Source organism: Lagenorhynchus albirostris, chromosome 15 (assembly GCF_949774975.1).
Source record: "Lagenorhynchus albirostris chromosome 15, mLagAlb1.1, whole genome shotgun sequence".
In the NCBI taxonomy this organism is placed as follows: Eukaryota; Metazoa; Chordata; class Mammalia; order Artiodactyla; family Delphinidae; genus Lagenorhynchus; species Lagenorhynchus albirostris.
Window position 1 is genome coordinate 35,291,474 of NC_083109.1, and position 1,153,433 is coordinate 36,444,906.

Genomic DNA, 1,153,433 nt, shown 5'->3' on the forward strand with positions numbered 1-1,153,433 from the left:
AATTTTTATTGGAGTATAGTTGCTTTACAATGTTATTTTCGACTGTACAGCAAAGTGAATCAGTTGTATGTATACGTATATCCCCCGTCATTCTTATTGCACTTATTAATGTCCATCTTTCCAAACAAAACACGAACTCTATGAGAACGCACGACTCACAGTTTGAAAACTCTGGTATCTTGAAGACCAATTATAGGCAAGTGCAGAAGGCAGACAACCAGCACTGGGCCCATATGTATTCTTCCCTCTCCTGCGACACGTGCATTCATACGACTAATCTTCATGAGGCACTCAGGTTACAAAGGCAGGTAAGAAAAAGTCACTGTGGCAGAGACGCTAGCTCTCAATCCCCCTTTTTAAGGACACGGCAAGATTACACAGCCCAGTCCCCCTTTAGGTTAGGCGTGACCTCTCTCCCAGCGAACATAAGTGACACGGCCCAGCTATAACACCTCCCAGGAACACTCCTCGTGCTCTCTCCACTTCCCAGTGACTGGGGGTGAAATGAACACAGTCACCTCAGAAGCCACAAGTTAGACAGCAGAGCCTCTCTTGACCTGGGTCCCAGAAAAACTTGCATGAAGCAGGGCCTCTGCTCTCTGGGATGCCTGAACTCAGTGAAACACTAATAAATTTCTCATTCTGAAAGTTCCTGAGATTTTGGAGTCTGTTAACACAGCCTAGACTAGCCTAATCCAGTTCTCAGCCTCAAGAGGATCACATGTCCTAAGAAAGACGTGTCCTATTATTGTGGAACAGGTTCCAAATAGCCTCCGAGATTGAAGCAAAGCAGGGGATTGCATTTTGCACCTGAAGTGCTGTTGGCTTCAAAAGATGCAGGTTTTGCTCCCAAGATGTATGACCACGTTCAAGTAGGCTGAGATACCACATAATGGATATTTTTCCATTCGCATTCTGAGCCAGTTTCTCAGAGGGGAAGGATTTGGTGGTATGGAAGTTTAACCACATTTTTTACTACACCCCCCCCCACCATCTTTCCAAAGTGAAAAATCCAATATCCATTATTTCAGTCCCTGAGGGTGTTTAATAAAAGCATCGCCTCATGTCCTTTGTGCTTTTCCACTGCTATACTGATAGGAAGGGTCAGGTGTAGGTCAGAATCTTCTGAATGCCCTAGGAGACCATGTCGACTCACAGCGTCTTGAAGGGTTAGCAACATCCCTTGCCATCCACTCCAGCCCTGGTCACCTCCAGACCTCAGGACAGAAGAGATCTGAGGGCAGTGAGTTTCTATAGGCAACACAACAACTGTGACAAGGAGGAAGCCTTGTTTCTCTGCACTCATTCTTGGTTTCGTGAACCTTCCAGAGCAGCTAAAGGCAAGGGTTCAGGTTTCATGAAGTCAAGGAAAAGAGGGAGAAAGAAAGAGGGAAAATGAACAGACAGGATGGAGAATGGACACACGAAAATTAGTTTTTAAGGAAGTAATATTTTTCACTGCCTAGGCAAATGACTTCTGTGAAATTCTTATATGAAAAGTAATACACTGTTTTGTTTTTACTTAGTTATCACTATCATTAGGTTTCGATGCAAGTGGAAATTTACAATAAAATGAAAACAAATAGCATCAAGGATGATATACAATTCTGTGATAATGTGATTTGTAATTCAGGCAATGCCCTGCTTGAGACTCATATCCTGATTTCCCACTCCAGTTGCTACAGAAGCAAAAAATACAGAGATGAAGAAAAAAATAATTATCACTAGGCTTAAAGATTAAGACCATTCCAAGAATATAAATAATGAATTTATAATGTATTACAATACAAATAAACAGTATTTTTAGTATAAAAGCTGCATTTGCACGAAGAAGCTATTTAGTAACAAATATGATTAAAATACATCAGAAACATGTTAAAGTTGTATGAGTCACATATGTCACAGTTCACAAGAAACTTCACTGAAAATAAGCCATGAAGGCCACATGTCCCGGTCTGAAACTATCAAAGGCCTTTCAACCAAACCTCCTGGTTCAGGAACCCAGCCCCATCTGGGTTCATCAGACTTGATGACTCCATGTTTGGTTTTCAAAACAAGCTATAAGGGATCAGAATGTAGGACTGAGATAAACAGATACTAAACAAGAAGGAACTTTTCTATTAGCGCAAAAGATTTACATGAATACTTCCCAAGATATTATATTGAAAGAATGGGTCAACCACACATTTAGAATACTGGCAGAAATAACACTTTAACACTGAGATGAAGGACATATCGAGACTACTGAGACACATTAGCAAAAGCACCAATCTTCCCCTTCTTTCTCTCACTTCATGCCAATTTAAGGTTTTATGCTAAAAGCTCAGGTACATCCTATCATTTCTACCCTTTTTTGGACTCTTTAATGTTTCCTATTCTGTAAAACAGGCTCCACTCTTAAAGGACTTGGTAATAAAAAGTCACATGCCAAGTACTTGCCTTAAAAGACACTTTTATCATCTACCCAAATTACACATACCCAAATCCTGGAGAAACACCATAGCTATCAACAAGGATATGGGCCATAAGAGAGTCAAAATTTGGCTTTCTCCACCATCAACATCAACCTGACCAAAGCTTGTTTGCTTTTTGTCACATTAGTAATTCTGCATTTCTTTTTGTAGTCAGAGAGGCGTGTGGCTAACAGGGATTGTGTTCCCAAGATCAGGCTGGGGGTGCGTGCCCACGTGGTGCCAGGCCCTGTGAGCTGAATGAGCAGGCCTTGCCCCATTCATGCTTACATTTCAAAGGGAAAGAAGGAAGTGGGATTGCCTATATGTTGCTTCAGCATGAGATCTCTAAGCAAGCTGGGGTGGTCTGGCAAGAGATGAATAATAAAAGAAAGAAACTAAGGAAAATGTACCTAGAAGTTTCAGATTTTCCCTCTAATCAGTGAACAGGCACCCCATTCCCACTACTCACACATAAAGCACTGCACCCCCATTCCCAAATGAAGTTTTATTTGCCTAATCTTGATATACATAAAATACTATTCTGTAACTAAATAACTGATATTGTAATATAGGGAGGCATGACTTTTATTTTTTCAATCAAAATCATGTTTCCATGCACTTGACTTCTGTATTAAATATATTATCTAAAGGAAAAGTCTATCAATCCTATTGAAATGTTAATCTAATTTTAAATTATTTTGGGTTGACTTTTTTCGTTTAATTTTATATTCAGTAAGTATTGAAAATGAACCTAAAGGCTAGAAGTGGAAAGAAATTAAATTAGATGTATACATCTTTCATCAGAATATTAAAACAAAAACAAAACAGGAAAAATGGTCCCTGTAGCCAGATACTTCAACTTTTAATGGATCTGGTTCTCCAAACTGTTTTATTCCTCTTCCTCCAATTTTTTTAAGTATCGCTGAGAAAGAAAATACATGTCTCATTATATAATCAGATACTATTTGGAGCCCAACTGGGAATTGGCCTTACATTTATAAAAAGCCAAAGTAGACTTTACTTCTTCATTCCTTCTCCTTTAGTGAAATACTCCACTTAAAAAAAAAAACATTTCAACATTGCGGGGGAGGAGGTATTGTACAGAAAAGCCAAACTATGAAACCCTTCTTTTTCCATACCCTTGAACTTGAACTCAATGATCTTTGAAAACTTTGTTTCAGCTGATTAGAAAAGAAAGAAAATCCAGTGACAGGAGGGCAGATCCAGCTCAGCTCTGATCCAGAAAGGCTTCCTGGTATCAGGGAGATGCAGCTGCCTCCCTCAGAACCATGGTGCTTTGGGTGAGGAGGTATCAGAGCCCCAGATGGTGGGAGGGGCAAGAAATGAGCACAAGTCAAGGTTTTCCCAGTCTGTCAGTTCTGTGATAGCCTCAAACTTGAGGTCGTGTTGCTGTCTGAAGAAAAAAATTATTGGCAACTCTTAATGAATGTCACCGCACTGGGGGATGAGACTGTCAGGTCAATGAGTTGGGAAGATGAAAAACAACCAACTCTAAAAACTGGATTCCGTCAGAATAAAAACTCCCTTTGTATGAGGCTTGCAACAGATTCCTTCAGCCACACCAGGGTAGAGTTTCAGAACCTCCCCTTCCTCCAGTGAGCCCGAGTTCAAAGTTAGTACAACGTAAGGGTTATTGAAACAGCCAGATAGGCATATGCTGCGTTTTTCTTTTTAAAGATGACAGAAGCTTTTTGAATTTCATAAACCTGTACTACTTATTATTCTGTCTGGACCCAAAGGGGTGTAGGATCAACTTTAGACATCTTTCATAAGCTTGGAATCTAATATTATGAATTTATTCTAGACGCAAATCAGGTAGATGGATGGATTTTTTAAAAGACATTGGGCCCCCTGGGTACTTTTAGCAGATTGAGTATTGAGAGATTTACAGGGATAAAATTCTTTACAAGATTAAGGAAGAAGGAAACGAAACCAAATCTTTCATTTCCAGATATACACTTTCATTAATTCTTTCACCAAAAGCACATCACTGAAGGAAAACCAGAAATGGTTTTTCAGTTATTATTAAAGTGGTTCAAGAGCCAGGGAACCCCTTGAGATAGAAACAAAACAACACAGTATTCAAGTTTTCTTCATAAGACTACCTTGTACTGGCAAGACTTAGGAGACTTCTGGCTTCAAAAAGAATATTGCTAAAGGAACTTTTTGAAAAAAAAAAATGACATTTTGGCTAAAAACAACAAGAAAAATCTCTCTTGTAAAACCCCTACTTCCTTTTGAATCTCCAAAGGTTACAACATTTGAGATGCTTGGCAGTCATGGCTTCATGGGCTGTGCTTCTTGATTATCTAAACCCTTAAGGTGGAATAAACGCAGCTGATGTCAAGTAGACTGCTGTCTGAGTCCTCTCACTGAGGACAGATTGTGAAGAGTGTGAGGGGCCTGCAGGCCCATGGTGGGAAAGTTGGAAATGCTAAAGGTAAGAAATAAAACATAAGAAAGGAGATTTAGAGAGTTAGGAAGATTTCCAAGCTCTTTTCTACAATAATATCCAAGGCCCTCTCAAGTTCTATCTCTAAAAAGTACACTTGTACTATGGTACCCGACGTTTCTTACAGTTTGACAAAAATAAATATTCAATACAAGAAGAGGAAGCAAGTTATCAGCTACACCCTGAGGACGTTCATTCGCCCTGCTTTCATGTTAGGGGCCTGCAGCCCTGTCTACTGCCCATGAACAGTGCTCACGATGGCTGGGGACTGCTTCCTCTGGTCAAAACTCTGGGGCCCCAAGGAAATGAATTTGTTCTCATCACAGGTCCCAAACAGACCCTAACAGCATGTTTGTTTTTCTGTACCCTGTCATGCCTGAAAGATTCTCCTTAACATATATGAGAATAATGCCATGAGACTACATGGGCTAGAGATCATTTTTTAAGAGAAGCTTGCTCATTCAAGAAAAAATAAGGATTTGGTTTAAACTGCAGACCAGAAGGAAGCAGACATATTCTTTTGGTCTGTATCCTTGGAAACACTGTCATCAGGCTGACGGTCCCTTGTCGGCATGCTGACTTCTGCGCTGTCTCACTGTGTCTTCCACTGCCTCTGTGCCAACGGGACAGGGCTGCTCTGGGGCATTCTCTTCAGTCCCAGCAGGTCCTTCATCCTCCTGGGCCTCCCTCAGGGGCCCCTGGTCCCGGGCATCACTCCTCTTCTCGTCCATGCCAGCAGCCGGGCTGTCCTCCTCGTCCTCCTCTGCTTCTTCCTCATAACCAAGGTCTTCTTTCTCTTCTTCATCATCTACAAGGCTGTCCTTGTTTTCTTCTTCATTTGAATCATCCTTTCCTTCCTCTGCATCCTGCAACTGTTCAGTTGTATGAGCCTCCCCTGACCTAAGATTCTGCTCTGTGGAGGGAAGAGAGGGGAACATTCTCTGAATAAACAATGGGCATTCACAAATACTGTATGTTTTCACTAGTATGTGGAATCTAAAAAAATAAAACAAATGAATATAACTAAACAGAAACAGACTCATACAGAGAACAAACCAGTGGTTACCAACAGGGAGGGGCAAGATAGGGGAAGGGGGTAAGAGGTACAAGCTACTAGGTACAAAATCAATAAGACACAGGATGTAATGTACAGCATAGGGATATAAGCAATTTTTTTTTTTTCTTTTCCAGTACGCAGGCCTCTCACGGTTGTGGCCTCTCCCGTTGCGGAGCACAGGCTCCGGACGCGCAGGCTCAGCGGCCATGGCTCGCGGGCCCAGCCGCTCCGCGGCATGTGGGATCTTCCCGGACCGGGGCACGAACCCGTGTCTCCTGCATTGGCAGGCGGACTCTCAACCACTGCGCCACCAGGGAAGCCCCAGCAATATTTTATAATAACTTAAAATGGAGTATAATCTATAAAAATATCAAATCTCTCTGTTGTACACCTGAAACTAATATAACATTGCACATCAACTATACTTCAATTAAAGAAAGGTCATTCAGCAATTGAGTACATTTAGCTGTGAAATGAAACAATGGGGCATATGACAGTCTTCTCCATCTTGGAACTATGTTATCACACAGGACAGATCTCTGGATGGCATCCTGGCCCCACCCATGGCCTCTCGACCTCTCTCTGGAGACTTCACTAACCATGTTGAATTTGGCACAGCCCAGGGGCATGGAGGGCAAAGGTTTCTTTGTGCTCTGTATTTTATACCATGTAGAATGTTCAGTGACCCACTCACTGGTCATGGTGATTGGTTCAGAACTGTGACTTAAGCCAAGTCAATCAGAGTAAGTTTTTGGCCAGAGTCAGGAGCAAAAGCTTTCTCTCTTTCTACAGGGACTGCTAAGCTGATAAAATGTGGGTTGGGGCTGTTGAAAGCTACTGAATCAGCTTCATGAAGTAGAAACTATCATCCCTTGGGCTGTGCATGAAGCCAGAACATCCCTGGATTTTTCAGTTTTGTGAACTAATAAATTTTTCTTTTTTCCCCTAAGTTGTTTTAAAATGGTATTCTGTTACTTTTAAGAATTCAAAGGAACATATTTTATAATTATATATGGAAGTTTCAAAGCCTTAAAAACGTCAAGAACTAAAAGGAAATATAAGCTTATTTAGTTGAACTCCCACATAAAATTCAACAATTATGAAATCTCATAAGAGTCTTCATGGGGACTTCCCTGGCAGTCCAGTAGTTAAGACTCTGCGCTTCCGCTCCAGGGGACATGGGTTCAATCTCTGGTCGTGGAACTAAGAACCCACATGCCTCACTGCACAGCCAGCCAAAAAATAAAAAAGAGTCTTCATGCAAACAATAGGAATAAAAGCATGGAAATTCAGGGGTATTTGGTCCCAGGAACAGTGTGAAATAGTGGAAGGATTTGGGGAGATGGCTTTTAAAGGACTCAGGACAGTTACTGGCACACAGTAGACACTCAGTAAGTGTCAGTTCCCCTCCCTCCCTGCTCATTCCAGTTTCAATGAAGGAAAAGATGTCAACCGATTAATGAAGGGCAAACAATTCAAGGGAAAAAGCAATTGCCAAAATGAAATGTTCCTTAATTTAAGAGAGGAGAAAAAAAGAATTTTTGCTCAAATCTATCTAGAGAACATATTTCAAAGGAATTTGGTAATGGTGATGGTTTGGTCACCTAGCAAATCAGGGGAAAAATCCACTATCTATATGAGCATGAAAGGGCACACCACAGAATTCCAAAAATACTCTATTTCATGAATCTGTCATACTTACCAGAACCTTCAGATAAATGCCTTGGAAGTGGCAGATAGAAACATTCTGATATGACCACCAAGACCTGGAGGGAAAAAAGTGATTTCACAGTGAGTGGATAGGACATTTGTTACCAAACAACCTCAAAGTTAGGTCCTGCTTCTATAACCAGACATTCATAGACAAATATCAATACACAGCAATTGGTCAAAAGTCCTCAAAAAAAGACAAGGGTATAATTAAGAATTTTCTATTTTTCAAATGTGATATAACATAGGAAAACACTATTAACTGTAGAACAGGGGTCACAAAGTCAAATGTATACACACAGACCACTAAAAATAGATGAATCAAGCAAGTGTAAGAAAACAGACACTATCAGCCAAGTCTAAAGTGATCTTTAAAAAAGAAAACATATTCTGACAAATAAAAGTAGTCTGTACATGGGTTGTCTCTCACCAGTGGGTAACCCTGATTGTGTGGAAGAATACTTCAGGGTGTAGAATTCTTAAGAGTCCTATAAGAAATTACTACAGGGACAAACTGTGAGAAAACACTTCAGTGATGTGAACTAAATCCTATTTTAAACAGTGATTGACTGGCTTCACACCTCTGACCTTGAAAGCAGCATTGAGTCACTTGCTACTTACTATAAACATGCTGTTTCCCTCGATAAACCACAAGCTCCTAAGAGGCAGGTTCATTCTAGTCCATGTTCCAGGCCTGGATGGTGTGGGCCGTGGTGATGAAACTGACAGGATGACGTGTGAATCGGGGCCAAGTCAGCGGGAGCCCCTCGCTCTCTACGCCCTCCCCATGTCCTCCCCTACACAGTGCACAACACAGAGAAGTCAGCACAGGAGGAAGCTGCCCACTGAGAAGGGCTTCACAGTTCCTCTTTTACCTAGCTAACTCCTGGAGTTCACCTACACTTTGAACAACTGCCCAGTCTTTAAAATAGGAATAGTACTTCATAAATATGTTTTTAAGGGGCTCTAAAATTTAAAAAACCCAAAGTCATTGCCCTTTTGATTCAATTTTATAAACATCAAATGAGAACCTCACTTTATTACCATCTGTATATTCATTTATTACTTACTTAATATTTGCCTCATTAGGTTCAAGATATCATGTTAACTTCTGAGGGGAAGGGTTCAAAAAGAGAAAAAAATGGCAGTCTAATTAAGAAGCAATATGGAACAGGGGTCTCATAAAAAATGAAGAAAGCTCTTTGATAGATACTTAAGAGATACAGAGATTACAACCAGTTATGGGGGTGGGGAAGACTCTAGAATGACCACTTGAAAGGTGGCATTTAGGGTCCTGGGCATGGTCAGGAGCGGAAGGGCAGCAGCAGCTATCTGGCTCTTGTAAGCGACACCAAACTGGACCACAGAGGCTCTTGGATCCAGAGAAAGGCCTAAATGCCAGGCTGAGGAGACCCATGTGCTGGGCAGTGTTCCTCCTTGGGAAGGAACAAGCTCCAAGCCATCAAATTGATTTGAACAGCAAAGAGAAAAACATCTCCATCTGAAAAGACTGAGGCTGAAAACCTATTTTTAATATGACAGTCACTTGCTTATAGTAGCTATTCACTGGACATAATGTTCTTTGTGACTTTTTTTTTTTTCCTTTTGGCTTTCTTAATACCAACTGGAGGGGAAATTTTTGGTCCTGACACATTGCAAGGGAAAGAAGAAACACCTGCCAGTGACAAATAACTGGCATTTACAACAAAGCCTGGGAGGGAGTAAGTCCCACCTGCGAGATACCTGGGCCATCTAGAGCGCTAGGTAAGGGGGCCTAGCACAGACTTATGGGACACCAGCCTCAACCTTGTCAGCTGTGTGACCCTGGGCAAGTCACTTAACTGTTCTCTCACTTGCACTTTCTCTTGAAAGGACAGGCTTGGGACTAGTCTATCACTAAGGGCTGTTTTATATCTCTAAGAGTATATAATTCCATTATACTGTCTTCCTTCCCAGAAATTGGGAGGAAAACCCTCTCATTCTATCAGTTCAGGATCTATTTTCCAGTCTCAAGAACCACTCCCTTGGGATGAGTCACTTTCTGAGCCACTAAGAATGGTACTGTTTAAAAACAGGGTCTATATAGGATTGGTGTCCTCATCTTCATCTTCCCTTCCATGGTTAGATTTTCAGGTTTCAGCTTAGCAGACAGCCAGGCATCTAAAAGAGGAGAGTAGACGGATTTGCCATCTTTCACAGGAAAGATGAAACTTTCTTCCACTAGGAACTGGTCAGCAGCATGTAGAAAAATAGTCTACCCAAGCTGCAAAATCCAGACAGTGTCCATACCTACCAACCGAAATGGAGACCAGATAACAGAGGCAAAAGATTGCTACCTGTGTTTTCCATTGCTTTTCTGCCTGTCTACAGATTTGCTATCTTCCACCCTTCAAAGCAGAGTTGCTGATGTCAGAAAATGATGCGGCCTGAGTGATTTGATACACAGACTATGCACTTAAGGATCTTTCCCATACTGGTTTAAAATGCAAAATATATACTTGATTTCTAAAACTGAGCTCTTTGTTTACATGTGAAAAATAACATTTAGTAAAATATTTCAACCACTAGGCTCAATCAAGACAGCAAGCAAAAATCAAACTAGCAGCCTTGTTTTGACTTCCCATTTTTTAAAATTAAGGAAAAATAGGAAATGTAATAGTCAGGCTTATGGGAAACAATGACTTGATCCGGAAATCACTTCTTATGGAAAACATCCTGCCCTTTCTGGCCACTGCATAAGTTAAACTCCATAAAGACTCATAGAGGGAAGGAGACCCTCCAAGGTCACCAAGACCAAGTTTCACATAACTGCACACTGGGCCTTGCTTTCAGCCCCCAGTTAATGGCAAAGGTGACACAGAGCAATGAACTGATCACCTGCAGACCTCATTGAAGGCAAAAATTCTAGCTGTTGTGTTTCTTTTAACATGTTACAGTTGTAGAAAAGGCATTTTGAGCAGAGACATGTGTTTGCTATTTTATGGAAATGTATTAACAGAAAATGTATGAGTCTATTACTGCTTTGAAATTATTATTTCCTTAAATAACATTCTCTTCCCAACTTCTTATGAAGGAACAGTAATCTCTATCACTTAGTCACTTGAATAGTCTAGAATCAACTCTCTTCTTTCTTCACGTCAAGCCTCTAATAACCTTCCTACACTGATTATTTGACTCTAAGTTTCCAAATAACTTAGGGCTTAGGCAGGCTTGACTTCTTGGACTTACGGTCAACCTCAAAAGTAAAATTCTAAAACTCTTTATGTGAGAAGAGTTTTCAGTGATCTTCCAATAGGCCCACACTCAAACTACATACCCCATAATTCCATCTCAGAATCACCCAGGATCTCATACTGTTCCCCCTACAGAAGCCTCACACTCATGCAGCTCCAGAGTAGACGGTAGATGGGAGAAGCACATTTATATCCAAAGTCAAAGTTATATCCAAAGTCAAATCATTTTAGGCCAGAGCATTAGGGAAATGTTAGTTAGCAGTAAGACTAATGCAGCAGAATGGAACATACCTAGGACCTAATGAATGACATATCTAAGTTCTATCCCCACCCATGAAGTTAACATCAGCAATCAAATGACAAATATAAACCATAATACGAAGTAAGCATGTTCATGGCAAAATAAAATCGAGCTTCCTTGGCTTCTTGGAATATGACTTTGTAGTACCAAGTTGTGACTTGCTATAAAGGCGACTGCTAACATTTTAAGCTTATTTTTTAAAAGACCTTGCAAAAGAGCTGAAATACATTACAAAATGTAAGGATAGACTTTAAGACAATCTTACCTAAAGGGCTGTCCTTTTCATACAAATTTTTAGTGATCATCAATTATTCCTATCATACAGTGTTTAAGGGCTATGTGATTAGTATATAGTATAGTAACTTTTACGAACTTCTTAGACTTTAAAGCCCAAACTGATCAAGTGTAGGTAAAGAGAAAGATTTCAAAAATATATACAACCAAGAGTAAAACATGCCCAAACATTTATAGTTGCCTATATAGTTAAGTAAATAAATGTATTATTCCAACACTTACCTAACTCTAGGGAGAAAATACACACATACCTAATGGATAGTAATTTTCATATCCAAAGAAGACATAGTGATGTGGTTTGCATCTTATTTTTTCACATAATAATGATTGTGTTTTTTATCCACATTATCTTACACACTCCACCTGGGGAAAACTGCAGTGTATGTATAAGCAGCTGGTGAGTTTAGAGGTTCAATTTGAGTATACGAACAGGAAAGATCATCTTGTTCACCCAAGGAACAAATTCACAGCTTTGGTCTTATCATCACAATGTTCTAATCAAGTAGGCAATTTGTGAATTCACAGCTGACTCAGTTGTCTTGGAAACTGACTATGAATTCGAGTAAGTCTCTATTTCTTTCTTCATTACTGCCTATATTTTGGGTAGCACACGACTTCAGAATATTTAAGAGAGAGGATTAGGCAATAATAATTTAATGAATTTTCCAGTATTTCTCAAATTTCCATTGAAAGCAGTATCAAACAAGCAAATATTATTTAACTGCTTAGATTACACGCAAAATGATGTTTGTTTATGAGCTTTTTCTTTCTTGGCTGCTTTCCAGTTTTGCATGAAACCAACTGGCTTTAAAGACAAGAAAAAAGATTGGCATTATCTCTTACCAGACCCATGAAAAGGCCAAAAATCAAGGTGGCTATGATGAAAAAGACGTAAGAACACCAAGCAGGAACTCCAAGGGTCACTGTGAAATAGTTGTGAAGATGCTGTAATCAGAAGAAAAAAGTAAAGAAAATATATTTATAATGAGGACTAAGAATGTCTGAATCTCCCTCTTTATCTATAACTCAAGTCTGCAAATTGTTTCTACTTATATGAGCCCCCACAAAGGTCGCCCAGCAGTTTATGCATCTATATGATTCTTCAAGAACAAGTCAAATTTTACAACATTGAGAATCTGAGAGTAATAATCAAGGTCATATGTAGTAAAAGTTATACTTCCTTAAAGTTCATGATCAAATAGAACTCTGGTAGAATTGGTTATCTAGTCCCTTCTTCCATCCTGAGATTTTTTTTGTCACTCTGCCCTAATAATTTATAACCTTAATTTTTACTCATAATATGGCATCCATAAAAAATTAAACTTCTTGGGCCTTTACCAATTTTTAAGTAGAACTAAATTACTACTTACGGAACATCAACCATTTAAAATGTCTCTGTGCTTCCTTTTCTAATCAGACTCTTATTATTGCTCTACCCTCACTCATCCTTAACAACTTTCCTAATCACCATAAAACCTGAATGTAATAATAGAAGAAATTTTCCAGTTAATTCATTATGAACAAATAAGATTTCATCAGTCTTCAAATAGAGTGCACATCCCTTCTTGTTTACTGTCCCCTGGGACTCTATTTGATGCCAAACACTAAAAAATAAGTGAGGAGATACAATCTTAGCTAGAAATTATTTACATGCTAAATCATACAGGAATTACAGATATGAGCCTGCCAGTCTGGAGTCAAAGCACATTTATATATGGACTTGCAAGAGCCATGCTGCCTCATGATGGCTTTGTGATAATCTATTTTAGGCTCTTACAGCTTTAAAAACATTCACTAAAAAACCAATAGTTTTATGATTTTGTTATGTCTATAGATAGTTTTATCTATAAAATTACTGGGCACAGGATGAAATGGCTCCAAGCTAAATGCCACCAGCAAGCAGATATAATGACTGAATGACTTGCCTAGAACTGATAAGGTTGATGAAAATGAGGCCAAGATTCTATTTTAATATTTCTCAAAACCTAAGTTACTCGACTATCTCCCATTGGTTTCTCAGTTTATAACTGTCAATACAATTAAATAATATATTTTATTCTGGCTTAATTCAGAATAATAAACAAAAAAGCTTGTTAACTGATCTAGAATAATCTGAGATCTCTTCTCTCCAATTTTTTACTCAGCAGTAGAGATATATCTAAAGACTCATCAAGTTTTTAAATACACATAATCAGTGTTCAATAAATATTTATTGAATAAGAAAAAGATACTAGCAAATCCTTAAACTATTCATAAGAAATGCAAACAACTCTTGATTTGAAAAACTGTCATCTGTCGTCTGCTGATGGCACTGGTCGTCACTCTGTCTTCAGCCAGGGCAATTATTTATTAAGAATAATCTAGGGCTTCCCTGGTGGCGCAGTGGTTGAGAGTCCACCTGACGACACAGGGGACACGGGTTCGTGCCCCGGTCCGGGAAGATCCTACATGCCGCGGAGCGGCTAGGCCCGTGAGCCATGGCCACTGAGCCTGCACGTCCGGAGCCTGTGCTCCGCAACGGGAGAGGCCACAACAGTGAGAGGCCTGCGTACTGAAAAAAAAAAAAAAAAAAAGAATAATCTAGTATTCTGCAGCCCAAGTAGGCAAAAGAGGTATTTGGGATACAAAAGGTTGTTTCATTCAAATTCCGTTCAATGGAAGTTTTAAGATGCATTGCACAGTTCTCTACTTTAGGAAATTTTGTATATTGAACATAGTTTATTTATGCTTTTCTTGATTATTCAATGTCATCATCAAGATTAAACTGTGAAATGTGCCAAAGAATTAGAAGACATGGAAAGCCAGTACTCCTTTGTGCTGACCCATGGATGTATGAATTCTGGAACTTGCTTTATAAGTAATATCTGCCCATATAGTTGGAATGAATAACAGCATCCAGTTATAAGTCCTTCTGGACAGTGTCTTGTGCCCTTTTGCAAAATAAATGATTTAAGAAACCCTCAAGAAATTTTCTAAGTTATTTTCTAGGATTCAATAAATTGTGTGCCTTTGAATCACTGCATTCTGAGACAGTCTTAGTGCTTTCAAAAACATCCTCTTATTATAATAGGTTCCACTTCAATTTTCTTGTATCAACTCGCTCTTTAAAGGATTTATTTGAGCTTCTTAGAGAAACTCTGCCATCTTGTGGTCTTTTTAGGTGATTATTACTAAAGCCTCATTAATCAAGTTGTGCTCTCACAACTGTAGCCACAAATCTTTACCTGTTTACTTTGTCTGAGTCCACGATGGTTTCAGAGTACCTTTAAGAGTATTAGGGTTCCTGGTACTAGGCACTTGAAGTTTTGCTGTATATATGTTTCCAAATAATAACTGATTAAAACTGATCTGGTTCAATTTTAGATTTCTGTGTTTCCTTTCGTTGCCAGGTAAAGTAACAGTTTTCACTTGTGGAAAATACTGACCTAGTTCAATATTATATATGCTCATTACAAGGAAGCATCCTGTTGTTTACTTATGCACGAAAATGTCGCCTGCTGGGCCCAATACCTTATACTTTTGCAATAGGTGACTGAATTAGAGTTAAGTTTTGGCTACATACATTTGAACGAGAGAACTAAATGCAGAATAAATGAGAAGAATATTCCAACCAGTGGTCAGATGGATTTAAGGAATGGAGCCAGGCCAAGGCGTCCAGGGGTCAGAGGTGGAGCCTCCCCTCCCCAGGGAGGCCAGCAAGCCCTCTGGGATCTGAACTACTGCAGGTCAGGTTAAATCCCGCCCAAGGGCACCACTCATCCAGCCCAGCAACGCAGAGTCTCATTCAGAGCTGGGCTGGCCCCAAGGGACAGAGAGCCTTTTGAATTTAAATCCCATCTGCATCACAGGATATACCCTGAGGAGTTTGGGAATGATCCTTAAACCCCTTTCAGACACAGATTAGAATCCTCAAAATATCCTCCCTGTGTGGGAGTAGCTCAGAAAGCCTTCTCCAGTGATCACCAAGGGCTCACTTCCCCTTCTATGTTCTACCCTCTCAACACCTCCAACAAGACACAAATCTGCAGCCTCTTGTAGGCTCGAGGGGAGGTGACTTGTGGATGGGCACCATCTCACTGTAATATGGTTCCAGATATTTTTACAAACAACAAAAAATCCAAAAACAGTAAGAGAAGAGACACCACCATCTAAAACAGAGGGGGATGTTTTAGAGTTTTAAAATTCACTCTGGTTATTCTCCAGTCTAAACATTCGTGGCCTTTAATTCTCATCATGAGATAACTGATAAATCATTAAATCTTCTCCATCACACAGCGTGTCCAATAAGTTACCTTATTGTAACTAAAATTTGCCATATGCCTGCATATTTTCATAACAACAGTAACACTGAGGAGAGGTATTAACTTACATCCTGTATTAGCTCAGTAAGCAGCACAAATTCAACAAATAAAGTAATGCTTAAATACATTCAAATGCTAAACCTAGTTAACAAAAGTACACATTGTACAACTGTCATAAAACCCTATTTCAATCCTATCAACCGTGGTTAAAAAATAAGTGAAAAAAGATAAAGTATTCCTTGTTGACTAATCAGTGGAAAAAGTAAAATAATGATGACAACGATGAATAATGAATAAAAGTAACAAAAAACAGTTCTCAAGTACATGATAGGCACCAGGTTCTATGCTAAGCACAGAACAACTGTCTATGGCAGGGAAAACAAATGGGTTGGGAAACATACAGCGGGTGGACTAGCAACCCATCCATGGGACACTGCTGCTGAGAAAAGACTGACTCCTATCTGTCTATGCATCCACAAAAATCTCAGTATGGTAAGAGACTGTGGATTGGCATCAACAATCTTGCCTCACTGGCATTAGCCCCTCTGCGTCTTTCTTTCTTCCCTGTTTTTACCTTCTTCCTCAGAGTCTTTACACTCTTTTAGTTCCAGTGCTGTGTTTCTTCTGTTCACTGTTAATACAGTTGCACTACAGTTTTATATTATCTAGACTTGAGTTAAAAACAGATTATGTTCCCCACAATTACATACTCAACATTGATGTGAGGATCTTGGGCACAGGAGAAGAACCAGCTAAATAAGCTAACTGAGCAGCCAGGTGGTCAGCTAGGAGAACGGGCTTAAGTATCAGCAGTTCTGTAAGGACAAGGCAAACTATAGCTAGAGGTTGCAGTGGGAATCAGAGACTGATGCATAGCCAAGGACTGGGTCACACCAGGCCAGAGATCATACCCTCTGAATAAGAGGACAAGGGCTGAATTCTGAAAACACAAGTGGTGAGAGCCCTTCCCAGAGATTTGATGAAAGGCTGGGGACTTGTTTCTAAGAATAAAAGAAATTACAAAAGTTTGTCAAGAGGCTTGAGGAAACCAGATGCTGATACAGAGAGTAATACCAGATTTCTATTATAGATATTTAAGGTAATGTGTACACATATGAGGAGACTAAAATAACCTACAAACCTACCATCTATATTCTTTTAGTCATGTACATCCCCACCCCGCCCCCCACCACACATACACACACAATCTACAATCAGGGCAAATGTATTAGTGACCCCAATAAATATAAATGGACTAACTTTATCAGTGAAAAGAATTACTTCTTGCTATATGCTTTTAAAAAGATTTACTTAAAACATAACAACAAAAAGGTTGAAAGTAGAAAAAAATATCCCAGGTATACACTAACCAGAGAGAAAAAATATGGTATTAATATTAGACAAAATGACCTAATAGAATGTAAAATGCAATTGCTGTTTGTCAAATTCTACAGTTTATCTTATAAAATTGTATTTTTTGTTCTTTTAAAAAATATCTGGAAAGTCTGAACATATGTATATATAAAATATATAAATATCATATATACTTTACTTCTCAGTCCTAATAAGAACATCTTAATTGGTTATTCAGAGATGGATCATATTCTATTCTCCAAATGGCCTTTTCTCTTAAGTCCAATGCATCCACACAGAATCCATCCATGCTGCCCAAGGCTGTGCACTGTGCCTACAAAGATAAAACATCAACTCCTGGCCTTGATGTGCTCCAAATGCCACACATCGTAATCATTTGCATGACATGATGAAAAACTGCAACTCCTTGTTTATCAGTCAAGCTATAAGAGGTCTGAGCAATCATTTATTTTCCCTGGTACTATCTTTGAAAATAAAACTACTCTTTAACAATGTGTGAAGGTCACAATCAGCTTCCATCTAAGCTCTTCTTAACCCTCAGAACAAATTCATCTCTTGACCTGAAGTTATAATAGATTCTGTGCTAAGATCTTGATGATGATTCCTCACGCTTATTAATTAATCCTCTTGGATTAGACATTATATAGCTATAAGGTTTTCAGATAGCTATCAGAATATATGACTCCATCAACCTTTAGTGTCAAAATACTGCAATAGGCTGAATCCCTTACTCTCAGTTCCTGGTTTGTAATTCATAATTCTCAACCTTTGAATAAACTTCTTGCCAATATTACGAAAATATCAGAAGAAAACCATATGAAACTCAAACTATCTGAAAAGGGAAAAACGCTAGTTATTGTTTAATATGTTAAACAAATGTCAAAAAAAACAGTTAACAAATCTTAACCAAAAAAAGACTGAATCTAAGTTACCAATTTGCTTTCTGTTTTAAAAATTAAACAAAAAAAACCCTAAAGTAGGTATCTCACAAGGCAGGAAATATAATACAACTGAGAAACTAGGACACAAAAATTTGTTCTTAAATTTCCCTAAACATACAGTAAATGCATGAAAAACAGAGAGTCTTCATGAGCTCCCTGAATATTAAGTTCCAAATATGATGCATGACCTATAATCATAGCTTAGAAAAGACAAATATAGGGAGGGACTCACTTCTAAAGATCTTTTGAAATACTTTAAGGATATATATTTAATTTCACAGCAATTTTGTCAAATCTGGTAGGATTTATTAGTTCACCCTACATGTAAAGAGGAGCAAAAGCTTATGTGATACATTCAAGATTATGTAACAGTTCAACATTTTAACCTAAATAAGTTCTAAGCCACTGAAAGGACTCAGTGAAATGATACAATCACACATATCAGGGGCTCTCTTCCTTAAAGGGCCACATCATAAATATTTTAGGCTTGTGGGCCATATGATCTCCATCACAACTACTCATCTCTACCACTCTAGTGTGAAAGCAGTCACAGAATACAAGTAATAAGTGCATGTGACTGTGTTCCAACAAAACTTTATTTACCAAAAAGGGTGGCCCGGCCCACACACAAGTTGGCTGATCCCTGACAAATATTTGATCTGTAGGGAGATTACAACAATGGGAAAATAAGATGAAGAGAAACCACATAAGCCCTTTCAGCTTTGTTAAAAGGATTCATTACCGATCTAAGAAAATATGACTTTGACACAGTAGTTACAGGTCTCTGTCCAATTTATGTCCTTAGAAGGACACAAAGACACACTTCCACTGTGACCCCATGTAAGAGTAGTTCTGTGACTTAAAAAGAAAACGGAAATTATAAAACCATTTATAAGTGTTTATTTTCCAATTATTTAGACGCTACCGTTTCACTCTTAAAAAAAAACCCTCTGCCAATATAATAATAAAGGGCATATTTACTCACCCATATCTTGCCAGAGATGCTAAAAAGACCAGCCATTCCAGACATCCTAAAAAAATAAAGAGAAGGAGAACCACTGGTGATGTATGGTATTAAAAAACAAACAAACAAACACAAGATTCAAGTCACAAGGACTACTCCTCCACTTCTTGCAATACATTGTCCTCTCTCCTGGATTCATTTCCATCCTTATAGAGCTTAGACCCCATGGTCACCATCTGAATTACTCTGCTCTAAATACAGTCAAGTCCCTGATCCTTTCTCCCTGCATGGTGCATGCCTGGCGAAATCCCTAACCCTGAGCAGCTGAATGTCTCTGGGGAAAAAATCACGATCTCCCCTCACAGTCACAAACCTCAGCGAGCACTCAATATGGCCCAGTCCCACTGTTATCTTTTAGGCTCTTACCTGAGAGCCTATCATATCCTTTTCTCTCCCTTCAAACTTTACACACCCTCCCCTCCCCATGCACTCTCAGCTAACAAACACTGCTTGTCTGTCACTGTGAAACCAGAGCCATTATGTGATCTCTCTTATCTTCCCAGCAGCAAATCTGAGCCTGGTGTACAACTGCATCCACCTTCTCCTATTGCAACAGAGAAAGTCTACCTGCCTGAGCACAGTCCAAACCCTCCACTCGTGCCTTGCACCCCATCCCTTCTGTCTTGCTAATGACTTGGTTTTTCCTGTCATCCCACTTCTTGCATCAGCAATTTCTCCCTCTCTGCTGGATCATTTTCATCTGCACGAAAACATGTTCTACCCTCTCTCATCTTTTGAAAAGAGCATCACTGGACCTCAGACGGCCCTCCAGCTCAGCTTCACAAACTTCTCCAAAGAGAAGCCTATACTTGCTGCTGCTTCTTCCTCACCGTATCTTTAACCCATTCAAATCTGGCTTCCATCACTACTGCACTATCACTCCTTGTCAAGGCCACAATGACATCGCATTGCTTCACTCAATGTCTCTATCTCAGACTTGATCTCTCTTAACCCCTTGGTAACATGGGACACGAGTGACTATTCCCTCCTTCTTGAGCACCTTTTACTTGGCTTCTAGGAAACTGTGTATCCTCACCTGTCCTCCTGCCTCACCGGTACTCATTTTCAATTTCCTTTTGCTGACTCCTTCTCTACCCAACTTCTTAACTTTGGAGTGTCCTGTGGCTCAGGCCCAAGCACTTTTCTTTTTCTCTCTCTCTAGGTGATCCCCTTCCTTTTAAAACTTTAAATACCGTCTATATGCCTTGTATTTGTGTTCCTGAATTCTCCATGGAGACCCAGCTCCATGCATCCAACTTGGCAGCTCTACAAAGAAGTCTGCATCTCAAACTTTCCATGTCCAACCCTGAACCCTTGATTTTCTCTTGCTCAAATCAGTAACTGGTACCAAGACCATCAAATTCTCAAACCAGAAACCAAGGAGTTGTGTGTGTGTGTGTGTGTGTGTATGAATCTTCCCTCTCCTTCACCTGAGCAAAGTCTACCTTTAAAACATATTTTATTTTATTTTTAATAGTAAAACAATTATTAAAACATTTTACAACTACATTTACATCATATAAAAATTTAAATTTCATTTAAAAGTATCAATTATAGTGGTGTTGGATTCACATTAGCAATCACTACATGATCAAAGAGAGTGCTTTCCTTTGCTTTATTACACAGTTATTTCTATTGAGTTAACTACTCAAGTTTCAGACTGCTTTATTTTTTTTCTCCAGGTATACTCCTTTCTTTAGGGCTCCTAAAGCTTCAAACAATTGTTCCTTCCTATCTTTAAACTCAGTCCTGTCTCAGTTTAATTCAACATCTATTAGCAGACATTGATTTCAATCTTATTCTTCTTAGCTATTATTATGACATACAGGGAAACAAAAGAAGCATCAAAGCTTAACATTTGCCAAGTGTTTTTTATTTATTAGGGGCCATGATTAGCACTGAATCTCAGTCTTCAGGGAAGAGCTGGGAAAGTGAAAACTATGATCTCATCTTCCATTTAGAGACTAAAAAGCCTGCTGTAAGTGGGCTCTGAGTGATGCTAAGTTTAATCACTTGTTTAACCAGTGACTGAGACAGACCTCTCCAGTGGAAATGCAGTTTTCCCTTGGTAATGGGTAGGTCATTTGTGGGGTGATATGTTGGCACCATACAAATACCCATTACCCCACAATCTTCTGCCCAAGAGTTTTACAAGTATTGATGACAATGGCCCTGGTTGGCCATCATGCTACTTTCATGCATCCACTCCACACGATTCCTATAACATTTAATAAACTGTAATATTATACTTATGTTCGGTATTCGGAAGGCATCTGAAGTTGTATGGCACTTAATTTAAAAGGCTTTAAAGGCCTGTTCAGCAGTCACTTGTTAACAGCAGAACTATAATTTTATTAGCACCAGCTTCTAAGTCTGTAGTGGTTCCCAACTTTGGCTGCTCCACAGGAACACGAGGCTGCCCCACCAGTACCAGTGTAATCAGAGTCTCTAGGATGGCAGCCAGGGGTCAGTAGTTTTCAAAAGTCCACAGGTGATTCCCCTGGACAAGTAAGGATGCAAACCACTGCTCTCAATCATAGTAATGGCACTTCTTACCACTTCAAATTCAGAAAGGTAGAGTTTTGGCAAATCAATAAGCTGACTTTACAGTTCTCTGAAAATGTGAAGAAAGTGCAACACTGTCAGTTTTCGCTAGAAAACTAGTGCTCTTGAAACTCATAATTCCTTAAGAAGAATCCAACATCACAGACGTTAAGCCACACTGCATGATTTTTGGGAAATCGAGTCCAGAATAAGGCATGTTTTCTGCCCAATTCTCAAAGAGATCACACTAATATTGTATAAGTGATTAAGAAGGGCCCAGACCTGGAATCCACGACAAAGAAATGAAGCTGATAATTTGGTGGAGGGAGCAGAGACGGCAGCAGCCTAATTTTGCCTACGGGGTCCAAAAGTGGCCTTAAGTAAGCTTCCCTCAGAGAAGAAATTGACATCATCATGAAATACTAATGATACTCAGATATTTCAAATCTATCCCTAAGCCATTTTTTTCAACCAGAAATTTACTGCATTTCCCAAACTACACAAAAGTAAAAGTTTCAAGTAAGAGCCCAACCATCAGTCATGTCCATCTTTCTGCAAAAGTCACACAAAAGGATGATGGAGAGAACATCTTTATAACAGTTACACACTTCAAAACCACAAGCACCCAACCCAAGGGTATGTTAGCTAGAATTATGTAAGATTCACCTTTTAATTGTGTCCTGTGTCCTGCCAGGTCCGGTAAGGAGGGCTCTCACCCAGCTGGCAGGCCAGGTGTGACAGTCAGGCGCCTCCTTCCCCCATCCCCACCCCTGGCCCCCTGCCTACTGATGAATGTCCCTGAAGCTGAGTGGTGAGAGGTGGGAGCAGACAAGTGGCCCAGGTGGGCAGTGGGAGGAAAGCCTTGTTTGTATGTTATAACAATGACAGTGATACTCATGACAATGGGACTGCTCAAGCTCAAACCGTGTCAACAATGCGGATACAGAGCCTCAGGAAGACTGAAGACATGAGCATCTATTTGTTGGCCCTGAGTGGGCAGCAGCCGGAAAGTGAAAGTGCCACTGGATCCCTCTCCCTCTCTTCTGCATTACAGCTCCCATCTTACCTGGTCCATCACAAGGAGGGAGCCTGGGTCAAAGGGTGGCCCAGAGTGGCAGGGATGCCAGGAGGGGACAGAAGGAGCTCTGGGGTGAGGAGTGAAAAGAGAGAAAAGTCTCACAGGCACTCCAGCCACCAGCTGTCAGAGGTTCTCCAGGCCAGGCCAAACTACAGGAAGGGAAGCCCCGAGCAAGGGGAGCTGAAACCCGAACACGGTCAAAGTGATGACTCAAAACGCTTAATCCCTCTGTCAGTCAAAGAAAAGCTGCTGTGTCTTCAGTCCCCATCACTAAGGAGGCCCAGCACATTATTGGATTCTGGGTACTGGAGAAAAATGCATGCCTCATTAAAGAGGTCTTGCCAATCACAAGGAAGCAGAGCATCCATGGGCAGCTGCCTGGTCCTGGCATCTCAGTTTGGCATGGAGGGGTGGCAGCTGCTCTTTGGGGGAATCTCTCTCACTTCACCTGAGGCAAAGCTGCTGGCAACAGTGTCTCCATTTAGAGGCTCCCCTGAGTGCCTGAGGGAGCTCTCCTAAATGCCACCAGTGATGTGCACCACAGCACCGCCACTGTTCAACCTCAGCACCCACTCTGCACGGCCACCAGTGGCGGCCCCGCTCAGCAGGCAAAACTCAAGGCCATTCTCACTGCAATAGGATGAGGCCAACCTGCAATACGGACCTCAACCATGTCCCTCAGGAAGAAGTTAGAATCTTATTTCAGTCTATTATCTATTGTAACCCGCCCAAAGCAGCTTAGAGCAACCTGCTAATTTTTGTCACCACCAATAATCACAGGGGGATAAAGGCCACCCCACCCCACTAGAGAGACCACTCCCACTACCTGCAGCCCAAAGGGGCACAAGGCACTTCAGTTAGGTTTTGCAGCCCCCATTCCATTGGTCTGGGTGGGGTCAGATGGGTATAATAATAGGGTATTGTATTTATGATTTTCAAAACGAGTTCTTACCTTTAACAGAATGACACATTTGGTATCTCTTTCAAAACAATTGATTAAAAAAGCTATAATTTGATGATCATTATAGGTGGGTAAAGGGTACATGGGGGGTGTTGTACTATTTTCTGTACTTTTATGTATGTTTGAAAGTTTCCATAATAAAAAGTGAAAAAAAAAATTGAGTTCTTGTACAAAAATATAGAACAAAGTGGCTCATACCATTATGATTTGTGTATGATTCATACTTGTTACAAGCAAAATGACATGTTGCCTTAAAATACTACCAGAATATAATAAGGAAAAAAATGGAAATGGATGAATTCCTAAAAACGCCACACATCTACTGGTAGCTACAATTTCCAAATTCAATACATCATTCCCAAGATAAGTTAAAAGGCAAACATTTTGGGCTTCACTGGTGGCACAGTGGTTGAGAGTCCACCTGCCGATGCAGGGGACACGGGTTCATGCCGCGGTCCAAGGCAAACATTTTAAAAGGAAGGTCTGAAAAACATACATTTTTCAAAGGATCACCTGCAAGTTTAAGAATTAATTCCAAGTTTTCTACATTCTCAGAACTCATAAAGTCTCAAAAATCCTGTGGATCAGTCCCTTTTCCAGCCCACTTTCTAACCTTCTGGAATATGAAACCCATACACCATCCAGTGACACCTCCAATTAACAGCTGGGTTGCCACGCTATACTTCTCGGCTGAAGGCCCAGATTCCTACCCAAACACCTTGCGCCACCATGGCTACTTTTTAGCAAGGTCTGCAAGGTCCAGTGACTCAAAATTTCCCTCAGTCTCCTTAACTGGCTGTGGCCATTTTGGCAAGCTTGTCTCATGATGACCCCTGCAGGGGCTCGGTGTGGTGGGACGTGGAGTGGCAGGCACGCTGCCACCGGCGCGAGATGGCTTCCAGCATGTGGGGCAGATGTTTAAAACATATTTTAGACCCACCCATTCTCTCCATCCCCACTGCCACCACCCTGATCTGCACTGACACCATCCCTGGGCTAGACTCTACCTGTCTCGCCTCTCCACATGGCCTTTTCCACTCTCTGCTCACCGCGTGCGCTGCTAACATCCCAGCTCCTCACTGGCCACAGGCCTGCATGATCTGCTTCCTGCCCTCCTCGCTTTCTCAGTTTACACTCCTCTCCCACCCTTTCACTGGCCACCTTTCTGCTCCTCAACACACGGAGCTCTTTCCGATTTGGGGCCTGTGCGGATGATGCTATGCCCGTTCCTGGGAACGTTCCTCCCCTGCTCGTCACCTGGCTGGGCCATGCTGTCTTTAGATCTCACTTGCAGTCCTCCCCTCAGAGCAACCTCTCCTAGCCCCCATCTAATGTCTAATGCAGGGCCACACTCCCACAATTAGTCCCTGACTTAGTAAAGGTTTATTTTTTGTTTTTTTCTGAACAGTCCTTATCTAGACTATGATTCTTTACATCCCTAGTTTTTTTCTTAATCTGTCTTACTTTAAGTCACCCGAGGAGAGCAGAGGGGTCACATCTGTCTTGTTCACTGCTGCACATCTAGCACTTGGAACAGTACCTGCATAAAATCAGTGCTCACATATTTGCAGAATGAAATGCCAGAGATGAGCTGCTTTTAGAATAAGCCATGTATTTCCTATAAATGCTACCAGATTACTTATTCCTGAAATATGGCATGATTTGACCCTATTTCAGCAGGGACATTCCTTACACTTATATATATTAATATAAAATTAATTACAAATATGACAATTCACTCAAAATTAAAACTGTGAAAAAGTTATTATGGCTTGGCCTTATCTGTCTCACCAAGCATTATACAGTTTGCCATTATGGCCAAAAGTTACCCCAGCAGTATTCTGCTAGGCAGCCAAAGACACCATCAGTCTTATTTTCCACACGGATACATGAGCAATTCCTTCATGAACTATAATTCAAGAAACAGTTGCTCCTCTATCTTATGAATAATTTATACGGAAGGAAGGATGGTAAATGGTGTTCACCATATTTTGTAAAGAGAAAACAGGTGACATGGTGCAGAAGTTAGAGGAGAGGATTTCTGTAACCCACCTGAATCTGGGTACTTAATTCCCAGTATCCTAACAACCAGCTGAAACATATGTGGGTCACAAAACCAGAAACACAACATGGGCCAAGCATAGGCATGTGTAGTCTGGGTAACCAGAAGTGAATATGAAGAAAAATGTAGACTGTCAAGTTCTATGGGTTGTTAACTTGAGACCTTCTGTTCTATTAATAACACCTTGTCATTAAAAAACAAGTTACGTTAGAGAAGCCGGGGATTTCCAGCCAGTCAGAGGCTCAACTGATTGCCACTTCTTCTCTAAGATATAGTTCTGCAGGTCTTCATAGATTCCTGGGCCACGGTAACGGCGGAATATCCCATCCTTTGCACTGTAAATTATAAAAACAAATAGAAAATAAATCCATTAAAATATCAAGTATTACAGACAATGAAAATCAAAATAACTATTGGTTTTACATGTGAACTCCACTCTGAATTTTAACTTGGCTCAAATGAAGAAAAAGAAACGTTATAGTTAGGTATAAGTCAGAAAGCACGCATAAATACTTATCTAGTACAAATGAGGAATTCCAAAACAGAAAGTATTAAATATTCTATTTTATTACTGCACAATTTGTGACTATAAGCAAAGTCCTTGGCACTGTCTAATCTGCCAAGTTACTTTTTATTATTTTTGCAACCAATTATTCCGATTTTTCTCTTATAGCAGCAAAACAGCAATTGTTATCAAGTTTTAAAAAATTGTATCCAAATTTCCAAATCTATGTCATCCAAGTCCCTCCCCTGAAAATTAACAAAATGCCTCTTAGTCTCACATACGCCTTTCGTCTTCCCTCCCTCTCGCTTTCTTGCCAGTCAAGCTTCCTAGAGGAGGAGTCTACACTTGCCATTTTCTCCTCTTACATTACTCATTCAACACTCCTGCAGTCGGGGGTCCTGCGTCCATGACTCCATGGAAACTGCTCATATTAGAGGTCTCCAATGACTCTTAAGTGCCATAGCCATGGAGCACTTTTCTGCCATTTTTCCTGGGTGGGTCATTGGCACTGTCCACTGCTGAGCCTCCCTTCCCTTGGCTTTTATGACATGAGCTCTCTGGACTTCTTCCTACTACTCTGTCCATCCCTTCTCATTTCCACACTCCCTGTTTCCCTTTGCAGATGTCCTAATGGTGGTCAACTCAGGTTCTATCCTTGACCTGCTTCTCTTCCCAATGTATCTATTTCTCATTGTCTATATTTCTACTGTTATCTAAACCCCAGTATGTATCTCTAGCCTAGATCTTTCTTAAGAGCTTTAGATCCTGAAATCAAGCTATCACCTAAACTTCCCCATTTGGAATTAGCATAAACCCTTCACATTATCTTCTCTATTCTGGCCTCTATCTTCCAAACTTCACCTTATTCTAACGGCTCCTCAAAGGCTTTCACTAGTTAAGAATGGCCCATTGGTAAGTCATCACAGGCTCCTTCCTCCTTATAGCTAATCAATCACCAGTTCCAATGATCCCATCTCCTAAGTATCTCCGGAATCCATCCCTTTCTCCTTCCCCCCTCTCACTACCTAAGCCTCTCTGGCCCCATCACCCAGGATGATCCAGCTGTACCCTATGGGCCAGCCACAGAGAACTAGTTACAGTTCTCTGAAGGTTATCTCCTTTTCTCCTGGGCTTTTCCATGATACATCCTCTATCTGGAAAGGCCTTCTCTACCTTGCCTGCTTAACCTATTCCTTCCTATCTATTAAGAATCATCCCATCTTTTACATCATCAGAAAAATCTTCTTTGACCTCCTCACCTATTTGCTACCTGAAATTAGGTTCCTTTCTCTGTAGCACCCTGAGCATTCCTCTCTTCTAATCACTATCATTCAGTGCAGACCAGTCTTTCTCCCTTCAAATGCTAAGCTGCATGAGTGACGGTTATGGAAAACAACTTAGAATACTGGTACACATCTACTGATTTCTAATCTTTGTAAAACCAGAAAATTATTTGAACTTACTGAAAAAATGCTGGGAGGGTAGTGACAAAGAAGCGGCCACTCAAACCTACAAGAAGCATAGACAAAAAAAGTTACAAGTCAAACTCAGACTAAACCAAGCATCTAACTTAAGGTGCAAGAACAAACAGCCTTGAGCTTGTTCTTACAACCACATTAGCAAAATCTTTCCCATTACTGAATCACATTTACTATTTTTTTAAAATAAATTTTTACCCATTTTTATTTACCTAATACTTTCTAGTCATGACATACAACTTGCTTATCTTTGATGTGTTAAACTAGAGTTTTCTGGCTTGTGTAATACTTAGAATTATATGGTGGCTGAAAGGATAGGTTTTAGAGACATGCAATCTGGGTTAAACAACTAAATTCTCCATTTACTAGCTTTGTGTCCTTAGATAAATTACTTAACGTTTCTGAGTCTTGGCTACCTCATCTATAAAATGGGGATATAAAAGCCTAACTGAATTGTTCTGAAGTTATATTGGATCATTATATCAAGTGTGTAGCACATAGTAAAGGACTCAATAAATAATAATAGGTATTATTACATCAGTCATACATTTAAAAAATAATAAGGAATACAAAATAAGTTATGTATAATCTTTGCACATTTATAATATTTGCAAGTACTGTCAAGGGATTCTATATACATTAAATAGATTTTTTTCAATTTGTCTTGGCAAACCTTTACTAAACACTAACTACATATCAATTGTTATGCCAGGTACACCGTGAAGACAAAGATAAAGAAAACCCTTAGTCACTCAGCAAATATTTACTAAGCACCTTCTTTGTTCTGGGCACTGTGATAACTATTCAAGATATAGATAAACAAAAAATGCGTACAGTCTAGTGGCAGAGGGAAAAACTTAATCAAAATAATCACAACCATGACTACAAACAGAGATTGATGATATTAAGGGGCATGCAACAAAAACCTGAATGATATAGGAGTAATGAGCATAATGCTCTTTAAATGTTTACAAATAAATAATGTTTATGTGGGCACCAAAAGTGAGTAAGCCTGGTTCTGGCAAAGAGAAGCAAAGCTGAAGGCTATCTCTGGCCAGCATGGAAAAATGAGACATTATTTTCACCTTTCTCAAAACTTCTGCTTTTCCCATTGAAGAACAATCTGGACAAAATCAAATAGCTATTCAAATAAAGTGGCTCAAATTTTACATCTCTCCTGTCTCACCTGCAATTTGAAACACTGAAGCTTTACTTTTAATAACACGGGAAATTTGCTTATACCCATTCTATAAGTTAAACCTATATTCAGTATAATAATTATTAATTAATGATGAGTCTTCCCAAAAAACAATTACTTTTTTTTTTCTGATATCAAACCAAGTAGACTCTAAAACATCCCTATGGCACTTAAAAGAAAAGATAGTATTCTGAAGGTAATAAAAATCAATTTACAAAAAGAAACATTTACTACATACACTTATCATTGTACATCTGGGGGGGAAAAAAAAAGGTTGTACTGGCAGTTGCAAAAACACATGTGACCTGAGAAGTCCACTGAGGATTTAACAAGCATGTTCACCTCTAACATTGTTTGGAAATACAGCCCAGCAGGGGAACAAGGGTATTTTTTAATAAATTTCCAATGCTAAATTACTAGGGGAAAAAGCATTGGTAATCCTAAACTATTATATGCTTTAAGCTTAAAATAATTACTGCAAACAGTTTCACCTCATTTCTCTCCTAGCTAGAGATTCTTATGACCATTCAAAAATTTTATCTAAGGAGTTACAGTATTAAGGAATTATGCTTTGTTTATATGGCCTTTTAAAGTAGAATGAACAAACAGCATCCCATCGCTACCTCAAGTTTCTATTTAGATTTTATTTTTATCAGAATAAATAGGATTTCTAATATATGTTAGGTATCACTGAAAGCAGTATTTTTAACTTGTTCCTTAAAATCCTTCATGTGATCTTGGTCATCATTGGCCATGGCAATAAATAAAAAATAAATACATCTTTTTTTTTTTTTTTTTTTTTGTGGTACGCGGGCCTCTCACTGTTGTGGCCTCTCCCGTTGAGGAGCACACGCTCTGGACGCGCAGGCTCAGTGGCCATGGCTCACGGGCCTAACCGCTCCGCAGCATGTGGGATCCTCCCAGACCGGGGCACGAACCCGGGGCACGAACCCTCCCAGACCGGGGCACGAACCCATGTCCCCTGCATCGGCAGGTGGACTCTCAACCACTGTGCCACCAGGGAAGCCCAAAAATAAATCTTAAAAGTAGTTTATAAAACATTAACTTATACAAAATCTTAAAAGTAGTTCATAAAACGAAAAGACAACCCTCAGAATGGGAGAAAATATTTGCAAACGAGTCAACGGACAAAGGATTAATCTCCAAAACATACAAGCAGCTCATGCAGCTCAATATTAAAAAAACAAACAACCCAATCCAAAAATGGGCAGGAGACCTAAATAGGCATTTCTCCAAAGAAGACATACAGATGGCCAAGAGGCACATGAAAAGCTGCTCAACATCATTAATTATTAGAGAAATGCAAATCAAAACTACAATGAGGTAACACCTCACACCAGTTAGAATGGGCATCATCAGAAAATCTACAAACAACAAATGCTGGAGAGGATGTGGAGAGAAGGGAACCCTCTTGCACTGTTGGTGGGAATGTAAATTGATACAGCCACTATGGAGAACAGTATGGAGGTTCCTTAAAAAACGAAAAATAGAATTACCATATGACCCAGCAATCTCACTACTGGGCATATACACAGAGAAAACCATAATTCAAAAAGACACATGTACCCCAGTGTTCACTGCAGCACTATTTACAATAGCTAGGTCATGGAAGCAACCTAAATGCCCATTGACAGATGAATGGACAAAGAAGATGTGGTACATATATACAATGGAATATTACTCAGCTATAAAAAGGAACAAAATGGGTCATTTGTAGAGACATGGATGGACCTAGAGACTGTCATACAGAGAGAAGTAAGTCAGAAAGAGAAAAATATCATATATTAACGCATATATGTGGAATCTAGAAAAATGGTACAGATGAACCATTTGCAAGGCAGAAATAGAGACACAGATGTAGAGAACAAATGTATGGACACCAAAGAGGGAAACTGCGGGGCGGGGGTGGTGGTGGGATGAATTGGGAGATCAGGATTGACATATATACACTAATATGTATAAAATAGATAACTAATAAAAACCTGCTGTATAAAAAAAATAGTTCATAAAACACATTAAATTATACAATATGAATTTCCAGATTCATGAGCCAGCTTACCTGGGGTTAAACTCCACTTCTGCCTCTTAATAGTTTTTAATATGAGACAGTTAATTTAAACTCTCTGGGCTTCAGTTTTCTTATTATAAATGGGCATCACAATTTCTATCTTGCAGTATTGTAGTATTAAGTGATTTTATATTTATATAGCACATAGAAAACAGGGTCTGACATATAAGTACTTAATAAATGTTATTAATTTCTTTATTTAAATCTCTGATTCAAAGTTAGAATAAAATAAGAGGATGTAACAAACACTAGTTTAGTCTTAAGTGCTTTGGAAATTATGCCTTATTTTGGATAACATAACTTAAAATTTTATAAATAAATGCACCCATGAAAATCAATGCGAAAATAAAAAAGAAACACAGTGATGGATGGTCTCTGAGATTTCTGCATCTTTCTCATTCAGGCTAGACGGTACAACAGCACACTTGTTCCCCAAATGGCTACATTAAAGGGTATAAGAAATTTATAGTTTTTGATATGAATGTCTTCTAATTTTTAATACTGATACTATGAAATGTTAAGGGAGACCTTCATCACCTGAAAAGTTAAACCATGACCACCTTGGAACACAGAAGCACCATGTGAGGTTGTGGCTTTATGATTTAAAAACAAGTACAGATCTTAAAGAATTATAACAGGGCAGCAGCTCATTTCAAGGTTTGCATAATGGTTCACTGACACAAACTTCAGAAAGTATGGAAGAAACAAGCACACCTCAAATACTTAAGGAGACATCCCAAAATTTCTACGGTACCTTTTATACTTTAAGGGTAACTTCCACTTTAAAATGAAGATTGCACTGCAGCATAAAATGACATTAATCCAAAATGCAGAAAAAATTTTAATTTCTTATTAGCAAGCTTATCTTAAACACATATAGCAAAAGAAAAAGAAGAATTAAAGATTAGAGAAATAAAATTTATGGCAGGGAACTAATTTCATATGCAAAAGCACAACAGAAATTATTTAAATTTAATATTAAGAAAATGGGGACAGCTACTAGCTTTTGTTCTATCATTTATTAGCTGTGTTATTTTAGGCATGTTACTTAACCTCTCTGAGCCTCAGTTTTATGAGTAATAATATATAAATAGTTTGTTCTTCCTAGGATTGTAATGAAGCTAAAATGTATGTAAGTGCTTAACACAATTACAGGCTGAAGTAAATGCTACTAAATGTTAGTTTTTTTTATTAATTTTTATTAGAGTATGGTTGCTTTACAATGTTGTGTTAGCCTACATTGCAGAACAAAATGAATCAGCCATACACATACAGATATCCCCTCCCTTTCATATTTCCCTCCCATTTAGGTTACCACCAGGCATTAGGCAGAGTTCCCTGTGCTTTACAGTACGTTCCCAGCAGTTGTCTATTTTATACATAGTATCAATAACACATATGTGTCAATCCCAGTCTCCCAATTCCTCCCTCCCCACCCCTTTCCCCCTTGGTATCCATACATTTGTTCTCTACGTCTGTGTCTCTATTTCTGCCTTGCAAATAAGATCATCTATACCATTTTTCTAGATTCCACATGTATGAGTTACTATACGATACTCGCTTTTCTCTTTCTGACTTACTTCACTCTGTATAACACTCTCTAGGTACATCCACGTCTCTACAAATGACCCAATTTCATTCCTTTTTATGGCTGCGTAATATTCCACAGTTAGTTATTATCACCAAAGAGAGAAGTAGAAGGAAAACAATTTAAAAAAAAAAGTAAAACTAATCTTACCTTTGAAATTGAAATAAAGTTGTCAGTAAAAATAGAATACAAAAGACTAAGTTTTACAATTATAAAATTAAAATTTCAACACTAACTAAAGTACAGTAAACTAAATTGTCTTCTATGATAAATTAGTGGCTTTAAAGACAGCACTTATTCTTGACCATGGTAAGGGTCTGGTTTACCTCTCATCTAGTGCAACAGCCATGGGTGTTCTGAGCAGCTGCTCTTTTCCTGTCCTGGACAACTAAGCTCATCCGCATGGAACAGAAGGTTCAAGTATATACTCATTAAATTTAATTTTCCAAAGTCAACTCAACTGAAACATCATCTGGCCTATGCAGTATTAAACAGGCAATATAATGCAATCTAATCTAAGGCCTGTGCTCTCCTTGACTTCTACATCTCAGCTGTAAAAATGCAGTGTCTTTATAATCCTGAAATCTTATTTTCTATTTCAAATACCTAAAAAATCTCTTATTAGATATACCAATGGAAGAGTTACAGGCATAACTGAAGAGTATGCATTAACACCTCAAAAATTCTTGCTTTCCCTTCTTTTTAAAAAAGAAATGAAATTATCCCTAACTAGCACTCCTGTGCACAGCAGCCCTGATGAAAGATACAGTAATGCAGATCTGTACCCAAATATCAATCTGTATACAGAAATATCTAGTAAAGAGCTCAGCCCTGGGGAAAATAATATCATTTTGACGGCTTCCCACTCATTCAGGAGGTAAGATTTTGTAAAAATGAAGTAAATACTTAAATAGCTTCCAAGAATAGGGACAAGCTGCCCCAGAGGTTTGCCACATAAGGCATGTTCTCTTCATTCAGCTTTCAGGACCCCATACTTCTCCATCTCCTTCCTGCTTCACTGGCTTCTCCTTTTCTGCTGCTGGAACTTCTTTTCTTCTAAATGTTGTAATGCCCCAGTTCTCAATCCACAGAACACTTCTCTGCACACACTCCCTAGGTAATCTCAATTCGTCCCTTTGCTTCAAATACCATCTACACTGATGATCCTTAAATGTCTATCTCTAGCTCACCTCTATTTGGATTTCTATGAAACATCTCCAAATTAAACCCTGTCCCAAACCTGATCCTCCTTCAGTCTCCTCCATCTTCTTTCCTCTCACCAAGTGCTACAACCAATCTACTGGGAAATCCTTTAGGATATTCCACCCAAATGCCGTATCTCCAATCCAGTCACTTACCACTGCTGCTACTAGTGCAAGCCACCATCCTCTCCACTCTGGGCTATTGCATTAACCTCTGAACTTCTCTTCTTGCTTACACTTCCGACCTCCTACAGACAATTTTTCACATAGCCAAATGAATACTTATAAAACATGAATCAAATCATGTCACTCCCGTGCTCAAAACCTTCCAGTAGCTTCCTTTCTATCATACTTGGTATAAAACCTAAACTCCTTGCCATGGCCAACAACAGCCTAAATGGTCTGGTCCCTAGCTCCTTCTCCAGTCCCATTTGTCTCAAGGACCCCACTGGCTACCATATTGTTTCTCAAATAAGCCAATTACTCCTACCTGCACATGCTGTTTGCTCTGCCTGGAATGCTCCTCCCCTAAACCTTGTTGAAATTCATTTCCTTAATTTGTCAAGACCTACAGTCAAACAGCCCTTCCCTGGACATCCTATTAAAATAGTGGCTCCCACCATTTTCTACATTTTTACCCTGCTTTCTTTTTCATCATAGCCCTTACTACCACCAGACATTATTTCCCAGTTTTCTTTTGTGATTGTTTATCCCCTTCACTAGAATGTAAGTTCAATGAGGAGCCAGGTCTTTTCTTCCTTATTCACCTGCACCATTATTTACCTGCATCATTCGTCTGTATCACTGCTATCCAGAACAGGGTCTGGTGCATGGTATCAACTCAAAAATTGGTTGCATAAACATATTATTTCTAAATGCTATTAAAATATTATTTGAAAGCATTAGGTTTGTAATTTAAAGTAAAATTATAAACATAAAATAGTTTAATAAACATAAAATAATCTAAAGTGAAATATTCTCTAGGCCACTCAGTCACGTGTGTAGAATTCTGGCTCCTAATTTTTACTTATCAGTTACAGGTTTTCAGTTGTTATCATTTAGAAGAGTTCTAGAGCCTCTACTTTAAAAATACTAAGACACAAAACAACCACATTTTGTTTTTTGAACTTTGTTTCTTCACTCGTTTCATAGGACATCAGACCAAAGACTTTTTTTCTTCTTCTTTGAAGAGGTTTTACACTTATATAAATACTATGAGTCAATGATAAATTTGCTTTTAATATATTTTGTCATAATCAATTTCTCTTACTTCATTATCGAAAAAGCATTTCATCCATTCACAATGGAAAAACAGTTTATAAGTTTACATTTTAGGAGGAAAGACAGTATTCAGTTAGACTTTAGATCTGTGAATCCATCACAAAGCTAACTGTTTAATTCGTTTAATTCAAATCATGCTGTGAATTCACAGCAGGTATGCCAAAAGGCTGAAATGGGAATAGGCCGGCTGCATGTCTAAGAAACTCATCATAAAATGTGTCTGGTGCCCACAAATTAACAAGGACTCAAACTATTAAAAACACAAAAACAAGTTTACCACAGATATGTCATTGCAATGATTTGACCTCCAAGCAGGAAAACTAATAGCCCAAATCATGAACTAATAACTATAACTGTCCATCTCTAAATAGCAGAGAGGCAGAAGTGGTTTTGTTTTAAATGCTTAAAAAGATTGAGGCTTGAGGACTCATGGCTTGTAGCAGAAATCTCTCTCCATGGGTTTGTCAACACATAGATCTTAACGGACACCATTCATTTTGTTGTCCCAGTAACTGGTAATTCATTATTTTGTGTTTATTGAACTCAGTTATTACAGAGAAGGAATAGCTACATTTCCACACCTACCATCTTTTTCCCCCTTGTGAAAGGATGCAATAGGTAGAAATTAAATATAGACAGGAAAACAATTACTTATAAAGTTTTAAAATAGTCAAATTTGAGATTTTAAATCATAAAAACCCAACTTTTCTCAATTTATATATAATACACAAAGTTACATAAAGTTATTTTTAAACTATAAATACAAATTTACTGTGTGTATCTTTTCAGAATTAAAGTCTCCTTTATCTCCCTCTTTTGAAAAATTATATCATTAACAACTAATAAATGTAGATGGTGACAGAATTAGAAATTTACCATTCTGTAGCTCTTAATAAAATATTTGATTCAGGTAAGATCATTACAGATCTTAAAAGCCTAAAGTATCACCCCACAGATTACTTTCCAGCTACAAAGTGGGGTCTTTTCTTTACAACTGAGATGTTTAGTGTCATCACCTTAACCAAATGCTCAAATTCAACATCACTAATAGTGACAGTACATGTCTTACGACGGGATACAATATAAAGTCACAGCATCACCTTTCCATAAATGTCTAATCCAAATTATGCATTTACACTGAAGTTCAAGTTTACAGAAAATATAAGAACAAGTTAAATGTCACCATAAGGAAACATCTAGGCAAATCCTTGGCCTGTTCTCTTCAGAATATCAATGGCATAGAAAGAATGGAGGACTATTCTAGATTGACAGAGACTAAGAACACATAACAACCAAATGTAATTGGTGAACCATGATTGGATCCTGGTTTAAAAAACTATAAAAAGTCATGTGGGAAATAATTAGGGAGATTTTAATATGCTGAAGTATTGAAGAGTGAAGTCTCATGATGTCTGCAACTTATTTTCAAATGACTTAGCAAAAAAAAAATAAAAATATAAATATATATACATATGTATGTGTAAATACAAACACAGACAGATGGCAGATATGCTAAAATATTATCTTGATTTTAGGTGGTCAGTTCATGGGTAATCAATATTCTGGTCTTCCAACTTTTCTGAATGCTTGAAAAAATTAAAATTAAAAGCAACTAACTTTTGCATTTAATGTTCAACATTTACAGTACCTGGTTCTTGAATGACATCTACCTTCCCCACACTGATCTGAAGTATTTCACCATTCTTTGCAAAAGTCTCCCATTCTGAATCAGTCTGCTGACAGGATGGACACCAAGGGGCATAACTATAAAAGAATAATAGCTAATCAATATACATACATGAAAAATATCTGTAAAATAAAATAGAGAAATAGAGTATTTAAATTGACAAAATAAATTCTTAACTAAAGGGAGACACAAAAGCAAGTTTTCCCAAAGTCATTAGACAAAGAAAAACAGAAGCACATTTCCCTCCTAGAATTTAATATAAATATTATGAATATATAATATTTATATTTATATATTATATTATTTATATATTATAAATACATATTATATTATAATATTATTTATATATTATAAGTATATAATATTTATATATATATTCCAGGAGGAATATCAATCCCCTGGGAAAAAATTAGCCAAAGTTTTAAGATTTTTCACAAATTACTATAATACTTAAAGTATTTTATTTCAATGTTATTGCTACAATCAACCCAAATTTTATCACTTTCCAGATAGTTTTTGATATTTGAGGGTGAACACTGTTTTGAAAGTGCTACTAAAGGAGAACAATTTTCATAAGGGTGCTCCTAAACTAGCCAAACCAGTTTCAAATCCATCAAAGCTACAAATCTGATGAGCAAAGACCACAAGATCTGCTAGTGGGTCCTCAAGAATGTGTGTCATTTCCAAAGATCTGTGGCAGTTCTGAACCATTTCGAGAAAGAAAGCAGAAGCTATAGGCTAAACCAACTCTACCTGACACTTAAGAATTAGAAGAACCTGTGTCTTCAATCAGAACTCTGCTTTTTACATTAATTTTTTTCATTCAATAAACATGAACTGAGCACCAACCAAGAAGCTGAGGCTATAGCTGTGAACAAGACAGATGTGCCTCCTCTCCTTAGGGAGTATACAGTCCAAAGAGGTAATTACAAACCAGGTGGCAAATGTGAGTATAGAAAAGATGGTATAGAGACACTCAGGCGCTGGGTGATCTCAGAAGGGCCCAAAGAGAAAGAAGCAACTGTGCTAAGATCTAAAGGAGGAGTAACAGTCAGAGAGGGATCAAGGAATGTTCTAATCTAAGCAGAGAGAACAATGTGTGTGAAGGTGCAGAGTACTGAGCATTTAACTAAAGTTGTATAAAGAGTTAGCACTCTGTTTGAAGCTCCATGGTTAGCCCTAAAGAGGTAAGAGAATTCTGATCAGATTCACCTTTTGTAAAATGCACCCAGCAGTTCTGTGGATAATGGATCAGGGAAGAATATGATGGAAGCAAAGAGAAGAGGTAGAAGGCTGGCCCTCTCTAGCTCTATCTTTAAAAAAGACTAGTATAGGGGTTCCCTGGTGGTGCAGTGGTTGAGAGTCTGCCTGCCGATGCAGGGGACACAGGTTCATGCCCCGGTCCGGGAAGATCCCACATGCCATGGAGCGGCTGGGCCCGTGAGCCATGGCCGCTGAGCCTGCACGTCCGGAGCCTGTGCTCCGCAATGGGAGAGGCCACAACAGTGAGAGGCCCGCGTGCCGCAAAAAAAAAAAAAAAAAAAAAAAAGACTAGTATAGCCAATTCCAAGATCATTCTAAAAGGTCATTAATCTTCCCATTATAGCTCACTGTCCAATCCCTGAGGTCCAGGAGACATGGACCAGAGAACATGGTCCAAGAACAATCTGCTGACATGACATCTTTGAATGTGGATTTTTCTATAAACACTGTATACCTACACTTCCAAGGCAAAGTACATCCTGGTATACAGTAAGTGCTCAATAACTGTTTGCAGAATACATAAGTGAACAAACTTTAAAGAAAATTATATTCTTCATCTGAGAAAATAGTTGTTTTCTACATATTTTCTAAATATCCAAATGGCAGATGAGACTGGGGCAAGCAGTTGGTAAACTCTAGGGAAAAAAGGAACATTTTATTATTAAGTACATTCAACAGGCATTTCAATATATTGGATAAGAGTTCTGCCAGAGGCATCAGAGAGACCAATTACAAATTAACCATGTGTCTTTGAGCAAGTTAATAATCCCTCCATGCCTCAGCTTTCTCAACTATAAAATGGGATAATAACAGCAGCTACCTTAGAAGGTTATTGAAAGATTAGATGACACATGTAAAGCAGGCACATATTAAGAAAATCATTAATGTAAATGACATTTGTAATATACGCCTGGTTTCAGAGACATTTTTATGATGCGTTAGCTCATCTGAACCTTATGGCCTCACTGTTGTAAGGCAACAAGGCAGATTCAGAGAGACTTGCTGACAGTCACCTCAGACCACACAGAGCAGGAACACAGATGGAGGTATTTGTGTGATAAAAATGTCCAAGGAAAATAAGATCCAACAGAGAAAGACAGAGAGACAGACAGTAGGAATAAGAAAGACATTACCAAAAGAAAGGAAGAAAGTTTGAGGTACAGTTTAATTAACTTCTGATCCTCTTTGCTTTGTTTCCCTAGAACAGTTTCTGCATACAACTGTTTCTGCATACAACATATTTGCTATATCAGTAATGATTAAATCATGCAAATTTCATCATTTTAAAAAATCCTAGTCCCTAATCTCTAGACAGACTATTATATAAATAGAGATTTTGGTGAAACTGACCCTCAAAATATACAAATGCCACTGAGGTAATTTTAGATACTCCATTTTCTTTGTCGCTGTTACCCACTGGTCTGTGGCACTGTTAATGCCATTATTGCTAAGATTTAATCAGAGTTTATTGTGCTGGAATGTACCAAGGTCATCCATTAACCTAGTGTGTTCTTTTGGTGACGGAGATAAAGCAGCCCTGAGTCTCAGAAGTGGGAACTGGTCCACTGCTGTTGCAACTTTTTAAACTATTAGTATTCTTTTGTATCTAAAAGATAGTCATTTAGGATCTACCATGACACCTGCTAGAGAAATTTCACTAGAATGAACACTCCATGAAGGCAGTGACTGGTGCATTGCTTGTACCTAGAACAGAGCCTGGCACATTCTAGGTCACAGTAACTATTTATTACATCAATGAACAAAGGGGAGGTGATAGTGATTATCCTTAGTACCTAAGAAAATATATACAGCTGTTTCCTTCAGTGATATACTAGCTCGTTATTAAAGAACAATTAAAGTCTATTATTCATTCATTCACTGAGTCAGAAAGTATTTATTGAACACCTAGAACTTGACAGTTATTAAGGTTCTGTAAACAGGAGGAGGAAGAACTTTGTTCCTCTACTTAAAAGCTTATCATCTAGAGGAGGAGTAAGACAAAAACCAAGTACAAAAACATATAAATTGATTATAAGTTGTGATAAGGTCATGCTAGATACAAATAAGAAAGAATTTTCCTGGGTGGTTTGGGTACAGAGAAGGCAGGGCACCTGTATGAATGGTAAGGAGTGTCAGGAATGAACTCAAAGCGATGTTCTTAGTTTGCAGAAATTACAGAGATGCTAAGTCATGGGTGGACCTCTGAATCCCACAGGGAAAAGGCCTCCTCTTATATGGGTCAGGGTGCAGGCCAGCTGAAAGCATAAGCATGAGTCAGCCAGGCTCTGTGCCTTCCTCCAGGCTCCCCCACTATACAACTACTCTCCTCAGCTTGCACTGGGGATTGCAAAGCTCAGGCCAGCATTCTAGTTCTGGCCTTGCCCACCACTTACTAAGGATATGGGTTAAAGCTTTAACCTCCCAAGTTTTCGTCTCCTTTAGTTAATGAGAATGAGAATAATGATCCTGCACCAGATTTCTGGGATGCTCAAATTCTGAAAGAGGGCATTCTGAATTGCTTACACTGATGTTAGCAATGTAACTATTTACTGTGATGATGATGACGATGGAGAAGATGTGGATGATTACCCTTTGTGGAAACAATGTGAAATCAAATACTTCTATGTTAGCCTATAAGCTCCTCTTTTGCATGCTTTTAAATTACCCATAACAGTACCTAAGGCAGTGGTTTCCAGTCAGAGGCATTTGGAAGTGTGTATAGGGGATGGAGGTTTAAATATTTTTGATGTCACATGACTACTAGAATGTTATGGGCAGGGGCCAGGGATGCCAAAGGTTCTGCAATGTGTGAGCCATCCCCACATATCAAAGAACTGTCCAACTCAAAATGGTAATAGTACCCTGGTGAGAACCACTGAGGAATGCTCAAGAGAGAGGAAGCATTCAACAAACATTTGCTAAATAAACAAATGCTACCTATGCTACTTATTTCCTTCACAGCCCAGCAGACATGCCAGTCCCTTGAGATCAAGAAATGTAATTTATTCACCTTCATCCTCCCAAGTCCCCAACCCTGAACCTGACACATAACAAGCATTTAATGACTATCTCTTATACATTCAATCAATAAATCACCACTATCGATGAAACTGCAAGAAATTATAACTATTTGATATGGGCAAGTTAAGGCAATGATGTTCTCTCCAAGTATAAGAAGGATACTAGAAAAACAACACTAAAACCAAGAGATCCTAGGGAAATACATGAGGCTTTTCTCCATCACCAGATGACTAGTTTCAATTTTGAAACATGATCATCCCAAGAACAAAGTCAGAAAAAGTATTGCTTTATAAAGATTTCTATGCCTTAGAGATAAATATTTTAGATATTTTAACCCAAAGACATATTTTTCCTCTAGATATCAGTTTAAAGTATGTGGGTCAAAATTAAGCTTTGTAGATATCTACTTATAGACTTGGGGTAAAAAAGCCACCAGAACAGCATTATATTGTATATTTTTGTGTTTCAAAAGAACAAAAGTAGTATTCTCAAGCACTGATATGATGGGAACCAAGCAAGTGTTGGTTCAAAATAAATTATTGATACCAATCTAACCAGGAATTGTATTATAGGAACTTTGTACGAAGTGGGATCAAAAAGAAAAAGAGGAGAGGTAGCATATAAACAAATGAACAAGAACTGTCATTCAAAGTAATGTTAAAATTTTAATATTATCAGAAAGCCTCCTAACTTGCTTCTTTTGAGAAGTTAAATATATCATCACCTGTGGATCCCTAAAAATCTCCATTTATTATGACCAGTTCATCTGAACAAAGTACTAACATGGGAGCAAGTATTAACACATTTTGTTTTTCTCTTATAGACACCAGAAAAAAAAATCTGATAACTTACTGGATGTTTGAAAGAATTTCTAGAAATTTATAGTAGGCTTATAGTGGTACTGAAGATATAAATTTTATTTTTTTTTAAGTGTTGGATTTTGTCAAAGGGATGAGGAATATCACAAACAGCCACAATTTTTTTCAGGACGAGCACTTAGCTTCTGGAATTTGGAGGTAATGGTTCTTTCCTTTCTAGCTGCACTTCATTCATATCAACCTATTCTGAAGTGTACTCGATGAAAAGAGAACTTCTAAGAAGATCTCAAGTGTCTACACAGCTTACTTTCGGTTACAAGTATCATCCTGAACCAGAGCCCAAACATAACTCCATACAATGGACACATAGCAAGCTTACAACAATTGATTACTACACCTCAGCTTGTACACTTATGAGGTAAAATTTGAACCATCAACATAGCCATAAGAGTTGTTGGCTGTTGCTTGTTTATAATCTTAACTTGGCTTACACTTACCTGAGCTTTAGTGTTCTTAGTTTTTACTTAAAAAAAGAAAAATAAGAACATAGCTACTCCAAAAGGAACTATAAAGGAGTTGAGGCCATTAAACATAACAAGTCTTTTCTGCTTTGACCTTCATCATGCACATACACAAACTCAGTTTTAATCAGAAAACTGACATCTAGAAAACCTCCATTGTACAAGCACCTACTTAAAAAACAACTTTCTGTACTACTAGCTGATAAAACAATCTCTCTAAAACTCTTGCAATTATTACAAACATGACAGTCCTGTCATGCTTACTTTAAAATTTTCTCTCTTAAATAGAAAATGACCTCAACTCTATTCAAAGTAGTTAATTGGTTAATTTTAATCAGTGCTTCATGTCTACAGAGCTCTTTAATAATTTCATTGATTTATTATGATACCAAAGGCATTTTACTTTGAAGTCTAAAATATCCCCTGCTTTGTGACCAAAAGGTAAATACTTGTTTGAAACAGTATTGTGCATTATGTTCTTTGAACAATGTCATCTACTAAGTGACTTACAACTTTTGGGCCTGAGGTTTTCAGTCTATAGAATAATCTGTTTGCAATCTAACTTCAAAGAATCAAAATTTAGTCTTAAGACAAATGAAGGAAAATTTCAATTCTGTGAAAGTCTGTGTCCTCAACGTAAAATTAGTTAAGAGATGTTAGCAATCAAGTATGTGTATCATCTGAAAACCACAGGCTAAGGAGATGTGGTCTCGGTGATTATTTCTTCAGCCATTCTCCATTTTCCTTACAAGCCCCCCACGATGGTCTCTCTAGCCTATTGAGACATCTGCCCACTGCCTATTTCAAGCCGTCTTTCGAATGGTTACTTCCTTCCTAAATTTTAAACTATAATGAATAAATCTTCCCTGCTCCTAACTCAAAACTGCATTTTCCCACCTCTCCTCAAGCCAAGGCACTATCCAATATGTACCTTTTATTGTTCAAAAGGGGCAATTTATTAATATCCTTTTCTTTAAGACACTAGCACAATTAAGTTATGATACCTACCCAGAAATCTCTACCTCTAAAAACTATAGCAAATATCAACATTTATTTGCAAACTTGTTTTAAAGCTTCAAAGGCACCCACCTTTCCGTTTATCTTTCACAAGGACATCGGGTCTTCAAAATGAAGACTGAGGTACTTTGTACAGACTGGTCTGCCCTTCACCATGCTGCAATTATTCATTCAACAAGTACCTTGCCTAGTCAGTGCTACGTTATTTGTTCCGTACAGAAGCGTCACTGAATGACAGCCCTTTCCCCTCTACATACACTTTTATCAAAAGCTAGAGACTTTCTTGCAGATTTCTCTGTTCCCCTTCCTCCCCTTGGTAAACCGCTCATCCACCCCATCCCTAAAACACTTCCTCTCAAAATAGGTAACTAGTCAGGCAGGAGAGGATGCGCTACACCCGCAGCCCTCAACGCGGAGGGCCGGGCGCGCATGCGCAGCGTCGGGGGCCTGGCCCAGCTCTGCAGGTCGCTGGCTGGGCGGGTCCCGGCCCGAGGTCTAGCCCAGTAGGCACTGCGGTAGTGGGAGAGGGCGGCAGCCGCGAAGGCCGTGTGGCGAGCGGGGCGGGCGGGCACACTCACAATTTCAGCATCCACTCGCCCTCCAACACCAGCGTCCAGTTGGAGGCTGTCATGGGCCGCACCAGGCTCCGCTCCTGCGGCAGCACGGCCTGCTCCGGGCCGGCCTCCGCCTCCGCAGCTGCCGCCGCCGCGACCCAGGCGACCAGGAGCGCCGTGAGCAGCGAGCCACGGCGACCGCCCTCCATGTCTGGACGCGGAGCGAGGCACCTCGGCAGGGTCTGGGCAGAGGGTACGGCCGGCCTACGGGCCGGGCCTTCCCAAGTAGTGCGAGCAAAAACCGGGCCGCCCCACCTCCGCCCTACCGCGCCGACCAGCCCAGCTCGAGAATGGGATGGCAGTCACCGCCTCTTATCGGCCCGGGCCGCGGAGGCCACGCCCCCTCCCGCCTCGACTCGCTGTTGCCCGGGGCGTCGGTTGCCTTGGCAACGGCCGCCCTCCCCCTCCTGACCGCTGCGTTGAAAATAAACAGATGAGCCGTTGTTGCTTAACTGAGAACCTGCCCGGCGTGTGCCTGGGCTCCAGTAAGGGGTACGGGGGGGGCGGGGGAGGGGGGATGGCGGTTGGTGCGTGTGGCTTTTTCTAAAGAGAAACGTCTCCAGTAATAAAAAAAATGCATCACCTATTCAATGGTAGCAAAAATAACAGCAATGGACTACAAGTAAACTGCTGAATGGAAAAACAAAAGGACATGTTGGGCATCTCTTACTGAATGGGAGAGGAAATTTTAAGTACTCTTTGCCTGTGTATAATGAAGTAGCACTGCCTAATTGGAGATAATGAAACTAGACCATGCAATTCTATTTTTTACAAAAATAATGTTAATTTCACAAAAAAACATTTAAAACATGGGTACTAACAGATAAAATGAGTCAATAAGAATAGTGCCAGTTGCGATTAAATGACTTCTCGCTTCTCTTGGCTACACTTTTGTTAGATCTAAAATGAGAATGGCCTTAAATGATTTCCACATCTCTTTCCAGATACCCATTCGATGCATCTGTACCTTGAGATCACTACACCCTTAGTATGTAAGACTGAATTAAAATCAGAGGTCGGGTGTGCTGTTTCAAAGTGTTGCTTTACAAGAATTCATTAGATGTGAAAAGCATAAAACTGGGTAGTGTGGTCAATATATCATGAAAAAGTGTGATTTCTGTCCTGGGCAGAAATCAAATCAACAAAGACAGCTATGCAACTAAGAGTATTGCAGGGCACATGAGATCAATCTCCAATCAGTACTTACAGGTGACAAAGATGAATTTTGCCAGCAGAGATGATCATACCTGAATTAGGTGTTAATTAGTTGTTGCTCAATTCTGTGTGGAGCCAGCCCTTATCTGTAAGACCCAAATTTACAAACCACTGTAAACTTGGAAAGTGGCCTTGCAATAAATGTTACCAAAAGTCAGTTATTTTATACAGATCAGTCCTATAAACTCAGTGGGAAATATTTTATTTTGTTTTTAGGAAGAAATGGCATACACAGAAATTCTATCATTCTTTTCAGTGTAGCTTTTGTATATGATATATGATTGGTAAAACAAATTCTTAAAATAGGATCTGATATTAAGGAATTAGTGTTAATTTTGTTGGGTGTGATAATGGTGTTATGATTATATTTTAGAAGCCTTTATTGGTTACAGATAGTGAAATATTTATGGGTGAAATAATATGATGTCTAAAATTCTCTTTACTCCAAAAATAAAATTTGGGGGCGGTGGAAGGAAAATGGATGAAACAAAAGTAGCACAACATCAATCAGTGCTGAAGCTAAGTTCATTTTTGCTATTCTCTCTATTTTTGTGTAGGCTGGAAAATTCACAAAATGAAAAGTTAGGAAAGGAGAGTATCATTGCTGAAGCTCTTCCTTACTTCTAACACAAAATGAGTGTTCAAGGATTGCATTTCTTGGCCTTCAGACTAGGGTCACTAGGAAGAAATATAGCAAGCATGTGTGGGCAGGTGTGTGGTGGGGTGGCACAGACTAGGCTAGGGCATTGGCCTGACACTTTCTACCTATGTGACTTGGGGCTAAAACCAGTTAACACCAACTTTTCTTTTTAAATGCAGGTAATAATAGAACCTACTGCATAAGGTGGCTATAAAGATTAAATGAGATAAATATAAATATATATTGAGATATAAATGAGATAAATATAATGCCTAGATAATTAGGCCAGGGCTCAATCCTTTTCATGTTTAAAGCATGGAATCACAGTTTATAGAAGATTGGTACTTGGCACTGGGAGAAAGAACTTTTGTCCCTAGAGCAGTTTCCAGTGGTGGCACTGTGGGCAGCTATGGTTACACAAAAACACGTGGCTTCTAGTAGGAAAAGGAAGCAAGATAACAACAAATATTCCAATGGTAGAAACTTTAAAAACATAGTAACAAGCAAAGACCTTGATAAAATTGGCAATGTGGGACTTAATATTACTAAGATAAGGAGATAAGGAGATTGTATTCAGATTACAAACTCCATAGTAATAAGTTATAGAAGTAATATGCACTGATTTTCCTATTGAGGATGGAGAAACATTAAATAAGCTACATAATGCTGTAAAATTAGTCCATAAAGTAATAATAGTACAGGAATTTAATTACACAAACAGATTTGCTAAATGCCTTACAGGAACGAGAGGTGGAGGGAGAATTATTAAATAGGACACTTCCTAGAACAGATGGTAGAAGAAACCATAAATGATTGAAATAAACTGAATTGTTCCAGGCTAGTCACTAGAAATGAATCCAAAAGGAGCCGTGATAAGCCTCTAAGAAACAGCAAACAGCAACCCCAGGACCACCTGCTAGGGAAAGAGAATCAACTAATTTTTTTTCAAAACTAATAAGTGAGCTCAGGAAAAGCTGCATACAAGAGATATATACACAGGTCAATTCTCTTCCTATATACCAGTAAGAATTAATTTTAAAATGTAATATAGACAAACATCACATTCAAGAGCAACAAAAACTACCCAAAGAAAGAAAGAAACATGCAAGACATATGAAAAAAGCTAGAGGACTTTGTGGAGATGTCAATTTCCCCAAATTAATCTGTAAATCTAATGCAATAGGATTCAAAATCCAACCAACTTCTTTCATTTAGAATTCTAAAAATCTATCTTAAAAAGTTAATGCTTAAGTCTAGACAATAGTATTTTGAAAAAGACCAATGATGTAGGTCTTGCTCTCTCAGGTATTAAATCTGCTATAAAGTTACAATAAAACAGGGAGGTATTGGTATAAGAAGAAGCAAATAGAAAAATGGATTAGAGTAAAGACTCAATAAACAAAACTATATGTATATGGATATTTATATATGTTAAAGGTGGTGTAGTTGACAGGATAAAGTAGACTTAGATTGCAGTGACAAACAACTCCCCAAATTTCAGAGGCTTGACTCATAAAGTTCCTTTCTCTGTCATGCAAAATCCTCTTTGGCCTAAGAGACTCTGGGGAAGCTGAACACTAGGCAGGGTCTACGTAATACATGCTGCTTCAGTCTTATGGCTCTGCCACCTCAACACGAGACCTTCCCCATGATCATAGCAGGGAAAGGGAAAAGTAAAAGACCGCAAGGAGCTTTTGGCTTCCTTAGGCCAGAAGTAGCACATCCCAATTCAGCTCATGGTCCACTGGCCAGAACTAATCATAAGACTGCATCACTTATAGGAAGGGTGGTCATCCATGGGAAATGAATATTGATGCATACTAATAATGTCCAAAAACGGCATTTCAAATAGGTGGGAGCAATTGGACTGATGCATAGTAGTGTTAGGACAATTTCCTCCTCATTGAGGAAAAAAATATCTCTACCTCAATCTACATATCAAAATATTTTTCAGATCCACTAGTGAAAAAGTATACGATAACAAGTGTTCTTGGAAAGCTTTTGGGGGAATACTTTTATAATCATCTGATGGGCAAAGCCTTCCTAAGTAACACAAGAAACACTGAGGCCATAAAAGGATTCTGGTAAATTTGCCACCCAGTAAAAACAATTTTTAAGTAAAGCCAAACTGAGCAAAATGACCTGAAATACACACAACACACAAAGGTTTAAATTCAAGAAGTTCTACAAATAATTAACAGAAAGATATACTGCCCAATATGGAAAATAGAAAAGAAAATAAATACCCACAGAAGAAGAAATCCAAATGCCAGACGAATATGAAAACCTGTGCCTGCGTACTGCAGATCAGAAAAAGGACATTTTATAGTTGCAAATACAGTTTATTTGATAATTCCCTGTGATTCCCCTTGGAGTCCAGTCAACTGCGATTAGGACCAGCCACCCCAATATTATAAAGTCTTCACTGGACTCTAATTACAATAGCTCCCTTTCTGTAACTACTTGCCCCCTCATTTTCTGATTATATTGTCTGATTACATGATATTTGGGAACCTGGCAAGTTAGTGTCAATTTTAAAGTAGGATTAAATGGGAACTGGAAAAGAGAGAGGCACAAATTTTATTCAAAGCAATTGTGTGCTACAAATCTGGCAAATTGTACATGAAGGGGAACAACAAAACCATCAAGGAATCCAAGTATAAATATTATGTGTAATGATTGGTAATCTCTAATAATCACCAGGCCCTGGATATTGGAGTATACCAGGCAGTTTCTTCATTTCATTCAGCAAATTTTATGGAGCATATATTATGTGCAGGCCTTATGCTAGATTCTGTGAGATCAAGAGAGGCATGAGTCTCCTTTCTTAATGAGGAGGCATAATAAAAGTTAAATAATGTTCAGAAAACACTAAGTATTCAATGGTCTAGAGCATTTCAGAATAGGAAGGTTGAGAATATGCCACAGAAGATATTGAGCTTTAGAGCTCCTCTGATAGGAATAGAACAGACAAAGAAAAGAAGCAGAGAAAATTCCAGATGGAGAAGATGCCCTGATAAGAACCCCCAAATTTAACTCTCAGCCTTAAAAAAAAATCTAAACCATGTTTATTATGAACAAATATCTGTTGTCTTGGCATTTGAAGGTTGGGAAATCAGGCTAACTGTATTCGTGTACTTAACACAGTTAGTCAAGATTTACTTTTATCGTAGAGAAGAAACTGGGAAGGAACAAAGATGTCCATTGAGTTTATTGCTCTGCTCCAAGGCAATAAAACATGTTAACTAAATCATCAGTTCTTGTTATCTATACAAGAATTCATTTTACAAATCTCATTTTAGTAAATATTTCTTGATATTTGAACCAAATATTTCCCAAGGTACTTAAATCATGCATTAAAAAAAATTTTCCTTTTGTCTTATTTACATTTCAGTGAAAGTAAAGAACAACAGTTCACCATTTAATAAACTTAAGTTTATATTCCTAAGTATAATTTTTGTCCATATTTCAAGCTCCTCTCACTTTGTCATCATATTTGAAATCCAAAATTAGACACAGATAAGCATTAAAATATTAGACAGTACAGGCCAAGAATTGAACATTTCTCATTTTACCTAATAAAATACTTTGGGATAATCACTAGGCAGTAACTTATATGTCCCTGATAGAAGCTGAGAAAACAATTTTGCTTGTCTTACAAGAGAAAATATGACTAAAATGTAACTAAAAGTCCATATTTCACATAAATCAGTAGTACAATTTACTATTAAAGCATAAACATAACACTTAAAAATTATAAACATAGTAGGATAGATTCTACATAACACCATTTTGCCCAACTACCAGTGACTTGCTGGTAAATGATCAACAACCCACATCCCTGAGGCTGAGAAGCCCAGACTTGTTGAGTTTGTCAATTTTTGTGTGCTAAGTACTCCCACATGACTGATTTCAAACTACCAACTTGATATCCACCAGCTAGAAGCATTTCTGAAAATTTGCCAGTTGGCTCTTACAAGCTGGCGCAAGATGACTCCAGCGTCCCACTGCAAACACTGATAATACTCTACTACCACTCAATACAATTGCTTACCCTTTATTGTTTTAAATACTAAAGATAGGGGTTTAAAAACTTTAAAATACTTTTAAAATATATGGATATAAGTGTGTGTATGTGTTTTGCAAATTTATGAACTTAAAATACTACCCTTGATTCAATTCCATGCTTTTGGGCACTTACTAAATTTCTTAAAAAAAAAAAAAATTTAAACATAACCAAAGAACACGTATGTTTTCAAGTGAGTCCTTACATAAAGATGTACCTGGTGTTGAGTTACTGTTTGCATCTGTTGCTGTGAATGCACACACACACAGACACACACACACACACATCATTGAATGTTTTTTTTGAAGTATAGTTGATTTACAATGTTTCAGGTATACAGCAAAGTGATTCAGTTATACATACATAGATATATGTATTCTTTTTCAGATTTTTTTCCATTATTGGTTATTACAAGATATTGAATATAGTTACCTGAGCTATACAGTAGGTCCTTGTTTATCTATTTTGTATATACTACTGTGTATCTGTTAAACCCAAATTCCCAATTTATCCCTCCCCCATCCTTTCCCGTTTGGTAACTGTAAGTTTGTTTTCTATGCCTGTGAATCTGTTTCTGTTTTGTAAATGAGTTCATTTGTATCATCTTTTTAAGATTCCATATCTAAGTGCTATCATATGATATTTGTCTTTCACTGTCGGACTTCACTTATTATGATAATCTCTAGGTCCATCCATGTTGCTGCATTAATCCCATACTGTTTTGATTAGTGTATCTTATAACATATCTTGATATCTGGTAGAGAAAAGTGTATGCCTTTGTCTATGCTTTTCATAATTTACTTGGATAGTCTTATTTCTCTATTTTTCCATATATATTTTAGAATCATTTGATTTGGACCAATCATAAAAACAAACGAACTAAAACTGCTGAGATTTTTTAAATTGTGATTATACTGGATATATAAATCAATTTACAAGAACTAACATTTTAACAATATGGAATTTTCTAATCTATCAGTGATGTATAGCACTAAATACATCTTATTTAATGATTTTGACTAAAGTTTTATGATTTTCTCCATAGAGATAACACAGTTTTTTTGTCATGTATACTACTAATTACTTTTTTTTTTTTTTTTGGCTGCACCATGTGGCAGGCAGGATCTTATTTCCCCCACCAAGGATTGAATCCGTGTCCCCTGCAGTGGAAGCCAGGAGTCCTAACCACTTGGCTACCAGGAAAGTCCTTAATTACTCTATTTTAAAGTGCTATTTTAATTGGTCTCTCTTATATTTTCCTCTCTAAGACTTGTTTCTGGGACATATGGCTGCAAACGATTTTAAATATAGATTTAGTATACACTTAATTGTTAAACTCAGTTCTGGAAAAAAATTGAAGTTTTGTGGCAGAAAAAATTTTAAGGTGGCCTCTGGTGTACATACCCTGTATAAGCCCCTCCTCTTGTGTGTGGGCAGGACCTGTAAATATAATGAGATATCTCCCCATGATTAGGTCAAGCTATATGGCATAGGTGAAGGGATTCTGCAGATGTCATTAAATTCTCCAATCATTTGAAAGCTCTTAAAGCCCTTACTAAGGGCTTTAAGCTACTAAGGGCTAAGGGCTTAAAACTCTTAGCCCTTCCTAAGGAACGACACTCTCCCTCTGGCCTTGGCGAAGGAGGCCCCCATATTGTGAGCTGGCTGTGGAGAGGTCTGGCCTCGAGCAACTGAGAGCCTCAGTTCCACAACTATAAGAAACTGAATTCTATCAATTACCTGAATGAGCTTGGAAAGGGGCCCTGCTATCCTGATGAGAACACTGGGGTCAACATGTTGATTTCAGATATGGGAGACCGTGACCAGAGAGCTCTAGTATGTCTGCCTGGGCTCGTGGCCCACAGAAACAATGAAATAATAAATATGTGTTTTTTAAGCCATTATGTTTTGGTAGTTTGTCACACAAACTTGTAGACACTATCAGATGAAATAACTCCTGTTGGTCCCTAGTTTGCTAAGAAATTGTTTTAAGAACAGAGGTTGAATTTTATCAAATACATTTTGTGCACTTATCAAAAATATCATAGAGTTTTCTTCCTTCAAAAGATTCATGTGTTGTATTATATTAACTGATATTCTTATATTAAAGCAAACTTTCATTCTGAGGGAGAGCTTTCTTATATCTTGACCTCCTGTTCCTCTCTTCAACAGGGGCCCCTAAATTTACAGATTCACTCAAGGTTGAGAGAAAGTGAGACTGGAGGAGACAAGGCCAACTTCACAACAGCAAAAAAGGAGAAAACTGGAAAGTCACTGATAAACTCTGGGGTCTGGGGGCTTCCTGACACACACTGAGAGACCCCACCATTTGTGAAAGCCACGCACTAACAAGAGCAATTATATGTACATATGTGGTAATTTTCACTTATATTTGTAAGATTTTCTAAGAAAAAACTTTCCTGTTTTGTTTCTTTTCTTCCAATGGTACATCTGTCAGTTTTCTATGGAATACTAGGTGTCCAAGAAACACAATTTTCACAAAATTTACTAGTTTTTTAAAGCATCATTTAGTATTTAAATGTCTTCTTAATCATTTTTTTTCAAATCACCATCTTTAAGGTGACTTACATAAGTCCTTGACGAAAGTGTACTAGATACTAAAATTGGTAAGTGTGGCATATAGCCCAGTGTCAACCATAGAAAAGAGACTCAGAAATGATTTGTGGCCTTAATTCATTAGACATCTTCATCATGTTTAGCCAAGTGAGTTTATATGAATAGTTTCACATCACACATATCACATTATAGACCCTTCACAAGGTCAGATTTGTAAATGAGCAGTTGCTGTTTTAGTAAGAAGGACACTGTGAAATAAGTTTCCGTTAACTTGTTATCAGAAAGTGAAGTTATCACTGGCCCTATATTGCAGATGGAAACTATTTTGCAATACTTAAAATACAAAATTTGTAGTATATGTAAACCCTTCCATTTGTTAAAATGGGATTTTATTCCAAAAAGGACTGATTATGAATTCATAAACAAGTCAGGAGCGAGGATGTAGAGATTGCCACGGTGTTGTGAAGTGGGTTTTTTCATTTTATGATAATTCATTGAACTATAGATTTGTGTTTTGTGTGCTTTTCTACATGTATGTGTTACTTTACCTAAAGTATTGGAAAATTTCATATTCTTGCAGTTTGTTTAACATAAGATAATGTTGATCATATTGGAAAAATCAATAAATTAGGTAGGTTATAAAATAGCACAAGTAGTATAATATCATATTGGAAAAATTCACAAGTATGTTCATGCACATACAAAAATCTTGAAACATATACACCAACAATTTCCCAGGGGCGAATGTAAAAGTGTTGTAGTGTGTAGCTATAACTAGTCTAGTTATAGATAACGCTATGTAGGTATATAAAGAGCTTCCTCATTTTTTTTTTTTTTTTTTTTTTTTTGCGATACGCGGGCCTCTCACTGTTGTGGCCTCTCCCGTTGCTCCGGACGCGCAGGCTCAGCGGCCATGGCTCAAGGGCCTAGCCGCTCCGCGGCATGTGGGATCTTCCCGGACCGGACACGAACCTGTGTTCCCTGCATCGGCAGGCGGACTCTCAACCACTGCGCCACCAGGGAAGCCCGAGCTTCCTCATTTTTTTACAGCTTCAGTATTTATGTATAATTTAATCCGTTTTCTGTTGATGACATTTAGTTTATTTCTCTCCTAAACAGTGTTGCAACGAATAATCTTTTACACACAATGAATTGCTTATGTGCAAGTCTATCTATAGAAGAGTTTCCTAGAAGTAGAATAGCTGACTTAAGGAAACATGCATTTGTACCTTTGACAGCCATGGCCCAATGGTCCTTCAAAGAGATTATCTCAATTTTATGCTTCCATAAGCAACGGATGAAAGTACCTGTTTCCACAGCCCACAATGTATGAAAGTACTTCTGTGTCAATGCAATTTGTATCTACTCCATTTCCACCCCCCCGCAAACTTGCTTAATGCAGAAAATGTAAAAACTATACAATAAACAAATATTTTGGATGGTATTAAAAGTGATCCCCTCTCCCCTGCCCCTTTTTCTAGCTTTGATTTTTTTTTTTAGGTTTTCAAATTAACAGAAAAAAATCACGCTACAGAACAGTATGTATAATATACCACTAGGGGTGTAAAAAGTGTTAGAAAAAGAATAGAAGTATGTATGTGCAGAACAGTTCTTTAGAAGTTGAAATAACACATAGATTCCCATGAATCAGAGAGATATTTCCCAGTCCTGAGCTTTATTAAATGTGGCAAGGGCCTACACAACCAAAATGCTCAGATGAAGCACAGAGAGGTCTGTGAAGTTATGGAGGCCCTCCCCTTCCACCCCACATCAGCTAGAGCTGCACTCTCTATATGAGGTCCACAGGATCACCTGCCACAGTGGGAGCATTTAATTAGGAAGCATCTTCATTTTATACCCAGGTATAGCCTACCTGACATTCTCCCAGGATGCCCAAGTCAATGATACTGGGTTCTATTTACTATAGGTTACCCTTAGCCAGGACCGCCCCCCAGGGACCTTTTAGAAACAGTGCCTCTGCCTCCTAACAGACACCAGTAAGTCTATTTACCTAGAGGTCCAGATGCCTCTCCCTTGGGGGCATATTCTCTGTAAAGGAACGAGTAGATCTCAGCCAGCTGATTTAACTCCTTCCTCCCAGAAGGATACACTACAGTGTCTTAGGGAAGCTGGATAGCTGGGAATGGGGTAAGATGGAGATTTTAAACTGAATATCTTTTTTGTCCCATGTGAATGTATTACCTATTAAAATGATTATATAAATACAAATAGCAAAATTAGTAAATTAGAAACATGCAGTTTATAACCAGGAGAACATGATATTTCTGAATCCTTATTTTGTGCACATTCATGGAAAAATGTTATATGCTTCTATGCTGTAGTTAAATATCGCCAATTTAATTTTGGTAATGGAATATTTGGCACAGAGAAAATTGAGAGTGAGGAAGAGAGTGTAACAAGATTAAAGTCCTTTGGCTAAGAACAGTACAGATTCTTGTGTTTGGTTTTGGAACTTTGCCTAATAACAGCCTATTTTTTTCTTCCTGAAATATATTAGTGGATTTTATGGGATTTCTGAATGAATTAATAGCATTTCCATTTCTAGGTTTGACCATTGTATTTTATTGTGCTTTCTGAAGTAATGGCTAGGCTTCAGGACATTATACTAGCCCTGTCCTTGTCAGTTTATTGCCTTAGCAAGACAACTTTTTTGTCTTAGGTGCAGAGGTAATATGTTACAGACCTAGAATTTGGGCTGGATTTGGCCTGCCACTTGTTATTTATGTGACTTCAAAATCACTCAACTTCTCTGAGTTTCAGTCATATTCTCCCTATCTGTAAAATGGGGATATCAGTGACAACTGTTTCAGCCCAGATCCTCTGGAAAACAGAGCCTGAGGCCAGATTGACAACAATGATGCTTAATGTGTGGGGTGTGTAAAAGTCTGGAGCAGTAATAGTGAGGGAAAGAAGGAAAGTGAGACACCAGGAGGTACAGAGCCATGGTCATCAACAGATATATCCACCTGTCACGGGATATCCTGGATAACAGAAAAGAGAATCCATGCGCCAGACCAGTCCATCAGAGGGAGGAAAAAGAGGGAATCTATTGGCTAGGCTTCATGCATCTCCTCTTTCCCACTGGCCAAAGTTCTCATAAAATGGGATTCAATGCCCTGCACTGCCAAGTGGCATCATTTGGCCCTTTCAGCTGCTTCTTGGGATGCTGTAACCCAAGCCCTGAGGTGCAATGTTTCATTGAAATCCTCAAGTGTCTGGAGGAGTCAGAACTCTGGATGGCCTGCCTGGCTGCTTTGGGGTGGCCATGAGGAAGGTTCCAGCATTCATGCAGCAAGTGACTGTCAGCCCCAGGAGGTAGGCATGAGCCAGAGTAGAGTTGGTAAGACGTGGAAGGTGGCTGAGGTTCCTGGAGATGAGCCTCACTCATGATCACCCCAATACTGTGCTGACAGTAGGACTGTTTTTGTTCCTCCACAAAAAGAGCAATGACTTATATTATACAATTTAGGGATGTTAAACAAGGTGTTTAACCTATTGTAATGCCTGAAATTCTAGCATTAGGTACTCATTTCTTTGGTCTTAAAGAGGTTTTGGTTTTGAGGTTTTCAAATTAAAATTAAAATACTCCTATATGGTAAATATGTTAAGTCATCATCAAAGAACAGTTTAGAAGTTAAAAACTAGACTCAATCAAGCCCTGGAGGAATGCATTAGAATATTTGGTAAATGAGAATAGAATATATAATTAAAGTAGAAGGATTCCTGGACCAACTCTGCCTAAATTTTTCATAGTCCATCCCAGAAATCACTAGCAAAGGAGTTTCATTAACATGTACTCTTGTTGGGAGTGCACTATCTTTCCTCAGTGAGCACTATAGTGAAATGATCTTTATGAGTGTAAGGGTCAAGATTATGCACTTTGTGGCCAGACTTCTGGCTTCAAACCCCAACAAACACTGACTCTTATGACCTAGGAGACCCTGGTACAATTGTCCGGCTTCATGGTAGAGCAGTTTCCTGATCTGTAAGATAACCTAACAAACACTAAACTAGTTAATGTATGTAAATTTCCTGTAACAGTGCCTGGTAATTTGGTAGACACCCAACAAATCTTGGCAAACAATCCATCAGATTTCAGCTACTTCATAAATATATTGTGACTCTGAGCTTGACTTTCCACTACTTCCTTGTAACGGGGCCATCAAGATCTTTGAATGAATAGAGTCACAATCATATGAGCTACATATTTTTTTATCACAGATTATTATTTTTTTTTTTTTTTGCGGTACGCGGGCCTCTCACTATTGTGGCCTCTCCCATTGCGGAGCACAGGCTCCGGACGCGCAGGCTCAGCGGCCATGGCTCACGGGCCCAGCCGCTCCGCGGCATGCGGGATCCTCCCGGCCCGGGGCACGAACCCGTGTCCCCTGCATCGGCAGGCGGACTCTCAACCACTGCGCCACCAGGGAAGCCCCTATCACAGATTATTTTTATTGGACATAGCTAGTCTCAATTCCATCACATCAAATCAGGTAAGAGATGGAATTCCACGTTTTGTGTGAGAAATATTATGTGATTGTATTAAAAAACCCTACAGTTTTACCATTATAATTATGCTCAATATCTATACATTTCCCCATCATAGCTGTGTTCTATAAAAGTAAGCTATCAAATTAATAATGAAAATGAAAATCTCTTTCAAATTTTTCTATAAGCCTTGATGTAATTCTTTCCATTGTTTGTCTATCCATTAACTTAATTATCTCTGAGGAGAGGGCCAGTGGGTGTTTCTTGGGCTAGTACAAGATAGCTGATGCTTCTCCCCAGACATTCTGCTATGTTCTGCCCAGGGATCAGTGCTGGCGAAGGATCTAGAATGTTGAAAAATTCAATCCCTCCCTCTCTCTCTCTCTCTCTCTCTCTCTCTCTCTTTCTCTCTCTCTCTCTCTCTATATATATATATATACAGATAGATAGATAGATAGATATAGATATATAAAGCATAGAACATATATATAAAACATAGAATACACATAGCATTTCTTTCTAAACATATGAGATAGTCCAAACAAGCTAGCTATATTTCAAGACTAAAACAGCACAAGAACAGTGAGAAAAGATGAAAAGGAAATGATTTTTGGAAAAAACTTCAAATGCAATACTAAGGCCAAGCCCATTCAATAGGGAAAAGACAATCTTTTCAACAAATGATACTGGGAAAATTGGATATCTATATGCAGAAGAATGAATTTGGACCCTTACCTTACACCATTTACAAAAATTAATTCAAAGTGAATCAAAAACCTAAACATAGAGCTAAAACTATTAAAGTCTTAAAAGAACACAGGAAAAGTGGTTTCTTGAACGCGACACCAAAAGCATAGTCAACAAAAGAAAAAATAGATAAATTGGACTACATCAAAATTTAAAACTGTGCACAAAGCACACAATCAACAGAATGAAAAGATAACCCATGGGATGGGAGAAAAATATTTACCAACCTTATATCTGGTAAGGGGTTAATATAAAAAATATATAAATAATCCCTACAGCTTAACAACAAAAACAACCCAATTGCAAAATGGACTTTAATAGACATTTGTGCATTGAAGATATACAAATGACCAATAAGCACAGAAAAGATGCTTAACATCATTTATCATCAGGGAAATGCAAATCAAAACCACAAGGAGATACCACCTCATACCTATAGGATGGGCTACTATCAAAAAAATAGAAAATAACAAGTGTTGGCAAAGAGGTGGAAAAATGGGAGCCCTTATGCACTATTTTTGGGAATGTAAATGGAGCCACTGTGGAAAAAAGTATGACAGTCCCTCAAAAGACTAAAAATAGAATTACCATATGATCCAGCAATTCCACTTCTGGTTCTGTATCCAAAATAATTGAAACCAGGGTCTTGAAGAATATTTGTACACCCATGTTCATAGCAGCATTATTCACAATAGCCAAGAGGTGGCAACAGCCCAAGTGTCCATCAACTGGTTAAATGGATAAGCATAATATGGTGTATAATGCAATATTATTCAACCTTAAATAGGAAGGAAATTCTGACACAAGCTGCAACATGGATAAAGCTTGAGGACATTATGCTAAGTGAAATAAACTCATCACAAAAAGGCAAATGCAGTATGATTCCACTTATACGAGGTACCTAGAGCTGAAAAATTCATAGAGACAGAAAGTAGAATGATGATTGCCCGTACTAGGGGGAGAAGGAAAAGGAAGTTTATTGTTTAAGGGTACATAACTTCAGTTTTGCAAGATGAAAAGAGTTCTGTACTTAATGCTACTGGACTGCACCCTTAAAACTGATTATGATGATAAAGTTTATGTCATATATATTTTAACACAATTTAAATAAAAGTAAGAAATAAATATGAATGCAATTTCTAAGAAATTGGAACGCTTATACATTGCTGGTGGGCATGTAAAATCATGCAGCTGCTGTGGGAAACAGTTTGGAGGTTCCTCATTAAGTTAAATATAAAATTATAAGATGACTCACAGGGACTAAAATAGATATTTATACAAATGCTCACAAAACATTATTCAAATAGTCAAAAGATGGAAACAACTGTCCATCAACAGATGAATGGATAAGCAAAAGGTGATATATACATACAATGGAATATTATTCAGCTGTAAAAGGAATGAAGTTCTGATACATGGTACAAAATAGATGAAACTTAAGAGCAATAACCTAAGTGAAATAAGCCAGACACAAAAGGACAAATATTATAGGATTTCACTTTTATGAAATACCTGCAATAGGCAAATTCGTAAGGACAGAAACTAGATTAGAAGTTACCAGGAGCTGAGGAGGGAGGAATGGGAGTTACTGTTTAATGGATAGAGTTTCTGTTTAGGGTGATGAAAAAGTTTTGAAATAGATAATGGTAATGGTTATACAACATCGTGGGTGTAATTAACGGCATAGAATTGTACACTTTAAAATTATTAAAATGGGAATATATTATATGATATATATTATATAATATATTATATATTATATATTATATATATATTATATATATATTATATATAATATAATATTATATATATTATATAATATATATAATAATATATATAATATAATATATAATAATATATATATAATATATATAATTATATATTTTTATATATAATATATTATTATATATTATATATAATATATATAATAATATATATTATATATATAATATATATCATATTAATATATAATATATAATATATTTTTATATATTATATATTTTTATTATACATATTATATATAATAATATATATTATATATAATAATATATATAATATAATATATATATTATATATATTATATATATTATATATAATATATATAATATATATATTATATATATATTATATTATATTAAATATATTATATATATAATTATATATAATTATATATATAATTATATATATAAAATATATAATTATATATAATAATATATAATTATATATTATATAATTATATAATATAATATGTTATATATTTATCATAATTAAAAAATAAATATAAAAAAGTGCTAATACTATTGAGTTTTTTTTTGTTTTGTTTTGTTTTTGCGGTACGCGGGCCTCTCACTGTTGTGGCCTCTCCCGTTGAGGAGCACAGGCTCCGGACGCGCAGGCTCAGCGGCCATAGCTCACAGGCCCAGCCGCTCCGTGGCATGTGGGATCTTCCCAGACCGGGGCACGAACCCGTGTCCCCAGCATCGACAGGCGGACTCTCAACCACTGCGCCATCAGGGAAGCCCCACTACTGAGTTTTTAAAGTTGTTTTTTAGGAAGTGAACAAAGGGAAGGAGTTGGAGGGCACCCTAAGATTTCATGGGCTGTGAGGCTATTCATGCTATCAAAACTGAGCATGTAGGAAGAAGGGGGATGTGATTATGAGAATGAGAGGAAATTGTTCCTTGGGTTTTGATTATGTTAAATTTGAGATGGTTACAGGGTACGGGTAATTTGATTCCAGATAATGGTGAAATCAATATTTGGAAATCATTAGCATTTAGTGGTAGCTGAAAAAAATAGCATAATGATAATTAAAACTTGAGACAATTTTAGGAAAATTTAAGCTCCTCTTCCAGTCTAACAAATATGATTACATTATACTGGAAAAAACCTAACAGAAAATAGCTTCCTCCTTAATGGTGGAGATAATTCTTTTCTTGACTGTTCTCAAAATGGAAAAAGTCAAAGAGTGAACATTGTTGTGCTACTTCATAGCAACAACCTAATTTGATTTTCTTTTAGTTACTGCCAAAAATTTAATTAGATACATAATCTATGATCATTAATAGTTTGTCTATTTATTCTAGGGAACCATGGGCTTTTGAAGGCTGGTTCTGAGAATTAACTTACTTAGATGCCCCTGTGCCTTCTGTGGGAACATGGATTGTTGCTAAGACCCCTAGACACATGAATTTGGATATTACCAGCAAAGATTAAGGAACTCTACCCTGGAATGACCTCACGTGATAACATCCTTAAGCCAAGGTTCATATGGTGTAACATGTGAGAAAATCTTGAGATAGTTTAAAGTTCTGTATAAATATTATTTATTGTTATTATTATTGTTATGATACAATCAGACTGAGTAGTGCATCAGTTTGCATCATTAGTACAAACATGTTAAGAAGGAAGTTAGCAGTGTGATTCTTTTTTTTTTATGTATGATTCCAGCTGGTTTTAGGACTAGAGAATTCTGATTCGATACCTAAAGTAGCTCCTAAAAAAATGGTGTCATTGGTATATACAACAGTATAGATATTTTGGACCAGATAACTCTTTTTGTGCGGGATCATCCACTGCATTGTAGGACGTTTATCAGCACCCCTGGCCTCTACCCACTAGATGCTGGTACCACCTCCCCAGTTCTGACAATCATCAGTATTTCCAAATTTCCCAAATGTTCCCTGGGGGTGAAAATTGCCCCTGGTTGAGAATCCCTGCTGTATATACAGGTGTTTACATCTTAACTCATTTATAATAAAGATAAATAGGATTCAATATAGTGGTCTAATTGTCACCTAATTGGACTATTGCCTTTGAGAGATGCTAAGGAGAGATGCTTCACTACTGGGGAGCAAGGGAGTTATTCTCTGCAGCAGTGGATCCCAGGATGCCTGATAGCAGAGGGGCCTTTGGAGCAACCAAATGGAGCCACCGAATAGGGTGATTAGGTGAAGATTTTCCCACCTCCCTGGAGGGTTCTGTCCTCTCTGCAGCTCTAGTTTCACTTTCTTAGTCCCACCCCTCTCCCAACATAGCCACCAACACAAAAGTACCACCATCACAGAATAAATCACCCTGGGAAAAGGATGCAGTTTGCCCTGCTTAGGGAGAGACGGGTGATGTTTATCATTATTTTCCTTATCAGTTTCTGAGAAATAGAACATCAAGGCAGCCATAAAAATTCTAAACTCTAACCTCCCTCTTCTCTTAGTTCTCTGGTGTGAGCAAGAAAACATGCTGCACATTTATGGATAATCTATAAGATATTTAGAAAGTCTCAGTGTTTTATTGCTGTTGTTCTTTTTAAGGTACAAATGTGGAGTTCAGCGTAAGGTACATGGAAACCAAGGAGGCTTTTCTTCTTTGTTAAGTAAAAATAATATGAGCTGACACCAGCACAGAATGTAACTCCAAGAAAGAGAAAACTAATGTTTAATACAGACACATACATATGTATAGTACATCAAAACATATAACTTTTAATTTTGAAATGATTTTAGATTTACAGAAAAATTATAAAAAGAATACAGTTCCCATTCACTCCTCACCCAGATTTCCCTGATGTTAACATCTTACAGTTATCAAAACCAGGATATGAACATTGGTACAATATTATTAAATAAGCTGCCTTATTTGAAGTTCACCACTTTTCCCACTAATGTTCATTTTTCTTTTCCAAAATCTAATTCAAAATCCTACATCATATTTAGCTGCCAAGTCTGCTTGTTCTCCTCCAATCTGTAATCATTTCACAGTCTTTCCCTGTTGGTTTGTTTTTTGCTTTGCTGAAGTTGGAATTTTTTGTCTTTCCTTGTTTTTCATGACCTTGGCTGTCAGGATATTCCTCGATTTGTGTTGATATGATATTTTCTCAGGATTAACCTGAAGTTCTGCATCTGTAGCAAGAACACCACACAAGTGATGCTGTACCCTTCTCAGGGCATCCTATCAGGGAGTTGAGATGAAAATGTGTCTTACTATCAATGACTTACCCCTGTTCTCTTGGTTAAGATGGTGTCTGCCAGGTTTCTGTCCCATAACATTACTATTTTTCCTTTTTATACTTAATTAATATCTAAAAGTGAAAACACTTTGAAACTATGCACAAATCTTGCTTCTCAAACTCTGCCCACTTCTTTCAGCATTTATCAGTGGATCTTGCCTGCAACAATTGTTTCTCTGGTGTTTGCCTTTTCACGATCTTCTATTTCCTCATTTCTTCTACATTTATTAAGTAGAATCCTTCTCTAGGTAGAGCTTTCCATTTTCTCCCACTTATTTATTTGTTCAGCTATTTGTCTTATCACCATGAATGCATGGATATTTCTTTTATTCTATGGGTTAGAAGCCAATACATATTCTCATTATTTATTTCATTGCTCAAATTGATGTAGCTTTTGGCCTCTTCCAGCTGAAGCTTGGGTTCCCTTGACATTCCTACATCCTTTTCTGATCATTTCCTTATTTTCAGCACCAAAAGAGATTCTCTGCTCATTTTGTATTTTTAAAATTAGATCTTCTTTTTCTTTTCATTTAAAATGAAAAGCATTTTTCATGCAGTTAATAAAAAGGACTGGGATTTGCAAAAGCCAAATAATTATCTTGAAATAAAAAAAGATTTAATCTCCGAAGAGAAGGAAGATGGTAGATTTTGAGAGAAAAGGAAGAAAAATACAGAAGAGCAATGCAAATGATACATAAAGAAAACAGATGAGCATGAGAAGAGCAACAAAGTGAGTGGGAAAAAAAGAAAGACATTTTTTGAAATTTAAATGGCTCTAAATCACGGTAAATGGGGAGAAAAGTAAATAAAAAGAGAGGTGCAATGAAGATCTTAAAAAGTAATACACACTTTATATAACACTTGGGCACTTTATAATATTAAAATTAAATACTTCATTTGCATAAAATACTTATGAAAATTTGGGAAAATATCTAAATTTCCAATCTTTTATTGCTCAGGTTCTTTTGGTTATAAGATTTGTTAAATTTGTGGATGGCTCCCTTCTCTGCAATAGAACATACTTTTATTCCTTTTTATTTATTTATTTTTTCAAAGAAATGTGATGGAGGGGACAAAATGATCACAAGCTGTTATGAGCCCTTTCTTCTTTAACAGTTGCAAGGCTAAGCATTGGTTAGCTACCCCCATCCCCCATCCTCATTTCTCTTTCAGTCCTCTCCTTGAAGTTCTAGTTCTAGGCTCTAGATCTAGATCTGGAACTAGATCGACTGGCGTTGATCCCCCATCACCGGGAGCTGATGGCACAGTGTTGGCACTCTTTTCCCAGCCTTGTGTCTGCTGCCTCTCTACTCTTGACTAGACTACTCCTTAGCGTAGGCTTTCTGGGCTCTAGGTGAAATCAGAATTCATCTTCCTTCTGCATCACATAAAAGGATGGATTCTTCTCTACTGAGAGAGAAAACATATAAAAAAAGAATAAACTAGCAAGATCTGCTGGCCCCACTCCCCAGACTAACCCTGAACAACCACAGAGCAAGACCAATAAATCTGAAAAACTAACTTCAACCCTCAGAAATCCCTGAAGTAATCAAAGTGTGTTAGCTGTCTTTCATTGTATAACAAACAACTGTTTGTTATTGTTCATGAGGATGAGGGTCAACAGGGAGTTTCCACAGTTGTGTCCTGGTCAGCTGGGGTTGGCCTGCCATGGCTTCATCACAAATCTGACCACTGGGTTGGCTGGCAGTGGAGACAATGAGTTGACCCTGCCAAATGCTTCTAAATGGATAAATTTCAGCAGACTTCGAAATGGTTATATGTCTGGAAAAAGACCACAAAATACCTACATTAGGACAAATAAATAGAAAACTTGATTAGAAAAATAACCATTAAGAAGCACTAAAAATGCTGCATGCTGTCAGGTGAGTTCTATATATTGAGTGAAGGGATAATCTCTGCCTTAAAAAAAGAATCTCTGTTAATATATTTTTAATGTTCATTCTCCCTAACTTACTCTAAAATCTCAAAGAGCTTCCAGTCAAAATCCCATTATTTCAAGAAACTGAAAAACTTATTCTTAAATTTACATGGCAGAATTGACACATATAAATGATTATGTTGATTTTGAAAAAGAAGAGATACAAGGAAGAATTTGCCAAACTAGCCATAAACTGCTGCTTCAAAAGGGTCTTGTTCTAGACAAGAGTTCTCCCAAGGGCTAGGACTCTGGGCTCTGGGAAAAATGCTATTTCACCAGAAATGAAGAAATGCTACAAAACCATTATAATACAGACAAAGTTCTGGAACCATATCGAAAACTCAGAAAATAAACACACACATATATAAAAAAACTTGGTATAATATAGAAGTGGTACCTCTAATCAGTAGGGAAATGATGACTTGAAGACGTAGTTTTGGAAAAACTGGATAAACAAATAAAAATAAAGTTGGATCCATTCCTCACATTATACCTTCAACAAGTTTTGGAGTGGGTAAAAACTTAAGAAATACTCTAAAAAATTATAAATCATAAGGTAAAAATATGGATGGATTAGACTTACAACATAATTAAGAGTTCCTGTTCAATGTAGGCCATCATAGACAAAATCTGGGAGAAGTTAAATGCACTGTCAAAAATCCATAAGATATTAATACCAGTAATATGCAAGGACATAAGAAAAGAATGGGCATCCAACAGAAAAATAGGCAAAAAATATGACTAAGCCATTCCTAATAGAAACAAAAATGGCTAGCAAGGCTATGGAGAGATACTTTATCACACTAGAGATCAGATAAATGGAATGTGACAATAATGACCCTATCTTTTTGGCAAAAAAGAAAACAAAACAAAACAAAAGAAAACCCCAGTGGTATTATTATACCAAGTGATAGCAAGGCTACAGGGAAACGGAAGCCTTACTGAACTTCAGGTACAAGTTTGGACAGTGCAACATTCAGAAGAGAAATAATTCACTATTTTATGAAATTATACCTGTAAAATCCCTATAAAATACCTCTGAGAAGATAAATCAGAGACATTCCTGCATGAAGGACATATGTAAGGATTTTTATCTAAGGTCTCAAGCATAGAGGCAATCCTATTGGCTACCACTAGAAACACACGCAGACAAAAGGTGATGGATACTGTGTAGTGATTAGATGCAAAGAACTAGAGCAGAAACAGCAAAGGGAGGATTCTAAAAAGAATTTGGAGTGAAAATAGTAAGAAACTGAATAAGATCTAGAGCAAAATACTGGTGGTGAGAGTGAGAGGGATAAAGTAAAATAAAATGAGAGAGAGTTTTTGTATGAAATAATCATAGCATCCTAAGAATTGGGTGCATGATTATTTTAACTGTGCAACCAGCTAAACTAAAGCAAACATTTCTGCACTTTTCTCCACTGCAGATATGCAACATGTCTTATTTTGTCCAGTGTCCACATGATAGGTAAACATTAAAGCCACACACTACTATATATAAAATAGATAACCAACAAGGACCTACGGTATAGCACAGGGAACTCTACTCAATATTTGTAATAACTTATATGGGAAAAGAATCTGGAAAAGAATGAATATGTATATATGTGTAACTGAATCACTATGCTGTACACCTGAAACTAACACAACATTGTAAATCAACTATATTCCAATAATTTTTTTTTAAAAAGCTAAGGCCAAAACAAGTTTATACTTTATACATCGCCTGTTTTTATACTCAGAAAACTTTTTAAAATCATTTTTACTATAATCATGACACACATGATTGTAATCTTTTTTAAATGTATTTTTTATTAAAGTATAGTTGAATTACAATGCTGTGTTAATTACTGCTATACAGCAAAGTGACTCAGTTATACATGTGTGTGTATATATATATATATATATCCTTTTTCATATTCTTTTCCATTATGTTTTATCACAGGATACTGAATATAGTTCCCTGAGCTGTACAGTAGGACTTTGTTGTTTATCCATTCTATATATACTAGTTCGCATCTGCTAATCCCAAGCTCCCAATCCAACCCTCTCCATGCCTTTCCCCCTTGGCAACCCCCAGTCTATTCACTATGTCCCTGTTTCTGTTTCTGTATCATAGGTAAGTTCATTTGTGTCATATTTTAGATTTCATAGATAAGTGATATCATATGGTATTTGTCTTTCTCTTTCTGACTTACTTCACTGAGTATGATAATCTCTAGTTGCATCCATGTTGCTGCACATGGCATTATTTCGTCCTCTTTTATGGCTGAGTAATATATGTACCACATCTTCATTATCCATTCATCTGTCATGGACATTTAGGTTGTTTCCATGTCTTGGCTATTGTCCATAGTGTTGCTATGAACATAGGGTCACATGCTTGTAATCTTAATGTAAGTTAGGAAACCCATGGAGACTTATGCACATGGCCATTCCCACAAGGTCAAGTTATGGGTCTTCCAAAGCTTATGGGTGTCTTCTTAATATGATGCCACAGTACCTTAGAAAAGTTTACCTTTCCTTTAGTTTTTCAGGTTGATGATTTTCACTGAATCTGATGATCATCTGTTATTAAAATCAGGAAAACAAAGTTTAGAAAAAAATGTCTTATACCTTCAAATAGTTTAAATAAAAATCATTGATAATTCTCTTATTTTTATTTAAAAGAAAATACTGTTAAGTCGTATTTTGATGCAGCAAGTACCTTTCACGTGATAAGAGGAAGATAAAAAATTTCCTATAACGATAACTTAGTTTTTTCGCTACGTGAAATGGTGCACAAACATGTTTTGTATTCCATTGATACCATTTCCTTCCACATCCTTCCTTTAGAGTCGAAATAAGGAACCTATAAACCTATAGCTCATATGTTAATTCTCCATATCACTCACTTTAGTGCATACTGGCTGAGAACAAAGAGAGAAAATCGCATTCTAGGGCATTTGGTTCTCTAGCTGAGTGCTCCCAGGCAGGTGGGGTTCTAACCGTTCTGCGGATTGGTTCTAGCTGGCTTTTAAGATTTGTGCCACTAGATGGCGATAGAGTTCATAACTACGCAGTCATTTCTTGGATGCTGCGGGATCTTTTCAGTGCTCCATTATTCATGCATTTGATTTATGTATTTTAGATTATTCTTTATTATTCAAATATAATTGTTACTCAGATAACTGCAAGATACTATGAATTTCTAGAGGACAGAAGCCTTTTCTCTATATCTTTGTGTAATCTTTAATACTTCATTTCAGTAGTGTATATATTTTTAAATAATATATATTTAATATATAAATTATATATGCTATATATTATATATGAATATGAACTATAACATACAGGTAGGTGTTAAACAACAGTATATTCTCCTTTGTTACAGGCATATAAATAAGGACTTGCTGGCCTTCACACTTGAAGAAGCAATTTTTGTTTACCCCATTTAGTAAGTCTGACAAATGGCAAGAACTTAATAAATATATGTCACGTGAATGAATGTCATCACTTGGCTCTCATTCTCCCCCATTCTACTTAAACTAATAATCATCACTTCAAAAATATGCTATTTCTTTAAAAACAATTAAATGACTCTTACATTTGACAGTTGACAATTACTACACTGAATCAATACTTTGTTGCATTTCCTAAAAGAATCATGTTTCCTACACTTATTTTAAAAGTTCCCCTGTCACAGTAATCAAACACACAGGGAGAAAGAAAAAACTATCCTTCTTCAAGTGTCTAAAATCAGATGAAGCTGAAATGGACCATGTGATTATAAACGAGAGGCAGAGTGAATTCCACATCTGCTTGGCTCTTGTGACTTCCTGTGTATCTTGGAAAAGTCACTCAGCATCACACAATAACCATGTAACAGAAGAGGCCCACTTAATGAGATGAGAGACCTACAGACTATGTTCAGTCAGTGGCTATATTTTCCCTATATTGTCCTTGCCTCCCCAGAGAGAGGCCATTTCTGACCCACTCCTGAATTTTGGAGTGAACTTTAATATGCGCCCAAAGTTTTTCTCACTCCCTGAGGCCCCTTCTCTGAGCCCAGAGATCCCAGCAGCAGCTTCCCTGCTCCTCCTCAGGGGTCTGGGTGCCAGGCTCACAGGTCCCCTCCTCCAAGTTCAACTCACCAGTATCCCCTATGCAGAGACCCAAGGCGCACATCCACAGAATACCTTCTCTAAATTTCCAGTTTTGATTAGCCCGACACTTTCCATTTTTCCACTTAGCCCTTGGGGTGCTAGTTGTTCCCTGTAATTGTTAATTGAGTGATTTTTTGTGTGTGTGCTATTATTTCTTCAGTGCTGGGTTAATACTACTTTATATTGAATTCTCACGGTGAACAAAACTGGCATGGTTTCTGTCCTCTGAGTAGACACTGACTGATAAACCTTCTGTTGGTCAGTAGTGCTCTTTGAATCTTCTCTGTTGAAAACTTGGTAAATTTCTCATCCAGGGCAATGATAAGTGAACTAGTACTTAGCAAACTTTCATCTGTATTCTAAAATGAAAATAAGAGAGATTTCTTATAACAATATAGAAAAAACACAAAGGGACATCTAGCAAACATACTAGCTATTTTTGCAAAGTATATACCTTGATTCTACATCAAAAGCATCTTTGCAAATACTATTACTTAAACTGACTGGAAAAATACAGTTCAATGACTTCAAGAATGGGAAAGACACTTTGACCCTGAAACGGAAGCATCAGTATCCCATAAAACAGTAAAAAAAAAACCCACAAAAAGCAAAAAACTGGATATGTTTGAGGAATTCTGGCTATTACGGTGTCCACAAAGTTAGCTCAACACATTGTGTTTTATACAACTTGCTTCTCAGAGATAAAAGAAACCATTCGGATATTTCATTCTCATTCAACAGCATGCCTTCATGCCTTTCTCAAAGAGCCGCTCCAGTTTAAATAGGAAAGAGTCCTGTCAGAGGAAAGTTAAATGAGCTAGGATTAAGATACAAGGATCATTATTTCTTATCTGTTTTGATAGCTTTTGTTTATCAGTAACATTTCCCAGATAGATGGTTCAGTTTTAGTTTGTTTGTTTGTTTAATGAGATGTCCTGGCTTGCTTTTCTTATTACAGCATGTGTTACCATGGCTACTGTATTTTTTAAGATTCAACTTTTTTCTCATCAAGAAGATACCTTTACTGAGCTTTTTCCCCAGATTACGCAAATAATATTTGCCTTAAAAAATTCAGAAGATACATCAAATTACATGGAGGAAAGTAAAACTCATCTGAAATCTCACCATCCTACCTCACTATTAATTTACATACTTTTATGTAAAACCTATGATGGAAATATTTTTAACACCACCTTGGCATTATCTTGTAGAGCTAACCATAGGCATAGACTGGAATCCAGCAATTCAAGCCCTCAGTACATACGATTGGGAAATTCAGGAGACATAGACAGGGATGTTCATAATAGCCCCCCAGAGAGAGAGAGAGAGCAACACACTTGTTCATGAACAGAGGTGGGGACAATGAATTGTGGTATAATCATAACTAGATGATTATACAGCAGTGAAAATGAATAGACTACTCTGCTCACGAGCATGGATGAATCTTAAAACATATTTTTTTGTTAAATGTCATATTTATATAATATTCATTTTTATATTCATTGAAGAAATTAAATACAGACTCTTGCAGGTTGAAAACCAGTAAAAATGATATTTGACGTAATATCTGATAATCCAGAAGAAATTAACAAGTGTCATGCTAGAACGTAATTTTTAAAGGAAAAAAAGCAAGTTACAAAACAGTACATGTAATATGATACCATTTTTATGAAGATAGTAAACAAGTGAAACTCAATTTTGTTTAGGGATATGTAGTTAATCTATAAACAAAAGCAAGGGAATGATAAAGCACCATAATCTTCTCCCATTTTGTCACCTCTACCTTGCCCCCACCCTTCAGTCTTATATTTTTATCCCTACCAAAATCCCAGCATATGTGCAGCCTTGGAAATGCATCTCCTTTCAAGAAGGAGCTAGACATTCAGCTGCAAGGAATGCAGTCTGCTGAAAGCTACGGACTTTAGCTCCCCCTCAGCTTTTGGTTTGATATTACACATCACTTGGGGCAGACCTGAGCCAATGACTGGTCACTTGTGCCCAATGTGAGATTACTTCAGTGGGCGACCTTTGTTTCAGGGCTTCCCATTGGACAGACCTAGACTTTGACAGAGCTGAATTATAATCTGTGGCTTACTCTATCCTATCCTGCATCTTCCCTCTTTTATCTTTCACAGGTACTAGCTATCCCAAAACTACCTGCATTCTTAAGCCCATCTCAACATCTGCTTCCAAGTGGACACAGTGAAAATACCTATTTTCTCCAGTTGGCCTAATTTTGTACAAATACACACGTTTGAAGGTTTAGCACTGTTTACTTTAAAAACTGTGACGATATCACAATTCTATTCATTTGTTTTTGTCACTTAGGATAGTGTGGCTCTGGCGCCAAGTCCACCTTAGAGATCTAACCCATTATTTCAATGGCTGCACAACATTTGATGGCATTGATGCCCCTCAGTTCATCAGTTGCCCCACTTATGGGAATTTTTGTTTTCAATCTTTTTGCATTCCAAACAGTTCTGCAATAAACTCACTTGTATATACATTCTTATGTACCAGACCTTTTATTTCAGTGGGGTAGATTTTCAAAGTAGGATTTCAGGAGGTATGAATATGTGCATTTTGAACTTAAATAAGTATTGCAGATTGCATTCCAAATGTTTCTTAAACAGTACACATCCACATCGGCCAAGGGAGGGGATACCTTCTCCCACAACCATGCCAGTGGCAGTTGTAGTCACACTGATATTTTTTCCAGTCTGAAAGATATAAAGTTTTATTTGCTGTTACTGATAATTCTACTCTCTAAGGACTGGAGAAATTGAACATTATTTCCATATGTTTATTGTTTATTTGTATTTGCTTCTCTATAGATTGCCTTTTCATATCACCTATGAATTTTTTCATAATAAAAATTCCTATGAGTTTTTATTAATTTGTTACAGCTCTTTGAATATTGTGTAGTGTAACTACATATATTTTATTTTTTTATTAAAGTATAGTTGATTGACAATATTACATTAGTTTCACGTTTACAACTTAAGTGACTCTTTTTATATATAGATTATATGCCATTTAAAGTTATTATAAAATATTGGCTATATTCCTCATGCTTTGTAACTTATTTATTTATTTATTTATTTATATTCAAGTTCAAGACTACCTTTACTTTGAAAATTCATACAACATTATTTATTCATACAACACACAACAATGTATCAGGCACTACAACAAACTGAGAATCAAAAGATTTAAGGGAATCTTCTCAGTGGATGAACCAGGATGGACCCTGGGTCTCTGAGCTCTTTTTTAAAATTTTTATTTATTTTTTATTTTTACTTATTTTTTTAACATCTTTAGTAGAGTATAATTGCTTTAAAATGGTGTGTTAGTTTCTGATTTATAACTAAGTGAATCAGTTATACATATACGTATGTTCCCATACCTCTTCCCTCTTGCATCTCCCTCGCTCCCACCCTCCCTATCCCACCCCTCTAGGTGGTCACAAAGCACTGAGCTGATCTCCCTGTACTATGTGGCTGCATCCCACTAGCATTCTACTTTACTTTTGATAGTGTATATATGTACACGCCACACTCTCACTTTGTCCCAGCTTACCATTCCCCCTCCACGTATCCTCAAGTCCATTCTCTAGTAGGTCTGCATCTTTATTCCCGTCTTGTCCCTAGGTTCTTCTGACAATTTTCTTTTCTTTTCTTTTCTTTTTTACATTTCATATATATGTGTTAGCATACAGTATTTGTTTTTCTCTTTCTGACTTACTTCACTCTGTATGACAGTCTCTCGGTCCATCCACCCCAATACAAATAACTCAGCTTCATTCCTTTCTAATGGCTGAGTAATATTCCACTGTATATATGTGCCATATCTTCTTTATCCATTCATCTGTTGATGGACATTTAGGTTGCTTCCACGTCTTGGTTATTTTAAATAGAGCAGCAATGAACATTTTAGTACATGACTGTTTTTGAATTATGGTTTTCTCAGGGTATATGCCCAGTAGTGGGATTGCTGGGTTGTATGGTAGTTCTATTTTTTGTTTTCTAAGGAACTTCCATACTGTTCTCCATAGTGGCTGTATCATTTTACATTCGCACCAACAGTGAAAGAGGTTGCCTTTTCTCCACACCCTCTAAAGCATTTATTGTTTGTAGATTTTTGATGATGGCCATTCTGACTGGTGTGAGATGACATCTCATTGTAGATTTGATTTGCATTTCTCTAATGATTAATGATGTTGAGCATTCTTTCATGTGTTTGTTGGCAATCTGTATATCTTCTTTGGAGAAATGTCTATTTAGGTCTCCTGCTCATTTTTGGATTGGGTTGTATTTTTTTTTTTTCCTGCGGTACACGGGCCTCTGACTGTTGTGGCCTCTCCTGTCGCGGAGCACAGGCTCCGGACCCGCAGGCTCAGCGGCCATGGCTCACGGGCCCAGCAGCTCTGCAGCATGTGGGATCTTCCCGGACCAGGGCACTAACCCATGTCCCCTGCCTCGGCAGGTGGACTCCCAACCACTGCGCCACAAGGGAAGCCCGGGTTGTTTGTTTTTATGATATTGAGTTGCATGAGTTGCTTGTATGTTTTGGAGATTAATCCTTTGTCAGTTGCTTCATTTGCAAATATTTTCTCCCATTCTGAGGATTGTCTTTTCGTCTTGATTATGGTTTCCATTGCTGTGCAAAACGTTTAAGTTTCATTAGGTCCCATTTGTTTATTTTTGTTTTTATTTCCATTTCTCTAAAAGGTGGATCAAAAAGGATCTTGCTGTGATTTATGTCATAGAGTGTTCTGCCTATGTTTTCCTCTAAGAGTTTTATGGTGTCTGGCCTTACATTTAGGTCTTTATTCCATTTTGAGTTTATTTTTGTGTATGGTGTTAGGAAGTATTCTAATTTCATTCTTTTACATGTTGCTGTCCAGTTTTCCCAGCACCACTTATCGAAAAGGCTCTCTTTTCTCCACTGTATAGTCTTGCCTCCTTTAACAAAGATAAGTTGACCATATGTGCGTGGGTTTATCTCTGGGCTCTCTATCCTGTTCCATTGATCTATCTTTCTGTTTTTGTGCCAGTACCATACTGTCTTGGTTACTGTAGTTTTGTAGTATAGTCTGAAGTCCGGGAGCCTGATTCCTCCAGCTCTGTATTTCTTTCTCAAGATTGCTTTGGCTATTTGGGGTCTGTTGTACTTCCATACAAATTTTGAAATTTTTTCTTCTAGTTCTGTGAAAAATGCCCATGGTAGTTTGATAGGGATTGCATTGAATCTGTAGATTGCTTTGGGTAGTATAGTCATTTTCACAATGTTGATTCTTCCAATCCAAGAACATGGTATATCTCTCCATCTATTTGTATCATCTTTAATTTCTTTCATCATTGTCTTATAATTTTCTGCATACAGGTCTTTTGTCTCCTTAGGTAGGTTTATTCTTAGATATTATATTCTTTTTGTTGCAATGGTAAATGGGAGTGTTTTCTTAATTTCACTTTCAGACTTTTCAGCATTATTATACACGAATGCAAGAGATTTCTGTGCATTAATTTTGTATCCTGCTACTTTACCAAATTCATTGATTAGCTCTAGTAGTTTTCTAGTAGAATCTTTAGGATTCTTTATGTGTAGTATCATGTCATCTGCAAACAGTGACAGCTTTACTTCTTCTTTTACAATTTGGATTCTTTTTATTTCTTTTTCTTCTCTGATTGCTGTGGCTAAAACTTCCAAAACTATGCTGAATAATAGTGGTGAGAGTGGGCAACCTTGTCTTGTTCCTGATCTTAGTGGAAATGCTTGCAGTTTTTCACCATTGAGGGCAATGTTGGCTGTGGGTTTTTCATATATGGCCTTTATTATATTGAGGAAAGTTCCCTCTATGCCTAATTTCTGGAGGGTTTTTAACATAAGTGGGTGTTGAATTTTGTCAAAAGCTTTCTCTGCATCTATTGAGATGATCATATGGTTTTTCTCCTTCAATTTGTTAATATGGTGAATCACATTGATTGATTTGATATATTGAAGAATCCTTGCATTCCTGGGATAAAGCCCCCTTGATCATAGTGTATGATGCTTTTAATGTGCTGCTGGATTCTGTTTGCTAGTACTTTGCTGAGGATTTTTGCATCTATGTTCATCAGTGATATTGGCCTGTAGTTTTCTTTCTTTGTGACATCTTTGTCTGGTTTTGGTATCAGAGTTTGGTGGCCTCGGAGAATGAGTTTGGGAGTGTTCCTCCCTCTGCTATATTTTGGAAGAGTTTGAGAAGGATAGGTGTTAGCTCTTCTCTAAATGTTTGATAGAATTCGCCTGTGAAGCCATCTGGCCCTGGGCTTTTGTTTGTTGGAAGATTTTTAATCACAGTTTCAATTTCAGTGTTTGTGATTGGTGTGTTCATATTTTCTGTTTCTTCTTGGTTCAGTCTCAGTATGTTGTGCATTTCTAAGAATTTTTCCATTTCTTCCAGGTTGTCCATTTTATTGGCATATAGTTTCTTGTAGTAATCTCTCATGATCCTTTGTATTTCTGCAGTGTCAGTTGTTACTTCTCCTTTTTCATTTCTAATTCTATTGATTTGAATCTTCTTCCTTTTTTTCTTGATAAGTCTGGCTAAAGGTTTATCAATTTTGTTTATCTTCTCAAAGAACGAGCTTTTAGTATTATTGATCTTTGCTATTTTTTCCTTCATTTATTTTTCATTTATTTCTGATCTGATATTTATGATTTCTTTCCTTCTGCTAACTTTGGGGTTTTTTTGTTCTTCTTTCTCTAATTTCTTTAGGTGTGAGGTTAGGTTGTTTATTTGAGATGTTCTTAATTCTTAAGGTAGGCTTGTATAGCTATAAACTTCGCTCTTAGAACTGCTTTTGCTGCATCACATAGGTTTTGGGTCATTGTGTTTTCATTGTCAATTTTTTCTAGGTATTTTTTCATTTTCTCTTTGATTTCTTCAGTGATCTCTTGGTTATTAAGTAGTGTATTGTTAAGCCTCCATGTGTTTGTATTTTTTACAGATTTTTTTCTGTAATTGATATCTAGTCTCCTAATGTTTTGGTCAAAAAAGATACTTGATAGAATTTCAATTTTCTTAAATTTACCAAGGTTTGATTTGTGACCCAAGATATGATCTATCCTGGAGAATGTTCCATGAGCACTTGAGAAGAATGTGTATTCTGTTGTTTTTGGATGGAATGTCCTATAAATATTAATCAGGTCCATCTTGTTTAATGTATCATTTAAAGCTTGTGTTTCCTTATTTATTTTCATTTTGGATGATCTGTCCATTGGTGAAAGTGGGGTGTTAAAATCCCCTACTATAGATTGGGTTGTTTGTTTTTTTGTTATTGAGCTGCATGAGCTGCTTGTAAATTTTGGAGATTAATCCTTTGTCAGTTGCTTCATTTGCAAATATTTTCACCCATTCTGAGGGTTGGGCAGAAGACCTAAATAGACATTTCTCCAAAGAAGATATACAGACTGCCAACAAACACATGAAAGAATGCTCAACATCATTAATCATTAAAGAAATGCAAATCAAAACTACAATGAGATATCATCTCACACCAGTCAGAATGGCCATCATCAAAAAATCTAGAAACAATAAATGCTGGAGAGGGTGTGGAGAAAAGGGAACACTCTTGCACTGCTGCTGGGAATGTGAATTGGTTCAGCCACTATGGAGAACAGTATGGAGTTTCCTTAAAAAACTACAAATAGAACTACCATATGACCCAGCAGACCCACTACTGGGCATATACCCTGAGAAAACCAAAATTCAAAAAGAGTCATGTACCAAAATGTTCATTGCAGCTCTATTTACAATAGCCCGGAGATGGAAACAACCTAAGTGCCCATCATCGGATGAATGGATAAAGAAGATGTGGCACGTATATACAATGGAATATTACTCAGCCATAAAAAGAAATGAAATTGAGCTAATTGTAATGAGGTGGATAGACCTAGAGTCTGTCATACAGAGTGAAGTAAGTCAGAAAGAAAAAGACAAATACCGTATGCTAACACATATATATGGAATTTAAGGAAAAAAATGTCATGAAGAACCTAGGGGTAAGACAGGAATAAAGACGCAGACCTACTGGAGAACAGACTTGAGGATGGGGGAGGGGGAAGGGTGAGCTGTGACAGGGCGAGAGAGAGTCATGGACATATACACACTAACAAACGTAGTAAGGTAGATAGCTAGTGGGAAGCAGCCGCATGGCACAGGGATATTGGCTCGGTGCTTTGTGACAGGCTGGAGAGGTGGGATAGGGAGGGTGGGAGGGAGGGAGATGCAAGAGGGAAGGCATATGGGAGCATATGTATATGTATAACTGATTCACTTTGTTATAAAGCAGAAACTAACACACCATTGTAAAGCAATTATACCCCAATAAAGATGTTAAAAAAAATCCCCTACTATTTATGTGTTACTGTCGATTTCCCCTTTTATGGCTCTTAGTATTTGCCTTATGTATTGAGGTGCTCCTATGTTGGGTGCATAAACATTTACAATTGTTATACCTTCTTCTTGGATCGATCCCTTGATCATTATGTAGTGTCCCTCTTTGTCTCTTGTAATAGTCTTTATTTTAAAGTATATTTTGTCTGATATGAGAATTGCTACTCCAGCTTTGTTTTGATTTCCATTTGCATGGAATATCTTTTTCCATCCCCTCACTTTCAGTCTGTATGTGTCCCTAGGTCTGAAGTGGGTCTCTGTTGACAGCATATATATGGGTCTTTTTTTTGTATCTAATTGGCCAGTCTATGTCTTTTGGTTGGAGCATTTAGTCCATTTTCCTTTAAGGTAATTATCAATATGTATGTTCCTGTTACCATTTTCTGAATTGTTTTGGGTTTATCATTGTAGGTCTTTTCCTTCTTTTGTGTTTCATGCCTAGAGAAGTTACTTCAGCATTTGTTGTAAAGCTGGTTTGGTGGTGCTGAATTCTCTTAGCTTTTGCTGGTCTGTAAAGCTTTTAATTTCTCCATCAAATCTGAATGAGAGCCTTGCTGGGTAGAGTCATCTTGGTTGTAGGTTTTTCTCTTTCATCACTTTAAATATGTCCTGCCAGTCCCTTCTGGCTTGAAGAGTGCAGAGTGAAATATCAGCTGTTAACCTTATGGGGATTCCCTTTTGTGTTACTTGTTGTTTTTCCCTTGCTGCTTTTAATATTTGTTCTTTGTTTATAATTTTTGATAGTTTGATTAATATGTGTCTTGACATGTTTCTCCTTGGATTTATCCTGTATGAGACTCTCTGTGCTTCCTGGACTTTATTAACTATTTCCTTTCCCATATTAGGGAGGTTTTCAACTATAATCTCTTCAAATATTTTCTCAGTCCCTTTTTTTTTCTCTTCTTCTTCTGGGAACCCTATAATTTGAATGTTGGTGCATGTAATGTTGTTCCAGAGGTCTCTGAGATTGTCCTCAATTATTTTCATTCTTTTTTCTTTATTCTGCTCTGCAGTAGTTATTTCCACTATTTTATCTTCCAGGTCACTTATCCGTTCTTCTGCCTCAGTTATTCTGCTATTGATCCCTTCTAGAGAATTTTTAATTTCATTTATTGTGTTGTTCATCTCTGTTTGTTTGCTCTTTATTTCTTCTAGGTCCTTGTTAAACGTTTCTTGTATTTTCTCCATTCTATTTCCAAGATTTTGGATCATCTTTACTAGCATGTTTCTGAAATCTTTTTCAGATAGGCTGCCTATTTCCTCTTCATTTGTTAGATCTGGTGGGTTTTTGCCTTGCTCCTTCATCTGCTGTGTGTTTCTCTGTCTTCTCATTTTGCTTATCTCACTGTGTTTGGGGGTCTCCTTTTTGCAGGCTGCAGGTTCGTAGTTTCCGTTGTTTTTGTTGTCTTTCCCCAGTGGATAAGTTTGGTTCAGTGGGTTGTGTAGGCTTCCTGGTGGAGGGGACTAATATCTGTGTTCTGGTGGATGAACCTGGATCTTGTCCTTCTGGTGGGCAGGTCCATGTATGGTGGTGTGGTTTGTGGTGTCTGTGGCCTTATTATTATTTTAGGCAGCCTCTGTGCTAATGGATGGAGTTGTGTTCCTGTCTTGTTAGTTGTTTGGCATAGTGTGTCCTGCACTGTAGCTTGCTGGTCGTTGAATGGAGCTGGGTCTTGGCGTTGAGATGGAGATGTCTGGGAGATTTTTGCCGATTGATATTATATGGAGCTGGGAGGTCTGTTGTGAACCAGTGTCCTGACGTTGGCTCTCCCACCTCAGTGGCACAGCCCTGACTCCTGGCTGGAGCACCAAGAGCCTGTCCTCCGCATGGCTCAGAATAAAAGGGAGAAAAGAAAGAAAGAAAGAAAGAAAAAGAAAGAAAGAAAGAAAGAAAGAAAGAAAGAAAGAAAGAAAAGAAAATAAAGTAAAATAAAGTTATTAAAATAAAAAATAATTAAGAAAAAAAATTTTTAAGTAATTAAAGAAAAGAAAAAAAAAACGGACAGACAGAACCCTAAGACAAATGGTAAAAGCAAAGCTATACAGACAAAATCACACACAGAAGCCTATACATACACACTCACAAAAAGAGAAAAAGGGAAAAATATATATATATCATTGCTTCCAAAATCCACATCCTCAATTTAGGATGATTCATTGTCTATTCAGGTATTCCACAGATGCAGGGTACATCAAGTTGACTGTGGAGATTTAATCCGCTGCTCCTGAGGCTGCTGGGAGAAATTTCCTTTTCTCTTCTTTGTCCGCATAGCTCCCGGGATGCAGCTTTGGATTTGAACCCGCCTCCGCGTGTAGGTTGCCTGAGGGCGTGTTTTCTTGCCTCAGACAGGACAGGGTTAAAGGAGCAGCTGATTCGGGGGCTCTGGCTCACTCAGGCCGGGGGTGGGAGGGGCACGGAGTGCGGGGCGATCCTGTGGCGGCAGAGGCCAGCAGGACGTTGCAGCAGCCTGAGGCACGCCGTGCTTTCTCCCGGGGAAGTTGTCCCTGGATCACAGGACCCTGGCACTGGCGGGCTGCACAGGCTCCTGGGAGGGGAGATGTGGATAGTGACCTGTGCTCGCACACAGGTTTCTTGGTGGCTGCAGCAGCAGCCTTAGCATCCCATGCCCGTCTCTGTTGTCCACGCTGAGAGCCATGGCTCGTGCTCGTCTCTGGAGCTCCTTTAATCCCCTTTCCTCGCGCACCAGGAAACAAAGAGGGAAGAAAAAGTCTCTTGCATCTTCGGCAGGTCCAGACTTTTCCCGGACTCCCTCCCTGCTAGCTGTGGCACACTAGCCCCCTTCAGGCTGTGTTCACGCAGCCAACCCCAGTCCTCTCCCTGGGGTCTGACCTCCGAAGCTGCAGCCTCAGCTCCCAGCCCCCGCCCGTCCCGGCGGGTGAGCAGACAAGCCTCTCGGGCTGGTGAGCGCTGGTCGGCACCGATCCTCCATGCGGGAATCTCTCCACTTTGCCCTCCGCATCCCTGTTGCTGTGCTGTCCTCCGCGGCTCCGAAGCTTCCCCCCTCCACCACCCGCGAAGGGGCTTGTAGTGTGTGGAAACCTTTCCTCCTTCACAGCTCCCTCCCACTGGTGCAGGTCCCGTCCCTATTCTTTTGTCTCTGTTTTTTCTTTTGCCCTATGCAGGTACTTGGGGAGTTTCCTGCCTTTTGGGATGTCTGAGGTTTTCTGCCAGTGTTCAGTAGGTGTTCTGTAGGAGTTGTTCTACATGTAGATGTATTTCTGATGTATTTGTGGGGAGGAAGGTGATCTCCGTGTCTTACTCTTCCACCATCATGAAGCTCCTCTCCCTTATTTATTTTATACATAGTAGTTTGTACTTCTTAATCCCCTACCCTTTTCTTACCCCTCCCCCCTTCCTCCTCCCCACTGGTAACCACTAGTTAGTTTGTTCTCTGTATCTGTGATTCTGTTTCTTTTTTGTTATATTCATTAGTTTGTTTTAAGTTTTAGATTCCACATATAAGTGACATCATACAGTATTTGTCTTTCTCTGTCTGATTCATTTCACTTGGCATAATACCCTCCAGGTCCATCTATGTTGTCACAAAGGGCAAATTTTCATTTTTTATGGCTTAGTAATATTCCATTGTGTATATGTGTGTGTGTGTGTGTGTGTATCTCATATCTTCTTTATCCATTCATCTGTTGATGGATACATAGGTTGCTTCCATAACTTGACTATCATAAATAATGCATTGGGGTGCATATGTCTTTTCAAATTCGTGTTTACATTTTGTTTGGATATATAACTAGGAGTGGAATTCCTGGGTCATATGGTAGTTCTGTTTTCAGTTTCTTGAGGATACTCCATACAGTTTTCCACAATGGCTACACTAGTTTACAATTCCACTAACAGTGTACAAAGGGCCCCTTTTCTCCACATCTTTGCCAACATTTGCTATTTGTGGTCTTTTTGATGACAGCCATTCTAACAGGTGTGAGGTGATATCTCATTGTGCTCTTAATTTGTATTTCCCTAATGATTAGTGATGTTGAGCATCTTTTCACATGCCTATTGGCCATCTGTATGTCTTCTTTGGAAAAATGTCCATTCAGGTCTTCATTTTTTAATTGAGTTGGGTTTTTTTTCATTTGTTTGGTATTGAGTTGTATGAGATGTTTATGTATTTTGGATATTAACCCCTCATAGGATATATCATTTGTAAATATCTTCTCCCCTTCAGTAGGTTGTCTTATAAAGTAGTGGTGATTAATGACAGTGGCAGACATCTGTGTCTTATTTTTTATTTTAGTGAGAATGGATTTAGTGCTTAATTAGGATGGCAGCCATTATTTTTTGAAGTTTGAGAATATTGGTTTATTTTTTCCTTATTTTATTTAGATTTCTATGGTCAATTGCTGCTGAATTTTCTCAAATTCCTTTTTAATATCTATATGTAGTGTTTTTGCTTTTTCTTTAATTTGTTGACAGTACAAAAAATGGGAAGAGTTTTCTGATATTGTACTGTTGAAGTATTCCTGAAACCCACCTTATGTTTTCACAGTGTATTATTTTTGAATCTCTGACTTAATATAATGAAGAGGGGAGAGCTTTCCAAGTTTTCTCTTCTACTAAGGAGTTAACATTAAACTTATCTATTCTGAAAAACATAGCAATCATTCATTTGGTTTTAGTGCCATTTTTATTTATTTATTTATTTTTTTGGCGGTATGCGGACCTCTCACTGTTGTGGCCTCTCCCGTTGTGGAGCACAGGCTCCGGATGCACAGGCTCAGTGGCCATGGCTCACAGGCCCAGCCGCTCCGCGGCATGTGGGATCTTCCCAGACCAGGGCACGAACCCGTGTTCCCTGCATCGGCAGGCGGACTCTCAACCACTGCGCCACCAGGGAAGCCCCATTTTCAAATTTTTAAAAGAATGATTGTCTTCCTTCTCTCCTTAGGTAATTTGTTTCTTCATGATTTTTACAAATTTGGATGTCAATTTTGATAATATTCATTTTTCTAAGAAAGTATGTATTTTCTCTAAACTTTCTAATTTTATGTCATAGAATTCCATATAATCATTTCATTTGTTTCATCTCTTCACCTATGTATCCTCTTTTTCATTCTTATTAGTGAATATTTTTTTACTTTCCCTTTTATCCACTAGTTATATTTATCTATTTTACGTCTAGGATTTGTTTATCCATTGTTATTTTTTATTTTCTATATTTAAAATTTCACTATATATCTTTATCCACTCCCTCTTTCCATTTTCATTTATATCTGTGTTCTTCCAGCTTCTTAAGTTGAGTTTTAACATAGTGGTTCAGAGTGTACACTGGAGCCAGACTTCTCTGGCTTTGAAGACTGGTGCTACCACTTGCTATGTTACAATTGTCAAGCTGTTTAACTGTTCTTTGCCTCAGTTTCCTCATCTAAATAATAGGGATAATAATCTCCCTCCTAAAATTTTGTGAGAATTAAATAATATAATATAGATAAAGAACATAGAAGATTATCTACCATATACTAAGTATTATGAAGTACCATTTTTTCCTTTATTCTCTTTCTCTTTGGAAAGTAAAAGCATTTCAGACTGTATGCTTTCCTGTGATTATGCTTTAGCTATGTCTCAACTCGTGCAAAGTGTTACTTTTTATAGTCATTTATTGGTAGATTTTCATGTTAACTTTGTTTTCCTAATTAACTTAAAGGTGATTTGGTATTATGTTTAATAATTTTAATTCTTCAGTTTTTGGACATATTTTTATTATGTTTGGATATTATGATCAGAAGATGTGGCTTATAAAATTGATTATTTTTGTTTTGGGTTGTCAATTATATAATCAATTTTTATAAATGTCCCATAGATATGGGAGAATTGCATATTCTCTACATATAAATATTTGCTGTATCACAAAATCAATTTTTGATTGTGTTCCTCATTTCCTGTTCAAGAGCTTACTGATTCTTCAAGTGGTATTTATAATATCTCACCATAGTTCTGTTTTTTATTAAGGTCTCCCTGCACTTCTGATTGTTTTTGGTTTGCAGATTTAGCTGTCATATTCATTGGTTTATAATCTTTGTATCTTCATTAATAATTGTGCCTTTTATTTTACATAATGTTCCTTTATGTTGTTAGTACTTTCAACCTTAAATTCTCCTTCTTTACATTATATTGTAAAACTTATGTTCTTTTTAGTTTTGTTTGCCTTGGAGCTACCATGCGAATATGAATATTTCTCCTTTTCTTAAAGGAATATTTTCTTTCTTTCTTAAGTCTGGTATAAATTTCTATTTATGCTTGAAGTTCAGGAATTTTTCCAGGATGTGCCAAGTCTCATTTTCTCAGTCCTGTGAGGAACTTATTTAGCCCTTTAGCTATGAAGAATTTATCTTTCCTCCACTCAGAGCAAATCTCTCCCATTATTTAATTGTTACTCTCCTCCATCTTTTCCTTTATCTCTATTTGGGGTTCTTAGTATTAGCATTTTAGAATGTCTGGAGTTGTATTCAAATGGCTTTGGGTTTCCTCATAATTTCCAAATCTTTGTAATTAATTTTTGTTTTTAGAGATATTTATTACCCAGGATCTTCCTGCCAGTTGCTATCTGATCTCAGCTATACCTGCACTCCCTTTCAATATCTCTCCTGAATCATAAAATGGAAAATCACTTGCTTATGTTCCCAAAAGAACTTTAGGTTTATAATTGAATCCTTTTACATCCATTTAGTTTGTTAGTTAATTAGTTATTTAAGGTTGCCATCAGTTCCCCGCAGGAGTTCTTTTCTGATAGAAGCCACCTGTTCAGGGTGATCAGACCCATCACTCTCTCTCTGACTTCTGGGTTCAGCCCACTTTATGGTTATTTTGCTGCTTACTCATGGATGACTTACTCTTAGGACTCAGCCTTAAGTAGGTATTTGGTATCTATTAGAAGCTTCCAGCAAAAATCATATTTATTGGTGAAATGTAAGAGAAATTCCTATCAAAGTCTTAAACAAGGCAAGGATAGCTATCATGGTCACTGTGTTGGTGATCATAGCCAATGTAATAAAACAAGAAAGGAATTATGTACATTGATTAGAAAGAAAAATGACAAAACAGGCATTATTAACAGATGATATCATCTGCCCAAAAAGTCTGAGTAGAAACCAAAATATCATTAAAAACGAGAAAAGAATTTGTCAAGGTTGTCAGACGTAAGATTAACATACAAATCTCAGATACTATTCATAAATGGTAATATATGTTCTTAAATGTCTAGAAATAAATCTACCAGGATATAAATGTAAGGTATATAAGAAGAAACTCCACAAAAGGGAAAAGTACATTAACATTCAGAGGAACATGCACAAAATTTGGATGAGAAAATTCAATATTGTAAATATTTCACTCCACACATTATTCCTTAAATTCAGTGCAATAATAAATAAAATTCACATTGGAGTTTTTATATGAATTTTTATGTAAACTTAAGAAAATATATCTAAATTTCATCTGGGAGAAGAAAAACAAATATACAAACAAAAGTATAGCCAATATATAATTTTCATTAAATAGACAAACAAACAAAATAATGAGTAACTTGCCTGGCCTGATAACGAGTTTATTCTAGATCTACAGAATAAAAACAGTGTGGCAATAATTTTAGAAAATATAAATAGAGGAATCAGATAGAATGAATAGTCCAAATATAGACCCATTTTCAATGGAAAAATCAGTATACAGTAAAGATGACATTTAAATCAAAAGGATTAATTGTTTAGTAAAAGGTACTAAGGTCGTGAATTCTGCATTCGGAAGAAAAATAAATTCAGTTAATTATTTCAAATTTGTTGCAGATCGGTTTCCCCAGGAAGCATTTTTGAGACAGATTTGTTGGCAGGATGTTTATTGAGGATTTGCTCTCTGGAGCAAATACCTGAGGGATATGTGAAGGAAGCAGCAGTGCACAGAGGGAGAAGTTGGGCAGCAATTTAGTCTCAGGGGCTTCTGCCAACCCTAAGTGGAGCCTCTGAAGCCGGGTGTCCATCAGGATGGTGTGCAGTAGTCCACAGGGAACAATCATTGGATGTGGGCTGCCCGTGGGTAGGGGGCGTGACCCTGGGCAAGGCAGCTTTCCCCAGCTGAGGGCAATTTTTCCACAGAAGGTTGACACTACAACAATATTCACAAAATGAATTCCAGGCATATCTAAAAACCACTTATATGGGATGTAAATTTTTTTTAAGTATAAAATATTTATAATCCTAGGGTAAGAAGGCCCTTCTAATGATAGGTGGACTACATGACTTAGAGTTGAGAATGCCTAGAAACATATTATAACACAAAGAAAGTCAAAGGACAGACTGGGAAAAAATATCTGCAGTGTGTTTTAACCAAGTCATGATGTATGGGATGTAACAAAAAGTAACATTACTTCTGTCTCCCAATGGACATCCTAAAGATGATTTAAGTAGGAGAAGCTCTGATGGGCACCATGACTTTTCTGTACTAAGTTCATGTTAAGTTAAAAACACATTCTCATTTCAGTCCAAGGTATTAATCCACACTTCTCCTCCTCCTCTCCAGCTCTGTGTGGCATTCGTGGGGCCCCAGATTTTAGGGAAGGGGATGTGGTTGCTTTCTGTTGGTTCTTTATCTCTCCTCACCTCATGCTCTCTAGCTGGCTGTGGTTTTAGACCCTGCCTGGTGGTAAAGTGTAGAAAGAAGGAAGGAGAGGTAAAAGGATAGAGCAGGAAAGTTTCTGCTTAGCTGGGGATGGCTTCTGTCACAGCTGATGTCTGGGCCTAGCTGTGTTCAAAGGAGACTCATGGGAAACTTGGTGTGGTCTTTGGAAACCAGGATGATCTCCCCCAACTCCAACCATAGCATTCATGCCTCTCTGGCCCATGCCTCCAGTAACTTGTGGACCCCTCCTCAGGGATCCCCCAGGTGGTTTTGGCACAGTTGGAAAAGACTTCCACATTCCTGGACCCCCTGTGAGTGGGAGGAAATTACTCCCCCAATGCAGCCCTTTACACTCTTTTTCTCTGTTCCATCTGTCACCTTCTAGACATCTTGATCAGGAGACAAACAGCAGTCAGATTTTCCCCAACTGCAACCCCATGGACAACACTAGGTGTGAGGAGGAGAGAGACATGTACTTGGGGCCAGCGATGGGCAGGGATGGAACTCACATGGGAAGAGGACCTCCTAAGAAATCCCTTACAAATCTCTGCCCATCTTCTCAGCCCCTTGTGAATGAGGTTGTTTGTTTGTTTGCTTTAGGTTCAAATGTACTCTGAAAACATCCCTGCACAATACATAACAGAAAAGTGATTAATATCTAGAACATATAAAGAGCTTCTACAAATCAATATGGGCAATTTATTGACACAGAAGACAAATACAAAAGAACAATTAAAGGAAGAAAAGATTCCCAAACTCATTGATAATCACAAGGATAGAATTTAAATCAACTGGCACTTGGATTATCAAAAACAGAGACGTTCAAAGCATCTAGCTTGACAAAGATGTGGGGGAATAAATATTCTCATTCACAGCAGTGGTGAATTGGCGATTGGACAAGGACTATGTATTACAATGGTGGAGGGTAATTTAGCTATATAATTAAAAATTTAAGCCCTCACAGTCTTCAATGCAGCAATTCCACCAGAAGTGATTATACTAAGTTTTGCAATAATGAGTGAAAATGGATTATCAGAGATCAGGAAAGTATGTACAGTTGTATAATAGAGATTTTTTTTTTTGGTACACATCTGATTTGTGACCATCAAAGTTCTATCTGTAGCATATGCTTTACTGGAGTGTTTACAAGAATATGTTCTATATAATACTGTGCACTTAAAATATTTTAAGAGATTATAAAATTATTGTTTTGCAATAACTTAAGTACAACAAATACAACATTTGTTTCACAAGACATAAAATGACATCACCAATACACTCTCTTTTGCTCTTTTCCAGGCTACTGGTTTCAGAGAAGATAAAAAACACTTTTTTCACAATCATTTTATTGCAATGGAATGATTTTTAAAATGGAAGAATTAGAAGGTCAAGACGTTCCTCTAAGCCTTGGTTTCCCAATCTCAGTTGGCCATCTCATCTCCTACATTCTCTTAAGATTATAAACACCAGGTACAACTCTAATTTTCACAGTTAAAATGGTATCCATGGACTTAAAATGAAAATAATTTTATTTCCATGGCCAATTTATGTTAAAATTATCTTCTAATTAATAAGAGTCTGCCGAGCCCATTTTTCTTTTCTTAGAGCTGTTTTCTAAGAGATCTTGGGCCTCACAACCATGTTTCTACTACAGGATCCTGTTTAACATGTTTCTAAATCTGAATGGGTCTGAATGACCCAAGATCTATAATCAGACTATCTCTTCCTGATATTTGGGAGTGAGCTTGAAGGACACTGAAGAGTCTGGTCTGGTTGCTTGAACAGAGAACACAGAAGCTCAAGAGACACAGGGCAGCAAAGTAAGACAAGCATTCAGAAGGAGGGCAAACCATTCTGCAAAGACAGGGGGAAGATTAACGTAGACACACAAAGAGGAGCTGAGAGGGAGACAGGGAGCAATTGCTTGTGTTCATAATCGTTTTCCTTGTGTTGAAAATAGTCCCTATTAGTAATGATACTTTTTTAGAATTTATTCTATGCTGGCAACCTTTCCAACCATCTTACACAAGATATGCAGTCTCTTTCAATCCATATACCAGTAAGATGACTAAATACTCTTAGCAATCCTATAAGTGGAAGGAGAGTTTATATATCTGTGGTCTCAGAGCTTGCAATGAGAAGAGCAACAATCTGAACCCAGGCTGAATGACTCTAGAGCCTAAGTTTGTTCTCTCTTTCTCTCTCTCTTTTAACTTTTATTTTAAATCTGCTTCTTTTTTCCCAACAAGTTTTTATTTTGAAAAGTCCTTCTTTGTCCCTAATATTTTCTTTAGGTTGTTTTTGCCACTGAAGATGTAATGAAAATCATGTATTACATTTAGTTGTCAGGTTCCTTTAAGTCACCCTAAATCTAAAATAGTCTCTGACTTTTAAGATGTCTTGTTGTGTTTGGATTTTTGTCCCATGCCTCTTCACAGTTATCTACTGTTGCACAACAAACTACCCTACTACCCTACAACTTAGTGATTTAATGCCATTAAACAACCACCCTTTGATTATGGTCACAGATACTGTTGGTCAGAATAATGGACAGAGCGCAGTGAGGATAACTTGTCTGCTCCATGACGCTTCATGCCTCAGCACTTACATGGCTGGAGGCTGGGATCATCTGAAGCCTTCTTCACTCACATATCCTCTGCCTGAGCTGGGATGATTCAAAGGCTGAACTCAGCTGTGGTTGTCAACTGGAACACCTACACTTGGCCCTGCCATATAGCTTAGGCTCCCTCACAACATGGCAGCCTCTGGGGAGTTAGGCTCAGGGCTCCACCACCAAGTGTTCTAACTCTATAGTGTAGAAACTGAAAGGCTTTCAGTGATCTTGCTCAAAGTCGCACAATGTCACTGCTGCTCTATTGTACTGATCAAAGCAGTCACAGAGGAAGGGAAACAGACTTTCTACCTTTTAATGGAAATAGTGTCAAAGAATTTACACCATGTTCTAAAACCACCAAAATATCATTGATCTCTTTGAAGAATCCAACCCAGTTAAATACATTTCTAACATCATGACATATTATTTCTTTCACAAGTTACCCTACTAGCTTTCAATTTTTCTTTTATAACTCCAGCTTGAAGCAGATTTCTTTTTTTTTTCTTTCCACTGCAGTGATTTATTTGTTTTGCTCAAGGAATATTCCCATTGCTTAAGACTAACATTTGAAGTGAACTATGAATAGTGTTGTATATAATGAGTACTGTAAAGGATATACATTCTTTTTTAAAAAAAATACACCTTTATTGGAGTATAATTGCTTCACAATGCTGTATTAGTTTCTGTTGTACAACAAAGTGAATCAGCCATATGCATACATGTATCCCCATATCCCCTCCCTCTTGAGCGTCACTCCCACCCTCCCTATCCCACCCCATTAGGTCATCGTAAAGCACTGAGCTGATCTCCCTTGAAGCAGATTTCTGTTAGTTAAGTTAAAAGAGCTCTAAAGAATAAGAAACATATTTCAAAATTCTTAATTACGTTGAATCTTTATGTTGTATTGGTAACAAGCAGGCAGGTCTTCAACAAAACTGCCTTTTATTGCCACAGAAAAAGACTATCTATGACCTTCGCTTCCTCTAACATTACCAAATCAAAGCAACATGTAACACCTGCAAACGCAGAAGGACCATTCAGCCATAGCACCTCATAGCATGCACCAGGACATATTACAGGAAGAAAACAAGCATGGCATGCAGTTCTTCTAAAAAAAATGAAAAGGAAATGTAGTTTTCAACCAAGAACACTTTAAGTTAATATATTTTATTGTATTTATTTATTTTGGCTGTGTTGGGTCTTTGTTGCTGCACGCAGGCTTTCTCCAGTTGCAGTGAGCAGGGGCTACTCTTCGTTGTGGTGTGTGGGCTTCTTATTGCGGTGGCTTCTCTTGTTGCAGAGCATGGGCTCTAGGCGTGCAGGCTTCAGTAGTTGTGGCTCGCGAGCTCTAGAGCACAAGCTCAGTAGTTGTGGCACACAGGCGTAGTTGTTTCATGGTATATGGGATCTTCCCGGACCAGGTCTCGAACCTGTGTCCCCTGCATTGGCAGGCAGATTCTTAACCACTGTGCCACCAGGGAAGCCCCCAAGAACACTTTTTAAATAAGATTTATTGATGTATAATTTACATACAGTAAAATTCACCCTTTCTTGGTATGTCATTCTATGAGTTTTGACAAAATAAAGCATATAGTCATAGTCAGGTAACCACCACCAAAATTAAGTTATAGAACAATTCTATTACTTCAAATGAGAGTCTACTGTGCCTTATAGTCAATTCTTTTCATCCATTCCCAGCTTTTGGCAAGCACTGATCTCATTTTCCCCCTATAGTTTAGAATCTTTCAGAAGAGGTCATGTACGTGGAATCACTTACCATAATGCATTTGAGAGTCATCCATGTTGCTGCATTTATCAGTAGCTCATTTCCTTTTCTTGTGGAGTATTCTTCCATTGTAAGAATACACCACAATTTTATACAATGAGGGAAATTTGGGTTGATTTCAACACACAACTTTTTAAAAACAGCAGAAAAAGGTAAAAATTAATCTTGTCAGAGAGTCTTTCATTTCTTAACTGTCTTCATATTTTCAGGCCATATTGAGTTTCTTATAGCAAAAGTTAGAAGTCATCAATCTGATGGGAATCATGCAAGTTTTGGGGGGAGCAATGGTCTCTTTCTAATCAACCTTTTTCCCCCTGAATTCCTTCTGGTGTGATGCAATTGCTCCTGTTTCTCAATCAGTATGTTTATGGAGAGCATTGAAAGATGATTATGTTTCAGTGGGGAACAGCTGGCCTCATAGCAACTGGATGACAAAGGGATTATCCAAGTGTATAACTTATAAAAATTGGGCCAGGAGCTGGGTTTGGGGATGGAACACCCTCTCTGGCCGACTTTTAAGGCTCAGTCCTCAATGATGATGTTGATTGGGCAATCGTGAGCTTTCTACAGGATGGAGAGTGATGGCAAGGACGATGGCAGGGCCCCTGGAGAAAGAACATGGATATTTCTGCTTTTTCCACATCCAGCTCCCTCTCAGCAATAACTCAGAGTGAGTCATTGCACATGCTATGCAAGATTTCAATAGAAATGAATTTTAAATCCATTAAAAACAAGCCCGTATCAGCATTGTCTCCATGACCCCTTGCCTTTAAAACAACTGAGAACAATGCTGCTTCACTGATTTTCTCCTGCTATTGTATCATTTGCATAAAACAGGGTTACCACAAACGTTTCCCTGCCAACTCAACATAATGCGCCTGCACAATTCTCTAATTTCACTGTCAATGCAATAATCTTTTCTCCTTTGTTAAAAGGCTCTCAAAATCACTGTAAGTAATGCCAATGCATACTGAATTTAAGTCAAATCATACCTTTGCCTTTCCCGCTAACTTTGAAGCTGGAAAAAGCAAGACCTGAAAAATTAGAGATGGGTCCTGGAGTGAGTCACTCAAAACTCAAGATCCCTGGTTTTGTGACAGCCAATATTACTAAAAGGAAGAAAAATAATAGGAAAAGAAAAAAAGTTAACCAACAAGTTCGATTTTTTTTAAAAGTTATTTTCAGTCCCTTTCATTTTATAATACTTCTTTCCTTTAAGGAGTTTCCATCAAGAAATGAAATGAGTATCAACTTACATTTACCTGTCAACCGTCTGTTTTCCTTTTTCTTCTCCCAACTGTCTCCCCACCGATAGAGCTTTCTCAGTAACTCTCACCAGCAGTGTCCTGGTTAAATGTGACTAGACATTTACAGAGTTATTCACAGAGACTTCAACCAGGGCTCACAAAATATACACTCACTCATCTACACTGTTCATTTCTGCACAATGACTGGGAATGAAAACAGATTCCATTATTTTCATCACCCGTTAGACTGGTGTTTATAAATAAGTACATAATTAATGTATACAAATAATTATGTAAATTAATGTATACAAATAATTATGTAAATATGTACCTATATTTATGAAATGTATATCTAATGAATACCCAGATATACAGGCATACATATGTGTACATATAATGCCTGTATACCTTTTACATGAATGTAGGCTCATGGAATTCCCATGATTGAACCCCCAGTGGTACCTGGCACCTGCCCCAGTCCCCGCATGCCTCTGACTACAACCCTTCCCTCCCTTTCCTTGCTTACTTCACTCTGACCCCACAGGCCTCTTAGTTTCTTAAACACACCGAACTAATTCCTTCATCCTGGATATGTTGGATGTTCTCTTGGCCTCAGGAAGCTCTTCCTCTGATGCAAGCAGGACCAAATCCCTCTCATCTTGAATATTTCAGCTGAGCATCACACACTCAGAACGACTTTTCTTACCCAATTGAACCGAGCTTTCCAGTCATTCTAGTTCTCTTATGCTTTTCCTGGCTTTTCCTTTGTTCCTAATTGGCATACTACCAGTTCTCTGCAGCAGAGGGTGAGTGCCTCTCTAATGGCCCCTCATTCACACGGCTCCCACTAGGTGGGCTCCCACTTGAAGCACCCAATCTTCTCTGCCTGGGGCTTCCTTTAGCCACAAAGCATGTTCAGCCTGCACAAGGGGGCTGGCCAAATCACCAGCGAGTTCATGTCCCAGGAGCAGCCCTCATCCAGTGACGGCTGAAAGCTGATGGACCCTTAGGTGGGACAGCTCTGAGGTGTACTTTGTGACATAGCCTAGAAAGCCAGAGCAGCATTGAGCCCCAATTGCCCAGAGCACTAACAGCTCTTCAACACACTTTTCCCTGCTTTTCTTCCCCTCTCCCCTCTCCCCACCATCTCTCAAGTAAACCATTAGTGTCCATGTACTTGTTTCAGGTCTGCTTCTGAAACATCCAACCTAAGACACTCCTTAAATTAGAATGTAAGCTCCACTAAAAGCAGGAAACATCTGAAACTATTTGTCATTATATCCACACCCCACACTCCCCACCCCAGCCCCCACTTCGCACACGGGATAGATATTTGTTGAATGAGTCAGTGATTACATTTGTATGCACGTATATGTGGTAGGATATGATTTGGATACCTTAAGAAACGTTGCCGCTGACGCTAGGGCCTGCCTATCTCCCAATATAGGAAAGCTCTTTATTGCCTGGGGGCCTGAGTATTGAAGAGAACGCAAAAGCACACAGAGAAAGTGAAAAGACAATGGGAGACTTTTGGGATTCTCAGTTGACATTTAAAAATGTTTCTGAAAAGTTGAGGATGTGATTTTTGAGAGGAGGACCAGCTACACTGCGGGGAGTGAGGACCATGGCTCAGGGGACCTAGGAACTTCCCACCTTGCCATCGTCCTGTGGTATTTCTCCACCAAATTTTCTCTTCTTCATCTTAGAGAAAAAGGGACATTAGGATTTCCTGGAGATTGTCAGTGGTTTAATAAAGTCATATTTAATATCATTCAATCAAAAATAGTTATCATACACCTATTATATATCTTCAGGAATTGTTTTAGGCATTGAGGTTATCACCATGAACAAACAGTACAAAACCCTTGGCCTGATAGAGCTTAGGTTTGAGAGAACAGAGGCAGTTCAATGAGTGAGCAACGTTTTTAAGTGGCATAGATAATAATATCAGAGGTGAAAATAAACGTAAGAGAGTAGGGAGAAATGCTGCTATTTTATATGTGGAGGTAAATGCAGGTCGTCTGATGAGAAGACATTTGAGAAATGAGGAGGCCAACTCTGCAGATACCTCTGGAGGGAGAGCACTTGAAGCTGATGAAATAGCTCAGGGCAGAAACCATGAGGCAGGAGACTGCTTGGCAAGTTGAAGCAGCTGCAGGGAGACTCTGAGTCTGGGGGCGGGAGAGTGAGATGGTGGGGGATGGGACCAGAGATGGAGCAAAGACCCTCTGATGTGGAATTAAAACTCTCCATTATTTCCAAATCATCTTTATTTGACCTAAAGTCAATTAATTTGACAATCGTGCATTAATTGAAGAAAGAATCTACGATGAAGTTGCTTCATGGTCACAAGATGGCTGCTGTCCTCCAGCCTCAGGCTACAATCTTAGGACAAACAGCCAATGTTTACTTTTATACATAAAATTTTAACTGAAAAATGACAGCATGTTGAAAAGTGCAAAAATCATAAGTATGCAAATCGACGAATTTTCACGAACTGAACACATCCATGTAATCAACAACCAGACTAAGAAATAGAATGTGAATCAACCTCCCAAGGGTAAGCACTATTCTAAATTCTAGCACCGTCTTTTGTTTACCTCTTTAGAATTCTATATAAATGGAATAAAATCATATGTATTCTTTAGTATCTGACATCTTTTGCTCAACATTAACTTATAAGATACATCTGTGCTGTTGTATGTAGATGTATTTTGTTCATTGTCCTTGCTGTGGGTGAATTATTTGAGTTGAATGCACAATACAATTCATTTATCCGTTCTGCTATTGGTGGGCATTAGTATTTTTTAGTTTGGGCTTCTATCAATACAAATAGTGCTGCTGTGAATATCTTTGTATATTTTGGTGTACATTTTTTTGGGTATTTAACTAGGAGTTGAATTGCTGGGTTAAAGAAAATGCTTTTTTTTTTTAGCTTTAGTAGATTCTGTCACACAGTTCTCCAGAGCAATTGACCAATGTTTTTCTCCCTTAAGCAGTGTATTAGAATTTTTGTTGGTCTATATCAGACAGATAGTATGTCTGTCTTTTTAATTTTAGCCATTGTATGCAGCAGTATTGGATTTTAGTTTTAATTTATATTCCCTTGATGATTAATGAAGTTTAGCACTTTATATTTCTGCTGGTAATTAAATGTTTCTATTTTAAAGGCAGCTTATAAGTCATTTTAAAAGTAGTTATGGGGATTATAAATGAAGATGATAAGTGTCTACATCACAGGGTGGGAGATAATTGCATGAAAGGATCCATGTACAAACATTCAATATGACGCCTGGTAGAGAGTAAAAGCACAATTAATATGTGTTAATGACATTATTTTATGTTCTAAATAAAGAATAGCCTAAAACCTGTGATGATCTTTGCTACTAAATATTCTATTTGAAGATGAAATCTAGAGGCACTGCTGAGTGAAAAGAAAGAAAAGATGAATCACTTTCACAGAGCCAATAAAAATGAAAGGGCACTGGAACAGAAATAAACTAATCAAAGTCACTTCAGAGGCTGCACTATTTTTGTTTCAGTGATAAATATAGTCTTAAACGTCAAAGTGTGAGGGTCAAAATACTGACATTAAAAAGCTTCATCTTCAACAACTTGTATGTACTGTAAGTTTGATTATTGACATATTTCATTGAGTTAGATATTTTCATCTTTAGTCTGTGAATAAACATTCTTTTAAGATCTATAAGATACATTGGTAATATTCAGCACAATTCTTCTGAGGCTTATTTCCATAATTGTCATTTTTTGCTGTCAGTTGGGTTATTAAGTGGAGTATGGACTGGATTAGGGCTAACCTACTGTACAGGTAGAAGAAACAGAAATCAACATGGAGGAATGTTAATACTGAACTAGCACCTGATGTAAACCTTAAAGGATAAGTAGGGTTTATTGAAGTTGAAGGCAAAAAGGACACATCAAGTCATTAAAACAATAACAGCAAAAGAATTGACAAAATATTGTACATGTAATGTTCAGAGGATCATGAGGTCTGGAAACACAGATACACAAAAGGTAAGTAGAGTGATACAGGCTGCAAAGATTATGATGGATCCTGACTGTCATGCCGGATTTTGTTTTGTAGCCTTTAGGGGCTTGGGAAATGATTTTGAACTGAGAATGTTATGCCTATAATGTGGGAAGGTAACTTTAGAAACCTTGAAAAGAGTGGATGACATTAGGTTTGAGAGCAAGAAAACCATAAAGACTTTTGCAAGAGAAGAGTTGGTATATGATGAGGGCCTGACCATAGGTGATAAGAGAGAAAAGGTGAGAGAGGTGATTAATTTGAAATATATTTTGAAAAAAACTTGATTAAACTTGATGATCTGTTGGATGAAGAGAATGAAGGAGTGGGCTAAGATTACAATGAGGATTTTAGGTTAGTACTAGTACTTTCTAATTTTAAAAAGTCTTAACAGGACTGGATGGGACCAAATTTGGGAAGAAGATAATGAGTTTACTTTTTAATTTGATAATTTTATTCCTTTGCATTTGTTAATGTAATAGGAATAGTAATGAAAACTAATGTAAAACCAAAGGTGGGAGCATTTGTGGGGGAAAAGATAAATTAGAGGAAGGAGTGGAAAGATAAACAGTAACAACTATGGGGTAAATTCATGAGCCAAACAAATTTGGACAATGAAATGATAGAGATTCTCTATTGATGACATGATTAATAATAGACATCTAAAACACACCATAGATTTTTCTGTGAATACAAAGATTCTCCCTCTTGGTATTTTCATTCCAACCTAATTGAATGGGGAGTTATCAGCACCTAATAAGTGAGTAAAAGGAATAATATTCCTACATATTTTTGAATACTCTTAAAATTGGAAAAGAGATCTTCCAAATAGCTTGTCTTTTTTTTTTTTTTTTTTTTTTTTGCGGTACGGGGGCCTCTCACTGTTGTGGCCTCTCCCGTTGCGGAGCAGCGGAGCATAGGCTCCGGATGCAGGCTCAGCGGTCATGGCTCACGGGCCCAGCCGCTCTGCGGCATGTGGGATGTAGGATCTTCCCGGACTGGGGCACGAACCTGCGTCCCCTGCATTGGCAGGCGGACTCTCAACCACTGCGCCACCAGGGAAGCCCAGGTTAACTTTTTAAGTTATTCTTTTATCAATGCTTTGTATTACTATAATTTATTCATTTGAAAGTTTTTTGTTTTTTTTCTAAATTTCTTAACTGTTTCAGGCACTGTTCTAAGCACTGGGATACAGCAGTGCACACAATCAACCCCAAATCTCACTCTTCCTCAAGAACCGTTGAACGGTTATCCAAAAAGTAATCACTCCCCAAAAAAATTTACAGCAACTTTTCCCTATTTATTTACATTCTTCCTCCCATCATGAAAGGCAAGCACAGCCAAACATACCCACGATTATAATGTAGAAACTGCATTAGACTTGGCAATCGCAATGGGCCAAGTGACATCTGTCTAATAGAGATAAGTGGGTATTGTGATTTCAGCACAACTATGCTAACTGTAAAATGCTAAATAAACATTTAATGTGCCTCCTGTAATTCAGTAAGTGAAGCCAGTATTTTGTGAATAGGTGTTAATCCATGTTCATGACTGCTCTAATTTTTCACATCGTGAGAGCTTTTGACATTACACAGTTCATTTTCCCAGAAAGGACAGTGAGTCCTTAAAGTAATTATTTAACTAACCTCTGAGTGAACTGGCTCTGCTGTCACTGTAAAAATTGGCTTTGGCTAACTTCTGCTTCTTTACTTCCATCTTTTAAGCATGGATCTTGTTCTAAGTGGTCTCCACTGTGAAAAGATAAAAGGCATATTTTAAATAAACTCTACTGCTGCTTTTTACTTTTATTTCCCAATTTGAATTTGATTCTGGAATCCTACATAGTTAAATCATAAAAGAGAAGGCATTGAGGACACTTCATCATTGTGAGAAACCCCCTTATATAACACTGACTCACACTGTTAAAACTGGCTGATGTTTTATCTTAGTCCCAGAAAAGTTCCCAGGATTTGAAAGTAAATATATACTTTCCTCATTTGTCACTAAAAATCAAAATAGTTACTACTGGCATGTTAGTAAATACTTATTTTAAAATCTTATTCAGACATATTTTGTCCTATTTGAACTATGGCCTTTCTGTGTTATAAATCTTGGTTTGAAGATTCATTGTCATCACTACTTATTTTTTGCTGCTTTGATTAACACAATTCAAGACTCACAGATGTACAAGTTGCCTGAAGTACTAAAATTTTACTGAAATAAAGCAAAACATTTCAAAATAGCCATCTGAAAGAAATCCAGAATTTAGGAAGATAGTCTCACCTTGAATGAGCATCATTTCTGTGCAATAAGGTTCTGTTCATTGTATTTATAGATTTTACAGATGCCTTGAAATATGTGTTTTTCTTCTGAGAGAATATAAAGAAAGCTAAATATCTACAGGAATTCTTGAAAAAGTATGTTTAAAAAAAAACTGTGTGAAGAGAAAAAGAAAAGGAATAAATAGATTTTTATTTTTCTTAGCACTGACTAGTTTCTCTTGAAAAGGTTCCAGTAGGGGAAATCATAAAATAAAATTATAAATAAGGTAGCTTGCTAAATTTATTATTCATTAAAAACTTCCTCTATGATGTGTTCCAAGGTAAAAGGAATTTACATCCATATTTCAATGTTAGTTATACATTCACTAAATAATCTATTGCTCATCATTATGTATTCCACAATCTTCAGATTAGATCTTGAATCTTTTTATACATTATACTTCCAAGATTTTATTTGCAGTATTGGCTTAATTTTTCAAAACACATGATTAAGATGGCTCATATGCGCTTTTATTTTTAACACCACACTATATATATATCTTTATGGGCTTACTGTGTCTACATGTGATGGTAGCATATAAAACACTTCATGGTCTTGATTAAAGGAATGGCATGCAGAGTTTCTCTCTCACTTTACTGGAGTTCAAAGTTTATTTCTCACTTTGTTGAAGTTCTGAATTTATTTCTCACTCTACTGAAGACTGCAAGATATAAACAAACCTTTTAAAAAATAAACCACCAAGAGTGCAGTAGAGATGGGCAACACTATGGTATTTCTTTGAGCGAAAGTCGATCATGTGAGTGAAGTTTCCACAGTCTTCAAAAACAAGTGGCTTTCATATTTGAAATAGCTGAAAAATATGGAGGTACATAACTTTTGGCCATGGCTTTGAATTTTAAGAGTGGGCTAAAACCATCCTAGTCCTGTAAACAATCACATTGGTTGACCAAAGCTGCCAGGAAGGTGTTCCATAGTTTTGGGCTCCTGCCAGGTCACCATATTTTGAGGCTGCAAGACCTAGATCAGTAGCAATCCAGCTACTCGTTTCCATAGCTTACATCACTGGAGAAGGTAACAGGCTTTCAGTTGGGCATGGGAGGTGGGAGCTATAGCATCTCAGAAGAAAACTGAGATGTATCACAATAGAAACTCTCAGACTTCATTTTTACCAAAGCAAGAGCCATAAAATGATATTGTAACTGGAGAGAATGACTTTGGAGTGAAAGATAATCTTCACTGGGATGTAAACTTTTTGAGGAAATAATCAGATTTAATAACAATATTTTCAGTTTTTAAATGGCAACATAGGTAATCTTCAGAGAGTAGTTGCAGACACATTATTTTAGAAGATTTAAATAAGTATTGCAAAGCTTAAAAATATATTTGTGCATTCTTAATTTTTGAAAACTTATTTTTCATAGAAATATTTATAATTCTACTACTACTCACTGTTCATTGTATATTGGCTTCCTTCTTATTTTCTAAGAACTCTAACTCTTTTTATTAAAATTAAGGGCAAGTAAATTTATAATTCTTAGATGTTAAACTGTGGGAACCAACAATTTCCTTTATTTACAGTAGGTTAAGCAAAGTAGCTTTGAATGTCTGCTAAGTGTTAGGTACTGGCCTGTAGAAGTATATATCAAAATGTGAGAAAATGGGTGCATAAATGTAAAAATAATATTACAAAGTAGGACATGGCTATTGCAAATAACTGATACAGACAATAAGTACCATGTGGATTTAAAGGAGACAGATTTCTTGATGTCAGGCAGTCAGAGAAGGTTTTATGGAGAAGGTAGAGAAAGCAGGAACTGGAGATAAAACAAATAAAGTATGTTGTGATAATTTTACGTGATAGAGGTACATATAAGAGTTTCGGCATCACTAATAAGAGAGGTCTTGCAGGATTAAATTCTTAGTGAATCACATTATTTCTCATTTGTACTTATTCTAGGACATCCTAAGACACGACTGTTTGGATGGTGGAGTAGATGCCACCAGTACCCTGTTACCTCCTGGACCACCTTCCAAATACACTTCCTCCACTCAGATCTTTGTCATAGAGTCTGCTAAGGCAGGAACCCAGATGAAGACAGATGGGATGGGGTACATTTAATTGATTTTGTGTTAGCCAACGGAGTCATGTTTGAGCAGCACCGAAAACTATGCATGTGTGTATATATAAATGACAGGAATTACTAAAGAACATCTTACTGAAATGCAAAAGCCCTACAATTTCACACTTTTATTAATTTTCTTTCTTAAGATGCTTAGGGCTCTGCTTTATCTTCGATAAATTTAGAATAATATTACATTTTCTGGGTCAATGATATTTCATTTTAGGTCGTTATCATAAAATCGAAGTGATTTTAAAATGTAGAAAGAAGCAGTCTGAAAAAAACACAATTCACTTTGTGCTGCTTTTTTTGTCCAGGCATTACCAAGCTTAAGGTGGAATATGATGACTGATGGAGATATATTCAATAACTGGTGATGGGAGAGAGCCATTAGCATGAGGAAAAGGCTGTTTTCCATGTATTTGACTTGTTTTATAGTGTTTCTCTTTTAGCCAGTGGATTTCCAGAGCATCACAAAAAATTTCATTTTATAAGAATGATCTCAGATTGCACTTAGCAACAATCCTATGTTTATACATTTTGTACGAAATTATAATATTTCTCTCATCTCATGTTAAAATTAGGAAAAAGGAAGTAGAAATAAAGACAGAAGCTATTACAGAGGCATATATGAGAAGGCATATTTAGTGGTCTTAATTATAACCTGTGGATTCCAGATTACATAACAGGTAGTAAATGGACTTTTAGTTAAAAATTAACCCCATCAAATTATATTCCCAAATCATATTTACTTACCTAATAAAACTCATATTCATTTCAACTTGCTTTATTACCAGCACTCTGCAGCTCCCTTAACACAAGCACACCCAAGAGTAGTGTATGATGAACACACCTACTAAGTGCTAGAAAACAGAACACTTGTTAAAATGACCAAGATGATAAAAAAAAAAGCATGACTTCTGTCCTCAAAAAAAAAAGAAGGAGAAGGATGATCCATAAAAAGTGTGATGACTTCCTTCTTATCCCTGGAACATCAAGAGTACTGAAACAGCAGCATTGCACAGGGAGGTCAGCTCAGTGCTTTGTGATAACCTAGAGGGGTGGGATAGGGAGGATGGGAGGGAGGCTCAAGGGGGAGGGGATATGGGGACATGTGTATGCGTATGGCTGATTCGCTTTGTTGTGCAACAGAAACTAACACAATATTGTGAAGCAATTATACTCCAATAAAGATCTATTAGAAAAAAAAAAAGAGTACTCCTGTCAAAAACTGGATTGACTTCCTCTTTAGCTGTAAAATGTACTGCCTACCTCAAATCAAATTGTGAAGAAACAATTTGCAAATATTAGTAACTGTTATATAGTGTAACCTAATTAAACAAATTATCTTTAGAAGTGAGCCACTTCTGTCAGAGGCCCAATTTATAAAGTTGCTATAACTAGTTTCATTTTATAAAAAATGAAATTAGGAAACTCTCCCAAAGTCTCAAAGCTGGTAAGTATGGATCTAGAAACTGCCCTTTACCACTACACGATGACTAAGGAGAAACAAGACCCAGGACAAATGTGACATAAGATCTGTTCATTTGAAAAAGTGGAGATTGAGAACATGAAGTACTGCCCTCATAGGCTGTTGCAGCTGTTTTGAACAGAGAAGAAAACAGTCTTAATTTCATTAGATTACTCATAATTTATACACTATTCTCCAATTTATGAAAAGAATAAAAATTCAAAACAGACATTGTTATTAGTCTTTGAGAATATAAGTATTTTTACTTCCTTTGCTGTGTCTTTGTTCTGGGGCCAGTCATATATATTTCCTGGGAAACACAAACAAGTGGGGGAATCTCATTCCAGAAACTCTGCTCAGTTATTTTTCAACCTTTCATTACTTAGGTCAATCTTGAAAGCAAAGCCTCATCTGATTATGTGGGAGTTTCTCCATTAATGAATTGACCGTTATAACATCTAACTAGTCATCAAAAGGGACAGTAGCTCATATTTTTATTTAGTTCCATTCTTCTTCTTCCATTTGTTTACTTGGCTATATCTTTGAAAGATAAATAACAGGGAAGGAACAAGCCATGAATGCATTGTGATTTAGTGATATTACTTAGTTCTTATAAAGAGCAACAGATGGTAATGAAGTTGTGTCAAATCTATGGATTAAATCATACCAAAATTTTCATAAATTCAGGTAACTTTGTCTAGCAGGAGCTATACATGAGTCAGAGAAAGAAGCATATTAAAATTATTTAAAGTAGGAACAATTTCATAGGTCTTCTCTCCTGGTACCGTTTCCCCCCCTTGTAACAGGAGGACTAGTCACAAAGATCCATGTACATCTGATCTGGAGTACATCCCAGATTAGCCATGGTATCAACAAGTGACACAGGGCCAAAACTAGGAGCTGGGACTGAAGCCTATTAGGTAATGACACTTGACACAGTGTCTGACATGTCTTAGATTGTCTTCTCCATAGGCAAGCCTAAGACCAGGATACATAGGCAAATGAGTTCTTAAGTGAGCATTCTGAAGGGAAACTAGTAAGACAGTGGTAGAAATGGAATAGAGAGTGGAGAAAGCTAAGCAAACATATGATTTCAGGTAAAGTCCAATTCTTGGCCTGATCGCAGTGGGAGCTCTGGAGCTTAAGTCACACACTAGAGTTGACCCCTGCTCAAGATAACTGTACATACACACACATTGTACATTTAATCCAGCAATTCCTCTCTCTCTCTGGGGATCACTGTGGTCTCAAGGACCACAGCTTAAGTTAGGTGTTCTCCCTGAATCTTGGTCAAATCTTAGGGTAGGTTGTATCATAGCTGGTGGTCTCTCTGTCTTTGCAGAATAAATGTTATAAAGGAAGTGGCTTTTATACTCCTGTGCCAGGCAGTCATTGGTTACAGATTGTCTCTAGGGAAACAGGAAAACCCAATGACTTCTGACTCCCCAGGGACCTGATAAAATTGCCTAATGGTGGTCCTTTCAGGAAAGTTGAGCTGTCAGGAACAAAACACACAGAACCAGTACAGGGGATCTGAGGGGGTAGAGACGGGGAGAGCAACAATGCCTACTGCACATACTAATGTGTAGTTTTACTGTGTTGGACCTGATAGTACTTGCCACTGTGTCCATTTATACTTGGGGTAAGTTGTATTATATTAGCTAGCTGTCTTGGTTAAATAAGAAACCCAGTTTGGCTCTCTTATTTCAGGAAGGCCTGGATTTGGCCTGTGTTCTGGGCCATACTCTGCAGATCCCTGATCAAAATTAATGGTATGAAATAAACTTTCTGTGCAATTGTATCAGAGTTAATACTGAACTGGATTAGAATTTTACTATCTAAGCTAAAACAAGACAAATCTGCTATTTTACCCCCATTGCTGGGGTATTGCCCATAGCACCAAAAATAGAAATTCAGTCCATAAAGTTCAAAGGAATCCTTTTCATTGCTTTTTAAAGTTTCCTGTTCCCATTAACTCTGCATTTCCCTGTACTCTCAACAGGGCACTTTGCAGGAGAAAGAGTTTTGGAGTCAAACTGAATAGGGAAACAGAATTAAATACACATGTTTCTACCATGAGACTTTTTAGCACTATTAATATATGTTGTAAATCCCCAAGAAGGGTGATACCAAATACAAAATTGTCATATTGAGATGACAGTGTAACCTTTATTGTATGGGGCATCTTTTAAGACTAATGTCCCTGGGCACACTTTGGTGAACTTTATTATGAATGAGTAATATAGAAAATTTACAGATCTATTTGACTCATGATTATAGATGCAAATATCCTAAACAAAATGTATGCAAATTGAATCAGTGTATAAAAATAATATGCCATGACCAATATGAATTTAAGCTATAAGAATATATATATTTCTTCATGTTAAGAGAAAAAATACATAATCATTTTAATAGTTGTAGAATAAGCACTTGCAAAATATATAACCATTCATGACTTAAAAAAAAACTATTCATTAAAATTGGAGTAGAAGACAATTTTAAGTTCTGCCAAAAATTGAAAAAAACAACTAAAACTAGATAAGCCATCATTCTAAATGGAGGAACATTTAAAATATCCTCCTTAAAATTAATTATAAGGATCTCTACTATCATTACTTTTACTAATTATATTGGAGGTCTTGTCTAGTGTAGTAAGAGAAGAAAAAGAAATGAGATATAAGGATTTGAAAGTTAAGAATTACATTTTTCACTAGTTGCATGGGATGTTTCTTTCACTATTTGCATGAGTCATAGAAACCACAAAAGAGTTCACAAACACATTAGATGTAATATAGTTGATTAAGGTCATTAGTTATAAAATTAATAATCAAAAGTCATTTGCATATTTATACAACAGTTGCAAATACCTAGAAAACATAATTTTAAAAAAAGTCACCATATACAATTACATCAGAGAATACCAAGGACCTAGGAATAAATTGAACAGAAAATATGCATAACCTCCACAGAGAAAATTGTAAAGTTGTACTAAGATATACCAAAGACGTTATAGATAAATGGAGAGAATTTATTTTTATGATTAAAAAGATTTTTTATAAATACTCTAATTTCCCCCCAGTTACCTACAGATTCAATGTAAATACAATTAGATCCTGACAGAGTTTTTCCTGGAAACAGATAATACTAAAATTTACATGGAAGTATAATAGGCCAGGAATCCTCAGGACTTGTTTGAAGATCCTTTTGAAGCAGAGAGAAGACTTGCTGTATCAGGAATCCAGATATATAGTAGAGCTATGGAATTTAAAGCAGGGAGGTAATGACATAAGAAGAGAAATATTAAATGGTGAAATTTAACAAAAACACAGAAAGAGACCTCAGTAAACAATGAACTTTGCTCTATAACAGCAGAGAAATGAACGGACTGTTCGGTAACAGAACTGGGAAGAGTGGTTGGTTATTTGGAAAATAATGAAGTTGGATTTCTTTCTCATACCCTATTCAAAACTAAACTTCTGCTGGATTAAAGTCTTAAATGTTTAAAAAAAGGTTGAAAGTTTGAAAACCATCAGTAAATAATCTTTCAAATATTGGGTCAGGGAGAGGAAACCAAAGGAAATTATGAACATGGGATTCAGGATGATGGTTGTCTGCTGTGATGAGAGGTAACGGTGGGATGGGAAGGGATCATATTTGGATAGGTTATTATCAGAAGTTCAGCTTTTGTTTTGGTAGTTGGCTGATTTATTATTAAATAAATAATATAACCATAAAAGTAAGCTATACATGACAGTGTCACAAACCAAGGGTTGTGATTAATCCAATTCTAAACAACCAAGGTCCCAATACAAAAATAATAAATATACTATCATTTTTAATATTTTTATGCTTTACAATCCAGATGATGTGAGCAAAGGAAACATTATAATACAACGGGTTTGAACATGGACTTCAAAGTCAAGGGGACTGCCTAATTTCACCATTTCAACCTAGGATGCTAGTTTGTTAACAGTTCTAAAGCCTCAGCTTCCTCATCTGAAAAAAGGGTAACATCACCTTTGCCTTGAGTTAGTTTGGAATTTAAAACAAGAGCATGAGATCACTAATGTCAGTGTTTCCCAAATATTTCACAAAAGTTTCCCAAATAGAAGAGGAGTGTGAATGTGTATCTCTGGGTAGAAGCAAAAGTAATCTTCCACAAACACACGCTTTCTTTAGACTGTAGTCTGTTGTCTCTAAAATTTCATCCTAATTTTGACTATTTTAGGTACTCTTTAAATGTTTCAAATCACTTATCATCAGCAAGAATGTGGAAAAATAAAACTGTGACAGAAGACCCAGCGAGAACTCAATTTGTAAGCGTGTGTGTGTGTGTGTGTGTGTGTGTGTGTGTATGTGTGTCTGTTCTGTAGCAGGAAGATCCCACACTTGGCTCTGTGGGTGAGGGGCCAAGAGCTGAGATAGGGAAATGTGAATTATCAAGAATGAGTCCACCTTCTGGAAAGGTGAACAAGTCTTTAGCATAACCAAAATCAGGCTTGCCCACGTAAGCCATCAAATCATGCTTTGAAATTTGACAGAATCTAATAAACTCTCAGAGGGCCAAGAAAGGAGAGTGGTGTCAGTTTTCAATGTCTCACTAGAACAAAGAGTAGGCAATGTTTTGGAATTTCTAAGAGGTGGGTGCATGCAGCTAATTACTTCTGCAGTGACAGGGCTTTGGGGAGAAGGACTGGCTGCTATGGGTTGAATCCTTAGAAGCCTAACCGAAGAGACCCTATAGTCAATCTGAGCATGGAAAAAGTATAGTATAAGCCTTTGCAGGGCCAAGAGAATCCCAACACAGCATGGCTCAACGGATTGGTGCCTTTTGCATTAAGGACAAACAGCAGCAAGAACCAAATCAAAGTTTAAAACCCCATGATTCCTACTTACACAGGAGGGGAAATCTGAGATCCATAGCTCTGGAATGTTCATGAAGCTGCAAGAATTTGATACTAGATCTCCACTAGAGAGGGCCTAACACACATTCTAATTTAATTTTAGCAATAAATTAAAATGATACTCCTTGTACTCACATTTTCATGGAACAATTCTTATCTGTTTCTGTCCAGTTAACAAGAGAAATTACACTGAATCAGTCTTCCCATACCAGAAAACTGGGCCAAACTGAAGACAGCTGATACCTTATACAGGCAATGTCTCTTCTATTTTTGTAAACCAATGTTGTGACAACCCAGACTTTACTCAAACAGAGGATTGGGATATATGTATGTATATAAAATCTATCTACTTAAAAGATAATTCAAAATGGTAACAAAAGTTACTAGGTATCTAAATAAATAAATTTGAATAAATAATCTGAAGAAAAAAAGCTGTACAAGCCCTTTTTGGAGAAAATTGTTTTTAAAAAATTAAAGGACCAAAAGAAAGACCTTATTAAATAGTGAGATATATCATATCCTGGATGAAATAATCCAGTATAAAAAGATGTCCATTCTTTTTGTGCTAGCCATAACAGGGAATGCAATCAATTCCAATAAAATAGTAAACGCAATTCATCAAGGAATTTGACAAACTCATTTTTTTTTTTTTTTTTTTTTTTTTTTTGCGATACGCGGGCCTCTCACTGTTGTGGCCTCTCCCGTTGCGGAGCACAGGCTCCGGACGCGCAGGCTCAGCGGCCATGGCTCACGGGCCCAGCCGCTCCGCGGCATGTGGGATCTTCCCGGACCAGGGCACAAACCCGTGTCCACTGCACCGGCGGGTGGACTCTCAACCACTGCGCCACCAGGGAAGCCCGACAAACTCATTTTAAAACCTGTATAGAAGAAGAAAAGTACAGGGATAACTAAGATCATTTTGAACAAGTAGGAGAAAGATGACTTGACTGTCAATTATTAAGATTCATGATAAAGATATACTAATTAAGATAATTTCTTTTAAAACTGTGTAGTAGTGGTGACTAAATAAATAAACAGAATAAAACAGAAGGAAACAAAATCATGCATGGGACTTTGATATGAGAAAAAATAAGGATTTGAAAATTTGGGGGACAGGATGTATTAGTATATTTGGTTTTCTATATGGAAAAAAGTAATCTAAAATCCATATCATAAAATGCAACAAAACTGGGTAAAGACTAGCTTGGAAAAAAGTAAACCTATAAAAGTGTAGCTTATTATCTTTATTATCTCAGAATATAGAGTAATGTTTGAATAAGGAGATAAAGGAAAATATAAAATCTTAAACAAGTTATTATCATAAGTAATAGATTGACAGGTTGAATTGCATCATAATTGAAAGCTTCTCTACAAATAAGACACTGCAGTAGGTAAGTTCTGAAATTGTCCCCTAATCTCCATTTCTCTTGGTGGTCATCACTTTGGGTAATCCCCTGGAGTAGCTTGCTTCTTTTTTTTTTTTAATTTTATTATTTTTTTATATAGCAAGTTCTTATTAGTTATCCATTTTATACATATTAGTGTATATATGTCAATCCCAATCTCTCAATTCATCACACCCCCCACACTTTCCCCCCTTGGTGTCCATACGTTTATTCTCTACATCTGTGTCTCTATTTCTGCCCTGCAAACTGGTTCACCTGTAGTGTTTTTCTAGGTTCCACATATATGCGTTAATATATGATCTTTGTTTTTCTCTTTCTGACTTACTTCACTCTGTATGACAGTCTCTAGATCCATCCACGTCTCTACAATGACTGAATTTCATCCCTTTCTATGGCTGAGTAATATTGCATTTTATATATGTACCACATCTTCTTTATCCATTCATCTGTCAATGGGCATTTAGGTTTCTTCCATGACCTGGCTATTGTAAATAGAGCTGCAATGAACATTGTGGTACATGACACTTTTTGAATTATGGTTTTCTCTGGGTATATGCCCAGTAGTGGAATTGCTGGGTCATATGGTAATTCTATTTTTCATTTTTTAAGGAACATCCATACTGTTCTGGAGTAGCTTGCTTCTAACCAATCGTAATGCCCAACATCCGGGGCAAGTCATTTCTGTGATTAGATTACAGTTGTTCTGACTACTATCTTGCCAGTACTTTCTCTCCCTTGCTTACTTTGATGAAGCAAGTTGCCATGTTGCTTTTTCAACAGCCAGCAAAGAAGTGAGTCTCTTAGTCCAGCCCAGAGGGAACTGAATACTGCCAAAAACCATGTCAATGTGCTGATCCTTCTTCAGCCGGCCCTTCAGATGAGACCCTGGCCTTGCGTGACACCTCGATTGTAGCTTTGTAAGAAGCTCTGCCACCGAGAGCTCAGTTAAGCCATGTCTAGATTCCTGACCCACAGAAACTGTAAGATAATATACATGTGTTGTTTTAATCCACTAAATTTGTGGTAATTTGTTTCACAGTGATAGATAGCTAATACAGATATTGTGAACAAATAGACATGGTCAGAGTGAGACAAGACATTACAACACATATAATAGTCAAAGCCTTAGTATTTAGAAAGGGTAGTACATAAGAAAGTAGTACCAATTAACATTTTTATGTTAACATTTTATGAGGATCACTCAAAATGGGCAAAAAAATGATCAGGTAATTCATGGAACAGAAACCTGCATTGACAATACACAGATGAAATAATGGTTATTTTCACTAACATTCAGGGAAATGAAACTTAAAGAACAAGTAATATCTTATACCTATTTGACTGACACAAACTTTAAAAGTTTGATAAAGTCTAGTATGGCCTGTGGAAATAAGAATTCAAATGCACTGCTGTTAAAAGTGTAAGTTATCACAACTGCTCTGAAAATCACAATTTGGTAAAAATTAAATGATGCGTAACTAGGGCTTCCTTGGTGGAGCAGTGGTTGAGAGTCCGCCTGCCGATGCAGGGGACACGAGTTCATGCCCCGGACTGGGAAGATCACACATGCCGCGGAGCAGCTGGGCCCGTGAGCCATGGCCACTGAGCCTGTGCGTCTGGAGCTTGTGTTGCACAATGGGAGAGGCCACAAAAGTGAGAGGCCCGTGTACCGCAAAAAAAAAAAAAAGCATAAGTAAGACCCAGAATTTTCATTTCTAGGTAAATTCTCAAGAAGATATGAACAAAGGTACATATTTTGGTATTTTTTGCAGTCATGATAAATAGGAAACAGCCCAAATGTCCATCAGCAGTCAAATGTTATAGTCATGCTTTGAAATTATATACAGCAGTTAAATGAATGAATTAGATCTATAATATTTAGATAAATTTCAGAAAAGAACATTGAGGAAAATACCAAGTTGAAAGGCATAATAAACAATTAATGATATTATTTATGTAATTTATTAACAATATTTTAAAACACCATTCAAAAATAAAATGGATTAAATAGTATTATAATATATAATACTAATAATAATTATTATTATTTTAAAAACCGACCAAATATACACTAAATTCATGATAGCTATCATCTTGGGTAAAGAGAGAAAAGTGATTCCAGAAGAAACCAAATTTTATTATTTTATTTTTATGCATATTTTTGATATTTTATTTCTGTAAACAAATTATTATTTATACAAAATGTAAGCATGTTTAAATGTGGGGTGATGGGTGCAAAAATGTTTGTTATCCTTGTAGTTTTTGGTATTATTTTCCAAAAAGAAAAAGTATTAAAAATAAAAATGATCATGTGTGGCAATTGTTTCCTCAATGTATGAGGGTTGCCGAAGAGAGAAACTGAGAGATTTTCAGAAAACTGCCTAAATTAATATAAGACAACATTTCTGACTGGTCAGTAAAAATGTCTGTGAGGAAATCTCCTTGCTTAGAAGTCTTATCACATGTCACATGTCAGGCTGGAAAGGTGGTATTATGAGTATTGGCTATTTTAACACTAATTAACGAATTAATGTTAATTATTTTAACATTAAAGTTATTTTAACATTAATTTAGCAGTCATTTTGTTCACATGTAAATGTAGACTCAAAGACAAATAATCCTCACTATCAGCTTTCTTTATTTAACTCATAACTTCATTGTTCATTGCTGTAATCTGATCGCATGCTGTATCACTTACTCCTGGTTAACAAATCACTCCAAATCTTAGTGGTTTAAAACAATAACCACTTGTTATTTCATATGGGTGTAGATCTTAGCTTAGTGGTTCTGCTGATCTTGGCCAGGCTCACCCTTGTGTCTGATGTCAACTTCTGGGTTGGCTGAGTACTGGATGATGTAACATGACTTCAGTGGGACAGATCAGGCCCAACCACATGTCTCATCCTCCCCAGTTTAATCCACACATGTTCTTGTGGTTGTGGCAGGGGTCCAAGGAAGTGAAAATACCCAAGTGCAGAGCTTGGGTCAATAACTACCTGTCCAAAGCCAAAATCAGTGCAAGCATGCACTACCACAGTATGTAGATGCCAGGAAGTGTGAAAAATTCAGGACGTTAGCAGAACTCATCTACCATACATACTTATAAATACTCATGGTTTTTCTTGTAGCCTTTTAATAAAATTTACTAAATTGGGCAACTTTAAAAACCATCTTATTATTATTAACTTGGTGACTACAAATAATATTTATTCACCACTCCACTGAGACCAGGAATCTATGGTGCTCATAAATATAAGAGAGAGAGAGAATTCCTGTCCATTTTGGCCTTACAGTGTTGGAGGGGTGCTGGCTGCCAGTAGAAGTTCCATCTTCTAATTTTGAAGCAACCATCAGTGGTAGGGTGACACTATGGTGCTAGATTTTCCTCAAGATTGAATTCACACCATGATGGGAGGGTTGGAGTTCTTGTAGCTCCTTACCCAAAAGTTTTCTCCAGGTGCCATTAGATTCAGAGTGTTGGAGAGAGACTTGCTGTTGGATGTTCTTTGATGAAGACTCTAGGAGTGAATAAGCCTTTAGTGATACTCTTATGCAGACGGATGTCTCATAGGCAGGTGAGATGCTATCCACTCTAGTAAAAGGATCCTTGATGGCTGGGGCAGAACCCTATTCTGCTGCGACCATCAAAGTCCATAGCTGAAAACATTCTTGGTATGGCAGGATCCACTGAGAAGAGACATAAGTTCTGGCTATGAGGATTTTTGGCGACAACCCCTTTCAATTCATGCACAGTGACCTCTCTGGCTTAAGGAAGGGCTAGTGTTGCTGTTTAAAGAACTCTTTGCCTAGACTCTTCCTACACTGATCACCTGCTAAACTCAAACATTGGACCCGTGAATCCATTTCTCTTCAGACTTGTAACTTTATTTCAATTTATCTGTAGCCCTCCCCTGCTACTGGGTCTTAGTGGCTGTCACCTTGGTTCAGCCTTCTGATTCTCTCTGACTGGAACCTCACTTAGCAGAAAACATCTGGATTCCTTCCTCCAGGAGACCTGGAGCTCCTTGTACAAATTTGTTTACCTCTTCCATCTTCAGTTTGCTCTGATAATCAAGCAATTCCCTTCTTGAAGCACCTTCCTTTGACTGAGCATTGCAAATTTGCCTCAGTGATGAGTATTTAAAACACACTTCAAAAACCACTTTTATCAGTCCAGGCATTGGATTGGCAGAGAAAACCAAGTTGCAGGCTCTCTGAAGCTTAGGTGGATAGACTTTAGAGGGCTGAAAGGGCTTGATTCAGTCTCCAAAGTTAGCCCCCTTGTAGGTGTAGGCCCACATTCCCACATACAGATCTCAGTTTATACTATATTCACTAAAAATCATGGCACATAATAACACACACATGTACATAATAATACATATATGTGCATACATGTGAACAATGCATATTCAACATTAATGCATCATGAATATCCGTTTGCTCAGTACCCACCTCGTGCTAGACACAGTGCCAAGCACCAGGACAGAAAGACAAAAATGATATTACTGTTGTTACAGAACTCATGTACAATTTTTAGGTTGGAAAAGCTGTAGAAAATATATGAGATTTTTGCCATGAGTATATTGTTTCTAATTTTACACAAATATAAACACCCATTGTTCATTATCAGAGCTTAGAGTAAGAACATGGATAATTTGTGTGCAACTCACCAAACAAACTCAGTTTGTAGGCCTGCAAGGATTCTTTAAATGAGTTTCAGGACAGAATTTATCAGAAGCAAGCCTCTTGCATACTTGGAAGAGATAACCAAGGTTAGTCAGCTCCTGGCTTTTTCATTTGATATAACTCAGATATCTGTGATTTTGCCAAAGTTATAAATAGCCAACAGGCCTTTGAAACACATTTTCTTTATCATGAAGTGTAAGTTTTATATCTGCTACTTTGGTAAATTGTATAAATGCCAACTAGAAGCAGCCATTTTGGAGAAAAGTCATGGACTCAAGTAAATTTTTCTTCCCACTCCCTTGAGTAACCTTGATATATGGAAAAAAAATCCATTATCATTATTTTAAAAGACTGAAGCAGCATTATATTTAAAAGCATATACAAACACTTTTAGAAAGCATGAGACACTACAAAAGAATGCAAACCATAAAGCAGAATCAGTTCTCAATGTTTAAGGAATTGATTTCAACCTGTAAAGAATTGGGAACTGGTACAAACTGGTTCCCAGTAATTGATAATGCACTTGGCAAAAATTACTTTAAAAAAAATAAAAGGAAACAAAGGCAGAGATCAGCCAATCATGGACAACTTTATATTGTCAAAAAGAGCACCTTTAGGATGCTTACTAGTAGATCTGGCCTACATTTTTAGAGGGGTTTTGAACACATGGTTTGATATTTCACATTAAAAGTCTTTAAAAATGAATATGATAATTTTCCGAAATGAAAATTTTGTTTTGTCTTTATATGTTTATTCCAGCAAGCAATAGGAAAATTGGGAATTAAATCATTATTCAGAATTAATTTTTGTCATTGAAAAGACATTCCTTTATTATACAAAAATTCTAAAAATAGAATTTCAATCGAAAGGATGGCATTCTAAGTCCATTTATGAAAAATGGTCAATTTTTCAGAAATGACTTAGTTAGTTATGACTAGTTAGTTCCTGGGCAATTTGTGCTCTGCTGGAGGACTTTGGTCATGAACTCCTTTGACTCTCAGAGAGGTCCAGCAGCTGCGTTCTCACGTCTGCCCAGCCCTAGGAAATCACTGACTATGGTCAGACCATGAGCAGACAGTTATCAAGGACCTGAGACACTGAGGGAGAAAAAACTCTGATGTCATAAGCATCTCCATCTTTCCTGCTTTCTGGAAACGCCTGTCTGACCTCCCATAGGCAGGCCTGGAGGAAACTGAGTAATAGGGATTTAAAATCTTGTTTAGTAGAATGCTTTCAATTAATAATTCATTCATATGCCCCCAAGGCTTTTAAATTAATTTATTTTTATTATATGGATTAATACATGGATTCTCTTGCCAAATTTTGTCTTTAAAATAGCAAATAAAATGGAAGTGTTTTGAATAGTCACCAATACCAACCCTTCCACCATGTATGTATTCTTTCATCGCTTTTTTGATGTGTATATGCAGGTTTGTGAGGGTGTGTGGATGTGTGTGGATGCATTCAGATGTCTATAAAAATATAGAACGCAAGTGCAGTTGAACATATTTTACATATATTGGACATTTGCATTTCCTTCTCTATGAATTTCCTACTGGAAATTCAAAGGAAGACCTTATAGAAATATAAATATATAGGGATTTTTGATATATGAATAGTTTCATATGCTTATATCACTGTACGGGTCACTTAGAAATGTTTCAGAGATCTTTCCTCGTAGAACATAAGGAATTATTAATTGCTCTTTAACTGCTGTGTATAGTTATTCCAGAGGAGAGATTGGAAAGGTTTTATTTAACCATTTCCTTGTATGTGCCTCTCTCCACACGTGTCAGGTTTTTCTAGCATAACCAGAAGCAGAATTTTTAAGTCCAAGGGATACATAGTTTAATTTTTAAGAAATTGTGCCAAATTATCCTCCAAAAAGACCATGCCAAATTATTCTCACTAATCACGCATGAAAGTTAATGTATCTCCCACCCTTGTCAACAGGGTATTAACAAACATTTTTATTTTTGCCAAGCCGGCACAAATCACTGCATTAAATTTATTTGAATTTTTAGTTCCCTGGGTAACAAATGCAGTTGAACATATTTTCCGTATGGTTACTGGCCAGCTGTATTCCCTCCCTCTCAATTTTCTATTTTTGACATTCAAAGAGGAAATGCAATACATTTGTTGAAGTTTATTATGGTATTATGTTTATCTATCTTTTAGCTATATTTTGTGAAAGTACTTTCTTGTTGAATTGAAAAAGTCATTTATATATCCTGGATATCTTTTTTAATATAAATTTATTTATTTGTTTTTATTTTTGACTGTGTTGAGTCTTCGTTGCTGCGCATGCACTATTTGCGGCGAGCGGGAGCTACTCTCCATTGCACTGTAAGGTCTTCTCATTTTCGTGACTTCTCTTGTTGCAGAGTACGAGGTCTAGGCACACGGGCTTCAGCAGTTGTGGCACTCGGGCTCAGTAGTTGTGGCTCGCGGGCTCTAGAGTGCAGGCTCAGTAGTTGTGGCTCATGAGCTTAGTTGCTCTGCAGCATATGGGATCTTCCCAGGCCAGAGATCGAAACGGCAGGCAGATTCTTAACCACTGCACCACCAGGGAAGCCCTGGATATCTACTTAATTTGTGTGATAAATCATTTCCCCCATTTTCTGACTTGTATTTTAAATTTAATAATGATATATTTTATAATTATTTTAATAATTAACTTTGAAGTTTTATAATTAAAGTTTATCAAACTTTCTCTTTATAGCATTTTCAGGACTTTCCCAAAGTCATAAATATATTCTCTCATTTTTGCTAAGGTTTTGTTTATATATTTAGATTTTAACCCATCTGGAAATAATTTTTGTGAATAGTGGGTGGGAGGTGGGTTCAAATTTTATTTTTTCCAGAGGGAAAATCTATTGTCCCAGTCATTTAGTGAATACTTAATTTCCTCACTGATGGGAGACGCCACCTAATTAATACATGAAATTCTCATAGATATGAATGTATTCTTGACTCACTCGTTTGTCACATCTCAATTTTTAAAATTATAACACAAATGTCAGGAATTTAACTGTTAATGGCAACAATTAATCATGATCTTCATTCATTTAACAGAGTTTATTGAGTGCCTATTATTTGCCAGTCACACTATTCTAAGCCCTGGGAGAAAGCAGTGAATGAAACAGGCCAAATCCTTGCACTCATGGCTGTTGTGTTCTGTATGGGCCAGGTGTGCCAGAGGGCACCACACAACCAACGCATGATGATACAGCAGATCTACAAGATGTCAAGCTTAAAAATCGTTGACCTCCTCCTAGGTAGTGTTAAAGAATATAGATCCATTTTACTTACACCAAAGTCTACGTAAGATACTTTTTGTTTTGTTTTGTTTTGTTTGCTTGTTTTAATGAACCCACATGTAAACTTCACTTCAGGAACAATCAACATGCAAAACTCTAAAACTACAGAAAAAGCATGTGGCAAGTTCTTTTCCCCAAAACAATTTAAACTATATCTGGAGAAATGAGACATAAACAAGAAAAATGATATAACATGAATAGATAAAAGCAATAATAAATGAGGGGCTTCAAGATAGCACAGCATTACTTTTCAAATTAATAGGATAAACCATAAAAATCACACCAGTTTGAGGAACCAGATAAATGTGCTCTGGAAAGATTGAGCTAGACGCTGAACTCTGATGTAACTATGAAAATGCAAGTACGTGGACACAAGTGGTATGGCATTCTTGATCGGGGGAGTTCCTCAATTCCTTGTGTCAGTTTTATTTATTTATTTTTAAAAACATCTTTATGGGAGTATAATTGCTTTACAATGGCGTGTTAGTTTCTGCTTTATAACAAAGTGAATCAGTTACACATATGTTCCCATATCTCTTCCCTCTTGTGTTTCCCTCCCTCTCACCCTCCCTATCCCACCCCTCTAGGTGGTCACAAAGCACCAAGCTGATCTCCCTGTGCTATGTGGCTGCTTCCCACTAGTTATCTATTTTACGTTTGGTAGTGTATATATGTCCATGCCAGTCTCTCACTTTGTCACAGGGTAAGCTGTGTCAGTTTTATTGAAATGGAAAAAGGAGGATGTGTCATTAGACAACAGGCTGAAAAAAGCAGTAAAGAGAGAGGGCTTTAAATAGCTAAGAAGTGTTGGTTATATGTTATATGTATCAAGGGAAACCAAAAGAAAACTTTTAAGCAGAAGGAGGACTTGATCACCTTGGGTATCATAGAACTGACACGCCTGGAAATCTTGAAGGCAGGACAGTCTGACACAAAAGACTGTCTTAACTTCTACTTTCCTTTGAGAGTCCCTTCTTTTCCCCAATGTGCTTTGTGTCATTGGGCCGACCTTCTCTCCTGCCATAGTGTCCTTTCATATTTTGGACCCTCCAGAAATACTAACTATTCTTCTCTACTTTTCAACCCTAAAGAAAAACTAAATGGCCTCTGCCACAGTTATAATGAATCTGAAGATGATCTATATCCTGGATTCTCACATCTGGTCCTGAAAGTAACGCTCCATGAAATACATGTGCATTTCACATAATTTGGGGATCAGGAGATGGGAAACCCTTTCCTAGAAAGCGTGTGACAATTTCAGCTTCTGGGGCAGCCTGGGAGGAGAGATACTTTTGTCTCAGGGGAGTTTCAGGTCCTGTAGGAGCCTTTAAAATGGCTCCCACTGACTTCTCCCTCTGGAATTTCATGCCCAATGTAATCCGTTTTTTGAGTGTAGGCTGGACTCATGACTTGCCTCCAGCAAACTGGATATGGCAAAAGTGATGGGATATCACTTCTGAGGTTAAGTTACAAAAGATTGTTTCAAAACAAAACAAAACAAAAGATTGTTTCAACTTGCTTGTCCACTCTGGCTTTCTCTCTCTTGCTCACTTTAATGAAGAACTTAAGGAGGACTCAGCCCAACAACCTGTGGTGAACAGAATCCTATCAGCAACAATACGAGCAAATTTTCCCTCAGTGGAGCCCTGACTAATAACATGATTGCAGCCTTGTGAGAAACCTTGAGACAGAAGACCCAGTTAAGCCACACACAGATTCTTGATCCACAGAATCTGTAAGATAATAAATGTTTATTGCCTTAAGCCTTATTGCCTAAATTTTGGGTCATTTGTTATGCCGCATAGATAACCAATACTGGCCACCTAATGACAGAAAATTCCATGGGTATTGTAAGCAATCCAGAATCTTGGGGTACGAAGAGACTTTAAAATCAACTAGCTCCATGCCCAGTTAGATGTTTGAGACTCTCATAAAATTCCTGCTAATGATGGTCAAGGCATACTTGAACACCTCCCCTCTTCTGAACATTTTAAAATAATTTTCAGCTGGGTTTGGAAATTCCTTTTTAATAGTCACTTGATAATGATAACATTTCTTATCTCTGATCAACTGTCATTAATGTTGGTTCCTCATTTGGGATAAGGAAAATTATATTATTGATCAAGAGTGATAGAAAAGAAAAAGCAGGTTATTTAGGAGAAGGTCTAATGCATGTCTGGTCTAATGAATCTTTCTGTAGTCACATTTCCTGTGTAAAACATGTCATCTCCAGAAAATGGAAATGGAAAATGGCAACATAATAGCGCTCTAAAAACATGATAAAGAGTGAAAAATGAATTATCACCAGAGTTGTAATAAATACCCACAACTATTTTTTTAAAAGATAAAACACATGTGACAAATGTGCCTAGACATAATGATTTGGCTTCTTTAGGAAGAAAACCTGTACAGTAATAATCCAGATCATACAATTACCCTATGAACTAGTCTTCAGTAATAACAAGCATAGGACAGCTGCAGTGCATCTTGAAATCCCACAGCATTTCCCAACTGCATTACTAACAAATTGAAGTCATACACCCAAATGTGGTGAAGCAATTCATTCAATAGCAGCTGGGAAAGATTGGTCAGCTTAAATAGACTCTAAAGATAATTTAACTGGCAAGGACACTTGAAAGAATGCCACATTGGTGGATGATTTATGTAGCTGAGGCTATTGAGAGCCTGCTCTTACTCCCTTGTGACTCAACCCTACATTAGGAAGGCTACTTAGTGCAAACACCTGCTGCTCTCTGCCTGTGAGCTTTCATTTTGGCCCATGCTCTTGGCAAACCAGAAATGCCAGAGGGAGGATAATGTTCTGGAAGCAAGGTCCAACCAATGTTGGAGCAGAGGTTAGAAGACAGATACACAATCTCCCTTGCTGCTCTGTTGGCATAACTCTAATGCGTGTTCTACACTGTCTCCCAGAGTTCCCCAGCTGCACTGGAGCAGCAATTACCCACGGTGGTAACTTGCTTGATGATGTAAACTTCATTGCCTGATTTCCCTTCCATGGTGTCAGTTCCCTGCTCCACTACAGGTGTTTCCTGAGATAACATGTAATAACAATCAGCATCCCTGGGGCCACCCAAATAAATTATTTGGACTCAAATCCATGTCTCAGGTTCAGTTGCTGGTTGGGTTCAGATCACGTCTCAGGAACCCAACCTAAGACATCTTACTTAGCAGCTGTACATTTAAATCAGGTATTATATTCTGAAAGAATTGGGGGAAGTTTTATACCCACGGAAATGCTTAACAATAGAGCACATTAAGGGAAGTAAATTTCCTTGATTTAGGAGCTAAAACCAGACTTGGGATGTCACCTTAATGTATTTGTGAATTTTTGTTACATTTTCTCTTTCTTATCTTTAATTTTGAGGTGATGCCAGAGGCAATGTGCTTTTTTTTAAACACATTTATTAGAGTATAATTACTTTACAATGCTATGTTAGCTTCTGCTTTATAACAAAGTGAATCAGCTATATGTATACATATATCTCCATATCTCCTCCCTCTTGCTTCTCCCTCCCACCCTCCCTATCCCACCCCTCTAGGTGGTCACAAAGCACCAAGCTGATCTCCCTGTGCTATGCGGCTTCTTCCCACTAGCTATCTATTTTACATTTGGTAGTATATATGAGTACATGCCCCTCTCTCACTTCGTCCCAGCTTACCCTTCCCCCTCCCCATGTCCTCAAGTACATTCTCTATGTCTGCATCTTTATTCATGTCCTGCCCCTAGGTTCTTCAGAACCTTTTTTTTTTTTTTAGATTACATATATATGTGTTACATATGGTATTTATTTTTCTCTTTCTGACTTACTTCACTCTGTATGACAGTCTCTAGGCCCATCCACCTCACTATAAATAACTTAATTTCATTTCCTTTTATGGCTGAGTAGTATTCCATTCTATATATGTACTACATCTTCTTTATCCATTCATCTGTTGATGGACACTTAGATTGCTTCCATGTCCTTGGTTATTCTAAATAGAGCTGCAATGAACATTGTGGTACATGACTCTTTTTGAATTATGGTTTTCTCAGGGTATATGCCCAGTAGTGGGATTGCTGGGTCATACGGTAGTTCTATTTTTAGATTTTTAAGGAACCTCCATACTGTTCTCCATAGTGGCTGCATCAATTTACATTCCCACCAACAGTACTAGAGGGTTCCCTTTTCTCCACACCCTCTCCAGCGTTTATTGTTTCTAGATTTTTTGATGATGGCCATTCTGACTGGTGTGAGGTGATACCTCATTGTAGTTTTGATTTGCATTTATCTAATGGTTAGTGATGTTGAGCATCCTTTCCTGTGTTTGTTGGCAGTCTGTATATCTTCTTTGGAGAAATGTCTATTTAGGTCTTCTGCCCGTTTTTGGATTGGGTTTTTTGTTTTTTTGATATTGAGCTGCATGAGCTACTTGTAAATTTTGGAGATTAATCCTTTATCAGTTGCTTCATTTGCACATATTTTCTCCTATTCTAAGGGTTGTCTTTTCATCTTGTTTATGGTTTCCTTTGCTGTGCACAATCTTTTAAGTTTCATTAGGTCCCATTTGTTTATTTTCGTTTTTATTTCCGTATCTCTAGGAGGTGGGTCAAAAAGGATCTTGCTGTGATTTATGTCATAGAGTGTTCTGCCTATGTTTTCCTCTAAGAGTTTTATAGTGCCTGGCCTTACATTTAGGTCTTTAATCCATTTTGAGTTTACTTTTGTGTATGGTGTTAGGGAGTGTTCTAATTTCATTCTTTTATATTTAGCTGTCTAATTTAGCTGTATTTAGCTGTTCTAATTTCATTCTTTTATATTTAGCTGTCCAGTTTTCCCAGTATTGAAGAGGCTGTCTTATCTCCATTGTATATACTTGCCTCCTTTATCAAAAATAAGGTGACCACATGTGCATGGGTTTATCTCTGAGCTTTCTATCCTGTTCCATTGATCTATATTTCTGTTCTTGTGCCAGTATCATACTATCTTGATGACCATAACTTTGTAGTATAGTCTAATGTCTGGGAACCTATTTCCTCCAGCTCCGTTTTTCCTTCTCAAGATTGTTTTGGCTATTCGGGGTCTTTAGTGTTTCCATACAAATTGTCAGTTTTTTCTATATATTCTTTGATTTCCTCTTTGATTTCTTCAGTGATCTCTTGGTTATTTAGTAGTATACTGTTTAGTCTCCATGTATTTGTATTTTTTACGGATTTTTTTCCTGTAATTGTTATCTAGTCTCATAGCATTGTCGTCAGAAAAGATACTTGATACAATTTCAATTTTCTAAAATTTAGCAAGGTTTGATTTGTGACCCAAGATATAAACTATCCTGGAGAATGTTCCATGAGCACCTGAGAAGAAAGTGTATTCTGTTGTTTTTGGATGGAATGTCCTATAAATATCAATTAAGTCCATCTTGTTTAATGTATCATTTAAAGCTTGTGTTTCCTTATTTATTTTCATTTTGGATGATCTGTCCATTTGTGAAAATCAGGTGTTAAAGTCCCCTATTATGAATGTGTTACTGTCGATTTCCCCTTTTATTGATGTTAGCCTTTGCCTTATGTATTGAGGTGCTCCTATTTTGGGTGCATAAATATTTACAATTGTTATATCTTCTTCTTAGATTGATCCCTTGATCATTATGTAGTGTCTTTCTTTGCCTCTTGTAATAGTCTTTATTTTAAAGTCAATTTTGTCTGCTCTGAGAATTGCTACTCCACCTTTCTTTTGATTTCCATTTGCATGGAATATCTTTTTCCATCCCCTCATTTTCAGTCTGTATGTGTCCCTCGGTCTGAAGTGGGTCAGACCTATATATACTTGTAGACAGCATATATATGGGTCTTGTTTTTGTATGTATTTAGCGAGACTGTGTCTTTTGGTGGGAGCATTTAATCCATTTACATTTAAGGTAATTATCAATATGTATGTTCCTATTACCATTTTCTTAATTATTTTGGGCTTGTTATTGTAGATCTTTTCATTTTCCTTTGTTTCCTGCCTAGAGAAGTTCCTTTAGCATTTGTTGTAAAGCTGGTTTGGTGGTGCTGAACTCTCTCAGCTTTTGCTTCTCTGTAAAGGTTTTAATTTCTCCGTCAAATCTGAATGAGATCCTTGCTAGGTAGAGTCATATTGGTTGTTGGTTTTTCCTTTCCATCACTTTAAATAAGTCTTGCCGCTCGCTTCTGACTTGCAGAGTTTCTGCTGAAAGATCAGATGTTAACCTTATGGGGATTCCCTTCTGTTATTTGTTGTTCTTCCCTTGCTGCTTTTAATAATTTTTTTTTTGTATTTAATTTTTGAGAGTTTGATTAATATGTGTCTTGGTGTGTTTCTTCTTGGATTTATCCTGTATGGGACTCTCTGCACTTCCTGGACTTGATTGACTATTTTCTTTCCCATATTAGGGAAGTTTTCAACTATAATCTCTTCAAATATTTTCTCAGTCCCTTTCTTTTTCTCTTTTTCTTCTGGGACCCTTTTAATTCGAATGTTGGTGCACTTAATGTTGTCCCAGAGGTCTCTGAGACTGTTCTCATTTCTTTTCATTCTTTTCTCTTTACTGTGCTCTGCAGTAGTTATTTCCACTATTTTATCTTGCAGGTCACTTACCCATTCTTCTGCCTCAGTTATTCTGCTATTGATTCCTTCTAGAGAATTTTTTATTTCATTTATTGTGCTGTTCATCATTGTTCGTTTGCTCTTTAGTTTCTGGTCTTCGTTAAACATTTCTTGTATTTTCTCCATTCTATTTCCAAGATTTTGGATCATCTTTACTATCATTACTCTGAATTCTTTTTCAGGTAGACTGCCTATTTCCTCTTCATTTGTTTGGTCTGATGGGTTTTAACCTTGCTCCTTCATCTGCTGTGTATTTCTCTGTCTTCTCATTTTGCTTAACTTACTGTGTTTGGGGTCTCCTTTTCTTAGGCTGAAGGTTTGTAGTTCCCGTTGGTTTTGCTGTCTACTCCCAGTGGGTAAGCTTGGTTCAGTGGGTTATGTACGTATCCTGGTGGAGGGACTAGTGCCTGTGTTCTGGTGGATGAGGCTGGATGTTGTCTTTCTTGTGGGCAGAACCACATCTGGTGTGTGTTTTGGGGTGTCTGTGACCTTATTATGATTTTAGGCAGCCTTTCTGCTAATGGGTAGGGTTGTGTTCCTGTCTTGCTAGTTGTTTGGCATAGGGTGTCCAGCAGTGTAGCTTGCTGGTCATTGAGTGGAGTGGAACTGGGTTTTAGCATTGAGATGGAGATCTCTGGGAGAGTTTTTGCAGTTTGATATTATGTGGAGTCAGGAGGTCTTCGTGGGCCAATGTCCTGAACTCTGCTCTCCCACCTCAGAGGCACAGGCCTGACACCTGGCTGGAGCATGAAGACCCTGTCAGCCACACGGCTGTTTCTAGTGGCAGTTGAAAATGACAGTGTGTAGGGGAGGTATATCCATAATTCTCCACAGGAAAGGAGTATCCAAGGCTTGTCCTGGGTGCTGCTAGGCAAGGAGACCTCCGCACCTGTCTGCCAGAATTTTAAAAGTTTGTATAGAAGACTTAATGGGTTTCAGTCACTTATTTTGTCCACATGGGGATAACACATCGCTTGCCAGCACAGTTTCTAAACTTTCATGAAATTGAGGTTGAAATATAGCGTTCCTCAACCCAAGCGGACTGTGGATTCACAAAGAAAGATTCACAACTCAATAATAACCATAACTTACTGAATACTTAAGAAGGGTCTGGAAATGTGCTAAGTGCTTTATATATATTTATCCATTCTACATCTAATTAACCTTAAACTCTACATACTGTTCTTATTGTGCTTTTTTTGTAACAAATTTACTGTTTACATGAAAACTGCACATAGTTACAGTTTACCATATTGTAAGTCTAAATGTTTACACCCATGAAACCATTACCACGATCAAGATATCAAAAACCCCAGACATTTCTTCATGATTTTTTTACAATTCTTCTCCCTTCCTTACCTCTCCTTTCCTTAGGCAACTGTCACTATACATTAGTTTGCATTTCCTTGTATCTTACATAAATGAAACAATACAAAATATAGTCTTTTATTTCTTCCTTCTTTCATTCATGATTATTGGGGGATGCATTCATATCATTGTATATATCTATAATTCATTCATTTTCACTGCTGAACTTATTCTATTGTATGAATATCCTACAATATGTTTATACATTCACCTGTTGAAAGACACTTGGGCTCTTTCCAGCTTTTGACTATTACAAATGTGAACATTTATATACAATATCTTATATGCACTTATGCTTTCATTTCTCTTGGGTAGATGCTCAGAATTGGAATAACTGGATTGTACGGCAAGCGTATGTGTCACAATTTAAAAAATGGTCATTGTATCATTTTATATTCTGCCATCAATGTATGAGAATTCCAGTTTTTTTCACATCCTCACCAGCACTTGGTATGGTTAGACTTTTTATTTTTAGCAATTCTTACAGGTGTGTGGTGCTATCCTAATATAGTTTTAATTTGCATTTCTCTAATGACTAATGATGTTGAGCATCCTTTCATGTACTTATTTCACGTGCCTCCTGTATATCTTCTTTGGTGAAGTGTCTATTCAAATAATTTGCCCATTTTTATTTGGTTAGGTATTGTCTTATTTGGGTTTCAGAGTTATTTACTTACTCTATGTACAAATCCTTTATCATATATATAATTGGCAAATGTTTTCTCACAGTCTGTGGTTTATCTTTTATTCTCTTAACATTATGTTTTGAATAGAAAAATTTTTAATTTTGATAAAGTTCAATTTATAAATGTTTTCATTTAGGGATTATGCTTTACGCATCTTATCTAAGGACTCATTGCCTGACCTAAGATCATAAAGATTCTCTCCTATGGTTTCTCCTAGAAGTTTTAAATTTATCATTGAGGTCTATTGTTCATTTTGTGTTTATTTTTATATATGGATCAAGCTTTATTTTTTGTTTGAATATCCAATTGAGCCAGTGCCATTTGGTTAAAAACTATGCTTTCTTCACTGTTTTGTTTTCTCAGTTTTTCCTAAAATCTGTTGTCAATATATGTATGGGTCTATTTATGGACTTTCCATTCCAATTCATTGATCTATTTGCCTGTCTTAACCCAAACACTAGAGACTCTCTTGATTATTATAGCTTTATGAGTGTTATAGTAAAGTAGTATTAGTCCTTCAAGTGTGCTCTTGTTTTTCAAAGTTATTTTGGCTGTTCTAGACCCTTTATATTTCCACATGAATTTTAAAATCACTTTTTCAATCTCTACAAAAAAGCCTTCTGAGTTTTCTTTTTAATTTTTTGGCCACGTCATGCAACATGCGGGATATTCTCCAACCAGAGATCAAACCCGCACACCTGCAGTGGAAGTGCAGAGTCTTAACCACTGAACCACCAAGGAAGTCCCACCTGCTGAGATTTTGATTGGGACTGTATTGAATCTATTCATCAAATTAGAAAAAAAAAATGTTATCTTAACAATATTGAGTCTCCTGACCCATGAACATGGGACATCTGTCTTTCCATTTATTTGAGTCTTCTTTAATTTCTCTCAGGAATATATTGTCATTAAAACTATAGTTTCCAGTGATTAGGCCTTCCACATATTTTATCAGTCTTACCCCTAAGTATTTCATATTTTTGATGCTATTGTAAATGGTGTTATTTAATTTCAATTTATGATTATTCATTTCTAGTATATAAAAATAAAATTAGTTTTTGTACATTGATCTTATATCCTGCATACTTGTTAAACTCATTTAGTTTGAGAAGCTTTTTTGCACATTCCTTTGGCTTTTCAATATAGATTATCTGGTGTTCTTTGAATGAAGACAATTTTACTTCTTTCTGTCTAATTTGGATGATTTAAATTTATTTATTTTGCTTTATTCAGTGGATGGAATCTCCAGTACAGTGTTGAAAATAAATGATGAGAGTGTACATCCTTGTCTTGCTCTTTCACCATTAACTATGATGTTAGCTATAGTTTTGTCATGGATGTACTTTACCAGATTAAGGAACTTCCCTTTCATTCCTAGTTTGCTAAGAATTTATACTGGCTTTCATCTAATATAAATTTATGGATGTTATCAATGCTTTTTCTGCCTCTATAGGGAAGGTCATGGGGCTCTTCTTTTTTGGTCTATTAATATGATAAATTATATTGACAGTTTTTTAAATGTTAAACCTGCATTCATGGAATAAACTCTAATTGGTCATGAGGTGTTATCTTTTTTATTTATCAAATGATTTGATTTGCTAAAATTTTGTGAAAAATATTTGCATGTGTTTCTGAGACATATTGGTTTTTAGTTTCTTATAATGTTTTTTCTGAATTTTGTACCAGGGTAATTCCACCTCATAGAATGATTTGGGACATATTCTCCATATCAATTTTTGAATGTGTTTATATAAAACTGGTATTATTTCTTCCTTAACTGTTTAGTAGACTTCACCAGTGAAGCCATTTAGGTCTAGAGTTTTCTTTGTGGGAAAGTTTTTAGCTACAAATTAAATTTCTCTAGGAAATATAGGGCTAATCAGCTTATCTGTTTCTTCTTAAAGGAGCTTTAGTAATTTCCTTCTTTCAAATTATTTGTGCATTTAATCTAAGTTGTTGGCTTTACTGGCATATAGTTGTTCATAAAATTTTCTTGTTCTCCTTTTAATAACTGTGGAATCTAGATTAATGTCATCTCTCTCATTACTGATACTTGTAATTTGTGTCTTCTCTTTTGCTTCTTGGGTTGTCTGTCAAGAGATATGTCAATTATAATAAACTTCTCAAAAAACCAGCTTTTGGTGTCATTGATTTTTCTCTATTTTTTCTATCTTCTATTCTATGGATTTCTATCATGATTCATATCATTTCCTTTTTTCTGCATACTTTGGGTTTAATATGGAATATATTTTCTAGTTTCTTAAGGTGGAAGCTAAGGTCATGTTTCAAGACATTTCTTCTTTTGTAAAATAGTATTTGAGTGCTATAAAACTACCACTAAATAATGCTTTAGAGGCATCTCACAAATATTGAAATGTTTTGTTTTCATTTTTATTTAGTCTAAAATACTTTCTAATATCTATTTTGATTTCTTCTTTAACTTATGGGTTATTAGTATGTTATAATTAAATATGTTATAATTAAACATATGTATGTTATAATTAAATATCTCTGGATTTTTCAGAGATATTTTATTTCATTGATTTCTATTTTTATTCCATTGTTGACAGATAGTATAATTTGTATAATATGAATACATTTTAATTTTCAAGACTTGTACTATGGTCCAGAATATTATCTATCTTGCTAAGTGTTCTATGTGTTACTAAGTCCAAGCTTATACTGCTTGCCACACGACAGGCCAATACATTGAAAGACGAGGTGTTAGGGCAAGGAATAGTAGATATTGCTCCAAAGAACCATCTTACCCGAGTTAGAATTCAGACTTCTTTTATACTAAAGGGGGAGATAGTGATAGATCAAAAAAAAAATATTGCTATAAGGCAAAGGAAATAAAAGCAAAAATAAACAAGTGGGACATAAGTAAACTTAAAAGCTTTTGCACAGCAAAGGAAACCACCAACAAAACAAAAAGACAGGAGGGACCTTCAAGATGGTGGAGGAGTAAGACGTGGAGATCACCTTCTTTTTCACAAATACATCAAAAATTCATCTACATGTGGAACGACTCCTACAGAACACCTACTGAACGCTGGCAGGAGACCTCAGACCTCCCAAAAGGCAAGAAAATCCCCACGTACCTGATTAGGGCAAAAGAAAAAAGAAAAAGCAGAGACAAAAGAATAGGGATGGGACCTGCCCCTCTGGGAGGGAGCTGTGAAAGAGGAAAAGTTTCCACACAGTAGGAAGCCCCTTCACTGGCAGAGATGGGGGTGGGTGGTGGGGGAGAAGTTTCAGAGCCACAGAGGAGAGCGCAGCAACAGGGGTGCAGAGGGCAAAGCGGAGAGTTTCCCGCACAAAGGATTTGTGCCGACCAGCTCTCACTAGCCAGAGAGGCTTGTTTGTTCACCCATCGGCCAGGAAGGGAGGGGGCTGGGACCGGAGGCTCCGGCTTCGGAGGTCAGATATCAGGGAGAGGACCGGGTCTGGCTGCGTGAACACAGCCTGAAGGGGGCTAGTGCACCACAGCTAGCTGGGAGAGAGTCTGGGAAAATGTCTGGAACTGCCTAAGAGGCAAGAGACCATTGTTTTGGGGTGCGCAAGGAGAGGGGATTCAGGGCACCACCTAAACGAGCTCCAGAGATGGGTGTGACCTGCAGCTATCAGTGCAGACACAAGAGACGGCCATGAAATGCTAAGGCCGCTGTTGCAGCCACCAAGAAGCCTGTGTGCAAGCACAGGTCACTATCCACACCTCCGCTCCCAGGAGGCTATGCAGTCCGCCACAGCCAGGGTCCCATGATCCAGGGACAACTTCCCTGGGAGAACACATGGTTCGTCTCAGGCTGTTGCAACACCATGCTGACCTCTGCCACTGCAGGCTCACCCCTCATTCTGTCCCCCTCCGTCCCCCAGGCCTGAATGATCCAGAGCCCCCTAATCAGCTGCTACTTTAACCCCATCTTGTCTGAGCAGGTAACTGACGCCCTCAGGTGACCTTCATGCAGAGGCAGGGCCAAATCGATAGCTGAACCCAGTAACTGTGTGAACAAAGAAGAGAAAGGGAAATTTCCCACAGCAGCCTCAGGAGCAGCAGATTAAATCTCCACAATCAACTTGATGTACCCCACATTTCTGGAATACCTGAATAGACAATGAATCATCCCAAAATTGAGCAGTGGACAGTGAGAACAACTGTAGATTTGGGGTTTGCTGTCTACATCTAATTTATTTCTGGCTTTATGTTTATCTTACTTTAGTATTTAGAGTTTATTATCATTGGTAGATATGTTTATTGATGTAGCGGCTCTCTTCCTTTTTTTAAATATATAGATATATATATTTTTCCTTTTTCTTTTTGTGAGTATATAGGTGTATGCTTCTTTGTGTGATTTTGTCTGTATAGCTTTGATTTTACAATTTGTCCTAGGGTTCTGTCTGTCCAATTTTTTGGTTGTTTTACTTTTTTTAATTTTTAATATTTTTTGTTGTAATAAATTTATTTTATTTTTTCTTTCTTTTTTTCTCTCTTTTTTTCTCCCTTTCCTTCTGAGCCATGTGGCTAAAGGGTCACGGTGCTCCAGCCAGGTGTCAGGCCTGTGCCTCTGAAGTAAGAGAGCCAATAACAGGACATTGGTCCACCAGAGACTTCACAGCTCCATGTAATATCAAATGGTGAAAGCTCTCTCAGAGATCTCCATCTCAATGCTAAGACACAGCTCCACTCAATGACCAGCAAGCTACAGTGCTAGAAACCCTATGCCAAACAACTACCAAGACAGGAACACAAACCCACGCATTAGCAGAGAGGCTGCCTAATATCATAATAAGGTCACAGACACCCCTAAACAAAACACCAGATGTGGTCATTCCCACCAGAAAGACAAGATCCAGCCTCATCCACCAGAACACAGGCATCAGTTCCCTCCAACAGGAAGCTTACACAACCCATTGAACCAAGCTTACCCACTGGGGACAGACACTAAAAACAACTGGAACTATGAACCTGCAGCCTGTGAAATGGAGACCCCCAAACACAGTAAGTTAAGCAAAATGAGAAGACAGAGAAATACACAGCAGATGAAGGAGCAAGGTAAAAACCCATCAGACCAAACAAATGAAGAGGAAATAGGGAGTCTACCTGAAAAAGAATTCAGAGTAATGATAGTAAAGATGATGCAAAATCTTGGAAATAGAATGGAGAAAATACAAGAAACGTTTAACAAGGACCTAGAAGAACTAAAGAGCAAACAAACAATAATGAACAACCCAATAAATGAAATTAAAAATTCTCTAGAAGGAATCAATAGCAGAATAATTGAGGCAGAAGAACGGATAAGTGATCTGGAAGACAAAATAGTGGTAATAACTACTGCAGAGCAGAGTAAAGATAAAAGAATGAAAAGAATTGAGGACAGGGTCAGAGACCTCTGGGAAAACATTAAACACACCAACATTTGAATTATAGGGGTCCCAGAAGAAGAAGAGAAAAAGAAAGGGATTGAGAAAATATTTGAAGAGACTATACTTGAAAATTACCCTAATATGGGAAAAGAAATAGGCAATCAAGACCAGGAAGCACAGAGAGTCCCATACAGATAAATCTAAGGAGAAACACACCAAGACACATATTAATCAAACTATCAAAAATTAAATACAAAGGAAAAATATTAAAAGCAGCAAGGGAAAAATAACATACAAGGGAATCCCCATAAGTTTAACATCTGATCTTTCAGCAGAAACTCCGCAAGTCAGAAGGGAGTGGCAAGACATATTTAAAGTGATGAAAGGGAAAAACTGACAACCAAGATGACTGTATCCAGCAAGGATCTCATTCAGACTGGACGGAGATATTAAAACCTTTACAGACAGGCAAAAGGTAGGAGAATTCAGCACCACCAAACCATCTTTACAACAAATGCTAAAGGAACTTCACTAAGTGGGAAACACAAGATAAAAAAAAAGACCTACAAAAACAAACTGAGAACAATTAAGAAACTGGTAATAGGAACATACACATCGATATTTACCTTAAACGTGAATGGATTAAATGCTCCAACCAAAAGACACAGGCTCGCTGAATGGATACAAAAACAAGACCCATATATATGTTGTCTACAAGAGTCCCACTTCAGACCTAGGGATACATACAGACTGAAAGTGAGGGGATGGAAAATGGTATTCCATGTGAGTGGAAAACAAAAGAAAGCTAGAGTAGCAATACTCATATCAGATAAAGTAGACTTTCAAATAAAGAATGTTACAAGAGTCAAGAAAGAATGCTACATAATGATCAACGGATCAATTCAACAAGATATAACAACTATAAATATATATACACCCAACATAGGAGCACCTCAATACATAAGGCAAACTGCTAACAGCTATAAAAGAGGAAATTGACAGCAACACAAAAATAGTGGGGGATTTAAAACCTCATTTACACCAATGGACAGATCATACAAACAGAAAATTAATAAGGAAACACAAGCATTAAATGACACAATAGACCAGATAGATTTAATTTATATTTATAGGACGTTTCATCCAAAAACAGCAGATTACACTTTTTTCTCAATTGTTCACGGAACATGTTCCAGGCTAGATCACACCTTGTGTCACAAATCAAGCCTCAGTAAATTTAAGAAAATTGAAATCATATCAAGCATATTTTCTGACCACAAGGCTATGAGATTAGAAATCAACTACAGGGGAAAAAACATTAAAAAAAATACACATGGAGGATAAACAATATGTTACTAAATAACCAAAAAATCACTGAAGGAATCAAAGAGGAAATCAAAAAATACCTAGAGATAAATGACAATGAAAACACGATGATACAGAACCTATGGGATGCAGCAAAAGCAGTTCTAAGAGGGAAGTTTATAGCAACACAAACCTACCTCAAGAAGCAACAAACAAATAAAACATCTAACCTTACAACTAAAGGAACTAGAGAAAGAAGAACAAACAAAACCTAAAGTTAGTAGAAGGAAAGAAGTCATAAAGGCCAGAGTAGAAAAACATGAAATAGAAACAAAGAAAACAATAGCAAAAATCAATAAGACTAAAAGCTGGTTCTTTGAGAAGATAAACAAAATTGATAAACCATTAGCCAGACACATCAAGAAAAATAGGGAGAGGACTCAAATCAATAAAATAAGAAATGAAAAGGAGAAGTTACAGCAGACACCACAGAAATACAAAGCATCCTGAGAGACTACTACAAGCAACGCTATGCCAATAAAATGGACAACCTGGAAGAAATGGACAAATTCTTAGAAAGGTATAACCTTCCAAGACTGAACCAGGAAGAAATAGAAAATATGAACAGACCAAACAGAAGTAATGAAATTGAAACTTCGACTAAAAATCTTCCAACAAACAAAAGTTCTGGACCAGATGGCTTCATAGGTGAATTCTATCAAAAATTTAGAGAAGGGCTTCCCTGCTGGCCCAGTGGTTGAGAGTCTGCCTGCTGATGCAGGGGACATGGGTTTGTGCCCTGGTCTGGGAAGATCCCACATACTGTGGAACAGCTGGCCCGTGAGCCATGGCCACTGAGCCTGTGTGTCCGGAGCCTGTGCTCCACAACAGGAAAGGCCACAACAGTGAGAGGCCTACGTACCGCAAAAAAAAAAAAAAGAAAGAAAACATTTAGAGAATTAGAGAAGAGCTAACACCCATCCTTCTCAAACTCTTCCAAAAAATTGCAGAAGAAGGAGAACTCCCAAACTCATTCTATGAGGCCATATGATGCTGATAACAAAACAAGACAAACATACTACAAAAAAAAGAAAATCACAGACCAATATCACTGATGAATATAGATGCAAAAATCCTCCACAAAATACTAGCAAACAGAATCCAACAACACAGTAAAAGGATCATGCACCATGATCAAGTGGGATTTATCCCAGGGATGCAAGGATTCTTCAATATACTCAAATCAGTCAATGTGATACACCATATTAGCAAAGTGAAGAAGAAAAACCATATGATCATCTCAATAGATGCAGGAAAAGCTTTTGACAAAATTCAACACCAATTTATGATAAAAACTCTCAAGAAAGTGGGCTAGAGAGAACCTACCTCAACATAATGAAGTCCTTATACAACAAACGCACAGCAAACATCATTCTCAATGGTGAAAAACTGAAAGCATTTCCTCTAAGATCAGGAACAAGACAAGGAGGTCCACTCTCTTGACTATTATTCAACATAGTTTTGGAAGTCCTAGCCATGGTCAGCAGAGAATAAAAAGAAATTAAATGAATACAAATTGGAAGAGAAGAAATAAAACCGTCACTGTTTGCAGATGACATGTTACTATACATAGAGAACCCTAAAGATGCCACCAGAAAACTGCTAGAGCTAATCAATGAATTTGGTAAAGTAGCAGGATACAAAATTAACACACAGAAATCTCTTGTATTCCTATACACTACTGATGAAAAATCTGAAAGAGAAATTAAGGAAACACTCCTATTTACCACTGCAACAAAAAGAATAAAATACCTAGGAATGAACCTACCCAGGGAAACAAAACACCTGTATGCAGAAAACTATAAGACACTGATGAAAGAAATTAGCAATGATACAAACAGATGGAGAGATATACCATGTTCTTGGATTGAAAGATTCAATATTGTGAAAATGACTATAATACCCAAAGCAATCTACAAATTCAATGCAATCCCTATCAAATTACCAGTTGCATTTTTTACAAAACTAAAACAAAAAATATTAAAATTTGTATGGAGACACAAAAGAGCCTGAATAGCCAAAGCGGTCATGAGGGGAAAAAAACGGAACTGGAGGAATCAGACTCCCTTACTTCAGACTATACTACAAAACTACAGTCATCAAGACAATATGGTACTGGGAAAAAAACTGAAATATAGATCAATGGAACGGGATAGAAAGCCCAGAGATAAACTCACGCACATATGGTCAACTAATCTATGACAAAGGAGACAAGTATATACAAGGGAGAAAAGACAGTCACGTCAATAACTGGTGCTGAGAAAACTGGACAGCTACATGTAAAAAAATGAAATTAGATCACTCCCTAACACCATACACAAAAATAAAGTCAAAATGGATTAGAGACCTAAATGTAAGACTGGACACTATAAAACTCTTAGAGGAAAACATAGGAAGAACACTCTTTGACATAAATCCACAGCAAGATTTTTTTGATCCACCTCCTAGAGTAATGGAACTAAAAACAAAAATAAAGAAATGGGACCTAATGAAACTTAAAAGCTTTTGCACAGCAAAGGAAACTACAAACAAGTTGAAATGACAACCCTCAGAATGGGAGAAAATATTTACAAATGAATCAATGGACAAAGGATTAATCTCCAAAATACATAAACAGCTCATGCAGCTCAATATTAAAAAAACAAACAACCCAATCCAAAAATGGCAGAAGACCTAAATAGACATTTCTCCAAAAGAGACATATAGATGGCCAAGAAACATATGAAAAGCTTCTCAAGATCACTAATTATTAAAGAAATGGAAATCAAAACTATAATGAGGTATCACCTCACACCAGTTAGAATGGGCATCATCAGAAAATCTAAAAACAACAAATGCTGGAGAGGGTGTGGAGAAAAGGGAACCCGCTTGCACTGTTGGTGGGAATGTAAATTGATACAGCTACTATGGAGAACAGTATGGAGGTTCCTTGAAAAACTAAAAATAGAATTACCATATGACCCAGCAATACCACTACCAGCCATTAAACCCAGAGAAAACCATAATCCAAAAAGACACAAGAACCTGAGTGTTCATTGCAGCACTATTTACACTAGACAGGACATGGAAGCAACCTAACTCCCATCGACAGATGCATGGATAAAGATGTGGTACATATATACAATGGAATATTACTCAGCCATATAAAGGAACGAAATTGGGTCATTTGTAGAGAGGTGGAACCTGTCTTACAGAGTGAAGTAAGTCAGAAAGAGAAGAAAAAATATCATATATTAATGCATATATATGGAACCTAGAAAAATGGTACAGATGAACCAATTTGCAGGGCAGAAATTGAAACACAGATGTAGAGAACAAACGTATGGACACCAAGGGGGGAAGTGGCCTGGGGGGGTTGGTGGTGTGAATTGGGAGATTGGGATTGACATATATACACTAATATGTATATATTAATATGTTTAATATGGATAACTAATAAGAACTTGCTATATAAAAAAATAAAATAAAACTCAAAAGAAAGATAATATACACAGATTCAATTTCACAAGCACTGAAATTGAGAATGAGATTAAAAATCTTCCAACAAACAAGAGCCGAGGACCAGATGTCTTCACAGGCGAATTCTATCAAACATTTAGAGAAGAGCTAACACCTATCCTTCTCAAACTCTTCCAAAATAAAGCAGAGATAGGAACATGACCAAACTCATTCTGCAAGACCACAATCACCCTGATACCAAAACCAGACAAAGATGTCACAAAGAAAGAAAACTACAGGCCAATATCAGTGATGAATATAGATGCAAAAATCCTCAACAAAATACTAACAAACAGAATCCAACAGCACATTAAAGGGATCATACATGATGACCAAGTGGGGTTTATCCCAGGAATGCAAGGATTCCTCAATATACGCAAATCAATCAATGTGATACACCATACTAACAAACTGAAGGATAAAACCCATATGATCATCTCAATAGATGCAGAAAAAGCTTTTGACAAAATTCAACACCCATTTATGATGAAAACCCTCCAGAAAATAGGCATATAGGGAGCTAACCTCAACATAATAAAGGTCATATATGACAAACCCACAGCTAGCATCGTTTTCAATGATGAAAAATGGAAACCATTTCCTCTAAGATCAGAAACAAGACAAAGTTTTTCACTCTCACCACTATTATTCAACATAGTTTTGGAAGTCTTAGCCACAGCAATCAGAGAAGAAAAGGAAGTAAAAGGAATCCAAATTGGAAAACAAGAAGTAAAGCTGTCACTGTTTGCAGATGACATAATACTATACATAGAGAATCGTAAAGATGCTACCAGTAAACTGCTAGAGCTAATCAATGAATTTGGTAAAGTAGCAGGATACAAAATTAGTGCACAGAAATCTCTGGCATTCCTATACACTAATGATGAAAAGTCTGAAAGAGAAATTAAGGAAACACTCACATTTACCATTGAAACATAAAGAATAAAACACCTAGGAATAAACCTACTTAAGGAGACAAAGGACCTGTATGCAGAAAACTATAAGATGCTGATGAAAGAAATTAAAGATGATGCAAACAGATGGAGCAATATATCATGTTCTTGATTTGGAAGAATCAACATTGTGAAAATGACTCTACTACCCGAAGCAATCTACAGATTCAATGCAATCCCTATCAAACTACCAACAACATTTTTCAGAGAACTAGAACAAAAATTTCACAATTTGCATGGAAACATAAATGACCCCGAAGAGTCAAAGCAATCTTGAGAAAGAAAAATGGAGCTGGAAGAATTAGGCTCCCTGACTTTAGACTATATTACAAAGCTATAGTAATCAAGACAGTATGGTTCTGGCACAAGAACAGAAATATAGATCAATGGAACAGGATAGAACGTCTAGAGACAAACCAATGTACATATGGTCACCTTATCTTTGATAAAGGAGTATACAATGGAGATGGAGAATATATACAATGGAGAAAAGACAGCCTCTTCAATAAGTTGGGCTCGGTAAACTGGACAGCTACATGTAAAAGAATGAAATTAGAGCACTCCCTAACACCCGTCACAAAAATAAACTCAAAATGGATTAAAGACCTAAATGTAAGGCCAGACACTATAAAACTCTTAGAGGAAAACATAGGCAGAACACCCTATGACATAAATCACAGCAAGATCCTTTTTGACCCATCTCCTAGAGAAATGGAAATAAAAACAAAAATAAACAAATGGTACCTAATGAAAATTAAAAGTTTTTGCACAGCAAAGGAAACCATAAACAAGACGAAAAGACAATCCTCAGAGTGGGAGAAAATATTTGCAATTGAAGCAAATGTCAAAGTATTAATCTCCAAAATCTACAGGCAGCTCATGCAGCTCAATATTAAAAAAACTAACAACCCAATCCAAAAATATGCAGAAGTAAATAGCCATTTCTCCAAAGAAGATATACAGATTGCTAATGAACACATGAAATGATGCTCAACATCATTAATCATTAGAGAAATGCAAATCAAAACTACAATGAGATATCAGCTCACACTGGTCAGAGAAAGACAAATATTGTATGCTATCACTTATATGTTGAATCTAAAAAAGACAACTAACAAATGAATATAACAAAAAGGAAGCAGACTCACAAATACAGAGAACAAACTAGTGGTTACCAGTGAGGAAAGGGAAGGAGGGAGGGGCACGATAGGGGTAGGAGATTAAGAGGTACAAACTATTCGGTATAAAATAAGCTACAAGGATATATTGTGCAGCACAGGGAATATAGCAAATATTTTATAATAATTATAAATGGAGTATAACTTTTAAAAATAGAGAATCACTACATTTTACACCTATAACTTAGCTAATATTATACATCAACTATACTTCAATAAAAAAATTAAAATTAAATTAAAAAAAGAAACCACAATAAAGGTGTTTGCTTACAAAAAAGAAAGAAAAGTGCTATTAATTAATTAATTTTAAAGAAGGTGGAGGGTTGTTGCAAACTTGGTGTGGAGGGAATGTGATAATCCTTTGTTCTTGCAGTTTTCTTGCACTTTTTGTTCTTGCAGTAGATCTGGTTATGAGGTTCCTGTAAACCTCCAACAAGAGAAATGCTATTCTTTGTTCTGCAACTTTTTATCTCTACATGAATAGAAAAGTGTTATACCTTTAGAGGTCAAACATTGGAGGCAGAGCCTTAAGAAAGGGCTATTTTATATATATATATATATATATATATATATATATATTTATTTATTTATATATACATATATATATATAATTTCAGGTTATATGCAACATTCTTTTACAAAGATGTAGAGTCAGCATGACTAAGCACAAGCAACAGAGCACACAGGTTAGAACTAAAGGAATAGATTCAATATGGAGTCAGGTTTGTTTGCTTTTACAAATGTGCACTTGCCAAAAGTGTGTATTCCTCTGGTGGATGAGGTGTTCTATAAAAGTCAGTTAGGTCAATCAAGTTGGATGATCATATTGTTCAAATCTTCTATATTCTTACTGACTTTCTGTCTTCTTGTTCTATCATTTTTCTGAGAGAGAGATATTGAGAACTTTTACTATAATTATTAATATGTTATTTTTCCTACAGTTCTATCAGTGTTCACTCGTGTGTTTTCAAACTCTGTTGTTAGGTGCATAAACAATTCGGATCAACCCTTTTAGTATTAAGAAATGATTTTCTTTATGCCTGTAATATCATCAACTCTAAAATCTCCTTTGTCTGATACTAATATATAGCCTATCCACTTTTCTTTTGCTTAGGACTAGTGTGGCATTTTATTTTTCCATCCTTTTACTTTGAACTTGTTATTTCATATTAAATTATATTTTGTTTCTTGTATACAACATACAGTTGAGTCTTGTGTTTTTTTTCAGTCTAATAACCCAAGTAAAAGGTGGAGGCCTTTTAATTGGGGTGTTTGAATCATCTGCATTAATGTGATTACTGGTGTGCTTAGGTTTAAGACTATCATCTCCCTATGTGTTTTCCATTCATCTAATCTGCTTTTTGGTTTCTTTTCCTTTTTCCTTGGTTGAGATCACTTGAGTATTTTCATGACTTTATTTAATCTGCTTTGTTGACTTATTAGTTATAACTTTTTGTTTTGTTTGCTTAATAGTCTCTTTGGGGTTTAAAACTTGAATCTTTTAATTTATCACATTCAAACTGTCAATTGTTATTATACCACTTAGCATAGAGTTTAAGAATCTTACAAAAGTATGCTTTCATTTTTCCTCTCCCAGAGTTTATGATTATTGCCATACATGTTTACTTAAACGTATGTTATAAATCCTACATTACATTGTAATTATTTTTGTTTAAACAGTAAATTATATTTTAAAGAAATTAAATAATAAGGAAAATGATCACCATATATTTACACATATAGTCACCATTTCCATGGATCTTCATTCTTTTGTGTAAATTTATATTCTGTCTATGTCATTTTTCATTTGCCCAATGGAATTTCATTAAGATTTCTTATAATGTAGGTTTGTTGGTGGTGAATTTTTTCAGCTTTTTTATATTTGAAAAAATGTCACTATTTCACCTTCATCTTTGCAAGATATTTTCTCTGTGTACAGAAATCCAGGTTGATAGGGTTTTTCTTTTTTGGGGAGTCATGAGGGGTGGGGAGTGGATAGGGAGGTTTCAGTATTTTCAAGACGTTGCTCTGTTGTCTTCCCTCTTGTGTTTTTTCTGACAAGAAATCTGCTGTCATGTTTATTTTAGTTCTACCTAAAACATGTCTTTTTTCTCTTGCTGCTTTTAAGATGTTCTCTTTATTACTGATTTTGAGCAGTTTGATTATGCTCTACCTAGGTATATGTTTTTGATGTCTCTTGGACTTGTTGTTCACTGAGCTTCTTGGATTTAGTTTTTCAGTATTCATCAAGTTGGGAAAAATTTCAACTTTTGTTTCTTTAAATAGCCCCTCCCCCTTTGGAGTCTATTTACACATATAAGCAGGGCAGTTGACTTTGTTCCATAGCTCATTGATGCTATTTTCAGGTGTGCTTTTTTAATCCTCTCTCGGTATTTCATTGTGGATAATTTCCATTGCTATGTCTTCTAAATCTCTAATATTTTACTCTGCAGTGTTCAATTGCTATTAATCCCATCCAGTGTATTTTTCATCCCAGACATAATAGTTTTCAATCTGGGACATTTAATTTAGTCTTTTAAAAATCTTTCATTTTTCTACTTATCTTTTTGAATGTATGGGAACTATGTCAATGCCCTTGTCTGCTAATTATAACATCTGTGTCAGTTCTAGATCCATGTCAGTTGATTGATTTTTCTTCTTGTCATGAATATTACTTCCCTGATTCTTTCCCTACATAGTAACTTTAATTGGATGCTTGGTGTTGATTGCAAATTTTACCTTTTTGGAGTGCTAAATATTTTTATATTACTATAAATATCTTTCAGCTTTATTCTGGAAGAGATAAATTACTTGCAAACGGTTAGATTTTTTTTTTTTAGGGTCTTGCTTTTATAATTTTTTTGGTGGATCCATGCAGATATTTAGTCTAGGGTTAAGTATTTCCCACTACTGAGGCCCACTATTGAGTACCTTCTGGGTACTAAATCCAATGTCTTGTCCTGTGAAGTTGGAGGTAGTTGGTACAGCCACAATTACCAGCACAGAATGGGTGCCAAACAGTGTTACAGTGATTCTAATCCTTACATATGATTTTTTCCTGGCCTTGGATAGTTTCTTTTTATGCACATGCTGATGGATGCTCTACTGAATATTCCAGAGAGGCCATCTACATACCTCCAGAGTTCTCCCTCTATTTAGCTTTCCCCTTTCCAGTGTTCTGTCAAGAGATCTGTTGCTAACTTGTTCTCCTTAGACTCAGCTGTCTCTCACCAACTCATGGAATCTGTTGGGCCCTCCTGGGTTTCTCCTTCTCTGTGCCAGGACATGGAAATTCTCTCAAGGCTAAAAACTGGGCCCAGTGGCTTCCCTGGTGGAGCAGTGGTTGAGAGTCCACCTGCCGATGCAGGGGACACAGGTTCGTGCCCCGATCCCGGAAGATCCCACATGCCGTGGAGCGGCTGGGCCTGTGAGCCATGGCCACTGAGCCTGCGCGTCCGGAGCCTGTGCTCTGCAATGGGAGAGGGCACAACAGTGAGAGGCCCGTGTACAGTAAAAAAAAAAAAAAAAAAAATTGGGCCCAGTATAAGGCTCGTCTGTTTTTTTGTTTCATGTCTCTTGAGGATTACCATTGTTGGGTGTCTGATGCCCACTGTCTTGAAAACCATTGCTTGTATATTTTGTCTGGTTGTTTTATTATTTCAGATGGAAAGATAAATCTAGTCCTTATTATTTCATCTTTTCTGTAAGCAGAATAAGGAATAAGTAATTCCTTATTGTAATTTAATAAATGAGTAAACTGAAACTAAGGGAGTAACTTCCTCAAGTGGTGAAGTCAGAATTCAAACGTAGATTTTCAAACTCCAGAGCATTAATTCTTGACCACTACTCCCTACAAATTATGTAAATACTATTCCAATACTTGCCACCTAATTAGCACTCAATAAATATTACTTATTTTGATATATTAACAAAAGCTATTAAACTGAAGTAAAAAATTTCAATGGAACCAGAATTTTTTTAAGGATTAGATTCATTACATACAAACAAGGAACTCTAGATCTTATAAACTATTTACAAGAAATTTGTGACAAAAGTAATTCAAGTATAGACACTAAAAGGTTGTTTTGGAATAGCTAAGGTTGACCAAGAAGAAATAGATCTAAATCTTAACGCAAAGTTAAGTTCAGATTAAACTTTAAGAAGTTTTATTTTTGAACATTTAAGAACTCTTTACTTGGGTTACCAAAAGTTGTGAATCAGATATGTATACATGGATCCGAAACAGATTTCTCCAATGAGTTTTCCCTTGAAAGTCACTGACTTAAATCTTAACAGAACTGATTCATGAAAACTGGGCCAAAAATTCTAATTAGTTCATTTTTTAGAGATATGTGAATGAGAGGCCCAGGTGGTTATGTCTGAGTTAAGAGGAAAAAAAGAAGGTAGACTTCACCAATAACCTATTGTCACATTTTTTTATATTTAAAAAGGGGGCATCTTTATCATTTTGTTTCTGAAGCATATATCTAAAAGTTTGTACTGAATTAATACATATATTTCCCAAACCACAAAAGGCTGATAAACCTAGAAGTGGCATCTTAATATCTCTTCTAGCCCGATGATTCTACCTGATTAATTCTAACCATTTCTCATTACTTGCTGAAGCAGGCAGGTAATACTCTGTATTTGGCTGCTGATAAAGTGATGTCTATTGCAAACCCTGAAGTGGGAAAATATATGAAATAGTTCCTCTTCTTCATCCCTCTCTGCCTCCATACAGCTAGAGAAGCTGGCCTAGTGCCTCGTACAGAGTAGGTGCCTAATAACTGGTTTCTTATGTTTCTATAAATGAACACTTGGGGGGATAAAAATATTATTGGGGGAAGAATAATGTGGAATTTGAGAGAAAGGAAAAGAATAAGAGAGGATAGTGTAGCATGGCACTCAGAATAATTTTGCATTCACTCAGAAATAGGAAAATATGTAGAAGAGGTAGATAAAACAATGGAGAACGTAAGGAATCTATTTTTCTTTTGGATCAAGGTCAAGTTAACAACTTATCCAAAGGCTCTAAAAAGGATGAAGCATGCGATAAGCATAGCTAACTACCATATCAACTGACTCGTGGGACAAACTTTATTTTCAAGAAAGTTTTGAGGCTACTGAATCAAGAAAAGAAATGCAAAGCTGAAGATTTCAACAGGATTGCGGAGGATGAAGGAGATAAAATTATAATTTAAAAGTAGATATTCCAGGATAAGTGATGTCAGGCTTGGACAACAAATGCCTCCCCCATCTTTGGTAATTCTATGCTGATGCTAGTGGCTTTTTTCTAATTCAATTACTAATGCTTCAAATTTTAAAAAATATTATGCATATTTAACTTCATTGAAACGGGATTTGAGTATATAAAATACTGCAAATATTTAATGGACTATCTACATATTTTATCAGACAATTTTATACAGTGAGTGTAAACCTCATATTTTTTCTTTTTTTAAAAAAAGAACTACCTCAGGACTTCTCTGCTGGCACAGTGGTTAGGACTCCATGCTCCATGCTCCCAATGCAGGGGGCCCAGGTTCAATCCCTGGTCAGGGAACTAGATCCCACATGCATGCCGCAACTAAACAGCCCACACGCCGCAACTAAGGCCCAGCACAACCAAATAAATAAAATGAATATTTTAAAAAACCCAAAAACATGTTAAAAAAAAAACCTTCCAATATCTCATATCAACACCTCTCATGAAATTCTTCAGATGAGATTTGCTCTTTTCTTTTGTAATTTATAAGTAATTTTGTTTCTAAGCCCACTGTACTGAGTCAACTTTTACTCACATCTGTAGTACCCATGTGTTTTTTTCCTCACCTTTTCAGACAATAGAAATATGATTATTACAGACAATGGTTTTGCTATCTGCAACTCCCAGAAGACACAGTGCCTTAGATACTCTAAGTATTTCATCATAGGCCCCACCAATGTACATTTAGGAATGAACTGATAAGAACTGAGTGTCCACTTGAGCAAGATATTTTTGTGGTTACAAAAATTATTCTGGAGAAATTACATTTTTCCTCCTCCTTCTTATCATTTAATAGCATGCTTTGAAGTGCCTACACTTTAAGGGGAGATATGGTTTCTGTCCAGTGGGGTTATTGCTGAGAGGGCCCCCACTGACCTTTTTTCATCAAACCCACATCAACTCTTTTTCTAGACCCTTTTTTTTTTGTCATAGATGTATTTAGCTCTGAATTGGAAAATAAGTGGTATCCAGGGCTGAGTGACTTAGCAAACAAATGATGCATGGATATTGCAAAGCCATCCACTCTCTTGGATTGTCTCACAAAATTGTTTAATGGGAAGGAGATGGCCATTAACTTTTTCCAGTTATCATTTCTCTAATTCAACATTCGGTTGCTGAGTGTCAATGGGAGCTCCACAAATCATTCAGGGGTCAACAATTAAACTCCATGACCAGAATTTTAATGATTTCACTTTCTCTTTTTAAAATGAATTTTGATAAGCTTTAAATGTGTCTCCTTCCTTTTCAAAATATTAAAGCTGTGGGCTGTGCCTCTCCTTTGTTCCAAACACAGGGAAAAAATATCTTTTTGAAATCCTGAGGCTTCAAAGAACTTCTTTATCTTTATCTAGATGGGAGGAATCACAGTCTAAGACCAGGGCATTTGGGATCAAGAAAAACTGGATCTGAATCTCAGCTCTTCCCTTCCTCGCTGTGAGATAATAGGCAAATTACATAGTCTCTGGGTCCTTCCCTGTAATATGGGAGTAATATCAGCTACTTTTTTACAGAGCTTAAATGAGGGTTAGATGAATTAACATATGTAAAGTTCTTGACCAAAAAAAGAATCAATTCCTTCTGTCTTCACGGTAAAACACCTACTGTGAGTTTGAATCTTACCCCTAGGTTCTTCATGACTTTTTTTTTCTTAAATTCCATATATATGTGTTACCATACGGTATTTGTTTTTCTCTTTCTGACTTACTTCACTCTGTATGACAGACTCTAGGTCCATCCACATCATTACAAAGAGCTCAATTTCGTTTCTTTTTATGGCTGAGTAATATTCCATTGTATATATGTGCCACATCGTCTTTATTTATTCATCCGATGATGGACACTTAGGTTGTTATCATCTCTGGGTGATTGTAAATAGAGCTACAATGAACATTTTGGTACATGACTCTTTTTGAATTATGGTTATCTCAGGGTATATGCCCAGTAGTGGGATTGCTGGGTCACATGGTAGTTCTATTTGTAGTTTTTTAAGGAACCTCCATACTGTTCTCCACAGTGGCTGTATCAATTTACATTCCCACCAACAGTACAAGAGGGTTCCCTTTTCTCCACACCCTCTCCAGCATTTATTGTTTGTAGATTTTTTGATGATGGCCATTCTGACTGGTGTGAGATGATACCTCATTGTAGTTTTGATTTGCATTTCTCTAATGATTAATGAAGTTGAGCATTCTTTCATGTGTTTGTTGGCAGTCTGTATATCTTCTTTGGAGAAATGTCTATTTAGATCTTCTACCCATTTTTGGACTGGGTTTTTTGCTTTTTTGTTGTTGAGCTGCATGAGCACTTATAAATTTTGGAGATTAATCCTTTGTCAGTTGCTTCATTTGCAAATATTCTCTCCCATTCTGAGGGTTGTCTTTTGGTCTTGTTTATAGTTTCCTTTGCTGTACAAAAGCTTTGAAATTTCATTAGGTCCCATTTGTTTATTTTTGTTTTTATTTCCATTTCTCTAGGAGGTGGGTCAAAAAGGATCTTGCTGTGATTTATGTCATAGAGTGTTCTGCCTATTATTTCCTCTATGAGTTTGATAGTTTCTGGCCTTACATTTAGGTCTTCAATCTATTTTGAGCTTATTTTTGTGTATGGTGTTAGGGAGTGATCTAATCTCATACATTTATAGGTACCTGTCCAGGTTTCCCAGCACCACTTATTGAAGAGGCTGTCCTCCACTGTACATCCTTGGCTCCTTTATGAAATATAAGGTGACCATATGTGCATGGGTTTATCTCTGGGCTTTCTATCCTGTTCCATTGATCTATCTTTCTGTTTTTGTGCCAGTACCATACTGTCTTGATTCCTGTAGCTTTGTAGTATAGTCTAAAGTCAGGGAGCCTGATTCCTCCATCTCCGTTTTTCGTTCTCAAGATTGTTTCAGTTATTTGGGGTGTTTTGTGTTTCCATACAAATTGTGAAATTTTTTGTTCTAGTTCTGTGGACAATGCCATTGGTAGTTTGATAGGGATTGCATTGAATCTGTAGATTTCTTTGCGTAGTAGAGTCATTTTCACAATGTTGATTCTTCCAATCAAAGAACATGGTATACCTCTCCATCTATTTGTATCATCCTTAATTTCTTTCATCAGTGTCTTATAATTTTCTGCATACAGGTCTTTTGTCTCTTTAGGTAGGTTTATTCCTAGAGGTTTTATTCTTTTTGTTGCAATGGTAAATGGGAGTGTTTTCTTGATTTCACTTTCAGATTTTTCATCATTAGTGTAGAGGAATGCCAGAGATTTCTGTGCATTAATTTTGTATCCTGATACTTTACGAAATTCATTGATTAGCTCTAGTAGTTTTCTGGTAGCATCTTTAGGATTCTCTATGTATAGTATCATGTCATCTGCAAACAGTGACAGCTATACTTCTTCTTTTCCGATTTGGATTCCTTTTATTTCCTTTTCTTCTCTGATTGCTGTGGCTAAAACTTACAAAACTATGTTGAATAAGAGTGGTGAGACTGGCAACCTTGTCTTGTTCCTGATCTTAGTGGAAATGCTTTCAGTTTTTCACCATTGAGGACGATGTTGGCTGTGGGTTTGTCATATATGGCCTTTATTATGTTGAGGAAAGTTCCCTCTATGCCTACTTTCTGCAGGGTTTTTATTATAAATGGGTGTTGAATATTGTCGAAAGCTTTCTCTGCATCTATTGAGATGATCATATGGTTTTTCTCCTTCAGTTTGTTAATATGGTTTATCACATTGATTGTTTTGCATATATTGAAGAATCCTCGCATTCCTGGAATAAACCCCACTTGATCACGGTGTATGATCCTTTTAATGTGCCGTTGGATTCTGTTTGCTAGTATTTTGTTGAGGATTTTTGCATCTATGTTCATCAGTGATATTGGTCTGTGTGTTCTTTCTATGTGACATCCTTGTCTGGTTTTGGTATCAGGGTGATGGTGGCCTCGTACAGTGAGTTTGGGAGTGTTCCTCCCTCTGCTATATTTTGGAAGAGTTTGAGAAGGATAGGTGTTAGCTCTTCTCTAAATGTTTGATAGAATTAGCCTGTGAAGCTATCTGGTCCTGGGCTTTTGTTTGTTGGAAGATTTTTAATCACAGTTTCAATTTCAGTGCTTGTGATTGGTCTGTTCATAGTTTCTCTTTCTTCCTGATTCAGTCTTGGCAGGTTGTGCATTTCTAAGAATTTGTCCATTTCCTCCAGGTTGTCCTTTTTTTGTTTTCTTCTTGCGGTATGCAGGCCTCTCACTGTTGTGGCCTCTCCCGTTGTGGAGCACAGGCTCCAGACATGCAGGCTCAGTGGCCATGGCTCACAGGCCCAGCCGTTCCATGGCATGTGGGATCTTCCCAGACCGGGGCACAAACCCATGTCCCCTGCATCGGCAGGCGGACGCTCAACAACTGCACCACCAAGGAAGCCCTCCAGGTTGTCCATTATATTGGCATAGAGTTGCTTGTAGTAATCTCACATGATCTTTTGTATTCCTGCAGTGTCAGTTTTTACTTCTCTTTTTTCATTTCTAATTCTATTGATTTGAGTCTTCTCCCTTTTTTTCTTGATGAGTCTGGCTAATGGTTTGTCAATTTTGTTTATCTTTTCAAAGAACCAGCTTTCAGTTTTATTAATCATTGCTATCGGTTCCTTCATTTCTTTTTCATTTATTTCTAAACTGATTTTTATGATTTCTTTACTTCTGCTAACTTTGGGGTTTTTTTGTTCTTCTTTCTCTAATTGCTTTAGGTGCAAGGTTAGATTATTTATTCGAGATGTTTCTTGTTTCTTAAGGTAGGATTGTATTGCTATAACCTTCCTCTTAGAACTGCTTTTGCTGCATCCCATAGGTTTTGGGTCGCCATGTCTCCATTGTCATTTGTTTCTAGGTATTTTTTTTTATTTCCTCTTTGATTTCTTCAGTCATCACTTCATTATTAAGTAGTGTATTGTTTAGCCTCCATGTGTTTGTATTTTTTACAGATCTTTTCCTGTAATTGATATCTAGTCTCATGGCATTGTGGTCGGAAAGATACTTGAAACAATTTCAATTTTCATAAATTTACCAAGGTTTGATTGGTACCCCAAGATATGATCTATCCTGGAGAATGTTCCATGAGCACTTGAGAAAAATGTGCATTCTGTTGTTTTTGGATGGAATGTCCTATAAATATCAATTAAGTCCATCTTGTTTAATGTATCATTTAAAGCTTGTGTTTCCTTATTTCTTTTAATTTTGGATGATCTGTCCATTGGTGTAAGTGGGTTGTTAAAGTCCCTTACTACGAATGTGTTACTGTCGATTTCCCGTTTTATGGCTGTTAGTATTTGCCTTATGTATTGAGGTGCTCCTATGTTGGGTGCATAAATATTTACAATTGTTATATCTTCTTCTTGGATCGATCCCTTAATCTTTATGTAGTGTCCTTCTTTGTCTCTTCTAATAGTCTTTATTTTAAAGTCTATTTTGTTTGATATGAGAATTGCTACTCCACCTTTCTTTTGGTTTCTATTTGCATGGAATATCTTTTTCCATCCCCTTACTTTCAGTCTGTATGTGTCTCTAGGTCTGAAGTGGGTCTCTTGTACACAGCAAATATATGCGTCTTGTTTTTGTATCCATTCAGCCAATCTGTCTTTTGGTGGGAGCATTTAGTCCATTTACCTTTAAGGTAATTATCGATATGTATGTTCCTATTCTCATTTTCTTAATTGTTTTGGGTTCGTTATTGTAGGTCTTTTCCTTCTCTTGTGTTTCTTGCCTAGAGAAGTTCCTTTAGCAGTTGTTGTAAAGCTGGTTTGGTGGTGCTGAACTCTCAGCTTTTGCTTGTCTGTAAAGGTTTTAATTTCTCCATCAAATCTGAAAGAGATCCTTGCTGGGGAGAGTAATCTTGGTTGCAGATTTTTCTCCTTCATCACTTTAAAATTGTCCTGCCAGTCCCTTCTGGCTTGCAGAGTTTCTGCTGAAAGATCAGCTGTTAACCTTATGGGGATTCCTTTGTGTATTATTTGTTGTTTTTCCCTTGCTGCTTTTAATATATTCTCTTTGTATTTAATTTTTGACAGTTTGATTAATATGTGTCATGGCATATTTCTCCTTGCATTTATTCTGTATGGGACTCTCTGCCCTTCCTGGACTTGATTAACTATTTCCTTTCCCATATTAGGGAAGTTTTCAACTATAATCTCTTCAAATCTTTTCTCAGTCCCTTTCTTTTCTCTTCTTCTTCTGGAACCCCTATAGTTCGAATGTTGGTGCATTTAATGTTGTCCCAGAGGTCTCTGAGACTGTCCTCAGATCTTTTCATTCTTTTTTCTTTATTCTGCTCTGCAGTAGTTATGTCCAGTATTTTATCTTCCAGGTCACTTATCCGTTCTTCTGCCTCGGTTATTCTGCTATTGATCCCATCTAGAGTATTTTTAATTTCATTTATTGGGTTGTTCATTGTTGTTTGTTTCATCTTTAGTTTTTCTAGGTCGTTGTTAAATGTTTCTTGAATTTTGTCCATTCTATTTCTAAGATTTTGGATCATCTTTACTCTCATTATTCTGAATTCTTTTTCAGGTAGACTGCCTATTTCGTCTTCATTTGTTAGGTCTGGTGGGTTTTTATCTTGCTCCTTCATCTGCTGTGTGCTTTTCTGTCTTCTCATTTTGCTTATCTTACTGTGTTTGGGGTCTCCTTTTTGCAGGCTGCAGGTTCGTAGGTCTCGTTGTTTTTGGTGTCTGTTCCCAGTGGCTAAAGTTTGTTCAGTGGGTTGTGTAGGTTCCTGGTGGAGCAGACTAGTGCCTGTGTTCTGGTGGATGAGGCTGGATCTTGTCTTTCTGGTCGGCAGGTCCACATCTGGTGGTGTGTTTTGGGGTATCTGTGGACTTATTATGATTTTAGGCAGCCTCTCTGCTAATGGGTGGGGTTGTGTTCCTGTCTTGCTAGTTGTTTGGCATAGGATGTCCAGCACTGTAGCTTGCTAGGCGTTGAGTGAAGCTGGGTGTTGGTGTTGAGATGGCAATCTCTGGTATATTTTCACCATTTGATATTATGTGGAGCTGGGAGGTCTCTTGTGGACCAGTGTCCTAAAGTTGGCTCTCCCACCTCAGAGGCACAGCACTGACTCCTGGTTGCAGCACCAAAGCCTTTCATCCACACAGCTCAGAATAAAAGGGAGAAAAGTAGAAAGAAAGAATTAGTAGAAGTAAAAAGAAAGAAGGGAGGGAGGGAGGGAGAGAGGAAGGAAGGAAGGAAGGAGGGAAGGAAGGAAAAAATGAAAGAAAGAAAGAAGATAAAATATAATAAATTTATTAAAATAAAAAATAATTATTAAGAAAACAAAAACAAACAAAAAATGGATGGATAGAAACCTAGGACAAATGGTGGAAGCAAAGCTACACAGAGAAAATCTCACACAGAAGCATACACATACACACTCACAAAAAGAGGAAAGGGGAAAAAATCATAAATCTTGTTCTCAAAGTCCACCTCCTCAATTTGGGATGATTTGTTGTCTATTCAGGTATTCCACAGATGCAGGTATTCCACAGATGCAGGTACATCAAGTTGTTTGTGGAGCTTTAATCCGCTGCTTCTGAGGCTGCAGGGAGAGATTTCCCTTTCTCTTCTTTGTTCTCACAGCTCCCAGGGGCTCAGCTTTGGATTTGGCCCTGCCTCTGCGTGTAGGTCGCCGGAGGGCATCTATTCTTAGCTCAGATAGGACAGGGTTAAAGGAGCAGCTGCTTCGGGGACTCTCGCTCACTCAGACCAGGGGCAGGGAGGGGTACGGAGTGCGGGGCGAGCCTGCGGCGGCAGAGGCCGGCGTGACATTGCACCAGCCTGAGGTGCGCCGTGCGTTCTCCCGAGGAAGTTTTCCCTGGGTCCCGGGACCCTGGCAGTGGCGGGCTGCACAGGCTCCCCGGAAGGGGGTGTGTGGATAGTGACCTGTTCTCGCACACAGGCTTCTTGGTGCCGGCAGCAGCAGCCTTACCGTCTCATGCCCGTCTCTGGGGTCTGCACTTTTAGCTGCAGCTCGCACCTGTCTCTGGAGCTCCTTTAAGCAGCGCTCTTAATCCCCTCTCCTCGTGCACCAGGAAACAAAGAGGCAAGAAAAAGTCTCTTGCCTCTTCGGCCAACCCCAGTCCTCTCCCTGCGTTCTGACCAAAGCCCGAGTCTCAGCTCCCAGCCCCGCCCACCTCAGTGGGTGGGCAGACAAGCCTCTCGGGCTGGTGAGTGCCAGTCGGCTCCGATGCTCTGTGCGGGAATCTCACCGCTTTGCCCTCTGCACCGCTGTTGCTGTGCTCTCCTCCACGGCTCCAAAGCTTTCTTCTCCCTCCTCCACACACAGTCTCTGCCCGTGAAGGGGCTTCCTAGTGTGTGGAAACCTTTCCTCCTTCACTGTTCCCTCCCACTGGTGCAGGTCCCGTCTCTATCCTTTTGTCTCTGTTTATTCTTTTTTCTTTTGCCCTACCCAGGTACGTGGGGACTTTCTTGCCTTTTGGGAAGTCTGAGGTCTTCTGCCAGCGTTCAGTAGGTGTTCTGTAGGAGTTGTTCCACGTATAGATGTATTTCTGGTGTATCTGTGGGGAGGAAGGTGATCTCCATGTCTTACTCTTCTGCCATCTTCCCCCTCTCCCTTTACAAATTTTAAACTGTATATTGGTATTGATTTTAAAAAGTAACTTTCCTCATTTCTATCCCAGACCTATTTACTTCCCTCTCTTTTCAACTTTTGTTGGTCTTGTTTTAATTTTCAGTTGTTTCATTGGTTATCTTTATAATTTCAAATAATATATTTATTCCCAATACTTATTATTTTACTTCCAATGTCCTCAAAGTTCTTGAATTTCCTTTGTATTTGGTTAAGGTTTACTCTCACGTAGAGTTTCCACAAAATCAATTTGAATCTTTTCATGTGAGGAGACATCTTTATTTTTCTCTTATACTTGGTTGGCTGATAGTTGGACTGACTTGGAATTCTTCGTTTAAAATAATTTTCTCTCCAAACTTGGAAGGCATTATTATACCATTTTCTGGCATCTATCTGATGTCATTCTTACTCTAGTTTTTGGGGAATTACCTTATTGTTTTTTTCCTCTTTGAAAGTTTCTGGGTTCTATTTATTTTCAGTTAAAAACATTGATTTCAGAAATTGATCTTTTTAATTTACCCAAATCCCAGTGAGCCTTTTAGGCAGAAGACATGTTTTTTGTTTGTTTGTTTGTTTGTTTTGCGGTACATGGGCCTCTCACTGTTGCGGCCTCTCTTGTTGCGGAGCACAGGCTCCGGACAAGCAGGCTCAGCAGCCATGGCTCACGGGCCCAGCCACTCCGTGGCATGTGGGATCTTCCCAGACCAGGGCACGAACCCATGTCCCCTGCAACGGCAGGCGGACTCTCTACCACTGTGCCACCAGGGAAGCCCAAGACTTGTTTTAATTTGGCAATGAGAAATTTGTTGCTATGATTTCTGTGATTATTTCTCCCAGTCCTCAACCCCTCACTAAACTTTCCATTTTCTTTTTTTGGAACTTATCTTATGTATCAATAGGTGTTAAATTTCCTAAACTGACCTTTGATGATTTTAACTGTGATTTAAAATACTTTTTCTGAGTAGTGAGTGGAGACCTTCAAGATGGCAGAGGAGTAAGACGTGGAGATCACTTTCCTCCCCCCAAATACATCTACATGTGGAACAACTCCTACAGAACACCTACTGAACGCTGGCAGAAGAGCTCAGACTTCCCAAAAGGCAAGAAACTCCCCACGTACCTGGGTAGGGCAAAAGAAAAAAACAGAGACAAAAGAATAGGGACAGGATCTGCAAAGGAGGAAAAGTTTCCACACACTAGGAAGCCCCTTCACTGGCAGAGACCCGGTGGGGCGGGGGGGGTGGCGGTGGCCAGAGGGAAGCTTCAGAGCCATGGAGGAAAGCGCAGCAACAGGGGTGTGGAGGGCAAAGCGGAGAGATTCCCGCACAGAGGATCGGTGCCGACCAGCTCTCACCAGCACAAGAGGCTTGTCTGCTCACCAGCCAGGGCTGCTGCCAGCTGGGAGCTGAGACTCGGTCTTCAGAGATCAGATCCCAGGGAGAGGATTGGGGTTTACTGCGTGAAAACAGCCTGAAGGGGGATAGTGCACCACAGCTAGCAGGGAGGGAGTCCGGGGAAATGTCTAGACCTGCCTAAGAGACAAGAGACCATTGTTTCAGAGTGTGTGAGTAGAGGGGATTCAGAGCACTGCCTAAACGAGCTCCAGAGACAGGCATGAGCTGTGGCTATCAGCACGGAAACGAGAGACGGGCTTGAGATGCAAAGGCTGCTGCTGCAGCCACCAAGAAGCCTGTGTGCAAGCACAGGTCACTACACCTCCCCTCCCGGGAACCTGTGCAGACTGCTACTGCCAGGGTCCTGTGACCCAGGGACAAGTTCCCTGGGAGAACACATGGTGTGCCTCAGTCTGGTGCAACGTCATGCTGGCCTCTGCCACTGCAGGCTCACCCCGCATTCTGTACCCCTCCCTCCCCCTCAGCCGGAGTAAGCCAGAGCCCCCTAATCAGCTGCTCCTTTAACCTCACACTCTCTGGGTGGGAACAGATGCTCTCAGGCGACCTACAAGCAGAGATGGGGCCAAATCCAAAGCTGAACCCCAGGAGCTGTGCGAACAAAGAAGAGAAAGGGAAATCTCTCCCAGCAGCCTCAGGAGCAGTGGATTAAATCTCCACAATCAACTTGATGTACCCTGCATCTGTGGAATACCTGAACAGATAATGAATCATCCCAAAATTGAGACAGTGGACTTTGGAAGCAACTGTAGACTTGGGGTTTGCTTTCTGCATCTAATTTGTTTCTGATTTTATGTTTATCTTAGTTTAGTATTTAGAGTTTATTATCATTGGTAGATTTGTTTATTGATTTGGTTGCTCCCTCACTTTATATATATATATATACTTTTACTTTTTCTGTTTTGGTTGGTGTGTATATGTATGCTACTTTGTGTGATTTTGTCTATATAGCTTTGCTTTTGCCATTTTTCCTTGGGTTCTGTCTGTCCATTTCTTTTTTTTTTTTTTTTTTTTACTTTTTTTATTTTGAATAATTAAAAAAATTTTAATTCTTTTCTTTTCTTTCTTTTTTTCTCCCTTTTCTTCTGAGCCATGCGGCTGACAGGGTCTTCATGCTCTGGGTGGGTGTCAGGCCTGTGCCTCTGAAGTGGGAGAGCTGAGTTCAGGACACTGGTCCACGAGAGACCTCCCAGCTCCACATGATATCAAAGGGAGAAAGTTCTCACAGAGATTTCCATTTCAACGTGAAGACCCAGCTCCACTCAAAGACCAGCGAACTACAGTGCAGGACACCCTATGCCAAACAACTAGCAAGACAGGAACACAAACCCACCCATTAGCAGAGAGGCTGCCTAAAATCAAAATAAGTTCACAGACACCCCAAAACACACACCGGATGTGGTCCTGCCCACCAGAAAGACAGGATCCAGCCTCATCCACCAGAACACAGGCAGCAGTCCCCTCCAACAGGAAGCCTACACAGCCCACTGAGCCACATTTATCCACTGGGTGCAGACACCAAAAACAACTGGAACTATGAACCTGCAGCCTGTGAAATGGAGACCCCAAACACAGTAAGCTAAGCTAAATGAGAAGACAGAGAAATACACAGCAGATGAAGGAGCAAGGTAAAAACCCACCAGACCAAACAAATGAAGAGGAAATAGGCAGTCTACCTGAAAAAGAATTCAGAGTAATGATAGTAAAGATGATTCAATATCTTAGAAAGAGAATGGAGAAAATACAAGAAACGTTTAACAAGGACCTAGCAGAACTAAAGAGGAAACAAACAATGATGAACAACACAATAAATGAAATTAAAAATTCTCTAGAAGGAATCAATAGCAGAATAACTGATGCAGAAGAATGGATAAGTGACCTGGAGGTTAAAATAATGGAAATAACTACTGCAGGGCAAAATAAATAAAAGAGAGTGAAAAGAATTGAGGACAGTCTCAGAGACCTCTGGGACAACATTAAATGCACCAACATTCGAATTATAAGGGTCCCAGAAGAAAAAGAGAAAAAGAAAGGGACTGAGAAAAGATTTGAAGAGATTATAGTTGAAAACTTCCCTAATATGGGAAAGGAAAGATTTAATCAAGTCCAGGAAGGGCAGAGAGTCCCTTACAGGATAAATCCAAGGAGAAACACGCCAAGACATATATTAACCAAACTTTCAAAAATTAAATACAAAGAAAAACTTTTAAAAGCAGCAAAGGAAAAACAACAAATAACATACAAGGGAATCCCCATAAAGTTAACAGCTGATCTTTCAGCAGAAACTCTGCAAGCCAGAAGGGAGTGGCAGGACATATTTAAAGTGAGGCAAGGGAAAAACTGACAATGAAGATGACTCTCCCCAGCAAGGATCTCATTCAGATTGGATGGAGAAATTAAAAGCTTTACAGACAAGCAAAAGCTAAGAGAACTCAGCACCACCAAGCCAGCTTTACAACAAATGCTAAAGGAACTTCTCTCAGCAGGAAAAACAAGACAAGGAAAAGACCTACAAAAAGACCTACAATAACAATAACCTACAAACCCAAAACAATTAAGAAAATGGCAGTAGGAACATACATATCGATAATTACTTCAAATGTAAATGGATTAAATGATCCAACCAAAAGATGTAGACTGGCTGTATGGATACAAAAATGAGACAAATATATATATATGCTGTCTACAAGAGACCCAGTTCAGACCTAGGGAAACATACAGACTAAAAGTGAGGGGATGGAAAAAAATATTCCATGCAAATGGAAATCAAAAGAAAGCTGGAGTAGCAATTCTCATATCAGACAAAATAGACTTTAAAATAAAGAGTATTACAAGAGACAAAGAAGGACACTACATAATGCTCAAGGATCAATCCAAGAAGAAGATATGAAATTTGTAAATATTTATGCACCCAAAATAGAAGCACCTCAATACATAAGGCAAATATCCATAAAAGGGGAAATTGACAGCAACACAATCATAGTAGGGGACTTTAACACCCCACTTACACCAATGGACAGATCATCCAAAATGAAAAGAAACAAGGAAACACAAGCTTTAAAAGATACATTAAATAGATGGATATAATTGATATTTACAGGACATTCCATCCAAAAACAACAGAATACACTTCTCAAGTGCTCATGGAACATTCTCCAGGATAGATCATATCTTGGGTCACAACTCAAACCTTGGTAAATTTAAGAAAAGTGAAATTGTTTCAAGTATCTTTTTCAACCACAACACTATGACACTAGATATCAATTACAGAAAAAAATCTGTAAAAAATACAAACACATGGAGGTTTAACAATACACTACTAAATAACCAAGAGATTACTGAATAAATCAAAGAGGAAATCAAAAAATACCTAGAAACAAATGACAACAAAAACTCGATGACCCAAACCCTATGGGATAGAGCAAAAGCAGTTCTAAGAGGGAAGTTTGTAGCTATACAATCCTACCTCAAGAAACAAGAAACATCTCAAATAAACAACCTAAAGTTACACCTAAAGCAATTAGAGAAAGAAGAAGAACAACAAAAAAAACTCAAAGCTAGCAGAAGGAAAGATATCATAAAGATCAGATTAGGAATAAATGAAAAAGAAATGAAGGAAACAATAGCCAAGATCAATAAAACTAAAAAGTGGTCCTTTGAGAAGATAAGCAAAATCGATAAACCATTAGCCAGACTCATCAAGAAAAAAAGGGAGAAGACTCAAATCAATAGAATTAGAAATGAAAAAGGAAAAGTAACAACTGACACTGCAGAAATAGAAAGGATCATGAGAGATTATTACAAGCAACTATATGTCAATAAAATGGACAACCTGGAAGAAATGGACAAATTCCTAGAAAAGCCAAAGCTTCTGAGGCTGAATTAGGAAAAAATAGAACATGTTAACAGACCAACCATAAGCACTGAAATTGAGAATGTGATTAAAAATCTTCCAACAAACAAAAGCCCAGGAACAGATGTCTTCACAGGCGAATTCTATCAAACATTTAGAGAAGAGCTAACATCTATCCTTCTCAAACTCTTCCAAAATATAGCAGAGGGAGGAACACTCCAAACTCATTCTATGAGGCCACCATAACCCTGATACCAAAACCAGACAAAGATGTCATAAAGAAAGGAAACTAAAGGCCAATATCACTGATGAACATAGATGCAAAAATCCTCAACAAAATACTACCAAACAGAATCCAACAGTACATTAAAAGGATCATACACCATGATCAAGTGGGGTTTATCCCAGGAATGCAAGGATTCTTCAATATACACAAATCAATCCATGTGATACACCATATTAACAAATTGAAGGAGAAAAACCATATGATCATCTCAATAGATGCAGAGAAAGCTTCTGCCAAAATTCAACACCCATTTATAATAAAAACCCTGCAGAAAGTAGGTATAGAGGGAACTTACCTCAACATAATAAAGGCCATATATGGCAAACCCACAGCCAACATAGTTCTCAATGGTGAAAAACTGAAATCATTTCCTCTAAGATCAGCAACAAGACTAGGCTGTCCACTCTCACCACTATTATTCAGCATAGTTTTGGAAGTTTTAGCCACAGCAATCAGAGAAGCAAAATAAATAAAAGGAATCCAAATCGGAAAAATAGAAGTAAAGGTGTCACTGTTTACAGATGACATGATAGTGTACATAGAGTATCCTAAAGATGCTACCAGAAAACTACTAGAGCTAATCAATGAATTTGGTAAAGTGGCAGGATACAAAATTAATGCACAGAAATCTCTTGCATTCCTATACACTAATGAAAAATTTGAAAGAAAAATTAAGGAAGTCCTCCCATTTACCATTGCAACAAAAAGAATAAAATACTTAGGAATAAACCTATCTAAGGAGATGAAAGACCTGTATGCAGAAGACTATAAGACACTGATGAAAGAAATTAAAAATGTTACAAACAGATGGAGAGATATACCATGTTCTTGGATTGGAAGAATCAACATTGTGAAAATGACTCTACTACCCAAAGCAATCTACAGATTCAATGCAATCACTATCAAACTACCAATGGTATTTTTCACAGAACTAGAACAAAAAATTTCACAATTTGTATGGAAACACAACAGACCCCAAAGAGCCAAAGCAATCTTGAGAAAGAAAAATGGAGCTAGAGGAATCAGGTTCCCAGACTTCAGACACTACTACAAAGCTACAATCATCAATACAGTATGGTACTGGCACAAAAACAGAAATATAGATCAAAGGAGCAGGATAGAAATCCCAGAGATAAACCCATGCACATATGGTCACCTTATTTTTGATAAAGGAGACAAGTATATATAATGGAGCTAAGACAGCCTCTTCAATAAGTGGTGCTGGGAAAACTGGACAGCTACATGTAAAAGAATGAAATTAGAACACTCCCTAACACCATACACAAAAATAAACTCAAAATGGATTAACAACCTAAATGTAAGACTAGACACTATAAAACTCTTAGAAGAAGAAAACATATGCAGAACGCTCTATGACATAAATCACAGCAAGATCCTTTTTGACCCATCTCCTAGGGAAATAGAAGCAAAAACAAATATAAACAAATGGGATCTAATGAAACTTAAAAGCTTTTTCACAGGAAAGGAAACCATAAACAAGATGAAAAGACAACCCTCAGAATGGGAGAAAATACTTGCAAATGAAGCAACTGACAAAGGATTAATCCCCAAAATTTACAAGCAGCTCATGCAGCTCAATATCAAGGAAACAAAAAACCCAATCCAAAAATGCACAGAAGACCTAAATAGACCTTTCTCCAAAGAAGATATACAGATTGCCAACAAACACATGAAAGGATGCTCAACATCACTAATCACTAGAGAAATGCAAATCAAAACTACAATGAGGTATCACCTCACACCAGTCTGAATGGCCATCATCAAAAAATCTACAAACAATAAATGGTGGAGAGGGTGTGGAGAAAAGGGAACCCTCTTGCCCTGTTGGTGGGAATGTAAATTGATACAGCTACTATGGACAACAGTATGGAGGTTCCTTAAAAAACTAGAAGTAGAACTACCATACAACCCAGCAATCCCACTACTGGGCATATATCCTGAGAAAACCATAATTCAAAAAGAGTCATGTACCACAATGTTCATTGTAGCTCTATTTACAATAGCCAGGACATGGAAGCAACCTAAGTGTCCATCGACAGATGAATGGATAAAGAAGATTTGGCCCATATATATAATGGAATATTAGTCAGCCATAAAAAGAAATGAAATTGAGTTATTTGTAGTGAGGGGGATGGACCTAGAGTCTGTCATACAGAGTGAAGTACATCAGAAAGAGAAAAACAAATAACATATGCTAACACATATATATGGAATCAAAAAAAAAGTTTCTGAAAGACCTTGGGGAAGGACAGGAAAAAAGATACAGATGTAGAGTATGGACTTGTGGACATGGGGAGGGGGAAGTTTAAGCTGGGATGAAGTGAGACAGTAGCAAAAACATATATACCCTACAATATATAAAATAGATAGCTGGTGGGAAGCAACTGCATAACACAGGGAGATCAGCGCAGTGCTTTGTACCACCTAGAAGAGTGGGATATGGTGGGAGGGAGGGAGATGCAAGAGGGAAGAGATATGGGGATATATGTATATGTATAACTGATTCACTTTGTTATAAAGCAGAAACTAACAACCATTTTAAAGTAATTATACTCCAATAAATGTGTTAGAAAAATAAAATAAAATACTTTTTCTTTTTTACCCCTTATATCTGTGGTTTTAATCTTGGCATTTTACCCAACACAGTAGCCAGAGTGAACTGCCCTTAACATAAGTCAGATCGTGACATTCTTTATTCAAACCCTGCAGTGGCTCCCCCTTTCTCTGAGAGCAAAGTCCCTGCAATAGCCAATAAAACTCTACACGATCTTCCTCTTGCACCTCTTTGTCTTCATCTTCTGCTACCTTCACCCTGCTCATTCCAATCCAGGAATATGGCCTCTTTGCTCTATCTCTACCTCCCCAGGCTCACACCTGCCTTAGAGACTTTGTGCAAACCATTCCCTCTTCCTGGAACTCCCATTTCTTCTAGATACTCTCTTAACTCTCCTTCCTCTTTCTCAAGTCTTTGCTTATATCTTAATTGCACAGTAAGCCTGGCCCCAATGGTTCCATTTAAGTTCCAAAACCTGCCCATCCCAGAGGATTCCCAAGTCTGTTCCCATGCTCTTATTTCTTGCCTAATATGCTGACATTTATCTATTTATTATGTTTATATTTATTGTTCTCCAGCAGCTAGAAGTTCAGCTCTGAAGGACAGGATTCTGTGTCTGCTTCCACTAGTATAACTGAAAAATCTAGTATATACTATCAGAACCAGGCACATAGTAGGTATTTAATTAATATTCATTGACTAAATAAATAACTTGTGTCCTAGAAAATTAAATGATTTTTTCTTCCAGCTCCTCAATGAAGCATTTTATTCAGTAACTCTATTTTGAATTTACATGAATCCTTTCTTTTTCTCAAATTACTCCTTGATCATAGCTTCTTATTTTTCTTTTACAATCACAACATCATCTCATATTGCTTTGAAAATAGTAATATTTCTAAGTTCTTTTTTCCTCGAATTTTCTTAAGCAAAAAGGTGAATCCTAATTTCCAATTAATTCAGTCATTTTCATTTTAAGTTATATGGCAGTATACAATAATTGTCTTGATTGTCAAAAAATAAAAAAGAACTTGGGAGTGAATATAAGTAGCTCATTGTTTAAAATAGAAAAAAAAAAGACTTGATTGTCACAGCTGGGTATGTAAATCAAATTAGCTTAAGCAAAGAAAGGATTTTTTCCCCTCTTTTTGCTGATATAATTGAAAAATCCATGGGTTTATCTGTCTTAATTTATTGCTGAATCATCTATCTCACTCTCCATCATTTGAATACCCTCTATTCATGAGGGCAAGATGCCCCGGGATACATGGGAGCCTTTCTAAGTAGTCACAGCAGAATAGTTTCAGTGAAGTTTTTGATTGGTTTGCCTTAGGTCACATGACTAATCTTAAGTCAAACTTGTGGTCAGGTATTTGAGATTCTCTGATTTTTTTAGACCTGGATCTTGTGTTCCCAAGGTGAGAAGAGGTAAAAGATGAGCAGCTTAACCTAAACTACATGAATAAAGTTCTCCCAAACAAAGAGATATTAATATTGCTGTAAGAAGAGGGAGACAAAAATTGTGCATCAGTCATAATCTCTGTGCATTTTGAGGAAAACAACTGGTGCTTAGTTTCACCTAGAAATTTAGCTAAAGATACAGAAGAGCATTTATCTTCAAGGAAAGCCACCTGAGTACAACCAGCAAACTATTTTATTAATAACTTTTTAAATTAGTTGAAGCAGTATCTTCAACTCTTATCTGCACAGATTTATTTTTAGCTCAATGGAATCAACAGAATTCCATTGACTTTGTGATTTAATTTTTATAGTCTATCATAAATACTGCTTGCTGAATCTGAGACTAAATTCATAAGATTAGATATGCAAAATGTTTATTTTTATTTCTTCAAAATCATGCCAGGCAAAATTTTTCCTGGAGAGAAGTAATACCTAAGTTTCTGATAAAGGTGGGGAGGAACAAACACTATAATTAATTCATTTTAAAAGGATAAGGAGGGACTTCGCTGGTGGCGCAGTGGTTACAAGTCCACCTGCCAATGCAGGGGACATGGGTTTGATCCCTGGTCCGGGAAGATCTCACATGCCACAGAGCAACAAAGCCCATGTGCCATAACTATGGAGCCTGAGCTCTAGAGCTTGCGAGCCACAACTACTGAGCCCGGGTGCTGTAACTATTGAAGTCCCGTGCCTAGAGCCCATGCTCTGCAACAGGAGTAGCCACCACGATGAGAAGCCTCACACCACAATGAAGAGTAGCCCTGGCTCGACGCAACTAGAGAAAGCCCATGCACAGCAGCAAAGACCCATCACAGCCAAAAATAACTAACTAAATAAATAAATGAATAAAAAGGAAATAGGTTTAAAAAAAAGGATAAGGAGTAAAGCAAGTAACATAATAATAACATAATAATAAGTAACACTAGTAATACTTCTACTAATAACTTTACTGTTGAATATTCTTAAGTCTTTCAAAATACTTTCACCTATGCTATCAAATCACTTGTTTTCTCATCTCATGAATTCAGCAGGACAGATATCATTGTGTTCATTTACCGAACAAGAAAATTGAAAGTCACGTAGGTAAATATGACATTTATACAAGCCATCACACAGTTTGCTCATGCTGTATTCGAGATCTTTATTTATGTCTCTACATCACCTGCTCGGATTATGAGCATTATGGGGGTGGATATCTTGTATTATTTATTTGTGTACTCCCAGATCTTAGCCAGAGCCTGGCATATATCAGATAACAAGAAAAAACTTTTCAAAATAGTATTTAACTGCCTGTGGTCACAAAGCTAAGTCACATATGGCTGGGATGAAAACCAAGTTCTTGTGCGTTTCAATACAGCATGTAGACTGCTCGTTAATTTGCAATCAATGTGTCACATATGTTTTAAAATAAATGAACACAGTAACCTTGAGTCTAGTGAGATGTCATCCAGCAAAGTGTTAATCAGGGGTCCCAGCAGGAAGAAGATGACACACCCAAGCTGAGTAAATGAGGAAGGTTAATAAAAGGACTATTATAAAGGTCAAGGAAGAAAACAAGGAAGAGTGCAGGACACTGAGACTAGTGATAACAGCAGGGAGCTTCTACCACTCCTGGACCTGGAGAGGTAAGGAGAAGAAGTTCCAGGAACCCACGGAGAGAGCATTACATAAGGGCAACTTGATGGGAGCTGGGGTCCTCAGGAGATGGGACCAGCTAACTTACAGGGATCCAGAAGACAGGAGAATAAATACCCTAACTTTACCTTCCTCCCATCTCATCCTGGTATATACCATGACTGAAGCCAACCAGAAAACAAAGAGCAGATACTCCTATTGATAAATCCATCCAGATTAGCATCGCAAGGGCCAGGGCAGAGAGCAGGATGGAAAAGGATGGAGAATGGAGGGGTCAACAGAAGACATCTAACATGGAGGATTTGCTACCCCAAGCCTTCAGTGACAGAAGTGAAAACTCTCTTGAGTACTTAGCCTATGCTTGACTAGAGACTGAGGAAGCTAATATACTTGGAAGGACCTGGTGTGCTAACAGGGCTGCTGCCAATCTTTGGAAGAATAACTCATTCTTGCCAAGAAGCATAACAGATGGGGTCTGTGGTTTAGCTCACCACTTCCATTGTGTGCAGCTGTCAGTTGTGACTACAGTCCTGGGTTCTAGAGGGTTGCAGGCTGTAATATATACCCCAGATCTTCCAGAGAACTACTGGCATACTCTGCCCAGTAAGTACAGGCACAATCCATCCACACTGTTAGAATCAAAGGATATTTTTCATTAATTGAATGTGACAGTGCATTTACCCCTCTTTGTTTTAGAGAACAAAATACTGATTCAAAGATTGTTCTGACTATGAGCTCCAAACAACACACACCACAGAAGCCAATGACTCAGTTTGGTCTATTTCTTTATGAATAGATTCTTCTGTGTGGCGTGTCCAAGTGAGTCCTAGCTTGCAAATTCTCAGCACTGCTCACCCAATAGTAGTCTCCCTTTAACTTACTTGGCATGGCTTTTCCTCTTGGGCCATGATGATTTCAGCTGTGTTGGTGTGCAACTTGTACATGCAGAATATTAAGGAAATGACCTGAATAAATCTCCTTCAAGCAAAGGGTCAGAATCAGGCTTCTGGTAACAGTGTCTAAAAACTGGGATGAATCACATCTGTTTCCACCATTGTATGACCCTGTGAACTTGTTAACCTCTGTAAACTTTGGTATTTCCATCTATAGAAAGGATATAGATTTATCTCCCCTTCCTACATCCCCAGATTTTGGAAATCTCTGAAGTGCTGCCTTATTATAAGATATTATAACCCATAATATATAGTTACTAAAGATAAACGTTAATTTTAAATATTTTAAAGGGTTTACATATGCCTCTTGTTTTCTCCAGAATAGTTGCTGGGGCTTATGAAGTAGCATGTCTTAATTAAAATAGAGGAAATGTGATTTTATTTCAACCTATCATGAAATGTTGAATGAAAAAGGAAAAGTCACTTATTAATTTTAAGATTCAGACTTTTTATGTGAGAAATGGTGATAATAGGAATTTACTTTCTGAATTTTCTCTGGAACTAAAAGAATAAGTGCTTTAAAAAAAATGAAGTGTTATAAAAGTGAAAGTTACTTTTTAGGTTAGTTTAGATGAGTCATAATATTTGATAGGTCAATTTATTTTCATGTTATGTAAATAGTGTTTTGCTACTCTTGACTAATATTAGAGTCAGAATTCTACTCTATGAAAATGGAATATTTCAGTATTTCTAAAAAGAAAATATGAAAGTCATGACCTAAGTGACTCTGGTCAAGTGGAAGAAACCCTGGATGTGCAAAGAGAAAGAACATTAAAGAACTGATTTTTTTTTAAAGTCTTTTATAGGTTTAGCAAGATTTTGGTTTAATAACTAGGGGTATCCATACTCATAATTTATCTATTGCTGCTATAATGTTGTGTTATAAACCACCTCAAAGCCAGTGGTTTAAAAAAGCAGACATGATGATTGCTGTTGAGTATGGGGTGAGTTGGACAGGTCTTCTGCTATTGGCTGGACACATTCATATGTCTGCAGTCAGCTGTGGGTTGGGAGGCAAGTCTGTTGACATTGGCTGGGTTCTATCACATATTTGGAGGTGGGCTGGCTCTAAGCTGGTTTGGATGGGTTCAGCTGGAATGACTAAGCTTTTCTTCATTGGTTTCTTACTCACCTCTGACAGGCTAACCGGGGCTTATTTTCATGATGGTTAGACGTGGTAGAGGCTTAGGCTCAAAAGCAGTCTGTTGCTACTTCTGCATCATGCTTTTCTGGGCAAACCAAGTTATAACACCAAGCTAGATTTGAGGAGTAGACAAAGACTCCACTGCTGGATGGGAGAAGCTACAAAATCACATTGCAAAGTGTATGGATACAGGGGGAAGTAGAGGATTGGGGCCATTTTTGCATTCAGCCTACCACACTTCTCTACTTAAATTGTCTTGTGGGCAATAGGCAAGGGCTTATAGACATCTGGGAGGTTTCAAAACTTTGGACATTGCTATATCAGTGTGCCACTACAACAAACCATCTACGTAGAGCAAGCCAAGTTTGTACTTAAAGGGATCTATAAGACATGCTGACTATTCTTACGAATGTACAACTTTGTCTGACATACATTTTTTAATATCTGGAATATCCCATTTGTGCAACTTGAGCAATCAAATCAGATGCAGTAACTGGTAGTGTGACATCTTTCTCAGCCACCCTTATAACAGGATAATTCTTAGCCTGCTTTATTTTATTTATTTTACGTATTGGATTTAATTTACAGAATAAACATATGTCATTTTCTGAAAACTTCCATCTCATTTGCTTATTTTTTTAGAGGGAGGAAAATTATCTTTACTTAATAATATTTGGAAATGTGGGCCTTTGTACAAAGGGCTGTTATATAGCACAGCGGTCCCCAATCTTATCGGCACCAGGGGCCGGTTTCGTGGAAGACACTCTTTCCATGGGGGTGGGGAGGGACAGATATGGTTCAGACGATAATGTGAGTGATGGGGAGTGGCTGTAAATACAGATGAAGCTTCGCTCACTCGCCCACCGCTCACCTCCTGCTGTGAGGCCCAGTTCCTAACAGGCCATGGACCACTCATGGTCCATGGCCTGGGGGTTGGGGACCCCTGATATAGCATATTTATTTGTAACTCAACATTAAAAAGGGTGTATGTAGGGGGGGAAGCTGGGGAGTATTTACAATTCTTTGCTTCTGCAGTGTAGATTATTTCTTTACTTAAACATGGAGCTTCAAAGAGGAATTTAGATCAATGAAAATAACATATTTGCTTGGCCTTTGTTAATAACAAAGATTTTTGCCTGAATCTTCATGAATATGGAAAAAATAGAATTAAAAATATTTGGGAAAGTAAAACCAGATAATTATAATAAAACCAGTTAAATAAGATGCAAACTATTATATATAGGATGGATAAACAGCAAGGCCCTACTGCATAGCACAGGGAACTATATTCAATATCCTGTGATAAACCATAATGGAAAGGAATATGAAAAATTATATATATATGCATAACGGAGTCACTTTGCTATACAGCAGAAATTAAACACATCGTAAATCAACTATACTTCAATAAAATTTTAAAAAATAAATCAAAACAGAAAATTTTAAATTATATAATTGAGAAAACAGTGACTATAACCCCATGGATGGTTTTGGATATTTCAGAATACAGCCTGGCCATGGTCATTCCTAAGAGAAAGTTTGAAGTTATAATAAAATGTAGCCGTAATGCAGTTAGAGGAGTCAACCACTTTCTAACTAGTCATAAAGTAGGAAAATAATCTTTCACGTTATTATGCAACCTGAAACGTTTTTACTAGTTCTAGTTAGGATTAAAAATGTCAGTTAGGGGCTTCCCTGATGGCACAGTGGTTGAGAGTCCGCCTGCCGATGTGGAGGACACGGGTTCATGCCCCGGTCCAGGAAGAGCCCACATGCCGTGGAGCGTTTGGGCCCGTGAGCCATGGCTGTTGAGCCTGTGCTCCGCAACGGGAGAGGCCACAACAGTGAGAGGCCCGTGTACCGCAAAAAAAAAAAAAAAAAAGTCAGTTAATGTATATAATATATACGTAGTGGGATTATATGGGAAATTTACTGTTACCCCAATATTTCATTGTCCAAAGTTCTAACTAGAATTCTTGTTTCTTTCAAGTATTCATTCTCCTTAGCCTGTTGAACTGCCTTTGAATCCAAAGACCTGTGATAATCTACAGGCTATGTGTGGAGACTAAAATCCTGTGCTAGTCTTCTATTTCAGAGTTCTGTTTTGGCTTTATTTACTGAACATTAACTGATTGTCTATTGTAACCTCTTGTTCACTGAATTCATGTATTAAGTGGGGTATTTATAACATTTTAAAATAATAATTATTTTTAAAGCTATGGTGGAGAAAGGTGAGTTTAAGATTCAAATCCTGGCTCCTACGTTACTAATGAGATGACTTTGATAAGGGGGTGGTTCGCCTCCTAAGCCTCCTCTTCTCATCTTTAAATTGGAGATAGTAATGTTACTGATCTCATATGATTACTATAATAATAATGAGGTAATATGCATAAAGTAAAAATGTAGTGAGCTTTCAATAAATAATGATAGCTGGAAGTCATGCTTTGTTCAAAATACACCTGTATCCTAACCCCTGGAAGAATCTTTGCTAGGAAATCTGAGCAACATAAGAGAAAAGACTATAAATGCTGTTATTTAAGTTACCCAAGGAAATATTCCAGTCTGATTATCTTACAACCACATTTAATAAGCTCTGCCCATGTCTTTAGAGCTTTTAATCAGTTTTTTTCTTTGCTCTACTCTTTTAAATAAGCTAGCAGCCAAAAATCACCAGATATTTGTGGGAAGTATCTGATATGAAAGATAGAGACAAAGCAAGCAGGAGAAAGCAACCAGGTGGGAACAAAGACTAGCCATTGGAAGAAGACTTTAAAAATAAACAGAGTCAATTAACATCATGGAGGGAATTGGAAATGAGACCAGGATGCTATAAAAATGATCAGAGAACAAAAAAAGAGCTCCTTAAAATTCAAAACATGATAGCAGAGAGGAAAACTGAAACAGAAGAGTTGGAAGGTAAAGTTAGAAAATGCCACAGAATGTAGAACAAAAAGATAAAGCAGGCAGACAGGAAAAAAAAGATAAGAAAACTAGAGGAACAATCCAGAAAGTTCAATACCCAAGACAGGAGGTGTTCCAGAAGAAGAGAAAATTAAGAAGAGGAAGTAATAAATAAAATATTTCTGGAGAATAATTTCTAGAACTTTTCCCAGAATTACAACATGATTTTCTAAATTGAAAGAACCCAATGGATGCCCAGATTAGTGAATAAAAATAACTCGAACCAAAGTCCAAAATTCATGTAAATTCAGGACATTGAGGGCAGAGAGAAAGTCCAACAAATTTTCAGAGAAAAAAAAAATTTCATATCAAGAAAGAGAACTAGGTTTACAACACTGGAAGCTAAAAGACAATGGAAGAAAGCCTTCCAAATTCTGAGGGAAAATCATTTCTAAACTAGAATTTTCTGTTCAGCCAAAATATCAATTAATTTTGAAGGGCAGAATAAAAGTATTTTCATACATATCAGGTCCCAAATAATATACCTCCCTTGCATACTTTCTCAGGAGGCCACATAAAGATAAAATCCTTGAAATCAAAGGGTTAAGCAAAAATGAGGAAGAACTGGGAGTTCCAACACAGTAACAAGGCAAAGGTAATCCATTCTCAACCTTATGAAGAAAAAGCCCCAGAAGACAGTGGTACAAAATCTGGACAGAGAATCCAGGTTGGAGAGTGTCAGAAGTGCCCAGGAAGACATCTTCAAGAAAAAGATGAGAGAATATCAACATGTCCTCAAGACAAGGAGATTTCAACAACTGTAGCTATGTGGAATTAACAGTAAGTACAAAACAATCTGATCAAATGAGAAAAGAAGGTATAGAGAACAAAATATTGTTCAGGAAATGAAAACTAATTATGACAGTTGCATGACAGCTATGAATATACTATATATATATACACATGTATGTTTAGTAATAACATGTAAATATGAAATATAGAGCTAACCAAAATTAAGATAAATCTACATCTATGGTGGGATAATGAGGGCAGGAGAAAGATGAGGAAAGGATGATGCCAAAAGCAAATTCATCTTCTCAATGCTTGATTGAGAAATCAACAGATAGTGAACAGAGTGAATCAGTCAGTTGTGATGTAAATGTATTATTTAACGATATGGAGCTAAATGGCAAAAGAATCAGGTAATGTGATTAAAAGTATTTAAACTGAAGAGAGGGAAATTGGGTGGGGTTGGGACAGGAAGCTTCATCTATTTATGAGAAGCTTTATACATTTATTTGGCACTTAAAAACTAAGCATTTGTATATTTGATAAACATGAAATCTAAAAAGCAATGTATCTATGACATTGTACTGATTCAATTTTTTGAAAAATGAGGACAAATATTTCCCCAAAGAAACAGGTTTTTGAGAACTTTTAAACATGAACACACACACACACACACACACACACACACACACACACAGACATTCATCACTGTCACCAAGCAACTATTTTCTATCAATAAATGTGAGACGATTTTTTCCCCCATGTGTGAGTACTGCAATTCTTTGCCTTTTATCTGTAGATTTAACCTCACATTCTTGAGAATCAAACCTACCAAGGAACTTTACAGCTAAGGCTAGTCCACAAGAAAGCAGCGACCAACTTTCTCCTTCTGTCCCTTCCTCTGGAATAAAAAGCAATTATACAAATATAGAACATATTTTATTATTAAAACATGCTTCTAAAAATAGAACTAGATAATTTGTCTCATCAAAATTTATATGTCTTTGCCTAAATGAGGGATCAGAAATTAAACACATATCAATACAAAGGAGACAAATCATTATATAAATAGAAAATCTCAATATTTAAAAATTCAAATATCAACTGTTAGCAACTTAGTGCATTTTAGTGCATTTTTTTGTAGTAGCCCTGGTTATTGTACTATGAAGAAAAAAATCTATTCTCTCAACATTCAGGGATGAAAAAGAGAGAGGGCATTAAGACAAATGAATTTTCTGAGTATAGATATTAAGCAGCATGTTAGCTTTCTCCTGTGGTGCAATCTTAGTTTTCCACCACAGCACATAAAAACATATTCTAATATCAGTAACTAGCCAGATGGTATGTTACCCATGGAGTATGGAGTCAACATGGATTTTTTGCCCAACTTCAACAGTCCATGAAAGCTTAGCGTGTGACTCCAATGGAGTTGACTTCAGCTATTTTGTAAAGAGCATACATCTCAGGAGATGAAGCTTAAGATGTATGCCTAAAAGGCACTATGATTATTTTATAAGTAATAAAATAGATTCTCCTCAATGCCAAGATATTCCTTGAGAAGAAGTTAGTTCCTTAGGAATTTGGAATCAGGACTGCAGGACACTGGAGAATCACTTGCTTGCCTGGGGCACTAATACACTGCACAGGTACTTCTCAGCTCCTGTGTGCACACCAATCTCTCGGGCTTTTGGCTAAAAGCACACTGTGATACAGTTGGTCTGAGGTGGGGCCCAAGATTCCGTATCTCTAAAAAGTTCCCAAGGGATGCTGATGCTGCTGGTTTGTGGACCACAAATTGAGTGGTTAGGTGCTAAATGATACCATAAGCTTCTCATTGATTAGATTGCTAGGTTTCCTATGTTGGCATAAAAGAGAGAAAACTATTTATAGAGTTTAATAGATTGCCTATCACACAGTAGGAATTCAATTTACATCTTTTGAGAGACTATGCTATCCTCAGATAAGTATGGAGTTGAAGAGAACCCCCAGAGAACATATCTTAGGCATATATCTCTATATGCTTGGTGCAATTTTATATTTCATTTATACAAATAATGTAATGAGAAATGCTATTTTAATAACTGAATTTCTCACATATTTACAGAAAAGATTAATTTGAATAATTATAAATTATACACCAAACATTATTTTATGGGGAATGGGATTTTGCAAGATGATTTCCTTAGATTTTTCTTTATTGTAGGTTTTGCTGTTGTCAGGCTCTTTTTGTTGCTAGGGGTTGTTATGGGCCAAAATTTATATTCACTTATATTCACCTAGTTCAGACAGTTGCCTGTCTTCATGTATAAAACATATTTTGCTTCCAATCTGCTATATTATGTGGGCTTACTTCTTTATAGTTTATTAGTAGAATTAACTGGACCCACACATTCCATGCCATAGAGAAATAAAGAAATAGGACACTTTATGAGGCAATAAATGCTCAGTTACTTTAAGGGAAAGGTTCAAGAAGTCTTGAACTTTTTTCTTCCTATAGAACAGGGGTTTGCAGACTATAGTCTATGGACCAAATCCAGCCTGCCACCTCTGTTTGTAAATAAAGTTTTATTGGAACACGGACACACTCAATGTGTGTGTGTCTATACTGTCTATAGCTAATTTCAATCTACAGTGGTGGAGTTGAGTAGTGATAGAGATCATGTGGCCTGCAGAGCCTAAAATATTTACTCTCTGACCTTAAAAGTTTGCCTATTCATTCTGCCATACAGTTAAAGAGTATATTCTTTCTAATAAATTAATTTGAATAGGTAACAGGAGACAACATTATTATCTTCACTCAGGCTAGAATTAGAATGTAGGGTGATGCAAATCTTACATTGTTTCCTCCTTTGGAAGGTGCAGTGGCAACAACATAGCTCAAATAACAGTATATGTATTCTGTTTGGTGGAGAGGTTCTCTCCATTGTCTATATGCAACTTAATTTTTCTTTTTTAACCAATCCCCAAAACAAAAGTGACTACTTGTTATTAGGGTATTTTCATTTTTTCCTCTGTAGTCAAGAAAAGGGTGTTTTGCATCTTCATATTTATGACCTGAAATTTTTTACTACAGTTTTAAGTAAACCATTTTCCAAGTTATTTTTCTTTTCAGATTTGTAACATAATCACTGCCATCTGTTGCTTGCCTTGGCTGTTCTCTGCTCCTTGTACATATTTGTATATGGGAATCTGATATTTAATATGTACCAGTGGAGGTAACCTATATTGGGGTAATGCATACATGTTTATAAAATATCTGTATTTACCCAATAAATATATGTACAACTTGATTCAACTTTTAAAATCTGTCTTAAACTGCTAACCTGGTACTATTTTTGCGAATGCAAAATCCCAGCTCAATATTATTCTTTATCTATATGATTCAGTTTGGCATTACAAAGCTGGGTCAACAAAGATGTGGGGTTACTTATTTATTTCCATCTTTAAAATCAGAAGGAAACTGGAATATATGTCTTTCCTTTTAGTCATGCTATTTAGTTAGATAAAGATTGAAATCGTCCAAACCCTTATTCTGTCAATTCTCTAGCATATTATAATGTCAGCATTAAAGTAAAAGATGGTATTCAAGTGAGAAAAGCACAAGTTCAGAGTCTCTGTAAATCATCATAGATTGACATACATGGCAACATCTATCTCTAATTATGTAGCTGCTACTGTAGCATTGGGGCCTATTTTTAATAAAATGCAACACTATGCCAGCTCCCTCATTACTTAACCTCACAAATACTTTGAAGTACAATTATTTTCCATGAAAACCAGTGTTTCTACCCTGATCCTGAATTGGTGGAATGACTGAAAACCAGCAATTTCTTCAGGAACAGAAACCCCGGGGAAATACATGAAAAAACAAAAGACATTTTTCATAACCTGCTGGCACAGAGCACTGAAAGACATTTAGAGAACTGAAGTGGAACAAAACAATAGCATCAGAAGCCGCAAGAGTGTTCTGTGTTTGCTTTAGTATCAGTTAGGGCTGTTTGTGGCTTCATGGGCTAAAACCCCCCCAAACTGTAGGGATTTAAACGAGATAGAAACCTTTTTCTGATTTAAAATCTAGGTGATCCAGGATGATGTGATTGTTGGGAGACCCAAGAACTTCTATCTACCTGCTCTACCCACCTCACTTCTGACTTCCATTCTCAAGGTCACCTCAGGGCTGAAAGTTCAGCCCTCAAGTGGGCATTCCGTGGAGCAAGAAGTGGGAATGAGGGCAGGTGAACAAAGCACACTGTCGTCCCAAATTAGATTGGAGTCTGTTGGAGGAGGTCATTGAGCGGGTGTGATATGTTGTCCCGTGAGCTTGATCTGGGCAATTGGAGGCTCCTCACCTATCCCCTGACCCTGAAATGTACCTTCTGCCCAATAATTCACAGTGGGAGCCGTTGTCAAGGGTGCATCCTTGAGAGAGCATGAGTTGTTGAGACCATCTGGATGGGATACGTGACTGAACCACGTTAAGTATAAACTTTAAGATTCTGGTGGGCCGGTGCCCGATATAAGCCTGTTATGTAAATTCCCTTGATTTTAACCTGTCATCTACCAGTCTAGAGTGTCTGCTTCTTTCTTTGGTCTCTTCCTGCCCTCTGTGTACCTGCAGTAGTTTCGAATTCCCCCCCAGGGAACTTTTGCGGTTTCAAACCAACAGAATCCTACTGCCACTGGCCTCGAGAAGAATGGATACTGGGTAGGCAACCAGACTCTCTCTAACAGGGACTCCCTGATGAGCATCTTTCCCCACTGCTTTTGTATGTTTTACATAATAATTTGATTGGTTATAACAAAAAAGTTTGCTCTTAGATCCCTAAGGTGGGGCGACTATAGAGAAATGACAGCATGCCAGAAAAGAGAAGTCCTGATTGGAAACAAAGTCATGTTCTTGTTTGTTAAAGCCCAAGAAAATGTGAAAAGATGGTTATCCATATTTTATAGATGTTAGTGTACCAGTAAATGGTGACTGAAGTCTTTGCATAAGAAGAGGTTCAAAATTGGGGAATTTAAGTTCAGTTTAATTAGGAGGGGAATTATTATCTGAAACTAGTCAATAGGCCAAAAGATTTTTTAAAAGTGTGAATTCATTCATATGTTCAAAAGATCAAAAATAATAATAAATCTCCTTTAAATTCTGGTGAGATATCACTAGAGACCCAAAGGCTGGTGGTTATATTTGAAGTGAGAGAGGATTGGGGGGTGCTGATACTTATTTTTATAGAATACAGAAGACAGAATGACTCGTGAAGATTATATATACTGACAGAGTGTTGCATCACTCTGTCAGAGGGTCTGGAGATGGCAGGACAGAAGCAGGGTGAGGTGGAGAGGTCTTTCCTAGATGCTTCTTGTCCTGAGGCATTGTTTCCATGGGCCACACTCCCTAACACTTGCATTTTCTGTGAAATCGGATTCTTAGAGCATCTCTCCTTAGACATTTTTGGATCTGTGCTTCCAAATTCTTTTTTTTCAAAATGGTGTTTAAGGTGATCAGACAGATTTCAATAAAAGCTTTTACTTTAAATGAAGGATAAAACAGAGCTTAAATGAATATCGGGTAATTTTTCTTCTTTATCAAGAAGAAAAAAAAACCCCACAATTTTTGTAACATAACTAAAGCAATCTGAAAGCTTTTTTCTTTTGTGTGATAGAATTTAGAGAAAATGCATTGTGCTATTAAGAAAGGGTTCAAAGGAGAGCCTCTGGGGAGGGAAAGCATAGCTTTTTTTTCCATGCATCAGTGATAATTTTAAGTTGTCTTCCTTTGAGTCCCCGCCTGTCCCAGGGTTTTACTTGATAATAGAACTCACTGAGTCAGAACTTGGCAATTTCATCACGAGGCCTGTTCTTATTTACCATCTAAGAGGTATAAATCTTATCTCTTATATTGATGTGAAATGTAATGATGGTAATAATGTTGCTAATGACATTTACTTCTTGGCTTGAATACTCTCAAAGTATAGTTCTTGTTCACAGAATTATACTGTGCAGGTGATCACGTGACCCTCACCCTGCAGTCCCTTCAGGTACCCAGGCTAACAGAAGCTCTGCTTTCTTCAATGTGCGGTCCTCAAGGTCACCATAGGGACCATCTTCATTCCAGACAGTCAGGGAGGGAAAGGGTATGGAGTAGCACAGATGGAGGGTTTTATGTACCAAAGACTATTTAATGTAACCCAGATGTGGTTATTATAAAGCTGGTTCTAGGCGGTTTTTCCTCCCTATCTCTCTGTTATTTCCAAAAAGATAGAGTTAGAGGAACCCTGATGCTTAGATGCAATTAGAACACATTTATTGGTAATGGAAAAGAACTTTTGAATTCTAGAAGGTTAGAGATGAAAATGGATATGATTAAAGTTTATAGAATCAATGCAGGCAGAAAGAAGTTGACTAAATCACAGACCACAGAATTAGGATGCTGCCTTTGAATACTGCTCATAAAAAGTTATTCTAGGGCACATAAAGGCAATATAGTACAATTTTAGAATAATTATAAGTGCATTAACTACTATTGATTAGCACTATGTGACAGAGACTTGCATACATGATTTCATTTGATCTTCACAATAACTCTTCAAGAAAGTGTAGTGTGGTGATTAAACGTGTCTGCTCTAGGGCCAAGCTGCCTGGGATTTAATTCTGGTTCTTCCACTTACTAGCTGGAAAATCCTGTACAAGTATTTAACCCTTCCCTGACTCAGTTTTCTCTACTATGAAATGGAGATGATAATGATAACCTGGTTCATGGGGTTAATGTGAGGATTAATGAAGTAAAAGTGTAAAACCCTTATAACTTTCATCATCATTATTATTTACCCATTAATATATTAGGCTTCTGTATTTCAGAAGGAGGAAAATACTTTCCCAATGTCACAAAGCTAGTCATTGGTAGAGCTGGCTCTTAGAAAGTATGTCTATTCAAATCAAAACACCCTTCCTTCCCACTGTGGCAGGCCTCAAGTGAGTGATGAACTGCTAAGAGACAGGGCTACATACCACAGTTTTCTAGAGGAAATGGGAATATTTACATTATATTGCAGTTAAAAGTAGGGAAAAACTACTCAGATCTGAGTTGTAAGTTCTAGAGGTGCCTAGCATGGTGGTTGAGAGTTAAGTTCTCAAATCAGAGATCCTGGGTGTCAAATCTGGTTCCAAGTTGGGTAACCTTAAGCAGGTTAATTCACCTCTCCAAGTCTTAATTTTATAATCAATAAAACTGGGGATAATAATATGGTCCACCAGATCAGCTAAGACTAATAGTAAGGCTTAAGCAATAAACACACTTATTGCCTCACTTATCAGGAAGTCTAGAGACTTGCAAAGGGCTAACAATCTCATGAAGGACTAAGTAAGGCTCTTTGCATGTTTCTAGTTGGCTATCCTCTTTACAGGGTAACAGAGAGAGAAAGAGACAGAGAGGGAGAGACAAAGTCAGAGAGAGACAGAGAAAGGAGCAGGCCCTACCTCCCTTAATCCATTGGGCAGATTTGGGTCTCCTAATGACCTCCTAAACCCATCAGAGAGAAGGAGAATGTGATTTCTATAATTGCTTTAGACCAATAGACCAATAGCAGTTCATTTCCTGGGAAGAGGGAGGAGCCACCTTTCCTAAGCACATTGCCAGCTGAACCAAATCAGGGTTTGCTTAACAAGGAAAAGGTGGTGGGAGGGTGCTGTTGAACAGTAAGTGTTCTGTTATGGAGTATCTGGGAAGTGCTTAGCCTAGTGTTCTGGCCTATAGTTAATTCTCAGTAATGGTTAGCTTTGCCAACTCCCTGAGGCTGACATTCCCGAGGGCAATTCTGTGCTCTCACATAAAACAGACCTTTTTATTGTTTTAAAAACAGAATAGAGCACTGAACTTGATGGATCACAGGCCTGGCTCACACAATTTTGGATGTTCTTACCAGTCCCTTTGCATGGCAAAAATCCCCACACGTTAAAACTACTTCTGCCTTGTATCTTAACCAGAGGTGTGGAAAATGAGGGAGTTGAACCAAGCTGCCTCAAGCCTCATCTTACATGTTGAAGGGGGTTATCGCACAGCTCTCCTGGCTCAAACTGCATCCTTCTGCTTGCAGAAGGAGTTCCCACAGTCCATGCTTGTCTTGAAGACAAACACTGTTCAGAATTCTACAGCTTTATTCTCCTTACATTCACAGCAACAAGCAACAGCTGGGAAGGATCAAGAATACTAGATGCGTGACTCAACCAGCTACTTCCCACAATAATTGTGCATAATAAATGAACCCCCAGTCCCTGGCCAGATCGGTGGATCCAACAATGAGCATATATTGTCATGCTCATAAGTCTGCAGGTTGTCTGGGTTCTGACAGATCTCAGATGGGTTCTGTTGGATTTGCCTCTAGGCTGCAGATCGGGCCTACATCTTCCCCTTATGGCTCTCTGAGACGTGTTTGTCTCATGGTAATAACCAGAAACCCCAGAGGGCACGTATATTTCCCACCCATCCTCACAAGTATATTTCAAGCCTTTTCTTAGGTCACATCTTCTAACATCTCATTAGCCAATATCAATGGGGTGAATAAATACACAGGTCACCATAAGGTCACATGGCAAAGTGTGTGGATACAGAGAAGGACAAGGAACAGAGAGAGATGATGCAATCAGCCGCCAGGAAGAGTCTCATTCTACCTTCTCATTTAGCCTAGAGCCCATTTCTAATCTTCCAAACTCGTCTTCTAGAGGGCACATCTCTGGTCTGTCTTGCCTTCCTTCCTACATCATTCTGCTGTTAAGCCTATTTGGCCAATAATCTTTTCAGTACAAAACTGAGGGTGGTGGAGAAATAAAAGAGAGAAGAGAAAAGAACTAGTCTGGTAGGATGAATTATAAGCACAATTGAGAAGGGCAGGAACGCTGGAAGTAGAGTTGTGTTGCTGTTTTCAAGAGAAGCAGTGTGAAAATGTGATGGTGCTCTCTGCACTTAGCAAGCCAAGGCCACTGGATAGAGAGACTTTGGACAATATACTCAGGTTTTAGTTTAGGGACATGTGATCAAAATGAAACAAGTCAGTCTTTAAAGAGATTCTTTGTGGCAAGTGGCTTCCAAGGACCAGGTAAGGCCCCCCAAAAAGAGCAGGAGTCTGGGGTCATGTTCACCAGGTTATCCTTGGTGATTATCATAGTGCCTAGCATACAGCTGCTAATGAACACATATGTTTTGAATGCATTGAAATATTTAACAGCAAATTTCCCCATCAGATTTTGGGTAATATTTTGACCGAGTTTATAAACATTGGGCCTTGGAAGCCTCTGGGGCAGAGGAAAAAAGACAAACACTTAAGAGAAAAGAATGTTTCTCTCTTTCTTTGTTCATATTCTGTTTCTTTTTTAAAATCAACTTTATTGAGGTACAATTTACTTACAATAAAACATACTCATTTTAGGTATACAGTTCTATAATTTTGACAACTGTGTACACACATGATATGGAACATTTTCGTCTCTCTCAAAAGTTCCCTGGTTCACCTTCCCTGTCAATCCCTGCCACTCCTGGCCACAGGCGACCACTGATCTGCTTTCTGTCAACATAGACTGGTTTACCTGTTGTAGAATTCCTCAAATGGAATCGAACAGTATGTAGTCTATTGTGTCCAGCTTCTTTCACTAAGGCTTAGAGTCTGTGTGATTTATCTGTGTGGTTGTATGCCCATTACTTTTTTATTGCTGAATAGTATTCTATTGTTTGGCATACCACATTTTGTTTATCCATTTACCTGTTGATGGACATTTGTGGTTTCCAGTTTTGGGATATGATGAAGAAAGCTATGAGCATTACTGAACAAGTCTGTGAGAACATATGTTTTCATTTCTCTTGGGTAAATACCTAGAAGTAGAAGTTCTGGGTTTTATGATAAGTAAATAACTTCATAAAAAACTTTTTCCAAGTGGCTTTACCATTTTATACTCTCCAGCAGTGGATGAAATTTCCAGTTGCTCCTCATTTTCTCAACACTGGCATTATCGATCTTTTAAACTTGATCTATTCTGGTGGGGCTATCTCTTTCTTTGTTTTAAAAGAAATGCGAAATGTTTGTTGAATGAGTACAAACATCCTTACACCTATGTTCCTAAATGAGCAAATTTCTATCAGTTAGACACCTCTCTCTCTCTCCTCTGTCTCTGATACACGCGCGCGCGCGCACACACACACACACACACACACACACACACGCAGGAGCCTTCTGTCATCGTGGGAAATAAAGCATTGTTTCTCTTAGAATGGGCTTGCTTTCTCAGAAACACAATCGAAGAATGCCCAGGATTCAAGACCAGCGCGCTGCAAATTCTCAGGGTAGCAAGGTTTCCCCAAAGAGCTCTCACTCCATGCCTCTCAAATGCTCTCTTCTCTACTAATAAATAATAATTGTCTTTTCAAAAAGCTGGTTTGTGGTCAGCGCTGGAGAGCTCCAGCTAGAGGGGAAAGCAGTGGGTCGCTTCTCCGCTCCCTCCGACGGCTCCCTTTTCCCACCCCGTTTGGACCCAAGGACATTTCCAGGCTCGGGCTCACGTTCCCCAGCAAACCCCCAGGAACGCCTGGCTCCTGTACACCCCAGCACCCAGCCACCGGGGCACGAGGCATGCTCAGAGGCACGGCGGCGCAGGCGTTGGCTGCAGTGGAGCCCGGGAGCCGGAAGGTGCCGCTGCGTCCCCGCTTCCCGGCGCCTGACCCAGTGCGCAAAGTTGGGCTGGAAGCCGCCGAGGGAAGGAGGGACTGAGCGAGCGCTGGTGGCGGGGAAGGGGGGCGGGAGGAGGAGGGAGAAGGGGAAGGAGCAGGGCGGGGGGGCGCCGAGCGTGTGTCATTCGCGCTCTCCCTCCATGTCTAGAGGATGTGCTGAATGGTACGCCAGGAGGCGACGGCGGCCGAGGAGCAGTATCCGGCGGCGGCTGGCAGCCCTGCTTGGCGGCTCTTTGCCCTCCGAGGCTCCGCATCCACCGCGGGCGCCCGACCCCGCGTGCCGCCCGATCATGGCCGGGCGCCTCGCCCCCGCGCACCCCGCCTGCTGAGCCGCGCCGGAGGAGGTGCGGAGGCCGGCGCGGGAGCAGAGGCGAGCGCCTCTGGAGCCGGGAAAGGAGCCCGCGCCCTGCGCCCCGTCCCTGCCGCGCTCGCCCGGGCTGCCCGGAGCCCCGATGAGCCCTGATGGCCGGGGCTCAGCCCGGAGTACACGCTCTGCAACTCAAGCCCGTGTGCGTGTCCGACAGCCTCAAGAAGGGCACCAAATTCGTCAAGTGGGATGATGTAAGTCGGGGCGGTTGGCGGGGGTGCCGGCGGGGCGCGGGGCAGGCGCGGGCCTCTCGTGGGGGTGGGGCGAGGGGTGCGTTATGCAATGGGCGCACCCGGGCGGGCGCGGGGGCTTCGGAGCGCTCAGGTCGCCGCCGCCCGGGCGGGTGGCCGACAGCGGCGGCTGGGCTCCCGCTCTTGGGTCCTTGGGTTCAGTAGTTGACGTCCTGGCTGGGTCTGGTCAGCGCCCCCTGAGGTCTGAAATCTTTTGGGCCAGTGGAGCCGAAGGGGCCGGCGTTGCCGGTGACGGGTCCTGAGAGTTTGGAAAGTGGGGAGGGTGAAGTTGGGACCCGCAGGAAAGCGCTGCGGTGTGAACAAGTCGCGCCCCTCTCCGCGCGCCGACGCACCCCCTGTTACCTCCTTTGGTCCCTTTCGAGAAGGAACTGCCCGGGAGTCCGAAACTGTTGAATGGTTGCTCAGCGTCTTAGCGCTTTTCTGGGCGCCCACGCGGCAGAGGCAGAGGACACAGCGGTCCAGCCGACAGGTGGTCGGTGATGCCAAACTTTAGCGCCCGGCTCCGCAGAGAAGGGCCCTGAGAAAGGCTGGGGAGGACACACCAGGGGAGGGCTGAAGAGCAGAAGGGGGTAACTGAGGGGTCGATGAGAGCTCGGTGGGCCTGCAGGCCAAGCAGGAGGGCAAGTTTCTGAGAACTGAGCTGGCTGGAGTCTTCAGTTCGAAATAGACTACAGAATAGAATACAAGACATTACCTCAATTTACCTTCATCTTATGCCAGGAGGGGCTGGGCTAAGTCCAGTACTTTACAGGAACCCTGGACCCTAGGACTTCAAGTGAATCCCCCCGCCACCCCCACCCTCCCTCGCGCATTGCCTTAAGACACTTTAATAATCTTGCTGAATACATGCGGATCTTCGGATATTAGTTTATCAATTTTATGGCCTAGATATCATTCAACAGGTTTGATAAGAACAACCCATGGGAATAAACCTGAGCTGCTGGATCTAAGGAAATTTGGGTCCAAATGACTAAGACATCTCTTAAACAGGAGGAATTATAGGAGAATGAGGCATTCTTCTTGCTGAAAAGATTTTCCACCTAGTAAATTATAGCCTGTTATTCTCCAGGGTATTTTTCTTTAATCTTCTTAAGCCATTTTCCAGTGTCTGAAAACAATTTAAATATTCCAGGTAGAGAATCCAGTTACTTAGCTGAGCAGGTCTGTGTCTATATTTTGTCCATTTGGAAGTGCAAACAGGACTTGGAGGCTGAGCCCACAGCTTCCTTGAAAGCTCATACCAGTTATTAAATGCTGTAGGCATCCTTTTACTATGGACTTTACACTTTTCTCCTTCTGACCTAGTCTAATGACCGGATGCTTTGTAAATGGATTATTCCAGAATCTAAACAATAAGTTCAGACACAGATGAAATGCTTTGTCTGTCTCAAGGAAAAACAAAGAAAACGCAGTTCAACAACAAGTAAAGCAGTCTTGCCCATCTTGAGATCCTCAGATAGAAAGCTAATATGATGATGGGTTTACTGAGAAAGAGAATGAAGAGCAGAAGGAAGAGAGAGAGAGCGAGCGAGCGAGAGAGAAGGAGACTATGCAGAATAAGAAGGGTATTCCAGGATAAGCTCTGGATTTATTCACAGAGATGATTTGAAACTGCATTTTAAATAATTCTCCAGATGAACCGGTTTGCAAGGCAGAAACAGAGACACAGATGTAGAGAGCAAACGTATGGACACCAAGGGGGGAAAGTGGCGGGGGGTGGTGGTGGTGGGATGAATGGGGAGATTGGGATTGACATATATACACTAATATGTATAAAATAGATAACTAATATAAATAATAATGAATACAATAAAATTTAAAAAGTGTTTGAAGAAAAAATAATTCTCTAGAATGTCTTGTTTGGAAGAAAATATGAGTGTCACTTTGAAAATGAAGTTCTTCTGTGGAAACACTTTTTGATACATCCAGGTAGATGACTTTTATTATGTGCATTTATGTCACATATATTTCTTCCTCACCTACTAATGCCGGGCCCTGGATTAGAGCCTGATGTGATGAAGAAATCAGCAAACCCCCTGCTGTTACCGACCTTACATACTAGGTGGAGGAGCCAGAAAATTATCAAGAACACCAATGATATAGAGATTATGAGGGCTGCAGGGAGAGTGATGGAGAGGCTGCTAGTCAAACGCCACCTGCAGAAGGTGAGAAGGGCTCCCTCTGAGCATTGAACAGTGAGTTTCTGGGGCAGTCCGGTAGGAAGGATATGGGCACTAAGGAGAGGGCCAGGGGAATCTCAGATCTTTCATAGGGGAGAAACCAGACTGCACCTAGGAGTCAGGTTATGTGGAATGCAATGGACTATCCTGTAAGTTCCTTGGTTGGCCTTCTTGGTCTCCATGGTGATCTGTGGAGTGAGAGGGACCCAGACCTTCTTAGGATGGTTTTTTCCTCCCCAGGTGTCACCCTTCTACTCTTCCCCGTTCATATTTGTCCTTCTAGTGTCAAGCCAGTTTAGCTTATCTGGCTAATTATATTGCATATTAGTGAGACTGTGTGTTGAAGACACAGAGAGCTAGATCTTGAGTCCAAAGGCCTGGGTGTACCTGCTGATTCTTTTACCAGTCAGCTGTGTGACTTTAGCTTAATCACTTAACCTCTGTGAATCTTTGCTGCCTCTTGCTCAGACTGTGAGAATGCTGCATTTCCTACCTATTTCATCTAAAAGTTGGCAGTAGCTGATAGGTAAAGCAGCCCTTCTCACACTTGAGCGTGCATCAGAAACATCTGGGGGGATTGGTAAGGTTCAGACTGCTGGGGCCCACCCTCAGTTTCTGATTCAGAAGGTCTGAGATGGAGCCTGGGAATTTGCCTTTCTCATAGGGTCTCGGGTAGCACTGATGCTGCTGGTTGGGGAACCACACTTTGAAACCACTGAGATAAGGTTTGTGAAAAAAACTTGGAAAGTATGGTAGAGAGCACAATCTTGCTGGCCTGTGTACATTTTCACTGGTTTGTAAGTTTAATTTTATCTCTGTGTTTGTATTTTGAGAAATTCTTCCAATTATTACCTTTCTACCTACCTAGGAGGTAGAAAAAACTCAGTGACATAATCGTGGACAATCTTTTTAGGTCTTCTGGGATATTTAGATGCCCAGTGTCTCTGATGCCCAGGCTGACTTAACTCACATTCATGCATTTCTTTTGAATTTCTTAGAGGCAATGAAACATTTTCAGCATTTTCATCTGCTTCTAGTGGGAGTGTTAGACAAGGAAAGGAAGGAGAGAAGCTTCTTGAGAGGCTGTCTAGTCTGACTTCCTGCCTCTGAGCAGGGGAGGCTGCTGTGTTTTTCCTTTTCGCTCTGACTTTGGGAAATACCTGCTGCCCACACCCCCGCCCCAAGGGTGTGCCCCATCTGCTAGTGAGGAAAAGTAAATGCTGGAAATAATTTAAAATATCTAAAATATCTGATCTCACTTAAAAATTGTAAACCCTCTTCTCTGATCTTTAAGCTGAAGGATGGGCAAACTCAAAACAGATTTTCAATAGCCCATTAGAAAGCATAATGGTACCTTTGAAAATGATGAGTTCGGGGCTATTTAGAATTGTGTAGAGATTCTGTCTTGTTCTTTGAGTGGCTAAAGCACCATAATCACCAGTCCTGTTGTCCTGACCGTCATGTAGAATGGGGGATGTCACCCAGAGGGCGCAGTGCCCTGCATAGTCTGTTGGCTACCTACCAATGTCATGGTGAGGCTGTGGATGCTCTAAGGGTGGTAGCCAAAAGCTTTGACATTGGCGTTAACCAATCACAACAGACAGCAGGTGGGCAGTGGAGCTGGAGTGGAGTCCTGGAGACATCCTGTTCCACCAGGGCCAGGCATGAACCATGCTTTTGCCTGATCCTGGGAAGGTCTGCGGGTCCCCAGTGTCTGTGGGAGCATGTGGAAATATTTCCATTTTTGAACAACTAGTAATGGTGTATAGGTATACACAGTCTGAACATCAAGGCCAACCCTTGTCCTCCGGAACTTGGCCAACAGATAAAGGACTGACCTATGGTGGCTATGTGTTTCACCAGTGATATGAAAGGATGCACCTTGCTTTTATTGTGCGTTTGTATCTTTGCTTTCATTTTGCATTTGTATGCGATCAGTCTCTGGTAGTAGGAAGTGGGTGTACAGGACTGTAGGAAGTGGGTGTACAGGACTGGGGTGTTTGAGAGTGAGCTAACTTTCTCCATCTCAGCTAGGGAGCTTGGGAGATTGTGAGCCTGGCCTCTCTCGTTTCTCTGTGTTGGACAAGATGTGGAGGGAAAGACGAAGGTTTCCCAAACCCTGATTTGCCTCAAAGTCCTCATTTTCAAATGTACCATTATGCTTTCTAATGGGCTGTTGAGAATCTGTTTTCTGAGTTTGCCCATCCTTCCTCTTAAAGATCTGTGTCTTTGTTCTACAACCTCTGGGGCATGGAGGGCTTCTCATTTGATTGTTTTCTTTTTCTCCACTCTCATCCTCCAAATTCAGAGCTCACTGTGGGTGAATTGCTTAATGCATCTCAACCTGTTTCCTCATGTGTAATGTAAGGATTGTAGTATCTCCTACTGCGCAGAACCACTGTTACCATTAAAGGAGCGAAGGCACATGCATTGCTCTGTGTGGCGCCTGACATACAACACTCAATAAAATAAGTTGTTAAAAGTGATGGTGCCCCAATAATTAGAGGGCCATGAACTTTATCAAGGTGGTCAGTTTGTGTTGGATGACTCTTTTATTCTATAGGTGGGAAGATCCGGACCTTCCTTCCATTCCCTTTAAAGTGTGTTTTGATTTTCATATTTTATGATTTGAAAGGGAAAAAAAAGTTTTTTTACCCTTTTAAAAAATATAGGTATTTCAGAGAAAATGAATCTATGTAAAAAATGCAGGACTCTTTCTCTTTAAAGGAAGTCAGTTTCCAAAGCATCCAAAAGTTTTACTTCTACTTAAAAACCTTAGAGTACACACAACACACACGCACACACACACACACACACACACACACACAGAGTAAGTGCACAGGTATGATGCCCAGAAGGAAGAGGAAACAGTTAAAAAAAACTTTTGTAATTTAGCAAGAAAAAATTATATATAGATAGATATATGTAAGTCTCACATCATACATCATGTCTCAGAAGCATAATCTTACATTCAAAGGTCATAATTGCTAGACTGGCTAAGTTGTTTGAGAAGAAGGCTGAGGAAGCTTGGAGGTTTGGATGTGCTGAGCGCCCTGTGGATTTGAACAAGTAACTCCCTCACCCCTCTCCACCACTCTGCCCTCCCCACCAAAAAACCCACAGCTAAAACAGGTAATAATAATAAAAAATCATGTTAGTATATTGCACATTTCCCAGAATCCTACACAAAAGCTCAGTTAGAACTTTTGCATTATGTAGAATCTGTAGTTGCGGTTTCCAAAATGATGACAAGGTGACACTGACAAGATTAATGAGGGAGCAGAGGAGAAGGGTTTACAAGGTGGGCAGTCAGCAGCATTCACTTTGGACAGGTTATAGGGGAAAGAGGGAAGAAACAGCCCTGGTTGGTAGGTGGTGGATCCAAATGCAGACCCCAGAAGGGCTGGCAGGTGCCCTCTAAAATACTACTTAAATATGTCCAGATGTGTCCCTTTTTCATGTCCAAAGAGCTTTTGTGAATTTCTTATCGACAGTGATTACTGTAATCTAAGTGTAAGAATATCACTTTTCCAAAGTAAGTCAATAAAGTTATTTTAAGCTTTTGATCAGAGTGTAACGTTCATGAAGTAAAACACGCAAATCTCGTGTCCAGCTGGGTCAGTTTTCACAAAATGAACACTCACGTGATCCGCACCAGATGGAGAAACAGCATCGCCCGCCCACCAAGCCCCTGCATGCTCCCTTCTGGCCCCGACGCCCGCTCTCCTGACTTGCAGCTCCGTAGGTTGGTTTTGCCTGTCTTGGATCTAAGAAAGCTATTTTCTTCTTATTTTCAATGAAAACAAAAGCCTAAAGCATTTTTATTATTGCTTTAGGACCCTCTTCAACAGTAACAAAAATGACTTATCCTGGGTTTAGATGGACCTTGATTAGGTCCTTATCTAGCCTAAGGTAAGGCCTGGGAAGTGAAGCAGGTGTAGTAAATGCCCGAAACGAGAAAACAGTTGAACAAAACAGTAATAATTGAGCAAGGAAATGTAGTGCCTACAGGCTGTTATTGGCATAGCAGAGCAGACTAGTAGAGTGCTGTTTCTGGAATATAATTTTCTGTAGTAGTTTTTCTCTCGCATCTTGCCTGACTTTGATATTCCCACCTATGGTGCAGTAGGATAATTCACTCTGGCTATTAGCATATCTCTAATCCTTCCCAGGAAAGTTTAGCATATCAGTAAATAGCTTCAAATGATATTTACGTGCAATGACTGTTTAAATGGGACAGGAACATTTTGCTTTTTTACATTGAACTTGTTAAACTGTAGTTAAATGTTTCTTTATCAGGATTGTTTCACATTATCATGAACAAGGAGTGCCGGCAGAAAATGGAATGAGATTGATTGTGAATTGTCGACTAATGCTGTGGGTCTTCACCTAAATAACAAATATTTTGTAACTGAAGACCTTAGTTTTCCTGTTACTGGAGCTAATGTGAGGTTCAAGCAGCCTTTTCAGACTGTATCATAAATTCCATCTGCCCAGAAAGATTTCATAATGCTCCCCTTCCCCCATCTATTCCATGTCCCATCCCACAGTCAGTGCCAGTGCCCCTGTATATCAGTAAGGAAAGGAACTAGGACATATTTCTGAGATTTACTTGAGATTTTAAAGAAGCTATCGATTTCTGTTAAAAACTAAATGAAATAGCATATAAAGAAGGCTAGATTCTTGAAGAGTTCTTTGGCTTCCCCTTTGATCTCTTTGTGCTCTGATTTTATTATTTTCTTCATATGTTAATTTTCAACTTGGGGAAATTTTTATTTTAAGTTTATTCTGAAAAAAATGCTTAGGTATATGCTTAGATATAATTGATGTTGACGAAATCTGTATACATTTATCAAGAAACTAAATTATTGTCAGTGGAGAAACATTATTCTATAAAATAAGAAAACATATTTAGTGTTAAAAGAGAATTAAAAGCATCCTACATATGGTTTTCATTTCAAGGACTTTTTTAGTTCACAGTACTTGCTCACTGTTTTGTTTCTTTTCATCACAATGAAGTTTTATGAACAAGTTTAAGGAAAATGAATTAGTTAACAAAGCACTTTTACCTGAACTAGTCATTGTGGATCTTAATATATAACATTGATACATAGGAGATTAAGAAGTTATTTTGCTGTTAAAAAATCAAACTTTCATTGGAACTTGTTTATGTAGTGGGTAAGGGAAAGTTAATTTGATTCATTTTATAGGAGAGGCCATATAAGCTGAAAAAGGAAGACCCCAGAGCAAGTCAGCAAGTGGTCCCGTAGATTAAAAAAAAATGAAGGATACTGACAGGGATGCTTTCTCAGGTTTGCTGTTTGGTTGAATCTCACTTAGTCTCCATCCTCAGCGTCTAATATTCTGTCTGTAAATTCATTCCACCAGTATGAGATGCACTTATATGATATGTGAAGGAGGCCACTTCTCTGCATTCTTTGGTTTGTCTCTACAGATGTGTGGGATGTTGAAGGACGAAGTATGATCTTCTTTAGTCGTTCTTCTGTGTTTGGTTATAAAGAGGCAGTGGCGACAGTGGCTGCTCCCTGTCTCAGATTACTCTTCCTTTGTCTTCAGCTAAGCTGGCGTGTGTTTGACCCTAGCAGTTCCTCGTTGATTTCTCTCTCACCTTTCTGAATGTGGTGGAGGCAACAGCTGTTCTCAAGGGTCAGTGTATCATGTTCTGCGGTCATTCACAGAGGCTCAACCTGAAGCCTATGTCTCCAGTCCTTCTAGTGATACTGTCAAGTACCTGTAATTAAACTCCTTTATGTTCAAAGTTTCCAGAGAGGTTTTTGTTTTCTTCATTAACCCCTACCCAATACGGCCTTTTATGGTTCTAGGATTCCATGAATTTCAGTTTTAATGTGCAATAACCACCCACACATCCTATGTAATTTTCTCCTTCAATATTACAGTTGAGTAAAATGGAGTTTTGCTATAATGCTGCCTCTCAAGTTCAATACTGAGAGTGAGTCCTAATAACAGGCCCTGATATTTATAAACCAGTCTTATTTATTTACAGTCATGCCCCTTCAGTCTTCAAGACCACCTCGAGTGGTAGGAAAAGGCCAGATGTTATTATTCCCATCTTACATAGAAGCACACTGGGGCTTGTGTGTGGTGAGTTGCCCAAGGCACACAACTAGAGCCAAAGTCAGGTTTAAAGCTAGGTCTTCTGGTTAAATTCAGGACCTTTTCCAGTCTACCATGATATCCCCAAACAGCGGTAACAAAAGGCTTTTAATCGAATCCAAATGATTACCAGTTGAAAGAGATTCATTGACTTTTCCAAAGAATCCCCCTGATTTTAGGATTCGTACAAATGAGGCTTAGAACCCTACAAATGCCTTCCTCTTTGCTAGTGTCTTCAAAAACAGCTATTTTTATGATGTGTATACAAAGCCCATTTTTGTTCCACAATGTAGGATGTAGGAACATAGGAAAACTTAATTTCTGCTTTGAGGCACAAAGACCAGGGCACAGTCTAGTCTACAAATGTTCAACATCAGTCAGTCACTGTAAAACATGCTCACGGAAAGATAGTCAGGAATGGTGTTAAAACAAAGGTAATTTTTTTCATTATCTAATAAGTGGCACTTTTGTATCTGGCAAGACTCATTACATGTGCTTTTCCATCTTTTTCTCTTCCAAACATACTTGCAAATGTTGTCTTTTGCTGGATGCCCATTAAGACTGGTCCCATGGCTTCCTATGGGAAATCTTTGATGTTGGAAGATGAAAGATAAAGTGGGCATGAAGGAAGTGTAGAGGATGCCACTTGCACCCAAACGTGAGGCAGAATGGCTTGGAATTCAAGGTGCTGTCAATTGAGAGCCCAGATGTAGATTGCCAGTGCAGGAGGGTGCATGGAAGGAGGTGGTTATGCCTCATCTATACAACAACTGGACCAGGGCTCCTCAAAGACTGTAGCTTTGTGTTATTTATCTTCTTCCCTAGGGCAAAGCATAGGCCTGGCACTGAGTTGGTGCTCAGGGAATCTTTGTGGAATGAAGGAATGATCTGGTGTGTTTCTGGGTCACAGTGGGTTCATGGGAAGGGGGAGTGTGCAGTCATGAGGGAGGGTGGTCATGCTCCCAAGACACCTGCATGACACACTGTGTGTGGCATTGGTTAGAAAGCCCTGCCCTCCATCCTTCCATTCCATCTGACATCTCCCAGAGTCTGAGGGACCCTGTGACCTTCTTAACTTTGGTTTCTCCATGTGAGCTCAAGAAGCAAACTATTTATTGTCAATACAGAGCTGATTGCTGTCATTAGCACGGATTTCCCGTAAGTGCTAAATATGGCTTAAGGTTGAGTGTGTAATCAATTGTGATTCGATATTGGTTGAAAATTGTGATGCTTAATGTATTTACATCTCTTATTCTGAATGTTACAAGTGGCTTCTGTTTTCTGGAAAAGATACACATATACCGAGATTTTGCAAGGAAAATTGCCCTTAAAGAAATTCAGAAGTGTTGGGAATGACAGAGCAAAAGACTGACGGGTGTGAAAACATCCTCTCTATCTGGATAATGATTCACAAGGAGAAAAATGGATACGTGAGCTTTATTGCCAAAATGAGAAAAATATTAAAGACATATAGTTTAAAAAATATTATTTATAATAAAAATTCTGCCTACACTATTTCTTCTGTATAGAGGGAATGGAAGTTACTGGGACAATATCATTGACATCCTCCCTTCCCCGCTTCTATTTCAATATACTTGGGCCACCTCTATGGTCCCACCTTCCCTCCTGTCCCTGGGAAAGCTCTATGTCCTGGAGCCCATGCCTCCTGGTTTGTTTGGATTCTGGATTCATAATTATCCTCCCCTTTGACAGTATCTGTGAAAGATTCCCTTATGTTGAGGCTCTTCTAAGAACATAGAAATATGCTTTTTAGTCATACAAATGCCAACATAGAATCCAGCACAATGTCGCGCACCCCACCTTCCTCCTACAGTTACTGCCCTCTTTTCCTCATCCTTCCCTCCACAAGGAACATGCAGCTTCTACCCACCTTCTCCTCTCCTAACATCCCACTCACTCCTTCTCTGCCCTCCAAAGCCTTATTCTGCCTTTGCCATTGCTTTGAAATTTCTCTTGCCACAGCTTCTGGCAGCGTGTTGGGTGCTAGCCCAATTGATATTTTTCAGAATCTACCTTGATTCTTTTTCTGCAGTTTCCTTCCATCTACCCATTCAGTGTTCATACTTTAAATTTGTATTGATGCCTCTTATAAGCTGGACATTTTGCTAGTGTTGTGGATTTACAATGGTAAATGATTTGGTTCCTGCCCTCACGGAGTTGGTGCTCTGCTGGGGGAGATAGATGCTCAACAAAGAGAGGTAAATGATGTTACTATAATTGTGATAAGTACTACGGAAAAAAGTACAAGTGAGTATAAGAAGTTTGGAAGGTTTTCATGGAGAAATTCTGTTTAAGGGAAGACCTGAGTTATAAGTAGGACTTAAGCCAACATGAGGATGGGGAGTATATTAGGTCAAATGTACAGGACATATGGGCATCCCAAGGAGGGAAGGCATATGGGACTTTGAAGGACAGGGAAGAATAAGCAAATGGGGCACTTGGTGGCTCAGATAATGAGGCGGGATGGCAAGGGGTGCATGTATGCTACTTAGGCCACTGCAAAATTTTATCATGAAGTCAGTAGGAAGCCATTAAAGCTGTGTTTCTGAACCTCAGTACTATGGACATTTGGGGCCAGACAATTCTTTGTTATGGGGTTTGGCCGGTGCATTGCAGAATGTTTAGCAGCATCCCTGACTAGCTACTAGATTCCAGTAACAAAATCCCCAGTGTAACAACCAAAATTGTTTCTGGACATTGCCAACATTTCCCTGGGGTGAAAAACTGACCCTGGTCCAGAACCACTGATTAAAATGTAAACCACTGATTTAAATCTTAACTGATTTTAAAAAGTACTGGGCCCCTGTGTGCGCACACGTGCGCGCACACACACGGCCGGTAGGGACATGAAAAGATGTTCAACAACATTAGTCATTAGTCATCAGGGAAATGTATATTAAAACCACAGCCCACCAGACCTCTAGCTTCCTGAAATGATTGGTTTACTCATCTGATGCCCCCATTAAACATTGAGCACCTTATATGATGGGGGATCTGGACTTTCATTTGAATCCCTAGTATAGGCCTGCAGTATCTTGCATGGTGTTTGAAGGAGCATGCTTCCAACTTTTTGCTGTATTTTGTTAAAAGAGATTTGTATACCTGTCAGTAAAAGGCAACTTTTTAATGGTACTTCTCTCCACTGTTTTGCATCCTCCACCCTGGACCTTCTTCCCTCCTCTGCTTTCCTTTCCTCGGGGAAATTTCAGACTGGACAGGCCCTGGGAAGAAAATCCTCTTCCATGCTGATGCACATAGAACATTTACTTCACTGATCTTAATCTCACAATCCATCATCCAAGACTGCCTTTAGTGTGTGTGTGTGTGTGTGTGTGTGTGTGTGTGTGTGTGTGTGTGTGTGTGTATGTGTGTGTGTGTGTTTCATAGTCAGGGCTGCATCGCTGACGTTTGTTGGGCATCACATCTGATTTTCTGTGACACTTGGAATTTTTTTCCCTTACATAGCTGTTTGTGTATGTGTTTGCCGTCTTTGGCTCTGCTGCTTTCTGAGGCAAGTCTTGGGCAATCCCTGTGGAGCATGGCTGGTTTTTTTCCCTTGTTGACTCTGTAACATTGATTAGTTGAGAAGTGCACATCTCTAGCCATGTGTGTTTTCTGTTTAACAACACGAGGACACGAAATCACTGTGGAGTCAGAATTGTGGTCAATCTAGGCCAGTAGACTTTCTGACAGTGGCACCAACGTGTGGGCTGTGGGTCTGTGGGTCTGTGAGCCGGTCCTCGACATTAGCCTTAATGGGTTATAGCTTGTATCAGTTTTATAGGGTGTCCATAACAAAGTAGCACAGACTGAGAGTCTTAAACAACAAAAATGTGTTTTCTCACAGTTTTGGAGGCCGCAGGTCTGAGATCAAGGTGTTAGTGGAGTTGGTTCCTTCTGAAGACCCTGATCTGTTCCAGGCCTCTCTCCATAGCTTGTAGGTGGCTGGCCTCCCTGTGTTGTCACATCATCTTCCTTCTGTATGTGTCTGTGTCCAGATTTCTTCTTTTTATAAGGACACCAATCCTATTGAATTAGGGCCCACCCTTAATGACCTCCTTTTAATTTAATCGCCTATGTAAAGATTGTTAACCATATAGGGTTGCAGTTTGAAGCACTGGGTGGGACTTGAACATACGGATTTTGGGGTGGGGCACAATTTAGCTCATTACTAACCTGAACCCGGTAAAGTAGAACTCAGAGGGCAGCATCGTATTGGCTCTATTCAAATACTTGAAGAATTGACACTTAGAGAAGCAACTAGATTTATTTTGTATAATTGGGTTGGCTGAAAAGTTCATTTGGAAAAACCCAAATGAACATTTTGGCCAACCCAATAATTAGGTGTTAAAACTAAATGGTAGCTGCATATATGGAAAAAAATCCCCAAATTTTCTAGCTGACATTATCTGACCAAGTTTGCTTTGTGAAAAAGATTTCCCTGTTAAGGAGAAAACTTATTTTCTCATGAAGATTTAGAGCTCCACTGCCCAGTAGAAATATAAAATGAGCCACACTGGAAATTTAAAACTTTTTAGTAGCCACATTAATAAAGTAAAAAAAAAAAAACAAAAAACAGGTGGAATTAATTTTTTTTGTTTTTTGCGATACGTGGGCCTCTCACTGTTGTGGCCTCTCCCGTTGCGGAGCACAGGCTCCGGACGCGCAGGCTCAGCGGCCATGGCTCACGGGCCCAGCCGCTCCGCGGCACGTGGGATCTTCCCGGACCAGGGCACGAACCCGTGTTCCCTGCATCGGCAGGCGGACTCTCAACCAGTGCAACACCAGGGAAGCCCCTGGAATTAATTTTAACAATATAGTTTGTTTAACCCGATATATTTATTTACATATGTAATTAATATAAACAATTATTCATGAACTACTTTACATTCTTGTTTTCATTGTCAGTCTTTCAAATCTTATAGCACATCTTAGCCAACTCGCCACATTTCAAGCGCTCCGTGGTCTCGGGTGAGCCCATATTCAGCAGTGCAGGGGGACAGCGTTGCCATCTCAGTTGGGGCCAGATCATCTCCAAACAAATGAAAAATGGTTCTTGAGGGACAAAAAGTCTTCTTATTCTTTACTTTTTATTTTATATAAAGCACAGAATACATACAGCATATAAATAGATATACAGAATATCTGTGATATTAACATTTCATGGAAGATGATTAGGAAAACAAATGTCGAAAAAAGCCCTAATTTAGCAGATCAGTAATGAAACTGTTGAGTGACCTTGGTGTAGAGTCTGTCCTTGAGGCTTAATTCCAGTGCTTCCCTTACTAGCTTAGCTAGGTTTCCTTGGACCTAGTTATTTAAGCTAAGCCTTAGTCTATTTATATGTAAAATCGGGATAAGTGTCTACCTCTTAAAATATTATAAATATCAAAGGAGAAATTCCATTTCGAGTTCATATTGCAGTGATTGGCTCAGACCAAACATTTAGGATGTGTCTATTATTATTTGGTCAGGGAGTTCTGTAAAGAATATTCTGGTATTGGGAGGGAGTTTGGACTGTTTTGTCATTTCCTCCCAGTTTCTTTAGGACATTTTGTTTATTTGTTTATTATTAAAGTATAGTTGCCTTATTATTATTAGTTTTGGGTGTACAGCATATTGATTCAATATTTTTATAGGTTATACTCCAGGGTATATAATTTGTTTTATAGTGATTCATTTATTTTCACATTTCATCTTTTTTTTGAGATGTAATTATCATATAACATTGCATTAGTATATGTTATTGATTTATATCAGCACATTGATGCACAAATCATAATAAAGAAGTTATAGGACTTTGTAATTTTAATATTGATTGCAGTGACTCTTTTTCTTACTGAAATATCTCTCATTCTTTTGGATGTTGAGGTTTTAAGAAGTCCCTTTACTTTGTTCCTTGACTGTCCTTTATTTAACCTAAAATCTTTTTGGAGATTCATGTAAATTGTAGAACAGCAGCTTCTTATATCATTATATTAGTCTTCATTTTTGATAAGATGGGATGAGAGTAAAATGGTTTCTGTCAACGAAAGAGGGGTAAATAGAGATTTACTGTACATTATCCACAATTACTAACTTAAAACAGGTATGTTTATTAGTGTTCTTCTTTTCAAGGTAGATGTTTATTGGAAAAAATACCTTATAACTTTAAATAAGCAAATTAAAGTTGAATTCCTAGTTAGAAGCCATGTACTTAGAAGACACAGGGATGTCTACATTTCAAGCTCACTGGTGCTCCTGGGCATTTACATCATTGTACTCCTGATTCAAAGCCTCACCCATTGTAGGCCTGTGTCAGTGGATCTGAGTCTGGTTCCTGGACCAGTAGCAGCAGCATCACTGAAAATTAAGTAGAAATGCAGATTCTCAGACTCTATTCCAGATCTCCTAAGTGAGAAGCTCCAGAGAAAGGGCTCAGTAGTCTGCATTTAACCAGTACTCCTTGTAAATCTGATGCACCCAAAAGTTTGAAAACCACCTTCTTATGGAATACACATCTTACGGATATTGATGGAGGGAGAAAGAATAAAACATAGACCATCTGAGAGTTACCTCCATTATTCTGCAGTAAAATGCTGCAGTTGCCTTGGAAATGAAGGATGGCTGTATATTTCAAACTTCAAACTACAGCATATATTCTGACAATTAAGAATACTTGAGATCTGGGTTGAGCAGGGGGAGAATATTGGCACTTGCAGCTATGTGAGAGGTGTGAAAAAAGGAGGTGGAGTTGAAAATGGATATTCATGTATTTCTGGGTCAAACCCTGCCTTGCATGGCAAGAATGCCAAGTTCCAGCTGATCTTGGAATGTCAAAGGTGATTATGGAGGAAGCAGGCAGGGAGCCGCGATAAATGATCATTTAGTAGAGGAACTGTGGCCGGAAGAGTGGGTCAAGAAAATACTGAACAAAGGAGCTTTAATTTTGAAGGAGGGAAAGGAATAAGCTAGAAAAAGCAGTATCCGAAACAACGAGGCAGCCTAACACAATGTTCCAACATATAAATTTGAGCTGTTTTGCTCTGCTAACTTTAAATATTTTATTGTCTGGGATCCTTGCAGTGAATTGTCACTAAGATTTTGATTAGAATCTTATCAGATACTCTTGTCAGACACTCTGATTAGAAAAGGAACTGATGTGAAAATGGTAAGTTACACCTACAGGTTAATTCCAAATTTACCTGGAAATTGGGATGTGTGTTCTGTGAAGCCTATTGGAAACTTTTATTTCACCCAACTCTGGAAGAGTAGGTGATGAAACAGAACTGAAAATATTGCTATGATTTACTGGAAATATTACTCTGAACTTCTATGCATGTAATCTCGTAGGAGAAGCTTCAGATATTTTAAAAATTATTCTTCCATTATAATATCAAATTTGTTTCCAAGTGTCTTTTTTTTTTAACATTTAAAAGTAATTTTGGAATTTAAAAATTCCAGCTGAAGCTCTATGTAACAGCACAAGCCTTGTAAAAGATATTTTCAGACTGCATGTTAAGAATGAATCTTAAGACTATCAGGATAAAACAGCAAGGCAGTTGCTCAAAAAATTAAATATAGAACTATCATATGATCCAGTTATTTCACTTCTGGGTATATATGGAAAAGAATTGAAAGCAGGGATGCAAACAGATATTTGTAGGCCTATGTTCATAGCAGCGTTGTTCGCAACAGCCAGAAGGTGGAAAGAAACAACCCAAATGTCCATCAGTGAATGAATGGATAAACTAAATGATACAGACATATAATTGAGTATTATTCAGTCTTAAAAAGGAAGGAAATTTTGATACCTACTATAACATGGATGAACCTTGAACAGATTATGCTGAGTGAAATCAACCAGATACAAAAGGAAAAATACTGTATGATTCTATTTATATAAGGTACCAAAAAGTAGTCAATTCATAGATATAGAAAATAGAATGGTGATTGTCAAGGCCTAGGGGGAGGAGGGAATGGTGAGTTAGTGTTTAATGAGTGTGAAGTTTCAGTTTGGGAAGATGAGGATGGATGGTGGTCATGGTTGCACAGCAATGTGAAAGTACTTAATGCCCCTGAACTTTACACTTAAAAATGGTAAGTTTTATGTTATATATACTTAACACAATAAAAAAAGAATGCCATGATAAACTTTCATTTAATATTTTAATAAATCAGGTTTTAAACATAATCCACTATAATAATAATGAACATTTTTATGTGCCAAGAATTGATCCAAGTGCTTTACCCAAATTATCCTGTTTAATTCTCACAAAAAACTCTGACGGAGGTATGATTATTATCTCTTTTTTTTCCAGTTGTGGTTGTGCAGAATGAGGCACGGGAGGGGACAGGCAGAGATTTGAGCCCGAGGGGTTGGCCTCCAGAACCTGGCTCTTATAATAAAACTTGCCATGTGTACAAAAGCCTTAGATTTGCTCTACCCATCAGGAAGACAATCCCAAATTCCAAAATTATCTCTGCAAGTTCTAAATTTATTACAAATCCTTTTAATCAGATAGAGGATATGACACACCAGAGTTACAATGTGTATGAAAAAGTTGAAATAAACTGGTTTTATTTATGTCTCTTTAAAAAATGCAATTCCTGCAAAGATCCCAGTATTTCAGTATAAAAATCCATATCCAGTGACATGTGTTTCTTTGTGCAGATGGTATGCCTTTCTGAAAATTGCCAAAAGAAAAGAACACATATTTTAGAAATGTTTAATATTGTAATTACAATACAGGCAGTTTTTGCTTTATAATATGCATGCTTTAAACTAAGAAGACTGTCTATGATGTTTTATTTTATTGTGTGAAATTTAAATTTATAACAGTTTTGTGTATAGCCTTCCGAACATATAGAAGATGACCTTATTTACTGTTACCTTGGAAACAGCAATACCTAAATGCTGTGTTTACTCTCTTCAGTACAATTAAAAATCATTTTATAGAGCAAATGTAATTTAAAATAATATCCTGAAGCATGGATTTCAATTAACTTTAATCATATAAAATATGTAATGATGTTTAGTGTTAAAATTATTTGGAAAACCAAATATAGCTTTTTGTTAGAAAACATGCCAGTGCCTTTAAAAACTTGCCTTAATCAATAAATACATGCATCACTGGCCTTTTCCTTTATAAGTAATGTCCCAATATTCTAATTATTAGTAAAGTACCTCAGTTATGTAATTAGCAATCCTATGATGTTAAAGATGTCATGTTTAATTTTTTATTAGTTTTATTAATAATTGATGATCTTGGAGAAACTTAACAATTATAACTTAAGTAATTCACAGGTAAGGCTTTCTATAGTGGCATATGTTGATATACGTGTGTTTTCGTACATTTCTAGGACTCCACTATTGTCACTCCAATTATTTTGAGGACCGACCCTCAGGGATTTTTCTTTTACTGGACAGATCAAAGCAAGGTAAGAAGTGAGATATGTCTTTCTTACATTTTCCAGTTAGTTGCTGATTTGCGAAGTATTTAGCTTTCTATCCATTTCATGGATGACTCTTTGTAATTTTTTTAAAGATTCTACTTAAAAATAATATCTTAGATAGAAATGTCTTGGGATTTTCCAAGGTCTGAAATATTAGATGTGCTAAATCCTAGAACAATTGGCATTTTTCAGGGTAAGAACATGGAATTGTGAATTACATTTGTTGTAGAGGGAAGTTAGCCAGTATTACTGCTGTTAAGTCTCCCACCAACTCTACCCATAAAAAATGAAGAAACATGATGAGAAAGTCATTTTTGACCCTGATGACTGTAACTGTGGCTTTCCCTTTCTCTTCCTTCTCCCCTTTGCTGCTTATTAAGGGTTCTCCCAGCCTCAGCAGGAATTTGGCCTTGATAATTTGTTTTTTTGTTAGAAAATCAGGAATAAGATCCCTTTAGACTATACCTTCACTTTTTCAGGAATTTCTTCCCATTTTAGCTTTCTGTCCACCATACCATGAATTTAGAATCTCATTTATTATGAAACCAATTGAGATGATTCCATATTGAATTATTAAAAACTAGACTGTCTGCAGATCATAAGATTTATTTGGAGTTTAACGGGTAGTGAGGTCAGAATATTCATAAAAAGTAGGTTATTATTTCCATAGACGATGGAACATACACTTGACCATACACTTGATGTTGCACTTGAACATACAAGGCCACAGACCACAGAATATTTTGGTCCTATAAGTTCTGATATTTGGAAAGATGGGACAGGCTTTATTGAGAGTGCTATATCCATACTGAAACCAATAAAATACCTGGCATCAAACTGTGAGGTGCCTTTTCATGTTCTGGTGTTAGTTCTCTATATCCAAGGTTACTGGTGTTTGTCAGCTTAGCTGTCGGCCATTGGGGGCAACCTGGACTTCACCAGTGAGTAGTGGTATGGAAACTGCTCTGTGCAGTGGCATATTTGGGGTCAGAGTAGAGCCTGGGGAAACTCTTAGGGTGCTAGACAGTAATATCTGGTCCCCAGGGCCAGTCCTGAATGGGTCTGTTAACACGTCATCCAAAAGGCAGATTTTAGCTTTGTGGTCCTGGAGTTACTTTCTGAATATGGGTGCCCTGTAATCATCTCTGGCCACAGACATGGGGCTAAATCATAGACCCCGAGCTAACGTCAAAAACCGTATTTGAGTAAGATTTCATACTGACTGTTCATGTTTATTACTGGGTGTGTTAATCACTTTGGCTTTGACATTCTGTTTGGTTTCCTGCTGTTATGTATAAAACAATGGCTTGAAAGAGGTTTTTTATTTTTTTTCCTCCTAAAGGCTATTTTTAGAACTGTTGAAGCTATATTCATGAAAGATATATTTATAATGCCTAGAGCATTTTTAAATGTTGGGTATTTGTACAAGAGACTAGACTGTCAGTTTGATTTTTCAACTTGTAAATCAAGCTTCTATAAAAGCAACAGAAGGTATTTTGGGGTTTTTAAATAATTCATAGCAACTCAGTTAAGCTCCCCTTTAAGACCAATGATAAATATTTCATTGCTTAAGAAAGAGAAAGTATTTAGGACCAGAGGCTCTTTGATGTACCTCTGTTGTCCTGTGAACCTAGTATTTTAACTCATGCTCATTTTCAAATGTAGAAAATTCTCAGTTTTTTAATACTAACAACTTCCTCTTGGTTGTAATGCTGTTTATGACCAACTTAAACAAATACTGTGGTAGCAATACTTCTGTCTCTTTATTACTTTTCTTTTCATGGATATTAATCTTCCAGTTCTAGCCAAGAGATGGGAATTTCATTTTTCACTTTTTAAGTCAACGGTCAGTCATGTATCAGAATTTTGAGGTTTATTTTTTTAGTTAATGATCATATATCAGTATCTAAAAGATGAGACGATTTAAGAAAAAAATTAAACTTTCCATCATTCTAAGTTTGTCATTTTCTTCTGGCTTTAAGCCTAGTCCTGGAGTCAGAACGAGTGAAGAATCCACTTCTAAGAGGTAGACTCCTGTAAGTGATATATTAGGAGCATAAATGTACGCAAGCAGAGATGGTACCCGCAAGTGAGTGGGGAGGGCACACAAGCTTTAAGTCCATGTTTTTGCATAAAATCATTTGAAGGGATGGGCCTAATGTTGCAGTCAGATGATGCTTAGAGGCCCAGTTTCTTTAAGATATTTTTTCTGACAATCAGTCTTGTCGATATGAATCTATCACATGTACTACAGGGGTTACGTCTCAAAGAAAAAATGTGATACTTTTAAGTTTATCCCCTGATTCCCTCCCCACCCCTGTTTGGAAGCTTGCGTTGGTATCTGGGTGATGTGCCTCTCTTCTCCCTGGAGCTTCTTCCTTTGTCTTTGTCCATGTTTCTCCTTGGTCCATGAAGCCTGTGCTGAAGCCCTTTGATTAGCGATCCCTTGAAGCCTACTCTGCTCAGAGGCGAGCTGAGTGGCTTAAGAAGCTCTTGGTAAAGAATATTGTTACAAGATCTTTCTCTTTATAGCCCTGGAGGAGAATCCTCACATTTGACAGTTTCTCATCCATGTCTTCTCTCCCGTCATGGCCACATTGTACCATGCACCACTGATTTCAAGCCACTGGTTTCACTCTCTGTGAACATTGACATGCTTCCTTCTGTAACCCCTCCTTTGATTTGTCACCATAGAAATGATAGGTGGCAAAGAAGACAGACAGCCCAGATGATTTAAGAACTTAAAAACCAGAGCACGCAGGTAATTTTTATGTAGCAGAAATGTGCTCTGATGAAACATTGAAAGAATGTTTGGGGTTGGTTGGGAGCAGATAAATATGAACATCATCTTAAGGGATAAATGTTCATACTTTGTACCAGCTCTGGGCTTATTTTAATCATTCTTTCCCTTTTATTGTTGGCTCTGTAAATCTTATTGACTGTAATTAGCAAGAATGAGTTTCTGAATATGACTATTTTAAGCATGGTTGTTTTTCTTATGTCAGTGTGTGTTATGTAAAGAAGATCAGTTTATTTGTAATCATGAGTGAGAAGGGGCTCCTGTACAGCCTGAGTATGGAAGAGGTTGCCTGCATTATGCTATGACTTTACTTTGGAGCTCTGCCATATCAGGACCAGAAACCAACACAGGAAGTGTTAGCCGTGAAAACCATGCTAACTGCAAGAAGAATCTGTATGGGAGCTAAAGAAGAAAAAAGGGTCAGTGTAAAAGGCTAATAACAGAAACCTATCCTGCTAGAACATGAAACATAGTAAGCTGATGCCCTGCTTCTGTGCCAAGGTTGGTGTAAAAATAAAACTACTCACTATTAGATCCAAGAAATTCAATATAGTTCAGTAAGCTCTTCCTTGTATCCCTAAAACAGGAGCTTGGAGGAGGGGAAAGAGGAACATATAATTAAATTAACAAGGAAGAGGAGGAAAAACACATTTTAAAGGAAGGATTCCTACTACTTTATCTTTTTTGTTACAGATATTATTTATTTTTTATTTTGTGGATAGTCCACTAATAGGTTCTTTTTGTAAGAGAGTAAAGCAGTATTGATGCCTTTGACTCCATCCCACCATTGACCCAATCCTAGTCTCTTCCAAAGTCAATTGCTCGTAACAGCTTCATGGTATCTTTCCAGGTCTCCTTTTAATGAATTTGTGCATACATTAACTATGGAAATATTTCATTTTGTTTCATTTATATCCATTTGTACCCTAAATAACATCATATTATTTTTACTGTTCCACAAACTGGCTTTTCACTTTACAATATGTCTTACAGAACTTTTTGTGTAAGTACATGTGAATGCACTTTATTCTTTTAAATTGCTCTATGTATCCCATAGAATGGATGAGCAAATTTCATTTAACAATAAAAAATTCTCATTGATGGACTCTTGGTAGTTGTCTGTTTCTAGTCCACAGAAAACAATCCTGAACTATAGAGTAATAGTCAGCCTTGTGTATCCCTCTCTGAGTATATGGGTCAGGCGTCCCTGAGGTAAATTTTGAGAAGTACAATTGCTGATTGAAGGCTATATATATCCTAAATTTTAGTTAATAGTTGTGTCATTTTATAACTTTGCCAGTCTTGTGTGAGAGGAACTGTTTCCTCCGTCCCCACCAACACTATTAAGAAACATTTTAATTTTTGTCAATCTGATGCAAGCATTGTATCTCTGCTCTAATTTGCTATTGCCTGATTTGCTACTGAGCTGTGTACATTTTCTTACATTTGTGGACAATTTCTGTTTTCTCTTACAGGAGTTACCTGCTGAATTTCCTTGCCTTGTGTTGAGAGTTGTCCAGGTATTCTGGATGTTAATCCTTTAGCTGTTAGGGATGTTGCAAATATTTTCTTCCTGTCTGTGGCTTGTCTTTTGAATTTCTTAACTTCTAACTTATGCATGACAAAAGATGACTCGACATTCTCAAATTTGATGTATTCACATTTCAACCTTTTTTCTTTTTTTTGCTTTATTTAAAGCCTTTCTTATTCATCATCCTCATAGCCATCATTATTATTAGTTTAGATTTTTAATTCATGTATAGTTGTCTTAGTCCATTTGGGCTGCTCTAACAAAATACCATAGAATGGGTAGTTTATAAATGACAGATATTTATTTCTCACAGTTCAGGAGGCTGGAAGTCCAAGACCAGGGTATCAGCATGGTCCAGTGAGAACCCTCTTCTGGGTTGCAGACTTCTGGTGTCCTCATATGGTGGAAGGGGCTAAGGATCTCTCTGGAGCCTCTTTTATAAGGGTGCTAATCCCATTCAGGAGCACTCTGCCCTCAGGACCTAATCACCTCCCAAAGGTGCACCATCTCCCCATCTTCTAATACCATCCTTGGGCATTAGGTGTTCAACATATGAATTTGGCCTGGGGGGTAGGGACACAAACATTCAGGCCATAGCAATCATATAATGTATTTTGAACATTGATGTGAAGTTTGGTTCTAAATTTAATTTCTTCAAATGATTAGTCTTGTCTGTGGGTGGCTCCTCATTCTTTCTTGTTGGAGCCAGCTCTGATAGCACCATCTCTTCTGTAGCTTTCTTCTGGCTGAGAGTGGAGGGTGTGGGAGGTGGGAGCTGTGATGGTGGGTTGACCTGAGTTGATGCTCCCATTTCATTCCTAGTGCTAATACCTTCACCGCCTGTTTGGGTGGCCCAGATCTACTCCTATGTTTTAATGTCTGTGGGTTTCTGGGATGTCATTTCCTACTTCCTTTTTATTCCATTTATCTTTTTTCTTCCATTCTTTCTGATTGAACAAGTACAATCCTTTCTGTGTACCCATGATCCTAGATGATAGACATATATTTACACCTGTATATCCAGTCATTTCTAGGGACCCAGGACCAGAGGAGGGCTCCACCATCTGCACCATATGCCATCTTTTTCTGGCCTACGATTTTGCACGAGACAACCATTTGGGATCCTTGTAGAGCAATGATTAAGCTTCTATTAATGACAACTATAGACCACATTCTCTTATGGTAGCCTTAAATTTCTATACAGAGTTCAAAAGCAAGGTTTAAAAATTAAATATTTACATAAGACACAGTGACGTTTTCAGCATAAAAGTCCAGAATTCAAAAACGTTTAAAATGATGCCTCATAAACCTCTAAGAAAATCTAGAAATATCATGTTAAAAAAATAGTCTGGCCTCCAAAAGAACCACCAGGCACCACAGATTTCATTAATCATCATTTAACAATGGCACTTCCTCTTTCACACACACTTCCCTAGTATATCCCAGAAACATCAATTTTGGACTTTCTTGTCTATGGTGAATGGGGTAAGACACTCAACAGTCAATTGAGTGCAGTGACGTGATTATAAATTAAGAAGATCAACTCTATTCACTTTTATTTGGCAGTTTCCCCCAAACCCTGAAACAACAACTGATTTACCTTAGAAAACAGCAAAGTGCCTGTGAGTATCACTCTTGGAGGGCTGGGATCATTGCTTGGCCTGCAGTGGTGCACCAATCATTGCCAACAAACCAGCAGCAACTATGGACTGAGTCTTTTCTTTCACCCTCCATGAATTTCCTTCACATAAAGAAATTAATAGAGCAGACATGGCCCCAAATCTAAACCCACGTCCTTACTACTCCTGAGGCTGAGAGTTGGACCCCAGTGGCCAGCATTTGCATTCCTTTGCTTTTTCTGGCCTCTGGAGCTCATGTCACTGCCTGAATTAACACCCACACAACCAAAGAAGTTTGATGGGCAAATACCACAGCTCCCTCACTTCTTGGATGGGATAACTCAAAGGTGCTAGCTTTCTGTTTTCCTCTAGTGCCCTCCAGGGTTAATAAGCCCATTTACCCTCAGTGGTAACTGGCTTGAAAACACACCCTTCTTGGGCTTCCTTCCCTTCCTGTCTCGATTACCCATGTATCCTGGAACCACCTCTAAAATAAACTCATTTTACTAGAATCCTTGTTTAGCAACTGCTTAACATGGTGCTTAACATGGATGCTTTGTACCTAACAACTTAATATAGATGCCCCATAGTTAAGGGCATTAAAAAGATTCCTAAGTAAGAGGCACTGGAAACTGTTAGGTATATACTTTAAGCCAGGGAGGTTTTCTTTTCTTTTTCTTAAAAGAGTCCTGATTTGGGAGGCCAGAACTTGAAGTCAGACAGATGTGGGTTGGAGTTTCTGCTCTGCCTTGTACTCCATGAGTCATGTCTGGTGAATCTCTTCAACCATTTAAACCTCCGTTTCCTCATCTGCAAGATGGGGTGTAACTTTCTCAGAGTTGCTTATAAACATGATGCATGTGTGTAGCACAATGCCTGGCACTTTGTAAACTCACTCTTTGTGGTGGCTTTTTAAAAAACATTTAATTTTAAAATTAGTTTAATTTTTAAATTAAATTTTAAAATGTCAGCATTCCTGAGGTATGATTGACAAAATTTAAGATAGATAAAGTGTACATCTTGGTGATTTGATGTACATATCCATTGTGAAAGGATCCCCCCATCTAGTTAATTAGCACATCCATCACCTACCTCACTTATTTTTCTTATTTTTGTGTATGTGTGAGAATATATAGGTTCTACTCTCTTAGCAAATTTCATCTATATAATACAGTGTTGTCAGCTGTAGTCACCATACTATACATTAGATTCTCAGCCCTTATTCATTTTATAGTTGAAAGTTTATAGCCTTTGATCAACCTCTCCCTAGTTCCCTGGCACCCCAGCCCCTGGCAACCACTTTTCTGCTCTCTGTTGCTATGAGTCTGACACCTCACCCCTTTCTGAAGGTTTCACATGTAAGTGATACCGTGTCATATTTGCCCCTCTCTCTCTGGCTTTATTTCACTTGGCATAATGCCCTCAAGGTTCACTGTGGTGGCTTCTATTATTGGTATATAATGGACAGTTAGTCTCTGACTAAACAGTTAGTCCCTAACTAATTGTTAGGAACCACACATGTGCTGTTTTGAAAGCCAAGTGACCATCTATTTACATATATTTAAAAAGAGTTTTTCTTCTTCTTCAAGGTAATAGTGACTTGTTTTCTGTTTAGACTCTGCTGTGGTCTTTTGATCTAAAGCATTGAAACTTAGGTCTGTTTGGGCAAACAAGATGTTTATTTATGTATTTTGTAATGTTTTGGGAACAGAACTATGCAAGGCAAAAAAGGGATTTATTGTTGAGAAGACTTTCCCACTAAGGATAATTTGCTAATAAATACTGCATCATAGGTGAAAGGTTTTTGACCCTCGGGAATCGGAAGCATCTTATGAAATAAGCTTTAAGATGATTTAAAAGTCTTGGATAGGAGAAAATGCTATTATTCACAAGAAGAATTGGGCTCCGCCATGGTTGTCTGTCTTTTTTCCTAAGATAATCACTTTGGGATTGGATTTTCACTGCTATATTGGCACCAGGAGCTCCTTTTCCTCCATACTGATCCTTAGAGATTAAACGTTCAGTGTTTGTGAGAATAATTTAGTCAGTGGTCTGTTAGATTGCTGAGGAACAAACTTCTTCTCATCAATTCTACTTCCAGATTAAGCTTTATTTATTATCAACACTTCCTTCTTTTCACTGCCTTGAGTCCCAAAACTTTTGCCTCCATGAACTCTAGCTACTGTAGGACAGCTAATATGATTGCTTAGCCTATGCAGATGCAATAGAAGAAAACATGTTATTAGAATGGAAATTTTTACAAGGTTGTGAATCATGGTTTTTTAGTAAATGCATTTTAAAATCAAGCTGATTATTATGAAATGGCATCGTTGTTCTTTCTTTGGAATCATTTCTAGGGTGTAAGTGCATTAACCTGATTTTCATGTCTCCATCATAGCACTTCATCAGGCAAATAACAACAGCATTGCTTGTGTGAATACATTGTAACCAGAGTTTATTACTCCTAATATAATTTAATTACAAAATTATGCCTCAGTTTTATGAGTTGCTTATATTTAGCTCTTCCTAGTCTTGTAGTAGAAATTAAATTGGATGCTTTCTATGCTATGAAGGTATTATAATGGAATATTTGTACCTTTTGATACAAAATTAGTTTGAGATGCTGGATTAAAGGAATGTGTAGAGGAAATACATTTTGTATGTTGTTCATAGTTTTATTTCTTGTTATCTGGAAAACCCATTTGCGCTTGTTGTGAGTAGAATTCCCAAATATATTGGTATTGACCCAATGTCTTGTTCCTTTGCTTGAATTATAGATGTTATAGATAGAGTGAGTATATTTGTTTGACCTCTAGTTCCTTTTCTTGCCAATTCAAAATTGTGTGATCCTACTGATGGGGTCCTTGTCAAACTCTTTCTATATTTAATAGCAGGACAAGCCTCTTTTTTCCTTCTGGTAACATAAATGGAGACTTACAGTTGAGTCATTTAAGCATTTACCAAAATAAAAATAGACTTAAAAATATAATTATTTCCCATTTTTCACATTTTATCTTCGTTTGTTTCATTTAAATAGTTTTAAGAGGGAAAAACATAAACTTTAAACTATATGACAAACCCACAGCCAATATCGTTTTTAATGGTGAAAAACTGAAACCATTTCCTCTAAGATCAGGAACAAGACAAGGTTGTACACTGTCACCACTATTATTCAACATAGTTTTGGAAGTTTTAGCCACAACAGTCAGAGAAGAAAAAGAAATAAAAGGAATCCAAATTGTAAAAGAGGAAGTAAAGCTGTCACTGTTCACAGATGACATGATATTATACCTAGAGAATCCTAAAGATGCTACCAGAAAACTACTAGAGCTAATCAATGAATTTGATAAAGTAGCGGGATACAAAATTAATGCACAGAAATCTCTAGCATTCCTATACACTAATGATGAAAAAACTGAAACAGAAATTAAGGAAACACTCCCTTTTACCACTGCAACAAAAAGAATAAAATACCTAGGGATAAACCTACCTAAGGAGACAAAAGACCTGTAAGCAGAAGACTATAAGACACTGATGAAAGAAATTAAAGATGATACAAACAGATGGAGAGATATACAATGTTCTTAGATTGGAAGAATCAACGTTGTGAAAATGACTCTACTACCCAAAGCAATCTACAGATTCAATGCAATCCCTATCAAACTACCAATGGCATTTTTCACAGAACTAGAACAAAAAATTTCACAATTTGTATGGAAACACAAAAGACCCTGAATAGCCAAAAAAGTCTTAAGAAAGAAAAACAGGGCTGGAGGAATCAGGCTCGCAGACTTCAGACTCTACTACAAAGCTATAGTAATCAAGACAGTATGGTACTGGCACAAAAACAGAAATATAGATCAATGGAACAGGATAGAAAGCCCAGAGATAAACCCATGCACATGTGGTCACCTTATTTTTGATAAAGGAGGCAAGAATATATAGTGGAGAAAAGACAGCCTTTTCAATAAGTGGTGCTGGGAAGACTGGACAGCTACATGTAAAAGAATGAAATTAGAACACTCCCTAACACCATACACAAAAATAAACTCAAAATGGACTAAAGACCTAAATGTAAGGCCAGACACTATAAAACTCTTAGAGGAAAACATATGCAGAACACTCTATGACATAAATCACAGCAAGATCCTTTTTGACCCACTTCCTAGAGAAATGGAAATAAAAACAAAAGTAAATAAATGCAACTTAAAAGCTTTTGCACATCAAAGGAGCACATAAACAAGACAAAAAGGCAACCCTCAGAATGGGAGAAAATATTTGCAAATGAAGCAACTGACAAAGGATTAATCTCCAAAATTTACAAGCAGCTCATGCAGCTCAATATCAAAAAACAACCCAATCCAAAAATGGGCAGAAGACCTAAATAGACATTTCTCCAAAGAAGATATACAGATTGCCAACAAACACATGAAAGGATGCTCAACATCACTAATCATTAGAGAAACGCAAGTGAAAACTACAGTGAGGTATCACCTCACACCAGTCTGAATGGCCATCATGAAAAAATCTACAAACAATAAATGGTGGAGAGGGTGTGGAGAAAAGGGAACCCTCTCGTACTGTTGGTGGGAATGTAAATTGATACAGCCACTATGGAGAACAGTATGGAGGTTCCTTAAAAAGCTACAAATAGAACTACCATATGACCCACCAATCCCACTACTGGGCATATACCCTGAGAAAACCATAATTCAAAAAAAGTCATATTAGCACAATGTTCATTGCAGCTCTGTTTGCAATAGCCAGGAAATGGAAGCAACCTAAGTGTCCTTCGACAGATGAATGGATAAAGAAGATGTGGCACATATATACAATGGAATATTACTCAGCCATAAAAAGAAATGAAATTGAGTTATTTATAGTTAGGAGGATGGACCTAGAGTATGTCATACAGAGTGAAGTAAGTCAGAAATAGACAAACAAATACTATATGCAAACACATATATATGGAATCTAAAAAAAGCTTCTGACAAACCTAGGGGCCAGACAAGAATAAAGACACAGACATAGAGAATGGACTTGAGGACTTGGGGAGGGGGAAGGGTAAGCTGGGACGAAGTGAGAGAGTAGCATGGACATATATACACTACCAAATGTAAAATAGATAGCTAGTGGGAAGCAGTGGCATAGCACAGGGAGATCAGCTCGGTACTTCGTGACCACCTAGAGGGGTGGGATAGGGAGAATGGGAGGGAGACGTAAGAGGGAGGAGATATGGGGATATATGTATAAGTATAGCTGATTCACTGTGTTATATAGCAGAAGCTAACACACCATTGTAAAGCAATTATATTCCAATAAAGATGTTAAAAAAAAAGAGCAATCGATTTATTAAGTAATTGGTGTCACATATTTTAAGGTGTTTTTTTATATGCACTAATTCAGTTTGCACTAATTCAATATTTTATTTTATTTTTTAAAATTTTTATTGGCGTATAGTTGATTTACAATGTTGTGTTATTTTCAGGTGTACCACAAGGTGAATCAGTTATACATATACATATATCCACTCTTTTTTTTTGTTGTTGTTGCTGTACGCGGGCCTCTCACTGTTGTGGCCTCTCCCATTGCGGAGCACAGGCTCCGGACGCTCAGGCTCAGTGGCCATGGCTCACGGGCCCAGCTGCTCCGCGGCATATGGGATCCTCCTGGACCAGGGCACGAACCCGTGTCCCCTGCATCGGCAGGCGGACTCTCAACCACTGCGCCACCAGGGAAGCCCTTTTTTTTTTTTTAAGATTCTTTTCGCATCTAGGCCATTACAGAGTATTGAGTAGAGTTCCCTGTGCTATACAGCAGGTTCTTATTCGTTATCTATTTTATATATAGTAGTGTTTATGCACATTTCTTTTAATTATATTTTTTATCATTGTTATCATAATCACCAATAATAGCAATCACATATATGGTGTTTTCTGCATGCCAGACACTGCTCTGATACATAGGTACATGCGCATGCCCCCCCCCCCACACACACACTCAATCATTTCCATGAACCTGTGAGGCTAGGGCTATTATCACCCCCATTTCCAGATGAGGACATTGACGTGCACACAGAGCTTGAGTAATGACCTTGGTCATACAGTTTGTGAATTGAGGCAGGAATAGAACCCAGGCAATCTGGCTCTGTGTCCTGGCTCTTAACTTCTTGCTTTTTAAAGACCCTGTTTAATCTGTCAAGTTAAGTGTCTCTCTGAGGTTTTTTTCTCATAGACTTGTCTGAAAATAAACCTCAGTAGGCATACTGCATGTGCATGGAAAAGGCAAAAAATATGAAGTGATTCTCAACTTGGGCTGCACATGGAAACACTGAAATCACAGGGGGAGCTTCAAAGAGTGCTGATGCCTGGGCCCCAGCCCCAGAGAGTTTGAGTGAATTGCTCTAGGGTGCAATCAGGACATTGGATTTTCTTTTTTTTTGTTTTGGAAAGCTCCTCATTTGATTCTAATGTGCAGCCAAGGTGAACACTGAGAGGAAGCAAGCTGGCATCACAAATCAATTCAGTGAACATCCTGAGGGGTTGTGCTCACTCTACCTTTCCTGTCCGTGGCCTCATTTCTATCAGAAGTCAGACTCAGCTTGAGCACCCAGAGGCCCTACAAGACTCTGAATTATTTAGCTATGATTGAATAATATTCCCTATACTGCACTTAGGAAGGCAGGAAATTACTAGCATTTTTTAGAAAGATTCTCAGTATCCAAGATTGAATCAAAATAGATATTTTTATTATATTCAGTTGATTAAGATTCATTTAATTTTCCATTCCCCAAATGTTCCAGGTACTAGCTATTTGTTTTATTTTTACTGAACATGTCCTCAGCACTCAAGCCCTGTTTATTAACCTTATGTTTATGTTTTATAGATCCCCTAGTAGACCAAGTTACTGTTTGAATTCCATATTTCATTAAATTAGTTGCACTTTTGAATAAGCAAATATGGTTTTAAAAATGATTTTATATAATTATTTCATATCTTAAATTTGTATTATAGATACAAAAGCAGATATCATCTTGGTAAATTATGGCATCATGTCATTTCTTATTCATTTGTAGGAATCCTTCCTTTATTGATACATAAGCCCAGCAGGGAAACCAGAGAGAGCCAGGTCATATACAGGTGTGACAGGAAGCTTGTGATACAGTCACTTCTGTGTGATACATTTGAGTGGTAAAATGTGTGTTTCTCCCTTAAGAATTCTTGGTTTTCACTTCTGTCTTCTATGTGGATTGTGATGGGAATGATTTTGCATGAGATTTCTCTTCAGTGTTTTACATGGTGAACAATGCACCTGTTTGAAGTGAATGCCTCAATGAAAAGTTTTATGGGGCAGAACTAGTTGCTATGCTAAGAAACTAAGGGCTGTGCTGATATACATAATGGATTCTATTTTTAGTTGAGCATGTGTTTCTATAGCCTGGCTTCGTTATGCAAGAGGCCAGCAGTTTCAGCACTACATTGTGAATATTGAGACATTAGATGATCAGAAGAGGTGGGACTTTAGGTTGTGAAATTTTCATCTGTTGTAGCCCTGACAGAGTTCATGACTAGAGGGAAAAATTAAAAATGAAACAAACAGATGAACATATACACACTACTATATGTAAAATAGATAACCGACAAAGACCTACTGTATGGCACAGGAAACTATACTTAATATGTTGTAATAAGCTAAAGTTATATATGTATAAATTTATCACTTTGCTGTATACCTGAAACTAACGCAACATTATAAATCAACTATACTTTCATAAACAAAACAAAACAAAAAACCCATGTCCTGGCTACTGTAAATAGAGCTGCAATGAACACTGTTATAAAGCAGAAATTAACACACCATTGTAAAGCAATTATACTCCAATAAAGATGTAAAAAACAAACAAAATTCTAAAACGACTTCAGCTTTATGGTGTTTGTAGGGTGAGTTCTCCCAGAAGCTGACCCCAAGACAAAGATTCAAGCTCAAGTACTTGATTTGGAAGGTGACCTCATGAAGCATGGACAGAACAGTGGGGAAGTGAGACAGGCAAGGGAAGACAGCCCATAATGGTTGAATTATCAAATAGGTTACACTCTGGGCAACTGAAGCTTCAACCCACTGGGGAGCCCTGGGAGACCTTGTGGCACACACCACAGTGAGAGAGCTGAGATATTTACCTATCAGTTCCCCCCTGTCAGTGTTTGAGGACAGCTCTTCCCTGGGCTGTTATGTCCTCAGCACTTTGTCAGCCCCTCTCCATGGCCAAGGGGCCTCCAGATCAACGGGCCCCAGGCTTCAAGAAAGCACTCATAGTTGTGGTTAGAAGTTGTCAGTGGGCATGCGTAGGAAAACATGGGCACCAGCAGCAGCGACTACTCTGAAGGCCTTAATTTTCAGGTCAGACTTCATAAATCTCTACCACAGGCGCAAACAGGTGGCTGAACCCATTCATAGGCAGACAGATCTTTTTTTTTTTTTTTTTTTGCGGTATGTGGGCCTCTCACTGTTGTGGCCTCTCCCATTGCGGAGCACAGGCTCCGGACACGCAGGCTCAGCGGCCATGGCTCACGGGCCCAGCCGCTCCGTGACATGTGGGATCCTCCCGGACCGGGGCACAAACCCGCATCCCCTGCATCGGCAGGCGGACCCTTATCAACCACTGCACCACCAGGGAAGCCCGGCAGACAGATCTTACTTGGCCTGCTTAACATATTAAAATGTAAAGGCCAGCATTTAAAGAATCTAAGGAGTTAATATGCAAATCTGGATTTCTCAGAAAATCAAAAGGCCTGGCAACACTGGTCACCAGTACCCCCATGGCCACATTTGGCCACCTGCAATCAGGGCATGTGGGATCCGGTCAACCACTGTCCCCACCAGGCCAGCCTGCCTGCCTCATTGACATGATCACTTAGGCTCATTTAGACTTTTGAGTGTAGAGTATCAGGCGTCTATGGCAACATCCTTTACTGGAAGTTTCAATAAGCTTCCTGTGGAATGAAGTCAGTTCTGTCACGATAGGCCTGTTGGTTGCTGTGGCGTAAAGACTGATTTTACAGTGGAAAATGGCTGAAGGTCAGCAAATCCAGGCCCTGCTCATAACTGCCAGAAGCAAAGCAATTGATACCCCAATCCCATTTTCTTTGTGAGATATGGATTTGAAGTGTGTGAGCCTTGAGGTCACTCTCAGCTTTAAAAGGCTATTATTCCAAAGTGACTTTCACACGGCATTGTGCTAGGTTAGATTTATCAATATGACTCCTTGGCAAAGGATTTCATGTTGAGTTGGGCCATTAATCTATGGGAAATAAAAATGGTGGGCTCTGGGACACCAGGCAGAACAACTTCCCTTTGTGGAATGAATGGCATTAACTGCGTCCCCAGTTCAAGGCAATGGGCACTGACTAGGTTAGCCAGCTACTGTAACCTGACCTTTCCCCATTATAGAGCTTCACTGTCCCATATGGTGGCCACTAGATGCACGTTGCGTTTTACATTTAAATTGTAATTAAAATAAAATAAGAAATGCATTTCCTCAGTCACAGTAGCCACATTTCAAGTGCTCTGTAGTCATCTGTGGACAGGTACAGTTAAAGAACATTTCCATCACTACCAGAAAGTTATGTTGGATGTCACTGCATAGAGATTGGGTCAGAAATGGTCTAGTCAGAGCCAGTGCAAAGCAAAAGTTTCCTTGAATTTATAGAGAAAGAACCTTTCTCTCTTTTGCTGGATCATGTCCTGCAAGGATGTTGTATGGACCTGACTTTGTTATTTTGTTCCCATGGATGAAGATGTTCAGGTGCTCTGGTTACCACTTTGGGAGCCTAACAGGTAAGCTAACCCTTCAGAAGACAAACCAGTGAAGGACCAGATCCTCAGTGATGTCATTTGAGATATAGATCAGACCATTTCAAATCCATGAGCTAATCGGTCTCCTTCATTGTCTAAGCCAGTTTCAGATGGAATGTTGTGCTAGGTACCATGAAGATAATGACTCTTAGTTGGAGGGTTAAATGCAGTGTTTTATTCCATCACAGAAATCAAAGAAATGTAGCGGTAGAAAATGCTAATGTTTCAGACAAAAATGGCATAAAATCTTTCATTTTAGAATTGGACCAGGCCTTAATTAAGTTATTACATCTGATCCCCTCATTTTTCTCTCTTGTAATCGAGGGACAGGGAATGGCGTCTGGCACAATTACATAGCTAGCTGGTAAAAGAACCCAAGTTAAAATGCACATCTCTTAATTACCAACATACATTCCTTCCACTATATCACACCATCATTTCCCAAAAAAGTAAAATTTTCTAATATTAATGATTAATTCAAGTTGTGTTATTATATAGTGGTGTGGTTTGAACATATGGTAAATAAACCCACTTTACAAAAGGAAAAGCAATGTTTGATCATTCCTTACTAAATTTTGTCCATTGAGAGAGATTTTCCCTTTATCATTCTCCTCCTCCCTTAATTATCTCTTGTAGTTATTTACAGAATAAATATATCAGTCACCTTCTGTTGTGCAGCAAACCACCCCCAAACTTAGTGCCTTAGAACAACAACCATTTATTTCAGTCACTCCTGTGTGGGCTGACAGTCTGGTGTGGGCTCAGGCAGACCCTTTTTCTTGTTCAGCCGGGCTCCTCTGGCATCTGTAGGTAGCTGGGGGATAGGTGTGAGGCTCTGCTGATCATGGCTGGCCTCTCATGTCTGAGGCTGCATCTGGGATGGCTGGGATGGCTCAGATCTGGTCCAGGTGGTCCCTCATCCTCCAGCTTGTTCTTGTGGTGGGTTCTGAGACAGAATGGAAGTTTCAAGGCCCTAGAGTCAAAATTGCCATATTGGCACTTCTGCCCCATTTTACGTGCAAAACCAAATCATTCATAGGGTGAGGAAATAGATGCCAGCTCTTTATATCAAGTTCTGCAAAGAGGCCTGGATACACATAATGGAATGATTTGTGGCCATTTTTGCAATCAAATACAGAAAAGGAATTGTTTCCTCAAATCATAGGAGACTCTCTTCGTTATAGTGAAATGTCTCAATGGGGCAGAACTGACCAATGGCTTCCAAAGCTTCCTGAAATATCAAGGCAGTGCTAAATACCCTAGCCAGACAATTGTGTTAACTGCATACATGCAGCATTTGAGCCTTATACTGCTGTGAGGTAGGGTTCTCTCTTCATACCCTAGACTTTGGGTCCTCCATTGATGTTCAGAGAAGAAAGGATCCCTGTGAGGTGAGGGGGAAGTGGAGCCATATTCCAAACCAGGATGCACTTGGGCAGTACCCTGCTAGCAACGGCTCTTAAAAACAGTGTTTTTAAGTGTATTGAGGAATGAGGCTGGGAGCGGGCAATTGCAACAAGAGAGGGAACTCTTAATTAGTCTTCAAGGGTATGAGTTTGCTGTTATAAATCTCTCAGTTTTTATTCCTGCCCTGCCCCTAGGTTCTTCAGAACCATTTTTTTTGATTCCATATATATGTGTTAGCATACAGTATTTGTTTTTCTCTTTCTGACTTATTTCACTCTGTATGACAGACTCTAGGTCCATCCACTTCACTACAAATAACTCAATTTTGATTCTCTTTATGGCTGAGTAATATTTCATTTTATATACGTGCCACATCTACTTTACGCAAACGTAGAGAATAGACTTGAGGACATGGGGAGGGGGAAGGGTAAGCTGTGATGAAGTGAGAGAGTGGCATGGACATATATACACTACCAAATGTAAAATAGATAGCTAGTGGGAAGCAGTGGCATAGCACAGGGAGATCAGCTCCGTGCTTTGTGACCACCTAGAGGGGTGGGATAGGGAGGGTGGGAGGGAGATGCAAGAGGGAGGGGATATGGGGATATATGTATACATATAGCTGATTCACTTTGTTATACAGCAGAGACTAACACAGCATTGTAAAGCAATTATACTCCAATAAAGATGTTAAAAAAATAATATGAAGAATAAATGAATGGAAAGTAGAAAAAAACATAAAAAGAATAAATTAAAAAAAAAATAGGGGCTTCCCTGGTGGCACAGTGGTTGAGAGTCCGCCTGCCGATGCAGGGGACACGGGTTTGTGCCCCTGTCCAGGAAGATCCCACATGCCGCGGAGTGGCTAAGCCTGTGAGCCATGGCCGCTGAGCCTGCGCATCCGGAGCCTGTGCTCCGCAACGGGAGAGGCCACAACAGTGAGAGGCCCGCGTACCGCAAAAAATAAATAAATAAAGTAAATAAATCTCGCAGCTTTCTGTGCTATTTTTTCCTCTCCCTAAATGATTTTGAAGTGATTTTTCTGTGCCTAATATAGCCTTTTTTTTTTTTTAAAGTATTCCTGTGTTGGGAACATGGAAATAATTCAAAATCTGTAAGAACACTGGGGAAGTGGAAATTAAACCTCAGGATTCTTTACTTCTGGAAAATGATCGTGGGGGATTTTCCATAGTAGAGAGGTAGAAATCTTTCTAGATCTCTTCTTCTATCCTGGGCCACAACGTGCATTTTTCTGGGATGAAAAACACATGAGTTTGACCAAGGGAGAGTTTGGTAGGTTTTGTCAGTGAAGCATGGGAAGGGATCAGTCCTTACTCTGAGCTCATCTTTTTTTAAGCTGAGTGTGCTCTGGGAAGATGCAGGCATCAGCGCATTTATATCCGACAGAACCAACAGAGCTGCAGTGAAAGGAAAGAAAGGCCATTATCTAGCGAATGTATATTGAGCTGGGAGACACTGAGGTTAAAACATTCAGTTTATTGCCATCTCTTTATTTGTATTTTATAGAATTAGTCCACGACCTCCATAATTGTTCTTTTGTAAGATACCCTGTGTAAGATCATGGACTCTGAAATCCAACTCCCTGGGTTTGAAACCCAGCTCAGCACTCTGTGTCTCTGAGGAAGCCATTTAACCACTCTGAGCTTCCGTTTCCTCTTCTCTGATATGGGAATAATACATCTCTTTCATAGGAATCTTGTGAGGATTAAATGAGATCACACGTCTGAAACACTTGGTACAGCACACAGAGTAAATGCTCCACACGTGCTAGCTACCTTTAGTAGAAATTTTAGTACATTTAGAATATATATATATATATATTCTATATAATATATATAATATATATATATAGTGTGTGTGTGTGTGTGTGTGTATGTGTGTGTGTGAGAGAGAGAGAGAGAGAATTTGAACTATGGCAGGTGTTCAGGTACTTTTGGTTCATATTTTAAATCTTTTTTTTTTTTTTACTCAATTTGATTAGAAAGTTGGGATCCCCAAGGAATGCCAGTGTCCCAGGTTGCAGATGTCCTCGTAAATGAGTGTAGATTGGGAGGCTGTCAAATAATTAGTACGTCAACTAGATGCCTGAAGTCAGAGAGGACATGGGGCATGTGACCTACATCAGTGGATGTGAGGAATGGAAGGCTGAGCGGGAAAAGACACTTTGTCACCTAAACCAAGGATCTGGACAAGCTTGATGGGCCCACTTGCCAGGTTGGCCTTGGAAAATGAGATCCAGTTCTCTGTGTTTTTGAAAACAGGAGCCATGTTTGATTTCTCTTTGTGTCTCTGGCAGCTTTTAGCAAGGCTTCTTATATTAAAAGAATGGCGTTAAGGTCTCAATCAGGACGGCCTGAGGCAGTTAGAGGGAAACTGATTTAGTCCCTCTACGGGGCAATGTCAACCAGTGTTGCACCCAGATTCCCTGGGATCCCTGTGTGCCCGTTACTTTTGAGTGCCTATGATGTGCTTTTCTTGTTGTATCTGAACTCTAGCTAGGGAGGCCTGCTCAGATCAATACATTATTATATCCGCCTTGGAAAAATAGAAAATCATACTCATTCTGAGGAAAAATTGGCATATCTCAAAGCCTAAAGTAGCTCTGGTTGGATATTTAAAGAACATATGTAATAAACTCTTTTAAAAACCAGAGGTAAGAAAGGGGAAGCATTTGAAAGTATAACTTTGCAGTAAATCACAGTTTCATTCAAATGTAAGTGGGAAAATTGGAACAGGAAATAATGCCACTTACAAATTTATTTTAAATCATATTTAAATTTTTAGTCTTGCAAGGTCTGGGAAGATAAAAGAATGTAATTGCTTAGAACTTCTTAGGAAAACAAATCAGTACATCAGTAAGAAGTAGCCTATGCAGTAGGCATTATTCTGCTTTCTGACCTGGAAAAACATTATATTAAAAGGGTAAGCTAGGTACATAGAATCAAGGCAGCCTTTAATCTCTGACTTTTTATAGACATAAAAAACATGAATAGAAATGACTGATTCTAAGCAGAAAAACAACGGAGCCCTGAATCTCGTAAGCTGAGCCATATGAAATTGCCATAATTGTAGGTCAAAAATGGTCAAACATGGGCAGTTTCACATAGTCAACAAGCCAGTCATTAAGAAGAGCAAGTGTTACTTTTGCTAAACTGGCCATCTAATGATGACAGTGTAGAGCCAACATTGATGCAGCAAATAGGAGTCCACTTCTTCTATTGTTAATGGATATGATTTTATTCTTATAGATTTGTACATGGTGCAACGTTTCACAAAGAACAGGAGATAATATGCTACTTTTACGATTCTGTATAGGCTTCTTATATTTCATTATATGCATGTAATTAAGTGCAAGCGTAACTTTTGCTTAAGAGGTCAGCTTCCGATTCAAGTTTGGGGAAAATAAACTTGGAGTTAGCTTCCCACATATTTATCATTTTATTTGCTCATGAGTTATGTTCTCTTTTTGTTGTGTAGGAGAAAAACTGATTTAGGTTGCTTCCTTTGCGGTATAGGTTGGCAGTTAATAGTACAGACTCTGAAACCCCTCTGCTTGGGCTTGAATCTCAGCTCATTAACTTGTGAGCTGTGTGACTTAATCCATTTGTACCTCAGTTTTCACAGATATAAAAAGAGGATACTGATAACACTTCCTCGAGAGGTTGCTGTGAGGAGTACATGAATTAACAGAAGATGTGTAGATCAGTGCTTTCCATATTGGAAGCGTGAGTGTTTATTGTTTTCCATTGCAGTCTTCTTTATGAAACCTCTGTACCTGGACTTTCTGGAGACTGACTGGTTGCTCTTCAGCATCAGAAGCCATCCTAATTCTCCTGTAGTACCAGAAATTCATCTGTGAGGAGTGTCACTTTGTCAATAGAAAGTCCACACAAGTTGGTGAGCCTAGAGGGTGGGGTTTCCTTAATCAGTTGACATTTAGTGAGGATTGGTTTGTGGGAGTAAACTGCTCTGAGTATTCACATGGCTGGGAACTACCCCACCTGTGGTTGCCTTATGAATGTTCTAGTACAATTTCTTTGCAGGTGTCCTTTTACCCACAGAGCAGTAAGTGATGGTTGGGTCTATGTACTATATGCATGTGCATCCTGTTATTCATTCATTTATCCAGCACAGTTTTACTGAGCACCTACTAAGTGTCAGGCGTTCTTCTACGTAATACACAATGGCCTTATTTGCATCGTAAGTCAGATGTGCTGGAGAGCACTGGGAAGAGCTTGGACCGGGGGTGGTGGTGACTGTGTAGGTGCTCAGGGAAGGCATCTCTGAAAAGCTAAGTTTTTTTTAATCAGTATATTTTTAATTGAAGTATAGTTGATTTACAATGTTGTGTGAATTTCTGCTGTACAGCAAAGTGATTCAGTTATATATATATATATATATATATATACTTTAAAAAATATTCTTTTCCCTTATGGTTTATCATAACATATCGTATAGTTCCCTGTGCTATACAGTAGGACCTTGTTGTATATCCATTCTATATATAAAAGCTTACATCTGCTAACCCAACCTCCCCCTTCATCCCTTCACCAACCCCCTTCCCCTTGGCAACCATCAGTCTGTTCTCTATGTCTTTGAGTCTGTTTCTGTGAAAAGTTGAGATTTTGAGCAGAGACTTAAAGGAGCTGGGGGACAAGCCAGGTGGAGATCTGAAGGAAGAATACTCTAGGCGAAAGAATTAGTAAGTGTGAAGTTGTGTGACCTGGGATAGTTTGATGAACAGAAACGTGGCTGTTTGGCTGCAGCAGAGTAAATGGGGGCTGGGGCAGTAGTAGGAGACAGTGCCAGAGAGGTCACTGTAAGGCAAGGTCAAGTTATGTTGGGTTTTATAGACTATTTTAAGGACTTTGACTTTTCTCTGAGTGAAATCTGAAGCCATTATAAGCTTTTGAACAAAGGTATGAGTGTGTTTCAAAAAAGGATCCCTATGACTTATGATTTGGACAAAATGGTGTAGATTTGTGTCTCTCCGCTTTTCTCCACTAAGTACAACATAAATCCTGGAAGTAATGCCAGACACAACCAGCAGAGAACTCTGACAGGTGCTGACAGGAAGGAAACTGGTTTGTGACATCAGGACTAGAGGAGCAGCATGGTGGCAGCAGGGCATCTCCTGTTCTTCCCAACCCGCAGAAGAAGGTGACCCAGGTCCCACATTGCATTGCATGAGCTCTAATGTAGAAACACAGGGTGGCCCGGGAAGCTCCTTTGTTCCATGAATCTAGTGGGAATCCTTCCACTGTCACCAGGAGAGCCTGGCACCACTGGCAAGGGGGACCAACTGGGATCTCAGCTAGTGACAGAGGCTGGAAGAAGTGCTCTCTTTCCTCCCTACGTCTGAAACTCTTCTCCGTCATGAGACTCAACCTGGGGGTGGCTGAGGCACTGGCAAAATGGAACCGACTGCAACAAGCAGCCCTGGCCTGGGAAACCTCTTGTTCCCATGGGCCTGAGGCTACCCTCCTCTGCCCAGGGACACTGGGACTGCTGGGCAGCTCCAGGAACAGAGATTCCACTGCAGGGAGCACTTGGCCTGGAAAGTCTACTTGTTCCCAGAGGCCTGAGGCTCCCTTCCCTGAGGAGGACTGAGGAAGCAAACCCCTTCTGCCCCCTCAGGCACAAGGAGGCCCTGCAGTATCAGATAAACCCAGCAGATCAAAGTAACACAGCAAAGGCTCTGAAAATTAACCTGTCCTTGGAACCATAGCCCATGAAAGTACACCAGGAACCTCATGATAAACTAAGCAGGGTGATTGCCTGCTAGAATAAAAGATGTGAAGAGGGTTCAGAGTCTTCTACCATAATAGACAAAATGTGCAGGATACAGCTGACGACTGCCCAGCATACTAAGAACCAGGAAAATGAAAATGTGGATGAGAAAAGACAATCAACTGATGCTAACACCAAGATGAATCAGAGGTTGGAATGATCTGATATGGATTTTAAAGTTGCAGGATAAAAATACTTCAACAATCAATTAAGAATTCTTTTGGAGGGCTTCCCTGGTGGTGCAGTGGTTGAGAGTCCGCCTCCTGATGCAGGGGACACGGGTTTGTGCCCCGGTCCGGGAAGATCCCACATGCCGCGGAACGGCTGCGCCCGTGAGCCAAGGCCGCTGAGCCTGCGTGTCCGGAGCCTGTGCTCCGCAACGGGAGAGGCCACAACAGTGTGAGGCCCGCATACTGCAAAAAAAAAAAAAAAAAAAAAAATAGAATTCTTTTGGAATAAATGCAAAAATAGAGAACCTCAGCAAAGAAATTGGAGTTTTAGAAAAAGAACCAAATGGAAATGATAAAACTGAAAAAATGTAATAAAACAAACATATAATAGACACATACATATATTTTAATAGCCAGAGCAATCACTACAAAAACTATACAAAGATGTCCACTTAAAAAATATATATAAAAACGTGGAATCCTAAAAAGTGTTCAAGTAACTCCCAAGAAGGCAAGAAAAGGAGGATAGAGGAGCGAGAACCAGAGTAAACAAATAGAAAACAAATAATAAAATGGCAGAGTTAAACTCCAGCATATCAATAATTAACTCAAACATAATAGCATGGAAAACCCAGAAACAAACCTACAAAAATATGAACAACAATTTTTGACAAGGTGCAAAATCAATTTAATGGGAGAAAATCTTTTAACAAATGATGGTGGAGAAGTTGGACATCCATAGGCAATAAATAAATAAATAAATAAATACTCAATGTAGTTTCACCCTTTACACAAGAATTAACATAAATAAATTATGGACATAAGTGTGTAACATAAAACTATAAAACTTAGGGAAAAAACATAAGGAAATATTTGGACCAAGGACTAGGCCAAGAATTCTTAGAATTGAAACCAAAATCGTGATAAATTGAAAGAAAAGTTAGCTCTTATTAGAATTAAAATCTTTTGCTCTGTGAAAGACTCTGAAAAGAGAATTAAAAGGCAAGCTACAGACTGGGAGGAAGTATTTGCAAATAATACAAATAATACAAGTTCTTGTATGACAGAGAACTTATATCTAGAATACATAAATAACCTTAAACTCAACAGTTAAAAACCGAAACTGAACGATCCAATTAGAAAATGAACAAAAGATGCTCAAATAATCCACCAAAGGGGATATATAGATGACACATAAACATATGATAGGATGTCCACCATTAGTGACCATCAGGGAAGTGCAAATTAAAATTCCAATAAAATATCGCTACATACTTCTCAGGTTGGTTAAAATGAAAATAGTGACATTACCAAATGCTGGCAAGGGTGTGGAGCCTGATCACTCACACGTTGCTGGTGGGAATGTAATATGGTACAGAACTTTCGAAAAGAGTTTGGCAGTTTCTTATAAAACTTACCATGTAACTACTATATGACACAGCAATGTCTTGAGCACTTATTTCAGAAAAGTGAAAATGTATGTTCACACAAAAAACCTTTACACAAATGTTCATAGAAGCTTTATTCACAATAGCCTCAAACTGAAAACAGCCCAGATGTTCTTCAGTAGGTGAATGTTGGTACTTCCAGATCATGGAATAATACTCAGCAATAAAAAGGAACGAATTATTGGTACACACAGCAACCTGGATAAATCTCCAGGATGCTGAATGGAAAAAGCCATTCCCAAAAGATTATATACTCTATGATCCCATTTACATAAGTGTTCCGAAATGACAACATTTTAGAAATGGAGAACATATTTGTGGCTGCTACGTGTTAGTCACAGGCATATGGAGCGAGGGAGGTTGGTGTGGTTGCAAAAGGGTAACATGAGGGATCCTTGTGATGATAGTACTGTTCTATATCTTGACTGTGGTGGTGGATGCATGAACCTGCACATGATAAAATTGTATAAAATTAAATACACACACATGCATAATACACACACACATACACAAATGAGTACAAGTAAACCTGGGGAAATCTGAATTAGATCCGTGGATGGCATCAATGTCAATACCCTGGTCATGATATTTCACTATATTTTGCAAGATAGTACCATTAGGGGAAACTGTAAAGGGTACTTGGGATCTCTATGTATTATTTCTTACAACTGCCTGTGAATCTATAATTATCTTAATAAGAATTTCAATCAAATAAAAAGAAACACCCAAAGTAGCACCTGAAGATTTTCAGTAATATTCCTGATCTCAGGACATCCTTAAACAAAAATAAGAGTGAGTCTCCCTTTTCGAGGCATTTTTCGTAATGTGATATTGTTACTACTCCCTTCTCAATAATAAGTATGATGTTCATAGGAAAACAGCTCATGGTATATCAGTAAATGTTAGTTGTTATTGCACACTAATATGCAAATGAGGGACAGGCTTAATTATCTGGGTGTTGTTTACATTTTAGGAAAAGAATATTTAAATATATATGACTGCTATGAGAGAGATGATTCTGGACAATATGGTTTTATGCTGTGTGATCGTACTCCAGGCTGCTACTCCCTTCTATAAAACACAAGGACAGAAACTAGCAACTCCAAACTCTGCTCATGAAAAATGCCATGCAATGCCCAAGTCGTCTTCTTCTTCTTCTTTTTCTTCTTCTTTTTCTTCTTCTCCTTCTCCTTCCTCTTCCTCTTTCTTCTTCTTCTTCTCCTCCTCCTCCTCCTCCTCCTCCTCCTCCTTCTCCTTCTCCTTCTCCTTCTTCTTCTTCATATCCTTATCAGGAATTATATTTTATCTCTAACAGGAAGATGAATTCAGGATAAAAATTTTGGCAACTACAAAATGCTATGTAAATACACATTTCTGGTTGAATTTGGAAATAGGTTTGTAGTAGGCCCAAAATAAGAAATACAAAATGTGTGTGATATACTTTCTGAAATCCAAAGTCCAGCTTATTAAAATAAAGTTTATTTGTTAATTCTCTTCTTTATTACAAGTGAGAATTTGAGGTAGCTTACAGAATATATAGTACCCAGGATAACAATAAATGAGGCTAAAAGTCTCTAAGTGTCTGGTGATATAGGGTTGCTTGAATCATGGTACTTATAAACAATGCAGCCCTAAAACTCATGCTATAGGTGTATAATTAGTACAATGGAAAACTATGATAAATTAAATTAAAAAAAAATGGACTTTCACTTTTACATGTATACATATCAATAAATGTGTGTATATGTGTATATATAAAAAGAAGAAAAAAAAACTAGAAAAAACTAGTCAGTTTGGGCTGCTATAACAAGAATACCATAGACTGGGGGGCTTAAACACAGTATTTATTTCTCACCATTCTGGAGGCTGGAAATCCAAGATCAGGGTGCTAGCATGATTGGGATATTGGTGAAGTCTCTCTTCCTGGTTTATGGCCATCTTCCTGTATCCTCACATGGCATAGAAAGAAAGAGGAAGTGAGTTCTCTCCTGTCTCTTCTTATAAGGCTCCACCCTCATTACCTAATTACTTCCCAAACGCCCCATCTCCAAATACCATCCTGTTGGGGCTTAAGGTATCAACACACAAATTTTGCGGGGACACAAACATTCAGTCCATATCAATATGCTAGAATGTTAGCAGTTACCAGTAGTGGTGCTGATAGGAATATGTGTGGAATTAATTTTCTTTCTTATGCCATTCATATTCAGACTTTCTTATGATGACTTCGTATTATTTTTGACACTGGAAACTAATACAATAAATGAGGTTTTCTTTTTAAGGAAAATGTCAGAGCAAAGAGAAAACTAGGATATGAGAAAAAAAATGATGAAACCAGAGGTATAGCTGGTACACCATAAAGGGCCCACATAATAACTCAAAGCGATTTACAGTTTGACTCTGAGTTTCCTAGCAGCACATACAAAGATTCTCAGTGCTGATTAGAGCAAACAGACTTAGCTCTTCAGAAGTTTTATGGTGACCATAGCTAATAATATAACTACCATTGATACGGACACCTAAGAGTTTTCTCCGGTGTGTCCCTATAAAGAAGATCACGCCATCTCTTCTTTTAGTGAGTGATGCCTGCAGTGACATCTCTGTAAGACACAGAAGCAATAGCATTCACAGAGTTTGTCTCTCATCTTTCTGAAACAGAGGTCAAAAACTACTCAGTACTAGCAGTTCTAGGAGAAATAAACCATGTGAACCTTGTGTGCAGCAGCTATACTATTTGTGGCCTCAAATTTTCCCTTCTCTGTCTCCACCCCTCTTTGTAATTTCACTTTGTAGGTCCTCCCATAAAAAGGTGGAGATTATTCCCTCACTCTTTGGTTTGGGCTGGCATTGTGACTTTCTTTGTCCAATAGAATGTGATAGAAGTGATGGGGTGTCATATCTGAGCCTAGACCTCAAGAGTTCTTTTGTGCTTCTGCTTCTTCTTCTGTCAAGAGAACAAGCTTAGGTGAGCCTGATAGAAGCCAGCAGATCACGTGGGACAGAGCTGAGTCATGCTAGACTATCCGGCTTCCACGTGACTTGCTAGTTGATTGCATGTGTGTGAGCAAGACAAGCTAAGTTCAGCTGAGCTGGCCCAGATCAGCAGATCCATTGATCTGGCCCATACTCTCATAAGCAAAGATAAATATTTATTCTATGCCCTTGAAGTTTTATAGTTGGTTGTCATGCAGCATTATTGTAGTAATAGATAACAAACACATCTGGCTTCATCCATTACAGGGAAAGAGATGGACTATATAGCCTTTAGGGTTCCTGTTCTGGTTCTGCGTTTAACTAGATAGGTGACTGTCAGCAAATATTTTAACCTCTGTTGAGTGGCATATGTAAAATGGGAAAGAAAAAATTATCTGTCTAAGTCACAAAATTGCTAGTGTGAAATGAAGTATTTGTGAAATAATTTAGTAGCTGTGAAGTACAATTCAAATTTAGGTTAATTTGAAACTCTCTGCTCTACAGTAATACACCAAATTTAAATTTTCTCCAATACAGTTGATCTTTCACCTGCTAAATAAAACAAACAAACATAAAGAGTATTTTAATGCCATGCCAATCAGTGATAGATTAATCCAGGCATGTTTTGATATCTCATTATCAAATATGAAATTAGCTAGAGGAGAAATTTTTTTTAGTTTTTATAAATATGGCTTACAGAAGGTGATCTTTAAATAAAATAAAGCAAAACAAGCTTTGGCTTACTCAAGGCAACTTTTTAGTTCAGAACATCGAATATGACTGTCAGGCTCCAGGCACGTCAGGGTGTGAACCTGCCACGCCCTTGAGGTATAATTTGCATGCTCTAGTCAGGTAACGGCATGTGCAAAGAGAGAATTAATTAAAAATTGGATGAATGGATAAAGAAGATGTGGCACATATGTACAATGGAATATTACTCAGCCATAAAAAGAAACAAAATTGAGTTATTTGTAGTGAGGTGGATGGGCCTAGAGTCTGTCATACAGAGTGAAGTAAGTCAGAAAGAGAAAGACAAATACCATATGCTAACACATATATATAGAATCTAAGAAAAAAAAATGTCATGAAGAACCTAGGGGTAAGACAGGAATAAAGACACAGACCTACTAGAGAATGGACTTGAGGATATGGGGAGGGGGAAGGGTAAGCTGTGGCAAAGTGAGAGAGTGGCATGGACATATATACACTACCAAACATAAAATAGATAGCTAATGGGAAGCAGCCGCATAGCACAGGGAGATCAACTCGGTGCTTTGTGACCACCTAGAGGGGTGGGATAGGGAGGATGGGAGGGAGACGCAAGAGGGAAGAGATATGGGAACATATGTATATGTATAACTGATTCACTTTGTTATAAAGCAGAAACTAACACACCATTGTAAAGCAATTATACTCCAATAAAGATGTAAAAAAAAAAATGGCTTTATTTAAATGCATTTTCACCTTTTTGTTTCACGGTCTACAGATCCCTGTAGGATTTTGAAATATAGGAAAGAATTTCTCAAATTAAATCTCAGCAATATTCAGTTGTTTTATTTGCAGCCACAGAGATAAAAGTGACTCTTGATATCTGATTTATTTATTTTTAAACAAAAATTAAATAAAATTTAAATAAATTTCTAAAATAATTTTTCATTTAAATTAATTTAATTTATTATTAGAATAACCAAAAAATATTACTAAGGAAAATAGTTTTCTTGGTTTGGCTGTTAAATACATTCTTTGCATATACTATCATCTTGAAAATTCTGGATATTTCTAGTTTTTAAATAATGACTTTTTTCTAATAATGGTATACAATCATTATAATATTTAAAATAATAATAAAATATACAATAAAATAAAATTTTATTCGGATACCTTCACCCAGAAGCACATTAACTTTTAGAGAATATAATTTCAGATATTGGCCTGTACATCTATACATATAGAAAGGTAACACATAAATAGGAGTACTTTTAGAACAACTGGAACATGTGATATATTCTAATTCAATTAACATTTTAGATTTCATTTTAGTTCAAACTAAGCATGAAAAATAAGCTGAATATAATCTAAAGGGCTGAACTCCAGATAACAGTTTCACTGCAAGATAAGTTGTTTCTAAAGGATCTCTCTAAAATTAAGGAAAAAAGTGATTATAAAGAAATTGAATTTCAAGTCAGTACTTATGTAACCAAAGTTTGCCCTTTAGCCATATGCAGTTCTTGCTGTGAATGATTAATACATTAGATAACGTATGCTTCTTTTTCACTTTATTCTCACAGCCCCAAAAGTTATAATATTATTTTTACATTTTTAAGGCTTCTACCATGTCATGATACTCTGTGGTCATTATTCCTGAAATTATTTAAAATTAATGAAAAAACCAGCAATCAAATTAAAATGGGAAATGCAAAAAGTGCTTAGACATGAAAAAGGAGACCCAAACTTATTCATAATAGTAGAAATGCAAATTATAACCACAGTGAATTTCCATTTTTTACCTGTCAGATTGTCAACAATCTAGGAGTCTGACAACATCTTCTAATGGTGAGGCTGTGGGGAAATAGACTTTATCATGCATTGCTGGGAAAAGTGCAATTAAGCACCACTCTTATGGAGGTTATTCAGTAATATCTACCAGGACTATAAATGCATTTATCTTTCAACCCAGTAATTTCTCTTCTGGGTATTTACCTTTTTATGTATATCTGCACATGTACAAAATGACATATGTACAAGGTTATTCATCTCAGAGTTGCTTATAAAAGCATATCTTAGAAACACCCTAAGTGTCCATCAATAGGGGACTTGTTGACATAATTTATTAATTTATATTTTGCAGCTAAGGAGGAGGGAGGGGATAGGAGAAATGAGAGCTCTTTGTATTAATGTAGAAAGATCTCTAAGATATGCTGATCAGTAAAATGTTCATGTTCAGAAGGTGTATAATAAAGGGAAGTGATAAGAATATTCTTGTCTGTATTTGCATATAGACAGTTATGTATGACATTAATGAAAGTATTTGCCTGGTGTGGGAGGGGCTGGGGCAGAAGGGGCACTGGTGGACTCTAGCTCTCTGAATTATTCTGCTTTATTAATCAGTGACCATTACTTATTACAAAAAGAAAATTAAAGCATTAACTGAATGGATTCAGTTCTCAGCAGCACTGCTTTTGTCTCAGACTCTTCATTTCTGACTTCTTTCATTTGATTTGCTTTTTGGTTAGCTGGATTTTTGTCACACAGCTAATTTAAAAGGAAGATTCATGAGTATTCTGTGTCCTAAATTGCTGCATGAGTGAGAATATCTGTCTATCACAGTTTTGTTTGTGAATCCTTACTTGAAAACACAATCCTTTGGTCTCACTTGTTTCTGCCTCAAAATGTTGTTAGCATCATTTCACTTTCTTCTGGAATGGGACTGTGGCATTTTCACCAAAGTGGATCTTTTTTTTTTTACCTCTACTTTTGTTGTTGTTGTAGTTTTGGAGATTTTTTTTAAGGTGGAGTAATTCACTAAAAATGGCTCATACTCTTTAATTTTACCCAGAAGTTTGGATTTCTTTTTAGAATATCTATTAATGTTGCATTATTTTGTGAATCTTAGCTTTATCTCTAACTCTTGAGTATAAACTATATTCAGGGAGGAATTTTAGCTCTTAAGAGGTTTAATTCAAAATTTTCTTTATGAAATTATTCCTATATTCTCCATGAGTATGTGAATGAAATACAAGAACAATCTGGAGTTTTGTACTTGTTTGAATTGCCTGTATCATGAAACCGATGCTAAGGTTTTTAACTCTTTACTATACTGCTTAGGTTTTGAATTGTATGAGTGCTCTTTAATAGAGAGGTAGGTTACTTAATAGCTTTATTCTTTATTGACTGTGATATATGCATTGTAGATAAAATTTTTTTATGTGCACATGATACAAAATGTCTTGCAAACCTCTATGAGTTTGCCTGTGCAATGCTAAAACAATCTGATTGAAACAACAAGGGGAGGAAAGTCACCTGGATACCTCTATGTGCCTGTAGTAGTCCAGATGATCTGGGAAGCAAGTGCCAAGATGGGATTAAATGTGAAAAGGTTTAATTAGGGGAAACGTGTGTGAGTGAAACAAGGCAGAGAGCTGGGGGAGGTTGGGAGAGCCTTCTGACTGCGATGTAAGTTTGACCCAGAGTGAAGGAGAGAGGGAGAAGAGGTTGGTTGGAAGTATACTAGACTGGCATGCCTTTTAAGGAGGGTACAGCAAACTTGAAGGTGAATCTTTGAGGCAAAGTCAATTGTCAGAGGAGTGCCATGTCTCCTAGGAATGGGCCTGCCTTCTTCTCTTCGTAAGGATTACTCATTGCCTGGGAGCACCAGTAGGGGCTGTGGCCTCAGCATAAGTGTGGTGATGACTTTCAGAGGAGCTGTGCAGGCTGATTCCATCTTTCCCAGGCTTACACTGGGCCTCCTCCTTTGTATTTGTTCTTGGATGACCTCATCCACTCATAGCACATGGTCTGTCACTTAGTCTCAGTCTGTAGTTTTGGTCACTATCCTATCTGACATGTCAAAACTATTTTCCAATTGCCTTCTGTATATTTCCACCTTGCTGCCCTGAAGACCTTCCCAACTCAAAACCCTACAATGAACTCATGTTCCTTCATCCCTCCCCCATTTCCTCTATCTCTCTATCCCTGTCTTAATTTACCACTTTATCTTCTTTCCCCTTCCCAAGTTAAAAACCTTGGAGGTATCTGTGTCTCTTCCTCTCTTCACCTCAAATATCCAACCAGCTGCCATGACCTTTCGTGCATCTAAAATTCTAGACTTTGGTCTCTCCTTCCATTTCTACTGTAACAGTCCTAATTTAGACTACAAGTTTCTCTTCATGGTTAAATAGATTTAATTTAATTTGATTTAAGTAATTTGATGCACTTTTTGTTTAGCTAGATTTTGTCATCTAGCTAATTTTAAAGGAGGATTCATGAGTGTTCCATTTCCCAAATTACTGCTTAAGTGAATGGAATAGAGTGGATAGGGCCTGCCACTCCATTTCCTAATGGTAGTGACTGACAGGCATCTCTCCTCTTCCTAGAATTCTCATAGTTGATCACCTCTTTTTTGACAGTTCTTCAGCCCTTATGTTTGTATGAAAAGCCAAAATCTGCAATGAGGGATGCTGGCAGAGTCGTGGCGATTTTTCTGCCTCTGCTTGTCACATTGGTATCGTGAATGATAATTTTTTTGTGTCATGGGAAAGTTCCAGATGCTACAGCCCACACTGCATAATCCAGTATAGAAGTACAGAAAGTATCAAAAGTTGGTAACTAAATCAGTAAATGTATAAGACTGTTACACATTTTATGGTGGTGTGTGTGTGTATAAATATATAGACAAGATAAAACATTACATAATTAATTACTGTATTGGTAAGTTATTTGTGTAACAAACAACCACAGATTCTTTGTAGCAGACAACTATGATCAATGTTTCTAGGTCTCTTGTCTGTGGGTTGCTGGAGTTTAGCTGATCTAGGCTTGGCTCAGCAAGGCTTGACCTCAAGTCTACTCCCAGATCTGGCTGTGGGTTAGGCTCTGGTCTTTCCTACATGTTTTCATTGTGGAGCTCAGGCTCAAGAGCCAAGCCCATAGCCATCTGGAGAAGGTTCTTCTCAGGGTGATGGCAGAAGTGCTAGAAAGCAAGACCCACGGAACAAGTACATTTGAAGTCTCTGCTGTATCATGTCCACTAACATTCCTTTGGCCAAAGCAAGTTACATGAACAAATCCAACCTCAGAGGGTTCAGTGAGAGGAACTGCAAAAATAATAGACATAGGGAGGGGTGAAGTACAGGGAACAATAATGCAGTCTAACCCAATTATAATTATTGCTTTCCATAAAAAGAACACAGATATAAAAAACCTGGGCTCTGTTGTGTGTACATGCCTTTCATGCTGTATGTTTAATCTCATTGGGAGGAGAGGCCCATTTTCCTGTGAAAATTAAATCAGAAACTAAAAAGAAGGTAATTTGTATTTTTAGACAATGGATTTATGGCATTATTACATGCTAATTCTCTGATAAGAGTAGCCACCAACTGACAAACAACTTTCACAGTTCCTTTGGAGACTTCCTGGGAATTGTTTATTTTCATTCACATTTGTAATCCCTGACCAATTCAAAGAGCTAAGTATAGTGTGATGGTTTTCACTTTTCAAAACTAGTCTCAACCAACTGTTAGTGTCTCATAAAATGAGCTAAATAGTCAAACATTAACACATAAGCATTTAATATGGATTCCCAGGAAGTGGATTCCCGGAAGGTGAATTTATAATTCTTAAAGCATTGTGTAGTTGACTGTTACAATTAGTATATAATTGGTGCTATTGTGATTTGATTGGTAATTAAAATATTTTGTTAAGTGTTTCAGAGGAGAAGGACTCTATAAATCAAATGATTTAGAAATTAAAATGAGACCTGTCCCAAGAGGTGAGTAGTTGTAATATTTAAACATAATGTTGCCTAAATGAGCATGATTTAAGTTTTCTATTACTAATATTAGGAAGAATTTTAATTTTCTATGTAAGCAAAAGACTCTTTCATTTGAATTTTATATAGAAGCAAAGATATTACACACAGAAAATGAGTCTCTTTCTTCTATACCGGAAATGTTGGCAGGTATACTTTTATCCAGTCATAGGAAACACAATGAACTTGTGGTTGAATGTGCTAGAATTTTCTATCAAGTTGTGAAATTTGTCAGAATTGCAATACATTATCATCTATGTCTTCTTAAGAAACATGGATATGATAATGTCTTTAATTTCAGTCACTCAGTCACTCAGATTTTCTGCAGTCATGTTATTCATGGTGAAATTCATTCAATAAATTTATCTTTTTCAAATTGGAAGGATTCAAGAAGTGACAGCTTCCCACCTCTTTCATATTTGTCATTCTTAAATTCCCTTAGAAACCACAATACTTAACCATTTACCATGAGTTAAGGGAATGTTTTACTAGAAAAAGAATTGCACAAGTGTGGGAGAGAAAAAAATACAAATTTTATAGAATAGTCAAGAAAAGGTCATGATGTGAAAACCAGATAGCATATTCTTAGCATGTCCTGAATTAATAATGAACATGTGGCTTCACTGATCTTTTTTTCCCCATGTACGGATATATAAATATATGAAAAATACAGATTCCATACCAAGCAATAAAATCAGAGTTCTTCTTTTAAGTTATTTTATTTTATTTGGCCACACCACGTGGCATGCGGGTCTTAGCTCCCTAACCAGGGATGGAATCTGTGCCCCCTGCAGTGGAGGTGTGGATTCTTAACCACTGGACCACCAGGGAAGTCCCTGTAAGTTATTTTTTTGAAAAATTAAATTCTAAATGGCAGGTGACACCAGTACCATTGTGTTCTTGAAGTATGGTCTGTATTCCCCATTTTGTTCATAGCACACATTCCTAATCCCCTTTTTGTAAAACCCAGTTAATTATTAAATAGGTCAGAGTGTACACACTACCTGAAATTATCAGATAAGTTGTTTCTTAATATCTGCTTTGTATTTACTGTTTAAAAAAAGTTAGCATTGTTTTTGCTTGATTCTGTGAAATTGTTCACTTCTACACTTTCTTTTCGAACCAGTTGTTCCTAAGTAATAATTTTGAAGTTTGAAACGCCCTGGCCTTCCCTGTCATGCACAAATTCTGTACTTAATGGGCTTGATACCCGCATACAGCTCCGTGTTTATGATGGCACAGCAAAGTGAAGGTTTCAGACAATCATCTTGACAGTCAGGCTTCTGGGTTGGCTGGCTGCTGTGTTTATAGGCAAAGCAAGCTGGATGCTGGGCTGTCGCAGACAACCTGTTAAAGTACATAATGCTCCAATGGCTTTTTGTTCTCAGTGCTCAAGTAACTGGCTGGTGTAAGTTGGGTATTTAAGGGTGAGCATTAACTCTCCAGGGTTACCAGGGAACCATTTAATAAGTAACCAGAGGCCTGGAGATGTTCATGTAATTCTCTAAATACCCAGGTTTTGTTAAGGTGCAGTTCACTGAAGGTCACTCCACAGTTTCAAATATTTAATGTCCTTTCCCAAGTGAGTGACCCAGGTCTCGTAGACAAGCTGCTTGATTCCTTATTTGTAGCCGGCCAGTACATAGTCAGCAAATCAAGTACATAATTATTATATTCTGGCAAGGAAAAGCTGATCATCAGATGAAATAGGAGTTCAGAGAGGCTAAAGTAAATCTGAGGTATAACAACTTTCATTAGATAAGAGTGTATATATTCATAAGGATTTTTGAGCTGAATACCTTTTGTGGGATTTTTTTGGGTAACTTTTAATTTCGATATATTTCAAACTTATAGAAAATTTGTAAGACTAAAACAAGGAACAGCTATATATTCTTCACACATATTCACTGATGGTGTCTAATTTTTCCCACTTGTTTCATCATTCTCTCTATCTACCAAGCTATCAATCCACATGAATTTTTTTTTTTTTTTTCCTGAACCATTTGGAGGTAAGTTGCAGTCACTATGTCCCTTGACCTCTAGGTAATTCCGTGTATATATTCTAGAACAAAGATATTTTTAACATTACCAGAGTGTATCATTTTCAAAATCAGGAAATTTGATAATGATGCATACTTAATTGTGGGTGTGTTTTTTTGATAAATTATATGCTATATAGAGAAATGAGAATATGCAAGTGAATGACTACAATTCCCACATTAGTTACACTGGAGCAGATTGTTATGCTACATCAATGTGAAATAAAGAGGACTTAATTATTTAATGGTCACATACTAGGCTAAATTTCAGTTATAAACTTGCTAGATGATCCAAAAGCTGATTAGATGAGGGTCACTTTTTCAACAACTCCTTTGTGTCTTTTAGCCACTTCGAAGCTTTCTCTTTTTTCCCAGTGACTTACCAAGGAAATGATTATTGGCACTTAAGCACCAGTTTACAGTGTATTTGTATATCAGGTTTGAATTAAAATCAAGGAAGGTTGACTTTGACCTTAATATTCAGCCATAACTGCACCTCTTTGGAGCTGAATTTTTAGGTGAACTTCATTGCTGGCATCCTTGAACTTGATCACCATATTGGATTTCTAGTTTTAAGTATGGAATTTAGTACAAATATAATGAAGATAGAATAAAAGGTTGGCAAAATCCATCTAAAATAAAGAGAACTGCTAATTTAACAATGTACCCTACAGGATAGTCAGTGTAACAATATAAGTAACACAAACAAAGCATACTTGTAGGAAATCAGATTTTTTAAAATGTCATAAATGTATTCAGACTTTCTAGTGTAGCACTACTATAGTAATAATTAAGAAGTTTAAATTCTTCTTCCTGATGACTTTAGGCAGATGCCTGCCCATTAGAATCATCTGTTCCTACCTGACTCTCTCCTGTTCATTTTCCAAGTCTGTGTTTCAAGAAATGGTATTATGCCAAGTGGAGTTCTTTTGCCTTAGAAACTAATTCAAAAAATGTATGGCTGAAGTGTAGACTGCTAAGTGGTGGGATTAAGATGAACACTGAGGAATCACATAAAGGCAGGTGTAGCCAGGATTACCCACCTGTGAGGATGAGTTAGAGGTGCAGAAGGAGGTCCCATCTTCAGCTATATATCCAGAGTATCTTAACATGCAAGCCTCTTAGTTGGCATTGGGAGTTTTTGAAAAACAAATATAGCATCACCTGGATGATCACATGAGTTATGGAGGTATGATGTACATCAGTCCCAAGCCAAGTATGGAAGCAGGATGGCACTCAAATCATGGACAGGAGTAAATGCCATCTGAGTGACACCAGTGTAAGTACCTAAGGATTCAGGGGGTGAAGAGAGTGTCTTAGAGACAAATAGAGAAGACTTGGGAGGAATTGGACATGGACAAAGGTGGGAAGAAAACTTCCTAAGAAATGTTGTAAGTAAAATTATATCGCTGCAGAGAAGCAGGTAGCTGTGGAGTGTAGCCAAATATGATGGGAGCTAGGGGTGAATTTGTATGTCAGAGATCTCCAGTTTGATGTCAGTTCTCATGAAAATAGGGTGCAAAGGAAATGGTCTCTAACATCCAGTTAGTAGAATAGACTGTCCCTAATGGGTGAATGACTTTCAAATATCCATTTTTAATACTATATATATATATATATATAAATTTTTATTACATCTATAACTCTGCTATGATATTTGTTCATTCACGTTACCAACATGAGGTCCAGCCTGGGAATTTCTGCCTTTGCATACAGAATCTATGACATAAATCACAGGAAGAATAAGATGCTGACAAAGAATATCCAGTATAAAGAGGACTGTTAACTTGACACATTTTGTAGAAGAGGCTGTGGGAAAACAGACACATTCACATGTTGCTAGTAGGAGTGTAAATCATTACAGTACACAGGTAAAGCAACTTGGTGATATCTATCAGCAATACAAATATGCTCTTTGTCCTGGAAGTCCAGCTTCTGTAATTTTTCTTATAGATTCACTTATGCAAAAGAACTTTTGTGCATTGTTTGTAACAGAAAAAGACAGAAGCCCAAACTAAATGTTTGAAAATGGGGACTGGACAAATCAACCCTGGTAGATCCAGCCATGGAATACTATGCAGCTGTAAAAGAAAAATAAAAAAGGAGAGGAATGAAGACATACTCTATGTGCAGATTCGGAAATAGCTCCTAGAGGGAAGGCAGGAATAATCTCATTTGCATGTATTTGCATAAAGAAACTGGAAGAATATATAAAAAATGAATACAAGTGTTGTGTGGTGGGTGGAAACTGGCAGATGGAGACAGGGGTGGGTGTGAAAGTCTTCACTGTGTAAACCTTTTTATACTTTAAAAATTTTGAACTGTGTTTACATACTAGTTAATGAAAAAAATTAAAAAGAGGACTAATGCATTCTTATAGGAATGGCAGAGACTGCTAGTTTTCTATCCAAACATCTATCCTAATTGTTTTGATTTTAAACCAGAACATTGTCCTCTAGGCTTAAAATAATATTTTCCCAGCTTCCCTTGCAGCTAGGTGTGGCTCTGGGACCAGTAAGATATCATGAGAAGTGTTATATACGTTTTCATACTTTTTACATGGATCTATTCATCCAGGAGGGCCTTTCTCCCTTGGCTTTTTCTTCCTAAATATAGATTTGATGTCTGGAGGCTCAGCAGATATCTTGGACAATGAAATGACCTTGAAATTGGAAACCATGTATTAAGGCAGCAGAGCAGAAAGATAGAATCATGAGTCCCTGTGGGCACTGTGGAGCCAACATATTGGCTCCTTCCTGTTTTCTGTTATATGAAAAAAAAAATCCAAACATCAAAACAAAACAAAAACCTAGCTCCTATCTTGTATGCATCACTCTTATTTTGACCATTATGTTGTGGATTATACATTACAATCGAATCCAGTATTTACCCTCAATGTAGGAGAATCCTGTTTTCCTTAAGATCTTTTCTTTCATGAACTTCATTAGGGCACTCTCAGCCTCTGCCTTTGTTGCTTCTTCAAATTTAGTCACTCTTTGGGTTGAAATAATATGGTTTGTGATAAATCTTTCCAGAGAATCATGAGATGTGACTCTTATCTGTCACTGTGTTTTACAGTCCAAAGTACTGGTCTTGGAAAAATTCCCATAAGTGCATCATGTCATTTTTCTTTTTAATATAGATGTACAGCTGAATTTTTAATATTTAATATGCAGTTAAAATAACCATACTTGTCATGTCAAAATAAATGTTCAAATTCTCAATCGTGGACTTAAGGATGTGGAAATACATTGATTTTTGGAAAGGGACATATCTGTGTTATTGCCATACCTATAAATCAGGCAAAAAGTATAATGAGTAATAAAGAAAAAGACATGGAGACATGGATGAAATTTATTTCTTAGACTCATGGGTTATTTGTTTAGTGGTGGGAAGGGCTGATGTATTTTCAGCAAGACATCCATTAATGTGACTAAATAAACAGTATCTATTAAGTAAACATTAACTTTTTTTCAGAAAGATATATTGTTATCTCATGGCTGGAAGACTCACAGTTTGTTCATATTAGAAGCAGGCAATTCCATCACAGTTGCACAGTACCATCTGTTTAAATCAAGATTTGCTCACCTGAAGAGTTATGTAATAACTTCACTAAAGAGAAATCTTAATAGATTGAAGAAGTAAACAAATTCAATTGCTGTTTCATAATATCTAATTTCCCTTAGACCTCAAATGACTTCTTCTGGGGCCCTTATACTGATTCTAATTTGCACACACAATTTAGCAGCCTCTTTCTCTGCTTTAAGTAGAAAAAAGTATTCTACAGCACATTTTTACATAATTATTCTACATTATGGAGATGGGCTTTCCCACATTTTTTATTAAGTAAAAAATCTTTTAGGAAAGTAAAGAAGAAACTATGCAAAAAGAAAATACTTTTTTGGAAAGAAGTTTAGAAGATATAGCAATCATTTGTCTTTATGTCATGCAATATAAGGCTTCTCCTCATTATAATACAATAATTTACACAGATAAAGGTCATATGGCCTTTATACCAAGTATATTCTTTTTTTTTTTTTTTTTTGCGGTACGTGGGCCTCTCACTGTTGTGGCCTCTCCCGTTGCGGAGGACAGGCTCCAGACGCACAGGCTCAGTGGCCATGGCTCACGGGCCTAACCGCTCCGCAGCATGTGGGATCTTCCCTGACCGGGACATGAACCCGTGTCCCCTGCATCGGCAGGCAGACTCTCAACCACTGCGCCACCAGGGAAGCCCCCAAGTATATTCTTTATTCATTCATTTCTGTATTATTCTGAAGATATTTATTGATCATCTACTTTGTGCCAGAACCTTAGAGCTGGAGATAATAGAGTTGGTCCCTGATGTCATTAGAGCTGTGTAAAGTAGTCTTACAAGAATGAATTCCTCAATAAATGGTGGTGACTACAAACTGAGATAGGTGCTAGGGCCGGAGAGTAGGCCATCCTGCAAGAGTGCATGACAAAGGAACCTGACTCAGTGTATGGGCTCAGAAAGCCCTGAGCAAGTGGGAGCTGAAGCTAGGTAAGGTGTGGGTAAAAGTGGGGTGCACCTCATGTTCTAGATGGATGAGTCCTTGACAGTTTCTCGGTATTTCCTTGTCTTTCACGTCCTTGATACTTTTGGAAAGTATTGGCCAGTTATTTTGTAGACTGTATCTCCATTTGAGTTTGGAGATTTGGGATGTTTTCTCATGATTAGATGGAGGTTATGTGTTTTGGGCAAGAACATCACAGAAGTGAGCCTGTGCCCTTCTCAGTGCATCATAACCAGGGAGAAAATGATCTTTTGAAGTATCATTTGACAATGGGCTCTTTGACGAATTTGCCTCTAATTTGAGCTCTGCATCGTTATTGAGCAAGCTCTTGATGGCTTGCAATTTTAGCTGCCTACTCTCCATTTTACTCACAAATTCATAGAATAAAGAGGGAAAGATGGGGGCTTCCCTGGTGGCGCAGTGGTTGAGAGTCCGCCTGCTGATGCAGGGAACGCGGGTTCGTGCCCCGGTCCGGGAAGATCCCACATGCCACGGAGTGGCTGGGCCCGTGAGCCATGGCCGCTGAGCCTGCGCGTCCGGAGCCTGTGCTCCGCAACGGGAGAGGCCACAACAGTGAGAGGCCCGCTTACCACAAAAAATTAAAAAAAAAAAAAAAAATTAAAAAAATTAAAAAAAAAAGAGAGAAAGATGGAATTACTTTACAATTTAGCATTTTAGTCTGATATTTTTTCCTACATATGCTGAAATGGGAAACTAAAATTTCACACCCAAATATTGCAAAGTGTTCTTATAAGCTGGGGTAGGAGGAGGGATAAAGACAGTTGCACTGAAGTGGGCTTGGGGAGTGGGGTGCTGCTGAAGTGCACCTACCCCTGCAAACAGCCTCAAAGGCATTCCTTTCAGTCTTGCTGTCGGTCAGAACCTTTGCTCCTTTTCCAAGGAATCCCTTCCCTATCCCAGTTTGCAGAGGCTGCGACACCATGGAAGAAGCAGTGGTAATGGACAAACGGACAGGCACAGACAGGCAGAAGCACCAGAACCCACTATGTAGACAGAAACATGTTAACTTTTGAGTATATTTTGAGGTTTTTTTCATATGTGCTTATACATAATTGTTTACAAATATACAATTATATTTACCAAAATTAGGATAATTATACACACACAATTTACTTGCTTTTAATAATAGATGTATTTTCCTTGACTGTGAATACAGAGCAATATTATCATTTTTCAAGGCTCAACAGTATTCCCTTCTGTATTCTATATTCCATACTGGCTTGAATTGGTCTCATATTGTTGGAAACTTCACTATTCTCAACATTGTTGCCATGGACATCCTTGTATGTTGATTTTGCATTCTGCCCAGATACTTCCCTTTGGATAAAAGTCTAGAATTGGAATTATTAAATCAACCTTATGAACATTTGAGTCTGGTTGCATATAAATTGACTTCCAGAATAAGATTGTTCCAATTTTAACTCCCACCAATATGAAACTGTCCATTTCTGTGAACGTTTGCCAAAATAAGAAAATTTCAACATATGAAGATATCTCACTGTTGCCTCAGTTTTATTTCTTTGATTGCTTTGAAGTTGAACCTCCTTGTATATGTTATACCTTCTTTTATTTTATCATTTATTTGTAACTTGTTAGCTATAGTTTAGTTATTTTTCAACTAGGTTGTATGTCTTATTGATTTTATAGATTTACGTATTAGTGATATATAAGTTATATTGCAAATAAATCTTCTATTTTGTAACTTATTTTTTAACTTCATTATTACTTAAATATTACTAATGAAATAATTTAAAGCACAAATAACATAATGGGCATCTTTGTACCTATGGCTCATATTTAATATATAATAATGAAGCAATACTTGTGATTACTGTGACAGGTACTTCTCCACGAATTTGTGAATTTTAGCTTATTTGATCCTCATAAAAATTATTTAAGAGAGGTCCTGATTTTATATCCATTTTACAAATGAGCATACTCAGGTGCAGAGAGGTTGAATAAGTTGTCTAAGCTCACATAGCTACTGAATGGAGACACTGGGATTCAAAGTCAGACAATTGGTTTTTGAGTTCATGCTCTTACCACTACATTTTGTTATTAATTAAAAAAATCTTTATTTATGGTGGATACTAATTCTTTGTTGAATCATTTGCACTGCAAATATCTTCTTCCACTTGGAAGTCTCCCTTTTAATTTTGCTTATGCTATCTTTTGACATGAAGAAGTATGTCGTAACTGTTGTATGACCATAATAATGAGGTCAGTTTTATCTATCTTCTCCTTTGTGGGTTATGCTTTTTTGTGACACTCTTAATAAAACCCATCCCAACTGTTGTATCATCAAGGTAGCCTCCAATACTTTCTTCAAAAAGTCTCCAATATTTATTTCATTCAGAGCCTTAATCAACATGGAATTGATTTTTCCGTTTGGTATGGGATAGGAACTTCATCATTTCCATTTTGTCATAGAAAACTTATAGTCTCAGTAGTGTTTGTTAATCTAATTTCTTTATAAGGGGCTTGGACCTCATATTTTATTTACTTCTAGGTGCTTTTAAAGTTTTCTTGTTACAGAGAATGAACTCATTTTGTTTACTACCTTGGTTATTCTAGTGTGTAGGAAATGCTATTGTCTTGGAATGTTGATTTATTAACCATTAACCTTGATCAACTGTCTTTTGCATTCTAATCATCTTTTCTGAAGATTTTCTTGGCTTTTCCATGTAGAAAAGTAATAAGTATATAATCTATACATAACCACATTTTTTCTTTCCAAACCTCTTTACCTTTTAACTTTTTTCTTGTCTTCTTGAATCATCTAGGGTCTCTGGCACAATACTGAATAAAGGCAGAGCTGTCTGGATCTGTGTGCTTTCCCTGATCTTAGAGGGAGTGCTTCCCATGTTTACTGTTAAGCATGATGTTTGCTTTAGATTTTTAGAAGATACTCCTTAACAAGTTAAGGAAATTCCCTTTTATATCTGATTTGCTGAGGGCTTTAGAACACTCATAAATATGTGTTAAGTTTTGTCAGATGACTTCTCTGTATGTATTGAAATGAACTTTTCTCTTCTCATATGTTAAGATAAACCTTACTTGCTCATTGCTAAAATCTGCTTGCTAATATTTTATTTTGCTTCTTTATTCACAAGACAGACATAGAATTATTCTTTCTTGTACTGTCCTTGTTCAATATCAAGATAATATAGCTTCATAAAATGTTTGAGAAATGTTCTTATTTGTTTGTTTCTGTATTAGTTATTTAATGTTTTCTATGTTCCCAAATCTTCTCAGTTATTTCCTTTTAGTTCTTGGTTAATGTGTTACTAAGAAGGAGCTCCCTTGCCAACGTTATTAAGAGTCAACTCCCTTTATCTTATATTTTAGATATAGTATTTTGTTTGTTAACCTTTAAATCTTAAATGAAGTTTGCTCCTTATCTATTATAGGATTTCCTTCTGTATATACATGACCAAGATGGGGTTATGCAATGCTTATTTTAAAACCAGAGAAAAAAGTCCAAAGCCATTTTTAGCAGAAGCCTCAAATATATTCTTCATGGTACCAGCTGAGGTGCCCAAGAGAATTGCTATAGTTTTCAGGCTTAAAATAAATCTAAGTCTCTACCTAATTCAACAATATGATTCCCTACTCAATGCAGAAGTAAGCCTTCATCTTGAAATATAACAGAGAATAGAATATACTTGGGAAATCTTCTTAGCTCATATAGACTATTCCTCAGCCATAACTAAGGATTTACTTTGCAAGCAGTTAGAATTCCCAAGCATACAGAAGCAAGGTGAATAGCACACAAAAAAATGTGATGTTTTGCACATCTGGAGCTAAATTTTCTCTTAAGGATTTGCAATCAATGATGATACCATTGACACAATTTTAGATTAACGTTGAAGGAAAATTATAACTTTTTAAAAAATGAGCAGATGCATGAAGAACACAGTTTACTTTTCACATGAATGAAGACTCACAGAGTTTTTACCTGTGTTGGGTTTTATAGGTCCTTCTTGATTCTTCCCCGTATTTAATACATATGTTCGAATGAAAATTTCCAACATGGTTAATCTTAATATTAATTTTATTCCTCAGCCAGTTTATTCAGGAAGGCAGTATTTGGGGATATTGTTCTTTATTTCTTTATTATAAAGTCTGTTTCTACAGTGATATCTATCTGTCTCTGGATATTTAAGACATACATGCAGACATTAAAATACAGGAGATATTCAACTGTTTGTTGGACTAAATAATTCTGATATCATACATGGGAGGTTGCTCGTTTGTCTATTTAATTCAGTAACATATATTGAGAGTACATTGTGTGCCAGGCAATGCATTGTGTTCTGGCATTTCACACACAGATAAAAGTTTCATAATAGAGAGGGGGAGATTGTCTGCAACAATAATCACATCAGATAATGTGATGATTGACAATCCAGTATCATGAATAATGTGTTGAGGGAGCACAGGGGAGAAATCAATCAGTTTTTCAGAGGTTTGGGGGTGGATGTGAGAGCAGAGATGAGGAAGGACATAAAGAGAAAGTAGAATTTGGTCTAGGCCTTGAATGGAGGTGTAATTCAGGTAGAAGGGGACCAAAGCATTGAATCATGGATGCTCTTTGCCTCCTTGGGGAATGGCAGATTATATAGGGTATATGTGGTGAGCAGTGAATGGTGATTATGGACCAGAAGAGTTTAGACTGAATGGGTTTATCCCTTGTGTTTTTTATATAGATTAACCTGGCAGCTATATGGAGGGTCATGTACAATGTGGAGAAAGTAAAAATCACTACACAGTTGAGAATGCAATTCAAAGCCTGAACAATGGTAATAGTAATAGGAACATGGGTGAGAGGTGGAATTGATGGCAGTTTAATGTGGAGAATAAGGAAGAGAAGAAAGCAAAGATCATGTAGAGGTGCCTAGTTTGAGAAACCAGAGGGAAGGTGGTGTCATAAATGGAATGGAGAATTAGAAAGAATAAATTGTTTATTTTGTTTTATTTTATTTTTAAGTGATTTCCAGTGTGGCGATGAAGAGTAAAAAGATAGTGAATTTGGTTTTGAACAGGAGCTTACCTAACTATTTAGATGGAGATGTCAGTATACGATGGGGACGATGAAGTTGGAGCTCAGAAGAGTGAGATGTACATATCACCAGGACATGGGTGATGGTTGTAGAAAAGGGAGAGCATGAACTAGTTCAGAGACTGATGCACAGAGAAACCAGGTTCCTGATCAGTAGAAATTTTTTTTTTTTTTTTTTTTTGTGGTATGTGGGCCTCTCACTGTTGTGGCCTCTCCCGTTGCGGAGCACAGACTCCGGACACGCAGGCTCAGCGGCCATGACTCACAGGCCCAGCCACTCCGCGGCATGAGGGATCTTCCTGGACCGGGGCACGAACCCGTGTCCCCTGCATCGGCAGGCGGACTCTCAACCACTGCGCCACCAGGGAAGCCCCAGTAGAAACTTTTAAGGTTTATCATGGGAAGGCGCCAGCCTCTTGCTGAAGAACAGTCAGTGAGATGAGGGAGAAAACTTGGAGAATATTTTCTTGAAAATTGAAGGACAAGTGGTTCCCAAAGGGAATAGCCAAGAAGAGTGTAGATGGGAGTTGTTTAATAAGTCCCTCAGCTCTTTGCCCTTTCATTGGTACAACCCTGAAGCAAGTTCCACATAGTCTTTGAGAATTCTACTGCAGGATTCAGCCCAGTTGTTCACAGTGAGTCACTTTTTCATTAGAATACACCTTTCATTACATTCCTGTCTCACTTCTCAACTCCCCTCCCTGGGGTCACCTCAGTATAACCAACTTGCAGTCAAATCCTTGAATCGGGGTCTTTTTCTGGGGGGAAACAAACCTAAAGCAAAATCGAAGTTTGGTTTTTTTCTTCCTAAAAATGAAAGGCTGAAACAGTCCAACTACTCACTCTTTGGACATTTTAAGAGGAGAGGCATGTGACTAGTCCATGGGGGATACAAAGGCACAAGTACACACTACAGGAAATAGATAAGCTGAGGAAAGAGAGAACTTGGATGTGATGGGATAGAGAAGCCATTGATTAAGAGTCAGACCAGAGGAGGATCCAAGGACTCTTCATCCCTTGAGCCACAAATGAAGAGATTGGAATGAATCAAGTTTGAGGTGTGGTCATTCTTGATCATTCATTCTGTCATTTCCTACAGAAGGAGACAGACTTGTTTTCAAGCATACCCTGGGAGGGATAGTCCCTTCATTTCAATGTCTATGGTGATTATTCATTCAACAAATACTGTTTATTGGTATAAAGCACATACTATGTGACACACTTGAGATTTTCTGTCTTAAAGACAGGTTCCCCTTCTATCTTTTTTTTTTTCTTCCTTGCCATTTATTTGATAACACTGGTTGCTTCTACTTTTCTGACATTGAACTCAGTTAAACTTATGCTACTTGTGCCACCTATGATAATAAATTATTATCCTAGAAATATGTTTTGCATTTAAATGGAGTATCCATCTTGAAGTTGCTGTAAATTCTTTGTGGTAAAATCCACTGATCATAATAATCAGGAAAGACAAAGCTAAAAAATTAAATTATTTAAAATAGTGATTTAAGAGTGTTGCTGTGAAATATAATGGGACTATAGAAGGTAGTTAATATTCTAAAACTTGCTGAAATAAAGAAAAATGAATTTTTATCTCATTCTGTTATCTGGTTCTTCTCTGGCATCTAACTGTATTAGTGTGCACATATTGCATTTATATAATTAAAAGTCTTGTTGATATACCACCTATGGAGTAGTCTTGCCAAAAAAAAAAAAATCAAACCTGACATTTATGAAACCTGTAGGTCCAACTACTGACTCTTTGGAAATACCAAGAGGAGAAGCATATGACTAGTCCATGGGGGATACATAAGCACAGTACATATTACAGGAAATAGGAAACTCTTTAGGACAGTCAACCTGGTTTACTGAATAAATAAATTGCATGAAAAAAAAATAAAACAGGAGGAGAAACTATAGTTTAAAATACTTAAACTATAGAGACTTCCCTGACGGTCCAGTGATTAAGGCTGTGCGATTCCAATGCAGGGGGGCATGGGTTCAATTTCTGGTTGGGGAACTAAGATCCCACATGCTACCTGGTGCAGCCCCCAAAATATATATATATATAATAATAATAAACAGAAGTGTTAAAAAAATACTTAAACTGTACAGTCATTTTAACCAGTTGTAATGTATAGCCTTTATTAAGATTGTGGTTTAAAAAAAGAATTATGACCTTTATGAGATAACTTAAACATTGAGTATTTGATGATATTTAGGAATTGTTGCTAATTTAAAGGTGTTTTTGTTATAAGATAGAATCCACATCTTTAGAGATGCATTCTAAGTTGCTTATAGATAAAATTACATGATACCTGGGATATAATTTAAAATAGAACAGAGCAGTGGGAGGAGAGGATGGTCTGTGGATGGGGCAGATGGGCCATGGGTGAATAATTTGAGGGTGGTTTACAGCTCTGAGTGTTCATTATACTCTTCTGTGTACTTTTGTGTATGTTGAAAATTATACATGATAAAAACATGAAAATTAAATTAATAATATAAAAATAGATCACCTCCAGTGTATGAACAGAGCATGATTTATATTTCTATGAAAAATGTTTTATTATATAATACCATGGTTTCTTAAATTCATCTGTTTGATAGAAATAAGGTTAACCAGTTCAAGAATCAATTAAAATCATCCTATGATATGTTTCATTGCAAATCCAGCTCTGACCTTTGTTCACAGAAGAAAAGAATATGAAAATCACACATTTGTGCATGTTTTTTCCCTTACTCATGGCTTGTATAGATGTTAGCACAGTGTGTTTTTTTTTTCTGAAAATATTTCACCCTTCTCCCATCTTTCTATTACCCTTCTTTAAATTTTAATCATTACTATATATTGCCAGTATTTTGAATAAGATGTCTAAATCTTATATGCTGTTCCTCCATTAAATTTGCTTAGTTTCAGAACTGCATAATTCAATAAAATGTGGTAGAAAACATAGGTAATTTAATAATGGAGTATAAAGGTATTGCTATATTTGTTACATTTTTAAAGGAAATATCCTTAATCTGAGTTGGAAATTGTTACAGTTGCTTATGTAATATAGTAATTTGGTAAAATTAATAAAATTTATTTTTGGAGCTACATCTAGATTTTGCTTCTGCCTAAAATATGAAATACAAAATAAATAATGCATTGTACTGTGTCTTCGCTAACACACTAAGTTTTTAATTATTTTTATTCCTAAGAATGGTATGTATGAAAAATTATCAGAATTGCTATGCTGAATCATATAAATGTATCCCAAGAAAATATTTCAAAAATGAAAATATACATGAAGATAGTTACTATAGTATTTTCTAGACTAAAATAATTAGACATGAGTTGAATGATAAAAAGTTGCAAAAAGTAAAAGTAAATCACAGTATTTCAGCAAATTGAATTATTGAACTACTATGAGAAATGGATTTTTAAAATGAAGCAATATGGAAATGTTTAGATATGAAATTAGGGAAAAAGACAAGCAGAATAAAAATTATGCTCTTACTATGATAATAAATATATAAAATATGTTCATTTATAAAGACTGGAAGATTATATTTAAAAATGAAGCCAGCAGTTGCATTATAGTGGTGCCATTAAGGGTGATTTTGTTTTTCTTTAAAATTCCCTTCTGTTGTTATAATGAAAAAAAAAAAGTTGTAATGAAGCAAGTATACAGAAAACAAATTCTGCTATGAAAAGCTCTAATTATTTCAAATATAGTTCTAAAGGGAAGAAAATGGAAGGTTAATTTTAAGTCAACCCTAAGAAATACAATAAATTGCAATGAACTGGCACATATTTTAAGTCTAGATTGTATTATAAGAGACAATGCAGGACATCTCATGGCTCTGTCCTTCTTACTCTTAATGAATCATTGCATCAACAAGAAGATGAACTTGATCCATTTTCAGCAATGACTAGTGTCCAGTACAGTGCCTGGCCCCAGGTCGTCACTTACAAAACACTAGTGGAGTGGTTGAAGGGATGCTCTTGAGTCTCTGCCTCCCAGAAGCAATATTTTCTTCAACAATGTCACATTTTATTTCTCTTCAAGTTCCTTTTTCAATAACTGCCTCCCTTTTCCACCTACATTACAGCTCTGGAATTATAGATAAAAGTTTTCCAGTTCTGGCATTTGAGTCCTACTCTCCCTATATTCTTGAGGGGTATTTGCATTGCTGATGTAGGGAAGAGATTGGGGAAGGAGTTGACTTTTTGTTGGGGGTTATTGAAGTGCCAGGCATTTTCAAAACATCTGGTTGTTTGTTTCCCATTGTCAGGATCCCAAAGAGTAGACAGGCATTTGAACCAAACTGTAGAAAACTGTTTTTGTTTTTCTCTTTCTTCCCCCCAGACACTGTGGGTCCTCTTCTAAGGTTTTGTCCCATAGAGTTAAAGAAACTGTTGGAATTTGGGGTCAGAAGGCAAGATCATGCTTTGGAATGTTTCTAGAGTTAATTCCTTTTTACTGTACAATTAACTTAAAATTAGAAACTCTGAAAAGCTGGCTTCTTTTTGAAAGGAGACTATGGACACAACTTTTTTTTTTTTTTTTTTTTTTTTTGCGTTACTTGGGCCTCTCACCGTTGCGGCCTTTCCCGTCGCGGAGCACAGGCTCCAGACACGCAGGCTCAGCGGCCATGGCTCACGGGCCTAGCCGCTCCACGGCATGTGGGATCTTCCCGGACCAGGGCATGAACCCGTGTCCCCTGCATTGGCAGGCGGACTCTCAACCACTGCACCACCAGGGAAGCCCGGACATAACTTTTGATAAGGGCTGGCAATGGAAGGGGAAGGGAGGAGGTGTCATTTTTCTGTATATTAGTAAACACAGACATGCTTGGTTCATTCCACCACTCACATATTGCTACTGGGAAGCAAATATTTCCCTCTCTTGTTTATGCAGTACATTTAAAAAAGTTAATTAAAGGGTTTAACAGGCATTATTTCACTAAACACACAGAAGTCTTAATAAAACGTAGACCTATGCTTATCATCATTACATTCTTTTAAGATGTAGTTTTCTTAGAGTGTGAAAATATGGTCTCTGTGCCAAGGAGTTTATATGTGCTTTTTGATATACATGTTGTATACATATCAAATATGAGAAATTTGCAAATCAAATTAGCAATGAGGACTAAAGTAATGTTTTTCATTTATTTCATGAGATTGTTGAAAATAACTTAATAAAAAATGAAAATATTGTTTCAGATAAGTTAGTGTGCAAAATAAGCATTTTACTGATGAACTTAATTTATTTAACCAAAGCTACAGATCAATGAAGTAAAATGGAGCATGGAAGAGATTTTGGTCCTGCATGATACTAACATTTTCCTCAGCTTTTGTCTTGGCTCTTTTAGTGAAGATTATAGTCAGGTAGTCAAGATTGAATTAATGTGTTTGTTTCTAAAAGTGCTTTGCTCGCCGTTATCTTTGGAGAGTATGATTGATACTGGCAGAGATCAGTAAAGAAAAACTGATTCTATGGACTGTGCAGATGGTCTTTGAGGGGCAGCCACCATGACCATAGGAACTCTGATTGCTATTTTAATTAAACTTGAGGGCAGAAGAAAAGAGCCTTTTAAAAAAAAAAAAGTATTGAGGTTACACAATGTGTTTAACCTTAAGGTATGTCAACAGTTGTAGAATAAAATGAACAATTCACAGGAACAAACCAGTATGCAGTTTTACAGGTCAGCCACCAAGATGACTTTTCCATTGTAAGTGAAAGTAGGAAATAACTTTCCTTGGCAAATGTAGCATTTGTTCTCAGAGGGGTTATTGTCTTAAAACAATGGGTATATGTAAAATGTAATTTAGGAAAAGAAAAGGAATGTGTCATTTTATGGTAATTTTGCTGTGGTGTGTTTTACTTCTCTAAATTTAAAAATGTGTTTTCGTCATTTTCTAAATTACAAAAGTAGTACTTGCTTAATGAAAGTAGTTGATGATTGTCAAACATCCAAAGTCAAAATCCCAGTTGGAAAAGAAAAGCAAATGTATCTGTATGTGAAATAAAAATACTTCTCATCATTTCCTGGCCTTTCTAGAAGCCATGATTCGGGTCAGTTTGATGTGTTGCTATACAGAGTATTTTATTCTAAGTAACAATAGAATTTTAATATGTTATTCTAAGAAAGAGGAAAACTTACACATACATATAATCATCATATTTAGCATTTGTGAGTGTTTATCCCAGCCCTGCCTCTATTTAAGTGCTTTTATACACATTTGTCATTTAAATTTTACAGCCCTCTATGATACAGATATCATCCTCCATGTTATAAAGGAGAAAACGAGACAGGGAGAAGTTAAAGGTAATTTGTGCAAACTCAGTTAGTAAAAGGCTGAATGGGGATTCGAACCTGGGAGTATGTACTCCAATGCTTAATTACCACATATAACCCTAAATAAATACACTGAATATCTATGTATGTCCAGATGTATACTGTTTGTTTTTGTAATAAAAAATAGGGTTACTCTATGCATATTCTGCATTTTCCTTTTTTTAATTAACAATAAATCAAGTCTATCTTTCCATGTTTGTGTACATAGCTCTGTTTTATTGTTTTTAAAAGTTTTATGACTTTTAATAATTCCATAGTTTGTATATACCATCATTTGTTTTAGAGATCTTCTCTTTATTGAAGGCATTTAGGTTGCTTCTCTTTGAGTTCTGTGAAAACAGTGATGGACATTCTTTTATATACATCCTTGTGCTCATGTGGAGGTATTGTTGTAGTATTGATTCTTAGAAGTAGAGTTGTTGAATCAAACACTGTGTTGAAGTACTGCTAAATACTCTACCACCTTACACTCCCACCAAAGGGCAGTTTGTAATAAAGCAGGAAGGACCACCCAAGAGAAATGTAATCATTTATTCAATAAGTTAATTGAGTTATATGCCATTCATTCAGGAGTACTATCAAAGAAGAACAAAACATGATTCTTTCCCTCTGGAAGCTTCTGATTCATTTACATAGGCCAGAAATACAGTCAAACTGACACAGGCAATTTCTGCAGGCAAGCAATTCCATAGATAATGTTGTTTCACGGTCTCTTAACTTTGACCTCCTTCTAGGGACACACATCATGGGTAGCAGAGACTTGAACTACACTTAGCCTGATCTTTTAGATCCAAGGTGATCAAATGTTTTAGCTAATGTACCCTAGAAAATAATTTTGATAATCTATATGTCTCTTCACAAATGTTTAATTTAACATCTACATATTTTAAATCTGAAGTTTAGATAGCCACAAAAGATGTAAATTCTGCCTTTATTATAAATATGAACATTAAAAAATTGATCACCCAGAATGTCTCCCATGGAATCCAAAAGCCATAGTTTTTTTATGCCAACATTATCCAATTAGAAAACACCTAAGTTCTCTTTTAACAAGAGATTTATGTTTGGGTTTTGCTTTAACTTGAACCTCTATACTACTTCTCCCACAGAATTTTAACCTAACATACTTATGCTTGAAATTCTTGTACTGATTATTTTATCATTTTTCTGCAGCAAAAGTATATATGTGTATTTATGTGTGAATTAAAAAAATTCTGTGACCATAGTTTCTAAGTGTTGAAAACATTATTCTGGATGGAATATTTTAATTATTTTTAGTTACAGTTGACAAACACAACTATTTCTTGGTAAATAATTATTTACTATTCTATAATTTATATATTATAATAATTCTAAAATAAAAAGTAAAACTTTATTGGAATTATATCTCTTAGTGTGACAAACAAGGCTATCTTTTAAAAATTCATGCATCTGGGGTGAAAATTATGATTGCTAAAATGAAATAAGCTTCAGCATCAAGTGTATCCTTTTTATTAATGCACATGCTGAGAAGTATGCTTGTATAAATAAATGGATGGTAATGGAAATACTTTTCTTATAGCAATGCCCCTCAAGTCTTTGGATTCCTAAGCTATGTATCAAAAAATATCATCATTAATAAATCACGAAAAGTCATTTTATTAATCTATTGGCTGACAACTTAGACTTTCTTTAAATTTTGTTAAATTTAAATAATTGGAAACAATTTGACTTGTAAAAGGATTTTTTTTGCCAATTTTGAGGTCTTTTACTTTCTGAATTTCCAGGAAAGACATCAAGAGATCATTCTCTATACCAGTTAGTATTTCACTTAGAGGCAGCATGTGAAATCTTTGTAGGTTTCAGAAGAATCGGAATATTGGTAATCTCAATACACTTTGACTATATAATATTTTCTGAGAAAAGCTTTCATCATAATTTTATTTCTATCCAAACCTTGGAGCTACAGTCTTAACTCATTCAATTTATGGGAAATGTTCATCCTATAGTCTAATTAGGAAACCTATGCGTCATTGTCAGAAAACGTCTGATTTCATTTATAATTCAAATAAACATGTTGGGCTTCCCTGGTGGCACACTGGTTGAGAGTCCGCCTGCCGATGCAGGGGACACGGGTTCCTGCCCCGGTCCGGGAGGATCCTACATGCCGTGGAGCGGCTGGGCCCGTGAGCCATGGCCGCTGAGCCTGCGCGTCTGGAGCCTGTGCTCCGCAACAGGAGAGGCCACAACAGTGAGAGCCCCGCGTGCTGCAAAAAAATAAATAAAATAAAATAAAATAAAATAAAATAAAATAAATAATAAACATGTTAATACAAACAGCCATCGTGCTGCAATGATCTGCCTCTCATTTTTCTGAGTGGGAGACAGAAGAGACCCAAAGCTTTGCCATGCATTGTTGTAGCACTCTGCTGCTGTCAAGATGTTTTCCAACTTTGTTTCCATTTGTTCTCATGGGACTCCCCCTCAGGATGGGTGCATTCATCCTCCAGAGTAGGGGATGGGAGAGGCAAGTGTGTTAAATGAAAATTGTTAGCCCTCCCATTGCCTTACTTGACAATATATCTGAACTCAGAGTGTACTCATGATGGATGGTCCAAAGCACCATTACAAGATTATGTATGATGTTTGGATAAAGGAGCCTGTTATCATCCCTTCATTTGGGTGCCCCTGGGATAATGCCCTTTAGTAAGATTCTGATTGGATGAGGGGCAGGCTTTGCTTGGTAAGGAGTGTGAAGGGTGCCAGAGAACGGGTGGGTGGGAGAGACAGAGCGGCCAGTGTTACTAAGCTGTCTTCTCAGGTTGCTCAGACTTAAGAAAGATCAAAACTTGCTGGAATCTCATTCCCTGAAAACTCTCCATGCCTGTGTTTCTCTTGGAAAATGTTGGTGTACCCTCACATTTCCATTTGAGTAACAGCATTCTAGATGGTGTGTCAGAAGAGTTAGTTGGTTACTAAGAGAAAAATGCCAGTGATGAGCATTAACTAATTTTCCTGAATTCGAACTTTTGGATTCTCTACGTATAATTATATTCAAATGAAATTGTCAGGGGTGTGGATTGGTCTATAAAGGTCTTCAAAAAAGGAAAAGATGCAGAACTGTGGGTGTTAATGATGAAATAAATGAGGAAAATATTTACCGTGTTGTCTTTGGTTGCTGAAATTCTTTAAGTTTTTCTTAATTTTGTATTTTATAGTGGTAGATGTGTTTATTCCAATTGCTGTTGAAATCTATTGCAGTTCTTCCATGAATTATGATTGGGAAAGATTGCAAAATCTCCTTGTATCAATTTTCCTAAAATAAATTATTCAAAGCAGTTCATTATCTATAATTCTATCCTGAGTTAAAATAAAAATCTGCTTTCTAGGTCAATCTTCATTAAGCTATTAATATCCTTTTCATATTATAAGACTTCTTAATTTCCTTTATTAGCAACTGCAAGCCACTGAAATACAAATGTCATTGCTTTGAGTATTTTGATACTTGAATTCTCTTTAGCAGTTTTGCTCTGATGTCAGCAACCTTCAGTCTAGTACACACAGGTATAAGGTCTTTATTTACTGACATATATACAGTAAATATATATATGTTATACATATTTATGCATATGTATTATGTATGTGTATATACATATTTGTGTTTTTATTTTACTTCTGATGATAGACATGCCTCTTTTCTATAATTTGTATGACAGCAAAATGCAGAATTGTCACACAAACAGTTATTGGTACATTTGGAAAAGCTAAAACCTTATTATCCTACTTTATATTCAAGAACATAAAAACCTTGAGGATAAATAAATGAGAAGTCGACTTAAAAAGTTCAGAACAGCATCTGAATTTTTGGTTCATTATATTAATTGATATGCAGTTTTTCCAAAAAGAATATCTATACATTTTAAATATATTTTATTCTAAACAAAATTCATATCAAGGAAATGTGATAGGTGGAAAAAGCACTGGCATAAGAGTCCAGCTTTTCCTTCAGTTCTGTGACCTTTGCCCAGTGAACCCATCTCTGGATCTCTTGGTGAGTCTCTTTGTCCCAATTTATAAAATGAAATGATTGAATCATGGTGATTATTCTTATTCCAAGTCCTGTATTTTAGGACCTCACAGAGTCATAAGTTTAATTGCTATTGTGTCTTAGGATTATAAATGTAATATCATATAGAAAACACAAACCATATAGATATACATAACACAAAAGGCAAAATATCTCCACAGTTTCCAACCTTGGATAAAAGCACTGTTCACTGCTGACAACTGACTGGTGTGCTCTTGCATGGATACACCATTGTTTATTTACCTATTAAAGGACATTTAGAGCACTTTTAAGTTTCAGTTACACCCCCCACACAGAGACTCCTAAAGTACATTCTTGTACAGTTTAGAATTCTTACATGAAAATGCTTCATCAAAATATGTGAGAATTTAATTTTTTACCTGTGCTACCACAAAGCTATGCCAAAAATCAACATTATGAATTTTTTATTGTTTGCACATTTGAAAACTGGAAGCCAAGTTCTCTCCCTTCTTGAGTCACTTCCTCCACCCGCTAAAGGCTCTCCAGCTGCCCTTTAGATTGTACACCATGTTTCCTGCTGGTACTCGAAGACTCTATATTGTCTCAAAACTTGATGGTGATCAAAAGTATATTCACTAATTCACCCAAGAATTTACTGGGTCCAGTATTGCACTGGAGGCTGAGGCCACAGTAGTGAACAAAAGCAGTATCTCCCATAGCTGCTTTTATGGAACTTACAGTCCAGGTGGTCAGGACACAGATGTCACTGTGATAGTTGCAGGAATGCATGTGGATTTTGCAACTGTGGGAAGAGACCTGTGAGTACAGAAGGACCGGTTTCAGTCTGATGGTGGTGGCTGGCAAGGAAGAGTTCACTGGGAAGAGATCTTAGCTCTGAAGATGCATAAAAGCGAATTGCTTATCGTGGTGGGGGTAGTAAATGGGCTGGGAAGAAGAGCTTTGTAATCAGAGGAGACTGAACATGCAAAGCCCCTGTGTCAGGAGGCAACAAAGCAAGTTTGAGGAGCTGAAAGAAAGGTGTGTGGCTGAGCTCAGAACACAAGTTGAAGTTTGGTGAAAGGTAATGCCAGAACAGGGGCAAGAATTAAGCCTGCCCTGTTGGTCAGATTTATTTCTTAAATTCAGTAGGAAGCCAGTGAAGAATATAAGCAAAGGTGGAAGTCAAGGCAGGGATGGGTGTTATGTGTGTGTGTGTGTGTGTGTTTACAGGCAAGTAACATGATTAGATATGCATTAACATAAATTGTAATAAAATATGAAAAGGACGCTAAGATTTTAAAAAGTCATGATCTTGCTTACCTTGTACCAGTTACCCATGTTAGCAGATAGTTCATAATTCTTTTGGAAGTAGTTCTTTTCAACAATGCAGTGATGTTCCAGAGTTAGCAGAGAAATACTAATAAAGTCATTTTCCTACTGGGCAGAGAGTCCCAGTCCAATTTAATGTCCATAACTAACAGTTTCAATATAATTTAATCCTTAACTACTCGATCAAAGCTGGGACAATGGTAAACATGTTTTTAAAATCCTCGTCATTAAGGCTGAGAAAAAGCAAAAGTTAAACAAAGGTGGTGGAAGTAAAGAACAGCTTTAGATGGAAATGTTTCAGCTTTGGGAAAGATGTACAAATAATGACTTGGTAGAAATGGGTCTAATATATGCTGATGAAAGTAGCTGTGTCTTCATTCATTAAAAGGCTCCTGAAATGTACCTCATACTACATTTTGCAGCCTTACTTTTCCCCTATTTAGCACTAATGTCTTTTGTTTTATGGACAAATGTAGCCTCATTCCTTTTTTATGTGATGATATTCTCTGATGTGGCCTTTGTGTTGACCATTAAGAAATTGTGGGATTTAGAATGGTGGTTTGGGGGTACTGTGCTATTTAACTTGTCTTTTATTCTCTCAGATACAAAGGGCCCAGGCACCACTTCTGAATTATTTGGAAGACTGTTTGCACTTTCTCGCTTGAGGATTGTGTCTGTGGGGTTGCTAAGACTATAAAAAAAGCCAAGCTAACTTGAAAATGGTGCAGTTACGGCTGAAATATGTCTCCCACCATCTATCCTTTGTATCCTACTGGCTAAGAAAGGCTTTCCTTAACAGCTCCATACCAGCTTCTTCGGGACTATTTACATCTCATCTACTAGGCCTAATGCAGAAGCTATGTGTTTGCCATGTGAGTTTAAGGCCGCTTAGAAGACTGTTTTGTTTTTCTGATCTCTTGACTCCCAGAAAGCTCCCATCATCCCTTTCTCTCCCACCTACTGCCACCACACTACGAATAGAAGCCAGCCCATAGGCATTTTACATTTCTAAGTCAGTTTGTGAATCTCAAAAGGTCATAAAAATATTAAACTTAAATAGCTAACAGAGAAAAAAAATGTTAAATTCCTGAATGACTTTGAAGCCAGGATGTTTGAGGAGCATCTTTGTTGTTTGCTGAGGGCTTAGAAATGACAGAGTCCTGCCACATAGCAGGACATACAATCCCTTTGAGTTATAGCCAGTCAAAGGCCATACTTTGTTTTGTAAGGTGGTGAAGGCCAGCTTTTTCCCCTTCAGATAGCTGACAGTTCACTGCCCCTGCCCCCTTTGGAGCACTACAGCCCTAGATTATGCAATCCGTTTGGAATTCTTCCTCAGCAGTCCTAGTTTGAGGCTCAGGCTGGGTTGTGAACATTGAGAGCTTTGGTCTGTCTTGACAAACTTGAATTCGTTGGATGTTCTGTTTTGGTTATATAGACCAAGTGCTCTGGGCTCGGATCCAAAACTTGAACAAAATGATCAGCCCTGGAAAGAAGCCTGAAAATCTTTGAGTACTTAAATGGGGCAAAATATTAGATAATCTACCATATTTAAAATTTTATATATAGTATATACTTACATATATATATATATATTTATTTACATTTATTGAAGGGGGCAGTACACACACCATGAATATAAGAGAAATATCTAGTTTATGCAGAGTTAATTTGCTGATACCCTAACCACTCAATAATTCAGTGTTGGGCTTTCTTTCTTTTATTCTTATCATTTAAAAAGCTATTTATGTGATTTTGAGGGGTTTGTTCAACTTAGCTGATATTTTAAGATCCTTTTGACATTTTACATGATTATAGGACATAGGGACATAAGTTCAGAAAAACTGGAAGGCTCTCAGTCACAGAACTGCCATATTTGGAAGTTCTTGGCAAAGTTTTATGTAAACTGTATGTTTTTGACCCAGGGAGTCTTTATAATGGAACTAAGTCCATACTTTGTACATGGACTTCTAGCCACAGAAGGAATATAGCAAATCTACTGAGAAAGATAGAATTTGAATCAGAGAAAAGAGAATATGCAGTTAGAGAAAGGAGAGAGTACTGTACAGACCTAAGGGCATGGTGGGTCTTAGGTTCAGAACCAGGCTGTAGGATTTTCTCCTGACACTTGAAACAGACAGGAACCTGGGACTACACTGGAATTGTGAAGTTGTCTTCCAAAGAGCCAAAGCAGAGTTTGTGTTCTGTTTTGGTCTTCACAGTTTTAAAGGGATTTCTAAAACCAAGACAGACTTCAGAGATGCATCTGAGTTTCAAAAGAAAATTTGGAGAAAAGACAGGAAGTGAGTATATTTAAATAGAAGTAAAAAGTCTGATCAAGATATAGGGTATCCACTCAGCTCAGGGTAGATTTCTGGGAAGTAGAAGATCCTTGCCCTCAAAGAGGTTAACGTCTATTACAGAACCACACAAAAAAAGGATATAGCATAAAAGAGAGAAATTCAGATGATTTCCCTCACTATACATGAACACAAAAATATCTGTTATCTACTATATAGAAACGCAAGTACTTAGAGCTCTAAGTCTACGAGTGGAACATTCAGAAGCCAGAATAAACTGAAATGGTAAGTCAGCCAGTTTCTCTGACCTGACACAGTTAGGAGCAGAGCCTCCCTGTCTTCCTGCCTCCCCAGAGACATTCTTCCTAATGTGTCATCTGTATACAACTTACCTCTGAGGTGGATTGACTCACTCCCTTTCTCTACATAATTTCAGTCTACACGATGGTGAGTGGCTGCCATGAAGCCTTGGTCTACCGCTCCTAAACCTTGTTTCAAATTCACCCTACTTTACTAAAGGTGACGTTATTCCCAGTCATTCCAAGACCACATTCCTTATCCACATCTTTTTAAAAGCAATCGGAACCTTGATACTGAAACCAAAGTGTGTTATATAATTCTGAGTAAAGACCCCTTGGGATGCAAGGGGTCTAGGTTAGTGTTAGGAGAGGTTCTCCACAGCAAGTTGGGGTGAAGAGACAGGGTAAGGGTGTTAGGAGATGGCAAGAGTTGAAAATAAGCTGATCGATTAGCTGACAGGGAAGAAAGCTCAGAGGAGATTGAAGGGATTGAGTCAAGCAGAAAAAAAAGTGACAGGAGATGGAACACCCCATCTCTCCCTGAGGGTGGAAGGAGGGTGGGTAGGGGGAGAACAGTACAGAGGAACTTGCCGGTGGGGGAATGGGTAGATATATGCAATAACCTGGAGGAGATAGAAAGGAATTTGTGGGCATTTGATATCAATGACTATAAACTTCTTGCCAAAGTAAGAGATGAAGTCATCTGACAATAGCATGAGGCATACAACTGAAGGTCCTGAGGAGAGTTGGAAAGGGTTGGGTTAACTGCTGAAGGAAGTGAACGTTTAATTCACACTTACTCATCCATCCATTCAACAGTATTTAGATTTCTCATCATTACATTCCCAAGGCTCAGAGGGACACGTGCAGTGAGCAAGGGAGGTGTAATCCTTGTTTACGTCAGTAGGGTATGTGGTGTGGTACCTTGCTATTACAAGTCTAATGAACAGATGAGCAGCATCTGCTTCCCTGGGAGGATGTAAGAGATGGGCAACTCGATGTACATTAAAGTAGGTAGCACTGGTATAGGGTATTGATTCCAGAACCATACTGCCTGGGTACAGATCTCAGCTTCCACCTCTTACTAGCTCTGTGGTCTTGGGCAGGTTTTAAAATCTTTATTTTCCCTTACCTAAACTGGTAAGAAGAATAATAATACTTACTTCATAGAGTTGCTTTGAAGATTAACTGAATTAATATTTATAAAATGTCTTGGCACATGGTAAACACAATGTAAGTATTGGTAAATAACAATAGGCAGTTAGCTAAACAAAATTCAGGATATAATAGAGAACATAGAGCATGAACCAGTGGGTGCGAGACAGTACCATGCTCTAGATCTAGACTATGTTTTAGAATTTTGTGGGGGGGTTGGTTGTTCAATTGACTGGGGAATATAATGGGAAAGGGCTAGCACATCCTGCACAAGTTTCAAATTTCCTAGCAGACATTCAGGTAGGTGAAAAAAAAGTTTATAATATTCTGAAGTTCCATTAACTCCATCTTACATGTAATTGCACGAGTAAGGTGTTACAGAGTTTCATTATGCACTGAACTTTCCAGGACGGCAACTGCCTTGCAAATTGAGGGATGATCATACTTTATTTGGTTCAGAACATTACCAAGAATTATTCACCATTTCAGAATGTCACTAATTCAACATCAATCCCAGAATATGAGTCCTGATGCAAGGCAACTCTGTCAGCCTGAAGCACTCACTGTGGTTCTCCTTATTTGTACAAAAGTCCAGAGACCTCCCATGTGTTCTAGTGAAGCTGTGGTCAAGCACTGATATAATGAAATACATGTGCTTTTGGAGTAATTTACTTTCTTATTTCTTGGTATTACAATAAGAGCATTATGTTGGTCTTTAAGTCATATATCAGTGGATGGCTAGATAATGGTTACATTCTCAATGAATTTTATTTTATTACCAATATTTGTTAGATGGTGACAGAACTGGGACTGATATGGGTGGGATCCACTGGTACAAGCAAGTGCCCTGGGGAAGCGTCCGTGAGAGGTGTGGAGCCTGGGCAGTTGTTGCAGGCTGGACCATGGCTTCTGTCCATGAGGAAGGTATTTGTTAAGTGGGCACAAATTGTCCCATGAGGGATTTAGTGTAGTCTTAGCTTGCCAAGCTCTGTTTACTTGAAGAGGATATTGACACTTCTCTCTGAACCTTTATAAACAAGGTAGAGGTTAATATCTTTCTTGTGGAAAACAGGCACTACACCTAAACCAGCCTTGAATTTATGTCTAAACCCATTCACATACTCACTCACTTCTGGACTTAAGCTCGGTTGCTAACAGGAGATGGTTTTCCTAGACCACTACCTTCTTCCAACGAGTGTGATATTATTACACAGATAGATAAGAATTTGAATTGTTATATATTAAAAACTTACTCTTTCACAAGTGTAATACATTGTTGTTCCTAATAAGTATGTATGGTCAGTTTAAAGAGTCTGGATTTCACAAGTGATTTTTTTCTTCGAGGTTGCAAACTATTTGCAGACAGGGAGTCAATTTTGAATATCTTTGTGAACCTTGTAACTAAAACTGCCTGGCATAGAATAAGAATGCAGTACATCTTTGAGGAATGGATGAACATTTTTGTGGGGCACTGGTGAGTTTGGGAAGGTGAACTGAGCTGGAGTCATACATTCTAGGTTTTACTTACAGATTTGTCACTCAAGTGAGTTTTGAACTTGGGTTCAAATTTTAGAATTTTGGTTTCATCGTCCAAAAGCTGAGGTAATATATTTCTTGCCTAGATTATGTATAACATTTTTAAAATCAAAAGAGATAAATCAGATAAAACCACTTGAAAACAATAAAGTCCAAACCAAATGCAAGCTTTAATAATTCTCACAAAAAGTGTGGAATCGAATTTGGGTTTATTCACAGAGGAATGGTGCATTCATGAGGAGTGTAGTAGGCTGAATAGTGTACAAAATTCACATCTGCTTGGAATCTCAGAATGTAACCTTATTTAGAAATATTATTGTTTTTTGCAGATTAGTTAGTTAAGATGAAGTCATCCTGGATTAAGGTGGGCCCTAAATCCAATGCCCGGTGTTCTTATAAAGAGGAGAGCGGGGAAGAGGCCCACGTAAAGACGGAGGCAGAGATTGGCGTCATACAGCTACAAACCAGGGAATGCCAAGGATTGTCAGGGGCCACCAGAAGCTAGGAAGAGGCAAGGAAGACTTCTTCCCTAGAGCTTTCAGAGGAGCATGGCCCTACTGACACTTTGACTTTGGGCCACTAGCTTCCAGAACTGTTTAAAATCACCCAGTGTGTGGCAGCCCTAGGAAACTGATACAAAAGGTAATCATTTTTTCCTCTTGTGAAGAATTGGATAGGATCAGAGGTGAAATCATGCTTCTGGAAATTTGCCTGGTGTCCTTGGCATCATTATCATTAACCAGACCTTCGTGGAAAGAGAAGCAGCTAGCACAGGGTTTAAAAGCAGGGCATTTGAGACAGACTCAGTTGGGATCTGGTTCTGCCATTGGCAGCACTCTGGGAGGCTGGGCACACTCCACCTTCCAGCTGTAAAATCCAGGTGATAGTAGCTGATCTGAATATTAAATGTAGCTTGGAATATATTTTGTATATGTAACTTGGAATAATACCTTTTAAGGTTTACTGGTTATTGCTATAAACTAGGTAACTTGAGGCAACCATAGTCCAATTCCATATAGTTCTACTTTACCAAGGTATCAACAAAGAACTTGATTCATTATTCTTGATCACCGTGTCCTCAAAGCATCAGAATTCGCCTTTGTCATGATGACGATAACCAGAACTGAGAAATTAACCTCATTTGGCTGACGTCCATTCCAATTGTAGATGTCTTTTTATTATATTTTTAAAGTTACTGCAACAACTTTTTGCCGCTATTTAATAGGAACCCAGGAATAGAAAGCAGGAATTTGAAAAAGTCCTTGACCTTGCAATTGCTTTAAAGTCTTGGCTTATGTTTCAAAATAAAAGCAAGATTTTATTTTATTTATTTATTTTTAAAAATTTATTTATTATTTTTGGCTGCATTGGGTCTTCATTGCTGCGCGTGGGCTTTCCCTAGTTGCTGCGAGTGGGGGCTACTCTCCGTTGCGGTGCGCAGGCTTCTTATTACAATAGCTTCCCTTGTTGTGGAGCACGGGCTCTAGGTGCACGGGCTTCAGTAGCTGTGGCACAAGGGCTCAGTGGTTGTGGTGCACAGGCTTAGTTGCTCTGGGGCATGTGGGATCTTCCCGGACCAGGGCTTGAACCCGTGTCCCCTGCATTGGCAGGCGGACTCTTAACCACTGCGCCACCAGAGAAGTCCCTAAAAGCAAGATTTTATTCCAAACTGGCTTTTTGCCAGTGTTTTTTTTTTTCTTAAATTAAAAAAAAATTTAATATCTTTATTAGAGTATAATTGCTTTACAATGGTGTGTCAGTTTCTGCTTTATAACAAAGTGAATCAGTTATACATATACATATGTCCCCATATCTCTTCCCTCTTGCATCTGCCTCCCTCCCACCCTCCCTATCCCACGCCTCTAGGTGGTCACAAAGCACGGAGCTGATCTCCCTGTGCAATTTTGCCAGTGTTTTTGATTGAGAGACAAGCAGGCCAGATCCTCCTCACACACCATCACTACCTTCTGTGAAGTCAGGCTGGGCTTTCCTGTCCTCTGTCAATGAACGGTTCTTCATTAGCTTTAAAATCTCAGGTAGCAACCCAAATGCATTAACAAACTAGGTATTATGAGAAACTTACAAAGAAGTTCAAATTCACAAAAATTTTCAATATTTGAGACCTGAAAATTCCGTATTCCATAGGTTTGTATATTTAGCTGTACTTCTGCAACATCTGCTTGGATGTTTTGTTATACTGAATTGAAGTGAAAAGATCAAATGTATGGAAATTTAGGCTTAACTTAACATTATTTTTCAAACAGTTTATTTTGAAAGTTTTCAAAACATCATTAATATTGTACCATGTCTTATGGAAATCATGCAACCCTATAGGCCCATTTATGTAGTTCTTTGTTCCTTAGTAGTTGTCTGTTAGTTACATCTACATTCATTCTGATCTCAGCAAGACAATGTTATAATTTTGCTTTAAGCAGTATTATATATTTTAAAGAAATTCAGAGGAAGGCTATCTTTAAAAAAATTTACCCACATATTTACTGCTTCCAGTGCTCATTATTCATTTCTGGTGATTCAAGTTTACATTTTGTATCATTTCCTTTCAACCTGAAGAGCTTCCTTTGGAATTTGCTTCAGTTCAGGTCTGCTGAAGAAAAATTCTCTTAGTTTTATGCTTTGAAAATGTCTCTATTTTCTCTTTATTCCCGAATGATACTTTTTCTGGATATAGAATTCTAGGGTGACATTTTTTCCCTTTCAGTACTGTAAAGGTGTTCGTCTAATTCTTGTACCCATAGCAGTCATTCCAATCATTGTTCATCTGTAGGAAATATCTTGTTTTACTCTAGCAGCTTTCAAGATTTTTTCTATAGCACTGGTTTTCAGCATTTACAAAATGATGAGTCTAGGTATGTTTTTCTTTGTGTTAATTCTATTTGGGTTTTGTTGGGTGTCTTTAACTGTAAATTCATATCTTTCACCAAATTTGGCAAAATTTCAGCTATTATTCTTTAAATATCTTCTGTTCCACTTTCTCCATTCCTTCTGGGGCTCCAATTGCATGTATGTTAGACTTTTTTATATTGCCCCACTTTATATTATTTTATATAATTTTATTCAACATATATCTTCAATATTGCAATCAGATACGAATAAATTGGCTTTCTCAACCTTGGTTACTGTGGCTTTCTCGGTGAAATAAATCCAATGCTTTCACTATATCCTTTTCATATGGGTTATTATTTGTTTGTTTAAAGAAATAACTGTTCAACTGTCCAACAAGTATGTGTGACCAGGCCTTTATGTAAATCTGCTAGATCACCATTTTACTCATGAGCCATATTTATAGGTCAATATTTATCGACTCTTTCAAATCAAACAGCTCGTTCAGTTACACTGATCAAGCTTCCACTGATAGGTAAATGTTCCAACCTTACTGTAACACTGAGCAGTGCTTCTTTTAAGTGGAATTCTCTTCTGCACCAGCCTCGTTAAGCTTTCTTGTTTAGGACCCTTATAAGGACTTGGTTGCATTTCTACTATAGCAACCATAGGGCAGTTCTGAGGAGTCTTACCCTTTTAGCAAACTTGTTATTCAAATAACTTGCCTTCTTTGAACATTTATATTGTCTCACAACTCTATTTAGAGCAAGGCTGTGAGACCTCTCTGTCCTGAGCAAGACTTAAAAACTCATTCTTACCATCACATTGGCAAATACCCTGGAAGCCAGCCATTTGGAGGAACCCTAATTGAACATTCAAGCCTGAAGGCTTGGTAGAGTCCCAACACTGACCTTTTAGTCTTTCTTTCTTTTCTTTTTCTTAAGAAAATAGAAGAATGACTGCTTACTATTGATTACAACGTGTATCAACTTTTAAAATTCAGCAGTTGAGCAGTAAACTTGTTTTACTGTGCACATTTGCTTTTGTTGAATTAAGTCCAGGTCTCTTCATTTCCCAGGGCATAAAATCTTGGTTAAATTCCATGGGAAAGGATTAAGTTCTGGATATATAAACATCTAACCAAATACTTGTAAAATTCAGAAAGAGCATACATTCTTAACAGTGACTCAATTCAAACACATGCATGTAGATTAAACCTCTTTTTCAAGGAGGCATATTGTGTTAATAGTTTTGAAAGTGACTTTTCCAAGCCTGATTCAAAGAACTCAGGTTCTTCAGAATAAAATACATCTTCCGTTCAGGTGGGAGAATTAGCATCACCCCTAAAGTACTTGCTTAGAGGGAGGCAATTAAATTTTAGAAAGCACAAGAGGCATAGAATCGGTATGTGAATTATAGTGAGATTTGGCACATGTGAGGTTAATGGGATTTTTAAAAGTAAACCATTGCTTACAGTTTCAAATTGTTTTCATTTTGAGTTATTTTGGTTAAAAACAGAAACCCAAATTTAAACAAACATCCTGCTTAATGTAAAATAAACATGTAACATAATTTGCATATTTGTTGGATGCTTGTTTTGGAAATCATTGTGGTGAAATGGAAATAGTCACATAGTTTTCTGAGCCAGGTAAGTGTGGGTTTGAATCCTGGATGACTAGCTCTGTGGCTTTGATCAAGTCACTTAACTCCTTTGAGCCACAGATTCCTTTTTTATACGTTAGAAATGATGTCTACCTTTTAGGGTGGATTAAGGGATAAGAGATTCAACCAGCACCCAGTGGGTCTTCAACAAATGCTATTATTATTGGGAATAGACAAGACCAGAAAATGAGAGCATTTTATTTATGACTAATAATTTCTAGGTTGTTTTCATAGTGATGTTGCTGGGTTGAAACAATTGAGACTTTATATTAAAATCTCTTTAATTCTTAAATATGTACCACACATATAATGCATAAACCATAGATGTATGTTAATAGATTTAATGGTTACCATTACTCAATATTTCAGCTTTTTGAGGAAACTTTAAAAAAACTTTTTAATGGAGTTATACATGTAGAAGAGTACACAAGTAATAAGTGTACAAGTCACAATAATTTTCACAAAATGAACAAATCCTGTAGCCATTGTCCAGATCAAGAAATAGGACATTCCTAGCACCAACCGGAATCCCTATATGCTCCCCCCATTCTATCCTCTCCTCACCAAGGGTAATGTGACTTCTCATACATGAGGTTAGTTTTGCCTTTTTTTAACTTTATATACATGGAATCATATCATGTGTACTCTCTGATGTCTGGCTTCTTCAGCTCACTATCATGTTTCTGGTATTTATTTACTTATTTTTAAAATTTATTTTATTGAAGTATAGTTGATTTACAATGTTGTGTTAATTTCTGCTATACAGTGATTCAGTTATACATACATATACATTCTTTTTCATAACCTTTTCTATTATGGTTTATCACAGGATATTGAATATAGTTCCATGTGCTAGACCATAGGACCTTGTTATTTATCCATTTTCTGACATTTATTTTTAAAGATTTACTTATTATGGAAAATTTCAAATGTACACAAATAAAGAGAAAGCACAATGAATCCAAACATGTTCACTGACTGTTTAAAACCAAACTTTCTTTGTTTCATCAGAACAGCCACCTAATTTCTTCCTGCCCCAAAGCACTGGATGACTTTCCTCAACCATTCTGTCATAAATATTTCAGTATGAGTCTCAACAAGAAAAGGATTCTTTTTGTCACACGTAAAATTTAACAGTAACTACATTCTATCAGTATCCTATTAGGAACCAAATATTTCCCCATTGTCTCAGAAGCGATTTATTTCTCCAGTTAGATTTTTCACAATAGGGTCTGAATAAAGTATGCATAAACCTTCTTTTAAATGCCCAGTGTAAGGTTGGGCATTGTGTTCTATTTATATACACTGAATATTTGAGTGGGGATATGGTTCTTTATCACATAAGAAGAGAGAGAAATTCTGAATATATTCAAATTACATTGGTTGCTGGGGAGTTCTAAAAATTGAGGTAGTCTTAATTTCCTGACATGTCTTGGCATTCTTCAGATCTCTCTTTGTCTTTGGAGGTGAACTTCTTACCTGATCTATCTTTTTGCCTTTGGTATTATAGAGTCCTTTTTTTTTTTTTTTTTTTTGCTGTTTTATTCCTTTGATTTACCTGCAAAGTGACAAGCACAATGGGCTATTTTAGCTCAGCTCCTCTGAAGGAATTCATCACTGAGCCCTGAGAATGTTCCTGGAAAGGAGCTCTATAGAGAAAGCCAAAGTGTTCTCACCCTCAAATTATCACTTCTCCAAGTGGGGCTGGAATTTAACAGTAAAGCTGACACAATCAGATGTTTGTTGAAATGATTTTTCATAGAAAACATTTGAAGTTTCCAAATAAATATATCTCAGTTTTTTCCAATTTAAGCCTCAGGTCACTCATTGGCCTTAGGTTTCTGCTTCCTTACCTGTCACCTGTGCAAGAGTTTGGCGTTTTGTCCCTTCCATCACAAGATGGCACCTGGGTGCAGGGGGAGGGGCATCTTGCCCTTAACAACTGTCACAGGTTGATTGAGGGCTCTCTTCTTGTCTTTTTTTTTTTAATTTTTATTTTATTTTGGAGTATAGTTGATTAACAATGTTGTGTTAGTTTCAGGTGTACAGCAAAGTGATTCAGTTATACAAGTATCTATTCTTTTATCATATTGTTTGATGTCAAGCCAAGTTTTCTGTGGTCACTGAGAATTCAGTATCTTTTGGAGGTCATCCTGGCACCCCTTGTTGGTGACCTTCACCTTCGCCTCTAGTCACAAGCTCACCTCCCATTATGAACTCCTTACCCCAACCCCAGGCCTTCATCTGTCCACTGATCCTTGGAACTTGTACCCTCCTGGCTGCTTTCTCTTCACCTGCTGTGGTGTGCTGACTCTGTGAGGCCACCCTGAAGCCCGGTCACCTCCCTCACCTTTGCCATTTGATTGTGCCTGAGTCATACTGAGCACGCTGTCAGGGTGATGGCTGAGCTTAGATTATACACATATGGAGAAGCAGGGAACCAATAGCATTGGTTTTGAAATCTTTGAAACTTGGATGAGTGCTTCTCCCTCATCTTCTAGGTGTCTTTGGAGAAATAACCAGGACTCTTTGAGCTCTTTCCTCCTTATCTCCTTTATATCATAACTTCCTGCTTCTTTCTCCAGCGCTGTAGTAAAGCTCTGTGCTTTTCAGTCTTCCAAGGTTGATTTAGTTCCTTCCTTTAAGTTATATAGGTAATGTTAAATATTCTAGTTGCCACATTAAGGGAAAATAAAAAGAAACAAATGAAACTAATGTAAAACTATTTTTATTTGACACAATATATCTAAAATATTATAATTTCAACATGTAAATAATATAAAAATAATTGAGATATTTTACATTCTTTTTTTGTACATAGTCTTTGAACTCCGGTGTATATGTTTTATACTTTACACATGTCAATTTAGACCAGCAGCATTCAGGACTAGTGTGGCCACCATATTGGACAGCCCAATAAATAAACTAAGCAATTAGAATGATGCCGTTTTGCCTGCCTATCTCGGCTTCTGAGTGAGCACATTTTAGTTATCTAATCCCAGATCCCCAGTTCTGTACACCCTCCTTTTTTAGTTTAAGGTTCATACAACCACACTTGAAGAAGATTTCATTATGCAGCGTTTGGGAGTTAATAAAGAGAACTGGAAGCTGTGCAATAAAAGTGGAAACTGTAGGACTCGAATAAAGCATGCCTCAAAGATTTAAGAATGAGAGTCAGAAATGGTCACTTTGACTTTAACACTCACAAAAATACAAGTAAAGTATATGGGATTAGGAAACTTTCTGGAACAGCCCACTCAAAAGAATGATTTATCAATAGAAGGATGAGGCTAGATTAACTCCAAATCTTACCTAAAAATATGTCTAATGATAATATATGAAAGTGATAATTCTAATTAAATGTATTTCAATAAATTGAAAAATTAAGTCAGCTACATCCCCTAGGAGTGTGGCGTTACACTAATGACCAAAAAAAAAAAAAAAAGGAAAAAATTCTGCCCCTGGAGGAGGATGTTGGCTTTAGTGACCAGCATTAGTTCTTTTTCTTTTTTTTAAATAAATTTATTTTATTGATTTATTTATTTTTGGCTGCTTTGGGTCTTTGTTGCTGAGTGTGGACTTTCTCTAGTTGCGGCGAGTGGGGACTATTCGTTGCGGTGCTCGGGCTTCTTATTATTACGGTGGCTTCTCTTGTTGAGGAGCAAGGGCTCTAGGCGCGTGGGCTTCAGTAGTTGTGGCACGTGGGCTCTAGAGCCCAGGCTCAGTAGGTTTGGCGCACAGGCTTAGCTGCTCCGTGGCATGTGGGATCTTCCCCTACCAGGGCTTGAACCCCTGTCCCCTGCATTGGCAGGTGGATTGTTAACCACTGCACCACCAGGGAAGCCCCAGCATTGATTCTTGATGTAAGCACACACCCTCCACCCACGTGCATCCACTCAGTCACCAAATCTTGTTCCTTATGCCCCTTCAATTCCTCTTGGAACTTCACTTGCTTCTCTGTGTCACTGTCCACCTGATTTCTGGAATGGCTTCCTAGCAAGTCTCTTTGCCTTATGTTTACATCCCTACCTCCACATTTGTCCTCTAGGCTAGTGCTTTGCTAATGCTCAGTGGCGAAGACCACTCAGTGGAGGAAAGCTTGATGAGACAATGCTGATCTAGTCTCTAGTTCGGCATCCACAGGTCAACATTATCTGCCCCTGCCTACCTCTTGAGCTTCAAATGCTGTGGTGCCCCAGGTTGACCCTTCTGTCTGAGATGAATGATCATGTAGTTTAGTTCTCATGTGTCTTCACACCTGCTGGTCCTTTGTCTTGATCACAGTTGTTCCCTTTCCTTCTCTCTACCCACCTCCCCATATTCTTCAGTTAATCTGTATGTTCATCTCATGTGTAATCTGCTCCAAAAAGCTTTTCTAGAAACCATCCACGCCCCACACCCCCTACACACGCACACACACAATTTAGATTGTCCCCTTTCATTTCTTAGATAGAGGCCTATGTAGGCATGTATCACATTCTTTGTTATGGTTGATTTATTCTCTCCCTTTAGATCAGCATTTCTCAACCTCAGTACTTTTAACATTTGGGGCCAAATAATTCTTTGCTAGGAAAGTAGGGAGCTGTCCTGTGCATTGTGGGATGTTTAGCAGCATCTCTGACCTCTACCCACCGGGTGCTGGTAACACCCCCAGTGTGTCTCCAGACATTGTTGTATGTTTCCTGAGTGACAAAATCGCCAAAGGTTGAGCACCACTACTTAGACCTATAAACTCTGTAAGGGGAGTCTTTCAAGGTGTATGAGATACTCTGAATCCATAACACTTCAGTTTCTGCACACAACTGGCATTATGTTGTCACAAATGTTAAATGAATGATTGTCGGGAAAATCTGTCATCATCAGGTCTTTCCTTGCTTTGTTCCTTTCTTCTTTTTTCTTTTATTCCATTTCTTTGCACAGTAAGCAATGAGTTCTCATGTCTAATTTGATTTCCTGAGTGAACTCACCAACCAGGAGGGAGGGTTCAGCAGAAAGGACCATCTCTGGTCGGGTGTGTCTCCCACAGTCAGTTGGTTTGGTTGGCTGATCCACAGTAGAAGGATGGACAAAAATCATCAACCTCCTAAACTGAAGATTTGGGCTGGGAGTGAATTGGAGGTGACAGCCCCCCTGTGATGCTCAGCTTTACTGTTTTAACTGTGAGTCAGATTTGGCAGATCTGTTAGCTTTTCAAGCATCTATTAGCTAAAGATTTTAGACTTTGGAGGAACCTTAAAGATCACACATTCCAGTAGCCTCATTTTATCTACATGTGGATGATTTTTTGGGTCCTACTCCAGTCATCATCAGCATCCTGGATGAACATAGAGTTTTGTGGCTCCATCATTTACAGCCAATTAATGCAAAGTTGCAGGACAGTGTAGTTCATGACCTGAAATCCCTAAGCTTTGTAGTCTGCTGCATGCTGCTCTCCAGGAAGTCCCCTGGCACTGGAACAGTGTTATGGGTTGGTGACACAGCTTAGCTCTATGGTGTACTGCTCCAGCCAAGCACAAAGGACCCAGAAGTTATATCCCAGGTCTCCAGCATCGTTGAGGTCTGCTTTTCTGCTTTGCTCTTCTTTCTAGGATCCTCTGAGAAGACTGAACCCCCACCTCCACATTTTAAAAACCTGTACTTCATAATGTCTGTCCTTCATGCTGGGTACCATTTCTGCCCAGGGGTTTCCTGTGTGTCTTTATGCCAGGCTCTCACTGTCAAGGCATTGCCATTCTCTTGTTTTGGACTGGTGGGAAGATGGTGAAGTCCTCTCCCCTGTCTTGGTTCATCACTTTTGCCACTGCCTTTCTAGAGCCTGATCACATTTGATCCCCGCAGATGTCTGATACCCTTGTAGCAGCTTATGTTAGTATCTCACTCTGACATTGCCTTGAGTCTGGGCTTGAAATGGAAATGTGTCAACATTTCTCTTTCGTGTGTGGTGGATAAAATATGTATAACATAAAATACTGTCTTTATCCTGAGTTCAGTGGTATTAAGTATACTCATATTGTTGTGCAACCATTACCACCATGCATCTCCAGAACTCCTTTCATTCTGTAAAACTGAAACTCTGTATGCAGTAAACAATAACTAGGCAAGTTCCCCTCCACCCAACCCCTGGCAACCACCACTATACTTCCTTTTTAAAAAAATCTCCCCTTTTCTCCTACCATCTACCCCAGCCCCTGGTAATCACCATTCTACTCTCTGTTTCTATGAATTTGACTTTTTTTTTTTTTTAAAGATTTCACATGTAAGTGAGATCAGTCAGTATTTGTCTTTCTATGTCTGGCTTATTTCACTTAGTAGAATATCCTCCAGGTTCATCCACATTGTTGCAAATGGCAGGATTTCCTTCTTTTTTAAGAATGAATAATATTCCATTGTGTGTGTGTGTGTATGTTCTTTATCCATTAATCTGTCAATGGACATTTAGTTTGTTTTCATATCTTGGTTATTGTGAAGGTTGCAGTGAATGTGGGAGTGCAGATACTGCTTTGAGATCCAAGGAAATAAAATCACTATCTTGAGGAAATGTGTATACAGTTCTTCACAGCAAAAGTGAGTTCCCTCTCTAGCCCAGGAGATGCCTTTCTCAGCCCTAGCACACTCTCAGCTCTGGGTAGCTGTTTTTAGCTTCCTTTGCATCTCAACCACATGGTCAGTTAGATGGACTGAGAGAAAGACACACAAGTCACCTGGGACCTACTCATCAGTCCTGGAGCTTTGTTACAGACTTTCATTCAATCCCATCAAATATTTATCAAATACCTGCTCTGTTCTAGCCCCTGTGGATACGATTAAGTTGTTGTCTTGTGCTTCAAGCTCCTGGTCATCCAGTAGGACCGGAAATGAAGCAAAAACATGGTTACAGTACAGTGTGGAATAATTATACAAAATTATATGGTAACACAGATAAGGGGCGAGTCAGAGAATGATGATAAGAATAAATACTCTTTGGAGGGGCACACTTTATGCCAGACACTATACTAGTCATTTTATTAAAAAATTTACACTTCTGTTTAAAGTCTCACAACCATTTGGTTAGGTTGACAGATGTCCGAGATAAGGGAAAGCCCCTTTAGAAATTGATATCTGTCTGAGCTTTCTTCTTTCTCTCTTCCTTCCTTCTTTCCTTCCTTCTTTCCTTCCTTCCTTCCTTTCTTATATATTTTTTATTGAAATATACATTTAGAAAAGTACACAGTTCCTGAACTTTTACAACCTGAGCATATCCATGTAACCAGCACCCTGACACCCAGATTAAGAAACAGGACATTCCCAGCATCCCAGAAGTCCTCACATGCCCCCAACCTAACCCTCTGTCCCCCTGCTCCACTCATCCTGCTTCCTTCCAGATGCTACTGCCCCTCCCCCCAAGGGTAATCTCCTGACTTTAACAGCGTAGATGAGCTGTGTCTGTTTTGTACTTTGTATCAGTGGAAACATAAGGCAGGTCTTCTTTTGTGCTGAGTTCTTTCACTCAACAAAGTGTTTGGAAGACTCATCCATATTATCATATGCAATTGCAATTCTCATTGCTGAAAAGTATTCCGTTGTGTGAATGTTCCAACATTCATTTCATTTATCCATTGTAAAGTTATGGGCCTTTGGCTAGTTTCTAGTTTGGAGCTGTTATTAATGGTACTGCGATGGATTTTCTAGTGCACATCTATGTTGTGTATGTGAAAGCTTGTCTTCTGGGCATGTACCTCAGAGTGAAACTACTGAGTTATAAGCAGTGGTGTACTCGACTGCAGAGTGGAGAGGACCTGTGTACAGTGGGCTTATGAGCTGGTGGGCGCCAGCTTGGCACACCACTGCTTACAGGCAGAGCATATGTCCAGCTTTAGTAGATACTAACAGTTTTCCAAAGTGCTTTTACCCAGTGCTCAGTTTCAAGGAGCAAGTAAGAGCCTGAGGGTTAACAAGAAAGCAGGAAATAGTTTTCCAGCAATGCACAGTGTGCGATTGTCAAAATTGCTTGTTGCTGGTTTAGCCATGTGCATGAATTTGAAATCCTGCCATGGGCTCGCCTTGCTTATTCTTGCCTGAAATTTCCAGCCACTAATGGAATGTAACACTTTACCCTTTTTGAACTTCTTCCTTCTCAACGCAGTACCACATTAAAGGTCAACTGTAAAATTTCCACATCCTATTAAATCCTGTTCCTGGAGCCGGATATGATACTTCAAAATGCTACTCCTGTTCAAAGGCATACACGTACTCGTTGTCATGGGAGGATCTAGTGAACGTGAAATTTTTTGTTTGAAAATCCAGAGTTTTTTTGGTCTCAGTTGTCTTTGCTTTGACTTTGTGGATCTGACAAAAATTGATAATTTTTTTCTTTTGGCGTAGAGGATTATTAGGTTAAACAGTATTTTACTAAAAATAGACCTCTTGGCTGACTATTAGTGTCTCAAGAGACAATGTGAGTGAGTGTCTGTTTCTATTTACCACAATGTTAAGTATCACCAGGAACGTAATGCTGACAGCTTAACCCCTTTTTGTCTACAATATTATGGTTAGAATTCCTTTTCTCTCTTTGTTAGAATCTACCTTTGGGGAGGTTCAGAATTACATAGTGAATGTGCCACGTGAATAATGCTTTCTGAGGTAGTCATTTAAAAAAAAGTCATTTCCCCTAAAAGGTAGCAAAGAAGTGCCTTTTTGCCAAGTGCAATTCGTGTAACTTCTTTTCGGGTTAAGAGGCTGTTCATTGGACGTTTCTGAACGTATGCTATATATGTGATTTTCTTGGAAAGCATTACCTCAGATAATTTTAATAGCCTTTCTTCCAACCATGTAGAAATATGTGTGGAGCTTTGAGAAAATGAAAATATTACATGCCTTGTTTCCTATTACTTCATATAATGTATTCCATTTATAAACCACACTGAAGAATTATTCTACTGGGTGAATAAGATTGAAGGTGTCTATACATAAAATCTAGCATTATAAGAAACATACAACGTAATAAAGTAGAGATTGATCCTCAAATGTAAGAATATTCCAATATTGGAAAACGTATCTATATTGGCACTGCTTTAACAGACAAAAGGAGGAGAACCACGAGATCATACTGATAAGTGACAGACATGTGTTCAACATCTATTCCTAATAATTTTTAAGAGATCTTACAAATTAAGGATAGTAAGATACTAATGTCAACCAACATCATGAATAATAGTAACATTTTGGGGGCATCCTCCCATTAAATTAAGAAGCAGCCAAGTTTTTCACTGTCATTCGTATTAGTGAACACTGGCCCAAAAAATGAAATAAGGACTATGAATATTAGAAAAAAAGCTATTCTATAATTTGCATATGACATGATTGTCTACCCTAAGAACACAAGATCATCTGAAAAGATTAATGCTAATAAAGAATTCAATAAGGAGGATATTTCTAAAATAAATTTACGAAATGAGAAGTTTCCTATGTTTGGTAATAAAAAGTTTGTGGAAATGATATTCAAAACAACAACCCAACCCAAAATATAAAATACCTACATTTAAAAAAATCTTATGGAGTATACGGAATTTATACATTAAAAACAATCTAAAACATTCTCAAAATAATAAAAGAAACAGTTTTAAATAAATAGAAATGCCCTATTTCTAGATAGGATAATATTTTAAAGACACACATCATTCCCAAATTAAATTAATGCAAATTCAAAGATGGAAAGTTATTTTATAAATTTGGAAAACAACTCAAGTTAATCTGAAATTTTTGGAGAAACTACTTGAGAAACACTGAGGGAATTTTGGCAATCAAAATTTCAAACACAGTGTAAGACAACTAATGCAGCATTTTATTGACAATGGAAACCAACACATCAGTAAAACAGAACAGAAAGTTCATAAACATACCTAATGACTATGAAGCAAACAGACAAACAAAACTAACACATAATAAAGGTACTAAATCAGTTGGGTAAGAGTGGATTATTCAATAAGAGACAGAATCTACAAAAGGAAAGTTAAATTTGACAGCATTATGAAAAATACTTCCACATAAAGCAATTGACAAATTAAAAAAGCAAAATGCAAAGACACAACAAAACAAAGCAGATGGAATATTTTTTGCAAAATAAATGACATTTAGAAGATTTAGATCCTTATTCAGTACCTAGAATATAAGAAAAACAGAAAAATGTGCAAAGAATACAAATGGACAATTAATGAAAAGAAAAGCAAGAGAAAGAAAGGAAGAAAGAAAGAAATACAAGCATAAATAAGTTTAAGAAAATTGTTAACTTCACTACTAACCAAAGAAATACAAATTAAAACAGTGGTTATTTTCACCCATAAAGTTTCCTTTTTTCTAAAACTAAGAGAGCTGGTGGTTGGCAGTGATGAGGTTAAATACCACTCTAAGCTATTTTCAGAGAATTTAAATTGATTCAGCTTTTCTGGGTAGCTTTTGACATATTTATCAAAAACATAAAAACCCTCAAGTCCTTTGATCTAACAGTTTCACTTTTAATGCATTATTCTAAGGAAATTTTCATGAAAGTGGGTAGAAATTATAAAGAAGTTCATTGTGGTACTGATCAATAGTATAATAAATTGGAAAATAAACTATAAATATTCAACAATAGGAAATCAGTTAAATAATTAGGATATATGTCTATAATGGAACCTTATGCAGGCATTAAAAATGATGTTGCCAAATTAACTAATACATAAAAATGTTCATGTTCTAATGTCAAGAGAAATATGCAGACTACAAAGGAAAATGAACAAAAATATCTTATTTTTTAAAAAAGAGAAAATGGGCTTCCCTGGTGGCGCAGTGGTTGAGAGTCCGCCTGCCGATGCAGGGGACGCAGGTTCGTGCCCCGGTCCGGGAAGATCCCACATGCCGCGGAGCGGCTGGGCCCATGAGCCATGGCCGCTGAGCCTGTGCGTCCAGAGCCTGTGCTCCGCAATGGGAGAGGCCACAACAGTGAGAGGCCCGCGTACCGCAAAAAAAAAAAAAAAAAAAAAAAAAAAAAAAAAGAGAGAAAATGCTTAAAAACTGTATGGATAAGCACCAAAATAACAGTGGTTTTCTGTAGCTGGTGGGCTTATGAATGATTTTAATTTACTTACTTGTAGTTGCCTCACATTTGCAATTTTCTCTACAGTGACTATACATAACTTTCATAATTTATTGTAATAAAATCATATTTTACTTTACAAGAGATGTGTTTCGGTTTTTAAAAATAGAAATTAGAAATTGAATGATTAGAACTATTGATTAAATTCAGAGTTTGAAAGAGGAATCTTTATTCACTGGTTTCTCCATTACTATTTTTTTGGATAAACTGGCTTTTTCATTAACTTCAATGCAGACACAAATAACATTAACAGTATAATCTAGGCACCAACCATAGAATTAATTAGCTAACTCTTTACTTGAACTGGATCCCAATTTCAACAATCATACTTATGCAAAGAATGTCCTTTTCTTTGCAAAACTAGTGAAGTACCAACTTGTAAAATGAAGTCTGTTAACTTGTTATAAAAAGCTTGTGTAATGCCCTGAGAAAAGATTTAGAATGTTCAAGTTGAAGATGACCTTTGAAAAATAGGTAGATTTGAATTCAATATTTACCTCTTCTCTAAGGACTTAAAAGTTTTCTCAAAAAGCAAATGAATGCTCTGAAGACTTGACAAAATATTTTCTCAATGAGTTATGCCCTCAGGGTGCCCCCTGTAGGAATTAGAGTTGAATGAGTGGAATAAGTGATGATTTGTACTCTTGAGAAACTTACTGGAAAGAGAGGTGGCTTGGAGGGTGTAGGTGGGAATAAGCAAGGTAAAACCGCAATTTCCGGTAAGATGACTTGAGGAGCTGGCAGGTTACCCAGTGGAAATATCCAGCAGGCATGTGGGAATATGAAATTGCCCCTTGAATCAGACATGTCAGGGGCGATGATCCTGATGTGAGGAGTCAGTTGCCAAAAGTGAAAGCTGAAGCACAGTGAAAGTATGGGTTCCAGGTGGGTTCAGAGGCCCCTGATCGCACAATTCTCAGTCTGGGAATAGTTCTTCTTATTCTGTTCTTTGAAGTTATGCTCCAGGGCAAGCCACTCACATAAACTGTATTAAGAACAATGCCCCTTTTATGCCTTCATCATGCGTGGTGGCACATACTAGATGAGTTCTCTCAGCAGAGCAAGACAAGATATACAAGGACTCACACTTACATGTAAAATGAGAGAGGGGAAAACAGGAGTCAGTGGACTGGTATAAAATGGGAAGAATGAAAAGGGGCAAATTTCAGGGAGTGTTAGGCCCGTGGTGTCATATGTTCTGGATACACTGTAGATAGTAAGAACTGAGGCAGACCACTGGGCCTCAAAGTATAAAGAAATGGAAAATCCTGGAGACAGTGGAGTCCACTGAGCAATGGAGAAGACATCAAAGCACTGGGAAGCAGAGGCCGGTCCCTGGGGAGGAAGGAAGACTCTGGGTTCTGAGTGTAATATCCCTGATTGAAGGACTTGTATTTCTATTTAGAGAAGCCTGAGCATTTCTATGTATAACAAAAGGAATCAGGGGAAAGGAGGAAATTGCAGGTGCAAGAGAAAGAGGGGAAGATTAATCACACAGAGTCACGAGGAAAGAGGGATGGAATTGGATCAATATACCAAGGCCAGAATTGGCCCTAGAAAAGAGAAGGAATGCCCATTTCTCAGGATGAGACTGAGGTAGACGAGGAATGAACTCCTTCCAGAAGAGAAATGGGTTAAGTCATGGAATCCAACTTAAAATCTGGTTGGAATGTGAAATAAAGGGAGAGACCTGAAGTCCCGAACAAGGTCTCTTGCAAGCTTGCAGTCACTAAGTTTCTTGTAGATGCGGAAATACTTTTAAGTCATTGTATGCAGTACTAATAATACTCTTTCACTGTGTCACCATCATCGGATGTAAGACATGGGGGACCAATTTACAGTTTTGCAAATGGGCCAGTGATGGGCATGGATACATTGTGCCAAATGCAGTTTGCAAAAGTGTTACGTTTTGCCTCCAGTAAATTGTGTTTAGTTTTACCAAGCAGTGCTTCGGTGTTTTCTATACCTGTGTTTCCTCCCTCTAATACTTGAAAAAAAAAAGAAAAAGATAAAGCCAGGTCAGGTATACTCTGAGATAACTGTTGAGAAAAGAATATTGAATGGGATATTGAGTTGATTGGTTAACACTTTAGAAAGATATGATGGTTTATAGTAGATCCTTTTTATGAAACACAGAGAATAGCATTTCATTCTGTGCCTTAGAATTTTGTGATAGAATTGGCAACACCAGAGTACTTTGAGTTCTTTTAGTCCAGAAAAGCCCAGCACTGTAGCCACTGACACACTGTAAATTGGGTCCTTTGTTGATGCTGACTTGGAAACCGTGTTAAATATCCTGCCCAAGGCTCTGAGGATTTGGCTACAAATCTATAAAGCTATTTCACATTTGTGTCACTTCCTTTTGAAATGATAGGTAATTCCCAGCTATTTGCTTGTAAATCAGATATGGGTTTACAAAATACTAGACTAACAGATAATAAAGACTAGTTAAGTGTAGGTATGTTACAATATGAGATATAAATTAAGATTTCCAAATAAGAAATCATCCATACTTTCTCAACAAACAGAGAACTCGGAAGGGACTTTGAGATTATCTAGATTAGAACTCTAATTTTTTAAAAAAATCATTGTAATTACACATATAATCTATGAATATCTTCTTCATGTGAAAACCAAAAACAACACAAATGAGGTCAACGTCCTCTTTGGCACTTCCGTTTCCCAAACGAGCACCAGTGGTCAGTCTGCTGTGCAACCTTCCAAACTTGTCACGAACATTGACATACAAATACATGTATCTTCAGGAAATATGAAATACCATTTAGTGTATGTGCAATAAATAGCACCATGTTTTATGTAACTTGCTTTTTATATTTAATGATATGTCTTAGAGACCTTTGCGTATTAATAGACATAGAGCTACTTCACACTTTTTCATCATATGGATGCCCCATAGTTTGTTTCATGTCATTCTCTTCAGATGGATATTTGGCTTGTTTCAGAATTTTCCCGATTACAAATAATGCTGGAACACAAGTGCTTCCTTGCACTGGCTTTCTTTAGGATGCATAGAGAAGGGAAATGCTGGGCCAGAAATTATAAGCATTTCACATTTTAGTAGGCATTGCCAAATTACCCTTTAAAAGGATTGTACTAATTTTCTCTCCCATCAGCTATCTTTTAATTTCATGAATGAGGAAAATGAGGAACATAAATTATATAACTTGCCAAATATCATAAAAATCTAAGGAATAGGAATCAGGTATCCCATCTCCCTGATTGATTTCTAATGCCTGCACCAAATCTTCTCCAAATTTATAAAAGAAGAAAAGAATATATATTAAGCTAGCTTCCTTGAAACTTTGCTTTATATTTTTCCTATCCTTTACTAACTTTGCAAAACCATTTCTGATTGGTCATTTAACTCAATGAGTTGAAGAATAATAAGAATATAATTTTCCATTTAGGGGTTATGGGAAACTATTAAAAACACAAGATTCTTTACTTGTTGGCTTTAAGTTATGTTTTCTGGGTTGTGTGATCCTGTAATCTTATATCTGCTAAAATTTTCATGGTTGAGGTATTTCCTAATATAATTGAAATTCTTCTGGTTTAGAAATTTCATTTTCATATACTTATCAACCGAGTCATCTTTATTTCTTCACTTGATGTGTTTCCAAAAGTAATAAAATATGCAGAGTGAGTTGATGGGAAAAATACATACAAGTAATATACTTGAAAAATCAAACCTTTACTTTCTAGAAAAAAAATCATTTTAATGGAGTTTGGGTTCACTCTCCAGAAGTCCTTTCATATCCTAGGGTCAGGATGGGTCATAAACATTTAGTGATCCAGGCTAGGCATTCAGTTAACCTTACTTGGGTTCTCTTCACCTCTTGATCTGGAAGAACATGTCACTTGAACTTTCTGATATTTGAAGATAATTGGGCCCACATCATACATATTTCTGAATAACTGACATGTCTTTGTTGCTACCTGGTGGCAGCTTGATGTTGAAGCAAAATTCTATAGGAATCAAAAAATAGAGGAAATGCAATGGACTATTCAGTGGGCATGGAATAGAGCAAGGAACTGGCTAGGCATTTTCATGTATGTTCTCTAATGTAGGCTCACAAGAAACTCATATAGTAAATTTTATTTTACTCGATTTCCGTATCAGGAAATGGAGCCTGAGAGGGGAAAGTAAATATAAAGTTTCCCAAGCCTTCCCTGACTCCCATCTTGGTAGAAATCAGTGAAAGCTGGAGCAAAGAGAGCCTCCTGGAAGAAGTGGAGTGGAGTTGAAAAGTACAAAATGGTGGCCTAGAGTCAGATGTGGGGGGTGGGGGGAGTGCGGGGAGCATTTAAGGACCGGGAGAGGGCTTCCCTGGGGGCGCAGTGGTTGAGAGTCCGCCTGCCGATGCAGGAAGACGCACAGCTGAAGGCAGGCATGGTGCTCAAATAAGGCTTAGGCAGATTTATCCACAAGGAACAGAGCCCTGTCCAGCTGGCTTTGGGCAGTATAATTTTGGAGGATAAAGGGCTTTGGCAAGAAACTCAGTAGGCCCTCATGAAAAATAGCAGCCAGAAATTAGGAGTCAGGAGCTCAGATGACTACCTGTGTCTCTCTAGGAAATTTAGTGTCTCTTCCCTACTTCTTTGACTTCCTGCTACGTACTTCTTTGTCTCTTTAGAAGGGCTTGTTTGCTTTGGCCGCCTCACTACAGCAGAGATGCACTAGCATCACTGAGCCTCGATGCCAGATTTCAAGGGCCAGATGCCCATCTCTGGTCTAGTCAGCTGTGATGAGAAGAATGGCTTTCAGTGGTCACTTCCCTTGGCCTGGGAGCAGAGTCTTTGATAGTGTGGCTCAGGCTGCTTCTCTAAGAAGGAATGATTGGTATTTGAATCACAGGAACAAGAGAAATGGGAGATCAATAGGGTCCAACTTATAGAGTATCTCGAAGGCCAGTGGAAACACATGCACTTGGTTCTCTAATTGAGAGGGGAAGGTTTGCAAGGTGGAAGGGTTTGGTGTGGGGCAAATTGCAAGGGTGGAGAGACTGCGGCACAGGGATGAACTAAGAGATAATGGCATAGGACATAGTAACTAGACTTAGAGGGTTGGGAAAGGAACGGTGATGGCAAAGGAGACAGGAGCTACTTTGAAAGGCCAAGCAGGATTTATTGACTGGTTGTAAAGAAAAGGCAGCTTTCACCACCAGGGACAGGGACAAGGGTGTGTGACTTTGGGAGATAAAGAAGGAGGAGATGGAATGTAATTTCAAGGAGAAGGAGAATGAATCTATTTGGGAGACTGTTGTCTCAGATTCATCTGAGGTGTGTAAACACCGGCCATAGGCTACGGGTGCTGTGGGCAAAGGGAATTGGATAGGATGTGAAGTCATGTTAATCTGAAGTTAAAGAGTTGAGATGGGGGATGGACTCTGGAGGAAAAGGGGAATCGAATCCGTGGCCAATAGCCTTCCATCCAAATTTGCATCATTGTAGGACAAGCTGTCTCTGGGTTTGTGACTGAACTTCCAGGTGGACAGGTCAGGTCATGAGGTGGTTTTCTAAGACTGAAACACCTGAAAAATATCATGACCTAATACTGTGCTGAAACAGTGATGATAGATGAGGTCCCTGCAGTGAGGAAAACTCTAGAAGCAAGTCCAATTTTACTGTGGATAAGACCGATGCCGGAACCTGCTTTAAAGACTGTGCTAGGCTGATGGTCAGTGATTCCCAAAGTGTGCCTTAGACCACCAGTGCAAACAGGAAATGGTTAAATTTTCAAATATGGGGATAAACATTTCTTCCTCTTATATCAATACTAATGGGACTTAGTCTAATGCAGTCAACATTGGTCTGAAAGAATGGTTGTGTTTTGGCCAAGCCACGAACTCCTTTTTGAGATTCTGCCAGTTCCTGGTGGAAGCCAGGAAATATATTTTTAGGTCTCTATAACTTGAGCTAAGGGAACTATGTACTGCCTGGTGGTTGTCATCCAATGGATATAAATAGAACCTTTAAGGAGACAAACCATATGCTTTGTAGTGGTTACTTTATTTAACTCCAGATCTGATTTACAATCACTTTAATTCCCAAAACCAGTCAATTTTATTCATTAAGAATATGCATTGCACATAGGAATGCTTTGTAATTTGGCTGTGGAATCAGAAACCAAGAATACTTTCCTCCCCCAAACTTGTAATAAGGTCAAACACTAAAGGCTTATAATTGTTTTTAGCTGTTCTCTTAGAATTGAAAACAAATGTTATCTAGTTTCCCAAAAGTAGTATACTGTTAATAATGTATTCGTATAGTATACTTTCAATTTCTTCATCATTTTTATGCATTATCTCAAAATTTAATGTGGCAAATGCTTTAGTCCTCTAATTTTGTGTGTGTGTGTGTGTGTGTGTGGTACGCGAGCCTCTCACTGTTGTGGCCTCTCCCGTTGCGGAGCACAGGCTCCGGACGCGCAGGCCCAGCGGCCATGGCTCACGGGCCCAGCCGCTCTGCGGCATGTGGAATCCTCCTGAACCGGGGCACGAACCCATGTCCCCCACATTGGCAGGCGGACTCTCAACCACTGCGCCACCAGGGAAGCCCCAGTCCTCTAATTTTTGAAGAATTAAAAGAGCTGGTTTTTACTAATTAATATCACATTTATGCTCCTATGTATCAGAGATTTTTATGGTAAAAATTAATATAGCAAACTTATAATGACATATACTTTTACCCAGTGTAAAGATATGCTGCATGCCCACCAGAAGGACAAAAATTGAAAAGACTGACGGTACTAAGTTTTGCAAAGATGTGGATAACTGGAAGTCTCATGCAGTGGGAGAGCAAATTGGTTGGGAATGTAAATTGGTTACACAACCACTTTGGAAAACTGTTTATTAGTATTTATTAAAGGAGTGTTTGTGTTTACCATATAAGCCTAAGAGAAATGAGCATATATGTTCTTCAGGAGACAGTTATTAGAATGTTCATAATGTTTTCTATTTGTAATAATCCCAAACTGCAAACAACCCAGTTGTCTATCAACAAGAGAATGCATAAACACATTGTTAGAATGAACTATTAATACATGCTACAATAGGGATGAAATCTCATAAATGTCATGTTGAATGAAAGAAGCCAGATATAAAAGATACAGAAGATTCCTTTTGTATGAAGTTCAAGAAGAGGCAAAACTAATCTCTGGTGATAGAGATCAGAATAGTAATCTACTTTCCTCTTGAGGAAGGTAATGTTGGAAAGTGGCACCTGAGAAATTTGGGGGTGATATGGAAATGTAGATCTCGGTTCGGATGGTGCCTCCATAAGTGTAAACATATGTAAACATTCACCCAACTCTGCTTTAGAGTACTTCACCACGTGTATGTTATACCTCAGCAAATGTATAGAATTCATGTTGTATGTTTCAGGATGATTCACAACAAATTATTTTCCTCTTTCCAATTCCAACGAGAATGCAGAGGCTAATTCTAATGTAAACCATTGATCTTCAGCTAAATTGGGGTGGAGATGGATGCAGCTGAAGTATTGAGACAAATACAGGGGGCTTTAACTTCCTTGTATTTATTGCAAAGAGTTCTACTGTGAAAGTAGTAAAATGGTGTGGCTTTGGAGAGATCCTATTTTTTTTTTTTTTGCCTGTAGAACAAGTAATAACACTTTCATATTTGATACCACATCACATCAGATATATTCAAAAAGAAAAAATATTTTTAATTTTAAGCATATTAAAAAACATTTTTTATCTACATATCCATATATATCCATCTCCTATAAATAAGATCATGTGCATGCTTGTAGGATTCTTTAGTACAGTTTTTTGGGGGGATGTTTTTCCTGTTTCTTCTCATGTCACTTCCTCTCTTAGTGTTACAACCTACTGTGTATCTTACATAATTTTCTTTAAGCTCATGTAATAAGGCAGACTTATTATATATGCATAGATATTTGTATGTATGTATATGTATACGTCCATAGATACAAGTGTCTTCGTGCTACAAAAGTAGTATTATACCATACACATTTTCTTGCATCTTGCTTTAATTCTCCCAATAAAACTCCATGAAAATGCCTGTAAGTCAAGTGGTAATGTCATGGTAGCCTTATAGTCCCATGGGGTGGATATACCATAATTTACTCAACCAGTCCTTTGTGTTTGGGCTTTGGTTAGGCAAGGTCTTTTGTGTACTGTGGTGAGAGACTTTTGGACTGAAAAACAGTGACTAGGGTGATGTCACTTAAATTGTCTGAGCCTGTGTCTCCTCATCCACCAAAGGGGGATGCATTTATACCTGCCCACCCACAATACAGGGAAACTATATGAATCAGAAAGATGGTATGTAGGCATATACATGTTTGACATGATGGGAAGAGATTTGTCATTGTAACCATCACGATGTATTTGTGTTTAGTGCTTGTTATGTATGAAGCACCATTCTAAGGATTTTAAGTGTATTCATTTGATTCTCACGATAACCAAATGAGGCGATGTGTGTTGTTATTTTTCCCATTTTCCAGATGAGAAAAGTTGAGGTAACTTATGCAAGGCCAGCAGGAGATCTCAGATTCGAATCCTGCATGTCCCACTTTGATTTTATCTACCATGCAACACTGCCTCTTAAATGTGATGCTCACTAGACATTTTATTTTATACATAAATATTCACAGGACACATAAAATAGAATGGTTCTCAAAAAATGATGGAATTACATTGTCAATTGTAAACATTTAAAAACAAAAGCAGAGGCGTGTATCAGATAGCTATTTATGTGTAGGAAACCATCAGAAATGTAGTGGCTTAAAACAACAACCATGTATATAGGTCACTATCCTGAGTCAGCAGTCTGTGCTGGGCTTAGTTGGGTGATTCTTCTGCTTTTATCTGGGGTCACTCAAGAATCTGTGGTTAGCTGCTGGGTCAGCAGGGCAGCGCAGCCTGGATATTTCCTGACCGTAAACTGGGATAATGGGGACAGTTGGACCATGGGGGTCTCATCCTCCAGCAGGCTTTGTCAGGCTTATGCAAACAGTGATAGTGTGGTGTCAAGAGGGAGAATGGAAACACACGGGAATTCTTGAGGCTAACAATTAATACTGGCTCACCCTGGCTTCTACCACATTCTCTAAATCAAAGCAAGTCACAAGCCTAACCTAGATTCAGCCCCTTGATGGGAATAACCACCAACTCACATGGCAGAGAGGCTAAGATCTAGGCTGATGAAAAATTTCTGTCTCATCCAATGTGGGAAAGAAAGAAGAAAACGTCTTACTGTTTTCAACGCACAGAGCCCCAGAACTGGTTTCTTATTAGTATCAATACTATGCGTGTGTTTGTGTATGTGTGTGTTTCTGCTGAGAATGCCTCCTATGTATTATCCTCTGGCTTGCAAATAGCTGGTTTTCTTTTGGGGGGCGTTTCTTCCTGAGATAGTGGCTTACTCTGAATGTCTAAGCTGAATCAAATCTCCCACGCTTTAGAGCCATCCTCATGTTCTTGATTAAAGTCCCTCTGTCTTGAATGATTTTAATCTGTATTTCTCAGGCAGCCAGAGGACATGATATTACGTTATGGCTTTTCAAAGAACAGGACTATTTGGCTTCATAATCAATGTATCACAACCAAATTTTCTAATTCACATGGCGCTTAATATGTGTAAGTTGTACATTTTACAATGAGCACTGTCATGCTTTCTTTCCAAGACAGGTACTCTTCCTACACCTTCAGCATCCTCTTTTAATACTCTCTGTTCCCAGCATCCTTGCCCCATTGTGTTAAAGAAGGACACACATTCAACAGATAAGTAACCTGAGACACAGGAAAATATCTGTCATTTCATACAGAGTTCATGGACTGAAATGCAAGATTTTCTCATTTCTTGGCTGTTGACCATATGCACTGTCTAATGTGATTTTCAGGTTGTTCCAGGATATTCTAGAGACCACCTCTTTTTTTTCTTTTGAAGGCTTAAAATGATATATTGGTTAGCTCATCCTTTCAACATATTTCTCCTAGCTGCAGAGAAATGATGGTGTCTTTGCATAAGGAGCCTTAGGAAACCATGTAAAATTGGTTAGTGAATGTTCCTTATTTTGTTTTAGTCACATGGCATAGTAGATGAAAGTATGGATTCAGGAATAGACCAGATTAAGATTTGTATTCCAGATCCACCACTTACAAGATGTGTGACATTAGGCAACACACACACACACACACACACACACACACACACATTAGCATATATTAGGCTGGCACATTGTGGTAAAAATTCGATAAATGTTTATTGTTATTATTTTTATTGAGGTATAATTAACATATAACATTATATTAGCTTCAGGTATACAACATAATGATTCAATATATGGATATATTGAGAAATAATCACCACAATAAGTCTAGTTAACATCCATCACCACACATAGTTACAGTTTTGTTTCTCGTGGTGAGAACTTTTACAATTTACTCTCTTAGTGACTTTCAAATGCGTGGTACAGTTTTAACTATATTAGCCATGATTTACATTATATCCCATGACTCATTTGTCTTATAACTGGAGGTTTGAACCTTTTGACTCCATTCACCCATTTTGCCCACTCCCCTCCCACTGCCTCTGGCAAAGAACAATCTGTTCTCTGTATCTATGAGTTATTTTTGTTTTACAGATTCCACATGTAAGTGAGAGTGTATGGTATTTGTCTTTCTCTGTCTGACTTATTTGACTTAGCAAATGCCCTCCAGGTCCATCCATGTTGTCACAAAGAGCCAGGCTTCCTTTTTATGGCTGAATAATATTCCATTGTATATCTGTGCCACATTTTCTTTATTCATCCATTGATGGACACCTAGGTTGTTTCCATATCTTGGCTATTGTATATAATGCTGCAAGGAACAGGGGTGTGTGTATACCTTTCTGAGTTAGTGGGTGTTTTTGACTTCAGATAAATGTTCAGAAGTGGCATTGCTAGATCAGATAGTGGTTCTATTTTTAAATTTGTGGAATTTCCATACTGTTTTCCATAGTAACTCCACCAATTTGCATTCCTATCAACCGAGCACGAGGGTTCTTTTTTCTCCACATCCTCACCAACATTTGTTATTTGTTGTCTGTTTGATGATGGCCATTTTAACAGGTCTGAGGTGATATCTCATTGTGGTCTTGATTTGCATTTCCCTGATGATTAGTGACACTGAGCATCTTTTCATGGACCTATTGTCCATCTGTATGTCTTTAGTGTTCTTTTTTTTTTTTTTTCTGCGATACGTGGGCCTCTCACTGTTGTGGCCTCTCCCGTTGCGGAGCACAGGCTCCGGACGCGCAGGCCCAGCGGCCATGGCTCACGGGCCCAGCTGCTCCGCGGCATGTGGGATCTTCCCGGACTGGGGCACGAACCCGTGTCCCCTGCATCGGCAGGCGGACTCTCAACCACTGCGCCACCAGGGAAGCCCTGTCTTCAGTATTCTTGTTCTTGAAAACAAGGGGCAGAATAGGTATATGCCCTTCTGACGTCTGATGTGGAGGCCACAGGACAAAGATTCACTTGGGCAGACTTCCTTGTGTTTCTCTACCTTAGACGATCCATGTCTCACCCTTCGGTAAGAGCCAATGAAATAATATATATGAAGTGCTTAGTGCTGGGTCTGTACATATTAGCTTCCTTCCTGTTTTACTCCCTCTCCTCCTGGAGACTGAACAGTCCTTACACCAGCATTTTGTCTTAGTTTGGGTTCCCCAGAAGCAGACTCTGAGATGTGGGTTGTGTGCAGGGGAATCCTAGGAAAGGATCCCAAGAGAGAATGGCAAAGGAGTGGTGGGAACAGGCCAGGAATGGGGACGAAGCTAAATAAGGGCTCTATTTCGGGGGCAGTCCAGGCCTCAGCATGATGTTGTGGGGTGCTCTAGAGCATAAATACTCCTCAGAATATGTCCCGCCTTGAGGCAAGAGACCCTTCCTTTCATATTCCTGCACCCATCTCTTATTGGTCATGGGCCATCCTGGTGTAACTTCCAGACACTTCCAGCTCTCCGTACTGAATGGGCAGTCCCAGGGGCCCAAGGAAAACCCCTGAAGAAGGCTATGGGTGCAAGCATTTAGAAACAGAGCACAGAGAAGCTGGGGGTAGGTGCATGGAAGCTGCAAAAAGGATGGAGGTAGCATATCTGGGTGGGCAAGAGCAGTGTCCACTGCACCCTCTCGGAGTTTATAGGGACCAGGTAACCAGTCTCTGGTTAAATGGTGGCCTTCCAGTGGGAAAGGCAAGGCTACCGTTTAGGTCAAAGTCACGCCTTATTTTTGTAAGCGGCTGCTAAAGCAATATCAATCAGCAAGAATAAGTCCATATCTGAAGATCAAACACCCAGGAAATCTGTGTCAAGCTTCAGTCTCCCCTGTTAATCTGCCAGACGTGATCTGAGTGTGGCTAGGGGTATTTGATGAGCGCATTAGTGATAAAGGCGGATAGTGTTCAAGAATCAGCTTTACTACTATCCCTTTTAAGGAAACAACTGGTGATTAATTTTCAGGCCAAATAGGGCTCTTCCTCCTAAAAGAATGGCTAAACTGAGAGATTTACTTCTATAAGTGTAAACTTTTAACTGGAGCTTTTAGGAAAGAGCAGCTTAGAAAGAAAGCAAAGAAAGTTTCAGGATTGAGAAGGAATTCTGAAATTCCTCTTTTGGGAAATGAAATACTAGCAGTTTCATGGATATTTGTTAAAATAAAAATGAAATATTCTGGTTACACAAATCTTCCATTATAGTCTTTTAGTTAAGGAAATGTAATAATGAAAAAAAAAAAATCCAAGGGCTTGATTTAAATAAGAAATAGAGTTATTAGAAAGGAAATTTCCAAAAAGCTGCTCATGGTGTTTGACATATTAAAAAGGGCACTTATATTTGTGAAAAAAATGAACTATTTTAAATGTAATTATTTCTAATGTTCCTTATTTTGGGGGTCTCATGAGAAATTAGAAATTGCTGATAACTGATTTTGAATATTTTGGAGATAAGTTAATAAAACACTTTATCTGTGATTCATGGCTTTTTATCCTTCTTACATTATTCTTGTCTGGGTTAAGGACCTGTCCATCACTGGAAGCAGTTGGAAAGAAAACTTTGCCTGAAGCTGCTTGAGAACTGGAATCAGAATCTTAAATGGTGAATGGTGGCAAGATTCCAAAATTAATTATGAAGGCTATTGAAATGATGTGGCATTTTTCAACCTATTTTGATTGACAAGAGATATCATAAATGGAGAGCTCATTATCCATTTCCCCTTGCTTCCCTGTGATTTTGGGTCTCATCACTCTGAAATCTGAGGCTTCATGGAAGCCATGTCTTCATCTATGTCAGTCTGAAGCAGCAAAGACGAAACAGCTTGTCTGTGTATCTGACTCTGTAGAGTCCCATAACCAGAAGGCCTTAAGCTTCAATTTGTTTCTTTTGATTATTGGCAGATTGCTGTCTGTGCTCTCTGATGTAACTGTTTGAGCATATTAGCTATGTCCTCCCTAATTATTCATGCTTCCAGTGTTACCCATTCATAATGTATGACCATAAGGACAGTGGATTAGAAGCCTGAGGAATTTAGGCTTAAGTCTGCTGCCAGAGATTTATTGTCATTGTTTTAGTTGCAGTGTATTAACAGGCAGGCCAAGTCACTCCCGTTCCTGGCTTTTGGTACATTTAGTGTAGGATTATCTGAGAAAGGGTGCATTTTCTCTGACACACCAGAAAATCAAACAAATAAGGAGTTGTTGAAAAATAGGATTTAAGTTTAAGTCTGTTATTCTGTATCTGATGGGCATCACCCCAATCTGTGAAAATCTGATGCTGGGGATGTGCAGGCTTAGATAGATGCTTTCAAGGTGTGTCTCAAAGGCTGTCTTACTCCTTTTGTTCCTCATTTAATACTTTGCAAGTTTTCCTTAGTTGGTTAAAGAGAAAATCATTGACTAATCATACAGCATATATCGCTGCTATAAATACCTCACCTGCTGTGACACATTGTCTTATTTATTTTACTTTATTATTGTGATCTGTTGGCTTTTGTGGCCTAGTGCTTCAAATGCTTTTGCATTTGTAAAGTACTTAGTAATTAGATACTCTTCATCATACCTTTTGCCATCTTTGAATGGTATTTTAAACCTTTTTTTAAAAAAATCCCTAAATGTATAGTCTAAGCAAATTAGGAAAAACTACCTATAAAGTATACTGACAAGTTCCATTTAAAATTTTTAGTGAACTGATGCATTTAATCTTCCTTTCTCTCTGTCAGTCAACAAATATTTATTGAGCCCAACAATATACTGGAGGCATTGCTGGCTGCTGGGTCACGGGGCAAGAACACTGATGCATTTCATCTTACTTTGAGGCTGTCAGTCCCCAAATATTTATTGAGCCCTAACAATATGCCAGGGATTTTGTTAGCTGCTGGGGATTCAGAGCTGGAAAGACATAGTTCCCTTTTTTCACAGAATTTATAGAAGAGACACAAACAAGACAATGTAGACTTAAGGTACATACTCTGATGAAGGGCTAGGCCAAGTACAGTGAAGTCCTCACAGGGAAAGGTTTTATAGCTGCCAGGGAGAGTAGGAAGACAGCCTTGGAGCTGAGACTTGGTAGATGGAGAGGAGTTTGCCAGGTGGATAAGAGCATGGAGGGGCATTTAAGGCAGGGGAAATAACACGGTCAAAAGCACAAAAGCCTGCCAGGGCCCTCAGGATCTACCAGTGACTCTGCATTATTGGAGAATGAAGTGTAAGTCAAGGAGCAGCTGCAGCTGAGAGGCATGGATGGGTGGAGGTCAGATCATAAACAGCTGTAAATGCTGTTCAAAGTGGTTCATATCTTACCTGCGTCCTTCTAGGAGGCAACTGTTATGGTTAAGACAACAGGAAAGAGAATTTCCCAGTAGCAGAAATTACATACTTGCAAGTGATACTCAAACCCAGATCTTCTTGCCCCCCAAAACCTTTAGAGTTGGAATAGATTTTGTGATAAAGTTTGGGCTCATTTGTTTGTTGCAGTAGTGATGATTAGAATTGAGAATGGCCATAAATGAAGGATATTTATTGCTCTAGACTTAGGGATCTTGGTATGAGTGTTTTCTTATTGTTGGGTCAGCACTGACAACTGCCCTTTGCAAGTTCTTTGAAAAGGCAGGAGGCTCTGAACGGCCTGGATGATGTTGCTTGAGGGCTCAATCAGAGATTGATATTCAAGATGAGAGAGGAAGGTAGTAAGAAATTATGGATGATGAGAGAGCAAGGGTAGAGTGGTACATCCACCATAGACTGGAAAGGAAAAAAAGAAACCTAAGGGGAACTTGGGGGCCTCCTGCTACAGCTGCCCAAATAAGCATGGAGATGCTGTCCTTGTCCAAGCTTGACTGCAAAGGGGCACTGCTTGGAATCAGGCAGCTGCTGGTCCCACGTCCAATGGGAACATAGCTCTTCCAGTTTGTAATGAATGATACACAGGGCTCTCAGATTGTGTGAAACTACCGGCTTCACTTGGAAAAACTGTCTAATTCAACACAGGTGTAAACGGTCACTAACAACAAGAAAACCTTACATGGTAACTCCTTTCAGTTATGCCTGCTGAGTGTTGCGATGGAGGAGAAAATAACGAGAAGAAGGTCCTATAAATCAGTAATGGCTAATTCTGATCCAGTGATCTCACATAACATTAGAGTAAATGTGAGCTTCATTTTGAAGACATTTCAGCTTTATTAAATAGCTGTTTTCATGCATAAGCAATACAGCTGGACCACACTATTCCAAAGATTGCTTTTAATAATACCTCATTAGCACACCAAGGCAAATTGAATTCTCACTTGATTAACCCTCCCACCATCCCTCATTTACCTCTGCAGTACAGAGCACTGAGTGTAGAATTTCACTGGCCACTCCATTGAGCATTTGATGGAGAAGTGCATGTAGGGAACGACCTTTATCTACACCATGGCTTCCTCTCAAGACTAAAATTAGTATCAATTCAACAGGCATGAGATAAAACAGTATCTATGGTAACATTATAGTTTTCGTTTGCCTTGCTTGTATTTAGGTGACCGCATGTTCAGGTTTATCTGGGACAGTCCCATTTGATTGACTTTACATTTGTGGCTCTATTTTTGGACTCTCTTCTAATCCATTGATCTACCTTTATACCGATACAAGATAACTGTATTTATCCCCAGGTGACTATAATTTGTCATCAGAGTTGAGCATCACTGTTTAAGATAAATCATGATTCATTGCCTAGGGCTAAATGCATTGCTGATCTAAATGAAATTGGGATTTTATTCACAAAGAAGTTATGAGTATTGAATTGACAGATAACAGTGACTGCTACATATGTATTTAAATCATATGTTGTATTAAGTGATATTTTTTATGAATAGTGCTTTTACCTTACTCATTTCATAGAACCTCCCCCACCCTCCGAATCTTCACATGACTTTTGGGCACATTGCCTTTCTATTTTTTTACCACTGGAGCATCTTTTGGAGTCATCTAATAGAGTTTTCCAGGATAAATCTGTCCACTTCCATTTGTATTGTTTGAAATACAGCAATTTTCGAAACCCTATATGATACAGCCACTGGAAATTTTAGCCCAAGCCATAAATATCATTTGCAAAAAGTATGATAGTTTTTTGACCATTAATCCTGCATATATTGGAGGAGATCTGTGAAACCATTTACTGTATTTATTTTTGAAGTGATCCTGAAAAGGCCCCTTTAAATTATCTACAACATTTGCAATTGTGAGGTCATGCCCACCTAGGAATAATCCTCTTACTTTCTGTTATACTAGTTCTGTTTACATAAACTTCTAAAGGTATCTAAACTAGGATTAATAGAAGTAATTTTAGGCTAAGGTATCATCCCCAAATATTATCCTGTTGTTCAAAATAAAGTAATTAAGAAAACATGGTAACATTAGTGACTTTATTAACACCTGACTATATAAATCAGGCCCTTTGTTTCTGAGGGACACTTATCAAGAATAAAATGTCACCACTTATACACAGGCAGGCTTATATAATAGTTTTCTGAGTAGAAATCCTTTTAAAAAAACTTTATTGAAGTATAGTTGATTTACAATGTTGTGTTAATTTCCGCTGTACAGAGAAGTGATTCAGTTTTATGTATGTATTATTTTTCCTATTCTTTTCCATTATGGTTTATCACATGATACTGAATATAGTTCCCTGAGCTATACAGTAAGACCTTGTTGTTTATCCATCCTGTATATACTAGTTTGCATCTGCTAATCCCAAACTCCCAGTCTATCCTTTCCTACCCCCACTCCCCTTTGGCAACCACAAGCCTCTGACTACAGATCTTTGTAACTTCTTTTGATCATGGTTCGAAGTGGTAAATTCTAAACAATTTGAAAACTGCAGTCTAACATGGTTGCCTTATTTTATATGGCTATGAGAAGCTTTTTGGTTTAAATAATGTGTACCTTTTCCAGAAAATCCCTGCACATCACACATTCAAAACTAACTAATTTACCAGGACATGGGAAAATGATGTGAGGTGTCTTACTTGCTGAAATTTCACTTTATCTTGAATAATGAAATTACAGATCTACCTAGAATTAAACTTAATTGCACAATATTGTGTTTCCTTTGCCAATTAACCCAGTGGCGGTTTGAAGTAATATATATGAAAACTGTTTTGTAATCTCAAAGTCACTAGGCAGTTGTTAATCGTTGTCATTACTATATTGGAAAAACTACCTGTGGCCACTCAGGGTGGAGAAAAAGTATTAACTGTGAGCAAAGAACAGCTCAACCCTTAGGCAAGTACTTTATCATCAAAACATTTTCCAACGATTGTGATTCATAGCAGATGGAAACTAAGTCCTAAGCCAGTGTTTTCAAACTAGAGGTCTTGACCCATGAGTAGGTTGTGAAATCAGTTTATTGGTTAGAGACCAGCATTAAAAGAAAAAGAAAAGAACAGGAGAATAGAATATAACAGAACATAGAAGAAAAAAAATACTAGAGATTGTATGGACACATATTGTTTTGATATATATACTTACACAAACACTGGACGGAAATTAAAATGTTCTTACTGAGAATCACTGCTTGAAAACAAAGCAAAACAAATCCTATAACAATGAATACCATTGCCCTAATCTTGTTTCAAAATTTTAAGAACATTACAGTTGTCCTTAGACTTGGCAATTATTTTATTAAATTTAAATTGTGACAAAAATTCTTAAGGGTTTTGTGTATTATAAGATCATTATTTCTGAATCCAGAATAAAGGTTTTTTAATTAATATTTTTCTCATAAATCATTGAGTTATTAAGGACACCCAGATATCCAGTTCGATTCAACACGTTTATTGAGAATTAGGCATATATAAAAGTTACATCAAGCAAGAGGAATTAAGATAATTATGTAATTATACTATATGTTAAATAACAATTTAGTTTCTTCTGTGAGATATAAATATTTCATAAATAGTATTTAAAAGGCTGACACAAATTTTAAAATATTATTTGAATTATTTTTACAAATATTTTCCTGTATCAGTTAGCTATTGTTGTGTAACAAACCATTCTAAAACATAGCGACTTAAACAGCAGCCATTTGTTTAGTGCCAATTCCATGGGTCAGTAATTTAAGCTGGGCTATCCTGGGTTGTTCTGGTCTTGGTTGGCTCCCTTATGTGCATGGTCAGCCCTGAGCCTGCTAAGCTGCTCTGGTTCTAAAAGCTGGTTGGCTTTTGGCTGGGGTGCTTCAGCTGTCCCCTACCCCAATCATCTCTCATCCTTAAGAGAGCAGTCTCTTCAGAGGGCAGAGACAGGGCCCTGAGTGACAGAGAGAGAGAAAGTGAGAGACAGAGAGAGAGAGAGACAGAGACAGAGACAGGGCCCTGAGTGACAGAGAGAGAGAAAGTGAGAGACAGAGAGAGACAGAGACAGAGACAGAGAGAGACAGAGAGACAGAGAGAGAGAGAGAGAGAGAGAGACTGGGAATAGAAAGCATGCTGAGGCTAAATTGGAACTGGAATGGTGTTACGTTGGCTGCACCCTGCTGGCTAAAGCAAGTCACAGGTCAGCCAGATTTAAGGAGAGGGCAGATAGACTCTACCTCTTGATAAGAGAAATGGCAAAGTAGTCACAGGGCAAAGGATAGAGATACAAGAAAGTCATTAATTGGGACCATCAGTGCAGTCAACCTAACATTGTTTTTTCTTTGCCATCCTGTTCTTTGGCACAATATAAAGGAATTCTTCAGACAAATGTCCATAAAGACCCTCTTTCCTGCTTCTGTGTGAGCTTCTAGTAAAAAGATGATAAATGTGGAAATTAATCTAATCCATGCATTACTAAGTAGAACCTTTACTTAAACTGGTCAATTTTTCTCTCAATTTGATTGTAATAAATATTATGCGTTAAGAAGTCTAAGATTGCTAACAGAAGGATTGTGTTTGCTCTAAGAACATTATGAAGCACGCCTTACTTATTAATAAATGCTTTCCTAAAAGGGTGTGGTAAATAAAATTGTAACTCAAACCAGATTTTGTATATTGAGACTAAAATTTAAAGAGATCCTTTTACATGTATTCTCTTTCCATAGGTGTCTCTGAAAGTCCTAGTTTTTAGATGGCACATTCCGCAAAGTGACCTTCACCTGTAGAACATAATTGCTATATTTAGCCCAAAACTTGGGCCAGAAGGGCTAATGTGTCATTTAAAACTTGCAGTTAAAATGAATATAATCTGCTGAGAATAGTTTCATCAACTAAGTCTAGAAATAACTAGGTACTCGAGTGATTTTTACATAATCATTTGTTTCATTTTGAACAAATTAGAAAGAAAATTAGAGGAATCTAGAAGGAAAATTAGAAACGGTGGTGCTACATACCTATCCATATGGTAATAATTTTACAGTATAAGGAAAACTTAAGCAAAATATAGCATTTGTGTATACCTATCTTGCCTATGAATACTGTAGTCTATTATAATTAGCAAGCTAATATTATGAAGTAGTTAGAAGATGACTGACTCCAAGGACAGACTGCTTGGATTTGAATCTGAACTTCATCATGTGTTACTTTTGCGTTTCACATTACTTTATCTTTTTACACCTCCCAGTAGAATGGGGATGATAATGGTACCTAATTCATAAGTTATTGTGAAGATTCAATAAGGCACAGGGCAATGACCATGCATGGTAAACATTCAATAAATGTTAATTCTCACTATCAATACTTACGGTTTGTTTTTATTTCAAACTTCATGTATCTTCACGGATTCATTCCAGACTTGTTTGGACTCATATGTTCTGTCTTGTGCCAGTGGCCTGGGAGACAGAGATGAAAAACAAAGGCATTAAAAAAAAAAAAACAAAAACCAAAATAACAAAGGCATTCCCCCAAGTAGCTGGAAGCATTAGATGAGTGCCCCCCCCCCGGATGTTTACATGGTGATGCACCCATAAAGGGGATATCAAGCTTGAAGGTCATTGAGAATGTCCATGAGATTTGTTTCTTTTTTTAAAAAAAAGATTTTACACATACAGTTCCCTGAACCAAGGTGCATACTTTCAGTTGTTAACTAAAGTATATTGAATTAGCTGGATTTACTGAAGTTTACACTCAGCCTCTGTATTTCTCAGAAATATACATAAAGTATATTATTAAATATTATATTATTAAATATCTTAAATTATTATACAGAAATGTCCCAATATTATGTAAGGCATGCTTTGTAGATAGAGTATATTAAGCCTTAGACAAGGGGCACAATTCTTCATTCTTGCAGTATTTAAGGATTTTAATCATTTGGTGGTTCCTAATTGTCCCCTGAAAATGACCCCTCCGTGCCAACCTTAACATTGACTGAATTCTGCCAAAAAGGAAAGGAAGTGATTATAATTCTCTTTATAGATCCTGGGATCCTGTAAAAAGCACTGGCTGGTTGTGGAGCTTGCCTGGAGAACAGGCTATGTCAACAGCATAAAATCTTTACTACCGACTTTGCTACTCTTGGTTCGGTTCCATCCCCTTCCCTGCAGTGGATTCACATTTGCTTTGAGCGTGGTGAGCTATGTGGTAGGAAAAATTGTGGTGTATGAATTTCATTTGCTCTTTGAAGAAATGGATCTTGAGTTCAACCTTTTCCTGCCAAGTCCCAGGCCTTGGGTCAGTTCCCAAAATGTAGAGTTGACAAAGACCTCCCATAACTGCAAGCCTGTAGAGAAATCAGAGATGGGTTCACTTTGGCTTTTATCTGCTCCTGGGTCATTAGAACATGTCCAGCACATGCAGCGTCTGGGCGACTTCCTTGTCAAAGAGGTGTATTGAAACAGATATTTAGATGGGATTGACTTTTTGGAGGGCTACTTTGAATGTGTTTTATTCTAACAATCTGATCTGCAATGGCTTTGACTATGAATGGATCTGACTAATTATGAAGGAGAATTCATTACAGATTAAAATTAATTTTTTGAGGACACAATATTTTGAAATTTCTTTTAGAATTCAAGATTCTGATGCTTGCAAATTAAAAATGGGCAGAGATTTTTAAGTCTATCAATAAATTTATGAATTATGTTTTTAATTTTATTGTTATTTTTGGCTTATATAACAGTAGGCTTATTGGTAAGCTGTGCTTTCTTTTTTTAAATTTAGGTATAATTTGTACAGAGTTAATTTTACCTCTGTTAAGTCTACAGTTCTGTAAGTTTTAACAAATGTTAAATGTTGAAGTCTTGTAACCATCACCACAATTAACATATTGAATACTTCTGTCACCCCCCCGATCCCAAATTCCCATGGACCCTTTTGTAATCAGCCCTTTCCCCCAGTCCCTGGCAAAAACTGATTTGTTTTCTTTGCCTATAATTTTGACTTTCCCAAAATGTAGTATAAGTGGAATCATACAGCGTGCAGCCTTTTGAGTCTGGCTCCTTTCATGTAGCATAAGGAATTTGAGATTCATCCATGTTGTTGCTTTTGTCAGTAATTCATTCCTTTTATCACTGAGTAGTATTTCATTGTATGGATACAATATGGTTTGTTTATCCATTCCCCATTTGAGGGACATTTGTTTCCAGTTTTTGTTAATAACAAGTATTATCACTTAATTATGTTTTTACTCATTTTGGAAAAGGTCAAATAAGATGGTGAAAGAAGTACTTTGTGTGTACAGGGGTGAGGGTAGGGGTGGGGAAGTCTCAGTCCATTTGCATTTTCCAAATCTTAAGTTTTTCTCTAATGAACTGTTTGAAATACCTTGGTAACTCACAGAGCATAAAATTATACCTGGTTTGGCACAAATCATTACACTGATTTTCCTGAAATTGAATCAAGTAATTTGGGAGTGTACCATATAATCATGTAACTGCCAGGAGTTCCATCCCTCAAAAAGAGTATGCCATATGGAAAAGATTCTAAATTAATCTATCAGGGTGTTAAAATAGGACTCTTCTTGTGCCAGTTTTGGCCAAGGCGTAAAGACAATGGCCACTACATTGCTTCATGAAGATCGCCAGGAACAGAAGAGAGGCTTGGAGAGTCTGAGGAAGTGGAGACTAGAGCTTGGTGGAGGATTTGCGGGAGAGTTCTTAATGTTCTCTGATTCCCATCATACACCTTTGGTGTCATAAGCCAGGGTTCAGTAGGACTATTTTCAGGATAGCCTGTAGCTAGCATGGGGTCTCCTTTATCCTTTCCATGGGGCTTCCAGGAGGGGCAACCAGAGCTTAGCAGAGAAAAGCTAGGATTATCTATGCTTAGTGTTGAGGAGGGAATGAAAAATGAGCTACAGGAAAATGCATCGTACACATCAAAAGAGCTGAAGACAGAAGGGCTCTAGTCGGGGGAGTGAGGTTAGCACGTGTTAGTTCTCAGTCCATATCTTTACCTGAGGAGGTGCGTCCATTCTCAAGCAGCTGTGGGTACCAGCTGCTAACAGCTGACCTTATGCTCTGGAGGACTGCCCTTGGCTGACAGGAGCCTCCTTGCCCAGAGATGCCTTGTGGTTTATACCTCCCATCAATCTGGAGGCTGCCTATGTCCACTGACTGAAAAATCCAGAAGTGTAAAAACTCAGCATCTTTGCCTCAAGGCATTAGAGCCATGCTCCAGAGCTCTCCATGGCTCAGACTGATAATAAACTTCAGCTGAAATAAGCTCTTTGCCAAGCTCATTCTCTTGTCCCATCTCAGTCCCTTAGAGGTTTCTTCTGAGAGTTCTCCCTCGAAAATTATTTGCACAAGAATCCCTGTCTCAGGCTCTACACCTAGAGCACCTACCTTAATATAGGGGTCTCTGAAGAATCCACAAAAGCATGAGAAAGTGAGAATGAGAGAGAGACACATACAGATAGGGATCATGCATTTTAAACATGTGCCGAGCTCACAGAGGTTAATTTCAGCTTGCTACTATAGCAGTCAGGTAAGAACTTTCCTGCCTCCCCCATCTCTTCAGTAAGTTTCTCGAAGTGTCAGAAACCATGATAGCAGGGCAAGAAGGAGATACCTAACCAAGCTGTTTAGGGAAAGAGAGCATAAGTCAATCATGGACCTTTCCTTCCTCCAAGATTCCGGTTTTTTCACTGGCCTTGTGCTTTAGGAGGAGAAGCCTTAATGCAAAAGCAACATGACTTTTCCATGATCCAGGATACTGATTGAGGGACCCGGGAAAGTGTAACCAGAATTTCATGGGGTCTGGCTAAGTTTTCATCTAGGAGCTAGAGAATAATCAACTCACCCAGTCCATTTAAGGAGAGATGGGAGAAAAGTGCTTAATGATTATATCTCATGAGTCTTGCCCATTTGGTTACTTGTTACCCTAGAATAATTGAAAGGGCAAAAATATAAATTGCTGGACTCTGAAAGATGAAAGCAGAGAACTTGCCTTCCTTCTTAAGCTGAGGGTATGAGTATTCTAATTAGTAATGACATTAATTCTCAGTGAGATATATTCCATTAAACACACAAGTCTCTATGCCCTAGTCATCTTGGCAGTCCCACAGATACATCTGACAGGGAACTCTTTCTCTCCCAACTTTATTGAGGAATAAGTGACAAATGCAGTTATACATAATATGATAATTTGATTTACATATACACTGTGGGATGATTATCAAAATCAATATTATTAACACATCCATCACCTTCCATCATTAACTCTTTGTGGGTGTGGTGAGAATGCTTAAGACCTGCTCTGCAACTTTCAAGTATCTAATGCTGTATTATTAATGACAGTCACTGACAGGGCACTCTTAGTTGCTTTTATTTTTATTTTATTTTTTTTTTGCAGTACGGGGGCCTCTCACTGTTGTGGCCTCTCCCATTGTGGAGCACAGGCTCCGGACATGCAGGCTCAGTGGCCACGGCCCACGGGCCCAGCCGCTCCACGGCATGTGGGATCCCTCTGGACCGGGGCACGAACCCGCGTCCCCCGCATCAGCAGGCGGACTCCCAACCACTGCGCCACCGGGGAAGCCCAGTTGCTTTCTTCTTGATAGCAGGTGGATCTTTTTCTTTCCTTGCTTAGCACAAGAAATACCCAGATACCTGGAGGAAAGAAAGAGTGGGGAATGCATAACCATGAAGTCCTTGTTTTATGAAAACCCCAGTGAAAGGAGAGAAACAGGAAGACACAGCTTAGAGCACAGGACTGAGCAGAAGAGAATCAAATTTAGAATTGCCTTCAGTCATTGGAAAACCTTCGGTGTGACTGATGCTTTTAGATGCCTAGAAGCCCAGTTTCATTTTTTGAATTTCTTATGTTCCCCTATATTTCTGGTTCTAATGCAGTATAGAGGTAATAGAGTCAGCGTTGTAAACTGACTACCTGAGTGACCTTGAACAAGTTATTTAATCTCTTTAAGACTTAATTCCTTCATCTATTAAATGGGGAAGAATTAATGTCTACATTAATTCTAATGTCTACAGCACCTAAAATTGTGTCTGACACATACTAAATATTCAATATTTTTAATTGTTAGCTTAGACCAAACTCTGGAGTAGTTAATTGAGAAATAACAATTATTTCATTAATAAGGAGATGGTGAGCATCATATTACCAACAAAATGTTCTGTTGATCTGATATTTCAAATAGTGACATTAAATGTCCTGAGGTTGTTTCCTTAAACATGACAGCATCAGTTGACTCAATTCAGAAGAAAGTTGAGTGCCTACATAATTAACACAAAAGTTGAGAATTCAGTTCTAGTTATATATATATATAAATATATAATATGTGTATATATATATTTCTTACTCTCTTATGCATGATTAGGTTTCTTCATTAATGTGATATAGAAGGTCAATATTTATTGGCATCGAAGGATGTTTTCATCTTAGCAAGAGCCAGATATGAAGTCTCATGCTAAAAATTTTTTGTTCTTTCTTCCTGTTTCCCAAGGAAAATTTAGCAATTCTCCATGACTCACCAACATGTATAGTTGTGGATGCATTATGAGAAATGATTAACAAGGAAGTCTTGAAAGCTGGACCCAAATTCACCAGCTCTTAGAGGGGAAATTCCTTATAAGTCCAGGACCTGGCCATATCAAGAATAACTTATTTGCCTAACATTATACATAATTCTGAATGTTTAAGAGCATAGGCTTTGGTGACAGGCATATTTGAGTTCAATCCTACCAGTCATTAGCTGTGTGATTTGGGGCAGTGCCAGTTTTCTCATCCATAAAATGGGAATAGCAGTGTCTATGCCGTAGGACAGTTGTGAGAATTAAATGAGCAATGCATATAGAACACTTGGTCCTGAATCTGGCATATGGTAGCACTAAGGTAGTTATTATTGTTGGAATTGTCTGATTTAAAACATTTTCATTTTACAAGGGAATGACGAAATATCATTTAAACTTGCCAAAGAGTGGGAGAGCTCTTTAATATCCAAGTAATGATATCACTGATAATTTCTAATTAACTTGAGGTCATTCCATATTTTTAGTGCAAGGGAACTTTTAGTAGAAACCAGCTCTTTCATAAGTATTTTCATCCTTTCATTTATACTTTAAAAAATGTTTTTGGAGCACATACTGTTGTGGGTATATCCCAAGTTTACATCTTAATGTTGTCTTGTATTTAACCTTCTTTGATTCTGCACTGCCTGCACTTCAGTAATTTCTAAAATAGAGAATTGTGGAGCATAAATACATGTATCCATTTTCGACCATGTTTGCTATGTCATCACAATATTATTAACGAAATCATAATCTTTTCACTGCAACAGTGACTTAACAGAAAGAGCATGTACCAAGACAGAAATAACAGTTTTAAGTGATTTTTGAACCACTGTTTTATTATTTTTATTTTTTCTACAATCACCATTAGGAAATCATATGAGTGTCATGGTAGAAATTAAGTCATCAGATTAGGGTGGATAATTCATTTTTTATTGTAAGAATAGCCATATTTATCTGGATGTTTATGTAGAGTATAAGTAAGATTGGCTAACTTTTAAAGCCCCTTACTTTATCAAACGCTGGGTTACATGCTGCTGAACCTCCAGATTCTCCTTGGACAGCCAATGACAATGCTGAGGCTTTGTGTGTTGAAAACTTTGAATTGTGTATCAGTTGACTATTGCCACAGTAATGCTGTGTAACAAGCAACCCCAAAACTCAGGGCTTAAAACAACAACCACTTATTGCTTCTTGCAGTCCAGTTGTGGTGGTCCTGCTGATCTGAGCATGTCTCAGCAGGATGCATTCAAGCGTCTGCAGTCGGCTGTGGGTTAGCTAGGTGGTGTCATTGTTCTTGGCTAGGTGCTCACATGGCTTGGCCTCATCAGAGAGGATTAGGCTCCGCTCCACATGGCAACTCATACTCCAGCAGGCTAGCTCTGCCGTTTTCTCAGGCTACCCCAGTTATATTTTCGTGACAACGACAAAGCAGCAAAAGAGAGAGTGGGAGTACTCAGACTTGGCATTGGCACCTGAGAACATAGGTAGATCATTCAACTTGAGTCTCGATACCTTCATATGCAAAATAGGAATAATATTCCTATTGTGAGAGATTATGTTGAGAATTGTTAAATGTGGTAATGCACATCAAAGGACTTTAAGTGGCAACAGAGATGTTACTTTTACTTGTAGTGTGCCAATAAAATAGAGTAATGGAGTAATAAAGAAAACTGATTTTATGCTTACTATTTTTTTTAAAAAATGGATTTTGTTGCTTACTGTTTTGTTTTTAAAAATGATTTTGTTGCTTACTATTTCTATCATTTAGTTGAAATTGAAACATAAGTTTTATATCTTCATCTAGAGGATATGAAGACACATTTTTGGCTTTAATCACATCTGTTTAGTAAGATAAAGGAATGTTCACTTCATTTTAACATTATATTTTGACTTCCTCTTATAAATGCTACTTCAAGCATATGGCAAAATAAACTTTCAAAATTAGTAAGCTTTGAGGAATAAATGATGATTTAAATATTCTTTTTGTGTGAAACATACATACTTTTTTAAATTTTAATTTTATTTTTTTAACATCTTTATTAGAGTATAATTGCTTTACAGTGGTGTGTTAGTTTCTGCTTTATAATAAAGTGAATCAGCTATACATATACATATATCCCCATAAATTCTCCCTCTTGTGTCTCCCTCCCACCCTCCCTATCCCACCCCTCCAGGCTGTCACAAAGCACTGAGCTGATCTCCCTGTGCTATGCAGCTGCTTCCCACTAGCTATCTGTTTTACATTTGGTAGTGTATATGTGTCCATGCTACTCTCTCACTTCGTCCCAGCTTACCCTTCTGCTTCCCCGTGTCCTCAAGTCCATTCCCCACATCTGCATGTTTATTCCTGTCCTGCCACTAGGTTCTTCAGAACCTTTTTTTTTTTTTTTTTTAGATTCCATATATATGTGTTAGCATATGGTATTTGTTTTTCTCTTTCTGACTTACTTCACTCTGTATGACAGACTCCAGGTCCATCCACCTCACCACAAATAACTCAATTTCGTTTCTTTTAATGGCTGAGTAATATTGCATTGTATATATGCGCCACATCTTCTTTATCCATTCATCTGTTGATGGACACTTAGGTTGCTTCCATGTCCTGGTTATTGTAAATAGAGCTGCAATGAACATTGTGGTACATGACTCTTTTTGAATTATGGTTTTCTCAGGGTATATGCCCAGTAGTGGGATTGCTGGGTCATAGGGTAGTTCTATTTTTAGTTTTTTAAGGAAACTCCATACCATTCTCCATACTGGCTGCATCAATTTAAATTTCCACCAACAGTGCAAGAGGGTTCCCTTTTCTCCACACCCTCTCCAGCATTTATTGTTTGTAGATTTTTTGATGAGGGCCATTCTGACTGGTGTGAGGTGATACCTCATTGTAGTCTTGATTTGCATTTCTCTAATGATTAGTGATGTTGAGCATCCTTTCATGTGTTTGTTGGCAATCTATATCTTCTTTGGAGAAATGTCTATTTAGATCTTCTGCCCATTTTTGGATTGGGTTGTTTGTTTTTCTGATATTGAGCTACATGAGCTGCTTGTAAATTTTGGAGATTATTCCTTTGTCAGTTGCTTCATTTGCAAATATTTTTCCCCATTCTGAGGGTTGTCTTTTTGTCCTGTTTATGGTTTCCTTTGCTGTGCACAAGCTATTTAGTTTCATTAGGTTCCATTTGTTTATTTTTATTACCATTTCTCTAGGAGTTGTGTCAAAAACTATCTTGCAGTGATTTATGTCATAGAGTGTTCTGCCTATGTTTTCCTCTAAGAGCTTGATAGTGTCTGGCCTTACATTTAGGTCTTTAATCCATTTTGAGTTTATTTTTGTGTATGGTGTTAGGGAGTGTTCTAATTTCATTCTTTTACATGTAGCTGTCCCGTTTTCGCAGCACCACTTATTGAAAAGGCTGTCTTTTCTCCATTATATATTCTTGCCTCCATTATCAAAAGTAAGGTGACCATATGTGCGTGGGCTTATCTCTGAGCTTTCTATCCTGTTCCATTGATCTATATTTCTGTTTTTGTGTCAGTACCATACTGTCTTGATTACTGTAGCTTTGTAGTATAGTCTGGGTCAGGGAGCCTTATTCCTGTAGCTCCATTTTTCTTTCTCAAGATTGCTTTGGCTATTCGGGGTCTTTTGTGTTTCCATACAAATTGTGAAATTTTTTGTTCTAGTTCTGTGAAAAATGCCATTGGTCATTTAATAGGGATTGCATTGAATCTGTAGATTGCTTTGGGTAGTAGAGTCATTTGCACAATGTTGATTCTTCCAATCCAAGAAAGTGGTATATCTCTTGTTCTGTTTGTATTATCTTTAATTCCTTCCATCAGTGTCTTATAGTTTTCTGCATACAGGTCTTTTGTCTCCTTAAGTAGGTTTATTCCCAGGTATTTTATTCTTTTTGTTGCAATGATAAATGGGAGTGTTTCCTTAATTTCTCTTTCAGATTGTTCACCGTTAGTGTATAGGAATTCAAGAGATTTCAGTGCATTAATTTTGTATCCTGCTACTTTACCAAATTCATTGATTATCTCTGGTAGTTTTCTGGTAGCATCTTTAGGATTCTCTATGTATAGTATCATGTCATCTTCAAACAGTGACAGCTTTGCTTCTAATTTAGATTCCTTTTATCTCTTTTTCTTCTCTGATTGCTTTGGCTAAAACTTCCAAAACTATGTTGAATAATAGTAGTGAGAGTGGACAACCTAGTCTTGTTCCTGATCTTAGAGGAAATGGTTTCAGTTTATCACCATTGAGAACTATGTTGGCTGTGGGTTTGTCATATATGGCCTTTATTATGTTGAGGTAAGTTCCCTCAATGCCTACTTTCTGGAGAGTTTCTGTCATGCACGGATGTTGAATTTTGTCAAAAGCTTTTTCTGCATCTCTTGAGATTATCATGTTTTTTATCCTCCAATTTGTTAATATGGTTTCTCACATTGATTGATTAGTGTATATTGAAGTATCCTTGCATTCCTTGGGTAAGCCCCACTTGGTCATTATGTATAATCCTTTTAATGTGCGGTTGGATTTTGTTTGCTAGTACTTTTTTGAGGATTTTTGCATCTGTGTTCATCAGTGATATTGGCCTGTAGTTTCCTTTCTTTGTAACATCTTTGTCTAGTTTTGGTATCAGGGTGATGGTGACCTTGTAGAATGACTTTAGGAGTGTTCCTCCCTCTGCTGTATTTTTGAAGAGTTTGAGAAGGATAGGTGTTAGCTCTTCTCTAAATGTTTGATAGAATTCACCTGTGAAGCCATCTCGTCCTGGGCTTTTTTTTTGTTGGAAGATTTTTAATCACAGTCTCAATATCAGTGCTTGTGATTGGTCTGGTTATATTTTCTATTTCTTCCTGGTTCAGTCTCAGAACATTGTGCTTTTCTAAGAATTTGTCCATTTCTTCCAGGTTGTCCATTTATTGGCATATAGTTTCTTGTAGTAATCTCTCATGATCCTTTGTATTTCTTTAGTGTCAGTTGTTACTTCTCCTTTTTCATTTCTAATTCTATTGATTTGAGTCTTCTCCCTTTTTTTCTTCATGAGTCTGGCTAATGGTTTATCAATTTTGTTTATCTTCTCAAAGAACCAGCTTTTAGTTTTATTGATCTTTGCTATTGTTTCCTTCATTTCTTTTTTTTTTTTTTTATTTTGGTACGCGGGCCTCTCACTGCTGTGGCCTCTCCCGCTGAGGAGCACAGGCTCTGGACGCGCAGGCCCAGCGGCCACGGCTCACAGGCCCTGCCGCTCCGCAGCACGCGGTATCCTCCCGGACCGGGGCACGAACCTGCGTCCCCTGCATTGGCAGGCGGACTCCCAACCATTGCACCACCAGGGAAGCCCCTTCATTTCTTTTTCATTTATTTCTGATCTGATCTTGATGATTTCTTTCCTTCTGCTAACTTTGGGGTTTTTTTGTTCTTCTTTCTCTAATTGCTTTAGGTGTAAGTTTCGTTTGTTGTTTTGAGATGCTTCTTATTTCTTGGGGTAGGATTGTAGTGCTATAAACTTCCCTCTTAGAATTGCTTTTGCTGCATCCCATAGGTATTGGGTCATCTTGTGTTCATTGTCATTTGTTCTAGGTATTTTTTGATTTCCTCTTTGATTTTTTCAGTGATCTCTTGGTTATTACGTAGTGTATTGTTTAGCCTTCATATGTTTGTATTTTTTACAGTGTTTTTCCTGTAATTGATATCTAGTCTCATAGCATTGTGGTCAGAAAAGATACTTGATACGATTTCAGTTTTCTCAAATTTACCAAGGCTTGATTTGTGACACAAGATATGATCTATCCTGGAGAACGTGTCATGAGCACTTGAGTAGAAGGTGTATTCGGTTGTTTTTGGATGGAATGTCCTATAAATATCAATTAAGTCCATCTTGTTTCCTTATTTTCATTTTGCATGATCTGTCCATTGGTGAAAGTGGGGTTTTAACGTCCTCTATTATGATTGTGTTACTGTCAATTTCCCCTTTTATGGCTGTTAGCATTTGCCTTATGTATTGAGCTGCTCCGATGTTGGGTGCATAACTATTTATAATTGTTATATCTTCTTCTTGGATTGATCCCTTGATCATTATGTAGTGTCCTTCTTTGTCTCTTGTAATAGTGTTTATTTTAAAGTCTATTTTGTCTGATATGAGAATTGCTACTCCAGTTTTCTTTTGATTTCTATTTACGTGGAATATCTTTTTCCATCCCCTCACTTTCAGTCTGTATGTGTCTCTAGGTCTGAAGTGGGTCTCTCGTAGACAGCATATGTATGGGTCTTGTTTTTGTATCCATTCATAGATTTTGTATCCATTCATAGACATATCCATCCAGTCTATGTCTTTTGGTTGGAGCATTTAATCCATTTACATTCAAGGTAGTTATCGATATGTATGTACCAATTACCATTTTCTTAATTGTTTTGGGTTTGTTATTGTAGGTCTTTTCCTTCTCTTGTGTTTCCTACCTAGAGACATTTCTTTAGCTCGTTTGGTGGTGCTGAATTCTCTTAGCTTTTGCTTGTCTGTAAAGGTTTTAATTTCTCTGTTGAATCTGAATGAGATCCTTGCTGGGTAGAGTCATCTTGCTTGTCGGTTTTTCCCTTTCATCAATTTAAATATGTTCTGCCACTCCCTTCTGGCTTGCAGAGTTTCTGCTGAAAGATCAGCTGTTAAGCTTATGGGGATTCCCTTGTATGTTATTTGTTGTTTTTCCCTTGCTGCTTTTAATATTTTTTCTTTGTATTTAATTTTTGATAGTTTGATTAATACGCGTCTTGGCATATTTCTCCTTGGATTTCTCCTGTATGGGACTCTCTGCACTTCCTGGACTTGATTGACTATTTCCTTTCCCATATTAGGGAAGTTTTCAACTATAATCTCTTCAAATCTTTTCTCAGTCCCTTTCTTTTTCTCTTCTTCTTCTGGGACCCCTATAATTCGAATGTTGGTGCGTTTAATGTTGTCCCAGTGGTCTTTGAGACTGTTCTGAATTCTTTTCATTCTTTTTTCTTTATTCTACGCTGCGGTATTTATTTCCACTATTTTATCTTCCAGGTCACTTATCCATTCTTCTGCCTCAGTTATTCTGCTATTGATTCCTTCTAGAGAATTTTTAATTTCATGTATTGTTGTGTTCATCATTGCTTGTTTGCTCTTTAGTTTTTCTAGGTCCTTGTTAAACGTTTCTTGTATTTTCTCCATTCTATTTCCAAGATTTTGGATCATCTTTACTATCATTACTCTGAATTGTTTTTCAAGTACACTGCCTATTTCCTCTTCATTTGTTTGGTCTCCTGGGTTTCTACTTTGCTCCTTCATCTGCTGTGTATTTCTCTGTCTTCTCATTTTGCTTAAGTTACTGTATTTGGGGTCTTCTTTTCTCAGGCTGCAGGTTCTTAGTTCCCATTGTGTTTGGTGTCTCCCCTCAGTGCGTAAGGTTGGTTCAGTGGGTTGCATAGGCTTCCTGGTGAAGAGGACTGTTGCCTGTGTTCTGGTGGATGAGGCTGGATCTTGCCTTTCTCATGGCAGGACCATGTCCTGTGGTGTGTTTTGGGGTGTCTGTGTCCTTATGATTTTAGGCATCCTCTCTGCTAATGGGTGTGGTTGTGTTCCTGTCTTGCTAGTTGTTTGGCATAGGGTGTCCAGCACTGTATCTTGCTGGTTGTTGAGTGTAGCTGGGTCTTAGTGTTGAGATGGCAATCTCTGGAAGAGCTTTCACCATTTGATATTACATGGAGCTGGGAGGTCTCTGTTTGACCAATGTCCTGATCTTGGCTCTCCCACCTCAGAGGCACAGGCCTGACATCCAGCTGGAGCATCAAGACCCTATCAGTCACACAACTGAGAAGAAAAGGGAGAGAAAAATGAAGAGTAAAAAAATTATTAAAGAGAAAAAAATAAGGCAAGAAAGAAAGCAGAGAGCAAGAAAACCAAAAAACAAATCCACCAATGATATCAAGTTCTGATAACTGTACAAAAAGAAATTAAAAAAAGAAAAAATGGATGGACTGAACCCTAGGACAAATGGTAGAAGCAAAACTATACAGACAAAAATCACACAGAGAATCCTACACACACACACTCACAGAAAGAGAAAAAGGAAAAAAAAATATATATCTATATATAAAAAATAGGAAGAGAGCAACCCAATCAATAAACAAATCTACCAATGATAATAAACTCTCAATACTAAATTAAGATAAACATAAAACCAGAAACAAATTAGATGCAGAAAGCAAACCCAAAATCTACAGTTGCTCCCAAAGTCTGCCGCCTCAATTTTGGGATGATTTGTTGTCTATTCAGGTATTCCACAGATACAGGGTACATCAAGTTGATTGTGGAGACTTAATCCACTGCTCCTGAGTCTGCTGGGAGAGATTTCAGTTTCTCTTCTTTGTTCGCACAGCTCCTAGGGTTCAGCTTTGGATTTGGACCTGCCTCTGCGTGTAGGTCGCCTGAGGTAGTCTGTTCTTTGCTCAGACAGGACGGGGTTAAAGTAGCAGCTGATTAAGGGCTCTGGCTCACTCAGGCCAGGGGGATGGAGGGGTACAGATTGTGGGGCGAGCCTGCAGCGGCAGAGGACAGCGTGAGGTTGCAATAGCCTGAGGCACGTCGTGTGTTCTCCCGAGGAAGTTGTCCCTGGATCACAGGACCCTGGCAGTGGCGGGCTGCACAGGCTCCTGGTAAGAGAGGTGGGATAGTGACCTGTGCTTGCACACAGGCTTCTTGGTGGCTGCAGCAGCAGCCTTAGCATTTCATGCCCGTCTCTGGGGTCCACGCTGACAGCCACAGCTTGCACCTGTCTCTGGAGCTCCTTTAGGTGGTGCTCTGAATCCCCTCTCCTGGCGCACCCTGAGCAATGTTCTCTTGCTTCTTAGGCAGGTCCAGACTTTTTCCTGGACTCCCTCCCGGCTAGCTGTGGCGCACTAGCCCCCTTCAGGCTGTGTTCACGCCGCCAACCCCAGTCCTCTCCCTGGGATCCGACCTCCAACGCCCAAGCCTCAGCTCCCAGCCCCCACCCACGCCGGCGGGTGAGCAGACAAGCCTCTCGGGCTGGTGAGTGCTGGTCGGCACCAATCCTCTCTGCAGGAATCTCTCTGCTTTACCCTCTGCACCCCTGTTGCTGTGCTCTCCTCCATGGCTCCAAAGCTTCCCTCCCACCCAACTCCCAGCTCCACCAGTTTGTGGAAACTTTTCGTCCTTAGGTGCAGGTCCTGTCCTTATTCTTTTGTCTCTGTTTTTTCCTTTTTTTTTGCCCTACCCAGGTACATGGAGGGTTTCTTGCCTTTTGTGAAGTCTGAGGTCTTCTGCCAGTGTTTGGTAGGTGTTCTGTAGGAGTTGTTCCACATGTAGATGTATTTCTGATGTATTTGTGGGGAGGAAGGTGATCTCCATGACTTACTCCTCCGCCATCTTGAAGGTCTCCTAGATATTTTTCTAAAAACAAAATTCAGTGAATTTTATTTAATTCTACTGAGCTGTAATAATTATTGTATATTAAGATTGGCAGATTGTAGATTCAAGTTGAAAATGACACTTTTCTTGGTACCGCATTGGTGGTAAAATTTACGTGTATTTTGAGTTAGTGTAGGGTTAAATTGAAAATAATCCTTTTTAGGGTTGTGGCCAGAATGATTAGTAAACAGTCTACCAAAACAACCATTTTTTCTTAATGAAAATAAAATGCTGATGGGGATTTTGCAAAACACTGTGAATCAAATTCACACACTCAGAATGCGAGTGTCTGCAAACAAATTCCCTCTTACAATCACTTTTCTAATCACACTGCATTTTTATTTGCGTCTTTCTTTTTCCTCCCTTTTACTTGGTGAAATACACACTGTATTTCCTTTCTTAAATAATTTTTCTGTTCAAAAATATTTTTTTAGGAATTTGAAAAATTCAAGGGAAGGCAAAAATGATAGTAGACTTAAGTTCCAATAAAGGTTGATGCTGATTATGATGTAATGGTGGGTGTGTAATAAATGGACTTGAAAATCTCCCAGACTGTTGATACTGGCTAGTGTTTGGGGGAACTTTGGACACAGATGTTCACATGTATTACTGCATGTTCATTTAATGAGGGAAAAAATATGTGTTTAGATTGATAGATTGATTGTTCAAGCAAGAGATTGATTAATCTGGGGAAAAATAAGAGGATGGAATTTGGCAAAGAAAACCTAGTGATGAGAATTATTAAGATCAAGATTTTTAAAATTCTTTTTCTTTGAATTTGCCCTCTGGTGTGTGCTAATCTTGATGTCTGTGATTAAAATCCAACTTTTGCTCTTCTACTTTTTGAACGTGAAAACTGGTGGAAGATTCTTGTTTCTTTCTGTCAGTAATGTTTGGAATAAGTCATCTGTCTTTGGATGAAATGCCTCAGTCATATAGCAGCATTTAAAAATTATAGAGCTGCTGTTATATAATTGGCCTCAATCACATCTTGTGCCCCTTCTGCTGATATAGCAAAAACATACCTATGCAAATATGGAAGAAATTGTCTACAGCAGACACCAACCCCTGTGCCACACAATAGAATGCATTGTTTTACCTAAACTCAAGATGAAAATACTGAACATTCTTCAACCATGGCTGTGTGTTACTTGTCATACCATTGTGTTTTGTTTGCTATTTAAAATTTCTTCTTTACAATAAGTTTCACTGAAAGTGGTAGGAATCATTCCCCTTGAAGCTTTGGTTTGCCTAGAAGAAATGTCAGAAAAAAAAAAAAAAAGAGAGAGAGAGAGAGAGAGAGATGGGGATGATTCTGGCTTCCTCCCATTTTTCCCCCTGGGGTTTGGTCTAATCTCATCATTTTTTGTTGATTGTATAATATTAACCATTAAGGCATTCAATAGCAGGTTATATGATTGAAATTTCTGGCTATCTGACTCATTTAACTTGAGCTTTCATGAAGTTTTTGCTATATCCCTCCCCAGTATAATCACAAAATCCCACTGTTTCATTGTCACCCTTGAGAGAATTAACCATATTCTAAAATAAATTAAAACCTGAAAATCAGATTAAATTTATTTTAAAGAAAACAATGTATATTGCTTTAAACCTGTGGTTATTCTTTGTTCCCTACACTGTTATTTCTTTCTGACTCTCTTTTGATCTAAGGCAGAGAAATTTCTGCATAAGATTATCTAAGAAGTATAGCATATAAAATAGCTGGGGCATAAGAGAGTTTGACTTATAAATTGTCTGATTAATAGAGAAAAGAGGCAAGGCAGAGTGTCTTGTATTCAAAGAAAAAGTTGTCCTTAAAAGTGTAAAATTAGAGCTTGAATGTCTTGGAATCAAAGGACAGAAATAAAATTAATATTAATGTAGGTGTATGGGCTTAAGCATCCTACAACCCAATTACATAACAGGGACAAAATGAGGTAACCATGGTATAACATCTTGTAAAAGAAGAAGTGAAGTTATATAATTAGTCTGCATTTATCAAGCAGCCCATTCCTCCTACATAGACTCTGAAGAAAGAGGGAGGAGGTGGATAGGGAAGGATTTCTAAGGAATAATGACTAAGAACAATTTGATATGTGCATTGGTTTCATCCTTTCAAACTTTTTTTGGTATCACGCAGAATATCACTCAGGTGCCTGATGACCTACAGTTTCATTCCTAAAAGTTCTTGATCAAGATGGTCTTTGGAGCAAAAAAAAATGAACTCAGTGATTCGAGAAACAACCAATGTTTGCCCTAAGAGCTGAGTCTAAGGAAAGAAGGCAAGAACCTCTAACTAAGAACGTATTTATTTGGATAGATTGTCTTTAGTATTGGGAAGGAGAGTTATTAGGTGTGTAGAGAGCACATCTTTTGTGCCTTGGGTTGTGTGAGCTAGAAAATTGGACTAATATATTATTAGCACAGTTAAAGATAATGCAGGTAATATGGTATGTTTTGTTAGTTCAGCAGTATCGTGGTAAGGTACAAAAGAGAGAAGGGAAAGGAAGATGTTAATAAGAGGCTTTATTATAGTAATCAATGGTTCTGGTTCTAAGGGGCAATCAATACAGCAGAATCATTCCAACCACCATGCTTACAGTTGTTTCCAGTCCTCTTATTTAATAGCAGTCTTAATAAGACTTTTCTCTCTCCTGTGCTATTAAATCTGAAACAACAGTAGTTCCTGATGAGGAAGTGTACTAACTGTCCTTGAGTACACCCAAATTGGAAAAATCTGAACTGATTTCCAGATAGTTTCTATTATTTTCTCCAAAGTTGGAGCTTGTCAACAGTGATGAACCAGCTAGAAGTATGTCCTGATACCATCTCTGTCAGACACCAGGAGTTTAATGTCTTTTGCTTATCTCAGATTTGGGGTGGCAACTTAAAGTCCCTGATGAATTACATGTAATTGCTGAAATTGACAACACTGTAATTAATACATAGCTATTTTGCTACCTACATTGATGCTTCCTCTGAATGCCAAACATCTGGTGATGAAGATAAAATGCATGTGTGACTTCCCTGTTTTCAAGGGAACTATTCACTCAGCAATAGAATTTTGAAACTCAAAGAACAAATAGGAGTTAACCAGTGACAATAAACATGAACAGTTCCTGAAACGAGCTAAAGAGGTAGCAGTAAATAAACGTTATCAAACAGGTGAGAAAAATTGTCTCAAATTCTACCCTTTAGAAATTACCATCATTAATGTTGGATGAACTAAATGTTAACAAGGGAGGCTGGCAAATAACCAAGTTTGTATTTAAAGACATTTGGTGGGTAATGTTATAATTTCATAGTATTTATCTCTCATTTTATGACTTGGCTTTTTATTTAATTAATATTAACCAAAAACTACTTACTTTTGGCTCTGATGGACTTAAATCTGAATGTCTCAAAAATTGAAATTGGCAAGAGTGAATTGAATTGCTTTTTAAACTCATTTCTGACGGTTAATTTGACTTGTTTTAAGATGGGACTATATTTTACATATATGTCATTTGGCAACAGTTATTTGCTTCTAAACTTTTACAGTCGAAAATAAATCACAAACTTGGTGGTAATGTAGATAGGCCCTAAATCAGTGAAATTACCTCTTTGCTGCTTCAGAGCATCCAGCCTGAGAATGTTTATAAGCAGGCAAACTGCCCACTGGCTGAACCGAGGTAAAGAACTGCCTCCCATGCATTCCCTTATATATTAATTTTTCAAGCCTCCTTCAAAATATTGGATTTTAGGAGTGGTAACAATTTCCATTTATTTCATGAAGTTGATTTCCAGTAGACTTCAAAGGTATTACTTTTCTACATAGATTCATTGAAAAAGATAGAGTAAGAAAATAAATTGTTCCTAAAATGGTATGGTGTAAATACTGCGGGCACTGGCTTGAGACGGATCTGGGTACTGATGTCACCTCTTCCGTATAAGGTGTACTTGGGCAAAGCTGTTTCCTGGTCTGTAACATTCAGATACCAATAGTTCAAAAGGTAACTACATAGAAGATGTAAAGATGTCTCCATATACAAACACTGTTGAAAGTGTTAGAAAGGGAAGTACAGGAGAAAAATCATATATTAATAGATGCTATGAGTACAGACAGGAGAAACTGATTGGGACTTTCAGTATAAAAACTTATTTTAAATGATAAACAGTGTTAGCAACTTTCCATATTTACTTTCAGTCTTTTTTTTTTAAACGTGGCATTGTTTTTGTAATACACACACACATATATTCACGTATGTGTATATGTATATTCAGATAATGAAAATAGGACAAAAATCAAGTTAAAAATAATCACCTGAAATCCTAATACCCAGAAATAACCATCATTAACATTAGGTTAATGTCATTCCAGATATATTTCTAAGCATATATGCAGATAAAAATATAGATAAGGGATTAAAAATTGTTTTATAAAAATAGGTTCATTCCAAAGGTATTATTTTAACATGAAGCCTTAAAATTTCGATCTTGTACTGAATGCCTCTCTATGAAGCATGAAAACATTCACCCCTAGTGTGTCTCACCCTTTCCACCTGGCCCCATGTCTCCATATTTGTTACTTGTGTTATGTTTACATTGTTACATTAAAACATTCACACAGGGAATTCTGCTCAATGTTATGTGGCAGCCTGGATGGGAGGGGAGTTTGGGGGAGAACGGAACATGTACATGTATGGCTGAATGCCTTTGCTGTGCACCTGAAACTATCACAACATTGTTAATCAGCTATACTTCAATGTAAAGTAAAAAGTTAAAAAAACAAACAAAAAAATTCACATTGTCCTAGAACCATAATTTCCATGTTTGATTAGTATTAAGAGTATATTTCAATGAAATCAGTGTTCTCCATCCATCATTCACCATGGCTTTGCATTTCTAAACAGTTTATCGTCTCTCTAAATTGGCTGTTTCATGGTCAAAGTCTATGTAAAGATAAATTTCAGAAGGGCTCATAGGTGCCTGTATATCATGAGGTCTTCCATGTTTGCCAATGTCACTCTTTTACCTTAAACATGCATAATACTAAACCTCAATGCGATATTCTTGGGTCACATTTGTAGCCATTGTTCCATGGTCTTCTAGCACTAGATGTTGCTGCACAAAAGTCTAAGGAGAACCTGAACTTTCCCTGCAAAGGGTTATTTGTTTTTTATGCCCAGATGCTTTAAACATTCTTTTCTTTATTTTCCTCTAGACTGGGATATTTTGCATAGTTGCTCTGCTTTTTTTCTTCATCTTGTTTGAATGGTCCTTTTCAAACATTCTGTTTTTGTTTTTTTTTTTCCCTAATAAAGTATTGCTGACTTCTTGACTGTCTCCCTTTATCTGAGACCAGAGTGCTTTCCCTTCACAGGCTATGGTTTGAGAGCTGAGAGTTTTTAGTTCTTTCTGTTTCTCTTCAGATAGAAGGCTGGAGGGAGTACTGATGGCCATATACATTCTTTCTTAGAACACTAGGGTCTGTTTTCCCTTCTGACATTTTGGTAAATGTCCTGTATCAGGGAGAGTGGGTATCTCCCTTTCCTATAGGGAGACATCCTCAGTCTTGAGGTAACTTTCTCAACTCATTATGAAGCACTGGATGGATTCCTCCCTTATTTCAGAGAGAAGCATTCTCTCCCACATTCCTCACTCAGAGGCATGTCTGTATTTCTCAGACAAGGGAAACTGTAAGGAAACCTATTCAACTTATTTTTTTCTCAATTTGTGGTTATGGATGCAAATTCTTAGTAAGTTTGGACTCAACCATTGGCTTGGGGGAGGGATCAGTGTTTGAAGTCAGACAGTGACTCATAACAACTCTCTGCCCCAGAAGTTTCTCTTAGTTTCTTAGCTGCCAGAGCTACTGCACTGGGTCAAGCTTCATTTCTTGTTTGTTTGTTTTGGTTGTATTTTGTGTTTAACTGTTTTTGCTCTTTTTAAAAATGTATTCTGCAAGGCAGCTTTCATCCTTCATCTTAACCTGAAAATCAGTACAGGATTTTGACCTAAGCCCAGAAAGCTTCTCTGGTCTTTGAAGGTGGTGTGTTGTCCCTGGGGGGAAACTCTCTGTAAGAGTAGAGCCTCCTGTGTGAGCTAAGCTTCTGAGAAGGATATTTAACCAACAGGCTCTTTTATTTTTTTACTTTTAGCTCTCACCAGTGTCAAGGGTCCTGTATTTTTCCCAGTTTTGTTGTTGTTGTTACTGCTTAGAAGCTGAATAAGAAAGAAGACTCACACCTCCCTGACTTTCCTGTGGTTGGGAAATTCTTATATTTCCTCTTGATTTATTCTTCTTTGCTCTGAGATTTACAACCCTAAAGGGAGATGGGGAGCAACCAGATGAGACACACTATCAAGATTGTTTAAAACTCCAGCATGTTTAATGATTGGAAAGCAAAACTTTAAAAAAGAAGTAGCTAAAATAAAGTAAGCCTAAAATTGGAAGGCCTTTTCCTTTCCAAAATGTGTTTCTGCAGGAATTCTCTCAGGTTTGAAAGGCAGAATTATATCAGGTTAATATCTCCAGGTGGAGAGGTAGCTTTCTGTTTTACTTTCAAATGCTATTAATTGAATAATATTAAATTTTTTTCCTAAGCATCCATCTTGTTCACGTATGAGAATAACGGGGTGGAGTTAGGTTTTCCTCCGTATTATTCACTGTGAAGAGCACTGCTTGAGAAACCTGCCTCATACCATGGCTATGAGGATTAAGTGAGCAAATATTTAGAGAGCACTTGGTAAATGCTTGATGAGTATTATCTATCTGCAGCGGCAACAGTGGGAGTTTCCTCATTTGTCTTTGTTCTTATTGAACATTCTCCTTGAGGTGTTTTGGCCTTAAAAGAGATTTTGCACAGTATTTAAAGCATAAACTCTACTGGTTTTCTATTTGAACTTTTGTCTGGAACATGTTGGTTTCATTGGTTAAAACACGATGTAAGTAAAGTTGATGGGTTTCGTTGAGGACAGGCCTCAGGTGCACTTTTTATAATGGTCCCCAGCAACAGGCTTAGTCTTCTTAACCTGTGTCCAGGCCCAGGGAAGTAAGGAAACCACATATACGACAACACACCCATAGCCCTTCCATGAAAAATGTCACTGGAATTGAGGATTTGGATTGCTATATCCGTGACTTCAATCTTGACCTCACTCAAGCGTAGTTCACCGTTCATTATGTTGCATTTCTCCAAGAGGTTTATTCCCTTTGCACACATGAAAATTATACATGGAGTCATTTATATATGAGGATGCCATCGTACCGAGCCACCCACAAAAGAGAAGGTATTTTGATTATAGCATCCTAAATCTGGATTATTTTAAATAAGTGATTATTTTACTTGATTTGCTTTGAATTTCTTCGTTAAGTTGCTGCAACTGTTTTATACCATCCATGATACTCAGGTGGGTCCTTGGATCTGCAGCTTGGGCACCATCTGAGACGGTGTTAGGAATGCAGAAGCTCAGGCCCCAGCCCAGACCATCTGAATCAGAATTTTCATTTTTCCAAGATTCGCCAGAAATTCACATAGACATTAATATTCAATGTTATAGTACCAGTGTAGCTGAGACCTTCTTTGATAGGGGAAGCCGTAACACTCAGAAGAAACCTGGATATAAAAGACCTTTAAATGTATGACTCAGAAGCTGATAATGATAATGAATTGTAGTCTTAAAATTGTTAAAATGATCAATATTATGTTATGGATGTTTTACCATAACAAAACAAAACAAAAAAACAAATTACAATATATTCACAGAAAAGAACAGAGATGAAAATAAAGGTAGTACAGCTACACTCAGTATGATGAATCTCTCAAATATAATGCTGAGTAAAGAAAGCTGTATAGAACATAATGTATAACATTAAATGTATGTAAGTTCATTTATATAAATGACAAAGTAGGCAAAGCTAAAATATAGAGTATAGGGGTGTAAGTGAAGTGATTAGTGTAAAAAGAAAAGCACTGAGGCAATTACCATAGAAGGCAGATTGGAGATTATCTTTAGTGAGGAGTGTAAGGATCCGGAGGGCAAATGAAAGGTCCTCTGGGGTGCTGGCCCTCTATTTATTTAGTTATTCACTTGATAAAATTTTAAGTGTGCATTTTAAATGCATTTTTCTGTATGTGTTATATTTCACAAGAAAATGAAGAATTATAAAGTGGTTATGTGGTAAGGATACTAGTGGAAGAACTGGATGGAGTGAGTATAATTCTTTTAATTTTGTGCCATTTCTATTTAATGTTTTAAACTATGAGGTTATTACATTTATTTTTTTTAATTTGAAATACTATATCAGTAAGCCATCAAATGACCTGGATTAGATAACTGCATTTACATATTCAACCTCTATCACCTTCCAGAAAATACAAAGACTTTTTGTGCAAATATAAATACAAATGTCTTAATGGTAAGTATTAAATTTGGTTTCTCTTCAAAATCCAACATTCTGTATTAAGTTCCACTTGGAAACCCTACTTTTTGACCTAGGTCATTAAACACTAGGCATTTAATTATTACAGATAAAAGGAAAACTTTAAAGAAAGATGAATTTCTTTGTTCCTTTTTCAGACCGAACACCGCTTAGCCAGGGCCTGTACCAGGGTAGCAGTTCTCCCCACAGAGAGGCCTCAAAGCAAGCCAAATTAACTTCCTTGTTTGGATCACACATTACATTTCTGAATAAAGCCATTTCCCTACCGAAGATCAGGAAATACTTATGTGCAAGAAGGTTAGGCTTCCAAGTTGAGAATATCATCTGTTACCCTTGGCCCATTGGGCGACTACTTCTTCCCTGGTCTATGTTCCTTGTTCAGGTGTCCTTCTGAATGGCTACACAAAAAATTAATAACCCCTTCAAAAAGTAAAAGTCTTATTTTGGGGTAAGATGGCATTGAAAGTTGAATAAAAAATCGGGGTAAACAATGTTAACATGTTTCTTTTGAAAAAATACATTTAGCTCTGAAAGCAGCATCCTGTTGGAAATCCAGAGAATGGCTTATCAAGGACAGCCAGTTTAGGAAAAGGTATATACTTTAGGAAGCTTATGGGTTATATTTGGGGAGCCATTCTTTACTTAAGATCACTGGGGGCTTCCCTTGTGGCGCAGTGGTTGAGAGTCTGCCTGCCGATGCAGGGGACATGGGTTTGCGCCCTGGTCCAGGAGGATCCCACATGCCGTGGAGCGGCTGGGCCCGTGAGCCATGGCCGCTGAGCCTGCGCGTCCGGAGCCTGTGCTCCACAATGGGAGAGGCCACAACAGTGAGAGGCCCGTGAACCCCCCACCAAAAAAAAAAAAAAATCACTGGGACTTTTTATTTATGTTTAAAAAAAGTCATGTGAGTAAACCTAGAACCCTTTTTTTTAAATTGAAGTATAGTTGATTCACAGTGTTCCAGGTGTACAACAAAGTGGTTCAGTTATACATACATACATACATATATGTGTGTGTGTGTGTGTGTATATATATACATACAGACATATATGTTCTTTTTCAGCTTCTTTTCCATTATAGGTTATTACAAGATATTGAATACAGTTCCCTGTGCTATGAAGTAGGTCCTTGTTGTTTATCTATTTTATATACATTAGTGTATATTTGTTAATCCCAAATTCCTAATTTATCCCTTTCCCCCCTTCCCCTTTTGTAACCATAAGTTTGTTTTCTATGTAGGACTCTTTTTAGAGCAATTTCGTCCTTTTTTTCTCCTGGGCTATGTGTTTGATTAAATTATTTTTGAAAATCATTTTACTGTGTTGTAGACACCATGAACTATATTCCGTAAATAATTCAGCAGCAAAGATAGGATTTTAAAAGTGCATATGAAGTGAGGATGTTTGTTTATTAGATACTTTTAAACTTTTAGACTCATTTAACCAATAAGCCTTCACACATCAAACAACAAAGATCTACACAAAGATTTCAATTAGGTAACCCTTCTTTCTCTCCTTAGTTCATTTCCAAATTGACTTTGTGTCTTTGGCCTAAAAAAATTCTCAACAGTGTAGGTTGAATTTGGATGAAGATGTTGCCTAGTGTTATTGTCTTCGTATGGTTGTTTTTAATGATTGCCTTTTACTTTTTTCCTAATGTTTCTTTTAAATTAACAAATAATAACTGCTATGCTTATCATTCAACAAATACATGTTTCCATCTAGAGGTCTCCCTTCCTTTTATCCTTTAACATTCTAGTTGTGGAAGATACTGCATATATATTACAATAACAGGCAGTATTCTAAATTCTGTCTATTTAGTAATTCAGAAATTGAGATGCTTGATTTTTTTCACTTTATTGTTGTGTATTCCTCGTATGTTTTGCATCTACTTATTATTTTCATTAAAAAGAAAACTTTGGATAAACTATCATAGGAAAATCTGACCTGGAACCTGTAAAAAACATTTGAAAAATTCAAGTGTTCAAATGCTCAAGCTATCATTTCATATTTAATACCTTGTAACTGTTATATACATTGGTTTGCATGTAATACAGTCACCATGATCTCCTATTAGAATGTACCACTTTTATGTAGTACAGTTTCTCTAGCAGTGTGGATAATACCTACTATGGGGATCAGCTGTACATCCAGCATTTATGTTGTCCTTCCTACTGGTTTTAGTTTATGGTAAAAAGAGGAAGAGGATAAAGATGAAATAGAAGCAATCCAAAGTGTGTAAATCGTGCTTTCTCCCCTTATGATCCTAATCTTGGCTTTTATTGCCTCATTTGGGGACAAGGTTATGTATACCCATGCTATTAGACCTAGGTTAGGTCAGCTGGCCGTATTGGGTAAGAGAACTTTTTGGCTCTCAGCTTTTAGTCATCTGATGTTTTAAGTTTGCATTGGGAGGCAATGAAGGCGTATAAACCATATTCTCTGTTCCTTCCTTTAGCAGGAAGCTGTCTTAAGTCAACTGTTTGTTCAGATATCTGGTTAAAAATGAAATAAGCTTCACTTTGTGCTATATGCAGCAAAGAAAATGACAGCAGCAATATGGAAGCAGGATATAAGTAGATTTTATTACTTCAAATCTACTTGTTTAAAAAAGAAATGAGCAAGGGCTTCCCTGGTAGCGCAATGGGTGAGAGTCTGCCTGCCGATGCAGGGGACATGGGTTTGTGACCCGGTCCAGGAGGATCCCACATGCCGTGGAGTGGCTGGGCCCGTGAGCCATGGCCGCTGAGCCTGTGCGTCCGGAGCCTGTGCTCCGCAACGGGAGAGGCCACAACACTGAGAGGCCCACGTACCGCAAAAAAAAAAAAAAAAAAGAGAGAGAGAGAGAGAGAAAAAAAAGAAATGAGCAAAATAAGGGAAAATTGTCCATCAAAATGGTTATATTTGGGTTGGCCAAAAAGTTTGTTCGGGTTTTTCCGTAACTACAAAACCTGAAAGAACTTTTTGGCCAACCCAATAGCTTGTTTTATTTTTTTGACTACGTACTTCCCAATTAGGTCAAACAAACTGCTTTCAATTAAACCTCCATTTCTCTTTCTTTTAATACTGCTTTTTTCCCCTATAAAATTAATAAGGTATCATTGTAGAAATTTTGGAAAATGTCTAGCTACTGTAACAAAGATTCGAGTGTCTTAAGATTAGAGTTTATTTCTGTCTCATATTACTCTGAGATAAGCAGTCAAGAGCTGATGTAGTGCCCCGTGGTGTCGAGGACCTGGACTCCTTCCATGTTACTATGCTAGCCTCCTCAAACATTGCTTTTGCCTTAAGGTCTAAGATGGCTGCTTCCACTCCAGCCTTCACAGTCACCTTTCAGCAAGAAGCAGAAAAGAGAAAAGAATATTCTGGACATTCCTAGAAGCCTTATACATCACTTCCATTTCAATTCCATTAGTCTATGCTTAGTCACACAGCAGAAACTGAAAATTTTAGTCTTAATTTCAGATAGTCATATGCTCAGTAAAATTAGTGGTCCTATTACGACAGGAAGAGAAGGAAGACTGAATATTGGGAAACAGCTGGCAATCTTTGCTGCCATACATAAAAGTATAAAGAAGAAAATAATTATCTCCCATAAACTCACCACCTAAAGATAATCTCACCTTTAACTTATGGCACATTTCCTTTCGTTACTTTAATGCATTCAATATTGTAAAACAATTACACTGTATGTTAAAATATGCTGTTTTTGTTTTTTGTGACAGCTTACCGTTGAACACCTCCCCCCAAATTTAATGACCTTCACTGCATTCTTTTTAATGGCCGCACAGTATTACATACTATATATGTATCATATATTTAACTGAAGTCATACTTTTGAATATTTAGATTTTTTCTGAAGTCATCAGTGTTTATAAATCTTTTTGTGGCAAAATCCTTAACTTAGAGATACAGTGAACATTTTAAAGTTATTAATAATTTCAAAAAGGTGATACAAACTTATACTCCCATAGTTTTGTCTAAGAGTACTTATTGCACCAAGCATTTCCCACTACTAACTAGTATAATTTTTAAGATTTGAGAGTTAACAAGTTGTCTCTTATAACTGTTTTTTTTTAACGTCTTTATTGGAATATAATTGCTTTACATTGTTGTATTAGTTGCTGCTGTATAGCAATACATATATCCCCATATCCCCTCCCTCTTGCGTCTCCCTCCCACCTTCCCTATCCCACCCCTCTAGGTGGTCACAAAGCGCGGAGCTGATCTCCCTGTGCTATGCAGCTGCTTCCCACTAGCTATCTATTATACATTTGGTAGTGTATATATGTCAATGCCAGTGAACACTATTGAAACTTTAAAACATTTTATTGGTAATTTGAGCATCTAGTTTAAATTTCCTGCGTATGACATTTATCTCTTTCCCTACTTAAATTATGAAAGTTCTTTGTATGATAAAAATATTATTAATATGTTTTTAATTATGTTAAAATAATTTCCCAGTTTCAAGTTAGTCTTCTGTTTCATTAAGTATTTATATTCTTGGAAATTTGTTTTGTTACCATATTTACAAGTTTTTATTCACATTTAGTAAGCAATCAATAAATGTTTATTTAGAAATAATGCCATCTGCAGCAACACGGATGGACCTAGAGGTTATCATACTAAGTGAAGTAAGTCAGAAAGAGAAAGACAAATACCATGTAATATCACTTATATGTGGAATCTAAAATACGACAGAAATGAACTTATCTATGAAACAAAAACAGACTCACAGATATAAAGAACAGACTGTGGTTGTCAAAGGGGGGTGGGGAAGAGTAGGATTGGGAGTTTGGGATTAGCAGATGTAAACTATTATATATAGGATGGATAAAAAACAAAGTCATATTATATAGCACGGGGAACTATATTCAATATCTTATGATAAACCATAGTGGAAAAGAATATGAGAAGGAATATATATATATATATATACATATATATATATATGTATGTATAACTGAGTCACTTTGCTGTACAGCAGAAATTAAACACAACATTGTATTTTAAAATAATAAATGTTCATTTAATGAGAGGCTGAAAGAGTAAGCAATTAGATTTTTTAAAAGGTTTTATGATACTTGATTCTACTGCTAGTTTTTTCTTCTTTTTATCAGGATTCCCCATTCTGAAGCTTTAATTTTTATTTGTATCTTGGTTGACTAGAATATATATTTTAGTGATACTTTAGAGAAAGATTTCATATATATTAAGCTTGATGTTCTCATGCATATCAAAATATCATTCTATTGACTTTACCCAAATACTTGGATGATTGTATAGAATCCTTCATTACAGCTATTTCCCTTCAAAACTCTGTTGACCTTCTTCCCTTATCTTCTGGTATGTGATAGGAGAGGTGCAGGCATCCTGACTTTTACTTCTTTGTAAGAGATTGTTGCTGTTTTTGTCTTCCTGAAAGCTCTAAGGACTCTTTCTCTCTCCTTGAAATATTAAAAAAAAATCATCATTATAATATGTGTTGACATTGATAATGTTTCATAACTTTTGCCTAGAATCTTGGGAATTATTTTAGATGGACAGATTTGGAAATGTTTCCTTCTGCCTTGTCCTTAATTCTTACTTCCTGGTCTGTCTGGCCTTAGCCTCTGGAGTATCAGTTTGCACTATTTGGGTGTATTTTTCATATGTATTCCTCATTGTTTTAATCTTTTTTTTCCTTCCCATTCTGTGAGAGTTTAAAAGGTTTGTTTCTGTACCAGTGACTCGATTTTTCTTCTCTGACAATTATGTGCCCTATTTCTAATAAAGACTTTAAATTTGTTATGGTATTTTCCTTTCTTGATGTTGCCTTCTTTGGCTATTCAGCTCTTGCTTTGTTTCTGCCTGTGTCTTAGCTCCTGGTTTATCTCATCCTCTGGCCCTATCCTCTCATTGTTTATATGCTTCTTATTTCAAGGAATTTTATTGATCCTATAAAACAGATTCCTCACTTGTTTTGCTCTATATATTTGCTCTCTCTCTATATTTCTCCAAATACATGTTCCTCCTCTTTGTTTTATTTATATATAGTGCAGTATCTTTAGGGCTCAAGCTTTTATAACTTTTTAAATTCTTTTTAATATTTATTCATCTTTGAACAAAGAGTCATCTAGATGTAGACCTGACATTTGCCCATAACCATGAAACAATGATGGTTGGATTCTTGGATCCTTTCATCTATCTATAGTAAAAGAAAAAATTTAAAGAAATCCTTTTCTGGGTGTTATATTAATATATTTATATTGCTAGTTCAGTGACCTAGCTACTTGAAGGACATGGTGGTTTTCTCTATTTAACTTTCTTCCTGGCCTGGCCTCCTTATCAGGTATACAATGTGACCAGACATGACCTTCTTCTACCTGCTGCATCATCGAAATATACTCCGGGTCAGGAAGATGATCAAAACTTTTCTTGGATAGCTGGTTCGTAAGGCCAGGGCTTTTCCACTGGGGCAGCTACTTGCAGTCTCCTCACTTGTACCCACCATTTGCGGGGGTGGTTTCCTAAGAACCTGCAAGGATTACTTTCAATCATGTTATGTTTATTTCTGAAGATGGAAGCATGCAAGGTAGCCCTTGGCATTTTCCTTCAATTTCCCTTCTGTGTAGCAGAAGTTTGATGTTGAATATTGTTGGTGTTGTTTTAGGGCTAATCTATTATTTCCTGCATACTATAGTCCACTGGTGATTTTAGAATGGATCTGAGAGGCATAGCATAAGATAGTAAAGTGTGTCTTCTTAGGCTGCCATCTAAGGGCCAAGTTTATATCAATGCCATTAACTTAGCCTATAAATACTTTTACGACCTGCATAGTATATAATGACCACATCTCCATATTATTTGATATTCTGATAAAAATTATTTAGATGATTTCCTTCTAGTCCATGAAATTATCACACATAATTTTTCTACTTTCTCTTGTCACCTGGCCCAGGTCCACCCATAAGAGTCAGGGATTGGCCAAGGTTGACCCCAGGATATATCTGTAGGCTCCAGGTGAGGCAACTCCCATTTGGATGAAGGCAGTTTTCAGAAAGGGAAACTATGAGCGGTTAGCAGACAACACTCAGGAGCTGGAAGGTGGACCTCAGGGGGAGCACCCACAGAATCTCATGTATGAATCCTGTGCATTTCCTTCCATGTGAATTGTATGTGTATGCTCTTTATCCATTTCCCTGTTTGTTAATTAATTGTTAATTACTGAACAAATAGTTATATAGTGCCTATTACATGTTAGAGATCTTGAATATTTGTAAGAGATTTCCTTCAGTGAACCTCCAGAGATCCACTGATCAGAGGTCTTTATATTAAGGAGAGGATCTCTTCATAATAAGGCCATTATCTATTTTATTTCTAATAAAATGCCTTCCTAATTTTCTCTTTTCTTTGTAAGATTTATGATTGTTTTAGCCTAGAGAAGTTGATAATTTACTGTTGAAATTGTCAGTGGCCTTGTTTTTAATTCTTCCATTTGTTTTATGTGTGAAAAAATATCCAAGTAATCAATAAGGCTGATATATACCCAGATCCATATTTTTCATCTTTTATTTTAATATTTACCTTTTTAAAGATCTAACAGGAATTTATTTTGAATTTTTGTGATAAGTGAGATTCAAATGAATGTATTTACTTCAGAAATCACCAGCCAATTTTTACAGTGTTGTTTATTAAGTATTTCTTACCTGCTCATATGTGACTTTCTTTATCCTGTACCCAAAAGGATCACACTTCAATATTTTATATGTGTATATATATAGTGTATGTATACATTTATGTATACATATATTTTTATAATGTTATATAAACTGGCATACATTTATGATATAATATTATTTGATATAATATGAACATAAATTTATATATTTGTGTATATATATATTTAGCATAGTGTTGCAGGTGTCAGGGATGTTTAATAATACAAAATTTGTGATTAGAATAAAGAAAGAGACAGGATGCCACCAGCTTATTGATGAGTACTGCCACTCAAAATACTTCATTCTGACCCCAGGAGACTTGCTGGGCATGTGAGGGAGGGACAGAGAGCCAAATGGTGCCTGTGGTTCCATGTCAATGATTCCTACAGGGATGGAAAGCAATTACTCAGCACTGGTCCCCTGGGAAGCTGCCGACAAGGCAATCATGTTCCCTGCATTCATCTCTACAAGGTGTAATAATTAAGCCAACAGAATCATAGCATCCGCCTGATAGATGTACAGAGAATCAGCATGGACCCTCTTGGCTTGTTCATCACCTCAGCGTCACCTACACAGACTAGTAATTGCTCAAAGAATTTATGACATTTACATGTGACCATGAGTTTTGTCTCATTACTGCCTCAGAAACCTTAAGTACATTGGACAGTTAAAAATTTGTTTATGACCAGTGAAGCTTAAGCATTGGGGTTTAGGTAGCTTTTACTGATGTCACTCTTATGAAAGATGAAAAGATGTTTTCATCAGGAAGAGGACCAAGGGTATGTCCTGGATTTGGCCATTTTGATATGTGAAGTTGGCAACTGTACATATTAAGTGCACTATAAACTAGAGGATTTCTCTGTTCGTGATGTAATTGTCAATTATGGGTTTCTCCACAGCTCAGGCTAGTTGCCAGGAAGCTGGACAGCAGGGGACCCTCGCAACTGGTCCGTTGAGAATTCTTGGCAGATCTTGAAGTCTGTTTTATAGTTCTGCCCTTCCCTACTCTTGCATTCCCATCAGGAGGCCAGTGCAAATGGAAATGGGGCCTTTTGCTCCCCTGATTCCTCTCCTGGAGGGGCCTGGAGGCTACAGGGAAGTGAGAGAGAAGTGGCTACTCATATAGATTGGGACTCTGGCCGTGGGACACTGCAGGGAAAGAGAATTCTGGAGAGAAGAGAAGTTACTATCTTCTGTCGGGGCCCCTAGAAGCAGAGCCAGAGAGTGGGATTCTCCTGCAAGTAATGTATTGAGTGAATCCTCTCAGGAGAAAGAGAGTGAGGGAATCCGAATAGGGTGGAGCTGGAAGGAAGTAAAGAAGGTGAGGGAGAGGTCTCGCCTCAGCCTGTCCCTCAGGAAGCTCTGGAGTAGGAATTGCCCCACGTGGACCCCAGCCCATCCTTGGCTACCAGCAGCTTCCCCAACCCAGGGGTGGGTTCCAGCCACCTCCAGCCAAGGTGGTGCTCCTCAGAAAAGGATAATTCCCCCCCTGAGAAGAATGTGGGTGGGAACTGTTAGCGAGCACCTGCGGCATCTGTGGAGTTGGGGCTCCCGCCCAGCACAGGGAACCTAAGTGGGGCACTGAAGCACCAGCTATAGTTTCTGACTTCACCTTCCTCTCCCCGCCCCGGCAGTCACTCTATTACTCTGTGAATATAGTCTTAGCAGGTATCAGTGGCTGGAAGTATCTCGTATATATCTGTGTTTACTGCTTATTGTCTCTCTCTTCTCCACTAGGTTTCATAAACCCCATGTCATATTGCATCAATACTCTATCACCAGCTTCTAAAACAGTGCCTGGCACTTAGTAGATAATCAGGACTTTTTTTTTTTTTTGTGGTATGCGGGCCTCTCACTGTTGTGGCCTCTCCCATTGCAGAGCACAGGCTCCGGACGCGCAGGCTCAGCGGCCATGGCTCACGGGCCCAGCCACGCCACGGCATGTGGGATCTTCCCGGACCGGGGCACGAACCCATGTCCTCTGCATTGGCAGGCGGACTCTCAATCACTGCGCCACCAGGGAAGCCCCAGGACATAATTTTTTGAATACAGGAATGAGTGCCTGGGGGTGGCGTGAGGTAGGATGGCAAAGGGGCCCATGTGGGACCATCAGACATCTGGGTAGTGCCCAGCTGTAGTGGACAATGTCAGTTCCCTGCCCCGACCACTGCAGATCCCTGCTTCTTGGTCCTGGGTTCCCATCCCCACCTGTCACAGGCTTCACTCCTAACACCTGCTCCCTTTTTCAGAAGATAGCCCTTAGCTCCTCTTCCAAGGTGCCAGGAGTGCCTGGGAGTTTCCTCCTAGGGAAGTCTTGGCCAGTGATTGACTGGGGTATGAGGATGAATGTCCAGGTCCCTTGCCTCAAGGCTGGAAACACTGATTTAATCTATCCTATGGAGTTCCCTGTAGGATCAGGCTAAGGCCAGGGCTTTGCCTGAAATCATAACTTGCTCAGCTTCTTTCTCTTCTCTACCCTGTTTTTTCCTGCCTCCACTATCTGTTTCTCCTTAAGTCACAAATCACGTGTGTATGTACCTTTCCCTCAAGGATCTCCTTTTAGGAAATCAGATCTGTGATATCATGTAATAAGTCCATGAGAAAGACGTGAATCAAGTAGCTATGAAAAATATGTAAAAGAATGACTATGGCTTGTGCCACAAAAGAATGGTCTTATAGAAGCACTTACACGACTCTTGGAGATCACTAAAGACTTTCCTGGGGAAGTGTCTCATCAGCTGAGATAATCATAGCGAAAATTGATTGGGCACATTCATCCTATCGGGCTCTGCTTCAAGCACTGGACATGTGTTAGTCGGTGCTTCTCAGGCTTTAATGGGCACACCCCCTCCCCCCAAGGATTTTGTTAAAATGCACAGGGGCTCTGGTATGGGGCCTGAGGAATTTCTATCCAGCTCCCCAGTGCCGATGCTGCTGGATGTAGCTTAGCTCATTAATCCTCATAACAGCTCTATGTTGTAGATTCTATTATTATTTCCATTTTGCAGAAGAGAAAAGTGAGGTGCAGAGAGGTTAAGTAATTTGCTGAAAATTACACAGCTGGTTAGAGGTGAAGCCAGGGTTTGAACCCAGGCAGCCTGACTCCCAAATATATCATCTTAAGTGCTATAAAGGAAGGTCTCTGCTGAAAGATGAAGTTATGAGTGGGGTTGATCGGGCCAATAAGTGAAGCCAGTGATCTCAGGGTGAACAAAGCCTTGATACTATCTCAGGAAACGCAGAGTCACTGAGCTTGTGTGACTCAAAGACAGACTTTTCTACCATTTTTCTCTTCCAGCCTCCCATCACTTGGACCCATTAGGTGCTGGGTTCTGACAGTGTTTCCCAACTGCTTGAAAGTAACTAATGAGTGAGTGCCAGTGCCTAATAGAGGTGAATGACAACAGTTGTAAATAAGTTCTCAAAGATCATTTGATTTGTCTTTTGTGATATTTCAACATGTAATGTTAAAAAGCAGGCAACTGGAGATTTATAACCTGATTCACTCTAATTGATTTCTTGGCTTCCTTGGGTCTAATTAACTTTTCCTGTGTACCTAAAATAGTGCAGTAGGCTTCCTGAAAGCTGTTAGAAGGCAGCTGTATCACAGTTATGAAAAATTGAGACCTGGCTTTTATTTGGTAGTTAAATAGGAATTGATTTTACTGTTGAGGTCCAGACATAAAGGAAGAAAATTGACTCCAAAACTCAGCAGACCACTGTGGATTACCCTGTCTTGGTTTGAGTTCCCCCAGGAGGAGATTCTGAGACAAGGATTTCTGTGCAAGTAGTTTATTTGGAAGGCAGTGCCAGGAAAACCCCTGTAAGGCATAGAAGGAGAGACAGGGAAAGAAGAGTCCGTAACACTCACAGTGGGTGCGTTGTCAAACTAGTTACCACTGTGGGAGCTCCGTCTCTGGGCTTCCCTGGGACACAGTGTAGACCTTCCACTTCAGAGTAAGTCCAACGAAGGAACAAGTAAACTGGGATATTTATTCAACCCTCCCATCAGTCATGGGTGAAGGGCTGTGCCTTGGGGAAAAGGGCATGAACCCCCAGCACTTCTGGCCATAGCCTGGCAGGCTAAGGCAGCCAGAGAAAACCCTTAATCAAAGAGATGGAAGTGAATTTTCACTTGGAGTCATAGGGTTGGGCCTGCAGAGGGGTGGTCAATGCTAAGGGGAAGTGGGCAGGGCACCTACAGCACCTGTTGCAATGTCCATAAATCAGTTGTGTTGCTTTGATCTTCTTTTGTGCACAAGAAATGACCCCTCCCCACCCCCAGTTCCCAGCCTCTTGCACCTAACCTTGCATAGATCCCAGAATCTAGACTATGCCACTGACTTGGAGACATTTAACTAAAGCAGTTACCTGTCTTACATTTTATAGTACAACACTGTATCCCAGTCTAGAAGAATAGAAATTAGACTACAGCTACGGATGAGGTTATGCAGACTGTAAAATGCTTTGGGATTGTTTTCATCAGTTTATTCAGAAAGCCATCATGATGACGACTTGGCCTGGAGTGGACCCTCAGTAACAGTGTTTTGAAAAAAAAGAAGAAGAAAGAATTCCCAGCCAAACTGAAAATTGAATAGAAGCTTCTATGTTGCAATAGTTTTTAATGGGTTTAAAAATTAATCTTGAAAATGCAACATTTATGTTTAGCATTATCAGAGGAGAAGGAAGAATAACAAATTGCATTCCAGGCCAAGGAGAAATAAATTTGGCTCCTTCCGAGGGGCTGCTACCTCTGTGGTGTCATTACCTCGGTCTTTGGACCAGCACCACACAGACCGTCTTACCACCTCTCAGACCCAGCTGCTGCTGGCCCACCTGTGTGCCTTCGTCCTGCCCACAGGAAGAGAAACAAAGTAGAAACAGTGTGATCTGACACCAGTCTCAAGGTTCAAGAAAGACTTTGCCCTCTGGTTCTATTGTCCCCAGCGTGAAGCTACTCAGAGAGGCCTGGGAACATCTAGCTGTTGACCTGTAGGCGTCAACCACTTTCTTAGGAATAACGTGCTTTATGGGCCCTACAGACCAGGAGAATGATTCACAACCTCTCTCTGATTTACACTTTGATATTGGAAATGTACGTCCATTTTTCTGTGCTTCATTACGTAACTCAATAACACATTTTCATTTTATTTTAATTAACAAAGCGTAGTTGTTCACCATATGCTGGACAATATCCTAAGCATTTGGCAAATTAACCTCATATCCTCTTCATCACTTTGCCATGACATAAGTGCTGTTTTTATCCGCATTTTACAGTTGTGTAAATTGAAACACTGAGAAGTTGGCATGGTGGTATTCTCATGAAAACAGCATTAAGACTGATGAAATGTATGTATTAACTCATTTTGACTCCGAGGTTAATCCTTCTACCCCTCCCTGCTCCCACTCCAGATGGCTTTAGGTATGTTATTTATCAATACATATTAGAGGGTTTTTCTGTGTTCTCTCTAGATTATTGTAAGAAAAATGTTGCCCTGGTTTAGTTATAGTGAAGGATGGTTTTAAAGTCAGTCCATAGGGGAGAAAATGCCACAGAGTCAAAATTGCCCTTGAAGATGCTCCCAAACATCTCCGAGACACTTCTATATGATTTTTTGTGCACAACTCTCTGTAGTAATTCTAAGGATGCTGAAATTCTAGAACAAAGAGCTTGACTAAAGAAAGGAACAAAAAGTCTAGATAGATTTTTGGGCTCTCAAATCAGCAACTTTTAAGATAACCATCAAATGCCTAAGTATAAATGAGGGTTGGATGAATGAATCACAAAAGGTTTTGCTTGCCTGCCAAGTAGATTCCCTTCTATTTTCACATCAAGCTTCTAAATCTTAATTACTGGTAATTGGTTTATTTGTCACCTTTGAGAATGTGAACTCAAGCACAATTGTACTTTACAAGTATAGCCTAGTGGTTAAGAAAAGGATCTCAAGGAGCAGAAGGACTGAGTTTGACTCTTGTCTTCTTAGATATTTAACACTGGCAAATTACTTAAAGTGTTGAACCTCAGTTTCCTCATGTGTAAAATGGGCACATGATCTGTACTTAACTCCTAGGATTAACTTCCATGAAGCTCTTTGAAGGGTATCTGGAACTTAGTAAGGATGCTCTGAATGTTTGATGCTATTATTATTCTAGGGTCAGAGGGTAATTTAAAGTGTTTGTGATGAGATTAAACTCTATCATATTGTCTTGCATAATAGTACTATGATGAATAGACTTAATAAGCTCTTATTTCCATTACTTGCAAGCTTGTGACAAAATCAAGATACTCATCTTCCCTATGGCTCATTTTCCCCAACTGCAAAATGAGATTATTAATACTGCTTTTCTCATAACATTATTTTAAGCATTAAATTAATTAATATATGCAAAACTTCTAGGACAGTGTCTGGAATTTTTGTCTTTTTGTTATTACTAGTCTATTCCAGAACCTAGCCCAGAGTAGGTGCTCAATAATGAATCAATAGCCACAATAGAGAAGAACTTTTCACATTAAAAGTGTCATCTTTGGTTGATACTGTAGTTCCCAGGACATATTATGTGGTCTTAGCATGAACTGATTTCATATGTAGGCCCATTCATTAATATTATTACTACCACTGATTTTATCAGAAAAGTCTGTAAGCGTTGAGACGCTGTCAAGCTCATGGTGATGGATACAAGTTTTCCAAAATAATTTTTGCTTAGTAGCTTGCATTTTATCTCTGGAAGCAAATACTGTTAGTTATTTACCTCGAAGTGACAGACTGTCTTCATTAATTTTCAAGAAAATGTCTGCCATGTCCCCAAGTCTGAATAACCCTGATATCCCTGTCAGGCATTTTTTCAAGTAAAAAAAAGGTTTTACATGGGATGAACAACTTTAGTTCAAAATTCAGACAATCCCATTATGCTTCAGTATCCTGCAGGAGTAATACTTCTGCATACTTCCTGTTTTGCAACACAAAGTATTTTTTAAAACATGCTCTTAAAAATCAAGATTTAAGAAAATTGATAATTGTTACTGCTTCAAGAAGGACATATTTTCCAACAGTGTGTGAGAATGAAGAATCCAATGACTTCTGGTACCCTAAAACTGTCGTACCGTCATCTTGATCCTTGTGAATTTACCAGCAGTTATATCCATCATTGCTTTTGTATAAAGTGTGAATGTCAACATAGTGAGAAAAGGAATAACCTCTTAGGATCATTATAAAATCCTTTTGACCCCAGGGATGCTCTGAAAAGGGTCTTAGGATAACCCAGTGATCTGTGGACCATGCTTTGAGAATCACTGAGCTGTAGACACATTCAGTAGGTAAAACTGGCAGGATTCTGTCTTCAGTGAATGAAGGCATGAAAGGTATAAAAGAGTCAGGGATGATTTAGTGTTCCATTCTGAAAATGGCAGTGGGCACAGATGTCACTGCAGAGAAGGCAGAGACTAGAGGAAGAATAGGTTTGGGGTAGAAAAGATTATTTCCATTTTGGAGCATGAGGTGGTTCGAAGGTATCCTTTTTGAGTTGTTCATTTTAGGACATCTTGTGCAATTGTTCATTCATGAAAGATTTCTGGAGCACCCAGTGGTGCTGGGGACAAAAATACTGTGTTTCGTTCCAAACTTTTTTCATGCAGGAGTCATTTTATTAGTGAAATTGTAAGCTTCCTTAGAGGATGACCTAAATTGTACATTTAAAAAAAAAAATTTATGACCCGATCATGGTGCCAGGCAATGACAAATTATCCCAGTTTGCCAAAGACTATGTTCTCCTCCTTGCTTCCCCACAATAACATACAGTTTTCCTCCTTCCTTTATCCCTGGTCAGATTAATATACACAGCTATTCTAACCCTCATCATTAATCAGGGAAATGCAAATATCACACAAAATGGTGTCTACTCAGTAGATGGGTGAAAATTTAAAATTGGCCAATCCCAAGGGTTGAGGATGGTATGCATTAACAAGAGTGCTCATAGCCTTCCAGTTGGGAGAGGAGATGAGTACTGCCATGTGGAAAACAATTTCACAATGTTTTGTGAAATTGAACATTATATTCCCTACAATCCAGAGAATCCGCTAGGGAGAGACCCTACCAAAAGTCTGGCACAGGTGTACCAAGATAACTCTAAAAGAAAGTGGATGATAGCATGTTCATGATGACAGAAGAAAAGAAGATGGGGGTAGCAATCTAAATGACCATCAGGTGGGAAGCAGCCGCTTAGCACAGGGAGATCAGCTCAGTGCTTTGTGACCACCTAGAGGGGTGGGATAGGGAGGGTGGGAGGGAGGGAGACGCAAGAGGGAAGAGATATGGGGATATAGGTATATGTATAGCTGGTTCACTTTGTTATAAAGCAGAAACTAACACACCATTGTAAAGCAATTCAATAAAGATATTTAAAAAAATAATAAAATAAAATAAATGACCATCAGTTGGAGACTAATGATATATTCCTACATCAAGATACTATACTACAGTTAAAAGGAATGAACTGCTAAATGCAATTATATCTGGAAATCTTAGAAATAAATACAAGCTCAAAAAAACAGAAAACTCTAGAAGACTACATACTGTAAGATACACCTTTTATAAAGTTCAAAGCAAACAAAACTTAAATGTGTTATTTATGGATACGTACCTATTTGATAAAACTATACAAGAAATAACACAGGCCTGCAATCAACCCAAAATTTTAAGGAAATGGTTTCTTCTGGCAGGTGTGTAGACAGAAAGATGTGATATGGGAGGAAAATACAGGTCATACAATAGTATTGGTAATCTATGTTTTATATTAGAAAGGTGGGTAAATCACTGTTTATTTTATTATAATGATTTAGAATATATGCATATATCATATGTATAGTATATATATATGTTTATAACAAAATATATGCAAATTTTGTACACATATATTTGTAATAAAATATGTATACAAATATATATATTTGTAACAAAATAGTATTAACATGAAATAAAGGAAAAGTTTCCTTGTTAAGGTTGTTCCTCTTTATTTAGTCATTTTTGTATTTTTCACATTGTACTGTGAATATGAGTTTATCTGCATGTTTCCTGATAATTACCAGAGCTTCCAGGGCAAAATACTAATTTTAGTCACGTTTATATCCTGTCTTAAAGAAAAACACCAATTTTTAGGATATGTAAGGCACCAAATCTGTTTGCTGACCAAAAAGAATTAATATAAATAAATAAATAAATAAATAAATAAATAAATAAATAAATGGAATCTACTTTCTGTATTGATCTGTAAGCAAGAAATTCACTGACTTTTCATTTGGCTGTATTCAGAATATGTATAAAATCCTCAATTATTTTTCCTACATAGGATTTTAGGTAAATATTCTGAGGATAATATTTTATATGCACACAAGAAGGAATGTCTTTTTGTATTTGGTTTAATACTAGTTGTTCAACCTAATGCAGCGATGAATAAATTTTATATTTTTTTAAGTAGGAGAAAGATTGCTGGGCTGATTTTGACTGTTTATTGGGTGAGTTTGCCTCAACCAGCTAAGACAGGGAATTGACATGTATGCTAAGATAGTTACTACAGTTATTTTCATGATAAGACCATCTGTCCAAACAATGCCACATTTTACAAACAAATATGTAGTAACAAGCCACTGAATATGTCAATCTAATTACATCAGTTAAGCCTTGCTGTGGCTTGACATGAGAAACATACACATTTGTTTAGTGCAATGTTGTATTTTAATAATGTGTGTGTATGTGTTTAGAGTGTGTTCCGCTATCCTGCAAAATTATCTGAAGTCCTTTCCTGTAGCCCGTTAGTATCGTTTAGGGAATCATAAGGACTATCATTGTCCTCATTTCCCGTACTGTGTCCTGCTCCCCTTAAACCTTCATATAGTCATGACAGTGGGGCATAGAAACAAATACGTGCTCACCAAAGACTGTGAGTTCTCTACATCTTGTCCAACTGAGGCAATAACACAAGTTTATTGGCCTAGAAAAGTTCTTTTAGGTCCCTTTTCCCATTAACTTTTTAGTTGTAAACACTGGTCTTGAGGTTAGGAGGAAAGGTGATTTGAGGAAAACAAGGGAGGAAAGGGAGGGAAGATGTGAAGAGTCATTTTCTTCTGAATTATGTCTCCTTGTTTTGTGTTCCTTCCTTTGGGTGTTAAGTCAGCCAAGGTGTGTCCAACTTTTATTGATCCTGTTCTCCCACCAGCAAATCAGGGAGCAGATGGAAGATCTCTGGAGCAATTGGGCTTCTTCATAAAGCGTGGGACAGGTACAGAGAAAGGTTATAAAAATGACAGTAGCTTTGCACGTGCTGTAGCTTCATCCAGATATGACTTGTAGATGATGAAGCAATCATATGTTGGAGTAACCATATATATAGAAAATGAGAGGGTTTAAAAGTTGACTTTTTTGATACAAAATAATTTTTATTCAGATACAGCCTATGCTGTGTTATTTTCACATATATATGATATATATATAATTTATGTATATATATTATGTATGTTTGTGCATGTATATATAAGCAAGGATTAGATGGCTCTGGTATGGAACTGTATCACCTGAGGACTTTTTCCTTATATTGAAAACTATTAGCCTTTTTCCTTATCTGCAGGAAAGATAAATTTAAACTCAGAAAGTGTGATTAGTCATGTGAGTGGTAATAATGTCCAATATGCAGAGATCAGCTGAGTACATTGATGTCCCATACAGTCAATACCAAAGTAACATAGGAAAAAAACATGCTAAATAACATGTTCTCTTTAACTGTTTATTGATAAAAATTCTGAAGGGGAATGGGAGAAAATGGGGAAGGGCAATTTCATGGCAAGTCATAATAATGATAACCACTGCGGGACAGCTGAGCGAGGATGCTGTTGTTTGGCTGAAGAAAGCTTTCTTGGGACTCTGAGGATGTCAGTATCATTAATGCGTGACCATGGGGAAGGATTTTAAAAGGTGAGGTACAGACACAGTTGTTAGAAATAAAAGCAAGACATTTTTCAGGAAGGTTCAAGGCATTCTGGTCAGTCAAGAGCTATTAATTTCAATGCATTCTGCGTGTGTTCTATGAGCAGCTCCCCTGCGGTGCCACCTTTGATCTTGAACCTCCATGTTCATTTTCTGTCTCACTACCCTAGTGGTGTTCTCTTGCATTTTGTTGCCCAAAGCTTCCCTATGTGATCTGGCAGACTCACACCCTCCTCATTTTCCATTTTAAATCAATATCCCACCAAATGCCTGTGCTCTTTTATAAGATGAAGCGAGAATTTGAATCAAGATCATAAAGCTGAAAACCCAGAAGAGTCATTAATAGTTTCCATTCTCTGTTCAAGAGTCCTTGCAGCTCACAGGTGCTGAGAGAAAAATACATTTTGTTTCCCTGTTCCTCAAACTATTCGTTATTTTAAGAAATATGACTTAGTCATATTTCTAATATTTGTTTTTTAATCTGATATACTTTAAAGTACTGAAAAAGGCTTTATTCACTGACTGAACAAGGACTTCTATTTAGAAGTGTGGAATCTGGGCTTATTTTCCCCTTACCATGGAATGAGCCAGTGTGAAGCACTGATTCTTTATTCATTTGAGTATTTGAATTTTGTTTTGTTTTTGCTCTTTGTATGTGGTATTTTTTTTGTTGGTCAGAAAAATAAATAATTGCATGTAAAAACCATCTATCCTTTAATTTCAGAAGTATTTATTCAGCAGTTAATGTATTGCAAACTTTGATGGTATTACATAGCACGTGGGAATTATTTATTTATTTATTTATTTTTATTTATTATTTTAACATCTTCATTGGAGTATAATTGCTTTACAATGGTGTGTTAGTTTCTGCTTTATAACAAAGTGAATTAGCTATACATATACATATATACCCATATATGTATGGGGATATATACATATATGTGTGTGTGTGTATATATATATGCACAACATATACACACACACACACGTATATATGTATATATCCCTCCCTTTTGCATCTCCCTCCCATCCTCCCTATCCCACCCCTCTATGTGGTCACAGAGCACCAAGCTGATCTCCCTGTGCTATGCAGCTGATTCCCACTAGCTGTCTATTTTACATTTGGTAGTGTATATATGTCCATGCCACTCTCTAACTTCGTCCCAGCTTCCCCTTCCCCTTCCCCGTGTCCTCAAGTCCATCTTCTACGTCTGTGTCTTTATTCCTGTCCTGCCCCTAAGTTCTTCAGAACCATTTTTTTTTTTAGATTCCATATATATGTGTTAGCATATGGTATTTGGTTTTCTCTTTCTGACTTCACTCTGTATGACAGTCTCTAAGTCCATCCACCTCACTACACATAACTTAATTTCATTTATTTTTATGGCTGAGTAATATTCCATTGTATATAAGCACACAGGAATTTAAATGCAGTGGAGCATCCCAAAGGACCCAACAGAGGGATGGGGCATGTGTTCTGCTAAAAGGAAAAGATATCTAAAGTACCACCCTAACTATAAACATGTTTCAGTACAATTAGAGAAACACAGAGAGACAGAGAGAGAGAGAGGAGGGAGGGAAGGAAGAAAGTTGAGGGAGCGGGGGTAGACAAACTACATTTATTCATTTATTGATTTTTTACCAAAAAAATAGCTAAAGGGAGACTGTAAAACTTCCTAAATTCTCTTAAGGCAAAGTCCTAATCTATCAGCAGCTGTTCTTCCCATGCTTCATTCCCACAACCACTGCTTTCTAGATCTCTTTTCCTCCAGGTGTGTCTCCATGACTTTTCTGATGGAAATCTATTTGGACTCTTTTCTTAGACTATTCTATCCATTATGCTGATCAACATATAAAGGCTTAGGAGCCAAGCAACCCAAAAACTGTGCCTTAGAACAGTGTTTTTGAGGTTTTTTGTTTGGTTTTGTTTTTGATGAAGTCCCAATAAAACATATTCTGTCATGTACCTCAAGGTACAGATGAACATGCACACACACACACACACACACACACACACACACACACTTCTTTTATGCCCAGACCTTCTTTTATTCTCAATCAATAGTCTTGCTCAAGGTCGTATCATTCAATCTCATGGATGGAAATATACCTGCTGTCCACTCCCAAATTCATATCACCATTCCTTCTCTATGCTTCTTTTGATCTTGAAGTTGTCTGACACTGCCACTTGCATGTCTGTCATGCACCCTGATTCCTCATCTGCCACTGAACCCTCAGTTTCCATACACCCCCAAATTGCTGCTCCTCCTTCCTTCCTTTTTAATAAATTCCATAACTATCTACTGACTTGCCTAAACTGGATACGTAGGGATCACCCTTGGGTACCTCTTAAACCCTTGTCTCCCACTATCTGATCTATCACAGTGTCCTGTTGATTTATATCCAATATCCATCTAGAATCCACACACGACCCCCCATTTGCACTTTCTCTCAAGGCTCAAGGTCTTCCCTGGATTTTCTTGGCTGCCTCTTCCTTAGGGCTCAACTCTAATGTCACCTTATGTATCAGTGATCTCTTGCCACTTAATGCTGTGTCTTAACCACAAAACCTCCCTCGCATACAATCCAACAGTGGGCATTTGTTGTTCACACATTTCGGGGGGTGGTATCTACCTTGATAACTCTGCCTGTCTTAGCTGAGCTCATTCACCTGTCTGGTGCCCAACAGCGTGTTGGCTGATCTAGGACGGCTTCAACTAGGAAGGCCAGGATGGCTTGGTCCTAATCCACAACATCCTCCAGCAGCCCAGCTGGAGAATATTCTCCAGGTGTATGGTAGAGACACAATAGCACAAGTAGACACCCCACGTCTGTTCAGTGCTCTGGTTTGTCACATCTCCTAACATCCTATTGGCTGAAGCAAATCACATTTCTGAACTTGGGATCAAGGGGCAGGGTATTAGACTTTGTTTCCTGAGTGAAAATCTGCAGATTCCATGGTGAGGAGCATGGATGGGAGGAGGACAATGAATTCGGGCCATTAAAGCAATCAATCTACCACACTGGGTCAGAGATGCTCTTCCCCCCAGATTAGAGTCTCACCTCCCCCATTTATACTGTCTCACAGCGTCCTTTCAATTACATCATATCCATATGTTTGGAAGTGATTACTTTTCAGTACCTATTTACTACTTAAAACTATTATCCTTCTGAGAAAGGAGAGAAAGGAGCTCCCTTTTGTTTCTTCATTTTCAGAGACTAACACAATGCCTAGTTCATGGTAAGTGCTTTATAGATGTGGAATATGTGACAGAGCAGAATCAGCAGTGGGGCGTCTCAGGGTGCCCCAGACTAGGGTGCCGTTTACATCTGCAGGTAGAGAGAACTTCAGATCAGTGAATTGGCCCATCCCCCATGAGACCTCTGATATCATGAGCCTTTTGAGAGATGCCCCAGTTCCTGAGGCTGTGGCTGTGATGTCCCTCTCTCCATGGACCAAAGATGCAGGCAGGAGTCATTACTATAACACTGAACTCAGCGACACCTTCCCTGCCTATTTCTGCCTGTTAGACTCCTGCCTGGAATCACAGGAACCAGTCAAGGGAGCTGGAGAAACCCTACCACTCCCTGAAAATTCAGCTCCCTGGAAATTCAACTCTCTTCGAGGAATGTATCCTAAGGCAATGTATACCCTGCTAATGGCAGGTGAGGCAGTATCATCTTCCGTTCAAAGGGCAACATTTTGTTAGTAAAACTTTCTTGCGGTTCAAAAATAGGCCATTTCAAAGAGCTGAGTTTGGTACTTCACAATTTAATAGTTAAGTCATTCTCTGTCTATTGTAGAGTTTTCAAGAGAATTCATGAAGAACTAGAATGCCCTTGAAAGATCCATAATACTCTTTTTTTTCTGACCAAATAGCGAATGCAAGCTTCATTAGAACAGTTGAGTACAGTTGCATGGATTCAAGAGCAATCTATATCCTTTGAGAGAAAAGGCAGCCAGAACTCTGGTAAAGAGAGCCCCCACCCACTGCTCTACCAAGACCTACCATTATGCATCCCGTCCCATCCCCCACATGCTGAACAAATGAAGCTCCCACTGCTGCTGGATCCGGTTCCCCATCATCCTGCTGTGCATGCTGCTTCTACCATCTGGAATACCCTCTTCCTCCCCTCCTGCCAGTCCAGAGTCTATGCGACATCTAGGCACTAGGTATTATGGAAATTTAAAACGTGCATATGCTTTGACCCAGTGCATTTGTCTTGAAGGATTTATTCTAAGGATGGAATTGAAGTTGTGCTTTGAGATTGCATGGCAAGACTCCAGAACATCAGCAGTATTTCTGTCATCTCCAGGGGTAGGAATTTGGCGACCAGGGACGTGGCTTTGACATCACATTGCCTGGATTCAAATCCTGGCTCCACTATTTGCCGGCTATATGACCTTGGCCAAATCAGTTAACCTTTTTGCCCCAAGTATCTCATACATAAAATGGAATTAATATTAGCAACTACTTCCAGGGGTTGTTGGGAAGATTTGAAGTATCAGTAAACATGATGTACTTTGAACACTGCCTGGCACCCAGTAAGAACTCGGTGCATATGAGCACTTATTGTTTCCATTATTTTTGGATTTTTCTTCCTTTTTCTTGTGCAGTTGCTACTACTAGCACAGTTAGATCCTACTCTTTGTTGAGGCCTTTTACGTGGGGCTTTAGCTAGTGTAGATGTTCCATGAATAATTGTTAACTTGTCAAGAAAAATAATGAAGATTCTTAAACTAAACTAATTTCTCTTAGAGGAACACATGCCAACTCTCTAGTTTGGGGAAACTACTTCTCTTTTCTGATATCATCTGAAGATGTCATGATAGTTATTCGAGACACTGGCAACTTGATAATAGGCCCAGATATGTGGTCAATTTAAATTACTATGAGTCCAATTTAAACAGGCTTGATTGGGTCAAAATTAGCCTTTTAATTATACTGTATCTAACATCAGGAGTCAGTGTTGTGCTTTATCTATTTAAAACTTTGGCTTTCAATTAGAAATGTAATAGCAATGCATCGCATCTTCTCATTGCATGTGCAGAATGTAGCTTTCTAGTTTTTTCTCTCCTTCGATTAAATAGCATTCTAATCACAGCTGCTGAGAGAAGTTGCTAGTTGCATGCTCTGATGCCTCTTTCAATGTTTAACTTTCTTTTATTTTTTAACACTCTTATTTATTCATATTCAAACTGTGTCTGAGATGAATTATTTCTGTCTTCCCTTTCAGGTAAAACCTAGGGTCCTTTTTTATTTTCCAAAGAACAATTTTATTTATCAAATATCATATTGTGTCATTAATGTAGTATCTGGACAATGGGATGGAGTCTTGAAGATGGTAGGAGACAGTCTTGGTGTAAGAAGATGAAAAAGGAAAATAGACAAATAGAATTACAATGGATTACATTGATTGCAGGTAGGGAATCTATTACAAGGCTTGGTGTACATGCAAAGAGTTGGTGGTCTCTCCTAGGAGAACAAGTAGAGGTGAGGAATATTCTGTCCTGGACCAGGCAGGGTTGACCCCATCTCAGTGTCCTGCGTGTGTCCCTGAAATGGAAGGTCTCCTCCCATGAACAGCTCCTGAAAATATGAGAAGAACATCTGGGCTGAAAGAAGGCTTCCTGTTCCCTCTTTGTTACATTAGTCTTTATATAGATCTGGGGTTTCAGATGAAAGGTCATGATTTTCTCTCCTGGGTTATTTTGTCTCTGGGTTGGTTTGCCTTTACAGAAAGGGGAGCCGCTACTTCCTGACCCTGCCAAGAGGGCTGAGCTTCACCTCCTGAGCAGATGGAAGCTAGAAGAATACCACAAAGATGGATATAAATTTTAAAAGGGGTTTGGGAGAGAAACAAGGGAAATTCAAGGGTGATAAATCATTTTTTTACTACCCTTCTTATATATGGTGTATTACTTCCTTCAAAAAGAACCAGAGAAGCACAATACGAAGAGGGTCATTTTTAAATCTCCAGAGAACATTCTATTTTTTTTTCCTCCAAATTGGCCTTTTATGTCCAGTCCTAGGTAGAATTTTTTTTTTCTGGCAAAATCAGCAGGAACTTCCAGGTGGCTAAAATCCACCCCACATGTTGTTGCAGAGAACATTTATAGCACATTGTTCAGAGCAGAATAACTGAGAACGACAGGGGGCTCTTGAAATATGCCTCTTCGAGCCCCAAATTGGAGACCTGTTTTTGTCATTTAAAAGTTTCGATTGGGGTCTAGGATTCAAAGCAAATACCAGCTCCTGTGGAACACAAAATTTAATTAATTTCCAGCAGGAGATGAGTGATTGCCAATAAGCCATGAATTAAAATGGAACGGTGCACCAAAGGCCAGGTTCTCATCTCAAATGAATAGCATTTCTTGCTGTTTTCTTGAAAGATCATCTCAGACAGAGAGGTGAACAAGCTTCCACGCCAGCTCTCCAACTGTGAGGGGTGAGCAGTACTGGCAAGCGCAAAGAAGTAAGTTCTGGTCCAGCAGAAAAGGGGGAACACGACTGATGGACTCAAAGGCATTTTGTTAGTGTCCCCAACAGTTATAGCTGTGATATTTATGGAGCATTCATTTTCCTGGACTCATTATTTCTCATATCGTCATAAGCCTCGGTCTTGGGAGGGTTCGTGAGGGTTGTCTGTTCCCATCACTCAGTGGAGGCTTGTAGGGACCACTTGTGCCAAAGGCATGTCCAGGTGCTGCTTGAATCCTCCTGTGACCTGAAACTCCCTCCCTCTAGGAACAGCCTGTTTCATCTCTGAGCAACTCGGCCAGTTTCCATTTTTTCCTAAACTGGAGCCAAAATGCATCCCCTACTGCTTTAATCCACCGAGGCTGATTTATCCCTGAGGGCCAAACACAATGAATCAAAACCCTTGTCATGCTTGATAGCTCTTTAATAAAAGGGAAGGCAGGTCTCGCACTCCCCCTGAGGTGCCTCCTTTATGATCAAAACATCTCTGAATCTTTCAAACAGGCTTCATTGGGCATGATTTGTGTGTGAGTGTATATCCACTTGGTCTTGGGCAAATGATAATAATAATCATTATAATCATAAATAGCACTTACAGTGGGCCAGACAGTGTTCTAAGAGCTCACAAACTCCCCACCGCAATCCTATGAACTGGTTACTAGGATTATCCCATTTTATAGATGAGGAAAAATGAGACAGAGGTTAAGTAACTTGCCCACCAGGATTTGAATCCAGAATTTACACTCCTAACCATGACATTTCAACATTTCCCATGCTCTTGTCTATTTCAACCATACCTTTCCAGAAGACAGGAGCCATTCACAGTTTCCTGTGGGAAGCTGATATTTCTAACATTGGCTCCACACTGGATGTGTGCCTGTAATTTGAGATTTATTGTCTTGATTAAGCCTCTCAACACTCAGCAAACATTATGAGCCCCATTTTTCCTGCTGAGAAATGGACTCAAAGTGGTTAAAGATAACAATGCAGTAGAGTCAGGATTTGAACCCAGGCACTTCTGGGTCAAAACCACGGAGTTTCCATTCTACTGTATGCCTTAAGGTCCACGGCCAGCTGAGGTTTTCCACAAGCTTCAGCCACCTGTGGTGAATGAATGAGGAGCTACTTCCTGCAAAGTGGAGCCGGGCTATCTCGACTAGTGTCCCCTAGTGGTGTGAGAGATGGGGCGAGGGGACTTCTAGTTTATGGTTTGACCTCAGGCATTCAGAGGCAAAATCACCACAAATCTGGTTCTCTGAACCCCCTTCAGTCTTGTTATTTATCTTTTCCTTAATCCTGAGGTCCTCACCTCACATGCAGTGCCATGTAGATTCAGCCTTTAGCAACTGTCCAGATTATCTACTGAAATGCTCGTTTCTGTGCCAGTGCAATGGCTAGCTTTGATTTTTATAGAGCTGCATGCAAAGAGGGAGGCTGAGAGTGGGAAGCTTGATTTGTGGGTTGCTAAAATAACTTGGGTCTGTGAATGTGGCCCCCTAATGATGAGAGGCCAGTAGCAGAGGGTGGGCAGGGATGCTCCCTGGAGTGAACCCTAGGAGCCTAAATGAGGGCCTATTCTTCCATGTCTGCCATGGACAGGACGGTTAGGTGTTTGTGGAGATTAACACATTCCTCTTTTGGAGCGTAAATACTCTCAGAGGATGTGAAGCCAGTGGATAAATCTCATAGAATAAATTGCTTCATTGGGTTGTAATTTACAGAGATTGACTTTAGGGAATAAGTGATTTGTTGGAAAAGAAGGAACCCAAGAGGGTGGAAAGATCAAAGTCCCATCTTAGTTATGAATCATTAGGGCTGGGAGGTCCCACTTGGCTTCCTGGACACGTTTAGAAGGAATGTCCCAGAAATACCACCTGCAGGTCACTGGTCATGCCAATCTGTGGAATCTTGTATACAAGTCAAGTATAAGAAAGAAACTCATTACCTTTTGATCATATTTACTAAAGTGTTGGATGTAATGCTAGGTCAGCTTCTCACTTTGGGCAAATTCTTTAATGTCTGCAATCCACAGTGTTTTCATCTGAAAGTGAAGCTTATAATACTAACTTTTTGAGACTTAGGGATTGAGTTAGTGTCTTACATATCAGAGACAGACTAGTGCTGACATGTGACAGATGCTCAATAAAATATAATACTATTAAAATTATTGTTGTTTGAATATTAGGTTGTGGACTTATTGAAAAGTGAATGAAGGGCTCTCCTCTTATACAGTTTTCTTTTCAGTTTAAATAAATACTTGATTTGGAAACAGGGAATCCTTACAAGTTACCATGAAATGTTACCATCTGAGAACTGCCCCTGCGATTTATAAACATTAACCAAATCCCCAAGAATTAAACTAGAACTAAGTGCTTTCTTAACAAGGCAGTTTGGAGTTTTCAGACACATCTTTTTTCCTTTAGCTCATTTGCAAATACTTATCTCTGATTTAAATCATTCAAATGACTTCAGAAACACAATGGAAGCAGTGCAGAACTAACTGTTTCCAACTGTCAGTTCTGATGAGGGATGATGTAAAATGGGACGTTTAGCTGGCATCCTGCAATGGTCTCTAAATAGAATAAACAAAAGCATCATGTTTAGTGGCTAAAAATAGTGTTTCTTGTAAATGCAGCGTGCCTGGAGATCTCAGGGTGGGAGTGGGTGCCTCTGGGAATGGGCAAAGTGCTTGCGGGCAGGGGCACTCTGAGGGTCAGTTAAAAGGTTCTTAGTCTCTGGATTCAACTTTAATTGGATAAAATTGAGTAAAAATGGCCTTTCTTCTCTCTCCAATGTCATCTTCAACTGAATTATGGACTGAATCTGCAGAGGTAAATCTAGTGGAAGAACTGAACACTCCATTGATTTACTACAGATTATCAGTTGGAATAGTCCACTGAAGACCTGACTGCAAAGATGAGACTGCTTCCCTTTATCCTCCAGACAATATTTCAATGTTAATGAGATTTTTTGTTTGTTTTTTTGTTTTGTCTTTTTTTTGGGGGTGGTTCAGCAGATTCCCCTCCCTGCCCTACTAATCGTTAATTATGTTGTTAGTTAAGAACATGTGTACTTGACTCATGGAGCTTTATTTCTTTTCTACAGATTATACAGTAGAGCTAATTATTGTCTGTTTTATAGGGAGCTTTAAATTTCAAAGTGGTTAATCCAGAAATTTTTTGCTTGGATTGAACAAGCAAAATACATTACTGTTTTCTGCACAAGACCTGCTTTGAATAAGGGGACAGCGTTGCATAGCCAACAATGAAAAGCCAGATCGGATAGGAAGGCCATACACAATTTTTTTCTGAGCAAAACATTTGCTTTCAATTTATTATTCAATACATGGATATATAGCACTTACCATCTGCCAGGTAATCTATATTCTTCACAAACATTATTTAATCTTCATAATGATTAAATGAGTGAAATACTATGAACTTTTCCATTTTATGGATGAGTAAACTAAAACACACAGTGAAGTTGAGTAACTTGTCCAAGACTGTATACACAGTAAGTGAAGAAGGTGGGATTTGAACCCAGGCAGTGTTCATGAGCTCAGTCAACACTCTATCTGTACTTTTGTTCATACCTCTTGATTAAGTGTAATAAAAGATATAGTAATGGCAATAATAAAGCCTGCCAACATAAGCACTGTCACTCTTTTGCCTTTATAATGCTGTTCATTCAGAATCCCAGATAGAAATTCTCATAGAAGCTTTCCTTTTAATATTAAAAATAGCCTCAAATTTGGGGATTTAAAATAAAGATCCAAATAGAAAATTTCCAAAAGGTGGACTTAGAAGCGAGTATTATTGGGAGAAAACATTGTAGACTTAGAACTAAGTGTTACTGGGGAAAACATTATGTTTCAGTCAATAGTGTGGTCTTTGGGATCATCACCTGATGGGGCTGGGAGGCTCAGTATTTTTTTCTCTTTGTTTTTGGAGATGAAGAACCTGAGATGTGGAAGGGAGAGTGGCTGGACCAGGGTTTTACGTCCCACTAGTGATAGAGATCCATCTGGGCATATGATTCCCAGCTCCTAAACCAGCCTTTCCGCTGGACCATTTTCCTGAAATAGCTTCAGACGTCACAGCCCAGAAGCCAGGTCAAGGACGTGCCAAAGTCTGAATCCAGCAGATGCCCTTAGTCTTTTCTGTATTCCCCAAGCAGCTTAAAGCAACTTAACAGTTTTTCCATAGGACCTGGAGCAAGGTGGGTGCAAGGGCTGTCTGACTCTTTGGCAGGAAGGAGCCAGTTGTCTTTTGAAAAGATGAACAGCCGATGAGTATCACCTGGACTTGTGCTAATTGATGAGTTTTTTAAGTTGGTCCAATCTCAGTTTCCCTTCCTATCAGTGATGGTGTTGGACGAACTTCTAGAGTGAGCCTGACTGGTGCTTGATTTTGAAAAAACAGAGTGAGGAAACCCTTTGGTGGAGCACAATTACCATATGCCCCTTGCCAGTTTTCAGAGGTTGGGAGACCACTGCAGGGTTGGGGGCTCCATTGCTGCCTGTCTCAGTGTAGGATGTCATCTTGCCTTAACTGGAGGGGGGCTTTTCTCTCAAGCCATCAGGGCCTTGCAAGGTGTCCAAGCATTCCTCCCATCTGTCTTGGGCTGGGGAGTGGATGGCACAGTGAGTCTGATGAGTGTCTTGGGCTACGTTTGAGGATTGTCCACGTGGGACTGGCTAACTGGATGGGGACCTGGAGAGATTCTCCGAGCAGAGTTGTGGGCACTCACACTGGGCAATTTATGAGCTCTGGGCTGATTGTGGATTGTGGGTGGCAACTCAAGGGTCAGTTTAGTGCTGATTTGGCTTTCCTGAAGCTCCAAGGTACTTTTAGGATATCAGGGGTTGTTAACCTCTTCTGAGTCCTTGGCCCCTTTGACGAAACCCTTGGAATAATATTGTTGTTTTCAGTACTTTATTGAGATAAATTTACATATTATAAAGTGAACATATCTTATGTACAGTCGTGACAAATGTGAACATAGTCACCATCATCCAGACCAAAATAAGAACATTTCTATTATCCTAGAAAGGTTCCTCATTCATTTCCCAATTAATCTTCCCTACCCTAGAGTCCACTACTGGTTTCTACCAGCACAGATAGTTGTGAACTTCATACTGTTGTCTTTTATGGATAGCTTCTTTCCTTCCTTATAATGTTTTTGAGCTTAATCATGTTATTGTGCATATCAGTGGTTTGTTTTCATTACTGCATAATTACATAAGGTTTTTGAGTATATAATTCTATACATGCAAAGGAAACTATTTTGAAATACAATTGTCAGCATATTTTTAGAAAACATTGATTATGTAGTTCGGTATGTATGCCTCTTTATTAATGCATTAATAACAAGCTCTAGCCATGGGTCTAATAGTCTAGTAACTACTGTAATTGTGAAGTAGCACTGAACATATGCAGTGGACATCTGGCATATCTGTAATGTCACATGAAAACATGTCATTTTTTATTGGTGGCAAAATAACAAATATTACCAATATTAATGTGGTTTATTATCTACCTTCTTAATTAAAGAAATTGCTTTGTTAGAGGCTAGTAAAAATAAAGATATTTTGCCATCCTAATCACTGGCCCCCTGAATTCCGTGGACACCATGTTGTAAACCCTGGTGATCTGTGGTTGTTACGTGGGATGGTCCTCCTGGCTGAGTCATTCATTGCTTCTCTTTCACTTTTTTGGCCTTTGAAATCTCTAATAAAGTCTTTGGGGGCTGGACAGCTGGCTTCATCCAACTCCTGTCTTACATGTGGAATGGGAGCTTTTAGCCAAAAAGTCTTTTCAGGTCTCCATTTTCATACAGCCCTAGGCTGTCTCTCTGAGTGGACTCAGGGAGGCACTTGGGATAAGAGAAGGACTTCTGTGAACAAGAGGGTTTGGTTTTCTAAGAGAGCTTTGATTGGTCCTTGGAAATATCCCTCCGTGAGGCGTTGAGAGGGAAATTCTCTCTGCCCCCAGAAGAACGCCCAAGACATTCCTAGACTGCAAGGGTCATGCCAATAGAACCAAGGACAAGAGAATTCCTGTGCCCGCAAAATAGCTAACATAGAAAAGCATTTATTTTGTTGTTTGAACACAATATAACATTTGAAGATTTCTACAAATATATTCCTTAGATCTGGGAACAGTAACTAAAATAATGTCACACATTGATGTCTGTATTCTAATTGGCTAAGATTTTGTCAGCTGAGGCTACGAATGAGAAATAGAGGCCCCATGATGACCTAGTCCATTCAAGTGTCAAGTTTAAGTCTCCTGGTTCAGAATTAAAGGGAGCCATAGGGTGAGAAGCAATCTGTGTCCATAATCCTGTTGACAGCACTTTTCTTCAGGCTTTGATTCAGAGCTCATCTGCTCCTTGCAGATAACCCAATAGCCCGGAGATCAGCATTGCCAGGCTGGTTTCCATGGAGCTGATGTGCATACCAAACCAGGACTTATATTTTTGTGTTTGCCTCACACATTTCCAGTGCTAAGTGTTCTTCTAAGAAAGGGATTAGCGTGCTAGCCAATTAAGAGAGTATGCCAGAAATAAAGCACCCAGGGAATTATTCTTCAGGTTATATTACTGCTGCTATGCCCAAGAACAGAAAAACGGTTGATTGGCTTTCTTAGGCCAGCACTGAGTTTTAAAGATAAAATGTCTCCAGTGAGGTCTGTAGTGGTTTCTTTCTTTCCTTTTTTTTTTTTTCTTATTATATCTTTTAAGCAGTTTGCAAATGATTAAAACAGATTTTGTGTGTGCATGTGTGATTTTATTGTGGAGCAGGAATGGATTTCTGGAAGGTTATTAACTTTGGAGATTTTTTGTTTTTGTGGCCATGGGCCTCTCTAGTGGAAAAATATTGCCAAATTCACTTCAAAATATTTTCTTAAAAGACATCACTTTTTTTAGAAATTATCCAAATTATCTGAATCAGCTTTTCCTTTTTTTTTTTGGCCGTACGCGGGCCTCTCAGGACGCGCAGGCTCAGCGGCCATGGCTCACGGGCCCAGCCGCTCTGCGGCATGTGGGATCTGCCTGGACCGGGGCATGAACCCGTGTCCCCTGCATCGGCAGGCGGACTCTCAACCACTGCGCCACCAGGGAAGCCCTGAGTCAGAATTTTTAATTAGCTTTAATCATCAGAACTAAAGCTGGAAAAAGTTTGATTCTAAAATTTCTCCATTGGGCTTCCCTGGTGGCGCAGTGGTTGAGAGTCCGCCTGCCGATGCAGGGGACACGGGTTCGTGCCCCGGTCCGGGAGGATCCCACGTGCTGCGGAGCAGCTGGGCCCTTGAGCCATGGCCACTGAGCCTGTGCGTCCGGAGCCTGTGCTCCACAATGGGAGAGGCCACAACAGTGAGAGGCCCGTGTACCACAAAAAAAAAAAAAAAAAAAAAAAAAACATGATGCTGAGTGAAAGGAGCCTGTGACAAACTGTTCGATTCTATTTAGAGGAACTTATAGAATAAGGAAAATTAATCGATGGGGAAAAAAGTAACAGTAGTTGCTTCTCGGTGGTGGGGGCAAGGATTGGAGTGAGAAGATGTTTCATATTTTGATGAGATTTGGGTTACATGTGGGTACATTCAAAACTCAGGAAAGTATACTTAAGATTTATGTGTTTCACCCTACATACATTTTACCTCAAGAGAATACAACAATAAAGTTCTCCATTGCAAAATCTGGGGTTATTGTATCAGATATTCAGAAAACCTAGGAGCTCCATGGCACAACTGGTTAGCGTGTGGTACTTGTACACAACAACTCGACTCTGAGAAAAAGTGGCATAATGAGTGACAGTTCAATCAGCAATACTTGGAAATTATGTGTGGCTATGTTCATTCTGCTACTTCAAATATTTACCCGAGTCTCTAGATACCTGTGGAAAGGAGTCTGCTTCCAGAAAGCGCTACCTTGATTTATAATTTTGTTTGGTCAGCCCTGATTTGATTGGATTGGGAAGTGCACCATTTGGACTTCATTTTGATCCATCTTCCTTTTTAGAAATGAGAGGAAAGGTATCAGTGACCATGCCTTTGACTGGGTGGCATTTGGTAACCCAGTTTCTCAGGGAAAATTTAGTTTTTATCTCTTTTAAATGTATCAGTCCTCAGACAGTGGCCTGTCCGATGGTTCAGAAAGCCTTGGCTTTCTAAAATACTACTAGAGCTCTGGAGTGATCTTTTGCTTTTACCAATGCTTTGACTTTTCTAAGTTGCCATTTGAACTTGGCAAGGAAGCTGAGGAAGTGGTACCCGAGGCAGTTGAATCTGATGGAAGTGGGCTCTGAAGTCCTGCCTTGAAGTTATGGTTGATCCATATTACACAAGTGACAGAAACATGAATGGACAGATGTGGGCTTAGAATGTGAGCAACGAAGTACACCTCATGTCTAGGTGGGAGGAGAACGAGTTCTTGATCTCCATCTGCTTGATGGCTTTTCTCTCTGTTGATGCCCCTCTCTCCTCTCACCACTCAACCTCTGAGTCCATGCTGCTGTAGAAATCACTGTGGTGGCTCCCCCAGATTCCCTTCACAAGGCTGTGCATCTCCATCCCAGCTGTGAGTGGTTCTGAGGCTCACAGCTGCCTCCCTTCTCAGAGGATTACCCTTGGCCGATGGGAGCTGTCTTGTCAAGGAAATACAGATCTACCCCCAACACACACACATACACAATTCTCCCTGTTGCCACAAGTAGTAATAACTCTGTGGTGTGATTCATGTTCCAGAGCTCCCTATGGGACTGGGGCAAAGACTGAACTCAAACACTTGTCTTCCTATTTATCTTCCCCATGAAAATGGTGAAAACCCTCAGCAGAACTCTAAAGGGACTGATTCAGATCAGGATTCTTGGCCTTCCCCAAACAATAGACGTTAACCAGAGGCCAGTCAGGGAATTCAGGCAAGGCTTTATTGGGGCTCCTGCAGCTGCAGGAGGGAGCGAAAACAAGTAACAGGTTCCTTTGCTCAATCCCTGAGGAGGAGGGGGGCCGAGTTCCTTCCCTATATGGGGTGATGGTAGGGGTGTGTCCAGGGGTCGGGCTGGAGGTGTGGCTTGGGTGGTTTGCCCACCCCTGTGGTGGTGTTGACTGCAGGGGGCATGTGCAGTATGCTGATTTTGCTCCTGACACCCTGTTTTTACTCTCGGCTCTTCAGAAGTGGCAGTCGGGGTTTTTCTGGTCTTTTTGTAACTTATCATCCATAATTTGCCCCAATTGAGCATGCACACAGTTATTTTTACTCCCTTATGGTTTCTTTGTATTCTGTTGCTCGAGGAGACATTTGTCTAGGTGCAAGCTCTGCAGCCAAGGGTCCCAGGTCCCAGGTCCCAGTCTGTCTCAGGACCAAGGCACCCACCTAAAGGCAGCAGCAGTGACTGCCTCTAAGATGAATTTACATGTGCGTAGTTTGGTCCATGTAATTAGCTATTGGCCATTTTCATGTTTTTCCTGCCCTGAAACCAGCGATTGTTGTGCTTGGGGAGAGCAACAATTCTTGTATGAAACAGAGCCAAGAGTAATTAACCTCCCACATGTTAATATTGGAGGGAAAACCAGGAAAAGCATGTTTTTAACATTTTACTTCTGTTGCTTCCCTACCATATCTGAAAGGGCATCACTTATCGCTCATTCCATCTGTAGAACTTTTAACAGGAGGGGCACATACAGAAATATAAACCCTAACCTTGAGCCATTAGAATATTCATCCCAGATACTTTGTAGCTTCTGGGAGCCAAGAGCCTCTATGTTTTCTCTCTGGGGGAAAAAATGACTTCACCCTTCAGTTGGCTCTACCATGTATTGAAAGGGCCACCATTTGTTGCAAGTGACTGTTCTGTTCAAAATAACTGTGATTATAGAGTCACAGAAAAAGTATAACTGTTTATTCTGCTTACTTTACATTGAAAATGATGTTTATGCATATTTGTATTTTAATGAAATGTGAAAGGAAGGGAAATCCATTTCTTTCTCTTTAGAGTAAAATTTGGGTGCCCTGGAGGGCTTCTCAGCCTGCCTGCAATATGAATTTTATTTAAAGCAGAAAATACCAGCAGTTTTTTTTTTTTTAAGTAAGGGGAAGCAACAACAACAACAAAATGTATCAAATATTTGTTTTCAGAATAGTGCTGTGTAGTGAGCTCAGGAGTCTGTGGTTCACCAGGAGAGACAAGGCTCATCTGGTGGTTCTTCTGGTCCTGGCCAGGCTCACTGATGTGCCTGGTGGTCAGCTGGTAGTTGTCTCATCGCTGGAGCCATGGAGACAACTGAGCCATCTCTCTCTCATTCTCCAGCATCCAGCCTGATCATGTTCTCCCGAAAATCAAGGATGAGAGCAAGCAAGTTCTCTTACCTAGTTTTCATGCCCCTGCTTGTGTGACATTGGCTAAACTGTGTCACATAGTCAAGCCTAGGGTCACTGTAGGAGAATCTATAAGATTAGTGGCCAAAGGTGTAAATACTGAGAGGGACAAAGAATTGTATGCATTGAAGCATCAGTTTTACACAAATACATAATTTTATCAAGTGAAGTAGAAATCTCCCTAGCTAGAACCCTAAAGAACTTGATATTTTCTGTCTTTTCCTTTCCAGACACCTGCTTCTACTCATTTTGACCTTTTTCACCAGAAATTTTGTACCCATCATTTCTCCTTCTTGGATTATCTATTTTTTCTCTTCCCTTTATCTATCCAAATCCTATTTCCCAAAACCCAGCTCAAATTCACTTTCCTGGAAACCAAATGCCTGTGTCATTGTTCAACATTTACAAACTACCTTATTTAATAATTATTTTTATGTGTGTAAAGGTCTGGATTACTCCAATATAAGATCCAATAAGCTCCTTAAAGTCAAGGACCTTAAAGTCCTTAAATTATGTCTTATAATTATTTGTGTCCCCCAGGTGTGCTTATTCTATAGTAAGAGCTTAATAAGTATGTTGATTAATTTCCTCTTCCTTGTCTCTACCAACATTATCTACTTCTCTGAGTTAGCATCTTGAGTGTCATCTTCAGTCAATTAGTACCATCTGCCTTAGCTGTGGTGTTGAGAACTCCATAACCAGGAAGAGTTGTAATGAGCATCATCATCGATTAGTAATGTCTGCCATGGATGCAAGAAGAGGATAGGCCATTCATATTTGGAACCAAAACAGTTCTTAGTTCTTCTCTGAGTGGCATTACATGTTCCAAACTCTGGAGGAAAATAGTAGTAATAGTCATTCAAAAACCATACATTCAATCAAAGTATCTTCATGAGCATTAGTAAACTGCTAAGAATGGGGCCTTCAGTCAACCAACCTGACTTAAATTATGGTTTTGCTAACTTCTAACTCTGTGCCTTTGGGAAAGCTATATAATCTTAGGTTTCCTGAGTTTCCCCATATGCTAAGAAATGACACCATATGACACAAAATGCTTAGGATTATTCTTGGTCCCTAGTAAGCACTCAATAAAAACTAGCTACTATTTTATTATTAAGCAGTAGTAAAATTTACAAGGAAGTAAAATATACATTTAAAATGAAAATAAATATAACTCCTGAAGTTGGAAATCTTAGTTGATGGTAGTTGATGAGAAGAATGGAAGGTTAGTGACCCTGGGTCTAACATTGCTTCAGGCCATTCTCAACATACCAGAAATCACTTTGAGCAATGATTCCATCAGCACCTAGTTTCAGCCAAGTTGAATTCCGGTTGGAAAACCACCAATATGGATTTGTTATAGGGTTTTATGACAATTATAACTTAGACAATTGTGGGAGCTACTAAACAATCTCTGTAGGTCTGTTGTTTGCACATCTGAAGCCAGAGCTTGAAGGGAAGATGGGTGTAATGTAGGGGAGAACAGGACAGGCTGGACCTCATGAGTATGAATGGGATGGATGCCACTAAAACAGACTGGACCTGTGACAGTTCTCACTTCCTCCGACCTTGACAAACAGGTGTCCCGCAGGAGAAGCCTCATCATGGAGCTGAACACGTGACTTACCAGGAGTGGACAACGTGAGAGCAGGAAAAGGCAGAGCAATTGCCTGCCCATTAAGTGAGCCATCATATAAGTGACAGTGAACATGAACTACAAAGCACAGTGTGATGCTCTGAGTGTGAGCAACAGTATGGCTGCCACTTCACTTCTTCTTCTGACTCCTACAAGGCATCTTTTGTGACCCACCCTAATCAGAAACATACAGGGAAGGAAACTGGCGAATTTTGTTCAGCCCAGCTAAGCTGACACATTACAGAGTCACCACGTACCTCTAGTGACCATGTTTTACAGCAGAAAGAGAACTGGCCTTCAGACTGGGAGATCTGGCCATGTGACTTTAGGCAAAACCATGTAACCTCTCTCTCCGGGTTTTAGGTCTTAATACTCTCATATGTAATAGTGAGTGTAGGGTGGACTTTTTCGTCCTTAAGACCCCTTCCAGCTCTAAGTCTATACTTTGTCATCCCACCTCCATTATGTTTCTTGTGTCTGCCCGTCTTGTTTACACATTTCCTGCAATTCTGTTCCAGGGCAGTCAGCTAAGCCAGAAGGAATGCCAGGCAAGTAGAAGGAGCCCATGTGTTTGCCTAAGCTCTCAGAGCTGCTGAGGTAAATGCTGGGGGCAAAGGGCAGTTGTCAGTGATGGAATTAAATATTTACCGTGTTAACCATGACCACTCATGGATTTCAGGGCAAGTTGACCATACTGACTGAAACGTTTCACTCCAGTTTTTCTAATGATGTGCAATCTTGGCTAAATTTGCCAGCTCTCAGAGGGCTGCACGCTATTCAGCAACATTAATTTATTTGCCTCCTTCCAGTTACGAGCAATTATCATCGTGGCAGATTTACTCTCCTTGAATAAGCACGTGCACACTTTCTTGAAGTCTGGCAGGGCTGACGCCCTCCACGCAGAGACTCACTTAGGGTTTCGACATGAACTTGACAGAGTGCTCCCACTGCAGAACCACACTACGGAGCATTCTGGGGGAAGATGTTATCATGGAATACTCTGGAACAGAAGATTCCAAGAAAGTTGAAGGGAACTGGTTTGGGGGCTCTTACATCTTTCCCCTCCCGCCCAAATTAGTGAGTTAACAAGTCCTGGTAAGGTACTAGTTACTGGTTCACAATCTCTTATTGGCAATCCCCTCTTTAGGAACTGACATTGCCTGGAGAGAGCTATCTTGCCCATAGTCATGTCCTTTCCTGCCACGCACATCCAATGAGTGTTGATTCCAGTATATGAGACCCCACTCCCTCTGTCCAGTTCAGGACGACTCTGTAGGGCCATCTCGATTCAGAGCCCTAGTGAGGTTGGCTGAGACTTCTTTAGCAACTGTATCACAGCCTAATTTCTCCTTCTGCCCCCACCGGCTCCCTTCCCTTCCCTTCCCCTTCTTCTCCCTTCACCTCCCTTATATAATTGCTGATCCCACATGCATTCCCTAATAAATGCTTGTGTAAAAATCTCTATCTCAGCATCTGCTTTCCAGGGAACCAAAGCTGCAACTGCAGTGACATGGTGGGACATTAACGTTTGGGAGGCAGAGACACCTGGGTGGAAGCTACCTAGTAACTCATAGATCTTGGAAGTTGAGTTTCTTTTCCAATTTATAAATTGGTTTTGTTGAGAGGATTAAAGGCCACTCACTTAGTACAGATCTCTGGTCGCTGTTGGGAACATAAACACTCTCACAACACTTATTACCTTCTAGCTTATCTAATTTGTTCATGTATTATGTTTTTTGTTTACTTTCTGTCCACTCTCCCCTTTGCCCACACACCCACAAACAAGAATGCAAACTTCACAAGGACAAGCATCTTTGTTTCGTTTGCTAACATGTTACAAACACATAGTGGTGTCAATAAATACTAAAAGAAAGAATGAATGAATGAGTGAAAAGACAAATAGAGACAGGGAGACCAGTTGGGAGACTGTGACAATAAGGTAGGTGAGAGGCGATAGAGGCTGCATGACACGAAAGAATGCAAATGAGAAGAAGCGGAAAGATTCTAAGGATTTGGGGAGAGTACAGTACACAGAAGTGCTTTAAAAACAACCTCAACTTCTCAAACTTGAGGGTGCATCAGATTCCCCTGGAGGGGTTCCTGGGCCCCACCCCTAGAGTGTCTGATTCTAGAGGTCTGGGATGAAGCCTGATGGTTTGTATTTCTTACACATTCCCAGGTGATGTTGCTGTGCTCATCTGGGTTCACACCAGCTTAGAATAGCCTGCCTCTGGCTTCCCCCGGGTTTCCAGCCTTATCCCCTGTCCTTGTCCCCTGTGCCCACCCTGCTTCCTTCGCAAAAGTCTCCTTCCAGTTCATCAGACTCATCACTGTTTCTCCTTATCTTCTTTTGGCTTTGAGATCTTCACACCTTTGAGACCTCAAAGCCAAAGCGCTCAAAGCGCTCACTTGGCGAGTCCTTGGAGAAGCCTTCCTGAGCCTCCCAGGCGAGCTTAAGACCTTCTGTGAGTCACTGCAATAAGCAATTTGTAATCCCAGCCTCATTTGGGTAATGATTTCTTTAAGGAATGTCCACCATCATGGACTGGGAGCTCCATGGCGGCGGGGGCTGCGTCATGCTTATCACACACTTTCTCCTCTTACTTACTGGAGTGGTTGGCACAAGTGAGCACTCTCGAAGTATTTGTTGAATGAGCAATTTTAACCCCTGCCCCAAACCCATGCAAATATGTGAAATCGGGGAACTTGCAAATCCTTTGTATCGTAAAATGAAAATAACAATTCCTATACCCGAATTGTTACCAGATTCGATAGGCAAAAGAGCTCAGCATCCAACCCACACTATTGTTAAAGCTGTACAGAGGGAGAGGATCCTCAGCCTCTTCTGGCACTTGCTTTTACTATTTATTGTTTACCCATCTTGGGTCAGTTTAATAAGGTTTTTGGTTATTTTGTTCATTGTAGACATAAGGAGTAAAATGTTAGTGTTCACCTGGTACCGATAAAACTTCATAGTTTTAAAGACAATTATTAAATAACCCATTTATCTTCCCTCTTTTAGATTGTTTGAAACTCTCATTATTTATTTCCTCTTGAGCACCATTGGCATTATTTTCCTTCCATGGAGAGTACATTAAGAGTTATTTCTTTTCTTCTTTTTTTTTTAAATTTAGCATCTCAATTCCTATATTAGAATGCAGAGACCAACAGTGAGCTTGGAATTCATAAATAAAGTGGCAGTTATAAACAGACATTATTTCTCTAAAGCCTGATTTCTGTGATACATCCTAGTGTTCATCTTGAGGCTTTAATCAGAAGAATTTTGTAATTTTTTGTATAGTTTATATGACCTTCGGGTTTTTTTTTTTAGTTCTTTAACTATATCAGAGATAGATATTTGTATTTTTTTCTGACCTTACAGTTATTCAAGTTCATTATTAACTCCTACTTTGATTTTCCAGGGGAAAATACTTTTATTGAATATAATGAACCTGAATTAAGACCATTTTGACTAGCCAAATGCAGATCTTCTGAACCTTTCATTTCAGAACATTTTTAAGGTACTAGACTAGATGTTGTTTTATAGAAACCCTTCATTCTTTTTTTTTTTTAAGTAATATTCTGTGTTGATACACAGTTACACAGATAAATTAGCAAAGGACCAAGGCTGCTTTATTCATCCCTGGGTTCCCACTGGTTAGCACGGTGCCTTCCACATGGTAGATGCACAGTGAATGTTTGTTGACTGATTGCCATTAACAAAGTTTTATTATTATTTATTTACCCAAGGGCACTGTGTTTCCTTGTGTGTATATTTTGTGGGTTTGCATGACAATATTATGTTCCTTGAAAAGCAGACAAGAAAAAGTTAGAAAAAAACATGTTTTCAGTGAATCAATAAAATGCTTATCTTTGGGTATAATTTTGTGGTCTGATTTTCAAATAATATTGAGAGTCAAAGAGTAAAATCCTAAAAAATAATGATTTATAATCCGTTAAGTATTAAAAGTGAGAGTGGTGCTCCCTGCTTGTTTTTATAAAATTGTCATTTATTTTTTGTTTGGCCAAGGTGATATATTTTTTTTATTTTAAATTTTTTTTTTATTTTTGTTTTGCGGTACGTGGGCCTCTCACTGTTGTGGCCTCTCCTGTTGCGGAACACAGGCTCCGGACGCGCAGGCTCAATGGCCATGGTTCACAGGCCTAGCCACTCCACAGCATGTGGGATCTTCCCGGACTGGGGCACGAACCCGTGTCCCCTGCATTCGCAGGCGGACTCTCAACCACTGTGCCACCAGGGAAGCCCCAAGGTGATATATTTTTACTCTCCTTCTAACAACTAATCTGTTCTACTTAAAGTAGGATTTGTTTAGTTGTACTGTATTATATCTACGTCTACTCAATATATCTTCTTTGTAATGTAATGTATTATATATATACACACACACACACATACACATATATTTTAATTATGCAGTGACTGCTTTTTTACAGCTTCAAGAACAGAGGTCTTGGAGTCACAAAAACTAATGTTGGAATCTCACCTCCATTATTGTATCAGTTATCTATTGCTGAATCATGCTGCGTAACAAATTACTCCAAAATGCGGTTGCTTAAAACAACCCCTGTATCTGAAGACTGGATATGGGCAGGGATCAACTGGACAGTTCTTCTGGTCTTCTGATCTGTCTCACCTGTATGTCTGTGGTTGTTTGACTACAGTGAAAGGGGTGACTGGGTCATGGGTCTCACTTCCAGTGGGATGGCCCAGGCATGTTCACACATTGGCTGGGCTAGGCTCTGAGAGAGAGAGAGAGAGATAGACAGAGAGAGAGACAGAGACAGAGACAGAGAGAAAAAGTACAGGCCTAGGCTCCACATGACACACTCTCACTTCTGGTGCATTCTTATGGCCAAAGAACATCACAAGGCCAGCCAGATTCGAGAGATGTGGAAAGAGACCCAATTTCTTGATGGTAGAGGGTATGGTTACAGGGAGGTTGGTGATCTGGGGCCATTTATGCAGTCTTCCACAGCTATTTACAAACCAGCTTGGAGCAATTTCCTCATACCTCGCCTGGGTAAGGGAGGGTTCACGCTTTTCTTTTCCTTATTGTGACCTCATGAGTGGTGCATTACTTTGATGAAATAGAGACCCTCCTCACTCAACCAAGGCACTGAGTGAGCCGCATGCCTAGGGTCACTACGAATGAGATGAGGGGAGGAGCAACCTCAGTGAAGGTATCATCACCAGGTTTGCAGTGACAGGGTAAGATATGTGACTTGGTATTGTGGCTGCCTGTGTACACCTGGATTTAGAGCAATGCATGGAACTTTTTCCATAAGTATATGATACATGAATAAATGTTCTTCTCTTTGTGTTGTTATTGAGTTGTTATTAATAAAGTAAGTATGTTTTAACTTTAGGATCTTTCATAGGAACATGGACACACATACATGTGAAATTGAGATTGTGGGAATCAACCACAAACATCTGAGAGTCTGTGTAACTGCAGTTAATGCTTATGGAGGGTCTGTTATATGACAGGCTCTGTTCTAGCTCCCTTCTATTAGCACATTTGAGTTTTAGAAGGTACATGTAAGGCATCATGAACTTCCCCGTTTTGCAGATGAGGAAATTCAAGTTCATAGACATTGTCTTGCTCCAAGTTACCAGCTAATAAAGGTCAATGGCAAGTTTTGCCCTCAGACAGGATTGTTCCAGGCTCAGACCCCTAAACCATTGCTCTGCAGCTTCTGCTTCAGTGAGGACTTCCTTATGTGGTCCCCTTTCCTTCAAGCCAACTCTCAGGGAAACCAAACCATGACTTGCAGATCATTCCATGGGCGTTGTTCATCTAACTCTGGCTTTGCCCTGATACCCACTCGGTACCTAACTACGGTAATAAGACTTTCCTTTGCCATCCATTCACATGTTATCTTATCAAGGAATGTAAATCATTTTTACGAGAAGTAGTTTTTTTCAGCTTTCCTGAGACCTGAGTGACAAGTAAAAATTGAATATATTTACACTGTACAACATGATGTTTTGATATACAAATACTTTTTGAAATGGTTACCACAATCAAGCTAATTAACAAATCCATCACCTCACATAATTGCCTTTTTTATGGTGAAAACATTTGAAGCCTACTTTCTTTACAAATTTCAAATTTCAAATTATTATTGACTAGAGTCACCATGCATACATTAGGCCACCAGAACTTAATTGTCATGTAACTGAGAGTTTATATCCTTTAATCCATACCTTCCCGTCTTCCCTACCTCCTAGTTTCTGGTAAGCTCCATAAAGAAAGAAAGGAAAGAAATAAGGAAAAAAGGAAAAATAAAAGGACAGAAAGAGAGGAAGGGGTGGAGGGAGAGGAAAAGACAAGAGAAGAAAAGAGAAAAAGCAAGCAGAGTGCATTGCAATATTTTTCTATTGTCCTCAGTTTTGGGCTCATCCAGCCATCACTATGAACTTCTCTGAGAGCACACATCATTGAAATAAACTATTTAGGTAGTAAACTAATTTTCTATGTTCAGAAGAAGACGGTACACAATCTCACAACTCACAAAAGTATTCTTCTCTCTTTATTTTGTTTGTATAGTTCCGTACTTGTTCCCTTTTATAACAAAATGTAAACACATGTGAGAAAAATTCTGATTCAAAACAGATTTTAAATCAGGAAGCCCTTTGCCTGCTCCCAATTGTTATTCATCAGACCCCTTATTGTCATTCTCTAAGCATTTCATAAATTTGTTTTTCAGTCCTCTGGTTTCCTCATATAAACCTTCATGTTCTGTTGCCTATGTGTTTGGTATATTTGTTAGTGAAAATCGACTTTTTCAATAAACACTTTTGGTGCCCTGGAGGTTAGGAGAGAATCTGAAGCAACTGGAGGGATGATATGGGTCCTGAGATGGGAACAGTAGGCTTTTGATAATAAGCCAGAGAGGGCAAGGGGTCCTTTAAATATTTTATCAGTACTCTGTGATTCTCAAAACAGCACATATAATAAACTCTGTTGGTACAGGGTTAACAACAAAATTAGACTGGCTTTGGTAATGATAAATGATCTAGAGCTGTGTTAACCAAGTCATCAAGATGTCTCCATGTAAGTGAAAATCCCTAATTAAAAACCACCATCATATATCTGGTCTACCCTGAGCATGGCATTGGGGAGGACACGGGCTGCTGTAGCGTGTGAGTCGGTGCCCCGCCCATGCTCCCTCAGTAGTATCTCTGCTGCTAGCTTCTTGCTGTAACTACTTGTGACTTTCTAACTAAGAGAGCTCTCTGGCCTCTAGAATGTTCTCAGCATGTGCTGGGCGGGCTGAAAGTGTAGAGAGTTAAAGCATCTGGAAACAGTGCTCTGCCAATTGCAGATGGGCTTGGTAGAAGCCAAATCCTTCGGCTCTCAGTTGGGATAAATCTGTGGTACTTTCTCCCCAGCAGGACGGAGACCTGTTACCAGCAACAATTACCTGTTTCATAAGAAACCCGCTTCTGGCTTCCTTCACCTTACTGCCCTGCCTCCCCACTTACCTTGTTTCTTGGGATCACTTTTCCCATACAAACTCCTTGCACACCAGCCTTTATCTCAGGTGTGTTTCGTGGGGAGCCCTACTGAAGACATGTATCATAATATTCCAACAGTTAGATGACTGAAGCCATCCTAATTTTTAAACTAATTTTTTCTGTCCTTTTCTTTCCTCTGTCAACTCTTCCCTTTCTCCTTTTCCCTTGCATTGTAAGGTTATGCCCCATCCTACAAGGTAAAAATCTTTGGGATAATGTATAGGGAACGCACCAGCGAAGGAATAATGTATAAAGTAAGAGAGTACGTAGGTAGAATGCAACACTGGAATCTTAATAATTCTTGTGGATGATGCCCTTAAGATAAAACAAAACATTAAATTCTAAGATAGAAGATGGTTATAAAAATAGAATAAAGAGATAGGAGATATTCTACAGGCATTTCTTAAACTACTTTTAAAGAGCTTTAGATCATCAGACATAAAGTAGAAAAACACTTATCTAAATCTCAGAAAGTAGAGGAGCCCATAAATTTACTTCCAATGTTTTGAATGAAAAATGGCAGGTGAAGGTGTACATTTGGAAATGCTTCCTCAGAATTCTCCTTCTCTGGGTAGAGTGGGCAGCCTACGTGGTCTGTCAGGGGATAGGAAGTAGCTGCTACTGACCAGACAGGTGTTGAATTGTTTAGGGCTGCACCACACGTCAAAGTGTGATAGAACTGACATAAAAAATATACATCACATTGTGTTAGAATTGAAAGGAACTGTTTGTGTTCATTAGAGAAGTGAAACTTTTCAAAAAAACTGCCTGCTGCAGTCAGAACTCCATCCCACTGAGTGAAAAGGGTTTCAAATCCAACCCAGTTCACCGATTGCTTTGGAAACAGTCCCAAGAGGGATTTGATGCCAGAATGAACTTTGTAACACACACAACTGAAGAATTTGACTCTTCTTTTCTTTCTAATATGTTTTTCATCCTTTCTAAAATATAGTCTCGGATACTTTAAAGTAGGACAATTTATTTACAAGTACATAATGTGACAGTTATCAATTGATATATAATATACCACCCCAAACTTAGTTTTGTAAAACAGAAATAATCACTTGTTATCATTATATATTATGGTTCCAGGTTCATGTAGGTAGTCATCATTGGAGGTCTCTCAGGAATTTGCACTCAGAAGGTACCTGGGGCCAGAGTTACCTCAAAGGCTTCCTTCTCCACTCATACATTTGTTGTCTGGCTGGGAAGACTCCAACAGCTGGGGTGTGGAAGAGCTGGGGCTCCTGGGCTTGGCTGTCTGTTCTTTCCATGTGGTCTTTGAGCAGCGAGGTTTCAGGAGAGCTGGGCTTCTCACTGGTGCCTTAGTGCTCCAAAGGGGCAATGTCTCGAGAGAGAGAACCAGGCAACCAGCTGGGTTGCCCTTTGGGACCTAGGCTTCTGTAAATTAGAAGCAAATCACTAAAGACACATGTTTAAGAAAGAGACTCCACCTCTTAAGGGAAGGATTATCAAAGAATTTGAAGACTTTTTAAACCTTTCATCATTACAGGGCCTTATGTAAGCCCACTGGCTTGTAGCGTCTGGCCTAACACCATGCTCAGTCATTGCTGAAAAAAATTGGCTAATTTAATATATCAAAATTATCATACAGCAATACTTTTGCTAACTTGAATGTGGAGTCCAGCTGTTCTTTTAAACATATTTATCTAGAGGGAAGGGTGAAGTGGGAGAACTGGAGATTCAGAAGTAAGATGTTGACTTCTAAATCAAGAAGAAACATGTACTATTGCTTTTTCCCTTGAATTCAGCTGACATCTACAGTGGCCACTATAAGCGTCACTGTGCTAGGCTGCTGTGATGAATACAGCTCACTAATACAACATTGTAAATCAACTATACTTCAATAAAATTTTTGTTTAATTCAAAGAGTATTTATAATATAGAGGAACTAAACAGAAAGGAATGATGGTGAGGGATAAGGGAACAGAAAGAAAAAATAAAATAAAATTATGAAAGAACTTAGTCCCAGGTCTTTCAGGAGCTCACAGTCATGTGTGTGTGTGTGTGAACGTGCACAAGCGTGCACGTGCACAAAATTCATTAACAAAGATTATTTAGCCATCATTGCAGAAGTCACGCTAATGAAATATTATGGAAAGATATGTCTTAATATTCTGTAGAAGCATCAGGCAAGAGTTCCCAACATTCTCCCAAATCCATAATCAATCCAAAGGACATTCTAAACAAAAGGCTTTGTTAGAGAGGGTACAAAAAAGGTTAATCACATCTGGTAATAATTACCTGGTTGATATTTTTTCTGTCCTACAAATTATGATTTATGTATCATAAATATCATTGCAAATGTTTGCTGAATTAATGAGGCTTTACCTAGTATCATTGGGCTAAACGTACCATTGAGAGGTCTTCTGTCTGGGGACCGGGGACTTCCTGAGCTCTTTTGAGAGAGAACTGTTGAAAGGGAATAAGAGCACTAATTTCCTCTCACTTCATTTTATAAAAGTGTAACCGATATAAAGGGGCATTTTCTCATTGGTCTTCAGTGTTATTTTGGTTTCAAGAATGCATAAACATCAGTATCCCAACCTATTTCCAGAATCACTTTCTCAATGAGCAGACACAGGTTGTGTTTATTTGTTAGGTTCTTTCTCTTAATTATTTAAGTTCTTTTTCTCTCAGAGTTTATAAGTGGACAGAGGATTAGCTAGGTAGAGCGGGTGCCATCAGCATCTCCTCCCATTTCCCTCAAACCTTTCGCTGTGCTCCAGCCCTTTTCCAAAAGCTGGGATCTACAATGTGTGTCTGAATGCTGCTCCTTTTATTTTTTCTCAAAATTCTGACTGCTGCTCTGCTAGAATGTGTAGCAGCTGGATGTGCCATTGAATGTTGGTAACCACAGGAGCAGTCCTTAAACAATGACTTTCGTGAGTTGGTGTATAAATGCCTGGGCTCCCTCCAGCCTTGGGCATGATAATGTGACACGTGTTTACTCAGGCTCTGAGAGTTCTAATGAGACCTTCCCGAAGGTCTGCAGAGCTGCCTTTCTTGATATCACACTTTCATTGGCTTTCGCGCTCTCCCTCTCTCTCCTTTTCTCTCCCTCTCTCTCTTGCTTTACCTTCCAAAAAAATGACTGTGCTCAAATCCTTGTCACAACTGCTGCTTCTGAAAACCCAAACTAAGATGCTATGACTGGGGTGCTAGGTATTTGCCAGGTATTCATAGGGACTTTCCACGTAAGCAGAATTTTCTAAATGATTTTCAAAGAATGAAAATGTTAAATTAAAAATTTTGATGCTATTAGACACTGACAGTAAGGAGACATATTTTCAGGTATTTTCTTGTGAAACAGTGCCTTTAAATAGAAGTTTTTTTTCATGTAACAATCATGATATGTGCAATTAGAGACACCAACTATTCACAGGAGTGGAAGTTATGGGAGTTAAAAGGTGAGATGGAAAAGAAGAGACATTTCAGACTTCCTTTGTAATAAATAAATGACTTAAAACTACACATAGTTTTCTTTGTTAGATAAATTAATGCATATTCTTTAAAGCAGTATTTTAGATTTCCAGACACAGGTCTTCAAAGGAAGGACAGCCATTCTGAGCTAAGATTTTGCATTTTAGGCCATTATTCTGGAATCTTCTCTTGAGATAATTTTGTTGGGTTGTGGCCATCCCAGCATTTCATGAAGCTATGTTTCCACTGGAAAAGTTTTAAATATTTTAACAGCAGTACTTGCTTGTAAGATTCATATTATTCTTGAAGCTGGTGTGCCATGGTGTTAACCTACCTTTCTGTTTAAATAAGTTCTTATTAGGCACCTGTGGAGTCAGGAACTGACTTGAAAAAACACTTATTGTGGCACTTACTACGTGCCAGGCACTTGTCTGAGAAATGTATTGTGTATTAACTCATTTAATCCTCAGACATGCTTGCCCATTTAATACTGTTGCCTATTTTAGAGATTGGGCTCAGGAAGGTAAGGTAACATGCCTAAGGTCATGTGCACATGATTTGGTGGAACTAGGATTTGAACCTTGCCTGTCCATGCTCTTGAACGTATGTGAGGTTGCATCTAGGGCTGTTTTCAAGGAGTTCCTAGTTAAATGGGAAGGCGGTGGAGAAACAAATAATTACAGAATTAAGTGGTATAGTAGAATGCTCAGGAAGTGCTAGAAAGTGCAGAGGATGAAAGGCTGACTTTGCCTGGCAGATTTGGAAGCTCCACCGAGAATAGCACCCTTGACCTGAATTGCAAAGGACATAGTTCATTGAAGAAGCTGTTTCCAGGGAGCAAAATATTTTAGAATATATATTGAAAATATGTATGAAGCTACAAAGGACTTATACCCACTTTTCTACTCTAGTTAAGAGTAATTAAATGTTTATTCTTTTAAAAGAGATTTACCCTTTGGGATTATGTAAGTAAATATTTTGCTTCTTGTTAAGTATTCCGGCTTGGAAGTGTAAATAACTGCTGATGTGTTTACCTGGGTCTCTAACTTCAAAAAGATTCCTAACCTATTTTCTTAAAACTCTTGATACTAAGAATTCATTCTCTGGGAAATTATGGAGTAAGTATTGACCTCTAAGAAATAAATTTTTAATACAAAATAATTTATGTGGTTTTAATTTTGTGTTGTTGCTCATTTGTCAGCTTGTAAATGTTCACCCATGTACCAAGGATAAGACTATGGAGCTGGAAGGTCTGCATTCCAGCCCAGCTCCCGAAGCAGAGCAGAATGATGGCCAGAGTAGGCAATTTGCAATTGTTCTAAAGCTTTCTAGGAATGATAGATTATGGTTTTTCTTGGCCTATGATTAAACCAGTCCTGAAAAATACATTTCTTTCTCATGACTCAGAAAATTGTTCTTGGTGTAGGTTATTTACATCTTCAAAGTTCTACTGGTGACTTAATTCAACTACTAAGCAATGACATACTGAAGCCACAAAGTGCCTGTTACTAGACATACCTTCTGTCCAGGTAACCCCCAATGTCCTCTCCTTTTTAAAAACAAACTTTAAAAAGAAATCAGAGCCAGGTCGCATCTTGTTTCTATTTTACTTCTGTGGCTTTCCAGAAATTTCTCAAACATATACCTGGTTATCAAGCCTGAAACATACACTGAAACAAAAGTTAATATTTGATATTCAATAAAAGTTGAATGTTGACATGGCTACTTTCAAGGGATGGAAACAGATCTAAACAAGATGGAAGGTTTATTCCTTTTCCATGTTCTATTTCATGTCTGAACCTATGGACAGTTTAAGGTGACCCCACCCCATGTGGTTGTCCAGATACCCTGGCTTCTTTTATCTAGATTCTGCCATATATATGCTGGAATAGTTCTGTGGCTGAACATGGGTTACAGCACCATATCCTCATTCCAGCTGTGGAAAGGGAGAAGAAAGTGGAGGACAATAGTTTCCTTTTAAAGATGTGAGGTAGAATGTTATACATCCTGATGCTTACATTCTATTGGTCAGAACAGAGTCAGATGACCATGTTTAGCTGCAAGGAAAGATGGGAAATGTAGTCTCTAGCTCAGTAGCCAAGAGTCCATCCAACACTTAGAGATTGCACTTACCTAAAGGAAGAAAAGTAGCTTGGATATTGGAGAGCAATTAGCAGTCTCTGCCAAAGAAGGCTTGCTCAACATAGTTTAGTTTGGTGGAAAAAAGGGGTCTTCCTAATTTCACTTCATGCACATTCTATATTCCAATTTTTAAATGAACTTGTGGTATACTTAGGCCTCCAGATATTTTTCTGAGGCTTTTCTGTCTGGTAAATTATTTCACACATTGTTGAAAAAGTATACTGTCTTCTAGTTTTCACCATATGAAACTAGTTATCTTTAATTCATTTCACTAAAAACAAATATATATTATATATAATACATACATAGTGATATATATAAACATATATGCAGACATGCAGACACAAACACCCACATGAGAAAGTGATTGGGGTAATTTTCTTATACTGTTCACCAGACGTTTTTCTCTCATTTCTTTTGCTGAACTTCTTTGTCATAGCTTAAATTTGAATTCTGTTGCTCCTGCAGACCGTTCAAAATGGAAAGAGGAGGCAGATGCAGGAATTGCAGGTGTCGGCAGCCAGCCCTTCTTGTCACTGTGTTGGCTTTTATTATCTTAATTTTTAAGTATATGAGTCGTGGTTGTTTTTTTTTTTTTTTGGTGCATTGCCAAAAAAATAGTGGTCCTAAACATTCCATTTCTATTGGTATGTTTTACTTATTTATTTATTTACAGGACTTATATGTATATGTTTTAGATATTATTATATATGACTTATATAATTTTATGAATCAAATAAGTCTATAGACATATAAAACCATAGCTTACTACAACTCTACTGCTTTTCTACCTTGAGCATATTAAAGTTGAAGCTGTTTTAAGTTTTGATATGTTCTGAGATAAATGCCCCAAAATAAAATATCTCAAGAGAATTCTTGCTGCTCCAGGGTTCCTAGAAGACTCCCTTGGGGAAGAAGCAAGGAGATTGCTTAGAAAGAAAAATTAACCATAAGCATTACATTATGGTATTGCCAACTAATCCTGGACATTTAGTCAACTAACTAAGCAGATACATAAGACACAGCATTGAGTGAAAAATCAAGGAAATGCTTTCAACCTTGAACAGTGCCAACATTTTCAAAATCCAGTGTCAAATAAGAATGAAACATTCCAAAAAGAGTCATGTACCACAATGTTCATTGCAGCACTATTTACAATAACCAGGACATGGAAGCAACCTAAGTGTCCATTGACAGATGAATGGATAAAGAAGATGTGGCACATATATACAATGGAATATTACTCAGCCATAAAAAGAAATGAAATTGAGTTATTTGTAGCGAGGTGGATGGACCTAGAGTTTGTCATACAGAGTGAAGTAAGTCAGAAAGGGAAAAAAAAATACCGTATGCTAACACATATATATGGAATCTAAAAAAAAAAAAAAAGGTTCTGAAGAACCTAGGGGCAGGACAGGAATAAAGACGCAGATGTAGAGAATGGACTTAAGGACATGGGGAGGGGGAAGGGTAAGCTGGGACGAAGTGAGAGAGTGGCACTGACATATATGCACTACTAAATGTATAATAGATAACTAGTGGGAAGAAGCTGCATAGCACAGGGAGATCAGCTCGGTGCTTTGAGACCACCTAGAGGGATGGGATAGGGAGGGTGGGAGGGAGGTGCAAGAGGGAGGGGATATGGGGATATATGTATACATATAGCTAATTCACTTTGTTATACAGCAGCAACTAACACAACAATGTAAAGCAATTATACTCCAATAAAGATGTTAACAAAAAAAAGAATGCAAGATTCAAGTGATAGCCTCACTCAATTGGCTAGCTTTGGGAGGTCTTAAATAGCAAAATTTAATTCTGTATTCCTGTATTTATAGCCAGTATTTTTTTTTTTTTAATTTTTTGGCTGTGCTGCACAGCATGCGGGATCTTAGTTCCCTGACCAGGGATCTAACCTGTGCCCCCTGCAGTGGAACCTCTGAGTGTTAACCACTGGACTGCCAGGGAAGTCCCAGCCAGTATTTTCTATATAAGAGAAGTTTGGTTTTATATGTGTTCCTATTAATCTCAGCCTCTTTCAGAGAAGATTTCTAAAATGTTTACTTGCCTTTCTACCAGATATGTTTGGAAATGGTTGAAAGTCTCTCAACCAGAGCTGCCAGATCTTTGAAGACAGATAGCATTTTGTCCCATCAGCCTAAAATAAAGAGTCATTTTCTATCTGCCACATTTTCAGCCATTGTTTCCTTTCCACCCTTGCATGCAGACAACTGGAATGTTGGCTTCTTTCATCTGCAAGAAATGTCAATGATCCAGCTTCCTCTTGACGCTACCATATTTTGTCCCATGTGCAATGATAATGCCACCGATGGCAATGACATCTTCCTCTGCTAGTGGAGCCCAAATCTAGATTTACAGTGAGACTGTTGAGCATCATTCTTTTATGAAAATCGTCATTTGATTTGGGTTGTGGTTCACTCATAAAGTTTGCTTCAGAGTCGACCTGTGTGTTATTCAGAGCTCTGCCCCAGCATGTACTTAGTTAGAGTTAGGTCTCTTTAACTCTAGACTGGCTCACCACAGTGCTGACTCATGAGGACCTTGCATTATGAATTTCATGAAATCTCCTACAGCTGAAATGTGCCGTAAAATAAGCATTACTTCAGTGTTTGTAAAGGAGATGTGCTTCAGGTTGCTTTCTTGTCATTAAACGCTTTTTTGCACTTAAAATGGGAAAATAGGTAGGTGACAAAGTCTTCAGGAATCATTCTTTCCTGTTTGCAAAACCCACTTAGTTAAAGACCCTCCCCCACTCCTGCTAAAAAAAAAATGTAGGATACAATTTGGGAGCCTTAGAATGAATGGAAACAATTATACTGAATCAGTAAGAATAGGTATCATTTATTAATTGCTTATCCAATTGCTGGGCCTTGTCCTTAGAACTGTACACTGTATTAACTCAATCATTACAGCAACTAGAGGGGGCAGATCTTACTCTCATTTTCTGTTTTACATGGGAAACTGAAGCACAGAGATTAAGTAACTTGCACTGTCTCACAGCTGCAAGCAAAAAGCTGAGATGTGAACCCAGACCGTCTAATTCCTGAGCCTGTATGCTTAACAAGGACACTGTTCTTCCAAGTGTTGTATGTAAATGCTCAAGAGGCTGCATTTTATGACCATAGGAGAGCCATGCTGCATTAGTATAGAGTGTTCATTGAAAGTCTCTCGAATGTTACTCTAGCTGACTGGATGGGATTATTCAACCTCCTTTCATGGGTTCAGTTGCATCAGACCAGCACTCATATCTCATATCCACTGATCAGCTCTCAGTTCTGTAATTCTGATGAACATCTGTCATTGTATGGAGCTTTTCTGTTTCTGTAGAAGAGATTGGTTCAGGATTTCTGTTTTCTCAGTAGCATTCAAGGTTTCCTGCAAAGTCAGCAATGTTCCACAAGCCTATTTTAAGGATAAACTCATTGGCATGTAACAGATTCTGAAAGACTGTGTCTGGGCATTTTGATGGCATTTGTTGTTGGTTGAGTTGAAGGAATATTATCTGGGTCTATGATAAGAGCCTCTTAAGTCCTTTGCTATGTCATAAAGGATGGATGTATAATAGAACGAACTATGAAGGAGAGAAGTAGGAAATATGATGTCATATTCTCCCAGGGCATAAAGTGGGTTTTCGGTGTACCTTGCGTGGTTCATATATCTTAGGCACTTCTTGAATATATGAGGTTGAACCCTAAGAAATAGCCATTTTTGAAGGTCAAAAACAGTCGACTAGAAGAAATTTCATTCACACACAGGCACACATATGCACAGACTCACATGTACATACATATCAAAGGATACTTATTCTGTCAACTCAGTCAGTAAAACAAACAAAGCTCAAAAGTACCCAGTGGAATTCTGCTTGACCTCTAGATGATATTAAAATCTTGCATAGCTGAAATTAAGAGTTGGCTCTGAGAACCCATTCTTAGGGTTCTATCTGAAAAGAATGTTTTTGAGACTGAGGCTTGCTTTTGGAATAATATGCTTGCCATCATATTCTCAAGCCCAGACTTATACCCTAAAAGAATGAGACTCAATCCATGTGAATTTCTTTTCCTTATTAAAATCAGGAGAAGCATGTTACCCAGAGCTGACATTTGAGATTTTTTTTTTTTTTACGCTATTCTGCTGACGATGAAGACTCTGCTCTTGGCAGGCTGATGCCTTTCATGAAGTTCTGTGGTTGGGAGCATGTCTGTGCCAAAGTGATGGGAGCAATTTTTCATGCCTCATCTTTTTGACAGAGGTTACTGAGGTGTGATGTCCACATCCACCAAACCATTTCATCTTTAGCTATCAAGGCCCCAACGGAAAGAAGGGCTTTGGAGTATTTTGGTCCTAAACGAAGAGCTTGTCATTGGAGTAAAGTTGCTGTTTTTTGTTCAGCTTTGTTTTTATTAAACAAGTAAGGTCAAGTGCTCACAGAAGGTGGGGACTTACCTTCAATTTGGGGGAAATATCTCTTAAACTGGAAGAGGCATTTGTGTATGGGAAAAATTGATGGCTTCTGGAAAGGTATTCTGTAGACTTCTGTATTTGCCTCAGGTAGCTTAATATCACTTCACTTTGTAGAATTGTGGAATATGAAGTAACACAGATATGAAAGCAGCACAGGTAAGACAACTGGCCCAAGAATTGGCAATTGTGGCTTTGGGACTCATGTCTCCTATTTTTTTTTTTAACATCTTTATTGGAGTATAATTGCTTTACAATGCTGTGTTAGTTTCTGTTTTATAACAAAGTTAATCAGCTGTACATATAGATATATACCCATATCTCCTCCCTCTTGCATCTCCCTCCCACCCTCCCTATCCCACCCCTCTAGGTGGTCACAATGCGCTGAGCTAATCTCCCTGTTCTGTGTGGCTGCTTCCAACTAGCTATCTGTTTTACATTTGGTAGTGTATATATGTCCATGCCACTCTCTCACTTCATCCCAGCTTACTCTTCCCCCTCCCTGTGTCCTGAAGTCCATTCTCTATGTCTGCATCTTTATTCCTTTATTCCTGCATCTTTATTCCAGCCCCTAGTTTCTTTAGAACATTTTTTTTTTTTAGATTTCATATATATGTGTTAGCATATGGTATTTGTTTTTCTCTTTCTGACTTACTTCACTCTGTATGACAGACTTTAGGTCCATCCACCTCACTACAAATAACTCAATTTCGTTTCTTTTAATGGCTGAGTAATATTCCATTGTATATATGTGCCACATCTTCTTTATCCATTCATCTGTCGATGGACACTTAGGTGCTTCCATGTCCTGGCTACTGTAAATAGTGATGCAACGAACATTGTGGTACATGACTCTTTTTTGAATTATGGTTTTCACAGGATATATGCCCAGTAGTGGGATTGCTGGGTCGTATGGTAGTTCTATTTTTAGATTTTTAAGCAACCTCCATACTGTTCTCCATAGTGGCTGTAAGAATTTACATTCCCACCAACAGTGAAATAGTGTTCCCTTTTCTCTACACCTTCTCCAGCATTTACTATTTGTAGATTTTTTGATGATGGCCATTCTGACTTGTGTGAGGTGATTATAGTTTTGATTTGCATTTCTCGAATGATTAGTAATGTTGAGCATCCTTTCATGTGTTTGTTGGCAATCTGTATATCTTCTTTGGAGAAATGTCTATTTTTATCTTCTGCCCATTTTTGGATTGGGTTGTTTATTTCTTTGATATTGAGCTGCATGAGCTGCTTGTAAATTTTGGAGATTAATCCTTTGTCAGTTGCTTCATTTGCAAATATTTTCTCCCATTCTGAGGGTTGTCTTTTCACCTTGTTTATGTTTTCCTTTGCTGTGCAAAGGAAAGTTTCATTAGGTCAAAACTAAGTTTCATTAGGTCCCATTTCTTTCTTTTTGTATTTATTTCCATTTCTGTAGGAATTGTGTCAAAACAGATCTTGCTGTAATTTATGTCATAGAGTGTTCTGCCTATGTTTTCCTCTAAGAGTTTTAGAGTGTCTGGCTTTATAATTAGGTCTTTAATCCATTTTGAGTTTACTTTTGTGTATGGTGTTAGGGAGTGTTCTCATTTCATTCTTTTACATGTAGCTCTCCAGTTTTCCCAGCACCACTTATTGAAAAGGCTGTCTTTTCTCCATTGTATATTCTTGCCTCCTTTATGAAAGATAAGGTGACCATATGTGCGTGGGTTTATCTCTGGGCTTTCTATCCTGTTCCATTAATCTCTATTTCTGTTTTTGTGCCAGTACCATACCATCTTGATTACTGTAGCTTTGTAGTATAGTCTGAAGCCAAGGAGCCTGATTCCTCTAGCTCCATTTTTCTTTCTCAAAATTGCTTTGGCTATTTGGGGTCTTTTGTGTTTCCATACAAATTATGAAATATTTTGTTCTACTTCTGTGAAAAATGCCATTGGTAATTTGTTAGGGATTGCACTGAATCTGTAGATTGCTTTGTGTAGTATAGTCATTTTCACAATGTTGATTCTTCCAATCCAAGAACATAGTATATGTCTCCATCTGTTTGTATCATCTTTAATTTCTTTCAACAGTGTCTTTTAGTTTTCTGCATACAGGTCTTTTGTCTCCCTAGGTAGGTTTATTCCTAGCATTTTATTCTTTTTGTTGCAGGGTAAATGGGGTGTTTCCTTAATTTCTCTTTCAGATTTTTCATCATTAGTGTATAGGAATGCAAGAGATTTCTGTGCATTAATTTTGTATCCTGCTACTTTACCAAATTCATTGATTAGCTTTAGTAGTTTTCTGGTAGCACCTTTAGGATTCTCTATGTATAGTATCATGTCATTGGCAAACAGTGACAGGTTTACCTCTTCTTTTCCGATTTGGATTCCTTTTATTTATTTTTCTTCTCTGATTGCTGTGCCTAAAACTTCCAAAACTGTGTTGAATAATAGTGGTGAGAGTGGGCAACCTTGTCTGGTTCCTGATCTTTGTGGAAATGGTTTCTGTTTTTCACCATTGAGAATGATGTTGGCTGGGGGTTTGCCATATATGGCCTTTATTATGTTGAGGCAAGTTCCCTCTATACTTACTTTCTGGAGGGTTTTTATCATAAATGGGTGTTGATTTTGTTGGAAGCTCTTTATGCATCTACTGAGGCGATCATATGGTTTTTCTCCTTCAATTTTTTGGTTATTCAGTAGCATATTGTATAGCCTCCATGTGTTTGTATTTTTTACAGTTTTTTTTTCCTGTTATTGATATCTAGTTCCATAGTGTTGTGGTTGTAAAAGATACTTGATGCAATTTCAATTTTCTTAAATTTACCAAGGCTTGACTTGTGACCCAGGATATGATCTATCCTGGAAAATGTTCCACGAGCACTTGAGAAGAAAGTGTATTCTATTGTTTTTGAATGGAATGTCCTATAAATATCAGTTAACTCCATCCTGTTTAATGTATCATTTAAAGCTTATATTTCCTTATTTATTTTCATTTTGGTTGATTTGTCCTTTGGTGAAAGTGGGGTGTTTAAGTCTCGTACTATGATTGTGTTACTGTCAATTTCCCCTTTTATGGCTGTTAGCATTTGCCTTATGTATTGAGGTACTCCGATGTTGGGTGCATAGTTATTTACAAGTGTTATATCTTCTCTTGGATTGATGCCTTGATCATTATGTGGTGTCCTTTGTCTCTTGTAATAGTCTTTATTTTAAAGTCTATTTTGTCTAATATGAGAATTGCTACTTCAGCTTTCTTTTGATTTCCATTTGCATTGAATATCTTTTTCCATCCCCTCACTTTCAGTCTGTATGTGTCCCTAGGTCTGAAGTGGGTCTCTTTTAGACAGCATACGTACAGGTCTTGTTTTTTTGTATACATTCAGCCAGTCTGTGTCTTTTTGGTTGGAGCATTTAATCCATTTACATTTAAGGTAATTATTGATGTGTATGTTCCTATTATCGTTTTCTTAATTGTTTGTTATTGTAGGTCTTTTCCTTCTCTTGTGTTTCCTGCCTAGAGAAGTTCCTTTAGCAGTTGTTGTAAAGCTGGTTTTGTGGTGCTGATTTCTCTTAGCTTTTGCTTGTCTGTAAAGGTTTTAATTTCTCTGTCGGATCTGAATGAGATCCTTGCTGGGTAGAGTAATCTTGGTTGTAGGTTTTTCCCTTTCATCACTTTAAATATGTCCTGCCGCTCCCTTCTGGCTTGCCGTTTCTGCTGAAAGATCATCTGTTAACCTTATAGGGATCCCCTTGTATGCTATTTGTTGTTTTTCCCTTTGTGCTCATAATATTTTTTCTTTGTATTTAATTTTTGATAGTTTGATTAGTGTGTGTCTTGGCATGTTTCTCCTTGGATTTATCCTGTATGGGACACTCTGCACTTCCTGGACCTGACTGACAATTTCCTTTCCCATACTGGGGAAGTTTTCAACCATAATCTCTTCAAATATTTTCTCAGTCCCTTTCTTTTCCTCTTCTTCTTCTGGGACACCTATAATTCAAATGTTCATGCATTTAACATTGTCCCAGAAGTCTCTGAGACTGTCCTCAATTCTTTTCATTCTTTTTTCTTTATTCTGCTCTGTGGTAGTTATTTCCACCATTTTAACTTCCAGGTCACTTATCCGTTCTTCTGCCTCAGTTATTCTGCTATTCTTCCAGGTCACTTATCCGTTCTTCTGCCTCAGTTATTCTGCTATTCTGCTATTCTAGAGAGTTTTTAATTTCATTTATTGTGTTGTTCATCATTGTTTGTTTGCTGTCTAGTTCTTCTATGTCCTTGTTAAACGTTTCTTGTATTTTCTCCATTCTATTTCCAAGATTTTGGATCATCTTTACTATCATTACTCTGAATTCTTTTTCAGGTAGACTGCCTATTTCCTCTTCATTTGCTTGGTCTGGTGGGTTTTCTGCTGCATATTGCTCTGTCTTCTCATTTTGTTTAGCTTACTGTGTTTGGGGTCTCCTTTTCGCAGGCTGTAGGTTCATAGTTCCCATTGTTTTTGGTGTCTGCCCCCAGTGGGTAAGGTTGGTTCAGTGCCTTGTGTAGGCTTCCTGGTGGAGTGGACTGGTGCCTGTGCTCTGGTGGATGAGGTTGGATCTTGTCCTTTTGGTGGGCAGAACCATATCTGGTGGTGTGTTTTGAGGTGTCTGTGACCTTATTATGACTTTAGGTAGCCTCTCTGCTAATGGATGGGATTGTGTTCCTGTCTTGCTAGTTGTTTGGCATGAGGTGTCCAGCACTGGAGCTTGCTGGTCGTTGAGTGGAGCTGTGTCTTAGCATTGAGACGGAGCTCTCTGGGAGAGCTGTCACCGTCTGATATTCCGTGAGGCCAGGAGGTCTCAGGTGGTCCATTGTCCTGAACTTGGCTCTCCCACCTCAGAGGCTCAGACCTGACACCTGGCCAGAGCACCAAGTCCCTGTCAGCCACACAGCTGGGCTCCAAGGGCTTTGCACTCTCTGGACCTGCAAGGGCTCAGGCAGGGCCCTCTGCTTCTGCTCTGAGAATGGCCACAGAAGATAGAGGGCTGGTGTTTGGGCCAGACTTGATGTCCTGCCTGCTGCCTGAGGTGGGTTCACAGCCTTTGCCTTGCATGGCCAGAGCCGCCATTTCTCCTATTAAAACACCGATCTTGTTGGCCCTTTGTTTCCTCATCTGTAAAACAAGATGACTCAAAACCATGGACTGGAAAGTGAGGTTGGGTGCTGGGTTTCTGTTCTTGGCCCTAGAGTTTCCGGCCGCTGAACTGGCATAAGAACACACAAAGCATTTGACCTTGCTTCCATCTTTCATGATGCTCCGTGTTGCCCTTGGCATTTAAATGAACATGATTCTACTGCCTTGCCGTCAGTGGGGTTTGCACTCTGGGCTGCTTTCCAGCAGTGGGGATGGATTTACCCTGATTCATCTGCACTTTCTTCCCCAGACGCTTCCTCTCTCTGTTTCTATTGTAGAAACGAGCAAATCTGCTAAGGTCAATGAGCATTTATTTGTTCTTTGTAATCAGGCTAATGTGGACAAACCTAAAGACACCCCAAATTCATAGAACTTAAGTGTGATGTATATTAGCCAGAAAATTCTGTAAATTTATAGATAATGTATTATTTATTTCTTGTGGCATGATATCAATAGCCAAAATTTATTGTACATTGTCTTCAGTACTTTCTATGTATCATCTCATTTAAACTTCATTATCCCCAGATGTGAAAATGGAGGCTCTGAGGAACTAAATTCTTTTTTGATGTCACATACAACCATCAGTGGCAGAGACAATTCACTCCAGCATCAGTGCTTATAACACCATCCCTCTTTGTAGCTAATGTCACTCTCTGCTCTTCTTAATATTCGTCACCTGCCTTGCAGTTGGAAACTGTCAACTGAGATTCAGACTGGGGTTCTGTCTCTAGGATATCACCCTCAAGTCACAGGAATTATTCGTGTACAAACTTCACCATGTGTAAAATGGGGAAATAAAACATATACAATTGCAATCATATTTGCCTAACTTACAGGGTTCTTATTAGGCTGGAATATTTATGCAGCTGCTTTGGAAAATACACAGCTGTGGCACAGATGGCTAGAAAAAACACTAAAAATACCTACCCCTTTCCAAAATGTAGTGTTATTGTTGGAAGAAGTTTTCTCAGTGCAGGACTGCCTGACCATTTTCCACCAGAAAATGTCAGGAGTGATGTGTGATGCTTCCAGGCTGATGTGGTTACACAGAGGATGTGCCATCCTTACCATCTCCCCTCACCACCCTGCCCCTGGCCGAATGGAATGGAGGGAATTCCAGTCATGTGTTAAATATGATGGAGCCAAAGACATAAGGAGATGGGGTTCCTGAGTGATCACCTGGAGTTAAGACATCTGACAGACACACCTACACTGGATTGTAAGGAATAATCTTGCAATGAATTAAGGCACTGAGATTTTATCTGTTATAGCAGCTAGAGTTACTTAGTCTAACTACCATAAAGGCCCAGAACAAAAGTTCTGTTGCTTCAGTCTAGGTCCAGAGTAAAAAAAACGAGGATTCTATTATTGTCCAGCCTTTAAATTGCTGAGCAAGTATCAGCTCAGGGCAGTGTTTCTCAAATAGAGCAATTTTGCCTTCGCCCTCCCTCTGCAGGGGGCATTTAGCAATGTCTGGAGACATTTTTGGTTGTCACAACTTGAGGGGGGACATCTAGTGGGTAGAGGCCAAGGATACTGCTCAACATCCCACAATGCACACGACAACCCCTTACAACAAAAAAATCATATGGCGCCAAATGTCAATAGTGCTGAGATTGAGAAACCTTAGAAGCATATTTGGAGGCACAGCTATGAACAGTTATAGTGCTCTTGAGACGTGTAGCAAGAACTGGTGGAGATATTGTCCAGTTCCTACTCCATTGGGATCCTGTTTTCTAGGTCTATCATTCAGGGCACATACTCTTGACAATACTCTTTTGGTCCTCAGGTAGCATGTTGTGGGGTAATAAACATTGGGTGGAGTAGAAGACTTTGACTTTAAAGCTAGATCTTTCTGTTAATAGCTGTATGATTTGGGGAAGGTTAATAAACCTCCTTAAGCTTCACTTCTTTCATTTGTAATAATCTCATAGTTTATAAGCATTAAATGGAATGATACATATTAAAACATTTGTTATAATCTCTGACATAACAAGCATTCAATGTCAGTATTCATTTCCTTCCCAGGACTTTATAAATGTAAGAAAAATAACTTGTTAAAAAGATCTGAAACCACACAGTTGTATAAATCAGAAATAATTTACTGAACAGCATAATGTTCCGACCTATATATTTATATAATGTCAGTTTATTGGTTGAATAAACAACTGGTTTCCAAAAAAAAAAAACTAAACTAAACTTAATGTTCAGCTGTAACTCATATAGTTCTAGCTTTAATTCCAGGCCCTTCTTGACAAAGAAGTGGGAAACCCTCTATTAGCAGCGAGTTGGAAAAATGTTACTATGCTGTGGTCATTCTAGTTCTTTGTAGTCTTTTGCTCTTTTGTTTCTCTTTCACATCCTAAGCTAGTCTGTGCCCCATACTAACCTCTGCTCCATGCTTTTCTGTGCATGGCTGCTCGTGTTCTTGTATCATGGTTGATAGGCCAGTGCAGAATATGCTCAGGTGTTATTTGCAGTGGCTCCAAGTTTAGACATTGGATTAGAATCTTTATCTACTTTCCCATAACCATAGGTATTTCGGAACCAAATAATGTCAGCACAGATTAATGCAGTGTTCAGACTTAATGAACGGGGGTCTACCCATCAAGGCTTGCACTATAAATGTCTCTTTCTGTTTCATGGGGAATATTTTCTTTGCTCTACTGCGATGATGTATGTTTTCAAAATAGCCATGGAAGTTGACAAGAAAAAAGTATCTTTTTATACCAGGGCTTCTGAATAAATATTCTTGTGTGGGAAAAGTGGATCAACATACATAGGAAAAATATAATGTGTCTGCAGTTCCCCTAGTGCTGGAGGTGACCAGCTGGGGTATTCAACTGACGAGACCTCACTCAGTTACACCAAGAGGCAGACCTGTCACAACCCACCCGTGTCACACTGACTTGTCGTTCTAGACTTCCTTGACATGGAACTATAAAAAAGACAGTTTCACACGAAGTTCTAACCCTCAGCCCCTTAAATATTTCCTATTAAAGTCTTGTTCTTCATTTATATTTTCCGGGCTATTATATCCGTTGTCACCTTATCTGTAGGAACTCAATTCAAGGTTCTCGACTGTTCCTGTTGGCTAACCTTGAGTGTCTGTATGCATATGACCAGAACTCCCCCCTGCCCCTCCCCCAATGCTTGTTCTCCTTCTGTCTTGGGAATTGCTTGGTGCCCCTGCATGGTCTTCCTTCAAGGACTATACACATGATAGTTATTCTTTTGTTTCTGTTCTGTGCAATTAATGCCATTATAGGGCCCTTCCTAGCATTTCCAATACATTTGGGGCATCTCAGAAGAAAAAGACTATAATAATCTATGTGACTTAAGGACTAATTTCTTTCATGACTTTTAAAATGACATTTCAAAATGAAGACTTTATTAGCCGAGAAGAAAGCAGTCCTGGAGATCAACTGATTGCTATTAATAGTGCTGGTCAGGGAGATCCGGGTTCTGGCACTGCTCCTAAGAGACCTGTTGGCAGCGTGGAGGGATCTAGAAGGGGAGGTAAGGGTGGTAGAACAGCAGGAGCCACTGAGAACATTCGGAGCCTTTAGCCTGGAGAAAAAAGGTCCAAGGGGTGGCAGAGCGTTATTTTCAGCTCTCTGAGGAAGAATTAATAGAACTGATCTTGAATTTTCCAGCTGACAAGAACTAAGAGTAAAGGGTAAAAAAAAAAGTAGTCACAGATTCAAACAGAGCATATAAAAGTTGCTTACTAGTGGCTACAATCGGGTGATATCCTCCCAGAAGTTTTTCTATGTAAACTTAAACATACACCTACCTACTTACATACATATATGCTTTATATCGTACCTATATATTTAAGCATATTTAAAAAATGAGATCGTGGTCTATATATTTTTCTTAAACTGGGAGGCAAATTTGGACTTCATATAATAAAGACCTTCTAAGAATTGGGAATATCTAGGAGTGGAACAGCTGCCTCATGTGTAGTGAGCTTGCCACGAGTACAGGTAATTAGAATAATATAGTCCACCTCGTCTCCAAATTTAATAAGCATGCAGATACCCTGGGGATATTATTAAAATGCACATTCTGATTCAGTAGGTCTGGGGTGGGGTGTGAGATTGTGCATTTCTGATAAGCTCCCAGGTAGTGCTAGTACTAGGACCATATTTTGAGTAGCAAAGATTCTAACTGAACATCTCTAGGGATGCTTAGAATGGATGCCGGTCTTGGGTTGGGATAAAATTGTTCTAAATTCCCTTCAAACTGGAAGGTTTTATGTTATCTCGATTACGTATACATCTATGGAAGAGAATGTTTGTTATATATAGGTGTTTTCATTTACTGTTTCACCATCACATATCAGCTTTCTTTTCTCTCCTTTTCTGTTTTCTCTAGTACAGACTGCACCACTATGCTGATAATCATGTTTATCATCTTTCCTATTTTAACATTCAAAACAAGCATTATAGTCCTTAACTTCCACTGGTTCCATGTATCTTTATTTAGAAAAAAATATGTATTTATATTAGGATTATTTCTATGTGTCTAAGTTAATTCACATAGTAATAGAAGTGTTATATTTTTTTTCTGTGAGAGCAACCCTGTAATATTTAATTTATTATTTAGACATTAATCTGTGTATTTGAAGCAAAATTCTTCACTGATGGAAGCTTTTAGACTGGAAAAGCAGATAGCTGGATCATGCCAAGTCAAGGGCACGGAGCTATAGAAATCCTCAAAACTGCTGGAGGGCGTGTGGGCTGGGCTACCCTCCTGGACAGCAGTGTGACACTTCACTGTGAAACTAAGGATATGCACACCAGCAATATCACTCCTTTGATGTACGTGGCACCATGCAGATATCATTTTTTTTCTGGTCTACTGCATATAATATGACCGCTTGTTTTCTTTGCTCTTTGTCTGGTTACTAATGATTTGTGCATCTCTTTGTGAGCTTATTCCTTATTGTGTGTTGTCTGTAGAAGTGTTATATTTAAGTGCTGTCCCTAGTAATGCTAATAGAAGGAACCAGAATAAAAAAAATAATAAATATTAATGGCTGAGAACAATTAAGCACAGCTTACATTATAGGTCCTGCTTTAAGGGTTTTATATGCATTAAACGATTCAATGTAAAATACAGACCGATGAAATAGGCACTATTATTATCCCATTTTATGGCAAAAGAAAGTGAGGTACAGAAAAATTAATTAATTTGCCCAAGGTCACCCAGCTGTAAGTGGCAGAATTAAGATTTGAACCCAAGCAGACTGGCCCCCCGTTGGCAATCTCAACTATTACAGCCAGATTAGGAAAATTCACTGGGGTGATGTGAAATAAGATAGTAACTTAAACTTGTATCAAAGTGTAGGTTTTCATTTTATTATCATTAGGGTGCCATTTTTGTGATAACAGTCTTTTAAGTATACATTGCTTAGCATTTGAGAGATCCATGCTGCATTTTGTAAATTCTAACTTATTTGTGAAATGGTCTTAAACACATGGAATCTGTTGGACTAACCAATTTCATGACGTAAAACTTAAAATAACACTTGTACGATGCATATGAGACTTTTGTAAATTTATTATTATAATTTTATGACATTTGCTGAAAGTAAAGGATACCTGTGTTTCAGTATTGGTTTGAGTAATTTAAATTTTTTCTTTGCAAAATTACACCATCTTTAAGAGGGAAGTTAATTCAGATATACAGTTTTTTTCCAAAGAGGCTTATTTTCTTAGTAAGTTAACTATGCTTAAGTCAGTATTTACTCTTTACGTTTTTTTTTTTTTTCCTGTAAGCAAGATGAAAAGGAATAATTAAATGAATAAGAGTGAGTTCCTGGTATCTCAAGCCACACAGGTGTCCATAGTCAGGAGATCTACCCATTTCAGCACATCATGGCCATTGCTAAGAGCTGGAGAGGAAGATAAGCCGTGAAATAGGGCCAATGCCCCAAAGGTGCCTGTGACTGAGATTCTGGTGCCCAAGAATCTAGAGACACTAGAATGTCAGTGACGTGGGGGCATTGGTGTTCCTTGTGGAGTGATTTGCAGATCTGGGAATTAGCAGGGGCTATTTGTTTCTATTTTCCAAATACTTAAGTTTATTAAATTTTAATAATATATAATATATTCCCATGATTCCAAAAACATGAAAGGCAGGATTTTAACAATGAGAGGCCTGCTGATTATTCAGAGCTTGGCACATTCCTAAAGAAAGCTCAAGTACTGTCCTGTTTCTCTGTGGGAGGATACCCTGCCAATGGACCTCCAGCATCATAATTATTTTGTTAATGTTAATGGTATGTATGCCTTTTTATCAATACCCTCTTACAGGAAGAAAGTGATAAAATGGTCCACTACAGGGATAGTTGTTGAGTAGTTCTGGTGTGGGTTCTCTGATGCGTTGATTCTCTTTGCTTTTTGTGATGTGTGGTGATGGTCAAGAACCTGATTAGCAGACCTGGGACAAGGGTGATAAACTTAAAAGTCATCAGTGAAGAGGTTTTATTTCCCCAGCCCTCAGAACAAGGACAATTTTTAATATTTTTATTTTGTACACTAATGGTTCTTCTCTAAGACACAATTTATGTACAGTATAATGCACAAATCTCAAATATATCAATATCACTGAATGAATTTTGACAAATGTGTATACCTGTGTAGAGTAGCTCAAGATAGAATATTATCATGGCCCCAGATCTTTTGCCCTTTCCAGGCAGTATCTCTCCTGCTACTCTTGCACATACAGGAATACCCAGGGACAACTATTATCCTGTCACCCAGCTTAGTTTTACCTATTCTTGCCCTTCTAAGTGGAATCACACAGCATGTTTTTGTGTGTCTGGCTTCTTTCACTCAACACAGTGTTTTCGGGATTCATCTGTGTAGCTGCATGTTGTGTTGCTCTTATTTATTGCTCTGTAGTATTCCTTTGTGTGACTTTACCACAATTTGTCCATTCTCCAGTGGATGGATGTTTGGTTTGTTTCCAGTTTTGAGCTATTGTGAGTAAAGTTGCTATAATCAGTACCATACAGACTTTTTGTGAAGATATCTTTTCATTTCTCTTGGGTAATTACCTAGGAGGGGACTTGTTGAGTCACAAGGTGGGTGTCTATTTAACTTTATTAGAAACTCGCAGTTGTCCAAAGTGTCGGTGTCACTTATACTCTTACCAGCAGTGTATGAGCAGACGAGGATGGTCCTGATCACAGTGAGAAGCTGCCTCCACTCCTAATGTGGGCAGCTTCCCAGTCTTATGTATCCCTGAGCTGGAGAGAGTAGGAGAGAGTAATGGGCTGGGGATGGGAGGCACTGGAATTAGAGTTAGTGCACTGGAGAGCTAGCCATCCTTCCCCTGCCAGCAGGGCGAGCTCATTTGCTCCCAGAATCTCTCCCCAGCCCAGTGATGCCTTCCAACCTTCCATTAAGAATTACACCACCGGCAGACTGGCTGTGTTACAGAATTAATTCCGGCACTGGCTTTCAGCCCACCTGCACTTTGACCTCATCTCTGCTTGTTCTCTCTCCACACCCACACAACATTCATCCAGCTTCACAAAACCTCTGTCCTTCTATTTTTGGTAATTAACTTCATTGGCCTTCTTATCACTGAAGCGTCAGAGTCATGAGTTCTCTCACTTAATAAGAAGTGTGTAACTTTGGGCAAGTTACTTAACATCTCAGTGCTTCTGTTTCTTTGTTTGTGAGATGGGGATGGGGATGCTGTGAGTGATAGAAAGTTGATGCAGCTGTTCCTGCCTGCAGAGGGCGCTGCACAGGCTCTGCTGCCCGTAGTGTGTGCTCAGTAAATGCTGACTCTGCTGATGCCTGCACGACCCCTCCTGCTGTGCTTCTTACATATGGTCTCTCCACTCCCCTGGGTCTCTTTAATTGATAATTCTAGCAAAAAGCCCTCCTTGGAACTGCCTTACAAATACTTATCCAAGTCCCTTCCCTTTCCAAGGCTCAGCCAGAAACTCACTCTGAGAAATAGTTAAGATGAAACAGGAACCATTTCTACTGCAGACCTTAGAGTTCCTGCCAGTTTGACCTGGGGCTCTGTGGATTTCCTCTTCCCTATTTCTCAGGATGAGGAGTAAATTTTAAGGATGCTATGCTAAATCTACATCTCCCTTTTGCATTTCCGAGGATTTTAATAAACTGGTACGCTCTGGTCTTGACATGTAGAGTGCCTTCCCCTTAGCACATGAACACTATTCCCTAGGATCGCATGGATGTCAAGGGTGCCTTTCAGATGACAACAGAGGGGACTTAGTGAGTCCTGGGAACAGAGAGGTCATTGCTTTTATTTTAAACTCTGCTGCCATCTAATAGCAGCTCTCATTTTTCCAAGCTCTCCATTCATGCAGGATGCCCGTAACCAGTCTGGCTCACGTGGTCACTCCCTGCCACCTCTTGCTCCCGCTTGGGTACCCTGAGCCTGCACGCGGACCTGCCTGCTTGCCCCATGCACCGGGATCCCTCCCCCGGAACACACGCCCCATGCTTCTCTTCTCCATGCCTTTACTCACCTCACCCCTCTGTCTGGTTAGTGCTTCCTTTTCACTATTGTGGGATCACCTGATTTTGCCGTCCACTTCGCAGCAGGACCCTTTAGTGAGCCCTCCACTCCTGGTGTCTACTTGCTCCCCTTCCTTTCTCTCCCCAACTCACCGCTGAAAAAGGTCTTTTCACAGTCACCCTTGTCCAACATCTTGTCATCTGTTTTCATCTCACTTGGTCCCTTAGAATCACTTGATATGGGAAATGGCTCCCAGACCTACCTCTTCCTTGAAATTCTCTCTTCTTGTAGTTTCTGAGGCACCATCCTTGCTGCTTTTTCTTACTGAATTCTCTTCTCCTAGATCCTCATGGCGAAGCCGCTTCTCATGGAGTTAACCTGCTTGCATAGGCCTGCTTAGTCCTGGACTGTCCTAACCAGAGCAGCTTCCATTGCTCCTTTGCCTCACTTTCTACCTTTAAAAAAAACAGCATTTATCCATACCTGACACTCTCATTGATTGATGTGCATGTTAACATTTCATGGGACAGTTTCTAACTATCAAATCGCACATTTGGCAATAATGATAGGTGACATTTATGATGACCATGCCAGTGCACTTAGCACTTTGCATACGTTAGTTCATTTCATATTCATTATAACCTTGTGAAGTAGGAAGTATTATCTTCATTTTACATATGTGGAAACTGAAGTACAGAGAAGTTCAATAACTCGTACTTGGTGTCAGTAACTGTAGGTATCAGAGCAAAGATTCAGACCTGGACATTCTGACTCCAGGATCTGTGAGCAGAATCACTGTGGTGAAAACTACTGAATTATGCTGCTTCCCCATGCTTTCTGAGAGGACACAGGAAGACTTGGGTCAGAATATCTTCAGTGACACCAACTGGGGAGAACCAACATTTTATGTTTCCTCTGGAGCACTGAGAATTTCAAGGTTTGGTTTTGTGATGACTCAAAAAGTAATAGATCAGACACAGTAGAGTATTCAGCACATTTTGCACTGAGTGTGACAGAGATTCATTACGTGATAAAGAAGTGCATTATAAGTATTGTAGTAATGTCTTAGAATACGAAAATACACATTTCTGAAGCGTGTAGTTTATAAATAACAAGATATGTTAGCTTACTTGTTAATGAATCAGTAATCTGGGCTAAACCGGAACTAGCTCCCAATTAAAACAAAATAAAGACAATGAGCTGATCTCTATTTTCTGCCCTTTGACTCTCCACTTAATCATTAAAGCCAAGGCCTTCTCGCATTATTGGCAGGGGACAGCTGGCAATAAGGCATTTTGCGGCTAGAGAGAGCAGGCGTCTCCCACCTGTTGGATTCTGTCTCCAAGCTGAACTTTGCCTCCTTTACCCCAATCTGCAGCAAAGATTGCTAGCGTTACTGTAAACTGTTGATCTGTGGCTGGCAAGCCTACATAGCCCTGGGCCAGAGCCAGCCGCCCCGGAAACCCTGAACTGGGGCTCACCTGATCCCAGCAAATCCCATCTCTACCTGCTGGGCGGCTCCTTATGGCACCCCCACCTCCTGCCTGTGGTTCCCAAAAAAGAGGCCAGAACCTCAGTGGAAGTGTTATATTAATGGATTCATATATCCTCCCCCTCCCAGAAATGTTTGCATTTGGGGCGAAGAGGACAGTTAGAAAGGTTGATTGTGGAACCCCACAGGATGAAATATCTCTGTCATTAGCTATGGTAGACCCTGAGAACCCTCAAATCCCAAGAGGCCAGCAAAGCGAGTCCCCGCTGGTATCTGAAGGGTAGTTTTATGTGATTGGATTACCAGTGAAGTGTCAGAGCTGTTCACTAACCTTCCCAAGCATCCCTCCAGGCTGTACCTCTTCCCATACCCACAGTGGCTCCTTCTTTTAGCATCTTATTCACCTCCTGGTCCAGCCTTTCAAACTCTAATGTACCTATCAAGCACCTGGGCTCTGGATAAGACACAGATGATGACTCAGCAGGTGTGCGGTATGGCCTGAGAGTCTGCATTTCTAACCATCTCGCTGGCTGGAGCCCTCTCTTTGAAAATCACTGCCCTCAATTATTATAGTAGCCCCTGACTTGTCTCTCTGCTCCTTCTACTTCCTTTATCAATGTCCTACCACCAGAATTCTCCCTAAAATTCTGAAAATGATAATTTTGTACACTTTCTCACCTTGTTTATAAAACTGCTAATGAATCTCAGTGGGCCATCTAATGCACTTCTAGATGCTTTGGCATGGTATCACACACAGCTGGAAATAAGCATCCCTGAGACAGAATTTTGTCATAAGCCTGCCTCTCTGGTTAGCTAATGGCAACTGTGAGCCAGTGCTCATGTCTGCGTTTATCAGGGCTTTAAGCAATTCTTTATTTCAGGGACTTGTGCAGACAATAGAAGCATTTATTGAGAATGAATAAACATACACTAGAGAATGACGTCTACAAACTTTTTAGTAATCCGTAATCAAAACATAATACCAGCAACGGGCTCATTAGACCATACATCAGACTTCTGCTGTCAACCCCATGTGCAATGTCTTGAGAAACTGGCCAGCGTCAGCAAGAGATGCTTCTCCACTCTCTCCTGACCTGAGCTGCCCTCTGCTTCGCAATAGTTGTACTAATTGTCTCCTGTGAGACCCAAGCTATTTCTTTTCCAGGCTTCTAGATGCGAGGATTATTTGTTGTTGCTGCTGCTTGTTTTGTTGTGGGGATCTTGGTCCTAATTCCCTTTCTCTGAATCTGTAAATACTCCAAGTGCAGTCCATAAAGAGGCTTGACTGGCCTCCAGAATACACTGCCAGATGCTGGCTTCCAGCTTTACTACCAACCCGAGAGCTGGATTTTGTGGGTTTGTTTGGTCTCGTGGTTTGTACCAACTGAGCACCCTGTGCTCGGTCCACCTTCTTCTCTGCACACAAGTACAAAAGAGAACATGTTATTCCTCTCCCTTGGGTGGAAACAGTCACTTTATTTATGGGGTCTGAACTGAAATTTGATTTCCTGATTGCCTGATGCTCTGACTTTATCTGTGTAAATTACGATTTTGCCATTTCATGGCCAAGTTCTTCTTGGCTTCTGAGAGCATCTGAGCCCTTGGTGGCCTCGGTCTTCCTCTTCAGCCTCAGCTCCTGGCACTGGGATACCTCTACCCCAAGGTCCCTCAGGAAAGTCACAAACTGATACCTCCCTGCCTCTGCTTATTTACTTAGTTCCCTCTTCCCAAAATGTCCTCTGCAGTGGCTTCTCCTCTGGTTCTCACCCCAACCTGGTGAAGCCCACACATGCAGGCCTACTCAGACCATACACTGATCTTTTTAAGCCCAATGAAAATCAGGTGGTTTGTCCCCAGAAGGCAATAGCCTCTAACTTGTCTCAGTTTTCCTTTTGTCTGGTTTTCCTAGGAATGTGTGTGAGGGAGGGAAGGGGGTATTTGCTGCAGGCAAATATTTGAACATCCAGGCAGGTTTAAGGGGAGCAGGATATAAGAGTCTGTCAATGTGGGCACAGCTGATGCAGACTTGGCATACGGAAAGGAATTTTTGCCCCTTAATGATCTCTGCTTTCTTTTTTTAAAGTAAGACCTAAGGCAATTAAAAGCAGAAAACAGCTCTCACCAAACTGATCCTTATTTTTCAGTATATTTGGTACACTGTATACTCATTCTCCATATTTTTAGAGTTTTTGAAAAGTGAAAAAGCTTTAAAACTGTCAAAGCCAGCTCTTCCTTCACTCTTCACTATGCCTTAGGAGGCAAAAGGAAAGAGCTGGGCTGTTTGTCCTAGGTTTTTTATGCGTTGACACAGATGCATTTGAAGAATTTGAAATGAATTGCAATTTGAAACTTGAGTTCCTTTTACTCTTCATGTTGTTTTGTGTTTTCGCCCATGGGTACCCTTGATGGATATTATATATTGTTCATGTTAGGGAACAGACCACGGGTTTAGGACTTTGATGTTTTCGGGGAATAGGGCAGAATGTCCTTACACCTAAAAGGGAGCTAAAAATTCATCATGTCTGAGGTTTTAATATAGTATTTTTTAAATTATGCACCTATTAATGAGCAGCAGCTTCCCTCTTTAGGACTATGAATTTGGAAGCCTTGAATAGCAGATGATGTGAGTCTTCTGACCAGACCCCTTTGGGGTCAGTGCACCCATCCTTCTGCTGTTATAGGTGCTGGCCTGGGCACTAGGAGATAATCAGTAGCACCCACGTCCTCTACCCATGGATATGCCAGGAACGCCCCACCAGAGTGGCAACCAAAATGTCTCCAGACTTTTGCCAAATGCCCAGGGCTCGAGGAGGGGGAAGCAGTGGGCAGCAAAACTACTCCCTGTAGGGAACCATTGGTCTTCTGAGAATCTAAAAGTGAGCTGGGCAAAAGCTAGGTCTTTCCCTAAAACTTTTCCAGGAGAAAGGAGAGCAGAGATATCCTGCAAAACAAAGACTACCTTCTTTTATTTTTTTCACATGGTATCACCATTTCCCTTCCCTCCAATTTTAACTGAACTTTTACAGGGAAGACTTCCTCAAACGTCCAAAATGGCAGAAGAGAGATGAGATGCTTTCTACTTTGAAGAATGCGAAGAGGTTGAAAACGATCCTGGTTTAAAGTAGCGAGGCCAAGGATATTCGTGTTTTACATTAAATTGTGGCAGGATACAACATTTTAAAAGAGGTTTAACAGTTTCCCAGACTTCTACGATATTTTTTTGAAAGAAAATAACGTATGAATATAACTTCCTGACATTATAAAGATGGAGACAAACTATTCAATATGTTATCCCCAAATCATGGACCTGACTAAACTAATTTTAACGTTTTCTTGCTGATAAATTTCACCCTTTTTTTATCTGCCTTTGCAGCTCAACCCTTCAAATTTATCCCTGATGGAAGGCCTACACATGATAGAGATAATTAAGCCAATCTGATTTTCAAGGCTTGAATAATTAACTACTATGATTTTGACATTTTAAGAATGTTATGTTGACCTTGTACTTTGCTCAGTGAGGAGAATTAAATGCAAGAGATGTGCATCAGAGCAGGGCCCTTAGCATAATCAAGATTTAATTTATGTTTCCTAACGTTCTCTTCTTTTTGGTTTACACTGCCCACATTGTGCCTTTTCCCAAAGTAATCATTAGTTATTATTTGAACTATTAAACACACACCTCCTTCATTTTATATTATGTTGTTCCATTAATCAAGGCAGTGACAAGAAAAATTTTGTCCCAAAATCTTAACCTGCTTTAAAATAAAACTAATGTTCACTTTTTAAATGAGCCATTAAACATATCCACTGAATTTTGGGGTGAAAAATATTCTCCTATCTCGGGAGCTCAAATTGCACTTGACAGTTGCCTTTGGAATGTGTTCCTTCTCCCAAAGAGACGAGCAACAGCAGGAGTTGTGTCCTTGGAACACTTCTTCAGTTCCAAAAGGCAATTTCCATACTCTCCAGAGAGAAATCAAAGAGGAAAGGCAAGAATCATCTGCAAGAGAACCCAAGAAGAAATTGCACAGCTTGGTAGAAAGCTAGCCAGCAAGAGAGAGAGAGATGGAGGATACAGAATTGTGAGAGAAAAGGGAATTTTCAAGTGTTTGCAGGGTGGAGGAGAGATGACTGTAAACAAAGCCATGAGCTAAATATAGAAACTATGGAAATAAATAGCCCACACTCCCTGGATAGCCTTAGCTTTGATGTTAAGCAGTAAAGCAGCTCCGAAAGTGTTCCTGCCTAAAGCTGTAAACAGGAAAGCCTTAAGAATATGCTGATTAAGAGAAACAAATATGTTTTACCTCTGGATTTTGCTATTTATGAAATAAAAAGCAAGAATGTCAGAGTAAGCATTTTTGTATAATTAAAATTCTAGAGCATATGGAGGGGAAAAGGCATATCATCCATTGTCTTGAAATACCTATTACACAATCTGTTGCAGTGGAGCTTTAAAAGAGTAGGTGCCTCATTCTAATCATCCTTGTTGACCAGGAAAGAAACCATGGCCATGAACTTTGAGGAGCAGGACTGAAACCAAACCAGAAGGTAGAGCGGGAATGAAGGGAGAATCTAATTGGAGCTAGGCGACGTATCTAAAGTAGACTTCATGTGTACTTTCTTTTTTATTTCCTTGGCTTGGTTATCATGTACATTTCCATTAGTTGAGTGACACTGGGTACATAATGGACAGGGGCACTTAGTTTATTTGCTGTTAGTTGAGAATGTGGCTATTTTAGGGGAGTTGGAATGGTCAAAAAATATAAGTAGAATAGTTCCTCAGAATACTGTTATACCTACTGTTTCTTTTAGAGCTACTTATGATTTTTACTTACAATGTTACCGTTACAATGGACTGACTTAGACCTTAGAGTTAGGACAAAACTTAAGGATGATGAATTTTTAAAGTTAAATTTCCATTTAATTCTATGATGAGAGATCTACGAAATCTCAAATTGGCTTTAGTTTCAAGTCGTTGGAAGACAAAGAAGTCCCAGCTCCTTAAGAAGCCAGGTGGTAAGGTGGTAAATCATTCCCCAGGAGAAAAAAGATGGGAGTATTCTGGGGGGAGATGTGATTGTAGGAACATTGCAAGTTCCTGTTGAAAAAGAGGTCTTTGGAGTCATGGCTGAGAGAGAATATTCTGGAGAAGGTCATTGGGCAATCCCAAAGAAAGGAGGAATTATTCATCCAGTGACTTCACTGTCTTTTAGCAAATGCTTATGTCAGTACTGTTGAATACACAAGTTGTGTTGATTCACACACACATATGCAGAAATAAATGTTCTTCCAGTAGACAGAGGAAGTCTGCTAGCAGTTGGGCCATATCCATTCCCCTTTACACTTCCCAGCCTCCCTTGCAGCTAGGTGTGCCTATGAGACTAAATTCTGGCCGAGAGGTATAAGCAGAAGCCTGTGAGACTTCTGGAACGTCATTTTCTTATAGGGAGGGCATGTGCTTTTTCAACCTTCCTCCTTCGCTGTAGGCTGAAATGTTGCCAATATGAATTGTGTTTGAGCAGCCATCTCTACCATGAGGTTGGTGTCATATGCTGAGGATTGAGAAACTGTCAGATAGAAAAAGCTGGGACACAAACCACCTTGTGGTGCAGCCCTACCAAGCCTGGGCTCCTACCTCCAGGGCTTCTTTTATCTGAGAGAGAAGTAAGTCACTATCCTGTCTAAGCTACTGTTATCTTGGCCATTTTTTTTTTTTTTTTTTTTTTTTACTTATAGCTGAACATACATTAATGGTTGCACATTCATTATGATTATAAGTAGGATTAAAAGACATTTATATTTAGAACTTTAAATTATTTCCCCAGTTCATGCTAAAACTAGGGCAGTATCTCATTAAAAACAAATATTAATCAATTAAATGTATTTGATTCTATATGGATTGAAAAGAAGTATGAATGGAATTTTGGCCTTTGCGAGACTTTCTTTAAAGTGAAAAAAACAATTAAAAATGTGCCTACACACACACATACATACATACAAAACAACCCGTTGTGTAACAGTTCAATCCAATATAGCCAGTGGAGCAAAGAGCAAAAGATTAGCACAGGCAATAAAATCCTCAGCAGTTCAGAGGAAATAGCTGAAAAAGACTGAAAGAGACTGGAGAGTTTGGGCAGAGAACTAGATTTTGAAGATTAGAAGAAAAGATTAGACAGGTGACAAGAAGAGGAAATGGGATGCAATGAATATATTGTCAACAAAATGAAAGAATGTATATTATCTTAATATGACATATTGGCAGTCAGAATCCTGGTTAAACGATCTTTTGCTAATGCTCATTTCTTTCAGCTGGTCTTGATGGAATGTAACACTGCCATGATAGACCGCACAGTTCCACTGGTGGCATTTTCAGGAAAACTGTGCAGTTGGTGTCTGGATTCTTTCTATGAAGAATCCTTACCGTTTCCATTTCAACTGGCAATTCTGTGGTCAAAGAGATGAGTGGATGACTGCAATGTGGTGATTGTGTCTGGAAAGGAGAAAAGTACAACAGGATGCTTTGGTTTCTGTTGGCAGCATTTCTCACGGAAATTGGAAAGTTAGGGCATTTAAAAAGATGAAGCGAGAGGAGCTAAGTAAGATGGAGAAATGCGACGAGGAGGTTTGATGGGATCAGATGGAGAGAGTTAGTACTCTGAGGAGAAGAAATATGGGGTTGGTGGAGGCTGTGGAAAAAGTACCAATTGTGGCCCAGTTGAAGAGGAAGAGAATCAGTGAATTAAAAAAACAAACAGGGCTTCCCTGGTGGCGCAGTGGTTGAGAGTCTGCCTGCCAATGTAGGGGATGCGGGTTCGTGCCCCGGTCCGGGAGGATCCCACGTGCCGCGGAGTGGCTGGGCCCGTGAGCCATGGCCGCTGGGCCTGTGCGTCCGGAGCCTGTGCTCTGCAGCGCGAGAGGCCGCAGCGGTGAGAGGCCCGCGTACCGCAAAAAAAAAAAAAAAAAAAAAAAAAAAAACAAACAAATAAAGAACTAAAATTGTCTTTACTCACAAATGACATGATATTTTATGTAGGAACCCCTGAAGAAGCTATGAAAAAGCTCTATCTGGTTATAATAAGTGAGTCCAGTAAGATTCCAGGATACAAAGTTAATGTATCAATATAAAAAGTCAATTGCTTTTCTATATTCCAACAATCAAAATTGGAAGTTGAAATGTAAAAAAATATCATTTATAATCACACTAAAAATTGAAATAATTAAGGTTAAGTCTAACAATCTATGTCAAGGATCTTGCATGTGAAAAACTACAAAACACTGATGAAGTCAAGAATATCCAAATAAATTGGGAGATATTCCACACTCATGGATGGGAAAATTCAATATGGTAAAAGATGACAGTTCTTGCAACTAAACTACAGATTCAGTGCAGTCCCAACTAAAAGCCCAGAAACCATTTTTTAAAGATATCAACATACTTAAAAAATTATATGGTAATGCAAAGAACTGGGAATTACCCAACTCAATACTAAAAAGGAAGAACAAAGTTGGAGAACTCCCACTATCAGATTTCAAGTCTTACTATACAGTTATAGTAATCAAGACTCCTGTATTAGAGAATGCTTGCTGAAACTTCAATGAGATTCTGTCTACCAAGTCAGAGAACTGGGTTAAGCCAGGTATGTTGAGATCCCTGGGGTATTAGAATCCTCAGCCATCTAGGGGTCTCAGTCTCACCATCTATAAGATGGGGATAAAATTAGTTTTTCACTTACTTACAATTTTTTCCCATTTTTAACTTTCTGTGTATGTATTTTCAGTGTTATCCAGAGAAATAGATCTGTCTATCTAGAAAGAGAGAGATACATTGTAAGGAATTTGCTCACATGATTATGGAGGCTGAAAAGTCCCACAATCTGCTGTCCAAGTCCAAAGGCCTGGGAGCCAAGGGAGCTGATGGTATAAGTCCCGATGTGAGTGCAGGAGAAGATTGTTGTTTCAGCTCGGACAGTCTGGCAGAGAGGGAATTCTTCCTTTCTCTGCTTTTTTTGTTCTATTCAGGCCCTTAGGGGATTCGATGATGCCCACCCACATGGGGAGGGCAGTCTGCTTTCTCAGCCTACTGATTCGAATGCTCATCTCATTCCAGAAACACCCTCATCAGGACACACCCAGATGTTTGACCAATATCTGGGTACACCATGGCCCGGTGAAGTTGACACATAAAATTAACAATCACAATGTGTCTGTGATGTTTTATAACCTAAAATAGTTGGAATTTGTCTTTTTTAAAAAAGGTCATATAAGTCCTATATATTAACTGGAGTAGCCTAACTACTATAAAAGATAAACTCTAGAATGTCAATGGCTTAACACAATTATTTCTCATTCACTTAAGAGTCCAGTGTGGGGGGGTGTGGTCTGGAGATGGCTTTTTTCTACCTGGTGATTCAGGGACCTAGGCTCTTTGACCACAGTGTAAAGGAAGAAGGGGAAGGAAAAAGGCTCTGAAATGATCCTCATCCCTTCTATTTACGTTCTGTTTATGAAAACTAGTCATGTGACCCTCCTTAAATGAAAGGCATGCTGTGAAATGTGGTTTATGACTAGGCAGTGATTTTGCTGTAATTCTCTACAGTGTGTAAGGCAAAGTGCAAACTTGTGATGGAAAGTTAGTTGCCTCTGCCTTAAAACCTGCATTGCCCATCAATGCTGAACTGCACAAGCCCACCCACCTGGGTATAGGGAACAGTGGCACCATAAGAATACAGTCCTTCAGAAATCACCAAGTAGCATGGTGCAGTTAACTCCTTAGGTTTCCGTGCCCTGTAAATGACTTAATACTAATTCTGTCAGAAAATGTTTTAAAAGCACTTGGGTATGCTTACATATTACTAAAATAATATTAAGGAAATCACTCATTCTAGTCTCAGCATTAAATGATACTTTATCTTACAAAGAACCCCTTCATGCTGTATTTTTCTTCTTTAAAAATAGACATGCAGAGTGGATATGACACAAAATGAGGACCATCATGTCTGAAATTTATTTGTCTTTATATTTGCACTGATAAGTTCTCTTTCCCTCTTTCTCTTTCTTCCTCTCTCCCCTCGCATCTCGATTTTCAATTACTCACGTATTTTATTTTAAAATAGCGTCTGATCATTGTTAACATCAGTGATTTTCTTTAAAGAAGATGAGATGCTTTTTCTGTGTGCTTTAATCTAAATATGAGCTTTTATAAGTCAGGGAATTATTAAGAACAAGAAAGCCTGTCATATCCACATGGTATTTGTTACCAATTTATGTGTGTCCATGCCAGTGGTTCTCAAACTTGAGAGTATATCAGAATCATCTGGATGGTTTGTTATAACACGGCTTTCTGGATCCCACCCCCAGAATGTCCTATTCAGTGGGTCTGGGATGGGACCCAGGAATTTGTTTTTCTAACAAGTTCCTAGGTGATGCTGATGCTGCTGGCCCAGGGACCATACTTTGAGAACCAATGACCTTTCTATCAAGTAATACCAAAGAGGTAGGAATAAAGACATTGAATCTATACCTTTGGACTATTTGATGTGTCCCAGCTTTTGTACTAAAAAAATAATGCCAAAAGACATACAGTGCTTAAGACTCAAGTTAATTTAATTCCATAATCATAAGGCAGAACAGTACCAATTTCGGTACATGGAGAGTTCTGTACTTAATTTTGACTGACCCACATAGAGCAAATGTGATTCATCTGACTTAAAATTGAAAACCCAAATAACCTAGGTTGTGAAACACAATATATTTTTATGATGGGGCCTAAAAGGAGACAAATTGGTTATTAGAATGATAGGAGTGATTTGGCCAAAGGTATATAGGGAGTAAGTTGCTCAGACATCAAGCAAAGTAACAAGAAAATTATGAAAACTTTACGAATAAGCAGGGTAGACTGTTTTCACTAAACATGAGCCCAGGGTCTGAGCTATACAGATTTAAGAATTTTCTCCTGAATATTTACTTTCTTAGCTATACAGGGGAAGTAATTCTGAGGAAGATTTATTTTTAAGGTTTACTTTCATCTAAGCAAGAAGAAATCTATTGTGCAATAATGAAAACACAAATGGTCTGTTCTCTGGGTGTTCAACACTTATGTTAAGGATTCATGAGTTAGTTATTTAGAAAATCATATACCCAGGGACATTGACCCTGGTCAAAATGTAGGCTTTATAGGAAATGATAAAATTCAGTTGCTCTATACTCTAGAGAGTAAAGTAGTTCACCCTAACATGAAAAACTGTGAAATGAAAGAACAAGAATTACAGTGGGTCCCTTTTTTGTAAGTATGACGCCTGCATGGAATCAGCATACAGGACTCGCTTCAAAAGGTGAGCAGTGATGACGATCAATAATGTGATTTTTCTAGGAGATGATCTGGAACAAGAAGATAATTGACATACCAGGAAGGTAATATTCAGGCAGCCAAGGAAGCTAATGATTATTTCTTCTGGCTATTCTGCCCTTGATGAAAAATTTTAATACAATTATTTTTTCTCAGTTATATGTACAAAGGAGGCATTAACAATGAGAATGTCTTGATTTGAAGAAAGGAGAGGATACAAAGAAATCTGCCCCTCCTTCTGCCAGTGACAGTTTTATTTGGGAGCAATTCCACTCTCCATTGCTCCTTCTTTTATCACCCGATTTAATATTTCAGGAAAGTTATCCAAGGATGGGTTCTTGTGGTTGTCTTTCTTGGCACCATTCTATGGCTTCTCTGTGTATTCAGAGTGTTCTTCTGCCTTGAGCAGGTGAAGTTCATGCCTAAGCATGTACAGAAACCCAAGGTCCGGTGCTTCTCCCAGGGCCCTCAGAGTGAGTTTTCAGGAAGTCAAGTTGGCACACCTGCCATCCATTGTCATCAAGCAGCATCATCAGGAAGGGAGGTGGCCCTGTGGCCCCACTGTTTCTTTCCCTCTCTCCCATTTTCAGTCTTGGGTGTGTCCTTCCTGCCCTGACTCTGTCCAGGCATGGCCAGCCTATGAGATGACCCCAGCATATCTGCTTTCCTCGTACTCTTGCTCCATCACCTCACAGAGCTACCAGAGATGGAAAGCTCCATGAATTTCTCGTGAAGGTCAAGACATGGATGGGTGGGAAAAAGACAGTGTCTTCTATTAACTGTCCTTCTGTCTTGTTTCTACCTGTTGTTCTGAAGCTGTAATTGGAGTAAACATAAGGCCTCATAAAAGAAGTTTTACACAGTATGATTTTCTTTCTTGTTGTGGAGTGCAAATGCAGAGCATATAGGTATGTCACCCCATCCTTCCCTTTTTGGCTCCAAGCTGAAGAATTCCAACAAAATCATTCATTCAAGCTTCCTCTTGACAAGTAGCTCACTTCCCACCTCCCAGTTCTGTCCACTCCTCCGTCCACATCTTACTCTGGCAACTTAAAGTTCTGTATTCCCTCTTTAAAACATTTTAGTGTTTAACGAACTTACAGAGTTCATTAAACTTAATGTTTAATGGAATTCCCTCCTTTCCACGTTAGCTACTAAAGTCTGATTCCTATAAAACTGTAAGCCCCAATTTCATCTTCTTGTCTAGATCTGTGCCATCTCGATGCTATCCCAAAATTCCTGTTGGGTAACCTTTACGAAGTCACTTGACTTGTTCTTGAGCTTTATCCTTGTTTGACCCCTTAATGATTATCAGCTCTTTTCTTTTCCCTCTTCCTACAGGGTTCTCCCCTCAAGAGCTGTAACTCTTCAATTTCACAGTCTTCCCGTACATTGCCTTTCAAATCTGTCCCACACTAGGTCTGACTGTGTTTGCTTTTCACTTAACTCCCTCGCCATTCATAGAGAGGTAGTAATACTAAACTAGTAGCGTTTGTGAAGAACGCTTAGAGAAATGATGTTACTTACATAAAAGCTTTTAAAAATGTCATCTTTATTCACTTTTAAAGTTTTAATGAAATTATGAAATGAATTATTTTTCTTCATCTTTGGAGTAAAATTTGTATGTTTAGGGATATATTTTTTTTAAAGAAGGGAAGTCAGAGTAGCTGGTTGAAAATGGAATAAATCCTTACCAAAAAGAAAGTGACCTAAAATATAGTGGGTATGAAAATATTTCTTTTTAGCCCTGAATATGACAAAAATGAACTCTGGTTCGGGAATTAGGTAAGCTGATGCTTTTTATAGTCTTTTCTCACTAAGAAAAAGAGAAAACTATTTGCACATTAAATTAGATGATATATACTCATATATGTATTTCCCAGGAAATAGTCAAAATATTTTAAAACCTGATTAAGGATGATACAAGATAAAATACAGTGTACAGTGACCGAGAACTCACGGCTTCAAAAAATGCTCATTTAGTAGATGTATCACAATGATTAAGACTGTTTTCAAAGAAAATTTAAGGATTCCAAAAACCTGCAGAAATATATCAAAAGCCAAAGACAATAATAAATATACCAAATATATACAGAAATATATCAAATGCCAAAGACGATAATAAATATAAAAATGTGATTCAAAAAATTGTATGCATGTGATTCAGAATGCTTTTGAGTTTAAGAATAACTTCTAAGTTGTTTATTTGCAAATGATAGCTGTCTTGGATCATGTTCTCCAAAGAGACCCAAATACAAGTGGCTGCGCACAAGAGATTTATTAAGGAAGGGTTTCCAGGAGACAACAGTAAGAGAGTGGAGGAAACAGGACAGTGAAGGAACAGAAGCCAACCCAGGGTGAGCTTTCAGGTGAAGTCCAAGCCTCAGCCTGGGAGTGTGTTCTGCCCCAAGGCAGGGTAGCTGGGCTTTCATGCTCCTGCACCTGTCACCCCTAGCTGTAGCTCTCTGAGCAGAAATAGCCTCCCAGGCACTTCCCGTTCTCTGTGCAAGGGGGTCAAGTGCTCCAGGAGGCCAAAGACAGTCAAAGGTCAGAGTGTCAGTTATTAGGAGGGAATCAGGCAAGCACTGGGGAATGGATGTCCAGCCAGTAAAGGGGACCAGCAAGCATCAGGGTGGGCGTTAATAGTTTCCTACAGGAGCTTTATTAAAATTTCCTGGAAAGTAGAAAATGACCCTGGATTTAGTGAACTTTCTATTATATAAAGTTCTTGACATGAACAGCTGGCCTCATTATGTGTACTTACATTAGGGTTGAGGTTGATCAATAGTTGAATGAAAAAGAGTTTACCTCTGGTGAAATTACAGCACCCAGGCAGGACCTTGGGAATGATGTGTTTACTGACTAAGTGACTATTCTTCTAGGGACAATTCATTAAGCATGGTACTCCCCATTAGACGTATCCAGTCCTTATCCCAACAAATGAGCATTGGAAGAAGCTCAGCTGGATTCCTTTTGTCTTACCAGAAAGCAAAAAGTGATCTTAAGAAGCAAGTCTTCTTTGAAAAGAAAAAAAAAAATGACGTTATTACATACTTGTCAACTTCAAATATCTCATTTTAGAAGCTATATTAACTCCTTGCATGTTCAGGGTGTCATGTGAGATTAAAAGGTCATCAGAATCCTATGGTTGCTGCTTTTCCCGCATGCCGTAAGTTCTGGTTTATTGTTTTTTCATTTTTGCTTGTTTTAAGATATTTTCTGTTTTCCCTTTTGATTTCTTTTTTGATTCATTGGTTGGTTGTTCAAGAGTACGTTGTTTAATTTCCATGAATCACAGGTTTTAAAAAAAAGCCTTAGAATATCCTTGATTAAGCAGTAAAAATTTTATTAAATCTTAAAAGAAAAAAATCTTGTGGTTGCCAGAACCCTGGGAGAGGCATGGAAAAGTAAAAACAAACTTCTGGGCAGAAACATGCGTGATAATATGTAGGAATGATTAGCTGAAGGAGAAAAATGAGACAATCTGGTTAGACATTACAATGTGGCTACCAGGGAAGGAAAGGATAAATGCCAGTTTTGTATACTTCAGAAAATTTGGAAGTCATCAGACATTCCATGATTGTGTGACTGAAAAGAAAAGGAAATACATCAGTTGCCAGCTCAGTTGTCTCATGCACAAGGTTGAATCACAACATCAGGAAATAGGCCAAGCATCTTTAGAACCTCTCCTTGACTTTGTCTGGGCTGTAGGGCACAATGAGGAAATCACTGCTTTAATCTGTAGTTTTATTGATGCTACCAATAAAGACAGTAGTCTGAAGAAGACTTTTCTTAAACAGTCTTATTATCAGTTCTCTCATTGTTTTTAGGATTCTGTTGCAATTGTTTCTTAAATGGATCTAGGCAGCTTGTCCAATATCCTACAGAATGTCCTACAGCAAGTTCTAGCCCTGGTGAATTAGCCGTCTCTATGCGCAGCTGTTGTCTTCTCTTTAATATCTAGGACAGAGGTTCTCAAACTTCAGATTGCTTCTGAATCATCCCAAAGTTTAATTAAAATACAGATTGCTGGACCCCACCCCAGAGTTTTAGATTCAGTAGGTCTCGGGTATTACCTGAGAATTTGCATTTTGCACATATTCCAAGGTGATGTTGATGCTGAGCCTGTTGGCCCAGGGACCACATTTTAAGAACTACTGGTCTAGGGAAATGAAAGAATTTAAGTCATATAAGCAGATAAGTGATATGCTCAAATATTACAGTAGGATAAGATTAAGAGACTAGAAACAGCTTGCACTACCAGATAAAAAAAACTTGGCTGGCTGTTCAGCCATAGGGAAAGAAGTGTAGACCAGAAATAACATTTTAGATGATTTAAGGGGAAGTCTGGCTATGTTTAAATTATCTGGACTTTTCAAGCGGAAATAGCTTGTTTGCCTGATTGATCAATATCATTTCCATATGTCTTTTCAAGAGACCTTTTATGGAGATTGGATTTTATGCTCACCCAAAATATCCACAAAGATCGTTTTCCACAATTGTGACACTATTTGCCAGATGATGAATGCTGTTTCTAGTTAATCTGATTAGACTGAAATCAGGACTTTTGCTGAGCACAGGCGTAATAGAAAAATGTGACAATGCAATCTTTATCACCGTAATACAATTAAAAAACAAACTCTGAGTCTTTAACAAATGCAATATCATTATTTGTCCATAAAAATGCCATGAATCCCTCCATGAGACGCCTGTTAATAAATACAAACTAGGAAAATAAAACATTGGTCATCAACTTTCATTATACTTCTGAATTTATCTTTAGCATATGTATAGATCTTCCATGTTGATTATAGAGTCTTTTTTCTCAGTTTTTAAAACGATAACCAAATAAGTTTAAAATAAACCCAGTTACTATTATTTTAAATCTCCCGTTTTTCATTTATCATTTTAAAAAATTGCTAAAAGATATTTTCTGAAGTAATATGGTCTAGAAACTTTTCCTTCCACAATCGTACATGCATGGAGTTATAAATGTATCATGTTATAAACATACATGTTGTTAGAATTAAGTTTTATTAACATTATATCTTAATAAAAGGTTTGGTACTATGGACATAATTTTATGTTCAGCTGCGTTACCTTTCAACTTAAGCAACTTTTTATTATTAGATGAATATATAAAAGTTTCTCAGGGTGCTAAAGAAGGAAGTAAGAAGGAGGAAATTTGGCTATTGCATAGCCAGGAGCTGAACTGTCTTGCTGGTTATGTGCAAAGGAGGAGCTAAATAGATATTTGCCAATACACTTCACATTGCCTTGTGGGGACCCAGCCTCACAGCCTCTTAAAATTACTGTTACATTCTATTTATCATGATATTTGTTTTCTTGTACATGAACAAAGAAATGTTCTTTTTCTGTTCGTACCACTCAGTTAATATTCATGCTATTTTATTAATACTGAAAAATAATTCTTTAGCAAAAAAATCGGTCTGGAGGAATATGAATTCTTTTCCTATCCTGTACTAAGTCTCAGTGATCTTGATCAATGGGTATATTTTTCTCTGGGACTCAGTTTCCTCATCTGCAATCTCCCCCAGTTCCCAAAGTCTGCGGTTCCATTACAGTAATTGTTTCCTGTTGGACATATTCAAAAAAGATGACAGCGTTGCAGTCATTTTTATACTGGGAAGAGTGCCAACATATGTAAAGTCATTTACATTTTAATTAAATGCATTAGAACATGGAAACAATGGGGGTAGTGTATTAGTTTTCTATTGCTGTGTAACAAATGACCACAAACTTAGTGGCTTGGAACAACACACATGTATTATCTCACAGTTTCAAGTGGGTTAGGGTCTCACCTGCCTAGGGTCTCACAGGCTGCAGTGAAGGTGTCTACTGGGCTGTGTTCTGTGGATCTGGAGTTCCTCCTCCAAACTCATTCATGTTGTTGCCACAGTTCAGTTCCTTGTCACCATAGGACTGAGGCCCTTAGCTCTTACAGGACTTGTCTTTTCATAGACAATACAGGACAGAGCCAACACGTAAGCATCTCTGCTGCTTTGAGTCTCTCACTGCTGGATCTCTTTTGAAAGACTCACCCAGGATATCTCTCATTCAGTTAAATTTAAGTCATCTGTTCAGAGACTTCAATGACACCTGCAAGATGCCTTCGCATTTGCCATATAAGGTTACATAATCATGAGAGGAATAGTCCATCACATTTGCCATACTCTGTTGGCTAGAAGCAAGCTGCAGGTCCTGACCGCACTAAGCGGGAGGGGATTGCACAGAGGCATGGACGTCAGGGGCAGGAGTCGTGATGGCCAGCTTGGAATTCGGCTTGCTACAGGTGGGCAAAATGTTGGGTTCCTGATGCAGTTGTTTAACTGACTAGCAATTGTCACTGAAAGTCTCCGTCAGTTCTCTCATCTGCAAAGGGGAGGAATATAATACTCATGACAGTGGTGCTGCCAAGACTGATGAGATAATATGTACGAATTATCTTACAATTCTCGGCACGTGGTTGGTTCTCTGTTGGTAATAGTTAAAAGTATTATTGCTGTTGTTATTATTAATTATATTATTTGACTTTGCCTCCTTTAGTGATAGGAAACTTTTATCTCATTACAGTAATTTTTTTCAGTTTTATTTTATTAGCTCAAAACTGTCAATAGTTACAGTTCATAACACATGAACTAGTTCATTGCTTTTTCTCCATTTCAAATATTAGTCTTATTGATATTTCGCATTTAACTGTGACATTAAAAGTAAAACCAATTTCCTCTACAAGTTGCCTCTTACTTTATTCTCTTATTTTGTTTTATGAACTATCTCTGGAGTACTAGATTTTCATATCACATTTTGTTTGTTTCTTTGTTTGCATTCTGTGCTTTTCTTTTAGATGCTTTACCTATCCATTTTTGGCTTTTCTACTGGGGTCTTTTCCCTTTCACTTAGAATGGGAACTATTACAAGAATAAGGATGTATATGTATGCAGGACTCCCTGCTTGCTAAGTGGAGATCTCAGTTTAATATCTCAGTTGATTGAACAGCAGCCCACTGAGAAAGGTATTGCTGGCGTTGGCATCTCTGTTTGACAGATAAGGATTCAAGGCACAGACATCTGTGGTAACTGGCTTAATAATGCATAGGTTACAAATGATAATTCTGAGAGACAACTTAAGTGTTCCTCCTTCTAGTTCTATGAAATTTGCACCATATTAAACATAGAATTTCTTAAATAAAGAAATCCAGATGTATCAACTTTCTCTTTTCTCTGCTGCTTGGTATTGATGACCTGGGCATCTCATTTCCTTGGACGTTTCCTACTCTGAGTTTCCATTGCAGGCTGGGAAAAAAAGAGAAGAATCGAGGCTAGGGAACAAAGACAACAAGAGACCAGGTGAAACAGGGTGCAAGGACTTTTTGAGAGGTATACTAAATACATTTTCACTCCCTCAGAAGTGGAATCAAGTTAAGGAACAAAGAGTCTATTTTGTCTGCTTCTCTTTAAAATAAAACACTTCATTAACTGACTCTAAAGTTGTTTTATTTAAACATTGGACATTTTAGGGGGGTTGGCAGTCAATAAAACATATTAATGTCTTCTACTTTTGGGAAATTGAGGTTGAACATCTTAATGAATATACCACACGGGGAGGTACACATACCCAGCCATTAATATCTTCCCTGTGTAATGTTTATGACTGTAATCGCTGCTCTGATTATATATTGTGTGAACTTGAAGCACGTTATTATAATGGGTGACAAATGGAATTTGGTTACAATGCACAGAAATTGGTATCCTGGAAGAGGGTTGCGTTTTAAATCGTATTCTTTCTTGAGTTTTCAGCGCATTTCATGGATCATCTACTTCACAGTGTGTTGGTGGCTGATGGATTGAAATCCTTCTGCTGAATAGTAAACATCAGAGATAATTTCGTCTTCCCTTAGCTCGTCTGTCTCAGTTTTCTCATCACTCATTCAAACTATCAAAAGTAAATCCCTGATTACTGTTAATTCACTTTTGTCCATACTGACCTAGAGAGAAGACACATCTGTCCACACTTCAGGGCATGCATCGGGGGTCCTAGGAATGTGGTCTCCAAGCTTTGCAGGGGCCATTGTGGGCCTTGGAAATAAAGGGTTTCTGTTAGTTCATTCTTCCTTTGCTGGTTCAGGTAACCCACAGGGCTTTGGGCACCCCAATACCCTTTCCTTGTTGGATGGGCTTAGAGGCAAGAGAGAACAAATTTCCTCCTTTCACTTTTCTAAATGTCTCTAATGTTATGAAGTGTAACACAAAAGATATATAGTGTAGCATTTTCAACAAAAATAAAACAATTTCAATGATTGCTTGAATTTCTGAATAGAGGCATTTATTCTACAGAGTAAAATTTAATGCTAAGGACACATTAGAATAGGAGTTAGTGGCATTTGTCATTCGATAGTTTATGTTTAATTAAGTCAAATCTGAGCCTAGGTTATTCACCATTAGGCACACTTTTGCATTCAGTAGGTATAAAATTTTTATTTGACAGTTCCCTATATAAAGAAATGACTGTTTTAAGTTCGTCATACAACATAGTATAAGTAGTGTATAGTTTTATCAATCATGTTCATCTAAAAAGCCTTATGATAACAACCCTATGAATTAGTACATCAGTGCTTTTCAGTATGCTCCATGGACCAGTGGCAACAGCATCACCTGAGAGATGCAGATCCTCAGGCCTGTCCCAGTCCCACTGAACCAGAAACTCTGATGGATGGTGCTCAGCCAATTTATGTTTTAACAGGTATTCTAGGTGACTCCAGTGCAGCCTTTGAGAACCACTGATATAGAAAGTATTATCATACTCATTTTATAGATGATACAATTGATGCTAAGTGTGGTCTGATAATTGGCCAAATACATGACTAGTTAATTTTAGGGCCCTTCCTCAAACCCAGGTTTTCCACTTAAAAATCACGGGCCCTCCCTTTCTTAAAGAAAAGAGTAAAGGAATAGTAAATCCCGTAAACTGGAAAACAGTAACTCTTAAATGAATTGAGAAAGGGACCATTTTCCTGCTTTCTCATCATGCAAGTGGGATGTTAAAACTATTAACACAAGAAAATTAACCTAGAAAAGTTTTAATGACACAAGTAACATTTTTGTGGTCCCATGCATTGAGTTCCTCATTTTCTTTTTAGTGGAGGAGCGAATAGGATGTAGTTAAGTCCCCGAGGGGTGGCTGTTGTGTGTTAATAGAAGTGGGAGACTCTTTTAATCATGGCTTTCTAACCGAATGAGTCCGTGGATAGATTTCCACCTGGGTCTTTCCTATGCCACATTACCCACGCTGAGAGTGCCCTGCGGTGGTTTTCCTGCACGCACGATTTTACACGTGCTCCAGAGTCGCTGTGGTATCAGAATGAAAACCTAGGGCAGCTGGCGCTAACTACCCCCCTGTGACTTGGGAAATGAATGTTTCCTCTTGAGCTGAAAGTAGAAGACAGCGTTCATGATCTGTAATAGAAAAGTCTATAGAATGCTGCCTGCTAAGGTCTATTTCCTTGTGAACTCAGTTTGGGCTTTGTGTATAAAAACAAATAAGTAAAGCTTAAGTCTATTGTTTATTCAACTGGAATTTCCTTGAATAGAAAATGTTATACAATTAGGTAAATGTACCGTGTATGTGTGCGTGATTTTTATTCTGCATATATAAAAGAACATCATGCCACATTTATGGAAAAGTGCATCAAACCATCAAACATACATGCCAGTGTTTTATGAATAATTACAAAGAGGACGTGCAGATAACGACTGCTAAGTTCAGAAGTGACTGATAACTCTCCATGCGCTTCTGCTGTGTGTCCAGAGTGACTTGTTTTCTGCACAGGACTCCTGACTCTGTGCATTTGTGACTGCTGTTTCCTCTCCCTGGAACCCTCCCCACCAAACACACAGAATTATAAGGCTGGCAAACTCCTTTTCCTCCTCGCGTGTCAGCTGAAAAGATGCCATAGCCCTTTGTAGTCCATGTCTGCAGCGCACTTTGAAATGTCTCCTTTAGAGTATAATCATTAGCTTTGTGCGTGAGCTCCTCTTTGTATTTTGAGCTATCATTCCTCAGTACCTAGCTTGTACCTAACACATTGCAGCATTCAATAAGTAATGCTCGACTGAATTAATGACTGGTATGTCCACTTGGATAAAGCCCTCAAGCCAGCATCTCCAAAATGCAGTATGATTTTGCCCAAACTTCCAAGCCCCAGCGAGGAAGCTGGAACCCCTAGAGCTGTAGATGCCTCCTGTCTTTCCTTTAGTCAATTCTACCTCCTTATCATCACTCTCATCTTTGTCCCCAATACCTCTACCCTCATTTGGTCTCCTGTCTTTCAACACTCTACTCAGTTCTGGTCTTCTAGATTAAGCTTCTTCAAGCTTGGTTCTCTTCCTGTTAACTCCTCTTTCAACAAATGTTTTTACTGCCATTGCCATGGAGATGAAGAAACCTGGGCCAAATGCTCCACCTCTTCACATCTGAATGCTTTGTATGCATTTGCCTAAGTGAGGCCTTGAGTCCAGCAGTTGATACCATTGGTTTCTAACACTCACTAGGTGACCTTTGATGTTGTGGATGGTGCGTCCTTGGGGGAACCATGGCACCTGCTACTCTGTCTTGCAGGATCCTTGCTGGGTTGCTACCTATCACACCCCAGGGTTTGGGAGGGTTTCCACAGAGTCATGCACAATAGAGAATGGGTTAAGGAATTCACTAAAATGGGGGAAAGCAAACTTACAAGGCCAGTGTGAGCAAAAGAAGAGAAGGTGCTGTTTCCTGTCTTCCCTGCAGCCCATGGAGAGGTGTGCAGGGCCAGGTGTTCTATTGGACCTGCTGTGTGGTTTGCACCCCAGTGGAGAGATTCCATCTCATCTTTGACCCTTATTATGCTGCAATCATGAAATCAACCTTAGGCTCAGGAAAATAATCAGACCATTTTGCACCAAACATTTGGAATCAGGGGCAGCTGTTTGAAGGAATTGTCTGGGAACCCATGGCGCCAGTCCTTGTAGATGTTGGGGCCTATGAGAAATTATAGCCACTCCTGTCCAGATGCAGTTCCTCCCGCTGGGAGATGGGAGTAGATGCCTGAATCCCACTGGCTCCTTCTCTAGAAAACAGGTTGGATGGCTCTGCTTATTGCACCACAGTCTCATCTGGCTGGTGGCAGAGTTCACCGGATAACTCGGTGACGTGTGTGTCCCAAATTTCATGGCTCAGTGCCCTTAGCCAGACTTTCAGGGTTTCCATCCTTTTGCCCAAATCCCTTTCTGGTCTCATCTCCCATGATTTTTCTTCATATGTTCAGCATATGGAATTCTGAATGTCGGCCATGTGGATCCCCTCCCCCACTGCCACTGTGCCTTCCCTTGTGGTCTTCCTCACTCTTGGATGCCCCCTTATCCCCCTCTTCTTCCCACCCGCTTCCCATGCATTATTCTCCTGCTCTGAGCACTAAGGGCCATGAAGACCTCAAGGTTCTGCCCGAACCTCTGTTCCTCTCTTGTCTGGATCTTTGCTCATGTGGTACACTCCAGCTGGGTGAGCCCCTTCCCTCCCCACTTCTCTTCTCTGTGCTCCACAGACTTTTTTCTGAGCCTCTCAGGGAAAAATGATCTTTTCTCTGATGACCGCACCCCCCCACCCCAGCAGTTAACTTTAAAGTTGGCATTAGCCTGCTCTCCCTTGTCTTATGCATACACTTTACTCCACAGGTCCATCCAGAGAAGCAGCCATATCTTTTTTATTTTTATTTTTTATTTTTTTTTGCTGTACACGGGCCTCTCACTGTTGTGGCCTCTCCCGTTGTGGAGCACAGGCTCCGGATGCACAGGCTTAGCGGCCATGGCTCACGGGCCCAGCCGCTCCATGGCATGTGGGATCTTCCCGGACTGGGGCACGAACCCGTGTCTTCTGCATTGGCAGGCGGACTCTCAACCACTGCGTCACCAGGGAAGCCCCTATGCAGCCATATCTTATATGTCTTGTACCCTAGAGTAACTTGCATGTTATAGGTGTTCAATAATATATAGTGAATAAATGAAAAGATCAGGGCATAAGGGATGTGTGCAAAAGGCTGGGGTGCAGGTAGGGGAGACAGGTCTGCGTCTTTACCTTGGCCAGGTGGGCTGGGTATCCTGTGAGCTGAGGGGAGCACCTCCTTCCACTTCCCCGTCCTAATCCCCCACCCTGCTCACAAATCCTCACCTACACTCAGAGTGACTCTCAGGATTATTTTTCAACAAGGGAACAGGAAGGCCTGATTCATCATGACTTAGGAATGGCTTGTAGGGTAGGCTGGGGACCCAAACCACACATATTATACATTTCAAAATGTATTATGACATATATATATATATATAAAACTGAAGAACTAGCAGGTAGCTATCTTTTTGTTTCCATTCCAATTCGATCGATAGGCAATGCATGTAAGAGGAAAAATATCCCAACAGCAGAGAAATTTTCAGGCAAGTCTTAAGATAATATTAGTTTTTAAAGTGATGTCAATGCTATAAAACAAAGAAAAAAGATCTGTGTGTATGCTTAACGATTTCACATTTTTGCCTTCCAGGAGACGGAGCTGTTAGATCTCAGCCTTGTCAAAGATGCCAGATGTGGGAAACACGCCAAGGCTCCCAAGGTAGGAAGTGGAGTGTAGTATGCACACCAGCTGCTGCCTTGATTATTTAGCTGTGTCCTGGTATCAATTAATTGCCCCAGTTAAAAGTTTCTCTGTTGTAGATGTTATAAAACGCAATAAAACAGCCAGTCCTCTCAGAGACCAGTATGCTCTAAACACTACCATTTTGTTAAAAGACGGAAACAACGAGCAAATATAGAGGCAGTTGGACATGGGGCTTGCTTTATGCCCTCGAATCTTATTTTTGTTTTGGAAAAAAAAAACAAACAATGCCAAAGTTACTGGGTAATTCTAAATATTCAAAACGTGCTTAAAAGTATTTGAAAAATTCCTTGAGCCTCGTGAGCATACGTGAACTAACCTTTTAGACAGATAAACAAGACCCTTTAGCTCAAATGCTTTGCAGTTGGAATCATTCCATCCATGAAGCCAGAGAGTGTCAGATCTTTCTGCAAATGTTCCTAGTGAACACCCGCAGACTTTGGGATCAGTTATGTGGAATGTCAACTAGCTTGGGTTTGAAAAACTTACTGAAGAAATATCTAAAGCAGTGTTTGCAGTTTATTTAGTTTTGGAAGATGGTTTAAAAATGTTGAATATGGGACTTCCCTGGCTGTCCAGTGGTTAAGACTCTGTGCTTCCACTGCAGGGAGCATGGATTCGTTCCCTGGTCTGGTAACTAAGATCCCGCATGCCATGCGGTATGGCCAAAAAAAATTATTGAATAAAACATACATATATTTTAAAAATTTAGATTATCTGGTAGGGTATAGTAGCAAGATGTGTTGACTTGCCATCAAAGTGGGAAACTACTCTTTACTCTATTTAAATTTTAGTACTTTAAAGACTTCTTCTATAGCACAGAGAATATTGGCAAATAGGGAAGTACAGGTGCCATTCAGGGACTCCTGCCTCCTTCCATAATTGATATAAAACTAGCGATTTTCTATTTGAGTATCTACCTGCAACTTTTGTTTTATTCCTTAAAAAGTCAAAACACTTTCTTTGACATCAAAAATTAGCTGTTGCTGTGGAGATGCAGGAAGGGAAAAAGTCACCTACAATGATTATTCTTCAGATACCTAACAGTGCAGTAGTTGCTGGCAAATTTTGTCATAGAGCAAACAGGCAAATACTGCTTTTATTGCTGAAGGGGTTAAGATGATCTACAGGAAAATGTGGAAAATGAAAAGAGAGAAAAATCAGAATTATTTTCAAGAGGGTTTCTATAGGTGTTTCATGTGAAAACGGCCCATTATTTACATTCATCTCTTAGTAATACAATGATATTTCATTGGTTTGGTCTTTCGGTTTTGTATCAAGCTTATCATCATTAATGCTTTGCTGATGATTCAAAATTGTTCAATTTTCAGGGTAGAAAACAAAGTTTTTTCTTCTTCTCTCAACAACATTTCAGCCAGGTTTCATGTAAGCCTGTTATTGATAGTTCTGAGAACTATATTGATAACAGTTATGAAGTTTGTCTTTCAACGCAAGTTTATTGGCCTAACTTGAAGTTTCATTGTCAGTATTGGTTAAAGACAGTTGCCTACCCTCTGTCAGACCCCCTTTGTTTCTGGACTTAGGGAATTCAAGTCAATTCTTCTGACACATGGAGACTTGCTTTCAGGCTTGACTCTTTTACTGCAGCCCACAGCCTGCTTATCAGTTAAGTGTTTCATTTATGTACGTGGTTTGATAAATGTCTGTTGAATGATGAGAAATGAACAGAACTAGGGTGTGTACTCTGCTCAGTTGATAAACCACTATTAGATTCTAAAAGGCTTCTATTGAGGACAGATTTCAACACTCAGAGTGCTCTGGCTTTTACTGTTTTTTTCCACTAAGATTTGCTTTCTCTGTGGATTATCCATGTTCTTGGGTTTTTTTTCCACTTCCTATTCCCTGCTGGGGTTCAAGCACCTCAATCTATTTTAATATTTTCAAAGCCGGATTCTGTCACATGTTACCTGTGTGAAATTCCTGAGACTTCTTCCTCGCTGGCTAAATAGTGATAATACTCATACTAATGCTACTAATAATAAATGCCTACTTCATATCATTGCTGTAAGGATTAAATAAAATAATTCATTGGCAAAGATTTAGCAGAGAAGTTCTCAAATTTAAGAGCTTGTAGAATTACCTGGAGAGCTTTAAAAAAAGGCTGATCCTTGTTGTCTACTTCCAGAGATGCTACAAAATCTAATTAAATGTGCAATGTGGCATCAGGGTTTTGAAAAGTAAATTTGCCACAAAATTTGAACACTGCTGCCTGAACTCATCACCACTATATAGTAAGCACCCATTCAGTAGTAGCCACTGTTGTTGTTGGTATTATCATCATTATTTTTGTATTTATTATTATTAAAATTACAATTCAGACTTGCAAGAAGTCAGATTCATTTCACTCAGCTTGGAAAAGTTGATGTTATAAAGAGAGATTGGAGCAGGGGCTTGGCTGAAAGGGGCTTGGTGGATGGACAGGCAAGAAAGAAGTAGGTATTAATGCCAGTTCTAAAATCTTTAAGTTACAAAAGAAAACCTTGGCTTGAACTGGATAAATAAAAAGATAATTTATTTAAAAATGATTGGAATGTATTGAACAATTCAGTAGAATTTCTGGGTTTAGATGAAGTCGCATTCAGCTGCTCAAAAAATTGTCACCAAAGAATAGGTGCCTCTTTCTCTCACCAAACTGGCTTCCAAGGTGCTGGAAGGGATTCCCTTTCCATCCTCAGGGTCCCCATGGTGGCCACCTCTGCACACCATCCCTGGCAGCTCCCAGCTTCCCATATGGCATCAGTTCTATGTGGCAGGGACCAAAGGAGAAGCTAGTTTCCTCCAGAGTATTCCAGAATGATTGCAGCATAGCCACCTCATAGAAGGGGGCATATGGACCGGAGGAGGAAAACTAAATAAGAGGGGACCATTGTGTTGGCTAGAACAGAAGCAGCAGGACAATTACAAAGTGTAAAGACACCAACCAGTATGGAGTGAGAAAAGCTTGGGAACTTAGGACAAGAAGGCAATGTAATATGAAGACAGATTGAGTGGAGGACTTTCTGCGGGGGCTTATAGATCAGAGAGGAAGGCGGAACATGTGTGGAGCAGATACTATTTATCAAAACACCCAGGCACCCTGCAAATATTTATCTGTGTATTCATATTATTTTTGTTTTTCACAGCATCTCATTATATAAAAATTCACAATCTAGTTGAAGATGAACTGTTTTCTATGCCTGCTGTGATTTAAAATAACATTTATAGGACATGAAAAAGCTTCTACGTGTTGCCCCGTTAATGAATTTTAAATGTAGACTCCCAACGCAACGCATACGATTCCAGATCTGCTTTTCTGTACACAGCTTTTGTTCAAGTTATCAGTTTTGAAATTTCTCACTGGAGAGAAATTGGGAGATTTTTATCCAAAAGGAAAAATCACACTAAAAAAATCTTATCCTTTGAAATCTAAAATGTATTTATGTTTCCTTTCTTGCTCTCTCCTTTGTCTCCCCTTCCACCTTCCCTACCTTGCCGTCCCCCCTCCCGCCCCCAGGTTTATGAAGCACATGTAAAGAGAAAGGTTCTGTGTTATATACATCTTGTCTATGCCATATACACATGCTCTCTGGATCTTCATTTCAACAGGATCTTTGATTTTTAAAGGAGTGTTTATCACTGTGGTTTCTGATCTGTTAGTGGCATAGCATTAATAAAATGAATTAGGCCTAACTAGAATGAAAAATATCAGTGTCTGGTGCAGAGCAAGTTTTCTGATACTTTTGTGTGTGTGTGTGAGTGTATGTTCTAGAACACAACAAGAAGTGTATTTTTTCTATAGGCTATCCCAGAAAGTTTTCAGCAGCATTTCTGATAAAGATAGTTTCTTTATCTTCAGGATTCTTAGGAATTATTTCATCCTTAGGAATGTTGAAAAGTAGATGGGACTAAGAAAGTGGAGATGTGGTTTTGGGTGCCCACTCTGCCATTCACGAGCTTAAGTTGTTCTTTCTATCTGTGCCTCTACTTCCTCATCTATGAAATGGGTGTCGGGGGAGCACAGGATTTTAGGTGTGTAAGTCTTGTTAAGTATTGATTCCAACTTTTAAGGGCAGTTAATCAAGCCAGGGCACTCCATCTTACAGATTATAAAACATGTCCAGCAGGTTTCCATGACCTAAAACTTCTTACTTTGGTCATAGCAAATCAGGTGAACTTAAGAAAAAAAGTCAGGTAACATTTGAACCAAGATAAGGTCTTATGCAAACAAAAAGAAAAGAAAAGAAGAAAGACGTGTCCAATTTTTCATGTGAACTTCTTGAAAGTTCTAGGTTTGCTTTGTATTCCTGAGGGAGTAATACCACAGTTACAGAGGCCCTCCCAGGTTTTAGTCCATGATAAGGTCTCCATATGCATGCAGCAGTATCACTGAAAAATATGTCTATGGTAGTACTTTCAAACTGTATTTTGTGCAAAGAAAACTGCTTCTTTTGCTTAACTGACAATTACCTAGTTCCTCCTATCAGTAAAAGGCAGTGTATTTCAAGTGTGTGATATTAATTTGAACACAGATACCTTGTATATATCCAGGTCACAATTAAATTCTAGGTGGTACAGGTACTCCCTACTTTTCGAAAGTTCACTTTACACCACTGCGTTTTTTTCGAAAGGCCTACATTAGTATGTGTTTTAGCTAAATGAAAGAAATCTGAAGAGGATTTTCACTTTTACAAAACATGGCGAAAAGCAGAAAAATAGCATTCAGCTTTTGTTTGCGGCGGAAGAGCGCTTCTAGAGGTAAGCCTTGAGTGGGGCACCACCAAGCTCCTTTCCTGGGAACGGTACTCAGCATCAAGCCACCCCAGCTTTGTGCCATGTCTGTGAGCATCTGTGCTTTTTCTCAGTTTATTTTGTGCCTCCCTTAGCAAGATGTGCCCTAAGGTAATTGCTTCTTCACTTTATGCCATTTCAGCTTGTGAAAACTTTTACAGAGATGCTCTTCTTTTCGATAATGGGGAAAATCTGTATATAATATCAGCACAATCACATAAGGTAGATTAGAGTAAAACTAAATTTTAAAGCTGATCAGGTTTTGTTTTTCTAATCCTTATATAAAAATGATGGCTTTTCAATTTCATCATTGTTTTGACAAATGGACATTGAGTATGTGTTTCTGCCAGGCACTGTTCTGGGCACTAGGAAAACAGCAATGAACAAAAAAGACAAATAACTCTGTTCTCATTTAACATTCCTTTTCGGAGTAGGGAAGAGGTGGTAGTGGTAAACTGACTTTCAAAAAAAGAGAGAGAAAGAAAGAAAAAGGAAGGAAGGAAGGGAGGGAGGGGAGAAAGAAGGAAGGAAGGAAGGAGGGAGGGAGGGAGATGGAGGGGAGGAAGGAAGGAGGGAAGGAAGGAAGGAGGGAAGGAAGGAAGGAGGGAAGGAAGGAAGGAAGGAAGGAAAGAAGGAAGGAAGGGAGATGGAGGGAAGGAGGGAAGGAGGGAAGGAAATCCCTGGTTTGTTGTGTTTCCTGGTTTCCTTCGGGTGAATATTCCGAACCTGATGGGTTTCAAACCACACTCTGACATCACCGAGAGTTGGAAAGCAGTGTACACCACAGCCTTCAGCCCTGTGAGCAGGCTCCCTCCAGCACCGCTCTGGGTGAGGGAAACAGATAACTGATAAGTCCCACAGAGACAAATAAAACAAGGACAGGAGACCATAGACCATGAGTGATAAGAGGCTTCTTGTTTTATTGAGCCCTAGTGAGTAAGTTCTCTTGATAAGTTGAGATCATATAAGCAGAGACATGAATTAAGAGAAGGAGAAGCATTCCAGGCAGAGAGGGCACAGCAAGAGCAAAGGCCCTGAGGTAGGAACAAGCTTGGCATATTTGAAGACCAAATAAGAGGCCAGTGTGGCTACAGTGGAGTGCAGCAAAGAAAGGTGAAAGTCAGAGAGGTGGCTGAGGGCCACATGATTTTGGGCTTCGTAGGCCATGCTGATGATTTTGGCTTTTCCTCTGAGAGACATGGGAAAGGATCTGAATGTTCTGAGCAGAGGAGAGACAAAGATCTGACCTAGCTTTTAAAAGCATCACTGGCCACAGCCTTGAGAACAGACCACAGAGGACAAAGAAAAAAGCAGGGAGACCAACTAAATGGCTGTTGCAAATATCCTGGTCAGTGTTGATGATGAATTTTGACCAAAAGGTGTAGAAAAACATCAAAATCTGAATATGTTTTAAAGGCAGAACCACAGGATTTGTCAATGCATTGGATGGGAAGTATGGGGAAAAGAAAGGATTCAAGAACAACTCTGAGTGCTTTGACCTGGGAAAGTGGGAGACTTGAGTTGCCATATCCTGAGATGGGAAGGAAGAAGCACATTTAAACAGAAAAATTCAGCTTGGTTTTTGGATATTTAAAGTTTGAGATGCCTATTAGACTTCTATCTGATATCATATTTGGATCTACAAATCTGGAGGTCAGGGGAAATGGCCATGGAGTTATACATAACTTTGATTCTTTAAAGCTCAAGGCCAAGGGAGGTCTCCTAAGGAACGTAGGTGTCCAAGAAAGTTCTGATATCTAAACTCTGGGACCTCCAGCATTTAGACTTTGAGGAGATGAGGAGGAACCAATAAAAGAGACTGAGACTGGTATATTCCCCCAAAGAATGGAAAGCAGGAACCTTAAAGATACTTGTATACCCGTGTTCATAGTAACATTACTTACAATGACCAAAAGGTGAAAAAACCCAAATGTCAATCAGTAGATGAATGGATATACAAAATGTACTAGATACATAAAATGGAATATTATTCAGCCTTAAAAATGAATGAAATTTTAACACAGGCTACAACATGGGTAAACCTAGGAGAAAGTATGCTAAGTGAAATAAGCCAGACACAAAATGACAAACATTATGTGATTCTACTTATATGAGTCAGCTAGAGTAGTCAAATCCATAGAGCAGAAAGGAAAATGGTGGTTTCCGGGGCTGGGGGTAGGGGGTAGGGGGAGTTACTGTTTACTGGGGACAGAGTTTCAGTTTGAGATGATGAAAGGCTCTGCAGATAAATGGTGGTAATATTGTGCAACAACCTAAATTAATGTCACTAAACTGCATCACTTGACAACCATTAAAATGATAAATTTTATGGTATATATATTTTGCCACAATAAAAAAAAAAGAGAGAGAGAGAGACTGAGAAGGAACAACCAGTGAGGAGGGAGGAGAATCAGAAGAGAGCATATCTTGGACACCTAAAAAAGTATTTCAAGAAGGAGGGAGTTGTCATTTGGCTAAAATGGTGGAATTTCCTTCTAGTCCTTTTTTTTTTTTTCACTTTTACATACTTGTAACTTTATTGAGATACCATTTTATATATGCTTTAAATGTTTTCCCTATATCAGTAGCATCAAATAGGTTATTTATTTAAGGGCTGTCAAATCTTCAATAGCTCATCACAGAATCTGGATGCCAATATGTAAATCTCATAATGAGCTGTTATTTGGATGTTATACAACAGTGATTTCAATGAATCATCCATGAGTACTGGAGTTGTGCTTTATTTACTGTCCCCCTTTGCTGATTATAAGCTATTTCCCTGACTTTGAACAGATTTCACCATTGTGTGAAGCCGCAGTCATAAAATTTGGTGTAGATATTTGAGGTTTACTAAAGAATAAGAAAACCCTTTAGACAACAAAGTAAAGGTTTCTCTCTCTTTCCACTCATTTGCTGAGGAGATTTACCTTCAGCCCATAATCTTGGTTCCAACTGTTTCTTAATTTACCTGACATGGTGCAATAGCTGATTTGGGGGTGTGGGGTGTGCATTTGTTGGGGTCATTTTGTTTACATAAATGTTTATTTACATCTTTACAAAATGGAGAAAAATAGGGCTACAAATCCACAGAATTATCAATGTATGTGTAATGGTTTTGACAGCTATTCACATTTATCTCCAGATGTAAATTATATGGCATAGTTCCTTTTTCATGTTCATTAAATTCCATAGATGTCAGTGGTTTCCTTGGAAACGAAAACCTTTATATAACTAGTTGGAGATTTGGTAGCAGAAATATCAGGATGCTGAGGGGGGTAAGGAATGGTTCCCTTAGAGATCTTTGAATTTAAAACTCTTCTGTCTTTTCCACCTGCCCCTCAACCTCATGGCTGTTCAATAGTGAACAAGAGAAGATTTTTAAAGCTACCATTAAAGTATAGAATATCTTCTCTAACGGTTAAAAACTTTTAACTTTTTTATAAGCAATCACAGCTAAGCTAAGTCTTGTCTGGGATGTTGATATAAATTCCCAAATTTGAGAAGGCGTTGGATTGTCTCTTATCAACAATTAAATCTGAGCATTTGAGTGATGCCGCCATTACTCAGTATATATATATATATATGTGTGTCCATCTGTAAAATATGGTGAACTAAACATGTGTATGACTGAATAAAGATTCCATTTTGCTTTTAATAATAGCAAGCATCTGTCTTAGTATCTACTGCCACAGAGTTCAAAAGGCCCCTGAAGAGTTGTTGTGGAAGGGGAAGGGAGAGGCCACAGTTCTGGCAAAGGTTAATAGTAGGTGAAAGACATGCAGCTAAGAGCATTCTCACGATGGCCAGAGTGGACCCCTTGTTGAAGACAGGATTAGTTCCATGCGGTAACTAAACCTCAGGTCTTTTCAGAAGGTTCTGACTCATTCTATCACTGCTTCTATCTGGTGTAATTTCAATCTAAATCCAATCTGTTTTACATACAATGGTACAGAGTTGCATTTTGGAAACATTTCTCAATTTTAATTCTTTTGAATGAAATAATACGCCACCTTGTGGATATACTTGATATTAATTTCTTAAGTTAATTCAAAATAGTGAACTGCTCTCTAAGCCAGGGTTTTCAAACTTTGGTTCTAATATAGAGATATGAGAGGCACCCGAGGAGTTTTTAAAATCTCGATGTCCAGGCCACATCCATATCAGTTAAATCAAATGTCTGATGTGGGGCTTAAGCATCGCTTTTTTCTTTAAAGCTCCCCAGCGATTCCTGTGTTTAACCAAGTCTGAGAACCTTGCTCTCAGTAAAAAGAGTGTCAGCTTAAATGGATGTTTCTCTTTTTAAAATAAGGACTCTATGCAGTAAGGCATTGAGAACTTTCCTACAATATTCTCTTGTCAAAAGGACTACTTTTCAGTCTAGTCTTCCTTCAACTTGCCCAGCTATACTTAATATAATAAGTGTGCCATAGTACTTGTATGAGAGTTTTCCAGCTGCCATAACAAAGTACCAAAGACAGGGTGACTTAAACAACAGAGATTTATATTCTCATCATTCTGGAGGTTTGAAGTCTGAGATCAGGTGTTGGCAGGCTTGGTTTCTTCTGAAGCCTCTCTCCTTGGCTTGTAGATGGCTGTCTTTTCCCTTTGTCTTCACATGGTCCTCCCTGTATACCTATCTGTGTCCTGGTTTCCTCTTCTTATAAGGACCCCAGTCATATTGGACTAGGGTCCACCCTGATTACCTCATTTTAATATAATTAACTCTTTAAAGACTTTATCCTCAGATATAATCACACTCTGGCAGGGGTGGTTAGGGATTCAACATATGAATATAGGTGGGGGGAGCACAACTCAGCCCATAACAGTATTTTCTCACTACATTACAAAGGATTATTTCATAATTGATCTAATATAAATAAGTAGAATTTTTTTCTTTATAATCAATAGTCAAAGTGGATATAAATGTGTAGCTGGAATCATTTCAGAAATAGATATTATTTATTGCTTTTACAGAGGACCTTTATTGCAGCTTATGATTTTTTTTGTTTCATCAGCACATTCATACCCATTCTTTTATAACCCAGACCCCCAGTAAGTGTCTTTGCACATCTAAGTGCCTAATATAGTGTAGTCATTATGTGTACAAGCTTTTGGGTCAGATGCCCAAGGCTCAAAGCCAATTACTAGCTATATAACCCAGGAGGTTATTCCATATCTCTGAGATTTAGTTGCCCCATTTGAATTATGGAAATAATCTCTATGTTTATCTTATCTGGTTACTGTAAGGACTCAGCGTTACAATGCATGTAAAGCCCTTAACACAACTCTCATGTCTATTGTATGTGTTAAATACCTTTTAGCTATCATCCTTAATGACTTTTAGTAAGTAAATAAAATGTATAACTGATGCTCATGTGATGTACTGTAGTAGGCAAAAGCAAATTAGAGTTGCATAATTTACCTATTTACAGTAGAACTCAGGTACTGCTATGGGTTACTCCACATGAGAGATTTATACTTTTGTAGCTTTACTTAAACCTACCTGTGAAAATCTATTTTTATATATTAACTGTAGAAAACTCAAAACACATTTATCTTTGTAGCCAAACCACTGTCCACAGTGAACTATCACAGCAACCCATTGTACTAAGATTTACAGTTCTTATTCAGAAAACTGCCTAGATTTGTAAAGAGTTAAATAGATTTTCCCAAAAATCAGAATAATTTTAGAGCAATTTGCTTTCAGTTAAGAACATGTTGGTAACTTTTTCTGCGCAATGAAACCGTTGAAGTAAAATTGGAAACACTGTTTGGAAATGGAAGACCAAACTTAGGGTCAGAGAGACCCAAATTCAAATCCCAATGCACATATTAACTGAGGGATCCCAAGAAGGTTTCTTAGCTTCTCTGTGGGAATAATACCCATTAGATAGGGTTGTCTGGTAAGTTGGAATATAGTTGGTAACAAGACAAGCGTCCTAATATCGGACACACTTTAGGAGCTCACTCCTTGTGACTTAACTGCCTACCTGCCTTGGGTTCAATGTTGGTTTATTCTTCTTAGCACTCAGTGAGTCTGATAGGTAATTAAGCATATATATTACTTGAGCTACCTTCTTGTTGGAGATTAGGTTCTAAAGTATTTTTCATGTAATTTGACACGTGTCCAACAGGGAAGAAAACTGGATTGTGATTTGACTCATTATATAAGAGAAGAAAAAGTTGGGGGAGTAAAAGGAATGTTTATGACTATCATGGAGTCATTATGAGAATTAAATGATGCATATACCTGAAATGGCTTCACCAGCCACAGTGTGCTATATAGTAATATTAATTTGTGAGCAGCTTGGTAGAATGGAAGGAATTTAAGAATATGTACTAGGTCTTACTATATAGCACAGAGAACTATATTCAAAATCCTATGATAAACCATAATGGAAAAGAATATGAAAAAAGAATGTATATAACTAAATCACTTTGCTATTCAATTAACACAACATTGTAATCAACTATACTTCAATAAAAAATAAATAAAAAAGAATATGTACTAGAAATTCATTTTTATCATCCTTCAATGGAAAATGGCTGAAAATTCCTGAATTCCTTCTATTTACCACAAAAGCATAAAATCCCAGATTGCAGACTTGGAATGTGATACCTAACACACAGTAAGGTATTTTCATGGATGAAAGAATACCTTCACCGCAGTTTTTCTCGTTCCTTGATGTGAACACAATTAACATTCTTAGCTGTCTAAAATGTGAAATTTCAAGTGCCTGAAGAAATAGTCTTGATTTTATGTAAAGAGTGACATTTAAAAGACAAAATAATGTAGTGAAATATTTGCTACTTCATAGATCTTCGTTAAGGGCAGAAATAAAGTTTTCTAAGGCTACTGAACTTAACATCCATAGAGATTTATAGGAGATGGAATAGCCTAACTAATTAAGCAGAATATGTGTTGTTTGCCTGTGAAACAGGATCATTGGTTCTAACAGGTCAGAAAATTCACATTTCAGTCTAACACACCAATATATTTTCTCCGTGCCATCCAGATGTTTCTTGATACTGTAATTTGTGTTCGAGCTTTACCGATTTCAGGAAAGACCAGTGGAGCTGGAAGAAGAGCTTGTTGGTCACTATTGGCTGTGAGTGGATGTAATGTGAAGATGATTCACTTTATTTTCTCTTAGGGACAGAGAAAACTTTTAAAAAAATAATGAACTCAGTATTTCTCTAAGTGAGTTCCTTGGAATACTAACAGTTGTTATGAGATAGAAGTGTCAGATAAGTTTTGTAGATGTTGTTTCTTTACTACACGACTTCTCAGAGCCTATGATGTGTTAGACATGGATCGGGGCCATTTTCCTTTTTTTTGGACAACAAGCCCCTTTGTCAAGCATATCTCATAGAACTACTGTTCTGCTGAATTAGCTTTGGTGAATGTTTCTATAGTCAGTTCTTATGAAGTTAATCATACTCCATATTGGGACTGGAACACCAGTTTAACAGTGGTGTTTGTTCCTACAGTAACGCAGATACCTAATTAGAGATGTTTAAAAACCAAATTCTTGAGTGATCTAAACCATATTTTTACCTTTCTTTAGGTAAAAATCCCTTGATGATATACAATTGAATTTTATCTTGTATTATATCGTGTATTGCTTGTAATTTTAAACTTTATTAGCATTATCCCACTTTTTTTTTTTTAACATAGACCTTGGTTTATGACAGAGGGTCATCAGCATTGTCAATACCTCATTTAAAACACAAGAGTTTAATTTATTTCCACAGTATCTGGGATGTAGTTTGGCATTTAGGCCAGCTTAATGCATGGTGCAATGCTAGGGTGGGATTCCAGGTCTACTGATAATTCTGGAGATCAGTTTCCTACAGCTTTACATCTTATCATTTGTTTAAAACTGATAACACTTAGATTTTTGGAAAGATCTGAAGTCAAGATAAAGCTTGAATTGAGGTTAAATTAAAAGTAAGTAAGAGTTGGGCTTCCCTGGTGGCGCAGTGGTTAAGAATCTGCCTGCTAATGCAGGGGACACAGGTTCGAGCCCTGGTCCGGGAAGATACCACATGCCTCAGAGCAACTAAGCCCGTGCGCCACAACTACTGAGCCTGCGCTCTAGAGCTCGTGTGCCACAACTACTGAAGCCTGTGTGCCTAGAGCCCATGCTCCACAACAAGAGAAGCCACTGCAATGAGAAGCCCGCGCACTGCAACGAAGAGTAACCCCTGCTCGCCGAACTGTTGCACACAGCAATGAAGACCCAACGCAGCCCCCCCCCAAAAAAAAAGTAAGTAAGAGTTACTTGGGGAGCAATAATTTTTAAAACCATTGCTTCTTCCTGGTTCCCTTATGTGTGTGTGTGTAGTTGGGAGCAGGGGGAGGCAGTGCTGATTCGCTGATCACATGAATTGACTTTAATGCTCTGAAAATGAGGCTTTAACTCTGTAACCTCGTGTTAAAGGGACAGCAGTCGTTCAGAGCCCCAACCAGTGTTATCTTTGTGGCCACAGTCAGTCATCAGTTTCTTCATATCTTGATTTCCTTATTCATAAAATGAAGTTCATAATACTATTTCTCAGGGTTGTTGTGAGGATGAAAGGCCATAATATATGTTTCATAGTCAGGGCACTGTAACTGTAGCTATCGTTATCCCAAAAACTAAAGGCCATTGGCACATACGTTTAATAGACTTGAACTCAGGGTCATTATTTGACAAATTAGACTCTTTGCTTGATCAGCTATAGTTTCAATTTTTTCCTTTAGATACTTACATTTGCCATCTATATTATGCAGTCTTTTCACTTTCTGGCAGTTTTCAATTTTAATCATATCTTGAACAACATTTAAAAAAAGAACTTTGCTCATTATTCATATTTCAAATATTTAATTTTTAAATCGAACATTTCCTTACAAGAAGTTTTCAGGATTTGTAATATCTGGTCAAAAATTGCCAAGCATAGCTTTTCTTTTTACAAATATTAATTAACAATTAAATTTCATTGTTTTTAGTTGAAATTAAGTATGTCCTTTTGTATCTGTGCATGAATTACATTTGCTTTCATCCTTAGAGTACCTTAGTGTGAATTTAATAAAGAAATTTCATGGGTTGGGACATACACAAAGATCTGAGAAATTAACTATTGACTTGATTATTTTTGCCATAGGTAAACCCTTACTGTCTAAAATAGGAATTAATGAGCGAGATTTATTTATTGTTGTTGGGTACTCTGAAAACATGCTTCTATATTAAGTTCCACCCATGCAGTTTTATTTAAAGATTAAATAATTTAGAAGGCATTGTCTACATATTTTTACTTACAAATATGGATACCAGATGAAAATCTAAATAAAATTAAGATCTCATGTTAGTTTTGTCTCACACATATGTTTAAGTATGTTGAATAGCTGAAAACTGAAAATCTACTTCTTCATTTACACATTTTTAAAGTCAATAATGCTTTCAAATAAATTATCAACATACAATATTGAAAAAGAAAAGCTCTTAGAACATCAGAAATTAAAAGACGATTGAATGAGGTATTTCATGAGTTAGTGGTTGATAGAAATTTTGGAAAGTGTGTTAAAGAATAAATTGTGTCACTAATAGCAGACTAGACTGGATATCTAATTTTGTGGCTACCTGCTCAAAATTTCATGGTTCCTGTTGATAATTCTTAGTCAAATAATTTATTTGAAGGATACTGTAGAGCATTTGAAATACTGTAGAGGTATGACTAGAGACCTTATTTTTTTCCATGAAAAAAAAGAAAAGTAAATTATTATTCCAGTGCAAAAATTACAAAAAGTCATATAGATTGATTCTCTGCTCTGTAAATATTTTCCCCAGATACTTGTTTGTTACATTACTCTAAATTCTTTAAGTAAATTCTTACAAATGTTCTAAGAACCAAGAAATTCATCAAGCTTCTTTTAATCACATTTTAAAATGTTCTGCTTTTTAATTTACCAATATTCATGCCCAATTTAAGATTATGAATTGAGAAACTATAAAGTTACAAGAGAAAAATAATATATTGTGCTAAAGGAGACCTTGCCTTTGTAAGTTGAGCTAGTTTCTCTGTCAACAAGATGTTACATGATAAATCATGTATCAAAAACCATATAGTTTTGGAGGCAGTGAGAAGCAGGAAATTCAGGGCTGTCATCTGACTTCAGTTGATGGTATCTTTGCCACAATGAATAAGGTGTGGCCTCGTTAACTCAAGGGCAGAAATTCAGGCTGTGGTGAATCCAAGTCCATTCACAATATTTCCTTTAATCATAACAAAACATATTGCTTTAATCGCATTTGTTGGTATTAGTTGCATGTGGCAAAAATTTCATGCACTATTAACTCTTTTTTTTTTCATGCACTATTAATTCTAACTCTACATTGGAACACTAGAATTATGCCGCCTTGGCTCTAAATAAATCCTCTTGGCTCTGACTGAGAAGAGAAAAACAATTATTTTAGGGGCCAGCCCTGAATTATTGCCTTAATACAGGCTCAGTCACCAATAAAGGGAGCTTGCATAAAGAATAGTTTAAGAACAAGTTGGAGGGGCTTCCCCGGTGGCGCACAGTGGTTAAGAATCTGCCTGCGAATGCAGGGGACACAGGTTGGAGCCCGGATCTGGGAAGATCCCACATGCCGCGGAGCAACTAAGCCCAGGCGCCACAACTCCTGAAGCCCACGGGCCTACAGCCCGTGCTCCACAACAAGAGAAGCCACCGCAAAGAGAAGCCCAAGCACCGCCCCCGCTCTCCACAACTAGAGAAAAGCCCACGTGCAGCAACGAAGACCCAACGCAGCCAAAAAAATTAAATAAATAAAATTTTAAAAAATTACAAAAAAAAAAGAACAAGTTGGAGAAAGTGATGGAAAAGGATTCTGTCCTCAATTTTGGCAACATTGAAGCTATTACAAAAAATTCCTTTGAAAAAATACTTAAATTGCCTTAAAGCTTGAATAATTCCAAATACGCAAAAGAAAAACCGGGTCATGTGTTTTTCTTCCAGAAGATCACACTGTGTTCATCTATTCATTTGCATAAATGACATAGTAAAGTTCTTTTATTTAACATAACAGCTTAAGTACAGCCATGGTGCTAAATATCTTTTTCATATTTATCGCTTCTATGGGTGAATAATAATCCATTGAAATCATGTGAATATTTACCATCAATTTACTATTGAATAGTTACACAATTTCCATTTTATTTTTATTATAAGTAACTTTGAAGCAAACATCTGTCATTTTGCATTTTTCTTCTCAGTTGTTATTTTCTTAAATTGTAGTCCTAGCAATGGAATTACTTGTTCAAATGCATCTGATTTAACGCATTATCATAGGGTTCTTCCTCATTTTCTCTCCTTAGGGCACCCTGTGGGGTGACCATGCACTCCCTGGTGTACAGCCAAGGAGGGAACTCCATATTGGTCCTGGGGATCTTTTTCATTCTTTTATATGGCGGTATATTATTCCTCCGCATAGTGTACTGTAGTTTATTCAAACAGTCTTTTGTGGATGAACATTTAGGTTGTTTCCAATATTTTACTGTGCGTATGAGGGTGCAATTTAAAAAACAAAACAAAACAGAAAACAGCTCTATGTATGTCTTGTCATACATATGCAGAGGTTCAGTTTCAGGGTAAATTCCTAGGATTGGTTATTTTGCTAACTTCTCCTTCATAGGATTTTTACTTTGTTTCGTTTTGTTTTTATCATTTTCTATTCCCCCTGCAATGTATAAGATGATCTTTGCCCCCTCACCCCCAGCCTTAACACAAAGTATACTGTCAAGTTTTAGATTTTTGTCAGTTTGGTAAGAAATGCTATCAGTATAGTTTTAACTTGGATTTCTCTTACTATGCTTGAAATTAAGCATCTTTTCATGTGTTTAAGAGCCACATGTATTTTTACTATGAACTTCTGTTCATATATTTTGCATTTTTCTACCTGGTCTTTCAGCCTCCTTAATTTTTTTTACAGCTCTTTAGGAGAATTATCTCTTTATCTATCATAGAGCTGCAAAAATGTTTTCCTGGTTTGTCTTTTGACTTTTGAATTTGCTTATGGTGCTTTTTGCCATGTAAGTTTTTGTTTGTATTTTTATGTAGTCAACTTGTTGATTATTGCTTTTGGATTTTGAGTCACAGAAAGTCTTTTTCCATATATAGTTTATGAAGAAATTCACCCATAGTTTTTTCCTAGTATGGTTTCATGTTTTTACATTTCAGTCTTGGATAATCTAGAAGTTTTTTATGTTGTATGTTGTGAGGTATGGATCCAATTTTATCTTTTTCTAACTTGATATCCTTTTATTACAACACTTTTTTTTTAAACATCTTTATTGAAGTATAATTGCTTACAATGGTGTGTTAGTTTCTGCTTTATAACAAAGTGAATCAGTTATACATATATATATGTTCCCATATCTCTTCCCTCTTGCGTCTCCCTCCCTCCCACCCTCCCTATCCCACCCCTCCAGGCGGTCACAAAGCACCAAGCTGATCTCCCTGTGCTATGCGGCTGCTTCCCACTAGCTATCTACCTTACGTTTGGTAGTGTATATATTTCCATGCCTCTCTCTTGCTTTGTCACAGCTTACCCTTCCCGCTCCCCATATCCTCAAGTCCATTCTCTAGTAGGTCTGTACCTTTATTCCTGTCTTACCCCTAGGTTCTTCATGACATTTTTTTCTTAAATTCCATATATATGTGTTAGCATACGGTATTTGTCTTTCTCTTTCTGACTTACTTCACTCTGTATGACAGACTCTAGATCTATCCACCTTATTACAAATAGCTCAATTTCATTTCTTTTTATGGCTGAGTAATATTCCATTGTATATACATGCCACATCTTCTTTATCCATTCATCTGATGATGGACACTTAGGTTGTTTCCATCTCTGGGCTATTGTGTATAGAGCTGCAATGAACATTTTGGTACATGACTCTTTTTGAATTATGGTTTTCTCGGGGTATATGCCCAGTAGTGGGATTGCTGGGTCATATGGTAGTTCTATTTGTAGTTTTTTAAGGAACCTCCATGCTGTTCTCCATAGTGGCTATAACAACACTTTTTTTTTAAGACCTTCATTTGTCCTAATCTGGTGTTGAGGTGTTTCAATATAATTTAAAAATCGAATTGTATCTTTCTGCAACTTGCTATACACTTGTGCCTAGACCGTTTATTATAAAGTCCATTTTTGGCACAATTTATTTAGCAGTCTAACTTTTGTCCTAGTGAGTTGAGATACTACTCTTTTCATATATAGTATTTCCACATGCAACTGAGCCTATTTCTGGACTATATTCTATTTCACTGTTAAGTCTGACTATTAATATATACTGTAGTACTTTAAATTCAGATTCTGCAAGGGAAAGGTGGATTCTTAGTCCAGAATAACAACAAAAAATAAGAAGTTATAATTTTTTATCAACCCATATGTCTGCTGAATTTTGCTTTCAATACTATTCTCTCCTTTCCTCTTAATCCCTCATGGAAAAATTATTTTTCTCTAAGGCAATTTTTGTTTGTTTCATATATTTTATGTAGCTGTGGCATGCCTTTGCTAATTTTTAAAAAAATATTTTTTTAATTTTATTTTTTAAAATCCTTAGAAAACAAAAACAAAATCATTATCAGTTAAGCAATTGACATTGATATCTTGTAAATTTAACCACGAGGTCCAGGAAATAAAAACAAGAGAACATGTGTGCTTGTTCTATCTGTCTTACCAATCTGACTTTTAGAAATCTATGCCATCGTTGGTTGTCTGTTCTATAATTTCTGAGCACGTTTTACGTAAAAATAACTCCTGTGCATTATTCATGTTGACAGGCCCTTTAAATAGCCATACAAAACATGGGAGCAGATTAATGCTGCATCTGCCCTGTGCTTTTTAAGTCTATCAATTTTATGGGATAGAAATCTTACATAATGTCAGAAGTTTTTTACATTCTCCATTGCTTGTGGTGGCATAGTGAAGTACCCGAGCTGCATTATGTGGGTGAAAATGTCACATTTTCTGATTGGATTTTTATCTAAGGAAGGTGAGAGCTGTCAGTTTCACTTCGTAACTGTTAGAACCATGTTCCAGGTTGACTAAGTTTTCTTGTAAAAGAATGTCAGGAATAGCAAATGTCTATGACCTGTCTATTTGAGTCAGAATTTTTCTTGACAGTGATTACCATTCTTACCGTTTATAACCTTTGAGATGTGAAAATTCAAATGATATTAGCCATTTGGGTAGCAGTGCAATTGGTCTGGTTTAATGTACTTAAATTGTTTTTATTTTTGGAAAAAAGTAATTCATGCATCTACTAAAAAGGTAAATTCCAACACTGTTAAAGGTTATCATTAAAAAGTATACACTCTACCCTCATTTCTTCTGTTCCCTTCCCAGAAACAACAATTCATAGTTATTTCCTTTTTTTATTTCCCAGGAAATCTATGCATTTACTAGCCCAATTAAAAAAATTAAATTCTATATAAATGATGGCATACCATCAAATGTTATTTAAATGCAACAATGTGTCTCAGAAATTAAACCATATTATTACACATATATCTACTTCATTCTTTTTTTAGAAGCTATATTTTATTTTATAGGTGCATCAACAGTTATTTATTGAGTCATCTCTTAATAGGTATTTTGTTATTTCCACTTTTTTGCTGCTCCCAAAATGCTTCAATATAGATTTATTAAATATATTTTGGGATGTAATATGGGTACATTTGAATTTCCTACAAGTGAAATTCCTGCATCCACATGCATTTTAAATTTTGAAGTATGTTACCATATTGCTCTACAAAGAACTTGGATCTATTTACGCTTCCATCAATAGCATTCAAAATTACCTATTTGTTCACATTCTTACCAGCATGGTGTTTCATTAACCGTTTTTTGATTTTTGTAAATATGGTAGATGAAACATTGGTAGCTCTTTATTCTTTAAATTTGTATTTCTCCCATTATGAGTGAAGAACCTTTTTCTCCTGTGCAATATATTTATGTTGTTTCATATAAACTTTGCCCATTTTCCAATGGATTGTTGTACTTATTGCTTTATAAGATATTTTGATATATTAAGAGCTGTCTGTCATGTGTTATCTCCAAGTTTTTAATTTGACTTTGTGGAATTTTTGCTTTCCAGATATTTTTGGTCATCAGATTTATTAATCCTTTTCTTTATGAGTTTTCAATTTGGAGTGCTACTTATAAAAGTTATCCATTCTAAAATAATAAAGATAATTTTGTGATTTCTTCCGATGTTTTTATGTTTTAATTTTTATGATTGTGTCTTTACACCATCTGGACCTTATTTTATGACGGTGACAAAGGGATTTTCACTAGTCAGGATAGGCTAATGTAGTCCCTAATAACAAACAACTGCTCAATGTCAGTGGAAAAACACATCAAAATTTCTCTCCTCCTCTGTTTGCTAAAGGTCTGAAACACATTCCAAGCTACCCTCAGCAATGTAGGCTGTTTCTATTTTGAGCTCTGCCATCTCAACAAGAGGACTTTGCTTTTGCTGGGTAAGTAGAAGAGAAGCAGCTGGAGAATCAAGAGGGACTTTTCAGTGGGTCAGCCCAGAATTGACACCTGTCCCTCTGCTCACATTTCATTGACCAGATCTAGTCACATGGCCCAGCTCAATTGCATGTGGTCTGGGAAATGTAGTCTCCAATATGCCCAGGGAAGAAAGGAAAACTAAATAATAGTGAACTGATAATGTCTACTACAATACCAATTTTATTGAACTCTGCATGGCTGCCCCATTGTCCAACATTAATTATTGCATAATCTATTTCTTTTTCTCACTGATTTGAAATGCTATCCTGATTGTATACTGAAAACCTCTCTATATTTCCATTCTTCCCTCTGGTATCATTGACCTTTCTATATATTTTAGACTAGTAATAAAGTGTTTTAATTATTATAGCTTTATAATATATTATTATTATTTAATACTTCATTAATTTATTTTTTTCATTTATTTTTATTTTCATATGAATTTCAGGAACAATTTATACTGTTTTCCAAAAATTTCTGTTGATTATTTATTGGTATTACTTAAATATTTAGAAGAATACAGTAACAGTTTATACTTTAGCATACTAAGTATTTCCATCCAAGTAAAGAGTATGTTTTTACTTTTATTCAAGTTGTCTTTTATATCCCTTCTTAATGTTTTCAAGTCTTCATCATAGAAATCATATACATTTAAAATTAAGTTTTCCATCATTTTGATGCTGTTCTAAGTAGAGCTTTCATTTACATTTCTAAGTGCCTTGTATTTAATGAAGAAAAACTGATTTGGGGTATATCGTTGTATACCCAGGAACTTCACTGAATCTCATTGCAATATTTTTCACTTGATGTTTTCATTCTGACAGGTATACAACCATACCCTATATAACAAATGATAATGTTGTCTCCTCATTTCTAAATTTTATATCTAATTTTTCTTTATCTTTGAACTTAAGTTTATGCATTTTGATGATTTGGTAAAGTTCTTATCCCTTTATGGCTGGGCAAAAATCAGTATTGTATACAATATCATTTTATTAGATTCTGAACTCTTTTTGAATTAAAACTATCTAATTCAATAAAAAATATTGAATATCTCCCACAGGAAAATCCCTATGATTTGTCCCAAATGATATAACAAGAGAAATAAAACAAAGTCCTTGTTCTCATAGTTCTTATACTTGAAACAAGAAAGCAGCAGGAAGTATGCAAATATCTATAATTCAGATTCAAATGTGGTTAATGATACAATTGGAAGGCAAGGAAGCATTCGGGGTTAACAAAATTTTAATTTTGCCCATTTGGGCAGGGAACTGAGATGTCAGGAATGGGAGAAGATGGGCAAGGCATCACTGCAAAAGTAGCATTTAATGGAATCTCAATAGATGTTCAGAAAGGAGACAGGAGGTGCATTGCTCAGGTGGCCAGCTGAGATCCAGGGGCCAATCTGGACTCATTTTTGAAGCTTAATTTTATTCAGCACCCAGAATAAATATGCCCATCCACATTCAATATCATTTGGAGACTGCATGTCTGTGGAAATAAGACACTAGTAGCTCATTTGTCTTCAATTGAATGTCCATTCTATTGGAAATTAGGATAATTTCTTTTTTCATTAATTTCATGAGTTTTCTATAATTTATTTTTTTCTTTTCTTTATTTCTTTTTTTATACAGCATGTTCGCAAAGATCGAGAAGATGCAAGGCAGAAATAGAGACACATATCTATAATTTCATTTATTGTTCAGAATCTATCCTAGACTTTGACTTATACATCAGGCTTTTTTTTTTTTTTTTTTGGCTCATAAGTGTTTATATATGGACAGAGGTTTTCTACTTTTTATCTATTTTTAATAAGTAAAGAAGGCAACGTTCATTTTGTAGCAAGAGTAAAATTATTTTTTTCTTTGCAGACACGTTTTAGTTTAATGGCAGTCTACCTTCATTAAAAACAATGAGTTTTATGATTTTATGGGAAGAATACTCTGTGCTAAGAGTTAACTGACATAAGTTTTTGTTTCAGGGCTTTGGTCAAATATCTGTATATCTGTAAGCCAGTTGCTATCAGTTTCCTATTGTGTTCAATCAAGATATGGGATCATAACACTCCTAGGTTCCTTCTGTCCTGAGTAGTTTTAACCAATCCCAATTTTGCCTTGTATGTCCAATGGTTTGTATTTCTCTATGCAAAGCACATGTTTTGGTGCTGACCTAAAGATAAGAGATTAAAAAGTACCTCGTACAGAGGACACGAGACAATTCTCAAGATTATTTTGTGTTTCCTTCCTTCTTTCCTTTTTCACCTTACTCCTCAGAGAAGCAAGATATCAAGCTCTTTGGGAAGCTGAAACATTATGATAAGTTATTATACCTTTGGTTTATTGTATACATCGGAGTCTTCCCCATGGCACTTGTATCTCTTGATGATAAAGGCTCTTCAGTATTGTTCCCAGTTCGAGACATACTTTGTGTTTCTCCAGAAAGATGCCCTAGCAAGGCTGTGTGTAAGAATCCACAAAGATCCAGTCATAGAAGTGACCCTGAGTATTCTAGGACTTTGCCCTTAGATATTTGAATTTATTTCCCATCACACTCTTTATTTCAAAGCTTAAGCCATCTAATCTTCCTTGTGCTAAATTAAAACCCTCGTCACTTGTTTCCCTTTCCTTTTGAATACTCTGCAGGATAAGAAAATGTGTATTATATGAAGGAGATCATAGGAGTCTTACTCTTCAAAAATCTTACCACATTAAAACAGAATGGATGAAGTATTTTCTTGCCATTATATTATTTCTACTACCAATAAGGGAAATGGTGCATTTTGAAATAGTGAAGCCATTTGATTCCATACATCAGTGGCAATCTGATTATGGTGGCTGGGGTAGCAGTCTATGATTTGAAGATTCAAATTTAAAAATATAAAGATCCTTTCAATTATCCTTCCCCCTGAAATACTAGTATTTACTAGTGGTATTTTTTAAAAAGCAAGTCTTAGTTTTCACAAGATATATTCAATATTGAATCCATAAACCATAGTAAGAATATTCTGGAAATATGGCTCTAACATTTAAAAATGGCAGAATTCTTGCTGATTATGACTAGAGTTTGGAATCTAAACAATATACCAAACCATACACATGTCCAGATTAGCAAAAAAAGCAGTATCTCTCAACGGCGAATCAACCTGCTGCCTGATTTCCTCTGATATTGTCAGCAGTCCTCTGCTTGCTTCCAGCAATTGTCCAAATGATTATTCTCTTTTTCTTAGTTCTCAATACAGAAGGCAGAAGTCAGTCTTATTCTCAAGCTCTACCAAACCTCCCCAAAATTCAGGGTCATAAAACAATAAATATTTGTTATTGCAAATGAGTCTACAGGTCAGCTCCATGGTTCTGGCTTACCCTGGGTTCACTTATATGTCTATGGTCAGCTGTGGGTTGGAGAAATGGCTCTGCCAAATTTTGTCTGGGCTTTTGCACGTGTTTTGGAGTCACCTGGCTCTAGGCTTATCTGTGCTGGCCTCCACCCATCTCTGTGTGTCTTGCATCCCTCAGAGTCAGTCTAGCCTTGACCTGTTCTCATGGTGGAGCCAAGGGTTCCAGAGCAGGCTAGCCTGAGAGTATTCTCAAGGTGGAAGCAGAAGGCTAAGAGAGAGACTAAAAGCACACAAGGCCTCTCGAGGTCTAGACCCCAAATGGGCATCCCGTTAATTATGCCGCATTTTTTAGCCCAAAGCAAGTCTCAAGGTCAGCTGAGATTTAAGGGTGGGGTAATAGACCACCTCTCAATAGGAAGAACTGCAATGTCACATTGCAAAATGGTGTGGATACAGGGAGAGTGGGGAATTTTGGCCAGTTTTGCGATCAGTCAAGCTTGATTGCTTCCACCGATATCAAAGCCAGCTGAAACCTGGACAATCAGTGGCCAAAAACCTTCTTTGTAAAGTGAGTATTTTTGAGTTGGCTTTTGCTAGCTTACAGAGCCAGTTGTTAAACAAAGCTATTAAATTACATAAACTTTAAAGTAAATACATTACACTGAAAAAAGGTAATATTACTAAACCTCCACGACTTCCTGATTATTTTTATTATTATCTATGTTCTCACGGTTATTTACAACGATAATATCTAAATGGTGGAAATGCTATATAATGGATCACTATTGCATATCGCTGCCCAAATCTGTGCTATCATGTTGGTAGCTTGAAACTGGCCATGGGAGTATTTACGATTCTGGAATTGGCAAACACTACTAATCAGGGCCCTTTTTTCTTGTTTTGATATCTGCTAGTTAACGTTTACCAACACATCAGTGACTGTAAGTGTGATGGAGGATTTGGAGGCTTAAGTAAAGTCCTTCTTGTACTTTGTAGCATGAGTTACAGATTCACCTTATTTACTCTTTTTTTAAAAATTGAGATATAATTGACATAAACATTACATTAGTTTTGATATTTGTATGTATTGTGAAATGATCATCACGAGTCTTTTTAACATTCATCGCCACACATAGTTAGAGAATTTTTTTCTTGTGATGAGAACTTTTAAGAGATACTCTCTTAGCAAACTTCAAATATGCAGTACAGCATTAGTAACAATCCTGCACAGTAATCCACATGACTTATTTTATAACTAGAAGTTTGTGCATTTTGAGCCCCTTCACCCATTTCATCCACCACCACCCCCACTACCCGCCTCTGGTAACCACAAATCTGATCACTTTTTCTATGAGTTGGGTTTTTGTTTTGTTGTTGTTGTTTTTAGATTCCAAATACACGTGAGCGCATACAGCGTTTGACTTTCTCTGTCTGATTTATTTGACTTAGCGTAATACCCTTAAGGTCCATCCATGTTGCCACAAATTCACCTTATTTATTCTTTTATGTTCTGCTTTGGTTTAAGAAAGGAAAGGTATGGATGGAGTAATTACAGAAAGGAAATCTCCTAAACGTGAAGTTTTTAAATCAGTGAAGACCATGGTGGTAAAAAAATGCTTTTCTCTTTCTTTGGTAAGCTCAAATGTTTGTAACTGAAAACATAAATTAATTCAAGTTACTAGTGTTAAGGTACAAGCCTAACCTTAAGCTTATATGGAAGGATAAGGCAGGCAGTATTTCACATGATAGCCATGGTCATAGCTTAGGGTAGATACATGCAGGAAAATAATTGCCTTATATTAAGTGTTTTCAATACATTAATTTCAGGATGAGGTTTTTTCTTGAGAAGCAACAAAAAGCAAGTGAGTCACTGTGTTTTATCTCCTTGTTAATGGAGACCAGGGCATATTTATTTTCCTGAGTCAGATGGGTTGACGTTTGCCTTCCAGTATTCCTGTACAGCAAAAGGTCATTCCATCTACACAAAAGCCTGTCAAGCAGAGAGCCTTTTCAGAAAGAAAACTCACTGAAGAAGCACTAGAAAATAGATAAAATACAAAAAGTAGGGCTACTCTAATTCTGTTCTTTTGTTGTACCAGCTTCACTATGAATTCCCAGAAAAAGCAAGAATTGCAGCAGTTCTGTGTGAGGAATCAGCTTGGCTGAGCTGTTCCTTATTTTTAAAATCCATTTATTAGGGGGGCTTTGATGAATTGTTGGACTATGGTATGGCATGGTGGGAACTTAGGATAAATGATATGATGTTTCAGAGTGGGAAAAATTAGACTGGTAACTAAGTAAAGAATCAGGATTCTATTTCTAAGCCTCTCGTGGCTCTAAGAAGGTCATTTTCTTAACTTTCAGTCCATAGCCTCCTGATATTTTACTTGTTACAGATAACCAAGGGGTGAAAGGTAGAATGAATCATGTGATACTAGAATGAGACATCAGTGTGAACACATGTTTAGCTTAATATATTTACGGATGGATTAATAGGGAAATAATTACAGATACATGTACATATACAGGTGTATATATATATATATATATATATATATAATACACACACACACACACACACACACACACACACACACACACAAACACACCTATATATTCTCAAGCTCTGCCCATTAACAAAACTTAGGAGCAACAATACCACCCAGAAGCAATAAGCACATCTCGTGCCCAGATCTTGGTTTCTAATACCATTCTCCAATAAAAGAACCAGGGCTTCTTGGAGAAGTGGCTGATTTCTGGAGCTGTGACAGGAAATTTACATGATAAGCCTGGATCATTTGTGGTTCCAGAAAGCAAGTAAGTAAGTACTCAAAAAACTAAAAAATGAGGGTATGTCAATGGAACACCAGAGCCACCTGAAATATCTCCCGATGGTCATGCTGGAACCATGTGAGCAAGAAAATAAATAAGTTAATATTGGCTTGTAACCCAAAGTATTAAATAAACATCCATGAATCCATGCTGATGTAATTATGTGATTTAATAAAAATTTTAAATGGGACATAATAGACAATAATAGAAAATTCTCCCATACAGAAAAAATCCAAATAATTGATGTAAGTAACACCCCCTTAATAGGGTGGGAACTGTAACTGCAGACTTAAGTGTGGACTTCACACAGTGCCCGCCTTCCAAAGAGAACAGGATGGAAATAGGGGGAAAGAGTAACTTTACGGTGGGAGAACCTGCCAGCCACTGCCTCAGTCAGGGGGTCAAGGTCAGCATGTCAGCACTGAGTCAGGTTGACGGTATGTAACCTTTATATGATGTCATAAATGTGACACTTTAGCTTGTGGCTTTCTCCTTAAAACTGATAATTCCGGTCCAGTCATGAGAAAAACATCAACCAAACCCAAATTAAAGGATATTTTACAAAATGCCTGAACAGTGCTTCTCTAAACTGTGAAGGTCATCAAAAACAAGGAAAGTCTAAGAAACAGCAACAGTAGGGTACCCTAAGGAGACATAAAGACTAAACATAATGTATCAATATTATCCTGGGTGGAATCCTGGAACAGAAAAATAAAATGTAGATTAAAAAGTAAGGAGAAATTATTGAAATATGAGCATTAGTTCAAAATAATGTATCAGTATTGGTTCTTTACTTGTAACAAATGTATCATATATTTGTAAGTTACAACTGGGGAAACTGGATGTGGGGTGTAATTGGATTCTCTCTACCATCTTGGCAACAGTATTGTATATCTGTTGACAGAAATCTAATATAGTTGCTGTAAAAACATTCCAAATTGGAAATTTATCATTTTTATTTTACTGAGGTATAACTGACATATAACATTTTATTAGTTTTAGGTGTATAGCATAATGATTTGAAATTTATATAAATTATGAAGGAAGTTTTATTAAAAAATTACAATGACATAAATGCTAGATTTCCCTTACCAAATTTTCTTATATCTTAAAGAAGATGCTTGGATATATTATGGTGTTTGGTTTTAAAGTCAAGTGTCTGTAGTGTAAATCTGTAGGCAGTAGATGACAAGACATGCTCAGTACAATGATGCTTAATTTTGGAAAGCTTTACATCTTGAAGCATATTAGCGTTTTAATCTAAGTAGCTGAAATCACACTGTAAAAAAGTCAACTGTGTTACGGTCTATTTCTAGCTGTGCCACGATCCAGCATGGCAACTGAGACAAATTTCTTCATCTCACACTCATCAGCCTTTCTGCCAAAGCCACGCACATATTACAACCTGTTCAGGACAATTGAGAACCCCGTATATCTAGTAATAGTAATAATAACTACTTTTCTGTTACTAATAACCATGTAATTTCATTACTAATATTAATCCTTTGTGTTCTGTGTGAATAAACCCTCTAGAATCCAAAGTACAGTTGATTTTCTATCAAATAAGTCTAATTTTCAATATTTTACATAGTGTTGAGCTTTGAAATTTAAAATTTTCGGAAACAAGTAGCATTGTAGTGTGTTTTAGATTGATGGAGGGAGATCATACCCACATCCACTCACCACATGGTCCCAGCTAAGTTAGCTGAGATGCAAAAAAGATCTGTCCATATCCTGAATCCCAGAAGCTGTGAATGTTACCTTATTCGGAAAAGGGGTCTTTGAGGGTGTCATTAAGTATCTTGAGATGAAAAGATCATCCTGGATTATCCAGGTAGGTCCTAAATCCAATGAGAAGCATCCTTGTAGGAGACATGCAGGGAAGATTTGAAATAGACAGAAGAGGACGAGCCAGTGTGAAACAGAGGCAGAGATTAGAGTGATGCAGCCACAAGCTAAGGAATGCTTAGCACCACCATAACCTGGAAGAGGCAAGGAACAGAACCTCCCCTAGAGCCTTCAGGGGAAGTACCACACTCTGCTGACATCTTAATTTTGAACTTTTTGCCTCCAGAACTATGAGAGAATAAATTTCTGTTGTTTTAAGCCACCAAAATGTGTGACAATTTGTTACTGCAGTCGAAGGAAATGAATACATTGAAATAGACAGTTTATCACATTATCTAAAACCATACCATCCAATATGGTAACCACTAGCCACATTTGAGATGTAGCTGGTCCAAATTAGATGTACTGTATCTATGAAATACCCAATGAATTTTTAAGACTTAGTATGACAAAAAGGCATGTAAAGTAGTTCACTAGTAGCATTTTATGTTAATATATTGAAATAATATTTTGGATATATTGGGTTAAATAAAATATATTATTAAACTTAATTTCATCTTTTTTTGCCTTTCTAAAAAATGTGGTTACCAGAAAATTTAAAAGAACACATGTGGCTCACATTATAGTTCTATTGGACAGAGCTGCTCAAATACAACAGTGAAAACATGTAGAGGTCTGTCTGTAAGAAGTACAACCTTGCCACTGCCAGTTCACCATAAAGTCATCCTTCTACTCTTTATTCATCCTGTAAAACAATAAAGACTCTTATTGTTTTGCTATTTTCAAGTTCTGTTACACAGCTTGTTTGGGGTACAAACTCGGACATCCTGTTTTTCATTTTTGTAGTTAAACTGAGTCTGTAAAGACAATCCTTTTAGCAAAAGCATGTGGATTTCTTACCTGACAAACAGGCATTTTCCCTCATGACCTTGTCAAGTAGAAGGCAATTTCCTCATTAAAAAACTGACAAATTTAATAAGAAAACTACGGATCAGCTTACCCTAGTTACTGCATGCTAATGAATACATTGCAAGGTTTATTAGTCAGTTTTTGCTGCAGTAAAACTGCATGAAAAGAAAAAACCTCAAACTCAATAGTTTACAAAACATGCATTTATTTTCTTGTCCTGGGATGCATAACCAGCTGTGTTATGCTGTCCTGTGTTGTGTGGTGGCTGAGTGTCTCAGATCTCAAACAGGGTTCAGATTTTCTCTTCTGGTCTCTGTAATCTCCGTGAAGTAGTACTTACCTGAGGCTGTTCTTCCATGGCAGGGCCAGGAAGTGAAAAAGATGAGCAAAATCCTCCCTGCCACTTAAAACCTTGAGTCATATCTGGCACAATCTACTTCCACCACATTTTATTGGTGAAAACCAGTCATATGGCCAAACCCAAAGTCAGTGGGACAGGAATGTATACTCTACCTACTGGACCCCACTGTGGGGTCCCAGTAGTGAGGGAGTGAAAAACTGAGAACAATAATCCCATCTACCACACAATCATACACTGTTTTCCTCTTTTGCCTTTCCTTTCAATATCAGGTTTACATTAATCAACTATCTAATAGGTGATCAAATTCTTCAGCAGGAAACGTGGGACTCAGAGATGAGGAAACAGCCAGGCCTTGCCTTATAGAACTTTATAGTCTAATGGAGAACACAGGTTCATTATTTAACACATTTTGCTTCCTCATCTGTAAAGCAGAGATAACACTGTTGCCTGCCTTGTACAGTTACCAGGAAAATTCATGTGGTTACACCTAAGAAGAGTGTGCACAGCACTTGGCACATAAAGATTATAAAGATTATAGCTGTTGTATGTATCTGTCTCCTTGTCCATTTAGCTACTTAGTTTGACCTTAATTTAAAAGAATGCAATATATCTGTATTTATGTGTACTTTGCAAAGAAAACCAACATGGAAGAAACACACCAGCATGTTAATAGTGCCTACATTTGGGTTTTGGCATAAGGAAGGATTTTTTTCTCTTATGCATTTAGGTAGTTTAAAAAATTTCTAGTGGCGCAGTGGTTGGGAGTCCGCCTGCCGATGCGGGGGACGCTGGTTCGTGCACCGTTCCGGGAGGATCCCGCGTGCCGCGGAGCGGCTGGGCCCGTGGGCCGTGGCCGCTGGGCCTGCGCGTCCGGAGCCTGTGCTCTGCGATGGGAGAGGCCACAGCAGTGAGAGGCCCACGTACCAAAAAAAAAAAAAAAAACATTTTAAAAGGTAATTTACCCAATGTATTGGATCACATTGGGAAATTCCAGCTCCACATTGTTTGTTTCCTAAAGACTTTCACCAAATTATGTAGATAATTATGCAAACATTAAAGCTTTCATAGATATCGCTTGGATTCTTTAGAAATTTTTTATTGTGTATATATGTGAATTTGATTTCTAATTGATACAAATTTTATTTTAATACTACATCTGCTCAAACTCTGTAACCAATAAAATCATCCATTTCTTTCTTGCCTTACCCTCTTGTTGTTTAAAATGGTCAAGTATTACTTGATTTCCTCTCTTGCACAAAGATGGGTGTGTACTACCACAATAAACACTCATTATATGCAGGGTCTCCCAGGTTCATTTTAATTGTTAAAACTTAATGTCATGAACACAGAACAGTGAGCAATCTGTTTTTTTCTTTTTTCAAGTTGTCAGTGTAAATAAGTTAGGGCATTTGAAAATATGAGCTTCTGCTTCCACTAGCAGTTTCAGTAATTAATGTGCAGAAGGTTTATCAAACATTTGAAATAAGCTGAGTATTTTGCTGAATTTGTTCCAGATCTTGGAGTTGAGTCGATCACTACGTGCTACTTTTCAGACACTCTTTCAAAGTACTCTAGCTAAATACGAAAGGAGTAAGATTGGAAGGTTCACATCACTGCTGTTTGACCACGAAGGTAAAGGACAACCAGGAGACAGCCCAGTTCTAGGTCCTTCTCTATTTGCAGTGTCAGAAGCATTTTAACATGTTCTAAATCTTTCAATTTTTGCAACTATTCCTGTCTCAAATTCGATTTTAAGCCTCAAGAGCTAGAATGATTGAAGTGGTGCCATTTCTAGCACCTTCCATGGAAGTTTTGCCACAGCATATTCTGCCATCAACTGTAGTTTTCTAAACCTAATTGCATTTCATTATAATCAAGCAATTCACGCTGCATTTGAACTTTGGGTGTATCTTTACTTTCTAGAAAAATTGTTACCTAACAGCCAATTTTGACTTCCTGAGACATTACTAGATTAACTGAGAAACAAACAAGTATATTTCTAAAGCATTTTCAGCTATTAGAGAGATAAATTATGTGAGTCAATAAAAAGTATCATTTTTATGAAAAGGTAGTTAGAGAGAGCACTATCAGGACAAAAGCAGAAATCTGTTTGTTTGTTTTTTATTAGAAGTGCCCTATTTTCTCAATCTTGACACTACGAGATGAATGACATTTTCACATATTCTGGTTAACAAAATTGAGAAAGATTATTGCTGTAACTCGTATTCTAAGAGGACATTTAAGCATATCATATTTAGGGTGTTCGCCCAAAACTATCTGACTGAATATGTTATTCATTAAATCTACAAAACACAGACTAGAAATAAGGATAGTTATGGAGGGTCCATTGTCTTGATGGCCTTGGAGTTTTGACCAATTCTTTCAGAAGAAATGTATCCACAAGATGCCTGCGAGCTCCCCATTGCAGAATTTTTATGAAAGTGTCAAAAATAACTCCACAAACAGTGTAGGGAATTGGAGGGGAGTAGGAAGGAAAGATTAAAATAGTGAAAAATCAAAGAAAAATAAGATATCTGAGAACATCTCTCCAATGTTTAAAGTAATTCTATGCAATGAACTTTTTGCACTACTGGAAATATTCTCTGTCTGTGCTCTCCAATATGTAGCCACTTAGCCTCATGTGCCTATTGAGCACTTTCAAACGTGACTAATATGACTGAGGAAACTGAATTTTTAATTTTATTTAATTTCTAATTTAAATAGGCACATGTAGCTAGTGGCTGCCTTAGGGGAAAGCACAGGTTAGCAGTTTTACCACTCACAGTGTGGTCTTTGAACCAGAAGCATCAACAACATCTGGGAGCTTATTAGAAATGCAGACTTGGCTCCCACTCTGACCTGCTGATCCAGAATATGTGTTTTAACAACACCCTAAGGCAAGTGGTATGAAAGTTTGAGAGGCACTGCCCTAGAGCAATTTTCACTTGCTAATTAATCACCCATTCAGAAAAAAACTGGGAATTCTCTATTTTTACCATGCACTAACAAACATTAGCAGCATATTCATTCTACCCTCCGAAGAGTATGTGATGCAGTAGGAGTGAGTTGTAATCCTGTTGGAACTGCTTACTTTAAATCTTTTCCAAATGTGAACAAAATGTACCCCCTTGATTGATCCGTTGATTCATCCACTTATGAAAGAAACACAGAGTCCTTACATGGAAGGTGCTGTCTGAGATTTATTGAGCATCTCTAGTTAAATTTGGGCATGTGTTTTATTTCTCTGCAGTGAAGGAAAAGGGGAGGAAATAAACAGATTACCAGGTTCATTCTTGGGACTGAGATTTAAAAATTACCATTAAAAATTTTAAAGCAAGGAAACATCTTCAGAGCTAGAATTGGAGAATGATGTTGATTAAACAGTTTATTGTGTTTGACTCTTTACCATATGTCTTAATTTGAATTCCCCTAAATCTGACTCTGAGATAGGAACTTGGGTACAAGAAGTCTAGTTGACAATAATCCCAAGAACCACAGTGAGTGGAGTGGTGAGAGTGAAGCAGGGACGGGAAGAAGGACAATAAAGGGCACATTGCTGTGTGTGTCATAGATGTGGGCAACTGGGGTTCAGTCCCTCTTGGGGGACATCTGAGAAGCTATAGGTATTTGAGGGAGGAAGACGTCAGCATGTATGGGAACTATCCACCTAAGCTTCTGGTGACTTCCTGAGTGGTGGTGGTGGTGTGGCACACCTGCAGGGTCTTCTCCACCATAATGTAAATTGCTTCTGTAATAGGATGCTACCCTGCAGAAAGACATCAAGGGCTGTTGGGAACTGAGAACTAAGAACCAGTGAGACACACAAATCTCACCTAGGTCTCCTATTGTTTAATTATTTGGCTTAGGTACATTGCTCTGGGCCCCAGAGTACAGCAGAGGCATTGGATTTTGTAATCAGAGAGGTTACTCCCTGCTCTAAGGTCAGTATTCTTCTGCACCCTTCCTTACCAATATCTGTTATCTCTATTTTCCTGAAACTTACCTTTTTTATCTCCTTCCCTACTCCTCCAGAGAACACTAAAAATAACCTATAGGCTAATGAATCTCAAAAACACAGGTATGATTTGCTAGAAGTTCCATTTGGCCCATGTGTGTTTAGCTACTTCTAAGTTCAAGATATTGTGAGTATTTGAATTATATTTGCAGAATCAAGAGAATGAGCATGCATGGTATGATAAAGGAGATTTTCTGTTTTTTGTATGGCTTCATTTATGTTTATCTCAAAAATGATTTAAAACCACTTACATAGGTTCCTAGTACAATAAGTTCCGGATGGATAGAAAATAAGGGCAAGTATTTATAGAAAATAAGTCTTTTAGATTTAAAAATATTACAGTAAATCAGATTTAGCTATATATTATCGAGTTGACTTTCCTACATAAAACAAAATTCTAAAGGCTCTACAATAAAATCCAGGGCAAATGGTCACACTAATTGCAGAGGATGCAAAGGTACATTCACTTACCTTAAGTAACCTAGTGTCCCTTTGGGAGGTAAGATATATCCCCAAGAATAGGGAACATAAGCTTATAAGGGCACACATTTTATGCACAGTCACATGAGTAGGACTAGAATGAGATTCTGTATATATTTGGGAGAATGTGTGTGGAAAGCCCAGGGGAGACACAACGCTGTCTTTTAGCATCCTCAGCGAGGACTCTTTTGGACATGGGAGCATTTGAACCAAGCCTTGAAGAATTACTGATAGGTGTAGAGACTTCCAGGGAGATTATGCAAATAGTGCTTGGTTTGATTGTGTTGGGTTTAGGGGACTGTGTGTAGATTGCCTGACTGAAGAAGAATATTTGGCGGAAAAGAGAAGACACAGTTGGATATGCCAGGGGGAAACATGAGTGCCAGGGGTAGAACTTTAGTTGCGTAATCCTTGGGATCTTCTACAGCTGAACAGACTAGGTTCAGTATACATATATTTTTGGCAAAGTGGAATTGATCATGGCAATAGGACATTATTGCCCCGATAGTTCATTTTCTTTTTAGTCCCGTATAAGAACAGTGTTTATTCATTAAAGAGTTCATCCATTTATTTGCTTTTGTTGAGTGCCTTGGACTAGAACTGCAACACTGAACAGAAGAGCTCACCCTACAGGTAGATAAATGTTCAATGCAATAAATCTTAATAAAAGTGCTCATGAAACTATATACGGTCTAATCAGATTCTCTAATTGATTTGTTATTTAATTCTTATTTTCAATGGAGTCCCATATACTTTGTAAGAAGATAGAATGTCTGGCAGAAAATCTTACAAGAGAAAATCAGAAAACCAATTTGTCAGACACTAGAAGCCCGTTTATTATTCATGCGTAATAGTTCTTCTAGCAGGATGTTCTGATGCATGCTGAAATGGGCCTGCAGACCTACCTCCAGGAAAGCCAGGCTGCCCACAAGCATTATACATGGGGTGTCACTCATTTGCAGTCATTTTGCTGGAGTGGGCAGCAACCTGCAGTCCCTGAACTCTAGCTGGATCCTTTCCATTAAGTCCAAGGCTGAGGCTCCTGGGCAGTTCTCTGGTGAAGGATGCCAGGGTCTTCTGCAGGTCAGCTGAGTTGAAGGTTGGAGCTGGTGAGAGTCAGACATAGATTCCTGGTTGCCCTCACTGCTCCCCCCTTCATTCCCATCTTTCTTTACAAATTGCTTGATGTACAGTTGTGTGGGTCCCACCAGTAGATGCAAATGTGCCAATCTTCCACAGATGTCTTGACCAGCTCCCACGGTTTTGTAAGATGGAATTGCTCTAGTAAACCCTACTTCCCTGTCACTCTGAGTGGCTCTGCCTCCCTGATCTGTGCCGGTTGCATTAGTACCTGTTCACTCCACCCCCTTCATCAGGCCACCTCCAAGCCTTAAAAGCATCACATGACACACCTCTGTGATTGAATATCTTCAGAACATTAAGATCATGGCTTTTTGTTCACCTGCCCTAAAAAGGCCTTAGAAATGAATATATGTAAGTTCTTATGCTGTTGAAATCTGCAGTGAGTGATGAATGGCAATCCCTTATCTATCAATGGAGCACTTTTTTTTAACATTTTTTTTAATAAGTGTATTTATTTATTTTTGGCTGCCTTGGTCTTCATTGCTGCTCGCGGGCTTTCTCTAGTTGTGGCAAGTGGGGGCTACTCTTTGTTGCGGTGCGCAGGCTTCTCATTGTGGTGGCTTCTCTTGTTCGGGAGAATGGTTTTCAGGCGTGTGGGCTTCAGTAGTTGTGGCACTCAGCCTCAGTTGTTGTGGCTTGAGGGCTCTAGAGTGCAGGCTCAGTAGTGGTGGTGCATGGTCTTAGTTGCTTCGCGGCATTGTGGGATTTTCCCGGACCAGGGCTCGAACCCATGTCCCCTACATTGGGAGGCAGATTTCCAACCACTGCACCACCAGGGAAGTCCCTCAATGGAGCACTTTCTAAACGCTTTCTTTGTTCTCTCTTTTTCTTTATTTTTTCAAAGATGATCTTTGAGTTTTGCAAAAGTATGTTGTAATGAGAAAATCAAAATCTTTACATTTTATAAAAAGGGTAACTACTTTGTCTGTGAACTTCTTATCTAATTATAGTCTATTTTTCATACAGTTGCTAAGTACTCTTTATGCATGGGTTGGCTCAAACACACTGATGACCCTGTTTATCTTACCCAACCATCCTGGGGAGAAACTGGAAGAAATGATAGCCTTTCTCCAAAGCCTCTGGAGCCTCCTGCCTGCACAAAGGGGAGGAGACAACACTGAAATTTCTGAGTCCCGGGAGAACCTTTGTGAAATCCCCATCTGTATAAAATACTTCGAGTATGTTTCCATTAGCTCAGTAATGTAATTTTCACATGATTATTGCAGTTAAGCTCATAATGTAATTTTCACATGATTATTGCAGCTAATAATTATGTAAGTATCCCTGATCATGTGGAAAATTAAAGATGTTAAATTAAAATATTGACACTGATATTAGTGAGTAATGGTTGTTTATAAGATATATAAGTTTTGAAAACTTTTTAAATGTAATCTTTTAAAAATCAAAGTTAACATGTCTTTGGTGTACAGAATTAAACATGTGACACTCATTTTGAACTTCACACAATGCTTAACAACTTTTGTAATACTATTTTTCTTTTTTTTAAATTGAAGTATTGTTGATTCACAGTGTTGTGGTAGTTTCAGGTATACAGCAAAGTGAGTCAGTTATACATGCATATATATATATATATATATGTATATGTATTCTTTTTCAGAGTCTTTTCCATTATAGGTTATTACAAGATATTGAATATAATTCCCTATGCTATACAGTAGGCCCTTGTTGCTTATCTATTTTATATATAGTAGTATGTATCTGTTAATCCAAAACTCCTAATTTAACCCTCTCCTCTTTCCCCTTTGGTAGCCATAAGTTTTTTTCTATGTCTATGAGTCTATCTGTTTTGTAAATAAGTTCACTTGCATCAGTTTTTCAGACTCCACATGTAAGTGATATCATACGATATTTGTGTTTCTCTGTCTGACTTACTTCACTGATGAGTATGATAATCTCCTGGTCCATCCCTGTTGCTGCAAATGGCATTATTTCATTCTTTTTTATGGCTGAGTAGTATTTCAGTGTGTGTGTGTGTGTGTGTGTGTGTGTGTGTGTGTGTGTGTGTGTATGCCACATTTTCTTTATGCATTCCTCTGTTGATGGACATTTATGCTGCTTCCATGTCTTGACTACTGTAAGCAGTGCTGCTGTGAACTCTGGGGTGCATGTATCTTTTTGAATTAGAGTTTTTGTCTTTTCCAGATATATGCCCAGGAGTCAGATTGCTGGATCATATGGTACCTCTATTTTTAGTTTTTTAAGGAACCTGCATACTGTTTTCCATAGTAGCTGCACCAATTTACGTTCCCACCAACAATGTAGGAAGGTTGCCTTTCTCCACACCGTCTCCAGCATTTATTATTTGTAGACTTCTTGATGATGGCCATTCTGACTGGTGTGAGATGATATCTCATTGTAGTTTTGATTTGCTTTTCTCTAATAATTAGCGACATGAGCCTGTTGGCACTTCTGTAATACTTTTATGAGGCTTCTGCATTTGTCATGAGAAAGGCCTTTTTCCTGAACCAGCTAATATTTTCAGAAATGTGACTTCATTCACAGGTCTGAGCCAGTGCTTGGCTTATAAAAAGCATCCAAAATGTTAGTGATTGTTAGGATAATTTCGCAGGGAGGGAAAGTAGGAAATGGGACCATTTGTTCAAAAGTACAGTTTATTTGTAACTCAGATGTTTATGTATCCAGTTTGCTTATAATGTCTGAAAATTTTGAGGTAACTCTATGGTCTTAACATTGTGGTAGGTTTGTCATTGTCTTTGATTTGTAGGCCTCAGGTATCTACGTGAGCAGCAGTTTGTATCCGAAACTATTATAAATGGATTTGCATGTTAGAAATGAGCCTGTCAAAGCTCCATTATTAAATAAGGTCACAGCAGTAATTCTGATTAATGGAGGTGATTCTTGACAGCTCTGAGGATACTTCCAAGACCTTTATAAAATATACACTTTCATAACAGAAAATGCCCTTCATTTCCTTACCTGTAAAGTATGGGTAATAAATATGTGCCCTATGTATTATAATGAAAGTGAGAGAGGTTCCTGAATTAGCTAAATGAGAACAAGCAAGCAGAGCTTAGATGCAGGTACCGGACCATCAGTTAGTTAGTTTCAATGATCTACACATCCTGTTCCTGACTATGATCCTTGCAGAGGACACGACTCCAGTTTGTAATTTTTAAATATTCTGTGAACCCCCAGGTTTGTTCAGGATTTTTTGAAACCATAAATATGAAATCTTAGAGTGACAAGATTCTACTGAATAGCTATAGTGGCATTTTTTAATGTTATCTTCAGTAGATACAATTTTGAAAATGCTGTACATTAAATCAATGCACTTAAGTAGCTAAAACAAGAAAGGCATAACACAATGCAAGGCTGTACTTCAAAAATTCCAAGTGTATCTGTGAGAGTAACAGAAAGATCCAAATCAGAAAGAAAAATTTGCCATCATCGTTTGGAATTTCTTAAGCTTACTGGCAGTGCATACTTTTTTGTCTGTTTGTGTTTTAAATACCCTGATGGAATAGACCAGTTTGACAATCTGAAAAAGAAATGTAAAAACTCAGCTGTCAGGCAAATATCATGTCCCTAGCAAGAGGCATACTGAGGAAAGGATATAACTTAGAAAAATGACACAGGACTCAGCTTTCCCAATTAAGCTAGTGAGAGGAATGAACAGCATTGTTACAATGTGGGAAAAATGAATCCTATAACCTTATAATTATTTGTGAAACTCCCAATGCCATTAATTTTCTTAGATAGGTTATATGTTACACAGCTTTATACACATCCACTTGTCCTTGTTTTTAGGCAATAAATTGCCAAATTGTACAAACGTAGCCTTCTGGCTCTGAAAGTTTGTGGAACCTGTCATTTCAGAAAGGGAAAAGCAGAAATAGGAGTACAAAACAATGGGAAGTTTTGTGTTTTATTTATTATTTTCAAGACAATCAAATCCTTGAGACAGTTTCCTTGGAAATAATAGAAGTTTAGGTTCAGAAGGAATCTACAAGGTCCTCTCACCCTACTGGAGGGGTAACGGACCCATCAGATGCTCTTCAAAAAAGTGCTCCCTGATCTAATAAATGTGGGAATCCTCATATACTATATTGCTCTCTTGGAGAGTAACAATTCACATGAGCATGTTAAAGGTTCTGATGAGTCCTGTCTTAAAGAAACCATTTTAAGTTTAACCCAGTGACTCCCAAATTTATTTGACCAGAGTCCTTTTTATGCCCTAAAACCTTGGCACATGGGTAAATGTTTATTTAATCCGACCTTGAATATGTCCTGAGTTCTCAGCCTGTGATCTTTGGACCAGCAGCATCAGCATCACCCAGAACTTGTTAGAAATGTAGAGTCTCTGGCCCAACCCCAGACCTGCTGAATCAGAATTTGCATTTTAACAAGATCCTCAGGTAGTTCATGGGCAGGTTCAAGTTTGAGAAGCACAGGTCTATTTCCATTCTAATTAACCACCTTCACTTCTGTGAAGTTAGAGGCCTACTGAAAAAATACCTCCTGCACAGAATTTAAATAATTGAGGAACTACAGGGAAGTTGTTAAACCCAAGCAGTGTCTGCATGCACCTTCTCTCTAGTTTCTGTGATTCTGGGAGCTGTCTTTGGAGACCTGCTCTGTTGTTCAGTGGGTTATGAGTGATGAATCTCTAGATTACGAACAGCGAACAGTGGAGCCCATGCCCTTGCCTAGGCACAGTGTCAGCTGGTGGAGTGTATAGAACCAGATGTATTGAACTGAAATCAGAGCAGGACTAACACTTCAAAAGAAGATATGCATATGCACAAAAAAGGAAAGAAAGTACAGAATTGCAGCTTGCTGTTGAAAATTGAAATGGATGTTATAACTTTCAAATAGGATTACTGGTTTGTCCTGGAAGGTGAAACATTTATGAGAAATCAAAACACTGCTCATTATGCAAAACTTCCGCAGAAGTATCTCTACCAGAAGCAACTAAAATGGATACAATTGACTGAGAAGGGGCAGAAGGGACCTTTCTGGGGTGATGGAAATGGTATCTTGATAGGGGTTCCATGGGTATATGCTTTTGTCAGATTTGGTGAATTGTTCACTTAATATTTGTATATTTTACTGTATATTACTTATACCTCAATAAAAAAGTAAAATATTTTCTTTTATGAAATTTGAGTACAGTTGGTATTAGATGGAGCAGTGTGGGCTGTCAAAACTCCTTTGATGAAAATGTGCATTTGGAAATGCCCTTTACTTGGTATAGGGATAGTATTGCATTAGAGGGCATAGCCATGTGGATTGTGTAGGCTGGTTTACATTGACCTCATAGGCAGGCCAATCAGGGTGCCAGCTCTGCAGGGAAGCCATACATAGGGGTTGTAGAGTATCGATAAAATGGCAATGATAAATGTATTGGTTTTTGGATGGCTGGTTTTGAAGATTGAATGATTTAATATTTGTAAAGAACTTAGAATAGTCCTAGCACATAGCAAGCACTATAAATGTGTTTATTAGGTAAGTAAAACAGCTCCAATAAAGTAGCTACTACAACCGCCATTACTCTCATCTTCGCCAGTTTTATTTTCTTAACAGCACTCTTCACTGTTTAAAATGATCCTGTTGTGAATCTTTTTTTCCATGTTATTGTCAGTTACCCACCCACCTATTCCATGAGCCCCAAGATATAAGGAACCAACCTGTACTGTTCATTGCTGTACCTATCCTCCGCCCCACCACCCGGCACTAGAACAATGCCTTACACACAGTAGATGATCAGTAACATATTGAATGAATGAATATGTGAATAAAGTTTAAACAAAACCAGTTCTTAAAGAAGTGAATTCTGAGATGTAATCTCATTTTCTTAAATACTGAATAAATTATCGTGGACCTATCACGTGCACTCAGTGATATGTAAATAGATTCCTGGAGCTGAGGTGTCTGTTTTGATGGGATCAAGAAAGTCTCTTGAATAAAAGAGCCAACAGTTGGAAAAACCAAGACATGAGCATTCCAGGTAGAGGGAAATGCCAGTGCCAAGCCCTGAATATCGAATGGTTGTAGCTCATCCCAGAATCTGAAGAAAGTGTGAATATCAATATTTAGACTAAGATTTTGTCTCCAGAGAAACAAAAACTTGTTTTTCAGGAAACTTAAAAGCTTAGCTAATACATTTATTACAGCATCTAATTATGCTAGATTTACCTCTTTTCCCTTTAGGATATACATCAACTAAGATTAAGGCAGTTTATATTATGACTGGGAATAAAGCCAAATTAACAACAGGGAAGTTTTGACCTTCAAATCTGGCAAGTGCTATATTTCCATTAACCCCTGCACCTGGCTTCAAACTGCAAGGGGAGGGACCTAATCATGTTCCTCTGTGTACCTTTTAGAAGCTTCCCAAAGTAACTTGTACTTAATAAGCACAATTAATATATAATCAAGTTATATGAATTGAATTTAAAAATGTAGACCACATGCCCAAGAGCTTGAGACCCAGGATTTAAGGAAAGGCTTAGTGTTTCACTAAGACTTTGCCTGCTGGAAGGACAGAGGGGCCACCACACAATCCAGAAGTTGGACCCACTCCTTATAGCTCACAATTTTCTTACTGACCTTGCTAGGCCTGCTGTTTATCTCCCCTGCCAAAAACAAAAAAAAAACCTCCAAAACATAGTAATGAACAATGGATTTGCTTCCAGGACCATGAGTTTTAAGATAAGCTGCTGGGAGCAAGAGTTTACAACACTGCAAAATATGTTGTGAAGATTTATGTTTGAGTCAAAGGATGGGAATTCAAACGTTTATTTCCAAGGAGCTCAGATAACACACTTACGTTTGAAAGATGACAAGATATTTGTTCAATAACACGTTTACTCTTTCATTGAGATGAACTTATCTTCTCTGATTTTCACTGTGTAACACTGTTTGAATAGGGGGCTGCAGGGGGTGGCTCGTTTTAGCATTTGCAGAACATTTTAGGGGAAAAAAAAATATTTGATACAAGACCAGATGAGTGTATCTTTCAGCTATCTCCTCTGACTTGCACTTCTGCATTTTTTTTATCATAAGGATACATTAGCTTTCTGGGTTGCCTTCCACCTTCCCCAACATCATTTTCAGAGCCTGAATTAAAACAATGTTTGTCTAGCATTTAACAGAACTCGTCCACCTGTACACTTACCAACACTCAGAGAGACCCAATCAAGTCAGCTAGGACCGTGCTTTTCAAGCTACAAAGTGCATCCAGATCCCCTGGGGAGCCTTTAAAAGGCCCTTCTGATTCCACAGGACTGGGCTGGACCTGAGATTCCATATCTGTAACAAGGTCCCAGGTGATCTCATGGACCACACTCTGAGTAGCAAAAGTCTAGAAGGAAATCCATGTGTCTTCTGGAACTGATCCCTTTTTTCTTTTTCTTTCTTTCTTTTTTTTTTTTTTTATGAAATCTGGTTTTAATCCTTGAAACATCATTGCATATCTTTTGCCTCTGAAATGGATGGATATAAACCTCCTAGGCAGTGAGTGCCAAAGAAGCTAGTCTTATACACCATCAGCAGCCATGTCCAGGAGAGCTGAGTCCTTAATTTCTGGATTTTCCCTTGCAGTGGGCTGGTGTGTATGTCTACACTGCATTCAATTTTAGAAAAAAGAAAGTTTTTGCAATTTTCTTCAAGAGAGAACACTTCTCTGCTGTTTTTAAAACGTATTTCTCATTTTTCTGGTATCTTCCAGCAGGCAATGGAGGAACCTGATTAACCTCAGCCCTCTTTCACTTTGAGTTTCATGGTGATACTTTTCTGGCACCATCGCCAGCAGATCCTGCTTTTATGTGGAGTTGAAAGGACCACAGGAAACACTGCTTCTTTTCTCTCGGGAAAATCCAGGGACTCACTGGCAATGTGATTTCTTTCCCTGAAATGTGGAAGGATGATTGGCAAAAATGAAACATAGCACAGCAATCATTCTTCACTGGGGGCCAAGTCCATGAGCAATGAGGTAGTTTAACTCTTAGCAGTTTCTGGACAAGGCTTTAAATAATTCATAATCCTAAGGAAAGAAAAGTTCTATTTATTTCCAGTGATGTTTGAGAAAATAGGAAATCTATTACAATTTGATTTTCACTCCATTCATGGAAAACCAAAGAAGTTAACTAGTTTTCTTTATTTGTTTGCACGCACATATGCGTGCATATGTACACACACACACCACAAACTTGAAGTTCAGAATAGAAAATCGATGAGGAAAATGGAATATAAATTTAAGCTATTTTACAGTCTAAGCTTCAGACCCTTATATAGGCTGAGATATTCAGAGCACAGAGGAAAATAATGAACTGGATGAGGATGAGAAAGTGCCAAAAGTGGAAAAAGATTATTATAACAAGATAACAATGCAGATCAGGAATCTGGATATACCCAGATTCGCGGTATAGACTCATGGAAGATGAAAGTCCAGTTTGTTCCCCCAACTAGAGAGTCTAATAGGAAACCAGGCATCTGAGGATTTGAAGATTTAAACCTTGAAATTTGATTCTCTAATCATAATTGGTCTTAGCTAAGTTAGAAAATACAGGGGTGGGATGGAGCTTGAATGGGGATGGGAGGGTTGCACAGACAGCTGTCTGGAGAGGGAGACAGTTAAAAAGACTGTTTGGGCCCAAATGATTCAGGACATACTCAGCTAAAGCTTCTATGACCTGAGTCTCAAAAAACTAAATCTGAGGTTGACGGTAAGGTTTTTTATGGCTATGTTTAGATAAAAGAAAAGAAAAATGCACAGGGGGAAAAAATGTAGTGTCAGTAGAAAGGGCAGGATTATTCACTTCTAGTTTGTATACTCCATCACCAAAAATCACTTTTAAACTGCAAAGACGTACCAAGTGTCATGAAGAACAAATTGTGACAGATTAAATAAGAAAGATGAGTTCAGAGATCTCAGGGAAACATGTGACTGTGGACTCAGGTAGTCCAGGCTGTCTTTGGGAAATGATGGAGAAAAAATGTGGTGTCAGAAGTTAGGAACTTCTTTGACTTCCATCTAGAGTTTTGCTTGGCATCTTTCTCAAATACTTCTCAGAAATATTAGAATTAAGTGGAAAAAGTTTTCATTCTATCCCATGACAGTTAGTAGAGAACGTGCAGATTATGGATTAGATTTGTGATTCAGGTGCCATTGATGGTTCCTGAAAGAGAAGGCTTCTTAAAAGCCACCAGGAAACCAATATGACACCCAGTAAGAAAAGAGGAGGTTCTGCGTTGTCTGTGGATCCCTTTACTCACTTGTTTCCTATCCTCTTCTCTCCTGGGAACATGCTCCAGGTAGGAGAGACCACCTTCCTGCCAGTCTTGGACATTTTAGGTATGTGCTGGGAACACCAAAATAGCTGCTGCAAGTAACTACTCAGTCAATTTTAATTTCCAGAGTAAAAAATTCAACTGACTTGAATTTTTTAACTTCTTAAACTCTTTAATAACTAAATGAAATAACTTGTGGTGGGAAGATAAGAGAATTTCCTATAGACCTTTTGAACTAGAGCTCATAGATTTCAGTGCCGTCACAGGCTAAGGTGATACAATGAGGTTATCAATCAGTGCTTTTCAGGCCTTGACCTGAATGGTTATGAATTCCATTTTGAGGGTTGGGAACTACAATATTAAAAAATGAAATATGGGCTTCCCTGGTGGCGCAGTGGTTGAGAATCTTCCTGCCAATGCAGGGGACACGGGTTCGAGCCCTGGTCTGGGAAGATCCCACGTGCCGCAGAACTACTAGTCCCGTGAGCCACAACTACTGAGCCTGCGCGTCTGGAGGCTGTGCTCCTCAACAAGAGGCCGCGATAGTGAGAGGCCCGTGCACCGCGATGAAGAGTGACCCCCACTTACCGCAACTAGGGAAAGCCCTCGCACAGAAACAAAGACCCAACACAGCCAAAAAGAAAAAAAAAAGAAATAGAATATAATAAAGTCAAGTATAATATAATGGAAAACACCAGAGCATATCACAACTAGTAAGGTTAAGTGCTGGTTTGCGTATGTTTCAGTTACGTATATACCTGTGTGTATGAGTGTACTGAGTGATGATGTGCATTTTGACTGAGGGGCGTGATCAGAAAAATGTAAAACCACTGACAAGCATCGATGTATTTCTGTTAGAAAGATTTTTAAATGAAGCTCTTTATGGTAAAAGGAAAGAAGAACACAAAATTTTGAGGATCTACTTTACAAAGGCACTTTTATCCTTTCAACCTCTGATTATTAAGCATTATGTTTTACTGTGTTTATGGATGAACTCTCAATGGCCTAAAAAAGATGAATTAGCTTCAGTGGATTAAAAATATAAATTACCTTGAGTCTTCCCTGTTGCTTGTGTCAGAGCCTGAATTCGAACATGAATCTGCATTAGCCACACTAAATACATATGTTTGTTAGAGTTCAAGGTTGGGCAACAGAAGGGCAGGTCAGCTTGAGAAGCTGTAAGCATATGATGAAGGCTGAGAGTCTGAACCCTGGAGTAAAGTCAAGGGTTATTTACTTTGTGGTTGGGCAAGTAAAAGTGTGAATCTGAAGACAGGTCTGAAACTAGAAGATAAACCCATGGGAGAAGTAGGAAAATGTGCCATGAGTTTGAGTTACATTTGTAAAAGAGCAAAGCTGAGTTCACGATGGGAGAATTTCTACGTAAGTAGAGAGGGTAGAGGTGATCATCAAACGCTGAGGTCGCTGGAGAGAGTCTGCAGATGATGTGAAAGCCAGGCATGTTTAGAAGCGAAGGGAATAGGAAGGAGGTTCTCCCAGGTCAGTTTTAAGGCTGAGATTATACTTAGGAAAACTGGGTGCATGGTTGGAGCAGGCTGAGCTGGTGCACCTGTGGACAGTAGCCTCAGGATCACCCTGCCTGGGAACGGGATGGGCCCAAAGCTGGGCTGAGAATGCAAGTTGCAGGTGCATGTTTAATGAATCTAGCTGAGAGAATTAGGGGACAAAGGATGTTAGGATTCAAACTTGTTCTGATGTGAGAATTTCCTTTTCAAAGACTAAGCTAACAGAACTATAGCAGTGCTAATGATGAAAATTTCTATTTTTATTTCTCATCAAAAGAAAGAAGAGAAAGTGGAAATTAAAGGACAAAATCTTTTCCCATTGTTTCCCATTGTTTATCTTTATTGGTTTAAAACATAAAAAGAATTTATATTATGTTATTATTACATATTATGTATTACTATACAACTATATATTGATTTAATATGTATTTTTTAACATCTTTATGGAGTAAAATTGCTTTACAATGGTGTGTTAGTTTCTGCTTTATAACAAAGTGAATCACTTATACATATACATATATCCCTATATCTCCTCCCTCTTGCATCTCCATCCCTCCCACCCTCCCTATCCCACCCCTCTAGGTGGTAATAAAACACGGAGCTGATCTCCATGTGCTATGCGGCTGCTTCCCACTAGCTATCTATTTTACATTTGCTAGTATATATAAGTCCATGCCAGTCTCTCACTTCGTCCCAGCTTACCCTTCCCCCTCCCCATGTCCTCAAGTCCATTCTCTACGTCTGCGTCTTTATTCCTATCCAGGCCCTAGGTTCTTCATAACCTATTTTTCTTTTTTTTTTAGATTCCATATATATGTGTTAGCATATGGTATTTGTTTTTCTCTTTCTGTCTTTCTTCACTCTGTATCACAGATTCTAGGTCCATCCACCTCACTACAAATAACTCAATTTCCTTTCTTTTTATGGCTGAGTAATATTCCATTATATATATATATATGCACCACATCTTCTTTATCCATTCATCCGATGATGGACACTTAGGTTTCTTCCATGTCCTGGCTATTGTAAATAGTGCTGCAATGAACATTGTGGTACATGACTCTTTTGGAATTATGGTTTTCTCAGGGTATATGCCCAGGAGTGGGGTTCCTGGGTCATATGGTAGTTCTATTTTTAGTTTTGTAAGGAACCACATACTGTTCTCCATAGTGGCTATATCAATTTACACTCCTACCAACAGTGCAAGAGGGTTCCCTTTTCTCCAAACCCTCTCCAGCATTTACTGTTTGTAGATTTTTTGATGATGGCCATTCTGACTGCTGTGAGGTGATACCTCATTGCAGTTTTCAGGTGCATTTCTCTAATGATTAGTGATGTTGAGCATCCTTTCATGTGTTTGTTGGCAATCTGTATATCTTCTTTGGAGAAATGTCTACTTAGGTCTTCTGCCCATTTTTGGATTGGGTTGTTTGTTTTTTTGATATTGAGCTGCATGGGCTGCTTGTAGATTTTGGAGATTAATCCTTTGTCAGTTGCTTCATTTGCAAATATTTTCTCCCATTCTGAGGGTTGTCTTTTCATCTTGTTTGTTTCCCTTTGCTGTGCAAAAGCTTTTAAGTTTCATTAGGTCTCATTTGTTTATTTTTGTTTTTATTTCCATTTCTCTAGGGGGTGGGTCAAAAAGGATCTTGCTGTGATTTATGTCACAGAGTGTTCTGCCTATGTTTTCCTCTAAGAGTCTTATAGTGTCTGGCCTTACATTTAGGACTTAATCCATTTTGAGTGTATTTTTGTGTGTGGTGTTAGGGAGTGTTCTAATTTCATTCTTTTACATGTACCTGTCCAGTTTTCCCAGCACCACTTATTGAAGAGGCTGTCTTTTCTCCACTGTATATTTTTGCCTCCTTTATCAAAAATAAGGTGACCATATGTGCATGGGTTTATCTCTGGGCTTTCTATCCTGTTCCATTGATCTATATTTCTGTCTTTGTGCCAGTACCATACTGTCTTGATTACTGTAGCTTTGTAGTATAGTCTGAAGTCAAGGAGCCTGATTCCTCCAGCTGCGCTTTTCTTTGTCATGATTGCTTTGGCTATTCGGGGTCTTTTGTGTTTCCATACAAATTGTGAAATTTTTTGTTCTAGTTCTGTGAAAAATGCCATTGGTAGTTTGATAGGAATTACATTGAATCTGTAGATTGCTTTGGGTAGTATAGTCATTTTCACAATGTTGATTCTTCCAATCCAAGAACATGGTATATCTTTCCATCTGTTTGTATCATCTTTAATTTCTTTCATCAGTGTCTTATAGTTTTCTACATAGAGGTCTTTTGTCTCCGTAGGTAGGTTTATTCTTAGATATTTTATTTTTTTTGTTGCAATGGTAAATGGGAGTGTTTCCTTAATTTCTTTTTCAGTTTTTCATCATTAGTGTATAGGAATGCAAGAGATTTCTGTGCATTAATTTTGTATCCTGCTACTTTACCAAATTCATTGATTAGCTTTAGTAGTTTTCTGGTAACATCTTTAGGATTCTCTATATATAGTATCATGTCATCTGCAGACAGGGACAGCTTTACTTCTTTTTTTCTGGTTTGGATTCTTTTTATTTCTTTTTCTTCTCTGATTGTTGTGGGTAAAACTTCCAAAACTATGTTGAATAATACTGGTGAGAGTGGGCAACCTTTTCTTGTTCCTGATATTAGTGTAAATGGTTTCAGTTTTTCACCATTGAGAATGATGTTGGCTGTGTGTTTGTCATATATGGCTTTTATTATGTTGAGGTAAATATGCCTGCTTTCTGGAGGGTTTTTATCATAAATGGGAGTTGAATTTTGTTGACAGCTTTTTCTGCATCTATTGAGATGATCATATGGTTTTTATCCTTCAATTTGTTAATATGGAGTATCACATTGGTTGATTTGCATATACTGAAGAATCTTTGCATTCCTGGGATAAACCCCACTTGATCATGGTGTATGATCCTTTTAATGTGCTGTTGGATTCTGTTTGCTAGTATTTTGTTAAGGATTTTTGAATCAATATGTATTATTAAGCTTTTTTATTTAATTAATTATAAGCTTCAAATGAGATAGAAAAGAAAGCAAAACAGTCAAAAATGCTACTCAATTTTAAGCACTATTCTGAATGTTGAAGTTCTTTATGGGAATTAACAGAACCTCTAAGATTATTTTCAGTAGGCTATTTTCATTGTCACTAGGTAGACATGAAGCTTGGATTACGGTCATGATCTGGAAGCTATACTAGAAGAATGTTTACCTGAATGGAAACATCAGTCTTTTTTGCTTTGAAAAAGAAACAGAAGCAAAGGAAAAGCAGAAGGAGATGGAGGAGAAAAAGAAAAAAATATCTTTCCAACAAAATGCAACAAATGTATGAATCCAAAAGTGATTTTTAAATACCATAAATTGTTTCACATTCTTTCTTGATAAGTTTTGCCACCAAATGAGTTTATGGCAAATTCATGGCCAGATTTGTGGTTTTCAGAGATTTTAGGATTTCCAGATTATGGGTGGGGGATTATAGACCTGTATTTGGTATGCAGAGTGTTGGCGAGGGGCTTCACTATTCATTCTGATATCCCCTTTCTGGGTTTCTGTCTGTGTCAGCACATTCTGCACAATGGTGTAAAGTTCTCCTGATAATTTAGTGTCAGCAAGGATTACTTTGGAGGTCACGTTTTCACATGAGGGTTTTGGAAAGAGCAAAGTATTAGTTGAAATATAATTTAACAATTGATTTGAAGGGGCTTAGATGCTGTAATTAGTCTGCTCAGGCTGCCTTTAACAAAATACCAGAGAATGGATAAACTACAGAAATTTATTTCTCATATTCTGGAGGCTGGGAAATCCAAATTCAAGATGCCAGTAAGAGAAGTTTCATTTTGAGGCTCCTTCTCTTGACTTGTAGACAGCTGACATCTCCCTGTATGTGCATATGACCTCTCCATTGTGTGAACCAGAAGAGAAAGAAAGAGGAAGAGAGATAGAGAGAGAGACTTCTCTGGTGTCTCTTCTTATAAGACCACTAATCCTATCATATTGGGACTGCACTCTTGTGATTATTGGATTTTCATTACTTACCTACATATAGTCACATTGGGGGTTAGGGTTTCAACATATGAATTTGGGTGGACACAATTCAGTCTGTAGCATAGATTGAAATTCAGAAGTGGCTTTCGCTGCTTACCAGATGATTATGTGCTGTGGTTTGTGGCAGTTTTTTTTTTTTTAATCCTATTTCTTTTCAATTCCATGTTTGCTTCTTTTCTAAGAAATTCTTTCCCACATGATCAAAGAGACAGGAACATAAAAGTGGCATTTGAAGTTGTCAGCATTAAACCTTTGATCGATGGAGCCTAGTTGCCAGTAGAGCAAGGAGGAGAGAGATCAATCAGTCATCTAAATTCGTCGGGCAGAGGTGCCGAAATCCAGTTGGCATGGAAAATATTTCCTGTCCTGAGTTAAATTTAGTACTGAACCCACTTTTTCTGGATGATTTCTCCCAGGGGTGCCCGTAGGGGCCGGCAGTGTGTGACCCCTTCTGCCTGTGCCATCTGTAGGTTTTCTCATCACACATGGGATCCATTCACCAGTCCTGGCTAGAACCAGTTTCCCAGAGTGAACTGATTCAGCATCATGGGTACAGTCAGCTGAGGTTAAACAAACTTCTAATTAGACCCAGGACAGTTTATTAACACAGTTAGCTTTCTGGAGGACCGTTACAACAGGAAGCAAATTCCTTGCAGCATCCTGTCTTTTTTTGAGCAACGTTAGTTGATCAAGAGGGAAACCTCAGAATCAGGAGTGTAATTGTAAACACTTAGGAGCTTAACTTTCTAATAACTGTAAAATTTTAACTGCAAACTTTTTAATAACTGTAAAGGAATATATAACTTTCTAAGAACTGTAGTGCAAGAATGGATTCTAGAAAAATTGCTGGGAAATTAATTGTTAAAGTGCTGAAGGTTTTAAATTTGGGGAGAATATAGTTATTTTGGTTTGCAACATGAAAGCTGTTTTTGCCCATGCTTTCTGGAGGTCTCCTGAAAAGAGGGGACCTATGAATTGCAAAGTCAAGCATAGACTGTGGAGTGACATTGTTGGTGTCATATTCCATCCTTGTGACCTTTGTCAAGTTCTCTAATAATCATGTGTGTCTCAGTTTCCTGAGCTGTAAATGCAAGTAGTAAAAAGCAACTGTCTCACAGGGTTGTTGCAAGGATTAAATGAGAAAATATACAGAGAACATAAAAGGGGAGCTGGCATCAAGTGAGTGTTCAGTAAATGATGGATATACCATCATCATCATCATCATCATTATCATCATCATCTTCTATATAATCAGCACCATTATCATCATCATCATGGATGGGCTTTATCAGATGATAATCATTGTATCCATCTGATAATGTTCCACTGCTAATTGCCCCAGGAGTGGTGTGAAAGAAGTCTGTACATAGGTGCTGAAAGTGTTTAATTCTAACAGTATAATATCTGGAGTATCTGATTCTAACAGTATCAGAGGATAAGCTGATTCTCTGGAAGAAGGGTATACTTCCTTCTATTGAAAAATATGAATTAGTCAACCCATCATATTTTTTGTTCTTGCCCTTATTACCAGAAAATTACAAGATGATTTTCCATCACAGTGACTATTAGTTTCTATGACTAACATGTTTATTTCTTTCCTTTCTTATGAATTTGATTTTCTATTCATAAGCTAAAAAACACACACATTCTAAAATGTGTGTGCCAGGAAGAGACAGGAAGTTAGTCGACAATTGTTTAATTCCTGTATTCATTCCAGTTAGTTAGTGTCTGCACTTCCTTCTGAAATGTAAACATTTTTGGAAGTATGGTCTCTATCTTGTTATTTTTCATTCTTTCATTCATAAAAACTTGGATGAAGGTGTCCAAAATGCTAGACACTAAGGTTTCACAGTGGTGAAACACCTGGTCTCTATCTTTAACTGTATAGCATAGAGCAGAGGACAAATTTATAAAATAATAGTAATAATATCTACTATCTATATGAACACATAAGATCAGGAGGGTGGGAATTTCTTTCTTATTCACTGCTTTATCTCTACTCCTAAGACAGTGCCTGGAACAGATTATATGCTCAATTAATATTTCTTCAATAAATTACTATACCAAGCATTTTACATATATTAAAAATATAAGAACTAACATTTATTGAGCAATTCATATCTATATGCTAAGCACTATACTTGGCATTTCACAATACCATGAGAAATAATTATTAATACTTTGAAACAGAAGTGAACATTAAGGTCTAGAGAGATCATATAGTTCGCCCAGGGTCACACAACTAATAAGAGCCAGACAGAGGGCTGCCTGGTTCCAGAGTCCATACCCTTAACCAATATCTCCATCTTTTACACTGTCTTACCCTACTACCACAGAGGTGGAGAGATAGTTTCCCCTAATGAAACTGAGACTTCCTAATGCAGGACCTGCTTACTCCAAAGAGTACACCCTTTCACTATACCACCCAGCCTCTAATGCACATAGACAACTAGACCTATACATGTTCTAATGAAAGTCTGTACACATTGTACTGGGACCTTGTCATGTAGTCACAGTTCTTGATTCCATGACATGTGACATGCCTGAAGTAGAATACCTGTTGAGCTGAGCTACAAAGTTAACCCATTGGTGATGGAATTTGGCATGAAACTTACAAGCTACCCATTGATTTGCATTGGTCACCCTTCACTACACTGCTTAGTTCTTGTGTAGATATTCTCTAAACATTAAGGCAGTTTCTATTCTTGCCATAGAGAATTGTGGGACATAGATGTGGTAGACAGAATTCTGAGATGGTCCCCCTAACCCCCACCCTGTGTTGTCCATGCCCTCCATAATTCGCTCCCCTGGAGGGTGGGCAGGATCTAAGGACTTTCTTCTAGCCAACAGAATATGACAAAGGTGAAGGAATTCTCTGCAGATATAATTAAAGTACCAAGTCAGCTCATTTAGAGTGAATCAAAAGAGATCTCCCATCCTAGATGGGCTTGACTTAATTAAGTGAAAGCCCTTAAAAAATAGACTAGGACATTCCTGAGATGAGAGACTGTCCTCACAGACTTGATGAAGTTGGTAGCCATGTTGGAGGGGCCCACATGGCGAGGACACGTGGCAGGTTCTAGGAACTGCGAGCAACCAACCTCTGGGATCTATGGAAGCCAGTAAAAAGCCAGGGCCTTCAGTCATACAGCTCAAGAAATTGAACTTAGCCAACAACTTGAATGATCTCAGAAGAGAACTATTTCCCAGTCAAGTCTCTCGGTGATAATATAGCCTAGCCTAGCTGACACCTTAGTTGCAGCCTTGTGAGCCTCTGACTGAGGACTCTGTGTGGCTGTGCTCAGACATCTAATCTGTGGACACAGAGAAAACGTGTGCTGTTTAAGCTGCTGGATTGGTGGTAATTTCTTACGTAGCGATGGAAAATTAATACCGGTGCCTTAGTGACACGTCAGTTGTAATCCCAAAAGGTTAGTTAATGCCACCATTATGTCACTGGCCTTATTCCTGTGGTTTCATTTCTTACAAGTAAACTTTTGGATTCAGTTAAAAGTTAATGTTCCGGTTCCCCTTAGATAGACTAAAATGCAAAGAGTTTTTTCAAGGAAGCTGTATGTTCTAAAATACCATTATTGTGGTTCAGTAACTCCAGGTGGAAAGATGAACTATAACAAGATTTCAAGCATCTCTAAGGATAAATTAGAAAAATGCTAGGTGATCCCTAGATGAGCTGTGCTAAATTTCCTCTCCATATGAGGTAGATAATGATGTGTTTCTCTACTTCTTTTGAAAGTTCCATCATTAAGAATATTGAATATAATATGTGAGTACATACATTAATTTTTTGGATCAGTGACTATCACTGCTTCACTAAATCTAGAAACCTCACTTTGTGTTCAGAAAAACAAGCAAGCACTTCAAGGTGAGCTTTCACACTCTTACTACATGGGAAGAGATTTTTAATTAAACAAATCTGTTATCACCTAACACTGTTCGTCTTCCTTCTCTCCCTCTCCTCTCTCTCTTCCCCCATCATTTCTCAGATCTTAATATCTGTTAGCTCCCCTCCACATAATCCAACCCCCCACCCCCACTCTAGGTTTACATCCTTCTAGCTCCAAATACAAGAGAGAGCCCTGGTTCCACATACTCTAGCAAGAACCCTGGAGTACCTTTCATTGGACCAACTTATGTTGTGGGCCAACCCTTGACCTAGTCACTCTGGCCATGGGCTTTGATGATCTGGTAGCCAGGCCTGGAATTCATGCCCTTCCCTATAGTCAGGAGCAAAGTTGGTTAATCAAAACCATGTGGACTGGAGTTCTGTTTTCGAAAAAAGGGAAGTGGATGAAAAGTTTCTTTTACAGAAACGACTTCCAAAAAAAAGCAGAAGTTTTTCCAGGGGATGGAAGTTGAGAAACACATTTAGAATCATCTGAAGATTGGAGGGAGTTGGGGATAGAAGAAAGGACATTCTAAAACACCTACTAAAATATCACCTACTAGTACGGGTAGAGACAACTAGATCAGTGGAATAGAAAAGATTAGAAGCTGTTCAAATAGGCATGACTCATTTAGAATGGCTGCATGAAATGCTATTTCATTATAAAGCCATTGTTTTAGAAACGTTTTTAATAAACTATACACAAACACATGAACACAAAATCTTACAGTTCTTAGTGCATTTAATATGTATTTCTCAAATAGCCAGTCATCTAGTAGAGTGACAGCTTATTGGATTCACATCAATTTATTCTCTCTGATGTGGTGTCTATTTCTAGCAGTATTTTGTATTATCATGAACATTTCTGAGCCAAGATGGCTGATAAAAATGTGCATATGTTAGCTGTGGCAGTGTGCACAAGAATGGCAAAGAAAAATATCCAATTTGATGTTAAAATACCACTTTTACTGGGGCTCTGGGCACTCACAAGGTGATGATCAAGGAAATACTAGGTAAAATTACCAATTATATAGGTATTAGGGAAGATCTTTGAAAACTTAATAGGTCATATACACATTGCTGCAGCCTCAGAGGACTGACAGCTGGAGAAAAAGAAATTGCCAATAAGTGATACTGAGATTGCATCTCTTTATAGAGACTATGCCATAATGAGGAGGTCATGCACTCAAACATAAATAAATCTACATGAATAATTTTATACATTTGGTATATTTATAAATACATTTTATTGCATATATTTATCATTTATGTAATTGCTGTATTCTATATACTTTATATATTTATATTACACTTTATTTTTCATATTTTTGTATTTTTAATGTGTATGAGTAATTTCATATATGTTTATTTTTGGTAATTAAGCACCAGGTGTAAGTGACATTTCCAATTAATTGGGAAATGGTATCTTTTGTAAGGGTTTTGGGACAATGTATAAACATGTAATGTGAGTCACCCTGCCTTACACCATATAAATAAATAAGCTCCAGATGGCATAAATATCTAAAACATTGAAGGAAATCCAAAATTACTAGAATATGCAAAAAATACTTTTTATAATTGTGGAGGGAGAGAAGACATTTCTAGACATGATACAAAACCCAGAAACCAGAAAGGAAATCATAGGCAGATTATCTGTTTAGCATTGTTGACTGTCTGATTGGCCAAAGATGCAACAAAGGTCAAAGATAAGTTATAGACTGAGAGAAAACACATATGATATATATTTACAACTATTATATATATATATGGCTCAAATCAACATGAAATGAGGTTCTTGGGCATCTCCGAATGTAAGCCCCACTTGTCTCCTATCTACAAGGTCTAGAGTGCTTCAGGAATCAATTCCTACTGCCCCTGGCCGGGTGCTCTGAGGTCTGCCTCTCTATGGCTTCTGTACAGCATTCCTTCCCAGAGGATCCTTGGGACCCAGCTCCTCACCCCCCTTCTCAGCAGAGCCACAAAATTCTCAGTCCTCACCCCAAACCACAAGGAGAGTATCTCCTTGATCACTAGCCACAGGCTATCTCACCTGGTCCCATGATGAAAGAAGCACACCCCCTGTTCTTCTTTGGTGATTTGGCACACTCCTGGCCTTACATGGGCCCTCCAGGCACTGCCGATTTACTCTTTGGATGTTGACTTCACTCCAGAAAGAAAATTGAGAAGAAAAGAGGGTCAGGAACATACTCTCAAGAAGGCCATCTCCTCCGAATCCCCCTCTCTGCAGTTAGTTTTGAGCATCTCTTGAGAGCCTGTAAGGTTACTTTAAACTACGTTTGTATCCCCAGTGCTTTACATAGAGCAGGCATTCAGGAAGTATTTTGGCAAGACTGAGCAAAGGATTTAACAGTCGACCGAGAGCACATTGCTGACTCCCTCTATCTTTTCTATCCACAGGATTCAGGTTTGGTGGCTGAAGTAGTTGTAGTAAAGATGTCAAGCTTTGAGGTCTCTAGTGGACATTAGCACACTGGCATGTTTCTTAAGACTAAGGGATTCTCTTATTGACCCTTTCCAAACAATACCTAAAACAAAACCTCTTAAAGCCTTCAAGTGATGACAGGATGTATTTTTCCCTAAAATTCATAAATACAAGTAGCATAAACCATTATTATTTCATAAGAAAAACTGTGCTACAGAAATACTCAGATGCTTAACCAAGGGAGCTGGGTTTTCTGTCACATTTTTATTTGAAGTCTTATATGTATCATACTATTCAGACCACATCCCAAATGGGCATCTATTACTCTTTGAAGTTGTGTGGCATTTGGATATTTAGATTTATGACATTTAGGTATTTGGATAGATACGTGGGTAGCAGATCTATAAGTAAAACTTGGATCTTTTCTAATATTATCCTACTTCTACAGTATTTTCTAAATTCTGCCTTCTATTTGATTTATACCTTTCCCTGCCTTTTTTTGACTGGTTAGATTTTTTTTCTTTTCTTTTCTTTCTATATTATTGGCCTTTATACAGGCATAGAAAACTCCACTTCTCATGTACCAAAAATCTTAAATTTTTGAAAATGTCCTTTGACTAAATCATCCCTTGTCCTCTTCTGAAACTATTATGACCTTTACTTTCTATTTTATTTTAATTAGCAATATCTTAGAGATTTGCAAGCTTATTTGTGGGTGCATATATATTATCTTGTTAAGTCCACAGAAGTGATGCATATAAAAGATTATGTTAGTTTCAAAGAATTTTGTGCTAAAGAAACGATAAGAATCCTAAATAATAGAATTTCACATATTCAGAGCTTCTTTCATTAGAGCATTTGAAATATAAGCTGATCACATCAAGGTCACCATGAAGTAGGATGATTTAAACTAGTTGTGCTTGGACAAGAATACCTTGTAGCTTGAAAGCCAGCAATCAATCAGTGACTGGAAAACATCTCTAAGGCTGGAAAATCATTTTAATGGTGGCCAATATTCTGCTGGCAAAAAGGCTTAAACACTTGAGAAGCCCATAGCTAATATTGATATGAGTGATGATAAATAAGGACACATTACTTTTATTGTTCTGTTTTCTTTCTTCAGAAACCTTTGGACTTTTTTATTCACATTTTTATTGTCTAAGAAAACTGCTTAACAGTTATAGCTGGGACCTTGAAAGGAGAAGGGAAACTCATCCCCAGAGATACCTTATGTTTTCTGGACTTTCTGCAGGAATTGATTGCTATATGTTATTCCGTCTCACACCTTTTTTTTTGTTTTTTTTTTTTGCGGTACGAGGGCCTGTCACTGTTGTGGCCTCTCCCCTTGCGGAGCACAGGCTCCGCACGCGCAGGCTCAGTGGCCATGGCTCACGGGCCCAACCGCTCCGCGGCATGTGGGATCTTCCCGGACCGGGGCAAGATCCTGTATCCCCTGCATCAGCAGGCGGACTCTCAACCACTGCGCCACCAGGAAAGCCCGTCTCACACCTTTTAACTGGTAAAACACTTGTCTCTTCAGGGCTTACTCATGTTTCCATATATCTGGAAAGTTTGTATATTACAGCTAGCACACAGCTAAGAAATTAACACAGACGCACTATTTTACAGTAGAAGGGACTTGAAACAGAACAAATTCAAACGACTTTACTGCAGTCATTCAGCAGAGTAATCTTTTCCAAAACGTATCATCACAAGAAATCTGATTATGTCCCTGCAAATAAGTAGCTACATCTCTTAACAATGTTTCAATTATTATTATTGCACACAATTAAAGGTAAATCATTGTTTCTAACTGTTGATATTACAATTAAGGCAGTATCACCATTTCTTCATTGAAGTCAAGCATGGTTAGCTCTGCCGAATTTGAGTAAAAATTTCACCCATGTGATTCTCTTTAATAAAAAATAAATCCAGAATTACATGGTCTTAGTTGAAATCTATGTGAAAGTATCAATTTCAAACTTACAGACCTGAATAGGATACTTACAGAAGAGCCGGATAATGAAGACCATCAGCCAAAGACTTCCTGAATATGATATACATTTCTGAAGGGTAGACTGATTTGCTACAAGAGAGAATTACTTTGAATGCATTTTCCAGCTCAGGCTTTTGATACCTTGCATTGTACTGGTTGCAAGATAATCTGATCACAAAATAAGAAATTTGATCAGTGTAATTCCAACTCATGTCAGTAAGAAATAATAAATACTCCTTTTTCTGGAGGTTTGCTGAGTGACTTAATATTTATCTAAATATAGATGGTTTTGCATGAACACTGAGAGCTATGTTTGCTTACTAATGAACCAGGCAGATATGAAACATGAGCGATGACTGACCAGGGCAGAAGATGTCTCTGAAATTATTCATGTTTCCAGCAGAAGTAAGAATTCCTATGAGGGAGGGGGAGGGGACTGTTGCCTCTTCAAACTTTGTTTAGGAAGGATGACCATTCCCCTTGGCTTGCTCAACTATGAAGCTCTTTGTATTGGAAAAATTCCTTAAGCCAGTTTAAATATCAATACAGGAGGATTAACTGAGCAGCAACAGTAAGGCACCTTACCTCTCTCTACCTGTTATACAATTAATATGAAGAAGCATTGAATCAAGATAAATGAATGTGGACAAAATAAAGATCTGGTTTCAAGAAATATATTTTGTCTAGTTCTAATTTCACATAAAAGAAAATAAGGCACGTTGAATATAACTGAATCCAGAATATACATAGAAATAAAATAACATTCCCTTTGTGTGTATGTTTGTGTGTAGAAGATATATTTTAGTGATTCTGTCATCTTTTATTTTTATTTTGAGAGTTTTCTAAAGAAGTCTGTATATGTTTTAAGAACTTAATTTTACCTCTTTACTTTTTTAAGAATTTTCCTGATTTTTTTAAAAAAGTTTAAAGCCCAGTTCAATGAATAGCTACATTAAAAGTTTAGTGAAAGCCCCAAATCAAAATTATCTTCTTTTGCAAGTAATTCACTGCATATTCTTGACATTAATTATCGAGATTTACAATACTATCTATTCAATTCTTCTTGGTTTTATTGATGAAACCCAGGAGATTCAAGTACTTTTGCCACGTTGTAGAAAAACCAGTAAAACAGCCAAACATAAAAACCAAGCATGCTGGGATAATACTATTTAATTATGAAATAGCTACTGAGTCATCTTTATTTTCTTGAACATTAGTACAATGCAATAAGACTCAGTAAAGCCCAGTTTTCCAGAGTAGAAAAAATTGCATTTTACATTTTGATATAAAAACTGTACTGTGAAGTTTAATGCAACTGACACTTGGTGGGTCCTGGCCTTGGACTACATTTTTCTCAAAAATTATTGGCTGCTGTGGAAGAGGCCACTTCCTCCATCTCAATGGGATGAGACATCTGATTTTTACCTGGTAATGGAAGAGTATACCATTCACTATCAATTTAAACATCACTTTTACCAATGTGAAAAAGAAATTGGCAAGAAAGCTTATAGACCATTAGCCAAAATGGAGAAGGGACATATGCTTAGTTTTCACTCTTTGCTGCCTCCCAATCACTCCCTCTCCCCCGAAATCCAGTTTCTACCATTGTCTTCTCCGCTCCGTGGGTGCCCTGGGAAGGTGACTCTCGGGGAAAGTTTGAGTTTGGCCAGTGGGATACCCAGTCAAGGCTATTAGAGGGTGGAGGGATAGAGATGTGGGGTGTTTATCCTCTACTCCCCTCTCCTTCAGCACCACATTTCTGGCAGTGGCAGAATATCTCTTCAACTACAACTCCCAAAAGGCAGCCCCTCTTTTATGGCTCCAGCTCTGACCACATACAGTCAGTCATTCTCTTCCCATCACACCCCCTTACTTCCAGTTCAGGCCCAGGAGTTATGACAGCTCCCCACAGTGGCTAATCCTGCATGAACCAGCTTCCCTTATTGGCTGTGTCCTAACCTGCCCTATACCTCTGAGCTCTATACCTTCATTAAAGCCTCTTCACTTAATATATGTTCTCATTAAAATTTAGAGGGTGTGGGAGGCTAGGATCTTGACTGATATGGGGTTTTTAAGTCCCTGGTTTGGGAACACTTAGGAAAGAACAAGTTGAGCATTAGGAGTCTGCATGAGTAGGTCATTTAGTCAAGCAAATTAGTGTCTCTTTGTATAGTCATTCCCAATGAATGGGTCTTTATGATGTATTATATCTCAGTGTTATATCCTTCCTCTTCTTCTGATCAATTATTTTTATTAAGCAATTCTATGAAGCCATCATAGAAGATGCTGTTTTCTTTTTTTTTAAATAGATCTTTATTGGAGTATAATTGCTTCACAATACTGTGTTAGTTTCTGTTGTACAACAAAGTGAATCAGTCATATGCATACATATATCCGCATATCCCTTCCCTCTTGACCCTCCCTCCCACCCTCCCTATCCCACGGCTCTAGGTCATTGCAAAGCACCAAGCTGATCTCCCTCTGCTATGCTGCTGCTTCCCATTAGCTAACTATTTGACATTCGGTAGTGTATATATGTCAGTGCAACTCTCATTTTGCCCCAGCTTCCCCCTCCCACCCCCTATGTCCTCAAGTCCATTCTCTATGTCTACATCTATTCCTGCCCTGCCACTAGGTTCATCAGTACCTCTTTTTTTTTTTTTTTTTAGATTCCATGTATATGTGTATTAGCATACAGTATTTGTTTTTCCCTTTCTGACTTACTTCACTCTGTATGACAGACTCTAGGTCCATCCACCTCACAACAAATAACTCAATTTTGTTTCTTTTTGTGGCTGAGTAATATTCCATTGTATACATGTGCCACATCTTTATCCATTCATCTGTTGATGGACACAATCTTGAGAAAGAAAAATGGAGCTAGAGGAATCAGGCTCCCCAACTTCAAGCTATACTACAAAGCTACAGTAATCAAGACAGTATGGTACTGGCACAAAAACAGAAATATAGATCAATGGTACAGGATAGAAAGCCCAGAGATAAACCCACTCACCTATTGTCACTTAATTTATGACAAAGGAGCCAAGAACATACAATGGAGAAAAGACAGCCTCTTCAATAAGTGGTGCTGGGAAAACTGGACAGCTACATGTAAAAGAATGAAATTAGAAGCTGCTATTTTCAAATGTTATGTGATGCACAATTTGGAGATATGGTTGATTCATTGAATAATAGCATGAAGACTCAAAGAGGTCTCAGTGATCTGGAATCCTGGATGTGCAGAATTGGAGTTTCATTGAAATTGTACACAAATTACAATATGCATGTATGAATGTCAAAATACTGAGTGATTTGCTTTGATCATAAATTCAGTGTGAGATAATATTGTGATTTGGCTGTTTAGAAATATTCATCACATTCTAGACATCATTAAAAGTAGTCAAAGGCCAACTATACTCTGCACCAATCAGACCCCACCTGGAGACATGCTTCTAGTTTGGGGCAGTACCATGAACAGGTAAACAAACAGGAGAGCTGTGTGGCAAATGGTTCCAAGCACAGGATTTTGAGTGGCTGGATTTTAGTGGCCTGGGTTTTACTGTCAACTCTTTTACTTACTAGCTGTGAAATTTGGGACAGCTGCATACCTCATGTTCCTCATCTCTTAAGTGGGGATCCCAAGACCTTGGGAGCAGTCATTGAGAAAATGTACATAAAGCTCTCTGCCATCCAGATTCCAAATGCTCTACAAGTAATATCTAGAATACTACTGATAATCACTAGGGTGTGACTGGTCTGGAAACCAAGTTACATGAGTAACAGACCAGGAAACTGGGGAGAGTTTTGTTTCTAGTAGAAAAGACATGGTGAGGAAGGGGCTCGGCTTCTTCAGAAATGTGAAAGATTGTTCAGTAGGAAAGAGAGTTGCCCTAGGGAGTCAGAAGGAGACACTCACTGCAAATTACAGGGAAATGTAATTTTGCCCAATATCAGAAATACCTTTCTAGTTTCTTCATGTCCATCAAGGAAACAGGCTAACAAGCAAGTCTTTTTGAGTCATTTGTCAGCAAAACTGGATAATTACAATGTGGAATATGATTTTAGCAGGAAATCCTGCAATAAGGGCTGGTGTGGGGGGAGGGGCATTACAGAAGGAAAAGGTGACAAAATGACCTTTAATTCCCTTTTTGGGACTCTATGATTTCCGACTCTGTGTATGTTGGACAGAATATCAGGAAAATGGCTGCAACCTTTGTTTGTATTCATGTTGTCTCTTTCAAATCAGCCCTTTGGCAGTAGCCCTGAGACATGTTGTCCCAGCTAGGCTTGGTAATCCCACCTATATTTTCCTGTGGAGAGGATTTTGCCTGCCAGATTTTGCCTTTGAGTGGCACACAATGGCTTCTATGTCACCAGCTTTGTAGACTTCTTCAAGAAACAGTTTTTTGGGGCTAGAAGCTTACTAACTTGGACTAAATCCCTTTCAAAAGGGATTTCTTTTCTTGACCAGAAGGAAAAATATATTGAGCGGGGGAAGAAACCTCACAGTGTTTGTGCTTTTCTTTTGGCCCTGCCAGGTATTTTTACCCTGATTGAGCAGGCTCTGGAAACCTTCAGCACACATCAGTCTTGTGTCTATTTCTGTTTGAACCACTAGGAGTTGATAATTACAGCTTTTCAAAGATACTCAGCACATGTCATGTTTTTGGTGAGAGCAGAGCCTTTGCGTGGAGAAGTGGCTGATATACTTCTAAGTAAATCTGTAGATGTGTTATGTTTAGAAGGCAGCGGAAGAAGGCTGAGCTGGCAGAGTAATTGCTGTGCTAGGGCGCCACTGAAGACAAATAGTGTACCCAAGATTGTGAACACCCTGTGTTATAAAAACTTGTTTCAACATCAGGACTCCTACTGGGACAGAAATAGCAATGTCTACCATTTCTGAGCAAATTTGGAGAAAATGTCAGTGTAATAGCTCAAGGATAATTCATTTTTGAAAAATGGGCGTCCTTTCTACTGACTACTTCTTTTTGGAGGGACATTTTTAGCTTTTCAAACTGTGCTTTCCTGCCCTGTCTGGATTTTAGCCATTTATATAAGTGGTGATGACAACAAAGTAAAGAAAGGAGGCTCACACAAATCAGTCTCAATTATTTAAGGTCAATAGGTGGCTCCTAGTTAAGAAAGGAAATTCTGTCTGCTGAGAGGCATGGCACAGGCAATTGGATGGGCTGAACTGGGAGGTCCCTTCCTGTCCTGATGTTTTCTGATTCCATGAGCATAGCAACTACCAGGGAATGTGACATTTCATAACTCATCGATGGGCTATTTCAAATGCCAACTAAAGTGAGAAGTGGAGTAGAATAGTCTTCAATGAAAATTAAATGAAAAGAGTAACAGAAATTGGATATATTTCCTTGGTTTGGTGAGCATTTTTGGCAATAAAAAAGATGTTTAAAAATATTTCTTTAGGAAAACGAAAACAATTCATTTCCCTTGAATGCCTACTACATGCTAGGTCCTTTATTTTATAAGCATTATGGATTTTATTATTATCACCATCTTATGGATGAGGAAACTAAGGACTGTAGATTATCTGTAATGGTGTCATGGAGCTGACACTAAAGAAATACTCTGTCAGCTATTATGTCATCCTGCATCTCTATAACAGATGGTGATATCAAGCACCCTTGGCCCCTAGATATTGGAGCAAATGTCATAGACACTTCATTGCATATTGCCAGCACTTCAGCTCTAGTGCACGTGGGAGGGAAATTGGAAAACCAGTCAGTGGGCAGGAGCAACATAGAATACAGGGGAGTTAACATCCTCAATGGACAGCCCTTAACCAATGGAATGATAGGGGGTAGTTTCCAGGTAAACACACAGCCTGAGGCACAATTTTTGAGGGTGACCCCAGCAGGACTGAGCCACCACTCAGTGAAAAGTGGTAATAAACTCATTTCTGTATCTTTCATTAAAAACTCTTCCTTCCCATATGGGAACATATGTATATGTATAACAGATTCACTTTGTTATAAAGCAGAAACTAACACACCATTGTAAAGCAATTATACCTCAATAAAGATGTTAAAAAAAAAACAACTCTTCCTTCCCTATCTCATTGTCCATACTCCTCTTTTCTGCTTCTGGGATCACCTCCTAAATCAACTTCCTGCACTCACATCCTTGTCTAAGATGCCGTTCTCAGGGGAAGCCACACTAAGACATTCCCTAAGTACAATATGTGTAACCGCTATATTTGTTATAGGCATAACCCCACTAATGGACTACAATGTCCATTGCACCATGGGGTTGACTATCACAAAACCTAAGTTAATGGAGGAATATTTCCATGGCATCAAATCGCTAATTACATAATGGAAGTTAATGATAATATATTGAACTTTGCTCTTTGGAATTCAATTATTCAATAAAATAAAAGAATGTTTACCCTTTGAAGTCTTCAAAAAGCCTAATGATTTAACATGAATATTTCAAGATCGTTTTTCCTAGGCTTCCTCCCAGACCACTCTCGGAAGTGTCTGCTATTTATTTCCTTTGTGGTCTTAGGTGAGTCAGAGATTGTAGGTGAAATGATTGTGTACCCATTCCCTTTGAAAAATTTAATGCCAAATCTCTTACACCTACTTCAACCCTAATATTTAGCTCTAATGGATTAAAATAGCTACATCTATTTGGGGAAGTGACTGTAGTGAACAAAATCATCACATACATTTTTCTTTCAATTTCTTGTCAATCTATGAAATTAATGGACAGGTAGAAATGTCCATTAGTTGGGACCATTTTTTGGTGGTGTTTTTTATGTGAAAACAATGCAATTCAGGAGTGATAAGACTTGTCCACAATTGTCTCATCAGAATTCTACCAATGTACTACTGTTTTCTTTTCATCTCTCCTTTCTTTAATCTCTGTTCCTCAAGTATCTGGTGGATTTACTTTATGCTTCAAGGAGAGTACTGGATTATGCATACCTTTCTTCCTTAGCCTTATAGAAAGTCTGCTCCCTTTTTAAGGACTCTGTTTTTAGTGAAGCATCCACCAGAGGTTCCACATTTTGTGCCAACAACCAATCTAGCTGCAGGATTTTCTTTGAGGAATTCTACCATCCTCCATTGATGACATATGACCAACTCAATACTATTGGGCTAAAGATAAGAACTGGTTCCTGGAAGCATGGACAGTTGACAAACATTCTGTGAAAGAACTGTGGTATTAGAACAAACACCCCCCAAAGCCCCCAAATATCACTTTGCTGCTAAGTTGTAAAGAGTGGGCTTGTACCTGATGAAAATATTTTTGAAAATTTGTATGCAATGCCCGGGGGATATGCAACAAAGAGCAAGCAGAGAGAAGATTCTCACTGCGTCTATGCTCAAGAACTATACTAGCAGTGAGCTGAATGCTAAACTTTACAATAATATAGAAACCATATGCTTATTTTTCACCAGTGATAACACAGTCTTCATTTTTGAAACACATGGTACTCATTCATGGATTCTATATTCAGCTATACCTATATATGTTCATATCACAAGGTTATTTTCAGGTTAAAAATTCACTCTGTCTTTGTGGTAAGAAATAAAAGAATTAGCTCAAAGAAAAAAATTGTAATTTGTATTTGGATACAAATTTTAAGTGGACTTGCTTATTTCTGACTCATCCTGTGAACTCCTTTCAGCTTGCCTTCTTTAAAAAAAAAAGCATTTACTTCTTAAAAGCAATTTCTTTCCTTTCTTCTTTCCTTCTTTCTTTCACTCATCTAAAAATCCTGTAATATAGATGTTTGGTGGAATCGTTTTAGTTTTGATATCCACTACAAGATTCGCTGGAACTCAGTCATAGAATTCTGTCCTGTTTTTAAAATTGCTACCAACTATAATAAGAGATCTACTAGGAAAGTTCGAAACAATTTCAATTGTGAGTATTTTGTTAAATGGTAATATTCATGAAACAGCTGTACTTTGGATGGTTCTTAATTTGCAAAACAACATTCTGTTTTAATTTTTAACTCTTTTCTTAGGCCACTGCTGGAAATAAGTACTTTCTGGTAGAAAGAGATTTTTCCTTTTTTATAGTTTTCTTTTATATTTTCATTTTTACTCATCCCTTAACCTTTTTGCCAGAGCCAGAAGTTCAAGAGAAAGGTGAGCAGGGCCCCTCCTGGGAGTTTGTTAGCCATGTGAGAACATATGCTAAAATGACTTAAAGAGATTCAATACAGCCTCTGGAAAAACTTTTAGGGAGAAAAATTAGCTTAATTTCTCAGCTCTGCCATTAGTTAATTATCTTGGGCAAGCATCAAGATCCTCATCTGGAAATTGAAGTTCCATTTCCAAACATTTATTGCGTTTCTCCAAAGTACTAAGCATACATTGGCATGCTGGAGATGTAAGATGAATAACATATAGGTGGTGTATTTCAGGAACACCACAGAAGACAGTATGAGTTAAAACAAGTAATGGTTTGTGTGCCAGAATAGAGCCAGCTTCTACAGTGAAGAGCTCTGTTAATACTGCTCAGTGAACCCTGGAAAAGAAGCATTTGTTTCTGTACAAGGAGACAGGGAGCAGAAAACGTCAAAGGGAATAAATGATATTTGATTTGGATTTTTAAGGATGAATAGAATTATATCAGATGAATACATTGGAGAAAAGCTTTCCTCATAGATGCAGCATGAGTTAAATAACTCAGGACTGAAGGAGGGCTTGTGAGTAGAGTGCATGAGATGGAACTTTTGTTGGCATAATGATGATCTGTGATCAACAACACCATCTTTGCTTCCCCAATAAATGCCCCTGAGCACACCAGCTGTCATGGACACCAGAATTCCAGCGATGAGAATGTTCCTCTGTTCATTTCAAACTTAGGCACAAATTCGTTCACCCAGGACCCTGCTAGACTTTGCATCCTGGTTTCTTCATCTTATCTACTCCTCTGTGGGTGAGGTAACCCAACTGTGGAAAGATAACTCTGTTTCTGGCACAGCATCCTTCCTAGGATGCTTCTTCCTGCAGCTACACTTCGCCTCCAATATTTGGGCAAGAAGCCCACTGCCTCTGAGTCCCAGGGCCCCCTCATCAAGCCAGTTCCGTGCCCTGTAGATTCTGATGGGAGCGCAACAATTACAGTAACTCATGTAGCCATCTCACAGGGCTGTTGTGAAGGACAGAGATGATAATACATGGAACCTGTTCACTTGGGAGGTAAGCAGACTTGGATTTAAATCCTGGTTCTGACCGAGGGAGCCAAGGCAAATTATTGAACTTCTCTGATCATCATTTTTCTCCTCTGTATGATGGGGCTAATAGCACCCACTTGTATAAATGCTCTGAGAGTTTTCATCCAACTAATAGGGACACTTGCTATATACAGGTTACTATTCTAGGGCCTGGAGATACAGCAAAGAACAAAGTCCCTGCTTTCTAGGACTCAGACAGGAAATGTAATATCAGGTAGGGATTGGAGGCTGGAAGAAGAATAACAAAGGGTAAAGAGAGAGAGAGAGAGAGGAAGAGTGAGAGTAGTATTATTGCAAAGGGTGATCAAGGAAGGGCTCATGTGCACATGAAGGGAAGGAGCCAACCATGCAGAAACCTGGGAGAAGAGCATCTTAGGCGGAGAGAACAGCAAATGCAAAGGCTCCGTGATGGACTGAATTGTGTCCCCAAAATTCCTACATTGAAGCCCTAACCTTCAATGTGACTGTATCTGGAGATAGAGCCTTTAAGGAGGTAATTAGTATTAAATGAGGTCAGAAGAGTGGGACTCTAATCCATGGACTGGTGTCCTTATGAGAAGCAGAAGAGATCTCTGTTTCTGTCTGCACATGCAAAAAGAAAGACCATGTGAGGACACAGCAAGAAGGCAGCCGTCTACAAGCCAGGGTGAGAGGTGTCACTAGAAACCAACCCTGATAGCACCTTGATCTTGGACTTCCAGCCTTATTTTCTCAACAGTGAGAAAATAAGATTCTGTTGTTTAAGCCACCCAGTCTGTGGCAGTATTTTGTTATAGTAGCCCAAGTAGACTAATGCAGGCTCTGAGGCTGAAAGGAGTTGGCAGGGGGCTGCAGCAGAGTCAGTGGTGGGAGAGAGGGCTGGGAAGTCAGGCGGAGAAGGAGCCAGGATGCAGGACCCCTCTGCTCTGATGAGGAGTCAGCATTTTACGCCAGAGGTAATACATGCTGGATGATAAGCTTCCAGAAGTGAAAGGATGGGATGTATGTTTTTAAAAGGTCAGTCTGGCTGTGTGGAATTGACTCTGGGCCAGGGAAGGCATGGCCTTGGGGAGAGCAGTTGGGTGGATGAGGGTGTGAGCCTAGAGTAGAGATGGAGAGAAGTGGCTAGGATAAATTTTGGAGATGGAGGTGTCAGAATGTGGTGATGGATTGGATGGGAAGTGATAAGAAACAATTCAGGATGAATAACAGGTCATTGGACTGAGCATTGGACTGAGTGATGGTGCTTTGGTGGAGATTCCTGCTCTCGTGTCTGTAACACTGTGCTCCAGATTCCAGCATGGCTCACTCCCTCCTGTGTGTCTTCACCCAAACGTCACCTACGAATAGAGGCTTCCATAACCAGCATTCTTAAAATTGCACTGTCTCTTCATTTACTTTCATGCTTTACTTTGCTCTATAGCATTTATCCCCAACTAACATATTATATCTTTTACTCACCAATTTTTTTTGTCTTCTAGAATGTACACCTCATGACAGTATATATTTTTGTCTGTTTGTTTACTGCTTTTTGGTTCATCGTGCCTAGAACATTGTCTGGCACGTAACAGGTAATCAGTAAATATCTGTTGAATATACAGATGAATGAATGAATGAATGGGTGAAGCCTGAGGAAGAGGAATCAAGAAAGCTGTCAAGATGCCTACTAAACAGCCAAATGGAAATATCTAGTGTGTCATCGCCCGTGTGATTAACTGAGATAAGGCACATGAAATGTGTGGTGTCCTGCCTGCCACGTAGTAATGATTATTATTACAAGTATTATAATTCTATTTCTAAGCCTACTGCGTCTGCCTCTTACTGCACTTTGGTTGAAATTATCTCTGACCCGTAATTCTTAGTTCTGTGACTCTGTGGGTATGTGGTTGGGGGGAAAGTGGTGAGGGAAGTGGCTGCAGACCACCTTTGTCCTTTTGTAGCCACCCACACACCACCATCACACAAATGGACGCTTATGCAGATCCCCTACTTCCTTCACAGGCTCTCATCTTTGTGCTGAGTATTAATTCTCATCTGCATTCAAGGATCTTAATCAAGCTGGGGCAGTAATCAAAATGTTGTGTACAGCAAAATCAAAGCTTTTTACATCAGAGTCAAAACCGCACGGAAAATTAGAGGAATACGTGTTATGGTTTAATCAATGACTCCGATCTTGCTTTCATGATTGTTACAGAGAGAATCAAAGATTAAGTTTAAAAGTGGCCAAGACGAAAGTATTATGAATTTATCTCATAAACTTAGCCTGTTAAGACTTATTTTTAAGTAATAAGATTTTGCTGTATATCTCACGATACTACCATTCTCTTTTGGCACATGAGGACCAAAAAAAAAAAAAAAAAAGAAAAGAAAAATCCCGTAAAAGAGAAAACTTTTAGTATCTGCCTTTACATAGTACCTTGCAGAATGACCTGTCCCACCCCCCCACCAAAAGAAGTTCCTTACAAGTGAGATGATATAGGCATCAGAAAAAAATGGCTAATGTGCTTATTCCGCAGCAGTAAGCAGATTCCTATCTTTGCTGTGGTTTGCGAGAAAAAGATTTGGGGTGATTTTTTGTTTCTTTCTGAGAAGTGATGACGGCATTAGTTTATTTGGTGGCACTGTCTTATCTTCACAAGTTAAAGAGTTGATATTTTTTACCTGACCCTCCCCTTAACAGTAGCAGTTAAGGAATAGGTTTATCTCTTAAAGGATGCATTTTCTACTTTTAAAAGTTTATAATTCACATAAGGAAAAGTACATAAATTCTAATATAAAAGGTAAGAATTAACATGCATAGGAGGGAAAAAATCATTTTACCGTCTTCACCTATGGTGCATTTTATCCAAAAGTATCCTCCTTGGACTTCTGTAGAGGTCGTTAGATTTCTTAACCTATTGCTGTTTTATACAAGAACGTATTTTTACATGCACATCATCTCCACTTGCAAAAGGATCTCCTAATGAGGTCATACTTCTTTGTAAATGTACTGAGAGAGTTCAAGTGTGGAGGAATGTCCACTGTCATTCAGTGTCTAAGTCTACCTGGGACATGACGTGTTCAATAGGAGTAATGTGAGCTTTCCAGAAGTCATCTTGACCTTGTGTCCCAGGTCCACCACTTAGCAGGTGTTCTTAGTTATTGCTGTGATTTACTTCCTAACCTGTTCTTCTCCATGAGCATGCTACCTAGAAACCTGGAGTGATTCTCAGTTTTTCTCTTGTCTCTACCACATCTTGTAAGTTGTCTGTCTGTAACATAAATATCATCTCTTTTATTCTGTCCTCATTTCTGTCCCCACTGCCAGTGTTTAGGTCTTCAGCATCTTTCATCTGGGCCACAGTGATGATTTCCTAGGCATACTCACCTCATGGATTGCCTACCATCCATTCATCTTCCATCCTGCTGCTAGAGTAACATTTCAAAAATTCAAGTTAAATCGCATTAGTTCCCTATTTAAATGTTTTCACTGTTGTCCATAACTAAAGGATAAATTTACAGACTTGCAAGTTTGTCATTTAATGTCCTTCATCATCTTCCTGGTCTCTTTGTTCAAAGTCATGTCACACTTATACTCCCAAGTACATACGCACACACACACACACACACACACACACACACCACTCTACCCTCCATTCATCTTCCATCCTGCTGCTAGAGTAACATTTCAAAAATTCAAGTTAAATCGCATTAGTTCCCTATTTAAATGTTTTCACTGTTGTCCATAACTAAAGGATAAATTTACAGACTTGCAAGTTTGTCATTTAATGTCCTTCATCATCTTCCTGGTCTCTTTGTTCAAAGTCATGTCACACTTATACTCCCAAGTACATACGCACACACACACACACACACACACACACACACCACTCTACCCTCCAGACACACTCAGCCACCAGTACTACCCTTTGCATGCCATCCTGTGCGTAACTCTCAGTGCCTTAGCTCTTTGTAAAATCTCCCTCTCCATCCACTTACTGGATCACTTTATAAAGTTGATACTAATATGTGTTTATGGAAATAAATGAAGACCATGCAAATATGAATAAACAAAAGCTATTCATTTAGAGCTTGCACGAGTAGCAGCAACAATTACTTGCACTTGGCAGAGACTCAAAGGCCAGCAGAAGAATAGGAAACCTTTATAGTAAAACAAACAGAAATTTTTAGGTGGGCTTTTCCGTCCGGGAGGATTTTGGCATGGGGAAGCTGAAACTGGGCTAACTAGAAGTGAGCATTTGATGCACTTGGTTTGGGAAGCATACCTAGCTTTCTCTGAGTTGGAAGGACAGTGGGGAGAAAAATAGGAAAGATGAAAGCCATTGACCAAATCATGATTGTTTGTGTCCAGTTGCTGCAGAGGTTCTGGATTTGCTTCCTGGTCTAGTTACTGGAGAGTTTGTGGTGTGGCTCCTGATCTGGTTACTACAGAGGCTGTGGTCAGAGTTCTATTGTCATGTATGGCCTGGTCATTATCTGTTTGTATATTCAGTCTCTCATGGTCAATCAGTTTTTGTTGAATGAGTTGATGAACATTTCAGCTTAGTGTTCATTCCCGCCACTTCCAACTTGATAAAATTCCAATATCCTAGCTTATCTCTCAACAAATTATAGGTTCTATTCTTAAGGTGTAGGTCTTCCACATAGGTCTAGATGTGTTGATTCCAAGAGAAAGCAGATTTCCTTGTCCAGATAAATATCCCAAGCCTTTACCCTTAAACACTAGGCGATCCCACCGTCGTTGGATGAAACAGGAACTTGGGAGCACATGTTTTCTTCTGTTACACAGTCCATTCCTATTGCTTGTCTGATTTGGCCTGCTTACCTCATTTGCACTACCTGCCTGGAGTAAAAGGCAGTTAAGACTGTAGTTCTGGACTCTTATGTAACTTCTTCCTTCAGGTAAAGAAGCTGACCTTCAAAGCTAACTTTTCCCACTACAAAACGGTGATAATAACATGCCGTCCACTCCAGAAAGGAGATCATGCAGATGAAAAAATAATGTTTGTACAGAGCTTGGCACTCTACTAAATATTCTAATAACATGGTGTCCACTCCAAGAAATGTTTACATCTATTTCAACAGAATTAAAAGCCAACATAGGATAAAATGTAAGTCGCCTGTCATGCTTTTTCTTGGAGGCATAAGGCTACATTGATGCCATTCAACAGTTTCAAAGCTGAGGTCTAGCAAAGTCTCTGAAGAATGTTATTGGTTTGGAGGGGAGGAGGTGATGGTGGTATTTGTTTAAATCCATCTTTGTAGAGAAACAGTGGGCTACAATGTGAACCAAAAAACACTTATGCAGCTAAATCACGGAAATCTGTCTACTCATCTCCAAGGGAAAGTTTTGGCTAAGTAAGTTAATTTTGTCTTAAGGCATTTGCATAGTAATTGTATTGGGCCTGAATGTGCATCTGCATGGAGATCATTTCTTTTTCTTTCAATCATGTTCTTTGGACAGGGATTAATATAGTTCCTAGAGAATCATTATAGAGTAGATTATTGATGTTGAGTGCTTAATTACTTTTGTGGTTTGGTCCTTATAACTTGATGCTTGAGACTCTAGTCTGCTATGTGTTGCACCTGCCTTTATTGTTGTTACCAGGTAATGGCCACTTGAATTTTGTGTGTGGGCTTGGTTTAGGGGCACTAATGAATGCCCTCACATAATGTAAGGTTTCAAGTATTATTAGAGAATGCTAGTTAAATATGCTTTTATGAAAGAGGTATGTGGCATTGTTTAAACTAACATTTTTATTGTGACTGTTACGATGCTCATGAAAAATATGACCATGTGAATTATCTAATGAGATTCTTCCAGGAACCTCAGATGACCTCAAATCATTGAAACCATTGCATGCCATGATCTGCCATGGAGGCCACAACATTCTATATGTCCCCACTGTATTCAAGGTTATTTCCCAAACCACCACTTTGAATAGCACAACTATCAGGGTTTCTAGAAATTACCCTGGAGTGATGAATGAGGGTATGTTCACCAACAGGATTTCCCAGAATTAGTGAAAAAGGTGTAATCAAGTTATTATGTAATATTTTTCCCCAAATTGATGAATGTCGACATGAGACAACTCAATTTTTGCTCATATTATGCCCATTTCAGTGGCAATTCTTGCCCAGAAATTGTTTGTGAACTAATGTTTTGTCTTTCTGGACCAGTTTGGTCTCTGTGAATAGAAAAGACATATTTGTGCAGATCTTCTTTGTTGTTCTTTGTTAATAGAAAAATGGTAGAAATTATTCTACCACACACAAGATTGTAATGAGGCAAGGGCAGAGACGTTACCAGGGTGAGTTCTGTCTTCTGGTACTTTCTTGAATCCTTCTTAGTCATAGCATTCATAGCATTTTTCTAGGCTTCTTGGCTACAGTTACATATTGACATTATCCAGTACCAATCAGAAGGGACCCCACAACTACTTTCCTGGCATCCCCTGAGAGCTGGGAAGGGATCATTTTTACACATGGCTTAGAGTATCATTTTTAGATACATGACCATGTGCTTGCTGACACTCAGTGCATCTGCCTTAAGTGCACCCCACTCAGCCCTGTGAACGCCTCCTGTAGATTATTCTGCCTAGTCAAGGTTCATTGGAAACTTTCCCTCCTCTCAAACATTCATCAAAACACAAAGTGAATGCATTATCAGCACCAATCACTGTTTGAAATTCAAGGTCCATGAAATTACTTTAACATGTGCAAAGTCTCTATTTGATGCCTGGCATGTAGGTCACCCATAGTTGATGACCATTACCTTTATTATTGATCCTTTAGTGTTTGTTCTGAATGTAAAGTCCTCTGTATTCTGTTAAATGTTCCTCACTGTTGCCCGCACCCACCCACCAGCCCACATATTTTACTTGGTAAAAGTGTTTGGGGAAAGCTCTTAAAACTTTTCTCTAAGAACCCATTTAAGATGTTAATGTTCACATGGATCACTGAGGGCTCTTGCTATTGTTCTGATTCAGTAGGTCTAGTTTGGGGCCTGAGATTCTTCATGTCTAACTAGCTCCCAGTGATGAGGATGGTGTTGAGAGCACCCCTCGAGTAGCAAAGCCCTAGAGCAGTGCCTTCTAATAGAACTTGCTGCAGCGATGGAAATATTCCACATCTGCATTGTCCAAAGCAGTGGTCACTTGCCCCTTGTGGATGTTGAGCGCTTGAAATGTGGCTGTTGTAACTGGGGAACTGAAATTTTATTTTTTGAATTTTAATTAGTCTACATTTCAATAGCTGCTTACCATATTTGACTGTGTCAGAGGACTTAAGGTTTTTATAGTTCATTGGCTTTCCCCAGTCTCGAGAAGGGTGATCTCGAGATTGAGGGCTTCTTCTTACTTATCTCTGAACTTCCAGGATCTTGCACAGGGCCAAGAACATTATGTGTGCATATAAACGGCTTTCCTAGTAAGAGATCTAGTCTCCAGTTATGGGAGCAGATTCATAGAACTGTCATATAGTAAAAAAGGTTCTACTTTAAAGCTATAACACATAGTGGGTAGGTAGTTCTGCCTCCACCAATTATGGGATAATTTCTGGTAAGTCACTTAATTGCTCTAAACATCAATTTACTCATCTCAAAATAGCATTCATGATTATGGTAATACCTACCACACAGGGTTGCTGTGTTATTCACATGAAATTTTTGCCAAATCACTTTTTCAAGTGATATTTGCTCTGCAAATGCTAGTTTTTGTTGTTATATTATCATATGTTCTTTCCCTCCCCTAAATATTTATATTTTTGGTGAAGCAATATAGAAATATGCCTTATGTGGACAGGACGGCAGTCTTAATTGAGAGGTGAAATAATCACACAAACCCATGTGCAGTTTTGTATGTTTCCTCACGTGGAGAAAACAGTTCTGATGGTCAAGGAAGAAGGCTTTAGCAAGTTTCTCTTATTGTATTGCCTTGTAATTTAATTTATGTGGAAATAAATATAGCATTTTTGTTTCAGGATTTTGTGTTGTTTGACTTAATTCCCTAATAAAATTGGGGTCATAAATGTCTTGCTAAGTCTAATTGTAATTGTACGAGTCCATCTTATCTTAAAAATACACCATTCTAACCTGCCAAATACCTAACTTCCCACTTGTTTATAGTGATAAACAACAGACATTTTCTTAAGCAGATTGGCTTTGGGATGGCCTTTTTTATTTTTTCACATCCTCTTTTGATAAAGCATTGCCAGCTTCATGGCCATAAGAAAAATCACAATAATTAACATTTAGCAAGTGTGCAAAGCAGTATTCTAAACACTTTGCATGTATAAACTCATTGAGTTGTTGTGAGACTGAATAAACCTTTTAAGCTCTTTTACTGTTTACGAATGTGGTGAGTTCTGAAAATATTGATGGCCTTCTTATTACTGGTGATGGCCTGGAGCAGCTATCCAGTGACCTTTGTACAATCTTGATTTATAAATGGGTTGAACTGAGAGCTTCACCAGAATGATTTAAGAATGATTGATTAAGACAAATCAAGGCATTTCTGAAAAAGGACAGATTGATTTTATGTTTCTTAGTTAAAGTGTTTATAGCTTGTAATGCAGCTGTCTGCTTTTATATACTCTTAAACAAGCTCCATAGACCTTATTAAATAATTTAAATGTTTTGTTTAAAACTTGATATTGCAAGTGAATTCAGCTTCCTCTTTGCATTTATCAGTGTTTCTTTATAGACATTTTACCTTCATTCTAGATTACATTTTAAAGTAAATCAACCAGTCTGGTTAAAGGTAAAAGCCATGGTGTGTTAACTGTTAACAATCTAAAAGCCATGGTGTGTTAACTGTTAACAATCCCTCAAGACTGAATCAATGCTGTCTTAGGTCTGAGTTTCTATGGCAGGTAAAAGACCTAAACTCTGACTCTCTCACCTCCGCTGCAAGTGTGCTTTCTTCCTTGCCTCGCTCCACAGTAAGACTTAGATGCAAAATACTTGATTTTCCTAATCACCTCTCAAATGCGATAGACCATGAACTACTGATAAGCAGAAAACAACTAGGGAGAACCTCCTTCCATGAATAGAAAGGCAAAGAATTTTGAGAGCAACTTTCTGTGTTATTCCAATCTCAAATAAATGAGAAATGGAGGTCTAGTAACCATCTTGTGACCATGGAGACCAAATCCACAGGGTGAAAATATCAGAGCAGAGAAACATAAAGAACCCAGAACCTAAACGGCCGTAACAGCCCTACAAACCTGCAGACATCTCATTATGTAAGAAAAAGAAAACCCTATATGTTTGCTGTATTCTCTGAGCCAAACGTCCATAACTAGGAGTTCCACAATTGAAGTGGAAACCAGAGAATTGCAGGCTACTAATGTAGAAATATGGTGTAAAAAATGACCATATGGTGTAAAACATGACCAGAAAAGTGTAAAAAACAGTTCTGGACAGCCTCTGATAACCTGATATCTTTAAAGCAAGAGAGATGTCTCCATGAGGTATAAAGAGACCCAAAGGGAAATTTTTATATCTGTGGATTGACTATAAGATGTTTTGAAAGTTATCTAACACCAGAATCCTTGTAAGAAGGCTAAATGTTTCCTCATGCAAAGACGTCACCCTTTCCTGAGTCGCCAAATTTCATCTCTGGACCATGTCTGAGAAAGAGAACAGAATGTTTTCCCTTTAATGAACCTGAATCTGTATGTCTCCATAAACTGCCATGGATCAGTACTAACTTTTCCCTTGGAGCCGTCTAACCAGTTGAGTGTATAAAAGTCACCCAAGTATTTGAAGAGTATTTTCCTGAAGTCATTTAACTTCTTCATTCTCTGATGGAAAAACTGCCGTTAGTTCATGTATTTCCAATGCAATCTGGTTTCTAGGCACCTTCCTATCCTGATGTTTTTTATTTTTTCAGATTGTGTTCATTTGTCTCCTTAAAGTGGGGTTTCTTACAAATGAAGGCATTTTTCCAGCAGCAATCTAACCTGGCACAGAGCAGCGTATTAGTGTGTGTGTGTGTGTGTGTGTGTGTGAGCACACGTGCACCCATGCACACATGCACACACATGCTTTTGTGTATTGAATATATACTAAAATGTTTATAATATGTATAAAAGATTCAAATAATAAAATGAGTCTGTGTATAACTACCACTAGCTTGCCCTACCGTAGAAACCCTCAGTGTATCCCATCCCAATCCCCTGCTTTTCTTTCCCACCAAAGTAACCAACTGTTATGAATTTTGTGCTTATTTTTACCATCCTTCTCTTTATAGTCATACTACATACCAAACAGCTCTAAAAATATGTTGTTGAATTTTACATGTTTTAGGATCCTGAACAAAAAATCACACTGAACGTAAATGGAATCATATGGTATACATTCTTGTGAAACTTGATTTTTCATTCAATATCACTACTTGAAATTTATTTATGTTGGTGCAATTAGCTACTGTCATTCATGTTTCACTGTTCTATATTTGTCTCAATTGTTCCAGGTTTAATTTTTTTTTGTTTTCCCTATTGAGCTAGTTTGAAATTATATACTGTACTCTTTTTCCCCAACCGGAGATTGAACCTGTGCCCTTGGCAGTGAAAGCACAGAATCCTAACCACTGGACCGCCAGGGAATTCCCCTGTACTCTTTTTTCTAATCTCTTGGTTACCCCAGAAATGTTTAGCCTAATACTTAATTCTTATTTAATCAACATCTTTATGTTTGTCTTAAGTAATAAAAATGAGTTAAGCATTTAAGCTTCAGCTATTATCCAGTATTTACTTTTATCTTCTTTAACCATACAAAATAGATATTTTAATATAATCAATGCTTATTTAAATTCACTCCCATGTTTACTAGTTTCTTAGTTTACCTCTCTGTGCATCTCTGACTTTGCATTTGGAAATATTTTCCTTCTGCCTGGAGTATTCTGTATGAATGCCTTTAGTGAGGATCTGTTGTTAAACATTTTCCTTTTTTTTTTTTTTTTTAATGAAAATGACTTTCTTTTATCCTTTATAGTGAAAGTTAGATTCACTGGGTTCTGGTTCTGGGTTGACACTGGTTCTGTCTTAGCACATTGACAAGAGTCTCCCACAGTCTGGTACCCACTGGAGCTGTTGGTAAGCCAGCTGTCTGTCCAAGTGTTCTTCCTGAAATTACCTTTTCTTCTGGCTGCTTCTAATATTTTTATGTTATCTTGTGTGTTCTGCGGTTTCACTGTAATGTTTCCAGGTGTGGGTTTCCTTTTAAGTATCCCTCTCAGGATTTGTTCAGCTTCCTAAAATGAGGATTAGGTCAATCAGTTCTGAAGCATTTACAGTTGTGTTGTCTTCACTGCCTCTCTCCCATTTCATTTCTCCCGGGGGTATATACCAAGGAGTGCGTCATATGGTAGCTCTATACTTAAAATTTAAGGAAGCTCCAGACTGTTTTCCTAAAGAGTTGCACTGTTTTACATTCCTACCAGCAGTGTATGATGATTCTAATTTCTCTATATTCTCACCAACACTTGTCATTATTTGTCTTTTTGTTTATAGCCATTATAGTGGGTGAGAAGTGGTATCTCATCGTGGTTTTCATTTGCATTTACCTAATCTTAATGATGTTGAGCATCTTTACATGTGCTTATTGGTCATTTCTATATCTCCTTTGGAGGAATGCTTATTCAGATCCTTTGCTCATTTTTTTTTAAATGGGTTACGTGTCTCTTAATAATTGAGTTGTAAAAATTGTCATTTTTTTTGTAGGTTTGTATGTTTTGTTCTTGTTTGATTAACCATTTGCTATTGGTTAAAAGTGAGTAATTAATGAAAAAAATAAAGGAATGGGTAAGGGGAGAAGAGAGAGAACTAAATAGTGTGGAATACTTGCAAACATAACTAAGTTTCACCAATTAGGAACAGGTTAATATTTGTTTTACTAGCATAGGGGAGGGAGAAGTTTCCTTTGACCCTCTTAGGGTCCCTGGCTAGATCTGAAAATTAAACTGACAGAGGCAGATTAACAGGAGAAAAGCATACAAATTTATTTAATGTAAGTTTTACTTAACAGAAGAACCTTCATAAGAAAATGAAAACCTGAAGAAATAGTTGATCCTGTGTATTTCTATGCTAGATTTGATGAAGAGTGGACAGTCGTAGAGTAATATGATACATGAAGGAGTGCAAGATAAGTGTGATAAACCGGGGGAAACTTAGTAAGGCCTATTTTTTCAGAATATTCCTGGCATCCATTTATCTTTGGACCTAAGGTTGCTTCTTTCCTCCAGGTGTAGGGAGGGTACCTCTTTCTGGAGGGTTCTTTGACCTGTTTCAGGGAAGAAGGGCAGAGGGAAGGTCAGAATGACCTTCCCCTTTCTGCTCTTTTCTCAAACTCCGTTAGTTTAAAATATTCAATTTGCCAAGGTGCCGTATTTTGGGGTGGTGTGTCCTGAACCCCATCACTAGTTAGAAAGATATCATGGGCAACCTACATGTTGGTTTTAATATAGTAATTAATTCATATCTTCTATGCTATATTTAATATCACCATTTCCCTAATTGTTCCATTGAATGTTACTAGGTGTTAACAGCCAGAGGTTCTGTAGCTTAATAAGCCTAGAACCTCAGACTTGATAAATAGAATGCAGTGTCTTTACTAAAGGGCTTCCTTGAGCCTTTAATATTTAAATGAACAATGTAAATGTTCTGTATGGAGGCTGGGCTTCAGTCTACAGTAGTCTCCCCTTATCCTTGGGGGATACGTTCCAAGACCCCCAGTGGACACCTGAAACCTATTTATACAGTGTTTTCTCCTATATATACATATCTATGGTATAGTTTAATTTATAAATTAGGCACAGGAAGAGATTAACAATGATAACTAATAATAAAATAGAACAATTAAAACAATATGCTCTAATAAAAGTTATGAGAATGTGGTCTGTCTCTCTCAAAATGCCTCATTGTACAAATTTAATGACTTTTCACTATTAACTATGAACTCATCATGCACTGCGGCTATAACTGTTGCAGTTTAACAACAAAATCAGCACAATTTTTTTTTCCTTCTTCACAGATAGAAGATTCCTTCCTTTTGTAGATCTTAGCAACCTGAGCATACAATTTTTTTTCTTCTTTATGAAGTAGAGAATTTTTACCTTTTCACTTAAAGGAAGTGCTTTACAATCCGAATCCTCAGCATCACTTCTTGTGCTTTGGGTCCATTATTAAGTAAAATAAGGGTTAGTTGGACACTGTCATTGAGATACTATGGTTACCAGTTAATCTGGTAACCGTGGAGGCTACTGGCTACTGTGTGACTAATGGGGGCAGAGGGGCAGGAGACAAAGGGAGGTTTCACAACCTCCCTTGGAATAAGAACAGCTGAGATATCACTACTCAAAACAGCGGCAATTTAAAACTTATCGAACTATTTCTGGAATTTTTCATTTAATATTTTCATACCAAGGTTGACCAAGGGTAACTGAAACCAAAGAAAGTGAATAGAGGGGACTACTGTAAAACTCTCTTCTTTCCCTAATAATCTTGTTTTGAGATTCATGTTCTAAGGAACATACTGAGGAAAACATTGCTTTAAAGACATTAATTTCCCTAAAAGAGAGAGACTTGCCATAGTGAGCTCTGATTGTGATAATAGGACAGGGATGATGGTCAGGTGAAGCAGCAATTGATAAGTTGCCTGTTACAAGGTCAGAATTAAAATTGGAAGGAGCCTGACATTTTACCAAATGAAAATTAACATTAATTAAACAGAAAGAGGAAAAACCTGGGAATATTTGAGACAGTGATTCCTCTCCACTAGCTGGTATGTTTATTTTTCACTAGAGTTCATGACTGACCCCCTGCTAAGTGAATTGGAGTTTGCAGGCCTTCTTTGTTAGGTATTTCAAAGAGCTCTAAATTCAACACATAGGTGTAAGCTTTCACCAGCCCTCCATTTATGGCCTGTAGTCTAGCTGGGAAAGTTTCTCTGTCTGTTAAATTAGAACAATAACTTTTTTAATGCAGCCAATGTAATTCTGGAGAATCCTCTCATTTACATAATATTTTGGTGACTCTGATGTTTTCTCTTAAATGTATAGGGAATGGAGCTGTTTCTGGAAATATGAATTGAGAGTTTATTTGTTCCTGACTCTCTTACTGCCTTATCAGAACCACAACAAAATAGCCTTTGCCAGTTCCCATTGCTGTGGGATATAGATGTAAGATATAAAAGAGTTTTAAATGATTCCATGTTCATAATATATGAAAAAAATGATCATTTAACAAATTTCCCCTAAGGATACTAGCGATGTCTTCCTTAGGAAATTTAGCTTTTATTTTTTGTTTTATTTTTGATGAAGTAGCTGAACTTTTGTATCAAGGCAAATTAAGCATAGATAACTTGATTGTAAAGATATTATTGTTTGCAAACCTCTGTGGAATTTATTTTGGGCCAAAATAAACCATTACATATAACTCAAAAGAAAAATGGTTTTTTTTTCTATCATTGTTATTTTATTTCATTTTACTTTATTTAATATTTTGCTTATTTCATTTATTATTCATTTTATTTTTGTGCGCATGGTACCAGGGATGGTGTTCTGGTGGTTACTTAGTTTTATCGTTAGGTAGAAGGTAGATGGTATGTGAGCCAACCCCTATGTAGTAGTTAAAGCCATCTCCACCAGCTACACTGATATGATAAAACTTAGTCGGACCCCAGATACACCATCATTTTGTAGAATGACTCTCTCTGGAACAGAGAAGTTTTCTTAATCATTGAGATCTGTAGACTGAAAGAAAAATGCACAACCTAAAAGTTGAGAATTATATTTTATTTGGTAGACTTTCTGAGGACTTCAAGCCCAGGAGACAGCTTCTCAGAATAGCTCTGAGGGACTGCTATGAAGAGATAAGGGGGGAGCCAGGATATATAGGCGTTTTTGCAATGAAGACCAGGTAGTTGGAGCATCAAAAGATTACTGTTAATTAAAGAAAACCAGATATCTCAAGTTAATGAATTTAGCACTTTTCTATGTATGGGAAGATGCAAGAATCTGGGTTCATTGAAATCATCCCTTTGATATATACCTCCGCTACCTGGGGCCAGTATCCTGCTTCTTTCCATCCTGAGTCCCCTTAGGGTGCGCAGTTGGGGGTGGCTCCAGTGGCTGAGGGCTTGGCAGATAAATGAAGAATGACAGATCAAAGCACTGGATTATAAAGACAGGATGTAGGAGAAGGATGAGGAAGGGGGCCGTTTTCCTCTGATGCTGGATGCTGGAAAAGATGAACTTCCAAATCTCAGGAACTTGACACTAGAGAAGTCTGTTTTGTTGTTTACAAAATGCTCCTTATGGTGGACTGTTCTCTTTCAGGCCGTGGTTTACAGACCCAGGATTCTTACATTTTGTAGGTCCATCATCTTCAAATAGGGACTTCCAATTTACCCTGCTAAGCTGCAGCAGGCCAAAAGGGGAAAAGAACATGGAGGATTACGAATGGAAGGTTGTTGTGAACACACACTTTAGCTTTTATTCCACTGGCTCAAAGTTAGTGTCACTCGACTACATCTTCCCTCTGGGACAAGGGGTCCAACCTGATGCCTAAAAGAGGAAATGGGTTCTTTTGAACATGCAAGTATCTCTGCCACAACTCTCTCAGGATATTTGCTTTTTTGTATTTATGGTGTTGAAATTAATTTGAGTCATGAAATGGAGTGAGTTATCTCCAAAGGAAATAAAATTATACATGCATATTAATTATACATTTAAAACCAGCCTAATAATTAATATATAGCATTTTAAGTAATTTCCTTAATAAGTTCTTTTCAAATTCCTTCAAAGGTGTTTTTTGGCATTCCTGGAAAGCAAATTTTATTGAGCAAAGGCTCTGGTCTCAGTTTACAAAACAAATAACCAGCTTATTTTCGTATCTCTGGAATCACCTTACATCATCAAGACTGAATAGCTAAGCATCACACCTGGCTAGAGAATGGATTTTGACAGCCCAGCCTTGTTAGTTTTCATTCAAACGGGTACAATTGGCAGGAAGATGAAGCCGTCTGCCATAGCTCTATATGCTAATGGATGTAAAGATCTATCCAAGTTCCCTGGCCTCCTTTTTGAAATAGAAAATGACATCATGTAATTGGTTTTGTCTGAACTGCTCAGTGGGTGAAAATGTGATTCACAGGAGTTAAGGCCTGATGTCATTTTTCCCAAAGCAGACTGTCAGGGAAGCTGGGTGCTTAGCAGCCTGATTCTTGGAGCCAGCAGCAGTACATAAAACTGGTGAAGAACTTTAATCTCATTAGTACAATGTAGTGACTTTCTTCTTAAACGGAAACATGGCGGGTTATTTTTAAAAACAGGGAATATGCTCCAGAGCACTATTGATACCCTTAAGAGAACTTGTTGGGTTAAAGAATTGTCTGTATTGGTCTGGTCATTGTCTCACCTGAGCATGTATTCTGGACTAGGTATAATAGTCTTCAGCTTATTCCAATCCTGAGTGGCAAAGAGGGGCAGAATATGGAGATGGTTTTTATTTACATATTTAGCAATACTGCCCACCTGCTATGTGCCTGGTAGTAAGCTAGGTGCTGGAGATTTAGCCGTGAATAAAATAAAATTTTTCTTCTTGTAGATAATAAGCAAATAAAAACATAATCTAATACCAGGTAGGAGCTAAATGCCAGGAAGAAAGATGGGTGGAGTGCTAGAGAGGGATGGAGTAATGGCATGTCATGGAAAAAGGTGGTCTGAGAATATGACATTTAAGCAGAGAGAGACCTAAGGAAGTGAGAGAAAAATTATGTGGAAATTTTGGGAAAGAAGATTGCAAGTGGTGGGAATAGCAGGGGCAAAGGCTGTGAGGCTGGGAGCATGCTTGACAAGTTTACAGATCAGCAAAAGCGAAGGAGAGTGGATGGCGTCCGCCAGTCTCCATCCCAAAGAGAACCTCAGCAGTCTCCAAATGTGAGTCAAAGCAGATGCCTGCATCTCAGGCTGATGATCCAAGACAAGCAAATGAGCCTCTTCCAAACACAGTCCAGGAGCCCCTTGATGGGCAACTTCCCTCCTGGTCCCTGAGGCAGATTCAACAAAGACATCCAGATGGCTCTTTGTGGCATTTTGAGAGCAGACCCTGTTGGAAGCCGTGTGGCTGACAGGATCTTGGTGCTCCAGCTGGGTGTCAGGCCTGCGACTCTGAGATGGGGGAGCCAAGTTCAGGACACTGGTCCACAAAAGACCTTCCAGCTCCATGTAACATCAAATGGTGAAAGCTCTCCTAGAGATCTTCATTCCAATGCTAAGACCCAGCTCCACTCAACGACCAGCAAGCTACAGTGCTGGACACCCTATGACAAACAACTAGCAAGACAAGAACACAACCCCACCCATTAGCAGAAAGGTTGTGTAAAATCATAATAAGGTCACAGACACCCCCAAACACACCACTGGATGTGGTCCTGCCCACCAGAAGGACAAGATCCAACCTCATCCACCAGAGCACAGGCACCAGTCCCCTCCACCAGGAACCCTACACAAGGCACTGAACCAACCTGACCCACTGGGGGCAGACACCAAAAACAATGGGAACTATGAACCTACAGCCTGCGAAAAGGAGACCCTAAACACAGTAAGTTAAGCAAAACGAGAAGACAGAGAAATATGCAGCAGAAAACCCACCAGACCAAGCAAATGAAGAGGAAATAGGCAGTCTACCTGAAAAAGAATTCAGAGTAATGATAGTAAAGATGATCCAAAATCTTGGAAATAGAATGGAGAAAATACAAGAAACGTTTAACAAGGACTTGGAAAACTAAAGAGCAAACAAACAATGATGAACAACACCATAAATGAAATTAAGAGTTCTCTAGAAGGAATCAATAGCAGAATAACTGAGGCAGAAGAACGGATAAATGACCGGGAAGATAAAATAGTGTAAATAACTACTGAAGAGCAGAATAAAGAAAAAAGAATGAAAATAATTAAGGACAGTCTCAGAGACCTCTGGGACAACATTAAACACACCAACATTTGAATTATAGGGGTCCCAGAAGAAGAAGAGAAAAAGAAAGGGACTGAGAAAATATTTGAAGAGATTATAGTGGAAAACTTAACTATTATGGGAAAGGAAATAGTCAATCAAGCCCAGGAAGTGCAGAGAGTCCCATACAGGATAAATCCAAGGAGAAAAGTGACAGGACCCATATTAATCAAACTATCAAAAATTAAATACAAAGAAAAAATATTAAAAGCAGCAAGGGAAAAACAACAATCAACATACAAGGTGATGCCCATAAGGTTACCAGCTGATCTTTCAGCAGAAACTCTGCAAGCCAGAAGGGAGTGGCAGGACATATTTAAAGTGATGAAAGGGAAAAGCCTACAACCAAGATTACTTTACCCAGCAAGAATCTCATTCAGATTCAATGGAGAAATTAAAACCTTTACAGACAAGCAAAATCTAAGAGAATTCAGCACCACCAAATGAGTTTTACAACAAATGCTAAAGGAACTTCTCTAGGCAGGGAATATAAGAGAAGGAAAATACTTACAATAAAAAACTCAAAACAGTAAAGAAAATGGTAATAGGAACATACATATAAATAAGTACCTTAAATGTAAATGGATTAAATGCTCCAAACAAAAGACATAGAGTGTCTGAATGGATACAAAAATAAGACCTGTATATATGCTGTCTACAAGAGACCCACTTCAGACCTAGAGACACATACAGACTGAAAGTGAAGGGATGAAAAAAGATATTCCATGCAAATGGAAATCAAAAGAAAGCTGGAGTCACAATTCTCATATCATATAAAATAGACTTTAAAATAAAGACTGTTACAAGAGACAAAGATGTACACTACATAATGATCAAAGTATCAATCCAAGAAGATATAACAATTGTAAATATTTATGCACCCAACATAGGAGCACCTCAATACATAAGGCAAATGCTAACAGCCATAAAAGGGGAAATTGACAGTAACACAATCATAGTAGGGAACTTTAACAACCCACTTTCACCAATAGACAGATCATCCAAAATGAAAATGAATAAGGAAACACAAGCTTAAATTATACATTAAATGAGACTGACTTAATTGATATTTATAGGACATTCCATCCAAAAACAACAGAATACACTTTTTTCTCAAGTGCTCATGGAACATTCTCCAGGATAGATCATATCTTGGGTCACAAATCAAGCCTTGGTAAATTTAAGAAAATTGAAATTGTATAAAGTATCTTTTCTGACCACAATGCTGTGAGACTAGATATCAATTACAGGAAAATATCTGAAAAAATACAAACACATGAAGGCTAAGCAATACACTACTAAATAACCAAGACATCACTGAAGAAATCAAACAGAAAATCAAAAAATACTAGAAAAAAATGACAATGAAAACACGATGACCCAAAACCTATGGGATGCAGCAAAAGCAGTTCTAAGAGGGAAGTTTATAGCAATACAATCCTACCTCAAGAAACAAGAAACATCTCAAAGAGACAACCTAAGCTTACACCTAAAACAATTAGAGAAAGAAGAACAAAAAAAACCCAAAGTTAGCAGAAGAAAATAAATCATAAAGATTAGATCAGATAAGAAATAAATGAAAAAGAAATGAAGGAAACAATAGCAAAGATCAGTAAAACTAAAAGCTGGTTCTTTGAGAATATAAATAAAATTGATAAACCATTAGCCAGACTCATCAAGAAAGAAAGGGAGAAGATTCAAATCAATAGAATTAGAAATGAAAAAGGAGAAATAACAACTGACACTGCAGAAATAAAAAGGACCATGAGAGATTACTACAAGCAACTCTATGCCAATAAAATGGACAACCTGGAAGAAATGGACAAATTCTTAGAAAAGCACAACCTTCTGAGACTGAAACAGGAAGAAATAGAAAATATAAACTGACCAATCACAAGCACTGAAATTGAAACTGTGATTAAAAATCTTCCAACAAGCAAAAGCCCAGAACCAGATGTCTTCACAGGCAAATTCTCTCAAACATATAGAGAAGCGCTAAAGCCTATCCTTCTCAAACTTCCAAAATATAGCAGAGGGAGTACTCCCAAACTCATTCTATGAGGCCACCATCACCCTGATACCAACACCAGACAAAGAGGTCACAAAGCAAGAAAACTACAGGCCAATATCACTGATGAACATAGATGCAAATATCCTCAACAAAATACTAGCAAACAGAACCCAACAGCACATAAAAAGGATCATACAACATGATCAACTGGGATTTATCCCAGGAATGCAAGGAATCTTCAATGTACACAAATCAATCAATGTGATAAACCATAGTAACAAATAGAGGAGAAAAACCATATGATCATCTCAATAGATGCAGAAAAAGCTTTCAACAGTATTCAACACCGATTTATGATAAAAACCCTCCAGAAAGTAGGCATAGAGGGAACTTACCTCAACATAATAAAGGCCATATATGACAAATCCACAGCCAACATCATTGCCAATGGTGAAAAACTGAAACAATTCCCTCTAAGATCAGGAAGAAGACAAGGTTGTCCACTCTCACCATTATTATTCAACATAGTTTTGGAAGTGTTAGCCACAGCAATCAGAGAAGGAAAAGAAATAAAAGGAATCCAAACCAGAAAAGAAGAAGTAAAGCTGTCACTCTTTGCAGATGACATGGTCCTATATAGAGAGAATCCTAAAAGTGCTACCAGAAAACTACTAGAGCTAATCAATGAATTTGCTAAAATAGCAGGATACAAAATTAATGCACAGAAATCTCTTGCACTCCTATACACTAATGATGAAAAATATGAAAGAGAAATTAAGGAAACACTCCCATTTACCATTGCAACAAAAAGAATAAAATATCTAGGAATAAACCTACCTAAGGAAACAAAAGACCTGTATGCAGAAAACTGGCAGACACTGATGAAAGAAATTAAAGATGATACAAACAGATGGAGATATATACCATGTTCTGAGATTGGAAGAATAAACATTGTGAAAATGACTATACTATCCAAAGCAATCTACAGATTCAATGCAATCCATATCAAACTACCATTGGCATTTTTCACAAAACTAGAACAAAAAATTTCACAATTTGTATAGAAACAAAAAAGACCCCAAATAGCCAAAGCTATCTTGAGAAAGAAAAACAGAGCTGGAGGAAATAGGCTCCCAGACTTCAGACTATACTACAAAGCTAGAGTAATCAAGACAGTATGGTACTGGCACAAAAACAGAAATATAGATCAATGGAACAGGATAGAAAGCCCAGAGATAAACTCACACACATTTGGTCACCTTATTTTATTTTATTTATTTATTTATTTATTTTTGCAGTACGTGGCCTTCTCACTGTTGTGGCCTCTTCCGTTGCAGAGCACAGGCTCTGGACGCGCAGGCTCAGTGGCCATGGCTCACGGGCCCAGCCGCTCCGTGGCATGCGGGATCTTCCTAGACTGGGGCATGAACCCGTGTCCCCTGCATCGGCAGGCGGACTCTCAACCACTGCGCCACCAGGGAAGCCCTGATCACCTTATTTTTGTTAAAGGAGGCAAGAATATACAATGGATAAAAGACAGCCTCTTCAATAAGTGGTGCTGGGAAAACTGAACAGCTACATGTAAAAAAATGAAATTAGAACACTCCCTAACACCATACACAAAAATAAACTCAAAATGGATTAAAGACCTAAATGTAAGGCCAGACACTATCAAGCTCTTAGAGGAAAACATAGGCAGAACACTCTATGACATAAATCACAGCAAGATCCTTTTTCACTCACCTCCTAGAGAAATGGAAATAAAAACAAAAATAAACAAATGGGACCTAATGAAACTTAAAATCTTTTGCACAGAAAAAGAAACCTTAAACAAGATGAAAAGGCAACCCTCAGAATGGGAGAAAATATTTGCAAATGAAGCAACTGACGAAGGATTAATCTCCAAAATTTACAAGCAGCTCATGCAGCTCAATATCAAAAAAACAAACAACTCAATCCAAAAATGGCAGAAGACCTAAATAGACATTTCTCCAAAGAAGATATACAGATTGCCAGCAAACACATGAAAGGATACTCAACATCACTAATCGTTAGAGAAATGCAAATCAAACTTCAATGAGGTATCACCTCACACCAGTCTGAATGGCCATCATCAAAAAATCTAGAAACAATAGATGCTGGAGAGGGTGTGGAGAAAAGGGAACCCTCCTGCTCTCTTGGTGAGAGTGTAAATTGATACAGCCACTATGGAGAACAATATGGAGGTTCCCTAAGAAACTAAAAATAGAACTACCATACAACTCAGCAATCCAACTACTAGGCATATACCCTGAGAAAGCCATAGTTCCAAAAGAGACATGTACCACAATGTTCATTGCAGCTCTATTTACAATAGCCAGGACATGGAAGCAACCTAAGTGTCCGTCAACAGATGAATGAATAAAGAAGATGTGGCACATATATACAATGGAATATTACTCAGCTGTAAAAAATGTGAAATTGAGTTATTGGTAGCGAGGTGGATGGACCTTGAGTCTGTCATTCAGAGTGAATATGTCAAAAAGAGAAAAACAAATACCGTATGCTAACACATATATGGAATCTAAAAAACAAAAAAAAAACAAAAAAAAAAACATGGTTCTAAAGAACCTAGTGGCGGGACAGGAATAAACATGCAGACATACAGAATGGAATTGAGGACACAGGGAGGGGAAACAGTAAGCTTGGACAAAGTGGGAGAGTGGCATGGACATACATACACTACCAAATGTAAAATAGATAGCTAGTGGGAAGCAGTCGCATAGCACAGGGAGATCAGCTTGGTGCTTTGTGACCACCTAGAGGGGTGGGATAGGAAGGGTGGGAAGGAGACACAAGAGGGAAGAGTTATGGGGATATATGTATATGTATATGTGTAGCTGATTCAATTTTTTATAAAGTAGAAACTAACACACCATTGTAAAGCAATTATACTCCAATGAAGATGTTAAAAAAAGAAAAGAAAAGTGAAGGAGAGGGAGAGGGGTAGGGAGTATGGTCGGGGGGCAGCAGGATGGGAGCAAAACCTGGTGTTGATCATCATCAGCGCTGGTGTTGACCATCATAAGGGATTGTGTGTAGAACCATGATGCTGTGCCGTTGAGGCTTCTATTTCATGACGAAGCACCAGGAGGAATGATCCTCTGTAGTCACTGATCTCTGCATTGGGCTGGGGGACTACAATTGGCCTTTTTTGGGCCCTGGGTGATTGGTTAAGTTTAGGAGGTCCTGAGTTCAGGCAATGAGGAGATGCATTGTCCATAAAGAACTTTAAAACAATTATAAGCTGTCTTAAAGTTGACCTACTCTTTATTATCATAATGCTTAAACAATTTCAGGGATAAAATACTATTCCCCCCAGGGCCAGAGTACCTTCATCTTCCTGCATCCCTTGGTACCACCACTGCTTTCACCTTGAAGTTGGCCAAGAACAATCAAACATTGACTAGACAAAAGCCTCCAGATATCTAATAATAATATATAGTTGTTTAAAAAAGAAGACTATACGTATACACAGACACATACACACACACACACACACACACACACATACATACATATTCTTTAACATATATAGCAAGGACAAATCATGGAGTATATAGATTTAAAATGAAATTTGAATTTAAATTTAAAATATTTGGAATCAAAAGATCCTACATGGAAAATGTTAAATTATTAAGGTAGAGAAACTAATATATACTCAGTACCTATGATGCACCAGGCTGGTTTTTTTCTTACATTTTCATTTGTTCAAAAACCATTTTGTGGAACTTACCTGTGCTGCTGAAGAAATAAAGAAAAACAAAAGTGATATGCTTGCAACAAACCACAAAGTATGGCTTGACTATTCCAATTTTACAAACAAGAAAACTGAGGTTTGGAGGAGTTCAACCTGTACTCGGTCCACAGAGCTGGTAACAAAGAGCTGGAACTCAAATGCCATTTTTTCTACGCCTTGTCTCTTGTTTGAAACAAAAACAAAAACAAAGTTGAGATACTTGCTCTATTCTTAATTGTTTGAGATAATTGGCATGTGTGAAGTATTGCTATCCACATGGACTATTTGGATAGATGGCATCTAAGAAGATCTAACTTTTTAAAATATATATTTATATATTGATTTATTTTTGGCTGCATTGGGTCTTCGTCACTGCGCATGGGCTTTCTCTAGTTGTGGCAAGTGGGGGCTACTCTTCGTTGAGGTGTGTGGGCTTCTCATTGCAGTGGCTTCTCTTGTTGCGGAGCACGGGCTCTAGCAGCATGGTCTTCAGTAGTTGTGGCTCACAGGCTCTAGAGCGCAGGCTAAGTAGTTGTGACACACAGGCTTATTTGCTCCACGGCATGTGGGATCCTCCTGGACCGGGGCTCGAACCCGTGTCCCCTGCATTGGCAAGCGGATTCTTTACCACTGCGCCAACAGGGAAACCCAGAAGATCTAATTAATACCTGCTCAAGAGCAATGTTTATATGTAGTATAAAAACAATTAATAAGAATCTAATACAAGTAGAATCTGCTCACACAAAATTAATTAATACTTGGATAAATGGTAGAGGATATATGGTCTTGTCTTTAAGAGCAAGTCTTCATCCCCCTGTGGTACCTTATATCAGTGATTCTGTGACTTACAATCATGCACATGGCTGCTTCTCCACACCTCTCCTGGGACAATATCTAACACCATGTCACATACCACTGCTTCTCAAATTTTAAAATGCATATGAATCTCTTAGGTATCTTGTTAAGCTGTAGATTCTGATTCACAGGTCTAGGTGGGGCCTGAGATTCTGAGTTTCTAACAAGCTCCCAGGTGACGGAGATGCGCTGGTCTGCACACTTTGAGTTTAAAGTTGTTACAGTCATTTCTGGCGCCAACCAGAAGCTGTATCTTGGACCCCAACTCCACCATTGGTTCCTTTTGCAAGAGTGTTTGCTGGGCCGACATTCCAGTAGAGCAGTTTACAGGATTTGAAGAAGGTGTAGAGTAATGGTAGGGGGATAAAAGGAAAGAAGTAAGTGTTCCAGTGGATGCTGTACCTCATTCCTAAAGCAACCACAAGCCAATCATTTACTCCTTGTTATGAGGGTCATAGGCAGCAAAGCCGTTGGTCACCTTGAGGAATGAGTATTCTGCTCTTTGGTATAAGCTCAGTTTTATCTTGCTGAAACAAAACAGAAAGGAGCCAATAGTTTAAAAAAAAATAAGCCAATAGAACATCCCCTCATATTATTCATTCTGGCTGGATGCTAAAGTTAATTTTCTTAAGTGCTTTGGCCACTGTATTAAAATTATCCTTTTTATGAAATGGATTAATGTGAATCATTTGAAAACATGCAAGAAAATTTCATTTGAGCATTGCTTCTGAAATTTTAATGAGCAAACAGATCACCTTGGAATCTTATTAGAAATATAAATTTTCATTCTGTGGGTTTGGGGTGGAGACTGAAATTTTGCATTTCTTAAGAGCTCCTAGGTAAGGCTGACACAGCAGATCCTTGGGCCACTCTGAGTAGAGAGGCCTTAGGATGCTTGACTTTGTCTTGCACTAAGATGGCACTTGTGTGTGTGTGTGTGTGTGTGTGTGTGAGGTTTTCAAAGTGGGGAGGAAGTTATATATTGACAGATAGCTTGAAATGTTGGAAAGGAGGCATCTTCCTCATCACACAGGCCAGTTATCAAAGATTTCACAGTCACATTATTTCCTTAACATGAAGGACTATTCAAACACCAACATTACAAGAAAGGACTTTTTTCAGTAAGATGATGATAATTTCTGAGGTCAAGCTCTATTTTAGATCACTCAGCAGATTCTAAAAGCATAGATACTCAGGGCCCACTCCAGACCAACTAAATCAGCATCTTTGGGCTTGGATCTATCGAGTCATCTTTAGACCAGCAACATCAGCAGCTTATTACACATATAGACTCTCAGGCCCCATCCAGATCTACTGAATACAAATGTGCAGTTCAGAAAGTTCCCCAAGCATTCCAATCCATGTTCAATTTCCAGAGACACTGCTGAGTGGGAGGCAAACCAAGATAGTTGCCACAGCAATGTAATTGTAAGGTATTAAACACTTCCTTTCCTGTCTGATAGTTTGGGCCTCTGCCTGATATGAAGACCAAAAGGAAACAGACAGACATAATGGTACTTTGACTGAACCTGAAGCATCTGGGTTGGTGTAAAATAATAGGGAGCAGGTACAAAAAGTGTACCCAATTCCCTGTAATGAGCGTTTTACATCAGCAATTCCATCTCTTCTTAGCTCTTCTTTTTTTTTTTTTTAGGAGTTTATTAATTAATGTATTTATTTTTGCTGTGTTGGGTCTTAGTTTCTGTGCGAGGACTTTCTCTAGTTGTGGCAAGGAGGGGCCACTCTTCATCGTGGTGCGCGGGCCTCTCACTATCACGGCCTCTCTTGTGGAGCACAGGCTCCAGATGCGCAGGCTCAGTAGTTGTGGCTCACGGGCCTAGTTGCTCCGCGGCATGTGGGATCCTCCCAGACCAGGGCTCGAACCTGCGTCCCCTGCATTAGCAGGCAGATTCTCAACCCTGCGCCACCCAGGGAAGCCCCTTAGCTCTTCTTTATCATGGTTTTTCCTCAGCTTTTTCACAGAGTTTCATCACTTGCTTCAAGCTTCAAATCTATTGAGTAAAAGTTAATCCAAAGGAAACCAAATAGATAGTTGAAGTCTGGAATTGCTTGACCATAGGGACAGCTGTGCTCATATTCTTGCTACTTTGCAGGGAGGCAGTTCTTGTCACTGGGCTAAAACCCAGGCAAGGGAAGGAATGATCAGGCATTTACTGAGGAACCACTTTGTGCCTAGCATCAAGCTAAAGATGTTGGTGACAAATGGAAAGAGTCAGTTGCTTGAAACCTGTTGAAGTCACATGTATTTAACTCACAAATAATGTGCAAATTGTGTGTTATTAGGTTCTGAAGTAGTGAAAAAACATCAATTAAAGGCTTAACAGTGGAACAGATATTCTGAACGACAACAGAAAAAAATTAGAGAAGGGCAACGTCAGTTTGAGGTAAGGCTTCACAGAGCCAGTGGGCCTTGACTTGAGTAGATACAAGATGGAAGGCATTCCATTTAGAGGCGACAGTTTGAACAAAGGCAAAAAAATTAAATGTCACGAGATGACAGGCAGCAAATAATGAGAACTTGCTCCTAAACATGCAGTGCTATTTTATAGCACACATTTTAAATTGTGCACATAGAATATTACATATGTTGGGGAAATTGTAGCTGTTTTTCTAATTCTTATTAAAGAAGGTAGTTAGTTCTGAAATTAAACATTTTCAATAGTTATAACTTTCATTATTTTTTTCCTCAAGGGTATGGATTATGGTGTTTCCTGGTAATTTTTGCTAACTTCAAAATGGAAAGCATAAAGGTTTAATGAAATATTAATATTTTTAAAAGTTTTCCTGCTAGTAACGATCTAAAAACTGAAAAGTGTTAATTTGAGCAGGTTCTTTCCATAAATTAAAAATGCTCAAAATTGCTTGGATGTTATGGACTGATATTTCATGAACTTCATTCAACTATACTTGTAAAATCTTCACTATGTGGTTTATAGAGGCAATTTTGCAGTCTGGCAGTAGTTATGCCTAATTCTATAGATAAATGTTATTTGGAATTTCTGTTGTCATTAACTTTTCCATGTGGGAAATGGGATTTATAACGCCAGTCTAAATAAGTGTTCTCTGTTTTGGGGTAAAAATATGAATGTGCTAATAAGAAGTGCATGTGTTCAAAATAGTACAGAATGATATGCCCAATAAATTCATGTATTTGTTTTATATCTTTACTTTTATTATCAGCTCTGCTTATTTGACCTTATCTACTTTAGAAGGCTAATTGTAACAAATTACACTATTATAGAATAGGTGTAGGCCACCAAACTGAACATTTGATGGAAACATTTCTATTTAGATTGTAGATAAATGCAGTGTATTCTCAACAACAAGGTAGTGCTGAAACGTATTACAGAAGATACAGTATTTCTAAACCTCACAAGAACTTGTAAAACACCCACTTACATGAAATAATTTCTATGCTCTGTCAGCTTTGTTATTATAAAACCTATGGCTATTAACTGGCACTGGAAGTTGTAGGAGGAAAATGGTTGTGTGCTGTATATGCCTCCACTGATAGAAGATATTATCAAATGTGTACAACTCACTAGACTGCAGACTTGTCTACGACACAGCCATATCCTACTCACTTTCATAGCCCGAGCAGCCATATGAATAGCATCATGTGCTCACAGCTCTCTTGCTCCCCATTTTCGCTATGGCTGGGTGTGGGTCAAGTAAACGGTAGCAGACCCCATCATAGTACAGTTCCTGCAGACACCAGTCGGTACCCACAAAGCACCTCCATGCTGTCGTCTTAGTTCTGGGATTTCTGTGTACAGGCATCCCCTGAGCTGAGCTCCAGCATATGATGCTGGTGGGGAAACATCTAAATATTGGTTTCTAGAGGTTTTCTAAGTAGTGGGACAGTAACCAAGAAACAGAGGAGAAATCAGCTAGGCCAGCAGCCTTCCCCATTTCTGGGGCTCCAGATACTGGTTCAAAGTAGTTCAGAGATACAAAGGGGCAGCATTAGGGTCAAATGATACCAGAAGGTTCCACAAGCCATGACTTGGTGCCTGAGTGGGTGGTGAGCCAGGGTCTCTGTCCAATGCTCCAGCTGGGCAGAGGGTAAAAAATCGGGGGTATGATTAAGCTCATATTCAACAGTACAAAATGAACAGGAAAATACCAACACAAGTTTGGCTGACAACTGGTAGTTCAAGGAATGAGAAAAGGAATGAGGAACAAACTTGAAGCACTGGGAAAGGGAGTGGGGAGGAGTTGTTCCAAAGGAGATTGCTGAGAAAGGGGTATTTATCCTTGAATGGGTGCTCTGGAATCTGACTGCAATTTAAGGTAGTTTTCATATGGACAGATTACAGCCTTTGGGTGCAACCTGTGTCACAAATGGGGAGGGCACGGTTCCATATCTACTGATAACTGCTATAAAAGGGAGGTTTCCTATCATGTCCTCCAAATTCTAACCAGGCAATAATCCCAGGGAATCCGATGGTGCCTGGATTGAGGGAAGCTTCTGAAGACAGCCTGAGAACCACGATAGGAATGGTGTTGAAGTTGGCTTTAAAAAGTAAAAACAGAGAACTCTGCTCAATATTATGTAACAACCTAAATAGGAAAATAATTTGAAAAAGAATAGATACATGTATATCACTTAGCTGTACACCTGAAACTAACACAACATTGTTAATCAACTATACTCCAATATAAAATAAAAAATTAAAAAAAAAAGACTGATCAATTGGTGAGAAAAAAAAATAGGAGACAAACTGTCTGCTATTTCAGTTCAGGGAACTGAAACTGAAAGTTTACTTTTGCAGACAGTCAAATTTTAAATGTATTTGTTATTTGAAAAATTAAATTGTAGTGTATTAAGTTTTTATACTATGTTATCACCAGGCAGATAACAAAAATCTCCACAGATATTACCTTGAAAGGGTCTCGAGGTGTCTTCTGATATAATTGCTAATGAATTCCTAGTAAAATTGAACTAATTTGAAAATACTAATTATTGTGAATTTTTGGATGACTTCCGATACATATATTTTATTTTGAAAGTATTGGGTTTTTTCCTCTAAGAATACTAACACTCAATATCCATCTTATCTTTCATTTATAGCTGATTATTGTGTGCTATTTGTCCTGTACTTAAAAGGTAGGGCTTTGTTGCTACTAGTGGCGGTTGCATTTTGTCTGACCAAACTGAATGCTTAATAAATATTTTGTATTGTTCTTTCTTGGCTGTACAATTAACTTAGCTCATTTTTGTTAATTTTCTCAAAAGGAATCATAGATTACCTTATATGTAATAGTCCTTAATTACCATTTTAGAGGGAACTATTTTTATATGCTATTTGTTTTTCCCCCATTAGATTGTGCCTTATTTATCCTTCTTTGTCTTTTACTTTGATAATATTACATTGAACATTATGTTGTAGGCACTAAACAAATAATTTGAATTGGTTCTTTGATCTGAAATTCACAGATAATAAAAGCAACTGAAAGCCATTGCTTTCTGTGAATAATTTTTTATTTTAACCAAGTTGGAGTTGGTGTCTACTTAAATATCCCTCTCTTATGAAAGAGGAAAAATTAAATATAGGAAAACTTTCAGGCTTAGAATTAAAAGAAAAAAAGCTTAATAGTGATGTGAATTTTCATGAGCATCCACAGCTAAGAAGTTATTTAAGTATGTCATTTATTCACAGTTTAATAAAAATCTGTCTTTTTCTACAGCTTGACTTATTTTGTGCTTGAAGGAAATTTTAAAACTGATTCTGTAAACCCTGGGTGAGATGTGTGTCTTTTGTCTAGCTTCACAAAGCAGCATACCATTAACCTGAAGTAGTGAATAAAAAGAACATTTCTCAAAAGTATATATTTGTATAACATCTTATAATGCACCCTTACTGAAAGTAATAAGAGCAATATTTTCAAAACTATTTAGCTCTCCAGTCAACCACATACAATCTCGATTGTAGGGAAATGTGTTCCGTTTTTGAGACTGCTTCTTGCAGGTCCCATTTGCACTCAGAAAAATAAAAAGCAATTTAATTACAAAGGACTCGATTTTATATATTGGAAAAAATATAAAAATGTGACTGCTTGCCAAATGGGACTGTGTGTAATAAAGTGGGTTTTAAAAGCTTATGCTCAAAACATAATCAGAAAGTCACAAGAGTGTGAGACTCATAAATATAGAGATATTTGGCCAATATAAGCAGAGCAGGCAGTCCGACTTTCGTTTTACCTCTTTTTCTAAAGGCCCTCTACTGAATTGAGCAGAGTTGTTTGAGGGTGGGGAAGTGATAGTGGGAGAAGCTTTTCTCTTCACTTATCTGAAACCTATAACATCACTCTAGTCATCTACGGTAACAAAAAGACATGAGACAGGCTAAATAAAACCTTAGTTGATTAACCAGACCAGTATTATTTGAGAGCACAATTCTCTACACCAGCCCTCTTTTTTCATCTAATAAATATTAAACTCAAATACATAAAAACATTTATTCTCTTTCCAATTCTGCTGTAAGCTCCTTGAGACAAAAGTCTTCTATCTTCTACTTTGTCCTCCTGACCAACAGCTGATACAATATTCTATCCATAGAAGACCCTCCAGAAATGTTTTCTGCTGAGATTACTGATCTTACTCTTCCTAAATGTGCGGCTTTTGGCGTTTAACTAGCCTCGTACCTCAGTCTCTTCAACCATGCAGTAAGGATAATAATTCCACCTGCAGTTAGCATTGAAGATAATGGGTACAAATTACCTGGTATACAGTAGGGCTCTAGGCTGATGGACCCTCTGTCTCAGCATAGAGTTTCCTGATTATTCTTGTTCCATCCTTTCTCACTGTTTCATCTCCCCTACTCCATAATGTGGCACTCACACATACCTTATAAATGCACATATATTTTCTTTTTTAAAAAATTTATTTTACCAAAATATAGTTGACTTACAATGTTGTGTTAATTTCTACAGTACAGCAAAGTGATTCAGTTACACATATATATATATATACATTTTTTTAATATTCTTTTCTATCGTGGTTGATCATAGGATATTTTTTTTAACATCTTTATTGGAATATCATTGCTTTACAATGGTGTGTTAGTTTCTGCTTTATAACAAAGTGAATCAGTTATACATATACATATGTTCCCATATCTCTTCCCTCTTGTGTCTGCCTCCCTGCCACCCTCCCTGTCCAACCCCTCTAGGTGGTCACAAAGCACCGAGCTGATCTCCCTGTGCTATGCGTCTGCTTCCCACAAGCTATCTATTTTATATTTGGTAGTGTATATATGTCCATGCCACTCTCTCACTTTGTCACATCTTACCCTTCACCCTCCCCATATACTCCAGTCCCTTCTCCAGTAGGTCTGTGCTTTATTCCCGTCTTGCCCCTAGGTTCTTCATGACCTTTTTTTATTTTTTCTTAGATTCCATATATATGTTTTAGCATACGGTATTTGTTTTTCTCTTTCTGACGTACTTCACTGTGTATGACAGACTCTAGGTCCATCCACCTCACTACCAATAACTCAATTCCTGCACTATACAGTAGGACTTGTTGTTTATTCATTCTGTATATAATAGCTTGCATCTGCTAAGCCCAAACTCCCAGTCCATCCCTCTCCCACCTACCCCCTTAGCAAGTCTATTTTCTATGTCTCTGAGTCTGTTTCCTAGATAAGTTTGTTTGTGTCATATTTTAGATTCCACATATAAGTGATATCATACACATATATTTTCATAGTTTCATTAATCACATGCCACATGCTAACAATACCAGCTTAAACTGTTTCATCAAATTGTTAAAGTTAACACTAGTGATATGAAGTTGGTCCTCAAAAATATGGAACACATTTTTTACAGTGATTTATTGTTCAATATTATTCTCCTAAATGCCTGCCAAGTGACTTGCCTGATCAGCCTTCCTCTACTTCAGATCAAAAGCACATGAACACATAGTTCTTCTTTGGGGTCTTTCTAATTAAAAGTATTGAGGTCAGTACCTTAAATTTATAAGCAACTTTGGGGCATTTGATTTGAGTCAGGTTAGAACAATACTGTCCAATAGAAATTCAATGACAACCACATATATAATTTAAAATTTTCTAGGAAAACAATATTGCAGAGAATGTACTATCACTTCAAACAAAGAATTGTATCTTGCTAAAAACATTTAATTCTTCTGGCTGTCTTGCTTCATTCTATAACGGATCAAAGACAACTGAGACAAAGTATTATATATTCAATAAAATAATTGTAAAATAAGAATTGGAACCCCCAAAATAGAAATAAATTAGGAAACCAAGAGCAAGGAAAATGAAACACAAATACACAGACCTAACACCCAGGCTGGCTCACATCTTAGGGCCTTTGCACATGCTCTTTCCTATGCTTGGACCAGTCACTTTCCCAGATCTTTTGATAGCTTCTTCTTTCTTATGCTGTGTGTCTCTTTTTGAGATTTCACTATCTCCAAGATCTTCTCACTGACCACCTTGTCTGAGCAAGGTTTCAAGTCTCTTTTGTCACCTCCCTTTGCTTTATGTTCTTTGGAGCATTCATCAAAACCAAGTAATTTCTTGTTCACATATGTGTTTATATTTTGTTATCTCTCTTCCCCAATTCTGATACCAACTCTAGGAGAGCAAGAGTCTTGTTCACTACTGTATCCCCCAACTTTGAAAATTATGCCCAAAATAAGAGGCCTCTTTATACATAATGTTAAATGAATAAGTGTTCTTATGACGTTGTTATGTGGCCCTAAGCTTTCTGGAAGTCAAAATGAAGAGAGGAGGATTCTTCCCCGTGCTTGTCTTGCACAGGACCCCATTCGGTGTGTACTGACTGATGCAGTGAGCAAGGCTCCATATATTCCTACAGTAAACTTGGGAACAGAAGCCTTACAGCTATTACTTAAGGTTTCTTCAATCAAAATTAAAAATAATGTGAAAGGCATAATTGTCAAATAGAACTTTGTACAGGAGACAAACTTATATGATCCGCATCTGGAGCTTTCTGCTAGGCTGGCTCCATCTGAACATAGAACTTAGGTTAGAGGAGTAAATAATTGCATATTCCTCAATTAACCCTCCACAAATCTCATTTCTCTCCAATGGAATTTTGATAGGAGCTGGGAAACAAACAAACAACAATAACAACAAAAACAAAAAAATAGCTATTCAGTAGTTTGTTTGTTTGTTTTTTTAAGTTTCCTTTTGTTCTTGTATTCATGATTCATTTTAACTCCTCAAATAAATTGTAAGCTGCTTAAGGGCAGAAACTATAGCATACTTAATAGTTCTTCTTATCCCTACGACATAAGATGGCCCCTCTACAAGACAGGTATTAATTAAGAATCAAGGTTTGGTGATGCTGATGCTATTAGATGGATTCATTAGTCACATAGAAATCCATTATGTGCATAAGCAAATTTTATTATCCGTACTCTTTCAAGGTAAGTTCTGAGAAGGAACATTAGCCAGAGTGGGGCACAGAACTTCAGAGTCAGAGGTCCTCAGCCAGGGAACTTGGGCCTGAATGAGCACAACTAATTAGTGGCAGAGCCTCATTCTGCTATACCAGTGTTAAAAGATAAACTGGAACATATTTAAAAAGCTAAGATTTTATGAGCAAAAATCAATTTGAATCAGCAACACCAACTGGAAATAGTAAGGAGTACTTCACTAACAGGAGCTGGGGAAAGACTCTTATAGAGAAGATGTGGAAGCAAAGCAAGGAAATTATTTGATGGGCTTTAGCGTGAGCGATTGCCTTATTTGGGAAAGTCTATTTGGCTGTTTGTGATTGGTTGTAATTAGGTTTCAATTTCTTAACTTTGAAGCTTAAGTTTTTGGTTTGCTGCTAAGGCATTAAGGTCATCTCAGTCTAGTGGCCTTATTGCTTAATTAATTTAATACCAGTGATTCTTCAAAGTTAGTGTGTTATCTCAGTTACAAAGGGAAAGCATTAAAAATGTAGATGTCTACTTCATACATATGCAGGATGCACAGGGATGTTATTTAAACCCTCCTCAGATCTTGGAGGGATATACTGAGATTCAAGGAGAATAAATGAGGTATCTGGGAAAAGTAGAGAAACCAAGACAGAGGGATCTAATAAAAAGAAAAAAAAAAAAAAACTACTCCAAAACTTAAAGACTTGAAACAACCATTTTATTATTGTTATTGCCATGGCGGTGGGCAGAGCACTGTGGGCAGAGACTTGTCTCAGCTCCACAATGCCTGTTCCATCCTGAGCCAGAGAGTGGAAACAGCTGGGGGTGGTTAGCATCTCTCTGTTTTTCTGGAGGCTCAGACCTGTCTAAGGGTTTCTCACCTTCCCTCCCAGGTAGACAGGTTTCCTGGGGCTCAGGGTATTCTGAGAGACTCGAAGAGGAACGTGTCAATCTCCTAAAGCTTGGTCTCAGAAGCTAGCACAGCATCACTTCTACTGCATTCTGTTGGTCAAAGCAGAGCCCACCAAGAATTGGGGGTGGGAGGGAGAGACAGAAACACCTCCTCTCCTTGGGAGGTGTGTCAAAGATTTCATGACCTTCAGTCTACAACTAGTACAACCTTGAGAAATCCTAGTCTGACTTCACGATTGTAGCAGTACATTTTTTTCTAGCTCACCAAATTAAGAGCAAGAATTGGACAGTTTTCTAACAATACAAAATATTGCTTTTACACCGTAAACCCTAAAATATGTGGGATTTAAAACGCTTTTAAAATTAGACTTGGAAAAGTTTTTAAAAAAAATTTTTTTATAAATATATATGATATAGGATTGCAGTATAATTAGTCCTGTGTTAATTTATTATACATTGATTTTTATTTGAATATGTAATAGAGAAAGAAAAATTTAAATGATAGATAAAATGTTTCAATGTTATGTTAGGAAATGGAAATTTTTTTAGTGTAGCTATTTTAGGAGTTTTTCTGGTTATTGTTAAAGCCAAAAAAATGTTACATTGTTATGAGGAAAGAAAATATAGAAATTAAACTTTACTGAATTGAATGCAAATGTCAACACATTCAATGTTTATAAGTGTCAAGTGGAAAAATAATCTGGGTGGAGTTAGAAAAGTTAATTTTAGTGTAGGCATAAAAATCTCTGGAGCATTTTATACTGAAAATAAAATGCCAAAGCCTTTCAAGGTCAATGAGAAAGCCATTGTTGCTTGCCTTTTTTTCTGTCCTACCCAGTTCCCTTGCTGTCGCTTAAACCTATGCTCTCAGAGTTTTCACAGGCTTGAATAATCACCTATTGTCTTAAACTTGCAGAATACATAGTACTTTTAACTCTGCAAAATGTTCTAGTAGGGGTGGTTTCCCCCAGGCCATTGCATTTTAGCTAACTGAAAATTAGTCCACTTTCTCACACTTTAGTCCCTTATCAGATTAGCCATCTATAATGGGGAGACTTTTGTTTTGATTTTTGTTGTTGATATTTTAGTGCTTTCATTAAGAATGTATTTTAGAGCACTCTTAGATTCCCAATTAAGTACCTGACTCACCACTTTTATACCTCTCCTGTCTTTAACTGTAGGTGACTTGTATGGTATATTGTTTTTTTGTTTTATATTAAATAATGATGGTTTTGTAACTGGCAAAGACTCGCTGTGTGGTTTTGATATTAAAAACCAGAACAGAAACATTGAAGTGAATTATTTATATGGGTTAGACCAAAACAGTCATTGCTTCCACTGGAAATGCAATTAGTTGTAGACTTTTATAAGAAGTTTTTGTGTACTGTTATTTATTTCTTAAAAGTGGCTAAATGCTATTTCCAAATGCTCATCATTTGGAAATAAATGATATGCTACTTGGTAATGCAGATGGCTTTCTAAATAAGGACATATGACTTGGATTTAGGAAGAGTCAGTGTGAACTGACTCACTATGGAATAGATGCCAAATACAGTTAAGATTTTGATTGTTCGTACTGGAGCTCAAATTATTGCTATTATCTATAACAAATCCATCTTCTCTAACTGGCTTCCCCGTTTTACCCCAGACCTTTTACATCATCTACTTCTCCATCAGTTACTTTGTAATAAGCAAGTAAACTAATTTATTATTCACTGTTATGGCATAAACTAAACATGTTCTTGAAAGATGTATAGTTGTCCCAGATGGTAACAGACCGGGATCACATCTAATTTGCTGATCAAATCCAATACAATGAGAACTTAATAGTCAATAAGATGATGCTTATTAAAGTCCTCTCAAAGACCTTCTATGTAAAATACTAAAGGAACTGTAGGCTTTTAGTCCTGATGTTTGTCAATAGTGGCATATTTAGAAGGACGCTTGTTTTGATGAATAATAAAATTGAAACTTCCATTCTCCATAGGACTGAATAAAAGAGAAGTAGCTTGATGGTGTCTATATACCCATTACTTTGAGTTTCTGAATGATTTTCTGGGAACACAGAAATTGGTTACAAAATTAAATAATATAGTCTAACCTGTTTTGAACAAACCACTGCAATGTACACTCCATAAAAATGAGATTTTGTGGGGGGTTTTATCCACTACGGTATCTCCAAAACCTAAACCAGTGCCTGACACATAATTAAGTGCTCACTATCTGTTGGATGAATAAATGAAACTCAATGTCCTGGCGGTTGCGAAATCTGGACATTGCTATTCTAACTCTATAATTTAGCCACCACATGAGGAAGCACATTTGTTGATCAAGCTGTCCTTGTCCACTAGTTAAAAAGAATCTTAATCTATTCAGGACAGTTAAAGCAGAAAAAAGGTAAACTCCAACTGAGTATCTCAGGTATCTGTGATTCTAACCCATTCAAATCTATACATTTGTCCAATGCCACAGTTACTTCCCTAGTTTAATCTTTCAAGTTGGAAAAACATTTGAGATTCAGAAAGATAAAATAGCCATGTAGTAAATGCATTTTTCCTTTTTTTCCTCTCAATTGCTCCTATCCCAAAATCTTCTTGAGTTTCTGACCCTTGTGCAGGTATGTAAAAGAGAAATGGTATTTGTTTATGAACATTCCCTATCAAAGCGCCTTCTAAGCACTTTTGTAATTCTGATGTGAACAGTAGGAATAGATCTTTGCATCGGGTTTGCTATTTCACAAAGTCCTCGCCCTCTAAACTCTACATGGAAAGAAATCTTGTTGCATATACAGCAACAGACATCTTGACAGAAATGTGAACGTTTCAACTGCTTTAAGTTCACAAATTCTTCCTAACATTTCCCTCTTTCTCATATTACAAAATGAGCCATGTGACTTTGTGTACATGTGGATATGTGTGTGTGTGAGTTCAAAGGCTTATCCAGTTACAAGATAGAATCAGAAGATGGAGTCCTTGCTATTCTCAAGTTATTTTTTTCTTTGTTCATATATGTGTATTTTTAAATTTAAGTATAAATACTTATACAAGACATGTTGGAGATATTTTGTGAATAAATCCTAAAATTTTCAAAATAGGTCTTGCACAACATTTTTTTTTCCCTTTGGGTGCTGGTTTGGCCATTCTTGGTTGGATTTCTGGGAGTAAGGAGTAGAGGTTTTCCAGCTACACCTTTATCAATGCTTCCAGAAAACATAGAAATTACTCCAAATACTCTTGTCCTGGACTTCCTCCAGGAGATCAGCACTTGCCTTGCAATAATCATCTGTGACGATGACTCAGGTTTAGAAGGGCTTGCAAGAACTACTTTGTAATATGGGATTGGCTGTCTTCTACTTCCTCTGGGATGACTGGAATTTTCAACACAGGACAGGTACCAAGTCTTTCTTAATTGGTTTGAATCAGATAAGGAGGGGACAAGCGGACATGTGGAACTTCCAGGTCGGGTCTCTTCTTAAGCTCCTCAGAGAATTTCTACAGCAACCCTAGGCCTATCTGTTTAGATAAAAAAGACACTTTGATGAAATTATTTGTTTCACTAGATAACCCACTTCAGAGGTTGGCCTGAAGAAGGTGGAGTATTTTTTTTTAACATCTTTATTGAGGTATAATTGCTTTACAATGGTGTGTTAGTTTCTGCTTTATAACAAAGTGAATCAGTTATACATATACATATATCCCCATATCTCTTCCCTCTTTCATCTCCCTCCCTCCCACGCTCCCTATCCCACCCCCTAGGTGGTCACAAAGCACCAAACTGATCTCCCTGTGCTATGCGGCTGCTTCCCACTAGCTATCTGTTTTACGTTTGGTAGTGTATATATGTCCATGCCACTCTCTCACTTTGTCCCAGCTTACCCTTCCCCCTCCCCGTGTCCTCAAGTCCATTCTCTAGTAGGTCTGCGTCTTTATTCCTGACCTGCCCCTAGATTCTTCACGACGTTTTTTTTTTTTAGATTCTATATATATGTTTTAAAGATAACTGTTTTATTTTTTAAACAACTTTCTTAAGGTATAATTTATACACATATTTATTTTTGTAAAAACATTTGAGGGCAGAATATGAAGGACCTATTCATTGTAGAAAATTTGAAAAATACAAACAAATATGAACTCAGAATTCTCAGATAATCTCCTCTTAAAAATTTGGTCTATTAACACCAATTTTTTCCTTTATTGATCTATATATACATAAAAGTAATTGGGATAATATTTGATATAGATTTTTGTAATTTGAGTTTTCATTGAAAACACAAAACATTTAACCTTTCATCATAAATTCTTCAAAAATCTTATACTAGTGTTTATGATGAAACGATATGTTTGACATTTACTTCAAAATAATCAGAGAAGGGGAGTCAAGCCAGTGAAGGAGATATAGATAAAACAAGCTAGCACTTAGGTGATATTTGTTAATGTTGAGTGGTGAGTACTTACGGGATCTTAATGTGCTTCTTCTGTATACTTTCATATGTTTGACATTTTCTATGATAAAACAATGTAAAGCCTTGTTTTGAGCAGTTACGCTATATTTCAATGCAGATATTTATTAAAGACTTAGATTGTTGATAGTTCCTTACTGTTGTAAACAGCACTGTGATAGACAGAAAGTGGGGTTTTAACAACAAATGTGTTGGTACCTGGTCCACGTCCCTTTCTCTAGGCTGGTGCACCCAGCTCTCAGCTAGACCCCCACTCCCAGATCATTTAAAACTTCATTGTTCTGTAAGTAACCAATGGGCATTTTTAGAATTTGTCTGTCTCCTCATCATAACATAGAATCAAAATTTATGGAACTGCATTTGGTAGCTATATTGTTCGCCATTAAACATAGTAAAATTCCAAATAGAGAAATTCAGTGTATCTATGTAAATTTCCTAGATTTACTGACTCTGTTCTGGACAGTGTTGTCATAGAGATCAACATTTAATTGATGGTTTACATTATGAAAAATATAACATGGCGAAGATTCATAGTCCTGTTTAATCTCAGCAGTGGCATGTTATGAAGACAAATGGAGACTAGGAAACATTTTCCTAAATACAATACCTCATTTTATGTGGTTCTGATAAGCAGAGTTTACAGCATGAAATAATTTAGTACTCATTGAGTACCTTAAAAGTATGTATACTCTGGTAGGGACTGGGAACCCAGGGTAGTAGAATATGGATCCTACTCCCAAGAAGACAGCACAATCTATTCTGGGGAAGGGATGGGGTAACACAGTAGTTGAGGGTGAGCTCAGACCTGTAAATAACTTATAAGTAAACATATGTACACCAGACCTGTCTATAGCATGGCAGAACGCAGGATATGACTTTAGCAAGGGAATGAGCAAAGTACAAAGGGAACTCTGAGGAAAGCTCTGCTGAAACTGAATATTATTTTTCTCGTTAAGATTAGTATTACATAACTAAAACACTTCAGCTGAATGACCTAGAAAAATAAACAGTAATGGGAAATGAAAACGTCTTCATATCTTTATACAACTGTTCATTTTGTAGAAAGCATAACTTGGTGGCACACCTTTTCTTTCTACGGCTTCCCCCACTAAATTCTTGGAGTTCAAAAGGTATCTTTTTGTTTGTTTTGTTTAACATCTTTATTGGAGTATAATTGCTTTACAATGGTGTGTTAGTTTCTGCTGTATAACAAAGTGAATCAGCTATACATATACATACAGCCCCATATCTCCTCCCTCTTGCGTCTCCCTCCTACCCTCCGTATCCCACCCCTCTAGGTGGTCACAAAGCACAGAGCTGATCTCCCTGTGCTATGCGGCTGCTTCCCACTAGCTACCTATTTTACAATTTGGTAGTGTATATATGTCCATGCCCTATAGTCTGTCATACAGAGTGAGATAAGTCAGAAAGAGAAAAACAAATACCGTATGTTAACACATTTTTTGGAATCTAAAAAGAAAAATGGTTCTGAAGAACCTAGAGGCAGGACAGGAATAAAGACACGGACGTAGAGAATGGACTTGAGGACACGGGGTGGGGGGGGGAAGGGTTAGCTGGGACGAAGTGAGAGAGTGACAAGGACATATATACACTACCAAAAGGTATCTTTGATTTAGTAGGTTTTTCAAGATATTTATGTTGTAGCAAGTTATGGTTTGGGGGAGGGAAGTGATGAAAACCATAACTGCCTCCAGAGATCTGGTGGGTCCAAGCCATGGATTGGTAGGGTCCTGGTGACCTACGATTGGCCAGAGTACAGATGCAATGCAGCTAATCATAGTGCCAGGATAATTCTAAAACGCTGTCACTTTGGGGAAGTATTGGTTTGAAAGAGAATTTTCTAGGGTGATCATGTTCACCCTGGAACCTTCCACATCTGAATCTAAAGAGGAACTCTTTCTTCTCTGCAGATTTGGGATTCTCTAGGATGTTCTGGGGCCCCGGTGATTCCATGGGGGTAGATATCTGGCTTATTTGACTAAGAGTATTTTCCTTGCTGGCATCTGAGGGCTCATTCACAGTGATCCAGTCATCACTGGAGGTAAGATAAGAGGAATCCAGGTAGAGCACTATATAAAGTGTCTTGAACCAGGCAAGAGAGGACTCTAGTACTGTGGTGGGTTGAATTATTGTCAAAATATTTGCGGCCCCTTCCATCTGTTCTTCCCTATCGAGCCCCTCCATTCTAAAGGACTATCCTTCATGCCCCATTGCTGTAAGGATGAAACATATGTCTTGCTTTGAACATTGATATGTAATAGAAGCAATGTAATTTTCTCGCAAAAGAGACATTAGTGGTTCAGCCGTGCAATTTCTTTGGTCATTCAGCCATAGTCTGGAGTTTTAGAATCATTTTGTCAATTTCTACAAAGAATTTTGGATTTTGATTGGGATTATGTTGAACATATAGATGAATTTAGAGAAAATTTACTGTTTAAAAAATACTAAGTTACCTGACCTATGAACATGGTATGTCTTCCCATTTATTTAGTTTTTCTTTAATTTCTTTCAGTGATGGTTTTCAGTGTACATGATTTTGGAACCTTTTTTTTTTTCAAAGTTATCACTAAATAGTCCATGTTTTTATGCTATTACTTTTTTCATGTCAATTTTAAGTTATTTGTTGCCATATCCAGAAATAAAATTTATAGAAATAAAATTGAATTTTATATTGATCTTGAGTACTACAATTATGTTAAACTTGTTTATTTCTTATAATAGCTTTTTATAGATTCCACTGGATTTTCTACAGAGACAGTCATGTCATTCTTCCTTTCTAATCTAATTGCCTTGCCTTATTGCATTGGCTAGAACTTCCAGGACAATGCTAAATAGTAGTGGCAAGAGTGGATCCATTTGTCTTGTTCTTGATCTTAAAGGGAAAGTGTTTATATTTTCATGATTAAATATGATATTACCTGTAGGCTTTTCATAGATGCCCTTTATCTAAGTGAGAAAATCCCTATTTTGTTGAGAGTTCTTATCAGGAATGTATGTTGGATTTTGTCAGATGTTTCCCATGATTTTGTCTGATTTTGGCACTGGGGTAAAGCTGGCCTCATGAAATGAGTTGGAGCATTCAATTTTCTTTTAATTTTCTGTAAGAGTTTGTAAATAACTGGTATTATTTCTTTTTTGAATATTTGGTAGAATTCACCAGGAAAGCCATCTGGGCTTCTAGTGTCCTTTGTGGGAAGATTTTTCATTTCACCTATTGTAATTTTATTTCTAGAAGTTTGACTGGGTCTTTTTTTATACCCTCCATGTCTTTACTTTACATTTTGTACATGTGTAACAGAGTCATGAAAACTGTTTATTATGTCCTGGTATGCTAATTCTAACATTTGTATCTGGTCTAGGTCACTTTCAATTGCTTGATTTTTCTCCTCATTATGTATTCTATATTTCTACTTATTTGAAAATCTGGTAACTTTTGACTGGATACCAGACATTGTGAATTTTACATTGTTGGGTACTGGATATTTTTCTATTCCAGTGTCTTTGGCTTTGTTCTGGACACAATTAAGTTACTAAGAAAGTGTTTAGTCCTTGTGGGTCTTGCATTTAAGCTTTTTTTAGACCACAGCAGTGTTCATTCAACCTACTGTTAAGTATTTCTCATTACAGAGACAAAACCTTTTTGTTTTGTCTCTCCAGAGTTCTTTCTCTCTGCAGCTCTCTCTTCTCCAGTCCTCTTGACTTAGTCTGCCTAAATTCTCAGCTCCAACTCCTCACATCAGGGAATCCCTGGAATCTTCCTGGGTTCCTTCTCTCTGAACCTCAGACTGCCAACTTTCTCTAGACAATAGCTGGGTCACACATAGGACTCACCTTATTTGTTTAACCATCACCCAGAGGTCACTGTTCTTTGTGATTTGATGTTCTGTGTCTTGAAAAGAGTAGCTTCATACATTTTACCTGTTGTTGTTGTTTCAGGTAGGAGGGTTATTCTGATCTCTGTTACTCCATTCTGACTAGAAGCAGAAATAACTAAATTGATTTAGAAATCAGTACATATTCTTGGTTCAAAGTCTGGTGGGCTAAAGAAGTTGTCTCCAAATTGTATTATTTATCTTGGCCACATCATTTACTACTGTCGACTTAAAAAAAACGCACAACGTGAGAGTTGCGAGTTAAGTTTTATTTGGGACAAAATGAGGACTGCAGCCCGGGAGACAGCATCCCAGATAGCTCTGAGAAACTGCTCCAAAGAGGCAAGGGGGAAGGTCAGTATACATGTGATTTTGGTGAAGGGGGAGTACATGCAACTGAGCACATATTTTTTTTACAGAAGGTTTCTGCTAGTCTCATGTGGGTTACTGCTAGTCACGAGGAGCAGACGTCACCATGAAGGATTTTAGTGCTTTTCTAGATATGAGGAGATACAAGAATTGGGCTCATAAAATTGGCTCCTGAAAATATCTAACTCTCTGAAGACCTGTTGTGCCAGTTTTTCCCAGAGCACAGAGTTGCCTCATTTCTGCTCTCCACCTGAACTCCTTTCAGGGGGTGTTGAAAGTCAGCAGCTGAAGCAGCACATGATTTAATCCTTGTAGAGGTAGATGACAAATGCCAATGGCAAATGCCAATTCGTAGTTGACACTAGCAAACTTGCTCATTTTTAATGAATAGCTGTTTTGCCAACCATTTATATCCAACCAGTACCTCTCTGTTTGTTTTTCTTTTAAAAAATTGTTGCCCACTTCCTATTGACTTACGTAGAGTTCCATTATTTAGGATTCTGAAAACAGCCTTTCTGTCATGTAAAGAACTATTTAACGGCATGTATGAGTCACTCACTTTTGTGTAGTTTGAATAGCTAACTGTATCTTCCAAAAGGAATTCTGGTGATGTTGATAAACTGTTCAAATATGTCTTTTGTAAGTTTGCATCAAAGAAAGTTTTATGGACATGTTTGGCATAACTGTCTTTTCTTACCTTTTTAAAAATAACATGGCATAATGGTAAATAATTTAAGCAGGAAATATTTGGGTTTTTTTGTTGCTGTTGTTTTTTTTGTTTTGAGTCAGATTTCCACCTGTACCTATGTTAGGGAATAATTTTAGCAGCTTATAGTTTCAGTGTGATAAAATGGAGGAAAATGATGCATTTCCTCTGGGCTTCGGCTTGAATTATAATGTAGACTTAAGTCAGGAACTAAGAATATCTGCCTTGGAATACATAATAGGTTTAAATCTAAGCACAGATATTCCCAGAGGTAGATTTTTTCATGTAATGACTTAGTCTTGAATTTGGAAATTTGTTTTCATGCCTCAATTTCAGTAACACAAAGGTTATTTTATATATGTTCATTTTTTCTGTTTATTTCTTGATTTTTTTAAATTACATACATACATGAGTAATGACAGCATTCTCATTGTAAAGAAGTCAAACAATTCAAATAAAATAAAATTCCCCTGGTATCTTCTTATCTCCAATCTCTTTCTTTCCCAGGAAGTAATCATTGAAATGAGTTTGATGTGAATAACTCTCAATGATGGTCCCCAAATCCTCTTCTGCACCTATACCTGCCACCTTTGAGGTGTGAACACTCATGGGCAGCTCTCTTCTTTTGTAAAAGTCTGCCCATGCTCTACGATTTTCTGTTTCAATCAGTCCTATGCTTCACTCATCTTTCATTGATTTCTCAAGCTTTCTGGTCATCAAGGGCACTACTTGTTCTATTGCTTGGAAGATAAAGTGGTATAAAATGAACACTAACTTTAAAAAATATATATTCCAAAAACAATTTCTGAATTTAGAACAAAAGTAAATGAATTTAATTTTTGTTTAATTCCAAGATCATACATCACTAGATTTTAACACTAGATTTGATTTTATGGCAGGTTCCAAATGTGGCACTATTTAGAGTAGATGAAGGGCTCTGGTTTATTTTTGGTCTCTGGAAAAGTTATTAAATCTCTGTATGATTTTCAGAACCTAGCAAATGGGAAGCTTTTAATACTTCATTTCTTGTAAAGTTTTCAGAGTGCTGCTTGGTTTGGCATGATTAAAAGGTGAACCTCAAGTAGTCCTTACTTTGGTTTGCATTTCCACTTTAGAAGATTCTGAAACTGAATTAATAATAATGTCTTGAGCATTTGATAAACTAGAAGATTATAAGAAAACATTTTGGAGCATTGTTTTCCTTCTGCTTTTTAAACATTTCTATTTCTTTTTCTCTAGATTTTTCGGTAGATGTTTGGAGGTATTTTGGGTTGAATTATTATGTCTTTAAGGAATTCTAAGACAATAATTACCAAGAAATTAACTCAAATTACATAAGAATGTATTCTAGACAAGATAGGTCTTGTATTGTTGTAGTGGGGGAAATGCCAGGATCCATCACAATATTTTTATATTAGTAATGTATTTTAAATACTTGAACATTTTCTTTCATCTCAGAAGCTAGTCTGCTCTTAAATCAAAAAACAAAAGCCAGCTGCCAGAGTGAAGGAAGTACTTTAGGAACTAAAAGAGGAAAGAAAATAGGCTTTTCTCAGTCTGTAATTCTGGGTGTTCTTTAAATGTGTCAAAATGCTCCTCTTGTCAATTTTTTTTTGTGTAAATTTCTACTTCTTCTTTATTGCTCAAAGAGTTCTATAATTCTTTTCCCTCCAAAACAAGTTGCTTACTCTCCCCCAACTTGCTCGCTTGCCCTTCCGTCTTCTCTCCCTTCCTCCCTCCCTCCTTCCCTCCCTTCCTCCCTCATCCCTCCATCCCTTCCTTCCTTCCATCTCTACATCCTATGGTTTACATACCAGCTCTACTACTAGATTCTTTTGGACCTTGAGTAATAACTTAACTTTTGACTTTCAGTCTCCTGATCTGTAAAATGCAGATGATACTTACCTATGTCAAAAGGTTCTTATGATAATGATCGAGCCACAATACCACAATATGTGAGAAGACCAAACATGGTGTTTAGTATCTAATACTCAATAAATATTATTTTTCTTTTTCTCTTTCTCTTTTTTTATGCTACTCTGAGTTATTTTTCTTCATCTGAGATTTAGTTCAAAATATTTTTTTAAAAATCTTATGGAGAAGAGGAAGAGTTATGAATCCATGAACAGAAGGAAAAGAACACCATCAACAATAGTGAACTGAGAATATTGAGCACTTATTATAGCTGGTTGTCATTTTAAGCCCTTCACTTGCATAAATTCATTTAATCTCATTACAATTCTATGAAATAAGGGTTATCATTATGTCGATTTTATACTTAAGGAAACAAGGTCTTAGGAAAACCAGTAACTAATGGAGTCAAAATGTAGCATTTTGGTTTCAGACCCTGCAATCTCAGCTTAGCTGGAGTTTGGAGCAGAATTGCTATTCATAAAATGTGATCTGGCTCTACTTGGTCTGACCTTACCAGCCTTTCTTATCAATCATGCCACTGACCTGCATTGGCTTAAAAATCCAACTTCTTTCCTACCTCAGGGCCTTTGTATATGCTATTTCATTCTCTCTGCAATTTTTCCAGATCTTCCCAGCTCAGCAAAATATTATTTCCCCAAAAAGCCTTCTGTGATCACTCTCTTCAAAGTAATAAGTCTTTTCCCACCAACCACTCTTGGGTTTCCATGGTTTGCTTTGTTCAGAATACTTATCACAGTAGGATATTATCATCTATATTTACTAGGTTTTATTCCTTGTCTTCTGTCTGTCCTCTGAAGGAGGTAAGCTGTAACAGAGGACGGACATTGCTTTTTCACTTCCTGTTTTGTTTTCTGTGCCAAGTATTATTGCTGGCATATGATAAATGTGTACTGTGAACGAACAAATGAGAGGTTTGTATTTTACACTGCCATGAAGATTTGTCCCAGGCTTACAGCATTTAAAGAGAATTTACTCTTCAAAAATGTAGGGTCATTCGGATGTATCCCAACTTTGCCATGATTAGTCTCAGTTCTGTCTTTCTTGTGGGCCTTTTAAGGAGAAGCTGATGGACAGTGTCAACAGACTACACCTTAAAGCCATTTATAAAGGTAGATTTTCTTCCAGGGGTACTTTTTGGCACAGAGTTGACTAAGGACATTTTTAAATGCTGTCTACATTGATATAACTTGGCAATCAGTCAGGCAAAGCCTGTGATAAAGTGGACCCTAAGTTAATGCATGAACCCCACAAAATATAGTCTTTTGTTCAGTACCAAACTTTCGTACTCATATTGATGCTTCAAAAATGAGCCTTCATGCTCATTTTTATAATAATGCTGAATGTAAGTCAACAGATAATATTTTTTACAGATAAAAGAACTGAGTCACAGAAGTAAGAGACTTACTTACATAAACTAGCCTGTATGGGGTCTCTATGTACTAGGTCTGAACTACTTTGAAGATATTAGAAGCTTGCTTGACATAAAGTTGTAAAGGACTATTTCAATTACAGGGAATGTTATATATAATATATGTGTGTCTGAGGAATGTGATAAATAATTATACATTAGATGTGCTAATGAATTTAATTGCTTGGAAATGAAGGAAAAGATCTACAAAATTTTTATTTAGGCTCATGCATTTTATGTAGAAAAAAACATTGAAATTTGGAAGCAAATAGCAAATCTGCATCTTATTTTGTATATACCTGCTGCCCATATATTAATTGCAAAATGTTTTAAGTATTTTAATTTATTAAATGCTTTGTCAAATATTTGAAACACCCATATGATATTTGTTACTGAACTTAAAAATGGTATATGAGGGTTTAGGTAAATACCATCTGTCCAAAAGTAATTTTGGAAAGTAATTTAGAAGATAATATTTTGAATACAGTTCTGGCAACAATTATTAAATATGTTTTGAGGAGAAAATTACTATCCAAATTACCCATATTATCTTGGCATTTTCTGAAAAACAAGACAAAGATTTTATTTTCTTTTTAGTTTTTGAAGGCTGCTCACAGCAATTAGAAGCCAATTAATTATAAAAGATTTAACCATGCACTTAACCATGAAATGGATTGGTTGTGACTGCTGGATTATAGTTTCAGATGATTTTATGTAGATCCATGCATTACTTTGACTTACTGATTATTATGATGATTATCTGTGTGAATGATCAAAAAAAATCCCAATAAGATTAAGATATTTTTCTTGGTAAAGGTACAGAATATGTTTGAATAAATAAATAAAGTTAAATAAGATATAGAAAAATATCTGAACACCTCATGAATTTTTAAAATCAGTTAATAAATAGTAAAAAGGCAAGAAGCTCATTAATTACAGACTTTTAGTCTTATTTCTTTAATCACTGCATTCATTTGCTCATCTAGGGCATAATATTTTTCACAAGTACTTAAGGTCCTCATTTGTCTTTTTATGTGATATTGACTTTCTGCATATTTTTTTATTTCTTGGTCACTAGTTATCTTTTAGGTTATCTTAAAGTCCACAACAAACATCTATTCTTATAGTAAGCTAAATGCCAAGAATTGAAATATTCATTTTATAGGTTATTTTATTTAAACTTCAAAGTAATTCTATGAAATAGATACATTTTTTCACTCCACAAATATTTACTGAGCAACTAATAAGTATGAACTCTTCTAAGACCTTGGGACACGTGGTAAAATAAGGTTGTCAAAGATCTCTGCCCTTATAGAGATTACATTCTGAAGGGGAAGAAATATCCAATAAAGAGGATAGTCACAGTTTGACATATGACACTGTAATAGTGACCAACTCATGGACAGTAGGTGAGCTTTTACTTCATCACAAGCTACCTCAAAATTTAGTGACTTAAGACAACCCTTTATTTAGGCTCATATTTCAGCTGGTTGCAGTACAGCTAGGCTCAGCTGGCTGGTTCTGCTGATCGAGGTTGGGCTAAGTTGATCGCATTTGGAGCAAATTCTCAGCTTCCAGATCAGTTGGAGGCTGGCCGAGGGTATCCTCAACTGAGATGTTTTGTGTCTGCTTCCCATGGTCTCTCCTGTTCTAGCAGTTGATCCCAGATTTTTCACGTGGTGATGGTTACATGGGTCCCAAGCGCAGCAGAGATCCTTGTGAAAGCTAACATTCTGGATTTTGCTTCATTCTTCTGAGTGTATGCCATATAAAAATTGATCAGATTATCCACAAACCTTCCTGTATCACTTATCAGGGTTGAAAACCCATGAGAAAAGTAAGACTCATTCTGCTGATGGAGTGATAGTAGTGAGCTTTTCAAAATCTACCCACAAGCCAAGATGTATGTTCTTTGAATTTTGAACCAGTATGTGATTTTCATTCAGAGAAAAACTATTTTGCTATGACCACCCTAATGAGTAAGACCTACAATAACTTAGGAACTTATGGGCTATTTCAGGTAAGGGTGAACAAAAATGATTTGGAGAAAAATACAAGTATTGCTTTTTTCTAATATTCTCCTGCTTCCTTCTATTGTACGTGTCATGGAGAGATGCTTTCTCATTTATCCACCTGGCCTGTCAAACACAAATGCAATATGAAAACAAAACATTGAGCAGGAGTTACACTGGGGGAAGTAAACAACTGTGCAATTTTTGTCAGTGTCATAAGGAAGCCAGAAAGACATGCCTTGGAGATACCGCGGGTTCGCTCCCAGACCACCACAATAAAGCATATTTGAAATGAAGTGAATCACAGAAAAATTTTGGTTTCCCAGTGCATATAAAAGTTATGCTTAGGGACTTCCCTGGTGGTCCATCGGTTAAGACTTCACCTTCCAATGCAGGGGGTTCAGGTTTGATCCCTGGTCAGTGAGCTAAGATCCCACATGCCTCACGGCCAAAAAACCAAAGCATAAAACAGAAGCAATATTGTAACAAATTCAATAAATACTTTAAAAATGGTCCACATCAAAAAAAATCTTTAAAAAGAAAGTTATGCTTAGACTATACTATAGTCTATTAAGTGTGCAGTATCATTATGTCTAAAAAACAATCTACATACCTTAATTTAAAAATATTTTATTGCTAAAATATGCTAACCATCATCTTGAGCCTTCGATGAGTCTTAATCTTTTTGCAATGGTAACATCAGAGATCACTGATCACAAATCACCATAACAAATATAATCATAATGAAAAAGTTTGAAAAGCGGTGAGAATTACTAAAATGTGACACAGAGACAAAAAGTGAGCAAATGCTGTTGGAAAAATGGCGCTTATAGGACTTGCTCGAGACAAACCGTCACAAACCTTCAATTTGTAAAAAGGCAATAAAGTGAAATACAATGCAAGGAGGTATGACTGTACAGAGTCAGTGCCAGATACTTTGTATCACGTGTTCAGTGAAGAGGAGGTAAAGAAGGTCGTCATGTAGCAGAGACCCATATTTCTATACTCTGGTCCATAAAATTTAGAGTATTTTGGTTCTTATTTAAATTCACATAACATATATAAAATGAAATCAAGTAGGAAAAAATGCTATAATGTTACATTTGAATTAGAAATATCAACTCATGATATAAAAAAAAAATTTGCTTCTTAGTTCTGTCCACTAATCATTTAAACAATGGTATTCCAGTAGCAGTAGCAGACCTAGCACCCCATCTTGGTTTTTCATATGCTTATTATCCATTTGCATATCTTCCTTTGTAAAGTGTCTGCTCAAATCTTTTCCGTTTTTATTGGATTGTTTGTGTTTCTTATGATGGAGTTGAAGGACTTCTTTCTGTATTCTGGAGAGGAGTTCATTATCAGATATGTTTTGTGAACATTTTCTCTGATTCCATGGCTATATTATTTATTTTCTTGATGAGCAGTTTTTAATTATGATGAAGTACAATTTACCCATTTTTTTTCCTTTTATTGCTTTTCTGTGTCTTGCCCCAAAAACCTTTGCCTACCTAAATTACAGATATACAGATATTCTTCTTATGTTTTCTTCTAAAAGCTTTATAGTTTTGCTTTTTATGTATAAGTCTATGGTCTATCTAAAATAAATTTTTGGATGTATTTCTTTCATTAAATACCATCAAGTGCTTAATCAGAAAAGAATAAATTCATACAATCTTGTATTCTTGGTATGTGTGCCAACATCTCTCTTTCAAGTTTGTTGAATTAAAGTACTCAACTCTCCTACACTTCTTATAAGGGAATAGGTATGTAAATTTGCTGCATTTTAAGAAAAACAGGACTACACATAAAAGTAAATATTTGTGGAGATTTCTATGTGATTCACAAAGTTTTTGTCTTTACTGATATTTTTCATTAATTCACTCAACAAATATGTATTAAACGCTTATTATGTGCTAAGCATTGTTTTAGGTGTTAGGGACACATTGATAAATGAGGCAGGAATGGCCCTGCTCCCCTTGAGCTTACAGTATGTTGGATATTAGATGAACAACTCAGTTTTTCTACATTTTTAAAAACAAGCTGCTGATATTTTTAACAAAAATCATAATATAAGAAATTTACCAAAGGAATTCAAAAAACATTACATGACAATTGAGCTGGACCCAGTATTCTAGAAAGGTTTTATTTTAGTTTTTAGCAGTTTATTCAGTTAGGAAGAGGTCACTTTGATTTGAAACATCTGTAAATTCAGCCCATGAGGTATAAAGAAGCTAAAGGCAAAGAAGCAGAGTCTAAGCAAGTACACAGAACATGGTAGAGACCTTTAAATTCTCTTTCTTACCATACAAATTGGTCTCTCGAGAATTCAGATATTTACAACCAATACAACAAATGTTTGGGTATGGGTTCTATATACTATTCTAGGCTATAGAATTGTAAAGATATTTAAGATATGGGAGAAACTGGTCCTGCCTAAAATGCTAACATCTTTGCTGACATCTAGAGCTTTGCATGCTCCCTTGTCGTATGAGCAATGATGGTAGAAATCACAAAACGATAGGGATCACGGAAGTCATACTGAGAATTCTCTATGTGCGTAAAGAGTTCATAGTCTTTACACATTGCTTTTTTCTTGTAATATAGGAAAGTAAACTTTTACCAAATCTTCGTTCCTCATCTTTATTATGTGTCTCTTATTAGTGATTATAAGCCCATGTGCAGATGTTTTCTTGTCTGAATCCAAGTCTTAGAGTCACTCTTACTATTTTTACTGCCTTGGGCAAGTGGCTTAACCTCTAACACTTAGTTTCCTCCTCTGCGACGTGGAATTCATGGGGTTGGCCCTAACTTGCTGGTAGGCTGATCATGAGGCTTAAATGAGATCATGCCTGAAATAGTTTACAACAGAGCCTGGAGCATCACAAGCACTCCCCAAATCTTGGCTACTTTTATTCCTATTTGTATTCATTTTTGCATTAGTTCTATTATATGTGTATAAAATGTGCCACTGTTTTCTCATGTAGCTTGAAAGAATAAAAGAGAAGGTTCTTCTTTCTGTTTCTTGCTCTTAGTTCAGGGGCAATGTTTGTCCTCTTTTTAAGATTTTCAAGAATCTGAAAGAGAATACATATATATCTGAATCACTTTGCTGTACACTTGAAACTAACCCAACATTGTATATTAACTATACCTCCATTAAAAGAAAAAAAGATTTCCAAGATTTCCTAACAGTTCAAGTCCAGACAACCCACTGGGACACCCGAGACTGATCCCAGTCCCATCCCCCATTCTCACACTGCCAGCTGCCCTAGAAAAAATGCTCTGATGTAACGTGGACCAACCAGACAGAGGGCACATTCCATTCACAGCCTGGGACAGATAATGCTTTTCCCACAGCAAAGACCAACCTCTGCCAAACCAAATCACTTGGCACAATTTCCAACTCCAAATTCACTTCTTCACTTATTTGCTTAGTAGCTGTCTTCTCGGCAGTCAGCCAGCCTGAGAGAGACAGTGGACGTGCCTTGCACACAGAAGGTTCCTAGCAGAGTGCCTGAGGCCCTCAGTGTGCTCCTTGAAGAAACCAAGCCAGCAAAGTGCCCTCTGCATTGGAAGCAGCATGTGCCAACCACGTCACCTCTGCTGTGCCTCCCTATGAAGCCTTCTGAACGGTCTCCCACGGCTTGAGGCTGCTCTGCAGAGAAGCCCGCACCAGCTTGCTGCACAGTCCCTCTTCAGCTACTGGACAGTAACCCCGGCCCTACTAGATTTTCAGGCTGGGTCAAGGGAAATGTCAATCTGTGAAAAATTCCATGCCATGGTCTGGTCAGCTGCATGATTCTTCTGTGGAGCTAAGTTTCCCTTAAATTAGTGGTCTTTGCTTGTCACTGTGCAGTCTTAAGGTCTTAACATGCAGTTCCAGACAGTCTTCTTTCTAAAAGATATTAAAAAGTACAGCAGTGTGTATCATATGCTACTATTTGGTGGAGGGGGAGTTATATACATACTTTGGGTTTCTCTTGCTTCTATTTATGCCTGTGTTTTACTTCTTCTAAGGTTGATACTTTCTTCTAAGGCACGAAGAATGCAATTCAAAAATAAATAAATAAAAATAAATAAAATTTATAGTCTATGACTTCCCTTCCTTGTTGAATTAATTTAAATATCTTCTTTATTACTAAGATTGTTTTCCATTTTTAATGTATATAATGACTACTGTTTAAAAAATACTGTTGTGTAAACTAAAATTAACAATGTTCTATGGGTTGGCTCTAAAGATAGTATAACTATTAAAAAATATATATATTTTTAAAGTATTCCAGAAAGGAAAAATACTTGACATGAACTGTTCTGACATATAAATCTTTTCTTATTCTTGTCAACGCTGTCACAGTAAATGACCAAGGTGGTATTAATAGCCATACATTTTTTCTGAAAATTAATTTTCTAACATCTTTCAATTGACAAGGCCAGATGGACATATTTACACTTTGAAAATCTTTTATTGTATTATTTGCAGATAAATAAATCTACTATATATATGTGTGTGTGTATATAGATATATATATGTATATGTATATACACATATATATATATCTCTCTCTCTCTCCTTGTTTCGAGGAAATAAAATGATTATTTTCTGGCACACTGACTTGAAGTTAATTAAGTACAGCTTTTTCCTATCTAAGTGTATTTATCTATTGAACATTTTCAAGTTCTTGTTATTCTTTAAACAACTGCATTCTCATAGATTAGAAGAAAATAACAGCAACTCTATTGTTAGTTCTAAGTAGTTTTCCAAGTGCTAGTCTCCAAACTTTGGAGAAAATATTTTGTTCTCTGTGCCTCTTTGCAGAATTCTTAGACTACTCACTAGTAGAATAGTAGTACAAATCCCCAATCCAAGACAATATTTTGCCATTTTGTTGATAATTCTTAGAATACATTTGCAAAATAAGTTTAATTTTATTTTATTCCTGTGTCTCATGTTTTCCCGTCTCCTTTCCTCAAGTCATAGAAAATTCATAAACCTTGGGCAGATTCAGTGTCCTCTCTTCTACTCAACTTCAGCTGGTCATCTCTCTTCCACAATCCTGGGTGTGGCTGAACAGAGGACCAGTTATGTGCTGGGAAATCTTGGCAACTGAGTTGACCATTATCTGGACCATGAAAAATGAGACCCACCTTAGAGCTTAATATGAAGATCAAATTAGTTAATAGAGGGGAGGGCACATTGGACAGTGAACCACAAAAGCCACCAGTAGTAGTAGAATGCTAAGAAGTAATCTTTCTAACCCCCAATTGATGAAGTGTTTCTTCCAACACACCTCCAGCAATACAACGTGTCCAAACGCCTTAGAATAACATTCAGCTGTCTAACAATGGTGGTAGCTGCTTGGACCAGCTATTTCTTCCATTTCTTAGAGATGCTGCCCATCGTTTTTCCTTTCCCTGGGATTCCTGGCAAGATACTTCTGTCCAACTCCTACACACAGTTCAAATCCAGTCTCCTCCTTGACACAACCTCTTCCCTCCAACACTGTTCATTTCTCTCTCACCTGAAGGGTTAGCAGACACTTTGCTACATGAAGGTATGTGAAACATACTTCACGGACCAAATCTCCAAAATATCAGTTTTTGTCCCTTCTCCCTTCTTTCCTATTGAATCAGTCACATGGACAATTTATTGGATGAATATGGAGAGAAAAGAAAGTTACTTTATTTCTTATCTCACAAACTTTTAATCAAGTTCTATTGGTTTATTTTCCCTTTCCCTGATAAATTACAGTGATTTAGATTGCTATCATATATTTATACACAGTCTCTTTTTAAAAAGATATTTAACATGACAGTGTATATAGTATGCTACCACTGAAATAAAGTGTAAAAGCCTCTGGAAGCATACATGAGTATGAATGGGAGAAAATATTTGCAAATGAAACAACTGACAAAGGATTAACCTCCAAAATTTACAAGCAGCTCATGCAGCTCAATATCAAAAAAACAAACAACCCAATCCAAAAATGGGCAGAAGACAAAAATAGACATTTCTCCAAAGAAGACATACAGATTACCAACAAACACATGAAAGGATGCTGAACATCACTAATCATTAGAGAAATGCAAATCAAAACCACAATGAGGTATCACCTCACACCAGTCAGAATGGCCATCATCAAAAAATCTAGAAACAATAAATGCTGGAGAGGGTGTGGTGAAAAGGGAACCCTCTTGCACTGTTGGGGGGAATGTAAGTTGATACAGCCACTATGGAGAACAGTATGGAGGTTCCTTAAAAACTACAAATAGAACTACCATATGACCCAGCAATCCCACTACTGGGCATATACCCTGAGAAAACCATAATTCCAAAAGAGTCATGTACCACAATGTTCACTGCAGCTCTATTTACAATAGCCAGGACGTGGAAGCAACCTAAGTGTCCGTCAACAGATGAATGGATAAAGAAGATGTGGCACATATATACAATGGAATATTACTCAGCCATAAAATGAAAGGAAATTGAGTTATTGGTAGTGAGGTGGATAGACCTAGAGTCTGTCATACAAAGTGAAGTCAGAAAGAGAAAATCAAATACTGTATGCTAATACATATATATGGAATCTAAAAAAAAAGAAAAAAAAAGATTCTGAAGAACCTAGGGGCAGCAGAGGAATAAAGACGCAGACGTAGAGAACGGACTTGAGAACATAGGGAAGGGGAAGGGGAAGCTGGGACGAAATGCGAGAGGGGCATGGACTTATAAATACTAGCAAATGTAAAATAGATCGCTAGTGGGAAGCAGCCGCGTAGCATAGGGAGATCAGCTTGGTGCTTTGTGACCACCTAGAGGGGTGGGATAGATAGGGTGGGAGGGAGACGCAAGAGCGAGGAGATATGGGGATATATGTATAGCTGATTCACATTGTTGTAAAGCAGAAACTAACACACCATTGTAAAGCAATTATACTCCAATAAAGATGTTAAAAAAAAACAAAGCCCAAACAAAAAGGAATTGAGGGTTAAGACTGGGCTGATAGAATCAGGGGTTGGCGCAAGACTTCACTGTATACACTTTTTGAATTTTGAATCACGGGAGTATATTTCTCATTGAAATATTAAATAACAAACATTTAATATAAAATTTTAAAAGTCTAGGAGAGTGTAATATAAAAAATTTATTCATTCAAGTAGTCTGTAAATTCCCTGGCTCGTAAGCATACAGGGGAGAAAATAATGTGGCTGGCTTTGTTACTGTTTCCACCTTTGTCTATTTTTCCTACGTTACTCAGTATGACACTTCTGACATCTCTAGATCTGGAGCCAGGACAGGGAGAGGAGTCAGGGACATAAAGGTTTTACTTCAAAGGTATAGTTTTAATTGCGTATTGACAGAAGGGCTTAATACAAAGACTATTTCTCAGTCAAGCTCCACTGCAGTCAGATTCCTCTAGATTGGCAGGTGCTGTGCTCCATATCATCTTCACTCTGAAGTCACTGTGATGGAGCGGCCACCGTTTGTTGCATCAAATTACTGTGCCAGTTGCTGTGGCAGAAGGAAAGGACACATGACAAATCATGTGCTAGCTCTTAAAGTGTCCACCCAGATGTGACCCAGGCCACTTCAGCTGACATTTCCTTGGTCAAAACCAACCACAGGGCTACACCTAACTTCAAAGTGGGTGGAGAGATGCAATACCTCCATGTGTTCAGAAATATCAAAAATGATGGCAAACACACTGATAAATATTTTCTGGGAAATATAAGTCAAGAGTGGAATTTCTTTTGAATACTTATTTAGTTGTAATCTGGGCCCCAAGATATTTTGGGTTACACATGTAACTAAAAATTAATAAGTGACTGTGCTCAGCCCTCCCCGCCCCACCCCCTGGCCCAGACTTTCTCCTCTTTCTCTGTTCTTGTTCTCTTTCTTTCCTATAAGTCACCAGAAAAACAAAACAAAACAAAATAATACCACCTGGATGCCCTCTAAAATATTTGGTACCCCAAAAATATTGAAAGCAGGGTACCACTGGATTGTCCAATATTGCCAGCATGGCTTTGAGACGTGGGAAGTTGTGTTCTTTGGTACCTTTTCTCTCCAGAAGGAAGATACAGGGTAGTTCTTACTGTGATGAAGAAACCACAAGCCTTTATTCAAGGAGGACCACTGGCAATTCTTTTTTCCCTACTCTTCCATCAACGGTTCTAGCAGGGCCATTTCTTTTTCTTGTGTCTGTTGCCTCCTCTCTGAATGAGGAGAACACACTCTTGAGACTCAGCAGCTTGCTCTATGTCAACCCACTGTGACTAAGAGGGAAACATGGGCTGGGATGTAGGGAATGGATATTGGTTTTAGTTACCCCTCTGGAGGCATTTTGAATTAATGCAACTGGTGCATAAAACAGCAATGGAATGTTTATGTCCTTTTCCAATTAGTGGAGGAAAGGAGTAGAAAGAATAAAGAAACAGAACCTAGTAGTCTGTTTGGTGTGTTCCAAATATAAATTTAAAAGCCTCTGAAATCTTTGCAATGACAAATTTCTCATTGCTGGGATATCAAGTGAAATGCTCTGTAAAATATATCCTGTTTTGCTAGATGTGATGGAGACAATTTTCTGAAACTGTCATATTGCTCAGTGAGATTAACTCTTCAAGAGACCGCTGGAAATTTTAGCATCTAAAAGAGAGAGGAGGGGAAATACAGTTGGCTCAGTTGAGAAGCAATCCTTTGGAGCTGATAATTATGTCACATCTGTTTAGAGATACAAGTTGGCCTTTAAGGGAGTGAATGGAGTAGCAACTTAAAGATGGGTTAGATTACATGAAAATTACTTGCTATTATTATTGGAGAAATCTGTTAAAACAGACAACTGGGAAAGCACTGTTTTCCTTTTTTCTTGAGGGAACAACTCTTGACACAGCAGGAGAATTCAACTTGCTTTATTGGATGTAAGTTTTAACTCCGGTGTGTGAATGGAGATCATTGCACCCAGTCTGTGCATTTCCCTGTTTTCTCTTTCCTTCTTTCTTTCTTACTCAGGTGCTGGTCATTCATAACTCGGTTTGATGTAACACTTGAGCCAACAGAGCATTATGTGGTTTTCAGTTGCCTTCTTTGGTTTGCAGGAATTTTAGAAACAATCATTTGCCTTAAAAAAACTGAAAAGCTGGTTTAAAATATATATATATATATATATGAACATATAGTCCATAATTCTAACCTGGTATTTTTAGCTTTGTGGGTTTGAAACTAACTCAACTGAAATTCTCTATCTAATAATAAATCATTTTCTCTCCCTAGTATTGTCTTTGAGATATTAGAAGGCTTATAAGCAACTCATTCTTTCTCAGTGTGAATTTATCTATATCACCCTTTTGGATGGTATTCTCTATATGGAACATGGAAATTTAATATTTTAACATGCCAAACAACTAGCAAAGAACTTCTCCATGAATAATGAACTTGAAAATTATACATTTTAATAAGCTGAAGCACATCTCAAGAAAAATCAACTTTAATGAAGCTACAATTGTAGATGTGTTTAAAAGGACACTAGGCCCAGAATTTCCATATGTTGGCTGTTTATTTATAGGGTGAATTGCCAAAGAAGAGTTCAAAAAATCAGTCCATCTAAATAACCACAATTAATCTAAAAATGCTCTCTATAAACCCAGGAAATTATGAAAAGAGTGATGCTTTACCCCGTTTTATTTTATATAATCTCCGATGACATTTGTTGTCCAGTTTATCATTTGCCCAAGATTTTTAATTTTTATAGGATGCTATTGTGGAAATTTTGTTTTTAAAATAACTTCAATAAAACTATTATGTATGCCTATTAATATAATAAAATCTACTTCTTAGACAAAAACCTTTTAGTCTTACAAGTGTCATGGTTTGAACAATAAAATGTAAGGTCGCAGTCTCACTAGGTAGAAATTTGACTTCAATAAATTCGAGGTTACTTTATGACTGTCAGGATGTGAGAAAGTAACTGGGAAGTAACAGTTGCCAAAGATCAGTGTAAGTAACAAGTTGCAAACCCTTTAGGATAGTGAAAGTGTTAGGGAGTATGTTTTTCCTACATGCTACAATCCACAGTAAGCAATGATTGAAGTCAAGGTAGAATAGGAATTTATATTTAAATAACTGCTATGACTACATTATGGAACACTTAGCATCATTTCTGGTGACAGTTATAATTTCTGACCCACAGTGGAGGATTGCATAATGCCTTGTTTGATTGACTGATTAATGTAGATCTCATGGCTGACAAGGGGCAAAGAGTCTGAGAAGATTATCTAGGAATGTAAAAGTCGTCATTTTGTCACTATGTATGAGTCCCAAGTAAATAAATACAGTGAGAGAGAGAGGGAAATGTATTTCATATGCATATAATGAAAATTTAGTAGTAGCCTCAGCAATTGTTTAAATCAACAAAGAGGTTTTTTTTTGGGTGGGGGGATGGGGGTGGTATTTTATCACTGACATTATTAAGAATTGCCAGGGAAGGATGATAATAAAAAGCAACCAACTTGTAGTTATAAATGCTTAGAAGTTCTTTCAGATAATCCATTCCTCTGTTATCTGCACCTAGAGCAGACAACTCCCTCCAGCCTACCCTTGTCTACATGACTGCCTAAACAGTCTTATATTTTAATTATATTTTTTCCTTTAATGTCAGTTAAAAAAATTACAACTCATTGGCTAACAAAGCCTTACACTTTTTTAGTAGTAGCAATTGAGTGTTAAAACTTCACTGGTATTTAATAATCCTAGGGGTCTTCATGCTGTACTGCAGCAGAGACATCATGCAAGTCCTCTGCCTGGGTCTGGCTAGACAATGGAAATGGTGCCTTGCTTCAGAGTGCCTCCAAACCACATGTCACAGGAGAGAGCACTAATCCTTGTCAGACAACTTGGAAATGAAGTCATCAATTTCAGCTGAAGCAGGGAGATTATTGAACATATTTTCCATGTGCTTTGGAAATTCAAAGGAAAAATCCTTCAGTTAGGTCTAATCAAAGGCAGTTGATGTTTACCATTCTTTTTGTATTCTAAGAGAAAGCTGGTTAATGTTATTCATCAAACTATATTATTCTTTCTGCTTATAAAATACAATAAAGAGGAGGTAAAGAGAAGAGTAGCTAGATGAGTTAATTAACCTAAAGTTGTTTCAGTTCTTAGACATTGGCACCCTCTAGGAAAGACACTGGCATGAGAAAAACTATTAAAAATATTAGAGGTCAGTTTAAAAAAATGTTATTTTGGCAATATTAAGACTATTAAGTTGAGGTGACTTCAATCTAGCTTTCATTCTGAAGACCCAGGAGTAAATGTACATTTTCAAGTGACTGCTTGATATGATATTGCTCCATTAATCCACTGAAGGGCTTGTGTGTAGGCATGAAAAAGCATTGCCATCTGTTTTGTTGCTTGTGTCCTTGCTTATATTTCTGCTTTCTTCTGAGGGACTACATTATGGAACACTCTCCATCATTTCTGGCAGCGATTATAATTTTATGACCCACAGTTCAGAACTGCATAATGCTTGATTGATTGAGTGATTAATGTAGATTCTGTGGCTAACAAGGGGCAATGAGTCTGAGAAGATTTTCTAGGAATGTAAAAGTCATCGTTTTGTCTACTATGTCTGAGACCTAAAGATTTGGTAATTTCATTGTGAATCTAGTGTCAAGTATAATGAGGATCTTGCTTATTCTATTAACCGAATGATTTCAGAACTGGGACAGGTTGCTTCCAAGTGAGGAATTTTCCACTAGCCAAATTGAATCTTCTATACTCATAACAAAGTTAATTGTGTGAATTTTTTTTTTTAGGATAATACTGATCTCTTTTAAACTGTAATTTTAAAATTTACTGTTCTCACAGAAGAAGTGAAGTGATTTTTAATTACTGTTCTGCAGAAGCTAATTAAACTTCAGCTGGACTACTTGTAAAGGAGAGGACTTTTTACCATGATATTACCTAAACTTGTTTAGATAGGACAACCATTATTTTAAATAGAAGCAGTAAAAAAGTTTTGTATTCTGAAATTTCAGTCTGTATGATTGAAATATTTGTTGGATTTATGATTAAATGATCAGTTATTTTGGAATTAGAAGTTGAAGTTTTAATCAGAAATCTATAAAGTTAAGAGTGCAATCATCGCTTTTAGTATATTTCTTATTCATTGAGATAGTGTGAGCATTTACTGAAAAAACTATGTAAATAAGCTGTAAATAAGTTACTCTTTCATACCAAAAATCACATTTAGACATAGGTGCTTTAGTTACAATTTGTAAGTACTTTTAATACCTTTCATAGATTTTTAAACTAGTATTACTAAATAGTTTTTTTTTTTCCCTCTGTGGCTGTGTTTGGAGAAAGTATTGAAGTTTTGTAAATATAAACCTACTACAACTGCTCCAAAATATTTTTTAAATGAATTGCTTTAGATTCTTGAAGAATTTGTCAACTTTTCTCCCCTTTTTTATTTTTAATTTTGTGGTTTCTTTTTTTAAATGTTTAAACAAAAGGATTCAATATATAAATCTGACACAAACAAGTGCATACTGTATTATTCTATGTATATGATGTACAAGAACAGACAAAATTAATCAAAGAGAAGAGACCAGAGGAAAACTTCAGGGGTAGTGGAAATATTATTTTATCTAAGAGGAGGTCACACAGGGATATAGATGGGGACAAATTTCTTCAGCTATGAACTCAGTATTAGAGCCCTGGCAGTAATGAAGGGCACACACATACACTCATTTACATTCAGGAAAAGAAGTCTAGTAAGTGAACATAGGGGTGCAGAATGAGCATTAGTTCATGTTAAGTTGCAGTAAGACAAATTATATTTTCTTACAGTGTAAACAGTTATCTTCATTTAAATGCACTAAGTGTGTTAGAATACACTGGACAATTCAACATGAAGACATATACTACATGTACAGCAAGTGCTGAAAACAAAAAAATTACATCCCTGTTAAAGTCTTGTAAAAATTCTATTCCCTTTCTGCCAGTTGCTGTCATTAAATAGTGTGTGAAATAAGATGGTGTTCCCTAAAACTTACTGGGTGAGGATAGGGCCAAACTACTTTCAAACAAATGATAAAGGGCTACCAGAGCTGAGGAAACAAAATCATTTTAAACTTTATTATTAAAAAGAAAGATTACCTATTATAAAATAGCAAAAAATCCTATCCCTAATCAATATTATACCCCATAGAGTAAAGCCCTTTCTTTTCTCCCATAATGTTGTTTCTGCCATAACAAAGTAAACTAAGGTTAAAAGTTAAAACAGGGGCTTCCCTGGTGGTGCAGTGGTTGGGGGTCCGCCTGCCGATGCAGGGGATGCGGGTTCGTGCCCCGGTCCGGGAGCATCCCACGTGCCGCGGAGCGGCTGGGCCCGTGAGCCATGGCCGCTGGGCCTGCGGGTCTGGAGCCTGTGCTCCCCAGCGGGAGAGGCTGCAACGGTGAGAGGCCCGCGTACCGCAAAAAAAAAAAAAAAAAAAAAAAGTTAAAACAGTATATTTTAGTTTATTCATGATATATTCCATATAGTGTGCATGAATGAATACTCTCATATTATCTTTTGCTTCACATGTAAAGAAATTCTTTAGAAAGGGAAATTAGAGCCTTGTTTCTCAAACTGTAATATACACACAAATTACCTGAAGACCTTGTTAAAACTGAGATTCTTCTACAGTACTGCTGGGGTGGGCTGTGGTGCTGGGTCCCTAACAATTCCCAGGTGATGCTAAAACTGCTGCATAGACCACACTGTGAATATTTAGACGTTGATTCAATTATATAGAAATACCCCCTGAGTTTTACCATAGAAGTTTGGATATTAGATTGTAATACATCTTATGATATGAAGGAGATATTTTTTATAACAGCTTTGCATATTTCAATGTGCATATGAATCTTGCTAAAGTTGGATTCTGATTCTGCAGTTCTGGGTGGAGACCTACAGATCACACTTTGAGTAACAAGGTCTTAGATTAAAAGATATTTAGACTCACTGATACTGATTAACTTGTAAAAGTCAGAGATGAGGGTGGGGGAGAATGAAAGGCAAAACGTTAGTCAAGGCACAAAATACAGTTGTCCCTTGAACAACATGAGTTTGTACTGCGTGCGCTTATATGCAGATTTTTCTTTTCAGTGAATGAGTAGGTACTACAACTTCGCATCCACAGTTGGTTGGACCCATGGATGCAGAACCGCGGATAAAGAGGGCCCACAGTAAAGTTCTACGAAGATTTTGACACTGCGGGGGTGGGTGCCCCTAACCCCTGTGTTGTTCAAGGGCCAACTGTATTGCTGTATAGAAAATGGTATAAGTTTAAATATACTCAGCCCTGGAGAAACAGCCCCACACTTTTAATAGTACCACTACTTCTTTACTGTTTCTGTTTTAATGTGACTATAATAATAGCCCTTCAATTAGAGAGCTGTTTCAGCAATAGCATCTGCTTTATTAGAGCAGTGGTTTTATTAAACTAATAAATGTTAGCATGAAGACATCATTACTGTAAATTATATTTATAATTATGACAGTAAATATACTCAGGTTGTATATAATTGTTAGAAATTTTACCCTAATTATTATTTACCTCTCCCACAGCTTTCTTGCTGTCATACACTCTGAATTTGTGTCAGTGTAGGCCAGCTTTTAGATGTAGCTGTTTTCCTGTATCTCATATAGCTATTCAAACTGATGCATGGTCTGTCCAGAAGCTTGTGTCACCAGCTTAGAGAGTAGTTAATTAGAACTTTCTCCCCAATTTCTATTTCCCACAATGTGGGTCAGGTCAACGTTTAGGGCCTTAATCAGAAATAATTTGGTGTCTGGCTGTGCATGGCACTGAGGGAGGCACCAAATAAAGAAAAGTTTAAATAAGAAATGCACACATTAAGTGTTGATGCATAGCAAACACCCCTAAGTGCAGAGGCTTAAACCAAAAACCATTTTTCTCACTCCTGTCAGGTCAGCCTGTCATGCTTACCTAGACTCAGCTCAGCATGGGGATTAGGTATGTGTGTGTGTGGGGGGGTGGCTGCTCTACACACACCTCCTCTGAGCCATGCCCTCCTCCTAGCGATGGCCCGTGCCTATGGGAGCACTTCCAACAATGGAAGCACATTGCAAGCCTCCACTATGTCATATCTGCTAATATTATTACAGTGGTCAAAGCCAGCCACACAGGTCAGCCCAATGGCTAATCCCTCTGCTCCTGATGAGGCTGAAGGAAGTCACATGACCAAACCCAACTTACATGGAGAAGAGAAATATCATCCTCCCATGGGATAGAAGGGGAATGAGTGATCCTTTCAGGATAACAGTCTAACCTACCAGTGGCAGTTTTCCTTTTATATGTGTAAGTACAAGTGATATCTAAAGTCTGTGAGTCAGTTATTTTTATAACATGCCAAATAGCCATAGCTATATTTAGTCAAATCAGAAACATTTGGATTGCTTTGTTTCTTTAAGAATCTCAGGTTTTAATAGGCAGGGAGAAATTAAGATCCTAACATCTGAGATGCATTATTGTTTCAGTTTAGTTTTATATATTACTAGTCACAAATAAGGGCTTTTTTTTAAAAAACCATCTTTTTTGGAGTATAATTGCTTTACAATGGTGTGTTAGCTTCTGCTTTATAAAAATGTGAATCAGCTATACATATACATATATTCCCATATCTCTTCCCTCTTGCGTCTCCCTCCCTCCCACCCTCCCTATCTGCCCCCGCCCCGCACTGAACCAGGTGGTCACAAAGCACCGAGCTGATCTCCCTGTGCTATGTGTCTGCTTCCCACTTTTAAAAAGTCTGGTGACTAAAGTCTCAGGCCAGAGAGATGTAACAGTCGAGTCATGGTCAAGGTGGTAGGGCATTCATTCAACCAAGAAACCATTCATCAAAGCTTTTCCATGTACCTTTTGTCATGGCCACAGAGATGAATTCGACACAGTTCCAGGCTTTACAATTCTTACACTATTTACAGACAAATGAACAGAACATTCAGTAGAAGGTGGCAGGTTCTATATACCGTGTGTATGCCACCTCTCACAGAGAGTGAGTTTAACCACCTGATGGAAGGGGCAGGGGGGCAGGCTGGATCTGAATGTTGACGGATGAGAAAAAATTCACCAGGATAGAGGAGTTAGGCATTCTGCATAGACAGATGACATCATGCTCCATTCAGGGAACTGCAAGTAATGGGTTAGGAGTGTTGTTTGTGTCCAATACCTTCTCCCTGACATCCTGTCCCAAGGGTTTTAGACCCTGAAGGGGCCTGTGTCATAAGCCTGGAGCCTAGTGAAGATACAGGAACAAGACAGGATTGCCAGAACATGGAAAGATATGAAGCAGAAGTAGGTGCTCTAAAAGGTATTGTCTATGTTTAAAACTGGAACCAGTGCCAAGCTGATGAGACCATGGGGTCATCAGTCAGAGCCACTGGAGTCTGACAGCCAGTGAGAGTTCACCTTTCTATGAGCAGTGTTCGTTTGATTCAGGATAGAGAGAAATGAAGTTAGAGGATCCAGTGATTCATGTGTCACAGAAACAGCTTCAACAGCTCCAGCAACATTAATGTTCTTCCCTCTTCTTCCTGGGCACACATTAGGTTGCATTTTGAGCCTGCCTTGTAGTTAGAGGGCCATATACCCGAGCTCTGGTCAACAGAATGTGAGTGGAAGTGGTAGACACACCTCTAGTGCCAGCCCATCTGCTCATCACAAACAGAGGATTCTGAGACCAGTAGAAGAGCAGAGGGGAAGATGGAAGGAATTTGGGTCCCAGAATGACTGTGTGGAGGAGAGAAGCATGCCTTTCTTAACCACATGAACTGTAATGTGATCTTAGAAATTAACTTGTATTGTGCCACTTAGATCTAGAAGTTTCTTAGCATTATTAGCCTACATTGACTAATAAAATCAGAAATACTGAGTTTGCTTTATGTCTCCTTTCTCCCAGCTTCAGAAATACTACGTGTTTGGGGATAAAGAACTTTCTCATAGATCACAGAGGATCCTCTCAAAGAGGTGGGAGGCAAGATAGGACTGAAGAAAGAAAACCCAGCTGGGGAGAAAATGGCAAATGGAGACTGGGTATCACAAGGTGGTCACCCGGCTCTTCACTAAGGGAGCAGTTAATGTTCTTCTCCCAGTTTAAGTTCAGAACCTTGTCAGTTTCAGAGGGAAGTTTCATTAATTCATTGATTTATTCAGACATATATGCATCCAGTAAATACTTACTGAGCATTTACTACAATGCACCAGGCAATACGGCTGGGGCTGAAATTGCAAAATGAGCAAAAATAGACACAGTCCTTTTCTCAGTAGCTTCTGGTGTGTAGAGAAAGAAAGAGATTACAACTGTGGTGAATACTGCAGAGGGGAAATAGGCAACATGTGAGTGCATTTAGTATGAAAGAGGAAGAAATCTATGGGAGGGAAAGATAAGGAAAAGCTTCTCTGATTAAGGGACTTGGAGCTGAGATCTGAAAAAAAAAAAGGAAAGTAAACTAGATGAACCAGGATGGGAAAAAGGAAGTAGGAAGTAGAAAATATGAAACAAAGTACAAAATATCATCAATAACAGCAAAGCCTCTTCATCCTTTGTAACCCCTTCCCCACTCAATGATGATTAAATATTTAGGGAAAGGAGTTGCTCTTAGCAATCTGAATATTTTTGTATAATTGCTTTCATTTTGTATAATTGCCTAGTTTTACTAGAGCAAATAAAGACAGAAGACATGAAGACACACTAGGAACCAAACATGGAACTCTACAACTCCAGAAACCCATCAAAATGATATACAAATATTCTATGTAGATGTCCTACTTTTTTCCCAAAAAATCCCATATTGAAAATTAATTTTTGTATCTATAATCTCATTTAGCTCAATAATTTTAAGGCACTGTTGGAACAACATTCATTAAATCTTGAAGAATGTTTAGTTCTCAAATTTCTTGTAGGATATTTCCTGACCCATAATGTGCAAAAGGACATGGTATTTGGCCAGAGCAACCACTTTATAATTTCTGTATCATAAGACAGCCTGACTCAGCTCTTTAATATATAGTTTCCTTTTTAAATCATGAATGCTTTAGAGTTCATGTTTTAGTCAAGGGGGAATTTGGGTTTTTTCAAGCCTGGCAAACACAGAGAAAAGCTACTTAGAAAATCACACTTAGGCAACAGAGTGGTAACAAAAGTCCCTGTAGTGGTTATTAGCACTTTGCCTGAAGAAAAACTGTTGGAGGAACCTCTTAACTTTTTAAGTTACAGAGGCATCAGAAACTAACACACCATTGTAAAGCAATTATACTCCAATAAAGATGTTAAAAACAAAACAAAGCAAAACAAAAACACTGTTGAAAAGTTCTTAGTGAGACAAAGACTTGGTGAAGGAGAAGTTTATTTTGGAATTTCCTTTTCAGAATTTCAGGATATCCCATTGGTTTATTTAAAATTAGCGTCCAGTTTGCAAAGATAGTAGATTGTAATTGAAATTTCCACCATAATCAATATCTAAAATTTGTACTAGGTGTTGGGACAAAGCCTGCAGTTTGGATAAATCATAGAAACATAGGGCACTGTTATCTAACTACTCTTCCAGTTACCTGTACCCAACTGTTTTTTTTCTGTGTTCACCATCTCTCTAAAGTTGGATCTACGATTCAAATCACAACCTATGCATCTTTTTGCTAATAATACTTTATTAAGGTGTAATTTACTTTCAGTAAAATCTGTAAGTGTTAAGTGTGCAGCTCAAAGAACCTTGACATACGTGCCAACCTATTTAAAAATCACCCAGTTGTGGAATATCACCGTCATAAGTTCCATATTGCGCTACTCCAGCTAGCCACACCCCACCTCCAAAGGCAACAACCATTCAGTTTGTACGACCATAAATTACTTCTGTCTGTTCTTGAACTTCATATCAATAGAATTATAGAGTAGGTAGTATTTGGGGTCTGGCTTCTTTTACTCAAAATCTGTGCATTTTGAGGAATTCTGAAGCTTTAAAGATACCCAGGGCTTCTGTAAACATGGGATGCACACACAACTTCATCTATCTATACCTGTCAGAATTAACCTAATACTTCTTAACCTGAAAGTTTCTGATTATGATGACATGTTACTCTAGGCAGGGACTTTGTTAAGTTAGTTACACACTATGGAAGAAAACTATCCTGAAACAAATTAAAAATAGAAATAAAATTGCAGACAGTAGAAGATATCTAATCTTCTTAGAGATAAGCTCATCCTAAGCACTTTTCAAGTACAAAAGAAAAGACATTATAAAGTATTCTTATCCATGTATTAAGACTACTTCCTTAAGGGTCAATCCTAGGCAATGCTTCGTCAACCTTGTATCAGTTACTTATTCTTGAATTTCAAAAATTCTTTTTTTTTTGATAATTTTTATTAACTCAGAACTTTTCATTAATTCAGGCAGGCCCTCTTTATCATTTGTTCAAATTAGTGAGGTGGTTATATATATGTGGAGTCCTGGAGATTCATCTTAAGAAGGAGAAGGAAGAGAAAGAGAAAAAGTAAATGTATTGAGGGCCTACTGTGTACTCATGGTCCAGGGTACTTTCTCCTACATTCATAAATTAAATCCTTCAAATAAATTGTGATACACAGAATGCAATACACCCAGTGGAGTACTGATTCAAAATCATTGGTACTTAAGCATGAGTTGCATTCTAACAGTTCACCTCAAAGTTAATATTTTACCATTAAAACACAGATATAAGTAAAGACTACTTTTCTAAAATGGCCAATATACCGTTATGTGGATAATAGAACATATTTTATCAAATCTAAGGAGCTGCTGACTATAAAAGGCACCCTTATTCATGTAACCAGCACTAAAGGGAAAAAATTGCCAGTTATTATGGTATATCACATTTAACTTCTGAGATGTTAAAATGTGCAAATGTGTCTTAGAATTAATGGAATACAGTACTTGTGTAGAACTGGAATCAAGAATATAGCCAAGAATCAAGAATTGAAGTGGGGAGGAGAATCAAGAGCTCAGAGCAGTGAAAATATTCATTCAAAACCACTTTCAGCAGAATGAGGAAAGTAAAGAGATGCTGGGAGACTCAGCTGCTGCCCTGAACCAACAATAATAATAACCAAAAGGAAGAGGAAACAAAAAAACCTTCAAGAAAGGGTGAAATTTATATTTAAACCACACAGAAACCAAGCAGAGTTCAAGAGTGCAAACTAGATCTTCTCTCTTAATACAGGATGTCTCCACTGTAGCAAATGTAGTTGGTGCCCTGTCTAAATCACCCAGCTGCTGTGTGTGCCTTTGCTAAAGCTCAGATTTGCAAATGCCTCTGAAAGATTGTCCTTGAGCGACTGGAGTCACCTTCTGTTGAGGCAGTGGGGAGTCTCCTATTATCTCCATGCCTCCTAAATCTTATAAGCAAAGACTATCCAATCCTGTGGTATGAAAACCCAGCCACCTTGTATCAAGGCTAGATGAATTCTGAGACGCAGTTCACACTCCAGAAGTCCCCTTGGGAACAGGCTCCTTCTACTGTTCTAGCCTGCTTTCCTTACTCTCTTACTGGCTTCTCCTGAGAGCACCCTTTATAAGGATCCCTTATAAAGGGTGCATCACTTTATAAGGATCCCTATCTCAGGCTCTGCTTCTAGGGAACCCAGCTTAAGATAGACTTTTTATCTATGTTGTAGTCCTCATGCTGCCCTGAACAGCTGTCTTCTCCCAAAGAAAGGCAAAGGCAATTTAAGGAAAGTGACTGCAGTGATGAAACAGATTGTCTTCCATGCGTGGAAAGCAGACACTGCCTTTGTAAGCACATGTAATTTAAAAACAAAGAATTAAATATTCCTTATCACAATAAACATAAGAATAAGCTTTAAAAAATGTTCTAAATCACAAAAAAGGTGAAAAATATTGTACATTATTCTAAACATAGGAGGATAATTAAGACAAGAATATGAAATGAAAGTTTAATATTTATTTGAGACAAATCTACTGAAACAAGAAAGATAGGGGGATACCTCTGCTTCTCAAATGAGGACATCTCAGATTAAAGCAAGGCCGAATCAAGCTGGCATTTTAGTCAAACTGACTGAAATGCAGGCCAAACTATCAGGTAGAATGTTGGCCATAAGACATGGTTTATGGTTCTCAATGGAGTAAGCAGTTCAGGATATCACTATAGATTCTCATCATCCTCTACCAGAAAGAAATGGTCCATTGTGAGGTACTGGCACCTTACATGTTTGAGTGCCTGCTATGTGCCAGGCATCAGTCTAGACAATCAGGATATCGTGGGAAAGAGGATGGATGAGGCCCAGAAAGCTTGTGATTTTGTGAGGGTTCAGAAAAAAATCAGCATGTCCATGGAACAAGAATTAGATTCAAGAGGAGGCTTTGTAAATGATCATATATATAAGTATATATATATATATGAATACCACCCTCAAAGGCAAAAAAGGAAGGAAAAGCACATGATCATCAGCAAATAGAATGGAATAGTATGCGGATTTAATTTAATTGAAAGTCTCAGGAAGGTGTGAGACAGAGCGATTTGTTTGGCTACAGTGATGGTGTCAGTGAACATCATTTGCGTTATTAACCCAAGGTTTTAGATCCACTGGAAGGAGAAAAATGGAATTTGCTCAGCGTCTAGAGGGTGGAGATGGCACTCAGATCAATGTGCAGTGGGAGGGGGTGGAGATCCTCGTGTGTTATGAGAGTTTATGTGAGACTCTGAGTGCGTGCGAGATGCCCAGTGATACACAGAGGCATCGACTTGGAGGGATCTGAAAAGTACGCTTATGGCTTCTTGTGCCCAGAGGCCAGTATGCAGAGCACCTATTACACGGAATAAGGCAGGACAGTGTTACTGCTCAAGATTTAACAATAATTAATTAGTTTGTTGTTTAATTAATTCATTTTAAAATTCCCAAAACTTCCAACATACATTTCAATATTTTGTGTAAAATTTGAAAAATGACAACCAAATAAAATTACAAAAGACAAAAAAAAAATCTCCATTCATTTCAGTGCCATGTATTAAAAGCCTTTATCCATAAAGTGGAAAGAATGTTTTATTCAGATACTCCAGTCACAACTGTAATACTCTGTAAACTAATATTAGGGAAGACATTTAAGAAAAACAAATATTTAAATACCACTCTATGACTTTGGCAATTCAGAAAATTCAATAAATCATGAGGAAAATTAATCTCTCTGGGTTTTTTTGGAAGGATGAGAACACTGTTTTTTTAAAAAAACACGATTTTCCAGGCTACCCAAGCCTGGGTCAATTTTTTTAATAACTCAAGTTTGCTAATCAGTTATGGCACTTGTTTCCCTTCTTAAATGCAAATCAGAGTAATGCAAATGAGAGTAACATTGTGTGTCTGTCTTTTCAAGGTCATGTTTGGCCAAGAGAGTATCAGCCAGGGTTTCTTTTTCCTCTTTTAAGCAAGCAGCAACGATCTGATTAAATATTTATAAGTCCAGTTAGGTAAAGTTAAATGGAGCAGAAGATACAATTAAGAAGTAAAATCAAGTATCACACTGCAGGGTCTATTTACATTATATAAAACATTGGTATCATAAAACTTTGGGCACTGTTTTTAAGCCAGAGTTGGGTTGTTCGGTATGATAAGTGAACAGTGATTTCTAAGATTTATTAATCAATGTTCAGAAGTTGTCTAATAATACTGAGTAATGTATGCCCTCTCCGTTTTCTCCAGAAATAGTTTTACTATTCCCCAGTAGGGGTGGGGCATAAGAGGGAAGTGGTGACTGTGATGTTTTACTGTCACAGCTGTGGACACTGCAGCATCCTCTTCCAAAGTGCTGTCATAGACACCTTTGGGGCTTGTTAAGAATATCTGGAGAGATGTGAGCAGAGGTTAAATGTTTGACCACTTTTTTTCAGAAAAAAAAAGGAAATCACGGTTAGCAACATACATCCCTTCAGTTGCTTTGACAGCCTTCCAATGACCATGACATTTATGTAAATGAAAAGAAAAAAGGAAAATAAATAAATAAATAAAAGAAAAGAAAAGAAAAAGTAATTTTTCAATCTCAGATTGAATGCTGGTGGATGGAGAGGTGAGCATAAATTCATTATCAAATACCTTCCTCACCCACACATAGATAGGAGGAAAGGAGCTAACTGTGGACCAATTACAGAAGGAGCTTAACCTTGGCAGAAATGGATGCTCTTTAATTATGATTAGTATTATGTATTCATAAGCATTTTCAAGGTTTGTATTTATTTGGGGTTGAAATGTCATAAATATTTGTCTGCGTGGTAATATTCTAGTTAATTTGATCATAATGTTGATAAGGCCAGGTTCAGGTAATCAATCTCAATTAGGCTAGTTAGTTTCACACTAAAAACTGTACCAAGGGGACACAGTTCACTCCACCTCTAGCTGACGGTGTTGTGCCTTTGGGCCCTAGGAGATCGTGAAAAGCAGATCTCAGGGTAATCACTCTATACAAATACTGGAAAAACAAACTCAATTTTCACATCTTACCCACAGTCAGTTGTGCTGCTGTTGTATATAGATGAAGTAGAACTTCAATGGAAAATAGGTTATATGATCGATTAATAACACCTGAATTAAGTGAAGTGAAATTGAGAAAAATCAGTAAAAAATGAGGGAAAATGAAATTTTCTCTTTACTTGGGGGCTGAAGAGGGATGTCAAGTTTTCTTTCAGTAACTCTATCCTGTAAAATCTTTATGAAACTTGTTCAACTTCTCAAATGCAAATTGGCATTAGGTTACGACTTTCATTATTTTTTTCCTAAAGTATCAGTTGAAGTCTTGCATTACCATGAATGATTATCCTTAAGGTGAAAGAACAGTGGTTACTTTTGGAGTGGTGTAGTAACGAGTAGGGGTAGGTGGGTAGCTCCTGGGACACAGTAAATGTTCTATATCGTGATCTGGGTGGAGGTTACCTGGTGTGTTAACTGTGTGAAATATCATTGACTTGTGCACTTACGATTTATGCACATAGAGTTTTACCTCTTTTATATTCCAGAAGTTTTTAAAAGGTTTTTTAAATTAAAGTATAGTTGATTTACAATGTTGTATTAATTTCAGGTGAACATAAAAGTGATTCAGTTATATAGATATATATTTTTTTCTTTTCTTTTTCAGATTCTTTTCCATTATAGGTTATTATAAGATATTGAATATAGTTCCCTGTACTATACAGTAGGACTTTGTTGTTTATCTATTTTATATATAGTAGTTTGTGTCTGCTAATCCCAAACTCCTAATTTTTCCCTTCCCCCCCTTCCCCAAACTTAAACATAAGTTTGTTTTCTATGTCTGTGAGTCTGTTTCTAAGTTCATTTGTATCATATTTTAGATTCCACATATAAATGATATCATATAATATTTATCTTTGTTTGACTTACTTCACTTAAAATGATAATCTTTAGGTCCATCCATGTTGCCACAAATGGCAATATTTCATTCTTTGTTATGGTTGAGTAATATTCAATTGTGTGTATATATATATATATATATATATATATATATATATATATATATATATATATATATATACACCAGATCTTCTTTATCCATTCATCTGTCGGTCAGTTAAAGGAATTATTAAAAAACCAGTTGGGTTCCTATATTACTTCCTATAAACGAAGTTGTCACACAGACCTGAAATTTTATTTAAGTAGTGGCTGCATTATTTTCTTTGATGACAGCATGTTTCCTGGATACATGCATTCTTATCAAAGGTCTTCTAACATTTTTCTTTGATGTTTTTACTGGGACCTTGTTACCATAATGCAAAACCTATTTGCAGTTTCCAATATATTATAAAATTAATATCTTCTTCCCAGTTGGGATTAGAAAATCACTTGGTTTTAATGGTGTCCCAAGCTTCCAGCTACCTTCACATATAAGCCCTAGCTTTGATTTATCTTTCTAGCATCCATTCCTGGGCAGTGAGCATCCTTATTATCCTCCAGAATGGTAAAATGTTCAGTGTAAGAGTCCTCTTTACTCACAGTATACTTTTGAATCCATACTGTTTTTCTGGCATTGGATACTCAATTCATTACATTCTGTATAATTTTGTATACTGATGTCTTGGGGAGTAATAATTGCATTTTAATGAAAAAATGGCCTGGATTAGCAGTAATATGAGGAGCTGTGGTCTACAGTGTTAATATACACCTACTGTTTCAGTTTTCTAGTAAAGCTGATAATGACTGAAGAACACAGGTGATTCAGAAACTCATGCCTGGCAACTGTATCTGTCGTCATGTTGACTTTTGATGCTTCATCTCTAGCAGTTTGCATTTAGCTTTTATTGAAGAGTGGTGAAAAGCAGCGCCAGTGCAGATATCCTCTGATGCTTGTTTAGATCTTTTACCTGGTGCTCAAGCATTTACAGTTCTAAAAGACTGGTCTCTAGTAATCATTAAAGCATGGACTATGATACCAGACACAGCTGGGTGATGTTAGACACACCTGGGTACTCATTCTTACTGAGTCACATACTAGCCTTGTGAGTTGGGCAATCTAGTTTCCAGTCTTAGCCTCAGATTTATTATCAGAAAATGGGTATAATGGTATCTTTCTTATTGGGTTATTGGAAAGATCAAACGAGATTATGCATGTAAATTCCTTAGATAGCACCTGGTGTGCATTCCCGAGCTCAACAAATGGTGACCTTTATTTTTATTAAATACTGTGTTGTAGCTCATTCCAATCAATATCAGAAATTAAGCTCTACTTTGTCTTTTAAACCTTGCATATGAGAATAAATAGGTATAACGGTATGATTTAACTTATGTAAAGTTTAAACACAAGCACAGTCATTTTATGGGATCAATATCAGAGTAGCAGGTCCTTCTGTGAGGCGTGGTAGAGTCTGGGAGAAGCACAGAGTTTCTAAGGTGCTAAAAATATTCTTTCTTGATCTAAGCCATAGCTATTGAATTTTACATGTGTAAAAATTTATCGAGCTGTACACTTAAGATCTATCCTTGTTAAAACTCGTTAAAATAGAAAGAAGTGGCTTAAAAATAGTACATTTCTCAAATTTATTGAGGGAATATAAATTACTACAGACTTTTGGGAAAGTAAGAAGTCATAATACTCTAACTCTGCCCCTTTTGTTTCAAATAACTATTCTGACAGCAGAAATATTCCCACAACAGCTAAAAATTAATTGCATGAAAATGTTAATTGCAAAATTTCTTATTTTAAAAAAATAAGTAGTATTAAAAACAATATAAATTAAATGTCCAATAATCTAGAAAAAGATTACTTATTTGGTGATGCGTCAATTCCAGAATTATGCAGTCATCCAAAATAATTGCAAAATGGTGGTGCAGCCATTTTAGAGGACTCCTTAGCAGTGTTTTGTAAAGCTAAATATACATTGGCCCTATGATCCAACAATTCCACTTCTGGATCTTTACACAATACAAATGAAGACATATGAGTCCACACAAAGACTTGTGCATGAATGTTCATAGCAACCTTATTCATAGTAGCACAAAGCTGGAAACAATCCAAACACCCCTCCATAGGAGAATGGATAAAGAAATGGTGGTATATTCATACAATGCAATACTACTTAGCAATTACGATAACATGAATGAATCTCAAAAAAAGTTAAAGAATCCAGATACAAAAGATTACATGCTGTGTGATTCCATTTATATGTGTTCCAGAAGAGGTAAATTAGTCTATGGTAATGGATACTAGAACAGTGGTTGCCTATAGTTGGAAGATGGGGAATTGCCTGGTAATGGACATAGTCTTTATCTTGTTTGGCAGGATCTGCAGCAGCCATCTTGTGACCTTGAGGGTTTGCCCAGTAGAACTGTAAAGATACCAATCCTAAAATTGTTGAGCTGGTGACCCAATGCTAAGACTCATATACTTCCATACTTCTTAACGTAAAAGAAGGTAAAGTCATATTTATTCAACCACTGTAACCGATAACATCGTATAAGAGAAGACTCAAGGAAATGCTGTTCTAATTTATGTCAGTGTGACAAGGAGTTATTAATGAGGGCTGCAGGAATTCCAGAAGCCTTCTGGCAGTCTCTCTGGCCTTATACAATGATAGGAATAGAAGGGACATTAGCATTTATAGAAAATGACACCAAAGCCCGGAGAGGTTATATGTCTTGCCCAAGGACACATACGGCCAAGTTTAGATCATATAACATCCAATTCTCAGTCTCCCATATGAGAAAAAAGAGATTAAAAGAACTGTGACAATTCCCAGAGAAACTGAAATGGTATTTCCTATATAACTCTAAAATAGCACAACATATAAGATAAGAAAGTTTGAGGAGAAGCTTTGACACTGAAAATATAGTTCTACACGGGAGCCTCCTAATGATGTCTCATTGTGAAGGCACAGGTGGATCCATGTGTGGATACTTGCATGTCCAGTCCCTTCAGTATCAGATACTTATCATAGCTCAAAGTCACACACTTGATGTTTTTACTTTTCACTGAATTTTTTTTACCTGTTTGTTCTTGTTCTATGTTAAGAAGTGTTGATGATAAGTTTAAATTGTGTTCTCATCATGAAATTTATGAAAATCTGTAGTAATTTCATGCTTGTATTTAATTATGTATCCATTTATCATTTTCCAAAAAATTAAAATATGCACAAATATGCCCCTGTGATCTTTATGGCATTATTAACAGTTTCCTTTATCTATGAGAAAAAGATAATTTTAATTTTCTCCTGTGTTATTTAAATATGTTCTACAATTCCTCCTGCAGGAGGAGGAGTTATACCTATGAACAGCAACACTTACCCCCACAACTTGTCACATATGCCCAAGGAATATTTGTAGGTGTTTTCAGTAACCCTGTTGCTTCTTGTCATATGCTTTTAAATAGATAAGGAGAAGTTCCATCTTTTAAGAAAGTGTTATTTCTATGGCATTTGACTAGTCATTGCCAGATTTTTAGTTCAGTCTCTTGACAGAGCCCTACTGAATGAGAACCGGGTGGTTTTATTTTCTATTGTTTTAGTGTTATTTTGTTTATTTTATCAATAGTTAATATAAGCATTGTGTTGCAGTCACAAAATTCAAAATGAACAAATAAATGATAAATGATAAAAAGGGTGTGAGTCAACCTCACATCTTTCTCCAGTCATTCTGTTCCCTTCCCCAGAAATAATATTTTCAAATAGTTCAACATAGAAACTTACATACATATATATGTATTTTCTTCATCCTAGTTTATACATATATTGTTGACATATTATACACAATGTTTTATACCTTTTCTTAAACTTAACAGTTTCTTTGAGATCTTCACGTATTGTCGTAAAGAGCTTGAACAATCTTTTGTGTAGCTCCATTGTATTTCATTGCATAGATGAACCATAACAGAATCAACCAATCCCTTCGTGATAGGATTAGAATGTTTCTGATATTTTACTCTTACAAATACTGCTGCAGTGAATAACCTTAGATGTAGATTATTAAGTATGTTTTGCAGTATTCATTCTTATAAGAGTATGTGCTTTGGCAATTTTAGTTAATATCACCTTGCTCTCTGTAGAGGTTACTATGGTAATAAAGCATGTTCCTGGAACCCTAGACACTCCCTGCAGGCCCCTTTAAAAACCCATCCCTAACACTCTTCTCACTTCCAATAGAGATAAACACTATCCTGAATTTTTATTTATGATCCTCCTTTTCTCTTTCTGCTTTTACCACTTCCATATATGTGTACATTTCAAAGTAGCACAGACATATGTATAGATTCCTAAATAGCATATTATTTTTAAATATAGGTACATAAATAGAACCATACAGTATAAATTCTTCTGTAATTTGCTTTTTCCTCAGAACATAACAGTTTTGAGGTCATTCATGTTGATCCAAATAACAGTAGTTCTTTTATTTTCACTTGTGTGATGTGCCATTGTAAGAACATGCTGAAATTCATTTATCCATTCTAGTGATAGACGTTTTTGTGCTGATTAACATTTTTACTATTTCAGCATTGCTATGAATCTTCTTGTCAATGTCTCCTACTGTACACGTTTTCAAAAGTTCTGTAACTCTTGGAGTACAACTTGGAGTGCAATTTCTGCATTGTGTGTGCTGTGTGTGCTAGGTATTTTCAACCTAGCTATGTTATTATTAACTTTTCCAAACAAATGGTCTAATTTACCATCAGGAGTGGGTGAGGATTGTTGTGGCCCCACAACCTTGCTAGTACCTAAAGTCAGGCTTTTCAACCGAGTGGGTGAGAAATCGTATCTCACTGTGGTTAAAATGCACATATTGTGGATAGTAATAAAATTGATCATCTTTTCAGATGCTTATTCAGGTTTTTGCTTCCATGAGTTGTCTCTTCAAGTATCCTGCCCATTCTTTTTTTTTTTTTTTCTATTGGGTTGTTGGTAATATTTTTCTTATTGACTCATAAACTGATCCTTATATACTTTGGATTTAGGTATTTGTCAATTATATATTTTTTAAATCCCTAAGTTGGATGCAGCACTCCCTAATTTCAAGCCTGTCTTATTCCCTAATGTAAATATCTAAGACTAGTTGATTTCTCTTAAAGTATTAGTTTATCTTAATCTTACAAACTTTGATGCATGGTATGTGTGCTGTATTTCATCTCAATACGCATAGTCTAATTTTCATTATTATTTCTGCTTTGACCTATAAATTGTTTAGAAGTGTGTTTTTGTATTAATAAAAATAAAGATGGGCTATCTCTTGTAATTTTTTATTATTTATTTAAATTAAATTGCATGTGATCAGAGAATGTGTTCAGTATGATACCAATACTTTGAAATTTGATAACATTAGCTTTATTGCTATGTAATCAGCTTTCAAAAAGGCCTACATATGCTTGAACATAATGTATATTCTCCACTAAATCAAAATTCTAAATTATACTTTTCAACTATTCTATATCTTTACTATTAGACCCACCAATTACAAAAGAGTCTTATTTGTCTATTATTAGTATAACTAATGCTTTCAGTTTTTATATACAAACATTTGGTTTGTTCTGTGTTTATTTTGATATAAAGTGTGAGGTAGGGATCCAACTGTTTTTTTCTAGATCCTAATTATAACAATAGCTTTTATAATATATATTTATACAATAGTGGAATATATAAATAAATGTATATAAATATGTATTTACTTAATATATTTTATGTATAAATAATATATTTATAAAATATATTTATACAATAGTGGAATAATTCATCATTTTCACTACCTATTTGTTATGTCACCGTTATTATATACCAACTTATCATGTTTTTGGTTTACTTGAGGATCTCTATCCTATTCCACTGATCTGTCTATTCATATAAGGATGAGTCTTTTTGATTAGATGACAATCAGCAATGAAAGTTAAAATTGGGCCTTGATGGAATGATACACTGAAGGGCCAAAGGCAGACAACTGAAGCAGAGACTTTAGAAAGATGGATAGGATCATAGTCTTTTTTGCCTAAAGAGGAGTAAGCCTAGAATGGATGAAAATGCAAGTTTCATCAGAGGGAAGTGCACATTGTTAGCAATTTATTTAAATTGTGTAACAAATTACTCTGCAATGCTTTGCTCTGTAAAAGGCATCATATTATGGAGATAAATATCACACTAAATTATACTTGTAGCATGTACTCATGTCTCCAGAGAAATGGGTGAATATGGTTAATGCATGTTTTATGCTGTTTTGACTCTAGTCTAAACCAACAAGATTAAAGAAATTTACTTTTTGAACAAAAATGGCAAGACATGATGGTTGCAATTAGAATGCGATGTTAAAGTTAATATACCTGTATTCCTTATACCTAAAACACACCCTCCTAGTAAATTAAGGCAGTGTTTCATGTTTGTACTTACAATCTATTCTCTAGGATGAGTGGAGTTCATACAAATTAATGCTCATTTACATAATTTCATCGATGCTTCTTCCACCTCTAGGTCTCCCCTTATTACGCATTAAAAGAATTCATCCCGACCACCCCAGGAGGCTGTGGGTAGAAGGGAAAGAGAGATAGAAAAAATAGTTCACCAAGATTTTACAGATTCTTCCAGGATAAAATATATATATCTTGAAAGTGCTGTGATGATGTTATATCAAAAACAAATTTGTTACCACTCATACAAGGTTTTAGAACCTATAAATTTTTTAAAGTTTAAGTCATTTTTTTAATAACTTTTAGTTTAATTTCACTTGACTGTATTTTTAAAAACTAGAAATTAAAAATAATATATATAGCAATGTTAACAGTGAATTTAATGGTGAAATCTGATCTACTGGGCTTTGCTTAACCTAATATCCAAAGCCCAAGTACTAATTAAGTTGAGGTATGGCAAGGCCTGTTACATTCTTAGGGACATTATTATTTTTTCCTTCCTTAGTGTAGGAAGTGCCATATTTGCCGATCTAACGTTTTATGAACCAATTCTATGCTGCCTGAATTTATTTCTATTTAAATAAAACAAAATGAGCATTTAATTTGGAAACTTACGGATTTTTCTGAGCTATTGGTAATATCAGATTCTTCAGCAAGAAAGCTGTTTTATCAGTTGCTAAACACACAGACACTGCATAATCTTGCCCATTAGAAAGCCAGGTCAGGTACACATTTTGGTTGCTAGGCAGCTGTTAGAGAAGTAATCCCTTCCAGACCTGTGGCTCACAGGCCTGCATTTCACACCAACCTCCCCAAACTTGCCAAAGAGTTGCTAGAGAGGTTTGTCATTTCCCTGTCATAAGCACACCATTTGTGTGTCAGCTTTTATCAGGGACATTTCTGGGAGGTAAATATGGTAAATTTATATTAACTGATTCTAAAGATTCACATTGAACAGAAATAGAACAAAGCCATAAAGCCATTGTGGAATTTGAGAATGTGGATGAGAATATATTAAGATTAAAAGGCAATCTCTGTTACACTTCTATTTTCATGAAATTTGGTAAAAAGTCTTCAGAAGAAGAGGAAAAAGTGGGACAGTGAAAAGGAGAGAAGAAAGGGAAGAATAGAGGGATTCAGGGAGGGAAGAAAGGAAGGAAGGGAGGGAGGAGGGTGGGGGAGATGAAAGGAGAAAATGCCCTTTTAACACCTCGATAAATACTGTATGTGAATGTGAACTGTCATGGAATATTCCCTATGTGGCAGACGTTTTATGCTCTTTGGCTACCTGTACTATGTCAATTCCTTTTTTAAAACATATTAAAAAACCATTCAGTTTTATTAATAAACTTACATTAAGTTCACCTATAGTCTAAATAAAGCCTTTCACAATTCGTTGTCTGATCTTCAATCAAATTTCAGATTAAAAGAATTCAGGAACATTCTTTTTCTTCTGATATAATGATCTGAGAATTGTAATTTTTATGGTTTACATACAGAGGCTAATTATTTAGTAGACTTGGATGTACATTAATTCTATGACCTCTTAGGGGAGGGTTACCTATACTTTCCTTGGATATCTGTGAATATGTCTTGTTTTCAACAATGTTAACTAATATTCATGACTTCTGTCTGTTGCTTTTATGAGTATTTATCAGGATTTTAATGCACTGCCATCTTTACATACTAAAAAGTAAATGGCACAACCATTTAAAATTTAGACTGATAATCTGTCTTACTTTAATAAAGAGAACGATTCCCTGAACTCTTACCTAATAGTCACCTATGGGAATATTTTAAATCAATGACAAACATCATCTCCATTTAGTTTTCACTGGACAAACCTCGCCCACCTAGTGGTTGAGAGCTTTGGCCATCATACCCTGAACAGGAATGGAGTGGATGAGGCAGGCCTGTGGGAGGGGCTTGTAGATTCCTTGAAAGCAAAGCCAGTTGGGGTAGCCCACTGAGAGAGGTCTGCTCCACTCCTTGAACATCATGCAACTGGAGTAAAACAACAGGAGGCCATGTTTCCAGCCATCTGGGAAAGAGGTTGGATAGCTTTCTCTCAAAGACAAGGGATGTTCACAGCGGGCATCAGAGAGAGCAAAAAAAGCCATGTTTTAGATTCTCTTCCTGACACAAAACAACTGAAATCTTTGTTTATCTTTAGGGGTGGCAGGCACGGAGGGGATAATGGGGCTTTGGTAGTGATGCAAGGGAACAAGAGGGCTGCAGTTAATTATCCATCATGACAGTATAGACACAGTCTAGGGAGCCTGCTCTGTCTTCCCTGTTCAAGGAACAACCAGAGCAAGAAGCCTACAATTTTCCCAAACCAGCAAGTCCTTTACATTGAAACAGTTTCACTCTTTGTTTTCTGAATTCAAATACAGACTGCCCTTATGAAGGGCTAAACTTGGCAGACTGTGAGAAAAACAGCAAACTAGAATGCTATTTTCAAGTCCCTTCTCCTGGTTGACGGAAATAGAATAATTCTTTTCGAAAACATAATTTTTCAACTTTTAAAGTAAAAAAAAAAAAAGGATAGACGCAGTTCAGAATTTCTTTGCTGACCATTCTATAGGAGGCTACATTCTCAGACAATAATTACAATTAGCAAAATAAATGACTTTAGTATAACAGCCTAAGTATATTATATAGCTTAAATATACTATTTTGTTATAATTCATTATACTATATTAAATATACCTACATCTATACTAAAATATGTTGCTGCCCTATAATTCAGATAACTGTAAACCTTTTGGGGAAGGAAATTTGGCAGTATACATCAAAAGCCATGTCAGTGTCATTCTCTTTGACATAATAATTCCATTTCTAGGAGTTTAACTTAAAGAAAAATGTTAAAAATTGAATAAAATAATATTCATGAAAAGGCTTCAGTTATAATGGTTAGAAAGGAAATAATATAAGTAACCAGAGCAGGAGGTTTATTAGGGCAGTGGCTCTCAAGGGGAGGGGCAGTTTTGTCCCCTAGGAGACATTTGGTAATGTACAGGACTGTTCCCCTCAACAAAGAATTACCGGCCCCCAAATGTAAATAGTTCTACTAAGGTTCAAAAACTCTACCTCAGGGAAATTAGAGGACACTGACTGGAAAGAAACATATGCAATCTTTAAAGGTCATATCATAAAGGATAGGCTTTGACATGGAAAATCATTTTGATATAATATGAGAGAAAACAAGATATAAATGTATATATTCATTACAGTCAACAGCAATTTACCATGAAGCTAATGAGACCTAAGATGAAGGGCCTCTCATTTACATAAGCCCCTTCAAAAGCTCTTAGAGACTTTGTACAATGTGTTTCATATGGTTATAGATTTTTGAAAAGAAATTTTTCAAGTTAGATTATTTAAATTTCCTCTTGAACTAAGATTTTTCCTTTTTCCCCCCATTATGTTTTACAAGATTCAGGTACCACTAAACTAGATCCCCTTTTGGTTACAATTTTAATATAACGTAATGCACATGATCAAGGATAAAAAAAATGAAAACCTGATGGGAAATTCCCAAAATAGCTAACTGCAATAATGTAAGGCTGGTGGGGTCAGGGGAATGTTTTTTTCTTCTCTAGTTTCCAAATATTTTGCAAAGCTGTTGTATTAGTTTATAATGAAAGAAATTATTTTTAAGAGAAAGAAAATTATAGACATATGAGATGAAAAATATGTGGAGGAAAACCACCATTTTAAGCTCCTTATGAGTTTTTTATGGTTTAAATCTTGAACTTCTCATGCTGCCCCTTCTGGCTTATAATTCACCCTGGTCTCTGTCACTCATACTAGTGTTCAACTCTTGGCCTAAGAGGGCACGTGTTCCAGTCGCCTATTGCTATATAACAAGGCACCCCACAGCCTAACAGGTTGTCTGGGATTTACAGGGTGGTTCTCATGTGAGTAAGTGGTTGCAATAAGAGGGTGGTTGGAACTAGAATCATCTGAAGGCTCATCTGGGCTAGGCGTCCCAGATGGTCATCACTCACACATCTGGTGTCTCAGTGCTCCTGCCTGTGGCCTCTCTGGACAGTACAGTAGCCTGGTCTCTCTACATAGCAATCAGTAGTCCAAGAGGCAGGACGAAGAAAGTGCCAGTCCTCTTAACCACTAGACCCAGAACTCGGAGAGCATCACTTTTACCATATTCTGTGGTTCAACACAATCATAATTTAGCCCAGATTGAAAAGAGTGGAAGAATAGACACCTTCCCTCCCTGGCGGATTGTCATGTGCATATAGAGAAGGAACAGCTTGATGGCAGCCATCTTTGAGCACCAGCCAGGGACATGTGGTTTCTGGAATTGGCCCAATATAGGGAGGGGTCTGCAATATAGAGCAAGGACCTTCCTTACAAATAGGGATGTGATGAAAATTCCTACCATATGGTGATATCCTCATGTCCATGAAGTTCAAAGCTTTTCTTCCTTAAGTCCAGGAACATTTCTTAAGAAAAAAATTCAGGATTATTGGGAATAACCTCAACAGATGTCAGACTTCCCTTATTTCTCAATAAATTTGGATGTTCTGCATTCACTTGAAATATCACTTGTCTTAGCAATCCTAAGCATGCCCATTTCTTGTTTCTCAATGTAAGGCCCCCATTACTAGGAAATGACTTCACAGCTGGGCACCATTTACTCTTCTACTCATGCCAGTCCTGAAGATTCTGTTCTTAAGCCTGTGTTATACTGTCATCACTTATGAGAGCATCTTTAAAAGTTAATGGATCTATTGCAAAGGAAAATGGGTGAGTCTTACACTGGAATTCACAGTTCCCCTTTTCCTCAAGTGTTTAGTAATGCAACAGTGTGAGGAATTTTGACTGATGGGTATTGCAGATTCTCCTGGGCATTCAGAGGGAATAATGAATTACATGTGGAAATGAATTGCATTCTCAAAAAAACAGTATCGAGACATATCCATACTTACAACATGAAGAATATCTGACCATCAGCTATAGAAACTAAAAAACTCTTAAGCAGCATTTTTCCAAGTAGAATGCTCTATAAAAAGGACCTTTCTGAAATCCTCCAGTATAATTTTCTATTATGAAAATTAATCACAATAGAGCAATTACATCTAGCTGAAATTTATAAATATTTACTTGTAATAGCACATAGATATATATGGATAGTAAACTAATATTTGGATTAGAAACTTCTTTAAAAGAGAAGATACAGACTACTTTCTACTGAAGAGAAGTGTCTCAAGCTAAAAAGACTACCTTTCCATGATTGTGGAGTACCTGGTAGAGTAACTAGTGGATGAAGCAGAGCTCACTAAAGGCCACCTGCAACAGCACTGAATTAATCAGGATTCTTGGGTAGTGTCCCTCTTTGCTGGATCACTGGGAATTCTTATTATGTTTCTAAATGTATGAGTAAGTGATCAGGCCTGTTGTTTGCCTTGGGGATTGATATTCCATGTATTCAGTTAGTCTTACTTGCAATTAATGAGCAAATAGTTAAGATAATTATAATATGTACACATTTGATGAAATAAAGAGACAATTTGCAAGTATCAACACAGAAGGACAGGCTCAGTCCACTTATTAGAAGCATGCCACAAATTAATCAGCATTTAGCATTATTTTCCTTTCTTTGTCCCACACTTCATGCTACATCTGACATTTTTGTCAAAGATCTCCAGCAATCCTATTTCTTGATATCAAAGTACAGTGCCTCAAATCTGTGACTATAAGAGAATAAATTTAAAATACCTTACACTTTCCATTCTCCATTTTATTTTATGGCTAACTTCTTAACCACCTTGCCCTAAAAAATGTCATCAAATATTTTCACCATACTCTTAATTCTCACAGCTGGAGCAGAAATGCCATTTAAAATGAATAGAGAACAATTTCTTCAGTCATTTATATGGCAAAAGGAACCACTTATGAGAGTGCTAGGCCTGATGTCATAAAGGCTCTAAAAAATACTCCCAGGAAAATAATTTACAATCATGTGTCTCTGATTTTGGATGCATTTTCAAACGAACTTGTATAATATGTTTTCCCAACCTGTAACATACCTGTTCATGTTCATTTATTCAACGACCAAATCAGGCACCCAATGAATACATATTTATTAACTATCCTAGGTGCAATGCTGATGCTGAGGTTATAGAATTAAAGATAAGTTACAGTCTCTCCCTTGGAGAACAGGGAAGGACTCACCTGTCTTGTTTGCTGTCGTATCCCCAATGCCTGAGATTATACTTGACACAGAATAGGCACTCACAATGGTCATTCTTTCCTTGCTTCTCTCTTTCTTTCCTTCCTTCTCTCTTTCTTTCCTTCCCTTCTCTCTTCCTTCCCCTCTTTCTCTCTTTCTTTCTGCTTGTCCTTTTTCTGTTTTTTAAATGAGTGACATTTTAAAAACACAAACACCAGTGGAAATACACAGAGATAAGAAGATAACAAGCTTAACAGACCGAGATTTGACCAAATGGTCTTCCGTATCTTAGCAGCCCTCGTAGGGTTGAGGTTATGTCAGTCTTACTCCCCAGTGAACTTCCAGCATTACCCCAGTGAGTTGACAAAAGAAGTAATCAATTAATAATTGATATTGAAAGGAATGATTCAGTATATTTGCCACCTAGGACAGCATACTCATGGATGCTCATAAGAATCATATCAGTTTATTGAAAAAATGTTAAATGATGCTCTTTATACTCAAAGAAAAAAAAAGGTTTAAATTTTTTTTTCATTCATCTGGAAACTTCATCTACACCAAAGTCCTTATTTAGCTTTGGTGCCTGATGAATGAGCGATTACTTGCTATTCTCTTGCTTTGTCGATAACTGTTTCATCTAGAGAGCAGGGTGGGATTTCTCTAGCTTTCTTGACATGGTGAAGCTTCTGTCAAAACATGTTCTCTCACTGGGAACACACTCTGCAGTTTGCAGAAGCCCACAGGTTGTTGAAACCTAACCCAGTTGTAAATCAAAACATGGAAAAAGTCTTGCATATTTTAGAAGACAGAAAAGAAAATAACTTGTCAGCCAGCAATCAGAAGCACATTGTATCTCAGAAAGCCTGTCCCTTGTACCTGTTGGGCTAAATGGCTCCTTTCACACAAACCTTCTTTCCAATTCATTTGGAGCCTCCAGACAACTCCCTCCCTCTCGTCTCTCAAATTACCCCACAAGTCTCAATGACACCACAAGTCTTAGTTTTCCTTTAAAATGTTTCCAAACCACTGGAGCACACCTCATCATAGACCCCCATTGATGAAAAGTAGGATGGAGGTTGTGCCAGATATAATTAATGATTAGAATTATTCCCACCTTCTCCACATTGTTGACAGACAACGAATAAAGGCAGCATTGTTACACCTACAATTGATCTGTTGAAGTTAGGACTTGTTTTTGACTCATGAAAATACCACCTTTTGCCAGGGCTGTTCTAAGCCAATGATTTAGAGCCCTGATTCTCTATATTTATTTTTTAAAATAATTCTCCTACTGCTCATGCAATGAGGCATGTTATTATTATTATGACTGCCTGGCTTTGCACAGTGCACGTGTGTCGTACGCACAAACTCATGGAAAGAAAAAGTATACAGATCTTGCGTTCAAGTAGAAAAGGAAAAGACACCATCATTGTTTTCATTCTGTCACTTCTATTTTAAGTAGTGAGGTTGTTACCTCAGTTAAGCACTTCTGGCTTAAGAATAGATTGTATGAGAAGCTGTATGAGTAGAAATTAGGAGTTAAGGCTTTGGAACCAGCCCCATGAGGGTTGGTTCTAAAATGTGGGCTCCACCATCTAGTAGTGATGTGAATGCTCAGGAACCACTAACCCCCTTCAAACTCTGAGGGAGGTTTTGAAGGTCCTTCCAAGATGTTTAGACTTTTTTCTGCAGGCAGAAGAGAGCCTTTGCAGAAGAGTAACATGGTAGGAGGGAAGACTTGAGATAACTTGCAAAGGAGAGATGTCAATGACAGGGCTTGCTAAGCTCCATTCTCCTTCTGGACACACAGACGTGCTCTATGTCTGTCACTGTTGATTCTGCTTATTTTATAAACAAACAAACAAACAAACAAAAGTTGCTGTAAATGACTGTGATGATTGAATAATTAACCAACAACTCCAAGTAAAGAAAGAAAGATGATGAAATGGGGACATATAGACTGACTGATGAGAGTTCAGGACAGGGTCCATAATTTACTTTTCTTTTGAATAATTTACATTCATTTTTTTGAGAATTACCTGAGTAAAGGACATAATTTGCTCCATGCCTCATGTAATGGTTTAATAATCCAGTACTGAATCAACACTGACCTTCAAGCAATGTCTCAAATCCAGAAGCCACAAAGAGTTCTGAGATGTAATTTTCCCTTCAAACTTCCCTCCCTTTATATTTGCATAAGATTTTGAAATAGCAGTACAATTTAGATCAGACGAAGAGGAATGAGGTGGCTTCGGCTAGCTGCAGAACAGAGATGCGACTTCATTACCTAGCTGTGAGTAATTTTCCTCCCAATCGGAGGTAGAATTTTGAATAGGCTGCAAGCACATTCTGTAGCAGGAGCACTGCACCCAAGATGCTCTGTCAATGCAGGCACTCACTTACTTAACTCATATGGTGGCCTCAGATGGTCGCCCTTCCTCTTCTTTCTGCCATGATGAATGCAGGTATGAATGGCCAGGTCAACAGTCCAGAAGTGAACGGTCCCCAGGCTTCTGTGTTTTCATGACCTGTTCTTTCATAGACATGAACTTGGCCATGTGGAACCCACTGGTGCCTCAGGCACTCACCTAATCTTTGCCTAAACAGAAAGGCCATATTTCTTAAACCCCCGGAAGTGAAACACAAAAGCAAGGGTCAGTGTGAATATTGGGAATGAGCTGGTGAAACTGGCAGCCACTTTTGATCATTTTAAGCAATAAATGTGTTCATCCTAAATTCTCCACATGAATGGCTCACTCTTTTCAAATGTCTCACTGGGTATTATGTGCATTTGCCTAAGAATCCTTGTAGCTGTGAATATGGTCTGGGCCCTTTTTCTTTTTATAATCTTCAGCAGACACCTTTTCTGAAATCACATGCTAGAAGCTCTTGACCAGAAATGGTGGGGAGAAGGGGAAAGAACAACACTTTAAAAAATAGAGGAGCTTCAATGACATTTGCAAAATTGCCTTTCTTTCTGATTTGGTTGGAAAAATATTTTTCAGATTCTAGGGAGTTATTGTTCTCACATACTTCATAGAATAATACGCTTCAAGCCAAAAAGGCCCTTCGAGGTGATGTTCAGTGTCCTTTGTACAGATCAGGAAACTGAGACTCAAAGTTAATTGACCTGCACTACAGTTGTGAATGCAAAGCACAGCTTTAAATGTTAGGCAGACAGAGAGCAGATCAGTGGTGGCCTGGAAATGGGGGATGGGCTACAAAGGGTGACAGAAATAGTCCATATCTTGACTGTGGTGGGAATACATATGGATTGTCAAAACCCATCTAATGGTGCAGTTAGAACGAATGCATTCTATTATAGGGAAATTATCCCAAAAAATTTAAAAGAAAAAAATGTTAGGCACATCCTAACCAGGACATGACATGACATGACATAACATAACATAACATAAAGTAGCAGTGAGATAAAAGCTTTTGCAAAGTGTCGCAGTTGAAGCCACACTTCTCTCCAAACCTGGGGAGAAACGGGATGTGTGGCATGTACAAGATTGTGCACTTCAAACAATCATTCCGGGAACCTAAAAAGCTTGGGAGTTGGCAGAATAAAAGAATAGAGAATCCAGCGAGTTACTGAAATGAGGAAACACCTGGTCAGCATCTAGAAGACAGATTCTATTTCTGCTTCCAATTCTATTACTTCCCAGCTTTGTGACCTTGGCTAAGTCACTTCTTCTCCTTGGGAAGGCAGTTTTCTTCTCTCTCAAGTAGTGATCAGAGCACCTGTTCCCACTTTGCTCTTTAAGGGTCAAGTGCAGCATAAGAGCTTTCAAAGTGCTTTGAAAGTTCGAAGTAACCATATACATGTAAGTGATTGCTAAAATTTCCTTCTCTGTTTGCATTCATATCAGTGAGACCAAGAAGCTGGAAATGACTCCAAATATAAGGCACTAGTGACACTGACAAAATTTCAGGGCCTGGTCAGCTTTTACTGACGTTCATGCAAAATTCTGTGCTGAAATCTTCCCAAAATAGGTCCAGCCTCTGCACTTCTAATACATATTTTAGGTAGATTCTTCTCAATAAAAGACAAAATGGTGAAAAGCAAAAACGTGTTTTGTAAAGAAAGGGCACGTGGAACAAATTTGAAGGTCACAAAGTAGATTTGATATAGACATTTACATTCATGTATCCAATGACATTTTTTGAACATCTGGCATGAGCAAGGCCTGGAAGTATATACAAAGATGAAGAAAACACAGTCAAGGAGAAGGATAAATAAAGCACAGATTCATTGTCATCCGGAAGGATTGATCATATATGTCTAAAAGTAACTTGAGTGCAAAACCATATGTGGAAAATATTATCAGAAAAAGTTTAGTGCAATGGAGTTTGATAAGGGGGTAAACACTTGTCTCTTGGAAGCCTTCATGAGAGAGGTGGTATTTGAAGTGAGCATTGAGGAGTGAGTAGGAATCCCCTGAGAACAAGAAAGGCATCCCAGGTGGATGAATAGATTACGCCAAGTCATAGAATTGGGAAAATACAAGGCATTTTTGGAATGACATGATGGCTGGTTTGGCTGGGGAAGAGTTTATGTTCAGGGCGTTAGTGTGGGAGGTTAGGCTGAAGAAGAGGAATTGAGGACAGGACCATGGAAGGCTTTACGTGCCAGGCTTTCTTGGCTGGAAATGAGAAACAACTGGAGGTTTCTGAGCAGTAGTATGACTTGAAGTGTGCCAACGGAAAATGAATTTGGCAACTTTGTTCTGTGTACACTCATGTTGGGAGAGACCACTGCTAGGGAGGCCAATTAGAAAACAAATGCAAAGATCAAGGGGAGAGAAAATGAGGTTTTGAACTAGTATAGTAGGTAGAGATAGGAAGGTAAGTGTTGCAGGAAAATGGGATGCAAGAGGACGGTCATGTCCCAAGTCTCAGGTGAGACCCTGGGATGGGCCGCCAAGTGAGGGTCCTTGGCTTCGCGCAGGAAAGAATTCAAGAGCGAGCCATAGTAAAGTGAAAGCAGGTTTATTCAGGGAGATACATACTCCATAGATAGAGTGGGGGCCATCTCAGAAGGGAAGAGCAGCCCTGAGGTGTCCGGTAGTTAGTTTTTATGGGCTGGGTAATTTCATAGACTAATGAGTAGGAGAAATGTTCTAACTATCTTGGAGAAGGGGTGGGGATTTCTAGGAGTTGGGCCACCGTCCACTTTTTTGGCCTCTTATGGTAGGCCTCGGAACTATCATGGCACCTGTGGGTGTGTCATTTAGATGCTAATGTATTACAATGAGTGTATAGTGAGGCGAAGGTCTACTGAAAGTCAAATCTTCTGCCATCTTGGACCTAGTAGGTTCTAACTGCTTTTGGTGACATCCTGTTTTTCTTAATGGTTGTGTCATTCTTTTAATGGTTGTGCCCTGCCCACTTCCTTCCTGTCTCATAAGCACAAATACAAGTAACATTGGTATTAAAAATTTGGCTGGACTTTAAAACTTCTTGGTGTGGGAGGTCAATAAGGAGTATCAAAGAAGACGCTCAGATTTCCAGCCAGAAAATCCTTGGAAGAGTGCATTGGGTGAAAGATAGTATATTTATTTTTAAGACATGCTGAGTTAATGGTGCAAGTGGGACAGCTAAGATTATTGGGTATTTCTTTTATACTGTACACATATACATGTATTATCCTATTTAATCTTCCAGATGGCTTTGCGAGAAGAGTAAGGTCATACCATTTTACAGATAGAGGGATTTAAGCTCAAGAGGTACAGTAACCTGCCTAAGGTGGCAAAATAGTCATTCAAAAAGAAATCTAAATATTGTGTTCTTTGTATATTACCACAGCAAAAAATCTAGCAGACAGCTGGATGTGGAATCCACATAGTGGCTTTATTGAGAAAATGCATTTTTCCCTTCCCTGACACAGTACAGAGCACTATAAAATCTATTCAATACATCTGCATAGTTTTACAAACTCTAGAGCATAAAGATGATTTCCTGGTCCAGCAATAATTTCTAATGTATATCAAAGAATCATTCCAGTGAATTTCTCAGTAGTATTTTGCTAACATATGATACATACAAATTAGTTCCTAAACTGTGTTTTGAGAGTACACTGTGATTCAGAATATTCTTATATTGCCAAGAATGCCACTCTGATTCTATACACAAATCCATACCATACACTAAAGATCTGGGGGGAAGGTAATGTAACTCAACCTGTGTATCAAAGGTCAGTTACCCCCTAAACAGACCTTACTACAAAAATAAGTATATTCAGAAAACAGTTGATGAATCTCAGATCTGTGGCTGAAATTAGAAGTTGATGATATTCTAATACACATCGTTACCATTGTTGTGTTCTGGCTTCTTATTCAAGTTTGTAGGAAATGACTAGTATCATAAAGCTTCCTAACAAAAATCACATTTCTATTTTGCAAATAAGAGTTTTTTTATGCCACAGCAAATGAGTTCTTCTTTTGAATTCAGCTGTGCTTTTCTGAATATTATCTGCTGGCAATGGCTTTGCTTTATCTCTACTCCGCTGTTTCCAGATAGCCTATTTTGCTATATGTATCTGAAGGTGTATAATTGCAGCTCCTGGTTGGAAATCAAGGGTTAGCATTAATTAACAGTTAGTTACTGGTAAAATGGCCCACTGATAAAACAAATGCATACATTTCTAAAATAATAACTTCAGTTCTTCTCTGAAGAATCTGAAGCGGCAGGCTGTCACTTCACAGAACTTTCTTATTTCCCCAAACTTGTAATAAAGCCAGCTCATTGTTTCTTCAGGCTACTAAGCATCAAGCAATTTGTTTTCTGTGCTCATTCTGTCTACTCTTGCTTTTCTGTTCACTGAAGCCCTACAGCTGACTCCAGGATCATTTTTTTTAAATAAACAATTACAGTACCTTTGAATATGGATATTATCAAAAAGGGATCTAATTGTCCATCACAGATATGGACCAGACAGCTATTCCGTATAAAACCTAAGGTTGATTCTAAGGAAATTATTCCTGCCTGGGGACATATGTCAAATGCATTATAAAAGCACCGCCTCCTTGGTTTAAATGGTGTCACCTGCTTCCATCCAGTTTTGCAGTCTGGGAATTTAAAAGTCATCCTTTATACTTTGTCCTTCCAACCCATTTCCAAACCATTCAGTGTTCTGAAGTGTTACTTCTGGAATCCATCCTAGTAAGTCCTAGATGTATTCATTTTTCTCTTTTCCAACTGCCCGTCTCAGTCAGTTGATGTTTCACAGTGGCTTCCTAACTGGTCTCCCCACCATTCACTTGTGCTCCTTTCCAGCATTTTTTCCGCACTATAGTGAAAGTGATATTTTCAGATTAACAAGTACATCAAGTGAGCCCCAGGTTGAAACCCCTTCAATAGCTTTCATTGCTCTGAGTACCAAGACCAAAATCCTTATCATGACCTCCAAGGCTCTGTGTGTTCTAGCCCCACTTCTCCAGACCATTTGTTACTATTATCCTCTTCTCCGGGAGGAAGAGATCCCCTCCATCAATACTGCTTCTTCTCTCCCATCTCTTCTCTTGGCTAATTCTTTTCCTTTGTCTTTGTATCTCAAATGCCACTTCCTCAAAAAGTCTTCCTAACTACCCCCACCCCGCCTCCAGGATCAATCTATCTATGTATCTATCTATCTATTTATCATCTATCTATCTATCCATCTGTATATGTACATATTCAATAGGACTGACTCTTTGTACTTCAGAGCCTTTATTTTCATTTGTAAATGTATATTTACTTGTGTTCACAATCTCCACCAGTAGACTGTAAATTCCATGAGAACATTGGTTATATCTGGCATTGCTTAACTTTATATGTTCAACATCTAATTCAATGTCTGGCACAGGTGATTCTCATAAATATTCGTAGAATAAGTTAAAGTGTTTTGCTGTGCTTTGAATGTTGATCAAGAAGACCTTACCACTGGCAAAAGACTAAATTCCAAAAAAATAAAGTACTTTACCACTTCTCAGCAAATGGTTTTCAGTGATGCAGAGAGGAAAAGGAAGACATACTTCTTGAAAATCAAAAGAAATTAAAAGGGATATGAGAAGGTAAATAAAGCACATAAAAATGAGACCCTTCCTTTAGCTACTCTTATCTTATATTTGAAATAAAGTGAAATTGAAGAAGAATGTCTAGGCCCAGGTTGCCAGTGCTTGCTTTTATGTATTCTCATTTTTTTAAGCCAATTAGTAATTAAAAGCAGTTTAGGATCAGTTTACGACCCATTGGAAAGTCCAGATGGCAAAGGGACATTTGATTTTTTTTAATTTATTTTACTGAAGTATAATTGATTTACAATTTGTGTTAATTTCTGCATATAACAAAGTGATTCAGTTATACATAGCATTTGATTCTGATTACTAAAATAAGCCCTAGCTCATACATACCCCAAACCTCCCTTCATTCTCTGGGCCATCACAGTGCCTTCAGTATATTCTTAGAGTCAAACTTGAAACCAGTGCTTTGCTTTTAAGTTTTTTCTATGGTTTCTTGTGCACCTTACATGAAATTCGCCACATATAATGAATTAAGAGAACAACTCCACGCAGTTAAGAGGGAGAATCCCAGCTAACAGCTCACTCATATTCTCTCTCTTTTTCTCTCTCTCTCTTTCTCTTTCTCACTCTCTCTCTCTGAATGATGAAATTTTTACCAGAAGCAGATTAAAAGATACACCAATTTAGATTCTATAACAAAGAATGACAAGTGGGGTAGACAAAGAACAGACATTAACACTTTGCATTAAATAAGGTCTGGGGCTAATTGTCCTCTGTTCCCAAGGTTCTTTCAACTGATTAACAGGAATAACTTGAATTAAGTGTAATATCATAAAATATTAGTGACTGCATTTCACCACAAATCACTCATAAATTCCTCTCTTGCTAAATTAGGGGTTTTTAGTTTAGTATAACTGAAGGGTAGGAATTTTACCTTTAGGTTGGCTATAACCAAAACTACCAAAAAAACCCCATATTTTAATATTATTTGTAGTTAATTTGGCACCTGCCTGACCCGATTTAAAGTAAATTTCTTCCTTTGATTACTGGGTAGAGAAGACCTTGAAGTTCTATTCCCCTAACTCAGTCTTTGTTACTTCTCTGAATAGACATCCTTTGGCCCTTGGTGTCCCACTGATACATGCTAGATTTGTAGGGATGTGGTTAGAGGAGAGAGACAGGAGAAGGAAGGATGGAGAGAACAGTCAAGACCTGATAAACTTCTAGGAAATCTTGTCAGCATTTCAATTTCAGCTGCCCTTACAAACAACAGGATGCCTACTAGAATACCATGGATTGGACTTTCCTGGGATTATGCTTACATTTCTGCCTCTGCTTTTTTTTTCTAGATTGAAAAGGTTCATTAGGAAAGAAATGTAAGACCAAGCTTCTCCACCCCCACCCCCAAAGCACACACACACAATTGCATAGTGAATATTTGCTCTTTGACCAGATTTGTGTGGTGGATTAAATTCCAGGCCCAGAGCCAGATGCCAGAGCCACTACCCACATCACCACCCCCAGGTAGCAGACATTTAACATCTGGTCCTGCATTCCCAGATCCCCATCCAGGTTGTAAGTTTTATAGCTGGAAAAGCATTTTCACGCTGATTTCATAGTGATTATGTGTTAATCACCTTGGGGAGTTATTAAGAATTCAGGATAATCTTGGGTTGGCAGGCAAGGAGCATGTATCCAAAGGACAGCTGTTCCTGAGATGCACCCTCATAGATGTGATAACCCCGGAAAACAGTACGATTTGCAACCATAACTGCCTTCTACGGAGTGGGGCTGAAGCTTCAGAAGCTGAGTTTTGTTACAAATGCCCAAGTCTGGGCCACAGATAAATCAGATATCAGGACTAGGGTGATTTTATAACCTGTATTCATTTTATAGTTTCTCATGACACACACAGTAATCACGAAATTCAAAAGACATACTCTTTACAAGTGTGAAAAAGGCAATTTCAGGGTTCCTTTTGCTTTTTGTTGTCGTAAGGCAGGATTTAGATACTGTTTCTCATTATTTAGATTTGCTGCTGAAGTTTTAGTGGAATGCCAAAAATTTCAGTTAACGAATGTCAATAAATGATGTCAACACAACTCGAAGTTCAAGGTGGAATAACTTCTTGAAATAAAGCAAGAATTTGATGTCCAGAAATTTTGTTTTGAGAATTCTTTTTTTTTTTTTTTTTTGGTGGTACGTGGGCCTCTCACTATTGTGGCCTCTCCCGTTGCGAAGCACAGGCTCCAGTTGCACAGGCTCAGCGACCATGGCTCATGGGCCTAGCCGGTCCGCAGCATGTGGGATCTTCTCGTACTGGGGCACGAACCTGTGTCCCCTGCATTGGCAGGCGGACTCTCAACCACTGCGCCACCAGGGAAGCCCCAGATGTCTTGTTTTAAGATCCACAAACTTCTCAGCCCTTGAAGTCTCTTTATTAAAAAAAAAAGAAAGAAAGAAAGAAAAAACAAGTCTTCCCTGTTGGTCCAGTGGTTATGACTCTGTGCTCTCACTGAGGGGGACGTGGGTTCAATCCCTGGTTGGGGAACTAGGATCAGTGCAGCCAAAAAAACCAGAACAAAACAAAACACCATATTCTTATACATATATAAGTATACTTTTCTCTCATGTGCATGTTTCTGACATTTGTACACATATACAGTAAAGTGTTGGTTTTGTTTTTTTTCTAATCTTTTATTCTTGTCTACAATTGTTGATAGCATTTAGAATGTGGAAATGTTTTATAAAACAAAAAGTCAAGCAAATGAAGCTAGAGAAAAATAGAAGCGTTAATAAAATCATTTACTAACCCAAAAAAGCTATTCTACAACTACATACTCATTAAAATGGCTAAAGTTAAAAAAAAAATACTAACAAGACCAAGTGTTAACAAGAATGTAGAATAACTGAACTCTCAAGCAGTGGGATGTAAAATGGTTCAACTACTTTGGAAAACTTTTTGGCAGTATCTAATGAAGTTCAGTATATACCTACCTACCCTTGACCCAGCAATTCCACTCCTAGGTATTTACCCAAAAGAGATAAAACATATATCCACATACTGATCTGTAAAAGAATGTTCATAGCACCTTTATTCAAAATAACCCCAAAAAGGAAAAAACCCAAATGTCCATCACCTGGTGAATGAATAAACAAATTGTAGTATACATATATCAGAATACTACCCAGCTATAAATAGGGATGAATTACTGATACAAAATGATTGAATCTGAAAAATATACTTTTCAGTAGAGTTGAAGAGATACAAAAGAGGATATATTTCACAATTTCATTTATATTAAGTTCAGAGATAGGCAAATACTCTATAGTGATAGCATGATTGACTCTGGAGTGCAGGACAGTTGGTTGGAAAAGAGCACGAGGAGAGTTTTCTGGAGAGATGAAATGTTTAATACCTTGGTCTGGGTTATGATTACTTACATGGTCCTCTACAGCTGCCAAATTACACTGATCTGTATGCTTAACGTGTGCATTATCTGTATATAAATGACACCTCAATAAAAGGCTGCTAACATTAACTAAAGTGATTGCCCAGCTTCTGAGTTCCTGTTTGACAATATTATGTGTTGTTTTTCTACATTAGCTTGGAGGCCAAATTCAAATTCAGCATATGGCAGGATCTAATTCATGTGAAATTACTGGGATGTGTACTGTTCCATTTAAGGAAACTCTCCAGAATATTGAAACTTCCCCCTTCAAGTGCCAAGCCTTAAAAAAAAAAAAAAGAAAGAAAGAAAGAAAAGAAAAAATTAACCAGTTTCATGGCAAAATCTCCTGTGATTGCATTTTTTTTTTCCTTCTTGGTAGTGCCTCATATTGATCATCTCAAGTTGCATTGGCAAAGTTTTTTCCCACATTTTTAATATTCTTCAAAGTAGCTGGACAAGTATTTTCTATACACTAGGACATTTCATACATTAGAAAGATTTTCACCATGTGGAATGTACCACAATTCCCTTTGCTTGTGTCTTTCTCTAGTCCTATTGCTTGATATTAATGAATATGTAGAATTCTTTGGGACTTGAGAAAAGCAAAATGATTAAACTGGGAGAGAAGAGATGGATGTGATCACAGGGTCAGGTTGAGGGAAGCTAACAGACACCCAAGTGATCAGACACATTAACCCAAATAATTTTTCTTTTTCTTTTTTTTTTTTTTAAAAATTAGAGTATAGTTGATTTACAATGTTGTTTTAGTTTCAGGTGTACAGCAAAGTGAATCAGTTATACATATACATACATCCACTCTTTTTTAGATTCTTTTCCCATATAGGCCATTACAGAGTATAGAGTAGAGTGCCCTCTGCTATACAGTAGGTCCATATTAGTTATCTATTTTATATATAGTAGAGTGTATTAGTCAATCCCAATCTTCCAATTTATCCCCCTCCTTACCCACTGATAACCTTGTTTGTTTTCTACATCTGTAGCTCTATTTCTGTTTTGTAGATAAGATCATTTGTACCCTTTTTATAGACTCCAAATATAAGCAATATCATATGATATATATCTTTCTCTGTCTGACTTATTTCACTCAGTATGATGACTTCTAGGTCTATCCATGTTGCTGCAAATAGCATTATTTTGTTCTTTTTTAAGGCTGAGTAATATTCCATTGTATATATGTATCACATCTTCTTTATCCATTCCTCTGTTGATGGACATTTAGGTTACTTCCATGTCCTGGCTATTGTAAATAGTGCTGCAATGAACATTGGTGGTGCATGTATCTTTTCAAATTATGGTTTTCTCCAGATATATGCCCAGGAGTGGGATTGCTGGATCATAAGGAAGGTTCCCTTTTCTCCACAACCTCTCCAGCATTTATTGTTTGTAGGTGTTTTGTTGATGCCCATTCTGACTGGTGTGAGGTGATACCTCATTGTAGTTTTGATTTGCATTTCTCTAATAATTAGTGATATTAAGCATATTTTCATGTGGTTTTTAGCCATCTCTATGTCTTCTTTGGAGAAATGTCTATTTAGATCTTCTGTCCATTTTTTGATTGGGTTGTTTGTTTTTTTGATATTGATCTGCATGAGCTGTTTGTATATTTTGGAGATAATCCCTTGTCGGTTGCTTCATTTGCAAATGTTTTCTCCTATTCTGAGAGTTGTCTTTTCATTTTGTTTATGGTTTCCTTTGCTATAAAAAAGCTTTTTTTATTCCCAATAAATAAAAAAGTTTATTAGGTCCTATTTGTTTATTTTTATTTTCATTAAAAGACAGTCTCTTCATTAAGTGGTACTAGGAAAACAGGACAGCTACATGTAAAAGAATGAAATTAGAACACTCCCTAACACCGTACACAAAAATAAACTCAAAATGGATTAAAGACCTAAATATAAGGCTGGACACTACAAAACTCTTAGAGGAAAACATAGGCAGAACGCTCTGACATAAATTGCAGCAAGATCTTTAACTCAAAGAATTTTTCAATCCCAACATTAACCTAGATGTTTGGTTACTACCAGACAGATCTTTGATCATGCAACAATGGGCTGCCCAGCATATCAACAGACATTCATGACCACTTATTAAATTTCTCTTCATTTAAAAATCATTCCTATGACTCACTGTCTCTTTCATGTAATTTTAGTCAGGTCTAGAAATTATTTTAAAAATTCTTTCTGAAAATAATATTTATTTATTAATTTTTGATGGAATAGAGAAAATTGGATCTATCTTTATCGGTAAGAATTTTTTAAGTTGTTGGTAACTGATATTTGAGGCAGATATGGAAATTATAGTCTATTCCCCTCCAACTTAAGCAATTTTCTGATGCTTTTGATGAAGTCCTGACAACCAAATAGCTCCTGTAACATTTGTGATGAGAGCACATGCCATATTCTACCCTGACATACACACTGGAGCCAACCTTATCATTAAAGCAAAATGCTTCCACTTGCTTTTTATTTGTCACATTTGAAAGATATACTTAAGAACTGAAAGAAAGTCAGAGATTTATAGAAAATGCAAATGTATGACTTTTCCAGAGAAGACTTCAGACCAACCAGGACGGAGAAAGTATGTCTTCAGAAGTACTTAAATCATAAAAGCTACCTCAAATAGCTCAAACCAAGGTCCTACATTGAGTGAGGTGCCGCGTTCCAGGTTGTGGTGGATGGTTTTAGTCTGTGAGTTGGTGCTTCTGGATTATATGATATAGGTGTGGGGAGAAGGGAGAGGAGAGAGGGAATGTGTGTCCAGATTGTGTCAGAACTGCCTCTTTTACTTCAAAGCTCATACCTTTGCTTGACCTGCCTTTTGAATCCCATTCAACCTTATTAAAAATACAGGGTTATGAGTGTGACGTTTGGTGGTCAAGTCGGCAAAAATAGCAGATTGGGAATACCAAGGGTCCATCCCTCCACAGAAACACCAATAAAACTAGCAAAAAACTATCATATTCAACTCTATGAGAACTCTGGAAAATAGCCAAAGGTTTAAAGGAACCAAGCCAGGGACTTCCCTGGTGGTCCAGTGGCTGAGACTCCATGCTCCTCATGCAGGGAGTCTGGGTTCGATCCCTGGTCGGGAAACTAGATCCCACATGCCGCAACTAAAGATCCCACGTGCCACAACTAAGACCCAACAGAGCTAAATAAATAAATATTAAAAATAAATAAAGGAAATAAAGGAACGAGCAAAAGGTGACTCGAGGAAAAGGCCCCTTAAACACTATAAGGGAGCTTTGTGGCATTCTGCCTTAGCCTTGTCACACATCTCTCCTCAGCATGGTGGTGGTGTAGATGGCAGTCCATGTTCTCAATATGGGTTCTTGGTTCTAGAAGGAACAGAGTGAATCTTGTTATCAAGGAATTGTGCTTGTCTGTTTTGATATCCGGGGGTTCCCTGAAGGAATGACACAAGGTGTTTGCTTTTTTTTTTTTTTTGCTTAATTTGAGGTTCTCTCAGGACAGAAAATAAGTTATGCAGAGGGCATTCTTCAAAAACATTGAAAGGCAAATGAACAAGCTGCTCCCACCAGGGACAAAAGATTACAGTTGGGGCAAACAATAGTCATGCCTAAAGCCTAAGAGGCAAATCTGCAGAGAGAGTTACTTTGAGGAATAATTGTTTTGAAAATACCCCAATATAACAAGGAATCTAAAAAGCCATGCAGATGCCCAGAGTAGGGTGTATGCTTAGAAAAGATTCGAGGAGACTTTCACCTCCAACTTTCACCTCCAACTGATCTTTAGGCTCCATGCCAGCAGAAAGTCACAGCTAAAATAGAGCTGTAAACATTGAAAGAATGTCTCAAAGGACTTGAATAGAAATTTCTCCAAAGAAGATATACAAGTGGCCAAAAAGCACATAAAAAGGTCTTCAACATCACTAATCAAAATCACAATGAGGTACCACTTCACACCCATAAGAATGAGTACTCTATCAAACAGAAACAGAAAATAACAAGTGTTAGTAAAGATGTGGAGAAATGCAAACACTTGCACATTGCTGGTGAGAATGTAAAATGTTTCAGTCACTGTAGAAAATAGTAGAGCAGTTTCTGGAAAAGGTGAACATAGAATTACCATATGATCCAGCAATTCAACTCCTGGTATATATCTCAAAATGTTGAAAGCAGGGATTGAAACAGATATTTATACACTCATGTTTATAGCAGTAAACATCTGTTCCAATCAAAAGGTGGAAGTAACCCAAGTATCCACTGATGGATGAATGGATAAATAAAATGTGATGTGTAAACACAATGGAATATTATTCAACCATAAAAAGGAAGGAAATTTTGACATGCTACAACATGGATCATTATGCTAAGTGAAATAAGCCAGACACAATTTGTGTGATTTCACTTACATGAGGCAGCTAGAGTAGTCAAGTTCATAGAGGCAAAAAGTAGAGTGATGGTTTCCATGGGCTGGTGGGAAGGAGAATGAGGAGTTATTGTTTAATGAGTACCGCGTTTCAGTTTGGGAAAATAAAAAAGTTCTAGAGATGTTGATAATGATGACAGCACAACACAATATGAGTTCACTTAATGCCACTGAATTATTATGTATACTTAAAAATGGTTAAAATGGGGGCTTCCCTGGTGACACAGTGGTTGAGAATCTGCCTGCCAATGCAGGGGACACGGGTCCGAGCCCTGGTCTGGGAAGATCCCACGTGCCGCGGAGCAACTAAGCCCGTGCACCACAACTACTGAGCCTGCGCTCTAGAGCCTGTGAGCCACAACTACTGAGCCCGCAAGCCACAACTACTGAGGCTGCGCATCTGGAGACTGTGCTCCACAACAAGAGAGGCCGCGACAGTGAGAGGCCCGCGCATTGCGATGAGGAGTGGCCCCTGCTTGCTGCAAGTAAAGAAAGCACTTGCACAGAAACGAAGACCCAACACAGCCAAAAATAAATAAATAAATAAATAAATAAATTTATCTTTAAAAAATGGTTAAAATGGGAAATTTTATATGTATATTTTGCCACAATAAAAATAGTTTATAAAATTCACTAAACAAAGAAACAACCCCAACCCATAGCAACCCTGAGGAGAGGAAAGGATCTGATTTCCAGAGTCATCACATAATAATATTATTCAATAATAATATATAATAATAATAATAATATTCAAAGTGTCTACTTTTCAACAAAGAATTATGAAGCATGCAAAGAAACAAGAAAGTATGGGTCATTCACAGGAAGAAAAAGAAAAATAAATTAACTGAAAGTCTTCCTGAGGAAGAACAGACATTGAACTTACTAGACAAAGACTTTAAATCAACTCTTAAATATGCTCAAAAATATAAAAGAAACCATGGTCAAAAAAGAACTAATCTAACTAATCATACACTTTTCCCATCCAATCTTTGGCCATATGTGTATATTTTATCCAGATCATACATGTGCAATTTGAAACTCTACAAGAAAATATTTAAGCCACAGAATGATCTTTCCTTGTTCATTGAGGAAAGACAATAAGAATAAACTCTCATATCAGCAGGATAATTTGGATTTGTCACTAGAAAGAACTTCTTGGTCAGTAGAGTTAAACTGTTCAAGAGGTGAATGTGTTGATTAATCAAGTTATAGAAGACATGAACAGGGTCCTGTCTAAGAGGTCGGGTGATGGGGAAATGGCCATGGAGAGACGACCTGGGATTTGTCAAGGATGGTTCCAGGTAGAGTGCTGAACACTACTGGTAGAAATTATTTGCCTATTCATATATCTTTCGCTTAGATGTCCTTCTGTGTATACTTTACCATCTTATTGTAGTTTATGGATATATCTTCTAGCCTAAAGGAATGAAAATAGATTTACATTTCCCATTGTACAATTTGGTATCTATAACTTAGAACATAATATGATTATGACTCATGTAAATAAGATTTGCAGTTCGAGCACAGGGATGATGTGTAATTCTAGGGCCCTCATTCTTAGTCTGTGCTTCTAAGACAGTTGGGACATGAGCAGCTTGAAAACACTTCTCTTAGTTAGTTCAAGTAGATGCCAAGCCCCAAAAAGCATTGGAGACTTGAAATCTAATGAGTTTGACATTTCAGGTAGATGTCCAAAACCACTTTCTATTCTGTCTAGGTGTCACATTGAAATAACTGCTATGGTTTAATTCTATGAATAAAAGTAATACAATGAAATATTACTCAGCCATAAAAAGGAATGAAATTGCGTCATTTATAGAGTCGTAGAAGGACCTAGAGACTGTCATACAGAGTGAAGTAAGTCAGAAAGAGAAAAACAAATATCTTATATTAACACATATATGTGGAATCTAGAAAAATGGTACAGATGAACCAGTTTGCAAGGCAGAAATAGAGACACAGATGTGGAGAACAAATGTATGGACACCAAGGGGGGAAAGCGGGATGGGTGGTGGTGGGATGAATTGGAAGATTGGGATTGACATATATATACTAATATGTATTAAATAGATAGCTAATAAAAAAATAAAAGTAAAGTTTTTTGTTTAACTTTTTCTGTCCTCGTTACCTTTCCTCATTTGTGTCCAGTAAATTTGCTTCAACGCCTCAGTTTGCACGAGGATTAACTTTCATTAAGATGCAATTAGAGAGTGTGGTTTATAGAATAAATCTGCTTTATACCCTAACCACATAGACATCAAGATTATCAGTGCAATTGATTAGAAATCCTTTAAAGAAAGTCAAGTCTACAGTTAATAGAATTTTTTTCTATAAAACTAAGAACATTCACTACAATCAACATATATGAACTAATAAATCTGGACCCCTCTCACCCCATCACCTGAAATTATAGAGCTAGGTCAGTTTGATATTCTTGCAGCAAGTAATTCTCCCTGGCATGAGATGAAACAAAGTCTGCTTAAGCGTGCTTTCCATTTTCGTTTTAGCAGATCTTCCCCTGGGTGAAGAAAGATGGAGGGGAGGGAGAGGTCTTTGCTCAGTTCGCTCTTGGCCTGCTTAACCACACTGCATCATAGCTGAGTACGGGAAGGCTGCCTGCATGGGAAGCATAAATTAACACTCACATCCTACTCACATCTTGAGCCTTGTCTCTTTACAGCAGTGGTGCTCAACCATGACTGTTGGTTGGAATCACCTTGGGTGCCTTAAAAATTCTAATGTCCAGCCCCACTCCAAGATTTTGATGTGCTTGGGCTGGACTGTTGGTTGGAATCACCTTGGGTGCCTTAAAAATTCTAATGTCCAGCCCCACTCCAAGATTTTGATGTGCTTGGGCTGGACTGTTGGTTGGAATCACCTTGGGTGCCTTAAAAATTCTAATGTCCAGCCCCACTCCAAGATTTTGATGTGCTTGGGCTGGGGTGCAATCCAGGGACTAGGAATCTGAAAAGCTGTTCAGTGATCTAAAGGTATGGTCACGTTTGAGAGCAGCTGCTTTATAGGAAGCAGTGCTTTACCTAAAACAGGTAAAGCAAGGGTGTGCCTGAGACTTTGGGAAAGGAAAGGCACTTGTCTCAATAAGAGCCGAAAAGCAGACTCAGTGTCCTCTGCTCATCGAAATATTTTTCCCTCTTGCTGCACATTTAAGTAGAAACCATGCCAGAGCAATCTCATTTTCTCTGGCCGCACTAGTTTTATGAAGCCAACCAGTCTAACAGAATGGTATGCAGTCTTTTTGCCAAACAGTACACCAACTCCTCTATGGACAGGAAATTGCTCTTCAAAAAAAATGGGTGGCATTTTTAATAAGTGTAACCCCAGTTTAAATATAACCAACTGAAAGTCTAAGCAATTAGGCAACATGGCTTCACATGGGGGTAATCTTAACATTAGTAAAACCTGAAATGAAGTTATTTCTAGAATATTGCTAATCTCAAATTACTACCTTTGGTAACATTTTGGGTGGTACGCTATTTTTACTAACTAGAATAAACTCTAAAACAGGAAAAGTAATGGCATTACCTCTCCCACTTGCATGAAACTGCACCTTCCTGGTGGCTTATAGTGTAGACTTATGAGACTGAGACAAAAAAAAAAGAGTGTACATATTATGCTTCATCAAAGGGCAAGAAAGTAGCCAATTTGTAAATAATTACCAATTGGAACAGCCCTTCTGTGAATTGGCAAATAAAACTTGCATTCACACAATGGATTGAAAAGTTTTGCTTAAGAATTGGAAAGCAAGTAATTGATTTTCTTAAAATGGTGTAGGGGGAGTAGAATAGCTTTAGGGAGGGAAAAAAACAAATCAAGTTAAAAGGTCTCATTTGAAAAAGAATTTAGCTTCCATCTACAAGGGGTCTGGCTAGAGCAGGAGGAATAAAAGCCCCATCATTTCCCTCCTCCCAACCTTCAGTCTCCTGTGGGAGTTCTCATTGGGAAGCTGGAGGGTGAAGGCTGGTGGGTACACTTCATTAAGGTCTGTCCCCTGGGGCCCAGAACTGGGTGAGGAAGGCTGGAAAGTGGGTCTGAATGGGCACACAGAAAATATACAGTGTATTGGCTCAACCAATATTCTTTCTCTCCTTCTCCTTCAGTAACATTCACGGTGGCACTGTAATCAGCTAAAAGTCTAGGTTTGGTCATATGACTACTTTCTGAGCAATGTGATATAAGCAAAATCCTAAGGTGGAATTTTAAGGAAGGTTTTCTCCAAGAGAGTAAAGACAGCTGGGGTTTGCAGTTTATCCACCCTCCCCTTTCTGCTTCCTGATGCCTTATACTACAGAGGTGAAGATTGAAGCTCCAACTGCCATTTTGGACCAGGAAGCAACCTTGCAGTTGGAAGTCATTGCTAAGGATGATAGAGCAGAAATTTACAAGGGGCTTGGGTCTCTAGTGAATGAAGCCACTGCACCAGACCTGGATCCCAACTTTGGGTTTGTTCCATAAGATGGGAAATTAATTCTTATATATTAAAAAGAATCCTCAATGTCTCAAAAGTTTCATCTCATTATTTATTTGTTATCAATTATATAATGAAAGTATGATACAGATATTTTAAAATCATTCCTTTTTAATTTTTAAAGTTAGTTTTGGGAAGGGTAAGCTGTGACAAAGCGAGAGAGAGGCATGGACATATATACACTACCAAACGTAAGGTAGACAGCTAATGGGAAGCAGCCGCATAGCACAGGGAGATCAGCTCGGTGCTTAGTGACCGACTGGAGGGGTGGGATAGGGAGGGTGGGAAGGAGGGAGACGAAAGAGGGAAGAGATATGGGAACATATGTATATGTATAACTGATTCACTTTGTTATAAAGCAGAAACTAACACACCATTGTAAAGCAATTATACTTCAATAAAGATGTAAATAAATAAATAAATAAAGTTAGTTTTAAGCCCCCAACCTGTTTGTAGTTTTACATAATATATTTGACTACCTTACAGTAGCCACTGTCTGCTTGTGAGCTATATTCATTTGAAATGAAGTTTGTGCCTCATTAATAGATAGAGACATCATTAAATATAAAGAATGTCTATTTAATGTATCAAGTGAATATGCGAACAAAGCACCCCAACTTACATTGGTTTTTTTCAGTCTATGAACCAAGTGCATACTTCATCAAAAAGTTGCTTTTTTTCTAATAAACATGACAACAGATATCCCAGCACCTTCAAAGTCAAACAGGGCTGAGAAATGATGCAATGATGTGTGATTTATCCTTGGAAATGTGAAAAACAACATTTCTTCGGAATCATGTGAGTATGAGTGAGATCATGATCATTATTTAAATATCACCAAATAAACATAACATTTCCATTGGACACCTTTTAAGCAGTTGGAGTTTCCATAGAATATATTTTAGCTTTGTTTTGCTTGCTTGATAATCATAACACTAAATTTAATAAATAGATATTACTGAATTTCCTGGGAATGTTCCCAGTGATGTGCACAATTGGCTGTGAAACATGACTATTTATCTATAGTACTTAAGGGTACTGAAGCCTGTTTTAGATTTTCTGGACCTCAGTTACCTAGCTTGAACTATCTTGAAAGTTAATTCACTTCTTTTTTTTAAAAATTTTTACTGGAGTATAGTTGATTTACAATGGGTTAGTTTCTGCTGTACAGCAAAGTGGATTGATCAGACTACATCTGGTTTTTCACAATGAATGTACTATTGGTATTTGGAGCCATTATGTGATATGGACCTCAAAATGTTTCTTATAAACACTGGAAAGGAGTAGCCCTCTCACCCAGCTAAAGTGCTAGTGGTTTCCAGGGTAGCCTCTTGATTTGTGTGTTCTTAACCTTGAGCTCCAGGTAGGATGGGCCAAATCTGGGGTCAAGTATTAGAGTTTGGGAAAAGTATTGCAATTACAATGAAATGAGGACTGCTAAAACAGTGACCCTGACAGCGGTCTGTGGTGATTTCATTAGGTCTCCCCCTTTCTCTTGAACCCTTTCACTCAATTACATTAACAACTTTTAGCCTAAGTTATCCAGATGCCTCAATCTTCACACTTCATTTTGCCCTTGTAGGACAGCCTGAGTCCTGAGTTCATGACGTTCATAGATGGAATATTCTACAATAACATCAAGATCTTGATGGAAGAACTCTCTAAATTGTGATGGCAAAAATCTTCCTTCCAAATTACAAATATTTTGAGTGACCATCATGATGCCCATAAACCTGTAACTTCATTGGTATAAACCAAAAACTATTTTATGGTTTCATTTAAAATAGGTTAAGCAATAATCATTATTAGTAGGTGGTACCTGCTTCTATTTTGCTTAAAAGCAACGAGTGTTGAAATGCCCATTGAAGTTGTTAAAATTTCTTTAAAGGTATTATTTAGAAGTTGTGCCTTAGCAATCAAAGCTGTGGCTTTGAAGTAAATTTATAGTTTAAAGGGAATTTATGATCAGTTGAGTTTCAGATCTCATGCTCAAATATCTAAAGAAGTTAGAAGTTCTAAAATGCAGTGTTTGGAAAGGACATGCATGTATAGTTGTGATATTGTCTTAGCAACAAACTTTCTTTTAAAAGAAGAATTTCTTTTTACGTTATCAATCCTTAGAACAGAAGGTCATATATACTTGGAAAACAGGCTCTTCATGAAATCTGTAAAACACCATCTAAACTCCAAGTGAACCTCAAACAGCCCAAACCAAATATATGCTAGAAAAAGTGTATTGTGGTTGTTGGAAAACTTTAAAATATGAAAAGTTCCCATTACTCTTGGTATTTTACCTCTGAGAATTTTCTAGCCAAAGTTCTATTTGAACTGAGGTCAACAATCAGTTACTGTTTGGGCTTTTCTTACAGAATAAATTTAATGAAAGGGCCTAGTTATTGCAACAGATGCTGCCTTCATTTCAAAAGATTTCCTTAAAGCATGATGATTAAGGCCTAGGGAGAAATACATTTTTACTTATCAAAAGCTCTAAAAAGTCCCCTAGAGAAAAAAACTGAGTCCCGAAGCCATGATATAATGAATAAATACTCCTTTTAGCTTAAAAATCATAACAAATCATTAGTTATTTTTGCTTCTTTTTCTTGAATGTGCTTTTAGAATTTTAAAAGGCTGGTGTACATTGTACAGAGTACTTCTGTCTGTCTCTAAAGAAAAGTGAACTGCTTTATTTTGAATTTTGTGGTTCTTCTTCTTCTTTTTTTTTTTTTTACATAGAGTAAGGAAGATTTCAAATTCTTAGTAAGTATTTTTTAAAGCCTAAGTAAGTCATTATACTATAGTAAATCTCATATGATATGTGTCTTAAGACACATTCCCTAGAGAGAAAGCCTGAGAGAAGGTTTTGGGCACAGAATTTATTTGGAAGGTGATGTCAATAAGCACCAATGTAGGAGTGAGGACTGACACAGGGAAGGGAAGGCAGCCAATGTAATGTGAGTCATCAAGCAGATTTCCACTATGGACAACTGGAACTTAATCCCACTGGGGTGCTGCTCTGAGTGAGAATGTAAAAACCTGACCTTACTGTTATCCACATGAGGGAAAGGGAGCTGGGGTATTTATACACCAATTCCCATCAGTCTTTGAATGATGGATGCTTTTGGTTTGTGAGGGAGGGCATTTGACTCAGCCACTTCCTGCTCATCTCATACTTCGGCCTAGTGGGCACCAGCAACAAAGCTTTTTTTTTTTTTTAACATCTTTATTGGAGTATAATTGCTTTACAATGGTGTGTTAGTTTCTGCTTTATGACAAAGTCAATCAGCCATACATATACATATATCCCCATATATCCTCCCTCTTGCATCTCCCTCTCACCCTCCCTAGCCTATCCCTCTAGGTGGTCACAAAGCACTGAGCTGATCTTCCTGAGAAAAGAACTTCAACTGTTTTCTGTGAAAGTCATTGGTCTTAGTACATGGAAGTGATGAGGACCCAGAAGATATTACTAGGACACTGACAGCATCTGCCACAATGAGTCTGAAAAGTTGACTATAAATTCCAACTACAAAGTGACAAATGTTTCCCAGAAGAATAAATATCAATACATATCAGAAATTATCCAAACACCAGTTAATCAGAGAAGATGCAAATTAAAACATACGAGAAATCAATTATTAGGTGCATCTAAATTTTTGTAAAAAGTAAGTTTGTTATAAAGTCTAATACAGGCAGGATACTGATGATATTAAAATATTTAAATCATTTAAAAAAGCAATATGGCATTGTATTTCAAGAAGTAAAGCAATTTCCATACATTTTGACCTAATAATTATATTTCTGGGAAATAAGCATTAAAGAAATTAATCAAAGCATGAGAAAAGTGATAATACCCTATGTGTCAGAAAAATGGACAAATGGTTAAGTTATAGTATATGCAATCAATGGATATTTATATATCGAACAAGATTATGGTTGTGAAGATAAGTATTAGCATGAAAATAAATGCTTATACTGTAACAATAAGGAGAAAAAATAATACACAAAAGTATACATGCATTCTGGTTACAACCATCTTATCTTTTAACAGCATCAAAATTTCCTGGAAGAAAATACTCCCAAAATGTTAACAGTAATTAGAATTTAGTGCCAATGTCAAGTACAATGTTTTATACGCAAATAACAGAAAATCCAGCTAATACTGGCTTGAGCAATGAAAGCAATTATTGCCTTGTGTAACTGGAAAGCCCAGTGGTCAGGCTTCAGGTTTGATCCAGCAGGTCAATCAGGTCATTGAGTTCAGTTGCTTACTTTCTCTTCACTCTGCCTTCTGGAATGTCTGCTTCATATGCAGGCAGGCTCTTCTCTTGGTTGTCATTTTGACACCAGCAGAAAATAGAACTAGGTGCTGCCTTGGTTACACTGAGGCTCAGAATAAGGCTTCTCTTCCTCAAATATTGAACAAAATCACAAAGTTCTGGGTTATATGCCCATCACTGAATCAAAAAATATGGCCAGATGGTGAGATTGGCTTTAAGCCAATTAGGGCACCCCTCTACAACTGTGATTGGGTCAATTCTACTGTAAATCCATGGCTGCTTCACAGTGAGCATAAGTGCTGAGGAGGCAATGCCAATATCTACTACTGTATGTAAATATACATGTATATATGTGTTTATACATGTGGGTACATATATGCACGATATAGACATACATACACACCCATCTCCAGAAGAAGCCCAACTGCACTCCCAAGCTGATTCATTTGTTCATTTATTCATTCAGTAGACATGTATTTACTAAGTACCTGTCTTGTTCCAGATACTATTCTAGGTACTGCAGACACAACATTAAATGAGAAAAGGAAGGTCCCTTATCTCATGGAGCTGAAATCTCTGTGGGAGAAAACCAACAATAAACAAATAAATGAATAAACAAGAAAAATGACACGAAGGAATTAAAGCAAGATGCCTGTTGGAGTAACAAGATGGAGATATATATATATATATATATATATATATATATATATATATTTGGAGTGGTTGGTTAAAGGACTTTTTTTATTTAATTTTTTTAACATCTTTATAGGAGGATAATTGCTTTACAATGGTGTGTTAGTTTCTGCTTTATAACAAAGTGAATCAGCTATACATATACACATATCCCCATATCTCCTTCCTCTTGCGTCTCCTTCCCACCCTCCCTGTCCCACCCCTCTAGATGGTCACAAAGCAATGAGCTGATCTCCCTGTGCTATGTGGCTGCTTTGAAGAGGAAACATTTAAGCTAAGATCTGTATGAAAAGAAGAGCTTCCCAGGCAAGGATCAGCGTGTAGAGCACATCAAGAAGGTCCATTAGTGTAAGAGGCCTAAAAGTGCAAGGAATCCTGAGATTCTGGAGAAACCACAAGAAGCCCTGTGAAGCAGAGATACAGGGTATGAAAAAGAGTCTGGGCTGAGTAGAGTTTGGAGCAGTACGTAGATACCAGTGTATGTAGAACTTTGGAAACTATAGTAGAAATTTGAGTTTCATGCAAAGAATAATGAGACACGTTGGAGCATATTTAGCAGAGAAGAGCAAATCTCTTTGTACATCTTTAAAAGTTCTCTTTAAAAGATCTCTTTTGAACCTACTACAGGTTTTATATATCTTTTCTAAATATTTGGACATTAGAACTGTTTCTAAATATATTTTTTCCTAGTTTAAAACAATATATGTATGGATGTTTATGTATACATCTGTTTTACAAAGTGGTTGTACCAATTTACACTTCCACCAATAAAGAAAAGAGCTCCCAATTATTCACATCCTCATTCATGAGTGTTAGACTCTGGCCATGTGATCCTTCTGACCCCTCTGTAAAAAGATCAAGTTCTCAGTGGTTTCACTTTGATCTCTGCTAATCAAGCCTTACTCTAAGCTCCCAAAGGCATAATGATTTTTTTTTGTTTTTTAATTTTCATTTGTTGTTTCTGTCTGAGCAGAACTCTAGAGTATCAATCGGTGATTACAGCTATAGTTTCTGTCGTCACTTTCAGAACAAGATCAATTGTAAACAAAACAAAAATCCAAGAATTCCATTCCTCTTTAAGCCTGTTATTTCAGGATAATTGAGCACTTACATTTTTCAGTCTGTAGTTGATGAACATCATTTCATGGGCAAAAGAGGAGTGAGATACATGTGGATCTTTTTAGAATTTCCTCTAAGACTTTGTTTTTAAAGTCTGATTCATGTTTGAAGCATAGAGATTTGATCTTAAAAGTTCATAGCAATCAGTGTACACAGCAAATGAGAAGGAATCAAGAGGCAAAGAGCAATCTTATTTAAAATGATAAGGTTAAGAGTAGGGAATCTTCAGCTCACACAATGTTAGAGTCATTAGAAAATAGAATTAATAAATATTTATGATTCTTAATTATTTTCTACCACAAAACACTTAATGGTGGAAAGTATCTTAGTCTGATCCTGGTCCTAAGTCAAGGATTTGAATGGAAATAGTTTATTTTGAAGGAGTTTCCAGGAAATAGCGGTGGAGGTATGCGGGAAGTGAGACAGGGGAGGAATGTAGTCATATAGGATGTTATCAAGCTAGTTACCACTGTGGGCAAACAGAGTCAATCCCACTGGAAACTGGGAGACAGGATCGAATACAATCCTCAGGTTTTCCCACCTGAGATGCAAGGGAGCTGGGGTATTTATCCACCAACTTCCTTTAGTCATTGGTTGAAGGTTGTTTCCAGGGGATATTAATTCTGTGGCACTTACAGCCTGATAGACACTAACCAGTCTCTGGCCACAGGAAAATCACTCCACCCTAAAAGATACAAAGGGTGGCAGTTGAAAGTTCAAGTCCAAATGCAATAAAATGGTAAAGGGGAACCTCAGAGGGGCACCAACAGAGGCCTGGTGGAAGGAGACACAACGGTAATTAAAACAAAGCTCCTCTAGTACTTGTTTCGAATACTATTCCAAACAGGCCCTCCACAACCCCACTGGAAATCAGCCATTGTGTCTAACCCAATGACTGCTATATGAGGACACAGAGGCTCAGTGACATTTAGGGACTTGCTCCAAGATGCACAGATGTAACAGAGAAATCAGACATCATGATGTTTATTCCATGAGTCTGATGAACATCAGTAAATTGTGTGTCTTCAAATATTTAGAGAGAAAGAAAATAGCATCTTGGACTTTCAAGTGAAGCATTTCAAAGTGGGGACTAACTTATCCTTTCTTCTAACCAGAGTCAGAAGCAGACACGGAGACTAAAGTAGACAGCATCAGGACCCCAACAGGAGTCTTCCTCTCGCCATGGAGGCTGACTATTGTGCCCACAGAATATGTCTGTGGGTAGATAGATTCCATGTGACTCCCATGTTTTCTTTCTTGACTCAGACATAAATTTAGCAAAGGGAAGTCATGAGAAGTGAGGAGACTAGTCCTTTTGTCCTTTGAACTAGACCTGGACCAAGCAGTGACCCCACCTTAGCACTTCATCAGGAGATAAGTTCTCCTGCGTTGGGGCTTTAGTCATCGCTTTGATGGACAGATTTGATTCACCATTAGTGGGGAAACTCTTGGCTGTTTCTCAACTCACCCAAGAGTGCTAGCAGAGGGGGTTCATATTCATCTGACTTGTTTATAAAGTAAGGCTGGATTTCAGGTAGAATTCTGACCTGTAATCATCTTGATTTGATTTGCCTTTGGCCCAACATCATATAAGAGTTGATATCCACCCCACCTTCAGAAATTGTGGTCCCTGCCACTTGTTTTATCCCTTTATTTTATACCAATAACAAGCTTAGAGACGTACATCAATCACCACTTGAAACTGGTTGATCAAATTGAGTGGGAAACAAACCTTCCTGCTCCATGAAGGACACCCATACTTCAACATTTGCATATTCAATAAGTCATAAATAGACTAGACTAATTTATACAATACAATAAAAATATTATCCCAGTTAAAATCATATATGCTCTCACATATTCAGGGGCAGTATGCTTTTTGAAAAAATTGTTTAGGAAATATAATTTCTTTAATTTTATAAATTACTTCACAACTGATCAAATTAATATTTGAAAAACATCTGATAGTTGGTGGGCATTTCTACCTAATTTTCATTAAAGGCAAGTAGTTGAGCCTGTCCTGAAACACTTAAACTGATTTCATATCTTAATTTTTTTAAAATGCAGTTAAGGATTTCAGAGATTGTGCTAGGTTGTGAAAGGCATTCCTGTGAGCCCATCTTCAGTCTGGGATGATAAAAGTGTAAAGCAATAAATAAGAGACCAAGGAGAATAAAAGAACTCTCTCTGACTAGATATTCTTAATTTTAAATAGAGTTTAACAGGAAATGACACAGCACTGACATACTTTTAAACAGTATTTTCAGACAATAATTTAAATTTATGATTTTCCAATTTTTCATATAAGTATTATACATATATATGTACTTTCACATAAGTGCATATATGTATATGCATACATACATAAAAGTACATATATATGTATATATGTGTACACACGCTTAAATAATGGAAGCTCATTTTAGAAGTATTTGAGGAACATGAATCTGTAAGGATCAGATAATAATTTATTACTCATTTATTTTTCTTAGTAGTATTTTTAAGCATTCATTCATTTTTCACTTTAGCTGAACTAAAATTGAATGTGGGATTGTGTTTCCTGCCATTTTTTGTTTTAAATTTTTAAGTGGTAGTCATTAATGAACGACATAATATTCTATATATTCCCTAAATTTCTCAGATTTTAAAACCTATGAGTGATGGTGAGTGAGACCTGTAGCTGAGATGAGGAGCAAACAGAGATCACTGTAGGAAGCAAAGAAGTAATATTGCAGAACTGACCTTAATTCTTTAAGGCCAGGTCTTAGAAAGGGAGTAAAGAACCCCAACAGAGGAACAGAGGGTAAAGGAATGAAGGGCAATAATGAATGCTGTTAAGGAAACAGTCAAATCATGTATTATCTGTAGATGTATCACAGATAAATATTTTTAAGTCTCGAAAGCAACCACATTCAGTCATAAGATAGTTTCACATATTCTTTGATGACCTTCTAATATAAGCAATCTTATACCAGCAAAAGAAAAAAATAATTAAGAATTCTCTCACAATATGGTGTCCTAGTTTAGTATCTAAGGAGTCTGATGAGAACTGACATTTAAAAAAAAAAAAACCTTCTTTAAATAAATTTAAAAGGCTAAACATAAATGCATATACAACAAACCATGCTAATTCTCTTCTCTTAGCTAATTTATAGGTTATCAATTACTTTTGGCTTTTTTTTTCCCTCTTGTTTTCCTTGTTTGATTTTGTGTTCAAAGTTAAAATGCCAAGGAGCTCATTACTGCTTATTGTGTTTGGTTGTCCTGTGAAAACCACTTGTGCTTTTATATACACCATATTCTCATTACAACTGAGTCCATGCAATGTGGGCTGTGGGGCCTCTGCCTTTGTGAACATGTCCTAAAAAATTGCTCCAGCAACTAGTAAATCTGACCCTTTAGGCCATAGAGAGCTCTTTCATCTCTGTATTCTAATAAAAGTTACTAACAAGTAACTATAATATTAACTGTTGTAAGCCTTTGTAATTTACTTTTGGTGTACTCATTTCTTTGTCTTCACTGATGAATAGCTTAGTTAGGGCAAGGACAATGCAAACATTGTGCTTCTGTGTGTTTTCCAGACACCAGTCCAGTGCTTGGTATATATTATATCTGCCATTAATATTTTTGCTGAATGAACCAACTTTGGATGGACATGAGACAGTCACTTCTGTATAATACATTCTTGTCTCCAGGGTGAATAAAGCCATAATTTCAGTGTGTGAAGGTTATAGATGATCAGAACTGAACAGTCTTTGATCTGTTGAAGCACAGTGAGTGAAGGGAACAAAGATATTGACCCATAAAAATTAATGAATAAGAAATAACCTCTCCTAAATAAGAAATGGAATACAAAGGATCTGTTGATTGGTCACAAGGATCGTAATTGGAAGTTATGATGGAGAACATATCTAAGTTATTTGTAAGAGAAGTCAATATGTTACAGATAGAAAGTTCTATGCAAAGATTTTTCCAACCATTATTGTTTAAAGGACTATCCAGAGTGTAGAAATTAGATTAAATTTTTTTTGGGAAACAGCCCTTCCTGTTCCTCAGTTCTTTCTTTTGTTTTTTTTTTTAAACATTACACTTTTCTTCTTTGTCCATTACCACTCAGGGTCAGGGTCATCAAACAAGAAATCAACCATGACCTGGATTCCTGAGAAATAAATCACACTGTTTCATATCTTCCAGTGTAACTTGAAGCAATGATTCAAAGTCTTCCTTAATCCTCTCATATATAAGCACAAGTGAGTAGATCCATAATAAGATGGATAATCATATACAGACCTGAGGATGTTTCCTGTAGCAGTCACAACATCTTGATAGGAATAAATATTAGTTCAATGGAAATAATTTAATAAACGTATGTCTGCATTCCCAAGCTTTATGCAGATGATAAAATACTAATCTAGTTTGTTTTCAGAGTACTCATTTTCCTTTAGGTATACTTGCTGCTTTTTACTTTGTTGGAAGATTGATTGCATTACTGGCCCCATTTCTTCACTGTCACCACCCCCTGTAACCATGCCCTTAGACATGTAACTTTATAATTACCTTGTTGTACTCTGACTTTGAGCTCAACAATGTGACTCATAGTGGCAAATGAAATGTTGGCAAATGTGAAATTCACAGACATGAATTCACAGTGCAATTGGGCTTGTTCTTAGAGTTGCCCTCTGACACCATGAGAAGGATATGCCCAGACTAACCTGCGAAAAGAGGAAACACATGGAGCAGAGCTGGTACCCACAGCTGTCTCAGTCAAGACCATCCTAAGTCAACCAACAGCACATGTACCTGTAGGCATGTGAGCATGCCAGGTCAGGACCAGCAGAACCATACAACCAACCCACAGAAGTGTAAGCAAATAGTTATCTATTGTTTTAAGTCATTATGCGTTGGGGCAGTTTGTTTCATGGCATTAATATGATAATTCCTACCTGATACAATTTGATTTCTCAATATGTAAAGATATAATTAATTGTTTCTTATTAACTGAAAGTATGAAAGCACATGGACAATGAACAGTGATTCCTCAAATATGTCCATGATTCTATTTTAAGGATATGGTATCAAATTAAAGTAAAAAACACAATGGATTTTTTTTTTTACAAAGTTCTGAGAATGTTCGAACTATGATCTCTTCATTTTTTCCCATAACAAGAATTGAGCAAACATAGAGGAATCCAGCTGGCCTATATCTTGAGTTCCTTAGAATTATATGAAGGTTTCCAATTGATAATATGACAGTAGACTTTAGTAATGCTCTGGAAGGCAGTCTCCTCAGCTGCATGGGATAGAGTAGAACAATAAATGTTTATTATTTCTCACTATTCTGTGGGTTGACTAGGCAGATCTGGTCTGAGGTAGCTCGGTAGCAGCTTAACAGCCAAGAATGGCCTCGTCACATGTCTAGGGTCTCAGCTAAGGTAGCTGAGACCTCTCTCCAATAAATCTTTTGTCCACCAGTGGGCTGACTTGAGCTTGTCCATTGGTAGCAGAAGGGTTCCCAGCAGCAAGGGAGGGTAAGACCAATGAGCAAAAACCTTTAAAACCCTTGCTGGTATCACATTTACTGTTGTCCCATTGGCCAAACCCAGAGTTGGTGTCAGGGAAAGAGGGGTTGGCAGCGGGGAGGGGAACCTGGCATGGGCATTGTTACAGAGAGAAGAATTATGGTAGCCATTTTGCAAACAGTCTACCTCTTGTATCATACCTAAATCTTCTTGATGGGGGACTAGAACTCTACATGCCCATTTCTGCAAGCTATTCAGTAAGTCCTACACTCTGGCCCATGGAAGACAATTCCACCCCTGTTTTAAAATGTAGGTTTTATTATTATTAGTTATGGTGAGGTCAACAGATCAGGAGACAACTGCCATTGGAAAGATAGTTTGCTACTCATAGCTCCCAAAAGGAGGGGGCACACCATGCTACAGGGGGCCATATGGGGAAGCACCAGGGTCAGTCAGGAAGTGGAAGGAGCAAAGGGAAAATGTGGGCAAGAACTTTACTGTGGTTTCCACTGGAAGGAATGGGCAAGGCTGAGGATTGGCTGGTTTGAATAATTTCAGTTGGCTCTGGGGTGTAAGAGTTGGCCTGGGTGATTAAGGCAGGAAGTATAAGGGCCCAACAGAGGAAGTCGGGGGTTGGAGGGTAGGGCTCTGGATTTGTTGGTTTGCATATGAACCTTTAGCATGAGTTATTCACTCTTCTAGGAATTAGTTTGCCCCGGAAGGGGCAGCCCCTCCAGTGTCAGCAAAGCCCCAGATGTCAAAGCATCAGAAAAGCAGAAAATAAAAAGGCATGGTTAATACACCACCCCACTTCAAAATTATATTCCTAAAGCTATAATATATTACTGTTCTGAGAGACTGAAGTTCAGGGAGTCTGAACTTTACTTCATAAGATCATGTCAATTGGCCCTGCTGGTGATACAATGACCACAACATTCTCAAAATATTTTTTAAAGGATTTCTCAGTCCCATATGAGGTGTGTAACATTGACTTCTTGCTATACTGTCTCCTTTCTAGGATTTTCTTTCCAGTGTTAAGACATTAATGTAGGACCATCTTAGCATTCTGCTAAGTGCTCACTCTAAATGTGTGTGAAAAATATCTGACATGCTCTCTGAATGCATGAAAATGTGGGGGGAGAAGCAATGTCAGATAAATAGAAGGCAGCGTCAACTAAATACACTTTAGCGATGATTTATTTGGTACCTACTATGTGCCAGGCACTGTGATAAGTGCTGTGGGATTTTAATCAAATGCCATTTAGGCTCTCAAAGGGCTCACAGTTTACTGAGCAACCAGGAAGAAACAATGTTAAAACATGTAGCACTTTATGGGGTCTGCTTAAAGTTTAGGGTTACCTGTGCTGAGTTGAGGAGTTTCTCTAGGATGCAGGAGGAATTTTCTGTGCCAAAACTGAGATAGCCCCAGGCAAACCAGGATGGTTGGTCACCGTAGGTCTGCTTGGTCATACAACCTGCAAAAAATGGCTAATGATGGGACTTCCCTGGTGGTCCAGTGGTTAAGACTTCGCCTTCCAATGCAAGGGGTGTGGATTTGATTCCTGATCGGGGAGCTACGATCCCACATGCCTTGTGGCCAAAAGACCAAAACATAAAACAGAAGCAATATTGTAACAAATTTAATAAAGACTTTAAAAATGGCCCACATAAAAAAAAAAATCTTAAAAAAAAAAAAGGCTCATGAGTAGTTCTCCTCTGAATTCAGAAATTTCGACTAGAGAGATCTGGACTCCTCCAAACTTCTGTATCTCAGCTACCATTCAGTTACGTTGACCATGAATCCTGATTTGCCAGGATAGGGAAGAAAGTGTGTATGCTATAAGCCAGAGTTGTGCTAGTATCAACTCGCATGAGCTCACAAGAGCTGGTTCTGCTCATTTCTTCCCAACTCCACATTTAGTGAGTCATGCTGATAGATCAGAATTGGCCATCCTGGGAGAATTTATATGATGGAAATTGGCAAATAGTACTATAAATCAGGGCTCCTCTCCCCCATGCCCAACCCCAGAGCTGGGTTTTAAACATTTACCAGCACACCACTGCCCAAAGCTGAGTTGAAAAATCTGGCAGCCCAATGGAGATGCAGTTGGTGCTCTACTCCATCCCTTTTCTAAGGCAGTGCATCTATCCCCCAGATGCTGCGTGTGCTGGTTGTCAACAACTCTTAGTCACCCCCTTCTTCTGAGAATTGTCCTCAGCTGACAGGAGCTGCCTTGCCTGTAAATGCATGGGAGGTAATACCCTGTACCCAGTGGTGGCCTGTAGCCAGTGACTGACTTATGGAGTGATATCAAAGGTCAGCCCTCTTGCCTCAAGTTGGGAGAACACTATGGTACCATGCATGTGCCAATACTTCCTCTGAGATCAGGCTGAGACTAGTCACCAGATGGAACCACATCCTTGCCCACCTGCTTCCCCTTCTCTATCTTGCTTCTCTTATTTCTTTATATGTTTTCCCCAAGAGTTTCCCTAAAAAAAATCACTGGCTTTGGCTTCCCTGGTGGCGCAGTGGTTGAGAGTCTGCCTGCCGATGCAGGGGACACGGGTTCGTGCCCCGGTCTGGGAAGGATCCCACATGCCTGTGAGCCATGGCCGCTGAGCCTGCGCGTCCGGATCCTGTGCTCCGCAACGGGAGAGACCACAACAGTGAGAGGCCCGCGTACCGCAAAATAAATAAATAAATAAATAAATAAAATCACTGGCTTAAGAGTCCCCATCTTGACCTGGAGATTATCATACTAAGTGAAGTACGCCAGACAGAGAAAGACAAATATCATATGATATGTCAAATCTTAAAAAAAAAAAAAAAGATGCAAATGAACTTATTTACAAAACAGAAATAGACCCACAGACATAGAAAACAAACTTATGGTTACCAAACGGGAAAGCGGGGTGGGGAATAAATTAAGAGTTTGGTATTAACATATACACACTCCTACATATAAAATAGATAACCAACAAGGACCTACTGTATAGCACAGGGAACTATACTCAATATTTTGTAATAACCTATAAGGAAAAAGAATCTAAAAAAGAATTATATATGTATCTGAATTACTGTGCTGTATACCTGAAACTAACAGAGCATTGTAAATGAACTCTGCTTGAAATTTTTAAAAAATGGGCAATAAAAAAGAGTCCCCATATTAGGCTCTGCTTCTAAGGAACATGACATAACATACCCAGCCCAGGAGAGTCCCTAGGGAATGAACATTTGATCCCTAGTATATCTCATGTACTAACTTATGAATTGTTGAGAGAACTTTTTGATCTTCACCCCTCCTTTGAGCAAAGAGCATCCCCTTGATTCTTGAGCTTTCTGGAATCTCACTTGTAATTCTCCTTCATTTCCTTGTGCATACCTAGTAGTAACCACAAAATGCTTTTGAGGGCAGTTTTCAGTTTTTCATTTTGAACTTTGGATCCTCCTTTATTTAACTAAATTGGGAGAAGGAGAAATGAAATTCCAGTGTATTCACATGACAGTTAAGGTAGAGAAATTTAGTGGCAGTAGGCAATCACGTGTAGCAGCCATTTATGACTGAATTATACCATTTGTAGCTACTTAACATGCTGAACCATTCCTCTCTGTCTGGAAAAATCATAAAAAGGGACCCGTCAGCACTCTGAGTCACTGCTAAGAAGCTTATGAATCCTCACACCTGCATTTAAATGAGTGTTTGTGGGGCACAAATATAAAGACCTTAGAGAAATGAAATGAAGCACTCTAGCAGAGAAAAACAATATTGGTTTCTGTCTACATTTGTAAATTGACTGCAGGAAGAACACTTCTGGAATTAGTTTATTAATAAGAATCATTTTGAATAACTTTTTTACTTCATATGTTTTTTAAACGAGGATAGATCATATAAGAAGGATTAAAACCAAGGGGCAAATTTTGATAATATCCAAAATATGAAGGAATAGTAAATGGTAGGATGCTTTGCTCCACTCCAAGTAGGAATTCTGTAAATATGTGAATACATAAATCATATCAACAGTAGGATTCAAAACCAGGAACTGTGAATACATCATCTTTAGTTTCTTCTTTCTTAAATTTTACATTTTATTACGGTATAACTTACAGCAAGTATAGTGAATAAATCTCAGGTGTAAGTCTTGATAAATTTATAGACACACACACACACACATAATCACTACCCATATAGAAATTGAGCATTTCTGGTACCCCAGCAAGCTTCCTCAATTACCTCTCCACCAAAAGGTAACCACCATCTGACCTTACACTGTAGATTTTCCTAGATTTTCATGTTTCTGTGGAATAATTGTTTCCCTGAAGAGCAGCAGGAGTCTAGTCATAGCACCTCTTGTTGCCTATTTCATGCATCCCTTTAACCCACCATTATCTGAAGAATCATTAGCCTTTTGCTACTTATACTCAGAAGAGCTCACCCTCCCATTGTCCCCCACTGGGCATCCTTACCCATGCTGCGGCCACATTCTCAATGTGATCCTTGGAGCTTCTGCCCACTTTCTGGGAGCAAAATACACCCCAGACTCTCAGTGCTTCTGTTCTAGGTGCTTATCTACAGGTTCTAGGACCTGTATCTAGATCCTTTCAGGAACTGTAATATGCCAGAGGTAAGACATGTCCTCAAGGCAGTGCCACTATGCTGTCATATGAGCAAGGGCCATATGGCAGTGGCAGACTCCATTGCCAGTCCTCCAGTTTACTGACTCTCAAATGTGCACACCTCAGAAGATGTCACAGTTTGGCTCAACCAGAGACCAGCCTCTTGCAGAATGGTTCAAGATGAGGTAGAGTTGGAAAAAACTACAACCTCTTCTCTTTGCATGGTGCTGTATACACATTTTACTCCATTATAACCTAACAGAGCCTAGTTTCTGGTATACCATGTTGGTTCATGTCTCCCTGCCTTTAATCATATTACTACATCTTTTTAGAACTACCAAATTTTTACCTTTCTTGACTTCAGTTCTTTTCTTTCTCTCAAGTCTTGGCTGAGTTGTCACATCCCGGAATCTCAAGTTTAGCTGAGTCCCTCTTCTCTGGGTCCTCATGCTAATGTGCTTTTTTTAGCATTACTTCCAGTATTTCCCAAACTTGAGGTGGCCGCTGCTCCTTGACAGCTCCAAGTGTTCAAATATTCTTCATTCTTTAAATTCAAATTTGGATACTATCTCCAAATTTCCAGCTCTTCTCTAATGAAGCTTATTGCTTCCTCTCTATACAAATTTGACAGTTTGTTAATACCTCCTCATGGTTTTCACATTTTATATTTCCTGCCAAATTGTAAAAATGCCTTGAGAAGAGGAACCATGTCTTATTCAATATTGTATTCCAATCCACTCCAGCACCCAGCTCAGCACCATTCAATTAATGCCGGCTGAATGCATGCAGACCTGAGTGAATAAGCACACCTCATTGATTAATCACATCAGTTAAACTGGGTCAAAGACATTTTTATTAAATTGTTTCCATTGTCTGACTTCTGGAAAAGCAATATGACCTACACAGTTGACATGCCCTGGATATCACAGAGGATGTGTCTGAAGAATCATCTTTCTGGATCACTTCACCAACTCCACCCTTTGGCTTTTGTTCCAGGCACATTTTTCACAAAGAAACATGTTAAACAACTAAATGTGATGATGGAAGATTTATTATCAACATGATATGGAGTAGAGAAAAACAAATTTGCATTTAAAAGCAGATAGTGGGCCAGTGGCTAGGCCAGGCTTGCTAACTTCCTCACTTCCTTATGGCCTTGTATAGTCTGATACTCACAATGACAAATCGCAATGGGCCATAGAGCCTAGTGGTCACTCTCAAATAGGAAAAGCTTGAATTTTAAATTTGCAGATTCAACAGGTCTCCTTTGCACATTTTTTGCAAAATTTGTTTTGATGAGAATTAGATTAAGAACAATTTGTTTCCCATAGAAGTACACCATAGTCTGTACATGCAGCACTACCCTCAACCCCTCTATACCTTTTAAGCAAACAAAGCTCACAAATTTTAATTTCAAAATCCAGAACCATTATGTTAACTCAAAAGTCTGAGCTACAAAAACTGGGACACATGTAAACCCAGTGTGGAATCTCTGAGACATAGATCTCTAGCATCACATGGTATGTTTTAGTTTAGGAGTTTGTAAAAGTGTAGAGGATGAACTTTTGCTGTAAGTTATATAATGATGATATTTTTATTAAATTTGCAGGCCTAAAAATATCTTTTAGTAGATGAAAGTATTTTAACTTACAAGAAGCATTATATAGTTTGTAAAATTGTGCCAAAATTTTAAGAGCAAAAAATGATCTGCTTTCTTTGCTATTTTGGAGGACTAATGCCAGAGCTATCAAATATAAAAACTGTTGGGAACTCCAAGAGGGGGATCATGAAGGATCTACTTAGCTCTGAGCAGTACCAATAGAGAATTCTCCCAGGGCTTATACTAAATGAGTTGGGTTATTATTAATTAGTAAGAATTAAAACAATTATCTGATAATGCACAGCACTGCTCTTAATGTAGCCTAGGGACCCTCTCGAGAGGGGGTCTGGCAGTTTGACTCTTTGCTTTCTTATATAATAATATCATTATGGTCCAAGCAAGGGGGAAGTCCAACAAGAATGTATTCAAGCCCATTCAAAAGAGGTCTCCATGACATTTCAAGGAGTTAAGGAAAAACAGAAAAACAAGCATGTGAGCAGAGACATTCCTTTTTGAAGACATTAGGGGTCTTTTGTTTTTCTATTTTCTAATTTTTCTTTCTAATTTTGAGAGTACTTGCATTCATCCTGCAAGCTTGCATGGGGAAGAAATAATATAGTCGTACATTTGTCACCATTGTGTCCCAGCTTATAACACTCTTACCGGAGATTATAAATTTTCAAATTAGTGGAGTTTTAATACAGAATTGCTCATACTGAGATTTGTGTATGTAACATAATAATTAAAACCCAAGAGACAAGTAATGCATGGAGTCAGAGGTCCTGGCTTCTAGTTTTCCCTAGCTGGGTGGCTATGGATTAATTATTAAACATTTCTGAGTGTTCAAGTCCATGACTATAAAATAGAAATGTTGAATCATGTGACTTCTCAAGCCACTTGAGCTTTTGAAATTGTAAGATTTTACATAATCACTTCAATCCTCACCAAAATAAAAATTTCCAAAAAAATTGAAGCCAAGTTTGCTTGTCCCTTTGATGTTAGGGTGAATAGCCATAACTATCAATTACTATAAAAAATAGTTGAGACTTATGTAAGATATGATTCAATAAATGCTTATTGAGTATGTATTACTTCATGTGAGGCTCTGCACTTGGAATTGTAGAAAAGTTCAAATATATTTAAAACATAGCTCTGGCATGGTGTCTGGTCTGAAGTGGCCTCCAGGGGAGGTGGGGAGATAAAGGAGATATTTATCAAAATTATTTTGGGGAATGGTGGAATAGTCACCATAGTAGTGGTCTGTCTCTCCACCAGATGCTTATATATTGCCTTGGGTTTTGTTTCTAACTTGATTATTTTCTAAATTCTGTGTGGAACCAGAACTCTTGTTGTATTATTTACATAGTAGATGTTACCAACTGAACTTTGTCCCCAGAAATTCATACGTTGAAGCTTTAACCCCCTATGTGACTGTATTTTGAGAGCACCCTTGAAGAAGTAATCAAGGTTAAATGAGGTCATAAGGGGGGTGCCTTAATCCAACGTGACTGGTGTCCTTAGAAGAAGAAGAAGAAGAAACATCAGGGATGCACACCCACAACAAAAGGCCATGGGAAGACACAGTGAGAAGGCTGCCATCTGCAAGCCAAGGAGAGAAGTCTCAGGAGAAACCAAACCTGCTTATGCCTTCTTCCAGTCTCCAGAACTGTGGGAAAATAAATTTCTGTTGTTTAAGTCACCAAGTGTGGCATTTAGTTATGGCAGATCTAGCAAACTAATTCAGTTTATTTCATGCAATTTCATGTTTTCTACACTGTTGTGCTTCTGATGTTTATAATCCCCTTTTCAATCAGGAAAGTGGAGTATCTATATGGGGGAAAGACACTTGTCCCTACCTCCTGCCCCCCAGCACAAACACCCTGATACAAATATCTATCAAAACAACCCAAATTTGGTAAATGTCTTGTGAGTGATGTCAGGCTTCATGATAGGTCAGCAAGGGAGAAACCCCTGGGTATCTAGAGTGCCCAGGGCAGGCTCTAAGGATACTGAGCTGGACCAGGTTAACTTCCATCACCACTTTTGCCTCTGGGCTTAGCCGTGCTCCCTCCTCCAACTTCTTAGGGCAGAAAGAATGGGTTAAGGCATGAACATGTTTTGAAAACTGTTCCTTGATTTGACCAGTCCTAGGTGCTTGAGTTACATGAGTGACCAAAACAGACCGAAATCTTGCCTTTCTGGAATTTATACTCTGGTGGAAGGAGGAGAATAAGACGGCCCCCTGCCTCTGGGAAGTTCATCTTGTGGGGAGATGGCCCCACTTAAACTAATGGTATCAGTAAAATGATAGAAATAGAGCAAAGGAAGCCTGAACAGGGAGTTTTAGAAGGACCTAGAAGGAGCCTGAAGATGATTGAGCTGATGATTCCTTGAAGATTTCATTTGTCCAGAGAGTACCAAGAAAAAAGCCAGCCCAATATGCCTATCACAAACTGAAATAATGTCATCTAAATTGTCTTCTTTATGTTCAACTTACTGTATAAATGTAAAATACAGAAGAAACATCAGTTGAATTATTTTTAGCTCCTTTTGTAGGAATTTAATTGTTATATAACTAAATATAGTCCAGTAGTAGGTAAAATTGATAGTCTTTTTTTTTCCCCCACAAATTTAGTACCTTCAATAACACAAATTTATTATCTTACAGTTCTGAAGGTCTGACACGGGTCCTACTGGGCTAAGATCAAAGTGACAGCAGGGTGTGTTTCTTCCTGGAGGCCCTGGGGAAAATCTATTTCTTTGCCTTTTCCAGTTTCTAGAGACCACCTGCATTCCTTGGATTGTGACCCCGTTCCTCCATCTTCAAAGCCAGCAACATTGGACTGAGTCCTTCTCACCCAGACTTCTCTCTGGTTCTCTTTTCTGAGTCCCTCTTTCAATTTGAATGACCCTTGTGGTTACAGTGAAGCCTTGAACAACATAAGTTTGAACGGTGCGGACCCACTTATATGCAGATTATATACAAAGGATCTGCAGTTGGTCGAATCAGTGGATGTGGAACCATAGATACCAAGGGCTGACTGTCAAGTTCTGTGCAAATTTTCAATTGCTCTGAGGGTCACTGCCCCTAACCCCCATGTTGTTCAAGGGTCAACTGTACCTCGAGTTCACTGGAATAATTCAGGATAATCACCCTAGATCAGCTAATTAGCATCCCTAATTCCATCTGACTTTAACATCCCTTTGCCTTGTAGCCTAGCACGTACACAGGTTCCAGCAATTAAGAGATAGAGACCTTTGGGGAGCCATTACTCTGCCTACCACTCTAGTGTATTACATACATTCTGATCACCAGGAAAAAAAGTAAATAATAAACATAAAAGAAACCAACTGAAAGAAAAAAGGTTTGTCTACCCTGCCACCCTGGAGAGCAGAGAAAATCAAAGAGCTGTATTTTTCATTTCAATCATTTTGACACGATAATAATGTAGAAGGCAAGATAAAGGAAGACAGACTTTTTTTTTTGAAAGCACAGTTCAGATTCAGTGCTCCCTCAAGTAGTGTCCACCTGTGTGTATGGGGCGGGTGGTGTCAGTGATAATGAGACATTATCTTCCGAGCACTTGCAGTAGATGTGCTCTACACTGTAGAGCCACGTGGGAATTCCCACTTGAGAAGCATTTGCTGTTACACACTTTTCTTGCCTGTCTTCACCTCACATTGTACGCACTTCAGAGGCAGGTATCAGTATTGTGGACAGTTCTTTACATATTTTGGTGGGTGACTAAAACACATTTCATTATATGCAACTTCTAGTCACCCAAAACATTATGGTAACAATAACCACTACCTTTTATTGAACCATTACTAACTAAGGGCCAAGACTCTGTGCCAAGTGCTAGACATATATTATCTCATTTAAAGGTGACAGCAATGCCACAGGGAAGGTACCACCATGCCCAGTCTCACCTTGACTACACATTAGAGCCACCTGGGCAGCTTGTAAAACTTCCAAAGCCCAGACTGCACGCAGGCCAACCAATCAGAGCCTCTGAGGGTGGGATCCAGGCATCTTATTTTTTAAAGCTTCTGGATGGTTCTGACATGCAGCCAAGGTTGAGCCTAGGTCCTAATATATTGGATCCCAAGCCCAGATACTTTCCTTTGCCAAGTAAGCCAACTGCCCAGGCCCCTCCCACCTTCTGCCTCCACCATCCCCATTGTGATGCTTGCCAGTTTCTGCCATGGACTCTTCCACTCCCAGTTAGATTCTTGCCCACTTTACACAAGCTGAACATTCTTGAAGTCTTTAGTATGATCCCAGTGACCATCTGACATTGCTTTCACCTAAAATACCCTTACTGTTCTTGTTATTTTGGGCTTTTTTTCTTGGGAGAGGGTATCTTTATCATTAACAGTACTAGTATTTTGCAAAATTAATTATAATAGCTTGAAATTTACCACGTTATTTTATATACCAGACATTTTGATGGACTTTACATGGCCTTGTGACACTTTGGGGAAGGTTCTGTTATTGTGAGTGAAGGGAGTATGACCCTCAGTGACACTGCCTCCAGGGGGTGACATTCAAGACCAGACCGTGTTATTTCAGAACATCAGCTTACACCCTCCCCTTAGTTTTCCAAAACTGACTGCTAATAAATCTTTCTTGAGCAACTTGTTCACTTCCTGAAAATATGCATTAGCTAGTGGTGTTCCAGGGATAGACCACCACATGACAAGACAGTGGGCCCTTAAACAATGGCGCATTTGAATTGCGAGGATTTTTTTCAATAGTAAATACTACAGTCGTACAGGATCTGAAGTTGGTTGAATCTGTGGATAGGGAAGAATTGCATATAGGGAAGGCAGACTATATAGGTGGATTTTCAACTGCATGGATGGTGGGCGCCCCTGACCCCCACATTGTTCAAGGGTCAACCGTATTTCCTCAGGTCAGGGCTTCTCAGAAGTTCACGTGCAAACAAGTCACCCAGGGATCCTATTAAAATGCAGATCCTGACTGAGTAGGTCAGGGGTGAGCCTGAGATCCTGTATCCCTACCTGGATCCCAGGGCATGCGATGCTGCTGGTCCGCAAACCACACTCTGAGTTGTGACCCAGTACCTGTGAACTAAGTTAAGTTTTCTGAGAGCACTGTTACTCTCTAGTCATTGTTGCATCTTTCTCATACATTGATTTACAACAATCCCCTAGTATGTCCTTGAGGAAGCAAAAAAAAAAAAAAAAAAGGCACTTTTTAGACAATGGGATCACTAAGAGCTCAGTGCTTTAAATGAATTTTATAACTAGAACAACAGATAAATTACCTTTTCTAGAAATAAAACATTTAATCAACTACATCTTTTACCCATTATACATTAAACTCATGTCTGTTTCATTCTTAGAAAACAGTTCTTCATCCAAACTGGGTTCTTAAAAACGCATTTCTTAAAGGAATAGCATATTATCTTAAACTCTGATTTGTTTTAAAGTGGGTCTTACATTTTATATTCCATATTCTAGCACCTTGGTCCTTTTTTTTTTTTTTTTTTTTTTTGTGGTATGTGGGCCTCTCACTGCTGTGGCCTCTCCTGCCGCTGAGCACAGGCTCCGGATGTGCAGGCTCAACGGCCATGGCTCACGGGCCCAGCCGCTCCGCGGCATGTGGGATCTTCCTGGACCGGGGCGTGAACCCCTATCCCCTGCATAGGCAAGCGGACTCTCAACCACTGCGCCACCAGGGAAGCCCCCACCTTGGTACTTTTTTTAGGATGTGCCTGTGAATTTTCATTCAAGAGGACGTACTCCTAGGTACAAGATTTTTATATTTTATACAGATTTTTTAAGGCAATTAATAACCCTGTAAAAATACAAGGAGAATAAGAAGACTTTTAATGAGACTAAAACTAACTTAAATGTACCAAACAAGAGAAAAAATAAAACTGACCTCGTTTTTAATTCACTTCCCAGAGTTGTGGTTCCCAATGTGAAATGTATATAAACCACAGATTTTAAAATAATACTGGTAATAACAGCAATGTTAAAGAAAACCAGAGCCAGGCAAAAATTAAAGTGGCAGAAGCAGATTTTGTTCAGGAACCATTGCAATAGGGGAGAGGAGACCATCGTTATAGGACTTGGCTCAATTCTGAATACAGCAGGGCAGGTGGGGATTTATAGCCAAGGAGCAAGGTTGGGGCAGTGGATGGAAAATTCCTAAAAGGCAACATCAGCAGTAAGGGTGAGTGTTGTCTAAACTGATTTCAGAGGATTCTTGCTGAAGGCAGGCCAGGATGGTCAGATACCAAGGGTATGGATGAGGAATTTGATCGGATATTGAGGTGGCCAGACGTGAAGGGTGGGGAGTGCTCTCCAAATTGACTTAGCACCATCTTTGCTACAACTGGGCGATGCAGACCCTATAAGAGGAGGCCAAGGTCGAGGCCCACAGGGCTTGAGGAGGCTGACTGGAGTTAGGTCAAGGAGGGAGTCTTATCAAAAGCAACGTTAAAAACTCACATTTAATGAGCACTTCCTTTTTTCCTATGTACTAATCAGTAGGCAAAGCAATAAGCCTCTTAGGCAAGTGCCCTCTGACCCCTTGTATAGATGAGGAAATGGAGAAGTGGAAGAGCTTACCCCACTTACAGAGCTCATACAGGGCAAAGCCAGACACACTCAGGTGTCCATTTCTAAACTAGACGCCTCTGAGCTAGTTTTCTTTGTACCGGAGTAAAGTGGAGGGGTTCATACTCATTGGAAAGCTTTTAGACGTTGATGGAGTGCCATGTTTGAAAGGAAAAATCATCCAAACCTCCTAATGTTAGCTGGTGTGCTCTCCCCTTGCTTTGAGACAAGGCTTGTTCTGGAAGGCTTGTTACTTTCACAGTTCTGTTTATCCCTCCCATCCTCCCTCCCTCTTCCTGACACCACTACCTCCGCCACTACCACCATTTTATCTCCTAGGACTGTATGAGTTCCAGGTTTAAGGAGACCTGAAGTTCTTCTAATGTCACATTCTTAAAAACACATTTTAAACACATTTTCACATGGAGCATCACCTTTTGTAGCTTCAGATCAGATAAGAATTAAAGTTCTCTGATGAGACTAGTTTGAAAGCTGATCATAAGAGACAAAGAACAATTTTCTAATATCCTTAAGGAGGTTCTATATATAGGAGAGTGTTTGACACCTTTTGTGGGCTTTTATTTTTAATCAAACAAAGGCAAGTTGACTCTTGCAAATCCCAGAAGAGGAGCTCTTATAACAGACCTTAAACAGCCTTAATTTAGAGAAGGCATATAAAATACAAAATGGTATTTAAAGAGGTATAGAGATATTAATTAAAACGGACTTAACTGAAATGCCAGGAATATCATCACTTCTGAAAATTGAATTACTGAATGTCAATGGTGAATTAAAATGAATAGAGTTATCTATCTCTGTCCAAAGGTATTTTATCCACAAAATGTGTAATACATGACAATTAATCAGAGGTCATGGATTCTAGCTGAAACCCAATCAAATTCTTCAGAACTCTAATAGAGGAATGCATTCAGGTCAAATAACATTAACAGAAAAGCTTCCATCACTGAAAGGGCAAGCAGAGGGAGTCTTTAAAGAAGTGCTAGAAATATGCTTAATTGTTCTCTTCTTGATCTATTGTTCTTGATGATGTAGAAAACCTGTGTGCTGCAAGTTAAGCTACATTAATTACAGTCATGTCAAATATGTAGGCCTTTCTTTTTTTAAAAAAAGAGCTTAATTTCTATGGCTTCTGAAAGTGAGAGGAACTGAATGCACATTTAAAAGCTGGTATATCTGTTGAGAAGTTTTTCTGCTTTTCCCAAACAGTAGAATTTTTCTAAAGGCTTGCCTGTTGGAGAACCAGGGTCCAAAGGCAGTTAAAGCTCCTGTTAGAGGTCCAGCATCCAGTACTTTTGTCTTGTTTTGTTTTTTGTCCTCAGCACACCTTGGTTTCAAAAAGCCCCAGATATATAAAATTCACTGTTAAAGCACTGCATTGTTTGTGTACTAGGATCATTTGAACTATATTAAGAATTCTGAAACTGTGGAGAATGGAAGAAGATTTATTGTCTATGATAAACAGGATAAATGCTCTAGCAAAGAAGAAATTTTGATTTTCACCTGTTATTTAAAAACATGAAATGCTCCAGATGCTTTTATTTATTTGTTTGTTTATTATTATTATTTTTGCTCATTGACCTTAACTCATTATGAAAGGAATCTGTCACTAAAAATACATTTCAGGAATCAAGTGCCCTTTTTTTGTATACATCCCTCTAAATCTATGACTAAGCCCAACGTTTAAGGTTTTGAAAGTGGCTCGAATCCAAAATGAGGTTAACATTTGCACTTTCCCTGAAGTGGGACTCCCAAGATGCAGCTCAAACAACCTTTTGGGTAATCCTCCCTAGTGGGTTTTAGCATCACCAGCTGGCTCCAAATGAGCCATTTGCTCTCTCTACAGAGGAGGGAGTCTTAAACACTTAGAGAAGAGTCAGAGCTGGTCAATTCAGCTGTTTCTGAATTCATAGATCAGTGGTTATCACAGTGGTGTGGTCCCTAGACCAGTATCCTCTAAGAACTTTTCAGAAATTCAAATTCTCAGGTCCCGACCTACTGAATCAACACTTCTGGGATGAGGTTCAGCAATATAAGAGATTTAGATAGAGTGGCCCTATAAGAGATTCTGATGCACACCAAAGTTTGAGAACCAATTTTATAGACACTTCTTTCTTTCTTTTTTTTTTAAACATTTATTTGTTTACTTAGTTGTGCTGGGTCTTAGTTGCAGCATGCAGGATCTAGTTCCCTGACCGTGCCCTCTGTGTTGGGAACATGGAGTCTTAACCACTGGACCACCAGAGAAGTCCCTGTAGATACTTGTTTCAACTTGATACTAACCAATAATTCCACCATTTAGAATTAGCAGCTTTCATTTTTATGATCATTTATGTTGGACAAGTAAAAGTGACCAATTTCAACTACTTAGAGCACCAGGTTTTATTCTGGGTTGTTGAAAATGTTTTGGAACTAGATAGAGGTGGTAGTTGTATAACACTGTGAATGTACTAAATATCACTGGATTCTTCACCTTAAAAATGGTTAATTTTATGTCATGTGAATCTTACCACAGTGTTTTAAAAGATGTAATATAAATGAAAGCATTTTGAAATGCAACTGCTTCAGGCATGCCAGTCTAGACAATAAACCTACAGATTAAAAAATTCTCTAACCTATAATCATGTGATTTGGGGTACATCCTAATTTTAATATTTTTTCCTAGACATATATGAGATATTTTAATTGCACAATTACTAAATTTTACTATGTGTGCATGGAACATAGAGTATCCATAAAACTGTGATTTGAGTGCTGGCCATGGAAGGTTTCTTGTTAGAATTTCTTCATGAGTCAAACCATAGTTTCAACTATAAACAGAACAAGGGAAATTTTTTTCTTGCCTATCATTGTTAGCGTGAGGATTAGAAAAGAGGTAGAAAGAATAAAAATAAGGCTTTTAAAATTAAATTTCAGGAAATGTCTTATAGGGCCTCCACCCTATGACTCAGTTATTCTGTGAGTAGAGTTTTATTCCTTATGGAATCTACATTTTTTATATTCTTTTCCATTATGATTTATGATAGGATACTGAATATAGTTCCCTGTGCTATACAGTAGGACCTTGTTTATCCTCTTTATGGAATCTAGTATAGAATATTATCTTTTATAATATGCTCTGAGAGTGTCCCCTGCAGTTGTGCATCACAAAATTCTTGGGGTATTGTCTTTTGTGGGTAAAGGATTTGTTAGCTACTGAACATATATGTGTTTCATTAAGGAATTTTTTTCAGTAAATAAAAAAAAATTCTATGAAGATTTACTTAATGTGAAAAACAAAAATCAATTAAGGCTTAAAATAACATTTTATTTTATTATATAACCCTATAACCTCATCTCCCAACTCTCTATCTCTTATATTTATAGATATAATGCATTATAATTTAGAGTATTAGAAAATATGAAAAATATTAAAAAAAAAAATTTCCCTGAATCTTCACAACTGAGAAATAACATCTGCTGTATCTCATGAAAGTGCGTATGTGTGAGCACACAGCACACATGCATGCACAGATTACAGTCAATAACACACAGCATATTCCAGTTTGAAACGTATTTTCTCCTTAGCATATCATATTCCCCTTGACAAGAAATGCTCTTCCACAAGATTAATACAATTTTAAAGGCTGCATAGTATTCCAACCTAAGGACTTAATTTACTTGATTAATTGATTAATTCCCCACAAATGAATATAATAATTGCATCACTATGACTAACGTCTTTACATATGTGTTTTTGTGATTTTGCTGATTATTTTTCCATTATATTGATACATAAGATCTCTTTTTACACTAAAAATGTCAGCCTTTCTATTTATCTGTCAAATATTTTTCCCAGTTTGTCATATTCTTTTTAATTTTGGTTTTAATGCCTGTTTTATGGTCAACATTTTCTTTCATGATATTGTCTTCCTATCCCAATATTATATAAGATACCTGTAGTTTCTTCATCATGGTTTTGTTGTTTACATTTAACACTTTATTTGAACATCATTATGATCTGTGAGATGGTAAAAAGATCTAAATTAAGTTTTCCAAATAATTTAAAAAAATTTAATTGCCATTTATTGAACGATACAATGCTTTCATCACAGATTTGGAAAAAAGCTTATCAGACTAGGTGTGTAAAATAGAGCAAATGTGCCTTAGTTTCTTCCTCTGACAAAATGAAGACACAGCACCTCCCTCAAAAGGCTAATATAAGGGAGGAATTTTAAAGGTGTCTGACGCAAAATAAAAACTTGATCAGCATTAGATTACCACTATTGCCATGATATGTAATATTTAATTATTATTGCCCTCTCCAGCTCAACATGCTACTATTCTTTCTAGGACATTTACATGTGTATTCAGAAGTGAGTGATCTGTGTTTCTTGTGTTTATGTTAACTTTGTCAGGCTTTGAATAGGGACTTGATAATTTCACTTTTTTTCTATATTATAAATGTAAAATTTATTTTACATTACATTTGCATTTCATTAACATTACAATTGAAAGAATTCCTCTCAAACTCTTATGAGCCCTGAACCTTTCTTTAAGACAAGACTTTGAAAACCATTTCAGGGTTTTCTTTGATTTGGAGTCTCTTAAAAACTTACTCTTCTTTTGGATCAGCTTTGGTAAGATTTTTGTCTAGAATGAATTATTAGGAACATGCCCGAAAGTAGACACCAGTAAGGAAGTTGTTCTAACAGTGTAGGCAGTAGATGTTGGTCCCCTCTCCTAAATTCATCTCTTTCTTAGTACTTTCAGGCTCAGTAAATGACAACACCTTCATCTCTATCAGAAGACTCCCTGGGAGCCCCCCCTAATTCCCTCCTTTCCTCAGTACCACCTACCACCATCCCCACATCCCGTCCCTCAATAAGGCCAGTTGCCTCATATCTAGATCACATCTAGAATGCATCCACTTCCATCCCCATCGATTCCACGTTAATCCAGCCACCATGAAATAGACTTTGAAATAGCTTCCTAACTGGCCTCTCTGTTTCCAGCTTTGCACACAGCGGTGTGAACTTCCAAAAATATAAATCAAATCATGTCACTTCCCTGCATTAAACCTAACAGCTTTCCTGTGTTTCAAATACAAATCCAGACTCCATCCCTACAAGAGCCCAGATGACTTGGCCCAGCATTCAGCCCCCATCCACCTCACCACAGATCACTGTCCCCTTCTCTTGCTGTGTTCCAGCCTCTCTGGTCTTTCTGTTCCTTGAACAAGCCAAAGCATTCCCACCTCAGAGCATTAGCACTGCCTGGAACATTCTTCTCCAGACTTTTGTGTGCCTCATACTTCTGCCATCTGGATTTTGTTCTATAGGTACCTACCTTGCCACTCTATCTAAAGGTATCCCCCTACCCCCAATCCACTCACGATTCTACCTTCTCTCATTTTATTTTCTTCATAGACCAACCACTGTTTGAAATTTTCTTGTTCATTGTAGTTGTTTGTTTATTGCTCTTCTACACTATAAACATGATAATGTGTTGTTTATGTATCTCTGGCAGGTGTTTGCCTTCAATAAATATGCATCAAGGGAATGTGTGAATGAATGAATGCAGTCAGGATGATAAAACAGGTGAATTTAAGAGATTGAAGAATGAGAATATTTAAAAGTTAGATATAAAAATAACTACAAAATATGTACATTAAGCCGTACACTTAAAATTAATGCACTCTATACTCTTTAATACATGTGTGTTATCCCTTAAAAAAAATCCATGAATATTTGTTTAAAATAGCTAGAGAAAGCACAAAGCTTAAATAATATGCCCAACTCAGAAGGTTCCATTTTCACATACTTTGGGACCTAACAGCCTGTGCAAATTAAACATTTATTTGAGAATAAGACTGGGGATTTTGTAAAGATTTGGGGCTCTACCGTGAGGTTGATAAACAAAATTGCTTGCTTTGTTCAAGGTAGTAAGTGGACCTCATAATGAGCTGGTAATCATCTCTGGCTTAAAAGAAAAGGGTATGCCCACAGGGCAAACTTGTTTCAGCCCAAAAAGCATTTTATCATGCCCATCTAAATTAGATAGCTTTACATTACCATGTGATATTTGTTAAATATCCAAATGAAATAGTCCCTGATGTTTAGAAAATGATACTTAGATTTATAGAGTGGTTTCTTGCATAAGACACTAATGCTGTTCATAAGATGTCTCATAAATGGATTTCATATGAGTCATTTGGCACAGAGACACACACAATGTAGAAACTCAAATCTTTTCTGAATAAATAAGTGAATGGGGATAAAAAATAAAAAATTAGAGGTAATTAGTCAGGTTCCAAACAAACCTTTATTTTATTTACAGATCCTAATATTTGAATGAATTCAATTTTCACTTTATCATAATTGGAAGACTGCAACAATTGTCAATTAATTGTACAACAGTGACGGGCTGTGTAATTCAGTAATAGTAGCTCCTAAAATGTTTGAGACATAAAAATACAGACACCCTAGTCTTTTAAGTGTACGTTAAAAAACGGGCCCCAGAGTTTCTGGAACTTTTAAGCTCAGGTGAAATTAAATACCTTTCTCTGATTCCCTGCCCAATAAGAAAAACTTTATTGATTGGAAAGTGTTCTTTTCCTCCAACTTTTTTGCATTCTTTTACTCATTTACATGGCAGGCAGGTCAGTAGAACAAAAACAGTGTTGGTTACTGGGAATTAGATTCCTGATTTTAGATAGACATATGCTGTAACTATACATTTCCCAAAGAAGCTAGACCTAGTTCAAGCATTTATATTTGTGGCTTAGAGCATAAGAATGAAGAGATTACAAGTTTAGAAATTACCCAGCATTTGGAAGTAGTGGGCAAGGTGAGGTTCAACCAAAGGGAGTTAAGTCACTGGGCCAGGCTACCTGTATCTTTCAAAAGCTGTGCATGTTATAATTGCTGACTCCAAGCCATCTACCTAGTCAGCCACTGCTGTTCTAAGCATCTCCTTCCCCTTCAATTCACTACCTATCATTAGGCCAAGAAAACACCATCACCTACCAAGAATAAAAATATTTTGAAGCTTTCTCCAAAAACACTGAATTCCATGATTCACCCATGTCTTCTGTCTGAGACATAGAGCAAATTTTTCACAGCATGGTGGGGGGAGGTGGTGGTACACAGATGCTTTAGGAGGTGCATGAATGAATATTTGTATTCACACCCCAATTAGTTAACCTCTCCAGAGTGTATAGTTCAGTGGCTTTTAGTATATTCAGAGTTGTACAGTCATCACGACTATACAATATTAGAATATTTTCATCACTCTAAAAGGAAGTCCTCTATTCATTAACAATCACTCCCTTTCCTACCTCCACCCAGACCCTGGTAACCATTAATCTACTTTCTGTCACTATCGGTTTGACTATTCTAGAGATTTAATGTAAATGGAATCATACAACATGTGGTCTTTCATGACTGGATTCTTTAACTTAACATGATATTTTTAAGATTCTTCCATGTTGTGGAATGTAACAGTACTTTGTTGCTGTTAATTGCTGCATACTATTCCACTGTAGAGGTAGACCACGTTTTGTTCCTACCTTCACCAGTTCATGGACATTTGGCTTGTTTCTACTTCTTGGCTGTTTTGAATGATGCTACTATGAACTTCCACGTACAAGATTTTGTTTGGACATGTTTTCATTTCACTTGACTAGGTACTTAGGAGTGGAATTGCTGGGTCACATGGTCATGCTATGTTTAACACCTTGAGGAACTGCAAAGCTGTTTTCCAAATTGGCTGCACCATTTTCCATGGCCACTGGCAGTGTATCTATTAAGTCCCTTATCAGATAGAATTTACAAATATTATCTCTCATTCTATCAGTTTTTTTTTTTTTTTACTTTTTTTATAGTGTCCTTTGAAGCACAAAGTTTTCTGTTCTGATGAAATCCAATTTATCCCTTTTTTTCTTTTGTTGCTTGTGCTCTCAGTGTCTAAGAAACCACTGCTGAACCCAAGGTCACACAGATTTACACCTGTTTTCTTCTAGGATCTTTGTAGCTTTACCTTTTACATTTAGGTCTCTGATTTATTTTGAGTTAATATTTTTTTATATAGTGTAAGGTTTAGGTCCAGTTTCATTATGATAATGATAAGAAGTTTCATTTTAAATTAGTGTATTTTAATTAAGAAATTTGACAACTAAAATAAAAACCTTAAATGAATGCTAAACTGTAAGCATCTAAGAAATGTGCCATAATTTTTTTCAGGCTTTCTAGAAAAATCAGTCTAGTTTCCATATTACTGAGGGAATTTATACTTAAATTTTAACTTTTATTTACTTTTATTTTAATTTATAGAGGGTTAGGATGGAATAGAGGAGTATACATACATATACAAATATGTGCCAAGCTCTGTGTGAATGCAAAATTTTATTTTAAAGTAAAAGCCCTTGTGTTTTTAAGGTTAGGAAAGCATGTATGCAAGATGGACCTCATCAGGCCCCATCTTCTTGAGTTATTAGTTATGAAATACAGAGGAATACTTTGGCTTTGATAAGGTTAAGCCTTAGTGTTAAAAGTCCTTATATAAGGTTAAAATTAAAAACTACATCAGTACCTTTAACAAAGGGATTACCAAGAGAGATTTCCATTGTACTCAGTTCATTCACATCAAGTTACCTGCTGTCTGATTATCTGAAAATGTTAGAAGCCTCTACTAAGACTTTATTTTAATAATAAATTAAATTATGGGTTACTCAATCCCTGAAAACATGATTTCCATATGTTTTTCATTTGTAGAAGCTGTAAAAACAACTTTTTCATGAGGACTAGGATTACCAGGAGGGCTAATAACATGAATTAGAAGAAATTTTATTGGCCAAATACAGTTTATGGAGTTTTATTGGCTGAGTGTGCAGGAAATACTGACTCTTTGATCACTTTTCCTAGTATTTCTACTGGTATTTTCAGAACATTTCCTTTGCACTATTCATGTGTCTGCAAACTCTTAAGAGATACAGTCTTAAGAAAACTTTTCTACCAGATTTGTAGCTGGTTTTAACTTCCTTAAACACAATTAGGTGGCCTTCTTCAATGCTCCAAAAGCATTTATCCCATTACACACTAAGGATCTATGTACATTTCTCCTCTACCAGATCATTAGAACCTTAAGGGCAAAGGTTATACCTCGGTAATAAACATACCCCTAGTATAGAGAATGGAAATACAAGCATAAAGTTTGTTGAATTAAAGCAGGGGGGAGGGGGGAGTACAAATGAAAGAACACCTGAAAAAAAAGGTATTTTTATAGTATTTGTAAAGCTCTCAGAATATTCAGTTGTACATAGGTGAATCAATTCTTGTACTAAATGTCACCTAAGTAAACATTCACAGTTTTCCTGGGATTCTGTGATATAAAGATCCAAAAAGCAATTTTGAAGAAGGCTGACCTTAAGGCCTCATCTTTGTTGTTCACTGGATGGACAAAGTAGGGAAAGGGTGGTATATAAATGTGAGACAGTTGTCTCTCCTCAACCCAATGCCCTATACATTTCGGGTCCCATCTTCTCATAGCCTTGTTTTCCTGCACCCTGCAGTCCTCTCCTCTACCATGACCAAGTGGAATTCTAGAGCAATAGGAGGCCCATTACCCTCTGCTTACACAGAAGCATTACATGCCCTGTGTTCCCTGGGTGCATTGGGTTATCATGGACCCACTAAACCCCATAGCTCTCCTTAAAAGCTATATATGTGCCTACAGGTATGTACACTTTTCTTCAAGTACTCAGGTGTTAGAGCATGATCATTGTGGAGCCATTTCAAGGTCTTCTAAGTGTTAAGTTCAACAATAGCAACATTTGGGTACTGACTTCAGGGACATTAGCTGTACTCATTAAGCATCCCTATGGGTATTGTAATAACCTCACAAGGGGAAATTCAGAACATAGGCTAGTGCTGGCTCCCTTCTGTGCTAGTATGTAACCTTCAGTCAATATCATAAGATTCTCTTACAAAGTCTAGCATTAGTAAATGCTCATCTATAGACTGAAAAGAAACTAGTAGCATAAGTTCCCATTTAAAAGAAAACTTGATTCTTAGTTGTTTTAAAAAGCATTTTCCTCATTATATTTTTCTTGATACTACAATAATGTATTAAAAGTGCATGGTCCTTGTAAACATTTGCAAATTACATAAAGGATATTGAAGAAATAAATGCTTATAAATTGAATATTTCTGTAATGTCAAGATAAGGAAAGTCACACATGACAATAAATCAGAAAATAATTAAAAAGACTGATAGGTTTTAATATAAAATTGTTTTAAATTTCTGTAGGGGGAATATACATCATGACAAGAATTTAAGACAAATGATTTAGAAAAAAATATTACAACATACATGCCAGGCAAAGGGTCAATAAAAGCAAAAGCTTCTTATAAATTAATAAGAAACAGAGAAATAGCCTACCAGAATAGAGGGGTAACATCCTGAACAAACAGTTCATACTATAAAAGACATGTGAATAGCCAATAAATAAAGAGATACCCTCACAAGTAATTTTTAAAACAAATAAAAACAGTAAAAAGATACTATTTTTCTTCCAGTAGACTGCCAAAATGAAAAAATTGCCAATAACCCATGTTTGTGACCTCATCTGCTATTTGTGGGGCTGTAAACTAGTAAAGACTCTTTAGAGAGCATCTGGCAATATGTATCACAAGTTAAACATGGATACCCTTGACCCTGCAGTTCCCTGCCTAGGAATTTATCTCAAACAGATCTTCAGTCAAGTAGATGATAACATAGATACAAAGATGTTTGTTAAAGCATCGTTTATAATAAAAACCTGTCCAATGACGAAAGATATATTAAATAAATTGTGGTACATCTATATAATGGGAGGCAGCAGGATCAGTTTAAAAAGGCAATACATACCTGTATTTATATAAACATTTCATTAATATATTAAGTGGCCAAGATAAAAATAAATATGTGTAGTTTGGTCCCATTTATATACAATTATTTGGATATTTGGGTATGTGTCTAAGTAGAGAAATATTTATTTTTTTCACATTTTTATTGGAGTATAATTGCTTTACAATGTTGTGTTAGTTTCTGCTGTACAACAAAGTGAATCAGCTGTATGCATACATATATCCCCATATGCCCTCCCTCTTGAGCCTCCTTCCCACCCTCCCTATCCCATCCCTCTAGGTCATCACAAAGTATTGAGTTGATCTCCCTGTGCTATGCAGCAGCTTACTATGAGCCATCCATTTTACATTTGGTAGTGTACATATGTCAATGCTACTCTCTCACTCTGTCCCAGCTTCCCCTTCCCCCACTGTGTCCTCAAATCTGTTCTCTATGTCTGCGTCTTTATTCCTGCCATGCCACTAGGTTCGTCAGTACCATTTTTTTAGAGTCCATATATATGCATTAGCATATGGTATTTTTTTTTTTTTTTTTGCGGTACACGGGCCTCTCACTGTTGTGGCCTCTCCCGCTGTGGAGCACAGGTTCCGGACGCGCAGGCTCAGTGGCCCTGGCCCACAGCCCAGCCGCTCCGTGGCATGTGGGATCCTCCTGGACCGGGGCACAAACCCGTGTCCCCTGCATAGGCAGGCGGACTCCCAACCACTGCGCCACCAGGGAAGCCCAGCATACGGTATTTGTTTTTCTCTTTCTTACTCCACTCTGTACGACAGACTCTAGGTCCATCCATCTCACTACAAATTTCGTTCCTTTTTATGGCCGAGTAATATTCGTTCCTTTTTATGGCCGAGTAATATTCCATTGTATATATGTGCCACATCTTCTTTATCCATTCATCTGTCAATGGACATTTAGGTTGCTTCCATGTCCTGGCTATTGTAAATAGTACTGCAATGAACATTGTGGTACATGTATCTTTTTGAATTATAGTTTTCTCAGAGTGCATGCCCAGTAGTGGTATTGCTGGGTCATATGGTAGTTCTGTTTTTAATTTCTTAAGGAACCTCCATACTGTTCTCCATAGTGGCTGTATCACTTTACATTCCTATCAACAGTGCAGGAGGGTTCCCTTTAGAGAAATGTTTAGAACTACGCAGTCAACTTGCCAACCAGTGGCCTCACATGATTATTTAAATTTAAATTAATTTAAATCAGATTAAATTAAATTAGATTAAAAATTAACTTCCTCAATTGCAATAGACACATATCAAGTGTTCTATAGGCACTTGTGGCTAATGGCTACCATATTGGACAGCACAGATACAGAACAATGCCATCAACACAGAAAGTTGTATTAGGCAACACTGATCTAGAAAGATGTTTTCCAACATGTTTTCAGTGGTTGCTTCTGGGTGGTAGAATTCAGAGTTAATTTTGTTTCATTATCCTTTTCTAAATTACTTGAATTTTTTATAAGTGTATGCCACATCTTCATATTCAGAAGTTATTTTCATCTGAAAAAAGAAATAGCATCTTACAATGTAGATATGAGCATTGCTAATAGTTTGTTATATTTCTTTTGAGTGCTCTCTGTACTTATAGTTGCACCGAATTAATACCATGTGTACAAGTTCTTAGGGTTGCTTTTATACCTAATATTACACCATCAACATGCTTTTTAAAAGCTGCATAAAATTCCATCCTATGTGCTTAAGTGATTTTTGTTTTATACGTTGCCTTAAAAATATTACTAAAATATTTAAGAGTTTTGCAAATCACTTGGATTTGGGGAAATCAAATTCATAATGAAATTTATAGTTCTTTTGTTATAGTTACATAAACATCTAATATATCATACTTCAAAGATGCTTTTTTTGTTCTAAATCACTATTCAGAACCACCCTCATAGAACATAATAGCCTTAGAAATCAGTGTTTTTGATGAAGTACCTTTATAATTCAATCACCCACTTCCACTATTGAATGTAACAATGCACAGAAATCTTTGTTAACATCTTCTTCTGTGGAGACTTATCCAAAATGTATCACCTCTCTTTAAGTCCTTTAGAAGCTGTTCTTTAAATGTACATACTTCATTTGGCTTCCTGGGGCTACATTTTGATAAATATAAAGTGATTTTAATGATGTGAATCAAAGGAAAAAAAATATTTGAGGGATTAAAGAACAATGACCCAAAATCCATGTAAGAGGAGAAAGTGTAACAAATCCACTTGGCATCTTACTCTTCAGGTTGTTTTTGCTGTATTTAGAGTTCTATCCAGAATAAAACTGAAATCAGGGGCTCTGTTTCTGTAGCCATTCTCTGGTAGATAAGACTTTTGCAATTGGATTTATGATCCACAAACAGGAATAGTCTCCAAAGCACCTCAGACTTAGTGTATTAAAAACCCAACTCATTACCATACCATCTACTCCCCTCAAACCTATTCCTTCTCCAGGTGTCCCTGTGTCTCTTGGCTACACCACGTCTCAGTTGTTCAGAACCTGCTAACACCTCCATCTCTTCAATCCCAATACCCAATCTAACATCAGGTCAAGCTAGTTTTGCCTCTTCCATGTCTTTCAAATCTGTCCAGCTACACCACGATGCCCCTGAAATGCTGCAAGTGCCTCCCTTCCAATCTGTCCTCTATGTTTTAGCAAATCACACCGTGTTCTTCCTCTGCTTGAACCTATTCAATGGCTTCCCTTTGTTCAAAGGCTTAGAACTCCCTAAGCAGCACAGACCATACCTCTTAGTATAGTCTGGCTCCCTACCTATCTCCCAGGTTCATTTCACGCAAACTCCCTTCCCGCTTTGAACTTTCTCTTGCTTTGAACTTTCTCTTACTTGATTGTCTTCCTCCACCCACAAGGCATTTACATATGCTGTTTCCCCTGACTGAAGGGCTTCTTACTACTCTTCCTTCACCTGCTTAAGACTCTTCCTCATTTTTCAAATTTTAGTTCACCTAATACATCTTTAAGGAAGCCCTCCCTTATTCCATTAATTATATCATAACAAGCTCTGTCTTGTTTATTTACTCTGATTAATTTAATGCTTGTGTCCTAACCAGATTATAAATATCACCAGGGTGTATAGTATCTGTTTTCTTTCCCTAATGTAGCTTCATCAACCAGCACCATGCCAGGTAAACAGCAGGTACTTATAAGCATTTGTTCACAGGATGAATAAAGAACTTGTGGCAGATGCCCACAAACACTAGGAACACTCTAAATGTTCTTCCACAAAGGAGCCTTTGGAACATCTGTCAATAGCAGAGTGTCTCTAGACAACCAGACTCTCTAATGAGGAGAAAACCATGCTAGTCATTGTACTTTGGAGTGAAATGCTCTTATTACATTTCACTTTGAGTTGGACTATACTTGTATTTGAAGGTGAGAGTCCAGGATCCAGCCCTATAGGTTTAGAGCCCAGGAAGCTGGGATCTACCCAACAGAACCATTCTAGGGGAGTACCCAGAGTGAGGTCCTCTTACATGTGTCAGATAAGTCCCGAGGAGAGCAATCTGTGACAATAAAGCAATTGCGAAGCAATCTCCAGCCAGGAAGAAAACCAGAAAGAAGCTAAAATAGATAAATTGATGCCTATAGAGATTTGGGGTGATACTGTTCAAACAGACACGTTTCCCTATTTCCCAGAAACATAGCAGTCTCTTTTATAGACCACCTCTGGACACAACCAGTGACGAGCTGGAGCCAGCTCATACCAGTTCATGATAGTCAATTGTTAAATTTTTGGTAAATGTGCTAATGGTTGTTAAACACAGCCATTATTATAAATTAAATAAGATGAATTTGCAACTAAATAAATTATATTAAAAACATAGGTAATAAATACTCAACACTCATCACTTTCTATTTATTTTGTTATATTTTATGATTATCTATGATCTTCAGGCTATTTATAGCTCTTGTATCTGTACAGTGAAATATTATATAATAGTGTGCTACATCTGTAGCACATCTGTACATCTCTTTCCACTTCTGAATCCAATGATGTTATTTGGGTAGTTTAAAATTGGCTATAGTGGCAGTATTTACATCATGAAAAGTGGTAAGTGCTACAATTCAGGGATATGGGGGTTTTTGTTCTTGTTGTTTGTTTGCTTGGGTTTTTGGGTTTTGTTGGGATTTTTTCCTTTGAAAGCCTTAAACATGTACCAGCATACCATGAGAGGCAACCTATTCATGGCTCAGTGCAATCCATTTTTTGTACTTAATTGTTGAAATTAGCCAACAATGCTAGGAAATCACTAGATTGAAGTGAAACTCTGAGCGAATCTTCCAATATCTTCTACAGTATATTTCGCAAGAAGGTATCAAGTGGGAATCGTTAAAAGAAAAGAAAGGAAAGTGCATGAATCCTCTTAGTCCCACTTTGTAGACTACTCTGTTTCTTGAGTCCCTAAGTCAGTGTTTGCTATGAATTAGTCATAAAGCAAGTATTTGAATGAATCGGAGAACTCAAGAAGTGGAATAATTTGAATTGATCCTTGACAGTAGGATGATTTCTCTTTATATGAAACTGGGTTACATTACAGTTCATCCTAAAACAGTCCATGCCTCAAATGTTGTCTTCTTAAGATGATATAAAAACATGTAGTTTGCCAGTTTCCAAAGGCTTTACAAATCCCTCAGGGAATACTTTGGTAGGGGAGAGAAAAGATGACTGAGTGGGAAGGAGGGAAAAGGTGACAGAGGGATAAATGATATTTGAGAACAAAGTTAAAATAAATTACTTCAAAACTGATTAGTGCAGGTCGACAAGTAAAATGCAAAGAATTGGCTACTAACGTCCTGGGAATACTTACTTGTCTTTTTGTACAATTTTTGTAAAATTTTGAGAGCTTCATAACTCATTGAATTCTTTTTACATTCCGGTTTAGAATTGTACTAGCAATCTTGGCGATACCGTAATGGCATGGAGATATTATTAACCTGCCTGATTTTACTGACTAGGCACATTCAGATAACTCTCAGGATAATTGTTTTCTCATGGAAAGTTGAGATGACAACTTTGGTCTTCATGTGTAATGTTGGATTATTTTGATGGATGGATAGCAAAGAATTTTAGAAGACATTTTCTTACTTTCAAAGAGAAGCACACACATAAAAAGGCATATTTAAGATAGGGCTTATTTAGATGCTATTTGTTATTTCTTATAAAAGTAGACATCAAACCTCCTCCAGACTTTGAATTATAAAGAGCTTTATAATACCTGTGTTTCTGAAGGAATAATACATTATTGATCTTTATTCATTATGGAATATAGTTAACTCATTTATCTAGAGTAACGGAAAATAAAAGAGATATAAATAAAACAAAGAGATAAATGTGAAAATCAAATAATATTTAATCTTGAAATATTTTTAGAACCTTTAGTAGACACACATTCGTATCTATATTTAGACACTGCTAGATAACTTATCTATTTACTTCAAACTCCTTTAGTTACCTGTAGCAAATTGACAGGAAAATTTCTTTCCTTTAAGCTCCTATATCCCTTTTATAATTTTAATAAGAAAAAGATAAACAGCTGACGATTTTTCACTGCTATTTTTCATGTCATATTTAAAATAAATTAATTACATCAGTCACCACAAAAATATGTGAATTCTTTCTTTATACGTGACACAGTACAGTTTGCAGATTCAATTTTGATTACCACACTAATGCTTTAAGGTGAGAAGACATTATTATCATCCATATTGAGTAAAAACTAAGCTGAAACTCAGAGAAAAATAATTGCCTAATTTTCAAAGCTAGTTGAACACAGGAGCCAGAAACATAAAAGTTCTAGAAATGTCTTTTAGCACTCTTTAAATTATGCTTCCCATGGAAGAGCAAATTAAGGAAAATATAAAGGAAAAGTGTGTGTGTTTAAATGTAATATAATAAATAGATAACAAATGTAAATACAAATATATGTCTTGCTTGATAAGTCACAAAGTAAGTAAATATATATATGTGTGTATATATATGTACATATATATATTTGTAGTAACATGTTCTGGTGTCCATAAGAAATTAAATTATTCAGTAGATGCCCCATTGTCTTTCATTTTCAGGCTACTGATTTATTTTTCACATACTCACACCTTGTTATATGCTGCCCTGAGCACTTAACATATAATTATTCATTTATTCTGGTAACAAAGGAACTGAGTCAGAAGGATTAAGAAAACTCATGAGGTTACATTGCTTTTAATTGGCGCATCTGAAACTCAGAGTCAGATAGACAGGATACAATTTCTGCTGTCTCCCTCAAAGTGTCAGAAGTCCTTAGCATCTACGCTAAGCACATGGATTTTCCAGAAACTGCAAAGGGAGCATTGTTTGTGTTTGTCATTGTTGAGGAATTGTTGGGCCTTCTTTTTTTAATATGCTTGATTTTCGCTTCTGTTCTGAGGTTTCAGAAGCCCCTTTGGTGCCCTCTAATTGTATCAAATACCATATAAGGAGGCAAATCCCACAACAAAATAGGAAAAAGAAATATCTCACCAATTAAAGGACTCATGGACCAGAGAGAACTTAGTAAATATTATCTGCATTCTTTTAACAAACAGGCTTCATTATTCTAAAACTTGGAAACAATGATAATGAAACTTACCCAAATATTATCTGCATTCTTTTAACAAACAGGTGTCATTATTCTAAAACTTAGAAACAATGATAATGAAACTTACCCAGAAGCACCACGCTCCCCCTCAACCCACCCCACCCCCCAAAATGTAATGCATGTCACCCGCTCTGTGGGGGATCTTAACCAGGGCGGAGCATATGTGGACTAATTGCCTGCTTTGCACACACCGCTAGCCCTCAGGACATGTGGCTTTTTACGCACTGGAGTGGAAATGACGGTGTATACGAATTTTGCTGGGAGTTAGGTGGTTGCATGTGTCACAGAAGGCCTGGGGAGAGTTTGAAACATGAATGACAAGCTATCTATACTTTAGAATTTTTAAGTTTGACAAATACTGACTCCATGAGGAGGAGGAAGCTCACTTCTTTTCCCACTGACTTTTTAAAAAAAACTGCTATATATTTCATGCACTTTGACTTTCAGTAAAGATTACTGTACAAATGATGATTGAACTTGGCTGTTTGGCTTCCATTCTTTTCTAGCAAGACAAGTGGTACCACTAGACCATATTTCTTTCCTATTTTAATTTCACATTCGGATTATTTTGTATTTTTAGGAACTGCCTAAAATGTCACTAAGGGAGATGACTTGAATGGATGCTGATTTATTTGTTTATTCTGCCATTTGAAATATTTGCACTATTTTTATATCAACTCCATCAAATTGGCTACACTTTTTAACACAATGTGATACAGAGCAGGCTTAGACTTTATGATCCACTGTACCCGGTGGCAAATCTTCCTTCCCCCATTTTACAAAACTGGGCAAATTACTTTACCAACCCCCAAACCTCAGAGTTCTCATTTGCAAACTGAGGGGAAGAAAAACATAGCTGCCTTTCAACATTAGTTTGCAGATGAAGCAGAGGGAAAAATATAGAACAGCTAGGATGGTGCTTGACAAACGATTACTAATTAGAACTTACTGTGGCTATATTTATTATTTTTATAGAGAACTGATCAATTAGGAATCTAAATCTATTTGCCCTAATGAAATTCCTTCAAATGTAGATCCCATAGAATACATGAAGATTAATCAATATCAGGACCAAATTTTATTTCTTACAGTCATTCCTTCAACAGTGTAACAGACATTTTCTGTGCACTGATATTCCACTGGCCAACCCCAGCGTTTACCTGTAGAGTTCCTACATAGTCCTGAGAATGTTTTCTGGCCATAATGCAAGGGAGTGGGCATCCCAGGAGAGATGCTCCATCAACAAGAGATGGGAGTTGACAGGTCGGTACTCCAGTTTCCAGGATCCTTGGGGGTATGTTCACACAGTCTTAGGGTTGCGCTGGTTGGATTGAGCCTCAGTTGCCCAAAGTGGTAATCTGCTCTATATCCTACATACTGTAAACATGCTATCTATTGGCTTTCTTTCCTCCTTGTCTTACTCTCTCATTGTACTTCCTGTGATCACCTCCAAAGTAATGTATCAATACTTGCCCCCAGATCATTGACCCAGGTCTGTTTCTGAAGCATCAAGACAAGCATCCTGTTAGCTGAGCATGTGTACTGCGACCTAGGAACCTAGCTCAGATAATGCAACTTCTTGAAATAACAGCATTTGTGCAGCTCTAACAAGTATCACTTGGACATCTCTACATTCTGGGACTACTTGTTCCCAGGAATCCAGGCAGCTTATTTTAATCCCCTTTTTATTCTCCTTCTGAGTGTCAGCTGGCTGAACGCCTCCAGCACCCACTTCCTCTTTCTCTTCATTCTTTGAAACTATGTAACTCTGAAACTACGTTAAAACCACACCCTGCGCTTGTTCACTGAAAGGAGGAAAACCTCAAGCAGTTAAATTTTATGTTAATCACTAGAATGCTAGTTGGAGATTTTCCTTGAATTTATATCTCTCTCCTCTGTAGCCATTGCCAAGGATAAACAAAATTTTAGCTGCATGGATATGCCTATGATCAAGGGGAATATTTTTCAGGGTGATTGCATTTACATTTCTTCTAAAGTATTTTTTTTTTCTTTTAGATTTGAACAGTCTGTTAGTTTTTAGCTCAATAAACTCATGTCTGGCACCTTCAGGACACTTTATTTTGGATGGAGATGCATAGCCAGGCCAACTAAATGTTTTCTTCTCCTCCAATAGATTTTTTTACTTGTACATGGAGGCCTCCCATGAGTGCAGTGAAGACTGTGTATACAACTTCATCACCACTCTATGCAAACAAGTATAAATAATCTTGTTATGATAATGCCTCTATGAGATATGAAGGACTGTACTGCTCATTTTCTTTCTAGTATTTGCCCATAGTCACTTTTCTTTGTCATAGTCAGTCTGTTCTCACTTTGCTATTTCCTCCATCTAAAGAAATAGCTAAAAACTATTCAAGCCACCCCCGTCCTCACTTACAGGAAAAAATGGATAAACAACGTCCTCCAAGTCTTCCCTTCTGTGTAGGAGAATGTTCATGGCACCGCATTTCAGAGTTAAAAATCCATGCAAGTGGAAACTTTTATCTGAAAAGGCTTGCTGGCTGTGTGAGCTGCCTAAACTACTGGTATATCCTGAAGAAGAGAATAGTATTCCTCATGACGTTCATAAAAAAGAGCAAAACTTTTGCAATGAGAGGTGTGAGAATAAGTATTGATTCCAAGGGGTTTGTTCATCTGTGTTTTATTTTCCAAAAGGCAAATGTTAAATTCAAAACCTTGATGGAAAACCACCCTTGACATAAGTTTATATCTTTCTTTCACAACAGATTTAAATAAAGCATAAGCATGCTAATGTCATTTTAATCTAACAAGGAATCTATCTCTTTCATTTCTGACTGTTGTACTGAGTGTTAATAGAAAGACTTTTATATACCTGGTTCTTTATCTGAATGATGGATTAAAGTTACATCTGTATAATTTTAATTCAGATCAAAAATATTGTATTAAGTGCTGGGAATAAAATTAACCTAATATGCAAATTGTTCAATAAGCCTAACATCCAGTAAAGATATATTTTATGGGAATGAAAAATGAGTGAGGTATATTATCTGCACCAAGAATGTTTTTGGTATCAAAATGAAATCTAAGGTCTTCAAAGATTTTTTTTTATTTTGCATATATCTGACATACAAATAAAATAGCTTTTCTTTGAAAGTCATATATATTAAGGAATGAAGGTTGAAACTGGGATTTGACTCTTTTAAAAAGCATCTTTTAGCATGTGATTATCCTTTTTATTAATTTTATTAATTTCTATGCATACCTGTGTTTCTATGCATACCTGTGTCTCAGGTGTAGATGGGTCTTGACTTTCTTCAGTTGCCTATTACCTAGAAATGGGAATCATTAATCTGAGCAACTTTGCTTTCTTTGCGGCAGAACTGAAGTAATTTAATCACGAATCCTAACGATTAAGAGAAAATGAACTTATTTAGTCAGACAGTCTCTATTTTGTAACACTTATGGGAATGAATAGAGATGATCCTTCACTTAACATTAAAATTACACTTAAATTATAGCTGCCAGGATTCTTAGTTGGTCTGGCTAATTCCAATGGTGGAGACACATGTAGGATATTCTCTGGGGAAAGCAGGCCTGAGTGCCAGCTTAGTGAAACTATGAAATTTCAAGTTCACCTCACCTCTTTTTTTTTTTTTCTGAGCTATATTCTTTAGTGTTCTGCAACAGAGATATCGGACATTTTTATAGAGTTGTGGGGATAGCTTGTTTTCTTTGTAAAATCAAAATTTTCAAAGAATTTATATCATTGCAGGGACCAAGAAATATGTTTGAACTTGGTAGTAACCTACGTAGGTAAATCCTTTTCTGAAAACTGGTCAGGAGGTTCAATCAATGAGAAACAGAAATAAGATTCCTTAGTAGAACAGATTTTGGGAAGAGGGTGGTTTTTATGCAAACTGTCTATAGGTTTTTGTTATTGTTACAACATATTTTGATTTTGTTTGTTTTTGAAATGCAGCCACCCATATCCCCAGACCTGAGAAACAACTCCCGAGAGACAACCATTTTTTAGACATATTTACTTTATTTTTTGTTTGTTTTTGTTTTGGCCATCCCATGTGGCTTGCGGGATCTTAGTTCCCAACCAGAGATTGAACCCCGGGCAGTGAAAGCACCGAGTCCTAACCACTGGACTGTCAAGGAACTCCCTAGACATGTTTACTTTAAATCCTTCCACTTACAAGTTTCTCCAAACACTGAGTGCCTTTGCTGTTTATTCTTCTAGATAATTTCCCCCTTTTGCCTATTCTCTGAGGGTCTCCTTTGCTGAAAACAACTGAGGGCAACTTTTGGTACTTGAAAGGACAGATACCTTTTCCAACTATACCCTTCACATAACAATCTGCTCAGTAATGAGGAATGAGATTTGAAGCCACCACATCAGCTTGGGATGTTGCGTTCAAAATAGAAAACAGTACAGGTAAAAAGAAAAGTGAAGTCATGTCTTAAGAGAGATTTCTAACATAACCATGTTTGGTGTTGTTAAAAATGAAATAGATGAAGAAAAGGTACAATTTTAAAGAGAAATAAAATGATTAATGATGGAAAAGAAAGTAAAATATAGTTTAAAAATTAGTATGATCCATCACCAAGAAAAGGTATTAGTAAGAAAGTTGCTTGTTATATATTTAAACGATTTCTCTGCTTGCTTTCAGAACTACATAACTTTAAAATATTGTGGTTTCTCTTTAAAATATTGTGGTTTCTCTTGAATTTCTAAATTTTATTTCTAAAATTTCTTGCTCCTCCAGTTCATGCTCAATACTTTTTAAAAATTTATTATTGATGTATAAATGTTAACTATCTCAGATGTAGATAGATATATAACAATGAACCCTCAAATACCTACCCCTCAGATTCAGTCATCATCGTCATTTTGCCAGCCTGCATTATCTTCCCAATCCCATACATATATATATATATAACCATTAAACCATTAGTGGGAAAACTTAACAGAACTGCCACAAAGAGTTGGTCATCTTTCCCAAAACTTCCTGTTGACTGTACCTAACAGTATTGTTAGGGACAGTGTGAATCCCCAAATCCCTCTTCTAGAATTATCTTCTATTCTAGGCACCTTCCCTCGGTCCTCTGTACTTGCCCGGGGTTCCTATTTCTCAAGGAAAACTCAAATGAATCCCTGAGCCCCACACCTAGACCCTGAAGTTCTGAGAGGTGACACTCTTTAATCCATCAACTATTAATAAGTGGGCAAAAGTATTTTTAATGGAAATGTGAATTAGGCAACAAAGTAGTATAGAAGGAAGAGAAAATACTTGAAAGAGAAAAGAGCCAGAGGGTGAGTCACATGGCTGTCAATGGAAGGAAAGAAAGGATACAAAGTATAGAGTGCATTCAATTCCAAATATTGTCCCATTAAATGTTGTAGAACCGAAGATATTGGTGGACTTTGTAATCACTGATTTAACACTAGGGATTTATAATTACAAGTTTCAGGTGGTTTCTGAAGTTTATTTTTCTCTTCTAAGTACACACAAAAAAATTTTTAAGTACTGATCAAATGTATTTTCTCTTTGAAACTTGCCTCAATGGTGATCAAAACCTGAGATGCAGTTGTTTCACAGAACAGCTGGTATCATTCTTTAATTAGCCTTCACAAAAAGTCCATTCTTTCGGAACAGTCTCCTTTAATCTTTCATTAATGGTAAAATGTTAAACATTTCCCTTTTTGCTATGAGTGTTTATTTAATATTTTTTTTACTGTGTTCCTCTCCTTTTCTAGGTCATGCAAATTGATACTTTTGTGATAGCATTTGATCTTTCAAGGAGGCCTGATGTTCTTGATAAATTCTCAGCTTGTTAGTCAAGTTGAAATTTTGATTATATTGGGCACAGCTTTGAAATGGGATTTCCTCTCATCATAACTTACCTGAAAATGTTTCTCTTCATTCGGCCAAACAGAGGAGAAAGTTTTCTTAACTAAAGAGAGAATTAATGTCACCAAATCAAATAACTCAGCTGGAAACGTTTTGTTGTTTCTTTCTTGGTTTTTTCAAGTTTGCTTTTTCTTTATAAGGGTGCTGTATATAAAAACCTCAGAAGGGAGATCAGAATAACGAGCCTAAGTCATTAAGCCCTGTTGGCCCAGCATTTAGCTAAATAAGTAAGAATGTAAATTTATTCCTTGCTCAGAGGCTGGCTGAAAATTTGCTAAGTGATTGATTTAATGCTAATTTTCTGCATGAAGCTCTTATCTTCTTCAAGGCCCGTATGAAAGGAAAATAAATTCAGCCAAAATGGTGGAGCCCTATGTAGATTTTGTTTTGAATTCAGAAAGTTTGGAAACCTCCTTTGCCCAGCAGGACTATATCTCCAAAGGATCCATACTTATGATGTCACAAAGAAGTCAACTTGCTCTGAAAAGACTGAAGAATTTCTCTATGTCCAAATCCCAGTACTTTTTGAGGATAGAACTGAAATAACATATTCATGGCAGGTGCCGCCATGTGGCTCACTTTAACAGTCCTCTCTGTCAGTGTTCAGTGTGGAGAAAGTCCATGCTGTGACCCTCAGCTAGGTTTCTGCCCCAGCCCTAGGTGGCATTGTTGTGTTTTGATTCTGCCAAACCACCCTCTTCATTTCAATGTGTTCATGAATTGAGGAGAAGGATGAGATTTTGCATTTTACTATGTGATTCATGGGATGATTGGAGGAAATAAAGGGAGAATTGTGACACATAAAAATGTGTTACTGAATGACAGTATGACAGAAAGAGCTCTTGACTTAGGACCATAAGTCTTTTTTCCAGCTTTATTGAGATATAATTAACACACAATATTGTGTAAGTTTAGGTGCACAGCATGTTGATTTGTTACATTTATATATTGCAAAATGATTACCACCAGATTGTTAGCTAATGCCTCCATCACCTCACATAATTATCATTTCTTTTTTGTGGTGAGAACATTTAAGATCTACTCCCCTAGCATTTTTCCAATATATAATACAATATTATTAACTATAATCACCATGCTATACATTAGATCCCCAGAACTTATCTTATATCTGTAAATTTATACCCTCTGACCAACATCTCCCCATTTTTCCCACCCTCCAGTCTCTGGTAACCACTACTCTAATCTCTGTTACTATGAGTTCAGCTTTTTAAAAATAATATATAAGTGATATCATGCAGTATTTGTCCTTCTCTTTCTGACTTATTTCACTTAGCATAATACCATGAGGATCGGGACTTCCCTGGTGTCGCAGTGGTTAAGACTCCACACTCCCAATGCAGGCAGCCCAGGTTCTATCCCTAGTCAGGGAACTATATCCTACATGCATGCCACAACTAAGGAGCCCACCTGCTGCAACTAAGACCCAGCACAACCAAATAAATAAATAAATTAATATAATATAATATAAAAAAAATACCATGAGGATCTGAGGATCATAAATTTTTATGCAGAAATTCTCTCTTCACAACCTTTGGGCAAGTTATTTCACCTCTCTGGGCCTTTCTGGGTTGAAGGACTTCAACTCATACCAGTTTCTAGTAAGAATAAAAGGCAACTTTACCTAGAGATTATCATACTAAGTGAAGTAAGCCAGACAGAGAAAGACAAATATCATATGATATTGCTTATATATGGAATCTAAAAATGTGATGCAAATGAACTTATTTACAAAACAGAAATTGATCCACAGATGTAGAGAACAAACTTATGGTTACCAAAGAGGCAAGGAGGGGGGAGGGATAATTTAGGAGTTTGAGATTAACATATACACACTACTACATATAAAATAGACGACGAACAAGGACCTACTGCATAGCATGGGGAACTCTACTCAGTTTTTGTAATAACCTATAAGGGAAAAGAATCTGAAAAAGAATATATATACGTATATATCTCCAAATCACTTTGCTGTACACCTGAAACTAACACAAGATTGTCAATCAACTATACTTCAATAAAAATTTAAAAATTAAAAAAAAAGAATAAAAGGCAACTTTGTTTTTAAGGCATTCTAACTCTAATTCTTTTGATATTGTGCTCTAAAATCTCTAGCTAAGACTAAATATTTCAACATTTATTATTATCCAGGACCCCAAATTACGTGAACTTCTGGATGTGGGGAACATCGGGCGCCTGGAACATCGCATGATAACAGTGGTGTATGGGCCTGACTTAGTTAACATCTCCCATTTGAACCTCGTGGCTTTCCAAGAAGAAGTGGCCAAGGTATGTGGATTGAAACTTCTGAAGCTTGTCACCTCGATCTGAATCCATATGACATTGTCCTGATTCCTATGAAAGACTCTGAGTTTTTGTCATATTTAGCATGTGTTAAAATTCCATCTAAAAATCATTCTGCTGCCAAGTAGAAGTGTAATTCAAACACTTCCAAGTAATGGCATTGGCTTAGAATAATGGATATTTTACATTAGAAAATAAGGCATTTTATATAATTTCTTTGCAAAAGAAAATATAGATGAAACCACATTCCATTTCACCTAAGCATCTTATCCCAACCCATTTTTCTCTTAGCCTTACCATCTTCTTTCCATCCCTCTCCTAGAGGGCAGACATTTCAGTACCTATTTAACTTCTTTTACCATGTGCACACTTAACCCATGATTATGCACATAGTAGCTGCTCAATTAATATGGGAAAGAATGAAAAGTTTAAAATTTTAAATAATAATTTTAAATAATAATAAATATTTATTCAGCCATGGACTAGAAAGATGAATTAGACATCGCCCTCTCCATTAAGGAGTTGCTAGTTTACTAAGATAGTGGGCCCTTCAGATGCATACAGAAATAACTAGAACAAAGGCAAGATATATCAAACAAGAAGCTATGAACTTCTGGGAAACTTGGACTCAAGTTTGATGCTTTCTCTAAAAATGTCCAGCTGCCATTAGAAGAGAACTGAAATGAACATATTGAAAGAAAAGGTTTCCATGTTTATAGTTTATAAGATACTAATGCTGATCCTGACCCTTCATACAATTTCTTTCCAGAGTTAAGAATATGAATCTAGGAACACTTTGAAGTCTGCAGATCATGTCTGTGCCCTTACACAGCTTCTCACATCATGGATCAGAACTATGGGGTCATGTCAGGCCGGTGTTCATTGCCTGAGCATTATGATCTATAATTTTTTAAGCCTCAGTGCTCTGACATTTTTTTGAGCTACACCAGATAATCTGACCTGACCTCTAATTCTTCAATGATTATGGTAGAGGTTTATTTCCAAAAGTTGCATAACATCAACTTCAATTCTTATAATGGAATACATAAAATGCCAACTAGTTTTGACACATTGAGGTCTTTAGAAACTCCTCATCAAGACTGTGTTACAAACCCCATCTATTTTCTCTCTTTAAGAACCGAGTCACCCATTTACTTCTATGGTATAATTTATGCTTGGAGAGAGACTTCTGTTCAATGAAACATTGTCTGTGTGACAGCATTGTACTTGCCTTGCAATCATTCTTATTCTGATACCTGCTGGTATTCTGTTGAGTGTATACACTTCACTTCTCAATATATGTATGTATGGTTGGATGGATGGATGAATATAAACAAATACTAAATATTTCTAAAATATTTTTAAAATATCATTCCTGAAATACAGTCATATTCAGTTTCTTAAAAAAATGACCAATTCATGATATTCATTAACTCTCAGTTAAAAGCATTCACTAAATGACAGTGACTTTCAGGGAGGTTTTTACTGTGAGTGAATATAGTTTTATATTACAAACCAATCTGCATATCTTATATTGCATTAAACCTTTGTGCGGTTGAGTTGAAAACATTTTAATTTCCTCCTCGCTGTGGGCTTCTGCTCACTAATTGTCTTTAGGGATTTTGATTACTGAGCCCTGTAGTATTCCCTGTCAGAAATGAATCTATAGACGTTTTTCCAGCAGCTACTTGCTTAGTATAATTAATGAAGTTACAGAATATGTTTTGCCTTCCCAGACTGTGATATTCTATAGGATGTTTTTCCTCCATTGAAATTGCTCAGCCAGAAGATTAAAATTTGCAAACACCATGTACTCTGAAAACTTAATTTCCACCCTTCTAGTTGTCAGCACTGTCTCATAACATCACACCTTCCGTTTAGTCTCTGGAGCCAACATACCTAGTACCTTGCATAGTGCCAGCACCAAAGGAAACAGTTTCCCTCATTATGTAGAACACCCGACAGGAACCTGAGCTTCTTTGAAAGTCAAATGTCTTCAGAAAAAATTGTTTACCAAGGGATTCTGGCTCATTCATTCATTCAACACACATTTGTCAGGTGCCTTCTGTGTTCCAGTGTCAGGGACACAGCATTCTGGAGGAAATAAATAGATAAATCATGATGATGAAGTACACTTACTGTGGGTCAGATGGAGGTCTGTGTGGAAGGATATAGCAGGAGGAGAGGGTATGAGGATGGAGGAAGGGGATTATTTCTTCATGGAGTGCTCAGAGAAGGCAAAAATCTGAAGAAAGTTGCTCAATTGAAACAATATCATAGATTCCTGAGAAATCTCTTGAGTCGATTAAAATTTTTTTTATCAGAACCCAGACTTCAGCTTTCCTAAATATATTATTCCAGATTTGTGTGCTTTCTTTCTTACATAAATCACTTGAGATTGAATTTTTTATTTATTCTTTAAGAGAAGTGACTCCTTTCAAAGGTGGATTGGGAGAAAGCTGTCTTTCAATTTTTCCCTCTGTAGTTGGACTAAAAGAGTGGTATCTTTTGCAATTAAGTAAAAGTCACTCTTCTTGTTATGAAGCATGATTTGCCAACTCTCTGTGTCCTAAAGATGGACTTTCCCTGATCCCTCGAGGGATACTTCCCTTTAATATACCTGGAAAATGGGTGGTTTGTTTCACATTTGCCCTCTGAGTCTCACACTTCTCCCTGCATCTCCTGCTGCCCTGAGGACCAATGAACACATCCACATTTGCTACCCCTGGAACTCCTGGACTTCAGTCCCCCTCTCTGGGATGCCCTGACCCCTCCTCAGAGCTTCAGGGGGGAGGTGAATACCATCATCCTTCCCTTTACTCTCCCACTGTCAATTCCCAACAGTCCTCCACGCACAGCTATGTGAATCCTGGCAAAGGTGGAGGTACCAGCAAAGGAAACTAGCAAAGGCAACAGAAGTCGATTTCTTGTATTGTAATGTAGGCTTTTGAAGGACTTTGGCTTTTATTTTGAGGGAGATGGAAGCCATTGGAGGGTTTTGAGCAGATGGTGGACTTGGTCTGACTTAACTCTTTAGTCAATAATGGACCACAAGGGCGGAGGCAATAATGGAAGCAGGGAGATCAGGTAAAAAACTGTAGAAATATTTTAAGTGGGTTATTAGTATCTTGGACCAAGGGGGAGCTATGTAGGAGATAAGAAGGGGTCTGAATATCTGTATCTACATCTACTTAAAGGAAGAATCCAGAGCATAAACAATTGCAATTGTATGTTACATGTGAGAGAAAGAGAAGAATCAAAGATGATGTTAGAGTTTTGATGCAAGAGACAGTAAGGATGGAAATGCCACTTACTTCATAAGGAAGGTTTAAAGTAGAACACATTTGGTGGTATACAACAAGGCTTCAGCTTTGATTATGTTCAATTTGAGATTATTATTAGATACCCAAAGAAACATGTTGAGTAGGCAGTTAGATATATGAACCTGGGGTTCAATGCCAAATATAATGCAACAGTTTGGAAGTCATCAGGTTATAGATAGTATTTAATGAGGCAGGATGAGCTCAGCCAGGAAGTGATTGTAGATACAGAAGATGTCCAAGACCTGAGTCACTGATACTCCAACATGAAGAGATTGAGGAGATAAGAAAGAATCAGAAAAAGTAGGCTGAGAAGGAGTAGCCAGTGAGGTGGCAAACAGGCCAGTATGTGTGTTTGGAAGCCAGGTAAGCAAAGTGTTTCAAAAAGAAGAGAGTGATCAACAGGATCAAACGCTACTCATAGGTCAAGTAAGATGAAGGTCAAGAATTGACTGGTGGATTTAAGGATATAGAGGTCATTGGTGACCTTGATTAGAGCAACTACAGTGGAGTAGCAGGGTCAAAGTCTATTGGAGAGGGCTCTGGGGAATATCAGTGGAGGCAAATTAAGAAACCAAAAGAGATTGCTCTTGTGAGAAGTTTTGATGTAAAGGGCAGGGGAAAAATGAGAAAGCTGCTAGAAGGGGGAAGTGAGACCAAGAGATAGTTTTTAAGATGGGCGAAACCACAAAATACATGTATGCTTGTGAGAATGATCCTGTGGAGGGAAAACAATGTAAGCGAGTCAGAGAATTGCTAGAGCATGTCCTTGAGCGGACAAGAGAGTGGTAGGATCTAGTACAAGGCTCAGTAAACTACAGCCTGAGGCCAGGTCTGACCCACCACTTGTTTTTATAAATAAAGTTTCATTGGTACATAACAATGCCTATTTGTTTACAAGTTGTCTATGGCTGCTTTCACTAGACATAGTTGAGTAGTTATGACATAGAACATATGGAGTACAAAGCCTAAAATATTTACTCTCTGGTCCTTTACAAAGAAAAAGAAAATTGTTGACTGTCTCTTATTCACAAATAGAGGGGCTGTGCTCAGACAGGAGCAAGGGCATTTAATCAATAAGAGGAGGAAAACTGGAGTCCATCAGTAGAGATGCTGGTAAATCGTCCATGTAATAGAGGGAATTGTAGATGTTTTTGATTGCTTCTGTTTTCTCAGTGTCAAAGACAGAAGTCAGTAGCTGAGAGTAAGGACTATTAAATCCTCAAGCCTTTTATCCACACCAGTTGGCGAATTTCTTTAAATACCTGACTGGTAGGGTTAACATGGACTGCAAAAGACAGATCATTTACATCAGCTCCGAAAAACAGTGTCATTGGAACAAGTTAACTGATTTATCAGGTCACTGCAAATTTTTCTATTGGCCAAGAAGTCTGAAGATAAAATAATTCTCTTCTTCCTGCCCAGTTCTAGTCCCTCTTTCTAATATTGTGCTTTCCTTTGAGGTGGGAGGCTACATAGAGATGTCTAATTGTGCCTACTTCTTCCTGCAGTCATGCAACCTAAACACCATTGTGTAGGTTAAAACAGATTGCTCTGAGCCAGGAGCAGGGTTCACAGGATTGCCATATGCTGGTGTTTACTGTCAGGTCTCAGGGATCCAGTATGTAACTCATGGGAGATCACTCTTCATCAAGAGAATTTCAGTAAGAAATGAATCTGTCTCAAGATTAGTAAAGAGAAATCTCTGTGTGCAAAGGCAACAGAGGTGGAGCCTTCCCTGTTTGGATTTAGAAATCTAAAATGATTTTCAGCATGTCTTCCCTCTGGGTTCTTGCCCCTGGAGGGCCACTCCATCACCCACCTGCCCAATTCCTATCCCAGATCCTTGTTCAATCCAATATAATAGCAAGATGGCCTATCACCCCAAGAGACAGGATTTGAGATTCCAGCTCTGATATTCAGTTCTAATTGGTTAGATATTCTGATAGGCCCCTTGGGTAGATACATTGTTGAACCACCACCCAGTTTGGCAAATTTCAGCCCAGACATTGTTTCAATGTATTAAAATGCAGTGGATTATGACAGCAAGGATCCAGGGGGTTAAGATTGAGATGCCTAATGACAGAGCCATGAAATTTTGTGTCCACTTCTCTGCACAAGAATTGAAAGACGCCATTGCTTCCAATCCTTAATATTTTACACAGTAAATTCTCTTGAGCATTTATAAATTGGAAAAAAAAAATTAAAAAAAATTTTTTTTTTGTTTAGCCATGCTACTCGCAGGGACTTGACCTGATTTTTTTTAACTTTGATTGAAATATAATATGCACAGAAAAGTGCACAAGCTGTAACTATATAACTTGATGAATTTTTGAAAAGAGCACACACCCATGTGAGCAGCACCCCAATAAAGAAACAGAGCATCACCAGCACCCCAGGTGTCTACCCTACTAACATACCCTATCTTAACCTGCAACTTTATAAATTAGTTTTACCTGTTTTTAAAATTTCTGTAAATGAAATCATAGACTACATTTTCTTTTTGGTCTGACTTCTATTACTCAAAGTTTGTATTTATGAGATTCTTCTACATTTTGCATGTGGTTGTACTTTGTTCATTCTCTTTGCTAAATAGTATACCATAATTTATTTATCTATTCTATAGTTGGTGGACATTCAGACAGTTTCCAGTTTAGGGTTATTACAAATAGTGTTGTTATAAATCAAAACTACAACAGGTATCAACTCACACCAGTCAGAATGGCCATCATTGAAAAGTCTACAAATAACACATGCTGGAGAGGGTATGGAGAAAAGGGAACTCTCCTACAGTGTTCTCCTACAGGGAATGTAAATTGGTGCAGCCACTATGGAAAACAGTTTGAAGGTTCCTTTAAAAACTAAAAGTAGAGTTGCCATATGATGCAGCAATCCCACTCCTGAGGATATATCCAGAGAAAACTATAATTCGAAAAGATATATACACACCAATGTTCATAGCAGCACTACTTACAATAGCCAAGACATAGAAGCAACCTAAATGTCTATCAACAGACTAATGGATAAAGAAGATGTGTTATATATATCTATATATATACATATACATATATATATATATGTATTCACACACACACACACACACAGTGGAATATTACTCAGCCATAAAAAATAATGAAATAATGCCATTTACAGCAACATGGATGCACTTAGAGATTATGTACTAAGTGAAGTAAGTCAGAAAGAGAAAGACATGGACTTACCCAGTGGTCCAGTGGTTAAGACTTTGCGCTTCCAATGCAGGGGGTGCGGGTTCAATGCCTGGTTGGGGAAATAAGATCCCACATGCCATACAGTGTGGCAAAAAAATAAAATAAAATAAAAAGAAAGACAAATACCGTATGATATCATATGTGGAATCTAAAATATGATACAAAATGAACTTATTTATGAAACAGAAACAGACTCACAGACATAGAAAACAAACTTATGGTTACCAAAGTGGAAAGCGGGTGGGGGAGGGATAAATTAGGAGTTTGGGATTAGCAGATACAAACTACTATATATGAAATAGATAAACAAAAAGGTCCTACTGTATAGCACAGGCAACTATATTCAATATTCTGTGATTAAACCATAATGGGAAAGAATATGAAAAAGAATATGTATATATATATATGTATAACTGAATCACTGTACACCAGAAACTAAAACAACATTATAAATCAACTATACTTCAATTTAAAAATAAAAACAAACAGTGTTGTTATAAACATATGCCTTTCTGTGAGGTATGTAATTGCTGGTCATAGGTCTTCCTATGTCCAGTCTTGATGAATATTGCCAATTTCCTAAACTGGTTGAGCCAGTTAGTTTTCTAAATGTTAATTCACTCATGCAAAAAAAATCTTTAACAGAGGATCTCTGTCTGTTAAATTATTAGATTTTGAAGTAACTGTCACAGAATAAATGTGCTCTCCAAAAATATGTTCTATAAACTGACATCAGTTTTCAGTAGCTATTTCAGAATTTGGGGGTAACCTCTGTCACCTCTGCAGCTATGAATATCATAGACAATCTAGTTTACTCATTTGGGGAGTGTGATCTGGGATTTCCTGGAAGTTTGCCTTAACTACATCCACACCATTTGCTTGCCCACCATCCAAATAACTTGCAAGCTCTCTGAATTTCCTAATTAGCTCTCATATCTCTTTCCTCATCCTGCTCCCCCCCCCATCTTGTTCAAGTTCTTGATGGGTGCCATCTGTAGACGCCTTCTACCTCCTTTCCTAGAATCCTCTCTTTGCTCTCCAACTCTGTGTGTCTATCTGCTAGGAATGATCCTAAAAAACCTCAAACCTGATCTTGCTTCAAATCATTTTTATTGCATATTACCCACAAAATGAAGTTTTCTGCCCATATCATTCAGTCATTCATTTAATGAACAAATATTCATTGAGGGTGTAGTATGTGCCAAGTACTAGGGGTTTATCCGTGACCAAAACAAACATAGCCTCTGCCCTTAGGTGTCAGTGAATCACCACTTGGACCCTAGCACCATTCTGCCTCAAACCACCTGTGATTCTTTCTTCCTTTATAATGGTAATTCTGTGCCCTCAGAAGTGTGTGCTTTCCTAGATGTCCCTTCTCCATTCTGTCCAGAATTTCCAAGCCTCCAGAGGGACTCAGCTTACTCACCCATCTCCCCTTCTGTTTCATGCGTTCCATGAACAACTGATGGTCCCTTCCTGTTCTTTGATGAACCCCATGCATATTTGCTATTGCATTTCTCACACTTTAATTATCTGTCAGTGTGTGTGACACCCTACCCTGGATTTGTGAGCTGCTTAAAATCAGAAAATATAGCTTAGTCATTTGTGTTCCCAAGATCTACCTTAGTGCTTAGCCGGTATTAGGCACTCAATAAATGTGTACTTTGGCAGAAAAAATAAAAAGAAAGAAAGGAAAAAGGAGGGAGAGGGGAAGGGAAAGAGCAAGAAAGGGAGAAAGAAGCTTATGAATTCTTGAAAGCAATTGATAGATCATGAAAAATTGTAAAGCCATGGAGACTTTGAACATCATACACTCCAATATCCTCATTTTTGAGTTCAAAAAATTGAGGCTCCTGAGCTAGTTGCTCCAAGATCCCTTCCCCCCAGCACAGAACTCCCCCTAAGGTTTTCCAGGATTCTTGGTGGCTTCCAACCTCATCTTTCCTGATCCCAACCTTGCTCCCACTCAAAGTCATTGTCACTGTCATCCCCCTCTACCCACCAGTTACCACATGTTTTCTGGAGAAAAGAGAAAATATCTTCAGCTGGCCAAATAATTGAGACCTTTTAGGGGAAGGAATAAGAGAAGGTGCCACAAAGGGGGGGCTTTTTTTAAGAAAAAGAAATAATAGTCTACTAAATGAAATAGAAAAGAAAAAGAGGGAAGGGTCCTGCCACAGCCTCCTCTGGCCATTCCTGGTATAGAACTTGATTCCTCAAAAACCTTGGAACTTTTCTTAGACTGTCCTTCAAATTAATAATATACATATTTAAAACTGACCTCAATAGACACAAAGTTCTTACATTTCTTTTTATTCTGAGACATGTACATTGAGATAATAATTTTCAAACACTAATGGATATTCTGTACAAAATGTGAAATTGATCTCATTTCCTTTTTGAATTTAGCACCAACTTATGGTAAGTGAGCAATGGATATGTTTGGCTTTTCTTTAAATTAAAATGATTAAGAAAAAGAGAATCAGGTACCATATATTCTTTTCAGCAATGTATTTTGGGACATAATGGAAAACTGTGCTGATCTCCTTGGGGGTAGACTATATGTGCCAAAAATATTGCCATATTGAATATATATTGCTTTTTACACATGTGAAAAGTTAGCCCTCTTGGTTATTGTATTTTATGAGATCTTCATTCACTGCTATTCCTGGCCTTCTCATATGCCTATGTCATCTTAGGATATTCCCCCCGACCCAATCATAAATAAGGACCAAGTTCTTGCCAGGTCAATACATTGCACTGTTAGTCTTGGGATTTTACAGTTGTGGATGTCCTTTGTTGGAAAATGAGATTTACCCTACGTTCTGCACTTGAGTTTTGGATGAGTGTGGGGCAGGTGAAAGATGTACATTATAAACTTTCAACTTGTGAAAGTGTTACCCATCTGGAACATCCATATAGAAGTTTAAAAGTTCAAAAGTAAAAAAATATATAAAAAATAAAATAAAAAAGACATTCATTAAAAAAAAATAGAGGGGAAACAAAAGGCAACTCAGATGGTAATCTCTTCTTACACTCAGATAAGAACCAGCAATTGCAATTCTGTTGATTGTGGAAGAAATCACCCTCGCCAACCTCCCCTGCCATCTCTTCTCATTCCTTAAACATAGAGCTTCTTTTGAACCAGGCATTGTTCAAGGGTGCCACAAAAAGGAATTAATGCTTAACTTAAGGGAAAGTACATATGCAAGGACACAGAAATGATTGTGATTTCAGACTGTGGGCTACTGTTAGTCCACTTTCCCCAGGAAAAGACAGGAAACTGCTTAAGCAGCAGCATCTTCGCTTTTCTTCCATCCATTCCATAACACAGAAATAAGCTGCTTCCCACTCATTCCTCTGCCTCCCTGTCTTCTGAGCCTGGCAGCTGAGAAAGCCCTAATTGTATTATCTGTGTACCTTACCTTAAAGCAGGCACAAAGATACATTTTAAAAACTCAGGGTTTCCCTGGTGGCACATGACTAAGAATCCTGCTGCCAATGCAGGGGACCCGGGTTCGAGCCCTGGTCTGGGAAGATCCCACATGCCATGGAGCAACTAAGCCTGTGTGCCACAACTACAGAGCCTGTGCTCTAGATCCCATGAACCACACTACTGATCCCACGTGCCACAACTACTGAAGCCTGGGCGCCTAGTCCCCGTGCTCCACAACAAGAGAAGCCACCACAGTGAGAAGCCCACACACCGCAACGAAGAGTAGCCCCCGCTCACAACAACTACAGAAAGCCCATGCACAGCAACGAAGACCCAATGCAGTGAAAAATAAATAAATTTTTAAAAAAAGAGAGTTTATAAAAAATCACCATGGGCTTCCCTGTTGGAGCAGTGGTTGTGAGTCCGCCTGCCAATGCAAGGGACACGGGTTCGAGCCCTGGTCCGGGAAGATCCCACATGCTGCGGAGCAACTAAGCCTGTGTGCCACAACTACTGAGCCTGCACTCTAGAGCCCGCGAGCCACAACTACTGAAGCCTGCGCGGCCTAGAGCCCGTGCTCCACAACAAGAGAAGCCACTGCAGTAGAAGCCCATGCACCGCAATGAAGAGTAGCTCCACTCGCTGCAACTAGAGAAAGCCCGTGTGCAGCAACAAAGAACCAAAGCAGCCAAAAATAAATAAATAAATAAAAATTTTAAAAATCATCATAATTTTTTATTATGAATACACAATGATGAAGAGAATGGATAAGTCACTAAGACATGACATAAAGGAAGAAGAAATCTAAGAAAATTTGGCTTCCGTGTTTAATTACTGTGGAAAAATACCTGCTATCCTTTGAAAGTGGCATGTTGATCTGTTTCATCAATGCCTTAATATCAGTTGTTATGTTTCGGTTTCCAGTGCATCAAATGGTCCCAAGGAATAAGATGCTCCTAAGAATAAAAAACAAAATTTTTGAAAATACTTTAAAATAATCTTCCTATTGGCTATATAATAATAATAATCATTCATTCATTCACTCAACAAATACTTAATTGCCTACTGTGTACCAGGTACAATGTTGAGTGCTGGGGATAAACTAGACAAAAATGATTGTCTTCATGAAGCTTACTTAATGGTGGGTGTAGGGTGACGATAACAAAATAAATAAGATGGTGATAGGAGCCAGGGGGAAATAAAGCAGGGAAGAGAGATAGGAAGTGTTGCGGGGGGGGGTGTATTTCAATTTTAAATAAGTTGGTCACATAAGGTTACACTGATATGATGAAGAAAACCATGAAGATGTTGGAGTGTGTCAAGTGGTTATCATGGAGGAGAGTGATGCTGAGATAGATGTGACCCAGTGTGTTGGTGGAAGGGAATGATAAGCAAGGAGGAGAACAGGGGAGAGGTGAGAGGAAGAGGCTGGGGGATGTGGCAGGTGACCCAAATAGTGGTGGGTGGCCACTGTGAGAATTTTATTTTACTCTCAGTGACACAGCTATCTATTACATCATTTTGAGCAAGGGATGGATTTGGGGTGATGTATTTTAACAGGATTGTTCTGGTCACTCTGTTGAAAAGCTACAGTAGGGGTATAGAAACAGAAACAAGGAGAGCAGAGTGCTTGGGATAGAGGTGGTGAGAAATGGTTAGGTTCTGGATGTATTTTGAATGTGAAGCCAAAAGAGTTACTGAATGTACTGGATACATGAAATAAGAGAAAGAGAGAGCTAGGGATGATCTCAGGGCCTTTTGGAATTTCATTTATTGAGAGAGGGAGTGAGTTAGGAAGGGAAAATCAGATATTTGGCTTTGGACATAAAATTTAAAGCAGTGTTAGCCCAAAACAGCAAAATGAGCACAGGTGTGATCTCTTATCTCTTTTGAGTTACTGTGAATATGATGATAAAGGAATATAAATACACAATGATGAAGAGAATGGATAGGTCACTAAGACATGACATATTTTAGTAAGTTTGCAGGAGAAGAAAATGGAAAGAGGAAAGTGTCTGATAAGATAGAGTCAAGAAGACCACAGTCTAGGTTACATAGAGAGTTACAGCCAAGGAAACTCCTGACCTACTCAGAAACAATTGAGACATGCTCTAGACTCAAGTTCTACCAGCCCAGCAGAACATGGAGTAAGAATTGGGGGTGAGAAAAATAACCTTCCACTCCTTCCTCCTGATCCTCATGTAGAATTAATCAATAACCAATTACTTCCTGAGTCAAAGAGCTGAATGTCTGTCTTTTATGAAATTGAACAAACTAGTTGAAAAAATATTATGGTGGCTAGCATTGGAGTTCAGGATCCAGAGTAAAGCTCTTCTCATTCTAGCATTTGTGGATACTACACTACGGTGGCTGGCACCCACATGCTCACTGGGAAAGAAGTATGCAAGCTGGTCATTCCCACTCCCACACCCAGAGCTCCCAGTCGGCCCTCCTATTGCCCCATCTAAGATGTGAACTAACAATAAAATATCCACAGACTATAGAGAAATGCTACAATACTGAATGACAAAGGAAGCCAAGATGAACAAAAAGAGAATAATAGACACACAAGGATAATTAAAGAAACAAATAAAATAAAAAAGGAGAAAGTATCTTCAGAGAGAATTTTAAATATATTTTATCCTTAAGAAAAGAACAAGGACTTCCCTGATGGCGCAGTGGTTAATAATCCACTTGCCAATGCAGGGGACACAGGTTCGAGCCCTGGTCCAGGAATATCCCACATGCTGCAGAGCAATTAAGCCCGTGTGCCGCAACTACTGAGCCCATGCGCCACAACTACTGAGCCTGAGTGCCACAACTGCTGAAGCCCGTGCATCTAGAGCTGGTGCTCTGCAACAAAAGAAGACACTGCAATAAGAAGCCCTTGCACCGCAACCAATAGTAGCCCCTGCTCACCGCACCTAGGGAAAGCCCATGCGCAGCAACGAAGACCCAGTGCAGCCAAAAATAAATAAATAAATTTATTTTAAAAAAGAAAAAAATAATAAAGTGACATGAAGGTTTTGGACAGAACCACTTCAAGAATATGGCTGAGTGCCATGAACGCTATGGAAAGGATACTTTGGGTATTTCATATTGGGGCATTTGATGGACATTTTCTCAGTTGTGCAAATTAACAATGACTCAGGAAACTAGCTGGAGAGAGAGGTGGGTGTCTCCTCAGCTGATGCTCAAAATACATGAGATTCACAAAGATACAACTGAAAACCTCTCATCATGAAAACGTAACCAAAGCAAACATTTTTTCTCTTTTCTTCCACTCTGTGCCAAGGATGTTGCACTTTTGGGTGTTTTATTTCTTTCCATTTGAAGAATTCTCTTAAGGTTCATTTTAACTTGATATCACCACATTAAACTTTTCCCATTGGAAAGGAGAATGTCAAAAGGTGTTAGAACAGGGCTAGGGATATACTAGACAGTTAGCTCTCAAAATGTGGATCCTTACATCCACATCTTGTACACTGCACTTGCAGGCATGTAAACTCTTCCTTAGACCATCAGGATAGAGCAGTGCTTCACTTATCCAGGGAAAGATAATTGGGCAACAATCTTCAGAATACAGCCCAAAACATAAAACAAAGCATAAGGTATATCTTTGAAGCCAATGCAGATGCTCTAAGCCCTAAAATTAAAGTTTCTATACTTTATTAACTGGATAGTCCCCTCAGCCCCATGCTACACACAGGACTGTGAGTTCTTATAACTTATTCCAGCATAGTTCAAATTACAATAGGAAATGTGTAAAGCTATTATCCAAAACCGTGTAGCAAACCATGATGAATGAATACTTATGACAATGAAGGAGACATAAAAATTAATTTCACAAACAATAAATTATAAAGCATGGATGTAATTCTGTTTCATTTACACATTCATTCATTCATGCAGTCAACTCAGGTCAACAAGTATGGATTTATTCCCCAGTGTATAAAAAACTGGCTTCAGAACTATAAGATCTCACACAAGTTGTGGGATGATGCACATCCTTTTCTTTGCTACTCCTATGAATGGTTATATGTAGTGTTTTCTATACTCTTCCAGTTACAATGACTTGCTTTTCATGGACACTGCTAGGTTCTTACTCAAATAGACTGTTCTAGAGGTAGACCAATCAGAGACCTTTCCCAGGATTTTTCATACTGGTTATGAGGAAATCAATCAGACTCTCTCTGGTGGTAGGAGGCATCATATGTGACAACTCTTGGTGCAGTTGGTGGCCATGGGGAAGAAGTTGGTCAGTCAGGAAAAAAGTAATGACATCAGGAAGAGAGAGCAGTGAAAAAGCAATGAAGAAATCCTCCCTGGTATCCAGACCACAGTTTCCTGATACTCTGCAAACTGCAGTTTGTCAAATTTTTCCTTCAGTTACAGGAAATACCCAGTGTCCTTGGCAAATTCTCCTATTTCCTAGGCTAGTTTGAGTTGTGCTTTTGGCAACTGTAGCCTAAAGACATTTGAATAACATGCACCTTTCCTTGATATTACATTATATGAGTAATATGGATTCTAGTGTCCCAGTGCTGATAATATTGGGTTGTAATATACTTCCTGATTTTGGTAATTATATTGTATTTGACAACCATTTCTCTTTGAATAAGAGATCAACATTTTGACTATAAAATACAAATCTTCACTGCCACCCAAAACAGAGGAACTGTGCCGGAAATTTTGCCAAAATTCTAAATGCTCTACGTAGACCTGTAAACGCAGTTACTTTTCAGACAGTCTTTTCTGCTTTTAATGAAAGTCTTTGCAGCTCATATACCATCTTTCACCATGAAAAGATTCTTTACTGTGCCATTAAGACAAATGCACGGCAAGATGAATTCTGATGCCTGCCAGCAGGTGGGAGAAACGTGCTCAGCCAGGCAACTCAACCCTGAATGAGCTGTGCATTGTTCCTTCTCACTCAAATCCCAACCTGCTGCCTGCTGATGAGCAGAGGTAATGGGAATGACACCATTATCAATGATGGCAATAGGGGTTTGCCAATAAATTAAAAATAAATGGAAAGCTATTAAAAATTGTTAGGACTTTCATATGTCTCACAAATATTAAAATACCCTGTTTTAAATTATTATTTATTCCAGGAACCTTTTATTTAAAAAATACAATAGATTGAGGTTTCCAAATCAGGTACTTTGGAAATACCTGCTTTTAGATTATTGTCATCTGTCACTCCTTTTACTTCATTAGGGTAACCATTGACTCATAATTGCTTATATAATTATAGATTATAATTATATATATATATACACACACACACACACACACACAGAGAAATAGATTTGGTATTCCTTTTAGAATATTGTCATTTCCCCAAAGAACTCACTGAATAAATACATGTCTTTGAGGACAGACTTCACATTCTGCCTTTTCTCTGTGACTCTAGATGCTTGGTATCAGGTCACAGCCATGGACTGGGTGCCTGGCATGCCACGATCACGGGTGACATTTACAAGACACAGTTACTATGTGTAATTTTGTTTCTATCAATAGGACTAAGACTGACCACCACCTTGTGCTTGAGCTCAAACCTCAAACAAACAAACAAAACCCTCCCCCTTTTAAAGACAACAAGCACAAATACCCAAAGAAAAAAATGGGTTAAGAATGTGAACAGGAAATTTGCAGAAAAGAAAAAGTGGAACAACCCTGACATGTAAAACAAGGCTCAACCAGGCAGGTGAATCAGGGATGCCAATTAAGACCAATCCAAGGTCCCACACTACATACATCAAATTTGCAAAAATTTTCTGAAAGGCTGATAATAGCAAGTTGTTTTTGAAAATGTAGGAAAATACAAGCTCTCCTACACTGCCAAAAGGAACACAGAGTGTCCTTACCGCTTTGGTGAGCAAGCAGCTGCCTCTAGTACTGCTGAAGATGCATGGATCCTAAGAATACATCATGGTAATAACCCTAGAGAAACTTCTGGATGTGGCTTGAGTCAAAAAGAAATAGGTTTGTGCAAATAAACTTTTTTTTTTTTTTTTTTTTTTGCAGTATGCGGGCCTTTCACTGTTGTGGCCTCTTCCGTTGCAGAGCACAGGCTCCGGACGCACAGGCTCAGCGGCCATGGCTCACGGGCCCAGCCGCTCTGCGGCATGTGGGATCTTCCCAGACCGGGGCACGAACCCGTGTCCCCTGCATCAGCAGGCGGACTCTCAACCACTGCGCCACCAGGGAAGCCCACAAATAAACATTTTTGAAGGAAAAAACTACATATGTACATGAACAGAAGAATAAATTAGTTATACATTCTTATAGTGGAATATTTTAGTAGTTAAAATTAATGACCTAGATCTACATGAGAAACAAGGACACATTTTAAAGACATAATGTTGACTGCAAATAGCCATTGGCCAAAGGATGCATACAGCATGATATGATTTATGTAATATTTTAAATAAACATATATGAGTCCATACCAGGGACTGGCAAACTTTTTCTGTAAAGGGCCAGCTAGTAAATACTTTGCCCCTTGGGAGTCTCTGTTGCAACTACTCTGCTGGGCCACTATAGCATGAAAGCAGCCATAGACAATGCATAAATGAACGAGCATGGCTGTGTTCCAGTAAAACTTTATTTAGAAAAACAGGTGGCAGGCTGGATTTAGCCCTCAGGGGTTTGTTGAACCCTGATAAAGACCCCTGTCCTCAGGATCCATATGAAAATAGATAAGGTATTGATATCTGCTTTTCAAAATAGAGCTTGCTCCTGGGAAAGTGAGAAGAGTGGAATCAGGGAGAAGCACAACATAGAATGAGTCTGCACTGCAGTGTCTTAAGTATATAATTTTTTAAAAGCACGGAAGGAAATATCACATATTGGTAACATTTGTTAAATATGGATATGTGTTAGTTACACTGTTCTTTGTATTTTCAGGTGTAACAGAGATACGTAATGCTAGAAAAAGGAAAGATTAAAAAATACATTAAAATACTAAAGATAGCATGCATCAGAACCATGGGAAACAGAAATATCTGCAAGAATGATATTTCTTCCAGAAGGTTCTGTCTTAGTCTGTATACCACTTGCGTTCATAAGTTGAGCCAAAAAGTTAAGAGGTGTGAATTGCCGATAGGAGAAATTTCTCTCTGTTCTCAGAATTATGAATGGTTGTTGAATAGCTTCATGACTAGTATTTGGATCTAGGGCAACTAGATCTAAAAGTTATTGAATCTCTCTCTTCACATTAGTTCAGTCACGTTCAAGTTGAATCTGTGACTTCCTCTATCAAAGTTCTAAGACTTTAGAGCTGCATTTTGTGATGGACCTCACCCCCTCTCCATCTTATCATTTTTCCTCTACCATCATTATCGAAGCATAGTGGTAAGGTGTATACTTTATGAACTTCACACATTGTTTCATCACTGTAACATAATGGTAAGGTGTTCAGACTCCAGAGGCAAACTTCCTGGGTTCAAACCTCGGATGTGCCTCTAACCAGCTGTGGGACCTTATGCTAGTCATTGCATGCCTCTGTGCCTCAGTTCTCTCATTTGTCAAAATAGGGTGGTAATAACAGAGTACATCTCATAGGGTTGTTGTGAGTATTAAAACGTTAATTACTGGGCTTCCCTGGTGGCGCAGTGGTTGGGAGTCCGCCTGCCGATGCGGGGGACGCGGGTTCGTGCCCCGGTCCGGGAAGATCCCATATGCCGCGGAGCGGCTGGGCCCGTGAGCCATGGCCACTGAGCCTGCACGTCCGGAGCCTGTGCTCTGCAATGGGAGAGGCCACAACAGTGAGAGGCCCGCGTACCACCAAAAAAAAAAAAAAAGTTAATTACTTACAAAATGCTTAGAACAGTGCATAGCCCATAGTAAGTGCTAAGTCAGTGTTTTAAACACAGCATAGTTAAGTGGATTTATTTATTATTTTTATCTTTTCGAACTGTATGTAGCAGCCATCTTAAAATGTTCTAGGACAAAATGACAGAAAGCACAGTATCTAAGAGTACAGGTTTTGGAGCCCAAGAAATCAGTTATCTAACCCCAAACTGTGATCTTATTAACTCTGAGGATATAAATAAATTTTATAAGTGCTTTGAAACTTTGAATCCTCATCTGTAAAATGAGGCTAATAACAGTACCTGCCTCCCAGAGAATTACTGTAAGAATTAATTAAGTTGTTGGATGCAAAGAATTTAGCTCAGTACCTAGTAAAAACTCAAACAATACCTATGAGAGTAACTGAAACTTGTAAAATAATTGTTCGTAGTATTAAGCAAACACATAAATCCTGTGGCAAGAATGACAGAACTTAAATAACTTTAGAAATAAAAGTACATTAACTTTGTGACACGTTAGGAAAACTTAATGGTGTCAAGACTGGGATCTCGGGCTTCCCTGGTGGCGCAGTTGTTGAGAATCCACCTGCCGATGCGGGGAGCACGGGTTCGTGTCCCAGTCCGGGAAGATCCCACATGCCGCGGAGCGGCTGGGCCCGTGAGCCGTGGCCGCTGAGATGCGCGTCTGGAGCCTGTGCTCCGCAACGGGAGAGGCCACAACAGTGAGAGGCCCGCGTACCGCAAAAAAAAAAAAAAAAAAAAAAAGACTGGGATCTCAGTAACGACGCCGGGGTGAGGGAATTGCAGAAATCATCTTGCAATGGAAGATACGAACATGTGCATTTAAACTCCAGGTGAAATCCCACAGAAGTTGATCTTTAGATCCATTTTCTCTAGTTCAGGTCTCTGTAATCCCCATCACAAGAAGAGATCGATCCTAAGGCAGAAAATGTCACTTAAGAAGCTTCAGGGTTTAAATAGCAGGGGCTGAACCAAGCTTAGTAGCAATCATCAGAACGTTGCCTCTGAAAGTAGAAAAACAAATACTCCAGATTAAATAAGAAGCTGTCCTTCCAATGCCGTACTAACTAGGGCCCAGTGCTGGATTTATGAGAGCACTGCCAGGTTGGGAGCCGTCTACCCTGCAGCAAAGCATATGTCATAATCTCATAATGAGCTGAGGCTGAGGCTGCTTTAAGCTGCTCTGGCCACTTCTCTTAGCCATGTTGTTCTTAATACAGCTGTAAGGGCTTTTTGGTTATTCTAAAACAAATGACCAAAATATTTATTTGCTTGGGAAGCAAGTAGACAAAGATTAGAATAATGCTTAAAGTTCTGCCCCTGGCCCAGCAGTACACTTAAACATGCATAAAATATATAAAGGTTTCTTGGAAAAAATGCAGATTTTGAGTCAGATCTGGTGTGGAGCTTACAGTCCTACATTTCTATCAAGCTTTCCGTCAGTGCTGTAAGTCCTCTTGCTACTCATAGCATCATCTGACATAGCCCTCACTTGGGATACAGACTCTCTGCCACCCCCTCCCCAGCATCTGCATCAGCATCTGCATTTTAACAAGACCTGCAGTGATTTGTATGCACATGAAAGTTTGAGAAGCCCTGCTCTAGAACGTATGTGAACCAATTTCTCCAACACTTTGGTTGCACATCCTCTATTTACACAATGTAGCTACTTCTGGTACCCAAAAGTCCTGAAATTTGTTATCCATCCGACTCTAACAGTGCTCTACCCATATCCCCTCCAATTCATTCACCATTTTCATATACAGCACCTCGATGGGGATGGGCTTTCACTTCCAACAGCCAGCACCCATGTCTCTTTGTTGTATGCACCCTCTGGATGCTGGAACCCCCTTTGCGTACTATCAAGGAAAGCAGGAAGTGCCTGGGGATTTCCATCCCCCCCAGCAAGCCCTGACCCAAGACTAACAGTCACAGGGATCACCATACTTCAGCTCCTTTTTGCTCATCAGAAAACTCAAGTTTCAGGAGTGGTCTACACAGGGAAAGATTAAGCCAAAATTACCATCTGCGGAGTTTGCTTGGTATCTCAACTTTCTGCCTTCTACACTTCCCAGTCCTGCTCACTCCCTTATAATGTTGCCAGGGAACACTTTGTAATAAACCCATTTCTCATAAATTCTTGTCTCAGGGTCTGCTTCTGGGGAACTCAAAGTAAGACACATGCTGTTTTAGCTCAGTGTAATATAGACTGAGACCAGTACCCCACCAAGGATTGAGTTATTTCTCAAGTTGGTTTGGTTACTGCTTTAGACCCTGAATTTTGATTCAGCCTGGGTCAGATTTTCTGCATATCTCAAAAGGCTGCAGGAGGTCCATGGATTCTAGGAATTCCACACTTGGAAATTTAAATGCTCACATTCTGAGAATGTGGTAAAATAAATTATGCCTTACTTTCTGAAACAGCTGTGGCTGTGCAGTGAAGGTGGTGATGATGCAATCCTTCAGCTGGCTTTATAAAGGACCCATAGAAGGAGCGAAGGATCTAGAAGACCTGCCCTGACCCATGCTGCAGCCACAGCTTCCAGCTATGTGTGGCTGTTGAGCACTTGAAAGGCTGCCAGTGCAAATTAAGACAGGCTCTCCGTGCAAAATGCACACCTCTTTCCAAGACTAAGTATATAAAAAGAATTATATAATAGCTCAATAATTTTTATATTGATTACATGGCTAATAATATGTTTGAAATATTGGCTTAAATAAAATATATTATTACATTTGTTTCACCTATTTCTACTTTTTTTAAAGTAGCTACTGGAAATTTAAAATTATATGTGTAGTTCACATTATATTTCTGCTGGACTAGATGTAATAGAGGTCTTATCTTTCAACCTAAAAGGTCAGACCCAATTAAATCTCCCCAGCTCTTCATAATACCTTCTCTGTACCTATTTCTGTTGTGGAATTGGCCCCCAGTAAACATACAAAATGGTACATTGCCTCCAATTATAAATACTTTTACCAAAGCATAAGGTTGCCATGGAGCCAGAAAAGTCTAAAGTTCTACCCCTAGCCTGGAAAATATTATACCAGAAACATATTTTGAAAATCAGTGCCAGTAGTTATTACTCTTAGTTTAAAATAATCTATTTTGAGGACATTTTATTTTAAAGCTGTTAAAAAGTTATTCCAAAGCTTTTCTGTGTGTCCATCAAGTTTGTTTCACTGACAGCTCTTCTGTGCTATCTTCCCCAAGCCCTCCACCAACAGTCCATAGACTCCAAAGCCTCACTACATCTCACCTGGACTGTGACAGCTTCCTAATTGAGTTCCCCCATCTGATTTCTCAGCCTCAAATCCACCCAGCATTTGGCTGCCAGATAACCTCCTTAACCTACCATCTAGCCCTGGCTCTCGTTACCTTCACCCTAAAAGAAAGGCCTTCAGTGATATTATATTTTTTTGCCAAATTCCAGAAAACTGAACAGACATTAAATGCTCTCCATACTCTCACCCCAGCTCTACGTTTTTTTGTTGCAACTTCCCCTCTTTCTTCCAATTCCTTTTAGGCTACTCCCCATTCCCGCTAAGTCCTGCCGCTAAAACATACCCAACAGAATAATGTAAATCTTCTTATAGCACATAGAGTGTTGTCATCTGGGATTTTTCTCTAAAGTCCAAATATTTCAGGTGATAATGTAAGCTGCTTGATCACACTTATTTGTGCAAAATTGATTTGCATTTAATGTGAATGTTTTCCTGCTTAATTTTATATAACCTCAGAATTTAAAAGACTTCAAGGGAAATTAAAGGTCTTTAATTTGTGTGACAGTTTTTACTGTGCTGATTTTTAAAATAAACTCAATATTTTAAAGTAAAACAAACACCTAAACAAACAAAAAACACTGCTTAGAGTGCCCTCTTCCCTCTCCCATGGCTCTATACCCCAAGTTCTACCTCAGATGTTACAGTATTACATGATGGCATATTATCAGGGCCTTAAATCAGGAGGCAAAACACAAAAGACCAACAAAGCTATAGCAGGAATAACAAAACTAGGTGGAAAAGCTGTTGAACTAAAAAACATGATTTCATTGAGGAGGGAGCCAAGTCAACTACAACATCAGATGATTACATTACTTAGCTCTTATGTCATCTTCTCTTATTTTTTTTCAGCCCAGAATGTTAATTGTGTGTTCAAAATCATCACCCAGAATGGAACTTCAACTGTTTTTTTTGTAGATTTGTTCTTTCCCATTTTCTTGGAAGCCAAGAGAGATCAGTGGTGAATGGTGTGAGGTAGGGATTGAGATTAGGTCAGCAGTAAGGAATGGACTGAGCTCGGGGGTGGGGGCCAGGGGAGAGACAGTACTGGATATTGTATGACATTGTGACTGCACCTAGTTTAGAGAATTTCTAGAACTGTAATTAACATTTAAAGAGTTCCTGGTATAGCTGCTTTGACTTGAGTAGTAAAATAGGAAGATCTTATTTGCAGATGTGTTGAAAAGATAATTATTTTAAACTCTTTATCTGTTTATAATGCAAGGAAAGGAATAATATATACTTGCTTATTAAAGGCAACATACCAGGTCTCTATCTGTAGGGATTTTAAAAAGCAGATAAAATTTGTTTATGGGTAAAGAATATTTCCTTAGGAAAGGAGTAATCGCTCAGGGATTTGAATTTAATTATGTCATTTTTACAGGATAAAAACAGGAAAAAAAACCCAAAACCCTTAGGCATACAAATTGAGCTAATTTGTCTTCCTAATAGCCTAGCTAAAAACATGCGTCTAATGACTGTACAGTAGTTAAGCTAATGCAAGTGTGATTTACATTTTTCAGGAATGGACAAATGAAGTTTTCAGTCTGGCAACGAACCTGCTGGCCCAAAACATGTCTAGGGATGCATTTCTGGAAAAAGCGTAAGTAGCTCTAATTTTATTGCTAAGGGTGCTGCTTCATTTGAATCAGTTTCCTTTCTCCTTCGTGAGTCTTTTGTTTATGCTGCACTGGCTTCTCACATTGATAAACATAAATTTCCCTCTGGCACTTGTTAGAGAACTGATATGTCCACCGTTTCAAACTGGAAGACTTCCAAGAAAGATCGTTCTTTCCTCTGAGCCACACATCAGGGTTACGCTGAGCTCGCCTGAATGTCAATGCCTTTGACACACAGTAAGCAGATACTTCTAAACCTGGCAGCTGTGCTCAGAACCAAAAATTATTCATCTCAGGGAGTCTTCAGCCCTATATCTGCCTGTGTTGTATCAATTATTAATCTGAGGAAGAGAATGAACAACATATGGGACTCAATTCTCTCGAGTCTAAGATCTCTGATAGATGATACTTAAATCAACAGGCTGATGTCCTGACTCCTGTCCTTATAGACAATCACAGCAAATGTTAGTAAGAAAAGAGAAAGAAGATGTAGAGGAAAGAGCAGAATGAAAAGGAAAATGAAAGAAAGCAAATCAGGATTACCCAGTCGCTCTCAAATTACAGTCTTTCTGAAATTTATTTGACCAAGGAAAATAATGATTTCTGCCAGATGAGCAGCTAGGAAAGCTGGTTGTGTTCAGTTTGGAAACAGTGGGTATCCAGGATTTTGGGAAGCCTTGAAATGAAAACCACAAGTGGAAACATTATTAGGTGGTCCTCTATTTTATTTAATAACGTTCTTCTCTCTTCTTCTGTAAGACATACCCATCATTCCAGACCAAAGACTCCAGACCACATTTCTTTCATACTCTTCTACGAAATCCTTTTACTGTTAGTCAGTACTCACAGGTCTTCACTTAAATGCTCTTTCATGTCATCATCTCATCTCCTTACTTTGTCACCTTCAAGACCTTTCCTATGTGCCTCCCCCTTCCCTCTTCCTTTATTCCTCATTTTTAAAAAATTGTCTTTGATCTTACCATTCTTCATCTAACAGACATTTCTGGAACATCTGTTGTGCCACACAATGTTGGTGGAAGGTGACACAGAGAGAGATAAGATGTTTTACCTGAAACATAGCATGTTATAGCTCGTAAAACATCTAGCTGGCTAATAGTATCTATTGCAAATGTCCATTTCAAATAGGCATCTCCCTATGAATAGCTGCTATGGACATTCTAGAACATGCCTTTGATGAACACACTGTAAGCATTTCTGTTGCATCTACACCTAGGTATAGGATTGTTGTGTCATAGCATGAGCAGCTGGTGGTCCCAGTTTACACACCCATCAGCAGAGTTTGTAAGCTCTCCTGCCCCTTCTCTCTTTCCACATGTCCAGAAGCAGTGGAAGAGAAAAATGTAGTTGTATATTCACACAATAGAATACCATACAGCAACGAGAGTGAAAGATCTACAATGAAAAGCAAAAATATGGATGGATCTCAAAAGCATAATATTGAGTGAAAGAAGCCAGACACAAAAGAACGTGATTCCATTATGTAAAGGGCAAAAATAATCTGAGTTGTTTAAAGTCAGGATAGTGGTTCCCACTTTTGGGATAAGCCCTGGAAGGGGGCATGACAGGGGCTTCTGGGATGCTACTAAGGTGATAATATTCTTTTTCTTGATCTGGGTGGTGATTGCAGAAACTTGGACAATTGGTGAAAATTCAGTGAACTGTACATATGCAGGAGCCCTTTTCTATGCATTTTATTCTTCAATAAAAAACTTTAAAAAAAACTAAACACTTGTTTTCTGCTTCTCCAACAGCTATACTAAACTTAAGCTGCAAGTCACTCCAGAAGGACGCATTCCTCTCAAAAAGTAAGCTTCATGAGCATTTCCCATTATTCTTTTTTTTTTTTCCCCTCAAAGATGTGAATCCGTGCCATGGCTCTGTTTTGGTCCAAGTAGGAGCATGGAAATGTGTGGTAACCCTGTCCTACCACACACTCCATATGCACATCAGTGCAGCTGGTTTTCTCATAGAGATTTCCTGGGCCTCCCCGCTTCCTGTGGCATCATTCTCAAGAAACACCAAAGCAGGAAGGGGGTGGAGGGGATGGGGGACCCTTGCTGTTAAACCTAAAAGACCATCTGAGACTCAGATCTATTCTAGGAATGGAAACTGGGCGACCACAATGCCTCTTTCTTCCAAGATGACACTAGCCTTGAAGCAGGGGTTGCAAACTCAAATGTCAACAGAAGCCAGGCAGGGAACATGCATGATGAAGCAGGCCAGAAACAGGAAGGAAAACTGAAGAGTGAAACCCCGTCTCAAGGAGACAAGGACAACTCAACTCCACCATATTCCCTGTGGGACTGGTGGGCTCTGGATGCTAGATTTTCTAATGTTTCAATAGAACCCATAAATCCAAATTGTTATATTAAATTGTTCAGTACTTAAGTTATATTTTTTAAACCCAAATTACTGACCAACAAAAGCACATCTCTAGACCATGTTCAGTCAAAAGCCTTTAACCTTTGACTTACTAGCTGCCAGTGGGCTTCTGCTCATAAAAATGTTACATTATTAATAATAATACTATTAATTAATTGTTTATTATTAATAATATTAGCGACGTACACCTTTAGAGCAGTGAGTAGCAGCAAGGAGACAGAGTTGTCAAGGATGTTGATTTTAGTGCTTAATACAATACCAGAGGCTATTTAGTGCAATGTTTTTTAACTGGGTCATCGCCATTGTCTCAAAATATTGATTTTATTTTAGGCACTTTGATTTTAAAAAGCACACACATAGAACTTCCAGAACACATATGCTGATGCTAGAACAATCAGTATCTTTTAATTCTCTAAAGATGAATTATAAGGAGGTTTGATTGAATGGAATGTTTCAGCTGGCGTCATCTACAAGTGTGATCCAAATGCCTTTTAAGCATCTCTCACGTGGTGTGCTTTCACTTCACAGCATATACCGCTTGTTCTCAGCAGATCGGAAGCGAGTTGAAACTGCTTTAGAGGCTTGTAGTCTTCCATCTTCAAGGGTGAGCATGTTGCCTTCCTAAAACTAGCACTGCTAAATAGCCCTGAATAATCATACTAAAATATATCTTGCCCCACTATTATCCAAACATTTTTAAAACTAAGAAGTACATAGGACTTATTTGTTAATATGTACAATATACGGGGTCACTGTATTAGTTTCTTTCACTCCCATAACTCCAACATTTTCAATAAGAAAGACCCTTTGCAAGTTGAAAAAAATAAATAAATAACCAATTAATACAAAAAAAGTACTGGTCAAAAAATATTAACATTACTAAGAATTTAAGCTTCTTATTAATTATAAATCCTTTCTTGATGTCTGTTGAGATATTAGCTAATGATTATAGATTATGATTAGTAGTATTTTAAAATATTAATTTCATCTTATCCCCCTTTTTAAATGTCTAGGGCTAATATTTTTAAGTTAATAAGCAATTAGAATGGTAGTACATTTTATAAATAAATATATTTATGTACATTGCAGGGTGGTTCTCAAAAGGCTTTTGCAAGAGGAGTACAGGATCAAAACAGTTTGAAAATTGCCTACTTTGCTCCTATGGTAGTCAAGTAGATGAGAGGATAAGCTTGTAAGATGCTTTTTTTTTTTCTCCCAATACATTTGAGGCACTTAATATACGTTAACCACTTAAAATAAAGTAATTCGCCTTCATTTCAATGCATTTCTACATACCTGGCTCTAATTATCATTGTTTCTGGGATAGCTGGGTCTGTTGCATAAAACTTTTCCTTGTGCTATATGCAGAATACTCCTTTCTATTATGAATTATTTTTATCCCAGTATCTAAGCAACAAGTAAGCAAGAATAACACTTATACCCAAAGAAGAACCTTTGAGTCTCTTGAAACATGCTGGCAGTGTTGAAGTTGCACTGAATGAAGTTGAGAAGCCATTCTTAAATGTATGGTTAAGTTATGAAAAGTATTGAGAGCTGTTGCATCAGTTACATCAGCCAATTCTTGTGAATATTTTTCAGAAAAATGAAGTTTATTAACGACTTTGGTCGGTTACAGAAAAGAAAAAAAAAGTCACTCTCCGCTATCAGTTTCTTGCTATTTGTGGAAAAAGCTGCTGTTGCTGCAAACACTGGGCAGAGCTGTGGAAAGGCCCCCAAACATTTAACCTTCACTTTAATAAAGCAAAAGAAAATGATCAAACTTGTTTATTATTGCTCTTTCATTTGATGCTTTAGAGCAGGAAAGATATAACTATTAAGGTCTTGTCCTTGACTCAACAAATATTTTTTTATTTGACTTATTTTTTTTCTTTTTTTTAATTGAAATACAGTTGACTCACAATGTGTTAATTTCTGTTGTACAGCAAAGTGATTCAGTTATATATATATATATGTATATATATGTGTATATATATACATTCTTTTTCATATTTTTTTCATTATGATTTATCACAGGATATTGAATATAGTTCCCTGTGCTATACAGTAGGACCTTGTTGCTTATTTATCCTATATATAATATTGTAGTTTGCATCTGCTAATTCCAAACTCTCAGTCCATCCCTCCCCCACCACCTTTCCTCTTTGGTAACCATAGTTTGTTTTCTATGTCTCTGAGTCTGTTTCTGTTTCATACATAAGTTCATTTGTGTCATATTTTAGATTCCACATATAAGTGATATCATATGGTATTTGTTTTTCTATTTCTGACTTACTTCACTTAGTATGATAATCTTAAGTCCATCCATGTTGCTGCAAATGGCATTGTTTTGTTCTTTTTTATGGCTGAGTAGTGTTCCATTATGTATATATGTACCACATCTTCTTTATCCGTTCAGACTTGACAGATATCGCTTGAGCTCTTACTATGTGCCCTCCATCACTGAGAATACGGTAGTGAGCAAAATGAAGTTCCAGTCCCAGGATTCAAGGACCATATACTCTCTGGAGGTGCTAGTCAAACACTTTGACTGATGTGTGTAAATTGGGGGGGAATGCCATGAACAAAAGGAATGGAGCACTGCCACTGAAAATAAGGGAAGTTCATTCCAGAAAAAGAAAACAATGTGTGCAAAACCCTGAGGCTGGAAAAAATTTACTGGTTTGAGTAACTGAAAAAAGACCACTGCATTTAAGCATGAAAAGAAAGTGTGAGACATGAATTTAGAAAGACATGCAAAGAATTTTTTTCCTCTGCAGTTGCTCCTGAATTGACCTTTACTGGATAACATCTTGTGAAAAAAAAAAAATCAAAAATGTTAACTTATTACTATAAAACTAGCTAAGGGAAAGAAGGAATAGAAAAATGAAGCTGAATAGAAAATCAAATCCATCAATCAATTCTCTGTAAATAGCAATTTTCTAAACAATTGGATTCTGACAATTCAGTCGATAAATGCAGATTGAGTTTTTACAATCCACTATGTCTATTATAGGTTCACACTTTCAATCCAATGTCAACTGGAGACATTTTTAAAGGAAAATGAGTTTCAAATAACAGGAGTTATGTTTAAATTGAAAAAAATATTTATCTTTAGTAAATTAAATGTTATGACAATTTTCTGAAAACAGATTGGAGACTTTTTAAAAATATAATCAACTTCCATCATAAAGTTTTGAAAGCTCATTATTCACAGTAAAGTATACTTTAGTTGGAGGACTCGTAGAATTACAATGCTGTAAAAAGATCTAAAAAACAAAGTCATTTTCAGAGCTAGGAAATAAATGCTTCCTTGAACTGACTATATTTTAAATCCTTGTTGTAAGTTCATATCTACAGAACAGTGGCCCTAGAAAATATCCACTAATTAGCAAAGATATACTGACAAGAGGTGTTTTAAACACTCCACAGAAGAAAAGGTTATGTAAATGGTAGACGGTAGTACATATCTGGGAGCCTTATATAGCCAGTGGTTGTTCAAACTAGATTTAATTGTGTTCTGTAAATAGACACATTACCAGAAATACTGTGGATATCCTGTTGAGATTTTTTAAACATTATCTTTGTGCACATTGTTAGGGATAATTAATGCACTTGAACTTGTATCCTGACCAACATGATCCATTGAAATAGCACATTCCTTAAAGGGTACTCCTTTAGAGATTTCAAATGCTTCGTAAAGTTACCTTAATTGTTAAAAAGTAGTACTGTATCTAAAAAGAGAGACAAAGTAATTACTGTCTTCTTTAATAATCCAAACGTATTTTCCAGTGAGAGGTTTGAAGACTTTTCCATATTCAGAAAACTACTACTTTACTCACAAACTTTCTGAGAACAGAAAATAGTGTGTTTGCACCAAATTCCCTTTGATTTAAGGCTTTATTAACTTGAAAAAAAAGATCACTGACATTTGAAATCATATTATAGTCTTGGCATAGCACTGATCTTTTAATGAAGAAGATAAGAATAAATCCATATTTTTTTATAAAATAAAGCTTACTATAGTTATCAACATACATGTAATACCAAAGAAAACAGCGATTATTCTGGATTTAAAGAATTCCATAAATTTTACTAAAGAATACTATGAACAAAATTTACAAAAGAACTTCTCCCAGGATAACTGTAATAGGTTGCCTTTCTCCTATGCCTTATACCCAGAATGTAAATTAGAAATTATAGTTATTCATTCAGCTGTGATTCTTAAAATCACTAATATCACAATTCCATTTTAGAACCACATTATGTATTCAGTTCATTATCAGTAGTTTACTTGTAATTATTTTGTGTACTCTCTGGCTGTCTCAACTTTTGATTTATAACTTTAGGACAAAAATACTGAAAATAGGTTGAAATCCTGAATTTACCGGAAAATAATTCATTGATTTGTGAAGATAAAATCTGTATGTGGACTCCTTATTCATTAAAGTCCACTGAATTAAATTAATATGTTTTTGAATAACATTTCTGAATGTTAAGTACCTGTTCATTATAGAATTGTTTTTTAAATCTACAAATGTATAAAGAAGAAAATACAAACAGTATCCAAAAACTGATATGCAATTTAGTTTTCTGGATTGCAGTGTGAGTTGAGGAATCAAGCGACCTTACTTCAAGACATAGCAACCGCCCCCCCCCCAATTTGTTGCCTTAGACAAGTTTTGTAAGCTCCCATCTCTTCAGTGTATGTATCTGTAAAAGGGGTCCCTAACCATGCCAACCTCATAGAGTTGACATGGGATTAACTGAAAACATTCAAGTAAAGCTCATAGAATTATATGCTTGACATACAGTAAGTGCTCAATAAATATTAATTCCTATTATCCTCTGAGTATTTTTACATATGCATATATATATATGAGTTTTTTCTCTTTTTTTATTTTCAATTTGGCATGTGGATATGTCATAACCTGGTCTTTGGAATCTGGAAATGTAAATGCCACCAGTACTATCTCAAGTTTTTTGTTTAATCTTTTCTCTTTTGAGATTCTTTGTATACAAGCATGGAATTGAAGCAACTATGTTTTTAAAGTATGGAAATTCTTTGTAGTTTCTGGAATAAATGGGCCTGATTCTGACTGTATTGGTCTTCTTAGTTCTCCCTCAAAAAGTTTGGATAACAATGGCAACAAATAATCACTGACCATCTGTTTTGTATTGGAGCCATGATGTGGTGAACCAAGTCCTGGACTACGAGACAGAAGACCTAAGGTCTTGTCCCATACCCAGGTTCACCCAACAGACATTGATTAGGTGCATATTATATGCCAGGCATCATTCTTGGGACACAAAGGAATTAAATAAGAGATAGTCACTTTGCTCTAAAACACGCAGTGTAGTAGATCATCAGAAATATAAAAAATAAAGGAAAAATTGTGTGATGGATCCTCGAAGGAAAGTATATAAAGGTGGATTATGGACACAAAAAGAGAATGTGTCATCTCTACCTGGTTTGGTAAGGAAGGGTTCACAGAAGAGTATTTGAACTTTGGGTACAATCTTAAGGGTATTGGACTTTAAGTTTCCTCTTGCTTAAACAGGACAATGAATCTATTCTATCCACTTCACCAAATCATGAGGTCCAGGAAAAGAAAATAGGTGAATGACCTTTGTGAATTTCAGCCTTATTTAAAATATACAGAATTGGTAATTGCCTGTAGCTTTTCCCTAAGTATCTCCCCCATACTCTTTCACTTGAGTTTTCAGTGGTGCACATTTTAACTTTTTTCTCCAAAATATATTTTCTCCCATTTTCACCCACTGACCCTAAAGGGTATCTTCATCAGTCAAGTTGGGCAAGAGAAAAATGAAGCTGTATTGAAATGCTGTCCATTTTCTATGTGCTAACATCCAACTGGTAATAAAAATAATACTGTATTTATTCAGCTTATTTCATCAATATGTCCTCTCTAATAGGAAGTTCTAATTCATAGCTGGTAAGTAAACATGGTTAGAGTTTTAGTAAAGCATATTGCTCTATGAAATTATGTTCAACTAAAGCAAATGGCTTTAGTTGAATCTGATGTTCTGTGGGAAGCATACTTGCTGTCAACTTCCACTTTTGTCATAACTTACACTCATTCATTTAGTAAATATTTATTGTGGACCTGCTATATGTTACAGATTGAGCAGTTAACAAGCAACACACAAGTCCTAGCTTGTGTTGATCTGCAGGTTAGCAAGTAATACAGAGAACTGTACAGCTGGGAGTACAAAACAGTTAAATAAGTACTGAAATATGAGATAAGTGTGGTGTGATGGTAGCACAGAATGGAAGACAAAACCTGGTCTCAGAGGAAGAGATTTTAAGCTAAGACAAGAAGGGAGAAAAAAAAAGAAGTCAGTAAGAAAAGGAGAACAATGATTGATATCCTTAGACAAAATCTGTTTATTTGTATGCTGAGGGGAGGGGGAGGTAGAGTGAGCTCTAAATAGTAACTAAACAGTAAGGAGAGTGGGAGAACAAATTTGGGGTTCATCAAATCCAATAAAGTCTGATGCTTGAGTTGGCCGACAGAGCCACTGAGTATTTCCTTGAGATTTGTTTTAAAATCTCTCTTCCCTGTATCTCTCAGCCAAAGAGTAGGAGAGAGGCTCATTTCTGGCTATTTTAAAAACTACTTAAAAGAGACATGGGAGTCTAACTCCGAGAGAGGGTGGCACTAAAAAAAGTGTGCATTGTCCAGCCAAAAGGTTTTCTTTCATTTTGTATCAATAAATTAAATGGAATTTTGGAAACCTGTTTATAGGTTATACTTGTCCCCATCTTTTGAGTGGCAAAACACCATGAAACAATTTATGGGAATTTCCCATTGTTCTAGGAATTGGCCACTTGTGCTCATGATTTCAGAGTTGGTGTCCAGGTAACTGAACTTAATGGTGTAATGCATCTTGCTATATATAAATGACACATGTGTTGTTTGGTTGTCTCAAAATGCTGTTTTGCAAAATGGATTTTTTTTTCTGCCCTATAAATTGATTTAGTAAAGAAAATATTATTTTATTTGTTCATTTCTCAAATATGGGACTCCTGCTGTTTGCCAAGTGGTGAGCTAAGTTTTCTTATCTGTTAGCAAGCAGTGTAGTCTCAGACCATAATTCAGACAATAATTTTTAGATATTTCTGTAAAGGTACATTTCCAAAAATAAGAATACGGTAAAAGGAAGGGTGTTTTCTTTGGTTTAAGGACTTGAAAATAATCATATAAACACATACCTGAAAAAGGAAAAACGACATGAAGAATGTCCTTCCTGTTAACAAAGGCTTGAATACATGCTTCCGGTTTCCATGGCAGCCCGACTAAACAGAAAAATAAGTCATAGAAGTCACTTTTTATATCAATGACTTGCTTTCCAAACAATAGGAAACAAGAGGAATCAGTGAGAAATAATGACCGATGTCCTACTTATGAAAAGTGTTTTGCAACTTATCAGATTACTTAAACCAGAAAGAACGTTGTTTGAAAAAAAGACACAAAATTGGGATTTTATCTTTTCATTTTGAAAATGTCTTTCTACAGGTTCTTTACTCTAAAAAAAAATACATTCATTCAAAAGTCTGCTAAACATCACATAAACAATGTGAATGTGCTTCATGCCACTGATCTGTACACTTAAAAATGGTGAAATGCTATATTTATTTTCTGTATATTTTATCACAATTAAAAATGAGATTAAAATCACCAAAAACAGCAACTTAAAAAAAAAATCTGCTGAACAGACGCTGTTTTCACTAGATCTAACCTTATTTATTTATTTATTTTTTAACATCTTTATTGGGGTATAATTGCTTTACAATGGCGTGTTAGTTTCTGCTTTATAACAAAGTGAATCAGTTATACATATACATATGTTCCTATATCTCTTCCCTTTTGTGTCTCCCTCCCTCCCACCCTCCCTATCCCACCCCTCCAGGCAGTCACAAAGCACCGAGCCGATATCCCTGTGCCATGCGACTGCTTCCCACTAGCTATCTACCCTACGTTTGTTAGTGTATATATGTCCATGGCTCTCTCTCGCCCTGTCACAGCTCACCCTTCCCCCTCCCCATATCCTCAAGTCCGTTCTCCAGTAGGTCTGTGTCTTTATTCCTGTCTTACCCCTAGGTTCTTCATGACATTTTTTTTTCTTAAATTCCATATATATGTGTTAGCATACGGTATTTGTCTTTCTCTTTCTGACTTACTTCACTCTGTATGACAGACTCTAGGTCTATCCACCTCATTACAAATAGCTCAATTTCTTTTCTTTTTATGGCTGAGTAATATTCCAACCTAAGTGCCCATCGTCGGATGAATGGATAAAGAAGATGTGACACATATATACAATGGAATATTACTCAGCCATAACCTTATTTATTGAATGTACTTCAGAAATTGCCTTAACATCCCTTTAGAAGGAGAAAACTCTTAAGCTTAAAATATAATGAAAAAACAGAAAATAAGGCTTTTGATACCTCAAAGCCAGTGTTCAAGTGAACTCCACCACTGGCCTCATAGATGTTTTCTGAATGTTCACCCTGGCCTCCTATTGATCTTATGGAAAAACCCCGAACGAACTTTTTGGCCAACCCAATAAAAGAAAGAAAAGAGGAAGGAAGGAGGGAGGGAGGGAAGAGAGAGAGAGAGAGACAAAACTGGGAGGATGAAAGATAACAAAGAAAAAGACCATTTACTGACCCTCTTGTTTTATTCCCCAGAATGATTTGATACCTCAAGAAGATTTCACTCCAGAAGTGTACAGAGTTTTCCTGAACAACCTTTGTCCTCGGCCTGAAATTGATAACATCTTTTCCGAATTGTAAGGGAACACATTTTAACTCGTTTTGTTCTGCCTTGGCGATGGTACTCAGGGTGCTAGCTAGGGCAGGATTTTGAGCAGTAGAGGGAGATGGCAGAACCTGTTTGTACACGATAAATAATAGCAGTGATTCTGTGTAATTTGATGGAGACAATCACGCATTCCTACCCCTGAGGTTCAACCACTTTTTTTTTAATTAATTAATTTATTTGTTTTTATTTTTGCCTGCATTGGGTCTTCATTGCTGTGCGCAGGCTTTCTCTAGTTGCAGCGAGCAGGGTCTACTCTTCGTTGAGATGCGCGGGCTTCTCATTGCGGTGGCTTCTCTTGTTGCAGAGCACAGGCTCTAGGCGTGCAGGCTTCAGTAGCTGTGGCACGCAGACTCAGTAGTTGTGGTTTGTGGGCTCTAGAGGGCAGGCTCAGTATTTGTAGCACACGGGCTTAGTTGTTCCACGGCATGTGGGATCGAACCCGTGTCCCCTGCATTGGCAGGCGGATTCTTAACCACTGCGCTACCAGGGAAGCCCTCAACCACCACTTTTAATGAGTGGAGTTGGCTATGATTTGTTGCAGGGTGTCTGGGTTTTAGAATCCTCAGGGGGCTCTGTGTAGTTTGAAGATTATGGCTAGAACAGAGAAGCATCTAGGCTTACTTTGTGGAGATAGACTGTTGTAGAAAGAATGCTGACCTGGGAACCTGTCATATTACCTCTTTGCATCACATTAATGAAATGAGAAGTTTGGATTACTAAGAACCTTAGTAGCTGAAAGTTATTTGCTTTTATGTTAGAAATCATATAGGCATTACGTTTTAAAAAATGAATAAAAAAAAAAAGAAAAACACATCAAAACACCAAGGCAAATATGGGGAAGTAGCAATTTATCAATACCTTTCTTGATATACTGAAATCTATGTGGTGACAGATCAATCCAAAACTGACAGACTAAATAAAGATTTCTTTATATGAAAAACAAGCAAACAGCGCTGCTGAGAATGATATCAGATGTACTCACTTTGTCATGTTCATTGCCATCGACTATTGATTGAACATCTGCAATATCTGTACTATTGAACTTGTCTTTGGGTTGTCAACTGGATTGAAATGGGAAGTTTGAATCACACTATATTGCAGAGTTATAGACTCTTGCTGAAGCATAATTTTAATGAAAAGAAAAATGTGCCCAAACATATTGGGTATTTTTAATAATGAGAAATAAATACATCTTTAGATGATTAAGCGGGATATGAGAATTTGATGACTAAACCAGAAGTTAAGCATCATAATCAAAAAACAACCCATACTCTGTGTTCCATTTAGAGTGGTACATCTTCACACACAAGATACAGTATTTCCCTATTGTGGTTTTCTTATGCATCTGGTATAGTTCAAGGGCATTGGGATTTGGTGGCAGTGATTGCAAAAGGTTGTGATGGAGCAACACAATGTTTTTAGGGCAAGATAGGAATTCCAGTATAGCATGCTCTTGCCAGGTATGGCAGGAGTTTGTTTCCACATAGCTAAATGCAAATATATGAATGAGACTTGGTGGAAAAACCTTCTAATTTCCTTGTTTTTAATTGTTTTTAGTGGTGCCAAAAGCAAACCATACCTTACGGTTGATCAGATGATGGATTTTATCAACCTCAAGCAGCGAGATCCCAGGCTAAATGAAATTCTTTACCCACCTTTAAAGCAAGAGCAAGTCCAGGTGTTGATTGAGAAGTATGAACCCAACAACAGTCTTGCCAGAAAAGGTCAGTCCACTTTTTCCCACACCAGAGCAAAGCTCAAGTTCTAATTGTGAGTGGGCTACTCTTGGTAGTCATGGACATCAAGGATTATTCAGGAGGGTTTCCCACATTTATATGCCTGCTTTTCTTTCTGACTTAAATCACTGGTGGTTTAATCAGAAGATTTTTTTAGAGTTTGGTATGTGATGTTTTTGTTGTTGTTATGTGTGTGTGTGTGTGTGTGTGTGTGTGTGTGTAACATTGTTTTTTAAATGTCTAATCATTTGTTTTGTTTTAAATTTTCCCAGTGACTGAAGGCATCTTTTTTTCAGACAGGAAATTCATTATCTTAAAGGTTGCCCTTTTGGGTCTGTTTCTAGCTCTGTGACATGACCCATAGATTTTTCTAAATCTCTAAAATTGAATATTCAGTCCATTAGACCCTTATCTTATAGTAGTTTATAGTTTACACTACTGATGAATTTTTCCACTTGAAAAGATATTTTAAACTTTGGTCTTCTGTGTTAAAAAAAAAAATTAGTGTTTGTAGGAAAAAAAAACCAAAACTGGTATCAGAAAGACAACACTAAGATGCCTGAAAGTTATTGAGAAGTTTATATTTTTGATTCTGGAGAAATGATTTGCCAAAATAAGATCATGAAAATTCAGTTGCCAGGAGTTTTCAACTATATGTGGCATCATGGTCTCTAAACTGGATCATCCTTTACCACTAAGACCAAGTCTCATCTGGATTGAAATTCCTTCACTGAGAATATTAGTGTGTTATTATTGATGTTATTGTAAATTGACTAGATATTCCATAGGGAGGAAAATAAACTGCAATTAACCAATTATTAAGAAATAAATTGCATGTTAATATGTAAGTAATTTATAAGTAACAAATAGCTCTGGCAAGCTTGTGGTCATTAATAAGATGGTTATCTTAAAACTATCCTCTAAATGAAAAATGAGAGTATTTATTAAATATCAAAGTAAAATCTTATCACTAATTCTATCTTACATGTTATTAGTTGGGAATTTATAGATGAATTATTTTAGTTTTTAGTTTTATCATTTTACATATTTTAGTTTTAGTCTTAGTTTCTTCGTCAGGCACTTTGCCTTTGTTGTTGTCATCATTCTTACTGTTGCCGAGGTCAAAGGAAACAACTGACCCAATAGTACATGTTGGCGTTGCCAGGCCTGCCCCTCCAACCCCCTCAGATCTGACTCCCTTTCTTCCCTGGTGTCACAGAGATGGGATTTCTCCTTTCATTAAACCAGAAGAACTCCTTGGAGGTTTCTCATAGATAGCTTGACAGTTCCCTTCTGAAATTCAAACTTCGTCAAAAATAACTAACACAGTGTTTTAACAATTTTGACAAGACTTCTAAAAGCAGTTAGCCCATGACACCAGGAAAACAAAAAGCTTTTTTGAAACCAATGAGGCACTTCAGAACCTAAACTTTGCCCTTTTCTCCTTCCTTCATACCACTTTGCTGGTGGTCCAGGCTTCATCTAGTGCGTGACATCCCCATACATCATACTCTGATGACTTGGAAAAAGTAGAGGATACAAAGGAAAATACTACAATAGGTTATTGTAAAACTCTATCATCCTGGAAGAACTGATTTTGATTCTAATGGAATTAAGACTATATCTCTTAACATTTGCATGAGTATTTAGTTCCATCTTATAGCTGTACTAGGTGTGAATTCCATAATCATGCAGACATGTAAAATTCAGATATATTTAAAAAATAGCAACTTGATTTATTTTTCTACAACTTAATGTGATATTGATCATGAGGCCTCTCTGTCAGCATTGATGTGATTTTTTAAAATCACAGTATTCATTTCTCAATCCCAAAACTCCAGTAGGAAGATGAACTTGAGATGTCTCACACCAAGTCATTTTGTTTGCTGCCTTGGCTCTGTTTATGAAAACAAAGAAGATTAGAGAAGATTGTTTTATTCTAGCAATTGTTGTTTCACAGTCAAAAGGATAATAATTTTGAAATCTTTATTTGTAGGAATAAGAAATTGTTGAGTTAGACCTCAATTCTTTAGTAATCAAAAGTTTGAAATATTTTTTCCAAGGATGAAAATCATTTTTTACTTGACTTTGCAGTTTATAATATCTGATGTTTGACTTTAAGATCTTTACAGGAACTCATTTTTATATGCAACAAAGTACAATTTAAGAAAGTATTTATTATATGGCTTCAGTGATGACTGCTGCAAGGAAATTAGCTCTCACTCAAAGAAGCACACAAAAGCTTTGAGGTCAAATGACTTACCTAAGATCTCATACCAAGATGCTCTTCAGGAAAGCAGAGCTTTTAACTTTCAGTCAACTAGTTAATATATTTTAATCAATAAACACATAAGAAAATAAGTAAGGAAGTTTAATATTACATTATCATTTTTTTCTGCGGCACTGTACATTTTTACTAGTTCTTCAAATGTGCCCAAGCATTAATTAAATTGACCACAAACTCAGTTTCATTTATCAGAGAAAGAGACTTCCATATTGCCTATATTTGATATAAAATCATGGGAATAAGGTACATACAGAAAATATATATATATATAATAGCATAAATATATATATACTATCTGATACAAGAAACATATTTTAAAGTAGGTGTTAAACAAATAAACAATACACAAAATTGACATATGCTAATGTTTAGTTTTTATAGCATTTGGTATAATTTTGACATAAAAGGTAATCTTAAATTAATGAAAAATTTTCAGTGTGGCTAAAAGCCTAATGGCTAAAGCCGAGTGTAAGTGTGAAGTGAAAACCCAGAAGAGCTGACCAACAGTGATGCTCTGTTGGCCACCTGTCATGAGGATGTTACCCACATTCCACGCCAGAATTTCTGTTTCTGTAGATGTATGTATTGGTTATAAATAATCAGAAGGTTTCTGTGCAGTCTAAGGCCAAATGTTCACGTTTGGGTTTCACAGAGTTGGAATCTTGCTGCAGAAGATACTATTCTCAAGGGAGTTAGGTTTATTTTTACAATTTAAAATCACACACTGAAAAATGCTGTGGCCCCAAGTCAGCAAATGTTTCTTCCTTACCATGTTGTTTGCACTGTAGGCCTAACTGTACTTAATGCAGGGCTACACAATGACTCCTGCCTCTTCCAAACAAGAGGGTCATGAATGTCAGTTTGAATACTCATGTCTCTTAGAGTTATTTTGTTTATAATTTAAACTCTTTAGAAGAAAGGCATTGAGTAAAATTAGCATGAAAAATGAAATAGCTATTGGTGCCTTAGGTAACAGGCTGCAGACCTCTAGATTCAGCAGCTTTGTCCGTAAAAGAAGGCCAAATTATGCTTAAACTGCCAAACTGAAAGAAAAGAGTTAAGTTTGTTCATGTTTATTCTTCTGTGAAGAGCAGGTGTTCATGAGTATTTGTTAAGCAATTGAATTAATATAACAGATCTAATATTAGCAGATGTTTCAAGCTACGTTTCTTTTTTATCAGCAGTTCTTCCTCTTAAATTTTTATACAGTGTGGTATAAAAAGCTTCCCTGCTTTGTTGCAATTAAGATGAAACTAAAACTTTTAGTATTTGATCAGTACTCCATGAGTTAATAGTTTAATAGTTGAACTCAAAATTAATAATAGCAGAACAATTTGTTTTTAAGCAAAGCAAATAGAAGTTCAGGTAGAGCTAGCATATTTGCTCCAAATAGACCTAAGCTAACAATGATTTGCATACTAGAAATAACCCTATTGTATTTTTAATATTGTTTTATTTTAAAATTTTTATGCAAGTGAACTATACTGTGTCATTATTATCAACAACCAGAAGCACCCAGAGTGTGCTAGAGAGAGCACTGGACTTGGAAACTTGCAACCTGTAGTATTAGGTGGAACTCCTTCAGTTGAAAAATGACAAACTTAACTCAGACTGAAGCACAGAAAGGAACTGACAGGTACATATAAGCAAAAAGTGAGGGTGTTAATGACTTCAGGCATGACTACATCCAGGGGCTCAAATGATGTCATCAAGACCTGTCATCTCCCATCATGTTCTCTGCACTGGCTGTAATTCTTGGGCAGACTCTTCTGAAGTGACAAGAAAGCCAACAGCAAGCTCCAGGGCTACCAATCTCATAGTTCCATCAAAATACCAGAAACCAGAACATGGCTTAAGCCACCCAGGACCACTCCTGAATTAGGATCATTGTGGCCTGGAGGATGGAATGTACCAATTGGACAGACTTTGGTCACATGACTCTCCCTAGAGCCAATAAGGAGTCAGCTACCTGAACCATGCGGACTGACAGTGGGAGAGAGGTGGTTCCCTGAAATTCACCTGGGGTGTGTACCTAGAAAGAGGAGGACTAGTCACCAGGCAGATAAAAACAGCAGATCCCACTAAAACTGGTCACAAATCAACAATCCATCATCTCTGTTTACCTTACCTTAGGAAGCCATTTAATCTCTTTGACCAGTTCCACCCCCTAGTTTTCTGATCTTTGAAAATATTCTGAGAGAATTTCTGGGAGAATTAAGTAAGTTTCTTATGATAAGAAGGTTGCATGTATTAATTGTTGGCTATTGAACGCTTGTTGACCTGAACTAATGAAAAATGAGAATTGGCATTTGTGCCAAATTATTTATGAGTCTGGAAGTGAGATTCAGAGCACTGGGCAGAGGCATTTCTGAATGCTGCTGTCTCTTGGCTAACAGGCTTATTTTACTTATTGCAATTAATAAAAAAATTAGACTCATTTGGTGATGAAACCTGAAAAAATATGGTGAGTCATATCTGTGCACAAATGTTCGTTTCTGACTCATCAATATTTTATCTACATTTTTATTAAAATGGAATTATAATTATAGTTTAAAATGTAAAGATTTACACTGGAATCTTACTATTTACTTTATCACTTAATTTTCCTAATAGAGTTTTTAAAATCATTATTTTCCCAACACCATTTCCCTTTACTAGGTAGAAGTTATAAAAAAATAATGATTATTTTTATTAATGTGTATTATGCATTCTTGAGACATCAAACATGCCGTAATTAAGGAAAGAGACTGGCACTGTGTTATGGTTAAGCCAGTTAACCTCAGGCAAGTGACTTGACTTGCTTGAACTTCAGGTTCCTCATCTGTAAAATGGGATGATACCAGTTCTAGCAAACATCAGTGCTTATCCTGTATCCCTCGGCATACATGGTTCCAACACAGTCAACAGCATCTTCTGCAATTCTCTGGGACTTTCTCTCGGCCCAACCACAGCCAGCTTACAAGTTCCCAGGACTTCATGGCCCCAGGAGTAATTTTCAGTCAGGTGGTAGTACCTCTCTTCCTTGCCCCTTGTGTGGGACATTTCTGATACGTGTTCTTCACATTCTCCCAGAGTTCCCATGTATGAATGAGCCCGTTTCCCACAACTGCAACCTGCTTGATAAGGTTCCCTTTATTTGCTGCCTTTTCTTCCCTTCTCTTTTCTCCACTCCCCTACTGTTAATTCCTGGGTTATCTCCCAAATAAGCTGCTTGCACTCAAATCCTTATCTCAAAGCCTACTTTTAGAAGAACCAAAACTAAGACAAGCATTTCTCAATAAATGGCCTTAACAGAATCTAAAGTGAAAGATGGGTAAGGTCAGAGTAGCTGAGCATTGAGAGAAAAAAAAAAAAAAATGGAAGGGCTGTGCCCATGGCTCATCCCTTCCAACATGTCACATGTTATCTTAGCTGTTACCATTCCTGAAGTCCTGGCTGGTAGCCTCAAAATCACAGGATCTCCTGTCTACAAGGGACTTAGCCATTTAGTCCCAACTCTCAGGTCATAGAATAGGCAGCTAAGTGACAATGTTGAGAGTAGGACTATATTTTCTGTGTCCCAGTTCTTTGCACCACTCCAGACTCCCACATGGAGCCCTCCATTAGGCCTTGCTCAAAAAATGCAATGTCAACTCTTTAGAAGTTAGCAGTTTGCATCCATAACAGTGGTTTTCAGACTGTCCTTGACATAGCATCCTTTTATTTGTGTTTGTTTCTTCTCACAATGTCTCATTGGATTGGTCAATGTGTAGGAAGAACCGTTAGAAGCACTGTTGTGGTTGAATGAGCAGAGCCTGCATTGTAGCTGGTGATGGCTGCCCTACTCCTGTTTATTCTCCTGTTCCATCCCATTCTCTGCAGGCACTTCTGCCCAAACCCCAGGAGATTCGAGATGCTCAGTTTAAAAACCACACATCTGAAGGAGATATTCACTGGCCTAATGATCTGCCTCACCATTAAGGTGGCATCTGTTTAAATATTTTTGTATAGATGACCTGTGTAGCAATAAAAGAAATAAAAGAACAGAAATGAGTGAACAGAGGCACCTCAAATGAGATAGATTTTCTTCCCAAAAGACAAAGACAGATGAAAGCTGTATGATGTAGCCAGTTCTTTTCATATCTTAAGTTACTACACTAAGAAAGCTGCCAAAAAGCTACTCTAGTATTTTATTGATTACAATCCCATTTAAATTCCACCTATTGACTTGTTAGCCTCTGTGGAAGGTCATAGAAGAATGACATTAGCATCTGTGAGTATATTCCAAGCTCCTCTTAACTCTGTGTTTTGTTTATTCATAGACTTCTCTGAAGTATTTGAGACTGGCAAAAATGAAAAAAAATTATTTTCAAGAGAGCCATTATGGGGCTTCCCTGGTGGCGCAGTGGTTGAGAGTCCACCTGCCGATGCAGGGGACACGGGTTTGTGCCCCGGTCCGGGAACATCCCACATGCGGTGGAGCGGCTGGGCCCGTGAGCCATGGCCGCTGAGCCTGCGCGTCCAGAGCCTGTGCTCCGCAACGGGAGAGGCCACAACAGTGAGAGGCCCGCGTACCGCAAAAAAAAAAAAAAAAAAAAAAAAAGATAGCCATTATGAATTCACTGTTCATCAGTTGGCTTGATAACTTCCTTGAATTTCCTTTCTTGATTGCATTTCCTCCTTTCCCAGGAGGGAGGAACTGGGCTTGAGGAAAACAAATGCCTGGCCCAGGAGTCCTGGTTTTTTTCTCTTGCATCCTTTCTTTCTGTGACCTCAGTGTCCACTCAGAATTACAGCTCTAACCAGAAAGCCACAACCATGTCCATTCAAAGCTGAAATGGCTTTTGTTCAGAAAACAATCAGTCAGGAAAAAAAAAAAACAAAAAAAAACATATATATATATATATATATATATATATATATATATATATAAGACAAAAACAAATGCAAGTTTTAAAGAGGTGCAGGAGTGAACTTGGTAGCATAATCCACCCCAGTCTGTTGAGTGTTTTTAAAACTTCTTTCCCTTATCAGACTATACCTTCCCAAGATGCCTTGCCGTTGTGGGTGAGAACTAATGGGACAAAGCAGATAATGGCTATTTTCTCCTAGAGGTAACCTCCCATCAGAACAAAGCATTAATAATCACTGACTGTTACACCTTTTCCCTTGCCAGCAGGGGTCGGGGGCAGGCTATGGCTCAGTTAGAAGGAACGGCTTAGCAGCTTGCACTGTGCTGCAGAAAAGCCAGGAAGCCAAGGCATTGGACCCCAACATCTGCTTTTCCCAGAGCTGAGTTTTGTTGATAGTTGATTTTACACCAAATAAGCGGGAAGGAAGCTGATTGAATGCAGAGAGAATCAACTCCATGGAAAACATATGGTGACCACAAGGAAGCCAGATGAGGTGAGGTAACCTAACACTTCACAGGAAAGCTGAAAAATGCACTGTGGCAATGGGTGAAATGTCGGGAAGCTGAGAATGACCAATAATTTCAGTCATTCATTATAGAGATTCTAGGAGCCCTGTGTGAACCACTGCAGTCTGTAGGACTCCAGTTGCAAAAGCAAAATTACCTGCAGAGTAGGGATGGCACGATTTTAAGAGGAAGACTTAACTGAGGATGTTTGAAAAAATTAAATTTCTCACCTAACACCCTACCTTACGTGTAGGAAAGGAGTCCAAAATGCTTCTTATTAATGTTGTTACTGTTACCTAAAAACTGGGTTCACCTCTTGGTGGGTATTGAGCCAATAGACACACCCAAGCCAAAGATCGGGAGAAGGAAGGATTATTACTTGCAGCAAATAAGGAGAACGTCGGGGATCTTTTCTAAAGCAGTGTCTCCCCTAACAGCAAAATTGGGGAAGTTTTAAGCTAAGGGTACTTGCATATTCATGAAGAGGCTAGAGCAGATGAGAATTCAGCATAAAATTGAGGCAAAAATCGAAAGAGTCCAAGCTTTAATTGATTGAAGTCAGGAGGGTCAACATCACAATTCCATCTTCCACCTGGGAGGGGGCCTTAGTTCCTGCAGAACTCAAAGATACATTATTATTATGTATATCCCTTGAGGAGGAACTAGGGCTCTGCTTTATCATTGCACTACTCTTTGACTGCCTTTTCTTTGTTCCTGCATTCCTTTGTTCCCTTAATATCATTGATTCCTGAGACCTGTTCAAGGGGCATTGTGGCCAGTCTTAGATCACTAAATGGCTTAGACCAAAATGGGTTCTCTTATGTCAAGAAAGCCATGCCTGGTTCTCTTTTTCCAGGGACTCTCCCTAACCTATCTGCTTACACTATTTGCCTTTGTTTAGCTTCCCCCAGCAGTGACCCTGGGAGAAGAATCCAAATATAAAGAGTTTATTTGAAAGGTGATTCCAGGTAGCACCAGTAGGGCAATTTAGGAGGTGAGAATGAGGAACAGTAGGCAGCCATTAAATGTTGCATCATCTCTCAGTCCTGGGCAAAATTAATGTCCATCTTACCCAAGGAACATGATATTCTCGTTAAGGATCTAGAACATTGTGCTCTCCTTTGTGTTATGGTCAAGAACCATTGTGAAGGGTCTCCTCTCATGGAACAATGTGATGGTGCACTAATAAAATGCGACAGACTTGTTCCCTACCCTCGGAGAACCTCTAGCCCTAAATGATCAATCAGCCGTTACATACATCTAGTGAAAAAGACTCCAAGCCCATGTTTAAGAGAGTAGGGTACCAATCTGGATTCTGTTTTTATCTAGCCATGTCAACTTAAAAGGACTGTTTAATCTCACTGGGTCAAAGTTTATCTGTCCTGTTAATTAATAAAATGCTGTCTTACCTACCAAACAGAACAGTGTGATGTAAATAAATTGCAGATGTGAGAATACTTTGAAAAAGGGAAAGTGCTAAATCAAAGTTAGGTGCTATTATTAAGAACTTTCACACAAAACCACATGAACAAGTTCAGCTGAATACAGGGAGAACTACAGGGCCACAAAAAGCCAGGACAGCTGGGTCGTGGGGTTGATCTGCAAAGGCTTTTGAGAAGAGCACATATTCATTTAGTAGAGATTATTACACGATATCTTGGACTTGTATTTGTACATAATTATGGTAATTGAACAGCTTTGCAATCAAGATGGAATAAGAATGAATGACACTTTTCAGCCTAAGATAACATAATAATGCCTGAGAACACGTATAGAATATACTAACTCCAGGATTGAAAAGAAATGGATAAAATAGGCAAAGAAACCAGCAAAGTTCATACACTATACAAAAACACAGTTAACTGGCAAATGTAATAGGAAAGTCTGTGCCCAAGCAAAGAGAATTGAAAAGGGAATATTTTATAGATTATTTCTGTAAGCAGGCAAATAGATTTTGGTGAGCCATGGGATATGAGAGCCATCTGCACTTACTGTCTAGCAGAACTCACATAAGGGTCAAAGCACCAGGAATAAATGTGAGCCAAGGAAATACCTTCTCAGAGCTGTGCTTGGAAGTGATTTTAGGAGGTGCTAAGCCATTGGACCAGTAGCTTTCCAACATGCCCTGGTATCATTACATTAGGACTGAGGATTGAATGGTGATGAATGGATTCTCAACCACCTAATCCCAGTGACATCCAAGCATGTGAGTGCCAGATCCTGCCTAATTGGCATTTGGCTCAGCAAAGTGAGGCTGGTGGCCATGCTAGCTGGCAGACACATTGTTCAGTTTGCCCATCCTAACTGTGTGATGATTCTGTAAGGATTTATAGCCATCTGTCTTCCAAGGCATAATTTGTCAAGATTTCTCTGTGCTTCCAGGCTTTGAAAGATGTTATTTGCATGTGTTTGGCTATTCCTTTTAAAAGGTAACCTGCATTTTTTTTTTTTTTTTTGCAAAACCCACAAAACAATGTCATATTTTCTGTTTAGCATTTCTGTTGTCCTCACATTGGCATAACACATTTTTTTTGTTGTATTTTATTTTTCTTCCTACAAGTTAGACTCATGGATTGGAGAATAAAAATGTTAGAGGGTGCCTTTGAATTACTTGTGGAGATTAGAATGTAAATTGAGTCTGGAAAAGAATTTTAGATCTTGATAGACAAATCCAAATCAAAGAGCTAATCCTCACGCCTCTACTAGGTGGGTCATTTGTCCTGCCTGAGTCCAGCTTCTTTTAACAAAAAGATTAAAGTCACACGTTTTAAAGAGATAAGTAAATCATGGGGAAAAGCTCTTCCTTGGTCACATTCAGGGCTATTTTTAGGACTAATCCACATTGCCTCAATTGAAGCCAACGGCTACAGAGGCAGGATCCTCTCCTTTCATCATCCTTGTTCCTCATCCAGGCCAGTGCTGGGAAAGTTATGTGGATAAACATCATCGGTCGCACTCACCACCATCTGCCTTCCCGTTGCCCTGGCACCACCTCCAGATCCAGCTCTCACACTGAGTACCCCCTGTGACCTTAGAAAAGTTGCGTACCTCTCTAAGCCTCAGTTTGCTCATCTGAAAATGGGAAGTAAAAAGTACCTCTCTTATAGGATTTCTGTGCCTGCCACATGGTCAATGCTCAGGTAATGCTAGCTCTTCCTGTTATGATGATGATGATGGTGATGATGATGAAGATTATGATTTACCTTCTCCTAGTACTAGATTATGTGCTGTACAGCAGGATAGCATAGTAGTTAATGGCATGGAACACAAAGCCTGACTTTGGGTTCAAATCCCATTTTATCCACTTCTAAGCCATGTGATCTTGGGCAAGCTACTTGAGTTTCTCACCCATAAAATAAGCATAAAAGTAGTACCCACTTCATAGAGTTATTATGAGGATAGAATGAGTTAATATTTGCATATAGTAAATAGTATATAAAGGTTTATAAAATAATATATGGGAGATAGACTAAATTCATGAAGCTCTTCAAAGGCTGGCTCTCTCTTCCTTTACCATCCTGCTTGCACATGTATAAATATACTTCCTTTCAAGTCAGAATCCATTCTTTTTTTTTTTAAAGTACTATGTTTGTAGACACAGCCAGCCACATTTTCTTTCTTTGACTCTCCGCAGAATTATTTTTCACTTTAGCACTTCGCCACTGTTACCTTACATCTGCTTTTAGGACGAACGAGGTAGCAGTTCCATGTTGGTGCTTTGATGCCATGATGAGGTCATTTCCAAGGTAACCATCCCAGTAAAAAACACACACTGAACAGGAAAGAGCCTGACTTTCAAAACTTTCTAGTCACTTTAGTAATGTGCCATGAATTCTATTTAGAGATTAGCTTGTGACCATGCCCTGCTGTCCTTTTCCCTTTCCTGGTCACAGAGCCCATGTAAAGCGTCATGTGAGAGTTTGGTGCTGAGGACTTGCCATCAGGCTCATCTGTGCAATAAGGAGCATCAGCTTTTGTTACACAACCTTATTGAAAGTCACTTTCATAAGCTTCTAGGTAGAAGGTGAGGGCTATGGATTTATTTCAGATAAACTTCTTACTTGTGAATTTCAAAAGAAATTCTAGCATTGCTGAGCAAAGATGTTAGAAGGAGAAAGTATTGACAGGGCGGGTAACTTGTCATGTCAGTGTCATGAAGGACAATCAGCTCTTTCATTGTTTAAGGATTGATTTGCTCTGTTGTGAATTATCCTAGTCCCCTATTTCTATTTTGATGGCTGTAGACATTTAATACTGTCTGATTAGTGCTTCTGCCAGGGACTAGGCAGAGGGAGAGAGTAAAGATAAAACTCTCCTTCTGTTCCAGCCACTGGGGAACACCAGGGCTTGGAACTTTCTAGACCGTCTCCTAGAAAGGAGCCACAGGCTTCTCTCTTCAGGACTTGGGACTTCCCCTAGGCTTGGGGACAAGGAAGCCTTGGTAGAAGAGTGCCCTCAGAACCAAGCCGAAAAGGTACTCTTAAGTTCTCCCTTCTCTTCCATCCCTCCATTCCCTGAGACAAAATTAGAATGCTGTGTTGCTGCCTGTATTGGAGAAGAGTGAGAGGGTCTTGGAAAGTATAAGGGAGGAAATATTTTGTCTGTTAAATACTCCCGCCTGATAAATACCTGGGAGCTCCGGCTGCCTCTGTGACTGACTACATTCTACCTGGGAAAAGACACAGCAAGGAAAACTTGACTGACAAATTATCCATACAGTGCCATCTATGGTGAGATATTAGTCACTGCATACTTCTCACCAAAAAGATTTGAATGAAAGACAACCAAGGAGATCCACGATAAGTCCCTGACCAGGCAAAGCAGGTCTATAGCAGAAGACCTTCAGTTTCTCCCATCTGATTTATTTTACCTAAAAATAGTAGGATCAAAAGGATAAAGCATGTGAAATCTGATTTTTTTAACTTAATCAACAAAATTCTGCAGTCTGGTATAGTAGAGAAATCATGGATCATCAGGATAAATAGAACGAATAGTCTAGACATATTCAACTAATTAAACTCTCTGTTGAAACCACACTAAAATTGCATTGTATTTTTTTAAGGCATAATCTGGCAAGGGTGGATATAATAGGGTAAGAGACAATAATTACACAATTTTGGCAACGATCTATAGGTTTACAGCTATAACACATCTGAGGAAACTGATCATAGGTTTAGAGTTACAGCCTAGAATAAGGAGGGTTGGTTGACAGCTGTTTAAGGAATAGTCTCCCACCTGGGAGAAAACTAAAGCTTTCCCTTCTGGAGACAAGAAAGCAGAGGGTCTGAGGATAACACAATCCCAGGTGAAGTCAGGGATACTATTTGAAAGCAAAGAGATAAAGTGATCGTAAACATTCTGCCCCTTCCCCCATTTGGCTCTGGAAGGCTGGCATCCAGGCCTTTATTTTCCTGGCAAGTGATTAAACCGATCTTCTCTCAGGACTTGATCGGCTCAAGAAGAAAGAACTAAAGGTATTGACATTAGGGGTTACTCCAAAGAGACAAAGACTGATCCCTCTACAATGATGCCTTATTAACTCTTACACTTTGCATGTTCATATTCAGATATACAGATGCTTTGAAAAGTCCAATCAGCTTTTTAGTCCACCCATTTGAAATATGAACAGGCAATTAAAAATCACTAGACATATGAGGAAAACTTACTTAAAAAGTAGAAGTAAGCAAGAATAAAAGTAACCTTAAGGAAAACAATGACTATGTAGTGAGAAGAAAACTTTAAATATACATATATCATTAATATCCTTAGAAAGATAATAAAATATATTGAACCACTGAAAAAATAACAATGCTATTTTTTGAAGAAATGTCAGAGAACATAAACTGGCTCTTAGACATTAAATAGAGGGTAGCAGAAACAAAACACTCAAAGAAGGGTTGGAAGTAAAGTGTGGAAAGCTCCCAGAGAGTAGAGCAAACAAATAAAATGAAAAATTGGAGGGAGAATATATGAAAATGTAAAATTTGATCAAATAATATTCCAGAAGAAAGAGAACAGAAATTAGCATAGAGATTTTTTTTTTTTTTTTTTTTTTTTTTTTTTGCGGTACTCAGGCCTCTCACTGTTGTGGCCTCTGCCATTGCAGAGCACAGGCTCTGGATGCAGAGGCTCAGCGGCCATGGCTCACGGGCCCAGCCACTCCGGGGCATGTGGGATCTTCCCGGACCGGGGCACGAACCCGTGTCCCCTGCATCGGCAGGCGGACTCTCAACCACTGCACCACCAGGGAAGCCCAGAGATAATTTATGAAAATGTTCCAAATAGAAGAATAATAGCTTTCAGACTACAAGGGCTTCAAGAGTGTCCAGCACAGGGGATAAAAATAAACCTATACCAAAGCACATCATTGTGAAGTTTCCAGAAACTGGAACTTAATAAGATGCTAGAAATTTCCAAAGAGACAAAATAAAAAAACAGGCCACATATGTTTTTAGGATGATGAAATAGTAATTCTTCAAATCTCTTAACAGCCCACTAGAAGCTAAAAGACAATGAAGCAACTTTTCTCACAAAAATCTAAAAGAAAATTTTCTTAACCTACAATATTATACCCAGATAAACTAGCAATAAAGAATGCAAATGTCATAAAGCCATTTTTAGACGTACAAGGCTCAAAAAACTTAACACTCAGGAACCCTTTCTCAGGAAGCTACTGACAAATGTGCTCCCACTGAAATGAAAAGCTAACTATGAAGGAGGAAGATGCGGTTTACAAAAAATAAAAGAGATTCAACAAAGAATAGAATTTAAAAAAATGTTAATTGATTAATCTAAATTGGATTAGGTCATAAGACTTTAGGAAAGGCTTCATCAAGTAAATGAAACTGGGAGAACAGTTGTGCCTGAACATATTGCAAAGAGGTTTAGATAACTGTGTCTTCTTCCTGGAGAGACTTAAGCTGAAACATCTTTTCTTAGATGCCTGGAACATGAGGTCAAGCTGGAAAGTTCTGTTGGAAGTAGGTTTCAAGAAGTCAATTAATAAAAGGGGTCAGGACCTGAGAAAATGGGAGAACCAGTCCATAAACCTCTTTAGACTGTTCCATTCTGTTCTCCAGAGCTCCCTTTTCTGGACACAGATCCTCCTCTTCTTAATTGTTCCCAAGGCCTGGGACTTCCCTGGTGGTCCAGTGGTAAACAAACTTCCTTCCAATGCAGGGAACGTGGGTTTGATCCCTGATTGGGGAACTAAGATCCCATGTGCCACAGGGCAACTAAGTCCACACGCCACAACTACTGAGGTCGTGTGCCTCAACTAGAGAGGAGCCCCCGCACCACAATGAAGAGCCCATGCACTATAACAAAAGATCCCCCATGCCTCAATGAAGATCCCACGTGCTGCAATTAAGACCCGACACAGCCAAAAATATAAAAATAAATTAATTGTTCCCAAGGCCCGTAGGATGGTCCCAGGTTTAAAGAAGGCAAGGGAGTAGCTTGTTCCCCAGTATATATTCAAAGGCCTTGGCATGCACTTGTAAGCATGAAATGCATCCAGCTGTATGTCCCTGGATATACAGCAAGATTTAAAAGCATCCCTGGGAGGTCTCATTTTGTCACAACAAAATTTCAAATTTTTGTCTTCCTGACATTTTCAAGAGGACACAAGTGGAGCCTCAGTCATCATCTACCCCAGGGGAAGGAGAGAGGCAGAAGGAGGCAGAGGTACAGTTCCTGGCCATGGTATATGCGTACAGCTGCCTGACATTTGAGAGTTTCTCTGCAGCAAAGATATTGCTGAAGAATGACAAGCCATATAAATGGCCATTGGGGCCATCATTTTGTCATGCCACTTTCCTCTCGTGTCCCTTTGAAGATGGTTCCTCCCCATTGAAGTCAGATCTTTTCACATTTGATCACCAGCCTTCTTTTTTCAGTATACACTAGAACTTCTTTTGAACGAAAAAGCTTCATAGAGCAGTGTTTTCTCCATTCCTTGAGACTTATATTTTTCCTACTTTGGCTCTAAGTGGTTCAAATAATATAAATGCTTATAAAGATCTTTAGGTGTCTTTATATGAGTGGCATGTCCACTTGGAAGCATATCAATCTTTTATTAAGAAAATATAGAAGGGACTTTATTTTTAGCCTTTGTCAGCTGGTAGTATCCTTCTGAACTTAACTTTTCTTCCTGTTGTTTTTATTCCGGAAAATCATCACATTGCTTTTAATTGTGGTTTGATGTTTCATAATCTCATTCTAATATGGACATTTTGTTTTAATTTAGCTGGTAATCATCCAGAGTGTATTAAACCACTTGAATTCATAGAACTTTAGAGCTGAAAGAGACATAAGAGCCCATCTAGTTTTCTCATCCTATGGTTGAAGAGTTTGTCGCTGATCAATTACTGCTGGCAGGAATGGAAGCCGCATTTCTTGTACTGTTACTAAATTGACTGGTTTAGAAAAACAGTGTTTTCCCCATCTTAGTTCTTAAGGCTTTTCATTTTTCTATGTGCCTCAGTGGACCTGAAAAAAAATCTTAAGCAGTTTCGCAAAAACAGTGACGGGTTGGTGGAAAAGTACTGATGCATTTAAGTCAACAGCAACAACAGTATTCCAGCTGTAGGTTACATGCAACAAAGGAAAATCCTCTAAGGGTCTGTTTTCGTCCAAAAGCCTTTACTGGTCAGAACTATATTTTTAGGCTAATTCATTATGCCAAAAACATCTACATTTTTGCAAATGAACTCTTGACCCCTCAGCTGATGCCTTGCAACTTATAAACTTCCAACTCCTGATCTTTACATTTTCATTGGCTTTTCTTGACTTTGACATATCTCTGCCTAGTCATTTGATATATCAAAGTCTTGCACATTTGCTCCTTTAGTTAGCAAGGCAAGCTTTGGAGTTGAAAAGTTGCTCTGCCTACTTGCAGTCTACAATCATATTCTGAACTGTCCTCCAAACTCATATATTGTTCCTATTCAAAGTTAGGTAAATTCCTCAGCTGGGGATTTTTAAATTATTTGATATAATTAATTGTAAATAAAGCTTACAAACACTGATTCACCTAACTCTTGTTTTTACTAATTTTAATCTATGCTAAAAACTCTGTTAAAATCTTTGACTCCTAGGAAATAGTAAAGGTAGAGAAGGTAACCCAAAGATTATATTAATTGACCTATAGGACTTTAAGCAAGTTTATATTCAATTTAGCAATATTTTAATAGGTTTGGGGGGTAGGTTGCTGACACACATATATGTATGTATCAATATCCCATAGGCTTCTTTGAAATGGGTTTGTCATCATCCTGATTTTCTCATTAATGAATCAAATAAAACTTTGACACATGTTCTTTGGCATGTTGCAGAGCATAACTAAATTATAATATCCTGGTTTGAGAATAGCAAATATATAGCTTGCATACCCCCACTTTTCTGTCATTCATTCCATGACCGACATCAAAATTATTCACAAGCGTGGTTCAGAATCTTTCTCAACACACGTGCCCGGAAGGCACTAGAGACAATATAATGGAAATCCATGCTAAAATTAGAATTAATTTGTCATCCATGCCATATTGGCATATGTTTTGTTTTAATTGCTTTTAAAAGTTGCTGATCACACCAAGGGATATTTATTCCCAAGATACCAGACACAAACACAGCCTCCACCCGCACCATAAAGATGGTATGTCTTGGTCACACCATATTGTATTGCTGTCATTTGCATGCCTTTAGAAGGAGCATATACTTGTGAGTTTTCCTTGGGTACACTTTATTCCAGGAGTCACATTACTTTCTTTTGTTGGCCCCTAAAGCCACTTGCATTTATTGCCTGTCCTTTGAGGAACAGCTGTGGTTAGAAATTGTGATGTATGAAACTGTCATTTGCATAGGTTAAAAACACCAAATATTAATAATTTCATATGATTTGACCTAATCAGATAAAAGAATCAAAATTATGCCATCTTTAGTGATCTCCCAGTTTCAAAACCATTTATTTTCTCTTTTGAATCACTAATTGTCAAAGGTAAGTGCTGATTTTACAGCTACAGTGCACAGAGAATTGTGGTATATTCCAAGGATGACAAAGATAGAAACACACATCCTGCTCTGGAGGAGCGCATGCCTGCTGTTCAAGGGGTGAATGGTCTTATTTTCTATTAGATTATGAGCTCTTTGAAGGCATAGTCTGTGCTTTGCTCTGCTTTATTTTTCTGTGTATTCATCACATTGCAGGTGTTCAATAAATGTTTGTTAAGTGAGTGGAAGGTAAAGAGATGGGAGAAGGAAGGGAAAGAGGGAGGGAGGAATAGACACTCGTTTGAGAATAAGGTGACAAGATGGCGATAAATCAGAGTAAAATGATAATTGTCCACAATGCAGATGAAGGATCACCCCAAACCTCAAACAGAAGACTGAAAGTCACTTAACAACAAAGTAAATAAAATAACACCCATTTTTCTATTTTAAAAAGTGCCAGCTCTCGAGTGCCAAAGCATGGAAATACCCAGGACCTGGGACTCCAGTAACACTGATGCTCGAGAGGACGGGCCACCTGGCTTCTAAAGCTTAATTTAAGCATCTCAGATCTTCATCTTTTGTATACCTGCTCTATGATTTTCGTTCCTACCGATGAAAGGAACGAAAAGGAAGACGATGAAGAAATCAGATTTTTTTAAAAAATACTTTATCTCTAAATGTTTTATGCTCCAAAATATTGTTGAAAGCTATCTATTGAGATAACTTTGGCCCTAAGAGGCACTGACTTTGGTTTGTTTCCAAAAATTGAAACCAGTCTGAAAGAGTATATGCATTCCACCATAAATGAATTTCAAAAGAAGGTTTCAAAGGCAATAACCAAAGTGTTCTCATCAATGACAGCATGATTGGAACCATCACCTTGGTAGATGATGGTTATTTGGAGGTATAAACTATGGCATCTATAAGATTTTTCTTTTTGTAAGATACAGCTCCACTCATCAAAAGCCAATAACCAAATTTCTTTCTATTTATTTATTCCTGGAAAATATTAAAGGTGATTTAGCTATAATGTTTCCAGAATTATAGAACATACTCATCAGTTATTTTGAGAAGCTTATTGAATGTAAAAAGATTTACACTGTGGGTAAACAGTAGTGCTAGCTTTTCCATTTGCAGATGACACATCTCTTACCATTCAAGAATAAATAATGCTCAAATCAATGAAAATTAGAATTATTAGATATCGTGTTTTTACCTATGAGTTTGGCATAGGGGTGAAGAGAAGGCAAACCACTAGTGAAAGAGTAAATTGCTAGAACTTTAACAGAAAGCAAATTGGTTATGTGTAGTAAAAGCTTTAAAAATATGCATAGTCTTTGAACCAGCAATTCTATTTCTGGAAATTCATTCTCAGGAAATAATTAAAAGTTTGTACAGAGATTCAACTACCAGAGTATTCCATACAATGTCATTTATACTAGTGAAAAATGAGAGACAACTCCAAAGATAATGGAATATTACTTAATCATGTGATGGCTATATATTTTATAATATATAAAATGTAAATATTATATAATTATATGACAGTGTTCATAATATATTGTTCAGTTAATATAAACAAAAGTTTCTAAATCATATACAGATATATAGGATTGCAGTTTCATAAAAGAATTACACACACACATGCATACACACTTTTTTTTTTCTGGAAGCATATACAACAAGATTTTAATAGTAATTGTCTCTGAAGGAAGAGTTAGGCATGTTGAGAAAAGTTTTACTTTTCCTCTCTGTTCATCTTATTTCCTAATTTTTCTTCCATAAACATATACCACTTTTATATTAATACAAACTTTTTCAACAAGGAAAAAAACTTACTTCCCTCTAACATTTACTAGCAAGATCTTTACTGCTCACAAATGCACTGGTGATTGTGTTTGTTTTGTTTGTTTGTTTGTTTGTGGCTTTGATTGTTAAGGTTGAAGAGACAAACTGTGATGATGAACCAAAATCATGAAGATGGCCCTTTCTATGTACTACATAAAATTCACTTTAATAAAGAATTATCTCAGTATTTAGTAGTAGTCACCTCAGAAAGATTACAACAGAAGAAAAATTTTAAATACAATCTGAATAAACTAACTAAAGTGTGAGTCATATTTCTTTCATTTGAAGTAAAGTCATTCTAAATAAGAACTTTAAAGACCTTCCTTTTTATGAGCATTCAAATTTTTATTCCTCAGTATGGTCATCTTTATTTTCTGTTTTAGAGATAAAAAATCATTATTTGAAAACATTTTCACTTCAGTTTAAATAATAAAACCACTTGTGAATAACTCTTTTAATTATAAAAGTAACATATTTTCATGATAGAACATTGGGAAGTGCACTCCTAATTCTATCACCTAGAGATAAGCACTAATAACATTTTGCTGTCCATACGCAAAGTTGATAAGCATTCTTATATTTAAAAACAGGAGATCAGTGTTCAGGTATTTAACTCCTCTGAAAGTCTGTGATACTCATGTAACTACATTTTCCTCTATTATTTCTGGCATTTGGAGATAAATGTAGTGAAATAGCATGATCCTAGACTACTGTTTATCCATATTAAATTGCAATTGGGGCTACTGTCTTCCATCTTGGATGCTACAAGAGTTTTCTGGAAAAAAAAAAAGTTAAAGCAACATGACGCCAGAAACCCATGAAAATAATACATTCACATTCTTCTTAACTCTTCATTTCCTCCAGGACAGATATCAGTGGATGGATTTATGCGCTATCTGAGTGGAGAGGAAAATGGAGTCGTTCCACCTGAGAAACTGGATTTGAATGAAGATATGTCTCAGCCACTTACTCACTATTTCATTAATTCCTCACACAACACCTACCTCACAGGTATGAGTTCATAGTTCTTTGACAATTATTTTATCCAGTCTCACCAAATGTCACCAACCTCTGCTTACTGTTGTTCTGAAGTGGAGGCGTATTTCCTTTCACTTCCTGTGAAAAGCCTCTGAGAACTGGGGTTCCATGACCAGAGGCTCCACCCACAAGCAACAATATCATTTCTTCACATCTATTCCTAAGTTTTCATGTCATCTAAAATGTATTCATGTCTGGTATCTTCAGACCAATGGAATTTTTGCATAACTGAATTCTTTCTTCAATAGACTTCAAGCCACTTATAAAGCCACATAGTTCTCTGGACTGTTTTCATCTACAGAAAAGTTCTTCCCTAAATAACTTCCACTCAAGGCAAATTAATAATTTTGCTCAGGTGCACAGGGCTTTAGACATAAACAAATTTCTTTGTGAGTGACATCTTATATATACTTTGCTGCAAATATTATAATAAAGGAGTGTGTTTCCTAACTTGACCCTAAATTGAGCACTGCCATGGTTTTTAGTAGATTGTTAAATAGAAAAAAATATTAAAACATATATATAATATATATTATCTCAATATAGTTTAGAATAAAAATTTTAATAAATACCAATCTCAATAAACTAAAATGTTTTTATAATCAAAATACATTTCTTGCAGAATACTCTCTGATTACCAGCCTTAGAAAGACTTTGTAAAAAAAAAAAAAACCTACTGGTTAAAAAAAAAGGACTTTTCAAAACCTTATCACTTTCTTGCTTCATACAGTCCATCACCCAAATGAATATAAGATTGCCAGACCTTAAGACCCACAATGCAACCAAAGTCTGGGGTGTCATTTGGTATCTAAGTTATAGGTACTTGCCGTGCCTTGGGGGAGGTTTTGATGTGCTTATGGCTCGTTGCCTAGGGGTGTGTGGTTTGTGTGGCAGGATAGACCAGCAATGCCATGCACATAGTGGCAGGGAGGTCCAGGCACTAGGTATTCATGAGAGTGTTCAAGAGAATTTCACAGGGTTCAGCCATCTGGCAAATAAACAGTTCAGTCTTCTGAATTCCTTAAGGGGATCCATTTCTCTAGGCACAAATGTATATTGTGCTAGCATCGAATCCAGTGTTAGCCTGGTATCCCACACTTGGTGAAAAATAGCTTAGAATAGAAATGACTCTTGGACAGAGATAGCAATGTGGCCCCTGGACAGCTAGAATGAGCTATTTCAGAATGATTCCATATCATCTGAGACCATCTTGTCAGAATCATACACTCTGAGTTCTACAGGCAGTTGAACTGCAACTTGCATGTTCTTCATGAAAATCAGACTGTTCTTATGCTACTTGTGACCTGTTTTGTTTCAACTACATACCTACTAAGAGAGATTCATGCTATAAAACTAATTAGATTCGTGTCTGGCTCATCCTAAACCCTATTCTTGTCATCTCTTGCTGTATAACCAATCACACCAAAACACAGGGACATAAGACAGCCACCATTTTATTTTGACCATATTCTATATGTCAGGAATTCAGACAGGACACAGAGCAGATGGCTTGTTTCTGTTCCATGGTGTCTTGGGCTACAGCTGGGAAGTGAATGGCTGGGTTGACACAAAAGGCTTGGTTGTTGGAATCATCTGGAGGTTTCACCACCAACATGTCTGGACCTGGGCTAGTGACCCAACAGCTGGGCTCAGTTAAGACTGCTGACCTAATTGCCTAAAATTGGCCTCCCCATGTGGCTTGGGCTTCCTCACAGCATGGCAGCCCCAGGGTAGGTAGACTTCTTACATGGCAGCTTATAGCTGCAAAAACAAGTGTCCCAAAGAAACATGGAGGAAGCTTAATTGCCCTTTTTTGCACTTAGCCTCTGAAGTTCCATACTGTCCCTTCTTTCTTTATTTGTCAGAAATGTCACAAACCTACCCAGCTTCAAGGTTCTTTATTTGTCAGAAATGTCACAAACCTACCCAGCTTCAAGGTAAGGGACATAGACCACAGCTCTCAATGGGAGGAATGTCAGAATATTCTTAGCCGTGTTTTATTTTTTTTATAAATTTATTTATTTATTTGTTTGTCTTTATTTTTGGCTGCATTGGGTCTTTGTTGCGGTACACGGGCTCCTCATTGTCGTGGCTTCTCTTGTTGCAGAGCACAGGCTCTAGGAACGCAGGCTTCAGTAGTTGTGGCTTGCAGGCTCTAGAGCACAGGCTCAGTAGTTGTGGCACACAGGCTTAGTTGCTCCGCGGCATGTGGGATCTTCCTGGACCAGGGCTCGAACCCGTGTCCCTTGCATCGGCAGGCAGATTCTTAACCAATGCGCCACCAGGGAAGCCCCTTAACCTGTTTTAAAATTACTACAGGTTTCATAGCTTCAAGAAGAGAGTGTCCACTTAGCCCACTTTCTTGGATTCAGTTTCTTAGACTTATTACAAAAATTTTGCAGCTCCCACTCAAATTGCTAACCATTTGTAAAAGATTTTTTCCTTCCCAGAGGTCCTTAATCTTATTCGGTATCATTGATGTATCTGGCAGTCTGGTGAAGCCTATGGACCCTTCTAAGAATGTTAAACGTATAAAATAATGTACATAGAATTAAAGAGGAAAAACTTCCATTAAATATTTTGATCAAATATTGAAAAACAAATTTGGATAAAATTGTATATATTTTATTAACACAATTTTTAAAAATTGTATAAATAATACATGTGATATTTGCAACAATTGGAATATGATATGAAAATATCTGTGATTTCTACTGGTAACAAAGTCACTGTCCTGCTAGTACTACAGTGATCTGTGGCCTACATTCATAACTGAAGAGAATGTTAAATTGCACATAGTGATTTGAGTTAAAGATGTAATCTTTTTTCTCATCCAAGTTTGAGGAGGTCTATAGAACCTCAAGTAAAAGTCTAGATCTTTGACTTCATAGGATCCTAAGAAATATAACTTTAAAGACTTTGACACATGATTGAATCTTGCATTTATCTTGTACTTAGGACCCCAAAATGCTTAAAAATACTTAAACATATGTTCAGTTAAATTTTGGACATTGCATGTTGTTTTATCTATCTGGAAGTCACACTATGCAATAATTTTACCAATAGTCTTTTTTAAGTCCAAAAATGAATATATTTACATGTGTTAGTATCTGTATTATTTGCCATATAACAAATCAGGCAATGATACCAAAATGACTGAATGACAAGACTGACTGGGTATATATACGTTCTATTCTTTTTACCTTCTTCCAGAGTATGTTAATTTTTCCCTTTTTGCATATCATTATGGACAAAGTTTTCAGAGTTTACATAGGTTCACTCAACCACAGCCACTATTCTCCTTTTGATGTTCAAATCGTCTCAGCTTTGGTCAGTGGAAACATTTTTCAGGCTGGCTTCTCTCTCCTCTTGACATGACCCATTGATCTTTGAAAAATGTCCTTGTTTTCTGGCACATAAAGATCTTCCAGTCTCATCTTTCTGCACCACGCATGGAATCAGACTTTTCCCCCAATGATCCCTTGTTCCTTTTAGTGTGAAAAAATACGCATATGGGTAACAGCAATTTGAACCCTGTGCTATGGAATGTTGTTTCTGGACCATTTCAGTGAACAAATCAAGAAAAGATACATTTTTCTTCTTGTTAAGGCACAAGAATTCACATAAAGATTTCTACTCCTATCTTCCAATTTAAATTCTTGATTCTATAGCTGTGCTTTTTATATCAATCTTGATACCTAGCAAATTATACATAATCACTCATTTGCTTTACTGACAACACAATAATAGTTCCAAGAAAATTGTTCAATATCAACACAAACAATAGAACTACAAAATACTGTTCAATTTTTCTCAGCGGTTCTTTTTGTTTTTTAACTGCATTTTACTAAGGACTTTTAGTCCAATTAATTTCTTCCAGGGTCACTCATTTGCCCTCCCTCTGATTAACTTGGTCAGCACAAATATGGTAGAGAACTTGGCTCCATTGTGTCAGTTGGGTTTGGGGTGTTACCATATTAATGGCCAATAGTTTTCAGAAAGTAGAGCTTTCAGCTACTATAAAAGAGAACGGTCCACTCTACTTTTTGCTGAAGAAAGAACTCAAAGAGCTGTCTCCAAATTTCTGTACAACTAAACCAACTCTCTCCCCAATTTTTAAATTTCTAGTAGTATTTTAAAATTTCTTAAGTATTTCTAGTAATACTTAAAAGTATTCACAGCTTTTTAAGTATTCAATTTTTAAAGCTATATTACCTATGTTAGACTATGTTCTGATCTTTAAGGTTTTTTTTAAACTTATCTTCCTCATGTTTCTGAGACATATATTTTCATACCAGGGTTTGCATTATGTAAATCTCCATTCTTACAATATTACCTTGTCCCAATACCAGTCAAAATCTCTGCAGGGGAACTAAGGAGAATTCCATATAATTAATTTTAAAAATTACATATAAATTCTAATATAGGTTCTTGAGGTTTTGCCTAAAATCCTCTTCTAACAGGTAAAATTTGGTTTTACTTCATATGATATTATTAGTGTCCTTGTTTTAATTATAGAGAGTCAGAACTCTTATCTCTCAGAGACCTTTGGGTAAGCATCTAAAATATAGAAATTCAAACTTCCCAAAGCCTATTAAGAATGTTATAAAATAAAATTATAACCAAGGTATAACCCGATAAAATCCAGTTAAATGTTAAAATCAATACCTAGAAAATGAGTTAGATTTTATACTTTACAAGCAGTTCCAGAACAAGCAGAAATATTTTCTACAGAAACATTATTTCACGGAAGGGGTATGTGGTGGAAAAAGAAAAGTTTTCCTATTCAAATGAGTTTTTAAAACGCTAGATTCATACAAAGGTTGGCATCTACTGCAGTATGTTTCGAATATAGGGAAAAAAAGCTTACAGATTCACTCACACTAAGGTTATGATCAACCCTCCTCCCCTAGTCATGACCACGCTAGGTACTTTCTTGGAGCATTTTAAGAACAAGTATTCCTGAGAAATGCCAGTCTAAATTCAAATAAGGAGAACTTCATTATCTGGAATGTTTTCTTTTGAGCATTCAAAGGGACCATAAAGATTAAACATACAGTATAAAAACCAATCAATTTAGCAATGCGCTATTATTATTATGTCTATTTCTCTGCTCATTATTGCCCCTTTGTTGACTATCAAGACACTCAGAAGGAAAAATAAAATCCAATCACTGAGAGAAATACATGCACAGAATGAGTTGATGTTTAATTATGATGGTCATTTTCTAGGGTTTTGGATAGACTTGGCAGTACATCAGGTAGTGATTACGGTTTAAGTTATTGTTTTTCCTTGAGGAATCTACCCTTATGACTCAAAACAAGATTGTCTCAGGACTGAACAGTGTGCATTCATTTCAATTACACTTTTTCAGCTCTTCATAAATCTTTCCATACTCTAAACCATTTGGGAGATGATGGCTCCGTATACTCAGGAAAAGCAAAGTGACTTATCTCTGAATAATTAACATTTTTATTCAGCTTGGGAAGTAAAACATTAGATTGTAGGTTTTAGTTATCCCTCTGATGAATTAAACTATCTGATTATTCAATTCCTCTCCTATACCTTAAGGTATAGTTTTTCCCTTGGCAATCCACTACCAACCCAAGCTTAGTGTCACTCCCTCCCTTTACATCTCTCCTACTCATTTAGTCCTTAGCATATGCAACTTTTTATAATTTATTTTTGGTTTAAAGCACACACAGACCTATGAAAGTTGGGTGGTAGAATGGAAAGAAGTTGAGCTTAACAAATAAACAGACCAAGTTTCAATTTGCCTTTAAGTAAATTAAGTCTTCTAAGCCTTAATTTCTTCATGTGAAAATGAAAGTAAATTGAAACAGCCAGGGTATTTTGGGCTATGCATAAGAGGATACTATTACTTAATGGCTTAAACATTAAGAAATTTACTACCTCACACAGCAAGAAGTCCAGAAGCAGAGTGGTTGAGTGTTGATTAAATCAGGAATTCATTGATGTCATCAGAGACCCAGATGCTTTCTATCTTTTTGCTCCTCTTATGGTTTCTTTTCCTTTTTTTTTTTTAATATATATTTATGTATTTATTTTGGCTGTGCTGGGTCTTAGTTGAGGTATGCACGATCTTCGTTGCAGCATGTGGGATCTTTATTTGTGGCATGTGGGATCTTTTAGTAGCAGCATGAGGACTTCTTAGTTGCGGCATGCAGACTTCTTAGTTGCGGCATGCATGTGGGATCTAGTTCCCCAACCAAGGATCAAACCCGGGCCTCCTGCATTGGGAGCATGGAGTTTTGCCCACTGGACCACCAGGGAAGTCCCATCCTCTTATTGTTTCAAGATGACTGTGCACCCTGAGCATTGCCTCCGTAAGAAATAAGATCCACATGTGGCCCAGGGAACATCCGCATCTTGTGGCCCTTTGTATGAGTGAGGTTTTCCCCAACTCACCCAGCAGACTTTCCTTTACACCCTATTAGATGTAGCCCAGAGTTACACCATACAGCAATGCCCTACAATAAGTACCAGCATGGACCACAGAACCACTGTGACTGGCTGAGAAGAATTAAGATTTATCCCAGGGCTGGAGAGGGGACCCTGAAGCATATCAGAACCTAAATAGATTATTCTGTTTGCAAGGAAAAAGAGAAAGAAATGACAGCCAGAAGTGTAATAGTGCAGTGAGGGTGTAAACTCCCTGGCACATAAGAGCCTTCTCCTTTGTTTGTACTTGCCTCTTTACCTAAATGGTAAGGTAAGGAAGATGTCTTGTGTCATTTTTGTATCCAAAGCAACCAGTATTTTACCTCCCACAGAGAATATTTGAGAATATGAATATACCCTAGTGATGAGGCTCCTGTAATCAGTAAGGCATATGCTTAAAGTTCTTTTCCCACTTGCCTAAGCCATCCCATGGCAATTGGATCTATGTTCAAAAGAGGTTCAGGGTGATAAACCATAATGGAAAAGAATATAAAAAAGAATGTCTGTGTGTGTGTGTGTGTGTGTGTGTGTGTGTGTGTGTGTGTGTGTGTGTGTATATATAAATGAATCACTTTGCTGTGCAGCAGAAATGAACACAACATGGTAAATCAACTATACTTCAATTAAAAAAAAAAAAAAGACCTTCATGGTCTCACTGGGGCAGCAGACAGATAATGTAGAAGAGAGAGATCAGATCAAACTGATGACCCTAGAGACGGTCAAGATGAACAACACATCCTCTGTATTTTGCATAGTCCCTCAAGTGTAGCTGTTGGTTTCACAGCATTGAAAGCAAGTAGAAATGGTTCCCATATCCATTTATTGAAGGAGACAGTGTTTATTGAAGAAAGCCACTGAATTAACAGAAGTTTCACAATCTGGAAACTTCTTACCCTAAAGATTGAAGAGAAGACAATAAATAACGATACATATAAATATAGGCAATTAATCATCACATTCCACAAGATGAGAAATTTCTCAGAAGCTTGTGTTAATAGACGGATTATGATTTTCAATTTTCTGGTCTCTTCCATCCATGGACGACTTGACTAATCTGAGACAAACTCAAGTGAATGAAGCCAGCTGCCCAAAATGAATGCAGTCAAGTGAGAAGTTGCAGAGCTCTGACTCGGGGCAGTATTATGAATTAATCTGAGATGGAGCTTCAGCTCCAAAGTTCAATCATAGGCTTGTAATGAACTCCAGAGGGTGTTCACAGCCAGGCAGAGATGATGCCAGATACTAGTTTCAGAAACAACAAGGGTTGAGGGACTCATGACATATCATTAATCCCAACCTGTGGCAATCCCCTGGCCCCAGAAGCTTTATTTATTGGATCTAATCAAATGGAAATATAATTGTTGGATGGGATATAATAATGAGGAGTTAGGAATTTTAGGGAAGAAAAATAAACCAGCTTTGAGGCTTTAAGCAGAAAAGGAGAGAGTAGTGGCGAATATTAATTCACATATTTGGAAAAAATCTCCATAAATGAAGGAAAACATACAGAAAACCTAATATGCATTCCAAGCAATAAGACAGTTATGGATAAATGTGTGTTTTCTAATGCTTTCTTTGGAAGATTTTCTTTTCTAATACAGATTATTCATTTTAATAATGAACAAATTTACCTTAGAGGAATTCTTTTGGGCTTAGATGTTGGACAATAAACACGACACAGGCAGACATGCACACACACACAAACACATATACACCCTCCTCCCCATTCTTTTTTTTTTTCAGAATCATTTCCATCTCTAACCCCATGCCTTACCATCTCTTTCAAAACATTAACTGATCAACATTCAAAAAGTACATCAAATTGCTTCTATTCTCTTTATATATGTATATATATTGCAAGCAAATCCAAAGAAATGTTTCTGGAAACTTCTTGAATCTTTTATGACAGAACACTCTAGTGTGGGTTAGGTATTTTTCTACCTTCAATCTATTATTAGATTGAAGCAACTTGCTTACTGGCAACTTCTTTACTGGCAACTCCCTTTCAGAAGTTAGTAACACTTAACAGAATATTAATGAAATTGCACATTATTGGATGTAGTCAGTAATACACTTAAACAATTTCCTAGGTAGTACACAAGAAAATCTGCTCCACTCTTGAATAGCTGTGCAGTGGTCTGAAGGAGCTAGCATTTTTAAAGAACTAACCTGATAATTGTTTGAATTCTTCACTTCTTTAGCTAAAGTAGCCCTCCTTTAAGTTTAGGAATAACATATAAATGATCACCTTTTTCCCTTCACTACCACTCTCCATTTTTCCTTTATGCAGCAAAGACCTTTATTACAACAAACTTTGAAGCATTTTAAATGGCAAATTTATTATCTAGCATCAGGAATTTTCTAGATTATTTTGTCAGCATTTCTGCTTTTGCAAACACTTGTGTATTTAAAATGTCCTATTTTTTCCAGTAAAGAAGTGATTATGCAAACCTACTTAATCAGCCTTTCAATGCATTTACTAGGGCTCTATAGAACTGAAAAATGTCACCCTTTTGTTATGCTGATATCGGATGTTGTGACATGCATATAAAAATAAAATTAAGCCAATAGGTTTAATCCCATTTTCTTTGTCCTGTGTGTCTCCAATGGACAGATCTTATCCATTTCAAAGTCATTTTGACAGTTTTCATCAATATGTCGTCTTTTAAATGACTGCTAAAAAAAATGATGGAAGCTTATAATGTATAAGTCACAGAAAATCTTTAATATGGAAAACCAAAAACTTCCATTTGTGTGTTTGATGTTGGGCTTGTCTCAAAACTTATTTATTATTAATCTTTTAAAAATAATTTATCAAGGGAATTCCCTGGCTGTGCAGTGGTCAGGACTGAGGGCTTTCACTGCCGTGGCCCAGGTTCAATCCCTGGTCAGGGAACTAAGATCCCGAAAGCCACATGATGCAGCCAAAATAATAATAATAATAACTTATCAAAAAATTAGTACCTTCCATCGACTTCTTAAATGAAACAGAAATAGCTTGACTTCTCTTTCCGCCCTCAGATTTCTTGGGTGCCTTGATTATTACAATTCTTATCACTTTACTAGAGGATATCAGTTCTGCTTCCAAAGGTTTTTAATTTTGATAAATTTTATCTATTTTCTTCCTTTGCTACTTGTGCTTTTGGTGTCATATCTATGAAACCATTGCCTAATTTAAGTCACAAAGATTTACCTCTACATTCTCTTCTAAGAGTTTTATAATTTTAGCTCTTACAGTTAGGAACTTCATTGATTTCAAGTTATTATTTTTTTAATATGATGTGATAGGGATCCAACTTCATTATTTTCCATTTAGCAATCCAGTTGTCCCAGCACCATTTCTTGAAAAGATGATTTTCGGCAATGAATTGTTTTGGCACCCTTGTTGTAAGTCAATAAATGTGAGGGTTTATTTCTGGGGTCTCAATTCTATTCCATTGATCTATGTGTCTAATCTTATGCCACTACCACACTTTTTTTTTAAACATCATTATTGGAGTATAATTGCTTTACAATCATGTGTTAGTTTCTGCTTTATAACAAAGTGAATCAGCTATACATATACATATATCCCCATATCTCCTCCCTCTTGTGTCTCCCTCCCACCCTCCCAATCCTACCCCTCTAGGTGGTCACAAAGCACCAAGCTGATCTCCCTGTGCTATGCGACTGCTTCCCACTAGCTATCTGTTTTACATTTGGTAGTGTATATATGTCAGTGCTACTCTCTCACTTCGTCCCAGTTTACCCTTCCCCCTCCCTGTGTCCTCAAGTCCATTCTTTATGTCTGCGTCTTTATTCCTGTCCTGCCCCTAGGTTCATCAGAACCTTTTTTTTTTTAGATTCCATGTATATGACCACACTGTCTTGATCACTGGAGCTTTGTAGCTAAGTTTTGAAACTGGGAAGTGTGAGTCTTCCAACTTTTTCCTTATTTTTTAAGATCATTTTGGCTATTCTGAGTCCTTTACATTTCCATATGAATTTTGGGATCAGCTTGTCAATTTGTACAAAAAAAAAGCCAGATATGATTTTGATATGAATTGAATTTGTAAATCAATTTGAGGAGTAGTGCCAACTTAACAATTTTGAGTCTTCTGCACCATGAACATGGGATATCTTTTCATTTACTTAGGTCTTGTTTAATTTCTTTAACAGTGTCTTGTAATTATAAGTTTTATACTTCACTTGTCAAATTTAAATTTATTCCTACAAATTTATTTCACTTTTGCTAAGAGAATATTTAGCTATCCTAAGCATTTGTGTCTTGGACAAACATGACAGAAGGTTTGACTTATATAATAGAATAGCCTGTCAACAATACCCCTTCATAGGGAGGGTCAGGATTAAAAGACTGAGTTTTGAAGTTATAATCCTGATCTTCCACTTACCAGCTTTGGAAACTTGGGCAAATAAAATGCTCTATGCCATTTTCCTTATCAGAAAATAAGCATTTAAAAGTAAAGGTAGGGCTTCCCTCGTGGCGCAGTGGTTGAGAGTCCGCCTGCCGATGCAGGAGACGCGGGTTCATGCCCCGGCCCGGGAAGATCCCACATGCCGCGGAGCGGCTAGGCCCGTGAGCCATGGCCGCTGAGCCTGCGCGTCCGGAGCCTGTGCTCCGCAATGGGAGAGGCCACAACAGTGAGAGGCCCGCGTACCGCAAAAAAATATAAAAAAAAAAGTAAAGGTAGTTATACCAGCTAGATTTTTATGAAGATTAAATGTAGTAATATATGTAAAGTCCAAAGAACTATAATTGGCACATGGTAAGCAGTTAATAAACATGAGTTATTGTTATTGTTACAATGCTCTCCTTCTTCTATTCTCTCTTCCCCAAACCACTGCTAGGGAGCCACAATTCCATTTGGGATTGTGCCACTACCTTCTGGTATGTTGAGGCAGAAGAAAGACTGAGAACTGCTCAAGGTCTTGAACTCTGTTTTCCTATCATTGACGAGCTTTTCTAGGAAGCCACCAGTGTCTTCCTTGCTTTGTGGGAGTTTGAGCTTCATTTCATTGATGTTTTACAGCTGGCCAGCTGGCTGGAAACTCCTCTGTCGAGATGTATCGCCAAGTGCTCCTGTCTGGTTGTCGCTGTGTGGAGTTGGACTGCTGGAAGGGACGGACCGCAGAAGAGGAGCCAGTCATCACCCATGGGTTCACCATGACCACGGAGATATCCTTCAAGGTAGAGTGAATGAATATTGCTAAGAGAGGAAGCTGGGGAGACCTGACACCTTTTTGGGTAAAGCCTGCTAAGGTAGAAAGTCCCAGTGGTCCCAATTAAGTCCATAGGCTATTAATCATCTTTGCAATTTCAGAGGCTAAAATTTAGCAATTCATCCATGATTAACTGGCATCAGGTAAACTGCTAACCAAAATCTAAAGAAACTGTCTTATTAAAGGAAATATCAATTTATTTGTCTATTTAACACTCATTCTTTTTATTGCATTTTATCATTGTGAAATATAACATACATAAAGAATACATACAACTTATTTGTACAGTTTAACCCATGGATATAAAGTGTACACCCATGTATTTACCACCTAAAGCAAGCAGTAGAAAATTACTGGCACCCCAGAAACCCCATGTACCTATTCCCATTAGAATGACCTCCTTACCTCCAGAGATGATCACTTTCCTGACCATTATAGTGATCACTATTTTGCTTTTCTTCAGATGTGTACTAGTTTATGTGCAGCTGTAAACATTGTAGTTTCACCACTGTTTTAACTTGATATAAGTGGATTCATGCTGTAGTATGCATTATTTTGTGTTGTGCTTTTTGAACTCCATGTTCTTTGGGAGATTCAACAATATTATTGCATGTTTCTCTAGCTTCTTTGCTTTCTTGATGATGATGATATTAATCACCACTATTTACTTATTACATACTATTCCATTCTGTGGAATATTATATAATAGCCAATATAGGAGATTGACTATTATAACGAGCTTTTGACACATTGATACCTATCAGTCAAAGACCCCTAGGAATGCACCAGTGGTCCAAGTTGGCTCTACTGGCTTATGCAACAAGAGAGTACACATGTCATGGGGAACTGTGTTTGTCAGTAAAATTGTATTAAAGAGGATTTACAGGATTTGGCCTGTATTAGGTGATTTGGGTGAGGGTTCAAGGAGACAGGGTTTTGCTATAGGTTGGATGCTGTCAGTAAGCAGAAATAATCGTACGATTGGGTATCTTGATAAATCCTATCTAGGAGGCAAGACTAAAGTGGTAATTGATAAAGAAGCATCAGCTACCCTTATTAATCAGGAAGGAGGGAATATTTGGTCATCTCCCTTCTCTCTCCACCCAAGGTTCCATCCTATACCATAAAGGGCCTAACATTCATGCATATGGACACCCAAGCCCAAATATCCAGGTTCTATTCACATTCCCTGCAAAGAACTGTCCGCAGGAGCTTGGGGTCATTTGGGCTGGGGAAATCTGGCGTCCTAGGTAACTCTAGAGAGATCTAGAAAGAGGATATGTAGGCTTTTGGGGACATGTTCTCTTGACTGACTCAGGCTTCTCATCTCTTTGGAAGGGATCAGAAAAGAAGGGCCAGAGGATAACTCTAGAGCATAGGGTCCCAAGGCATGAGCCCCATTACCTGGGTTACTTGGGTCTCAGGGCAGAACTGGCTCTGGGTCACTAACTCTTACCCTAAGTAACCAAGGAAACAGAGCTCAAGCGGGTGGTAGGTAAGGTGGAGTGGGGAGAAGGCCATTGAAAATGGGGAGGTCGGAGTGCTGAGAGGACAGAATATTGGATGAGTTAGATGTTAGCATCACCAAGACTGGTGACAAAGCTTTGGATGAAGAAAAAGTGAGCCACTTGCCAAAGTCTTTGCTGAATGAGGGGACATTCAGTAGATGGCAGAAGTGAAGAAGTGGTAAAAGCTGGTTTGGCTGCTGCGTGAAAACTGGGTTTGGTTTGGTTTTGTTTTAAGATAAGAAGATTGAAACGTAATATTTCAGAAGTAGCATTGGGAGCAAAAAAATTTCCAATATCCAGCTTTTAGCCCTGGAGCACTTGGGATGTGATAAAATAAACATCTGTCTTTTGAGAGGGCAGCAAAAAGAAGCAAGATTTTCAAGGGACAGCCAGGTTTCAGTTTAGACAAATGAATTTCCTGATCAATGGTACTATACTTGACAGCAATAAAAATGTGTTCAGAAGGAATATTAGCACCTTAAAGTATATTTACTATGTTGTGAAGTTGACTTTTCACGATTTCTGAAACTTCGGCTCTTACATAGCAATTAGTGAAAAATAGCACCCTTCATTAAATTTTACAACAAAGTTTAATATGGGGTTGACCTTAATTCTGATCAAAATCTTTGTATCTGCTTCTGAAGTTGAGCACTCTTAATGTCATTTGGTTTTTCTTTAATGGAAAATCAATGGGTTTCTGTTCCATTTCCATAGTCCCCCACCTTCCCAGCTCCTGCCATGGTCCCTCGTCAGCTAAGATACCAGCCCTAACCTGTTGGGCTCTTTTAAAAAAGTGGGGGACACACGACCCTTGTGTGGAGTGGATACAATTTGTGCTCATCCGTCTGTTGATGGATGGACAGGGTCCTGGAAAGGGAGATAGCACATCCTGATGGAGCCATTGCTGAGCTAGGGGACTGATGGCCTTGTGCACACACCTGCTGCCAGGAGGGCCACCCACACCCCCGCCCACCATCCCCTCAAGAGTCCCTGTGAGGATCAATTATATTTTCTTAAACATTTATAATCCTCGAGGTTCTTTGATTTCCTTTGGGGGAAGGGGAGACTGTGTGTGTGTGTGTGTGGGGGGAGATAAAGCACATTCCAAGCACATTCTAAGGCATATTTATTTTGTGTGAAGCATTGGCTTCTTGGTCTTGGCCATCAAGTCAGCTTAGAGTGACTCCTTCTGTGCACTCGACCGTACAAGTGGTCCTTCAATCACATCTGTGATCCCAGAGTCATGGGCCGATTGAGCATCTATTCCTGGGCTCCGGAAGCACAACTTCCCACCACATACACAAACTTGCTGACAGATTTAGGGACTGAAAGATTAAATCTAGCCCAGAATTCTGCTTCCTCTCTGCCTGCTGGAATTGGGGGTGGGGGGGCAGCCAAAAAAGAGCAGGAAACTCATCATCCTGGTGGTTAGTTGGTACAGCTTTGCTTCCTGCTATTGTGCATTTGCAGGATAGATAATTCTGGCAGAGATGTGGGTGCATGTGTGGTGGTGGTGGTGGTGCGTGGGGGTGAGTGTGAGGCCTAGAAATGCCAGCCTGTTTTGTGGACAAATACACAGAGCAGGAATTCTCTGCATCAGGACTAGGACTAGAGTAAGGCAAGTGAAGCATCTCTCGTGCAAAATTTAAGGAGGTGCTTATTCTCACTGACATATAAATGCGGACTTGGCACCTGAGATGGAGCGTCTCTTTAAATTTTGCACTTTCGCGCCTCACTTGCCTCACCCAAGTCCCAGCCCTCTCTGCCTGATTATCAGCAGGCAGTCTGCTTTTCCAGAAACTACCGTGTAAAATGACTTTGTAAGGAAGGATGTGAAGAGAAATGGGGGACAAAGCTCCATGTGATCTCTCTCCCCCTCATCACCCCTTTCCCCCTCACTCACATGGCTGGGCTCTGTGCGGTCCCCTGACCATGATAGTTAGGTCCTGCCTCACAGCCTTTGCAAGGTTGCCCCTCTGCCTGAAACACTCTTCCGCCAGGTATCTGCATGGCTCACCGCTTACCTCCTCGAAGCATTTCTCAAATGCCACCTTCTCAAGGAGGCCTCCTGGGACATAGTTAATACTGTGACCAGCACTCCCACACTCCTGATAGGCTCCCCACCACTTCATTCCTTCTATTTACCAAGAGGCACTTATCACCTTCTACCACTCTGCTTCATTTACTCAGTTATCATGTTCCTTCTTTATTGTCTGTGTCCTTCCGTCAATAAGAGCATTGAGCTCCACAAAAGATGGGGATCTTTGTTTTGTTCCCTGATCTGTCCCAAGCACTTTAAAAAGAATCTGGCATATAGTAGGTGCTCAATAAATTTTTAATGACTTTTTCCATCCCCAGGAAAATAGACAAATTATAGTATAGCCTTCATTTTTAGTCTTTCTTGCCTCTGTTCATCAGATAAATGAATTTTGTCTTTCTCCATTTTTGCTGTGAAATTCCATATATCAGTAGGCGGTGAAAAGATTCTCCCAATGTTTGCCAGTTTGGGCTATCCCATAGATTTGGACCTGATCTTCACGGTGTAATTAGACTATATTCTATAGCCACAGCGTGTATTGCAGCAGCAACATAAACCAATTGCAAAAGTTCATCATTTTTTTGTCACACAGTTTATCTGCTCTGAGTCTATGTAATCTGGAAAGCTTCCACGCGATCTATGATAAATCCCCAAAAGCAAAAGTTCCTGTTGGCATTTACCACCTGTTTATTGTTGGGCAAAAATAAAAAGTTGTGTTCTGGGAAAGCAGGCATGCTGTAATTCAGCCTCTTTATGGAAGACTTTTTATTTTGCACTCTGGATTTATTTATTATATATCCCATATATCGGCTCTTCACTTTCTTTGCCTCATTGCCTGAGCCTTTCCGATGCTCATGACATATAGCAGTTTGCCACGTGGTCTGCAGACTCTCTGCTCCCACTCAGTCTCCTCCGCCCCACACCGATCCCCACCCACCTTCTCCATCCCCGAGCTGCTCCTTTTTCTCACCCCTCAGGCAGCTCCTTTGTAACCAGCAATTGCATAAGATGGAAAACTGAGTAAAGTGATAAAATACATAATTAAAATATATTAAATTTGAGTATGTGGTTAAACGGAGCATTTCTGAAAATGAAGTGTCATTCTCTGAGAGAGTAATAATTTAGGATGCAATTTAACTGCCACATACATGCTCACATAAAATGGATATCCAAATACACCCTGCTGTTGTCTGTCAAGGATAAAAGATTTCAAGGGCAGTTTTTCCCCTGGAGGTTAGTAACTGAGCCATATGGTTTATAGATTATTGGATCCAGTGTTAGAGGTCTCTGAAAAAATGATTTTGGCTTAATGAGAAGCAGTCGAGCAGTAAGGTACTTTCAAATCCATTGTCCACTAAGGACAGCTGATGTGAAAGAACCAAACTTAAAACCTAGACTAGCCTTCTCATCCTCAGTGATCAGGTGCTCTATGCGAAGTGTTAGAAAGGTACGAAAAACCAAAAGGGAACTTCCAGAGTTTTCAGGTGCTCCCAACTAAAATGGTTAGATGAAATTCAGTAAATGTTTTCTTTAAAGGTTCCAAAAGCTTTCCTAAGCTGGTGACTAGAGTTGTGGTAGAGATGGGGGGAGGGAGGAGGGAGAGGCTGGGAAGGAAAGAGAGAAAGGAGACCATAGAAGTTTAGAATGCAGCTCTAGAGCTGACTGCCAGGGTTCCAGTACCAGCACTGACTGGCTGCAAGGCCAGGAGAAGCTCCCTTACAGGTCGAGCCTCTTGTTCTAAGCCATGTCTGTATATTAAGTAGGGTCGCTGAATGCTGTTGTTCTAAGCATTCAGTGAGCTTACTTAATATACAGGCATGGCTTAGAACAATGCATGGCATGCAGTGAGTACTCTATAAATGTTAGCTACTGATATTATAATTGAAAAATTTAAAGCCACACTTTAGCTTTCCTTCTAGAAATATAATGGTAGGGTATTATATATGCAAGGAGTTGTTAAGTCAGGGTGAGGGCAGGGAGTTGAATGAAGTCATTTGTAAAGCTGCCATGGTAGAGGATGTGGGTGACACCCAGACACAACCCCTGGCATCCACTTTACCTCTAGGAAGAGGCCAGAAGCCCAAACCATGTGACAAATGAAAACACAGCCCAGCCTTGGTAAGAGGCCTAGTGGGAGCTGAGAAGAGTGTAACCAGTGAGCTTGGAGGCTTCATTGCAAACATGGGGTCCTTGGTCAAGTGCACAAGACCAAACATGTACAATGTCAGAGGTAGGAAAAGGGAAGAAATAGGATATATCAGTCAAGAAACTCTAGGAACCCCAGAACCCAGTGGCAGTTCAGGGCACACCAGCATCCCTCCTGTGGGAAGAGAGAACCACACCCAGAGAGTTAGGAAGACAGGTAAGGGCACAAACTCTTTACAGGTGTCTGTAAGAGGAGGCCCAGAAAAACATGGACATTTCATTGGCTAAAGATAAAGAGAGATAGGCCCTTGGGTTTTCACTCACCTTCAGGCCTGACTCTCACTGGCCCAAATGCTGATGGGGCGGGTCTATGATCAATGTTCATTATTAACAGCAACTGGAGCAGTATGCATATAGCCAAAATTGTCAAAGACTAATTACACTATCATTTGAAAGACTTTTTTAAATTTAAGCCTTGATCTTGATTGGAAATTTTGCCCAGGAAATTATTAAAGTTAACCGGGCTATTGAGTATGGAATCAACATTCAAATTTCTATAATACAAAATTACATTTACCTTTGGTTACAGTCAAATTTTAAGATTTGCTTAGGCCAATGATCAGACCAGTCCAGGGGCTGACAACCTATCTTCTGCAGCCCACATTCAGCCTGTCACTTGCTTTCATAAATTCAGTTTTGTTGGAACATAGGCACATCCACATGTTTGCATATTATCTGTGCCCACTTTGGGGCTACAAAGGCAGAGTTGAATATTTGCCACAGAAACCATATAGCCCACAAAGCCTAAAATACTCACTACCTGGCCCTTTATGGGATAAATGTGCTGTCCTCTGAAAGAGTCAGTAGAGAAATAAATGGGAACACAAGTAGGCAGATTGTGTCTCTCTTCTATTAATGATTTTAAGAGTCCATTTATTCACTTGGAAATATTTAGTGAGCATCTAGAATGCTCCATAGTAGTTTCTACATCCTAGGGGCAGAGCAATGGAGAAAACTGAGTGCTTACCTTAAAAAGCTTACATTCTAGTGTGGAGAAATAGACCAAAATAAACACACCACATGGCACGTGGAAATATCCCTTTAAGACAACATTAATCAGTATTGAAGGCAAAGAAGGGCTAGAGGTATGCTATTTTCAGCAGGATGGTGGGAGAAGACCCTGGTAATGTGGAATTTAAGCAGAGATTACCACCCCTCAAAATTAAGGAAGTTAAGCCTTGCTGTCAGATAAGAGTATTCCTGAAAGAAGTAACAAGGATGAACAAAGAAATGAGAGATGAACAAAGAGATGAAGTAATGCTTGGTCTATTGGAGGGAAAGCAAGAATGTCAGTGGACTATAGCAGTGTGAACAATGGAAAAGAAGTATTTAGTGCGATAGCAGGTGCAGGATCTGATAAAGAACTTGGAGTTCACTCTGTGAAATTGGAGGTCATTGAAAGTTTACTCCAAAGGAATGAAATAGAAATCATTTGACTCATGTTTAGGAGCAATCACTCTGGCTGTGGTAGGCAGTACAGGAGGCAAACATAGAAGCAGCTAAAAGCTTTACTAGTCAGCCTCCACTAGGTTTTGCTGCTAAAACTAGAAACTCCAGAATCTCAGTGGTTTAGAACCACACAGGTTTATTTCTTGTTCAGGTTAGATGTTGACTGTTGCTGCCATCAGTATTGTCTGCAATCCATACAGAAAGAACAGCCCCAATATGTGATATCACCAGGCTCACAGCAGTGGGGAAAGAAAGGTGGCAGAACCCAAGATGGCTCTTGAAGACTCTGCTCAAAAGAATGGTGTGCCATTTTCACATGCATTTCGGCAACCAAAACAAAACACAGGGCCATGCCTATGGTCAACAGATCTCACAGGAAGGGTAGTGAATATGTGGGAATGATGACAGAATCTATCCCAGAAGTTACTACAAGGGTTTTTGGGTCAGGATGATAGAGGTGGAGGTGCTGCTACGTGGTTATATTCTGATTATATTTTGGACAGGATTACAGATGAATTGAAAGATGTTATAATAAGAGGAATCAAGAATGGCTCTCATGTGTTTTGCAAGTAGCAAATAAAACAGGGCCAAATTTAGGAAATAAACAAAATCTAGCCCCCTTTTCTCCCCATACTACCCACTTCCTTTAGATATCTATTTGCAATTCTTTTTTTTTTATCAAAGTAGAATTGATGTATAATGTTGTGCCAATCTCTGCTGTACAGCAAAGTGACTCAGTTTTATACATATATACATTTTTTTAATATTCTTTTCCATTAGGGTTTATCCCAGGAGATTGGATACGGTTCCTTGTGCTATACAGTAGGACCTTATTGTTTATCCATTCTCTATATATAATAGTTTGTATCTGCTAATCCCAAACTCCAATCCATCCCTCCCCCACCTACCTCCCCCTTGTCAACCACAAGTCTGTTCTCTATGTCTGTGAGTCTGTTTCTGTTTTGTAGGTAGGTTCATTTGTGCCATATTTTAGATTCCACATGTAAGTGATATCATATGGTATTTGTCTTTCTCTTTCTGACTTACTTAGTATGATAATCTCTAGTTGCATCCTATGTTGCTGCAAATGGCATTATTTTGTTCTTTTTTTATGGCTGAGTAATACCCCATTGTATATATGTACCACACCTTCTTTATCCATTCACCTGTTGATGGACATTTAGATTGTTTCCATGTTTTGGCTACTGTGAATAGTGCTGTGCAATTCTTTTGAGGTCTTTGATCTTAGCTGGTTAAGGTCATTAGCTGCATGAGAGTTACTGAAATGATTAAGAGAATAAACTCTGGAGTCAGACAAACTTTCCTGGGGTTTTCTGGACTCTCCTCTCTGTGACCTTGGGCAAATTGGTTAATATCTCTGAGTTTCCATTTTATAATTTGTGAGATGACAGATAATATTTTCCTTAAGGAATGTTTATAGCGGGAGATAAGATCTGTACCTAGAATGCAAATGCTCATTTAATGGCAGCTCTTGTTTGTATTAGTTGGGTTTAGGGTGAATGGGGAGGGGGAGGCACCAGCAAGCTGAGTAACCTTAGTTGTTTTGAGAATATCTGCCCATCACGAGCTGTGTCCTTTACCTCCTCTCGCTGCATTCTTTTTTTTTTACGTCTTTATGGGAGTATAATTGCTTTACAATGGTGTGCCAGTTTCTGCTTCACAACAAAGTGAATCAGTTATACATACACATATGTTCCCACATCTCTTCCCTCTTGCGTCTCCCTCCCCCCCACCCCCCGATCCCACCCCTCTAGGTGGTCACAAAGCACCGAGCTGATCTCCCTGTGCTATGCAGCTGCTTCCCACTAGCTATCCATTCCACACTTGGTAGTGTATATATGTCCATGCCACCCTCCCACCCTGTCACAGCTTACCCCTCCTCCTCCCCATATCCCCAAGTCCATTCCCCAGCAGGTCCACATCTCCATTCCCGTCCTACCCCCAGGTTCTTCATGACATTTTTTTCTTAAATTCCATATATATGTGTTAGCATACGGTATTTGTCTTTCTTACTTCCCTCTGTATGATAGACTCTAGGTCCATCCACCTCATTACAAATAGCTCAATATACAGTTGCATTGTATATATGTGCCACATCTTCTTTATCCATTCATCCGATGATGGACACTTAGGTTGTTTCCATCTCCAGGCTATTGTAAATAGAGCTGCAATGAGCATTTCGGTACATGGCTCTTTTTGAATTATGGTTTTCTCAGGGTATATGCCCAGTAGAGGGATTGCTGGGTTCTTGCAACAGGCTTGTGGAATGAGACTTATCACTCGTACTTTACAGGCCAGCAAGCCAAGTGCACATAGGCATTAAGTTATTTTTCTCAAGGTCACACAGCTTGTAAGGATAAGAAGAAGGATTCAAACATAAGCCTGTTGGACTCCAAAGCCTATACTCAAAAAAATCAAATAAAGAGTTTAAAATCTGGGCATTGCTTACTATTTATAGTGTACTTATTTTTGATGGTATCAACTATCATAATGTATGAAAGGCAATCTGTGGATTCACTTTTAAGAAACAGTGAGTGATTCTTTTGCTCCATGCAGGCAAATCCTTCTTAGAGGATATATGCAAATGTAGTACAGAATTAGAAAGCCTTATTTATACTCTGGGGCTGGAGAAATAACTTTCTGGCATGGATAGAAAGCAAACTATGAATTGTTTAAGGAAGGTAGAGAAGATAATGGAAAAGCCTCAGGCATAAGGGATCAGAGTGAAAGTTCCTACTTGAGAGGAGAAGATGTAAAGAATAAACGTAACTAAAAAAAAAAAAAAATGGATATGAAGCCACAGGAGTATTGGCATTGATATAATTAAAAATAAATGAGATCATCCTTTAATACCAGTTCAATAAGGAAAACAAATGCCCAAAGCTGGTGAATATTCATTGAAATCTGGTCCTTCATATACTACTCTAGGCAATCTAAGATGAAAAGTAATTTGGAGAAACACAGGAGACTGTAAAAATATTCTTATTCTTTAATTTAATAATTCCCCTTCTAAGAATTCATTCCCTGAAAATAATTCAAAATATCAGGGAAAAAAATAAAGAGGTTCTTTGGAGAATTATTTGAATGATAGCTCTTAAAATATGTCTGTCCAACAATTGGGTAATGGTTAAATCAGTTATGATACTGCCACTCCCTAGAATTTTATACAGATACTAAAACTATGACCTATACATTTTTTCTAAATACAGATTGAGGAATGAAGTACTGACACATGTTACAGCATGGATGAACCCTGAAAGCAGGCTTAATGAAAGATGCCAGACATAAAAGGCCACATATTGTATGATTCCATTTATTTGAAATGTTAGGAGTAAGCAAATCTATGGAGACACAAAGTAGATTAATGGTTGCCTAGGTCTGAGTCTGTGGGGTGGGGTTGGTGAAATGGGGAGTGACTGTTAATGGGGACATGGCTTTTGGGGGGGTGATAAAAATGTCCTAACTTAGACTGGGATGATGGTTGCACAACCCTGTGAATATTAAAAACCATTTAGCTGTACACTTTAAATGGGTGAATTATATCTCTTAACGATGTTTAAAAATACAAATAGAGTATTTACTGTAATTAAAACTAAGTTATACAGATATACGAAAAACAAACTAGAAATAAATATAACCAAATGTCAGCAGTGGTTTGATTCAAAGGGTGAATTTATGGGTGAAAAATGTTGCCTTCTCTTGTCCAAAATTTTTATAATGTGATCTGATATTTTTATTATTAAAAAAAAAAGTAGATATAATTACCAAAGAGGAGAACCATTCACCCTCACAGTTGACTCCCGCTCCACCCAAATCCAGTTTTCTTTCTTTTATCTTCCTAAATCAAGAGTAAGAAAATTTATAATCCAGCAGCGTGCAAACTGCTTCTAGCCATTTTAGCCATTTGATAAAATTCTATGAATGAAAAAGACAGTGATATTAAAGGGTGGAACCCAAAAGAAAAAACTATACACATTAAAATTCTGGCTTATTGAATATAGGTATTCTCATTTTTAGGAAGTGATAGAAGCCATTGCTGAGTGTGCATTTAAGACTTCACCTTTTCCAATTCTGCTTTCATTTGAGAACCACGTGGATTCGTAAGTATTCAGCACATTCAATAGGGAGTATTTTCCCCAAATAGGGCATGTTTAGTCATTGTTCATCAGATATAAGATTATTTGATGTTACTAATGGTGTTCCTCAATTATGCTATATATTAAGTGGCATGTGTTCATCTGTATATAATGGAATTCATTCATTTAAATCTCGTTAACATTAAAAAGATCCCTTGGACTTGTGGAATCTATTTTCATGCCATGGTAGGATTTAAATTAAGGACTCCTCTTTTTACAATGCAGTGAAACCCATTTCCTTGTATAACAGGTGTGTCTATTTCAGGGGACCACTTCTATAATCCTCCTTCGTTTGCTTCTTCTATTGTGTGCAGATTTATAGTCAGTTTTACCACCCTAAAATAGCCAGTTCTGTACACACTGGAGCTGGTGTAGAGAAAGCTAAATAAATTAAATAAATTCTATTCTGCCACTTTGAACTTACACAGAACTGAGACCACCAAATTCTCCCTCCTTCCTGTTTTCGTTGGTTTCCCCTGTTCGTTAGTATTTGTAAATATTTTCCTATTTCAAAATAGCATGCACTTTTTGCTGAGCTCTACAAAGAATAGGTAATTTTGACTTAACTCTTATACTCATTTTATGACAGAGGATCAGAGTAAGACACATCTACATCAGACACGAGGATGTTAGTTTATCATATAGTTATTCAATCTAAAGAGCCTCAACATGAAAGATTCTCATCTGTTACTGAATCAAAATTCAAGAAACTAAAATTCTGGTCCCTGGAATTAATGTCTGAAGACTATGTAGTAGTGACCATCACTGCTCAAAAGAGCATTTGGGAAGCCCTTTGTTTCATTCAACCACCTAAGCCAGTTTTCTCAACTAAAAGCCTACAACACCTATCCTAATTTGGCTCACAAGTTCCTTAGATCCTTTTTTTATCCTCCTTCCTATCAAAAATCTTTCCCAGGTCACTGATTCCCTTTGTCCAACTAATTTGCAACACATGCTTCAATTCACTGATTCTTAAAGGATTTACTAAACCTTAAAGAACCAGTTAGGTAGTGACCAAATTTTAGCTTGAGAAATTTCAAAGTAATTCAATGTGATCATTTGTTAATGTATATGTGGAGAAAGACCTTATTTTGAAGTCACCAAATTATAGCTATCTGTATTTCTAGCTTGCCCTCAGGAAATCCATACTACATTTACCAGCTCATGACTCTGTTTCATTAGGAAACAATCATCCAGTGAATAATGTAGTCATTTGGCATATAGTTTTTCTACCACTTCTGAGGGCCAACTGAAGAGACAAGAATTGATTCTGTTTCACTATTTCTTTTCTAACTAAAGGGGGAACCTCTTTAGGTACTGTATTTAGTACTTCGTTTGCTGTGACAGCTCTGATTTGCATGTGACTTTCCTCACCTCGGCCTGTCCATTTGTAATTGGGCTCTACAACGCCTTAGCACCTTTTTTTCAGGCACTCTAGTTCCTAGACAATCAGTCATTTCCTTTTTGGAGAAATATCTCCAAATCTAGCACATTTATTTTCTTCAAGAAATGTTTCTATATAAATTAGACAAAATGAAAAACTCTACTTCCATTCTTGATAGTCATACCCGCTACTCTGGACTCTGCCATGCAGCCAGAGAGGTATCAAGAGCCACCACTACCACAAACATAATGACAGCTAATATTTATTGAATGTATATTATGTGCTGAGCAACATTCCAAGCATAAGCTCATGTAACCCTCACCACAAAGCCAGGTGCTCCTAAGAGTAAATATTATTACTATTATCCCTATTTTACAAATGATGAAACTGAATCCCAAAGAGGGTAAGTTACTTCCCCAAGGTCATGCAGCTAAAATGTGGCAGGGGTTCAAAGCTGGCTAGTACAGCTTCAAAACTCATCTGTTTAACCCACTCCACCCCCCACACCTAAACAAAAGCATCGCAACCTTCCAAGCATCGAATTAAGACAACCAGAGCATCCCACAAGGCAACTGCCTGTGAATGGTCACATTTTTGTGGCTCGTGACCCTTAACCACAGCTTGTTTTTTTCAGTCTTCAGCCTCAATTCTACAGAGAGCCAAACTGAGCATGAAAACGAAATCCACATTGAACACATAATCAAAAAAGATTGTACCATAATACAGCCCTTTCTGGTTTAAAAGTGAGAAATTTAGCTGTTAAAAGTTCATTAATAGTGCATGAATACAAAAGAAAACAGGATAACAACCTTCCCTGGATGCCATGATATTGATCCCAAACCACTGAGATAACTGAATGGCAGTGAAATACTGAGATACTGAATTCTATTGTGGAAGGAAGTTTTTGCTTCCTATTTCCATTGTCCTTGAGACTCACACACATATCAACATCATTCAGCTACAATTCTTTCCTGGCTGGACTATCACACACCCAAAGAAAACCTGCAAGCTTTTCCTTTGCTGGTAAAACCCTGTGCTTGACCTGCAGGCCATCCCACCTCATTGATGAAAGAACCAGTGACAGACACCATTCATCGGTAACAGCAGTCTTCCCCACGAAACTAGATACACCCTCAGAATCCTACCCAACACAGTGACACAGGGACACAGCCCCCAAAATATCTGAAACCTATATGTTACCTCTAGCAGCAGTTCTTTTTTTCTCCTTTGTGCTGTGTATACAAAATACCAGATTCAGAACCCTGGCCCCAGCCCACTTGAGCCGTACTCCAAAACAATCCCACACTGGAAGAAAGGAAGAAAACCTCTTAATTTTCTGGTTCTCTCTCCAAATATTTGAAATCACCTATCCATGGACAGCAAAGAGAAAGCTGCCCTGAGCCACTGGTGACTTATCCTTCTCCAGCTGCTACATCAGAATCCCATAAAATGCAGATTCCTGAGCTTCACCCCCATACCTTATTTGAATTTCTGCAAATAAAATTTTTTTAAAGTCCTAATTAACTGATGGGCCACCTAGTTTGTGAACTAGCATTTTCACTAAAGGAGTTCTCCACTGAATTCAAGTGCAGAAGCCACTAGCTCTGGTTCAGCCCCAGAGAATGTGAGATTTTGGACAAGTTCCTTAATAGCCGTGAGTTGTAGATCCCTCATCTATAGGGAAGGAGGTTGGTTTAGTTCAGCTTGGAAGATGTGGGCCTGTTCCTTGGTCAGAAAACTGACCACTTTGCCAGGTGTTTAAATGTGACCGGATGGGTCTGCTGTGGCCTGAAGCTCAAAATGTATTTGTGAATATTTTCCTCTCGCTTCATCTCCATGGTAGCTGATGTTGATGTTCCAAATGCTTCAGGATTTTTTTTTGCTCTCTCGTGGCCAATGCAATGTCTTGTTTCTGCAGTTCTGGCCCCACAATTAAAGTTGTTTTGTTTTCCTCTGACTTTTTCTATTCAGTTTTCTCTCTGCTCTGATTCAGTTCCCTGTCAGGTGTGCATGTGTGTTTGTGGAGAACACGAAGAGCCTGATTATCAAATAGCACATTTTCCTTTCTCCTTGGACACCTGCCTCTTGTTCTTTCCAACTCGGTTGATGCTTAAGCAGGTTTTTAGAAGTCTAGGTCAGACACAGATGCTTGCTCTTCAAAGTGACATTGATCCATCGACTAGCAGCATCTGCGTGTCGGGAAGCTTGTTAGAAATGCAGTCTCGAGCTCCATCTCAAACTTTGCCTTGGAATCTTCATTTTCTTAAGACCCCAGGTGGTTTGGTGAAGTGTCAGAGCACAGTTGTAAACACCGTAGTCCATTAACCACCTGCCTCAGAATTAGTTGCAGGCTTGTTACAAGTGCAGGTTCCAGGGCTCTGCTCCCAGCTCAGTGTATCAGGGGATTGGGCACAGGGCCCTGCCACCTGCAGCATTAACAGCCCAGGTGATTCTTTAGTGGAATCAAGTGAGATTTTGCTCCAGCAAAATCCTTCAGGGCCTGATTTGGGGACAGCTTGACAGAGGACAGAGGACTCTGCCTTTCACCTGCTTAGGGACACCTGGAACACCACCCCGAAATCCCTCTACTGGTGAGCCTATGGCTCCACTAGAAGTCCTGAAAGCAGGGAGTTGGGGTACAGTCCTTCCTTTTCCCTCCAGGCCTCTGTTCAAAGGAAGTTGGGGCTCTCAAGTTCCAGCCCTCAAGAAAAGTGTCATTTACTTAAGCACCTGGTGACTTGGTTCGTCCATCACAGTGGTTCTCGAACTTGAGCGTGCATGAGAATCCCCCAGAGGGCCTCTTAGGACCCCTGAGCCCTGCTTCCCCAGAGATTTCTACTCAATTTGCCTGCCTTCCTAGGAGGCCTTGAATCTGCATTTCTAACCAGCTCCAGGCCCTGTGGATGCTGCTGGTCTATGGACCACACTTGGAGTAGCAAAGCTCTATTTAATAGCATCATTCCATGAAACTGAAATGGGAGGGTTGGACAATTTCTTTTGTGCAACCTGGAAAGTGTAGGTCCAGCACAAATGGATTTGTCTCAGCTACAGACACAGAGCTCGCTGGCTTGGTGGAGCCCCACGGCCAGCTGTCTTTTGAGCAAGGGTGTCTGAATTGTGGATGCCCAAGGCTGCTCTGCTAAATCAGTCACTTTTCTGCTTGTTCCCTAACTATAACACGTCATCCCTAAACAACCAGCCCCAGTGCTTTCCAGGATCAGTTCTCCAATTGGTAGGTTTTCCTCCCTCGGTGATACTGCTGGAGAAAGCTGCAGGATATTCTGAGAGCTACATGAGCTGCCCAGCAAAATCTCTTACGGGTCAAAAAAGGCATGATGAGAATTTGGGAGTTTGTCATGTAGGTCTTCTCTGAATCTTTCCTTTGCCTCCCCTTGCAGTTCCAAGAAAGCAGTGACCTTGGGCTCATATTTGAAGCCCAGAGAATTCATCTGATCCCCCAAATATATGTTTTTTTAAAAGGGTGATATAGAGTGCTTTTCCCTGTGGACCATCGCAGTTTGATTTGAACCCCCAAAGCACCCCCCTTCCCGTGAAAAAACAGTTCATGATCCAGGTTTAACAGTCATGGTAGAAGGAATGAAAATAAGAATCACATTTTATAATCGATTTGAATTGTAGTTAAGAAGGATTTTTATCACTTACCTATTCTTACTACAGCCCCAGTTCTGCTAAAATGTATTAACATTGCAGCACATAGAGACAACTACTGGAAATCAAGTCCGACAGCCTATAGGTCAAAATCACAGTCCATAAAACCCGATGGAATTGGATATCTTTATAATGATATTTAACATCCTACAGAATGAGAATTGCTTTTTTAAAAGGTTGAGGGAAGCAGGAGTTTTGAAAGACTAAGGATGTTCCCTCACATCAACTGTGTTTACATGTGAACGGACCCTCGTTTGTCTGGTCTAGCTGGCGGAGGCTGCCTTGCATCTCTAGGATCAATCATCTTACATTTCAAAGTGTTTTCATCTATTATTTCACTTCATCTTCTCAGCATCCTCTGCCCCTTTCCAAGAACAATTACTTTCCTCTGCGTTTTATAGATCCTGAGTGGTTGATAGCCCGGAGCTCAGCTCAGTGAACCCAGCAGCTTCAACCTTTTCCAATCAAACCAGGTTCCTACTGGCACCTCATCAGGCTAACGCCACCTTTGCTTCCCTCTAGTGCACAAAAGGGCTGCAGACACCCTTCCCCAAGGTGCCTGCTTCTCTTGTCTTTCCTCCAGGGCCCCCTCCCAAGTGGACATACTTCTGCCTGTCAGCCTTTTCTTTTCTGCATTTTGAGATTCTCTCTCCCTTTCTCTGTCCAGATTCCTCTGCTCTCTTCCCTCACCTCCTTGTAAACACTTCTTTGCAGTGCAGCTCTGTCCATTAGACAAATTTCACCCAAGAATTCATGTAGAGTTGAATGAGTTCCACCCGCCAAGTATCTGGCATTTGACTTAGAATCAGGAACTTAAGCGAAAGGGACTGAGTCTGTAACTCTGCGACATTCAAACATCCAGTGACAGGCAGGTGACCTTCTGTCCTCTCCATCTATGTCCATGCCGCTCAGCTTTGCGAAAAGCCTCCCCTGCCCGCCTGTGTGTGGCATTCAAATCCACACAAGTCAGAATTGTAAACAGGGATTTAGAATAATAAAAACAATCCTGACAGGTAGGAGGAGGAAATGACCTCTCTCTGTAATTGATAACACAAAGTCATCCTGTCCGGCCTCTTTGAATAACCTTCTTGCTTGCTTGCTTTCCTTCTCTCTCCCCTCAGCCCAAAGCAGCAGGCCAAGATGGCAGAGTATTGCCGACTGATCTTCGGGGACGCCCTTCTCATGGAGCCCCTGGAAAAGTACCCAGTAAGCAGTTTTGATGCTCATCCCGAAGGAACGCACACCTTCTTTATGATTGGATTAGGGAGAGACTTCCTTACATCCTTTCCATGTTTATGTTTCTTGCTATGAGTTGACAATGAGCTCTCTGACCAGTGGAGGCTGGCAGGGACCTCCTGAGGGGGACAGACCTGCATCTGTCCTCTTCCTCTGCCCACAGCTTTCTCCCTCCCCGATGTGAGCCAGTCAGGACTGCAGAATTCCCACAACCACAATCAGCCCACAGAGGGAGTCCCAAGGGACAGGCTCTGGCCACCTCCCAGGGAACCTCATCACACCCCTTTGAAAGAAATGGGTCAGCAAAATGGGACATTGAAGGTGGCACAATGACATTCCAGCCTATCCCTGCTGGCCACCCCTCACTTCCTTGCACTCTCCCAGCAGAATCCGGACCCCTATTGCCGTGGTAACAATCCTTGCTTTGGGAAGGAAAGCAGCAGAAAGATCATCAAGTAGCCTCTTCTGTCTTCAACCCTTTCCCCAGTCTCCACACATCCTTGCATGATTTCATACCAGTCCCCGGACTGGTTGCAAGTGAAGAATAGAGGGCCTGCTTACAGGAGTTCATAGATTTCTAAAAATAACCTGTTTTGGGACTTGCATACATTCTGTCTGTTACAATATATAATAACCTTCTCAAGGGAAATTGATTTTCCCATAGATGTACAAGCTGGACACACCAGAAAGAAGGCTTGCAAATAGCTTGAATCTCAGGGCAGCCAGGAAATCTAAAGCCAGCTGGTCCACTTCTGTTGATGCCAAGAAGATGTGCCACTTAACTACCTCGATGTAGTTAACTTAACTACCAGGATGAGGATTTTGCTCTTTGCAAACTGCATCTGAAAAGTTGATTCTAAGGGCTTGCCTGGAAACACCTGCCCGTCTTTACCATCCTCCTGGCAGATGCCACACTCTAACTGGCTTCCATCCTTTGAAAATCCAAGACAAGGCCGTCCTATCTGTCCTAAATCACGATGGTTGGATTCAGAGGGTCCATCAGAAAACTTATGAAACTTTGGGTTAACATGCCAAATCACCCAGTACATTTCTGTGGTGTTATTCATGTAGATTTCTCATGGAAAAATAATTACAGTACAGTAAGTAAAATATACCTTTCATGTGAAAAAAGCAAGAGCTATGAACTAGCCCCTACATAAAACACCCTTAGAGCAGCTTAATGAACTGTGTTGAGGTAGCAAAGAATAATCTAGAAGCCCTTGGTATCTAATGCAGTCCTGGGAGTTTGTTTTGGGGAAGGAACTTGAAAGGAAGGGACAGTGTTTTTAAAGAATGTGTCTTTTCTTTCCATTAGCTGGAATCTGGAGTTCCTCTTCCAAGCCCTCTGGACTTAATGTACAAAATTTTGGTGAAAAATAAGAAGAAATCCCACAAATCGTCAGAAGGAAGTGGCAAAAAGAAGCTCTCAGAACAGACTTCCAACACGTACAGCGACTCCTCCAGTGTGTTTGAGCCCTCGTCCCCAGGAGCTGGTGAGGGGCTGGCGGGCTCTCATTCCCCTATTATGTATGGATTTAAGAATTGCTGCCCTGGAATTAACTTAGAAGGACTTTTAACATTTCAACCTGGCACAGTTTTAGAGCGTGTTGTTGTTTTGACTTCTGTTATAAACCTGGAGGCTTAAAACTACACAAACATATGAACACCCAGTTCTGCAGGACAGAAGGCCCACATGGCCTCACTGGGCTAAACTCCAGGTGTCAGCAGGGCTGCTTTCCTTTCTGGAGGCTCTAGGCAATATTATTCCCTGCATTTCCAGCTCCTAGAGGCCATCCACATTCATTGGCTTGTGGACCCCTTCCTCCAGCTTCAAAGCCAGGAATGTCCCATCTCACTTCTTCTGTCATCACATTTCCCTTGGACCACAGCTGGAAAAGGTCCTCTGCTTTTCTGAACTCATGTCTTTCCATTGGACCCATCCAGATAATCTAGAGTAATCTCTTGCATTTCAAGGTCCTTAACTTAATCTCATCTGCAAATTCCCTCTTGCAATGTATTCACAGGACACAGGAGATATTCATAGGACATGGGCATTTGGGGGGAGGCCATAATTTCTGGCTACCACATAAGCCAAATAATCTTTGGAGTGACCATGTTATTTTAAGCTTCTCAAGGGCAGGGATCCCTTGACACTAACTACAGGTCTGGACACAAGATGTTCATCAAATGGATTCTCATTGATGATGTGCTGAAGAGTTCTGGACCATTCAACTTATCCATATTCTACAGAGCTCTTTAAAAATGTGAAATGGTAAAGTTACTTGAATTATCTGTCAAAGCTACTAGGTGATATTTACTGTCACTAATTTTTGGTTTAGATTTAAGTTGAAATAGATTTTTGTGATTGATGAGAAAAGAATTCAGAGTGGTCACCCATTTCCTTTGAATTATTTGTCATTTAGTCTAAGTTCTTTTCCAACTCTAGTCAGAGTCTTGGCAATCTTAGAAGTGCATTGCAGATATGTTCACCCTGATAGGAGGGTGAACAAGTAAAGGAAACTTTAAGCTTAAATCTAGAAACTTCTTCAATAAAAAGTTTAGCTAACCTTGGAATAATCATTTTGGAAAACTGTTTGGCAGCATCTACAGAAGCTAAGCTGAACATGTGCATATGAACACCCTCTGCCCCAGAGAATTCTATTCCTAGGTATATACCCAACAGAAATGCATGTAGATGTTCACCAAGAGACATTGGTGAAGAATTGCTTAAAGAGCACTATTCAGAATAGCCCATCAACAGATAAATACATGTGCTATATTCACCCCATGGAATAATATGTAGCAATAATGATCTACAGTGCATACAACAATATGGATGAATCTCATTTTAGAAACATAATGTTGAGTAAAGAAGTCAAATGCAAAAGATAAGTATCCACTATCTGATTCCATCTATATAAAGTACCAAAACAGCAGAACTAACCTGCACTATTAGAGGTCAGGAGATGGTTACCCCTGGTGAAAAAGTGACTAAAAGGGACCCAAGGAGGCGTCTGGACACAGTTACATTTTGTTTCTTGATCTGGGTACTGTTTCCTAAGGTCTGTTTGGTATGTTAAGGCACTGTACACGTATGGTATGTGTACTTTTCTGTATACTTATCACATGTCAATTAAAAGGTTTAAAAATAATTTTTAAAAATTAAAATATAAACTCTACGGCAATCAGAAAAAAAAAGATTGGCCAAGACTCTGATTTAACTTTTCCGGTATTTTTCCATTACAGTTACCAATTACTTTTTTCTCCCCGCCCCCTGCCCCCTCCAGCTGCGTTGGGTCTTCGTTGCCGCACATGGACTTTCTCTAGTTGTGGCGAGCGGGGGCTACTGTTAGTTGCGGTGTGCGATCTTCTCATTGCGGTGGCTTCTCTTGTTGCGGAGCATGGACTCTAGGCTCCCGGGCTTCAGTAGTTGTGGCTCATGGGCTCAGTAGTTGTGGCTTGCGGGCTCTAGAGCACAGGCTCAGTAGTTGCGGCGCATGGGCTTAGTTGCTCTGCGGCATGTGGGATTTTCCGGGACCAGGGCTCGAACCCATGTCCCCTGCATTGGCAGACGGATTCTTAACCACTGCATCACCAGGGAATTACTTTTATTGTTTAGATTAACATCCTTGTCCACAGACGTTATGTGATTCCTTGAAAGATTTTTTTTTTTTGGTAGTTTTTAAATGTGTGTTTCAAACGTTATTACACAATTCTGATTCTTTTTTCAAAAATAACTTTTGTTCTCAGTGAGAATGTTCTTTTTGAAGTTTGGGAACAAAAAGTCACTAACAGGCCACCTATTTCTCAGCACGATTCTATCTCTTGAGTGTTAGCTAGTAAATTGTATCTTCCTTTGCATGTGGGAGCTTGTCGTTTTACCATCTGCCTTCCCCAGTTCTCTTCCCTCTTATTAACCGGATGCATAACACAAATAACAATTTTTAACAGGCAGTGAATATTATTGCTTAGTTCAGAGAAAGAGCAGCAATCTGTTACTAATTTGGTAGATTTCCTAAGCCAGCCCCATACTCTGTTGTGCAATTTTCATTTATTTCGATGGAAATTTTTGGACATTTAAATATGTAGGTAGGGCCCTGAATAAACAGCACTGCTAATTTACCATTTGGTTTGTAGATGTTTTCAGTATTGGGAACTCAAATAACTTGAAAAACATGTTTCTTATATCAAAGCTAATCTACTTATCATGGCGCCTGTTGGCCAGATCTTCCCCCAAGAGATCCAGTCGTTTGCCTGTACACTTGTCTTAAAGAACTAGGATATATATATATATATATATTTTTTTAACAAGATTCCTCCAGACACTTATAAGGGAGAAATCAGGTCCCTGCTCGTAGAGCAAAGAATGACAAATTCTTTCCTTCCCACATAAACTAGAGAATGGCCTGATTACTTGAAATTCTGGTGTGTTGTTAATGTAACATGAAGCAGTGTCCTGCCAAACTTCTTAAATTACTCAATAAAAAGAACCCCTTCTCTAATTAAAAAAAAAAAGATAAATAGTTACAAAAACTTGAGGCAACAAATTTGACTCTAAAAAGTTTTGTGTCAACCTCCTAAAAGAATGTCTCTAATAGGATAAGCTATGTTTTCTTTTCAAAGTGGAATTGATTCCCCTGATTAACTAACACAGTATTAACGTCATAAAGCAGTTGTATGTGGCTTTCTTTAATAAACAAGCTGAAAATAATAAGCCATGTTGGTCCCAGACATCTTTTCCCTCTAAAGGTTACTTCCCTAATGCTAACTGCTATCATTAGTAATCGATTGAACTTTGTCAGCCAAATGAAAACATTTATAAGCTTCTTGGAGGCAGTGCTGTGGGCAGTGTCATTGATAGAGATTGCGCAGGGCAGCTAATTTATAGAAGGCAGGGAGGGGAGGTACTGGCCCATGTTAGTTGCCTCATTGTTGAACCAATATTGCCATCTTCTGGGCTTATTATCCTATTGCATTGTATGGACCCTGACAGAAGTCAAATCAAACAATTTAAAAGTATGCTTTCTTTACTTTATACTTGAAAATCTTTTTACATACGTGATATTACTGGGTCTGACTGAATCCCAGAGCTGAAAAGAATGTAATGCCTCATACCAGTGTGACTATTTAAGCTGGTGGAATCATCCACCTAAACTTTGGAGAGAAAAACAATCTATTGAAATGACTGTATATTGACTACATGTGAAGCTGCATTATATCTGACCAAGGTAGATTTACATGCATAATTACGTTAAGAGTTCACCCATTTTATCCTGCCGTCTTAAACAGAATATCTCCATTTTTAAAGATATGTGCATTGTTTAGACAACAATGCCTCCATCAAATAAGCCTGCAGGCAAATCACAGGATACAGGTGGTACCTTACAGTTTTGTAGAATCAGGTGTGCTACTGTAGCCTCCATTCCTGTCCCAGCTCTTGTCCTCTACCTCGACTTCTGTGATGTCCTCTCTGGCCTTGGAAACATAGCTACAAGGTCACTGAGCTCTGGCCAAGCATCACACAGAAGAGTCAGGACCAGGAAGAAGAGGGAAAGGTGGTAAAGTGATAGTTTATCTGTTTTCGGGTCATGGAGACACTAAAATAGAATGTATACATCAAAATAGGATATGTGCACCAGAGAGAGCTAACTGTATAAGATACCATATGTTTTGTAAAACATATAGATAAAAATGTAAAGACAAGCATCTTTTATAGAGCTTGGAAATTTCAAATGGTATTCACAAATCAAATTTAGAAAACTAAATCCATATTCAAAATGTCAGTATAATTCTGTATAATTAATAAAATTTAAAAAACCAAAAGAATAACTTCAGAACGGTGAAAGGCCAACTTCCAAGGAAATTTTGGGTAATGCACATGTCACATGTGCTTCGAACCTGTAAATGCTTATTTACTTCATGATCTGTTATTAAAATTTGACAGGAGAAGCTGATACGGAGAGTGACGATGATGACGATGAGGATGACTGTAAAAAGTCCTCGATGGATGAGGTAGGTTTCTAGGGCTTGACTTCTGGTCACAGAAGCTTTCAGCTAACTTGCCCATCCAGACTGCGCCCTCTGGATTGTAGTTCCTGGTCGCCTTCTGCCATCTAGTGGTGAAAAGAGTTTGAAAACTGAAGATGCAAACTGGTCGCTAGAGGAACAAGCATTGCATTAAGCAAAGTTCTCTCTAAGGAACAGTGTTGCTGAGGCTGCCTTCCATCAAATGTGGTATGTTGAGAATGAATTCAAAATCTGTGGCCTCGGGCTTCCCTGGTGGCGCAGTGGTTGAGAGTCCGCCTGCCAATGCAGGGGATAGGGGTTCATGCCCCGGTCTGGGAAGATCCCACATGCCGCGGAGCGGCTAGGCCCGTGAGCCATGGCCGCTGAGCCTGTGCGTCCGGAGCCCGTGCTCCGCAACAGGAGAGGCCACAACAGTAAGAGGCCCGCGTACCAAAAAACAAAAAAAAATTTGTGACCTCCAACTGCCTGCTTCAATTTTTGAGGCAATTAAATGGATTGTCAATGGTCCAGAATCCAGAGAAGACATGAGGTTTGGAGAAATGTTTATAAACATGACATTAATTTCGTTGTTATAATTTTGACCCTTTTTTGGCTTATGGGGGTCTTAGTTCCCCCACCAGGGATTGAACCCAGGTCCCCGGCAGTGGAAGTGCAGAGTCCTAACCACTGGACCGCCAGGGAATTCCCCATTGTAATTTTAACACCACTAACGGTTATCTACTGACAGAAGCTCAAGCTTCCCAAATAACTTCATCAGCTCAGAAATATTCATTGCACAGAATCCAGAAACAAATCAAGGATAGGTCAACTGGAATTTTAAAACTTTGTTTTAGTCTTGTTCAAAAAGTTTAAACTGAATCTGCTTTCAAATATATTGGAAAGTATGTGTCTCAGTATTTGTATCTTTACATTTTAGTTAATACAGATAAATAACAAATAATAAGCTGTTCTCACGTAATGTTCCTCCTCTTATAATTATTTCCTTTAATAGAGTAAATTTTTGATTATGTTTCCCCACTAAATTTCAACTCAATATCCAGAAGGAAAACTGTTACAGAGTAGTTTTTCCAGAATTATTTCAATTGTGTAAACTTTTTGTCAGTGATTTTTGATCATTTTAAAACTGTCTTACTAGCTGGATGGCCGTTTGCAAATGAATATTTCCCAATTCACATTTAACCTTAATATTGCTACAGAAGTTTTCAAAAGAAACCATGTCTCCATGTATTTTCTCTTCTAAAAATAGGAGAAAATATTAGATCAGCCTACAGAGGTCTGTCCACACGAATACTGCAATATTGGCTTTCTTCTTTATTAAATACTTTATCAAAGTGGTATGTAATACATAATAGTAGCTAAAGTAACACCAGGTTTTACTATGTGCCAGGTACCGTTCTGAGCTTTCACATAAATTAATTCATTTAATAATCACAAAAACCCTATATGCTGTTGGGACTGATTTTATCATAATTTTACAGGTGAGCAAGCTGAGGCACAGAACAGTTAAGTGACTTGCCCAAGAATGCACAGTTTCTAAGTGGTGGGCTTGGGATTTAAAATTAGACAGTCTGGCTCTAGACCCTGAGCTACTGACCTACACTGTTTCGGCTGCTTGCCTAATAGGTGCCCAGGAGCCAGAAAGGGAGGGACAGAGGAAAGTTTATAAAAAAAAAAAAAAGCAATATACATTTACCCATCCCCACCCACTTCCACCGGCAACCTTTTTTTATAACAGTTCGTGATTCAGCCAGTGGTCACCTACATACTCACTTTCATGTTGTACAGTGAATTCTTGGTATGTAACTTCAGACATCACCTGTGGACTCCCTGCTTTGGCAGATGAGACACAGCTCAGGGCTTCTTAAACTTTGCTGTGCATTTGAATCACCTCAGTAAAATGCAGATTCTGGTTCAGGAGGCCTGCGCAGGGGGCTGAGAGGCTGCATCTCTCACAAGCTCTCGGGTGGTGCTGATACCGCTGGTCCCAGAGTGCCCTGGGAGCTGCCCCTAAACCTCCCTCCTCCCACCCCGCACTGTGTAACGTGAGGTGTTGCTTTTCCTTTCTCCTGTAATCCATTTTCTGTTGGCGATAACCGTTTTCAGAAGAGGCGTGATAATCTTCTGCTCTCTTGGGTCATTTGATCATTGCCCTGGGAAAACATAATGCTGACTCTGGGAACGTTATTTTTACTCCTGCTTCCAGGGGACTGCTGGGAGCGAGGCCATGGCCACAGAAGAGATGTCTAATCTGGTGAACTATATTCAGCCAGTAAAGTTCGAGTCATTCGAAATTTCAAAAAGTAAGTTTTCCCTGGAGAAAAACCCCTAATGTAGCATATGATGAGTATATTTTAAACACAAGGTTATTAGACCAAAAAATGCGACCCTTATTAGAACTATTCTATGAAGTCTTGAGTATATGTGTGAATTTACTATCTGTTTTTTATATATCTAAATAAATATATATAACTATATGTAAGTATATTATATATATATATATATATATATGTAACCATATGAGAAAGTATTCCATGATATGTTTTCCCAAAATTCTTAATAGAGCTACAGGCCATACGTGATTATCTAAAAGATATTAGACCAGAGTACAGCTAACTGAGTATTTTACATTATTTTTCGTTTGTGACCACATGGGCATTCCATCAATTATATAAATGACAGTGTTGAAATAAACTATTTAACCATCCCCTCGAAAGGAAGCAATCAGAGACTTGATCAGTCTCAATATTGAATAGAAATAAAACCAAATCAACCAGTTCATCCACATTCCATTTGTTCAGCCTATGTTTTATATATTTAGGAGAATATATCATTAACTTTACATTACTTGGTGTTTTCCGCTCATCCAACTACCCATCCTTACTGGATGCAAATTATATATGTACATTATCTCTCCTCATCCTAGAGAAAGGAGCCCTTTTATCAAATTGCCCTTTGTGTTTGCATGAACTGTAAAATACTATTAGGTTAAGAGACTCCTTGGGACAGTTTAGCTACTTTTATAAGCATATGCTCTTAAAAGCTGATTTTTTTCTTAAACACAGCAGCCTCTTATAAAGGAGAGTTTTATAGATATACCAAACTCTAAGCCTCTACATTAACACACTTATGTATAATTGTATAATTTTGCCAAAAGAGTCTTAATAACATATGGTATCTAGATCTCTACAACAAAGAATTTAACTTCCAATAAGATTTATACATAAAGATTTCAACAGTTTGTTTGATGTTGTAATTACTGGTGCTTCTTACTACAAGCTGTTCAATGTGAAACATACTATAAAGTAGTTATTTTTATATTACTATAACTTCCTTTGGCTGTAAAACGAGTTTTCCTAATTCATGAGTCAAAAGCTCCCAGACAAGTAGCTAAACTGAGAAGGGGCTGATACATTTAGGTCCTTAAGAACCTGGTGACAACATCACCAGCCAAAGATTTACAAACAAGTACTTTTCTCCCTGTGTTTTATATCATTTTCTCACTTTTTTCAAAAGAACACTGCACATATTTCACAAAGAACCTATTAAATTGACTTAATTTTAATTAGCAGTCACGCTTAAGATAGTCATATGAAAGTAGAATTTTGATGGACCAAAATAAGAGAAGTAAAGGTTTCCTTTAGAGTCAATTAAATTGGGGAAGGTGACGAGGTGGATAAAGGAGAAATCTGGAAATGACTAGGAAGAAGAATGAGGCTTTAATTATGGAAAGCGGGCATCAAAGAGGAAAGATGCCTCAAGGTAACTCAGTTTAAATCACCAAGCTCCAGATAACACATCTTAGTCTGTATGTAACAGTGTGATTTCTTTCTAGTTGGGAAGAGGACAGAGAAGCTGTTTGACTCTTAGTCTTTCTAAACTAAGATAACTTTGTTTGGTTTCTCTCACTCTAATTGGAAGCTTAGCTTTCACTTTCAAGATGTTTCTCTGTGTCCAAGAATATTGAGCCCTCTAGTACATTCACCTCTACAGCCTCTGTCATCTAATCTGAAAATGAGGCCATCAGACTGAAAAATGTCCAAGGATCCTTCTGCTTTAAAATAACAAAATTCTTATGTCAAATTAGTTGTTTCTAAAGGGTCTCTACAAACGTGAGGCAATGACAGTGTGGGTATAAAAGAGAGTCATCATCTAGCAGGAATGTACACACGGTCTGTATTGTTAATTCTCAGTGATGGCTTCCAGAAAGCAATCTGAATGGATTTACAGCAACAGATTCCCACAGGGCCCCTGCTCTTTTGACAAAACAGCTTTTCTAGCCACACTCTCCAAGTCTAAAATTCATTTTCCCACCCTAACGCCACCAGGTCCCTAACTTGCCCAACACCTGACTCAGGTAGCAAATATTAGAAGAGACAAAACTAAGACTCGACTTTTGTTACAGGTAAATAGTCCACTGAAAACAACATTAAATATAAAAATTATTTGAGGATTCTTTGCCATCTACTTCACAGAACATTTGCCTACATCTTATATGCTATCATTTATAATATTGAATTTTATTTCTCACTTTTTGTTGTTGTTGTTAACTCAGAAAGAAACAGAAGCTTCGAAATGTCTTCCTTTGTGGAAACCAAAGGACTTGAGCAACTTACAAAGTCTCCAGTGGAATTTGTAGAGTATCCTTGATTTGACGGACGTCTGCTGAATCGACAAGAGTGAAGTCGTGCTATTTGTTTAATTTTTTGTCTTTAATAAAGGAGAAAGGTGCATGAGATGGCTTAAGTCTGTCACCTGGGCAATAAATAGTTTCAGGTTTCATATGTAATGGTGAATGGGATAGTCTGGCATGTGGAAAAGTGAACTGGCCTTGGAGTAGAGGAAGCCCAGATTTCCAGGATACCTTCAGACCACCAACCTCTTTATCCCTTGGTAATTTGCATAATCCTTCTGAGTTTTCTCACCTGTAAAACAGAAATGATGATAACAGCTTTATGGCTTGCTGTTGGGTTATGGACAACATATGTAAAATGTGTGTGTATGCTTTATGCATATGTAAAATATGATAGGTATAAAGTGTATATATTATATGTATATAATATAGACACGTTTTTGGTGTCTCACATCCTTACATGTAATAGATGTCCAATCGAAAAATAGTTGGGATGATGATGATGAGAATATAAATTACTAATAATGGCTTTATTTGATACTCCTGACAACCAAAAAATTTTAACTTTATCCCTGAATCAAAATGAAATGACACAGATCTTTAAAATTTTTTCATAAAACAAATATTAAATGTCCCAAACAGCCCAATTTCATGAAAGTCCTATAATAAAAAAGCCACCTTTAAAACTCATCAACAATAGAGGAAACAAGTGTAAACTCCATAAGCAAAGTGACAGTATATCATGATCATTAGTATTCATCAAGTACTAACTATGTGATAGACCTTTTGTTATATGTCTTATTTACTCCTTACAATAGCCGTATAATGTAGGAATTCACATCTTTTATAGATGAGGAAACTGAAGCACAGAAAAGGGAAATAACTTGTCCTGAATCATACAGCTAACAAGTTCCAGAATTTAAGTTTCAAACTCTATTTGGCCTAACTCCCCTGCCGAGCTCAGAACCTGAGCTAACCTCTACCAAACTTGGTAATAGAAATAGTTGTGTTTTAAAGACATAGCATCCTTCAATAACTAAAAGGTTCTCAGGATGGAAAACTGATGACGGTAGGAACCAAAATATGAGACAAGGTCAAAACCTTCTGTGCTATATTTACCTTGTTATCAATCATAAAGAGTACCACAGTCTTGGCCAATAGCATTCCCTGAGAAGGTTAAGAAAATGAGCAGAGAGCATTTCAAAAATAGCCGTACAGTTCATGATATCTGCTTCTGCCAAGCACAATATCAACCTGTCACGTGACTTGCTATGCTTGGACTTCCTCATGTGTCCTTAATTGCTAAACCAGTCCTTCATAATCTCCACAAAATCACATTGACTCAACCATCTTTGCATCTCATTAGTTTTTACCCACAGGGCTCTGCAAAGGTGATGCTACATTTCTATTATAAAAGCACATTTATTCTGTTTGTTCAGAAAGCTTTTTACCTATTTCACCCACCAGCCCAGTGAGATCATCAATCTTTAATTTATTTCCCCAATGGAGAAAGATGGAAGGCAGCTTCTCAACTAATATTATTGGCTAATTCTTTTTATAATTGTATTCACTACTTAACATGATGGTCCAGATATAACAAAATGCAGCTTAGCAGGATATATCCAAAAGGAACACGTGTGGATTCATCCAACTACATGCCCCAGCTCTTCTGGAATGCAGGCTGCCAAATGGTTGCACTTAATTTCCAAACAGTGGGTAAGTAGCACAATTAATGTTCATTTCCTTTCTATTATAAAGGCACATTTCCTCGTGGCTTTATAACCATTCCCAAGGAGAAAAAAACTGCCAGACTTGACTGAAAAAACAAAAGCACATTTTCATAAAGGAAATATCATTGCAAAAAAAAGTGAATTTTGAAAATTGAGAAATTGTCTTCAATGGTTTATAAACAAGTCTTTATTTCTACTTGTTTTGCATTATTTTCAAACAAAAACTTTTATACTTTTTAAAGTAATATGTATTTATTATAGAAAATGTAAAAAAAAAACTATAAAGAAAAGAATAAAACTGCGAGGAATGTTACCACTCAGAAATTCAACATTGTTAACTTTTGGCATTGTAATCTGTAAGTTTTTTGGATATGCATATACATGCTTTTTCACTTAATAACTTGTTTAAATATATATATATATCTTTATATATATTTAAATGTGATACAGAAACATGAATTTTAATAGCTGTATATTAAGCACATCTCACAATTCACTAAAACCCATTTCCTATCACTGAACATTAGGGTATTTTTTTCCTACTATAAATAGTGCCCTGAGAACAGCCTTGAATATAAATTGTCAAGTCTATCTCCTAATGTTCTTTTGGAACAGTTCCTGAAATAGAATTAAAAGAAGTGAAAGTTTTAAGAGCCTTTGTGCACAATGCCAAATTGTTCATCAAAAATGTTGCGCTAGATTTCTCCTCCATCAGCAATGTATAAGTTGTTCCCTCTCACTTGAGATCTTGGTTAAGTATTATAATTAAATAATAATAATAATAATAATTCAGAAAAATATCTCTGTTCTTTTTTATTTCATTCCTTTGATTATTGTTGAGGTTGAACATTTTAAGTATGTGTTTTGATTTTTACATTTCTGCTTTTATGAATTGACTATTCAGGACTCTTGTCAATTTTTCTATTCATTTATAACAGTACTTTTTATATAAAGGTCATGTTGTCTTATTTTGTGAAACAGATGAGATCAGGTTGATTAATGTTTTATTTTATGGAATCTTGGTTTACTCTTATGATTACAGGCTCCACACCCAATGATCCATCCATATTTACTCCTATTTCTTTCATAGTTTCTTTTTTATCTGTAATTTAACCCTTTCATCCATGCAAATTTAATTTTCATGTATAATCTCAGTAAGAGATCAAACTGAAATTACAATTTATTAGATGTAGCCTTTTTATTTTTAAAAAATTTATTTATTTATTAATTTATTTATTTTTGGCTGCGTTGGGTCTTCATTGCTGCCTGCGGGCTTTCTCTAATTGTGGAGAGTGGGGGCTACTCTTCGTTGCAGTGCATGGGCTTCTCATTGCAGTGGCTTCTCTTGTTGCAGAGCACGGGCCCTAGGAGCATGGGCTTCAGTAGTTGTGGCTCGTGGGCTTTAGAGCACAGGCTTAGTAGTTGTGGTGCATGGTCATGCTCTGTGGCATGTGGGATCTTTCCGGACCAGGCCTCCAACCCACGTCCCCTGCATTGGCAGGTGGATTCTTAACCACTGCGCCACTAGGGAAGCCCCTAGATGTAGCCATTTTAGTTGTTAATTTGGGTATATTTTTTCAATGTATAGTCTTCTCCATTAATAAATTTTTCACCTTCCTGGAGCCAATAACTTATTGTTATTATTATAATGTTTAATAATATGGTTTAATACGTGGAAGTGGAAATTCTTCATGGCTATTAACGTTCAATTCTTCTTTCCTTGACAGTGGGATTCTTTTTCCAAGTGAATTTAGTTTAATTGTTATTTTCTCCCCCACTGAAAAGAAAATGAGATTTTTATTAAAATCGCATTAAATTTATATTAGTTTAATTGTTATGTTCCCCTCTCCCCCACTGGAAAAAAATGAGATTTTGATTAAAATCCCATTAAATTTATAAATTCATCTGAAGAAAACTGACAACTTCTAATTTTTAGGGTTGTTTGTAATCACAGAAATTTATTATATCAAGTTTCTCAACAAAATCACTCGTCTTCATTAGAGGTATAGTTTCTTTAGATTAAATCCTTTTTTTAACATTACATTTTTCACAGATTGTTTCTGGATATTGATATTTGTATATTTATTTTATAAATAAGTGTATTTTATAAATGATCATCTTCCTAAACTCATAATAGCCTATTTTGCCAGTAGATTTTATTGTTTTTTTCCTATACACAATTATAATAATTTAATCACATCTACTTTTTCCCCCTTCTTAGTGCCTTGGACTGACCATTGTAAAATAATATTAAATAATAGTATTAGGAGTGAGCACTTCCTTTTCATCTTAACACTAACGGGAATTTCACATTGTGATACCAATGAGTAGATGCTGGCTGTGACTTTGAGACAGATAGCCTTTTACACACTAAAGGAATCTACACTTGCCTTAAGTGACAACAGTGTTTTAGGAATTTATATTGAATATTATTAAATGTCTCTTTGACATCTATTGGGATGATTGTATGTTCATTTCTTCTTTTGTGAGAAATGTGATAAATTATATTAATATATCTCCTAATATGTAAGTATCCTTTTGTTCCCAGGATAAATTCCACTTGCTTGTGTATTATATTTAAGAACATATGTTTTGCTAATTAATTTTTTAGACTTTTGAAGTTAATTTTTTTTTAAGTATAAGTCCATCATTTTCTTTTTTTGGTACTCTGTCCAATTTTGGTATCATAGTCATAATACTTTAAAAAATGAGAGATAAAATTTCACTTATTTTCCCTGCTCTAAAAATGGTTTGTTACATGGAACCTTGGAATGATTCTACCATCTCTTCTTTACTGTCCACCTAAATAGACTCAGATAATATGGAGGAAATTGACAGTTTCCCAGATTCCTTATGACTTTAAAGTATTTTTTTGTTTGTTAAGCTCTAGCAATTGCAACAAATGTAGACATTTATTTCATACATTGACTGAGTCTTAGCAAAACTTTGACCAGGAATCTTTGTCCATTAGAAACTAGTCAGTGTGTGATTAGATACTGGTAGTAAATAATCAAAGAAATGAAAAATTTTAAAAGAAAATCTTTTTTCTTTCTTATAATTGAAAAAAGAATTTCACCACTTCACCACTGTTGGTGAAGTATGAAGAAGTCCATCCTCAAAAACATGGATTGGAGGTTTAAAGTGATTTAAACTTTCTGAAGGGCATCTTAGCGAGAATTATCAAAAAGCTTTTCCAATATGCATATTTTCTGACCTAGAAATTTCACTCCTAAGAACATCGTTAATGATGGCTTCAAAGATTTCATCACAATGATGTTCATCAAAACATTATACGTAATGACAAAAACTTGGAAGAGAGGGGGCTGTTATAAACCGTGTATTCAGACATATCTATTCAAAAGAAGTTTATACGGTTGTTAAAATTAAAGCAGATGAATATTTAATGAAATGGACATACTGCATTTTCAAAATATATCTGAATTAGAAAAACAGGATATATACCAACCTGTTGGTAGTGGTTTACCTCTGGATTTGGAGATGACCGCTCAATTTCTTTTTCTTGTCTGTATTTCCTGTTTCTATAATGATTAAATCTTTATTTTTAAAGGAGGAACAAAAGTGGACTGTAATACAATCTTGCTTTCTTGCTCCAAGTATAAATACAGTCACAATAAAGTTTGTGTTTTTGATATGCAGACCTGGCTATGCAAATAAACATGGGGATGTATGAATACAATGGGAAAAGTGGCTACAGACTGAAGCCAGAGTTCATGAGGAGACCTGACAAGCACTTTGATCCATTCACCGAAGGCATTGTGGATGGGATCGTGGCCAACACTTTATCTGTTAAGGTATGTGCTACCCTATCACACAATTGTACCCAGCAAAAGTCTTCAACATCACCTATTTTGCGTAAAGTAGTTCAGTCATGAAGAATTTAATTCCCAGCAAAGTCTTCACTTCTTTCTTACATTTTTTTCTTCAAGGACTAAATCTGAATTAGCAGTTTTCAAAAGCTACATGCATGAAGTAAACGGACTAAGCCCCACTTTTAATAGGGTAAAAATCAGACCCAAAATTAATAAAACAAGTTGGTGAGATTCACCATGGCTTGTCCTTTCTTTTGGTGTAAAGATTCCATGGTGAAATTTACCATGAAAATTACTGACTTATACTGAAGAAATCTTCTGGTCTTTGCCCCCCCCACCCATTAGTCCTAGGAAAATAGCCAAACTGAGCAAAATTAGAGAAAAAAGTATTCTCTCAATAAATTGTTAAATATTGAATAAAAGCTCTCAAGTTACCATAGCATGGCTTTTGAAAATCTATCAGAGTATTCAGGGATTTATAACATGTAGTAATGATATTAAATACAAGAATCATGTCATTAAGCATACATCTGACCCTCAAAAAATTAATTCCAAATGATTTCTGCAGTCTTTGAAATTGATGTTACAGGAGATACAATTTTTTTTTAGTTGTGAGAAAACATTTTTAATACTATGAATGGGAAATCATTTTTATAAAGAGCTTTTTACAGGAATCCTATAAGCCTGTGGTTGTTGTATTTAAGTTGCATTTACATTTTAAAGTTTCATTTCTTTTCTGTTTAACTGGATAAGTGCAGAACTAAGAAACATTTTTTAATCGGGCATAAATTCAATTTTCCAATTGACCCTAAACTAAAGACATATAAAAAGCTGTGCAAAAAAAAAATGCTCTGTCACAATTTCACTAATTTATATCTACCCTAATCTTGTTGAGCCCATTTTACTTTAAAATTTATGTTATTTACACCAACGATTAAAAATAAAATTGCAATGAAGTGTCTCACAGTGATATCATTTGAAATTATTTCACACTGTATATCTGCAGAGTGAACTTGGCAGAATCAGAGCTTCAAGATTATATTTAGTTTAGGAAATTGTTTTCAGCAGAGGATGTTTAATTCCTGTCAATTTTAAGATAAACTCTTAAGTATCACACACTGATAAAATGTTATTTTTAGAATCCTTGTCAATTGTAGTTATAGTTGGGTCCACTTAAAAATATTTTGACAAAATAATAATCTTTTGTCCTCGTTTGTCAGCTCATCTTGTTTTATATGTTTACTTGCATATTTATTTTTTCTTGAAAATTCCACTATGACAATGTAAGCAATTATAAACAATGACATAGAGACAGGATTATAAACAATGACATAGAGAAGTTGAGGGGAAACAGTTGACTCCCAGGCAGGTGTACACTGCTGCTTGAGTCCAGAATGGAGACAGTGTTCTGGAGATGTCAGTGTCCTCTGAATGGACAGGCCATGATGCATCAGAGACCTGCAGCTGAGTCCTGCCTTCAACATTACATCTGGAGCCAGTATGTAGCTCACTTCTGCCTAGTACTACCTTTGTTTTGAACCCCTGACATAGACTTTATCATGCCAAAATGGACTTGTGAGCTCCAGTGGTGTTCCATCATCCTATTTTACTGAGGAGAACATTGAAGCTCAGTGTCATTAATTTAGTTAAGGACTCTGCTTTAATCAAACTCTTAAGTACACAACATCTTTGATGCATCTGAATTCCCAATGTGACTCATCGCTTAATTTGGAAGTTTCAAACATGTTGTAAAATGTCAGCTAAGTTGTTCTTAAGAAGAACCTGAAATTAAACAAAGAGATTGTTGCCTGCAGGTCTCATGCACCCAGGCAAAGAGAACATTCAGGAGAAATGAGTTGTCCCAGGGTAAATTCAGACAGCCTCTTCCTCATGGCTTTCTCTCTATCTTGTATGGCATCTCTGGCCACATCAGCATATAGCTGCCTTTGGCCTCACTCAGCCTCTGATGGCCATCCTCAGGCCGCCACTGTGTCTCACTTCTGGCCCAGCCACAATCTTGGTAATTTTGTCCCCTTTCACCAGCCAGAACTCAGAAAATGAAGGTTTGTCAACAAGACAACCCAGATCAGATCTCTGGGTCTGCTCCATCAGCACTTGCTTTCTTGCTCCCCTCTCTGTTAAAGCAGAGGACGCCTCAGAGTCTGAAAATTCGGTTAGAAAAAGCAGCAGACGTGGGAGACATTTTATGAACATGTAATTTTAAAATCTCATTTAACTCCACAATATTCATTAATTTTATAGCTAGGCAAAGGATACCCACTACTGTGTGGATGGCTAACCAGATGAGGTTAGGAGTGATGATAAATTGGGCTTAATGGTTTAAGGTCATTATTTGTTTTCAGTATTTTTTTTATCATCATTGTGGCTTTTTATTTAAAGTGTAACAGCTTTGAGAATTGGAATAGCATGATGTTATAACCATTCTTTCAAGTAGAATTTTATGAACAAGAGGAAGTTTTTTAAATGCTAGACTTTCTAGTGTGTTATGTTTTAAATTTGTACTCTTAAATGACCTTTTAATTTCATTTACAATCATGCTAAAATGAGAATTTTTTTCTCTTATAACATTTTTAAGTATTAGAAAAACATTTATATTCAGATAAAGGCTCTACAGATCACTCTTTAACATTTAATAGATGTATCTCTCAAATGCAAAGGCATAATCTCATCAAACTTTTGATACTTGTTCATTTACTTCCTCCTATAAAACTTTGTCTTATTAATTGACTTCTAACCTCAGCATTTTCAGTATTCCTCTACAAATTCCTTAACCAAAAAAAAAAATCATATTTGTACTCTGGTTTCTATTTTATTTTGATTATGGTTCAACATTCACCATCAGCATTTGTACCTCCCTAAAGTATTCTCTTATATCATTATTATTCATTTATCAAGAGTTCCTTTTTTATTACTTTCTAGATTATTTCAGGTCAGTTTCTCTCTGATAAGAAAGTCGGGACTTATGTGGAAGTGGATATGTTTGGTTTGCCTGTGGACACAAGGAGGAAGGCATTTAAGACAAAGACATCACAAGGAAATGCTGTAAATCCTGTCTGGGAAGAAGAACCCATTGTGTTCAAAAAGGTTGGTCTCGTGTCCTTAATATGAGATGTTACTGCATCTTCTAGGTGTTTTACACTGGGGAAAAAATAAAATGAGGAATTATTGGTTGCTTCATTTGGGAATTTACACATTAGTAATGCAATAGCATTTTCAAAGGTATGTTAAAAACTATTCAAGATTTCCATGAGTTACTTTTTTGGATTTTTCATAATTGCATTGTAAATCAATTAATTCTAGGATACCTCATTTGGAAGGCCAGAATAAGATATAAATTTAACTCATAGCCTCTCATAATACAAGTGATAAATGATATGTTTTCACTATAATTCAAATGAAGTAGAGTGGGAAGTAGGGAATAATATGGTAGCGAAGAGAAAGGAAGTCCATATTTCCTTTAAAAAGTATATTAATTAAACTCCCTAGAATCTCCAGCCACTGGTGCTGGTCTTTGTAGCTTGTCTGGAGTCTGTCTGATAGAGTTAAAATCTTTTATATTCAACTGGCCTTTCCCTCTGCCTTCACCAGAAAGCAAATCATTTTCACACACGCTTCACACACAAAGGGAGATGCTAAGTCTAGTAGAAAGTAGAGTGGATACTTACCCTTTGCTTTTTTTTTTTTTGGTATGTGGGCCTCTCACTGTTGTGGCCTCTCCCGCTGTGGAGCACAGGCTCCAGACGCGTAGGCTCAGCGGCCATGGCTCATGGGCCTAGCCGCTCCACAGCATGTGGGATCTTCCCGGACCGGGGCACGAACCCGTGCCCCCTGCATCGGCAGGCGGACTCTCAACCACTGCGCCACCAGGGAAGCCCACCCTTTGCTTTTATCTGGCCAAAATATCTACAAAGGCAGTCTTTTGTGGAGAGAATATCTATGGTAAAGGTCTCTGTGCTTCAGGGTTTTTTTTTTAATAGGCTAATTGGATTTAATAATACCGTCTGCTTCATAGAGTTATTATAAGTATTCCCTAATACACTGAAAACATTTAGAAAATATCGAATACACTGAAAATAGTCAATAAATGTTAGTTTGTTTATGTTACCAAAGAAATAAATGTTTAAGGATACAATTGGCCTCATGTTCTTGACATGGGATATGTGTACTCCATACGTTTTACATTGGGGGGAAAAAGTGAGCAGTACTTTTGGCTAATTTGGGAATTTACAAATATATAAATCAATCCCATTCTAAAAGTTATCCTTGAAAGCTACTTTTTAATTTTTGCTTTTGCTCCAAATTATAAAAGTAATTTACTTTGAAAATATAATAGTGAATGCTCAAACAGTGATAAAACCACCAACTCTGTCTCTAAACATAGAACTTTTATCATTTCTACCTTGAGACTGTTCATGTCAAAAGAAAATGGTCTATTTGTTGAACAGATTCCTCATTTGGACAAGGTGAGGAAACATAGATGAAGCCATATCTCTGGTAATCCTTCTCTTTTTGAAAATCTAAATTATAGACCAACAACTTAGCTTTTTATCAATTCGCTCAGTAGAAACTTCTTGGATTTGGAAAAATGGGGCCAGTTTAAATAATACCTTTCTAATTCTTTCTTGCAGTTGCTCCTTCTTGTAACCACATGTACTGTTAATGTCCTATAGGTTGTTCTTCCTTCTCTGGCCTGTTTGAGGATAGCAGTTTATGAAGAAGGAGGTAAATTTATTGGTCACCGAATCTTGCCAGTACAAGCAATTCGACCAGGTATGGATAGCGTGGTGAGAAACTTTTTATCGAAGTTGTTGAGAAAACCATCACTGCCTTACATGATTGTTAAAGAATGATCTAGGAATCCATTTGTTGCTTTGGTGTTTTGTTACATAAAAAGGACTATAAATTTATGTATTTAAATCTGGCAGTTTTATGTTTTTGTGACATGCTATGATCAGTAGGCAAGTCAACTCTTGCCAGTTAATTATGTGTAACAAACTATCGGAAGATTCAAAGGCTTATAACAAGTGTTTTATCTTCATGCTCACAGGTCTGTGGGGTGGCGGGGTTTGGCAAGTCTCAGCCATGTAGCTGTGCTTTAGGCTGTGGGCTGGGCTTAGGTCTTCCCACATCTGCTCATTCAGGGACCCCAGCTGAAGGAGCAGTGGCGCCCACAGACATCTCATGGCAGCCCAGTGGAATGCATAAGGGCACACCTGTTTCTGCAAGTGCATTTTAAGCCTCTGCTTGTACTACATCACTAACATCCCATTGTCCAAAGCAGGCTAAGCCCCAAGTCAAGAAATCATATACAAGGGATAAATTTGGACCAATAATTCAATGTATGACATATGGTTTCAAGTTCTCTCTTGTGGGGATAAACATGGTGAAAGGAAAAAAAATCAGCATCAACATTGTTTTCCTGTCTGATGAGAAAAATAGTACCCTACCACTCAAAACCATATGATTAAAATGAGAAAGAAGTGAGCTGTTTGTCACCCAAAGTCACCTAAAATAAACACACATGTCAAATAGATGTTCCTGTGTTACAAGAAAATATGATGCACGGTATGATGTCACCCTCCAGGCTATCACTACATCTGTCTGAGGAATGAAAGGAACCAGCCTCTGATGCTGCCAGCTCTCTTTGTCTACATAGAGGTGAAGGACTATGTCCCAGATACATATGCAGGTAAACAACCTAACTCAAAAGGATATTTCCATCTGGGGTCATCCATATTTTTGTGACTTAGTGGAAAGCAAAGTGGACCAAACAAAGACAGGAGATTCTGGCCTCAGAATTACCTCTATGTTTGTATGAATGTTTAGAGGTAAATTGATCAAGCCTTTGTGAATAAATTGTAGTTTATTTAAGTCCCCATAAAGTATTGACCATTTTTATCCATTGGGTAATACGATTCTCATGGACCCAGTACTTTCTAACCAATGCTACCTGATACTGTACAGTCTATCTAGGCCTGTGCAATGAATTTGCCTTCAGCCAGTTTTAGAACCCTGATCCTTTCCATGGGTGAAATCCTAAATTAGAGGAATTAATTTATGATGATGTCAACCAGGAATCATAAATTTAAATGCTTATACTGTCAAGTGGCCTGAGTGCAAGGTACTGGGGAGTGGTGGAGACTCTGGTAGCCTTAGAGCACATGCCCCATCCAAAGATGGCAGCTATAACTCACTCCAGCTAGACAGTATCATGTGCAAATGAGACCCATATTGCCAAGTCATTGAGTTTTTCAACAGTTTGGAAAGCAGTCTTTTTATGTGAAATGTCTCCATTATGAAACACCGTTTGGCCCAGATAAGACAGGTGTGTGGGCCATTGCTGGAATGGATGAAACACTCAAAAATAAACTATAAAATTTGGAGTATTGAGGCATCCTGAGTTGGAGCTTGTCCAGTTTAGCTCTCAGAGATGACCTCCTTTGAGTTCTCTCTTCCTGAGGGTTCAGCAAAGGGTCCTCACTCTTGTCCATTTCCAAAATGTTGGATGGATAAGTAGATAGTCATATGGGTAGATGGAAGGATGGAAGATGGATGGTGAATCAGTAAATGGATAGGTAAGTAAATAGATAATGAACAAATGCATGGATGGATGGGTGATTGAATGGATGGATGGATTGATGGATGGTGGATAATCAATGTCTCCAGGACCTTTGGATCTAAAATGTCTCTTCGCTATTTAGATGTGATTGAAGCTTTGTCAAATCCAATCCGATATGTGAATCTGATGGAGCAGAGAGCTAAACAACTGGCAGCTTTGACGCTGGAAGATGAAGAAGAAGTAAAGAAAGAGGTGAGAGGGTGTTCTAGTTTTGGGCACAGCGTGAAGCATGATTGCCACATCTCGTTGCTGGCTTTGCCTACATAACATCACCCCTCAGGAGAAGAAAAGAACACATTGGAAAACCACTTTGATGGAGTTCAGCCTCATCTCCCAAAACATCTATATGATACCCTGAATTTTTCGTATTTCATTCTCTTTTGGCATTCTGTGGCCACCACCAGCATCTTATTTTGTGATCACATTAAACAGTACACATCTTGCTGTTTCAGGGGAAAGTTTCTAGATAATTTCATGTTGATTAAAGGTGAATAAGGCACTTAAAAAAGAAGATGATCATCAAGTTATTTGGTGTTTTCTTTTGTCTTTAATTTAAAGTACAGGGTTTTCAAAGTGTTTTTGTGATTTCTTACAATACATAAGTTACTTAACACAGTGCCTGGTGTGTAGTGTGAGCCATAAAGTCATTACTATTATTACTGTATATATATGTATTATAATACATATTCCCCAAATAATTTGTGTATTATTCTAAATTAGATGTCACTATGCAAAGAATAATTAAGGAAGGTTCTAGAAATAATAGAAGTAAGTTTAAAACTATGGAGCCTCTGTGTAGACTGAAATAGAATTTAATGATTATTGGAGATGACAGCAATATTACAAATAGTGATAGAAACTAGCTATCTTCATATTTCATTTGAATGTTCAGAGGTTAAATTCAGGGAAACATGAGAAAAATGGAGAGTTATCAGTATAGAAAAGAAAACCTTGAAAATTGTTTGGGTAACTATAACTAATAGCAAGTCCGTTAAAGTTGACGTTATTTATTAAATCATCTTTTTCTTATTCCAAACGAATAAAGAAACCTAGGCTTATCATAGAAAAATTTTAAAATAAATATGAGAAAAGAAAATCCAAAATAATTCACCTATAATCCAAACACCCAAGCCACCCAGAGATAACACTGTAAATATGGGGTATATATGTAGCTCATCTTTTTATGCACAATTAATATTTTTTCATAAAATGGGATAATATTCACAATCTGTGTTTTAACCTTTTATTTTCACTTAATGCAAACATTCTGCATGCCTTAAAATATTCTTCTACATGACTTTTAATAACTTCATAATGTTCTATCGTACATATGTACATAATTTATTTTTCCAATCTCCTATTGTTGGATATCTTGAATGCTTCACTATTTTAAACAGATCTTCAGTGAACATCACATAAATATGTTTTTGAGCACATTTATGATTATTTCCTTGTTTTTTGCATAGAATTTTAGAAATTTTTGATCTAAGATGTTGAGTTAATTGAACATGAGAGAAAATGAAATGTAAAAAAGAAAAATATTTAACATCAGTAAAATTTTCTGGGCTCTTATTTATACTGCAGGCATCATATCCTATAGAACCAATAAATACATATCATCCTCTCTGATGAAATTTAAAGTTAGACTGGAAAGTTTTATAAATAATGCTTTCTGTTGTATGCAGTATTATAGGGAAATTTTACACTGCTGGAAAATTATGCCTAATGGTAGACATGAATTTACTTCCAAATTAGGAGTTTGGGATTAACAGATACACACTATTATATACAAAATAGATAATCAACAAGGACCTACTGTATAGCCCAGAGAATTCAATATCTTTTAACAACCTATAGTGGAAAAGAATCTGAAAAAGAATATATATATACATATACATGTATATGTATAACTGAATCACTTTGCTGTACACCTGGAACTAACACAACATTGTAAATCAACTATACTTCAATTTTTTTTTTAAAAAAAAAGCTATTTGGGGAGAATGTAATACTAATGGTTATAAAAATACAGAAGTAGAATTTTAGGTCAACATTTTTTTGTTTCTCCTCTAAAAATGATGGTCATAAGGATTTTCAGTAATGCTGATTAAACTCAAAGAATATTTGAACATTTGCAATTTTAGAAATAATTTTAGAGGCACTGAATCACATAGATTCCATATGGCAATAGAGAAAATACAATTTTTTCCTTTGAAATGTCTAAACCCTTAACTGACCTCATTTTTAAAGCTTGAGAAAAAAGTCATTTGCCCTACCATGTAATGCTGGGAGAGGAAAGTCATTTCACACCTTTGAACACCAGTATGCCCTTTATCTTGTCTTGTAATAATGTAAGTTTGTTTGAATGAGGCCACTGAAAATAAGTAACTGGTTTTCTCAAAAGAAAATTCTATCTAGGACATGGCAGGCACTGGAGACACTATTTTAGCAGCAAAGACTTTTTTAGTATAATCCTTTTAACTTGGTAGTTATAAAGGTCATTTCTATTTGAAAATGAAAGACTTTGTTGGACTACAAAATATTCCCAGAATTGAAACAGTCTACTAAATTATCTTCATAGAGTACTTTGCAAACCAAATAAGTAGGAAAGTTGAAAATTCCCCCATGCTTTGAACAGCAGACATTTGTTTCAGATCATGTGAAATAGATAGATAGCTAGGTAGATAGAATTACAAATATATATATAATTCCAGTATATAATTGGAAGTTAAGGGATAACAGAGATTTGAGTTGCTGGATTTATTTTGTCTCTTTTAAAGTCACAATTCAGGATGATGTGTTAGTAAAGTCATAGAAGTTTGCCTAATCTGAATCATAACAAAGGCTTTATCATATTTATAGTTATTTCTCTAAATAAAATATTGTTTAAAAACAAAGAAACAAAAAGGCTTCTCAGTAATCTTGCAGATACTGTTAACACTTTTGGTGTATGTCCTTCTAGCATGTTTTCTATGTATATATATTTTTCTTTACAAAAGTTCTTAATTTAAAAGAAAATGTTCCACAGCCCTAATAGTTTAATGTGGTTAATACAGATGACTAATGAGACATCAGTAACATTTTTATTTTCTATTTTTAAAATACACCTCTAGGGCTTCCCTGGTGGCGCAGTGGTTGGGGGTCCGCCTGCCGATGCAGGGGACACGGGTTCGTGCCCCGGTCCGGGGGGATCCCACATGCCGTGGAGTGGCTGGACCCGTGGGCCATGGCCGCTGAGCCTGCACGTCTGGAGCCTGTGCTCCGCAACGGGAGAGGCCACAGCAGTGAGAGGCCCGCATACCGCAAAAAAATATAAATAAATAAATAAATAAAAAATAATAATAAAATAAAACACACCTCTAAAGAGAATAAAGTAAATATCCAATGTACTGACTGCAAAATATTATGTGATATTCCAAATGCAATATTTGAACATGACTTGTTTTTAGCACGTCAAGGAGTGCAGAAACATTTTACTGAGTGCTTACAATGTACCTGGCACCATTCTGAGCCTTTTAATGTTTATTAACACATTAAGTCCTAAAACATCCGTATTTCTTAACGACTATTTTTATTGCTGTTTAACAGATGAAGAAACTGAGGCACTGAGAGATTCTGTTCCTTGTCCAGTGCCACACAACTACTAAGGAGCAGAGTTGGGATTGAAATCCAAGCAATCTAGCTCCAGAACTCATGTTCCACACCAACACTTCTAGAGGTTTAATGTGCAGACCAAGGCATCATAATAACATGCTGATCCCATCTAATAACATAGGTCTGGACTAGGGCCTGAGGCTCAACATCTCTGACCAGCCCCAGGCGATGGGATAACACTTCCATGGTCCACACCTTGAGTAGCAAGGGTCTACACTACACCACATCTCACTACCTCAATAACAAAACTGTAATTTTCTACTAACCTTTAATAAGGACTAGCCCTTTTGCATCTTTCTGTCCTCTGTAGCAGGTCACCTGGATGACTGACCACAGAATATAAGACCTTTACTTTAAATAATAATCCTTTGAATTGAATTTTCTGTTGAATCAAATGTCAAGATTTCTCCCTTTAAATCACTGGATATTATTAGAACTTGTTCTTCAGTAAGTTAGGTTTATATATGTGGGATCTATTCGGCTAGTTTGTACACTGCCTGCTGGCCCTCTATCACCTGTGTGTTCATGATACAAGTGAAGGTGTGTGAGTGGTCTTCACATTCTTTTGATGTTGAAAAGAGAAAGCTGTTTGGTAGTATTCAAATTTCATTTATTCCAAGAGGCCTACTTTATTTATTTATTTTATTATTATTTTATTTATTTATTTATTTTATTTTATTTTTTTGCGGTACGCGGGCCTCTCACTGTTGTGGCCTCTCCCATTGCGGAGCACAGTCTCTGGACGCGCAGGCTCAGCGGCCATGGCTCACGGGCCTAGCCGCTCCGCGGCATGTGGGATCTTCCCGGACCAGGGCACGAACCTGTGTCCCCTACATCGGAGGGCAGACTCTCAACCACTGCGCCACCAGGGAAGCCCAGGCCTACTTTTTTAAGTTGTCAGATTCATATGCTCTTATAAGTGAACTGAAATTTATCTAAAATAATGTATTTCCTAATTCTGTGTATGGCACTGTGGGCATCTTCAATGGGATTGATTATTTGAAAAGAAAAAGATCCTATGGTATGGTATGAACTTTACCAGTAGGATAATCCAACAGAAAAAAATCCAAGGTGGTGCTCTCAAAAAGTTAGAGTGTTTAAACTTAATAAGGCCTTGGGTGTCATTTAAATTTTCCAAGATGGGAGCTTGACGCTTTACCCACTGTCCAAGAACTTGGCACTAAAATCAAAGATGAGGTTTAGTGGTCATTTTGGATTCTCTTCCTCCTCAAATAATGATTTAGCAAAATACCAACTTACATAAAAGAGAAACAAATATTAGAGGTAGTTGGGGAGGTGGGAGGGGTTATACTTTAGCTTATAAAAAAGCTCTAAGTCCTAGGGGTGTAATGTACAGCATGGTGACTATAGTTAATAATACCGTGTGTATACTTGAAAGTTTCCAGGAGAGTAGGTCTTAAGTGGTCTCATCACAAGAAAATGTTTGTAACTATGTGTGGTGATGGATGTTAACTAGACTTACTGTGGTGATCATTTCATAATATATACAAGTATGGAGTCATTATGTTGTACATCTGAAACTAATATAATGTTATCTGTCAATTATATCTCAAAAAAACCTCTGTACTTAGAAAAATACATACACTAAATAAATGTTTCTTGATAATGATGGTGATAGTCCCATAGTCTGATAAAAAATATTAAGAAATTTTCTCTTTTAATATTTTTAAATTATAGATCAAGGACCATTTCATTCTAATTTTTCACTTGCATGTGTATAAAAATATGCCACATATATCACAGAAGTAATGTCATGTTATTTTAAAGAAAATTTTTATGGAGTCACATGAATTTATTTTTTGCAAAGACTCATAAGTGTAGTATTCCAGGTTTAAGTCAAATACAGACGAGCTATGATCTAAAATAAAAATTTGAAAGAAAAATACCAACTTACAGAAACAATAGTTTCTCACCATCCCTGAACTTTAAAGCATCCAATAAAGTAGGAAGAGAAAGTTTGCCTTTTAGGTAACGGCCTTTAGATAATGACCCTGTCCCTTTCATTTCTACACAGTTTTGGAGTTTACAAGGCACTTTGATTGGATACCCTGGGTAAAACTGGGCCTGAACTAGCACAAACATATAGTCCCCATTTTTAGAAGAGGGAACAGTTGCTTATAATGATAGAGTGACTTGCTTAGTATCAATGGCCAATAAATGGAGGAACCAGGGTCTTTTTAAATGAGATCTCAAGAGAAGACCATATATTCACTTGAGTTAAAACTACTCAATGAACAGTTCAATTCCACTGCTTTTACAGACCTCCTCCATAACAATTTTTAAAATTTCAATGGATTCTAATGAGGGGCTTTGGGTTCATCTGCCTAAAACAGCGATGAATCCAGAATCCATGCCATGACCAATACCATAGGGATTATAAAAGCATGACTAAATGACAAAGCTTTTCACTCTGCTTTACAGCAAGGTTTCTCAAATTTTAATGTGCATACGGATCACTCAGGGATCTTGTTTCAATAAGGATTCAGATTTAATCGGTCTGGAGCAGGGCACAAACTTCTGCATTTCTGACAAGATTCCAGGTGACGCTGACGCTGCTGGGCTGGACGATATTTTGAGTAGCAAAGCTCTCAGATTTTAGTATGTATCGGGATCACCTGGATGGCTCCTAAAAGCACAGATTGCTGGGCCCAACCCCAGAGTTTCTGGTTCAGTAGGTCTGAGGTAGACCAAGAATTGGCATTTCTAAGTTTGTAGCGATGCTAGTGATGCTGGTCCAGGGACCACACATTGAGAACCAATGCTTTGGAGCCCTGCATCTGTCTCTCACAAGCACCTGGCTCTCCCCACATGGAATTGAATAGCCATTAATTCCATCCACTCTAAAATGTCAGTTCAATCTCAGGAACCTGGGAAGAGCTACAGGAGAAACTCTCCTTGGGGGATTGTCCAGAATCTGTTCTGTGAGTGATTGATGATAGTCTTTGACAAATGATTTGCTTAGTTAATATAAAAGATACATTTCCAAAAGATGAATGTGAAGGGTGTTTGGCCCATGTTTTCTTTAAAGGAGGAATCCTTGATTTCTGCCTAACTCAAAGAATTCATTTCTGCTGATTTCTTTGGAGACTGTATCAAAATATTTCCAACAAATTAAAGCTGGTAGGAATGGTGACACAGGCAACACAAAATAGTCAGCAGAGCTGTCACCCTTTAATCTCTTTCTAAATAAGCTGTTGCAATTATGAACTAAATGCAGATTCTCTAGCCACAGACACAGAAAGAGCAGCATCTTCATATTTTTCACCCATTGATTCATTCATTCAAAAATATTTTTTAACATAACATTTAGATGGTTCTTTAGTTTCAGGATTTTGTCACTGATACTACATCTATTGATTATACATGAGGAGGAAATAAACTGTGGATGTCTTAATGCATTCATTTAATAAAAGTTTTTTTTAACACGCTGCATCAGTCACCATGCTGGGCAATATAGAGATATAATGATGAGAAAAATCAGATGCTCTCATAGTCCTTAAAGTCTGGAGAAAGACTCTAATAAAAATTTACACATATGTATGTAACTTGCAGCTGTCACTAAGGCTTCAACAAAGAGACACCATGTGAATGCTGATGATTTCTTTGTATGATGACACATATGATGACAAAAACTGAAGTCAACAGATGAATTTATTCAGCTCCTTAAAGCTGTCTTTTGCTTTAACTCACTTTGGTAAACTCTTAAAAATATCAGAGTTTTGTCATAATTTATTATAAAAATTTTCAAACATACACAGATGTTGAAAAAGAACACCCATATATCAATCACCTGGATTCTACAATTCCAATTTTGATGCACTTTCTTTATCACATATATATCCATCTATAAATCCCTCTATCCTTTCATTATTGCAACTGATTTTTGATGCATTTCAAAGTAGGCTGCAAATATTAGCATACTTCATCCCTCAATGCTTCAGAACACATACATCAGGATATAGTTTTTAGAAATGTTCTGGAATTTTTAGAAATGTGGGGTAGATGTATCATCTAATTTCATTCAGGTAATATAAATTTAAGGTACCAGTTGTACATGTGTTTAAGCAAACTCTTTCTTAAGGGAAAGGCTAGTTTTGATGAAGCCACATCCACTGCCCACATTTGTCCTGAGTGGACTGGATTTCTGCATGATGAAATTATGAGTCTTGCCCTCAATATTCTGGAAACACTGATGACCTTGACCTTGCCCTCACCTATCTAGTATCCGAGTCAAGATGCTGTCATCCTAACCACTATCTGGAAGGGACTGTACTTTTTAGATGACTCAGGAAGGACCCCGACACCTCCAGTAGCTCAGTCAACACATTCTGGTGTTTGGAAGACCCTTAACTTACCATCTTAACCACCCCACTAAATTCCCCAAATTTGAGCTCTCTCTTGCTTCATCATCAGATCCAAATTTTCAGTGCCTGGGATAGAAATCTTTTCAACTAGCATACCAAATGGCATCTCCTCCTTCTCTAAAACTTGTAAAAATGGCCTTTCCAGTTATACTTTTACTGATCCACTTGTGTTATATTTTAAGGAGCTTCTGTTTATTTTTGATATAGTAAGGTTATAAATATTATTTTTTATAAAATCTTGGCTTTAAAAAGTCCACTGTTTCATGTTTTGAAGGAAAAATAGTGTAATGCTTTCATTTGGCCACTGGAGGGCAGTGACCTACTTCTGCTGTAGTTGATTTTTCTCTACCCAGCTAAGCAAAACTTGGTGCAAGTGAAATATCAATTTCTGAACCTTCTTTCCTTGAAATTTGTTTAATTGGATCCCAAGAGTCACCATTAAATTGAGAAAACTGATATTTCTAGTTCTTTTGTTTCTATTGTAATTTCCAGTGCAATGCGAAAGAATTTCATGCTTATTTCATTCAAGCACATAAAAAAGAATAGTTGGACAAAGACTGGGGAGAAAGCAAGTCACAAGTGTTGACTTCCACTGATGCTTGTGAGTGGGGCAAAGAATTTGGTTTTTGCATTTCATCTCACATATCCACAGAGTGGGAATTATTCAACCTTTCAGTGATGATATCAAAAATTTAATTTTTAATACCTGAATGCCTTTTTAGTGCAACAAAGTAAGCTCTTTGAGAATGGTCTTTACATTTATACATCTCTGTATCTCCGCAGTAACGTAAGTTACTATTGTGGTTCCTTAAGTTGCTATTATCATAGAATACAGGGTGAACTAGTGCAGTAGAAAAGTTCAAATTTTAGACTATGACATATATTCAAACACCAGTCGCACCCTTAACGGTGTGCCTTCTAGCAAGTCTTTAGTAAAGACTTTAATAACGCCTCTGACTTCTTTGCTGTATAATGGAGTTGAGTGGCTGCCTTCGCTGTCTGGCTGCGACGAAGCTGGCTTGTGTAACGGTGTCTGGCACGCGGTGATCTACAGCTGCTACTATGGTCAATCTCCAATAGGGAACAGCCAATTCAAGTCTGTATATACTGCCCTTTGTTAGCAACATATTTTAAGCATCAGTCCGATATATTTGCCACTATAGATTCTCACTAAATTAATAAAATCTGTTTCCAGAAAATCCTAAGAGGTCCCTGACAAGGGTCAGTCTACACAAGGAGCCCCAAATTCCTTAGCCCAGCATTCAGGGTCCTCCTTACCCGCTCTTTTCTCTCCACTTTTGCTGGGTCCCTGGGGCGAGGAGGTGGGGGGGCGGGGCTGGGCTGCAGAACAATTGGCCCCGCCCACTGCGTTTCCAGCGGTGGCTCTGGGTACATTGCTGACTGACACAATCCCGAAAATCCAGGCAAACTCTCTCCTCTGAGCAGAGGGTACAGATGGACAGCTTCTGGACCACTTGCGCTCTGAAGATGTGCTTTGTTTGGCATCTCAGTGTTTTAAATTGGGAGATATTGCACCAAAAAGTCAGTTTCCCAGCTTTCCTCGCAGCCTAGGCAATAACTGGCTGGAATTCCCAGGAGCTCCCCCTCCAGGTCTGGGCACAGCCTCGCTTTGCCCTATTGCGTGAAATCTAGTCCATTTCGCTCATTTCCATCATTTGTATTGACTGCCTGTTACTGTACAGTGCCAAGGGTGCCCCTGCACCCCCCAGGGTTATGTGGTGCCGTCCACCCTGCCTGGAGGCATCTCCAGGACCCCTGGACCAAGATTTCTCCAAAGCTTACCTCAAATCCAGCACCAAACTTTGGTGATCTCTTGATCCTCAGTCGTAACTACGAAGTGTTTGCCAGTGCGTTTCCTCAACATTTATCTATTTTTTAAAAAATGTATTTGAATTCATACATTATATCAGTTTCTGCAAGGTAAGGGCTTTGTCTTACATACCCTTGATAAGCAGAGCTTCTATTTCCTGCATCTTGATTCAAGTTAATGACTGAACTTGATTTCCCAAGGGCACACAGCCCCATGGAATGCCTGCAAACCTGGTACAGAAAAAATAAGCTTGCTGGGTTCATTTTGAATACACCTCCAGCCTGAGACCCCCAGGGCACTACACCTAGCTGCCAAAAAGAAGCCACACAGTATTGCCTTCATGGAAGCTGGCTTTCCATCACCTCCATGCTTTCCTCCATCAAAATTTTCTTCTTCCCTATCCTCTTCCAGAGGGCTAATTTCAGCCAGCTATCACACCGGGAAGAATCTGATTCATCCCCACCTGTTTCCAGAAACCTGCCTGGATATAAAAAATGGGCAAGATCAGCCGCCCACGGAACAGGAGCACCTTCTGTTCCTGTTTTCCCGGCAGCTGAGTTTGGTGACCATGGGCGCCCCCTATGGCTGGGAGGCTGGGAAGTTTTACCCCCACTGTACTCAAGCCAGAGGACCAAGGCCAATGGGTAACTTTGCTGATGACCCAGTGCTCTGTCCAGCACTCCCTTTACTTCAGTCTCTCCTGTGCAATGTAAATGCATTTCCTTTATGAATTGTGTGGTCAAACATCTATGATAGTTCAGTCTTCTCAAGTACCTCCTGCAAACCCAAATGCCTACAGGACTGAGGCAGGTAAAGTCTAAATGAGTCACAGGGGAGTGTCCTTAAAGAGGCAGAAACCCCTCCGTTCTCATCCAGAGCGGGAAAGCAGGCCCTGTGTTGCCCAATCTGATTTTTCAACTGAAGCAAGAGATCCATTTTATTAATGTAAAATCTCCTCATTTTAAAAATCTGGCAGCATTGGGTGAACATTTCGATGCACTCCATTTGGACCCTAGAACATTTCAATGCACTCCATTTGGACCCTAAGCCTCCAGTTTGCAATCTCTTGCTGAACAAAAAATATGAAATCCCTCCCCTTGGCATAATGATTCTAGGGAGACTTTTCCTGATGGATGTAACTGAGCAACACAAACATACCAGAACTTCCCCATTCAAAGTAGCCATTTTTCAGAAGACAGAGTTCTGCATTGTGAGTTCTACAGGCTGCCAAGGTCACTGGCCTAGGTTCCTTAGCCCCCACTCTGCCCCCTGCCCTGCCACTGACCCCAGGCTCATCCCTTACATCTCAATACCATCAGCTCTGAGCAGAGCAAGCTGTGGTAGGTAAACAGGGATTGTTTGTTGAATTAAAATAAGTTCTGCCATCACCAAAAGCAGTGTTGGAACTTGTGTTTTAAAGATGCTTTGGGGGGACAGATTAAAAGCCACTTGTGACAATGTGTCATTATTTTCATTCTCATCTTACATTTTCTAAAAATGTTATCATAAGGCAATCTGCTGTCTGTAATTACATAACAAAATGTCACAACATTGAGCTCCAAATGACTCTTGGCCATTTCCTAATATATTTTCTTAATGTACAACAAAGTAGAGCATCAGGATAGCCTCATTGTCAGTAAAATCTGCCTTGGACTCAGAAGGCAATTCTGAGACAAGAGTTGCAGAACCCTGAAAAGCATCGCTAAAATGGTATATAATCACTGAGGCAATTATTTTATAAAGATCAACATTTACTCATCAAACATTAAATGTTTGCTCTGCACAGGGCATAGCAGACTAGCTGCTGGAGGGAATGGAGTAGAGATTTCATAAGTTTTAATGTATCTGTTATTATTATTTATTGGTAGTATTATACAAGCTTAAATGTTTTATCTATTTATTTAACATGCACAAATTTACTCTGTGCCAGGAATTATTCTAAGCACTTTATGAATAGTAACTTATTTGATCCTCTAAACAACCTTACAATATAGATAATATTATGATCCCCAGTACATACGTATCCCCATCTATAAAGATGAGGAAAGTGAGGGACAGACAGTTAAGTGACTTGCCCAATATCACAATACTAATAAGTGGCAGGGCCAGAAATTGAACCCAGGTAAGTCTGGCTCCAAAATCGATGTTTATAACCAGTGTATCAATTAGCTACTGCTGCATAACAAACAATCCCCCAACTTAGTGGCTTACAACATCAACTACTTATTATTGTTCATGAGTCATTTGGTCAGCTGAGCAGTTCTGTTGATCTGGACCAGGTTCAGCTAATCTTAGGTAGACTCACTTAAGTGTATGTCGTCAGCTCAGGGCTGGCTGGTCCAGGACATCCTTGTCTACATGACTCAGCTCTCCTCCATGTGGGCTCTCATCCTCCATGGCTATAGCAGGGGTCTGAGAAAGAGAAGAAACATTTGCAAATGGCTTTTCAATCCACTGCTTATATCTAGTTTGCTGCTGTCTCATTTTACCAAAGCAAATCACATGCTCAGGTCCAGAGTCAGTGCTGGAGAACACGTCCAAGAGCAGTGGGCATAGAAAAGCATAAATATCGGGTCCTTTAATACAATTAACTGGCCAGAATCATGGTTCAACACCATGCTGTTTTTACCCTGCTTTCTGCACAGTTTCAGATGTGATATTTCAGAGTCCAAATGAGTTGTGAAAATGCTATCAAATGTAGCTTTTTGGGTTTAGGAAGATCACAAAAGAACCATAAGAAGTGTGAAAAATTAAAGGATGTTTATGATTTTAGGCTGATCCTGGGGAAACACAGTCAGAAGCTCCAAGTGAAGCCAGGACAACTCCAGCAGAAAACGGGATGAATCACACTACATCCCTGACACCCAAACCACCCTCCCAGGCTCTCCACAGCCAACCAGCTCCAGGTAAACACTCTGATGAGAGAGCTGTGCTACATGACTAGTAGCCTCTAGTTTATATGTACCACTGAAGGAGGTAGCATGATTGACTTAGCGAAAACATCACATGGGCAAAAATGCATGGACTTAGGAGATGCTCCAGAAACATGTGATGAGGGAATGAATGAGGGAAGGAAGGAAGGAATGAAGGAAGGCCAAGAGACTCATAAGTGCTCATCTGGCTCTGCTGACAATTTACGAAGCCACAACAAAATATCACCCAGATTTCCCATGTCTTTATTTAGTGATGGATTATGGTCCATCTGCTGGCAGGGTGTGTGAAGGGTTCTTCAAGCACCTTATATGCAGCTATGCTTTAGAAGCACATTCTTAGTTCTACCTCACTAAGTTACGTTTCTGCCAAGAATTCCTTCGCATCTTTCTCCACTTCTTTTCACCAATTTTAAGTGCCTATCATGTGCTGAGCACGCGGCTGAATGCTTCACGTGGATTATCTCGTTTAACTCTTAAACCAGGCTTCTGAGGGTTGATTCTACCACTGCCCCCATGGTGCAGATGAATAAATTGCAGTTTTGAAATGACAAGGTACTTCTTGAAGGCCATGTCGCTATTGAAGAGTGAAGACAAGACTGACACCAGTTCTCCACGATCCTAAAATTCTTCCCTTTAGCTTCTATGCTCCTACTGAGACTACTTAAGAAAGGAGGTTGTTGAGATTAATAGTAATAAGGAGATAACCTGTGTATAAAAAGAAGCGATATTTTCAAATGAAGTTTTTATATACCAAATACAAACATTTAGTGTGTTTCTAGAATATGAATAATTAATTTAAATACTGAATATAACCTTGTGCTTTTGAGAGTAGAAGAGAATTTAGCATTTGATGTTTTTACCTGGGTGCTTTGGAATCATTTGACTTACAGAATAATTTTTAAAATAGCACAGAATACATTGCAAAACTGGACCCCTCTTCTCTGGCATTAACATCTGTCAGAGTCACACCAGGAAATTAACAATGGCACAATACCCTGAACTAAACCACAGACGTTGTTTGAACTTCACCTGCTTTCCACTAATGCCTTTGATTGTCCCAGGTTCCAGCTCAGGATCCCACATTGTACTAATTGTCATGTCTCCTTAGCCTCCTTGAATCTGTGACAGTCCCTCAGTCTATCCTGTCTTTCATGCCCTTGACACTTCTGAAGAGTCTGTTATTTTGTAGATTATCCTTCAATTTGGGTTGGCCTGATGTTTTCTCATGATTAAACTAAAATTACACATTTTTGGCGAGAACATCACAGAAGCAATGCTGTTCTGAGAGCATTATGTCGGGGGTATCTGATGTTGCTGTGTCTCATCATCAGGGATGTTGGATCACTTGGTTAAGGTGCCATCTACCAGGTTTCTCCACTGAAAGTTACAATTTTCCCCTTTATAGTTAATTGATATCTTAGTGGAGACACTTTGAGACTATGCAACTATCCTGTTTCTCCTTAAACGTTTGTCTGGTGATTTTGGCACCCTCTAATGGATCATGCCTGCACCATTATTCCTGCCTGCTGGTCAGCCTTTGCTTTTTTTTTTTTTTTTTTAACATCTTTATTGGAGTATAATTGCTTTACAATGGTGTGTTAGTTTCTGCTTCACAACAAAATGAATCAGATATATATACATATGTTCCCATATCTCTTCCCTCTTGTGTCTCCCTCCCTCCCACCCTCCCTATCCCACCCCTCCAGGTGATCACAAAGCACCGAGCTGATCTCCCTGTGCTATGCGGCTGCTTCCCACTAGCTATCTACCTTACGTTTGGTAGTGTATATACGTCCATGCCTCTCTCTCGCTTTGTCACAGCTTACCCTGCCCCCTCCCCATATCCTCAAGTCCATTCTCTAGTAGGTCTGTGTCTTTATTCCTGTCTTACCCCTAGGTTCTTCATGACATTTTTTTTCTTAAATTCCATATATATGTGTTAGCATACGGTATTTATCTCTCTCTTTCTGACTTACTTCACTCTGTATGACAGACTCTAGGTCTATCCACCTCATTACAAGTAGCTCAATTTCGTTTCTTTTTATGGCTGAGTAATATTCCATTGTATATATGTGCCACATCTTCTTTATCCATTCATCCGATGATGGACACTTAGGTTGTTTCCATCTCCGGGCTATTGTAACTAGAGCTGCAATGAACATTTTGGTACATGACTCTTTGAATTATGGTTTTCTCAGGGTATATGCCCAGTAGTGGGATTGCTGGGTCATATGGTAGTTCTATTTGGAGTTTTTAAAGGAACCTCCATACTGTCCTCCACAGTGGCTGTATCAATTTACATTCCCACCAACAGTGCAAGAGGGTTCCCTTTTCTCCACACCCTCTCCAGCATTTATTGTTTCTAGATTTTTTGATGATGGCCATTCTGACTGGTGTGAGATGATATCTTATTGTAGTTTTGATTTGCATTTCTCTAATGATTAGTGATGTTGAGCATTCTTTCATGTGTTTGTTGGCAGTCTGTATATCTTTTAAAAGATCACTTGTCATTCCTGTTATGGCCAGAAGGTAGCAGTAGCCTAAACTGAATTTGTTGACAGAGTTTTGATTCAAAGTGGAGGAATGGCCTTTCTATAACTGGAGCATATAGATTCACATTTAATTATGTCTGCCCCAAAGTTAAAAAATGAAGACATTTCTTAGAATATTTTTAGGATAATTTTCTCCCGCAATTTGTAATTTCTCCATAAAGAGACTTAGAGTCAAGAGCCAAACATTGTTTTACAGGAAGAAAACAATTTTAAAAGTTAAAAGAGGCTATTTTTTTTTCAGGCTCTGTAAAGGCACCTGCCAAAACAGAAGATCTTATTCAGAGTGTTTTAACAGGTAAATACCACCTTTTTTCCCTATGGAATTAGGCAGCTGAATATTACGCAGGGTAAGTATTTAGAGGAGAGGAGATTTCATCTCTAAAATATAACATCATTAATATTTCTCTTCTAAAACCATCTACAGATACATCCTACTTCAAGCCATGTTACACAATATAATCCCAGAGAAGTAACCATACTTGGCAAATAGGACCCTACTGGTATAAAAAAATAACATAATTTCACAAGATGTATTTTGGAATCAAGGAATAGTTTCATACTGGAAATGTGACCCAGTGAACAGGAATGCAATCTTCCCAAAGTGCCCACAATAAAGCATATTTTAGAAATGCAGAATGTGAACTGTTTGTGACCATGGAATACACAGAGTTTAAGAATGATGATACAGTTTGGGAATATTTTATATTTGGTTAATTTGTTAAGCTAGTGGGACTAAAATTGGTACCAGCTTTCTTTAATACAATTAGAAGTATGTAGCAGTGTATAACATGTTGGCCCAACGTACAACAGAAATGTACACAAAAAACAGCACTATGGACAAGAACCAGAAACTGCAAAGAACTTAAATATCCATAAACAGTAGAGTGGATAAATTATGGTATAGTCACAGAATAAAATAGGATACAGCTGTAGAAATAAACTACAGTTACACACAACTGCATGGATAAAATTCACAGCATAATGTTGAAGAAAAGAGGACAGACACCAAAGAGCACATTCTTTATGATGCCAGCTACACAAAGTTCAAAAACAGGCAAAAGTAATTTGTGTTCTTAGAAACATGGATTTGGATTATACTTAGGGGGTGGGAGGGAAGGCTGGAACCGAAAAGAGGGTGTCTGGGGTGCCGATAATATTCTGATTTTGATCTAAGTGGTGGCTACAGAAACCTCTTCACTTTGTGAAAATTGAGAGGGATGTGTATTTATGATTTCACCAATATAATACATAAAATATGCATCAAAAACCTATTTTAGGAATGTATGAAAAGAAAGCATGTGTTTAAAGATTTAATCCCATGGGAAACAATACAATGTTCACACCTAAAACAAGAGACAGAAGTGTAAATAAGAGCATGATTCCAACATTATTTAAAAATACACAAATGCATAGATGAAAGGTGGGTGTCTATATCAATATATTAGCAGTGATTATCTCTGGTTGGTTTATGAGTGGTATTTGTTTCCTTATATAAATGGACATTACCTTTATGCTTAAGGACGTATTCAAACAATAGCCTTTCATCCACAGACTTTTTAAAATGATACTTTCCATGGAATTATTTTTAGTCGTAGGTTGGAACATCTTGAACCCTGTTGCTAAACTTGCCACAGCTGATGTGCTGCACACCATTTTTAAAGAAGTGAGGTTGAATCTGTCACCAAAACTGCAGCAATTCCTTAGGATTATAAATTTTAATATAATCAGTCATTATGCAACCATAATGAGTCCATCTGAGCCTGAGGGAAACCATTAAATAAATGTACCTGATTCTCTCCCTGGCCTCTTTCTCAAAAGGAATCGAATGTCAGGAGAATAGATACATTATTAAAAAGAGAAACATATTTCAATTGCTTAAAGACCTTATCATTTAAGAACATAAATTGTTATTCTGATTTCAACATTTATCCACTAGATATATCATTTGCTATCCAGGTCTGTTGTTATTCATGGCATATATTATTTCTGAGTCTCTTGACAGTTCTAAATATTTATGATAACTTATTTTTGTTCCCAGAAGCGGAAAGTTCACATCAAAGGATGAAAACATGTGAACTATGACTTAATCTAGGTCTAAATAAATGATAATTAATTGAATTTAAGGCACCATCCTTTTTAAGGTACCTCACTACTCATGGATGGCCAAGAAAGAAAAGTACCAACAAATTGTGGCACTCCATTGACTACGTGATGCATCGTAGTTTTAGAAATGTTAACATATTTTTTAAGTGCATATTTTTACAATTGATTAAACAAGTCAGTAAAACACAGACTGTTTTAAAATCAAGCTCTGTCACATTAAATGTTTTCTTGGCATTAAATAAAACACTATGTAGTGATATAAACTACCACCAACCCTTATGGTGCCTTTGGGTAAATCACAGCAAGGACCTTCCCTCACCTTACTGATCTATACTGGAGCAATGTTGTGATGAATATACAAACCTACAATATCTATACTGTGAATAGTGCCCCTTAGAAATGGTGCTGTAGAACCTGTACAATCATTTGTTAAGCCTCTAACAGGCACACTGCCAGAAACTATGTTAAAAACTTTGCATTAATTCTTTTATTTCATCATCACCATAACGACCCTAAAAAGTAGAAATTGTGTGATCTTTAAAGTGGACCCTGTTAGTGCCCACCAAAATCCCCTTTACCATCTGTGGCACCCAGCTCCCAGCTGTAGTAAACGTTGGCTACTAACAGCTCATAGCTTCCTCTGCTTTTGAAAATTGCCCTCATGGAAGGCACACTGATCATGAAGAGGGATTTCTTATCTGATAAATGTCTTGCTACTCTGTTGGTCATGGAGCATATCTCATTACATCCATTTGAGCTATTTATTACACAGCTATGTCTCTGACAATGCCCTGATACATTTGATGCTCTAGGCATCAAAAATTTATATAAAAGCAGGTGCAGTGCCATTTGCAAACATATTAGCAAACCACAGGGTTAGCTGAAGATTGTGTGGGAGATCTTTTATAAAAAAAAAAAAAAAAGAAAGAAAGAAAATTGCCCTCAGCCAAAAGGAAGCCCCCTCTCCAGGAGCTTATGCCTCCCCACAACTGACATTCCCAAACAGGCAAAAAGCTGGCTTTCTTGCCTCAAGGTGAGACTAACTCTGTAGTACAGTTCACGCTCCAGAGCTCCCCGTGGGATCAGGCAGAAGCCGGACTCCAACCGAGACCACATCCTTGTTTAGCTACTTCTTCTTCTGTATCTTCTGCCCTCACTCCCCTCCTACTGAGAGCCCCCCTTGGTAAATCACTTGTACCTGAATCCCTCTTTGGGCTCTGTTTCTAGGGAACCCAAACTTTTTTAAAAATTATGAGTAAAGAAATTGGGTCTTTGAGAAATTTGGTAACATAGTCACAAAGTTAGCAAGCCATAAAGCCAGCCTGGAACACACGTTTGACTTCCAAGTTCTGCTCTCAAGGTCCAGTGGGCTGGGGTCAGAAAAATACTGCTCAACAGCAACTGCTCTGTCCTCTCAGCCCTTCCAGGCCTCTCAGCTCTCATACCCATTTGTTGCAGAAGTAGAAGCGCAGACAATTGAAGAGCTGAAGCAACAGAAGTCGTTTGTGAAACTTCAAAAGAAGCACTACAAAGAAATGAAAGACCTGGTGAAGAGACACCACAAGAAAACCACCGACCTTATCAAAGAACACACTACAAAATATAATGAAATCCAGAATGACTACTTGCGAAGGAGGGCAGCTTTGGAAAAGACAGCCAAAAAGGATAGTAAGAAAAAGTAAGTTGAAGGGGTACTTTTTGTTTGTTTTATAGTATAAAGGAGGAGAGTCATTTACATGGATTTTCAGTGTTTTTTTTTTTTGAATGGACAAACTACAATTAATTTAAATTATTTTTTATTGATGAACATGTTGTTTTTGATTATTTGCTATTATAAGAAATGTGTTAATAAATATGTATGTATAAATTTTTTCATATATTCCTATTTTCTTAAAATTTTAAAAGTGGGATCCCTAGATCAATTTAAAGACTTTTCTGTTTCAGTTTGTAACTATCAGCAAGATATGAAAGTGCAAACTGATGGAGAAAAAAGTGATGTCATTAGTATCTTAATTTGCATTTCCTTATTAAGTTGAATTTTTTGGCATATTTATTGTCAATTTATATTTATTCCTTTGAAAATTGTCATATCACAGTCTTGGCTTGATAGTTCTTTTTTTCTTTTAATTGAAGTTTAGTTGATGAATTTTCAGTGTTTTGCACCACGTTTTGGATCTACACCACTGTGAGAAGGAAAGCCACCCAACTCCCTCCACTCTCTACAGCTTTTGTGTCCTCTCAGCTCACTTTTGCTTATAGACTGAATTTCTTTATTTGACCAAATTCTGAGACTAGATATGCAGGAAGTCCTACCATTGAGTTCTAGCCTGTAGGCCCAGGACCAACTGGCTGACTTGCCATATTGCAGCTACCAACCTGGGGGGGTCGGACATTTTGCTGTGGACTAGAACCAAGCTGAAGAGGCAACTTGTCTTACTGAAAAGAGAACCTTTACTGCCCTTTGCTGTTCTATCTGAAACCCACAAAGCCCTGTATAGATAATCCTTGTTTGGGGCCTAAGAGTCCCCACAGCCCCATATACTCAGACCGTGCTGGGGAGAAGCATTTCTCACACATTCATTCAACCAATATTTATCGAGCGCTTTCTGTGTGCCCTGGGGACACAGCAGTGAGTACAACCTACTCAGTTATCACCCCAAAGTGCCTAACGTGGTAACGTGGGGAAACTATGTGAGCATAGAATCTAAGAGTCAGGCAGGCTGTACCACATCCTTCCATCCTTCCCTTCACTTCCTTATTCAATAATCCGATCAGGTTAGAGAGAAAGGTAAGAGGCATTTTTCAGATTCATATGAATCTGAAACATATGATTCTTGTGACATATGATTTAACATGTGCTTAACTTAAAAGCACAATCAAAACCCAGTACCTGGGCTTTTAAAAGCAGCAAAAGCATCATTGTTTAGACCTGGAGCAGCCTTAGAAGCCATCTAGGTGAACTGTTATCACTTCTTCAAGGAGGAATCTGAAAACTAAAGGCTTAACATTTACCCACAGTTACAAAACAGTTCAGGCAAAGCTTGGCCTAAAACTTCTAAATTTTGATCTTAGTGATATGTATGTAGTCATTTGTTTATTCCTGTATTCATTTATTTATAAGTCATATCCTGAAAACTTCCAATAGAATGTTAAAGTAAATTCATAGACGATATGTAAAAAAGTCCTATAAAAATAGAAAAAAAAATGTACACACATACATATGCACACAGACTGTCTGCCAGTTACCAGATCTGCTGTCCAATACATGAGTCACTAACCACAAACAGTGACTCATTGGAATTGAAATGTGCTTCAAGTATAAAATAACACACTAGAATTCAGACTTCACTAAAAAAAAAAAAAGAATCTCACATTTTTATATTGATGTGTATTGATTTTAATTACATGTTGAAATGATAATATTTTTGATAATCAAGCTATGTAAAATATATTATTAAAATTAATTTCACTCATTTATTTTTACTTTTTAAGATGACTACTAAAAATTTCAAATCACATATGTGGAAAAAAATCAAATATGTGACCCGTGTTGTATTTTGACTGGACAGAAGTAATCATTTAATGTAATTTCTGTCCTTGAACACTAAAACTAGCTCTTAGCTTCTGAGAAAAGGAAATACGGGTTAGATAATTCTCCTTATCTGATTAAAGGAAACTTGCATTTCCAAGAGGGACAAACATTTTCCTGGTATTAAATTACAAAAGAATTCATCTCTTGGATCATACACAGGCAACATTAGGCAACAGGGGATAATATCTTCAACCCTGTTTTTAGAGAAGATGCAGAAACATTCGTCCCTTGGTTATTTTTCTTTACTTTCCCTCAAAAAACAAACAAACAAAAATCCCTAAGCATCTTGTGTCAAAAAATACATCAGGAGAAACTTTTCTTCAAGAGGCAAAGACACTGAGGTCTGATTATGTCTGTCCATTTCCCATCCCCCCATGATACACATTAAAATCCTGAAAACTCCTCAGAGTAATAAATGGACATAATGTCCATTATATTCATTTTTTTTTGCCAGTGAGATTTTTTTAATCTCACTGATTTTCTTCTTGTTTTGAAAGTATAATTATTTTTCACAAAATATATTAATATGTAATGGGCTTATATTTTCTAATGAATTAATAAATAATTTTTAGATCTATTTTTTATTGAGGTAACATTGGTTTATAACATTATATGTTTCATATGTACAACGTTATATTAGATCAGTTTCTTATTCAAATATCCGTAGTCTCAACTGAGTTTTCACATAATATGAAGGGTAGATCATTCAAAGATGGTTTCTGTCACACACTGCGTTGTTCTCAGAGCACAGACTTTGCTGTTTTCTAGATGTCTGTCCTTGGGTAAGCTGCACTGCTGCTCCCCCATACTGTGTCCTTAGGAAAATTGTCTCACTGAAACTCAGTTTCCTCAAATGTAAACAGGAGATTGTCACACCTGCTAGCTGGGTTGTTGTGAAAGCCAGAAGTAAAGCAGAAAGTCCCTGGCACCTGCTGAGTGGTCAAGAAATGTTGCCCTGTTGCCTCTGCTATGGTGACTGTGGCTCACTGAAGCAACACTTTATGTCTGGCTACACCAACTTCCTGCTGCAGCAGGAAGATTATAAATGTATCTCGTGTTCATGCCAAGATGGAGGTCACCCCTCCAATGCTCCTCTCCTCTGATGTTGATAAATAGACTTGTACTCATGCCAGGATGGAGGGCCACCTCAGTGCTGCCATGTGATTTTGATGTTTAGAAACCTTTGAGGGAATTCTGCATCCCTTATTTGACAAAATAGGATCCTAACACTAGCTCCTACCAACTGCCTCTCCATGTGGCACCATTGTGTTGGCCTAATTCAAAGAGAAAGTAAGAGGAATTAGCACCAGCTGATTCAAGAAACCTCTTCTACTCGTTCCACTTGGCCACAAGTGAAAACATGGAGACAGAATCTGATGTGTTGGGTATCTTAGGTGGTTGCTTCTGCAGCGGTTTCCATATACATGAAAAGAACAGACCTGCTCTTGGTACCCTGTTTCCAGCACTGTCTCTCATTCTATTTGTCCTACAAGAAGTAAGGGCACAAAATTTGAAAGAATCACACCGTATGTTTTAACACAATAATGTTAGTGAGAATTGCTTTGTTTTATTTCAACATTAGTCCTAAACGTCAAAATAGCTATATAATTCTTTATGAATAACTCAAAGAAGGTCCCCCTGCACAGAGTGAGCACTCGATAAATATTTTAGAATGAACCCAATTCATCCTCCTTTCTCTTGGAACCAAAGTGCCATTTTGGGTGGAGAGATCAATGAAGTTGGTTCAGCCCCCAAAGAAACTTATTTCAATAACAAATCTTGCTATTAAAAGATGTCAAGAAACAGAACATGTCAGCTGGGAGTGTTGCTGGCCTGTGACGTCTGCACATGCTCTCTGTTGTCAGTCTACATCACACAGATGCAAAATTCATCACCTTTTCAACTCCCCCTACAGAATCATCAATGCAGCAGAGTGTACAGGAGAAATGTAGGTGGAAATTACATTATACATGCTACGTTAAAAAATAAAAACCTTAAAAAGTCCTTATTAGACATTGTTTTTCCCAAGGGGGAATTGTCATTCTCTCCACCACCACTGCCAGGGCCCCCAGCCTCTTGGCTTTCCTTTTCTGCCACTACTTCTTTCTAGAGCAGTACAAATTTCATCTACTTTCTGTGTTTGGAGACCTTCTGTTGCTAAGCTTGTCCTTGGGGTATCAGCTTCTGTCTCAAGTGGTTTATCGAAATATTTATTTCCAAACAGAGTCTCTAGGAGGGACTCTGGTGAGCAGCCCTCCCTCCACCTTGCTCTGACCTACATGTTTTGTGAGTCAAGCTCTGTGTCTCTGCAGATCGGAACCCAGCAGCCCTGACCATGGTTCGTCAACAATTGAGCAAGACCTTGCTGCCCTGGATGCCGAAATGACCCAAAAGTTAATAGACTTGAAGGACAAACAACAGCAGCAGCTGCTTAATCTTCGACAAGAACAGTATTACAGCGAAAAATACCAGAAGCGAGAACATATTAAACTGGTAAGCCTGAGAAATGTGATTTCTCTTTCTATAGCTGGAAGCCTCTTTTCTATAGAAAAATTTTGATGCCCTTGGATAACATAACAGGAGACAGCAGCAGTTCTGGCTGGCACTTTCATTTCGCTTCCTGACTGAATAATCTTATCTTGATGCCAGGTTGTAGAGGGAGATAAGAGGCATTTCTCAGATCCGTATTGTGACATGTGATTTAACACGTGCTTAACTTAAAAGCAGGATCAAACCCCAGTACTTCGGTTTTAAAAAACAATAAAATCATCATTTCTTAGAAATGGAAATTGCATAGGCCAAATAGTATCCACCATACTGGTATCTTACAAGCCCCACTATTCCAGAATCTTTACCAAGTTCCTCTCTGTTCTCCAGTGAGGCTATGTTTTATTATTTTTATTTTCACTAACTCATGTTTGGGCTATAGTAGTTTTTGGGGATTTTTGAAATCGCACAAGATAATTACACACTTATCTTTAAGAAAACTAAGAACATGCTGCAAATAAATGTTCACTTTTTATGTAGTAGTGTAGCTTTGCAGTGATACAAAGAGAACTGTACAGTCCACTCTCCTACATTTAGAAAAGTCAGTGGCCTGTATGGAATGTTGTCTACCCAATTCCTGAGGCTCCCTATGAAAGGAAATGCCATCATCTCCATGAATGATCAGTTTTGTCCTCCAAAATGTTTTCTCAGGAAATGTGACAATCCATTGTTTTTTTAATAGAAATATCATTGATTTACAATGTTGTGTTAATTTCTGCTGTACATAAAAGTGATTCAATCATATATATATATGTGTATATATATACATATATATATTCTTTTTAAAATTATTTTCAATTATGGTTTATCACAGGATATTGAATATAGTTCCCTGTGCTATACAGTAGGACCTCGTTGTTTAACCATTCTCTATATAATACTTTTCATCTGCTAGTCCCAAACTCCCAATCCGCCCCTTCCCCACCCGCCGTTGTCAACCACAAGTCTGTTCTCTATGTCTGTGAGTTGTTTTTTGTTTCATAGATAGGTTCCTTTGTGTCAGATTTTATTTATTTATTTATTTTAATTTTTATTTTTTAAAATATTTTAATTTATGTATTTACTTGGCTGTAAAGTAAGTAAACAATCCTGATTGTTTGACACAATTGATTGTGTCACAATCAATTGACACAATCCTGATTCATTCATTCATCTAGTCAACAAATACTTAATAGACAGCCACTCAGCAAATACTTTTAAATAGTAGAGGATAAAAATTACAATCCTAGCCTTTATGGAGCTTACATTCTAGATGTGGGGGTGAGACCATAAACACAATAAGTTGGTAAAATATGTCGGTTGGTAATAAGGGTTTAGGGAAAAAAAAGTCAATCCCAAGTGGAAAACTAGGGAGTGGGTGTGGGGGAAGGATGAGGAACGTGGTTTGAAATTTTACATAGAGTAACCAGAGAGGTACTCACTGAGAAGCCAGCATCTGAGTGAGGAGGAGAAGGATGGGCTCATGCAAACATATGGGGCAAGATTTTCCCAGGGAGAAGGATTAGCAAACGCAAAGACTCTGGGCTGGGAATGGGCCTGTGTGTTGGAACAGTAGGGTGACCGTGTTTGAGGAGGACTATAGGGTCTTAGGTCAGAGAGATGGGACTTCTGGGGCTGGAGAAAGATCTCTCAGGTCTTGTAGGCCCCTTGTGGCCTCTGTGTTCCACTCAGCACAATGGGAGCCAGTGGAGGGTTCTGAGCAGAGGAGTGATGTGATCTGAAGTAACTTTCACAAGGACGGCTCTGGGGCTGAGCTGGGAGTACATGGTGAGGAATGGGGCCCCAGGAAATTGCCATCTAGAAGCACAGTTCAGAGGAGTAGCAGCCTGAGGGTTAGAAGTCCTGGGGTTCTCCCGCAGATTACTGAAGTTGACTAACAGGGTCAATGTTACTTCAAAGACGAGGCAATCCAGCCATAATCATCTGAAGCTTCCTCAGAGTGCCAACCTCTGGCAAGATCCATTCCCCAAGGAAAGAAACATAGCAATTCATAAGAGACCTGGCAGAATAAGAGGGAAGACCAGTACTCACAGAACATTCCTGAAAAAAGAATTAAGAGTGTGAATTAACACAGAAGCCCAGACATCCCAGAAAGGCCTCCTGGGGAGAAGGAGACTTGAGCTTCAGAAATTAGATTCAGAAATCACAGGCAACAGCTACACAATCTCAGAGTTCTGGGAGGCATACGTGAGGGTGAGCACCACATCAAATCCCACCAGATGGGGGCATGAAAAGCTGCGCAACAGATTTTCCCCTGAAGGAGGAGGTTGGCGGGGAACTGGGGAAGACCAAGCTGAAGTTATAGGTGGGAAAATCCCACCCGAAGGGCCACTGGAGCAGGAGAGCTGTTGGAACTGCCACTCGAGGTGACAATCTCAGAACATGTGCCTCTGCCTCCTTTTCCCCAAGAAGGAATGAGTGTGTCCACGATGAAAGCTTGAAAACGTTTTCAGAAAAACCTACATAAACATCCAAGCCAGCCTGGCCCGTTCAGGCCAAATATAAGCAACCTACTCAAAATGCTCCATCCTTCGCCACTGTGTGGATTTGGGTTTAGATAAAGTGCCGGTGCCCTTGAACATACCTGTATGGGCCTTTGTTAAGAAGGCTAAGACCCAAACACCTGGGATTTACAACCACACAGAGTTTATTGTATGGCCATTTCAGGGCATCCACAACTTACACTACATGCCTTTAGCTAACATGTGGCAGAACTTTCTATAAACCCTATTTGTAATAACTACAAATTGTTCTGCCAGGAAGTCTTTTGGCTGAAAGGCACCTAGAAGTGTCAGTTCTATCTTTGGTTGTGGTTCTGAATTACCAACAAGCCTCTGAGGCTAAATTAGACAAGTGGAAGTGTAATTAAAAAGCAAGTAGGCCCCAGGTAAAATGGAGTATTTGGGTGATGCGGAGAATTAGGCAGAAGATATTTTATCTCCCAAAATTGCTTTGGGAATTAAATGCAAATGTGAACCCACAGTTCAAGGATTGAGAAAGAAACCATGGCATCAATAAACTCCCTGCCAAATGTGCATTACAACTTAATATCTGTCAAACCCTGTGATAGACACTGGAGGTAAAGATGAGGAAGGCGTGGTCAGCACATGCACAGGGAGCATGTACTACAGTCATTAATACCATGTGATAAATGAAACCATAGACAGCCATCAGCAAACTGCTATGGAGACACAGATGTGGGAACAATTTTCCTAACCATAGAAATTAATAAACACCAAGAGAATATTTTTGAGATAACTTTTCATGTTATCATAGGAGGTGTTAAATGCACACTAAGCTTCATAGACTCTATAGCTCAAAGGACTCAAAGGACTTGTTCTACCTGTCTAAATAAGAACCATCATCTTTAAAACTCTACATCCAAGCAGCTCTGCAGCCCAGTTACTCAAAGTGTGGTCCCCAAGTCACCGGAGAGCCAGCCTGTTAGACATGCAGAGTCTTAGGTCCCACCCCAGACCTGCTAAATCACAATTCGCATTTTGATAGGAGTCCCAGGTGATGTGTTACACATTCACATTGAAGAATCAGGTTTTAGAGCCATTGATCCTTATCTCTGTTCAAAATGCATTTTACAATAAGTGTAAATTTCCTCTTGGTTGAAATAGGAAATACATCGTGCTCTCCGCTCTTCATAGCTTGACCATCAAGCTGGATGGTTATCTCTTGGTGACAAAGGCACAGGTCCTATGGAAATCACTCCTGTGATTTCCTGCCTGTGTTCATTATAGAAGGAAACAGTTACTTTCAGTTAAGGGTGAGTGAAAATAAAGATGTAGTTCCCCAACCCCACTGAAGTTCTTGCACCCCCTGAAATCTCCTCATAGATATCTTGGGGGTCTGTGGAACCCAGTGAAGGATGTCTGTTCCAGGAAAGAACTCTATGCTTGGGGAATCTGCTCTAACTTACCTGTTTTTCATCAACTGCCATAGGTTGACCCTGCGTTTTGTCATACCATTAGGGTAAGGTCTTAATTTTAAATGTGAGTTTGGTAAGTGATAGAAATTCTTAGGGGGTCCCTCTGAGGGTTCTCAATCACTCTCAGAATCAGCCCCAACATCACGTTCAAGGCTCAACATCCACCGCCTAGGGAGACGAGGTTTTGTGGTGACATCCATGGGGTCGCTTCTCAGTTGCTGCAGGGTTTGACCCGCCATTTTGTCTTCTCTCTTCTTTCTCCTTTTCAGTGGTGTCAAGAAAAGATTTCCTCATTCTGTCTCACAGCACCATACTCTTTATCCTCTGCAGAGGCTTGTTTTGTTTTGCTTTACTTCCTACCTTTTCTCCTCTTTCTCGTATTTAGTCTCCCATGTGTTCCAAGCCCATTCATTTATCCTTTCCTTCACATAGACCTTAATGGTTGGGATTCTTCTTATACATACTCCTGCCTGTCCCACCAGCAATCATCCCTGGGCCTCAAACCAACACTAGTACCTGTTGAGCTGAGTGCTCCCAATTCCCTGCCAATCCTGGGGAATGAAAGTTGTGTTTCACAGTGAAAGCTCTGGGTGGATACTGACCAGCTACTAATGGAATGGCCCATCAGATGTGAGTGGTGATGAGTGAGGGTCTGCAGTCAAATGTCCTCATTTCTGGCCACTGCTCACCCAGAGTAGCTCTGTGACCACTCAGAATTTCTGTTTTCTCATCTTTCCAATGAAGATAAGAATAATCCTCACTTTATTGAACTTTAAGGAGGAATAATGAGATAATGTGCACAAATCATTGTTTTTAATGAAAGCCCCCCACCTCCGCTTTTTTTCTTACAATACATGAATTGGCTAGGAAATCTTAAGCTCAAATATAAATGTGTATTTTCAGTTTTTGACATCCTGCTACAGCCTGAGGGTGCTCACCATCTTCCTTTTTGATGATTTCTATTAGCACCATTTGCTGCTGCAGCCTGTCTGAGAGCCAGCCTTGAATTTTCTCACTTCTATGGTCGCTCAGCTGAAGTATATGTGCCAGGAGTAATTGCAGTGTCAGGAAGTAACTAACTCTACGGTAGTGTGATCTGTCTTCCTCCAATATTCTGACTTTAAGGCAGGATCATCTTTTTTGAGAAATAAATGATTTACCTTTTCTGAAAACTTTACATTCTCTACCAAACAAGAAATGACAAATCAATACAAGACTTTAGTAATGAAATAAAGAATGAAACAATTTGTCAAAATGTGTTCTTATTTGTTAATTTTCCTAATCATCATTGGGTAACCCTAATAGAATTGATTTGTTCTAGAGATAGATAGATAGATATGGATATATAGATAGAAATGATATTTATCTTCATTTCTATTGATGTAATCATGATCAAAAATGAGCATATGTGGGCAGAAGACCTAAATAGACATTTCTCCAAAGAAGATATACAGATTGCCAACAAACACATGAAAGGATGCTCAACATCATTAATCATTAGAGAAATGCAAATCAAAACTACAATGTGATATCATCTCACACCAGTCAGAATGGCCATCATCAAAAAATCTACAAACAATAAATGCTGGAGAGGATGTGGAGAAAGGGAACCCTCTTGCACTGTTGGTGGGAATGTAAATTGATACAACCACTATGGAGAACAGTATGGAGATTCCTTAAAAAACTCCAAATAGAGCTACCATATGACCCAGCAATCCCACTACTGGGCATATACCCTGAGAAAACCATAATTCAGAAAGAGTCATGTACCACAATGCTCATTGCAGCTCTATTTACAATAGCCAGGACATGGAAGCAACCTAAATGTCCATCGACAGATGAATGGATAAAGAAGATGTGGCACATATATACAATGGAATATTACTCAGCCATAAAATGAAAGGAAATTGAGTTATTTGTATTGAGGTGGATGGACCTAGAGTCTGTCATACAGAGTGAAGTAAGTCAGAAAGAGAAAAACAAATACCGTATGCTAACACATATATATGGAATCTAAAAAAAAAAAGGTCGTGAAGAACCTAAGGGCAAGACGGGAATAAAGATGCAGACCTACTAGAGAATGGACTTGAGGACATGGGGAGGGGGAAGGGTAAGCTGGGACAAAGTGAGAGAGTGGTAGTGTATGTATGGACATATATACACTACCAAATATAAAATAGATAGCTAGTGGGAAGCAGTGGCATAGCACAGGGAGATCAGCTTGGTGCTTTGTGACCAGCTAGAAGGGTGGGATAGGGAGGGTAGGAGGAAGGGAGACACAAGAGGGAAGAGATATGGGGATATATGTAGATGTATAACTGATTCACTTTGTTGTAAAGCAGAAACTAACACACCATTGTAAAGCAATTATACTCCAATAAAAATGTTTAAAAAAAATGAGCATATGTCCATGTGTGTATTGCCCATTTGCATTCCTTTTTTCTACAAACTGTTTGTATCCATTGCCTACTTTTCTGTTGGATTGTCTTGTTCTTTTGACCCACAGAGTTTATGCTATCTTTTAGTTTATTGTTTTTGGGAGGTTGGGCAATTTAGAGAGCATAAAATATGCTTATATAATTGTTTAAGTCAAAGTTATTGAAGGCCTCCTGTGGTCCTCATACTGGTGGGGGGATTCCTGTGGACCAAGCCTAAATGTTGTCTCTTCCCTCAAGGGCTTACCATGGTTAAGAACACAGGTTGTGAAGTCAGATGGACCTAGTAATAGTATACCCATCTTTATCCATTAGCTTTGTTGCATAACAAACGCCTCAAAACTTATTGCCTTAAAATAACAACTATTTACTTAGCTTATGTTTCTATGTGTAGCAATATGAGCTTGACTCAACTGGATGTATCTTCTAGTCCTGGCTGGGCTCATTCATGTGTCTGTGGTTCAGTTGCCAGTTACTTAGAGGCTCTGCTCCTGAAGGTTGGCTGACTGTCAACTGGTCCAGGCAGATAACTGATACACATCTCTCATCATCCAGCAAGGCTAGCCTGGGCTTGTCCATGTGGAATTTGGAAAGGATTCCAAATGAGAGCAAGCAGAAGTAGGTAAAGTCTCAACAGATCTATCTCCAAGCAAGTCGTAAGACTTGCCTGGATACAAGGGATAGGGAAATAGACTATCTCTTGTTTAGAGGAACCACAAGTCACATTGCAAAGAGTGTGAATGCAGGGAATGGTGGAGAATTAAGCCTTTTTTTTTTTTTTTTTTTTTTGCAAGAATCAACACATAGCCCTCACAGTTTGGATGTGAGATTCAATAAAATAATCCATGGAAACTTAACACAGTGCCTAGAACATAGTCATCACTCTTTATCAAAGGACAATTTGTACAGGATTTAAAGTGAGGAGACATGACTTTCACTTTTAGTTACATAACTTTAGCTAAATCATTTCACCTCTTTGAGTGTTTGTATCCTTGTTTCTAAATAAAAATTTGTGCAAGAGTGCTTATAAAGTTTCCCTCTAACTATAATGCTAGTTTAACTTAGTTTGCAGAGAATGCAGAGATGATTCAACTCTCAGATCTATTAAAATAATAATTAAGGATTTCAGTTTAAAGCAATAAAAAAATCTTGTTTTTACTTTTGTGTGCACACAGTATGTCTTAGTATATTTTTTGTGTTAATTGATAACTATTTAGATAAGATTGAGGGAAAAGAGTCAGTAAACAAAACCTATCCCCAAAGGCAAAGAAAATAATAGTTTTGACTTGCATCAACCTAAAGAAGCTTAAAGAACAGAAGAAATTCTGCTGAAAGGAAAATTCCAAAATAGAATTCACAAGTCTGACAATTTAGTTTGTGCCCTCTGGAATTACAAGACTCATTGCACTCCATCTGGTAAGTTTCAAGATGCTTGAAACGATAGATTTTGCATTAAGGAAAGAAGAAGCTGACATGCTGTGCTACTCATCTTCATGGGCAGCTCTTCTGGTTCTAGCTTTCAAACAGACTATTGAATATTAAGCCCTTGATTTATTGCACTATTTCAGTTACAAACCACAGGACAAATCATGTCTCTTTTAGTCAGGTCTCCTTTCTTAATTATTTGAAAACCTCCAGTTTGAACAGTATAGTTATTTTCCCACATCTGAGTGATAAGCAATATTTATTTCATCTATTCTAAATTAAATGGTCTTGATATCTTTCAGAATTATGAAGCCTGATCCTGAAATTTTGGTGGTTTGTATTTTTGTTTGCAATTGGTTTAATCAGATATAATGATCTCAACTAACTTGATCCTATACAACCATTTTCTCATTTTCTTTTAACTTAATCAAAAATCCACAATTGTGTCATATGTGATACTACACCAACTTTTAAAAAAACTCTTATGAGTAACTTCATTAACCTTTTATAATTACAAAGGGGTAATTCTTTGCCTGTTATAAATTTGTACTTAAAACTATATATGAATCATTTTAAGTGAAACTTCTTTTATCATAAAAATGAATTCCAGTTATCACTAAAATAAATATTTCATGGCCATAAATATCTACTTTTTATGATTTTCAGGACATTTAAAAATCATCATTGAATTTTTAAACAATTTAAAAAATTTAAAAACACACATAATATAATTTTAAAATTTTGCTATATTTTACTGGTCAGGAAACAAGGCCCAAGAATTAAGATGGAAAAACCCAGGCATCATCTAGGATGATAAAACACATTTACTAGAGCTTCCTTTACCAAATTTCTTGATTGTTTTTTAAAGTTTGAAGATATTTCCAGTTGAGAGCCTTATAAAAGAATACCAGAAATATCATTCAAGGGCGTATGCTACATTGACCCATTTATATTTCCCAGAAAGCTAAGAAGCTGACATTTACTTTGGCATATTTTAAAAGTGAAAAACAATTTTAAATGCTGTAGATTCATTGGGCCAACTTGTTGACATTGACTAGGAGTCATGCTCAGATTTTCACGTTCATTTATTGCTTTGCCCAGCAAGTAAAAAGAAAATTTCAAGGATTCCTTAAACCTTTAGATTCAAATAAGCAGCTATGAATTCTGTTTAGATATGGAAATTTTAAAAGAAATGAATTTCATAGGTATGAAAGACTATCTCAGAAAAGAATCAAGGTGGTTGGTCTTTTAGTCCAAGACTTTCTGCTGCTTCTGAGAAAAGAAGTGAGCTGGTGGGGCACATGAACTCCACCTGGACAGGACTTTGCTGCCAACTCTCAGTTGGACCATCAATACACAGTATCCAGCACATCACAGGTGCTCAGCAAATATTGATGGAATGAATGAATAAATGTTTTTCAATTTGAATGGACAGGAAACACGCCAGTATAAAAATCCACCTAGTTTTTAAATTATCAGTAATGCGTTTAATCAGTAGATCATTTCTTAGTTTAGAAGCATCATAAATTAATACTTTGTAGAAGATAAACAAGCAATTTATGGTGAAAACTCAGAGTGGATGCTTTGACTAGCAGAAAAGAAGGTGCTATCTTCTCCACTTATGAGTGAAGGGAGAAGGAAGATGAGTTTGCCTGAAGTATGTACACTCTACACTTGGCTCTTTGCACATTTTCCCAAATTGTCCTTCTTATAAGAGGCTCTAAACATGACAATTTCTGTCCACATATTTTTCTATCCCTTTTAAGTTAGAGTCAAGGAATTAGTCTCTTCCTTGGAAACCATTCCCTCACCCTCAAATGACTAAACCAAGTGAAATTCAGCATGGAGCTGAGAACAAGCATGAAATTATATTCCCCAGAGCTTTTCTTTTTCATTCCATAAAAGGTTTGGAACATTTAACTAGGAGAGTTGTCATGAGTGGTAAACAAACAAGCAAAATAATTGAAATGTCTATTCCTTTGGGCCAGAAAAAGAAATCATATTAAAAGTTAAAATTAAATGTTGTTTACTGCATTTCAGTTTACCATGTACTCTCGACTTTTTTCCCCCTAGGAATTCTAAACTAATTTTTTGTTCTTTTCTATCTTCAGTGAGTCTTGTGGCTAATATATCATTGAACGGTTCTTTGAGTAGAGCCTGTCTGCTAATAAATACACCAAAGTGAGAGTACCCTTAGGTCAGTTAAAAGACACTTCAATTATTGTGTGAAAAATCCCTCTTCTGGGTCAGATTTTCACACTTCATGAAATAGAAACCCCGGACCCAATGCTCACAGGTTCTTTCATCTTATTTGGGGATTAAGGAGTAAAATTTTTTATTTTTGTTTTTTTGTTTGTTTGTCGGGATTCCCTTGGTTACAAGTGACAAAAACCTATATTGGACTAACTTAGACAAGAATAGTATATACTAGAAAAGTACATAGGGGAAGGCCATGTAAGGAAGGGTTGACCATCCACACTGGAGAAGGGAAGGAATAAAGAGATGCCTACCAGAAACCACTCACAGCACTTCCTATGTTTGTCTGTCTCTGTCTCTCTCCCTTTCTCTCCTGATTTTCTCTGCATGCCAGTATTATTTTTGTCCAAAGCAGCACACAGGCTTCCCCTTGTCAGAAAATATAGGCATCAACCCCTTCCAAGTTATATTTCTTTCACTAATGACAGGTTGGAAAAATCTTGGGGCAAGCCTTTTTAGTGTGATATGATTGGCCAAGCTTGCAAACTTAGACCAATCACCTGTGGCTAGAGTCAGGGTATGACTGGTCCTACTTGGATCTATGCCTCCCCGGACCAGTTACCTTGGCCCAGGGATGGGCGTAAAGAACACAGCAGCTCCATGGAAATCACATTAGGCACAGAGCCAGTTCTCAGAAAGCAGAGAAAGTTCTTTCTGAAGTAGTATTGGGTAGAGAAAACTATAGTTGAGCCCCACACTCTCTCTTTCTAGGGTAAGAAAGAGATAAATTATTAACGCCTAGACGTAATCTCATTGCCAGTTTAATGCGAGTCTGACAATAGTGTCATATTATTAACAAAATCATAACATTAATCACTCTGCCTCCTGGACTTTAAGTAGAGGAAGTTTAAATGAAAACAGTAAATGCTGTAAGAGCAGAATTATAGTAAGAGTGATCTTTTGAAAATAGCTGAAAAGGGCAGAATGTTACAGGGAGGGGTCTGTTGTATGAGAGAGTTGGGGAGAGCAGGGGAGCTGAGTAGAGTGGAAGAACATTTGTCATATTAAACACAGAGATATTGTCCTTTTTTAAACATATTCTTTGGGATTCTATGGAGACAATATTTTCATTAGTTTCATGCAAAAGCCACATTAAAAAAAAAAAACATGCCTGGATTTCACAATAAGGCATTTGTTCTTAAAGGAAAAACACTTAGCTTGTTAAATATCAAAATTATGTAGTTTAAGAAGTATTTTCAATAAGACAGCCCATGGCTTGGACATGATGCACCATAGCCATAACCAAGGTCCGGGTCAATGTGGTTCTTAAACTTAACAGATTTTTTTTTTTTTTTTGTGCGGTACGCGGGCCTCTCACTGTTGTGGCTCCTCCCATTGTGGAGCACAGGCTCTGGACGCGCAGGCTCAGCGGTCATGGCTCGCGGGCCCAGGGCATGTGGGATCTTCCCGGACCGGAGCACGAACCCGCGTTCCCTGCATCGGCAGGCGGACTCTCAACCACTGCGCCACCAGGGAAGCCCCACAATAATTTTTGAGTGCCTATTTTATGTAGAGCCTGGTGTCCAAAAAACCACTGGCTGGTGCCTACTCCCTTATCAGGAGTTGAGCAGCACAGTCCAGTGGAATTTCTGCAACCATGGGAATGCCCTACATCTGTGCTGTCTCTCATTCAAATGGGAATATCATTCAGGTGGAAAAATAACATGAGAAAAAGTATAGAAGCAGGTATGTGCCCAGACAGTCTGAGAGTAAAATACAGCCTAGTTTATTGAGTGTGCTGAATGCTAATCAGGAAAGGAAATTTAGAGCTGGAGTGTAACGTATTTGAGGATACAGAGCCAGTTAAGGCTCGGGACATACAAAAAATACTATTTGTGATATGGAGCAGAAAGAATAAGGAGAGGCTGAGGGCAGGGAGAGAATACTTGCCAAGTCCAGACAGGAGTTAATGAGGATCTACACCAGAGCGCTGTTAACACAAAGCCAAGAGATAACATGGTGACAATTCTCCAGGACTCAACAGATGGGGAAAGCACCCAAGAGGGCAGTCAAATGTAATGCACACTTTTAACCTGAGTGATGATACTTAATGGGAAAATACGATGACTTGCCTTCTGTGAAAGATGTTGAGATGCTGGTGAGCCATCCTCAGCCAGAGACGGTCAAAGGCAGTTGATGCAGAAATGAATTGAAGCACTTAAAAGAATCAGAGAAGAGTGACTGTGGGAATTGCTGGAGATACTGTAAATGAAGGAAAGAGAGCTTCTTATGAGAGTGGTTGGCAGCTGGCATCCTATCAAAAGGATAAAGTCACGATTCCCAAACCATGTGCCACGTCACTCTGAAGCACCACGTTGAACTCACAGGGGTATTGTGGGATATTTTATGTTTTTGAAGGAAACAGAGCAACATCTGTTGGATTCTGTGCAAAGTACTACTATTATTTGGACCTAACCATTTAATAAATAAATGGAACTGTTCTTTTATTTCTTTTGGCCTCGGAGGTGCCATGAAAAAATTACTGAGATCCTAAGGATACAATGAGCTAAGAAAATTTATGAATGTCTAGAATAATAAAAGTTCATCCTGAGACATGGCCAATGAGTTTAGTAACAAAAAAGTTTTTGTAATCTTAAAGCAAAATCAGATAAATGCCAGTAGTTGGAATGGAAGAGATGGTGGGGTTGAAGACTGTGGCAGTGGGGCATTGCAGCTTTGGAAGCAGCCATTGGTCTTCCATTTTAGGGATGGAAAGGAAAGGAAGGTCAAAGGTAGAACAAAAGTTCAGGGTTCTGGGAGGATAAGAAAATAGAGATGTGTTTTTAGGCAAAGGGAATGAATGTATCCAGTGCAGAAGAAAGTTTGAGAGAAGAAAGTGAAATGGTGATCCTCCCACAAGGAGAAGAAGATGGGACAAAAAGCAAAGGAAAACCTTCCTCTGGGAAGGAAGGGTAAGGAAACCAAGCTAAGAACCTATGACCTGGTTTATTAGGAATCACACATGTGTCTTCTCTTCCAGCTTTCACAACCACCCCAGGAAGGAAACATTATCCCTGACTCAGAGGTGAGGAAGCTGAGTCTTGGGTAATGAAGACAATGCACATAAAGTTCTGCAGCTCTTTTGAGACAGAAAAGAGGGAATTTGAGAGGGTGCCATAGAGACTAGGTGGCTTAAACAATGAATATTTATTTCTGACAGTTCTGAAGGCTGAGAAGTCCAAAATTAAGGCACCAGTAGATTTGGCGTCTGGTGAGAGCCCACTTCCCAGTTTATAGAGAGCTTTCTTCTAACTGTGTCCTCACGTGGTGGAAGGGGTGAGAGAGCTCTTGTGGTTTCTTTTACAATTATGGACACTAATCCCATTCATGAGGGCTCCACCCTCATGACCAAATCACCCAAAGGTCCCACCTCCTAATACCATTACACTGGGGGTCAGGATTTCAATATATTTATTTTGGGGGAACACAAACATTCAGTGCATAACAGAGGGCTTCTTCTAAACTGTCTCCATCTTCCCCAATAATGTGCATATGAATTTCCTGGGAATTTTGTTATAATGCAGATTTTTGTTTAGTCCATTGTGTTAGGGCCTGAGAATTTGCATTTCTGCTGTGTTCCCTGGTAATGCCAATGCTGCTGGCTCCTGGACTATATTTTGAGTAGCAAGATCTAGAAAGCCAACTCATCAGCTCAGTGTTTCTAGAATAATGCCAGGTCTTTAGTAGGCATTTGATAAATATTTGTTGAATTGTGGCTAACTTGAATAGTTTAGATAAAGGTGTGTGTTCTGGGAGCAAAGGAGGTGGGAATTAGTTCTGAGAAGAATAAAAAACAAGTACAGATGGTGCAAGGGAGGGGCAAAAAGGAAGGCCAGGGGATGCAGCAGACAGGAAACTTTTGCAGAACCTTGAGGGAAGTTGGTGTTGGCAGTTGTGTGGGGGCTGAAAACAAATGGAAATAAAACTCAGAATCAAGTGGGTAGAGGGCTGGGAGATCTCAGGCTCAGTGGCTTCATTGCCTGGATGTTGATATTGCTGAGGAAGAGGGCAGGAGTGAGGAGGAAAGCGGTAAATGTGAACAGGTGCTGCCATAATCAAGAAACGATTCTGGACTAGGGTGAATGATGGAGATGAGAACACAGAAACAGAAGCATGAATGTCACTGAATTCAGAAGTGTTGCTGGGAGACTTAGCAGTGGCTATAGAAGGAGGACGAGCTCACTGAGACTCCCTAAATCTGGCAAAGAATCCACATCATCTGAGGAGATTTTGAAAACACTGATTCCCAGGCCCTGCCCCTAGACATGTGGAGTCCATAGGCCTAGGAACAGGTCCTGGAATGTGTATTTTTAAGAAGTTGCTCACAAGGGATTCTGATGTTGCCACCAAGGTTGGGGCTCCCCTGATAACCCTCTAACTCCTTAGGCTGGACGGGGGAGGAGAAAGGTCCTCTGGGGAGGCGAAGGCCCTGTGTGTACCCCTCAGCTAGAAAAGAGGTGCTGCGGGAATCCTCAAGGAAATGGTCAGAGTCTTTGCACAGCAGGATTTTACATCTAGATGGTTTGATAAATGGCATTACTAAACTGCAGTATTTCATGATTTCTTTAATTGTGACAGTCATGATCAGGCAACCTCTTTTGAATGATTTTCAATGGTTTCAAATAGGCTTTCTGCTGGCCCAAGCTCCAGTTAATATTTGTTCAGATTTAATCCACTTCACAGATGAGTGCATCAAATTTCATGTTAATGTCAAGTTAATGTGGATTCTTTATGGTAATTCTGTGAGAGAATTTCTCCCTCGATTTCTTTTATTCTCTTAGATAAGAAGAGGTTTTTAAAACAATTTCTAAAATCACAACAAAATGCAGCTTGGGAGAGTGGTGAAGGCCACAAGCTGCGGAGGCTGATTTATCTGGGTTTGTACTCAGCTCTGCCAAGTACCACCAAGTACAAGAGCCCAGAACTTGAGTCCCCTGTGTCAGTATCTTCATATGTAAAATGAGGACAGTAGCTCTTACCTCACAGGACAATTCTTAGGATTGAATAAGTTAATACATTTAAAACTCTTCAAACTATGCCTGGCATGTGTAAATTACCAATGAAAGTTTGCTAGTGTTATGATTATATTGCCTTGGTATTGTCATAGCTACTATATATATATATATATATATATATATATATATATATATATATGTATGTATAACTGGTTAACTCAGTCTGCTATATGTGAGAATCTCCATCTCTGGGGAACAGAATGGACCTTTCGTAGGAAGCCCACACCATCTATTTGATGCTCCAGTAAGAAGGGTTGAGTCCAGTTGCTATTGCTGCCTGAGCAATGGCAGAAGGTTCCATAAGTTCTTCATGTAGAATAAAGAAAGAGAAGCGACTGGAAGTTACCCACACAGGACAAAAACATCAGTTTCTAAGATGGGTAACTCATGTCATTCTTGAAGCAATTAAGCAAGGAATGAAAGCTGGAAACCAAGAATTATAATTTACAGTTGATTACATCTTACATTTGTATCACACTCAGTTTTATTTTAAGCTTCATAGTACCTCCAAGACATAAAGGCATTGATTATCTCATTTATAACCAAGAAAATGTAGGTTCAGAAAATATAGGCTCCATGACCAAAGTCATAGTTGTAGTGAGTCATAGAGTGGGGATTGGTACCTGGGTTCACACTGTTCGTTGTCTTTGCACTTGGCAAAGACAAGCTGCAGTTAACTAACCCAATAATTTAAGAAATCCTGTTTAATTAGAAACAGATAAGAAGAAGAATTTCATATTAAAACCTAGATAATGTAATGGTTGAAAATTATGTCCTTATTGCCTATGTAAGATGTCTGATGATTTTAACTATTGTTTTTTGTTAAAATTAATTAATTTATTTTTGGCTCCATTGGGTCTTCATTGCTGCGTGCGGGCTTTCTCTAGTTACGGCTAGTGGGGGCTACTCTTCGTTGTGGTGTGTGGGTTTCTCATCGCGGTGGCTTCTCTTGTTGTGGAGCATGGAGTCTAGGCGTGCGGGCTTCAGTAGTTGTGGCTCATGGGCTCCAGAGTACAGGCTCAGTAGCTGTGGTGCATGGGCTTAGTTGCTCCGTGCATGTGGGATCTTCCCGGACTAGGGCTTGAACCCGTGTCCCCTGCACTGGCAGGCGGATTCCTAACTGCTGCGCCACGAGGGAAGTCCCTTAACTATTGTTAAACATCAGATTTTCTAACCTCAGATACCGTTGTTTGATGTGGAGGGGGAGGAAGGGAAAAGTGCTTTGTTTGTGATAATGTAAAATAGTCAACTTGCATTTTCTTTCCTCAGCTTATTCAAAAATTGACAGATGTTGCTGAAGAATGTCAGAATAATCAGTTAAAGAAGCTTAAAGAAATTTGTGAGAAGTAAGCCTTCATTCTCATTACAATGGATTTGTGTATGTAAATGTATTAAACACCAATTGCTATTTGCTTGACCATTTTTCCCTTTTACTTCCATTTTGCCTTCAGAGAGAAGAAGGAATTAAAGAAGAAAATGGATAAAAAGAGGCAGGAGAAGATAACAGAAGCTAAATCCAAAGACAAAAGCCAGATGGAAGAGTAAGTAGAAAGAACCCCCTTTCTCCCACCTTTTACCCGGGAATTATTCTACAGCAGAATAACAGCTTCCAACCATACAAAGACCCATCTGTGAAATTTCTCCTCTAATTAACCTTTTTGAAGATCCCTTTTATAAGGTTTTTCATAGTGAACTCAAAGAGCAGTTCAATAAAGGATTGAGGTGCCCACAGGGCCTGTAGGTGAAGGCTGAGTAAAGACCCACCCTAAGGGAAAGGCTAAATCTTCACTTCTGATATTGTCAGACAACCCTCCTGGCATTTAGTGAAAACAGAGCTTGTGCCTTGGGTGGAACCTGACCTTTGTTCAGAGCTGGCAGATTGGTACCTTCCTTGCAGCAGTAAGAAGGATGTTGAGAGTTCTGTAAACTTTCATCTGGAAGCCTGAGGTTCCCATGTTTGTTGATGACGGATGAGTTCATATAATGATCTTTTTGTCATTTGCTTTCAGGGAAAAGACAGAGATGATCCGGTCATACATCCAGGAGGTGGTGCAGTACATCAAGAGGGTATGTCATGCCGATGAGTATCTCTCTCTTTTGCAAACCATGTATGAATGTTTGATAAATACCATGTAAGCCTATGGAGAGAAAAGCCATGCTTCATTGTAACTCTTTATCACCAGCACCCAGCAGAGCTACTTCCCAGAGCAGCCAGTCTGTAATCAGTGTTTCTGCAAGTTTAATTGCAAACCTCTGTGTAGAAAGGTTCATCTGAAGATAGACATTAAGAATCATTTCTAGAGTCAGGAACCCAGAAACATGATGTCAAGGGTACCTTCCACAAAAGAAACTTTAGTTGTCACCAACAGTAGAGAGGTGGCAACCTCCAAAGGTTTTTCATTAATTTTTAAATTGGTATTATGGACATTTTCAAACATTAACAAAAATATGAGAATGGTATAATCCATCGATCACCTCACTCCCACCCTCTGTGTACCCATCACCCAGCTTCAATACTTGCAGTCTCCTACCCTTATAAGGTCAGTTCTTGACCAGGATATGAAATAAACATATGCCACAGATCTGAAAAGGTTTTAATTTTTTCTGAAAACATTCAGTTGAATGTTTAGATGAAAATGACTTTATTTGTAACTTTCTTATAGTTAGAAGAGGCACAAAGTAAACGGCAAGAAAAACTCGTAGAGAAACACAAAGAGATACGTCAGCAGATCCTGGACGAAAAGCCCAAGGTAAACTGAACGGAATAATAATACACAGTGATTTCATTTTCTTTCCATTTAATTAGAATAAAACCTCCCTAGTTCAGGTATGTCTCACACAGTCTCAGACCAGTTCTTGCATGTGAAACTCATGTAACTTTCTCAATGATGGTAAAAATCTTGATAGCAATATTCAGTAAGCGCTCATCACCGATCATCTTTAAAAATTGCAAATGCACGAAACCCAGATCCTGAGATTTGGTTTCAGTTGGTCTGGGATGTAGCTCAGGCATAGATATTTTTAAAGCATACCTCCCCACCACCACCACTACCACCTCCCCACCAGGAAAGAGAGAAATTAGACAAGTTTCTTCAGCTCTAAACAGATGATGTAATATTGTAATGGCAGACTCTGTCCAGCAGAGGATGTCTTGTACCAAAGTCACCCTGGTTTTTAATTTAACAAAATATTTTCATAAACCAGAAAAAAACAAATGTTTTTCCCCCATAATAATAGTTTATTGGGGCTCCACTTTAAAATTACCTTATGCTTATTTGGTCAAAGTCAATCATTCCTTGAATATTAACTTTAAACCAACTGAATATCTGTAAATCAAATACTTTCAGGTTAGCATAATCTCAGTTTTAGACCATTCTATCCATTTTGATTCATCATTGAATATTTTTCTGTTGTGAAAAACGTGCTTTTCCGTTTTCCTGTTCTTCCATCTGCAGTTTAAAATATCTACTCTAAAAGGCACGGCTATTACATTTCTGCAAAGATCAAATGTTAGCTTTGTTTCATTGTATAGTCTGTTCAATATACTTCTTATAGATTGCTTGTGGCTAATTTAAAATATATTTTTGTGGTTGTTTCTGCTATTATTTATTGGGCAGAATGTTTATTTAATATTTTTTACACAAAGTTTTTAGGCTTGGGAATACAGATTCTCAAACAGTAGTGAAAATCTAAGAATTAATCGTTATCGAGATATGCTGCTCATTTTTATATAAATAATTTATGTTTTTAATTTTTATATAAAAATACATTTTTAAATGTTTTTTTATAAATACAATTTAAATATTCTTAGCCACCCTCTCAAGTTGATTATGCATTAGTAAGGTAGAATACATTTTAACATAATTTTAGACTTTGCAGTATTTTCCATTTAGGATTGATTTTTTTTTAAATGCTCAAAGGTTTGGAGCCAAAGATCCAGGTTTGACTGAAATTTCAGAAACACCTTAAGAATAATGAGTGATATATTCAAATACATACATTTTCAATCCATGTTGTCTGAATTTCAATTTGTCATTACTTTGTACACTGGTATGGTATTTTAGCTTATGGTTGATATTTCATTAGCCAGTTTTTATATTTCTAAAACATCTCTCTTGGAAAATATTGCTATTCCCACAATTTTTGTTGTGTTTTCATTTTTGTTCAAAAATGTCAGCTACTTTACTCATAAATAAAATGTGATCACAAATGTGTTTAAATTACATAAATCTCAGTATAAATAACCCTACAAAGATTTTATGTTACTGCTCTAGCTTACCATGATTAAAATCAAATTTAGTAGTACATTTCTTCACTGGATATAACCAAACATTAGAAGAACTAATAACTGTTGGATAATTTATCAGTCAGATGTATTCAGCAGCAGCTTTACAGAAAACCCAATTAAAACTGGCTTAAGCAGTAATATCATTTAGTAAGTCACATTACTGGAAGTTCAGAGGTATTGAAACTTGAAGAATAGTTAATTTAGTGGTTCAATAACCTCATCAAGAATCAGGGTATTTTTCAGAATTTCCACAGTTAATTGCCTTTCATCCCCAGGCTGTAAACCCACAGTCACAAGACGTCTGCCTTAGCTCCATGCATCATAACCTTCATCTTGTAACTGATTATAGGTTTGAGGAAAACTTTCCTAAATCTCCTCAATAGACCTCCCCTCATTGGCTAGAATTGTGTCCATGTCCATTCCTAAACCAATTATGAGCATAAGAATGTAATTTTCATGATTGGCTTAGAGTAATTAAGACTTACTCAAAAGGGTAGAGGGATTTCACCTTCTCTTCAATTCCATGATCAACAGGTACCTGAACAAAACTGATGTTTTCTTATCAAAAAAATAGAGGAGAGATAATAGTTGGGTAGGTAATTAACAGTGTGCACCCTACCATATGTATAGCAATTTTCCGTTTCTTTTTTGACCCCTGAGAAAGAGATCTGAAGTGTTTCTATGAATTTTTAGTCATTCTGTTGCCTTTATTTTTGACTGTAAATAGGTACCACAATGATTTCTCTTTGCTTTTCACCCATGAGGCTGCTTTTAATGACCATCTTATTGTGTCTGGATTTGAAGGCTGCCCTTGAAGATTGTTGGTTGCACGTCAAACTAAAGCATTTATTGAGAGGTTTTCTTCAGGGCTTAAAAATTTTGTGCTTTGGAACCATGACTTTAATAATATAATAAGAAACCATGACTGTTAATATTGTAAGACACAGTGGCTAATAAAGGGAAATGACCGTGACCAGAAAGAGGAATAATAAACAGTGAAATAAAACAATAAGATCAAGTGTAGGTCATGTGGAGAAAGACCAAAACACAGGATGGCAAAACTGAGCAAATGAAAGGCCAGGCCAGCAGAGCAGTTATCTGTGCTCCTATAATTACTGGATGTGGACTAGAAATAGAACAGCACTGGCTTTGAAATAATCCCTCTTCACATCAGTATTGGAGTAGCCTTTGATACCTGACATAGATATGAGGGAAATTAACAGAAGTAGAAACAAAATAGAAAGAGGAGCAACTCAAGGAAATGAATGACCAGCAGTACCTATAAAAGAGGTTAACCGAGTGAGTTCCATTCAGTCAGAAGGATGAGAAACGGGGTGATTTTATGACCTCTAGAAATTTATGAACTGTTCCATCACTCAATGTTGGACAAGGAAATTGAGTTGACACTGTAGTAGGTAATATTAAAGATAGTTGCAATCTTCTTATGAAGAGGAAAGCATGCCAAACTTTGCCAGAAGTTGCCGAGGGGAATAGAGTTCCTCCTTCAAGTGTTTTTTAGGTGGGATAAGCAGTTTTTAACTAGAAACCAAGAAAGGCTAATCTTTCACTTATGGCAAAAACATACACTATATGGCATCATGTCTCTTCCCATTCATCAGTGTCTTTCACCTTACTGTCAATTATAACATTTACTTCCTCTTTATCCACTTATTCTAACTAATGTGATCATGTGTTTTATGTTCCTAACCTCCTCTTAAACAAGAGGGTGCTCTTTTTCCATTCCTATTTTCTCCTAGTGTCACTATTTGCAGTTGTCCTGAACCCCAAATCACAATCTGTGTGATTTTCCAAGCATTTGGTAACCAAACAACTTGTTTGCTTAAAAGTGAACAAACAAGTATAAAACAATTTTTTAACCAAAGAAATTTGAAAATCCAATTGGTGAAACACAATAGTTCTTCAGTGGCAAGGAGTTCTGGCTAGATTTAGAGCAAGTTAACAGATGTAGATTAATTGAAAGGGTAGCTTTTTACTCAACCATACTTACGGTCTGGAAGGATTAACTCAAGTTCCAAACATTTTTACCATGATGCTACAGAACAGAACAATGTGCCTCAATCAAAACCAGGTTAAAAGTCCATTTCATTTACACACATGGACGAAGAACTTCCATCCTGCTGGTCTGTATTTGGTAGGGGACCAAATTGGACCAACTCCACAATGTGAAAGTTTATGTGTAGAGTCCATTTTTCCCATTCAGAAAGAGATTCAGTGAATCTTTTCCTTTTGTATGTAATTTTTAAAGGAGTTGAAGAAATTGGACGTAGGTGATCCTTAGAGGCAACTTATACAATAGATAAACATTTTGGCTCTCAATTTGACATAAAATTATGTCGTGCATTCCTGTACATAAGTCGTACTGAAATTTATAAAGTCCTTAAAAGGGAATACTCAGCTCCTTTTCAGTAGAGTTCTAAATCCTGGAGAAATGTTCAGCTGCATGTTCCTTAGCAGTGAGATATTTGATTCAGTCCCTGAGTGTATGCTGTTTTCAGCTTTGTTCAAAGCTTTGAAATCCATAGCAAATCCATAGCAAAGCTATGAAATCCATAGCTTCAGAGTTCTTAAGATGAACACAATAAACTCTAACCAGTCTTTCAACTCAGTGACATAATTGGTTTCATTGGGATTTCCATACTTGGGTTTGCCAAAGCCAATAGGAAAGGGTTTATGTGTACAAATGGTGTTAGAAAAAACTGGAGGACCCAACTGCCACTGCAAAGAAACACACCTTTTGTGGTTGTGTTCAACTCAGAATTGATTCATTATAAAAAGGACGTTCTGCCTTTTTCCTGAACACTTCAAAGAGATTTATTTTAACATGTTGAAACGTCGTTAATCAGGAGTTTCCCTGAATCTGCTGAGAATATTCCAATGTCTATTGATCACTTTGCAGCTACGGGCTCTCATTACAAGAAGAATCATCTTTTGAGGGGACTTTTTAATGAACCATCTCCATAACCTCATAAAGCAGTCAATAAATGTGTAATTTACTTTTTCTCTGACACTTAATTTGTCTTTGATGCTTCTTAGCACACAGGTTTTCTGTTTTTATATAGCTCATCAGCAAGAGAGAATTCCAAGAAGCTTTAGGGCATTTTGATTTCTACCCAAAAAACATTTCATCATGTAGCTACTGGCTTTATTTTTTCCTCCACCAGGGGAATATAGACTGATCTTCCTCCTTTCCCTGCTGACATCTTTGTAACAGGATGAGTGACTCATTCCCTCTGCGTGAAGTTAGTCTTGTCAGACCCACCGCTGGGTCCTGAGACAGAACCCTAAATGCAACTATTTCAGTACTGCCTTCACAGTGCTCAGGGAGAAAGAGACTACCTTGGGGATTTAAAGTAGATGCTTCTCTTTTCCATGATTCATTTGTGCCTCCTCTAATCCTCTGCTGCTTGATGGGGAAATGTGCATTCTCCCTGCCAACAACCACTGGACCCTCTCTTAAAAGCCAGACCAAAGAGTGCTAACTGGCTGCTTACCTTGTATGTTCTACTCTTTGTCAAGGCTTGGCTGGCCTACCCAGTGGTTTGCTTTTTTGTTTGTGTGTGTGTGTGTAAGAAATTTCCTTTTCCTTTGTTTCAGTGTGAAGAATTGCCTTTTAAAAAATATATAGTCATTCACTATTTTCTTGAAAGTAAAACTTACACATGCTTGATTTCCTTCAGGAAATACTCAAATATTAAAACAGTTTTTTTAACTCCATTTTTCTCCTCTTGATTTATTTTTGAAATTTACTTTAATTCTATAGATTTCTAAACCCATAAGACATTATTATTCTATGTTATACAGGCAGTATTCATTCACAGGCTTCTTAGCTAGATATTCTTTCTTGTGTCTCAGATCATCCATTTGGGATCATTATCTTCTACATCCTTTGGAAGTTCCTTTTATACAGTCTACTGGTGGTAAACTCCTTGGGTTTTTTGGTTTGTTTTCATTTCTTTCTGAAAATGTCTTTATTTTAGCTTTATTCTGGAATGGTATTTTCACTGGGTATAAAATTTTAGGTTGGCAGCTATTTTCTTTTAGCACATTGAAGATGAGATTCTACTGTCCTCTGGTCTCTCTTGTTATTGAGAAGTTAATTGTGAGTCTTAGTGTAATTCTTTTGGTGATAACTTGTATTTTTACTCCTTTGCTTGCATTTAGAATTTTTTCTTATGTTTTATGCAAATTTCTATAATGTATCTAAATATGCATTTGAGGTGGCTGGATGGATAGCTTTCATCATTTCTGTAAAAACTCAGCTATCATGTCAGCAAATTGGCTTCCATCACACTTTCTAAAAATTTCCTTCCATCACATTATTTACATATAAAATAAAATGGACCTTCTTATTCCATCTCCTCTTTTAACTCGTTCTAGCATACTCCATCTTTTTGCCTCTCTATGGTACCCTGTGGACAATTTTCTTTCTGACCTTTATTCTAATTCCCTAATTCTTTGTTTATACTGCTACTTCACTCATCCACTGAGTTAATTATATACAGCTTTTGTATTTTATGTAATTCTAGAAGTTCTATTTGGTTTATTTTCAAATCTACAATTTGTGTGTCTGGCTTATAGTAAGGAAATTTTCCTGTGAGATTCCTCATTCCTGGCCAGCCACAGGCTTTGAATTTTGTCCTCATCCTAGAAGGCTGTCAAAAGATGAAATCAAAATATCCAGCATTAGCAAAAGGCTGTCAGGACAAAAGCAGCTTCCCTGCCTGTTACCTGTCTAGGTTTGATGTTCCTTGGAGTTTGGGCCTGATCATTCTTTAAATTTTTGTGATTCTTAGTTTCTTTAAAGAATATAGTTTTTAATATCAAGTTCATCTTTTCTAGTTGTTTTCAGTGAGAAAGATGGCCCAAATAACCTAACCAGCCATTAACAGAAATATAAAATTCCCACATAGTGTCAGTTTGGACATCATCTGAACATCTGTATCAGTCAGGGTTCAACTAGAGAAGCAGAGCCAGTAGCAGATTATGTGTGTGTGTTACAGGGAATTGGCTCATGTAATTGTGGGGGAAGGCTATGCAATCTCCACAAGGCCATCTCTCCATCTAATGCTGGACCCTGGCAGGCAGGCACGCAGGCAGTCTGGAAGAGAAGACCATGCGTGGGCTTGGCAACTAGGATAACCTGCAGAAGCTGAAATTCTGTCACAGAGCTGAATACACACACACACACACACACACACACACACACACACACACACACACACACACACACACACCTGACCCAGGAGTCAGAAAATCTAAAGGAAGACCCAAGGAGAAGGAAAAGTGATTACAGGCCCAGTTGCTGCTTCACCCCAACAAGACAAGTCAACAGATCAGCAACAGTGCATGTGTGTTACAAAGTGGATGCTGCCTCTCTCATCAGCCCTCCAACTCTTGGGAGAGTCTTCCTTGTAACCCACTCTAACGGGGAACATACAGGAAGGAAACCCTGGCATATGTCCAGCCTAGCCAAGTTGGCACATTACAAAATCATCACACTATTATTTTTAAATCAGAAATTTTCTTATTAATTTGTTTTCTTTTTAAAAATTAGATTATATGATTACAGGGATCCAACATGGAAACAAATCTCTAGAGTGGAGAAGAGGCTGCTCCTTAGGCCTGTAGGGCATTCCCCAGGCTGCTTCATGGAATTCTGTTATCTGTTGGTCCCTGCAAGACAACTGAGTTTGAGATTTAAATAGAATTGGAACTGAGATTCCCATGTATGCCATTGATTCCTCCCCCTTTTCTCCATCCCATTAACTTTCTTTCCCCTTCTTTTGTCTTTATTTTCCTTTCCTAAAGATGAGAAAATATGGGAGTATGGTGATGGGCGTATTGGATGGAGGGGAGGGGATCCAAAGACAATACCCACAACCTGCTAGAGTAACCAGTGTTTGTGTTGATGGGGTTGAGTCTTCCCAACAAGCACTGAGTTTAGCATCAGGGATAGGATGAGATGGACTTCAATCTCACTGACTTTCATCTGCCTTCCCACCATAAACTGGAAGTCCACAACTATGGATAGCCCACAAAACCTTTGGGATTTACTTCTGTTTCTTCTCCGTGTGCCTGTCATTGTGCACAATTTATATGAATTTTACCAACACACGTTAGATGTCTTGTTCCAAATGTATCTCTAGTTTGTTTTTAAACCCCTGCTTTGGTATAACCAGCATAACAAAAATAGTCAAACACATTATTAAATGTAAAAATTTAATTGATCTCAGGAAACCACTATCTGATTTTTCTATGACCTTCAACATTTTAAGGGGAGGAATGGCCAAACTCAAACCAAGAGAAATATTTACCTGTAGAATATCCAAAGAGGAAATGTATTAGTGCTTTGAAATATTTGATGAAGCAGTATGTGGAGACTAGAGAAAAGTCTAATGCAAAAGGGCATATGCTGAAGAAAGTTTCAGTTCAAAATAGGAAAGCAATTTCTCAGAGCAAGAGTCACTTTCTCTATTTTCCATGTATTATGTCTAAAGCCAAATTAATGTAACAAATCTACAACTTAGAGTCCTGATTATACATCTTCTGTCAGCAAAAATCAATTGACACAAGCTTTTGCATTTATTATAATCATTTGCTGAGGATAATCTTTGAATTTGACAGGGAATTTGAATTTGTAGCTGAAAGCAATACAAATAATATTTTAATATTTCAAAGAGTTTTATCAATAGAGTTGGTTTTATCTTTCGCTAATATTTATGATAGAATAGTAAACAGTTCATCACATTTCTGATAGTTTAGATAGATTCTCCACTACATATTCTCTATGGCCATTTCACACACACACACACACACACACACACACACACACACACACAAACACACAACTTGATACACTTGGGGGGAATCTTAGAGTGTTTAACCATTTGGGCATCAAAATAGATTTTGACCTAGTTAATCATGCTAGTATATGGAAATTCATGTCTAAGATAGTAGCCAGCAGAATGTACATGTTTTTTGTGACATACAGAAAACAGGAAATATGTTAACTTCTAGCTTTAGTTGAAAAGGATTTCACTAGGTTTTGGGAAATACAAAATGAGCTGTTTTAATTCTTAAATTTTTTACAGGGGTCTTTGTTTTCAATGGAATCAAAGCAACCCTAGGACTTGCAAAATATTATGAAGCAGTTAGGACATCTTTATAATTGTTAAGCTGCCAACTGCAGGTAAACCATCCTAGCCAAAGCCACCGCCATCTCTCACCTGGATTTCTAAATAGCCTCCTAAGGGGTCTCCCTGCTTCCACGTGTGGACACTCACAATCAATTCTCAACGTGGCAGCCAGAGTCATCCTTTGAGAACATAAATCAGACCACTCCTCTCTTCAAGACCCTTCCATGGCTCCCATATTTTTCAGAATAAAAGTCCTCAAGGTCTGACATGATCTGACCCCACTCAGCTGCAGCCCCTCTTTATCTCCTTGTTGACATATTCTCTGCTCAGGCCATCCTGGGCTCCCTGCTGGGCCCCAATAAGCCAGGACAGTGCCACCTTGGGCTATTGCACAGACTCTTTCCTCTGCCCAAAATGTTCATTTCCCAAGTGTATGCTTGGGCAACTCTCTCCTGTCTTTCAAGTCTTTGCTCAAATCTGTCTTCTCAAAAAGGCCTTCCATGACCACTATTAAGTTTACACCACCCTCCACCACTCTCCCATCCCTGGCATCTCCTTTCCCTTTTATTCTGCTCTACTTTCTGGTGTTTATAGCATTTGTCACCTCTCATTAGGTCATTGAATTCTTTCTTAAGTGTGTCACTCAGCGTTGGTCCCTTCCCATTAGAATGTAAGCTCCATGATAGCAGGGGCTTTGACTGTTTTGTTCACTGGTGCTCTTGAGTTCTAAGCATCCAGGAGAAATTCCTGGTTCGTAGTTGGTGTTCAATACATATTTTTTGAATGAAACATGTCGAGGGCTAACAAAACTAATTTTGTGTGTTAAAAAATAGTTCTCTTTCTTGGAGAAAGAAAAGTAAAGCCATTAAGCTCAGACTCATCGGGCTGCATTGTTCAATTGCTGTCCACGACTCAGTGCAGTCTTTTCTCAGGTTTCTTGACAGTAGTGGGATTTTGTGGAGAATTTCTCAAAAGTAGTAGTTGTGATCATATTTAACATCTAATTCCTACAAAGGTAGAGAAGAACCAAAGAGAATTCAATTGCCAATTCCATTGCATTTGTGATGGGAAATGTTGGAGTAGATAAAGGAGCTTGAGGTTTTAAATCTCCATACTAAAAGGCATTCCAAGAGAACTCCCAGACAGATAATTTGAAACAGAAGATGACTCAGAAATCAGTTTCAATGTCACAAAAATGACAGCCTCCCTTTTTTTCCACACAGGGGGACGGTTCCTCCTCATTCTTGTCGGAAACTTGCCATGAGGATCCCTCTGTTTCCCCCAACTTTACTCCCCCCAACCCTCAAGCTCTCAAGTGATGACCAGTGAGACCGGTGTCCTTCCGGCCAGGTAGGACAGGATGGGAGGGGTTGCTTTTGAGAGAAGGGTGGCGTGTAGCCATCCGGTTTACAGGCATCGTGGACTTGCTCCTTTGTTCTTCACCCCCCCTTTCTTTACATTCCCATCTTTTTCCTGCTATAGTTCGGGTGGGTGATGCATCCCTCATCTTTATGTGTCTTCCTCAGGTATTTATTGCTTCATCATTGTTCTCTCTCCTCCTGACATAAATTCCATTCTTCCATATTTTCTTCTTCTTCGTTTGTCTTTTTGTTTCTCTCTTTGCTAAATTGGCTTCCCCTTTGACCTTGATCTTTCTCTCTTACACTCACACTATTATTTCCACTTTTGAAACATTTTTAAAATTCCTCCTTCTCACAGTACTGGTTTCCAATCATATTACCTTAAAATCCAATGGGATTAAATTAACCCTCAGGGAGTCTTCTTGACTCACTCCACTCAATTTACCACACCCCTCCTTTTAAAACTACAGTAAAAGTCATTGTATTCCTAAACGGTATTTTGAGTTAAGGGGATAGCTCAGGAGTTCCTGATTCTCTAGAATCAAGAGCTCTTGAAAATATCTAACCAATAGGGATGCTTGGGCCAGGGGCTGCTGGCTAGAGCAAATTGAAGCTTGAAAATTAAAGAGGACTTTAACTTGCTAGAGGAAATAATACATCATGAAATCTATTGGATTCCTTTGCTAATAAGAAAACTGGACTATGCCATTGCAATGGGTGTATATTTCAGGGAGAAAAGAGGCTTTATAGTGATTATAAAAAAAAAAAAAACTTCTATTCTGATATATGGAAAACAGGGTTGTAGTGAGATTTATAATGTTTTTGTCTTCAAGCACTTGTTGACTTGTGAAGCAGTGCAGTTCAGAAACATGTTGAAGAATTAGTGAAAACAACAATTTTACTGAGAAAGAGGTGTAAGTTCTTTCTCATCCTTTATATCAATTGCCACATACAGTGATGGTCTAGCTCAATTATTTTCATTTTGAATGAAAAAATGAATTACCTGGAGATCCTATGAAAATACAGATTCTGCTTCAGGAGGTCTGGATGGCACCTGAGATTTGTATTTCTGACTCGCTCCCAGGGAATGTCCTGGATGCCACATCTCCAGGGACCACATTTGACTAGCAGGGATCTAGTATATTCCTTCCTCCTGGCTGGAGCACCTGCAAGGAAAAGCTTTAAGCTGCCTTCATGGTGTTTTATTATATTTTAATTTTTTTGCCTAATCAAGAGCCTGACCCTTTGATATCTTTTTATTTTGTACTATTGATTATTATACTAGAAAGAGAAGCAGAGAATGTCATTTGAGAGCTAAGCCACGCCCTTAGCTTTTAGCTATGAATTCTGTCCATGTCCTCCCAGCAGTGATGATCTCGTCCCTGTGGTGACCTTGTGATAAAACTCACATTGGAAGGTGGGGTGGAGGAGGGGCGAGTACTATCAATTTCCCCAGGAAGATGTCAGGGGGACCTTGAAGCTGTCTTCCTCATTGGGCTATCAATGTTTAGGCTACCTTTTAAGTCATCCATTATAAGCATCATCGGATTGTGTTTTGCTGCACTTGCTGTTCCTGTCCTGGTATTTTTGAGAGTTATTGTGAAACATTTAACAACCCAGGTAGAGTATTGAATTCTCTCAGAAGAGGTAAATGACAGTGGAGCTCAGACACATGACTTGGGTTTTGTCTTTCAAAAAAAATGCAATAGAGACGTAAAGGTTACATTTGTGTCCCTGTACTCCATAAGGCTTGTGATGGCTGGTTCACAACTTGTTTTCCATTCAGAATGTCAACTGACCTTCCTACTTAGCAAAAAATTATTTTCAAAAGAGATAGATATTCCCACAATACCTGGACATTATAAAAAATTCTTTAGTCACATAGTTAGTTTGACCCCTTTAGCTTCCCACATATAAAAAGACAACATAAAAATAAACCAATTTCACATTTTCCATGGAAAAATAGGTCTCATTGCTAAAATAGAAAAAAAATAATTACACTATTTTGTATTTGAAAAAGAACAAAATATTCTTCTTTTATAGCAGTGTACAGAAAGTATATTTCATACCATATTTAATATTTCCCCAAATGTTCCTTCCACACCTTAAACATCTCCATTGATAGACTAAAGCTGAAAACAAAATGAATGAATAAAAAGTAATTGTACATAAAGCCATCGCACATTTGCCAGAAAAGAATGAGTTTTTACTATAAAATTGATCCCAAGAATACTCATCATATAAATACTTGAAATTTCACATTTTTAAATTTGTGAATGCAAACCTTCAGGGATAAAAATATATTCCTTGTTATCAACTAAAGATTAATAGGTGAAGCTGAACAGCTTAGTCATACTTTTAACCCTGGTAACTTCTATTTTTTAATAAATACAAATTACTGTAGAGCAAGATTAAAAAAAACATACAGGGATGTTTGCTCATTGTGCATATGTATTAACCTTTAGGTAAAGAGCTATAAAATGACCAATTAAAAAAATAATGGTGGGCTTCCCTGGTGGCGCAGTGGTTGAGAGTCTGCCTGCTGATGCAGGGGACACGGGTTCGTGCCCTGGTCCGGGAGGATCCCACATGCCGTGGAGCGGCTGGGCCCGTGAGCCATGGCTGCTGAGCCTGCGCGTCCAGAGCCTGTGCTCTGCAGCGGGAGAGGCCACGACAGTGAGAGGCCCGCATACTGCAAAAAAAAAAAAAAAAAAAAGGTAATAAAAATAAATAAATAAATAAAATGACCAATTTCTAAAAATGCTATTGGTATAGCTTTGGAAAATCATAAATTTATGTCAAGTATTAAGTGCTTGCTTTATTCTAAGCTATAGCTATTTCAATAGGGAGTACAAATGCATGAAAACCACAGTTCCTACAATCAGTAAAACAAATAAAGAGCAATTCAAGGCCATAGAAGGACATTAACATTTTTTTCCTGACACTTAAATAATAAGAATAAGAAGAACTAACATTTACTGAGCACTTACTATGTTGACAAGCACCTTCTAAGCATATTACATGTGTCATCTTATTCTTGCCATTGTGCAGTTGAGGGAACTAAAGTTTTTAAAGGTTAATTACTTTACTAAAGTCATACAAGAAGTGCCAAACCTTGGAGACCCCATGTTTTGTATCCTTCAGTTTTCTCAGTAAATATCAGAAGCTATGATTTTGTGATCTAGTTGTCAGGGTTGTGAGATCACTTTCTCACATTTCGTGGGCAGGCAAGCAATAAGGGTCCACCGTCTGTGCCTCAGTACACTCATATGTAGAGTGGAGAAACTCCCAGCCTCTCTGTTGAAGGAGGCAGGTCTCTGAGTGGTGAGAAGGGGTAGACACCTGTCACATATAACAAAGCCTGTTTTGTTTGCTGGTGGGACACCCCGGCCTCCACAAGATCATGACCAAATCTTGCCAGGGATTTAGCCCCCAGACTGGTCACAGGAGCAAAGGAATTAACCATCATGGGCAGGATGTTCAAGTTTCTCAAAATCACTTGTTTTTAACAAACTTCTGGGAGAAGAACATCTCTCAGGACTAGATGTTAGAAAACTTCCAGCCCAGTGAAAACAGACCTTACCTCCAGGAAGCCTGTACTTGAGAGGTGGGCAGCTGTTTTCTGTGTTCACCGCATCCAGCGGGAAAGCACTGCCAAGCAGAAGGGGGACTCTGAGGCGTGGTGGTGCCTGCATGGGTGGGTTCAAAGGATTTGACACAACCTTCTTCCCTACCTGCTGAACATGCACTGCTCCCCTGTGTGACGCATCGGGATTGAGGTCAGACACCCTCACCTCCTCCCAACCTTGACTTGCCTTCTCCCCTCACATCTCCACTCACAGGCACCTAGCTTACGGGTACTGATGCTGAGCTCAACCAGAGACCCAGTGGGCTTGCTTCTCTTGAGATCCCCTTCCCTCCACATTTTCTCTCCACATTCTCCCCTCTTAAATCCTTCTCTTCCCCCAGCTCTAGAACAGCATCCTTGTTAACTAACACCTACTTCTCCCACTTGAAAAGTCCTGTCCTGGATTATGAGAAAGAAGTTTGGGTCCACACTAGTCTCTGTGCCATGGTCTACTTGTATTTGTTAAGGGATTATTTTTATGGCTTTTGTTTTTTTCATTCAAAGAATATTTACTCAGCCCTACTATTTACCCTGAGGTTACTAGGAAATCCAAAGGAACATTAGGAAAAGCAATATCTCCTTTTAGATTGTATCTACGTCTCAGTTAAAGCACAGAAAGGGGCTTCTCCGGAGCATGTGACAGATGACCCTGTTCTCCTTTTGCTCTGGAGTTAGAGTGAGGAGAACTGCTTTGGACTAAATCGTGAAAGATTTAAGCAAGAAACAAAAGTTTCCGAGAGAGGTAGAATATCTAAAGACCTAAAGGGATTCCCAAGGGTTATTCTATGTCTCTTTGAAGATCTTTAAATGTGGCAACAAAGAGGCTGCCTGCAAGCAGGGAGTTGTGTACCAACTGGGTGACCTTTTTATGATCTCCTTTAGTCCATGAAGAATATGGTTAATTAAACTCAGAAGTTTGCCACTAAAATAATAGGTATGAGATCCAGAGATTTCAAGGTGTTGGAGGACTCATTAAACAAGGTTGCATAAATATCATGCTGAAAGATTTAATGAGTCCATAGGGTCAGTTATAGAACAATGGAGCATAGATGACCTAGAAAAAATAAATTAGAATCGATATTGTGCTTCTGAGTTAACAACTATAGATTGCTATATGAACACCTGAGAGGGAAATTCTATAATTATATCTTAATTCTGCATGTTGGTTTTCTCATCCCAGGGAAAATGAAAATTGCTTAGTTTTCTTTTACTTGTCAGTAATAAAAATAAATTTTTATATATGTGTTCATTCCTGTGGTCTCTAGGAACCATGAATGCTTAAGTAGCTACAACTAGATAAATAGTGTTAATTTTTTCCTTTAAATCAACTAATATTTATTGAATGCTACTGCATAGCAGGCACTAGGCTGCATGCTGGGAAAACAAAAGGATGTAAAAAGATGCAACCTTACCAACCCCCCACCTCAAATTACAGTCTAGGGCAACACTGTCAATAGAACTTTCTGCAGTGATGGAAATGTTCCTTGTCTGAGAGTCCAATGCAGGAGCCACAGGTAGTTATTTAGTATTTGAAATGTGATTAGTGCAACTGAGGAATTGAATATTTAATTTCATTTAAATTTAAGTGTAACAGCGGTATGGCTAACATATGGGCAGCCCAGGAAGATAAGATGCTGAATCTACATTTCTAATGTAATGTACCTTTCTACAAAGGATTTGTGTTGGGACCAAACACTATGATCATTATTATAATAGAGCTCTTTACAGGGGAGGAAGGGCTGACTCTTCTTGGGGAAACCAAGGAAAGCTTCCCAGAGCTGGTAACCTTTGACCTACAGGAGGAAGTGGAAGTTTATCCAGCAGAGGAGCAGGTAGGAAGGAATTCCTCATGACATTGTGACAAAGCCTGAGGTGCAAGGATCACATTACTGCTGTGGAATTGCATGTAATTTCATAATTCACATGTTGTATTAGTTAGTCTGTGCTGCCATCACAAAATATCTCCAGCTGGGTGGCCTAAACAAGAGAAAATTATTTTCTCACAGTTGTGCAGTCTGAAGTCCAAGATCAAGGGGCCAGCAGGGTGGTTTCTGTGAGGCTTCTCGCTTCCTGGCAGGTGGTGCCTTCTTGCTGTGTCTTTACGTGGCCTTTGACCTGCAGTCATGCACAGAGAGGGAGAGAGAGAGACAGAAACTCTGGTGTATCTTCCTCTTGCTATAAGGACACCAGTTCTATCAGATTAGGGCCCTACCCTTATGACCTCATTTAACCTCCTTAAAGGTTCCATCTCCCAAAACAGTCACATACAATGAGGCTTCAACATATGAATTTTGAGGGGACACAATTCAGTTCATAAAACATGTTTCAATAAGCAAATATCTTCTTTTCTGTTTTTCTTTTTTTACCCCGAGAAAAGGAGATATATACCTCACACTCAGCTCACACACATATATAGAAAACGATCACCTACTGATCTAGCATCCAATGATTTTAATCCTTGTTTTTTATTTGTCTATTAATAGATAACATAGAGTTCTGGAAAATTAACAAGCAAAAACACATCTAAAGCAAAGTGTCCACCTCTCAGAACTCGAATGTAATTAAATATTCCTTAAGCAAACAGTAATAATTTTCCTTTATTCTATGAGGACAAACCATTGATGAGCTGGAGCTGGTCATACTAGCTCAGAGGAACTCATTTTTAAATTTTCCAGGAATTCTGTGAGCCAGTTGTTAAACACAGACACCATTGAAAAGTAAATTATATAGATTTACAATTAAACATATCATACTAAAAACAAAGGGATCTATAAGGGAAAAGAATCCACATAAAATGGAATCACTTTGCTGTACACTTGAAACTAACACAACATTGTAAATCAACTATACTTCCATTTAAAAAAAAGAAAAAGAAAATAAAACAAAAAATAAAAACAAAGGTAACAAATATCCCAAACTCACCACTGCTAATTAATTAAGACATTTCACTATTGCCTGTGCCCTGGAGGTAAGTTACATCTGTGGTGCCTGTAGGGTCACTGCAATGGATTCCTACCACACACCTCTTCCTAACTCTTTGTTCAGGGTCCTCACATTGGTATCTTGAAATTGGCTACAGTGAGTATATTTACACCATGGAAATCAACAAATGCCACAAACCAGGCTCTTTTTTCCCTAGGAGAACAGCCTATTCAACATTCACCAGTACGCCACTGGCACAAACCTTACTGTTTTATGGCATAGGTTTTTCCCAGAATTGTGCAGAGTTCCTTTTGCAAACATTATTACCCGTCCTTTGTATACAAAACTTTCTACTGAAACATAATTTATTACCTTTTTTAAACCTTTTTTTTGCTGTATGCGGGCCTCTCCCTGTTGTGGCCTCTCCCGTTGCAGAGCACAGGCTCCGGACGCGCAGGCTCAGCGGCCATGGCTCACGGGCCCAGCCGCTTCGCGGCATGTGGGATCTTCCCGGACCGGGGCACGAACCCACGTCCCCTGCATCGGAAGGCGGACTCTCAACCACTGTGCCACCAGGGAAGCCCCTAAACCGTTTTTTTTCTAGGTTTCTTCCACCAGAAAGATTCAGTGCTGCCTTGCTGACCTATGAACTCTCAAGCCCAGCATATATAAAATATTTCGGGGGTGGGCAACAGAAAAGTCTCCTCAAACCTAAGCCTAGCATTGACATAATTTTTCTCACCCATTCAGCAATGTCTTCCAAACGAAAATTGCCTCAGCTGTAACATAATATCCCTCCCACTGCTAATACTACCCCACAGCGAATACTAAGCTAACACTTGACTTGTTCGTTATAAAGAGGCCATTTTTTTCTTGCGGTACGCGGGCCTCTCCCTGTTGTGACTGTTGTGGCCTCTCCTGTTGCGGAGCACAGGCTCCGGACGCGCAGGCTCGGTGGCCATGGCTCACGGGCCCAGCCGCTCCGCGGCATGTGGGATCTTCCTGGACCGGGGCACGAACCCCTGTTCCCAGCATCGGCAGGCGGACTCTCAACCACTGTGCCACCAGGGAAGCCCATAAAGAGGCCATTTTTTTTCTCTGCTAAGTTTTAAGTAACAATAAATGAAATAGAATAGAAAATTGCTGGGGTAAATAACAGTTTTCAGATGAAGTTTTATTTTCTGTAGGAAACATTTCTCTCCAAGGTTGCTTTTATTCCAAGTAAAAAGTGGCACAGCCTTTGAAAATGAAATGCCAATTCTCATTCAATCTTTTATTAAAACTGCAATCAAGCCACACCTATGTTCTCTAAACTCTGCAGCCCAGGAAGTGAAAGTGACTTGTCTGAGGTCACAGAGGGACAGCACTCAGTGCCTGCCCACATCTTTCACTCCAGACTGACACCCGGTACCTCTTGCTTTCTGACTACAACCATGTTCACTTATGATTTCTTTTATCATCATCATATTGTATGAGGCTGTTATGAGGGTGATGAGAGAAGAAGATGTTCAAGCAGAAAAGATTAAGTGACTTGAAGTTTTCACCCATTTTCCAGGTGTAACTTACATGCACAAAAAATTGAGAATCATGAACCTAGGTTGAATTGAAGCATAGGATGGATAAAATCCTTGGCATAGAGAGGGAAAAAAGAAAGGATCCCAGGACTTAGTTCCAGATAACTCTTCATTTTAAGAAGTCTGGTAGGGAAAAAAAAGCCTGAAAGGGACAGAAAAGGTACAACCTGTGAGTTGGGAGGGAAACCAAGAAGAATAAAAGGCATTCCTATGAAGGCAATGATACATAGTGCCTACACGACTCAGTAGACGCTACTTTAGTGACCACGTGTCCTTTGACTTTAATGACCAGGAGGTTATTGGTGCCCTGGGTGTGAGTGAGGGGTCACGGGAAATGTGGGAGTGGAGCAAAACAAGAGTGGAATGAACAGGAGGCAAGGAATAGGAGATAGCTTACCTACCACTCTTCTCGAAGCCTAGACTTGAAGAGAAGCAGAAATCTGAAATAGTAATGAGGGATGTCAGGAATTGGGGGAAAACCCATTTGAAGAGCGATGAATGAGTACTTCTAACCTATGGTCCAGTCTAGTTTATCATGAGATTACTAAATAACATGATTGCCAGGGAAGAATGGGGAAAAAGAGATTTCACCCATTTACTGGTTGGCGGGGTTGTGTTTTCCTCTGGTGAATCAGTATTCAGCAGAAGGACAATATCTTAATGAGTGTGGAACATCAATTATCCAGAACTATCAAGAACAATAAAGAGCTTCCCTACACACTGTTTAAAGGTTAGGTTGTTTTCTCTTGCCATTTAGTACATTGATTGTGGTCTTCAGAGCTGGTCCAGAAGGGCACAGAGCCTGCATGGCTGCCACACGAAAGCATCTATAGATCAAGAGACTTTCGCATTTACCATCCTGTAATTAGAATTCACTCCGCCTTGTGTAGCAGTGAAATTATTTTGCACATGATAAGCTGATATATTTTCTTTTCCTTTTAAGCTTCCTCCTTCCCTCTCTGCCATCCACCCCACCCCACTCCACCCTGGTGGAGTCATGGCTCCAGGAGAGGCAAGGCTGGGACTCCCTTAAGGAGAAGACCCTCATTAGCAGGGCAGAAATCTTGCAAAAGTGAGATTTCAGGAGAGGAAAGGATTTCTCCAAATTTCTTTAGTTTCTTTTAACTCCAGGCCTGAAGGGCTAAGCCTTAGTAAACACCCACCCTAGCACTCAGGATGTGACAAGAGGAAGAGGAGAGCCTGCCTTTTCCAACCCTAGGAATTGTGGGGAAAAGAAGGGAGAGAGGATAGAGCAGGAGGTAAGATTTGTATGTACCTCTCTGACTTCTACTCTCTGGGCCAAAATCTGGAAGATTCTGGACAGGGCTCACGGCTCCCATATCATGTGTGCCTTAGAAGGGACAGGAGCATTCCTGAGTGCCCCAGTGATGGGAGACAGTGGTGGTGAGGGGGCCGGTGGAAGCCTAAGAACAAGACAGACGTCCCGCCAGGTTCATTGGCCCAGACCATGGACTCAAGCAGTGGCTACCAATCAATCACCCCAAATGGCCAGTAGGCATTTGTCCATGGAGAATTTTAGAACAGCCCCTTCACAGCAGAGACCTGCGAGGATGTAAGGGAAGCCTGCCACCCTCTCTTCTCCCACTTTGAAGACACAGAGTTCTATAGAGACTTAGCCACCATCTTGGGAAGCTAAAAATGGGAAGGACATCTTTGAAAGATTGCACTTTACCCAAAGAGACTGATTTATGCAAGAAACTTTTAAGACCAACCCTATAGGGAGTTGGAATTTTTAAGCAACTCTAAGGAAATTGTCTATTTCCTTTAATAGTTAGAAAGGCTAGGACAGCTCCCCTCACTGTCATTGGAAAGGCTAGGACAGTTCCCCTCGCTGTCATTGGAAAAGCAGCTCCTACACCTCCAGGGAGAGTGGTTTGGGGAAGTGTTTCCACTGTGACTTAAATGACAACCATTTCACGGGCAGGCAGCTCAGGGACTGCGGTGGGCAGTGCCAGCCACTCAGAGTCAATTGAAAGGGAATGGGTCGCCTGGGAGTTTTCTAACCTGATTGCAGGTTTCCTGGACACCGTGTCCTTTCCTGACCCAACACCTGCTGTGACACAGATGTTTGTAATGAGGTGAATAACAAACAGTTTTGTGGAGATTGGGTCACAGGGGAAGAAGAGGCACCCTTGCCCTGGTGGCGCCCACGTTTCCTTGTTCTCTCCTATCATTTTCTCTACCAAATTGAACTTTGATCAAATACTTCAGCAAGACTTTTAGTCAAAACCTTTAAATACACATTTTTAGAAGAAGATTTTTTGCTGTTTCAGGGCTGAAAATTATGCTCAGTTCTGCTGAGCTATAACCAGAAATTTGTTTTTTAATGTCCATTTCACATGTAAGAGCTCAGAATATCCTTCTGTTAAGAGCAGCTCTAAAATAAAATATTCCTAATAGACAGATTAATTAGACTGGCTCTTGACAGCCACTGCTCTGGTGTTATTTCAATGGGTTTATCCCACAGGTGTATCCATGGGTGAATGTGTGTCCCTGTGAGAGCACAGAGCCAGCAAAGCTTTCCGTGTGACCTGCCAGTCTCCTCTCCATGCTGACATGACCCCTAGAACTGAGGCTCAGCTGGGGCTTTCAGAAATAATCACTTCCTTTTCTTTAAACCTTGTGCCTAAATATATTGTTCAGTGTGTTGGCAGAGTTTATCATGATCATTTACATAACTACAATTCCTGCATATTTAAATCCTACTGGCAAACTAAAATGTGAAAAAGCTATTATGTGAGATTTTACAAGAGCCCAAGATGAAGCATAAAGACACCTAGGATGGTCCTCAACTGCACTGCACTGCTGTCATTGTGTTACCAGGATTCTGGCCTTCAGGAACATTCTATCTAAGGATTAAAGCTAATTTAGTTGGAAAACCTAGAGATTGCATATTGAGAACTGTTTTATCAAGTTGATTTCTAATCTTGAAATTATAGTACTCACTTATCAAGGAGTAAAATAGAATATAGGTTTTGTTTTTAATTTTTTTTATCTCTTGAAACTGGAGGCAGTGAGTTTGAAAGTAGCTCTCCAATCCTTCATCTGTCCATTTGTCCATCCATGATACATACTTGCATATATATGTAAACATATTTTATATATATTTTAAAATATATATTTTATCTATATTGCACATATTTATATATATGTAAACATATTTAAAAGGCAGACTTACTCATTGTTTTGGTACATATCTCTAAACTAAACAAGCCTGTGTTGGTACTTAATAGTTTATTGTCAGTGAAATTGTATTACAATGCAATACAATAAGGGTATGAATGCCCCTAAATAGCCTCTTGCCCACTTTGAGCTTTGCACCATGTGCATTACCTATCTCTTAAATTTGTTAATCCATTGAATTTTTTTTTCAAAACACATGTAAATGTTATTACACACATCCTCTACTATGACACCAACAAACAGATTCTCAAATGAGCACACCTCCCTGTGGCTTGCTTCCCAGCTATCACACTGGCTATCCAGGTATAATGTCCATTATTTTAAAAATCCAGTCCCCTTTAATTTCAGATCACGTGCTTCCCTTCTCTGTTGTGCAGATGTCAGATAAATGTGATTTCTGCTGTATTGCATTGTTTGTTCCAGTCTTCTTTCCTCTGTGTTCCTTTCTTTATTCGTTTTCAGCTGCTATTAATTTATACACAGTTAAAGGGGGAGGGAAGCATATTAATTGAAAACTTGATTACATAACCTTGAGGATTTGCTTGCATGTCCAGGAATGGCATTTCCCCTGATTGATTTATCTGCCCTGACTTAATAGAGGATTTTTCCACTGGTCTGACAACATCATGTGTTCAGACTCTGGTGTCATGCTTTGTTATTCTCATTATTCACACAAAAATGTGTTGATGGGCTGTGGACAAATTAAATTTATAATCATCCAAAGGTAGGATAACAGAGCTATTGCTAACCCTGGTGATCCTAAGGTACAAAATTTTAGAAAATTACATAAACAATAAAAATTGCAAGGGGTTTTGAAAGAAACTGACCTACACCTTCACTTAGCAGATGCAAAAAGAGGCCCAGAGAGGTCCACATGCAGGTGGACAACTGAAAACTTATGTAAGAAAAAAGAATTTTATTAGACACTGGATGAAATTTGAATATTAAAAGTCAAAAGTTTTCTTCTATAGCAGCAGTAATCTCTCCTATATATATAATATATATACATATAATAATTATGTAAAAATTAAAACCACAGAAACCATAAAATATAGAACATATATTTAAAAAAAAATTATGTGAACTATGTATAGATATTCTTAAGGAGTCTTGTGGATTTCTTTGGGACAAATTCCTAGAAGTGATATTTAAGTGATTTCTCATAAAATGATAGTGAAAAAAAAAAAAGACTCCAAGAATACAAAAGAGGAGATAACTGTGTTTAGAAGATCAATATAAAATTGGAAGATAGAAGGCAAATGGAAGGGAGGTAACTGATTTTGCAGAAGAAGGAAGGAGAAAGCTAAGTGCCCGGAGCACAGGATCCCAACAGAGAGAGGCACCAGAAAGAAAACTGAAGGAAGCAAATTATCAAAGAAATATGATAAGAAACATTTTTCACAACTGAAGGACATTAGTTACCAGATCGAAAACCTCAGCACCAAGAAAGGAAGAATCCACAGTAAGTCCCAAAGCTGGGAAGTTTTGGAACATCAGAAACAGAGGGAAACTTCTAAATGTTTCCATAAAGAAAACTACAGGTCACAAGTTGAAAGTCAGAATGGAGTCAAGCTTCTCTACAGAAACTTTGGAAAATTGAAGGGAGTGAAGCAATGTCTCTATTAAATGATTTAATGCAGAATTGTATATCTGGACTCTTAAGCAAGAGAGTAGAACTGAAAAACATGTGCAGACATGCAAAATAGAATACCACCTATATATTTTTCTAAAATGCAGAACAAACTCTATTTTTCTCTCTGTGTATATGCATAGATATGAATATGAAGAATAGAGAAGTTCTGGACATTTACACACCAAACTTTTAAACCGTGGGTAAACTTGATGAAGGGGCTGGGATTGGAAAGGTGGTCAAGGGGTACTATACAGCTTTCTATATTGTGTGTTTGCATGTGTTTCTTGAAATAATGTATCTCTATATTATCTGGGTGATCAAAAATATTCTGAATTTTAATGTAAAAGTCTCCATTACTGCTAAAAGTTAGTTCTAAATAGGAGATTGTTTGAAATTTTAAGCTTTTCTCTAACTGTTCATCTGGATCCACTTCTTTCAAGTGCCCTCTTTCTTTCTATTTCTAGCTTTAAAAAAGCCAATTTAGTCTAAAAGGAGCCATTATGGTTCCTGGATATCATTGCATCTCTGCTAATGAGCCCTTCAAACTTGATTGGTTTTTAGTAGAATTACTGTGATTCTGAAGTCACCTATTTTCCTCAGCCATATAAAAACCTACATCCGTTGCTGATAGGATCTAAGATGTGAAAACATCAAAAAGCAAGCTGGAGAGACCTGAGTTTCCAATAAAAACAAATAAAGACTCTGTATAACTTTTAAAACATGTTTAAATGAGTCAAGCCATGGAAAAGAAATTAAGGAATGCTCAAAGGACAATTTCCAAGTGAAAGCAGGAACCCAGAGGGCAGTAAAGCTGTCTTTCAGCTTAAAAGTATCTGTCAAATTGACATTGAGCTTAGATTTTTCATGATGTGTGGATAGTGGGAAAACAGAAAGTGAAGTAAAGTGAGGAATCTATTAAGAGACCCACTACATAAACCTGGAACCACAAAGGGCCACACAACCTCAGAGCAGTCATGAATAAAAAAATAAACCCATCATCTCAAAGAACTGCAAGAAAATTGTTGATCTCAAAACTAGATGTTGAAGACAGGTAGAAAAAATTCTTCCTGAAAATTCATGGTTACAAGCTCTCCCTCATGTGGGCTTGAAGCCTGAATTCAATTCACACCACCTGACAAACTCAGAAGTTAGTGTAAATCTGTCTCATCCTGGAAATCCTCTGATCTCCTGGCATAATTAGTTTGTCTGTAAAGGAGTCTATCTTCAAATCATGCTTAAGCTATTACTACATTTAAAGTTCCGAGAAATGTCAGCTTATCAAAGCAATTACAATGAATATAAAGAAAGTCCATAAGTGAGAACCAGCAGAAACAAAATATAGTGTAAAAAGCCCTGTAAAAACTTAATATTCTGGAATTATGAGAAAAAGAATGTTAAACAAGTATTGATATTTTTAAGACTGACAATAAGAGTAAAGATTAATTGACTTAAAAATGATGTATATTTGAAAACAAACTGATTTCCTATAAATGAATATATGTTTAAAATTCAATGCATTATTCCAACAAAAGAGAGAGAAGTAGTAAATTTTTTAAAAAGGTCTATAATATAATCCAGAATATAGCAGAGTGTCAAAGAGATGGAAAATATGATAGAGAGATTAAAAGGCATGAAGGATAGAGTGAGAAGAGGTGAGCAAAAATTCGGGCAGTAAAATATTTGAAATATTTGAAGAGGTTATGTTTCAGAATTGATGAAAGACACAAACTCATAGATTCAGGAATCCTAAGCAAGACACATTTTAAACAATTCTATATCTAAATACATCATATCAAAATTTCCGAAGACCAAGGAAAAAGCAAATATCTTAAAAGCAACTAAAGAGAAATTACTTTTAGAGAAATGACAATTAGATAGATAATTGGTTTCTCAGCAGTTAACAGTGGAAGCAAGAAGATAGTGGGATAATATCAACAATGTGCTGAAAGAAAATTTTTGCCAATCTAGAGTTTTATACCCAGAGAAAGTATCACTTTAGAGTGAAAGCAATAAATGCATTTTCAGCCCTGCCCAGGATGACTGGATATGGTGGGGGGAGAGTATGGCAGAAAGGGCTGAGAGTTTGCCACAAGTAGACATTCACTAAAAGAAATAATAAATCTATATGCTAGTCAGAGGAATTAAATAAATACAACATACATCAAAATGTTCCATTTACAAATAACAGAAATTGTCAGCTCAGCTTGTTGGATTTTTTTTTATTAAAAAAATGTTTTTTTATTTAGTTCCTTTGCTTAATAAGAACATGTCTGAAGAATAAGGGTGAGGAAAGAAAAGAAAAAAATATATCAGGCAAATACTAACTGAAAGAAACCTGCTTTAGCTATGTTCACATTCAATAAAATGGATTTTAAAGCAAAAGCAAAGAGGACTGCTATGTAATGATAAAATGTTCAATTCTCAAACAGAATATAAACTTAATGTGCATGTGATAATGTACTCTTACAATGGTTAAAGCAAAAAATATTGACAGTATTGAATCTACCTCTCCTAGAAAATATTTATATTTCTCTCAGTAATCAATATTTCAAGCAGACCCCCCAAAATATCATCAAAGTATACAAGATTTGGGTAAGACAACACAATTAGAAACTTCACTAATGTTTGTGCATACATATGTATATGTGTGTGTACAACAAAATGAAAGCAAATACAAGGAAAACCTCATAATTAAAATATTCCTATTAGACAAAGATGCCCCCTGTTATTCCCTTCTATCCAAGAAAAAGAAAAGAACGGTATGACATTTAAATAGTAAGTGAAGAAAAATATAATTTGCAAATGCTATGAATCTCTATTAGAAAGGATTTCCAGAAAACGTATTTTAATTAATGAGTTTAGCAAATTTATTGACTAAAAAATCAATATACAGAAATCAGTTGCATTTCTATAAATAAGTAGTAGGCAGCTAGCATAACTTTAAAATTCACAATATTAGAGCAGATATACTATACCCACTAATAACTTTAGCAACATGTATTGAAGGTTATGGGAAAATATATAACATTTTATTGAAAAACATCAAAGACCTGTTATAATATGCTAAGGAATTAGAAGAGTAGATAGCATAAAAATGAGTTCTTCCAAATTGATCTATAGATTAAATGCAATGCCTTAAAAATCCCCCCAATATTTGTAGAATTTGACAAGGTGATTCCAAAATTTACATGGAGGATAAAAGGCCCAGAAATTGCTGAGACACTCCTGAAGCAGAACAGAGTGTAAAGACTTAACACACATAAAGAATCATTATGAAGATAAACAAGGTCCTACTGTATAGCACAGGGAACTATATTCAATACCCTGTGATAAACCATGATGGAAAAGAATATGATAAAGAATACACACAACACACATATCTGAATCCCTTTGCCGTATAGCAGAAATTAACACAACATTGTAAATCAACTATACTTCAATAAAATATTTTTTGAAAGAACCATTATGAAAATATAGTAATTAAGATATTGGTGGAATATTGGCAAATTGAACATTGGCACAAATAGATGGTCCATAAGCAAATGCACAGAGATGTGAAAACTCCACTTATGATAAAGTTGGCACTGGAAATCAGTGGAGAAAGTCAGGCTTTTTGAGAAATGCTGTCAGGACTATTGGTTATTGATATGGAAAAGAAACAAAATTGGATCCTTACCTTGCACCATACACAAAAGTCAAGTCCTGCTCTTGATTGCTCTTCCTGCTGTCAACCACCATCCCTCCAGATTTCCCTGTGGCTGGTTCCTTTTTCTTCAGTCCTCAGTTCAAATATCAACTTCATATAAGGACCTTCCCAGACTACAGAATAGACTAACCTCCTTTCTCTGTTTTCTTTTATTTGTGGCACCATTCACTCTGAGAATATCCTATTCATGTGGTTACTTGTTTATTGCCTGTCCCACTTCCACACAAGGGCCACATCCCTTTTATTATTGCCCTAAGTACTTGACATATAGTCAATTAAAAATAATGGAATGAATTAATATTTTTTGCCTAAATATTTGGGGGGAAAAACTAGCATTTATTTATTTTTTCTTTTTTATTAATTTTTATTGGATTATAGTTGATTTATAATATTGTATTAGTTTCTGCTGTACAGCAAAGTGAATAAGTTATATATATACATATATCCACTCTTTTTTAGATTCTTTTCCCTTTATAGGTCATTACAGAGTATTGAATAGAGTTCCCGGTGCTATACAGTAGGTTCTTATTGGTTATCTATTTTATATATAGTAGTGTGTATATGTCAACCCAATCTCCCATTTATCCCCCTTTCGCCCTTGGTAACCATAAGTTTGTTTTCTACATCTGTGACTCTATTTCTGTTTTGTAAATAAGTTCATGAGTACCATTTTTTTTAGATTCCACATACAAGTGATATCATATGATATTATCTTTCTCTGTATAATTTTTTTTTAATTTGGAAAACAATACATTTCAAAGAGCCATTTACTTCATTTATTCATTCAGCAAGTATTTATAGAGTGTCTACTATGTGTTAGGGCCTGTGCTAGATGCCAGCATGCAGAGTGAACAGTTAGGTAGCCAGTAACCTCATACTGGGAATGGACGGGCCTCCAGCTGTTAGGTGCAGGGGCTTATGAAGGTTAAAGTAAAATCAAGAATGGAGTAATTTGGAGGCCAAGATACTGAAGAGCTAAGGGGAAGATTATGGGTATTTCTCTTCACTAGTTCTATAGTGACACCTAAGGACAGCATGAAGATTAAAGGATGAAAATATCAGAGGTAAGGAAAGCTTTAGGACACAAAGGCCATCATTGCATCAATGCCAGTTTCCAGCAGAAAGCAAAAATAAGTGGCAACAAAGCACGAGTCGCTGGATCAGTTTCTGAAACAATGGTCCTACATCTCCCTAAACACTTCCTCATAATTGTCATTGAAACCCCCAGCTGGGAAAACCCTTCTGAATCCCAAGACTCATTAATGAAATAATGCTTCTACTTTTGGTCTGTAAGAAAGACCAAATGAAAGAAAAATGAGAAGTGAACTGGGGAGAACAGAGATGTCTCTATAATATTCCCTGATACAATGTTATATAAGCTTCCTAATCAATTAATATACACTTTACCCAGTTTTATATCATACTGAAATATTAATATTTGATTTGACATGTTTGTGGCCAGTTTTGAACAAGGCCATTTTGAACCAGTTATGTCTTGATGTGGGGCACATGCCCCAGTTGTATCTTTGTTTTTATGGGACTCTCTGATTCATTCATATTCTTTTGATTTATACCATTTCTAATAGAGAACATGTTCAAAGCAAGAAGGCTTTCTATATAAGGGGTGAACTTATCCTCTACAATCTCTCTAAGATAGTTCAGAAAACCCTTGAGGAATTTGCACATTCTAACTACCATGGGACACTTCTGACCATGTTGTAAGGTTATCACAATTGTCTGCTAGTGACCTTTTGCTCCTTAGGTGCCTAAATGGGCAATCCTGGTTCTCAATGGCTTTTGTTACCACCGCACTAGGTTGGCAATGACACCTACCAACACGTCGCATCACCCATCCTTGGGGAATCAGTTTTGCATCTTACCTCCTTGCTTGTTAAAAACCGATGCGTTCAAGGGGCGTATATACACTACCAAATGTAAAATAGGTAGCTGGTGGGAAGCAGCCACATAGCACGGGGAGATCAGCTCCGTGCTTTGTGACCACCTAGAGTGGTGGGGTAGGGAGGGTGGGAGGGAGACGCAAGAGGGAGGAGATATGGGAATATATGTATATGTATAGCTGATTCACTTTGTTATAAAGCAGAAACAAACACACCATTGTAAAACAATTATACTCCAATAAAGATGTTAAAAAAAACCCAAAAAACTGATTCATTCAGCATTCAGACTGTTCATGCTGAGTATAAGATAACCAATAAATCAATCTGTATTTTTTAACTCAAAACCTCAATTCTTTCATTTAATATTAAACCACAGATTGTTGGACCTCTAAGTAGGTCACACATTGTGTTAAGTGATCCAGCTCCGTCCTCTGCCATCTGGCTACATGAATCATTGTCAGATGGATGCAAATATATCTCTGAGAGAGGACCTTGGGAAACATTGCTGATATACCAAGCACAGACCCCAGGACATTTACCTACTCCCAGAAGAATGATTTCAAGGTAAATCCAAAGACATCACAGCACAGGTTTAAATACTGGCCGCATGATTTCACTGTCTATTATTTTCATTTGATGCTAAGAGTCTGAATAAGCTCTATCTCTGTTTCATTTACCTTAATTTTATTGCATGCCCAGAAGTTCAAGGGAATTCAAGGACAGCAGGGAGTGAATAAGGAAGAGTGTGTGACAGAAACTACAAGTAGCCTCAAGGGCAAAAATAATAATAATAGTTAATACTGAGACAATGAAGCTTGTATATCAAACTGGCTACTGGATTGTCACATAACCACCAGAACTGGTTCCCAACTTGGACTTCAGAGCTTTACTGGTACAGTTAGGATTGGGATTCATAAGTATAATTACAGATGTTTCCAATTAGATGGAACACAGATGACAGTAGTGTGTACAGAATTGAAAGATAAAAATCAATAGAGAATAAGTGAGGAAAATTAGATCAAGGGAAAATAAGAATAGAAAAGTAACTAAGAGGCAGGAAGGAATGAGTTAGTAAACCACACACAACACACACCCCACAATAGCCTGTATATTAGTTGGTGTTGGGCCATAGAGTCCATAGGTCAAAACTAGCTGTAGAGGAGCAAAATCCTTGGAGTAGTTTGGGCTTGCAAAGAAGGTTGGCATTATACACCTTCCCATACCCAGAGGCCTCCATGTACTTATACTATCCCCAGATCCTCATTGTTGTACTCATTCATCCATTCAAATAGTTCTTAATGTATGAATGTGCCAGAACCATGCCAGCTTCTCGAGAAACCATGGCTTGTAAAGTAGACATGGTCCCTGATCTACTGAAGCTTACAGAGAAGTGACAGGGGTGACAAAAATAATCACATAAATGAATGTGTAGCTAAAAACTGAGATACCTTCTCTGTAGGAAAGGAACATGGTTCCAAGAAGAAAAATCCAGAATTGTCTGGATGGGGTAGGTATAGAAAGGTAAAGATCAGGCAGGACTTCTTGGAGCAAGTAATGGTTGAACTGAGAGCTGAAGCTGAGTAGGAAATAACTGAGTAAATGATGTGGGGTCCAGTGGAGTGAGAAGGAGTGTATGGATGCAGGAAGCCCTTCAGGGGAGAGGAAATAGTACATGCAAAGACGGTGTGGAAGCAGGGACCGTGGTGTGTTTAAGGAACTGAACTGCCCTATGGTGGATAGGGCACAGAGAACAAGGAAGAGAATATATAATGGGGAAAGAAAGTTAGACAGAAGTGAAACCCGAACAGCCTTGGTTGCCGCCTTAGCAGTGTTGGTTTTTATCCTAACAAGATTTAATCCACAGTGGAAGTAGTGATGTGACCAGATTTAAGTTTTGAAAAGATTTCTATTGATTGAAGTGGAGAACAAATAGAAGGGAGGAAAGGGAAAACAAGATGCAAGAGATTTGTTAGGGGTATTATATTAGTTCAGGCAAGAGACAGTCACAGCATGGACTTAGAGATGGAGAGAAGTATAAGGAGGTGAGAGGTAGGACTTAGTACTGGGTTGATGATAGGGTGTAGGGCAAGGGAGGAGTCAAGGAATGACCTGAATGTGTAGTGTGTGCAACTGGATGGGTATTGTCACCCATCACTGCAGAAGACAGCCAAACTTGGAATGAGGGCAGGGTAGTGTTGGACATGGCGTGACTGAAATGTCTTTGAGACATCTAAGTAGAGAAGTCATGTAGATGGTGAGATATACCAATTTGGAATTGAAAGAAGTCTTCTGGAGAAAAAAGATTTGTGAATCAGATATAGATATAGATATAGATATAGATATAGATATAGATATAGATATAGATATAGATATAGATATAGATATAGAAGGAGGAAAGTACAAGCATGGATGAGGTTCCCAAGAGAAAGACTATAACAAGAGAAAGAAAAGGCCTCAGACGGAGCCTTGAAGAGCTTTCAAGGAGCTAAATGGCCTGGCATTATTCTGAAAACAGCACTAAGATTGTAGGGTCCAGTCTTTTCGTTTCCACCACTAACTTACACTTCTTTCCTATTATTTTGTTTTATTTTGTTTTACCAAGGATAGACATCTATCCTCCATCTCTCACTCTAGAATTTCCTTTGTTAACCCTGAATTGCCTCTGCCAGGGATGATAGGAGAAGTTTCACCATAAAAGGGCTTAATTAAGATGAAGAATACTTTATACTTGGGTTAGAGTTTAATGAATAGAACTTTATATGTGTGCTAAATGATGCTTGTTACCAAAACTATTTAAGTGTTAGTGATTTTATGCTTTTGTCTTTTAATGGTCAGTTACTCTGTCCTTCATCTGTGAGATCAGCATGAGGTGCTGCCCAGAGATGCTCTGAGATTTGATTTGAAATGACCTAGGGCTTGCAATATCATTTACTTAGAAATGATCACTATGCATATTTTAGAAGAGGACATCCCTTCAGTCCGTTTTGCCAGTTCATTATTGCAAACAATGGCTAAAGAAAGTATAGGCGTTTGTAACAGATAATTGAGGAAACCAACAGAAAATTTTAAGTTCATATTATTGTCCAATATTGTGTTTTCATAGTAGACATTGCATAAGAGGGAAAGATCCTTATTGATAAGCATGGTTTTCTTTCCATGATTATTTGTTCACTGGGTAGTGATGGCATGCCAAGGAAGAGCTGCATTGTGTTCATGGGTGCACATGTGCACTATGGGAATTTGCATGTTCTCTGTGTGTTTGCCCATGTTTACTATGTAATTAAAACAAGACATCAACTGTGATCTCCCCAAAAGGAGCAGTAACTATATAACTTAAGCAGCAAACAGAAGGATTTTTTTTTTCTGTCTGTTTTAATGTAGGCAAGAAATAAGAATGTTTTTCAAGATAATATGAAAGAATATTATGGAGCTGCACTTTCCAACAGGGAAGCCACTAACCATAAGTGGTGATCCAAGTTTAAATTAATTAAAACTAAATAAAATTAGAAATAAATTCTTCCATCACACCGGCCACATTTCAATAGTGTCTACAGTATTGGACAGTGCCAATATCCAACTTTTCCACCATCACAGAAAGTTCTATTGAACAGCTCTGAACTGAAGCTGGGATCAAATCCAGGCTGTGGCCAGTTTTTGCATAGCCCATGAACTAAGAATGATGCTACATTTTGAAATGATTGAAAAACAGAAGAATAATATTTTAAAACACACAAAAATCATTTGAAATTCAAATTTGAGTGTTACTAAATAAAGTTTTGTTGAACACAGCCACACCCATTCCTTTACATCCTATCTGTGACTTTTCACACTGCAACAGCCCCATTGAGTAGTAATGACAGAGACCTTATAGCCTGCAACGTCTAAAATATTTACTCTGGCTCTTTATAGAAAAGTTTGCCCACCTTTGAGCTAAGGGACGGAATGTAGCAGGATCACAGATCACTTTACTGGTGACTGTTCTCTGTGGTTTGGAAAAGGAAATCAGGGGAAGAGAACATGTGTCCAGAGCTCTTGCCCTGATTTGACTGCTGTGGGACATCCCCCTGCCTTTTAGGATTTGATGGTGGAGTGGAGTGAAGGTTCCAGAAACGCTGGAGGTCGCCTTTAACATGAATCCAAAGGGCTTCATAGAACTCTCAGCTTTCTCAGTGTCTTTTTGTAATTTTTTTAATATACTATCTAGAGCTCACTACTCTCTGTGGTTCACTGTCCTCCTCATTGTCAAAAGGCAAATTAAGTTCTCTCAAAGGCTTGACAATAAGAAACAAGGAAAGTCAGTTACCCTCTTGACAGCAATGCCAATTATCTTTTTAACCTTCTCTTAGGCTAATGGCTGAGAAAATGAAAAATTATTTTGCAGTGGGACCTGAGCCAACTCAGCACCCATCTGCTCTCATTCTACCATCCCTCCCTATCTCTTGAGAATGGGCTCACTACGAATATGTCATCTCTTATTGGGCCATGCTTAAATCCATGCAAGAATTTCATGAAGTCATTCTCCATCAGAAATGCCACAAGGCTATTGAGAACTTCTGTAGGACTACGATTGTATCTTCTGTACCTGTGAATTGACTGGTTCATGACAGATCACCCTTGGGAGCCCAGCCAATCCATTTGATAATGCTGCTGGACAAGGTTATATCTGGGGGGAAAAAGGTCCTCAGCAAATGCATTTCTAGTTTAAGCCTCTAACCCCTGAGCATTAGCGTTAAGCCTAACTGACTTCAAAGGAATAAATCATCAGGAAAACTCCAGGACCCAAAGGACTGCTGTCCAGGTTTTCCTGGGCATGGCTCAGGTTCAGGCACAAGTGCATGTCCCCTCCTCAGGAATGTGTGCCCACTGACCTTCCACTTGTTGGCTGCTGGGGGGAATTCAGGTTAAGACCACGGTGCAATGGAAAGAACGTGAGCACTTATACTTCAGTCTCTAGGATTTCTGAGCCTGATCCTTACATACCTACCTTAGTTTGCACTCTTTCTTTACATCCTCTGGCCAGTAGATGTATTCCGAGTGTCTTGTAGGTGGATTTGAGGATGCTGATTTGTTGGAATGTTAAGAGGAGCACTCCTAGAAGGAGCCATTGGACCAACACTTCAATAGCAAAAGGGAGGTAGTAAAAGTCATCCATTTTGACATTTAGATTTCTCATTGACATGCAACTGATTTATTTAATTCTTTTTAATATTAAAGAATGAGGAGAGTAGAACAAACTGTTTGGAAATGGATACGCCATTTAGGTTTTTTTTTAGCCATTTGGTTTTTAAACCAAAAAAACCTAGAATAAAAATTTTCATGACTGAAAGGATTTTGAAATTATTATTGAGATGCCTAGAGCACACAGTGGCAGTTTTGGAAGCACTAGATCTTTTTTCACCACTTAGAGTACCTAAGGCCAGATGGATAGCTTTGTCAGAAAATATCATGAAGCCAACCTGTCTTTGATAATTATTTCAAATTGTCTACATCTATAATCCTAAGTCTCTTTTTAACTGCTTATTTGATCAGTGGTCTTTGATGTATAACTACTGGACCAATAAATGATGGCCTGTTAATAATGAAACAGAGTCTTAGCTTCACCATGCATCATTTCTAGAGGATGTCAGTGCTAAGGCAATAACAGATGTGTGAGTAAGAGTGAGAACTCTAGAAGTTGTGGGAAGAGGTTCCAGGTAGAGGGACAGCAGGTGTGGCTGCCCAGAGGCAAGGGGATCATTGGAGGAAATGGAGGAAGTTCATTACCATAGAGATGAGGCTGAGGAGGAACATGGGGCCAGAACAGGCAGATCATTGCAAGAAGCAATAAGGGCTTGAAGCTTTATCCACGGGACAGTAGCAGCCGTTGAAGACACATGGTCTAATTTCTGTTTTAGTAGAATCTCTCTGTGAACTGGACAATGAATTAGAAAAAAGAACCAGGAGATTTATTAGAAGGCTATTCCTATAATCCATAAAATGGTGATATTCTGTATTTATGTCCTTGAGAAGAAAGCATAGGTAAGGATCACTCGATGTATGTTTGGTAGCATATTCCACAACCAATCATGAAGGAAGATAAAGAACACAATTAGGAGACTGCTAACTTATTACCTCCATTTTCCTTTATGTATCAGCCGAAGTACACTTTCTAAATGAAACTAAACTTTATCATTACTTTTAAAAAATATTTAAGAGTCTCATGATTACCTCTTGAATGTAAATCTCCATGTATTCATTGTAATCAAACCTATCCAAAGGCTGGCATCGATATACCTAGGCAGCGTGTATATTCTAGCCCAGATTTCACATGGATGACACCAGAGTCCCAGACATAACCTTTAGAAGCAATGCTGTTCTCCACAGGTGGGGGCCTCCACTACTCTCAGAGTATATTACATCTGCTCAAGTTCAGAGCAGCCTGGGTGAGGGCAGCCCTGCTTTTTCACTGGCCCACACAACTATCTGCCACATGATAAGCTATCCCATAAGGTTTCATTAAGATGTTGACCACAGGCTAACCAGTGACCTTTCCTTCTCTCAAGATTTATTTAGAATATCCCTGCTATTTATCCAAATCACTGCATGATTTGACCTTGGCTTCCTGTGCCTTCAGGTTATCAACATGAAGGTCAGGTCATTATATAAGAGTGGGGTCCATCACTAATGACCTCAGGACATACCTTAGATATTGGGATGTTGAATAAATCCCACTAGTTCCTTTTATTATAATGTGCCTGTTTATCTTGAAAGCTAAGCCCCGAAATAAAATAATTTAAATGGCAATTTATTTTTTAATAAATGAATTTTGTGAAATAAATTTCATGAATACTTCCCCCTTCTTCCAGTTAAAACGTAATTCTCATGGGGCTTTAAAAGTCAGGCTAATGAATTCACCTAGTAGCTATTACTTACCATCTGTATATGATCTTTTAATAGACATTTTATTGACCTAGGGATGGTAAGGACTGATGCTTAAGTGGTTCCATTTCTAACAGTAAAAAAGAAACTATTTCTGGCTATAATAAAATTAAGTGGTCTTAAAATTTAAATAGAACAGTTGTTTATACTTACTCAGGGAAATGGAGAGTTCTATAGGATACTTAAATAAATTGTGGATCACTTGGTCCTAAAAAGTGCCCATTATAATACTTTAAACAAATTAAATTTTATTTAAAAGTTTCAGGTCTCCTGAATGTCAGGGGAAGGTGAAAATGCAGTCAGGAGATATAAAGGCTAGCACCAGGAAATACAGCCAGAAATTATGAACTTAGATTTCTTTGCATGTCCTTGTACGGCATCATTGCTTAAAAGATGATCTTGATGGACACTGACATTTTATAAACTTGAGTGCAAAGTGCAACGTGTTCCTTTTCCATGGACTGAAGCACATGATAGCCCTTGGGCCAGATTATAAGAATGCCTATCATAAGATTACAGAAAATGAGAGGAAAAAATCCGGATTGAAAGCCTGACCCACTCATGACTCCCTGTTTTAAAGAAAACTTTTGATCTTGCTTTCAGCACATGGCTTCCTGAGCAAAGATCTGTAATAAGTAATTGTTTAAAATTTAGCCACATGGATTAATCTTAGTCCCTAGGGAAACCCAAGAGGATGTGGACAAAGGCCCACGTCCCTTAGAAAGCACCCCCTGTTGGCAGCTGGAAATACAATCAAGAATTGTCTTGTAGAATCATAGTGAACTCCAGGTCTTTTCAGAACTCTAGTGAGTTGAGAGGTGGTGGTCCCCTAAAAGATATGTCCACATTCTAATTCACTGAACCTATGAATATTACCTTATTTGGAAAAAGGACCTTCAAAGAAGTAATTAAGTGAAGGATTTTGTGATGAGGAAGTCATCCTGGATTTCCCAAGTGGTCCCTAAATCCAATAGCACGTGTCCTTATAAGAGTGAGACAAGGATACAGCAAAGCGAATTTATGCCTGAAACTAACACAACATGGTAAATCAACTATACTCCAATAAAAATTAAAAAAAAAAACAAAAAACAAAATAACAGTGAGGCAAGGACACATTTGACACAGAGAGAAGAGGAGGAGGCGATGTGACCACAGAGGCAGAGACTGAAGTGGTATAGGCCCCAGTCAAAGAATGCTGGCAGCGACAAGAAGTTGAAAGAAACAAGGAACCAATTCTCCCCAAGAGCCTTTGGAGGGGGTATGGTCCTCCCAACACCTTGATTTCAGGCTTCTGGCCTCCAGAACTGTAAGAGAATAAATTTCTGTTGTTTTAAGCTACCCAGTGTATGGTAATTTGTTACAGCCTGCACAAGAAACTAATATGCTACCAATGCATCCTGTTCCCTCTATTTATTGGTACCCTCCCTAATGTCTGCTTTTCTGGGTGAGGTTATCTTGAAGGTCTTTTTCCTTTCCGTGCTCTTGCACACCCATCTGGAATATACTCTGTGACAGTAGTCTAAGCCATTACAACCACATTTCTTATAGATTGTATGTGTGAAATCTGCAGAGGTCAAAAAACAATATTTGATCAAAAGCAACTCTTGAACAAGTGAATTGCTTTTTTCTTAAGTTCATTCATTCAACAAATATTTGTTGAGCATCTATTATGTATCAGGCATTGTCCTCAGTGGTGGGGATATACTGGGGAAGAAAATGGACAAAAATCCCTATTCCCCTGAAGTGTTCATAGGCAAGCAGTAAGTGAAATAAAATTATAACATGATGGGTGGAAACAAAAACTACAGAGAAAATTAAAGGAAGAGGAGGGATGGGGAGTAGAAGTTCTGCATCCTTACTAGGACGGTTGGGGAAGGCGTAACTGAGACGGTAACCTTGAGGAGGTGGCTCTCCAGAGAAACTGAACCAATAGGAGATACAAAAGGATTTATTATCAAGAATTGGTTCACATGCTTATGGAGGCTGGCAAGTCCAAAATCTGCAGAGCAGATGTCCCAGTTCAAGTCCAAAAGCCAGAAGCTGCTGTAGAACCAGGAAGATGCTTCAGTCCAAAGGCCGTTAGGCAGGAAAATTCTTTCTTACTTGGAGGAGAGTCAACCTTTAGTTCTATTCAGGCCTTCAACTGATTGGATGATCTAATGGGATCTAGGTTTAACATTATGTATCGTATCCTAATAAACCTGGGAAATAGTTATTACCACCACACACACACACACACACACACACACACACACACTCACACACACGCACGCACACACCATGGAGGAACAAAGAGCTCAAACCAGCTAAGTGACTAGTCTTACAACACACAGGTAATAGAACCAGGCATCAGGCATGATTATGGCAGATTCTAAAGCCTACTTTCTTTCCATTATTTTATTAGATTTTTTTCATACTTCTGAAAGAAACTACTAGAGCTGTGGACTCCAAAATATTCAAGGCTGATCTGTGTGTTGTTTTTCTTCCATAGTTTCCCCAGTGTTCTGTTCACATTTCATAGAACTGCTGAGAATCCTCCAGCATTTTCAGCGCTGCCAAAGGGCCTGAAAGTATCTCGCAGACTGAATTGAAGCAGCATTAATAGGTCTCCTCCTATCTGAGCCCACACACAGATCTGCACCTCAATCAGCCAATCCAAAAATAGCGTGAGCATATAAAGATGAAAGGACATGATCCCTGCTTTCAGTTCGCTGGTAATCTCATTAGGGTGATATAACTAAGTGAAATGATGAGATGAGATAAGGGCCAGGCTGTGTGACATTGACCTTAGGTAGACAAAAATTCAATAACAACAAAAAAGAGTGATTAGTCTGTGGAAGCTGCACAGGAGAAAGGACATTGTGAGTTGAGTGGAGAAGGATATTGCAAAGATCTAGGGAAGGTGGGAAGTTTGCAAAGGGTCGGAGCAATTGAGCAAATTATCTCAGAGCGAAACGTGGACTCCCTCTTTTAAAGTTGTAAACTTTCATAACTTCATAATAACTTCTCGATAACTTTGGCCAGTATGCTTTTTTTTGGAGGCAATAAATTCACAAATGCTGTAAGAGCAAATTGAACATGAAACCCTTGGTTGATTTCATTTTCTTTTTTAATTTAGCAGAGACCTCTTTGGACTAAATCTTATCAAGCATAATGTGACCTGAGCCACCCATTGTACTGAATGACTTCCCCTTCTTTTTAAATTTGCAATCAGTTTTTATTTCATATGCAGGCATAGCATCCCACAACAATCATAAGTAAAAAAAAAAAAAAAAAAAAAAAACCAATAAAACCCTTTCCATCAGCATTTTCTATGATTGCAATTTATATGCAGAAGTAGCCTGGTGTTATCTCATGAGGCAATTTCCTTAAAATATGTGAGTAATGGCAATTAAGTCATTGTATGGAGTCATTTCTAAAATAATACACTTTGTCACGTTACCTTAATTACCTTAAGCTGTGGCTGTATTTTAAAGCACAGAACGTCTTCTCATCACTGGTATAAATACAGACAAATTATTTTTCCCCTTGTGGTAATCATGAGGCTAATGTGCTTGCCTTTTTCCTTCTAAAACCAATCTTTATTAACAAGAAATCAGCGCAATCATAGGAACTGGGATCAACAGTTCTCTTGATTCTGTGTTCAGTTGAATCCCGAGTTTTTTCTGTCTTCCTAGCTCTATTCTTCCATAAGACAAATCCTTTTGCTGGCAGGGGCTCTCCAGCAGCACATGGGTAAACGTGTGCAGGCACCTCCTGGTTTGTAATCTCCGCTCTTAACACTTGTGCTAGTAGATATTAAAATAAGAATTCCAGGGTAAGTGCCAATAAAGGCAATAAATCTGAACTATGCAGGCCATGATTTCCATTGGTTGTATTTATATGCGTGGGGCTATGAGGATCTACAATTCCAAATTCAAGTTCTCTACTGACTGAGCTCATGTCCTTGAATGTGTGATTCATACTTGTGGTAACACCTTGGAGTCATTTTATAGGGATGCTGAACTTGTTTGGAGAGGCTTTAACTTGATTCTTTTGCTTCTTGCAAAGAGCTAGTTATCTGATGTGGTCTCTGTTTTGGAGTAATAAGGGGGTAAATGTAAATAAGACATTAACATTGTTCAACCTTTCTCATAGTTAGAATGAATACCCTTTGTTTGTAGTTTTGAAAGCATCTTGGCTTGTGTGGCCACTGTTGCCTAATGTAATAAAATTAGGATAAAACAAGGAAATGATGACATCATTGTAAAATAGAATGAAATTTGACCACCGGAAATACCCTACTTTACAACATTCTCAAAGCCTGGAGAAAATGGCCAGGGCCAGCTTCCTCATGCACAAGGATAGGCAAACAATCAGTAAAAAAGCTTACATAGAAAGTAAATAATGAGATCTTTAATATGAATTTTCAATATTTTATCAATATTGGTGGTTTTGGTCAACCTTATATCAAATAAACAGAGTTATTTATTGTTATCATTACTTGCCAGTAAGTACTGGTTTTGACCATCTGTAGGTTTTGTCTTACAATTTAGTCAGAAATGTGGTTTTGGATCATATTAAGTGCATTGTGGCAATGCAAAATCTTCTACTGAAGCATTTTGTTTTGTGTGCTCCTATTTTTTGATTGACGTATAGCTACTGTACAACATTATATGTTACAGGTATACAATATAGTGATTCGCAATTTTTAAAGGTTATACTCCATTTTTAGTTATTACAAAATACTGGCTTCATTACCTGTGTTGCACAATACATCCTTGCAGCTTATTTTATACCCAATGTTTTGTACCTTCTACTCTCCTTCCCCATCATGCCCGTCCCTCCTCCCTCTCCCCACCAGCAACCACCAGTTTATTCTCTATATCCTCCCTCTCCCCACCAGCAACCACCAGTTTATTCTCTATATCCGTGAGTCTGCTTTTTTGACAACAAAAAATATAAGTTCACTAATTTGTTGTATATTTTTAGATTCCACATATAAGTGATATCATTCAGTATTTGTCCTTCTCTGTCTGACTTATTTAACTTAGTGTAATGCCCTCCAAGTCCATCATGTTGCTGCAAATGGCAAGAATGAAATTTTCATTCTTTTTTATGGCTGAGTAATATTCCATTGTATATATATACCACATCTTCTTTATCCATCCATCAGGTTTAATTCATGGAGTTGACAGTGAAATGATTTTGGAATAACAACAGGCAAAAATGTGGAAGAGAAGAAATCATAAATTCTAAATATGTATTTTTTAATTTATGTTAACTTGCATAGTAAGTTTTTTAAATATCAGGAAACATAAAGTTTACTGTGATGAAACTATGAATATTTGAATTTGGAGAATGACAATATTTCATCCATTTTTATTTTACCAAGTTGTGAATAAATCATGGCCTGATGGCATCATCTAGACATAAATTTTGAGAAACTTCTACATTATAATTCTATAGAAGCTCTATAAGGCAGTATTTCAAAATTAGGACCTGGCTTTGGAAAATTTCATTTTGTGAAGATTAAAGTTAGACATTGGCAATCCAAAAACTTTTACTTTCCTGATGGAACAGAATTAGATGTTAAGGACAATAGTTTAGGGTACTTTAGTTTTTTAGTGGCATCCAAATTTTTTGACTTTATACCCCAAGAAACTGAGCACTCACACACAGGCATATTCAGTTAGTTATTGTATGCTTAGAATAACACATTCATTATAATACATTCATTATAAATGAATGTATATGTAATATATAAATATATTTTTAAATTATAATGTAATAAAAATAATGAAAAAGGATGAGGTAAAGATGAAAATCATGTTTTATTTTATTTGTTAATGATTCAAAATGCCTCTCTGCTCTCCAAGTGAGAGTAGATGTGTTTGGATTGACTTCATTATTTTCAAAACCCTTGGTTTGACTCTTTGATTCAGAAATCCAAAGCTCTGGCTCTAAGTTTAGCTTTTTTCAATATTTGGCTTTAACGTCCCTCACTGCTGGAAAACAAAAACAAAAACAAAAACGAGCCCTCACATAGATTTGAAGATTGAAATGGAAGAAGTGCATCCTTTGCTGTGCTTACTGCATTATTACACCCTTTTTATTCAATTCCATTCACCGATTGTAAAGGTTTGACTTTATGGTGGATGATTAATTTTTAAGTACTCTGTTAATTACAATGTCTTTGCACTTTCATTAATATGCTATAGGCTTAAGGCAAGGTTTGTTGTTAGCCATAGAGGAAGCAAATCTATATTTCAAAGAGTTTTCTTTTTTAAACTGATTCTCCTGTGATAACTGATTATTTTCACCTTTTAATGTATGAAAGGGGGACATGAAAACCCGGTTTCCTTTTGTTTTCCACTTGCATTGTTGCTAATATGGTTCATCTCCATTTCTTTGCAGGGATTTAGTCTTTCTGGTGAGGGTTTGTTAGTTAAAATAGGTAAAGTAGCCTGTAACTTGGCCACATGTGAACAGAACATGTTGCAGGAAACCGAAAGTGAATGTATAAGCAAGGGCACCACTGTCTAGCCCTCAAGATGTGAGACCCTCCTCTTTCCTCAGAAGGCCTTCAGCACTATGTGGCATCCATAACCATCAGACAAACACCAATATGGCACCAGTGTTGAACTTTATACAAGGTATAAATGAAGTTAAATGCTCTTGCAAATGGAAGTTCTGGTACTCTTTTCCCATATTGCAATGGATCATTTCTCCTCTGAGCATACACATGCCTCTTTGAAGACTACAGGTTTAGGGCATTAAATTGCTTTCTTTTTTGCCAAGACAACAGATCATGAATTCTTTCGGTAACTAGAGAGTTCTGGTATTTTGTAGGCAAGAAATATACTAGAAGTTCCCATATCTAAGCCTATTAGGCTTGTCAATTTTTTGCTTTATATGGTTTGAGGGTAGAATTATTGGGTACATACATATTTAGTATTGTTATGCTTCCCTATTAAATTAATGCTTTTATCAATATGAAATGTCCCCCTTTAGTAATTTTTCTTGCCTTAAAGTGATACTGTCCAATAGAGAAGCCACTAGCTATGTGTGTCTATTTAAATTCAAATTAATTAAAGATAAACTTGTATATTCAGTTCCTCGATTGTACTACTTATGTTTCAAATGCTCAATAGCCACATGGCTAGTGGCTACCCTATGGGATAGGGCAAAGAACATTTCCATCATCTCAGAAAGTTCTGTTGGACAGGTCTATCTTAAAGCTACTTCATCTGATATTAAAACAGCCATGCAGCGTTTTTTTTGGTTGATGATTACATGGAGAATTAGACAAATCTGCAATCACAGATGGAGATTTTAACATACCCCTCTCCTTTACTTACAGAACAAGCAGGGGAAAAAATCAATAAGCATATAGAGGATTTGAGTAACACAATTAACTAGCATGGTCTAATTCATTACATCCAACAACAGGACCATACCTACTCTCTTTAGCACTCAGAAAATTTACTAACATGGGCCATGTACCAGGTCATAAAGCAGGTCTCAAAACCTCACATTATTTCAATCATGCAGTGTGTTATTTGACCATTGTGGAAATTAAGTTGGAAAATCAATAACAGAAAGATAACTAGAAAACCTCCAAATACCTGGAAAATAATCAACATGCTTCTGAATAACCTAGAGGTCAGAGAAGAAATCAAAATTAAAAGGAGAACATATTTTGAACTGAACAGCATACCAAAACATATGAGATGAAGCTTATGCAGCGTTTGGAGGGAAATGCATAAATTTAAATGCATATATTAGAAAAGAAGAAAGGAAGAAACTCAAGCTCTAAGCTTCCATCTCAAGAAAGTAGAAAGGAAACAGCACCTTAAACCTAGAGAAAGTAAAAGGAAGCAAATATAAAAAATGAAAACAGAAATCAGCAAAACAGAAAACAGGCAATATTAGAGAAAGTCCATAGGGATAAAGGTTTGGTTTATTAGTCTAACATGATTAATAAAATTGATAAACACCCCCTCCAAGACTGATTTCTCTCTAAGTTAATTGCATTTGTTGCCCAGATACAAAGAAGTTTACTTTGAAATTATAATTTACTAAACTTCCATCCAAGTCAATTCTCTTTCCATTATGACAGCTTTTTAAAGCCTGTTTTTCATCAGTTAAATTGAATCATAATGATAAAAGCATAATCAGGATAACAAAAGTGCTGAGAGAGGAAAGAATGCTGAGTAAATCTGAACCTGATGAGGGCAGGGGGCGTGACATTTAAAACAAGTCTTTCTAACGGCCTCAATGGACAGTGTGGGGAAGGAAGAACAATTAAATATTAATTTTTTAAAGATGAAAAAGAGCTTCTCTTCTATTTCACCTTTCAGACAGCTAGGAGGACTTGACCAACAGACCATGAATATTGGTTTTAATAGAAGAGACAGGGCAGAGCAGTAGGTAGAGTTGGATGCCAGTTCTCCCCACAGGGCAGGCATTGATTGTTGACGTCACCCAGCAGGAGGTATGTAATTCTACAATCAGGAAACTCAGAATAACTGGTGGCACAGAAAAGAAACACTCCTACAGTTTGGGTTTTGCTGGCACCATACTGTTTAACCTGTTAATCAGTGATTCTCAAACTTTAATATAGATGCAAATCACCTGGGGAATCCTATTAAAATGCAGGCTCTAAGTTAGTAGGTCTGGGTAGACTATAAAAAGTCTACCTTTATAGTCTGACTTTATAACAAGCTCCCAGGTGATGCCAGTGCTGCTGGTCCATGGACCACACTGTGAGTAGGAAGACTAACTCAGAAGCACAAACTGGCAGCCCAAACACCAAGTCATGACAGTAGTTCTTTCACTACTACTGTGTGGAATTAGTTACTAACGTATGCAAAGTGTGAACTTTCATATGAGCATCTGAAGCTTCCCTTGAAAATTGGGAAGAGCCGGCCAGAGTGAGACTTCTTCCCTGCATGGCAGTAGTCAGCTGGAGCCAAGTAGAGGTTGTCACTTTAGGGACGCCATGATTTACCCTCTGCGACAATCCCCATCTCTGTGACAATGACCGCCTGCCCATGATCCTTCGCATTGTTCATCTGCCTTCCAAACCTCAGAGGCTCTCAACCTTGGCTAAATGTTGGAATCACACGGGAGCTTCGAGAACTACTGATGCCTTGGTCCCACCCCAGAAGATCCTCATGTCATTGGTTTTGGGTGAGACCTGGTCTTTTTTTTTTTTTTTTTTTTCATTTTTGGCCGCACTCTGTGGCTTGTGGGATCTTAGTTCCCCAATCAGGGATTGAACCCAGCCCCTCAACAGTGAAAGTGTGGAGTCCTCACCACTGGACTGCCAGGGAATTCATGAGGCCTGGTGATTTTAAAAGCTTCCAGTTGATTCTGATGTACAGCAAAGGTTGAGAACTTCTGTTTAAATTTAGCAAACATTCCAGCAAGATTCTCAGCCACCACCCTCAGATTCTGATTCAGAAGGTCAGGACCACCTACGTCCTAATATTTGCAGGACCTAAGACAAAAGGAAACTCTGAGCACATGACCTTCTCCCTTCCCTTCCAAGGCCCCACCCCATCCCGTTTCTTCTTGCACCATAGAGGATCTTCTGTACATAGAAGTGGACACCCTAGCACATGTGTCCAAGATCTGTCCTTACTCCCATCAAACATCCCCCCCTTGGTGATTCCTTAGACTTAGGTGTATGCAAAATGGCAGCAAGGTTCTGCTCTCAGGAGGACTGACTGGGGAAAGAAGACTGAAAGGGACTAGAAGGGGGGCTGGGGGCCAGTTGGGAAGGGAATTCCGGTATCCCAGTGGTGTGTTTCATGAAACCAAAATTTTCTGAGACCAGCTGGGTGTCCTACAATTCATTTCTGACACTACTCAGAGTTAGCACAGACCCCACAGCTTAAGAGTTCAGTCCCACAAGTCTGCCCCCACTTGAGATGCTCACAACAAGTCTTGGGCTACCTGTACTTCTGACCAACCAGCTATAAATTGGGGGTTTCCACAACCCCCTTTTCATGTTTGATAATTTGCTAGAATGGCTCACAGAACTCAGAAAGGTACTTCACTTCCATTTATCAGTTTATTAAAAAGGATACAAATGAACAATGGATAAAGAGGCACATGGGGTGAGGTCTGGAAGGATCCTGAGTGCAGGACCTTCTGTGCCCAGAATCTAGGGGTGTGCCATCCTCCCAGCAAGCTTTCTCCAACCCAGAAACTCTCTGAACACTGCTGTTCAAGAGTTTTTATAACCCGGTCTCCAGCTATGTCCTTCCTTCCCTGGTGCTTGGTACTGGGGGCTGAAATTTCCAACTGTCTCATCACTTGGTCCTTCAGCCCCATCCTGAGATTATCCAGGGCTCTATTCTAAGTCACCTCATTCGCATTAAGTCAGGTGTAAAGACATTCCTGTCACTTAGGAAATTCCAAGGGTTTTAGGAGCTCTGTGCAAGAAGCAGAGACAAAAACCCACCTGCGTATTCCAGCACTGGGGAGGCCATGTCTCCAGATGAGCTTGCGCAGTGAGAAGCACATGCATGGAGGGCCGGAAGGAGTCATGAAGGCCAAGGAATGGGCCCCTCTGCCCAGAACTAAGGGTGCTCTCGTGGGAGGTCTAGGATGAGTCTGAGAGTTATTCACATAGTCTCACCCAGGGGATTCCGAAGCAGATGGTCCACAGGGTACGCTGGGAAAGACAAACTCTGCAAGAGAATCAGAGCTAAAGAAGAACAGCTTTCCTTCTTTTTTCTTTTCTGCCCAACAGTCCTCCGTAAAAATCAGATCCTGGAAACCACACTTGTAATGTCAAACCAGGAATTCATCATACTTTTGCAGATGAATCATGCTTTGGGGGCTTTGAAGCCAGAGTTAGAGTCTCCAAACAGTTTATTTGAAGAGAGTGGCCACAGGCCTCGAAAAAATTAGAGATTTAAGCTGGCTACACTCCCTGCTTCTGGGAGCTCTTTCTGATAGAATGCTGTTGTCAAGTGTGGACTTAGAAATACAAGAGAAGCCAAACAGCCAAGTGGGCACTGCCTTCATCTGGATGCTCCCCCGGAAAGTAAAGCCCTCTTTGGCTTCAGGATTTTGAATAATGAGAGCTTATTTGAGCGAGTTCTTTTGAGGGGCCCAAGCACTGAGCCATCTCCTGTGATCCCCTATAGTGTCTGCAGGGCTGACTCAGCATCCTCACGTTATGCACAGAAACTGAGACACAGAGACCAGCCACTGGCCCAAGCCCCTGCAGCTCCTCACTGACAGAGTTGAGATGTGAATCAAGGCACATGGCCCTGGAACTCACATTCTCCAAACCACCACCATCCACTGCCTCCCCAAAACACACATGTGTAAAAGTGCCACCATTTTCAGCTGGGAGGTGTGTGACTCCCAGCAGAGTTTCTGTCCCCAAAGTCCAAAGGAGACGACACCGTGAAGGTTAATGTTTGTTGCAGCCAGAGCAGACCTTGTAGCTTCAGGGCGAACCAAGTTGCTCAGAAATACCCACAGGAACATTTTCTACTTGTGCTTATGCAACCAGGAAATGTGATCGACATTCAAGAGGCTGTAGTTGTACCATAGTCCTCACGAATCGTAGATGCACAGGAACTTCCTGGGGCAAACGTTCCTTAGAAACCAGGCTGGACTCCCTTTACTTGGTCAGGAAGAGATAAAAGGCTAAACTTCCCAGGGCAGCTGATTTGTGAATGTCATCCTAAGTATCTGAAGAAATTGGAATAAAAATTCCCCAGCCTACTCTTGGAGCCTGTCTCTGACAATCCTCTTCCAAGCAAACTCCATAAGCCAGACATTGCAAACAGACAACCAGGCTGCAATAACCAGCAAACACAATTTATTTGACTCACACATTATTATAGTGCTTTTTCTCTACTATAATTTTCTTTTTGATTGGTCTCTAACTTAAAAATCAGGTGATGGGCTTCCCTGGTGGCTCAGTGGTTGAGAGTCTGCCTGCCGATGCGGGGGACGCAGGTTCGTGCCCCGGTCCGGGAAGATCCCACATGCCGCGGAGCGGCTGGGCCCATGAGCCATGGCCTCTGAGCCTGCGCGTCCGGAGCCTGTGCTCCGCAACGGGAGAGGCCACAACAGTGAGAGGCCCGCGAACCGCAAAAAAAAAAAAATTTACAAAAATCAGGTGATTTTGGGGAAAGTGCCAGAAGTCCCCACAAACCTCCAGAAACATTGTTTCCTTTCTGATTTTCTTTCTGATTTTCTCCACTCTTTCCCCTCTGTGTAACGTTTGTTGTTTTCTTATACTCTTCACCTGCCATTTCTATCTCCCTAGTGCTAGATGTCACAGGCAGAGGAAGCTTAATACAATAGCACAATTACATCTAAGCAGCCCCCAGACAGCCCCCAGTGTCCTGAAAGTGAGCTCTGAGTTTATCACGGCCCCTGGGTGGCCACTGTGGCCAGGTGCCCCTGGGTGGCCATTACACTGTCATTTACAGTGCAACAGTCCATAGACCAATGGGGAGATGAGGACCAGGGAGGTAAGGTGAGCATCACCCAGCTGGTGAGTAGAAATATCCCTAATAACAACCTCTACCAACCGCATGAGTTTCAAGATGGCACAAAAACATATACATATTGAAGTTTCTGAAAAGTAGCTTATCCAGAAAAAAAAGAAAAAGAACATTTAAAAGAAATGATGGGCATATAAGAAGTAAAATACATTGTTAGTCCATAGGTGAAAGCCAGAGAGAAAACATTAAATGCCCAGGTCATAAGTGAACAGCTTGACAAATTTAAACGGTTATAAAATTACCACTTCTATCAAGATACGGAATATTATCAGCATCCTAGAAGTTTTCCTTATGCTCCAGTCTGATCGATACTACCTCCATCGTGAAGTAACCACCATTCCACCTTCAGTCAATATACAGATTATTTTATCTACAAGTTTTGGGACTCTATATTAACAGACTCATAGTCTGGAGTCTTCTGCATCTGGCATCATTTATTTGTTGTATGTAGCCACAGTTGGATATTTTTCATCATTATACAGTATTTGAATACATCACAATTTACTTACCCATTTCACTCTTGATAGATGCTTGGGTTGTTTCTAACTTTTGACTATTATAAGTAGTGCTGCTGTGAACACTTGTACTGCAGAGAAAAATGTAAAGACTTAAGGATAACTGCCTCTAAGTTATAAATTCAATACAAGAAAGGGAATGAAAACATTTCCCTAGAAATATTATCTTACTTCTATGTGAATCTCCTAAACAATGACACCCAGAATGATATGTTTCTGCCCCTTCAACAATCTCCTGTGCTGAGACATTTTATATGATTAGGTGGGCTCTGGCCAAAGCATTATTCTACAAAGAAAATGCTTCCCCCAAGCTCTAAACATTACTTGTCTTAAAGCATTTCTAGTAAAGAATCCCTTGTTGTTTGAAAGTTCACTCTGTGACACTGCACTTTCATGAAAGACCTATATTACGACCTGTTTTGCTAACAAAAAGAAATCTGAAGACCCCTCACAGACAAAATAAATAAATAAATACATAATAAAATATTTAAAAAATTGGGCTTCCCTGGTGGCACAGTGGTTGAGAGTCCGCCTGCCGATGCAGGGGACACGGGTTCGTGCCCCGGTCCGGGAAGATCACACATGCAGCGGAACGGCTGGGCCCGTGAGCCATGGCCGCTGAGCCTGCGTGTCCGGAGCCTGTGCTCTGCAACGGGAGAGGCCACAACAGTGAGAGGCCCGAGTACCGCAAAAAAAAAAAAAAAAAAAAGAAATCTGAAGAGGATTTCCACTTTGAAAAAAGGCGAGAATAGCATTCAGCATCTGTTTTACAATGGACCCCAAGCCAGGAGAGGGGCACCACCAAGCTCCTTCTCCGGGAACTACTCTCAGCATCTCAGCATCAAGCTGCCAGGGATGTGACTGTGTCTGTGAGCATCTGCGCTTTATCTCGATTTATTTTGTGCATCTGTTAGCAAGATGTGTCCTAAGCTTCTTTGCTTTAGGCCATTTCTGCTTACAGAGGTTTCATAGGACCGCTCTACTTTCGGATAACGGGGAGACCTGCCCTTTAAGGTACCATTTCACCACTAGAGGGCAAGAATGACTCCGCAGCACTTGCCTTTGCCAGACCTGAAGTCAAAATGATTAATCACGGAGAGGCAAAAACAAAAAACCAGAGAGAAAAGAGGTGAGCACGCGAAGGCAAAATAAACACCCATACACTTAACCTTTCCTGGGTAGGGAGGATATGAAAAAATGTCATTCGTGAGTCACTTTCTAACTTTCTTTCCGTCTTTCCTTTCACCCTCCGTTTTTAAAAAATCGATGCCACGGTCCTCAGTTGTTGAAACTACCACTCAGTAGGGTGGGAGTGAGTCAGATCTCAAAGGGCATTTTTCAGCACAACCTAGATTCTTGATTAGGAAGGGATAGGGAGAAGGTTACGTAACCCACAAAGCACTAGGGGTTCTCAGCAAGCAACAGGGAATCCTGCCACCTCCTCTTCCTTATAAGTAATATTTCTTCCAATAAAACCACAGTGTTTACTAAAATTGAGGCACTGGTGGATAAGGTTGCCAGCTGCCCACACCTCTCCTCTCTCCATCCCCTTTACCTCCTACAAAATTAACCAAGATCACAGACCAAGGTGTGTTGTCTTTGCAGGGGGAGGAAAGGTTGGGAAATTCATTATGAAGGCGAGTTGCCTTTAGGCTATTTATAATGAATGTCTACTAGAAAAGGACATTTGGCTGACAACCGTTTTCTTCTGCCTTCGCATGACCAAATACAGTAAGAATTCAAAATGAAAACTGAAAAGCAAGGAAGAAGAGCCTACAGCTGGAGCAGTCTGTTTTCACATCTCACGCTGGCGAATGACAAACTCAGAAAGGAGCCCCCTGTGTATTCACTGTCCCGGTTATCTCCTTCTGCTTCTCCGAAGGGCTAAGAAGCCTTTTCTGTTAGCCAAGACTCCTTTGTGCTGCAGCTTAATTTTCCTGGAGTAATTTTAAATACAGATCATGTCTACAGTGCAGCAATTAATGGATAGCCTAAAGACTTATTATTTCAAACTAATTGATATGTAGGAAAAGTTTAAATAACTTAACAGGAAGGGGGAAATTTTAAATGATGTGTGCATGGTGAAATTTAGAATTTCTGTCTGTTTCGGAAGTAGCAAAAACATCTGATTAAGTAGGGGATGTGACCGAAATGTAGAATTGATCTGGAAATCTTTCCCTATTGACGTTCTTGAGCTTGTGATTAGAAGAGAGAAAGATTCAAACATTTCAGAAAAGGGGGATGAGGGGGGTCAGGTCCTCCCCCCAACCCACCCCCACCAATTCTAGGGGATTTTCTTATAAGAGAAATGAAGGCCAGGGTATATTTTGAGTTGTGCTTTTAGATAAGTGACAAGTAATGGGAAAACGATGCCAGTTTTCCATTGTAACTCTGTGGCCAAATCTTCTTGATTTAAACTAGACTTGAGAGGGAAGTCTACAAAGGCCAAGTTCACCCAGCTGCAACAGAACTTACTCCAAATCACCAGTGCTTCCCCACCCAGGATTGCCTCCAACTTCTAAGAAATGTAAGAAATATGCTGCAATTAATGACAGTACTGGCAAAACAGAACAAAACAAAACAACCCACTTTTCTAATTTCCTCATTCTTCAATCCAGCATGCTTAAAAGGAAAGTTCAGAAAGTTTATCTGAAGAAAGAATATTCTTTAAATGAAAGAAAGCAGGAACCTTTTAAGAAGCAATTGAGACCTACAATGCTAGATTATGTTGGCAACATTTTCAAGAACAGAAGTTGGCGTTTGTAAGGAAACAGAATTCATACCAAGAATAAACCATAGAGGAAAAAAAACAACCTACCTTTGAAATGTCCTTTTTCACGCTGGATTCATGTCATGAAAATATCTGAATGACTTTGGCCAAGTCACTTAAACTTCATGGTCTTTGGTCTTTTCAAATATAAAATTGCCACATGGGTTGGTGACTTTTCAGGACCCTTCAGTTCTAACTGCCTACTTCATTTTAGGTAGCTCTACCTACTTTTTAATAGATATTATGTCAGGTGTACAGTATTGTATAAATAATAATCTTTAATTCATGACACACCCTTCTCACTGGTTTGTACAAGACCATATTGGTCTATTTATAATATAATAAATACCCTTGAAATAATTACACAACACAAAAACTAGAACACTGTTTTTTTTTCCCCCCTCTGGTACCCCTGCCTCTTTTTCCCCACCCTCAATCCTCCAAGGTAGTCATGAATCTGAATCTTGTATATGTAATTGTTGTATTTTTAGATTTACATAGGTATAGATATACATACATGCATTACACACATAAATGTATGTACATGTATATACATATATATGCACATGTCTACATCATATGCATATATTCCTATAACAGTTTTTTTGTTTTAGTTTTTAATTTTATAAAATATGAATTTAAAAGTATCATACTGAACTATGATAACATAGGTAAAAGTATCATAATGAAATATTACACTGTATATAATCTCTTGAGACCTATGTTTTTCACTAAACTATATGACTAACCCCAACAGCAATGAGCACATGTATTCACCAAAAGACACCTACAAGAATGTGCACTGTTTGTAATAGCCCCAAACTGGAATCAGCCTGATGTCTATCAAGTGTTACATGGATAAATAGAGCGTAATATATTCACACCATTGAATACTGTACAGCCATGAGAATGGACAATCCACAATGGTACACAACATAATGGATGCTTTTCACAAACAAGACATGCATGAAAGGATCTAGATACAAAAGTATACACAATATTATTACATTCATAGGAAGCTAAAAGGGTAGCTACCTTGGGTTGGGGACAGGATGAGGTGATTGGAAGGTGGCAAAAGGGAGACTTCTTGAGTGCTGGTCATGGTCTCTTTCCTGATCTGGGTGCTGGTTAAATGGGTGTGTTCACTTTGTGAAAGAAAAAACACAAATCCATACACTTATTGTATCAGCTGTTGTTGCATAACAAATACCACTCCAAACTCAGTGCCTGAAATAATAAGCATTTAGTATTAGTCACAAGATGGGGAGCTGGGACTCTTCTGGTCTTGCTTGGTCCCACTCATGTGTCAGCTGAACTCTGCTGATCTTGGCTGGACCCTCTTTCATGGTTGGGGGTCAGCTGGCTCTAGGCTAGTCTAGGATGGCCTCAGCAAGATCAGGTCTCTTCACCTGGTCTCTCATCTGCCAACAGGCAAGCCCAGGCTTATTCACATGCTGGTGGCAGTGTTCAAAGAGCACGAGTGGAAGCACAGGAGGCCTTTTGAGAACTAGAACTAGGGCAGTGTCACCTTTGTCATAGTCTCTTGATAAAAAAATGTCACAAGTGAGGAGTGAATAAGTGTGGCCTTTTAAAATATCAATCTACCATACTTGTGATATAATGCACTTTTAACTATGCATACTAATAAAAATTTTTAATAAAATTAATTATATCTATATACAGTTTATCTATATTGTTGGATGTAACTCTAGTTTGTTTTGACTTCTAACAGTTTACACCATGACTATATTACAGTTTATTTATCCACTCTCCTTTTGGTGGGCATTTTAGGGATTTTCAGTTTATTGCTGTGATATGCAGATCTGCTACAAACATTCTTGCACATGTGGCCTAATACAGAAATTCTGTTCAAGAGATTTTCTTGACTGTATACCAAAGTGTGGATTTGCTATGTCATAAGGAATATGAATCTTCAGTCTTACAAGAAGATGCTAAATTGTTTTCCAAAGTAACTCTACCACTCTATACTTCCCTAAGAGACCCTTTGATCCAGACACTTGCCAACAATCAATATTCAAGTCAGACTTCTTAAGAGTTCCCAATAAAATGGGAATAAAATAGCATCTCATTGTGGTCTTTGCCTTTCTCTGATGAGTGAAGAGAATGATCATCCTTTCATTTCTATTTCTTTGTTGTGTCTCTGGTTTTGGCCACACATGTTTCTTAAGTAAAATGCCTATTTGTATCTTATGTTCATTTAAAAAGTTGGGTTATTTTTTCTTATTTCTTTATAGCAATTTTTTTGTATATTCTCGATACTACATTTTTGTCAGATATGTGTGTTGTGAACATCTTTGCCAGGTTCACACCTGTTTCTTACTTTGGTGAAGGTATCATATGATTCACGGATTTCTTAATTTTAAGTGTAAAAGTTTTGTTCTAATGTTTATCATTAGCTATTGAGGCTTGTTTAAGCAATACTTAACTACCCCAAGGTCTGAATTATATTTATTTATATTGCCTTCTAAAAGTTTCAGAGTTTTGGATTTGGCTTTTAAATCTTTCATCTATCTGGAGTTTATCTTTGTGCATGGTTTGTGGTAAGGATCTAATTTCCTATTTATTTATGTAGATAACCATATTTTAAAGCTTTATCTATCAAATAATTCCTCTTTTTCGCACTGATCTGCCATGCCACCATGTTCATATATAAAATTTGCATACATGCATGGGCCAGTTTCTTAGCCACCTATTCCATTCCATTGGTTAACCTGTCTGTTCTTGTGTCTGCACCAGTCTCTTGATTACCATAACTCCATAACACACCCTGTGTCTGGTATGATACCCCTTCCTATTGCTAATTGGTTCATCCACTTCTAAGGCCAGTACTTAGAAAGAGTGAGCTCAATCTTATTTGGCTCAATACCTTGAATTCATCTCAAAGAAGCACCAACTCTGTAACTTTCTTATAAATAACATCTGCTGAAAATAGAAAATATTTCAAAATAGCACAGCCTAAACTTTTTTCAGTTTAACCCTTCATACGCACATTTAAAAATCAATAACGAATATCTTTAAATCCGTTTCTCAGATTTCAACGTGCATACGAATTACCTAGAGATCTTGTTAAGAATGCAAATTCTGATTCATTGGGTCTGGGGTAAGCCTGATGTGATACTGCTTATCCTAGTACTTTGAGTAGCAGTGCTTTATAAAGTGATTTTATCCCACACAACTGAGTCGGAGAACTTTTCCTTCTAGAGATGGCATTCTGGCTATCTTTGGAAAACCTTTTGAATTTTTTACCTCACACTTCTATTAATTCAAGAACCTGTTGGGTTCTTTTTAAATCTCTCTGGACATTTTCAGGATCCCTTCCTAATTCTGAGGCATTGGTCAGATATTTCTTTTTTTTTAATGCATTTTTTTCAGTCGACACATACATATATATATATATATATATATATTTTAATTAATTAATTTTATTTTTGGATGTGTTGGGTCTTCGTTTCTGTGCGAGGGCTTTCTCTAGTTGCGGCAAGCGGGGGCCACTCTTCATCGTGATGTGCGGGCCTCTCACTGTCGTGGCCTCTCTTGTTGCGGAGCACAGGCTCCAGATGCACAGGCTCAGTAGTTGTGGCTCATGGGCCCAGTTGCTCCGCGGCATGTGTGATCTTCCCAGACCAGGGCTTGAACCAGTGTCCCCTGTACTGGCAGGCAGATTCTCAACCACTGCGCCACCAGGGAAGCTCAGTCAGATATTTCTTGTTGAAGTCTTTTTTTTTCAGTGTAGACTCTTAAGTCTATTAGACCATGTCATATATTTTCAAAGGTATAAACTATTCAACTGAATAAATGTCTACCTGGATGTGGTAAGACCTGGATAACACAGTGGGAATAAGAGACAGAAGAAAAAAAGAACATAATATCCTCTTCTCCATTCTACCTACCATGACAATGTATATCAATTTTGCCTTTGTTCTTCCACTATTCTATATAAGAGTGTCTACCAACTTTCTGCTTTAGTGAATCATTGAGGGAATACAAATATATGGCTTCTTGCTAATGCTTGATAGAAGAGGAGGTTATTGTAAGTAGAAACTGTGGTGTAAGAATAACTAAGTTTGAATTCTGACTTCATTATTTACCAGCTGTGTGACATAGCCACTAAATGATAGTAGTATTTACCTCATAGAATAATGTAAGAATTCAAAGAGGTAATCCATGCCTATAATTCATGCCAGTTACTTAACCTAGTGCCCAGCATATAATAAATGCTTAATAAATATTCATAGTAATAGTCATTGTTATTTGACAACTATGACAGATAAATTACTAAAAGCCTAGTGGAAGAAAACTTGTGTGCTTAAGACACTGGTGATTAGTTCATTTTCATGTTTGGTAATTGGAGGCTTTGATTTCATGGATTAACTCAGATGCAAGTCTCCCCACAGTGATTTACAGTTTCCAAATCAATAATACGTACTGATTTGGCAATTCATGTTGTATGACTAGCTCAGGTTATTGTGTAACTTTACCTTGGCTCACCAATTATATTTTAAGTTTTTAACCCTTAAGAGACAACTGTTAAACACCATTCAGGATTCCTCAAGCCAACTACCACAGAGCCAGCCATTTACATTAGTATGTGCTCAATAAATATTCATTAGTCAATTCAGTGATTAACTGTAGCAATTCATACACCTCCACAGGGACTTAAGTGGGTAAAGCAGGAAAAGCATCTTAAGCATGTTATCTTCGAGAAATTAGTATATTATCAGTGTGCTCCCGTTTGTTTCTTGAACATAATTTTCCTGATGTCTTAAGAGAACTCACAGGAAGAATTCCTATACTAACAGAATAACCATTCATTAGTTTTCAAGTTCAATGAGACACTAAATAACTCCAACCAGTTGCTTGGCTTTCAACTCATCATTTTGACCTCATAGTAGACACAACTTTCTCAGAAGAGTCCATACCATCATGGTGGCCATGACAGACGCATTTGCAATTTTATTCTGTTACATGTTTTCCAAAGAAGTTGGTTACAGATTTATTAAGTAAATATTAGATATAAAAATAAATATTTTAGAGGAGTAGGATAAGAAAGTGAATGGGGGGAGGGATAGATTGGGAGTTTGGGATTGACATGTACACACAGCTGTATTTAAAATAGATAGCCAGCAAGGACCTACTGTATAGCACAGGGAACTCTGCTTAATATTCTGTAATAACCTAAATGGGAAGAGAATTTGAAAAAGAATAGATATATGTATAACTGAATCACTTTGCTGTATACCTGAAACTAACACAACATTGTTAATCAAATATACTCCAATATAAAATACATTTTAAAAAAAGAGTGAATAGAAATGTATGGCTGAGTAAAGGTGAAAGAAAGCCAAATCATCAGTTCTATTTCTGATTGTATTTTAATCCAAAAGACCGTATTTTAAATCAGGTTCCATGTCTTGATTAGTGGCACTTCTCCTTGAAAATATTGATTGCATTTGGCTCCCAAGTCTGAACTTCTAACATACTTGCATAAAGCAAAGAAGTTTAGTTTGTATGTTTGTATTAATGATATGTGATCAAGGCACAGGGACTCTTAGTAAAGAATTATGCACTTACTATGTTTGTTTGAAATATAAACAAAGGATAATTTATTACTTGGTGAGGTGGGTCATTTTCTTTGAGACAGAGCATTTAGTTAGAAGGCAGGTTAAAGAGAAAAAAGTATCAACTTGATTTATTAGAAAAACATTGAAAATAAACATTTTAACAGATATTTATTTTAAAGCAGAAAGCTTTTCCTTTAAACATGCATGATATCTCTGGAATTGTTACTCAATTATTTAATGCAAAGGCCATTTTCTTAAAGGCATTATATTTCTGCTACTAAATTCAGTGCAGTAACATATTTCCTCTTGCAAAATACATTTGATCTTCTTTTGATGGGATAAACTGTTTCTGAATATGCTCAGTACATCATACATTATTTATTCATCTCAATGTTCAGCATAATTTTTCTTGACAGCCTTTCTCTCACTTGAAATGTTATGTAACAAAACCACCAAAACCAATTGGCATTTGAGTTTATCCCTCTGTTCCATATGCTGCTGAATGAAGAAGGAAATAAACACACATCATCACTCTGCTGGGCACATTTCAGACACAGCCTATCTTTTCTCCTGTACATTAATGTCTCTTCTCCACAGAAATAATTTCACAGCAGTTTTAGATTCGTGCTACATTATATATGACCACTGAGGTTACAGTCTATATAGCAGAGACCAAAAGATATCCAAGTTCACATTTACTTGGATTGCTGCTTGAATTTAATGTGCTTCAAGGCCAAATAGATCTGTGTAGATTCAGAAAGGAATGATTGTTTTTCAACTTAAATCTAGGCACTGGACAATTTATGGTAGATCTTCAGCTCAAGTAATTTATAAGCAAGTCAAATAATATCAAACTGCATTATACGTTAGGGCACATCAATCCCAAAACTATAAGTAAATCCCTGTAATTTTTACACCTAATGTATGCCAGCTAATAAATTCAAAAACTAAGTGAATGTCTTAGTTTGCGTGCCCCCAGAGGCAAACCCTCGGACGAGGATTTGAATACACGCAGTGATTCTGAGAAGTGATCCCAGGAAACTAGTAGAGGGTAGTGAAGGGAGGCAAGAAAGGGAAGGCAGCAGTAAAAAGTCTGTTTGTTATCAAGCAAGTTACAACCATGGGCAACCGGTGCTCAACCCTATTGGGAGACTATGTAGAAGATGCACCTTAGAGTTATTCCATCTAAAGGGTAAGGGAGCTAGAGTATATGCTTATGCCAACTACTGGGCTGCACTTCCAGGCAGCTGTGCTCTCTACTAGAGAAAGCAGGCAGTTGGAAATAGGACAGTCTACATTATAATGGTTAGTCCAAAGGGCTCTAGGCTGGACAATGACTATCACTGCTATAGTTACTTCTGAATTGAACGAGAAGCCTCCCCGCCACCCAAGATTATAATGCTACAGCCTCAATAATCCAGACTTCAATGTCATTGAATCCAGTACTTTCCATCTGATATATGTACCTTGACAATAATCAAATGTGTTTAGGTTTACAAAATACTTTCCAAATCTGACGCTACTTTTTTGGCAAGACCTAATCACTAAATATACAAATGGTTCCCAAGAATCCACATATATAAGACTCTCCTGCAAAGCTACCTTAAGTTCTAAATCAGTAGTTCTCAAACTTTGGGATGTATCAGAATCAGCCAGAGGGTTTACTAATACACAGATCACTGGGCCTGATAACTTGCATTTCTAATAAGATCCCAGGTGATGTTGATGCTCTATGTAACTTCACCCACTTCACTTGCCCCAGGCCTAATCATTTTTGTTTTACCATTATTACCAAAAGGATACTATACATTTTAGAGAAAGGAAATTTTAGGAAGCCTTGAAATACACTTTCCAAATAACTGGAAGTGTTAAGTAGAGGAAGCTTTTTCCACCTCGAAGAAGTCAAGGTTGGAATCTTCTATCCACAGTTGAAAATTCTATAATATTTATTTGACTGACATGCATAGAAAGATGGTCATTCATAGGTAAGGATTAGATTGATAGGTTTTCTGAGTGGGATTTCATTTAACACTATGAAAAATTATGCATTTAATAATGTTTTTATTATTGTTTGGTCACTGATCTCTGGGGTATTTCCAACTTTTACAGTGTTTTATTTTACTTAGCCTACAATTAGACAAAATAGTCATGTTTTAAAAAGATAATTTGGAGTTCTTATATTGTTACTTTTTCAGTTATTTTGGAATGTAATTGGATGTGCCACAGAGAGTAAGAGGGAAATGATATGGGTGAGCCTTTGATAAATTTAAGTGGCAGTCACGTGAACAAGTGTGCAAGGGGACAGAAATTTAATGATGTCCAGTACTTCTGGTCTTAGGTAATTCCTACTCTAGGATATCAAGGAGAGATGATCACTTCCTCCTCTGTGCTACTGCTGTATATTGCTTATCACTTTATCATGGTATTTATCTCAGTATATCACATTATTATTTTATGTTTCATATCTCCCACTGGTCTTGAAACCAGGGCTGTGTCTCATTCATGTCTCTATGTCTAGCATTAGTCACAGTGCCAGGTACACAGAAGGGCACTCAGTAAATTTTGGATAAGTGAATGAATAAGTCAAAGAATTCATGAGAGAGTAAAGGCAAAAAAGTGAGTAAATGTAGAGAATGAACCATGAATCGATGGCATTTGCCATCCAGCCCAGTACTGCAAGTATTGTGACATGTTCCCTAATTTGGGATTAGGATGGCTTTCTGGCCAACGAAGTCACCTGAGAACTAGAACAGGTTTGGTAGAACCTACTAGACTTTTCTGTCACCAGTAGCTTTTCCTAAAGTCATTTATCCCTGTGTAAGTAAGGTTGCCTATGACCCATTAGAAGGGCTTTCAATCCCTTAGATTGGGTGATTTGAAGAAGTCATCCAGGTTTTTAGAAGCAGCCTTGGGGTTATCCACACCAGGAGATGGTCAGATGATGGCAAGTTGGAAGCAGAAATTAAGATTTAGCTGACTAGTTCAGCTTTGTTCTCGAAGCAGAAGGAAAAGGAATAATGTCTTAAAATTGATTTGCAATATTACTTAATTGAAGTCTTCCATTTCTGTCCTTATAAGAATAGCTTCATGATAGCCATAGACTATATATTGTGTTGACCAAAAAGCTCTTTTGTTTTTTTGGGTTTTTCCATAAGGTGTATGGAAAACCTGAACGAGCTTTTTGGCCAACCCAATACATTTTAATCCAGTGATAACAATGGAAGAAAATGGAGATTTTTTTCACCCAACACTTTTCTTGTAGAAGAGAAATAAAGATTGATGGAAAATTATAATGCCCCTGGGATTCATAACACTAGCTCTTTCTTATAGCTATAAAATAGCTATAAAGTACTCAAGATTTATTGTTAGGATTATTCTCTAATTTTACTTTAAATCCAGAATACATAAACCAAATATGCCCCAAGCAACCTTAAGAGACCATCTTTATGGCATAAAATTGCCTAATAAAGATGAATCATAAATTGGAGAAACACTTGTCATAACTACACATATTCCCTTAACCTTAACATAAATCATGCAACACAAATTATATATGTGAGAATGTATTGGTTAGCATAACACTGGCTGCTGTAACAAACAGCACCAAAATACAATATAATTCTATTTCTTTTTTCATATAACAGCCCATTGTGGGTGTTTCTGGTTGGTAGACAACATGCTTCCACATGGTAATTTAGAAAACCATATTCTTTTCATAATGTGGCTCTATCATCCTCTAGGACTTAGCTGGAAAAGGGAAAGAGACAGTAAAGATGCCCCCATATGCCTTTTAACAAGCTGGCCCTGACATTTCATTGGCAAGAACTGGTCAAGTGCCCCCCCTGGGTGCAAAGATAGTGAGGGGGCTTGTAAACATTGTTCTTGTCTAGGCAGCTGCCATCCAGGCATAGCAGACACTATGAAAGGGTGAATGTAAATTCGGGGGATAACTTGTCATATTTTGCCATGTAGACCAAGACAATGGAATTCAAATCTGCTATACCTAGAATTACTCTGAATTGACTGCCACTCATGTAAGACCCCAAAAATAAGTCAGCAGAGTAACCACTTTATGTTCCAAATCACCTCTGAAGACCTCATGAAAAAAAGAGATCCATCAGAGAAAGGATTTGGCCTTGAAGACTTAAAAAAGAGCATTTCTATAAAACACCTTGTAATTGGGTTAATCAGATTCCCCATTCCAAACCCTGTGGGTTTAGCAGTCACATCACCAAATTTTGATAAAGGAGGAAATAGGAAAATAGACATCTCAAATTATTTAGCAAGTCCCTTCCAGAGGAGCTGCCTAGAATAGGGCCAAAAGCTTATTCCAGGTATAAGTGTCTTTTTCTTCCCAGCAAGGGGCGCCTTGCCACAGATTCAGAACACCAGCACGATGTGGTTATGTCTCCATTCATGCAGCAGAGGATGGCAGCCAATCCCTGAGCTGGGAGGACTCGGCAGACTTCTGGGTAGTTGCCTATCATGTCCAAAGACATACCTATAGAATATATTACCCAGACACTCGAAGTTGCAAATTGACCTGCAAGGTAGCTATTTTTTTTTTAAATTTCTAATTTAGGTGCTAAAACTGACAAACCAGAAGATTTAACATGAAAATCCATATTGCTAGCTTCCTTTGAAAAATCAAATGCAGCAACCTTGGGCAGGTATGTGGCAGCAATCTAGTTGGCAATTTTGGGCGGCTCCTCTTTGTAACCAAGGACCCGAGGACCACCCTCTGCAATCCCACAGTTCTCGCCTGGCCCCAGTCTCTCATTTACCTTTCTACCTGGCCCCATTTCAGTTTTCTGGCTCTGAGAAAATTCATTATAGTTGCCAACTTGACCTGAGATGGAGAATTCAGGAGTGAAAACCAGACTGCTCCAAACCCCTCCAAGGCCAAGAGATCAAATGTCTAATTTCCCCTCAGGTTGAGTTGTAAACGGTCAACCTAAAACCACAGTTATTTAAGCAGAAGATGTAAACATCATGTTTAAAAGCAGTGACCATCTAATTAGAAAATACTCGCTCCCTAAACATCAAAATCAATTGTCCTGATAAAACCCGAGTATGGCTAACCACTCTTGAAATACACATTTACAAAAAGAAAAAGAAAAACCCAAACTAATTTTAGGTGATTGGGAGAAGAGCATTCTCTAGGGATGTGGCTGAGTTCATTCTAGGACACAACACAGCCTGTCTCTTGCTTTTTAAATGCACAGGCTTTAAATCAAGAGGGAGAGCAGTTCTGGCTGGGGCTCAAGTGTGGGTAATTAAGAATTAAAAGGAGTTAAGACAGGTGCGTGCAGGTGAGGACACTGATCTGAAGGGAGGCCCAATCAGGGCAGGACCTCCTTGAGAATAAGTCTTGGGAGGTCACTCTGGCAGGTCTGAAGGGCTCCCAGCCCAAGACTTTCCTAAGAGGATGTTTCCCTGGGACTCCCACTTCTCTGAGATGATTGCAGCACCACCTGCACTATAAACATTTGTTTCTAATGTGACTCAGCATAGGAACTGAAATCATAATGTAAGTTCAATTCTTCCCTGCTGGTGGTATTCCACTTGATGGCGAAAAAATACACACTTCATCTAAAAATAATTAGCCCTTGCATGGCTTTTATTTCCACTGACTTGAGGCTTTTTATTGATTCTTTTAGGGTTTCTGTGGTTGAGAGAATGGGATTCTTCTGGTAATGCCTTCTTAGCCTCCGTCCAGTGGACATAAATCACGCTTTGCTGTCATGCCCTTGCTTCTGGTGGAGCAGCTAAATCAGGAGCCACAAACTGAAGACTAAACTGAGCTTTTTATTTGACTCTTTGTACTTGTTAACATTTTTGAATTTGAGTGTTTTAAACATGAAATACAATTCCAGTTAGCCACAGGTGTTGGTACTCCTCTATTGCCTTATACCAAACCTAATTCACAGATTTATGTTGTTTCTTGGTCCCCATGGATATTTGAATTTAGAGATTTTGAAATTAATATTCCTGTATTAAATTGATTCATGCATGAAAAGTCTTAAGAACAGTGCATACCATACAGTAAACACACAGTAAATTGCAATTACTACTCTCATTGTATTACCATCATTATTTTTGTGGTTCTATATTTCATTGCAATTTACTACCAATATTTACTAGATTGGTTCTATCCCAAGAGATCTTTCTTTTTCCTTTAAACTGGATTTTTTAAATTCCAATTTTCCATTTGCTTATCCTTTCTTGGAGTATCCAACTCTTTACAGAAATAGTCTGATTAAATTAGACTGCACTTAATGGCAAACAGGAAAACAGCCAGCTGACCAAATAAACAGGTCCTAAACTGAAGAATTACATAGGGGGAGTGAAAAGCCAGTGTCTTCCAAGCATGACAGACACAAACAGAAAAGTCCAGTGAAGGCTTAGAAATAGACCAGGTTAACTGCAGCTGGATTAGAGCCCCTTTTGTTTTCCAAGAGCCTGAATAGGCGTACCTTGTTTACTGCACTTCACTTTATTGCACTTTGCAGATATCGCTTTTTTTTTTCTTTTTTAACAAATTGAGAGTTTGTGGCAGCCCCATGTCAAGCAAGTCTATCAGTACCATTTTTCCAACAGCATTTGCTCACTTCTTGTTTCTATGTCACATTTTGGTAATTCTCATAATATTTCAAACCCTCCACCAGCAAAGAGATTTACAACTCACTGAAGGCTCAGATGATTGCTAGTATTTTTTAGCAATAAAATATTTTTAATTAAGTTATATACATTGTGTTTTTAGACATAATGCTATTGCACATTTAGTAGACTATAGTATTGTATAAACTTTTATATGCACTGGGAAACAAAAAATTCATGTAACTTTCATTATTGCAATATTCGCTTTATTGCGGTGGTCTGGAACTGAAACTACAGTATCTCTGAAGTATGCCTGTAGTCTATTATTAAGAGGGCATGTCAGTAAGACCCTATGCCATGGAACCCCTCCTCAGCATCACTTTTCATTAACAGACACTTCCCAGTTATTTGTGACAGCAACTTTAATACCCTAGACACATAAGGAAAATACACTGTAGTTATTTGTTATTCTTCTATCAACACACAGAATATCAGGTTATTAAGATCTTCACAAATCTTGTTTTTACAGAGGAAGGGGGTTGGCCTGGAATGGTGGGATTGGAGCCTGGATTAGGAGGCAAGAGTTTGGTGTTCAGATCTTGCTTCTGCACTAAACAACCTGGGTGTAGGCTTCAGTTTCCTTATTTAAAAAATAATGGTTAATAATGTGCAGAGTATGTATTCACTCAAGTCTCTTAGCTTCCTTAGCCCAGAGCACAGGTCTTCTTCAAAGATTTCAACCGTCTTTTGGTAGTTTAAGTACAATAGCAACTTTCAGTTTGACAAGGTGTCTCTGGACCATGATTAATCATTTTGGTAGAATCAAAATTGTTTTTCTCTTTCACATTCATTTTTATTCCCAGCTATGATAGTCCTCTGCTGACTCTTCCTACAGAAAGCACCAAACTAAAAATAGAAAATTCCTAGTGTTACTAAACCCAACTTGGACCCACTCGTTCACTGCACAGCAAAGCCAATCTACTGACACTGGGTTGTAGTGAAGGAAAGTACAGCATTTATTTGCAGGGCGCCAAGCAAGGAGAATGAGCAGCTCATGCTCAAAAGACCCGAAGTTCCCAATGGCTTTCAGGGAAGGGTTTTTAAAGGCAACATTTGAGGTGAGGGCTGCAGGGTGCATGACTTTCTTCTGATTGGTTGGTGCTGAGGTAAAAGGGTGGTGTCTCAGAATCTTAATCATCAGCCTTCTGGTTCCAACCAGTTTGGGGCCTATGTGCTTGTGGTCAGCATGTAGTCACCATCCTCCACCTGGGTGGGGGGATCTTACTTTCTGTAGAAAAACTCAGAGATATGTGTCACACTGTTATGTATATCTCTTGAGGAGAAACTAGGGCTCTGTTTTATCACTGACTATTGTTTGAGCTGTCATTACTTTTCTTGCTTAACTGCTTTTCCTTTGTTTCTGCGTTCCTTCACTTCCCTAATTAGTAACTGCTTGTGCCTACTCTTTGAAACTCAGGGAAGGCCTGAGACTCAGGGAAGGCCTGAGTCTCCTTTTAGGAGACTAAAAGCCTTTTTCTTCAAACAAGAAAGAGGGGGCATGGAGGAGCTTTTGTACCCAGGAGCGTCCCGCAGGGTTCTCCTCAGTTTCAATCTCCCCTTTTCTTTGATACTCCTCAATCCTAAGGGGAACCAGGGTGGGATAAGAAAGGGAATAAAGTTTTGGATAGAGAGGTTAGTCATAAACTTGGCAGGGGAACTCTGTTTTAGGGGCACTTGATTTCACTAGGCCTTAATAGCAGGCATCTATAAGGAGAGAGTACTCCAGCTCTAACACAAAACTTTCAAGGTCTAGAATGCACATGTTAGCTGGGATGAAGTGGCTTAGCAAGTAGCATAATTATTGCCTTATGTTTTAGTATACAGTCAGCCCTCCATATCCATGGGTTTCATATCTATGGATTCAACCAACCTCAGATTGAAAATCTTTGAAAAAAATTTCAGAAAGTTACAGAAAGCAACACTTGAATTTACTACATGCCAGCAACTATTTACTTAGCATTTACATTGAATTTACAACTATTTACATAGCACTGACATTGTATTAAGTATTATAAGTAATCTAGAGGTGATTTAATGGGAGGATGCTCATATGTTATATGCACCATTTCATATAAGGGACTTGAGCATCCTCAGATTTTGGTGAGGCCCACACCACAGAATTTCATGAACATTTCTGAGAGAAATTATGGGAGTCATGGGGGAAATGCTACAATAATACTGCATAAAACACAAAACTTCTCTGACAATAATAAATATTTATTTAGTTCACGACTTTCAGAGTTCAGCTGATCTAGGCTGAGCATAGCTGATCTTAGTTGGGCTCTAGACTCCTAATAGATGGAGCTTTTTAGAAACAGAGCCAGATCTTGCCCTGCATACTTTTCATATTTTCTTGTAATAAACAGGTATTCCATTTATAAGAAGAAAAATATAAAGAGAAAAGCTCTAAGTTGAAATTCAAGTAAATGCACATTTGTAATTCATTCATTAATAAAGACTTTTTTTAAAGAGTGAAATATATGGCATTTAATATACATTTAATTTAGTTTATAAATTAATCATATTAATTTATTAAAATAGTTTAGAGTATAATAAAATCTACTACTAATCCATGATAAAAGGAGGAATCTACCAAAGTTATAATTTAGCCACAACTAGGTCAATTTTTAAATGAAAAAATATAAAATTAGATTATTATTATTATTGTGATATTGTGATTTATAATAAGGAATATACATTTGGTCTTCATCCCAGTTCCTGGCACAGAGCTCCTAAAACCCTTGAATTTCCTAAGTGTTAAGAGCAATAAAGGTGTCTTTTGTTATGTTAATGAGGTGACTTGGGGGAAGCACCTAAGGATGGGGCTAGTTGTCAGGGGAACTAAGCTAATGATTGGAGGGTTGAAACTTTAACGTCCATCCTCCTGACCTCCTCCTGGGAGAGGGCAGGGGCTGCAAATTGAGTTAACTGGCCAGTGGCCAACGAGTTACATCAGTAATGACTACATAGAAAGCCTACACAAAACCCCGAAAGGACAGGGTTCAGAGATCTTCCACATTGGTGAACACATGGAGATTGGGGAGAGGGGTCCACCTGGAGAGGGCATGGAAGCTCTGTGCCCTTTCCCCATACCTTGTCCTGTACATCTGGCTGTTCCTGAGTTGTGTCGTTTTATAATAAACCAATGAGGTGCAGTGGTTGAGAATCTGCCTGCCAATGCAAGGGACACAGGTTCAAGCCCTGGTCTGGGAAGATCCCACATGCTGCGGAGCAACTGGGCCTGTGAGCCACAACTACTGAGCCTGCGCGTCTGGAGCCTATGCTCTGCAACAAGAGAGGCCGCGACAGTAAGAGGCCTGCGCACCGCGATGAAGAGTGGCCCCTGCTTGCCGCAACTAGAGAAAGCCCTCGCACAGAAACAAAGACCCAACACAGCCAAAATAATTAATTAATTAATTAATTAATTATAAGAAACCAATGATCTAGTAAGAAAATGTTTCTCTGAGTTCTGTGAGCGACTCTACCAATCTAATCTAAGTGAGGGGATCGTGGGAGCCTCCAAACTATAGCCAGTCAGGCAGAAGCACAGGTGACAACCTGGACTTGCAATTGGCCTCTAAAGTTGGGGGAGGGGTGTGGGGCAGTCTTGTAGGACTGAGCCCTTAACCTGGGGGATCTGACGCTATCTCCAGGTATATATAGTGTCAGAATCTAATTCAATTGTAGGACACCCAGCTGGTGTCACAGAGAATTGCTTGGCGGTGTGGGGAAAAATACCCCCATATCTGAACTGGGTGCAGAATCATAATTATTAAAATTAGATTATTAAAAATTACCAGAAAATGTTAGTTTAAGTGTTTATTTGGCATTTTCTCACATTTCATATTTTCTTTTTATTTTTTTCATAAGTTAAAAAAGGAAACAGCCTATCAAGCACCATAGGGTCTTGTCCACCAATGACCTAAGAGAAATCGGTGTCTAGGTCAGGTGCAATATATCTATACTGAAGTTCCCCCAGTCTAACCTAAATGAAATCTGCTGTTTCTTAAACATAGGGCCCCATGCTTTTCTCCCTTTCCCTACATTTTTTGGAAACGAAACTTTAACTGCATGTGTTGCTGAACTAAAATTGAGACAAATTCATGACGAGGTCTGAATGGTGGTAAATGGAAGCTGTCAGACACCAGGCTGAGATTTCACTTATGCCAGAGTGTGTCAGTGCAAAGCCCCACCTGGGGAGAAACTGGCCATTACCTTCTTATATCTGATGCTCCGGAGGGTTGTCCCCAGTGCTGAGGGTGGAGTTGTGTGTGAAGGTGCCTTTACCACATCATGGCAATGTGAACCTCAGGCCCTGTGGGTATCCGTCTCATAGAGTGTTTCCTTCTTGGTTTATTGGAATTCACATGCCAGGACAACATATTCATAAATACCCAATATTTGATACTTGGGGGGAATAGGGGACTTTCAATACTCAGGCCAAGCCATTTTTATCAGGCACTTTTTGATGTGGAAAAAAAAAAAAAGCTCATTCAAACAGATCCACAATCCATTATTCGAGACTCTTGGGGCCTCTTGTTTTTCAGAATTCATAATTTTTCTGATTTTAGAAAAGGAATATGATGCATATACCATAAGCATTATATCCCAAGGGGGCCCAGGTCACCCTCATAATCAAACAAATTAATATGTCTACAGTACCATGTATGGACATTCACAAGAAGTGGGATTAAATAAGGATTATAAATAGCATTACATCAAAGTCAATGATTTTGTTACAAATTTATAAAAAACTTCTCAATTTCAGAATTTTGGAGATTTTAGAATTGCAGATAAGGGATTACTGATCTCTATTAAGTTTGGCAAAGTTAATACATAATACTTAATACATAATAATAAGGGATTACTGATCTGTACTAATTTTGGCAAAACTTCTCTGGCATAGAAGCGAGAACAAAAAGGAATTGAACTAAAGGAGATGTTCTCAAGCTGCTGGCACTGAAGAAAGAGGGGTCCGGACACCGCAGGGCAGATGACCTGAGGACTGTCTTCATCCCAGGTGGTCAGGGGTCAGACTGCATTGAAGCTGCAGATAGAGGACATACAGCCAGGATTGAGACCAAAAGTAGAATTGGGAGCTCAGAGTAGAACCAGGACAGGAAGATCGTCAGTGTGTCCAAAGTAGACCAGCCACAGCCACATCGGCATCACCCGGGAGCTGCTGAGAAATGCAAGATCTTGGGCGTTTAGGAAAAGCATTTAGTCTCTCACGCCATATCTAAGATTAAGCTCCCTGCTTATCATTCAATAAACAGAGAAAATTTTATTCAAAATCCTGGGTTTCATCTGGGCTCTGAGCAGCAGAGCGTCCTAGCAGGTAGCACCCACCGCCCCTCACCCCACTTCTACCAGATGCCCAGCTTTTACTTGTTTTATGGCTGAGGCCAGCATAAGCCTGCATTTGAAGAAAGGGTTCTGTGACTTTTAAAAGTCTGAAAATTCTCCAGAGCATTAAACAGATAAATTTGAAGGCAGTTTTAAAAGGTAGGTAAAACGGTTTATGAAGCAAATAAAAATTTGAAAGAAAAAAAGGAATCAGAATAAACAGGTGATAAAAGAAGTGAAGATAGATGTTCAGGTTGGCTACATGAGTATGCTCAGTTTGTAAAATGCATTTAGCTCCGGGTTAGAAACAGCCTCTGGATGAGGCTGCACTTCATAAAGCCCATGCCTTGACCGTCTGTCCACTCCAATTGACTTTGTGGCTCTCCCAGCCTGATTCATGGCTGACCTTGATACCCTCAGCTATTGGTGACTTTTAGCTGTGAACAAATGACATGTCCAACGAACCTCAGTTTCACATCATGATATTAAAATTAATTGGTCCCTCCCCTCTTTGTACATCTCTTTCAAGGAGTTTCTACATGGGTGGTTATAGAAACCCAAATGACATAAAATCATCCTCTTTCTTGCTGTCTCCCAGCTGCAGGTGGAGCTAGAGCAGGAGTACCAAGACAAGTTCAAAAGGCTGCCCCTGGAGATTTTGGAATTCGTGCAGGAAGCCATGAAAGGGAAGATCAGTGAAGACAGCAATCACAGCTCTGTCCCTCCCCTGCTGACCTCAGACCCTGGAAAACTGAACCACAAGCCTCCTTCCAGTGAGAAGCTGGAAGGAGAAAACCCAGGAAAAGAATTTGATACTCCCCTGTGATTGTTTCTTCCTGGCCTTCAGAACACGCATGGCCACTCCAGCTCCATCGGACTCTCTCTTACAAAGATCACTGCCCAGGAGCATCTTCCTGAGAAGCATCCCTTAGATTAAAATCCACACTGGAGGGAGAGTTCCAGAAGGATCCATTCAGCTTCCCCATACCCAGGCTCCATGTGTTATGTGGAAACTACTGCAGGTCTGCTAGTGAAGAGTGCATGTATGTGGTGGGATTTTGGTTTTCTTTCCAGTAGTAAATTCAAAGCAGGCAGCTTCCAGGCTCCATGGAACATTTAATGAAGGACAGCGTCTTCTTTGAAGAAAAGCAAGCTCATGGTTTTAGTTGAAGCTCTGGTGTAAAGTATGTCAAAGTAATAGAAATAGTTGAGAAATGCATAGCACTATTTAACACTATTGAACAGCCAACTTTGAGCATTTTTTTTCCTAACTGCCCCTCAACTACCATATCTTCGAGTTAACATGCATATTAAATTGTTTCATCCTTTGCTTTGCAAGCACTGGCGGCTTGCAATTTGCTAATTTATTTATCATAGAGGCATCAGTGTATTTGTTGCTGACATGGCTTTATTGGATACCATAGTGACTCAAATAAGCTGGTTTTCTGCCTTGATTGTGTCCTTGTCCAGTAAAGCCATCCCCAGACTTGGCAACATGACTTGTACATTTGGCTGTGTGAGCAAGTTGGCCACACACTTCCAGGCAGTGTGCTATCTGTGTCGACTATTTGCACTCAAAGTCTGGGTATTCATTGGTTATTGGCCTAAAATCATTAAACAACTACAAAGATCTTTTTAATTGAATAAAAATAGTTGAGCCGATGGATGATGAGCAGAGATTCAATCAGAGTGAATAGGTTCCAGCAGTTATTTTGCTGTCTGACTTTCTTTATGGTTCATTTATTTTTAATATAGAGATAAAGATTAAATATTTATCTAGAGACTACACAGACCCACATATAAATGGTATATGTTATCTACATGTATATATGTATGCACTCAGCCATATAAGTACATACATATACACCACATACACATACACACACACACATTCATATGAATGTGAATATGAGTTTCTTAATTGGCAATAATCCAGATCTCTTCCACAAGACGTAAAACCAATTCAATGACAGAGAAGAAAATGGTCAAATATCTACATTATGTGGATATTAAATTACATTAAAATTCTAAGAAACAATTGATGGAGGCTTTGATGCAAGTTGAGGTAGATTGAGAACTTAGAATATGACTTTGATGTATATTTTGTAAGATCAAAAACTGGATTTTAAGTATTTTAAGCTTGTTTTAATGGTCAGAATATACAAAAATGTATAGGACAGCAATATGGAAATGTATTAGTATCTTCCATAATTTTTAAATCTGACAGATTTCAATTTATTTCTCACATTAAAAAAATCTTCCATTATATATTTACTATGTACATTTAATTCACTTAACTGTCTTTTTGTTAAGTTCCTATGTTAACTTAACAAAGGAGAAACAAATTAGGAGAAACAAATTATATTATGGTGAAACTGATTTAAAACATTATTGAAAGGTCTTAAGTAAGAGAGAATAATTATATAGAGGAAAATATAATTTAGAGAGTAACACAAAGAACATTGAAGTTAAAGCCCTGAAGCAAGATGTGCAGTTTTATTTTACTTTAAACCTGTCTGATTGTAGCTTAGTAAAACATTTTAAAACACAAAAACTAGTTGTGTCCTGAAAATTGTGTTTTAAGAATTTAATATTTTTATGGAAATTATTCTATTTAACTTTAAGCAATAACTAGGGATCACAATTAAGTTTTAATCAAAATGAGGGCTTAGTTCAAATATTAGGAAGTAGTGTTTGATTAAAAAACACATCTAGGGAGACACAAGGGGAAAAAAAATCCCATCCCCTTTGGAGATGACTATATTTTGATCTAAAGGATTTAGGGTGTTAATTAGACACTTAATAAAACTTAACTTCCACTGAATGAGAACTCTTTTGTAAATCATTCTACTTTTGCACCTTGAAAGAAAGGCATTAATCATAAGGAAGCAAGAATGGTCAAAATAGAATGCTGCATTTTTATAAACAAAATTACAGACTGGCTAAAATTGCAGAAGAATGAACTAATAATAGCATTAATAACCAAATGCAATGGTAATTATTACAGAACATTGTATCACATTTTAGTCCAGAGATAGACTAAAGTTGAATAACCTTGACTTACACAAAACTGTTTTGGTGGTTGGATTTCATTACCTTAGTGACTCTAGTCATTTTGCAATATGTTTGTATTTGGCCATTTCCTGTAATCACATTTTTATATCTGTACAATGACACTTTTTGCAGTTGTGGGGGTAGCGTGTAACACTGTCCATCTTGCATCATTGAAGTTACTACAGTGATACTATCATTTAATAATATTAATATTACTTGAAATAGACTAAGATAAAGAAAAAGGGTCTATATGATGTGCAGTTTTGTGCCTTTCTGTATTTGCCTTGTTCTTTGTTGAATGTGTGAAATTCTGTACTGTGGTTTTTCCTATAATAGAGAGTAGATCTGTGTATTAAATTAGACTACGCCCCTATGATACCCTTACACTACTGAGAATAGCATGGTTTGGACCATGTACTGAGAATTTTCAAAGTTCTAATGACATGCCATGTGTTTTTGGTTTTTAACAGTTCATTTTACCATTTCAATATCACCATACATTAATTAATACTCCTATGATAGATAAGCTGTCATTAAATAATTTCGAAAGAAAGGGCCATTGCTTGCATTACTTTGAATTTAATGTTGTGCTTGTGCACTGTATAAATATTGTTTGTGATGGATTGGACATTGTGACTTTTGCCTTTTCAGAAGAAAAAAAGATAGGACAAAGTATTTGAAGCTCTTAAAATGTACATATTTTGGTTCTTCTATCTCAAATTATTTAAAATGCATAATTCACATTTTTGTAATAATTCTATGCAATTTTGTGGCATGATGTTTCTTCCACTTGTAATTTTATGTGCTTTCATCACAAATCCAAAGGAAACAATAAAAATTTCTTAACACAACCCAGCTGTTATTTCGTGGTGTTGGGGCCAAACTTCTTCTGATGGGCAGGAAGGTGGGAGCAGCATTGATACCAATTTTTAGGGAACTAATGCCCACCCTGATGGGGCACATCAGTGCCTGTGCAGGAAATCAGGAGACTGCAATACTTGGGTCGGAGGGCACAGTTGTCATCATTCCATCAGTCCACCACCTCCTTCCGGAAATGGCGTTAAACTTGCCCATTGCTCCCATATTCAGGATCCTCCCTTCCTCCCCTCCTTCCTTGACCAAAGCTAAGGAAGGCAAAATTTTCAGAAGTTTTTTGACAAATAGTGGATGTGACAAGAACTGACAGAGTATTTGATGCAAGTTTCTTCATACAACAGATAAAAAAAGAGTCAGCCACACTGATTTTTGAAAAAGAAATATACATTTGAGTTATGAGGATGTCTCCAAATGCAATATGTTAGTTAGTTATGGCTATGTTATACATCACTCCAAAGCCTAGTGGATTAAAGCAATAAGAATTATTTCTTAAACTCTCATAGTTTTTGTGGGTCAAGAATTCAGACAGGGCAGAGCAGAGATGCCGTGTCTCTACGCTATGATATCTGGGGCTTCGGCTGGAAAATTAGAAGGCTGGAAGCTGGAATTTTCCAAAGACTAATTTACTTTCATGTCTGGCGGTTGATGATACATCACTGAGAGACTAACTGGGGCTCCGGGCTGGACCACAACATGTGTCCTCTCCACATGGCCTGGGCTTTCTCACAATATGTTGGCTGGACTCCAAGTATGAACTTCCCAAGTGAGAACCAGGCAGAAACTGGATCAACATTTTTATGACTGAACCTCTACATTGCATACCATCACTTCTGCTGGACCCCATTCATTGGTGTTCTCACAGCCCCTTCCCAGATTCAAGGGGAGGGAACAAATACAGACCCCATCTTGCTTTGGGAGCAGTGTTGCTTACACTGAAGTACATGAGTATATAGGCATCTTTGGAAAATGTAATTTGCCACAAACAGTATACACCAAACTGAATTTCCTTACACTCAAACCTGCTCCGCATCCTTTGTTTTCTTCAGCAGTGAATAAAACCAATACCAATTCAGTTGCCCAAGCCAAAAGGTGGGCATCATCACTGACAGCTGGCTCTCTATCATCCCCATTCCAATAATTCACCAACCTCGGTCAATTCTGACCCTGTGGAATAGCCCCCAGCTTCGTTCACTTTCTATCCTCTCTGCTAATACCCAAGTTCAGCCACCATCTCCCCCACCACCTACCAAGGTTCTAAATGATTTCCATGCCTCAAGTCTTAAATCATGTAACCATTTCTCCATACTGGAGCAAGACTGATCATACAAGAGCAAAAATGGAATTAAAAGCCTTTAATGGACCCCAGCAATCCTCAGAATAAAGTCTAAATCCCTTAATAATTGTTTGAGATCTTACATGATTTGGTTCATACATAACTCTCCATTCCTGCCTTATGGACCATCTCACTTCCTGGGCTTTTTAAATACTATTCCCTCAACTACTTAGACCCTTTCTGTTCCTCTTTCCCTTGAACCACTCCTGAAAACACACTTATACACATACTCAGGTTCTCTCTTTTCCTTGTCTCTTATTCATCTTTAGCTTTATAGACTAAATGTCACTTCCTCTAGGAAGACTTCTCTGATACACCCAAGCCACCCAAGCTCCCCATCATCTGTGCTCCCATTACATCCTACGTCAGTTATTTCTTGCTGCATAACAAACACCACCAACACTTGGTGTTTTTAACAACCATGTTCCATTGATTGTGAGTCTACAGATAAGTGCCAGACTCTGCTGATCTGGGCTGGGACAGGCTGATCTCATCTGGGCTCATCTGTACATCTGTAGTCAGCTAGGAGTTGGCTGGTGGCTGATCCTGCCTGGGTTCTTTTACATGTCTGGGGCCTTGACTGGAACAACTGTGCTGATCTGGCTCTTCTCTATGTGCTTTTTCCACTCTTTGGCAGGCTAGCCATGGGTTTTTCACATGTCCAAGGCAGGATCTGGAGAACAAGCAAAGGCATTCAAGCCCTCTTGAAGTCTAAACTCAGAACTAATACACCATTACTTCCACCACATTCTATTGGTGAATGTAAAAGACAAGACCAGCCCTGATCAAGATTAAAAGGGTACTATGGTGTTATAGGGAAAATGATGTGGACACAGGGTGGCTACTAATACAATTAATCCATTAACACCATGTACTTTTGTACTTTCTTTCACTTATAGAGTATATACCAACTGCAACGTACTGGCCCTCTTACTTAAATACATCCTCCATTGACACCTTTGATGTCAAGGGTCATGTCTCATTCACTACTGAAACCCCAAACCCACCATAGTGAAATCTCTCAATAAATACTGCATTTACAGTGAATAAATTTGTTTACCCATCCAGCTATTAGTGCTAAGGTGGAAAAAAAATAATGATTGATATGTGAATAATAAATGTCATTAACTCAAAGCTACAGTGTTGTTTAGGCACCTCATGAGTCAGCAGCACCCTGATAGTAGGGCTAGACCACACAGAGCCATGTTCTTTGACTTTTACTTATGGCACCAACCCCAAAGCACAAAACTGCTTATGACAGATGAAATTAGGTCAGTCACCAAATAGTAGATTCTGGATCACAGGTGGAGAAAGCTAGGCTCACCTTGGATTCCAGGCACACCAACAGCCTCTTTCTGCACACAAGCGAGAACTCAGGAGCCATTCTTTGTCCCCTGCAGTCCCTGCACTGTTCATTTGTTTCTTTGACCCTTCTGCATATATTTTTAATTACAGTTTTATTAAGCTATAATTCACATACATAAAGTTCACCTTCTTAAAGTACACATTTCAATGGTTTTTAGTATAGTCAAAAGTTGCTCATCAATCACCACTCTTAATTCCAGAACATTTTCATCTCCCCAAAAAGAAACACCATACTCATCAACAGTCACTTCCCATTCCTCATTTTCCCCCATTTCCTCTCCTTAGTCCCTGGAAACCACTAATCTATCTTCTGTCTCTGAGGATTTGTTTATTCTGGACATTTTAAATGATTAGATTTATACAATATGGGATCTTTTGTGTCTGGCTTCTCTCATTTAGCATAAAAATTTTAAGGTTCAGTTTTCAGCATGGATCAGTGCTTCATTCCTTTTAATAGTTGAATATTACACTATTGTGTAGACGTTGTATTTCTTCATTCATCACTTGATGGACATTTGGTTTGTTTCCACTATCTGACTATTATAAATAATGGTGCTATAAACACTCATGTATAAGTTTTTGCATGGAAATATGTTTTCAGCTCTCTTGGGTATATACCTAGGAGTGGAACTGCTAGTTCAAATGGTAACTCTGTTTAATTTTTTTGAGCTGCCGACAGTTTTCCATTTTACAGTGCACCATTTTACATCCCCAGCAATATATGAAGATTCCAATCTTTCCACATCCTTGCCAACACTTGTTGTTTTCTGCCTTTTTGATTATTGCCATCCTAGTGGATATGAAGAGTATTTCACTGCAGTTTTGATTTGCATTTTCCTGATGACTAATGATGTTATGTGACTTGGCCATATGCATATCTTCTCTGGGGAAATGCCTATTCAAATCCTTCGTGCATTTTTAATTGGGTGGATACTTATTTTAAAATCTGGGTCCCCTTTCTTGATTTTTGTCCTCCAGTCCCTTTTGCACCTGTCTACCCCAAAGCTTAGTCTAAAAAGCCTCTCTCTCAGTTATTATTCTTCCCTGGGCCACTGAAGAACTGGAGGTTATTTGGAAAACGGTGCTGGTTATTTTCTATGTGAAGTCAGAAAGTCACTTGTCTGCTTTTTTTTTTTTAAAACTAAATGTCAAATACTTGTTTATTTTCCCAGATTTCACTCTTCCTTTTAAAAACAAGCTGCAAAATAAGTCTCATAAATGTGGGTTGAATTCACTGGGATTCAGTGACATTTTATGGAAGGAAATTTATTAAGGACAAGTGGCATGGGATATTGCCATGAAAATATTTGCCACATAGCCTTTAAGAATTGAAGTGAATTACATAACATGCTATCAAGAAGCTTATGCTGTCAAGAAGCTTAATGTGTCAATAATAAATATATCAATAACAAAGAAAAGATCTTGCCAATTAAACCCTGACTCTTCATCAAACATAAAGGCACATCCCAATTTCAGAAAGGTTAAAAGTAAAAGTGTATCCAAGCATACTACTAAAGAAAATCATCAAACCACAGGGGAGGAAACAAAAAGAAAAAGAAATGAACAGAGAAGAAGTACAAAAAACAATGGGAAATAAAGTAATAAAATGCCAATAAGTACACACCAATCAATAATTACTTTAAATTTCAATGAAATAAATGCTCCAATCAAAAGACATAGAGTGGCTTATTGGATTTAAAAAAAGAAAAAAAAAAAGACTCATCTATATGTTGCCCATAGGAGACTCACTTCAGGGCTAAAAACACAAAGAGACTGAAAGTGAGGGGATGGAAAAAGATATATCATGCAAATGGAATTGACAAGAAAGCAGGGGTAGCAATATTCATATCAGACAAAATAGACTTTAAAACAGAGGCTCTAACAAAAGACAAAGAAGTGCATTATATAGTGACAATAGTATCAATACAAGGAGAGAATATTGTACTCATTAACATTTCATCAGAGAATGTAAATCAAAACTATGAGATATCAACTCACACCTGTCAGAATGCTTATCATCAAAATATCTACAAATAACAAATGTTGGCAAGGATGTGGAGAAAAGGGAAGCCTTGTATGCTCTTGGTGGGAATGGAAAGCAGTAAGGACGCTCCTCAAAAAACAAAAATAGAACTACCATATGATCCAGCAATCTTATTCCTGGGTATATATCCAGAAACAAAGAAAACACTAATTCAATAAAATACATGCACCCCAATATTCATAACATCATTATTTACAGTAGCCAACTTATGGAAACAACCTAAGTGTCTATCAACAGATGAATGGATAAAGAAGATGTGGCATATTACTCAGCCATAAAAAGAATGAAATTCTGCCATTTGCAGCAATGTGGATGGACCTAGAGACTATCATACTTAGTGAAATAAGTCAGACAGAGAAAGAAAAATACTCTATGATATCACTTGTTTGTGGAATCTAAAAAGTAAAACAAACAAATATATATAGCAAAACAGAAACAGACTCGCAGATATAGAAACCAGACTAGTGGTTGCCAGTGGGGAGAGGAAAGTTAGGAAGGGCAAGATAGGTGTATGGAACTTGGAAATACAAATTATTATGTATAAAAATAGATAAGCAACAAGGATCTATTGTATAGCACAGAGAATTATAGTCATTACTTTGTAATAACTTTTCATGGAGTATAATCTGTAAAAATACCAAATCACTATGCTGCATACCTGAAATCAATATAATACTGTAAATCAATTAGACTTCAATTTTTAAAACAATTTTTGAAAAAGTAAAAGTATATCTTAGAACCAATAAAATGTCATAATTTCCTTTCTTTTTTATTTCAAAGAAATATCTGCTTCATAAGAACCTAGGGTTGTACATTTCATTTATTTAAAATCATCAGAAAGCCCAGTCTCCAGAGAGCACAGTATTCAAAGTAACACCAGTCCAAGACCCAAAAAATAGTTTAAAGGAAAATAAATTTGTTCTGAAATGTCTATAAAATGTACCAAAATAGGATTTGATTCATAGCATACTATGAAGTCTCTTAAAATTGCTTTTCCCATTTCTTCTTGTTTCTCTGTATGTGATTGTCATATATAAAGGAGCTTTGGTAGTTCCCTGGTGGTCCAGTGGTCAGGACCCAGTGCTTGCACTGCCGTGGCCAGGGTTCAATCCCTGATCAGGAAACTAAGATCCTGCAAGCCCGGCTGTGTGGCAAATCAATCAACTTAAATTTGAAAAAAGAAAGCTTCCCCTCAAATCTCCTTCAAACACCGGTCTGTGTGAGCTCTTGCTTTCTCTGCCCACAACCTTCATCTTTGGATTTATTCTATTTTCTTTAACCTTCTGAGTAATCCTTTAAACTTTCCAATGTAAATCATTCTCGCCTTCCTGAATGCTCTAGTGTTGCCCAATTCAGCTCCCAAAAGGCTCATAAGTGAAGTGGGCAAAAATAGAATTATTCTTACACTGGGAGAGACTGTAAATAGTCCAATATCAACATTTTTCCAGTAATACATTCAGTCAATACAATTCAATAGACACCTACTCTGTTCCAGGCACTGGTTCTGCCCCAGGTTCAATTGGGTTAGAAGCTCAGGTTTCTTGGTCATAATTGTGCCCAAATAAGTATATCTTTAAGGGTACTCCCTCAAAATGAATCATATCCTGTGTCTGTACCCCCAACACAGTTAAAAAGGAAAGGTTTACTTCTCTTTTATCATGAGAGTGCTACACACATGCATGTGTATGCACACTCACCCAGATTGGGACAGAGGGTCTTCAGCATCAAAATGACATTTAATACCTTTTTATCTTCCAAGAGTTTCTTCCCTAAGTCCCCAGTTACCTGCAGCAAAGGGCAGCCCCAGACCTGGGTATACCTGAATTTTCACCTGAATATGCTGAATGCCACACTCTGCCTTTTCTATTCCAATGGCTGTAGACGTTGGCAACATGTAAATAATGTGAAAGCAAGTTTTTATGATTAAGGAATCAAATTTATTGAATTTTATTACTGAAAGTTGAAACAACATGTATGAACAAAAACAATAAAAGAATGCACTCTTTTCATGGAAAAAAATTAAATAGTATGAATTATTCTATCTTATTATTTGCTAGATTCTAATTTTGGAGATATAAGGCCATGCTCTTTATTTATTACCTCCTGAAGCCGCACATAACCCAAGGGAGGTTGGATAACCACGTGGCTTAAATTAGTTATTCCAGCTGTCCACGCCCACCCAAATCCTCTCTGCTCATCCCGAGTTCTTCCCTGTCCATTCAGAACATTGATTTTATAGTGGCCTCTGAGAAAACTATCATTTTCAACTAATAATCCTACTTCACGATTCTTCTGACCCATCTTTCCATTCATGATACTCTCTTCAGCTGTGTCTAAACTACTGATATCTTATCTATTGAGTTGTTTGTTTGTTATTTCAGTTATTGTATTTTTTAAAATTTCTACATGTTTTATTTGGTACTCTTTTAAAACTGTTAAGTCACTTTCCATAGTGTCTGTTCTCTGAAGATTATTTCTACTTGTCTTTTTTCTTTTAGGTATATTAAATTGCTTTATAACTGTCAGTTGCCCAGTTTGGTTTCTGCTGGTTCTTGCTTATGTTTTATCTTCTTCTGTGCTTAATTAATTTTTACTGTAGAGTATTTATTTTCCTTGAAAAGTCATTTATGAACATTCTCTGAGACCTAAAATGGATATACATTCTGACAGAAAGAATTGGTGTTTTTTTCTACATGGTGTCTAGGGGAGTATCAAACCCAAGTACTTTCTGCATGTTTTTTTTTTATGGTTCTGAACCATTAATGTATGTGATGGTCTATTTTAAGGATGAAAATTCTTGGAAGGCTAGTTTGTAGACACAATCTCTTTGGGACTATTTTTCCTCCAGCCAAGAATCAAAGAAACTTTTTGCGGGCCCTATAATAAATACAGGGTTCAGATTACTTCTGATTCTCCTTTTTTCTAACATTGAACCCCTTGGGGCACTAGCCTAATGGGTGAAGGGTGTACAGTTACTACTCTCTGATTTGAATGGACTCTTAGGCTCTAATTTTTATGTGTCTCATCCAATGAGGCCATCAAAATTGAAGTCCACATTTGTCCACATTTGTCTGAACAGGTAAATATTCTCAGGATAAAACTGGCTTCAGTGCTCTGCTTACTTCCCTGGATTCCAGCTTTCCCTTATATTTTGGCCCAGTAACGACTTGCTACCTTGTCAACTCTTCATTACCTCTAAGAAAATATTTTGGTTTCTACTTTATCTAGCATTTTAGTTATTCTCTACAGGACAGTTACTTGTTTCTATTGGGTATATTTTGAAAATTTTAAACTACTTTCCTAAAGAACACCTTTGATCCTGACTAGACCAGGCCCTGCATCTGGATAACATGAAAATACTACTGTCAATACCTGGCAAAGTAATCAATCAAAGTCTAAAAATTCTAAAAATTAAGTGACTCATTCATTGTTTGGGGACACTCTTCAGTCTGCCTTACACATCTCAGCTGAAATAGCAATTAGATGGGGAAATATCAGATATAGATGGCAAAAACTCTCCCTGTAATTTAAAAACCTTCAAGTTGTCAAATGTACATATGATATCCTTGTAAGATAAATTTAGCATTTAGAGCTCCAGTTTCTCCCTGAGATCTGTAAAATCTCATCTAGCCTGACAGTTCCTTGTTGGCTGCACTTCTGAGAAGTCAGTTATTCTCACCAAGGCCAATTTTAATTTATACACACTAAATTACTACTGATTTTTTGTGTGATTTTTTTTTTAATAGAGGGTGTAATATCAAATTTAAGGACTAATGACTTTCAGGACAGTGTTAAGAAATCTGATCCTGAATCACCAGATTACCTAAGGAAAGAGATGTTTTGGTTATTTGATATTTTTCACTAAGAAATAAGTACAAAATTGATTCTTATTATTTATTGTATCTCTAGTGTTTATTGTAACACTAGGCCAGGCACAATCAATAAAGTATGACAGGAACACAATCAATAAAGTTTGAATGAATGAATGAATTATGGCAGATTGATTGAAAAAAATGGCATTAATTCTTTACAGCTTCTCTATATTTTTGTAATGTGATTTAGTAGATTCTGCCATCAAGGAGTTGATGTCTTGTCTCCAAACTTGAATCTGGGTTTTGGCTAGTAGAGTGAGATGATTCCCATAATCCAGTTCCCAGACTAGAACTCTACCTTTTGGAACTCTGAGATCACCATGAGAACAGGTCTGTGTTGCCTACTGGAGGATTGAACCTTATGAAGCATAGTTGACCTCATTTTCCCAGCTGAAGCACTGGATTTTACATCACACCAGGTATGTGATAGAGCCCGACCAAGATTAGCTAAGCCATCTAGCCAACAAGCTGCTGATCATGGACCCATGAGTGAGCCCAGCTGGGGTAGCAGAGCCGGCCCAAGGCAGCAGAACCACCCAGCCAACCTGCACATTTACAAACATTAATAAATGGTTTCTTTTTCAGCAGCTAAATTTTTAGGTGGTTTGTTACACAGCTGTAACTGATACAAAATCTTTTTACAAGACATCCTAAGGTGTTTTAGAGGAGAGGACACCACATTGGGATAAGAATTCCTCAGTTCCAGTTCAGTCTCTGCCATAAGCTTACTAATCTTGAAGGAAACACTTCAACCTCTCTATGCCTCATATTTGATGTTCCTTTAAGTTCTAGTCTTATGTATTGTGTGGAATCCCCCCAAATGCTTTACTCTATATTTTGCCTAAATAGTGAGAGAAGTTGGTTTTTTAAAATAGTTGAGCATTTATCGAGTCCCCAGGGAATCTGCTTGTATCAAGTATTGGAAATTGTAGGAACTTGAGCTGAGTGTGTTCTTACTCTTATCCACTACCGCCCACCCCTGAAAGTATATTTTTAGAACAAATCCTTATTGGAAGCTGCCTATGATTTTTGTTTTCTTTTGATTTTGCCATTCCATTCTCAAAGTAGAAGTCAAACAAACAAAATCTATTAAAATAAGCATCCTTGTTAATCAAGGCTTTAGTGAACTTTATACTATACCATCATCCCAAAGAGGGACACAAAACAGATTAAGCAATGGAACAAAAATACCACTTTATTATCCATCTGGATTTTATTAATTGAATATATTGGGGTAGAGAGATGTAGAGAATTGGACTTCACAGTCCTCAATTCTGAAAAGCATAATGGATTCATGGACACAAACACACAGATCTGTGTCTATAAAAGGGAAGTCCATGTAACAGTGATTCTTAATATGTAAGGATTAGGAACCTCTCTGAAGATATGATGAAAACTAGGAACACTTGATTCAGAAAAGCCCACATATTTATACATTCACGTGATGGACTTATTTGTGTTTTTGCCTTCTCAGCACCTTATAAACACTGTTCTTGTGCTTGAAGATTTTTCCACCTTATCTCCAGAATAGACGCTAGAAATCCACTTCCTATAGTTGCAACTATGGTACAGACACATGGCCTAGGTTCAACCTTTCAGGTACAAATGCACAAGACATTTGGAAGCAGGTGTAGCACAGATCGTTTCTGGGTAGGACAGAGGCAAAGACAGTGAGCTTTCAGAAACAATAGTGGGTAGAGGTCCTAGCACTGTGCTCTGTGACAGCTGGTGAGGTGCGGTGAGTCTGTCCAAGAACAGCGGCGATAGTTCTTCCCCAGAACAGTCTGCGGTATAATGCTGAAGTTGTTCCTAGCTCTGAAGCTTCCAAGCCTGGTTCTCAGACTTTTTCAGGGATGCAGTAAACTATCTAAAACCCTTTAATAAATGCTTAAATTATGTGTGCAACAGAGAGCTCTGACTGATACACACATAAAAAACATATTTTCCACATAATTCCAAGATTTTGTATGACTTTCCAAAGACCATTCATGGCTTAGCTCTCTTAGAATAGATAGGTGCTCATACGTTAATAATATAATATATGTAATAGTATAATACAGGTGGAAAGGTAAAAAGTAGAATGGAGAATGGAGGCAGATAGGGCTTCTTGGAATGAAAAAATACACATTGGGTGGAGTAACAGACTTGGCTCTAGTCTTCACTTTGCCACTAACTGCCTAGTCATTCACCACTAGGCGGCATCTAAGTCCCCTGCCCTGAATCTGGGTGGCATGGTGACCAATAGAATGACATGGTAGTAATGATGCATCACTTCCAAGGCCAATTCAAACAAAGTGATACAGCTTCTTCCTTGTAACCCTGGGACACCCTGAGCCACCATATAGGATTTTGAACTACCAGAGACCACGATGCTGTGAGCAAACCCAGACTGAATGGAGAGGCATGTGTGTTGCACCTGAGGTACTAAAAGCCAGTATTACCTGCCAGATAGACCTCTAGAATTTTTCATGCAAATTGATAAATTAGCCCAGGACAATAGGCATCAACCAGGACTGTCCTGGGCAAAATTGATGTATGGTTACCCTACTGAGCATCACCTCTGAGCTAAGCACTTGGGTGTCTCCTTACCTCTAGATTTCCTTAAAATTAGGGGGACGGTTGTTGAACTAGTAGTTGTCACAATTCCCAATTCCTGGTGCTTAAGGATAAGACAAGCAACCAATTCACACGAGACAGCTGAAAATGAATAACAGAACATGGCAGGGACTTCAGCAAGCTGCAAAGCACAACTAGATAGAACAACTCAGCTCTCATATTTATTATCAGGAAGAAATGTGAGGTCACCATTTTCTGACGTTCTGATTTTTTTTTTTCAAGAGACGCTAGGAATCTGAAAATCTAAGTTAAAATTTTCAACTTAAATTCAAAACGTTTTAGACAATTTTAAGGTGGTATCTATGAGCTAGAGAATTTCAATGAATTCTTCAGGTTTATGGACCAAATTAACTTAAATATTCTGCTGCCACCTTTCAGTATCTGCTAATCCTGGCTCTCCATGGCCTCACTTTGGAGACAGCTGTCATCTTTGTTAGAGCGTAGCCCACTGTGTCACAAGCCACTGTTCTTCCTTGTCTCATAGTTCCAGATCGAAGCTCCCTTCCTATACCTTGTGTAAAAGGAGTTTTAACTCTATCATGTCAGTTTACATAAATGTCCACCTAGGTTCAGAAAAAAACATAAAAATCATTAACCCCATGTTTTAGTCAGCTATTGCTATCCTAATGTTATGTAACAAATATCCTAACAGCTTATAACAACAAGCATTAATACCACAATCACAAATCTGGGCTGGGCTCAGCTGGATGGCTCTACTTTAGGCTGTGGGTCCACTAGACTGTGCACTGAATTCAGATTTGCTCTTTGTAGGAAAGGCAGCTATCCAGACGCTCTCTGGCAGATCACCAGAGTGCAAGAGCCAAGCTGAAACACACAAGTTCAGTTAAGGCCTCTGTCTGCCTTATACCTGCTAACATTTGATGGGCTAAAGCAAACCCCATGGCCAACCCCAAAATCAAAAGAGCAGAGAAGAATACTCTACCCACCACAGAAAGGGGAGAGAAGTGAAAACTTAATCAAATAGAATCCAAACTCTCATACCCAAGAGGTCTTTTCCAAAAGCTCATTTTCTTTCTAAATAATCTCCCCAAACAACCTCTCTCCCAGGCTTTGCTGGCTCCCTGTGGAGCTGACGAACCCTTGGACTTCACCACAGTGGACTTTGGCCTGCTGCAAAACATGTAGTGGGTGGCAGCAGATGCCGAGGGCTTGGAAGCTCTCAGTACAAGTGCTCTAAATTAGGAACAAAGCATTCCTCGGACTACGTCAAACTTTAAAAATAAGCCTTTGCTCCATACACAGCTAACGACCTTGGTGAAGGCATTCAAATGCCTCATATATGATGTTCAAGTAATTTCTTGGGAGCAGTTACCATAAGGTTTTTCCATCCCATCTGTGCCCTGCCTCTGAGGTCTCTCGTTCCCCTTGCTGTCTTGGGTCCCGGTTCCCAGGTGGCCTGTTCTGCACAGAACATGATCCTTGGCCGGTTCTACAGTTGTAATCTGTGCAGGCAAACTTTTTGGGCACATTAACAGATGCCAACCTAAGGTAAGAAAGCTGAAAATAGGTGGTACCTTGGGGGGATTTCTTTGATATGAATATTGCTTACTTAGTCTGCTGTCATGATGCCTTGTAAGGAGAAAAGTCAACCACTTTCATGGTATTATTTCACTAAGGCAGAGCCTCATGGGACTGGAGCATAGGGCACAAGCTCCTTTAAGATGTCTTTTTCTAAATAAATTGCGGAGCAAGGTGAACCTATTGCCAATTCGAGCCTGAGTGAAAGCACACATGCACACACCACACACACACACACACGCACACATACACACACACTGGAACCAAGGTGCACAAAAAATCTTGAAGGAAATATTAGTCAGAAGTGGATTGACAGATAGGATGGACTGCCCCAGTGATTCCTTATTCACTTTAGAACCCAGAGATAACTGGACCACCTCCTGGCCAATCTTGGTACATGATCACATTCCAAAGAAATACAAGTCCCTAATTCTTTTTTAAGTACTTTATTTTAAATCTTCCAAGAATACTCAAAGTAGTATCAAAGTTAGAGGTAAATATGATCGCACAGTAAGACTCACTTGTCTCTCCATCACCAGCTTCTTGAAGTCCTGCATATCACAGCAACTACTTAACCATATTTGTTTCCTCCAATTCTTCCCATCTATTTCTCCAAAAATCACACGCACAAAAAAACAAAACAAAACAAAAAAAACCTAAGCAGCCAAACAAGGATTCCCCAGAAGGTAGAGAGGCAATGGATGCATATCAGTGAAATGTGTGTCCTGCTCACACTTGCTCTGGTCAATTTCCACACCTCAGACCAGTGCTGGTTCTTACACTGGGCCCAGAGCTTCTCTGGTCAGATGCCACATTCAAAGCCATACTCTGTGTTATAAAAAATAGATAATCAACAAGGACCTACTGAATAGCACAGGGAACTCTATTCAATACTCTGTATATGGGAAAAGAACCTGAAAAAGAATAGATATATGTATATGTATGATTAAATCACTTTGCTGTGCACCTGAAACTAATACAACATCAACTGTACTCCAATATGAAATAAAAATTAAAAAAAAAAAAAAACAGACTGTGTGATTAAGAAAACAGAACTGCAGCCTGAAGACCTTGGGTCAAAACTGTCCCATTACTTAATTAGCTGTTTGATTTGGACAAGTCCCTTTGTTTTAATTAACCTCTTTCCTCAACTACAAAACAGGAACAAAAATTCCTACTTCACAGTATCATGGTCAAGGTTAGATGATACAATGAACATGAAATCTGGAGACAAATGGGCACTCTACAAACCTGTGCTGATTCTGCAAGACAGTCCAGGTGGGAAAGATCACCTAGATAAGTCATTTCTCAAACTTGTTTCCTCATTTATATCCTGACCCTAGAAAAATATTAGAGCTTCCTGAGAAATATAGCACCAGTCCACTGAAGCAGTCTTTGGGAAGTGGTACAGCTTTCACAGGGCAGGACATCTAGTGTTGAGAGTTCTTCCCCATGTACTAAGAGTACAGTTATAGTTAACAAGATGGTGGAATATGAATTAGACTCCCTGGATCAACCTTGGGACAGAGAAACAAACTCCAAGGAGCCAGGTACCTGTTCTCTGAGACTCTTCGTGTACCCCTCTGTCCCACTTGGAGGTTTGCTATGTTGGTGGCCCTTATAAACTTCAGTGAGCTTTAGTTTGTCTCTGCCTCCTTTTACTATCTAAACAGTGCCTGAAATGTCTGGTCCTTGGAGAGCATTAACCAAGCTATCCGGAGTACAGAATAGATTGCTAGTTATCCAACTTGGTGTCAAATCCAAGAGGAGGTTTTCTGAATTGAGACAATTCAGGATGGCTACGTGGGCTTGTGCAGTCTGTGGACCCACTGAGGGGGTAACGGAGGATGAAATGAAGCCCTGAGTCATAACCTCATCAGAAGGGATGTCATCTCCATAACTCGACTGCCTGCATTTTTAAAGTAATTATCACCGAGGTTCTGTAGGTGCTGGCCACAGTCCTGGAGAGTTTGATAAACCTTTTGATTATTGATCTAAGAATATTAAGGAGAGACTGAAACTCATCAGAACTCCTTAGAGGAAAGATGCTATTATGTGGACATGATCCTTAATTGCTTTCAGGACTTTTCATGGAAGCCATTACCTATCAAGGAGAGAGAAAACTTAGCTAATGGCCACAGACCAAACTCACATATTGAGTAGAGGGCCTCAGAAAAAGAGAAAGAAGTACGCCATTTCAAAACAACAAAAGTCGGTTTTCACAGGGGAGTCAATCTGGCAGGTTGTCAAGAATTGGTGGTTTCGTTTCAGTCACTTAAGCTATTTAACATAACAGGAATTCTGACTTCTTCTCACTGTTAGACAGTCTGCTCCATTAAGAAAACAGCCATCTGTTGGAGCCGTATGCTTTCCGGAACAAGAATTCTTTCTCATTTTGTACCTGAATTGTTGAAAGTTTCAGTAACAAGTTTGTAAACAGAAATGTCTTCTCGGGCTTGATAATGAATCAAGACTCTTCCTTCAATATGGAAAGAGAACTTCAGTGGAGATATCTTTTATAAAAGTTACCATAATGCTTAGAAATGTATATTTGTCTCTCACTAGACTCTGAATCACCATCCCCCTCTCTGAAGGTAAGGACATTATCTTACTTCACTTCCAATGCTTGAGATAAAATAGACACCTAGTGTCTGATTAATGAATGAAGGGACGAAAGTGATGTAGTTATTTTGCATTGTCTTTCTTTTCAAAGCCCAATGTGAAACTTGTTCTACATTAGTCTAATAGGAAAGTACAAATAGCACATCTTTGATTGAAAAAGTTATATATATACACCGAAATGTGTGTTTTTTTGGTATATTAAACATTATGTAGTATATTCTTTATATGTATATGTGTATATATATATTTTATTTGTATATAACACACACATTTATGTAATACAGAATATCTTCCATTTCTTTCCCAGCACTTAAATAACCTTGTCTAGCCACCATCAAATGTTAAGTAGTAGATAGAATTTGTCATTGTTTCCAATTGATGAGCCAGAAGTTCCCAAGTATTCCTTTTCCTGTCCAGGTAGACGTAACCTGGTAAATCCGTGCTTTCAACCACAATAAGGATGTTTCTCTAGACCTTTTCTCCCCAGGTGTGGTCTGTGAACATCATCTGGGGGCTTGTTAGAAATGTGGAATGTTGTCTCTGCCCCAGACCTAATGAATCAGCATCTGCATTTTAACACGATTTGGGGCTGGCAGACCATGGTTAAATAATAGTTTCCAGGCCTCTGTGATGGACTGCCCCACTATACCTGGAGAGATAGCCAACGCCTAAGACAAGGAAGTTCAACTTCAACAAAGAGGAGACCCCAACCAGCCCCTCCTATCTCTTCCATCTTTCTCCTTGGATTTGAAATAGACGCGAGGCTGGTCACTCCCAGACCTATTCCCTTCTCTCAGAAATGTTGGCTGTGGGAATTAAGTACTTTGGATAGAATGGGTAGAAAACAATATTAATTCTTTATGAATTTGTGTGATTATTTCACCCTGTGCTTTGTTTTCTGTGCCTTGTCAGCCTGGGCTATTTTTCTTAGAATGAAGTAACTGTCTACATACTCTCCATTCAACCTTGCATGGAGCTTATGAACATGTAGGCTTTTAGTGTTTCTACAGATGATGACGATGATGATGACAGTGATGGTAATGACATGCTGAGAGTGCTGCAAAAACTCCCTCCTAATCATTCTCACCGATCTGCTCAGAATTCTAAGGAACCCGTGATTTTCGAACCAAGTTCTATAGAGCCCTCGGTCTTATGGTAACAGAGAGGGAGAGGAGGGTAGAAGGGGGAGGCAGCTGGCTGGCTTGGCAAACCCACACAGATTGAGATTAATATCCAGAGGATAGGTGAGCATCTTTGCACTGATCAGTTTTCTATACTAAAGACTGACCATTTCTTTGCAAATAAATTTTATTTGAACATAAGATTCTCCTCTTAAAGCAAGACATTGGCCTCAATTACTGCTGTGGTTGTATAGTTATTAGATCTTGGAATATCTAGTAGTAAGATATTCCTGGAAAGGAAAGAGAAACTTTTAAGAGAATGAAAAAATATATTTTAGTTTGGAGAGATTTTTCAGTCTATGGTGGTTGATAGAATTTGTTTGCATATTTCAGATTCAGACCTAGGTTTCAGTGATACCATGAGATATTATGATGAGGGAAATACAAATATTGATAACATTTAAAATATTTTAAAGGTCCCAAATTCTTTAAAGAACCTGGAACACACAACTGAGAAATTCCATAAGAGACTCTCCTTGTGTGGGTACATTCTGGACAGGGTGATTTTTAAAAGTCTCCTTGGAATGTGTTAAACTCAGTTTTGTCTGGAGTCATATGAATGTGCTAGATATTCCCTAGTGACCTGCTCCACTACAGCAATTCTATGATTCTGAGTTCACTTTTCTATTACTGAGGTAGAAGGCTGTGTCAGTTCAGAATCACAAAGTTGGTAAGTTACGTTGTATTAATAATAAACCCATACTTGTGATATTTCCATTTTCCATTCATTTTGCCCTCACTCTGTTTCATGATCTTGTTGATTCTTAGATACACCAAAAAATAAAGAAGAAAGAGGAATTATATCCATCTTTGAATTGTTATTACTATAGGTGTGTGGCAGATGAAATTCTCTAAAGATGGTCACCAAATCCCATCCCATATGTTCTTCTTACAGTGTGATGGTAACACTCCTCCCATCAGTCCCATCAAATGGTGGGACTGTGCCTTCTCCCCTTGAACCTGGACAGACCTTTTGTGATTGCCTTTACCAACAGAATATGGAGGAAGTGACACTGTAAGACTTCTAAGACTATATGATAAAAATGGCACTTACTTCTGCCTTGGTCTCTTGGGACAATTGATCTTGGAACCTAGCTGCCATGCTGTGAGGAAGTCCATGATACATGGGAAGACCACTTGTAGGTGCTCCAGCTGACGTCAGCTGAGCTCCCAGCCAACAACTAATGTTGATCACTAGACAAATGCCCAAGGAAGCCTTCAGATAACACCAGCCCCAGTGATAGTATGACAGCAGCCCCATGGGAAACCCTGCCAAGCTGAGCCCAATCAACCCTCAGAACCATGAGATAAGAAGAAAATCCTTACGGTTGTTTTAAGCCACTAATATTGGGGTCATTTATTACACAGAAATGGAAAAAATACTCAACACCCTGTGTTTATTAGGACAGAAGAGTAAGCTGTGGTCCTGCATGCTCAACTGAACTTTCTGTCCTGAATAATTAATTCATCATAAGAAGTGGGTGCTATTAATTTTAGACTATACTGTAATAGCTTTCATTTCCTAAGGGAGCAATTGGATTTTGCTTATAAACCAAACATCATTCCACCCTCATAACTAATTTGACTAATTTCTCCATTTTCATCATGATTAACCATTCAGTTATCAAGGTCTTCAGATACTTTATATTTGCAATGTCGTCCAAATCCCTCATACTAAAATGTCTCTAACCCCTTAGCCTCCTGTCTCCACATTCCCAGTTCTAAACATTGCCACCAGAAAGACTTTTTAAAAAATTACATTTATCATGTCATTCTATGGCTCCCACATCCCCCAAAATATTCATGCTACTTAAACTAGTGTTGCAAACTCAGAGAAAAGCAAAAACGAGAGACTAACAGAGTTCTGAGACTGATCAAGTCCCTACTTCAGCAACACCTTAGTTAAACAGACAACAAATCTCTCTTTTTCACTTATACCAGTTCAAGTTGAGTTTCTCTCATCTGCAAGCAGAGAAGTCCTGACAAATACATTAGGAATATCCTTCAGAATCCAGCATAGTCCTAGGCCCACAACAGGTTATTTAATAAATACATGTTAAATTCATATAGAAAGGAATACAATGTGATACTACACAACCTAAAAGAACGACTAAATTTTAAATAGACAAACAGGGGCTTCCCTGGTGGTAGAGTAGTTAAGAATCTGCCTGCTGGGGGGCGGAGTCAAGATGGCAGACTAGGAGGACATGGAATTCGTGTCTCCGAACAACTAGGGCACCTACCAGGCACTGGTGGGGGACCACGGACACCTAAGGGGACAGGAGGAACCCCCATTGACCAGGTAGGATGTGGGGCATGGGGGGAGTGAAGGGAGAGGAGAAGTGGAGATGGGGCAGGACTGGCACTCCTTAGGGGCTGCTAGGAGAGGGGAAGGAGTCCCACACGCGAGGGGGGAAATTGGGGAACCATTGGGAGGGCAGAGGATCAAAAGGGAGATTGGCCAGGTTTCCCCTGCCCACTTGGGTCCCCAGGAGGCTGCTGAGATCCTGGGCCTGATCCTCTGCTCACCAAGGCCCCCCTCCAGTGTGTCGGTCCTGAGGGAGTAGGAGGGAGGGAAGGGGGGGGCAAAAGTAAAGGCTGGACCTCTGGGACCTGGACCCCTGAGGGGTGGCTGGGGGAAGGGAGGAGTTCCTACACCCAGTGGGACCCACCCATGGTTAGGGGTCCAGCAGGGATGGGGGATACCCTGGGGGCGACCATGGGGGTGGGACACAGAGGAATGGAAGGGAATGCGGCCAGTGCTTTCTCTGTCCACTTAGGCACCAGGGAGCCTCTTGGGCTCCCTGGTTTCAATTATATTTTTATTTCTCCTAATATATTTTCTATCTTTCTAACTTTATTTTGATTTTTATTCTTTGTTATTGTGTTGCATTTTGGTTTTGGTTTTTCTGTTTTTGCCATGCCACATGGCTTGCAGGATCTTTGTTCTGAGGTGGGAGGTCAGGCCTGAGTTCCTGTGGTGAGAGCTTTGAGTCCAAACCACTGGACTAACAGAGAACCTCAGACTCAAGGGAATATTAATCAGAGTGAGGCCTCCTGGAGGTCCTCATCTCAGCACCAAGACCTGGCTCTATCCAAATACCTGCAAACTCAAGTGCTGGACACCTCTTGCCAAACAAACAGGAAGACAGGAATACAGCTCCACCCATAAAAAAAAAAAAAAAAAGAAACGACAAAAAATATGTTACAAATGAAGTACCAATGTAAAAACCTACAAGACCAAATAAATGAAGACAAAATAGGCAACCTACCTGGAAAAGAATTCAGAGTAATGATAGTAAAGATGATCCAAAATCTTGGAAACAGAATGGAGAAAATACAAGAAACATTCAACAAGGATCAACAAGGATCTAGAAAAACTAAAGAGCAAATAAACAGTGATGAACAGCACAATAACTGAAATTTAAAATACTCTAGAAGGAAACAACAGCAGAATAACTGATACAGAAGAACAGATAAGTGACCTGGAATAAATGGTGGAAATAACTGCCAGGGAGCAGAATAAAGAAAAAAGAATGAAAAGAATTGAGGACAGTCTCAGTGATTTCTGGGACAACATTAACACAACAACATTTGAATTATAGGGTTTCCAGAAGAAGAAGAGAAAAAGAAAGGGTCTTAGAAAATATTTGAAAAGATTATAATTGAAAACTTCCCTAACATGGGAAAGAAAAGAGTCAATCAACTCCAGGAAGCACAGAGAGTCCCATACAGGATAAACCCAAAGAGAAACACGCCGAGACACATATTAATCAAGCTATCAAAAATTAAATACACAGAAAAAATATTAAAAGCAGCAAGGGAAAAGCAATAAATAATATACAAGGGAATCCCCCTAAGGTTAACAGCTGATCTTTCAGCAGAAACTCTGCAAGCCAGAAAGGAGTGGCAGGACATATTTAAAGTGATAAAAGGGAAAAACCTACAACCAAGATTACTCTACCCAGCAAGGATATTATTCAGATTCAATAGAGAAATCAAAAGCTTACAGACAAGCAAAAGCTACGAGAATTCAGCAACACCAAACCAGCTTTACAACAAATGCTAAAGAAACTTCTCTTAGCAGGAAACACAAGAGAAGAAAAGACCCACAAAAACAAACCCAAATCAATTAAGAAAATGGTAATAGGAACATACATATCGATAATCACATTGCATGTAAATGGATTAAATGCTCCAACCAAAAGACACAGACTGGCTGAATGGATACAAAAACAAGACCCTTATATATGTTATCTACAAGAGACCCACTTCAGACCTAGGGACACATACACACTGAAAGTGAGGGGTTAGAAAAAGATATTGCATGTAAATGGAAATCACAAGAAAGCTGGAGTAGCGATACTCACATCAGATAAAATAGACTGTAAAATAAAGACTGTTACAAGAGATAAGGAAGGACACTACATAACAATCAAGTGATGGATCCAAGAAGAAAACATAACAATTTAAAATATTTATGCAGCCAACATAGGAGCACCTCAATACATAAGGCAAATGCTAACAGCCATAAAAGGAGAAATTGACAGTAACACAAAAATAGCGGGGGTCTTTAACACCCCACTTACACCAATAGACAGATCATCCAAACAGAAAATAAATAAGGAAACACAGCTTTAAATGATACAATAGACCAGATAGACTTAACTGATATTTTTAGGACATTACACCCGAAAGCGGAAGAATACACTTTGTTCTCAAGTTCACATGGAATGTTCTCAAGAATAGATCACATTTTGGGTCACAAATCAAACCTCAGGAAATTTAAGAAAATTGAAATCATATCAAATATTTTTTTCCAATCACAATGCAATGAGATTAGAAATCAATTACAGGGAAAAAAAACAGTAAAAAACACAAACACGTGGAGGCTAAACAGTGTGCTGCTAAATAACCAACAGATCACTGAAGAAATCAAAGAGGAAATGAAAAAAACAAATGATAGTGAAAACACGATGATCCACAATCTATGGGATGCAGTAAAAACAGTTCTAAGATGGAAGTTCATAGCAATTCAGTTTCACCTCAAGAAACAAGAAAAATCTCAAAGAAACAATCTAACCTTACACTTAAAGAAACTAGAAAAAGAAGAACAAAGAAAATCCAAAATTAGTAGAAGGAAAGAAATAATAAAGATCAGAGCAGGAATAAATGAAATAGAAACAAAGAAAACAATAGCAAAGATCAAAAAACCTAAAAGCTGGTTCTTTAAGAAGATAAACAAAATTGATAAACCTTTAGCCAGATTCATCAAGAACAAAAGGGAGAGGATGCAAATTTTAGATTTCTAAAATTAGAAATGAAAAAGGAGAGATTACAACTGACACCATAGAAATACAAAAGATCATAAGAGACTATTACAAGCAACTATATGCCAATAAAATTGACAACCTGAAAGAAATGGACAAATTCTTGGAAAAGTACAGACTTCCAAGATTGAACCAGGAAGAATTAGAAAATATAAACAGACCAATCAGAGGTAATGAAATTGAAACTGTAATTAAAAATCTTCCAACAAACAAAAGTCCAGGACTAGATGGCTTCACAGGCAAATTCTATCAAACATTTAGGGAAGAGTTAACACCTATCCTTCTCAAACTCTTCCAAAAGTTGTGGAGGGAGGAACACTCCCAAACTCATTCTACAAGGCCACCATCACCCTGATACCAAAACCAGACAAAGATATCACAAAAAAAGAAAATTATAGACCAATATCACTGAGGAACATAGATGCAAAAATCCTGAACAAAGTACTAGCAAACAGAATCCAACAACACATTAAAAGGATCATACACCATGATCAAGGGGGATTTATCTCAGGGATGCAAGGATTCTTCAGTATATGCAAAACAATCAATGTGATACACCATATTAACAAATTAAAGAATAAAAACCATATGATCATCACAATAGATGCAGAAAAAGCTTTCCACAAAATTCAACACCCATTTATGATAAAAATTCTCCAGAAAGTGGGCATAGAGGGAAACTACCTCAACATAATAAAAGCCATGTATGACAAACCCACAGCAAACATCATTCTCAATGGTGAAAAACTGAAAGCATTTCCTCTAAGATCAGGAACAAGACAAGGATGTCCACTCTCACCACTATTATTCAACATAGTATTGGAAGCCCTAGCCACAGCAATCAGAGAAGAAAAAGAAATAAAAGGAATACAAATTGGCAAAGAAGAAGTAAAACTCACTGTTTGCAAGTGACATGATACTATACACAGAAAATCCTAAAGATGCCACCAGAAAACTACTAGAACTAATCAATGAATTTGCTAAGGTTGCAGGATACAAAATTAATGTACAGAAATCTCTTGCATTCCTATACACTAACAATGAAAGATCAGAAAGAGAAATTAAGGAAACACTCTCATTTACCATTGCAACAAAATAATAAAATACCTAGGAATAAACCTACCTAAGGAGGCAAAAGACCTGTACTCAGAAAACTATAAAATACTGATGACAGAAATCAAAGATAACATAAACAGATAGAGAGATATACCACGCTCCTGGATTGGAAGAATCAACATTGTGAAAATGAGTATACTATCCAAAGCAATTTACAGGTTCAATGCAATCCCTATCAAATTACCAATGGCATTTTTCACAGAACTAGAACAAGAAATTTCACAATTTGTATGGAAACACAAAATACCCCGAATAGCCAAAGCAATCATGAGAAAGAAAAACGGAGCTGGAGGAATCAGGCTCCTGGACTTCAGACTATACTACAAAGCTACAGTAATCAAGAGAGTACAGTACTGGCACAAAAACAGGAATATAGATCAATGGAACAAGGTAGAAAGCCCAGAGATAAACCCACGGGCATATTGTCACCTTATTTTTGATAAAGGAAGCAAGGATACACAAAAGAGAAAAGACAGCCTCTTCAATAAGTGGTGCTGAGAAAAATGGACAGCTACATGTAAAAGAATGAAATTAGAACACACCCTAACACCATACACAAAAATAAACTCAAAATGGATTAAAGACCTAAATATAAGGCCAAGCACTATAAAACTCCTAGAGGAAAACATAGGCAGAACACTCTATGATATAAATCACAGCAAGATCCTTTTTGACCCACCTCCTAGAGTAAGGGAAATAAGAACAAAAATAAACAAATGAAACTTAATGAAACTTAAAATCTTTTGCATATCAAAGGAAACCATAAACAAGATGAAAAGACAACCCTCAGAATGGGAGAAAATATTTGCCATTGAAGCAACTGACAAAGGATTAATCTCCAAAATATACAAGCAGCTCATGCCACTCAATATCACAAAAACAACCCAGTCCAAAAATGGGAGGAAGACCTAAATAGACATTTCTCTAAAGAAGATATACAGATGGCCAACAAATACATGAAAGGATGCTCAACATCACTAATCATTAGAGAAATGCAAATCAAAGCCACAATGAGGTATCATCTCACACCAGTCTGAATGACCATCATCAAAAAATCTAGAAACAATAAATGCTGGAGCAGGTATGGAGAAAAGGGAACCCTCCTGCACTGTTGGTGGGAATGTAAATTGATACAACCACTATGGAGAACAGTATGGAGGTTCCTTAGAAATCTAAAAATAGAACTACCATATGGCCCAGCAATCCCACTACTGGTCATATACCCTAAGAAAAACATAATTCATAAAGAGACATGTACCACAATGTTCACTGGAGCACTGTTTACATTAGCCAGGACATGGAAGCAACCTAAATGTCCATCAACAGATGATTGGATAAAGAAGATGTGATACATATATACAATGGAATATTACTCAGCCATAAAAAGGAACAGAATTGAGTTATTTGTAGTGAGGTGGATGGATCTAGAATCTGTCATACAGTGTGAAGTAAGTCAGAAAGAGAAAAACAAATATTGTTTGCTAACGCATATATGTGGAAATTAAAAAAGTGGTACTGATGAACCTAGTGGCAGAGCAGGAATAAAGACACGGACATAGAGAACAGATTTGAGGGCACTGGGGGGGAAGGGGAAGCTGGGATGAAGTGAGAGAGGAGCATTGACATATATATACTAACAAATGTAAAAGAGAACACTAGTGGGAAGCTGCTGTATAGCACAGGGAAATCAGCTTCGTTCTTTGTGACGACCTAGAGGGATAGGTTAGCGAGGGTGGGAGGGAGGCTCAAGAGGGAGGGGATATGGGGAAATATGTATACATATAGCTGATTCACTTTGCTGTACAGCAGAAGTTAACACAATATTGTAAAGCATTTATACTCCAATAAAGGTGTGAAAAATTAAATAAATAAGAATAAATAAATAAATCTGCCTGCCAATGCAGGGGACACGGGTTTGAGCCCTGCTCCAGGAATCTCCCATGTGCCACAGAGCAACTAAGCCCGTGCACCACAACTACTGAGCCTGTACTCTAGAGCTTGTGAGCCACAACTACTGAGCCCATGTGCCACAGCTACTGAAGCCCGCATGCCTAGAATCCGTGCTGTGCAACAAGAGAAGCCACTGCAATGAGAAACCTGCACACCGCAACAAAGAGTATCCCCTGCTCGCCACAAGTAGAGAAAGCCCACGTGCCACAACTAGAGAAAGCCTGCACACAGCAATAAAGACTCAACACAGCCAAAAATAAATAAATTAATTAAAAATAAATAAATAGACAAACAGTACCAGTGTCGGCAAAGTTGAACAATTGGAATGCTCACACAGTGCTCGTGAGAAGGAAAATTAACACAACCATTTTTGAAACCTATTTGGTATTGAATAAAACTGAATATATAGCTATATCGTGGGACCCAGAGATGCCAACTCTAAGTGCAGACACATAGAAATATAAATAGAGTTCAACAAAAGACATACAAGAGACCACTCTTCTTAGTAGCCTCAAACTAGAAACAATTCAAGTGTTCAACAGTAGTTAAGTTGTAGTGTATTTATACAAGGAGATATTATACAGCAGTGAGGACAGATGAACTTCAGTTAATGTAACAACATAGATAAATTTCACAAATACAATGTTGAGCAAGAGAAGTCAATACAGAAGTATACATAAAGCATGATTTTATTTGTAAAATACAAAACAGGAGAAACTAATTTTCACTGTTAGAAACCAGGAAAATCATTACCCTTGTGGAGGAGTTTTGATGGGAAGAGGACATAGGGGCCTTCTGTATTGACTCCATTGTGTGTAAACTCATGGTTTGTAGCACTTTTATAAGCTTTAATGAAAAATGTATTTAAAGAAATTAGAGTAGAAATGGTGTTGTCGTTCCCTGGACTGTTGTACCCCAGCCAGTTTCCTTGTCTCCCTCTGAGTGCCACGCCTGGCACGTCCTTTCTCTGAAGCAGAGTGGGGAGGAAGTGAGAACTGTGAGAAAGACAGCTATGCCCATAAAGGAGCAAAGCCATCAAGAGAAAACACTTCTGTGACAAGGGAAAAACACATTCCCTGACTTTCCCCATCTGTCACACCATATGCAGCAGCATCTATCAACACCCAATTTGCTGTGTGTAGTTGAGGACGCTCCTTCCATGTAGGAGAATAACTTGCCTCATTTAGATCTTAAGATGAACATTTTTGAAGCTTGATGTTCTGTAAGTCAAGTCATTATCATTTCAAGCACCCTCGAGTCAACAGAATTGGATCCTGGACCTATCAAAACCCAGAACTCCACACCTAAAATCTAAAATCCCAATCACCCCATCTTGGTCCACAATCTTTCAACTTTCATTCTCCTCACTTTTCTACACTTGTACTTTTTTTTAGACCTTGACCCATAGGACGTTCAACTCTCAGGCATTATATAAGCACCTTCTATGCATGGTAATTCCCCTAACCCATCCTCAGGGATTTAGTAATTCCAGTCAGTCTAATCATTAACTTTGATTCTTTTGCTCTTTTGATCTTCAATAACATTTGCCTAGAAAAACCTCACTCCTACTATTCAGGTTGTTTTAAGCCCTGTAACTAATCTTTTGAAATCCAATAGTGAAAAATCACAATCATATTACTACAAATTCAGGTTCTCTGACCAATGCTGGGCTTTTATCCCTGCCTAGTGATTCTCTTTCAAGTCAATAGTCAGTACTGTCTTCAGTTTCCCTCGGGGGCAATTCCATATTTCCACCCATTCCCTCATTTCAGCTACTCTGGTAACTTGACTTTCTTCCTATTTCCATGAGAAAATGCACCTGGTGAGATCTCCCTGCTGCAGGCTGGCTTCATGGCTCTTCAACCTGTGCAGTCACCTAGGCCCCAGGCTTGGTTTAATGCTTTGCCAACACTGTCTTAAAAGTCTTAATAATTTTTGAATATAGGGTCTCACACTTCCATTTTGCCCTGAACCTCACAAATCATGTAGCAGGTATAATGCAGGCCCTCCTGCAATATATTGAGGTCTAATCTCCTATTTGATGGTATTTGGAGGTGGGGTCTTTAGGAGATAATTAGGTCATGAGGGTAGAGCCCTCACAGATGGGATTAGTGCCCTTATAAGAACAAGCCAGAGAGTTAGCTTACCCTCTTTCAGCCAGATGAGGACCCAATAAGAAGTAGACAGTCTGCAACCCAGAAGAGGGTTCTCACCAGAACCCAACCAAGCTGGCATCCTGATCTTAGACTTCCAGCTTCCAAAACTGTGAGAAGTACATTTCTGTTATTTATAAGCCACCCAGTCTGTGGTAATTTGTTATAGCAGCCCAAACTGATTAAAACACTAGTACTATGAACGGCATTCAGAATGTACTCGATTAATGCTTAATAAATCACTTTTAGAGGTTCCATATGGTTCTGTGATTATTTCAGTTGATTCTTAAAGAGTTTTATATAGGAAGCAGCACAACATACCCAATGGGTTAGAGACTATCCCTAAAGAAATGTTCATACAAATCCAGGGGTTTGTATACAATTTTGTTCAATCCCTAAAACTTATTTATAGTCTCTGCTTAAGATCTCAGGTTTTAAACCTGAGTTCCACTCTCTCCCATGTACTTCTTGGCCTGAGAAACACAAGCTCTACCTCGAAGCTGGGCAACAGGGAATTAGGTACAACCACCAACACTTCATGACTCAAAATTATGGATAGCTTTACCAGCAAGGTTGGGGCCACCCTTCACTGGAGAAATTCAACACACAACCCACCCCCAACCTTGCTCCTAAATAACCCAGGGCAGCCCTCACATATCCTGGCCTATGAGGCAGGAAGCACCACATCCTTGCCCATCTCCCTGATCCTGGGTTGAAACCAAGGAGCTTCAGTCAGCTTGGCTGAGAGCTCCCTGCCCTAAACTTCCCCCAGCTGAGAGGTGGGCCACTATCAGAGTTGCTACTCTCGTGCCACACATTGTCACTTGGGACTAATATGGAAGCAAGAACCCCTCCCCCTGCACTAGCTTCTCTCCCCTGTAATGACTCAGCAAGGACAGCTTCTGTGCTGCAAGCATGTTCCCTCCAGCATAATCTGGATGCTGGGATGACATGAAGGTGGGAGATATGATTTCTCATAAATTTCCATATGTAAATCTGGAAGTATGCAATGACCCCTGGGCAGACAGTAGACGGCATGGAGACTTGGAGGAGAAGAGAGGTGGCCAAAGTCCTATCTACTATGGCATTTCAAGGTTTGAAGCAGGGGTAGGAAATTTTTCTAAAAGAAGCAAACATTTTCAGTTTTGTGGGCTTTATGGTCTCTGTCACAACTACTCAACTCTACCTTTGCAGCAGAGGGCAGCCATAAACTGTCCCTAAAGGAATGGGTATGGCTGGATTTGACCTCCTGGATATAGTTTGCCAACCTCTGAGTAAGCACTGCATTCTGGGAAACTGCTTGCAGGCACCACAAGATGTGTTTGATGACACAGGGACATTCCATCCTTCCAGTCATGCAGCCCCCAGTCACTGCACACAGGGAGAAAGCAGGAGTTAGTAAATGTTAATTTACAACGTTCAGATCTCTGTTCCTCTTAAACTAGCAAACTTGGCTATGTGAAGCCCACCCGAGGTTGAGCACAGGAGTCTGAGCCTCAGAGCCCAGAGCCATTTTAAATTCTCCAAAGTAATAAATGCCTTGCATTTGAAATCTTTGGGGAGCAGCCGGATTTTACTTGTTTGCTGGTAGCACAGTATTTCCAGTAGTATCTGTTCACCTCCTTGTTGAGATAGCGCTTCAGGTATAGTATGTGGAGAGAGGATGAGCTATTAGAACTCAAGTGATATGGTGCCGAATCTCAGTCCAGCCTCTAACTTTTTAGGAACCATTTAGTCTCCCACCTTCAATCAGGGATAGGGGGACGTGTCCCTGGCATCCGACAGAGCATCACAAGACTCGAGTAAGAGCACATGGGAAATGATCTGCAAAAGGGGGAATCCTGACTCTTATACCAAGTTACTCATGATGCACTACACACTCAAGTGTCTCATCTTTAACATAGAGATTACATGCTCCCCACCAAGCTGTGGTGAGGACTAAACTAGAAAACGCTGTGAAGGCTACAGCATGGTCTCTGGCACATTTTGAAACAAAGACTAGCTTATGGCCAGTAAATATTGTTACAAGTAATCAGCTGCTGGGCCTGCTCCAAATGAAACAACCACAGCCCACCAGAGCATTCCCTGGATGAGCTGAATTTAAAAAGCAAGACAAAGCCTTCTGTACCACCATATGAGCCATCTAGTTTAGGAGGCAGACTCTATTTTTTTGTTTGTTTTTTGCGATACGCGGGCCTCTCACTGTTGTGGCCTCTCCCGCTGCGGAGCACAGGCTCCAGACGTGCAGGCTCAGCGGCCATGGCTCACGGGCCTAGCTGCTCCGCAGCATGTGGGATCTTCCCAGACTGGGGCACGAACCCGTGTCCCCTGCATCGGCAGGCGGACTCTCAACCACTGCGCCACCAGGGAAGCCAAGGAGGCAGACTCTTAAGGTTAATTGTTTCATTTCATCTGGCCTTGAAAAAACATTTCATTATTTATTATTGCCTGCTATTTTCCAAGGGACCAACAATATTCTCTAAATTGAAATCTGCTGGTTTTTTGCTATGGAGAGCCTTGGAAGAATATTTTTCTTAAATTTTTAAAGAGGAGCGGCTATTTCAGACTTGTTTTTAACTTTCACCTCGACACTTAAATATCTCCTCTTTCATTAATTCATTCCCTCATTCATTCAACAAATTTAACTGAGCACCTATTGTATGCAGGACCATTCATAACAATGAATGGACCTTACATCACAATGTGTCTAAGAGATAATAAATAAAAATGTTAAGTGTTATAGTATTCAGATGCCAATAAGTGAAATGGAGGAAAAGCAAACAGAATAAGGGGGACAGGAAAGCTGAGATGGGGGAGTCTGGCTATTTTATGTAAGATGGCTGAGGAAGGCTGAAGAGGTATCGAAGCCAAGACCCGGGAGACATGAAAGGACAAGCTGTACAGACATGTGCAGGAAAGATGGTTCCCGCAAACATGAAAAGGAGCTGCAACGTGGTTTGTTACCTCGTCAAAGATCAAGGAAGCCAGCGTGTCTGGAGAAGAGTGAGCAGGGGTAAGTGGGGTAAAGTACTGAGGTCACAGAGGAGAGAGGAAGGGGCCATCATGTGGTGCCCTTGTGGGTTTTGTTCTGAGTAGGCTGGGAAACCATATGATGATTTCAAGCAGAACGATACCCTCTCTTCACGGGCTGTTTCCTGGGTGGAAGATAAACTGTAGAAAGACAGAAGTGGACATAGGAGTCTACTGACAAAATCCAGGGAGTAGAGATAGAGCTTGAGAACAGGGTGATATCGGTGGAGAAGGTGAAAAGTGTTAGATTCTGAATATATTTTAAGCAACAGTTGCCAGAATTTGCTGATGGCTTGGATGCCAGGTATGACAGAAGGCAAGAAGTCAAGTCAAGAAGACTCCGAGGTCTGCAAATTTAAGGTGAGCATCCAATATAAATTTGCTGCCAAACCACCTGTGGTTAAAATTCAGGGTCTGACCCAGCAGCCTAAGAAGGGCCTGAGATTCATCATCTCTCACAAGCTCCCAGGTCCTACTGGTGATGCAGGTCCATGGACCACATTTTGCTCACTGTTAAAGGATTCCATGCATCTTAGTGGTAACAGCCTGGACTCTGGAGCCAGAATATATTGGTTCACGTCCCAGTGACATTCTTAAAAATGTCACCATGGGCGAGCAACTGCCCTACTCATGTCTCAGTTTCTTCACCTGTAGGATAAGGATCATTGTGAGAATGTCATGAGATAGAAATATAAAGTTCATAGAACAATGCCTAGTACATAGTAAACAGATAATACATATTATTTGTTACTATTATCATCACAATTACCATTATTTCCTTTTGGCAGGACAAAGTTTGCCCTTTCCTCAATCCTTTGGTTTGTGTTTTTCCTAGAAGAGGTGGGAAGATTTGACTGGAAACCAAGAAGTATTCTAAAAGACAAATTATCGAGACAAGATCTGTGTCTTTGGACATTCTAAGTCATTAGAGATTCTCTGAGTCTAGAATGACATAGATCAGAATTTATCAAGAGAAACAGAAACCAAATTATTCAATACACTCCTACCTTGGCAAAGGTGATGTAATAATATCTCTACCTTCATGTAGTTCAAAAGGCTATATTAGTCACAAAATGTTTTCTAAAAGAGAAACCAGAACCCATAAAATTGTGTCAGAGAACATCTTGTTTCCCAGTAAAAGTCATTTCAGAGTGGAAGGAGCCAAGTGGCAGTGAGAAAGTCTACACTTAAGAAACTCAGAAAGGGTTATTCAACATAGTTTTGGAAGTTTTAGCCACAGCAATCAGAGAAGAAAAAGAAATAAAGGAATCCAAATCAGAAAAGAAGTAAACCTGTCACTGTTTGCAGATGACGTGATACTCTACATAGAGAATCCTATGATGGTACCAGAAAACTACTAGAACTAACCAATGCATTTGGTAAAGTAGCAGGATACAAAATTAATGCACAGAAATCTCTCACATTCCTATACACTAATGATGAAAAATCTGAAAGTGAAATTAAGGAAACACTCCCGTTTACCATTGCAACAAAAAGAATAGAATATCTAGGAATAAACCTACCTAAGGAGACAAAAGACGTGTATGCAGAAAATTATAAGACAATGATGAAAGAAACTAAAGATGATACAAATAGATGGAGAGATATACCATGTTCTTGGAATGGAAGAATCAATATTGTGAAAATGACTCTACTACCTAAAGCAATCTACAGATTCAATGCAATCCCTATCAAACTACCACTGGCATTTTTCACAGAACTAGAACAAAAAATTTCACAATTTGTATGGAAACACAAAAGACCCCAAATAGCCAAAGCAATCTTGAGAACGAAAAAGGGAGCTGGAGGAATCAGGCTCCAGGACTTCAGACTATACTACAAAGCTACAGTAATCAAGACAGTATGGTACTGGCACAAAAACAGAAATATAATCAATGGAACAGGATAGAAAGCCCAGAGATAAACCCACGCACATATGGTTACCTTATCTCTGATAAGGAGGCAAGAATATACAATGGAGAAAAGACAGCCTCTTCAACAAGTGGTGCTGGGAAAACTGGACAGCTACATGTAAAAGTATGAAATTAGAACACTCTCTAACACCATACACAAAAATGAACTCAAAATGGATTAAAGACCTAAATGTAAGGCCAAACACTATCAAACTCTTAGAGGAAAACATAGGCAGAACACTCTATGACATAAATCACAGCAAGATCCTTTTTGACCCACCTCCTAGAGAAATGGAAATAAAACCAAAAATAAACAAATGGGACCTAACAAGAATCTTTTGTACAGCAAAGGAAACCATAAACAATATGGAAAGACAACCCTAGGAATGGAAGAAAATATTTGCAAATGAAGCAACTGACAAAGGATTAATCTCCAAAATTTACAACGAGCTCATGCAGCTCAATATCAAAAAAACAAACAACCCAATCCAAAAATGGGCAGAAGACCTAAATAGACATTTCTCTAAAGAATATATACAGATTGCCAACAAACACATGAAAGGATGCTCAACATCATTAATCATTAGAGAAATGCAAATCAAAACTACAATGAGGTATCACCTCACACCAGTCAGAATAGCCATCATCAAAAAATCTAGAAACAGTAAATGCTGGAGACGGTGTGGAGAAAAGGGAACACTCTTGAACTGTTGGTGGGAATGTAAATTGATACAGCCACTATGGGGAACAGTATGGAGGTTCCTTAAAAATCTAAAAATAGAACTACCATACGACCCAGCAATCCCACTACTGGGCATATATCCTGAGAAAACCATAATTCAAAAAGAGTCATGTACCAAAATGTTCATTGCAGCTCTAATTACAACAGCCAGAACATGGAAGCAACCTAAGTGTCCATCATCAGATGAATGGATAAAGAAGATGTGGCACATATATACAATGGAATATTTCTCAGCCATAAAAAGAAACAAAATTGAGCTATTTGTAATGAGGTGGATAGACCTAGAGTCTGTCATACAGAGTGAAGTAAGTCAGAAAGAGAAAAACAAATACTGTATGCTAACACATATATATGGGATCTAAAAAAAAAAAAGGTCATGAAGAGCCTAGGGGTAAGATGGGAATAAAGACACAGACCTACTAGAGAATGGACTTGAGGATATGGGGAGGGGGAAGGGTTAGCTGTGATGAAGTGAGAGAGTGGCATGGACATATATACACTACCAAATGTAAAATAGATAGCTAGTGGGAAGCAGCCACATAGCACAGGGAGATCAGCTCGGTGCTTTGTGACCACCTAGAGGGGTGGGATAGGGAGGGTGGGAGGGAGGGAGATGCAAGATGGAAGAGATATGGAAACATATGTATATGTATAACTGATTCACTTTGTTATAAAGCAGAAACTAACAGACCATTGTAAAGCAAGTATACTGCAATAAAGTTGTTAAAAAAAAAAAGAAACTCTGAAGGGTTACAAGTAGAAGTAGATTGACTCAGTGACCTCAGGGGTGGTTTTTGAAATATGACATGCATGTGTCACCTGCTGTCCTTAATGACCATAAGTTTTCTGCTTATGATTTAATACTAGGACAAAGAGTAAATATGCTCATTTGGACTTTGTATGGGCAAATCAGAGCAAGAAAGCTCTTGTTTCATCAGGGCAAAATTTCCCCTTTTCCAACATGCTACAGGTATTAGTGCCAGTACTGGTTGTGACAGCCTAGGTTTTTGTCCCAGAATAGCTATTAAGAAGCCTGATATTAAATGGAATAAGTAAAGAAATCATTGCCTCAATTAGTTTTGCAGAAACTGTAGAGGTAGGGATAGCGGAGGAGGCTAAGTTAGTGCAGTTCTAACCCCAGTCCTGTCTAAGTATGGCCTCAGCCTCGTCTGCAATAAGTCTCCTAAATAGTTGGTCACATAGATTTTATGAGAACAGACACCACCTGAAAATTCTCTCTTCCAGATTTCGATTGTAGTGGTTTTAAAACATGACCTCAAATTCTTTGGGGCCCCTCCCATCAAAAGGTGGGCTCTATGTCCTCTCCACCTGAATCTGAGCCAGTCATGGTGGCTTGATTGAAATCAATAGAATACAGCAGAAATGACACTGCTCCCAAAGCTGGGTAGGAAAAAGTTATACAGCTTCTGCTGCCTCTCTCGGGGCACTTGTTCTGGGGAAGCCAGTTGTGTAAGAAACACAATTACTCTGAGACTACCATGCTGGAAAGGCCATATGGAGGTGTTCCCATCATCAACCTAGATGAGCTGGTGGCTGATAGCCAGCACGTAAGCCACCGTGGACATCTGACCCAGTCAAGACATTGGATGACTCTAGCCCCACCGATGTTTGACTTCAGCCATATGAGAGACCCCAAGAGAACGCTTTCCAAATGTCTGAACCACAAGATTGTGAACAAAAATTAAGTGAATATTAGGCTGCTACATTTTGTGGTAATTTATTCCTGAGTTATTGAAACAAAATAGTTTTCCTGGGGAATGAGTTAATAGTAACAGGAATAACCATCTGCACTACAAGCAAACAGCTCTGCCAGACTGTAAGCTCTCTGAGGGCAAAACCGCATCCACTGTGTTCCCTCTTGTATCCTCAGGGTCAAACCCATAGCATGTGCCCATAAGAAATCTGGAAAATGTTTTATTGCTCTTGTACTTTCAAATAAATTAGCTTTGATTATTTTTTTAAAAATCATAGAAATAAATAAATTTTTACTAAGAGTCCCTGACTGACTTCAGGTGGTAATGTTTTCTGGTTATAGCTAAAACAGGTATTACAAATTAGGGCTATTCCTAACTACAGAGACCTTAGAACATAAACCTATATGTAAGAGTAATCTGGGGCTAATTTCTTAAATACAGACCTATGCTTGATGATTAGTCATGTTTACGCTCCTGCGTTCAACTGTAGTCATTTGTTTATTCAGACAGCACAGCCCCTTTGGTGTAGATCTAAGGTCCCCAGTCATAGTGTGTGACTCCTCACACCTCACACTGGGACACACACATGCACACACACCCTCACACACAACCAAAATTTGCCTCAATGCAGACAAAGTGGCTGAGGCAGTTTGCAAAATAAAACAAATTGTCAAATAGCACAATCAGAAGGGCAGAAGCCACTTAAAAGGAACAAAGACTGATGTTTCTAGATACAGCAGATGGGCTAATTGCCATCATTGGGCAAGGACTCGGTTCTGCGGCTACAGGCAGTCAAGAAAGAAAACATGTTGGTTTTATGACCTGATCTCAGATGTGTCTCTTCAGGAAAACTCTTCCCAGGAGCCAAACTCTACTTTTATCTGCATATTTGTAGAGGGGACAATGTCTCCAGTCACAATTTTGGATAAGACATAGAAATATATCATTTAGAGGAGTCATTCTTGCTCATATAAATGACTGAGAATATAGCCAATGAGCGGGACACCCAGGGAAGTGGGGGCAGGGAGGGTATCTTCACAGGTGCTGCCGTGACCCCGCCCTAATGGCTTAGCTGTGCAAATGCTGACCTCCTGTTGGGGCACCCTTGAAGATGTTTCCCAGGGCATAGTTCCCTGAAAGGAAGAAGCTCTGCTCCAAGGGGGCCTCATCAGACACCCCTCTATCTCTCCATCTCCAGCCTCCAAGGTATACTTCACAACTTCCCTCCACTGTTGTCCCTCTGCCACCCGTCTGCTTAGGGTAATGAAAAGATGGCTCCAGATCAGGCCCCCATTGAGCAACCGGCCCACCCAGAAACTTAAGAAACTCCTCTGTGCCCAAAGTGGAGGTGGGGCTGCTCCACTTCCCCTCCATCTCTCGCCAATTACTTTCACTTGTGCAAAAGTTTCAGCAACCAGAAAAACACATGCATGGAGCTGTCAGGCACAGCAAGCAAGTACCTCTTCCTTCCAGGTAACCAGTCTCTTGGGCCCTTCTCACCTGTGGGGAGGAAAGAGTATCCTCTTCTCACATCTTAAAGTAAGGAGTAGCTTTCTACCTGAAAACTCAATCCCGACGTCTCCAACAAATTCCACCAAGTCTTTTTATGTAGGCTGGAAGTAAGGGAGGGATGAGAAGATGCTTGGAGGAGCAATGCTGTTCCTGACCCTCTTAGATGTGTTTGGCATCTATTCAGTTTCTGTGTATCAATAGTGTTTACCTCCTACCATCTGCCATTCAAAGATAACAGGAAAAGTCCTGGGTAACATTCTGCTTATTGTAGATGCCCCAATTTACTCTCTGTATGGGTTTAGTTGTCTGTTTCCCCTTCCAGAGTGTGACCTCCTTGAAGGCAGACATTTTGTCTTACCATCCAGCATCTAACATATCAATAAATATTTCGGTGAACAGACACCAGTTAAGCTTGGGATTTCATTTACCTTGAAACTTTTACTGCCAATTTTCATTTTAGAAGAGTTTTGATGATGCAGGTTCTAAGAACTAATTACGTAGGTATTTCTGAACTTGTCAAAAAGCTGAATTGGGAGAAATGAAACGTGTTCTTAGGAAAATCAAAGGCTGGTTGGGTGGCCCTGATAGAATCAGAGCAGATAGCCTCACCTGGACTCTTCCGAAGTAGAGTGGCAGGTGGCTAGAAAAAAAAAGAGGGTTTGATTCCCTGAGCCTAACAGGTGGGTCTCCTTTTATCATTTTGAAATGGGATCAATAACAACCTCAGAGTGAGCAAAGATGAGTCTATCTACCTGTGGGGACCTAGGTGTAAGTGGCCCCACCGTAACTACAAATGTGATCCCCATGCCTTGGCAGGACAGTTGTAGATCTGGAAAGTACACAGCAGCTGTGGTCCTTTAGAGGCTCAAAAAGGATTCTGGCGTTCTTTTTAAATCCTCATGCAAGTGCCAATTGGTACATGATTCTAAAGAAGAACTTGACGACTATTACTAAGAGCCTGAATGTATACACTTTAGATCCAGCAATTCCACTTCTAGGAATTGTTCCTAAAGAAATTATCAGGAATGAGACACTGATGTATGCAAAAGAATGCTCATTGATGTGTATTAATTAAATTACCATATTAATTAATACAATGGAATATTATGCACTTGTTAGAAGTCACATTATAGTTAATAAAACATGGGAATGTTCATGATACATTAAGTGAAAAAAGCCAGCACGAAATAGCACTATGGTATGATCTACTTCTATGGAGGACGTGTGGAAGAAGATAGGAAAAAAATGTTAACAGGGGTTATCTCTCAGGAGCAGAGAGATTATGGATGGTTTTACTTTATTTCCCATACTTTTCTGGGACCTAGGTGTAAGTGGTCTTTTCTTTTCTTTTTAGTAAATGTATACTACTTTCTTTTTAGTAAATTTATACTTTTTAGTAAATGTATACTACTTTTGCAATCAGAAGAAAACAATAAATATTATTTTAAACAAGAAGAAATAAAGTCCAGATGAGCAATTAATTTATCATTTATGGTTGAAGACAATAGGACTGAAGGAGATTTGGCCCAGAAGGGATTTGTAGTGGGGAGAGGATTACCAAAAGGGATTACTTTGTTTTGATGATAAGAACATTCCTCCGAGTGTGATCTGAAGGTAGGTCAAGCAACATCCCAATTGTGTGTGTGTATGTGTGTGTGTGTGTGTGTGTGTGTGTGTTCACAGGAGAATTACGAAAAGGAAGAAGAAGAGAGGAAGAGGAATTTCTTGGGATTTAACATGGCAATAATATTGATAGGTGAAACTCCAGGTTAACTTCTTGCTAACCCTGAGTTATATTTATGTCAATATTTATCCATGGATCACAGGGGTTAAGAGCTTGGGCTCTTAATTGAGCTCAAATTGCAGCTGTTTTACTCATCCGCCATGTGACCTTGAAAAATTGTTTAATCTCTCTCAGTTACCGCCTCAGGAAAATGGAAATAACAACAACAGCAACAGTAATAATAATAACACCCACTATATATGGTTGTTTTGAAGACTGAGTGAATTAATACATGTAAAGCACTGAGAACACCATCTTGCATATAATACAAGCCTAATAAAAGTTACCTATTACAACTATTGTTATTGCAAATAACTTCTTGTAGCACGTTGCAGTGGAAAACCCCAGCCTGGGAGTCAGAAAGCCTGAGCTTGAGGACAGATCTCACCACTTGAGAGGAGTGTGACTTGGACCAAGCACTTACCTTTTCAGTACCCCCTTCTCCAAGATGGGGATAGCTGTCTCTGTCTCCCCTTCTCCATAACACCATGGGATGGGTGAGGTAAAATCCTGATCAACTGAAGTAGGCTGGACAGTTCCCACTGTTCTTTTCCTGTGAATATAGGATTTCAAGACTCCCCTGTGTAGAGGATTTTAGCCTGGTCTCGTTAGGATAAGTCGAGGCTCTGGGATAATAACCAGGTGTCTGGTTTAATAGCTTTTAAACTGCCACCTGCATGGTGGAAATATTGAATGCAATTACAATAACTCATCTGTTAGAATCAGTTGCAGGGATAAGACACCCAGCACTTTCTCCTTCATTTACAATCATCTAAGTGCTCAACAGAAAGACTTGGTTAAATTAATTTCTTTCCATATGTGCAAAGGGATGTTTTGTTAGGACATTATAGACAGAAATTTAATGGAAAGGGAAATTGCCCATTACCTACAGTCAACAAAGCAGGCTCATAAAAACACAGCTTTATATATAACATGGGTGGGGTATGTATGGAAAAAAAAAGATATGGTTAAGTTTTAAACTTAACCTATTGATGTCCTGCTGTATGGAAAGGGATTTGGGGAGCAGGTCATTGATAAAAGAAATTTTCACATTTTAAGTTATGGGGAAGTCATTCTGGCTTATACATGAGTTAACTTGAATTTTATGCTAACTGAAATAGCCTGTTTGTGGCCTATCAAACATACATTGTACATCTGCTTTAACTATTAAAGAAAAGGGCACATTGACAAGAAGTAAATAATGTCCATGTTAAAAATAAAGATTGAATGAATGCCTCTCTTCCTGGGAAGAAGTGCAGGCACTTCTTTGATAATAAGACTCCCTTCCCAGGTGCCAAGGCCATACTGACTCACTGTGTACATTCTGGTCTGCTTTTTTTAATCCTTGAAGAAATGTTTCACTGACTTATTTAATATTCTTTGTTCTGAAAAGATACAAAACTGTGCTGAAAACCATGCTTCTCTGGAGCAGTTTCTCACAGTAATCTGGGAGTAATCTGGCTTCCAGGCTATAGTCCTCAGTTTAGCTCAGATAAAACTCTTTTCTATCATTATTGATTGTTTATTGATTATTTTCACTGACGCTGTAAACCAGAACTGCTCACCTACTGACCTCAAGTCAATAAGGAAAATCAAGTCAGCATAACAAAAACCTCATAATGATGCCTAGAACAGGCAGCCACAAATGCTCTTTTTGCAAACAGGGACAAATAGAAAGATTACAAACAGACCAGGCAGGGATTTCCGAAGGAAATCAGCCTTGAAATGTGGGGTGCGTTTTATTTCAGATATTCTGTTAGAGAACAAACAGGATTCCAGAGTAGAAGTCCCTCACTGCCTCTCTCATCATCCCATGACTTCGGAGCTCACCTAACCCCATATTCATCTTCAGAACCAGCAAAATGGAGAAAGGTCAAGAAGTGAGCAAGTCCACTAGAATACCCAGGACGTACTCACTATACCCTGAGACAGTACAAGAAGGAGCTTGGGAACTGTCCTAGATAACTATGCTGATGGAATTTCTGCCCGGCCCTCTGAATATAGAAATGCTTAAAGCTTAGTTAGAAACAAGAGAGTGACTTTCCTTTCACCAGGGGAAATGAGAGAGTGAGATAGACATTGATAATCTACACATTGTGGACATTTGGGTAGTAAGGGACAGTCTCCAGTTAGATGAGCAGGCCTTTCTCCACTGAGAGGTGTCTACCCTCCTTTCCCCTTTCCAGAGGTAGCTAGAAATTCACCCTATGGAACAGAAAAGGAAGAGGCTAAAGTGAATTAATGAAATTGATTCCAGAGGGACTGTCACGTGAATTCTAAGTTTCAATATGCCTAAATGCACCTCAGATTGAACTAAACTTTATTGATCACTATGGAAGACTGAATGTGTTAATGGCCCAATTATTTTTCCTCTCTATATTCATGCCCCTTGCCTTGTGAATTGCTATTCGATTCCTTCTGCTAAAGAGACAAAGTCAGTTACCCCAGTCCTTAAATCTGGGCTAGGCTGTATGACATGCTTCAGTTAACAGAATGCAGTGGAAGTGATGGTATGCTACTTCTGAGCCTTGGCTCCAGAGAATTTATGCATTTCTGTTGCCCTCTGTGCCCTTGTTATCAGCATGATGACATTTTCAGGCTAATCTGCTAGAGGATGAGACATAAATGGAAGAGAACCAAATCACCCCGTCATCCCAGCCAAAGCCAGCCTAGATCAGCTGACAGCCAGCCTAACCCCAGATACATAAATGAGTCCAGTCAGGAGCAGAGCTGCCCAGTTGAACCCCAGCTGACCCCATATGTGTAAGCAATCAATTTATTGTTGTATGTCACTGTGGTTTTGTGGTTGTCTGTTACACTGTTGTATATTGTTGCAACCACAGGTCACTGACATAATTGCCTACCTCTCAGTGCTCAATTTACCACCTTCTAAACCTCTGAATCATCTGTAAGAGATGTATTATTATTTCTACTTCGCAGATGAGGAAACTGAGACAGAGTAAGATTAAGTGATTTTCCCCAAATCATAAATATACTAAGACAAAGACTTTTCATACTCCAAGTCCAATACTTTTCATACTCCAAGTCCAATATTCTAATGAACTACAGATGAGTTGGGAGAAGAAAATATATTTATATCATATTTTTAAAATAAATATGAATGCAGATTGACTGTCTGGGTTAAAATTCTGGCCCTTCCATTTACTTGTTTTAGAACTTTTTGCAGATTTCTTAGTCTTACCAAGTCACAGAATTCATTTCTATAAAATGCTAATTAAATGACCTGTCTTGAAGGTAATTCATTCCCCACATATTTATTGAGTGATGACTATGTCCCAAGTACTGTTTTTAAGTGCTGGAGATCCATTACTGATGGAAAGTGCTAAGGTCCAGAGGCAGTAATATAGCCAGCAAATTTGAGGAACAGCCTAAACTTCAGAAAAGGGGGAGGATTTGGGTTTAGACAAAACATCTTGGCCAGAAACTTGAAAGAAGAAGAGTTTCTCTTGCTAAGAATTTGAGCTAAACTCCTCCATTTGGAATTAGGATTAAGAGAACAGTGCTTGAGAGAGTTCTGGGATCTCAGAGCAAAGAGGAACAGAACACTATCCCTTCAATATTTCTTTTCTAGGAGATTCATTTATGAGAAGATCCATGAAAATACCCATGCCCTGAGAAGAACAAAATCACTAGAACTAAAGGGAAAAATTTTTGCTACAGTGGACATCTCACAAAGACCTATGTCAACAGATGAATCAATGATAAGATTCCAGCCCTGCTCCCCAACATTCTAGAACACTGGCATAAATTCTGGGGAGGGAATACCTTGGAGACCACCTCTACCCCAATTAAATGACCTTGCTATACTAGAGGGATAGAGCTTCAAAATGCAAATTATTTTGACTTATAGAAAATAAAATGATATATTTTTGCACACCCAATCTTGAAGTCTTAGATTCTCATTTTACTTAAAACCCATGTTAGCTGTTATTATAATTGGTTCTTATAATATAAGGTAAAATGTAATATCCCACATGTTCTACAGAAGAGACTGCTAGCTTGCCACCAAAATTTGTGCTCCCTACTCTATGATATTGTGCTTAACTGGAAAGAAGCTGCCCACAAAGAGACTACATTTCCCAGAATTCCTGTATCTCAGCAGGGTCATGTGATTAGTTCCCACCAGTGGATTGAAGTCACGTGTGCCCTTTCCAGACTGAAGTACCTTCCCTACTTTCTCTTTCCTTGTTTGCTATCTAAATTGTAGAGGACTCTGAGGCTCTGGGGATGCAGAGACAAAATAGAAGGAAACTGAACTCCTAGATGTCACCTGCAAGGTCACCCACTGACAAGGAACACCTGCATTAGACTACTATGTGGGCAAGAAATAAATGCCTCTTATCTTGAACCACTGATATTTGGGGACTTATTTGTTACAGCAGTTAGTATTACCCCAATTAATACAAAATCACCCCAGCAAATCACAAAATGACCCAAGCCAAAAAGTAATGTGTAGATCTTAAGAAACTAACTCTGGAAAGAAGGAATTCACCTATGGCAACTTGTAGAGTTAATGCTAGATTAATTAGAGGTTTCAGGAGTAGAATTCCTCCTAAAATAGCACTGCATAAAGGTGTGTGTTGAGGAGTCTAAGTAAAGAGAATCTTTAGGTTTAACACAATGTTCCCTAGTTTTTATACAAAAGAAGAGTCAACTAGTCAGATGGGGGTCTAAGTTGTAGGTAGATATCACAGTCTGTTTCTGCCCCAAACCCTTGCTAATGCCAGAAGATCTGTGTTTATTGCAGTCATCATTGCTGTTGGAAAGTGTTAATGAGCTTGCCTTTTTCCAACAGGTGTGAATTGCATGGATTCTGTTTCCTAATATGAGTCTAGTGTCACTTGATATTTTCACATAAAGAGAGTTGCCTCACGGCATGGCTTCTGAAGCTAACATGAACTTCTCCATAAGCCCACTAACACTGCAAACTGCAGTTCAAAATTTTGATTTGGTTATTCTTGTGAAACCTCATGAGCTCAATGATTTCCTTAGCTCAATGTTTTCCATGCCATAAACTTACCCTCAGCAGGAAGCACAGACATGTTTAGAGCTGTATCCCAAAGGATTCTGAGGCCCAAAGGATACAATGACTCAACCAGGATCATTAACATGGTACACATAGAGCCAACTCTATTTTTTTGCCATTAAAAAAATTTATCAAAGACAATGGTTGCCATTCCAAAAGTCTCCATAGTGGGCGATCAATAATAAGATCACTGTGAACCCATATTCCAAAAATCTACCACATCAAATGCTCAAGATCTTCAGTGGAGTGATTCCAGCTAGAGCTGCAAATTTTTCATTAAGCTAAATGAAATATTATAAATTTATTGAGACTATCAATAGAAGAATGGATTATGGTATAAATGATAAATTATGGTAAATTATGGTATATTGCCACAATGGCATACCATATTGCAATGAGAATTAACAAAATTCAGTTACATCTGACCACATGTATAAATTTCACAAACATAATATTGAGCAAAAGAAGCCCGCACAAAACAATGCATGATTTATGACACTTTTTATATGAAGTTAAAAAATAGGGCAAATTAATTTACTGTGTTAGAAGTTAGAACAGTGGTTACCTTTCAAGGATGGGAAGAAACTGGAGGAAGATACATAGGGACTCCTAGGGAATTGATAATGTTCTGTTTTCAGACTTGGGCTCTTGTTCCCCAGGTGTGCTGAGCTTGTAAAAAATTCACTGAGCCATATTTAGTCCATTTTTCTATATAAATGTTATACTTCAATAAAATGTTTACTTAAAAATCAAACAAAACCCTTAAAGACCCTTGTAGAGATCCCTCAAAGTTTACAGATCTCAAGTAATGAATCACTACCTTACTCCCCATATACTTTTTAAAAAAATGCATCTTGGATTTTGTCATATGTCATCAATTACATTCAACCAGGTTAAAACCGTTTTACAAAAGTGGAGTTTGGACAGATGTTTTGTAATTGGACTCCTCTTCTTCCTTCTCACCTATGGCAGTTTTTTATTATAAGCAAACATCACATTTTAAAGTGGTGACTAAGGTTCAAATGTGGTCTGTGCTTCATAGATAATGTGTGGAAGTAAAACCAGACCTTGCTTGACAGTGTGAAGCAGTCATGGTTTTTATATGATCAAAAGAGTCAATACTGCAATTAAAACATTATCTCTAATACCCCAATGGGAATGGGAGGCAACCAAGGCTTGGACCTCAACCCAGTACTTCCATTATGCTTTTTGTTTGAGTCTATCCTAGTGACACAACTAAGTCACAATCAGTAAGTGTAAAACATTTTAAAGCTGTGTTATTTCACCGCCACTCCCAGCATCTCTACCAAGCATCCTGATATGGTTACAGTCATATCCACCTGGTACTGTGACTGTCTGTACCTTCTGATTTTTATTGCTGGCAGTATTGCTACATAACATGTTACCCCCCAAATACAGAAGCTTTAGTTTTTTTGGTTTTGTGGGTCAGGAATTCAGGAATAGCTCAGCGGGGCAGTTATCTCTTGAGATCTCTCATGCAGTTGCAATCATATAATAGCTGGGTAGCAGTCATCTGAAGGCTCGACTGGGCTGGACATCCAAGATGGTTCACTCAGATGGCTGGCCAGTGAGGCAAGCTGTCAGCTGCGCTCCGCTGGGGCTGATAACCAGAGCACTGACAAGTGCTTGCCCAGCATGATGATCTCTGGGTAGTAGGTTTTCTTAAAGGGTGCCTAAACTTCTAGCTTCCCCGCAGTGAGTGTTCCCTGAGAACCCAGGGGAACTGACATTGCCTCAGAAGATGTGCAGCGTTGCTTCTGTTGCATTCTGTTGGTTAAAAGTGAGACACAAACCCACCCAAATTAGAGGGGAGGGGATTAGACCCCACCATTTGAGGGGAGGAATAACAATGAATTTTCAATTATTTTCTAAAGCTGTCACAGTATGTGACCAGGGAAATAACCATATTAAATTTAATTGATTGCTTCCTTATACTGATGTTCTCTGGGGTCTTCCCCCAGAAAGTTACAAGTAGTCATAGAAATGCAAAACAACTAACAAAAATTTTTCAATATTTATTATCAAAGAAACAACGAGATGCTCCCATTTAATGAAAACAGATCCTTGATCCTATAATTTTGTAGAAGAAGAATTGTTATCAACTTGTTTCATTTGAAGAAGCTAAAACCTAAAAGGGCTCACAGGCTCCTAGCTGTTATGTTGCAGGGCTAAACTCTGAACTTACATTTTCTGACTCTAAGTTCAATATTTACGGCTATGACCCTGAGAGTATAGAGTTTACATGAGTGTCAATCATTTCAGGGACATATTCTGCACCAAGCCCCTAGATGCCTTGGACATGAGTATATCTTACTTCCTAGCTCTGTATCCTGGGATATTCTGACCCATTTGTTTAAACTGGACCTTGTACTAGTGCCAACTGAGCAAAGTACTTGCTGCTCTTCTGAGCAAAGAAAATGGAATATACAATCTTTAGATGTTTAGAACTGCATCAGACCTATGCACCCAGGAGGGAAGAATATTTTACTCTGAGGGTAGAATATCTTTATCAATTGCCTAGCTGAAGGAATTGAGGATTAATAAGGATTAAAATGGTAAGCAAGATGAAACTAGATGGAGTTCCTAAGGGCTCAAGGGACAAGACTAGAATTCAATATGATCCTAGACAAATTAAAAAGCAGCTGATTAGAAATGAGATAAAATACAGTGGAAACAAATGTAGGAGATGGCTTGTCTCAGTGAAAATCCACTCAGCTGCAAAAGTGGGTAAGACTGTCTGGGTACAAGTGTGGTAGATACTCGTCTGTGCCAGAGCCAACAGGCACCATGTGATGGGGGCGGGGGCACCATGTGGTGGCAGTCAGCAATATTAGTTTCAGCTGTGGAACCCATGGGAAAGACCAGAAATATTACCTCAATACATAAGGGCTTTCTCTGACTCCCCCAAATTAGATCACCCACAGTTGTAATACATATTCAAAGTTCCTTTGTCTTTTCTTCAGTGGCCCTTATCACCACTGAATTTTTTTTTCAATTTTGGCGTGATTATTTGACTAATATTGTCTTCCCACTAATGGTGAGTTCCACAAAAGCAAGGCCTAGATCTATTTCCATCCTGTATGCAGTGTCCTTCACAGTGCCTAATATATAGCTGGTGACTCCTCAATGTTTATTGAATAAATAGATTAATATTAGGAGAAGAATAATTTAAACCATGGGTGAGCAAACTATGGCCCACTGACAAAATGTGGCCTGCCTCCTGTTTTGTTTTGTTTTTTTTGCGGTACGCGGGCCTCTCACTGTTGTGGCCTCTCCCGTTGCGGAGCACAGGCTCCGGACGTGCAGGCTCAGCGGCCATGGCTCACGGGCCCAGCCGCTCCGCTGCATGTGGCATCTTCCTAGACCGGGGCATGAACCCGTGTCCCCTGCATCGGCAGGTGGACTCTCAACCACTGCGTCACCAGGGAAGCCCCTGCCTCCTGTTTTTGTTTGGTTTGTAAGCTAAGAATTGTTTCTACTGTTTTTAAATGGTTAAAAAAAAATCAAAAGAAGACTAGTATCTTGTGACATGAAGATTATATGAAAGTTTTCTTGGAACACAGTCATTCTCATGCATCTACATACTGTCTATGTAACAGGTAGCTTTTGCACTTTAGTGATTTTGTGCTAAAACAATAGCGCTGAGTAGTTGTAACAGAGACACTATGGCCCACAAAATCTAAAACTTTACTCCCTGGCTTTTTACAGAAAAGTTTGCTGAACCTCTGATAAAATCTTGCTTTCATCAAATATGTTCCACCTATGGGGAACATATTCCTAAGCTTTTGGCTGAAACCGAACAAAGTGATTTTTGTGGTCCCCATTTTGAACCATAGAAATAGTTGCTCTCTTTTTTCTAATAGGATGTCGGTTATAAGAAAGAAAGTGCTCAGCTCTCCAGAATTAAGGAAAGTTATTGAATTAAAAATTAAAGTTTGAGAATCATGTAGACTAGGGTTTGGCAAGACCATGAGCTTTGGAGTCATGGACAGCTGTGTTCACATCCTCTATATATGTAGTCTTGGGCAATTCTCTAAACTGCAACTAACCTTTCTGTAAAATGGGAATAAAATTATCTTCTTTGTAGGAGGCTGCGATGATTAAATTAGATAAGATAGACACCTTCTAGGTATGTTTGCTCGTCCAAAAGTCCTCTGAGAACTGTTTCCCCAACCACAGGGGCAGCCTATGCAGCCTCTTTTGACCTCCTCTCCTCTGGCCACAATTGACTAGACAAAGCATGGACACCTAATACAAAGTCTGTCCTGGGCCAACTGAATCCTTTCCCCTGAATTATTGAAAATGGAACATAGGAATTCCAGTTCGTTCATTTGAGGCACTTGGACTTGAGCCACCTGTTTGAGCCACAAGCAAAGGTGGAAGAAACTGGTTTGCAGACTGGGTATAATGAACACATAGCAAGTTATTTATGTGGAGAGAATGAAAGTAGTCTCTTCCTGCTGGGATGGGGCCCTCCTGCACCATTCCCCATGGCAGCTGGCATTCTCTGCTCATGAGTACAAGGCTGAAGTCATAAATCCTGCCCATGGAGACATGCCCACCTCCATCTCCAAGCTGCATACTCATCTCAGTCCCTCAAGCATCCACACCACTTTATGGATAAGTCACAGAAACAGGGGAGATAAAGTGTCCCTTATATTCCACTATTTATGCTAAACATTCACTGCAGACCCCTTCTTTTGGAATCAGAGACATGAGACTGGGAAAGAAAACAACTGCACCCAGAGAGAGAGGTGACCCGAATCCCATAAAACCAGAGCTTTGGAACTTGAGCATCAAGACCAGTGAGTCTCGGGAATGGTGTTCCCAAAACATATTGTTAAAAACTGAGCTTCCAATAGAGGCTGTCATAACAACTCCCTGACCGCATAACCTCAAGGTCTGAGGATTGCTTAAGAATGGGATACATGCAAGAATTTATAAGAAAAAACAGAAGCAAAGGAGCCAGGGATTTCTCTTGCTACAGATTTGTCAGAGAAACATATGGCAGCTCGGAAAACCCTCTATTGCTAACAACTTTCCGTTTCCTACTTTCATGCTCTTGGGTTCAACCTGATACCTTTTGCCTTTGGTTCAGGGAGATAATTATCCACAAATCCTGCTTTTTTTTTTTTTTAATACATCTTTAGTGGAGTATAATTGCTTCACAATACCATGCAGTTTCTGTTGCACAACAAAGCAAATCAGCCATATGCATGCACATGTCCCCATATCCCCTCCCTCTTGAGCCTCCCTCCCACCCTCCCTACCCCACCCCAAAGCATCGAGCCAATCTCCCTGTGCTATGCTGCTGCTTCCCACCAGCCAACAATTTTACATTTGGTAGTGTATATACGTCAATGCTACTTTCACTTCACCCCAGCTTTGCCCTCCTACCCCATGTCCTCAAGTCCATTCTCTATATCTACCTCTTTATTCCTGCCCTGCAACTAGGTTCATCAGTACCATTTTTTTATTTTTGTAGATTCTCTATATATGCATTAGATACGGTATTTGTTTTTCTCTTTCTGACTTATTTCACTCTGTATGACAGACTCTAGGTCCATCCACCTCACTAAAAATAACTCAATTTCGTTTCTTTTTATGGTTGAGTAATATTCCGTTGTATATATGTGCCACATCTTCTTTATCCATTCATCTAACAATGGACATTTAGGTTAGTTCCATGTCCTTGTAAAGAGTGCTGCAATGAACACTGTGGTGCATGTCTCTTTTTGAATTATGGTTTTCTCTGGGTATATGCCCAGTAGTGGGATTGCTGGGTCATAAGGTGATTCTATTTTCAGTTTTTAAAGGAACCTCCATACTGTTCTCCATAGTGGCTGTATCAATTTACACTCCCACCAACAGTGAAAGAGGGTTTCCTTTCCTCCACACCCTCTCCAGCATTTGTTGTTTGTAGATTTTCTCATGATGCCCATTCTAACCGGTGTGAGGTGATACCTCATTGTAGTTTTGATTTGCATTTCTCTAATAATTAGTGATATTGAGCAGCTTTTCATGTGCTTCTTGGCCATCTGTATGTCTTCTTTGGAGAAATGTCTATTTAGGTCTTCTGCCCATTTTTGGATTGGGTTGTTTATTTTTTTAATATTGAGCTGCATGAGCTGTTTATATATTTTGGAGATTAATCCTTTGTCCATTGATTCATTTGCAAATATTTTCTCCCATTCTGAGGGTTGCCTTTTCGTCTTGTTTATGGTTTCCTTTGCTGTGCAAAAGCTTTGAAGTTTAATTAAGTCCCATTTGTTTACTTTTGTTTTTATTTCTGTTACTCTAGGAGGTGGGTCAAAAAAGATCTTGCTGTGGTTTATGTCAAAGAATGTTTGTCCTATGTTTTCCTCTAAAAGTTTTATAGTGTCTGGTCTTAAATTTAAATCTTTAACCATTTTGAGTTTATTTTTATGTATGGTGTTAGGGAGTGTTCTAATTTCATTCCGTTACTTGTAGCTGTCCAGTTTTCCCAGCACCACTTATTGAAGAGGCTGTCTTTACTCCATTGTATGTTCTTGCCTCCTTTGTCATAAATTAGGTGCCCACGTGTGCGTGGGTTTATCTCTGGGCTTTCTATCCTGTACCATTGATCTATATTTCTGTTTTTGTGCCAGTACCATACTGTCTTGATTACTGTAGCTTTGTGGTACAGTTTGAAGTCAGGGAGCCTGATTCCTCAAACTCCGTTTTTCTTTCTCAAGATTGCTTTGGCTATTCAGAGTCTATTGTGTTTCCATATGAATTGTAAGACTTTTTAATTCTAATTCTGTGAAGAATGCCATTGGTAATTTGATAGGGGTTGCACTGAATCTGTAGATTGCTTTGGTCAGTATAGTCATTTTCACAATATTGATTCTTCCAATCCAAGAACATGGTATATTTCTCCAATTGTTTATGTTATCTTTGATTTCTTTCATCAGTGTTTTATAGTTTTCTGAGTACAAGTACTTTACCTCCTTTGGCAACTTTATTCCTAGGTATTTTATTTATTTATTTATTTTTATTTATTTATTTTTTTTGCGGTACATGGGCCTCTCACTGTTGTGGCCTCTCCCGTTGCGGAGCACAGGCTCCAGACGCGCAGGCTCAGCGGCCATGGCTCACAGGCCCAGCTGCTCTGCGGCATGTGGGGTCTTCCTGGACCAGGGCACGAACCCGTGTCCCCTGCATTGGCAGGCGGACTCTCAACCACTGCACCACCAGGGAAGCCCTAGGTATTTTATTCCTTGTGTTGCAATGTTAAATGGAAGTGTTTCCTTAATTTCTCTTTCAGATTTTTCATCATTAGTGTATAAGAATGCCAGAGATTTCTGTGCATTAATTTTGTATCTTGCAACATTACCAAATTCATTGATTAGTTCTAATAGTTTTCTGGTGGCATCTTTAGGATTTTCTATGTATGGTGTCATGTCATTGGCAAACAGTGACAGTTTTATTTCGTTTCTAATTTGTATTCCTTTTATTTCTTCTTCTTCTCTAGGACTTCCAAAATTATGTTGAATAAGAGTGGTGAGAGTGGACTTCTTTGTCATTACTGATCCTAGTGGAAATGCTTTCAGATTTTCACCACTGAGTATGATGCTTGCTGTGGGTTTGTCATATATGGTATTTATTATGTTGAGGTAGGTTCCCTCTATGCCCATTTTCTGGAGAGTTTTTATAAATGGGTGTTGAATTTTGTCAAAAGCTTTTTCTGCTTTTGAGATGATCATATGGTTTTTATTCCTTAATTTATTAATGTGGTGTATCACATTGATTGACTTGCATATATTGAAGAACCCTTGCATCCCTGGGATAAATCCCACTTGATCATAGTGTATGATCCTTTTAATGTGCTGTTGGATTCTGTTTGCTAGTATTTTGTTCAGGATTTTTGCATCTATGTTCATCAGTGATATTGGTCTATAATTTTCTTTTTTTGTGTGATTTTTTTTTCTGGTTTTGGTATCAGGGTGATGGTGGCTTTGTAGAATCAATTTGGGAGTATTTCTCCCTCTGCAATTTCTTGGAAGAGTTTGAGAAGGATAGGTGTTAGCTCTGCTCTAAATGTTTGATAGAATTCGTCTGTGAAGCCATCTGGTCCTGCACTTTTATTTGTTGGAAGATTTTTAATTATGTTTTCAATTTCATTACTTGTGATAGGTCTGTTTATATTTTCTAATTCTTCCTGGTCCAGTCTTGGAGAATTGTACCTTTCCAAGAATTTGTCCATTTCTTCGTGGTTGTCCATTTTATTGGCATATAGTTGTTTGTAGTAGTCTCTTATAATCCTTTGTATTTCTGCGGTGTCTGTTGCAATTTCTCCTTTTTCATTTCTAATGTTATTGATTTGTGTTCTCTCCCTTTTTTTCTTGATGAGTCTGGCTAAGGGTTTATCAATTTTGTTTATCTTCTCAAAGAACGAGCTTTTAGTTTTATTGATCTTTGCTATGGTTTTCTTCATTTCTATTTCATTTATTTCTGCTTTGATCTTTATGATTTCTTTCCTTCTACTGACTTGGGTTTTCTTTGTTCTTCTTTCTCTAGTTGTTTTAAGTGTAGGGTTAGATTGTTTATTTGAGATTTTTCTTGTTTCTTGAGGTGAGATTGAATTGCTATAATCTTCCCTCTTAGAACTGCTTTTGCTGTGTCCCATAGGTTTTGGGTGGTCATGTTTTCACTGTCATTTGTTTCTATGTATTTTTTAAATTTCTTCAGTAATTTCTTGGTTATTTAGTAGCTCACTGTTTAGCCTCCATGTATTTGTGTTTTTTACAGTTTCTTTTCCTGTAATTGATTTTTAATCTCATAGCATTGTTGTCAGAAAAGGTGTTTGATATGATTTCAATTTTCTTAAATTTTCCGAGGCTTGATTTGTGACCCAAGATGTGATCTATCCTGGAGAATGTTCCATGTGCACTTGAGAAGAAAGTGTATTCTGCCACTTTTGGGTGGAATGTTCTATAAATATCAATTAGATCTATCTGGTCTATTGTGTCATTTAAAGCTTGTGTTTCCTTATTCATTTTCTGTTTGGATGATCTGTCTATTGGTGTAAGTGGAGTGTTAAAGTCCCCTACAATTAGTGTGCTACTGTTGATTTCTCCTTTCGTGGTTATTAGCATTTGCCTTATGTATTGAGGTGCTCCTATGTTGGGTGCATAAACATTTATAATTGTTATATCTTCTTCTTGGATTGATCCTTTGATCATTATGTATTGCCCCTCTTTATCTCTTGTAACAGTCTTTATTTTAAAGTCTATTATATCTGATATGAGTATTGCTACTCTGGCTTTCTTTTGATTTCCATTTGCATGGAATATCTTTTTCCATCCCTTCACTTTCAGTCTGTATTTGTCCCTTGGTCTGAAGTGGGTCTCTTGCAGCCAGCATATATTTGGGTCTTGTTTTTGTATCCATTCAGCCAGTCTGTGTCTTTTGGTTGGGGCATTTAATCCATTTACATTCAAGTTTATTATTGATATTTATGTTCCTATTACCATTTTCTTAATTGTTTTGGGTTTGTTTTTGTGGGTCCTTTTCTTCTCTTGTGTTTCCTGCTTAGAGAAGTTTCTATAGCATTTGTTGTAAAGTTAGTTTGGTGGTGCTAAATTCTCTTAGCTTTTGTTTGTCTGAAAAGCTTTTGACTTCTCCATTGAATCTGAATGAGATTCTTGCTGGCTAGAGTAATCTTGGTTGTAGGTTTTTCTCTTTCATCACTTTAAGTATATCCTGGCACTCCCTTCTGGCCTGCAGAGTTTCCACTGAAAAATCAGCTGATAAACTTATGGGGATTCCTTTGTATATTATTTTTTGTTTTTCCCTTGCTGCTATTAATATTTTTTCTTTGTATTTCACTTTTGTTAGTTTGGTTAATATGTGTCTTGGTGTGTTTTTCCTAGGGTTTATCCTGTATGGGACTCTCTGTGCTTCCTGGACTTGATTGACTATTTCCTTTCCCTTATTAGGGAAATTTCCACTATAATCTCTTCAAATATTTTCTCAGACCCTTTCTTTTTCTCTTCTGCTGGGACCCCTATAATTCGAATGTTGGTGTGGTTAGTGTTGTCCCAGAGGTCTCTGAGATTGTCTTCAATTCTTTTCATTCTTTTTTCTTTATTCTGCTCCTCGGCAGTTATTTCCACCATTTTGTCTTCCAGCTCACTTATTCGTTCTTCTGCCCCTGTTTTTCTGTTATTGATTCCTTCTAGTGTATTTTTCATTTCAGTTATTGTGTTGTTCATCTCTGTTTGTTTGTTCTTTAGTTCTTCTAGATCTTTGTTAAACATTTCTTGTATTTTCTCAATCCGTGTTTCCATTCTATTTCCGAGATTCTGGATCACCTTTACTATCATTACTCTGAATTCTTTTTCAGGTAGATCACCTATTTCCTCTTCATTTATTTGGTCTTGTAGGTTTTTACCTTGCTCCTTCATCTGTGACATAATTTTTTGCCATCTCACTTTTTTTTTTTTTATGAGTGGGATTGTGTTCCTGTTTTACTGGTTATTTGGCCTGAGACTTCCAACACTGGAGTTTGTAGGTTATTGGGTAGAGCTGGGTCTTGGTACTGAGATGAGGAACTCTGTGGGACCTCACTCTGATGAATATTCCCTGGGGTCTAAGGTTCTCTGTCCAGTGGTTCAGACTCGGCGCTCCCACTGCAGGAGCTTCTGCCCAACCCTCGGCTTACGAATCAAGATCCCACAAGCTGCATGGGACAGCAAAAAAAAAAAAGAGAACCATAACAAAGTAAATAATAAAATTATACTAGGAAACTAACAGATATGTTAGAAAGAATGTAAAAATAAAAATATAGATGAATCAACAACCAGAAGGTACATCAGTACCACAATAGGAAAAAAGAAGAGGAAGGAAAAGAAAGAAAAAAAAAAAAGAGCAGGAGCGGGGAGAAAGGCATTGGCTGTGGAGAGCAGGACCTAAGCAAGGGCGAGGTTTGGGTGGCGGGTGGGGCCAATGCTCAGGACCCACAGGGTGGAAAAGGTCCTGGGGGCTGTGGGGTGTAGGGCTTAGGCTCAAGGAACAGAAGGGACCCAGGAGTGACCCCATCCCTGGTCTCAGAGGGCAGGGGACCACTCCTGGGAGCACAGCAGCCTTCCTGGGCTCGAGCGGATGGGCAAATGCCCTCCTCTCCTCTCCTGTTCCTCTGGTCTGAGGTCTGGAAGGGCCCCTCCCACCTGCCTCTTCTGATCGTCCAGGCCTCCCTCCTTTACCCCCAGGACCAATGCGCCCAGGGGAGGGGGAAGGGAGGCCTTGGAGGGCAGGGTACCGGCCTAGGAGCTCAGCAGTCTCCCCGTGCCCGAGTGGGAGGGGCAATTGACCTCCGCTTCTCTCCTGCTCCTCCCAGAAGGCCCCTTCCGCCTGCCTCCCACAAATCCTGCTTTTAAAACTAGTTCTGGGACTTCCCTGGTGGTCCAGTGGTTAAGAATCAGTCTTGCAATGCAGCGGATGCTTGTTCAATCCCTGGTAGGGGAACTAAGATCCCATAAGCCATGAGGCAGCTAAGCCTGCGCACCACAACTACAGAGCCCATGCGCTCTGGAGCCCACTCACCACAACTAGAGAGACACCCATGCCACAGCTAGAGAGAAGTGCATGCAATGCAATTAAGAGCCCGTTTGCCACAACGAAAGATCCTGCATGCTGCAACTAAGAGCCAACGCAACCAAAATGAATAAGTAAATAATTATTTTAAAAAAAACAAAAAACTAGTTCTAAGAAATTTCAGTCTCGTCACAAACATGCCCTGACTGAAGCAATATGTAGTTTCTAGATGATAACTATTGTTCAATAATGTAATGGTACTTATTATTTTTTATTATTATTAATTGGCCATTAGAATTCAATGGCCATAGCTTTTATAGATGCATATGCAGTACAGAGTACTACAGTTTATACTGCAGTATGTAGCCACAAAATGACATTTCTGGCACTTGCTTCAGAATAAATCCATATTAAAACTTAAAAAAAATAGATAAAGCAAGTTTGGCAAAATCTTGGTAATTGTTTAATCTAGAGATGGGTATATGGGAGTTCATTGTACTATTTGTTCTACTTTGTGTATATTAGAAAATTTCATAGAAAAAATATTAAAATTATTTTAGAGTTAAAAACATTAGATTTTAAATATACTAAGTTGATTAGACAACAGCTCCAAAAAGCCAGTTCATCATGCCTGCTTGTAAAAAAAGCTGTAGAATAATTTATTTGCCAAAAAATAATGAGAGAGATATCTGTCTCAAATAATGTGGACTGGCCCAGAAACAGGGCAATGGACCAAAAGATGCTTTAGGGTCCCTCGTCCCACCACACACACACACACACACACACACACACACACACACACACACACACACACACACACACACACTTATCAGCTCTACTACGCTATATTGGAAACTGAAGTGTTTCTCCCAAAACAGAGGCCAAGGTATTCTCCTGCCTGAGAAAACTTAGAAAATCATCAATAACCCGCATGTGTCAAAGAACCACAATATTTCCTTAAATCTCAAGGTGGGAGAGGGAATCACATGACTGATTTCTTCTTTTTCCAATATAGGATGCCAGTGGAAATGAGTGATTTGGTGTTTGTGTCTTTGAGTGTTCTGCTGGTGGTGGATAAATCAGCCCCTGGAAACTCTCCATGCTGCCCTGGCCAGCTTCCTTCCACAAGTACAGCCACCAACCTCCTTTGAGTCCAGTTGTTCTGTAAAGCTGGGGATTTTCCAGATTGGAAAAAATGGGAAAAATAAAGACCAGATATGGCCTAGCCAAAGTCAGAGAGTATCACTTTTCAGCTGCATATTTGATGTCAAGAAAGAGGCAGAAAACAAAGGCTCCAGCAAACTGAACAAGGAGATCCTCTCTAAGGCACATGTGCTCTCCACTCCAGAGGCAGCAGGAGGAGAAGATGCTCCCTCCATCCCTGAGAGGGCAAGGCTGCCTGAGGTTAGCACGAAGGATGAGCAGAGAGAGGGAGAAGAGAACTCTGTGCCTCTTCAATCCGTTTATTCAGCCCCTGATGGCTGTGGCCTGAAACTCCAAACTCCTGCCCATTCAGCCTGGAGGACTGACGTGAGGAACTTTTACTTGAAATAAAAGATTCCTGGAGGCAAGTCGAGAGAAGTGGGTTACTGAAAGACAACTTAAAGAAAGGAGCAAGGTGGCACCTGGCACAGAACCTGGCTCATGAGAGGTTCTCCATAAATTCATTCATTCTTTAGAAAAGATGCTGAGTGGGTGTTTACTATGTGCTCTGTGCCCTGAATGAAATAAACCTAAGGTCATTTCCTGGAACAGAGGGTCTGCTGGGACGATTGGTATTCTCTCAGATAAATGTACAATTGCTAGGAGTGATAAGCAGAACAGCACTGATCTAGAGGAGCTCTGGGAGTTTTTTCAGTGTTTTGTGCCCAGAGGCACCCAATGGCAAGATAGCAAGGTAACCAGGAGTTCAGAATCTAGAAGGAGGCTCTCTGGATTCGAATCCCAGTTCTACCACTCACTACCTGAATGACTATAGGCCAGTTATTTAACCTCTCTGTCTCACTGTAAAACAGTGATGATGACAAGAGAGTGAATATGAGAACCAGCTTAGCTCAGCTCTGTGCCCCGGGACTCTGATCTCTAATGACTGTACCACCCAGCTCCCTTGCCCTCTGACTTCTGGTTGGATTTGACAAGTGGGAAGTGATTCCAGGAGATTGGACAGCCAAGGCAATGCCCATATTCTCCTGTCTCGTGGCCATCTTCTAGAATCCTATTAGCTTTAAAACCCCACCTCCTTCAGGCCAATGAGTGATAAAGACTGCAGCTAGCAGGACAACTTCCCCTGTTAGTTTCCCAAAATAGTCCCTTCACCAAACACCTTTCGACCATCCCTTTTGAGTGTACCCTGTTCTTTACACTGGGGTCCTGACTGGAGAACCTTAAAATAATGCCTGGCCCTAGATAAGCGTTCAATAAACAGAAACTAAATATTATCCAAGTGAAACTTTGTTTTAGATTTGTGGCATTTCACAGAAAATGTCTAGGACCTCCACACTGAAAATATACTGAGGGGAGGTAGCCCAACTTTTCCCAAATTCTCCAGGAACATATCAAAAGAGGATAAGAAAGTTAGGACCCTGCAAAACACTAACATCAAGTGGCCATACCTGTGTATGGCCACTCGATGCAACAAATATTAGTAATACTTACTGCACTTGAAGCAATAATAATTTTAATCACTCGCAGCCTTTGCCTTGTGTTCAGAGATCATGGTGTCATCATAAGAAATAATAATGCTGTAGGCCCTTTCACAGTGATGAGAAAAGGGAGATTTTCCAGCAAGAGAGCCCCAGCCAAATTTGAGGCCATTATTTACCCACTTAAGACAGAAACTATCCTCTCTGGGCTCTTAGTGATCTAATCCTTTAAGCCTTCTGCTGGCACTGGAAACAATGTTAATCTTTGGGATCAGGCCCTTTGGTTTTTACAATCCATGGGAATTTGAAGATGATAAATGTGTGGAGAGCCTGAAAGTTCCTGACATGTAATTGGAGCCCGAGGGGGAAATAATTAGGATCGAGTCATGTAACTCCATCAACTCTTCTCAAAGGCTCTGAATTATGTAAGTCCCTTGCTGCCACATCCCTGCTCTGCATGCCCTATTTTGCCATGGAACAAGAAATAAAAGCAGGGGCAATGAAAGGCAGTGAAAGAAAAGATTTGCCCAATATGACTACTTATTAGCATCTGTGGTGAGAGATCTGATAGAGAAAGAACTCCAACTGCTGTCACAAACGTAAAGCATGCTCAGCATCACCTTGAACTTAGGCTGTCCCAGCCACCCCCCGACCCTTGGCCACTCTTGCCAAGGGTAACTGGCAGCTACATGTAAAAAAGAGCACTCTGATCTATTCTTATGAATAAGATTTGTGGGGGCAGGTTAGTCCTCATTATGGTGGCTAAGGCTACAGTTTTGAACGTAAGAGGATGAACAAAAAGTTTCTTTCATTTTGGCTGTAACTGTCACTGTAAATAGGGCATCTGCTAAGAGAATGGGCTTCTGTAGGATGTTCAAGTAATGGCCATGAAAGGTTTAGCAAAACCTCAGAAGATGAATTCTTATTTCTCTAGTTGTCAGAGGCACTAACCTAAATTTGTCATCCAACCCAGGCAAGAAGAGAGCATGGGAAGAGCTAGGTGGGCACCACCTGGGGCCAGAAAAGAGGCTTACCTTGGCTGGTGCTCGCATCTGTTTTGTCTCCTCTCTCACCTACAGTCTGATGAGACATTATCTGACTCATTTTTATTCCAACAGACTTGGTAGGAACCCATATTGAGCCAGAAGGGAAAGATCATTGAGAGCCACCCCTGACTTTCAGGCCCAAATAGCTCTGAATAATATCTGGCATTGAGTGTGTGCTTAAAAAAATGTTTGCCGGATTCAAGTGGAGTCCGTATGTGAGTTTTTGTTGTGAAGCAGACCAGCGCCTGCTGGTGTAGCTCTTGGTTTGTTTTCTCTTGAGTTAACCAACATCTTGGTGGGCTTTTAATCCCTGAGGAGAACAGACTCATCAATAAACAGGTGGAACAGGTAAATTCAGGTATACGGCACAATCTGAAGAATTGTGGGCCCACCCTATTTCCAGGCTCTTGAAGTGCTACTATTGCTGAATCACTCTAGGGGGAAGATACTGCCTTCTCAAAGGACTCCTCTGGGGAGTAAATCCCATGTGATCTCATTTTTTTTCCAGCACTTTGGACTTTTCAATTTGTTTTCTCTTCCTTTAACTTACTTGATTCTCAAAACTGTTTTTTGCCTTAGGTAGGATCTTTAGTGGTAATCACTGTGCACAATAGAAAATTGAGGCCCTAGGGGCTTCCCTTCCCTGGTGGCGCAATGGTTGAGAGTCCGCCTGCCGATGCAGGGGACACGGGTTCGTGCCCCGGTGCAGGAAGATCCCACATGCTGCAGAGCGGCTGGGCCCGTGAGCCATGGCCGCTGAGCCTGCGTGTCCGGAGCCTGTGCTCGGCAACGGGAGAGGCCACGGCAGTGAGAGGCCCGCGTACCACAAAAAAAAAGAAAAAAAAAGAAAATTGAGGCCCTGCCATCTTGACTTTGGGTAAAATGCCTTTCTAGAAATTTGACTCAGTGATTCCAGAACAGGTGGCATTCAGAGTGTGCATGTATTTTGCAGAGCAATTTCTTTCCCTACTGGAGACTTTAAACAGTGGGAAGCCTCAGGACCCCTTGGTTGGGAGCTGGAAGCAGAATCAATCAAGAGCTGCAAAAGAACTTGGCACTTCTGCCTATGGTACATTCTGAATAATTTAGGTAACTATTCTCAAATTAAAAGCAGAGTCTAGACCCTAAAATAATGAACAGATTTTAAGAACACCTCACGTGGGCACTGTCTGGGCACTGACAGAAGGGCTTTAAATACAGCTTTCCTTCCAACCAGCTGGCAGCGGATGTTGGTGGTCTTGTTGGGGAGGCTGGTACTTGTGCCTCTGCTGGTCCTACCACCTGCAGAGAGACTTCATCAAGTGGCTTGATTAAGCCTCCTGATTGGGAAGTTTCTTGGAAAGTTCCTGTGTAGAGCATGTCGGTACAGCCTCACTTCCAAATATTTATCTACACATAGGCAGAAAGCAGTGGGCTCAGAAGGAAGAAATTAAAGAATTATTGCCAAGTGTAGGGTCTTGAAGAAAATCAGTTCATCAATTCAGAGGAAGCAGAATGCATAGCTGTAGGAGATAGCACTCAGGTGCACTCATGAGACATTCCTTGGGCAACTTCTGCTCAGTAAGAGCTCACCTTTGGATCTGTGCCTTCGAGTGACTTTCACTGCATTTCACCCTTTGGTTTCTGGTTTGGCTTGACCTGAGCTAGAAATTTGTTTCTTTTGTTAACACTGCATCTTCAGCTTTCTCCTCTTCGGCCTGCTTCCCCGTTGCCTTCTTTCTTTCTTTGAAAGGTATGTTTTTTTCGATTTTATTGAGAAATAATTGATGTACACCACTGTGTGTGATGAGAACCCTTAGGATTTACTCTTTTAACAGCTTTCCTTGTGTATCTATCTTACAGCAGTGTTAGCTATAGTCACTGTGTTGTACGTTACATCCTTAGTACTTTTTTATCTTGTAATTGGAAGTCTGTACCTTTTGACCACCTTCCTCCAGTTTCCCCTCCCCCACCCCTTGCCTCTGGTAACTACAAATCTGATCTTTTTTTCTATGAGTTTGATTTGTTGTTGTTGCTGTTAAACTTCCACATATAAGTGAGATAAACAATGTTTGTCTTTTCTCTGTCTGACTTAGTTCACTTAGCATAATGCCTTCAAAGTCCATCCATTTTGTCACAAATGTTAAGATTTCCTTGTTTTGTTTATGGCTGAATATATTCCACTGTATGTAATACCACTTCTTTATTCATTCATCCGTCAATCAACACTTAGGTTGTTTCCATGTCTTGGCTCTTATAAATAATGCTGCAATGAACATGGGATTGCAGATATCTTTTTGAGTTAGTGTTTTTGTTTCCTTTCAATATATTCTCAGAAATGGAATTGCTGGCTCATATGGTAGTTCTGTTTTTATTTTTTGAGGATCCTCCATACTGTTTTCCACAGAGGCTGTACCAATTTTCAATCCCACCAATACTGCACAAGGGTTCCTTCTTCTCTACATCTGTGCCAGCATTTGTTATCTCTTGTCTTTTTGATAATGGCCATTCTAACAGGCATGATGTGATATCTCATTGTGGTTTTAATTTCATTTCCCTAATGACTAGTGAAGCTAAGCATGTTTTCATGTACCTGTTGCCCTTTCTTATATCTTCTTTGAAGAAATGTCTATTCAGGTACTTTGACCATTTTTTAATTGGGTTCTTTGGGGTTTTTTGCTATTGAGTTTTATGAGTTTTTTTAATATATTTTGGATATGAACTCCATATCAGATATATGGGTTGCAAATTTTTTGTCCTATTCTGTAGGTTGTCTTTTCACTTTGTTGGTGGTTTCTTTAGCTGTGCAGAAGCTTTTTAGTTTAGTTAATGTAGTCTCAATTGTCTATTTTTTTATTTTGTTGCTTATGCTTTAGGTGTCATATTTAAGAAATCATTACCAATACCCATATCAAGGAGTTTTACACCTGTTTTCTTCTGGGAGTTTTATAGTTTCAGGTCTTACATTTAAGTCTTTAATCCATTGTGAGTTAATTTTTGTGAGTGGTGAAAGGTATGAGTCTAGTTTTATTCTTTTACATATGAATATCTAATTATCCTAGCACCATTTATTGAAGGGACTGTCTTTTCTCCATTAAGTGTTCTCGGCTCCCTTGTCAAATATTAATTGCCCATATATGCTTGGGTTTATTTTGCGCTCTCCATTCTTTGGTCTATTTTTTTGTTTTTATGCCAGTACCATACTCTTTTGATGACTATAATTTTATAGTATAACTTGAAATTAGGAAGTATAATACCTCCTGATTTGTTCTTCTTTCTCAGAATTTCTTTGGCTTTACAGGGTCTTTTGTAGTTCCATATAAATTTTAGAAGATTTTTTTTCTACTTCTGTAAAAAAAAAAACACCATTTGAATATTATAGGAATTGCATTGAATCTATAGATTGCTTTTGGTCAAATTAACATTTTAACAATATTATTTCTTCTAATCCATGAATATAGGATACTGTTCCATTTATTTTGTCTTCTTTTATTTCTTTCATTAGGGTCTTACAATTTTCAGAGTAGAGATGTTCCACCTCTTTAATTTTATTCCTAAATATTTTTTGGCTGCTATTGTAGATGGGATGGATTTCTTTATTTCTTTTTCAGAAATTTTGAATTCATTAATCAGATCTAACAATTTTTTGGTTGAGTCTTTAGGATTTTCTATATACAAAATCATGTCCTCTACAAATAGAGACAATTTTGCTTCTTCCTTTCCAATTCTGATATCTTTTATAACTTCTTCCTGCCTGATTGCTCTAGCTAGGACTTCTAGTCCTATGTTGAATAGGATTGGTGAGAGTGGGTACCCTTGTCTTGTTCCTGATCTTGCAGGAAAAGCTTTCAGTCTTTCACCATTGAGTATGATGTTAGCTGTAGCTTGTCATATATAGCTCTTATTATGCTGAGAAATGTTACCTCTATGCCGAAATTTGTTAAGAGTTCTTATCATGAATGGATGTTGAATTTTGTCATATGCTTTTTCTACATCTACTGAAATGATCCTATGGTTCTTTTCTTTCAGTCTATTCATGTGATGTATTCCATTGATTAATTTGCCTGTGTTGAACTATCCTTGCATCCCAGGTATAAATCCCATTTGGTTATTGTGAGTGATCCTTTTAATGCCCTGCTGAATTCAGTTTGCTAGTATTTTATTGAGATTTTTTGCATCTATATTCATCAGGGATACTGGCCTATAGTTTTCTTTTCCAGTACTGTCATTTTCTGATTTTGGTATCAGAATAATGCTGTCCTTGTGAAAAGTTTGGGAGTGTCCTCTCCTCTTTGATTTTTTGGAAGAGTTTGAGAAGGACTGGTGTTAATTCTTCTTTAAATGTTTGGTAAAATTCACAGTGAAGCCATCTGGTCCTAGGCTTTTCTCTGTTGGGAGTTTTTGATTACTGAAATAATCTTACTAGTAATTGATCTATTCAGATTTTCTATTTCTTTCTGATTCAGTCTCAGTAAGTTACATGTTTCTAAGAATTTTTTCATTTCTTCTAGGCTGTCCAGTTTGTTGGCTATAGTTGTTCATACCTGTTGCCTTCTTTCTAACACTCACCTGACCAGAAGTGACATTTCAGGGAAATTTCACACCCCATTCTTACTCAGATTTATCCCACTGCCTTCTTCACCTGGGGGTCAAGAAAGAGTTCTCAGAGTATCTCTGAATTCTGCTAAGGAAGAACCGTAAACTCTGCAAAGAAAGCACCATGGAGAGGAAAATATTCCTCAGAAAGCTTTTTTTTCTTAACTCTATCAGTTATCTATTATGCAACACACCATGCAAAACTTCATGGCTTAAAATGGCAAACATTTTACCTCCCAATTTTGAGTTGGCAGTTATGCTGGGCTCAGCTGGTTGGCTCTTCTGGTGCTATGTCTTGGCTCAGGCATCTACAGACTAGAGCTGATCAGCTGGCAAATTATGTCCTCAGGGTCTGGCTAATCTAAGATGGCCTCGCTCATATATGTTATGGTTGACTCACTGTTAGCTGGGATGATGGGGACAAATGAATCATGTGTTTCTCATCCTCCAGCAGGATAACCTGGGCTTGTTCATAAGGCAGCTTGATACCGTTCTGGGAGAAACTAGAAGTGTGTAAGACCTTTTGAAACATTGGTCAGAACTAGCATATTACTCTCATTGCATGCTATAGACCAAAGAAAGTCAAAAGACCAGCCCAGAATCAAGAGTTGGAGAAGTAAATGTGATGGATGGGTGTTGCTCCACAGGGAGGTAGATACAGGAGAGAGTGAAGAATTGAGGTCATTTTTGAATGACTCAGCCATGAGAACAGAACTACTAGCCTAAGTAGTCTTTTTTCCTGACCCCATAGGCCTCACACTCTGACCTTTGAGCCTTCAGAAGCAGTTCAGAAAGGTCAGGGTGGCTAACAGTTCCATCTGTATAAATCAACAAAATGGTTGTTGAATGGCTGCTCTTTCCAAAAGTTTCTCATTAATTACATCACAAGGTGAGAGAAGTTGTAGACCATGCTGTACATGCATAAGCAAAACCCTGGATGTGACCAGCACAAGGCTTTGGCCTGTGAGGACTTTTCACTCCAGTCACATTTTCCTTACTGAAAGAGCCATTTTGTGCTGTAGCTTTTTTGATCAGATTCTTGTATGCTTGGTCCTTGCCCTTCAGGGTCAGCTCTGGGATGCTCAGATCTTCTACCAAGCTGGATGTATTGGACCTATCATTCAGTCTGCATAGAGAGGGAGATGAAATAAAGACTTTCAGGCCTATTGAGGTTATGGCTGTATTTTTTTGTGTTTCAAAGTACAGCCAATTGTGTTCCCTAGACTGATGAATGACATTTTCCACAATCATCTAAATTGAGGGAGGTGTGGGGAGGTGTATATAACATCTTCTATAACATCTATTATCCATTTCTATAACATCTTCATTTATTGCAGTGATTCTGCTCCTTCAATATACTGATGCACATGGGCGTGACTCTTCTTCATCAGGACCAGAACTCTATGCATACAGTCACCAAAATAGCATCCCTGCCATGCCATGGCTGGGTCTCCCTAGACTGACAATTCTGTTACATGCTTCCTTCATTGCTCAGAGTTCACCTGGCTGTATGGGCTGCTGGACCAGATAATATGTGATTGAGACCCTCATTTTGGTTTTGGTTATGAAGAGGGCTACACTTTACTCTTCTTCTTATACTTACTGTCTCCCATCAAATGGAAATAATAATCAGACAGTAGAATATTCCTCACAATTACAGGATATTAACCTCTGTTACTCACAATTTCTGTGACAGAACCACAATCCCACCTCCACACAGAACACCTCCTCTCTGTATTTGGAGTTTTACCCCCAATCACGTCATCCTACTGGTTTTTCCTGATGCCAGCCTCAATTTCTACTCTCATGGTTAAAAAATAACTAGCTGAGCTTTGTTCTTAAGTGTAGGTTTTGTTGTTTTCCAGTTATGATGAGGTCAACAGATCAGGAGAAGGCTGCCATTGAAAAGGGTTTATTACTCACAGTTTCTAAGAGGAGGGGCCATGCTACATGCCACAGGGCCACATGGGGAAGCACCAGAGTCAGTCAGGAGGCAAAGGGAGTGAGGAGAAAGTGTGGGTGAGAGCTTTTTTGTGTTTCCATAGGAAGACATGAGCAAGGCAGGGTAAGCAGCCTTAGGATTACCTAGTCTGAATAATTTCAGTGGGCTCTGAGGTGTAGGGGCTGTCCTGAGTTGTCTGGTGCCTGGCCCAGAGTGATTAGTGCAGGGGAATGTTGGCCTGGAGTGTCAAAGCTAGATGAAGGAGCTAGTTTGCAGTTATGGGCTTTGGATTGGTTGGTTTGCATTTGAAAGGTACACTTAGAGGTAAGTTCTTTGCTATCTCTAAGAACTGGCAAGCCCTGGGAGGGGCAGTCTTTCCCCTTCAGCAGGGCCCCAGATGCCAGAGCATCAAGAATACAGAAAATAAGAAGATATAGTTATACAAGTTTCCAACCCTTTCTAATAGCCATTTTCAGAATAAACCAGCTATTGACTATTTGTGGTCCCTAGAGAGCCCTTGCACATAGGGTACCCCACCTCCACTGTGCTCTCTGCCTACTTTGCACCAACACTGGAACTTTCCTCACAATACAAAGAGTTGGATGTATCTTCCCACCTCCACCTCCCACTGTCCTTCCCACTGGCTTCTATGTGCTTTGATTCAAATGGCCTGCATCTGTCACTCTGTTCATAGACGTGCTTTGGCCCACTAGAGCTGTTGTGCCCCCTACTCCCGAGAGTGCTAAGTGCCTTAGAGTCTGTGCATTCACCCTTCTCCTTGCCCTCTGTGACAATAAGTCTAAGACTGACTTATATGTAATGTAAAAGTGAGCTCCCTTCCCTCCAGTGGGGAAAAACTCTGAGGTGTGTGTATTTTATGCTCCAGAGCTGCCTCGCAGGATCAGCCTGAGGCTGGGGTCTCACCAGAAACCACATCTTCTCTGGCCTCTTCTCCTGCCCTGTCATGCACCCACCACACTCCGTTTCTGGTTTCTCCTGGGCATGTTGCCTTTTGAAAACAAAGCACTGCACACAAATCCTTATCTCAGGATCTGCTTGTGGGTAACCTAACCTAAGACAAAGAGGAAACTAGAAGAATCTGTGTGGGCTATGGAAGATGCCTGGTGGAACTATAACCATCCACAAGCCTTGTAGACAGCTTGGGTCAAATGCTCAAAGATGTCCACCTCAAAACCTGTTATTATGAATCGGCTTTCTTCACCATCTCCCCAGTAAAATCAGTTTCCACAATGAGTCTTGGGGTGTGTGACTTCTGGGGGAAAAATCCCCACTGACAGTCTCGTAGAGATGCCTCCTTACCCTGTCTCCCAGACCATAGCTTATTGCATCCATCCTGATCCAAAGCAGTCCATGTTGGCACTTCAGCAGCCTGTGTGGCCCAGCCTGATAACATAGAGTAGACCAGTGAGATTCAATTCTTGGAAATGCAGATTTGTAAACAGAGGGACTAAGGCAGTGAGCAGCAGAGTAAGAACATGGCGAATGCAACCCATGTTGCAATGATGAATAGGCTCAGGAATATCATGAGATATGCCCAGGGAACCCATTTCATTGACTAAACATCCTGCAATGTTTTGATGCTATCCTTCCTGAGTGCATCACATGTAGGAGAAATGTAATCAGCATTACCTTTCTTCAATCTTCTCACAAAATAATCTAGACACTCCTGTGCCCCTTTCTTTGTTTACCAGTAACAATGTATTTTTTTGTGGGAAATATTTTGAAGTTGCTTTGGGGAATATTAACATGTCCAGAGCACTCTTTGTTTCACGAAAATGTCAATGCAGCTGCAGATGCTAAGGAGCCTTAAAACTGAGGGAGAACAAGATAAAAATCCATATACTTACTGTAAGATAGCATACATTTGGCTCTCCCGTTAGAGAAGAGGAATGGCAGACTGGGGGTGGGATAAGCTCCCAGCCAGACCTCCCCTACATAGACCTGCCTTTTGCTTCTTTGTTCCTTCCGGGCAGAGGGATGCCTGGGAGGGAGAAGGGGGCAAAGGGGATGGAATGCTGTCATTTTTTTTTTGATGCTTCAGTTCTTCTTCCCTTTCCCTGGGGGCTTGAGATATCCTTTGCATGTGGTTGATTATAAAGCCTCAATGTTAACTCATTTGAAACACTGGGTACAAGAGCATTTTCCCTACTTACAGCCATTCTGGGTCTAATCAAATAATTATCGCAGCAGCTGTATGACTCTCCCCACAGACCCTCAGCCCACCCCTGAGTCATCTGCAGCTGTGGTGGGGACAGTTTTTGCTCGCTTCATCTGCTCCCAACCTGAAGCATCTGCTTCTCGCTTTTTCACTGTTTGAGGGCTTTCTCCAGAGCCTCAGAAGCTGCCTCAGCCCACCTGAATAAACTGAGAAAGCCAGTTGATCAAAGAGATCAGGAGAGAAATCAAGTTATCATAACTACTACAAGCCTATATGGTGCCTTTTGCAGATTTCAGAAAGGTTTCATTTCCTCAAGACACTTTACTTTCATTTACTGAAACATTTTGTAATATAGGACAAGGCACTTTTAATGTCATCTGCCAGAAAATTGTCATAATAAATACAGAATGTATAATAGATAAGATGTGCAAGGCTAACGCTGAGCACCCAGCTTTCACAATCAGATGTAGCGACTCTGGTTTTTTACCTTGGTTCCAATGTGAATTCCTGTTCCCCTATGGATCAGCTAGGTCAGATTCCTAATCTCGGATTCTGGTGAGAATTCTCACTGCATTCTTTCTGTCCTTAAACAGAGTTTGAGTGGGTCTCTGGCCTTAGACTAATAACAAAAAAGTCCTCTGTCACCTCTCTCAATTACTATGGACAGGGCAGGACCCTCAGGGCCAATGGTAAAATCAGTTACTAGTTTTCAAATTTGTTAAATGGATATTGATGAATTCTAGATAGGAATCCAGCTAAATAACTTAAATGAATTTTTAATTATATGAACTAATTCAGGTGCATATAATTCTTAACATAGAATATAGATTTTTAATAGTGTTTCTCTTTATTTAGAAAAATTATGTGTACTAGTCAGGTTTCTCTGATGATTATGCTCCATAACAAACAATTCCAAAATCTCAGCAGCTTGAAACAACAAACATTTGTTTTACTATCACAGGTCTGCTGGCTGACTGTGGTTTAGCCATTTTGGGCTGCACTGGGCTGGGCTGGACCCCAAATTGAGTTAAGTTTGGGTCTTCTTTACATCCTCTCCAGGCCTCAGGCTAAAGGAACAACAGCTACGCAGGGCACACTCTTCTGAGGGTCAAGAGCAGGAGCGTAAGAAGCCAAGGCAAACCATGCAGGCACATTTAAAGGCCCTGTTTGGACATCCCATGTCAAGTCTATTCACATTTCATTGACCAAATAATATCCTTGGGCTGAGTCCAGTATCTGAGGAGAGGGGACGTATACTATGCCTAGTAGAGTGAGAGGCACAGCACAAATAGCAAAGGGTGTGCACGTGTAATTCTATTACTCAAAGGGAGTGAAGCGTTAGAAATCTACCACAATATGGAAAATTTTAAACATATCCAAAAGTAGAGAGAATGTCATAATAATTCCCAGTGTACCTGTCATACAGCTACAACAACCCTCTCACTACTAATCTTGATTCACTACCCCTCACTGCCTCATTATTTTGAAGCAAATCCTGGATATTATGAGTGCCTTTTAAGGGAAGAAAGTGAATCTATATTTTTGTAGGACACTTGAGATTACTTAGGCCTCAAAGAGTTTATAAAACAATAAAAGGGATTTACTGGTAAGTTAACTTGATGTGAAATAAAGCACAAGAACATGTTCAACAATATTGAGAGTTGATTCCAAGATGTTGTCCTGGACAGTTTACACTGAATATTGACGAGTTTTATATTTAACTGCCTGGTCTAGTTGGAATAATGAATAGTACAAAAAAAATACCTAAAAGTAAACGCCTACTCTTTATCTAGTTCATGAACCCTAGTGACAGAAGAGGAGGAAGAAGAGAAAACGAAAATTTAAAGTAACAGAATTTTAATATGCAAACCGAAGTTAATTTATCTGTGGACTAGAATTGTATTGCTTTTGGCCAAAACCTCACTTCCTCAAGACACTTTATTTTCATCTATTGGAACATTTTTAAATAATGGACAGTTACAAAAATAAACTTCAAATGTGTTACAAATGTCAAACGAGAACAAGATTTTTAAGTACAAAAATGAGAAATATTTCAGTGTGTTCAATAAAAATAATCCTCAGAACAATTTATTAAAATATTATTTTTAACTCATATTTTAAATATCTCAACTTCTGAAATGGCCAATGGAAATCCATTTTTAAAGTCATGTGTTTGATTACTATATAGTTTGCTAGAGATGCCATAACAATACCTAAAGCGGGGTGGCTGAAACAACAGAATTTATTTCCTCACAGTTCTGGAGGCTGGAGGTCCAAGATCAGGGTGCTGGAAGGTTTCTTTTCTCTTGAGACCTCTTTCCTGGGTTTGTAGATGGCCATCTCCTCGCTGTGTCCTCACATGGACTTTTCTCTGTGTGTACACATCACTGGTATCTCTCCCTCTTTTTATAGGGATAAGAACACCAGTCATATTGCATTAGGATCTCACCCTTATGATCTCATTTAACTTTAATTACATCTTTAAAGACTCTATCTCTATATACAGTCACAAGGGGGAGGGTGGTTTAGGGATTCAATGTATGAATTTTGGGGGGAACACAATTCAGTCCATAACAATTACATCAGTCAGTAAGTATTATGACAACCATTTATAACCAATATCACTACTAATAATAGTTAATTAGCTTACAACATAACTAATATTAGTTAATAGGTGGTAATATAGCACTCACTACACACCAGGAACTCTTCTATGTGCTTTCAAATACTGTATTAACTTCATTTTTAATAAATCCTGTTATGTATGTACTATAATTTCTCCATTTTACAGATTTTCATCTCATTACAGATAAGGCACAGAGAGGCTAAGTAAAGAAGTAGAGACAGCCTTGCCAGTTAATTGCAGGATGTCCATTTAAATTTGAATTTCAGATCAACAACAAATAACTTTTTAGTATATGTATGTCCCATATATGGCATATCATATGCTTATACTAAAAAAAAACGGTATATTGTTGACCTGAAATTCAAATTTAACTGGGCATCCTGTATTTTTATTTGCTGAATCTTGTAACCCTAATTAGAGGCAAGGTGTGTTTTCTATTATACTGGAGCAGGATTTTAAGTTCTATTCAAGAGATCCTAGAACTTTCTAGAAATATATTTGGAGGTTGCCAAGAGGGCAAAAGGGAAGATGAATAGTCAGATCTCCCCTTTCAAATACAGCAACTCCTCTTTAACCTTTTATACACTGAGATTTCCTATAAATGCTCATTTGAGAAAAAAATATATTTTCTTGACCTAAAAAAAAAAGTTTACAAACCATTATATTTCAGGTAAAGCTAGCATACATTTTGGGTTGGTTTTCCTTTCTTTCTTTTTTTTTTTTGGTTTGGTTTTGGGTTCTTTTGTGGGGGGGGTTATTTTCCCAAAATTTTACCTTTGGCTTCTCCAACCTTGATATTCTCTAACTCAGTTTCCTCCACTAAGAACAATCAAGGTTGGCCATTTGCTTGGAGGACTCTGAAAGAATTTTCAATTATGGTCAAAGACCTACAGGCCACCCAGTTTTTGTAAATAAAGTTGTATTGGGGTACAGCATTATTCACTCATTTACATATTATCCACAGCTGCTCTGGGGCTATAAAGGTAGATTTGAGTAGTCAAGAGAGAGACCATATGTCCCAGAAAGCCAAAAATATCAATATTTATTATCAGGCTCTTTACCAAAAATTTTTTGCTAACTCCAAATCTATAAGAATCTGCTTCTGATGGCTGATGGAATAGTTTAGAAACAAGTTGTCGTGAAGATTGTTCTGAGTTTAGAAGAAGCAAGATTGACTGGGCAGATTGATTTTCTATGATAACTCAGTTACTTTATGTCACTTGAAAAAACTGTACTATAAAATAGTACAGCTATTAGACCAAGTGTTTCTATTGAAATTTCAGTCACATGGATTGTTGCTGGTAATGACCTGTAATTCGGCAGAGATAAAATAGAAATGAAATTTCACTGGGGAAAAACTCTATCATTATTTTCTGTACCGTTTGTGTCTCTTCAAAAGTGATCCGTGAAGCAGAAAGTCCATCATTTCTTCCCTAATTTCAGATCACTCTTGAGTCAAGTCTCTAACAAATTACAATAATCAGCAACATTAGAATTACAGACAAGGTATTCCAGGCCACTGGACACTTAGAATAACCTAAAAGGGTTTAGGTTGACTATCCCAGGATTAGCAATGGAAATTTTAATAGAGCTGCTGTGTCTTTGAAGTCACATCTTACCAGCACCTTTGTCTTCCTTCATGAAAAGTTGTCCATAACTGCATTATCCAGCACTAGACCCTAGAGAACTCAGTTCATAATTTGCTGCTTCATGTAGCATTTTAAACAGTTATTCCCTGTAGCTCCCCAGATTCTTCCTGAATAATCAATAACCATAATTACTCTAGGGCCATGAGGGGAAGTAATACCATTTAGAGAAATGTTAATACTATGAAAATCAGATGGTAGATCTAGCTGGTATGTGTATTGCTGATATTAATTTTCTTTCCTTTTTCTTGTCCAAAGAAAGTAAGAAAATATTTTAAAGGAAGGATGTTATGATATAATTTAATTTTTTAATGCATGAAAAGATAGTCATATTCATTGAAACACCAATTTTTGCACTATTACTGTGGTTTGAATTTCCTTCCCTTTGAAGCCTTGAAAGGAGTATATTAATAGTAGTTTTCAAAAACCTATTCATTATAAATGAGAAGACAATCCTTTTACACCATTTATGATGTCTACAGAAATATGTTAGAGACCACCTCCCTAAGAATGAGACATCCCTTGGTCCAAACAAGGATCAGTCATTTTAGAGACTTCTTGAATGTGTAAAAAATGGTTTAAACAGATGGGGCAGTTAGGGAGGCCAGTGAGTGCCATCTTGTTTGATTGGTGTTACCTTGGTGCTGTGTCTGCCTTGGTGCTTCATTTGGGATTGGCATTGGTCCAAAGACACCACCTCAGAATGAGGCAAACTGATTTATGTCCAGGGCTCAAAGAATAAATGCCCCCCCCAGGGCCACAGGAAGATGTACGTGGATTTCCAGATAGAACTTGGGAAGGAGTCACCCCAGGAGACCCATCATGAGGCTGGGTGTTCTCCAGCCGGAATGAATCTCCACTTTCTTTCTCTAATAGATATGGAAAAAAATAATCAGCCTGTGAGACTCCACACTTAAGGTAGAAGAATGAGGGTATTCAAAAACCCAGACACAGCCCCAGTAAAGCCAATAAACTACGCTAAATACAGAAAGTCGTCCTAAGCCGTGACGGCCTAGAGCCACTGCTTACTATTGTGTGATTTGTGTACTGTACTCCAGTTAAGAATCTTTCATTTGGACTGTGGTATTACAACTATTTGTGCCAGGGTAATTCTTTTTTAAATATCACTTTTTTCTTTTGTTCTCTGTGAAAGAATAATTCATTCATTCATTCATTAACAAGATGTGGATTTAGTGTCTTCTATCACATAGTAAGAGCTATGGATACCAAGGTCATTGGTGACCTTGACAAGAGCAATCTCCACAGAACGTGGGGCAAGCGTGGACTAGGCTGCATTCAAGGAGGGGACACAATGAGCCATTGTCCATGAAGGGGAATAGAGACATTTCACAACAGTTGGAGGGAGAGAGGTAGTGCTTTGGGTTGAATCATGTCCCCCAAAAGATATATTCAAGTCAACTCTTGATCCCTGTGAATGTGAGCTTATATGGAAATAGGGTTTTGCAGATGTAATACTTAGTTAAGACGAGATCATATTGGTGTCAGGTGAGTCCCTAATTCAGTATGGCTGTTGTCATTATAAGAAAAGAGGAAGAGATGGAGACACACGAGAGGCAGAGTTTGGGGTGATGCTGCCACAAGCCACTAAACACCTGGGGCCACCATAAGCTGAAAGAGGTAAGGAAGTATTTTCCCCCAGCAACTTTGAAGAGAGGATAGTCTTGCCAACACTCTGATTTCTCACAGGAATCTGAAGCAGATCATCAGCTGAGGGGGTGGAGATGTATGTGTCTTGGGGATGGCGAAGGGGCTGAGTAGGAAGTTAGAGAAGAGGTGAGAAGGTGTGGAGGAGTCACTTGGGAAACCAGGACATTGAATATTCTTGGGAAGTATTAAAGGATTCCAGGCCCATTTGATATTAGTGGCCTTAAATTTGAAGTAAGACCAGTCAGCATGGTTGTGTGTTTCCTTCACAAACGGTCTGTGGTTCTGGGGCTGGTGTGGAATGGGCAGGTATTTAGCTTTAAGAGGGGTTTTGTGTTGGGTTATTTATTTTTTCTTTTCTTGCCAAGTGACTATGAAGAAGCTGGAATTAAAATAGATCACAAGGAGTGACTTTAATAATTCTCCAAAGTGAGCAACTTATTGTAGATTGGAGATTTTGCTGAGAGGTCAGAGAGTAGCTGAGTGGAGCCTGGGAGTACCAATCTCAGGAGAACCCATCAGACACGGCTTTATGTCTCTGACCCAGGCCAGGGTACAGAGAAGTTGCTGGAAGAAGGCAATCTTATTCCTGGCTTTTGTAAAAGGAAAGAATGAGGATGTGGCGGCAGGTTCCTGGGTCTGGAGATTCCCCAAGACTGGGCAACAAAGGCAGGGCTTGGGGCCCCAGTTCTGAGGATCCAAGATGGATCCTTGAGAAGGGGAAGGACCTCCAGGGGTTGCTGCAAGGATGCCGGGGGCATCCTTCCGGCACTGAGGCCCTGGGCCTCACAGAGGTCCCATGTTTCCTGGAAGCCCAGTGGTTTCAAAACTCTGCGTAGGGATGTCAGGGCGATCTGGCTGCGACATCTGTCACTGCATTGATCGCCAGGGTTGATTCGGCTGATCTGGCTGGCTAGGCGGGTGTCCCCTTCTTCCCTCACTGCTCCATGTGTGTCCCTCCTGAAGCTGCGCGCTTGGTCGAAGAGGACCACCTTCTCCGATAGAGGAGGACCGTTCTTCGGTCAAGGGTATACGAGTAGGTGCACTCCCCTGCTAGAACCTCCAGACAAGCTCTCAAAACTCTGCGTAGGCTCAGACAATTGGCCAACCATCATAGACCGAGGAAGGGAGGGGCCTCACAAAATGCTTCTGTGCCTGAGACCTCCCCTCCTCCCTACTCCAGGTTTGCTGTGACCTTGTAGCTGAGGTGGGGGTGAGGGCCCTCATACTAATTCAGAGGAATGTCCAACAGCCTAATGTCACAGGGGATCAGAGTCAGGTAATTTGATTTTTAAGGAAATTAAGAAAGGTGCCATCTGTGTCTCAAAAACACTGTGTTGAAGGAAAGAAGCCAGACATTTATACGAAGTTCAAAAGCAGGGAAATCTATGATGATAAGGATCAGAACAGCAGTTTCCTCTGGCGGGGAGGAGGGGGCAATTGACTGAAGAGGGGATGATGAGATTTTCTGGGGTGATATCGATGTTCTTCTCTTGACCCAGGCAAAGGTTATGCCTCCATCAAACTGTATGTGAAGACTTGTCCATTTCACTGCACGTACATTATGTCTCAGTAGAGTATTGACTTGGCGCTCCACTGGAACCCCATGAAGGAAGGAAGAAGGAGGGAGGGATGGAGGAAGGAAAGGCAGAAATAAAGGTGCCACCAATTGTTTACCCAGAGCTGTCACAGCTGAGTCACACACTTTACACATTTGCCGCCTGTTTGTTTCACAAACTTTTATTGAGCACCTGGTCTGTGCCAAGGGCCAGAGAGAAAAAGTGGAAGCGAATAGGTAAGTACACAGGGCTCAGACCTGGAGGGATTAGTTCTCTCTGGAGGCGAAGGGGCTGTGCTCCTGGGAAAGGTCTGAAGAGGGGTTGAAGGGGCACATGGGCTGCAGGGATGGGGGTTCCTGAGACCCGAATCCACCTGTGCTCACACTTCCATTTCTCCTTAAAAACCTGAACATAAACCCACGATCTTGAAGCCCAGGACTTCCCCGTGGAAGATGCTTGTGACTGATGCTGATGTGATGCTAAGCCTGGGAAACGATTCACAGGGACACAGGACTGCCCTGAGGAGACTTGGGAAAATGACATTTCCTCAGGCTGGAGGACTTCCTGAGGTGACTTTCCAAAACATTGGGTTAAATTTGCTTGATTGTTTATCTTCTTCAGTTTTCTTCTGGAAAAAAACATGTCCCTCTGGATCTTGATATCAATAAAGAGAACATTTGAGACTATTATAAACATTGATGGACATTTGTTAAGGGTAACAGAAAACAGCAACACCACTCACTGAAAATGACGACACACAGCCTTCCATGGAGCCATTTCTCTGCCACGAACTTAAAGCTTAAATAATGTCAACTCTGGCTTCTCAGCATTTTGATCTCAGAGAAAGAACTCATTACCCATCCTCTCCTGTCATTTAAATGAAAACTTCCCAGGACGCCATTCATCAGGAGTTTGGAAGTAAAATTTAAATGTGTTTTGTAAGGCAGCATTTTGCTGACACCCTATAATCTAGGTTGTAACACCATTTTGCTAAGAGGCAGAGGTTTCTTTCTTCCTGTTCTTCAAATGAATTGGAGATGTCCTGAGACAGTGGTTCTCAAAGTGTGGTCCCTGGGCCATCACCGCCAGCATCACCTGGGAGCTCATTAGAAGTATAAATTATCTGATTCCACCCCAGATGTACTTAATCGGAATCTCTAGGGGTGCACCCAGTAATCCATGTTTTAACAATCCCTCTGATACATGCTGAAGTTTGAGAAATGCTGTTCTGAGAAAATCAGAAGCTAGGCTCTCTCTGGTACCAGTTCAGTGAATTCAGCTCCCATTAAAGACTTTCAAAATAACAGTAACTTAAACAAGGTAGAAGTTCATTTTTCCAACATATAAAAGAAGTTCAGAGGTGGATGTGCAGAGCTAGTATGAATGCTCCATGGTGTCAGAGGAAACCTAGGTTCTTTCTATTTTTCTGCCCTGCCATCCTTAATATATGTTTTCCACTCTCGAGATGACTTTGTGGTTCAAAATGGCTGCTGGAACTCCAGATATTACATCTCTGTTCCAGGCAAGAAGCAGGAGGAAGAGGGAGAGCGAAAGTAAGGTCCATTCTATCTGTTTACATCTCTCTAAAGGAGTTCTCCCAAAAGTCCAACCCAAGCGTTCCTACTTATATTTTGAGGTCTCCCATAGTTTTTAAGAGAGGTTTGGGAATGCAGTCTTTTGCTTGGATTGAAATTACATTTATTGAGTAGCAACTTACTTTCTCTGCCACCACAGTTCCAGACCCTCGTCCATACAAATACACACAACTCCAGATATAAAACAAGGTCAAATTCTTATATATCAAAGAAAAATCAAATGTGATTTTGACTGTATTTTTTTTTGAATTTTATGAAAGAATATGAAATCACATAGTCAGAATCTCATAGATTATCTTTTTCAAACTTTTCATTTCACAGATGAACAAACTGTGGCCACAAGAGGTAGATTTTCATGTCCATGGAGTACAGAGATGATTAGGATCAGACCTGGGGTACTAGAACCTAAGGGAGATTGGAATAGATGTGTGATGTTTAAGTTCATGTGTCAACTTGACTGGACCATGGGGTGCCCAGATATTGGGTCCCACATTACTCTGGATGTGTCTGTGAGGGTGTTTCTGGATGAGATTAGCATTTGAATTTGTAGACTGAGAGAGCCGATTGCCCTCCCCAGTGTGGGTGGGCTGAATAGAATAAAAGGCTGAGTCAGAGAAAATTCTCATTTTTTCCTGACTGTCTTCAAGCTGGGACATTGGTCTTCTCCTGCCTTTGGACATGGACTCACCTCAAAACCATGGTCTCTCCTGGTTCTCAGTCCCTTGGACTCAAACTGGAGCTGTACCTTCAGCTTTCCTGGGTCTCCAGATTGCCCACTGTAGACCTTGGACTTTTCAGCCAACATAATCCTGAGCCAATTCCATATAGTACATCCCTATATCTATCTATCTATCTATCTATCTATCTATCTATCTATCTATCATCTACCTATCATCTAGCATCTCCTACTGGTTTTGTTTTTATGGAGAACCTAAATGAATACAAAATCTGAGCCTTCCCAAAATACATTCTGAAGCAGTAAACTCATGAGAGACTCCATGGAAAAAGAACTCTCTGGTCAAATGTTATCAGTCAACATAGCAAAGAACCTGGAACACACTATAATTAGAAGAAAAAAAAGGCTGATCTTCTTAGAAAAGACATCTACATATCTAACAGACATACTGCTTATCATTTAGAGTGAGTTCTTAGAATGGTAAGAAATAAAATTGCTGCATTGGTGGGGGCTTCCCTGGTGATGCAATGTTTAAGAATCCACCTGCCAAAGCAGGGGACATGGGTTCGAGCCCTGGTCTGGGAAGATCCCACATGCCACGGAGCAACTAAGCCCATGAGCCACAGCTACTGAGCCCGCATGCCACAGCTACTGAAGCCCACGTGCCTGGAGCCTGTGCTCCGCAACAAGAGAAGCCGCTGCAGTGAGAAACCCACACACCTCAACGAAGAGCAGCCCCTGCTCGCCACAGCTAGAGAAAGCCCATGCACAGCAAGGAAGCCCCAAAACAGCCAAAAATAAATAAATAAAATAAATAAATTTATTTTAAAAAAAAAACTGTTGCATTGGGAATAATTTCTATTGTAAATTCTCAGGAATTATTTCTGAACTCCTGGGGCCTGCTTAGACTACTGTAGGGTCCACTCATGGTACATGGACCAGTCATGACGCCTGCATTCTCAGCCTGGGGAGAGGGGAAAGACTGCAGAGAGGAAAGCGGGGTGAAAAAGAGGTGAATGGGGTAAAGAAAAGCAGTGCGCCTGCCTCCAGATCACTTTGACACAAGAATCCTGATTAACTCATACATTGATTAAACCATTTTCAGATTTTGTACAGTTTGAAAGTAGGCCTCCTTCCCCAACACCCCGTCACTCAAGGCGATAGCAAGACCCTTGCAATCTAAAGCACACTCACGGGGCCTCCCTTCGTGGTAACTGCAGCGATGGTTCTTGATCATGTAGGTTCACTCCCTTCCTCACTGGGAATCTTGCCAAGGCAGCTGCAGCTCTCTAGCAGCTGTTTAAATAATCAGCTAGAACGATAAGGCCGGGGCTGCCCTTTTGTTATTTCCTTGGGACTCTGTGCTCAGGAAAAAGCTCCCCTGAACTGATGGGTGTGGCCAGGGCAGGACCACATGGAAATCAAAAGTGGGAAGGAAGGGAGCCACCTCAGGAACTTCACCTGAATGCAATGACAAGTGAGCAAGGCACTGGGTGGGAATCATCAGGATCCGTTGGGAATTGTGTTTTCAAGAGCAGAAACCAGTGGCTGTCCACACTGGTCATGTCCAGCAATAGTTTAAAAAAAGAAAATGACATCAATATATATTGGAGGGATTAAATCAAACAGGAGGCAATCTCTAAGTGAAAGAATGGCATTATGGGAATATCATTGTTAGATACTCCTTTCGAGGTAGTAGTGGATGCTGCTTTTGCCCACCCAGATTTCCTTACTGGCTACTAAGAGGATTCGCTGCTAACAAAGAAAGTTCCTTTCTCCAGAGAATTGCCCTGGGATGAACAGGGATCACGTTCATTACCCAGATGCACCATCCCCTCGGGGAACAGCCCATAGTTGATGACACTCGGGTACAAAATGCTAGCACTCTTGTCTCAAGGTGAGACAGCTCTGTGGTACCACCCATGCGCCAGAGCTCCCTGTGAATCAGGCCAAGCTGAGACTTTCCTTAAGGACACATCCTTGCTCGGGTCCCAGACTCATCCTGCTTCCTTCACTCCCCATCTCCTGAGAGGTCCCCTCAAAAAATCACACACACCCAAACCCTTGTCTCAGGCTCAGCTTCCAGGGAACCCAACCTAAGACAGTCACTGAGTCTAGAAATCTTTTATGGAGCTATTCTAAATCCCTCCTGCTTTAGTTGAAGACCTCACATAAATTTTTGTTTCTATCCTGTGGTCACTACCCAAAGTTAAGAATTCAAAGAAAAGTCTAATCATATTTCTTCATCCTTATATTTACCCTAATGATCAGTGGTTTCCCTGTTGAATCACTAACTTCCTGAGTCACTTTACATCTGCTTTGCATTCTGCAGCACACACGTAATGCTGGGGATACAAAGCCGTAGGGAATAAAAATATGCTGCGTCCTCCTGAAGCCTCAATATCATTCAAAGATTTCGGAGGTAAAAAGCAAACAGTTTTAGGTTAAGGTAAGCATCAATATACATGGAATAAAGTGCAACATTCACGTGAATTTCTAAGATGAAACAAGAGATGTTAAAGAAAGTATGGGCTTTCTATGAGCTGCTTTTGGTTCTGTCCAGAAAAACTCTGGACAGTATCCAAAGAGATATAAAATATGTCCATTCCAAATCATGGTTGTAAGAGATCAGCAAGCAAGGGAGACATAAGCCTACAATATGAGCCAAAATAGTAAGTGGTCCTAGGAGATTGTTCCCTAAAGCTGAGCTTCTGAAATTGTAATGTGCATAGAAATCACCCAGAGGTCCTGATTCAGCAGGGCTGGGGTGGGTTCCATGTTTCTGCATTTCTATCAAGCTCCCAGGTGATACCCAAGTTGCTGGTCCCAGAACACTCTTAGAATAGCAAAGCTGTAGAGCCCAGCCTCCCATCTGTGTTTCCACTGGGCTTCAAAACATAGATTTCCCCAGCCTGTAGAGAAGGGATGAGGGTGGAGAGGAGGTGGACATCCTGCCGCAAAGCGCCTGTCCTTCTGACATCAGGCCCTGGTGGCCACTGTGTGAGATGCTGGTGGGATCTCCCGTGTGAGCCCGCCCCTCCCCAGACACAGCCAGGCTCCAGCCACACTCTTATTTTGGACCATGGGGCTGGAAGGAGGAATTGTTCTCAGTCCAAGACCCCACTGGGTTATACAGTATATCCTTGTAGCTTATTTTATACATAATAATTTGTACCTTTTAATCCCCTACCCCTGTACTGCCCTCCTCCCTTCCCTCTCCCCTCTCCCCACTGGTGACCACTGGTTTGCTCTCTGTATTTGTGAGTCTGTTTCTTTTTTGTTATATTCACTAGTTTGTCATATTTTTTAGATTCCACATATAGCCGATATTTTATAATAACTATAAATGGAGTATAAAATTTAAAAATTGTGAATCACTATATTGTACATCTGTAACTTATAGAATATTATAAATACATAACTATACTTTAATTTAAAAAAAATTAAAGTCTCCACTGGGCAAATGTAGAGGTCAATCTCTCGATAGTCTCCTGTGAGCAGAACAGATGTTCAGCCAGTGCACCTTAGGAGGACTGTCTAGCTGTTAAGATCTTGAGACACTTCCCTACTGAGGGTAAACAACCACTGTCCTGAACCCCCAGAATGCCCCCTGATTCATCCATAGAAGACCTGCCTTCTAGGCCTCTCCAGACCTTCCCTCCTGCACCATGGCTGGTCCATATTAAGGTTGCTAAAGAGTTAGAATATCAACCCTGACTGCATGAATAGATGAGAAGGACATTACCATCTGAGTAATAAAATCTTCAATGCATACCTTTTTAAAATGGAAGTAAAATTCACATAACATAGAATTAACCATTAACTATTTTAAAGTGTACAATTCAGTGGTATTTAGTACAACCACAACATTATATAACCATCATATCTATCTGTTTCCAAGATATATTCATTACCCTAAAAGGAAACCTCATAACCATTCATCAATCACTCCCTGTTCCCACCTCCTGGCAACCACTAATCTGCTCTCTTCCTCCATGTATTTATCTCTTTTGGATGTTTTATATAAATAGAATCATACAGTATGTGACCTTTTTTGTCTGGCTTCTTTCACTTAATTTTTTCAAAGTTCATCCATGTTGTCACATATACCAATCAGTATTCTTTTTTAGGGCTGAATAATATTCCATTGTATGGATAAACCACATTTGTTTATCCGTTTGTCACTTGGGAGACATTTGGGTTGTTTCTACCTTATGGCCGGTGTGAATTGGACAACACATTATTGGAACTCCCCCTCAGATCCATTTTTGATCCACAAAAGGAAATAGAGTTCTATCACCTTACCTGAATCAACCTTACTTTTTGGACTTTGAATTAACTTCTGGCAGTTTAAAACAATTTGCTTAATGCTCAACATGTGAAAATTTCTGGAGCTCTGAATCTGCTATTCTGTGGGAGCCAAAGGCAGTTCAAACTAGGAGCTCCACAAATGTCTGAACAATGGCAGCATTAGTGGTCCAAGGAGCCCGCATTGGATGAGTCTGCTTGACCCTGGGTTTGTTACTCTGTGGGCCCCTCTGCCTAAGCTGGCATTCCCCCAGATCAAATCCTGAGACAGGACCATGGGTGCAAGGAGTTTGTGTGGGAGATATTCTCAACAAACACGAGTAGGGGTGATGATGGCAAAGTGAGACAGGGAAGGAGGGAAAGCTGTTAAAAGATGTATTGATGAGCAGATTACCACTCGGACACCTGGGGCTCATTCCATCTGAGAATATACCACAGAATAATCCCCCTGGAGGCTGAAAAAGGTGGGCTATTTATCTACCAACTCCTGTCCTTGATTGGTTGCAGATTTCTTCTGAGCTCGTTAAATCCCTGCCGGTCCAGGCTGAGCACAGCCACACTGAGCACCCTTCTGGGGCCAAGGAAACCCTTCAGGCCAATAGTGTAGCAGGTACTTGAGATAGGGAGCCATCCACATGGACAGAACATGTCCCCAGAGCCACAGCAGACCTCGGGCAGCTCACCAACCACGGCAGCTGCAGTGAGAGAGGAGCTGAGCGGGGAGAGGAGGATGTAATTCAGGCCTGGGCAGGCTGGCCATGGGCACTGAGAATCTTCTCAGAGGAGGTGAGGCCCCTGCCTGGAGCTGCCTGAAGCAAAGTCACCACAAAAACAACTATTTTTTTGTTCAGGACTCAACACCGACCTCCTAGGAAACAAGCCACAAAAGTCAACTTTGCCAGCAAAGGTGATGGCTCCGTGAAGGGGCAGAAGAGGACTATTTTTTGCACTCGACACAGAGGCATCTTTGTGGGGTGGGGGAAGGCTGGAAAGAAAAGGAATTCACTGCTTCCTGCCCCTAGGGTTTCCTGAGGAGCAGGGTCTTAATTGGAAAAGTGGAAGGAAACTTGATAACCGGATAAGGAGCAATGGGTCAAATGGACACCAGGCCCCTTGTCCTTTTAAAGTGATCCAGGAGATTTTCCCTGATGTTCACATCATCCTGTCCGTTCTACATAGTGGTTTATTTTATTTCATGATATAAATTCAGTTACTTAAAGTTAAATTAAATTAATGATAGTTAGCACTTCATAGAAACCTTAAATCAGAACCTCTCTGCTTATTTATCAAGCACAGTCGCGGGCCGGGGTTCTGAAGTTTGCGTTCCTGCCGATGGACCCCACCAGACTCTGGGGAAGCCTATAACCCCCCTTAACAGAATAACGGTGTTGTCATTTTAACGGTTCTATTGAGATGTAATTTCCATGCCATAAAGTCCATGTGTTTAAAATGTACAACTCAATTGTTTTTCGTATAATTACAGAGTGCAACCATCACCAGAATCTAATTTTAGAACATTTCTCTTCACCCCAAAATGAAACCCCACACTCATTAGTAGTCACTCCCCGTCTCCCCTCCCCCAACCTCTGGCACGCACTGATTTGCTTTCTGTTTCTATGGATTTGCCTATTCTGGGCATTTCATATAAATGGAATCATATATTATGTGGTCCTCTGTGACTGGATTCTTTCATTTTATATGATGTTTTTGAGGTTTACTAAGGTTGGAGCATGTATCAGTGTTTCATTCAGATGACATTAAGATAAATAACCAACAAGGACCTACTGTGTAGCACAGGGAACTCTGCTCAATATTCTGTAATAACCTAAATGGGAAGAGAATTTGAAAAAGAATAGATACACGTATATGTATAACTGAATCACTTTGCTGTACACCTGAAACTAACACAACATTGTTAATCAAATATACCCCAATAGAAAATAAAAATAAAAAAGAATATTTTAAATGCATAAATTTAAAACATAGGATTACAAAGGAAAACAATTTCTTAAAACAGTTAAAATACCTTAATACTTTAAACAACAGCATGTAGTGGTGGGTATAATAACCACCATAATTACTAAGTAATTAGGAGAATGTAAACAAGATTTTGAGAGAGCAGCCACAACTGTCATGTAATAAAAAAAAAATATCTGTGATGTGTCCTGGTGACAAATTCCCAGACTCTGCAAACACTGCTGTGGTGTGCTGCCTGTATTCACCATTGAAGGAAGTGCTACAATTCAGTTAAAAATTATTAAAAGACAGAATTTTTCCCATCCTTGTATAACGGCCCCCTGGATTCTATTCATGGACTCGGGGGTCTTTGGATTCCAGATGAGGAAACCCTGATAAGACTAAAAGCTGGACTTGGAAGCCACACTAGGCACTCTGCCTGATTTGAAACCTGTTTTAGCCATCTCCTGGGTGTGTGACCTCCAGCAAGTTACTTAACCTCTCTGTGCCTTGTTCCTCATTTGCAAAAGAGGAATAATAAAATGCTTGAGAAGGTTAAACGAGTTACTGTAACATTTTTGAAATAGTATATTTCTGTAGCAAGTACTCAGTAAATATTATCTATTTTCATTATTATTTGGATTTCTATACTCTGGGCTGACCTTTGCCCTGGAGAAACTCATAGTGTATTTTTAAGGTGAGACACATAAAGAAGAAAACGTCTAGGGAATGTGTTACAAATTATGGTGTATCCACCTAGCTGAGTTGGGGGCAGCTCTCAGAGTAGGTACTATTTGAACTATGTCTTGAAATGTGAGTAAGAGTTTGGAAGGCAGAAAAGAACGGGAAAGGACTTCCCAGTAGCAGAATGTATGTCCAAAGACACTACAGTTTGGAAAATATGCTTTGATAAGAATTCTAAATACAGTGTTCAATATTAAAAGGCTAAATATAAATGTTAAATGAAAAGGCTATACTTATATGTACTCATTATGTGGGTCCCTACTGTGGAAAATTTACACAGGCTGTCACAGTGGGGATTCCAATAAGGTGAGAATGCTGTAAACCCAAGTATAGATTGTCATCCATATAGAACTCCAGAGCCCCCATGATACAGTCTCTGGTCCTTTTCTTTGGAAGCCATTATTTTCATTGTAATTTAAAAAATAAACTAAAATATCTTCATATCAATAGACCATAACTTTCCCAGAGCAAGTCTGGGTTGGGTTCATGGCTGCATCCTCATTACTGAACACACTGCTACATTCAGTAGGTGCTCTATAAATGTTTCTGGGAAATGGCAGATCCCCTTCTGGTCTGCTGAGATGCCGGTGACGGACCAGTTTCTAGAACATATTTGAGAAAATTTGAGCCCTCAGAGGCAGGATAATAGAAGCCCCCTGGAAAGAGCTTCTTGGCCTCAAAGTGTGAAAGCCACTAAGCGCTGACCCATTTCAAGCTTTGCTGAGGTGAAGGTGCCCATTAAATGAGCAAACACAATCACCCTTCCTCAGCTCCTCACTCAGTCTCCTAGAAGCCACCTTTCCTTGGCGGCAGTGGCCTAGATGCTGCCATCAGAATGATGAAGGGCCATTCATCACTTTGCATAGTCTCTATGGTCCCTCACCCCATTTTGCCCCAAAAATTTCACTGTGAGGACTGGGCTTCCCTGGTGGCGCAGTGGTTAAGAATCCGCCTGCCAATGCAGGAGACATGGGTTTGAGCCCTGGTCTGGGAAGATCCCACATGCCGCGGAGCAACTAAGCCTGTGCGCCACAACTATTGAGCCTGCGCTCTAGAGCCCTCGAGCCACAACTACTGAAGCCCACATGCCTCGAGCCCGTGCTCCGTGCTGACAAGCCACCACAATGAGAAGCCTGAGCACCGCATCAAAGAGTAGCCCTTACTCGCCGCTACTAGAGAAAGCCCGCACACAGCAATAAAGACCCAACGCAACCATAAATAAATTAATTGATTAATTTAATTGAATTTTTAAAAAATATATAAAAATAAATAAAATGAGGACTTATCACCATAAATATTATTGTAGCCCCAGAGGCAGCATGAGCAAAGGGAGAGGAAGAGCTGGGGGTTGGGAGGGAAAGTATCCTAGTTTTGTTTCCCTATAGTCAGAGCCTGAGACATGGACTGAGGAGCCTATGATTTATTGAGGGAGTGTTCTCAGGGGAAGGGGGATGGGGGTTAGGATACGGGGTAGAAGAGAGAGCGCAGCAAGGATGTGGACTCATTGGAATTCAGCTTCAACCCAATCCCTCAGGAGCTCTGGACCTTGAAGAGCATCACAGAGTTAGTCCACTTGGAGGACAGGGGCTGGCCCCACATCTCCCTGTGTCAGCAAGTCACTGTCTGCAGGCTGTAGAAGTAGAGTGAAGGGGTGGAGGCAAGGGATTTGCTCCCATCAGGCCCAGAGCAAATCTCTAGAGAAGAGGCAGGGGTGAGTCATTACTAGTGAACTGTCACAGAAGCTTCAGGAGAGGGTCCAAGGCCTGGTAACAGAGATGGAGGCAGAGCACCAACAGTATCCAACAGTGAGCTTTTCAAGCTTTGCTGAAATGAAACTGCTAATTAGATGAGCTAATATGACCACCCTTTCTCCTCCAAACTTACTTTTCTTTATATATAATGTGGATATATAGATATAGATACAGTAATGAACAAAACAGTAGGTACATATATGTCAATTAGGGATCTTCTGTTATAAGCTACAGGAACCGACTCTTTATAACTCATTAAATAATAACTCATTTGAGTGATGTAGGAGAACTAGGCTGGGAAACAGGACAGGGAAATAGACCAACAGTAGGCATCTAAGCAGCAAAAACTACTCCATTACCTGGTATGGGCACTATCAGTGGAATAAATGTGGAGTTTTGTTGTTGTTGTTATTGTTGTGTTTTTTGCTTAATGTTTTAGATTCTCACTTTTCTCCACCAATTAGATCTATGCTCTGAGCCACACAGGTTCTGAGACTATGTTTTAGGACCTTACATTAGTCAGCCTTTGCTATGATTAGGCTGTGTAACAAGCATCCCCAAAGTCTCAGTGCTCTTCAAAAGCAAACTTTTATTTCTCGTTCATGGGTTTGCAGTTTGGCCACAGAGTTTCTGCTCCAGACTAAGAGTAAAATGCACATATGCTCTACCTATCTTTCCTTCTAAGCTTAGGGAGCACTGACTGCCTGAGGCATACTTTTCTCACAACAGAGCCCAGGAGTGTAAGATGCCAAGCCATCTTGATTATGGAAGCTCCTTTTGAATGTGAAGGATGTCATGTCTGCTTCTATTTCATTGTCCAAAGCAAGTCACATAAGCAAGCCCAACTTCAATGAAGTAGTAAAGTATACTCTCCCATGGAAGGGGTAAGAGAGAGGGAGTATTTTCTGAACAATAGTGCAATAGAACACATAGAACTCCTCTGGGGTGAGATGGAGATTAGGGCTCTGGCTCCCACCCAGGCTTTAGCCAAAGTAGTTTACTTTGATCTGTTTTCTATCCTGGACTTGAGTAATATTTTATCTGAAAGAAGTATTCTGTTGCTTTAAAAAAAGGAGTTTGCAAGCTATTGATTCCAAGTCTCTTATTTTGCCAATGAAGAATCTGGGGTCAGAGGGTAAATGCCTTGCTGATTTGTATCTGTGCCAAGACCTGAGCTATAGGATTTGAAGTCAACCAGATTTGGATTTTTAATCCCATCTCTACCATTTCCTAGCCAAGACATCTTGGACATCCTCCCACCATCACAGGCAAACGTCTGTCGAGGACCCTAAGTCCTAAGGCCCTCCCATCGCTGACCATACTGAAGGGATGAAATGCTTGATGGGGCCTCAACCTGGCCCGGTGATGACCTACACTCAGTTGGGGAAGGCTCTCTGCTCTCAACCATGTCCCTGGGATGAGATGGAAATGTGCACTGTTTGCAGTATAGTTAAACTACTGGATTTCCCACCTTACCCTTCTCTCCCACTTTCCCTTGGCAAAGTCAAGGGACTCAGGCATACACTTGCCTCCCCTAGTAGAGCACAGATTTTCTGAGGGAAAGGGTTACTCTTTTTGTGTTTATTTCTCCCCATGCCTACACCTCACACCTCTTTTCCACAACACAACAAAAATCCTACCTGTACACATCAGGGACTCTGTAAATGGTTATACATTAAATAATGCTTTTGCTTCTCATGACACACAGGCAGCTTTTTGGAGAAGACATGACTTCAAGCATGATTTCCCAGAAATTCTGAATGTCCTTAAAACTAGAGGGGAAAGTCTTATGCCACCTGCAAAGGCTCATTTGCAGATACCGGCCCAGCCCAAATATACAGAAACAAAGAAACAGAGTTAGTCAAAACCATTAGGGCCTTTGGCTCTGATTTCAAATAAGCAAAACAAACAAACTCCAGTCCAAGCAGGAACTAGTTCTGCCGTCCTTGTCTTTCAACTTTCCAAAGCCAAGTACAATGTTTGAATGTTTCCTTCTAATGGATTTCCTTTTATTGTATCTTCCAGATGGCCAATGGATTCTAGGATAGTAAATAGACATGACCATTTAAAAATTTGACTTAATTTCTTTAGCACTTTTCTCGCATCACTTGTGCATATTATAGGGGGAAAAAGTGTAGCTTTTACATTGTTCTATAATAAATCCAGCTGTGTTTTACCCATATAGTCACTCTAAATATTGTGACTTCTGGTTACACACAGGTTGACCACAAGGGCAGTAGGTATATATACACACACAGATCCTCTACCCAACATTCCTGGTAAGTAACCAAATCCATCCTCCACCCTGAAATTCAACAGCCTTGTGGTTAAAATGGATGCTTTGAGACATGATGAAAGATTCATGTCAACCCCTCTCGTTCTTAGAATTCATAGGCTCAGACTTTTCCATACCCAGTTTTCTTCTTGTATCTGCTTTGCTAAGACCAAGATAGTTGATGAAACTACCTAATTATGAAGAGCTCTTCCCACCCTACCCATTTAAATTTCACAACGTAAGCAAGAGAGATGAAATCACCAGTTGGTCTTCTTCAACTCACGCTGACTCTCTCTCCACTGCAAATGTCAGGATTGCTCAGACAAGCTGTTCACAGTGGCCCTAAACCAGACAACACAGTGATGCCCTCCAAGAGTGCCTCATGGCTGAATAAACTTAGTGCTTTTAAGAAGTCAAGGAAAAAGCCTAATCAATAGGTTGAATCTCAAATGCCTCAGCAATCAGTAAAGCAGGACACATATAAATGCCCACAACTTAATCCTGAACAGCAAAAACAGCAGAAGCTCTCCTTCCAGATCCAAGATGGTGGACCAAGAGCTGATCCTGCAAGAAGAATCATCTTAGAAAGTTTCACCTCCAAACTTGGCCTTCAACTTCCAGCTCAGCTGTCCCCTTCTTTCTGAAGATTTTCTCATCCTCTCCTCTCCAGATATGGTTAATCATATCCTTCCATATCATACCTATGAACCTTGTTTGTACTTCTACTGCAGCATTAATCTCACTGTATTGTCATTTTTAATTTATACCTCTCTCTCTTCTACTAGTCTCTGATCTCTTCAAGGTCAAGAATAGTGCCAAGCTACCCAAAGAACTTACTACCATGCCAGTTCCTTAGCATAAAATTGTGGGGTTTTCAAGTCGAATCACCTAGTGTTAGTAAATTATTTCTTCCCTCTGAAACAGTGAAAACCAGGAATCGGCAACTGTAACCTCTTCTGAGGGTTTAAAATCAAGAAAAAGTGGACACAACTCATCAATGCCTGATTCTGCGGAGCTGAGATATTACTTTGCCTGCTTCTTCTAAGCTTAGCCTGCCCCCTGCTCCCCACCCCATCCTATAGCCATAGATGAAGGAGTACACAGGCTCTTGTTACCATGAGTACTATATGTGCCCTCTGTGGTCACAGCTCATTGGACTAGCTCAATGGTCATTTAACCCCCAAAATTGGGGAAATTGGATTATATGACTGAGGATTTGAATGAAGAAGCCTGGGAGTTGAGAATCCCTATATCTAAGGTCCTGTAGATTCAAGATGAAGCATCCATTTACTATTTTATGGCCACATGTGATGAAGAATGATTACACAGAAAAGCAGGACAATGAAGCAGACACAGAGAGAAGCAGAAAATCACGTTTCACATGTCTCCAAAGAGAGACGGATAGACAGAGAGAGACATAGATAGAGAAGTGAATATTTATGGTTTTATTTTTCCCAATCCTTGTCCTGTGGGAAGCCTGCTATTCTCCTGACTTTGAATTCCATGAACCACCCCTCCACCATTTATTCAATATCAATTTTAGCTGACTTGTTTGGGTTTTAATTTCTCATATGTAATAAGGTATCCTGCAAGATAATTCAATCTTGATCCAATATAGCCATTATTGGTATATGCCTAGAAAATGGGGCTTGATTAATTATGTTCAGAGCAGTAAAAAAAATCTGTCTGCAGGGCTCACCCATGAAAATAACCTTAACAACCAGATATCATTTATCTTGCTTCCTACTCTTCATAATGTAAAGGTCACAGATTTTTTTCAGTCAAACTAATCTGGGTCCTAATTCTAGCTCTGCTCATTTAATAACTAAGTCAATTTTAAAAAGTTATGTAACCTCCCCCTGCTTATTTTTTTTAATTTTATGCCTAGTAAAGAAATTTTCAAAACCTAGACTTACATTACCCAACTTCAATAATTATCAACATAACATCAATCTAATCATGAGAAAACATCAGGCAAACTGCAACTGAGGGATGGTCTACAAAATAACTGACCAGTACTCTTTGAGTGTCAAGGGCATGAAAAACAGGACAGACTGAGGGATTGTCATAGAGCCAAGGACAATTGGTGACAGAACAATTAAATATAATGTGGGGCACTGGGTTTGATCCTGCAATCGAAAAAGGACTTGGTAGGAAAAAAACAGAGAAGAAATTAGAATAAAATCTGTAGGTTAGTTAATTATGTTATATCAATGTTAATTTTTGGGTTTTGATCATCGTTCCACAGTTACATAAGATGTTTACATTAGGGGAAGTTAGGCAATATATATTCAGGATGCTGTGCTAAAAATAGCACAGCTTTTCTTTAAATCTAAAATTGTTTCTAAATAGAGTTTTAAAAAATAATATTAATCAACATTCTGCCACTATTGATTCTTTTCTTGAGTCTTGTTTCTTCTACTTGTCTTTATTTTTTGTTTTTATTTTATTATTTTTTTGCTGGAGTATTTTAAAGCAAATTCAGACAGGATATAATTTCACCAGTCAGCCTCTGACAGATAAGAATTCTGTTTTATAACATAATTGCAATAACATTACCACACCTAACAAAATTAGTGCAAATTCCTTAATAGCTAATATTCAGTCCATGATCCATTTTACCAATGTCTCAAACGTGTCTATTTATGTCTTTTCTTGTTTTGTTTTTTGGTAAAATCAGGTTCCAAAAAAGATCCCAATGTTGCTTGTGTTTGCCGTGTCTCTTAAGCCTCTTTCATCTGTGACAGTTCCTGCCCCTCCTCTTTTTTTCATGCCATTTATTGTTTTTAAGAAATGAGGTCATTTTTCCTGTAGAATTCCCCACATTTTGCTTTGGATGGTTGTAAGCTTGTGATTTGGCTCCTTATTATTATAAAATGGGGACAATCACACTTACCTCAGAGCATTTTTGTAAGACTTAAGTGAGAAAAAATATATGAAAAAAAGCTCAGAGCGTAGTGGTGAAAAGGGGTTGAAGAATGTTCATCTCTGATCCCCATTCACCACCACCTCCTCCAATCCTTTTCAAAGATTTCTAATTTATTTGGTTTTGAATAGTCACCAATTATTTAACATTAAGTCTTCATTAGACTCACTCTCAGAACTCTTGTGGGTAACAGGTGAGTTATCATGAATGATGTATAATAAAGACCTGACCCTAGAACGAGAAAATGCTCTCCTGACTCTAAAAGTGACCAAGTGGCCACAATTCAAAGTGTGGTCCACAGACCAGCAGCAGCACGTCCCCTGGGAGCTAGTTAGATGCAGAATCTCTGGCCCATCCTAGACCTGCTGAATCAGAACCTGCATTTTAACAAAATCCCCAGGGTTTTCTATGGGTACATTGCAGACTGAGAGGCTCCGGTTCTTAGAGCACTAAAAGGTTGCTTGGTGCAGAAATTGGGGATATCCTTTCTTTACCCTGACAGAGAAGGTTCTAGTCTCCCTTCAAACTGTGGAGGCCTTAGAAGCTCTATCTCCTTTCCCTCAACTCCTGCCTCCTTTTAACTTCCAACAGGAGCTGGCCAACTAGAGGACGTCTGTGAACAGAGGTCAGCAGGAGGTGAACCCTTTCTTTCCTTCCTTTCTCCACTGACTCTCCAAAAGGAGTATCGGGAAAGAGATGGCAGTTCTTAGGGGCTGTAGTCAGCATTTGGGTAAATGAGCTGTGAAGTCTCACTTTCCTCAGCTGTGCAAAGGAGTCCTAGAAAAATCCTTGAAAGAGCTGTCATTTGCCCACAGATTTTGCTCCCTTCAGAGATGCCAACCCTGAGGACCATAGGATAGAGATGTCCTTGCTTTGATTTGAAGAGATACCTCAAAGTGGAACATGTCAGTTGACCTTGGAGGGTTTGCAGGGAACATGGTCCATCCTGATCCCACAATGATGGTCTCCTCACAAGGGAAGAGTGAGGGTTTCAATTATATCAATACCTGAGCTTATCAGGCTGCATACATTTTTGACTTTGCAGAAGTTTGGTTTTGTTTTAACATGGAATCATAGTAAACATGTATGAAGAATTGTAATCTTGCCTTAGACTTCAGAGTGGAACTGATATCTTACCTTAGAGCCAAACCAAATTAATGGCTCTAGGTATTATAGCTTTTATTAAAAACATACCTTTTAATTGCATACTAGTATATGAATGCATCTGGAACATTTTAAAGTAAATACCAGACATTGTATCTTTTCACTCATAATTACTTAGGTCTGAATCTCTACCACAAGGATTTTTTAAAACATAACCAAAATATTAGTTTCATACCCAAAAAAATGCACAATAGTCCTTAATATCTTCTAATACTAGTTCATGTTCAATTTCTCCCATTTTCTCAATTTTCTTCTTTTTACCATTTGTTCAGAAATTAGGATCCAACCACAGTTCCATAGGTCACATCTGGTTTATATGTCTCTTACTATATAGTAGTCCCTCCTTTCCCCATTGTTGTTGTTTTAATGCCATTTATTTGTTGAAGAAATTGGGTCATTTGCCCTCTAAGATTTCCCCAATTCTGGATAAGGCTGATGGTTTCCTTGGGATATCTTGTAACATATTTCTCTAACTCTGTATTTCTTGTAAATGGTTAGATAGCTATTACATGCTTCTAAGTTAGTATCAGGCAATGCAAAATTCTTGCACTTAGGGGCTACCTGGGTTGAGTGTAAGGAAAGGAGCATGGCTTTGGAGGTCAGCAAAACCAGCTTTGCTCAGGCTTCATGGACTTGACCTTGTCACTTGAAGTCTGTCATGCCATGATCTCTCACAGTGTGGTCCTCTTTCTCACAGCAAATGTTGTGTATGCAAGCTGTTACTGTGAAAATTCAATATTTGCAAAGTACTGGTCCAGCATACAGTTGGTGCCCTATAAATGTTTATTTGTCCTTTCCTCTATGAGCCTCATGCTTCTCCACAGTCAGCTGAGGTGACTGGACAGCTACGAAATTCCATGACCTCTGTTACATTTTAGTATCAGAGGTTGGGTCAGTTCAATTGGCATGGAACAGAATCCACTGTTTACTTATGCTCGCTTTCTAATGTAAACTGCTTAAAACTAATTTTTAAATTATTTTTTCATGCAATAAATATTCATTTGTCACTGACTGTGCCCAGAGATACTCCTCTGGGAAACATAGAAATCATTTAGATGTAGTTCTTCCACACAGCAGCTGACAGTCTGGGAGCCGGGGAGGAGGTAAACGTAAGAGGTAGAGAAGCTGAGCTGAAGTTTGAGGGAAGTGCTTTCTCTACCAGGGCATCAAAGATGACATCAATGCTTGGCTCACGTTGGAGGAACTCTCTTCCGTCAGTGGGGGTGAACTTGGGCTGGTCTAACTTCTCTCTCTCATGCTTTCTGCCCTTCTTGTGACCTAAGACAAGCTGTCTGTGGTTTATTGAGGAACAGTCTACAGACAGAAAGAAGGGATTGGGACCTAAGGACAGTGTCTGTGTGGGGAAGCCTGAACTCTGTCATCTCCAACCAGGGGATCAGAATGCTGCCTTGAAGGCCAGCTTTGTAGAGACGCCATTGAAAGAGTTAGGAAGGAACAGCTGGGCTCGGGGACCATGAACAATACTTAGGGAAGTTAGCCAAAGAAAACAATCCAGTGAAGAATACAACGTAAAAGAAAAGGAAGAAATCTGTCTCTAAAAGTGAAAAGCAGACAGAGCAGTAAAGAACGCTTCGTTTTACATAATCAGCATTTTCTAAGCTGCGCCAAGATAGCAAAGTCAGTATAAACAACTTCAGTTACGTCAAGAAACATCTGAGCTTGGCAAGCTGTTTCCTGCTTCAAGGTCTCATCCTCCATTTTCTTTGTAGATTATTGCTTTTCACACACTGTACAACACACACACACCTTCACACACCTACAAACACAGAGTCTATGCACACACACCCTCACCCACAAACATATATACTAAGGCTACTTAATATTTTATTGCATACGATAATACTAGTGGCGTGATATATATTAAGTACACAAGAGCCATATGTCTATGGTATATAAGTATGATATAATATATATTATTAGGTAGACTGAGGCCCTGAGATTTGTGTTTTCTACAGTTTTTCAGTCTTCTCAAGCACAGCCTTCACAAAAGCCTGTAGAAGACTTGAGATAAACGTAAGTGCACAAAGGCAGTGGAATGGAATTTTATCACTTACTTTCCCTGAATCGGAAAATAAAAATCAAAATATAAAAATGCCATGAAATAACAGGACAATCATCTTGTGACAGTTGGTGACCTCAAAATAGCCATCTGTCCTCCTTCCACAGGAGCACATCAAAGAATCCATCTGAAAGTATTTTTTGATACGAAAAAGAAAATATAAGCAGTGTGTATATATCAGGAGAGCTTTTAAGAAAAAGAGAGAAAGAGCCTCACCGATTCCAAAGTCCACTTTAACACTCGATGACATTGTTGGACACATCATTTAAGGATATGTGATTGGATTTGAGATGATTTTATCAGAATGCAGCGACAAGTTTTACCAAAATCCCCCATGACAACTATCTAGGGCATAAAGAACCTGGATTTATCCACTGAGAAACACAACATACTCCTACCCCTTCCCAACCAATGGTTTGGTGCCCAAGTAGCTGAAACAAAAATCAGATCACTTACACTCTGGCATGTCCAGAAAATTCTCAAAAATAACTACAGAACACTCATCAACATGACATGAGGACTTAAGTTCTCATTCAGAAAAAGGGACTGAGGCTTGAAGTAACTTATGCATGCATTTAAATATTTGACAGTCCTCTGAAGGGACACCCCACTGTCACTCCTATACTAGGGTGTCAAAAAATATTTCATGTAAAGGGCAGATAAATATTTTCAACTTTGCATTCATGGAGTCTGAATTGATCGCAACTACTCAAGACAGCTATTGTACTGTGAAAGTGACCCTAGAAAATATGTAAACAACTAAGAATGACTCTGTTCCAATAAAATTTTACTTAGAAGGCAGGGGCTGGCTGGATCTGGACAACAGGCTATAATTTGGACAACAGGCTATAACTACTGTCCTGTGTAATTTACTATATTTTCCTGCCTAATTAAAGCAGAATTTCTTCTTTAATATGCACGTTCACAGAAAAAAAATAAAAATAAATGCAAAAAAGACAAGCAAAACTCAATAATATAAATTTGGTTGGCTTGGAATAGCAGGCAGCTTGTTCATTATTTTTATATTATTTTATTTGGGGGGATGATAGAAACATGATTTCGAGTGAACTCTATGTGATTTAGCTACCTGTTGAAATTGGCATGGCATGTAATGTCTGTGATTCTTGATATATTTTAGTGGGGAGCATTTCTTTCTGAACATTTGCATTTTGCTCTCAACTTTGGATTTGTAAGACTAAATAGATTTTCTTCTGAGTTAATGGAATCAAAGTCTGTGTTTTTATTGTAAGCATTTGATAGAATCAGTGCATGAGACGATGATTTTTCTTGGAGGTTTGGCTCTGAAATAGTGGCCACCTGCATGATGGTTTTGGCTCTAATGTCAGGCTGATAATATCTGAGAATACCATATTTCCGACTTTTACTTCCATTGTAATTGTGAACAAACAAGGCTAGGAACCCCATTTTGCACAATGATGATACAGAACATAATGTAAAGGAGCGGTCTCACTTTGCATTTTATTCTTGTTTTAAAAGCCCTGTGAAGGAGGATCCGGTTCTGAGTCAATCAAGGGAGACCCACACACGCTGAGACTAAGTGGTATTTGGCGTAGAACGGTGGTTCTCAACCAGGAGCACTTGGCCAAGTCTGACAGACATTGTCTGAAGACATTTTTCGTTGTGACAACTGGGGTGCTATTGACATCTCGTGGGTAGAGTCCTGGATGTTGCCACACAATTTACAATGCACAGGACAGTCCCCACCACAAAGAATTATCTGACTGCAAATGTCAATATAAGAAGCAGACCTACTTGGTAGTACACGTACCCCTAAGCGCAACAAGTAGCATGCCGGCTGACGTGGGTGTACATGTACAAAAGCCCCTCACAGTGAGGGGAAGAGCTTCAGCAAAGACATGGGGGGCATTTAAACTCCATTTGTTACCTTGGCCCAGGCATGAAGTTGTTTGAAGTGGGCCTGACCAGTTTATCCTGTGGAGGGCCTATGGCCCCATCTCACAGCCCCACGGGTACTGGTGGTCTACATGCCCACATGCTTCCATGTTGATGTGTGTGTATGTGTGTACTTAGTGGGTGAGGATAGGCTTTGCAGGGTGTGCCAGCCCAAATATTGTCTCAGGCAAAACTGGACCAATAGCCACCCATTGGGCAAGACTCTGAATGCTGCAGAAATCCCCAAATAGCCAAAAGCCACCAGGGGTTTTCAGAGCATCTTCAACCCAAATAATCTGACTTTTCCTGAGATAGTTCTGGGGATCCTGGAACAGGCCTAAATTCAGGGGCAGAGATTTACAGAAAGGAGTGTGAAGACCCAGCATCAGTAAGAGATAGGCCCAATTCCCAAGGTCAGTGTTCTATTCTGGCCCTATTCTGCATATCACTAAAGATTCCACATTCTCTATCCTTATGATGGATGGGCAGAGGGCCACTTTTACTGCTTGTTAGTTTACATTCAAGCATGCACTTTCCAGTTATGAATGCTAGCTTACAGGCATGCCTTGCTGAAAGCAAAAAAAAAATGTTCTGAAAATAAGACTTGCAATGAATTACTGTCAGTAGAATCCCATTTAGGTGTAAGCAGGGAGATTATTATTTCAAGTAAATTACTTATTGAATATCTTGGGAACCTGGGCTAATTTATCTACTCTGTATTTTCCTATATAATGTTTAAAGAGTGATATAACAGGATTGCATTAAGGCTACTTTAAAAATAAATTTATATATCCCTCTACTGAATCCACCTTAAAGATATTTATCTTTCTTGAAGAAAAAGGTATTAAATCCACAAAAACAGACACGTAGACACATGCCTTCTACTTCTTGTGCAGTAACATTTGCAAGCTGGAAACGTCTTTTGAGACCACCCTGAACTACTTTGTAAGCTACAAAGTGTTATCAAAATGTTTTTTTTTGTTATTATAAAATGGTATCTGAGAGTGACAGGAAATTCATTTGGTATGAAAATCATCATCAATCTGCCCAAATTAATTTTTAAAGTACAATTTTAATTGTGTCCTGCCCAGATTGTGATCCTTTGGGATCCTACATGATGCCAGCTACATGGCCTACAGACTAATATCTTTGGCACATCTGCAACCCATTAGCAACATCTGGTTGGGATGCTCTGACCCAGGGGAGTCTCGAGAATGCATCAGAATTACCCAGAAGGTTTGTTAAAACAGAGATCATGGGCCCCATCTCCAGATACTTTTATTCCTTGGGTCTGAGATAGGGCTGGAAAATTTGCATTCTAGCAAATTCTTAGATTCAGTAGATGCTGAATCTGCTGGTCTGGGACCACCCTTTGGAAAATAATGTTTGGCTTTTGGCTGGGGTCAGCAAATGTTCTCTGTAATGGGCCAGATAATAAATATTGTAGGCTTGGCTAGGCATATGGTCTCTGTCACTACTACTCAACTCTGCCATTGTACCCTGAAAGCAGCCACAGACAATATGTAAATAAATGGGTATAACTATGTTCCAGTAAGCCTTTACGTACCAAAAAAAAAAAAAAAAGCAAGGGCAGGGTTTGGCCAGTGGACTGTACCAACCCCTGGTCTGTGGGATAAAGTGTCCTTAGGTGAGATTTTTATTCTCATTTTCCATTATTCTACACTGGGTTTCAGCCGCAATAGGCCCATCTTGTTCACCAGGGTATGTGTGTGCGTGTGTGTTTGTGGTGTGTGTGTGTGTGTGTGTGTGTGTGTGTGTGTGTGTGTGTGTGTATACTTTCACAGTGTTGTAAAAATATTACCATGCACCAGGAATGGAAAACAGGAGAGGTTAGTGAGAAAATAAGACAGAGAATTAGCAAGGAAAAAACCATTTTAACTAACCAAACTGAGCCCCAAACTAAAACATCTCTTAGTTGTAAAAGGTATTTAAAAAGTTTGAAAACATCTTTTCAATGTTTCCCCATCCTCCAACTGTTTTTTCCTACTCCTAACTTGGGGATCACACAACCTTTCCAGGATGGCAGTCTTTTGGGTTTTAGTGCATGAACACTTTCCTAAAGCTTCAGTTTCCAAACCTGATGGAAAAGCTTATTGTGAGTTATATGCTGCCACTATCACAAGAGAAAAGTGGCTCCAAAAACAAGAACATTTCATGGGAAAAAAGGGAGGCTTTGGAGTTTCTGTTATTGATGCTGTCTTTGCAATACATCTAAAACCATTCAATGCTTCTGAGTTTCATCTCCCAAGCTCTCAAGAAAAAAAGGCAATTTCAATTCCTCCCCTGTCTTTATCCTTCCATTCAAACAAATCAAAAATATTTTATAGATAGCTTGTATTTTTAGTTCACTCAAAGGAACTAAATCCACAGGATCAAAAGTCATTTCAGTTTCTACAATTTCATTAAAATTCTAAAGGGAAGGACAGGCATGAAGTAATCAAATGAATTATTCACTTATGTGACCACAGTCTCTTACTTATTTTTATTTATTTATTTTTTTGCAGTGCGCGGGCCTGTCACTGTTGTGGCCTCTCCCGTTGCGGAGCACAGGCTCCGGACGCGCAGGCTCAGCGGCCATGGCTCACGGGCCCAGCCACTCCGCGGCATGTGGGATCTTCCCAGACCGGGGCACGAACCCGTGTCCCCTGCATCGGCAGGCGGACTCTCGACCACTGTGCCACCAGGGAAGCCCAATTTTTTTTATTTTTATTTATTTATGTCTCTTACTTAATTAAGTGCACTGTCTCTACAGGTAAGTGTCACACATAGAAAAATGTTAAATTGTTTTGAATGGTTTCACTATTTTTCATTTAAATCAAAAATAGAAAAAAAACAATGTTATCTTCCCAGTAGAGAATCAACTCAACCATAAAAGAAAGGGTAACAAAGATTAATAAGAACATCAAGCCGAATTCAACTTTGTAATTTCCTTTTTATGATACTATCTCATGTAAAGTTACACACTCTACAACACATTCCTATGGCTTCAATCCAAAATGAATAATAACGCTCCTTGAGAAATGGCTGTGAACAAGTTTCCTTCCCTCCTTTGATCTGGAATGCCATGTAGACTATCGAGAGAGTTTCCATTTCCCTGTTTCCGACAGATACTCGGTTAATTCAGTTGCTGACATTAGTACCAGCAATTGGAACAAATTCTGAGCCACTCAGTGCAGAGTCTTGAGTAATCAATATAGTTTTAAAACAAAGCAGAAATATCCTGAAATTAGACATAATTATAATGCAGTTGGTAAAATGTCATTAAGAGAGTTCAGTCGACGGAGGAGTAGGATAGAAATATTTTAAATGTTCAAAATCACTGTGTCTGAAAAATTACTTTGGAGCTCGATATTACTCAAAGACAGGACTGAATGCTTGATTTTAATCACATTATATGACACTTACACAAAACACAGAGCAAACAAGGAAACTCCACACTTGCAGGCTTATAGAATCATTATCACTTACCCGTTCCTGCTTCCCAGTCCATTAACTTGTAGGAGGCCAGAGACTAAGCACCGCTGGCAGCTCTTTGTCTTCCTTATCCAGTTTGGTTTCATATTTGTCTTTCACTTTGTTCTGAAAATCAAAATCCTTAAGGGGAAATCCTTCTGGAGATTTTTCCTCAAAGGCATTGCAACAATTGAGATTTGGGTCAACTGGATCATACTGGTTAGCAAAGCACAGGGAGCTGGGCTGCTGTGTGGAAATGTAGCTTACCTTCTGTGCTTGGGTGTTGGAATGTTCTTCCAATAAGTAATATCCTTTTTCTTCATCATTACTGGGATTTTAGTTCTAAAGGGAAATCATATAAAAAGTAGGTTACCATATATCGTTGTTCATGTGAACTGTATAGAATCACCAGTCTTATTCTCTAAGTAGGCAAGCAAATATTTTTTGATTTTACTATTCCTTTTCTTGAGACAATTTTAATTTTATATATTACCTTAAGTTTTATTTCCAGATGTGTGACTTCTTAAGAAACGTTTTTGAGATCATTGATCTGCCAAACGTGTTCAGATCCATGTTCTGTGTTTCACAACAGACCACTGATTCCTAACTACAGCTTTATAGCACCACGGCATTGACCCCAATTATGCAGTTTTATCAGGGAATGTCTCAAAGCCCTAAGTTCATTTATATTCTCCTAATTGAAACATGTGTGTGTGTGTGTGTGTGTGTGTGTGTGTGTCTCCACATAGAGCAGAGTGGTTTAAAGGCAAAAGGATGAGGGATTTTTGTAAAATTCAAAGCACAAACTGACTTAATCTAAAGAAACTGCAACTGTGTCCGTAGATTTGAAGTACTACCCATTCTCAAACCAGCCATTTTTAAAACTATTTTTTAATGTCAGCAGATTATATACAAAATTAGCCTGTGCACTACAAAAATGTCAATGTCATGAAAGACAAAAAAAGGTTGATGATGTTTTCCAGATTAAAAGAGACTAAAAGATACAATTGAATAAAATGCCTGATCCTATAATAGATACTGGATGGAGGAAAATATTGCTGTTAAACACAACAAGGCAATTAACAAAATTTGAATATGTATTCTACATTAGATAATAATATCATGTCAATGTTGTATTGTCTGATTTTGATCATTGTACTGTGATTATGTAAGAGAATACACTTGTCTGGGCAAATACATGCAAAAGTATTCAGGAAAAAAGGTGATGTCAGCAACTTACTCTCAAATGGTTCATCAAATATGTACGTGTATATATGAATATATACATACATACTACACACAAACACATATATATAGAGAGAAGAGAGACAGAGACAGAGAAACAGATACAGAGGAAGAGAGGAAAAGCAAATGTGGCAAAAAGTTAATTGGTGAATTTAAGTGAAGGATATATGCAAGTTCATTGTACTATTCCTTGAACATTTGATTTTTTTCAAAATAAAAAAAGGTTTTTAAATATAAGCACAGTTGATAATAAATTTTGATGCTAGAGAAATGTTACTAAGATATTGTCACATATATCTGGGTTTAATTTAAACTTCCCTCCACCACAATTATAATAAAGGTGATGCATTTTTCCAGTAGATGAGCTAAGCTCAAAAGAAACAGCCAGCTATGCAAAATCAGGGTTTCTTTGCACAAAAACACAAGACTAATACTGTAACTTCCACCTAGAAAATGCTCAATAACTGATCTGGCCATGGATGGTTATTGAAAGACTGTTGAGGATGTGAAAGATTTTTGTAATCACTGTGACTGATTCCCCAACTGAAAACAGGAAATGACAAAAACACATATTCAATATGGAGAACTTTGCCTTCTTCCCACTTTAGCTGCCAGATGGCAGGAAAATAGAAGATAGTCTTTAGGGAATATTAGCAGCTCAGGAGGAAAGACCCCAAAACACCATCACTGGGAGTTTCCCAAATAAACAGCCAGATTCTCCGCCAGCTGTGCCTCCCTGTGGGTTGAGTGTTACCATTTGCTGGAAGGCTGAGCAGCTTCCTGAGGCTTAAGACAAGACTCCAAAGCAAAGAGCTTAAGACATGGCTTGTTTCAGTTGTAATGCTGTCAGCAAGGTGGCTGAGCTCACGCAGAAACATCCACAACAGCTGTAGCCGGAATCAGAGCTGAGCCAAGAGACTGTGACATGGGAAACTGGAAGTGTCTTCTACAGGCCACTTTCAGGAGGGGACTTCTGCCAATACTCCCTCCCCCTCATTTGCTTCTCCCCAAAGGAGACAGTTGATTAATCCAACTGGGCATATACTGACCTTTATTGGGCCAAGTTGCTGTGTCCCCAAGGCCTCATCTGTATTTTCTCTCTTTAACCACCTGGTTAAACTCAGGCACAGCTGGTCCTCTTGCTTGTTCTTGCATTCCTCAGTTTAGTCATGGCAGGGACACCAGACAGGGTCTATCTAAGGAGACCATCTGTACTCTCTCTCTGTTCTGGCTTCTTGCCCTGCCACTGCTCAGGTTAACATGTAGATGTGTACTGTAGGTGAAGAGGTCTTTAATTTATGGGATGGAGCAGAATCTTAGATCTTTGGTTTTAATGGATGGATGGAGGACCAAGCAGGATGAGAGGTCACCAGAATAGGACTGACAAAAACAGCTGATGTTTATATTAACTGACGTGAAATAGGAGAGAAATTTTTAATATTATTTTTTTAAATCCAAAAGGATACTGAAATAATGACAGTGGAACAACAGACTGTTTATCAGGAAGATTTGAAAAATAATCTGGTCTAATGGATGGATTAAACATTGAGGAGTCAGGTAGATATGAAGAAATTATCTAAAATGCAACTCATAAAGCAAAATATGGAAATTATGAAAGAGAGGTTAAGAGATGTGGACGGTAGAGTGAGAAGTTCCAATACACATCTACTCAGTTTCAGAGGGAGAAAACCAAGTGAATGTGGGAATGAGGAGAGAGGCAATATCTGAGAGATAGTGGCTATCATTTTCCAAAATTGATCGAAGTTCGTGAGTGCAATAAATTCTTAGCACCTCGACATACGTTACTAAGCAAAGATCTAAAAGCAACCAGAAAAGAAAGACACATTACTTACAAAGGAATAAAACTTAGCAAATTTCTTCTAAAAAATAATAGACGAGAGAAACAAATGTGATGATAAATTCAAAGAGAAGATGTTGGTCAACATTGAATTATATACTCAATAAAAATCTCTCAAGGGCTTCCCTGGTGGCACAGTGGTTGAGAGTCCGCCTGCCGATGCAGAGGACACAGGTTCATGCCCCGCTCCAGGAAGATCCGTATGCCGCAGAGCAGCTGGGCCCGTGAGCCATGGCCGCTGAGCCTGCACGTCCAGAGCCTGTGCTCCGCAACGGGAGAGACCACGACAGTGAGAGGCCCGCACACTGCAAAAAAAAAAATCTCTCAAGAACAAGGGCAAAATGTAGACATTTTCAGACAAACAGAAACTGAGAAAGCTTAACCTGGGTGGGTGTTTGTTTTGATATCATACTTTAAACTACACATTTTCATTATATCATTCATGGCATACTTCATGAGAGAGACAGAAAGAAAGAAATACACAGAATGAGTGGGTTTGCTCACAACAATTCCCCTCTAAAGATTTTATAAAGAATGTGCTCTAGGAAGAATGCAAATTATTTTATATAGAGCTGAGATATGAGAAGGAATTGTCAGCCAGAAAAATGGATAAAAGATGCAAAAAGCCAAACAATTATTCACAAATAATAAGAAAACACGCAGAATTCAAGATAGACCCAAAATCCTGAACAACAAAACATAACTTGAGTGGATGATTAAAGTGTCTTAAAAGTATTGTATTGTTCAGGAGGCAGGTAAATATACTGATACTCATTTTAGGCTATTATTAGGTTAAACAGTGATATTAAAGTTTCCAGGGTATTTTCTAAAAGAAAGAATACTAATTATTTTTTTAGGAAAGAGAAAATTAGTACAGAGAAAAAATTTAGAATTAGGTGAACATTATTTCAAAACAAAATAAGAAAGGAGAACATAAAAGCAATATTTTTAAAATAGGTCAGGTAGAAAGAGCAAAATGAATTGGAATAAGTGAGTTCAAATATATCAGTAATGACAATAAATGTAAATGAACTAAACCTCCAGGTAATAAACAAATATTATCATATTAAGCATATTTTAAAAGATTATTAAATTTTTAAATCAAATATTCAAATTGATCTCCTCTGAGCTTGCTTTGGAATTTGAAATCCTAGAAAGAAAGGTATGGTAAAGGTAGATCTTACAAATTACTGAATCTATTTTTTTTCTTTTGAGAAATTGACTAAATTTTGAACTGGAAAACCCATTTGGAACAATTTTCTCAATCTCCATGTTTTGTTCTATGCTGTGTGGTTCCTACGAAACTCAAATAGCTCCAAGTTGACCAGCTTGAGATAAACATGTTCGTGTGGCTCGTGTTTGTTTATTTATCCACCCACAGCAGATTTGTTTTTGTAGTCCCCGGACAAGTGGTCATTTCACCCACAGCCACTTACCCAGGGTGTACAGTAAATAATTTTAATATTATTAATTAGCTTAATTCCTGGGTTTACCCACATTTTATTGGACTGACATTTTTTAAAGAAAATACCACCATGGGGTTTCTGGTGGCATCAGACCAGGGATTAGATGTGACAGTAAGAAGGAGTAAGCAGTCCAATCCCCGTCACCCTCCACTCTGCCCCATTACCGTCACTGGCATCTAACCACACCTCCTAATATATACGTGAACCAGTGTGACTATGAAGAGAATAATTTAAACTCTGTCTAGACTGAAACTTCACAACTAAGAAAGAGGCAAGTATTTGAGATTATTATAGAGGGAAAAAAAGAGTTGGTATGAAAGATGAATGGTGGGAGAGTGCTACAGGAATGGAAAAAAATTAAAGGAGGTTAAGCCTGGCCTTGCTGAGGGTGTTGTGCCGGGAAACTTTATCTTTCCTTCTTCTGCCCAAACATTAAATACTTGGGAATGAGTTGATGTATTTTGTCCCATTTACTACAGCTGGTAAACAGTCTCCAGAAAAAAAGCAGGTGGGGTAGCCAAAGGAAGAATGCAAGAATATATAAAAATGCCAGGTGGGGGTTTCCCTAGTGGCGCAGTGGTTAAGAATCCGCCTGCCAATTCAGGGGACACGGGTTCAAGCCCTGCTCTGGAAAGATCCCACATGCTGCGGAACAACTAAGCCTGTGCGCCACAACAGCTGAGCCCACGCTCTAGAGTCCAGAAGCCACAACTACTGAGCCTGTGTGCCACAACTACTGAAGCCCGCACACCTAGAGCCTGTGCTCCACAGCAAGGGAAGCCACTGCAATGAGAAGTCTGTGCACTTCAATGAAGAGTAGCCCCTGCTCCCCGCAACTAGAGAAAGCCCACGCACAGCAATGAAGACCCAATGCAGCCAAAAATAAATAATTAAATAAACTTATTAAAAAAAAAATGCCATGTGGAAGAGCAAAGGTAAACTTCTGAGTCCTGGTGGAACCCTCCCTAACTGGGGATGGGAGCAGCAGCTGAAAATATTTATGCAGACTTGGGGATTTTGGAAGTCTGGGTCTCTATCTCCATGGGTTTCCATATTCTTTGCCTTTAAAGAAATAGCTCATCTTCTAACTGAGCTTGTTGCCAGCTTTCCATTATCCACACCACCATTCCATCATGACATCCACAAGTGACCTAGAGAGGAAAGTTTCCTTAATTGAGGAAGAGTGTGAGATCATAATCTACACTCAACAGGTCCTGAATATAGAAAAAGGCAGTGGGCCTAGGTTTAGCGGTTAATGGAAACAGGAAATCGGGAAAACAAGGAGTCTCTCTGTGCTTCAGTTTCCTCATCTATAAAATGGAAATAATAATCTCTAACTCTTAGACTAAAATTAATTCAATATAGTGATGACCAGTAAGAATTTATTGTTCCCTAATAATAATTCTCATTACACGAGTATGCACTTGAACTGGTGTCCCTGGGGCATTCCTATATGCACATGGAAGGAGAGAGAGCTCATGGTAAAACTGAAATAACAATATTAATTGAGGCACAAACATCTCTGCTATCGGGATTTAGTCTCAAAAAAGAAAGATTTTAGGAGAAAGTGTGTCCTGACAAAAAAATAAAACAAAAAAAAATCCAATCAAAAAATGGGTAGGGTTTCCCTGGTGGCTCAGTGGTTGAGAGTCCGCCTGCCGATGCAGGGACATTGGTTCGTGCCCTGGTCTGGAAAGATCCCACATGCCGTGGAGTGGCTGGGCCCGTGAGCCATGGCCGCTGAGCCTGTGCGTCCGGAGCCTGTGTTCCGCAATGGGAGAGGCCACAACAGTGAGAAGTCCGCATGCCAAAAAAAAAAAAAAAAAAAAGGATAGAAGACCTAAACAGACATTTCCCCAAAGAAGACAGATAGATGGCCAACAGGCACATGAAAAGATGCTCAGTATCACTAATTATTAAAGAAATGCAAATCAAAACTACAATGAGGTATCACCTCACACCAGTCAGAATGGCCATCATGAAAAGTCTACAATTAATAAATTCTGGAAAGGGTGTGGAGAAAGAAGAATCTTCCTACATTATTGGTGGGAAAGTAAATTGGTGGAGCCACTGTGGAGAACAGCATAAAGGTTCCTTAAAAAACTAAAAATAGAGTTGCCATATGATCCTGCAATCCCACTCCTAGGCATATATCTGGAGAAAGTTCTAATTCGAAAAGATACATGCACTCCCATGTTCATAACAGCACTATTTACAATAGCCAGGACATGGAAGCAACCTAAATGCCCATCAACAGATGAATGAATAAAGAAGCGGTGGTATACATATACAATGGAATATTATTCAGCCATAAAAAAGAATAAAATAATGCCATTTGCAGCAACATGGATGGACCTAGAGATTACCATATTAAATGAAGAAGAAAGACAAATATATCACTTATATATGGAATCTTAAAAAATAATACAAATGAACTTATTTACAAAAGAGAAATAGGCTCACAGACACAGAAAAAAAAATTTATGCTTACCAAAGGGCATAGCAGGGGGGAGGGGGAGAAATAAATTAAGAATTTGGTATTAACACATACACACTACTATATATAAAATAGGTAAGCAACAAGGACCTACTGTATAGCACAAGGAACTATACTCAATATCTTGTAATAACCTATAATGGAAAAGAATCTGAAAAAGGATATATATATCACTTTGCTGTACACTTGAAACTAACACAGCATTGTAAATTAACCATATTCCAAATTAAAAAAAAAGAAGAAATTTAGGAGAAAGTGTGCCCTGACTGACCACAGAGAGAAACAAACCCAGGAGATTCAGGGGCACATGGGATAAGGAGAAGCAGGAGCCCCAAGCATAAAAAATGATTGCTTGCGGCCAAGGGTAGATGGGCACCACTTTGGGGGCCCAGGCTGAGCATTGGTTAGATTGGGGTTAGAGTTAAATGTCGAGCTCTGGCAAAGCTGGTAATGTCACTGTGAGTATCAAACAATGGCTTATATGTTACGTAAAACCCGCCTTCTCACTTTGCAGATTCCTATAGAGAGTAGACTGTGTGACCAACAAACTCTTAAAGTTAGGTTAACCTAGAACTGGGTGGGAATAGTTAGACAGAGTGTGTATTTTATACATAGATGGGTGATTACATTAAAGAATAGAAAATAATTTTCTGGCCAGTGCTGATAAGAGCCCCTTCACTCTCCATTGCAATTATCGGGATAAGCCAGAGTGTTTTGTTCCTTGTGCTCGAGGCATGAGCTGCAAATACTGCACTTAAAAAGCATTGGCTCTTATCTTGGAAAGAGGGAGTGGTTTTCCTCTGTTATTATTATACTAATTCTCTGTTGGTAGAGGGTCAGGTTCATAGACTCCCCAGGGATTCAGCTGAGACCTTTTGTGGGTTCTGATTGAAAACTGTTCACTGGATGAGTGAGTTCACTGTAAAATCTCAGACTTTCATTGTTGGGACCGGAGGTTTCACGCTGCTTTGCTGCAGCTACTCCAAATCTTCATCTTTTCTCATCATTTAATAGAGAGCTGGAAGGGAAGACATAGAAAAGGATTGTTAGTCAAGTGAGTGCCCTGGAGAGGTCCATGAAAATTCTCAGGCAATTGGAACAGTCTCTTGTCCCAGCAGAGGACCCTTCCCCTGTGGCAGGATGACTTACTCTCTGGCTGTATCTAAATGCCCTGGAGTAAAAGATTTTGAGAACTCCTGCAAAAGTTGCTTCAGCTCACGGTGATAACCACAGCCCTTTTAGAGGGCAATGAGGCCATGCTGGTTAGACGCTATGTTTGGCTAAGGCCATGTCTACACGTGTGGTTTCTCAAAATGTCCTGTCCAATAAGCAACAGCAGTGGCACCTGAGAACTTCCAAGGCATATTCTTGGGCCCCACCCCGGACCTATTTATTCAGAATCTCTGGGGATGGGGTTCAGCAATCTGTGTTTTAACAAGCCCTCCATGTGATTCTGATACACACTAAAGTTTAAGGGCATCTGAGCTATGGGACCAATTTTAACTGTTTTTACTGGATTGGCCTGTCAAGTTAGCTGGACCAAAATAGTGTCTGCATATCAAAAAGTTCTGAACTATTTAAAAGTTTACTAACTATAAAGTAAGTTTCTCAAAGGAGCCCTCCTGCACTGTTGGTAGGAATGTAAATTGGTACAGCCATTATGGAAAACAGTATGGAGGTTCCTTAAGAAACTAAAAATAGAGCTACCATATGATCCTACAATCCCACTCCTGGGCATATATCTCAACAAAACTATAATTCAAAAAGATACATGCACCCCTATATTCATAGCAGCACTATTTTCAATAGTCAAGACATGGAGACAACCTAGAAGTCCATTGACGGATGAATGGATAAAGAAAATGTGGTACATATATACAATGGAATACTACTCAACCATAAACAAGAATGAAATAATGCCATTTGAAGCAACATGGATGGACCTAGAGATTATCATACTAAGTGAAGTAAGTCAGACAAAGACAAATACCATATGATATCGCTTATATGTGGAATCTAAAAAAATGATACAAATGGACATATTTACAAAACAGAAATAGATCCACAGACATAGAAAACAAACTTATGGTTACCAAAGGAGATGGGGGGGGATGGATAAATTAGGAGTTTGGGATTAACATATATATACTCCTATATATAAAATAGATAACCAACAAGGACCTACTATATAGCACAGGGAAACATACTCAATAATTTGTAATAACCTATAAGAGAAAAGAATCTGAAAAAAAAAAGTATAAAACTGAATCACTGTGCTGTACACCTGAGACTAACACAACATGGTAAATCAACTATGTTTCAATTTTTAAAAATAAATAAATAAAAATCTTGTATCCCTACTAAAAAATAAATAAATAAAGTTTCTCAGGAGGCCTAACTCTTCTATAAACTGGTGTCACAGAGCTAGAGATAGAGCTCTAGACCATTGGCAAAAAATAAAAATTAAAAACAAAAAAAGTAAACACTGATACCACGTCCTACTCACAGAAATTCTGATGTAATCAGTTTGATGTTCTATCTAGGCATCAGGCATATCCCCAGTTGACTTTAGTGTGCAGCTGTAGTGGTCTGGTTGCCAAAAATGGCCACAAATTATCTCTCTCCTGGTATCTCTATCCTTTGTAATGTGCCTTTGTCGTTCCTTACTCCTCCCATTAAGAGGAGGAATATGACCTCGGACAGGTAGCAAACATAACGTAAGCAGAGACTTATAACATGTTTACTCATCAGTGCTTACTCATTAGTTGCTTTGGAACATGGGACACCGTGTAATCCAGCTTGGAGGATAAGAGACCCAACTGGTCCAGCTGTAACAACCACGAACATCAGAAACGCAGCCAGTCCCAGCCCACTTGCTATCCATAAATGTGTGAGCAAGGCCAACAAAGATAAGCCAGACTTGAGTCAAGAACTGATCTTCTATAATGAGCTAAATAAATAGTGGTTGTTTTAAGCCACTAAGATTTGGGGAGGTTTGTTAAGCAATCATGGTCAGGTAGAAGATAATGCTTGCAGTCAATGAAACGGTGACTCCTGGAAAGTGAATCATCAAGCCGAGGAGATCATTCCAGACACCCCTAGCCTGAGGGTTGCGTGGCTTAGCTCACCAGGCCACTCTGAGCTTCCTCCTTCTCTCCCTTCAAGTAAGAATGCCCAGTTGCCAGACCTTCCACAAGTCCCCAGATTCACTCAGCTATCACTAAAGGCAAAAGGGGAACTGGACCATGAAAGCATAAAGGGTTTGGAGAATTTCAAGGAAAATAGAGCACAAATTTGAGTCCAAAACATGTTTTTAAAAGAGAATATTGAATAGAATATTTATTGTTAAGCATCTGAGGTAAAGCTCGGTTTCTGGATTACCCCCAGCTAAGATTAAGGAAAGCTTATGAGATTTGTATCTTGAATCATCCCAGAATTTTTCAGTACGTGTAAGGAGATTTATTTCTTGACAAAAAGGAGAACAGTAGCTAATAAATGACTGAACATAATCTCTTGTCTATAATGCATCATGGCTACAATACTCTTCTGCCACTCAGCATAGAATAAGTGATATTTTAGCCACAGTGTGGCTTGGGGGAGGTTTGATTTGACTCACATCTTGCCCTTGGCTCTCTCTCTATCCTCATTTGGCTTTACTCCTTTCTCATCTTCTAACTACTGTCTTGTTGCTCTTGTTTCTACTCTTGCTCTAGTCCACTTAACCTTGTACCTAACTCCTTTTTTTTTTTTTTTTGCGGTACACGGGCCTCCCACTGCTGCGGCCTCTCCCGTTGCGGAGCACAGGCTCTGGACGCACAGGCTCGGCGGCCATGGCTCACGGGCCCAGCCGCTCCGCGGCATGCGGGATCTTCCCAGACAGGGGCACGAACCCGTGTCCCCTGCATAGGCAGGCGGACTCTCTACCACTGCGCCACCAGGGAAGCCCTCCTAACTCCTTTTTTACCTTGGATTTAACTATTCCAAAAAGTCCATCCTAGACTAAATTAGTGGCCCATTTTTCTATTTGCAGCTTTCCTGTATTTACCTTTATAATAAGGCTTTTCACCTATATTGAGGTCACTCTAGACTATGAACAGCTTCAGAGTAGGAAGTATATCTTATCCACTGTTGCGTATCATATATTAGGAAAGCATTTGACTGCAAGTGACAAAAACCTGACTAGCAGAGCCTTAATAAGTAAGATTTATTACCCCCACAGACTGTAAAGGAATCTGGAGGAATGCACTTGGTGGCTTTGATTCCTATCATTTCAGTTGCCAACAGGAATTTTGGCTCCTTCTATATTCCTGCTTCAACATGCTTAGTCATGATTGATTTCATTTCACCCTTATTATTACTTTTATCTTCATGGGTGTAAGATAACTGCTGTGCTTCCGGGTCTACAGTTAACTCAGGAAAAAGAAAAAAATGAAGAAATACCAGCAAGGTTTATACTTTTTTCCTATGAAAGCAAGAGTCTTTCCAGAAGTTGCACAGCAGAAGTTTGTTTAGGTCTCATAATTTAGAAATGTGTCTAATGGGCATCCCTTGCAGCAAGAGTATAGGGCAGCAGATGCAGAGTTGTTCTGTGTGCAGCATGTGTATTTGCTGAATAAGTATATGAGGGAATTGCATTTCAAATAAAAGAAGATAAAACTTCTCCCTTTAAGGATCCTGGACTCTCAAATCATGAACCATACAGAGGTATTTAGCCTAAAAATTGTCACACCTGACCTATTTGTGGCACTGCTAATGAAGTCCATGGTTTGTGTGTTTCATACATGGGACGTGGGGTTAGCCATGTAGGTGGTATAAATTATGGAATCTAGCCATTCTATGGTCTAACTGAAGAGCAGTGTATAGAAGTTGAACCTGAGAAAGTTATCTCAACGTTAGAAAAACTTCTTTTAAGGGAAGTTCATGTGCAGATTTAAGGAAGCAAATGTCTAGCACCCATCTTTTTACCCATCGAAATATGCAGCCAACTGATAGATGTAGGCATCAGTCAGAGATCAAAGAATAACTTTTATGATTGAAAAAGGCTAGTTCAAGAAAGTACCTTCTATCTGCTATCCAATATGGCTCCTTTGGAACTTACATATGAGTTACAGGTACTTGGGGAAATACCATCCTCCCCATGGGGGCATGTTCCTGAAAAACTTACGTAAAGAACAGATGGGAATGCATGCTCTTTGCTGGCAAGCTGATCCCACAGAGCAGGACCTGAGTCAAGCATGTTCAGCTTCTTCTGACCTCACCTATTAGTTGCTCCCCTCAGGGTAAGGGGTGAGGGGATGGAGAGAGGCCAGAGTGTTACTCTAGTAGAAATTCTTGCCTCTCCCAGTAGACCACAGTATAAAAATGCTCTATTACCTCCTTATCTAGGTACACCAATCAGCTGTTTTCGCTAACACCTGCTGCTAAATCAGCCAGGTGTAAAGGACTTGTATCTTTGGGAACTCCATGGTAACAAGGATAGAGCACTCTGTGGCAGATGGAATATATTTATCCAGAGAGAGTGTTTGCTAGTGGCTCCTTACAAAAAGTAAATAATTAATGGTGGTGGTGATGATGAAAATATTAGCGAGGATTCTACTCTGGAAGTTACTCCAGAAATGAGGAGAGATGGATTTTATTTTGAATGAAATTGGAAAACAGAAGAGAGAAGCATTAAAGGCTACATGTCACTGTTTCTCTTTTTCATAAAGAAATCAATATTTTGAGAGATAATGCTGGGTTTTTTTTGTTTCCTTTTCTTCTAATTTGCTGTTACTGTGTTTTACGATCATAAAAACTACTCAGTTTCCTTAGTGCAGTGTCCTCTATCTCTCATGAAACCCTGACACCAGCATGTGAACAAGCCCAGGCTAGCTTGCTGGAAGAAGAGAGATCACATGAGAAAGGGCCCATTTGTACTAGCTGAGGCCATCCTAGACTAACCTTCAGCCAGGTAACTCCCAACTATGTGATAGAGCCTGGCCAAGATCAACAGAGCTGCCTCCTTGATCTATAACTACCTGCGAAGGCAAGGCTACAAGTACACTCAGCTGACATGGAGACCTATGAGCAATAATAAATGTTTATTACTTTAAGATACTGAATTTTGGGGTGGGTTGTTATGCAGCAGCAGCTAAATGATGCAAAGCCTTGTCTTAGGGACTGGCAGTACAGGTTTGACATAGACAAACCACCACAGTTTCTACCAACTACTCAGTTGGTTTTAGAAGATAATGCATTTGGAATCTGACTTCCAAATCAAACACTAAACTTTTTTTTTTTTTTAAGTTGCAAAACTGCTTGCCTGTCTGATAGATTGATGGTGTATCTCTGTGTACAGAGGTAATTTGAAGATGTGTTTGTTGTGCCAATTGGCTGAATATCATTAAATATAAAACCTACCTGGCTGTTAATATTTTGATGAATAGCAGTGGGTGGGTTGTTTTAAAAGTACCTGGTCATTTCACTAAAACAACTTTTAATTCCCTGCTTCATACATTTCAAATCTCTTTATAAGGAATCCAAAAGTTCCCAAGGAATGGGCCCAGAATATAGAGTGGAGTAAGAGTTATTATGCTAAGCTGTGCATTCTCATTGGGGGCAGTATGGCCCCCAAAGGAAAGAAAATTGGCTCTTGGGGGTCAAGAAAACTTAGATGTTTCAATGGCCTGTGGCCTTCCAAAGAGCTATAGTACATAAACAGATATATAGTATATCTATGATATTAGAATTTCTTGGGGGAGGGGAGGGGTGACTTAATATACAAAAAAGTCTAAAAAGTCTCCTTATGGGAGACAGTAATAAAAAAACAGTTGAGAAACACTGTTCTAAGCAGAGGCCAACATCAAATTGTCATGGGCAATAATTTCTTCACCATATCCTCTTACATTATTTATTTTCCTCTTAACTAGATTTGAAAATTCCTAAGATTTCTTCTACCCCTCAGACTCTAAATTAACTGGTCTTTTACTGGAACAAGTTAAAATTTACTGCTTATGTTAGCAAAGTTAAAGAGAAAGTAGATAGAATTTTAACTGACCCAGACATTCTGGTGGATTAAAGGGAATGAGAGGAATTTTTCTAGCTGAGAATGAACCTTTGGAGTTGAGAGGCAGGAGAGGTGGACAAAGAGGGAAACAGGGTTGGGAGGACTGTAGGGAGGGAGAGTATTGAGAGCACAAGTGACAGGAAATAGACATAGGATGAGCAGCATGGTCCACAGGTGTTAAACTAAAGTTCTACCAGTGGGCACTCAGAATGGTTTTACAAAGTCAACACAATACTTAATTTTTTTAAGTGGAACATCTTTAATTGGGGCAGAAATTCTCTGTTTGGCCACAGTTTCCAACCCTCACTCCAAATTACACCTTCATGTTACCTATTTCATTTCTTTCAGAATCTGATTTTGCAATCCCTGGTTGTGATGAGAAGCACTTAAAGTGAGAATCCAACACCTTAGACCAGGGGTCCCAACCCCCAGGCCATGGACCGGTGCTGGTCCATGGCCTGATAGGAACTAAGCCACACAGCAGGAGGTGAGCGGCGGGCCAGCAAGCAAAGCTTCATCTGTATTTACAGCCGCTCCCCATCGCTCGCATTACCGCCTGAGCTCCACCTCATATCAGATCAGTGGCAGCATTAGATTCTCATAGGAGCACAAACCCTACTGTGAACTGCGCATGCGAGGGATCTAGGTTGCACGCTCCTTATGAGAATCTAATGCCTGATGATCTGAGGTGGAGCTGAGACGGTGATGTTAGCACTGGGGAGCGGCTTCAAATACAGATTATCATTAGCAGAGAGGTTTGACTGCACAGAGACCATAATAAATCAATTGCTTGCAGACTCATATCAAAACCCTATCAGTGAGTGGCAAGTGAAAACAAGCTCAGGGTTCCCACTGATTCTGCATTATGATGAGTTGTATAATTATTTCATTATATATTACAATGTAATAATAATAGAAACAAAGTGCACAATAAATGTAATGTGATTGAATCATCCCCAAACCATCACTTCCCCCCACCTCCCCAGTCCATGGAAAAATTGTCTTCCATGAAACGAGTCCCTGGTGCCAAAAAGTTTGGGGACCGCTGCCTTAGACAGTGCAGTCTGTAGATTCCAACAGCCCCAGCCCTACACTGTATGAACAAGTACTCAGCCTCTTCTCTGTCTCTATTTCCTCTAAATTATAAGCAGTAACATCTAACGTAGGGGGTTTTGTGAGAATGAATGGGGTTAGCAGGTCTGCAGTGGGTAGCAGAGTAGCTGGCACACTGAAGGTACTCAATATATCCTGGTTCATTTTTCCTACATCTTTCTCTTCTGTCCATTTCTCTTCTGCCCCATTTTCATCCTGTATCTCTCCTCTTTCTTTCTCCTCATGTTTCTCCTCTGTTTCTCTCCTGCCTCTTCCTGAAGGGCTCACCCTTCCAGGACTTGTGAGCTCAGCTTCTACTCCTTAGAAAGGACCTTGCTTCCTCCAGGATTAGAATGAGCCCTGCCTGCAGCCGAATCCTACGGCCGGCTTCACACTATGGTGATAAGTGGAACAAGAGGGGCTCTCCTTTCCAGACTTGGGGCTTCTAGAATCAATGTCATATCCACAAACAGAAGTTCCATTACAAAATCCATGTAAATTGGTGCAACCACTATGGAAAGCAGTATGGAGCTTCCTCAAAAAACTAAGAATAGAGCTACCGTATGATCCAGGGATCCCACTCCTGGACATATATTGGGAGAAAACTATAATTTGGAAAGATACATGCACCCCTGCGTTCATAGCAGCACTATTCACAATAGCCAAGACATGGAAACAACCTTAATGTCCATCAACAGATGAATGGATAAAGAAGATATGGTATATATATATACAATGGAATACTACTCAGCCATAAGAAAAAATAAAATAATGCCATTTGAAGCAAGATGGGTGGACCTAGAGATTATCATACTAAGTGAAGTAAATCAGAAAGAGAAAGACAAATGCCATATGATATCACATTTATGTGGAATCTAAAATATGACCCAAAGGAACTTATCTACAAAGTAGAAACAGACTCACAGACATAGAGAAAAGACTTCTGGTTGCCAAGGGGGAAGAGAAGTGGGGGAGGAATGGATTGGGAGTTTGGGATTAGCAGATGTGAACTATTATATATAGGATGGATAAACAACAAAGTCCTACTGTATAGTACAGGGAGCTATATTCAATATCCTGTGATAAACCATAATGGAAAATAATATGAAAAAGAATGTATATGCATAACTGAATCACTTTGCTGTACGGTAAAAATTAACACAACATTGTAAATCAACTGTACTTAAATAAAATAAAGTTTTTTAAAAAAACTTATATTCCAAATACCAAGAAATAAAGAACAAAAGTGATTTGAAAAACATTTCTACTCAAGAAGATAGAAACGTCCAGCAGCTGCATCTACTTAATCTCCAAAATCAAGGTAAGTTACTTTAATTACTTTACTCTTTCTTCTTTTGGCTGAAATTGTTTGCTATGGCCAATACTGAAATATAAATGCTAAAGAATCTAAGGGTTTTATTTTTAAGTGGTGATTCTCTGGAATTATACTGCACACAGTGCCAGTTGAATTGTTTCATTTATTTCTTTGTGATACTGCTCTTTATGTAAGTTAACAGTGTGAAGTGCGTTGAAGAAAAACAACTTCAATTCTTTTTCCTTTAATAGTTTCTAAAACAATCTAGAAGATCGCTGTAACCATTAATGAGACTACTTTTAATTTTTTTTCTAATGGGTTATCTATCCTTTCTACATGGGACTTTCCTGGGTAATTGATTCTATTATTTTCATTCCACTTTTCAGCTGTGAGATTAACGCTTGTTCACACCATTTGGGAACCATTTTTATCTCTGTTGCTTCCCCCTTATCATTTCAGATACCTGTGTGTGTACTTCTTAAAGAGCAAAATTCAAAATAAAATTTGCTCAACATATAAGGTGCTAAGATGTTCTCCCTACACCCTATGTGATTGGCCTTGACTTTGATACCCTCAGGGGCCAGAGCCTTGCTACTCAGTTTTGAAACCCCAGCATAAAGCTCTGCACAGAAGGACTCAGAAGGTGAAGAATGGCCCTCATGACAACTAGGCCACAACATTTCTCACTGAACATAAACAACTCTCAAAGCACATAAAGAGGACAGGGGAAAGGCCACTTGGTACCCTCAACAAACCATTAACCACGGCCCCCTCCTGACTACCAATGATACATCTAGCTCTGTTTAACCTTCCCATCTCTCGGAGAAAAATTATTCAGATACCCCAGCTTGGACAACATCCCCTCAAAACTGGCCCCTGTTTCCTTAAACCCATTGTAGAATCATCCACCATGAACCCACATCCCATAAGACGCTCCCCATAACGCCTCATGGCAGGGTCTCCTTTGCTGCTGCAAGTTAACTCAGGTTCATTTTATTTGACTCAGGGTGTGTTCCAGAAGGGCTTTAACAGTCAGTGAGCTTTAACAGTAGGTCCTTAATAAATGCCTGATTAATAAATTTTCTTTAAAAAAGAAAAAAGAACAGCACATTTTTATGAGCACAGAGACTCCTCCTTTTCAAACTCCTTCTAACTTCATTTCTGAAGCACTGTTCTCTCTTGACATTCCTACTGGCCCCTCTTCTCCTTCTCTGACTCCTGTGTTCCTTTTCCTAAATCTGCCCATTTCAGGTACCAGCCTAGGATGCCATCCATGTCTCTCTTCTAAGTCACAGTTTTCTTCATCTATAAATTCAACGTACATTATTATATACACTGTGGTCGAAATTTCTAGTTTCCTGCCAATATTCATTATTTCTATCTTCCATAGATAGCAATTAAAAACTTTATTATTGAAAATTTAAAACATATACTAAAAGATAGAAATTAGTATAATGACCCCTATGTACCTATCACATAGTTTTAACAATTACTGACTCATGACAAATCTGGTTTCATCTGTATCTCTCATCCCAACGTTGCCATATTATTTTGAAGCCAATCACAGAAATATCATCCATTCTGTCATTTTATTCAGAAATATACCAGTATGTATTTCTAAAAGACAATGACTTTTCTGCAATGTATCACACTTAAAAAGTAATAATAGCTCATATCTTCCAATATCCATCAGTCTTTGACTTTCCCTCAATGTTTCCTAACTTTCTTTATTTAAATCAAGATCCAGGTAAGGTTTACACATTACATTTGGTTGACATAATCTACTCCTTGAATTTTTTGGCCCTTAGCATTTTTTATTGAATAAACCATGTTTTTTTGTCCTGTTTGGTTTCCCACAGTCCTGAGTCTGATGATGGGTATCACCTAGACGTTGTTTGGCATGTTCCTTTGTTCCCTGTATTTCCTATGAATTGGTAGTTAGGTTTAAAGACTAAATAAAAATAGATTTGAGTTTTTAAAAAGAGTTCTTCACAGTGGTGGTGTGTATTTGGTTGGGAAGCAAATAATACTTTGCTTTTTTATGATGTTAACAGGTACTGAGGATCATTGTCTAAATCAATACGTACCTAATTTTTAGGAATTGTGAAGTGACAATACTCTGATTCTATTTTTTCTTCTTCATTTCTTAGCTAGAAAATGTTAGCTAGAGTTCATTACAAAATAAACTTCCTCTAATCAACTGTTTGGCAACCTGAAATATAGTTCATATTATATTGTTTTCAAAATAATCATTTGTTCCCTGGAGTCCTCCAAAGGTAAGCAAACAGATGTTTTATTCTGCTGTTATTTGGTTTTGGATTTTGAACTAACTGATATATTTCAATCTATTGCAGTTACTAACCTTATTAATGGTCTGTATTTCCCATTTTTGGTCAGTGACTCTCCAAGTTTGTTCCTGAGACTTTTGACAGGCACTTAGTAGCTTTGATAACTTCCCTGTTCCAGGCACATCGTGGACACTTCCTGCCCTGGACCCAGAACTAGACATTTTCCAGGTGGAGCAAGAGCATTTACAGATAACACTCTTACATAAGAGGTACTTGTTTTACTGAGTTTGTTGTTGTATCCAGCTAGGCCTTTTCAGTGGAGAGATCTAGAAAATATTTGTGTGTGTGTGTGTGTACATATATCTTTTTTTAAAAAGAAAATGTGTCATTAATTATTAATAAAACTTCAAATTCAGAACTACAGAATTTTTGTCTTAACTTTATTGATTTTTACCTCTCTATGCCTTTTCTTTCTGTCTAAAAATCCTGCTTCTTAATAACACTGAGCAAAATTATTCATTGCTTTATTCCACTGTCCACAGACTCAGAATAACAATCAATACCACCATCAATATACGATTACTAAAAAAACCTTTTTATTACAATTTGTTTTTGTCCATGGGGTACAGCTCACTAAGAATGTACTATCAAGTTCCTGTGTTTAAAGTTACTCAAAATAGGGTGGTATGTGACCAGATAAATTTATAATCAGATTTATTTGTTTCATTTTGTATTTGGTGTTTAAGAATTAGTTTTTAATTTTTAATTTTTTTCTATAATTATGTAAAATATTTACAAGATTCCAAACTAGCATGCCATCTATTCAGAAAAGTCAACTTCTAGCTTCATCTCTTCCACCTGTTCCTTTCCTCCCTCTACAGAATACGAATTTTTAAATTGTACTGTTCATCTTCCAACTTCTTCTTAAAAGCAAATGCATATGTATATGTATATGTATATGCCTTCCCCTTCTTAGATAAATAGTAGCATACTCTACTGTGCTTTTTCACACTCATTCCAGAGATTCTTCTCTAAGAGTTTATAGAGCTATTTCTCATTCCTTTCTACAGCTGCATAGTACTCCCTATGTAGAATTACCTGTTCCCTTTTGATGGATATATGTGTTGTCTTCCATGTTGTTTTTATAGACAGCGCTACAAGGATCCCTCAGAATAAAGACCAGCCTTCCTTGGAACCATATATCGACACAGACTAAATTCCTATCAATGAGTCAAAAGTGGAAGTGACATATTCAACTTTGGGTCATAACTTTAAGGGAATAGATGTGTTCTTCTGTCCTTGTCCCCTTTCTCCTGGCTGGATGTAAGCATGGAAGTGAGCTTAGGAATGATAGAACAACAAAAGAGGACCCTGGGTCCCTCAGACCATGGAGCATCATATCTGGAACAAGGCCTTCACATCCAGCTCAAATTTTTACATGAGAGAAAAATAACTGTGTATCTGCTTTAAGTCAGTGTTGTTTGGTCTCAGTCACACATAGCTAGAACCATGTTCTAACTAATACCTTTAATTTACAGGTTGTTATGAGTGTTAATTAAAATGACACACATAGCTTGTCTAATAAAGGGAGGACATGTCCTTAGGCCACTTATCTAATTGGTGTCCTCTCCTGCCTATCAGCTGACAATTTTCCAAATCTCAGTCATCAACCTAAACCTTTCCAGATCCCTATATCCAATTCCTCACTAACATCTCTACCTCAGACACAAAGTATCCACAAATGAACCTCTCTCCCTTCTTCCTCCTTTATTTGTATCCATGGGGAACAGTCACCATCTCCTCAGTTGCCCAAGGCAGTGACCCAATAGGCCTTCATCTCTCTCACCTCCCATATCCAATTGGTTTCCACATCTCATTATTCAACTTCCTAAAAGGCTTGCATATCCATCCTCTCCTCTAACCCACTAAGCCTTCACTTCCTTATCCATTGTTTCAGTTCAAACCTGTGGCATTATTCTCTTTGACTCTTGCCATGGACACCTATGTGGTTTCCTTGCTTCCAGTCTTAACCTTCATCCTATTAAAACACTTCTTGTCATTGTCAGCACAACTGTTTTTCTGAATAGAATGGAAGACATTTGAGGATAGTAACATTGTTTTCCTTCTTCATATCCCTAGTACTTAGCAGAGTCATTGGCACATAGCAGTTACTCAATAATTAAAATGAATCCAGAACACTTACCACCAGGTACCAGGCACAAGTCTGAGACCATTATGTGAACTAACTTAATTCACCCTCACCATAACCCTGCAGGTAAGTATTATCATTATTCCCACTTTACAGCAGAGGAAACTGATGCATAAAGTAATTAAGTAATTACCAAATGTATTTATCTAGGAACAGATGGAAAAAGAATGATCCCCAGGTGTTTATTGAAAAATGAAAAAACAATTGTATGAAAGGATAAATATATCAATGAAGACAGATTATTCTCTATTTTATGATTAGTAAGACTCTTATCTGAGTTGATTTGCAAAACCTTCTCTCCCAGAGATACCAGAAAGGTATCTGGAAAACCCTGTGAGACCCCAAAATGCATCCTCTATCTTCTCACTCGTACTGGATATCTCACCGTCAGAACTCATGGTCCTATCTTGAAGCTTTGCTCTCTTAAGTCACCAAGGCACTTTGAAAGAGAAATAGCTTTAGCTACTGACTGTCATACATTCCTGAGTGTGGATGAGAGAAGGCTAGTTTAGGAGGGGTTTGGATGGGAAGGAGCATGAGGGTGGTAGTCTCCTGAGTTGGGTGGAAAAGAAGAAAGACTTTAGAATTTAATGACCAGCAACATCAGATACTAAATTCCCCTATGTCTGGATTCTTTATGAGTTTTTACTGCTGAATGTTTATTGGCTTTTATGTTTGTTTTGATGTCTTTTTAATAAAAAGGTCTGGATTGCCAGAACTGGAAATGAAAGGTGATAACATGGAAATGTACTGTGTCCATAAACTCACCAGGGATGGAGGAAATCTCACAATGCCAGAATTTATGAGACCAGACAAGGCCTGGCTACCCACCAGGAACTTTTAATCCTCATGCCTGATGATAAATTACACCTTCATTTTCAGGGACCATTTGCTATAGAAAAGCAAATTAACCCAGTAATTTTTAAATTATACCTCTGAGGTTTCACAAAGACATATCCAATCTGGTAATGTTTTGGTCCTGAGGCCCTAGCTTCCTGATTCTTCTCTGATTGTACTAACTCAAGTTGTTATTATTTGATTCTGAAGGAAGTTCCATTATTTTTACAGGCTTAAAGCCCATGATGGTAGAAAGCTAGGAATTATGAACATTTTAACTCCTTACTTTTCTCATGACTTTGTCCTCTACCTGTCAGTATTGAGTTTCCTTAAGCCAAGTTGATCCTCAGGATGTATGTATTTTAAGGGTTTGGGATATTTGATTTTATTTCCTAACTTGTATTCATGTCCATGTGGAAGAAAAATTACAGCTTATTTTATGATTGTATGTTGTATGCCATTCATTGATGACTGTTGATAATGTAGTATTTGAATCAATACTATGTATTTTGGGTTTTTTTTAAACATCTTTATTGGAGTATAATTGCTTTACAATGGTGTGTTAGTTTCTGCTTTATAACAAAGTGAATCAGTTATACATATACATATGTTCCCATATCTCTTCCCTCTTGCATCTCCCTCCCTCCCACCCTCCCTATCCCACTCCCCTAGGTGGTCACAAAGCACCGAGCTGATCCCCCTGTGCTATGCGGCTGCTTCGCACTAGCTATCTATTTTACATTTGGTAGTGTATATATGTCCATGCCTCTCTCTCACTTTGTCACAGATTACCCTTCTTCCTCCCCATATCCTCAAGTCCATTCTCTAGTAGGTCTGTGTCTTTATTCCCGTCTTGCCGCAACCTAAGTGCCCATCAACAGATGAATGGATAAAGAAGATGTGGCACATATATACAATGGAATATTACTCAGCCATAAAAATAAATGAAATTGAGTTATTTGTAGTGAGATGGATGGACCTAGAGTCTGTTGTACAGAGTGAAGTAAGTCAGAAAGTTAAAAACAAATACCGTATGTTAACATATATATATATGGAATCTAAGAAGAAAATAAAATACTATGTGTTTTTTACATTAATGTTTCTTTTCAGCTCTGTTGAAGTGTAATTGACGTATAAAGTTGTAAGGTATTTAAAGTGTATGTTGTGGTGATTTGATATACATACACATTGTGACAGGATTCCATCCATCTAGTTAATTAACATATCCATCATCACACATATTTATCTTTTTTTACGGGGGGGTGGGGGGACCGTGGTAAGAACATTTACATTCTACTCTCTTAGCAAATTTCAGTTACACAATATAATACTGTCAACTATAGTCACCATGTTTTACATTAGATCCTAAGACCTTATTCATCTTACAGCTGAAAGCTTGTAAGTTTGTGCCCTTTTACCAAGCTCTCCCTATTTGCCTACCCCCCAGTCCCTGGAAACCACTTTTCTACTCTCTGTTTCTATGAGTCTGACTCTTTTTTTTTTTTTTTCTTTTTCAGATTTCCATGTATAAGTGATACCACACCCTATTCGTATTCCTCTGTCTGGCTTACTTCACTTATCATAATGTCCTCAAGGTCCATCCACGTTGTCACAAATGGCAGGATTTCTTTCTTCCTCATGACTGAATAATATTCCACTGTATATATATATATACCAGATCTTTAACTATTCATCTTCAACTATTTAAGTTATTTCCCGATCTTGGCTATTGTAAATAACTCTGCAATGAACATGGGGGTACAGCTACCTCTTTGATATTCTGTTTTCATTTCTTTGGGTTATATACCCAGAAATGGGTTTGCTAGATCATTTTGTAGTTCTAGTTTTAATTTTTTGAAGAAACTTTCTATTAATTAAAGTTTTTTAAAATATGAAAATGCTAAAGTATTCCCTGACTCCTCAGCTTAACTAGGCACTGTCCTTGTAGTTAGATCAAGGAAAACAGATTTCCTCTGTGAGATTCTTTTTCTTTTTGTTTTCAAAGTCGTTCACTCACTCATCCACCATCCCTTCATTCATTGAGCACCAAGTGTGTCCCAGAGGCTGTACCAAGGGATACAACAGAGAGCATGTCCCAGTCTCATGCCTGAGTGGGTTTTGCAGACCAGATAACAGACAACAGGCAGTGCAAGGCTGAGGGTAAGTAGAGTGCTCTGTAGAAGGCAAAGGCACCTGGTGGCCCAGACTGAGCTCCGGGGGTGTTATCAGTTCTCTCTCTCTCCTTGCCTCTCCTCCTTTCCTTCCTTCCCCTCTCCTGTTTCTGCTCTCCTCTCCCTGACCCCACAAAGCATTCCTCCCTCTCGGTGTGTCAGCATCATTTCATCTTTACTCAGATATGCTTCCTCAATATGGCCACCCACTGCTCATACTCATCTTGCCCCAGTTTGGCAACCCTAGTAGAAAGAAAATGTCTTTTTGCTCTGTGCATGTGTGAATCCAGGAAACACTCTAATGGGCCCTTCTTAAGTCACATATCCATTTTTTGGACCCATCCCTGTTGCCAGAGCAATGGGGCACTATTTTTGGCCTGGCCTGAGCTATATTATTTTCTGTATGAAGGTGGGTAAGGTAATATGATTGTGAATTCCAAAGAACCACCTAGAATAAAGAACACAAATTTCACCATACCCTTTACTCACTTCTGAGTACTTATCACAACTCATAAAATATTGTTGTGTCTTAGTTGTTTGTTAACTGCCAGTTCCTCTAGAACTAACATTCATGAAAGTAGAAAACGTGGGAAATATTCTGCTACTGATACATACCCCAGAAGTTTATATTCTTATTCTGCCTGAATCTTATCTCTATATCCCTGTATCCCTAGCACCTGGCATAGAGTAGGCATTTAATACATATTTCATGACTGAATGAATAATTGATTCTATTGATTTACTCTACTTGCCTGGAATGGTCCTGCTTTGTATCCTGAAATTTTCTGTTTTAATTCTGCTGGAATCTTCGCATCTTTTTGGACTAAGGTATTAGAGTGCAGTGGATGAGAGAATAGGATTATGCTGTGGATTCAGGCAGATGTGAGTTTGAATCCAAGTTCTTTCACTTCCTACCTGAGTGTCTGATTCCTCCATAGGACTATGAAGATAATGTCTACTTTGAACTAATAATTTGGTAAGTAAATAAGATAATGATGCAAAGTGTTTATTATTGTTCCGTGGTGGGTTTAAAACAAGTCTGCAAATTATTTGTCTCTCTTCCTGTTGTGAGACGGAGACTAATTCCCCTCCCTCAAAGATGGGCTGGCTCTCTAATGACTCCCCTCTAAATGATAGAATGTGGTGGAAATTACCCTGCATGACTCTCCATGCGGGGTAACACAGCTTTGGAGCCCTGAGCCGCATCTGAGAAGTCTGACCACCTCAAGTGACCGTGTTGGAGAGATGGAAAGAGAGACCCACCCACTCCAGCCCACAACAATCTGTATCCTCCTGGTCCAGGCACCAGGCATGTGAGTGAAGGAGTTTTCAAGTTGACTCCACCCTGTCCGCAGCCTGACTGCCCAGCCACCACCAGCCTGCAACTGCCTGAGAGGTGGCAATCAGAACCGCCCTGCTGAGCCCAGTCAACGCCCGGAAGCAGGGGAGATAATGATCATAAACAGTTGTTGTTTTATGGTACGAAGGTTGAGTCAGTTTGACACAGAGCAATTTATAGATAATAAGAATACTGGCTGGATAGTAGGTAGTCAATAAATAGCAACTTTAAAGTATAAATCATAAACCACATACCACCATCTCTGAACAGAGTGTATAATAGGTACCAAAATAAGGAGGCAAATACTAGGGTTAGCTATCTTCAGCAGTAATTCCCACTTGTTGTAAATAAATTAGAGTTGGCTTCATACTCTGCATATTTGATTTAAAGTAACAGGTGTGAGACAATGTAGCCCAATGGTTAAGGTCACCAGTTTTGGAGACAGACCACTCGGCTTCAAAACTTACTGTTATTTCCTAAGTGCATGACCTCAGATAAGCTGCTTGTCCTCTGTAATATTCAATTTTCTCATAAAGCAGGAATTCTCAAGGTATTTTTGTAATAAGCATGAGATTGAATGATTCACATAAACTTAGCCCAATGCTTGGAAAACAGTGTCTGGTAAATGTTAGCTATTATTATACTGGGAATCTACAACCAAGCAAAAGCAACCTCCTGGGCCAAATGGCCATGGACTTCTGAACCATGAGATATGTTCATGAAGGAGAGAGATAGAGACCCACCCACTCCAGCCCTCATTAATTCCAAACTGTCACCTGGAGATGACAGTCCACAAATAAAATGTGTGCTTGATAAAATGGCCCGCAGATGCCATCTGAGGATAGCTAAATTACCCTAAGGTAACAATTAACATTCTATAGCATGTTTTTATTATGTTTTTTATTGGATAATATTGTTGTTGCCCAAGCTGGCATTCTCATTGTGTCACATTCTTCTGGCTGTGAATTTTCTCCTTGCACTTCATAAGCTCTTTGAGAATTACATGAAAATGTTCATTTTCCTGGAACAAAATGTATGTCTATTGTGAAATTCTTTCATTTAAACTAGTGAAATCAGAGCCACAGAACATTAATTTTTAGAATTCTGCCCTGTAAGAATAGATTATAAAGCTTTGCTTTACTCAAAAGATGCTTCAGATTTAAGTGGCCCTCTGACATGTGTTGTTCTTAAGTTTTGCCATACGTTCATGGTAGAATGGAGGAGCACACAAATATTAACAGTGCAACTCTTTTTTTTTCTTTTTATAAATTTATTTATTTATTTATTTTTGGCTGCATTGGGTCATCATTGCTGCACACGGGCTTTCTCTAGTTGTGGCGAGCAGGGGCTACTCTTCATTGCAGTGTGCGAGCTTCTCATTGTGGTGGCTTCTTCCGTTGCAGAACACAGGCTCTAGGCACGCAGGCTTCAGTACTTGTGGCACGCGGGCTCAGTAGTTGTGGCTCATGGGCTTAGCTGCTCCATGGCATGTGGGATCGTCCCAGACCAGGGCTCAAACCGTTGTCCCCTGCCTTGGCAGGCAGATTCTTAACCACTGCACCACCAGGGAAGTCCCAATGGTGCAACTCTTGAATGTGCATTTAGTGTTTTAAACCTGGGGCTATACCTAGATATTTGGTAAGCTTATAGCTTCATATCTCTAAGTGAAATCAGTTTTTAAGTTATTCTTCTCAATGTTCAAGGTTTGCTTCTTACTTTTTGGCTCCAGTTTTATTCCTCTTGTAGACAAAAATACAATACTACCATTGAAAACTGACAAAGTAGATGAACAAAGGAAGTGACTCAGCAAAGGGAAGCCCCAGGAGTGCCCTTCTCTCGACCTTTCTTTCCCTCTAATTCTTTCTGTGGCTTTGAAAAAAAGAATCTTGTCTCCCTGTCTTGCTGCCTCTTTCTTACTTCTTAGTGTACCAAGTGGGAACAATGGCTTCTCTGCAGGGAGCAGATAAATGTTGATACCCTGGGATGAGAGCTTTAGGATGGTGGATGTTTGTGCAGTCATTTTATAGGCATTACACATGGACATATGACATGTTCCTCATGACAGGAGCCCTGTTTTCTCTATGATAGGATACAGGAGAGGTGGTTTTATGTGCTGCTGTATCAGGAGACAGTTTTCTGAGTGCTTGTCAATGGGTGATATGTAAAGGGGAATAAAAGTTTAAATACAATGTTACTGAGGTCTCGAAGTTTTTTGGGATAGGAATATATAGGGAAGTTTTAAAGATGGATACTTTTGTTGTTTGAACCATCTGACTGACGCCTCCTCATATGAATATCGAGTCAAAGAGAGTGCAGGAAAATGCCTTATGCAGGACAGCATGCATTGGACAGGCACAACTTACGTGCAAAATATTCTATTTGTATTTTATCCATCATGATAACAAGCCTCATTGTCCAACACCGGACTCAGAGGAAACATATACTGTATTCATCTGAGGATCTGACACACGGTAGGTCCTCTTTCTTCAAACCCTACAGTACTCCAGCTCAAGAAAATGACAGTGGAACCCGTGTCAAGTTTGAATCTCAAATTGTCTCAAAGCACGAGAGCCTTTTCAGTACAAAGGGGATTACAAGGGAGGGCTTAGATTTTATGGTGGCAGGAAATTAAGGGGAAAATGCCCCTGAAAGGTAGGAGCTGTAAACAGGATCATAAATTTGATTCCAGAGTCTGTATTTTTACATCCCAGCTGAAACGGAATAAAAAGGATAAAGAAAATAAATGTATATATTTAGAGAACCAGTTTGTCAAAATATATTCAAATGTGTTATTAGCCAGAGTTGTTTTACAAATAATAATAATAGTAAAGATAACAACATACACTTATGCAGCACTTAGTCTGTGCTAGACACAGTTCTAATTGCTGCACACACATAAATTAATTAAATCCTCAGAACAATCCTCTATTGATTCATTAAATCCTCAGAAATGAGATATGAAGGGCATAAGCCAGTTTTCCAAGTTCTCACAGAACTGTGGTTTAAACCCCAGCATTGCGGCCCCAGAGTTTGTCCTCTTAATCGCTGTAGGTGTGTTGGCAAAGCTTTAATTGTAAATCCATGAAACAGATGAATCAAACACCATGAACTGCCACATGCAGTAGATTACTCGGTAGATTATGCCTGAACATAATGACCAGAGTATAAAAAGTCCAAATGGAACCTCCTAATAATAAAGGAATTTACTCATTCAAAAATTCAATCCTTATTTAATAACTGTGAGGGACCCTGAGGACACCAGAATAAATAAGACTTCCTTCCAACTCTCAGGGGGACTCAGTCAGTCTTCCAGGGAGGACAGACAGATAAAATGAGGATTTAAATACAGGGTCGTATGTACTAAGAGGGCGTGTATCATGGGAGTATAAAGGAGAAGCTCCTGGTTCAGATGTTCCAGAGGAAGGAAATCAGGAAAGACATTCTGAAGGAGGTGACCTCCAATCAGAGATCCTGGGAAGACAAGACTTTAACTTATGGAGGAGAAGCTGAGGGTTTGCAGGTTTCGGAGGAGTAAAAGAGTCCAGATAAAGAGGGCAGCATAAGAATCGGGCACTTCTCTTCCAGTACAAAAAAAAAAAAAGAGTTAAATTTTTAAAAATATTTTGAATATATGAGCGCATTACTTTAAATTGGATTCAATAAAGTTAGCAACTACTACCCTCTTGTTTCGGCGTGATGTCGGAATAATAAAGATTATGAAATGGTTATTCCTTTTTTTCCTCCTTATTTCTAGAATACAACACTTTAAGATGTGATATTTCACATCTGTGTGTGTGTTAGTTGTGTGTTTATGCCCATGAGTTAATTATTTAAAATCTTTGAGAATTTTAACACCATGTCAACGCCTGAGGCCAAACCCAGGTGATATATATATGTAATTATATATACACACACATATACCTTTGAAGAGATATATATATATTCTGCCCTAACATAACTCATATAAATATTCTTTTTTACATTATGAAACGAACATCCATCATGTCTCTGTGTAACCTCGTTTAAAAGGCACAATTTTGTTTATCTCTGAATGGCTATATACAACCACTAAAAAAATTCCAGCAATGTGTTTTTAATTTGTTTCAGTTATACAAGTGGGCATTCTATTTTGCAATCAACAAAAGACCACATTGATAGTGAAACTACTGAGAACATTTTGTGAATTTTTTTTTTTTTTTTTTTGGTACGCCGGCCTCTCACTGCTGCGGCCTGTCCCGTTGCGGAGCACAGGCTCTGGACGCACAGGCTCACCGGCCATGGCTCACGGGCCCAGCCGCTCCGCGGCATGTGGGATCTTCCCGGACTGGGGCACGAACTCGTGTCCCCTGCATCGGCAGGCGGACTCTCAACCACTGTGCCACCAGGGAAGCCCCATTTTGTGAATGTTTAAAGAATGTTTTTTGAAGTTTTAGCAAAGGCCATCAAAAGCAACTGCATCTTTCTTTTCTGTTGCAAAAATAACTTGTACAAGTGAAAACTAAGACACGTCTGAGACCGTGCTAGTAGTCATCAGGACTGAAATCTCTCTCAGAAACCCCAATAGGTGTAAAAGTACGCTCTCGCACCCATGCAGTGTAGGGATTCATTTAACCTGGCTGCCGTCTACCTCAAATTAGCATGACCGTCTTAAGTTAACGTTATGCCCTATGACACTGGGGTTTAAAGGAGATCCCTTAACTTCTTAAAGCCACTAAGACATCCTCTAGGTTTTTTTACTGCTTGATAATTTAATCATAAAGCACCAAGCAGTGCAGCTACTGAATAATTCTATGAGCAGTGCAGCTCATAGAATTATATATTTTAATGTATTCACTGTATTTCTGCATCCTGAAGGATGTTTTGGGCATCTTGTTCTATTATTTCTGCCCAGCAATCTTCCAGGCAGAGCAACATTGGTGTGTGCTGTGGTGTCAGTCTACATAACTCATTAAAAAGAAATGAGAAAAATTCAAGAAAGTAAAAGAAAATCCTGACCTGTAACTGTGTTTCATGGGCTGAATTCCACTGTGGTTTGTATGCATATTAAAATTGTGGTTTCATTTTCTTATTCAGTATTATTACGAATAATAAAATCATGGGTAGAAACACAAAGGTGTGAAGGGAAAGTGGGAAAGCAAATTTTACTTTGTGGAAATACCATTAGAACAAAATTGAAGAGTGTTTTGAAGAGAGATGTAGTTATATTTATGTAACAGGCAAAGGTACCCGGAAATGGACACATGACCATTTTCATTTTCTGCAAAGATTACTGTCTCAAAATAAAGTCCCAGGCACCCCATACCTCGTCCAACCAGATCCTGTTACCTTAGAAATTTGTGTCGGTGACTTCTGGGTATCCTAGGGGCAATATTCGTGATTTAACTGAATATAAAATTGCCTCATTCATTCTGCATCACTGGGTAAATTAAATCTTTAGGTAATGGAATCCTCTCCCTTTCAACTACAAAACTTTTTTTTTTCTTTTTTAATGATGTTACTCTACCGCTCAGGGTCTCAGTGGCTCCATATTACTTGGAAGTAAAGAGGCTGAACTCCTGATATATCCTACAATGACCCCTTTACTGTCTTTCTAGCATCTTCTCTACCATACTTTAAAGTCTATGCCCCAGCCATGCAATTGTTTAATGATTCTGTATCTTTATTAACACGGGCACCTCTTACTGAAGTCTACCTGATGAAATGAAATTCATATTTTAAGGCAAGACAAGAAAAATTTAAGCAGCATTTTTTTTTCTCCGCCCATTTGGACCTCCTCCGTTCCCTCTAGTGTGCATTGTACATCTGTGTTATGCATTAACCAGACTTCCCCAATGGCAGAAATACCTGCTCAACCATGAAGATCAATTTTTCTTTTTCTGGAGACAGCCACTTACCTCCTTACAAGATAGCATTCCTTTCTGAATCCCGTAAATGTTCACAATGATTCACCACTCACCTTGTGCATGCAGACATCTTTGGTGAACTTTATGTACAATGCCAGTTTCTCATTTCCCTTAAAGATAGTGATTGGTGCAGAACAAACAGGCCAGATGACCTGGGGAGATGCTGGGTTGCACCTAATGGAAGTTTTTAGCTTAGATACTGACTTATGACCTTATTAATGATACTTGCTATGTTATTTGTATTCTGCCTATTGTTTCTTGCACTACCAAATGTGTGACTGAGCCTCAGATAAAATTAATGATGATTACGCAACTTGACCAAGTATATATTCCTATAAGATCAATGATTCTAAGTGTAACTCTAGATATGGGAAGAAGCAACAAGAGGGAACCATTTCCTGGACCATAACAGACATAAGACAGGTGGTCCAGAGGCTTTGGGCCACTGTTAACAGGGCCTAGTCCAGTAATAGCACATTGAGTGACCTATCAACAAAATCCTTGTCTGACCTGGGAATGAGCATTCCTAGTGCCACAGGACAAATCGGTCAAGAAATGACTCCCAAATCTTGGTCGAAATTAAGACCAAAAGGGAAGGGATTGTCACATAAAGAATGTTGCCCACCCTCCGGTTCTACAAGGATCAAGTCATTAGCACTGCAGTCACTGACCTACAACACATCCGGAAAGGAATTCAAGGTGAAGATTAGGATGAGGCACTTTGTGCTCTGGGAAAACTGACAGAACTGGCCCGCAGATAGTTAGCTATTTTCAGGAGAAAATTTTATGAACCCAGTGTCTTTCATCTTCCCATATTTAGAAAGACACTAAAACCATTAACTAAGATATCTGTTCCTCGCAAGTAGCGGCAACCTTCTACCAAGATGCGTACTTGATTGCACGTACCCCTTTGCCAAAATCACGTATATACAGGCCTCCCCCTTTACCTCTTTGCAACAGTTCTCAGAGAGAACTGTCTCCCGGGTTATAATCCTCACGTTGGCTCAAATAAAAATTTTCATTTCTTTCTTAGATTGATGATTAATTTTTTCATTGAGATACTGCTTCTCATTCCTTTAGTTCACACTTAAATGATCCTAAGACCTCTCTCTGCCTGCTCAGGGCCTGTGTTTGTTTATTTTCCCCCATATTTTCTGTTGTCATCTGTTTCGCTCTTTGCTTTCTCCAGGACAGTGGAAGCAAAATTTGAGCTTGCATCAGAATCACCTGGAGGGCCTGTTGAACTGCCAAAGGCTGGACCCCATCCTCCATATTCCTAAATCCAGTGCGCGGAGCTGGATAGGAGCTCTGCATTTCTAACAGGTCTGTAGGGCATGCATATGCTGCTGGTCCAGGATTATAGTTTGAGATCCAGTGCTCCAGGAAATCACTTTCCCCCTCTTAATTGCTCTCAAACTTCCAGTAGACTTTAAAACCAGGTAACTAATACCCCCAGCTCTAGGCTCTTTTCTTGGCAGTACAAGGTAGAGGAGAAATGACCTGTAGTTAAATGAGCTTTTATTCCATCTTGATCATTCATTTTTGTGGATTCTGACTATAGCTTCAAATTTTTACAGTTATCCACCATGCAAAACTCACCCATAGGACATCTTTGAACAAGTGTTCTCAAACTTTCATGTGTATAAGAATCTCCTGCGGAATCTTGTTTACAATGCAAATTCTGACTCAGCTGGCCTGGGGTGGGGTCCAAGATTCTGCATCTCTAACAAGCTCCCAGGTGATGCTCATGCTGTTGGTACATGGATCACATTTGATAGGTAAGGTGTTAGGGTGCTTTCAAGGGAGAACTCCACCCAGACCAGTTTTCGACTTTGTTAAAAATAAGATATTATGCAGAGATTCAGTGGACACTCCTAAAGGTCAAACATTTTGCAGATGGTAATGGTCTTCTGCGAAATCCTTGTGATTGCTTGGTACCTTGTTTTGCAATGTATGTTGCCCTCTTCATGTTGTGGCCATAGTGAGGTGGCATTTGTCTATAAATTCAGCCTTGAAGCAAGTCCATGGCAATCAAGTGAGCGCCAAATACCAAGAAGCCTCTCTTGGAGGGACAACACATGGTTGCCAATGGTCTTCTGTCACCCTCTGTGATATTCTACACACCAAGAGAATTTGTTTGACAAAACAAAAAGAGCAGTGTTCTCCCACCCCCACAAAGTAACATGGCATAGCAAATTCTCCTCACTCTGGAATTAGGAGAGCATTCTCTTAGTTTCCTTAGAAGCAGAGCCTGAGCCAGGCTGCACATAAGTTGTCTAGGGAGTACTCTCGGAAGACACCTGTAAGAGAACCAGAAGTAGGCTAGAGAAGGGGGGGGCACCGAACAAGGATGTGGTCTCATGACCCATAGCCTGAATCTCATGAGTGAGGCTCAGGAGCATAAATTGCACCACAGAGTTGTTTGCCCGTGGGGCAAAGGGACCGAGCTTTTGTGATCTCTGACTAGTCATTGGCCACTTGAGGGTGGGAGAGCTAACCTGCCAGGCTTCTCCGGGCAAGGGGGCTCCCATCGGCCAAGGGCAATTCTCCAGAGATGGGTGCAGCTGTGGGTCATTATCAGCAGCTCTCACCACCGGGATGAGTGTACAGGATGGTAAAACGGGGTGTGAGCTGGGCACCAGTGGACACAGATCGCTTCAGTTCCGAATTTTTCCCAATGACATTGAAGTTAGAGGCAAACAGAGATCCAGAGAGATGTGAGACAAGCAAAAGGCAGTCCTTGTTCATGACACAAGAAACATGGATACGTTTAGGACCCAAAAGTGAATCTGGAGCACCAGCCAGGAACTCGGGGAAATAGGGAGATGCCCTGAGTTCCTCTTGGCCTAACAATGCAGTCCCTGTTCTTCAAAGACTTCTCCAAGAGAAAGCTTGGCAGGGCTGTGGGCCTTCTGTAGGGGTTTCCTATCACGTTACCTTTTAGCTGGCTTCACCTTCTCCGAGTTTGTTTTCTCCTAGGAAATCAAAGAGGACTTCTGTCCTATCACATGACAAACATTTTATATTCTTGGCACCAGCCCAAGAGCCAGCAAATGCCAAGCTCCCAGACTTTCCTAAATGAAAGATTCCAAAACCTAGAAAATCCTTTCCAGGGTTTTTTCTGGTGGGGGGGGGGGTAAAAAAGAAAGAAACTCTTTACATTATTTTTTTTAACCCAGTGTCTATGCATTTTAAAGTGAATTGCATTTATTTTCTATATCATACCTTTCTAGTTTTAAACAAACTTATGTAAAATAAGGGAGAATTTATTTTTAAATGACTTAACAATAGGTGATGTTTTGTCCCCAGGATATACACATTTTGAAAATCATTTTTGCACTAAAATTGTGTAATGTTTTCTAGTCTTGGAATGCAAGTACCTTGGGGAGCAAACACAATGTATTCAATCTATTCACCACCTTAAAATTAAATTTTAAAAAAGGGCAGAACTCTATTAGTATGGAGTGAAAGACATTGTCTAGACAGCTTCCTTCAGGCAGAATAAACAGTGGCTGGCCCAGCTGGACGCTTCGCTCTTTGGAAAATGGGCTGTCATACACAGCTGAAGCCTCGGGAGGAGGGGGTAGCTGGGGAGAACTGCCACATCCTGACAGAGCAGGAGATCTTCAGGCTTCTCTGTGTCCCCTAAGGTGGGCAGTGCTACCTTCTGCTGTAATGACAGACATCTGTATCCCTGGAGCTGGAGATTCAGAAGCACATTCATTCTTCATTCCAGATTGGGACTTAACAGATGCCAGATGGAACTCCTGGTCTGCTCTCCATCCTGCCCCATCCCCAATCCTGCCCAGTTCAGTGAAGACCCATTCCACCAGTCTAGCTGCCCAGACCAAAATAATTTCAGCCATCTTTGCCTCATTTCTTTTTCTCACAGCCCATGGCCAATCCATTAGCTAAGCTGTTGGCATTACTTCTAAAACCAGAATCTGGTCATTCACACCATTTTACCATGGTTGTGGCCCAAGTTGCCACCATCTCTTGCTTGGATCATTGGGGTTTCTCCCTACATGGGTATCTCCCTACCAGAGCATCTCCTTACTTCTGTACTTGGCCCAAAGCACTCTTAACAGGGCAGCCAGAGTGATCCTTTGAAAACATAAATCAGATCATATCACAGTCCTCTGCTCAGAACCCTCAGATTTATACTGAGCCTTGAAAATCAGGTCATCTTTCTGGCATCCATGGAACCTATTGCTTATAGCTGAACAGTAGCCATAGAAGATAAACTGCTCAGACCCTCAAGCTTCTCATTCTTTTAGAGGAATCAGCTGAATCAATTGTGCATTCAATGATTAAGAAAAGCAAAATGTAACCATTTCCAGATTCCTGGGTCATTCTAGCTTTGAAAAGCTCTTTAGGGAAATACTTGGAAAGCTGAGGCTTAAAGTGCTCTGTTGCTTCAGAAGTTCTGGTGATAAATATTTGTGACCTGTGCAAAATTAGGCATCAATACTGTCAATCATTCCAAACTACTCAGGAAATTTGTCCGAAGGGAAAATGCAGTGAGCTATGTTGAGCTGGTAAGAGAACTTTCCAAGTTTGAGAGTATCCACAGGGTAAAACTGTTCATGAGTACTTAGGAATAAAATAGTCTCATATGTGAATTTACCATATTTAATTTCCATTCCCCAAATGATTGGGCATTTAATTTTTTTTCTAAAAGGAAAGAGTCTGTATCAACCACATTGACCTAATTGATATTTATAGCCATCTTACCCAATAACTGCAAAATGCATATTCTTTTCAAGTGTAAGCCAAAGATCTCTTTTTTTTTTTTTTCCGTACGCAGGCCTCTCACTGTTGTGGCCTCTCCCGTTGCAGAGCACAGGCTCCGGACGCACAGGCTCAGCGGCCATGGTTCACGGGCCCAGCCACTCCGTGGCACGTGGGATCCTCCCAGACCGGGGCACGAACCCGTGTCCCCTGCATCAGCAGGCAGACTCTCAACAACTGCACCACCAGGGAAGCCCTGTAGATCTCTTGAGATAGATTAAATTCTGGGCATTAAAAAAAACAAAAAAACAACTCTATAAATTTCAACTGATTTAAATCCTACAGAGTGTGTTCTATGGCCATGATGGAATTAGATTAATAACATAAAATAGCTAGAAAAACTTCAAATATTTGGAAATTCAAATAAATAACTCACTTATAAATAAGCCAACAGTCAAAGAAAAATCACAGTGGGTATTTGAAGAGATTTCAAACTGATTGATAAAAGTAAAAGTCTAAAGGAATTCAAGTGAGGAAACTTTTAACATCAAACTCCAAGATAAAAGTAATGATTAAAACCTACCTAAGGTTTGTATAACACTTTACAGTTTACATATATTGTGACATCGTATAGTCATCTTCACAACTGCTATAGGGAACATGTTAATATTCACGGGCAGGACATTAAACATCTCCACATTTTCAAGGTATCATAAAAAGGCCTGTTGGTCTGCTGATTGACCCATGGAGGGGTGATCTTGGTCCTTGCCCCAGCTTCCAGCCTGGCCCCATGGTCTCCCCCCAATCAGCCTCCACTCTCTCTGTACCTAAGCTGATTCTGTTGCTTCCCTTGCAATATATCATAACATTCAAGAATACTTGTGCATGGACTTGTGTGTCTATCTCTTTGTTGGATAGTTTAAACCAAGGTTAGCTGTGACTTAACCTCTACAACTCAGTAAATGGGCCAGCAAATACCGAATGTCACACGTGGCTTGTGGCTTTCATGTTGGACAAAGCAGAAGCAGAACATTTCCATCATCACAGAAAGCTCTATTTGAAATTGCTGAATTCAGTTCAAGGCCAATATTTTTCCATTAATGGCAGCTTTTGCTATTTGAACAGATTTGGTACTGAAAAATTTAATTCCACTTAAAGTAGTGACCACATTTTCATAAGAAGTACTGAAGAAAGGGCTTGATATTGACATAAGCCTGAGAAATGAAAGGGAAAAAAATCATGAAAATAAATGTATTTCATATATTTTTAAAGACAGGTTAAAATGATAGTTTTGTGCTAGTTTTAGAGCAGAGAGTGAATAAATCAAATTCTAACTGTAGCATATAAGTAGTTATAAAGAATTATGTGTGATTAAGCATTCAAATCACATTTGACTTTCATAGCATGATCATAAAAAGGCTTTTTTTTTTTAAATTGAGGGCTTCACCAGTTTTTCCATTGGGTTCTCTTAACTTGATATTTTAATTGTTCACCTCTAAAGTACATATTTGATCAAAATCACGTACTTGTTTCTCTTCTTGTTAATCCTGTGAACATCTCATTTAGCAGATTTGGGGGAGGGGGTCAAAATTCATCAATATCACATTTACTGACATCATAAAATTTGGCATCTTTTACCAGATTTTTAATTCCTTTGGCAATTGTTTGTAATCCAGTCACATAATATTATTGAATGTCATCCACCACACGATTGAGAGTAGAAGATAATGTTAAGCAAAGAGAAATGTTTGATTCAGAATTAATTTTATATGTAGTCACATGGGCTCCTGTAACTGCAGGGAGGTAAATCATTAATATTCAGAAAACAAGTATCTCTCCCCACTCCATCCTGTGACTACTTCAATATGAAACATTCAAAACAAAAGAAATATGTGATTTAATTAAATATTATATTATCAAATGAGTGTCATCTTAGGAGTCATGCATATTATGGCCAAGACTGCCTGGGTTCACTGATGTCCACGCTCTCCTCTTCCTTCTAGACACACTGCACTCCCCAACCCCCTTGCAATCAGGTGGATCCATGTGACTAGTTTTCACCAATGGAACGTGAGCAGAGTAATGGGGGTCACTTCTGGGCTAAGGTAGTGAAGCATGGATGAATATCTTCCATGTTGTCTTGCTTCCCTCATCTGCCAGCCAAGTGCAAAGGATCCAGGGAAGGACTCCAAGACCCTAGGCAATGGTGGTTCTCTCCCTTAAGAAATAAACCTCTTTGGGTTAAGACACTGAGACTTTAAGGGTTTTAAGTTATAGCTAAGTCTATAATTAGACTTAATTAGTGAATAATACCGTGGGTAAAACCATACACTGAATTGGTATATCTATAAGGGGGTTATGTTAAATGGACTGAATTTGTCCTGGAATTTGGCAGATTTTGAACAGTTAATGGTCCATTGCACAAGAATGTATTGAGTACTTGTTCTATGTTTATCAGTACATGGAGCATGGCAGGAAGTATCTAGAGAGAAGAAGCTGGAAGAGGAGGATAAATAGTTATTGAATCCACGTTCATAACAGCTCACCCACCTTCATTCCTTTCCTGGGTCATTGGTAGCAGCCACTCATTGCTCTTTCCGAGACCACAATGGCCTAACTCTAATCCATTCTTTAAATCACACCACAGTGGTGTCTCCAAAAGGTCAAGCTAATCACATAATTCTCAATTTAAAATCCTTCAGGTGCCTCTCTTTGCCTTTGAAATAAGTCAAAATACTTATCACAGTTTACAAAGACCTCCCTTCATGATCCAGCCTCTGCTTGCCTATCCAGCCTCATTTCTTGTGACCCTCCTGCCCCTTCTCTCTGTGTTTCAGCTGGATCAGGAGCTGCTTGAAGTCCCTTGTACAAATACATGCTCTTGGAAACCACTGTGCCTTTGCACATTCTGTTCACCCTGTCCACATTCTTCTCCCACTCACTTCCCCAAAGCAGAATAGTTATTTCAGCTCTCAGCTTGGTATTGTCTGTGTTAGAAATCCCTCCCCTGTGTCCCATTACGTATTGTATCTTTCACTCACCCCTGACTGGGCACCGCATCATATTTCCTTAGTCTATCATAGTCATGTGTATCTCCTACGATTTTATGAACTCCTTTAAAATGGTGTGATTGCCTACTCTTTACCTTTACAGTCTTATATTATAGTCTTGTCATAGACAACATGTTTGATAAATGTTGAATGAATACATGATTAAATGGTATCAGCATTGTATATGGTAGAAACGCATGCAATAGAGTTCAATACAAAGTGATATATACAATGAAATTCTGAATTAAATGATGTTAGTTTCCAACTTGTATTCTATGAGGAATATGTTCAATAGGCAAAAAAAAAGTCTTTGCAGTTGTGATAAAATTAAGCATTTTGAGATTGGGAGATTATTCTGGATTATTCAGGTAGGTCTTAAATGCATTCTCGGAATCCTTATCTATAAGAAGCAGCAGAAGGAGATTATCCACACACAGAGAAGGCAGTGTGAGGACAGATCAGAGAGATATTTGAAGATGCTGTCCTTGAAGATTGGAGTGATGTGGCCACAAATCAAGGAATGCCAGCAGCCACCACATGGTGAAAGAGGCAAAGAACAGATTCTCCCCTAGAGCCTCCAGAGGGGGGGCAACCTACGGACACCTTGATTAAGGTGATACTGATTAAAGACTTCTGGCCTCCAGAACTGTGAGGGAATACATTTTGGGCTACCAAGTTTGTGTAATTTGTTACAGCAGTCACAGGAAACTAATATAAGGCAGGAAAAAGACAAGGTCTATGTTTCCTCAATTATTAGTAAAATATTCAGGAAACAGGTGAAATTTGAACTTGACCTTGAGGTAATTGCTATATTTTGTTAGGTTAGATGTTAAAAGTTCATTCCAGACAGAGATGGATAGCTTTCACATTAGCAAAAGTTTACAACTTTGAAGGAGAATAATAAGGGTATAAATTACAGTAATGCTAGCTGCTGTAACAAATAAACCTAACATTTCAATGGCTTAACACCTTAAAATTTTATTGCTGTCTCACAGAATCCAGTGCAGATGTTGCAGTCAGTATGTGGTGGGTGCTTCACTCAGTCCCTGAGGGACTCATGCTGATGGAGGCACTGCCGTTTCCAACATGTGGCTTTTAGAGTTGCCCAGCATATTAACAAAAAAAAAGCATAGAGAAACCTACATGGGAAACCTTTATGTTTCCAACCTGAAACTTTTGTGAACATTCCTTTGTCTATTATTATGGACTGAATGTTTGTATTCTCTCCAAACTTCTATGTTGAAATGGAATCCCCAACATGATGGTTATTTGGGGGTGGGGCCTTTGGAAGTTAGTTGGGTCTTGAAGATGGAGCCCTCACTAATGGGATTAGTGCCCTTATAAGAAGAGGCCAGAGAATTAGCTTTCACTTTTTCTGCCATGTGAGGACACAACAAGAAATCAGGAGTGTGCCACCTGGAAGAGCATTCTCACCAGAATCCGGCCACACTGGCACCCTGACTCAGACTTCCAGCCTCCAGAACTGTGAGAAATAACTGTCTGTTGTTTATAAGCTACACAGTCATGGTATTTTGCTACAGCAGCCTGAACTGGCTACATTTCAGTCACACAGCCACACGTAACTTCAAAAGAGACTGGGAAATGTAGGCCATCTGGGAGCCCAGAAAGAAAAGAGGAAACAGATTGGAGAACACACCGTCATTCTCTTGATGCTCAAATATTTACTTTGATTTTCTTCCCACACAAGAACATATTCCCTCCCCAAGGAAGACAACTCAAAGCTTCATTCAATCACTATAGTCAGCTGCATTCCAAGATCACAGGTGATGGCAGAGACTACACCATCCAGAACCCAATGACCTATCATAATCAAATGACCTATTATCTGAAAAGACAAGTTATCTGCAAACTCCCACAACACACACTAATCAATGATCCAGGAGGGACCGAATAAATGTTCCTTTCATGAAAGGGACACTGGGAGACACACACAGAGATCATGAGATCCTGATCAGCAGGCATGGTGAAACCCCTCCCGCAATGAGTACCTTGAGGGTTGGGGGAGTACTTGATAGACCTTGATTCTGCCCTCTGGCAGCAACCCCCATGTCCATGGTCCCATGTCTGTGGATCTGCCCTCAAAGAGTCTCTTTCTTTCTTTCGTTTTTTTTCTTTAATTAGAGTATAGTTGATTTACAATGTTGTGTTAGCTGCTGTACAGCAAAGTGTATCAGTTATACATATACATATATCCACTCTTTTTTAGATCCTTTTCCCATATAGGCCATTACAGAGTATTGAGAAGAGTTCCCTGTGCTATACGGTAGGTCCTTATTAGTTATCTACTTTATATATAGTAGTGTGTATGTATGTCAATCACAGTCTGCCAATTTATCCCCCCCAGTAACCATAAGTTTGTTTTCTACATCTGTAAATAGTCTCTTTCTTGTCAATAAACATCCATGGCCATATCCAAGGTGCCCAGAGAGTGTACCTTCCCTGGGGATACACAGCTTTCATGGCCAGATTCTAGCTGGTGCTACTTTCAGGTCTCTGAACAATGTTTTGTTTTGTTTTCTTTTTCCCAACACATACTTAATAAGCTTATACTCTGCATGAGACCCCATGCTAGGCACAGGTACAGTGGTTTAAAAGCATAGGCAAGGGACTTCCCTGGTGGCGCAGTGGTTAATAATCCGCCTGCCAGTGCAGGGGACACAGGCTTGATCCCTGGTCCAGGAAGAACCCACATGCAGCGGAGCAACTACGCCCATGCGTCACAACTACTGAGCCTGCTCTCTAGAGCCCACAAGCCACAACTACTGAAACCTGCGTGCCTAGAGCCCGTGCTCCGCAACAAGAGAAGCCACTGCAATGAGAAGCCCACACACAACAATGAAGAGTAGCCCCCACTCGCCACAACTAGAGAAAGCCCACACACAGCAATGAAGATCCAACACAGACAAAAATTTTTAAAAATTAAAATTATAAATAAAATAAAAACACAGGCAAAGTCCCTCTTTTCATGTATCTTACCTCCTAGTGAAGGAGACAGACTGAATGTTGTTTTAAAGTTCAAACGCTACAAAATTTTTCAGTCTTGGCTCACAGTTTCTTTGGCAATGCAGTTGCCTAAAAAATTTAGTACACTCACGTCATTACATAGTTCTGGACCTAAACATAGATCTCAAATCTGTTTTTCATTACTTTTTGTCCTAGCCCCCATGCCTTTCTCTTTAGCTAACGGCAGCTACTTTGAGGCCATGTGAAACCATAGGCTCGAGGTGAGAAGGTAAGGCCATTTATCTGATCTTTGTCTCTGACTGAATCTCTTTGTTCAATGATGAAGTCTTCCTGGAACTTTCAGAATCAAAACCTTTCCAGTTTTACCTACGTGAAGGTCCAATCCTGTAATAGGGATTCTTTCAATTTCCTTTGATATTTGCATTGAAACCAGCTATTACTTGTCTAAGCCTATTGTGATCTTCTAACAGCTTGCTAAAATCTATCTGCTGTTGCCAACACACAAACATGCTCACTTTTCCATCTACTTTCACTAGAGCAGTGGTTCTCAGAATTTGGTCCCCAGAGCAACAGAGTGGGCACCACCTGAAAGTCTTTTAGAAATGCAAATTCTCAGTCCAGATCTACCAAATCAAACACTCTAGGTGTGGTGCCCAGGAATCTGTGCTTTCACAAGCCCTCTGGGTGAGTCTGATATACAGCTAAACTGAGAACCATTGCTCTGTGGCTACAGGAATGGGCCTTCCGTGTTATGACAGTGGAAACTTACATGGTTGGAGCAGGGAGTTCATGGTGGTAGTAGAATAACACAAAATCATAAAAAGAAAGAAGGGCAATCACCCAATATGTTAAGGTGATTATTTTCAGATATTGAGAAATTCAACATGGTTTTTCCTGAACAAAAAATTTTAGGTAAGAATTACAGGCTCTTCGAAGATAATCCTGTTCTTCTGTGATCTTTGTGCAAGCAGTGGGCATTAATGGTTTCACTTTATATGATGTCATTGCAGATGCTCCTATTTCCTCCAGGATCAGTTTCTTCCCCATTCTGTGTGGCCCCAGGAGTATTGTCTGTCAATCATGGAATTCCATGCCTTTTGTCAAAAGGGAAGGTGTATGTATGACTCAGGCCCAGGTGAATCTGGTAATCTATCTCTGTGACATTAGCAATTATTATGGGGAAGGACATGTGACACAAGCATGATCAATTGGAGTCTAATCAGAGCTAGTAACTAACTAACACTTGGTACTGAAGGCCACAGTTGTCTGCTCACCTTTCCACAGGTCAGCTCCAAACTCATCCTTTATGGTGACCTGAGCCAATAAGGTCCCTCTGCTTTAAGCAAGTTTGAATTGAGTCCTCATATATACAGCCTTGGTAAGATGCTTGACTTCTTTCCTGATGTAGCTTAAAATCGAGTCCTAACCATTCTTCTATAACATCTCTACTAGAATGGAAAGGGAGGGGAAAGGCAATTTCATTTAGTATGAAGCAAGTAAGCCTTTCTCACTCTCTTTTTTCTTGTATTTTTTTATAGTTTTAAAACATATGTATTCATTGTAGAGATAAGTAAAAACAAGAAATGGATGGAAATTCCCTGGTGGTCCAGTGGTTAGGACTTGGTGCTCTCACTGCCATGGCCCAGGTTCAATCCCTGGTCAGGGAACTATAGGATCCTGCAAGCCCTGTGGTGCAGCCAGAAAAAAAAAGAAGGAAAGAAGGAAGGAAAGAAAGAGAAAGAAAGAAAGAAAGAAAGAAAGAAAGAAAGAAAGAAAGAAAGAAAGAAAGAAAGAAAGAAAGAAAGAAAGAAAGAAAGAAAGAAAGAAAGAAAGGGAGAAAGAAAGGGAGAAAGAAAAAGGAAGCATTACATAAAAAGCTCATTTAAAAAAAATCAGTATCCGCTGTGCCACTAAATCTTATCAAAGCTCTTCTACTATTTATGAATTTGGTGCCTCACCCAGACACTCAGTTGACATAAGTGATGACTGTTCATAGTTCACAGATGCATCATTCTCTGGAGAATTGCCCTTGACCTATGGGAACCAATTTACCTGGAATGGCCTGGGAAGCTGTGCCTTTTCCTGGGAGGAGCCTCCAATCAGTGGTTGATAAAACGGAAAAAAATCCCTGCCCACCCCTTGCTTTAAGGGAGAACATTTGCAGTGGCATTCATGCTCCAGAGCTCCCTGTAGGACCAGGCTGGGTCTAAACTTTAGCTGAAGGTGATCCTCTCTAGCTTCTTTCCTGGTACTGTCCTGAGGGTTTCTCCTGAGAACCTCTCAGGTTCTGCTTCTGGGGAATCTCATCTAAGGCATCATCTTTAGTCCCTTCATATTTCTTATCTATTTCCTCCTTTTCATTTCTATTGAAACTACCTTCTTCCTCTATGTTTCAAGGTGTACATACAACTCAAGTTTTTCCTGTACAGAAGGGTCAACTTTAGTGCATTACACCTCTATGAAAAATGCTTTTGAAGAACCTGGCTCTGTTACAGGTGTTCTATAAAGCCTACCTGAATACTCACTCCCATCCCGCATCCATTCCAAGTTTCTAAAGCATTCTGCTTGGATCTTTAAAGCATGATTTTACTGTATTTAGGTATTTGCATGCCTGTCTTTCTTGAGAGAAAAGTTTATCTTTCATCCATGTGCTCCTAAAGTGTTTTTCTTAATTTTCCTTTCAGGATGCAAACCAATAATATGCACTGGTGGGGATGCCTTAGCTACATCCTTAAGATCCTTTAAATTCTGCCACAGCAGGGCTGGCACAAGAGCCCAGAGAAGAGCAGAAGTGTCATGTGAGATGAATTCACCTCAAGAAGCTATGGACATTGTAGGCACAAACAGGATAGGGAAAAGGGTAAATTAGAAGGAGGTCCTGATTTGCAGGAGCATAACAATATACTCATGGGCAGAGATGGCTTTTACTGTATAGGAAGATGGGAGCCAGCTCTTCTCCTGTGTTGATCAGGTGGCAGGAACATGGTGGCAGTAGGTGACTCTGTTGGTATACTCGTTATATGGTTAGAGTGAACTCAGGTCCTGATCAGGGTTAGGTTGTATATGAAAGGCACCAGGGTCTCAAGGCTGGTGAGACCAGGTGGGGACAGCAGGTATTTTCATGGCTCCCTGTCTTATTCCCACAGGGGGTTTCAGGGATTAGTTATAAAGTAGGAGATAACTATCCATGGGAGTGTGTCATCCTGGATTGGAACTCATAAAAGGAAGAATATGCCCTTAGGTTATATAGCTGACTTGTGTCTGAACTTTCCCATGCCCCATCAATGAAAGGCAACAGACGAGCCAAAAGGTCCTTGGAAATTCTCCCATGTATTCCCAGTTGTGATTAATCAGGGTACTGGTACTTGGATACATGGATTGGGCAATTTGGTATGAATTTTTTTTTTTTTTGTGGTGCGCGGGCCTCTCACTGTTGTGGCCTCTCCCGTTGCGGAGCACAGGCTCCAGACACGCAAGCCCAGCGGCCATGGCTCACGGGCCCAGCCGCTCCGCGGCATGTGGGATCTTCCCGGACCGGGGCATGAACCCGTGACCCTGCATCGGCAGGCGGACTCTCAATCACTGCACCACGAGGGAAGCGCTGGTATCACTTTTTGAAGCCCTGTCTTGAACTGAATGTCTAATATTTTTTTCACAGCTATGCCTTTAATTGTAACTTTAAAGGAAAAGAAATGCTTGCAGTGAAACATTAGCACATCACTGGTTGTCAGCTGTATTCAGATTTCAGAGATTAAGATGTGAAAATCTATATATCTTACAACCAACATAATACAGGAGTATTTAGACTTTGGTGAAAAACTCTGACTTAGGGAGAAATGGTTAGTGGAGAAATGAAAATATTAGCAACAAAATAGAATAAGATGTCCCTCAATCATGTCGCACTGCCACCCCCAACCACAACAATCTGGCAATGATCCACAGTCAAAAGTGCCTTTATGGAACCTGTGGGATCCAGAGCCATATGCCAAGGGACTCAGGAGGAATCTGACCCATGTGTTCATTGGGTAATAGGCATAGATATCTTAGTCTAGGCTGTGGACCCTGCAGTAGCCCATGAACCAGCTCTAGCCGTTCTTGACCATGGAATGGGAACCTCTAAAGAATGTTATCTCAGACAATCACCCACAGATGAGAGAGCCTTTGTGGAAGTCCAGGTTTCCAGTGGAGAAATTCCAGCACACCATTGGAGCAAATATATATATATATATATATATATATATATATATATATATATATATATATATATATATATCAGTTTGGATGCATTGGAAAGGGTAAGAGGGACAGCTTGACTTTATCCATATCACCCCTCCCTCAAGGTGGCACAGCTTAGAGTCCAGAGAGATCTTTTTTGCCTGTGATTTCTCCCATGGGGTATGGAGGTCAGGGAGTGAGAGCATGTGAGTGAGTGTCTAACTTCTCCAGCTGTGTCAGATGATGCCAAAGAGGTCCATTTCCCTTGTGCTGAATTGAGACTGGTTGGGAGGAAGTGGCTGGAAGAGCAGCAGATAGGACTCTGGAGGGCATTAAAGTGACACAGATACTACTAACTGTATCATGAACCCCATCAAAAAGCCCACCTATGAGCCGCTGAACTCACCTCACCCGCAGATCCCCCCAACTGGCACATGGACGACCCCAGGACTCCACATACCTCACCCACACACATCCCCACCCTCTGGCCAGCTCCCTGTATGAGCTCATAGGGGTGGTGATGAGAGCAAGCTTTGTCAGATGGCTAGTGAGCATGTGCAGAAAGCCAACCCAAATATGTGGGCCAAGGAGAGACCACAATATTGAGTTTTAGTGACACCACCATTGGGAAGGCAAAAGGGAGGCTGTCAGCACATGGCGTGGTGTGTTGCACAAATGAAAGGAGGCTTACAAGCTTAAGAATTTTGCCACAAGAGGGAGCAAGAAATGTGGAGCAGGTATAGCCATAGAAGGTCAGGGAAAGCCTCAAGATCCCTAGCCGGGCTGACGGAAGGCATTTCTTTCCCAAAGGCAGTTAGTAACTACTGGAGGAGGTGACTACTACTTCAAATGCAAAGACAGCAAGGCAAAACTTCAAGAAATGTGAAAAATCAAGGAAATACGACACCATCAGAGGATTTCAATAATCTTCCAGTAATCAGTCCCAAAGACATGGAGATCTGCAATTTACCTGATAAAGAATTCAAAGTAGCTGTTTTAAGGAAGCTAAAAGAGCTACAAGAAAACACAAAAATAATTCAATGAAATCAGGAAAACAATACACAAACAAAATGAGAATTTTGAGAAAGACATAGAAAGCGTAAAAAAGAACCAAACAGAAATTTTGAAGCTGAAGAATACAGTGAATTAAATGAAAAATGTAATAAAGAGCATCAGCAGTAGAATAGACTAATCAGAAGATAGAATCAAAGATCTAGAGGATGGGAACTTTGAAAAACCTAGTCAGAGGAGAACAGAGAAAAAAATTTTAAAAAGCAAAAGAAGCCTACATGATCTATAGGACACCATCAAATAAACAAATATCAGAATCATTGGAGTTCCACAGGGAGACAGAGAGAGAATGAAAGTTTATTAAAAAAAAATAATAGTAGCTGAGAACTTCCCAAGCTGGAGGAGAAACTTGAACATCCAAGTTCACAAAGCTAAAAATCGTATGATCATCTCAATAGATGCAGAAAAAGCATTTGATAAAATTCAACATTCATTTATGATAAAAATCCTCAACAATTTGGGTACAGAAGAAACATACATCACCATAAAAAAGCCCCTATATCATACTCAACAGTGAAAGTTTAAAAGCTTTTCCTCTAAGATCAGTAACAAGACAAGGGTGGCCATTCTCACTACTCTTAGCTAGAGCAATCAGACGAGATAAAGAAATAAAAGAAATTGAAATCAGAAAGTTATCATTATTTGAAAATGATATGATCTTACATATAGAAAATTCTAAAGACTCAACCCAAAACTATTGAAACTGATCAATGAATTCAGTAAAAAATGCAGTATATAAAATCAACATACAGAAATTATTTGCATTTCTATACACTAACAACAAAGTAACTGAAAGAGAAATTTAAAAAATTGTCTCATTAACAATGGCATCAAAAACAATAAAACATACTTAGGAATAAATTTAACCAAAGAAATGAAAGATTTGAAGAAGTTACAACCAAGTGAAAGGATATCCTGTGTTCATGGATCAAAGGAATTAATATTGTTAAAATGTCCATACCATCCAAAACCATCTATAGATTCAATGCAATCCCTATCAAAATCCCAATGGACTTTTTCACAGAAATAGAACAAACAACATTAAGATGTATGTGGAATCACAAAAGACCCTGAATAACCAAATCAATACTGAAGAACAAAGCTGGAAGCACCATATCTCCTGATTTCAAACTATACTACAAATCTACAGTAATGAAAATAGTACGGTACCAGCATAAAAATAGACACAGAGGCCAATGGAACAAAATTTGAGCTCTCATGTGATCGGTTAATGTTTGACAAGGGAGATAAGAACACTCAATGGGCAAAGGATAGTCTATTCAACAGATTATGTTATGAAAACTGGATAACCACATGCAAAAGAATAAAATTGGATCTCTATCTTATACCACTTACAAAATTAATTCAAAATAGGTTAAAGACTTAAACATAAGACCTGAAACCATAAAATTCATAGAAGAGGCTACTTGACATTGGTCTTGCAATAATTTTTTGGGTATGATACCAAAAGCACAAGCAACAAAAGCAATCTACTTGAGTCTAATAACAGCTTATTAGTTACAGAGTCTTTGGGAATATTTAATGAGTTGATACAGAAAGATACTCGACACAGTGACTGGTACATGGTAAGAGATAGTGAGAGATATTTTGGGTGCCTATCCAACCACCTTTCTTCCCTTTCTCCCTCATTAACAGAACCTCAGTTTTATTGACCTGCCTCAGAAGACCATGACCATTAGAAGACCAGGATTCTCCTAAGCCTACAGGGATAAATAATTTGTCTAAATCAGTCTGATTTGTTTATTTCTTGTCAAGTGATTGATTTAGGCATAGGTATGTGATATAATTCTGGCCAATGAGATATGTGGGGACGTGTTTTGTGAAGGCTTTAATAATGGGATACATGGTAGGGATGTTTTAGAAGTTGTCATCTGCATGTGAAGCATGGAATTGCTGCAGCCATCTTGGTAATATGAGGTGAGCAATATCACCATGCTGAGGGTGATAAGACAGAAACAAGGAAGCCCCTGGGTCTTTGCAGATACTAATGAATCACTGAGCTCACCAAACCTAGAATCCCCTACTTCTGGATTTTTTGCACAGTAAACAATTAATGGTATCATTGAAGTTCAATTTTCTATTACTTATATCAGGAAAAGTCTAAAATTGATGTTTACTTTTGTGATTTGTCGATAGGATGGATGAGATAATGCATACAGAGTGTTTAGGCCACCGGCTAATCCAAAGAAAGTGCTTGACAAAGGGTCAAAAGATACTCCTCTTTTTCTGCTTCCTTCTCCTCTTCCTCCTATTATTTTATTGTTGTTATTATCACTGTATAGTCCAGTGTTGTAGATTCTATTAATTTTTTCTTCACAATTCTATATTTGCTCTGGGGACATGCCATGGCTCACTATGAGCAGGGAATACTACTCTACACTGTATGGACTTGACCATATGTGTTGCTTTGGCCAATGGAATGTGAGCAGATACAATCTATACCATGTATGTCAAAGGTTTTGCATGTACTCATATAGTTTGGTTTGTTCTCTTGCATTCCTGTCATTTACCGTGAGAGTAACATGGGCCCAGTAGTCTCCATTCCTTCAGCCTGGGTCCTAAAATGAAAGACATGGGGGCAGATCTAATCCTATACTTCAGTCTGAAACAGAGCTGGTCCAACAAGCTCCTGGACAGACATCTGGGCACAAAACGTTTGTTCCTCTAAGTCAATGAGATTTGGGGGCTGTTTATTATGCAGCATTATCGCAGTTTTTAAAAACTTACTAATATAGTCCCTAAGCCCCCAAATGAATAGAACCTCAGAGTGTTCCCTAAATTTGCTGCCTGGTCCAGGGAGACCTATGGCATCTGGAGTAGACCCTGACATAGCAGGAAGGCTGATTGAGACAGTGGATTTGGGGCTCTGCATCTTATCTTCTTAGTGGTAAAAGGCTCAGGCTACTATATAGACTTCCTCATCACATCTTTAACTACCATGCATGGATCAGGTTCTTCCTGCAGTAAGTTTCTTCAGAGCTTCCATTGAAGGTAATTGAGATGAAGTAGGCTAAGCTTGGTTTGGGAATACGGAAAGGATTTGGACACTGTCAGAGGCATCTCTTGATTACTCTGTGTGCAACATAAGTTACTCTAAGGGAAGTGAGTCTGAGAAGCTGGAACTAGTGCCAGATATCGAGAATGCAGGGAAGTTATCTGGTGAGACACAGAAATGGGAGCCAGAGCACAGAAAGGTCAGCAGCAAGATGCTCCAAAAATCCTGAGTTGAGAAGTGAGTGGAGGTCAGTTCTGGAGAACAGATGAGGCCTGGAGTGTGCAAATGAGGCAAGTTAAGTGTCTGTCTGGATAAAAACCATGGCACACTTGTTCCAAACCATTTGAACTGGATCTAGCTGCTTTTGAGTGAGCACTGGAGCCAAGGTCTCAGGTGCTACAAAGACCACAGTGATTCCTGGCTCTGGTTTCCTGGCTTGTGCTCCCATGCCTTTTGAACTCAACTTCAGAATTTCTCATCCTGTTGCTCTGAAAAACTGAGCCTGCCTTAAATTCCAAATCCCTAGTTGAGTCCATGTTTTCTGACACTGCTGTCTCCTTGTCTGCATGTCTGCATATTGCCTGTTGCCAGGTTCCCATCCGGTCTGCCAACAGGCTTTGTCTTCTTAGGCCTCTCATAGGACACCCCTGGAGGAGCTGGACCACTGACCTCTCCCTGCTACTGAGCCATCCCATCCCATGCTCCACCCCCCACTTTGCCCTGGCTCATGCAGGAGCATCTACAATGTTTTGCCTTGTCCTCAGCTCCTGGCTGCTCCTCACAGACCTTGCTGTGCCCCACAGCTCAGGATCTGACACATGTAAGCCTGAGAAATACCTACAGCCTCCTTGAATGACTTTTCTGATCCCTGAAATTATACTTTTATAGATGCGGTCCTTTGGTCCACATTAAAATATAAATCCCCCATGGGAGAGACCCTATTAAGACTTGCAGGGAATTACTACTTACTTCTTAATGTGAGTGAGGTTATTGGATTTTCCCCCCCTTTAAGGCAGTCTTTGATGGGGGAAGGGGAAAAGTAGAGAAAGCATAATCACCAAAGAGAGATGTAGGGTGAGAAAGATGGTTGTGGAGACAGGCAAAGGACACAAGAGTGGAAATTTTGGTCCACAATTTTGTCTGGGGCATTTAATGTGGATAGTGGGTTCCAGGTGCCTCTTTTAACCTCAATGGGTAAAGTGTTTTTGTTTTGCTTTGCTCTTTTTGAGATTTAACTCTTATTGGGTCATTTCTGTGGTGGAGTGATACAAAACATTTGGAAAGCAAAAAGATTAGTGGTAAATATGGATGCATCCTTATGATAAAAATCAGCCAGGATATAGGATGATGGATATAAATGAATCACAAAACTGTCTGGCTATTGTGTCAGCTGTAGCTAAGACAACTCAAGAGAGTGGGTTTATCTAGGAAGGCTGATCACTCTGCTTGATAGTGTAGTGAGTGTCTTATTTGGTCATTCTATTTTAGGGGCTGGTCCAAAATATGCATTTTCAGAACTTACAGTTTTGCTGGTACATGCAATAGCTCAGCCTCAAAGGACTGACTCTTAGCTCTCAAACTCACAAGAGTATGAGAGGTAAGTCTTTGTAGTGTGCATAATATTTTATACACTGTCAGCACACCTGCCTGCTAGAATCAGAATCATAGGGAAGCCAAATCAGTGGCTAGATGGTAGCTATGGAAATGAGTGGTGGAAATGGGGGGGAGGGGTGAAGAAAGTCTTGACAGCTAAGATTGAATACTTGTAGGTGCCAGGAACAATGCTGAGCAGTTTATTTCTCATTTAACCATTAAAAAAATCTACAGATGAGGTGCTTTCATTTTTCCCCTGTTGCAGATGAGTAAGTGAGGCTCCAAGAATTTAAGTCTTTCTCCAGATCCTCAGACTAGAAGGAGCCTGAGCCATTCAAATCCAGGTTAAGTGAGTCTGTGAAACCAAACTTAATGTCTCTGGCTACATGGAAAACCTGGAGGTGGACCTAGACATGGAAAAATGGGTGAGCAACAGGAAGGGAAGGCAACCAGGAATCGAGTCCAGAAGGAATGAAACCAAATGGTGGTTCAGTGTGGCTCTCAAAGCTGGGTTGACTGTATAAAATTGGTAGGTTAAGAAATGCTCTTGGTCTTCCTTGATGTCGAAAGAACCAAATCTTATTTTCCATATAAGTACGTGTCTACATGGGTTGTGTTCTTCCTGTGAACTGAGAATTGTTTAAGTGAACAATTAAGCAATAAGTAATAAAAATAATAATGATATTAGCCACAAAAAAGAAGAAGAAGAAATGCTCCTCTAACAACCACACGCTTCCCCATTTCACACACTTGAAACAAATTGGGAAAGATAGGACAATTTGGGGGTTCTCTAGAGATGAATCTCTGCTCTGAAACTTTTGGTGTTCGGATTCTTATTGTTTTTATTGATTTTGAAAAATTTAAGGTAAACTTTATAAATAATCTATTACAAACTCTATAAAAAATATAAAAGCAAAACTTTAATCTGATAGACCCACAAGAGAAGTAAAATGACATAGTCAAAGATTGACTTATCATGGTATTTTTTGCATCTAAGGATATTTTAGATATTTGTGGGGGGAGACACTGTATGGAAAAATAACTCCAATACTGTCTGTGTCAATAACATGGAAGAAGGCATCCAAATATGGTACACACTTAAATATCCTTATCATTTCAAAAACTTCCCTATGGAATCTAATTTTATTCACTGACATGAAAATTCTATGTTAATTGGGGAACAAAATTCATAGGGTTATTCAACCAGGGTAATATGTCCAATAAGAACTTAGTAATGTATTTTATGCCAGGTCAATCTTAAGTAACTGAGCAGTAACTTCTATCCAAAGTAACTTAAGACAAATGAAGAAACTCTACTGGCAAGCAATGAAAGTTTCATAATCATATTTATGTCCTAGTGCTTATAATATGATCATTCTTCTGCTATAATCAAGCCTACTATTTTTTCCTAGATAAATTTTAGGAATAATTCTAAAATCAAAGTAGAGTGTCTAAATACACAACCCAATCAAAAAATGGATGGAAGATCTAAATAGACATTTCTTCAAAGAAGACATACAAATGGTTAAAAACACATGAAAAGATGCTCAACATCACTAATCATTAGAGAAATGCAAGTCAAAATTACAATGAGGTATCACCTCACACTGGTCAGAATGGCTATCATCAAAAGTATCTAGGAACAATAAATGCTGGAGGGGGTATGGAGAAAAGGGAGCCTTCCTATACTGTTAGTGGGAATGTATATTGGTACAGCCACTATGGAGAACAGTATGGAGGTTCCTAAAAAAGCTAAAAATAGAGTTACCATGTGAGCCAGCCATCCTACTCCTGGGTATATATCCAGAGAAAATCATAATTCGAAAAGATACATACACTGCAATGTTCATTGCAACACTATTTACAATAGCCAGGACGTGGAAGCAACCTAAATGGCCATCACCAGAGGAATGGATAAAGAAGATACGGTACATATATACAATGGAATATTACTCAGCCATAAAAAAGAATGAAATAATACCATTTGCAGCCACATGGATGGGCCTAGAGATTGTCATACTCAGTGAAGTAAGTCAGACAGAGAAAGACAAATATCATACAATATCACTTACATGTGGAATCTAAAAAACGGGTACAAATGAACTCACCTACAAAATAGAAATAGAGTTACAGATGTAGAAAATAAACTTATGGTTACCAGGGGATAAGGGAGGGGAGGGATAAATTGGAGAATGGGATTGACATATACACACTGCTATATATAAAATAGATAACTAATAAGAACCTACTGTATAGCACAGGGAACTCAACTCAATAATCTGTAGTGGCCTATATGGGAAAAGAATCTAAAAAAGAGTGCATATATGTATAATAGATTCACTTTGCTGTACACCTGAAACCAACACAACATTGTAAATCAACTACTCTATACTCCAATAAAAATTTTAATAAAATAAAATAAATACATGTGCTTAACAATGTGTGCTGAGTGCCTACATTTGTCTACATTAGGAGCATTCTTGTCATGTACTACTATCTTTTTCTTGCCTTAGTATTTTCAATTAGTTTTTCTATTTTAAACAAAATAGGGCTCTAGAATAATAGCGTGATCTTAAAGAACCTTCTGAGATAATGAAATGTTCTCTATGCATGCTGTCTGATTCAGTAGTCACCAACAACACGTGGCTGCTGAGCATTTGAAACTGGCTAGTGTGACTAAGGAGTTAAATTTCAAGTTTTAATAAATTTAATCGAAATAGTTATATATGGCTAATAACTACCGTATTAGACGTATAACTCTAGAACATAAAAATATGCCTGCTTAGAGAAAACCAAAAGTGGAGGGAGTTTTGTAAGCAGCTCTTTGTCATGTAACATCTATGATTCTTAGGTATTATTGTTCCTATTTTTCAGATGAGACACTAGTATTCAGAGAGATGAAGTGTTTTGCTCAAGGTTTTATAACTTGTCCAGATCAGAGACATCAGAAGCTCAACTTTTTCAAGGAATCCTTACTGCTTTAAATGCATAAAAGCATGCTTCTATTGTTAACCTTTATAGGCTCAGTTTTTTTACTTTTCAGAATTCATTATTCATTGAAATGAATGTTTTAGAATATTAGACATTGTCCTCGTATTTTGAAGAGACTACTTTATAAGTGAACTTACAGTGACAGAGTATAATAAGTGTTAGAAATTATTTTCAGGAAAATTTATAATCCCACCAACCGGATTAGAGAGTGTCTTGTCTGTATTAAGTATGGTCATTTAAGAAAGTCTTTGCCAGTTCAATGAGTGGAAGATACTATTTTGTTTTAAAATTTTACATTTATTCAATTACCACAAGCGGGGCCAAACATTTTCCGCTTGTCTAATTCCTCTGTAAATTGTCTATTCCTATCCTTTTTTGAGACCATAACATATATTTTCCTGAGGGCTCCTCAGTTGTAAATCTTCCAAGGCTACGAACTGTTGGAAAAGTGTATTCAAGAGAAGCCAGGACTTTACTGAGGTTTTTTCCCTTTTGAATTCAGAGGCATAACTTTAAAAAGAAACTGCTTTGAATAGTTGCATGGGCAGCTGCCCAAATATTTAGGGACTATTCCCAATTCTTTCTTTTCCTGGGCTTCCAAATACCAAAGGTTCTTAAGAAGTTTGTGGATATACAAAAATGAAAACCCCAAATCATCATCATCACCATCATCAATCAGCAGTGATGAGTGATTCCACTATATAATGATTAAAGAGGAATCATCCTAGTATATTTAAATGTTTATTTAGATCCTTAACTCCTGAGCAGATTAACCAGGGGCTAGAGAAAGTTATTCGCTTAAAAGATGCTACCATTTAAAGATTAATAGGAGAGAAGATAAAACAGCTCTAAAACATAAATAAATGTTTGACAGCAAAAAATTCACATTTTATAGAACTTCAGGAATATATCACCGAGTAAAGTGAGTTACACCTGTGGAATGAAATTTAGTGATGATGACAGGGGTTAGTTGCACACTGAGTTTAGTACCTACTTAGTGAATCTCAAAAGATAATCATCTATAAAATGGAAATCAGTGAGAAACTGGGAAAATCAGCCTTTCTCCTGTTCCTTCTCAATCATCTCAACGTGAAACAATATGTTGGACCATCACGTTGCTCAAACTAAGATTCTGTAAAATAGATAGTTTATTTTATAACTAATGAGAAGGCTGATATTTGGCAATACCTCGTCTGATTTATTCACAAAGAAACTTGACTGTATTTGGAAAGGTTCCAAGGTAAGAGAACCTTCTTCTAGAATCCATTTTATTTCTTCAGCATCACTGTATTTCTTAAACATTATGTAACAAGTGCAAATGTTCATTTTTATAGTTTTTCCTCCCAGTCTCTTAAAAATATACACATGTAACTGAACAGTCTCAAAGAGGAGGCGTACAAACATGAAATGATTTCCATTTTTTCCAGGTGCAACTTCAAATGTTCTGGGCTGATTTGCTCCCTCCACTCCTAATGGCAGCCTGGAAATATTCTAAAACTTACTGGCTACTTTCTGACTAGTCAGGATAGGGTTGCTTAGGCCAAGGTGACAAATTAACTTTAAAAATTTCAGTAGTCTAGAACATCAAAAATGTATCTTTTACTCATGCGAATTCTAGTAAGGATCTGGTGACTCTTCAAGGCAGCATATGTCCAAGTGGTGTCCGCTTCCACACTGTGGCTTCATCATCTTAGCTCACGGCTTCCAATAGAGAAGAGAGACTTGTACAACTCTGAGAGCCAGTGCTTCATTCTTCCACCCTAATCTCAGTCCATGGAGTCTGTCTTAACTTAAAGTGCTGGTATTTATCATGGGCTCCTCTGCATGATTTTTTATTTTTAAGAAAATTTTGAAATATTTAAAACAAGATTTTAAACATTAAATTTTAATAATAAAATATCCATTTTATTAATTTTAAATATTCACAAATGTTTTGAAACATAAATCATTGCTGAGTTTGGGGGCAGGTGTACAAATTTGGTGCCTGAAACAAGTGTCAGCCCTACCCTGGGTGGATAATGTTCCTTGCTCAGCAGACTGTTCCTGGGGTCTGTGGCCATGAACTCTGACTTCTGGCGCTTCTTCTTAACCCCTCATCCTTTTCAGCCACATTTGAGATTGGCATTTGAGAAAAGACTCTCCTTAGGGGCTCAGAAGTTGCTTTATATCAGAAATAGTCAAAGATTTATGTTTTCTTGGCAATATAGTTCTCTCAAAAAACTAGCAGGCTTATGATCTATTTGCCTGCAATCAGTTCCATGTGACTGATGACCACAGTCGAGGTTTTCTTGGTAGTGATTCCTAAGCCTGTTTCACTTCACTCACTCAGTGCCATGCCTCTTTGGAAAAAATGTCTGTTCAACAACTCTGCCCATTTTTTAATCAGGTTATTTTTGTTGTTGTTGTTGAGTTGTATCAGTTCTTTATATTTTGGATATTAACCACTTATCAGATTTATCATTAGCAAATATCTTCTTCCATTCAGTAGGTTGTCTTTTTCTCTTGTAGATAGTTTTCTTTTCTGTGAAGAAGATTTTTAATTTGATTTAATCCCATTTGTTTATTTTTGCTTTTGCTTACCTTGCCTGAGGAGTCATATCTAGAAAGATATTGCTAAGACCACTGTCAAAGAGCGTACTGCCTATGTTTTCTCCTAGGAGTTTTATGGTTTCCCCAACAAGGGCCTACTGTATAGCACAGGGAACTATACACAGTATCTTGTAATAACCTATAATGGAAAAGAATCTAGAAAAGAATATATGGGTTGGTCAAGAAGTTCGTTGATTTTTAAGTAAAAATAAAAGACATATTTTTCATTTTCACCAAGAACTTTATTGAACAACATAGTCACTGTTTTGTTCCACTACCTTCTGTCATTTTTCAGGCAACTTCATAATTCCATCTCCCCAAAACTTTTTATCTTTTTGAGCAAAGAACTGTTCCAAGTGCCTTTTACAGTCTTCCAGGGAGTTGAAATTTTTTCCATTAAGAGAATTTTGTAAAGACTGGAATCAATGGAAATCCAAAGGTGCAATATCTCGTGAATTCAACGGATGAATCAGAACTTCCCAGCCAAGCTGTAACAGTTTTTGCTTGGTCATCAAAGGAACATGTGGTCTTGCTTTATCCTGATGGAAGATTATGTGTTCTCTGTTGACTAATTCTGGATGCTTTTCGTGGAGTGCTGCTTTCAGTTGGTCTAATTAGGAGCAGTATTTGTTGGAATTAATCGTTTCGTTTTCCAGAAGGAACTCATAATAGAGGACTCCCTTCCAATCCCACCATATACACAACATCACCTTCTTTGGATGAAGACTGGTCTTTGGTGTGGTTGGTGGTGGTTCATTTCATTGCCCCACGATCTCTTCTGTTCCACATTATTGTACGGTATCCACTTTTCATCATCCATCACAATTCATTTTAAAAAAGGAACATTTTAGGGCTTCCCTGGTGGCGCAGTGGTTGAGAGTCCGCCTGCCGATGCAGGGGACACAGGTTCGTGTCCCGGTCGGGGAGGATCCCACATGCCGCGGAGCGGCTGGGCCCGTGAGCCATGGCCACTGAGCCTGCGCGTCCGGCGCCTGTGCTCCGCAACGGGAGACGCCACAACAGTGAGAGGCCCGCGTACCGCAAAAAAAAAAAAAAAAAAAAAAAAAAAGGAACATTTTCATTACATTTAAGTAGAGAATCACATGCAGAAATACAGTCAGGAAGGTTTTATTCGCTTAACTTATATGGAACCTAAACATCAAAGCGATGAACATAACCAAGTTGGAGCAAATGATTTTCGATGCTTCATTTGGAAATTTTGAGTATGTCAGCTATCTCCCGTGTGGTGTAATGTAGACTGGTCTCAATTAATGTCTCGATATGATCACTATCAACTTCATCTGGTCTACCCAACTGTGCAGCATCGTCCAGCAAGAAATCTCCAGCACAAAACTTCACAAACCACTTTTGACACGTCTGATCAGTCACAGCACCATCTCCATACACTGAATAAATCTCTTTTTGCGTTTCAGTTGTGTTTTTACCTTTCTTGAAATAATAAAGCATAATATGCCGAAAATGTTGCTTTTTTCTTCCATCTTCAATATTAAAATGGCTACACAAAATTTCACCAATTTTGATGGTTTTTTTAAAATGCCTGCTGCTATGACAGCTGTCACAATACAATGTAACAAAATTGTTTTGAATGAAGTTAAAAAAACTAAGCACTAAAAAAAAAACAAAAAAAAACTAAGCACTACTAGAGCCACCTTAGGGAAAACACCGAACGAATTTTTGGACAATATATGTGTGTGTGTGTGTATATATATATATATATATATATGTATATATATATATATATAACTTTACTGTACACCTGAAACTGACACAACATTGTAAATCAACTATATTTCAATAAAAACTTTTTTTAAAGTTTTATGGTTTCAGGTTTTACATTCAAGTCTAATCTATTTGGGGTTGATTTTTGTGTATGGTGTGAGATAGTGATCTAGTTTCATTGCTTTTGCATGTAGTAGTCCAGTTTTCACAACACCATTTATTGAAGAGACTATCCTTTCTGTATTGTGTGTTCTTTTCTCCTTTATTGAATATTAATTGTCTATATATGCATGTGTTTATTTCTGGGCTCTCAGTTCTGTTCCATTGATCTATGTATCTGTTTTTCTGCCAATACCATGCTGTTTTGATTACTACAGCTTTTTAAAATAGTTTGAAATCTGGGCATATTATTACTTCCAGCTTTGCTCTTTTTTCTCATGATTGTTTTGACTATTCAAAGTCTTTTTTGGTTCCATATAAATTTTAGAATTTTTTATTCTATTTCTATGAAAAATGTCCTTGGAATTTTGATAGGGATTGTGATAAGGATTTGATAGTAGATTGCTTTGTGTAGTATGGACATTTTAACTATGTTACTTCTTCCAATCCATGAGTGTGGAATATCTTTCCATTTATATGTGTCTTCTTTAATTTCTTCCAAGAATGTCTTACAATTTTCAGTTTATAGGCCTTTCACCTCCTTGGTTAATTTTTTTCCTAGGTATTTTATTCCTTTAGCTGTGATTGTAATTGGGTTGCTTACTTAATTTCTCTTTCAGCTAGTTCATTGTTAGTGTATAGAAATGCAACCAATTTTTGTATGTTGATTTTGTACTCTGCAACTTTACTGTATTTGTTTATTATTTCTAATAGGTTTGTGTGTGTGTGTGTGTGTGTGTGTGTGTGTGTGTGTGTGTGTGTGTAGTCTTTAGGGTTTATTACATATAAAATGATGTCATCTGCAAATAGTGACAGTTTTACTTCTTCCATTCCAATTTGGATTCCTCTTATTTCTTTTCCTTGCCTAACTGTTCTGACTAGGATTTCCAAATACTGTGTTAAATAGAAGTGGTGAGAGTGGGCATTCTTGTTTTGTTCCTGATTTTAGAGGGACGGTTTTCAATTTTTCACCATTGACTATGATGTTAGCTGTGCCCACATACTTTCATCTTTGCCTTGAGTCATTTTGTCAAACTCAACAGTTTTACTGGGTGCTATGTACTCAGTCTTTGCCTTAAGGTCCTTTAATCAATTGGAGTTTATCTTGGTATTTTTTTATTATGTGAGATCTATTTTGAGAACCCATCTCTTTCTTTGGGAACTGGAAACAGAAAACTTTTCCAAACCTTCAAGGCTCTGAATTTCAGGAATCTCTCTAGTTTTTCTCATTTCTACTTGCAAATTGGCAGTTGTTTTCTGAGCTCATCTCTTTCTTGTAACACCTTTACCAAATGCAGCCAACAGCAATCAACAACTAAAGTTCTATTTTCCAGTTTCTACCCCTGGAGCACAAGCCCATTAGGCTCAAACACCTCCTGTCTTAGGCACACTAATGACTCCAAAAGATGTCCATACCCTAATCCTGCAAATCTGGGAAAATGCTATTTTATATGGCAAAGGGGGATTAAGATTGCAGATGGAACAATGTTGTTAATCCTGGACCTTACCTGGGCAATTATCCTGCACTATCTAGATGGCCCCAATCTAGTCATGTGAGTTCTTAAAAGTAAAAGAGGGAAGCAGAAGAGTTGAGTCAAAGACAATCGACATGAGGACTATACCTGCCCTTGCTAGTTTTGGTGATAGAGGGGTCTTTGGGCTCAGACTGGAACTACACATTGGCTCTCCCTGGTCTCCAGTTTGCTACCTGCAGATCTTGGGACACTCCAGTGTCTATAATTGTATGAGTCATTTCCTTATAATAAATTCCTTTACATATATATGTATGTATGTGTTTATATACATGTATGTTTGCATAAATATCTTTATGTATATGTATACCAAGGATTCTAGGAGACTGCCCTGCCTGAGGTCCCTATGAAGCTTACAGTGAGTCATGCTGGGGAGGGAAACCTTGTGTAAGTGGAAAAAAACACTATGCCATCTTCTGCAATAGATTACAAGAGGAAAAAATATAAGTCAAATAATGTTATATGTAAATATAGATTGTCTTGAGGAAAAAATTTTGCTAAGGCATGCTCTGTACAGCCCCCATAGATCTCAACATCAGTCTGGGCATCTAATAAAGAACGAATATTTTTCCTGATATTAAGAAAATTGTGGAGAAACTGGAGTAAGAGAAGCCAACTTGATGGGCACTACCTAAATTCATTGAAACCGCATGTGAAACTCCATTGCACTGTTGAGTCCCTCATGTACCTACATGTAATTTTACTTAACTCATTTCTGCTTCTATTTATTTTTATTTTTCTAATATTAAACCAAAAGCTGAATCAACCCAGTTTTAATGCCCATAAAGAGATGGGTCTTGTGCACTGAAAAAGTGTGGCTATGCCCTCACGGAAATGACATTAAGGTAGGAAAGAGAAAAATGAGCCCAAAGTTGTTCATTCCAGTAAGCAGATGAAAGTAGAGCCATGCTTCCTTGGAAAAGCATCAATGTGGTATTAAAAATAGTGAGAAACAGTGGGCAATAGATGCTATCCATCCTGAATGACACTTCCAAGCTTCTAGATCTGCATTCTGGGTCTGGAAGATATAGGGCCACCTTAAGAAGCAGCACAGAAGCTACTGACATTTCAAATAAGATTTAAGCAAAATTAAAACCTTTTCCACATGCTATAAGCAGTTTCAAATAAATGATTTGCTTTGGGATTTTCAGTAATCCACATGACAGTTCTCAGAACTATTCTTCATTCTCTCTTTTTTTTTAAATAATGAATTTATTTATTTCATTAAGATGTCATAGAGTTAATCCAAGTAGTAATCAGTAGTTTGCCTCTTGAAATACATTTTACAGCTACAGTCTAGATGTTTTCCTTTGCAAAGTTCCTGAATGGCACTTGTGTTAACTTAATATTTTTTGTACAGTCTCTCTGTGTCAAAAGTTTCCCATTTGAGGACAACCTGGAAAAAATGGACAAATTCTTGGAAAAGTACAACTTTCCAAGATTGAATCAGGAAGAATTAGAAAATATAAACGGACCAGTCACAGGTAATGAAATTGAAACTGTAGTTAAAAATCTTCCAACAAACAAAAGTCCAGGACCAGATGGCTTCACAGGCGAATTCTATCAAACATTTAGGGAAGAGTTAACACCTATCCTTCTCAAACTCTTCAAAACAATTGCGGAGGGAGGAACACTCTCAAACTTGTTCTATGAGGCCACCATCACCCTGATAACAAAACCAGACAAAGATATCACAAAAAAAGAAAATTCTAGACCAATATCACTGATGAACATAGATGCAAAAATCCTCAACAAAATACTAGCAAACAGAATCCAACAACACATTAAAAGAATCATACACCATGTTCAAGTGGAATTTATCCCAGGGATTCAAGGATTCTTCAATATAGGCAAAACAATCAATGTGACACACCATATTAACAAATTAAAGAATAAAAAACATATGATCATCTCAATAGATGCAGACAAAGCTTTTGACAAAATTCTACACCTATTTATGATAAAAACTCTCCAGAAAGGGGGCAGAGGGGGAACCTACCTCAACATAATAAAAGCCATGTATGACAACACAGCAAACATCATTCTCAATGGTGAAAAACTGAAAGCATTTCCTCTAAGATCAGGAACAAGACAAGGATGTCCACTCTCACCACAATTATTCAACATAGTATTGGAAATGCTAGCCAACGCAATCAGAGAAGAAAAGAAATAAAAGTAATACAAATTGGAAAAGAAGAAGTAAAATTGTCACTGTTTGCCAGTGACATGATACTATACATAGAGAACCCTAAAGATTCTATGAGACAACTACTAGAGCTAATCAATGAATGTGGTAAAGTTGGAGGATACAAAAGTAATGCACAGAAATCTCTTGCATTTCTATACACTAATGATGAAAAATCTGAAAGAGAAATTAAGGAAACAATCCCATTTACCTTCACAACAAAAAGAATAAAACACTTAGGATTAAACCTACCTAAGGAGGCAAAAGACCTGTACTCAGAAAACTATAAAACACTGATGAAAGAAATCAAAGATGATACAAACAGATGGAGAGATATACTATGCTCCTGGATTGGAAGAATCAATATTGTGAAAATGACTATACTACCTAAAGCAATCTACATGTTCAATGCAATCCCTATCAAATTACCAATGGCATTTTTTACAGAACAACAGCAAGAAATTTTACAATTTGTATGGAAACCCAAAATACCCCGAATAGCCAAAGCAATCTTGAGAAAGAAAAACGGAGCTGGAGGAATCAGGCTCCCTGACTTCAGCCTATACTACAAAGCTACAGTAATCAAGACAATATGGTACTAGCACAAAAACTGAAATATAGATCAATGGAACAGGATAGAAAGCCTAGAGATAAACCCATGAACATATGGTCACCTTATCTTTGATAAAAGAGGCAAGTATATACAGTGGAGAAAAGACAGCCTTTTCAATAAGTGGTGCTGGGAAAAATGGATAGATACATGTAAAAGAATGAAATTAGAACATACTCTAACACCATACACACAAATAAACTCAAAATGGGTTATAGACCTAAATATAAGGCCAGACACTATAAAACCCTTAGAGGAAAACATAGGCAGAATACTCTATGACATAAATCTCAGCAAGATCCTTTTGACCCACCTCCTAAAGTAAGGGAAATAAAAACAAAAATAAACAAATGGGACCTAATGAAATTTAAAAGCTTTTGCACAGCCAAGGAAACCATAAACAAAATGAAAAGACAACCCTCAGAATGGGAGAAAATATTTGCAAACGAAGCAACTGACGAAGGATTAATCTCCAAAATATACAAGCTGCTCATGTCACTCAATATCAAAAAAAAACAAACAACCCAGTCCAAAAATGGGCGGAAGACCTAAATAGACATTTCTCCAAAGAAGACATACAGATGGTCAAAATACACATGAAAAGATGCTCAACATCATTAATAATTAGAGAAATGCAAATCAAAACCACAATGTGGTATCACCTCACACTGGTCAGAATGGCCATTATCAAAAAATCTAGAAACAATAAATGCTGGAGAGGGTGTGGAGAAAAGTGAACCCTCCTGCACTGTTGGCGGGAATGTAAATTCACATAGCCACTATGGAGAACAGTAGGGAGGTTCCTTGCAAAACTACAAATAGAACTACCATATGACCCAGCAATCCCACTACTGGGCATGAGACATGCACCACAATGTTCATTGCAGCACTATTTACAATAGCCAGGACACAGAAGCAACATAAATGTCCATAGACAGATGAACGGGTAAAGAAGATGTGGCCCGTATGTACAATGGAATATTACTCAGCCGTAAAAAGGAACAAAACTGAGTTATTTGTAGTGAGGTGGATGGACCTAGAATCTGTCATACAGAGTGAAGTAAGTCAGAGAGAGAAAAACAAATACCGTATGCTAACTCATATATATGGAAATTTGAAAAGCAGTACTGATGAACCTAGTGGCAGGGCAGGAATAAAGATGCAGATGTAGAGAATAGACTTGAGGGCACAGGGGTGAAGGGGAAGCTGGGATGAAGTGAGAGAGTACCATTGACATATACACACTACCAAATGTAAAATAGATAGCTAGTGGGAAGCAGTCGCATAGCACAGGGAGATCAACTTGATGCTTTGTGACGACCTAGAGGGATGGGATAGGGAGGGTGGGAGGGAGGCTCAAGATGGAGGGGATATGGGGATATATGTATACATATAGCTGATTCACTTTGTTGTACAGCAGAAACTAACACAACATTATAAAGCATTTATACTCTAATGAAGATGTGAAAAAAAGTTTCCCATTTGTTTCATTTTATTTCCCATGATAAATATAGATTTCAAAAATTAAGTTTAGAAAAGCCTCTTTTCATCTCATAAATTTGAAACATTTCCTCATTTACTCTCAAAGTTCAGTGTTTACGAATCCTTTATACCTATCTGCTTTTCTGTTATATGGTATATTTTAATTCACATATTATTCTTATATTTAAACTATATATGCTATTTTAAATTTAAACTTAATTTTATAGTTATATTTAAGCTCTTATACTACTTACTACATTGATAACCAGAACATCAAGGAAACGCTTTAATAGACTTTTCAAATAATATATTTTAATCATATATTTTATTCCTCCTAGATACAAGATTAATCCAGGCACCTTCCTTCTTATTTGAGCCACAATATAATTTTCAACCTTGCTCTGAAAGGTACAAGATTTTCAATTCTCTCACAGATAGTCCAAGTGCTTGATCGCTGTGAAAATTTAAAGCTCTTATTAATAGGAACTCACTATTGCAGTATAGAATTAAATTTGCATAAGAACAGGTGACTTACTTTTTCCTACACTGCTTTTTCCTCCTCTGTGGTAGACCGAATAATGTCCCCTCCACAAGAAGTCCATGTCTTAATCTCTAGGACCTATAAATATCCTTCCTTACATGGCAAAAGGGACTTTGCAGGTATGATTAAATTAAAATTTTTGAGATTTGGGAGATTATTATAGCTTATCTAAGTGGGCCCAATGTAATCACAGCTGTCCTCAAGGGTGGAAAAGGGAGGGAGAAAAGAAGGTCAGAATGATGCCATGTGAAAAGTGCATTACTTTCTGTTGCTGATTCTGAAGATGGAGGAAGGGGGCCATGAGCCAAGGAATGTGGGCTGCCTTTAGGAGGTGGAATAGGCAAGGGAATGGATTCTCCCCTGGAGCCTTTAGAAGTGGGGGGTAGCCTTGCTGGCACCTTGATTTTAACCCAGGGAGACCCATTTCAGACTGCTAACCTACAGAACTGTGAGATAATAAATTTATGTTGTTTTAAGCCACTAAGATCATAAGTAATTTGATACAACAGCAATAAGAAACTAATATTCCTCCCTTCCTTCTTTATCTTTTAGCAAATAGTTATTAAGCATATTAGACATTGGAAATGAAAAGAAAACTGAGTTAGAAGATTGAAAGTATTGCTGCTCTTTCTCCTATTTTAAAATTTAGAACTTCTGTATGATCCAGCAATTCCAGTTCTGGGTATTTTATTTTTGAAGAAAATAAAGAGACAAATTTTAAAAGATATGTGCACCCCTATGTTCATTGCAGCACTATTTACACTAGCCAAGATATGGAAGCAACCCATGTGTCTATTGATAAATGAATGGATAAGGAAGATGTGGTTAATGGAATATTAACCATAAAAAGAATGAGATCTTGCTATTTCTGATGACATGGATGGACCTAGAGGGTATTATGCTAAATGAAATAAGTCAGAGAGAAAAAGACAAATACCATATGATTTCATTTCCATGTAGATTCTTAAAAGCAAAACAAAAGAAGAAACATAACAAAATAGAGACAGATTCATAGATAGAGAGAACAAACTCGTGGTTGCCCAAGGGGAGATAGGTGGGGGAGATGAATGAAATAGGTGAAGGGGATTAAGAGGTACAAACTTCCAGTTAGAAAATAAATACATTACAGTGATATAATGTACAGCATAAAGCATATTGTCAATAATACTGTAATTACTTTGTATGGTGACAGATGATAAGTAGACTTATAGCGCTGATCATTTCTGAATGTATAACAATATCAAATCACTATGTTGTACACCTGAAACCAATATAAGATTGTAAGTCAATTATACTGCAATTAAAATATTTTAAATAAATAAAATAGAGAACTGAAATAATAGAACATGAAATATTTAATGATACCCAAGAAAATGTTCCAGACATTGTAACTTTGAATCTAAAGCTTAAAAAGGCATGCCATCTCTCACCACTAAATATTACCACTGATGCAAAAATATTCTAGTAGGATTATTTTACTTGAAAGATAAAGAAAGAATTCTTTGTGGATGTAGATACATAAATTAATCACCTTTCAGGGGGAAAACTTTAGGCTGGCCTCAGACTTTGTCACAGCAACGTTAGATGCTAGAAGCAAGTCCTATAAGGTCCTGAAGGAAAGACAAGGTAAACCAAGAATTTTATATAAAGCCAAACAATCATTCAAGTATACAGTGAACAAACAGACATCTTGACATGCAATCATTAGGAGCTATGAATCCCACAATCCATTTAAAAGATACTAGAGGACAAATTTCAGCAAACCAAGTTTTAAATGGAGAAAATAGAGCAAATGGACTACCAGGGAATCCATTTAATCATAAGACTAAGACTAAATCAAATACCAACCAAACCCTGAAAATGTAGGAATAATATAAGTAACATTCAGGAAAGGAAGAAGGAGAAAAGGTGGAAAGTAATATAAATATACTGATAATTTTTACAGCCAGTGTCAAAAATATTATTATAGACCAATAAAGCAAGTAACAGAAGTGAAAATATATTTAAAGCTACAAAAAAAAAACACTAACAAAATAAAGTAACTAAATTTTAGGTGATGAAGAGGAGGAAGAGGAATGGGGAAGAAGTGAAAACATATTACTTTCAACATTGCTTATAGCAAGGAGTAGTAATTAATTGTACTGATATAAATTATGGCACATCCATACAATGGAATGATATGAAACCGTTAAAAAGATTAAGGTTGTTCTACTAGTGTGGATATCATTTCCAAAATAGACTAAATTTAAAAAGCAGTATAGTGTGTAAGAAGTAGAAAGAATACATTTATATAAGTTGGTATGGTAAGACTCATAGGCACAGGAATATGATTTCCTCCTGGTACTTGAAGCCTTGTGTGTGGGAAGTAGTCCTTACTTTTGAATTTTGTATCTTGTGCCTGTATTACCTATTTTAAAAATATATAGTTATTTGTTTTGCAAGAAAAAGAGTTGGAATCCTGATTTTTTGCCCTCCGGAGTTTCACACTCCTTTAAGGTGAAACAGACAAACAGATAACTCTAAACAATGAGGCAAGTGCTATAAAATAGAAATGTACAAGGTGCTTTGGGGAAACATAAGAAGCTTAATTCCTCCTGGAGGCGTTAGAGAAGCTGAGTCTTGAATGGAAAGAAGAATGATTTAAGAGATATTTATAAAACAGAGTCAATCAATATTACTTAGTGAACGCTTCAGGTGTAATGTGAGGCTGCAAAAGAAGTAAAAAATGACTCACTGGTTCTGGTTCCAGCCACTCGGTGGCTTGCAGGGCCATTCATTTTTAGCTCAGCAAACACTTATTTACTACCTCACTATGTTCCAAGCACCATGCTGAGCCTTGAGGATTAGAAGTTAGATAAGAAATGGTCCCTACCCTCAAGGAATGTGAAGCAGTGTGGCAGATGGCTATGATGGCCTCAGTTATTCACCCTTCCCTTTGCAGCACCCTCCCATCATGGACAGATCACCCTGTCCTGTCCCTAAACATGGGACCCAACCCAGTGACTCAGCTGGGGCAATGACATGTTAGCAGACAGGACACAGAGGTTGGGGTCCCAGTAAGCCATCGACCTGCGCAAGTCACAAGAGCGTCTCTGAGACTTAAAATGTTCATCCATTAGGTGAAGTGATTGGATCACATGATCCTCTAAATCACTTCTGTGTGGAAAGTTGTAAAAACCCATTGTTTTTATCTTGGCTAGCATGAACCACAATGTCAAAAATGACTAAAAGAGGGAGATCAAAGAAATTTATTTTTGCATGTGGGTGAAAATTTTGGTCTTCCTGAGACATGGAGGAACAATCAATTGAACTGAATTGTGCTTTTGTTGTGATTCCAACCACATGGAGTCAGTGAAGGAAAGAAAAGAACATTGAGTCTTGTTGAACGTGCAATTGACATTTATATTGTAAGTTAATGTATTTTTCTAATCTTGTTGCTGCATAACAGAGATGGTAGGAACAAATCACTGTATTTTTTAAAAAGCTGATTTGTTCACATTGAAAGAATGGAGAGAAACATAAAATCATGCAATTAGGCCAGCAGTTTAGCAGCCTCATTAAGTGGTGTGTATATTTTCCATACGCTCTCATTTCATTTTATGTAATCTTGCCACAAACATCAGGTAGGTGGGAACCAGTGCACTCATTTATAAACCATATCCCATAGGTTAAATGCTGACATCCATATTTGAAGCTTTCTAATTTAAATCTAACAGCACATATTCCTTACACTTCAAGGAAAAGATTACAAATGTTTTGGCATCAGAAAAAAATAATTTAATTGTCCTTTGACTTACTTGGGAAAAACCCTTTTTTATCCAGAAATATGTCATAATTTAATTTGCACTTTTGCATAAAGCACTGAGGAATTCACTTTACCATGACACAAGATAATCTTTATTTTCACAAAATAATCCATTAAATATGGAGTACTTAGTATACTATTGTCCTAGTAATAGGGAATACACAAGGAAGTGGGATGAGAGTGTAGGATCAGCTTTCAAGGACTTTCAAGTACACTTTTTAAAAAATCCCTGTTAAATTTTACCATCACAATAGATCAGATAAATACATTTTGATACATTCATACAAGGATGTACAATGCAACAATAAAAAGGAATAAACTATAGGTACAAGCTGCAAAGTGGATGAATCTCACAGACATAATAATTATGACATAATAATTATCGAAAGAAGCCAGGCAGAAGAGTACATTCTGCATGATTCCATTTATATGAAGTTCAGAAACAAAGAAGACAATTCTATGGTGTTAGAATAGTGATTAGTACCTGTGGTGGTGATGATGGTGGTGGTGGTGATGGTGGTGGTGTGTGTGCATGTGTGGTATTGACTGGGAGGGAGTACGAAGGAACTTTTTGGGGTGCTGAAAAGGTTGATCCTGGTGGTGGTCATATAGGTATTTATATAAGTGAAAATTCCTCAAGCTCTCATTTAAGACTTAAAAATATATATATATATATATATTTATTTATTTATTTATTCATTTATTGGCTGTGTTGGGTCTCAGTTGCGGCACGCAGGGTTCTTTGCAATGTGTGGGCTCTTTGTTGTGGCACGTGGGCTTCTCTCTAGTTGTCGCGTGCAGGCTCCAGAGCATGTGGGCTCTGTAGTTGAGGCACGTGGGCTCTCTAGTTGTGGCACGTGGGCTTAGTTGCCCTGCGGCATGTGGTATCTTAGTTCTCCAACCAGGGATCGAACCTGCTTCCCCTGCATTGCAAGGCAGATTCTTAACCACTGGACCACCAGGGAAGTCCCTCATTTAAGATTTTCATGCTTTATTGCGTATTTTATACTTCCATAAAAACAATTATCACCATCATCATCACCATCATCACCACCATCATTATCACACAGTGGGTTTGAACCTCTACATTCTAGTCAAATTCTAAGACTAGATCACACATGGAAAATTCTATTCTCAAGTCAAGTTGTTTGGAATGGAATTAAATGCTCTTCTCTACTTTTCTTCTTATCTTCCCTTTACACTCCAATCAACAATTGATTTGGGACTTCCCTGGTGGTGCAGTGGTTAAGAATCCACCTGCCAATGCAGGGAACACGGGTTCAAACCCTGGTCCAGGAAGATCCCACATGCCACAGAGCAACTAAGCCCGTGCACCACAACTACTGAGACTGCACTCTAGAGCCCGTGAGCCACAACTACTAAGCCCACGTGCTACAACTACTGAAGCCTGCACACCTAGAGCCCGTGCTCCGCAACAAAAGCCACCACAATGAGAAGCCTGCACACTGCAATAAAAAGTAGCCCCACTCTCCACAACTCGAGAAAGCCCGCACGCAGCCAGGAAGGCCCAATGCCGCCAAAAATAAATAAGTGAATTAATTAATTAATTTAAAAAAAGAGTTTAAAGAGTTGATTTAACAGAAAGTTTAGTGTTTTGTTCTTTTTTTTTTTTTCCAACTGCCATTGTGTTCTACATAAACTGAATCCTCAGGCAATTTTCTTGATTATCATTCTTTTTGGTTCTCAGTGCCCCTAACAAGTTTTAGTGGAACAAGACACACAAGGTTAGGGAGGGGCAGAGACAGCCCATGTCAGGTTGTTTTGTGCGCTGCCCACTTTTCAAAGATTATGTCCTTAATTAAGGCAAACTGGACAAATGGGCTAGTGGTGATTTTTTCATTTCCAAGGACCGCACGTAAAGGGCTAGGTGGAAGCTGCGATTAATGTACCACTTTAAATCAGGACAAGAGATGTACTGCCCTTTCTCTAAAAAGAATGCAATATGATCTTTTGCAAACACAGGTGTGACTATTAACTTAAAGGTCCTCATTTCTCATATCCTCTATATGTTGTTTCATATAAAGCAACAATAACACATAGGTTTTAAAAAAAATTGAAATAAGGAACTGAATGTTAATTCTCGTAACAAGATGTTGCCCCAGAACTGAAAACTAGAGCCTTTTAAGTACAAAGACATGTTCAGGGATCCACATTCTTGAGAAAGAACTGGGTCTAGGCATCCCCTTGTGACGGAAATAGCTCCATCTTATCTGCCTCCTTCCCTACCAACGTTTTAGCCTGGCCGGCATGCGCAATTTTCTCTAGTTTCTCTGTACTTCCAGTGGACACTGTGGAAGGCTGCTGGGATAACTTTCCTGTGTGTGCCCCACCCTACAGTGGCCTGCCTGGCATGTGAGCCCCAGCAGTAAGATGCACTGGGCTCAACTGCCATGGAGAGAACCATGGGGCTAGAGGGAGGGGACTTGTGGGAGGTCCAGAAGGACCTTCCAAGGGCCTCACTATGTCCTCCACAGCAGAAAGCTGGCTCTGGGGACACCTGCCCCAGTGTCACTGGTCTCTTATCCAGAGGAGCAGCCACAGTGAGTCAAGCAAGGACCACGATGGCTGCAAGGATAGACACTCATCCCTTTCTTTCCTCTTTTCTGCCCAACGCTGGAGGAACTAGGCCTTGAAGATCAGGTGGCAAGGGCAAGGGGCAGGAGACAAAGTGTTTAAGGGCTAGATCCTGTGCCACCAGCCTTCCACTTCAAGGAGTAAAGGATCCAGCTAGAGCCTGCAATGGGGACTAGATTGGATTTAAGTTGAGTCTAAGGTTGAATATTTAAAAGTCTAAGTTTTAGAACTGAAAATGATAAAATCTGCCCATGTAGAACCACTGCTATGTCCTTTTAATGGGCTCCCTTTTTGTACTCTTGTCCCCATGGGCATTCTCAATGCAAGCTCTCTATACTGTCAACCAGATCATGTCCCCACCCTGATCTACACCTTCCAATGGCCTTCCATCACACTTAGACTAAAGCCCAAAGTCCTTTCTATTGGCCTTCCACGGTCTGGCTCCCTGCTGCCTCTGTGACCCCAATTCCACCCACTCTGTGCCTCACTCTTCCAGTCTGGCCTCTTTTCTGTTTCTTGAGCATGCCGAATACACTCGTGTCTCAGGGCTTTTACTGTTCCCTCTGCTGGAAACACTGTTCCCCAGATATGCACATCTCTCTCTTTATTCCCATCTCTGTTCAAATGCTGCGTCCTCAGAGAGGCCATCCCTGATCAAGGTTTCAAAATTGTTTGTTGAGTTAATGACTGTCTGAAATGTTATTAAAGGGAAGAAGAGACAAGTTCAAAAGAATCAAATTGAACTTTGTACTTCAAAATAACATTTAACTATTTAAACCCTCTAAATTGAGGTTCCTTAATAAACTCAATATTAAAGACCTAGCAAAACAGAAAATGACTGCTGTGATTTGGTCTACCAATATGTAAAACTAAAGATAGGCTTAATCTATGACACTCTGAGTGAACCCTAGGGCAGGGGGGTTACTTTTATGGAAGGTGGTGTATGTAGTAGATTCAGGGAAAAAAAACCAAGCACCAAAACATAAAACCTCTCTATTTTGTTCTCCTCCCATCAGAAATTGAAGTTCACTATTTTTCCATACTTTGAGTTTGGACATGACCATGTGGCTTTCTTTGATCAATAGGACATTAGCAAACGGAGGTATGAAATGCTGTTTTAAACTAGGGCTTGCCTTCCTTTGCTCTTGGGAGCCAGGAGCTCACCATATAAAAAAGCCATATGGAGAAAACACCCTGTCATCCTAGCCATCCAAACTCCACGTGCCCATCTGCATGAATGGAGCCAGCAGAAAACAGCAGACAACTGCTCTGCTGATTGCACGAATAGTTGTTGCTTTAGGCCACTAAGTTTGGTGTAGTTTTTACACAGCAAGGGCTAACTGATGTACTATATTTGGAAGTACTATGTTCCACTGTTAAAACAGTCAAGAGACATAGACGACAGCTTCTAGCTCATCTGTCTATGGGTGGTACGCAGAGAATACAGGAACTTACACAGGAAGTCCTCCAGAACTGGGTTCGAAACTAGCTACATTACTTATTGGCTGTGTGAGCAGTTGGCTGGGACAAATTGCTTAGCCCTTGTAAGCCTTAGTTAAATATAAAATAGAGAACAGGCCTAAAATACTGACCCAACCTCAAAGTCTGATCTGAGGACCATGGCACTCGAGCTTGTCAGAAATGCAGAATCTCAGGTCCCACCCCAGACCTGCTGAATGAAAATCTGCACTTTAACAAGATCTCCAGGTGACTTGTGTGCACATTACAGTTTGAGGAGAGCGGTCATAGTACCCTGTCATCACTCAAGATCACCACATCTCGAAGACTCCAACAGTGAAGAGCCTCACAGCTTTTCCCTGGGATCTTGCAGGGAAACTCAGTCTAGGCTATTTTTCTTGGCTTCTTCAAAAGGCTCGGTGGCTTCCAGCTTTTCTCAGGGCTCAGCAAAGATTGCAGTTTAGCGATTGAGCTGAGGAGTTGCCAGCGGGCCCTCAGCCCCCTCCCACTGAAGGATGCCCAGTTGGTAAACTTTTGATCACCCTCCTCTTTGCTCTGCCTGAAAAACGCCAGGATGTGTCAGGAGAATGAGCCTTTTGCATCTACATCTGCCTCTAGTCCTTGGGGCCTGGCTATTGTTTGCGCCCACTTCCCCCCTCTACTTCCCACCGCTCAGTAGCGGCCAGGCTCGCTCTTTCCTCCTGGCCAGCCGGACCAGCTCCTGTGGCTGAGCATGCCCAGTTGAGCTGCTAGCGTGGCCCCAGTCCCCAATGCGCAGGTGCCACGTCTCCGGGTTTTGGTGGCCGCCGGCCCAGATGAGGAGGCGGGGTGGCTTCGGGGAGGAGGGAGCCCTCCCTGGAGGGAGTCCTGGAGCCTCACGTTATGAGGGTCCACACAAAGGGTGATGCTAAAGGGAACACCATTAGGGTCTAAATGCGTGGGTGACTCAGAGTCACCTGGGGCCGAATTAGGGCCGAAAACTGGCTGGAGCTGCGCCCCAGCATCCCAGGGACCAAAGTCTGGGGGGTTTGCGTCTCTGAGGTTGCACACGGGGGAAGACTTTTTGGAACCACTTAATCTTTCTGTGGCTCAGTTTAAGCCTCCGGGGTTGGGGGGGAGAGAGTAGTACCTGCTTTGGAAGATTGTTTTAAGAATTACAGGAATAAAAAGCCTTTATGACAGTGCCTGAAGCACTGTAAGCGCTTTATGTGTTTATTAAACAAAATATAAACAAATAAACACCTCACCCTCGCCAAAGGCTTTGGGTTGTCAGCTTTCGCCAGTCCTGACCCCTGTCCACTCTTTAACCCCCACCCTAGCCCCAGGGCCCACAGCCGGCTGCGCGTCTAGAATCGGAGAGGGGTGTCCCCCACCCCTTACAGGTGGTGCTCGCGAGGCGCCACGCTGTGCGTCCCCCGACCCCAGGAGCGGGGCACGCGCGGGGGCGCTGGGACACCAGGGGGCGGCCGGAGAGACCCCAGAGGAGCGCGCTGCGGGGCGGCTTCCCCGGGCGCCCCACCTACCGTTTCCCGGAGCAGCTCTCCATCCAGCCCGGCCGCCACCCCTGGCGCCCCCTCCCCGCCCCGCTGGCTCGCGGCCGGCCCGGCCCCTGCCCACCCCCAGCCCGGCCGGGAGCGCCGCACTGGGCATGCTCCGTAGCCCGGGCAGGTTGGGGCTGCGAGGCGACAGCTCGGGCTCCAGAGCCGGGAGGCGAGAACGAGGAGGGAGACTCGGGGGCTGGGAAGGAGGGGCGGCCGGCCGCGAGGCCCGGAGCCGGGACACGCCGAGCCCGGCGGGAGGGCGGGCGCAGCGGGCCGGCGGTGCCCCGCTGCTTGCCTAGGGAGCGCCCGCGGAGACCCCCGCCGGGGGCTGAGGTGAGAACCTAGCGCCCTGGAGGCAGGGGGCGGGGGCGGGGCGGGGCGGGGGCGGGGCGGGGGGCGGGCCCGCGCGCCAGGAGGGGGCTCGGCGGCTGGAGCTTTCTGCGGGGAGGGGGTTGGTAGCGCCGGGAGCAGTTAGTGAGCCGCACCGCAAACAAGAGCTCACACACACACACGCGCGCGCACAGTCGCGCGCGCACCCACTGGGTCTCCAGGCGGCGGCCGTGGCCGCATCCTCGGCAGCTGCTCCAGGCAAAGTGACAGGTAGGAGAAGGCTTTCCGGGTCCCGCCCGAGGATGCTCTGGCCCGCCCGGGCCCGCTGGGCTTGTTTGCTCCCGGCGGGTGCGTCCCGGACGCGCGCCCGCGCGCGCGCACCCAGATGCCCAGCCCCGGAGCCGGTGCAGGTGCCGGTGCCAGGCGCCCGGCGCGCGCGGGAGGCGGGGGTCCCCGCCGCCACCCCCTTCCCCTGTAGTCATCGCCCGCTGGGTTTCCTTAGACTCAGTCCAGACATTCGCCGCTTCTGGCTAGAAATAGCTCGGCTCGACGTGAATATGATTATTTTGGTTGGAAATTGTCGGCACCGTGCAACGCCATGTAAATGTGTATGCGTGTGACTCTTCTTACCTCTTTTGGGGAAATAATAGAAATGACTGACCATTTCCACTTAAGACAACACTGACAGGCCGGCACTCTTTGGGGGCTGTGTTCCAGCCTCCTAAGAGCATACAAATGATGGAGACTAAAGGTTGTCTTATTTTCAGAATTTTGAAGTTGCCTTTTCCGTAACTAATTAGACCCTGTCTACATAGTACAATACTTCTGACTGTAGACTTTGTAGGCAGTACTGTTACAGAAGTATGGAAATACGGAGTTCTTCAATTTCCCAGTGTGACTCAGTGCAACTTAATCTAGAATCATAAAACTAGCATTTCTTTTTTCTAGAGAAAAATGCAAAGGCACATTATAGTTTCATAAATGTGCATGTGTTTGGGAGATGGCCCTCTGACTTTTTTTTTTTTTTTTTCTTTATGACTCTTGAGGTGATTCTACCTATTGTTCTAAAGCACATGTTCGAAATTTAATTCTGGCCAAAACGTCCATGGAAGGTCACCATTTTTACCGTAAATGTGATACATGGTGGCCTGTAAATTAAGTTTTGAGTGTGTGGAGATAGCTGTTTAATAATTCTGTTTCGTTGGTAATGATGTCATTCAAACTTTAGCTATATAACATCTAAAATAGTTATTTCCCCTTTAAAGAGAAATCGGGTTCATAAAGTAGACTGACCAGTAAAAGCAACTAGTGACTTTATCTGGGCAGTCTATCTACAAGGTTAATAAGGTGTCCGAGGAACTGTATTCTTCAGAAAAAAAACATATTTGTGTGTGTGTGTAAATTTTAACTTTATCCTTTTTGTTTTTTCAAGACTCTTGGTTTCAAAAATACATGCTTGAACTGAGAACCTAATACTTTGTGTGCTTCAAACTTCAGTGGCCTAAGTTATTAGAATCATGCAGAAGGACAAAAATTTAGCTGGGCAGGGGCATGTGATTTAATCTGCCCTTATCCGTATTATGTAATCTAGAATGCTGTGTTTTGATAGGACAGTCTTGCATATTTTTCAGCTGGTGTTTTTATCTATTATGTCATCTTCCTTTTGAAGTTTAATAAATGATGGCCATCTTGAAAGAACACCTGTTTTCATAAAAATTCACTTTTTAAGCAGAATAACATTTTTTATTGGCATTTTTATGGACAGGAGAGACTTTGCTGCCATAACTAGTAACCCTTTGAGAGTAACTTATTATAACATATCTGTGGTAGCCCATATTAGATTACTGATTATACTTTTCTACAACTATATTATTATTCAGCCATCCCAACTTAGTTTTGATTTAGCTTTGATATCACTACCTAGCTCTGAATTAATCGCTGGTGAAAATGCTATTCTACACGTAACTGTCAAAACAGAATTTCTAAGACTCCATTTGATCACTGGGTACACATTGATATGTGTTGGGATAATGCTACCTTTATTTTACAAATGTACACCCACACAGAGAGCTTTGTTCTAAAATACTCTTTTGCAAGTTTAAAATTGGTGTGCCTGAAAAATGTGATTGATGTTAAACTACTTCTACGCCCTGGAATCTTGAGGGGGTGTGTTTTTGCCTAATGAGATAGTGAAATAGGGAAGTTTAAAAAGTGTTAAGGGTTACCAGAATGATTTTGCAGAAATGGAGTTTTAAATCGGTATCACCTCTTTGAAATATTTCATCCCCAGCAGAGACTTAGCCAGTGCTTTTGGCCTTGCTATTTTGTCTTTCTTAAGAGCAAATCCAACATCTTTAGATTAATGCGTACTGCTGATTTTGGCAACGTGGGACAGATATATTTGGCAATCCAAATGAACATGGTATTTTCCTAGGATACTAGTAAATTCACTTTGGGGTTTGATTTGTTAAGAATTGAAATGATGTCTAAGGCTTGACAGATATTCAGCCCTAACCCATCTTCCAAGTTAAAATTGAGGTAAAATTGAGTTTTAGTGCTGTTGTGTTGTTTTCCTTGAACCCATCAGATGGCATGCCAATTTGTGAAAAGATGTGATAGATAAGTCGGCTTCTGGATTTTGTGTCTGCATTTTTTCCCCCAAACTTTCAGATGTAGCTGGCAAACTTAAATTATCTAATTCCTTCATTCTATCAATTATTTCTGTGGATTATTTTTTAAAAAATACATTAGTAATTAGTTGCTGAGTTTATTTTTTACTTTAAAAACCTTGTGTTGAGAATAAATTTGATCTTTGTGGATCACAGCCCTTATGTAATACAGTCACAGGAAAGAAAGATTATGTATTTCTTACATTCTCCACAAATGTCTTTAATAGTGAGCTCAAGTATTTTGGGGGAGGTAAAAATATTCTTTGAAACTTAAACTTATTTTGCAGACTGTGACTGAATTTTTGTCGTTTGTGACCACTCGTAAAGTAAGGATGAAACAGCGTGTTTATTAGCACGAAGGACCCAGGTCTTTAATAAGCCATCTATCACAGTGAGTTCTGTAAAACCAAGAACTTGTGTGTTTGATATGCAGAATGAGGTCAAGGACTAATGGAGATGCTTTAATGATCACAGTTAGTATATTTCATGTCCAGACTGAAGTTTCTAAAATAGTTGCTGTTCACCATGTAATGTGAATTTGTGTGTCTTATTAGTGCCTGCCAAAAAGACTTACCACCTATCAGGAAATCAATACAGCTCTTCATCGCTGAGTTTCTGTGGTTTTACTATCTGTGAGGACACTCAGTAATTCTCAGTACTGTCCATTCTGCACTCTTCTATTTCTCTGTAATATTTAGGAACTATAATAACCCTGTGTAGGTCATTCTTTCATTCCTCAATATTTGTTTTTCTGTTTCATAGTTTTTCTTTTGATCAAGCCTCCTCCTTGGAAGTAGAAATACTTCCTCAAGGTGTAATATTACTTATCTAGTTATGCCTTAGAAAGAGATAAGTTTTTGCGCATTCACAGGCTGGGACTCTTTAGCTCACCAGATATATAAATGGGTTTACTTCACCCCCGGGGAAGGAGAGCTGGGTGAAAATGCATCACCAAGTAGATGAGTGAGAAGTTTGCATTGTCCTTACTGGAATGAAGCCTGCTTTTAAAATTCACCCCAGAGTCACTGGGAGATCCTTATGTTCAGGAGGATGAAGGGCAGCAGAGGTTTTGTTTTCTCTGTGTGAACTCCATCTACTTTCCTTTTCTTTGCGGAATCAAAAATAGATGAAAGGGACATAAATCAGAAGATGGTTTTTCTCTGCACACCCCTTTGCCTACTACCTAGAGAACCTTCAGTGAGAAGGTCGCATACCATGTGACTTCAAGATAGTGTTATCTTATCCCCTTGACCAGGAGTCTCCTTTAGGGCCCTTGTCCCCTAATCCTTTGGTGTGCAGAGGGCTAGGAAATTCCACCTCTGTCCACCGAGCCACCCTGGGGGCAGTCAAATCATTGCTTTAAGGTATAGTGCCCTTGTTATAGCATTCTTCTCCTCCTGAACAATTAGAGGAGGTGGTTGGCTCCCTGATATGAATGAAGTAGCCATTTCCTCAGAGCAGGAGGAAGACAGTAACACAAAGAAACTAATTATAAGCAGCTCATTCAGAGAGAAGAGAACATAGACCACTAGATTTACACTTGACATCTTTGCTGTCTCCCCCAGGACAGAAGCTCTTCACCTCAGGACCACCCTCTAATGGCCTAATGATGGCATTTGGTAGGTCCATCTAGCTGGCAAATACGTCTTTATTTTCACTTACTTCCAAATGACAATTAGGGCAGGTATTAGAGTCACTGATGAGTCTCGGCATTTAATGGGTTGTAAAAAGAAGCACGTACGTTACTATGTGTGCCTTAAATTTTTTTTTTTTTGGTACGTATATTTCAATATAATTGGTTTCTTCTGTACTTAATTTTATACATTTCAAAACATTTTGCTGAGAAGTGTCTGTAGGATTCATCATATTGAAGGGGGTTCTGCGACCCACTCAAGTTAAAGGACCACTGCTCTCGAGATGCTTCCTCTTGGAGGCAGCTGGCGGCGGCGGGGGGCGGTAAGTTGGGGTTTGCTTTCAACAGTGTAAAGTTGCTGTGACCTTCGGGTATTGGAATCAGGTGGACCCAAGCTTGAATCCTGGCTATGTCATGTGTTAGTATGTAACTCTTGAGTGTCTGTTGCCCCATCTGTAAATGAGGAGGATAACCCTATAAGGCAAAAGTGCCCTGCAGTGTAGTGTGAATGATGCCAGCTGTTGTGTTACTGCTGCTATTGCTACAAATGCTCTTGGCTACCAGTATGACTATTCACCCCCTTGTTCTCCTCCTGCATAGGGGGCAAAGGCCAGTGGCCTATCCATACAAAGCAGGCTGTGCCAAATCCTATAAAACTGTTAACAAGGGACACTTGCCCTGCCCCTCTACTAACACAGAAGTTCTAGTTACCTTTTAGGGCTACTGTGAATGCCAGATCTTCCTCTGGACTTGCCTGACTCTGTGACTGCAGTTGGACAGAGGGGCCTCATGTTAACTCAGCCCTAACTGCCTCAAAGTTCTGTGACTGGGGGGTTTCGAAGAACTCAGTGAGCTGGAAGCTGTCCCCAGGGCATCTGTGTCTCCCAGCCAGGTTTTGAAAAAAGACCATATGAAGCCAGTTAGGCCTGGAAGGAGAGGGGCATCTGCCAGAATAATTTGGGGATCTGTGATGTTTACGGGGAGGTGTCGTGACTCCTGTTTCCCCACGGGCTTCCGCGGGCACGCTGATGGCGACAACAGTAACAAAACCACAGATGTAGGTTAAGCTCTTAAAATGTGCCACTTTATTTAACTCTCCCTACAGCTTTTCTTGGCGGTTCCTCATAGTATCTCCATTTTACATATGGGGAAACTGAGGCTGGGAAAGGTGAAGTTATTCACTTCCGGGAGGGAAAGTTAGAGATGGGAAGTCAAACCCATGTAGGCTGACACCAGAACTCCAACTTCTAACCACTGTGCTGTGTTACCTGCCACTCAGGTACATGCTGCCAAGAGGTTTGCTACAGTGAAAACTTTTGAGACCATTATTTTAAGTGACGGGGCTGAGGTATGACAGAGAAGCTTCTGGCAACCCTGCCTTGACCACGGAATTGAAATGGGAAGTTGAAGATAAAACCACGTGCCCTTATCTAATCCTACATGCTTTTGTTTCCGCAGATACCTGGGAGGGAGGTTACTAAATGCTGCTTCAGGGTAGGCTAAAAACTAATTTAGTTTTCTGAAGGGCCAGCTCTTCCTGGGTGAGGTTCCTCATGGTTTCAATCAGGTGTGACCCACTCTGATTCCTCTGAGGGCCAGGTAAGCATCATGGGGCTGCCCAGGTGTCAGCCCCCTTAGCGGATGGGGAGGCCGTGGGATCAGGAGCTCTGCCCTGACCCTTCCTGGGGGCCAGGTCTATTAGATTTCTGCCAGGTGGGCGTGGGGCTCAGGGTTGCCAGCACCTCTTCATTTTCAAGAGAAACATGAAATACAGATTTCTTTAAAGCGTGAGATATCATTGCAAAAACTTTAGAAATAATTACAGTGGAAACAAACATGTCAGCCCATGGGCTGGCGAAACAAAACACGTTCGTGGAACATATTCGGCTCGTGAGCTCCCACTTTGAGCTTTGTCAAGTATAAGTGCTTGGAAACCTTGTGAACTAGTGTTGTCTTGATTAAGTAAGCATGGTGCCTTCTTTATTCATGCTTTTCTTTTCTTCCCCCTGTTAAATTTCTTACAAAGGGGGTTATGGCCATTTGTTTCCAGTGGACGTTAGTTTCAGAGTCTGAATTTCTGCCTGTTTTTCCCCTCCCTCATTTTTCTAAGATGTTAGCAAGTCTGCAGAGTTGAAGGAGGAAGGCCAGGGCTTTCTCTCCTATTTCGCGGGCTCCTTTGAAATAAGACCACCTAAGTGTGGAGAAATGCGTGACTCCATTTATGGGGACATGGAGGGTCTCTTGTGTACATCACTGATCTGAACTCTGACCAGTCACAAAATGTTCCCCCTGCTATTTGGTAGTTGCTGGATTTGTCCTGGGCACACAGAATGTAGATCTGTTTCTGCAGGTCGGTGTTTCAACGTGCAATCTACTTAACAGCCCTCATTTTCCTTTTGGCTCTTAAAGGAGGAATCCCAATGGATCAAATGAAACTGAAGTCCTTTGAGATAGGATGTCTGCTGATGCACTATCATTGGATAAATCACCAGAGCCCCCTCTAGAATTTCTATTAATTTTTTGTCTTCATTGGTTTTTAAAATGATGGATGTGATACATTAATATGTTCCAATTGCAGTGATAATGCAGAAGCACAGAAAGAAAATGTAAAACAACCTTTCCCACCTACACCCATAGCCAGATATAACCATTGGCAACAGTTTAGAGCACCGCTCTCTTCTCCTTTTTCTATGCATTTACATATATAAGTACATATACATGCCTTTTTCTTACTACATAAACTGGATCATACTGTGTATGTTTTTCTGCAACTTGCTTACTTGCCACTTAGTGTATGTTGTGGTGATCTTCCCATGTCCATATACTAGTTATATTTTTCTTTCTAACATTACATAAACTCTAGTAGTACCATAAATAAACTATGGGTGTACGATGTTTTATTTTAACCATTCTCCTGTTATCACTGTTGCAAACTGAAAGACTGAAGATCTTTGTACCTATGTCTTCAAGCACATGTGTGAGAATTTCTTGTAGATAAATTCCTAGAAATAGAACTATTTGGTCAAAAAGGTATGCCCATTTTACATTTTGAGGGAGCACTGCCAAATTGCCTTTGGAACCTCAAATTATGAATATGGTGTCTAATTGAAGCATGCCCCACATTGTTTCATTGCTCTACTAGTTCAGTTGGATCTCAGTTATATACAGTACACCAGGAAATGACTTTAGAAATAGTCTATGTCCTTAAAATTCCTTGAAAATACAATACTTAATCAAAAAGAATTTACCAATTAATAGGCCAATTAAAAAAGTTGTTAGTAAAGAGATATTGAGTTGAATCTGAGTTGAAAATCTATATTCTGATCAATTTGGTTAGCTGTGAACCTCTAAATTCCTCAGACCAGGGACATGTCATAAACACCCTTGAATATATGGTCAAAAAAGTGAGGTGCTGCACAGACAACAGAGGTTGATATTGACCTGGGAAAATCAAATTAATTTCATTGCTAAAAATTCTATCCAGGTGTATTTATAGCTTTAGACTTTCAAGTACTTAATTATTTAAGAATCTCTTTTACCTTCTACTTTCTACTTTGAGAATTAGAAGATTCAGAGATAAATTTATTTTATTGAGTTTTATTATTTAATAGATACCTGAAGTGAATTTCCATGCTAGTTAGAAGTGATATATAGACAAAGGGCTGTATAAATTAGAAACTACACTGTATTTTCATTTAGAGACATTAGGAAAAATACAGAAAATCTAGGTCACCGATTCTCAACTTCTTTCAGAAGTTAACTTCAGTAATTATAGTTGTTTTCAATAATATGAAGTGAATTATTAGTTAATTTTTAGAATTTTATGACATCCCTTGAAAGACTTGGAATCACCCTAAAGTATCATATTATCAGAGTTAGTAAATCTCGATGTGGATAAATAGCAGGAAATGAAATATTGTTTCTGTTTTCAAAGATGGATTCAGTTCTTTCATCTGTTTCTCCAGATACCCATTTTTAAGAAAAAATCTGGTGAGGTTGGCAGTGATATTCGGATTCTGATTATATGCTTTCTGCGTGTTTATTTTTATAACACACAGTGAATTGTAGAAATATGGTAGGATTCAGTCATGTTTCCTTGGCATTAAAACCTTGCATATTCAGGAAAGTCTGTACTAGGTTTTGTTCATGGAAATGTCATAGCATTTTACAATTTACAGACAATTTCCTTTGATGATATCTCTGAAAGCCGCAGTGGAGGGCCCCACCTGGTCACTCTTTAATCTTGTGTCATTCAGGGCCTGCCGGGGAACAGATGGTGGGTGTCGACTGAGTCCCTTGAAGAAGGCTTCATAAGGAGACCCTTCAGGAGGTATGGGCAGGTGTAGGGAACAAAACCACAACCAGGGTGAGGGCTGAAGAGGGACTTAGCAGTGATGGGGAGCTTTCCTACTCTAAGTAAAGGGGCAAGAAAAGCTGTCCTACAAGAGATGTATCCTGTTGTAGAGGGACACAGTCAACCTGTAATGTCCCTGCGGGAAGATGGCAGGGAAATAAATATAACTACATCACTCTCCTCTTGTCCCCTAGACTCTGGCTGGTGCCTTCCATTAGCTGATTCAGATAGAAACTAGAGGGCAGGAGCAGGCAGGAGTGAACAAGGATGGTGAATGGGTCTGGGCTGGCAAACTGCACGCTCTACCTGCCTGCTGTTCTAGAGCAGAGGTGTGCGTGGGTCAGGCCAGGCTGGAAAGCCTGTGGTCTGGTTTTGTGGCCAAAGAAAAGAAAACTGTAGCCATGAGGACTAAATTTAAATGGAAGTCGGGAATGTCCCATAACGTCACATGGCTGATATCACTAAGATGTGTGGTGGGCCTTAGAGTAACACTTAATTTTTTTTTTTTCACTTGGAATGGATTGTGCTTCTTGGGAGATGAGCAGAATGGGAAACTTTATGTATTTACCTGAAGAACCAAAACTGTAGGCTCTAGAAAGAAGAGACAGAAGGGATTCATAAAGTCCATAAACAACATGGAGTTAGATACCTAAGATATAATTCCTTTGTTTTTAATATTTTATGAAAACATTTTATCTAAAATGTCAGGTACCCGGGGAAAGAGAAGAGGAGGAAATTAAGGTTATTAACAGTAATTTTTCTTCAAAGAAGTCAATGTAACTGAATCATTAGCATCACTGAGGAGAAATGAACAAGCTGTGTTTTCCCATTGTTCAGCATGACAGTAAGACTCTGAGATTTCAGGCTCATCTGTTCCCTTGTTTTCTTGGTGCTGTTGTTTGAAAAGGTGAAGACTCTGGGCTCTGGACTCTGTTTAGTTTGTGTACTTGTCCTGAATGAACAAGCAATGAATTGGTTAGAATCATAAAGTCAGACTGCTGGAAGGAATGACAGAATTCATCTCTTCTTCCCTCCACATTTTATGGTACAAAAAACCAAGACACTATTAACAACTGCTGCTGTTCAAATTCCCCAAGTTGGTGAATGGGGAAGTCGCATCCCTTCACTCTGAAGGAATTGCACTAGATGAATTCATTTTTGCTGTTACCCTTGTAGACTCCTGAAGTTCCTGATTCCTAGGCCTTGCTTGGCCGTTCGATACTGTTTTCATATATCAGAGGCAGGCCTTCTTGAGCACCTCTTCCACCACCCAGCCCTTAAAATGATATCCTCTGGAGGTCTCTGAATTGCTCTCGACTCTTCTTATGGTACATATTCTTTCAGTACAAGACAACTCACCCACTTCTACCTTTTTTACAACCACTTATTCACTGATGACTCCCATATCCCTAACTTGTCTGAGCTTCAATTTTATCCCATTGTCTGCTGGAGATCTTGACATTGAAGTCTTATGGCTACTTTCAAATCAGTGTGCCCAAAACAGAAGTCCTCAACTTCACTCCAGATCTATGTCTCATCTTAGGTTCTAAATCTTCGTGAATCCAACAGTCACCAATTATTTGAGTTTACCATTAATATCTTGAATTTCTATCCATTCCTCTATTCTTATTGATGCTACCTAAGTTTCTGTCCTCAACTTTCATGCCTTGGTTGTTCCAATAAGCTTTCAATCAATTTCCTATTGCCTTCCCTCTCATTCATTCAATGTTTCATGTTTTCTATTAGCTATTAAGTGAGTATCAGGTACTGGAACAGTGAGCAAGCTGCAGCTTCTGCCCTCAGGGGTTTGCAGTTCCCTGGAGGAGAGAGACAAATAAACAACTACTTTATAAGTTTACGTTTTTACCCCTTTACTCCAGTCTCTATACTCAGCTAAAGTCATTTGCACACAGCAGATCTTATTATAGCATTACCTCTAAAATGCTTTTACAGTGCCCTGTTGCTTTCAGGACTTAACTTTATTCCCCTAATTTGCCAAATACAACCCGTCCATGGCTAAACCTCTGCAGTGAAGTTTTAACACCTCTGTTTGGGTCAACAATACTGAGCTATGTTAAAATCCCAGGAACGTAAAGTCTGTGGCCACAGTGCTTGTGCTGACTTTGCACTAAACCCCATTCTTCAACTGGCAAATCCTACAGGCCCTTACACACCTCGCACAGTTGCCATTTTTTCCTCAAAGCCTTCATTGATTTCAGCTCTAGGTTGGTGCCCCGCCCTCAGTTCTTCTGTTGAATGGTTTGCAAATTTTAGCTATAGCATGACTTTCTTGGGGAAGGGAAGAATCTGCATATTAGAGACTAATTCAGCGTCTCTTCAATGAATGAATAATGAACTGCCATTATTGCCAAGTTAGGAAACCAATCTGATGAATAAGCAGAAGAGGTGCCACGTTTAATAAATTGAAGTCATCTGCAGACTTATTACAGAGGGTAAAAAGTATTCCATTATTGTTTACACTGGTTGCTGAGAAGTACCACAACAATTCATTTGGAAAGATGATCAGTAACTTGAAAAGTCTGTATTCGTGATTTCTGCTAACAGGGATTCGGATATTTCAATTTCTTAGTATACTAGAACCAGAGGAGACACTTCCCTGAAGATAGTTTGTCACTTATTCCTTGTGGGTACACTCTCATATAGTTTTTTCTATTTTATGGGTTCGATTTTAATCAAGTTATGCTTAATTTTCTTACAGTGTGTTAGACCCAAAATCAGAGAAGTTCTCTTATTTCAAACTTGGCTGAAAACTTAGAGGAAAAAAACATTTATTTAATCAGATTATTTTTATTAAGTGGGTCTCTTGGTAATCTGAAATGCTTTGTATTTATTTTCTTGTAGCATTTTATTTTCCAAATGACCTGTGAATGAACCAGTGCCAAAGAGAGAAAGCAAGAGAGCTGTTACTTAATTGAAGGAAAATATTCTGCTGAATGTTGTTTTTAGGAGAGCATCTTTTCCAAATCAGGAGGGAACTCATTATTCAGGACATCGGTTTGAATCTTATGAAAAGTGTGGCTTTAACAGTCTTCACCTTCTCCCCTCCCCAAGCCTGTGGTGTTAGTAGCGTTTATGAGGTTCCTTCTTCACAATTGGCATCTTTTGGGGATTTAGAAAATTTCTTTTAGCTTTGTGTTGAAAAAGTGCTAGCTAAGTATGTTAATTACGAGATATATGATTTTTCAGATTTGAATGGAGACAACATTTAGAAGGGTGACAGTTTAGTTATTGCAGCTGATGGGAAAAATTTTTACGATAGCCCTGTGGAAATACAGATGAATATTTCCTTTTATTTAGAGCCATTTTGGACCTGTGAGGCCCTCCGAGAATCTCAAGTCTGGCCTCATTCTGTCCATTTTTCATTCCCTTTGAAAGACTTTCAGAGTAACTGGGTAAAGTTCCTCTCCCATCTGTCATAAGTAACACACAGAGATTTTTTTTTTTTAAAGCATGGATCATTCTTTTTTTTTTTTAATTTTATTTATTTGTTTATTTTGTTATGGCTGTGTTGGGTCTTCGTTTCTGTGCGAGGGCTTTCTCTAGTTGCGGCAAGTGGGGGCCACTCTTCATCGCAGTGTGCGGGCCTCTCACTATCGCGGCCTCTCTTGTTGCGGAGACAGGCTCCAGACACGCAGGCTCAGTAACTGTGGCTTACGGGCCTAGTCGCTCCGTGGCATGTGGGATCTTCCCAGACCAGGGCTCGAACCCGTGTCCCCTGCATTGGCAGGCAGACTCTCAACTACTGCGCCACCAGGGAAGCCCACACAGAGATTTTTTTGTGCAGCTATCAGAGGAAAAGGAGGAAATTTAAAAGCACAGATGATTTGGGTATTAATACCTATCCTGAAAGTGACTCTGCTTGAACCAAGCTCTCTTGAACCGTTCTGTCACATGTTAATTTTTATTTTCTCAGCTTGAATTTATAAACATGGCGGACCAACAGATTTTACATCAAGGTTGACAACCAGAAGGAACCCACTCCTCAAATCAGAGCAGCAAATGTTTGAAAAACCTTCTGGAAAAGTTCCACTGTTTATCAAACCAAGGCTGTCCCAGCTTTCTTTCTTTCTTTTTTTTTTTAGTTTTTTTAATTGAAGTATATGTACAATATATTTTGAAAAGTTATAATGTATACCTGATTTTTATCCAATATTCGCATGTAAGTTTTAAATATTCAACTAATACTAAAAGGCTTTAGTAAAAACTACACTCCCTTGCCTGGTCTGCAGTCCTGTTCCCCCACCCCAACTCCAGTGGGAACCACTTTCAACTTTTTTGCTATTTCTACTAGTAATTATTGACATATTTTTATAGGATTGCACTGCTGTTTCTTGATCTATGTTAAATATTTTCTAAACACCTCCTGTTACAGAAGTTAAAGTATGTCATCTCACACACACACACACACACACACACACACACACACACACACACACACAACTTCCCTTTCCTTCTTCATCCCCTCCATGTAAGGCTCTCCCAGCTTTGTTGGAGAGGTGAAGGCATAAATTCCCTGGAAGGTATACCTCACTGCTAAATAGGTTTCTGGTCTAGAATATCTCAAGAGAAATTCCTGAAAGCAGCCTTTTGATTATGAAAGGATGAGAAAGGATGTGATGCAAGGAACACAAGTACTAGTAAATTGATGCTTCCTACCCTCACGAAAGGTGTAAGACCATCAGAAAGGAAGTCCCCCCCTTCCCCCCAGCAAACGTGTGTGCGTTCACACACACAAACACACACACACACACACACACACACGAGAGTCAGAGACTGCAGCCTCTCTGGCCACGCTGTGGACTGGAATACATGAAAAGTCACACAATAAAGAAATAGAGTCAGTTCTTTGGTGTTTTTGAGTCTTGACTGGGTGCTCTGTGATATTTTAGAATCTTGTGACTCCCCAGGATACCTAAAGACCAGGCCTCAGACCCAGGTCCATTAGGGCTTAGGTAGTGTGCCCTGGGCTTTCTGATTCATGCAACCCTATTTCATTCTCACAGCGATTTTGCAGTCTGGGTACCATTCCCACCCCTCCATACTCAGAGAACGGAATGATGAAAGCATTTACTTAAGGTCACAAGGTTGATCAGTAGTATAGACCCAAGTCTACATGGTGCATCTGTGGTCAGTGAGGTGCATGGGACATAGTTCTCTCTCCTTTCTGATGGAGCTGTTTTTTTGGTTCAGGGTAGCAATGTGTCTACTTGAAAATACTCCTCTCCTTGGCCTCCCTGCAGCCAGGAGGGCTCACCCAGTTCTGACCAGGGAGACGTAGGTTTCTTCCTCCCGATTCTTTCCTTTCCTTCCTGGACACTTGTAGCTGCTGTCTTGTGGTTGTGACAGTGAGAACCATACACTGAGGTTGGCCGGACAGGAAATGGAGGTGTCCAGTTTCTGGATGCCTTACTTGAGTGCCTTTATCAACCCTGATCAACTTCCCTATGAATTTCCTGTTAACTGAGAAAAGTAAGTGACTCTTTGGTTAAGTCACTATTTTTTTTTTTTTTTTTTGTGGTACGTGGGCCTCCCACTGTTGTGGCCTCTCCCGTTGCGGAGCACAGGCTCCGGACGCGCAGGCTCAGCGGCCATGGCTCACGGGCCAGCCGCTCAGTGGCATGTGGAATCTTCCCGGACTGGGGCATGAACCCGTGTCCCCTGCATCGGCAGGCAGACTCTCAACCACTGCGTCACCAGGGAAGCCCTGGTTAAGTCACTTTGATGGCTGTTGTGGACTGAACTGTGTCTCTCCAAAATTCATAGGTTGAAGCCCTACCCCTCAGTACCTCAGAATGTGACTGTATTTGGAGATAAGGCCTTAAAAGAGATAAATAAGGTTAAAATGAAGCTCTTAGATCTAATCCAGTCTGACTGGTATCCTTATAAGCAGAGATGTTAGGATGCAGGAGAGAAGGCAGGGGTGTGTGCATACCTACAGAGGGAAGGCCGTGTGAGGACGCGGTGAGGAGGTGGCTGTCTTCACGCCAAGGAACGTTCCCAGAAAACAACCCTCGATCTTGGACCTCCAGCCTTCAGAACTGTTAAAAAAATAAATTCTGTTGTTTAAGCCACCTAGTCTGGTATTTTGTTGTTATGGCAGCCCTAGCAAAGGAATACAGTGGGGTTTTTTTACATGCAGCTGAAAGCAGTCCTACTGATATAGAAACCAAACAAAGTATTACAGACCAAAATAATATAACTGATTTGAATTATTCCACCCTTTCTTTTTTATGAATGCCGTCTCCATAGCACTCATGGCACTGTGCTCTGTCTGTTTACTTGTTTAATTTCCAGCGTCCCAGCCCTACACACACACGCACGCACACACGCACACACATGCACGTGCACGCGTACACACACACACAGAGCTTCCTTAGGCTGAGGTTGCCTATTTCTGTTTCCTCATTCACCTAGCACAATGTTTAGCACATATATAGTCTGTTAAATAAATTATTTAAAGGAATGAACTTGATAATATTTAGGAAAACAGAATGGTCCAATTAGAATAATGATAAAAAACTCATCTGCTCTTTTATCATTTCAGAATAATAATTTTGGTATTGGAACATATATTCCTAATTTCAAAAGGTGAGTTTTGTCTCGACTTGGCTTAGTTTACAGGGTGTTTGCTTTCTCTGAACTTTCATGAGTCAGTTTGTTTACGGGAAAGGATTAGATAAATCATGTATTTCCTTTAGTCTGTTTACCTGTATATCTATCCATCATCTATTTTTCCTCTGTGAATTTCCCATCCTTCTTTAAGGTATCTTATGGTTGAAACATTTCACGTTAAACTTTCCATAATTAGGAACTTGAATCATTGCCTAACTTACAATTTGATAGGTAATGTGTAATTATTGAATTTCTCTGCTATCAATCTCAGTCCTGGGGTAAGTTTTTTTAAGCAAAATAAAAGTGGTTTTGCTTCCTCTAACTTAACTTTTGAGTAGTCCAGGAAATATTTTAATTTCTCTTTAGGTAGTTGGTGCTTTTCTTTTCTAATATTCTTTTGTGGAGAATAAATTATGTGAACTTTCAGTAAGTGTAATGTAGTATTTTGCTGGATTTGGTACTTTTTAAACAGTATCTAGTGCTATTTCTTAAATCATGAAGAAATTTGGTAGTTTAGATATGATATATTCAATATTTTGTTTAAAAATACTCTCCCCAGAACCTGACATAGCTACAACATAGAATAGGGTCAAGATAATATGATGTCTTGACTCATTTATGTGCATTAAGTTTCCGTGACCACATGAATTCATTTGAATTTATTTGAATAAACTAATTTTGAGCCCTTTGGTGCTTTCAAGTGTTCATAATTATTCTCAATTTTAAAATTAAATTTGTGCAGGACCTAACACACAGTAGGCTCTTAAGTGTCTCCTAAAATGAGTATGAAAGATGTGGACATTGACTGCATACTGTTTTTCCACTTCTCATCCTTATTTGATGGTTTTGTATGTCTTATTTTGGATTTGTATGCACTCTGCTGTTTCTAAAATTGGTAGCCAAGTGATGCATTTTTTTAACATTAGTTATCAAGTTTTGTCTTACTTTTAAATTTTATGTGGTTTGTGGGGCGCCACTGTGGGCAACTGTTTACCTTGCTGACATCCACTTTCCTGGGTTGAAAATATGTTGACCTTGATTATAACCTCGACTATAAGAGAGTTTAGGAGCGTTGCCTAGAATCTGAAAACATGAAGCCCAGTGTGATTGTAAATGCCTACTCCTATAACATGCTCAATTATGTAATAAAAATAATCCAGAAAGTTGTCAAGTTTCTTGAACATTTTATACTGGGATTCACTTTGTACAGTACAGACTTACCTATGAGAAAGAGTTCCTTTTTTGAATAATCTTTCACCAAACTGAAGGTTGGCCTTACAGTCCTGAGGCTGTGACTCTCTGGTCATCTGGAGGAATGTCTCTTTCTTCTTTGAACAAGATGATATGTTTAAACTTTTTTTTTTTGGAGGAATATGTTAAATTGTGTCCATTGAATGACTCATTTTGTAGTGTAAAAAGTGATATGAATAAAATTATCATTGAAATTTCTACCCTGTCTGCTTTACTCACTTAGACAATATGACCTTACAGAGTTAGGCAAAGCTAACATGGCAGAAGAAAAAGTGATTATCTGAAACACATTGTATCTAGATTGAAAAGAATGTGTTTTATAGTTGAGGGTCCCATACAGAAAATACCTTCCTAGACTTACTCTCCAGTATAGATAGCATCAGTGTATTGGGAAGGGAACCAACATTTTTCAAGTGCTTAGTAAAGGTCACGCATTCTACCAGGTACTTACAATTGGGCATAATGCATCTGGGAGACAGCTTAACAAAATGGTTGTGAGTGTGTATTGTGGGGTCCCAGCTTTGTCACTGATTAGCTGGGTAAGTTACTGTCCTCTTCTTCCTCATCGTTTTTTCCATCAATCCCGTGAGAGAGGTGACGGTATTCCCATTCTGTAGATAAGGAGACTGAGGCCCATTTAAGTAATTTGTTCAGGGCTACACAACTAGCAAGTTGCAGTGCTTGAATCTGGAGCCAGACCCAGCTCAGGCACACCCCCGCCCCTCTACCCTTCCATGTGGCACTCCCCCACTTCCCCCACTAAGGCTGTGTCTGGGTAGCTAATGAGTTAATGGTTTTGACCAAGTTGGCTGGTTGCTTTCGTGTCGAATGAGCTCAGATTTGGGGCACTGTTATATGAAAAAGGCTCTGAAAAAGGAATTGGGAGAAGTGACTTGTAGGTGACCATTCTCTTAGCTAAGTGACCTTGAGCAAGTCATCTGTCTCAGTTTTCTTATCTCTTGTACCATTCTTTCAGATTTACTGTTTTATCATCATGAAGTGTTAGTCTTTGTCTCTAGTGATACCCACTTGTGTTGAAGTCTGTCTTATATTAATATGGCCAGTTCAGCTGTTTTATGCTTAGTGTTTGCATGCATGGTGTAGCTTTTTTTTTCTAATCTATCTGTGTTTCTGTTTGTTTCTTTGCAGAGAGTGCATAGTTGATGTATAGTTGATTCTAGCTTTATTATTGTTATTATTTTATCCATTCTGACAATCTTTGCCATTTGAATGGAATGTTTAGTGCATTTATATATATTTTTTTAATTTTTTAATAAATTTATTTATTTTTTTATGGCTGCCTTGGGTCTTCATTGCCGTATGCGGGCTTTCTTTAGTTGCGGTGAGCGGGGGCTACTCTTCGTTTTGGTGCGCGGGCTTCTCATTGCAGTGGCTTCTCTTGTTGCGGAACATGGGCTCTAGGCGCACAGGCTTCAGTAGTTGTGGCATGCAAGCTTCAGTAGTTGTGGCTCGTGGGCTCTAGAGCACAGGCTCAGTAGTTGTGGTGCACGGGCTTAGTTGCTCCAAGGCATGTGGGATATTCCTGGACCAGGACTCGAACCTGTGTCCCCTGCATTGGCAGGCAGATTCTTAACTACTGTGCCACCAGGGAAGCCCCTCTATTTACACTTAAAGTTGTTGTTAATATGGTTATATTCTTGAGTTAATGTCTTCAGAGTTATATTAAATTTACATTTTGATTTTCTATATAGTCTTACTTTTCTTTCTCTTTTAACTTTATGAAAAATAATCTTTAATAGGTTGGATACTTATTAGTGTAGCTGGTTTGTTGAATGTGTCACTCTTAATAAGACACAAACAGAAAATAGCTTTATTCTTCTTTTAAAAGTGTTGGAAAATCTAATTTAAAATATTAGAAAATGTAGTATAATGTAAATAAAATTTCCATTCTCTTGTCCAGTTTATAGCTTCTCCCCTTTTCCATCCTCAGGCCTGAACCCCAGCTTGGTGATGAACATCAACAAGGAAGAAGGGTAATTTCTCTTTCTGTACTTCTTTCTGCCCACTGTCTCTGGCTCCTCCAGTGTTGGCAGGGGCAGAAAAGGGGCCAAGGCTGTTGCAGTTAGCTGGTGCTATTGTTGTGATGGCCAGTGCTTTCTCATAGGCAGCCTAATGTGTTCTTGGGAGATCTTCTGCAGGGTCCATCTCTACCATGCCATTTTTGGATGTGGGCAGTGCAACTCCTGAGTGACCACTTATGCCGTGCAGCTCCTGTCCTCCAGTGGTATCACTGGAGTATCCCTGAGTGCCTGTCCAGGCAGTCCACTTGGGTAGAGACCTATCAGGATCACTCAAACCTCATTACCTCCATGGGATCCACTTGGTCCACAGGAAAAGTCACGTTAGCACCATCAAACTCAGTTCCACTTTCTCTGAGGCTCTGTTGCCTTGCCCTACGATTGCAGGCAGCATCCGCCAGGCTTGAGGGCTCCATCCTCACACATGTGCCACTGAGCAGGCTGTGAGTTTCAGCATAGATGATCAACCTCCCTCACTGCAGAGAGCCCCAAGGTATGAGGATTGTTTTGGGCACTTGATTTGAGCTGGTCAAGAGGGAAAATAAAAGGAACCACTGTCTGCTCCCGAGAATTTTCTTTGAAAAAGTGACTTCTGCAATGCAAGTTCTCATACATAGACTTTGGGGGTGACCTCTGGACTGGTTTGACCATGTGTAGCAAGTCCTGTGGTCTGGTCCTGTGACCGGAACTCATCATCTATTGCCTTTAGCATTGAGACTTTAGCTGAAAATTTGAAATGATAGGAAACTTTCCATCCAACTTCTGTTGAAGAGAATCTAAAAGTTATTGGCCTAACTGGCAAGATGCACAGAGAAGCGTTATACCTTCAGTTACATTTAGAACTTGTGAACTACCACACTCTAATCTTTTCCCTTCACAGTAATGAGAAATACTAAGTACAAAATAAATGCTTAATGAATCGACTCATGGTGATTTGCGGTTATTGGTCTCTGGGGAAGGTAAGGGTGACCAGTATAATAAGATGAATGAGGTTTCTAATCTGCAATGCTCTTTACTAATTTGGTTAAACGGTCACTTAAGTGGAAAAAAAATTCAAAACTATTGTTGGCTCAGTCAAACTAGTTGGTCAGGTTGGCTAAGGCAGCTAAAACCTGAAACTGGGTTGACAGGCTTCTCTGGTGGAAATCTTTAAACCGTGCAGTTCATATATATATTTATACATTTATGTATATATAAAAGATGTATGTGTATGTAATATGTGTATATAAGTGTATATGTTTATATACTGTATGTGTATATAACATGTATATAGCATATGTATATAACATAGATATATATTTTTATAGTCCTGATAAAGCTGTCAGAGAAAGAGTTGACATATGGTGGGGTCACCCCAAATAGATTTTAAGAGTTGGCAAAGAATAAATAGCACAGATGAAGGAGAATGGTTGGAACAAGAAACAGGTAATTTTCTAAATTTTTGGCGGAGATACAGATAAATATAAAAATGTATTTATCAGTTCCTTAGTTAGCTTATTTTGAAGTAGAAAATAACCTTAAAACATTTAACATGGTTTTGTACTAGAATCTATAGGTGACAGTATGATAAGTTATTTTAAAGGTATAAATTTAATTATCAATATATTTTCTAAATATATTAACATGCATTATTTATTTCACAGTAGTGATTTATGTGAATAAAAAGGAGATTATATATCAGTAATATCTAAGATTAAAGAAATAACTTTGGAACTTGTAACAATAATACATGATCATGCTAAAAATATTGGAGAATAACTGAAAGGTATAAAAAAGGCATCAAAAGTGCTTGCTCTTAATCTAATCATAAACAGACAACCATTATAGGCCAGAATGAGAAACACCAGATTGCTTCTTGTTTATTGATACATTTTTTCCTACGAGTTATAGAGAATTGGCCTTTTCATGACAGAACTTCCTTTGATCTATATTTAATCAGCTCAATTACTTTTCTGTTAAAGACTAATAAGAATTCCCTTTCATGGCTAGGAAGCGGCACCAAGATTGTGTCCAGTATCATCAGAAATCTGCTAACTATAACTTCTCAAACTTTATTTGTAGATTTTCGTGTAAATTTTTGAGCCTTAGTCAGTTGTTATGAATTACTTTAAGATGCAAAAAAAAAGAAATAAGGAAAGTGAGCTGGTACCTAAGAAAAGAGGTATTTTAATGTTTAAGCCTTTTCTTAGTTCAAGCTCTGGAACTTCTTACGGCAGTTAATTTAATGTGAACCTCGATATATTTTTTTTCTGTAAATGGGACAGTGTCTGGCTGCTGGTGGGGTCAAATGCAAGGGAGAATATGAATGCTTTTGGCCTATTTTTCTGGGTGTACTTTAAGCAAAGTAAGCATTCGTGAAGGGATTCCAAATTTGCTAGAAAGCTTGGAGTTTTGGGCAAGAGATTTAAAAGGAGAAGTTGTGTACAGAGATCTACTTTAAGCATCTTTAAGCAAAGGGGTAAAAGTATCTTTACCCCGTTTCTTTTATTATAAGGCCCATCTTTGAAAATGATTAGCCTTTGGTGAAGATTGAACACTTTGAAAAATAACTTTGTAGAGGAAAAACTGTGTGTGCAATAGTGGTATTTAACTGAGAATACACTTTTTCTTTACCATGGGAAAGTATTGAAATGGGTTAGCTGAAAAAAAAAAAGAGTAGTTTATCTTCCTAAAGATAATTCATCCATTATTTAGAAGAAGACCCCAGGTCCTTATACTAATGAATTTTTTTTTTTTTCGCCGAAGATCTGTGTATGGAACATTTGAAAATGATAGGTAACTAATAGAAAGGGGGAGGAAAAAATGGAAACATGTTTTATCACATAAGAACCATCCCACAGTAAGTTTGGCTTCTAACACATTTTTCAGGTTAAAAAAAAATAGATATTAGATAGCTGTCCTGATAGAAATGGTGACTTGCAAAATACTCTGTATTGTTTAAAAATTGGTGGAAGACTTAACCTGAAATAGCAGAGCAAAGAAGACTGTGATTAGGCTAAGACAGTTAAGTTTTTCATCTCTGCGCATACCTCACAGACTGTGCACATATTGTAGCAAAATGATTACCAAATGTTTCAGGGGTGGTGAGTCTATTTCTTCTCCATGAGAATTTATGAAGTTGTTAAATTAGGTTTCTTTGGAGTCATAACAATTTATTTCATTAAGATGTTTACTGGATAAATATTTCCACTAAATTTTCATCAGTTTCGAAGAGGTATTATTTATTCAATGAAAAGTGTTAGCAGTCTGTTGCAAAATACATCCTTTTTTTTTTTCCTTCAACAGTGGATTTTTTCCCCCTTTGGTTCAAATGAGTCTCTTACTTTAAACTGCTTCAGTAGATCTGATATCTTGTGTGCACAGATGCCGTGGGTTTTATTGTAAGCCCACCCACCGGCATCTCCAAGGCACATACATGCAAGCTGTTGTGCGTGTGTTTACTATACGTGGGTGGGGCGGGGAGGGCTGTTGATTTCTAAGAGAAACTGAAACCCTTGGCACATAGGTTTATTTTGCATCATTTGTAGGTCATATAAGTACATAGTAACTTTTTTTTGGGGGGGGACATGCTGTAGGTATGTAGCTCCTTTGTAATTCCTTACAGCTGTCAAATGAGCTAGAGGTTAGTGTCTGTGTCATGCCAAAGCATGTCTGATTAGTGACATGGGCAAAAAGTAATTGTTCTTGAGGTTACAATGGACCCTCACCCTGCATATATGGTTTTGAGGCCATAAACTGAAGGTTCTCGTGAATGTTATATCAGCTAACGTATGCAATTTATAAACAATATTTTAGTAAAGACCAAAGTGAGGAAGCAGCATGATAAAGCAGAAAAGTGAGAGCTGACATTCCTGGGTTTGAATATCAGGTCTGCCTTTTAGTGGGTATGTGACCCTGGTTTAGCTCCCTAGCTCCCTCTGAACTTGTCCTGGTCTGAAAGGGGAGACGCTAGTGACTAACTGGGGTGCGGGGGTGTGTTGTGGAGATTAATGAAATACTGGGTGTAAAGCCCCTAACACATCACCTGGCTTAAAATAGTTTCTTCCTAAGTGTAGTTCTTTCCCCTTTTCTTTTCTTTTCTTCTCGTAGACATTTGAATTAAATATGGTATGTTGGGTCACTTGAACAGTTCATACACCTCATTATATTTCTAGAAAAATCATGATCCCAGATTCGATTTTATTTTGGGGGGATTGCATTCTTTTCATAAAATCTCTTGGAAGAGGAATCTGTACGTTGCTTTGCTCATTTCTTCATTCAGCAGTTGTCAGTACTTGTTACACACCAGCTTTCCTGAGCCCTAGGAGTTTATGTTCCATCAAGAGACATCAACAATTAAGAGAGAAGTGACTGTAGAATTTTACGTTCCACAGGAGGTACATTGCTGAGGCCCCGTAGAAGCACGGAGTAGGGGCCTCTGAACCAGGATACCCTTCAAGCCCTCAAGAGGTGCCCTCCTTCCTATTCTTGTTTTCCGTTTCTCAGAGATGTTTCATTTCTGATGTTTAGTTTAGCCAGACCTCTAAATATTCCCTTTGCTTCTTTGTTGAGACACACATGTTTTGAAGACTGTCTTAAGTGAGAAGATCCTCCATTTCTTGATCACTGGAATAGTACTACTCTCTTTTCCTGATGGCTGCCTGCCCTTAATCTTGTTGGCATTTTAGTGTGAGGGATCCTCTTGACAAGTGGGAGCTGTTGATGAGGTAAGCGATGATTACATAACCCTGTTACTGGACAGTTATATGGAGCATCACAGTCACTGGAAATAGAAGCAGCTTCTGAGAACACAGGGGGAAAGATAAATTATATCTGGTGTTTGTTAGAATATTTCTGCCTGTGAATTATAGAAGACAGCAGCTTAAGCTCAAAGAAGTCACACCTAACATGAAGTGCGAGGTTAGGAATCCAGACATGTTGGGAGGGGCAGCATCTCAGCAATGCCACTGAGAACCAGGCTCTTTCTGTCTTTCACTCTTTATCATCTGGCTTTTGTCCCCATGGTGACGAGGTGGCTCTGCACTGTCCAGAAGCTATTCCCAAGAAAGTGGGAAGCGGTTGTCTTCATACCTTGATTGCAGACTTTCTCAGAGCCTTCTTTCTTGCATCTTATTGGTCAAAACTGCGTCACATGGCTTCCCCTTCATTTACCTAAGGGTGTCTGGGGAACAGACCATTTTAGCCTGACACATTGCCTCACCCCCCAGAAGAAAATTAAGGTTATGAATGTTGGTTAGACAAATAGCCATGACCACCGTACCTGGGGATTTTATTTTTGTCATTTCTAATGACCTTTGATTTAGATTTCATGATGTGGTATAAGTAACCACCTCATTCATTCTTTTATCTGACAAATATTTATTAAATGCATAGGACTTTGTATTATACTATTCCCAATTTAATAAAACTAGGCCTCGAATTATGGCTGCTTAAATGAAAACTATGTGAGTATGGGTGTAAGCTAATGGAAGTTTCTCTTAGCTCATGTAGTAAATTGCTGGAACCGTGATTTTCAAATTGACAAAAACTCATTTAGTTTAGCTGACCTTCATCGTGCAACTCGTTCGTAATTATTACCCCCACACTCCCTTCTCTGACCCTCAGTCCTTTTTTACCAATAAATTTGGAGGCCTGCCTCCTAAGGCCAAGTTGTACTGGTTTTCCCCTAATACTCCCTTTTCCAGCTTTTATGTGCTTATCCATTAAGTCAGACAAATTTCCTTTTCAGAATTTGGCATTGTTTCTTTACTGGAAAGAAAAGAGGTTGTTTTAGGCCTGGAAAACTTGAAAAAGAAAACAGAAAACCGTCAACTACTTTTTTTTTTCTTTTTTTTTCCAAATCATCAAATCCCTTGTTAGGATTTTCAGTGTTGGGTCTTGTGCATACTCTGGTCAGAGGGAACCAAAGTTTGTTCTTGTCCTGGCTCATCTTTGAAGCAGGCGTGGCACATCTCGACACATGGTCTTTCCCCAAACCATGACATAAATCTGCTTTTTAACTTATGTCCAGAATTAGATTTCCAGTAGTGGTGTCTGGCAGGGTCAGTCAGTCAAATTCCAAGGCTGTGAGGATGATCTTACTTGGTATGTGACTTTCCCCGTTTATTGTGGAAGCTGGATTCTGGCCTTGTATGACCCCTTCTAGTTTCTTCCAAATTCTGGCCAAATTAGTGGTTTTCATATATAAAGTGCCCATATTTTGGCTGATTCCCAGTGACAGATCTCTCAGGTAGCATAAGTGGTTTGGAGATATGATGGTTTATATCTGTGGTCCCAAAGTTTGCACCAATAAAGGACGCTATTTTTTTTTTTAATGGTGTCCTCTCAGATCTCTTGTTTAATAGGATATTTGTTCATGACACAGATCATGTTGATATTAGTTGTAGGTCATCCATTTTCCCACTTATATTAATCAAAGGCATATTAACTACCAACAATTTCTGACAAGCATGAGATAACCAGTGTTTCTATGTTGATATCACTTATTTCAAATCAGAGATATTTAAAATTAAAAAAAAGCTTTATTATAGTTAAATACATACCTCTAATTTGGCTTTTGAAATATTGAAAGGAAGCTTTAAGGCCATTATTACTTCATTTATAAAACCATAACTACAGGCTGTTCATTTTTCCTAGTGTGATTTCAATTAAATTTTTTTTTGCTTATTTCCCTAGATTTTCCATTTTTGGTGAAGGGTGTTTGGAAAACAAGGTTATGGTATTTATGGTCTGTGTATTCCTCTCTCATATTTTCACACATGAGTTTCGTCGGGTGATCATTCATTTTAACTTTTCGTCATGGAAAATTTTAAATTTAAAAGTAGAGCAGATATTATAATGAACCTTCATGTGTTCATGGTTAAACTACAGCAAACTCATGGTTGCTTTTGTTTCATCTCTCACATGCCATCTACCACCCCAACTGGATTGTTTGGAGACAAATCCTAGATATCGTATTTTTTTCTGGACAGCCAGTTATGAATTAAAGATCTGCAAGGAGCCCCATCCCAGTAATTACTAAGCCAGAGATTAGGGTTTGGCTCAGTGTGTGCATGTTGACCCATGTTTCTAGATTAGTCATCAATCTGTCTTGGCTTTCTTTTGTTAGCAGGACTTATCTGCAACTGCGATTTCAGAAACTAGAATGGGCAGCTGTGACACTTAGTACTACACTGGCAGTGAGAGAGTAATGCTGGCTGATGTCTAAGTTAAGGAAGCAGGAGAGAAGAGGTCCCAGATGCTCGTTTAATCTAGTGATTCCATGTGGGGAATTGGTGTTGCTTTAAAGCAAAGAGGTTCTGGAGCTAAATGTAGCCAAAAGGGTCGTATTCAGCCTTGGCTCTTTGCAGGCGTGGGTGTGGTTGCAGGTTTCATGCTCCTTAAGGTAGGACGTTGGGAGAATTTCTTATTTAAAGTTTAGAAAGGATTTTGATTGTCTGAAAAGAAAGGGCAGCCTAAAAAAGCACAGGCTATTCTAGGAGTCCCCATTGAATGTTTCTGTGTGTGTGTGTGTGTGTGTGTGTGTGTGTGAGAGAGAGAGAGAGAGAGAACCTGTGTGTGTGTGTGTGTGTGTGTGTGTGTTTGTGTGTGTGTGTGTGTGTGTATGAGTCCTCTGGGCTGTGATTGCCTTGAATTTATGCCTTGGTGGTCACTTCAAATCGTTGAAGCTCTTTTGGTTCGGAAATCGTGGTCATTGTTTCTGAATCTACACATCCCCCACTGGAAGTTAAATTACTTTTCACATGGAACCTAACGCATCAGGGTCAGAGTCAGAATTACATTCTTGTGAACATTATTCCATTAGCTGTTTTACTTAGATTTGGTGGAAATTGTTAATAGTAGTAGATGATTAACTTGCATTAAATTAAACCATTCCCTTCCTAATTTGTGCTTAAGTGTATAAGGTCAAAATATTAGAATAATTTAATGTACAACAAAAAGTAATTTTGAATAGAAAAGTTAGTATTTATTAGTGACTAATAGATTTTTATGTCAACTATTTATTGTAAATAGTAAATGTAAAATAAAATCAGAGGTATCCTTTTAAAAAATTTATTGAAGTATAGTTGATGTACAATGTTGTGTTAATTTCTACTATACAGCAAAGTGATTCAGTTACACACACACACACACACACACACACATATATACACACTCTTTTTCATATTCTTTTCCATTATGGTTTACCACAGGATACTGAATTTAGTTCCCTGTGCTATACAGTAGGACCTTGTTGTTTACCCATTGTATATATAATAGTTTGCATCTGCTAATCCCAAACTCCCAATCCACCCCCCATCCTACCCTCCCCCTTGGCAACCACAACTCTGTTCTGTATGACTGTGAGTCTGTTTCTGTTTCATAAAAGTTCATTTGTGTCATATTTTAGGTTGAGGGATCCTATTTTGATTTGCTTTCCTTTTTTTCTTTTTTACTTTCCTTTCCTGTTTTTCTTAATCCAAAAGTCTAAGCTAAGAAAAACAGAGCCCTTAAATGGCCTATTGGTCTGGACAATAAAAAATGCTTTAACAGAAGGAGATAGTAGCTTATGATTCTGTTACATTACGTTACCTGCACAGGCTATTACAATCTCCTCATATCATTTCCCACTGGGAGTATTGAAACAGGAGTGGAGTTTTATACATTTACTTCATGAAATTAAACTGTTTGAGGATATGACATTGGGATAGATGTGAAGTGAATATTCAAATTCTAATTTTGAAAAATTCCCATTTATTTTTACCATTTGCTCCTAAGAAATCGTCTTTTTTTTTTTGCGTGGCTTGCAGAATCTTAGTTCCCCCACCAGGGATTGAACCCTGGCCCAAGGCAGTGAAAGTGTGGAATCTTAACCACTGGACAACCAGGAATTCCCAGAAATCAAGTCTTTGGAATCAAAGTCTTTAACATATTTCATTTAGGTAGAAATTAAGAAATATTTTAAGTCTAAGATGATAGATTGCAGTTGTGAATGTTGTAACTGAAACCGTAACATGAGGAAATTATAGCAGGTCTTAAAAGTTCACCTTTGCTACTTTCTGTTATTAGTGGATAGTCTTTCTTCTTTTCTCCCCACAGGAAAAGATGGTTTCTCTACGCTATGGAATCCTGAAACATGATCTTTCTTAAAAGGGTAGGTGTCTGGGCTTTTAAAATTAACTTATTATGACTTTAAAAAAAAATTGTTATCTTGAATAAATTACAACCCAAGCTATTTAATTGAGAAGCCAATTTTAGGCAGCTAATGCATGCCATTGTAAGTTGAATTAAAACCTCAGATTCAGCTTTCTAAATTCAATATTGAGTTTTCCAGTCTTTTTAAAGAATGACTATTTTGAGTGAATAGCTGTTATCTACAGTAGTCAATGCATGTGATGTGTAATAAGTGAATGTCTCTCACTAGGCACATTTTTTATTGAAATAGACAATTTCAACCTATGTGGCTGAAATATGTTCCTATTTTTTCAGTGGGTGACATCATTCTGGGAAGCCCAGAGAGTTTGGAAATATACAATGGTCTGTGGCCAAAGTTGTCACATCTTCCATTTTTTCTATGAGATTTCTTTCTCAGAGCATGGATTGTGATTTGCTTGATACATTATCAGCTATAACAAGGTCGTGGCCACTCTAGGTTTATGGAGGCTTTTGGGAATCTATACAGAGTCTCCAAGAGGTTATTAAATTTCATGGATGGAGCTCCTAGCCTAGCAGTTGCTTTGTTTTCCTGGTAACTTTTACTCTGTCATATGGACCAACATCTGCTGGCTCTTCTGTTCTGAAAAATACGCTTGGGGACTTTGATTCTGATGAGAGTGATGTGTCCAGAAGTCTGTATAGATGCTGGAAAAGCTCTAGACACAAGTGCTGTGGTGGGTCTGATGTGGCCATCACCCCAAACCACAGGATTACCTCTGAGATTTTGGGATGTTCCAAGATCCCAGCAGTCAAACTTGACGTTGAACCACTATCCTTCAATGTGTCCCTCCAGTCTCCTCTCAGATTTTAGGAGTTTAGCTCTTAGATCTTTGGGCAGAGAAGTTATGGTGTGGAAACATTCTTCGCCATTTTATAATCACAGATTTGTGAAGCTGATGGGGTCTGTCTTCATTCTTCTGTCAGCTTCATAAAAGTGGCTTTTCACCTCCAGCTTTCAATGACCTTGTCCAGCTCATGGCCATCTCCAGCCAGGGGATGGTTCAGTTCTCCTCTCTGCCAGAGCTCCCAAAGTTAATTACCCATATATCACTTATAAAACATCACCTGCCTCTAGATAGCAAAAGGGGAGAATTATGACATGGACTAGATCTTTGGAAATCTGGGGTGGAGAACAAACATGCTTTCTTATCTCTGAATTGGAAATAGAGGAGGTGAAACTGAGATGAAATATTTGTCCCATTTAAGATAAATTGAAACACCAGTGTACACTCAGCATTTGGACATAAATACTACAGGGGTGTATTTGTAAACAGAGATATTCAATGGAGAAATTGCAGCTAATTTGCTGCACAAATGGACTTCAGAAATCTGCTCTGTGCAGATTACTTACATGAAGTGACTGCAGAGTTACTAAGTAAATGTTTGCTTTATTTTATTTTTTCCTGAAATTATTTCTTCAGATTTTTGGCTTCAAAGATGACACAGAGAAACATGAGTTAATCACAGGCGGAGAACTGATGAACATTATATAAATGTTGAGTTATAAAAGTACACTTTTAGGAAATCCAAATTGTTAGACCTTGATCTTCGCAGCTAGAATGATAATTGGGCTTCACTGCAGCATAAATAATTTATATTGTACATCTGCTACCAGATATACATTGAAAAAATTTGACTTCCAAGCTTTAGAAAAGTTGCATTTTCTCATTTCTCTAATACCAATCCAAACTCCCTCTTGTGAACAAAGACCTACATCTGTACAACATATATCACATGTCTGGTGGATACTTGGGAACATGGTCTTTAAAAGAGGGCTCCTAACCTGTGTGCACAGAGCCCAGGAGGCAGTGGGAGATTGTAAGAGGTCCTAGAATCCATGATAATATCAAGGATTGCTCATATATTAAATAAATAATGTATCCTGTGTTTATGTGTATGATTATTTGAAAACCCTATATAGTTGCTGCTGTTATGAGGAAATATACATGAATATAAATGCTATTGAATTAAGAGGAGCTCTTTACTATAATAGATTTTCTTAACAGGAGGTAAAGCACAACTATTGTAAACAGTTAATAACTCATTTTGACTTTAAAAATGGGTCCTCACCACCTCACACAGGTTAGAATGATCATCATTAAAAAGTCTACAAATAATAAATACTGGAGAAGGTGTGGAAAAAAGGGAACCCTCTTGCACTGTTGATGGGAACGTAAGTTGATACAGCCACTATGGAGAACAGTATGGAGGTTCCCCAAAAGACAAAAAATAGAGTTGCCATATGATCCAGCAATCCCACTGCTGGGCATAAACCCAGACAAGACTATAATTTGAAAAGATACATGCACCCCTATGTTCATAGCAGCACTATTTACAATAGCTAAGACAACCTAAATGTCCATCGATAGATGAATGGGTAAAGAAGATGTGGTACATATATACAATAGAATATTACTCAGCCATAAAAAAGAATGAAATAATGCCATTTGCAGCAATGTCGATGGACCTAGAGATTATCATACCAAGCAAAGTAAGTCAGAAAGAGAAAGACAAATACTATATTATATCATTTATATGTACAATCTAAACTACAATATAAATGAACCTATCTACAAAAGAGGAACAGACTGACAGACATAGAGAACAGACTTGTGGTTGCCAAGGGGGAGGAGGGGAGGGGGAAGGAAGTATTGGGATTAGCAGATGCAAGCTATTACATATAGGATGGATAAACAACAAGGTCTTACTGTATAGCACAGGGAACAATATTCAATATCCTGTGATAAACCATAATGGAAAAGAATATGAAAAAGAATATATACATGTGTAACTGAATCACTTTGCTGTACAGCAGAAATTAACACAACATTGTAAATCAACTGTACTTCAATGAAATAAAAATATGGGCTCTCATAATCAGGATTTAGAATTGTTGCTCTAGAACTTTGTGAGGTTATTTAAATCAGGTTAGAATTGAACCCATGATCCAGCCAAGACAGAGCCAGAATGTTTTAAACAGTTACAGGAAAGAAATACCCACACATATTTTTTTATGATATTAGATTGGATTGCTGAGGGCAATGAAGCAACTTCCTTCTAAAAGACTTCAGTCTCCTCTCTTATACACTGGGTTGGTTCAACACCACCAGGAAGGGTAGACCTGCACTGTCCACTGTGATAGCCAGTAGTCACATGTGGTTATTGAAATCTAAATTTAAATTAATAAAATTAAAAATTGAGTTTATCATTCACACTAGCAACAATTTCAGTGCTCAATGGCCACATGTGGCTAGAGGCTGCATACCGGACAACGCACAGAACATTTTCATCATCACAGAAAGTTCTTTTAGACAGTGCTGGGAATGACTGTCATCACTAGGACTATTCCCTACCACTTTTAGTAGCTTGATCCTGAGGTCCTGGCATTGAATGGAGAAGACAAAGCCTGGTTTGCCTGGTAGAGTCTTCGGGGATTTTATGGACATGAAACCCGAGGGCATGAGTAGAAAATCGTTTCGCCTATAATCTTCTTTCAGGTTTTCTCCCTCTGATAACAGCCCACATCTCATGACAGGTGGCAGGAGTCTGTGTCTATTAAAGTTGTTAACATTTTATCATGTCTGTAGTAGACATTTGTTACAATTTGGGCTGTCTAGCATCTGGATCCTTTTCCTGAATTTGGGGGAATCCATCATTTTTGAAGGTGGGTGGGTGAGACAGCCCTGTTCCTCTTAGATTCCCAAATAGAAATGCCTACTTTTGTTTTCCCTGAGTTCTGCCAGCTAGAAGGAGCACAGGACTTCAGGCCTGCCAAAGCTGGGACTGTGCCTCTGGAATGAGGACTCAGAGATGCAGAAGATGGTTTAGAATTCTGCCTATCACTGGTGCACGAAGCAGCATCGGTGGCCATGGACAGGAGCCAGCTGTGTTACCAGGGCCGGCAGCTTTGGTAGCAGGTCTGTGTCTATACCTGTTGAGTCAGCTGTTGAGAAAAAAAGAGAAATACTAAGGAAATCAGCCTTTCTAAGTATGTAAGGAGCCCAGACTAGCTTTGCCTATTCCTACTGACATCCTTCTCTATGTGGAGTAATAATAACAGGATAATTAAAGAAAATCAAGAGAATCAGTATTCCCTTAAATTAGTCATAACACAAGTAAGATATCCCAATATTCTGTAATGGAAAGAAAGCCTTTCATTATCCTTTAATGAAAGAATACATAACTCAGACTTATAAACATCCCACTTTGATTAAAAATGGAATGACTCTGTTTTTTTTTTTTTTTTAGAGATTGGTGTTTATAATTCTGTTTCTTACACTCAGAGTCTAATCAAAACTGTTGCCTGTGAATAATTACACCATATATGACTCCTACCAGCTAGATGGAATAGGCAGTTTTACTTGTTTTCTAGAAGAAGTAAACTGTGGCATATTGTTTGTTTGTTTTTGAATTTTATTTTATTTATATTTTTATACAGCATGTTCTTATTAGTTATCCATTTTATACATATTAGTGTATATATGTCAATCCCAATCTCCCAATTCATCACACACACACACCCCGCCACTTTCCCCTCTTGGTGTCCATACGTTTGTTCTCTACATCTGTGTCTCTATTTCTGCCCTGCAAACCGGTTCATCTGTACTGTTTTTATAGGTTCCACATATATGTGTTGATATACAATATTTGTTTTTCTCTTTCTACTACCTACACTTTGTATTGACAGTCTCTAGATCCATCCATGTCTCTACAAATGACCCATTTTCATTCCTTTTTATGGCTGAGTAATATTCCATTGTATATATGTACCACATCTTCTTTATCCATTACTCTGTCCGTGGGCATTTAGGTTGCTTCCATGACCTGGCTATTGAAAATAGTGCTGCAATGAACATTGGGGTGCATGTGTCTTTTTGAATTATGGTTTTCTCTGGGTATATGCCCAGTAGTGGGATTGCTGGATCATATGGTACTTCTATTTTTAGTTTATTAAGGAACCTCCATACTGTTTTCCATAGTGGCTATATCAATTTACATTCCCACCAACAGTGCAAGAGGGTTCCCTTTTCTACAGACCCTCTCCAGCATTTATTGTTTGTAGATTTTCTGATGATGCCCATTCTAACTGGTGTGAGGTGATACATCATTGTAGTTTTGATTTGCATTTCTCTAATAATTAGTGATGTTGAGCATCTTTTCATGTGTTTTTAACCATCTGTATGTCTTCTGTGAAGAAATGTCTATTTAGGTCTTCTGCCCACTTTTTGATAGGGTTGTTTGTTTTTTTAAAATTGAGCTGCATGAGCTGTTTATATATTTTGGAAATTAATCCTTTGTCCATTGATTCGTTTGCAAATATTTTCTCCCATTCTGAGGGTTGTCTTTTTGTCTTGTTTGTAGTTTCCTTTGCTTTGCAAAAGCTTTTAAGTTTCATTAGGTCCCATTTGTTTATTTTTGTTTTTATTTTCATTACTCTAGGAGGTGAGTCAGAAAAGATCTTGCTGTGACTTATGTCAAAGAGTGTTCTGCCTATGTTTTCCTCTCAGAGTTTTATAGTGTCTGGTCTTACATTTAGGTCTCTAATCCATTTTGAGTTTATTTTTGTGTATAGTGTTAGGGAGTGTTCTAATTTCATTCTTTTACATTACCTGTCCAGTTTTCCCAGCACCACTTATTGAAGGGGCTGTCTTGTCTCCATTGTATATCCCTGCCTCCTTTGTCATAGATTAGTTGACCATAGCTGTGTGGGTTTATCTCCAGGCTTTCTATCCTGTTCCATTGATCTATAATTCTGTTTTTGTGCCAGTACCATATTGTCTTGATTACTGTAGCTCTGTAGTATAGTCTTAAGTCAGGGAGCCTGATTCCTCCAGCTCCGTTATTTTCCCTCAAGACTGCTTTGGCTATTCGGGGTCTTTTGTGTCTCCATACAAATTTTAAGATTTTTTGCTCTACTTCTGTAAAAAAATGACATTGGTAATTTGATAGGGATAGCATTCAATCTGTAGGTTGCTTTGGGTACTATAGTCATTTTCACAATATTGATTCTTCCAATTCAAGAACATGGTATATCTCTCCATCTGTTTATATCATCTTTAATTTCTTTCATCAGTGTCTTATAGTTTTCTGCATACAGTTCTTTTGTCTCCCTAGGTAGGTTTATTCCTAGGTATTTTATTCTTTTTGTTGCAGTGGTAAATAGGAGTGTTTCCTTAATTTCTCTTTCAGATTTTTCATCATTAGTGTATAGGAATGCAAGAGATTTCTGTGCATTAATTTTGTATCCTGCAACTTTACCAAATTCATGGATTAGCTCTAGTAGTTTTCTGGTGGCATCTTTAGAATTCTATATGTATAGTATCATGTCATCTGCAAACAATGACAGTTTTACTTCTTCTTTTCCAATTTGGATTCCTTTTATTTCTGTTTCTTCTCTGACTGCTGTGGCTAGGACTTCCAAAACTATGTTGAATAATTGTGGCGAGAGTGGACATCCTTGTCTTGTTCCTGATCTTAGAGGAAATGCTTTCAGTTTTTCACCATTGAGAATGATGTTTGCTGTGGGTTTTTCGTATATGGCCTTTATTATGTTGAGGTAGCTTCCCACTATGTCCACATTCTGGAGAGTTTTTATCATAAATGGGTGTTGAATTTTGTCAAAAGCTTTTTCTGCCTCTATTGAGGTGATCATATGGTTTTTCTTCTTCAATTTGTTAATATGGTGTATCACATTGATTGATTTGCATATATTGAAGAATCCTTGCATCCCTGGGATAAATCCCACTTGATCATGGTGTATGACCTTTTTAATGTGTTGTTGGATTTTGTTAGCTAGTATTTCGTTGAGGATTTTTGCATCTATATTCATCAGTGATATTGGTCTGTAATTTTCTTTTTTTTGTAGTATCTCTGTTTGGTTTTGGTAGCAGGGTGATGGTGGCCTCATAGAATGAGTTTGGGAGTGTTCCTTCCTCTGCAATATTTTGGAAGAGTTTGAGAAGGATGGGTGTTAGCTCTTCTTTAAATGTTTGATAGAATTCACCTGTGAAGCCATCTGGTCCGGGACCTTTGTTTGTTGGAAGATTTTTCATCACAGTTTCAATTTCATTACTTGTGATTGGTCTGTTCATATTTTCTATTTCTTCCTGGTTCAGTCTTGGAACGTTATACCTTTTTAAGAATTTGTCCATTTCTTCCAGGTTGTCCCTTTTATTGGCATAGAGTTGCTTGTAGTAGTCTCTTAGGATGCTTTGTATTTCTGTGGTGTCAGTTGTAACTTCTCCTTTTTCATTTCTGATTTTATTGATTTGAGTCCTCTCCCCCTTTTCTTGATGAGCCTGGCTAATGGTTTATCAATTTTGTTTATCTTCTCAAAGAACCAGCTTTTAGTTTTACTGATCTTTGCTATTGCTTTATTTGTTTCTATTTCATTTATTTCTGTTCTGATCTTTATGATTTCTTTCCTTGTACTAATTTTGGGTTTTGTTTGTTCTTCTTTCTCTAGTTCCTTTACTTGTAAGCTAGATTGTTTATTTGAGATTTTTCTTGTTTCTTGAGGTAGGCTTGTATTGCTATAAACTTCACTCTTAGAACCACTTTTGCTGCATCCCATAGGTTTTGGATTGTCGTGTTTTCATTGTCATTTGTCTCTAGGTATTTTTTGATTTCCTCTTTGATTTCTTCAGTGATCTCTTGGTTATTTAGTAACGTATTGTTTAGCCTCCATGTGTTTGTGTTTTTTTACGTTTTTTTCCCTGTAATTGATTTCTAATCTCATAGTGTTGTGGTCAGAAAAGATGCTTGATATGGTTTCAATTTTCTTAAATTTGCTGAGGCTTGATTTGTGACCCAAGATGTGATCTATCCTGGAGTATGTTCCGTGTGCACTTGAGAAGAAAGTGTAATCTGCTGTTTATGGATGGAATGTCGTATAAATATCAATTAAATCTATCTGATGTATTGTGTCATTTAAAGCTTGTGTTTCCTTATTTATTTTCTGCTTGAATGATCTGTCCATTGGTGTAAGTGAGGTGTTAAAGTCCCCCACTATTATTGTGTTACTGTCAATTTCCTCTTTTATAGCTGTTAGCAGTTGCCTTATGTATTGGGGTGCTCCTATGTTGGGTGCATATATATTTATAATTGTTATATCTTCTTCTTGGATTGATCCCTTGATCATTATGTAGTGCCCTTCCTTGTCTCTTTATTTTAAAGTCTATTTTATCTGATATGAGTATTGCTACTCCAGCTTTCTTTTGATTTCCATTTTCATGGAATATCTTTTTCCATCCCCTCACTTTCAGTCTGTATGTGTCCCTAAGTCTGAAGTGGGTCTCTTGTAGGCAGCATATATATGGGTCTTGTTTTTGTATCCATTCAGCAAGCCTGTGACTTTTGGTTGGAGCATTTAATCCATTCACATTTAAGGTAATTATATGTATGTTCCTATTACCACTTTCTTAATCGTTATGGGTTTGTTTTTGTAGGTCCTTTTCTTCTCTTGTGTTTCCCACTTAGAGAAGTTCCTTTAGCATTTGTTGTAGAGCTGGTTTGGTGCTGCTGAATTCTCATAGCTTTTGCTTGTCTGTAAAGCTTTTGATTTCTCCATCGAACTTGAATGAGATTCTTGCCGGTTAGAGTAATCTTGGTTGTAGTTTCTTCCCTTTCATCACGTTAAATATATCATGCCACTCCCTTCTGGCTTGTAGAGTTTCTGCTGAGTAATCAGCTGTTAACCTTATGGGAGTTCCCTTGTATGTTATTTGTCATTTTTCCCTTGTTGCTCTCAATAATTTTTCTTTGTAATTTTTGCCAATTTGATTACTATGTGTCTCGGCATATTTCTCCTTGGGTTTATCCTGTATGGGACTCTCTGCGCTTCCTGGACTTGGGTGGCTATTTCCTTTACCATGTCAGGGAAGTTTTCAACTATAATCTCTTCAAATATTTTCTCGGGTCCTTTCTCTCTCCTCTCCTTCTGGGACCCCTATAATGTAAATGTTGGTGCGTTAATGTTGTCCCAGAGGTCTCTTAGGCTGTCTTCATTTCTTTTCATTCTTTTTTCTTTATTCTGCTTCAAACAGTGAATTCCACTATTCTGCCTTCCAGGTCACTCTTCCATTCTTCTGCCTCAGTTATTCTGCTATTGATTCCTTCTAGTGTATTTTTTATTTCAGTTATTGTATTGCTCATCTCTGCTTGTTTGTTCTTTCATTCTTCTAGGTGTTTGTTCTTTAATTCTTCTACGTCTTTGTTAAACATTTCTTGCATCTTCTCGATTTTTGCCTCCATTATTTTTCTGAGGTCCTGGATCATCTTCACTATCATTATTCTGAATTCTTTTTCTGGAACGTTTCCTATCTCCACTTCATTTAGTTGTTTTTCTGGCATTTTATCTTGTTCCTTCATCTGGTACATAGCCCTCTGCCTTTTCATCTTGTCTATCTTTCTGTGAATGTGGTTTTTATTCCACAGGCTGCAGGATTGTAATTCTTGCTTCTGCTGTCTGTCCTGTGGTGGATGAAGCTATCTAAGAGGCTTGTGCAAGATTCCTAATGGGAGGGTCTGGTGGTGGATAGAGCTGGGTCTTGATCTGGTGGGCAGAGCTCAGTAAAACTTTAATCCACTTGTCTGCTGATGGGTGGGGCTGGGTTTCCTCCCTGTTGGTTGTTTGGCCTGAGGTGACCCAACACTGGAGCCTACCTGGCTGTTTGGTGGGGCTAATGGCGGACTCTGGGAGGGCTCACACCAAGGAGTACTTTCCAGAACTTCTGCTAGTGTCCTTGTCCTCATGGTGAGCCACAGCCATACCCCACCTCTGCAGGAGACCCTCCAACACTAGCAGGTAAGTCTGGTTCAGTCTCCTGTGGGGTCACTGCGCCTTCCCCTGGGTCCCAATGCACACACTACTTTTTGTGTGCCCTCCAAGAGTGGAGTCTCTGTTTCCCCCAGTCCCATCAAAGACCTGCAATCAAATCCCGCTAGGCTTCAAAGTCTGATTCTCTAGGAATTCCTCCTTCCATTGCCAGACCCCCAGGTTGTGAAGCCTGACGTGGGGCTCAGAGCCTTCACTCCACTGGGTGGACTTCTGTGGTATACTTGTTCTCCAGTTTGTGAGTCACCCACCCAGCAGTTATGGGATTTTATTTTATTGTGATTGCGCCCCTCCTACTGTCTCTTTGTGGCTTCTCCTTTGTCTTTGGATGTGGGGTATCTTTTTTGGTGAGTTCCACTGTCTTCCTGTCAATGACTGTTCAGCAGTTAGTTGTGATTCCAGTGCTCTCACAAGAGGGTGTGAGCACATGTCCTTCTACTCCACCATCTTGAACCAATCTTCTGGCATATTGTTTTACATTATGTTTAAACACATTGTCTGTTCTTCCTGTGTGCTGTTTCCATACTTTGACACACATAGCAGCTGTGTAACCATTGTGTCATCATGTGTGTCAAATCTGGGACAAGGATTCTGTGCTCTGTCTCCCTTCTTCTTCTGGTTGGATGTAGATGGCTGTGAAGCCAATAACGGATGGTGGGGAGACAGGATTAAAGACATCTGGGTCTCCATAACTGTATGAAGGAGGGCTCTTCACTAGCCAGAACACCCACATATTCCTGAAGAGAAAATCTTTGATGATCAATATTTGCTGTCTTTCCCAGTAATAACTATGCAATGAAAAAAAGAGCATAAATTATATGAACATGAGAGAGAGAGAGAGAAATAAATTTCTGTTGTGTTGAGGCCTATTTGTTGGACCTATTTGTTCCAGAAGCTGACATTACTCTTGTACACCCTCATTCAACCATATAAACTCATCATTTCTTCTTAACAGGTGGTGGCTGACATTTTTTTTTTTTAGTTGCTGATTATCTGGAACGTTTTTCCTCACTGAATAGTAGTATGAGTTATACAGAATTATGATGAAACTATTGGAAAAGCTCACGCACATATTACCCTATATTACTTCATGTTGTTTACAGATAGGCCTAAGATAAAGGAGAGCTTAATGACTCATGGAAGAACATTTTGCTAGTTTTGTAAAATGTAGATTAAGCATTTTGAGTGACTTTGTAATCTTCTTGGATCATCATGAAGATTGTGGTGCCTTAGTATCCAAGTTCAGTGGCTAATTTTCACTTCATATACAGAAATGTATAGAAAATCTTTGATAGGCTTATTAGAAAATGTTTTCCAGGCTTAATGGATTCATATAGGCTGTATAGGCAGACAATGAAGGTGGAAAGGATGCTATGAAATCATCTTATATTAAAACAGAGGGAAAAATGTATTTGATGCTCATTCAAAAGTCTCAAATGTGGTGGTTCAAGAGATTATCCATTTTGCAATTGCCATGATGTATAAATGACTGCTTGGCAGAGAGGAGGTATTAGGGATTTGATGTTTCTACTTTGTAGTTTACTGTGTATGAACTAATAACATTTTCCTCTTCTAAAATGTGGTAAAAGCAACTGTGTACCTGTGAGGTTATTAACAGAGGTTTTATCTATGCTCATATATTTGAAATGTTTTGAGTCCTTAATAAATTTAATAGTACTTAATAAACACAAATAACTACTTCTGTTAACAGTTCATTTCTGGTTACTTAATACACTTCCATTTTCCCCCCATAATAATGCCAGAGCATCTTATAAGCTCTGTGTAGCAGCTTGAGCAAAAATAAGACTATTTAGTGTCAACACTCTGTAACCCTTGCCATACTCTCTAGCATTTAAAGGCACAATTCAGCAGGATTATTATGAACAAAGTAAAAAGTTTGCACAAAGGAGCCACATGGCTGTCACTTCTGTCTAAATTATGAAGGTAATGATATTTAAGTCTAAGACTTGTTCTTATAGGAGCCCCCAAAACTCTTCTTTTTTTTTTTTTTTTTTTTTTTTTGCGGTACGTGGGCCTCTCACTGTTGTGGCCTCTCCCATTGCGGAGCACAGGCTTCGGACGCACAGGCTCAGTGGCCATGGCTCACGGACCTAGCCACTCCGCAGCATGTGGGATCTTCCCAGACCGGGGCACGAACCCGTGTCCCCTGCATCGGCAGGAGGACTCTCAACCACTGCGCCACCAGGGAAGCCCTAAAACTCTTCTTAAAGTCTGCTTTTCCATTGTACTTTTTAACATATTGGTTTGTACTCTGGGCCATGGTATAGCATGTATCTTGAAATTTTTGGTCTCAGGCCCCTTTATACTCTTAAAAATTTTTCAGGGTCCCGAACAACTTTAGTTTATGTGGCTTATATCATAAATATTTGCTATATTAGAAAGGAAATGTCCCCATTTTGGAACACTTAAAAATATTTCTTTATTAATTAATTTTAATTAATAATAAACTCATTTTATGCTAGTATAAAAACAATTTTTAATTAAAAAATTGCTATATTTTTCAAAACAAGCTTGGTGAGAAGAACGGCACTTTTTTTTTTTTTTTTTTTTTTTTTTTTTTTGCTATACGCGGGCCTCTCACTGTTGTGGCCTCTCCCGTTGCGGAGCACAGGCTCCGGACGCGCAGGCCCAGCGGCCATGGCTCACGGGCCCAGCCGCTCCGCGGCATGTGGGATCCTCCTGGACCAGGGCACGAACCCATGTCCCCTGCATCAGCAGGCGGACTCTCAACCACTGCGCCACCAGGGAAGCCCCTGTTTTTTTTTTAAAAAAAATAATTTTTGCAAATCTCTAATTTCTGGCTTAATAGAAGATAGCTGGATTCTCTTATTTATTTCTGTAGTCAGTCTGTTGAATATAAAACACGCTGAGACCCCTGGAAAACTGCAGCTTGTGAGAGAATGAGAGTGAAAAAGGCAAATCATGTCCTTGTATCATTATGAAAATACTTTTGACCTCCCAGATCCCCTTGGGTACCACAGTTTGAGAACTGCTGTGTATACTAACCCATAAAGGTTGTCTTTAGAGTATCTCCATTTTGTCACGTTTATTACTTTGTAACAGAAAATCCCCTTCCCATCCAGTGAGTGGGTGGTTGTAGTAAGAAATCAAAGATTAGAAAAAAAAATTGCATACATTATTTAAAAATTCTCATTTGGTTCCATCTACAGAAAGCTTTGCTTCTTAATTCAACCAAATGGAAGCATTTAAAATATCAGTGTATAGGGCTTCCCTGGTGGCACAGTGGTTGAGAGTCCGCCTGCCGATGCAGAGGACATGGGTTCATGCCCCGGTCCGGGAGGATCCCACATGCCGCGGAGCGGCTGGCACTGTGAGCCACGGCCGCTGAGCCTGCGCGTCCGGAGCATGTGCTCCGCAACGGGAGGGGCCACAACAATGAGAGGCCCGCGTACCGCCAAAAAAAACAAAACAAAAACAAAAATAGAATATCAGTGTATATATATCTATATATATTTCTCTAAGTGAGAGGCATATCTCTAAGTGTTGGTAATTAGGATTATGATCTTATATATTTCTGATAAGTTGGTGGCAGTGGACAATTCCCAAAGATTAGTAAGTATATTTGTCAGACACAGTGATTTCTATGTGATAAACCAGTGGCATACAGTAATACTCAATTATTTATCTATTACAATTACTTATTTATATTTTGTTACTTATGTATGACAATAAGTGTTTCTTGCTTGTGCGTCTGTAGCTTGGCTGGGATTTGACTTACCTGGGCTGGGCTCCAGACCGTGGGTTGGGTTCAGGATTGCTCTGCATGTATCTCTCCAAGACTTACATGGGACATGCTCCTCTGTGATGGCAGAAGTGTAAAGACCAAGCAGAAACTTTCAGTGTCACTTCAGGCCTCTACTTGGACCTGACCCACTGTCATTTCAGCTCACATACCACTGATAAAGCAAGTTACATGGCTGAGCTCGATATCAATGTGGCAGGAAAGTATACTCTTCCAGTGGGGAGTGTTGGGGTGGGTGGGGAGAGGGAGTGGCTTTTGACTTTAAAATAATCTACCACAATGTGCAATTCCAAAATATTAGTAAAGAATAGTGTCTACTTACTTAATTCTTATTCAGTGAAATAACTAAGTGGCTAGATTTTAATTGTAATTTTAGGCTGCAGTCCTTCTATTGATTGTATCTTCTGAATATTTCTGGTGTCTAGCTCTATTCCCTCATTCTCACACTGCTTTTCAAGTTGTTTCTTAATCTTATTGATCTGAACTATTGTGAGAGCCTCTAAATCGGTCTCTGTCCTGTTACTATTGCTATGCCACAAACCACCCCAAAATTAAGTGCTTAAAAGAACAGCAATCTTGAATCTGCAGTTAGGGCAGGGTCCAGCAGAGAGGGTTTGTCTCTGTTCCTTGTGGCATCAGCTGGAGTATTTTGACTGGGTGCTAGAGGATCCACTTCCGAGATAATTCACTAACATGTCTGCTAAGTTGGTGCTAAAGACCAGGAACTTGAGTTTATCTCCGTGTGAGTTCTCCACAGACTGCTTGGGCTTCCTCATAGCATGGTTATGAGTTGCAAGAGTAGCTGAGTTGCAAGAGTTAGTGTCCCAAGAGATAGGATGTGAAAGTTGCCAGTTTCTTAAGGTGCGGGCCTGGGAATTGGCCCAGTGTCATTTTTACTGGATTATATCAGTCAAGCAGTCACAAAGTTCAGATTTAAGGGGAGGGGACATAGACCCCACCTCTCAATGGAAGGGGTGTCAAAGGATTTTGGACCTGTATTTTAAAACCAGTATACTCTGTCTCAGTGCTTCTCTCCCCCAAATTGCCCATGTTTGCATCCTGCCCCAGATTCATCTTCCTAAAAGCATAGCTGTATTTATCCAGTAGCTCCCCATTTTCTACCGAACAAGAAGCAAGTTACTCTAATCTCTTTTTAGCATACCCTGTGCTCTGGCCAAACTTGGGGCTATTTCTTCTTTTGCCTTTGATCATATGTATTTTTTTCTCTTTCTAGAATATTATCCCTCTGATCTTTTCACATCTTGACATTCTGTGTTTAAAATAAATGCTAGCCTCTCATGAAGATTTCCTTAAACCCTCCATCCTTCTGTAATGTATCCTTCTGTAGTCTCCCATAGTACCTTTTAACTGTATCCCATTTAAAGACCTCCCAGTTTCTTAGACAATAATATATGCATATATATGTGTTTTATAATCTCTAGTAGATTTTATGTCCCTTGGAGGGGTCCATATTTTTTATACAATATTAATATTCAATTACAATGATACCTTGAGATACATGTAATAAGTGCCTGATTTTTTTTTTAATGAATGACTTGAAAGTGTGACTAGAATTAACAGAGTATGTTTAGACTCACTTGAAAACCTATTAGAAGCACTCTGGTTGTTGACTAAGGTTGCTGGTTGGGTATAAAGTAAATAAGTAAAAATAGATTGATGACTTAACCACCAACATGAATGTTAGAAAATATTGTTAAAAAGAGATTCCATTTGCAGTAACAATCCAGCTGTACAATGTTGGAAGTAACTTACTTAGAAATGTGTAGTAACTAAGTGAGGAAAGCTATAGAACTCAATTGTAGGACATAAAATAAGTTTCAAATAAGTGGAGAGAGATACTTTGTTCTTGTAAAGTAAGATTCACTACAATAATGCATACATTTCACTTTTGTTCAATTAAACTACACAATACCATCCTTATCAAAACTGGGGAGCTTGCTTAAAAAATTCTGAAGTTCTTCTGGAAGAATGAACCTATAAAATACTTCCAAAATTATGAGAAATATTTATCAGGGGTACTTGCCATCTCAAATATTAAAGAATACTATGTCAGTGATGATTGAACAGTGGTATTGGTAAAAGAATACTTCAATGAATAAAATACAGAGAGTCTATTTTTGGATTAGTATATATGGTAATTTAGTATGTCATAAGGTTGGTATTTCTGATTGGAAGGAAAAAGATGAATTATTCAATAAAAGGTGTTGGGACACCTGCCTAGTCATCTGGAAAAATAAAGCAGAATCCCTACCAAACAATTCATGCAAAAATAATTCTAGGGGACAAAAATAATACATGGAACAAGGTAAGCTATAAATGTATGAGCAAAATATATGGATGATTACTTTTACAATCTTGTGGTAGGAAAGGTGTCTCTAAGTAGAAACCATGAAGGAAAGGATAAAGAAAATGAAACTACATACCACATTTTAAGTCTTTTTTTTATTTTAGTTTGTGGAAAACCATCTAAACTTGTTGCGGAGACAATGTTCTGGGGAAATATTTGCATAGCATGTGATCAACAAAGGGCTGATATCTCTAATGTACAAACAGTTATTATGATTTTATCAATAAGATAGAACATCTTTATAGAATTGTGGGGAAAAATATAAACAGGTAATTCATAAGGTAATGAATATGGAGCCAGCAAACACATGAAAAAGTATGCAATCAGAGTGCCAATTAAACCAACATGGGTATATCTTAATAATTGAAATGATAAAAATAAAAAAAAAAATATCTGATGAAGGACCATTTTTTTCCCAGTCTGTGACTGAAACACTTATAGAATACAATAAAAATAAATAGTTAGGGAAAGAAAATTAAAAATATTCAAAATAAAATCTCAAATGCATTTCTATTTATTTATACACTGCTTTCTATATATTTACATATGTATTCTATGTGTATAGATTATATATCTATATGTATCTTATGTACTTCTATAAACTGTTCATCAGCTATAAAATTACTCTGTAAAATTCTCTTAAATCTTTCAACTGCTGAATTCAGAATAGACTATAAGGGGACAAATCCAGAAGGGAAAAAATCAGATACCAGGTTATTGTGATAACCAGGGAAGAGCTGGATGATATTAACTTGGATGAGGGTGGGAAGGGTGGAGGTGGTTCGAAGGGGTCAGAGTCTTGATCTGCTTTGAATCACTAAGATCTGCTCATGGATTCCATGTAGGTCTGAGAAAGGGAGAGGCAGGTGGTAAGGGTGATTCTGAGGTTTTGGACCTGGGCTCCTGGAAGGATGGAGTTGCTGTTTACTAGAATGAGGAAGACTGCATTACACGAGGTTTGAATGGGGAAGATCAGAAGGTGGCTTTGGATGTGTTAAGTTTGAGATTCCCATTAGACATTCAAGAGAAGATGACTAGCAAATGGTTGGATAGAAGGGTCTGGAATTCAGGGAGCAGTCTGGGCTGAAGGTGTGTAAGTGTGCGAATGTGAGTCTGGGTGAGGTCAATAAAGAGGTAAATGCGTATGGAAAACTAAGAGGTCTGAGGATTAAGCCCAAGGGCGCTCACCCTTAAAGGGCAGGGAGATCAGGAAGAATTAATATTGAGATCAAGGATAAGAGAGAGTTAATGAAGTAGGAGGAACACCAAGGGCATGGGGTGTCTTGGAGGCCAACCAACAAGTGTCATAAGGAGGGAGGAATAATCAGACGGCTGCAAGGAAGAGACGGTGACTTGACTGAACAGGATGCTGAGATGAAAGTCCAACCAACAGGAAGCATCAGCTTGAATTTCCTTATTGATGTGTGAATTGTGAAGCATGGAGATGATGATGATGATACTAATTATTGTTATTTTAAGAATTCAAAAGGAACAGTGTCTTCTTATTTCTTTGTCAGGAATGTCAAATATATACCCTACCATTAAAATTGGATATCACAGCCAAAAAAGAAAGAGAAAGAAACTAAAATTACTGAAAGACAGGTTTTCCATGTCCTGTCAGATTGTTTAAACTAATTATAAAGCTGGTTAATGCAGATGCAGCTGCCCAAACTTGGATTACACATTGGCAGGGAATATCCCTGGGGAGAAGGCCTGCTGAGAAAGTGAATTGGGGGAGAGAGAGAGAAAGAGAGAGAGAGAAAGAAAGAAAGACAGGAGAAGTTAGAAATGGAAAACCTAGGAGGATCAGAAGGATTGCTTGAAGCTGCTGGTTGTGGGAGATGTATGATGTATAGGGAGTAGAAATCAGGTGCCTGGTAAACTTCGTTGAGTCTCCAGAAATATGACACCAGAAAAATGTTAGTTGCCTTTAACAATAGCTTTAGCTTGAATAGATTTGAAAGGTGTACATTTGTCATAGATGAATAGTTTTCCTGGTACTTAAAACAATATGCCGTGATCCCCTTCAGGGAAAGAGGTGTGAATTCATGTCTCTGAGGCTGAACACAATAAAAGTTCATAAAATGATGCTACTAAAAAAGTGACAGTAGTTGTGCTAGATTTTCTTCTCTAGGCATTGATTTGATTCAAAAATGACCACAGTTTTGGTTACTTTCTCTAGAAAATATTGATAAAATATTAAAATAAAACTCTAAAATATAATTTTAATTGTAAATAAATGATATTTCAATAAAATATGTTACTATTTGGAAGGGGAAATCTGACCATTTTCACTGGTAGGGACTTCATGTGGGGTCTGACTGTATAAGTTTGGGAAATAGAATGATTTTTTTTTTTTTTTTTTTGGTAACAGACAAAAATGATTGCTTCCTGATTATAAACATTTTGAAAACTCCCCTACCCGCCCCACCCCCAACTGCAGCACACACACAATGCACATATTCTAGTGCTTATCAAATTGTGAAAGCTGGGTTCAGATAAAATAACAGGAGGATTTTTTTGGCCTTAGCCAAGAGTTATTTGGAAAACAGGCAGAACAAGTTAAAGTGAAGGGAAAGATTTGTGTGCCAGCCATAGAGGCACTTAGTTCTTTCTCACATAAATATTATCTCTTTGTTCTTGTCAGAGCTGAGATGCAGTTATTGTCTTAATTAGCCCAAAGAGTTCTCAGTTATGGCTCCAAGACCTTAGTCTTCTGGAAATCGTCCTCTGGCTTCATGTTGCCCTATCAGTGTGACCTTCAATGGGCCATTCAACCAGTGTAGGCCTCGGTATTGGGAGTGATGGGTGTGGAGGGGCAGGCTTACCTCTTGTTTCCAGGTTGTATGTTCTGTGCATCCATTATTCAAGTTTATGGACAAATTTCAACAGAGAAGCTTAGCAGCTTTTCTATTTTTAATAAATGGATATTTTACTCAACAGCACTTAACTAATTTTTGCTGTGTGTTGATATATAGAACATTTTGAAACCCAGCCTAAAAAGGGAGTTCACTATCAAGGCTAATGTACACTTTTCAACTATTTTGCTTGAAATTGTGGTATTTTAAAAAGTTTTTCAGTAAACATTATAGTTGAAGATAGGCAAAAAAATAATGTATTTTTGTTTGAAAAGATGATATATACCAGTGAGCATTTATTTCAACAAAACTTGGGTCTCTAAAACATGGAATGTAAATGTCTTTCCATTGTTACTAATATAGGCATTACTGTCACACATACATAGAAATGTCTCTCAAGCTATGATTTCTCTTCTATTTACACTATTTTTTGTGGGGGGAAATAAATAGAATAGTGTTTAGATTATCGCTACACGTTTAAAATTTCTCCCAATGGCTGAGTGCAATGGTTGGCATCTGAGAGAATAAACAGGAAATTAGAGGCACAAACGTTCCCCTTCATCTCCCGCCAGGGCTGGACTCCCTGCTTCATTTATTTTCATAGGACACCAGAAACCTGAGAGTGGTGTTTAAGCGGACCACAGTTCTTTTATAGCTGGTGTACATATGGCAATCTACAGATTGCCCGATCTTTCTCCTTTTCTCCAAGTTAGTATACTGGCATTCCAAGTACCAAATGTACTTTTCATCAGTGAATGGTTTAAAATAAAGTGGAACAGTGTAGCACTTTCATCATCCTATGACATTGCATTTTTTTTTTTGAACGATGAAAGTAATACACGTGTTGTAGAAAATTTGGGAAAGTATTATACCCTGAAGTCTCACAACCCACAGGTCACCACACTTGGTATTTTAGTCTTTTTCTCTAGATCTACCTGTATTTAGTAAGTACTAAGTCCTTTTGTGTTTAACAAACTGTTTCCAAGGGGAGCTGGCAAGAATGTTAATAGATGTTCTGGGGAAAAAAAAAAAAACTTTCCATGGTCACAGGTGTTTGGAAAATGCCAGGTTGAATCATGTTAGACTTAGCTTTGTCATACATGCCCTCCCCAGGGTGGACCCCCTCAGGACTCTCCTCCACCAGGCAGGAATGGCGGGGACAACCCTGGAAGTACTAACTGGGCACAGCCCCAACTTGACAGTGCACCTGCTAACACTGCACAGGTGTGTCCTGCAGCCGGTACTGAGCATCACCTTTTGTTTCTGTTCGTTTTGTAAAATTGAGTTTTCATGTTTTTGTAACCTGCTTTTTACACTTAACATAGTATGAATGTTTTGCACTTAAAATTTTTTTTTCCTCCAGATTGCTTTCCCTCCTTGTGATTTTTCAAAATGTTCATGTATAAAGATTCTGTGTAGAAAGCTGGGGCCTAACCCAGGTGAAAGATCATTTCAGCCCTTGGTGATTGTCTTGAAAGGTTCTGAGGTGTAAAGTGTTTATACTCCTTTTGGTTTTGCCTTCCACCCACCCACTCTGAACAAAACTTTAATTTTGGACTGCTGTTGTTGAAGCATGTGGATTCACAGTTCCCGAAGCCAAGACTAACTTGTTTGCTTTGGGAAGTCCTGATGAAAATAGGCTGCTTTTAATGCAAATGGCTCATTTTCTCCTGTTGGGGCAGTTCATTTAAGAATAGCGTCTTATTTATTGTATTGTAAAAATAGCCTCTTTGGGAAGAATAGATGGTTCTGGGTAATTCTCCCAGATTGGCTTTTCTTCCATATAGAAATGACTGCTTTGATTTAGAGTAGTTTATTGCCTTCCCCAAGTCTTTTTTCCACTACAAAATAGAAATTTTTTTTTTTTTTTTTGTGATACGCGGGCCTCTCACTGTTGAGGTCTCTCCCGTTGTGGAGCACAGGCTCCAGACGCACAGGCTCAGCAGCCATGACTTACGGGCCTAGCCGCTCCACGGCATGTGGGATCTTCCCGGACCAGGGCACGAACCCGTGTCCCCTGCATCAGCAGGCGGACTCTCAACCACTGCGCCATCAGGGAAGCCCAGAAATGTGTATTTAATGTTTTCTAAAGGTCACCAGTACCTTTACCAGTATTACTAGTATCTTTTCTCCATGGTTGATTATCTAAAATACTTTTCTGCAGTTACAGGGAGACACATATTTGCCTCGAGTTTAGCCCAAATTATCAATACAAATGGGTTTCCATTTGTTCCCTTCACCCATTCTTTATTTCCTTTATCACAAAAATATCCTTGAATCTTAGCATTTAACAACAACTGTGACTGTTTTTTTATTGTGTAGTTGGAAGTGTTAAGAATCAGAGGAGACTGACTTCGGACTATACTACAAATCTACAGTAATCAAGACAGTATGGTACTGGCAGAAAGCCAGAAATATAGATCAATGGAATGGGATAGAAAGCCCAGAGATAAACCCATGCACATATGGTCACCTTATCTTTGATAAAGGAGTCAAGAATATACAATGGAGAAAAGACAGCCTCTTCAATAAGTGGTGCTGGGAAAACTGGACAGCTACATATAAAAGAATGAAATTAAAACACTCCCTACACCGTATACAAAAATAAACTCAAAATGGTTTAAAGACCTAAATGTAAGGCCAGACACTATAAAACTCTTAGAGGCAAACATAGGCAGAACATTCTATGACATAAATCACAGCAAGATCCTTTTTGACCCACCTCCTAGAGAAATGGAAATAAAAACAAAAAAAAAAAAACAAATGGGATCTAATGAAATTTGAAAGCTTTTGCACAGCCAAGGAAACCATAAACAAAATGAAAGGACAACCTTCAGAATGGGAGAAAATATTTGCAAATGAAGCAACTGACAAAGGATTAATCTCCAAAATATATAAGCAGCTCATGTCTCTCAATATCAAAAAAACAAACAATCCAATCCAAAAATGAGCAGAAGACTTAAATAGACATTTCTCCAGAGAAGATATACAAATTGCCAACAAACACATGGAAGGATGCTCAACATCACTAATCATTAGAGAAATGCAAATCAAAACTACAATGAGATATCATCTCACACTGATCAGAATGGCCATCATCAAAAAATCTACAAACACTAAATGCTGGAGAGGGTGTGGAGAAAAGGGAACCCTCTTGCACTGTTGGTGGGAATGTAAATTGATAGAGCCACTATGGAGAACAGTGTGGAGGTTCCTTAGAAAACTAAAAATAGAACTACCGTACAACCCAGCAGTCCCACTACTGGGCATATACCCTGAGAAAACTATAATTCAAAAAGAGTCGTGTAGCAATATGTTCATTGCAGCTCTATTTACAATAGCCAGGACATGGAAGCAACCTAAGTGTCCATCAACAGATGAATGGATAAAGAAGATGTGGCACATATTTACAATGGAATATTACTCAGCCATAAAAAGAAATGAAATTGAGTTATTTGTAGTGAAATGAATGGACCTTGAGACTGTCATACAGAGTGAAGTAAGTCAGGAAGAGAAAAACAAATACCGTATGCTAACACATATATATGGAATCTAAAAAAAAAAAAAAAAAAAACGGTTCTGAAGAACCTAGGGCCCAGGATAGGAATAAACACGCAGACGTAGAGAATGGGCTTGAGGACACGGAGAGGGGGAAGGGTAAGCTGGGATGAAGTGAGAGAGTGGCATGGACATATATACACTGCCAAATGTAAAATGGATAGCTAGTGGGAAGCAGCGGCATAGCACAGGGAGATCAGCTCAGTGTTTTGTGACCACCTAGAGGGGTGAGATTGGGAGGGTGGGAGGGAGATGCATGAGGGAGGAGATATGGGGATATATGTATACGTATAGCTGATTCACTTTGTTATACAGCAGAAACTAGCACACCATTGTAAAGCAACTATACTCCAATAATGATGTTAAAAAAAAAAGAATCAGAGGAGAAATGAATCTTTTAAAATGTATTTATCTTTATGAAAAAGGGTTTAGGTAAGTTTTGGAGCCCTGTTGAAACACTGTCCTACTCTTTATTGGTTGTCTCAGACTGATTGATAACTGTCACCTCTTGCAGCATAAATGTTGTACCTTTTAAATATTATAAACTGCATTGTAAAGTCCTTTCTTTTATAAACAGCATATCTGGGCCAGGCCTGGAATACATTCACAGACTATGCAATTCCTGGCCATGTGCATCGCTTTTAAAGACTGGAGCTAAAAAGCGTTGCGTTTACTTTTGGCATGGGGATTCCTTGTAGAGTATGCAAATTTCCGCCAAGGAAAACTGAATTTGCATGCAAAAACTCTCACTGTAATTATAACAATTTCCTCTTTTTTTTAAAATCAACTTCTCAGCATGCTAAGTATAAGGTTTTCTCCTTCCCACCAAGACAGGTCTTGCGGCAGACTCGGGCTGCTGAAAAGCCTCATGCCAGCTCCCTAAAGTAGCTAAAATGAGACATTATAAGATTTGAAATGCACAGTGTGGGGGACAGAGAGTCTTGGTCCCGTGTGCCTTGAATATCATATATATGTGTGCATGCAAGGTGCCATCTGATTGTAGTTGGAAGAATAAATTAATGGAGTCATTAAAGGGGAAAAAAGGTTTGGTCATCAAGTTTTCCTTTTCCTGAGGGCTGTGCTTACATTGTTTAAATTGTAATAAAAATTAAAATGCCTGAAATATTTGCGAGTTGGAATTCTCTGCTGCTTTAGCTCATGGGCACCTCCCAGAATGCTCCCTCAGATACCAATACAAAACCCTGGCAGTCCTCCAGGAGAACATTCTTTGAGGTCCTCACTGGCAATTGGGAAAGGGAACTTCACGTTCTGGCTGTGCAGAGTGCAGGCAGGTGTGTAGTCTCCATTCTAAGGTTGCTTGTTGTCATCTGTGTAAAGTGTATAATTTTATTATTTTCTTCAGATATGCCCTAGGTGGGACATCCTTATAAACAGCTGTATCTTGGTCAGGAAAGTCAGGGAATTGGTGTATTGGGGAAAATCACATATTACTAGAGACACTTTAATTACCTTTGTAGATAATTTGCTTTCTAATAAGCACAATTGTTAAAATATTAAATTTTATTTGTTTTCTAATAACCCAAGTTGTGAAATCGCTAAATAATCTAACACACTAGACTGCTAAAGTACTACCAAAATAATTAAAATTTCATTTGATTCTGAACAACTTTGTGACCCTGGGTCATTATCAATGTTGTATTAATGTGGAATTCTAGTCGTTGGGGGTCCCTGTTAATAGAATGCCAGACAGATGGAGTCAGGGGACAGAGCAGCATTGCATCGTGTGTCCTGTGGCAGGTGACTAGGGGGAGGGCTGGAATCAAGCTCACAACGTGACTTTTGCTCAAGATGTGATGTCTTCCTTATCTGGAGGGCTTACTCCTGTTGCAGGCTCAGATTTCTGATGATCTGGGCTTGACCGATGACTGTGCTTCATAAGATGTTCAGATGGGTAGTGCAGATGCTGGGGGCAGAGAAGGGAACACGGGATAACCGGATTGTTGAGTTTTGAGCTAAGCAGTGACCAACTTGTGTAGCATTTGAAGGGGAAGTTAGAAAATGAAAGAAACAGTACAGCTGGAGGGTCAGAGGTGAGGGTGCGTATTGACTGTGTCAGGGAGGGTAATGATCACTTATTCTGAGCTCACTGCACTACAAGGAGGTGGTAAATACTAAAACTGAAGTTGGTTGCAGACTCTCCCCCTTTCCCTTTCTCCCTCTCCTATTCAGCGAGGAAATGAATGAGTGATGACTTTCAGGCGAGGAGCTGAGACAGGGGAGGAAGAGTATCAAGTCCTGTTTGTGCATCACAGAGGAGCAGCTTAGAGCAGTGGCCGGTGGAGATTTTCACAGGCCTGGGTGGCACAGGCCTTCTCCTGATGTCAACCGGAATCCTCACTGCGTGTTTCGGCTGCCTGCTTCCCCAGTTAAAGGCCGCTTTCTGGAACCATTTTGTGGCACTTGGGGAGAATTAACATAGTTTTCTGAGATGCCCGAGTAATGACATTTCTTCCTGTCCAAGAATGCTGCTGTGAAAGGACTGGATTCCTTCTGATGGCCTTGATTGACCTCACATTCAAGGGACGGTTACCTGGAGAAGGTGAGCTGAGACACCAGCCTTTGGTCGCTGATGTTTGGCCACAAATCCACCCCGATTGACTGTGAACTTCACACAATACTGGCCTCACTGGCCTCTCCCTTACTGTCATACTTGCTGAGGCATTCCTTCTGCAAATAGTATCCTATGTGGACCTTATTTCGTTTGAAGAAAGATGAAGGACTTTATGTATTTTCCTTTTTTATTTTGAGTAGTGAACCTTATTCTAAACGTTAGTTCCTATGCAGAGGCAATGAGTCTATGGACTACTTTAAAATTTCCATAAATCTTACTTCATGCATTTTTTAAACCTTCAAGTAATAAATCAAAACCACAACAGTGCCTGATGGTTCTCAAAGAAATCGAAGTGTGAACATTCTTGTAAAAAATTAGGTAAATTGGTATTTCCAGGCATAATACAAATATAATTCCCCCCAAATTACAACTTATTTAATAATAAAAACACCTTCATACCCTAGTGCTATATGAATAATAGAAGAATTTCAAAACTTACAGTATAATTAATATGTAACTGTAGTGTAATTAAGTGAATTTATTCAGTTATTTGAATTATTGGCTGGACTCTCCTTCATCCTAGGTAATACTTGCAGACACATGTTGCTGTTCTGCATTGATAAAATTTACCCTGAATTATGTATTAACTATAATTTTAAGCTCTAAATCTGGTCTTTTTCTGATTCAGAGTATGTTTTCTTTACTAAATATTAAATACGACTTGTAAAGTAATGTAACAGGAGTTTGGAACTCCTATTAACAATAACCAATATCATTTTTGTGCATTTCCAATCCCCCATGTGGACCACACATATTTATAGTTAAAAATGTGACTATATATACAATTTTGTATCCTTCCTCACTCAAAATTACAAAATTAGCATTTCCAATGTTGTGTTCCACCTGTGTGTGTGTTTGTATAGGGCTTCAAATCTTTTATGAAAGAGAATTAAAAATTTTGAATATATCAGTGCCCAATTCCCCTCAGTCCACTCTCTTTCTCTCACTTCCTAGAAGTAACTCCTCTCCTTAGGGTGCTATTTTTCTTTTCCATTTATATTTTTATACTCTTGACTCATGTACATATGTGGGTATGTATGGGATGTGTGTATACACATACAGACATGTTATACATATGCACAAATACACATATACGTTATACACATACACACGTGTATATACACACATACATATAGTGTGTATATGTATAACTATATATGTGTGTATATATGCACACATACAGTACTGTTGTATATTCTAGAAATTTACACGTCTGGACGTGTTTTGACTGCTCAGTTCCACTCTGTTAGTTTTGTTTCATCTATCCTAAAGCCAGTGTCATGTTGCTAAGAAGAGGGTGAGGCACACAAGGCACCCAGGTCACAGGATTTATGGCGACATTTACCCTTAGGCTCTACCTCACTTGCCTCACTCTATTTCATCCCTCACTATAGTTTCATAGTAACTGGGTATTTGGTAGGTTAAAATCTTGCCTATTCTTGGTCCCTTTACTTATCGAATTAATTTAAAGAAACAGCTTGTCCAGTTCCATGAAAAATCTGAAAGGAATTTTTGACTTGAATCATGTGGAATATAACGGTTCTGTGGGTGTAAACGTCACCAGACTTCTGTATCCTGGACCCTTGCTCCCGTCTACCCTCCTCTCCCGTTGTTGCCACTGTGCCCCAGCCACACCAGTCTTGGTGCTATTGTTCAGACTTTCATACGTCATTCCACCTCAGGGCCTTTGCACTTGCTGTTCCCCCTGCCGTGGACACTCCCCGGATCTTTGTATGACTATCTCTTCTTCTCATTCATGTTTCCTGCTCAAATGTCACCTCCCCAGAGACCTCCATGGCCACCCTGTCTAAAATATCCCTTTTTGATCACTCTCTTTCCTCTTACTCTGCCCTATTTTCTTCATATATTTTTCATTATCTGAAATTAAATAATATTGCTTATTAGTTATTTTTTTGTTTACCATGGATTTCTTCCACTAGAATATCAGGTCCTTGGAAATAGGGCTTTGTCCAAAGTCTTGATTCTCATCATATACCAAAATTTCTAGTAGCATATTAAAAAAGCAAAAGGAAAAAGGTCAATTTAATATTCATAACACTTTTTTAACCCAGTATATCTAAAATATATTTCTGCATGTAATCAGTATAAAAGTTATCAATGAGGTATTCTACATTCTTTTTGGTTTTTTGGGTTAAGACGTAATTTACACATAAGCACATCTCAGATTGGGCTGGCCACATTTCCAATGCTCACTGGCCACATGTGGCCACATGTGGTAGCTGGTGGCTACTATGTGTAATAGTGGAGGGTAGGACAGTGCCTGACACACAGGAAGAAATCAATAAATATTTGCTGAATGGATGAACAAGTGAATGAATGAATGAATGAATGAATTTAACTTTAGTGTGTGTAAGTAATGAAAACCTGAGTCAAATTAAAAGTAAAATCAAGTTTCCATAAAGGGTGATTTATTGTTAAAGGAAAGCACATGTCCCTTACTGAAACACTATTGTGGTACCCAAACAATTTCAGTTGTGTCACCCGCTATGCATCATACTAGGCACCGGAGCCTGAGGTGAATAAGACAAGGTCCTTAAGATGTCTGATGTCTGGTGAGTTGGTAAGAACTTGATTCTATTGACGCTCTTGTAGGTTGTGTGTGTGGATGAAACAGCTAAGTGTATCATGGATTACATTTCCACACTCTAACTTTTATTAATATTTAAAAACTTAGATTCAGACTTTATAGTTGCAGAAGTAATTGTGGATCATCCTGCCACTTTTTATTGAACACATTTCAGGGTACTTAGCATTATGGTAAGGTGCTCAGGGAGTGTGTCTTTGCCCTTGCACTGTTTCAACATGTATTTCTCTAGGCTGGATTCTTAACTCACCTGAACTGTCCTCTAAGCATGATTCTTAAGTATTTCAGCTATATTTTGGGCGCATTGAGATTCTAAATGTGTATCCAGTATGGTCTTTCCTTCGTTTTCAGCTTATAATTGGCGAGTTCCCATAGGAAAAAATCATTATTGGTGCTATAAAAGCACTCCTTATCTGTCACATTTGGGAAATGAAAGTTTTGTAAAGGTCAAAAGAAAGTGTGCCCCCAATTATGATGATGACTTGTACATCACGGAGAGTTTAATAGCTTGGAACCTATCTTAGTCTCCCTGACAGAGTAAAAAGGAGAGAAAAAAAAAAAACAAACCTAGTCACTCAGTAGCTATTTTACTGTATAGTTTTAAGAAGGAAGAAAAAGAGCTTATTTAAATGCTTTCATCAACATCTATGTCTATACATTCTCTGTGATTTGGAACTATTTAAAGTATATAAGCCCACAAGTTTATTAGTTCACCTTTATTAATTTATCAAGGTTAATGTCTGCATAATGAGTTGAAGATAAAGATTCTCTAGCATCCATCTGCTAGTGTTTACTCACCGTAGTAAGTTTTATAGCTCTTCTTGTAATGTTTCCAAAGGAGATTTCTTTGCCACGGAACCAATTTTTAAAACGCAAACCATGCTGCTGCCTTAGGCAATGTAAGAATTCTGTTCCTTAATCTTTCAGCACATGACAGCCTGTTAGGGAGATCAGATGATGTACCTCTAAGAAGTCCAGGGTGTTTTTGCAGACACTGTTGAGAGTGGGGTGATGCCAGATGGGCAGACACATGACCTGGCGGCTCTTCTTTCCTTCAACAATGTACTTTGGAAGGCTGTCTGCCACTGGTATCTGTGCTAATTATTCTTGCCCCGGCCACAGAGCTGTGGGCACTGCCCCAAGAAGGACACCCTCCATGCTCTCCTTTTGTGAAGGCTGACGTTCACGATGGATGCGAGCGAGCAGACCTACTGTGTGCAGCCTCTGTTATCGATTGATAATGCAGAACTTAGATTAAAAAGGGAGGCCTTAGGAGGGATTCAAGACCCCCTTTGAACATTTTGTTTCAATCCCATTTCATCTGAACTCCCTCAACACGCTCCTTTTCTAAGCTCTTCCTTTCTCTCTCTCAGCATCCACTTGCCATCTGCCTTTCCATCCCTCCTCAAAGCCAGTAATTGCCAGGTGCTCCCCATTCCAGTTCCCAAATCTCTCTCACCTCCATCCTCTTGGCTCCATTTTCAGAATCAGTGTTATTTCTCACCTGCAGAGTGTCGTGTGCTCCCTTACTGGTTCCCCCCATTCTCCTGCCCTTCCCCATTCTCCTGCCCTCCCTCATCCCAAGCTCACCTCACTCATCCTTCTCCTGGGGACGGATCCCACAGCTCTCCGCTGTCGTCTTCCGTGGTTTCCCATTGCCTGGGAATAAAGTCCTCACTGAGAACCAGGCTCCTGCGAGGGGGGATGCCTCCAGCCCTCCTCGCCTTGTCTGCCTCCCCCAAACCCCAAGCAGAAGGAGCACCCCCCACACCTGGGCCCCCCACCTGTGCAGCCCCTGCCTCTCTCTCTCTCTCTTTCTCTCTCTCTCTCCCTGAAAGTTCTCGAAGCTTTTCTCTTTGTGGTGATTCATCCACTCATCATCTGAGACCCTGCCTGTCAGTTTCCAGAAGGCAGCATGGCATCAGCCTACCTTTTTGTCCCCGCTCCCTGCGAAGCATCCATTGCGCGCTTGGCATTCTTTTAACTAGTGAACAAAGCTTCTTCAGCTTCCATACTCCCTGGCTTGGACCTTTTCATCCATTTCCCCCCTTCCTCCGTAAATGCGCTTCGCTGTTTGTTTTTTTGTTTGTTTTTGCTTAGTAACCACCACCCGCAATTATCAGATTCTCTCCCGGCTTCTGGCTTCTCCACAGGGCTCTGGGCTGCTGTCATGTGTCCGTCCACCTGCTCCCTGGTCTTTGGCCTAGTTTCTCATCATTTCCGTGAACGGTTCCTGCTGGTTCTCTTCCCTTTAGCTTTAATCGTGCCAGTCATGATGCCTGTTTCCAAAGCCTGGGCAGCTACTATCTGGTGGAAGTGTAGGAAGTGGCTTGTTTATAATTTCCTAGGACAAGTCGGCTGGTGTTGAACACACTGTTACAGAGTCTGCTGCTAGAATGTTCTGAAATTCTTTCTGGAGAGTTGTTTTGTTTTCCTGTGGAAGGCAAAGATGTCGCCAGTGGAAACAGCACTTTAATGCAGAGTTTTGAATGAAATGTGTCCAAAACAGGCAGCTCTGACCAATGAGGTTAAAGGACATCAGTCTTAGAAAAGTCATGTTTGTAATGATGCTAATTATTTCCGTTTTTTCCAGTTGCTTATATTAAGTTGTTCATATTTAAGGTTTATTCCTGACACAGAATTTATGTCTGTTAGGTCTAAAACTTGACAAGAATAGTTACAAAATATTACAGTTTTCAATTTTAATTATTACTGGCAGCATTCCTGTCCACTTTGTTTTCCCCAGGGCTATTAGAAATGTTACTTATTTAAATGTTTCATTTTGGGGCCAGTGTTTGCCCTTGAAGATAAAATTAAACATGAAATGTATTCTTGAATCTCCCAGATTCGCAGACTAACCAGATTAATCTCTAGTGGTAATTTTTCATGTATACTAACAGGAATAGACACAAAGGAACATTATTTTTATTAAAAAAAATTTTCTAATTGTAAAAATGGTGCTTATTGTAGATAAATTCAAAAATTCAAGAAAATATAAAAATGAAGATCACCATTATTCTACCACCCACAAAAAAAAATCACTATAACTTAATGTTATATGTCCCATATAACATCTACTTTTTATAAAATTAGGATTATATTGGACATACGATTTTTATCCTGTTTGTTTTCTCTTAACATTGCATTGTGATTACTTCCTACATAATTTTGTATTAAACATAGCTGTAGTGGTTGTATACTTTTAAATCACGAAGGACTATAACATTTCAGGAATATTCTATTACTGGATAGTTAGGTATTTTTGTTCCAGTGCTTTAAAATCATTTCTATTCCTCTTCAAGATGTAGATACTTACAAATTGGCATATTATAGTGTATTTCTTTAAAAAAAAAACCCATAAGATTAATTAGGTGTGTACTCTTGATTTAAATTGTAGTATTTCAGGAATTGGAAATAGGGAGATTAATTTTGAGTAATGTTATATCATACAGGCATTTAAAAACCAGATGCGTTTAAGGAAAGGCCCAGTTTTGCTTGCTTTAATGTTGGCCCAGGTTTGGAGACTAAAGCATTTACAGACCATTAACTGTAATAGTTTACTCTTGAGACCACTTGTCATAATGAGCTGTCAATTGTTGTGCATCTAAGTGTAGTTAAAGGGACCGTTGGGCTTGCACTTTGAAAGCCAGCATTTATAAATGTGCAGGAATTGAATTATAAATGTGGTGGTTCAAGCGAGGCTCTACTGCGTCATGCCCGTCTGGATGCACTGTCTGGTCTCTGGAAGATTTTGTGTCCATTTAAAAATAAGAAACAGTGAAAATATTGTGTGCTTGAGCATATGGCTACATGATTTTCATGTTCCCTATGATATATTTTGGGAAAAAAATTTTAGTCAAGAGTTATGAATCAGTATTTCTTTATTAGGCATGCAATGAATTAGTTTCAGCTGATAGTTTGGAGAGAGAAAGATGGAAATTGAAAATATTTAAATGTACTTTTTCTTTATAGGTGACTCAATAAAGCTATAGTCTCTAATAATGTATAGTCTGTATTACCTGTTTTATCATGTTTCTGAACAATGTTTGCCTTTTCAAAATATGTGCACTTTAAAAGTAGCTACTCTACTTTTAAAAATTAGTATGACATAACTGGATTACATTTCACATTTTTTTCATGGTTAAGATGCCCTTTGCTTTGAGTGTACAAATTCTAAATGATCACACAGTTAAGAAACTCTTGAAAAATCTTTTTTTTTTTTTTGACATTTCAACTGTTTAATTTTATCCTGTTTTGAAAGGTTAATATTTGGTATGTGAAAAGTTCCCCTTGAAATTTGTTTCTTTCTTTTCCTTTTTTTAACACAAAAGTAGTACCTCCTTGCTAGAATAAAACAATATAGGTGAGTAAAAAGCAAATATTTTATTCAATTCCACTCTCTCTCTTCATTAGAAGTGACCGTCATTAGCAGTTTGGTGAGTTTTCTTCCAGACTTTTCGTCTAAGTTTTTACCAAGCTAGGTCGGTAGATAGATGATGATACACAGATGATATGCAGATTTTCCTATGTAAATTACCCAGTTCTTTCAAATAGTATACATAAAGTGATCTAATAGGAGTCTACGATCTATGTTATGTGTTGCTATCATACAGATTAGAATAGAGGTCAGCATACTTTTACTGAAAAAGGCCAGAAGGTATTTTTGACTATGGGCTCCACACTTTTTATTGCAACTCTTTAGTGTTGTAGCACTAAATAGCCACAGACAATACCTAAATGAATGGGTGTGGTGGCTGTGTCCTAACAAAACTGTATTCATGAACACCAAAAGTTGGATTTCATATAATTATCATGTGTCATGAAATATTATCCTTTTGATTTTTTTCAACCATTCAAAAGTGTAGAAACCAAACTTAGCTCATGGGCTCTATAAAAGCAGATGGATGGCAGGCCAGATTGGTCCACGGGCTGTACTTTGCCAACCTCTGGTCTAGAGTAAAAAAAAAGATATATTTATTTACAAAATTCAATCATACTTTTTTTCAGAGTTAAATATCATAGTGAGATTAATAAAGGCAAAGAAAACACTTCTTTTATAGAATACTCACCTGATACTTTACAGATAGTGAATGAAAGGAAATATTTAAGAAGCAAGCAAATGAGGGAAGAACAGCTGAGAGCAGACTTATGTGGGGCCTCAAGTGCTGGAGGGCCAAAGGGGGTTTTGGTGTTATGACCAATTCACAAACTCCCTCAGCACTTCCCCAGGGAGAAGTATCCCCAATCCTGTTTCTGAAGCACAGCATTAGTATAAACTTCTGCTTCACATGGAGACCTGTATTTGCATGTATCATCTTTTTATATGAACTTTGTTTTGTAGTGTTAATTGACAAGTATCATCTTTGTAATTGACAATTTTTTTTACACACTCTGCAGTGGATTCTTAAAAGTTTATTAATTATGAAGTTTTGTATTACTTATAAGAATGTAAAATAGAAACATTGAAGGTTGCCCAGGAAATATGTTACCTTTTAAGCGCCCCCAAATAGATGCTTTATAATGTTAAGGCCGTCCAATTGATTTCAAGGATGCTCTCCAAATGCCTCTGATGCTCTTGATTTGATCCATTTACCAGGTGTGTCTCTTGATGGCAATTCTGCTTTCACACCAATGAGAACACTGTGATCCAGTTTTGCTGCCTTGTGGAGTAATTGCTAGTTTTAACATTGTAAAATAAAACAATAGGACACCTATTGTGGTACCTGTGAAATTGTTATTTTCCACCATAATTGCAAAATACTACCTGTAATTCATAAAACAAAAACTTTTTATCATGAAATAAGGAACAGTTGATTAAGGATTTATACTATCTGATTTTATATGCTTGGTATGTGGTTTAATGAAAGTGTGTGGTAAAAAGTAAAAATAAATTTATTGTGTGTGTGTTTTTTTTTTAAACCACTTGTCCCGTATTTCATTTAGTTCATCTGAAGTAGAGAATAAAATAGTGTTTCATTTTTTTCTATTGTCTAATTTGGCAATTTGAGGAATGAAGGATATTCTTACTAGATAACCAAATACAAGTGTCAAAATACATACATGCATGCCACACACACATACATGCATACAAATGCACACAAGCATATATGAAAAGGGGTTATATCTTTTTTTTTTGAAGTTCTTTGTATAAAAGTGAGAAACTATACATCAGTGTAAAGAAGAATATAAAAATGTGTGTATTTTTACTACCCAGCCATAACCGCTGTTAATAATTTTGGGAATACCTTTCAGTATCTTGTGTCTCTCTCTATACACATATGCACATATACTTATATTTATTTCTTTGGTCCTATTTGTTACTTGTCTACCATGTGCCTGACACAGTGTGAGGCATTGTGGGCACAGAGGTGAACAGAACAAGCCCCTCTTTTCCTGAGGTTTACTTTGTTCTAGTTGGGGGAGATAGGCCATAACCAACAGGTTACTGTATATCTGGTGATGGTGCGTGATGTGAAGAACATTAAGAACAGGAAGAGGGACAAAGAAGGTGTAGGGTGTGTGTGTATGTGTAAGGGTTAGAGTAAACATGGTAAGGGTTATACTACCCATGCACTTTTGTAACTTGCATTTTGAAATTAAAAATACAGCATGAGGGGGCTTCCTTGGTGGCGCAGTGGTTGAGAGTCCGCCTGCCGATGCAGGGGACACGGGTTCATGCCCCGGACCGGGAGGATCCCACGTGCCGCGGAGCGGCTGGGCCCGCGAGCCATGGCCGCTGAACCTGCGCGTCCGGAGCCTGTGCTCCGCAATGGGAGAGGCCATAACAGTGAGAGGCCCGCGTACCTCAAAAAAAAAAAAAAAAAAAAAAATACAGCATGAACATTTTCTGTGTCAGTAGACATACTTCTAAATAAGCATTATTCTGAATGGCATACTCTACTGATATGAATGAATGAGTTTTATTTAACTAGTTGCCCAATATTATACAACAATTTTTGCCTTTTTAAAAATTTGCTTTTTATGAGCAAGGCTATAAGAAATATTATTTCCTGAAGATAAGCTTTTTTGCACACTCTTAGGATAAATTCCTAATAGCAGAATTATTGGGTCAAAGAATAATCTTTTGTTAAGACTTCGGTTATGTGCCCAGTATGATTAAAAATATTATACGGCTACTTCGTAATTCAATTTGTTTTCCTTTCCTCTTCACTCTTCCCTCCACATTTTCAAAGTTTCAAATCCAAGCAAAGGATTTAAAGAACTTAAAGGACTTGGTACTGTGATAACATACTACTTTAGTGGTGAATTTTTTGTTTCTGAAATCAGATTCGTATTGTGAGTGGGAAGGCTAGTGCACTTATAATTGCATCATTGCACAAGCTAACAAAGTCCTATTTGTTGCTTACAAAGTTGGTGTGAAACGAAGAGAAAAAAACATTAAGCACAACAAGCCAAGAGCTTTGGAAATGCAAGAGGGTCAGTGCAAGTTTCAACATGTCATTTCATTTGCTTTTTTTTTTAAGGTCTGATGAAAGTCTAAGAATATTGAACTGCATTACAAAAGAAGCATTCAGTCTTGGGAGAAGACCATTTTATTTTTTTTCAACTTGCCTTAGGATAGTTTTTTTTATCACAATAAAATAAAATTTATTATTTTAGATGAAAATTTCTAATTTACCATCACCTTCCACTGGTTTTCTTTCAGGTGACCATCTATGTAATACTAATGCTAACACTATTGGCGTATACCTACATAGCATCTACTCTGTGCCTAATACTGGATTACCTCATTTTAAAGCTAGACAGAGAGATTCTTTTCTTTTCTTTCTTTTATATTAATTTTATTGGAGTATAGTTGATTCATAATGTTGTTAGTTTCAGGTGTACAGCATAGTGATTCAGTTATACATATACATATATTCATTCTTTTTCAGATTCTTTTCCCATATAGGTTATTATAGAATATTGAGTAGTTCCCTGTGCTATACAGTAGGTCTTTGTTGGTTATCTATCTTATATATAGTGGAGTGTGTGTGTTAATCCTGAGCTACTAATTTATCCCTCCCCCGCCTCCACGTTTCCCCTTTGGTGACCGTAAATTTGTTTTAGAAACCTATGAGTCTGTTTCTGTTTTGTAAATAAGTTCATTTATATCATTTTTTATATTAGATTTCACATATGAGTGATGTCTTATGATATTTTTCAGGGGGATTATTTTCCACAAGAGAAAGTGGAAACTTTAACACCAAGGTACTAGAGGGTTAGCAGCTTTAAACCCCGTTGCTTTGGGCTCATTTTGACATTCTCTGTGTATTGTATTTTTAATATAATATTATGTATTTAGTGACAAGCTTAGAAACAGATTAAGAAGTTTCTCGTACCAGAGTTGCTGCTCAAAGTGGAAAAATGCAGCCAGGGGTGTAAGTCAGTCAGAGCCCTGCTTCATTGTCTTTGGGGATTGAGGCTTCTAGTGAGGTGAGGAGGTTTGAACTCTCATTGATCCTTGGGACTTGTTAATGTTAGAACACTTACAGGCCAACCCTATTTAAGCAGTTATCGCAAAACCACAGAGAGTGAGTCCTAGACCTGTGATTACAGAGGGAAAATGTGCATCTTTTTGAAGACTGCAGCTACCTAGCACCTGCCTCAAATCAACAATAAACCTCTAACGATCTGTATGACAATGCAGTGGATTTGGTGGGAGATACATGCATACTTCAGAACGTCTGCTTGCATCCTCCTTTTTTGAAGTTAAAAGATAAATTACTTTAATTGATGTGTCGTCTAGCCAGTTTCTAGCACATAAATAACTTTCAAAGTGGAAGGCAGTTTCAGCCACAGAAAATAGATGGTATTTTCACTGCAAGTGTTTCCCCTTAAAGTCGTTGAAAGAGTCCCTTAGCAGATGTTTTCTGTGTTTGGATTGTTTTCCCAGGAAACCCATGAATGATGTTTGCACGTGACAGCGCAGTTGCCTAGGTCAGGAGCAAACTTATCTGATCTCGTGTTGGAGGCTGGACATCTTCTGTGTTGACTTTGCACAACGGCAGCTATTTGGAAAGAAATCGTCTTTTTCTTAGTGGGATAAATTGAAGATGTGGTCATGTCAGCAAGAAATTAACATAAAGCACAAGCAAAGCAAACTAGTTTCTCTGTATTAACATAGAACATTATATTCATTATGCCCGTCAAAATATAGGAGGGCTAATTGAGACTGAAAAAATAAAGTCAACGCTCCTCTAAGGGTTTCCTGGCAAGGCAGCTCATCCCCTCTAAGCCTCTTGCCTTTCCTTCACTGTGGGCCTCTGGGCTGTCACATAACAGAATCTTGTGAAATTACATTAAATTAGAGAACACTCGGGTGGTATTAATAGCATGTCTTGACATTTTTTCATGGCTCAAGGAACAATAACTGATTATCTACTGTAAGCCAGATCTGCTTTGTGCTGGAGCAGTTCTTTCTATCTGTCTGTTAATCTTTCTATCCATCTGTTGACCCATCATTTGATGTATCAACCAATCAACTAAATGATCTGTTGATCTTCTTTCCTTCCTGCCTGCCTGCCCTCCCTCCCTCCCTTCCTGACCTCTCTTCTTACAAACTAAAATCTAAACAAAGCTAGAAGCAGGCAGTCTCCCGGCAGATGAGCTCCGAATTCTAATCTTACCTTGGGTCCTGACTGACAAGATAACACTTGCTCTCTGTGACCTGAAATTTCCTCACCTATTGAATGAAGGGCTGAGATCAGCGCAATTTATTTAATCTCACTATGCCTCAGTTTCCTCATCTGTGAAATTAGGATCATAATTTTACTTACCAGCTGTTTGGAAGATCAAATGAGGTGATCTGTTTAAATTGCTTAGAACAGTGTGTGGTGCATATTAAATGCTCAACAAACATTAACCTTGTTACCATTACTACAATTATCTCTCATTTGTGTGCCATAGATGCTTGACCTCCTTTCCTGTCTCCCAGTTTTCTTCTCCTGTCCATCTTCACAAAGCTCATAGTCTAGTATTGAGACAAGTGTAATTACCTGGCAAAAATAGAGGAAGAAGATGACCTGTAATTGGGTATTAGAGGATGAGAAGGGGTTTGCCAGGGAGAGAAGGCAGGGGGCCATCGTGGGCAGAGGGAACTGTGTTAGGAGGTGGGAAAGAACTCAGCAGGCTTGGTGTACAGCACTCAGTTGTGGCTGGTGTGGAGGATGCTTGTGGGTTGATGGAGGGAAATGTCATCCTGCATCAACATACAGAGGGACACACAATCACACCAGAGACACTGGCTCTTCACCACAGTGATTCGCCTCCGTTGGGGGTGGGGCATCCATGATTCCCCAAGGGGTGGGGTGTGAATCTTGGAGAGGCCGTGAGGGACTCATGTATGGATTATGAAACCCTCGCCATTTTCCCCCTGGGCATACATGCTTCTCTTTTTCTTCACATTGATGTAATTTAATCTCAGGGCTCACTTATCCATTGGCCAAACTTTGGGGGATAAGGAGCCCCAGTTTTTACGCTACTGATTTAATAGCTAAGCAGCTCAGCATAGCACAGAGAGCCCCACGTTGGGTATTGTGAGCCTTCAGGCCTGGATTTGCTTCTAACCAGTGGTGGAACCTTAAAAGCCACTTTCCTTCTCTAGGTCATGTTTATCTGTGGGATAAGAGAAGTGGTTTGGGGGTTCTTATGCACCCCTTTGGCAGTTCGGTGAAGCCTCTAGGAACCCCTTCTCTAAATAACTTTTTAAATGCATCAAATGAAATACACAGAACTACAAAGGAAACTATTACATTGAAATAAAGATATAAAAATAGTAAATACATCTGTGGCATGATAATATGTGTACATCTTATTAACACATTAAATGGCATAATAGCTACTGTAATTTTGAATTATTGATGAACACAAGTGATATTTTGTAATATCTGAAATAATTCTAATGTGATAAGAAGATATCTGGAATTTATATTGAAAACCAAGTCATAGGTGGGGTTAATACCACTGTGGTTTGTGATTTATATTTATAATTAGAGGAAATGCCATACTTCAGTTAGAGTTGAGTGAAAATAATCATGTAATTATTTTTACCATCCCAGTTTATGGAGCCTTGGGTTATATCTGTGGACCTGTTGGGTGGTCCATGGAACTCAGGTTAGTGATTCCTGGACTAGATGACTTCTAGGATATTTCCTTTCCTGATTCTTTGGCTATCAAATGATGTGATAATCTTCATAATAGTCAATTTCCAAATAAGTGAAAAATGTTAAAATTCCCATATAATTTTTAAAGCTCACGTCATTGGTTATGAGAAAAACCAAAGTGCTCAGGGGGCACAGGAGGAACTTTTATCTATGGTATTTTACCGGTGTCTGGTTCAAGAGTGCTAGTAGCCATTGTTCAAGGCCCTCGGTAATAACAACTAAAGAGGTGTCGGTTGCGCAGTTGATCTCATTTACAATAGTTATGTTCCATAAAGTCTCCATGAACGTTGACTTAGTGAATACAGAGCCATTGCTCTTAGTGGACTTGCGGGGATAGGTTCCCATGAGCCTCTGGTCACATTTTGATCAGCTGATCAATATATAACCTTGTTTAAAAAATATCGTACTTAATATGTATTGTTGATTCATTGACATTGAATTCACGGCCCGCAGCACTAAAACTCATGTCTGAATGAAGCTTGTCTAACACGTATATTTTCTCGGTAAAGCACATCACAGCCTTCTTGAGCTTAGGAGCACTAGACAGCACTTCAGCATGATGCTCAGGGCCTTTTAAAGAGTGAAATCATCAACAAAAAGCACAAAATTTCGAAAACTATGCCACTACATAGACTGTAGAAAGAACACTTGTTTACGGTATGAGAGCTGAATCAAGAAGGTAGAGCAGAGCTTTGTTTGACCTCAGCTGGAATCGTGTGCATCAGTGGCTCAAATTTTTTGCCTCTCTGCACATGTCCACTAAGTACCACCAAAGTGCTACGAGTAGCTGAATTTGCAATACTGGGGATTGACCATATATGTTATATTTCTCTCTGGACCTGAGATCTAGTTGTGACACTGCCACTCTTTGTGTCTGACCTTGGTTTAGTGGTTTCACTACTCTGGATCTCTGTTTTTTTATTCATAAAAAAGGGATGTTGGGATAGATCAGTAGTAGTAGTAGTAGAATTTTTTTTTTTAATAGTAGAAGTAACTTTATTCACGTGAAAGCCCAAGGTATAAAGCAGTAGTCAGCTCCTTGCCTCCTCCACATCTCTTGCCCTCCACCATTTTTATCAAGAACATGTGGAAAACTATTGGGCTAGACTTCCAAGGCCATTTTTCCATTGGGTTATATTTTATTCATTTGACAAATACTGAGCTTGGCACAATTCTATGTGCTGTTCTTGCACCAAATTCACTAAAAATTGATTAGAGCTATTTGAAAATGGCCTGCAAATACTTTTTATTTGTAATTCTTATTAAATAGGTTTTCTACTAGTTCTGCATCTTCTGACCTCTCTTAATAATGAATGGCCGAAATTAATCTTTCAAATTTGCTATTGTTTCAAACTCATCAGATTCATTTAGGAGCTCTGTTCAGTCTTCACTCACCCTGGTATGGGCATCCTTCCTCTGTGAGATTAGAATCAGAAACGCCCTCCTCATTGGTCATATCTGAAGGTAGGTCATTTGGAAAACAGGACCCCCACCCACAAGGTAAACCCATTCCAGGGGACACCCAGTATTTTCCTGGGCATCCCTGCCACTTTGGGGTTGTGTTTACTGCTCTACTAGAAGGTTGTCATGATGGAGATGCCTTTCCCCTCTGGAGCATGCATTTTTATAATCCCTGTGTGCCAAAATAGTAAAATAATGTAACAGTGTGCATTAAAACAATCTTGAAGCGACCTTCTACTAGTTTAAAGCACATTATAATTTTTACATATGGCAATTGATGTGTGATTTTTCTTAGTCTTCAATGAAAACTAAGTTTTGTACCTAGATTGTACCTGGTTCTTCAGAAGAGATTGATTTCTCTAAGAGGAAAATTGGGAAGAAGGGAATTGACAGTAGATTTGGATCAGTTTGTTTTAGTCCAGTGAGTGTATTATAAAAATGAAATCTTCAAATTCACCTGAAGACTAGTACTTAATCTTTAGTGAGGGAATCTTTCATCATTGGTATTTCTGTCCTTTGGGGAAAAAAAAATAGGATTTTCCTCTGAAATGCCTTTTTCTTATGAAATGATGAGATTGAATGATTTCTATTTCTGCACTGAGAGCTGGCTTAAGGAAGGCACGAAGGTGTGGTAGCTTCAGTTTTAATTTGGTATGGATCATTTCATGTCTACAATCATTGGTTTTTAATAAATCTGTTGATGTTCAGAAGGTCTGGGCCAAAAAGACGTGGTCTACAAGGAAACCCTGTTCCAACTGTGGAACACTGATACCTTGGTGGCCCCAGTGAACTCTGCCTCCCATCACTCAGGCCCTTGTATATTCCCCTCCTCATTGACTTTAGACTTGACCATACAGCTTGCTTTGGTCAAAGGGACATTAGCAAGCATGATGCAAGCAGAGGCTTGGTAAGCACTGGCACATTAGGGCTTGTCCTCTGGAAATGCTCCTTCTTGGAAGCCACCCTTGGTGCTATAGAAAAGCTTAGGCTAGACTCTTAACTGATCAGCCATGTGGAGAGAGAGACCTTGAAGGATGAGAGCCATCTTGAATGTTCCAGCCCCAGTCAAGCTTCTGACTGAATGCAGCCTATGGAGTGACCTCAGCTACACCACGTGGAATAGAACTGCTCAGCTGAGCCCAGCCACCCCAGTGAATTGTAAGAAATAATCAATTATTGCTGTTTTAAGTCACTAAGTTTTGCAGTGGTTAGTTACATAGCAATAGATAATGGAAATTATGCCCTACTTCAAAAAAGTGTGTGCAAAGGGACATTATTCTGCAAAGATACCTTGTCCATTTGGCTTGTAGAAAACTGTATTTCATAATGCTGTGATGCTGTGATGTCTTCAGAAGTACAGTGAGCAAGGGTAGGCATGCATGTGTATGTATGTGTGTGTGTGTTCGTGTGTGTGTGTGCATGTGTGTGTAAGTTAGATATTGTGGGATCCTTTCTTCCACCATTGCAGCTGAGTATTATGCATGCAATATTTTTATTTCCACGAAGGGTATACCTGAGGAAGGTACCTTGAAAAGTAATTGCTCTTTTATTCATTCAGGTTGTGGAAGATACTGAAAAGTATAAAGAAACGAGCCATCACCCAGAATCCCACCACCCAGAGGCTAACTTTGGGAAGTTTTCATATTGTAACAACAGTTAACATAACAAAAAACTTCATTTGATTCTTCTTTGAAAGTCTATTGTATAAAGTAGGTCCACTGAGAGGGTGGACTCTCTGATATCCTTATAAAAGTGGTTATAAATGTGCACCCAAATCTGCAGGTTCACGTGCTGGATTGATAGTTTATATCCCCTCACTCCACTTCATTCTCCATACTGCTGTCAGACTGCTTTTTCTAAAAGGCAAATTTCTGACTTTGTTCTGCCTATGCAGTAGGTCCACACTGCCTCTAGGACGGTGGGTCTCAATTAAGGGTGATTTTGCTTCTGGGGAACATGTGGCAATGTCTGGAGACATTAATGACTGTATTGGGGTTGTTAGGTGTTGCTATTATCTAGTGAGTAGAGGCCAGGGATGCTGCTAAACATCCCACAGTCACAGGACAGGCCCCCACAATAAGGAATTATCCAGCCCAAAATGTCAGTAGTGTGGTCACTGGCTCTAGGGTAAGGCCAAAATAGTTGTGCCCTTTCTGACTTCACACTGACCTCTGACCTTTTATCGCTTGTGCATTTTCCATATGCAGTACTAAATAGATTTCTGTTTTTATATCTTCTCGCCTTGTGACTCTTTCCCGCAGTCTGGAAAACCCTTTCCCCAGAGGTAATTTCTTCTTTGTGTATTTTATCACTATGATTCTGCTCACTTCCATTTTTCTAACTACGCTGAGTTGCAGTTACTTTTTGAAATCTGTTTTCCCTTCAAGCTGTGAATTCAAGGTGAGCTAGGACCAAACCACATGTCTAGTAAACATTTGGGTGAATGAATGAATGTTTGAATAAAACCAGTGAAAAAGAGGGTGGAGCTGCACACGTTGAGAACAGTACATGGCTCACCCTCAGCAAGTTTTCTTTGCTAGCGGGTGTGACTCCTTCCTGCAAAGGCACTGTGGTCACCAGTTCCCACTGCACATGATTTCAATGTCACTGCACTTCCCGGGGGATCTTCCTCAGGCTTCTTTGCCCCATAAGCCCCATAACAGACATCAGTATCTGATTTCAGGTGGCTTGAGGGAGTAGAGAGGTAACCTCAGGCATGTGAGGAGTGGGGAGATGAAGCTTTGTGCCCCAGATGCCCACCTGTAAGAACCAGGGAAGGGAAGGTTTTAGAGAAGTGAAGGATTGATTCAAGCCCCTGTCTTTTGCCTTAAGTTACATCAGCATTAACTCAGCATGATGTAGAACAGTTGTTCTCAAACTTGTATGCCTGTCACTGTCACTTGTACAGCTTCAAAAAATACTGTCGTTGGTTGTCCAGCCCCCCCAGAGATGTTGATATAATTGGTTTTTGGTATATCCTAGGCTTCATAATTTCTGAAAGTTTTCTAGGTAAATCTATTATCTTTGAGAATCACTGATGTAGACAATTAGGTAGATTATAGCTCTTCATGCGAATATTTCCAAAGTAATTTAATAATTTTCTTTTTGGTAATTTAATATTTCTTAACAATTTTTGTATAAATAATAAATTAGTATTTATAACTTTGTTTAAATTTATATTGGCTGTAAGATAATTTAATATCTAACTGTTTAGTAATTGACATTGTGTAACTTCATTTTCTTCTTTCCTCTTCCTTCTTGAAACTCCTCCTTTCCTCCTTTACCTTGAAACTCATATGAAATATCATAGAGAAGCAGCTGACCATTCTTCGTGTTGGAGGAAATTGGAAGGAAACCATTTTTTAGATAGTCTGCCCACAAAGATGCAAAATTAGAACTTTCCTTTTGGTTTGTATCCTCCCTCTTCTGTTTCCCATACCCACAAACTCTGAATTCTTTGTGCCTAAGAGAAAAACTAGGAAGACCCCTCCATCGTCCTAATAGTCCTTCTAAAAGGCTTACTGTACTCTCAGGTTCTGCACTTTTTTTTTTTTTTTTTTTTTGCGGTACGTGGGCCTCTCACTGTTGTGGCCTCTCCCGTTGCGGAGCACAGGCTCCGGATGTGCAGGCTCAGCGGCCATGGCTCACGGGCCCAGCCGCTCCGCGGCACGTGGGATCCTCCCGGTCCGGGGCACGAACCCGTGTCCCCTGAATCGGCAGGCGGACTCTCAACCACTGCGCCACCGGGGAAGCCCGGTTCTGCATTTTATTACAGATGGTGTATTTGTTATGAATATGCTGGGTAAGAAAAAGAAGTGAAAGAGCCTTTCTTTCTTTTTTTTTTTTTTTTAAAGCCGGGTTATTTTTTGTTACTGAGTTATTTGAGTTCCTTATATATTTTATTTTTAAAAAGATTATTTATTTTATTTACTTATTTTTGGCTGCATTGGGTCTTTGTTGCTGCACGCGGGCTTTCTCTAGTTGTGGCGAGCAGGGTGCTACTCTTTGTGGTGCGCTTCTCATTGCAGTGGCTTCTCTTGTTGCAGAGCACAGGCTCTAGGCGCACAGGCTTCATTAGTTGTGGCACGTGGGCTCAGTAGTTGTGGCTCACAGGCTCTAGAGTGCAGGCTCAGTAGTTGTGGCGCACGGGCTTAGTTGCTCCATGGCATGTGGGATCTTCCTGGACCAGGACTCAAACCTGTGTCCCTGCATTGGCAGGCGGATTCTTAACCACTGTGCCAGCATGGAAGTCCTGAAAGAGCCTTTGAGTGCTGTCTTATCATCTTCCTCCCTCCATGTCCTCCTCTGTTCCCTTCTACCCTGCTTCCAGGCATTTTGTTTGCTTGTCATCTGTTTCCAGATATTACTGAGACAAGGTCTTGATCACCTGTCAGAACGGTGTTGCTCATGACCAGTGGTTGGACTGATTTTTGCCATTATCTTAAATATGAGAGCTAGAAACAACATTCATTCCATGGCACTGCATGCCCAGCACTGCACTTTTGTTTTTTCCCTTAATATTCAGTTTATGGAATTTGGGATCCAGTGGCTTCTGCCACTAAGTAGGTAAGCACTGCTCTAGGGTGGCCACTCTGGGCAGAGGCAATAGCTTTAAGAGAAGACTAGAATCATTCTGAGGTGCAGAATTTTAGGTCACTATATTCTGTTTCATTTCAAGACAGAACGTTAGAGTAGGAAGAGTTTGTTGAGATGGTATAGATAGTGTAACCCTATTATGCCTTTTTTTTTCCATTTAATAAAACTAAAGCCGAGGGCCCTTCTTTAATTCACCAGTTGATCATTGCTTATGGAAGGACCCTAGGTCCCCCTCTTGGAGGTGCTACTGGGTGTGGGGAATGAGGAAGTGAAATGATTTGCTCAGTGAGACAAAGTTTTGGCAGAACCACAACTATAAAGCAGGTCTCCATTTCTTGAGGTGCTTACTTTATACAAAATTTCCAGTCTTGATTTTTTATAGGTTTTTCCCATAATGGAGTAAGACGATGGTCAACAGATGTTTATACAAGATTTATAAGTTTAAGAATAATTGACTATATGTATGCTGTCAAAGCTAGGAAATTTGACTTAAATTAGTATCTAATGGCCATTTGGTTGATAGGTTCAGTTCTTAATTTCTAAAAGTTATTTTCTTATGTATGTGTAACTGAATAACTTTGCTGTACATCAGAAACTAACACATTGTAAATCAACGATACCTCAATAAAATAAATTTAAAAAATAAAAGTTTTTTTATGGTAATGCAAAAGTGCTTTTTGCTTTTTCTGAATTACCTAACTTTAAGAAAACACACCGAAGAGTGGAATTTTGTGTCAGTCCACTGTTGGGCTGTATGATTTATGTCCCTTTTACTGCTGAAAATTTTTAGCAAACTTTAAAGCTGGATGAGAAACTTAAAGGTCCTCTTATCTGAGTTCATTGGACAGATGAGGAAATCAAGGCCTGGGGAGGTCGTTATTTGCTAAGGTTCATAGAGCAAGTTCAAGGCCAAGTCGGAGACTTAGAAGTCACATTGTTTGACTTCAAGTTCAGTACATTTTTCCTTGGGTGCAGAGTAACCACAGGCAGGGCCAGTACCACACATGCACACGTGCCCACACTCTCACACATTCTTCATAAGTCTGTTTTCAGAGGCATGGGTTGTGGATTGTCTTCTCCCAAAGCTGGCCTGAGATGAGGGCTGGGGTGCAAATAGCTTACTTGTCAGACGGTCCCAGGAAGCACGAGTAGGGGAGTGGGGATGTGAGATAAGAAAGGAAATGCAGCCAATATAGGGTGTGTGGACCCCAGGTTGATCCCACTGGGGGCAACGGAGTGCTGTCTGCAGAGCACTGTGTTTTGGAGGCGGTATAGAATAGGCTTCACAGTAGTCTTCTGCAGGGGTGAAGAGCTGGGCTGTTTGTTGGAGGTCTTACTTGTAGGCACTTGATGAAAAGCCCACCATCAGAGTCTCGGGTCCTAGAGTAAGGCCTCGTCAGTGTGTGTGGGAGCTGAGTGCCGAGGGGCTGTGGAGGGGTCACTTCTGCAGGCTCACAGGGAAACGGAAATGGGTGTAAGTGGAGGTTCCTACACACAGTGCGATTCCGACAAACATCCCGTCTTGGCTCTTTTCTGTTCTTACCATCTGCGCGCCTAGTGCTCTAGTAGGGGGTAGGTGGGGCTGAGAAGTAGGTACTGCCTGTGATACCATCAGTGTTGGATAGTCTCTGTTTGGCCCTCCTGATCTGCGCTCCACCTTCTGCATGTGCTCATGTCTGCAGATGGAGCATTAGATGCTGCGTTGATGGGCTTCCTTGCCCTCAGGCGTCTGGACGGATTCAGGAAGTGGGAGGCTAGAGCAGAAGATTGGATGGAGGAGGAACATGAGGTCAGCCTCTATCCCCCCAGGTTTCTTCTTGACACTGGGCTGATGGTTGTCTCTGTCGTCCTCCCGGAAGCCACAGAGTCTGTCCGGCAACCCCTCCTGTAGCCACAGCACTTTCACTGTGTTCCGGTGGCTCTGTCTTCCTGCCCCTCTGGCCTAGGGCTCTTCGGATTCCCTGGTTGTCTTCCTCAAGCCCTGCCCACACCTGGTAAATAATCCCTTATTAAATGCCCTCAGCTGTCTCCTGTGTGTGTTCCATCTGTCTCCTGCTGGGACCTTGGCTGAGACACCATTTTGAAGAGTTTGCTCTCCAGACAGAATTGGATGAGATGAAACAGCTAGAGACGGTGTGAAGATATAAGATAATGAAGTGTAAATTGTACTTGAGCCCTAAGGACACTCAGCAGGTAGGATGCATTAACAAAAGAAGTGGTGCTTATTAAAGAAGACTTTTTGGAGGGCTGCCTTACGTTTTAATTGGTGAACTTTTTTGTTTGGTCTCCTCTGAGTAGTGACTTGAAAATCAGAAGCTCTGCCTTATTAGGACCATGTATGCAGTTAATTATAATGTATCTGACTCTATCAGATGGAATAATAGGTAATTCATAGAAACAGAAGGGTGAAGTGGATCTACCCATCTGGAAATTTCAGAGATTTCTCTCATGTGTTTTTGTTGTTGTTGGAAGTCAGTTCTTTATATAAAGTCCTTTGTGAAAACAAAACAGAATAAAAACAAACCAAAAAGAAGGGGCAGGGCAAATTAAAAAAAAAGAAAAAGGGAAAAGACAGGGACAAAGGACACAACGGGACACGACCCATTGCGCCTCCTTGGTCTCGTCCTCGGGCTCCTTGCCCTCTTTCACCTAAAGAGCTTCTTAGCTTCTCAGCTACTTTCTCGGCACTCTCATTTTTGCCAGATCCTTTCTTTTCTCTCTCTTCAGCCTCTCTCCTGCATTCTTCAAACTTCGTTTTGAATTTCTGCGCATTCTCTGCGTTAATGGCTCCTGCTTGGGGCACTCATCGGCGAAGTCGGCGTGGGTATTGCAGACCCAGGCGCTGTCGCTGCCCGCGTACGGCTTCAGCTCCATCACCGGCGTGATGCAGTGGTTGGCGCAGATCTTGAGGGCCTTGTCCTTGCGCCTGAGGAGGCGGATGGTCCCCTTCTCCTCGTGCTTCAGCAGCTTGACGTCCCCGGTGCCCCTCTCCTTCCACCCCGGGAGGTCATTCTCCGAAGCGGACCGAAACAGCTTGGCCCGCATTTTAAAAAATTCCTCTTCATCTTTTTCCAGCGTTTTAATTTCTTGCTCGGGAAGAGAAAATATTAGCAAAAACTGGGGGTCATGGTTGGACTCGTCAGCATTCTCGGCGGAGGTGAGGTGGTCCTCGTGGGTGTCCTTGGGGGCCGCCATAGGCGCGGCGGCTACTCGTCGGCTCGGTCGTCGCGGGCTCCGCGGCCTCTCGGCGGCTGCTCGCAGCTCCTTCCTCCGCTTCTGGAGACAGTGCCTCCCGCCCGCCCGCCCGCTCTTCCCTCTGCCCTGCGACCCCTCGTGTATTTTAATGTTAGATAAATAAGTCATTTCCTCCTAATTCCTTCTATTCCTCATCCCTCTAATGGTTTATAATCCACTTTTTGGAAATTTTTTTAAAAAGCTGGTGTGAAAGGCATTTCAAGCAGCTTGGAGTAAGGCACTATAGCAACAGAAAGCACTCACTCTGTACATGTTTACAGAGGGCCTCCTGTGATTCCGGCCCTTTGCTAAGCACCATGAAGTCAGTAATGAATAGTATCTGATCACTGCTTTCAGGGAAATCACAATGTAGTTGGGAAAATAGACGTTCAAACAAATAATTATGATAAATATTTTAAGTAGTATAGGCATCTACAAAGTATTATGTGTATCTCAGTGAGGGTGTAGTTAAGCTTGGGAGTGTCAGATAATGCTTCATAGAACCAGTGACATTGAGTTGAGTCTTGAAGCATGATAGTGAGATTCCCAAGGAGAGAAGGGGAGATGGTATGGAAGAAGGTATGGAATTTCCTCGTGGGTTGGAGAATCAATGAGGCATACGATGATTTGGCCAAAATGCTGGTAGCCTTTGGAGGAGTGCCTGGACTTGAGACCAAGGGATAGAATAGTAATCTAATCACTTAAAATAATATAGACGGCACACATACTCTAAACATATCAGGGATGAAGACAAAACAAAAACAACGTAGTTAAGAATCTTTGGGTGTTAACATATTGCTAGACCTCATGGAGCACATGTTCTAAATACTGAGCAATGCATGTTTCTAATTCATGAGTGTCTCAAAGGAGGGAGATAGAGCCATTGGTGTCTTCTATCAATACGTACCTTGGCTCAGATTTGTGCTCCCTTACACCAAATTTATCATGACAGAATTACCTTGTATCACTTTAGAATTACCTAAAATATGGAAATATGGTGGATTACCTTTTCAATTACTAATGATTATGTTAGCATCCATATTTCACGATCACCCATTTAGTAGAACATATCTGACACCCCTGCCCTAAGAGATACTTGAGCCTTATTCCTTCTAATTATTCTTGTCCCTAAACCTTTAGGATTAGTAATCTTGATATCCCAAGGCAGGGAATTGGTGAAGACTGTTTTATCAATTCCATGGTTGTAGACAGTGAACCAGTAATGAGTGTTGGTTACTTCATGGGGCACTGATAAATAAGAATTCCTCTGCAGAGGCATGAACAAAACGGTGACTGTAATATGGGGGTATTATAGCTAAAGCCTTTATGAACAGAAAGCCCTTAAGCTGGTCATGTTAAAGGCCATTTAATGTCAAGAAGTTTAGATTTGTGGATTACAGAGACAGGAACAAAGTCTGATCAAGTGTCATGGAACTAGAGTGGGAAAGCCCAGAATTAAGCTTGAACTCCCCTGTCATGCAGGGGCTGCATCTCTGCTTTATTCTTTCCTGATTTTATTTGCTGCCTTGCTCTATTTCTGCTTTAGTTATCTCTTGCTTTAACTACCTCAAAACTTATTGGCTTAAAAGAACCACTACCATTTAGTATCCCTCAGGAGTCTGACTGGGCTCAGCTGGGTGGGTCTTCTGCTCCACATGGTGTTGTTGGGGCTTTAGTTATCTGGGGGCTCAAATGAGTCGAATATTCAACCTGACACTCCCACGTGGCAGGCAGTTGATGCTGGCTGTAGAATGGGAGCCCAGCTGGGATGCCAATGGAGCACCTGCGTGCTCTTCCATGAGGCTCCTGTCCACATGGCTTGGGCTTCTCTCAGCCTGGGGGCCGGATGACAAGAGGGAGCATTACATACGTGCAAAAGCAGAAGTTTCCGGAGCCCTGAAGGCCAGGATTCAGAAGTCCTGGGTGACCATTCCCACTGCGTTCTGTTGGTCAAAGCAGTCACAGGGCTAGCTTGCCAGAGAGGGGAAATAGACTTGGGAAGAGTGATGAACAATTTACAAATACTTTTGTTTTTCTTTTGTATGGGACTCAATATGCCCAACATGTCCCTCAGGCCCTACTGCATGGAAGCTTTTTAGTTCAGTGTTCATCACCAACTGGCTATATAGCCTCTGTGTCTGCAGAGCTCCCAGGTTCAAATGCTCCCAAGTTCAGATGCTTCCAAGAGACACTCATATTGGTTGCTGGCTGTCCAGTCATCGATGGGTTGAGAAGGCCAAGTCTTGTGCTACTGAGGATTTTCTTTGAAGGGCTGAGGTGGGATGGGTTATGTAACGGGTACTGCGGTCAGAGTAGGCAATGGCACATGAGAACATTAGGGGGATTTGAAGGAATTCTCAGGTCCTGCCCATCCCTCCGAAGCTAGAGAGTTCTTTTCTTTCTATGTTCCCCAAAGCTCTGCTTGACCTGCCTTCTGACTTCTTGAGTCATCCCCTCCCTGCTTTGTTTTGTTTTTAAAGTTACTCCTGTGCACTGTTCTCCCTCCTGCCCTCTGTCCTTCCATGGCCCTGGACAAGAAACCTCTCTTCTCTCTCCCCATCTGTCACTTAGCTTCTAACTTACTCTTCAAATCTCAGCTCAAGTGTCACTTCCTCAGAGGAGTGTGGAACCCTTTGGATTAAGTCTCATGCCCTGTTCCATCTCAGTTTCCTTCATCACACTAATCAGAGTTTGTAATTGTGTACCTGTGTGTCTGCTTGATCGCCATCTGCCTCCCACTGGGCTTTAGAGACAAAGGCGCGTGTCTGTCCTCAGGGCATCAGTGACTGTGCGTGGCTCCGGTTGGGTGCTGGCAACTACTTGTTTGCATGAATTAAAAATTGGAGGTAGTTGCCTTGAAGAAGGAGTAAGTGGAGAGAATCTTTGTCTTGATGAGAGAAGTTAAGAGCAGCCTGTTTTGGGGACTACAAGGACAGCATTTCTCAGGGAGTGCCCCCCGCCCCCCACCATGGTGATTTAGGAGTCAGTGAAGTCCTATTGTTAAGGCATGCTAGTGGAGGCTGTGTGGTAGTTTCTGAAATGTAGCAGGAATTCCTGCCTGGAAATTGATTCATAAGTGCCTGGTGAAAAGCCAACTTCTTTTTCTTTTTGCTTCTAGCACCATGTGGCCCCAGTTCTGTACTCAGAGATCTCAGTGATGGCCAAACTTTGTGGGGCCAGAGCTGTGCATTCCATTCCTGCTTACTCTCCCATTAGGCCAGTGTCTTGTTTGTAAGTCAAATTTCGGTTAGATTACAATTTGGGATGTGATATGCTGGGAGCATAATCTCGAGATAACCCCAGCCGTAACTTTTTGTCCAATTCTTCTGTTGCACACTATCTAAAAACAGAGTGAGTCAAAGAATAAAAATGACAGAAGAGAAATAGAAAGATAGAGTAAGAAATAACTCAGATTCTGTTTTATTCAAAGATTCTGTATCCTTTTGAATTCTAGAGGTTTTCAATCCCACACTTTCAGAGACTAAGATGGAAGGTGACATTGTTTCAGTTAATCTATTTCACTGAAATAATTTAATTCAGTAAATATGTATTGAATTTTGTATCTCAGTGGCAGGTGTAAAGAAATACAAGTTGATCCATGACCATGAAGTTTGTACCTACCCAGGAAATATGGCATGCACCTGTGTCATGAGGTCCTAATAATGAGAGAGTCAGATAAAGAGGGCCATAATAGGACCTGACCTGAATAGGGGCTGGGGTAGTTACGGTGTGTTTTTATAGGGGGAGCGTAATTTGAGCTAGTCCCCATGGATGAGTTGATTTAGGAAAGTTTGCACAGAAGGGAGAGAGAGAAAGGGCCTTACAGGCTGGGAAAGCCCCATGTGTGAAAGTTCAAGTGAGAGAAAAAGCAAGAAGGCCCTTTTCACACTCCAGAGGGAGTGAAGGCCTTGTAGGGTAGGGATGAGAAGTTGGAGAATGGAGGGCTATGAAGAGACCCCTAGCCTTTGGGTGAGACCCTTGGAGGCCAAGTTGCAGGTGCTGAATGCTTGCAAGCAGAGGAAGTCATATCATAAAACCTCTACTTTCAGAATGTTATTTCGATCACAATTAGCAAGGGGGTTTTGATGAGGGAGAGGTTGGAGCCAGTGAGACTGCCTGGAAGGTTGTAGTGGTTGACACCACAATGGTGGCAGGAGAAACTGAGAGGGAGGGAAGTGTACAAAATAGGGTTCACCTCCTGCACTGCTGGTGGGAAGGTAAATTGGCACAGCCACTATGGAGAACAGTATGGAGGTTCCTTAAAAAACTAAAAAGAGAACTACCATATGATCCACCAATCCCACTCCTGGGCATATATCCAGAAAAGAAGAAAACTCTAATTCAAAAAGATACATGTACCCCAGTGTTCATAGCAGCACTATTCACAATAGCCAAGACATGGAAGGAACCTAATGTCCATCAACGGATGAATGGATAAAGAAGATGTGGTGTATATATATATATATATATATATATATATATATATATATATATATATAGCGGAATATTACTCAGGCATAAAAAAGGATGAAATAATGTCATTTGCACCGATATCGATGGACCTAGAGATTATCATACTAAGTGAAATAAGTCAGAAAAAGAAAGACAAACATTGTATGATATCACTTATATGTGAAATCTACAAAAAGTGATACAAATCAACTTATTTACAAAACAGAAACAGATTCACAGACATAGAAAAAAAACTTATGCTTATCAAAGGGGAAAAGGAGAGAGGGATAAATTAGGAGTTTGGGATTAGCAGATACTATATATACTATAGTATACTACTATATATAAAATAGATAACAAGGACCTACTGTAAAGCACAGGGGACTATATTCAACATCTTTTAATAACCTACAATCAAAAAGAATCTGAAAAAGAATATATATATATACACACATACACACATCTGTATACACACATATATATGTATGTATAACTGAAGCACTTTGCAGTACACCTGAAACATTGTAAATCAACTATACTTCAATAAAATAAAAAACAGACAGTACTATACTCTTACCAAAAATATAAAGTTCAGAGGAAGAACTGGTAGTTCCATGTCTGGATTCACGGTGGAGAAGACAAAGGAAGAAACAAAGGGATATGAAGCCTGGGTGAATGGAAACTTAGTTCCACGATCACCAGTACCGAGGTTGGGAATGGATGCCAAGGTGGAGTGGACCAGAGGAATGAGGTATCTTAAAGCAATGGTGGATAACTGGGGGTCGATAGAAAGATAAAGGCTGGGGATATAAATTAACGCATCATCAGAACCTGGTGAACTAAATAAACCCAATGAACACAAATTTGGAGTTTTACTGGGCATTTAAGTAGGAAAATAACGAACCTGTATAACCTTCAAATGCAGACATGTAGTCTATCAATAAGTTATTTGTTGGTATAGAAAACATCCCCAGTTTACCAGTTTGTATCACCTTCCTCACTACCTCTGGTCCACTCACCACTGTCCTCTGCCCAAGTGCTGCAGTGGCCATCTGGCTGGTCTTGCTTATGTCCTCAGCCACCTGCAGTCTCTGCTCCACACAGCAGACCAGGTGATCCTTTGCGTGTAAGTCAGATCCTGTGGCTCTGCTTCTGGCCTGCAGTGGCTTCCTACCTCATTCAGAACATAAGCTGAAGCCCTTCAAAGGGCCTCTGGGGCCTGACCCAGCCCCTTCATCGGTCACCGCTTTCCCTCGCTCACTCTGTGCTGCCACCCTTGCCAATTGCTGCTCCTCACACACATAGGCACACTGCCCCCAGGACCTTTGCACGTTCTCCCTTTGCTTGGAACACTCTTCTTCCCAGTGTCTGTAGGACTTGTTCCCTCGCCTCCTTCCAATCTTTGCCAGTTGGGCCTTTCTTTACCCTCCTGTTTAACATGGCCATCCCCCTGACTTTCACTCTGGGCCTGCTGCCCTACTTTACCCTTTTCCCTCTACAGCCTTTAGTGTCTTCTAATACCCAGACTGTTTACTTATCTGTGTGCCACTCTGCCTCTCCAGAAGGGAGGTTCCATGAGAGCAGGGATTTCTGTCTGTATCACTCACCATGGCAGCCTCAGTGCCTGCACAGCACCAGGGACTCAGTGATCACTTGTTAGGTGAATGAACAAAAGTCTGTTAGCAGCTTCTTTTTCGAGTGGCATTTTTGTGACATCTTTGAGATCAGCTGTCAATAATTTTTATCTTCATATCCAGGGATAGTCAGCACTCAGTAAATGTTGAATAAGTGAATAGAACCTATAAAGTAAAAATGCTAACATGTTGCATTATCTAGTTCCAGAAATTTCCATTACTAAATGGAACCTTTAAATGGTGATGTGGGGAGGGGTGTGGAGGAATAGTTGCACTTCATTTAGCTGAACTTCCACTTGTGCTTCAGAATTAACAGAGCAGTTTGGCAATTCTTTCATTATTACTAGGATTATTAATTGGATGCTATTTTAAAATTTGGCCCCTAAACTCTCAGCTGATGTTTTAGGAGATTATACTATACAGGGTGCAGAGACTGCTGGGGCTGACTGCAACTGTTCATGGCCAAGTAAGGAACAGCACAGGCAAGAAGCACAGGGTGGATTCAGTTGTGCCTCTGGGAGACCTGGTGACGATAGTTCATGGTCTCTGGGAAACAGCTGCCTGGGCTTCCTTCCGCAAAAGGGATCTTGATTTTGTTACCTGGTGGGTGCTTTTTATAAATAAATAAACAACCTTGAGAGACTGAGGGCGGTTAAAGAGGGAAAGGGAAGAACAATGTGCAGAAATTGTTCTTTATTTGGGAACATTTACTTGAGAGATCCCTCAGAAGTTTGCTTTTGTTTTATTTGGTATCACTTTCATCTCTTCCCAGGGGATGCATATGTCTTTGGAAGGAATGCATGCAGAAAAATAGGCTGTAGGAGACCCGAATGAGTTCTTGAAAGTTTAACGAGCTTCTGAAGGACAGAGCAGCTCCAAGAAGCTGGGCTGTTACCGCATCTTGAAGGTTGAGATTTGGGAGGACCAGTGATGGTGTCCCCTGCTGCCAACATTCATGTGGTTTGTTGATGATATGACTAAAGGGCCAGGTTCTTATTTATATTTTTAGGTGGGGCTTTTTAAGGGAGTTCAGACAGTAGGGAAATAGAGCACACAGCAACTTGGAGAACAGCAGCAGCAGATAATGCCTTTGCTTAACTCGAGGGTTAAAACAATCCATAGAAAATTGTTTGGGGTTTTTCTGGCTGGTGAAAACACTGTACAACCCTTGTTTCCAAATGCACTGTCTATAAAGAGTCAAAATAAAGCTCAAATAAAATTAAAGCCTAGAGAACGAGGCTGTACACACACATATCCCAATGATCGTCCATGTGACATTCCCTAAGGCTATTGCCTGGCATCATTTGGCAGGATGTTTAAGTCAATGGCAGAGCTATTTTCCTATCTCTGCCTAAAAGTGCCAGAGATATACTGGGTGTTTGGTCTGGGGTCAAAAGGCACGCGAGAAGAAACATCAGAAACAAGCTTTTTTTGGTTTTAAATTGTCTTATCTGTGTTTGAACTCAGTTCTGTCCTAATTGAAAAGGACAACTCATAGGGTAACCAAGACAGTGAACTTTGGTGTCCAAGGTGAAAGTGAATGAGAAACAAAAATATTTTTCTGGTGAGTTTTGTGATGAGAAGCAGGAAATCTGACCCCATGGAGCTCTAAAGTCCTTCCTACGTCTTCCATCGAAGAGGTCACATTCATTACATAGCACAGTTCTTGGAGAGAGTCCTTCACTTTGAACAAATGAATTAAAATGTTTATATCCAAAAAATAAAAGGTGTATTTTCAGTAGAGTTTCTTTGATTAGGAAAAGAAAGACACTACTGTATTCTACCATTTTTTTCCTGATTGTCTGTTGTATTTTTGACAAGTGCCCTCACTTCAAAAAGTCTGTGTTTTAATTCTAAATTCATAATGATCTCTCTTATCCAACTGATAAGATTATCAAGGTTCTTTTTCCTCTGCTGTTACCTAGTGTTTGTAATTATCTTTCCTTAATGTTGGACAGGGGAGGGGATAAGGAGAGAATATACAGCAAAAATCAGTCATGTTTTATTCAGTGGCCCATCCTGTTTGTTGATTTCTCCATCCCTCCATCCATCCACGTATCCATCTATCCATCCATCCATACATACATACATCTGTCCATCTATCCATCCAACCATACATCCACCCATCCATCCATACATCCACCCATCCGTCCATATACCCATTCATCCATCATCTATCCATCCATTCCATCTGTCCACACATGAACCCATCTTATATTCATTGATCATATACTATGAACCAGGCAAGCTAGGATCTCTCCCATGAAGGAGAGTAGACCTAATTAGAGGCATTTATAGTGGAAAAATGTTAAAATCAGGCAAATTCAATCATGGGAGGATGTTATCACCTGTTTTTAGGGGTTTCAGGGAAAGTTTCAGGGAAGAAGTACTGTCTCAACTGATACAGGAAGGGTGAATTGAAGTTTAGCTGGATGAACACTGCCTGGAAGGTCTTGGGTATGGTTAAGAGGTGAAGAAGAGTTTCCAGAAGAAGAGTTGTGTTTCTGATGTCCTTGCAAATTCAGAACTTCCCTAATTGAAGAATAATTCTGACAAAAGATGGTGGCTATTTCCTTTTATCAGCTAATATGGCGCCACCCTGTGGCCACTCCGTAAACAGAGTTTAGCGTTCCCTCGTCTGGGCCAGCTTCGAAACTACAATTCTTGAAGAATTTTAACATTTTGGGTGGATTTAACATTGATTCAAATTAATGTGAGACCATATTAATGTTTTTAATATATTATTTCAAAGCTGCATAATTCACGTTCACATCAAATAGGACCAAATTCTGGAGAGTGTAGCTCATGGCCATTTGATGGAATTGAAAGTAGTTGAGCATGGGTAGCATGTAGACCAGAGAGCAGTAATAGGTTAGGAAGGAGATGGAGGGAAGGAAGAATAGCGGGAGAGGAGATGGATCATCAAAGGCCCTGATCATCAAAGGCTGTGAACCACGACAAGAGGACTGCAGTGGGTTGCCTTTCAAGAATGTTAAGGAGGGAATGGCAAGGTCAGTCTTAGGCTTTCTTCAAGTTTTAATAGAGCAAGTTGGAATTAGACTGATGCTATGCATGGATTTTGGATAGTTGCAGAATATTCCCCTTTATTTATAATTAGACTTGGGTTATAAACAATATAAGCTTTCATAGTTTCAAAATACTTTTAAGTTTTTTGTTTTGTTTATTTGTTTCTGAAGGGTCCACTAAGTACCTTGGAAGAGACAACAAAATACATGGCTTAACCCCAAAAAGATTGGGTAGAGGCTCGACCCAGACTTGGGATCTAAGGTTGGGGGAGAATTTGATTAGCAAATCATACTTGGGGGTCCCTGGTAAAATAGGTTAAGGAAAACATGAGTTAGACAAAGTTAAACTTCTTTACTGTGGGACTTCTTAGAGCCTTGAAAGCATTCATGTCTGTTGTGAACCTTTATGATTAAGGCATGTAGCGTGTGCCACACTTGTTTCACCACTAAGGAAGCTTCACTCTGGAAATAGTCATTATAGTCTGGCTGAGAGCTTGTTATCTATTGCCACAGTAATGCTGCGTAACAAGCAACTATAACATCTCAGTGGAATACAATAATAAAAATGTATTCAGCTTGCAAGCTTAGGGGGTTCAGCTGATCTTGATCTGGACTTGGCTGATTCCAGCTAATCTCACTCACATGTCTGTTTCTGGTCAGGTGTGGATTGGGCAGACAGCTCTTCTGATCTGGGCTGGGTTTGCTCACATGTCCGGGAGTTCAGCTGGCTGTTGAATGATCTAGGAGAGCTTTAGCTAGGAAGACTGGGGGTCACTTGTCTCTGCTATATATGGCTTTTATTCTGAGGCACGCTAGACCTAGCCTGTTCTCCTGGCCGTGACAGAGGAGCAAGAATGAGAGCGAAGCCAGCAGTGCATGTATTTTTCAGCATTTTCTTGTATCGTGTTAATATCTCATTGGTCAAGGGAGTCACACGGCCAGTCAGAGTAGGAGGACACTGCAAGGTTACATAGCAGAATGTAGATACAGGGAAGGAGGAGACTCAGGCTCTGTTTGCAGTCAGACCCTGGAACCCAACTTGAGAATTGCCTGTTGAGATCACTGTCAACTGAGAGTGAGGAATGAGGTCAGACTTTTCACTATGCCATGGCCACAGACTGTACTTTTAGTTCTGATAAGCAATCTCACAGATAGATGCCTGGCCCAGGTCAAGTGAGAGAGTGTTCATCTGGTTCCCCACAGGACTTCTGTTATCTTTCTGTGGAATCATTTCAGGGCTGAAAGGATTATGGTCATCAGCTAGTTCTAGTTGCATTATGTTGGAAATGAATAAACAGAGACTCAGAGAGGTTAACTGGCCAGCCTAAAACTACTCAGCTAGCTAGAAGCCAAGCTGAGCCTGGAACCCAGATGTTCCTTTAATCTCATTGGGTTTTAATAACCTCAAAGAAACTGTGTTTGGGGTGAAGGGGAGGTGGTGGAAGGGATTGAAATTGTGTTTGCAATCATTGTATGTGAACAAATCACATTCCTTCTGGAGGGACTATAATAAAAGTAATTTTTAAAATAGATGATAGATGTCTTTGGAAGGACAAAGTAGATAGTTAAAAACTGAGTTGCTGAATACTGTGACTGGAGTTTTTTTGTTTTTTTTTTTGGAGGAAAAGTGGGGTGTGGTTTGAAGTGGGAAGGGCCCTCGGTTGGGTAAGTCATTTTCCTTACTACAGCCTTTGTTTCCCCACCTGTGAACATTAGAAAAGGAAAGCAAAATGAGGACTGCTTCACAAATTGGCATGTGGTCTTTGCACAGGGGCCATGCTAACCTTTGCATTGTTCTCGTTTTAGTATCTGTGCTGCTGAAGCAAGCACTGATGGGAAATCCTTGGTGATATGTTTTTGTTTTCGGGGTTTTCTCTCCTCTGCTCCCTCCACACTCCCAAGGATTTCTGCTGCAGAGGACTTCCGAGAAGAGCGGAAAGAATTTGTGTTCTAGCTCCGGCTTTGTCAAACAGCAGATAGAATCATGAGGCAGATCTAGCCTTCCAGAATAGGAGCTACGTTAACACCTAATTTAGCCGCCAGGGGTGGGGAACAATTTATTCTATATAAAACAAATTTTGCTCATGAAATTTTACCCAGTTAAGCATTATCAAATATACTAGATATTTTTTATGATGGAAATACTTCCACAAATATTACGTATATTCCCCTGATTTACTAAACAGAAAACAACGGAAACTTCGCACCCATTTAGACATCAGTTATTGAACTGGGTGGTAATACAGCAACGTGCTTTGTAAAGACCCATGTAGTGAAAGGCATTTTCTGTTGTTATTATTTGTGTTTGCTTAAGGACTGCTGGAGTATGTTGGACTACTTGCCATCAAACTGAGTTTTGACAGACATACTTTTTAAATTCTTTTTTTTTTTTTTTTTTTTTGGCGGTGACACAAGGCTTGTGGGATCTTAGTTCCCCCACCAGGGATGGATGGAACCCAGGCCCCCTGCAGTGGGAGCGTGGAGTCCTAACTACTGGACCGCTAGGGAAGTCCGACTTTTTAAATTCTTGTATTTTATTTTCAGAGTGTTTCTCCATACTTCCTTATTGTCAGTTGATTAGCTGTATTTTGGGGCTGCTCAGATAGATTTGTCCTCAGATCCATTCTTGACTGTTTCCTGTTCCGCTCCATGTTGCAAGGAACCATATTTCCCAGGCTCTCTTGCCCTCTGGTGTCCAAGGGGAGATGTAAGGGTATCTCTCCAGGCCCCTTTCTGCTTTCTTTGGTATCTCTAGGAACAGCTGTGTCTCTTCCATAGCTTCTGCTCCCACCAAACTTCTTCTTTTTCCACAGCAGCCTATCCTGTTCTAGTCTTGCTGGTTGTCCCCAGTCTCTGGGCTCTGACAACACCTCTTCCTTCCATCATCCCTCCTGCTTAGGCAAACTAGCAGTTCTCCACGGGTGCTGGTCTCTGGGCTGCCTCCCTGTTCCCTCTGTGGCCTCTCAGCCATTGCATCACTCTGTAACCATGCTCTTGACTTGAAAGATCTGGAGTAGTTTCTGTTTTCGGATTGTTTTGACAGATAACAGAGGTTGCCTTCTCTTGCAGCTGTCTCTCATTCTAATTTGCTTCTTGCCATCTACTCTGAGGACACCAGCCAGCTTAACCAGTTTACTTTATTGGACGTAAATATGCAAACCTGACTGAGCACTAGAGCAGAATAATCTAGAGCCTGGGCTCTGGCAGCACAATGTATGGGTTCCAATCCCAGCCAGACCACTCATTGGCTGTGTGACTGGGCAACTTTCTTAACCTTTCTGAGACTCACTCTTTTCATCTGAAAGATGAAAGTAATTGCAGTACCTATGCTGTCTCTTAAGGGCAACACCTATGGAGGGGAAAGGAAGGATGTGAGATTGGGCAGGGGGAGGAGCTGGGCTGCGATGCAGTCTTAACAGCAGCCTCAGTCAACCCCGCAGGGAGCTCTAAAGCGGGTCGGGCCTTTACTCACTGGTGTTGACTGCTGGAGGCCGCTGACAGGGGACGGTGCTTGACCTTGGGCGGAGCAGCTCTCGGAGTAGCAGGGGAATCAGTTCTTCAGTCCCCGGCGTGGTCTGGTCATTGCATCACAGTGTCCCCCACACGTTTCTATGTGTGCAGTTGTGAAAGATAAATGGCGAATCCGTGAGAAGTGTGTTGTTTGGTGCCTAGTACTTGGTGAAGTCTCAACAATAGTAAGTATCATTATTGATGGATTACATATAGAAGTCCAATAAGTGGACTTTATGATACCTAGTTAGGTATTTGGAGAGTTTTTCCTGACTTCCTGTCCATGACCCCATCCTAGAGAGTCCAGGAAAACCTGCATAAGTGGTCTGTGGGTAACCAAGGTGCTGTGGCTTCTGCACATACACTATTAAACACATTTATATTTTTATACTAATGTTAATGTGGTACCTTTAAATATGGCTTACCCATAGGTCCTTTTTTTTTTTTTAATAATATTTATTTTTGGCTGCATTGGTTCTTCGTTGCTGCGTGTGGGCTTTTCTCTAGTTGCGGAGAGTGTGGGCTACTATGTTGCGGTGCACGGGCTTCTCATTGTGGTGGCTCCTCTTGCTGTGGAGCACGGGCTCTAGGTGTGCAGGCTTCAGTAGTTGTGGCTCACAGGCTCTAGAGCACAGGCTCAGTACTTGTGGCACATGGGCCCAGTTGCTCTGCGGCCTGTGGGATCTTCTTGGACCAGGGCTCAAACCCATGTACCCTGCATTGGCAGGAGGATTCTTAACCACTGCGCCACCAGGGAAGTCCCCCATAGGTTCTTATATCTTTATTTTCTGAGGTATTCAGGTATTTAGCATCAAATTCGATAGGCATTAATACAGCCCTTGCTTTTTGAACACTTATCATGTAGACACGGGGCTAAGCATGCATTATCTCATCAGTTCTCAGGACAACTCTCTGGGTGCTAAGAGTCCCACTTAATGGTGAGGACCCGAGGTCAAGGAGGTTAAATGATCTGCCCAAGGTCACCCATTCAAGGAGTGGCAGCTAAGTTCCCCCACCAGGGCTGCAGCCCCAGACTCACATGCGCCTACGCTTTCAACTACACATTTTCACAATTTAAACAGCAGTAGGGGAAACCTTCTCCTCTGAAAATAACTCTAGCACAGTGTAGGTGTTGTTTTGGTAGAAACATTTCAGCTGCTGCCATAAAATTCGTCTCCCAAATGGCTCTGTGAGAGCAAAGCTGGGCAGACTCTGCTTGTGTTTAAGAAGCGAGCCTTATGGCTCAGCCACAACACAAATGATTTGTTTTCCTGGCCTTGTTGGCGAAGTGATTTAATTTCTGTATTTCCCTGAGGAAAAAGCTGAAACAAATAAATTTCTTTGTAATTGGATGTTTAAGGAGGAGCCACGTGGGAAAGTCATGATGGGAAGCCAGGTACGTTTTCATTCACTGAGTGATGCAGTGAGCAGGGCAGGGTCGGGGAGGGGGGTAAGTGCATGGGCAGAATTCACTAGGTAGTTTTACCTCCTAATATTTGGCTCTCTGCTTTTCATCAGTAAATGATTATTATAATCATCTAAAGCCCCACAAGCAAGGTGGGTGTTTAGGAAAGTGGGTGTCCATTGTTGTTGGAGTAGAGCAAGTTAGGTCACATTTCTTTATATCTGAATAGAAGTAATGCCTCTTTTTCTGTAGAAAAAAATACTTTTTCAAAATTGGGTGTATGGCACTAATGAGAAGTCTAGGAAGCTGTAAGGTCAGGGATTTCTAAAAGTGTATTCTGAGGATCTCTATTTCTTGGATATATCAGTTAGGATAGTTTGGGCCATCTATAGCAAAAATGTAAAGTGACTGTGACATAAAGTATAATATAACAGTGAAAATTCATGCAAAAATATTCAGAGTTAGGCCCTCTGTGATTTCACAGTATTGTCAAGAGTCCAGGTTCCTATCTTTCTGTCTCATCCTAATCCTGTGGCTTCCATTTTCAAGGTCACTCTGAGACCAGTTTAGTTTTGGCCACCATGTCTGCAGTCCAGATGGGCAACAGAAGGGAGGCCTCTTAGTGGAGGCAGCTCCCTCAGTTTCTGCAGCCTTCCTGGAAATTCCATAGAACACTTCCATTTATATTTCATTGGCCAGTATGTGGTCACATGGTCAGACCTAGCAGCAAGAGAGCCAGGCTGACAATACATTCTGTGATGTTGGGCATGTTACAGCCCTCTGAAACATGCAGTCACCTCATCCATTAAAAGGGTGCATGGTGATCCCTATCTCAGTGTATTCAAGAAACTATCTGAAAGTCACATACGACCATTGCTCATAATGCCTAACGCTGACATGGTACTAACCCTGTGCTGGGTGCAGTTCTCCACAAACCTGTGAGGTAGGTGCTCTGATGGTCCCATTCGTAGTTGATGCTACTGAGGCATGAAAAGGTTAAGTAACAAACCAAGGTGTTGCAGACCCGAGGTTTGCACCCAGGCACCAGGCGGCTGGTCCTGTCTCACAGTCAGGCTGAAGAATTGCCTCTGAAGTGTGAGTCACTTAAAAATGAGAGAAATAAAGGTCTAATTTTGACAGAATTGAGAGGGATGGGAACATGACTTAGGTTTTTAAAATTAAGTTTGGATTCTTAGTACAGAGCCTGCCCTGACAATTTAAATACCTATTTCTTGCAGGTGCATTTGACATTCAAAAGCAATCAGATTGTATTCTCTGTTCTTTGAGGGATTACTGGGTTCTGTGCATCTTGAAGGTTACATTTGCAATCAGCATTAATTTCATTGTTAAGCATTTTCCTTCACATTAGTTACAGGGTCCTTTCTTTTTCTTTTCGTTTTTTCGTCGTTTTTTTTTAAGACTAGTCGGGTTCTAGTGGAGATGGTAAGTTGTGAGATTAGGTGGGACAACGCACTCAAGTTCCTTGTTCAAAAAGCCGTATTAGCTGCAGAGAGTGAACTCAGAGCTTGGCTGAACCCTGTGGGTCGCTAATCTAGTGTCACAGAGCAGTGTGCTTTCTTCTTCCCCTTGAACTGGAGTGGGGTGAGGAAGGCACAGGACGTTAATTGATTCTCCCACTACATTTTATGATTCATTCAAGGGAGTCACACTAAACTCCATAAACAAAGGGAGGAATTCCCCTGGAAGCCAACGTCAGAGAAAATCATATGAAGAAAAAGATAAGTGATGTCCATTTGCTTTTCTATTTGTCTGAGTCCATTCAGGCTGCTATAACAACCTACCACAAACATGGTGGCTTATAAACAACAGACATTTATTTCTCAAGTTCTGGAGGCTGGAAGTCTGAGACCAGGGTGCCAGCACGGTCCAGGGAGGGTCCTCTCCTTGGTGCAGACATTCCTTGTATCCTCACATGCTAGAAAGGGCTCAGGAGCTCTCTGGAGCCTCTTTTTTATAAGAGCAGTAATCCTATCCTCCACCCTCATGACCTAAGCACCTACCAAACGCCCTACATCCTAATACGGACATCTTTGGTATTTCATGAATATTGGGGGGACACAAAATTCAGATCATAGCAATATTCAAGCAGATTTTTAAAAAGTCATTGCATGTAGAATGGTTATAATTTAAACAAAAAGTCATTTATTGGAGCAATATTTACGAAAAGAGAGCAGTGCTTGGGATGCTGCATAATGAGGCAGAATGTTAAAATGTTGGTGGGAGGACCCGTGTGCCTGGCTGTGATTACATGTTGGTTGGTGCCGTATGGATAAGGAATGGCAGCCTCGTCTTTAGCTCTTAGTATATTGAAATATTGGGATCTCTAAGTAGAGAGGAAAGGAAACGATAATGGAATTCAAGACACTGCACTTGATTTTCTGGCTTCCAGGGCATCACATGGGTTTAAAACCCTCCTTAATTGGCTGCATTTTTAATTAAAGGAAAACAGAAGGGGCTTTTCCTTTCACCTATACATGAGCCCATGAAGAAATCTCTGCCTTATCGTGTAATCCACAGGCCAGAGGATCGAGTTTGAATAGATCATTATTTACCCAGATATATTTATAAAATACTAGTAATTTCACTAGTAATAACTAATTTATATGGAATTCTTGCTATATGCCATGTACCATTTTAGTGTTTTACTTGTAATAACCCCTTTATCCTCACAATAACCCTTTGAAGTAGATACCATCATTACCACTATTTTACAAATGAGGAAACCGAGGCACAGAGATCTTAAGTAACTTGCCTAAAATTACACAGCAAGGGAGTCGCAAAGCTAAGATTCAAACCCAAGCTGCTTTTTAATCGGTACCGTACAACATTTCCCAAGTATCAGTCATTCATATACCACCTTCATGCTTTTTGCCATGATTGTATTCTCCTTCTATTATTATTTCTTGTTTTCCACTTTTATTTAACTGAAAATATAAATGTATTTAAAAAAGGAAATCTTCAATTATTACCTTAAATGGAAAACTATCCAGTGCCACAAATAGTAGAGATAGCCAATAAAAATTAAAAACTGAAAACCAAATAATGTCATTCAGTCCTAAGTAGATGCCAATGCCTGCTGAAACCCATGTCAGAGACCTGCCTTCACTGTACTGAGAGAGAGAAAGAGGAGAGAGAAGAGCAAAGGTTAGAGTCTGAAGACAAAGTTGAGGCTCTCTCTTTTTTTTATATATAAATTTATTTATTTACTTTTGCCTGCGTTGGGTCTTCATTGCTGCACACGGGCTTTCCCTAGTTGTGTGAGTGGGGGCTCTTCTTTGCGGTGCGCAGGCTTCTCATTGTGGTGGCTTCTCTTGTTGTGGAGCATAGGCTCTAGGCGCGCAGGCGCAGGCTCAGTAGCTGTGGCTCATGCGCTTAGTTGTTCCACAGCAGGTGGGATCTTCCAGGACCAGGGCTCGAACCCGTGTCCCCTGCATTGGCAGGCGGATTCTTAACCACTGCGCCACCAGGGAAGTCCTGAGGCTTTCTTTGATGTTATCAGAAGGGGTGTGTGTGTGTGTGTGTGTGTGTGTGTGTGTGTGTGTGTGTGAGAGAGAGAGAGAGAGAGAGAGAGAGAGAGAGAGAGAGAGAGAGAGATGGAGAGCCAGCTTTCTTGATTCCGTGTTACACTCTGGGAATCACTTGTCTAAAATATGAAGGTGTGGTGCTATCTTCAGAATTAGGGAAAGTGAAGCGGAGGATGCTGAGATGAATTCAGGCCTCTAACAGTTCAGCCAATCCAGGCAACGGTATTGTCTGAATTACTAACCCTAAAGTCACTCGCTAGTTCATCTGGTCCCTAGACGATCCTTTCAGGTTGCTTTGTGGAAAGGACTGTGGGGAGTTTTTACCAAAGTTATTATCTATAGAAGAAGGTCTAGTTACCCCTGAGTTTTAAACCAAACTATTAATACTTAGAAAATGGCCTTAAATTAAGCCTTGCTTCAACCTTGACACATACCTAGTGGTTTGAAACTTTAGAGAATCTTAGGCCTCTTTCAAGGACATATTGGAGATCATTGGAATGGTGTCCCTTTCTTTGTTAGTAGGATAACATTCTCTTTATATGTATATATATCAAGAGCATATATATATATATATATATATGCTCTCCATCATTAATTTAGGGTTATATTTTGATTATGGTGAGAAAAGCAGAAGGGATCTTTTCATCTCCCAGTTTAACATAAATTATGAGACTCTGTTTTCATGTAATGAAGAGGGATCTTCCTTTTAATTCACGGGTCTCTGTAAAAGCAATTCATAGACATCAGCAAGACTCATCAATGTTAACAATAAATTAATCTGCATCTGAAGGTTTTACTGATTATCTGATCACATAATTTCCACATATTCTGATTACACTTTTCAGATGCTTTACACATTATATGAATTCTTAATCAAGCTGATTCTATAAGCAGTGCCCTTTCTATGCAGGGTGAGCCTTGTCACGGAGAGAGTGCAGCTTGACGAAAGGTTTAGCAGAAGATGGTGAATGAAACTGGCTTCATCTTGCCCAGCATCCCTATTTCATTTTTAAATATTAATATAGCTGCACATAGACAGCATGATATTAAACATAACTTATGTGGCTGGTGAACTATTACAACTGTTTGCTGTTCAGTGTGCTGGTGAACTTCAGAAAGCTTCTGATGGATGTTAGGCCGGATTAGTTGCTCAGGGTTAGGGAGCAGAGGTGGGCAGCTTGGGGAAGGACAGGTGAACATTTGTCTGCACTAAAGCTGCTACGGATTGTGTCTCCAAGGGGCTGCCACTCCACTCCAGCCAGGACAGTGTGGTGGGCTGGATGGGCTGCTGTTCGGTGGCAAAATAGAGAACACCTTCATTTGCAGGTTTATCTGGTGGTGCTGTGATGGGTTTCATCTGATCATAAATTGTGGTCAGGGCCGATCTCTAACAGTTCTACTGGGGTTTATTTATCTATCTATATCTATCTATATGTCTATATCTATAGATATAGATATAGATATAGATATATAGAGAGATGTTTTATTGAAGCATAGTTGATTTACAATGTTGTGTTAATTTCTGCTGTACAGCAAAGTGACTCAATTATATTTATAAATATATAAATTCATTTTTATATTCTTTTCCATTATGATTTATCATAGGATATTGAATATAGTTCCCTGTGCTATACAGTAGGACCTTGTTGTTTATCCATTCTCTATATAAAGGCTTATATCTGCTAACTGCAACCTCCCAGTCCATCCCTCCCCCAGCTCCCCTTGGCGACCACCAGTCTGTTCTCTATGTCTGTGAGTCTGTTACTGTTTTGTAGATAAGTTTGTGTCATGTTTTAGATTCCACATATAAGTGATATTATATGGTATTTGACTTACTTCATTTGGTATGATAATCTCTAGTTGCATCCATGATGCTGCAGATGGCATTATTTTGTTCTTATTTAGATCCAGCCTGTGACTAGGTTTTAGAAACCAGAACTAGCTCTGGAAATGTGTCCTGGTTTCAGGAATAAGATTAGTGAAGGTCGGGGTAGTTAGATTCTCAAGGCATGGAACACGTCTGTTTACTCACCAGTGTACACCTGGCATCTGACACAGTACTGGGTGTATGGCAGGCACTCAGGATTTAAATAACATGTCGAATCAATGAGGGAACAGAGTTAAACTAAGCAACTGATATTTCTGGCATCATATCATTTTTGCTTGGGGACAGGAAACCACAACAAAACTGGTGTGTGTGTGTGTGTGTGTGTGTGTGTGTGTGTGTGTGTGTGTTAGAGCTTCCTTAAGAAATAAAATCAATTTCAGTTTTTGGAACTGAAAAAGAATACAGAGAGTTATCTTGGAGTGAGTGGCTGGTTTCCCACAATAAGTTTCCCTGATTGAAAAAGATATCTCCAAGCTCTTTCAGAGACAGAGAAAGAGATAACGATGACTTCTGTCCCTTTCTTTTTCATGTCTGTGCAGGAAGAAAGAGACTGCCAGGATTTAGAACAGAGAGAAGCCATGTGGAAAACAAATAGTTTTCTTCTAGACTGTGGGTCTCAAGGATTAGTAGAATATACGAGGAAATAAGGTTCTTTCTCTTGGGAAATTACTAATGCTGGCGGCTTGAAATAGCATGAAAAAGAGTTTCAGTAGCGGCCGGTCTTCAGATAGTTCGCTGGAGAGAAGAGGGGCCCAAGTTGAGTGAAAGCAGAAGGAAAAGTCATGTTGTGTTAGTGAGCAGTTAAAACAACGCAGCCTGGAACAGAAAGGCAGCCCCCATGTTCTTAGCACCTACTGTGCATCAGGCTGTGGGATATACATATAAATATTAACTATTTTGAGACAGCTGTTATTTGAGATGTCTTATATTTTTCAGATAGATGCTATTATCCCCATTTTACACATAAGGAATCTGAAATTTATAAGGAGGTCTATGATCAGTCCAGAGACACATTAACAGCTACTATGTGTAATGGGGCTAAAGTTTGAACCCAGACCTGTCTGATTCAAAAATCCAAGTTCTTTTCCCGGGTGAAGCCATTTTTTCCTTTCTTATAATTGTATTCTATATTTAGCAATTATCTCAAGTGGTTCATAGCTTTTACCAATTTTACAGGAAGAGTTCTATTTTTATAGGGAAGGTAATGTTGGATTGCGGACTCAATGTTTGGGTTTTCAGCCAGCTATGCCTGGGGGGCAGGGGGGAGTCATGGTGATGGTTGGGGGAATATCCAGGTGGTCCAAATCCTTGATATTCAAAGCATGCACCTGGGACCAGCCACAGCAGCGTCACCTGGGAGCCTGTTAAAATATAGGGTCTCAGGCCCCACAGCCAACCTCTCAAATCACAGTCTGCATTTTTCAACAAAATCCCCAGGTGATTTGTTTGCGTGTAAAAGTTTGAGGAGCTCTGGTAGAAATTACTGTGATTCCAAAGCAGCTGAGTGGTTGGCATATTATGTGAAAGCAATGATACTAGATAATGCCAGTAATAAGTTATTATCCCAGTTTATTGAGTACTTACTGTATACCAGATGATATGTTAAGAGTTTTATGTAGATTTTCTTATTTAAAAAATTTCATTAACCTGGGTAGTGGTGGTTTTTGTTCCTCTTTTAGAGATGAGAAATCTAAACCATACGGAGGTTAAGTAACTTGTCCCGAATTAAGTAACTCTGATGCCAACTCCGGTGTGTCCGATCCCAACCTGTTGCTGTCCAGCTTAACTACAAACCAGGAGCTCCTGATCACTGGTGTCTGACTGTTGATGATAGGGAAGTTTGAATTACAGCACAGAGCACTGCCAGTTTACAAATCAAGTTCTGTGAAATGAATTTTACTTTACTGACTCTAAATGGTGAGACAAAAATAAGGTTGTCTTTCTTGAATACTATCTGACATTGCTTATGCCATGCATTGTCTATTTTATTTTTCTTGGAGTAGAATAAATTTTAGACAAAAGAACTTAGGAAGCATTTTTTTTTTTTTCTTTTTGCGGTACGCGGGCCTCTCACTGTTGTGGCCTCTCCCGTTGCGGAGCACAGGCTCCGGACGCACAGGCACAGTGGCCATGGCTCACGGGCCCAGCCGCTCCGCGGCACGTGGGATCCTCCCAGACCAGGGCACGAACCCGTGTCCCCTGAATCGGCAGGCGGACTCTCAACCACTGCACCACCAGGGAAGCCCTAGGAAGCATTTTTATTGTTCTCTGGATTCTGTTCTAACTTTAAAGATAACTACCTTCTTTACTTTTTACTGATGATTATTAATAAGATACGATTCAATAATCCTAATCATATTGATAGACTGACTTGATACTGATAATCAGTAATGCAATAAATATGTTGAACGCAGCTAGCATGAAGAGTTAGGGGAGCATTGCTGAGTACATAAGTTCATGTGATAGCTTTTGTTGCTTTTTTCTTCACAGAGTGCTCCTTTTTTTGTTTTTGTCAGATCTTTTTGTTTCATGATTCCCTAGGTGGATGATGCATATGGACTGAATTGGCAGTGTTTGTTAGAATGTCATTACCATGCTTTAATGTTCTCTGCTAATTTGTCCTTTGTTCCCTAGAACAGTGAGCTGACTCCCATGAGTTTACTGGGTTGTGGGCTTTAAACTTTCTCTTTAGCAAGGTTGGGAGGACCAAAGGCACTGTTGTTTTGGTCTTCAATCCATAGACTTTTGGGAAAAAAAGAATGCAAAAATGTGATTTTTGTGTGTTTTCGGGATTTGGGGGAGAGGAAGAATGGAAGAAGGAAGATCTGCCTGAACCTAAACATTTTCTTGTTTATCATGTCACAGTAAAAGAATATGCTAATCCTTTCTTAAATTTCTAGATAATCATAAATAGATTTAATATACTATTAAGAGCTACTAGGAGGAAAGATGCTATGGAAGTATATTAAAGGCAATTGGAAAGGATGGCATTTACTTTGGAAACACAACCTTTATTCATGTTCACTGCTCCTATAGTATTTCATTGTAGTAACACTGGTGTATCTTGTTGAGCTTGCTTACCTGGCAGTGTCAAGTATATAAAGCTGTCTGTACCAACTAATTAAAAAAAAAAAGCTAAACTATAAGCCTTTTCTTGTTCTCAGTAAAAATTTTTATATCCTTACCATTTGAAAAGGCTGTTCTGTAAATTCACAGACCTTTCCAGTAGTGTGCTGGTAAATGTTTAACAGCTGGCTCTGAGAAGGCGGAGAGGGAAGAAGCTTGTTTTGTATTGTCTGCCGATTGCTGTGGTGTAAATACTCCCACTGTGACTGGAGATGGGAAGAAGTACACCCAGCTGTTTCCTGCAGGAGGTGCAAGTTGGCTCAGCACACCAGTGATTTAAGCACCAGGAGATTTGAAAGGGAAGAGGCAGTTAGAGAGAGACAGAGGACAGACAGGAAAACTAAAGCATGTAGAAAACAGTAAGAAACTTAGAGCAAGTTGGGAGGTGCAGGGTTCTGTTAAAGGACTTTGAGTATAAGTGTCTATTCTTTTCCCTGAAACTGTGGAGATGAAAAAAAAAATTTACTAACAGTGGGGGAAAACTTTACTAAAAGTAGGAAATGGCTGTAGGCCAGAAGACTGAAGAATATCTGCCAAATTTGGTGACCTTTGGAGCAAATCCAAAGAATATCAAAGTATGTCTCTCTTAAAGCCCCAGGAGGCAGAGGCTCTGTAAGACCAAGGCAGAAAGCCTTTACTTGGAAGACAGCTTGGAGGTACAGGTGTGTCTCTGGGAATGCAGCCCTTGTTTCTGGTTTGATGTTTTCTTTGTTTCTTGATTATGCAATATCCTCCGTGTTTCTTCTTTTTTTCCTCTATAATTTAGGTTTATATTGTGAACTTTACTTGCTTGTGGTAATAAATTATATTACTTATTATTTTTATATTATCAAGATTTATAATATTTTATTTTTTAATAGTTACTATACCTTTGTTTTTTCCAGCTTTATTGAGATATAATTGACATATAACATTGTGTAAATTTAAGGTATATGAGTATGACACGATGATTTGATATACATATATATTGTGAAATGATTACTACAATAAGGTTAGCACACTCATCACCTCACAGCATTACCTTTTTTTGAAATTGAAATTTAGTTGATTTAGTATGTTGTGTTAGTTTCAGGTATACAGCAAAGTGATTCAGATATATATATATATATATATATATATATATATATATATATATATATATACACTCCAACTCAGGGGTTGGAGTTTGTATTTTTCTAATGCAGCCTTGTGACATAATTTATTTTATAAGCAATTTAATTGCTATTTTACAGATGTAGAAATACCATCCCATGTCTTCTGGATCACCTCCTAAGTAAAATATTTTTCTCAACCTATTATAGTGGTCTCTTCAGGAGAGTATTATACTTATAATTGCCTTTATTCAGTAGAATCTGTATTTATGAACAAAAGACATAGTTTTTCAATTATGTTAAATATCTTATTATTACAAGCATTAGGGGAATATACCTCACTTTAGAAAGAAGTCTGTCTTTAAAGGGACATGATTTGGAAAAATAACTTGTGTGCCATAGTTTGTTCTGGAGTAGTCAGGGCGGATGAATGAGGGGTCATTGTGACAATTATCTCAGTGGAGCAGCTGTGAACTGCCAGTCTATCCTGAAAACCTGCTTTTTCACCTAAATGAGAACGGCAGGATGGATGTCCAGGGATTGCTGGGCGCGCAGGGCTCAGGGATTTGAGGGGAGGGGAGGCGTTGAGGGGGAGGGGAGGCGTTGAGGGGGAGGGGAGGCGTTGAGGGGGAGGCAGTCAGGTTTTACGTGCTTTGCTGGGGGCACACAGCTCAGTTTCTTCCTCTTGAATCACGTGTAAACTGGTTGAAATGTGCACATATGGGTGCGGTTGGTATGGCGTTTGGGTGGTGGTTACTCCTGCCTTGGCATCGGTATTTTGGCTGGGGTGCCCACTCTGTAGGATACATTGGCTGAATGTTCATCCCTGAGATCTGACGTTCAACTTTGGAGGGCAAATGGGTGACCTGGTACAGCCGCTTGACCACCAGAGCAGCTGCAGGGGCTCCAACAAAGTGCTGGACTGCTTGAGGGCTGATACCGTGCTGTAGCTCGTTTTCTAGCATATGAATGGAATGAAGGAGATGCCCATTAAATACACGGATAGTCTGCTTCTGTTCCTCATGTTTCTCTTTGGAAAACACATTTACCGTTTAATAATGCATAATCTAGAAATTGATCACACTGGAATTTCATAGAGATTAGTATAATTTGGAGGTAGACAGGAAGCCTAATATTTAATGGCTTTTCTAAGTGCTTTGAAAACTCATCGTAATGTCAGGTGTGTTGCTTAAGAATTGGCAAGTGTAATCTAAAGTTATTAGCACTTCCCAAATCTGTCTCACAAAATACAATTCCCTCTGGATGCCCCTCAAATAAAGGGTCCCATGGTTAAATAATTGGGGGAAAATGCATAAAATATTTCTTTTAATATATGGATGATGAACATGAGCGTATTAAAAACAGAAATTCTGCCGTGTAGGAGTCTGTTGACATTAAGTTAGGTTGACCACCCTGAATCTTTACTCTGGAACCTTGTTTTGTAAAACATTTTACATTCTCTGGCACATTTGGGAAAAAGCTGATTTTCATTTTATTTTGTTTTATTTTTAGCCATGCTAGCACTTGCGGGCGGATAAATCAGGAGACATGTATGTGTGTGTGTGTGTGTGTGTGTGTGTGTGTGTGTGTGTGTGTGTGTGTGTGTGTGTGTTAGTACCTTAATTTGATGTAGAATTAAAATACTCTTTTGTTTTTTTTTTTTTTTTTGCGGTACGTGGGCCTCTCACTGCTGTGGCCTCTCCCGCTGCGGAGCACAGGCTCCGGACGCGCAGGCCCAGCGGCCATGGCTCACGGGCGCAGCCGCTCTGGAAGATCTGGGATCTTCCCGGACCGGGGCACGAGCCCGTGTCCCCTGCATAGGCAGACGGACTCTCAACCACTGAACCACCAGGGAAGCCCCTAAAATACTCTTGAGATTTATTTCTAGGGCCAAAGTCTCCACATTTTACTATCTTTGCAAAGGATATAATCTCCAGATCTCACTCTAGATATTAGTTCTTATTTATTTTTCTTTAGATCAGCATTAGTTGTAACTTAAAAACGTAAAAAGTTTTCTTTTTTTCTTGGACACTGAAGGTGTTACAGAGGAGGAAAATAGGCAAAAGGTGGCAGCCAGATGGGGAAGTTGAAACAAAGATTCTCAGCAGCTCACAAGTTATTACAGTTCCTGAATGTGGATAATCATTTGGGCCTTCCTTTAGGTTTATAGCTTGAATTTTCATAGCCTTCATTACAGAAGAACCAAAGATTTAAGGACGAGTTCAGGTGTAGGTTTCAAATTTTCCTCTTCCTGTTGAGAAACCCCAGCCTCTGATCAAGTGGCACTTCTTGCTGGGTGTGAGGCCTCTTACTCATTCCCGGGCAGTTATTTGGCAAGATGCCAGTCAAAAGCATTTGCTATATTTGTCGTTGTGCTTGGAATAGTGAAAAGAGTCTTTCTCGGCCACTGTGTCTGGATATTTTGTTGTGGCTGTGGGCACTGTTTGCCCAGACTCTTACTTTGTGGCCGGGGGTGGGACTCTGCAGGGAGGATCAGTATCCTTACAAGTGCGGGCTGCCTGGGGCTTATTCATCCTGAGTCTCTTGCCCCCTCCTCCCCTTCTGGAAAGAGTGAGCTTATCCCAGACCTGTGATTGCCCTGCAGTTCTCAGCCTGCACCAGGCAAGCTCTCAAGAGCCTGTTTCTGACTGGGTGAAGTTTAAAGCCTACTTACTGCTTTTCAGGTAAGAGAACATACTGAAAACTGGCCTTATGAACAGAAGTTAAGGTTTACTGAGGGAGGTCATTTTGATAATTTTATGTTTTTTTTTTTAAAACTTGTAGTAGGGCTGTCACAGTTTTATTTTTGTGGTCCCTGAAGGTAAGCAGGTACCGGTTTATGAAGTGGCAGAAAAGAAAATACTTGTTTGTTTTTAAACTTCTTAGACCATTCAGACTTTTCATGAAGATTATTTTATTTATTCATTACTGATTTTTTTCTTTAGATTTTATAATAAGGGAGAAACCTAAGACAAAATAAGATAACAAAGCACATTAGACACTATCGTTTTGTAATTCTGGCATTAATTAGATACAGATTTATTTTGATGTCTCTTTTTATAAAATTTTCCTAAACTTGACTGGAACGCAAATAGATTTTTCAATAAGGCATTTGTCTGTATGATTTGATTGGCTGGTAGGATTTTTGTGTGTCTATCATTTAGCATTTTGCATATTTAAAAATTAACCACCTATATAGGGGTATATGAGAAATCTCTGTACCTTCTGCCTAGTTTTGCTTTGAATGTAAAACTACTCGAAAAAATTAAGTCTAACAACAAAAAAATCAACCTGTCTCTTGAAAATGTTTTCTGTGAATACCTAAATATGATGCAATATAGCACAGTGTTAAACATTTTTCCATTATGCATGAATTATTAAAAAAACTAAATTACTTTTGTTTTCGTAATTAGTAATGAAAGTGTGGGACAGATTTCAATGTCTTATATTTTGATTGCCATTTTTTAAAAAACTATATTAAGATAGGCAAAATGATTATTTTAAAAATTCCCTTCCTAAATAAGAAGTGAGAATGAAAATATGCTTTGTACTTATTGTCTTGGAAATGTACTTATTCATTGTCTTGGAAAGTTGATTGGACGATATGTAAAATTCCTTCCTGAAATAAAAGTGGGAATCAATAACTTAGAAAATTGGTTTTTGGTAATCATATTTTTAAAAACCATTTTTCACATAGTTGCATATATTTATAGACAAAGAAATGATGTTGAAGTATGAAACTTGCAGTGAGTACGGAGTAATTGGCTTCAGATAATTTAGAAAAATCTTTCGTATTTGTGTACTTTGTTTTGTTAGGAACATCTTAGTATCTTTCAAGACATGTTATTATAAAAGAAAATGTAAAACCTTTAGTTTTGTGTGAACCATGACTAGCCACAGATATTTGAGCATGAAACAGTTTCTATTACAATGGCTGAAATAAACAAAACATGGTCATTAAAATACACTTATTCTAGACAGATGTATATGTGATACATGAATAAAATGCAGCGTTCCACATTCCATGGTTGTTTTTAAGGGGGATGAAGAATTTTCCCAGCTGTCTTACAGCCGAAAGAGAGGTGGTAGCCTGAGAACTCCTCTGATAGTTACCTGTTGGAGAGAACATTTTATACCCTTTTTACATTAAAGAGCAATTACATGTGAAGTGATCCCCTCTCCAAAGATATATGGAATATTTCTAGACCCGTTGGAAAATATGAAACTTTCAAAGGTGCTCGCAGCAGGTTCCGGTGTGTTTATTGTGATAGACCCTCCAGGGTGTCAGGGGTCCAGGCAGCTCTCTTTCCCAGTTGGGGGCGAGGTCGCAGCATTGCAGGGAGGAAGCAGTCGTCAGGGGAAGGTGCTTACAGGAGACAAGGGGCCAACAAGTCTTCATATGACTCACCTGTGTACCTACACTTGTCCTCTGTGTCTGAAGTTAAAGCTGCTACTGGGAAGACCTAGGTCCCCGAAGCTGGACCTACAGGCTCATCATAAGATCATGCCACTGCTTTTCACACTTGAATGTGTGTATGAATCATCTGTGATTTGGTTAAACAGCAAATTCTAATACAGCAGGTGTGGGATGAGACCTTAGACTCTGCATTTCTAATAAACTCCAAGGGGCTGCCGATGCTTCAGGTTCAGGGACCACTCTTTGACTACCAAACACCTCCCAGACGATTATTTTGAACTTAATGAACACTGTCTAGTCGACGCCAAGCAATGAGTTTGTGAAGCAAATGACAGAGAATGTGATTGAGGTGAACTGACTAGCCTTAGACACCGGCCCTTCACAGGTGATATAACAGGTGATGTGTCACCCTCTGTTTTCCGGGGAAGGAATGTGCAGTATCATAACCTCTGATGAGCCTCCACAGATGTCCTTTCCGGGACTCGTTACCGTTGGCAGCCCTGCCCCTTGCCTCTCAGGACAGTCTCGCTCGAGTTGCCACAACTATCCGCTCCCTCCCTCTAACCGTCAGGAGCCTTCTATGCATCTTGCTCCTGAGTCTTCTAACAGCATCCTCTGCCCAACCTGGCTTGCAGGTGCCCCACTACAGCTCAGTGTGAATTTAAATATAGAAACGTTGTCTGTGGGGAGCTACTTCTCTCCCTTCCACGTAACACGCAATTTTCCAGTGTAATCAACCAGTCTTGGGCAGTTGATTTTTTTTAAAAAAAAACCTTCCATGTCTCAGCTTGTTAAATTTGTGCTTTGAGTTTTCAACATCAGTATTCGGCCAGGATACTAGATACCCTATGAATTCTTGTAGGGAAGAAGTAGGCAGTGGGGCAAGTGGTGTGATACTCCAAATGCTTCAGTAATTTTATTCCCATTATATTTTCTTCTCCAACCCTTTTTAATGAAAATTTCACACATATGGTAATTTGAAAGTTTTATAGTGAACAGCTGTATATCTACCACCTAGATTCCATCATTAACATTTTATTTCATCATGTCTATCTACCTGTCCCTTTGTCGGTCTCTCACCATCTTATTTTTTTTTATTTTTTTATTTTTTTGCGGTACACGGGCCTCCCACCGCTGCGGCCTCTCCCGTTGCGGAGCACAGGCTCCGGACGCGCAGGCCCAGCGGCCATGGTTCACGGTCCCAGCCGCCCCGCGCATGCGGGATCCTCCTGGACCGGGGCACGAACACGTGTCCCCTGCATCGGCAGGCGGACTCTCAACCACTGCACCACCAGGGAAGCCCTCACCATCTTATTTTTGATGCACTTAAAAATAAGCCCCGGGCATCAGTTTGCATATTGCAGCATTCTTATTATTAACTAGAGTTCAGTAGTTATTGACAGTGTTTCATATGAAATTTGCATACAATGAAATGCACACATTGTATGTAAGTTGAGCTTAGACAGATGGATGCCCCGGTGTAAATCCCTGGCAGGATACAGAACATTACCATCACCTGAGAAAGTTTCCTCATGCCCCTTTTCGGCTCTTATGTTCTTTTGTGAATCTTCCCAAATGAGGACTCATTGATCACAAATAGGTGATTTGTGATTAGTTTATTTCTTGAAACTAAACTTTGATCAATTTTATTTCATGCAGGTTACTTTCATACTTAGCAATACATATTGTACAAAACTTTCTAACAAGTTAGTATTTGGTTTGGACTAACTCATAGTGTTCTTATTCCTGACAAATCAAAGTTTTAACAACAGTCACTTAGAATACCTGGTTTTTCCTTGGCGCAGATTACTTGCCAATGAACTGGTTGATTCTTATATCAATAGAGATGCAGAGACCTGGGGGTGACCGTGTTTTAAGAGGTTCTTGGGGCCCATGCACCTGGTTTCTCTGTATACAGAGACAAGAAAATCCTTTTTCAGGCCAGCTGTTTCCTGTGAAAATTTTATTCGAGGATGTCTTCACTTCATGACTGAGCCTGAAATGTATGTTGGTTCACACTGCTTCTCTAGGAACAAAAAGCTCTGTTCCCTGTGATGATCTTAATTCCTGAGACATTCCATGTTTGCATGCAGCAGTTTGTGTCAACTTTGCCCTCAAGTAATTGATTCCGATCCGCCCCGATAAGGATTCACAGAGCTGTGTAAAACCTCCACTAACCAGACAGCAACTAGCTTGAAACTCCAGGCTCTCAGAATGACCTGTAGCCAGAAAGTAAAAATGTCCAGCAATGTCTTTGGTCACAAAGAAGCAGTTTTTAAATATCTAGCAAGAAAGTAGCATAGCAGGAAGAGTATGGTCAAAATGAACAAGTTCATAAAGTTGTTTGGGGGCTATAAAGTACTTAATTTGAATTCTTTGAAAGTGTCAGAAAACTCACATTTTTGATTTGCTCATTTTCGCTAGTCACTTTAACACTTTAATAGAACATGAGGCTCATCTTCTGAAAACCCACCCAGCTCCTTCAACTGTTACTTACATATAGATGGATTTTGCTTTTTCAGGAAATCCTGAATTATAAGCAATGGTTTTATTCAGCTATTTTCAGTGAGAAATATCTGTAGAGTCTAACTCAGAGTTAGAGGTACTATATGGTAGGTGCTCAGAAGCTTCTTTTACAGTCTTTCTCCAGAATACTATGTAGAAACTTATAGTGATTTTTAAAGTACATCATTTGATAGAAAGTTTACGTTTTCTCTCTCATAAAGGAATGCAAGAAAATAGCCCAGCAGTTTTTAAAAGCACAGTGTGTGATCCTTAAAACCAAACTGATCAAGTAATTCAACAGTTATCTATTCAAAATTTCAAACCAGAGACTGGCTCTATCTTGTTAGGACTAACATATAGTTAGCTACCTAAAAAGGTAGAAAGGCTGAAAAAAAAAAGAAAATCCCTACATGCATATTTACTCTGTTCTTGTTTTCCAAGCTATTTAAAGTTGCTTTTCTCTGAGGTAAAAGGACAGAATAATATTTACAAACACTTGCTGAAGTCACTTCTGATAAACTAACTTGGAGAACCATGTTTTAAGAAAAAAACAAATTCAGGTTATAAATATAAGCAACTTTCTACTCAGTTACAACAGTATCAGACTTCTTATTTAAATATTTTATCTTATGTAATTGGGACACTAGAGGCATATACCTGCATTTATTTGTATAATCACGTAACAAAGTAGAGAATTGTGGGAAATGGTCACTATTTCCTCCTCTTACAATGTCAAGCCCCAGTGGAATAGAAAGAAATAGCAATTATCTTCTCCTGTATCTTGCACAGCATTTGCATTTGTTTCAAGTTCATCTTATAATAAAGGGCCACCATTTATTCAGGTTTTATTATATTTTCAGCTTCAATTAAAACCTTAAGGTTCTAGGACAGAAGTCACCAAGCCAGGTTCTGTCGAGTGGCATATCTTACCCTGTTCCTGCATACATCCTGCCTAGCCTCAAAGGGTCAGCATAAAAGCCAACCATCCTGAAGCTTTCCTGCCTGCGGGAAGTCAGATCTCCAACCATCTCTCCCTTGCTTGAGTACCTATTGCATTGACTTATCAACCTTTTGGCATCATCTTCAGTGTAGAAAAAGACTGTTAATTACTCTCTAATTATTTTATGTAATAGCCTCATCTTCCCAGGGATCTCACGGAATTCTTCCGTGAGAATTCTTCTGTGTGAGAACATTGTCTTACACTTCTTTTGCAGATCCTATTTTTTTCTTGCTTAGTGCTTTGGAGAGCCTTCACTCGGTAAATTCTGTTGGCTGATTGCCTGAATATTAAGAGAGGCCACTTGTCTCTGAACACGTGATTAACTTCATTTCTCCCCTCTTCTAGCAACTTGCCCTAAGAATAGAGTTAACAGAAGGATTACTTTTAGGCAAAATAATTTGAAGCTTTATGTTTCTTTTCCCTTCACTTTTAAAAGTTATTCTCATGTATCTGACCATGTTTCAGTGTTAGTCTTAACATTTAGCGCTTTAATAATTCCTTTCATCTACAGAGAACAAAATGTTTTTCTAAAATAATTTTGTTTTCCAGAATGACTCTATAAAGCATTTTGGCCCCAGTGGTTGTCTAGAATATAAGGAAAATCTAACAGTCTGAAGTTCAGCTTCCAAATGACTTGGGGGCAGAAGATGGACCACAAGTTGCTTTCAGTGCATTCTGCCCAGAAGTATACGAGTTTTGTGAGCTGAGCTCTTTGCCCCAGAAAACTTTGATGTGGGCGATGGTCTGGAGTGGAGCACGGAGCCTGAAAAGTCTGTTCCATCAGTTTATCCATCCTGTTTTTAGTCTAGCTGCATCACGTGAGGGGGCGTATTCAATAAAGAAATAAGGATCAACAGTCAATGTTGTGGCCATACATGATCCTGCACAGTATTACTAGTTGCTAACTTTATGCAAACAGATTTTCTGCATCTCCTAACAGATTGGGAGATCTGGCAAAACCCAGACTCATGTTCTCTGCATTAGAGGAGGCACGAGCTCTCCATTCAAGTCAGTGTCCCCAAGAACCCTATATTAGTTTCCTGTTACTGCTATAACAAATTGCCACAGACTTCGTGGCTTAAAACAACACAAATTTATCATCTCATAGTTCTGGAGGTCGGAAGTCTAAAATAGGTCTGCAGCGCTGTGCTTTTTCTGAAGACTGTAGGAGAGAATCTGTTCTTTGTCTTGTCTGATTTCTGGAGGTCACACACATTTTGTAGCTCATGGCTGCATCACTCTGATTTCTAGTTCTATTGTCATATCTCCTTCTTTGATCCCCTTGCCCCCCTCTTCTATTTTATAAGAACCCTTGTGATTCTCATGGGGGCCCACCCATCTTTCCATCACAAGATCTTTAATTTAATCATGTCTGCAAAGTCCGTTTTGCCATGTAAGATAACATATTCACAGGTTCCAGGGTTTAGGATGTGGACATCTTCCATGGCGTGGAGGGGTGGCACCGTTCTGCTCACCACACCCCAAATCCACCCACGCCCCCCAGCGACATATCTGACCACTTCGGGCTATGAGCGCTGAAGTACTGAACAACTACAATTGATTTCCATTAACCTGGAGCTGGATATTTATCTAATGAATAAGATGGGGATATTTTAAAAATTGATACTTTCCCTCCTCTCTTCAGTAATCATTGTATATTGGTATATCTTGTTTTCTAAATGCTATATGTAAATAATTTAAATAAACAGCTCTTCCTCTCTCTTGGCTTTCTTCTGTTTTTGTTTTGTTTTTATGTTACCCAACATTATTTTATATTTCAAGTCCTTTTTCCATTGTGGTTTTCTTTTCATCTCTAGAGTAAACTTCCCACTCATTAAGCCATTTCTTCCCTCCTTGGTCCCTTGATTATTAATCTCTCCAACCCTGGTTCTTTTCCTCTGGGAAATTTCTGATTCTATTGTGATTTGTATCTTCCCCGTTTCTCCATCTTTTCATGTAATTTCTTCTCTTCACCCTATAATCCTGCCCTCACAGTTCTCTTATCTCTGTCTTTTTCATCTGACAATGGAAAATGATGTACATTTTGTACCTTTGACATTGTCATTTATCAGCAAGAACATAGTATAATATCCACTTTTACTGAGAAGAGAGTGGCAAAATTAATGTCAGAAATACAGAAGCTACTTAGTAACCTAAAAATTGAGAAAAACTCATCCATACAGAAAGGTACCTGAAGCAGGAACAATTTGTCCATCTATTCCAAGAACTATGAACTTTTTTCTTTTGACCTTTCTCATTATTGTTAGTGCTGAAAGTGTAGCTAGTGAAATAAATTAGACTTCTTTTTACTTAATTCATGGGTAAGGCTGTTTTAGAACTATATAAGGTTCCAGAAGACCAGGGTATACAGCAGTGGTTCTCCAAGTATGGTCCCCAGACCAGCAGCAGCAGCATCACCGAGAACTTGCTAGAAATGCCAGCTACCAGGCCCCACTCCAGACCTACTGGATCAGAAGCTCTGAAGGTGGGGCACAGAAATCTATGTTCTAACAAGCTCTCAGGAGATTCTGATGCACAGTCAAGGTCAAGAACCACTGGTATATTTTATTGTCACACCAGGGGTTCACTCTTCTTGGTCTTATTCTCTGAATCAGTTTCTGCATTCTCTAGCCCCAGTCTCCAGGGATGTCACTTCTAATAAACTATATTCTCTGAATATTTTCAATTCCAATAAGCTGTCCAAAGTCAACTTATTTCAACTCAGAAATAGTAATCTGGGGTTTGGCACCAGGAAGAAATAGTTCTTAGTTGAAGAGTCTACCCCACAGGGCTTAAAGCTCAAGTTGTACCAAACTGAACACAAATCTCATTCCTGAAACTCACTAACTCATTCCCATCTCAGATAGGCCTGCTTCCCACCTACAAAGTTATGGCAGTTTCAGTAAGTGTTACTGTTTCAACTCACTGAAATCTTTAAAGCAAATCACCGACTTACTCCATATGAAAGAAAAAATTCTACCCCTTTCCCCCATCTGCCCCCTACAAAATCATTCAAATTAAATTTCATATCTATCACGTAAGCCTGCATTCATGGTAAGTCAGATCATCCTTAACATTGCCTCCAAATTTGGTGGAAAGGCCACTGGGCCAAATGAAAAACATTAACTTTATTGAACTATAATTTATGTGCAAAAATATGCATCATTTTTAGTGTCCATTACTCATTTCAGTGAGTGTTGACAGATGTGTCCAGACAGTGTCACCATTGCCGCAATCATGATATGGAACCTTTCTGCTACTCCAAAAAAGTTTGTTTCAGCCCTTTTGCAGTCTATGCCTTCCCAACCCCTAGGCCTCAGGCAACCACTGTTTTCTATCTCTCTAGATTCTTTTTGCTTTTTCTAGGATTTCTTACAAAAGGAATCATGTGCTCTTTTTGCCTAGTTTTTTTCTTTTAGCATAATGTTTTTGAGATTCTTCCATGTTGTTATGTTTTATAAGTAGTTTTTAAATTGCTGGGCAATTGTGTGGATGTATCACAGTTTGTTCACCTATTGATGGACACCATTCCAGTTTTGTGTATTTTTCCAGTTTTGGGCTATTAAAGTTACTATGAACTTTTGTGTAGAAGTCTTTGTGTGGACATGTTTTTATTTTTCTTGAGTAAATAAGGCTGGAATGGCTGGGCCATGTGCATAATCAGTTGCATGAGAAATTGCCAAGTTGGTTTCCAAAATGTTTGGGCAGTTTTGCATTCACACCATCAGTGCCTGTGAGTTCCACTGGGCTACTTTTACATGTTGCGATCTCAGACAAATAGAAAGGAACTTAATTTTATATTGATAACTAATATGTGTAATTTACATTACAAGTGTATACATACACATGCACGTAGAAATGTGGTTATGTTTCATTATGTCATGAAAAAGCACAGCACCAATTTTGCTAATAAAATACTAGATCTTGTTTTATACATAATATAAAATTCTAACCCATGAGCATATACACAAAGCTCTTAAATTACTTATATGTGATTGATCTTCTGTGCTTTCCCTTAATATTTGTTTACTTTTGTCACCTGCTGATCATTACTCACAGTTAAGTGGCAAACTTTTAAGAAAAATGATAAAAACCCTAACATGAGGAAATTGTTATTACTTTTTTTCCCCTTCCAACTTGGGAAAATGTACCTGTCATATGAATTTGGTGTTAGCTCGCTTTGGTCTAGCCTGAGACCTCTGCTATTGCACCATGAAGAGTGTAAGAGCCTCTGAGATAAGCAGTGGGCAGAGTTGGGGAGCAAGTGAAGGAAGTTGAGGAAGAAAGATCACATACGGAGTGAGAGGAATGGACTGGCCATGAGGAGACAGATTTTCAAGGAGAGGTGGTCAGGACCCAGGGATCACATGAGGATAGAACCCAATGGATGTGGCTGCCATGGAGACCAGACTTACACACATCACCATAATGGCACCAAGAAGAATGTGAAAAATATCCAATAGAAGTAAAAGCGACGTGTGGTCAGGGAAGAGAGGGACTAATTTTATACCTGGGATGGGGAAGGGAAAATTAGGGAAAGCTTCAGCGAGAGCAGTTAGTAGAGGGACAGGAGAGCAGAGTAATAAAAAGAACCACATTTATATATGTGAAATGCTGGAATTGTTGACTATATATATGAAATTATATATATATATATATATATATATATATAGTTGGATATATATGTGAAGTGCTGGAACGGTTGAATGGTGTTCCTAGGGTGTGGGAATATATGGTTGGGTGGTTTATTATACAGAATTTTATCCTAAAGATATGGGGACTATTTAAACTGCTACTGTTAATTTATTCATACAGCAAGCAGAGTCCCCACAACTAGACTGAGCCAGGGGCAAGATGCTGGTATAAATACTAGTGACTCACCTCTTGTGTCTAAAAATAGCAGCAGGCTAGGGGTCAAATCATAGTAAAGGAAGGAAGTCCTTTTGACGTGTTCCTCTTGAAAGCGAATTTACAACCAGTATACATAATTCAGCTTTCTCAGGCTGGTATAGGGAATGGTGGGTAGAAGGATAAGGGTGGGAAATGAGACACCGAGCCTGCATCAGATCAGGAAAGGCGTTGTGTTTTATGCAAAGGCATTTTGATTTTATCCTACAGGCCAGCCATTTTCAAAATGCCTTTAGACATACCTTTGAGCATCAGTGAAGACATTCTAATGGGGTACATGCAAGGGCTCGGAGACTCTTAAGGGAGTAGCTGTTCAGGTTTTCAACTTTTATGTGCACTCTTTCCTAAAATTGATCTGCCTGGGAATGCATCTGCTCTCCCTTCTACCTTTTTACAGAAACGAGGCATTCCTCTCATCTTTCCAGAATCTTAATATGGTACATTGTCCTCTGATGTGAAAACATTCCAAGGCCTAAACAAAAGGGCACTTTGCTTCTAACAAAATTGAAGGTGTAATTGGGTCATCAGTTGAGAGGTAATTAAAAATAATGTTGGTGATGCATCACTGTCTTTGATGGCCTCAAACTCAAAAGGAGTTCAGAGATTTGAGTGATGTGGCTACGGTGAAACTCTTACTCATCTCCTGTTTTAGGCCAAAAGGATTTATCAGCAATTATGCATAGAAATATGAAAAATTAACATAAAATTGATGCTAAACCATTATTACTTTAGCATAAGGAATATTCACCTATAGATGCCTGGGTTAATTTTTTAAAGCCCTATCCATCTTATCAGGAGGTACATTTAAAATAAAGTTTTACTTTTTTATATTTAATAACTATTGACCATATTTGTGTATTTTCTTCAGTTGTTTACATGTAACTGTTGTTGTATAACTCAGAAGAAATTATTTCACCCTTAGGGGCTAAATTCAAAATAAATTAATACTTAAAATTCTAAATTACATGCCTATTTTTGGTGTGTGTAGGGATGTATATGATAGGTCAATCAATAAAATACTTTGAATCATCAAAATATATTCAGTAAGATAAAATTTTGCAGGTGAAGTAGAATGGAAATATGAGAAGAACATGATAAAACATACATGTAAAAGAAGAGCTTATTTCTTTTTAAATGAATGATCAAGGGTACCAAATCACTATGCTGTTTAGATTCTTGTGGATTTATTTGAGTGATATAATAGTTTTACTTAAAATGTCAACATTTACAACATGCCAGAACTTTACATCTTTAACCACATTTTTGAATGTATGATGACAAAAATTAAGATATCAACTTAAAATTGACTTTTGGTTGCATAGTTTTTCTAGATTCTTTAGAGGGTTATAAGCACAGATCTTGGAGAACCAGTTATAGATAATGGGACATCACAAAAGTATTTTGAATAGAGGGACACCTGATAAGATTTGTGGCTTTGAAAGGTATTCTGCTTTTGACTTATCCCTCCCTCCTACCTTTCCCGTTTGGTAACCATAAGTTTGTTTTTGATATCTGTAAGTCTGTTTCTGTTTTGTAAATAAATTCATTTGTATCATTTTTTAAAAAAATTAGATCAGAGCTTGGGATGAACATACACACACTACCATATACAAGATAGACAACCAACAAGAACCTACTGTATAGCACAGGGAACTGTACTCAATATTCTGTAATAACCTATAAGAGAAAAGAATCTAAAAAAGAATGAATATATATATGTATAACTGAATCACTTTGATTTACACCTGAAACTAACACAACATTGTAAATCAACTATACTCCAATAAAACTAAATTTTTTTAAAAAAAGGTATTTTTCTTCCAAGTAGATGATGTATAGGGTGAAGCACAGAGGCTGGAGGCCACGGGAGGCCAGGAATAAGTAGAACAGTGAGCAAAATTTTGCAGTTATTTTAATCAGCAATGTACCATTCAGGATGTTTTTAGCATCAAGCAATAGAAACACTCAACTCAATTTGACTTAGGTGACCTAACAGGAAATCTCAAGTGACTCCTGTGTTGGTTAATTCAGTGACTCAATGAATTCATTAGGACTCTGTGTTCCCCTCATGTTGAAAAATGACTGGCAGAGGACATGAGGCCACCATGACTTGCTGAGACCAATCTAGTCCCAACCCCTGGAACTGGGGCTGGAGACACCTTGCCTGAAGCACACGGCCTCAGAAGGACACTGTGAAGAACTGAAAAAAAAAAAAAAAGTTGAGGCTGGTGCCAGAAGAAGGAAGAGAAGCGAAGAATTCTGGGGAGGCCTCAGCCTTGGATGTAGCTGAGAGTGTAAGAAGCAGGGGGCAGTACTGACAGAGTTAGGACTTGGAGTCGATGGGATTTAGTTCTTAACTGGTCGTGGAATGTAAATGCATGAGATTAATCTAGGCATGTCTCCCAGATTTCTGACCTGGTCACCAGATATTTTGGGGCCATTTAATGAGGTGAGGGTCAGAAGAATGGGCAGGTACTGTAGGCAGAATGGCTCCCCAAAGATGTGCAAGTCCTAATTTCTTGAACTTGTAAATATTACCTCCGTGGCAAAACGGAGGTTGCACATATAATTAAGAGAATGGACCTTGAGGTAGCTAGATTACCTTGGATAATTTGGGTGGGTCCAGGGTAATCTTATGAGTTCTTAAAAGTAGAGAAGCTTAACTATTGTCAGAGAGAGAGAGGGAGAAAGAGAGAGAGAGAGCATGCGCTCTTGGATATTAGAGGAAATGGCATGAGGAATCCAAAGCATGAAAGGAACTGGGACTTGACTCACATTACTGGCTTTGAAGATGGAGGAGGGAAGCCATGAGCCAAGGAATGTAAGTGGCCCCAACAACCTGGGAATGGCAAGGAAACAGCTTTTCGCCCAGACCCTCCAGAAAGGAGCACAGCCCTGCAGATACCTTGATTTTAGCCAGTGAGACCTGTGTTGTACTTCTGACCCACAGAACTTTAAGATAATGAATTTGTGTTCTTTCAAGCCACTGTGTTTGTGGGTTTTGTTATGGGAGCAACAGAAAACTAATACAGCAGGTTTGCCCAGGTTTTTCACTGGGGAAGGAGATGGATATTTTTTCTCTTGATATTGCATTAAATATGCCAGAGGTTTGCAGTCCAGTGTCAGGGGCATTTTAGTCTCTTTGAGGACATGCTTGCTGGAACAAATGAGAGAAAGTGGTTATGAAGGAGTGTTTTATTTGAAGCTTATTTGCTTTCAATTCTCTGCCCATCGGTGTCCTCTTCCTCCAAGTTAGGGGTTGGAATAGATAATCTCAGGTTCCCTTTAGCTTGAAAAATCTGAAATTACCTGCCTTAGATAAAACAAATCACTACCCAATACAGTCTCTTCTCTGGTGAGGATGAGGAAAAAAAGTGGAGAAACACATGCAGGAATTATTGGTGAACATAGGAATTGAGTATTCACTATAAAACGCTGAGTACAGACTGCATTCCCAGTGCCATGTTTAGGAATGTTACTGAACACTAGACATAAATCAGCATACGCCCTGGAATTTCTGGGCTGAAGTTCCTCATTTTGCATCAAGGTGTAAGTGAAATAGAAGCTTCCGAACAGAAGCATGTATTGTCCTAACAATCTTGTGGGCCAAAAATTCATCGCCATAAAAATCTGTGTCTTGGCCTCACTGTGGATTGTTACATAAAAGAATCTGTGTTGTTGAAAGCATTCTTCTCATGAACACTAATACTCATTGTTCAGAGATTTCAGTCTCACAAGTAGAATCAGCCACTTAATGGAGAATTTTTCCACTGTAAACCTGGTCCTACTGTTTGAATTTTGTAAGCTGGGGCATCTGCCAGGTAGTGATTGTATAGGACTGCTGCAGGGAAGAATGCGTGCTGAAATCCCACTGCTGGGCATATACCCTGAGAAAACCATAATTCAAAAAGAGTCATGCACCACAATGTTCATTGCAGCTCTATTTACAGTAGCCAGGACATAGTAGCAACCTAAGTGTCCATCGACAGATGAATGGATAAAGAAGATGTGGCACATATATGCAATGGAATATTACTCAGCAATAAAAAGAAATGAAATTGAGTTATTTGTAGTGAGGTGGATGGACCTAGAGTCTGTCATACAGAGTGAAGTAAGTCAGAAAGAGAAAAACAAATGCCGTATGCTAACACATATATATGGAATCTAAAAAAAAAAAAATGGTCATGAAGAACCTAGGGGCAAGACAGGAATAAAGACACAGACCTACTAGAGAATGGACTTGAGGACGTGGGGAGGGGGAAGGGTAAGCTGGGACAAAGTGAGAGAGTGGCATGCACATATATACACTACCAAATGTAAAATAGATAGCTAGTGGGAAGCAGCTGCATCGGGGAGATCAGCTTGGTGCTTTATGACCACCTAGAAGGGTGGGATAGGGAGGATGGGAGGGAGACCCAAGAGGGAGGGGATATGGGGATATATGTATATGTATAGCTGATTCACTTTGTTATAAAGCAGAAACTAACACACCATTGTAAAGCAATTATACTCCAATAAAGATGTTAAAAAACAAAAAAAGGAATGCGTGCTGAAGTCAGTCCTTTAGGGCTGCCTCTTGCCTAAACTTGATTTAGCATGAGTAGTGCTCCAACTGAAAATCCCCTTCCATGTGGGGAAACAGTGTGATTTCTAATGTAACTGATGTCTTTAGTACAAAGATGGGCATTCCTGCTAACCTGAGTTGTAGACTGCAGTCAGTGGTGTGATGAAGACTATATCCAGATCACTTGGGTGTTGTTAACCCTTTCTCTGGCTGAAGATCACATTCATACTCATTCTCACCCATTTAAGGATTCCAGGTGCAAATTCTGCAGAAAAAAGGCTATAGATCTAAGAATTACCTCACTGAGAGGGGCTTTGTAATGTGATTCCATCTGGATCAGTTGTTGCTCTCAGACCCTGGAAAACTTGGTTCAAACAAAATTATGTAAGCACTTGAGCAATAATTGAACAAATGTTCTTGAACTCGTTATCCAGACATGGGCTTGCCAAATGCTATGGTGAGACTCGTGGAGATGAGAAGTCCAGTGTGAATGAGGCAGTTCAGCTGCAGGGCCCATATGCTGTGCTTGATTATGTTGCTGGGCAAAGTTCCTTGGAAATTGTGACCTTGACCAAACTTTGAATAGCTGATCAAGATGTCCCCATCAGAGATGTCCCAACAGTTGCCCTTAATTGAGGGCCATCAAACATCTTTGACCTCATACACTGTTACTGACATTGTGTTCATGATATAAGTCTTTTCAAGGAAGACTGGCACTGATCCACTTAATTTCTGTGAGCAGACTGCCAGTGTCATGGGAGTCTGCTGTAGGAGACTCAGGGTAACAATCATTGTTTTCTCTTGCCATTCAGTGTGTATCTCAGTGTAAGTCTTGATAATGTCAATCAAAAGTGTTTCCTTGAGGACTGTGTGATTATATGTTTTTTCCCTACACCTTCTGGGTTTATGTTTCAGTCATTTTGGGCTACTCTAACAAAATATCATAGACTGGGTGGCTTCAACAACAAACATTTATTTTTCACAGTTCTAGAGGCTGAAAACAGATTTAGTGTCTGATGAAAACCCTCTTCCTAATTTGTAGATGGCCTTCTGGCTCTGTCCTTATATAGCCTTTCTCAGGTGCTTGCACCTAGAGAGGGACAGAGATCTTGTGTCTTTATAAGGGCACTAATCCCATCACGAGGGCTCCACCTTCATGACCTAATGTAAACCCTAATCACCTCCCAAAGGTCTCACATCCAAATGCCATCACCTTAGGGATTAAGGCTTCAACATATGTGTTTTGGGGAACACAGACATTTAGTCCATGACAGTCTCACTAGGACAAGAAAATGGAACAAATAATAATCGTTATAGAGTCTCTTAGAATAACACTGTACTAGGGTTAGTACTGCAAAAGGGTACCCATTCATCAATTTTTTTTTTTTGGCTAAAGAAAGATTAAGATCAATATTAGTGAGATAGTGAGACTTGGGAATTACTTTCAGATCTTAGACTCACTCTTTGAAATGATTTTGAGGAAAGGAAGGGCAGAGTAAGTAACTGATTTTAAGAGCAGTCTTGAGTGCTGGGGTTTGGTGGGGTGGGGGAGGTCTTCTTCTGTTTTCATGTTCTTTTGTCACAGCATCTCACCCATGGTTTGGCTTGTGTATCAATAAATGAAGTGATCATTAACCGAAGTAGTTTTACAGCAATAAAAACTGCATTGTTGAAGAGTTGATTCTTCTTGTCTTTAAAAGTCACTTAGCTTTGGGCTCAGCACTAGGAGCTGGCTGCTGACTCTTGTTTCGTCCACTTCACGTGAGTGATGGGTTAAGGCTTCCTTCTCATCCTTATGAGATCAGTCACCTGCATCTGGGAATCCCACAGTTAAAGGAGCTCCTTACAGTTGTCTGCACTGGAGACAACCCATCAGGCCTGACTGAAGTACCTGAGGGAGGCTTGTTCCTTTTTAGTCTAAAAGTGAAGGTTTGTGGGAATTTGCTCACTTATTGTGGGCCTAACCCAAGACTGTGTCTCCAATCCCATGGTCGTAATAGGAGGTGTGTCTGTGGTATTTATTGAGTGCATTCTTGGGCTGTTTACTGGCTTGGCTATAATAATGAGTGACAGGAAACTTCTGGCAGAGGTAGAGATTGAAAGGCACCCGGCTTGGTCTGTCATAACTGGGGAAACAAACTCTCATTACACAGTGGCCAACCATCACAATTGCCTGGGACAGAGAGGCTCCTGGATGCAGGATTTTCAGTTTTCAATCTGGGACTAGTTGGTCACCTGGCACTGAAACTCCTGCC

General features: G+C 38.5%; 3 protein-coding genes, 2 non-coding genes and 1 pseudogene across 12 annotated transcripts in view; 3 read left to right on the forward strand and 3 right to left on the reverse strand.

Annotated features, from left to right (window-relative positions):
• Positions 1-1,430: 1,430 nt before the first annotated feature.
• Positions 1,431-44,385, reverse strand: TMX4 (thioredoxin related transmembrane protein 4). Its single transcript, XM_060123315.1, has 8 exons — positions 44,053-44,385; positions 36,796-36,911; positions 27,775-27,820; positions 26,013-26,141; positions 19,123-19,168; positions 12,365-12,466; positions 7,686-7,749; positions 1,431-5,839 (listed from the first exon to the last, which is right to left on the reverse strand). Exons 1-8 carry the CDS (start codon positions 44,235-44,237, stop codon positions 5,475-5,477), a joined length of 1,053 nt encoding a protein of 350 aa, XP_059979298.1. The 5' UTR covers positions 44,238-44,385; the 3' UTR covers positions 1,431-5,474.
• A 134,352-nt stretch (positions 44,386-178,737) lies between these two features.
• On the forward strand, positions 178,738-932,248 carry PLCB1 (phospholipase C beta 1). 7 transcript variants are annotated; one of them, XM_060122834.1, is made up of 33 exons: positions 178,738-179,106; positions 196,842-196,919; positions 411,564-411,632; positions 636,675-636,812; positions 659,457-659,536; positions 661,325-661,378; positions 662,484-662,559; positions 670,672-670,772; positions 672,362-672,528; positions 692,928-693,074; positions 704,594-704,751; positions 716,022-716,104; positions 722,315-722,399; positions 723,745-723,922; positions 728,374-728,441; positions 730,660-730,756; positions 733,009-733,093; positions 734,678-734,802; positions 738,474-738,628; positions 741,587-741,751; positions 743,338-743,437; positions 744,252-744,356; positions 745,369-745,478; positions 757,930-758,062; positions 760,883-760,936; positions 764,203-764,422; positions 768,649-768,829; positions 785,221-785,297; positions 785,403-785,492; positions 785,961-786,018; positions 786,615-786,701; positions 796,620-796,746; positions 932,211-932,248. In XM_060122834.1, the coding sequence occupies exons 1-32, from the start codon at positions 179,008-179,010 to the stop codon at positions 796,713-796,715; spliced, it is 3,519 nt and encodes a 1,172-aa protein (XP_059978817.1). In that variant the 5' UTR covers positions 178,738-179,007; the 3' UTR covers positions 796,716-796,746; positions 932,211-932,248. The 7 variants fall into 7 exon arrangements, with proteins under 7 accessions (XP_059978817.1, XP_059978815.1, XP_059978814.1 ...); XM_060122832.1 differs by lacking the exon at positions 932,211-932,248 and adding an exon at positions 915,026-915,583; XM_060122831.1 differs by lacking the exon at positions 932,211-932,248 and adding an exon at positions 868,372-868,662.
• Positions 932,249-1,002,379: 70,131 nt separating this feature from the next.
• Positions 1,002,380-1,002,451, forward strand: TRNAE-CUC (transfer RNA glutamic acid (anticodon CUC)). The gene has a single exon. It is a non-coding gene; the product is annotated as a tRNA-Glu (tRNA).
• A 31,682-nt stretch (positions 1,002,452-1,034,133) lies between these two features.
• The window catches only part of PLCB4 (phospholipase C beta 4), a 418,294-nt gene continuing 298,994 nt past the window's right edge, over positions 1,034,134-1,153,433 (forward strand). Inside the window, exons 1-2 of one of the 2 annotated variants that reach the window (XM_060122522.1) lie at positions 1,034,134-1,034,240; positions 1,061,895-1,061,949. The gene's annotated coding sequence lies outside the window, so the exon portion shown is untranslated. Of the gene's footprint in view, positions 1,034,241-1,061,894; positions 1,061,950-1,136,243; positions 1,136,469-1,153,433 lie in introns of those variants that run through there. The other variant, XM_060122523.1, reaches the window with a different exon arrangement.
• On the reverse strand, positions 1,108,564-1,110,068 carry LOC132506226 (ran-specific GTPase-activating protein-like; annotated as a pseudogene).
• Positions 1,120,946-1,121,049, reverse strand: LOC132506600 (U6 spliceosomal RNA). The gene has a single exon (XR_009535915.1). It is a non-coding gene; the product is annotated as a U6 spliceosomal RNA (small nuclear RNA).

What these genes read in the sequence shown, in the direction of transcription:
- TMX4 (XM_060123315.1), bottom strand. Translation starts at nt 44,237, where the DNA reads ATGGAGGGCGGTCGCCGTGGCTCGCTGCTCACGGCGCTCCTGGTCGCC. An exon ending in ACCCTCCCAGCATTTTTTCA is followed by an intron (nt 26,142 to 27,774) that starts GTAAGTTCAAAT and finishes TATAATTTACAG; the next exon opens with TGCAAAGGATGGGATATTCC. An exon ending in GCATTTATCTGAAGGTTCTG is followed by an intron (nt 5,840 to 7,685) that starts GTAAGTATGACA and finishes TTCCCTCCACAG; the next exon opens with AGCAGAATCTTAGGTCAGGG.
- PLCB1 (XM_060122829.1), top strand. Translation starts at nt 179,008, where the DNA reads ATGGCCGGGGCTCAGCCCGGAGTACACGCTCTGCAACTCAAGCCCGTG. An exon ending in AGTACAAGCAATTCGACCAG is followed by an intron (nt 743,438 to 744,251) that starts GTATGGATAGCG and finishes GTCACCCTCCAG; the next exon opens with GCTATCACTACATCTGTCTG. An exon ending in GACAAAAGCCAGATGGAAGA is followed by an intron (nt 785,493 to 785,960) that starts GTAAGTAGAAAG and finishes ATTTGCTTTCAG; the next exon opens with GGAAAAGACAGAGATGATCC.